Source organism: Sceloporus occidentalis, unplaced genomic scaffold (assembly GCF_023333645.1).
Source record: "Sceloporus occidentalis isolate IW3139 unplaced genomic scaffold, rSceOcc1.0.p SCAF_5, whole genome shotgun sequence".
Lineage (NCBI taxonomy): Eukaryota > Metazoa > Chordata > Lepidosauria > Squamata > Phrynosomatidae > Sceloporus > Sceloporus occidentalis.
The window spans coordinates 73,492,482-74,318,461 of NW_028316985.1; the positions used below are offsets into that span (position 1 = coordinate 73,492,482).

General features: G+C 40.0%; 2 protein-coding genes and 1 pseudogene across 9 annotated transcripts; 1 reads left to right on the forward strand and 2 right to left on the reverse strand.

Annotated features, from left to right (window-relative positions):
* Positions 1-32,401: 32,401 nt before the first annotated feature.
* LOC149312325 (metabotropic glutamate receptor 8) lies at positions 32,402-660,214 on the reverse strand. Of its 4 annotated transcripts, none has more exons than XM_089524400.1 (11): positions 660,168-660,214; positions 639,139-639,985; positions 524,461-524,677; positions 359,484-359,619; positions 358,132-358,286; positions 356,054-356,191; positions 266,249-266,449; positions 153,437-153,573; positions 117,685-118,620; positions 47,391-47,692; positions 32,402-32,959 (listed from the first exon to the last, which is right to left on the reverse strand). In XM_089524400.1, exons 2-10 carry the CDS (start codon positions 639,646-639,648, stop codon positions 47,396-47,398), a joined length of 2,727 nt encoding a protein of 908 aa, XP_089380526.1. In that variant the 5' UTR covers positions 639,649-639,985; positions 660,168-660,214; the 3' UTR covers positions 32,402-32,959; positions 47,391-47,395. The 4 variants fall into 4 exon arrangements, with proteins under 4 accessions (XP_089380526.1, XP_089380527.1, XP_089380525.1 ...); XM_089524401.1 differs by lacking the exon at positions 660,168-660,214 and adding an exon at positions 658,502-658,609 and having other exon boundaries at positions 47,446-47,692; XM_089524399.1 differs by lacking the exon at positions 660,168-660,214 and adding an exon at positions 658,502-658,609.
* On the forward strand, positions 320,273-321,413 carry LOC149312326 (nitric oxide synthase-interacting protein pseudogene; annotated as a pseudogene).
* A 28,819-nt stretch (positions 660,215-689,033) lies between the features above and the next one.
* On the reverse strand, positions 689,034-713,991 carry LOC149312327 (zinc finger protein 800-like). 5 transcript variants are annotated; one of them, XM_089524405.1, is made up of 5 exons: positions 713,906-713,991; positions 708,095-708,202; positions 705,281-705,376; positions 695,468-695,611; positions 689,034-694,843 (listed from the first exon to the last, which is right to left on the reverse strand). In XM_089524405.1, the coding sequence occupies exons 2-5, from the start codon at positions 708,162-708,164 to the stop codon at positions 692,283-692,285; spliced, it is 2,871 nt and encodes a 956-aa protein (XP_089380531.1). In that variant the 5' UTR covers positions 708,165-708,202; positions 713,906-713,991; the 3' UTR covers positions 689,034-692,282. The 5 variants fall into 5 exon arrangements, with proteins under 5 accessions (XP_089380531.1, XP_089380530.1, XP_089380532.1 ...); XM_089524404.1 differs by having other exon boundaries at positions 708,095-708,205; positions 713,906-713,985; XM_089524406.1 differs by lacking the exon at positions 713,906-713,991 and adding an exon at positions 713,350-713,576.
* Between the last annotated feature and the right edge of the window lie 111,989 nt (positions 713,992-825,980).

Sequence of the window (825,980 nt, forward strand, 5' to 3'; positions counted from 1 at the left end):
GCTTTTATACATTTAGCAATCTTACTAAGGTTGAGGGCAGGAGAGATTCATATGTGGAAGAACCGACATTTATAGAGCAGGTAGGGAAGAAGAGAAAGAGTTGTAATATTTTTATGTTATTTTTGTCCCGTTGCATTTTTTCTTAGTTTTGACTTCCTTGCCACTGGAAGGAAGCTATATATATGTACCAGCTAAATTGTTCAAGGTGATATCTGCCTTGAACCAGGCATCAGAGGTGGAGAAGATCTGCTGGACCTGATCCTATTCCCCATCACCACTCCCTTCTCCTTTTGTGTCGTGTCTTTTTAGATTGTAAGCCTGAGGGCAGGGAACCATCTGACTAAAAGATTGTATGTACAGCGCTGTGTAAATTTACAGCACTTTATAAATAAAGGTTAATAATAATAATATATCCCCTGTGAAGTCAGATTTCTGTCCATTGAGATCCAAAACATTTTCCCTTGCGATGTATATTGTGGCCTAAAAATTATTGTAGCCTAACCCCCCCCCCCCCCCCAAGATCCTTCATCACATTCACAAATATGGTGGGCCCTTGATATCCACTGGAATTTGGTTCCAGGACCTCCCATGGATGACAAAATCCATGGATGTTCAAGTTGCTTTAAATACAATAGATAATAAAATGATGTCCCTTATATAAAATGGCAAAATTTTAAATATTTTCAAACCATGGATGCTTGAATATCTAGAGAATAAATCCATTGATATGGAGGGCCAACTGTTAATTAACATAAAAATAGTTACAAATTACCTTCACGATTTACCCCCCTCCCCCATTGAGAAAAAAATATCACAAGATCTAAGGAAAACTTTACTGCTCTGGGACAGTGGCGAAGGTCTTGCTTTCCCTGGCTTTGAGTGTATTACATAATCAGTCCAAGTAGATGAAGACAGCTTGACTAATGAATCACAATCTTGGCAGACAGAAACTAAAGCAACTAAATAGATCTTCTTACATGGCCTCCTCCAAGTTACACTACTGTTGCTTTTAATGGTGTTACTGTGAATTTATTTCACTGTAAATCAGAGCTGCTCGTGGGTTGAGGTTTCTTTGCTTTGTAAGTTTTATACCTTTTGAGCAAGAAGGCCCCGGAGCTTTAAACTTGAATGAAGAGGCTGGCATGATGCCCAGAAAACATGCTTGCTAGTTTCATCAATGGAAAATGATTTTAAGGGCAAATATTTCTGTTTTTACTATTATCAGCATTGAAAGCCTATTGTGAGCTGGGACGGGGTTGTCAGTACTCTTTAAATGACTATGTTCATTTTTGTAGTTTATCTTCTCGGTGGAAATCTATTGAGGAACTTAAGAAAAATGACACCAACCACCTGCTCATTTTACGAAGACTATTTTACTCTGAAGAATCATGGGCCAAGAGGAAAAAAAGATTATGACAACTACTAAAGTATATTGAGTACAGTAATTGTGAATGGAAATTGTAACTGTTTTAAAATTCACTTCATCATGACGTTTTCCTTGTTGTTTTATACCAATTAGCAGTATGAATTTTTGTATATCATAGGCAAATTTTTCCAGAAGACATCACAGCCCTGTTCGAACATAGCCTCAATACAAGCTACTTCCAGTGGGACAATGGATTCTATGAACAGAATGATGGGCTAGCCATGGGTAGCCCTCTGAGCCATATGATAATAAACATTTACATGAAACACTTTGAAAAGCAAGCCCTGGAAACAACACCAAAAAAAAGCCCATAACATGGTTCCAATATTTAGATGACACTTTCACCATTTGGAGCCATGGAGAAGAAGATTCCAGTCATGAAAGCCTTTGACCTCACAGAGTTTAAGTTCCTAGACCCAGATGGACACTGCATCCCTCCTAAACTTAATAAGCCATGAAGAGCATTTTATTTAGCATTTAAGAAGAAACTATGACATCCCTGATAGTTTGCCTTTGGGAAGGCAAAATGAAATATGTCGTTCTCTTTTTCATCACAGTATCCCAGCAGCATTCTCACTCTGTTCCAGTTTCATGTAGAGTTATGAAGCATTTTTTTTCTTCCTGCACTAATATTTGTATGTATTTTGAGGTACAATTATATCTCAATGTGAATATCATGTATGCATTTTCTCACTGACTAAAGACTACAAATGTATGCATTTTTTTTAACTTTATAGATTTTCAAATGTATTCAGCTTTGAAGCTCACTACAACCCTCACAAATGGATGGACTTCTGGGGCAAGATATGCTCCATTCCAATCCTGATTTGGGCTCTGTGTGTATGTAGAATTTCTATAGAAAAACATAAATATAACAAAGCATATTTCCATCCCTAGTTTCAGTCATGTGTTTAATCTATTTTAATTACTACAGTTTTTGTGGGGCTTTCAGTCTATGTGGCTATGTTCTAGAAGAGTTTGTCCCTAGAACATGGCCATATTGCCCGAAAACCCCACAAAAAACTATGGATGCCAGCCATGAAAGCCTTCACATATTTTAATTACTGTTAATAACAGTTGATCACAACAGTGATCTCATTTGGTGATCCTACTTTGTGATCAACTGTTGTAAAATTATTGTAAACTATTATAAAACTAATAGTCCCATTTGTTTGTTTGTTTATTTACCATTTGTATCCTTTCCTGTGGGCATAATAAGGTATGAAAATGTGGGCTGGCTATTTTGTTGTTGTTGTGTGCCTTCAGGTTGTTTCTGACTTATGGAGCCCTAATACTAAGGGAACTTTGGATACACTTAAAGCTTAAGGACCCAAATCAGGATTGTAACAAATGTTTTAACTGTAGATGTTGCCATTTAACTGGTAGAGGTAATTTAAACTGCTTTTGCAAAACTGAAAAAGAGAAAAACCCATCATCAACATAAAATATCTGATTTAAGGTAACAATCCCATTGTCAGCCCACTTCCTTGAATGGGGATGTTTTCATATGTTTTTGCATGGTTTTCAGACATGAATTGCCTGGAAACCACACAATTTTTTTTAAAAAAAATGAGAGGTGTTGGGAGCTTTGCATAAGAGCTTTGGGGGCACAAAGGTAAAGGTCCAGGGGCTACGTGTGACCTCTCGGCTCCATTGCTTAGTCCTACAATTAAGCCATGTAAATAAATAATGTGGCTCCTTAAGGAAAACTGATAGCAATTCATGCAGTTGGCTTGTCAGACTTTTAAAAATTATTTTTGTAAAGTTGTCACCATCGCTACACTTGTTGCAGTCTGAACAAACTGGATGGATCTTCTGTACACTCCAGAATTTGCCTGTTGTTCCTAGCGCATGATTTCTCTAATCATGTTCCTGTATTCTTATCTGCAGTCTGAAATTCTGTTTGTTTTTGATACAGACCAAGGAGTAAGTAAACCTTTGCTTAAAAGCTTGACCTTTGCAGCAACATACCTAGAAACACTTTATTCTTCTTTGGTTTTTTTTTTTTTTTTTTTTTTTAATTTAAATTTTATTAAGCAAATACGGAACAAATGCAGTGTATAATACATAAACCAAAACTTACATACATACAAAGGACAACATAAAATAAACATAATATCCAAAAGATTATTCTCTATATTTCGACTTCCAAGGCTCTCTTCTTACACCAGATTAGAAAATTTATCACAGTGGTTCATTATAGTAAGAAAAAGGGAAAAAAAAAAAAAAGAAGAAGAAGAAGAAGAAACATCAGCCTTTATGTAAACATAAAAGATTATCTAAATTACAAATACCAAAAGTCATATATAAAAAGAAAAAAGAAAAAAAAAAGAAAAGGAAAAGAGATTAGATAAATTACATTTACATCTGCCAATTATAGATTTCTAAGAAATGATCAACACAGTACCATTTTTCTTTTGTCTCTTCCACGGCTTTATCTTGAAGAGTTGCAGTCAGTAAGTCTAGGTTCCGCACTTCTTTCAATTTAAATATCCATTCTTCTAAGTTTGGGCAGTATGGCTTTTTCCAAGCTTTGGCAAATAACAATCTTGCAAGGGTGACCATATACAATAACAATTTACACGATTTTTTCTCTATTTCCTTATCCAGATTACATGTCATATTCAATAAAAATAATAAGGGATCAAACGGGATCTCTTTACCAAGGATATCACTCATTAATTTTTGAATATTTTTCCAAAAAGCAGTAGATACAGAACATTTCCACCATATATGGAAATAAGTACCCTCTTTAACCCCACACTTCCAACATTTGGGATTTCCATTACCATAAATCTTGTTAATTTTAATAGGAGTCATATGCCATCTAAACAGCATTTTTATATAGTTTTCTTTGTAATTCTAACAAGCAGTAAATTTCTTAGTAATCTTCCAGGATTTATGCCAATCTTCCAGAAGGATAGGATTCCCAACATCCTGGGCCCATCGAATCATTGAATGTTTGATTGTTTCATTCTCTAAATCTCTTCCTTTTAGTAGCTTGTAGAACTTAGATAAATGCTTTCCTTTTTTATCTTCTAATATACTATCTAGCTCATTTTTCACAGTGCTAATTCCCAATTCTTTTGAGTCTACTTTCCATCTATTACTCAATTGTAGGTATAAGTACCATTCTAATTTGATTCCCAATATTAATAGTTCTTCTCTTGTTCTAATTATAGCATTATCCAAATTGTCAAAAGTCAAGAGGTCACTATATCTAATCCAATCAAATGAAATCTTTTTAGTTCTGCCAAAAAATGCTTCCTGGGGAGAAACCCAATATGGGAGCTTAACATAAAATAATTTTTTGATTTTTTCCCATACCCATAATAGAGATCTTCTTAAAAAATGATGCCTAAAATCTTTATATTCCTTACCCTTCCCATACCACATAAAGGCATGCAATCCTTGTCCCAAGTCGCAATTTTCCAAATTTAACATTTTCTCATTTGAGAGGAAGATCCAATTTTCTAACCAACATAGACCAGCCGCATAGTAATACAGCTTCAGATTAGGGAGGGAACAACCTCCTCTTTCCCAGTCATCCGTCAATATTTTCCATTTAATTCTAGCACGTTTACCATTCCATAAAAATTTAGAAAGTTCCTTTTGCCATAGGTTAAATTGGACCTCTGAAGAGATAATCGGTAGGTTTAAGAATAAATAGATAAACCTTGGCAATATATTCATTTTAATTATAGTCATTCTAGCAGAGAGGGATAGTTGTAATCTCGACCAAGAGATTAGGTCAGCCTTCACTTCTTTCCATAGCTTGCCATAATTATTGGAAAAGAGATCGATGTTTCTATTTGTTAAAAAAATCCCAAGATATTTTGCTTTATTATTCACATTATAGCCTGAAATTTGAGTTAATTTTTCATTTTCAGCAGCCGATAAGTTCTTAGTAATAAATGCAGTCTTAGATTGATTAACACTCAGGCCTGAGTGAAATGCAAAAGTATCCAAGCTCTTATTCAAGTATTCAATATTATATAAAGGATCTTCTAGAAAGCAAATTAGATCATCAGCAAAGGCTCTAACCTTATAAGTATAATTATTGATTTTAACACCTTTTTGTGCTGAATCATCCCTAATCTTATTAAGCAAAACTTCAAAAGCAATAATAAATAATAAAGGGGAAAGTGGGCAACCTTGTCTCGTGCCCCGTTTTATCTCAAAAGAGTCAGTCTTTTCATTGTTTACAATAAGTTGTCCCCTTTGCTTCTGATAGATAGAAGAAATCCAACTATACATCTTAGAACCAATATCCATAAACTTCAATACTTCCAATAGAAAGTTCCATCTCAATCTATCGAAGGCTTTTTCTTCATCAATCAGTAATAAAGCTAGTTTTTTTTCATTATGACGTTCAAAATAATCTATGATATTTACTACAACCCTAATATTATCTTTAATTTGACGTTTAGGGAGGAACCCAGATTGATCTTCCTGAATCCGATTAACTAGTACTACCTTTAATCTTTCTGCTAGAACCTTAGTATAGATCTTATAATCACAGTTAGTTAATGAAATTGGTCTATAGTTACTTAGTTCTGTTTTCTTATCCTCACTTTTAGGGATTAGGACAATAGCCGCCTCCCTCCACGAATCAGGAATTCCATCCAAATGAATATCATTTATTGTGTCTCTTAAAAAAGGAACCAAGACTTCCTCCATTTTTTTATAGTATATCATAGATAAACCATCTGGCCCCGCAGCTTTATCCGAACTCATAGCTTTAATTACTAATGAAATCTCTTCTGCCGAAATCTCTTTATTCAAGAAGTTCCTCTCTGGGTCATTTAATGCCAAAGCCTTCTGGTCTGAAATATAATCTCTTAGACTACTTAAGTCACTCAGGTTACTCTCTGATCCACTGTAAATATCTCTAAAATAAGAATTAAACAAAGATTTAATCTCTTTTTGCAAAGTGTAAATCTTCCCAGAATGCCTAATCTCTGTAATCAGTCTGTTATCACTCTTCTTTCTCAACCTGGAAGCTAAAATTTTCCCAGCTTTATCTCCATACTCAAAATATTTTTGCTTTACAAGAAGTAATTTTCTCTTTACTTCCGCTATTTCCAAAACTTTCAATTCTTGTTTAATATTTTCAACTTTCAATTTTGACTGTAAGTCACCATCACTTTTCCATTGCTTTTCGGCCTCCATTAATGCTTGTTTGAGATCTTCAGTAGTTTTTACATCTTTCTTCCTTTTGATACTATTAAGTTTAATCATAACCCCTCTAATGACTGCTTTACTAGCATCCCAAAGTATCTTATTACTAATGTCAGTTGTCTTATTTTCTTTAAAGTAAAGTTTCAAAGATTGTTTCACTTTTTCATTGATTTCCGCACTGTTTAACAAATCCTTAGGTAACCTCCAATTAAATCCTGGCTTCCTAACAAAAACATTCATGCTTATCAAATTATGATCAGATAAAGTAGTGGGAATTACGTCCATTCTTGAAATAGAAGGGAGAACACCTTTAGATGCCAAAAAGAGATCAATCCGAGACCAAGAGTCATGAACTTCAGAATAAAAAGTAAACTCTTTACTAGTCTGATATTTATGTCTCCAAACATCTTCCAACTTATAGTCTTTCATAAGATAAAAAAAGGATCTAGGAAGCTTGCCCTGATGTTTTTTAATTTTAGATTGTTTATTCGTTTTCCTATCAACAGAAGGGCAGATTACTGCATTAAAGTCTCCCATCAACAAAATATTATCATGATCTGTTTGTCTAAGCTCTTCATGTAGGTGGGAGAAGAAAGCCTCTTTATTATCACAGGGAGCATAAACTCCCACTACCAATATTGTTTTACCATTTAATTTAACTTCTATAGCAACGTACGAGCCATTGTTATCTTTAAAAATTTCCTTTGACTCAATTTTCTTGTTCACATAAACTGCCACACCTTTTTTCTTTTTATCTACTAATGAGCAATAACAATTCCCTAGCTTAGGGTTTCTTAGAAGTCGTTCCTCCCTATTTTTGATCTTAATTTCCTGCACACAAATTATATCACTTTTAAGTTTTTCCAAATAGTGAAAGACTCTGCTTCTTTTAAATTTTGAATTAATTCCCTTTACGTTCCAGGAACAGATTTTAATTGTCATTGTTTTATCTAACTATCATTCGATCACAATAAGCAGGAAGCTAGTAAGGTTAAAAGAGAAAAAGTTATTCTTTATTAAAAAATATTAGAATCAAATTAAGTTCGCCTTAAAAGGCTAAGATATCCAGAACAAAATTAATGAGAATGTAGATTCCTTTCACGGGGCCTTGACCTCTTAGTATGTTTCTATCGAATCCTCTCCTAAATTCTGTAGATTAGTCTCTCCACTATCCTGTTGTTCCAAGTCTTTATTAATATCTGGGTGGTTCCCCATATTAGCACCTTCTTTAAGTCCAGTTCCTTGTATTCCACTAGGTTTCCGTTCCTTTTTCTTATATCCTTCAAAACCAAAGTCCCCTTTTTTATCTCTGTGTTCTTTTCTTAGTCTTTCTTCAAATTCTTTGGCTTTTGTCAGATTGTCAATCTTGTGTCTCTTCTGTTGATACATAAAAGAGAGGCCTTCAATTCTTTCCCATCTAAATTCAATCTTTAAGTACTTCAACATATTAACCAAGGATCTGTACTTCTGACGAGAAACCATAATAGAAGGTGGGATATCTTTAAATATTTTTGTCTCAATTCCTTCTATGATAAGATTGTTACTGTAACTATTTTGGATTATTAAATCTCTCACTCTAGTTTTCACACAGCAAACCGCTATGTCTCTGGGAAGGTTCCTGTCCTTAGCTTGACTTGATTGAATCCTATAGATTTTATCAATTTCACAGTCCATCTTGTCCCGAGGAAAAGCAAGAAAGTCTGCCAAAAAAGGTATAATTCGACCATACAAATCCTCACCAGACTTCTCACTAACACCACGAATTTTAATAATTTTCTCTCTATATGTCAAATCTTGATTCAGCTCCTTCCAAAAAATTTGTTCTTGTTTCTGAGTTAGGTCTGAATTTGATCTTTCCAATTCCAAAGTTTTTTCCTTATATGTATCTAGATCTTTTTGTGTTTTAGATACATCAGTTGAAATCTTATCGATTCTTTTTCCTAAAATGTCTAGCTCTTTTTTTAAATCTTTCCTTATTTCATTTCTAACATCTTTAATTTCTGATCTAACTTCCTTAATCTCTCCCCTAACTTCCTGATTCGCCTCCTTAATGTCCTCTTTCATTTCCATTCTAAGATCCTTAATTTCCTGCCTAATTCTCCGTATCTCATCCAAAATTAACATATTAGGATCAGTAGTTTTAATATTATCTTCCATTGAGTCTCTCCTCTGGAAGGTAAGCTGGAGCTGGCTTTGGGTTAAAGCTTTTTTAGGTTGAGTCATTTCCTTCTGCAGATAACAAAATAATGAGGATCAGAAAGAGATAAAAAAGAAGTAGGAACTATGTTATTAATCCCACTATTATCTATAGAAATCACTTCCAATATCCAAGAGAACTTTCACTTCAAAAATAAGCTATCTTAAAAAATTAAATCACTTTACTTTATAGCTAACTACAGCTTATTATTCCAATATATCTCCACGGAAACACAAAAGGTTATATAAGCCCAAACTATACCATACGAAAAACAAAAGGAAAAGAAGAAGAAGAAAAAAAAAAGGTTATATATGCTATATATCACAAGATAACTTGAAGAGCATGTAACAGTAGAGAATCCCTCCAAACAAAAATAATTTATGCCACAATGTCAGCATTAAGTCCCAACATGTTTCATACACTTCCAAAGCACAATAAGGTTAGAGACGCAGTTTGAGTAGGTAACTAAGTAACATAAAGTCTTACTCCCTCCTTCTTGCGTGTAGAACTTCTAGTATCCATAAAGATGTTCCAAAATTTAGAGGGCCTTTTGTTATGTATTGACAATATAAGAGCTCTTATAGGCTTATCCAAAAAAAAGTAAGGGAAGCCTTTTAAGAGAAAAGGGACTGGAACTTTTCTCAAAGTCTCTCTGTATTATCTCAGCTCCAAGTAGCTTTCTCCTCCTATAAGGGATCTAATCCCAACTTGATAGAGCATGAATGTGGAATAAGAACCGTCTGTTAAGAGTCTCTCCTTTAACAATCCAAGAAAAGTATGCAAATGGACAACATTCAGGAAGAGAATACAAGCAATCATCAGTTAAGGTAATGATCTTAATGGACTCAATGTAACAAAAACTTCACAGGAGTTAGCAATTAGCAAGTCTGCCTTTCTTCTTCTTCTCTCCCAGCTGCAGCCATCAGTATAATCCTCTTACTAAGATCAGTGAGAAGATTACATTCTCCAAAATAATGACCAGCGCTTAATGTTGATATTGTCCCTTCAGTTCCATATGGTCACAGCCAGTGTATTAGTCAAACTACACAGCCAGTATATTAGTCAAACTCTAAGAACCAACCTTCCAAACAGCAGTAAAAGAAAATTGAAAGGCATAAGCAGCAGCAAGAGCAACAGCAAAAAACAAAAACAAAAGACTGCTCCAAGTCTTCAAAGACTCCCAAAACCTCTGTCGACAGCTCTAGAGTTCTTCTTTAAGTATTGTAAATTATTACTGCCATGTCCAAATCTTTAATGAGTTCTTTTGCTCAGCGTCAAGGTCAATGTTCTGGCAGCACTCTTGCCGCTTCTCTCCTTTCCTCCTTTCCTCCTTCACGACCATAAATCAGCCAGTTATCAGCCAAAAAGAAAAAATATACAAAAAGACCACACACTTTAGGTGTAATGAAGAGATACCTCCTCCTCTCTGCAGTTTCCAAACAAGATAGAAACTAAAAAAAACACAGAGTGTAGGCTTCTTGCCTGCCGCAGGAACGGCTACAGCTGCGGGAGGCAAAGTTCTTCGACCCACAAAAGTTGGGACGGCGGTAGCGTGGGGGGGAGTCCTCCAGCACCCCACTTTGCCTATCCCAGGGTCCCCAACGAACTTCAGCGGTGCCTTCTTTTCTCCAAGAAGGTATGGACGGGTAGAAGGCAGTCCCGTTCCACCAAGCACCGCAGCCGTGGAGACGCTGTCAGGAGCAGCCCTGGCTTGCGTCCTCCAGCAACGCCCACACACAGGAAGTCTATTCTTCTTTGGATTTAACCTTTCAAATAGTATTCCCCCTCCTTTATCTTTTGTGTAACAAAACACACCTTTGAAGTAAAAATCTTTCCTAAGGGTTGCATGCCCTTTCCCCATATGCTGTTTGTTACATAGATGCAGGATGAGATTATTAACCCTAAACTCAGCAAACATTTACACTTTCTGCATAATTATCCACTGCAGAATTATCAGTTCTTTTATTTGAATGCTTTGATGTCAAGATCGGGGGAAATACATTTTTCATATAAATAGTGTTTCTTTTTTTCCACAGGTGTGTACTGTTTAAATTGAAAGGGTAACCCTCCAAAGAACATGAGAGAGTATGAGAGAGAGAGAGAGAGAGAGAGATTAATCATTCTCATGAGTGTACAGACCTGTGCTTTTCTACTTCCAAAGATTGCTATCCACTAGATTATATCATTTTATCCCCATGTCACCATATTTCTTCTAACAAAACACTGATAAATTCTGGGGTGCTGAGGATTAACATTTGTCCCATGACTGGGAGCTGAAAATTGTTATGAATCATGTGGCTCCCCATGAAATCTTATGTGCTAGTTCATGTTGTGTTTTGTATCAAAAATATAGATGCTGAGACTTTTGTACCACTGATTGGTTTCTCTCATGCCAGGTACTGAAGTAATGTTGACGAGAATAAAATCAAGAATAAGTTAGGGTTTTTTTTTAAATGTGCCTTTATGCAGATCCATACATATTTTTTTTAAAAAAAATAACAACACATTTTACAATACCACAAATTATGCTGTTGACCTTCCCACATATGGAGAAATTGCATGGGTCAGCACACCTGGAGTGTAATGGATGAATCTTACCCTGAGAACCAAAAAGTCTGTAACTGCCACTGAAGTGCTGAAAGAGCCATTACCCTGCTTCTGTTTGAGAAACCATTTCATACATTTGGGGAAGGCTTAAACAATGATTGTGATTCTCTTGGATACTTACACTGGTGAAATTATACTGACATAAGTCACAGCAGCAATCTGGTGGCAGCAGGCATTTTAAAAGCTACAGACAACACCAGGAACAAAAGAAGACAGATTCTTCATTCTTGGTGGTTTTCATCTGGAAAAGAAGGCTTCTGCATCAAAACACCCTATTTCCTCAGTACTAGCCTTATGAGAAGTCCCCAGAGTTGAAAGCACAATGGGAAGAGTGGCTTGTAAAATTGGCTGTCCTGACGAAAAAGCAAAATTTGCAAACATTTATTTCCAAGGTCCCCCCAGAAGGCCAGCACTTTCTGCTTTGAACGAAAAGTCTTCTTTTAAAGGTGAAACCAGTGAAGCACCTGCCTCCTTTGCTCGTTTGAATTTTGCAACCCAGTAAAAGTGGAAATTATACCAACCGAATTCCAGTCAATACTATCAAAGGTGGGTTACACACCGCCATTAAAGTATGCACTCCACGCGTACTAGGGTTAGGGAGGTGCGGTGGTTCCGCACCTCCCTAACCCTAATACGCGTGGAGCGCATAAAAAATGACGGCGGCCTTTCCAGACGGCCGCTGCCATGAGGACATCATGGCCGCGCCGCCTCTATACGTCCTCACTCCGCACCAGGGCGCCTAGTGTGCCCTTTGCACGGACCAGGAAGGAGCTCCTTCCTGGTTTGCAGCGCCGCTTTGCGTCGCTGGGTGCAGCCTTCAGATGGCTGCGCCCAGCGAAGCAAGGTAGAAAAGGGCCAAGCGGCCCCTTTCTCCTTCTCCCCACCTCCGCGGGGTGTCCTTGGGGCTTGAAGCCCCAAGGACACCCCTTTTCAGGCTGCGGGGAAGCGACGTTTTGCCGCTTCCCCGCAGCCTGAAAAGCGGCGGATTGGGGCCTCAGCGGCTGCCGTTCTGGCAGCTGAGGCCCCGATACACCGAGGAAAGGGGCGGGTACAGCCCGCCCCAAATGGGCGGTCTGTAACCCGCCAATATCATTAATGGTGGAAATGCATGTAAGGGAGCTGGTTGTTGCTCACATGTCCACATAGCCAATCCTACTAAGCCACTTTTCCTAAGGTATCAGGATTTGATTGCTAGGCATATAAGTAAGCAAGGTTGATCCCTTGCTTGAGAGAACTCTTGGCAGATTATCTTTAGTGCTGCCATATGACAGTTGATCCTCACTGTAGGGGTTGTCTGATTATATCAAACATTCTCTTCTGGCTACAGCTTGGGAGACACCACTACCACCCCAATACACTGTCACACTGGGGTGTTGTGTAAAATTTATATGGTAGCTTTCTGGTGCTGGCCAGTGTGGCTGTGGAGGAGGGTGACAATAAAGTGAAGGCCGAGAGCAGGAATTTGTGTAGACTATGCCAGGATGTTCATGCTCCAATGCCCAAGAATGCCATTTGAAGACTCGGAAATAATAGTGGAAATTCAGGATGAGTAATAAGAATCCCAGCCCAATGTAGAATCTTCTGGGTCATGAGATGAAGACCAGAGTGGATGAAATCTTGTTCAAACAGCAAAACCCACTACAAACACATGTCCAAAGTGTATGACTTTTTTTAAAGCAAAATAAGCTACATTGGGTTAGTGGGACAGACTAGTTTTCTTCTTATTTCAACAACTGGGTTAAAATAAATATAAATCATCCAGGCTAGTAAAATGACCTATTCACACTGAAACTAGTGGCATTTGAGATTTTCCTCTAAACTGCAGCTTGCACAAATGCGCCCCCCCCCTTTTTTAAAAAAACTCTCACTTTATTTTTTGTTTTCTGAGAGAAGCCTTCCAACCCTGACCAAGAGAAGAAAACAATCATAGGTCAGTGAGTGCAATATTATTATAGAACAAGAATAGATAGCCTGCTGCTCTTCCTATGTTCATGACTGCAACTCCCATCATTATCCTTAGCATGGTCAGTAGAAGCATGTATTCATCTGTAGATCAAACCATCTCTAGGGCGCCAGAGTGCATTTTTGTTTGTTACAGAAGATGTAAGAAGACTCACAGTGACAATGTCTGAGAATTTTGATCCCTAGATTCCTGATCTTGAAATTGCTGTCAGTGTTTCTCTCTTTTTTTGCATCTGAAAAAAAAAAATAAAGATCCATGCTAAAATAATCGATCTGTGAAAATGCATTTACATGTCTTTACTAATTTTGCATGCCTAATTGCACTTATCCATGACACTGGGTTTGGAAACCTAGATTCTGTGATAATCATCCAACCTACCCACTAGTTCATTAGTGATATCGGCTAACCGGTGACATTTTAAGAGTAATAAGATAGGATGATGAACTATTTTAAATCAAGCATGTCTGCTTTGTTTGATTTCTTGTAATGCAGGAAATGCTGCTGTCTTAGACTGACCTAATTGTTAAATGAATAGTTGCCTGAGTATAGAAAAGCTTTGATCTCTATGTGTATCTCATAAAGTAATTATTTGCAAAGTACATCAGAGAAGAAAGGGGGAAAGTAGCTTAGTAGGCAGATCTAGGCAGTTGATGTTGTTATTCTTTACAAAGGAAAAAAATGTTGCTTTGCTTTATAAAAGTATATATAAAAAGAGTATATTTGTCAATTTGTACTTGTGTATGTCATTCTAATTTAAGACTGGGGTGTGCGTTTCCTTTTGTTTTCACTTTGTTAAAAAATAAGATTGACCTGATCTTACACAGGACACCGTAGGTTTCTACTCCATTAGCTATATTGGTCATTTTGTTGATTTGCTTTGTACTTAGACCACCGTACTACTTATCTGTATGAGACAAAGATCTGATCTACTGATCTGTTCATGAGTACAGAAATTGACAAAGGCTTTGCATTGTCTATTTTTAGTAGTCCATAAGTAAAAAAAAAAAACTATACTAAAGTTCAAGATAGCCAAAGTTAAAGAGAATATAGACCTGTGTTATTGTATCAAATTTCAAGACAGCCAAAATTCTAGATTCTTTTTTAAGGCTGAATCATTGTGACAGCTCAAAACAGGCAACTCAGTAAAACAAAATTCACTCACTAGCTGGAGAGTGACAGGAACATCCATCCTGAAAAGCTTGGCACATATGCTTAAATCAATATTCATATAGAACCCAGCATAAAGATTTCTGATGCATTAACACAAGATCATCAAGATTGTAGCAGCTGGGGAAGCATCTTTAAATATCATTGCTTTGAATTGAATAGGCATGATCCCCAGAACAACATGTCCCTAACACTTTTAAAGTGATGTCTGATAGGCTTCCAAGAGACTACTCATCAACATATTTTGTAAGTATTTACAAAATACTTGTATTTTAGGTATTTATCTTTCTTTTCAAAACTTGTAACTGGTACTGTTATTCTAAATAAACTTTATAAACCTGATTTGATTGTTAGTGTTTCTGGGTTCTAGGTCAGTGGTCAACAGTTCAAGACTTTTGAACATCCTTCTCTTTACCAATAGTGGTCATATGGTGAAATGCAGAAGTACAAAAATACATTATTTGCTTTAAAATGAGTCTGTTAGAGACCTAGAAGCTGAAATCCTGTATGTCACAACACAGTGTAATAGTTTTATAAGATGACCTACCCTACAGCTAGATCTCCCAAACATGGTGACTCCTCAACAGCCATTCTGTGGGTGGTGGAAAACTGGGAAGGGTCAAGGAAGCATCTGGCTATGTCTCCATAGTCAGATATAAGATGATTACTTCATTCACTGGATCTATTGGGATCCTCCTGAAGTCTCAATGGATGATGAAATCATTATGAATAGTTAGATACTTCTCTGCTCCACTCCCACAGCAATAAAATGCTGAAGAGGTTGCTGTGGCAGTTCAGTAATAAATCTGTGGAGGAATTCTGGTCATTTTGAAATGTAGGAGAGAATATCAATCTCTGCAATAACCAAAAAACAAAACAAAACACAAAAACAAATGACAAATGCATGTATATGGTGGACTTATTTCTGTGCATGCCATTAATAGGATAGCAGTCAGTGTGCGTAAGCAGGAAACCAGTGAGCTCTAAGTAGCGATTGGGAATACAAAACAATTACAGATAAGTAAATCTTGTTAACTTTCCCATATTCATGACTGAAACTTGGTTACAGTTGTGACACTATTGCCACAATAGTAACTTGCCACACAACCTATTTTATTGGACACTGGCTGCGTGGATAAAGGCGCTCCATTATGCCAGTGATCAGAGCATGACATTTCCATATGGTTTGGGAGGATAGGGCCATGAGAGGTAACTTAGTTAAATATACTTAGGATCTGAAACAGAATACTGATGAGCATGAGTAGTTAACACTCAAAATAAGCGCTTCTCCTGGTACTTCACTAATAAGACGTTGCTGCTGCTATTGGTTATTGTATTCACCCATTGCCGAGCAGTATGCAGCCTATATGCAACCCAGGCTTCTCCCGGCTTGTCCCACATCTTTTCAAGAATGGGAAAATACCTTTCTTGAAAAGCTGCGAGAGAAGCCCAGGTTGCATACAGGCTGCATACAGCCTGGCAATGGGTGAATGTGGTAAGATCCACCTTAAGAAAATTACATCCCAAGCCTACCTCAGCAGGAAAACTAATGCGATAAACTCCATGTTCTTAAGTAGTGTGCATATCTAAAAGACTTAAAGGACATTTCCTCCATGTAAATAGATTCTCAATCACTATTATTCTAAGCTGTCTCCACAGTATATTTTTAGGGCATCTGTCCAAAACATCCCTCTGCTTTAGGCAATAAACTACCAGCCATTTCACATTTGAAATAATCACATTTTTATTATTTTATCTTGCAAATTGTGCACTTCATAGCTGCCATTCAGAGAAAAATACCCTGAATTTTAGATAAAACTAATCATCCTGTCATTCTCAGTTCAGTGTCACAGGAGAGATGATAGTGACAGATGAAAATTCTCACAAGGAACGATAACCTCTGTATATCAAAATGACGGCAACTTGTTTTGCATTGTCAGATAACAGCAGTGACTATGAAATGAAAGAATCAGCACTGGGTATTAGGAAAAAGGGCCTTTTCTCATGGTGAGCTATTAAGGGCACATAGAGTCAGATTAAAACAAATTGGAGCCATGTGTCAAGCCACATTCTCAGTCTGATGTGTCTGCCTAGTGTCATCACACACACAGAATGGGGACTCCATTGATATCTATGAGCCTTAATAGCACAAGTTTCTTAGCCACCCCCCTCTTTTTTGTCAGATATTTCCAACATCCATGCAGTGATGCCCTGTAAGAAGGACTTTAAAGTAAAAGTCCAAAGACCTTTAAGACAAGGGTCGAAATGAAATCTGTGACAAGGAATGAAGAGTAGATAACTGGTTACGGTTAGAATCATAGAGTTGGAAGAGACCACAAGGGATTCATTCATTTTAGAGAAAGCGGGTGGATGATAATATTAATTCTATTTGATTGCCCCTTACTATATCCTTTATAAAGCCTTTTTCTGGTGAGGGGGAAATAATATGTGTGGATTATTAATGATACGATGCTTAAGGAGTAATTTAAAGGAGTGTTATGGTTTGACTGTGTTTGTTTATATGTAGAATGTAGTGTATGTTTGAGGTTTGTTTTTTATATTGTCTAATAAAACTTATTTAAAAAATTAAAAAGTGTGTGTGGGGGAGAATCCCAACAATTATTGCCCAGTTATTTTGACATTAACATCAGGAAAAAGTCTAGAGCAGATCAGTGTACATTTAGAAAATAATGCTATAATCACAAAAAGTCAACTGGGTTTTAGAGAAACAAGTCATGCCAGACTAATCTGATCTCTTTTTTTTTAATATAAAATCACCAGCTTGTTAGATGAAGGGAACACTGCAGATATCACATATCTTGATTTCAATAAGGCCTTTGACAAGGTCACCCATGACATTCTTGCAAACAAACTAGTAAAATTTGGGTTAGATAATGCAATTGTTCAATGAATTTGTAATTGGTTGACTGGCCAAACCCAGAGGGTGCTCAGCAATGGCTCCTCTTCATCTTGGAGAGAAGTGACCAGTGGGGTGCCACAGGTTCTGTCCTGGGGCCAGTGCTATTCAACATCTTGGATGACAGAATTGGGGGCATACTTATCAAATTTGCAGATGGCACCAAATTAGGAGGAGTAACTAATGCCCCAGAGGAGAGGATCAAAATTCAAAATGATCTTCATAGATCAGAAAGTTGGGCCAAAGCTAACAAAATGAATTTCAACATGGAGAAATGAAAGGTACTGCACTTAGGGCAAAAAATATATGAAATGCATAGATATAGGATGGGGGACACCTGGCCTAAAGAGACTACATGGGAAAGGGATCTAGCGGTTCTAGTTGACCACATGTTGCACATGAGTCAGCAGTGTAATGCGGCAGCTAGAAAGGCCAATGTGATTCTAGGCTACATCAACAGAAGTATAGAGTCTAGATCAAGGGAAATAATAGTGCTACTCTATTCTGCTTTGGTCAGGCCTCACCTGGAATACTGTGTCTAGTTCTGGGCAACACAATTCAAAAGGAAGGTGGACAAGCTAGAGCATGTCCAAAGGAGGATGACTAAAATGGTGCAAGGTCTGGAAACCATGCCCTATGAGGAGAGACTTAGGGAGCAGGGGATGTTTAGCCTGGAGAAGAGAGGGTTAAGAGGTGATATGATAGCCTTGTTTTAATATTCATAAGGATGCCATATTGAGGATGGAGCAAGCTTGTTTTCAGCTGTTCCAGAGAATAGTACCTGGAACAATGGATGCAAGCTACAGGAAAAGAGATTCCACCTGAACATTGGAGGAACTTCCTGATAGTAAGAGCTATTTGACACTTTCCCTTGGAGTATGGTGCAATCTCCTTCTTTGGTGGTCTTTAAACTGGATGACCTGTCAGGGATTTGAAGGGTTAAAACACAGCACACAGGGAAATGCTTGATGTGTGTGTGTTTGGCCATGAGCATTCAGCAGAGTGGCAAGGCTGATCAGCACAGCTGAAGCTCATTGGCTCAAGGACACTTCAGTGCCCAAGTGCACGTAGCCATGGATGATGAAACCATGTGTCTAGATTGCACAGGAGACACATGACATGGTTACACACCTGAACTCACTGGGTTTGGGAGACCACATGGTCTGGAGGCTATATAAGCCCAGGGGTTGCAAGGGTGTGGTGTGGGTTTGTAAAAGGAGTTGGATTGGTATGGTTTGGAGTTTTAGAGATCTAGTTTTGTATAATAGCACTGTGAATAAAGAGCACTTTGGGAGACTTAGTTTCTCTGGTGGTTTATCAGAAGAAGCTATAGCATCGGTTTGCTGTGTGTCCCCGGAGGTTCCTGCATTGCTGCAGTTCCTGGAAGACATCCAGTTGCTGTCATCCCCAATTGGACTTTGGAGCCACGCTTCTGCTTCTGGAAATTTGCCAGCTCTGCTCCAAGGGTCTGATTTAACCCCAGGACTTGTTTGAGTTGCTGACAGTGGTTGTTGGACCCCAGCAGTTGCGCTGACATGACCATCATTCAGGGTTGCTTTGATTGTGAGTTCCTGCATGGTAGGGGGTTGGACTGGATGGCCCTTGTAGTTTCTTACAACTCTAAGATTCTGTGATTCTATGAATGAGACAAGCACTGTTGGTCATAGCCTGAGTAAAAAGGTCCCCACTCCCAGCTTTCAATAAACATTCAAAGACCCAGAATATCATCTGCCATATCAAAGGCCGGCATAAGGGCAGAGTGGAAGTGTGGTGTCCACACAATGCATGCCCCAACTCCGCCCCCATGCTGTCATGATGCTGCATGCCCCACCACACAGCTGGTGGCATCATGGCACTCCTCTGGAGCTGTGTCTAGTTGATGCAGAGACAAAGGAGTGTTGAAAAGCTGCAGCACTGGAGGCTATGGTGTCCTTTCCATGGCTCAAAAAGGAGTCACTTTTTGTGGCTCCTTTTTGTGCCACAGAAAAGCCAGATTGGGGCTGTGGCATGCCCCTTAGGGGTGGTCTGTTCAGCCCCTACCTGTGTAAAAGAAGTTGTATCACAGTCTTTCATAGACTTGGTCTACTTCCTCATAATTCAAAGGGATTACAAGATTTTCATACCTGGCTCAAACGTTACTGAAAGGTGCCTGGAACGTCCTTAAAAGGTTCAGGAAAAGGGTGTGTCTGAAAGCCAGGAGCGTGTCCCCAATCACCATGGAAATGTGGCTCCCTCTTAGTATGCCTGAATCATTCCAGAGGAGTGGGTTTTCTATGAAGGCAAACATCTAGGATTGCATACAGACTTATTTATTAAGTATATGTGGAGATCCCTGGTTTTCCCTGGTAGCCTCCCATCAACTTTCCAACTAGGCTGACCACACTTGTCTTTTAAACTCAGATGTGATTGGGTGCAATTGTGGTAGTATGGTAGTGCTTGAAGATCACCTATAGAAAGTTTCTTGGCTGAATGGGGCTTAAAACCTAGGTCTTCCTTTTTCTAGTCTGACAGTTCTAGGATCTAGGTCTTAAAATGTGTCCAAAATGGAGATTGTTTTTAAAACAGCTAGACATCATATAGGACTTCAATGGGGAAAAAAGTTAATGATGTGTGAAAATTCAGGATGAGATCCTGCATTAAACACAGCCACAATGTTATAGCTATGATTTAACTCAGCTCTAAATTCAAACTCTGCAACTCACCTTAAAAGCTAGTCAGCCACCCAGAGAAACAGAGGTATGTGATAATGTTGAGTGGTGTGCTGGAGGATAACATGACCGGCTCTCTCTAGCCTATGAACAATGCTTCTATGAACAGTTATGGCATGTTCCCACAGAGGTCCCTGCTTCTGCTTCTTGCAGCAGATTAATCACAAATGAGAATGTAAAACGCATGCAAATTCCTAAATCTAACTTAGGACAGTAAAACTAACAAGATGCCAGCCTCATTTTATAATTAAGAATATATGTTGAAATGATATTAAATTCAGCAAGGGAAGATATTCATTGAGGACTTATCACTTGTGTTGCCAGATAGGTACCAGATGTTATTGACCTAAATGCCAGACAAAACGTGTGGCTTAGTTGCACTCAGTGGGAATACCAATGCACTGCAATCTTGAAGTATTCACATTCAACCCTGGAAGTTTTGACTTCCCCAGCTAATGAATATGTCAGGAAAAATTGGGCTACCTGAAATTAAACAGGCCCAGTGCTCAGAGTTTCCCCCACTATTTTCCCCTGTAGTTATTTGCTTCGGTCTAAAGGTGTGGTTGGTGCCATGTATAAAGCAAGATACTTTAGGGAAATCCATAATCATATTTTCTGCATGCCTTTAAAAAGTTAACCTCCAGTTTTGATTACTGAAGCACAAACAGATGATGGGCTAGCAATTGGGAGGTTATGTACTAAATCCTACCCTCAAAGACATGTCAAGTGGCCCTTATAATGTTAACCTCAATACAAAAGACTTGTGGAAAAAATATCAGATCCTTAAAAAAATTAACTGGACTATTATGATGGCAATATAGATTGATACACAGCATCACCAACCACTACGGGCTTCTAAAAGAGGCTCCATTAACAATATCTATTATCAGAGATTTCAGGCTCAATTAACTAACAAATTCTTCTTGGCTTCTGAATACACTAGTATTGTTTGCCTCATATAAACATCTGCTCCAAGGTGTGTGTGTGTGTGTGTGTGTGTGTGTGTGTATCTTGGCTTGTACTGTGCTGGACTAGGTCCTACAAATACCTTATAATCAAAGATCATAGATACCTTCAGTTAAGGGAATCTAACCTTTCTTTTTCCTTCAAGCTGAATCCAAATCCACATATCCATACTGAGAGAGGTTTTGGTGCCATTCCATTCACAAAACCAAACTGCACTAAAGCCATTGAAGAGGATCAAAGGTTTCTTCCACATTTTTAATACTATCTTGTATTTATGGAAAGAATGTTTGAAAACAGCACATACAAAAAGGTTCCCTCAAATATGCAACTGTTTGCTGAGACAGGAGAAATGGCATAAAAGTTCTTTATTATAGTACTGCTAATATGTCTTTTACCACTAGCATTAGCAGTACAGTATAAGCAGTTTATGCAATTAAAGGTGACCTGAATATTTTTCAGTCCCACTACTTTCACAGACTTATATGGTAAGGATGTCAGAGACAGCCTGTGGCTGCTTCTATAAGAGGGTAATCTTTCTGTTCATTTTAAGATCCAAAGACCAATCAAAACAACACAGGCCCGATACAGACCGGTGCTTTGCGCCAGCCTGGGGCCAAAACTAAGGCTTGTTAGCATGCACCAACTGCACGCTGCGAGCGCTAGTACGTGTGGGGGCCACCATGATTGTGCGCCCCTGCCCACATGTTGCATGCATCAGTGACATCGCAGCTGCACCACATCCAAATGGCACAGCACAGCTGTGATGTCACCACCACCTCCTACGGAGATTGTGGCATTGCAGCTGCACTGCAAACTGGTGCTGCTTCTGCATGCTCCTTTTTTTGCTGTGCAGCGGTACCATGCCATTTGGTTGCTGTGGTAATGAGGCGCAGGAAAGAGGGGCAGCTCCAGCCCACCTTTTGCAGGTGGTTTGCACTGCGCCACAGTTTTCACTGCCTGACAGAAACTCAAGAGGGTTTCAGTAATATATTCTTGCATGACAATGGATTGGATTAGATGACCCTCATAGTCCTTTTCAACTCTAAGATTCTATGATTCTATGTGTGTTTCTTCCTTGTTACAATGATACTTTCCATATTAATTATTAGAAGCCAAAGGTGATAGTTGTGAATCAAATTCTGTTAAAATTGTTGGGTTTGACTGTAGGGAATACTTCTGTTTGTCTTTCATTTCTCTACTACTGCATTCTGAAAAGAGTACTCTCCTGGAGCATGCCACCTGCTATCATGCAGGAAATGCCAGCAAGTCAAGAGTTCTATGGAGTTTTGGTAATGCTGAATTAGAAGCACAGGGAGCCCTGGATCATTAGAGATTTCATAGGGCAGATGAAGAATTTTACAGTGTCATTCTGTGTACATAAAATGTCACAAGGCTTTATGGAGTGAGACATCTCCATATTTCTTGATATAGCTGATTTCTCTTGATGCAAGCTGATTGGGGGGTCTTAATTTAGCAGGTCCTTTTTTCTGATCATTTCTCTGGCACAAGATGAAATGTCTCAGTTGGTGTTGGTCTTTTCATTCCTTTACAGTATGAAATAGAATTTCTGCCAGCATCCATCCCTCATGGAAAATGCAAATACTGTCTTTTACTGCTCATCTTTTCCATGAGCAATATCTATTCCAGAGATTTAAGTGGGTTAAAAGAACTCTACACTGATAAAGAAAATAATCACTACTCTCCCCCACCAAAAAAAAAAAAAAAAAGGGGGGGGGGAGCCCAAACAGTGACTTTGACCTAGGAAATATTACTTGAAGACAAGTGGAAAACCAACTGTGAGTAATGGAAGCCTGATTCATTTCTATTGTACTCTAACATCTCCAACTTTTTTTTTTTTTGTGAAAACTGACAGACACTGTTTAGACATCATATACCACCAGTCCTATCCAGTATGTTTCCAGTCTGGTTCAAAGTGTTTGAGGTAGCATCCAAAATCTCTAATGGCTTGGGACTTTGGTACTTGAAGAAATGCTTCTCTATATATAAGTCTACTCAGGGCTGAAGCCTTCAGGTGGAATCCTGTGGGTCCCACCAGTGGAAAGCAATAATGTGTGAGAGCAAGGAATAAGGGACCTTTTTGGCTCTGCCATCTTTTTCTTTCTTTCTTTCTTTCTTTCTTTCTTTCTTTCTTTTCTGCATGGCCTACCCAAATTGATTGTTCCATATAGTTTTAAACCTGCTTTAATCTGTTATTATTGATATTATTATTACCAATATAATGTATTAGAAATATAATATTTAATTATAGATATAATGTCTATTTACATTATTTTATCATTTTTTAATTTTTTTAAAAACTATGTAATGGATTTTGGCCAAGATGCTAGATCAGTTACTAAATTGTGTATCCTGGCCCAACAGCTCCCTGTCCCAATTTAATGGCCACCAGCTACTGTGAGTGATAGAGGTCTGTTCTCCTGTCAGTTGGTGTGCAGCAGAGTGATATTTCCATCCCCCTCCCACCAGCAATCTCCAGTGTGGCAGTATGAAGCAGGATCTTTGTCACAATTCTTCCTTGCACTGGGATTAACTGGCAGGAGAGGTGGAAGCATCTGTCACTTGTGCCTTGATTGATAGAACAAGCCTCCATCTCTGTGGATCATGGTGATTAAGGTAAGATTTGGGACTTTTACAATCATGGTAATAGTGCCATGATTGTGGATACTTATCTTCATGAATATGAATCACTAACAAATCCATAACACTGGGTTTCAAATCCATCATGAATATGAATCACTTACAAATCCATAACACTAGGTTTCAAATCCATAACTGCAGTACTGAATTCATCTTTTATCTGTTTGCTGAGAACCTAGGATATAGGGCAGAATATGTGCCCGGTACAGATGGAACCGAAAGGGAGGGCTGGGGCTGCCTTTCGTTACTGCACAGCAGCGCTGCAGCAACCAAATTGTGCAGCGCTTCTGTGGAGCAAATAAAGAAGCGCTAAAAAGCAGCTCCTTTTTGCGCCGCCACAAGCAGCCTGTGGTGGCACGAACAAATCGCTGCTGCACTGCTCCATTTGGATGCAGCACAGCAGTGACATCGTCACTGCACACACCATCTATACGGTGCTGCGCAGCGATGATGTGCTAGCATTGCAGGATGTGTGGACACTCCACCCTGAGGCAAGCCTAGCACGTGCCGAGGGCATCATTCAAGGCCTGTCTGTACTGGGCCAAGGTAAACAAATGTGATATGACCATATAGTGGCTAGTGGAGCACAGAGGCGTCTGGACATAGTTTGGCCATGTATCTATAGTCAGATGTATGATGATGATGTCATTCTGTGAGACTATTCTCAGGGACCTCTGGAGGACCCCTGGGAAATCTCAGATGGTGCTTTCACTATTGTGTATCTGACCACAGATACACAACCAGATGCTTTTCAGATGTCCTCTGTTTTGCAGTAGTGAATGTATTGTCATGTCAAGGATGGGCAACATTTGAAAGGTGGGTTTTTGAGAAGAGAGAGGAGACATGATGAAATTCCACATGCCAAACATTCACACGGTGTCATTATGATGCAAGAATTTACCCTTAACCCACAGGCCAGAAAACTGAACAACTTGACTTATTTATTAAAATTAGATATGTTTGGGGAATTTGATATTTATCAATTCCAGTGTGACCTAATCTGAACCACACCTCTCACACTGATGTACTGTATGTATTAGGGCCAAGCTTGTCATGTTCCAGTACAGCCCCGAACTCTTTTATAATATTAATATTATCTGATATTATCTGTGTGTATTTTGGAAGAAAATATATTTAGAAATGCAACTTTAAATTTGTATTTAAAGGTGATTGTATGTGTGTATTTTAAAAGTACCAGCAGCAAAAAAGCCTGATGCAGAAAGAGAACAGAACTGACTAAAGAGTGAACACATGTGAAAATAGCATTGAGTGGAAATAGATTGGTATGTCCAATCCTAGCTAAAAATGCTTCATTTTACTCTGCTTGCTTTTAATTGCCTCTTTCGTGTCTATTTCTTATTCACTGTTAGGGAAATAGTTGAATGCAACAAATAACTCCCTTTAAAATAAAATAATAACTTGGTCAATCAATAATATCTTTGGGGCGTCACTGAAGGCAAAACAACTCCAGAATTGGGAAGTGGATGTGAAGAGTCTGAAACCACAGCCCAAGGAAATATAGTTTATGCCAGGCCATAATTATGTTTTGCCACATTCATTTCTGAAGACGCTGATGTATGCAGATTCACACTTATTGTTCTTAATCTTCCCCCTTGGCTTGCATCTTATTTGCAAGTATGGTAGCACATCAAATCATCTTTCTAACTTAATGTCTAACATGATACTGAAATATGCCTGTCATATATGTGCATTTGGAAATTGGATCACAATAATGAAACACAATAAAATAGATATTGTGTGTGCATTGTGCAGTGTCTGCCACTTTTGCATCCAGATTGCAAATTGAGAGTCATATAAACAAGGTAAAGGCATTCTGATACAATATATTTCCAAATTAGCAACTTGAGAAGTGTCTTCTGCTGTTTCTGCTCCTGATCTCATAACAATGACAACTTATGGAGCTGTTTGTTGTCTTTGCTGTTTAAATTATTAAGATGAAAATAAATAACTGGTACTTCATTGCTAACCCAGATTTTTAACCTGAGTCTATCCTACTATCACAACTGTCTATGACAGATCTCTCTTCTTTTTTTTACTTGATGTATTCTGTCAGTTCATTTCATTCTTCCTGTCTTATATTCACAAGGCCCCATTCATGCCTTTAGATATAAGCAGAGCATTAAGATCAGATTCAGTGACTGGTGGCTTCCATACCAGTGGACAAATGAATCTGCTCTGGGCTTTAGACTGAAATTGTGCTGTCCAAGCAGCTGAATCTGATTCCCCAAACATATTTAGTCTTTCTGAAACCTGAACTGTAGCCTGAAATGGATTCACCACCTCCAGGAACATGAAAGCTACCAGCTGCCACTGACCCTCAATGAAGAGATGCACACGGGAATTATGTCCTTGCCATTCTATAATCTGAAGGAAGTGTTTACACAATTACAACAGTACCATAGGATGGCTGCCATCCTTTTAATGGTATATGTCACTAGGCAGTTTCATATACCTCTAGTTAGTCCACATTACATCTGTATATGTCTGTTTATTACCACTGCAGAAGTTTGTATTCCTTTCTTCCCTCTGCAGTAGCTCCCTCCTCCAACCCAACCATGGTATATTTCCTGCTGCAGAACAGTTACTTTTCAGGCTTCCCTACATAGTTGCATCTCCATTTAGGGAGATGTAAGTAAGTAAGAGATGTGGTGGCTTAGTGATTAAGAAGCCAATTTTGATGATTGTAAGGTTGGCAGTTCGAGGCCCGGGTCCTGCATGATGGGGTGAGATCCTGTCACTAGTCCCAGCTTCTGCCAGCCTAGCAGCTTGAAAGCATACAAATGCAAGTAGATAAATAGGTACCACTTCAGTGGGAAGGTAAACAGAATTTGGTGCAGTCATGCTGGCCACATGACTACCAGAGCAGTCCTTGGACAACACTGGCTCTTCAGCTTAGTAACAGAGATGAGTGCTGCACCCTACAGTCGGTTATTACTAGACATTCATGTCAAGGGACTACCATTAACTTTTACCTTTAAGTCTCCAACAAGATTCCCACTTTAATCTATATTAAAGAGAGAGAGATTGAAAGTGTGTGTGTGTGTGTGTGTGTGTGTGTGTGTGTGTGTGTGTATCTGTCAGATTCATGAAAGATTCAAAACCATGAAACCAAGGCACTCAAAATTTGGTATGCATACAGGTTGATTCTCCCTTATCTGGAATTCTGAAATCCAAAATATTCCAAAAACCAAAACTTTTTTCATGAATGGATGAGATAGTGACACCTTTCCTTCCTGATAGTTCAGTGTATACAAATTTTGTTTCATGAACAAAATTATTAAAAATAATATAAACATTAACCTTGTGTGTATAAGGTGTATAAATGAAACACACATGCATTTTGTGATTAAACTTGGGTCCTATCTCCAAGATATCTCATCATATGCACATAGTAATGTTGAATTTATGTGCCTTCAGGTCATTTCCAACTTGGTGATCCTAAGCAGAACCTATCGTGGGGTTTTCTTGTCTAGTTTCCTCAGAAAGGGTTTGCCAGTGCCATTCTCTGAGGCTGAGAGAGTGTGACTTGCCCAAGGTCACTAAGTGGGTTTACATGGTCGAGCCAGAATTTGAACCCTGGTCTCTAGAGTTCTAGTCCAATGTTCAAACCACTACACCACACCGGCTTTTGCATATGAAAAATAACATAAAATTAAAAACCCAAAATCCAAAACACTTCTGATCACCAGAATTTTGGATTAGAGAAACTCAATGTGTACCAACCAGACCATAGAGGATTAGGGTTGTTTTTGACAAACACATTAATTAATATTAATTTTATCTATATTTGAAGACTTCACCTCAGTTTTTAATCTCTTGTTAGAAAAGATCACTTACCAGAACACAGGTTTGCAGTTGACATTATTGGATGGTATGACAGTGATTACAGAGTGGCAATGGTGAGGATGATGTTTTGGAAACCTTGGTCAGTATTCTGTAGCAGCCACAGTTAGGTATATTTTATATGCTCTAGTAGCAGAATGGACTTTCTTCTTCACATACAACTGATGCCCAGTAAAAAAAGGTTTTTGATTGAGTTACAATCATACATGTAGTGTCACATGTGTGACTCAGTAGCGATTGTGGATACAGAACACTTACCTAGATGTAGTCATCCATAACTGTTCTGTATTCATGACAGCTACTTTGTTATGTTTGTGACCTTATTGCCAGAATCACACCTCTTCACTAGCCCAGCTACTTTACAAGGTATTAGCTACACAGGTAGAAGAAGGTCCATTTGTTGATGACTGGAACATGAGAGAATGGTGTTTCTTCAGGTGTTTGTGTGTGTGTGGGGAGGGGGATAGATCAGGAGTTCACTTAGCTGAATATAGTCTCAGTGTACTTAAGCATACCTAACTGAGAGAGCCGCCTCCAGCTGTGCCAGATTGGGGCGGTGGCAATCGCACGCTGCAGCCCCAATCTGGTCTTTCCAGGCTGCAAAAAGGAGCTGCAAAAAGTGGCCCCTTTTTGCATTCTGAAAACAGTGCAATAGCCACAGCAGCATGGCTTTAAGGTGATCCTCTGGCACTGCATCGTGTAAACACAGTGCCAGAGGAGCACCATGACACCACACACTATGTGGAGCAGTGTGTGGCATCATGCTACCATGGGGATGGAGTGATATGGACTCCATGCCTCAACTCTGCCCCCAGGCCAACCTTAATGGCCGTCTGCACAGCCCCTTAGTAAGGTAAAGGTAAAGGTAAAGGTAAAGGTATTCCCCGTTGACAAGGTTGTCAAGTCATGTCTGACCACAGGGGAAGCCGAAGAGCCAGTGTTGCCAGAGACTATTCTGTGACTATGTGGCCAGCATGATTGCACAGAACTCTGTTTACCTTCCCACTGGAGTAGTACCTATTAATCTACTTGCATTTGAATGCTTTCAAACATCTAGGTTGGCAGATGCTGGGACTACTGATGACTGCCATCATGTGGTAACCGGGTCTCAAACTGCCAACATGCTGATGCAATCAACAGAGTCAGCGTCTTAACCACTTGAGCCACTGCATCATAGTCTGTAGGGTTTTTTTTAATAGTTTAGTTCTGGAATGAACTTTCAGTATGCTTTCATTGCTCTACAATCTGTACTGCTCTGCAGTACCAGTAGGTTAAATTCCTGTTAGATTATGGCAGCAATCCACCATCTCCTTAGCAGAGCATAAATATCTGCATAAGGAGAGATGTTATGTCACCATTACATAATCCCCATGCAGTACAGCAACATTATGCAACATGTGTAATGTCTGTGTGCTATTGTGCAATGAGCAATGCACAACTGCAATGTATAACGCAAAATGCACTGCACAATCAGAATGTTCAACAATACACAACATTGCTGTTTGCACAACTCTACTTCTGCCACTGTCAGTACCACAGAAAATAATTCACCTTGCATGTACAGTGTGACTTAAGTATGCTTATGGCATTAACAAGATGCCAGCTGATGTATGCCTTGTTTTAGTGCAATAGTAAACTATGATGTAATCTGTGGAACTGTTGGTTCATATACCCCAACTTTCCTTCCCTGCCTAGCCCTATCTTGAGATTCCTGTATTATCAAGTGGTCTCCTGTGCAGATCACATGCAAACCAGTTTAGCTTCTGAAATCAAGCAAAACTGGGTATTTTCATGGAGTTGTGGTGGTTCATAAGTGTCCTATTTTTACATTTAGACTTGGGTCCCATCTCCAAGATATCCCATTATGTGTATGCAAATATTCCAAAATTCAAAAAAATCCAAATAACTTCTGGTCCCAAGCATTTTGGATAGGGGAGACTCAACCTGTATAATGTGAAGTCAGCCTGCATATGTTTGTAGTATCCATCTTTCTTTGTTTCAATTTCTTTTCTGTCATCATAAAAAGAGAAATAAGTTGATTTTCAAAAATGTGATTGTCAACAGACTCTTTATGCACCCTAAGAATCAATCATGTAATTATGTTCAAAGGGCTGGCTTAATGAAGACAGGTTGTAGCTGGTGGCAGGTTTTCAACAAAATCTCCTGAACAGCAAAGGCTCCAAAAGGAAGAGAGAAAAATTTGATAAACCTGAAGAAAAGTGTTGAAAGAAGATTCATTTTGCGTATAAAAAGAAAAAAATAATGACTTCTCCCCAGGGCTGTAGTTTAGAAATGAGGGCAATGACAAACGGTTTTATAATATAATTGCTACAGATTTAATAAAGGACTTCTTCTTGCCCAAATGTATTTAGTAATAAAATAGATCTTATTGCTGACCTTGGGCAGGTGACATGCTCTCAGCCTCAGGGGAAGGCAATGGCAAATCTCCTCTAAGCAAATCTTGCCAAGAAAACCCATGATAGGGTCACCATAAGCCGGAAATGACTTGAAGGCACACAACAACAACAGCAGCATGCTGTATTATGGGGGCAAACCAGAAGAGGACATTGATATCAGAAGTGTCTATCGCTAAATAAATTAGTCAAACATTCAGTCCTCCAATAATTTGTTCAAATCTATGGAGAGACATACTGGAATACCAGACTTTATAGTGTTAATGTGAATTGTTAGGTATCATTTTTGCATTTAGTTAATAATGAATTGGTAATCACCTTACAGAACTAATACATTCTTTAAAAAAGCAAACAGTAACAAGCTTGACTGAGATCCTACATAGTGGTTGCATGGTGTACATATGTATACGAGAACTTACACATTGTTTTACATTGTGTTAGTCTCATTTTTCATTTAGTTTTTAAAAAACCAAAAAAAAAAAAATAACAATAAAAACAAACTGTTGTTAAAGAAGCTGCCTTCTGCAAGTGAAACTGAAAAAGTGGTTTGTCTTACAGAATTCTTGTGAATATGAAAGTGGCAGTGTTAATATGGAGAACCAGCATGGTGTAGTGGCTTGAGCGCTGGACTATGATTCTGGAGACCTGGGTTAAAATCCTTCCTCAGGCATGGAAACCCACTGGGTGACCTTGGGTAGATCATACCATCTCAGCCTCAAATGAAGGCACACCCAAACACCCTCTGAACAAATCTTGCAAAGCAAAGCAAAGCAAAGCAAAGCAAACAAACAAACCCGATAACCCTGTAATATTTCACCTTCTCACCATAAGTCAGAAACTACTTGAAGGCACAGAACGACATTACTGTTAACCAGACAGAATTTTAAGGAAATAAACCAGATACAAAATCCTTGGAAAATACACATTTAAAATAGTGCATGTAATCACTGTGAATTTGGGTCAAAATAGGTTATCACATGGTCTTGTAGCTGCATATATGAGCATGGCTATTGATCTTATGGGTATTGTCACTACTTCCTAGCCTTTATTTAATGGTATTTCCTTGTTTTGACTGATATTTACAGAGTAATAAGTACAACTTACCTAGGCGTAAATTCCATTTAATACATAGCACTTACTTCTCAATAAACATGCTTAGAATTTTCTTGAAAAAAAGAGAGGTGGGGAAAATCTCTTACTTCCAGGAAATAATATTGACTGATCATTTGCCATCCAAAAATGTATCGGATATTTAAACAGCATTTTTACTTTTGGAGAATATCACCAGAAATCTTTACACAAACACTTGTAAAATAAAGAAATTGATATTCCTCTGGAAAAAAGAAATCATATAACTCACTAGATGTAGAATTCAACCATAATGCATCAGCAGGTCTAGCTAGAATGGAAACAATTTGCTTTCTTTCATTACTCCCATTTGCAAGATGTTATAGCCATCCTTCAAGGAAGCAACTTTGTCCCTTTCTCCCTATACAAGTTGTACAACCTTATTCTGATGACAGCTATCTCCAGTCAAACCTTCTTAGAATATTGTTCAATTGACCAGTGAGTTTTAATAATCTTAGGAGTTTATCACACGTGAGGGATTTCTCTTAATTTCAAATGAAAAGAAAGTGGGGCCAGAATGCATTCACGTAGTCGCTAGTTTAGCGAAATTACGTGAATGCTCATTGCATTCGAACTGGCTCCCCATTGCCCAAAAATAGCTTGCCATTGCCCGAATTTGCATGTGGCAGTCTGTCACGCAATAACGTGAAACCCCATGATTGCGCTCGGACTGACTTCCCATTGCCTGAATTTGTGTGTGGTGATCTATCACACAATAACATTAAACAACATGATTGCATTCAGATTGCCATTGGATTATACTTCTAATTTCCCTTCTCTGATAAACTCCTCAGTCAGCACATGCATCTAAATCTAACATAACATTAGCAGAAGAAAACAGAGTATTTGTAGATTTTCAGTGTTTACTCACCAGGTGTGGCTGCATTTGATTCCCTCATTCCAGGTATACTAGAAGTAAATGTCCACTAGCACAGTGCCATTTGTTTTAGATGAATGACATAATTGGTTACTATACAGGCAAGTGTTTGTTTGTTTGTTTGTTTACTGTATGTATGTGCTGCTCTTCAGACAGATATATGTAACTGAACTTCTGTTCTCCCAGTTTACAATTGCAATTTCCAAGGTGACCATCATCCCCTTTCTATCTCTTCTAAGTAGATTTTAAATTGTACCAGACATTTAAACACATCCCTCAAAATGGCAACGAAACAAGTCTCAACATTTGCAAAACATTCCTTTATTAATAGAAATAAATTATTTTGTATAAAAATGTGCATGCGTCAACCATTGCATTTATCATTAGCACAACGCAGGGCTTCAATTCAGTCAGCCATCACAAGAAACAAACTTCATCTTCTTATACAAGTTGAACAAGTGTGGAACAGGAATGGAAATTTCTCACAATCACAAAAAAGTACTTACAAGTATAACATCAGACATGTTTTTTTTTAATTCAACAGCATTTTTTTTCACAAGCTAACATTTTGTTTTCCTTTTGTGATTCACCTTCTTTCATGAGTAAACAGTTCTGACATTTGACACGCAGTCATATAATATAATTCTGGGTCATTTCTCTTCCAACCCACCTGACCCTCCGGCTTTGGGCACATAGTTAATCTTTGTCCTTTTACAGTTTAGACTATTTTCTAGAGACATCTCATAGGCCGAGTTCTCATGATGTTATAGTCGTCATTGTTTTTGTTTTTTAAAGTTCGCATACTGCAAGTCTTCAGGTATGTTTGATTTCCCCACTCAATTTGCATGATTGCTGTAGCTGACATAAGTCGTCTTGGTAGAGGAAGCTGAAAAGCAAAAACAAATGCAGATCAGCTAACTGAATACAGAAAATCCCTTCTTATGGCTATGAAAAGAAATGGGTTTAAGAAGCTTAACAACCCTTCAAAATGTTTTGTGCTGGTGATATGCCCTCAGATTGTCTTCAAAAGAACTGAATAGAATTAGATATGGACATAAAGAGAAACTGCCAAGGGAGTTTTGATTGGATTTGTTTCTGCTGAAGTACTGGTTCAAATTGCTCCCAGTCCTTGGAACCAGAGAGGAATTTCTTCCAAGTTACTTTTGGGTGGTTTGTGTACTTTACCCTTAGGTTGATTCAGTAGCAGTATTTGATCTATACACATTCCCCAATTTATCAGCTCTCTTTTCATGTCCATTATTTGTTACATATGTATTTAGCTGTTTGCTCATGTGGCTCATAGTGGTAATTTAGCCTCAAATGTGCAGAAAGAATTGGGTTAAGTGAAAAGGAAAGGGTTTAAATCCAAAGGTTATGCTCATGTGTGTAAATTTTGGGATACTGTGGAAGGAGGTATTCAGTACCACCTTCTGCAATACATCCCCCAGCCTACAAAGCCTGTAAGATTATTTCTGTTCTCTTCTCCCAGCTGCAGAAGTGCACCCAAATGCTGCCCTCCATTTGTTGTCTTCTCCTTGCAATGTCTTATCTTTTCTTCTTCAACACATTCTGCCTTCCCTCGGGCATTAAATGGTGGTTGGGCATGATTTAGGACCACAGGCATTGACTTGCCCTGAGACAGAGGTTATCATAGTTGACTAAGGATGAGAAATAAATACAGTGCTCTGGACCACTAGACACACTATCACTATTTGTCTGGACTATGCAGCTTGATATACAGCCTTTAAGTCACTGCCAACCTATGGTGACCCTAAAAAAAAAAAAGGGGGGGGGAGAATCTCTAAATGTCATAATCTTCCTAACCTTCTGTTAGACCAGTGTATATACTTATTAATTGCAGGGTAATTGATTTCATTGATTACAAGGAGGGATCTATGTGTTCTTGCACACAGATCTCCCCTCTATGGGAATCAGTGGCTGGGAAGAGCTCTAAACTACCCCCCTGACTGGATGTGAGAATATGCTCCAGCATCTTCAAGCTGACGTTGTACAGCAAGTGGCAGCCACAGCCCAGCAGAGTACAATGGCATAGATAATTATCTCAATAGTAATTAATCATTACCATGGTCCTTGATTTACATTTTCAGTGTTGTAAGCTGACCATATGCTTTTTAAAATAAGAAAGTGGTGGGGCAGGAACAAATAAGTTTTCTTCACCTCCTTCATTCACTACATATTGTATACACAGTAATATTTTTTGCATACATAGAATATTCCATATTAGGTCCAAGCTTACATTTGAGTTTGTGAAAAAAATAAGATTCAAATTCTGCAGATGCTGTCTTTAAAGACCCCAGGGAACCAACCCATTGAAATGCAAATATAATTAGACTTTTTCCCCATTAGGACTCAGGGATGCACTATCATCAAAATAGCAACATGAAAGGAATTACTACACAATGAGTTATCATCATATATATATACAGGTAGATTCAGGTGGGCCTGGGGACCATTGCCAGAATCTAAGTATAGAGAACTCATCTGTATATATGCTGGGACCTATTTCTGTAAATCTAAGTAACAGCAGAATTTCTCTTTAGTTTGTATACCAAGGTTCAAGTAGTGCTAAAAAATTAAACTGACATAAACAGGCAAAGGTATCTCACTGGCTATTGGAAGATTTCCCTACTTTTCCTTTATCCTAGGAACAAAAATGTTCAATATACCCTATTTTATTTTAGTGATATGTTATCCTATAACAAAAAGTTGTCAAGGACACACACACAATAAAACAGATTAAAAAGAGAAAATAACAGGAAAATTATATTTTAAAAAAAATTGTAAAAAGTTGTTTTGAAGGCAAATAAAAAAAATTTCACACCCTTCCTTCAATAAAGCTGTCTTCCTTGGGGGAATTTAAGATACTAAAATGAGGTTGCCAGTGGTTTTGGCTTTTATTCTTTTTAGGTATCCTGGCAAATTCCTGATTCAAATATTTCAGTCAAAAATTCATTTTAGGTGGTCCACTATTTCTTTGACTAAGGACCAAAACAGATGGCCATGAAGGGGCAGCTTGATGCTACCACTTTGAACGCTGGATTGGGGCCACGGCAACTGCACTCCACACCCCAAACCCAGCTTTTTGCCAGCACAAAAGGAAGTGGCAAAATGCTGTTCCTTTTTGAACTGGCAAAAGCCAGCTCTTCCACCGCCACTGTGGCTTTGCAGCACTCCTGTGGCATGTGGCATATAAACACCATGACGCCAGAGCACTGCAAAGCTTCCTGCCATGTGGGTGGGCAGGCGGCATGATGATGACCTGGGGGAAATGTCAGAGCATGCAGTGACTAAATGCCACACTCTGACGTCACTCCCAAGCTGGTGCACAGGAGTGGTCTGTTTCTCAAACAGGATGGAAACGCTGTGGTCTTCCAGATATTGTTGGACTCCAGCTTTCATTATCTCTGGCCATTGTGTCTAGCACTGATGGAAGCTGGAATCCAAGAACATCTGAAGGTCTATAGGGACCCTTTCATACTACATTGTTTTGTTTTGTTTCATTTTTCCCCATCTTCCTCTTTGTACTAGATCCAAGATAGTGAGTATTAGTGCTATGATTACCCTTCAATTGCCAGGGCAATGTCCCATTGTGATTTGCATTTTAGGGAGAGGTATTTAGAATTCTCATCCAGTGAGTTCATGTGCTACACAAAACAACAAACCCCAGGATCCCATTGGGTGTTGCCATATCAGTTAAAGTGGAATCAAAGAGCTATAACAGTGTAGTGTAAAAGGGCACACAAAGATGTTGGTCCCTCAGCTTCTTCATTAAATATCATAAATGTCTGCGCACAAAGAGGCAGTTGGAGTAATACACATTTACAGTGTTAAAAAATTAAAATAAATGTATTTGAGAATTCTACAGAGTTGTCTAAAGAATGCAACTGGCTTTTGTTTCCATAAAATAAACGCAAACAGTATCCCTCTGTTATTTTCTGGGAGTTAACTGAAGGTCAATTTTGGTAGCCCCCAGAGTGATTTCACCATTTCGTGGATATGGCAGCTACCACCTGTCATTGGAGCACAGTACTAGGCTATTCTGCTTTAGTCATACCACACCTTGAGTACTGTGTCTAGTTTGGGGCACCACATTTTAAGAAAGATATCAGCAACAATGTTCAGAGGAGGTAGTAAAGGTAGTATTAGTATGTAGTAAAATCTCTGGAATCTAAGCCCTAGGAAGAATGGTTAAACAAGCTGCGTCTCTTTAGCCTGGGGAAGAAGAAACTGAGAGATGATACATTCGTAATCTTTAAATTATTTAGAGGATACTTCTGTGAAAAGACCAGAGCTAGAATCAATACATTCGAATTATAAGAAAGGGGGTTCCAACTAAATTTTAGAAAGATTTATACCAGTAAAAGCTGTTTGAAGTTTGAATGGAAGGTGATGGACTGTTTTCCATTGGTGTTTTTCAAGCAGACGTTTTCTGCATTGGCAGAGGCTGGACTAGACAACAGGGATGGAAAGAATATTTGAAAATATTTCTTTCAAAAGCTAAACATGATTTTTTTTGGTTTTTTTTAGTGTTGAGATACCCTGACAGGAAAAACCCTAGACCAGGAGAATCTTTAAGATTTGGAGCTTATTCTATGCAAAAAATGTATGTGGCTATTTTGTGCAAAAAAATCAATCAAACAAACAAAACAACAACAACAGCATTTTCTACATAGCGACATCATTGTCTGTGCAGGAATTAATATTTCTGCATTTAAATGTTAATTTCTATGCAGAAAATGCTGTAATCGGGGATTTATTTGGTGTAAAATATGCACATAGTTAATTTGCATACAAAACAGCATTTTTCTAGATAGAAATCACAGCCATTAATATTTCTACATTAGAATATTAATTTCCATGCAGAAATTTTCTATGCAAAACAACCACGTGTGAATGTTGTATAAAATAAGTCCCAAATTGTGAATTGCCTTTTTTTAAAAAAAGTATGCTTTTAGAAAACTTTCTCACAATGAAAACAAAATTGCCGAAATTACTCATTGCTTCCTTCAAGAAGAAACTTAATGAAGAAATGCATCCCTATTAAGTGACCCCTGGATTTTTTCCAGTTCTAAAATTCTATTATACCACTGAGATAATATATATGAGCTGCTTTGAATAAACAAATGCACCCTTATGTAGATACTATTTATTTTTAATTCCTGCTATACCCATATCAGAAAACAGATGTGAAAGCAATAGAGCTCTTCTTATGAAAAAGATTAATTTGGTGTTTGAGCCCCTGCTTGTGGATTGATTAGGAAGAAACAACACATGGAAAGGATTTTACTGCCAAATCTTGGCACACTAGGATAGAGAATCATTTGTGTCTCTCCCAAAGCCCAACTGCCTGTTGACTAGGAGAGTCTTCCCCACTGAGTCATTCATCTCCCCTTCAGAAAATAACCCAATTTAGGGCTCTCAATTGATTAAAGATATTTAGTTTAATTACCTGGTTTTGATTAATCATTTACATTGCAATGAAATTACATACCGAAAGTCTACAAGAAGCTTTAATGAAGATCCTGGAGGAATACAGTTTCTTGGAATCTAACATACTGTTTGGGAAACTACAGTCTGCTACTTGTTTCTAGATGGAAAACTCTTAGTATTATGTACTTCTTCATATTTTTCAAGAATATTAAAAATCCAAGTGACATGGATTTAAAATGACCTAATTCAAGTATGAGCCAGCATGTAAGCCCAGCGTTTTCTGATTCAGCAAGTCAATTACATATCAATTTCATATCCAACTTCGATCTTTTTTTAAAAAAATCTGGACAAATATTCATATTATCTCAGTAGGCTAAATTTTGTAAGCATTTTATCCAAATAAATAATAAAATATGAATTTGAATATGAATATTCAATATTCAGTATTCAAATATGAAGATGAAATAAACAAAAAAAGCGGTTGCCCGACTCGGCGGGCTGACCGCTTTGCCACTAGACGCAGCGAACGACTACAAGCCCCAGAGTGCTCTGGGGCTTGCCCCAGCTCCCTATTGGTGCGCGGGGCGAAAGGGAGGCCCTTCCGCCCCGCGACTCTCTAGGAGCTGGGCTCGGTGACCGGGAGTTCCGGTCCTCCAGGGCAGATGATTGGTTCAGCTGCCCTGGAGGAGGAGTCTCCTGGTCAGGTGGTACTGAGGGCGGTTAGGAGTCAAGCAGGAAGGGAGGAGGAGCTGAGCCTTCTCCCACCCACCCACCGCTTGGGTTTGGGTTTTTTTCACAACTTTGGGGCGGCAGCATAGGCCAGGATCTGCACGGTGTGGTACCAGGGCTACGGAGCTCTGGTTTGGGAGTCAGTCGGGACCCGGGGGCGAATAGGGCAGGCGTATGGCCATTGCGGGGGCCATAACGCGAGAGCGCCTCCCGGTGACTAGGGGCTTAGCGAATATGTAAACGCATGGCAGAGATGCGGTCATACGGTGGTCCTTAACCCCTAGGTCATCCCAATGCCTGGTGGGTGCCAGGTTGTGGTTAATCAGACAAACGTGGGGTTGTTTGATTTCGCAGATCCTGACCTCATGCTTTGTGCCAACCCTACCAATGGTTTGCTTAATAAAGTTGTGGCCTTTCCTCCAGCACGGTCTCCTGTGGTTATTCGGCAGCAGCATCTGAGGCAATATGAATTTGAGTATACATTTTAACATATGGTACCCATTGTATATATATTTTGGTATAAGGTAAAGGTACTGTATTCCCTGCTGACAAGGTTGTCAAGTCATGTCCAACTGTAGAAGGTGGTGCTCATCTCCATTACTAAGTCGAAGAGCCAGAATTGTCAGAGATTACTCTGTGATCATGTGGCCAGCATGACTTCACAGAATGCTATTTACCTTCCCACTAAAGTTGCATTTGCACACTTTCAAACTGCTAGGTTGGCAGAAGCTGGGACTGGTGATGGGAGCTCACCCTTCATGCAGCACCCAGCACCCAGTTCTTGAATTGACAACCTGACATTCTTAAAATCAACAGAGTCAGCATCTTGACCACTTGAGCCATTGCATCCCTGTGTATATTTTGGTATACGTCCCCCTACTTAAGTTGAGGTCTCTTGCAAAATTTTGAGAAATGCAAACCCCTAGATATACCTATGATCTGAGATACATATTAGTTCAAGAAATGCAAATTTGCACTAGGGCTTACAAAATACTGAGTTATCTCTATCCTACAGCAGGTGTTTATGTATATCCTTTTATCTAGTACTTCATATATGCAATAACACCTCCACACATACATAAAAACTTCCTCGTTGGTTGTTAGTGCATGACCCCTACTGGTATTAAGTGGCTAGGGAAGGCTGAGGGAGTCTGTCTGGGCAGCTTCTGGCTGCATTTCTGAAGTTAAACACATGAAAGTGACAGAACTTCATGCTCCACCAATCCAATTAAGAAACATGACCAATATATCTTAGGCTGGTATTAGCTGGTTCAACTAGGAATTGTCCTTTCTGCCAAGATGCTGAGTAATAGGTATGTAATTCTTCACCCATTGATTTATCAAAGGAAGCAACAAATAATTTTAGCAGTTTTCTTCCCACTGTGAAAAGCTCTTCACAAACCAGTTTTTGAAACCTATTCAGAATGCGGGACTTATTATGTGCAAAAATGACACATGGTTGTATTTTCTGCACAGAAAACAATATTTCCCAAGAAAGCAGTCATATGAAAATTTTGTGCAGAATAAGTTTTTAATATGAAGTGGTACAGTCCAGGCATGGTGATTAACAGATTTAAATCATTTGTCCCTCAGTAAAGAACATATATTTCAGTCTGTGTTGATGATTTCTTGATCAAATTTTTCAACTACATCATGATTATTAAAATTTGGAACCACACAGAAATTCCACACTCAGGAAAGTGTATCAGTTTAACCCTTTTGACAGATTTGATGAAAACATAGTGAAGCTTCATGCTTACTATTCCCACTTGCAGCCTCTGTACAGATGTCCCTCCATTTTCCCAGGGGAACGGTTCTGGACCTCATCTTGTGAAAATGGAAATTCACAAATATTCAAGCCCTATTGGCTTGAATGGTCATGAGCTCCTGCGTGTGGGTCTGTGCATGCGCTGCTCGCGCATGTGCCTTTTAAACCTTCCTCACTTGCTGGTCTGTGAAGGACTGAGATCGCAGACTCAAAGTCTACAAATATGGAGGGACAACTGTACAGTACTCCCTCCATTCTTGAATATCTGTGGGTACCAAACAGAGGGACTTAAAATGAGGCACACACCCACGGTGCACACCCACACCCCCCATGGGAGCACACTTCCATTCAAGCCAATAGGTCTTGAATATGCACATTTTTCATTTTCATGGGGGGGGGGAATAAAAGAAGGAGCATTTAAATCAGTCTATATATGTAGAACATTTTGCCATAACTAGGAAAACTACCCAGATCCCATAGGTGACAGTAATAGCAAGGAACCTAGTACTGAGCATGACAGATTTATAGTCCTCCAGATGCTACTGGATTACTGTCATACCAACCAGGCAATTTTGGCTCATGGTAAGCATTATGAGAGTTTCCATAGGTCTCCAAACTTTTCCTCTGTTCATGAATATGGAAATGGATTTAAAGATGGGGAAAAGAAGTTGGCCGGTATCCTGTTAAATATCATTGTCATTTCATTGTCAGCCAATGTACAAAATGTAAAATTGAATGTTACACAATGTTTGTATTCTCAGGAGGAGACCAGATATGTAAATACGTCTCTAGGACAATGAGCAATTAGAGCCACCCTAGTACAATGAGAATCATCAACACTATGGATCCTGTTGTAAAACAGGCACGGTGCAGAAAACTCAAATATATATCATCACAATTCACTAGAAGTTATGAATATCAGTATCAGAGACATAGCTATGTCATCATAAAGTTATGACATGTAGCCACTGATGGATAATCTTAGCCGTTATCTGCAAAAATTGAATGGAAAAAAATGTACATCCCTATACCAAAATGAAAGACATTAGGACAGCGCAGTGCTAGAAGGCTGACAGACTTGGGTTAAAGAATTTAATCACAGAATGGATAGCTGTGATTATATTATTATATCTCAACCTCAGATTGTCATTTGTCAAAATGCTGACTTTAATCCTTACAATGTAAGGCCATCAGAACAGCAATTCAATCTGTGTATTAACATATTATTGAAGGAAGCAGCTACAAGTGCAACTGAATCTACGGCTTCCAGTGCTTCTAATGGGCCTAAATTAACTGTACCCTGAAGAATTTGTGTGCCAAGTTTGCAAAGTCAATTGCATTCTTGTCAATTCCATTTCATGGTTTAAAAAAATAAAAATAAAAACCACTGACTACCAGTATGTTCAGCTTTCCTTTTCTCTCTTGATTTCATGAGCATCCTCTCAAGTATCATCCACAATTTACTATAATGAGCTTACTGCTTCTGTTTGGGGATTTGAAAGCCTCAGCAGCTGGTATCTTGGTTTTAAAGGCTGTGGGCAATTCACAGTTGAAATATGAATCACACTTGGCAAGCATAGGTGACCAGAGATGGTTGTAAATTTGGCACCATAAACTCAAGGAACTAACAGACTTTTAAAGATGAGCTTAGAATGATATAAAAAGGAACAAATCGGAACAAAATGATGTGCGGCTCTTTTATGAATGTGTATTTGGAAGTGACTTGTAAATTCAGCAGAGGATTACCTCTGAGCACATACTCCCATGAGTATTATTACTAGTATTGCCAAGCCTTTGAGGGGTGTTGTGTTCCTGAGCAAGATACCATCTGGAGGGCCCTAATGCCTAGTCCCCTCATCTTCCTCCTGCTTACCATGTCACTGATAGTAACAGGAGTCACAGTCATCTTAACTTTTTTGAACAGTGACTATGGCTATTTCTGCACTGCAGAAATAATGCAGTTTGCACTGCTTTAACTGCCATCACTCCATCATATGGAATCCTGGGATTTGCAATTTGATGTAGCACCACAGCTTTCTGGCAGAGAATGCTACATATCTCACAAAACTACAAATCCCAGAATCCTATAGCATTGAGACATGGTAGTTAAAAAAATTATTTCTGCAGTGCAGACACAGCCTATGATGGCTCTTGAGGAATCAAGCTCCAAGCAATCATGCCTGCCACCTTAGTTTTCTCCATGGCTCTCCTATTTCTTTTCCTATCTTCTAATTTTTGGTACCATCTCACTCAATAGTGGTCCACAGCAGCCCTTTTATACATACCCGCCTTCCAAAAAAAAAAAAAAAAAATCCGTAAAAATGGGATACTGCACATCTTCAAACACAGTGTAGGGTTTCCTGTGTAAATGCTATTCAGGTGTCACATCTTGCTCAGGTCCTAAACAGAAAGTTCATAAATGTGAAAGTAAATCTCTGGGTTTTGTAAAAATGGATGGGTGCCCACTTCCAACTTTGCCTGATGAAGATTTCTGGGATTGTTTTGATAAAGATATTGTCCAGCAGGGAATTTTACTCGTGGACCAACATGGTTAAATTTGGAGTTTTTTGTTTGCTTGCTTGTTTGTTTGTTTGTTTTTTAATTTGACAACTCTGGGTTTGGGAAATTAAAAAGCAGGATTTGGCTCCACCAAAGCACATTAATTTTGCAAAACATTTTTCTTTAAAAGAGAGAGAGAAAGAGAGAGAGAAAAAGAAAAGAAGTTGCCACAGTTTGAATGCCTTATGGCCTATGGTGGTCCTAGATGTGGCCTTTGTGGCCTTTCCCTTGTGGCATCACTCTCTTCAATCACAGAAGTGATAACATTGGGATTAAGTTATTATTTTTGTTTGTTTCACTGCTTGCTTGTGTCAAGTCTGTGAAATAAATCCCTTCTGAAGCTATTCCAGCTGATTCATAGCAGTAGACCAATTTCACCTACCCATGCCTGTCATGATAAGGAGGACAAAGTGTGGGCAAAGATCTGACAGTTGTGTAGTGTTGTAGAAGTATTCCATTTAGTGCAGCTCCAGTAGAAGTCAGCTTTGCATGCCCCACACCTTTTCCTATAATGGAAGGTTGAGGGGAAGCAAAACACTGAGTAACCCACTGGTGCAGATTTGTCAGGGCCTAGCTTTGCCTATCCCGCACTTTCCCTGATTGGAGAGGACAGAAGGTAGATGGAGCACTGGGTGTATCCACACTGCACAGTAATAGACATTTGATCCCACTTTTACTGGGATTGTAATTTGGTGATGGACATGGAAAGCCCAAGTGCTATTGCTCATGGGGTGCTCAGAATTATCAGCCAGAGTGCTGAAGTGCTTCATCAAACTAGAAAATGCCAGTATTCCGTAGGATGAAACCAGTTAAAGTGATCTTGAACTCCTATAATTGTGCAATTTAATTATAGCCATAGATAGATCTGCAAATCCTCACTGTACTCTCTGAACACTGATGGGTTAAAACAGTTGGGATCTTACTGTAGTGGGAGAGGGGACAGGACCTGGCAAAAGTGGGAAGGAGAACCCACCAAACACCAAAATATATTATCGGGTGGGCTTTTTATATATTTTTTATTAATCTATGATACTTTATTACTCTATTATTGTATTTCTGTTTTCCTGACTGCATTTTCTTTATTTCCCTGTGTAGACTTTCCCCCCCCCGGAAAGTGGGTCATAAATATTTAAATACAAAAGGGTTAAATAAATAGCTATTACAATGAAATCATATCTTCAGGCTCTTGGACTCAGTTTCTTCTACTACAGTGTGCCCCCTCCTGGAATGATGTCATTGTTGTACTAAGGCTAGTGTACAATCACTGTCATTGAAAAAGTCATTTGAGACCTGAGGGTCACACAACTGTTAGCAAGAAGGCATATTTTCTGTGTAGCATTCTAGGTACTATTATAGCTAGTTTAAAAGAGCAGCTTTGAAGAAACCAAATGAAGAGTGTGCTAGTGCCTATAAAAGAAGGGAAGAAAGTTAAAACTATGTTACAGCTACCAAATGACTTTGAAAAAAGCGGAGACCTCTGAGCACTTGTCATTCAGCCAAGACAGCTCAATTGCAAGGTGGAGGGGGTTTCCCTAGAGCATGTTTCTTGGGGGAGTAGGGGGTTTCTAATCTCTCTGCCTGCTGAACAATATTGTCCTGATGGAAGGCTTCCTTTCAGTCACAACTGTGTACATGAATTATAGTGTCATTATTTAGAGCAGAGGGGGAAATTCTGCATCTCATGGACTGCATGGCAATTTGGGGGAGGGGGTTCTACGTCTAGGATTCCCTAGATCACAACTGATTCCCCCCCCCCCCACAATACTGTACAAGTTCCTGAGAAAGGTCAGTTAAAACCCCACACAATTTTAACAGACATGTTTGGCTCTAGGGAGCCCTGTTTTACTCTTTGAGTTCCTACAGTACACTAAAACAATTAAAAACTGCCCCAAAATTGATCAGAGCCTCAAGCTTTTTTCTGTCTCTCACAGATAAAAATAATGGTGAATGTTCTTCAAGAACAAAGTGAACATATCCCTCCCCCCCCCCCCAGGTATGGCCAAATTGAATCAATTCTGCTATTCTCAACAAAGGTTTTTTTTTTTTTTAAGTCTTTTTAGTAAAGGTTGATCGTTTTGAGGATGAGTGTTGGGAAGATTGCTTGTGTGTGTATTCTTATGTCAAGGTGTAAAATTTCTTCTCCAAAGGCAGCTCCTGTGTCTGTAATCTTGTATTGCATGCTGTTGTCTGGAAGGAGCTTCTTTCACAATATCCCACCTTCTAAATTTATACCTACATGCAATAGTTGCAAGCAGCAGAACAACCTTCAAAATATTAATAATTACACTTTGTTAAAATTCATGCTTCATGCTTCAGTGTCTACAATAGTAAAATCTATGAAAAGGAGGTATGATTACTGTTTCCATTTCAAATTTTTGAAATTTATGACATCATAAAATCCACAAAACCCAGAGAAGAAAATCCAGATTTTGCTTAAAGATGTCTAGATATTTATTTATTTAAAGACAAGAGAGGCTTAGTAAAATGAGCAAATTATGGCCCACTTTTTATTGGAAATAAATTTAACACGTTGTCACATAGATAAATATCTTTTTTTGTTTTAGTTTTACTTCCCTGTTACCTCGTCAGTGTCACTTTAGTCACACACATCTCTAAATCTTTTCAGGTTTAGGCCTCTGACTTTGCTCAGCTTCATTTCCCATTTTGAAAAATGCATACATTTCATAAAACATGCTGTTACAACATGCTGCCATATAGTCCAATCAGCAGACTTTTAGAAAGATTTATTTACAGATGTGTCAGAATTCAAGGGTCAATATCATATGTTCATAATGCAGTTCTGACTAGTTAGACGTTTACTATAGTAATGTAAATTTTGTTTACATGGGCCTACAACACAGGCCAAGAATGAATGCATACAGCTGCCAAGAGGTCTCTTACAATGATCTGTGGATATAACCCTTGAGTCAGTGGTTGTTTGTATCATTCTGCCAAGGAGCAATCTGTTTCCCAAGATGAAAAAATATATATTCCCCTCATCATTTGACAGAATAATGCAGATGGTTTGGTAATCAAGTGAATGCATCCACATCTTTATCAATGACTTGGATGACAGAATTAGGGGTATAGTTATCAAATACCAAATTAGAAGGAATAGCTAATACCCTTGAGGACAGGATCAAAATTCAAAATGACCTGAACAGACTAGAAAGCTGAGCCAAAGCTAACAAAATGAATTTCAACACGGAGAAATGCAAGGTACTGCACTTAGGGCAGAAAAGTGAAATGAACAGTTATAAGATAGGTGACACCTGGCTGAACGAAACTACGTGTGAAAGGGATCTGGGACTCCAAGTAGACCACAAATTAAACATGAGTCAACAGTGCAATTTTAGGCTGCATCAACAGAAGTATAGTGTCTAGATCAAGGGAAGTAATAGTGCCACTATATTCTGCTCTGGTCAGGCCCCACCTGGAATATTGCATCCAGTTCTGGGCACCACAATTTAAAAAGGATGTGGAGAAACTGGAGCATGTCTAAAGGAGAGCGACTAAAATGGTGAAGGGTCTGGAAGCCATGCCCTATGAGGAACAACTTAGGGAGCTGGGGATGCTTAGCCTGGAGAACAGAAGGTTAAGAGGTGATATGATAGCCCTGTTTAAATACTTGAAGAGATGTCATATTGAGGAGGGAGCTAACTTGTTTTCTGCTGTTCCAGAGACTAGAACAATGGATGCAAACTGCAGGAAAAGAGATTCCACCTCAACATTAGGAGGAACTTCCTGACAGTAAGGGCTGCTCGACAGTGGAACACACTCCCCCGGAGTGTGATGGATTTTCCTTCCTTGGAGGTCTTCACACAGAGGCTGGATGGCCATCTGTCGGGGATGCTTTGATTGAGATTTCCTGCATGGCAGGGGGTTGGACTGGATGGCCCTTGTGGTCTCTTCCAACTCTATTATTCTATGATTCTACATTATGGTAAAATACCACCTATTTATTTATTTATTTATTTATTTAGGCCTTTATCCTATACATACATGCAATCCTATACACTGCCATCCTATACACACATATCTAACAGTAGGGATGGGGAATCATTTTTCTGGATTCAAAATTTTTAGAGACAGTATTCCTTTTGTACTTCTTGAGAGTCACTGAAAAAAGAAGCAGGCCATCTCTTGGAAATTTGCATACCTGTTAGGCTTGCTATGAATTTTGGAGAAAGATTGCACAAAAAACCCCTATGTTTTGTTAAAAATGCACAGAGTTGAAAAATACTCTCAAGTATATTGGGGGAGGGGGGACTTGTTTATATTTTATTCAAAAACAGGCCCAATTAGAAAAAAGGAGTGTGGAAAAGATTGTAACAGATTTCCTTATAAGAAAGAAGAAAAAGTCTCACCATCTAGTATGAACCCAGCATCCCTACATGGAAGCAGGCTCTATTGAAAACAACAAGATTGCTTCTGAAGATACCAGTATAGCATTGGGCATTTTTATTCTACATTTTTATCCTATAAAGAGATCAAATACTCTTTGCCAAAAGTCTAAAAAAGTTGTAGGGTGAAATAATTTCACCCATACTGATTGCTGGGGCAGGGAGGAAAGAGACATGTGCAAAATGATGCTCAGATTGTTTTACATACATTTGAAGTGGCCCATCTTCTCAACTACTTTATTCCAACTGCACTAGTTCTCAACAGGAGTCCAATAAATCAACATCATTTTTTTGAAGTTGTGTGATTTTTTTTAAAAAAAGAAACCACATGGATTTTGACACATCTTTGGGTTCATGCAGGGCAAGCCAAGAAAAATAATGGTTATTAAACATTCCTGTGAACGTACATCTATTACGAAGTGCTGCCACTCTTGACCATGGTTAAGTCTACGGATGACTTACTGTTGGTTTCAAGACTTTCACAAAGTTCAGTTTTGACCTCGCCATTTGGTCGGTCATTTCCCTTTTGGATCAGCTTGCTTTGCATTGTAGCTGCTGTGACAACAGCCTTGAAACTCCTCTTCCTTTTTTGAACATTTTGCTCTGGATGAAAGATGATAATGTAAACCTTGGGCATGTAAAGCATGCCCAGAGAGACAGAAGCACTTAAACTCATGGATACTGTTAGTGTTGTTGTCTGGATGTACATCTAGGAAAGAGAAAACAAGAAAAATTAAAAAAAATGGTATCTGTTTAATTTATAGAAAACATTATGGCAAATATGGTAACTACCTTTTACTGTAAATAATCTCAATAACAAACCTGGGACATTATCCTTTGAAGAGTTTGTGCAAGAGAGAGACAATGTGGTAAAGTCTTTCAAATGTCACTGTAAGACTTGGATGGAACAGGTTCGAATAACTATTCAACCATAGATGGGGTCAGTTTCTCTCTCAGTCTGTACCTACACTGCAGCAATAATGCAGGTTGACATCACTTTAACTGCCATGGCTCAATGCTATGGAATTCTGCATTTTGTAGTTTTGTGAGGACATTTAGCCATCTCTGTCAACGAATTCTGAATCCACAACAAACTACAATTCCTAGGATTGTACCATGGAGCCAAAGAAGTTAAAGCAGCGTCAACCTGGATTATTTCTGCAGTGTGGATGCAGCCATAGTCTAATATACCTTACAGAATTGTTGTGAAAACAAAATTAGAGGGATAGCAACCCATGTCATGATCTTGAGGAATAAACAGGATACAGATGTAATAAAACAAGAAACAGAAGCATATACACACACTTAATGATAGGAGAGGAAAATAAGAGGTTCAGTCAGAGACCTTGTTTGAAAAATAAGTGGTATTTACTGTATAATGCTCTCAAGTAGCAAATTTAAAAGTATACAATTTTATATACTATTTTTAATCAATAGCTACACATCATACTTGTTTTTATACCCCCATTCCCTGTTAGAATAAAAACAATTGCATGAACTGATATTTGAATGTGAAAATAAGGTTATACAGTAAACTAGTTTCATGTGTATAGAAAGATGTTTCACTCCTATTGACTTTCACTATGGCAAGCTGTCTTTCACTAATGAGTGGGTGGGAGAGGCAGCCATATTATTAAAATCTACTCTCCTACAAATAATTGAGAGTGAGCAGTTTTATTTTCAAATGACAAATAAAGGTATCTTATCTGGACTCAAAATACCCAACAATTCTATTGGAGTGTCATATTCTAGTCTTAAACTAGAAGCAGTAAAGTGCTGATCTGAAAGGGCTAGAACCAATGTTTGAACAGTGATCCTTAGGATTTTTCCTCCCTTCCATCTAGCATTCATCCTTCCATGTTACCTGAAAATCAAAGGGTTTTGCAGCCTTCAACATCTAGTTTGGGGGAAGAATGTATGGGGGGAAATAAAATTGGTCCCTTTCTGTCCCACTGGATCATGCTGTTCCAGCAGTAGAATGTTACCATTGGATATTGCCCCAAACATGCAATATTTGAATCCTAAAATCACTCCACATCCAATTTTAGTGACTCCACACTGAAACTAGAGACATCATTTTCAAAACAAATGTCTAACAACAATATGTTAGGAAACACTTTCAGAAAACATGGGTATTACAGACTGGGAATCAGAATTGATTTTCTGTTATGAAACAATTGGAGAGAAGTTTAATTTATACTAGGAAGCTGAATCTCTCCTCAAAATATATTACATTAATTTACTCCGAGACATGACAACTTCATCCTTGAAAGTAACCGGTAGTTTCTCTCCATACTTCCACAAATAAAACAATAAGCTGTACTATCTTGATGTGATATGTGTATGTGTGAACAGTTGTGTATCCATTTTCATCTCACACTGAGATCAATTTGTTTTAAAGCTAGGCTTCCCATTCATTCATCTTTCTACTTCTTTTGTTTCATAGTAAGCAGATTTATCTTATAATCGCTACTACAATGAAGTTTTTACTTGGCTCATCCTCAGTCACTCAGTGGAATTGTCATTATCTGCCAGAAGTTTAAAGCAATTCTATTTATTTGACAATTATTTTTCACTTCAAGGAACCATGTCTTACTATGTGTCGTACTTAGACACACTATGACTTATGTAGACAATCTGAACTTCCAGATGCACCAAGACTGATTAGAGAGTTCCAATAAAAATGCTTCAGAACTTTATTGATAAGTGGGATGCTGATATTCCATCTTCTCTGCTGTAGTTTTTATGGCACAGCCAACAACATTGCATTAATTCAAAACTTACTATACAGCTCCTTTTGTTGTGCTATACAGTCCTTCAGAATGACAGCCCTTCAGTTCAAATGCTTTACTAGAGATGGTATTCTGCGTATACTAAACTGTAGCAGAAAACAAAAGATGAAGGGGAAAAATATCTAGTGTAGCCATAGTAAGTGTTGTTGCTGCTGCTGTGTGTCTTTAAATCTTTTCCTACTTATGGTGACCCCAAGGCAAACCTATCACAGGGTTTTCAGGGGTGGAGATTGAATGATTCACCCAAAGTCACCCAGTGGGTTTCCATGGCTAAGTAGAGAATCAAATCCTGATCTTCAGAGTCATAGTCTGGTGCTCAAACTACAACACCATGGTGACACTCACACCACATTGGCCTTAGTAACACCACATTTTATCTTGCCAAAAAAAAAATTCCCCATATGACCATCTCTCCTTATAAAACCATTTAACAAGTTAGACATCAGATAGGCGGGTTACAGACCGCCATTTCGGACGTCCTCAGGACATACCAGTTTGAAAAAGGGGCGTCTCTTCTAGACGTCCCTTACCCTGTTACAGACAGAGTCCGTAACAAATGGCGGCGGCCGTTCCACACGGCCACTGCCATTTTGACATAATGGACGCTGTGCATCCGCACATCGCACAGCGGAAGTGACGCCGCAAGTGCACATTTTGGCACTTGCGGCATCTCTTCTGGGTTGCCAGAAGGAGCGCAATTTTCACGCTCCTTCTTTGCAGCGCGGAGGAGTCACACGGTTTGGCTGCTGCGACTCCTCTGCACTGCAACCGGCAGTGGCCCGAGACCGCCCCTTTTGGGCAGTCTGTAACGGGCCATAGTTACCCAAACATGACTTAGATGTATTCTGATAAGGATTACAAATTTATTTACGTGGTATAAATTCTCACTAGTTTGTGGACCATCCAGATAGGTATAGAGGGGAAAGTTAGCAGATTCTAGCGTAAAGTCCATATTCTTCATGATCTTATAGCACAGTGGGGAACTGTCAATAGCTGAAGAATATCATTGGCCCCCGACAAAACTCTGGAGAGCCACAGCACCATCTCCCTTACCCTCATCTTCTTTTAAAAAAAAACATGGTGGTGAGGAAACAAAAGAAGTAAAATAGATTTATTGCCAGTGGCATCCCAAGCATCTGAGAGATGATACTGGCCTATTAATCATTTTGGGGTTTGTGGGGACTCTTTTTCTTAGGTCTCTAGAGGTCTTCCTTCAGCCTGTACAGGCCTTTCTTCAAAAAGAGTAGTTTATGAGATCACAATTTATGAGAGTGGTTTATGAGATCATAATGTTCAGTAGTTTATGAGATCATAATCTGGATTTATGATCTCATAGTAGCTGGAGATTCACATTTAGGATCATTAAGAACTGAATATCACCCACAAACCTCACCTTTTCAGCCCAGTAATACCCCACCCAAAGGCTTTCTGAGGCACTGCAGATTAGATCACAGGGAAATGATGTCTGTAGCATCCTGTCAGTCACAGGGCATATTGAGACAAGTAGATGTGACAGGTCCTCAAAGGATCTCTTCAGCTTCCTGAACTTGATGTCCTCTGTGGCTTGGAGACTGATGAAAATGTCATTTCCCAATGCCCCAATCTGTAGCACCTTGGAAACTATGTGGTGGTGTGCTACCAGGATGACAAGGTGGGGTTTGGTGAAGGGTAAAACTATAGTGATGTAACACTGTCATCACAGTTACGTCTGACAATACAGGATCTCAGCCAGGAGCTGAACAGAGTTGGAAGTCTGATTATTCTCTGGCTTGACACAAGTCCAGTATAGGCTGAAGAAATGCCTAAAAAGATGAGGTAGAGGCTATATGGCTGCCCCTTTACGGGCCGAATCGGGGCCGCAGCCACCTCAAGCGGCTCTGTTTTGTGTCCTCCATAGCTGCGGCGGTACAGCTTTATGACATTCCTTCAGTGCTGCATCATGATGGCACGTGCCATGTGGACTGGCACATGCCAAAATGATGCCCTGGAGGTGAGGTTAGGGTGTCTGACATGTAGACGCTGTACCCTAACTCCAGAGCCAGTCTGTATCAGGTCTTAGTTTCATTAAATGCCCCCAAACATAGCAAAATAGTGAACAATACTCCCAGAAACTTGGGGTGTTCATGGTCACTTGGAAGCAAAGACATAATTTTCCCAAAATGTGGGGGATGAGCAGGAATTTGGGAACCATGGGATGGAGCTAAAAGAGGCTTGCAAACACATGTGACTAGTAGGATGGATTTTTTACAACCCCTGCTGTATAGTGTTTCTTTTTGGAACAGATGCAGTACTTGCAGTGTCTTTCTGTGCATGCAGTGTCATTCTGTGCATGTCTACTGAGAAGCAAGTCCCATTGAATTCAATGTAACTTAATCCTAGGTAAGTGTGTAAACTTTACTTTGCAACCGTTTTCTCAGAAGCTATGCTGGATGAGTTTGGGGAGGGTTTCTGTCAGGTATAACTGCACAAGATAGTAACTTTAGGTAATGTATGTTTTTCTCAGGTACTTTGGTAACTGTTACCTGAACTACATGCAAAGTCAGCTGATTTGCAGATGAGACAGCTACTGTATATAGAGAAAAGGTCTTTAGATGTATTTAGAGCATTTTGCAGCAAGGTGTGTCTATTCAAAAGAGATCGGCTTTATTTGAATCTGAATAGAGATTGCAGATGCTTAGCATACAAAAGCAGAACACCTTCTAAAGTGAAATCTGGGAAAAACTGACAAGGAGCTAGGAAGCACTGGATTTAGTTTCATTCAGCCCTACGGAATGAAGGTAAAATATTTCTAATTGCCCAAAAATGGGATGTGGTGAAAATAGTCCATGAACATAGAGACTTACTGTTATTTAGATTAAGCCAGTCAGAGACATTTAAGAACCTACATGCTGAATGCATCTGCCAGTAAAATCAGGAGAGAAACAGTGTGTATAAGAGTTCTTATGTTAATGTCAGAAACCTCTGAGTAAAACTGGGAGACTTCCACTTTAAGACTGCATGGGGAAAGTGCACCCTGCGAAGCCCACAGAAGCCCAAATATTTAAATTTCTTTTTGGATAAAAAAATGGCTGAAAGAAACTGAAACTGTTATAATATACTATTATTATATCTTTGTATCCCACTTCCCCCAAAAAATTGCGACTCAGAGTAGCTTACAATGCAATATAATTAAAAAAGTGAAAATTAAAATGGAATTAAACTACTCTCTCACACACACCCTGCTGTCCAAAACTCACAATGCATTTCAAAACCCAGCCATGGAGTTTATTGCATGGGACCTGTAGAACGGGACCGGAGTGGAACAAAAGGGGGCGGGAAGGGAACGTAATGGGGAAAGAATACATACAGTATTATCACATGAGAGAACACTGCCGATGCCGCCGGAAGTCCCCTATCTGTTCCCTATCCATCCCATAGCAGCCGATTTTCAAGAACAATTCTGAACAGTTCTTGAAAATCGGCTGCTGTGGCACAGATGGGGAATGGATTGGTAATATGCATTCTTTCCCAGTTCTGTTCCTTTCCGCCCCCTTTCATTCCGCTCCGGTCCTGTTCTACAAGCCCCATGCGATAAACTCCCATATTTGTGGTGACTCCTGGAACCAAAAGTGAACTGATGTCATTTCTGGTGCTACCACTCCTCATTTAAGAAAATAAACATAGTTGTTGTCCACGCCTCATTTAAGAAAATAAACATAGGGCCAGAACAGACCGTCAACTTCAACCAGCTTTAAGCCAGCTTGGGGGTGTGGTGTTTACACATGCCATGCCCCCAAGTCACCTGAAAGTCACACCAGCGATTACACATTGGGTGGTATCGGGGCAACTTGGGAATGTGCCGTTTAACTGCCACATGCCCCAGAGCTGGCAAAAAGCTGGTTCCAGAGGCAAAGGGACAGCTTTTCTCTACCCTAAAAAGGAGCTAATTTTTTCTGCTCCTATTTAGGGCAGAAGCTGGCTGAAGTGTGTCTGTTTGCTGCAGCCCCAATTCAGCCTTAATTGCTGCAGCTCCAAGCTGCCCCATCAGGGCTGTTTGTTTCGCCCCATAGTTAATAGTGGGGATAAGAAAAAGCTGATGGAATAGAGAGAACACTATATGAACAACAGAAAAGGTTGCTGGAAGTGGCCGTGTTTTGTACAGTGGGCCCTTGTTATCTGCTGGGGTTTGGTTGCAGCCCCCCCCCCCCCCCGTGGATAACAAAATACATAAACGCTGAAGTCTAATTAACTACAATGGCATAGTAAAATGGTGTCCCTTATATAAAATGGAAAATCAAGGTTTGCTATTTGGAATTTATACTTTTGGTGAATATTTTCAAGTCGTGGATGCTTGAATCTGTGGATAAAAAATCCGTGAATAAGAAGGGCTGACTGTATGTCAAAAACAGCATAGTGTCAAAGGGGGGGGGGGGAGTTGATTTTTTCATGAAATCTTTGGAGATTATCAGATGGGGGAAATTGGGGAAGAAAAAGGCATAGTTCCAGCAAAGTCACACAATCATGCTGAAGATTTTCAGATGACATCACGTTTATCCAGGACTTAACCTATGAAGGTCCAGGAATGCTCCAGAAACAAGCCATTCCCGGGAACCTCTCCGTGAATTATTTGTTGCTGGTGCATTCCTGGATCTCTACCGATTAAGTCCTGGATAACGGCGATGTGTCTGAAAATCATCATCACAATTGTGTGACTTTGGTGGGAGTATATGCCTTTTATTCCCAGCTTTTTTCCCTGTCTGATAATCTCCTTTGTAAGTGATAACAGTAAACCACAAAAGTAATTTTATATTGATGACATGCTAAGGGCAATCTTGAAGTGGAAAACAAAGAGCTGTCATGGGATGATAGTGTTAAGGATAATTCTGGCTATTCTCATATTAATGGGATAAATGCATGTGCTGGTGATAAGACAAAATGTCTTGATAGCCTAAGGACTATGCCTGAGAACAACTGATCACAGAATCAACCAGCAGGGAAAGACAACCTAGTCTTAATCCTAAATGGTATTGACTAGGGCCTAGTTTCAGACATCAATGTGATTCTAGCAATCAGAAACAGTAACCAGGGTGAGCTCAAATTTAATTTATTTGTACATTAGAAAGTGCTGGAGAGCTCCAACAAAATTGTATTTGACTTCAAAAAGGAAAAATCTTACAAAATGAAGAAACTGGTTAAAAACTAAACAACCAGGACAGCGGGCTACTCAAAAACACAATATGAGAGGCTCAGATGAAATGTATAGAACAGACCAAAGAAGCCAATATAAGATTCAAGTAGTCAGCAGCATGACTAGGAAACAGAATGAAGGAAATAATTTCCTGGACTTGCCTCATAAACTGGAAGTCTTGCTCAAATGTGGTAACATAAAGCAAACAAATTTGCACAAAGGAAATGCAAGTAGACAAGGAATCTTTTTGTTTTAAAAAAGGATTTTGAGGCACATATCTTTAAAAGCAGCAAAAGCTGCAGTGAAGAATTCTCTCAGTACACCAGGAGAGGGAAAAGAGAGAAGCAGTTGTGTCTACTGGTTAAGGAAAGAAACCCATTAAAAGCAGAGTTTGAACACTCCCTTTTTCTTTAGAACATTTCTTGAGTTGGATTATAATCCCATTTCCTCATTTGTTAGACTTGGCATTTGTTTTCTTTTTTCTTTTTTGCTTTAATGAGATGTTCTGAGTAATTGTGGTTGATACTTATTGTAATCAGGCTTAATAATACCACCATGGCTTACCCTCTGTTCTCACCAAAGGAACAATCCCTAGATCTCTGCTTCTGGCTCTGAAATCTCAGGGCCTGGGATGCTCCTGACCTGGTAACGCTAATCCTGTGTAATTCTTTTGTTTTTAAATCAGTTCTCAAACTTTGGGAGAGAATAAAAAGGAGTTTACTATGTCCTGAAACATTTTATAGATAAAAATTAGAACATGTGTGACCAGGCAATATTAAAGTGTGGTCAAGATGGTGAAAGTTACAAGTGAGGAAGAAAACAGAAGCTAGGCAAACCTGCAGAAGTTTCCTTCTAAGGTCCAAAACACACTGCAGAAACAATCCAGTTTGAAACTGCTTTAATTGCCCTGGCTCAATAGCAGGTTACACACCGCCATTTAGTACGTAATGAATACGCACCCCCCTAACCCTAGTACGTATTCTGTACGTACAATATGGCGGCGGCCGTTCCACATGGCCGCCACCATATTTACGTATCAAACGCTGTGCGTCCGCACGTGTCGCAGCGTGTATGACCTCGCGAGTCCGCCCCTGGCACCTCGCGATGTCATAGAGGCGCCGCTTAAAGAAGCTCCATTTTGGAGCTTCTTTTTTGCTCCGTAATGGAGCCGCGCGGTTTAGCTGCAGCAGCTCCCTTACGGAGCAAACAGCGGCGGCGGCAGACCACCTCAAAGCGGTGGTCTATAACCCGCCAATGTTAGGGAATTCTGGGAACTTTAGTTTTATGAGACGTTTAGCCTTCTCTGTCAGAAAGCTCTGATGCCACAATAAACTACATCTACCAGGATTCCTTAGCACTAAGCTAGGGCAATTAAAGCAGTGTTAAACTGGATGATTTCTGCAGTGTGTTTTGGACCTAAGAAGGATAAAGTTTCATCCCTTCATCTCATCTCCTGTCTGCTGAGTTAATGATTGCAAACAACTTCTGAACTCCATTTGCAGAAACTGAAGTCTGCTGACAACAAAAGCAGAAAGTGGGAGGAAGAGAGAGAACCTGAAACATTTTAAAAACATCTCAAAAGTTGGAATACATCATTTACCATGATAAGTCCATGATGTAGGCACTAACTGAACTTTTCTAGGGATTGTATTCTACTAGTGGATGTGATCATTGAAAAGTCCCTTCACTCCCTTAGGGCCACCTGCCTTACCTTTTTGTGTGGGTGTACCTGAGTGGGGCATGGATGGTGACCTTAATGTCGAATTACGTACAGCAGATATGGGATGAAACTCTTGAGTCCTTAAAATATAGCTTTCCTTGTCATTTGAAGTGTGGGCATCGTTCACCAGGGGAAGGCCTTCTCAGATCTCAGAGTAGAATACAGTCGGCCCTTCTTATACACGGATTTATTATACACGGATTCAAGCATCCATGGTTTAAAAATGTTCAAAAAAAGTATAAATTTCAAATATCAAACCTTGATTGTCCAATTTTTATAAGGGACACCATTTTGCTATGTCATTGAGGCGGGATACAGACGGGCAGGGGAAGACGTCTTGGAGGTGTATTCTGCTGAATACGGAGCCTCCAGACCGCCCGCCCCGGAGGCGTGCTTCAGGTGTTGGGGCTTCCACACGGGGGGCAGTGAAGACGCCTAACCTGGGTCCGTTTCGGACCCGTAGCTTCTATACCGCCGCCTCGGAGGACACCGCAAAGAAAGGGGCAGCTTCCGCATGGGCGGCCCAAACCGCGGCTTTTTTTTTCTTTTGCCGCATGAGAAGTGCGCAGCCGCGGCACTCCAGCAGCAGCCGGCAATTTCCCTTTTGCCGGCTGCGGAATGTGCATGTGCACATTTAAAGCGCCAGGCCCCTTTAAACTTTTTTCCCCGCCCTGCCCAAGAACAAAGGTGGCCTCCTGCCAGCTGGTGATCAGCTGATGTTGGCATCCTTGCCCGCTTGCGCATTGCGAGTGCCACCACTCGCATCATGGATGCCTCCTCTCCTTTGTTCCGTTTGGTCTTCCTGAAGCTGCAATCCACAGCCACAGCTGTCGCCGGTGCCACCGCCGTCTTCTCCGCCTCCTCCGCCTCCTCCGCCTCCTCTGCCCCCTCCGCCCCCTCCGGCCACTCCGCCTCCATTGCCGCTGCAATGGAGGTCCCATCATCCACCACCATAACAGCTGTAGACTTGGATGACAGCAGTAGTGATGATGATGATGACACAGAACAGCGCACGGCAGTGGCTGCCATAGCACTTCATCAGGCTACTGTTGGCAGTGCCATGGCCCTGGCCAGAGTGGCACGCCTCCGCCGAGGCTGGAAGGTCCCTGCATCGCAAGACTTGTGGGACAACTTTGTCTCAACCATATGGTCTGACGAGCAATGGAGGCATTTCTTCCGAATGCCCCGTGCCCTCTTCCACAGACTAGTGGGCATCCTGCGCCCAGAACTGGAGAAGGCAGACACAGTGATGAGGAAAGCCATCCCGGTGGAGAAGAGAGTGGCCATTGGTGTTTTTTCACTGGCACACAAGTCCAGCTACATTGTGACGGGGGCGCTGTTTGGGACTGGCGTTGCCACCGTGGGGGAGATCGTGGTGGAGTTTGCCCTGGCCATGGAGAAGCTGCTGCTGTCACGGACCGTGTACCTGGGGAACACACGTGAGGTAGGGACAGCCAGACCACCTTCCCTTTCATCTTTGGCAGCTCTGTGATATTCTGTATCAAGTGTCACCCCCTCACTGTATATTTGCTGTTCTTGCTATGGTGCAGTTGCGCATGTGTAAAAGAGTTGTCATCTCAATTCCTCTGTTTCTATCCCTTCCTTTCCCCCACAGATTATGGATGCCTTTGGTCGCCGCGGCTTCCCACAAGTGGTTGGCCTCATGGACGGGTGCCACTGCCTGATCATACCACCCTTGGGGCTGAGGAATGCCTATGTCAACAGAAGGGGCTCCTATTCTGTCATCCTGCAAGGGACATGTGACCACACAGGAAGGTTCGTGGACGTGGAGCTCGGATGGCATGGGTCAGCCCACGATGCCAGGGTGGCACGGAATTCTCTCATCTACGAGGCCATGGAGGCTGGCATCTATGTGCAAGGGAACCCCAGCATCAACATCAGAGGCCAGCAGATCGGGCCCCTGATACTGGCTGACTGTGCCTACCCCATTCGGAAGTGGCTCATCACACCGTTTAAGACCCCCCGCACTCCCAAACAGAAGCTCTTCAACAAGAAGTTGAATCGCGTGAGGGGGGCCATAGAGAGATCGTTTGGCAGATTGAAGGCGAGATGGCGCTGTCTCACTGCCCCACTGCTGGTGGCAGAGGAGAACGTGGTGCCCATCCTGGTATCATGCGTCATTCTGCACAACATCTGTGAGACCAAGGGCAGGGTCCTTGATGAGGGCATGCGATATAGGCGCCGTTTTGTGCTGCCCACCCTGGCACCAATCACAGAGGCTCAAGAGAAAGAGAAGAAGAAAGCAGGGGAGACTATGAGGAATGCCCTGGCAGATTTTTTTCTGACAAGGAGAATCTGAAAGATGGCTCCTGTGCCATCATCTGTGATGTCAGAGTGCAATGTTCTGTAATAGCATAAGCACATGAATAAATGTATCCCATTATCCACAGTTTGAGTCTGCCTATCATTCCTGATCTGTGCTGTGGGCATGTTTTGCCACGTGCCTGAGGGGGACACACACAAAAGGTCTCCTGGCGCCTGTTTTCCTGGGTGAAAAAGATACATCAGCTCCAACTGCCAATTGCCCCTTTGACAATGTATCAATCCCCCTCAAATTCAAGCTTTCCTAATGGCCCATTTGAATGTATCAATAGGGCACCCAGAGGGCATCTATTGGGGGAGAGATTCAAACTGCTCCTCTGAAAGGTATCATTGGCCTAGGACCACCTTGGCCTAACGGCCCTGAGCCGCAGGTGCCCATATATACCCGTGCGCAACTGTGCAAGACCCCAGGACGGCGATCAACATGGCAGCGCCACGCAGGAGGATCCCGGTCCGATTCGCCTATTGGACCGATGAGGAGGTCGGGAACCTCCTGGACTCCCTGATGCCACAGGCAGCTGCGAGGAGGGTGATGGCCAGCACCAACAAGCCCAACCGGGGGCATTTTCTAGAGTCATCTCGTGCCCTCCGAAACCAAGGGTTTCAAAGAACGCTGCACCAATGTAGAGTTAAGTTTAAAACTCTCAAGGCAGCGTTCTTTGAAACCCTTGAAGATTTCGGAGAGGAGCCCCCGGTTGACAAGCGGCCACCATTCTTCTCGCGGCTGAAGGACCTGTGGGTCAGGGGAGATCGGCCAAGACCGGAAGATCGCCGTCCTCCAGGTAAGCCAGAGCTCTTGCCATGCCCTGTCCTCCCCTCCTTGACCATTCCCTTGCCCTCCTCTCCTTCCTGCATGGTGCCAATGCCATCCCTCCTCTTCCCTTCTGCAGGAGTGTGGCCGAGGCGGAGGCGGAGGGAGGGAGGGCACCGTGCCAGGTCGCCCTCTCCACCATCCTCGGGGGACGAGGATGTCCCCGAGGGTGGGCCACAGCCAGGACCAGCTGCTGTGGCCCCTCCGCAGCCAGAGCAGGCTCCTCTGGCGGCAGGTAGGTCCCCAGGGTGAGGGGTGGGGGTTGCCTGACTGCAGCCCCCACGACACTTGTGCCCTTCTCTGCCATGCCAGCATGGTAACTTGGGCCTTTTTTCCCCCTTTGGCAGGGCTTCATGTCCTTGCTGCTGTCGCCGCCGCTGAGGAGCCTGGCCCGAGCCGCCGCCTGCCAGCAGAGCCAGGGGAATTGGCCCTAGATGCCAGGACCCTGGATCGAGTCCTCCAAGCCCGGCAGCAAGGTAAGTGCGGAGGTGAACCCAGGGAAGGGAGCGGGGGCACCCAGAAACCCTGCCTGTGGGAGTGGGTGATGGGCTTCACAGGCTGACCCTAACCATCCTCTTTCTTTTCCCCCCACAGAGAACCGGACGGAGAGGAGGTTCGCTGCCCTGGAGGAGAAGGTGGACAAGCTGGCGGAGAGAGTCTCCTCCATGGAAGAGACCCTCCGGGAACTCCTCCGCCGGCTGCCCGCCCCACCACCTCCTCCCCCTCCCTGAAGCAGCTTCCCTCCCCTGCCCCCTCTGCCATCCCCCCTTCACCACCACCCACTTCACCCTCCCCCTTCCCTTTGTAAATAGTTGTAAATAAGATTTTTATTGTTGTTATTAATAAAAAACTTTATTTTTTTAAAAAAAATTGTGTGGTTCATTATGCGCAACTGCGGCAGTGTGGCTGTGTGTGTGAATGTGACAGCTTAGGCGCAACTGTGCAGTCTAAAGCTAGGCAGGAGTGCTGGGAGGTAGCAATGTCCAAACTCTGTCCTTCCAGGTGTTTGGACTTCATCTCCCAGAATCCCAGACCACAGGGCAAGGTGGCTGGGGATTCTGGGAGATGAAGCCCAAACACCTGGAAGGACAGAGTTTGGACATTGCTGGTTTGGGGACCAGTGAGCCAGGCATGGTGGGAGGAGAGAACAGGAAGGGTAGAATAGATTAGATAGGGCTGGGAGGGAACACATGCCCTGGGAGGCGAAATGATGTCTTTATGGGACATCATGGGACCTAGTGCCTTGTCAGTGCTCCTTGCCCCTTGATCCCAGGCCCCCTCTAGTTGCCCTTTGCCTTTGGGGGCGGGTTGTGGGCGGTGGGACTGCCACTGAGTCACTGAAGAGGCTGGAGGATGGCCCAGCAAGAGGCTGCTGAGACAGTTCCACCTCCATGGCAACTCTTCGGCCTCACTGCCATCGCTGGTGGGTGCACTGGCCCGGGAGACAGGTGAGCGGTCACGGTAGCTGCTGGTCATGGAAGAGGACCCAGCACGAGATGGTGGTCTCCTTCTGGAGCTCCCGGCCCCAGCAGACATTCGTCTGAGCAGGGCGCGGGGGTCCAGAGGTCTCTGGCTGCTGGAGGAATCGCCCGAGTCGGGGTGTTCCTTCTCCTCCTGCTCCTCATCTGTATGACAAGGGACAAGGGTCATCTCTGCCCTGTGCCCACCCCACGGCCACATCTTCCCCTTCTCCCATTTCCCCCTCCCTTCCCCCCAGGGGCCCTGGCGCATCTTACCCTGAGGGGGCATCAAAAGGTCTTGGGCACATTCAAGGTCCGGGGTCTCGTCCTCCTCCTCCTCCACCACCACAGGCTCCACTCTGGCTGGCTGGCCCACCGGGACCCTCACACGCTCCCCACTGGTGGCTAGTCTATTGGGTCTGATGCTTCCATCACTTTTAATGAAAGCATGCAGCTCCTTGTAAAAGGGCAGGGGGGTGCCCTTCTTAGTACCTCTGGCCTGGGCATCTCTGTATTGTTTGTATTGAGATTTTAGCGACTTGCATTTTCGGCGACACTCCTCCAAAGTTCTGTTGTGGCCCTTGGCTCTCATGGCTTCTTCCACTTCTCGATATGTGTCAGCATTCAGGTAGGACTGCTCCAAATTTTGCAGAATGTTTGGCTGGGACCATATAGCTATAAGGTCAGCCGTCTCCGCATGAGACCAAGACATCCCCCTGCCTTTTTTCGGGGTGCTGGTGGATGGCTGTGCCATCCTGCCTGGTGGCAAAGGGGAGCCGCCGCACAGCTGTGCCAGGAGCAGCTGAACTGTGCCCGTTCCCAGGTGAAAATGGCGCAGGAATGTGTGTAGGGGGTCACTTTAAATTCCAAACTTTCCCTTATCACTTTCTACAACCAAAACATCCGCCGGCAAAACTTACAACTTCCCGCGATTCCAGCAACGCATGCGCACATGGAGCTCTAGGGTTAGGGTTACGAGACTTAAAATGCGCCGCAGCTGTGCCGCAGCTTCCACAGGTGCATGGCAGCGGACGCTGCAATTAAAGCCCGACTGCAAACCACGCATGTCCCAGACCCCGACCCATTATGCGACGCAGCTGACACGGAGCTTTTAAACGGGCAACTTATATTTGCGGCGTGGCAATTCTGGCGTACCGGTGCAGCAGCTTACAGACGGAGCTGCGCAGCTGCGCATCAAATGGAAAAGAAGCGGAGAAAAGCAGCACCTTTTTAATGCCGCTTCTTCCCGCTTGGGGCGTGCGGGGGGCGTGTTCATGGCGGCATTCAGGTAAGGCCCGTCTGAAGGCTCTACCTTCATGACGTCATGAATACACCCCTTTTTGCCCGTCTGTATCCCGCCAGAATTTAATGGGACTTGAGCATCCACGGATTTTGTTATCTGACCACGGGGGATCTTGGAACCAAACCCCAGCGTATAACAAGGGTCCACTGTACACTCCATGGAGACTCACTTAGTGTCTACATTGCTACAATCTCAGCAGCAGGCAAAATCCTTGGCATTCTTTCAACTTGAGTTGTTTTATCCTGTCTCAATCTATTACATTTTTATGATGTTTAGGGTTGTTGTTTGTTTTTTTTTAAAAATTTAACTTGCTAAGATTATTCTACATCTGGATATTATTTCTTACTTACTATCATAAACACTTAGCAAATTATACAATTAGTTTTTTTAAACAGAGAACGTTTGCTCCATTGTGTCCATACACACATTATTAGCATGAACATGCCCAATAACAATGTGAATTAATTATATTATCATTTGAGGTTTAAAGCCAAAAATGCTTCCGTACCCACAAGGCATGGTTAATTAATCCAGTTTGCAGTTATACATACTGAATGCTAATTAAAAGTGTTGTCCTCAGAGTAAATCCACTACAATATTGGGCAGATGGGCAACCATTCAAAATAAATTCAGATAAATAGGCAAACCCTAAAAAATATAGGAGCTGACATTTGGAATACTCAGAATCCAGGAAGTAAGCCTAGTAAGCTTTAATTTGTTAGTTACAAATCACAGCCTAAAATACAGCTCAGATTGGAAGTGCATTACCAAATTGAAGTTGGAGTTGAATTTCATTTCTGTTTTATCTGCACCTTTTAAACAACATGTTATCACCTATGGTTATCCAAGGCCACAGTCAGTAGAGGTGCTTCTACTTTGTAGAAATAATGCAGCTTGAGACCACTTTATCTGTCATGGCTCCATCCTACAGAACCCTGAGATTTGTAGTTTAGTGAGGCACTGGTACTCTTTGGCTAAAGACCTTGTAAAAATAAAATACTCATAATACCATAGGATGGACCTAAAGTAGTGTCAAATTGCATTATTTCTACAGTGTAGATACAGTCAGTGATGAAGAAAAGAAGCCAAAAGGATATAGGCAGAGATCCTGCATCGGGGTGCATATCACAAATTTTCCCTGGTGAAGTTTCACAATGATTGTGGTATACAACCTTGGATAAACATGACCAGATGCTTCTATAGGGGACCATATGCTGATAGAGTTCCAACCTTAGTTTTCTTGTTTAGTTATGCAATTTGATTGATTGATTGATTGATTTAATAAATGCATATCCAAACTCTACACCGAAAATCCTGCTCAAGACAGGTGGGGGGGATGGAATAATTAAAAATAGCCATATGCATTAAAACATATCTGTTTAAAAACATAAAAAAAAACCCTTTGTATATCTGTCTGGACTGGGAACATTCCTCCATTACCTACAAGTTTAGTTTGCCTCCTTATTGAAAAGTAAGAGCTTACTGAAAAGCTCAACTGCTGCTGATGTCTCACTACTTCGTCTAGCCCCTCACCCTGCAAAGAAATCCATGGATGGATAGATAGATAGATGATAGATAGATAGATAGATAGATAGATAGATAGATAGATAGATGGAGGGGGAGAGGGAGAGGGAAAGGGAGAGGGAGAGAGATAACTAATACCTTCGGACCAACTGCAATTATTTCCCTAGTAAAAAAGTTAGTTTAATGTGAAGTGTTTGTTTACTTACTGTTTATGGTATTAGTTAGAGTTCGTGTACTAGATTTAGGGACATTAAATGAAGTACACTTTTTCCAGATGATAATTTTGTTGAGATCTTTAAGGCATAATTAAGTTGCTCTCTTATGCAAAATGATGGAAGCTTAAAGATGTAACAGCTGGTTACCCCAATGGCTAGATAAATGCAGGGCAGCTTTGGGCTACTGAAGCTGTGCAAACAGAACCAATGTTTTGTGCTAATAGGCTTTGCCTAATGAAAAAGGGAACAGTTAAAATCAATTGCTGAAAAGACAAACAAGCATTATTCCTTTGTCTTTAAAATTCATTTCATTTGAAATTCTCTCAAAGATCATGTTCTACTACTACTACTACTACTACTATTATTATTATTATTATTACCTGCCTCTCCCAATGGATCAACAACAGCAATTAACAAACAACATCAATTAAAAAGACATAAAACACACAGCAGTTCAAAAGGACAAACAAGATGTACACAACATACTAAAACAATCCACGTTTAAAATTCATCATTTAAAATTCACAATTTAAAAATCATGTGGGTAAGCCTGCTAAAAGAGACTGGTTTTTAATGCTCTTTTAAATTTGGATACATATCCAGCTGTCAAATCTCTTCTGACAGATCATTCCACAGTCTAGTGGTGGCTGAAGAAAAAGTTTTCTGGCTGACAATTGTCAACCTGTCCTGGCTGACTGAAGTAAATGTCTGCCAGAGGACCTGGGTGTATGGATTGGATTATATGTGAGGAAGCAATCCTGTAGGTAGTCTGGGCCCAAATCATGTAAGGCTTTAAAGACAGTAACCATCCCTTTGTATTTCGGGAATATATCTGGCTGCTAGTGCCAGGTAGAATAGACTCATTGAATCAATAATGTGGCTGGTCAATCCTTGTGTAAATCCCATTGATTCAGTGGGTCAAATCTAGTTGGAACTAACTATATGATTTAGGCCATATGCTCCTTCCCTTTAAAATGTGTAACTATTTTAAAACTAGAAGAGTATTATAATTATAATTGTAAATGTTTTGTTTATGTATTCTCATGAAAGAGTTTGCTGAAAGCATCTCAGAAATATCTGCCAGAAACAGTCTTAAAGAATGACCCCTACCAGATACACTTTCATTCAAGGAATGTTTGCCTATTTGTATGGTTTAGTGCCCATGCATTTGGCAGTCCCTTTGAGAGCCCCTATCATAATGCCTTTGGATTTTCACATGTCTGTATCCCTTTTGCATGGGTCTTTCTCATGTGACTTAGTATGAATGAATCAATGAATTATTATTATTATTATTATTATTATTATTATCCCAGCCTTTTCCCAAAACTGGGACTCAGAGTGGCTTACAAGATTAAAAACAGTACAATTAAAAACACAGAAAAATGTTACAATGAATGAGTTAGGGAATTGCTTCCATTTTCTCCCTTCTGATCTTCCACTAGAGCAGAACAGAAATGTTACATTACTAACACTAGATGCAATGTTGCTCCTGACTGCCAAAATAAAGCTGCTTCGGGTCTCTTTGGAGGTATGCTATTTAAATGATGCATGGGTCCTAAGAGTCCGGAGGTCGCGCCAAAGCCACACTCCGTTCCTAAGCACCGGAGTGCAGCTTTGGTGCAGCTTCCAGATTCTTAGGGTGCATGCATAATTTAAACAGCATACCTCCAAAGAGACCCGAAGCAGCTTTATTTTGGCAGTCTGTAACAGGCCATAGTTTTTATTTTGGGGCTGGGTCTAAACTGGGGGGGGGGGTTAACTTCATTTTTAAAAAACCAATCTTCATGTCCCAGTGCTTTTCCTGAAAGCTGGTCAACTGTATCTCTTAGACAATTTTATGAGTGTGTGTCTACATATGCGCCTTTAAGTTGCCTGTTGACCTATGGTGACCCCATTAATTTCATATCATATTATAATACTCAGAGGTGGTTTTGCCAGTTCCTTCCTCCAAATTATAGCAGATAGAACCTGCTATTCATTGCTGATCTTCCATCCAAGTACTAGCTAGGACTGACCCCTTTTAGTTTCCAAGATCAGATAGGAACTGTTGCCTTTAGGTTATTTACACATTTATGAGTGCAATTGGCTAGTATGGTGGCTCAAGTAGTTAAAACGCTGACTCTGTTGATTGCAAGACTTTCAGGTTGGCAGTTCGAGGCCCAGGTGCTGCATGAAGGGGTGAGCTCCCATCACTAGTCCCATCTTCTGCCAACCTAGCAGTTCAAAAGCATGCAAATGGAAGTAGATAAATTGGTACCACTCCAGTGGGAAGGTAAACAGCATTCTGTGAAATCATGTTGGCCACAAGATCACAGAATTGTCTCTGACAATACTGGCTGTTTAGCTTAGTGATGGAAATGTGCACCGTCCCCTATGGTCGGACACTTTACAACCTGGTCAATGAGGAATACCTTTAGCTTTATTTTTTATTTTATTTTATTTTGAGATCAATTCCTAAAAGTTGCTTCCCACTGGAGTACAAGTTACTTGCTTCAGCAATGCCTGAACAGAACTAATGTACAAATACAAAGTATTTAGATGCTATGGAGAAATGGTTCAAAGAAGAGCATACTTTATCCCTTGTTACAAACTGGTGCATGAAGAGCTCTAGGTTAAAACAGTTTGAAACATATGGATGTCCTGTTGTTAATTAGCAGACCCTTATGATGAGTGGAGGGACACACATGTTTTACATTTATTATTTATGTTGCTCATTAAACTATAGTAAAAAAATAAATAAACATGCCCATACACAGAGGTTTAAAACAATCAAAAATATCAAATTGATATTTCTTAACAAATAAATTGATTATACCAAAATATAAAGGTAATTTCTTCATTATTCATCATGAAAATCTATTTCTAGAATGAATCCAATGTATCTATTTTAAATGGATACTGGAATTTCAGTTTGGATTGAGCATGGATTCTCTTGCAGCATTCTTCTATCTGCCCTTGATTCTTTGACTTTCTCTATTATGCAATTTGTTATGATACTCCACAAGTACAACTTTTTCTGTCAGGTTTAATCCATCAGAAGAGCCTCAGTTGTAAAGTGTTGACTTCGTTCTTATGCAAGCAAACCCATTGATTTAAACTGGCACCTGGTTGAATAATTACTTTAGAAAAGAGATTGTGGTTTCCAAAATGCAATCTACATTGCAGTATGCAGACACACTGGGTTTGACTTTACCACTACGATAATATTTTGGTGTAGGCTGCTATTTTCAAACTAACAAACAAAAGCACATCAAGGTAAAGTAAAACATTTCTGCAAGAAGATTCAGATTTCTAAATATGATTGTTTCAGATATGAGAGAGAGAAAGAAAGAAGATTTAAGTTTCAATGGGACACTTATAATATCAGTTCTGCAACAAGGAGGGGAATCCCAGTAAGTCTGGCCTTACATGAGACACAGTGAGTCAGGGTGTCTTAACACATCCCTCCTTACTAGCATCTGTTGGGCAACCATGGGCTGAGCATTACAAGATACTGTAAAGAGAAATACTCAGCTGTGCTTCAGAGCTCCCTGCTACCACCGGCTCCTCCATGAAGCCAGTTCTCAGCTGGGCAACAGAGTAGCAGCTGAGCTTTAAACAAAGAGAAAGCAAGAAGTGACAATGATTCAGGCAGGACTTTCATTGATTTTGGCATTCAGCCAGGTCAGTGGAGGACCAGATGAAGTAGCTGCCACCCATTGATTGAGAGCAGACCATATGGAAAGAAATTTTATACATGCCTTCTCCAAGCCTTGCCTAGACAAGCCTTGCAGGTCCTGAGACTTTGGTAGAATTTCAAGAAGAATTCATCACAAGATTGGTGAAATCTTAAAGACTCCTCCAAAGACTTGCTAAGGATATATGAGGTGTCTGTTATAAGCAACTCTTGACAATGTAATCTTTCTGTCAGAGGAGGAAAAACAGGAGCTGTCTTAGCCTGTGGATGGACTTCAGCTAGTGCTGGTTGAAAATAGGAATGTACATCTATAAGTCTCCGACACAGACATCAGTTGTAGGAATCTAGAATTCAGTGGACCAATTCCATCTCCAAACTCTCTCTCTCTCTCTCTCTTTAAGAATATTGTTTAACTGTTTTTGTGGGCCTTTTTGTAATAGACATAGAAAACACATTTATTGTACTCTGTCCTATAACCAGTCCATCTAACCCAGTATTATACCTCAACTGGCAACACCTCTCAAAGGTATTAGGCAGAGGTTCTTTGCAAATCCTGCTATTTAAGGCCTTTCAACAGAAATTGCTGGAGAATGGAAATGGACCCTTTTCAGGGAAAATTATGTTTTGTCACTTAATGTTCTTGCCCTTACAATGACTTTGCACTATCATTGTGAATATCTTAAGAACATTCACCCTAGTTAAATCCACAAAAAAACAAACAAACCCTAAACTCATGGATTTAAGCTGCAGCATTACAACAAAACCAAACCCTATCTTCACATTTGACAGGTCAAAACATGTGCAGTGACACTTTTGAACATGGGTAGATGTGAGAGGTGAAGCCTAAATACCACAAAGGCACCAGATCCCATCTAATCTTGGAAGCTAAACAGGGTCAGCCCCAGTTAGTACTTGGAAAGAGCACTGTCACTAAATACCAGGTGCTATAGGCTATGTTTCAGAGGAAGGAACTGGCTAAACCTCCTCTGAGTATTCCTTGTCTGAGAAAACCCTATGAAATCTATGAGGATGCCAAAAGTCGACAGGTGAATTGAAGACACATATGCACACACAGATGGGATAGGGCAAGCATCTACAAAGTGTGGCCTTCAAATGAAATGAATGAATAAATAAAGTGTTACAGAAAACACAAAGAAGTTCTAAAGAATGACACACATGACACAACAACATTTTACAGCTAAGGTACACCAGGCACTATAATAAATGACTAGCGCAAGGTCAGTCAATAAATCCATTACAACATAACTCTTAAGCCGAAATAAAGTTAAACATGACTTTTAGAAAATACAGAATGCATTTCCATCAGCACTTAAAAACAGCAGCTTTACCACATACCCATTTAGAAGTAAGATGTAGGATTTATACCAGGGGTGGGAAACATGCAGCCCTCCAGATGTGACTGAATATGCTACATATATTAGCTATAATGATTAGAGACACAGTTCATACCCTGGTTTACACAGCAATGCTGTAACTCCCACATAGAAGTCTGCCTATTTGAAATTAGTGCGTATGGACTTCCACTTTTACATCATCAAACTGTAAAGAATCCAACCAAAACCAAACAGCTACATTCTGTTCTCATGAAGAACAACAGCAACATATCACTCCTTATTTATCTCCAAGAAAGTGGGGAGATTCTCTCTCCCAACAAGTTTCCACACTTATATTCTTAAACACAAAGGCTCCATTATAGACCCAGATACCCCCAATGTATTTCTGGCCCTCTCTCTTAGATGAGATATTGGAATTTCTTGCATGCAAAAATAAAGCAATTTACCCCTGCCAGGATACAGAATTATGGCATGAAAAATGCTGCTGCTGCTGCTGCTGCTGAGATGCAGTTGCCCAGCGACATCGGTGGCATTTTTCAAGCCATAATTCCGATTGCATCCTGTAAGCAACTGTATCCCAGAAGATCTAAGTTGCTTTAGTTTTGCATGCAATAAACTCCATTGATGGTACAGGGCTGTGTTTGCTCTGCCTGTGAGTTTATTTATTTCCTGGTAGAGAATCTGAAGCAAATTAAGTAATGAATTTAGAAGTATCAATCCTCATCAACTTTTCATTTAAATATGTAGCCTGCAATCATTACACTTTTGCTCCCCAGTTCAAAGGACCTCACTGCCCCTCCTCATTTCATCCTTTCAGGGCTTCTCTCTATCTCCTCCCATCCATTTGCTTCCATGTGTCCTCTAGCTAAATGCAATTTCTCACTAACCTTTAATATAACTCCCAATTAACCTTTAAAAAACAAGATGTGTTTTTTTACATATTGTTAAGGGTAGTAAGGATACAAAGAAGAGAAGAAAGAGTCAGATTAGTATGATAAAAACTCTTTAAAAAAAGCAGGTTTTAAGATGAGATCCCATGCTTTTGGACCTGAACATTTTCAGATATGGTAAACACCCACCATTCCCAGGAAACAATCATATTATAAGATTTGTAATCCATCGGGGGGGGGGGGGGACAACATTCCAGTCTGGGGGGAGGAAAGTTTAGAATAAGAAAAAGAACATTTTTGAATGTGCCAGTAACAAAATGTGCCTCTAAGGGTCAACCGTAACAACCTCCATGCCATTCTTTATAAATCTCATAACCTGTTTTGAAAGCCAACATTTCAAGTAACAAATTAATGAATGCTAATCTAATGAATCAAAGTATTTAGATTATTACAGTTTGTGGTAATGAATCACTCTTCCAATTTCTGGTATCTGACATAATTCCCCCATCAATCTAATGTTTCAAGCTTGGCACATCTAACTGCAGAAACAAAATCAAGACTCTAAAAGATATGAAGCATTAGGGCAATTCAAATAGGCCAATTAAAAGAACATATTGAAGAATTATTGAGTTCTATGAGTTAGCCTCGCCAACAAACAACATGCCTCCATGTCACACACTCAGCATGTTTTTGATTTCATGGGGACAGTCTGCCAGTAAGCCTACAAACCTGAAAATCTAGATACATTTTGGCTGTTACACTGATTATTATGAATGAAATAACAGTGTCAACCTGCAATAAATACCCCTCCATAGCATCTGAACTGAGGCCTATGACTAACATCTTCAGGTTTTTTTCCTGCATAGTTTTTAACACCTTGCCTGATGAAGAATCCAGTAGAGCTTCACAAGCTTGCAACATGTAAATGGTGCATTTGGTTGTCCCAATAAAGATATCACTGTTTGGTGGGATTTTTTTTATGTTACTGGATTTGTTACGAATAAAGTTATGATCAGAATGAAATAAATTATTTCTCATGGAGAAACAAGTACATTTTCTATTCGAAGCATAACGTTTCAGAGAAACCTGCATGTACTGCAGCCCACAGCACAAAATGCCAGAGATATGAGCAGACTAACCATAGCTCCATTAACTCCCTAGTTTTTATCCCCTAGTTATTTACTGTCTTGGACTGAAGTAACAAGGGATTTGCCAAACACCTGGTAAGGTCACAAAGGAAGGCCAGAGAGGCTGTGTTCAGTTTACTGTGCTACAAATTGTGAAGACTTGGCACATTACCATATCAGCCTGCTGTCTCACAATCCCACTAGTTTAAGAATGGATGCATACCAATTTGACATACTTTCTTATCAGATCCATGGCCATATGATCTGTTTTCTATGTTGTCAAACACTTCTTTCTGGGAAGAAGGGATGGACAAGCAATCATGAAAACCAACCACCCCCCAAAGCTGGCTTCTGTGTGAATGTGAACACAGCAGGCAGTTTCAGAAAGGTGTTGGAAGCTGGGGGCACTCCTCCTCCACCTCATCTTAAATTGTGGGGCTGTGTGCACATGCATACAGAAGCCCCATACTGTGGGAGAAAACAGGGGACAAACGGTCATGGCAGCCAACCACATCTCGAAGCTGGAAGCTGTGTGAATATGCACACAGCAGACCACCTTTCAGGAGGGTGTTGGAAGCCAGGATTGCTCTTCATCCCCTCCCTTGAAAGATGACACTGCTGTGTACACATTCACTCAGCAGCCCTGCAAATCAGGAAAAAGTGGGGGGACACGTAATCCTGGCCACCAACACTTTCCTGAAGCCAGCTGATGTGTAAATATACATATAGCAGCCAGCTTTGGGAAGATACTGGCAGCCAAGATTGTTGGCTGAGAAGCTGAACAGCAAAAGGAGGGACCTACCACACTAAGACAGAAATGGAATAGCAACAAGACTGAGAGCCTACTGACAAGTTTTCCCTATCAGTGAAAAAGTGTACAACACTAATGAATGAAATGCAAGGCAACACCAGGATGGACACAATGTTGTGTGATAAGTGCCAGCCCAAAATGCTTTTGTTCTGTTAAAATCCCACTTTTTAGCCTTGTGTTATAAAATTCTTGGTTTAAGGGTTCTTCTTGAATTCATCCAACCTTCTTTTAGGTGGCAATGAGGTATGATGGGGAAAGATTCTTCTCTTTTACAGGCATATATTCAGTCAAACACATTTCTCAGGCTGTTATGGAACTGGCAGAAAACTCTTGATATGACACTACATTCATGACAGTACAATTGCTGTACTAATGGGAGATAATATGTCATTATAAATAATTAACTGTTATTAGAATGAGTACTTGCTGTTCTGAAAAAGCTTTATAAGGAAGTTAAAAAGCAATTTTGTACATGGAAGCTTGTCTTTGATGTTAGCCAGTTTCCCTCCAGCAAACCTCTCTCCTCTTGAGTTTTCTGCCTATATTCCAAATGTCACTATTCCACAGTGAATATTATATTAAAATATATACAATTAGACTAGGGTGTAGCTACAAGGGGGCAATACAAAATCTGCCCCCAAATGAAACGTTCCTTCAGTCCCCAAACTTCTAACATTGTAGTAACAAGATTTTAGTTGAGCATTCTTAAGACTTCAGTTGAGACGCACAACTTAGGCATCCAAAAAGTGTGGGGAGCAGACAAAGTTATCAAGGGAATGAGAACACAGCAAATAGAAGAGGGTTTGCCATGAAAGATTTTCAGTGCCTTATTCTCTATAATGCTGGAAATTTGGGGACTGCAATAACATTTCATTTTATGGACAGAACTCTTACGGAGGGGTTAAGGCCCTACTGCAGGCCCCTATACCTCTGGTATAGACACATTTCTCAATATTGCATGTAAGTATTTTAGAAAAAGGAGGTAATTTATATGCGTTCACTTCTCATTACACAATACATAATACAGGTTTTGTATTTGAAGGACAGAGTCAAAAGCCATGGCTTTTAAGAAAAGAGGAAAAAAGTGTGGCTTGGAACTCATTGCCACTGAATATCTGCTACTTGAAACTATGGATTGAACTTATGTGATTGAACAAACTTGATCAAGAACATTTGCTCTGCATTGAATCCTAACATACCAAAGGTAATAGGAAGCTGCTGCAGTTGTCCCATACCTAGTGGAAATATTTTTGCTTGAAAGAATAGTCAGATGTGCCCCCATTTTGCTTACTGAAGACACAGATCACCACAGGGTTTTGAACTTTAGTTCCCTATCCCCAGTTTCAGAACAAAGGCAATTTCATGCAAGACATTTGTGGTATATAAGCAGGAAATGTAATTCTTGGAAATGTCACTCTTGAAAAAATTACTCTTTTGGATTGCTGTTCCCAGATCTCTCCAGCTAGCCTGGCCATGGCTAAAAAAGAACATTTTCAAACCCTCTGTCCAATAGTAACTAATTTGCAGTGCTGATTTGTGCTCCACAGAGTGTGCAATGCAAGTAAAATGTGGTTTGTTAAAGACTGCTGGGAAGAAATTTTCCAGATTTCCCAGTCTTCACAATCTCTAAGGTTTTATTGTAGAAACAACACAAGCAGATACTACTTGTGTAGTGTCCATGACCACAACAAAGTCTTAAATTGACACTCTTGGGATTATTTGACATCCTTCATCCTTTATAGGGGTAGAGTAAAAATAGATTTTTTTTCTTCCTGGGTTGAATGGATTCATGCTAAACTGACCTCTCATGTAAGACACTTTATGTCAAACTTGTGCTAAATTCTTCCTTCTAAATTTTGCATTATTTCATCCCACCCTTGTCCATGTAGATCTTTTTTCAAAAAGACAATCAATTGATATTACATTTAGTCCACAAGATGCACATATAGAACAATAGTCAACCAATGGGGGAAAATGTTGTTTACTTCATTCCCGAAAACCAGAAAACCTAGTGAGCAAAGTAATGCTATAATTGGATTTCAGTTGTTATTTTAGCATGAGGATAGTACAAAATAAATTGTCTGAGTAATTAAGATGCAACAACTTAGTGTGAAATTTAGCACACTAATTGTTCATAAAATGCAGAAAAGTTAATGAATTATATCACAGAACAAGCAATGTTTGTGTAAGATAATATTTTGGATCAAAATAGTAGATGCAGGCTCACTAAATTACACATTCTCAATGAGGCAGCTTGTCTCAGCACATTAAGATAGTTTGTGAAGAGTTTTTTAAACTTGTGAGAGCTTTCATCTCCAACATGAGAAAAGTTTTTGGGGGCAATCACATTTTCTGCTATTTGCACAGTATGTCTTTGCAAAATCAAACTCTATTTGCTTTGTGAAAACACATACAACACACACAATACACTGAGCACACAGAAACTGGTGTACACACACACACCATCCATTTTGGTGTGTCTATGCAACAGTCATAATAGTTTAGCTAAGCAACATGCACAATTTAAGTAATTTTTTATCTCATCAAGGCCAATACACCCTCGACTGGAAGAAAATGGACTGGGTCCTGTTGTTAGTCCTGACAAGCACAGAGCCATTGAATCAATAGAATTTACCCTTCTAGGGACTCACCATTAAATCATTGATTCAATGGGTCTTCTCTGAGACCAACCAACACAGTTTTGGTCAACATTTTGCTGCCTTTCAGGTAAGAACATTTTTTTCCATTTTCTCATTCTTACAAACAAGAATGAGATAACTAATGTTTTATGCTGAAGTAGAAATACTATTTTCAATTATTAATTTCTTATTCAAGAAACAGATTTCTTGATGGGCAGGAAAGCCTGCTGAGAAGCAAAAGAAACTGTGTAAGACTTTTCTATGATATAATCCCAGGATTTGATCTTCCTGAAGCGTTGTCTTCCTACCTCCTCCTATACACTGTGAGAAATATGCATGCTTTGTTTTCATTTCCCTTTGTATTCTTAATATCACATAAAAGCAGGTGAGGAAGCAAGAACTATTTTTGATTCTGACCAAGCACACACACTTATGGAGACAGAGTCGGGGGTGGGTGGGTGGGAGTAGCAGCAACATGTTTAACTACAGTGGGTAACCACTGGGGTTTGGTTTCAGGACCTTCATAGATATCAAAATCTGTGGTTGATAAAGTCCCATTATATACAGTATTGCAGTACAATAGTGTCCCTTATGTAATATAGCAAAATCAAGCTTTCCTTTTGAATTTTTTAAAATATATATTTCAAGTTGTGGATGATTGAAATTGTGGATGCAGAAACTGTGGACATGGAGGGCCAACCTTGCAATAGAGTCTAGGAGGTGGTGGATGAGGGAATGTACCCTCTCATTCCTTTCCTCCCAATGACTGAACCTGCAGATCGTGGGCCCTCACACCCACAGACATGGAGAGCTTGCTGCACTCACTTGAGAAGGTTTTGATCTAGCAGTGCTTTCTCCCTTGAGGGAGCTTGATGATTGGCAGACACTGATCTTGGGTTACATGGAACAGAAAGGAGAGAAAAATGAGAAAGAAAAGTGATGTTTCCTACAGCTCTGCTTTTGTGTCCTTTCTGCATGTTGTCCTTTCACAGTCTACTTCCTGAGTGGGCCAAGGACCTCACACACACACACACCCCACCACATGACTGGCATGGAAACCCCCAACAGCAAAAGCATATAGATACAGTTATGGTGATGGTGGTGCTTGTAGCTTTGCTAGAGCCAAGCTCACAACTCCAGCAGCAGAGCCTCAATGTCTCCACTTCTATAAATGTTTCCACTTGTGGTGCCACAGCCACTGCTGTTACTACACTGAGGGAACAGACGGTAATCCAGCCCAAGAAGGAAACCCGTATGGGGCTGTCCACATGGCTGGCAGCATACACAGCAGTCTTACCAGACCCAGGGAAGACCTGCAAACAAACCACCCTGGTGGAGCATGTGTATCACCCAAATAGTGTGTGATACAAAAAGGAATCCACCTTGGATCTGATACCAAAAGAAAGATGAAAAAACAAACAAACAACCCTCTTCAAAGAAAGCTGCTTTCCCCCAGGATGTGTCTTGGATGCAATGATCACAGTGGCATTTCAGACTGTGTGCCTGCATGTTTTTAATTCTGAGTGGCAGTGTATCCCCCAGAATCAATGGGAATCCACAACAGGGACAAGACAGAGTTAAATCCTTCCTCTGTGTGCGTGCGTGTGCAGCACATTGCATGTAAAACAAAACTGCATGAGCAATCTGCCATAGCACTTCAGTCAAATATGGAGAGAATATAGTACTTCACAGAAATATTCATTCTCTTCTTCATGGGGGAAAAATTATAGCAATTATTTGTCTTTGCACACAAGGATAGAATAACTGAGAATTTAAATTCCTAATTTACACCCTTAATGCAGGCTGAAAATGTCCAAAGATAAAATATTTTACTGGTATAACAAAGATTAGAAGCATATGTGGCCCGGTCTACTGAATTTCATTAAGATATGTAAGATGGGCCCTGAAGCAAATGTTATTGTTGTGGAATACATCATCTTCCCAGAGCCTTGATTTTCAGGCATAATCACATAAAATCTATATCAAATACAAGTGTTACTCATCCCAGATGTCTTTTGCTATATTAATGCTGTTGTGCATGCACCACTTGCCCAAGCAGTGAGATAAGTTCCAGGGGCAACACTTGTCAGGGTTAGTTTTCCTTTGGATGAGAGAACACTATAACATCATGGCATCTTTGTATTATTTACAAGCTAGAAAGAAGAGAGAGGAGTATGTATAAACAAACAGCAGCATTATAGGCACCCCTAGCAGATATGCAATTTCACCCCAGATTAGATCCCTGATATGTCCTGCCTTTTGAATGTACATCAGTCAAGTCACAGCTTTCCTTGTCATGTGCTCTTCTCTCTTTGAGGCTTATCACATTTCAAATAAACCTAGCAGCCAGTGAAAAAGAAGCATATTTTTTTTCTGATTATGTCTCCGCATGGCATCAATGCATGTTCATTCTCTTCTGGTTGTAAAAACATAGGAGAGAATCATAAAAGAATCCCTTTTGCCAGACAGATTTTTCCAACTTGGCAAAAGGGACGTTTTTATAACCCTCTGCCATGTTTTTACAATTGGAAAACAAAGAAAGTGCTTTGGTGTCATGCAGAGACAGAAACTTCTTTCCCACCTTGCCGGGTCTGTTTGCAATGTGATAAGGTTCTTACTTTCTGTGTGACTATATTTGCACTGAAGACGTAATACAGATTTGACACCTCTTTAACTGCCATGACTTAATGTTATGGGATTTTGGTATTTGTAAGTTTGTGAAATATTTAGCCTTCCCTCTCTAGTGCCACAACAAACTGCAAAGTCCAAGATTTCATAGAATGGAGCCATGATAGTTAAAGCAATGTCAAACTGTATTAATTCTGCAGTATGGCAGCAGCTGATCTCTCATTTTGGAGATTTAACCATAAATATGTCTGCCAAAAGGAACTTTATGCCAGTCTCTGTCATAATACTCTATTGCTAAACAGAAGTTATATATTTTTCCCCCTCTGGAACTTCTCTTCTACATTTCTTTTCCACACCCCTGTCTGATTCATCCATTCTTTCTATACCCAGCACCTGTGTAATTTGATTTCTCTACCATGTAATTTGTTTCTTAAGTCACATGGTAAGAGCTCTGTAATGAAAAACAACAGGATAATTTAGAAAGACTATTTCAAGCCTTTTGTACAATTTTGTTCAATTAAGAGCTAGCTCTATGTGTCTGATGTTGTGCAATTAAGAGGCAGCTAAACATGCCATTCATGAAGAAAAGCTTCCTTGCGGCCTGTTTGCACAAAATACAGATGGCACATCATTAAACATGGGCCTGTCTCATTCACACGTAAAGGAAGAAATATGCTAAAGGGGAAAAAAAGAGTGTCCAGAAACATCAGATATGAAGCACTGGACAAGATCTGCAAATGTAAAGATATATCATGGGCCTTGCCATCATATTCCCAATTCCTATATATGAGGAAGTTCCTTCAAATGGCTGGTTGCACTGGCAGGTTAGGAGATCTACAGCCTGGAGTGTGTTCATAGAATCATAAAGTTGGAAGAGACAACAATGGCCACTCAATCCAACCCCCTGTCATGCAGGAACACAGTATCAAAGCACTCCCCCTGACAGATGACCACCAGCCTCCATTTAAAAACCTCCCAAGAGGGAGACTCCACCACACTCCAAGGGAGTGTGTTCCACTGTTGAATAGCCCTTACTGCCATGAAATTCTTCCTAAAGTTGAGGTGAAATCTCTTTTCCTGTAGTTGGAATTCATTGCTTCAGGTCCTGTTCTCTGGAGCAGCAGAAAACAAGCTTGCTCCATCCTCAACATGACACCTCTTCAATTACTTAAAACAGGGCTATCATATCATCTCTTAACCTGCTCTTTCCCAGGTTAAACATACCCAGCTCCCTAAGTCTCTCCTCACAAGGCATGGTGTTGGTGAGTAGCCTAGGACACATATTTGATGAAAGGTCCTGCTTTTAGTTCTCTTTCAGATTATGGGGGTCATTGGAGCACAGGGGGGAAAAACTTTAGGGTGCTCCAGGGCATGGGTCCCCTTCTGAGTCCCCTAGAGCAGTCTTTCTAAATTGATGGCTCATCATAAGAAAGAAACCCACCCGACCTCATTTAAGATATATAGTTCCACTCTACCTGACTAAGATTGGAACAATTCTACCCCACCGTCACTCTGATAGAAGTAGTTTAATTAGTTTAATTAGCTTTGATGAAGCTTATTGTTTTTATTGTATTGTATTTTTTTATAAGCCTTGTATATTTTTATCAGGTTGTAATCCCACTTCAATCCACCTGGGAGAAGCGGGAAATATAAATAAAAAATTTACTATTTATTATTATTATAGTTATGCTGGCTTATCAATGGAGCCACTAGTAACTTGCCCTGGAGAATCTCCTTATCAGTCCGCATTGAACCAGTTCACAGCCTACAACATTCCTCTCTGAGTACTGGATATTTGGAAAGTTTCAGTCAAGCTACTTGCTACCAATTATCTGTGCTGGGGGTAGCATCTCTTCCCAACACATTGCTCAGATCATATCATAGGTTACCCCAGGACCAGGCCTCTGCTTGCACCTCATATTTCTATATCAAATTAACGTTAACAGGAAAGTTGGGAGGAGTGACTGAGCCATGACTCTGCTGTGGATGCCTGTCCTCGTGCAAATAAAATAAAAAAACACCTTTGATAATAAATAAATAAATAAATAAATAAATAAATAAATAAATAAATAAAATTTAAAAAATCAAAAAGGCATCCCCCAAGGCTCCCACACAATCCCTTTTGTCTGCAGAGGGCAGTGAGAAGATCATGGCCAGAGGTGACTGCTTGAAACTATCAGGATCAAGGAAGCACTGGAAAATCCCCTTGTCTGATGTATTCACAGCAATTACCTATCTGCCTCTAGTCTGGACTATTCTTCCCTGTCTGTGAAACTATTTATCAGAGCTTCTAATCATTTCAAGCCTTGGTTTTTGCCCCCAAGACATATTTTGGGTTATATATATACAGCTAGCAAAGAAACCATTCTTCAGTCTAAGTCTACAGTCAGCCCTCCACATCAGAGGAGGTGGAGGAAAGGGCTCGCACATAGGCTTCCCCTCTGACTGCGACTAACCAAGTTTGCAAATGCCAAGTCGGTGAATGTGAAGGGCTGAATGTAGTTTGCAAGCAGGCACTCTGTTGGTTTGACTAGACTAGGCACCTCAGTACACCAGTTAACCCCACTCTTTGCTGCAGCACCTACTGAGTTCTCTGTTTCCAGACCCTCCGCAACTGGAACCAAGATCCACATGGTAAGAATCACCATTAGCAAGGCCTCAAATCTGTTCACCTCTCCCACCTTTGGTTCCCTAGCTCTTATGTGTGTGCATGAGTGTATGTGTTTTGTGTGTGTCTGTTGTGATTATTCCCCTTAATAAAAATGCAAAACCTATTTGAATCTGCCTCTGGAGTTCTGTGTGATTCAGACCTGGTATAGCTGGGCTGATTCCAAGGCTGCTGTTGCAAAATAATTTCTCATTTAAGCTAATACTATAATTCTCCTAATACTAAATTAATTGTGAGAGTCCCTGGACCCTGGCAATTGGGTAACAGGTTTCAGGGATGTAAAGCTCGTCAATTCTGCTTTCACTATATTCAGTGTCACAGTAGTCTTCTGCACAGTTCTTTGTCAAATTAGAGAAGGAAACTGTTGCAGTTATAATTAATAATATAAATATATTGACACACTTGATTTTAAATAATAACAGAAATTGTTCTGGGAAAGAAAAAAGACAATGACATACTGAGAAGTAATTATCTTGTGTTAGGTATTTTGAGAGCATGATAAGAATTCCAAAGTATCATGGAGTATAAAAACTCCCAGAACCCAGATACAGAAAAAAACATGGCACCCTATCAATAAAATAAAATAAAATAGTAAAATGTGCACACATTGTATTGATGGAGTATTTTCTGTCTTGAATGAATCTGTGTCTTCCAATGGAAGACATTTCTATATCCCTAGAATGAGGCCACTTAATGACAACCGGAATAATTTCTGCTTTACTATATTGTGGTTTGCTGGGAGATACATGGGACTTTTCCCCCAATGCATTACACTGAAACAAAAGGTAACCCAAAGGCAAAAAGCAATAGATTCATTAGGACAATTTTTGTTTTATATATTTTGTTGATATGAGGGAGGAAAGCATACATAGCAAATGACTGAAATCTGAAGACTTGATCAGTATCCTGTGGTGTCAGAATGTTCTCACAATGGGCTAAAGTACAAAGGAGTTGACACTTCTGGTGCTCCCACAGTGAGGTACCCATGACCTTACTGAACAAGAAGAAACCCAGCAGAACAGGAATGCATTCTCCCATTTCCACTGAAGGAAGTGACAATGAAGGGCCAACTTCCTTATCTAATAACAAACATGGAGAGCAGAATGAAGTGGAGATGGTGATGAATGAGCTATGGCCACCTGCATCTGCATAACCTCCCATCTGTAACCAACGGTATATAAAGATAAAAATAACAATTTCAAAAAACAGCACCTAGCCCTGAAGGATTGCAGGAACCCAGGAATATCACTTGAGACGGGGGGGGGGGGGGTTGCAGAAGGTGTGGCATCCTAAGGAGGTTGACATAATTGCTCCCCAAACATCTATTATTTGTCATAAGTGGACTGTGGCATTTGCTGTTTGCCTGTGTCCCTTTGAAATGCTGGGGTGAGGCTCAGTAAGAGAAGAATTGAGAGACCTTAAGGTGTTTTTTAAAATCAATTTTTAATTTTTATATTATTTTTAAATTATTTTAAAATTTTCTTTAAAAGCATCACCTCTTACCAAATTTTCACTTTTGCCCCATGAAATTATCTACATGTAAAAACAATCAGGCTGTGCATAGGATATTGTAATTTAAAGTTATAGTTTCAATTTTAGTAGTTGTTTACGTCACAACTATTACCATTACATTTACTGATATGTGGGAATTACAATTTATGAGTCACATTGGTACAAAGAACAATTCTAAGGATTCTGTATGGTGTGGTATGCAAGGAGGTCAGTGGGGTCGGGTGACAACCATGAGTTACCACACCAGGTGCCACCAACTCTAGTGACACCACTGCCATAACCAAGGCACTATTGTAAAAGTGGCTTCGAAATTCCCCCTTTCCCAGCACTGATATTTTTTTTTCTCCTTACTTTTCATAGTGTGCGCTGAGGATTCCTTAGCACTGAAGATGTAACTGTCCATGGAGAGCTGTTTATAGCAGGAGTTCACCAAAGCAGCAACAGCTCTCCTGGGCCAGTTCTATACTAGCAGCATTTTCGGTTCTGCTTGTTATCCTGACTGACCATTTTTTATAGACGACAATGAGAAACTGCGCAGGTGACAATGCCATAGAATGTTTACATTACTGTAGGTCTGCTTCACTGTGAATTCACAGCAAAGCAATCACAAGGACAAAAATGTGTCATTTTTGTACAAGTAGACCACCAGAGCAGTCTTCAGACAATGCTGGTCTTTGGCTTAGAAATGGAGATGCACACTGCCCACTACAGTCAGCTATGACTAGACATTCATGTCAAGGGACTACCTTTACTTTTACCTTTAGGTTAGAAAAAGTCAACTAAGAAAAGAGTGGGTTTTTAAAAAATAATTTTTCAATAAATTTGGCTCTTCAGAAGACACCATGAATGAAGTTTATAACAGGCATGTTGAAAGTAATATCTACATATTTATTTATTTTAAGAGAAAACATTTTGACTTAGATATCAGATTTCATCATCATGAGAAACAGATTTTTTTCCCTTCTTCAATCTGATTTACTGGTTTCATAGTTAAAAACTATTAAGTTTAATACCAATGATACAGCTGTACTCATAAGGAATATGGAGAAACATGTAATACTATTTTACTAGCACCAAGTTTTGTACTAGAATCTTGAAGATGAAATCTACATCAGTAGTGTCAGCAAATACAAAAGTACCATTGCTGAACATGAAATGTGTTCCTTTTCTTCTTGGAAAAAGACAGCAAATCATGCTAATGCTTACTTACAAATTCAAAACCTGCATGACTAACGTTTATGGGTAATGTAAGAAAATGAAAATGAAATTACGTTAAGAGGTATTTAGGGACAGTGTGCTTGGTAACAAGAAATGAAAGATTTACCTGTCTGCAATATTCACAATTTTCATTCCAGTGACAAATGTGTCCTACAATACCCATAAATAAAAGTTTCTATTATGAATTCATGGAGCCGGTCTTACACCTGGGAGTTAGCTATATTGTATTTGATGGGGTTTAATCCCAAATATATTTGTGAAGACTGCTTCCTCAAAGTGATTTTTAGAGCTTGAAAAGTTAATTTTTAGAAGTTAGCACCAAGGCCCTTTTTGAAATCATTTATCTTTAAAAAAAAAAGCAATTATTTACTTTCTCATTTCTCAAAAATAACTACAATAATTGTTGTAACTACTTGTTGTTGTTTTTTAAAAAAATCAGAATTTACCCAAATGCAAATATGGAAGAAAGCAAAATTGCCAGAAAGCTAGCCATCCTACCTGTGGTAAAAAAATTATTTCTTCTCCTTCTGTTCCTGTTGCCTCTTCATTGATAAAAGATAACAAAGTAAAGCACAAGACTGCAGCTGAATCATTTAATAATCCTCCTGCAAAATCTAATGTTACCACATCCCTGAAGCTATTAAAATAATTGAACATTACACTTAAACTACAACAACAGTGAATTTATTCCTAGTTAAATTGCAATCATTATGTACTGTTGTTATATCTTAGTTATTATAGACACAAATTAATTATGTATCTAAGCATTTGTAACTAGTCAATCCCAAACTATGTGCTCCAATGACAGGTAATGGCTCCCATTTCAGTGGGATGATGAAACCACTCTAAGTTTTAGTCCAGAATTTAGGGGCTACCCAAACTGATGTTCAACTGAACTACCCAAAAAAGGATATAGTCAGTTAAAACAACAACAAAACAAAACATATACCAAAGCCAGTTACATTGTCTGCACAAAACTGGGAAATCCTCATTACAATATTTTTTTTCATTTTTTAATACTGTAAAAGTGTATTAATCTGTCTTTTGTGGACAGACATTTATGGTACTTCATGAAGAAGCAGAGAGACCAGCTAATTTATGTGCCCCTTTACACTACAGTATTAGAATAACACTATGATGCTATTTTAACTGTCATGGCTGCATTCTATGGAACCCTGGGATTTGTAGTTTGGTGAGGCACTAGAGCTCTCTGACTAAAAATTCTAAATTCCCCTCCTTATGCTCCTAATGTCAGGATTCCATAGGTGTTATTATTGTATAATGTGAAAGGGCTCTGACTCCATTATCAACTGGAATATTCCAGTAAGTGTTATGTGCTTCTGTTCTGATTGCCATGCATGTATTTAATGGACAATGAGACCTAGGACCTTATCACATGAGGCACATACCATGCTGGAATCATGGGCCAAATGCTTCAGAAGCATGGCAGTGGGATCGCTGGTCACACTTCTCAAACATCACTGAAGTGTGTCCTGCTCTTCTCCCGTCGACGAATTGTTTGCGGAGCAGCCATTTCTGTAATATCAGGATCTTCCGTTATTACAAAAATGGCTTCTCCGTGAATGCTTTGACAATGGAAGAACAGCAAAATGCCTCAATGACATTTGAGAAGCATGACTGGTGATCCTAATTGCGTGCTTCTGAAGTGTTTGACCCATGATTCCAGTGCCTCATGTGATATGGGCCTTATTGATTAACCTTTGCAACACTTTTTGAATAGTGTTGCTCTCAACAGTTAACATACCAAACATAAAGACTCACACAAAAAAAATGGTGTGAACACAACAGTAATTTTTAAAACTTGTACAGAGAACAGAATAAAGTGAAAAAATTATGTAGAAACAGAACTATATAAGTGGCTTCATATATCTAAAACATGCTTTCTTTAAACTGCTCATGGCGCAACAATTGTGCCACATCAGAGTACTTTACATCCTAAGGAACTGAAAAAGTTCCAATAGGGATGAGAAGTAATACATTTTGCATTTTAAAGGTATCAAACACAGTGTCGTGTGTTATCAGTTGAAAGAAAGGTGGTAATTAGGAGAATGAAACCTGCAGAATCATTCCTTAAGAGACACCTTGTTGATCTGCAAACAAAAGCAAATTTCTATTGCTCTGAAAGGAAATTCATTGAAAAGCTTCAGGGAAGACCAGCGTACAACTCCCCCCCCCCAGCAACAATACAACTAGCAGTCGCTAACAAGGGATTTTTAGAGTGCCTTGATCTATCAAATAGAATAAATGAATAAATGACCACAGCTCACATTTACAGAACACGCTCCACAAACAAATGGCACCTAAGTTTACAAGGACTGTGAATCACAAGGCAGTTTCAGCAGTTCAAAAGCTACCTGGAGCTACATCTCAGTAAAGGCATCCAAACATCAAGAGATCATCAGCACAGCAAAACACAAATTTCAGCCTTTAAAAACACTATTTTTTAAGGCACTAAAAAGAAAGTGTTAAAATGTGTAAATCTCTTTTTCTTCCTTTCTTTTTCTTTTTACAATGTAGACATCTGACTTCTACGGCCTTGAAGCATATTTTTTTGAGATGGGGTTGATAATGTAGCAGCCCATTGTATCCTGATGATGAACTGCATCTGTCTTGGCTGGTCACAGTTGTGGAGATGAGACTTTTTTTTTTAAAGGGGAAAGTTTAAACACATGTGTACAACTTACTAAGTAATATATTATTCTAGCACTGTTTCAGTAACTGCTTTACATATCATCTGTAGAATTCTGTGCAGCCATGCTGGCCACATGACCATGGAGTCATCTTTGACAATGCTGGCTCCCTTGGCTTAGTAACAGAGATGAGCATTACCCTCTACAGTTGGGTATCCCCCGACAATCATGACAAAGGGGAATCTTTTGCCTTTACATTTAGCATTTTTATTATTAACTGCCTTTGCATGAATCTCGACCCATGGCAACCCTACTGATACCCCTTGTCCTCCACTGCTCTCCAATACCCCTTGTCCTCCACTGCTCTCCAATACCCCTTGTCCTCCACTGCTCTCCAATACCCCTTGTCCTCCACTGCTCTGCCCAACACCTGCAAACTCATACTTGTGATCTCTTCAATAGAGTCCATCCATCTAGCATGCAGCTTTCCTCTCTTTCTATTTCCCTCCACTTTTTCTAGTATTACTGTTTTTTCCAGTGATTCATGCCTTCTCATGATGTGGCCAAAGTATGCCAGCCTAAATTTTGTCATCTTGGATTCCAGGGAGATTTCTGGCTTGATCTAGGCCTAAATCCTGTGAGTTGTCTCAACCAGAACACACCCAGAGAATCAACTGTTTAATGGTAAGTCAGCATTATGTGAATTAATCTGTTGGCTTGCTCACAAAGGAGTAGATGTGCCACTTCACCTAATTGTCTTAATGTGTAACCTTTATTTAGGACAAGAGGCTGCAGTCAGAACTGAATACGGAGAAGCAGAATGCAGAAAATATGTGAGGAGGCTTAGACTCAAAGGCAGAAGAAATTACAATCATTATAAACCTAAGATATACAGATGCCATCATACTACTAGCAGAAAACAACAAAGACCTGGAACAATTACTAAAGATAGTCCAAAAAGAAAGTGCTATGATAATGCTGAACATTAAGAGAGAAAAAACAACTACCATGTAAAAACTACATGAATTCATCCTAGACAATGACAAAATAGAAATAGTCAAAGATTTCTCATATCTTGGATCAAACACTGATCAGAGTAGAGACTGTAGTCAAAAATCAGAAGAGGACAAGGACTGGGAATGGGAGCTGTGTAAGAACTAGACAAGAGCCTAAAGTGCAAAGACATAACTGAATACTAAAGTTAGGATCATCCAAGCCTCTGTAATCCCCATCACTATATATTGATATGAGAGTTGGCATTAAAGAAAGCAGATAGAAAGAAAATCAACTGCTCTGAGATGTGGTGCTGGAGAAGAGTGCTAAGGATACCATGGACAGCCAAAATAACAACAAATGAATGGATAAAGCCTGAACTCACCCTGGAAGCCAAGATGATTAAACTGAGGTTGTCATACTTTGGACACACCATGGAATTCATTAAAAAAGGCAATGATGATAGAAGAAGTGGAAGGCATCAGAAAGAAAGGAAGATTGCAAGGCAGATGGCTAGACTCAATCAGGGAGTCAAGGGGCCTGACCCTGCAGGACCTGAATAGAAAGGCACAGGATAGAGGGTCCTGGGGATGTCTCATCTGCAGGGTCAACATGAGTCAAGGTTCACATGAGGACAACTAACAACAAACAATTTCAGATTGAACTATTAATAGAATTCAGGTCACTGTTTTTCTGCAGTCCAACAATTTATAATTATGCTTGGGTCAATGCATGCTATACTTTCCACATAGCATTGGAAGTTAGACCTAAGGTTCTCTAGTATATTGCTTGCCCTACACAATTCTCCTTTGATGCATGATAACCGACATGTTTTAAAAAAAAAATAGCTATGAGGGAAGCATGTCCTATCAAGCATAATGACATTAGAGCTTAGGTCAGGGCTAGAATTTTTTAAACATTTGCTTTTTAGAAATTGTAGCTACTCTGAGGAGGCAGACTGACTCTTTTCTTTTGCATCAATACTTTTCTGACATGGAAAACCATGTAAGGGTGTAAGGTCTTTCTTTGATCCTACATTGCTATATAACATATCCTTAATATTTACATGACAATCCTGGAAATTAACTCCTCTTTTGAGCTCATACAGTATTCAAATTATGGGCAGTCAAGGCATCCAACATGCACCAAAACAGTTTGTTGTCTAGCACATATCGAAATAACAAAAGACAAGATATTAGGTTGTCTCTAGGAGATCAATTACTCTGGCCATCAGCCAGAAAACTTCCTTTGGGAACCATGTGGCACATTCACAGTACAGCACCCAGGATTTTGCAAAATTGTTAAGTCCACCATACATTTGTCATGATTATAATTACTGATCTTGCTAAGAGTTAATTTTGCTGGAATGTGCAGTATGGCTCTTTCAAATGGCACAGAAGCAACACAAGGAGTTCTTAGGAAAAACTGTTTCACTGTACTAATAATCAGTGTCTAAGGAATTTATGGCAACTGTATAATTGATTTCTTAATGTATTTTCTAAGAAACTAGGAAAAAGAAAGTCAGAGGCATTGTTTAATATTCAATATAAGAATGAATGGGAGGGAGAAACAGATGGAATAGTAGTTTAATTGGATCTAGTAAAAGATTACCAGTTTTGATCTTCTATGTATGGATTCAGTCTGCAATAAGTTTGCTGCTGCTGCTGCTGCTGCTGCTGCTGCTGCTGCTGTGTGCCTTCAAATCATTTCTGACTTATGGTGACCCTAAGGCAAACTTCATATTGAGCTTTCGTAGTAAGATTTGTTCAGAGATGGTTTGCTTTTACTTTCCTCTAAGGCTGACAGAAGGTCACCCAGTGGTTTCCAAGGTCAAGCAGGAGTTTGAACCCTGGTCTCCAGAATCATAGTCCAATGCTCAAGCCACTACACCATGATGGATTTCTACCCTATCCATTCTTCAAGAACTCATGTGACATAGTAAATAGAGCCTTGTACTTATTCAAAGTAATAGTACAAGTACCAGAGATCAGAGTTTTAATCCCCAATCAGCTATGGAAACCCACTGGGTGACATCGAAGAAGTCATACTCTTTCAGCCTCAGAGCAAGGCAATGGCAACCCCAACCCCAACCCCCTAAATAATTATTAGGGTCACTATATGTCAGAAACAGACTGAAGACATGCAATACATAGACAAATTTCTTTATTTACAAACATATGTTTGACTGTACTGCAGATAGTTTTTAGTGTTGCTACCAAACTATCAAAATTTGTTGTGGATATATATCTACATTTTCCCACTACAGCAATGTATAAATATATACATCACTTGATATACATCCTTTACATGTGAAGATCCCATGACCACAAAAGCATTCTGCGTTACAGCTGTTGCAGAAAAATCAGAGCAGAAGTGCAAGATTATTATTATTATTATTATTATTATTATTAACCTTTATTTATGAAGCGCTGTAAATTTACACAACGCTGTACATGCAATCTTTTTAGTTAGATGGTTCCCTCGGGCTTACAATCTAAAAAGACATGACACAGAAGGAGAAGAGAGTGGTGGAGGGAAAGGGTAAGAGGTCCAGCAGTTCCTCTCTACCTCCAAGGCGTGGACCAAGGCAGATGGACTGGAGGGAGGGCTTGGCTTCATAATGGATGGTTAATCATTTTCCAGGGAAAATACATACTCTCAAGTAGGATAATGCATATACAGTACATAGCAATACAGGAAATGGTTTGATAAACAGGCACCAAAAGAACATCAAATAGTAAGTGACAATTATGCAATGCCTGGGAAGGCTTCTCTGAACAGGATGGTTTTCAACTCCGTTTTGAAGCTGGTTAAAGAAGTGATGGCTCTTGCTTGTGGGGGAAGAAGGTTCCAGGAGTGAGGGGCAGCAAGTGAAAAGGGGCAAATCCGAGATGGGGCAGAGGAAATCCTGGGCTGGGACAGCAGACCTTGACTACCAGAACGGAGGGCCCTAGTGGGAAGGTGAGGAGAAAGAAGGTCTGATAAGTAAGGAGGGGCCAGTCCATGGAGGGCTTTGAATGTCGACAGCAGGAGCTTATACTGAATGTGGAAAGGGAGGGGGAACCAGTGAAGGGATGCCAACACAGGAGAGATGTGGTCAGAGCGGTGGGTGGATGTGATAATGCGTGCAGCTGAATGCTGGACAGAGATTAAAGGACGGAGGTGAGAAAGAGGAAGCCCAGCCAGGAGGACGTTACAGTAATCAAGTCGTGAGGTCACTAGGGCATGGACCAGGATCTTGGCAGTAGAGGCGGAGAGATATGGTTGGATTTTGGCAATATTGTATAAAGAGAATCTACAAGCCTTGGCTGTGGTCTGATCACAGTGTGATCACAGTGAAGTTTACTTCCTAAAAAGTGATATAGATTTGTGCTTATTCTAAAACAAACACCATACGCTATCACATCCATACTAAATAAATGGTTAAATAAAATTCAATAAACAGAGTGGATAGGCTCCTATTGGTGACATTCATATAAGCACAGTCTTTGGTTACACTTGAGTTTCAACATTGATGGATATTTCATAGGGAGACAATGATCACTTCCCTCATATCTATGACTCTTTGGGATGTGCAACTTCTGACAGCCTGTTAGGACCACCCTAAACTTTTTGTCAATAGATGGTTGCCTGAAAATTTCAGGAGATTAACACTAACCAGCAAAATTACTAGGGAAGGGGCAGTCCCATCCATGTGACAGATCTTGATGGTCTGTGGTAGGGAGGGTGGAAAATGTAATTTTGTTCATTTTTTTTTTCATAAGCACTCACCCTGTTGTTACTAATACATACACAAGCACACGCTTCTTCCAAAGGCCTGGGCAAATATTTTTTCTCAAGTGTCTGTAATTTCAAACACATTCTGACTCATCTTGATGTAAAATTCAGGGGTGAAGAACTGGTCAAAATCTATGCTTATCAACTGCTAAGATATAAGACAATAAAAAGTGTGGGTAAATGCCATTCAAAGGAAGAAAAACTGGCAGCAGGGTCTATTTGGTAAATAGCCACTATCTGTTTATTTCTCCTTCTCTCTTAAACCTAATTGCTGCTTTGAGTGACCAGGCTTATAAAGCTTTGGGTCTCAGAGAGAAAGACTAATTAGACAAGGGTTAGCAAACTTCACATAGCACTCATATATCCTGTATAAGGATGACCAAAATTCATTTTAAACTATTAAAATCAATTGCCCATGCCTTTCTGTCTAGGCCACAGACAGAAGCTATTTGATTGCCCCTCAATGCTCAGAAAAACAAGAGCTCTCAGTCCTCTATCAGCTGCAGTTTATACTGTTATCAGGAAAAAACAAGGAAACAGGGAGATATTTGTGAAGAAAACATCTCGTGAAATTTTCTAGTGAGCTTTGTCAACCAGGACAAAATGCAGACTTGAAACATTCAGCCTAGTAGAAGTCATCACAACAAATAATGCAATGAAAAAGTGACTCCATAGAGACAGATAGACAGGCAGTTTGCTTCTTAGTGAGATGTTTACCAGAATTCAATTGATCACAAACTATTATAGTCAGTATACTGCAATTAACTGTTGTTGGGTTGTTCTTTTTAAAGCATGTGTATCTTGAAATTAATACTATCTCTTTTATATAAAGCCTTCCTAGTATGATCATTCTATACAGCCTACTCTTTAAAAGGTATTTTACATTGACTTTCTCCCAATAAATTCTTTTCACACAATCAACCTAACATTTGACTAATGTAAGTGGAATTACACTTGGATATTTTAAACACTATTCTCACAACTAAAGCTGACCCTACTATTATTGCTTCTCTGTGTTATACTAATATACACTGCAAGAGCCTGTCATACACTGTAAATATTCAAAACTAAGGTTGCAATCTCACGCACACATGATGCTTAATATCGTAGTGCATTCACCACACAAATCCTTGCAGTGCCCATCTTATGTGCAAAATCTTGTACTTACTCAGATGTGTCCCATTTGATTTTACAAGGATATCCCACTTGAAACCAGTCGTTGAATCATTTACTGTTCTTCTCTGATCATGGGCATTGCTGGAATTGACTAGCTGGCAGTATGTTCAGTGTTCACACCGAACACTTTATCCAGTTCTGGGCACCAAAATTCAAGAAGGATGTGGACAAGCTTGAACATGTCCAAAAGAGGGTGATCAAAATGGTAAAAGGTCTGGAAATCATGTACTATTGCTTAGGGAGCAATTTTTAGCCTGGTGAAAACAAGGTTAAGAAGTGACGTGATAGCCATGTTTAAATATTGGAAAGGATGTCATATAGAAGAAAGAGTAAGCTTTTTTTCTGCTGCTCCAGAACACGGAGCAATAGATTCAAACACAGAAAGAGATTCCACCTAAACATTAGTAATAACTTCTTGACGGTAATAGCTGCTCAACAGTGAAATACATTGCTCCCAAGTGTGGGGGAGTCTCTTTCTTTGAACGTTTTTAAGCTGAGGATGTGTGTGTTTTGGCTGTGTTTCCTGAGTGGCAGAGGGTTGGACTGGATAGCCCTTGTGGTCTCTTCCAACTCTATGATTCTGTTTTAAAGATAATAAGCTGAACTTATGATCTTATAACTTTGGGGAATCACATTTGTGGTCATTAACAATTTAACATGACCCCCAAAAGCTGTGTCTTAAGTCAGGTAGTGCTGCAGCAAAGGGTTTCCAAGATGCTGTATCAATATAAACTTTGAAATGACAACTGCAGCACTTTCCCAGTTATGGGGTGCATTGACAGAAGCAGTTGTGGCAGGACCCTGAGGGATTTTGCCAACAGCCTATCTCAGTGCACCCCATGTTCATAACTTTCCTGCTTGTAAGCAGCACATTGGAAATATTTTGGTTGGGAAGAGATCACTGCCTGGCCTAAGAGGTAAATTGTGGGGAGGGCAGCATCTGCCAAATACTTACAATAATATTTACAACTTGCTCCATTTTCATAGTAATGACTGCTCTTGGACAAGCCTTAATTTCATATTTTGTATTCCCTGCCAGCTGTTGTTGTTATGTGCCTTCAACTAGTTTCTTATGACAACCCTAAAGTGAACCTATCATGGGCTTTCTTTGCAAGATTCTTCAGATGAAGTTTACCATTGCCATTGTCTGAGGTTGAGAGAGTCTGACCCGAACAAGATTACCCAGTGAGTTCATATGGCTGACCCAGAATTTGAACCGTGGTCTGCAGAGTCATTGTCTAACATTCAAACCATGACACTACACAGGCACATTATTCATTTTTACTTTGTTGCCAAACCAATCTCAAATTTTCTTCATCTATTTTTTATTAAAATGTAAATTGTACTCATGCAGTTTTATTTAAAAAATAATTATCTTCAGTAATTTGTGTAACTTTCACCTTAGTGCAGAAGCTAATCTTGACTGAAAAATGCAAGGCCAAATTATAGCCATCAGGCCAAGTCTTGTACTGGAGGACAAGATAAATGTCACTGCAACCAAGAATACAGGGCAAAGAATTCAAAAAGAGGAAGCAAATTATTGACATCACCAACTAGCTCAAAGGCCATTTGTTTCACTGGATGAATTATTATTTGTCAGCCCATACTGGATAGTGTGATATTTCAAGTCCATAAAATTTCTCATGAACTAGATCTTGAAAAGAGAGGAAAATGCATCCCATTAAAGCCACAAATTTTATCAAAAACGTGAGCCTTTTCTCCCTCACCTTTCATGCCTTGCATTTATCACCAATTATGGGGGGAAAGCTTCTCACTAGTAATAAGATTGTTCTTTTACCTTGAGAAAAACCTTCATTGGGTAGCCAACCTGTAAGAGAAACTTACAGTTCAAAGTCAGTATTCAGTCTCTATGCAGTTTTGGAAAGGGATACTTCAAGAACATCTTGGTTACACCTGGTCTTTCCTAGGAGTTTATCGTACACATTTTCCAGCCCGATCCTTGAACTGGATGGGATTGGGCTGGAATGGGGGAAAATGGGTTTTACTGCACACAACATTGCTGCTGCACTGCCGTCTGACCATGATCCATCCCCAAGCAGTGCTCTAGTGGCCGATTTTGGCAAGACAGAAAGCTTTTGTAGTATCACAATTGGTCACCAGAGTACTGCTTGGGGATGGATCATGGTCATATCAGCAGCAATTTTGTGTGCAGTAAAACCCGTTTTGCCCTGTTCCAGCCCAATCCCATCCAGTGCATGGATTGGGCTGGAAAATGTGTGCGATAAACCCCTAGTTAATTGTCTTTCCTTTATTACCTTACCCAGGTTTTATTTTATTTATATTTATTTTAGTTAGGGAGTCGTGGGGAAAACAGGGCTCCCCGTGGTCTGGATTCCCTCTTACAGCTACTGTCTGGATGGGGAGGGGGAGGCTCATAGGTGGACTAACTCTGCTAGTCCCCCAGAGCCCATGGAAACAACAGTAGCATCATGGTCATTTCATGATACACATTTATAGCACTAAAACAAACAAACAAGCTTCATTTATATACTGCTTCATACCACCTAAGCAGTGTCTAAGCGGTTTACAACTGTAAGCTAATTTGCCCCCAACAATCTGGGTACTCATTTTAGCGACCTCAGAAGGATGCAAGCCTGAGTTGAGCTTGAGCCCTTTTCCTGGTCTTGAACTCGCAAACTTGTGGTTTTGAGTGAGTGGCAGCACTACAGACATTTGATCACTGCACCACAAGGGCTCCTCCACTATATTTCATAACAATATCCTGGGAAGTCCTGGGATTTGCAGTTTGGAGAGGAGAACAACCATGGCAGTGGTCTCCAGTAAATTCATAGAAAAGAAACCAGGATACAGCTATCTTCCACTTATTGGACACATCAAAGACCAGAATGCTGTGAAAAGTGGAAATGGTTAAAAAGCAAAACCTGGTTCAGTTAACTACACACAAGATAGCAGCACCAAGGTGACTGGGAGGGGGGAGCACACAATTTACTGAGAGATTTAAAAAATGCCAAGACAACTGAGTTTTTTCCCCCAAAGAGAGCACTGTGTGGTTACAAAACTGTTGTGAAAACACTGACGAAAGAGTGGACCATGCATCAGATAAACAGAACAGGGTAACATATTCAGGGTTAACTGTGTTGGCCAAAATATCCTTAAAACAGTGATATCTTTAATTGAACAACCAAAATGCACAAAATACATGATGCAAACTTTTGTAGCTCCACTGGCTTTTTCATCAAACAGAGATGTTAAAAATTATACAGGAGAAAAAATTAATACTAAGATGATGTTAGACACTGGCTTGCATTTCTTAAGGTGTTGTTGGTGTTGTTGGAGGTATACCTATGCAAGTAGGCCCCTCCTCCTTCTGGCCATGTGGTAATGGGAACAAAACATTCCAAAGACCAAGAGATAAAATTTGAATCCCATTAGCAATGCAAAAAGGAAATAATTTAAAATGGTTGAAAAAAATGTGTTGCCAAAAGTGAGGTATCAAAAAACTGGGGAACATCTCTATGTAATGCCATACATGCATGCATGAATGTATAAGTGGCCTTATGAACAACCAAACACTTTGTAGTTTCAGGCTATGTGCCTAAAATTACAGCAATTTGAGCAGCTCCCATTGCAAAAGAATGGTTTTCAAAGGGAGGAAAAACAGTTTGATATCTTCAAATAGAAATAGCATTTGGAGTACACTTTTAAATTTAACAAAATCAATGAAGACCAACCAGGGTGCCTAAAAAGGACCTGCTGGCATAACATCTTGATACTGCAAAACAACAACAAAGGGGAGAAATGAGAGATTCAGAAGCTCTGTGAAGTTTATTTTATTTTTGAAAAAAGTGCTTTGCCCTAGGCTGTTCCATTTCTTTGACAGAGGTTTCTGTTTTTGCTTTTAAGTTGCAAGATAGCAGGGAAGTCCAACATGTTTGGGAGTCCTACGTGTGTTGGGTTTCTCAAGAAATCTCAGTTCATGAATGAGAGTTTCAGTCTGAAACATACTGACCATTTCTGTATTAAATTCCTTTTGCTCAGCACTGGAATTTTTATTTTTATCTTTTCTTGCTGTACATATCTACAGATCTTTTATCCACTTATTCAACCAGCCATGGCTTGAAAATATTCCAACAAGATGCACATTGATTTTGCTATTTTATATAATGGACACCATTTCACTATACCACTGTATGTAACAGGACTTGAGCTTTCACAAATTTTGGTATCCATGGTGAGTAGGCCTCCTCTATTTTAAAAAGCAACTGTTCTTAGTAGACAGAAAGTTACACACACAGTAGATACCTACACACATCAGTATACTGGCTGACATTTGCTATAAGCCAAGTTTAAGGTTTTGATAATAGTATTATTGTGCAGGTCCACTATACAGCTCAGGCCCATTCATGACATAGAATGTCTCTCTCTATGTCAACCATCCCAGACCACTTTGCTATGCTACTCATTGGTGGCAAACTGATAAAACATCATGTTCTAGCTTTGCTTCTCCACTTTCCTATAAAAATAAGGAGGAGGAACAAATTCTGCACACACAGTCAGTCATATATATATATATATATATATATATATATATATATAAGAACATACAATTTTTGTGGAAGAAACAGCAATACTTGTGGATGAAACATCATTTTCTTCACCAAAAACAGCATTTTGGTAAAAGATGTTTCCTACACAAAAAGAACACAGGTGAATTGGATGCAGAATAGGTCTTAAACTGGGAATATTCTCATCTGTCCCTGATTCTTCCCATCAGGGTTTCCTGTCATTCAAAAAATACATTCTTCAATCATTTGCTGAAATGTTTTTGAATATTCTTTCCGTCTTGACTCACAGCTAGAGATGGAAAGAATATTCTAATATATTCAAAAATGTGTTTCTCAGGTGTCAAGAAACCATGATGAGAAGAATCCTGGACTGATGAAAACCTTCATAGTTTGGGACTTATGTTATTCCAAATTTGCATATGATTGTTTTCCACAGAAAACAACATTTTTGCACAGGAAACAGCATTGTCTGTACATAAATGCTGTTCCCTGCAACCAAAACGCAGAAGTAAAAGGCTTATTTGCACAAACTTCACATGTGGTTTTTGATGCAAAACTGCAGAAGAAAAAGCCTTTTCTATGCAGAAAATAATATTTCTGTGCAGAAATACATTCTGCATAGAAAAGGTTGTTTTGGAAGGAGAGGTGCTGTTTTCTGTGCAAAACAGCCAATGTGCAATTTTTGCACAGAATGGGTCCTGAATTATGAATAGTTTTCAAAAACTGCACAGATTTTTTTAAAATACTATTTAATACTTTTCTTTTGGCGGAAATGATATTAATAAAATTACCCACTTTATCCTTCAAGAAGAAAATTAGTGAGGGATTACATCCCTAGAATCAGCAGACCTGCTTTGGGGACTGTGACAAGTGTTGAGTTAAGGCAAACAGGGATGACAACAATAGCCACAACACGCCTTTTGGCTGTATGCAGACAAGTAGATTACTGCCTTTTAAAAAATATGGGATTAAAAGACTAAGATCATCCATGGACAGTTTAAAATTTGTTGAGTTTTGAAAGCTTTGTTATGCACAAAGAAAAAGAACAACCCTTTGAGAAATAGTAATGAAATCTTCTCAAGTATATTTGCAGCTACATTGATCCCTTTTCCACTGGAAGCCTCAAGCCAGTCATCATATCGAAAGAAATGCTTTTAAAAATGCATTAGGTGAGAAACAAGATGAGAAAGAACCTGAAGAGTGCATGCCAATCTCCAGGAAAGGTTGGAAACAGGGGAGAGAAAGACGAATTTGTGTTAAAAATGTGCAGGAGTGATTGAACACACCAACCATTTTCTTACATCATTTCTCCTTGGGGCACCAAATTCTACAGGTAGGAGGCTGAAAAATGGAACTACAGGGATAGGCTAAGCTGTTTCATTTTTTGGCAAACTCTTATACATATTGTCTGCACCTTTTTCCCCCTTAAAAAAAGGTAAAAAGAAAGTTAATGGTGGCGGCGGTGGCGGTGGGATTTCTAAAAGGAATGTTTCCATCTAGATTGCATTCTAGCCACTAAACATTAGAAGTGTGAAGTTATGAACTGGGTCAGGGAGAGAAAAAAGTCAGCAAATAAACAAATACGGGGTTTTGGGGAGCAAGGTGATGGTGTTTGCATCAAATACAAGCCTCCCATTTATTACATATTTTCAGAACCACCAGTAGGAAAGTGGTTTGCTGTATGTGCCCCTTGTGGCTGGTAAATGTGTTACTGCCATGAGTTCAGAGTTCAAAAATGGACATATAGATGGCAAGTCTGGGAAACAATCAGACGGCCCAGAAGGGGCCATCTCGTGCCACCGCCGGTTACAGTGTCCAAGAACCACAGCAGCCAAACGGCGCGGTTCCCGGACGCTGCCAAGAAGGAGCGCAAAAATCACGCTCCTTCTTGCTCCCCGGAAGAGACGCCATGAGGCGCTAGTCGCGCACTTGTGGCGTCATTTCCGGGGCATGACATGCAGACGCAGAGCGTCCGTTACGTCAAGATGGTGGTGGCCGTGTGGAACGGCCGCCACCATTTGTTACGGACAGAGTCCGTAACAGGAGTAGGGGCATCTAGAAGAGACGCCCTTTTTTAAAACTGGGACATCCTGAGGACGTCCCAAATGGTGGTATGTAACCTGCCAATATATTTTCATTTATGCCAAATCTCAGTGTTGGCTTTGAACCAGGGATACTTTAAGTTTCTAATCTCCTTTCCTGAAAGTTTTTTTTAAAGAACATACTATGCAATGTGCTAAGATCTACATTAATTTCCATTCTAACCCAGGGGACGTTAGTGCTTTTATTCACTGAAGGAATGGCTTGATATAATTGAAAAGCTGCAAAATAAAGTCAGAGATCTGATATGGCCAGCCCACCCATGTTGATGGGGAAATGCTTAACGGATAGACAAAAATGCATTTTTTTGTTACCAAAGATAAGAGAATTAATCAATCCTTGCCACTTTTTAAATCGCAATGTTGAAGACGCCATAGGAATTACCTGAATTAAAAAAAAAAGATGGGGGACAAGAAACATTTTCACCAAAGCAATTCTCCCTAGCTTAGACACATTTAAATGTTTCCAGTCTCCTAATCTGGAAGTAATCCATCTAGTAACACTATTATAATTTTGTAAAAGAAGATAGTAATATTTTTAGTCAGGTATATAAAGCCTGATGGATATAACTGTTAAGTGTTGCAATTAATTCTGGTCATTAATGGAAATATTGAAACACAGAAGTTTTGACTTTATGTAGTTGATTCACAGGCCTGCAAAATTATCAAGAGACAGACTCTTTTAACCCAAAAAATAAAGCAGGACTTGACTGTAAAAACAAAACAAAACAAACCTTTTAAAAAAAAAGCTAGTTAAAAAAAAGTTCTTGCTGGGATAACTGTGTTAGGACTTGCATAAAAGATTGCAAACGGAGGCCCCCAGTTGATCCTTGTGGAATAACCTGCCTAGTACAATTGTGCCTTATCACTAAAGGTAAAGGTTAAAATGCAGTTGTTTCTAACCAAAGATAAGAGAATTAATCAATCCTGACTTGTATAAGAGACTGTAGATGAAGGCACCCAGTTGATCCTTGTGGAATAACCTACCTAGTACAACTGCACCTTATCACTGCTGGCATGCAATCCCACATCTATTTAGTGTCTAGGGGAGAGTTACTTTTTGACAGCTTTCAGCTGTAGATGTACAACTGGGAGAAAACAGCAGCCATTCACTGCAGATACTACAGTATATCCAGCATATGCAGATGGCCTTAAGGAAAGAAAGTTTAGAAACAGGTGCATGTATCATTCACTGAACAGATCCATGAATGCAGTATATCAAGAGAATTAGGATATATATTACCAAGGGAGATGCCAAGTCCTTTGACCAGCCTCTAAGCTTCATTTTGTTGCATAATCAGAGAATAAGGTTAGCAATAAATAAATAAAGAAATAGAAAGAAAGAAAGAAAGAAAGAAAGAAAGAAAGAAAGAAAGAAACCTGACAAGTGCACTAAAAACCCATTAAGGCATGTAGTATAAATTGGATCCCTTACCTACACTCCAAGACTCTCAAAAAGTAATTTCACATTTCACTTTGATTTTTTTGCAACATACTGCTTTGAGTTCATTGTATCTTTTTGATGACTGCCATTCAGGAAAGAGATCATATGATGGATGTCCAAAGTTTTTGCATTATTTCTTACATAATTAGAGCTGTGTTTTCCCCTGGTTTTTTTTTTTTCCTTCCCCAAAGCCATTTGCAGCATTCTCTGTTCCTTTGACCTATGTAAAAAGCCATTTAAACACCTTGTTGAACAACTGGATGATGTTCTGAGTGGTTATCCTTGAAATTGTTGACTTTAATAATTTTTGAGTTCACATTATTTTCTACAGATAATTGCCTTATATAAGGTTGCCTGCAGAATAAGTCTCTGTGGTTGCCACTTTTAGTTTATGTAATATACAGCAGCCCAAGTACTCTTAATGGCTTTTCGGTGTTCTTACCGCTGTGAAGTCTGTTTCTCCCTTCTGCATCTTAATGTACAGTACTCATAAACAGCATACGAATATTGCTTTTTGTGCAGCCTACAAAAATGACAGTATCATGCGCTTGGCTTAACACTCCCACTAAGAGTCCACCAGCACTTCAGCAAATGAAAAGAACACAGGCTTAGTCATCACGGGAAGAATTGTAGTACTTTGAAAATTGTAACTGACAATAATATTAGAGACAGGCACAACATAAGATGTAGGCCATGGGTAGGGAACTGCTTGTTCTTCCAGTGTTGGAGCAGAAGCATACCTCAGTTAACAAAGCCGCTAAGAAAACAACTTTTTAAAAAGTATTTTAATGACTTCCAGCCCCTGTTTCCTCCTCATACTCTTACTAGCTAGACATATTTAGTAGTATCAGCATTGGGCGGACAGTAGCTGATACAGGAGCACAACCAATATTTTTACATCTATCCTGCCACAGCCATCCTTGATTTTCTAACAGCCGTTGGATAAATATATGGAGATGCTTAAGATTCAATTTCTTTTCTTTTTTTAAGATTCAATTTCTTGATATTTACAGCTCTGTTTGGCCACTAGTTCCTCAAATACTTTTTCTAGAGGGAACTCTAGCCCTATCATTAGAAAGAGTCAGCCAGACTGATAGGGTTTGGGGGTTTAATTTTTTAAAACTGTTTATTTTAGATTCTCTTGGCTTAATCTACACTGAAAAAGTAATGCAGTTTGGCACCGCTTTGACTGCATCACGGGGGGGGGGGGTTGCACTGGTGCAGCCTCACCAGGTTACATCCTAAGGGAAGGTGACATCACTGCTCCTCAAATATCTATGTTTTGGCAGAAATAGGCTGTGGCATTCATCTGTTTCAATTTTAAAATGCAGTAAGAGATGCCTTTGTTTTTTTAAATGTTTTTATTTTTAAAATATATTTTTTTAAAAAAATCTTTGAAAAATCACATTTTACCAAATTTTCACTTTAACCACACGAAAGTATGCATATGTCAATCCCCCTAGACTGTGCATATATTATTGCAATTTAAAGGTATAGGTTTAATTTTGCTAGTTGTTTATGTCACAGCTATTGCCATTAGTTTCAGTGATATATGGGAATTGCAAATTATGAGTGACACTGGTACAAAAAACAATTCTAAGGGATCTATGGTGTGGCAATGGGAGGAGGTTAATGGGAGGGGTGACACCATGAGTAATGGGAGGGGTGACACCATTAATAATAAATAATAATAATAATATAATTTATTTATAGCCAAATGATCAAGGCGGGAAACAATAATAAAAACATACTAACATAGGCCTGGTACAGATGGCCAAAAGCAGTGTGGCTGCACCGATACTAGGGCTCAGGAGCACAGAGCAATCGCATGCTCCTGAGCCCTAGTACATATGGGTGCCAATTTGGTGTGCGTGCATTCAGACAGCACGCATACCAATGACATGTCTTGAGTGACACGTTAAAACCAGCGCTGTGCACAAGACATGTCACAGTGACACCCCAGGGCACAAATGGCGTGTTGGCAGCATTGCAGGAACAAGCTCCATTTCGGAGCTCCTTTTAGCAGCGGATCATTGCCCTAGCCGTGTGGTTGCTGCAACAACGATCCGGAGAAGAAAGGGACAGCCTCTGGCCGTCCCTTTCTTCTCATCTGTATCAGGCCATAATTAACAAAATTCCTAACCCTCCAAATTAAAATACAAAAGATAAAATAGAATCAAATTAATAAAATCAATCTAAAAATTAATGTAAAAATTGATCTCTATTAAAATGAGGCAGTTTTGAGGCAAATGAAATAACCACAGTTATGGGACAATAGAAGAGCCCATTTATCAATCCGTTTATTGCACAGGTTGACACCAATTCTAGTGACACCACTGCTTAGTGCTACAGAATTCTGGAATTTGTAGTTTTGTGAGCTATTTAGCATTCTCACTAGAGAGCTCTGGTGTCACAGCAAACTACAAATACCAGGATTCCATTGTATGGAGCCATGACAGTTAAAGCAGTGTCACAGTGCATTAATCCTGCAGTGTGGCAGTAGCCTTGGCCCACCTGGGGTCTTAAGGTAATATACTGCAAACAAAAATAGATCAATAATAAAAAAACCCTCTCATTTTATAGTCAGGCTAAAATAATTGCAAGAAATTTTTACAGCTACAATTAAAATATAAATTCTTTATTTATTTTTTAACACAAACACACACAAAATTAAATCAAGGAGAGAAGCCACCCTGATTTTCAGGATGAAACAATACAGTCTTTGCTGCCCACTGGAAGAGCAAGAAGGAATGAGCGAGCCTTTGTTCTCTTGGGAAGGAAATCCATAGTTGGAGTGATGCTAAATAGAAAGTCTTGTCTCCTGCACTCACAACCAACCTGGTTATTGGGATGGTAGGGCATACAATGGGGTCCCCACAGAGGAAACTCTATGGAGGATTTCAGATTCCAGACAGGTTCATATAGGAGGAGACGGTCTTTCAGACATCCTGGCCTCAAGCTCTGGATACCACAAAAGGGCAACAAGTGTATTTTTATTCTGAAGGAGATATTTTTCCTGGTTCAGATGCCAAAATAAAGTTGTCAGCTTTGCACCTTGAGAGCAAGTGGTAGCATTTGTTCTTTCTCAGGCAGCAGCACCTCTTAGGCTGTCCATGTCAAGTGAAAGGTTGTGATCTTTTTCTAATGGGCTTGAAAATGCTTGACAATTAGAAACTGAACTAGTATGGTTTTACTAGCATACATGGATATGATAAAGATGCTTCTGAGCTAACTGAGCCAAAATTGTCTTAGGGCCCAAACAGACAGGCCAAAATAAAGCTGCTTCAGGTCACTTTGAAGGTATGCTGTTTAAATGATGCACGCATCCTAAGAGGCTGGAAGCCACACCAAAGCCACGCTCCAGTCCTAAGGACTGGAGTGCAGCTTTGGTGCAGCTTCTGGCCTCTTAAGATGTGTGTGTCATTTAAACAGCATACCTCCAAAGTGACCTGAAGCAGTTTTATTTTGACCTGTCGTTCAGGCCCTTAGGCTCACAATCCGATACATGCTTACCTGGGAGTAAGCCCAACTGAATACAATGGATGCTACATCTGAGCAAGCATGCACAGGGATGTCACTGTTAAATGGGCATAGGACCAAAGCCTTTAGTTTAGCTCTGTATTAGGTTACTGGGCAAAGAGTAAGTATATCACCTACACAGATAGCAAGAGTGTGTAGTGGTTTGAGCACTGGACTGGAAGATAAGGTTTGAGCCCCTTCTCAGCCTTGGAAACTGACTGGGTGATCTTGAGCAAATCACTCCCAGCCTCAGAGGAAGGAAATGACAACCTCCCTTTAAGCAAACTTTGCCAATAAAATCATCATCATCATCATCATCCCGCCTTTTCCCCAAAATGGGACTCACTCTGTGATAGGATCATCTTAGGGTTGCCGTAAGTCAGAAATTACTTGAAAACACACAGCAGCCACAACAACAAAATCAACTGCACAACTGTCAAAATGCAACAGCATCTGGTGGCTCCTATGTCTGTGTAATAGTTAATCTACTCCATTTTTTTTTATTTAAAGGTGCTACCCAAGGTGCAGAATCATTGCCCCACTGATATGAAAACCGCAAGCTGCTGCAGCCCAAACACAAACCATTTTTACAACAGTTTTATTCCATCACCCCTCTCTCTTTCTCTCGTCCACATATACACTCATCTGTATGGTTGTTTTGTATAGTAATCTGACAGTAGTGAGAATACACTACAGTTGCTTAGCAGTGATACAACATGTTTTCCCAACCCCCAAAATCAGCCAAATTGCTATTCCAAAGACTGATAGGTGAGGAAAAGATGACCCAAAAGGTGAAGAGGTCTGATGGACTACCTGAACCTGTAAAGAAGGGCCAGACAGCTAGGGGTTTCATGTGTGTTGCTAGATTAAGTAGCTGTTGAAGAAATACACGTATGCATGTTAGGTTGTGTTAACTGATTTATTGCCTAATACGAAGCAGAAAAAGTAGCTTTAAAATAGCCTGGGTAAATTAGATGCAAGTGATCAACCGTTAATAGTTTCGGCAGGGATGTAGAAGTAATACTACAATTTATAGACAAATCTATAATAGTTCATGTCCATATCATACCTCATAGTGATTAAAACATTTTTCTTCTGAATCATAAAACAAACATTAAGTAATAACAGTAGGTGCAGATAAATACAGAAGCCTTCTTTCTTCAATAAATTATCTCCTTAACATGATATTTAGTTTTAGGACAGTTAAGTACTTACACATTATTGTAAGTCCCTTTCTTCTTATAAAAACTGAAAATGTTTCCCCCTCTTTTTATTTGTTTGTTTGTTTGTTGAAAAATGAGAAACAGGCATTCATCTGTCTACTCAAAACAGAGTGAATAATAAATGATATTTTTAGTATCTGTTGAATGAATATTATTCATTCAGCTGTCAAAACCTGTAAAATAAGTATCGCAGGAAAATTAAAGTAGCTCCTTTCACTGAACGGGGATGTACTTTAGACAGCCATCTATTCTCAGCAGAATCTGGGACACTGCCATTATAACCTGATTTTACCTAGAGGTTCATAAAACATATGCTTTAATCAGGCAGCCAATTTTATTTTTATGTGACAGCATGGCAACCATCATGACTTTAAAGAAAACTCTATTTCAAGAAGATCATGATGTTTTAATGACCAGCTGTGCAAATACCGAGAGTCAAAGATTACACTGGATGAAATGTTTTTTCACAGAAATCTTCAGCAGTGTCCATGACATTTCCCTGTTTGATTGGGATAGAGTATGTTCATGATTTTGGTGAAATCTGTCCACAAAAAAAACTAATGACTACAAAGTAGCTCCAAATTGCTTTCCGCCCTTGTTACTGGGTTCCCTTTCTTCTAGAAATAGCCATGATAAATGACACCAATGTCATGAGGTGACAAAATAATGAAAGACAAAAGCAGCTGAACAATACTCTGAAGAGGTGTTGCCATTTATTGTCCTGAAATGTATAGCTGATGATGGAGAATAATAATGATATAAACCTACATATCTATTTGATGTATGCTCTCCAATCATTGGCAGATTCAGTGAACTCCTTTGTCAGGGTAGCAGTAGGTGTATATATACAGGACACATGGAATGAAGAACCATATAAAGATGAACCCCCCAAATTCTTGAAAGTGTGGTGAGAGCTTCACTAAGAGGAATTGGGAAGAATAAATCACCAGGAACAGATGATATCTCAATTGAACCACTACAATCTACACAGAGGGATCAACTCTAGTCTTAACTAAAGCAAGCCAACAAATATGGAAAACAAAACAATGGCCAATAGATTGGAAATTATCAATATACATCCCATCCTCAAAAAAGAAACAAAAAGGACTGCAGCAACAATAGGATCATAGTATTAATTTCCCATTCAAGCAAAATCATGCTAAAATTCAATGATATAGACTCAAATCATACTTGGAGAAAGAAATCCAGAGGAGCAAGAGGGGTTCAGGAAAGGAAGAGGCACTAGGGACCACATTGTGAACATATGATGGTTAATGAAATGCACCAAAGAATTCCAGAAGAAAATCAGCATGTGCTTTATTGGCGGTGTACAGACCGCCAGAAAGAGGTGGCCGGCAGTCACCTCTCTTTTCCGCATATCCACGCCGCAGCAACCAAATTGCACGGCTCAGCTACATGGAAAGCAAAGGAGTGCTGAAAAGCGGCTCCTTTTAGCATCACCACAAACTGCCTGCGGCAGCATGAGCACATCACTGATGCACACACCCATTTGGACAGCACACAGCAGTGACATCATTGCTATGCATGCCGTGTATACGGCACCATGCAGCAATGACGTCCTGGTGACATTCTAGGGTTGCGGAGTATCTGGAAACGGTGCCCCAAGGCAACCCTAGCACGTTGCCAGGATGTGCTAAAGGGCCCATCTGTCCAGGGCCATAGACACATTCAAAGGCTTTGACTGTATAGATTACAAAAAGCTAAGGAATGTTCTTAAAGAAATGGGAGTACCACTAGATTTGATAGTCCTGATGAGGAATCTATACTTAGGATAAGAGGCTACAGTTAGAATAGAATATGGGGATACATAATGATTCCCAATTGGCAAAGGCTGCATTCTATCACTCTATTTGTTTAACATACACAGAAAATATCAAAGAAAGAGCAGATTTAGACTCAAAAGAAAGGGGAGTGAAGATAAGAGGAAGGAACATTAACAGTCTAAGATATAGAGATGACACTATACTACTAGTTGAAAATATCAGAGACTTGGAACAATTGCTAATAAAAGTTAAAGGAGAAAGTTCAAAAGCAGGCTTACTGCTAAACATAAAGAAAAATGAAAAAGAAAACAAAAATAATGACCATGGAGGTCTGATCAAAACAAAATAGATTGTGAAGGCCAATGCAATGTAGTGGTTAAGGTGTTGGGCTGGGTTTGGAGGACTGAAGATGATGTCTGCATTGAGCTATAAAACTTACTGGGTGATCTTGGGCCATTCAAGGAGTGGTTGTGGGGATAATATGGAGAGAGGGAGAGCCATGCATGCTATTTGGAGCTCAATGGAAGAAAGACAAAATTGAAATGCAGAAAACTAAATAAACAAATTAGGTGACTTTATTCTAGACAAAGCATACTGCTATTACAGTATTAAAAGAAAACATGTTTATTGTATCCTTATCAAATGGAGAGAAGGAAATTCTGCTTTCAGAAATGTGTTACTGACACCCTTGTTGGAAACAGACACGTAGAAGGATGAAATGAGTAATGGCTGCTGCACTAAACAATATTTTTGTTTTAGATCCTTTCTTGCAATAGTGCTGATTCTACCCTTAGCCACCCATATATTTATTGCAAACTTCTTGAAGAATGAAGGCAAATTGTGAAGAATCTCTTAAATTAAATATAAACAAGTCTTCCCACCTTATTATAAGCTCTTCATTTAATTCCTTCTGTCACTTCCTTATCAGGAATGAATAGGTGGGCAAATTTCAATTAACATATTTTATGATGTGTTAACTTGTCATATAAGATATTCCTTCAGAAGTTTTCTGTTAACTCGGTGAGCTAAAATACTCTTGCTGTGAGGAATAATTATAAAGCATGATGTTGTTGGATACCACACTTTACAAAATAAGCAAGTTATATAAAATTAACATAAAAGTTAGTTGTATTTGTTGGGAGTGTAGAAATGTCACTATATTCTGAACAAAAATTTTCAGTTGGATTAGGCAGGTAGTGTGTGCCAATTCCACTTCATCATCTCTGTGCCCTAGTGAGACATTTAAATTACTGCATGAACAAGAGGATTTATGAACTAATTTTGATTTTTTTTAATCTGCTGAAAAATAATTCTCATCATTAATGGCATGGCAATAATCAAAGCAGTACATGTGTCTCTCCCCACCCACCCACATCAGATGTATAAAATTTTACTTCCCAAGGTCACAATGCACAAGAAAAAGCTGGTGGTACAAGACCATCTAACTTGGAATAGGCTATCTGCATGGAATGACAGACAGTCCAAATGTATCTGGTTATGGACGGATAGACAGTCCATTTTGGAAAAGGCATGCTTATGTATCATTCATTTTTTAAGAGTCCTAAGTAAATGTATACATTTGGTTGTTTTGCTGTTATTGCTATTGTTGTTATTGTTGTGTGCCTTCAAGTCATTTCTTCTGAAGCTGAGATCATGTGACTTGTCTAGCGTCACCCAATGAGTTTCAATGGCTGGTTTCCAGAGTTGTAGTCCAACATTCAAAACACTACATCACACTGGCTCTTTTTGGTTGTTCAGCATTATTTAAATCTAGATGATGGGGAAATGGTGCCTCCCTAGATGCTGGTGCATTGCAACTACTATCAGCCCTAATGAAGTTTTTGATATTTTATTCTTCTGGACTAAAATGCAACAATTTTCTAATGAACACATAAGTTTCTTTTTGAAGAAAGCAACAAGTAAAAGCCAACTTTTTATTCTCTCTTCAGCAAGACAATCTACTATGTGCAGTTTGAGGCTTATTCTTTGCAAGCGGTATTTTTGTTCAGAAAACAGCATTTTCTGCACCATTAACAGCATTTTCAATGAAGAAAATATTAATTATGTACAGAAAATGCTGTTTCCTGAGCAAAGCAAATTATGTATAGTATAATTCCTGAACAATGATGGTTGTCATCAGTTCAGGATTGATTTTTCTTGTCAGGATTTCCCAACACTTAAGGGACTCTTTTAAAAATATTCTTTTCCAGATATTTTCAAAAATTCCTTCTAGCACTCACCCAGAATTGCCAAGGGTCTGTTGTTGCTGCTGTTGTTGTGTGCCTTCCAAGTCATCTACAAATTACGACAAACCGAAGGTGAACTTATCACAAGGTTTTATTGACAAGATTTTTCAGAAAGAGATTATCTTTATCTTCCTTTGAGGCTAAAGGAATGTGACTTGCCCAAGGTTACTCAGTGGGTTTCCATGGCTCTTGGGGTTTAAACCCTGGGCTCCAGAATCACAGTCTAGTGCTCATACCACTACTCCACACTGACTCTTTCTGGTGATCTGAGGGATACAAAATCCTTCCTTTTAAATAAAAAGAAAAGAAAATTAAAGAAAAAGAAAGGAATATCTTAGAATCTTAGAGTTGGAAGAGACCACGAGGGCTATCCAGTCCAACCTCCTGCCATACAGGAACACAGAATCAAAGCACTTCCAATAGATGGCCATCCACCTATGTTTCAAAACCTTCAACACTCCAACACTCTCTGAGGGAGTTTCCCACTGTCTAACAGCTCATATGGTCAGGAAGTTCTTCCCAGGGTTGAGGTGGAATCTCTTTTCCTGTAGTTTGAATTCATTTCTTTGGGTTCTATTCTCTGGAATTGCAGAAAACAAGCTTGCTCCATTCTCAGTATGACAGCCCTTCATATATTTAAACAGGTCTATCATATCACCTCTTAACCTTTTATTTTCCAGGCTAAACATACCCAACTCCCTAAGTAATCCCTCATAGGTCATGGTTTCCAGACTTTCAACATTTTGGTCACTCTTCCTTTTTGAATTGTGGTGCTCAGAACTGGACACAGTGTTCTAGGTGAAGCTTGACCAAAGCAGAATAAAATGGTAGAGTAGCTCTATGGCTGAGCAGAGTGGAAATCAGGTATTAGTTGTCTGGGGGAGTGCAGTGTGAGGAATTGAACAAGTTATATATTTACCGTAATATTTAGCCCACATATTTTTTTCAATCCTGATTCAGATAAAACAAAATAAACCATACCAACTCAGTTTTAAAAAGCAACAATAAGAGAGTTGTTTAGACCAGGAATTGGGAAAATATGATCCTCACAATTCACAGTTAGGCATAATGGGAGCTGTAATGCAACAACATCCAGAGCATTACACAGTCCTCTGGTAATTGGTAATGTGCATGTATGAATACCAATGTATGTTCCCACTTTTTCCTTTTTCCTGTGAATTTTCTTTTGATGCTGCTAATTAAAACATTCACTCTTACCAATTGTCTTTCCAGAGTATATCAAACCAATACTGAATGATGTTTTACCTCATTTAAATAAACCATTTAACTGGACACATGTTCAAATACTTGTGATAAAGTCCACAAGGCTGTCTGGAAACAGAATTATATTTATAGCAGAAGGACTGAAGAACATTTGAATTGCAAAACTGTGGAATTAGCATTTTAATTTAGGAGTTGTTTTGGGTTCTTTCCCCATTTCTTTTTTGTGAAATTCCCAGTAAACTGCATAAAAATAATCCACCAGTTTTAATCTGCATCTACATTACAATAACAAAATTATACAAAATACTTATGATATTTATTTATTCATTCATTCTACAAATGCATCTGGGTCTTTGGGGCAGGAGGGCAAACGAAAGTAAAGAATGGCTCTGCACCTTGATTTAAGAAAATATTTCCATACTCACAGACATCCCAAAGCAGGGATGTCTCTCCTTTTCTTTTCTGTTTTGGCCAGAAATATTTTTTTTCAGGTGAGATGCTATGACAGGGAGTCGAAGAAGAAACTCTGGCCCATTACAGGCGGGTGTAATAGTACGGAGTGGGTCCGTATTAGGGTTAGAAAGGGGTGTCCCTTCTGGACGCCCCTAACCCTAGTACAGATCGAGTCCGTACAAAATGGCGGCACCTGTTCCACACGGGGGCCACCATTGCTACGTCACCACCGCGCCGCCTCCAAAAAAGGTGGTGCAGTTGTGACGTACTGGCGCCGCACCAGGGCGCATAGAGTGCACTTTCCGCGGCGCCAGAAGGAGCTCTGAAATGGAGCTCCTTCCGGGATTTGCATCGCTGGCGCAGCCTTTAAACGACTGCACCAGCGAAGCAAGGCAGAAAGAGGCTGAAGCCCCAAGGACACCCCTTTCCAGGCCGCGGGGAAACAGCCTTTTGCCTTGAAAAGCAACGGATCGGGGGCCCGAAGGCTGCCGTTCTGGCAGCTGAGGCCCCGATCCGGCAGGGAAAGGAGCGCCTACAGGCCGCCCCAAAGGGGCAGTCTGTAACGTGCCTCAGATACTGCAGAAGGCCTTGTGGACAAATGTTGCTTACTGGCCACATGATTTCCAACCCTTGAACTACACTGGTGACTGCTGTTCAAAGACAGGTTCAATTTATAATCAGTAATGTCAAACTAAGAGCCAGCATGATGTAGTGGTCTGTGCTCGACTATGACTTTGGAGATCAGGGATTGATTCCCTGCTCGTCTATAAAAACCACTGAGGCCACGCTCTCGCTATGATTTAAAGTGAATTGTTGATTGGGTTAGATGACTGTCGTTCCCATTTGAAACCAGTTCTGAACCTATTATGATCAATTTCAATTGCAATGAAGTGAGGCAAACACAAAAAAACCATTCTTTCCTGACACTAGTTCTTTGGCAGTTCTTTTTTTGGGGGGAAATGATCCTGAAGTGTCTTCAACAAGTGGGAATGATGGATCTGAATCACATCATCCTGGAAGGGAGGGACTAATGGCAGAGGGGTGTTTACCATGCTTCCTCAGTTTTTGGTAGATCCACCATTCTCCTCCTCTCTCAGCACTGCCTTTGTGCTTGAGGTGTGACCTATGAGTGCATGATTTTTTAAAAAATAAATAAATAAAATTGATAGAAGAGTCAATTCATTAATTTTTCAACTACTTGCAATCATTGAGGCATGTAGTTGCAAAACCAATGAATCAAATCTTCTATCAAGTTAAAAAAATATATAGAAGATTCGATTCATAGTTTTGCAGCTACTTGCAATTACCCGGGCGATCCAATGGCAGCTTATAGTAAGGCAATTAGTTGCAAAACCAATGAATTGAATTTTCTATCAATTTTTAAATATATATATATATATACTTCCCAAGCTGGACTACCTGGGTTGCCGCTTATGTCACTGATGACACACAGATGATTGACATATATTTTGAAGCAGCACAATCTAGTGGGGACGACAATCATGCTCAAAAAGAATTGATTACAAGGGGATAATGAAAAGATCTGCTTTCATAGTGAGAACGATGGACCGTTTGGAATCAATTTACCAACACAGGGCAAAGGTGAATCGCAAACTGGCTTAAATGTAAGTGAGAATGATCCCTGAGTGACCTTGGGTGAATTACTCTCAGCACCAGAAACGTCCCATGACACATTTGCCTTAGGGTCACCATAAACTGGATATGACTTGAAGTCATATAACAACCAGTGTCAAACTGCAATATTTTAAAACGGCAGCCAGCATAACAGTGGTGATTGGAAAGCAAGTTCATTTAAATAGAAGTCGATATTGGTACTAATAAAAGAGGGAAAAAAGAATCAAGAAGAAGAAGAAGAGGAATCACACATGCAGAGAGAGAAACACCATAGAGACAAACAATATAATATTTCTCTAAAAAAAAAAAAATACAAACACAAAAGACATGATTCTGGCCTAACAGGTTTTGGGCCTTTTCATTTATTGTTATATTCTACTTTCACTGTCCTAGCAACTTTCTGTGTATTCCCGTGACTTGAAGTTGGGTAAGGCACTAGTGCTCTCTAGGATAAAATTCGAAATACCTGTCCTTAAACTACAAATCCCAGGATTCCATAGGGTGGAACCATGTCAGTTAAAGTGGAACAATAGTGTTATAATTGTATGATGTGGAAGGTATTTTTAACATGGTGCTCTGCAAATATCGTCAGACAATTGCTAATAGGCATATAATCCTGTATAATTTGGATGGAGAAGGCAGCAAGGGGAGGAATTATTCTGTTGGTTAAAAAGCTGCAGGAAATCCAAACACGACATTGAAGAACAGTCTGAACATCAACTGGATGTGTATATAAGACCTCCTTTTGTCAATAAAACACTGAATAGACCCCTTCATTTCCCCCTAGGGAGTCATGGAGGCAATGGTTCCAGTGGATCATAACCTATGCTTATGTAGTTAAACTGACTCAAATGGAAGAGAAGGCATTCAGCCTGGCTCTGATGGAAATGTATGCATAAACACATATGCCATAAAACTAATACAAAGACTTAAAAGTCTGAAAGTGTTTCCCTCTGTTTGTCCTGATTTTAACTGCCATGATCCTTCTGTCTTGCCTAAGATGCATGACTCCCTTTAGGGTCTGGTTCTTATAAAAAATGCATGGCCTTTCACTTTTCATAAAATAGTGTGCCTCTTGGAAGGTCACACACATCCTTGTCTTGCGGCAACCTGGGTAGACTTGGCTTGCTTAGCACCTTTTAGAGAGTACAAAGGTAGAGAGGCAATGCCATTCTGTAGCAATAGAGAAAAGAGCAGGCTGATCAGTGCCCTTTCCCTGGAGAGGGATATGCCTGAATCAATGAGTCCTTTACTCCAACATTCAAATTGATGTTTTTAAGAGCTTTATTTAATTTCCAAGGACTTGCAACGTCTTGACAGCATATTCATCAGTACAGTGTACTGTCCCATTTTATGATACACATTTTGGGGATATTAAGACCTAAATATCCTAAACATACCAGATCCTGAGCAATTTTGGAAGCTAAGAAGAGCCAGCTGGTTAGTACTTTGATGGGAGACCACCAACAAATACCAAGAACTGTAGGGTGTCCTTCAGAGGAAGGAACTGGCAAAACATCTCTGAGTATTCCTTGTCTAAGAAAATCTTGTGAAATTCAAGGGGTTGCCATAACTCAACAGGCAGCTTGAAGGTACACACATCTCTCTCTCTCTCTCTCTCTCTCTCACTCACACACACACACACACACACACACACACACATTTATTGCCTATAAGTAAGTTGCTTCATTGTTTTCATTTACTATCTTGTTATTAATACCATAAAGGTAAAGGTAGTCCCTTGACATGAATGTCTAGTTGTAACTGACAATAGGGGACAGTGCTCATCTTCATTTCTAAGCTGAAGTGCCAGCGTTGTCTGAGGATTGCTCTGGTGGTCATGTGGCCAGCAAGACTGTACTGAATGCTGTTACCTTCCCACTGAAGTGATACCTATTTATCTTATTGAATTTCGAACTGCTAGGCTGGCAAAAGCTGGGACTAGTGACATGGGCTCACCCCGTCATGCAGCACTCGGGCCTCAAATTGCCAACCTTCCAATCTTCCAATCACCAGAACTGGTGTCTTACCCACTAAGTCAGTGCATACACTCCCTACCTCTCCTTTTTTTAAAAAATCCACTTCTATCATCTCTCTTTCACAGATAATGGAAAAGTGTAGGGGGAATAATTTCTTACGGGGAAAAAACCTGCATGTAAAACAACACTTTTGTGCAACTAACAGAAATACACAAATATATTGGTGCATGTACACATTTCATAAAAACGCCAAGAAGCATGAAAAATAATTTTAAAACATGGTAAAACTAATATTCTTTCTCAACCAGGTGAAGCCTTTGAAACGTGTTCTTGTATACAAAAACAGAATAATTAAAATTTACATTTCTAGCTAATTATTCTGTTGATTCGTAAACAGGGATGCCGCTGCAGAAATAATTCACATTGACACCACCTTAGCTGATGTGGCTCAATGCTATGGAATCATGGGATTTGTAGATTGTTGTGGCACCAAAGCTCTCTGACAGGGAAGGCAAAATATCCCATAGAACTATAAATCCCAGGATTTCACAGTATTGTGTCATGGTAGTTACAGTAGTGGTGTAAACTGCATTATGTCTGCAGATGCAGTCAGGTAACATGGCAACACAAACACACAACAATTTTGATAGACAGGCAAGCACCAAAATCTGTCATTGTAGCCATCCCTGCTAGGGTTCACATCGCACATAATTCTTGCTTTACAGAATTAGGGATGTAATTCTCTACTAATTTTCTTCTCAAAAGAAGCAGCAATTAGCAATTTTGTTCCTTCTTCAAGAAAGTCTTCAAAAACCTTGGAGTTTTCAAAGCTAATTTGCAATATGGAACTTCCACTGTGAAAAATTTGGACATGGTTATTTAACAAAGAAAACTTAATTTTCTGCACGTATTTCTCCACAAAAAATATTTCTTTCTGTTGAGCAAATACTGTTTCTTACATAGGAAGTACTGTTGGTTTTTGGTGTTGTTGCTGTTGTTTTGCACAAAACAGCCATGTGTGGATTTTGCACAGAAATCATGTATTTTGAGACTTCTAAAATATTTCCAAATAATAATTAATAATAATAATTTGTTTTATTTATATACCGCTATTCCAAAGATCATAGCGGTGAACAGCAAGTAAGCTAATTAGCAAGTAAGCTAATTTGCCCCCAACAGTCTGGGTACTCATTTTAGCGACCTCGAAAGGATGCAAGCCTGAGTCGAGCTTGGGCCCTTTTGCTGGTCTTGCACTCGCAACCTTGTGGTTTCCAGTATATGGCTGCAGTACAGGCATTTAACCACTGTGCCACCAGGGCTCTTTCCATACCTGTTTGGCATACATGACACTTTCTTTACATCCCTATATGGCATACATGACACAAGATTTTTACAGGCTCTACACTGCTGTTGGACTTGTAGAATCTCAGTGCTGTCTTCCAAGATTTTTTTTCTCAGACCCTGCACTACTGCTTGCATAGTGTCATGTAAAAATAAGTCTCTTGAGTTATGATGCTGCCACAACTTCTGTCTTGATGCAAATGGCACATGCATGTACACTCTGAATCCCTTGACTTTTCATTATGTATATGCACATGAAGTTTTGCACATACTTACATGCACTTTTATACTGAGGCAGTGAGCCCTGGCACCTGCTGGGAATGTATAGAGATGACCATACTTTAAAGCCACTTCACATAGAAAAATCAAACTTTCTCATATACTGCTATTTTCACAGAGATTTGTCTGCCGGCCTGTTGAGTTCCTAAGACTTCTGTCAATGCCGTAAGACCTTGAAACCCTTTTCATAAGCATCGCACTGGGACTCATTTTTTAAAACTAGTGTTCAGTATAAACTCTTGTAAGCACACTTGTAAAAAACGTTATTGTGACCCATGGATATTGTCATGGTCACCCATTAAACCTACTGGGGGGAATGGGCAAATCAGACTCTCTCCACCTAAGATTAAGGCTATAACAATACACTTCTGACTAAAGGGTTGTCCACACAAGGCAAGTAAAACATCACCCCACTGTCAGGACAGCATCAGGGCCAGAATATTCTGGGCTGTTCCCAGAGTCTTCAAGCCTGTGCAGAACCAGCCTACATCTTGACCACTCCTCATGACAGGGTCGTCATAAGGCACATAGCAATAAAAACACTGTCACCACCAATCTCTTTCCCAAGGGCCAGATGTCAGAAGGCAGTATTGGGCAGTGATACCCAGTCTCTGCTGAAGCGTCTGTTCTCAATGTGGACTGATACTAGAAATGTTGAAATCCACACCATAAAATTGTGTCCTTTTCCCCGAGGATAAGGCTCATGTGCTTTAATGTGAGTTTTTGTTTGTGTGTGTTCTGATTTGTGTTTCAAGATCCCCAACTCCCTGAAAGAAGCATTGTATGAAGCTGAATGTGGTCCAGGATTCCTATGCCTGTAAATGTGCAGTGGGAAACATATTGTATTTTGATAGGCAGTTGAGTTATGAGAAGAACTATATATGCTGCTTAAACTCTTAAACCTTATGGACTCTTGTCTACCCTGGCAGCAGATCAATGTCCATGAGCAGAATTTACTTTGAAACCAGATGTCTCTAGCCATATATAATCTGAGGAACCCCCAGGGGCAAAAAACATTACTTTTAGGTGATGGAGAAAACTACAGCTACTTAAACATCTAGTCTACAACCTGAAACCAGCTACTGGACTCTGGAAATGGTAGTTTAAAAACTGATTTTTCAAGCTTTCTCATTTCCATAACTACAATAAAATTTCTCCCTACTTGCATATTGTATATTTGGGCACATGATTTACTTGTATGCTGGGAATAACAGATTGGGACCTGACACAGAGAATTCTGAATTCACTGTTTGTTATGATCCTCTCAAAAGGCTGGTAATTTCATTCACCATAATTTTCATTCTTTTAACAGAGGGACACTGTTTGAAACCTTTACAAAATCTCCCACAAAACCCAAAAAGCAATAAAAAAGGGAGCTCTTGATAATTACTGCCATGACACTGCACCATTGTCTGGGTTTGTTTGGTGTATGTATGTATGTGCATGTGTGTGTGTGCAAGAGAAAGAGTTTGCTATGTAGTTTTACATGTATCAACTTTTCAGTAACAATTAGCCATGCTGAAGTTATATTTTCAAACGTGAAATGTATATAAAGATCTACCTAAGCAGTATTCAAGAGACAAGACAACAAATTGTTGATTGTTCCCTGTTAAAATAGAAAGAGTGATTATTCAAAAAGAGCCTAGGGCATGCTCTTGATAAGCTTGTGAACAAAAGACATATCATTTTGTGTCAGATACAAAGAGAAATTATTCTGTCACCCACCAAATGTGGGAACTTGAGGTCATCCAACAAAGCTAAATGGTTTTAGGTTCAGAACAAATAAAAGAGGAAAATCTTTGCACAATGCATGCAATTATATTGAGTATCATAAAAAAGTTAGAGAGGTCTCTTGCACACACACATTCAATGATGTTTTAATAAATGTATCCAGACTTGATGTATGAGTAGATGCAAGACATACTTGTTAAACTGTGAGTTCAAGCACCACATCTCTGAGAATTAGGTGTTTGGAATATACCTTGATGTTAAATTGCTTCTCTCATGATTCCATTTTTAATATAAGCACATAAACCTATTTTACAAAGTTAGTCAATATGGTATATATTCTATAATCTGCCATTTCTATGGAGCTGGCATCATGACTTAACTCTGATGTTATTCCTTTACAAAATGAGGTTGTTTGATTCTGTTCAAGTTTTATTTCTGTAAACTTTGTGTTTCATATATCAAAATGCTACAAGGAAAAAAAGATGAAGAATTGGTGACAGTGATGAAAAGCACAAACATATTTCTAATGATCAAATTATTATAGAGTAATCCTCAGTGCTAAATTATTCTAGAGTGCTCTTAAACAATGTATTTTTCTAAACACATACCTATCACAAAGATCTTTGACATCTGACTTCAATAAGAGTAGCTTTTGAATCCAATGTTGGGAATGAATCATCTGTGATACTAAACAGTGAAGCTAAATACAAAATGGGTTTAAGAGAGGTTACTGTCACTCACCTTCTCTGCTGACTGTGCAGTTCCAAAAAAGATTGGAATAAAAGCTAACCAAATGATACAGGTGGTGTACATAGTAAATCCAATTGGTTTTGCTTCATTGAAGGTCTCTGGAACTCCTCTTGTTTTAATAGCATAAACAGTGCATGTTACCATTAAGAGAATACTGTATCCAAGAGAACAAATGAGAGATAGATCAGAGATGTCACATTTGAGAACTCCACGGGCATTTTCAGGATCCAGAGTCCTCTGTTCTCCATAGTCCACTATGATATGTGGAGGATCAATGCCAAACCAGATGAAGACTCCTACAAGTTGTATGGATATGAGGCTGAAAGTAATTACCAACTGGGAAGCTGGGCTGATGAATTTTGGAGCAGTGACAGATTTTTTCCCTTGCTCAAATATTCGATGGATCCGGTTGGTTTTGGTGAGCAAGGCTGCATAACTGAAACACATGCCAAGGCCTAAAAAGATCCGTCGGAAACTGCAGATGGCAGTGTCTGGACTTGCAATCATTAAAAAGGTGATGGAGTAACAGAGAAAAATCCCAGTCAAGAGGACATAGCTGAGCTCACGCCCAGAGGCCCGGACAATGGGTGTGTCATTGTGGCGAACAAATGTCACAATGACAAACGTGGTAGCAATGATCCCAAGGATAGCTATGAAGACTGGGACGACTGCCCAGGGGGAATGCCACTCCAGCTTGATGATGGGAATCTGCTGGCAGTCTGTGCGGTTGATGTTGGGTCTCTTGTCAAATGGGCACATTTCACAGGTCACCTCATCCACTTGGTAGTGGTATCCTTCACAACGCTCACAGTGCCAACAGCATGGTACTCCCTTGACCATTTTCTTCCTTTCCCCAGGCTTGCATGGCAAACTACAGACTGAGGTGGGGTGAATTCGTTCTCTGTTGTCCCACTGCATGTCCTCTACCTGTGGTTATATATGTTAAGGACAGAAAAAAACATAATGAGCCTTTTATTTTCTCCCATTTATAATATCCTAATCCTGGCTCGAGGCTTGTCATAAATCATCCTGTGTTGACAGTACAAATGCGGTTTACCTTGATAAGAAACCTGTTTTCCCCCTCTTATATTGACTTTATGAAACTGTTAAATGATCGTGCCCAATAAATCATTTGTGCCAGGGGCTTGATGAGTGTCATTAGTTTCTATTTACCTCTTTACTGCTGACCAAATTGACACCTGCAAAAAAGATTTATCGACTCTGGGCTACTTTTGAAGCAAGACATCCTATAAAAAGGAATTTATGAGCTAATCACGTGCAAACATAGTTCTCAAACATTTAATTAGAATATAATGGCATGTGGGCCTGGAATTAATTCCTCTTACAATATAAGGTAAAGAGAAGAAGAAGAAAGAACCTTGACCCAGCAAGGATTGTAAAGAAATAACTGGTTTTATCTCTTTTTAAAAAAACAAAAACCATGAAGACATATTTTTTAAGTTTTCAAATTTACCTCATGCTGTGTCTATATTAGCGCATAGCTATTGTCATTCTTCATGTTTTTATTCCAGTAGTTACTATCTCAGTGCTTCGAATAGTGCACACAGTTTTGCACATAGCTTGTGTGTGTCTGTTCACTAAACTTAATATTTCATTTTCTTTTGCAGAGGATCTCCTTGAATCCTACAAAGGTTTCTGGCTAGTCTATCAAACAGAAGATTACAGAAATACTCATATAATATAGTCACTTGTATAGTATATTTCTGAGTTGAGTTTTTCTAGGATTTTGGAACACAACTCCCATCATCTCTGACCATTGGCCAAGGTAGTTGGGGTTGATGAGAATAGGCGATTAAAGCAATTGTATGGGCTCTGTTTGAGACAGGCTTAGAGTATCACATAAGGGATGTCAAGGACAAGTTAAAATCTCCACTCAGTGACATCACTAGGGTTGGCATAACCCTCATGATATCACCCCTCTTCATTGACCTTCTCCCATATCACATCATACAGAATTCTTACTAGTGCCTTTGGTACTATGTTACTCATAAACTGCAATTCCCATATGAATGTGATGGCAATAGTTGTGACATAAACAACTAGCAAAATTTAAAAAAATATACACTTAATTTGCAATATCATACACACCGCCTAATTGCATTTATAGGCACATAGTTTCATGTAGTTAAAATGAAAATTTGGTAAGATGTGATGTTTTTAAAGAAATTTAAAAAGAATAGTTCTCAAACATTTAATTAGAAAATAATGGCATGTGGACCTGGAATTAATTCCTTTTACAGTAGAAGGTAAAAAAAAAAACAACAACTAAAAAAACAACAATGGAGGTTTCTCCTCTTTTCTTCCCACTGAGCCTCACTCTAATAACACTCTTCAGCATTTTAAAGGGATGCAGGTGAATACCACAACCCATTTTTGTCCAAAGGCAGATGTTAGGAGAGCAGTGGTGTCACCTCCCTATGCACCCCCAGTGATGTCCCATCTCCATTCATCCATTAAACAGGGTATGTTTAATGTGTGAGTATGAAGTAAGTGCGAGTATGAAGTAAGAATATGGAGAACCATGTGCTTCTGATCTTCTAAGAGAGAAGGTAGAATATAAATGCAACAAACATAGTAAAAGCAATCATGAGAAGTTTATTTCTCTCCTCCAGTTGAGAAGCATAAAATTATATATATATATATATAAAAATCTCTAGGGTACAACCCCCAAGAAGGGCTTTTGAACTGCTTATGTCTTAGCAACTGTACAAAGCATGCAGAGATAAATGAATGGACCATAGACAAGATAACAAATAACATGACTTTTACTCCTTCATTTATCTATGGATATGAAGTAATGTCCATTGAGTTTGAGGTACTGGGAATTAGAACACAGCATGATGGCAGAATTTCCATTTTAACCCAACTTTCTATTATCATCTAATACATTCTTTTATATGCACACTTTTTCTGAGAATTTTAATAGCGGAATAATTAATTGAGTCATTATTAATTTCCAGGTCTCTAGGGAAATGTATTTGACATGAATAAGTACCCAAACAGTAGACTGTGGAAAATTAAGAGGACCACAGCTTTGGTGAGGTTTAATCTAATGCCAAAGATTTTCATTTGAGAAAATGGCACAGTTTAGGCTCCAATCCAACACTCACTTTAAGGGTAAAGGTATTCCCTGTTGACAAGGTTGTCAAGTCATGTCCAACCATAGGGGGTAGTGCTCATCTCCGTTACTAAGCCAAGGAGCCAGCATTGTTAGAGACTACTCTGTGATCATGTGGCCAGCATGATTGTGCAGAATGCTGTTTACCTTCCCACCAAAGTGGTGCCTATCTGTCTACTTGCATTTGCATGCTTTCGAACTAATAGACTGGCATAAGCTGGGACTAGTAATGAGAGCTCATCCCATCATGCGGCACCTGAACCTTGACCTGCCAACCTGCCAATCTTGCAGTCAACAGAGTCAGCATCTTAACCACTTGAGCCATCACATTACATGGGAGTAAATCATACTGACATTAGTTAAACATGCACAGGATAATGGTAATTTTGTTTTTAATTTTTAACTGAAAGACACAAACTGCTTCTAAAAAAAAAAAATTCAAAAGATATTTGTGGTTTAACATGGGCTGTGGAGGGAGAGATTTTGTACAGATCCACAAGCTTGTGACCTTAGTTTCATGCCTTCACTAAAAAATGTAAAATCATTTAGAAAAGAACAGCTGTGTCCTCCCCATGCCCCAAATCACAGTGAGCCTCAATAATTGGTCTAATTATTGATTCTACAATCCTCAGGGTAATAAGGATAAATTTTAGGGTAAAAGCACTGTCTTGAAAAGTATGTGTATATCTACTATCCTCATGTTTTTAAACTTTATTATTATATACTCTTTGTAACCATGTTTAATGAATTTACCAGGGCCTGCTCTTTCTAATATCACCTTTGTAACTGTTAGAAGTGCAACAGAACTTAGCACTGCAGAGTATAGAGTGCTTGAGAGAGGACAATAGTAATAGAGTTGTATAGTCTGACTCACAGTGTCTTCCCTTCTTGTCGACCTACCCTAGGTCTTCTGTGATGTAAACTGATACTCTCAGAGATGTTTTTCCACCTCTTTCCACCATTATTCTCTCAGGTCTTCCCTACAATGAAGGTAGATTAGATTAGTACCCTGAGTAACCTTTCTATCTTATAATAAAGTTCTTTATAATAAAGCCTTTAGTTTGTTTCTGCAAGCCATTGGTTTCTTTGCTGTTTAATCAAGGTCTCTACTTGCTGCACAAACTCTCTCTCAGTAATATACAATAGCCCACATCCTGTGATGTCACAAGTGATCATCCTGGTTTATAATCCTGACCTCACAACCCTAGTGTGCTGGTTTCTTTTTATATCTAAAACTACAAATGATGAAGAGAAACACTGAATATCAAGACATTGTTTTTACTATTCTCTTGTTGGGTTGAATGAAACAGCTACCATATTTGTTTAATCTTCTTCTAGGCAGTATTTCACAAAATTTCATCCTACTATTTGTAGGATTGTAGGATTGTCATTACATTCAGGGCAAAAGATGCCTCTCAGAATGTTTACAGTTGTTAAATACACTTTGAAATGTCCCATAGGTTACACAGTCCAGTGGCAGCAAAGGTAATAAATCCCCATCTCGAGAAGGTCAGTAGTAATGATTCATATAATAGTTTTCATTCCAGTGCTTCTGACAAATAAACTATGTAACACATAATTCATATTATGACACCCCACTGGTATGAGTGCTGGAAAACATTCTGGGTAAACGAGATTGCTTCTAATTTCTGGAAATAAAAGGTTTCAACAGCCGTAGGCTGTTAAGACTTGGGAAGATTAAAGACGAAAATGTGGGGTTCTGAAGTTTCAAAATGTGTGAATAAAAAGAAAAAAAACATTTAATGTTCATAATTATATTTGTAAAAGAATAGGTAATTACCATATTGCATGCTCACGTTCAGTTTCTATGAACTTAGGAAGTCAGAGGCTCATAGGACTTACACAAATAGTTCTCTTCAACCAATTTTCAACCAAAAGATAAAATGATGTTCTAGTTTGCATGCAATGGTTTTGTTAAAAAGAGTGGTTTAATTTTACCTTTTGTAAATTAAGCAGATGAAGATGAAGATGAAGCTCTTTTGCCCAAGAGCAGAAGAGAGAAGAATGTGATGGATTACCCTTTTCTTACCATTTTGTTCCATGTATGTTTTTTTGTCTTATAAAATAACAGGACAAACAAAAGCAGTGTCAACCAAGGATACTGTAATGACTATGAGATGGCAAAAAATTGAAACAAGTGTTCCTATCTATACTTTTTTTCAAAACCAGGATACACGGTGAATGCAGCAGGGCAGCATTTTACTCAGCATTTCTGTGTCTTCTTATTTGTACCATACTGATTGGCTCATTGATAACGATGTGCTCTCCATCAATGGCTTAAATTTCTGCCAGTAGTGGTTCTCTTACCAGAAGAACTGCTAGCACTTGGGCCTTTGATCTGGATTAGGATTGTGGTAAAGTAAAGATAATTTAGAGAGAAAACAGACGGGGAGGAAGGGGGGGCTTGAAGCCACCCCTTCCAAAGATGAATTGGAGCCAGGCAACCATACGGCACAGCCCCAATCTGCCTTGAACCTGGCCCAAAAAGGAGTGGCAATGATCAACTACTTTTTGGGCCATGGAAAATCCATCTTTATTGGCTGTGCACAGCACCATGGCAGCTTCAAGATGCTCCAGTGGCATGCAGCATCTAAATGCTGCACTGCCAAAGTGCCTTGAAGCCACCCATGTCTCGGCAGTCATCTGGTTTCTGGGAGGCTTCAGAGTGTCATCAAAGCATGTGGCATGTAATCGCCGCATTGTGATGATGTCCTGAAGGCATATTTTAAGGGTTTCTGTTCCAGCCCTCAGTTCCCCAACATTCAGCCACAACCTTAGTTTAGTTCTATGATTTTTAATTTGGTTGTTTGGCTCATAGTTTGGTTGTAACTACCATCTCATTCTATAATGGAATGCAAAATGCAATAAAATGCATGTTGTTGCATTGTCTCAGGTTTCATTTATTTCAGAATTTCTGTCACAGCAAGCAGACTTTGATACAAACAAAACTCCTAATTATTCCCCTTCTAGTTTTCTTCTTTTAGTTATAATCTTTTTAATGACCTATAAAGGAATTTCTTAGGAATATTTCTAAAATTCGACTGGAACAGTTTAGTCATAATGTTCATGGGGTTTGGCTTTCTCATAGTTTCAAAAGACATAATCAAACATTACTACTACTTTTTCTTCTTTACTTTGGTTTCTAATTTGTTTAATTTACAGCCTTGGAAACTCCCAAAGCAAACATAAAACGTAAATGCTGTTCTATTTAATACAAAGAATGAGCGGGTCAAGACAAATCTTTTGGGTTAAGTCTACAGGTTGAGCTTTCACAGCAACACTAATCATTTGCTTTGTGAACTAAGACATAGGTTTAACATGTTTTATATTGAGGGTGATGAGCTCATTCATCTTCTGGGCTTCTGTGCAATCATTAAATTAAACTGTGATCAGAAGAGAAACTCAAGATGCTTCAGGATGCATCCAGCCTGGGTGCCTAGGCAGCCTTCCTTCAAAGTAAAAGGGAGACTTAGGACCTTATGACATGGAGACCTTCCTGTGGGTAAAATGTTGCACAACTCTTGCAGAAGCATGAAGGTATGATCGTCTGTCACGCTTCTCAAGCATCACTGAGGCTTCCCGCTTTTCTTCCATTGTCAAAGCATTCGCAGCACTGCCACCTCACTATCTAAACTCAGAGATAGATAAAGGAATACTCACAATCTATTAATCTTTTACAGAAGGGAAAGTTCAGCTCTCTGCAGCGCAAGATGGAGACATGGAAATTCATCTGAGCAGCTGGATTCCATCAATTGTATAAGATGGAAATGTATGATACATAGGCCGGTTACAGACCGGCACTTTAGTGCGTGATGAGCACGCACTAGGGTTACAAAAGGGCGGTGCTTCTAGACGGGGCGGCGCGGACGTGACCTCCTTGCTCCGCGCCAGGGCGCTTAGTGCGCCCTGAACACGGAGCAGGAAGGAGCTCCGTTTCGGAGCTCCTTCCTGGTTTAGTCCGCTGGGCGCAGCATTCAGACGGCTGCGCCCAGTGGACTAAAAGAGAAAGGGGCCAAGCGGCCCCTTTCTCCTTCTCCCCGCCGCCGCGGGGTGTCCTTGGGGCTTGAAGCCCCAGGGACACCCCTTTTCAGGCTGCAGGGAAGCGGCGTTTTGCTGCTTCCCCACAGCCTGAAAAGCGGTGGATCAGGGCCTCAGCGGCTGCTGCTCTGCACGCTGAGGCCCTGATACACCGGGGAAAGGAGCGGGTGCAGACCGCCCCAAATGGGCGGTCTATAACCCGCCATAGATATCATTAGTCTGTTAATAGCAAGGGACCGTAAGTGCCTAAACAACCTCTCCCTGGTTTCATGTAAATTGGGAGTAGGCAAATATGGGCTTCCTTTTGTGCATTGAGAGTTGACAGCCTTTATGAAACTGGCATCTTCTTAGTAACAGAAAATACTTTTTTTTATCATTGAAGGGTTCTGAATTCTGTTTGAACCATGCAATGACCAAATTTCCCACCCCCTTTTTCAGTGTGGCCGTCCCCAAAGACAGCCATACCCACATAAGTGGACAGTGGGTGGAGCAGTAGAGGAATGTCCAGCTATTACCCTTTAGCTTCATGCACAGAAAAAAAGTAATAACCTCAGTGACCTCAGGAAAATAGTTGGATGCATCAGTAGAGGTCCCCCTCCTCTTCACAAACACAGAAATGGCCATGGTGGGCAGGGGCGGGGATGTTGCCAGAATGAAAAGGTGAGTTTTGGTAAGGTTGCACCATGAGATACATCATAACTGTGTGCAAGAGCTACATCTCCTCACTCAGGATCTAAGCTCATGTCTCAATGACAAAACTGTACTTTTCCTCTCCCCTCTGAGCCTCTTGCTAACCAAGTATTTTCGTTACCTGGTTAGCTTGGGGACATCCCAAGCACATGTCTATCAAATATGTATGTTGAGAGAGATGAATAGAGATAAATGCTTTAACATGGCAAATTAATACCAGAAATATTATAGAAATATGGACAGAAGATGCAAATATGAATCTGATTGGACAAGAAATGCAAAATTCAAAAGGCATTGTCAATATGTATTAATCATAAGTTTAATACAAGATCTCCTTGTGGTCTCCACTGATTAGATTTAAACCTGATTACATTCAGCAAACATTACATAATTTAGAAACACATCCTATGATGAACAGTTTTATGCACTCCCCCCCCCCCCTTCAGCACAATCTTTCAAAATACTTACAAGCAGCAACTAGGGAAGAATCCAGGTTGTTATATTTTATGAATACTTTGAAGGCAATCCTCCAATTTGACATGTGCAGCCTCTTCACAGCCTATGTGATGCATGTGCATTTTGTATTTGAGGATCTGCACACTTTTGAGTGTCTTGCCATTGTCTTGCTGGCACTGATTACAAATATTCTTATCCTCTCCACTTCCTCATATTCTAGGACTGGTTGTCTTTTGGATTAAGGAAAGCTGCCCTGTTTATCTTTTCCTTACAATAAGAAAGGGGCATGATCTGGGGCAAGAGGTGGAGGTAACATGAAATGCAGAACAGAAGATGAAATTGAGAAGTAGAAGTAAGGAGCAATAAAAATGTAGTTATAAAGTTCTCTGCCTCCAAAACAGGAATCAGCTTTTCAGACTCAAAGATTGTATTTTACAGCCATGCTATTTAGCTGTAGCTGAACATTTTGAAGAAAGAAGGAGCACATTAGGCTACTGAACCATGATCTACGCCAGCTGCCTATTAGCTTTCAGGTAGAGAGTAAGGGATTGGTTTTGCATGGCACTCAGGAATTAATTTCCATTTGGCTCAATTAATAGCTTAGCAGTTGTACATGTTAATTGCCACTAATGTACTTGGACTCCAGGCTGGGCGCATTCTTTTAAATGAAATGAAACAAACCACTGTTTCCTAATCAGGTACTTCTCTGGGGACATTATCAGAAGTTTCAGAGACCATAGTTTTCACCTGCTAAATGTGATGAAAGCATACCCACAGAATTAAAAAGCAAGAGTTTTATAATGTGTGTAGCTTTTGTAAGCAAGACTCTATTGAGAATCAAAGGACAGTGTTTGGCTGCTCTGACTAAGCATACAATGCAGAAGAGCAGCTGCTTTTTGTCCCCTTGCATGTTTGGACTGCAAAACAATGCTTGACCCCCATGTTTCCCATGACTATTCTATGGGGGGAATAAGTCCATATTGAATCTAAAGTATTATCAGAAGAATGACACAGGTGGACCTACAGTAAATCAGTGTTGTGATGACTGTCAGAGAAGAAGCCAGCCTCAACTGTAACAAGCCAATAGAGAAATCTGCATTATTTGCCATTACTTTAGAATATGATTATCTAGCCTTAAAGGTCCAGAAGTGCTCCTTTTGGCTCATTTCATAGATTCCCAAACTCTATGACAAAGCAGCAACATCTAGCACTAAAGTAGCAGTACCTAGCACTAAAGCACCTACTTGGCACATGTGCTTGAGCATAGTCATATTCTTCATACAAATAAAAGCCAGATGTATTTTGACTCACGGTGGTCAATGAAATTTTTATGTTACCCAATGTTTCCTCCAGTCAAGAGGCTGAAGTGTTGGTAAAATAAAAATACATATTTATTTTGATATTCAAAGTAAACATATTTACAAAAGTAGTAGCGCCTAGCAGTACAGCATTAAAGCACCTAGCACAACTATTGAGCACATGTGCTTGCACATAGTCAGAATATTACAAAGAAAATTGAGATACCACTGAGTTAATAATATTTCCTTTGTAACCTTTGAAATGAAGGTAGAAGCTGGTCAAAATATTGTAAAATCACTGGAGGCAAGAGAGAATGGATTGATGGGCAACTTCTGGCCAGTTAGCCATCCTAAACAAGAGTATTACCAAGCTGGAAATCTAGTGATGTTTAATAATTAGATATTTCACAAACACAAGAAGAGGTGAGGGCTTAAACTATGTCACAACTGTGTATTGACTCTATTGTATAGGTCTGTTGCCATTTTTCATCTTCACAGCATAATGGATGTTAACATGGATGTTTCTCTGTGGCTCTTGTGAGGATAAGTGTGCCAAGGCAGTTAGGTATAGATGGTAAACATAAATGTATGGCAACTGTTCTGTTCTGACGCTGCTGTTCTGAGACCCGACAAAAAGCTGAATGAAGCACACTTTAGTGGTACCAGGAGTGGGACACAGATGAATGCAGTAGCTGGTATATGAATAATGCAGAATTTTGACTACAGTTCACTAAGGCAGCTACAAATGCATAACCACCTTAGCTATCTAGTGTCTCTTGATGTGATTCCCCGAATTGATGGGAATCTGTTCCCCTGTTGATCAGGAGGAAGCAGCTAAATAGTATTGTCTCCCCCTCCCATGAGTGATCTCTGGTGTGACAGTCAAAAGTAGATCCCTGCTGCAATTCTTCCTCTTATTAGAGTTTGCTTATGTAAGAGGGGTGGGAACATGAGTCAGTGGCTTCTTGATTGACAGGGCAACAGACCCCCATCAATCTCAATGGCTGTAGTGATTTATAGTCCCTGTATAGTCCCTAAACTAGGGAATATGTAGGGACTGTGACTATGAAGCAGTCACAAAGGAATAACTCTGGGTTATGCATTCACTGCTGCCTTAGATCATTCTAGCATAATTTTAAGATCTTGGACCTATTAGTGGGGACTTTCTGATTCAGATTCTATGACAGTATCAGAAGCTAGCAGAGAGCAAAATGTCTTTGGCCTGTAAATGGAATAGGATACTGAACAAGAGGCTACAGAGCTTGGAAAAATTAATTTTTGGACAACAACTTCTCAAATGCTGGTTGATCCTGGAAGTTTTGTAGCCAAAAAGTAGTCTTTCCAAATGGCCTTTTGAGAGGCCATTTCTGTCCGCCAGAGAATCAGTACCAAAGGAGGGATCAAGAAAAAAGAAATGATTGAAAATGTTTACCAAAAATATATATATTTATCTGAGAAGACAAATTGTAATTCATTGACTCTGTGATGAAAATTGGGTAAAAATATTGTGGCATATGATACAAAGCAAAGAAACAAAGCATGTTGAGTGGCATACCAAATGAGGGACTGTAGTTTGGGAATGTAAATCTCATTCAAGTCTTATTTTCTTATGTACTAATTGATACTGTAAACCTGACATATTTCAAAATACTAGACCACAAGATGTCAACTGGTATTATTTTTACATTTGTAAGTTGTCATTGTAATAAAAGTGAAGCTACTCCCTTTTTTTAAACCAACTGCCATTTATTAAGCAAAAAAGTTAGATCTTTGCATAGCAATTAGTTCCCAATCTGTCATTTGTAAACAGACAAAAGAACATCATATAAATCCTAAAAATGGGGTGACGTGGTTGCATTTTTTAAAAATATGAAAGTTTGACTAGATTGTCATGTTTGATTTCTAGATGGTGGGAGAAAAGCAACACCTGTGCTGTGGTTTCTAATGTAAAATATCAAGGAGGAGTAAAACGTCAATCTTCAGTATTTTTAGCTGGCTTTCTGTTAAGCATCCATTGAGTTAATGTAACCCTGTTAATATGATATTTCCATAGTTATGAACCCATGCAAAGGGGAAACTGAGATTAGGATTACCCCAAATCTCTATTCCAAATTCCCAAGACATTTGGCTAACTATGTAGAGAACAATTATATGTCTACCTCAAGTTACACACACATAGTGCATGTTCTAATGTCACAGTAAGCCCAGGTTTCTATGGATCCCCAACATGTAATGTTTAAACTGCTTAGGATGGCAGTGTATCAATTCCATTCTCTCCTTCCGCTATTTTCATGTCTGAAGAGCCCTTTTGTGAACAAAAACATGAGGAAATCAAGGCTTCTGTTTTCATCTAGCGCTCCCACAGGTAAAAGGAGCTTTCCCCTCCAGACATGTCACTTTTGTACAAGCAGATTTACAGCAGAAGGAATGTGAGCCCTTCGCCTCCTGCATTTAAACATGTTTCAGAAATGGCTGTATAGAGTTCTTATCTCTTCTAGTAACATTACGTTGCATCTTGTATTTTTGGTAGATCTAGCAATGCTGATTGCTGAATAGAGTTTTACTGTGTATAAACCAGCATGGTGACTCCCACTTTTTGGAGCAGGACCAGCTAAAGAAGCCACAGATTTAATCCAGATTTGTTTTTGTCATATCTGAATGTATTAGCAATCACTTTTGTTTTTCTCCAAAAATATCTTGTTTCTCCCCAAACAGGTCAGAGAAATAGAACAAGGACATAGTCTGGATTAATTCTCTTAAGGTTTTTTTGTGGGGAAGAATCAAGCCAAAGTATCAACTTCTTCCACATTGGGACATGACAAAAAACTAACCATAGAGTCAAGCTTTCACAATTGGAGAGAAAGAGACCATCATTCTGGTCATTGGCTCCAACCTCCTGTAATAGGAAGTAGGAGAGGGCAGCTATCTCAAGAGATAGCAGCTCTGTTGGTTCTCCTGTACTTTATCTCATTTTGTCTCTTTATTTATTCCTTTGTCATTTCTCTGTGTCTTGAAATCTGACTGATCTTGCTTTTCCTCCCTCACTCCTTTCTTTTTTTAAAATTACTTTTGCTGCTGGAAGGAAGAAGGGTTTCTGAAAAGCCACAGCCAAAAAAAGCTTTCCTCATTTTTCCTCGCACAGTGTATAATGTACCCTGGCAGAATGTCCCAGCATTGCAACAAACAGGACAGTCCACTTCTCATAATGACATCGTGTCAGGCTTCTAGCTAATCAAATGGAGGCAGAAATCATATTAAATATAAAATGAATAACAGTTTATTTAGGGAGAGTGATTTCATTAAAGTATATTCCAGACAGAGCGCATAACTAGTGCTGTGTGGTTCAAGTGTGAAGTGCTTGTGTCTGTGTGTCAAGAATTCATGCATCATTAAATTTAAATGTACAATGATAATGGGTTCCAGAGACGGTTCAAATAATCCTTTCATTACTCTTGTCACAAATCAATTGTCTCTCAGACTCTCTCCCTTTAAAATTCCTTGCTTGTTGCTGAATTTGCACAGGCATGCTCATCATGTAATGCAGACAATGTTGCTGAAGAATAGCATGTTTGGAATAGCTACCACCACAGAACAAACAAAACAGGCAATCTTTTAAAACAACTTTATGTCACACTAAGCTAAGAATATAAATCCTGACTTGGCTTCTCCTCATGATAAAAGAAGCAAAAACAAAACTTTGCCTGCAAGATTCTGCTTACTGTAACATACTGAGTATGTTTTTGTTTTTCAGTATCAAAGATTTTGCACATTTTCAAGGCTGAAGTTTGTACAAAATTTCCCTACACACCATATATAATACTTTCTGACTGAGGCATCTTTCATTCTCAGTTATGTATTATCAGGAGAAAGGAAATTAAGGCCCATTATAGACGGGCACCCTAGGACAGACTCAGTCCGTGCTAGGGTTAGAAAGGGGCGTCTCTTCCAGATGCCCCTAACCCTATCACGGACTGAATCCGTAACAAATGGCGGCAGCCGTTCCACATGGCCGCCGCCATTTTGATGTAACGGACGCTCTGCGTCCACATGTCGCATGGCGGAAGTGACGCCACGAGTGCGCGACTAATGCCTCGCGGCATCTCTTCCGGGCCGCAAGAAGGAGCGTGATTTTCACGCTCCTTCTTTGCTGCGTCCGGGAACCACGCCGTTTGGCTGCTGCGGTTCCCGGATGCAGCAACCAGCGGCGGCAGCAGACCGCCACATTTCGGCGGTCTGTAACCGGCCTAAATTATCTATACGTATATGTGAACATGCTTTAAAACTTATTAGTCTGGTTAGATAAATGAGTTTTAGACATAACAATATTCACCAATTATGGATAAACAAACCAACACTTTTGAGGAAGGGTGGTGAAATAAAATGAAAATATCAAATGCAGATATTTTCTTGTTCAATTCAGAGTCCTCCCTTTTTCTTTTTTTAAAACTTTCTTCCATTGCTTGTTTCTTATTTTTATAATTGTATAAATTAATTTCTTGATCTGATATAATTTGTGAAAGTTGGTTTATATTCATCCAAATATTTTTTTTAATATGCAAATAAAATAGTTAAGCATGGGGAATAACAATTATACATCAGCAAATGTGTCTGAAAAGGTTCAGGAGCTACCTTATATGGTGCAGTTTTTACGTGCTGTCAAGTCAAGTTTTTGTTTCTGGTGGCCCTGTAAATGAGTGATCACTATCAACAGCTAGCCATCAATAGCCTGGCTCTCTCAAACATCACGGCCATGGTTTCCTTGACTGAATCAATCCATCTATAATTCTTCTTTTCCTACTGCCTCCTACTTTACCAAGCATTATCATTTTTCCCCAATGAGTCATGCCATGTCATGATATGTCCAAAGTAGAATAGACTTGGATATAAATGCATTGTTCAAACACGAATCAAAGAACATGAGAAACACTACAGACTGTGCCAGCCAGACAAATCGGTGATAGCAGACCATGTCATAAACCAACCTGAACATAGAATGCTATTTGGAAACACTGAAATTCTGGACCATACCAGCAACTACCAGGTCAAGATGCACAGAGAGGTGATTGAAATCCACAAATACCTGGACAACTTCAACAGGAAAGAAGAAACACTGAATGTAAACAAAGTTTGGCTACCTGAAAAACACCAAAATCAAGACTCAGTACATGTGAATGAACTCTACCCAGGGTCAGGGGGTTTCCTCGCAGACAATGGATTGCTAATTAAATAGACATGTATATCCTCCACATATCCTCGCACCCTGAGGCCTTGACATTCAACAACAGAAAAACACAGACATTAACATGTAAATCACTTCCTCCCAACCAAGAGTCACACAAGTATATATACCCCCCACATACTTCCATGCCACAACCCTCTGAAGATGCCAGCCACTAATGCAGGTGAAACGTCAGGAAAAAACTCTTCTGGAACACAGCCACATAGCCTGGAAAACCCACAGAAAACTACGGACACTGGTTGTGAAAGTCTTTGAATTCACATACGACAGACTAGGTTTACTCTAGGAGCTATCAAGGGAATGTTCATGATTAATTTGCTGTAGGACCATTTTTTATATATAGTTTACATCAGGTATGAAAATACTAAACAAAAGAAGCAAAAAAAGAACAAAACTGTTTTATTTTCAAAGTGTGGGGGTAATTATTAATGGAGGATTCTGGGGCATGTTGTCCAAACAGCAATTTTTTCCAAGATCTGGGTAATGGGTTGTGAGCAGCCACAAACACTTGCAGCCTTGAAATACTGTTTCAAAGTATTTGCAATTGGGATTTTTAAATGTTTCAACTTAACTTTGCCCCCAAATGCCCCAAACATATTAAACCTCAATAGCAAGGGTTCCTTTCTGTCTCGTTAAAAAATAAGATATTCCCGAAGTTGGGATATAGATAAATAACATTGTCATCATCACCACCACCACCTCTATTATTTTATTTTTATGGTCTTTTAACTTAGTAATATCTTCACACTAACTAGGGATACATAAATTTATTATTACAGCTTTCTATCGTATTCAGTTATTCTGAATCCCAAGTCTTTTCCAGTAAATTTATTTGGGGGGGGGGGGGACGGGACAGTAAATTCAGGGAAATTTTCCAAAACAAATTGAAACCATACCCTCCACATTTGTACCAGAAAAATCCAAGAGGCACAACCATTGCTAATATGAAGTAGATGACATTTTCTCTGCCTGTTATGAAACTGTTAAGCATGTCTGGAGTGGGGCGGGGGGGGGGGGGAGGAGAGGAGGTAATCTTAACAGCAATAGCAGCTTCATTTATATGCCACTTCATACCACACTGAGCAGTCTCCCATCAAGCTGGGTACTCATTTTAGTGACATTGGAAGGATGCCAGGCTGAGTCGACCCAGAGCCCCTGGCTGGTACTGAACTCACAACCTTGTGGTTTGTGAGTGAGTGGCTGCAGTACAGACATTTAACCACTGCATCACCAGGGCTCCTAGTTCAGCACCACAAATATGGTTGAACTGGCAGGGATTCAACTTTCCTGGATTGAAGAATCTGTTCATTTCGGAAAGAATAACAATACTCAAATTTGATTATTTTTTTTTAAAAAAAAGATAATTTTCCCCATTTTATTTACAGTTATTTTAAAAAGTTTGTGAAGTAAAAACATTTTTCTGCCATCTCTCTTACAAATCTTCCCAGTGCCTGTAACATCAATGAGGCATGATGTCTAGAAAATCCTGGTATTGCACATCTGCCACTTAAAAGTAGTTTATATCAAGGCATACCTTAATTCCTCTGTGCCAGAAATGTCTGTTACACAAGTCAGCAGATTCCCCAAGGTCTCAGGCAGTGGTGTTAGGCATTACTATCTGAGATACTTTGGGGGCTTCAAAACAATGACCCCTTGGGCTTTCTGCATAGAGCAGATGTTCTTTTACCATTATTGAAAGGTAGAATCTGGCTCCCCTGAGAAAGCTTCTCTCTTCCTACCTTTGGGAGTAAAATGTACTCAGATAAATATGATGTGTCAATCTCTTAGCTGCAAATTTATTTTGAAAAACAGAATTTGAATCACAACTTCAGTGTTTACCATGTAAAAAGAAAAATGGCCCTTTAGTCTATTTTACAAACATATCTGTCCTTTTCTATTTAAATGCCACAGACCTACAGGTATTTCTTTGCAATATCTGTCATGTACCAGAAATCACAAATAAGCATTTTTTACCAAGATGTAAGCCCCACCAATTCAGGGGCATTTACATTTCAGTGAGCATGCAGTGTGTGGAGTAGTGGTTTGTATACTGGACTACAACTCTGGAGCTTAGCCATGTAAACCCACTTGGGCAAGTCACAGTCTCTTAGCATCAGAAGATGGCAATGGCTAACCTCCTTTGAAGATACTTGACAACAAAACAACAACAACAATAGCCCATTACAGCTTCACCTTGGGGTTGCCATAAGTTGGAAATGACTTGAAGTCACACAATGACAGCAATGAATATGTACAGGGTTATCTTTTGAACTATATCTTTTGTATAGATATAACTGTTGTTTAAAGTCTGGCCATGCTGACTCTTTTCTTTCTGCAGTTGAGACTGATAGATTGGGGAGTTTGGGCAATTCTCAGCATATGGAATATCTTTCTGTGTATTTGCCTTCAAGTCACCTGTTGACTTATGGTGAACCCATGAATGTCATTGGGTTTTCATAGGCAAGTAATACTCAGAAATATGTTCTGTCACACATACAAGTTTGTGAAAATGGTATATAAATGAGGAAATGGATACTTGCTTAAGGACTATGAATTCTGTTATCATGCATTCTGCTACTGTTTAACAAGGATTCAGATCACTTTGTGTCTAACTCTCTACCTTCCTGAAACCAGAGCTGGAGCTTTATCCTAAAATTTAGCAAGCTGCAATTTAGTAAATTTAAATGTTTCATTTTATTATATTTTAGGTCACAAAAGTATACCAACCCATTCATTGTGTTTTTCATGGCCCCTATTTCATTTCCATGCATTTTCTTATAATGGCAAGATCCTCAATAATATACTGAACTGCAGTCTCCTTGGGGTTTCAATTACTCTACAGTTTATGTCTGCCTTCTCCCCAGGCTCAGCATCCAAAATATATAGTGAGAGATTATAAAGTTCTACCCCATCCCACTGTAACTGCTTTTGAAGACCCTGCCATCCTTTGTCTGCAGCTATTGATCGGCCTATTAAGTCTGGCATCTGCACTTCCTGCAAAGAGGTTCCCTGATGAATTCAGACTCTGTTAGAGGAGGAGAACATAATATGAGGCACACATAGTTGTCAGATCTATTGAACACTCAGGTCTGCCTTAGCAGAGACCAGCAATTCTCCTTAGTTATCCAGCAACCTTTGCCTACTTGGCTTGGAGCCATCATGTAACAGAGAAAGCCAGTGAGAGTGTTTTTTTGAGAATGTATCTGGAAAGAGCAACCTTATTCTTTATACTCTCACTACTCAGGTCTGAAGAAAACTTAGTCATTAGCTGGAATCACAATTTCTCATATTGCACTTTTCATTGACATTAATCAGTCCTCTTATATGAGTCACATAAACCCAAGTTGAGAAATGTGAGAGAGAGAGAGAGAGAGAGAGAGAGAGAGAGAGAGAGAGAGAGAGTGTCCCCATGTTGAAAATTCATGTATGCATATTCTAATATTGAGATCCTTGGAAAATGCCTTTTCTAAAGCTTAGAAATATTACGTTTTAGAGTATGACGCCCATAATCTTCACCCAATGGTCATGCTGGCTGAGGGTTCTAGAGACTGTCATCCAAAAATAGTATTTCCAGGTTCTGCTATTTTTTCACACATCTACCCCTCAGTCCTTGATATCTTGTACTGTGTGGATTTTCTACTGCTAGCTGATGTGGTCTTGAAATACAAAAGAAAGAAAGAAACATCTGTAAGATTATGTTTCGTCTGCTTCTTTGAATTCCATCAACTGACCTTGAGAAGATTTGAGGAGACATCTTTGTAAAATATCTGCAATTTTTTCATTGTTTTGTAAATACAGGGTTTATATATATAGGGTAAATATAGGTAAGCTAAGTATATGAAATTCTCTATATTTACAAAACAATTGAAAAAATGACTTGCAGATATTTTACAAAGATGCTTCTTCAAATCTTGTAAAAATGGGTATATATTTTATTTGGCTTACTGTATTAATTCTCATGGGCATGTGGTGGCTCAAGTGGTTAAGACACTGACTCTATTGATTGTAAGATCAGCAGGTTGGCAGTTTGAGGCCCAGGTGCCACATGATGGGGTGAGCTCCCATCACCAGTCTCAGCTTCTGCCAACCTAGCAGTTTGAAAACATGCAAATGCAAATAATAATAATAATAATAAAATTTATTTATGTTTCCCCGCCTCTCCCAGTGGATCGAAGCAGGGTTACAGGCTAAGTCAGGGGTCGGCAACCTATGGCCCGCGGGCCAGATCCGGCCCGCGGGCACTGTAGGAGCGGCCCCAGGCCGACCCTGCCGCCGATTGCCGCCGCCGGCACGCTCCTTCCCCGGCCCTCTGGGCCGGCCTCTGCCTTCCCTGAGGGGCGGGGAAAGTGCTGGGGACACCGGCGCTCGCCTTCCCCCCGCCCTGTGGGGAAGCCTTGGCCTTCCCAGGGGGCAGGGAGAGGCAGTGGGGCCGCGGGCCTGGGGAGAGGGAGGCGGGGGTCCACAGGGGAAGAGGAGGAGGGAGGAAGGAAGGAGCACGAGGAAGAGGGAAGTAAGGAGGAAGAAGCAGGAGGAGGAGGGAGGGAGGAAGGACGAAGAAGAAGAGGAGGAAGAAGCAGGAAGGAAAGAGCAGGAGGAGGGAGGGAGGGAGGGAGGAGGAAGGAAGGAGCAGGAGGAGGAGTAGGAAGAAGACATGCAGTCTTTCTGAAGCTGAGACAGTGTGACTTTCCAAAGTGCATTTCTGTGTATTTTCTGTGCTTTCAGTGCTAAAAGATCAGCTTTTACAATGAGAGTGGTAGTGATGATGATGATGATATGTGAGTTTCAGAGACATGCAGTCTTTCTGAAGCTGAGACAGTGTGACTTTGCAAAGTGCATTTCTGTGTATTTTCTGTGCTTTCAGTACTAAAAGATCTGCTTTTACAATGAGAGTGGTAGTGATGATGATGATGATATGTCAGTTTCGGAGACATGCAGTCTTTCTGAAGCTGAGACAGTGTGACTTTCCAAAGTGCATTTCTGTGTATTTTCTGTGCTTTCAGTGCTAAAAGGTCTGCTTTTACAATGAGAGTGGTAGTGATGATGATGATGATATGTCAGTTTCAGAGACATGCAGTCTTTCTGAAGCTGAGACAGTGTGACTTTGCAAAGTGCATTTCTGTGTATTTTCAGTGCTTTTAATGCTAAAAGGTCTGCTTTAACAATGATAGTGGTTTCGGCCGTCCCTTCGGCCGAAAGGGCCCCTTGGAGCCCGTTCAGCCGATGGAAGGGGCCGAGGAGGAGAGGGCAGGCACACGCCTCCTCCTCCCTGCGGGGCTTTGGCAGCCCTGAGGTGTCCTTCATAGGACACCTGAGGCCTGGCAGAGCCCCGAGGACAGGAGCAGGGACCGCACGCCTGTTGTTCTTGCCCCTCACAAGCCCTTACTGGTTCTCTGGGAGGCAGCTGGGGGCCAAGGAAGGGCAGGAGGAGCAGGCACGTGCCTGTCACCCCCTCTCCCAATCCCCCCCCCCCACTTCTAGCTGTCTCTCAGACATCTGGAGGTCGGGAAAGGGAGCAGAGAAAGCCCCGCCTCAGAGGATGGAAGCTCCGCCCCAGCATGTGGCCCCACCCCGGAGGGTGGAAGCTCCGACCCTGGCATGTGGCCTTGCCCCCAGAGGATGGAAGCTCCACCCCTGGCATGCGGCCCCGCCCCCGGAGGGTGGAAGCTCCTCCCCCACTTTGGCCCCCCAGTTGTCTGAGGGACAGCAACCCGGCCCCCGGCTCAAAAAGGTTGCCTACCCCTGGGCTAAGTAAAAGCACCGGTAGATAAATAGGTACCACTTTGGTGGGAAGGTAAACAGTGTTCTGTGCAACCATGCTGGCCACATGATCACAGAGTAGTCTCTGACAATGCTGGCTTTTCACCTTAGTAACAGAGATGAGCACCGGCTCCTGTGGTCAGACATGACTTGACAACCTTGTCAAAGGGGAATATATTTATCTTTATTAATTTTCATACTAATATAGAATTGGTTTATTTATACTTTGATTTTTCTTCAAACATTTGACTCAAGGCAGCTTGCAACATAAAAAGAAATGTAAATAAAACACATGTACCAGAAATCACATGTAGATATATTAGAAATAGATTAAAAGGTCTATTGCAGTGATTCCCTACACCCACCTGGAGGTGGTGAAAAGATTCAGGGGAATGGTGAGGGACAAGGGGGTGTCAGGGGAGCCTTCAGTCAAAGAAGTGGCATGCAAGAAAGACAAGAGGAACCAATGGTCTTTAGCACTATGGTGGGAATGAAGAGTTAAAGCATGTAACAGTGGGGGGAAAGTGGAGGCAAAACAAGCTTCTGCATTTGGAACCCTGATTAAGCTTTGTGAACTTTTCTGGGACTTGGTTGGCAGGATGGAGATGTGAGTCAGAGTCAAAAAAGTGGAAAGAAGTGGTAGCAGACGAAACAATGTTAGCGGGGTGGGGGTGACATGAAGCTGTGTGAGAAAGGCATGTCTCTGGAGAAGGAAGAGGAGGAGCATCTGGGCTCAATTCTTCAAAAGAATATTTTGCTTCTCTCAGATTGAGGTTCCTTTCTCATATGGGAGAAAAGTAGGAATCTGACTGTGCCTCCCTCTGCCCTGTTGAAGAAGGACTGAGAATCCTTCCTCGCCAGAAGCAGCTTCTCTCTTTGCACTTCATCACCTTGGGAGCAACAACCAAGCAGCCAGTAAAGCAGCAACTGAAAAACCTTTTTCCTGTTCTGGGCTTTACTGCAAGCAGTGACCAGCTTCTCATTTGCTGCTCTTTTAGCACCCAGTCACCTTGAGGGCAGAACCTGGTCAGCCTGTCAAGTAGTGATCAAGAAGCTTTTTTGCCCATACCTTTGCCACCATGTTAATAATAATAATAATAATAAATTTTATTTCTACCCCGCCCTTCCATAGGTATGATCAGGGCGGCTTACAAAATTATTAAAACATTCCAATACAAGATAAAAAATACAATATAACAGTTAAAAACATTAGTACAAAAACGGAACAGGAAGATAATAAATTATACATGTCAGGGGCAAGGAGAAGAGAGAAGGAGTTTACAACGGTCCGGGGTCGAAAGGGAAAAGGAGAGCAGGAAAAAACAGACAGTCTAAGGTGGGAAGGCCAGCCGGAATAGATATGTTTTCAGCTGTGTCTTAAAGACAGCTAATGAGGCGGCGGAGTGTTGACATGGGAAAGAGGTTTCCTCATTTGCTGCTGCAAAGCCAGTTGAACAGTTGCTGCTCCCAAAGTGAATTAATACAAAGGGAGCAATGACCAAGCATGGCCAGCATGAATGAGGCTTCTTGGTCACTGCTCAGATAGTTGCTGCTCCTAAGGTGACTGGATGTAAAAGGAGCAGCAACTGAGCAGTCAGTTGAACTGAGACCAAGAAGCTTCTCACCTGTAAATGCCTTTGCTGTAAGGCCAACACAGGTGAAAGGCTTTTCTGTCTCTCCTCAGCCAGCTACTCAGCTGCTCCTCCTAAGGTGGTCAGCTGCTAAGGGAGCAGTGACTGAGAAGTCTCTCACCCACACCACCCTTTGCTTCAACACTGGCATGAGCAAGAGGCTCTCTGGTCATTGCTCATCCAGCTGCTTGGTTACTGCTCCCTTTGCACCCAATCATAACCAAGCAGCCAGACAGCTGGCCTTCTTTTTGTCATAAGGCCAGTGGGTATGAGAGAGAGGAGAAGACCTGGACTTCTGAAGCTGCTGTATTTGCACATGAGATGTGGAGGCAAAGGTGGAGGCAGTGGTGAGCTGGATGCAGCTGAGGTAGACATCTCTGGCCAGCTGGCTGCTAACAAACAGCAGACCTGATATCAAGAAATAAGCATTAGAGGCAAAATTCCTTTGACTATTCAAATAACCTGGGGAAATGGCTGGACTATAAAGTAAGAAAGGGATAATAAATTAAGAAAAGAAATATATTACAAAGATCAAAAATAGCAATGTAATACATACACAACAAGAGTAAATTAAAGACTTGTTTATAAATTCTGCTCAACGTTATACTCAGAACAATGTAAAGAAAGAGAAAAGGAAAGCAAATATTTGAACAAAAAGGAAATCAGAACATTAAAAAAGAAGTACAACAAAAAAAAACTGAATAAGCAAATAAGAAGTAAGCAGATGCAATTGAAGCAATTAGAAAATGTAAGAAAGGCAAAGCCCCAGATCCAGATGGTTTTATGGCTCTTATTATAAAATCTTAGAGAATGAACTAAGCTTTCCACTGCAACTAATAATGAATGCCATTCTAAAGGAAAAGTTACCTGAAACACGAATTGAGGTGAACATAGCACTGATTCCCAAAGAAGAGAGAGATATTATAGACCCTAAAATTTTTAGACCTACATCTCTTCTGAACTCAGATAATACAATTTTCATCTTGATTTTGGCAGAGAGACTAAAAAGTCTCCAAATTTGGATGGATAAAGACCAATTCAGTTTTCTACCTCAAAGACACATGAAGGAAAAGCTGAGCCTAACCATGGAATACCATAACAACATAACAAAAGTAAATTAGGCCTCCTGTTCTTAGATTTGGAGAAGGCTTTTGATAATGTAGATTACCAGATGTTGTTTGAAGAAAAGAAAAATATTGAATATTGGTTGAAACTTCATTAATTTGGTAAAGGCAATCTATACGAATCAGAAAGCACAGGTTATTGTCAATGGAGAGAAAATGAAACCTTTTTAATCTAAAAAAGGAATATCCCCATGTTAACACTATAGAAAGTAAGCAAACAGATTTGTCAGTTCCTACATGAGAGTATGGCATGGACCCAAGTGTATACAATTATGAAATCTGGAAAAGTGATTAGTGAGGTATCTCAGGATTTTGTTCTGGAACTGGTATTGTTTGACAAGTTCACAACTGATTGAGATGATGAAACAGAAGTCATACTTATCAAATTTGCAGATGACATTTGCTGGTTTCAAAACCAGGATTTTTGGTCAGCTCTTTGTTAGATTGCAGTATATCATTAGCTATGGTCACTGAGACTTGGTTATCTATGGTTGATTCTGTTCCTTTGGCTAATCTTAAAGCACATGGTTTTTCTCCATAATGGTAAGTTAGTGATAGTTTATAAGATATCATTGCCCACTAAGCCCCTTGCCATGAACAGTGACACTTCAGTAACATCTTTTGAAGTCACAACACTATGAAGAGACTATCCCCCAGTGGCAATAGCCTAAATACTCCTTAGAGGCCATGATGACTAAACAGAGGGTGTTGTACTTTGGACATATCATAAGAAGGCATGATTCACTAGAAGACATAATAATGTTAGCAAGGCAGAAGTAGCAGCCACAGAGGAAGACCACATTTCAGATGGATAGACTCAATAAAAGGTGTCATGGTTCTGAGTGAGCAAAACCTGAGTGGGGTGGGGGATGATGATGGGGGGACTTTGAGTTCTCTCAGTTATAGGGTCACGGTAAGTAAGTCAACTTGATGGCAGTTAACAACAACAATTTCAGCTCAAGTATTGTTGTTGTTGTTTCCTCTGTTTCCCAAGACATGATCAAATCATCATTTCAAGGTTGGGAGGACTTAACAATTTAAGGGCTGGGTTCTTCCTGCTTTGGTTTTTTGTTTGTTTGTTTGTTTGTTTGTTTGTTTGTTTGTTTGTTTTGTGGAGAACAGTAGCATCAAGTTCTGCCTCAGGTATCTATAAGGCAAAATTAAGATTTCCTTCCAGCTAACCAATAGAATTTGTTTGGACTTGGCAACTTTCTATTCCACTCAAAAACTTCTCAGCAGGGGATTGAGTGGTGTCATGAAAAATGGCAGATTGTCCTTGCAAAGATAATCCCTTTCCCCAGAAGCTGCCACAGCTACAAGAAAATGGCTACCTCAAACAGAACATGCACCAGCTCTAGGCTGTTCTGAATCCAAATGTCAGTCTTTACATTACCTTGGCATTTTGTATCCTTTGCAGTTAGGTAGTAGCATTTTCAAAGGATGTCTGATTAAAGGCCTGGAACTGAGCTTACTTTCAAAAATAATTTATATCCCAAACCCAAAATCTATTTCTGTCTCAAGACAAGGCATACTCCAGGCCCTGCTGCCAAGGTAGCTTGTCAGTAGGTGTTTCTAGGTAGCACACATGTATAGCATTCACTGGGAAATGACCCAGTTCTAAAAAGGGATTCATTATTAATCACAAAGGGAAGAAGATTTCCTAATTTATAAATGCCAAGGACTGCAAGCTTGTTCTTAACAGCTTCCCTCCTGTGGAAATTATATGGCTGAGAACTCAAAGTTGCTAAATCCACACATTTGTCATGAAGAAATACTTGTGAGTGGAGTGCACATACTGTAGCTAAATGAATAAAACATAATCTTTCTTTTAAAAAAGTACTACAGATGAATATTCCTGTTCATGTGCTTTGTATTCATTATGAAAATCAACATAATTTTTGATATCGGCAAAGACCTCAGCTTCTTGTAATGGCTTTGGAATGCTTTCTGTAATGCTGTTGGAAACAGAGGTTAAAATGTGTCAAGAATAATAACATCTAAGATGCCCCAAATGAGTTCAGCCATGCAGCTGACATGAGCTGAATTTCTCTGGCTGTGTCGGCATGGAACTATTGAGGATGAAGAGGCGTACTGTCCTGTTGCATTTTCACAAGCTCCTCATCAAGTCTGAGGGTTTGCTCTCGGGTCAGAAATGTAAGTGCTTATTTCCACTTTGAGAACTTCTTCCAAGCCTGAGGAATGAACTATTATCTATAGTTAACACCCTTTTCTATGCCTAAAGTGACATTTCAAGGTGAATTTGGAGGTCCATTCATGTAGGCTAAACTCTGAAGGAATTTCAGGGGAAACAAAAAGGGTGTTAAGTTTAACAATATTTCTTCTGTACATCCTCCCCTAGGCCCTACAGGGAATATCCAGGTGCAAGATACAATCTAAACACTAAAATAGCTTTCACCTGCCCATTAAGGATAGGAAAAAATGTGCTGGACTCAATATTGTTGTATTGTTGTATTTTCACACCTTCCAAAGCATGTTCTGAACAAAAATATATACATACACACACACCTCAGTGCAAGCATCTGCACATTTGCAAGGCTTACATGATGTCCCCCCCCCCCATAGGTTTAGCACATTATATAGTGCCTTAAAGTTTGGACAGAAACCCCGAGCAGATTCACCAGCCCACTGACACTGAAATGAGGATGTTTCTGAGAAATAGTGCATGTACGAAACAAGGCACACAATTTAAAAGACAAACTACATATAATTGGCCTGACCTATCATCCCTGACTACTATATCCCATTTGGACTGCTGTAACATATTCTGTTTGGGGCTGCTTTTGAAAATTGTCCAGAATTTTTGTCAGGACCAAAATACTGTTGCTACAATTGGGACTCTCTGGGCCCAATTACAGGGAACCTGTAACTCCCTTACTGAAACAACTTCAATGATTACCAGTTCATTTCCAGATACAATCAAAAGTGCTGATAATGACCTACAAAACCCAATAACAATTACATCCAGACAATCCCCACATATGACTTTTCTCCTTATATGAACCTGCTAGAGTCTTAAGATCTTTGAGAGAGGAGTTCCTCTTGATAATACTATTGTCATAGGCTTCTCTGATGAGGACATGGGAGAAGGCTTTCTTGGGGTGCTGCCACGCTGCAGAATTCATGCAGTTTGACTGCTTTAACTGTCATGGCTCCATCTTATAGAATTCTGAGATTTGTAATTTGTTATGGCAACAGAGTATACTGACAGAGAAGGCTAAATATTTCACAAAACTACAAATCCCAGAATTCCATGGCATTGAGCTGTGGCAATTAATGTGGTGTCAAACCACATTACATCACATTGTCCCAGCACATTGTCAGAAGTTGTTCAGGATTTAAAAAACAAACAAACATAAAACACTCTTACTGGGATGCGAGAATAAGGCTTCGTGCAATGTTTACTCCACCCCTATCACCTCCCCTCCACTAACTTCAGAAATTTTACTGGTATAAGAGCAGAACTAAAATGGTCTTAAGATGAACCAAATTCACTTCCTTTATTAAGGCTGATATCTCAGAAGTGACAGTCTTCCACTCTGCTTCCCTTTCTACGTTTTACTTTCCATCAACTGTTGTTCCATATTAACATTGCCATGTCAAAAATGGCATATTTTGGGGGAGGCAAAAAGCTTGATTCAGTCCTGAGTGTTATTCATTTCAAAAACAAAAACTGAAAAAGACCTCTCTTCCTAGAAGCGATAGCTGCTCCAGAAAGAATCGGAAAGGTTAGCGTGCCTGGAGGAAAGCATTTACATTACTGAGGACTAAAGGCAGAAAGCAATTCCATAGCTAGAGGGAACCCTGAAATCAGTGAAGTCTGCTGACAGAGGCACCCGTAGGGACTTTACAGTGGATTTATCAGGCTAGAGTCAGCATTTTCTACCCAAAGGGGAAGCTGGTATCACACCAACAGAAAGACAAGTGGCAAAACAGGCCCTAAGGTATTAGTGCCAATGACTAGAGAACAAAAGTAACCAGCTGAGAAAATTTTAATACCCAGTGCAGTCAAAGCACAGGAAAAAAAAGTATTTTGAAGAACAAGGAGCATTAAGCTATGACAGAAATATCCTGGCTTTTCTCTCAGTATATAGAAATATATAATAATGCTTGATAAGGAGAGGCCTCACAAGAAAAATAGCACACAGTGGAATTCTCTCCCTTTACCCAGATATTGGTGTGTTGTACAATATACAACAAAATCAAAACCTATAAAGGAGGGACACCTTTATCGGCCAACTAAAGTGCAGAAAATATATCATGCAAGCTTTCAAAGCTCCATTGGGTTCTTGATCAGTTAAATGATGTTTTAAAAAATCATACAGGAGAAGAAAAGTGATGTTAGAGTTACAGGCCTACATTTCATATCAGATATTGTTTCTATTGTAGTGCAGCTGTTCTAATGAAATCTCAATACAGGCAAAGGCTTGGAGGGGACCATTCGGAGATCAGGGACAAAGGGCAGTAAAAAAAAGAGTACCCAGCTTGTTGGGGGCAATTGGCTAGCAGACTGTAAAATGCTTAAAGAGTGATGAGTTCATTGATAAGTGGTAGAAAGGTCCTTGCTATTGCATACTCTGACTGGTAGACTTGGTCCAGTGTTTTGAGACTAATGGTCTTTCCCATCACATCCTACTTGATGTTGTTTTAAAAAAAACAACTCTAGATGCCATGGCTTGAAACTGGGACTCAAGGTGACCAGAATATTCTGGGTTGTTTCATGAATATTCTGGCTTTGAAACTGCCCTGACTTCCCTCCATTACCTGTGCATTACATAGCAACAGTGGGCTGATGTGTACACAGCACCACTGCTACTTCTGCCAGTGCCAGTCATTCCCATTGAGGCCAGAAGTGCTCAGTGTTGGTCAAATGGTTGGACACCTCACTATGACCTCAGATAATGGCCATCCCACCCCTCTCCACACCGGAGGCTGTGGAGCTGGGATGGGCTTTTTGCTGCCCTCCTACTGGTGGAGACCAGGGCAGTTAAATCATGCCATGGCTGGTTGCCATGGCATGAGGCTCCTAGGGGGTGTGGTTAAGGGCATGCTTTGCCTGTCATCCCCTAAGTGTCTCATTCCTAGATTAAACGTCGACCCACTCACCCACCACTAGTATAGGGTGAAGTCTCACTTGGTTGCCTAGGAGCCAGGTAGGACTATCCCCCCTTTTCCATGGGGTTTTCACCTACCCCACATTGTTTCTAGTGGCATAAGGGAGATTGGCTGAGGTGGTGTCTCATTAATACATGATTTGGCTTGGAATTGTTGGTTTTAATTGGACGTATTTATATTTTGCATGGATTTGATCTCAGCGAGCACCTTGGACACTTCACTGGGTGTTAGGAAAATTTCTCGAAGCACCTCTACGGGCCTTGCAACCTGGGGGGTGGATGAAAAGAATGGAACTTGGGTCTGTCTGGAAGGTATACCCCAACTTTAATCTTCACAGATTGGGAAGGGGGACTTCTTGCTGGGCTTCCTGATGCGGGCTGTCCAACGGCAACCCAACTTATGGACTGTCGTTGAAGGCCCAGGTGTCATTGTCCTTGATAAGCTGCAGAGGTAGTCTGCGGTAAGACACCGGTATGCAGCTTTCCCTGTCTCCCACATTAGTTTTGGTTATGATACTAGTTGCAGTTCCATTAAGAACTTAATAAATAGGTCAATAAATGGCCCTGTTTTTATCCCATACATCTTGTGTCTGGTCTCTTTATTCCAGGGATAGAGTAGCAAATTACTTGTATTACATTGGCGGCTGTGGGCAGCACAGAAGGATGCTGTGTAGACAGCCACTTGCCATTACCCCAGAGTGCTCTTGATCTTCAGGAATCTGGAGCAAAAGATGAGCCTTTTCAAAAAAACACATTTGTTTTAAAGGAGGGATAGACTAGATTTTCTGCAGGACTGATCTTCCCATGTGTGGACAGTTCACAGCTGAACTGGGCCTTGGACCCTACATTGTCTGGACAGGACAACATGAAGACAGGGGGAAATTGTAGCAAATGGTCAATGTAGACATGGTCTCAGAATGCAGAAAGTAAAAGTACTTCCACATGTTTTAGGACACTTAACAGCAGGAATTTGCTTAATAGTATACCTCTGTCTGATTCCTTAAAAATCAGTTTAACTCAAGCAAGTTTCTCCTCTTTACCTGCCAGTTCGGGATGTGAAAGTATGTAATTCTTGTCAATTGCTTTTTGTAAAATCGTAATAGCATATGTATACATTGTGTGGGAATGCAGGCAGAATGTAAAATGCAAATAGGCCTAACATGAGACATGTTCCTTGCATATCATTTTTCTATCACACAAAAAGGCATAACACTATAAATCTGTTTCCAGACTGCCAGTACATAAGGATCTGAATCCTTATGGACTCATTCACACTTGCAAAAAAAAAAAAAAAGTTTTTTGAGTCGTATCGATCCGAAACTGCACATTTGATTTGAAATGGAACGAAGTTCATGCAACATTTTCCATTCCGTGTCCATTTAACACAGTCCATGTGCACACAACTTTTGCACTGCAACAAAATGGATTCTCAATGTTGATTGTAATCGATCCATCCCAGGTCTTTTTTTTAAAAAAATATCAATCATATGATGTGCATGCTTGTGTTTCTGATGATGCATGCAGTCGAAGGTGTGTGTGTAAGATGCACACACTCCTCCTGAACTTCCACTTTCCCTCTTTGTTGGGCAATGGGCTGCTAGCAGCAGGGAGAGTGCAGGACTATTTCTATGGGGGCAACAGCCAATCACATACACAACCACCTTCCTTCTCCAGTTTCCCTCCGTGCCAGGGGATAAATCCTGCAATGGCACCCCTGAACCCACAGAAGTCTTGAGACAGCCCCACAGCAGTGCTGAGATGGGGGGGGGGGGGGAAATGACAACTTTGCAAAGAACCGTGTTGGGATGGGTACCGCCACTTTGCTCACCCTCTGCCCATTGTCCCTCCCTCCCTTCCTGGGTGACCCGAATGTGATCGGAAACACGTTCACATTAGTTCAGCACAATTGCAACCCAGTTCTTTTTCAAAAGAACCAGTAAAAGATCTGTGTTCAGAAGAACCAGTTCAGGAGGACTTTTGCCGATTCACCCCATTTTAGCCAGGACACAATTGGGTTTGAAATTGATTTGAGTGTGATTGAGGCACATATAAGCCGACTTGATCCAATTCACAAATCGGTTTAAATCATAGTGTGAATTAGGCCATAGTTTCTTTCTCTCACAACCAGAATTTGAGAATCTTACAGCCAACAAGGCCATTTACATTTGCACAGGTGCTGATATAGGTCAGAAATCAAGTGGTAGTGGTGAATAGTTAGTACCTTTGACTTCCTGCCCTCTACTGTAATTAAAATTGCAGTTGGCAGTGAACAGTGAAGCATACCCTCCAACATTTCACAGATGAAAACTGGGACTACATACTACATTAGAGTGTGGTCAAGAAGACAGTGGTTTGATCATCAAACGGGAGAGGCAGGATACAAATACATATTTTTTATTATTATTATTAATGAGGGAAAACACACAAGCTAGGCAAGACTGCAGCAGTTTGCCTTTGCCTGAGTCTACAGGGAAAAGAAGGACCCCACTTCTCCTCTATTCTCCCACTGCTGAGTTAAATGGAGTAAAAACTATTTTTGCATTTTGAATTCAGTCTGCAGCAACTGAGGTAAGCTGAGGACAAAGGGGGCAAGTGGGCAGAGAAGACAGAAGCTGGAATATTAAAAAGCACTTGAAAAAGTGGGATAACTGTGGACAGATCTCTTCCGGCAAGCTTATCCACCCAGTCTTCTGTAAAGACATTATTCACTCTTCTATTTAGAATCAGAATATTATATTTTATAATTGTTCGACTATACTGTTTTTAACTGTTTTAATGCTTGAAAATTATATGTTTTATTCTTGTATTTTATTGTTATTGTTGTAATCCTGCCTCGATCCACCTGGGAGAGGTGGGAAAATATAAATAATAATATATAATTGTTTTAATTTGAACATCTGTTTTAACATTATAAATTACTGCATTTTAACTGATTTTGAGGGTGTGTTTCTTTAAAAAAAATAAAGACAGCATTCTTTTTAAGTGCTGCCTTGAGTCTCAGCAGGAGAAGAAAGGTAGAACATAAATTAAGTAAACATATTGACATTTTTCTCCAAATTAAACACAAATATATATTTACAACACTTTTTTTAGCTTTGTGATAATTTTTAATAGATTAGCTGAAATCTTGCATAATTGCATGTCCAGTCAAGTAAATCATGGGTGCCAAATTCTAATGCAGAACCTTACTCAATGTACCTTTAAAATGATCTCTCTCTCTCTCTCACTCTCTCTCATACACACACACACACACACCCCTATGGCATCCATTTTGTGATGACAGTGACATGCCACATGTCACTCAGTGACCTTAATGGCAAGGCGATGATTTGAACCACATTCTTTATCATTGCTTACTCGACTGTACCATATTGGGGTTTCTATCATCTATAACCCACAAAGTCTAGTACAGTAATATCATTAATGAACCCCAGAACAGAAACAGTCATTATTATAAACCTATAGTAAGCATTGGTACTGTACATATGAGTCATAAGCACACTAACCCCACCTGCCTCCATCATCACTTTCCTAATGAAAAAGTGATGTGTCTGAAGTTTCTTAAGACTATTGCATTAATGAAGGCTCTTCATGTGAGCTAAAAACCCAGTATTTCCCTGTGGAAATAATAGGCCTCTGGCTCAGCTAGACAGCCAGCACAGATACAACAAGCTATTCTCTTAATGCATGTCACTTCCAGATGTGAAAAACCACAACAGATACAATAGGGCTTGTGAGCTCTCCTCCATATGTGCACACATCAATCACTTTAATAGGGATAATGAGTAGTAAACACTGTTGAAACTGCAAATCAGGCAATGTCCCTTCCAAAAACAAAAAAGGCTTACAACTTAACTGGTTTATCAGAAGGCTCTCTAATGATATTAGTTGAAATTTTTAAACCATCCCAAGACTGCAGTGCTATTCACATTTATATATGAGTAAGTTCCATGGAATTTGCTTCAGAATGGGCATACATAGGATTACATGGCATTTCACAGGGCAAAGTTTAATACAACTCCGTGGACTGAACTGGATCATACTGTGTGCAACACCTGTTCCAATTGAAGATATTGACTGTTATTGTCAGGCATGCCTTCAGAAATATTTAAATAATGAAATTACTAGGCATTTTAAGAAAGGGTAAGACTAGGGCAGTAGAAGAATTTTGTGCGGCCCTTGCCTTTAAACAAACCATCCTAATTTGCAGTTCCCAGACTAGGATTGAAAAGTACAGATAGATCCTGTATCTTTTAATAGTTGTGTAGAAAAAGAATTTCAGCAATTTCACCTGTTTGTGTGATGAGAAACTCTGTTGCAATTCCTTCTTCTAAACAACCATTAAAGCTACAAGAGCCCTCTCCAGTTTTCAGTCTGGCAATCCTAGATCGAGATTGTAATAGTTATTTTTCATACTGTGATCAATTTTCACTTTTCAAAAAGTGTGTATATTAGGGGAAGCCACATATAAATATTCATATTAGAGAGTTCCTGTGAAAGTACATGTACATTGTGGAAAACTGCATAAAATAAACTTCTGGATAAACTGTAAACAAAAATAATGTGAATATTCATAGTGATGCAGAAATTGGGTGGGACAGAGTTGTGGTTGAGTACTAAGACTGGATATAACTGGAGTCTTCCATCATCCCCATAGAAGACATAAATAAATTGAGCAGCTTCCTATCCAAATGATTTAGAGTCTTAAAGTGTTATTTCTATATAACTGATATTATCAGTATAATTTGGATGCTATTATCTTGCATACTCATGCAATTTGGGGGGGGGGATGGTCTTTGTAATGATGTGTTTGGTCTTTGAAGTGTTCACACTCATTAGCTAATATGAATGAGGCAATGTGAGTAAAAATCCCATAAGGCCACATAATTCAATAGTATCTCCTAATGATTGTCACAGCCTTGCTCACAGGTGGAAGAGGACAGGAAGCATCCTCCTGTATCCTGATCACCAGCTCCATCCATCACTCGATGCAACTGCAGCTGCTAAGATAGTTTGGGGAGGATATATTACTTATTTGTGGCAATAGTGCCAGGATTGTGCATATATATTCTTAGTGACTATGGCACAGTTGCAGATTTGCAACGTAGAGTTATGAACTCTAGGCCACCTGCATCTGTACATCACATTAAAATTAAGGTTATCTGCTCTGGATATTTTCAACGCTATTTGCTGATGAGGGTTTTTAAAAAAGGAATTTTTGGTTGTTAGTTATGTGTTTAATATTTTGAAGTGTTTTTATCAATTGTGTATTGCCTTTGGGGCACTGGTAGGTTGAGAGGCAATAAATTAAAGCCTTGAATAACTAAATATAAACAAAACTATCTGCACAGTGCTTAGATGGGAAAGCAACTATGTAAGAGAAAAAGCTGCATAAAACTCATTAGATCAATCAATCTTATTAGGGATAAAAAAAAAAATCAAAAACAAATTAAACCTGAAAGGAGTCATTTGCTCAGGATGTACATGGATATTACTATTTATGTTTTAAATGTTATTTGATATACACTGAAAGCAGAACATGAATATGGAATTTATGAGAAAATGTTGTCAAAGTTTAGGTCACACTGAAAATACATCCTGCATTTCCTCCTCATTCCTCATCCACTTTCTGAAGACCACAAGAAGGCAGGGGAATAATTTCTGAGTTAAAGACCACATCTTTTTTTTTTCCACCTAAGAAAAGAGTTGGATGGACTCTTGCCAGGAAGCAATAGAAAGTGAACAGCAGATATGGTAAGGTGCTTTATCACTACAGTGGCTGGAAACGGGAAGCTGTTATATGCATTACTGTTGGTAGCACACTGATAATTACTGTAAAGTAGTCTCAGAGGGACAATCATTTGTTAATACTTACACTGTTCTTTTTCTCATTGTTTATCATTTGCCTGTTACACTGTGAACCAAAGTGGTGTGAAGCCTGTTTGGGCCTGTTTGGGCTGTCAGTAAATACTTAAGTCTGAATACAACTGCTAATTCCAACTAGAGTAGTTCCATTAAGTCAATACAGTGTTGACTTACCATTCAGCAATAGGTTTGTTATAACTGAGCCCAGAAAATGGATTTAGGCCACAGCAAATAGGGATAGAAATATATGCTGCTATGTTCAAGGTTCGTGCATCTAGCTCCTGAGACTTATTGTTAGAAAATGAGAGCTTTGCCTCAGAAATTTACATATTTGTGATGCCTGCTATAAGTTTTGGAGAAATAAACCATGCACGTAATCATGCTTACATTTTAAAACTGTAAAATTTATCCAGCTGAAAAATATGTACAAACATATTTTAGTCAATGGGAGAAATCTACAAAAACATGCACATTAGGAAAAACACATAAATAAATGTGTTCATTATGCACTGTAATATGTACTGGAAATCTCATTTCATTGCTGTTATGTGCCTTCATTTCTGGATTACAATAACACTAAGGCCAGGAATATAAAGTCCTAGCGAATTTGGCAGGTGGGGATTTATGCACAATTCCTGGGCAAAACTGGGGAGGGATTTGGGGAACTGCCAAAGTATAGGCCAGAGACTGCATTTTGTGGCTCATGGATTTGGCTTGCCCTGGATTTAAAGTGCACATCTCTTAATTTAATATGTACACATTCTTTATTTTTTTATAGTTTTTAATTTTAAAACATTTTGCATTTTAAACCTCAACCAGCAAATGTCACTCGTGGGGCATCCTTTTGTTTGCGTTATTTATTCCTCTGTAGGGGAAAACCATCCCCTACATGTCCTGTTATCTACTGCAAGAAACAATGACCACAGTATGAAGGCCACTGTCTTGGACATCTGTTCATATGCATCTGCACTACAAAACTCTAAATTAATTTAGCAATGATGTATCACAATAATTTAGTATTATTGGGATCCCCTAAGAGATCGCCTCTTCCCATATAATCCACCCCAAGCACTCAAAGCCTTTGTGGGACATTCATTCCATTCAGTCAGGACTAGGTTGGCAACTGTCACTGTTATAAGAAATAATAACAACAACAACAACAACAACAGTAAGGACAGGAGGGTATTTGATGATGATGATGATGATGATGATGATGATGATGATGATGATGATGTTGATGGAAATACAGTTCAAAGAATTTAAGTGAAAACATTCTGACCGTTATTTGTGGTTCTGCTTACTAGAGACAACCAAAATGAGATGTAATTAAAACCCAGCAACACCCAGACTTACAGTCAGATGAAGCTGGTTTGTCCAGTGGCCAATAATTTTATATTCTGCACTTCGGTTAGTTAGTTGATACTGGAAGATATCATAACGTCCAGGTGCATCTCCATTTTCATTGAAAACAACAGGTGTTCCAGCACTACCTGTAGAAAAAATAGAAGAAGGATCTTAGGGATTTTAAAAAATATAATATTATCAATTAAATCTGCAAATCAAAATGGGATTAGAAAAAAGGAGCCTGAAAGAACGCTATCAAAAAATCCAACATGAACATGATACAGTACTGGTGAATGATCACTACAAAAACTTTACAATATATGTCTGATTATTCTTGATTACAAATGCCTGTGGTTTAAACAAAATACGGTGTGCCCACATCATACACGGGCATGCTTTAGCCAGCTTTCAGCATATGCTGAATGTCCCAAAGGGATGAATGGGGGCGCGCTCATGGTGCGTGCGTGCCGCTGTGCCACTGCATGCACAAGCCCCATTCATTTAAACAGGGCTCGAGCATACACATTATTTGTTTTACACGGGGGATCTCCCGTGTAAACAAAGGGGGCACTGTATAATTTTCTCTAGTTAGTGACACAAATTCATTATGACAGCTCACATGTCACATTCCTAGAGTGACATAAAAGAGGGATAAGGCTGAGGGGAAAACCCTCCAAAACTATGTCTTTTAGGGCACGGGTAAAGGAGACAGATTCAGTCATTTGCACTACTAACTGAATCCTTTTGCTGTCCACTAAACCATTATGAAGCTCCGGGCTGCTAATCTTAAACATGTTCCTATCAGATAAGCAACAAATAGTACTAGGTAGTAAATAATAGCTCATCTGGAAATAGCCAGCTTAATTCTGTTGCTCATACATGCTGTAGAGCAGTGGTCAACAAACTTTTTTCTCTTGGGACCCCCACCCCCTTTACATCTACATGCAGCTGTCACTCCCTTTCCTAATGAATGTAGTACAGTATGCCCTTGGCTTGTGCGGGGGTTCTGTTCTGGACCGCTCTGTGTAAGACAAATAGCACGTATGCTCGAGCCCCATTGAAAATAATGGGGTTCATGCATGACACATGAGCACCATTGAAAGCTCAGCTGCATGGCTTTCAGCGTAAGATGAAAGCCACATAAAAGACACCCAAATATAATGCAGGTGCACTGTATATGAATACAAATATTTTGTTTATTTATTGTGTGTATTTTCATTCACACATTCATGTATATTCATATTTTCACATTTTATAAGGAAATATTCTAATTAGAACAGGGTTGTTTTTTGTTTTTGTTTTTTAGTAAATTCGATATTTACTAAAAAACAAAAACAAAAAACAACCCTGTTCAAGAGAGAAGCTCCGTGAATATATTTTTAACCATGATGTGAACCTGGATAGGGTGGCTATTAATAATTCGAAATTTTCCAATTGGTTTAGATTATATAAATTGGACCATCAGATGGCTATGTATCTAGGGAATCTTACATTTCTAAAGCTTAGACAGGCTTTTACAGCTCTTCGCTTCCAAACAATGCCCTCAGCCATGATTGACGGTAGATATTCACATACACCTAAGGATTCCCGTTTATGTATTTGTGGAGCCCCAGAAATCGAGGATTTGCCTCATTATTTGTTTTCTTGCTCACTATATACTGGTCCAAGAACAAAATTTATGGGATCTATTTTGTCCAATTTACAGTCTAATACCATTTCTGAAAAGATTTTTTATCTCTTGTCTGATATTGATTCTAAGGTAACTTATAAGGTTTCATTGTTTGCTTCAGCAGCAAACAAAATCCGGGCAAGGGTAATAGCAGACATTGCAGTTGATTGTCAGGGGATGACTTTATCTAAACTTTGAAGCTGTTTTTGTTTTTTTTAAAAATGTTTTTAATGATTCTTAGGTGGATGATCTTATCCAAACCTTGAAGTGGTTTTTTTTTTTCTTTTAAAGTTGTTTTATTTAATTGATTGGAAGTATATTATGTATTAAATCTGGATGCTATTTGATGCTATTCGATGGAATATTTTATAATTTTGAATTGCTGTTATTGGTTTTATATTTTATCATGCGAATGGCCTTTGGCTTAAGCATTAATAAAGATTGATAACTTATAGTAAATTCGATATTTAATTCAACACACGTAAATTTCACACATAAAAGGCTTGGGAAGAGAAGGGGGATCAATGCCTCCAAGTCTCACACTTCCCTTGAGCAACCCTCATGCTCCTTCCGGGGGTTTCACCCCACTGTTCTAGAACCACTGTTCTAGAGGATTCTTTTTCAGCAGACACTTCATCTGACTGTCTTGAGTTGCTGCCAAAGTGGAGTACATGTTTTACAGGTACAATCTCAGCTATCTCCAATCAAGATTTGGGCGGGTTACAGACCGCCGCTTTGTGGCAGTCTGCCGCCGCCACCGCTTGCTCCGTGAGGGAGCCGTAGCAGCCACACCGCGCAGCTCCCGCGCAGAGCAAAAAAGGAGCTCCAAAATGGAGCTCCTTCTTGCGGTGCCTCTGTGACGTCGCGAGGTGCCGCTGGTGCATTCACGACATCATAGGCGCCGCGACACGTCTGGATGCTATGTGTCCGATACGTAAACATGGCGGCCCCCATGTGGAAGGGGCGCCGCCATGTTGTACGTATGGAATACGTACTAGGGTTAGGGGGGTGCAGAAGCACCGCCCCTTCCTAACCCTAATACGTATTCCATACGTATTTTTTGGCGGTCTGTAACCCGCCTTGGTAAGACATTGCTGAAGGCTGTGAAGAACTCTGCCAATCAAAGAAGATAACAGTAAATTATCTGGATGTTGTGGTTAGAGATTAGTCCAAACTACTGGTGACAAGACCACAAAGCCTGTAGCCCTACCAAGTTGCTCATTCATTAGTGGAACAGGTGGGATTTATGTTATGTTTGTTCAGTATGGAATGCTCCTGTCAACCAGCCATGCTTTCCTTTGCAAGATACGGCATGCCATTTTCTTTCCACACAAAAAGCACACATGATTCTGTGGCCACTAAGAATGCTTATTCTGCTTTTGAAGTATATGTTGCTCTTTGCGTTTTTTTTTCCTTTCTTTTCTTCTAGTTTTTCAAAATGTAGGGTTTTGTCAAGGATGCTGATATTGTCTCATTTCTCAGTTGTCTTACAGTGACAACCTAACTATTATAACTCTGTACCTGCGTTCACTTTTAGGATGGAGTACCACACTTCAACATTTTCTTAAACCACAATCACATTGTCATTTTTCAAGAGAACTGATAATGAATGAAGATGATTTTTCTTTAAATATGTCCCATTATCACTTTAAGTCTGAGCATCATTACAATCATAACTAACAAAGGTAAGAATGACAAGTAAAAGTAAAAGAAAGATTATATTTATCTAACAGGTATTATTATTAGAACTATCAGCCTTAAAAAAATCTTTTCTCTTCTTGTCATGAGAAAAATGGCTCTAGGAGATTAACCTACATGCATTGCAAACCTTCATGTGTTAATTTAGAAATATGTCTGAACGTGTTCAATAGAACCCTTGAACCCTTAGAGACATGACTGCAATTTTATTTAATGAACAGTGGCTTGTGAGAAAAAAAAATGTTTCTAACATATAGTTTTGCTTAGAAATCTGTCTTTATGTGTTGAGGGGAGAGTGTTGGCTCTCTTCTATCCTGCTTCAGATGCAGTAACAAAAAAACAAACAAAAACAACAACTCTAGGCCCGCCAACATTCAGCACTGTCTGAAGTAATTATCCTCAACAGTAGCTAGCAGTAGCAGAGTGCAGAAGCACCAGCTCAGTTTTCAGTATTTGGCAATACACTGACCACACTTGAATAACTCACAGAAACATTTCTTCCAAGTCCTTGGAGGCTCTTGAGTTCTAGTAGTTGCAATACATACAAGATATTTTCAAACACTCTTCTTGACTCTCATCAACTTACATCTGCTATATCAGGGGTAGGCAACCTTTTGGAGCCAGGGGCCGGGTTGCTGTCCCTCAGACAAGTTGGGGGGCCGAAGCTGAGGGGTGGAGCTTCCACCCTCCGGGGGCGGGGCTTCATGCTGGGGGCAGAGCTTCCACCATCCAGGGGTGGAGCCACCCTCCAGGGGTGGAGCCTCCACTGAAGCCCCGCAAGGAGGAGGAGGCGTGTGCCCTCCCTCTCCTCCTCGGTCCCTTTCTGGACAAACACCCCCAACCTGCATTCCAAAACACACACAACAGCACATTTGTGCATTTCACACTTTGGAAGGTGACACTCTCTCGGCTTCAAAAACAGTAGTTGCCTGCCTCTCAAGCTCACTCATCATCATCACCATCACCACACTATCATTGTCAAAGCAAGGGAGACTTGTTAGCGTTAAAAGCACACAAAACACACTTTGGAAGGTGACACTTTCTCAGCTTCAGAAACAGTAGTTGCATGGCTCTCAAGCTCACTCATCATCATTACCATCACCACGACCACCACTATCATTGTTACAGCAGACCTTTTAGCATTAAATGCACTGAAAATACACAGAAATGCACTGCTCCTCCTTCCTTCCTCTCCTTTCTTCCTCCTTCCTCCCCTTCTTTCTCCCTCCACTTCTTCTTTCTCCCCCCTCCTCTTCTTCCTCCCTGCTTCTCTTCCTCCTACTTCTTTCCTTCCTCCTCCTCCCTCCTCTTCCTCCTTCCTTCCTCCTCCTCCCTCCTCTTCCTCTTTCCTTCCTCCTCCCCCCCGCGCCTTCCTTCCCTGCCTGGAGAGAGCCGGCCAGGGCCAAGGAGACCTTGTTGCAGAGGGGCTCCTTGGCTCTGGCAGCCCTCCCGCCGGCGGGGAGAGCCGGCCAGGGCCAAGGAGACCTCTCTACAGCGAAGCCTCCTTGGCTCTGGAAGCCCTCCCGCCGGCGGGGAGAGCCGGCCAGGGCCAAGGAGACCTCACTACAGCGAAGCCTCCTTGGCTCTGGAAGCCCGCCCGCCGGCGCCAGTGATGGCCCCAGCCTCACAGAGGCCCGCTGCTGCCGTCTGAGCCCAATTCGAGGGCTCTGGCAGCTGCAGCGGGCCTCCTGGAGGCCGAAGTCTCGCGCGACCTTTTCTGTGGTCATGCGAGACTTCGCCTCTGAGCACCGCCATTTTTTCGCCCAAAATGGCGGCGAAGTCTTGCGCGACCTCAAAGAAGGTCGCGCGACACTTCGCCGCCGTTTTGGACGAAAAATGGCGGCGTCGAGCGGCAAAAATCCGCAACCACCGCCGGTGGTGGCGGCGGCAGTGGCGGCGGCAGCAGTCGGGGGCCACTCCAACAGCCTCCGCGGGCCGCATCCGGCCCGCGGGCCGGAGGTTGCCGACCCCTGTGCTATATTCAAAGAAACTACTAATACTGTTTCAACCAATGCACTAACCTTTCCACTCCACTCCAACCCACTTTCTCCAGCCATCAATAACCCACACATGTATTGGGTCTTAAGCGTGTTACAGACTGCCTAAAAGCAGCGGTCTGCTGCCGCTGCCATTTGCAGCGCGGGGGAGCCTCAGAGGCCAAACCGCGAGGCTCCCTTGTGCCGCAAAAAAAGTGTCAAAATGGTGCTTCTTTTTGCATCCCGGATGTGACGCCACAAGGCGCTAGTTGCGCACTCTTGGCGTCACATCCGGGGCACAATGTGCGGACGCTATGCGTCTGCTACGTCAAGATGGCAATGCCCGTGTGGAACGGGTGCCGCCATTTTGTACGTATCCAGTATGTACTAGGGTTAGGGGGGTCAGGAAGTGACGCCCCTTCCTAACCCTAGTACGTACTGGATACGTACTTTATACCCGTCCGGAATGGGCCTAAGTGAAATTATATAGAACATAGGTTTTTGTGGGTTATTTGGGCTATGTGGCCATGTTCTAGCCCAAAAAACCCACAAAAAACTATGGATGCTGGCCATGAAAGCATTCGATTCCATATATAGAACATATTAACTAAGGGTTGTCACCTGGTGTTACTTATCATGATGCAATTCCTATTGTAACCCTTTGCATCATTTCAAGTGCTGTGACTTAATCTCAGCCACTTCAGCTATACAAAATATTTTCACATCCATCTTAAAGGAACATCGCTTCCAACGGGGAGACACAGAACCATGTGCATCATCCTGTCCACAATGTCCCTTTCACCATCACCTGTACCTTCAGATCGTCGAATGTTGAGTATAAGGTTTGAAGGAGAAAATTCAATACATTAGCTTCAAGTCTTCACGTAACCCAGAACCATGTTGGGAACCCTATTGATCACAGTTCATTATCAGAGGGAGAATGTGAAAGTATCCTCCTATTAATTATTTGAAATGTCTAACTATAATGAGAGGCATCAGAGAAGATGCAGTAGTAATAGAGTGCTCGATTTGGAGTAGGAGACCCGCAGACTGGATGACCTTGGAGATGATATTCTCACCACAAATCCTCCCTTGGCTTAATTCCTGCTCTATGTGCCTTGGAGGATAAACATCGGATACACAGTTATCAAGAGTCAAATTGTAGATCCTATAGAGATCCCTGGTGGCACTATGGTTAAATGTCTGTACTGCAAGCCACAAGGTTGTGAGACTGATCCTAGAGCTCCAAGGTCCACTCAGGCTTGCATCCTACAGTAGGTTGCTAAAATGAGTACTCAGGTTGTTGGGGGCAATTAGCTTACACATTGTAAACTGCTTAGGGAGTGCTTAGTTCTCTGACAAGCAGTATAAAAAATGTACTTGCTATCCCTATTCCTATGGATAAGTATAAAATCAAAAATATTTTCTTTGTAATATCCTTCACAACTATATGCATGTTTACTGAGAAAGACTGTCAGAGAACTAGTGTGGTGTAGTTCTTGAGAACAGGGTTTAAATGCCTGCTTGGCCATGAAATCCACAGGTGATCCTGGCAATGGAAAAACTCCTCTGAACATATCTTGCCAAGAAAACCCTGTCATAACTTTACCTTAGGGTTGCCAGAAGTTGGAAATGTCTTGAAGGCAAACACCACCACCACCAACAACAAATTTGTGACAGACAGTACTTGGATTGGAGATCACCAATGAATACCAGGTGCTGTAGGCCATATTTCAGAAGAAGGAATTGGCCAAGCTACCTCTGAGTATTCCTTGCTTAAGGGGGGCATAGGTTGATAGGTGATGTGAAGGCTCAAACACACAGAGAGAGACTGAATGAAACAGAAATGGTATATGTTTTAAAGAATTACCTAGTGCTGAGAAATTAGAGACAGGTAGTGGCTGACAATGATGCACACATATTGATTTACCTGCAAAGGTGCCTAACATTAGTGCCTTGGTCAGGATTTTGTAGATGTAAGTAACCTTTGCTTCTTCTTTTTTTAAAGCTAGTCAGAGAACATGTCAGATCCTATCAGCAGTCTCTAGCAAATCCTGACACCGTATTTTAATTAATATACTGCTGGTTTCCTTTGGATGTTGGATTCAGGTTTTCAAGAGCAAATGCACTGAGATGTTCCCAAAGTCTGCATTCCACGAATTAACTCTGTAAGTGATGACTAAATAAGCAAATCTGTTTTCTCAGAATCCAAAGAAGGCACATGTCCAACAAGAAAGATTATATTTCCTTCCTTTACTTTCTGTGTTACTTGCTCAGCATCTTTAACATCTTTCTCTACTGAAGAGATAAAGCTTGAAAAAGGCTGTAACTTGGTAATGAAGTACATGATTTGCATACAAAAGATCTAAGTTTCACTTCTTGTTTCACTTATCCCAGATTGTAGAGAAAGCTGAAAGTTCGTGCAAGCTATATTGGTCCCATTAAAAAAAATGGATTTTCTGAGGCTTCCCCATGAACGCTTCCGTGACGGAAGGAAAGCGAGAAGTCTCTATGACATTTCAGAAGTGCGATGGATGATCCCACCTCTGGCGCTTCTGAAACATTTGAGCAACACTTGGGCAATGTTTGGGCAGCAGTAAGTGCCCTGTGTGATAAACTCCCAGCTGTGCAAAAGAAGTTGTAGCATAAGCTTTCATAGACTTATTCTTATGCTACAACTACTTTCACAGAGTTAGTACGAATGTGGTTACACATTCATGACTCCCTTGGTGAATTCCAGGCTTTGTTGTTGTTAGGTCCAGATTAGTCTTATTTAGGGATTTCAACAATAGTCATAAGTGCCACTTTGTGACTCCTGGGTAATGTTACAAGGGTCAAAAATGGCTCATTGCCATCCATAGTTGCTAGCTATTTATTTATTTGATTTTTGTTTGTTTGTTTATTTATTTGTATAGCACTTTAATTTGCATGCCCCTTTACAGATAAAATCAATTTAAGATATTAAATCCTGCCAAAGGCATACAATCTGAAAGTAGTAAATCTACTAAAGCAAACCTGTTGGAATCAATTGACATTAATGACTAGTGCAAGTATTTAGTCCAATAAATATAGGTCAAGGCTTAGTGAAAATAAATGTGAATCATTCAGTATTTTCAAATATCAACTGCATTGGGATACTGTGTTGTTTAAAGAGCAGCCAAAAATGTTGGAGTTGTGTGGCACAAGGAAACACATCATAGCAATAACACTCCATGGAGTGTATCAGCATCCTGCATGAGGAAAAGTTGGCAGGTTTGTTCCTTTAGGGTGAGTGAATCGTATCCTCACTATAAAGACTTTTGCACAAAGCTGCTGATTTGACAAATCCTTGAGTATCCCTTGAGGCTGTGCAACTTCTGCTGAGTCATTTCCAACCATCAACTTTTGTCTGCCTGTTTATGTACTAACTCTGCATATGAACTCCTCTATGATCTTCTGCAAATGAAGAAAATATCCTTCTTGTATTGTGTCAGTCCATATCTTTGGAAAATATAATGATGCTCTACTGTTCTTATGACTGAGTTCAACTCACCCGATAATGTCCTCAAATAGTTAAACTCATTAGTTAGTGACTGTTACCAGTTATATATAGTTTGCATTCAGATACCAGCACCTTAAATAAGTTCTTATAGAGCAGGGGAAAATTCAGTTGGACCACCTCACAAGATGCATAGAAGAAAATTACAATGGTCCAAATGAAGCCATGCTGAGAGTCTCCTGTGGTTTATAGATTCCACTGTCATTAACTTCATTTTGTATTATCGTTTCTGAGTGCCAAAGACTTTTTTTTAAATGAGTGCTTTTCTTTTTAATTAGCTGTAAGCTGGAGCTACAAAATTGTCCAATGGAAATAAATCAAATTACAGTGGTGGGTAAAAGTGAAAAGGAAGAACACACACTAAATGTACAGGACTCAGAAGCCCAAAAGACAGTATTATATGGGCAGTTTGCCTCTGTGATGCATTCAATGGAGACAGATATAATAGCTTCAAATGAAAGAGAGAAGCTAATCAAACATTTAGAGCTCACTTTAAATACAGAATGCCAAAGAAGGAATGATCAACAATTAAGCAGAACCAGAGCATTCTAATTTGAGATGGTTACACTGGCAAATAAAAAGTATTCTTTTCACTATATCTAGTGCAGTGATAAATGAAGCTATTATCAATGCAAACCCACAAATAGAAGATCATTTTCAAACAATGTGGAATCCAAAATAGAAAATGGTTGCCTCCTAGCAGCTACAGAATTCTGCACAGGAAAAATAAAAGATGCTTCAGACAACATTATCCAGTAAATACATATTTAGAGTTGAGAGTCAGTGTGGTGCAGTGATTTGAGTGTTGGACTGTGACTCGGGAGAACAGCATTCAAATGTCCACTTGGGCATAGCAACCCACTGGGTGGCCTCGGGCAAATCATATACTCTCAGCCTCAGAGGAGTAGCTACAGGGAGGATAGTAAAGTAACAAATTCCTAACACTAGTAATTGAAAACTGCAGCTGAGCATTTAGAAATACAGTTTACATATCCAAAGAAAAGAGATGGGCAAAGTTAGCAGGGTAATGTGAAAAGACCCTTATCAGAGTTCTAGCTGTGAATGATTTTCACTGTCTCACTCTCAGCATTGCAAGAAATGTAGAGACTAAAGAAAAGGTTATTTTGGGCACCAGAATTCTTATTTAGGAGGTAATGTCCTATTTCTGCCCCCTCCCCTGCCCTGCATAGAGAGATCCTTATATTTTGTGTTTTCGTATATTCTCTTTTTAAAAAAAGAAAAGAAAACAAATATGAACTGATTTTTTTATTTAAAAATCTATTCAGATTTAAGATTAGACCCTTATTATATTACAGTGGGATGAGCAACTTTGACCTTCCAGATGTACCCATATGCTCTAGCTAGACCAGCTAATGGTGAGTGAAGATGTTCATTTTAATCCAAAAACATCAGACGGGTCCCTGTTTGAAAGGATTACATTGGCACATCTCTAGCTCCATTGCATCTTCACTGGTGCAAAATTTCCAAGGCAATGTGGTGCTTCAGTGTCCTATGATGGTACTGCAATATATGTAGAACATTTAGCGCAGGGTGGGCAATTTGTGACTCTCCAAAAGTTGTTGGACTGCAGCTGTCATCATGCTTCTCTGTTGCTTATTGTCTGGAACCACAAGCTGTTCATCCCTACTTTAGACCGATGTTCACTCAAAGGTAACCCACCTGTATTTAATGTTTCTTATTCTTTGTAAGAGTAAATAGAATTACATTCCTAAGGCAATTTATAATTAACACATTTCATTTCATCTGAACCATAAAAGCATCAAATAGGAAAGGCAATATCTCCATAGGAGGTAAAGCAGAGAAATCCCTTCCATGAGAAACAAATGTATTAAAGTTGAAATGTTTGGGTTTAGCTAATAACTTACAGGTTAGAAATAGAGGATAACAAATTGTTAAAGTTCTTTATCATATTGGTCTTTACCAATTAGAGCAACTCAGTGGATTGTTGTTTTGTGCAACAAGCACCATATAATGTGTTTGTGGTGTGCAGATATTAATACTGAAGCTCAGAAAGCAATACTTAAATTATCAGTAAACTGTTTAAAAGACAGCTTAATTTGCAGTACTTTCAAAGAACATTAGTGGCAATCAAGTTTTCTGAAGAGAGGCCACTGTACGTCTATCAACGGGGAAAAGTAACCTAACTTTGGGGTTATTCAGCTGGTGAAAATAATCCAGGCAGAATCTGGGTTGAATCTTTGTTGTTCACATACATTTCAAATGCATCCGATTAAATTTGGGGGGGTTGCCAAAAACCCACATATCCCGGGATAATCGATGTTGGATCCCCTCCCCCCCCCCATTTTTCTATAAGATTCAGATTCTCGGCTGTGTGAATAACCGATGCAAATAGACCTGGTACTCAGTGCATGGAATGATGTTCTGTAGACTGAAACAGCACTTTGTGAGATCAATCCAACTGTAATTATCTTATGAATATCAAACTCCTTGGGGATTTTAAATTTAAATTAGCATAACAATATTAAAAAAAATCCTTTAGAACTGAAGAAAACATGTAACAAAAGGTCAAATGGCATATTGCATTTGCTGACTGATGAGTGAATAAAGAGACCACACACAAGAAATGGGTTTCAAAAGGGCCACTTTATTAAGTTACCTATTTAATATTTCTTGGAAGAGCTGAAACTAAAGGGGGGGGGTAGCCTAGTGTGGAAGTGGCTGCAGCAGGTGGTCCTTTCCATAGACTTCCTCTGCAGCTTCCCCAGGGCAATGAGACCTGAGCCCAAGGATAACCCACACACTGAGTTAATCCTTGGCCAGCTCACATCAGGAAAGCCAACCTGAAAGTCCTTCCCCAAGCCCTGAGGCTTAAAGAGAGGGTTTATCCTTCAGGCCAGCCTCAAAGAAAGCCCCTTTCACCACCTCCCCAGTCCCAAGACCCAAAGAGGCAGTTCCAGTGACCTCTCTTCCACTGAAATAGTAAGCTAGGTGATCACCGTACTCAAAAACTCCCCCATTACCTGCCAGATGACAACCTGTTTAGACACCATGCCAAGCCAATTGCCTAGATCTGACTGCAAAACAGTTTTGGGTAGGCAAAAACCCATGGAAAGGGGGGAATCCTACCTGGTCTCAAAACGACCAAGTAACTTCATACTGCAGCAGTGGTGGGAGGGCGGGTTGAACTCTGGATCAAAAAGATGCAGAGCCAAGGGTAGTAACCTAGCCAAACACTTTGGTTCCACCCTTGACTTTGCCAACAGCATCTCAGAGATACTGTTTACATTTAAATTATGGTCTAGTGGTCCCTGGAGGCCACCAAATCATGCCTCCTTTCCCAATGGCTCTGCCAAGAGGAGGGATCCAAATAAATATGTCTCACTGGCCAGTTCTTCTAGGGCAGTGGTTCTCAACCTTCCCAATGCCGCAACCCTTTAATACAGTTCCTCATGTTGTGGTGACCCCCCAACCTATGATCTCTGTTCCTAAAACAATCGGAAATATGTGTTTTCCAATGGTCTGAAGCGACCCCTGTGAAAGGATCGTTTGACCCCCAAAAGGTTCATGACCCATAGTTTGAGATCCGCTGTTTGTTCGTTTGTTTTTTGAAGGATCTATTTAATATTTTAGTATAGTAAAGATCTATTTAATACGTCACTAGTTGGAAAATAGGTAGTGACCTTGCAGTTATCACTTTTTTGTGTGTTCTTTTTCTCCATGATTCTAAATTTGGTCCCCAGTTTCTTTTTTTTTTTTTATCAAACTACTAAAGCTAAGGGACTAGTGACAAGAGTTCACTCTGTCACACAGCACTTTGGCCTCAAACTATAACCTGCAGCCATCAGAGTAAACATCTTAATCCCTATTTTATTTACTTGTATCCCACCTTTCTCCCATTATAAGGGCTCACAATTGTTGTTGTTGTTAAGCATCCTTTGTGAGCCACCTTGGATCCAATTTGGGAGAAAGGCTGGATATGGAAAGAAGGAAGGTTTGGGGTCTTTTTTTCCCAATCAAAATCGCTTGCAGAACTTCCAGCAACATCTCTCAAACTTTAGGGTTCCAGCTAAACCTGGTTGAGAAATGCTGCCTTAGATAGTTAGCATTTCCAACAGAAAATGTAGGAGCATAAAAATGGCATACCAAAATAACTAGCTATTCCATTAGTTCTGAAGACAGAACCTCCTCTTGCCCCAGCTTTATTTATTTTTCTTTGTATTGTTACTGTTTCCCAAAATCTGAGGATACCTGCCCTTCCTTTACCAGCAAATGTACTCACATCATCATATTATCTGGATAGATGCTTTCCAGTCAATATATCTTTTCTTAGACTTGACTGATTTTACCAATGTCAAACACAATGCTGCAAGTTCTACCATCATAACCCAGGAGAAATCAAGCAGCAATTGTGTTACAAAATCCCAGGCATATGACAAATATACCTGTGTCAGCAGAGTAGATCACAGCTGCTACATAGCCCTCTTCAGCAGCATGGGAATCCATCTGCTTCTTCTTGCATACACCAGAGAGATAGTACTTCCTGACTGCTGTCATCTTTCCCTCCCTGCCATTCATGAATTATGAACATGATTCAACTGGTTTTGTTGCTGTTTGTTGACAGAAATTTCCTCCACTAACCTACAGTTCTTGCACTGGTGACACTTTGCAGGTTATGTCATGCTCTTTACCTCTAAGGAATCTTTCAAAGCTTTTGACTGACTTGGCCTGGTAAGTGTAAAACCCAACCTCAATTACTTTGCTGTTGTTCCTTTCCTTGATTCCTATTGGAGGAAAAAAATATCCATGCAGTCTATTCAAACTCAAGAGTTTATCACATGAAGGAGATTGGGAGCTTATCCCATGAATATCCTGGAAAAATCACATAATTACGGATACTGACTGAGTCAAGATATTAAAAAAAAATTAATTCAATGTCTTCAATACATGCTTTAAAGTTATATAAATAATTTGTGGTCATTATTTTTGTTTTCTTTATAGTCTACTGTTACTGAGCTTCTGTCCTTTCTTCCTTGACTTTCATTAATGGCCATTTTCGATTTTTGTAGTTTTCTGCCAGTAATATGGCGTCTTCTTATCTTAAGTGGGTGAAGTTCATTCTCCCAATTTTCACATCTCATTCCTCAGAGTCTAATATTGCTTTCCATAAGATATGGTATGTATTTAAATTGAACAGGGAAATAATGTGCAGCCTTGACTGACACTTTTGCCAATTGGAAACAATTCTGTTGATGCATTTTATGTCCTGACAGTGGACTCTTGTCCTAAATCTAGGTTATGTGTGAGGATAATCAAATGTGTTGGCACACCTGTTATTTTTAGAGCAATCATAATTTTTCATGATCTACACAATTAAAGGCTTTGCTATAATCAATAAAGCACAGGCTGATTTTCTTTTTAAATTCTTTGGAGTGCTCTATTAGTCAGCATATGCACCACAATAAGAGTAGTTATCCCCATAGTGACATGCCTACTTCAGTTCCCCTTCTGATTGACCTTCCTTCCTTCCTTCCTTCCTTCCTTCCCTCCCTCCCCCCATATTTTAATTTATTTGTTGTCATTGTTGTTAACAACTGTCAGTTTGAATTTGCTCATTGCGACCCTATGAATGAGAGACCTTCAAGGGCTGTTTAGGTCTTGCAGATTCAAGACTGTGGCTTCCTTGATTTAGGAGATTATCGCATTGAGTTTCAGGTGCCTTATCCCCAACAGGATACAGGTGCCTTTAATTTTAAAAACGGGTGCTATCGCATTCAGCCTCAGCCAGGCGAATGCAGCCTGTATACAGCCTGAATGCCAGCCGGACTTATCCTGTGGCTTTTCAAAAACAGGATTTTTCTGTTCTTATGAAGCTGCAGAAAAAGCATGGCTGGCATGCGGGCTATATGCGGAAAAAGTTCACCCGGCCATGACTGAGTGCGATAACACATGCTTTTAAAATTAAAGGCACCTCTAAACTCAATGAGACAATCTCCTAAATCTAGTCCTTTGGAATGTGGTCTTCCTCTTTTCCTACTTCCTTCTGCCTTATCAAATATTATTGTCTTTTATAGTGCACAATGTATTTCCATAATATGGTCAAAGTACAACAGTCTCAGTTTAATCACCATGGCTTCTAGGGAAAACTCAGGCTTCATTTGCTCTAGGACCCATTCATTTGTCTTTATAACACTCCACGGTATCCGTAAAACTCTTCTCCATCACCACATTTTCCCCTTTTTTAATAAAGGATTTTATTAGCATTAAAATCACATAAGCATAAAAAAGAAAAAAACATGAAACATAAATCATATAACATTTTCATAACAAAACAAAACTGACACATTACATGTTTTCATAACTGGTCCTTTAAAATCTTCCTATTCCTTTTGTGTCTTCTGTAACTATGAACCTCCACCTTCCTACTTTGGAACTTTTCTGTTTTCCACTTTGTTTTGTCTCCACATTTCTATTACTTACATCTACATCTACAGTTCATAAGTCATTTTTTTCTCAATTCCAACCTATCACAAACGTTGGACCCGACTATTTATCAATCCCAATCAGACTCCATATAATCATATAACTTCCATATCCATTCTCATATTTCACAATTTTCATTCTTTTTTCCATTTTGCTGCACATAAAACTCTAGCAGTGGTGGTCATATAAAAAAGGAATTTCTCATATTTTTGCTGTAAGGTGTCATGAATTAATTACCGTGCTCAATAAATACATTTTAGAGTTCTCCTGTCTTTCAGTTTTCAAAATTTTCAATGCCTGTTTGTGTATCATATTCCAAAATTCTTTTGTTTTACAACATTTCCAGCAAATATGATAAAACATTCTGATTTCTTTTTCACATTTCCAGCACATTTTTAAAAACATTTTTGCCAGTTTGTATGGGGAAAGTACAATAATTCAATGTATATTTGAATCCTTTCCACATTTTTCCCATTGCTGTGAATTTATATTATATCTTGTGTCTTGTGACCATTTTACCATGCAAGATTTTACCATCTCATCCTCGAATTCATGTTTCAAAAGTAGTATAGAATTTGGCAATTTGATGATTCCTTTCTGCATTAATTATTTTTCCAAATTCCATATCTCTATCTCTAATTCCATATAGTCTCATATCAGCCCCAAACCTTTCCTTCAATTGCCTATATAGGAAACCAATTAACTTTATATCCTTCAGAGACTAATTCATTGTCTGTTTTCATTCTTATTTTTTGATCTTCTAATTTTATTATATCTTCATATGTTGCCCATCTTTTTTGGAGTAATTAGTCTCTTCTGTAAAATGCTTCACTAACTGAGACCCATTTTGGTATCTACTTTCCCCATTTCCTTTCACCTTTTGCCCAATTCTTAATAAAAATCATCTCACCAAATGGTTATTGAAATCCTTGTTTTCTTTAGACTTTTCATAGAATAGGTACCCATGCCATCCGAACCTGTTGTCTGAACCTGCTAATTGTAACAGTCAATGTTTTACCAATCTTATCCAGTCTATTACAGTGGACCCTTGTTATACACTGGGGTTTGGTTCCAAGATCCCCCATGTATAATAAAATCTGTGTATGCTCAAGTCCCATTAAATATAATGACATAGCAAAATGGTGTCCCTTATAAAAAATAGAAAATCAAGGTTTGATATTTGAAATTTATACTTTTTTTGAACATTTTCAAACCGTGTATGTTTGAATCCATGTATAAAAAAATCAATGTATAAGAAGGGCCGACTGTACATATACATTGATTTTTCACTGCCCCAGTGATATGCAGAATCAGCAGCCACTACTGCTTGCATCAGAATAAATATGGTAATAATAAAGTTTCTTGCAGGGGAATCAGATTTTGAACCACTTCTTAAAATCAATCTAGAACTTGAAAAAAAGACTTTTGGCTTGGCCCTGCCAGTTTTTCCAGTCCTCCAGAACAATCACTACCAGTCCAACAAATATTGTCCGTTCTCTAATTCCCTTATTTGGCAAGTGGAAATGGTAGGAGTAGATGGCCTGTGATCATTCTGACACATCTTAACCTCCTTCCCAAATACCCAGAGAGTTTCTTTCAAAAGTATTCAGAAAATCCAGTTTCTGGCTCAGCCTGAATTACAATTCCAAATCCAATTTTGTCCAGAGAAGCTTCACTTAAGTCAATGATTTTTTTTCCTTTTTGTATCCTTCACAGGGGATCTTTGCACATTCATGGTTTAAGTTAAGTTTCCAAATAAATTTCAAGCATCCAAACAAGCTATGTTTGGAGCATAATTTAACATTGCTTAAAATCCCTGCTTCAACCTCTCATCTGTCAACAGAGATAACAGCTGCCATATAAGCAAGGGCTCATCCAAGATACTGTTCATTACAAAGACTGCCACTTTGCATAATAAAACACCATTGCTGCAACCATGCAAACCATTGTGGACTTCAGATATTCCAAATGGAAGGCTACAAATCAGGTACCAAACAATGCCAATCTGTCATGATTATGTATTGTTGGAGCACTGTGAAATGACCAGTCGGCTCATGAACCTCACCCTGAATTTCTAGACTAAAAATGCTGTTCCTCAACTTTTATTCTTCTCCACAGCATATTTAACATTTGTCCTCCATGTTTGTTCAGCTTTTCTTTTCCTTTTTGTAAAAGGAACTGAAGGGGAAAAAACCCTTCAAGCGACACAACCAGTAATCTGTTTAATATTATCAGGTATGGCTTTCTCACCTTGGCAAGGAAATGAAAAGAGCCATCTTAGGAAAAGGAACAGGAGGAACATTACCTAGCCTAGCAAACAGTTGAGGGTTTGTATATGTATGTATGAATGCACACACATAGGCGCACATATGGAGAGAGAGAGAGAGAGAGGTGCCATGGTCTTATATGTAAAGAAAAATAAATTAATTGAAAGAAAATACTGTATTTATATCTTCTATGTTATAATTTTCAATAATGTAAGGTAAGAAATGGCCCGAAGAACCTCAACATACATGTGGGTAGAAATGGGCATCCATGTAAGGAATTCAAACAAATATACAGCAGATGTGAGGGTAAAGTCAGAAAAGCAAAAGTACAGAATGAGTCAGGCTTACTTGAGAGGTTAAGAACAATAAAAAGGGCTTTGGGGGCATGTCCATACCAAAAGGAAGAAGAGAGAAATGATAGGGCCACTGTGAGAAGATAGCAAGATGCTAACAGGGGCCAGGGAAAGACAGAACTACTCAACACCTTTTTACTGAGTCTTCTCAGAAAAGGAAAAGGGTGATCAACCTGAAGAAAATGGAGCAGATGACACAATAGGGCAAATGCAGCACAAAATACATAAAGAGTGAGTACAGGAATACCTGGTTAATCTAAATGAATGTAAGTCTCCAAGACCAGATGAACTACATCCAAGGGTATTAAAATAACTGGCAAATGTAATCTCAGAGCCACTGGCAATAATTTTTGAGAACTCCTGAAGAACAGGAGAAGTCCCAACAGACTGGAGGAGGGCAAACATTGTCCCCATCTTCAAAGGGGGGGGGGGGAGAGGATCCCAAAAATTATTGTCCAGTTAGTCTGACATCAATACCAGGAAAGATTCTAAAGCAGATAATTAAATAGAGAGTTTGTGAGCATTTAGACGGCAACACAATAATAACAAAAAGTCAACATGGGTTTCAGAGAAACAAGTTATGCCAGATTAATCTGATCTCTCTCGATCTCTCTCTTTTGATAATGAATGAAAGGGGGTTGGACTAGTTGGCCCTTGTGGTCTCTTCCAACTCTATGATTCTATGATTCCTTGATTATAAGGACTGACAGATTTATAATGTATAATTACTGCATTAGCTTGCCATTCACCTGTTGCCTCATCTCCTCACACATGTGAGAGCTTGAAAACATTACTTTTTTCACTAACCTACTTGGCTGAAAGATTATGAGAGTTGATTTTTTTTCCAAGGTCTATTCTGTCCTATTTGCTTCTAACATTATCTCCAGCTACTCTGTTTCCTATTCCTCCTAATTCTGTGATGTCTTTCCACTTTCCCTTTGGATGCACCATGGAGTTTGATATGAACATTGCCTGGTTTGTACATGACAATTTGCAATGTAACTTTGGGCTGCAGTTTTGTAGTAGAGAGAATGCATGCAGGATATATATGAGTGTGGTAAGCTGTTTGGCTTGTGAGTCTGTAAAACCTGTGACAGACATGAAAGATTTCTAAGGATTCATATTGTGAGCTTTGTTTACAGGAATTAGTTAATTTACTAATGTGCTTAATTACCCTAGTATACTCATAAGCCCTGTTCAGGAATTTGGTGAGTGTGCATGTACTCCACAGATGAGGAAGGGAACTAACTAGTCCCCTTCTCTTCCATCATCATTTTGTTCATCTTAATTGTTGTCTCTGAAGGAAGGGAGTCTGATGTATTTACATAGGCTCTCCATGCAACCTAGAACCCATCTTTTTCAGTGTTCTGACTGACATGGAAAGCCTGACTGACATGGAAAACCTGCCTCTTCTGACATGCAAGCCCCATGAGACAGGAACTATGGAAGGTGTGGAGGTACAATGTTCCATTCATCGGGTGTGCAAACACTTACCAACTACCTGAAAAGGTCTGTGGTCTTGATAGCTGGAAATCATTGCAGAGCATATTAACAGATGATGTGGCATCAGGCAGGGTGAACTGTGCACTGAGAACCTAAATCTGCTGCTCTTTACTGTAGTTGTACTTGGTTCCGTGAATCTAGTTCTTCTAACATTTCAGATACAAGAATAAGACTAAACTCTACTATTTCCATTTTTACACCACAGATTCGTGTCTGAAGAACACTCCCCCAAGTGGTATGGCATTGTGTATGCAGGTGTTGGAGCAATGGACAGGGCGTTTTGAAAAGATCCACTACCAACACTTTTTCTTCCCCCTTTTGTCTTCTTCAGATGTCTCATTGTGGTTCACACTATTGCAGTCCTGGAGTTTAATGTTTCAGACAAATCCTGTCATAATGTATTAAGGTCTTGCAGGAGTGGAGTGGATGAAGACAATGTCACATTAGCTGAAGCTGCACAAACATCTGCATGGTCTCACCATACATGACACCATATATTGACACTGAAGATAGGCTCAGTTGTTGCAGTGATGTTACCCTTCTGACCTCCTTATCGGAATGGATAGACTGCAGCTGTCTAATTTGTCCTTCTTGGGTACAAGCTGAAACTTTAGTCCCTCACAAAATCCTGGCATGAATTGCTAGGGGAGAAGGCTGAATGTGATTTGCCAATATACTGAACCCTTCAAGGCCACACCTGACAGATGCATGCAGTGAACTGGTGCCCAGGAAGGACCTTTATAATCAGACTGTATGACTGTATAAAACTTGTGGGCATGGTGATGAGATGACAGATGAATTACAATCTATCCACAAATGCCAATAATAACTAACTAACTAAATAATCCGTCCATGGCAACTTGTACCCTGCTTGGTTGAACAGAAATAATGGCTTCCTGGCACACTACATATTACAACTTTGGTTAACACCCTGCCTCACAAGGCTGCTTTTAGCCAGTTTATCATATCTACTCTCTGGTTCCTTTCTGGCACACACCACAGAATTACCTCCACAACACAATTAACTCCACCATTTACATAGCCATCCATCCACCCAGACCTTAGGCAACATCTTTTCTTTGGCTTTTGTCCTTCAACAATCATAGTTAAAATTAAACTTGTTTCCTCATCACCACACCCACAAGTTTTGCATTTCTATGGCTATTCCTGTAGTCTGATTTTAAAGGTCCTTTCTGGACAACAGCTCACTCTTATGCACCTGACGAAGCAGACTAAATCTATAAAAGCTCATGCTACAACCTTTTTGCACACTTGCTACAAAATCCCTTTGGATCTTTCTTACTCTTTTTTTTAAAGGGCCATTTCAGCTCAGTTGCCCCCCCCCCCCCCCAAATAGGTTCACTGTGACACAAAAGGCAATTGTTTAGATCCTGAGTTCTTTTCAGGGGAAAAACAGAAGATGTCCTTCCATCTGTGGAAGGAATACTGATCCAATGGAGACTTCTGCTGGAACAAGGATGGGGAACATCTTCCCCCCATCTGCAGCCTCCCATAATTTTCTGCACCAGAGTGGTAAAATTCTGAGATTCTTGAATTCATTTTCACATTCCGCCCTAAAACTATCTCCACAAATCCTGAAAATATGTTAAATAGGAGCCTCAGTAAGGTGCAGTTTGTTATTTAATATTTATTTTGCACACTGATGTGTGAAAAAAAATACGTTCAGAAAGAGGAAGTGAACAAATGGCTATGCTTGATAGGATTAATAGGAGTTGCAGTTCAATAACATCTGAAGGGCCAGTTGTTCCCCATACCTTCTCCCCATACTATTTTCCCAACTATCGGCAACAGATTTTTTAGGTGACAGATTTTCTGGGGGTATGAAAATCAGGAAAAGTTCAATGTATACAAACTTTGTTTCATGTAAAAAAAAATATTTAAATTATTATGTACAAAATTACCTCCAGGTTATGTTTATATGTTGTATATGTAATGTAAATGTAAATGTACATTTCATATTTCATATTTAGACTTAGGTCCCATCTCCAAATTATCTCATTATGGATATGCAAATATTACAAAATCTTAAAAAATCCCAAATGCAAAAACCTCTGATCCCAAGCATTTCAGATAAGGGTGACATGGCATATATCATTCAGCTCTGGAAACCCATTGAGTGACCTTGTTCACCTCTGTCAGCCTCAGGTGAAGGCAATGACAAACTGCCACTGAATAAATCTTGCCAGGAAAACCCCACAATAAATCCATAAATCAGGGTAGGCTTGAAGGAACATAACAGCCCAACAACAACACGCACACTACCTTTCATGTCAGGCCAATGAGCTATACCTTCTAAATGTCCAGGGGAAACATAATTATTACATTTTCTCCCAGGTGTTTTAATATGATCTTCAGTTCAAAATAGAGGGAAAAGTTATAAGACTTCTGGTCCTATGTGTTTTTCCAGTGGAAATCATTCTGTATGATTTCTAAATCACGAGATAGCTGGTTATTAATGTAAGAGCTGGTCATTGGCTGTGATTCAACTCACACTGAGACCACTGAAAGTCTATCCATTGGCTTTGAGAGGAATTTGAACTGGGCCCCTGAGATTTTGTCTCAACAAAGTTTTGTGAATGCAACTTGCTTCCCTGCTTCAATTCAAGACTGGCAATCACATCTTTCAAAAACTGTTGGAGCTTCAAGGCACTACGGATGAAACTTCAGAAAGGATTTATTGATGAGGTTATGTTACACAAGTATTAAAGAATGATCATCCCTTTAGGAGATGTGGGATAGAATTCCACTTAGTAGCTTATATTTCATCAACTGAAGTATATATCAGAGAAAGTTAATCCAAACTGTGATAGAACCTTACTTTCCAGACAAAGATAAATCATCTTGTTTATATTCTCCAGATCAGAACCCACAAAGCTTTTCTTCCCTTATAAAAGAGGACTGTTGTAGCATTTTGTAGTCCTTACACTGAACCATCTGGACAGTTGTTGGGCTGTTATGTGCCTAGTTTTTAAAACTACTGAAAATCATTTAGGTGAAGTAAACATTTTCTAGATAACTAATATAACTGTCTAATCAGCAGCAGTGAATGCTTTAGTATTCAAATCTGTTGATTAAACTATAGTTGATTAAACCAATACAGCATTGATTCATTCTGTCATTAGGATCAAATTTTCATCAAGATATGGTCATAAGTCACGTGATATTAAAGAGAGCTCCAGTTTTCAATAAACAGTCCTGAAGACACTCTGATAATGACAAAGAGCTCTGGATCTTGTCAGTGACTTGAAAGGGAGTTATCTAGGAACAGTGTTATTATCAGAGTTTGGAAATGTGAAGTTGAAGGCTTTCATGATCGGCATCCATAGTTTTTTGTGGGGTTTTTTTGGGCTGTGTGGCCATGTTCTAGAAGACTTTGGTGGGGTACAGACCGCCGCTTTGCGGCGGTCTGCCGCCGCCGCCAGTAGGTCCGCGGGGGAGCCGGAGCCTTCAGACGGCCCGACTCCCGCGCGGACCGAAAAAGAAGCTCCAAAATGGAGCTTCTTTTACCGTCGCGTTTGCGACGTAGCGAGGCGCCAGGGGCGCGCTCGCTACGTCACAAGCGGCGCGACGCGTACGTACGCTCAGCGTCCGATACGCAAAGATGGCGGCGCCCATGTGGAAGCACCGCCCCTTCCTAACCCTAGTACGTATTCTATACGTACTAAATGGCGGTATGTATCCCGCCTTTATTACTTTTTAAAAAATTATTAAAGAATTTAAATTAAAAACATACATCCTTATAAATTTATCTTACATTACATTACATTCTGATGCATTATAATACATTAATTATTCTATTACTATAGATTAATATCATGTTACAATTCCCAGGTAAGATGTACATAAAGAGGAATTTTCCTTTGTGTGTTGCTTGACTGGAAATTTCACTCTTGAAATTTTCTTAGAATTTTCCTTCCCATTTCTTTCCCACTGTACTACTTCATCCTTTTCCCTGTCTTCCTTTAAATCTCTTCCCTAGTCTTTCTACACTTTCTTAGAAGAGTTTACTCCTGACATTTCACCAGCATCTGTGGCTGGCATCTTCAGAGAATGCTGGCATGGAAGAGGTTTGGGTATATAGATACTGTGTGACCCTGGGTAGGGAGGAGTGATTTCCATGTTAATCTGTGTATTGTTCTGTTGTAGTAGCAGTAGCAGAACACATCATAAACCATCTTCGGCATAAAATTCTATTTGAAAACACTGACATTCTGGATCATGCCAACAGCTGTCAGGTCAGAATGCACAGGGAAGCCATTGAAATCCACAAACACCAAGACAACTTCAACAGGAAAGAGCAAACCTTTAAAGTTAGCAAAGTTGAGCTACCAGTCCTGAAAAACACTAAAATGAAGACCCAGCAAAATGCAAATGAAAACCACTCAGGGTCAGGGGTTTTCCCAGCAGACAATGATCACTAATTAAATAGACACTAATCCTCTTTGCATATCCTCCCACCCTGAGGCCTTGCCATTCAACAACAAAACAATACACCGATTAACATGGAAATCACTCCTCCCTACCGAGGGTCACACACACACACACACACACCACTCTCTTCCATGCCGGCATTCTCTGAAGATGCCAGCCACAGATGCTGGTGAATCATCAGGAATAAACTCTTCTAGAACATGGTCACACATCCCGAAAAACTCACAAAAAAACTATAGAGCTTGGAAAGTTTCTTCGAAAAAGAGTGAATTAATGACATTCTAAGACCACCAGTAACTGATCACTGGTCACTGGTAAGATGATGCTCTGAGTTTCAGAACATCATCCTACATCTGATCACATATTGATACTCTGAAGATGCCTTTCACAGATGCTGGTGAAATGTCAGGAATAAACTCTTCCAGAACACAGCCACATATCCTGAAAAACCCACAGAACACTATCGATGGCGGCTGTGAAACATATTGCTGGCATAACTCTCATGTTTACATGAGAGAAGGGAGGAACAAAATAAGTGAAATTAATGATAATCACATAAATTATAGCTGACAGTAAGAACCCTTTGGCTAGTTTGGTTCGTGAGTATTACTGTAATGCCAATAGCAGTTATAATCCAACAACATCTGGAAAACCAGATGTTTCCTATGCCTGCTGTGACAGGATATAATGGCTGCAATCCTGTGTATGCTTACTAAGAAGCGAAATCAGTGAAGCTTACTTCTGAGAAAGCATGAGTAGGATTGCACTATGAAGACAAATTCAGTGGCATTTCCCTCCATGGTAACCTTTACTCAATTACAAGTTATGTAACACTTTTTTAAAAATTTCAAAAAGTTTCTTATACCAAGGTTTGCATATTCGTATTCATTTCCATTTAAGTAGTTTGTCATTGAAAACTCAGTGAGTGATCAATGGGGAAATTTTTAAAAGCTGTCCAGCTTTTAAATACTGATCAAAAACTGTCTGGAACAGAATTTAACTATCCCTTAGTATCCCTTAGTATGACTGTAATAAGTGGGCTGACGGGGCTATAAATGATATTTGTATGGTTTCAGTATACACTGCCTTGTGGACTACCTATTGACACTTCTCTCTTGCAGATGTTTATCCATTGACTGATTCTAGAGAAAAATGCAGTCTTCTATCACTTAAGACTTAACCGACTTGCCTCATCTGGTAGCATCCTTACCATTTTTGTACAATATAGTGAGCCCTCCACATTCACTGGTGTTAGGGAAACAGGGTATCCATGAAAGTGGAAAAGCCACAAACACCCCCCCACACACTATTTCTTAAGCCTTAGAACATCTCTGTAGAAATCTCTAGCCCCTCAGCACAACTGTACAGTTAACATCCACCAGACGTGTCAGCACAACTGCTGGGGTCCAACAACCACTTTCAGTAACTCAAACGAGCCCTAGTGGTTAAATCAGACCTTTGACCAGAGCTCGCAATTTTCAGAAGCAGAAGCGTGATTCCAAAGCCAGTTGAGATAGCAGCAGCTGGATGTCTTCCAGAACTGAAGCAATGCAGGAACCTCCAGGGACAGTCAGCAAACCGATGCCAGACTTCTTCTGATAAACCACCAGAGAAGCCAAGTCTCCTGAAGTGCTCTTTATTCACAGTGCTATAATACAGATACAGATCTCCAAAACTCCAAACCAACTCCTACTACAAACCCACAAGCTATCACTTGCAACCCCTGGGTTTATATAGACTCCAGACCATGTGGTCTCCCAAACCCAATGAGTTCCTGTGTGCAACCATGGCAAGTGTACCCTGTGCAATCCAGACACATTGTTTCATCAGCCATGGCTACGTGCACTTGGACACCAAAGTGTCCTTGAGCCAATAAGCATCAGCTGTGCTAATTAACCTTGTCCTTCTGCTGAATGCTCATGGTCAAACACACACACATCAAGCATTTCCCTGTGTGCTGTGTTTTAACCCTTGACACTCTGACAAGACGTTGACCACACAATTGTGTTGGAGTAGCTACAAATGCCTAGAGAAGTGTTCTCTCTAGAAATACTGCAGCAGAACTTCTGATGAAGGTTTGCCATAGAGTCATGCTGGAGAATCTTGAGATTCTTAAAGAAAACATATTAATCAAATCTGCAAATAATCAAACCCATAAAAGTCAAAACTACCAATATGAAGGGCCAACGTTACTATGAATACTTCCATTATAATACTCAATCTCCACACATATCTATTATATAAGTATCGTCCATCATGTGTTCCAATGGTGGCTTGTGGCTCACATGTCAGTGGGGAGGTGAACCCATTCCACCTTTTCTCTAGCTTTATGGGAACTATCTGGGTCTGGGTCTCTTTTAAAACCTGGATTAAAAATTGGAATGGATTCACAACTTTATTGGCATGGTACCACCAGCTGCAAATTATGCATGAGCAGATTTATACAGAAAAATAATTAGTCCCTTTTACATTTTTCCGGAATTCATTACTGTTCTTGCCATTACATTTCTGGACATTTCTTCTCTCTCTGTTATTCCACAGTATGAGTAACACTTTTTTTTTTCATATGAAGGATATAACTTATGAAGTTGAGAAAATGCCATACTGAATAACTCCACCATGAGAAGCATACTTGAAATAAGTCTCATATATCCACATTTTGAGGTTCATCCATGAATAACTCAAACAGCACTTGGAGGCTTCAGGGTGCAATATTACAATCCCATCAATACAAATTTCTTATGGGTGAAGTGATAAAGTTGTCATTATTCAAGCTAGGTTAAATGCCCCTGAGGCATGCACTGATGCACCATTAAACCACACTTGTTATGACTCATTATATTAACTTATGTTATATTACCCAGAATGTCATATGAACCTCACTTCTGTAGGAGTTATTTTAAAAATATGAACCCATATTTCCCACTAGGCAGAGCTTTAAAAGCCAACAAAAAGGACTGTTCAATAAATGGTTCCGCATGCAACAACTGCATTTCCTAGTTTTTAAACTGTCCACATAGGAATTTTAAATTGTTTTGATTTCCAGTTTATACAAAAAAATAAGATAATTATGCTCTGACACAGTATCTTGTGTATCTCTAGGAGAGATTTTATATGTGATATGTCACTCCAGACAGGCAAAATTCTAAAGACCTACATAGCACAGGAGGTTAAAATGACATAAAGGAGAAAAACAGTGTAGGTATTTTTTTACATCCCCCCCCCAAAAAAATCATCTGCTGATTTACATAACAATGTGTTTTTTTTTTGGGGGGGGGGGATATTTTATGCAAAAAAAAAAAAAAGAATATTAGTAATATCTGTAGACTGATAGTTGTCCTTTTCTTTGCTTGTGCTTCTGTGTAAACATTGTTTCTGTATATCTATTGTTTGTGCATGGGCCAAATATTTAGTCAAACTAACTTGGGTCTAAATAAATCAGTAGCATGGGTCTGCCACTCTCTCTAGAATCAATATCCCATTTTTTCCCTTCATCATAACAGTGTTGCAACCTTGGCGAGCCCACTTTGGATCTCTGTTTACCATTTCATGCCATCATACTTTGGACCATATGTATACCAGCTGCTTCAATGATCTGAAAAAAGGAAGCCCAGATTAGCTCTACAAACTGCCTCCACATTTCTCTTTAATGAGGTATGGATTTTCATAAAGAGGAGGATCTGGAAGTGTCAAAACAAGCTGTGAAACATACCCGGTATTTATGATGCATTTAGGCAAACAATGTTTTGAAAACACCTAAGTGCAGAATGAATGATGTCTTTGGCTTACCCTCTGTTTCATCATGTCCTACTGCAAAAATAATTTATCTAGACATTTAAAAAATAGATATGGCTTCCTATTGTCATCACCATGAAAGAATCGCATATTGTTGATGAACAACAATTCCATTTGTGCTTCATAAATCAAAGGGGGACAAAATCTCAAGGTTGTAATGGCTTTCATGCTACATTAGTAAACATGACTTGTTTGCTATCAAGTGAAATGTCAAACTGTTATACGTGGAGAAATCTAGAAGGGCCAAAAGCATCAGGAAATACTTACAATGCAAGCAGCACCATGTGAATTTTTTTAAAAGCACAAAGTGCTTTTAACATCCTGCACCTGAGATTAAAGTATATTCTGTCACACCAGCTTCTCAACCATTACAAATATGTTCAAATTCAGGCTATGCAAGCTCACTGTTATCCCATTTCTCTTCTCTCCTTTACAACTTTGGGAATATTATTCATATTGATGAATTCTAGACCTCAGGATTTTTTTAAAAAGTAATATGGCTTTTCAAATAAAACAAAAACAATGTTTGTTTCCTTTTTAGAAACCTCTTCACAATTTTTTAAAATCCTTCACTTGTCATTAATTCAAAATCCTTCATTCAAAATTAGAGACACACTATTGTGTTCAGGTAAAAGATGGAGAAAATAGACCATTCAACTGATTAAAAAAAAAGCTGAAGTCATTTCTATATATACTGTCTTCATACTATATCATGCCTTATCTGCATGGACCAAAAGCACCTCCCTCCCTTTCTGGAATTGTCCTGTTTGGACAACACATAAACCAAACACCAGTTCAGGTGCAAGCAGTCTAGATGACTCATGTTCCATATCAGAATCAGAGTAAAACAGCCTTAATCCAAAAAGTTTCCTGTTGCTCCAGATCTTCCAAAAAGATCTGGATCCCTCCATTTCCATGCCATAGTTTCTTTCTGCCCACCACCACAATGGTACACTCATTCTGAAGTTAGGCATATGATAACCACTGGGCATCTTTTCCTGATCTCAGAAGCAAGCCAGCCATGTGGTGGACACGCTGGGCAACTCAGTAGGACACCTGTGCAGACAGATGGCATAGTGTGGGAATGGAGGATGAGGTAACAAGGGCAGGGCAGCTGTGGGGCTAGGATACGCCGAGGCTGCTCGAGGACTATCCTGGCCCATGAAAACAAGGCTTCAATGGCATAAGAGAGAGAGAGAGATTACAGTCATTTCTTCTGTTCTGTTACATTTAACGGCAGATGTGTTTAGAATTCATTTACAAGTACAGTTCACCCTTTGTTTATGTGGGCGATCTGTTCCGGAGTCCCCCACATAAAACAAATACTGCCTGTGCTCAAGCCCCATTTAAATGAATGGGGTTCATGCATGCAGTGGTGCGGCGGTACGTGTCCCATGGGTGCATGCTCCATTCATCCCTATGGGATGTGCTTCTCCTTCCTCCCCATGCGGCTTTCAGTGTATGCTGAAAGCTGCATAAAGCACGCCTGCGAATGACACAGGGACACTGTATGAGCAAGCATCTTGATTATAAGTGGGCTCGCAATAGCATGTACATTACAAGCAAAAGCTGTGTGCTTTTCATAAACCAATATGATTATTAACATGGGATAACATGTGTATTAATTAAAATCCATAAATTAAGTTGTTCTGCTGTAGTTTGTATTCACAATTCAGGTGCTCTAAAAGTACAATAGTAATGTGTAAGATGGACTCTTCACTTATAAAATAGGTTATATGTACAGCCTAGGACCCTCAAATGGGCATAAATCTCACCTTTAATTCCATATGTAACAAATTGTCTCACAAATGATGCTATATGTGCAAGTAGAAGATGAAATATAGACTAGTTAATTTGTTTATTATTTATGTATTAACTTTATAGCCCACTTTTTTTCTCCAAACTAATACTGTAAAGCTCTAGACTATCCAATTGTATTATTTTCATCCAATTCTTTTTTTTAAAAAAATAGCATTCAGATTCACTTTTCATTCATTCTAACCTGGTAATATTAATGACCAAAGTCACATATTATTGGTAAGTGCATAGTGGAACAAAAACATGTTCAATGTGACGTGAAGATATTGTTTATATTATTATTCTATTATTTCCTGCTATTTCTCCAAAGAGATCAAGGAGATATCTATCTCCCAGTGAGTTTCATAACTTGGTGGAAATAAGTCACAGTCCAACTCTCTAACATCTCTATAACAGCACCAGTATAGCCTATATACTCATGTGGTCCCAAGCCTTATTGTGGTCCAGTGTGGTATACTGGTTTGACTGTTGGACTAAAATTCTGGAGATGGCCATGAAACCCACTGGGTAACCTTGGGCAAGTCGCATACTTTCGCCCTCAGGGAAGGCAATGGCAAACCACCTCTGAACAAATCCTTCCAACAAAATCCCATGATAGTTTTGCCTTACAGTTGCTATAGGTCAGAAATGACTTGAAGGCACAGAGTAACAACAACCACAATGCTCCTTGACTCCTCAAAGCCCATCAATCCCCCCTTCCCTTTTTGAAGAAAAAATTCATTAGAGATTGTACAAAATGAGATCTCCTTAACGTGGAAGTTGACCTTGTATATATCCCCACAATGGTCAAAAGCATTTCTAAACAGGTTGAAAATACTGAAACCTAAAACCTGTAGTGATTTGGGGACTCGTGTATGATAATGCAGTGGTCTGACTACTGGACTGTGGGCCTAGGATGAAAATTTGCTCCCATTGCCACTGCAGTTACCTAACCATTTCTGCTACATACCAGCTCCCCAACCAACTAAGCATATGAACCAGCCTTTAGCGATAACCATAATGATGACATTTTGAACTCACTGACAAATTCAACATCATACCTAGTTGGTGCCAAGCTAAAAATGGAGATTGTTACAAGATTCATAACACAAGCTTCATGGCAGAATTATACATGTTGATTCAAAAGATGAATGAGTCAACTGAATTCAACAGGCCTTACTCTAGGTGGGAAAAGGTAATATTTATTTGGCTGCAGCATCAGTGCAACAAAGACACAGAGATTTTTAATAGGACAATAAATTAAGTAGTCTCTTTATTGAAGGCGAAAATGAGAAAGCAATCATAACACCTAAATGAAGTAGAGTCACATTAAAGAAAACAGACACAGAAAATGTTTACATTCCTTGTGATTTCAAGTTTAAATTAAACACATAAAAAAATCATCCTGAGGCTTGTTCTAAGACATCTTGACATGTTCTGCTGATATGACAGCAATTAAAACATTGCAATAAGATAAAAAGAGCAAGTACATAGTTTTGAAATAAGTGTTTGCTCCTTATTGGTGTGTTATATGTATATTACACTATGTGTATGTTATGCAAGATGATTTTAATGGCTTTAAAAATTTTATCGTAAAGTTTTTATCGTAAAGTTTTAAAACAATTTTTTTCCTGTGAGTCCCTTATTTCTGTGAGTCCCTTTCTGAGAGGAAGGTGGCATACAAATGAAATGAATAAATAAATATGTTATGTCCTTTTGTTGCTCTGCATAATGTCACTGCATTATTTGTAAAAAAATTCTATATAAACTCAGTTTAATTACTTGTGTTGTAGAATTCCAGGATGCCAAGACAGAATCAACTTGGGACTGTGCTGTTAAATAAAGTGCTGTATTCGGTCTTCTACCAGACACCACTCGTGAACCTTAAAGTGCTGATAAATCCTCCTTCAAAACTGCTATAGGTGTTTTCATAACATAAGGTCAAAATGCCTTGTAGTAAATAAAATATCACTTAAAACCACAGAATCAATTTTAAAAGCCAAATGTCAAGACCTATGTACAAGAGGTTGCAAAGAGATGTGCCAAGATGTACATAGGAGACAGGAGGATTAATCTGTGTATGACTAAAGTATTTCTAGATGCTCCAGATCTTACTCACAAAGTAGTATTGCACAGTCAACTGGTACAATGCAATTGCAGCTTTGATATTTACCAATCTATCACCCTGCAACTGTGGATATCCTTAATCAGATCACCTTTCCAAATATGATTCCTCTTATGAGATACTATATACATATAAGCTTCTTTAGTGGATTCGACTATCATGTTACATACTCACTGCATCTCACAAATGAAAACAGGGACATGTTTGGCCAAGCAACATCAGATTGTGGTCAAGATGGAAAAAATTATTGAGGAAGAACACACAAGCTAGAATAGATGCATCAGTTTAATGTGAAGTCGAAGGGTTTCACAGCCAGCATCCATAGTTTTTTATGGGTTTATGGGTTTTCCGGGCTATGAGGCCATATTCTAGAAGAGGGTCTTTTCCTGACATTTCACCAGCAGAGAATGCTGGCACGGAAGAGAGTGGGGTATATATACTGTTGGTTTAGAGGAAGCAGTTAACATGTCAATCTGGGTATTGTTCTGTTGCTGAATGGCAAGGCCTCAGGGTGTCTACGTAATTAATGATCCATTGCCTGCTAACCCCGGGTGGTTTTCAGTTGCATTTGCGGGGTCTTGATTTTGGTGTTTTTCAGGACTGGTAATCAAACTTTGTTTACTTTAAGGATTTCTTCTTTCCTATTGAAGTTGTCCAGATGTTTATGGATTTCAATGAATCAAGGAACATGAGAGACGCTGCCGACTGGGTCAGCCAGAAAAATCAACAGTAGCAGAACACATTATAAACCATCCTGGGCATAAAATGCTTCTTGAAAACACTTAAATTCTGGACCATGCCAACAACTATCAGGTCAGAATGCACACGGAAGCATTGAAATACAAAAACATCTGGACACCTGTAGTTTGTTGTTGCACCATAGCTCTCTAACAGGAAAGATGTCCCAGAATTCCCTAGCACTGAGCCAGGGCAGTTAAAGCAGTCTCAGATGGGATTATTTCTGGAGTGTGTTTTGGACCTAAGTCAATCAGCACAAATGTCATTTTCCCAGCAGCATTAATACCTGAGATTATGAATGCATATACTAAAAGAAAGCAAATATTTTCCCCACCTCAATTTTTTTCCACTAATGACCTGAACCAACTACCTTTTTAGTATCCATTAAACAACGGAGCTATTTAGTATGGACTTATTGCCTACATAAAATAGTCGATATATAGATCTGTCAAATGTCTTGGATTGCTAGCAAAATTCCATTTCTTGTAGCCAATTGAAGCACTGATTGACAAGGGTTTAATTATGAACCACAGGTGGTAAACTAATTGTTGCTGTATTCATTTGGAATGAGAAACTTGGCCCCCCATTGCTGTTGTCACTGCTAATCTATTTTAGCACTTTGGGGGATAATAATGCCAATTTTGTTAGAAGCTGTAGAGAAATGGTTGAAGCAGAAAACCATGTTTAGAAGCACCTCTATACTCTTTAGAATAACTGCTCATTTATCTTTTATGTTCAGTATCCTCTGCAGTGCAACACAGATCTCTAATTACTGAAGTAGCAGTATTGTAAGAAAAGTTCAGGTAGTAGTTTGAGCCAAACCAGATAAATTGCATTTATGTGCACCAGAAGTACTGCAAGTTAACATTTGTCAGACTGGGAGGTGGTCATAATCCGACAGAAGAAAAAGATCTCTGCTAGGAATATGTTTTCTCAGAGTTTCTGTACACTGACAAGATTGTCCTGTGCTGCTTAAATTCATGGGCCCCAACCCATGGAGACACTACATTAGTGTAAGAACCAATACATACATGTTTGCACTTTCTGGGAGGTCATACAAGTATGATATGTAATGAAAAGAAAACTCTTGACTGGGTGCACGAGGAGATGGTGAGTGCAAGGTCATAGTATCCATTCTATAACTAGTCAAACAACAGTTGGAAACATTTTAACCTCTAGTATATATCTACACTGTCTTAAAAATATTGGATCTTGACCATGAGGCTGGATCTACATTTAGTAATACTTAGAGTTTAGCCATTTATATTAGTGGAGTTTCCTCATAGCATAGCCTATTGATTTCAAAGAATTTGTTCTGTGTATGATCAAGTCTCAGTCCAACCCATGGTGAAAAAAGAGCATTGAATGGTCTCTACTGAAGGATGAAACTAAAAACTACTGAATGGCTACTGTACCACTGTTAATAGTCTTAATAGCATGTTTCTGCCATCCTCTGCTAAATCTTATTAAATGATAAATATCTGGCTAGCATTTATATTCCCTTATTTGATATCACATGCTATACTTCCTTCCTTGGAAATGAGGGTTTTTTTAAGATAAAAAATAGACATTCCCAATGATGATATATCAAGAATTGAAAAAAAGCTATTTATTGTTTTCTATATAATAGTATAGTAGGATGTGAAAATTACTCTTTTTAAAAAATTGGCTGAAGTTCTCCAAATTATACATACTACATTTGTTTTATATTGGATTGCAAGACTTTCCGTTTTCTTCGTCCACCATTATTTGTGCATTTCTTTACCTAAATTACAAAATATTTGGCTAAAGTGGGGTTGTTGTTTTTTGTGATTTCCCCCATTTTAAAATTAGCCACTTTATTTCTCAGTAGCCCCATGTAATCCTCATAAAGTCATTAGTGCTTATAGTGAAGTGTGCACATTCTTGAAGCAAGTCTTGGAGGTGTAAAAATATGCTATTTTTTGTAAGATTGTGGAATCCAATGAAATTTCTTTCATTTTGTTTCACATTCCATCACTGGTGTAAAATCATAAATGGCATTTTAAATAAAGACTGACTACATGTAATGGAATCCAATGATCCTCTCTAAATACAATGCAACCTACACCATATGTAATGAATCTGCAATGTCTCTCCACAAGTTTTTTTGATTGAAGTTACCATAAATCCTTACCATTGGCTATACTAGCTGGCAATGATGGCAGATGTAGGCCAAAAACATCTGGAAGATCCCAATTGTCCATATTGATTTACAACATTAATATATAGTTTTACCTTTAGAAGGAAGCTGCCAACAACAATAACACTTCCTTAGAACAGAATGCCACTTCTTTTTTTTACAAATACCCTAGCAATTAAAACTCTGGATTTAAATGTTCTTTAAACTGTCTCACTGCCCCTCCAAAATGAGTTGGAAACTTCCCAGAGTCAAGGGATAGTACCACCTCTTCTCTGTGAGGTTCGAAGCCTGCATCCACCCTGTACTCCCTCCACACCAACTCAGAAAGTAAGGAGATGATAAATTAACTATTCATGCTCTCAGAAGCATCTAGCAGGTGCAATTGGCCAGTTCAGGCCATCTGAGGTCAACTGGTTCTGTTTTATGCCCAAGGAGATATTTTTTTTCTTTCTAAAATGGAAGTAACCAAATCTTGAATCTTAGAACAAATCTAGAAGGAATGTCCCAGAACGGCTAACGATAAGCTGCAAAGATACAACTGGCAAGTTTTTTGGCTAAAAAATTAGCCCTGGGGACACACTTTGCCAACATTTGCTGAAAAAGAAACTTCTCTTTAAAAATAATGAATTAAGAAGTAAAACACCACTACCACGATGACAACAAAAGTTTCCAAAATAAAAACAAGGTGAATTAAACTGCATGACTAGACATTCCCAATTCATTATTTTTAATTATTACCTTAACTATTCTGGAGATCATGCACAAGAAACTTTGTTAGGTTGACCTGATTTAGAATGTTTCTCATGCACATGTACCACTAAGGCTAAAAAAAAGTCATTTCCCCCTTCTTCAAGAATGTTTTCTGTGTATTGTTTTTAAAAAGCTAATTTACCCAAATCTGCAAATTGCTTCATTTCCATCATGAAAAGAACTTGACTGTTTAAAAGCTAAATATGGGAGAAACTAAAAGTGGCAGATAGGGCCCACCAGGTCCTGGGCTTTGGCAGCTTAACTCAGAAGCATCTGGGTTTGGATTCAAGATGCAAAACCACTCTTTGTATCCAACCAGGTTAGTGCTAAATTGGGGTTCTCATCTCCTTTTTCTGAAAGGTTTCCCATCTTTTACAACTAAATGGCAGGGAGGTAGAGCAATGTGCTCTCCATGCTGGGAATACTGGCAGCTATTGAATTTGTCAGTGCAGGTAAGAGACAAGTTCACTTCAGTTCAGTTTTGGATAATTTAATAAAATTTGCAGATTTCATCAGTTTTAGGACAGAAAAGTTTATAAAGTCAGACAGTATAACTGACAGATTTCTCCCTGCCTATAACAAATCTTAGCAGCAGCATTCTGTTCCATTACAAGGTAGTATATGTGCCGTTTCCCCATGCCCTTGTGTCACTCTGTCCACATATGGCAGGGCCAGAAGCCCAGTTCAAAGGCAAACTGTCAAAGGCAAACATATGGGAAGGGAAGTCTGGCAGCAAATCCGGGGCATGCTACCCTTAATCCACTTTTTCACCATTTTCTCTGGACTGTGACACTGTTAAGTTGTTTATACAGCATCCCACTCTGCTGCCCATCCGCATGGTTGTCAGTGAGAATGACTACCTCTGAGGTTACAATGAGGTGCCCAACCATGTGATCGATGACTGGGTACCTCATTGAGGTGACCTATGGAGGTGGCAGTGTTGGGCAGCACAACAGGATACTGTGTAGACAGCCACCCAATAACACTCTTGAACTCACAGGTAAAGTGGGGAATTTGAGGCAGCTTTGAGGGCAGAATCTTCTGGGGGCAGCTTGGAGTATTCTTGCCATGTAGACTCACCCTCTAAACATGCATGTACACAGGAACCTATCTCAGTGAGTGGAAGCAAACAACATTATTTAGATTTACCCAATAAAAATCTACACATTTGATTTTGGCATTATAACCAAGTTCAAAACCTAAGTTCTGTGATTTCTTTTTTTCTTGCTCATGTATTTAGTGCTATCCCCTCTCTTACTGTGTCATTACTGATGCAGGGCAGCTAGAAAAGTCAGCTCATTAAAAAGGTTTCCTAGGTTTTGAAGCCTACAGCAAGTTTAATTAAAGTCAATGAATGCTTTTAAAGCAAAAAAGAAATTAACATAATGTACAGGAGAGAAGCAAAATAAAGCAAGGCATACACTAAAAAACACTCATTCACTTGAAATCCTTCCAGGTGACCTAAAAAGCACCTGATGTTAATGTTAATTGACAGAGGGCATAAGTTGAACCTAATCAAGAGCAGATCCCATTCAGGAAAACTTCTCTTCTGATTCTTTGCTGCTGCCTTTCAAATGAAAAAGGTATTGCTGTTAGCAATGACATAAGCAGAGCTGTTTGAGCTCATGCAGAAATGAAACATTTATAGATTACGTGTGTTACTATAACAAAAATTAATTGGGGAGCCTTGTGGGTGGTGATGTTTTCATGTGTCCTGATGATACTGGTGATGAAATCCCTAACACAATGACTGGCTGAGCCACAGAAGGGGCAAATTGGGCAGTAGAGCTTCTGTCAGCCATTGGTTGAATGGCAAACAGACTTGAAAGGAGACAAGGCCAGAGAAGGGAACAAAGAAGAGCTTACTTACAGTCTAACTGAATCATATCTGCCTGAATCAACCTTAAGAGCTACAGAGGAGGGCATCTTCTTAGTCTGGCCACCATCAAAAGCTGATTTGGTGAGGACACAAGAAAGGAGCGAAACAGACCACTCTTTTCCACCACCATCTGGGTGGCTTCAGAGTGCGCATTTTGACACAACATACTCTGAAGCTACCCGGAAGCCAGCTTCCAGCTGCCTGGCTGCCCACATGTGGGCTGGCTTCCAGGTGGCTTGGAAGCATGATGTTTGCACACCACAAGCATGCCGGGAAGTGACCACAAGGACACAGAAGAGCTGCTAAAGGCAGCTTTTCCATGGCCGAAATAGGAGTGGTTGAAAACTACTCCTTTTTTGGCTGGCACCATGGCGGATTGGAGCCATGGCATGCGGCTGCCCCACCCGCCACCTTGAGTCATCTATTTTGTCCCAAAGTTTTCTCAGTGGCTGTCCTTAACTCTGGAATTCTCTTCCATTGGAAGCTAGGCTGCCCTGCTCTCCGTCTGTAAGCAGGCAAAGACCTTTTTTGTTCAAGGAGGCTTTTAATATGCAATTGGTTGCAGGGAGGCTTCTTAGAGGAGTTCTTTTTTATTATTTTTGCATGCTTTTTAATTATTTTATATTGTTTTACTGTGATGATTTTAATTCTGCTTAAAATTTTGTTAGGCTTTTAGAAAGGAATAAGGCTGAGATGTTGAGGATACAGTTTTGTTTAATAGAAGTTATGTGATATGAATGATTCTCTAAGACACAGAGACAACTGACAGGGGTTAAGGGACATATTGGCTCTTTCCGTGGGATCTTAGAGGGGTCTAAGTCCCACCACACATCACCCATCTTTTGTTTTTTTACTTTTTGATTTAAAAATAAATAGAAATTCCTCCCACCCTCTACAGGATGGGGGAATTTCACTACGTGAGGCATTTTAAGTGTCTTATTAAATTGCTAGTCTCCAAATGTTTGGGGTGCTGGGGAGACTTGGGGGTCAAAATGGCATTGGGCCACAAGTAGCCCATATGTCATACTTTGTCTACACTTTCTGTAGGAGATGAGAAGGGAAATGAAGTATTTTTATTTATTAAAAAAGAGAAAGAAATATCACTGTTTCCTTTGTCCAGCTACATTTATATTGCTTACTGATATCTCCGACATGGTCTTCTCAAATTGCAGGGGTGAAAACAAACCAAATTTGTTCTATTATCTAAAAACTGTCAGTGAACATTAATATGTGTACTTGCTGCAGAGGATGGTATCAACCTCCCACCACTCCCACGTCCTCCTCCTTTCACACTGAATCCAATTTTACTATGTTTCAGTGTGACAAAGAGTCAGAAGTCACAGTATCCAAGTAAAAATGGTGGTGAAATCAGATTTGTTCCAGAGAATAGCTATGTTTTGACTAGAGTAAAAAGTAAGAACCAGGCGTCTAAAGAAAATAGAAAGGAAGTGAGATTACAGGCAAGGACCAAATGAAATTCAGTTCCAAAGTCCAAGCCTCATGAGAATGGATGGATTTGTCACTTTTTCTTTCTCCCATATCAAGATCTCAAATTTTTCATATCCCATTTATAAAACATCTTCTGAATATCCTATTTAAGAACCACCTTCTGAACAAGAATACATGTATTGGCCACAGTCATTACTAGAGCTATCTGATCTGGCCATGGAGGAATAGCCTTTATTTATAACCCATTTGGATTATTGTAATATGCTTTATGTAGGACTTGCTTTGGGAAATGGTTTTAATCAGAGGTAGTACACAACTGTTTTGTTACAACAGCTCTGCTGGCTATTAACTGGTTTCTAGGCACAATTCAAAATGCTAGTTATGGCTTATAAGCCTCACATGGCTTAGGTCCAGGTTATTCAAAGGACTACATTCTCCAAGGGGTATATCCAAGTTTTTCAGATCCTCAAGGAAGGCTTTGCAGGTATATCTGGTGGGAACATGGGAGACAACCTCCTTAGTGACCACTCCCAGGATCAGGGACTACTTCTCAAAGAAACTAGACTACCTCTGCCCACATAATATATTCCTTTGGCAGGTGAAGACATTTTTCATTTCAAAAGTCTTTTGGGAACTGTCTTGAAGATGAAGAGCTTTTTAGAATAAACTGGGTTCAGGAGCACAACTGCGATCGATTACACATGAATTCAAAAACATATTTTAAGGGCTAAGCACCTTTCCATCAATGGGCAAGTGTGCCTGTTTTACTTTCACAATTGAATATTGAAAAATTTGAATCATTCTCACTATGATTTGTAGAAAGACACCTGTGAAGTTTATAATGTGAGAATTTTTTAAAGAAACCATTAAAATCTCAGCCATTTATTTTTCAGAAGGAAAATTTTAAAAATAGTTGAAAACCATATTTCTTGATTTTCAAGAAATCCTCCTAAGAATCATGACTGACAAGAGTCTTCAAGTCTGAGACTTATTCCACACAAAATTCACACATGGATGTTTCATGTAGAAAACAATATTTTTGCATGAAGAAAAGAAAATAATGTTTAGGCACAGAAATATTATTTTCTATAGCAAATAGAAAGGAAGTTGGATGACAGGAAGAGAGATGAAGTTCACATTAGAAGCAACCTGAAGCGAAACAATCTGAAACAACATGAGAAGAAAACAAAATGTGGATTTTGTTCCAAATAAGACTCAAAATATGAATGGCTGAAAACTGCAAAATTTTGAAGACTTTTTTAGAATGGGAAGAAAATTGCTAAAATTAGCCATTGATTACTTACCCCCTCCCAAATAACAAAGAATTACATACTTCATCTCTATTATCTGAATAAGATGGGTTGAGTCTTATCAAAGTAGTACTCATCACAGACTGGATCAGTAAACTATACTTCTTGATGAACAACTACTTGTCAGAGGACACCATTCTGCCCAAGGAAAATGCAATATGAAGGAAGCCAATGCCTATTTATTAGGACTCCCATGCTACTTTCACCTACACTTCATCACTCCCAGTATTCCAGGAACAGTGACCAAGACAGCTCTACATGGATAAGCCAGAACCAGCAATATGAAATCTATCTGATCATCTTTCTTTCTTCTCCCTTTCTTGGCACGGGAAGTAGGCAAGCATCGCCGTATTTTATCCATCAGGGTTCTGCTAAAATGTATGAAGAGGTGAAGCAGTTAGCTCCACTCTAAAGCCCCTCCGGTCCTTTCTTGACAGCTGCTGCTGTAAAAATTCCATTGCAAGGCTTCCTCTGAAATATGAGAGAGCCCTTAGCGATGCAGACTAGATTAAGCTATCCACACATTGTAAGAAAACTCTCCTGATCACTGCTGGGAAGTAACTCATAACAAGTTATGAGTAACTTGTAATTAATTCATTTTCCCTATGTAAAAAAAAAGAGTATGAGATAGAGAGACAGAGAGAGAAGATACAGCTACATCGTACAGTGGACCCTTGTTATACACTGGGGTTTGGTTCCAAGATACCCCATGGATAACAAAATCCGTGGATGCTCAAGTCCCATTAAATATAATGACATAGCAAAAGGGTATCCCTTATAAAAAAAATGGAAAATCCAAGTTTGATTTTTGAAATTTATACTTTTTTGAACATTTTCAAACTGTGGATGCTTGAATCTGTGTATAAGAAATCCGTGTATAAGAAGTACCAACTGTATTATGACTGTAACACAATTAGGTAACAAATCAACTCTTTTATGGTGCCACTTTCAATTAATTTTATAATTACATGGGTGGCCTTACTAAACATTGGTAGAGAAATCTCACATGGTTCAACTGCTGGCTTGTACTGTGCCTCATGCTGCTGCATGAACAAGATACAGATTGTTTTTAAAGTACGAAAAAAATAACTGCTTCCATTAGTTTTGAAAAATGCCAAATAATTACTTTAAAAAAATTATTGCTATAGCAAATAACCACTCCATTTTTGCCCCGAAGTGGAAACTATAGCTAATTACTTTTTAAATGCTCTGCAGTTGTTGAATATTCTCCAACTCTGTTCTATGTCAGCAATAAAGAAATACAAAATCAGGTAAATGTTGGGGGGGGGGGGGTGAATCTGGGAAAATGTGAGGTCATATGAAGCCAAAGGCAAGCTGATGATGGAGTTCAGCAGAAATTATCTAAAAATATAGGACATTCAAGTGTCTTTACTTTGATCAATGGATAGAAGCCTTAAGATTTCCAGTTCAAGACTGGCAAATCCCAAAATTATCTAAAATCTAGTATGGACTCTTCTTTCCATTTTTTATCTTCTCTGCAACTTGCATGTCACTCTGGATATTATTACTTAGATTTCAACATTTTGGCTGGTCCCTATGCTTGAATTAATATGAATTTCCTGCTGACTCAAGGGCACAATTTTCCCTTCCTTTTAGGCTGCATCTTCCTCTCAAGCCTAGCTAACATGCTTCTCCCAGCTTTAGATGAAGAGCAAGTCTGTCATGCAAATGGCAGTAAGCCCACAGGGGACTCACTAACCAGAAATCCCTTCACTCCGAGTCTTTATGATATTTATTATAAGGAATAATAATAAATGAGAAAGCCCTGCAAAATTCTTCGAGGCAATGAAGGGAAATATGCCGATCACATCCTTTTGATATGAGTCTGCCTTCAGACAAAGAAGAGCACATTTTTCATGCATTGCATCATATGAAATAGCTACTTCAGTAGCAGGAGATGGGCTATTTTCTAAGGCTTTAACCCAGAAGAATGTTTCTTAATAAGTTCCTTTTTCATTGCTAAACCGGCTTTTGCATTATGGGCTAAGATATTTTCTTGGATGCTTATATATCTAAATGTTAGTATGGCAGCTAAAACCCATCATACAATTATGGTTGGGTAACCAAAGCTTATCTTTAGGGTTACCTGGATCATACAATCAGCAGCATTATTTCAGGGGGCCACACGAAAGGAGGTGGTATTCTTTGCATCTAGATGTTTCTCCTGCATTCTGTACTGGATATCACATAAAGGCTATTCAATCTGTTTCGGGATACTATAACATATAAAGGCTACACAGCTTAGGTTCAGGCTATCTGACAGGTTATCTCTTCTCACATGTCCCTGACCAGGCCTTGAAATCCACAGAAGAGGCCCTTCACTCAGTTCTATCATCACAGGGATGTCTGGTGGGGAAACAAGGTAGAGCCTTTTTGGTGGCTGCTCCTAGGCTTTGGACTTCCTTCATAGAGATGCTACAGTGCCCCACACTCCCCCCCTTCCACTGACAAGCATATACTTATTATTATTATTATTATTATTATTATTATTATTATTATTATTATTTCTTCAATAGACCACTGTTTCTGCCCTGGATCAAACTGCCTACTTTTCACATGTGAGGTGAATGTTAAAACTGCTACACTACAGAAACCCACCCTGCCTGCCATGTGACTTTTAATTGTACTTTTAAAATTGTTTTGTATTGCTTTAATTATGTTTTCCTGCTTTGAGTTCAGCACCAGTGGCCATGACCACAGTGCACATTGATGGATATCTTTATGTGCGCTCTTTTACCCAGGATCTCAAACATATTGTGAAGGTTTTCATTCCAACCTTTTCTTCCATCTAAATAGGTTAAACTGAATTATTTCCCCAGGCAGTGTTGCTTATACTCCTCTGGCGGGGACAGGGAACTGAATTGTAATCAACAACATGTATACTGATCTAATGGTAACTGAACTGATTGCTGTTACAACTAACTGATGTATCAGTAAGAAGAATCTCACTGCAATTCTTACAAATCACTGGACCCAGAAATTTGTGTGTGTGTGTGTGTGTGTGTGTGTGTGTGTGTGTGTGTTTGTGTATGAATCAGAGATACATTTCAAAAGCTATTGCTTTCAACCAAAAAGAAAATGCACAACTCCGCCAGGTGAGAGCGGCGGAGATAAAGCCGGGCAACCGGGCCCTTCCTGACACGCCCCCTTTTGCCCTCCACGCCGGACCATCGCTGCCGCTGTCGCCGCTGGGACTGCTCTTCTGCCGGGTGGTTCCTCCCGGGGTGTCAGAGGTGCGCATCTGTGCACCGCCTCGGGAGGACCACCCACGGACTGAGGAGCACCCTGAAGGGGCTCCTTTTGGACTCTGCAGCCGCTGGCTTTGGCGCTTGGCGGCCAGTTTTTAGGCGCGGAGGGCCCTTTAAGGACCACCTGGGGGGAAGCCAGGGAGGAACTCCGCCAGGTGAGAGCGGCGGAGATAAAGCCGGGCAACCGGGCCCTTCCTGACACGCCCCCTTTTGCCCTCCACGCCGGACCATCGCTGCCGCTGGGACTGCTCTTCTGCCGGGTGGTTCCTCCCGGGGTGTCGGAGGTGCGCATCTGTGCACCGCCTCGGGAGGACCACCCACGGACTGAGGAGCACCCTGAAGGGGCTCCTTTTGGACTCTGCAGCCGCTGGCTTTGGCGCTTGGCGGCCAGTTTTTAGGCGCGGAGGGCCCTTTAAGGACCACCTGGGGGGAAGCCAGGGAGGAACTCCGCCAGGTGAGAGCGGCGGAGATAAAGCCGGGCAACCGGGCCCTTCCTGACACGCCCCCTTTTGCCCTCCACGCCAGACCATCGCTGCCGCTGTCACCGCTGGGACTGCTCTTCTGCCGGGTGGTTCCTCCCGGGGTGTCGGAGGTGCGCATCTGTGCACCGCCTCGGGAGGACCACCCACGGACTGAGGAGCACCCTGAAGGGGCTCCTTTTGGACTCTGCAGCCGCTGACTTTGGCGCTTGGCGGCCAGTTTTTAGGCGCGGAGGGCCCTTTAAGGACCACCTGGGGGGAAGCCAGGGAGGAACTCTGCCAGGTGAGAGCGGCGGAGATAAAGCCGGGCAACCGGGCCCTTCCTGACACACCCCCTTTTGCCCTCCACGCCGGACCATCGCTGCCGCTGTCGCCGCTGGGACTGCTCTTCTGCCGGGTGGTTCCTCCCGGGGTGTCGGAGGTGTGCATCTGTGCACCGCCTCGGGAGGACCACCCACGCGCTACTGCGCATCTGCGCAGTTGCGCAGCACTATCGTGGGTGGTTTGCATTGGCCCTGGGAGCAGAGGATGCCTGTAGTGGCTAACCTCTGCTCCTCTAGTAGCCATAGAGGGGTGGGGGGAGGACAGGGATGCGGGGGATGCCTGGGCCGGGGATAACATCCTGGTGGGCGGAGCTCCAATTGAGGTTGTGTGGGGCAGAGGGAGGTATGGCGGTGGGAGAAGGGACTTGCGTTCCAGGGGAAGGCGTGATAGATGCATCATATCCATCCCGCCTTCCTGTCCCCCTCCCAACCTGAAGGACCTGAGGGTCTCTCCAACCGTGCCACAAACCCTGTCGCTGCTCCTGTGCAATGCCAGGTCTCTTAACAACAAGTCCCACATCCTCCAGGATTTATTGGAGGACTCTAAGTGTGACCTGGCTTGCATTACCGAGACCTGGCTGGGGCCTGAAGGAGACGCTGTGTGGGCTCAGGCCCTGCCTGCTGGGTACTCGGTGAAGGACCAGCGCAGGTTAGGTGGGCGGGGGGGAGTGGCCTTGGTACATAGGAACACCGTGCCCCTCTCCAGGACCCACATCCGACAGACTTCCTATATCGAGTGTATTTACCTGACCCTAAAAGCTAGGGACAGTCTAGGGATTCTGTTAGTGTATCGGCCACCCCGTGCATTAGCGGACTCCCTTAATGAGCTGACACAGCTGGTCGCTGAGCTGATGCTGGAGACGCCCAGGCTTCTTGTCCTGGGCGACTTCAACATCTCCCTCACGGCCAGCCATGTTCCATCCGGTGCGGCTCGGGAATTCATGGAGACCATGGCGGCCATGGGCCTGTCCCAGCTGATACAGGGTCCAACGCATTCTGCGGGTAATACTCTCGATTTGGTCTTCTGTTCGGAGGCGGAGAATCCGTGGGCGGAAATAGCTAATGTTTCCCCCTTGTCATGGACGGATCACTTCCTGGTAGAGGTGAAACTCAAGGCCTCTACCCAGATCCCCCCCGGGGGTGGTGGACCTGTTAGGATGGTCCACCCTCGAAGGCTGATGGAACCTGAGAGGTTCCAAGAAGCCTTAGAGGGACTCACGGTTGGAAATGACGGCAACTCTGTTGATGCCCTCACTGGTATTTGAAATACCGGTCTTTCTAGGGCTATACACAGGATCGCTCCCAAGCGCCCTCTCAGACCCGCTTCCAAGCGTAAGCCCTGGTATACGGAAGATCTCCGGGCTAGGAAGCGAGCTCTGCGACGGCTAGAGTACCGTTGGCGCAAACACCTTCGCTTACACGACAAGACTCTCCTAGACCAACTATTAAAGGACTACGGAGAGGCAATACGAGCAACAAAGAATTCGTTCTATGGTGCTCGTATTGCGTCCGCTGAGTCGCGTCCGGCAGAGTTGTTCAGGGTGGTCAGGGAGCTAACTCAGCTCCCTCCCGCCCTGAACCAGATCCTTGAACCTTCTAAGGCCTGCTGTGACTTGTTTAACGACTTTTTTGCGGATAAAACTTCTCGTATAAGCGAAAGTCTGAACGCCCACATTATTGCAGAACCTAGGGTAGAAGCGTCCAGAGCCTCCGTGGACTATGTTAAACTGGATCAGTTTGAGTTGGTAAGCACCGAGGATGTGGACAAGATCCTCAGAAGTGTTCGGAAGACAACCTGTTCTCTTGATCCCTGTCCCTTGTGGTTAGCGGCCCAGGGGGGACCGGCGGTAACATCACTGTTACGCCGGATAATTAATTCATCCTTGAGGGACGGGCAATTTCCATCGGATCTCAAATTGGCCATTGTAAAACCGATCCTAAAAAAGCCCTCCCTCGACCCCCTGGTACATAATAATTATCGGCCAGTTTCGCTGCTACCATTTTGGGGAAAGGTGATCGAGAGGGCGGTTGCTATCCAGCTTCAGGCGGTCTTGGATGAAACGGATTATCTGGACCCATTTCAAACTGGCTTCCGGGCGGGCTACGGGGTTGAGACGGCCATGGTCGCCTTGGTCGATGATCTCCGTCTGGGCATCGACAGGGGAAGCGTGTCCCTGTTGGTGCTCTTGGACATCTCAGCGGCTTTCGATACCATAGACCATGGTATCCTTCTGGGACGCCTGGCAGAGGTGGGAGTCGGGGGCACTGCGCTCCAGTGGTTCCGCTCCTACCTCACTGGGAGGTCCCAGATGGTGCAGCTGGGAGACGTGTGCTCCGATGAGAGGCCCCTCAAAACCGGGGTCCCTCAAGGAGCCATTCTGTCTCCCATGCTATTTAACATTTACATGAAACCGCTGGGAGAGATCATCCGGAGACATGGGGCGCGGGGTTATCAGTACGCTGATGACACCCAAATCATTTTCTCTATGTCTCCGACTGATGCAGTGACTGGGGATGGCGTCTCTCCTCTCGTGGCCTGTCTGGAGTCAGTAATGGGCTGGATGAGGGAAAACCGACTCAAGCTGAATCCAGAGAAAACGGAGGTACTAGTAATAGGTTCTCCTGGTCCAGGAATGGCGGTGATTCCACCTGTCCTAAACGGGGTCACGCTCCCTGTGAAGGACTCCGTGCGCAGTCTGGGGGTGCTTCTTGATTCGTCGCTTCACCTGACGGCTCAGGTGAATGCGACGGTCAGGAGCACCTGTTATCAGCTTCGGCTGATTCGCCAGCTGCGCCCATACCTGGCCCAGAGGGACCTAGAAACTGTCGTACACGCTCTGGTAACTTCGAGACTGGATTTCTGCAACGCACTCTACATGGGGCAACCCTTATACCAAACTCGGAAGCTTCAAATGGTGCAGAACATGGCGGCCCGGCTGGTCACTGGTGCTCCCAGGACCAGCCACATAACACCGGTTTTAAGAGGTCTCCATTGGCTGCCCATCCGTTTCCGAGCTCAATATAAGGCGTTGGTAATTACCTATAAAGCCCTAAATGGCTTGGGCCCAGGATACCTAAAGGACCGCCTCTCCCCGTACATTCCGCCTCGCACCCTCAGAACGTCTGGGCAGCAGCTACTGAAGGTGCCTGGGGCTAGGTTAGCCTCCACTTCGCGGAGGACGTTTTCCATAGCTGCCCCAGCCCTTTGGAATGCGCTGCCCATAGAGCTCCGCTCGTCTACCACCCTGGCCCAATTTAGGAAGGACTTGAAAACCTTCCTGTTCCAACAGGCATTCCCCGAATAGATCTCCTGCGGGCCTCCCTCCTCTTTCGTGGCCAAGAGGCTGGGCCATGGGGCTTTTTACTGTTGGGCTGAGTTTTTGTTACTCTGTATGTGTATTTTTACTGTATTTTTATTGAATTGTATTTGAATTGTCTGTTTTTATGCTGTGAGCCGCCCTGATCGAAGGAAGGGCGGCATATAAATAAAATTTTTATTATTATTATTATTATTATTATGTGTTGACCTGGATTTCAAGTGCTGTTTCAAGAAAAGCAGCTCAAGAAGGCAATAGCTCACAAGAAATATATGATGATTTTGCCCTTTTGCTTAAATTCATCATGGTTTCAAAGAAGGACAAATCATATTTAAAGCCTAAAGTAATAATCTGAGGACAGCATGAACAGTGACATATAGACTTTGATGTTTTATTACCATGCTTACAAATTATTGAGGAGAATGAATAATATAGGGTTAGTTGAGGGTATCAAAATGAAAACTAATGTAAATTCTAAACAGGGGTATCATTTATTTATTTATTTATTTATTTATTTATTTATTTATTTATTGTATCCTGAATAGGGTACACATAAATGCATTGGGTCTCTGAATATACACAGAGTTCAATTGGTTTGCATGGCACAAGTGGAAGAAGAAGACATCTATAGACTTCCCCACTCAACACAACAGTTGGCTTTAGACTTAAAAGGCTAAGCAGTTGTATGTTAGGACAGTGGAGGCAGGGCCTCTTATATATGTTCATGTGGAAAAGGCTCACACTAAATTCTATGAATAGATTTTTAATAAATGAAAAATACATTAAAATGTTTTTTGTCCTTGCTTAAGATCCAAAGTGTCTGAACAATCAGTCATTCACAAGTTTGCAAGATGAGCTGAATTTTCATATTTTAACATTCTACAAGTGCATTCATTACAAAACAAAAACAAAAAACACAAAAAACCCACAAATCTTTTAACAAGAAACTGTAGCTTGAAATTGGCACCTCTGTGTACTGTGCTTGTCAGGAACTAAATATTAAACTGAAAATTTTTAAAAAAGCATATATGCTCTCAGACAAGACAGTCCTGCAGTCCTGTCTACAGAATACAGCAAAGGGTTCACGTGGTCTTTATTTTAGAAGAGAATCTCTATGGGCTAATTTAAATCTGTCTTAAGAAAGTGGGAGAAAAAGAAACTATGTTGTATCTTTAATTTCTCTCTTGCTTGACATATTTCTTTTACCCTCCTCATCCAGAATCTGGATAATGTGATACATGGAACACTACCATGAGTCTCAATATACAATATCTGGTTGGCTAAGTGATAGTAATGTGTTCACAACAGGCCTTTGGTTGACTGGAACACTGTGAAGAGAACATCCAAGAGAAAAACACTTATGCTAAGAGGTGAAAATAAACAACAGGTAAAGAACCATAAAAGGAAGTAGCATTACAGCTATAAAATAAAGAACATATCAAGCCCCTGAAAACTTTTCTCATCAAAAATTTTCACTCTCAAACCCATGCACACCACTATATACTATTATATTCTATAAATGAGTGTTGCTCATCATCTATCAAATTCTGTTAACTACTCAAAGATATCAGATGTGTCATATGTGAAATACCATTATGCACCAGTTATCATTAATATAGATTTAATATCAGATATAAAAATCAAATGTCATCAAGATGTCAAAGAAAGACATTGAATATTTGGCAAATATTTGGCAGATACTTGATACCTTGTGGGCATTCAATATCAACATTTGCAGAGGGTCAAATTCATTGCAGCTCTCATCCTAAAGTAAATACATCTGCCACATTCCGGTGATGGCTCTAGACAGGAGATGCTAGAAATACAATGAGCTCTTTCCTCATCTATCCTGCCGATAATGAAAGGCAAACTTTGCCATATGTATGCTGCAGGCTCTACTGGATCACAGCACTTAACTCTATAATCTGTAAGAGCAAATTGGAATAGAATCTTTACACACAAATCACTTTCCATACACCTGGGAATAGGGATCTTTTGGCAATGGGAGGGGGGGAAAAGTAATTGATTCTGTTCTCCCTTAAAATTGCTTTACACAAATCTTGTCACATTTCCTTGCTGGCAATGTATCACATTTGGTGATATCACTATTGTCCTGTCATGTTGCATGACAGACATGATATGACCCATCTTGATGAGACACAGCAGTCCACACAATTTATACCACAAGCTTCACTTGTACTCAGCTCTGCCTTCTGTCCAGAAGAAATATGCTTCTTCATTACTTTAAACTGATATGCAATTAACTGGGATTAAATTATTTCCCTGCTACCCAAGTGCAATTAAGGGTGCCATGTCTCCAGTAATTAATATTTCTTGAGTAACTGATTCATTCTGACAGTTGGCAGGTAGTGATGGCCTGCATCCTTTGATTATTCAATTGGCCTTTTTATTTTGTCTCTTCCGAGCTGCAAAGATTCAATCATTTTACAACACAGCAACCTTCGGTTCCCACTCCAAAAAGGGGAAAACTAACAAACAAAATATTCGTACATGAAGGCCCACAAAAATGTAACAGTCAAAATTAACAGGCTGTTGATTAACTAGCCCTCTCACCTCAATTCACACACTAGTCAGAGGAGATAAAACTCTGGCTGTCTCCACCAGCTACTGTAACATAATTATTAATTCTAGATACAGGAATAACAATCAGGCTTTGGGTGATTATTTTGTTTTAGGGTTTTTTTGGTATTTTAAGTAGTTAGCTATGGCATAATGTCTATGATGTTTATCACACTATACTCTTAAAGTGCTACTATTCCAGTTTGACTCCTCTAGCTGCCTCCTGTTGCATTCTGGGATTGGCAGTTTTAAGGAGGGGTATTCAGAATTCTCAGGCAGAGAACTCTGCCTGAGAATTCTGAATACCCCTCCTTAAAACTGCCAATCCCAGAATGCAACAGGAGGCAGCTAGAGGAGTCAAAGTGGAATAGTAGCACTTTAAGAGTATAGTGTGATAAACATCTTTGTGACAAAGTCCCCGAAGACTATCTGTATGGTATCCAGAAAGGTCTCATTAAAGATAGATGGATCACTCTGTTTTCTCTATCTCTTTTTCAATGTGTCCAGTCAGAAGGTCTTACTGCACAAATATAAATTTAAATACATTTTTTGCACAATACATATCATTAGATTTTTTTTAAAAAAATCAAAATCTAAATTTTGGTATATATCTGTACTGCAAATTTAAGGAAATGATAAGACACAAAGAACATAGAATCAGCTATTCTTAGAACTGGAAGGGACCAAAGGGGCCATGTAATCCAACACTCTGCCCCTACAGGAATATACAGTTAAAGCACTCCTGAAAGATTCCCGTCCAGCTTTTTGTAGACCACCAATCCACATATTAGTCTGCAGAGTTAGTGTCAGGTCAGTTCAGAATTTGTCCAGTTTGAAGTTGTCAAGGATACTAAATTCTTCAGAAGATGCCAGCCATAGATGCTGGCGAAACGTCAGGAAGAAATTCTTCTAGAACATGGCTACAGAGCCCGAAAAACCCACAAAAACTATGGATGCTGGCCATGAAAGCCTTCAACTTCACATATTTTCAAGGGCTCTGAGCTTGGAGCATTTCTTCATATCTATTCTGATTTACACAGGGTTTCCTTAAAAAGCTGTGGCCACTGAAAGTCACCTGTTAGGTTATTCAGCTGGCCTACCAAGTCCACCAGAGCTGACTTTCCCTAATGTTCCCCAAAATATCCTGTGACTGTCACCTACCTATTCTCAGGGGAGGGGAATTCTTCTCTATTGTGTCATGTAGTTCAAAGCCAGCATATGGCTTGAGATATACTAATATCAGAATCCACCAAGACAGAAACAAAGATAGTTAAAGCAGTGACTAAGCACCTATATTTTTAAAACTGAGTGAGTGGTGAAGCAGATGGGCCAAATAGAGTGATCTGTGGCCACTCCAGCCACAATCAATCTGGGACCATGATGACCAGATGCTGTGGTCCCGAAGCCAGCCAGTGCGGCTGTCCCAAAAGGGCCACTGGCAGGAACGGCTTTTTGACACTACTTTTCAGGCTGGCTTCAGACCACATTAGTCAGACCCAGAGCAGCTTTGGGGGGGGGGATGCGTTGTTTGAATGCCATGCCCCCAAATTGCCTGGAATACACTTTATTTGACTCATCTGCTTTGGGCCTTGAGTTCCACGTCAGGAGAAAGGTAGGATTAATAAATACGGATGGCCCTTCATATCCACGGATTCTTAATCTACAGAGTCAACCATCCACAGATTGAAAATATTTTAAAAATATATGAATTCCCAAAAGCAAACCTTGATTTTGCCTTTTTATATAAAGGACACAATTTTTCTATGCTACTGTATATAATGAGACAAGCATCCATGGATTTTGGTATCCATGGGGAATTCTGGAACCAGATACCAAGGGCCCATTGTAAATAAACGAAAATACAAACATCCAGCTGCCATTTAAAAAGGAATAATAAAAACTGGTTGTATCTATATTACAGACTCCTTTCTTTAGCAATAGGGATACTTGAATCTGTCAGCTGTAGTTTTATTAAACCTCCCATTTTTCCAATCTTCATCTCATTTTATCCTATTTCTAAATCAATCCATAATGTATTTTGTCCAGTTTAATATAATGCATTATCCATGCATTTTGTGACATACCTTTTCCTAATACATTTATCTGATATACTTTTTTTCCTTGTCATGGAGAACTGAATAACAAAATCCCAAGAAGTGTGAATATCAAAATCTACTGACCAGATCTAGCAAGCCTTATATACTGCAACCACCTATGACATCAAGATGTTTGAATACTACTCAGTGAATTTTGGGGTCAGTGCACTCAGATTCTGTTCCACTCCCAAGCAGTTTAAGGAGACTGAAAACAAAGAGGAAACCTGTCTTAAGGGGAATGATGTTGCACAGTGCACAGGAAGCAGAAATCAAGCTGAAGCAGAGACGTTGCTACAATGACCAAGATGTCACAGGTGACTACAAACTGGAAGAAGGAAAAAGCACTATGCCAAGTCACAGAGATTAAAGAACATCAATGTGTAACCACACTTCCATTTGGATATTGCTTCAAGAAGTTGATTTAGTAAGTAGGGATTAAAATGTGAAGTTAACATTAAAATGGGAACTGAATAGATTTGTCACCCATTCCTAATAAATAGGAACTAGTATGGTGGAAACAGTACAGAAGCCCTACACTGGCATTTTACAGTATAACTCTGTGTACACTAATATTTGTTATTGGGGAGAAAAAAAAAGAAAGAGGTCAGTTTCTGTTTATATGCCCGAGTTAAAATTTAAACAATTACACTTTAATAGCTGCGGGGAGGTTGCATTGACCTCTAGTGATGTCAGCAGCCATATGGTACTATATGTAAGTTCAGACTTTTCCAAAACTCAGGAAAGTGATCAGTGGAGCAAATGAGAACACACTGTAAGGAAGAAAAGGAGGAGGAAGAGAGAAATCATCATAGTATCCATTACTTCCTGCAGACAGTAAATGCCTATACATCAGACCTAGAATGCACTAATTTCAACAATGTGAGATGTTAGTGGAGAGCCACACAATTAAGAAACATTTTGATGACTTGTCTCCCTCACATTTTTAGTGTATAAAGTGTTGAGGGAAACAAAATAAAATTAGTCTTATTATTTTTTTAAAAAAAAAACATTCAGTGTGAGAAACCAAAAGCTATAAAGGAATTTATTAATAGCATTGGGAGTTCCATAATAAAAATGCATCTATACTAAAGAGCTCCATATGTAAACCCAGCAAGATTTTTTTAAAAAAACAAAACAAAAAAGCCACTCTCCCATTGCAGAATAAAAGCTGTTTGCTTAAACTGTCCATCTAAGTACAATTTGCTGTTCTACTGATGAGCTAAAGGAGAGAAAGAGAGAAAATGATGGGGAAAGATTTCACAGCAATCAGGATTCTCAATGAAAGCAGCCATATTGCACAGGTGAAAACTCATTGCAAACAAGACAAGCACACCTTGTCTTGTCAAGTCACCTATCTGTAAGTCATCTAGTGCATTTCAGAGGACTAAGCAATGCACTGAATCATGCATACATTTTGAACACATGTATAGTGAAAAGTTTACACAAAAATGTGCACATCAGGAAAAATGTGTCCAAAATACATGCATAGGATAAGATGTGCACAGTAAATGAAGATTTTATTTTATGAGGATAGCTATGCTGCACAATAAAAGCAGTCTGATTCCATCACAACTATTTTTGTGAAATATTTAGAATTCTCTATTTAAAAAAAAGTAGTGCAATGGTTCCCAAATTTTGGTTCCTCGTGTGATTTGGACGTCCAGTCCCAGAAGCCCAGCCAACCTAACCAAAGTATTGGCCAATGTCCAAAAACCATCACTCATGCATTCCCCTGAATTGTATCACTAGAGCTCTGTAGCACAGAATTCTAAGCATGCCATCAAACAACAAATCTCAGGATTCTGTAGGATGGAGCCATGGCAGCTAAAGAGGTATCAAACTGCAATTAACCATGTAGTGGAGATAGACTACTAAGCCAAGGTCTGATACATTTTTAGCATGGAATAGATATAGGCTATTTTGCAAGTGGTTGTTCAATCCTGCTATTATTCAATTGATGCTGCCACAAGAACCAAGCCCTTTGGACTCATTCAACAATAGTTGATTAGTTTTTCAGCCAGCAAGTCAAAAGTATGTGGAAGAATGGGCTATGGTTATGTTTTTGTACACCACTGGCTGTGCTGGGACCAGACATGTCAGGAATGGGAAGAATATTTGCAAAAAAATAAATAAAAATTAAATGGTTTAAAAACCTGTTTTGCAGGTGTTAAGAAACTCTACAGAATGAAACTCTGGATGGATGAGTATCTTTGCAAGATGTATTTCCTGGATAGAAAATGCTATTTCCTGCATATAAACTACTGTTTTCTTCACAAAACAACCAAGTGTAATTTTGTACAGAGTAAGTCCTGAACGGTGAATAGTCATTTTAAAAAACTGCATAATTTCTGAAGACTTTCACAAGAAATAAAATGGACAAAAATAACTCATTGCTTCCTTAGAGAAATACAATTAATGAACTCACCCTCTGCCTTTTCTGCAGAGGCAGGGGAACATTCCCAGGTACCTAGACATTTAATCCCCTAGGGTCCCCATTTTAAACATCTCCCCATGAAAAAGAGAAAGATTTTTATTTAATTTCAATACTTTGATGAAGAATTCTATTATAATTATTCTTGTAAACTCTTGGTGTGTTCTGTCACTCTCTACTACCAGAGAATTAAGTTATCTCCAAAAGAGAGGAAAAAATATCATTACAGTCTGAATCATATACTTTTGACCTGTTGTCAAATTAGCCACCATGATGGATGAATGTCATTCCCAGTTCTCTTTTCTCTTGCAAATGCACTTTACTTCTAATGTACTGTTTTCTGCTACAGGCCTTCTGTATGCTGGAAAAGGAGGGGGGAGACTCTGCATGTGTAACATATTTCATCAAGATACGTTAGCATTAATGAGGCAAATCCTGTTACCTAATGATAAGAATAACATTAATTACAAATGTGGCTTTAAAATCATTCAGCACCTTTTCAAAAATAATTCCCATTATGCTTCATTATTCACACTCTCTAATCCAATTTTAGTGCTTTGTTCCAAAGATCTGAGATATACAAAGTATGATTAAGTCACCAGGGGAACATTATCTGTTAATGTATGATTGATCAATAGAGAAGTTGTTATTATGATGATAATAAAAAAGTACTGTTATTACCATCTAGTAATTCTATAGCTTTCTACATTACATTTTTCAAAACTGCTTTGAGCTCATTTAAGAAGATGCTAACAAAATGCACAGCTCCGGTGGCATGCAGTGTAATTTTTAGTAATATAGTTGTCAAAATCAAACAAGGGTAGTGGATCCTCATGTATCCATATCAGCAAGGGAGGTCTGAGTTGGAAATCACAGAAGAATAAGGATGGACACTAAAATCCAGCAAATTGAAGGTGCTGGCAAGGGCCAAACAAAATGTTCTTGGTATATACACCAAGTTTGCCCAGTCCAATAGTTTTGTAATAGATGAGTCACTTATGTACAATCCTATTCTATCCTGACAAAGGCTTAGTGTCCACTAAGTTACTATTTTAGCTGTCATGGCCTCACCCAACAGAACCCTGGAATTTTTAGTTTGTTGTGATGCTTAACTTCTTTTGTTTGTCAGCCTTGAACTACAGCAATAGAAAAGCCTAGCATCAGATTATAAAGATAATTTAATGTTACAAAATTATAGCATTTTATACTGCTTTAAAACGGCTATGATGCCATCCTGTAAGATATAGTGATTTTTAGTTTAGTGAGATATTTATCATTTTCTGCCAGACTTGTCCCAGGATTCCATAGGCATACAGCCAAGGCAGTTAAAGTGATGTCCAAGACTGTAATTGTGAAATGTGAAACAAAAGCAAGTCCTTCACCAAGCTGCAAATTCCAGAAATGGAGCCATGATAATGTGTATCAACATCTTATAATGGTGCATTGAACAAAACCACATTTAGAAGCAAAAGAAAGAAAGAAAGAAAAGAACAGAAAGGGGGTAAAAGGGCATTAAGTGTGATGCAAATAAGCAAATTTGACTGTCTGTTACTTGCCATCCTGTTACAAAAGCATATATTGTCTATTGTACACAAACCACTTTGTGGTGGACTGGTTGAATCCAGATGAAAACTTGATATTCTAGTATTTTTGATTTGGTGACTGGTTACTACAGAGATTATCACTCACACCTTATCCCATTTTTCCCCAATGGGATCCACGTGCATTTAACTGTCAATAACAGATCTTATTGAATGTTCCTGAGGCTGGGCATATGCAGCCCATATGCAACCCTATCTTATCCCTGAGCTTTTCAAGGATAGGATTTTCCCGTCCTTGAAAAGCCATGGGATAAGCCCGTGTTGCATACAGGCTGCATATGCCTGGCCTCAGAAGAATGCAATAAGATATGTTATTGACATGCATGTAGGCAATCAGGGAAAAGACAGGATAAGGCATGTGCGATAATCTCCTAAATCTACATGTAAGTATATTATGTGAAATGCTGCAGATTTTTGCACATTCACATTGAAACTTGTTTCCACTTTCCTGTGTAATAATGCAACTCCATGCAAAGCAGTCAGATGGTCACATGTTCAATAATGCACATTCCCCACAGATATTAATGGATACTCCAGTAAAAACTGACAAAAATTTTTTGCACAGTTTATGGAGCCTTCCCCCCCACACACACACACACAAGATTGAATTCCTCTGAATCGTGTTTGTCCAGATTGGAGTATATTCAAACAGAATGAGTGTTTAAATCATGTAAACAAGCCCCAAATCAATATTATAACATGAAAAAGAATCAGTTTCTCCCCATTGGAATAAGTGGTGGGAATAATCAACACTGCTGGCAAGAAAATGCTCCCTGCCATTTTTCTCCTTCTGTTTAAAGCTTTGCCAGAATCCCTGTGCAGCCATCAATGGACATGACCTGAAGCAGCCAAGAGGAGAGGAAGGTGCAAGCTGTGACAAAAAGGTACAAAGTGTGAGGGAGGGAGGCATGGCGACACTTAGAGGTGAACAAGGGAAGGTTTGGTAAGAGAGAATGGAGATAGGAGGACAACCTAGTGATGGCAGAGATGCTCCAGCATGGAAGTAACACAATTTATTGTTCCGTCCAGATACTCTACCATCTGAAGCAGCTTCCTCAGTTCCCCTGATGGACAGTTCTGATACCATCATTCCATTCTCATCACTTTCTACAAATGACTGCTAGCAAGGCCAGTGGCAAGAGATTATAGAAGGCTAAGACCCAAACATCTGGAGATCTCATCTCTGAGGTGAGTGTCCTAAAGAACCCACCTCATGCCATAGCAAGAAAGAAAGAAAAGAAAAGAAAAGAAAAGAAAAGAAAAGAAATAAGGTTTGGTTTCACTGGGCTCTCTCGGGCTTCTTCCCAACACAATTTCTGAGCTCATTTGGATGATGAGGCATCATGTCCAGCAACCTTCACACAGCCCCATATATTATCTGCACTTGTTCCCCAGCAAAACATCACATGACAACAACAGCAATATTTTAAACTGAGCATTATTGCTTTCAGCCTTTTTTTTATCTCTAGAGAATTAGAGTTCAGTTACACAAACTGTCATATACCCTAAAAGTCTGCATCTGGCTATTGTTCTACATTGACCACCCTTCTGCATTCCTAGCAGGGTTGATATGTAAAAGAAAAGAAAAAGAAAGAAAGAACAACCCAACTAGAGTGTCTGCATTTTTAATAGCTGTGTACAAAAGAGACTTTCATCAGGTGTACAAGTGAACCTAAGGAACTCTGGGGAACAAAAGTGCTTGGTATCTATTAGTGAGAATCAGCCCAGGGTTTGAGATCTTCAAGAAAGATGCTTCTTGCTGCCACATTCTGATGCACATTTGTTAAGGGCATGGTCATGCTCAGGCTCTGAAACTGTATCTAGTGCATGACAAATTCATACAGTCAAACTCTGGGGCTCCTGACAAATCATACTGCATGATAAATCTCTTATTTTGCACACTTCTTAAACGTTTAAGATCCTGGCCTTCTTTAACATCAGATCACACTATTTCAGGCTTACTTTACAGTAGGAAATAAGTCTGGTTATGTCTGTGTAACCCCTTTAAATATTATGTGCATGTTTAGCAAATAACATCCATAAAATGCAAATTATGCCACCTAGATATAGCAAGATGGAATAGGGCAACCCTATCAGGGAGATATAAGCCAGAACCAAGTATTCCTCCTCCTCTTTGAGGTACAAAATGGCATACTAAACTGGGTTCATAATCATTGTGTATGTGTGTCCACAAGGAAATCATAAAGAAGGAATGGCAGCTTATTGAAACAGTGAATGAGGATATGCACTGTTATTTCATCTCTGCAAACTTTCCTTTAGAAATGTTTTGTGAGGTGGAAAACAGTACCACCTTCCTTCTTTTAGATAAATGCTCTATGCCCAAAGCCCTGGAAATGATACCAAATAGCTCTACTAGAATTCTCAGAAGAGTTGCATATGTTACCTATTTGTACTGGAAGTAACATGCTGCAAGGATAGCAGACTCTTTACTACTGTTAAGAACACTGTGATTAATGAAGCATATCAGCTTCAGTCCAGAGATTACATCTTCCAGGAGTAGTCCCATAGGCTTCACTTGAATTACAATGAAGTAAAAAACTGCATACTCTTGCATACTCTAGTCAGTCATTTCTTCCATATATGCAATTCAAAAGAAATATAAATGAATGAACAGGTAGCATAATGTTCCTTCTTCAAAAGATTGCTACCAGCTGTCCATTCATCAAACACTACCAATGTTCTCACCTGGGGGGGGGGGAATGGTGAGCTAACTCTCACATAGTACACCACTAGAGTAGATTTCTATGTTTCTAGTAGCAAACAACTGTTAAACAGATTGCTACCTTTGGTGCTTAAGAGTTATGTTATTCTTCATTATATTCTATGCTTTCCTGTTCAGTGGAAACATGTTTAAAAGCTTACAGACATTGAGGTCTGATTGTATGGTTTTATTCCTAGTGGTGTTGGTGGCTTCATTTTTTATTTTTATTTTTTTACTTTCGCAGGAAATACTTCCTCAAAAAGATAAACTAGAGGCCCAAATAGACAGGCCAAAATAAAACTGCTTTGCGTCACTTTGGAGGTATGCTGTTTAAATGACACATGCATCTTAAGAGGCCAGAAGCTGTGTCAAAACTGCGCTCCAGTCCTTAGGACTGGACTGTGACTTTGGTGTGGCTTCTGACCTCTTTGGATGCATGCATCATTTAAACAGCATACTTCCAAAGTGACCCGAAACAGCTTTATTTTGGCCTATCTGTACGGGCTCTTGGATAAGGAGAAGACTGAGGAAACTGTCATTTCTTCTTTGTCAGTGAGGAGAGTTATCTTCTTCCCATCCCTTGACCAAAGAAGAAACTAGAGTCTCTCCTTGTGAGAAGATGGTGATTTCCTCTTTGATGGGGGTGAGGGGTGAGGAGATGCCAACTTCTCCCCCACCTTGTCTGACAAGAATAAATTATAGTCTCACTTCACTAGGAAGGTTTCTCAATTGTTCTTCAGCAAGGAGCAAGGAGAAAAGAAAGATAAAAAAAACAGCCTGATCTGGAATAAGAAAAGATAGGGCAGGACAGATGGAGAAAGGGAGACACTGATACAACATGAACACCCAATACCAGAACTGTCACATAAGGAAGTTATTGTATTTGAGGACAAATGCTACAGTATTGTTTGGGGCAAATGTACAACAGCTTACTGACAGGTGTTCCCTGTCAATGAAAAGAGACACTCTGACAGCAAAACAGTGATGAATTGGCAACAACATTGTGATGTCTAGCCAGGACTGTTTGAATCTCCCCCTGCATTTTCTTTCGTGTTGGTCCAGGCTATAGTATGTTTAGTATAGGAAATGTTTATTGTATTAGTTGTGGGAGGAGCTGTAGGATCCCCTGCATTTTTCCAGGTTTGGTTTGCCCCTTCCCAGCAAGCTCTGTTTAGCTTGAGGCTTTTAGTTTGAGGCAGTCTTTGCTGTGAGCTTGCAGAGAGCTGTCTTTTGGTGGCAAACAGTCCCAGACAGCCAGAAGGGCATTTCTTACATGTTAGCCAAATTAGTTACCTACATCAAGTCAAAGAATTCAGGAGCTGAAAGACCTTGCACCAGCTCCATTGAGTGAGGAGATAAACCAAGATCAAACCCAGAGAGATGACACCCTGAAGATTGCTGAAAATCAAACTGTAAAGTATCTTTTATTTCAAGTTATCTAGAGCTGGGGAGGAGAAAACTCTTTACTTTTGTTCTTTAAACTTCCCCCTTTTTGAACTTTACATTCAGCATCAGAGCATTTTTGGGTAGAAGAGTTTGATTTCACCAGGGTACCGGCATTGCACACCCAAATCTGCCACCATCTTTAGCTGGGTGTGTCTTCACAAACATCATGTGATAACCATTGCCAAAGGCACTATTTTTTACCTTTAATACAAATTTAAAGCCAGATGTGATAAACTCTCAAGCCACACTATCAACGGCCCTGCTGGTTTTGTATATGAAACCTTCAACATTCAAGCTGATAAAATGCATCTTTGCTGACTCCCTTACCAAGTTTTCTACACAAAAATATCATGTGCAAATTTTGATGGAGTAAGTCACAAAACAAACAATCTTCAAAAACTGCAGAGCTTTCCAAGACTTTCTCACAGCGAGAAGAAAATTCCTTCAATTACTTTTGACTCATTCAATAAGGAAATTAGTGAAGAATTACATCCTTACATTTAACTTTGGTTTTAATGACCAGGCAGTTGCTAGCACAGAATAAAATCATGTACAAGCCCACCATTCCTGTTAGGAAAAATGTTCCATTATAAATTAATGCCAGAAAAATGGGACATTTGCGTCATTTCTTTTTTTTTAAAGTAGCTTTTTTAAAATCTGTTTGTTCTTTACAAGACTGTTTAATGCTAGTGAAAATACCTATGGGATACACACTAGAAATATAGAGATTAAAAACAAGCTCTAGGGTAACCATGTATGCCATCAACGTTTTGGGTAAAAGATTCAACTAATTGGCCATTAAAAAGTAATTTGTGGTTATAGTTCTAGCCACATAATGAGTCTCAACCTGCTAAAATGTCCAGACAATATAACATCTCTATTTTCCATTTTAAATATTTGTTGGAAATCCATAATGTTATGGTTCTTCTCTTTCCTTTGTTGAGATGAGACCCTTTTGTCCTGACAGCCTGTGAAAGTTTTCATTAGGATCCATCCAAACAATCAGAACACATTTGTTGTTATCAAATAGTTAGCCTTGTGGTTAGTGAATTAATTTGTTGTTATTGATGGTGGTGGTGGTGGAAGGGGTTTCTCCTCAAGGATGGGACAGATTTTGATATGATTTTTTATTTTGCCTTATGCAACAAAATAACTTGAGAGGCTTTAGTTACTGCACATCTCTACATGGTAGCAGGAAGCATTCTCTGTTTTGAATCAGAGAGCAAAATGTTATGGACCAGTCCTATTTTTAAATGATAATAATAATAATAATAATAATAATAATAATAATAATAAATATTAACTCTGGTTTTAATCCTCTGTTGTCTTGTCTCTTTTAATTCCGGGAGGGGCAGTTACTACCTTTTCATTATTTTCAACTGTTTTATTAAGTTGTGTTATCAGCCTTGAATACTGATTTTTAGCAAGGAATTGTTTCAAACAAAGAAATAAACTTTTTTTCATTATAAAAGACATGCTTATTTTTTGAAAGACACATTTGTTGAAGTGTTCCAGTCTAAAGTTTAGTCTGTACAGAATAATCTCTGACACATTTGGAGAATTACTGAGAATTAGACATTAGAGATATGATTGTTGTGGCAGACATGCAAATGCTTCTGAGTCTGAAGAAAACCTCCAGAGAAAAAATTAACTCTTCATGAACATTCACTTAAGACCATAAGAAAATAATAGCTGTGCTATATCAAACCAAAGGCCTATGGGAAGTCTACAAGCGGAACATAAGTGCTCCCATTTGTGTTCCCCAGCATCTGCTATAAAGCATCTGGCATGAGCAATTATCCCACATTATTACCAAATAGAAATGGGAATTCCTCCTGTTCTGCTAAATAGTTTCAAACTTTCATAAACAATCTAAATCTAAATGGATGCACAATTACTAAGTCTTAGAATAATTGGCCACTTACTTAACTTCCTACAATATATAATTTTGAGGTAACAAACACTAATATATATATTTAAAAGTACAGAGTTTATCATCTGGAATATGACAGATAATGCAAGATGTGATTCAAGGCTGTATATACAGTGAACAGAAGACACACTCCACCACACACACTGAGTGAAAGAATGCACACAGGGTGAACATGGGTATCTGTAGGTTAGGCATATGTGTGCATGTGTCTGTGTACACACACACACACACACACTCAGATTGTGTGAGAAATCCATCTTGACATATGTGCCTAGTATGTGCCTGTAACGTTCCTATGAACTTTGAGCCAATCAGAGACTCTCATCACATTGAGGAACTTTATGCACATACAGAAGTATGCATGGAGATTTTTCCCTATGTAATCCAAACCCAAGAGTGGCAGGACAGCATTTACACTATTGATATGGCAGGGAATATGGCTGCATCCTTATGCCTTCCTCTTGCATGATTTTCAAAAGAGGATCTTAAAGCAAAAAAGCAAATCAACATGCTTGAGTGGATAGTAGTTTTTCAGTTTATTCCTGATGTTTCGTCAGCATCTGTGCTGGCAAAATGTCAGGAATAAACTGTACCAGAACATGGCCATATAGACAGGAAATCCCACAAAAAAACCTATGGATTCTGGCTGTGAAGGCTTTTGACTTCACATTAAGTGATAGTGTGGGCTGTTATTTTTCTCTTTTGCTCATATCTGAAAACAATAAATGGAGGCTTCATCTAGCGACTGGACTTTCAAATTCACTGAGCCTTCAACAGATGAGGCTGTCATTGTATTTGGACTGGGTTTACTGTATGTACTGAAATACAGTCATTTTTGTCTCTCACCTCCATTAAATGCAGAGCAAACCCTAGCAAATTTAAGTGAATTTCCTATACATTATAGCCAATGTCTCCACCCCCCTTTCTCACACACACAAATTTGTGAAGCTGGGGAGCAGTTTATAAAATTGTAGATAGGAGAAACTTTCACTCATTAATTTACAGTAGCTGTTTCCTTCTTTCTACTGTTTCTGTCCTCTGTTAACATGCAATGACAGCTCTCTGCATTGGAGTTTTGCTGGGCTTCCCGGTGCATCTGCCACTGCTGCATGTTGTTCAGTCTGAAGTCAGAATGAGGCGCCCAGCATATAACAATCTCTGGGAGCCTTGTCCTGAACTTAGAAGCAAGCCACCTGCAGTAGACACTCCAGGTGACTCAGGAGGATACCTGTGCAGACAGCTGCCATGGTGCAGGAATGGAGCACCAGGTAAAGGGGGCAACTTTGAAGCCAGAATAATCTGGACTGCCCCTGTAGTATTCTATTCAATGCAGACAGGGCCTATGGTTCTATTCTATGGAAACCTGGGACTTATAGTTTGGGGAGCAGCTTAGAATTTTCTGCCATAGAGTTCAAGTGCTGCAGTTTAGGAAACAGCAACAAGAACACAAAATCCCTAATCAAATCACAATTCCAAGAATTCTGTAGGATGGATACATGGCAGTTAAAGTGGTATCAAATCTCTGTGTAACTGTGCAATGTGGATACATCCCAGGGTTGTTGATAACTGGGACTCTTGGAGGTCTCTCATTCTTAGGGCTCCCATAGGGCAAAGCTGACCTGATGGCAGATAATAACTATTCTCCTAGGAATTGACCTCATAGCATTTCACAACAAAATTAAAAACACATAAAAGCAAAAACAGAAGAAAAAGTTATATAGCCAGACATCTATATCCATGGATTTTGCATTGCCAGATTTAGCCATCCATAGCATTAAAATATTTTTTAAAGAAATAAAAAAGCAAACCTTGATTTTTCCATTTTATATAAAGGACACCATTTTACTAGGCATATAACGGGACTTGAGCATCCATGGATTTTTGCTCTCTGAAACCAAATCTTAGCAGATACCACTGTAATGCTAAAAACACAATAAATGAATTATCTGAACAGAACACTGAGGGTTTTAAAAAACATTTTTATAGTTTTTAAACTTTTAAAAAGAAGAAAAGTACAGAGCTATTCTATTAAAGGCCATTTTATTAAATTCATTACAGGTACCTCCTTATGATGATCACCTAACTAACTTTCACTCATTAGCATTCCACCTTGTGGGTAGAGAATAACCTTCCTGGTTCTCTATATACAAAGAAGCTTGATTATGGCATAGCAGAAACCTAAAAGTAGGTAGTCTTTCTCACATGTAATAAATCAGGATGGGTAACGTCAAAACTACTGAACTGGGGCTGAATTGCTACAGCCAAAACTCAGCAGCAGCCGCTGGATCTCCCACAACAATTGCTGTTGTTATCAAGCTTCAAAAAGAAGAAGAAAAACACCTGTCGCACCATAGAGCCCTGCCAAAATATGAAATGGCTCTTTTCCTATTGGTATGGAAAGGAAAAGAAGGCTAAAGTGTTGCCTATCCTATCTTAATCATGGAATGCAACCTCATGACCAAAACCACTAAAAGACAGAGATGAGACTCTATTTTCCTTAATGAAAATTATGTATTGGGCAATAAGGAAATTGTATGGGGGGGTTTATTTCTGTACATATGACCTTTGTTATTGAATTCTTTGTATTAAATCACTTACCAACATGAACTCACTCCTTTTGCAAAGGGAACTTTTTTGGACTTTCACTTTAAATTCTTCTCTTCCCACAGGCCTTAATGATTGCTTAAATTTTCAATGTTTTTTGGAAGTCAGACTATTTAAGTTAATCTACATTTAAATCACCTGAGCTCTGTTCACTCTGAGATCCTCTCATTGAGGATCAGGATTACATAAGCCTTAGGTTTTAGCCCCAACATGAGCTTGTGTGCAGGTCTCCTGCCTGATGACTGTAATATCTGGGTATTGCATTTAGTGTCCTTATTCAACCAAGCAGTTTTAGTATACAGTTGTGCTATATAGTTATTATTTAGGATGATAACATTATACTCAATTTATCACCCAAGAAAACTGGTAAAAATAGCATTAGTCACCAATCATGCCTATTTGGTATATAGAATATGTTTACTATTTTTCTCTTTTGCTATTATGAAACCTAATAATTATACATGGTTATTATTTGCAGATTTCTGGTGGAAAAGAGAATTAGAAGAAATAAGTATATTGCTACCCAATCCCAGAATAATGAAACCAGACACCAAAATGGGATAAAACAGGGCCATTTATTGACCTATTTATTAAAGTCTTAATGGAACTGTAACTAATTTCTAAAAACAACCAAGTGTGGGAGAAGCTGCATCCAGTGTCTTTCCCTAGACCACCTCTGCAGTTTATCTGGATGAGCCCTCAACGACAACCCAAAAGCTGGGTTATTCGCTGGCTGGCCCACATCAGGAAGTCTAACTAGAAAAACCCCATCCAATTAGAATTCAAACTTTTAAGCCAAATAAGGTATTATAAACACTCCACCTGAGCATTTCCCATATGCCACTGGAAACACTTTGGGGTAGGCGAAAAACCTGCGGAAATGGGAAAGAATTCCTACCAAACTCCTAGACAACCAAAAAAACTTCATACTATACCAATAGTGGGTGGGCGGGCCAATTTCCTCATAGCAATGAGGACACGGGGGCAGTTGGCAAAGTCTTGCACCATGGGATCATTGCCATGGTGTAATATTGGAGCTTATAGCACAGGGCTGCAAGAACACAGCTAGCATGGAACGAAAAGGGGCATGATGGGAACAGAACGGGGAAAGGATGGATTTTACTGTATGCTGGAATGCCGCTGCCACCACAGGAAGTCCCCATTCTGTTCTCCATCAATCCCAGAGGATGTTCTGAACAGTTCTTGAAAATCGGCTCCTCTGGGATAGATGGGGAACAAGATGGAGCACAGACGCCTGGCGGTGGCAGCTGTGTCCCAGTGTGCAGTAAAATGCATCCTTTCCCCATTCCGTTCCCATCATGACCCCTTTCGTTTTGTGCTAGCTGCGTTCCTGCAACTCCATGTGATAAGCTCCATTATCACTATCTCATCCCAGGGGAGGGCAGCAAACAGCCCATCCCCACTCCAGTTCCTCTGTCGTGGAGGGTTGGGGTATGCAGTTTTCCAGCATACCTGAGTTTCAATTGGTGCAGTAACCTAGAAGTATGGAAAAGGTTGTTTACTCCTAAGGATTTCTGAAACTGTAAATAGATTCATTCAGATAGTATTTAATGGTTCCAGTTTTTTTTTAAATCACTAGATCATTTGTGTTTATCAGTCTAGATGCCAGGCTGCATTACTTATAAATGCAGTCCTTGTGAATGAAATGGAAGACTACAACAATATTACTAGAAGAAAAGAAGCTGAGGAAGACAAAACAAGTTGAAACATTTAGTTCAAGAGCCTGAGTTATCATCTTGTCTGAGTTAACTTATATTATTAATGTATTATCTTTCTCTACATCACACCTGGACTTGATGTATAAGTAAATTTAGTGATTGTGGAATCAATTGCCCTATGTTTGCAATTACATACTACGTTGTATACTGCATGTTGGTTTTGTGCACCAGCAACAGGTCATATTTGAAGTTTCTATAAATAGTTTTGATTATTGTATATATTGGTGTTCTTTTGTTGTTGTTAATTCCCTTCGAGTCATCCCTGCCTCATGGTGACCCTGTTGATGAGACATCTCCAAGCCCCCCTGTCCTCCACTAGTCTTGTAGATTTGTGTTTATTTTACAAACAATATATTCATTTATAGTATTTTCCTCCATCCATACTGGAGGTTATAGTGTTTTTTCACATGACCTTTGAGCAATTATATTGTGGAAGATCCATCACTATCTATCTAGGATGAATCATTGTACCATAGTGGCCATTGTGTATATCTGTAAATACAATTCATCTGGTTTGTACTTAGAATGAGATGCTTGAAGTATTCATTAAGAAATTAATTGTCATCCTTGCTCAACGGTATCACTACAACAGGGAAATCTAGCAACCTCAAATAAAGTTGTGTGATTGCAAAGCAAGAATGATTGGCATGACATTTTTAGTAACAGTACTAATTTTAGCAGCCTCATCTTAATCTAAAATTCATTATGATTCCTCCAGATAATACATTTTAAATCGCACTTGCCAACAGTAACTGCCAGCACTGAAATTAGTTCTTTTAGCAAACACTGACATTTTTCTTAGTATATTAAACAGTGAAATGGGAGTAGGTTTGCTGATGGTCTGTTCGGCTCAGTGAAGCAAATGTTTCTGGATGCCTCAAATGAACAGAAATGTGAGAAATGTTTGAATCAAAGTAATTGCTGTAGTCTGCAATCCTATACTTCTGAACTTAATGGAACTTGCTTCTGAGTCAACATGTATAGGATTGTGAGTACTTTGCCTGAAGTACAGTACTGCCCTGTATTAAACCTCAGTTTTGTTGACTTTGGATGAAAGACTATGAGAGATTTACACAACCTTTGTAACTTCTGCAAATATCTAAACATAATGCATTGTAGTACGGCAGTCAGCAAACCCAGTAGTCAAATTCCTAAAGAAAGCCTCTGCATTCTTCAAACCACTCATAGTTCCCTGTTTCTATTAGGGCTTCTTTGCACAATTAAAATAATTTCTCACACCTATCAAATAGATTGTCATCCAGCAACACATGATTCAGAGGAATTTAACATTTTTCCATGGGGCGGAGAACTCCATAAAATCCACTGAAAAAGGATCCGTGTTTTTTACTGGTGTATGTGCGACAATATGCATTATCAAACATCTGGCCATCCATCCGCTCCACATGAATCTGCATGGCTGCACATTTTCAGCAGGGTGCGTGTGTATGAATAGATGGAAAATTGCATAGGAAAGTGAAGACAAATAAGCATTGGTGTGAATATGTGAGAATCAGCAGTTTGTACAATACACTCATATGTAGGCTAGCCCTCAGCCTCAGATTCAAACAACAAATTGAACTCTACTAGATAATCCTGATCACTTGTTTGTCTCCAAGCTAAATGGTGTTACACACATAAATACACAAACATGAGCAGAAGCTAGGAGCAATTCTTCATTGTACAAGGTGAGATTTACTCCTGAAAGTGGATAGCATCACACTGTTAGTTTCTCACTGGACCACAGGGTGGGAAATGTGTGTCTTTCTAAATTTTGTTGAACTGCAGTTTCCAGCATTCTTCATCACCTGCTGTGCTGGCTAGAGCTGATGGGCGGTACAGCTAAGCAACCTCTGAAGATCACACAATCTTCACCCCAGTATAGAATAAATATGAACAACAATGCAGTTCTACATAAGTCTACTCAAAAGGAACTTGTGTTAAGTTCACTGGTCTTTTTCACAAGTTAAGCAAAGCAGTAAAGCCCAAAATATCAAAATTATATTAGCTCAGCCCCTCTTGGTGAGTACACAGAAATTTAGGCACACTCTTTTGCTGGTTGCATTTGGTACTAAAAGTTTGTCTGGATTCATTTGATTGCCACAATAAAAAAAGAGAAACTGTAAAATATCCACAGTTTCCATCACCATCATTGCCACCATGTCCATCATCATAGCTTCTAGGAGAAGAAAATGACTGGTTCCAGTAGTGATAGTGACAAAACATCTGAATGAAATCATCATAGTGTCACTATAGCTAGGGTTGCCATATTCAAGTCCTTCATGTGCATCTAATTTGCATATTTTGCATATTATTAATTTGTATTCTGATTATGCAAATTCAGCATGTTAACTGTTGCCCTTTTTCTACCATTATGTTTTGATCTCAGTACCAGTACCAAGCTAAGAACTCTTTTTTCCCTTCTTTTCCCTCCTAGCTGGTGTGAAGAAAGGCTTCCAAGGAGCCCCAGAGAGTAAAGATCCCTTCATTCTCTCAATGCTACTTGGAAGTGAAGTTCCTCTGTGCAGACTAGCCCTAGGCTCAAGCAGGTAACACACTCACCACACAACACAAAGTGTCTCTGCTCACCTCTTTTCCTCTCTCTCCTCCTGGGTCTGTTGGCGAAATCGAATGTTTAAAGATATATATAGTCAGCTCTCCTTATCTGGCAATGCTGCAGCTGTGCAGTAGCATTTGGAACCTGCAGGGTGGGAAGAGACTCCCACCAGTGCCAGTCTTCTTGCACAGTTCCCTGCTTGTGACAAAGAAGGAATCTGGGATAGGTTTTTCCTTTTAGCAATAATCTTTATTTCTTATTTCAATATATAACATAGGCGCTTTACAGACTGCCCAAAAAGGGTGGTCTGCCGGTGCCGTCATTTGCTGTGTGGAGGAGACCCAGCAGCCAAATGCAAAATGCAGCTTCTTCTTGCGGCATGGAAATGGCGCCGCAAGTCGCCAATGGTGCACTCGTGGTGTCATTTCCGCCGTGCAACATGCAGACGCTAGGCATCCGTGACGTCGAAATGGTGGCGACTGTGTAGAATGGGTGCCGCCATTTTGTATGCGCTCGGTGTGTACAAGGGTTAGGGGCATCCTGAAAGGACGCCCCTTTCTAATCCTAGTACGTGCCGAGCACATGCTAGGGTGCCCGTCTGTAACAGGCCATAGAAAATATATAAAATGGCAAAATTAAGGTTTGCTTTCAGGAATTCATATATTTTTAAAGCATTTTCAAGTCACAGATGCTTAAATCTGTGGATAAAAAATCCGTGGATAAGGAGAGCTGACTGTATATATCTTTAAACTCTTGATTTTGCCCTCCCCCCCAAAAAAACCCCTCTGTAACTCTATTTACTAAATCATGATCTTCACTCTGGACTTTAACATACGGAGGAAATCGGGGGGGGGTTAACCAGCTATTAACCAGTGAAAATTGCATAATCACAATTAAGATTTTCACACAACATCAACATTCAAGTGCCGTTATCCTGGGAATAAACTGGCAATAAACAGCAACAAATTATTCACAGGGAAATCCCATGAATTATTTGTAGCTGTTTAATGCCTGGTTATTGCCTGGTTATTCCCAGGATAATGGCTCCTTAAGTGCGATGTGTGTGAAAATCTTTAGCCATGATTGCACAATTTTGATGGGTTAATAGCTGGTTAACCCCCCCCCCCCCCAATTTTTCCTTTGTGATAAAGTCTTATGATTTTTTTTAAAAAATTACATTTAAATTTATATTCCACTATGTTTATATTTATTTGTTTATTTATTTATTTATTTACTTTAATCCTCTTATTCCCCATACTTTCTGTTTATTTAATACAGTGCACCCTTGCTTTATGTGGGGAATCCGTTTCAGATGCCACATAAAGCCTATGCTTGAGCCCCATTTAAATGAAAGGCATTCTCCTTCCTTGGAGGTCTTTAAACAGAGGCTGGATGGCCATCTGTCAGGGATGCTTTGATTTGGATTTCCTGCATGGCAGGGGGTTGGACTGGATGGCCCTAGTGGTCTCTTCCAACTCTACGATTCTATGATTCTATGATTCTATGTGCATGCGGCAGTGCAGCAGCACGGTGACGTGCTCCCCATGGGCGCGTGACGCATTATTCCCTATGGGACACACTGCCCCTTCTCCCCATGTGGCTTTCAGCGTAAGCTGAAAGCCGCGTATGACACGGGCGCACTGTACCTATCTACTTCAGACTTTGATTATCTCTCAAATATAATTCTAAGAATTCCCATTCTTTTTCTCTTTCTCTTTCTTTCTTCTCTTTTAATACACCTCTATATTTATCCATTTTCATTAAACTGGTCACTTTTAGTAATCATTCCTCCATTGTTTGCATCTTTTGTTTCTTCCAGTATCTTGTATTGGTTACTTTGGCTGCTGTTATCATATACAGTATAAAGCAATTTGTTCCTTGTTTCTTTCGATTTCATCTTCATCTATTATATTTATCAAATATCTTTCTGATTTTATCTTTGGTTTTTAATCATTCCTTCATCATTTCATGTACTTTAGTCCAATAATGTTTAGCTTGTCTACATGTCCACCAGCAATGATACAGGGAACCAACTTTGTTCTTACATTTCCAACATTTCTTGGATGTTCCTTTGTATATTTTTGCTAACTTCTCCAGTGTAAGATGCCACCTAAAAATATCTTATAGAAATTTTCTCTAGGATGTGGGATTTACTGCTTCAACTGACTCAGCCAGATGGGACATCTTTAATGCCTTCATTCTGGGATTTTTCCAGTTTTCTGGGACAAATGGCAACCCTAACTACAGTCACCCTCCATCTGCAAGGGTTAGGGGCCAAGTGGGGAAACCGTGAATATGTTAGTCCCCCAACATAAATGATAAAGAGTCCTCTCCCACCAAGACCACCACTGGTAACTCTGGGGCTACACAGATTGACAGAAAGGTGTGGCTAGACACCACTCCTTTCTGCCCCAGATGGAGACTGTGGTAACCAAATACCACAGCCTCCGGGAGACCTAAAAGCGGGCTCTTTTTAGGCCGTGCGTGGGGCACCACTGGTGCATTTGCACACTATGATGATGTCCATGCGGCATGGTGCTGTTTGGCCACTGCACCACACGGACATCATCATCCCCCCTCATATGGATGGGCACGCACAATGATGGTGGCCAGGGTGCACGGTAGGGTTGCTGAGCATGTAAACACTCAGCCCCTGTGCACCCCCAGTACGGGCCAAGGCTGGCACAAAGCACTCATCTGTCCAAGCCCTCTCTTTGCAACCTTGAAACACATAGCTTCTCCCACATTTCTAAACTGCTTCTACTTTCAATATGATGTTAGCAGCTATAGCTGCAAAGGATCAACCTTCTCTCCTCTCCCCCTACCCCTCCTACCCCTCCCTCCCAGCCAGAGAAAAGTAAAACTGTATCTGACAAACTTTTTATTCTCCTCTTTTCCAAACTCTCCATTCTGAATCCGATGTAAGGGAAGGTACAGAGTTTTTTTGTCTGGCCGGGAGAGAGGGGGAGGAGGGGAGAGAAATTGGCTGCTCCTGGGGGTGGCTGCACACACTGGATTCAAAGGGATGGTCTTTGGAAATGAGAAGGATGAAAAGTTTGGCAAAGAAGGGAAATGTATGGTGTTGGTTTTGGCTGGCTAGGATGAAGGGTGAGGAGAAGGGGTTTGTGAAAAGACTGACCTTGTTAAACAGCAGCTACAAAGTCATGAATAGTCAAAACCATGAATCTGAAAACTGTGAATGTGGAGGGCCAACTGTATAGCTCAATCACAAAAAGTGACACTCCTTAAAATAAACCATATTATCTGATGGTACTTCCCTGAGGGTGCATCTGCACTTTCCCTTCCCCACTGCAATTCCCTTCTCCTTTTGTGTCATGTCTATTTAGATGGCAAACCTGAGGGCAGGGAAATGTCATATTAACAAACTTTTCAACCTTTGTGGCTGAAGAGTGGGGTATAAATACTCTAAATAAAAAATACGCTGTGGAAAGAGCACACTTTGAATCATTTTAAGTGCCACAGCTCCATTCTTTGCACTCCTGGGATTTGTAGTTTTACAAGGTCTTTAGCCTTCTTTGCCAAACAGTGCCACAAAACTTTAAATCCCAGGATCCTATAGGATGGAGTCATGGCAGTTAAAGTGGCATCAAATTGCATTGTTTCTACAGTGTAGAAGCACTTTGCATCCAAAAGTTTTGATACACTGCAGAATTAATGCAGCTTCACACCATTCTATATGTCATGGCTATGGAATTTTGGGATTTGTAGTATGTAGTGTCACCAGAACTCTGACAGTGAAGAATAAATATCTCGCAAAACTACAAACCCCAGAATTCCATAGCATTCAGTCATGGCAGTTAAAATATTGTCAAACTGCATCAGTTCTGCAGTGTAGATTCAGCCCTAGATTCTTGTGAGTTGATCACATGGGAGGCAAAGTGCCCAAACCCTGTAGATAAACGGTTTAAATCCCATGAATATCCTGCAAGAGTGGGATTGTTTTCAGATGATGGGGCACTTTGGCATTAACCTGACATTAACCTGTGCAGAAAGCCACAAAATCCCACCGCTTTTTAACTTCGGATTTTCCCAAAGTTATAAAGTGGTATGATTTTGCGGCTTTCTACTTGGGTTAATGTTGAGTTAATGCCAAAGTTGTGCAACGTTGTGTGAAAACAATCCTGCTCTTGTGGGATATCCATGAATTTAGACCCCTTTTATCCATGGGATTTGGGTGCTTTCCTCCCATGTGATAAACTCCTTAGATGGAATCTGTAAGCTTAGTGATACCTAGTAGACTATGCTTAGTGATACCTAGTATCAAACACTTAGTGATACCTAGTAGACTATGAAACAGAGATAACAACTATTACTATTACTAATTCCATGCATATTTTATATAATTTTACACCAACATTCCATCCTGCGATGTATAGCTACTATGGACATAGCATTATTTTTAATGAGACATGTATTGAGAGAATGAGATCTTAACTGGGAAACCCCTAATTCAAATCTTGCCTCTGTCCTGAACTAATTAGGCGGCCATAGGAAAGGCAGTATTTCCAAGGCCCCACATCTCCAGTTTGAAGGATGCAGATATACTGATTTCTTTAATGCACCTAAAAGCACATTAAACATAATCACTTGTCAACATAATTGCAATTGGCATTTCCATCACCATCTCAAACAGTAGAGGGAAACGGTGTGGAAAAACAAAGAACAGTGTTGCTACCTCCCCCCACCTGGCCTTTCCACAAAGCTTCCTTTTCTAAAGCACTTAGTTGATGCTGACTGGCATCTGTCAAAATGCAGACATGAAAACAGTGAATTTCACAGTCTTCGCAGTAATGTTTTTAAAGATTTTTTTTGTCATCATCTCAAGACTAATGTTTTTTGGTTTTTTTTATCCTACATGCAGTTTTAAACGAACTTTTTCAAATTTTGTTCAGGTGGGTATCTTCCTCTTAAGTTATTTCATGATCATCAAAGGCAGAAACTAAAAGGCACAGTGAAACAAAAGTATTTTCAACATTTCTTAAAATATAGAAGTTTCAACTAATTGAAAAGTTTTACATCTTTTGGGATCCACCATAGCTTCTGGGTAGGAAGTTGCACCTGGTGGCCTCTGGATGACCAACAAGATTAGTGCTTCCTATTCAGTAGCAGAGATGAAACCACATGTACTCTCTTGTCTTTAAGATATACACTTGTTGAAGCACGATTATTTGTGCCAAAAAATAGTATTTCATTTTTATATGTTCTGAATAGTGGGAGTCAATCACTAGACAGCAATCTGATTTTATGGAAGTCATTCCTATATGCTCTCACCCTTTCTGCTGTGCCCACAGTTCTGTGTTATTATCTGGTTTTATTATTATGCTGTCATTCCCTCCCCTACATTCCTTTCAAGAAATGAAGTAATTCACAATCGGCCCTGTGCTTGTTGCCTTTAAATTAAAAAATCATTATTAGCAAGTCAGGGTCATAAAGACAAAATCATCTACATTTTCAAGAAGCATCCCTTCTATTGATCTGGATGTTATTGATTTTGGTGGAAGATCTCTAAGGGGAGAAACAGATGGATGATAAAGAAGCAGTTTTGACTGTATCTTACAACAAAGCATTACTTTTATTCTTTTGTAATGTAACTGTACTGCAGATGAGCTACATTGCAGATGACAGACAATGCAATGAAGAAAACATTTAAGGGGAACATTAACCATGTACTGGACTTGTAGGATTTTATTAACAGTTCAGCTGCAGCAATCAATAAGAGTGAATATGTGCTACTGCAACACTTGTGGTCATTTTTGCCAGTGATTATAGGTAATGGTTTTCTGTCACTGCCACAATCTCAACCTCTTGCTCGTTCAGGTGCTAAGGAATTATGTGACAGCAGCAGCAATATCTGAGACTCTGCAAGGTGTAGTAGTTTGAGTGGACTAGGACTCCAGGAGACCAAGATTCAAATCCCTACTTAGTTGTGGAAATCCACTGGGTGATCTTAAGCAACTCACACTCTCTCAGCCTCAGAGGAAGGCAATGCCAAACTGCCTCTGTGCCAATAAAATCTCATGAAAGGTTCTCTTTAGAATCACTGTAAATTAGAAATCACTTGAAGACACACAACAAAAACAACCCTGTGTTTATAGTATTTCTTTTTTGTTATTCAAAGGAATAGGTAGAACAATGGATAAATGCTTACCTTGCCTGTCCTATTTCAGCTTCATAACATTGGCATATCTGTTTTGAGATGATTTGTCTTTCCTTTGCTTTCTCTACCCTATTCCTAATCTTGATCTGCCAATAGATCTCACAGTTTTTGAATCTGGCTGCATAATAGTATCAGTTGTTTCAGTCCTAACACACTCTTTTTGACCTAGGTCATTCATTGTAAACACCATCTACTCCACTAGCATTCAAGTTACTATTACGCAAAATTGTTTTTTTTTTCCATAGTAAATATTTTGTGTTAAAAAGGAAAAACAGAAATCAAGGCATTACACTGTGTGAGCTAAGCACATTTGAAGTATGGCTAGTAGCTTCATAATGGGGTGGATCCACATATTCAGGAGGTCTACTGAGGTATGAATGCAAGTGTTTCCCGATGGTGTATGCCTAGGTGTACACTTCAAAGAGCACTGTACATTTTTACTTTCTTACCAGGTATTTTTTCTGGTAATAATAATAATAATAATAATAATAATAACAACAACAACAACAACCCAGGGGAAGATTACAAATGAAAGAAAATGGCTGAATGTAAAATTGTATTATTCACAGCGATCTTGTATCGCCTTTGAGACTAGCTGTGCAAAAGAAATTGTAGCATAGCCTTCTGTAGTCTTGATCTACTTCCCCAGGAAGTAGGCAAAATCGATTAAACTGTATGTTACAACTTCTTTCACATTGTTAGTCTCAAAGATTCTACAAGATCCCATTGCATACTGATATTCCAGAATAACAAGACTATGTTTCTGTAAAATCCCATGTCTGAGGCAGAACTGTAAGTGTGTGGGGGTGTGTGCATATCTAGAAATGCTCTTAGTTTCCATTCAAGTCAGTATTGTGCCATGTGCTGGTTTTGGATTTTTAAAAAAATTAATTTTCATGCTCTGGTGCAATAAATAGATAAACAACTTGAAGTAGCACATACGGCTACTTTATTGATTAATTTTTTATATTTTTGTTGTTACCAACAAGATTCTTTAGAACAGCAGTTCTAGAACAGCTCTGCAGACCTCTGTGAAGTGTGATATCTTCACTGAGGGTCCAGCAGCCCCCCATGTGCTTGCTTATTCTCCCTGCCTCTTTTTCTGACTGATTGTCCTCCCTGTCTCTTTCTCACACAGCTGTGGTACATGTGGAGACACCAGGCACAGCAGAGAGAAGGAGCCTGGGAGTGCACACTAGGTGAATGGCAGAGAATGGAGCCTCCCTCCTTTCTCTGATGGGTGCCATCACTGCCACCATGCTTCCTGGGGGCTTTGCTTGCTTTCTCCGTTTCTTTCTCTGCTGGTCCTCCTTTGCCTGCCTCTTTCTTCTGTGGCTGGAGTGCAATGGAGCTAAAGGCAATCCCAGCCATCCCAAGTGAAGAAGTGTAATAAATATAGTATTTGATGCACTTTAGGCTTTTAAATCTTGAGTTACATCTTCAGGGTGTGTAGGAACAAGATATTTCTAGGGAGTCCCTGAATCAGAGCATAATGCAAGAATCAGAGCATAGTGCAACCATTTCTAATAGCATAGTTTCTCAACATTTCTTCTTAGTCAAATTGTTCATTTGTTTTGGGAAAAATATTTTGAAAATGCAGAGAAGAAGCATTTGCAAGTGGAATGGGATTCTAGTATAAATTTTTCAGTGATCAATAACTGCTATAATGTGCAGAAACACTCAGAGCTTGGGACACTTACTTCCAGAATCCCTCAAGTATTCATTGGTCATGCTAGCTAAAGAATTCTGGAAAGTATTTTTCATTGTGTGGCTGTTATTCACAGAACTTATATTTGAGTTAGAAGTCAGCAGAGGGAAGAAACATGTTTGATCAGAAAAGTTCAGCTGTTTTGGCACTCACTTTTGGCAGTTCCAGCTCCAGCACTGAGGCAGATTCAATGTCCCTTGGCTAAATACTTCTGCAGTCATGCTTGTAATTTTCATATTCTTGCCATGCAGCACAGGTGCTAGGTAGTTCATCATGTAAATTCTCATTCCCAAGGCTATTATACAACACTACTTTGCTCTATTTTCCTTTACCTACACTCCTTCTCAAAGGGTTTTGGTTCACCTTTATCTTTGTTGCGTTATTTCTCTAAGAAGTTAAAAAGAGCATCATCACCACCAACATCATCACAGTCAATTATCATCATATCTTTTTTCTGATCCAGTCATGTTTTTACATTTGCTCATCAGTCTCAGTATCTGTATTAATCTAAATCCACAGTGAAATATGTGTATAAATATATCTGTGTGTATATGTGTCATCAAGTTGCCTGTTAACCTATGGTGACCCCATGAACTTCCTAGAGTTTTCTTAGGCAACAAATATTCAGAGGTGGTTCTGCCAGTTCTGCCCTATGAATCAGAGCCTACAGCTCCTGGTTTTCATTGGTGGTCTTCCATCCAAGGACTAACCAGGGCTCATCCTGCTTAGCTTACAAGATCAGATAGGATTTTGTGCCTTCAGCATATTTAGCTATTTGCTATCAAAGGCACCTTACAGACGGGCCTAAGTGGCACCGTCGTTGCGCCACGAATGCGTGCGAGGGGTGGCGCTTCCGGACGCGCATATTCCGTACAGCAAGATGGCGGCACCCTATACAGATGGGCGGTGCCATCTTGACGTAACGGACGCATAGCGTCCGGACGTCTAAACCCGGAAGAGCCGTCGCGAGTGCATGCTTTGGCACTTGTGGCGGCTCTTCCGGGTTGCCGGAAGGAGTGCGATTTCTGCACTCCTTTTTTGCAGCGCGGAGGAGTCGCACGGTTTGGCTGCTGCAGCTCCTCCGCGCTGCAACCGGCAGCGGCCCAAGACTGCCCCTTTTGGGCGGTCTGTAACGGGCCAAAGCTAGCATTTCTCCACATACTTCTCTCAAAATGCTTATTTTGCATTGCATCTTAATAATTTTGTGAGCTCCCCACTTACAGTAACTGGGAACCCCATGTATTTGTAATTATTGTCATTGAATGACAACATCAGTTAGGTAGCCACCACATGTCTAGTCTAACAAACAGACAAATGTGGAAAGTGGGTCTACCACTCTGGCATTGACTGACACCCAGCCCCAAGATACAGTGAAGCTGTGTTTTAACCACAACATAGATAACATATCATACTATGATTCTATGATTCTGTGATTCTATACCATACCATACCATACCATACCATGCAGATTGCCTAAATAATACGTCTGTTATAGTTATCAGAAAAGTGCAATTCCCTAAAACAGCTACATTTTCCCAGCTTAAGTAATCTTGGAAAGCCCTTAACACATTTTAGATTTTTTTTTTGGTTAATTTGTATGCCCAAACCCTGATATAAATGGAATTGACTGTATTCATTGTTAAGGAAATAAATCAAGTTCATTTTGAGCGTGGTACCACCCAGAATTGATTCTCTGGGCCACAGCCCTAAGTAAAGTAATTCCAAGTGCTATTTTGCCAGTTTGATAATATGTATTAGTTTTATTTTTGTAATCTATTTGATTGGTTTCTCCATATGGAACTCTGAATAAATCAAACTTCAAATAATCTGTTTTCAAGATATATTTCCAGAAAATAATTTACCCATCATGGTACATCCTGTTTCTATTGTGAGGTACAGGAAAACATCATTGTTGTTTTAAATCAGACTGATAGCTCAAGAGGCAGACTTCAATTTATTAAGGTGGTGTATTGTAACACTTAAATTATGCTAGCTTTCAAACAGTAGGATATCCAGTAGCTTAGCTTCACTCAATCAAAATGAAGTGACTGATGGAATAATTAGCTGTCATTATTACTCAAGGCAACTCTAAACATATCCCATAATCATCCATGGCTGCTCTCCTGTCATCTAAAGTTTTTTTGTTTGACTGTAGATAAACTCTTTATCTTCATGAAGTCTACAGATGTACACTCATTGGCCAGAAGGCAATTCTGCTGTGGTGAAATTCGGACAATTCCTATTTTAATTTGTTAATTCTTTTTGCTGTTTCCAGCAGCTTCATATATATAAGCAGTATCTGCTGGACTTGACCCTCTTCCCCACTGCCATGCCCTCCTCCTTTTGTATCTTGTCTTTTTTATTATAAAGGCAAGGAATTGTCAAATTAGCAATCTGTAAGATGCGCTGAGAGCGTTTCATGCTGAAGAGCAGGTTATAAATACTCTCTCTCTCTCTCTCTCTCTCTCTATATATATATATATATATATATATGTCTCACAAGCACATTCAGTTTTACACACACACACACACACACACACACAAACACACTAATTCAGGATGATAATATGTAACAAGGAATTGAACTCAATTAGAGTTGTGAGACAATAAAGGGGATGTATTTCTTTTATCTGTTTTTCATTTGTTGTTAACTGCTATCAAATTGACTCCAATTCATGACAATTCAGTGAATAAAACACCTCCAAAGAAACCCCTGTCCTTAACCACTCTGCTCAGGTCTTGCAGGCTTAGGGCTGTGGCCTCCTTGATTGAGTCTATCCATCTGGCATGCACTCTTCCTCTCTTTCTACTGATATCTAAGTGCCAAAACAGACAGCCCTGAAGGCTTCAAGCCATGCCTGAGAAAACTGAGTGGGGGCCACGGCAACTGCACACTGTGGTCCCAATCCAGCCAGTGTCCACCCCAAATAAGAGTGGAAAAAATCTGCTCCTATTTGTGACAGAAAAAGCTGCCCCATTGCTGCTGGAGCTGCCTTTTTGCCGCCTGCGGGGCAAGTGACCCCAAGTCACACAGAAGCTGACTGGCATGTAATTGTTGGCATGGCTTCCAGGCGACTTGGGGGTGTGGTGTGTCTAAACGCCATGTCCCCAAGCTGACTACAACCCGGCTTTACTGGGCCATCTGTTTCAGCCCTAACTTTCCTAGCATAATTGTCTTTTCTAGTGAGTCATGTCTTCTCATGATGTGGCCAAAGCACAACAATGTCACTGTAGTCATCTTGGCCTCCAGGGAGATTTCCAGCCTGATCTGTTCTGGGGACCATTTGTTTGTCTTTTTGGCTGCCTATGGTATCCTCAGCACTCTTCTCCAGCACCACTTCTAAAGTGAATTGAATCTTCTTCTATCAGCTCTCTTCACTGCCCAGCTCTCTCATCCCATTTCTACTGTTCTTCTGATTTCTTGACTGCAGTCTTTTTTCTGATCAATGATTGATCTGAGGGGTGGAAAATCTTTATTTCAATTTCCTCATAATGTAGTTTGAATTTACTTAGATCTTTTATGGTCATAATTTTTATTTTCATTATGTTCAGCAGTAAGCCTGCCTTTGTACTTCCTTAAATTTCTTTAGTAATTCTTCCAAGCCTTTATTATTTTCTTCTAGTAGTATAGTGTTGTCTAAATATCTTAGGGCCAAAACAGATGGCGGGTAAGGAACAGCTCTGTGCCACCCTTTACTCGTTGGATCAGGGCTGCGGCAACCACAAGTCACGGCTCTGATCCTGGGCCAAAAAGAAGCGACAAAATACTACTTCTATTTGGCCTGGAAAAAGGGCACTCTTGCCACTGCTGTGTGGCTCTTCCCCATTTCTTTGGTGCAGCATATCTAAGTGCTACGCCAAGTAAATGTCATGATGCTGCCCACTGTCTAGTCTGACAGGTGGCATGATGCCACTTTGGGGATGGAGTTGGGGCATACAGCGTGCGCTCTCCATGCCCCCACTCCACCCTGATGTCAGCCCTTTTGACTGGTCTGTACAGTCTGTTAGTCTCTTGATATTTCTTCTACCTTCTTCTGAGTCTAAATGTGCCTTGCGTATGATATTTTCTGCATGCATGTTGAACAGATATGGTGATACAATACATATGTTCTAGTTTTCTATTCCCATAGATCAGAAATGAATAATGTATGGTCCATGAGTTGCATGCATCCTGCACCATTTTGCCACCCCTACTGGTCCTAGTGGCTGCTGCCATCACTAGAAGCAGACCACTGGAATTTAAAAGCACTGAATAAATATACAAATAAAATCCCCATAATTTTGTTTTCCCATTCCCTTCATTTCCTGTTTGTAAGTTGGGGTGGTGTGTTGCCCCTGCAGGTCTCTATGGTTTAGCTCCTATACACCTCCTACACATAAGAGGTAACACTGTCCTCCTCTTAGAGAACTGCCCCACTGAATTTCAGCTACAACCAACTCAGTGCAGGAGCCTTGAAAGTCATGGACGGCTCAGGTCAGCAACCAATGGTCTTCAGCAGCAGTAATGATAAAGCCCCTATTGAATGGTGTAGGAGGTGTCCAGTCTAGTAGTCCACAAGGAAGTTTATTTCCTCTCTCATAGGCCACATCTACAATGCAGAATTCATACAGTTTGACACTGCTTTAACTGCCATGGCTCAGTGCTATGGAATTCTGGGATCTGTAGATTTATGAGATATTTATCTTTCCCTGTCAGAGATCTCTGGTGCAACAAAAAACTACAAATCCCAGGAACCCATAGCATCAAGTCATTGTAGTTAAAACTTTGTCAAAGTGTACTGATTCTGCAGTGTGGCAACAGCTACAGTTGATCCAGAGTAGATAACAGCAATCATATTAATACACTAAATTTAACATAACCCTGCAAACCCCTCAGAGATCCTATTATTTCATGTGGTATACAAATATGACAGACATAGACAAATACATAGTAGCAGAACAGATGAATACAGTGGAAATTCAAACATCAATAGTAATCAACTAGAGAGAAAGAATATCCCACACAAAATAGTAGTATCAACCAATCCCTTACAGAGATGTTTGAATGACATCTGAAGACACTCAGTGATGTGGTCAGACAGATTTTAAAGAGTACTTGATCTGGTCAATTTAATAAGCATACAGATGTTGTAGTAAACCAATAAAATCTAAAACAGTCTGACGCAATCTTTTTCAAAGACACCCAGACAAGAGGTTTATCATCATGAAAAATGGTCAGCGTAAGCCCATGCAAGTTTACTAAAATCCTACCAAGTTCAATATAGCTATTCTAGTTTTCTAGAGTTATTTACTGGGGGGTGGGGGGGTGGGTTATATTTGAGATGTAACCCTTTTCTGTGTAATACAATAACTGTTCCATTTACCTGCATTTCTTTTGAATCTGTGCTTGTAGAATGTGTCAGTCAGCTGGTCTCCATTTATGTATAAAGCATATGACAACATGCCCAGAAAGTTACATTAAAAAGAGCAAATCTTGGTAACGTGCATTAGCATTCTGCTTCCTGGAGTGTCTGAAGATTGAATCTGAACAACGCATCTGTAGGCTTTAAAATTCATAATAAAGTCTGGCAGATAAAGCTAAACTGATTATACTTCCCACATTCTCTTTTCCCTGGATTTGTTTCAGATTTCTATGAGTAATCATGGTTTATCTTTTTTCCCTTTAATTATTCTTTTTCAAATGGCAACTGTGTGAATGGAATAATGAGCATCCATTCCAGGAAGCTATCTCAAAATGACATCTTCCCCCGCCCCACCAAATCAAGCAGCAGTTTCCCCTGATGTTAACAGTGACAGAGAATTTTGCATTTTAAGGCCAGTGGAAAGAGTGGCTATGTAATTTTAAAAGATGACAAAAACTGCCATAAAACATACTTTTGGAATGCAAGGCTGAGTGGAAAGGAGGAAAAGGCTTTGGGAGGGTGGAAATATTACTAGCATTCAAAGTCCTATTCTTTTTTGAAGGGGGGAGTGTCATCATGAAAAATGTGGAACTGTACAATTGTTACAGTGCTCCCGCTCAGTTATGGTTAACCATAGGAATGCAATTCTTTGTTAATTTGTATTCTTGGAGGAAGCAATTAGTATTTTAGCAAGTTTCTCCCTGCTACAATTAATTCTCCAAAAGTCTTCTTGAAGACTATTCACTTCTGGGCTATTCTGTGTACATGGATTATTTTTGCACACATAACAGCACTTTGTGCACAGAAATATTATTTTCTCTACAGAAATCATTGCTTCCTGCACAAAAAAATCTTGCAGTTGGGGACTTCTGTGCAATATTATTTTCTGTGCATAAAATGTTGTTTTTGACTCAAAAACTGTGAATTTTGTGCAGAATAAAATCAAACTGGGAAAATTATTATCAGTCCACATTTCTCCTTGTCAGTGTCAGTATCAGAAACATATTTTTCAACCTTTTCTCAAATATTTTCTAATATTATTTCCATCTCTACACAGGAAGTATTTCTGTAATGTAAATGCATTTCATCTCCTATTTTTGATATTATTTCATGCTACAACATGAATAGTAACTTAGGGGCACAACAGATTGTGACACCATCCCTTTCCAAACCAGATTGGAGCCACGGCAACCTGATGCTGTAGCCCCAATCCAGCTTTTTTTTGGGAGGAGGGAGGAGCTGCAAAAAATGGCTGAAAAAAGCTGTAGCGGCGTAGCAATATAGTGCTCCTTCAGTACTGCGACATATGGATGCAGCACCGGAGGAGCACATGATGCCGTGTGCTCTGTGGAGCAGCATGTGGTGTCAGGGTGCCTGGGGGCAGAGTCAGGGCATGCATTATCTGGATGCAACACCCCAATTCTGCCCCCAGGCTGGCCTTTGAGGCTGGACTGTACAGGGCCTTAGTATTGTGATACCATCACATGCTTTTTTCTGATCCCTTATTGGCTACATTACTATCTAAAGAAGCAGGAGAAATAATACAAAAACAACAGCAGGAGTGGAGGAAAATGATTACGAACAAAGTTCTAAGGAAAACAGGATCAAAAAGTTTTAAGGAAGATTATCCTTACCCAAAATGTCTTCACAAGGGAAGCAGGCTTGAGAATGTGGTCAGTATACTAACAGTGATATTGATATTAGTACAGCAAATTATACTTTCATGTACATTCTAAGAAACCATTTATGATTTGATTAAATACTTAGCGCTAACAAGAAATTTCTTCTTAAAGATGCAATTAATATGACTTTATTGTTTCTGCATCTTTGCACTTCCCTTCTTGCCTTGTATCAAAGAGGAGATGCAGCTTCCCCACTATGAAAGATAGAGGAAGAGAAGGTTGCTATGGTTTTGCCTGTTACTGCAGATCAAAGAGAGGGGCTGTTTGGACAACTGTTTCCAGAATTCCAAAGCCAATGTGGTTATTCTGGCTCCAGAAACACTAGCAATGTAGCCCTGAAAAATATGTTTTCTTAGTGCTTCACCCACCTAATAGCTGACATACATCCAAAATACACTGCAGAAATAATCCAGTTTGAGACTGCTTTAACTGCTCTGGCTCAGTTCTAGGGAATTCTGGGAATTCAGTTTTTTCAGACATTTAGCCTTCTCTGGCCCAAAATAGATGGGCCAAATAGAGTGGTGGGAGAGAGCACTAGCACCCTTCGTTCCAGGACCACGGCAACCACACTTGCCCAATTCCAATCCAGGCGAGCACCAAGGTCCTGAACTGCGGTGCCAGACGAAGCAGATTCTATCGGCGTGGCTTCAGGCCGTATTCGGGGCATGTGTCATGTAAAAAATGCCCCCAATGCAGCCGTAAGCTGCATCATTTTGCCGATGTGTTTTGGGCCTCTGTCAGAACAAACTATATTTTCCTGTGCATTTTAAAAAAACTATTTTTGACTGGTGCCACAATAAACTGCAGTTCCCAGGATTCCTAGCAGTGAGCCAGGGAAGTTAAAGTGGTCTTAGACTGGATTATTTCTGCAGTGTGTTTTGAACCACAGTCAGTGAATGATTGGCTAATACTACACTGTTTGCAGAGTAAACCAGATTTATTTGTTTGCTTGCAGGCAGGCAGGCAGGCAGGCAGGCAGGCAGGAAACATTTACCTACAGCTATATTATTTGGGCCTCATTTGACTTGAAGTTTTACCGTAACAACTTAATCAAGAATTAACAACAACCAAAAAATGTTGCCTTGAGGCTTTTCCATGTTTAGTTAGACACTAATATACTGTGGAAACCACAGATGTGTCATTTATGCAACATTAATATGTCATAGTATTTTAGGCAAAGGTTATTTTCAGATTCATCAATATCTTGCAGTGAGATAACTGCCACTAGCAGTCCTTGATTGTCTGTTCACTGTAATATACATGTGGAGTCCATATAACTGAAGTTAACTCAGGAACTCAATAGACAACCCCTTTGGAGTGGCCTGCAGCCACCCCTTTCCTCGCCAGATTGGGGCTGCAGGAACTACACACTGTGGCCCCGATCTGGCCTTTCTGCAGCACAAAAAGAAGTTGCAAAAAGTGAGTCCTTTTTGCACTGCAGAAAGGGTACCCTAGCCACAGTGGTGGCTGCTCTCTGTTTCTTGGGTGCAGTGTGTGCATGGCATGATGCTGTCTGCCATTTGGTCAGATGGGTGGCATGCAGTGGTGTGGAGGAGGAGTCAGGGCAGGCGGTCACCATGCCTCCACACTGGCTCTTTATGCTGGTCTATAGAGGCTCTCAAACAACCATTTCACATTATAGAGATTACCGCACTGCGTTCTGAGAACGTTCTCAGAACGTGATGAGAACGGAACACATTTAAGAATACCGCACGTCTGTGTTCCAATCGGGTTCTCTAAATGTGTTCTACATGTGTTCCAGGAGGGGACGGATTGAATGTGTTCCCAGCGAGCTGTAACGTGTCGAGAACGTTCCAACAGAGGTCTGTGCGGTATTCTTATCCGTTCTCAAATCCGTTCTCTCATTCCTCCATCTCCTGATTGGCTGAAAGAATGGCAGGCAGGGAGGCAGGCAGGCGATTGACTGCAGTGAGGGAAGGTGTGGGGGGGGGGGGAAGAAGGAGGGAGGGAAGGGAGGAAAGTTGGGACAAGGGAGAGAAGAGGAAAGGAGCGAAAGAGAGAGAAAGAGAGAGGGAAACAGGGGGCCAGGGCAGAGAGCAAGAGGGAGAGGGTCTGGCTGCTTCTGCCGGGGGGGGGGGGGGGCTCTGGTGTCATGTCCAGCGGGGCTCCTGTGCTGGCAGCCTGCAGGAGGCAAGGATGGCAGGGATGCCCAGGACCTTCTCCTCCTTCCCTCCAAGAAGGAACCCACAAAAGCTCCTCTGTTTGGAGCACCACACAAAAGCAAGCAAACAACTCCCAGAATTCCATAGCAAAGAGCCAGACAAGAATTAAAGCGGGGAGGGAAGCTCACAAGCCCCACCTGGAATATTGTGTCCAGTTCTGGGCACCACAATTCAAAAAGGACATTGAAAAACTGGAGCGTGTACAAAGGAGGGCGACTAAAATGGTGAAAGGTCTGGAAACCATGCCCTACGAGGAACGACTTAGGGAGCTGGGGATGTTTAGCCTGGAGAAGAGAAGATTAAGAGGTGATATGATAGCCCTGTTTAAATGTTTGAAGGGATGTCATATTGAGGAGGGAGCAAGCTTGTTTTCTGCTGCTCCAGAGACTAGGACCCAGAGCAATGGATGCAAGCTACAGGAAAAGAGATTCCAGCTCGACATTAGGAGGAACTTCCTGACAGTAAGGGCTGTTTGACAGTGAAACAAACTCCCCCGGAGTGTAGTGGAGTCTCCTTCCTTGGAGGTCTTCAAACGGAGGCTGTCGGGGATGCTTTGATTGTGATTTCCTGCATGGCAGGGGGTTGGACTGGATGGCCCTTGTGGTCTCTTCCAACTCTATGATTCTATGAAGGCACACATTACATGCGCACACACACAGGAGGCAAAAGGGTGACAAGCTGCCAAAAAGGGGAATTGGGATGACAGCAGAGGACTCTTCTTTTGTAACCGGTTTAAAGAGCTGCTATGGCTGCCTGGGCTCTGCCCTTGGCCCAGTCCCCTCCCTGGCAACTTGCTTTCCTTCGGCTTGAAGAGACCTGCATGGAGCTCCTCCTTCTTCCTTCCCTTCCCTCCCGCCTTCTTCCCCCCCCCTCTCTCACACACACACCTTCCCTCACTGCAGTCGCTCGCCCGCCTGCCTCCCTGCCTGTCATTCTTTCAGCCAATCAGGAGATGGAGGAATGACAGAATGGATTTCTCTCGGCCTTGGTGGAATATGTTCTGGGAACGGTTTCAAGAAAAAGGAAGCGCTGTGCGGTAAAATGCGTTCTCATCACGTTCTGATCACATTCTAGTTTGCTAATGTGGTAATATCCGTTCCAGGAACGTTCTCATCACGTTACGACGCGGAACGTTCTCAGAACGCAGTGCGGTAATCTCCAAGAAGTAATCAAGTTACAGCTGGACAAGGTGCCCTCCAATATTAATTGGATAATTCCATCTTATTACAGGAAGGCAATACCTTGGCTCAAGACCTCCCAGTTAGCTTCATAGCTAAAATGAGTCTACGTGATATCCATACTTGCTGAAAAAATATTAAAGTGTGTGGGTGTGTCTGTGTGTGCGTGCTTGCACACTTTCCCATTAAATTTGTGCTATTTTGACAAGAAGGTTGCTTTTCAGACTTCCTCCACTTGCTTTTCCAGTTCCTCACAATCACAACTGTGGCTGAGGCACAGTGTTCATGGACACAGATTTGAAAAGCAGTTGACTCTTTGTAAATACTGAAATCCCTAGAGCAAATAAATAATATTTAAATATTATATCCTAGCTAAACCTGCAATGCTGGCTGATTATAAATTTATCCTGCCTGTAATTGTTGCCTCAGAGAATTATGTCTACCTGAATGCTTTCAACTTTTTAGCAGCTGCTGATTTCTCTTCAAAGGAGAAATGTAGACAATTTGTCAGCATTGGTGACCTGCCTGAAGAATGACTTTCATTGTTTTGTTGAGTTAGCCAGTAACTTTCCATTTACCTAAATGAACTGTGAATGAAGCCTCTTTGTACTAACACTCCATGTCCTTTAAAGAACCTTCTGTACTCTTTTTCTTGTCACATCTGTGAATCCCTTTTTACTTCATAATGAGAATATTTTAATGACTGGAGCACACATCAAGAAATGGGATGCATCCATCCTTTTTGACCATCCCACCTTCTTGAGTATGCAGCATTAATTCAAATGGCCAGGACTAAGGCCAATATCCCTAAAAGTGACACTGGGGAAAAAGCTGATCTTGATTATCAGTCCCATGCCAGCCATATGATCTTCTCAAAATGGTCCTATAAACTGTCACTTCAGCTTTTTTGCATAGCTATTGCTTCCAAAATATTTACTATGCTGCAATTTGTCCATGTCCATGATATCTGAAACATGGGGAGAGCAAAGGTGCATTCATCTAAGCTTCCCTTGATGTAGAAACCTCATGCCAAATATGTTTCAAAGCTTTCTCTTTGAAGATGCCCTTTGACAGAAGATGCCCTGTGACACATTATTTATGACTATCCTTTTGCAAATTTCAGACTTCCTTCACTACCAATTTCTGCATTATTATGACAAGTGATTTTTAACTGAGACATGAGTTTTCACATTGAAACTATTCTCCTGTGCCACGGAACACATTTTAAGTGAATGAGAAAGATGATTACAGCTGTGGCCATAGAACGACTATAACAACCAAGGCCCAACCCTGACATCACATGCTTCAGCTCTTGTTTACTACTTTCATCCATATACAATCTTCAGCCACAATGCAAATAAGGCCTCATGAAAAGAAAGCCTATCCACACAACCTGTACATAATTGGGATCTGTCAGCTGCCAAAAAGTTACTTTGAAGAAGAAGAGGGGGAAAATAAATGAAAGAAATGTTCCTCTTGGTTGCTCTTTCTGTTGCTAAAGTTCTCATGGTTTGGTTTGGTTTTTTAAACAACCCACCTTCTTTATATGATATATCCAGAAACAATTCCTAGCACAAACATAACAATTGTAATGTTACCTATTCTGGAGTTTTGTTTTTGCTTTTATTCCAAGATAGATCATAGCCTCCCCCCCCCCCCCCGCCCACAATAGTGTGGCTATCTAATTTTGGTTAAAGTGGATTTCCTCAATGGGTGCAGGACAACAGGACCTTCATTCTAGAATAGTAATTTTTTTGTGTGTAAAAAATAGAAGGCAAACCCATCCAGGTCTCCAAAGACAACAGTGAGAACAGAAGAGATCTATGGTTCCTATTCTCTATACCATTACGAAATCTGAGTGTTGGCCAGATTGCCTAACCATCTTCCATCATCCTCCCTCCCCTCTCTCCTGGCTGGATTCATGTGGATTGAAAAATGCTTTCCCAGAAACCAGTAATTAATTAAGCTTTCTGTTGTGTGAGATCTTGCTTTCTTACAATAGTTTGGATAGGCTCTGAATATAATAATAATAATAATAATAATAATAATAATAATATGTTTTATTTATAGACCGCTATTCCGCGATGATCATAGCGGTGTACAGTAAAATCGTAATACAATACAAAATACGGTTAAAGGAGGGAGAAGTCTCGTCCTTCAGGCAGTCCCTGATGTTGCTGGGTCTGCCTGATGGCTCCCTCTGAGGCCGAGATGACAGTTGAGGAGGGAGGGGCCTCTTCCTTCAGGCAGTCCCTGATGTTGCTGGGTCTGCCTGATGGCTCCCTCTGAGGCCGAGATGACAGTTGAGGAGGGAGGGGCCTCTTCCTTCAGGCAGTCCTTGATGTTGCTGGGTCTGCCTGATGGCTCCCTCTGAGGCCGAGATGACAGTTGAGGAGGGAGGGGCCTCTTCCTTCAGGCAGTCCAAGATGTTGCTGGGTCTGCCTGATGGCTCCCTCTGAGGCCGAGATGACAGTTGAGGAGGGAGGGGCCTCTTCCTTCAGGCAGTCCCTGATGTTGCTGGGTCTGTCTGATGGCTCCCTCTGAGGCCGAGATGACAGTTGAGGAGGGAGGGGCCTCTTCCTTCAGGCAGTCCCTGATGTAATTGACATACCAAAAGCCATCCATAACTTCACAATGGTTCTTGTTCTGCCTTTCATGTCTTGAATGTCCACCTGAATACTATTTTCTTTTACAGACTTACATTTTTCTCCACTCATTTCTCACCATAGAATCCAGGAAATGGAAAACTGCATTAATATTTGCAGAAGAGTGAACAAAAACAGCCATGCATCTTAAGATTTAAACCAGGAAACAGTGTCTTTCCTTATACGTATTGCTATTCTAATTAGAATGCCAGAATGAAATTTACTTCATATAATCATGTGTGCCACATTCCAATGAGGTACAGAGCTTGTACCAGCTCTCCAGAATGGGAAAAAACTGTAGATAAATGGAGTTTTCCTCAGGAAACACCCTAGCTTCCTATCATACTTTTAAAAAAAATCTCCTTCTCATCATACTCTCATTCTAGTTTCCAAACATTCAAGTTGTGAATTCTTTATTGCTTTACATCTCTTGGGAAGTCATTACTGTCCACACTAGTCCAAAGTATGTTTTCTCATTTGTAAACTATGAGATGCAGTAAACTATGTTAGAACTTATTTTACTGGTCTGGCACACACAGAACTATTACCTGTGCATTACTCATTTATTCAGAACTTATGGAGAGTATTTTAAGTTATTTGGTTTTTATATATATATAAAAATCTGACACTGTTCAGGTGCCTACATAAATCCATATAAAAAGAATAGATTTTTTCTTGGCCATTGACTCCATTCTTTGAAATGTCACAGGCACTGTCAAAAATGGTACAAGAGTGGTTTGGATATACTGGTTCTCAATAGCTAAGTCCAGTCTCATGAAGAACATTTTAGGTAATGTTATCTGACACTCTGGGAAAGAACAGGGTGGGAACTGCACAATTAATAGTGTACTGATGCTCAAACCTGAGTAGCAGAATATGACAGGATTGAAAATAAAAGAAGAATGAAAAAACAAGGAATTAACCACAAATATGCTACAACGTTTTGGTTCTGCTATCCTTTCAGATTTAGAAAAATGCAATTAAATTTTCAAATCCATCATGCCAGCCAACTTTAGATTTGTCTGCCTTTGCTGCTATGGTGAGACAGAGAGTATTTCTATTTAAATTATAGTAATTATTTCTATATCTGCATCTATAAATAGAAATTAGCATGTGAACATCTTGCCCAGCTTTGTATTATCTTTATGGATATTTTATGCAACTTTCTATTCTCTTTTGTACTCTTTTTGATTATGCATTTCTTTTTTTCCATCTCCCTGCCTTTTCTTCTTTTTTTTGGCAATGAGTAATTGGACTTTGCCATGTTAGAGTTTCACAGTGCCTGGGGTGTCTGGATTGACATGTGAGGTAAGCTGGCAAACCCGGGAGATAAACCGAGAAGCTCTTCAAGATGATTGCAGGAGATATTTGAAAAGTTCCTTTTGGCACTAGACTACCAAGCTTCAAGATAGATATAGTCCTAAAAATCATGTTTCCAATGTCTGATTCCTAGCAAAGCTTGGAATAATCACTGTTTTAGATTAGGACACCCAGAATCCTGCAGTCAGCAAGGGAGATGTAGTCCAAAAATGAATTTTTGAAAGCTCATTCCAAGGCATAGAAAGAAGCCTTAACTCATAGAATTTTCTACACCTGGCTTGCTAAGAACCAGACTGCTAGTGATAGGCTGCCGAAGCTAAGATCTGAGAGACTTCTCCAGTGCTTTACACTTTGACTTTATTAATATGAAGTATGCAGCCCTCCATGTTTGCTGGGGTTAAGTGTGCAGGGCCCCTGTAAAAGAAGATAAATGTGAATAACTCTAATTCCCTAAAATAATATGTAACACACCAAAAAATACCAATTGTGGATTGTGATTTGAGGTACACAAACCTTTTCATGCACAAAATTATTTTAAAATATTGTATAAAACTTCTTTCAGGCTATATATAGAAGGTGTATATGAAACATAGGCCTGTTACAGACTGCCAAAATAAAGCTGCTTCGAGTCTCTTTGGAGGCATTCTTTTTAAATGATGCATGCACCCTAAGAATCCGGAAGCTGCACCAAAGCTGCACTCCAGTGCTTAGGAATGGAGTGTGGCTTTGGCGCGACCTCCAGACTCTTAGGACCCATGCATCATTTAAACAGCATACCTCCAAAGAGACCCGAAGCAGCTTTATTTTGGCAGTCTGTAACAGGCCATAAATTATTTTTGGGCTTAGACTTTAGATTGCACACCTCTGGCAGAATACACTGTTTTTGGTTGTTGTAGGTATAAAGTGCCATGTAAACTGATATCACTATATAAATAAAGAACAACAAATTGGGTCTCATCTACAAGATATCTCGTTATGTACATATATGCAAATCCAAGTATTAATTTTTTTAACAAAAAAATCCAAAACACCTCTTGTTGTTAGCTTCTCTTGAATCGGTTCCGACTCATGGCAACCCTGTGGAAGAAACATCTCCAAGAATCCCTATCTCCATTGCTTTGCCCAGATCCTGCAAGCCCCTGTCCATAACCCCCCTGAGTCTATCCATCTGGTTTGTGGTCTTCCTCTCTTTCTTCTACCCTCTACCTAGCCTAGCATTATTGTTTTTTTCTAGTGATCCATGCCTTCTCATTATGTGGCCAAAATACAATAGTCTCAACTTGATCATCTTAGCTTCCAAAGAGAGCCCTGGTCTGATCTGTTCAAGAACCCATTTGTTTGTTGTTTTCTTGGCTGTCCATGGTATCCTAAGTACTCTTCTCCAGCACCACATTTCAAATGAGTTGATTTTCTTTCTGTCTGCTTCCTTCACTGTCCTGCTCTTATGGTAATTGGGAATACAATGAAATGCATGATTCTGCTGTAGCCTATGAAACACATGCTGATTCTTTTTTGATATTCTTTGGTACACTCCATTAGCCATCACATGTTTGCAATGTGGTCCCTAGTGCCCCTTCCTTTTCTGAATCCTGCTTGCATTTCTGGAATTTCTCTTTCCATGTATGTTTGGAGTTTATGCTGCAGAATTTTGTTATTTTGCATGTGAGATTAGTGCTATTGTCCTATAGTTGCTGCAGTCTTTTGTATCTCCTTTCTTGTGGATTGGTATGTATATTGAGCATTCCCAGTTTGTTGGCCACCACTCTGTTTTCCATATTTGTTGGCATATTTCAATTAGCTCTAAAGTTGCATCTATCTGTAGGCACTCTAGTAGTTCAACTGGGTTCAAAACATCTCTGGTCCCTAGCATTTTACATAAGGGAAACTCAGATTGTATTATATAGCATTACATGACATAAACTCTTTCTTGTTGCTCTGCTAATAATTTATAATATTTTGAAAATATTTGGAGAATTAATATATTGGCCATATACAGGTACAGATATGTTCTCACGTATAAATATGTTTATATGCAAGTGTGCGCGCATGCACATGCACACACCCCAAATCAGACTCTAGTGTTTGCTAGACCAACTCCTCTGGAATTATTGTCAAAGGGAAAAATGTCTTTGAAACAATTTTCACATTATATCTTGTAACTAGCTGTGAATAGTTACAGTATACTTTTCAACAGAGCTTATGTCTTCTTCTTCCTCCTCCTCCTCCTCCCCACATTGATTTAAATTCCACCCCACCCCCAAATTTGGGATTCAAGGTGGTTTAAAGAAATAAAAAACACATAGTTAAATTTCAATAAGTATTAAACCTAATTATAAACATTATAGGTGAGAAAGTATAGGGGGAAAAACCAAAAGAAAATCAAAGTAACATAGGCACTACAACAAAATGAAGTAAAAGAATAAATCACAACAATCGGACTGACTACATGAAGGACTGAATGATTCTAATATAATAATAGATCTTTATAACAGTCTATAGACACAGGCAGTGGGATAAGGTGAGTAAGGGTAAGAGAGATGGGAGAGCGTAGGGGATAATTTTAAAAAACCAACAACAACACTTAAGCATTTATGTATTGCCATGTATTCATGTCTTTATTTGTGCTTTAAAAAAAATTCAAAAAGTATAAAGATTAAGAAAAACTACAAAAAGAAAGAAAACCAATTAAAAACGCAACCTATTTTAAAAACCTGGCATAAAATAACAGAAAGTGCAGCTTATTGTTTAGCTGGGATAGAGATTATAGACTCAGGGGCTGAATAGACCACCCCTTTCAGCGCCAGATCAGGACCATGGCAACTACATGCCACAGCCCTAATCTGGCATTTCCATGGTGCAAAAAGGAGCCACAAAAAGCAGCTCCTTTTTGTGCTGCAGAAAAGGTGCCTTTGCCACCTCCACGGCACATTCTGGTGCTCTTTTTGGCACTGCGTCATCTGGACACAGCACCAAAGAAGCGCCATGACACCGCCTGCCATGCGGTCAGGTGCATGCCGTGACTGCAGCATCAGGTCAGCATCAGGGCATGTGTCATGTGTACACCACACCCCCACTCTGCCCTGAGGGCGGTGTTTATCACCAGTCTGTCGAGGCCTTTTGTCCTCAAAGGCCTATCTCCTATGTTCTCACCAGATATACCTGTGAGGGTGATGCAACAGAAAGAAGGGGCTCCCAAAGGATCTCATAAGTGAGAACATCGTCCTTCATCTTTAAAAGCATAGCTGTGTAATACGATATATCCATATGTCACATTCTATGTTGATATTTAGCCATAACATTCATGTCACAGGAGTAAGTGAATTATCCAAGATCTTAATTGTAATAGTAAGTCAATGTTCTATCTGTATTCTTTTAAATAACAGGCATCATCCCATACCCATACATAAACAAGATAAAGAATACTATTCATGCATAATATGATCTGATTATTGTCAAGCTACATTCCCCCTTTGTTCCTTATTCATTATGCATTATTCTTGATTTTAGCTAATCATGTAATTAAAAACTGTATTATAATGCAACATATGAAGGCCCATTAATCCTTTGCCTTGGGGCTGATTCATGCAGCTGATTCCATTCTTCTGCTTTTGTACACATTTAACAAGTCTTGTGAGTGGTCTTTTTGTATGAACAGTGAAATGCAGTACAGGAAGAAAAAAGGCAGGCAGAGCTACTGATTAGAGGAAGAAGTTCAAAAACTTTGAAAATCATATTCACAATAGCATTTAGCATTTACATTTCTATACCACTTCATACAGAACTAAGTAGTCTCTAAGTGGTTTGTAACATGGAAGCTAATTGCTCCCAACAATCTGGGTATTCATTTTAGTGACCTACAGAAGGATGCAAGGCTGTGTTGTTATACCACTAAATAAGTTCACACCACTCAATATTTGTTGTTGTTGTGCTTTTTGTTTTTGCTGCTGCTACTACTACAACTGCTAATGAATGAATGAATGAATGAATGAATGAATGGGTCCTATATTTTCATTGCTTCTGATGTATGCACATTTTTATATTTTAAAATATCCACACACAAAGGTTTCAAAATAAGACCAGAGAAATTCAATTTATATGACTATAGGTACAAAAGGCTTTATGAAACTTAGGAAGCCACAATTTAGGAAGTTAAATTGACAAGTCCTAATGTTCCCTTTGGGAGTGCTCTATCGTGCTATCTTTCACATTTCCTAGATAGTGCCTAATGGACAGGAACCAGAACTCAATGTTACATGGAAATCATAGCCACTGTTGTGTGATCAGTTTCTAGCTGTGCTTTGTTATGGGAAAAACAAGAGAAGGATTGCCTAGTTCTGACATAACAGCACAGCTGTGCCAGCTGAACCAGCTATCCTAACAAACTACTGTACATACACTACCTAGGGTTCTCACAGTTGTCATGTTGTACCAGTTATGGCAACATATACATGATACCTAGAGTTCCCAGGTCAGGCCTACCTCTTGCTTGACATTTCAGGGCCAAAACCTTAGACCAAGGGATGACTGCTTGTAATGCCATGGGTCAATGTTGATGATGTTTCAAGCGTGAAGTTACAGGGGGCAATCTGTTGATGTCATGAAGTCTGATGCTGTAAGCATCAACCACAGCTGCATGGAGCATGTTGTTGTTGTTGTTGTTGTTGTTGTTGTTTAAAAAACTTCAACCCTGTCCCCAGTAAGGCCCAAAACAGATGGACCAAGTAAGGCAGGAGGGTGATGTTTAGACAATGCACATGACAAAGTGGCTAGAAGCTGCTCTGAGACTGGTTACGGTGGCCTAAAGCCAGTGGCAAAAGAAGCAAATTTAATGCACTCCTGCCAACGGCCCATTCAAGATTGTGGGGGCAGCCCAATTCAGGAGCAGGCCATCCAGTTGCAATGGTCCTGTAGCAATCAGGGCCAGAGCAGCCTCTGGCCACTCCTTTTGGCCTGTCTGCTTCGCGCCTCAATCTAATAAAGGCAGAACATACACACATACACCATACTTTTCAAGGCATAATCCTGAGATTCTTCTTACTTGTCTTGAGGATTGGAAAAGAAGGCCCAGTTCCAGAGATCTGGGGATCCCAAAGATACCTGAAGGGTTTTTGTTTCATTTCTAGCTATTAGACATACTTGTGTAGACTGCATTCAACTATGTCTATTCTGCATTTCACAGTTAAGATCTTAAGAAATGAGCCTGCATACCCTGTCCTCTTCTAGCATGGCTACAAGATGGAGATTGGAAGCATTAATTTCCATTCTTAAGCAACCACAGTTGTTTTATTTGTGTTATCTAAATTCTGAAATGTGATTAGTATTAACTAGTTAATACTAATGTGATTAATATTAACAGTCTGAAGCTGTTTCTTTAGATACTGACTTACTATGCAACTGTGGTTAGCTGAAAATGGAAATGAAGGCTCCTGATTTTCTCACAGCTGTAGCAAGGGGTGTAAGTTTGGTGCATGAGCCCTGAGAGTCATGTATGTAATGTTATAACCATAATTTAACACATATTTGAGCTGGGCCATAGAATAGCTTAAATTTTTATCCTAAAATCATGATCCAGAAAACAAAAGAAGACTGGTGTTAACATGTCCACAGCTATAGTTTTAAAGAGGTACATCAAACTTAACTATTTATCTTTAGGATTACAGGGAAGTAGTTCTATGTTTCACTACAGAAGAGTAGTTTCAGTAATGGGCAGGCCAATCTATTCTACTGTCATTTTACCACTACCCCAGAAAGTATCTATTGCATCCACCATGCCTGCTTATCCTTGGTATGGAAAGAGGTTGACAGCTTAATCACTTTATAAAACTGCCTTGGAGCAAGTTATGTCTGTATTGATGAATGTTCCATTTTTGCCTGAATCCACAGAAGTCCAGCACCTTAGAAAAAAAATGCACACTCAGGCATACTTATCAAAAACAATGCTTAAGGGGTAGTTATGCAATATGTTCCCCTCCTCTTGATCAGCCCATAACAGCAGGCAAGCAGGCACAAGTGTTGCAGAACAGCTGCAGTTCTTCAATGGTTTGGTGGTCTGACCTTCTATAAACTGGGTCAGCATTGCTAAGCTAGCTGTGAATCATTTCTTTTCTCATGCCATCCAAACTCTATTCACATTTCCACATTTAATAACAGCCAGGTTGGAAACACTGTTGTGATTTATTTGCTTCTTATACTTCTTAATGATTTGTTTTATATCAGACTAATTATTAAATTAAATATGTTAAATGCATCAAGCTTAAAGAAATCTATCCCAGGAAAAAAAACAGGCCCACATCTCCTTAGCTACCATAGCAATTGCACCCAGGATACTTACTTGAGACACCGATGTTCCCTTTTTACAAACTGATAATAATGAACAGATTGTCCTACCCAACACACATGAGCCAAATAATGAGTCCAGGCCCAGCATGCTTTCCAGTGGACTATTTTGATGATGGAGCACACAGTTCAAAGGACTGCATCAATGCCACTGCCTATGTTTAATATCATTGGTTTATAGAGGGAGGGAGTGTTCCATGAACAGGAAACTTTGTTGACCAACTATATTCTTGGTGGATGGGTGACATGATACAACATATACTACAACTAAGAATTTGTACAACTACTTCAATGTCTGAAACATTTACCTCCTGACCTCCAGGGTACTGAGAACCAAAATGGTGAAATGACAGAATTTTGAATGCCGCTTTCTGCTCAGTCATAAAACTCTGTAGGACAGTGCTTCTCAAGGTATCTGATATGCCAGAGGGCAGAAGGGTGGCAAATTTCCTCCACTGTGTCAGAGTCCAGTACCATACTTATGCCCCTCAGCTATAACTATTTCTTTCTTTTCTGGAAACTCACTCGAGACTGGCAGCCAACAGCTCAGAGACCAACACCAGACAAGATGCCACCACTTAAGCTGCACTGCTCCAGGTGGCCATGAGATAGTCACTACCTGTTTGCTAAGTTACCTGGGTGAATACTGTGAGAATCTAAGAAACACCACATATGCCAAACAACTTTGCAGAGGAAAAATGGGAGTACATTGTCAAATTGTTTCAAACAAAATGTGTGTGTGTGTGTGTGTGTGTGTGTGGTGTTCATCCATCACTATATCCTTCTAGACACTAAACAAAGGCTGTGACACATAGCTTCTGTGTGTTTTGTTTATCATATACATCCACTCTAACATGTAAGAGACTGCCTGAAAAGATCTCTGTTAATTTTTATCAAAGTTCCTACAAAGAAATGTACAAAAGAGTGGACATTTTTTGGTTTTACTACTTTCTCATTTGTCCAACTTTAAATGGGCCTCTACCATGTTTCCAAACCATTTTCTGGTTTGTTTGGGTTTTTTAAATTTTCATATACAGTTTCTTAATATACACATGGGTATGCAATTTCCCCTCACATTTTTGTGTATATTTTTTCATATTTCATATATTGCTTTTTATGTGCATTTTATTTTTTAGAATACTGTGTCACATTTCTTTAAAGTATGCGTGCTGAAATGTAATTTTGTTTTAGCTGGTGTGTTGCCTGGGAAAATAAGATAGTGGAGCAGGAACCTCAAAATACTTTCTTATTTCTTACAGTGTGCTATATAGCCTTCTTAAATATAAAATGACAGAATTATGTACAACTACAAGCAAAAATATTTATTTTATTTAAATATTTCTTTCCACCCTTTATTGTGGGATTTGAGAGTGGTGTACATTATAAACAATTTAAAAACATTTCTGACCAAAATCATTTAAAAATTAACCAAGATAAAAACATACTTTAAACATGGCACCAATTAAAAGCTAAAGCAGAGTAAATTAGAGTACATCTACACTGTAGAAATAATGCAGTTTGATACCACTTTAATTGTCGTCACTCCATCCTAGAGAATCTTGGGATTTGCAGTTTTGTGAGGAACCAGCACTCTCTGGCAGAAAAGGCTAAACACCTTGTAAAACTACAAATCCCAGGATTCCACAGCATTTAAAAGGTGTGTCAAATGGCATTATTTCTACAGTGTACTTGCACCCTTAGTCTCCAAAGGTTTTAATACTGGGGTGGCACTTAGAACCATCTTGGCGTGGCTTGAGCCTCCAAAGAGGGAGCATTGCCATGTTTGTCCACTGTTGGGAGACAGAGAAGGACCCCATGTGCAAATACTGTTCTCAAACAGATACATAGGGAGAGGTACTCCTACAGCTATGCCCTACTCCACATATAACAACTTTTCTCTGATGGTGGCTTTCTTATAAACTAGTGTCTGGACTCATGCTGACTCTTATTTTTAAGTTCAATCACACTCAGTCAGCCACATAGGTTTCTGAATCAAATGCCTAGCAAATGTTATTTATGTTATATTTTCCTCTACTTTCTACGAATGTAAGGCACCAGCATCTAAATATATAACATCACAATATCCTGGGTCTGTTACATACCTCTAAAGAGCTCCCATCAGTCACAGGCATTATTATGCCAATGAAGTACTCTTAAAATGTTATGGAAATGGAAGACTTCCAGGTTTCCATATGAAATAGGATTAGTCACCAAAATACCTTGTGTACAAGAAGCAATTGATTCTGTTTTCAATATGCCTTGCTTTTCATTTGATTGCTAGCTACCTCCAAATCAAAAGTAATAGCACAAGATGCTAGATTTACATTCAGAAAATGACAAATAACCACTCTGTGCCCTCATCCTGTGACAAACCCTGATGTGCTACTTCCATTAAGCTCACATTGAGAGAAATGATATTCACTGCTTTAAATTTAAAGTTGTGGAAACACAGCTAAACAAAATTCAATGTCATATCAATTAGATCGGTTCACTGTGCTATGGAGGATCTGATCACTCTGCTGTCATGAAAGTGTCACTGAATATTACGTAGATGAAGCCGTTGGGGGAATAAGATTTTCCTTGCAACTCAAGCCCAAGTAAACAAGAGGCAATAAAATAAGATGTTGTGCATCTGATTACCCAGACAAAGGCAAAATGCTAATTTTCATTTAAAAGCAAAGGAGATATGTCGTTTGCTACCAACCCACTGCATTTGCATCCAAAACTTTCTTGATGTATTCCTCACTATCCAAAGTTTATTTTAATAGGTTGAGGAGGAACAAACACCACCAGTAAGCAGCCATGACCTAGGCTGGGGAAGTGAATCATTTAGCCCCCCAGAACTTGTTGAATTACAGTTCCCATAATTTCTAAACACTGGTTATGCTGCCTAGGCTGCTGGGACTTGTAGTCCAATGATATCAGGAGGGCTCTGTGAAACTCACCCCTGGTCTGGACCACAGTGTAATGTCAGACAGCACATTCATATCTGCCTAGATATAATATGGGATGGGTAACAGAACACTATAACACTCTCAGTGCCCATTTATCAATCATTATATCTTCATATTCACAAATTACCAAATACATTTCTTGCTTTCAGGCATGTGCTTTATAGTCCGCATGCTTTGCTATAGTCAGCACACTAGATGAAATACTAATGCTTTTGAATTCTTCTGTTCTCTGTTTGTTTGTGTATCTGTTTGTTTGTTTTGGGGGTATCCCTTCAAGTAACCTGTCAATTTATTCCAACCCCATGAATTTCATAGGCATTTCTTAGGCAAGGAATACTCAGAGGTGTCTGTTCCTTCTTCTAAAATAGAGCCTACAATATCTGATATTAATTGACTGTCTCCCGCCCAAGTACTAAACAGGGCTGACCTGCTCAACTTGAAATATCAGATGGGATCTGGTGCATTTAGGGCATTTAGTGTGGGACCTATACTGCATTAGTAGCTCCATAATGTCCTGTATACAGAAATACTCTGAACTTCCAAGGTCAAGCTGAACCATTTTAAAACACAGCACTTCCTAAATAGCTCATAACCAGAGGCATTATTAAAGTTGCAGAATCCCTTTGACAGGATGGGGAAACTTTCTTTATGAGGCAAATTTAAAGGAAACAAACAAACAAAAAACAAACAAAAATGCTGAAACATACTGAGTTTTGCTGTGTATGTGTATATGATGAAAAAGCAAACAAACAGCACTTTTCACAAGTTTGTTCAGGATCCCTTAAGGATGTAGTTAATATCTCTCTCTCTCTCTCTCTCTCTCTCTCTCTTTAACATAATGGTTCAATGCATACCACTTGGATTCATTAACAGAATGTTAATGTTGAAGTATTCTAACCTGCCACCTTGGCTACAAGTTCACTTTTATTTTAATCAAGTGAGGAAGACAGAAGCCAAATGTTTTATTTATTAATTGAACTATTCAGTTCAAGTGTGCGAATGTGCCTGGGTTTATGCACTACCATATATAATGTCTAATCCTGCCTATCACCCAGAAATAAGAAGAACTAAGACTATAATGGTGAATTTCCAACAAATACATAATATTGGCTTGATGTTATTTGTAAGGTAACATTATGTTATGATTTTTTAATTGCTTAACATTATCAGAGGAGAACACTTTCTTCTAGGAACACATGTGTTGTCTGAATGGAAGAAATATTTCTAAAAACACCATCTCCAGCTTCCTCCCAGACAACACAAGATAGATGAAACACATTAAAAACAAATACTCAGATTTTCCTGTTACCTTGAAAAATATTGGATCCCATGACACACATTCAAGACACACTGGAGATCAAATGGACTACCATACAGCTATCTTTCTATGAAACTAGTTATATTATAAGAGAGAGAGAGAGAGAGACTTTGTTCCTGCAACTATAAAGCTTTGATTTTTTTAAATATATTTTTTCTGTACAACTAGGTAGAAGATGGAAAGGTTTCAATGCAGTGATATATTGCCTGATTTCCCCCTTATCTTCTCAGCATTAAGATGACACAACTCTAAAACATCTTTTTAATAAGATATGCATAGGATTTCTATTTAATGCCAGATTTCTATTTAATGTCCCATACCTCACCATTGGCAGCTCAAAAGATTTTGCTGTTTAAACAGAATCTAAATGTTACATATACCCTCTTACAGGCCTTCATTTAACTTCCCTTCATGGTTCTGCCAGAAGCAGACATCATTTTGCTCCATAACAGGGCCAACTCTGGCTTTAACATTCCCAAACTATCAGGTAGGAAAACTAGTTCTTGGATTGGGGTCTGCCAATGAGTACCAGATGATTTAGGCTATATTTCAAAGGAAGGCAATAGAAAAACCACCTCTGAGTATTCCTTTGACTTTAAAAAAAGTCCTATGAAGTTCATTTGGTCACCATAAGATGACAGGTGAGGTGACTTGAACACACATGCATATACACTTTCTCCTACAAAATAGAGTTGAGGCAGATCAAAAGGCATCCAAGGTAGATGAAAATATAATTCCTACCCCATGGAAAATATGTGCTGTTGTAAATAACTCAGTTATTTACTACTTCTGTACATCTCCTCCTCCTCCTCCCCCCTATTATTATTTTTTTTCCTCATTTTTCTATTTCAGAACTCAAGACAGCTTACAACAGATTTTTTTAAATGTTAAAAATTAAAACTAGTTAAAAACATAAATAATAAAAAACACAACAGCACAACAAAACTAGCAAATAGAAAATCAGAAGTTATCTTTGCTATGTACATAGTTCTATCATTAGTCATCCATTATGGTCAAGGTAAAGACAAATGTTATCCCAAATTTCTTTACCAGATATTTAAATTTTTCAAACTTTTGATCATAAGTAAACCAATCAAACAACCACCAAAAATCCTCTCTTGTGTACCTCATCTGCAGAGGTATCACAAAATGGCTAACCCACTTTTCATAGAATATTTTCATTTAAGTTTGTTAAACATACAGGTTGTTGGTGTTGGACTTAGGACTTGTCTACACCGTGGGAAATGCCAAACTCACTCTGAGATCAGTGCTGGCAGTCATTACGCTGTACAGCTACATCCAGGGGGATACTGTGGTTGCTGGTCATTAACCCAACTTTGCTCTGCACTAAGCAAAATTCAGGAAAAACCCAGTGTTTCCCAGAAACCTCGGGATGGTCTTGGGTTCTTTTGGCAGGTGAACAGCTGAAGTAGGTTTGATTCAGCTTAATCCACTGTCCATACACCAAGAGCCATGCCATCACCTTTCCCCATGCTGAGCAGTGCAGGGAAAGGGGTTGGTTTGTTTTCAGGGCTGCTGCCAAGCTGCCTGGTGTGCCCCATTCATATTAATTACAGGTGCCCAGGCATATGAACAAGGTGTCACCGTACCCCTCTTTGTTGTTTGCAAAGGCACCACACTCCTGCTCACAAGGAAGTGGTGGCACTGAGGGAACAGCCCAGCAGGACTGACATGGTGTTGGCCCAGCTGGGCTGTGTGCATAACAATGCTGGCGGCGGCGGCGCAGCAGCAGCGGAGGAGGAGCAGCAGGGGGCCTACTAAAGCCCCAGGAACATCGCCCTTCAGCGCGGTGGCGGCGCAGCAGCAGCGGAGGAGGAGTAGCAGGGGGCCTACTAAAGCCCCAGGAACATCGCCCTTCGGCGCGGCGGCGGCGCAGCAGCAGCGGAGGAGGAGCAGCAGGGGGCCTACTAAAGCCCCAGGAACATCGCCCTTCGGCGCGGCGGCGGCGCAGCAGCAGCGGAGGAGGAGTAGCAGGGGGCCTACTAAAGCCCCAGGAACATCGCCCTTCGGCGCGGCGGCGGCGCAGCAGCAGCGGAGGAGGAGCAGCAGGGGGCCTACTAAAGCCCCAGGAACATCGCCCTTCGGCGCGGCGGCGGCGCAGCAGCAGCGGAGGAGGAGCAGCAGGGGGCCTACTAAAGCCCCAGGAACATCGCCCTTCAGCGCGGCGGCGGCGCAGCAGCAGCGGAGGAGGAGTAGCAGGGGGCCTACTAAAGCCCCAGGAACATCGCCCTTCGGCGCGGCGGCAGCGCAGCAGCAGCGGAGGAGGAGCAGTTCCAGGAACATCGCCTATCCGCTCTACGCAGCCGTCACCCTTTTTGAGGTTGCACTGCAAGCACTGGCAGGGTGAAGCACTTCTCCAGGTGTCTTCACCTACCACTCTTCTGGGAGCAGACTCCTAATCGAGTGATTTCTTGCCGAAGAAGGTGAGATTTTTTGGGGGGCTCAGGGGGGTTTCCTAGATGTTCTTTCTAGCCTTGGCCGGCCCTTTGAGGCTGACATAGGGTGACTGAAGGACTAGAAACCGAAGAGCAAAACTGCTCTCAGTAGTAGCCTTTTGGCACCAGCTTGTATGCAACCTTTTTCTCCATACTTCAGAAGCAGCAGAAGTGTAAAAGAAATCTTCAACAAAACTAAGAACATTTAATCACCGTACAAGAAGCAGACCTGAAGTAAAAGAAGAAAGGTTCTTAATAAGGGGGGGAACCAACTGAAAATATACTACAAAAAGATAGGACGAGAATTATTGTAGAAGGGGAAGGAAAAAAGGGAAAGATTGATAGGCATATTCTGTTGATCCAATATCCTTAAGATTTCTGAAAGGAGAGGGGGAAAAAATATATATATACGTATAAGCGAAATCCAGGGAGGGGGGATATGTAGGCATATGTGTATAGGTGCAGGTAAAGATACATGGGTCTATATGTGTATGTATGTATATACATATATATATAAACGAATAATTTGTTACAGTCTCTCTGAATTAAAAAATTTGTAACTGGACACCCAAGGATTTGGGAAGTTCGAGGATAATAAAGTAAAGATAATAATGGCATCAGGAGTAAGATCGAGGCAACAAATACAGGGTCCACCTCAAAGCCTCTCTAGTACACGTAGGGGATCCTCCGAATTTGTCTCTAAACAATCAGACATAAATGTAATAATCCTACAGGAGTTGAGGGAATTTAAAAAAGCCTTCAAAAAAGAAATAAGAGAGGAATTAAAGGAAACCAGAGAAGAAATAAGAGCAGACCTAAGGAAAGAAATAGAAGGATTGTCGAATAAAATAGATAAGATAACCGAAGAGATTAAAGATTTAAGGACTGATGTCGATCAATTGGCTATAAGGACGAAAGATGTGGAAAAGAGAGCAGAAATAATAACAATTGAACAACAAATAAGTAATCAAAATATATTGGTTCAAGAAATGAGACATAGGGAAAGATGTTTAAAATTGAGAGGGGTACCAGAAATGGAAAAAGAACAACTATTTGAGCGTATAATACCCGAATTAGCTACATACATGGATACGACAATTGAGATGATGGACGTGCAAATAGAAAAAATATTCAGGATTAATTCTAAGATAGCGAAAGATAAAAAGTTGGACAGAGATATAGCCATATGCTTTACAAACGTGAGAACAAGAAATAGAATATGTCAGCAAAATTACGAAAGTAGACTGGTGATAGATGGGAAAGAAATTGAAATCTATAAAGACCTCCCAACACAAATATTAAGAAGAAGGCAGGACTATAAATTCCTTACACATGCGTTGCGCAGTCAAGATATCAGATTCAAATGGGAAAAATATGAGGGAATAACATTTTTGTATAAACAAAAGAGATATAGAATAAACACTGTAGAGAAGGCAAAGGATTTTTACAGAAGGGTACTGGATAAGAGAAAACCAGATCAGGAAACACAAAAAAAGAAAGATCCCCAAAAAAAGGAAAATGAGACAAATGAGACAGGCAAGATGGATGCAGAAGAAGAAGGGATAGACGAAAGAGGAAGGGATACATCAGAAGGAGAAGAAATTGGTTGAAAAAAAATATGAGATTCAAAATTGGCTCACTAAATGTAAGAGGACTTAATAACTCCAATAAAAGGAAAAGGATTTTTCATTATTTGGAAAAAAGTAAATGCGATATCTTATGCATTCAAGAGACTAAAATAAGGGAAAATGAAATAAAGTTTTTGAGAAACCCAAGTTTAGGATTTTTATTTCATTCATCGGACGTAAAAAAAAGAAGGAGAGGGGTGGCAATTTATGTAAACAAAAAACACGAAGTTAAAGAAATATTTAGAGATGCAGAAGGTAGATACGTGGCAATACAGGTAACAATTCAAGGTCAAATCATAGAAATAATTTGTATATATGCACCCCTGGAAAAAAAGGACCGTTTCTTTAAAGTATTAGGCCAAGACCTAAGAAAAACAATCGGTGACAGACTAATTCTTGCTGGAGATTTCAACGGAGTTTTAAACCCCACTAGAGATAGAAGCTCTAAGAAAAAGATAAATAAAAACCAGGGTAAATTACCTGTAAGCTGCTTTGAAATGTTAGATGAATATGGGCTAAATGATGTATGGCCACATCTTTACAATGAAAAAAAAGGATACACATACTTTTCAGATGCACATAAATCGGCATCTAGAATTGATATGTTTTTAACCACAAAACAATTGATACCCGCGACTAGAAACATGGAAATAGCTCCTAGAACAGTTTCAGACCACAACATGATAGAAATTGAGTTAGAATTTAAGGAAATAAGAAGAGAATGGATCTGGAAATTAAAAGACGAATTAATTAAGGATGAAAGTTATGTGAAAACGTTAAAAAAGGAAATAAAGATATTTTTGGACATAAACAATACACCAGAAGTAAAATATAAAACAATTTGGGATACATGTAAGGCAACAATCAGAGGTTTACTGATAAAAAGAGCTACAGAAATCAAGAGAGAAAAAGAAAAGAAAGAAAAAGAAGTTAGGCAGAAATTGAAAACATTAGAAGAAGAGATAGATTTGAAACCGGAAAATAAAAAGCTTAGAAATAAATATGAAATACTAAAAAATAGCATAGCAAAACAAGATATGGAGGAAGTGATAAAGAAGTTAAAAACAATTAAACAAAACCATTTTGCATATGCAAACAAACCAAATCGCTGGTTGGCATATATGTTAAAAAAAGAAAAAGATAAGAAATTAATTACGGAAATACATCATAATGGGAAGAAATTTACAAAACAAACGGAAATAAAAAAGGCATTTAAAGAATACTATGCAAATTTATTTAAAGAAAATACAGACGAAAATTTGCATTTAGAAAAGACCAAAACATTTTTAGATAAGAAAAATATAACTAAAATTTCCACTGAACAAAAAGAAATGTTAAATAAACCTTTTACAGAAGATGAGATTAAGGAGGCAATAATGAAACAGAAGCTTGGTAAGGCCCCAGGGCCAGACGGTTATACAGCATTATTTTATAAAACTTTTATAGCTGAAATATCTGAGATTCTCTGCAAGACCTTCAACAACATACATATAGAAGGAAAACCAATATCGTGGAACTTAGCGGACGTGGTAGTAATCCCTAAGGAAGGAAAGGACAAAACAAATATGGCACATTATAGACCCATAGCCTTACTAAATCAAGATTACAAAATTTATACATGGATTTTGGCTAATAGGATGAAAACGATATTAAATAAAATTATTCATTCCGATCAGAATGGATTCCTTCCAGGAAGGCAAATTAAAAATAATATAAGAACGGTACTGGATGCCATGGAATATTATACAATTCATAATGAAAAAAAATCAGCCTTGGTGTTCCTTGACGCCGAAAAGGCCTTTGATTCCATAAAATGGCAATTTATGTTGGAAGTCCTTCAAAGAATGGACATGGGAATATTTTTTATAGCAAATATAAAGGAAATATATCTGGAACAAGAAATCCAGATAGTCATAAATGGGGAGAAAACCGACAGAATCACAATCAATAAAGGAACTAGACAGGGGTGCCCCCTCTCTCCACTTTTGTTTATTACTGTTTTAGAAATACTGAATAATTCAATTAGAGCAAACAATAAAATTAGAGGTTTAAAAATCAAAGGGTATGAACATAAACTGAGAGCATTTGCTGATGATATTTTTGTTATATTGGAAGAACCAATGAGATCCATGGGACACCTTCTAGCAGAGTTAAATGAATTTGGAAGTCTGTCAGGATTTAAGATAAATAAAGACAAAACCTCACTAATAACAAAGAACATGGAAGAGACCGAAATAAAAGAATTGACAACCAGATATGGACTAAAAGCAGCAAAGAAAGTAAAGTATTTAGGCATATGGTTAACAAATAACAATACAAATTTGTTTGAGAATAATTATAAACCAACATGGCAACAAATAAATAAAGATTTAACGAAATGGAAGAATTATGACTTATCTATACTGGGAAGGGTAGCCACAATAAAAATGGCTATACTGCCAAGGTTAATGTTTCTTTTCATAAATTTACCAATTATCCTCAACGAAAAAATCTTTGATGAATGGGAAAAATCAATAGTAAACTTTGTTTGGAGAGGGAAAAGATCACGCATACAAAAGAAGGTGCTAAAAAAGCAAAAAACTTATGGAGGCTGTGCGCTACCTGACCTTAAACTGTATTACAGGGCATGCTGCACTGTTTGGGTTCAGGAGTGGATAAGCTTGAAGAATAGACATTTGTTAAATTTAGAAGCAACAAACTTGAGATATGGATGGCATGCCTACATATGGTATAATAGAGATAAGATAAACAAAGATTTTCACAACCACTCAATTAGAAAGGCTCTATTCAAAGTATGGGGAACGATAAAGAATAAGTTTTATCTTGGGATTCCTAACTGGGTATCCACACAGGAAGCATTTTTTGGGAGATGGGTGGGCAATCCGAACTGGATAAGATATAAGGACTTAATAAAAAACAAACATCAATCCGATATAAAAATGATTTCAAGAGAAGATGTAAAAAATGCAGGCAAAACAATTAGCTGGTTTGAATATTTTCAAATTAGACAAAAGTTTAGAGAAGATCTACACAAAGAAGGATTTGAAAAAGACCAGAACGAACTGGATAAAATTATAGAAGCCAAGGATAAAGGTAAAATCTCTAAGTTGTATAACCTATTTCTTCAGAGAGAAATGGAACAGGAAATAGTATCCACATATATGATAAAATGGGCAACAGAAATAGGACATGAAATACCTTTGGAATACTGGGAAAACGCCTGGGACAAATCTAATAAATTTTCAACATCACAAGACTTGAAAGAGAACTGTATAAAGACCATAAACAGATGGTATTATACACCAGTAAGAATAGCGAAGATATATAAATTGAAAAATGATAAATGTTGGAGATGTCAAAGGGAAAAAGGATCTTATTTCCACATGTGGTGGTCCTGCCCAGTAATAAAGAACTATTGGTCAAAAATTCATAAGAACATCAAACAAAGTTTGAAAATTGACTATCCTTTTGTACCTGAACTGTATTTACTGAATATGACTTCTGTGATGGATACGAAAATGGAAAAAAAATACTGGAGGATTATACTGAATTTAGTAACCTGCGCGAGAATTGTGATAGCTAGAAATTGGAAATCAGTATATGTACCCTCTACAGATGAATGGTGGTTAAAGGTTGTGGAAATCAAAACTATGGAATGCTTTACAACACTGTGTGATGATAATTTAAATGAGAATTCTAAGGAAATAGGTAATAAAGAAAGAGAATGGGAACCTATTACAGAATATCTTACTATAAGATGGGAAATGGATCAATAGGGAAATGCTATACGATGGGTAGGATAGGTTCAGAGGGGAAATTATGTATAAAAAGATAGAAAGTAAGGTTAAAACAAAAATAAAATATAGATACTTTAGGATAATTAAGTAAAAAGGCTCTGAAGATACAGTGTCTATAACACCTATAGGGAAGCGTTTCAAATGGTGAAGATGATATCGGAAGATTGTTGAAGATAACATATATATAAGGATGTATTTAGTTTAAGTTGTATCAGGATTTTTCTTTTATTGGACTGTAGTGTATGAAATGTGTAAAATCTAATAAAAAAAAAAAAATAACAATGCTGTGGTGTTGCATTGGATTTGACCTGGCTAGTGTAGACACATCCCTTGTCATGTTTAGAGGAGACCTACTGGAACCAACAGAGTATAAGTTAAAAATGGTCCACACTGGCTGGATACTGTCATTTTTATTTAATACTTGAAACCTAGAATTTCCTGTATGGAAATTTCAAAAGGAAAACCAAAAGAACATTTATCAAGGGAGGAAATAATGCATACCACAGCAAATGTACCGATCAGCCAAATGATTTTTTCTGGTGCATTACCTGAAGCAAAAGCAGCTTCCACTTGGAAGCTAAACTGAAAATGACCTTGTGCTTTTAAAAAAGAAGGCTGGCAGCTGAGGTCACTGGAGTGTAGTGTGACAGACAGTGCTATTCTGCCTATGGTTTCCAGGCATGTCTGGCAGAAAGAATAATACTGTAAAGAACCTCCTGTCATTTCCTTTGAAAACAGTATAAAATATAATCTAGCACTAGCACAACTCTTATTTTTCAGAAGGGAGCAAAAGCTTCAGAGAACCTTCTTTCATCCTCATCTTATAGCAATAGCAATAGCAAGTACATTTCTATACTGCTTATCAGTGCGCTTAAGCACAGTTTACAGTGTGTAAGCTAATTGTCCCCAACAAGCTGGGTACTCATTTTAGCGACTTTGGGGGGGAAGCCAGATTGAGTCAACTCTGAGCCTGTTGTATTGAACTCACAACCTTATGGTTAAGAGTGAGTGGCTGCAGTACAGGATGTAACCACTGCACTACCAGGGCTCACTGTTCTTCTCCCCCAGCTAATATACATTAAGCAGTTTCCCTATAAGCCTTCTCTGTCTATGCATATAGGCAACACTAGCTGTATCTCCACCAATGGCCAATTCCCAGCTATATTTTATGGATAAAGACATTGAAAAATATGTACTATTGGTATGCATTACTTTTGTCAAATTATTGAGGTTAGATAATATTTTAATAATAATAATATTTATTTATAGCCCGCATCTCCCCGGAGGATAGGGGCGAGTTACAATCAAAATAAAACATAGTAAAATAATAACACAGAGAGATACAATGGCTGTGATCACATGTAGTGATAAACTAGGATTCTTGGCAACAAACAACCTGTGGATGCACACAACTTGCTTGTTCCTGCTTTACTTTTCAATTTGTGCAACCAAGTATAACTAAGCAGGGATAGCTGATCATGAAACCTGAACTTGGGATATTAGGTTGTTGTTACCAAATGAACAAGGATCATAAGCCAGCAATAAATCACAATCCTGAGTTCAGAAGTCACAATGAACTATCCTTTGCAGACTTGTACAAATGATGGAACAAATGGGCTGCGTGCATCAGCCCTTTGCACAAAACTAACTGTAAGTGTCATTATAGTAGTATGATTCCGCTAACTGCTGTGGCTGCATCCTATGGAATCATGGGATTGATAGCTTGGTGATGCACTAGAAGGAGAACTTTGGAGGAGAATTCAAAACATCCATCATTATACTGCAAATCTCAGGATTCCATAGAAAGAGCTATGGCAGTTAAAAGTTGAACTGTATAGTGTGAATGGGTCCTTACAGTTGTGTAAGAACACTGTCAATGAAGTTCCTGGGAGCAGGAAATTGGTGATTCTTCCATTACCTATATGAAACAAGATTCACACAAACTTCTGCTACAGGCAAACGATTAAGACAGTCTAAAAACAATGGCTGGAATCCTGTATCAGGTACTTAGTTTAGAGCCCATACAAACAGGCCAAAATAAAGCTGCTTCAGGTCATTTTGGGGGTATGCTGTTTAAATGACACACACATCTTAAGAAGCCAGAAGCTGCGCTCCAGTCCTTAGGAATGGAGCGTGGCTTTCATGTGGCTTCTAGCCTCTTAGGATGCATGCTTCATTTAAACAGCATATTTCCAATGTGACCTGAAGCAGCTTTATTTTGGCCTGTCTGTACAGGCTCTTAGTTAACACAGTAACCCGTCATGGCTTAACCCCTTCCCCCAACCAAAAACCAAAAAACCAATGGAAACATCATTCAGCCACACTCCAGTTAACAGCAGAACGGATCTCCTTGTCCCTATACAGTTGGTGTCAGTAAAATAAGTTGGGGGGGGGGTTATAATTGTGGCAATAGTATCAAATTCATTAATATGTAGTGATCTGAATATGAAGCAGTTATGGCTGAGTAAATCTAAGTAATTGTTTTGCATTCACCAGCACTACTTCATCATCACTGTGACAGTATTTTCATCATTGTAACTCCCCTCCAAACCTACTTTACCAGGCACCTCCTGCATGGACAGAAGGAGACCAATTCTGCCAGTGATCAGAACACAGATGAAGGAAGTTTCTGTCAGGTTACTTAATTAAGAAACAGGATTACAGCCATTTAAAACAACGAGTTCTTTTTCCTTTAATGGGCACATTTACTTTCACAGCCATTTGAGGTCATCCCATAAATAGTCTTGCATAAATTGCTTCCAAAATATCAATTTCCCACTCAATTGTTTAGGCAGAAACAGAATTTTAACTTTTACCCATTCCTAGTAAAGATTGATATTGTGTGAAAAGTACATTTTGGTTTTCAAAGCAGGTTAAAAAGATGATTTTAAAAAAGAGAAAGAGAGAATTGTTTCTAATCCTGTGCCTGGAAGTGTCCTATATAAAGATGAGGTGGGAGAGTGGAAATCCATGCCATTTGGGGACCATACTTAGATAAGATTAAAGTAGTGCAAACTTACCATTGAAGTTTACTGCTCGAATGTAACCAAGAAGCTCTTTACCATCAACTGTAGTCATCCGTGGACACAGACCAATATATCCAGGACAAAGTTCTTTATGCATGTTGTGCAATGCATATGCCATGGAGTACACAGCATCAATGACAAATTGGACCTTTCCTTCTTGCTCATAAGAAGAGTCTCTTGCAATTCTTTCCAAACCTGTGGGAAAGAGGAAAGAGGAATTGGTTGATTTATATTTTTGTGTAGGGAGCCAGCATGGCCTAATGGTTTGAGTGTTGGAGTGTGACTCTGGAGACCAGGGGCTGATTCCCAATTCAGCCATAAAACCCACTGGGTGACCTTGGCCAAGTCACATGCTCTCAGCCTCAGGGAAAGGCTTTAGTAAATCACATCTGAACAAATCTTGCCAAGAAAACCCCATGATATGGTTGTCTTAGGGTTGAAATAAGTCAGGAATGACTTGAAGGTACACCACCACCACCACAACAACAACAACGGTTTCACATTAGTGGCCAGTGGGATATTTTAGCCTAAATTTAACCGTTTAGATAAAACTGGAATGGAACAATTGATTCAATGGAACTTACATCAGTGTTGCTGACTCACCAAATTCCCTTTGATTCACTGGGTTTACTCTAGTTGGAGCTACAAATTAGATTTAGGCATCTGGAACAGTGAATCCAGATCAAAAGACTGGGACGCTCAAAATTCTGCATCAAGGGTCTACAGTCAAAATCAATTACATTACTTTGACACACTGAATGCATTCACTTCTTTTCATTTCAGTCAGTAAAGATGAGAATAGAAGAAGCAGAGGTTTCCTGACAGGCAGTTGTATTGTGGTGACAGAAGAATATGGGGCACCTTATGGAGCTATTGGTATGAAATGGTTAGAAGTTCAGTTATCAATAAAAGAATTATTTTTTAAAAAAAGATTTGCATTTCAGGATCCCATCCACATTCTGTGCATCTTTTTGCATTTTTCCTGTTAACTAAATTGTCTTTATGCATCTTTTCAAATACACACATTTCTTTTATCCATGGATAATTTGAGGAAACAATTAATAATCTGCTATTCATAGTTTCTGTTTGATGATGGGAAACTGAAAGAGCCATGTACAATTTAACAAATAATCTTGCAGACCAAGAATTCTACAAATCTTGGTTAATGTGATTTTTTCCCTCCACAATTAATAAGGATCAATCAGTCATTATGTTCACATCCCTATTATGAGACACGATTGCCAAATATGAACACTTCTAAAAAAAAACCACAAACCCAACAACAACAGTTTTCACCTATGTTAACAGTACAACAAGTCTTCCCAAATCCAATACAGCTGTTCTATCCTTGTTATGTTGAATACAACTGTTATACCTTATTTGTTTTAATAAGGATTCATTCATCACAATTCATTAGTTTACTCCTTAAAGTCCACAGAAGCCACTGAAGAGGGGCATGAAACAGATTTTTAATTTTAGCTATGTTAAGGAATATTATTGACTGTAAATAATGTGTTACAAAAAGTATGTATGTGTGTGAAGCAGAGAAAATGCATGCATACAAACAAGTTCAAGCACATGGTAAGTGGTTCGATGCATGGTTCCAGATACAACAAAGTCCACATTTTTTCCAACAAAAATTATTCTAGACAAGATAGAAATATGAACATTTGCCTTTACTTCTAATTATTGGGCATTCCAGATGACTTCTAAGCTTTTTCTTGCATTTCAGGATCATAAATGACTGTGGGGAGAAGAATGATTAAAAAAAGAGAGAGAGCCTACACAGAGTCTTGTTTCCAAAGCCTGTTTTCAGCTTAGTGATTCTTATTGAGCAGCTGGCTAAAGTTATTTATGGGATAGTTTTACAGCATTCTGTCACTCTGTTTAAAATGAAACAGAGAGAATACCTTTATTTCATCTACATCTATTGTCTTATAAACCAAACACATTGAAGGAAAGATGTGTTTTGTGCCAAGTGGTGCCACCATCTGTCACTGTATGCAAGACTGGCGTATGCTGCTCTATTTTTAAACAAAAAGATTTTATAGACTTAAACCTATTCTACATATAGCAATTTCATTTAGGGCAATGCAATACCACTCATTTTCAAAAACCTGGGAAGAATTTAGCTGCCTTGCAGCACTTAAACTATGATTTTTAGTACCTGAAATACACATTTATTTATTTTTTAAAAGAAAGATATAAAGCATGACAGTCATGGATAACAAAAGGCACTATTTTATAAACTCATTGATACAAACTGACTAACACAAGTCATATGAGATACAATTGATTGCTCAAAATCTGCTGTTTCATCCAAAATACTGCTCAAAGAATCTAATTTATTTTTCTTCATTTAAATAAGTTTGATCAATGTACAACCATTCCATTATGAAACAAAATCCTCCCTTCTAAACTACCAAGGGATAAAAAGCCATTTACAAAAAAAAAAGTAATACATTCAGCATATTTGAGTCCCTTTATTAGTGCCAAGCCCTCACAAAATGACATACAAAGAAGAGGTTGTAAAAGATAGCATACTTCTTCGGCCCACCATTGAGAAGACCCTGTCTCTCATACTTACTAATGTAACCATTTTTACTTTGGGGCAACCAAACAGGGCTTTTAAATATGTATGAACACTATTCTGAGAGTATGAACACAGCTCCTTCATTTCTATGGATTGTAAAGAAATTGTGTCTTATTTTTGTGTCATCCTGAAATTTCTATTTTGTACCTGCCTGACTGCATATACTCTAATCCAACATAAGGTAAGGCCCAAAACACCTACTCTTTTTTAATGTTATTTTTTGTTTGTGAATTGTTCAGTGATATTCAAAGGCCATACTCACTGGTGAGAAAATAAGTCCACCTCTGTTCTAATGACAACATATTTGGATGATATTATGCTAGAATGAGAGATTTTGCTGCAAAGACTCCAACCATATATGGAGCAAGAAACACCAGAGGTGCAAGCTTGTTTGAGGAAAGGAAGAGACACTAGGGATCACATTGCAAACATATGTTGGATAAAGGAGAGCATCAGAGAATTCCAGAAAAAAATCTGCATGTGCTTATTGACTAAGCAAAGCCTTCAACTGCATAGATCATGAAAAACTATGGCTTGTTTTTAGAGGAATGGTAGTGACACAGCATCTGATCATATTGATGCATAACCTCCACTGGGGGCAAGAGGCTGATGTTAGAGCAGAATATGGAGAAACAGAATGGTTCCCAGTCAGTAAAGGGGTAAAAAAGGTTGCATACTATCACCCTGTTTATTCAACCTGTATGCAGGGAATATTGTTTGCAAAGCAAGCTTAGAGCCAGAGGCAGGAGGAATGAAGAGCAGAGAAAGGAACATTAACAATCTAAGATATACATATAACATCATACTACTAGCAGAAACCAACAGGGACTTAGAACATTTACTTAAGAAGGTCAAGGAGAAAAGTGCCAAGATAGGTTTAATACTAAACATTAATAAAACTAAAATAATGACCACAGAAAAGCTGCAAGAATTCATCCTAGGCAATGAGAAAATCAAAATAGTCAAAGAGTTCCCATACTTTGGATCAAATATAGGGGAAGACTGCAATCAACAAATCAGAAGGAGATTAGGAATGAGAAGCACAGCTATGAAAGAATTGGACAAGAGTCTAATGTGCAAAGACATAGCTCTGAACACTAAAGTGAAGATACACCAAGCCATTGTGTTCCCCATCACAATGTATGGACGTGAGTGCTTAGTTGTATATTTTTACAGTTTAGGATTTTGTCCAGTTCTTTCATAGCTGCCCTTCCTAGTGGTAGTGTTCATCTGATTTGTTAACTGCAGTCTCTTTTCTGATCAATATTTGACCCAAGGTACAAGAAATCTTTGATTATTTCGATTTCCTCAATGTCTAAGTTGGATTTATGAAGATTCTCTGTGATCATTAGTTTTGTTTTCTTTACATTCATCAATAAACCTGCCTTTGCACTTTCTTCTTGAACTTTCCTCAGTAATTGTTCCAAGTCTCTGATATTTTGTGCTAGTAATATGGTGTCATCTGCAAATCTTAGACTGTTGATGTTTCTTTCTTCCATCTTCACTCCCCCTTCTTCTGAGTCTAAACCTTCTTTGTGCTATATTTTCTGCATACAAGTTAAACAAATAAGGTGATAGAATGCAGCCTTGCCTTACCTATTTGCAGATTCAAACCATTCTGTTTCTCTATATTCTGTTCTTACAATGGACTCTTGTCCTAAGTACAGATTCCTCATCAGGTCATTTATTGGGAATTTATCTGGGTGTAGTTTAGCTTAATACTATATAAAGATTTATTTCCCCTATGCATGCTCAACTAACCTGTCTGATCTTCAATGGAAACTTTTAGAATGTCATTGGATAACATCACATTTGTGAGCTGATTTCATATATGTCCTTGAATATAAACACTTAAGGTATTTTATTATATCAAATGGTAAACAAACATAGCAACTTTATGAATAAATATGTAAATGAGAATAACCTCCTCCTGGGCTCATACATTTCCTCTTCTCTCTCCTTCTTCCATGCAGCTATATAGAAAATATTCTGAAAATTTTCTTTTGGTAATAGTGGATTCAATCTCACCATTCCATCCAAACTAGAAAATGTGGTTAACTATGATTTATTTAAGTAAACTATGGCGGGATACAGACGGGCAGGAGAAGACGTCTTGGAGGTGTATTCTGCTGAATACGGAGCCTCCAGACCGCCCGCCCTGGGGGCGTGGCTCAGGAGATGGGGCTTCCACATGGGGGGCAGTGAAGACACCTCACCTGGGGCCGTTTCAGACCCGGAGTTTCCAAACCGCCGCCTCGGAGGATGCTGCAAAGAGAGAGGCAGCTTCCTCACGGGCGGCCAAAAACGGGGCTTTTTTTTTCCTTTGCTGGCTGGCGGATGCGCAGCTGCGCAGCTGCAGCGCTAAGCAGCGGTGGCAGAAAGCCTATGTGCACATTTAAAGTGCCCAAGCCCCTTTAAAACTTTTTCCGCTGCTCTGCCCAAGAATAATGGTGGTCTCCTGCCAGCTGGTGATCAGCTGGTGTTGGCATCCTTGTCCGCTTGCACTTTGCCAGTGTCACCAGCATCATAGATGCCTCCTCTCCTTTGGTCCCCGCGCTCCTGCTGAATCTGCAATGCGCAGCCACAGCTGTCGCCGCTGCCACCGCTGTCCCCCTGCCATCCCCCATCACCTCCCTTGTACATATGTAAATATTTAAAGTTTTAGGGTTTTTTTATTGTTAGGTGAAAATGGCACAGGGATGTGTGTAGGGGTTCACTTTAAAGTCCAAACTTTCCAAGCAGCGCATGCGTACATGTTGCTCTAGGGTTAGGGTTAGGGTTAGGGTTAGGAGTCTTAAAATGCGCTGCAGCTGTGCTGCAGCTTCCACAGCTGCATGGCAGCTGACGCTGCAATTAAAGCCTGACTGCAAACTGCGCATGTTCCAGGACCCCGACTCATTATGCGACGCAGCAGACACGGAGCTTTTAAATGGGCAACTTACATTAGTGGCGTAGCAATTCTGACGTACCGGTGCAGCAGCTTACAGACGGAGCTGCGCAGCTGCGCATCAAACGGAAAAGAAGCGGAGAAAAGCAGCACCTTTTTAATGCTGCTTCTTCCCGCTTGGGGCATGCGGGGGGCGTGTTCATGGCGGCATTCAGGTAAGGCCCGTCTGAAGGCTCTACCTTCATGACGTCATGAATACACCCCTTTTTGCCCGTCTGTATCCCGCCAATGCTTAGAAACCATAGTAAGAAGAGATGGGAGGGGAAAGTGCCATATTTAAGAGAAAGTTAGCTTCATTCAGCACTAAACCATGGTTTGATTCTCCATTCCAATGAGACCATTGTGTAGCCAATGTTTTTAGCTGTCTCTTCTTTTTCATGTTCACATCCTCAAACCTGGCAAGAACCAAATAAAAAATTGGAAAGAATATGTTCACAGATGAAGAATGAAAACAGACAAAGAAAGAAAAGAAAATCCTTTCTTCTAACAATCAAATGTCCACTTCTATAGAGAGTGAAGACTGCATCTCCAGAAATTTCTGAGAATTGGTATGTATATGTATAATATGTATGTATATCTATAATTTAAAAAATCCTTTAAAAATTAGATAGTTTCACATAGATGTTTTATATGTTGGCTCAAACATTATATACACAGTAAATGTATTTTTGTTTATTTTAGAATAGCCCCTGAAGAAGGACAATTAGGGATAAGGACAAAACGTGTTGGGCTTTTTAAGAAATAAAAGTTTTTGACCATTATATAGCATGTGAGATTTTGTATTCTTACAGGCTTCCACATTTTGAAACCTATCAAACAATTTTAGTGTTAAGTGTAGTTAATTTAATATTCTCGTACTCTTCATTAGATGGTTATGAGAAACGAAATAAACTAACACAAATATTCCATAAAATGTTTTCTGTATCAGTCATTACTGTATTTTAAATGTTTTTCTTTTCTCAATTCTAGAAATATCCAATATGTACCACAAATCAGAAGGAAAACATATTTGTTAGTTATCACTATTAAAAATATACAAAGTGCAAATATTTCTTCCCTGACACTTTCCTATTCAATACTTGCCCCATTAGTCAGAAGGCTGCATGCTATAAACCTCAAAATTTCCAGAAAAACAAATAATTGCAGAACACTATTCCAGCACCAACAGCAAAAATTTCAACCAAGTTTTCAAATTATCCATAGGAATTGGGGGAGGAGAGAAGAGAACAGGGAATACAATGATGGTGAAATAACACAAGTTGAAATTTGTAACATGGCATAATAAATACTCACAAAATATGTAGGGTTATGCCCTGAGCTATAAATGGATGGATTCCAAAGTCAACAGTGAGGAATGATGTGGTGCATAGAGTACAGTAAAGAACAAAAATATGTCTGAACACAGCAGTGATGGACAGCAAGGGCCAAGATGTGACCTTAGTCATGTAGCATAGGACTTACTGATATGGGTGGAGAGTCCATTAACAATGGGTTCTGTATTTGACAGATCTGGTCCATACACTTAACTGAAGCCTAATGAGACACTCACACACGTGTGTGTGTATGCGTGCGCATACATCTAAAGAGGTACTCAGATTTCTTTATGGTCTGGTGGTTAAAGGGAATGTTCAGAGGTTGACCATAAGGCCAAAGTAAGCAGTGTCAGTTTAAAGGAAAACTGTTCAAAAATCAAGGGAAAATTTAGAAGCTACAGGGTTATTAAACTCAGGAGTTTCAAGAAAAAGCAGGTTAAGCATTAGTAGAGCATTCTGATTCTATCATCAGCTAATTGGCTTCCAACCAAAGCAAAGGACACACCTCAACCCTGAATGGGAACGGCTTGGCGCTGATCGATGGAATGAGGCCATTTTGAGGAAACTTTGAGGTGCAATAAAATGCGTTTTTTCTCAGACTCACGCAGCCCCGAGCATCCCCTTCCCATGCCCATAATGGGGGGGGGGGGGAATGAGTCTGATAAGGTCCTAGGATTCCAAATTCAGGTGTCAAGACAACATCTTGTTGAATCCTGGAACTTCTAGTATGTTTCTAGAGTTTTCTAGAGTGTCAGAAGGTATAGTTAAATTGGCAGTGAAGCAGTTGTCTCCAACACAATTTGGGGCACTCCAAATTTATGACAAGTATGCAGATGTAAAATGCTTGCCTCTCGTGATAGCCAATTAAAATAAAATGTACAGTCCAAATCTTTATGCCCCCCCCTCTTAGAACCAATACTCATTATTCAGAGGTCTTCTTTCTTGTCGGTGCACATGAAAGTTAGATAGATGACCCCTTATTTGCAGCATAATCTTTCATTTTTACCCCTTGCAAACATATGGTTATAAATCACATTGCCACATAAATTAGAAACAAGTTTACCATTTTATTAGCATTATATGTCTTTCTCTAATTAAGTACTGAGGGAATGAAATTATAGGCTCCTGCTCTTGCCTTTCCATCTTCTCTCTCCCTCCCCTCTCAAAAATGCTTCAGGTCTTCAGTTTTCCTGAAGCTACAAAGTAAGAGAGCAGAGACTTCCTTCCTTTTCTCACACACACATATACATACGAAGCAAAGTTACTAAGAATATTTCCAATCTAATTGTTTCAAGGATCTAAAACAGTAATTTACCCAGATGACAGTGACTCATCAGCTTAATTGGCTGTAAAATTTAATTATAGCTGTACTTCCCAAAGTAAATGTTAATGTACAGCTGTAAAGTGATGCATAATGTAAATACCATAAATATAAGTCAACCACCCACAAAATAATGTCACACCTTCAGCATTTGTTTTTGCACCGACCACTGGAAACCAAATTATTATGTTTCATTGTATAGCTAGGTTCCCAGGTCAGGCGAATCTATGCTGAAATCCTGAATGTTCTCATTACTACAATAGTATAATAGGAAAGGCCAGGCCTCAGTTCTTTTCCTTTGCAGTTTTTACAAGTGCTATGCTTGCATCTCTTCGGGTGTTGGTTCCAGCAATGAATTCACTTTAGGAAATATATGATACTCATGAAGCAAAGAAGGCACAAGAATCCCACAAACTGACATGAACTAGCTAGCCAAATATCCTAGAGAGAGATAGAAGCAAGACAACCATGTTACCAGGCCAAGCCTGCGTTATTCTAGGTAATCTCTCTTTCTAATGAACATGAGCAGAAAGATGTGTGAATCCAATTCTGGGGCTGCATAGCTAGCTGCCATATTATGTTTTCTCTCAAAAGAAGAAGAGCTTTTCCCATCATACACATACTCACACTTTCATTTTATTTTTCCTTAATTTCCTTTTAGGTGTGTTTTAAATAAATTATCCATGTATGCGTTGTATATACATGGATAGCAATTCGTATGAATCTATATGAACATTTGACATTGTTACCTCACCACACAGTCTCCACTCTTTTGCCTCCAGGGGGACATTCACACTACCCAATTATAGCACTATGGAGTGTATCACACGGAGGTCCTTCCATGTGCTAAACGTCACGCAAGCGCCCCCCCAAAGGTCACACAAGCACCTTGGATGTGATTTCCCCATGGCTCTACGGAAGGGGAATCGCAGCTCCTGCTCTGTTCCCATCATGCACTCGTAACCGGGGGAGCCTCCTGGAGCACTTATCTTATTAATGGGATAAATCGTCAATAAGAAAAGCATTCCAGGAGGCTCCCCCAGTTACGAGTGCATGATGGGAACAAACAGGAGTCACGATTCCACTTCCGTAGTGCCATGGGGGATCACACCCATGGTGCTTGCATGACGTTTGGGGGTGCTTGCGTGATGTTTATCACATGGAAGGACCTCCGTGTGATAAACTCCTATAAGTCCACTTTAACTTTTATATCTTATGGAATTGTGGGATTTCTAGTGTGGTGAGTCCCCCTGGAGGGCTCTGAGAGAAAATTCTAAATGCCCCTCTATATATTGCCAAACCCAGGATTCCTTAGGACATAATTCTGTAGTGTGAATTACTCCTAGGTGGTAAGCTCAGGGAAGTCTGGCTGACTGAGCTTAGTTTGGTTTGGTGGATGTTGATGCACAACCTACCATTTCAGATGAGTAGCAGTGTTAAAAAGAGGATCAAGCTTTAGGAAGAAGATGGGCAATATGAATCTTGGAGCATCTCAGCCTAGCTAGTGAGGCTTGAGTTTCTGCACAGGATTAGAGTTTTGGCAACTTGATTCAGGCAACTTTAACTGCAAAGGCTCATTGTCATACAAAAAGATACTTTGCTAACCAGCATTCTGTTTGCATATGCACAGACAACAAAGAAATCTGCCACATTTCTTCTCTCTTAGCACACAGTACTTTAACTCACTTCTTTTTAGTCACAGCTCTATAGACTTCATTGTCAAACACTTGACCTTATTGCATACACTTTCATTAGTGTTCTGGGCATTGGCAGAGGATGTGCACGGCTGAGTGAGAACATATTTTATCGCACACCGCACTGTCCTCAAGCTGGCCCCATTCTATTGGCCGGTGCCTGGAGATTCCCATTTAGTGCTGAGATGTGCCATTTTGCTTTGCCGAAAAACTGCAGAACAAAATTACATGCCCCAGCACTGAATGGGAATGGCCTGGCATCAGCCGATAGAATGGGGCTGGCTTGTGGAAGTGAAGTGTATTCCCTCGGCCGCACACATCCACTGCTCATGCCCAGAATGCTAACAAAAGTGCGTGCCATAAGGTCCACTGAGGTAGCAAGTTTCAAATATCTACTTCTAGGAGATTCTTTCCCCGATTCCACTTTTTCCAGAGGGTTGGACTTGATGGCCCTTGTGGCCTCTTCCAGCTCTATGACTCTATAATTCTATGAGTTAGATCTTCCATAGAATATAGCAAGGAAGCTGTTACATTGGGGGAAAATGTACAAGCACACACTAAAACATATTCATCACATTCCTATAAATGTTTAAAGACTCAGTGAGCAAGCCTGTCTGCCATTACTGGCCTTTCCACTGAACTACACAGAAATGTTCTCTGGAACACAGCTTAAGAATTACCACATCAAAGGACCTGATGTTAGCGATAAAGTAGTGACTCACTGGCAGGTACTGATTGAACAGCCATTTAATAGTGGCAGAGGCTGGGCTATTCAGTTACTACCTTTGGATGGATGATATACAATCATTCTATTTACACGTTTCATCGATGCAGAGACTGGGAAGGGGCCTTGCTAGCCGCAATCTCCATTCTCCTCACAGTGAAAGGAAGCCTGTATAGTGACACTGCAGTCTGTAAGTGCACTCTGGTGTGATTGTTAATGGTTTCTGTTGTGAGTGTAGGGCACTGTGAATACACACTGTTGCACACTTCTAGAACTCGTTGTCTTTCTCTGTATTCTTGACAAAATTCATGTTTGTACTTATGCTCAAGGATTAATATCTCTGCCATCCACAAACAGACATGTTATTTCAAGTGTCTGTGCATGTTCCTCAATGAGTTATATCAGATGTCAAAAATTACACGCCTGTGATCATTCAGACAAACTTGGGAGGGTTTCTTTTAATGACTTGATGAAGTGCCACACCCTCTTGCTTTTGATATAAAGCATTTTATATTCTCCATATTTGAAAGAAAATGAAGATAGGTTACAATATATCGTCGACTGTACGTTGACCTCATGTATAAGTCAAAGGCATGTTGGGGGGTCAAAATTATGGATTTTGATATGACCTATGTTAAAACTTGAGGGTAAAACCTAAAGGAATGTAAAAAAAGAGAAGATTTAAAGGATGAAACAAAGGAAATTATTATTATTATTATTATTATTATTATTATTATTATTATGTTTATGTTTATTTATACCCCACCTTCCTCCCAGTACAGGGACTCAAGGTGGCTAATAGATGCCAAAGAGCTTGTAAAATTCTGGTAGGCATGACTGTGTCACCCTAAAGGCTGGATAGATAAGCAGGTACTTATGGTAAATCGTGGATGTACAATGTGTGGAGAAGGTGACCAGGTATGGGTAGAGCTAAGAAAACACACACATGTCAAAAAGGATGGAAGGGCAAAGCAAAAGAAAATGGTGACTATATTAGCATTTATTATAGCCTTTAACATTAATGTGGTAACTTTTCTGACTAAAATTTCCAGACTTACACATGACTATTTACTTACCTACATAGTTATGACTTATACAAAGAATACGACTTACACAAAGTCCATCAATGGTATGCATTTGCACACCTGACAAGTGACTCCCTTGTTTAAAAAAAGTTAAGCTATGGCACCATGCTCATTCGAATGTGAAATCCATCCATCAAGGCTTATGGGGGGGAAAAAATCTCTCAAAATGGGTTTGAAAGCATATACCCCTGCAGGTAATTGATGTACTTTTTCTGCCTGTGCCTTTACTACAATAAGCAGTGACAAGACCTGGAGGAACTTAATCACTGTTCAGAACACATACTACAGAAGAAGCATCAGAAACATGGCAGGACTAGGACAAAGGAGAGCAGGTGACACTGTACCACCAACTACAGCCTTGAGTCTCTGTACCAGGAGGAAGGTGGAATATAAATAAATATAACAACAAGAAGAAGATTTGACATCACAGAAGTCATTTGCAGTTTTACCTAGTTTTATTCCAGGCCTCAGAATCTGACCAATTCAAAGTACATTTGTAATTCAATCCATGCATTTTCCCATTATCTTAAATATTTACACTCAAACACTGCAAAAATCCCATCTTGCATTTTCCATTTCCAAGCTACAAAAGATAATTAATCAGCATGGTGATAGGGATCTCTGATTTGAGGATTTTAATCTTTCTGGTTCCCCCCCCCCCCTCAAGACATTTACAGTACTAGCAATTTGTTGCCTTTTAAAAATTAATTCTTTAGTCTAGGACTTAAAAGAAGCTGAATTAATATAGGTGGTCTCAATTAGTTTTTACCATGCTGTCACAATTCCTTAAGGCTTTCATTGCCGATACTGTGTGCCTTTCATGTCAATTTCTGATTTATGGCAACACTAAGGTGAACCTGTCAAGGGGTTTTCTTGGCAAGAGCTGTTCATAGGGGGGTTTGACAATGCCTTCTTCTGAAGCTGAGAATGTGTGAGATGCTGAAGGTCAGCCAGTGGTTTGAACCCTATTCTCCTGATGTCTTCGTCCAATACTCAACCACTACACCACACTGACTCCCACTGTTCTCTTAGATAGGTAGGTAGGTATTAATTTACAAAGCATAGGCACCATTTGCTCCGCGCGGGAGCTGCAGCAGCCAAACCGCGCGGCTCCCGCGCGGAGCAAAAAAGAAGCTCCATTTCGGAGCTTCTTTTTGCAGCGCCTTTATGACATCGCGAGGCGCCGCTGGTGCATTCGCGACGTCATAGGCGCCGTGACACGTCTGGACGCTATGCGTCCAGTACGTAAACATGGCGGCCCCCATGTGGAAGGGGCGCCGCCATGTTGTACGTATTCTATACATACTAAGGTTAGGGGGGTGCAGAAGCACCGCCCCTTCCTAACCCTAGTACGTATAGAATACGTACTATATGGCGGTTTGTATCCCGCCATACAGTAGTTAGGCATTTGAATTAAAATTAATGAGATCTTGCCATTATCAAATGGTTGAGATAATGTGAGTTTTTGTCATGGTCTGAATCTGAATCAAGTCCATGTAACCTGTTATGACAGTCATGTTTCCAGACCTACTGGGTTTGCTTGAAACTAACTGTGAAGGCTTCAGACAGAAATATTATACTATGGAGTGTGTAAGAAAAAAAGAGAAGGAGAGATGAGAAGTTTCCAAATTCAGCAGAGCACCCGTTTCTTTTTCAGAATATCTGTGAACATTTAGGAATACTCAAAAATGGTTTTGCCAGTTCTATTCTCTGAAATATAGCCTACAGCATCTGGTGTTTGTTAGCAACTGTCCATCCAAGTATTAACCAGAACTGAACCTGGTTAGCTTCCAAGATCAGATTGGATCTGGTACCTTCAGGATATTTAGGCAGCCTTGATATATCTATTAATAAAGGTTGGCTTTTTATAATGTGGAATTGGAAGCACACATTTTTGGGTCCATGGATTATCAGGAAGCCAAATATACACTTCTAGCTGATAAAGTGAAGTTTAGAAAAGCTTATGTCAAATAAAACCTGGTAGTCATTTCATAGCACTACAAGACTTAGACATACACACATACATATCAGCAAGCTGGTTATGTGTAACAATAGAAACACATCTTCACATATCAGCTGGCTCTTAATGTGTACCATTTGTAGTTCTCCTCTGGGTCTCACATATAAAAAATTTTACTGGATGTCTCATCAGTTTCTTTGCATACCACTATTTTTGGATTTTAATTAATTAGCTTCTCCCATGCACCAGACTGAATGTGAAGCTTTCTGGAATGTTGTTTAAGAAACATAATGTGATTATGCTAATGGAAGAAGCAGTATGAAGCTGTTCTTGGTTTACTGTAACAGTTGTCTGATTAATGCATCCAATCATTATAAAGATCAGTGCATAAAATAGCTAGCGCTTTTACTGATGGAATGCACTCAAACTGCTGTATTTCAGATAATGAGCTTCGCTGAATAAATTAGAACCCAACTGCAGAAATAATGACTCAGGACTGCAATGAAATGTGTGCAGGTGTGCAGCTGCACAAGTGTACAAATTGCCATCTAAAGCCATGGGTTTCTTTTTTTAAAAAAAACAACAATGCTAGCAAGAAAACAGAAGAGAAAAAAGAAAATTCAGAGCAGAAAAGGAACGAAAAACATCAACGTTTAGCTGATTATAGATATCATTACAGTGTAACTTAATTTTAAAAAAGTATTTTGTTTTGCATGCCAATTGATTCAAAGGACGTTATCAGACAAGGGAAATTGGTAGTATAATCCAATGGCAATCCAAACGCAATCATGGGGTTTAATGTTATTGCGTGATAGACTACCACATGCAATTTTGGGCAATGAGAAGTCAGTCCGAACGCAATCATGGGGTTTCACATTATTGCGTGAGAGGTGATCACACACAATTTTGGGCCATGGCAAGCTATTTTCGGGCAATGGGAAGTCAGTTTGAATGCAATTCAAATTCATGTAAATTCGCTGAACTAGCGGATTCACGTGAATGTGTTCTGGCCCCACTTTCTTTTCATTCGAAATTAAGATAAATTCCTCCCGTGTGATAAACTCCAACATTGTTTTGCTTTTGAAAAGGGTCACCAAAGACTGTGGTGAAATGGCATCTTCCCATAACTACAGGTAACTCATTGCCAATAAATGGAAGAGTGTATGTGGGAGATAGTAGGAGAGGATATAAAAAGTCCAGTTTTGCTGAATCAGTGATGTCTAGACTATGTGAACTTGTTTTGTACATCTGCATTCATTTATAGACTAAAGCCATGGTTACTTTATCTTTTGTCTCATCAAAAAAGACACTCAAGTTAAGTAGGACTGATAATCTATCCCCCCACCAAAAAAAAAAAAAAAAAAAAACCCAGCATAAGAATAGAGTGACAAAACACAATGTCACAGTATTGCCGAGTCACATCTCAAAGAAAAGTATCTTCTTCCACAAAACAAGGCAACATGTAACTATTAAAAACTGGCAGCCAGTTTCCACTTTCTGGCACTTGAACCTGTTTTATCTTCACAACTTTATGATATAGTTAAAAATATGCAATTATTAGATTGTTGTTCTCTTCAGTAGGAACAATTTCCAGATGTTCTGGTTAATGTTCTAAAAGAGCTAATTTGTTCTTTAAAATAATAATAATAACTTACAAGTCTTCAAAATTCATGCCATGTAACAATCACTTTTAAAATGTCACTTCCAACTAAACAAAAATAGCAGCACCCTTTTCATCATAAGAGTAAGATTCTGAGGCTCTGGTCACATGTCACTCAAGTGTTAAAATTGCTGATAGAAGACACAATAATGACCACCAGCTTAATTAGCTTATTTAAAAAGAGAAAGGGGAAAAATGATATACGACTGAGCACAAAAGTCAGAATTGTACAAGCCATTACCACATATGGATGCAAGTGCTGGACAGTTAAGAAAGTGGATAGGAAGAAAATCAATTCATTTGAAATGTGGTAGTGAAGAAGATTGCTGAGGATACCATGGACAACCAAGAAGTCCTACAAATGGGTACTAGAACAGATCAAACCAGAAATTTCTCTGGAAGCCAAGATGACTAGACTAAGGCTGTTGTACTTTGGCCACATCATGAGAGGGCATGAGAGAAAACAATGCTAGGAAAGGTGGAGCGACGTAGAAAGAGAGGAAGGCTGCATGCTAGATGAATGAACTCTATAAAAGAGGTCACAGCTACAAATTTGCAAGAACTGAACAAATCAGTGAAGAACAGGGAATCTTGAAGATGTCTCATCTACAGGGTTGCCATGGGTTGAAGTTGATTTGAGGGTGGAGAACAAAAATAAAGCAGATTACATGGAAGACCTCTGGTTGAGATCCTAGAGAACCACTACTAGTCAGTGGAACTACTCTCCATGGTCTATGGCAACCTTCCCCAGCTTGCTGCTTTCTAGATCTGTTGTACTACCATTCTCATTATCTCAAGCTATAATGGTCTGCTGGCTCTGCCACAGTTGTAGGTGAACACATTTATGTGACACCACATTGAAGTTGGCTAGTTTATCTGGACAAATGTTCTGTATCAGTATAACATAGCTCCTCATAGTTCCCTTCTTCCCACAATTCTTTGTATTATGGTGAAAAGAATTGGCTAATGAGAGACAACATTCCCCTTATCTTCAGAGGATGGAGGAACAAACCAGATGTAAGAAACCCATTTCTCCTTTTCTTCCTTCTGTTACTGAAAAGCTACCTCCTGTTATTTTGGGAGAATTCCTGTGCTACTTCCACTACTCCTTCCCATTTTTAAAAATTAAAGCTGCGCTGAATCCAAGTTCTGACCACCATCACATTGTGTCATTCTCAGCATGCCTCTGGAACATTCTGTCTAGTTCAGGCAGTAAGAGTTATATAAATAGAAAGCGGACTTTACTGAGCATCATGCTGATCTTCTCTTAGCCACAACTTTATCCACAGGGTTTTGAGAATTGTTCCTCAGAATATTCACAGCAACAATGGATTATTGTTTGAAAAGCAGGTCTTTCATGTGTTCTCCTTTGAACACAAATCCCAAAACCTTACTAGGGTTATTGGGTCAATAATATCAGGGGATAAATCTTAGACCAAGGGATGAGAAGGGCTTGTGAAGGCAAGGGCATAGCAGCCCTTTCAATGTCAAAGAGTTGATGCAGGCAAGGGCTGGGAGGTAGGACAGAGCTGTATCTTCCACGTGGCCTTAGCTATAGCCCACATGACATGTAAAGATTTTTTTTCTAGGCCATTCATTGCTGTTAAAGCTTGAAGGAGGCTCACTGCCCATCCCCAGTGGTTCTTTCCCCCATGTCATTTATCATTAATGCCAGGTACTGCACAAGAAGAAAGTTCATGGGTCACACAAGAACGGCAGCCCACTTATTACCTTTCTTTAGTTGGTGCAATAAGCCCAGTTACATGCATCTGCCATCTCTCTTTCCATTCGTCTTCTTTCATTACTGCTTTTTTTTAAGGTGACATTGCACAAACACAGAGAAATACCTTCATGCTGAGCCCTGATGCATGCTGGAAACAAGTAGACATGGCTTTAAAGCCACCTTACATACAAAAACCAACTCCTTCCTTACTCAGTGTGACTCACACTGAGATTTCTCTCCCTCCTATGAGACCCAGCAATTTCCCAAGACTTCAGCTGGCAACCTGATGCCTGGAAAATCTAGTTAAGATGTTGGAGATGCAGAAGTTATCTGGCTGAATTTACACTAAAAGCTAAGACTATTTCCCCTCGCAGTAGGGCACTGAATGGGTTATGCTTGAATACTCACAACAGAAATTGTGTGTTCCTCTGAAGACAGAAAGAAGTGGTTCCTTTGGCTTCCCTGTGAAGCCAAAGAGTTTCTAATTGCCTCTTTTTGGCTTCAGTTTTATTGCCCTCAGTGTGTCAAGACATGTTATATATCCTGGGAGTGGGGGGAGGAATGAGAATCATTAGTTTACCATACTCTTGTTTCATTCTTACATTCTTGAAATGTCTAACATCCTGTCTTGATGTTGTCAGTGGTGGCTCTTGATTCATGCAATTAAATGCACTCCAATGATGCCGAAATTGTAAGAGTCCCTACTGACTATCACAATGCTTGTAATCCTGTGAAAATCACTGATAAACTGTACATGTCATAGCAGAAGCCACAATATAGTGCAGAGGCAGAAGTGTGAAAGCCCATTGATTATAATAGTCTGAAGTACACCTAACTCTCTGTTGGATTTATGGCCAAAGAGGACATTATAAACAAAAGCTAATAAAATTAACATACAGATTTGCAATCGTATGGACAGTTAACTTGAACAAAAAGATTTGATTATATGTGCATGCATATAAATATCCACATAGTCTTTAGGGTGATGAAAAATTGGATTCTAATTGTATACTGTGTTCAGCTTGTAAAACAGAGATTTGGGGCCAAAGCAGATGGCCTGGAAGGAGCAGCCTCTGGCTGCTGCAGCACCAATCATGCTTGGACTACAGCAACCAGATGGCCCACTCCTGAAGCAGGCCACTACCACAATACCAAATGAACCGCATTCAGGAGCAGATTAAATCCATTCCTTTTACCAGTGGTTTCAGACCGCCTTAGGTGCCCTTGGAGCAGCTTCTTGCTGCTTCGGGGATGTGCACCATCTTAATGTCATGCCCCCAAAGCGGCTGGAAGCTGCTCTATTTGGCCCATCTGTTTTGGGTCTTGCTAACATCTCAATAAGTATGAGATCCAATAAAATTAATTGTTGGAATCCATTTAGGCAGGAGATAGAGAATATCCTAACAACATCTGTATACTGTCCAGCAGAACTGTTTAGGTAGTAAGGGAACTGACTCAGACTCCATCTGGGCAGAACTCATTACTTGACCCAACAACAGCCTGCTGTGAAGTGATTAACAAAGCATGGCCACTGAACTTACCCGGTGAGTTGCATTGCTGCCAGGAGGCTGCACCGCCGACCTGCCCCTCGTCGGGGTCCATCGTGCCCCAGCATGCCTTGCTGGGGCGGGCAGGCCTTTTCATTAGTGGTCAAGGAGCCGGGGGAGGGACTTCCGCTCTAGGAGCGGGAGGACCTCTCTGTAGTCACTCCTTCCGGTCCTTCAGGCAGCTGATTTGTTGGCTGCCTGGAGGGAGCAGGGCTGCCTTCTCATGGCTCCTCCTCTAATAAGGGCCTATATAAAGCCACATGGCCCGGTGTTCAGGGCCAGTTTAGCTCGGCTCTCGCACTCTCCCTCCCTGGAGTTGGTGCTTTGTTTGTCACAACTATGGGGCAGCAGCATAGGTCATGGATCTGGTGGGTGTGGTTTCCAGGGCTGCAGGGCACTGGATTGGGAGTCCTTTGGGATCTGGGTGCGCTGAAGGCATACGTTGTGGCCATTGCGGGGGTCACAGCGTTATAGTGTCACCCAGTGACTAGGGGCTTCTGGGAAAACATGCGATTGGACGGGTGCATGTCTGGGAGCCCCTAGGTCATCCCGAGGCCTGGCTGTGTCCAGGCATTTTCGGTCATCGATCAACCGGGGGGTTGTTCGATATTCCAGATCCTGACCTCACGCTTTGGGTTCTACATTGTTTGCCATTTGTTAATAAAGTTGTGGCCTTTCCTCCATCACTGGCTATTGTTTTATTATGGTGGCGCCCCTCCTAGGCAACTATTTGGTAGATAAAATCTCTCACATAAGAGCTAACTTGGATGCCAGTGTTTTAACAGAATCTCTGTTGAGGTGTCCAGCAACTCTGTGGATAAGATTATACTGGATCAGTTTCAGTCTGTGAGTACTGATGATGTGGACAAGCTCCTTGGTAGTGTGAAGAAGACAACATGCACTCTTGATCCTTGTCCTTCATGGTTGGCCGCCCAGGGGGGAGATGCCTTGAAGATGTTTCTGAGAGACATCATCAATGCATCCCTTAGGGAAGGTCAAGTTCCATCTTGCTTGAAGGGAGTAGATGTTAGTACGCTTCTGTGGGAAAAAACCTTCCCTTAAGCCCCTGAATATGAATAGATATAGGCCAGTATCCCATCTAGCATTTCTGAGCAAAGTGATCGAGAGGGCTGTTGCCTTTCAGCTCCAGGTTGTCTTGGATGAAGCTGATTATCTAGAACCATTTCAAACCAGCTTTAGGACAGGATATGGAGTTGAGACTGCCATGGTTGCCTTAGCTGGGCTTCGTCTGGGCATTGATAAAGTGCTGGTTATGACTTATAAAGCCGCATATGGTTCCAGAGGGAACTAAGACCACATCTCCCTCTATGAACCAGCCCGGGCACTGAGATCCTCTAAAGAGTCCCTTCTCTTAGTCCCACCCCCATTACCAGCACAGTTTGTGGTGACACGAGACAGGGCCTTTTGTGGCTGCCCCTAGGCTGTGGGACTCCCTTCCTAGGGAGATTAGAATGGCCCCTTCCCTGTTGTCCTTCCACCGGCAGGTTAAAATCTTCTTATGAAGGCAAGCTTTTAAAACAGAATGTTTTTAAAGGACTGACTTGGGGTGTTGTATCATTTTAAGCATTTAAAACAATAATGATCTTTTAAACTGCATTTTTATTCTTTTAAAAAGCAATCTATTTTAATATTGTAACAATTTTATTCTGTTTTAATGTATCACTTTTCTATGTTTTTAATTATATTGTTCTTTTAACGTTGTGAGCTGCTCTGAGTCCGAGCTCTGGGAAAAGAGCAGGAAATAAATAAATAAATAAATGCTCTGTCAAAATTCAAAATGAAACTTGAAGTGGATTTACCTCTCAATTTATACGGAAGCTATCATCCACCATGGGGGGAAATGATGCCATCCCTTCTAACCAAATAGTCCCTATGCTTTAACCCTGCAGATCCTGCCTCCACCACACCAAGAACTCAAAATGCTTGAAAAGTGTGTAATGATAAATATTCACCTAGCCTATAAGCCTGACTCATACCTAAATGAAAAAGCCAAGTCTCAAGGTAACCTCCCATTTTTTCAGATACATGCAGTTAAAATAGCACTCTTGAAGTCTGTCAGTTTGAAAATCTGCCAGTGTGTAGATGACAGATGTACTAATATATTGAGAGGCACGAGCTCTCAAATGGAATACAATTTATGTTTTATAAAATGATGAAGTCATTTTGTATCATCTTGGAAAAAGAGCAAGCAATCCAAGAAAAAAAAATAGGATTAGGAAGAGCATCTAATAGTTGTATGGTTAGTATTTCATACTGCCAAAAGTGATAAGATGACTTTCAGAATAATGTTCTGTAATAACCCTTTCAGAAAGTAAATTTTGTCTGCATTTTGCAGGGATATAATTGGGAATAAATTATTCTTTCTCCCACCAAGCACTAAAATGAAGTGAACAAAAGAAATCAGAATAGTGTATGTTTTATAATCCGATTCTGTCTTATTGTCCTGGTTAGCTAATGGTGAATCTCTGGTTTGGACATCATTGGGGACAGTGGCTTAGTAGTACAAGTCAAGAATCAAATCTCCCAGTGACTGTGTAAAGATGACAGGATATGGATGGGGAAAGGAACATTTGGCCCTACTGCTTATCCTCTATCTTCACAAGCATGCATGCAAATTCCAGAGGGTGGGAGCAGCCACCAAGAAGGCTTTCTCTTGTGTCCTCACCAGGTGAACCTGTGATCTTGATGCAGATGCTCTTGCAGGTTCATATGGGTAGATACGATCTCTCAAATAGTCTGCATCCAAGCCGTGTGGAAAGATATGATCATTTTCCTGATGGCCACTCCAAGACTCTAGAACACTTTGCCAATCAAGCCTGGACTAGCTCCTTACTGTGACCATTTCATGCTACACAACTGTAGCACTATGATTCCACTTTAACCGCCATGGCAGCATCATGATGGCTGCAGCATATGGAAACCAAAGGTCTGTAGTTTGGAGAGGCTCTAGGTCTATCTGGCTGAGAATGTTCAATACTTTTCTTTAAACTGCAAATCCAAGATTCCATAGGATGTTGCCATGACAGTTAAAATGGAACCACAGCACTATGTAGTGTGAAAGCCTGCTGGCTGCCATTCTGCTGACAGTCAAAGATCTCCTCTAGACAGGCCTTTGAAGTATAAAAAAAGCTTTCACAGGGTGGGCATTGGTGTTTCCTCCTGCCTCCTTTTTAACGGCTATGTTTGCAATTCTGTTCTTATTCTCTTTTTATATTTCAATTGCGTATGTATCTGTTTGTTTTTAAATTGGTGTTGCTATTGCTAGCTGCCTTGAATGCCATTGGTTGGCGGAGAGATATAGTATGATAGAGAAATAAATAAATTGTAAAACCTGAGGATTAGAGCAGTATGAGCAAAAGGGCAGAAACTCCTACAGAGAAACTCCAAAACATTCATTCTTCTTGAGGTTGCTTAGTTCCCAGAAACATGACATTAGGATAGTTACCTGTCCTTAAGTGGACAGGCAGTAAAGACAGCCTTCTTTGCTTTGAGTAAAGGCCTCTGAGTCCTGGCTATTGAGCCAGGCAAGAATAGAGGGCAATTATTTAAAATATATCATTTTGCCTTTTTTGTTGTTCTGTAGTATTGCTGACAGGTTTACTCCTTATACAGTGTTGGAGACTACATTCAACTGCTAAAAGGATAGCTATCCCAAGGAACCAGAAAGGTGACACTTTATATGTATAACTCCCTAATTATTTTGCTGCTCAAGGCAGAGCAAGAAATGTTTTGTTGCCCAAGGTAGAACAATAAATGTTTTCCTCTGCCCATCTATCCATCCTTATCAAGATGAAATGTATCCCAAACCGATGAAGTTATTGTGATGCTTTAGCCAAAAAAATCCCACAAGCATCTCTTCCCACCCCTGGCAGTACTGAACTCAACAATGAACAAGAATATAACTAACATTTGTTACCCCAAACCTTGTGACTGACATGCCAACCCAAAGTCAACTTTACCTAATCATAGAGTCAGCCCTAGGAACCTCTCATCCTCAAGCACACAATGAGGACTGGATATGGAAATGTAATTTGCTTGTTTCAGACTTGTTAGAAATCAGGTGAATATTGGCATGATTGGGAGAAACAGAGACTAAAACAAAAAACCAAAGAACTTTTTTCAATGTTTTTTTTCCTTTGTTGCTGTTGTATTATTAAATTTTGCAACAAAATAGTTCCCTTTCATGTGTTCCTCCATTAGGCAGTTAAAGAAATATAAAATGCAAACATCTGTCTGGCTTTCTGACATGAGAAACATAAAACAGCCAGTGGCACTACTTGAGTTAATTATCTACATTTCTTTTTCCATGAGCCACTGTCTTCAAGAACCAACACATTGACCTTGGACAGTGCAAGTGTCTCAGACCTTCTGCACAGAATACAATTATTACTAGTCCCAACTGGTTATTGTCAATTTTCCTGATCCTATGGGTTGGCAAGGTCACACTCCTCAGTGACTCAAAGATTAATTTTCCTTAGACAAAGAGAAAGTAAGTTTAAGTTAAGTTTACAGACACTATCAGGGAACTTGGAAGTATCTGAACTGGTATAGAATAAATATCCTATTTCCAAGGGATGAAGAATGGAACATCCACAGAAGGATGGATTAATAGATCTTGTGTCCAAATCCTTTTTTTAAAAGTTGCAAATGAATTAGATATAAAAGTATTCAAAAATACCAAACCACGCTAGTGCTAGGGTCTCATCTTCAAATTTGATATTTAATTAGTATACAAAAGCTACTATTCAAAAAATGTTTCATTGGCATGTCCTGTCATTTCAAAAGGAAGAAGCACAATCAGTATCTTGTCAAGCAGAGATTTCTAATCAAGGACTATAGTTATAGAACTTGAGTTCAAGATCATGGGAAACAATCAGGAAGAACAGAAAGTTATTCCAGGTGCTTTTCAAATCCAAGCTGGATTCCAAGGACCCTTTGTATTCATTCTGAACAGCCCTAACATTACTTTGATAATAAGTAATTATATATATATATATATATAATAAATACAATGAAATATGTATGGAATGATGAAGTATGTATGGAATGAGTGTAGATAATGAACTACAGCATACAAAATCTGAAAGACAAAAACAACAACAACCTAGTGCTTTCAGAACAAAGGACCAAGACTTGAATCTTATCCCAGCAAGAGGAATGTTGACTTATCACTTATTCAGTGGATTTACTCTAGTTGGAACTAACAATAAATTTTAGGTCAAAATGGCATGTCTTGATTTTATATATTACAATTTCACATAAGCTATGAATTTACCAATATTTATGATATAATCCCATTCTGCTACAAAGAAGACTGTGGGCCCGAACAGACAGGCCAAAATAAAGCTGCTTCAGGTCACTTTGGAGGTATGCTGTTTAAATGACACACATATCTTAAGAGTCCAGAAGCTGTGCCAAAGCTGTGCTCCAGTGCTTTGGACTGAAGCATGGCTTTGGCTTCTTGCCCCTTAGGATGCATGCATCATTTAAACAGCAAACCATGAAAGTGACCAGCTTTATTTTGTTCTAACTGTTTGGGCCCTGTGTCTTGTTTGTTGCTGAACTGAATTATGGTGTAAATCCTTGAAGAAACTCTGAAATATCCATACCTCCATTTTCAAAAGTTAAATTCTGTTCCCTTTCAATATGAAAGTTATAATGTACATGCGCTAAAAACTAGATATGTTATGAAAGTCATTAATACAGTGATTGATCCTACAAAGCTATTCAAAATTGCACTTGAAAGTAAATTGGACTGGAGTAAACCAGCAGGCAGAAATCCTTGTTAGACATTACAATTCAAGTCAATTTATGCACCTCCTAGGAAAGCCAGCATTATTGCTCACAGTCAAATTTCATCTTACATTTGCTATGGTGACACCACACAGCACCTGCACATCTCAAATTAATACTTCTTCTTAGAAGAAGTCTGTTTCAATTAAGCTTCTTGATAGCATTAAGGGAAGAATCAAAAGGTCAAGATAAAACCTAGAGGAGATGCTTACTTGCTTATTATTACACAACTCTGTAACACTGAAATTCCATAATGTTGTAGTCACTTTGAGATTTCCTTTTTTATTTTTAAATGCTAGTACAGATCTTGATTATTAGAATGTCCAGGAAGGACAGATATATCAGAACTTGGAAAATTGCCTTTAAACAATACTTTGTTCCCATTATAGTTCTGGTAGCCCAAAGTTAGTTAATTTCCAGTAAAGTTAGAGTAGTTTAAAAACAACAACCAATAACCCTGTCTTCTGTCCTTTTGTTCAAATCTAGCCAAATGTATTAATTTTACTTACTATTTTCACCGTCCCTCCATCTGAATAATGTAAGTCACTAGTTTGTGATAGAAAACATGAAGCACAATGCACATCAACATTTGAACCATGCAATAGGCTTCCACCACCATTTAGTTACACTCATCACTATCTGAAGTAATGAACATCGTATAATGACACCATAAAAGGACTGATATAACACTTCTTCAATTACATTCCCAATGTAATACAGTTTTATTTTTCCTACTGAGGAAATAATAAATTACAACTAACTCATTATTTGTAAGTAATTACTTCCAAGCTCTGAGACTTACACGAGGTCTAGTTTTCTGTGCAGAACCAGTTTAGTTGTCTCTGTACAGCCTCTACTTTTCTGAAAGATGTGTTAAACTGTTTCAAGGCATTAGATAAAGGACCCTTCATACTAATTATTGGGCATGTGATATCTGAAACTCATATAAGGAATATGGGGATGTTGTGAGTTTGAGTTTCTAACTGGCATCTGACTGGGAAGAAGAGAACATAATTCTTAATTTTCTTTCATCCGTGTGCCTTCCAGCAATAATTCCTTTGGGCTCTCTTGACCAAGATCAGGAGTCTAAGTCTAGGCAGGTAAAGCACAAATATAACAAAAACTTGGGGTCTGCTTGTTCTCAAGAGACATGTGGACCCTATTTATTCTAGGCACATTGTTCCATTGAAATCACTATGAGCTGATTGTTTCCCTCCTATGAAACTCAACAAGGTCATCAGCACATCACCATTGTCTCAGTGAAAATCAGCTGCCTTCTGTATTCTCTTCTGTTTATACCCATGCAATGTAAAGTAATGAACATTGAATATCGCTGTAATGAATATTGCTGTAATCATAAATGAAGAACAGAAGATCTTCTAAAATGGATGCAAAGCAGCCATATTGAGGTATTCTGTTCAGTTGGCTCATCAATCTCACATTTCATGTCTTCATTTTGACACATCTTTCTTCCAAGAGATGCACAATATACTGTATACAATACAAAGTACACAGTAAGTGGATGCCTCAAAGCAAATAACCTTTGTAAATAGCAGGTTATTTGGCTGTTGCTTGCTTAAGTGCTTTTGCTTTACAGATATTCCAACTCTCAACACAATCCCCAGGGAGTTCACTGCCTTTGGTCCAAAGGAAAGAGAAGGAAAAAAGTGAGGAAGACAGGTGATAGAAATTCATCAATGAAAACAGAGACTTTAATTATTAACTACTGCTTGACACATTGCATTAGTCAAATGTAATGCTAACAAGGGTTTCCTACCATCCAGAGTTAACCTTGCAGATCTTGCTCCAGAATATTTTTTTTCCTCATTCATTCAGTTCTCAGCAAGGACAAAATATGTAGAGAAAACTCTATCAAAGCCATTAAAGACTAATATAATTTGCTAAGTAGACTATGTATGTTATTGCATTTGAAATGCTGCTAACATCAGTTATTTCAAAGATGGAATATTTGACAAAGGACAGGAGCTGAAATGGAAAGAAAGAAAAAGTCCCTGTTCAGCTTCATTGATGGAGATTTTAAAAAATTATTTATGATGTAACAGACCAGGTACCAACTCTTGAAGTGGTGGCATAGGAATTCAAAGGTTCCTACACACATACGTCTAAGGTATATTCAGTGACTACTATCTTCAGCTTCCACCAGTTGATTTTTTCTTCATAATTGTAAGGGGTAGCTCTCTTCCATTGTTTCTGACCCAGTTAGAAATGGCAGGAAATGGCCTCAGTTATGGTTTACAAGATGTGTGGAGTATTTTCTTCCAAGATTTTACATCAGTCTGATACTGAGCATTATCTTCATTCTTCTGACTTTACAAATGAGTTCTGAGGAGCTCTAATTGATCTCTAACATTTACTTATTGCTTTGAGATACACCATTTGTCAGCTCTTGTTGAAGCAACACTGTGTCCAATTAAGTTAGGTTCTATTGCTCATAGGATTCTATGCAAAGGGATCTTGTAGCATATTTCAGACTGAGAAAAATAAGTTGGCAGCTTATGCTATTAACTTTCTGCTCTCACTTAGTTTCAGAGATACTACAAGATCCCATTGCATACTAATCAAGAACTACACAGCTATGGCTTTGGATTCTATAGGATTTTATGGAATGGTGGGCACAGGTCTTTTTTCATGTCAGCCACAGGTATGCTGTATGCAAAGGGATCTTGTAGCACCTTTGAGACTAAGGCTGCATCTGCACTGCAGAAATAATCCAGTTTGACACAACCTTAACTGCTATGGCTCAATGCTATGGGATGCTGGGAATTGTAGTTTGTTGTGACATCAGACCTCTCTGACAGAGGACGCTAAATGTCTCACAAAAGTATAGTTCCCAGAATTCTCTAACATCAAACTATGGAAGTTAAAGTGGGGTCAAAATGGATTATTTCTGAAATATGGATGCAGCCCAATTGAATGAAAGAAGTTGTAGCATAACCTTTCATGGGATTTTATCCTATGGCTTAATAAATCAATTTACCTCTACTCATCTTAAATCTTAATTCGGGTGACATCCTGATATTATAGCAAGGTTTTTGCTGCCTAATTTGCCATCCAAATACAGTCCAGGTCCATCCCCGCTTCCAGGAGCACTCCGGCCACTATTTTCTTAACTCAGAAAGCAACCTGATCTGAAAAGAGCCGCAAGGAGTGCTCCTGGAAGCGGGGATTGACCCGGGCTGTATCCGGGTGGCAAATTAGGTGGCAAAAACCTTGCAATAATATCAGGATGCTGCCCAAATTAAGATTTAAGACAGGTAAAGGTAAATTGATTTATTAAGTGATGGGATAAATGCCATAGACTTGCATTTGAGGAAGTCGATCTGAGGAAGTGCTAATGATTCCTTTGCATACAAGAATTTACAGGATAAGAACACAGAGGGACTTTCAACTTTCATCTTGAAGAAACTATGGAAATGTTGCCTTTTCCAGGGCAATGGAGAGGGCTTCCTTTTCTCAGTTTCCCACACCCTGTACCCATTCCAACTACCTGTTGGAATGGATACAGGCAGTACCAAACAATAATATGGGGCGGAGGAAGGAAATATTCCATTTTGTTAAGTGTTCAGAAGAATGAGAGTTCATCACCTTCTGCTTCCCTCATAAGAGAAGATTAGCTTAAGATGGGAAATGCATTTCACCAAATTTCCTGGACTGTCAGAGAAAGCAAACCAGGGAGGAGGCTGGAACAATCTTGTTGTGTTCCTTCCAGTTGTGTCCAAAGTATGGTGACCTTAATTTGACTTTATCATGGGGTTTGTATCACTTTTATGTGGATTCATTCATAGAGCAGCAGCCAATGAAGCTGTTGAAGCAGGGGAGTTGTATGATTCTTGTAATCAGCCCCTCTCTGGCTACATCTCTTTGTACCAACTAAAATTTCCAAACAGTCTTCAAAGGCAGCCCCATGTAGACTGTGTTATAATAAATACAAAAACTTACAATGGTATATGTTGGATTTGTGCCATTGTAAGTCATTATCAGCCCCAATATCTCAAAATATGCCTTTTAATCAGAGTAGTAAGGAAAATTCACAAATGATCTCACCCCAGATCAGAAAGGTTTTCTCTGTCAGTAGAGAAAATCTGTGAATTCTGCAAGAGCAACAGTTGCTTTAAAAAAAGCTCCAAAACCATTTTGTAAAGACACAAAACCCTAATTATATTGTCACAAAAAAATCTGAAATGTAAAAAATTGCACAAATTTTCATATGAAATGATATAGGTGAAGATATAGACTGATTGCCATTTGCAGCATTGGAACATTGGGATAGGATGAAAAGTAGCGGACAAATAAAAGCCATTCGCAGCATTCCTGTGAGAGAGGAAAATCATCTAACTGCATACAGAAATTCCTAAGGATCAAATTCCTTTGTCATATCTATTAAGGATGGTGACACAGGAAAAATCATATTTGCTATATTTTTATGCAACCTATATGGACAGGTATTGAGGCCACTTAAAGAAGACATGAGGAAAGTGGGGAAGGCGGAAGCACACTTTGCATGAGGAATGTGGGGAAGACGGAAGCACATTTTACAAGGATAGCGTTTGTTCATTTCCAGAACACCATTTCTGAAAATGGAGCAAATTCTGAACACTGAAATCTTTAATTGTAGCATAGCAAGATACTCCTTAAATACTGCAGTCATAATTTTGTGGGTTTTTTTTTAAAAAAGAAAGATATGTGGCAAATGTTGTATTTCCTAATTGTTGAAATGTATCATGTGTCTTTAGTATACCGAACAGATGCAGCTTAGCTATTTTTAACACTTACAAAATAATTAGCAATGCTTTAATTCACTTCTCTTTTAAATATATGCTCTCCACAAACCTTGTTACCATCAAGACTGCCTATTTTTGTCATCTTTCCTACTTAAGGTTTGTAATTTCTTGTTATTCAAAACAAATTAAAGGGCCATTTTTAAAAATAATCTTGCAAAACAAGATCTGAAAATCCCCCTGCTGCCAGCTTTACAAATAATCCAATCAAAGTTATGAATAAGACCCTAAAGACCCTTTGGACTTTGTGATTCACATTCTCATGGAGTATTTTCAGTGTTGTGAGCAACATACTGTATAAAATTTCTCCATTATTATCAGGAAACAAGGAGCCATGGGAACTGTTGAGCACGACATCAATGCATGCTAGGGAAACGTGCCATTTGCTCTGCTACCAGCTAGTTTCCTTGCTAGCAATGGCTACTAATGAGCACTTGCTGATGAAGGCAAGTAGGAGAGCAAATGAGTAGCCAGGCCAACAAACAAGAAATCCCTCTCCATCCTGCATTAATTTCTAAGAGAAGATTAGTAAGAATTTCACTCCTAGTATAGGGTAACTTGCATTGAAAGTATTGTTCTCAGGAACAAGAGAAGAACTTCAGACAGACCTTTCACCTTGCACACCGACAGCCCTCTGTCTAATATTTTTGTCAGAATTCCATGTACAAAAGCTGACATTTTGCCTTGTATCTTTGTTATGCTGTGGCTGGTGTAGAATATAGTACACTTAGATTCTGATTGATTTGCAGGAGTTCAATTATCTGACCCTAATCCTACCTTGCTGCACAGATTACCATCAGTCAAGGGTTTGCATTAGTTATGAAGTGTTCTGTTGACCTAGAAGGTCCTTCAGAAGTAAGGATCAGATTGCCTTTGTGAATTACTGACTTCTGTTCAAATGATTGTTAATAGAGGTCAACTAATTCCCTTTGGTGAGCACGTTTCCAGATATTGTATGTTTATAAACCCTATCATTTTTGAGCGGTAGTTAATAATGATGATAACTTCACAGAAATTAGAAGAAGCAATTGTACTTTAATTCATCCAGTCAGGATCTCCATCAATAATAGACTTAACAACTCTTTTTCTCCAGTCAAGTTCATTGTCTATTCATTGCAGTTTGATCCCAAATTTAACCTTGCTTTAAATGCAAGCTGCTGTGTTTTCATTTTAAATCATGCCATTGGGGGTTTTAACTGTTTTTTAAATGTTCTGAAAAGTATAAAAGGAAGTTTGATTCAATATACTAGATGGAAATAAAACATGTCAAACATGCAAATCCATCAGAGGAGATCAGTAAAATCTGGCCAGTTTCAAATGATGAATGTACATATTTACAAGCATTTTACTTTTTGTCCTTTCCTTGCTACAGCTTTCATAGCACAAGTGCATTTGGCAGATGAGGCCAAACCAAAGGATACATTGATATGACATTATTTTCATTTAAAAAAGTACAACTAGCACACAAGGATCAAGATCCCAGTGAATTTTTTCACCCCGTAAAGCTGCTGTTCATTGGAGTATGCGATTCTGAACTGTTCTTGTTTTACATTGTATGTTGTTTTACCTTGTGGAATAATTTTAAATTGCTTTTCATAATTGTTTGGTCTTGCTCTTTCTCTACCCAGTCTCAGGATATCTTTAGATAGATGGTGAGACAGAAATATTTTCATCAATAAGAATAAAGTCATGATGTTGAAAGGCAACTAAGAATTGAATGAATTAATGTATGAATGAGTTAATATTGACTCTAGAGATAAATTGTCATTAGTTCCAACTGTGGAAGCAATAATGATGCCTGAAGGCAGAATGAAAGAGAAAGATGGAGGTTTTCTTACCTCCTCTACTGTACTGACCCAGGGGCATCCTGACATTGTAGCACACTGATACACCACATGTCAGCTCTGCAGGTGACAAAGCATGAGTGACAGTTGTTCAAACATTGATGCACAGCAGCTCTCAAGAGAAATCCTTAATAAGACTGGGTTCCTGTTCATGCAAGTTTTGCAACCAGATTCAGTGGAATATGGTTACAACGCCTCTTTGGAGTCCTTCATGTTCAATGCATGAAGGTCTATGTTACATCAGGGTGTTTGAGGAATCTGAAAGCTGCATCTTGAATACTGACCATGTCCCCATTCCCAGTTGTAGCCCTTCCTGTGTGCAGGTGAACAGGGCACTTGCTGTCATCCATGCATGTGCTGCAATCCCCTTTTTTCATGCATAAGATGAGGGACTCCAGCTTCTCCAGCTTAGATTTCGATTTGAGCTGGATACATTTTTTGGTGCTTTAGGAGTTTCCCATTTGACTGAAATTAAAATGTTTGAATGTCTAACTTTTCTGAGCATGCTTTAGGAAAATTTCATCAGTAAACCTAGTAACTGCCAGGTTTTTGTTTTCTATTATCTGACAATAACAAAACAAAACAAATATATTTTTGTCCATCTTGATGAAACACATAGGGGCAAAACAGACAGCTAGAAAGGGGTGGCTTGGAGCTGCCCCATTTAGCCTGGATTGGGGCTGTGACAAACAGATGTGTGGCATCAATCCAGCCAGCTTCCAGCCCAAATAGGAATGGAAAAAATATACTCCTATTTGGGGCAGAAAAAAAGCTGCCTCTTTGCCTCTAGAGACAGCTTTTCACTGGCTCTGGGACAAGTGGCATCTAAACAGCACACCCTCAAACTGGATACAAGTCGACTGGTGTGTAATCGCCAGCACAGTTTTTGTCCGGCTTGGGGGCATGGCAAGTCTAAATGCCATACCCCCAATCTGGTGCAAATCCAGCTTAACCTGGACATCTGTTTTGACCTATAGTTTTCCTGAAATCCAAAATCAGATTGGTAAACTGGAAAGCAGAGATTTGGGAAAGGGATATTTCTAGAATGGCATGGCATGGGATGGAAAGGGAAACTGGGATGTGAGACTTTAAGTAAGGGTGTTTTTACCCAGAACTACTCATTCTAGTCATGCAGACGTAGCATAGCTTCCGCACAGCATTTTTAAAAGAACAAGTTATTGTTGTAGTTGCTGCTGCTAGTGCTGCTGCTGCTGCTGTTTGTACTATTGTTTAGAAAGACACTTTAACACTGTCTCCCTGGCATCTCTGCAGTTGGAGAATGAAGAACCAATATTTTAGTAATCACATTACCAATTATTTTGTTTACCTTCTTTGGTTTACAGAATTATGAATTTTTCATCAGTTTTTCTATCCTGAAAATCCCCTTTTTTTAAAGTGTTGTGAATGCCATTTATCTCTCTGGGGTGAGTAGCCAGTTGGTGCAATCTACTGGTGTGGCTACTTCATCATTGACAATGGAGATAAGAGGGAAAAGGCTTCAGGTGCTGTGGCCATGAAAAAAAATATGGTGTGGAAGAAACAGGATTTCATAGTCAGCAGAATCTGTTTATTTTCCCTTGCCATAGCTGTGGAACCCTGAAATGAGTGCAGCAGTGAATGTAGGACACCCACAAGATTCTGGCCTAGCAATTTAGCACACAAAATTTGTGATGAAATGTTGTTTTACTATTTATGATTACATCCAGTTAGATATCACAGGGATTCAATAAGAAACTTCAACATTATGGAGAGTGGGAGAGAGAAAAAAATGATTAAAACAAAAGCAACATTTTGGAGACCAGATTATTGGGAAGCTTAGAGTCAAACATCACTGATTTTTTTTTGGGGGGGGGGAGGGGGGAACAATTGAAAACTTTTTGTACTTTAAAAAAAATCTTAAATATTCTTGGTATGGGAGTGGGATGATACCCAAGACCATGCAGGAACATAAGTGACATACTAAAACGTATGTCTCCATCTTTGTGAACTACAGGAACATACAAATACAGTTGCTCTATTCTTAGTTGGGGAAGCATAATTTTATTCATGTTTATGACTTTCTCTTTGCTGCATGGAAAAATTCCTAATCTGCAAAACAATCAGACTCTCCTGCAAGGTGATGTGACAAATAGTGCTTATTACTATAAGTTTCTAGACATGCAAGTATTAAGTTGAAATAAATGGACAGATAACTAATTTCAGTAGCAAATGAAAATCCTCTGATTCTTAAAGTGGGGGAAAGAAATTATTCTGGGACACATATAACCAAAGAATGCCCTAATCAGTGGGAGCTCACAGCTTCTGCGTTAGCGAAGCAATAAGTGGATTGGCAGTTTAGGGAAGAGTATGTAGACTTTTCAGCAAGGCTGTTCCTGTGCCTCACCAAATGATAAACCCCGATATTCCATAGGATGTTGTCATAATGCTATAACTGTACAGTGTGAGGAGATCTCCATCGTGCTCAGCCGTACTTCCAAATAGAGTTTGCTGAACCCCATCCCCACAATACTGAATCCTAAAACTAATTTCATCACCACAATGACATTGAAGCCAGCAGCTGCCCTCGGAAGTGACAATTTGACATAATGTTTCATGATCCTAAACTGGATGTTCTTTTTTCAAAGTAATTCTCAATATATGAGTTTATTCAAACTATGCCATCCTCACCCACACCATCCTCTACTATCCATTGTGGCATCCATCTGTAAATAGGAACTTGTTCTACAGATTGTGCAGGGCTCCACATTTACAGAGAAGCTGGACATGTAGGGCACATTCTCAGCTGTAGACATGCTGTCATGTATGGATAGTTAGGGGTAATCTCCAGAAAACTTCAGTAGGAGGGATATAGGCAGTAGCAATCCCAGCCTCGCCCTAATGGCATTTTTAATCTCATATGCATGAATTCCCCAAGGCGGTCCATATTTTCCATGTTTTCTGATATGGGGAGTGTTAAGAGAGAGAAAGTTAGGAGTTGACAGAGACAGGGTTTTGAGTAAACACTGAAGAAATAATCCAGTTGGACACCGCTTCAACTGCCATAGCTCAATGCTTGGAATTTTGGTAATTGCAATTTTATGAGACATTTAGCCTTCTCTGCCAGAGAGCTCTGGTGCCACAATGAACTACAGTATATAACTCCAAGAATCCCATAGTATTGAGCCACATCAGTTAAAGAGCCAGAGACAGAGTTTTGGATTTGAACAAGGAGATAGAACTGCCTATGGTATTAAGGAACCTGAAGAACAGGACATTAGAGTTTATTATACTTTCAATCTGTGTTGGATAAATCTATTTCTGTTGTTGTTTTAAGCTCGTCTCTAGCTGGCTGTCAAGACTGAACATAGGCCACACATACCCTGGTCTATCAAACCTTATGCTATATCTTTTGCTACAAGATCCCTTTGCATACAGATATTCCAGAGTAAGATTTCTCTGTCTCTAATTTCAGTTTGCCATACTTTGTTCATATCCTGAGAAGTTAGAAAAGATAGTTAGACTTGGTAAAGTGGAGAGTAACATGAAAAGAGGAAGACTGGATACTAGATGGATAGATTAAATCAGGGAATCTGAGTCTGCAAGACCTGAGCAGGGCGGATGAGCATAGGTGACCTAGAGGTCTGTCATTAATAAGGTTCCCATAGTTGACTTGAAAGCAGTTAACAACAATGATAACAATATGTTAGGATCTCTGGCTATGGCTTTAATCTTAAAAGTAAAAGCAACGAGACTGACAAGATAGTGCTCAGCTTGATTTTCTAAGAAATATGTAAGAATATGTTACTATGTCTGTAGAGAATATTCAGCTTCAGTGTGTTTTTTGTCATGTTTAGTATATATCTGAACTTATTTTGCTGAAAATACAATGACTGCTTCAAAACTGATATGTCCCATCAGGTTGAGTAACTACTGTATTAAACATTTACTGGTGGTGGACAGGGAAGTTTAAGGTCAGATCCATTATATGGGAGCTACTACCAACTGCTATTACCACTGCATGGAAGTTAATGGCAAGAATCTGTAAGCCAAATACTACCAATTACGCATCATGGCAAGTAACCAATCACACTGATGTTCCTTTCCTGCAGAACCAATTTGGTGCCTCAGCTAGTGGCAAAACATTCACAGAATTACAGGAACATGTTTATGCACAGAGCATATTTATGAACACCTTGAAACACATACGGCTCAGTTTCAGGCTGTGCTTTCAAAATTTATATAAAAAGGATGAGCATGAATTCTTAGCAGCACAGCAGGACTATGAAGCAAAGCAATTGAGAAAGCAAACAATATTCAGGGGCATGAACCCAAGAACCACTGTTGTTACTGTCCTAGAGAATTTAGTTTGACATTTTCAGCATGATGGATGTTCTGAATCTGTAGAAATCATTGTTTTCAGACCTTTCAAAACCTATTGCTGATTACCTAGTTTAACCTTAAACAAGTTTGACGTACAGACTGCGTAGGCTCAAGATCACTGTCATGCAACAACTACATGTAAACTCCATACAATAACATGGAAACTGAGTTCCTTGAAGCATATAACCACATTAAAATATAAAATTGAACAACTTTCACTGCTACTGATATCTAGTATTCTGATATGAGGTACATCTCATTAGTATCGGAGATGTCCATTCTTTCCTATAGGAAAAAGGGGAACACCTTCCATATATGGAAATGTGTAGATAATAACTAAAACTCAATTTTGGTATTTTATTGCTGAAAATTGCATGTTAGGGTTATAAAATGTAATGATTTAGGAATTTCAAAAAGTTGGATAAAATGAATTTGAAAAATTCATCTTACCATGTGACCAGAAAAAACAAATAAGAGATTCCTTCTTTAGAGGCATGCTCTTTACATATAGCTTAATCAGCATAAATCCTCATGTCATTTAAAACCAGGTTAGAAAGAATATTAATTTGTGTTAGAATGGGGGGGGGGTTTTTTAAGACATTATAACTATATTCATCTCTGTCTCAGAAGCCTAACATGGTACTATCAAAAACCATGCATTTAAATATCCACAGCAAGAGGAGATTCTCATGTAGAATGCTAGATTATTCAGACATATTGTGCCGCTGACCAGCATAATATCTATTCTACGGTGAAGGATATTTTAAGTTTATGTACGATACTAAATATTTTAGTCCTATTCACTCATTATTTCCCTCATGAGGTTATAGTAAAGTGAGGTGAAAGTGAAAGTGCACACTCTGATCCCAGTTCTTTCCTTTGTCCCCTTTGCTGGGTTCATCATATTCTGTGAGCATCTCCAGTGGAGTGAGTATTGTGCTCCTGAAATATTAAATTGTGAAATCACAGAGGGAATCTATGTGAGTAGAACAGTCTTGCTACTGAATCCATTCAGCCCTCCCAGATATGGAGACCTATGATCTTGGCTATGGGGCAGATGACAATCAAAACCAATAAAAATAAAAACAAATGAAAACAAATGAATGGGACTTTGGTATGTCCCAAGAATCCAACAGTCTGATAATAGTGGAATAGACTGTTATCTATTGGAAATATGGCTATTAATGGCTTTGGTACCCCAAAGGCATTTTAACCCCAAAGAGAAACATCTTCCTGTCCCTTTCATCCATCACGCCTCTCTCCCACATTTGTAAAGATGGAAGTGATGAGAAATGTGACTTTTTATGAATATTCATCTCTAGAAAGAAAAGAACAAGCCGAGACAGCAATGTGAAAGAGTGCTTAATTACAAAAGAATTACTTTGGTAGCCATGGAGGACAGATCCACTTGAATCTGGCCAATTTTAATCTGTTAGGTTGTTCTGCAAATAATTAAATCCAGTGCATGTAGTCCTTTTATCCACATTAGACAAAAGGGTGATGTTACTAGACAAAGAGACCCAAGAAGTATTAATTAAACTGTCCCAATACAGTGTGTTATAATCAGAATGTTGTGTCTCGTGATTCAGTACTATGCAGCTTTTTCAGCACTATGTACTCTATTTTTAATACTTAATGATACTGATGCCATTTTCTTTAGAACAAAAAGCTCTGCTATAATTCTGCTTTACAAACACATAAATTAATGAAGCCTCAGTTGAGATGAGAAAGCATCATGTTTGCTCTTGCCCCAAGGAAACTTCAATCTGTCCTTCAAATTTCTGTGTGTGTGTGTGTGTGTGTGTGTGTGTAGAGTATTGAGCCGTACTAAAAAAAATTGTTTGCACTCATATTTATTAGTAAATAATAATAATAATTTATTTATTTATAGCCCACCCAATCACAAGGAATCTGGGCAGGTTACAGCAATAAAAATACAGAGAATACAATACAATACAATAAGATAAAAGAGAGTGACGTAAATCACAGAATTCACATCTAGACCTGATGAAACTGGGCCTGTCTTTTTCACTCCCTCCCAGGTCTGATGATGACAGTAGGTACGGAGGGAGGGTTCTTCGTCTTGAGGCAAGAATTTTATTTTAATTAATTTTAATTTAATTCTTCTCATTAAATTTAACAGAAGAATTGGTGTACAGAGCGACGTAAGTCACAGTTAACGGGGATTCAGGTCTTTCACAGGTCTTTGATTTAATGTACTATATAGTAGGAAATTAGCCTAGAATGTTCCTGCAGACCTCTGCCATCTGACATATGGTTTTACTCCAAATTAACTTTGGTGCTACACTTTCATTTACACCTCCAAAAGATTTACAGCCAAACTAGATTATCTATTCATCATAGGACTACCCATTCCTAGCTTCCCTTTTCCCTCCTTCCATTGTTCCTTCCATTGTTCCTTCTTTCCTTTTTTTAAAAACAAGAAATAGGTGTGGGATCCCCATTTCAGATCCATAGGGACAGCTGGGAAAGACCACTATTCTTCCTACTGGTTGAGTTCATAGTTCACAATCTGATTGAGTTCACATTTAGCCATTTTCCAGTAGGGAAGAACACAACCCATATATATCTTTCTCCTAAGATTTCAATATTACCTCTACCTGGCCTTATTAGAGGTGGCTGTTGTCAGTGGAACAGTGAGATTGCTCTGGGTTTTCGTCCAAACTTTAGAAGAACTAACTACCCATGCTGGTGAACTGAAATGGATGCCAGAAGTATCAATGCTACCTACTGAGCTTCAGTAACCAGTGGTCACATTAAATGGACAGAGGGTAGATTAACTGTAAGAATAGTAGCTTCAAGAAAGGGTTATTATGTTAAGGTCAGTGAAACAGGCAAAGGTCAGGTATGCTAGAACATCAATAGTTTAATGTGAGACAAAGTGAAGAAAACAAATCTAAAATTAAAATTGCAGACATATACACACAGTCTAAATATAAACATAAAAAGGCTCAAGAATAAAAAAACTACTGGGCATGCATAAACACACACACACCAGAGATATCCTTAAGGGTCCCCCCCCCTTTAAGAATTGAATTGATTGACTCTATGAAATGTAATATTTCTTGCCCACTATACAAAGAAAATGTAGAGGAACATTTAAGGCACTAGATACTAAATTATTTCCTTGTGAAATCTGACTGACAACGGTGTGCTTTTTGATCTTTCTGCCTGGTTAGTGGTTTTGTTCCTACTGAAGAAATGGATTTCAAAGAAAGATTTTTAAAAAAAAAAATACTGTGTTTGCTAAAATGATAAAATATGTGCATTCAGCAAGGTATTTGAATTATATCCAAAATCCAGCTGGAACAATGCATTAAAAGTGGAATAGTTTCTTTCCTGGCATTATTTACAGAGGCCAACAGCATTTCTTCATCCATGTGGGTTGTTTTTTTTTTTCCATTCTTGTCAGAAATGTTCATTAAGGATACTGGCTATACAAACTGAGGTAGTTTGCTATCTATCAGGAAAGATATCAGTGGGCATGATTGCACGAAGTCTTTCAAGAAAGGGGTTAAAACCATTAAAGTCAAGAAACAGGCATTGGATAGAAGCTTAGATAAAAGCTTCCAGAACTGAACTGAATAGTAACCTAGAGAGTTTAGTGAAATATATTTACATGGGATGTATATAGATGAGATTGCAGATAATATAAACTTGTGATGTCTTAGGTAGGCTGGGCCAAGACATTTTAGTGTTAGATCTTGCCTGCCAAACTAAAGTACATGTAGACAAGAGGTTTGTTGAGTTATTTTGTCACAAGTGCCTCTCCCTCTCCTTTGCAGTAAAAAAATCCTGTTATTCTTCTTGTTAGTTTCACAGTCTACCAGTCTCTAGAATTATAATAATTTATTGGCTGAAATTTTTCACTGTCAATGATTCACATTCTATTGAGGAGTGTAGGAATCTGTGAGATAATAGCAGATAATGTACCATGTTCTTCCAAGTAGAGTCAAGTTCATAATTGTGCTATTGTGTTCTTATCTACAGCACTTTCATTCAGCTGTTTTGTCAGTTTGTTTGGAATTGCTCCCAGAGCACCTATCAACACTGGAACCACTGTGGTTTTCTTTCCTGAGAAGTGCTAAATATTCATTTGTAGCTCTCGGTATTTCTTAATCTCTTGTTATTCTTTCCTCTCCTTCCTGCAGCCCTAAGGCAACCACCTGACTATGCTTGATAGTAGGACAAGCATGATTCTCCTTCTTAATTATATTGCTCACTATAAGGAATGCTATTTTATGTACAGCCCATCCTCAGAAACTTGTATGGCAGGGATTAATAGGAGATAAATTTGAAAGCTGTTCAGGGTCTATCTACTTGTGTTGGCATGCAACCATGGCATATCTTTGAAGCATGACTGAAAAAAAATCAGTTAAGAATAACTGAACTTTCTATGAGGATATGAAGAATTTATGTTCCCCCAGTATTAAATAACTAAAGAGTGCCTCTGCATGTTAGAAACCAGGGAAAAGCTTCCACGGAAGAATCTTTCTTTCTAGACTAATGTGAACCCTAGTCATGATTCCTTTTTCTAGAAATAAATGTGCCATTACTGCATATGTAGAACTCTATGTTCTTTATAGACAAATTTCTAAGGGATACATGCAACTATTATAATTTGGATCTATAGCAATCTGTAAACTGTTACCGTATGAGATCCATTTAGGAGTAGCCTTCATGGTCATGTTGATTTTTTAAAAATATGCTTTCCTTTCGAATTTTTAAGTGCAGCTCTTTGATTTTTTTCAGGATTGCTTGAAAGATGGAGATGTCAAAATGGATAACAGCTAATGAACTAAATGTTTAATAGTTCATCATTTGGGGTTTTTTTTTACACAAAACATTTTAAAACCAAGTTTGCAAGACTTGTCCATATCTGTAAAGTGAGATTGTTCAATACTGATGCAGAAATTATCTGTATATAATGTTTGGGCAATATTGCAGACATGTGCAAACATCTTTGCAATCTACAAATCTTCACTCCTGTGGTTTGTTCTGGGTCTGGCACAGAAATACCACAGGAGTGAAGAAAAACAACTACCCAAAGGGAAGGTAATTTTTACCATGCATCAAAGAAACCACAGACAGAATAGGGAAACTGGTTAGGAAACACAACCTTTAAATGATCTACAAACCAACCAAGAAAATCCAGCAAATGCTGTGCTCAAGGAAGGACAGGAGAGACTCTCTCATGGACACAGGGTTTACTGCATATCATGCAGCTGTGGACAATTCTACATAGGGACCACCAAACACAGTGTTCAAACATGAATCAAGGAACATGGGAGACATTGCAGACTGGTTCAGCCAGAAAAATCAGTGGTAGCAAAACATGATATAAACCATACAGGGCATAAAATGATATTTGGAAAACACTGAAATTCTGGACCATGCCAACAATTATCGGGTCAGGATGCACAGGGAAACCATTGGAGTCCATAAATACCTGGACAACTTCAACAGAAAAGAAGAAACCCTTAAAGTAAACAAGATTTGGCTACCAGTCCTCAAAAACACCAAAATTAAAACTCCGGAGATTTCCCAGCAGACAATGGATCAGTAATTAAATAGACACCCTGAGGCGTTGTCATTCAACGGACCAACACACAGATTAACATGTACATCACTTCCTTCCAACCAAAGGTGTGTGTGTGTGTGTGTGTGTGTGTGTGTGTGGTTGTCAGAAAAGAATAAAAACATTTTGCATCAGAAAACACCTTTTCCAGAAATACACATAGGATTTTTTTATGTAGACTGGTCTGTTGTTATTGTTTGCTTTTTGTTTTGTTTTTTGAGAGAAAGTAACATTTTTCTGGAAATGTGTTTGTCCCAACGTTTTTGCACCAAACCCCCTAATTATTCTGCACAAAATAATTTTCCAGTATACATCAATATATGCAAATGCTAGATGAAAGCTACAAAGAAATATTTGTTTCCTCCACAGCAGGGGGATGCATGCAAGGAGAAAATAGCCAAAGATTCACATACTTTAGCTGCACAGTACACCAGTTAAAAATGCGTCATACATAAGATTTTCAGTTCAGAAGACCCATACAGATTTTCCATTGCTGGAGGGCTGAGTATCAGTCTCTGAATGCATTTAATGCTCATCAGGATCAAAGCAGAGGTGGGACTAAAGGCAAAATGTATGAGAATATGTCAATGGTTTATGGCCTGGTGGATGGAAAGGAAGTTGATGCAGCAAAAGTCATTTTACTGGATTTCTTGAAATGAAAAAACAACAACACCCAAACTGAAGTTGTTAGCAGTGAAAAAAATATCAGTTTGAGTAACACACATAGAAGGAAACAAATTCATGCCTACCTACACAGCATTATTAGCATGAACCTCCATCTTGTAAAAGTCCTGCTAGGTTAGTTATGTGTTGCATACTGGGAACATGTTCCCACATTATGTGTCATGAAACCAGTTAGTTTAGTGAGATTCACTTTAGTAAGACTCACAAATGGAGAAAGGACCCACAACAAAACTTCATGTGCTCCTTCCTATTTGCTTATATAGGTGGGAGTAGTGTTCCCTTTCTGTTTTCCTGTATCTCATACTATCATGTTGTCAAGTTGAAATATAATTGTTTATCCCTGACTATAGTTAATTTAAATAGGCCATTTTCACAAAGGATGGCTTCAAGCAGACCATATTTTGAAACTGGGTACAATTAAGAACAAACCAAGAGATGTGATCAAGATGATATGACAAGTTGAGAGTTAAGGAAACTGAAAGAAAATGGCACCAAAATCATCCTAGCCATATCATAAGAGGAAAGCATGCAAGCTGAAGATTTATGGTAGGTCTTTCCTGTTCAAGTGTAATCCTGGTTTTACATAGGGTGATGGCAAGTTCCAGGAATCTGGGACCCAATTTAAGCCACATGTTGTTGTTGTTGTTGTTGTTGTTGTTGTTGTTATGTGCCTTCATATAATTTCTGACTTAAGGTGATCCAAGGTAAACCTATCATGGGGTTTTCCTGGCAGAATCTGAGGTTGAGACAGTGTGACTTGCCCAAGGTCACCCAGTACCTTTCCATGGTTGTATGAAGATTTGAACCCTGGCCTCCTAGGACTTTATCACACGAGGAAAATTGGAAAGTTAACCAGGGGTCATCCAAGGTATTTCACGTAATTTCGCAAAAGATTTTCAAATGATGTTGCTCGCAAATGGAACACATTCCAAACACAATCATGAGACATCCCAGGAATAGTTGAATTTATAGATCCTTTTCCACTATGAATTCGTAGTCAATTTGCATTTGCGTTGGTATGAAATGCAGCTCCAGTTCGGCCATGGGATTACTGTCGGCCATGGGATCCTGTTATGCAAGGACACAAGCTTTCTATTTGGGACCAGATGATTAAATGTGATGGGCTGAAAAGAAAGGCGTCTCACATCAACTGGGTTGTAGTCTACCTGATCTCTCCCCCGCCCCCCGCCCCCCGCCCCCCGCCCCCCCCCACACATACACACAGGAAAATAAAAAGTCTGAAATGCCTCCATGATGGTGAAGTTTGTCAAAAGGGAAAGAAAAGGGACTGCAACCAATCTGATCGTCTGTTTATCAGTTTCAGTGGTCTGAGTGCTGGATGACTTCCCACTCGGCCATGGAAACCCACTGGGTGACCGTGGGCAAGTCACACTCTCTCAGCTTCAGGGAAGGGTAATGGCAACCCCCTCTGAAGAAACCAGCCAAGATATCTATGTGACAGGGTCGCTTTAGAGTCACCAGAAGTTGGAAAAAAGTTGGAGGCACACAACAATAGCAGCAGCAGCAACAACAACAATAAACCCAGGTCATGAAGGGATTCTCCTTTGGTTCCCTGGGGACATGATTCAGCTTTCTTTTCCCATGTGATAAAGCTAACAGTCAATTTTGTGGTCTAATATATATATTCAATGTTATACTATGCATGCCTCTGCTGAGTCAAAAGAACATCTATTAACATCCAGGTTTGAAACTGGAGGTAACAGTTTAATCAATTCCATTAAATGTATATCATTTTAAGAGTTATAGTAATTAAATTCCTCTCCATGAGCATGAGTTTCATAAAGTGGTATGACTTAGTGACACCTTTGCAACACAGCAATAGCAAGCAATGAATGATAATCCCCCACAATTAGTGCAACACAGATTATTATTTTCATTATTATTATTTTTATTTTCATCAGCACTGTTATGTGTTTAACAACCACTCTGAAGATAATTATTAGTCTCATTATAAAACAGTCTCTGTGATGAAAAGTTGTTTTGAATATTTACTCCTTGGGTTTAAACTAATCAAGCCTAGCATGTTTTTTTTTCCTAGTGTGTTTCATCATTTCATATTAGTTTTAGAGCATTGCCATTCTGGTAATGGTTCAACCATTCCATGCTTATAACTGGCAACTGGGCGAAAAGCTATGTGGGTTCAAAATGAGGGTGAGCTGCTTTTTAAAAATAACTGGATATACTGCCACCTTACTGTTACCTATTTTAAAAGTAAATATTTTCTCAGTATTTCAAAGTTAGTACAAATTTTGATTCCTTTTTTTTAAAAATAATAAAAATCTAAATATTAAATATTGTTGCTTTATAGTGGAAAATATGTCTAGAGAGTGAGGTCACACATGCTCATGTAACTATAACAACAATGATAAAACAGTTACAGTTAGAAATGTAAATCTTAACTTTTTTCATGCCTCTATGGGACAATTTTTTGTCTCTGATGAATGAAATTCACAGAGTTTTTCTGCATTTTACAATGATTTGGGGGACTTAGGGAAGATTTTGGGAAGCTCTTTCTCCCATACAAAACATGACATTTTCCACACATGACAGTCTCTTCACATTTTGTAATCATTGTTGGAGCAGCAAACCAGAACACAGAAAATGTGTTGGACCTTCCACTCTCATGCATGGGTAAAAACTCTTGCACAAGTTCACCTTTTTTGTTGTTGTTACTTCCTTTATTATGTAATTGTGTTTTACAGTGTAGTAAAAATTCAATAAACAAAGACAAACACCAAAAAAAAAAAAAAAGAAAACACAAAACTCAACTCAAAATAAATAAAAAAAGAAAACATAATACAGAGTACGAGATATCCCCTCTCCCCCCAAGTAGACTTATTCCTAATATATATTGCTCCTTTTTCTTTTTCCCTCTGTTTCATCCCAATTATATCAGAAAAACCTCTTTCACTTTAAGTATCTTGCAGCAGAGTACTTTTACCGGGTGCCATTCTTCGTTTAAGCTCTCTACAGGTTTGTTGTTTATTAGCCTTGTAAGTCTGTCCATTTCTTTCAGCTCTTGTACTTTCAATATCCATTCTTCAATCGTTAGATCATTATTGTTTTTCCAATTTTTTGCTATCAGAAGTCTTGCTGCTGTAACTAAGTATAGTAGTACCCTCCAGTAGGTACTTTCCATTTTTTTTTCCATAGTCGGTAACATGTTTAGCAGGTATAATTTTGGTGACATATCAAGTTCACCTTTTCAAAGGGATGTCTCAAAGAGTGAGATACCCTTTCTTCTTGAGGGTGATTTTTTTCCACTAATGTTTTTTACAATCTTAACTCCAGTTACACTACAAAAGGAGTTAGATTACTCCTCATTAAATTACAAATTTGACTGAGATTAGTGGCTGAGACAGGCGAGAACTGCCCAGGTATTGTCCAAGTGCAGTTGCTTAGCATGAAAGAATGAAGAGCCATCAGGTGATAAAGCTAACAGTCAATAACCATCAGGTGATAAAGCTAACCATCTAACTGTAAGCATTGTTTTAGTGGGGCAGGAAGGTCAACAGTTGTTTTTCTTCCCAGTTGCCCAACTGCAGCCGGATGGTGCTTGGGTGCCTTCTCATTCCCTTGGCCACTAGCTGTCTATGGGAGTGAACCCCAGCATTTTCAAATTGCACTACAGTGTGGTAAAGGACACTGCACAATGAAATAGTAGATATCTCCCTAAGCAATATCCATCATCAGTGTAAATGTGTTACAATCAAGAGGCACATGAGTGTATGTTGCCAATAGGAACCTGGCTAATATGGAACTTATTTATGCCTTAGTTTTTGCAAGAATAAGATTATATGTATATACACAGACCAGCAAGCTCTGGGTCTGCTGCCTTATTTACTTTTTGCCTCTGTACAACATGTTCTGCTCTTCGAGAAAAGCAACTTTATTTAATTGCCAATTGCTTTTTGCTATTTACTTCCTTTCCTTTGCACCCTCCTAATTAGCTGCTTATAAAAATTGGCATTCATTTTACCAGAAAAAAAAATTAAATCCTTACAGACTATTGCTTAGGCAAACGGCTTTAGAAAGAAAGGAACGCTGAGGGTGCCATTTGTAACAGAAAGAAACACAATTTAGTCCTAAATGGGCTTGGGTTCTTTGCGTTCCCATTTTCTTATTAAATTTTAATCATATACTAAAGCACACTAATTTTATATCATAGATGGAATTACAAGCCATATTTATATATTAGAGATATCAGGTTAATCGAGCTATTTCAGGAGGAGAGCTTAAATTTTAATAGAGAAAATATATTCCTTTTTAGTGAATATGTGCCTATGAGAAGATTAAGAAGTCTGGCAATGCATAAAAACGAGGGGCAGTGTTTTTTTGTCCATGGATTTAACCACCGCATGGTACTAGGTAAAATTTACACAAGTGCAGATGGTCCATTCAGTTTTGTTCAACCTTTCCCCTCACTAAAAACAAAGCAAAACAAAACATCTGTCCACTTGTTTTCTAAGGAGCACATCAGCATGGGAGAGATCAAATACTTAAGACCCATGGTGCAAACAGATGGACTAGCTCACAATAGGGCATCTGAATCATTGCATGCCAACACTCTGTTACAGCTACAAATAATACTCGGCAGAAACTGAAGATTAGGATGAGAGGAGAGGATGTGCCCACAATATCTGAAACAATATAGCTTCATTGATTTGACACTTTGCCACCTTTCCCTGACATAAAAAGACTCTTTAGCTTTGCAGGCTGAAAGTGGCTTTTGTTCCCCACATTTTGGATACAGTTTGTCTATTATCATTTTGGGATGCATTTGCTGAAGCATTGTAAAGTAACAGAACAACTCCTACTTGGCAATGAGCGGGTTCAGTGTGAAAGCTGCCTTTTTGGGGCGGGGGGAGTACCACATCATAAGAATGTAATGAAATGTTTTGTTATATTATCAGAAGGATGTTGGAAAATTCAAGACACTTGGGGAGAAATTAATTTTTAAAATAAAAAGACCATGAAGGCTTTTAAAGGTTTAGACATCTGGAGTGACAGCAGTAGCTGCATGAGTCTGACATATACAGGGAAAATTAGGAAAGTTAAGTGGCTGGCCGAAATACTTTTCAAACTTACCCTAAACAAAATGAAGCAGTATTGTTCTATTTTTATACTACTATCAGGCAATACTTCCCATTGAACAACTGTGCAGTAAAACCACTTGCCAAGGAAATGTTGTTGAATATAGAAATACAACGCAAGCTAGACAGATAAGATGTAAGAAATATGGTGCAATCTGAACTGGCCCACCTCATGGTATTAGAAATTGGTTACAAGCACCCTTGCCCTGGCTTAATTTGTGGCTGCATTGTGGCTGGGTCCTTGGGCTACAGGAGGATTGGATCTGGTCTAATTCAGTCCCTCCCTCACCTTGCCCCATCTCTACCCCTTTTTTACTCTTCTGTCAACAGATCTCTTCTTCTGCCAAGAAGAAGAGCCCTCCTCCCGACCACCATCTTGAGGGGAGAGAAGCAGAGTCATGATGTGTTATGTATTGTTAATCTGATATTGGAAACCACTTTGATCGTCCACGGAAAAGCAGTATACAAATAAAGCTTATTATTATTATTATTATTATTATTATTATTATTATCATCTCAGCCAGCAGAGCTGTTATGTCAGAAGGTTACCTTGCCACCAGATGTCTAATATCAGCTGACAGAAGAGGATTCTAGGCATTTCTCCCATTTGAAGGGCTTTGCTGCTGGCACGAGAGACTTGTGCCTTATCTAAAACCCTGACAGCAAGTGATTTTAACATCACTATTGTGCTTACAGTTTAAACCTTGTGCAATGTATCCTCCAGCTGAGCATATGGAATTATGGTATAAGTGTATTGGTTGTAACTAGGGTTAACATGTTTTGAAAAACAAAATCAACTGACTACTTCAAACCACCAATTACTATAAAGACTATCATTTGAAATGCCCCTGCTATATAAGCTTACTGCCCAAATATCCATAAGGCATCAGATTCCATCTGAGCTAGAAAGCTAATCAGGATCAGTTCTGGTTAGTACTTGGATGGGATGAATATCAGGTGCTGTAGGCTTTATTTCAGAGGAAGGAACTGGCAAATCCACCAGAATTCCTTGCCTTAAAAAACCATATGAAATTCATGGTGTTGCCTTTAGATACCAGGTGACTTGAAAGCACACATACACACACACATATAAGTTGTAATAATTGCTAATATTTCTACCTTCATTGTATTTAAATAAGAATGATTTTGCCTTCCTTCTCCACCTGTTTCAACAGCTATGTCACCAACTCCATTAAGATGCCCTGTCCCATTGCTCTCCCCATAGGCAGGGGCTCCCTTAGTCACCTTGCTCAACTAGCTTACTTTTCACTTCTGGGTCTCTTTCTCTTTTCTTCTTCCCACCCCAAAGTCACTCTGTTTTAATCTCTCTGACTACTTTGCTGAACCAGTCTCTATCTCTTCTTCGAACACACCTCTCAATTGCACCCGTGACACAAAGATGAGAAGATGGCATCTATGCGCAGGAGATGAAGCAGCAGTGGACATTTTAAACATCCCTGGACATTTTGAAAATTTACTAGGACAGAAATTTTAGTTCAAAAAAAAGAGGACATGTGAGGAAAGAATACAGTAGCCCTAACTCAGTTACTGTATATACTCATGTATAAGTCTAGAAATTTAGGTCAAAAAATTGACCCAAAAAAACCTGAGTTGACTTATCCATCAGTCAATATAGGTACTGTATCTTAACTCTTATATAAGAAAAGGAACCATCCCCTGGTGAAAGGCAAGAGTATAATCTGTCTTGGAATCATCAGTCCCCTCTACTCTCTCATCCATCTAGCCTTAAAAGAGCTATGTCTGCTGGAATTTTGTAAGTTCTTTGACATTGTTTTGCTTTGCTTCATCCTATAGATCCTTTGCTATATGTCCCTAAGTTTTGCCCTCGACTTATCCATGGGTCATATCAAAATCCATAATTTCCGCCCCAAAACTTGCCCTCGACTTATTCATGAGGTTGACTTATAGACAAGTATATATGGTATGTTTATTGTTGTTGGGGGTATGGCCCCAAAGAATGGCAGGGAAAGAGGCACTCAGGGTTTTCCCTCTTTTTGCTTTGAAATCAAGCCAGAAATATTTAAAGGAACAGCATCAAAAATAAAATTAGGATATTGCATGAATAAACCAATATCTAAGAGAGCAGGAATATATATGTGTACACACATACAATGGATTCTATGAATACTTTTTGTGTTGGGGCAGAATTATTTCTAAACTCATGTCCAAAGTTTTAAGATACAATAGTCACCACTAACAATTGGATAACTGTTCCTTAAGCATCTATACATCACTTTAAAATGTATACTATATTTTACACTAAAAATAAAATCCTCCAATTAAATCTCCTTATTAAGATTATAAATGGGGGAAAAACAGTTTTTCTCATTACTATGGATGTTACTTTTTATTTTTAGAAAGGTGTTATTTAAAAGATGGTGTCAGTGAAAGAGACAATAGGTAAAAATAAAAGCTTCCTGACGACTACAAAATATTAAAACTGTATTATTTTTGTTCAAATGTGAAGTTGAAGGCTTTCATGGTTGGCATCCATAGTTTTTTGTGGGTTTTTTCGGGCTATGTGGCCATGTTCTAGAAGACTTTATTCCTGACATTTCGCCAGCATCTGTGGCTCTGAAGATGCCAGACACAAATGCTGGCGAAATGTCAGGAATAAACTCTTCTAGAACATGGCCACATAGCCCGAAAAACCCACAAAAACCTAGGAACACAAATCTTTGCTCAAAATGCATTTTTACTAGTATGCAAACTGCTCATTTTCATTTTTAATAAATCACTCTTCAGTTAGTCAAAGCAGGTCATTACTGTATGGCAGAAGCTCAACCTGTCCTCATGTCTTTCGAAAATTAGTAGTTCATCATTACTGACGGATCTTTAAAATTACATTTAAAAAAAACACAGAAAAGATAATCCTGAACAGCAGCACATCACAGATAATGTAATTTACCCCTACTGATAAATTTTTTTATATATATAAAGAAATAAAAATCCAAAATCTATTAATAAACCTCCTATCATTTTTTCTGTCAATCACTTCTTCTAAAGAAGCTACTGGTGAGAGCTGAAATAAAAATATTAGCTGAAAATCTTGGATCACATTACTGTGTATCAAAGTGTTGCATCACATATGCATATCTGTGTGAAACTACAACTTTTGAAGCAGAAGTATGGATAGAATCTTATCACATTAAACAAATATGACTTGCATCAGAATGTATGTGATTGAATGCCAGCGCCTCAGATACACAGGAAACATATGGGGAAATCCACCACTGATCTGCAGACTAGACTCAGGAACCATCAGCCAGCAATACCACCAGAAATTTAGAACAACCTATTGCTAAGCATTTTATTTTTATTTATTTTAATTCTAAAGACCACATCCTATATTTCCAATAAAGAAACCCCATGATCCTACCATGCTTGAGAAAAAGAGAAAACTTTTGGATCTACAGACTTAATACCTTGATACTTTGATGTCATATGCCCTTAATGTAGAGGACAACACAATTCTTGTTCCTAGCATCATTCACTTATTTCATTCTTAGAATGTATGAATGCTATAACAGCCAATGCGCGCTATGTATCCCTCCCATTTCATCATTCGTGGAAGTGGAACTTGACACTTCTGATGCTATTTATAAACACTTTTTCCAATATTTTTTACTAAATTTTAAAGTTTACGATTTTATTAAATCAACTTCAGTGATATGGGCCTGTTACAGACAGCCAAAATAAAGCTGCTTTGAGTCACAGTGGAGCTATGCTGTTTCAATGATGCATGCGTCCTAAGAGTCCAGAAGTCGCACCAAAGCCACGCTCCAGCCCTAAGGACTGGAGCGTGGCTTTGGTGTGGCTTCTGGACTCTTAGGACGCATGCATCATTGAAACAGCATAGCTCCACTGTGACTCGAAGCAGCTTTATTTTGGCTGTCTGTAACAGGCCATAGTATTCCTCTGTGATCAAAGCTCTATCTGAAAACAGTGGTGTTATTTGCCTCTCTCTCTCTCTCTCTCTCAATAAAAATACCACTGAACCCGTACTTGCTTTAATTTTTTAAAAAAACTAACACAATAATATGGTACATTTCAGTTCACTATCAGTGCTGATATGTTTTGCTGTTGTGTGCCTTCAAGTCATTTTCGATTCATAGTAACCCAGTTTAAAGCAAACCTATCATGGGATTTTCTGGGGATGAGAGTGTGTGACTCACCCAAGGTAACCCTGTGGATTTCCATGGCCAAGCGGGGAATCTAAACTTGATCTCCAGAGCTGTAATCTAATGCTCAAATCACTACACCATGCTGATATATATTAGTAGGTGCTAATTTCAATATTAATGGATGTGGTAGAGATAGAATGACCTGCGGGGAAATAATACAGTTGGACTCTCCATATTCACAGATTCTTTATCCATGAATTCATGGATCCATGGCTTGAAAATGTTCAAAAAAGTTATAAATTAAAAAAAAAAAAAAACCACCACCACCACCACCACCCCAAAAAAAACACCTTGACTTTACTATTTTTATAAGGGACATAATTTTACTATCTATTGCATTTAATGGAACTTGAACATCCACAGATTTTGGAATCCATGGGGGATGTTCAGGATTCAGGAACCATCAGCCAGCCAAATCCCAGTGGATACCAAGGGCCCATTGTATATAACGTGACTTAGATTGGGTACAACTTTATCACACAGTGCATGCATGTCCTATGTTGTATGCAGTCAAGATATTTCCAGCTTATGGTGACATGAAGATGAAACAAACACAAGGTTTTCTTAGGATGCTTTGCACTTGCTATTTCCTTCACATGAGGATGAGAGAATGTGACTTGCCCAAGGTCACTTCAGTGGATTTCCATAGCTGATCAGGAATTCAAACCCTAGTCACCTAGTCCAACACTCAAACCACCACACCATGATATCTCATCACAGATTGGCCTAAGTGTAACTGTTAGTTTTGACTAGAGTAGATCAACTAAAATTAATGGGAACTTGACTGTCAATGTTTATATATGTTGCACTCATTAAATGAGTCTACTTGACATGGGACAAACAAACTGGATTTGGGCCATAATTTAGATATCAGGGCCTGGCCCTTCTTCTCCAGGCCTCAGAGCAAGCTGAGAAATCTCAGGGCAAGCACACTGCCTTGAAAAATAATGCCTTTATTTGTTTTCTCTCCAGGGCCATCTCTTCCTCTCCCTCCTGCACTGTCAAACCACCATGAGCAACAGTGCTCAGGGTCAACACAGGGAACTACTAAAGTGTCTCAACATGGGATCTCTTGGATAGAAATAGCAATAGTAATAGCAAGTACATTTCTATACCACTTAGCAGTGCATTTAAGCACTCCCTAAGCAATTTACAATGTGTAAGCTAATTAACCCTAACAAGCTGGGTATTCATTTTAGCGACTTCAGAAGATGCAAGCCTGAGTTGAGCTTGCGCCCTTGGCTGGTACTGAACTCACAACCTTGTGGTTTGTGAGTGAGTAGCTGCAGTACAGGCATTTAAGCACTGTGCCAGGGCAATCTGGCTGCGACATCTGTCACCTCATTGATCGCCAGGATTGATTCAGCTGATCTGGCTAGCTAGGCAGGTGTGCCTTTCCTCCCTTACTGCTCCATGTGCATCCCTCCTGAAGTTCACTCAGTGGAACAGCAAAACCATCCAAGATAGAAGGAATGTGTCATTCTTCGTTCTTTGTTCAAGAGTATGTGATAGCTGCGCTCTCCTGCTAGAACCTCCAAACAAATATGGGCTGCCTTGGGAATCACTGAATATGATATCCCCCTGAATATGGTAACCCCAAAGTCAACACCAAGTGACATTCCTAGGTGTCTGGTTTTGACTCTGAAATCATGTGGCTTGTGATGTTTCTGACTTGGAAACTCCATTTGTACACATTTGCAGTGGTCCCAAATTGCCCTTACACTTCCACAACTATTTGGGGACACAACAAAATGGAAAAACACTTTTTCAGGTGGCAAATCAGCAAATTATTCTGCTGTAGCTCAAATGTCTACCTTGTTTTCTTTTAAAAATCATTTCCAATCTTGTGCACACACTCTATTCTGTGGGAGAGAGAGAATTCTGCCTATCAGAAGGCAATGGCACTGCCATATCTGTCTCTCAGAAAGCAACAGCATATGACACAGTTGGAAATTTAAATGTAATGTATTTATTTTTAAAGTCAGCAGCCTTCACAAAGCAATTACCTGATTTCAACCCCCAAACCCAAATCGTATGCCATGTCAGTGCTGAAAATTCAACTGAACAATTTCAGTCCTGATCTACATTTGATCTGTTATAAAATTCTCCTTATCACTTGGGAGAATGATGCAGATGATCAAGTTACCTTAGGGTAAAATAGTTCACTTTGGGATACTCTTGTCATCTGTATTGGATCAGATTCCCTGTAGAGTGAATGTGCATATACCCAGCAAGTTTATTTAAGGACTTCTGTATTCATTTTTCAACATATTAACAAGCTGTCCAAAATGATGGGAGGGAGGAGGAAATCTACTTTAAATGATTGACAGCTGAGAACAAAACAAAGCAAACAATACCATATCTTTATGAAGTTTGAACTAGAACACCTGAAAAATGAAACCGTTTTCAACTTCAGAAAAAAAATGTGTTGCTTATACCCAGTAGCATTTATCACCTAGTATCACAATTCATCCCATGCCATAGGAAGAAAAACTGGAACATTCCTTGAAGAATTTTCAGCCATTTACACTTTTAAAAATGTGCACATGGTTTTGTTGCTGTTCTTATGTGCTTTCAAGTCATTTCCAAGTTATGATGACCCTAAGGCAAACCTATCATGGGGTTTTCTTGGCAAGATTTCATAGAATCATAGAATCATAGAGTTGGAAGAGAAGACAAGGGCCATCCAGTCCAACCCCCTGCCATGCAGGAAATCACAATCAAAGCATACCCGACAGATGGCCATCAAGTCTCTGTTTAAAGACCCCACTATGCTCTGAGGGAGTGTGTTCCACTGTCAAACAGCTCTTACTGTCAGAAAATTCCTATAATATTGAGGTGAAATCTCTGTTCCTGGAGCTTGCATCTATTGTTCCGTGTTCTAATCTCTGGAGAAGCAGAAAACAAGCTTGCTCCATCCTCAGTGTGACACCCCTTCAAATACTTAAACATGTGACCCCTGATGGATATCTGTATGAAAAAGAAGCTATCCTAGAGTACATTCTGCATCAGAAAAAAGAGATTGCTTGGCAGATGAAGGCCTATGACAGGGGTAGGCAATCTTTTTGAGCCGGGGGCCGGGTTGCTGTCCCTCAGACAACTGGGGGGCCGAAGCCAAAAAATAAATAATTAAATGATTTTTTAAAAAATTAAATATATAAATAAACCAGGACAAATGTAGGACAAAATTTTCAAATGGAAAACACTTTTTTTAAAAAAATGGAGGACACGCGAAAAAAATTGCTGATTTTTTTAAAAATGTTAATATAAATGCATGTTTCTGAGGCTTCTATAGACAAAGGCCCCGGCGGCAATCGGCGGCAGGACTGGGCTGGGGCCGGTCCCAAGGCCTCGCTGGGCCGCATCCGGCCCGCGGGCCGCAGGTTGCCTACCCCTGGCCTATGAGAAGCAGAAGAAAGAGAAAAAGGCGGAGATGGCAGAGTTGAGCAAGGCTGCCAAAGAATCCAAGGTGAAGAGCTTCCTGGACAAAGAACTAAGCATCGTCAGCAAGCCTCTCAACCCTTTTGATCATACATCAGGAGATTCTGAACCTGGACCCAGCAGTGAAGACAAAGACAAAGACAAAAAACTGCCCAGCTTCTGGATCCCTTCACTGACCCCTGAGGCCAAGACCAAAGTCATCCCAAAGCCAGACAAGTGTGTGTATTGTCCCATGAGCAGGAAGCCCCTGAAGCTGAAGGACCTGATTCCAGTGCATTTCACCTCTGTTGACCCTAGTGTGGATCGTGTAGGGCTTATCAACCGGCAGGACCGCTATGTCTGTACAGTCACACGAGACATGCTTGGAAACTCTGTCCCTTATGCTGTACTCCGTCCATCAGGCTCTGTGGTCACTCTGGAGTGTGTGGAGAAACTCATCAAGAAGGACATGGTTGATCCAATGAATGGGGAGAAGCTGACTGAAAAGGATATAATTGTCCTACAGCGGGGTGGCACAGGATTTGCAGGTTCAGGTGTGGAACTGGAGGCCAAGAAAGCCCGTCCAGTTATGCAAGCTTAACACTCTCAGACAACTGTCCTCTCAGAGGAGGTAGTTTTGCCTTTTCGTCCTGGTGATGATCTGCTACCCTCAAACAGCATATTGTGCATATAAACTGAAAGAGATAGCAATATTGTAGTCTTTGTAATTTTTGTAAATAAATGCTGTTTTTGTGTAAAAAAAAAAAGACCCCTGGTGGCGCAGTGCTTAAATGCCTGTACTGCAGCCATTCACTCAAAACCACAAGGTTGCGAGTTCAAGACCAGCAAAGGGCCCAAGCTTGACTCAGGCTTGCATCCTTCCGAGGTCGCTAAAATGAGTACCCAGACTGTTGGGGGGCAAATTAGCTTACTTGCTAATTTGCTTACTTGCTGTTCACCACTATGATCTTTGGAATAGTGGTATATAAATAAAACAATTATTATTATTATTATTATTATTATTATTATTATTATTATTATTAAACAGGGCTGTCATATCACCCCTTAACCATTTCTTCTCCAGGCTAAACGTAGCCAACTCCCTAAGTCTTTCCTCATAAGGCATGGTTTCCAGACCCTTCACCATTTTAGTTGCCCTCCTCTGGACACGCTCCAAGTTGTTAACTTCCTTTTTTAATTGTCGTGCCCAGAACTGAACACAGTATTCTAGGTGAGGCCTGACCAAAGTATAATACAGTGGCACTATTTACTTCCCTCAATCTAGACACTATACTTCTATTGATGCAGCCTAAAATTTCATTGGCCTTTTTAGCTGCAGCGTCACACTGTTGACTCATATTCATCTTGTGGTCTATTCGGACTCCTAGATCCCTTTCACACGTAGTCTCATTGAGTCAGGTGTCCCTCATCCCATATCTATGCATTTCATTTTTATATTGTAAGTGCAGTACCATACATTTCTCTGTCTTGAAATTAATTTTGTTAGCTTTGGCCCAGCTTTCTAATCTATTAAGGTCATTTTGAATTTTGATCCTGTCCTCTGGAGTATTAGCTATTCCTCCTAATATGTCACCTGCAAATTTGATAAGCATGCCCTCTATTCCTTCATCTAAGTCACTGATAAAGATGTTGAATAGTACTGGGCCCAGGACAGAGACCTGTGGCACCCTTCTGGTCACTTATCTCCAAGATGAAGATGTGCCATTGCTGAGCATGCTTTGGGTTCGACCGGTCAATCAATTACAAACCCATTTAACAATTGCCTTGTCTTACCCACATTTTACTAACTTGTTTGCAAGAATGTCATGGGGAACCTTGTCAAAGATTTGTTCAGAATAGGCATGCCATTGTCTTCCCCTGAGGTTGAGAAAGTGTGACTTTCACAAGATCACCCAGTGCGTTCTCTGGCTGAGCTGGGAATCAAATCTTGGTCTCCGGAGCCATAGTCCAAAGCTCAAACCATTACAACATGCTGGATCTGCATGGTATTGTGCTTACATTATTACTTTGCAAGAGTGGCCTGCATATCAGTGGAGCAGTGAATTTTCTCAAGCTTTAAGTCCAACCTGTAAAGAAGTTATTCAAGGTGCTGAAATTACCCCAAACCAGATTCAGCAACTCTGGTAGCTCTTTTAAAGGTCAAACTAAAACCTGGAGTGCATACACCATCACAGTGACATGGAAGACAGCAGCCACCAAAGCTTTGAAATGTACTGCAAGCCTCCCAGATCTCAGAATTTTAAGTTATAGAAGTTAAAAATGAGTCACAGGAGGTGCCAGTCTGATATTTTAGTCAAAAATATGAAATCCAGTGAAACTCCTGCTGACAATCGAATTTAATGCCATTTTTTATTTTGCTGTATTGTCTTTTGCTTCAACCATTCATGGTGTACCAACTGAAAACAAATTGCCAAAAAGAAGAGTTAACTGACTTTCCAAAACAGACCCATTAATGATTACATGAAACAGTCCTAAATTATAAAATAGAACAGTCTCCTTAAGGAAAGCCTTTGTTTTTTTAAAAAAAATCCAGTATTTTACTCCTTATTTCCAAACTCTGTTATGTCTATATAAGTCAATTAGATCTGTCAGACAGACTTTATTCTACAGTATCAACTACTGACAACATTGGAGTTCACTTGGGAAAACTCAAGGGAAATTTCCAGATTGTTGCTCACAGTAAGAACTCTGATATTCCAGCGAATGACTTCTAACAAATAGGTTCAGTCATTCAAAGAAATCAACAGATAGAACATGACCAGTGGTTTGTTTCTGAGATAAACCTCACTTTCCTCTTTAGACGCCTATATTTATATTTATATTTTCTAGCTATATTGTGAAAACATGTTAACAAATTTGTCTGAGGGGAAATCCCATGTGATACCCACCATCTTTGATGTTAATTTGATTAAGAGATTTTATTACAAATACTTATTAGATAAATTAACTAATTTGCTGTTGCTGATGTTGTTGTTGTGTGTGTTCAACTTGTTTTCAATTTATGCCGACCCTAAGGCAAACCTACCACAGGGTTTCTTGGCATGTTTATTCAGAGAGGGATTGCCATTGCCATCCCCTGAGGCTGAGAGACTATGACTTGACCAAGGTCACCCCATGGGTTTCTATGGTCAAAAGGAGATTTGAATTCTGGTCTCCAGAGTTCATAGTCCATAGTCCAACACTCATACCATTATATCATGCTGGCTCTATAACTAATTAATTAAGAAGCAATTCTTACTTAATTTCCTTCAGATTTTAACACAGATTAATCCAGATTTCTATTCTATTAGATTCTGCTTCATCATTCTCAACCGATGCCCTGCCTTCCAGTATCCATTATGATTTCTTGACCACTAAGCATGAGGAGTACCCATTGGGCTGATGGGGCTGAGTCTTCCCATTGGAGATTTATTTAAATGTGTATATGTGTGTGTGTACATGCGCACACACCTAGTAGTTTTTGGATCCCTCAAGTTTGTTAGTTATCTCCATCTTCAACATTTCAGCCATTTTGCTCTGTAAGAAACAGAACTCTCATCCAAAACAACCGAAATAGAATGATGTTGTTTGTGTTCTATTCTCTCCCTACATCTTCAAAAGAAAGTCCAGTTTGTTCAGCAGATTTCAAAAGAGCCCAAAAACCTTGTTGCTTCAAATATAGTCTTTAAAAGAGAATGCTCCTGTCCAAAAGTCGGAGAGCAGGTGCTCTTTGTGCATTTTGCCTAGTTTTGGTTACGTGATTTAATCACTTCTAGTTAACACTTAGCATATAGGACAAGACAATGTGGCCATGATGTTGCATATCACAGTCAGTGAACCATATCCACAGATTCTTTATCCATGGATTTAACCATCCATGGCTTGAAAATATTCAAAAAAATGTAAATTCAAAAAAGAAAACCTTGATTTTGTCATTTTATAGACCATTTTACTACACAATTGCATTTAATGGGACTTGAGCATCTGTGGATTTTGGTATTCACGGGGACCCCTGGAGCCAAATCCTAGTCCACCAAAAGCCAACTGTACTAGTTAAATGCAGATAGCATCAGCACATTATTCTGATCTTGGAAGCATTAAGATGTCCTCTCAGCCCACTGTGTCAGATCTCAGATAGTATTTACAAACTGAATCCAGTTGATTAGTTCAAAGTAAAGATTAAGTCAATTAATTTTGAAAGGTGAGTCAACAATTATGTAAGTTCCAGTGATACAATAGCTTTACTCTTAGCACTAATAACATGATTCAGTCCTCAGGTAGCAGGAAAAGAAATCATAAAGAAAGGGAGGGAGGGGGGAGGGACGGAGGGAATTAAAACCCACCATGGAAAGCCTTTTCTGTGTTTTGTGATCATTGTGTCTCCCCTGCCAGTTTTTTGTGCACATAAAATATATGTTTTTATTGTGTATACAATATATGTGTATATCTCATTTATTTCATCTCTAGTATTTTTACTCCATTTACATGGACATCTATTGTTGACTGCCCCATAACAAGATATTGTACCCATGTTGTTACCACGGCTTCTATTATTCACTCACAAATCTGCAAGACATTATGTAGAACATTAATGACAAAGCCCTTGCCAATTCATGCCATTTCTGAGGCAGGAAAAACATCTCAAATGCTTACTAAAAGAGGAAAAAATCTGTTTAATAACTATTATTAAAACCAAAAGTGTTAATTTATCATTTTAATGCTGGTAAACATCACTTAAATGTTGCATGTGCTGATTAATTTCAGGAATGGATTCAAGCCATGACAATGAAGGTGAACAGAAGCACATTAATGCTTCTCCATAGAATAAAACAAAGATGAATGTATATTCTCAGATGGTGAATTCCCATCAGACGCACAGTGCATACCATTCTTTGGAAGATGGTTTGACAGTTAAGCAAAAATAAAACTGATATAAATCTGTAGTGTTGGTTTCTCCTCAGAAGCAATAAAAACATATAATAATTCTATGAAAGGTGTATCTTCTTAGCTCCTGCTAAGGTGTTTCATCTAAAGATTAGGGATGTGTGAGCCATCTGCTTTTGCCCTCAGATTCAATAGGCTTGTTTCAGTCCACACTTCCTGGATTCACCTTGGAGCAGACACCTTAGAGCAGACACAAAGTGCTCTTCAGAATCCGCATGTTTAACAGATGGTTTGGACATGTCTGCAAAGTGTGCATAGAAAAATGCATGTATTTCAAATATGTACAAGACTGTGCTTAAAGATGATCATTCTAGTTGATAGTAAGAATGCATTAAAGCAATGCATACAATGTAAAATATGAATACAAATGTGCACATATGAAAAATATAAGCAAAGGAAGGGATTAATCATAATCCCTTCTTCCCCAGCTTTAGTCTCCAATGGAACAGGCATGGGCCAGAAATGGATGAGAAAAAAGATGAGAAGATTCATAGACATGGACTTCACAGATGAACACATCTCTAGCAAAGACAGATTATAAAATTTACCCCAACAGAGACAGTCTGAGCCTAATAAGGAGCTTCTTTGTTGTATTGGTTGAACTTAAGGATGGAGCAGTTTGACAATGAGCCTAAGGGTTCGTGGGTGTGCTTGTTCTCACTGGAGATCTTCAAGCAGAGGCTTCAGAGCAATCTTTTTGGTATGTTGTTGCTCTGGGGTTGTTGTTGTTGTTTTGGGCCTTCAAACTGTTTCTGACTTATGGTGACCCTAAGGTGAACTTATCATGGACTTTCTTGCCGAGATTTGTTCAGAGGAGGTTTCTATTGCCTTGCCCTGAGACTGAGAACATGTGACTTTTCCCCTGAGTATCTTGCACTAAACAGATGTTGAAGTACATTACCTGAAACACCCTTCCAGGTTTACTTCATTGTTATAGTATAATTCACTGAAAGCTTTTACCAGAGATGTGAAAGAAATAGTTTTGTCTAAGAGCAAATAAACTACCACCATACCTGGAAACTTATCTAACAAGTTTAATACTGACGATTGCTAAAATTTCGTGAGACGTATGACATAATAAAATATAAGCACAAGGATTCTTACTAGGGATGAAATCCTTCAAAGGGAGTTGCCTTCATGGGTCAAAAGGCCTGGCTTCCCCCCAGCCTTGCATTGTCTAAATTAGACAACACAGGCCAAAATACCCGGGGCAGGATTAGCGCAAATCCTGCCTGTCCTGACACAGATTCAGAGGATCCAACCTGATCACAGGGTAAATAGTGTTTACCCTGGGGTAATTAAACCCTGGTTTTGCATGGAGTTTCTAAGAAACTCTGCAGCAAAACTTTGCTGTTCAGATGCCTTCCCCCCCCCTCTATGCTCCTTGCGACTGAGAAGACCCCCCCCCCCCCCAGTCACCACATCTGACACAGAAACTGGGTGCCTGGCCATGTTAGTGCAGCCAGGTAACCCATTACCACTTTAGAAGCCATAACTGGGGAGCTTCTCAGTCAGATTGATGGCCACCATCCACCTTTCCCTGTGTCAGCACAGAGACCAACCTGGGTAAGCACTGGGGCTAAGAAAGCATGGGCTCAGCCTGTGCTGTCCTTGTCCATCTTCTCAGGCCCTAAATTTCTTCTCAAAGATAGCAACAAATAATTTCAGAAATTTTCATCCCATTACAATAAAGTCTTTGAAAATCACAAAGCTTTTGCAATGTATTTGCAGTTTGGGACTTATTCTGCACAATATTCACAAGTGGTTGTTTTGCACTGAATACAGCATTTTCTGTGTAGAAAATAATCCAATGTAGAAATATTAATTCCTGCTCACAAAATGTTGTTTTCTGTGCAAATCAACCATGTACAATTTTTGTGCAGAAGAAAGCACAAATTGCAATATTTTCTACACAGGACGCAACATTTTCTGTGTGGAAAATAATAGTTTGACACAGAGAAATTAATGTACAAAAAATGCAGAAAAAACATCAAGGTGTCTGTGAAAAACCTGAAATAGGGGAGAATCAAGAAAGATTGTGAGGGTCAAATTCCCAACACTGGGTGGTGGGGAACACCATCAGGTCAGCCATCAGTTAGCAAGATGACTTCTCTCTTTGCAGTCAATTCCTACTAGGTCTCCAGTGCTTTGTTGCCAACCTTTCAACATAATAATACATTCTATTTATGTGATGCTTTGCATTTTGAAAGCTGTTAAGAACTATTAATTGGTCCAGTCAACATGACCCAAGGGAGTAAGGAAAGATGGCTTTGGTGTGATTGACTCAGCTTGTATGTATGCTACCAGCTGCTCTGTGTCTGGAGTCACATAAATCTAGGATGTAAGAGAGTGAAATCAGCCCCGCTACACTTTATGTTTGGGACTGGATACATCCAGGATAAGGCCTGCCTTGTTTTCTACCTGAAGCAAACATTTAATGAGCACTCCCAGATAAGACACTGCCTGATGTATGTACATCTCCATGCTGTAAAAAGCAATTTACCTTATCCTATCCTCAAATTTCCACATCGTTCATCTTTTTTATTAGAGCTCTATAAATTTGTTGCCACTTATATAACCTTAAAAGGAATAGATACATTTCAGTTTGACTGCAGCAACTCTACATATCTGATAATGGTATCTATAAAATATAAGTGATAACTACAGAGCAGCCAACAGGTCCTATCAGCAAGACCGGGTTTATATCTCCTATTACATTTCAGCCAGCCTGCTGCAATATGCACTTTGCTAGACCACTTGAATACAAGTAGCCTTTACATAGAGAGAAAATGTGGATTGGACAGGTTTCTCTCAACAGAAGTGTGGGTTTCTGTATTGGTTAAAAAAAAAAGGGGGGGGGAGAAGCTTTGGTTAAACTGGCCTTAGATTGCTCCTAGCAGGTGCTCTCAGGTCTCTTTGACTTAGAAAAGAGGAGGCTTCACTATGAATGAAATCCAGAATGAAAAAAAAGAGGCATCTTAACCTATGACTACCTATTGAAATTAAGACATTCTGAATTGATCTCGGAAGCTAAGAAAGCTTCTCAAAATTCATGGAACATGATTCCACTTGTCTATGTAACACTGAAGTTTGGGTAGTCAAACTTTGCACAAATTGAAGCTAGTTGGTCATTGTCAAGGGAACACCTATGTATACTGTGATGTGGTAAATCAGATACAAGGTTACCGGAATATGGATCACCATAGCCATGCTATCTTTGTCTATGAATAGTCACAATCGGAGGACCATAAAACCTGTGCCACCAAAGCCACCAGAAACTTCAAAGTAAAACACTGGATCAAAGAATACCCCCTGACTCTATCCCTAAGTTTTCAGTGGTTTAACACCATACAGAATAGGTTGCATTAATTTACCACACTTGAGAGCCAGCTACCTATACCCCTTCTACTTTGTCATGATTTAACTTACCATTCATCAAGCTATTTCTCATCTGGCAGGGCCTCATCCGAAAACGAATGACATCTCTGTCTGTATCCCTAGTAGTGAAACTGGGTTATAGTATGGATGTTATAGGCCTAATACTATAAAAATGACAGATTCTGACTTATCTTAGAAGTTAAAACAGGGTCAATCCAGCTTAGTACTTTGATGGGAGACTGTCAATGAGTACCAAGTGCTGTAGGGTACATTTCTGAGGAAGCAACTGGCAAAACCTCCTCTGAACATTGCTTGCCTAAGAAAACTCTATAAAATTAATGGGATCACCATAGGTCAGCAGAAATCTGAAGGCACACACACACACACACACACACACACACATATATACACACACACAAATGAAAGTTGTATTGACAAGAACTGTTTGAGTGGCGGGGGTAGGGAGAACCACAACTTTATTGATAGCAGCTGAAAAGACTTGCTCTAGCATACAGCAAGGATCCAAGCATAAGTTGTGCCCAGTGTAGAATGGCAAGCCATCAAACCAGCTTGACTGCAAGAGAAGACCTGGAGTGATATAAATGGGATTCCACATGGACAGAAGACCATAATTCTCTGTCACCAAGTAAGGGGGTGGAGTTCACAGTTTCTGAACTGGATGTATCCCTGAATATCTCATGAACAGATTCCTTAACAGGATTTTCAGACTGGGAGCAATACACACATAGTTCCACTTTCCCACGAAATGGCTCTTGTCCCAAGCCAAAACTGCCTTATATTGTGACAAAGGATAAAGCAATGTAGGAAGAGAAGGTTTTTTTTCTACCAGCAACAAACCCACTGAGGGAGGGACAGTAGGATGGTAATCTGAAGCTAAATGAAATAGAAGCCAGGGGATGGACCCAGCTAAGAAGTTTCTTCTCCATGTCCATGGGAATGAACCTACCTGTCCCCAAGCCACCTGTGCCAGTAACTGATTGTCCATGTGGCCTGTCATCCTAGAAAAGCCCATGAAATCATACGGACTCCCAGGAAAAGCCATCCAAGGAGGAACATGGACCCTTGAAATACCTTCACAGGCTACAAACAAAATCCTCAAGGAAATCTGGAGGCCTGTGCCTTCTGAAACTGTTCCTTAAGGGACAGTCACTGCACTCAATGATACCATGACTGATGGTATCAAAACCCACTGAGAGGTCAGGAAGATCCAATAGGGCTGTATCATCCCATCTATCTCCTCACAGAAGTCATTCAACAGGTCAGCCAAGAATGATTTAGTGCCAAGCATGGCCTGAATCCAGTTTAAAATTGATTCTGGCAAGTACCATTGGCATAAAGTTGTCTTATCACTCCTCAGCCTACAATTTGTGCTTAACCTCTCACAAAATTATTTTCATTTATTAAGGGCGGGATACATACCGCCATTTAGTACGTATAGAATACGTACTAGGGTTAGGAAGGGGCGGTGCTTCCGCACCCCCCTAACCCTAGTACGTATCCTATACGTACAAGATGGCGGCGCCCCTTTCACATGGGCGCCGCCATCTTTGCGTATCGGACGCTGAGCGTCCGTACGCGTCGCGCCGCTTGTGACGTAGTGAGCGCGCCCCTGGCGCCTCGCTACGTCGCAAACGTGACGGTAAAAGAAGCTCCATTTTGGAGCTTCTTTTTCGGTCCGCGCGGGAGTCGGGCCGTCTGAAGGCTCCGGCTCCCCCGCGGACCTACTGGCGGCGGTGGCAGACCGCCGCAAAGCGGCGGTCTGTACCCCGCCACAGTTACCCAACTTTTCAACCAAAAGCTGAGAGAAATTAAAATATAATATAAAAAGCAATTAAAACATTAATTGGTGGTGCTGAATGAGACAGAGACTTTACCCTCAAGCTCACAGTGTTACCATATCAAGATATGCTTGATAGTGTCACAGCAGGGGTGAGCTGTGTGCAGGCATTTCCTGCCAGCTGAAATAAGGCTGATCTTCTCTTTGGCTATTCTTGTTGGTATAGAAAACAGGTATAAACAAATAAATACAAATACCTGCATATTTCTTTGCAAGAAACAGTATGACTGGGGTGCTTATATAATGTACCTTGTCTTCATTGTTTGTATTAGAAAAAATAGAAAGAAAATAAAGAAATAAATGTTTCACTGTGATTTTATCATTACAGCGTCAATTTTGCAGATACAGTTCCCACTAACTACTCTTTACTATTTCCTTAACTGTTTGCAAGAGCTTGTACCTCATGCCCAAAGAATAAGGAAGAGAGAAAGTGATGCTTGAATTAACATGCCAGAAATGATCTTCCATAAATAGCAAATGTTTCCTATGGCTAAACATCACAACAAAACAGCTCAATATACACAGAATAAAGTTTACAAATAGGGCACACCTCCTAAATGATTCTGCTTCCGAGAAAAGTCCTAAACTCATGAAAAATTAAGACATATGCAACATTTTTTCATTGTCTAGTTTCAACTGTCCTACTACACACTTTATTAATTGATTTAGATTTTATATGTCAAAGTATAGGCAATCTGTTGTACATTTTTAATCTAATTGCAAGTCATTTTGGTTTTATTTATTTTTTAAAATGTCAATATGTATTTTAAATATGCCAAAGCAACAGCTCACCCTTCCTTAAACTCTCCACTACCAGCAGCTTTTCTATCAGGCAGCAGCAGGAAACATGGCAAGCCCTTCCATATGATCTACTGAAAGACCAGCTGTATCAGGTTCCTTTCGCCCGTATAAACCTAGAACCCTTTCACACTGCACAATTATTGCACTATTCCACCTTAACTGCCATGCCAATATCCTGTAGAATGCTAGGGTTTGTAATATGAGGAAACAGTAGACCTTCCTCACACTGGCTGAGAATTTTAAATACCCCTCCCTAAATGTGAATTCCAAGATTCCATGGTACTTAATGTGAAATAGAATGTAATAATTGAATAACATGCAATGGTCCTTGGCTGTGAGCATTCCACAAGGCTACAGCAGAGGAATATATGGGAAACGAGAATGTTCCATTGGCTCTGCCAAAAAAAGTAAGTCTATCACTGTCACCTGGCAGCAACCAATTCTATCAGGCTGCCTCAGACAGAAACATGGAGAAAATGTCAATTCCATCCACTCTGCTGAGTTATTGTTGTCAACTGCTATCAAGTTGACTTTGACTTATGGTGATCCCATGAATGAGAGATCTCCAATCACCCTGACATCAGTGGCCCTGCTTAGGTCTTACAGACTCAGGGCCATGGCTCCAGTGGTTGAGTCTATCCATCTGGAATGTGGTCTTCCTCTTTTCCTACTTCCTTCTATCTTGCAAAGCAATATGGTCTTTTCTACCAAGTTATGTTTTCTCACATCTTGACTTCTAGGGAGAGTTCAGGCTTGGTTTGCTCTTTGTTTGCTGTTTGTATTCTGCGCTGCTGTTGTTATTGCTGTTGTTGTTGTGTGCCTTCAAGTCATTTTGAACTTATGGAAATCCTAAGGCAAACTTATCATGGGGTTTTCTTGGCAGAATTTGCTCAGAGGAAGTTTCCCACTGCCTTCCTCTGAGGCTGAGGTCACCCAGGATGTTTCATGGCTGAGCAGGGAATTGAATCCTGGTCTCCTGAGTCATAGTCCAACACTCAAACCACTACACTATGTTGGCTCTCTTGATTTGCTCTTTTGTTGTTGTTAATTGCCTTTGCGTCAATCTCGACCCATGGCGACCCTGCTGATGAGACATCTCCAGGCCCCCCATTCTCTGCTGCTCTGCCCAGCTCCTGCAAACTAATATTCGTGGTCTCTTTAATAAAGTTCATCCATCTAGCATATGGCCTTCCTTTCTTTCTACTTCCTTTTATCTTTCCCAACATTATTGATTTTTCCAACGATTCATGCTTTCTCATGATGTGTCCAAAGTAAGACAGTCTAAATTTTGTCATCTTGATTTCTAGGGATATTTCTGGCTTGATCTGCTCTAGTACCCATTTGTTTGTCTTTTTGGCTGTCCATGGAATCCTCGTCACTCTTCTCCAACACCACACCTCAAATGAGTTGATTTTCCTCCTATCTTCGTTCTTAACTGTCCAGCTCTCACATTCAAACATGGTAAGAGGGAATTCAATGGCTTGCATGGTTCTGACTTTTGTGCTGAGTTGTATGTCTTTGCATTTCAGGATCTTTTCTACTTCTTTCATAGCATCACTCCCCTTTCTTAATCTTCCTCTGATTTCCTGGCTGCAGTCCCTGTTCTGATCAATGTTTGATCCCAGATATGAGAATTCTTTTACTATTTCTATTTCCTCATTGTCTAGTTTAAATGTGTGTAAGGTGTCTGTGGTCGTTATTTTGTTTTCTTTATATTCAACCGTAATTCCCATTTATTTGTCTTTTTAGCATTCCACAGAGTCTGCAGAACTCTTCTCCAGCAGCACATTTCAAATGAGCAGATTTTCTTCCTATCCATTTTCTTTACTGTCCAGCTTTCATACCCATACATAGAAATGGGAAGTATAATGCCATGGGCAACCTTAACATATCTTTGTATGTCAGGATCTTGCTTGTTCCTTCATAGCTGCCCCTCCAAGTCCTAGTCTTGTTTTGATTTCTTGCCTGCAGTCTCCATTCTGATTAATGACTTGGACTTTATCACACATGAGGAATTTCTCTTAATTTCGAATGAAAAGAAAATGGGGCCAGAATGCATTCATGTGAATTCGAATTGCGTTCGAACTGGCTTCCCATTGCCCGAAAATAGCTTGCCATTGCCCGAATTTGCGTGTGGTAGTCTATCACGCAATAATGTTAAACCCCATGATTGCATTTGGACTGACTTCCCATTGCCCAAATTTGCGTGTGGTAGTCTATCATGCAATAACGTTAAACCCCATGGTTACGTTTGGATTGCCATTGGATTATACTTCCAATTTCCCTTGTCTGATAAACTCCTTAGTCAAGGTATGGAAAATCTTGAACTATTTCAATGTCTTCATTACATCCTTTAAAGTTATGCAAATCATCTGTGGTCCTTCAAAGAGTTGGAAGAGACTTCAGGGCCATCTTGTCCAACCCCCTGCCATGCAGGATTGTACACTCAAAGCCCCCCAACAGATGGCAATCCAGACTCTGTTTAAAAACCTTCAAAGAGGAAACTTCATCACACTCTGAGGCAGCTTTACACTGTGAAACTGCTCTCAGTCATTATTTGGTTTTCTTAATATTTAACCATAAACCCACCTTTTCTCTTTCTTCCTTTACTTTCTTCAGTAGTTGTTCCAAGTCTTTGCTATTTTCTGTTAGTAGTATGGTGTCACCTGCATATCTTAAATTGTTTTAGTCCCTTCCTCCAATTTCTTTGGTTGTTTCCTCCCCTACTGAGAGCCCTCTCTTTATATATTGTTCCCATTCCAGCTGGCCATTAAGAACTGTCATTGGACTTGAAGAACCATTGCATAAATTTGCTTAAGAACGGGTGACAGTGGTTTATTTCCCCCCCCCCCCCATTCCCTTTCTCTCCTACCTCCCCTCTTTATGTCAAGGAGTGTCACTTTTTTAAACTGATGAAGTATTACATTGCCCTAGAAGTGTTAAGCTGAAGATCAGGATAAAAATGGTTTTAGTAAATAAATAAGATCAACAAGATTTGTAAATAATGCACTTCTAAAGCAGGATTGTAGAATCTCACCTCCCACACCCTGTTCAGATATCATTTTTCAGAAGTGGCTACTGATCCTTGTATACCCAGAGTAGCATCCTCCATACATAGCAGGAAGTTAATGGCAAGTTTGGGGCAATCTATATTTTGCAGGGATGTTTTTGTTTTTGTTTTAATCGAGGAGGGGAGGGAAAACAAGCACAAAACAGTTGCATGTTCAGTAGCCACAAAACAGAGTTATTTGACATAGAAAACTTAGGGATGGCTGAGGGGAGGTGGTCTGAGAGATTAAGGGTGTTTCTGTGAGAGAGCCAGGATAGTTTAGTGGTTTGAGCATTGGACTATGACCCTGGAGACCACTGTTTGATTCTGTGCTTGGCCATGAAATCATGTGGTCAGCCTCAGAGGAAGGCAATTGCAAAGCTTCTTTGAACAAATCTTGCTAAGAAACCCCCATGATAGGGTCTCCTTAGGGTCACCATAAATCAGAAACTACTTGGAGGTAAACAACCACAGCTTCTTTTGGCCTCCAACCACATTCCAACTCTTCAACTCATTCTCTTGGTCATGGTCTTGACCTAGTTCTTGCTGCAAACTGTGCCATTTCTGACTACCTGGCACTTGACTTTCCACTATCTGATCATCACTTAATCTCCTTTGCTCTCACTTATACTCCACCTCCTCGTCATACCATTTTCGTAACCTTCAGTCTGTTGAATCTAACCATCTTGGTCAGAACCTGGATTCATCTCTCTCTTCCCTAAATCTTGGGGATTCTGCTGATTCAGCAATGTCTTTATTTAACTCCACTCTTTCCTCGACTCTTGACCATTTTGCCCCTGTCTCTGTACGCACTTCTTCCTCTAAGACTAGGCCTCAGTCCTGGCTTACTCCCATTGTTAAGTTTTTCCGGTCCTGCTCTAGAGCGGCTGAACGTCTGGAGAAAGTCTAAACAGCGGCCTGATTTTATCCATTTCAAATTTGTTCTTTCTTCCTTCTCACGTGCCCTGTCTATGGCAAACAAAATTATTACAAATCATTGATCTCTGCCAATGAGAGGCGCCTGCAGAGCTTGTTCTCCACCTTCAACTCTTTGCTTAAACCTCCCTCTCCTCCTGTCTCTTCATCATTCTCTCCTAATGACTTTGCTAATTATTTCATCTCTAAGATTACCACTATTCGCTCTGAGATAGTCCCTGCCCATTCTTCTTCTGCTCATAATCTTATATCGCCCTCGCCTAACAAATTTTCTGCGTTTCCTCCTGCTTCTTTGGATGAACTCTCTACACTTCTGAACTCTTGCAAACCTGCAACTTGTTCTCTTGACCCAATTCCTACTCGTTTTCTAATCTCTATAGCTCCTTCTTTTCTGCCCTCGCTTCTCCATATCTTCAATCTCTCTCTCTCTACAGGCTCCTTCCCTTCGGACTTCAAACATGCTCTCATTTCCCCTATTCTGAAAAAACCTTCTCCTGACCCCTCCTCTTTGTCTAGCTATCATCCGATTTCTCTTCTTCCCTTTCTTTCTAAGGTTTTGGAACGGGTTGTTTATTCTTGCTGTCTTGAGTTTCTTGAAGCCAACTCCATTCTTGATCCCTTTCAGTCTGGCTTCCGCCCACGGCATTCTACAGAGACAGCCCTCACCAAGATCTCAAACGATCTTTTACTGGCCAAGGCAAATGGCCTTTACTCTGTTGTCATCCTTCTTGATCTGTCTGCAGCCTTTGACACTGTTGATCACTCTCTTCTAGTTGATATACCTTCTGACCTTCGGTTCTCAGACTCTGTTCTCGACTGGTTTCAATTTTATTTGTCTGGCAGATCTTTTGCAGTGGTTGCTGGCGGTCAGACTTCTTCTCCTGTTCCCTTATCTGTTGGAGTTCCCCAGGGCTCTGTTCTGGGTCCCCTTCTGCTTTCTCTCTACACAATGTCCTTAGGTAAACTCATTAGCTCTTTTGGTTTTTCCTACCATCTGTATGCCGATGACACCCAGTTGTATCTTTCCACCCCCGACCTTTCTCCAAGGCTTGAACAGCAAGTTTCATCATGTCTCACAGCTGTCTCACAGTGGATGCGCCATCGGCATTTGAAGCTCAACATGTCCAAGAAAGAGCTTCTTGTCTTTCCTCCTAAGCCCACCCTTCAACACTGCTTTTCTGTCTCTGTGGACAACATTTCTATTCAACCAGTACAGCAAACCCGCAGTCTTGGTTTTATCTTTGATTCTTCTCCGTCATGTATCAGGTCCAGACCACAGCCAAGGCTTGTAGATTCTTTTTGTACAATATTGCTAAAATCCGACCATATCTCTCTGCCTCTACTGCCAAGATCCTGGTCCATGCCCCAGTGGTCTCACGACTTGATTACAGTAATGTCCTCCTGGCTGGGCTTCCTCTTTCTCACCTCCGTCCTTTAATCTCTGTCCAGCATTCAGCTGCACGCATTATCACATCCGCCCACCGCTCTGACCACATCTCTCCTGTGTTGGCATCCCTTCACTGGCTCCCCCTCCCTTTCCGCATTCAGTATAAGCTCCTGCTGTTGACATTTAAAGCCCTCCATGGACTGGCCCCTCCTTACTTATCAGACCTTCTTTCTCCTCACCTTCCCACCAGGGCCCTCCGTTCTGGTAGTCAAGGTCTGCTGTCCCAGCCCAGGATTTCCTCTGCCCCATCTCAGATCCACCCCTTTTCACTTGCTGCCCCTCACTCCTGGAACCTTCTTCCCCCGCAAGCAAGGGCCATCACTTCTTTAACCAGGTTCAAAACAGAGTTGAAGACCATCCTGTTCAGAGCAGCATTCCCAGGCATTGCATAATTGTTGCTTGCTATTTGATGTTCTTTTGTTGCCTGTTTTATCGAACCATTTCTTGTATTGCTATGTACTTTATATGTATTAGCCTACTAGCCCCACCACCTTTCCCTTCTCCTTTTATGTCATGTCTTTTTAGATTGTAAGTCTGAGGGCAGGGAACTGTCTAATTAAAAAGATTGTATGTACAGCACTGTGTACATTTACAGTGCTTTATAAATAAAGGTTAATAATAATAATAATAATAATAATAATAATAATAATAATAACTGTAGAAAAGCAAGAGGCTTTGAAACAGTACTGATCAGCTAAAAGAACAAGCTAGCTGACAATGAATAAATAAATTAAAGAAAGGTTAGGCAAAGCAAGGAAGGCAACAAGTCCTATCTCTGTATCTGTTCCTCCATTTTTCTCTTCTAACAACTTCTAAAACACAGGTGAGCTACAAACAACACATGTCTGCATCCTCTCCAAAAATGCAAGAATGAAGCAGGGAAACTGAACAATCAAAACTTCACCTCAAAGCACCCTTGGTCCCTTCTGTATGCAAGTAGTATGTCCTGTCACTGGACTATGGCTTCCACAAAATGTTATTTTTGGTCTAGAGAAGGGACTCATTCAAAGTTCTGCAAAAACAGGACTAGATGATGATGAATGGACTGCAAGTTTAACCAAAATTCACCAACAATTTTTCCATCAGCAAAAAAGCTATTTGTGTATAGGGTCTGCATCTCGGAAACTGCATTTCTTTTGTTAATCTTTGATCTCATAAACTATTTATTTTTATAGCACAGCTCTGAAATTTGGAAACAGTAATCTTTCTTTTTGGGTAAAGATTATATTATTGCATTGTATGTGTGTATGTGTGTGTACTCTTTATTAGCCTTTGATGGCTTAAAGAAAAAGCATGATAGGGTTACAAGTCAATGTTAAAAAGCAAAATAAATAAATGAAAAATTAATCATCCTGAGCTTTACTAAAGGAACTTTGTACACAGCTGCTGTTGGCTTTTTCTTCTTCTTTATAAGTACTAATGTGAAAATGTGCTGCAACATTATATCTCACAGCAAAGCTTTCCAAGTAGAAACTCATTCTGCCACAGCCACATCTGTCAATCAATATGCTTCATCACTGCCTTGTCACATGTGCCATGTGTCTCAAAATTGATAACTTTATGGTTGCTCACTGAGCCATGGATCTTGGTTGTCGACCCCGCTTGACAGTAGAGAATGGACCATTAGGTAGTCATATGTTTCATTTTATTTATACCATATGGGCTTACTTGTGGTGGATCATTTTAGTAGTTAGGAATAGTTTCTGCTCATCAAGGTACCCAGAGCTACTTAAAATAAAATAAAATGCATACAATAATTCAGTTACTTTTAAAAAATAGTGTCATACAAATAACACTATTAACACAAAAAGGCAAAGAAGAAGAAGAAGAAGAAGACCCAAAGGAAGTTTGTATCTGAGAGAAGAGTTATAATCATGGTTTACAAGATTCTGCAGTTTGAGCCTAGTACCAAAAGGATGTTGTGACTCCAGTCTCATATCCCCATCCCTGTAATTCCTCTGTGGTACATAGATATAAGCAATTGCTTTGTTTATGCAGCTTTTAATTCCCCAGTTGTATGTTGTTGTATATCCAACATGGAATCCAGAAACAGGGTTGGACTTGAGTCTGAGAGAAATAGCTCCATCATAAACTCACTGGAACAATGATATCTTTCATTGTCTGTTTTCTGTCAGTAAAGCAGCATTCTGCATTGGACTATCATGAAAATAATGTGATAATGGCGGGTTACAAACTGCCATAAAGTACGTATTCACTACGTATTAGGGTTAGGAAGGGGCGGTGCTTCTGCACCCCCCTAACCCTAGTACGTAGTGAATATGTACAATATGGCGGCGGCCGTTCCACACACTGAAGTAGCGGACGCTGTGCGTCTGCACATCGCGCAGCACTTATGATGTGGCGAGTGCGCCATTGGCGTCTCGCGGCGTCATAACTGCACTGCAGGAAGAAGCTCCATTTTGGAGCTTCTTTTTTGCTCTGCGTGGGAGTCGCGCGGTTTGGCTGCTGCGGCTCCCTCGCGGAGCAAACAGCAGCGCCAGCAGACCACCGCAAAGTGGCGGTCTGTAACGCACCAATGTCATGTTTTGTAATCCACTTTATTTCTGAAAATGCACTGGCATTGGTCAACAGTCTCAAACCATGTATAAAAGCAAATGTTATATCTTTGGTGTACAGTAGAGGTAGAGACCATGTTGTCCTCCATGTGTTGTTGCATTGCAAATCCCATCAGCCTTAGCCAATGGTGGTGGATAGGGTGGATAGTGGGAAGTGCAGTCCAATGGCATCTGGAGGACCACATGTTCCCCATTCCTGGTGTAAAATATTTGGTTCACTCTTGAACGTGATAAATTTCAGTGCATCAAATTATGTTTCTGCAACTATACCAAAGCAAAACAATAACACAAAAGCAAAATCTAAATAATAGCGTATTGAACTGAATGAGCCATTTAAAAACTAGGAATAGGTTGGCCACCTAGACATGGAGGATGCTTATCCTGAAAAAGTCTGCAAAGCATGAATACTCTAGTGGAAGCCAATGCTGGGAGGTGGCATATGGCTTGGACATAAAGGGTGCCCCCCACTCAAATGGCAGCTTCACCAAATCCTTTCAATCTCCATACCCCCTTCTGCCCTCTGTGTCCCATCACACACTGTTCCAGTGGGTCTCTCTGTTCAAGAGAAGCTGAATGAATAATTGATAACTGGATGTTGGAAAAATCAATGTTTCTTGTTATAGCAAGACACAAACACAGAGATAGACAGTCATCCTCCTCACCCCTTCCAACCCGTACAATAATGGAATAGCAAACTTATACTGGATGGAAAAAACATTTTAGTTCCAACTTGTAGTCTCTGTTTGTACTCAGTCCTGATGATTAGCTTTCCACTCCAGGTCCAAATGTCCTACCTGCAAAGGAGGAGAAGGCACCACAGAATGCAGTGCTTTTAATAAAAATGTACAAAATTAGCAAATAAAAGTTTAAAATGAATATAAATTCATTTCATATGGTTTCTTTACAGTTATATGATATCAACTGTATTTTATTAGGTACTCAGTTGTATTTTTCTGAGGAACTTATCTTTGTTAAAATGCCTTGCTGGCTTGAAATATACTTATAGAATACTGAGCAAGACAAGTGCTTAAAATTGTAGTTTACTAGCCAGAAGCCCTTGACTGAATCTACATTTAAATTATTCCTTTCATTTGTCTATTGTGCTGAAGCGAAGGGAAATGAAGGGGAAAAATCCCTTTCAACATTTGCATTGTATCCTCAAGAAACCCATTGACTAACATGTTTACTGTTCCCCCCCCCCCCCCCCGCTGAGAAATAAATGCGCCCTGAGCTCTGGAAACAAGTGTTGTCTGCTGCTGCTCCTAGGAAAAAGAACTTTAGAAGAATCCATCCTATCCCCATATTTGCAGCATTTCCAGTCTTTTGTAATAATGGAAGAACCCATTATTACAATGAAAGCTGAAAGCGCTTTTCAGCTCACTTTCATGTGAAAGTGATTTCACGTGAAAGTGATAGTGAAAGGGATCACTATCCCCATCCCCGTGTAAAAAATTCCTTTGACAAGCTGCTAAGTAGACAAATTTCTCATAGAGGAACAGCAAACATGGTGCTACTCAATATGTTTCTTAGTCATGCTCAAAATAAAAGACATTTTTGAATTCTTCCTGGACCGAAGGTTGAAATGTAGGACAAGTCCTGGAAAAGGAGAATGTCCGGTCATCCTGGTCCTTTCACACTACAAAATTAGGCTTCTGTGATACAGTGTTAATTTCCATGGCAATATCTTCCTGGGACCTGCAGTTTAAGGATAGGTGCTTTATGCAGAATTCTCCACCAGATAACTTGAATGTCCCAACAAACTTCAAGCCCCAGGATTCCAGGAAGCTGTCAGGAGAGTGAAAGTAGAATCATAGTGCTGTAATTATGTAGACTAAAAGGGATCCAGGTGATCCCCGCTACATCATAGTCTAACAGCATGAATAATAGTGGTCATCCTGTGTTTGTTTTTGGTTTTCAACTGCCATTCCCATAATCATTTATACTGTATTTGGCTATACTGTTTGCTAGGGCTATTGGATGTTTTACACAGAAGTATCTGGAGAACCCCAGTTACCCACCAGAATTTTAAGAACTAAATTAAACTTTAGATTCATTTGTTTCTGATATGATTTACTAATATTGTTATCCCAAAACTCTCAACCTCAAGACCAGGGGTGAATAGTGGGAGCAGGGGAGAAAAGCTATTTCTACAAGAAGACTTCCACTCATTCCTTTTAGGATCCAAACCAAGAATATTTCTACTACCATTTAATTTCTTGTTGTTGTTGTTTTTGCTGTCTCCAGCTTACAGAGACCCTAAGATCATGGGTTTTTCTTGGCAAGATTTGTTCAGAGTGGGTTTGCTTTCACCTTCCTTTGAGGCTGAGAGCATATGACTTACCCAAGGTCATCCAGTTGGCCTCCATGGCTGACCAGGGATGGCCTCCAGAATCATAGTCCAATATTCAATACACTACTCTGTGCTGCCTCTTTTATTTCAATTTACCCATATTTAAATATTAAAAGATATTCAAATGTGTATATAAAAATGAAAGAATGAAAACTTTTTTTTTGGGTGGGTATCTAGAAATACATTGTTTCCTTACACACAATCAGACACACACATACCACGTTATTGTGGCAAAATTCTCCTAGTTAAAGACAGAGCACTCTCTTTTCACACATTACAGCAAATTTGTCTTTGTTCATTTCAACACATACAAGATTCCAACAGCAACAAGCCTTGTTTCAATGGCAAGTGCCATGCATTACAAAGTGCACCCAAGATCTCTCCCACTTCGCCTGATTTTTTGTTTACTTCCTGGGATTATCTCATCACTGAAAAAAAGACTAATGGAGGAAATGAGAAAACCTATCTATTCAGTAACCATTAGTTAAACCACCTGCCTTGACTAATATGGCAAGATGAAAAGGTCACATCTATCAAGCAATAATGTTTAGGCTATTGAATCGAAAGGAGACATCTTGAAACTGGCTGCAAACCTGTGCAAAGCAATTTATACAGAACTGCCCTTGACTACAGTGAATACTGTCAGGGATGATGGGAGTTGTAGCTCTTCACCTCTGGCTCAAACTCACCACCTTGTTACGCACCGGCGCTGACCAGTTTTGGCCAGTGGTTAAAGCTTTGCTCTAAAGCAGCAGAGTTACAGAGAATAGGCTGAAGACCCTGACAAACTCTCCAAGCCTTCTCACTCTTGCTTCCACAGAAGTCTTCACACTTCTTCAGGATCCAGCTGGCTCTTGTATCTTCACCCAAGACACCAGACAACTCAGTAGTCTTATATAAAAGATCTACTTTATTCTACTATATACAGCTCCAAAACTATCCAATACTCCACTACTACCCACAAAATACATTGGGATTCATAGCCACTATTATAGCCCTTGGAAAACACTACCCACTCTTGTCAGTTTCCACCCAGTGGGCGTGCACATCCACTCTCATTGGTTCTCTTGTTTCAACCCACAATTAATGATTTCATCATCTCACCTTGTCCACTTAACAATTCTCAGGTGTGTTCAATTATCCACTTTGCATTTCTGTCCTTGGCATTTAGGACTTGCTAATTACATTACCTTTTACACCTGTGTGGCTTCTAATTGCTTTTGCTGAGTCATCCTGACTCTCACAGACATGTTTTATTTCTTTCACTGTATATCCCATGTTGCATTTTCCTTAACAAATACTGGGATGTATAGAATAGCAACAACAAACAAATGTTGTATAAAGCAAACATATCTCAGAATGCATCTTGTAGCAAGCCGCGTAGGGAGGAAAACAATTATTTCCTATGGGACTCGAGCATAGGCGGCTTTTCCCTTATGTGGGGGGTGATGGTCCAGAATGGATCCCCCGTGTAAGGAGAGGGCCCACTGTATATTTTCCAGTTACTGGTCTCAGGTAGCCAGAAAAATAGATTCCACCAGGAATATAACAGTATCCAACTGAAAACTTTCTCTGTGTACTTCTATTATACATTTAATAATGTAATAAAATGTACTTTTAAAAAACATACAGAATACACATAGTTCACAGTTCACAGTTGTTCACATCACAGTTGTTTAGCTTAAGTGGCCAGAAAAAAGATTCTGCCTACCCACTGGAAGAACTTCATGGTGGTAAGAGCTGTTCAGCAATGGATTGGACTGCCTTAGTAGGTGGTGGACTCTCCGACATTGGAGACTTTACAGAGGTTGGAGGGCTGTCCCTCAGGATTGCTTCAGCTGTCTATTCCTCCGGACTGTACTAGATGGCCCTTGATGTCCATTCCATCTCTATGCTACTATGCTTCAGTCATGTCAGAATCAGTCACTCAGCATTGGCTGCCAGTCCATTTTCACACCCAAAGAAAAGGGCTCATTTAACTTCCAAAGCCCTAAATAGTTTGGGACAAAGTGCACTGAAGGATTGCTGCTTTCTGTATTTACTTTCCCAAATCCCTTAGTGTATCTTCAGAGCATCTTCATGGCACTCCCATCAAGCAGTATGCAGTGAGTGCCTGGTAAAGCAATTCTGGTGGTACCACAGAAAGGCTGTCTATGCTTATGATGCAGGCCTCTGGCACTAGACAACAACGTTTTTAAAGAGCTTTTTAGAAGTTGTCTTAAGATGGTTCTCAAGACATTTCAAATCACCAGGATTTAATTTTCTGGTGAGAGTTTTCATGGCTATTTTTATCTGTTTAATCTGCACAGTAGTGATTGGGTCTGAGGAAGTGTTTCATGCTTTCAAAATTAAGAAGGTGCCCAGAGGATGCTATGTGGGCTGTACAAAAATACTGAACATTAATAAACAAAACATATTTTGATACATCTAAACGTTTAATCTGCATTGAATTATCCTTGTCGCATTTGCCATCATCAGATGTCCAAATCTCATATGAAACTACTTCAGATGGCAGGTTAGAATTCAGATGTTTGAATGCACTTTCATATAAAAAGCTCCCTATATGCAGAAACTAGATGCCAGAGACAAGAGATCCAGTCTAATCTTTCTTTCTGACGAGATTCTTCTGTCATATATAAACCCCAGTTACATGTAGTACACCCCAAACACTTGAGAGAGAACTCTTATGCTCTGAATTCTGGTAGACCAACTTCCAAACGAATAGGATCAGGTTCCATAATGGTTAAATTACATTAAAAATAAGCTAAAGATGTCTTGTGTGTTCCTGAACAACAAAAGAAACTCCAACATCTTCAGGCAATGTCTTTTTACATTTTTATTTTTGATCTCTGACATTTTGCATTTAAACCCATTCCACTAGTTTTAACAGAAGCAAAAAATATCTGTACCAAATTAAGGTGTGTATGTTTTGGAGAAAGGGTTCAAGCAAGCTAAGGAGACGAAGGCTGTCATGGCCATCATCCATAGTTTTTTGTGGGTTTTTCAGGCTATGTGGCCATTTTCTAGAAGGTTTTATTCCTGATGTTTCGCCAGCATCTGTGGCTGGCATCTTCAGAGAATGCTGACCTGGCATAGTGTGTGTGTGTGTGTGTGTGTGTGTGTACATGTGTGACCCTGGGTAAGGAGGTCAAAGAAAATGATCTGCAACAAAATTTAAAGCATTGTTCTTTGCAGTTGTTCTGTCAGAGTTTCTGTTTGTTTTGCTCTTAAATCAGCTTGTTTGGGAAGCACACTGACATTTTGCAAATCATATACAAATTAATAAAGCGGAGGCTATATAAAGTGGGAAGCTGCTGGGATATATCTCTAATATTTATTGTGTAACTGAATCTGTAATTTAAATGCACTGGGAATAAAGCTAGCTTTCTTTACAGTAATGAAGCAGAACTGAGCAAAGAAACCTGCCTTTTTTGCACAGCATATTATTTATCACACTAGCAGTGACAAATATGACTATATATATCATGGATTTTTCAGAACATTTGACATGACTTAATTAATTAGCTTTATTCAAAACTAATCAACAACACGACTGCAACCAAGTTTGCTTCATTAAGTTTCTAGAATACAGGAATTTCTTATGTAGCACATCTAGATGGAATATTGGCTTCATCCAGACATCATACCAAACAATGGTTAAGGAAGCATGATGATGCCTGAATTAATGATAAGTGTGAACACCTATCTGTTGCATTCTTATTTAGTCTGCTAAGTTTTCTGTACATATATAAAAAAAAAAAAACAACAACCTTGTGTTGCTTTGTTTTTAAAGGACAAAATGTCCTGGGTTTCATGACCACACATCAGCGGTACATGGCTTGTGGCCCTCTGGGTGTCATTAGACTTCAACTCACATCATCACTACTGGTTAAAGTAAGGCTGATGGGAGTTGCACTTCTGCAACATCTGAAGGGCCACATGTCACTTAATATAGATGTATATTTTTAGTTAAGATGCATATGTTTTAGTTAAGATGCTTATTTTTATTGTTTTATTTTTCTTCAACACCATACACATGGATAATGTCATAATATTATCTTCATCTTGACCATCACTATCACCACCACAGCCACCACCATCACTGTGTATATTTTTGCAGTGTCGCCTGCAACCTATAGGGCAAGGATAGATGAATAGCAGCATGTTCCTAAGCTCTTGTTCACCATACATCACAAGCTCTCAAGCACTGGCTCCTGACTGGCTGCTGAAACATGGAGGAAGAGATAGCATCAATAAGGCTGGGGGTATAGACGCAGACAATTTCAGTCATGAAATGTCTATCACCTTTTCACAGATGTTTGTCCATGGGGCCTTCAGTTGTCCTTTCCTCTTGTACAAGTGGCCTAAATCAGTGGTTCTCAAACTCTGGAGCAAGACCTCCAGTGGGGAGCATGAAAGTTGATCAAAGGGAGTGGGACTTGGAGGCTCCGATTCTTTCTCCTCCACTTCCCAAACTTCTTCTTTTTGGGAGGATAAGATAAAGACAATGAGGGCACCTGGAGCAGCTGCCTCTGCCTGAGAGAGGACAAGTGGAGTGGGAAAGCTCACTGGATCATGGCCACCACTTTTTTATCCCTCATCTGTCCTGCCATTGCCCCAGTTCTCATGACAAGATGCTGCTATATAAATCTATTCCTGTATATTCAGGAATCTACAGGAATGTGCAAACAAAAACATGCACACTAAAGAAACAAAATATTTGTACTCATGGGGTGAGTATGACATTCGCATGTAGATGTAAAGGGGGCCATAAGGGCAAAAAGCTTGAGAACAACTGGCTTAAATAATTAGGAGGGACAAAGTTATGCATGTAGGGCTAAATGCCCTGAGACAGAATGGTTATCCAGGTTATTTGAAGGACTATGGCGTGTTACAGACCACCAAAAAGCGGCAGCCTGCACCCACCCCTTTCCCCGCCAGATCGGGGCCTCAGTGGCCAGAGCGGCAGCCACTGAAGCCCCGATCCGCCGCTTTCCAGGCCACGGGGAAGCGTCAAAAGGCCACTTCCCCGAGGCCTGGAAAGGGGTGTCCTTGGGGCTTCAAGCCCTAAGGACACCCTGCGGCGGCGGGGAGGAGGAGAAAGGGGCCGCTTGGCCCCTTTTTCCTCTGCATCGCTGGGTGCAGCCATCTAAAGGCTGCACCCAGTGACGCAAACCTGGAAGGAGCTCCGAAACGGAGCTCCTTCCAGGGGCCGTAGAAAGGGCGCACTAGGTGCCCTCGCGCAGCCCCACTACGTCACAACTGCGCCACCCCCGTTTAGAGGAGGCACAGTCATGACGTAGTCATGGCGGCAGCCGTGTGGAATGGCCACCGCCATTTTGTGCGCACTCTGTGCATCCTAGGGTTGGAGGCGTCTGGAAAGGACGCCCCTTTCTAACCCTAGCATGCGCAGAGCGCGCACTTTTAGGACCATCTGTAACGGGCCTATATCTCCCTATATAAGCCTGCCTGTGTCTTGAGATCTTTTCGTGAGGCTCTTCTCTTTGTTCCATCACACCCAGAGGTACAAGGGCCTTCTTGGTGGCTGCTCTCAGGTTGCTTCCCTGAAAGATGAGGGCACCCTCCTTACTATTCCTTTGTCAGCCTTTCTGTTTTGGTAGGTCTTTAAGGGCTGACTGCTCAGGGGCGAAGGGCCTCTCATGTACTATGTCGTATATTTGTTGTTCGTTTTTTAATGGTTTTTGACAGTTGAATAGTATTTTTAACGTTTGTTGATGTAGTCCTTTTAGATGTACCTATTTTAATTTTCACAAGTCATTGAGCCCGAAACTGGGAAGAAGTTAGCCCTCAAAGGCCTCAATCCATTTCTTTTCGCCGCCCCCCCCCCCCCCACACACTCTAGATAAACAGATAGAAATACACACACATATAACAAAAAGAAGTGTCACAGCATCATCCTCCAGATAAATCTAAGCTGCACACAAGATGGCAGTTTTGGTACCCACTGTTTCTAGCATTTTTCAGTAGATGATGATATTATCCTCTAAGTTAAGGCTGTGTTGTATTAGTGTCTTATGTCTAGAGATCCCCCTCCCAAAAAAAATATCCCTTTGATGCAAATGTCTGAAGGAGAAGGTACTTCATTGCTAAACAAGAATAAATCTGAGAGAACTGAAATGCCTGACCACTAGTTGCTTTAGCTTCTTGGACAGGATTTCAAATTATGGTTCTTGAAGTTTGTATGTAGCATTGTGGTAGTTTTGCCTACCATAGATAGATAGATAGATAGATAGATAGATAGATAGATAGATAGACAGACAGAGATAGAGAACAATAGCAAAGTGGCATTTCTTTAAACCCATTCTTAAGGGCATGCACTGTCTTCTCGAAACCAAAACATTATCCTTTATCTCTGAGTTGACTTACGGTGAAACTTCACATTATGTCAAAGACACAGAGTGCAAGTCCGTGTTTGCTTTCTTTTTAATTCTAACATAATTTTACAGGAACCCACTCTAGGTTGGTACCTTTGTGCACAAGAAGGGAGATTCACTCTTTCCTTCTCAGATATTCACTATTTCCTCCAAAAGTCCTCTCCACATATGCAGAAGTTAATTAAAAACAGAAAGTATCTATTTTGTTTGTTTCCCTTAAGTGCTTCACACCAGATTGGAGGATGATTTTAAGAATAGCAACTATAGAGAGAAAGATGAAACCTTCTCCCTACATGCAGTAATCCCAATCTGGATTGGGACTTCCACACTCAGTTAAAATAAACATACACATCAAATGCAGAGCTGCATACTATGTATTTAACTTAAGAGACAGGAAGGGGAAAAGCAGATGGCGCAAAAGGTCTGCGCGGGGACCATAGGACCGCTGTTTGCCACAGGACCACAGTAACCACATGTACCCAGTCTTGTTCTGGGCCACCGCCACGGTCCTGTACTGGGTGCCAAAATGGAACAGTATTTTACAGCTCCTTTTTGGGATGGTTGTTTGGGAAAGAGCTGTGCACATGCTGGCTTCCGGACATCATCTGAACACCATGGCCCCAATGCGGCCCAACAGTTGTCCTTTTGAGTCATCTGTTTGAGTAGATTACTGCACTACACTCCTATAGTGCTGCTATTCCACTAACTGCTCCAGCTGCCTCCTGTTGCTTTCTGGGATTTGAAGTTTAAAGAGGGGAATTTAGATTTCTTAGCCAGAGCTCTTAGGTTTCACTGAACTACAAACCTCAGAATGCAATAGGAGGCAGCCAGTGGAATAGAAGCACTATAAAAGTGTATTGTGATACTGTGGCTAAGTTAGCTAACCAGCAAGTTTCCTTGTTACTAGTTGCATTATGTTGATTTTGCTTGATTTTGGCTTACAAGGAGACCTGCAAGTGGAAAGTACCTTTTTACAATGTAAATTATAGAATATTTTCTCTTCCACCACCAGCATACACAAAATAAGATTCCTGAACAGAGAAAACTGACATGCCAAGAAAAAGACCTGGCCTCTTCACCATGTAATTTATGACTTCCTTGGTAGAATATCCAATCATACCATCTCTCATCTGAAGCCTGAAAGGCCATGCCTCTGGGGAAGGGCTGTAGCTGAGTGACAGAGCATGTGCTTTGCATGAAGAATTTCCCAGGTTCATTCCACAGCATTTCTAAGCAGGACCGGAAAAACATCTGAGACTGGAGATTTACTGTCTCCAGTAGCAAGGGGATGCTAATGAGCTAGAGTAAAGCTCCACAGTACAAGATTGCTTATGTGTAACCAATTAACCACATGGGTCTGCCACATCACCAAGAACTAAAATTTATATGCAGCTTTCCAAATTCCACAAACATATGTTTTGGGGAAAAGCTTCTCCTGTTTTTATGATTTGAAAGACATACCCATGTTAGTCTGGAAAATCAGTATGCAAGGTTATCTTGCAGCACTGTTGAAACTTAAAGATAGAGGTTGGTAGTATGAACTTTTATAGACTTTAGCCTACTTCCTCAGATGCATTTGGTGGAGCAGAAAGCCCAGAGGCAAATCTATATAGCAGTTTCTGTGTGAGAAAGTCCATAGGGATGCAAAACCTTGTGGGTGTTTTATTTATGGTCATTGGGGGACAAGGGAACGATGTTGCCTAAAGCCAAGGTTAGCAGATAACCATATGAATGAGTACTGAAACACAGTGTGGGAGCCAAAAAGAAGATATGATGTACTGTCCAAGAGATCCCTCATGAGACTGAGGGGTTAGTCTTATAATGGATGAAGTGTGCCAGGAGTATTTATGACTGAGTCTGACTCTCTAGATGGAAGATGATAGGATGTAAGCCAGATCTTCTATCAGAATAAAAGTATTACTGTTGAGCTGAGATGATAAACTGTCTTCTTAATATCCAGGTTTAGAGGCGTGACTCATAACAGGGGGAAAGAATACAAATCTACAGCATTTACTGACAAAAATAGGAGTTCAGGTAGTCTGCTGTGCACAGAAAGAGAACCAAAGCAACACTGTTAATAAGTAGTTTGTTTTTATGTATTTCTCTTATTAGTAAAACCATTCTTTAAATTAAAAGTAATACAATGGGCTGCCACTTGAATTCAATCTTAATATAAATGCATCCTGCATAAGAACTATGTTTTCTACCCTAGATAAAAATGCAAATTCCCTAGTTAATATGAAAGACAAAAATCTGGCTCTAGAAAACCTTTCATGTGTCAGTTATTTGTAAGTGTGCATTTATCCCAGAGTAGAAGCAATGGTAGGCACCCTTTAGGAAGAAGGGTTAGCTCCGCCACCTTTCAATACACTTTGGAGCTTCCAACATGCAGGCTGGGTGGAGTCCACAGAGTTTCTGCATATAACTTACAAGCCTTTGCTGTTATCACCAAACCACATTTGGAAATAAGAAGCTATTTAAAATGCAGGAACTATTGCCTGGAAATGAACATTACTTCACAAGAAATGCTTTCATGGAACTAAAATGAGATTAGATGCTGTTGCACTGGGCCTGTGCTGTGCATGCCTGAATGCTCTCACAGATCTTACTCTTGACAAGATGTTCCTAGAAATAAGCTGGGTTAGGAATGTTTGTGTGGACAATATTCAAAATGGTAAAAGATACATCTTGTCCTGCCCATTGTGCATTGGCCCCACCACATGCATTTTCTCCTGCTCATTGCTGTTCTTAAGGCTAATTCACCACCTCTGGACTGAGAAAAGCTTCTGTCCTGTTTTTAGGACAGGCCTGTCTGCTACAAAGGTGGGCGTCACATCCAGTACCTTTGAATCTTTCTAAATCTGAAAATGGAAAATGTATGATTTGACCTATCCTCATGCAGTCAATACCATGCCACCTGGGAGTTTATCTGTTGTATAAATGGCAAAAGTGAATGTTCTTTACCTCCATACATTATTTAGAACAAGTTTTAATGATAGCAGGTTGATTTACTGTTATGTCAGAGAGCCTGAGCTCTCTTAGTTCAGCTGAGTTTCTCTAATACAGGTTATAAATATTCTGAGATAATGCTTAAAATGAGACTCAAACAGAGAAGATAAATGCAGTCCATTACTGCCCTCAAACCCTTTGGTGTTCAGTTTAACAAAAGCTGAGGTAGCTAAATACCAAATAGAAAGAGAATCTCTATTCAGTTACTGCCAATAATAGATAATTAAAAATACTTTACAGCACTCAGTAGATTTTTTTGGGGGGTCCAGACACAAAGATATAATGGAAAATGCAATGCAAAATGGAACTAGGACAACTGGATAGCTATTAGTCAGTTTACCCTGCCTCTTCATATGTAGATGAAATGCAATGGAGTGCAGAAATGCATGCACCATACATTCAAGGTTCACAAAAATCCATCCCCACAGCATGGATGGATCACATTAGTGATTTGTTCAACTATTTATGAGCAGGTCTTGCATCACATGTTGTGCTGCGCATGAAGTAAAGCTGACGCTTGTCATTACTTCCCCTAGTACATAGTCAGATCATGAAGGTGACGTGTGAATTGTCCCTTAATGCAGAAAATGTTCCTCACATGATGTTACAAGTCTGTACTGGAAGCTGCTACTAACTCTCCATATATGTGGCTGTAACATGCAGCCATACTCATACCTCCATTGCCATAAGTAGTGTACTTCAGTAAAGTCATGGCATTATTCCACTGTAGGTAGTTAAAGCATGATCATGATGTTCACTAACCTCAAGCAGCGGGGTGTGGGAAAAATATATATATCTTGTTAACAGGATATGTGTTAACAGCCACGTACATTAATGGTGATGATCATTTCCAAAATCTTTCACAGCCCATTATTTCTTTCAGTTTAGTTCAATCTTTAATTCCTTTCTTTTCTTCCTGATTTATATATCATTGGTTCCCAACCTTTTCTATGCCCCACACCCTTAGGAAATATTTCATGAATGTTCACATACCACTACAAAAGTAATATCAACATTTGAATTCAAAGATACAACTGTGCTAGACCGGAAAATCAGTATGCAAAGGGATGTTGCAGCACCTTTGAGATTAACTGAAAGAGAGAATATGTTAACATGACCTTTTGTAGACTTGAGCCTACTTCCTCAGATGCATTTGGTGGAGTGGAAAGCCCAGTGACAGACCTGTATAGCAGACTGTGTGAGAATGGCCATGGGAATGCAAAACATTGTGAATGTGGAGATGAGATGACAAGTTATATATAATGTATAATTACAGTGCTCTAGAAATAAAGTTTAATAATAATAATAATAATAATAATAATAATAATAATAATAATTTCAGTTTTAATTATGGTAATTGGGGGGGAAAGGCAATTATATTTTCTAAAGCCAAGGTTATGATGCATCTGAGGAAGTAGGCTCAAGTCTATGCAATCTCTTGCTACCAACTCATCTCTTTCAGTTAAGCTCCAAGATCCATGTGTATTGAAGATAAAGAAATTTAATTTCTATTTTTGGAACCAAAAATTGAACCACGTACAATACTGCAAGTGAATAAACTGAACTTTTAATACATAAGCTTTTAACTTGGTTCAATGCAAATCTAAATTGAGCAATTAGATTCATGTTTATTGAGAAGAAATTGTAAACAGTAAAATCAATCCCAATTGTGAACATAAAATCCAGCAATTTTTTTGCTCCTGTTTCTCAATCATGATTTTGTCAAAATATGAGACTTTCTTGCTGACTGTGATCTTCAGGTCTTCTGCCTGTGGATTCAGGCAATTCCTAGATTTTGTCTTTACGAATACGAATTCACTCAAGTATATTTATCACATACCCTGAAATTTCATCTCACACTCCCTGGAGGTATATGCACCCCAAATCAGTATATAGTCAAGGATGGCCCTAAATACCCTAAAGGCACTAGATACCTCCTGATCTTTGAAGCAAACCTGGGTCAGCTCTATTTAGTACTTGGACAGAATACTAGGTGCTGTAGGCTATATTTTCAGAGAATGGAACTGGCAAAAGCATCTCTGAGTATTCCTTGCTTAAGAAAGCCCTATGAAATCCTTGGGATCACTATAAGTCAACAGGCATCTGGAAGGCACATACACACAACACACAAAGAGTCAAGGGTGTTGAGATGAATGACAGGTAGACAGATAGACCGAAGTGTGTTAATACTGAAATCACAGTAAATAAACATCCACTTTACTGTATTTTCTGTTAGATTGAAATTGATAGAACTACTTTAATGTAACAAAGTATTTACAAGCAATTAAAGGATAGATCTTTTCTTTTAATTATGAAGCCTAAAAGGTCCAAAACACACTGCAGAAATAATCCACTTTGCGACTGCTTTAACTGTCCTGGCTCAATGCTAGGAAATTCTGGGAACTGTAGTTTTGTGAGACATTTAGCCTTCTCTGTCAGAGAGCTCTGGTGCCACAATAAACTACAATACCCTAGCACTGAGCCAAGGCAGCTAAAGTGGTCTCAAACTGGATTATTTCTGCAGTGTGTTTTGGACCAATATTAATATTCCATAAGAAGGGAGCCAACTGTAATGAAAGGATTTAAATATTGTGACTAGGAAGTTCGTACCCATCAAATACAGGTTTTATATCTATTCTAAAGTACCACAAATGTCTCCCAGTGAAACAAATATTATGGCTTGTTCAAGACCTGCACAAATTAGGCAAATGTGAACTTGCTGTATATGGCTCATGAAATCTCTTCTCCCATCTCTATTTTTAACAGTGCAGTCAGTCATTATAGGCATTTAAAGGCTGATTAGGCTTGCAGAATAGTTAAGACAAAATGCTAACCATACAGAAACATAAAGCTGTTTCCTTTACAGGAAAAGGATATGCATGGAGGAATAATTTTAATTAACATTTCTGGTGAGGTTTTGATGAAAGGATCTCATGCTCAGAAATTTAAACCATGTGATAAAGTCCTCAGGATCACCTTGCAAAAGAAACTCAGGCCAGATCTTAATTAAGGGGAAAAGCTGATGGGGCAAAGCAGATGGGCAGGAAAGAGCAACTAGAAGCTACTCCCAGCTCAATCGCCCAAGGGGCCATGGTGAAAACATGCTATGGCCCTGAGGGTGCCTCCTCCTGTGGCTCCAAATAGGAGCAGAAAAGATGCGCTCCTTTTGGGGTCAGTTTTGGGCCCCCTTAGGTGGCCTTGGTCTGGCCCCGGGGCAGCTTCCAGGCACTCTGGGGGCATGCATTGTGGAAACACTATGCCTCCAGAGCAGGCGGAAGCAGCCTCAGTTTGCCTGTCTGTTTCAGGCGTAAAATTATTCCATGTATAGCATCTATAGGAATGGACAACTTGACTTCAACTTTCAACAGCTCTAGCCAGCATATCAAATAGTGAGAGACTATATACACTGCTATTAAATGGCCCACAGATTGCCAACTCCAGTGTGCACAATCTGGTCTCAGTGTTTCAGAAAACCAAAGAATAAATTACAGTCGGTCCTCCATAGCCATGGATTCGGCATCCATGGATTCAACTTTCCACAGCTTAAAAATATTCTACCAGTACCCTCAAAAATAAATCCAAAAGCCAAAGCTTTTTTTTTTGTCATTTTATATATGGAACACCATTTTATTATGTCGCTGTACATAATGGGACTTGAGCATCCACAGATTTTAGTATCCATGGGGGGTCCTGGAACCAAACCTCAGCAGATACCAAGAACCTAGTATATGTATAACACAATATAAAAGTCTGGATGATTCACCTGAAAATGACTAAATAAATAAATAAACTGATGATATGCCTAATATATTTAAAAACTTTCCTGTTCTGCTTGCACTTTACATCCTCAGTTTATAAAATGAGGATTTCCCCAGAGTTTTAACTACTGGGGACATACCTTAATACATTAGAAATTACACAAATTGTCAAGTGATAGAATTTTAATTGCTTAAACATGTATGCAATTATATCAAATCCCATTAATCAAAAATGGATTGATCCTGTAAATAAATATGCATATTATCAAGTAATCCCTCAGTGCTAGATGGCACAAGCATTGTAGAGGCTGCAGAACCCAAATAGAGTAAGCCCTGGTAAACTCAGTGAGACTTAATTCTGAGAAGCCATGCATTTCTTGCACTGTGTATTATTTTTTCTTTTCTGATTCCACAGTACAATCAAAGCAACAATTTTTTCCCTTAACTTCTTGATTATCATGGTTATGGCTAAAATATGAAACTTAGAGTATATTGGATAGCCATTTCCCAATCATTCATTCTATTGAAACAACTAGAAACAATATAGCTAACTGCAGACAATATAATATAATATAATATAATATAATATAATATAATATAATATAATAGGACATACCTTTTAGAGACATAACAGAGAAATTAATTCTGATAAGTTTAAATGACACAACAAACAACAGACTTAACCACAATTACAGGTTGCTTCTCTCAACCTGACTGTCAACACATCATTATAAAATGTAATGAACACATGTTCAAGATTACATGATTCAGTTAGTAGGAGTGAGCATAAACCTGAGGAGCTAACCACCTGCTGAAGAAGGTTTAATTTGTTAGTAAAATCTTTTCCAAAGAGACAGCAAACACTTTGGGAAGATATGCATTCAAGTAGTTACCTGTGCATTTCTTTATATTGCTATTTCTCTTTCCATGAGAACCCAACTTGCATCCAAAATTTTCTTCCCAGAATTCTGCAAACCATACATTCCTTCTGTTATTTGCCAGAGTTCGACTTCTAAAATACCTGTCAAAACCTATATTTTAAAAACACACAAACACAAAGAAAAGACACTGAAATGAAAGTGATATAGAAAGTGATATACTTCTCAATTGGCATCACTTATTAAATCTCAAACATATCTGTTTTGTATAAATCCTTTTTATCAAAGCCAGTCTGAACATTTAGTAAAATACAGTTGAAGCTAAATCAGAAAAGAAAGTCCCAGTCACAATAGACCATGGTTTCTCATGACAGAAACAAGAGGAGCCCCTCACATCCTCCCCTCCCTGAAATGGCTATTAGAAGTCAAATCTTTCACTTGCCATTTTGATTAATTGTGGCTTGTTATGTCATCCAGTCTTGACAATTTCATAGTTAATCGCTACTGCTATGGTTTATTCGAAAGAAGTCAAATTCAACTATGGGTGAAACAAATGGGCCTTATTATCTAGTCCATTTACTTAGATTCCTTTGTTGGTGGGAGAGTATAAAACTAATGTTGTATTCATGCAATATCTAAACACTGCTGTTTATCTAAAGCAAGAGGAGGAGAAGGAGCAGCAGCAGCAACAACAACAGTGAACCCATCAATCTAGATTTTTGGGGAAGACATTTATTATCTGAAGAAGGATTAGCATTCATAGGAAGTAAGTTTCAATCTTCCATATGCTGTCTGGACCCACTTTAAATATACAGTAATTCACCACTACTTCGTACTGCGTGAAAAAACCTCTAAGAAACCACTAGGTCAAGTATTTGTCGAGCTTGCCCAGTAATAACTATTCTGAGTGAAAACTGCTCTCAGTGATCTCACAATAAACCTTGCTCACCACCTACTTGATCCTGTTGTCTTAACTAGACATGCAGCAAGCTAAATTTATATGCAAGCTAATATTCTGCCACTGAGCTAAGTTGTTTCTGGTTCAAGTCAATGCAAATGAGATTCAAATTAGTTCATTAGCAAGAATTGCATACTGGTGATGAAAATGAAACTGGATTGAGTCTAGCCCTATGTAGCCTGGTTGTATATTAGGCTCAAACTGTGTAAAGGAAATAGATGCTCACAGAAACCCTGCCCCTGTCATATGTTTCAGGCTGGCATTCCGGACCTTCATACATTGAAAGCAGAGGACTGACAAGGTCGCTATAATCATGCTGTGCTGAATGTGGTTATTGAGATCCCATGAGTTGAGTAGCAACATGGTGAGAAGGTCTAGAGCATGTCACCATTTGGAAGCAGGGTTTAATGATATGCCTCGCAGATGCAGATCACACACAAGCAGGCAAATGCTTGCATAAGGCTAGTGGCTATCTTATATGACATAATACTGCCCATTGTGAAACTGGTAGTTAGATATAAAATAGTATTAAAGACCATTATCTCTGCAGTTTGCATTCAAGTGTTCCATGGGGTTCCACTATTAATTCTGTCACTTCAAGATTTCTAAGTGCATAGGGTTGGTTTTTCATAAGCATTAGACATTAGACAAACAGTCTGTCAGCAGGAAACTGGAAAAGGAGATAGGATGAGAGCATGGAAAACATTATGGACAACAGCAGGAAACAATTATGTGATTGGTGAATAAGAAAATGGGTGGAGTTTCTGGCAGGGCAAACATCCAGTATACAGAACACAAGGCTTATAAATATAGCTGGCTGTGGAAATTCTATTTCATTTTGTCTTGTCTCAGAGAAGTCATAAATTGGAAGCACAATGAAATCTGTGTCAAGCAACTGGCTTGAGAAAGTATTTCACTCAGTAATTATACATGTGGGAACTAAAAGATAATGCAGCTGAAGAAAACACAATGCAAGTACAGTATAATTCAAAGTCTCTCTTTGTTGCCATCAGAATACCATCAAAAGGGCTTAACACCTTAAATTCCCTCCAGTTCTAAGCACAAAGTGACATCAAATTTACACTTTAAGGATTCTAGTATCTCATTGTCGTGAGAGTCGATAGGATAATCCTACCATCAATGGAAGCTCTTTTGGGCAAAATGGTGACTGCTCCTTCTGCAATCTCCTCTTGCTGGTAAACAGGTGCGATTTTAGACCCCCAACTGTCTGAGCCTATCCAAAGGAAATGTCCAGTTTGGTTAGCTTTCCTGGCTGCTTCCAATATCCGCCTGTAAGTAAAAAACAAAACAAAAACAAGTGGTCCTTTTAAAATGTCTACTGAAAACTGTTGCTCATAAGAGATCCATAGAATGAATTGCTTTTATTCAGTTCATCAAACATTCTTTATGACAGAATGAAGTATCGTCCTCCTAAAAACAGAGTACAGACCCAGGTCTTTAATATGGTAATATGGTAAGCATGATAATTTGCATCAACCTTTCCCTCATGCTCTTTTAACATGCTTCCATCCATCATTCTTATTTGCTTCATTCCTTTCTGTGCCTAAAGTTATACAAGTTGCAAATGAAGTTCTTTCAGGTCAGGATTGGGTACAAACTATCGAGACATATAATAATAATCCAACTAAAATGGCAGGCCATTTCTCCCCCAAAACCACCCAAACTCCTCTCAGTGATCTCACAAAAGGTCCTGAAGCAAAGTCTGATCCAAATGAGAACTTCTGTCTTTCCCCAAGATTATTCACTGGCATTTGCTGCCTTCCAGAGCAATGCTTGCCAGAACCACCTTGCAACTTTTGGAAGAAATGTATACAAAATTTCCCTCCAACCTTCTTTTTCATCTTGGAATTAGTTTGGGCAACCATTAAGAAGTAGTTGTTCCATTATCACTTGAACACTTGGCCAGGGATGCTGTTATCCAAAATGACAGAGGCATGAAGACAAACATTCCTCTTTCCTTCTCCTGCCATGCCATATCTATGGTTCATATCACACTTGTCCTTTCTTGACAACTAAGCAAAATAAAGGGGACTGGTGGTGATGGAGCATCTTTTCAGAAATGCAAAGACTGGCAGGTAAGTTTTCTCCATGAGATCAGTTCAGCTTGGAGAAATTATCTAGATTTTTCTGATGTTTCTGCACATAAGCCCCCAAATTTGGATAATTTCCTGGGTAATTCAAGCTGCACTTTGGAAAACTAACTGCTCTCTAAGCCACTAATTTGTCATCCATGGCAACCCAGAAGTTATTAAATCTCACTAAAGCATGGGTGTTCTATGCAGTATAAAAGCAACTTTTTATCTCCCTGTGTGCCTGAGGACTGCAAGAGATTCTGTATTGGCTTCAAACCTGAAGCTCATTAAGACAAGTAGTCTTAATGAGACATTAAGACAAGACTTTTAAAATATGTTCAATAACAAGGTGCTCATCCTACACATACGGGAGGGGGAAGAGAGAAGCAAGCACCTGATATCATCCTCATTGGCAAACATGATCACTGCACGAGCATTAGGAGTCTCCATCAAGCGCTTGATGATCTTGTCAAATTCTCCTGGTCTTGGTTCACGGGGGATTTTGAGAGACTGAGCAATGCAAACACCACCTAGGGATTGGAGGGGAAATAAAAAGGAAAAGCTAATTGGTGACAAGCTGTAAAATATTCTTGGCATATCATCACCACATCCAATTTACAACAAAAACAGCATAGTGGCTTTATAGGAGACCGCTGAGCCAGAAACACTTTGGAAATGTAATCTTGTAACTACAATCCACCCACTGCCATACACCAAGGTAAACCTTTGATGGCAGCCAAATATTCCAATGGCCTATGTTTGTTTTAATGGAGTCACAGATTTGCATTTGCAGTAGAAGAAACACCATGCATCAAAAGCTCCCTAGGTTAAATGTTTCTCTTGTGTAGTGCTGAACACCTTAACTTATTAGACATGACAACGAGAATGTGGTTCATATAAAAATATTGTGATGGGTACAGTCAGGCAGCAGTGAACTTGCATGCTTCTCTTGGGATCCATAGCCTTATCTATTCCAATTGCTAAGTACAGCAGTTTAATTAAATTGCCTTCATGATTTAAGTATCTTATTAACATTGTGTTCAATGGGGAAAAATGTGATAATATTCACAGGTGAATTAGCATGGGAGCAGTCAGTGTTTGGAGGGGGAGGCTCAGCAAGGCAATCTTTGGTGCCTCCATCTAAAATTCCCTAGTCCTCCTAAAAGCCATTTCTATGGATGGATGGATATATATATATATATATATATATATATATATATAAACATTGGCTTTACATTTCCCTAGTGTTCCTGCCTCAGAATTCTGGACATTTTCATGTTTGATAATGCATTTAAACCAAGATAATGTACACAAAATCCTGGGTACTTTTGACAAATGTGCATGACTAAATTACTTGTGTTTTTTTTTAAATGTGTTGTGTGTTTGAGGCCATGCTTTTGTCCTTTCCTTTAAGAAAATACCTTCTAGCCATACATTTTGAAACCACAGACACACATTTCTAAGTGAAATTTCTGAAAACTTGACAAAGGACTATGATGAGAGAAGAACATTTGTGTGGATCCTGACAAATATAATAAAAACAAGACAGATATTTTTTGATATCCTAGCTTACCAGGAGTGAAACAAATAAAGGTGGTAGCTGCAGGCAGCAGAAAGAAAGTTAACAGAACTCAACACAACTCTAGAAATATATATGCGCATGCACACAGCGAGGGAGATACTGCTACAGGCATCTCATCCATCTTAGATCCAGTCTGACTGGGTCCCATCTCCATTGTGTACATTGGAATTGGGTTCCCATATTTAGCAATAAAGAAGAAAGATATGATGTGTAGCTACCTAGTGCTGCATCAGTTTAATGTAATTAAAACAAAACCCCAGACAAAGCTGTCATCAAATATAATGGGTCTCCAATGTCAAAGTGCCCCAAATCATTCCATCATGCCGATGCTCATGTCCATATTTAAATGTGTTCCTGACAAAATATGGAATGGAGCTAATTAGAAAGATAAGAAATGGCAGACATGTTCTACATGTGGACCATGAGAAACCATTCAAGGAAGCATTTCAAGAAGACCATATTTCATGTAACAGTTATTACTCAAGCAAATTTACATCAACATGCTAACTCAACATGATGTAATGCAGGCGTGGGAACTATGTGGCCTACTAGATGTTACTGAACTGCAACTTCCAGCACTCTACACCATTGGCTATGCTGGCCAGCATTGCTGGGAGTTGCAGTTCAATTGCATTTGCAGTCTACAAAATTCCCAGCCATGCTGGAGAGAAACTTTTAAAACATTTGAAATGTGTAAAACAATCAATTCTCATGTTGAAATCTCAACAACTGTCCTCATATTTGTACTCCAGGAAAGAAAATATTTTGAATTGATTTTACCAGAACCTTCCACTCATTAATGAATAAACTGCAAGCTTACTATCTGTTCAAAATGAGAATTCTAGACCCAGGCTTATTAAGAAGGGAACTGACAATAAGGCAGCTAGTTTTGTAATGGCTTGATATAAAGCTAATGTGTGATTCTACTTGCAATAGAGTGTGCAGATCTGTACCTTATCTCAGAAGATATTGCCTAACTCAATATGGTGCTGAAAAGGGCAACCAAAATAATCAGTGTGGATTTTGCTTCCTTTATAAACCACTAAAAGAAAAAATGGGAATCATGAAAAGGAAATACTTTTAGATTTATTTAGCAAAACAGAAGAATTCAAAGGTCTGAAAACATTTGGGGTACAATCCTACAGTCATTTATCTGGGAATAAGTTATCATTAACTTAGGTAGACCTAGTTCTGATTAGGAAAGTGCAGGATTACTTTGTTAAAATAACATTCTAGCTAATAATTCTCTGCTTCAGTACAAAAGTTCATGACCAGGGGAAAATTACTAAGAATTCATAAGAATCTCTATATTACATAGATTATGAGAGGGAAATTCTGTCTGTATCTTCTGCCTCCAGATTGTCAACTGGTGTGTTCATGCAACATTGGCTGGTCAAAACTAGCAGGCATACATCATGGAAAACTCCTCCACAATCAAAGTAAGAATCCCTTTGAAATGATGTCACAGTCCCATATAGAGCAAAGAAGTGAACTCTTAAATCCTTTGAACATCCTACCAAATAACAAGCTGTTTACAGAACTAGTACATAGAGAGATCTTGTAGCAACTTTGAGTCTAACTGAAAGAAAGAAATTGACAGCATGAGCTTTTGTAGACTTCAGTCTACTACCTCAGATGCATTTGGTGGAGGGGAAGCCAGGCCCAGACATATATATCAACTGTGATGCAAAGAGGTCAAACCAATGCATCTCAATAAATCCAAAGTGAAAAAAGTAAAGTGATAAAAAAAGAAAACAGGAGAGGAGAGCTCAGCATTTGTTCCATGATGGGTTATATATTTCAGAGGTTAATAAATCATATACATTCCATATACTGTCGTCTATTTACCTAGAATTCCAAATATGCATTTGAACTGAATTAAGTTATTTTCAACTTGCCAATGATCCCACTGATAGTGGCCTTATAAATGCAATTGGCATTGGTTTCCTGGCATGGCATTCCTATCAGAGAAGTAATTCTTCACTAATTTTGTTCTCAAAGGAAGCAATGAGTAATTTTAGAAATTCTCTTACCGCTAAGAGAAAGTCTTTTAAAACTATGCAGTTTTCAAATCATTTGAAATTCAGGCCTTATTCTGTGCCAAAATTGCATGTGGTATTTCTTTGTGCCTAAAAGAGCATTGTTTATGCAAGAAGCAGAAATATTATTTTCTGCACAGAAAAGGCTGTATTTTGGACATATTCTGTGCAAAATGCACAGGAAACAGTAAAAATGCTGTTTCTTGGACATAAATACCATGGGCAAATTTGGTGCAGCGTAAGTCCCAAACTGAACAGATTCTTTTAGTACACGATTTTCCTTTTTAGAGTTTCCGGACACTCAAGAAACATGCTTTTGAAAAATATAGCCAGAAAGAAGCTCCCAAACCCAGTTTTGGCCAATGTAACTAAGTGCTGCCTTAAACAACAGTCAGACGACTGGTCTACTTAGCTCATTGCTGGCTACTCTGATTCATTTTGACTGGTCACAAGTTGTTCCTAGTTCCAGCACCTGTCTCCAATACCTTTTCTTGGAAGTGTCATGAATTACATCTCCAAATTCAAACTTGTAAAGCACGTTTTCTACCATAAGGCAATGACTACCACTTCCGCTTACTCCTATTTTATTCTTCTTTCCTCAATGTCATTCTTGATAATTTCTGAATTACTGATTTAATTTTAATTCTACTGATATAATGCTTCATTATTACTGAGTTCTGCTCCATCTCATCTCAGCTATTTTTGTCTCACCCTGACCCATGACTCCTGACCAACATTCATTTAGAGTCCAATGTCTTTCATGTCCCTAGTGCCTCTTCCAATGCTTTGAGAAACTTTGCAGCTTAGGCTTTCATGGTGTCATACATTTTAAAAGACAGGTTGACATAATGTATTTAAATAATACTTGAATAACAACATTACCTTTTCTGACACACAGTCAATCAGATAAAGAAATCAGCTATTTCTGAATTAATGGGGCTTCAAAACTGACAATGTATGCTTTGGGAAATACTGAACAGATGTACCATTACTTTTTTTGTTACCCAAGTATTCAGAGCTCTGTGAGAAAAATAAGTCTCTGAAAAGAACATTAAGCTTTCAACCATCCCCTAAAATCATCCAGGCACAGGAAAGAAAACTGATTCTTAAGGAAAAGTGACAGAGGAAGGACAATATGTTACCTCATAAATTTCACTAATAGAATTTTCAGCTACTGCTAGTCATGCAGTGGCTTTTAAGAAAACCATTCCCCTTGCATGTAATAGACCCTGAAAAGTTACAAATGCTTATCTATTATATACTACATTCTGCCATCTATAAAGAATGGATATCTAGGAATAAGAAAAAACACATCCTGTGATATCTGAATAGTTGTTTCCTAGAGTTAATGGCACAAGAGGAACACCACTTCCATCATTACAAAAGTCCATTCAATCATACCTACCCTGGGCATCTTAGTATCTCTGTGCTGAGGGATGTCTTTGACACTAATAAGAACAAATCAAAATGCACTTCAGCCTTCCCACTACATTTATAATAAATTCTGTAAGCTCTCGCCTGACAAACAAAGCAATTGCTTTATCTCTTTATCTTTCTTCTACCCACCCTGCGCATTCAAAGCAAGCAACAGCATATTGATTTACAGGAACCAATCAAAGGGCAAGATCATGTAACAGGAAAGCATTAATCACCGTATTTTAACAAGGTTTGTAGACTTAATCCACAAACACATATGTTGTCATTGACTATAAAGACTAGCATGACTCCATAGCAAGAAAAAGGCAGAAAGGTTTATTTCTGGAAGAGGGACACTGTAAAGAATGCATAGGTATAGATGTCAATCAGCCTCAATTTCCCATAGTGGGATGGGGGTGGTTGTGGTGGTTCTTGTGTGCCTTCAAGTTATTTCTGACCTATGATGATTCTAACGTGAACCTATCATGAAGTTTCTTTGGCAAGACTTGTTCAGAGGTGGATTACCTTGGCCTTCCTCTGAACTGAGAAAGTGTGACTTGCTCAAGGTCACCCAGTGGGTTTCCATGGCTGAGCAGAGAACTGAACCCTGGTCTCCAGAACTGTAGTCCCCTGTACCACAAATGCTGTCGTGGAGCTTGGGCAGGAGAAGGAATGCTTGACTGGGTATATTTTAAATGGTGAAAGGTCTTCTCATTCATTCTAAGTATATCATTCTATCTTTTGCCGTGTTGCAAATGGAATCAACACTGAAATGACTAGTGGTTTGCTTAAACTCAGTTCAGCAAAATTCCATGGGTGGAAGATTTCACTGCATATTGATATATTCATTCAAAAGGTGGCATATATGTGTTATGTGTAATTCCACTGCATTTTGAATGAAAACTGCAGGTGTCCAGTGGCTAAGAAACTGCACAAAGAATCTGGAGGTTCCCTTTTTGAATCTCAACTTTGCCACAAACTACCAGATGCTCTTAGGTAAACCAGTATCTCTTGGTCTCAGCTACAGTTCAGGCATATAGCTACAATATGAGGATAATACTTCTACTGAGCTACATTACAGAGATGTTGTGTGGGTGGCTTACAAGGTGATTTCTTTGAAGGGTTTTGAACATTTTAAAGATTTCAGGCCCAGGCTTCAACAAGTTGCCACCCACCGCATGTACAAAAGGCAATTAGATTGACCATTGAATCTTCCTTAATTCTAATAGGAGAAAGAACTGTGCATCTGAGAAGTAGACCAAGTCTATGAAAACAAATTCTACAACTTATTTCACATAGTTAGTCTCAAAGGTGCTGCAATCTCTCCCCATCTCTTTCTCATCCTCTAGGAAAAGAGCACTCAGTACCACATTTCACACACTACATTAATAGAGTAGAAAGGGTATTGGTGGTGATGGAAAACCACATACACCATTCCTGATGTCTATGAATTTACTTTAAAGAATACACATTTCCTATATACATGTCATCACATACACTTTGGGGGCTTTTTGAACAAGGAACCCTGGAAAAATAGGCTCTTTTTGTGAGAAATAACACCTACATGTTTACAGCCAGGCTCTACCTACCCACTAATCTTAATATAGGGAATGGGGACACTATGCAAGGTCCTGACCATTCATCCTCACAGTCAGTATAAGGTATGATTATTAATTATTGGAATGGCAACATTAAAGGCATCTGTGTTAAAGGTGGGTTTACTTAGTTACTTAACTAGTGACTGTTTACACAACCTGGAGTTCTAATTTACACCGATATAAATGTCAGTTTAACACATTTTTCCACATGCACACTGGAATGCATGGAAACACCAAGGTTTTTTTTATTGAAACACCAAGATTTTCACATGCACAAAGAATCTACATCTGTAGTGGAGTGCAAATAAATCTTTGTTTTAAACCATCACTTTAAAACTATTTCCCTACAATTAGCCTGCTTTCATTAGCTCTAAATCCCAGATTCTGATCTATTATTTGACTCCCCTTTATAAATAACCATTATGATTACACTTGTCATTTGTCAGTGGATTCCAGTGCTGTGTATGAAAACAAGAGTGCTGCAAAGATCCGAGTGCACAAATGATAAGTGTGTGGCTGTTGGCTTTCTTTTCCCAATAAAATTCATGCTCTAAACCTATTTTCAGTACCAGATATGGCTTGTTTCCTCTCTATTACATTTGTAGACTGCAACACATCCATATAATTCATGCAGCAGCAGCATTTGAGATTTTGAACATTATATCACTCTGTTTTTTTTAAAAAAATCCATTTCATTTATGAACTAACAAAGGTATAGAGCAAACACTGTAAAGGCATTTCATCTGTCAATTGAGTATCGGAATAAGTATTTGTTACAGTGCATACAACAAGCTGCAATCCTATATGCAGCCACACACCCTTAATTTCTACTAAACTTAAAGCACTCAAATGTAAACATAAAGTGAAAAGTATATATAATTCTTAGCATTCCGAACACGTAAACTGAATGAAACTACAGGTTAAGTAGCAGAGAACAATTATTTTAATTCTGAACACTGTATTTCTGCAACCGTGGGGCTAAAATATTTGCTTCTTTGGTTCCCAAATAACACAACAATAATACAAATTGATACCTTAGACTGGTGTGGGCAACTTAGGTTCTAGGATCACTTCTGGCCCTCAATTTAATTTCAAAAATCTAGGTTAGGAGATCAGTTCCCATTTCTAGCAAGACTGATCTGCTACTTGTTTAACAATCTGGAATTTGAGGAGTAGGAAGAACACAAGAAAGAGAGAGAGAGAGAGAGAAATGCAGAAACAAAAAAGGGAACAGGGATGAAGGAGTAATTTGCTCACTTTGGGCTATGGGATCTAGAGAGTAATAAGAACAAGAGAGAGCAAAACAAGGATGCAGAAGTTAAAGGGGGGGGGGACAATGGCGCAATTTGCCCACTTTGGGCTCTGCCCATTGCTAACTTTAAATAAAAAATATAAATAAATAAATTTTATTTCTACCCCGCCCTTCCATGGATATGATCAGGGTGGCTTACAAAATTTATAAAAAACAGTTCAATACAGGATAAAAACTCAGTATAACAGTTAAAAACATTACTACAAAAAACAAAAAGCAAAAAGCAGGAACAGGAAGCACTAAAATACACATGTCAAGGGCAAGGAAAAAGGGAAAAAAGTTTACATCGGTCCGGAGTCAAAAGGGGAAAGTAGGGGGCAGGAAAATAAACAGACAATCTAAGGTGGGAAGGCCAGCCGGAATAGATATGTTTTCAGCTGTTTTTTGAAGACAGCTAATGAGGCGGCAGAGCGAAGCACTGCAGAGAGCTTATTCCAGAGTGAAGGGGCAGCAATAGTAAAAGCCCTCTGTGAGGTCCGTATAAGGTTAGCCCTAGGGACCTCCAACAATTTAGTCCCGGAAGTTCTGAGTGTGCGAGGCGGATTATATGGGGAGAGGCGGTCCTCCAAGTACCCTGGGCCCAAGCCTTTAGCCTTGCCTATCCCTACCAAGAAGACTTTGATAAATGTTCCCTCCCCAGAAACACTATCAAGAGAAGAAGTAAAAAAGCACCAACACATGCAATCAGTGATTGATAGACAGACAGATAACCAAGTGCATTTGAGCATGTTGGCTGAGATCCAACAACATGCTGGTGGAGCATAAGTATTCATCAGCATACTTGCAGGAGAGGACAGCAGCAACAGAAGCTGTTATCTCTGCCTTGCTATTCTCCTCACTGTGCAGCAATAGCCAGTGAGCTAGCATCTCTCTCACTGATCACTGAAGTTATGAAGGGTACCCAAGGTCATAACAGATACTCTTGATCATCTAGAGAAGAGGGACTAACCTTTGCCACTAGTATTATTTCTGTACTTTCTTCCTTATTTCTGAAGAATAACTTAAATGTGCCCAGGCACACTGATAGAACTGGCCAATGGCAGGTGACAAAGAGGTGCACTTGGCAACTCTCCCAGCTGTTGTTGAGCACTCAGGTGGGGTCTTTGCAGAAGGAGGTACTGAATACCTTTTTGTACAGCATGAAAAATACACACATAGGTGTAAATCCTAGTTACCTTGGTTTCTCATCAATAGGATGCCAAGAAATCTCTTCTCTTTTCTAACTGACCACAACCATCAGTAACAATGTCATTATGACGCTACATAGGAGTCCATGATATTTATGCAATCATATTCTGCTACCAGTGAACAATAATTTCTCATCAAGAATCTGTAGCCATCAAGATACAAAGTCAACTTCATACAGTCAGATGTAAGTTCTCTGCTATGTCAATATTTCAAGGTATTTATGAAAAAGGATCATCTTAGAAACATTGTGCGCATAGTGACCTGAAGCTTAGGGCAAGTCTACATGCAAGTGTATTATATGCATTTCTGCAGATTGCCACAAATACTCTGGTAAAAGCCACAAATGCCCCATTTCCACTGGGCATACAAAGCAACGTATATCGCTGCGAGTCTGGATCGGATCAAGTTTCCGAGTCATATTCAAATCAGGTCCATCGTTCCCATTACAAAAGGGAGCAAACAGACTCAATTTTTCTTGACCCATGTTCTCGTTCCCATTGATATTTCTCTGTTGTAGTTTGATGCAGGTTATTTTGTTCCCCGTTCCCATTGCCTTTCTGGATTCATTTTTTAAAAAAGCTTTCAATCAAGCGCTTAGGCGATTAGATGTTACATTGACGTCTAATCCCCCCTTCTTCTTCAAACCACCCCAATATGCAGCAGCCAGCCACCCCTTTCCTGTCTGAAAAAAGGAAATAAGGCTGGATGCAGGAGCCACATTCAGGGTTTTGGGTTCTCTCTCTCTCTCTCTCTCTCTCTCTCTCTCTTTTTCCTTCCCGCTCACAAAAAGTTTTTGCCAGCCTCCCTTTCTCCATATCCATTCTCCTCTTTCTTTCTTTCCCCCTCCCTCTCCAAAAAAACCAGTTTAACTTTCTTCTTTTTAAAAAAAATTAAGTTTTACACACTCGAATATTTATTATTATTATTATTATTATTATTATTATTATTATTTGCAAAGAGAGGGAGAGAAGGATGGCTCTGTGGGGAATTTGAAGAGAAAAAAAGCTGAGGGGTTGGATAGGTACATAAACAGAGAGGGAGTTGTATTTCTTAGCATTCCTCCCTTTAATTTTTTTTTTGGCAGGGTGCCTAGGCAGCCTAAGGCCCTTTTATTAAAGTTGGGAGCCTCAGGGTTTTCCAAGGCAGAAAGAGGCACCCACTTGCAACCCAATGGGGCTCCTTGCGAGCAAGAGCCTCAGGTCCAGCATTCCTGCCTCAGGAGGATTTGGGGAAAGGCATTTCCTTCCCAATAAGCCCCCACACAGCTGAGGAGAGACTGAGTGAGGAGGCTCCTGGCCTCCATAGGTCTCCTCCTGAGCAGGGGGACCCTTCTTCTTCAAACCACCCCAATATTCAGCAGCCAGCCACCCCTTTCCTGTCTCAAAAAAGGAAACAAGGCTGGATGCAGGAGCCACGTTCAGCATTTTGGGTTTTTTTTTTTCCTCTCTCTCTCTCTTTTTCCTTTCCGCTCACAAAAAGTTTTTGCCAGCCTCCCTTTCTCCATATTCCGTCTCCTCTTTCCTTTCTTTTCCCCTCCCTCTCCAAAAAACCCAGTTTAACTTTCTTCTTTAAAAACAAAAGTTTTACACACTGCTGGGGAAAGGCTACGTGAAGGGGGGAAAATGGCTCTGGGAATGCCAGGAAAGAACAAAACTGGTGACACCCCCGGGACAGCCCCTTGAACATTGCTCCTCCCCCGATTCAGAAACCCTTGTCATTCCCATTAATTTGCCGTGGATCTGACATGGCAGCTGCAAAAAAAAAAAAAAAAAAAAAAAAAAAAACCTCTGGAAAAGTGGTGTCAGGATAACCGGGTTATCCACTGTTGATTCAGGTTTTAGCTAGAGAAATCGATCAAGTTGGATTGAACGCGGAAAAATCTCAGACTCCTGAGAATCGCATGTGGCTTGATAGCTTGCTATTCGACTAGACTGGGGAGCATTTTAATCATATAGACTAGCCCTTATTCATAGTTTAATCAGGAGCAGATCTATTGAACCACAATTTCTCCATCCATCACTTATGTAAATCCCATTGATTCAATACATCGGTTCCAGTTGGAACTACCAATACGAATCAATGCTCAAAGACAATGTCTCCCCACTTAAGGGCACCATAGCACCATGTAGCCTTCTCTCATATTATTCTCTGACTGTTTTCACATGCACCTTTTAAATCATCACTTATTTTACTCATCCAAATTTGAACAGGTGTGAAAAAGGCAAATTAATTCATAGTCCTATTTGAATTTTAATATACTGTATCAACATTTCTTGAATCAATATTTAGGATTAGTACTCACTTAGAAATTATGACCCTATTAAATTTGACCAAGAACTAATTATTAGGCTGAATCTCAAGATTCTACATAATTGTCAAATAGTAATTTATACTCCCATCAGGGGAACAGCCATACATCTACACAATGTAACATATGCAGTACTGGAAATGCACGTCAAAACACAATAAAAGATTTATAGACTACAAAGAAGAACATAATAATAATGTTCATTTTTCATGTGTGTCAAACACTGACGATGCAGAAGGACAGCACAACTTTTATACGAGCAAAATCCTATATAAGTAAACACAGTTACAACTTACTAATAGATGAGTCTAGAATTACAGTTCAATTGAGGGATATACCAGGTCACTGTAATGATTGTTAGTGCCTTTTCAGACATCCACACTGGCAAACCTATAGCATTATTTGGATTTATTGTTCTACAGCTTTAAAAAGCAACTTTATTTGATAAAGAGATAGAAAATATTATTTTGTAACCCATTAAATATGAAAAACTTTTGGTACTTTTAAGTATATAGTTTGTAGGAGATTGTTAGATGTTAAATGTAAGAAAAGGCAACATAAAATATATGCACATTTTGAGATAATATGACATTTCTGGAAAAACTGAAAAAATAATGCCAATTCAAAATATGTTTTCAAAAAGATGTTAGCTAAAAAAAGGAACCTATCTGTTTCCTCCTTCTAAATTTAAATTGTGAATACTAAAACTATTGTTCCCAATGCAATAAATTTTGTGTGACTTTTTTGCAACACTACTTATGCTACAAATATAGGTTGGAAACATTCTGGTATTATTAGTTGCTGCCAATGGATGCAAGACTTCTTAGAAGGGATGTCTGATCTGAAAAAGTGCATGTAGCAAAGGTTCTCAAGCACCCAATGTAGTTATTTAACTCTGCTCCCAGCTCAGAGCTTTGAATGTAATGTTTTCATTTTTGGTATAATAGGGACACAGAATGATAGAGTTGGAAGGGGTGCTGTGGGACACTGGGTCTAACCCTTTACTCCATGAAGGATCTCTATCTGGAGCATCCCCAACAAGTGTCCAGCCTCTTTTTTTGAAGACATCCAGAAAAGGAGCCCCCACCACATGATGTTTCTTTTGCAAATAAAATACTGTTTGGTAATAATGCTACTTTTTCTGTGAAATTCACAATATTTACTCTGGTCCCTTTGTAAGTCTGAAAACGTCTGAGGCCCAGCTGCTGGTATGAGTCCCTCCCTCCAGATTCCAACTAGGATTGCACTAGCTCCTGGAGGAGAATAAGAGGAATCAGGCACTTCTCCATCATGCCTGGACCCCAGTGACTGGTAAGAGCCCCTTCCCCAACACTGCTTTGGCCACAGTGAGAAGAAAAGAGCAGCCAGCAACTGATGACCTTAATCTCTATTTGCCATCCTTTCTTCTTGTGTGTTTTACTTTATTTAGAGTATAAGCTTTAGGACAGGGAACTGTCAAATTATCAATTTGTAAGGTGCTTTGGGAGGCTTTCTGACAGAAAGACTAAGAATAAATACATTATACAAATAACCATGCCTTGAGGGACATTCTGAAGGGATGTTTTGAAATCTTAGGCCATTTTCTTAAAGAACTGGGCATTTGCAGAACTGAGATAAGCAGAGCCCTGTTTATGCTGGGCAAAGTAGGCTGCCAGTAGAGGTCTGCTTGCTTCCATCATATCTGCAATCATTCAAAGAGGGCATTTCTTTTCTTGGTGCTGCCATTCAGATGATCACAACACCCAACATTATTGTTCTCGTTGGCAGAATTAAGCAAGCAAGTTCTCCCCACCAAAGAATGTGGAAGTTTAGCTCTGACAAAAAGTCCTAAACAGAAATATAGCAGCAAGGTGAGTTCAGTTCATTTACTGTGTCTGCTTGAAAATATGACCTCCAGCTGTTTCCTGTTGCCAGACGTACAAGACATGCCAATTTAAAGGCTTTCATTCCAATTACAAAAACAATGTGAAGAGCTGCTTATTTGCATTTAGTCTCATCATTTTAAACAGAAAGTGCCTTCATAATATGACTTAGCTCTGTATGGTTGAAGTTACACTAAGCTACTAATAGGACTAAGAATATCTCTGATCAGTTATCATAAATGGACCCTAATTCCCTCATATATGAATCTGAAGTAAGTAGATGTAGCTCATTAGAGCCCCAAACTAGTCTTGTTTTCATTAAATAGGCAAGGTGATGTCAGCCCTTGGTTCTATAAATAATGTTGCTTCTTGCATTTTGAAGGGAAGAATCCAGCCTTTTGCCTAAGTTCTCAAGTGTTGCATTTACCTCCTTTATTTCCTAGAGACTCCACAAATATCTCTAATGTTGATACTACAGGAGATTCTCATTGCATGGTTTGTGCATGAGCAATGAACTGTACAATTACAAAATAACTACCCAATAATATAATATAGCAGATGATCTACTGGAATTCTTTGTGTTTAAAAATACAGGCCTTTATATGGGGAAGCATGCAGCGCTTGATTCCCAAGCTCTCCAGCCACATTTCTTGAGAAATAGGACATTTACAATATTGGATGCTCCGCTATGAAATTCTGGTATTAAAGAAAATAACTCAAAAATATTTTTAAAAGGTTTGAATCACAGTGGGATGGAGCATTTTTGTGCACATTTTTCTGGGACCTTTAATTTTTCCTCACAGCTGAGTTGAGTGTAGCCTGCTGATGGGGCCATCCTTCAAAACAGTAGCAGTACCATGATAAACAAGGAAAGGATAGGAAGGAGTATTTAGTTTTATGGGCAACTTCTTCTAACCCAATCAGATACTATTGAGTTTATCTTTCATATTCTTTGTCAGTTCTGGGAAGTAAGGCCTTTGATTGCATGCAGGGTTGTTTCACCCAGATTACTCACATGGGAGGCAGAGGAGGAAATGATCTTATTCATTCATTCATGACTGTTCCTACTAGAGGAACCATGGGTCAAAACCACCTCCAAAATCAAAACTTATATATAGCTCTTATGACACAAGTATTTTATATACACAGGTTTCTCTTCATCCAGTCCCTTCTTCACTGGGGTGGCTGACGCAGCCAACACACAGCATACTCCTGCCTGAAACAAAAGGCAGCATGGCAGTCACAGTTTTGGATGGGAACTCTAATGTCAGAGGGAAATCTGTTCTATTTTAGTTTAGAATTTGAAAATAGGTAACAAACGCCTCAGACTCACAGCCTAAAAGAGCTGCCACCAGGCTGATCTGGGGCAAGGTGTGCACATGATGCACACCCCTGGATTGTGCAGAGGCTGCACAAGGGCTGCCTAATGCAGCCTAAACCTGGCCACAAAAGGAGTGGTTTCTTACCATTCCTTTTCACGGTTCTTCCCAACCCCATCTTTGCACACTATTGTCTCTGAGGTGGGGACAGTAAGCAATGAGGGGTCAGGCAGGCAGCAGGAAAAGCCAAGAGTTGGGTGCAGAACACAGTAAAAGCAGTGCATGGTGACTGAGGAAAAGAAACAGTGAAAGATCTGTGAGAAGCCATAAGAGTTTATCACACAGGAAGTGTGATAATGGGATCTTTCATTAATAAAAATGTTTTTTCTGAGGCTTCCCCACGAACGCTTCCACGACGGAAGGGAAGCGGGAAGCCTCTATGACATTTCAGAAGTGCGATGGATGATCCCATCTCCGGTGCTTCTGAAACATTTGGGAAATACTTGGGCAGCATTTGAGCAGGGGTAAGTACCCTGTGTGATAAACTCCATAGTGGCAAACAGTGTGAGAAGCAGCAATGGTGGGTAAGAAGTGGAGAGATGCATGTCTCTCTATCTACTCTTTTAATCTAGGGCCTCATTTTGATTCAGGCTTTGTCTGCAATGACCATAGGTCTGGGGCCATTTAGGAGCATTATGCTCCAGAACTGGCTCCAGATTGGCCAAATTGGCTACCGCATGCACAATGTTGTTTGTATGGGCCAGCTAGGCTGACCTAGCATCAACATGCCTAGTCCATCCCCTGTACCCAGAGCCGTGGTTGCCACTTCCATACCTATAGAATTCCAGGGACAGACTACCTGACTTCTCCTGAGGATGGGCTTGCCCATGCAACCAATGAGAAGAGAGAGGAGAGGGACACCTTAGCATATGGCTGGGGCCTCCAGAGATTGACACTGGTTGCATAGACTAGCCCACCCTCAGGACAGTCAGCCTGTCCACAGATCCCCTGCAGGTATGGAAGCAGTAGCTGCAGCTCCAGGGACAGGCCATCTTCCTTCCCTGCACTGATTAGTGTGGAGAAGGGGAATGGCATGGCCTCTGGTGTGCAAACATCATGTTGACCCAATTCAGACCCAATCTAGCCATTCACATGCCACAAAGCCCTGTGCTAACCCCAGGGTTTCAGAGAAACATTGACTTTCCTGTGGCTTTGCCAGCTCTGGAACAAAGTCACATTAACACAGAAAACAGTATTCCCCTAGACGCTGCTATGCATTGTGCAAACTGGCAGCCTCAGCCTCAGGGTAAGGATGGATTCTTTCACCCATGCAAACAAGGCCCCTAGACTAGGGACACCAGAGTATATCTGGAATGTATAATTATAGCAGTGCAATGGATCCATCATCTGGAATCCTATGTTTGTATTTTGGTGAGGTACTTAAAATTATCTAGTCCACTCCCCTGCACTACACCATTAGAACTCTCTGGTACAACATTCTAAGTACTTCATGAAATTACAAATTCCAGGATTCTGTGTGATAGAGCCACAGGAGTTATAGTGGCATCAAATTTCTGTAATTTTGTTGGGTGGACGCAATCCTGGTTAAACAGTACCACATGAAGAATTCCCTGAAGAATTCCACATGAAGGAGTTAACATAAGGCATTAATGTGAAAGAGGTCTAAAAACCAATTTATTCATAACTAAACTAGCCCTGGGGAGAAGAAAAAAGAGCTGTCGTTGAAAAGCTGGAGGAAGTCTGAAGGTTTCTTCCCAGTTGATGACTGAATTTATAGACACTGGGATGAAACAGACGGCCCAAATGCAGCGTGGCAGCGGCGATACTAGGGTTAGGGAGCGCGCACCAACCGCATGGTCCCTAACCCTAATATGTCCCCGTGGCATTTTGATGGTGGCCTCCTGTCCACACAGGGGCCGCCATTTTTATGTAAGTGACATGCAGCATCCACACATAGCTGTGTATTGCTTACATTATGAGTGTGCCATTGGTGCACTCATGACATCTGCCCAGAGGTACAAAAAGAACCCGGGTTTTCTGGGTTCATTTTACTCCAGATGGACGCTGGTGGGTACGGCGTCCCTCCAGAGGGAAATAGGCCACCGGCAGGCCACCCTTTTGAGGCAGTCTGTCTCACACTACTGATAGGAAAAGGCTCAAAGAATAAGCAGGTTGAGAAAGACATCATACTTCAAAGAAAAGTCAGTGAGTGGGCAGTCAGTTTTCCAACAGCCAACAGCAGAAAATTGTCAAGGAAAAGCAACAGGGGCAAGTCAACTGAAGTTGAAAAGACACCTTGCTACCAAACAGCAAACTGCAACAGTTTTAAACTTCCAGGTTGTTGTTGTTTTTTTAAAAAAAAATGTACCTCATCTATTCATTAACTAATGCCCAAGTTGGTTAACATACCCTGAAAATTTTCCCATCCCAAATGATGAAGTTGGCCTCATACAGGTAAAGGAAAGGATAAGGATAGAAGATTTTTTTCTGTGCCCCACTTGGTCCCCACTGATGATGTATATATACACATGCTTTAAAGTCCCCTGTCAATTTATGGTGCCTCATGAATTCAGTCAAGGAATACTCAGAAGTAGTTTTCCATTTCCTTCCTCTGAAATAAAAGGACCACAGCACCTGGGATTCCTCTGTGGTCTCCTGAGGTCTAACAAATCCTGTTTACTTTCCATGAGCAGACAGAATTTAGTGCCTTTGGGTCATTTTAGGCAGCCCTGCTGATGCTACCACCAAATTGGCAATCCCAGAAGCATGCTGGAAATGCAGCTCAACTTGTAAAAAGGGTATGCAGAGCATGCTTTTCTACTTTAAATGGGACAGCCGTGCTTACTTACCTGGCCTCCTGCTTTTACAGATCAAAATATCTACAGCATCATCAACTCAGGTATCGCCACCTATGCTCCAGCAAGGAGCATAGTTATAGAGCAAAATATCTACAGCATCACCAGCTCAGGTGTCGCCATCTGAGGTGCAGTTGAAGAACTACAATTTGGCATAGTTGACAAAGGCTCAGCTGGGCTGGATGGAGGAAGCGGAGGCAAACAACAGAAACAGGGCAGCAATTCATCCCTTAGCAACCTTGCCAGGTGGAGGAAACAAGACTGGTGAAGCTGAGGAATGCAGCAACTTGGTCCTTAGCAGTATCGCAATAGCAATAGCATGTAAATTTCCATACCACTTATCAGTCAAGGGCGACTGTGAAGGCAGTAGCAGCAGCAAAGGCCATGCCACTGGCAATAATTGCCAGGTTGCTCCCCTCTTGTCTCCCAGCCCAGAAGAGAAGGAAGAGACAGAAGCAGTAGCTTCCATCGTCATGGTCATTGCTGGGCACCACCACCAAGAGCTGAATTTCCATGGTCAACTTTGCCTCTCACCTCAACTGGCTTAGCCGAGCCTTCACTATCCATGTCAAGCAGCAGCACCTCAAGAGGAGGTGGTCGAGCTAGCGGTGATTCTGCTTCAGCTCAACCCCATGCTAATCCCTCAGCTAAGCCATTGAGAGGTTGAGGGCCAACAGTCAGTAGCTGGGTAAGGTTCAGAGAAAGAGAGGTGAGGAAATGGCAGACATGACACTGAAAGACACTGGCCATAATGGAAGCAGCAACAGTGGGGACAGCTACTTTGAGAACAGCCACTGTGAGGGCAGAAGGAGGACAGTGGTCCCGTTTTTTATCTATGAAATGTCGGATTGTATGGTGCAGAGAGTTTAAGTTGTTTTCCTTTCTTTTCTTTTTTGCTATTGCTGCAGTAGCAGCAGGTTTGGCAGTTACTGGGGTTCCTCCATTCCCTATAAACTGCCTGACTCTGCTCTATCAGAACATCTGTTCCCATCAGGGACTGAAGAAATCATGCAGGGAGACTTCTCCTCAGCACAAATGACACACACAGAGCATCCTTTTCCCATTGGGGATTCTGGGAATGGCTAAAGAATAGCTAAAACTCTCATTTAAACTCTGTGACTACAATGTAAATGATTCTCCCATGATTATGTTGAAATTACCTGGCAACCTGCTACTTTCAACAGAAATCTACAAAGCTTCTTCTCACTTTTCTATTTCCCTGACAATATGTCACTTTTCAATCTGGATACTCTCTCTGGTTTCTTTAAAAAAATAGTGCTTAATTTTCTGTACAGTTAACAATCCCAGGGGTTTGTTGTCCCTACAGAACCTTTATCCAATCCCCTAAGACTTTGACTAATATCATGTTATTTGTTGACTGTGCACTATGCAAAGCCAGTGCCCTGATGTAGTTAAATGGGAGGAAAAAATTAATAATTTATCATAGTTTACTTTGAAAGCCTCAAGAAGCACTCAGCATCTAGGATACTGAAGTATATTGTACTGTACTCTTATGGATGATAGATGCCGGTATCATCTTTTATGAGTCCAAGATGGGGCTGAACCTTGCTGAGTGAAATGTTTTGCTAGTATAACATGAAATGTGTGACAGTGTGGGTGTGTTTTTCCAAAGGGTATAGTATACATACAAATTCTTTCACCTTTGAAGGAGCAGCAGCGGCAGAAGATAATGAAGAAGATGTGTCACCCATGACCATCTCACCATGAGGAACAGCATATGCTAAGAAATAACCACAAGAGCTCTTCTCACCACCAGCAGAACTAATGAAAAATCTCATTCTCAAAAGTTTGCAGAAAAAGCAAACACTCTTCTTGTATTATTTTTTTTAAACTCCTCACTGTTTGTGAAAATGAAAGCTAGCTTTCACAGCTCTGAAAGTGAGAGGCTGAAGAAAGACCTGAGCAGCAGCAGAGAAGTGATGTACATGACTGAGGATCACACAGCCTGAAAAAAAAGTTTGCACACACTGCTTCTGAAAACGACCTAATCTGATTTAAGGAGTCAAATTCTTTGACGGAAGTCCTAGTCTATTCATTAGGTGTGCATAAAACCGAAGCTGCATTCCCAAGATTGTGATGATACTATTTACTTTTCCTTGAGCTATAAGGCTTTTTTGTATCAGCCATATCCAGCGATAAAATCTGATAATCTACCTCAGCTGCTGCATACTTTGGCTTGCAGGCTTTATGTTCTTTTGGCAAAGGAGAGATAAGTACGACCACATGAACAAAAGCAACACTGTGCCCCCCCCCCCCCCGTCCCACTTTCCTTAATGAGTAAGCAATAGTGGCAATTACCTAAATACATGGAGGGGGGACCAGCTGCCACTACCATAATCCTTTTATCTATACACTGATGACCTAGATAGCCTTATACCTCAAGGATTACACCCAAGCAAGATCCTGTTTTTTAGCTACTTAGTCAATTGACCTATTTTCTAGTTTCTTAACAACAAAAGAAGAACCCTCCTGAATGATCCCAAAGTTTTGGTGATCACTCCCAGCCTCTGGAATTTCATTGCCATCCCAAACAGACTCTGCATCTATTGATGACAGGCCAAGTCCTTTTTAATTCTGACAGACTTTTGTCACTTAAGCAATCTTGGTCCTGAAGGAAGTTTTATCTGTTTGTGTGTATGAGCAGGACCAGGCTCTGAGATCATCAGAAGAGGCCCTTCTCTCAGTCCCACTACCATTGCAAGAAGGTTTGGTGGGGACATGAGAGATGGCCTTCTTGGTGACTACCCCTAGTCTCTGGAATTTCCTTCCAAGGGAGGCCAGAATGCCCTCTTCCTTGTATCCTTCTGTCAGCAGGCTGAAACCTTTTTATTCTGACAGGCTTTTAAAACAGAGATTTTAGAGAATGGACTAGGGCAGTGGTTCTCAACCTTCCTAATGCCGTGACTCTTTAATACAGTTCCTCATGTTGTAGTGACTCCCAAACATAAAACTGCAGTGTCTCAGTGCCTATCATCGGAAATATGTGAAAGGGTCATTCAACCCCTAAAGGGGTTGCGACCCACAGGTTGGAATCGCTGGACTAGGGTGTAGTATACTGTTTTAATTGTACTGTTTGTAAACTTTTATCTTACTTTATTGCATTTCATTTTTTTAATGTGTGGTGTGGTTTAATACTATGATAGTTTAATCTATTTTAATGCTCACTTTTGGTATATTTTAATTGTATTTTTATTTTAAATTGTAAGCCACTTTGGGGGAAAAGTGGGATCATCATCATCTTCCACTACAGTGGTTTTCAAAATTGGCAGCATGTGTCCATGGTAAGGCCACAAACAGAACATCAAAGCAACAGTTCTCTGTTCTTTGCCCCTAGTGTAGCAACTGGTAATCCAAATTCCTTCAAACTCTAAAGTCTCAACAGCTCTCCTTTCTTCTTTGTGCCTAATGTAACAACTAGCTAATCCAAATACCTTTGTAAGACAAAGTGTAATTTAGCTATGAAGCAGGAAAGGAGAACCTGTTATCCTCCAGATGCTGTTGAATTTCAATGATAAGGCTGAATGGTGCTAATTTAATATCTGGAGGACTACATAACCTTGATATTAAGTCTCATATCACTAATAAACTAATTATCCATTTCCCCCTAATTTCTTTTTAAAGCCATATAAAACTACGTAGTCATCACCAGTTTTTGTAGAGGTAACCTCCTTAATGTATGTACTGCACTGAAGGATTAGTTTCTTTTATTTGTTTTGCTTCTTCTGATACTTAATTTCTTCATGTTATCAGAGAAGGGTGGGAATCAAAGTATGCACCTTCTCCACACTATGCACAATGTATAAACATCATCAAATAGATTTATTTTCACTAATGCAGCACACTACACACGTTGATAGTCTCAAAGCCCTGCCTAGTGACTGTCTCACTGATCATTTTGTGCTTTTAGATCTATTCAAAGAAAGCTACTAGATCTGCAATGTTTAGCTTATTATTAACTTCAGGGAGTCTGCCCTGAGTATGACTCACTATCAGTTTAACTCACTGTCTGAACTTTCAAGTTGTGATTATGTATTACTGTACCATATATACTTGTTTGCACTGTTTTAATAAAACTTAGCATGGAAGTATCCATGCAGTTTTCAGAGTTGTTGTTGTTGTGTCTTCCACTTGTTTCCAACTTATGGTAACCCTAAGGTGAATCTACCACAAGTTTTTCTTAGCAAGGTTTGTCTAGAGGAGGTGTGCCTTTGTTTTTCTGTGAGGCTGAGAAAGTGTTACTTGCCCATGATTGAGAGGGGATTCGAACCCTGGTCTCCCAGTGTCCTAGTCCAATGCACAAACCACTATACCACACTGGCTCTCAGATTACAAAGGTGAACATCCAATTGCTAGTACCATCTAGAGCTGACTTACAGAATTAGTGCATTTGACATAAGTGCAGACAATTCAGAAACTGATTCTATGAGTTTACTGTTGCAAAGTCTTTTAATTATAGATATGAGAATTACACATTTGGTTATATAATATGGCATAATGTTAAATAATAATTGTATTAGGTATCTGTATGTTATTTTATTTTAAATTTAAGACCTATTTTCTTATGGCAGAGCTTTAAAAAAATGATGCTGAAAACAAATACAAGGTGTTGGTTATTACCTATAAAGCCCTAAATGGCTTGGGCCCAGGGTACTTGGAGGACCGCCTCTCCCTGTACAATCTGCCTTGCAATCTCAGGTCGGGTGGGAAACATCTTTTGTCTATTCCAAGTGCTCATTATAGTGCAACACAGAGGGCATTTTCAATCTTAGCCCCCAGATTATGGAATACCCTGCCCGACGAGCTCCGCACAGCCTCATCCCTTGATGGATTTAAGAGGATGCTAAAAACTTTCCTTTTCCATCAAGCTTTCCCCCCTATGAGTTGATGTTTTATTATCTGTTTTTAGATTGTTATTTGATGTTTTAACACTGTTTTTTGCTGTTTTTATACTGTCTTTTAACGTGTACATCACTATGATCTTGAAAAAGGAATAGCGGTATATAAGAATAAAGTATTATTATTAATATTATTATTATTATTATTAAATGTAAACTGCTGTCATGTGACTTCAAGGCATTTCTGACTTATGGCAACTCTAAAGTGAAACTATCACAGAGTTTTCTTGGCTAGATTTATTTAGAGGGGTTTTCCTATTCTTTTCTTCTGGAGCTGAGAAAGTGTCACCTGCTTATGTTCACCCAGTGTGTTTCCATGGCTGAGTGGGATTTGAACCCTGGTCTTCAGAATTGTAGTGCAACACTGAAACCACTACATCATGCTGTACTGATGACAAAAAGCATTTCTTTAAAAATACTGCTTGCAATAGGAAAAAGCCCTCCATTAATGCCAAGAAAAGATTTGTTTCCCCATGCAAAGAAAGGGGTTTCCTATCATGGGTGTAAAGGATTTGAGATTCATGCTAAACAGAGCCAACAGGGCAACACAGAGCTGTTCCAATTGAGAGGGTTGGATTTGAACCCTGGTCTCCACAATCCAACACTCAAATCACTATACCACAGTGGCCTTCACTGTAAATTGACTGTTCTTTATATTATGTTTCCAGCCAAATCTCTGAATTTCCATTTCCTTCATGTATTTTTCTTTGGGAATCTTTACCATCTCTCACACATGCATTTTGTAGATTGTAAGCCCTCTGGGCAAGGACTGTGTTACATTATCTTCATTTCACACAGATCCCATCATACACCATTGTTGTAAAATAAGAACAAGGTCCCTTCCAAGGTCCCTCATAATCCTTGTGCTATCCAGGCAGCTACTGTGCAAGGAAGCTTGGCATAAACATCACTCATAGTTTGCCTTATTTGTGCAATCAGACATTGGAACACTATTTAAATTCTTGAGGGTAAAGGGACTATTCCAGCCTCAGAAGCTGAGAGTAAAAATCATTGCAAAGCACCTTGATGCCCAACCTTCACACTGTTGCAGAACGAGTGAGCAGACTTCTGTCTTTGGCTATCATTTCTACTCTAGATAAAGACATGAGGCATGTAAATGCCATAATCTAGATTCTCATTGGCAAGCTCTCATTCTGTTATAGTGTTCATTGCCTGAGCTACTTACATAAGGAAGGAGAGATTCCTTAGCTTTATGTGGGTCAGGTCATCTCTATGCCCAAAGACTTTCAGTATAAGTACACATTTTCTCCCACCCTTGAACCACCCCACAGGCTAATCTATCCCCGACTGATTTGCTTTCTTCAACAATTTCCTTTTTTACTTTCCTCTCTTGTTTAAGTTTTAATATTTAATTGGTTATATAACACACCTTTGTTGTTTTATTCTACAACTCCTTGTTAGTAATGGTTGTTTGACCTGTTTTTCCTCTGCAACCTTCCTCATTTTTGATTTTGAAAACTTGCCTTAAGTTCTGTCTTTATGACACTAAAAAACTGCAGACAGGTATATTTTAACTGATTTAGACTTGGGCCTTTCTCATGGTAACTGGTGGGACAGAATGATTGCTATTCTTCTTGCTATTATTTAATTCCTTTTCCTAAGGACATATGTATGATGAACTGCAGACTCTCACAGTTCCCAAACAAGAGATTTGACACTATTAAGCTGAAAGTGAAATTAGTATCTGAAATCTTGCAAGGCATATAGGTACAGAAGACAATGGCCAGAGCATGTACTGGTGGTTGTACCACTATAGCTCCTGCTACCTAATAAGGAAGCTGTTATGGCTGTGTTCCATATCAGTCAAAATATTCTGGGAGCAGCCCAGAGTATTCTGGCACCAGAGCTACTCTGACATCCCCACCCCATTATCTGGGACCTGCACTGCAACATCAGATGGTTGTCTGCACATGCATCTCAGTGTGCCACTCGGAAGTCAGAACAAGGCACCTAGCATCGATCACATGGCAGGGCATCTTGTTCTAACCACAGAGCAAGTGACTGGCTGTTGCATCAGCTATGCCATGCAGCACAATGCTACACAGATGCCCAATGTCACAGTGGAATGCTCCAGATCTTCTAGGAAGAACTGGAGCAAATATTGAGATTTTTGTACCATTCCAAAGGGTTCATTGGACAGGTTTGGTGCTGAATTAGACAGACATTATCCAGACTGTTCATACCAGAACCAGGGACTGGTCTGTGCATTGTCCAGACTCCCTGCCAAGAAGATGGGAGGGTGGGTAGGATGTTTTAAGTGGTCCATGTAGACAACACCTAAACCATTAGAAAACAGTCTCTCTAGTGGTGGTGGCCACAATGAAACAAAAAGGAGGTGGAGGCTTTCATGGCCGGCATCCATAGTTTTTTGTGGGTTTTTCGGGCTATGTGGCCATGTTCTAGAAGAGTTTGTTTCTGATATTTCACTAGCATCTGTGGCTGGCATCTTCAGAGAATCTTCTCGGAAGATGCCAGCCACAGATGCTAGTGAAACATCAGAAACAAACTCTTCTAGAACATGGCCACATAGCCTGAAAAACCTACAAAAAACTATTTCCCCTGCCCACACGTCATCCTGTTTGGATGATGCAGGCCAAAACTCCAAGGTCAAGGTCAGGTCAGATCCTGGCACACTGGACCTGAATCTGGTAGATCTGGCCTGATCCCAGGATAAACAGCCTTAACATGGGCAAATTTGTTCCCCAGTTTGCTATGGAGCAAACCCAAACGTTTAGACATCCCACATGCTCCTTGCCTTCTCCTGCATCTCTGCTATTGAGCACACTCCTGTCACCATATCTGACATGGAAATACAGTACCTGGCTGCACCCACATGGCCAGGTGCACCGTATTTGTATCAGCTGCAGCAACGGGGAGGGGGGGGGTCTGCTCACTAGTGGAGACACAGAAGGAAAGTACTGAACATGCACCAGTAGTGGGTACCCTGCCTGGCATTTGGAAGGGCATGTAAACATCCGTTTGTCCCTGTGCCGGCATGGAGACTGAGCCAGGTTAGCAGAGCCTGTGTTTTCCTGGTCCATCTGCTCAGGGCCTTTGTGTATAAATTTCTTCTTTGTATCCCAGGGCCTGAACAGACAGGCCAAAATAAAGCTGCTTCAGGTCACTTTGGAGGTATGCTGTTTAAATTATGCATGCGTCCTAAGAGACTGGAAGCCGTGCCAAAGCCAAGCTTCAGTCCTAAGGACTGGAGCGCAGCTTTGGCGCAGCTTCTGGCCTTTTAAGATGCATGTGTCATTTAAACAGCATATCTCCAAAGTGACCCGAAGCAGTTTTATTTTGGTCTGTCTGTTCAGGTCCCCAGTTAGCATAAGTCAAAAATATTAACCACCTTCAGCTGGACCATTAGCCTGGGAGCCACAGGTGAGAAGGAACTAGATGCAGGCAAATTATCAGCCTGGTTGAAGAGAGATGGAGAACACTGCCTTTGCTGTCTGCACACCACAGCAAAGGAATGAAATACAGTTCTGGGGAAAGAAAGCTTCTACTGCATGCCCTGCATCATCCTTCATCCTTCCTCTATGAGCACTCAGCAATAGTATGTGTGTGTTTCTGTGTGTAACTGTAGGTTATTAGTTTTTGTGGGTTTGTGTGCAAAGCTGTTGTTTTCAATAAACAATCAGGGAAATAGCAGCTAGCTAGAGATTATCTTCTGACAGGCAAGTATCAATACCTTGGGCCAGCTAATATAACAGAAATGTTTATTTTAACATTTCCATCTTCATTTTTCTCAGGTGGCTACAGCAGTAGTTTCCAGCAGTACCAAACTGTAATTTCAACAGAAGAAAATTTTTTCAAGTAGCACATAATTTACTTAGTGCTACTAAATGTGGCAATAAATTGATGATGCACTACTTGAGGAAGTAGCTTGTGGGCTTTTTCAAAAGTATTAGTACTATCCTTCACCTATGTGCCATGATAGCTGACTGATAACTCTTTATCCAGGAGCAGTCACTCTCTGATTACTGGATTTGTAGAATAAAGGAAAGTGTGTTGGTAATGTTATTAACACCAGAACTAGTCCTATTGTCAAGTAAACTGAGGAAGGAACCTCAAATTTCTGATATCTTGAAAAGGCAGATAATGGCTAGTCATCAAGTTATTATTATTTTTATTTTTTGGTGTTTGTTTTGTTCTCGTTGTTTTTACTGGCAAGATCAGGAATGGGGGGTTGTGACATTTTCTGCCTCATGTACCAAAATTACTTGGTCAGCCTTGGATTATGCATCTTGTTTGGGAAGTGATGCCATTTGCTGTTGTGTTCAAGCAGCAAAATAGTTTTGGTCACTAATGATCATAGACATGGTTTTTGATATCTCCAAAATAATTGCAATTGTTCAAAGCACTTCATAGGCCTTATGTATAATATTTCATTGTAAGGGATATCTTTACAATATTCTTCATATTGCAGATGGCTGGGGGACAGAGAGCAGGGAGGGTGGGAGAACTTGGGTTCTAAAAGGCACTGCAGAAATATTGTAGTTTGACAGTGCTTTAACTGCCATGATTCAATGCTATGGATTACTGGGGAGAGAGACCTCTTGATCCAGCCACTTCCTGCTTCATCATTCCTTATCCTGACCACAGTGCTACAGCTGTAGTCCATCCTCTGTTGTCCATGGACTTTCCAAGGGAACTTGGCCATTACACAAGACATTGGACCAAATAGACCTTCAATCTAATCCAGAAAAGTAAAATTAATAGGCCAAGGTTTAGGTAAAACAACCTGCCTGAAATTTACATGGACCCAGCATCTCTTTTCTTCCAAAGGTTTCCCTCTTTGAGAAGAAGCCTACATAGGCAAGCTAATGAAAGTATTGTTGGCCCAGTACAGATGGGCCTCGTGGCACGTCTTGATGACGTGCTAGGATTGCCTCGGGGCGTCGCTTACAGACGCCCCACAACCCTAGTACATCTTCCGTACATCAAAATGGCGGCACCCTGTACAGATTGGCAACGCCATTTTGATGCAACGGACACCTAGCATCCACACATCGCAGCACTGTAATGACACTGCGAGTGGACCCTTGGCGCACTGTGGCATCATTATGGCTCCACAAAAAGAACCCGCTTTTTGCGGGTTGTTTTTGCTCCACGAGGAAGCCACATGGTTTTCTGCTGAGGCTTCCTTGTGGAGCAAACCAGGGCACCGTCAGACCACCCTTTTGGGGCGGTCTGTACCAGGCCGTTGCTAAATTTTTAAGGCCAAAACAATAGGAAAAAAACCACATGGTAACAAATTAAATAAAAGAGAGCATATTTAACATAAATTTGAACTGTAGAGAAGTGTAACTGTACAGAGGTCTAACATGATATGGAACGGAGCTTTTTGTCATTGCCATAATTATTGTTCTTGTTGTTGTGTGCCTTCAAATCATTTCTGACTTACGGAAACTCTAAGGTGAATCTGTCATGGGTTTTTCTTGGCAAGTCGCCATTGCCATCCTCTGAGGCTGAGAGAGTGTGACCTGCCCAAGGTGACTCAGTGGGTTGACAGGGCTGAGCTGGGAGTCAAAACTTGGTCTCCACTACACAACATTATCAAGACAATTTTTATAAAAATAATAACCTGAAATTCAAAGTGGTAGATTTGGGATATCTGTTGATTTGTATCATTTCTGAATAAAATCACACACACACACATCCCTTTCCTTTCCTTTTCTGAACATGATGAAAATGATCAGAAGAATGGCCTGTCGCTACACTTATTTGACCTCTTTCTGGCCTAAGTATGTACAGCTGGAGTGGCCAACAATGAAATATGAAAAGAAATGTTATGTACAGTTACCGCAGTAAACAAAACACGTTTGACCCAATTCTACCATTCAGGCTAACAGCCAGGAAAGATAATTGGCTCTCCTTTTTTTTCTTTTTTAATATTCACAAGTTATTTTAGAAACAGAGGCATTACTTTAGTGATTATAGAGATCAAGCCCCATCTGAATTAAATGTACTACATGTGTCAATATTAGCAAATGGATAAACTTGAAAGTTTTTGGAGAAGGTGGTAAAAAGCTCAGTATTAATTGCTATTTGGAAAGGGGTGGGTTGAGTTTTAGGTAAAGCTGTAAAAGTTAGTTCATAAGATTATGGGGCAAAACAGATAGCCTCTTCGCGCCACCTTCTGGGTAGCTGTTTACACGTGGGTGACTTCATGACACTCCAGCAGTGTGGCATTTATGTCATGAAACCAGCTTCCAGCTGCGGTACAGCTAGGTGATTCTGGGAGATGTGTTCCAAAAAACTTTCACAAAGTCTGATTTCAATTGCTTATATAAAATTATCTGAAATTTATTAAGCCTGCACAAAATCAAGAAAAATATAGTGTAATCCTGATTAAAGTCACTGAAGTCGAATTAACAGTCCAACCCAAATTGGCCCACTGAATCAATGGGACTGAATCAATGAGACATGGGCAGTCATCACTTGGTAAGTCATCACTTTTAAACTTCCTAAGTCATCACTTGAATTAGTCTGTTCTAGTTGAGGCTAACAGTCAAAGGCTACTGAGCTGACACAGTTACTTCCTTTGCCCAGTGAAGTACACATAATGCAGATGTGGAAACAATATACATGTGCTTCACACACTAATTCGCAGGTCCTTCCTGTATAAGGAGCTTGGCCCTTGCTCCTCCACCTTGTTAACTTCATCTTCATGTTATCTTCATGCTGTTGTTCCTTGCCTCAATCCAGGGGGAGAGGTAGTAAAAATATATCACCATTACCATCACCATCACCATCATGGGGACATTAAATGGATCTTGGACTACTCTACATAAGGCCGGCAAGGGGCTAAGGAATGTTCCAGCAAACACCAAGCTCTCAGAATAGATCAGATCCTACTGCAGCCCCAGTGTGCTTTAGCCTTCTCTGGATGGCCACATCCCACATGATACCACCATCACAATTATAAACAAAACAAAACCAAGTTTTTTGTTTTTGTTTTTTTTTTTTTTTTTTTTTTTTTTTTTTTTTTGGCTATGATGCTGTGTTCTGGAAGAGTTTATTCCTGACGTTTTGCCAGCAGCTGTGGCTGGCATCTTCAGGGAATGCTGGCATGGAAGAGAGTGGGCTATATATACTGTTGGTTGAGAGGAAGTGGTTTACATGTTAATCTGTGCATTGTTCTGTTGTTGAATGGCAAGGCCTCAGGGTGTCTACTTAATTAATGATCCATTGTCTGCTGGGAAACCCCCTCGCCCTGGGTGGTTTTCATTTGAATTTGCTGGGTCTTGATTTTGGTGTTTTTTCAGTATTGGTAGCAGACCAGTGCAGGGAGGACCTGTGACATATTTAAAAGGCAAATTGCTATTCACATAGGTCCTAGAAAAGGGGTAGGCAAAGAGTGCTGGCCACAGCTGTTTTTCATGGCTTCCAGCCAATCCCAAATCTCTCGATCTACCATTTTTTCTAGGAAAACTTTAAATGTCACACTTAAACACCTATGTGAATAGCAATTTGCCTTTTAAATATGTCACAGGTTCTCCCTGCACTGGTCCATGTTAAAACAAACAAACAAACCGTTTTTCTAAATGTTTTCCAGTCAGTCAGAATCCCCAACTTTTTTTTCTTGGAATTTTATCAGCCTACATGGCCCTTCCTGTGTCCTAAGGGATAGATGATCTGTGGGTCTTCTGAAGCCCTAAGAGAAACCAATAACTACTGCAAAACAAAAAAAGAAAGGACAAAAGAGAAGGGGGGCACTGATACTTTAAACTAATCAAATGAAGATGTTTCAAAGACTGACTTTCTTGGACAGAGCATAAAATCTGGATGCTGCTGTAGGCTGATACTGAGGTCATATGTCCTTTTGCCTTATCTGCAGGCTGCCTATCTATGGGACTCAACAGACCTCCCCAAAAGGGCGAGCTGGAGCCACCCGCTTTTACTGCTGAGGGATGCCGCAGCAGCCAAATCACACGCCGTCCCTCTGCAGTAAAAAGAACCTGCTAAAAGGCATGATCCAGACACCATGAGTGCACTGTTGTGCATCCATGATATAAGTTTGGTGCAGCAATGCCTGGATGCTGTGCCATGCTTGTGTCTTCAAAGCGGCCCCCTTGTGGATGGGAGGCTGCCATGATGGCACTGTCCTTATGGACTAGGGTTCGGGCACATGCAGACGCTGCGCGCTCCCAAACTCTAGAATCGGCACCGGCACGCCACTTCCCGCAGGTCTGTACTGGGCCAATGATTCCAGATCACCTCCTTTAATCTTGGCCAGGATCCAGAACATGCCTTTACTTCTGAAGAGCTCCAACAGCCAGCTTTGCCTATCCTTGTCCTTCCTTGGTTGCCACCTTTCCATAGCAGTGAATCCAGGACAGATCAGCACACAACTGACAAACTCATTGCTCTACACTGCCCACCTCACAAGTTCATCATGTAAATTCAAACCTTAGGCAATAACAACTTGAAGCTTTTAACACATATCACACAAAAGGAGAAGATGCTGTTAGCTGCAAATAATGGTCACTTAGCAGTGATATATCAGTGATCCATTAACTAGTTCATATGAATGCCTCTAGATCTAATGTGCATCGATGTAAAGTAGCTATCAAAAACAAATCCTGGTGTCTTCCAGACTTGGTAATTTGGAATTGATATTTCATGGGAGTGTTATTGTGTAAATCCAAGACTACTTCTGTTCTCATTCTCTTCCTTTTTCTCACTGATGCATCTCTCACCCCTTCTTTTTTTCACTACAGGGTAAGCTAGAAACTTGGGTTAAAAATACCTCTCAAAGTGAAAGGCATTAGCACATTTTCCTCTGCCCCATTTTCACCAGCTATAAAATATGAAGAGAATAAAACTAAATCGCAAGCACTCCTCCAGCTGCCTTCATTGCTGGGCACCATTTGAGAATTTAGCAACATTAAGGCATGGCAATACTTCTTCCATAATGGAACAGCAAGGAGAGGAATGAGTTACTCAGTGAGCAAAGGAATCATTTGGCAGGCTTTCCCTTAAATAATCCTACTGAAGTCCAACTTTAAAAAATAAAAACACACACATACACTCTATAATCACAGAGTTGGCATTATCACTGCTTCAGCTTTAAAACAAGCCTGGAAGGTTTGGTTATAAGATTTGGTTCAAAGGATCAGGCTTATGATAATGGCCTGGTGTCTTTTTAAGTGTTAAATGCCAAAAGGTGAAATATCCTTGGGGGTGGACAAAGTTTTAGGAATAGAGCTGCTAATTATCCTTGACTGTGTCATGGAAGAATGAACGATTAGCACAAATAAAATAACCCTAAGGAGTGGATGCAGAACCAGAGGAACTGCGGAATGATAAAATGTGTTTTGGAAGGATAACACAGTCTCTGTTGACTAAAGGGAGAAACGCTCAAGCCAAGAAATGTACAGGAATTCTTTACATATCACTCCTTCAAGAGCTTGGAGACCAGAGAAAAGCATGTTATTGTAACTTAGAGGCATTGGTTGCTAATTTTAAAAATGGGGTGCTAGGGAAGCTATTGTATGAAAGGATATTTAAAGTGCATTTCCTTATCTACAGCTAGAAATTGAGGGTGAAAAATCCATAGAGAACACAGAGCAGATTTCAGTTGCTTTTAATTTATAGACTACTATGAATAGGAAGGGCTGTATCTTAGGGCAGTGGTTCCCAAACATTGGTCTTTCCTGCATTTTGAACTTCCATGCCTAGAATCCCCAGCCTGTTCGGCCAACAATCATGAATTCTGAGAGTTGAAGTCCAAAACATCTGGAGGACCATGGTTTGGGAACCACTGTCTTAGAGCATGTAGTCTATAAGCAAAAGGTATCAGATTCAGCCAACAAATCTCCATAGATGGCTGGGAAAGACACTGAAAATAAATTTGGTATAATCAACATTGATCCAGATGGATGAATAGTGTGACTCAGTTTAAGGTAAAGAGGGGGGAATCATGTGAACCTCCAGATATTGTTGACCTCCAGCACCTAGCATTACTATGCTACCTAGGGCTGTTTTACTATCAGAAAATACCTTCCCCTGCAGCTCTTCATCTTTCAAATAAATATACATACAACCTTTCTATTTCATTACAAAAGAGAATGAATTAAAATTAGGATTTAGATTTAAGTTCTTATTCCACCAGCCACAAGTTCTGGAAGGTGTTACATCTTATCTGAAATGCCACAAGAGCATGGGAAATTTGACAGAGATGTCGCTGTAGGGCAGGCTTGCACAACATAGAGCTTGAGGGCCACATGCGGCCTCCCCCCAAAGGATTTTGGGTGGCTCACAAGGATGTGAAACGACTTTAAGACTCCTCCACTGTTCTGAGGAGAAGGCCAGGCAGCAGAGGAGGAGGTTGGGCAAATGCTTGCCGAACAAGGCTCTTCCACCATCGGCTTTCTCCTGAAGGGGAGGCTGGGTGGCAGCCCAGTCAAATACTTGCCCTGAAAGGCTCTTCTGCTGCTTGGATTTCTCCTGAGGAGAAGGCTGGGTGGAGGTAGGGCTGCCATAAGTCAGGACCTCCAAACCGGGACAAATGTAGGACAAATGTAGGACAACATGAAAAAAATTGATGATTTTTTAAAATGTTAATATAAATGCATGTTTCTTAGGCATGATCAAAATGGAGGACCTTTTGAAATGTGACAGAAGAGGACATGTCCTGGAAAAGGAGGAGGATGTCTGGTCCCCTTGTCTCTGGTCCAAAATACACTGCAGAAATAAAACATAGCTGGACTGAAATGCTCAGAGTTCCTCACCAAAGCTGCATCCACACTGAGAAAATAATCCAGTTCTAGAGTGACTTAACTGTCCTGGGTTAGTGCTGGGAAATGCTGGGAATTGTAGTACACTGTGGCCCCAGAGCTATCTCTGACAGGGAGTCCCATAACCCTCCAAACGTAGTTGAACTGCAGCGCCCAGAATGCCTCACCAGGTGCATCCACACTGAGGAAATGGTCCAGTTTGAGACTGCTCAGTGCTGGGGAATCCTGGGAATTGTAGTCTATTGTGGCCTCAGAGCCATCTCTGACAGAGAAGTCTCAATGTCTCCCAAACACTAGCATTCCCAGGATTCCCTAGCATTGAGTTAAAGCAGTCTCAAAGTGGGTTATTACTCCAGCAGTGTGTGAGAAATATAAAGGCTAGGGACTGGATTCATTCGTTAACTCACAAAAGGAGGATATCTGTGTCCAAAACACACTGCTTTGACTGCCAGGGCTCAGTGCTATGGAATCCTGGGAATTATAGTTTATTGTGGCACCAGAACTCTCTGACAGAGAAGGCCAAATGCCTCACAGACACCAGAATTCCTGAGCATTCAGCCCTGGCAGTCAAAGTTAGAAAATATACACAGGGGCAAAATAAATACTGAAAATGGCCATGCACCTCCTCTTCTTCTTCTTCTTCTTCTTCTTCTTCATCATCATCATCATCATCATCATCATCATCATCCTCGCCTTGGTGGCAAAGGAAATGGCCCGCTCCCCTCTGCTGCCTTGCTGGGACCAAACAGAGGAGGAGCGCCTCTTCCTGAGTCTGGCAACAATTGTTGCCAACAAGCCTCGAAGATAATTCCCCAAACGTTTGGCCAAAACTCACCAAATCCCCCCCCATATCTCACAAAATATTCAGTCAAAATCCCTGGAAAGTCCCTGTAATGTTAATATGGCAATAAAACGTAGCCCTAATTGAATAAAAATAATAGGAACTTATTTCAACTCTCAAAATTACCATTAAAACCAACCACCAAAATCACACCAAAGGCTCTGAAAAGTACCCATTTTGGTGTGAAAGTCACCAGATTGGCAAAACCCAGGACAAACCTGAGTCAAGGAGGAAACCGTGCAGGGACGCCCCCTAGTGGTGAAAAACCGGGAATGTCCCACCGGCAGGAGGGTTATGGCAACCCTAGGTGGAAGATGAGGATGGGTGAACACTTGCAATGCTCCTCCGCTGTTTGGCGTTCGCTTGAGGAAAGGGCCAGGCAGAGGAGGAGGACAGAATTATTATTAATTAATATTTAATTAAAACCTATCTGCAGCCTGAAGAAGTTAACCTATTTTAATGTTGGCCCCTTCTTACTGCCAAGTTGCGCATGTCTGCTGTAGGGCCTCAGCATTCACTCTGTGGGAAAACACTCATGGGCTTTTCTGGTGCAGAAAACGGAAACTTCTCCATAGGGAAAAAAAAAGTTCCTGCACAGAAAACAGTATCTTCTGAACAGGAAATACCATCCTCTGTGCAAAAAAATTATTTTCTTTACGGGAAGCTTTTCTTCACAACTGTCTGCACCAAAACATAAACAAAAGACAAAGAATTTTTGTGCATTTTTCACACAGGATAAATCCTGAACTCTCCTCTTTTCTTTAAATCCTGAACTGCAAAAATTATTGCCTGTCTAGGATTTTCCTTGTCAGGGTTTCTCAACATTCAAGAAACCTATTTTTAAGCATTTTTACAAATATTTTCCAATATGATTTGCATCTTTATACCTTACACAATCAGCCAGCAGGTACACTATAAAAAAATAATAATTCAGAAAGTCCACATTGTAGCAGAAAAGCTGCTTCAACAGGCAGAAAAAGGATTATGTTTCAGTTCCTAGTCACCTTTTTAAAAATCTTCTTTGTGAAATACTAAAAAAAAAAAAAAAAAATGGAACACAGTGTTCTGAGGCCTTTCCTTATTCTATGAATAGAGGAGACTGAAAAGAGGAGAGTTCAGGCTATTTGTCCAAATCATAGCACTCTATGGCCTCAAGAAGAGGAGGCCTTTCTTATCACTAGGCTATTTATTTCCCCTAACTGAAGACACTGAGGACTGAAGCTTGGACTTTCTGTGTACAAAGCATATGCCTTAACCCTGAGCTATGATCCCTTATGTTTTGCTTGGTAAGTTTAAAGCAAAGCATGCAGTATTCAAGTCCTGTTGGTCTTTTCTTTCTTTGTCAAGAGGAGCATTGCCTACTTGGCTTAGTAAAGCAAGCAGCAAGACTCCTTTCAGAAATGTTGCTTCTCCCTCTTTCCATATTAGGAGTTGAACAGAGTGCACGGTTTTTCCTACCTGTCTTGAGATGATTTTCCAAATGTGAGAGGGGGTAGAGCTTTGGTACTTATTGCAGCCATAAAGAAAGACAGGAGTGGAGAATGTTGCCCCAAATAAGATAATTACCTCCCATAGGAATGTGGTCATGTTAGCTTCATAAAGTAATGGGGGCAATAGGTGTTCTGACAGAGAAAGACTGAGAAGCATACCAAAGTTTTTGGAAGTCAGGACTCTCTGACAGAGGAAGAGAGAGGAGTGATTTGGAGGGCCTATTGCTCAGACACAGAAAACATGCTTTATAGTACACATAAGGCCACTGGTTCTATTACAAATGTCTCTGGCAGAAGTGGAACATGTGCAGCTACTGGGCTGTCTATGGTACATGGGTTTTTGTCATGTGGCTGCAGGAGCTCCTCCACATCAGCAAAAAACAAACAAACTGAAACACAAAAACATGCTATTAAAATAGAAGTGTGCTTCCATGTGATGCACTCTTTCCAAAAACGTATGGTTTTGTTTTTGTTTTTTGCATTCCTCCCTCCCATCCAGAAAAGCACTTCTGGTTTGGGGAAGAATCCCGCCATGCACTAAAACAAGACACTGGATCTTCTTTTAAAGGAGAATCACCACCACCAAGTCTCAAAGCTTCCAGAAATTTCACCACCACCACCACCCCATTTTTCCAGTGAGCAAGGAACTCAGGGTCAACAAAAAATACATGGAGGGCAACAAATGGGCCCACAGGCTATGGGTTTTCTCTCTTCACAGTAAATCATGCTTGTCCGTTACATGAAAACTAGGCCAATATTTTATTAACTAATACGTAACCACCAACAGAAGTGGCAGAATGCATGGAATATGGCCTCCTTTTACTGATGAATACTCTATATATTTTTAAAGTAGTACCTTTCCAAGTTTCAATTATCTAACTAATATATTGTTTAATCCTGTTTTAAGGGGGGGGGGGGGGAATTTGGGATATAATGCTGTAAATGTGGATATTTTAATATGTTGTGAGCCGCTTTGATTGTCTAGTTACAAAAAAGTGCAGTAAAAATAAAAGTTTATATATCTTATATAATATATTGTATCTGGTTTTAATCTTATTATCCACACTGCATTTTGATGTCTGTCAACTAGAAAACCATGGGTGGCCCTTTTGCTGGCCAAAAGGCAGGGAACAAATGTTCTTTTTAAAAACATGTCAGTCAAATCAGAACAAGATCAAAGTAGTTTAGAATCTCGTCTTCATCTCTGCTTCCTCCCAGTGTCACAGAGAACCTTGAACTTCTTTCACTGGCGAGCCTGGAATTGAAGATTCTTCTTATCTCTCTTATATGAGAAAGATGTCAATCCTTCTTTATTGAGAGAAGAAAAAAGTCAGGTTTGTTTTTTTTACTTCAGTTGTCTCACATGTACTCCACATAAGCACTGTCAACCAGCATGGCTCTTGCAGTTTTGGAAGGCGTGGTTCTTCTTTTGCAGCTAAAATCCTAGTTTTTCCCAGGAGAGACAGCAAGATGGAGAACTGTCATACAGAATTATATGCCTCCTTTTGTAGTGAAAGCCAAAGGAATGGCTAGAAGTTTGACATCCCACCATTATTATCCTTTGCCCATCAGGAACTTGGCTGCAAGGCTGCTAAGCCTCAGTGTGCAAGTAATGATTTGTGCCTTGCAATCACAAGTGGGACATATCTTTACACCTGACTGCCCACCAATATTATTAGAGCTCCAGCCATCAAAATGGCCTTCCTTATGGCTCTTTAGCGATTAAGAGTCTGCAAGCTATGTTTAATGGCCTATAGCAACAAGAAAGAGCTGAAGTCTCACCTCACCTCTAAAATGCTTGACTCTGTTCTGAAGTTACTTGAAAATAAAAACAAGTTTGTGACATACAGTTGACCTGAACCAGGATAAACAAAGTAATGTCTGATTCTCAAGTACTGTTGTTCTATGTGTGTATGGGGATAGAATTCTGCTCCACAGGTCAGATACATTATCTAGGGGCTACCCTCCCCAGAGTAGCTATTATGACTGACAAACATCTCTACAATGTATTCTTACAGTAGTTCAAGCATAAGTTGTAATTTTGGCATACACAAATATATTACCAACCCAACCCCCCCCCCCCCCCCGCTGCCACCACTATGAATAAGTCAATGGAAATCAAAACAAAACACCAGCAAATAACTGAAATAAACTAAAATAAAATTTAAAAATTCTATTAACTCAGAATGTATTGTTCATGTACATGGAAGTTCATTTAACATTACTTTTTCGTTATTGAGTTCTAGAAGAAAAGCTACACTTTTTCCAAGCATCATTACCATCCAAGGACAGTGGGTAAACTACTTGTTGTTTGTTGCTGTGTACCTCCAAGTCATTTTCAACTTATAACAACCCTAAGGCAATGCCTGCCCACACATATTAAGCTTGGAGGGGGGGGGGGTGGCCACCAGACAGGGCCTTTTAAAAAGCTCTGGTGGCACAGTGGTTAAATACGTGTACTGCAGTCACTCACTCACAAACTCACAAGGTTGTGAGTTCAATACCAGCCAGGGGCTTAGGGTTGACTCAGCCTGGCATCCTTCCGAGGTCAATAAAACGAGTACCCGGCTTGTTGGGGGTAATTTTGTGTTGTTTATTTTATTGCTCCCAATTTAATATAAGTATTTATCTGTATTGTTCTTTGTAGAGTGTATGCCACAGGCAGGTCTTTATCTTATTTTATGTTAATTGATTGTATGTACAGTGCTGTGTAAATCTACAGTGTTTTATAAATAATATAATAATAATTCCTAACTGCTGTTCAGACATTTTTGGCAGTAGTCACAGCTAGAAGGCTCTAGTTTGGTACTTGTTCAGGGCTGGAGCTTGAAATGTAATTCTTTGGTTGCCTTGTTCTTCCATAGAATAATGGGCGTTTTTCCCCTAAAAAAATAATCTCATGGTAGTTGACAGCTTCTACAGTGGGATGGCTCAATACATCAAGACTTCCTTCTTCATCTAGGACAATGAAACTGACACTTTTTACATCACTATCTACAGCACACAACCATTTATCATCTCATAGCAATGTAATCAGCTTAATCAATGTAAGGCCCAGAATTACCCAGACAATTTCAGTATACCACCTAGATCAGATCTATTGTATTAATGCCTCCTGTACCTTCTCACACAAAGACAATTGTGTGTGGATACTGGGCACAGACTTCATTATCCTTATACACTGAATACTTCCAACTGTATCTTTCATTGTCATCCTCACCACTACCAAAGTGAACAGTTAAGTAATTAAGTCCATTACTAGACAATGTAGCACACACACAAAAAATGATCTGCACAAACAAGTCTTGTTGTATATAAGAAGGCACGGATAGAGTGTACTGTACCCATTTGTACAGCAAATGTGAAGTACCTCAGGCCCTGGGGTGAAACCTGGCCTTTTGGGCTTCTGTAAGGGGCCTTACTTCCTCCTGCAAGTCACTACTGTTTGATAGGGTCCCAAATTTTGTATAGGTGCTGTTTTCCATACTAAAAACTTGAAGTTCTACTCATAATGCTTGGTTACTGCTGGTAACAACTTTAAACTTTTTTGTGGGGTTTCTGGCTTGTTTATCCTCCTCTTTTGGTTTCTGTCCCCCATCTATCAGTAGAAGGTTTAGCAACCTCTCATAAGAGGTTTGGTTGGTGCTCTCCACTCTTTCCACCAGCAAGCAAAAACCTTTTTATTTAGGCAGGCTTTTGGCTCATTATTGATGTGACAGAAGGTGCTTTTGATGTGGCTGCTTTTTAATCTTTTTTTGTTGTGTTTTTAATGTGTTTTAAGCTGTTTTAACTCTATGCTTAATTTTTTTTTAATTTTTGTAGTGATAGATTTTTAAAACTACCTTGTTTTAATTGCATGCAAGCCCCACCCTGTGCAAGAAGAAAGGTGGGTTATAAACTAAATAAACACACATAGAGAGTCCTCAAGAACATCTCTGAAACTGTATCCAGCTCTCAAGTTCAAAGGGCACCCCACCTTTCTTTCAGCGCCTTTTGCGCCACATCCTATACAGCGATGATGCACAGAGTTAACATTTATCTTCTCCACCCTTTACAGCCATTCCATGCTATCCAACAACGTCCACACTCATAATTTGTCAGAGCACACACACAAAGGTTTACCTGCTGGGTTTTTTAAAAAAAGAAATACTTCAGTGATGTGTCATTTCTCATTTTGGACTCAATAGTTACAAGAATAAAATGAAGTTTGCTTCTGTTGCCATGATTCAAAACACTTTCATTCAGTAATAACCACAATTTTGTTGTACCCAAGAATATTGCTTTTTTAAAAAATGAAATGATTAATATAAGTACCTGTAATCGTGCATATATCCAGCTCTCAACCTAGGAGTGAGTGTGTGTGTGAAAGGAAAAGGATGTTGTTGCAAATGGAGTCATTCCCCTTGGGCTGTGGTATATCCAGGTCAGCCCTGAATAGGCCAGTTCTGAGCCTGTTTGCCCATGTTTACATCATCTGCTGCTGACTGGGCAGTTACCGTATGGGGTTGGATTGGGGGGTATGGGGTGTCCAATGTTAGTTGTATTCCCACTGACTGTAGTCCCCTGGTATCAAGAAATATTGCAGTCTGAGCTACTGTCATATGATGGGTTCTGAAGATACAATCTTTTTTTTAAAGGCATGAAAGTAGATTAGTCTTAATTCAAAAAGTGAATACATAAGGCTATCTGTGCTTGCTTGTACTTTAAATCTTTAATGTGAGAGATTTGAGAGGAAAGTAAGTGGCCTGTTATTCAACATGAAATTATGGTCTTGCTAGAATGAACACTGAGCTGTAGGAGAGAGGAAGGAAGGAACATGCACAGATGCTCTAAAAGTCTATACAGTGAACAGCAACAAAAGGGCATAGTTTGAAAAGTATTTGCCAAAATAACCCCCAACACTTACTGGAAGCACTGTACTTCTGAGACAATGAACTCGGATAAAACAGAAGCCTCTGAAAAGCTGCATTTGCTCAGGTATACAATTAAGTTGACCACAAAATGTGAACACTGTGCATTAGTGGGCATCATTATTCCTGTAAAATATGCCACAAAGAAAAGCTAGTTTTATGGTGAATCTAATTTCCTTGTAGACCATTTACCAATAACCTTCCCTTTATGTTGATATGATTGATGGACATTTTGACAGGCAAACTGCTGGGATTTGGGGGTGTTTTCTTTTTAAAGCTGACTACAATAACATGATGGGTCCTTTTTCTTAAAAATATCATTACTCTGTTCTAAAAAGTGATATCAAGCAATTATGTACAAAAACATTACCAAGGGGGAAAATGTGTGCATATATATTTTCAGCATTATTAACTTCACAAGTCTATTAGTCATTCAAGCTTGATCCCCACGTAATGGATGGAAAATTAAGTTACATGAATTGGTATGAAAAAGGCATCTAAATAAGGCAATATTAGTGCAGCAGACTCTTGGGAAACAACTCTTAGCTCTGAAATGGTATTGAAATTTCTATAGTTTGGATTCCCCCCCCCCCCCCATTCCTGAAGTATTCCCTAAGCAAGAGAGGGGAAGTTTTGGTTCTATGAATGTTTTGGACTATAATTCCCTGCAGTCCATCACCATTGCCTATGCCGCATGGAGCTGATTTCACTTCTAAGCAACATTTCTCCATCCAAAAACAAAGTATGGAAGTGATTCCTTTCCAATTCCTAAGGCCTTTCAGCTTCTTTTGCTACTGGGCCAAGGTATTTTTATGGATTACTAGAAGTAGGTAGCATTGCTTTGCATTGATTAAGTTCCCATGTGTTATGTAGACTTCACAGCACAGTGTTGAGGCACTCCTGTTCTATCCTGCATCAGGATAGGTAGAAGGTACACTGGGATATACCTTTGGGTAAGTTGCAATAGATTTACAAAAGTATCTGTTTCCCTTTTTTTACAGCACAGATACAACATTTACTTTCTAAATTACATTTCTAAAATGAAAGAAGTACTTGGGAGGGAGGACGCCAATGGGATTTTTGTTTGGGGGAAAAAAAGTAAGATCCATTCTGATACTCAAACCACAGTAGCTCATTTGTATTCTTGGTCTGAACTCTGTCTTCAGCAGCATCTTGACCCTGGCTTTTTCTACTAGTCTCTCTCTGTGTATTTGCCATAAATTGTCTGTTGACTTAGGGCGACCCATGGATTTTGTAGGGTGGTTTTGCTGGTTCTTTCTTCTGAAATATAGCCTACAGCACCTGGTATTTGTTGGCAGTGTCCTATTTAGTTACTAAACGGAGTCAAGTACTAACCAGAACTTAGTTTCCAAAATCAGAGCGAATCTAGAGCCTTTAGTATATTTAGGCCACTAGCATCTCTAGGCATTCTAACATCTGGAGGGGTTCATCCACTCTGGCAATACAGCCTTCAGTGCTTACAGTTTTAGTGTATCATGCCTTGCCTTCCTCATCACACTTTCAGTGCCTCATGCACTTGGGGACCCTGTTTGTGTCCAAGTGCCAGGCCATCACAAACAGTGTAATAACAACAACCACTGATTATAATGGGCCTTTCCCATCTGTGAGGAGTCAGTTCTGGGGTTCTAATATGGAGTGGAGTGAGTGGGGCCACTGTACATGGATTTGGATAAGGGCTGCCGTACTAGAAGATGAAAGTGACAACCCATTTCTTCTGCACCATTTCTCTGTCTCACATCACATCTCGCGGAACTTACTATTTCCAGGGCCAAAAACTAATTTGGCATCCCACTTTATTTCTTTTTTGAAAAACATTAAATATGCTAAAATGTACAAAATGTTATTTTCTGTTAGAGGCAATGTGGACAGGGCTATGGTGCTAGCTGGAGAGAGTAAGGTAATTTTTTCCTCCTAATTGTAATAATTAATAATTTGTTTTATTTATATACCGCTATTCCAAAGATCATAGCGGTGAACAGCAAGTAAGCTAATTTGCCCCCAATCTCCTGGTTGTATTGTATTTACTTTCTCTTTCTTTCTTTCTCTCCCTCTCTCTTGATAGTAGCCAGGGCCAGCCCAAGATATTTTTTTTAACCTGGAGCAAAGTATAAGATAGTACAAGAACTCCTGTTCCATTCTCAAAAGCAGTTTAGTTTTTATTCAACACTGAGAATGGGGATTCAAAGAAGCCCATAAAGTGCATAGTAAACCCATTAAATGCCTTGTCACTCTCTACTGAGTTCCAATACCTGCAGCCTGAGATGACAGTCTCACTCTGTCTATCCATGAAGAATATCTCTTTCTCTGTTGAAAGCTTGTGGGACAATATGCTCATTTATGCCCTGGCATAACAGTGTTTTGCTTTTAACTAATTTAGCTTGCCATTGTAGCTACGTAACAAGTGAAACTGAAATTTAAATTGAAAATATTATTTACATGTTTCACTTCCTCAGGAGGTCATGTCTATATCCCTTCATCATCCTAACAGTCCTACAAATTAGATTAGGCTAAGAGAAAGTGAGTGACCCAGACTCAGTGCCTCGAAGTATTACATACTTTCTTGTCAGGGAATTATGAGAAAGTCCACAAAATAGCTTTTCCAAACTCTTCTGAGGATCACATAGTCAGGTTTGAGGCTGAGTGAGGAACTGAATCCTGATGTTGTTGTTCCTAGTCAGATACTGTAATTACTACACTACACTCAGATTTAGGAAGTTAGGGTCATATAGTTTCTTTATAGTCTGCTCTGTTCATAATCATACATCTGATCAGCACTACGAGAGATATTTTCTTAAACATCTGCAATACCAAAAACAGAATTTAGATTAGAAGATGCTGGTCAAGGTATAATACTTATGGATCATAGAATCATAGAATCATAGAGTTGGAAGAGACCACAAGGGCCGTCCAGTCCAACCCCCTGCCATGCAGGAATTCTCAATCAAAGCATCCCTGACAGATGGCCATCCACTCTCATTTAGGAAGTAGTGGAGTCTCCAAGGAAGTAGTGGAGTCTCCAAGGAAGGAGACTCCACTACACTCTGAGAGAGTTTGTTCCATTGTTGAACAGCCCTTACTGTCAGAAGGTTCCTCCTAATGTTGAGGTGGAATCTCTTTTCCTGCAGCTTGCATCCATTGCTCCGGGTCCTGTTCTCTGGAGCAGCAGAAAACAAGCTTGCTCCCTCCTCAATATGACATCCCTTCAAATATTTAAACAGGGCTATCATATCACCTCTTAACCTTCTCTTCTCCAGGCTAATCATCCCCAGCTCCCTAAGTCGTTCCTCACAGGACATGGTTTCCAGACCCTTCACCATTTTAGTCACCCAGATAACCCATTCTGCTTGTTATCTGCCTGAAAGGACCTTAATAACCAGATCTTATGAAGAGCCAAAGAAATGCAAAACTTGTGAGTATGGTAATGAATGGCAAATTTAATTTGAATTATGGTGGTTGAAGGACAAAGGCAGGAGAAAAGATGTTGCTTGAGGCCAGGGAGTATGGATGACCATATGAATGGTGGAGGGGTTTTGGGGATTTGGTGTGTGCAAGCTTGAACCAGAAAGCAAATGTGATGAATTGGCCAAAAGTGTCCTCATGAAGCTGGTGCGCTAATATGTGTACTGTGCCAGGAAGCCATTGCCCCTGTTACGGTTCATGGATTGTAGTTTGCAGGTATTTTCAAATGCAGCTGTTTCTCTTTCTTATCTTCCTTTGTACCTTTGTTGTTGTTGTTGTTGTTGTTGTTGTTGTTGTTGTTGTTGTTCAAGGACTGTTGTCCTGAGGTCAGAGAAGGCATGCCCAGGAAGACTGAAGTGTTCTGCAACTTCTTTTTGTATATTTGAATTCCTAATACCTGATTTATGTCCATTTATCTTCTGGTGCAGAGATTGGCCTATTTGCCAGTGTAGAGTGCTGAAAGACATTGTTGACAAAAGATGGCATACATCACATTAGAGAATGAGCAAGTGAAAGTGCATCTAATATTGTGGGCTCTGTGATTAGGTTCTGTGATGACATTTCCCAGGTAAACATATGGCTCTCTGTTCTTCTTAGGAAACACACATTCGCAAATTTGACATTTGTGGAAATATGTTGCTGCCTCCAAGAAGCAAAACTTGTTAGGCTTTATGGTACCACAAGACCATCTTGTTTTTGCTGCAAGAGACTAAAACGGCAGTCCTCCTGGGTTTTGTTACCAATTCAACACTATATGGATTGTACATTTATCTCTGTGTTGCTGGCCATGTCCTTTGTCTTCAGAGGAAAAGGAGTGATTTATACAGGAGAGTGAACATGGAGTGGATTTTTAACAATGAAGGAACAAAATGTTTGTCCAGCTTTTTACTGAAAGCTCATTATGTACTGAGGGCGTTAACACCAAGAGGCCAGCTAACTTAACCTTTCTTCCTCTGATCTGACTTAACTGTTGTCTTCATTCCCTTCAGTGCGGCTCTCCGCTTTGAATTCAATCATTAAATGGCAGCAATTATTTTCTTCATTTAAATGAAGCAGAGCATCTTCACATTGCCTCCAGGCAGGCTGTCATGTTGACCTACAATACTGAGGAGTTGTTTGTAGTAAACATTTATGAGGTGAGGGAACTGCTATGTAAGGCAGAGCCAGAGCCAAGTCCCTTGCCAAGACTATATAAAAAAGCCTCTATTGGTTCTACTCAATAAAGGTGTCCTGCACATATATATCAACCATCTGCACAGCTTCGGCTTCACTTCAGTTTGATGAGGAAAAAATGGGGAGGGTAGAACCAGAACCAAAGTCGTTTTTGGCTTTTTCAACAGGGTCCTCCGAGTTTTGAAATACTGCTGTTGTGCTGCTGTGATTCTCTTTCTCTCTGCGCTCACACAAATATTGAATGAGAATGGCATGCTTATTCTTGGCCTTTTGAACAAGACTGAGACAAATGGTTTTTGGTAGTGTGATTTAACACGGCTGGATTAGATCCAGGTCTGAAAAATATGAATTATGTTATTGACTGTATGTGAATCAGATTTAAAAAAAAAAATCCAGCGAGAATCCCATCATAGAATCAAGGAGCTAGATTTAATGGATGGGGTGTGTGTGTGTGTGTGTGTGTGTGTGTGTGTAGCACCACGGACAATTGTATGAAAAGACACCTGGTTTTCATTTTCCTCTTTCAGAATAAACAACATTACATATAGATACAGGCATACCTCAGTTAACAAAGCATCTGATAAAGAAGCTTCTTTTTACAAGGGCCCTTTCTACAAGGGACCCAGCTCCCCTTTCTCACCTCATCCTCTGCCTGGCAAGAATATTTTTGTTTAGCAGTGTTGTCACTGTAAGGATAGTGACAGAGGGCTGGAGAAACACAGACTTTCAGTGTCAACTTGCAGGAGTGTGTCAGCAATAGATAATGCAATCAAGCTTCAGATGCAAAGGGGCGGGATTCTTCTAGAGCTGATCCTACTGTAGCCAGCTGGCCTGTCAACAACAGAAACTGCCTCCAGATTCCCTTAGTGAACATGCGTGAACAAAAAACCAGAGAGAAAAGGGGAGTATTGATAAGCTTGTCACATCAGCTGCCCCTAAAATGTTTTTAAAAGCATACATCTATAGGTTTAGCTACCTAAATGTAAATCATAAGGAAAATGGAAGCTGGTGAAAGAAAATAAAATCATCCCTGGATGCCTTTTAGAAGAAACATTCAAGTGATCTCTAGAATGTTCAAAATGATTTTGTTTACTTATGCTTACTTGACCTGGTTGTTTCATTTCATATGAACATATTTCATATTTGGATAAAAAGTTTGCTGGAGCATGTTGAGCTAGTCATCTTTTTTCTTTTCTTTTCTTTTTTGGCTCAGGAACCTTTCCCTATTCAATTCCATATTTTTTCAGCCTCTAGTACCAAAGTTTCTGTTTCTTGGTAGTGTAATTTAACAAGTGTTAGCCATTGCAGCAAAAAAACTAATGAGATTAAAAGTAATTGGGTTATCTCAGTGGTTATTTTTCAGATTATTTTTCACATCTTGTTGCCTGTTAAAAGAAATAGCAATAGTCCCAAACTGGGTTTTGCAGTTATTTAGCATGCTGGTAGTAGCATTCTGGATGGTTTAGGGGCCAAGCTCTCACACAGCACAGTCCTCTCTGGCGCTGGACCATTTCAGTGTACAAAGTGCATTTTAATGTTGCCCTGTATTTAAAAACAAACCTTGACTATAGAAAATTAAGGCATCATAAGGGAATAAATGAAGGTTCTGTTAGAAAGAAAGTATTTACGTGCATGTGTTTTAAATGCACTGAATAATTAGATAGTGTGAGTCCCCCTTGCAAACTGTATTCAGCCCAGAAAGATTCTACCACTTTGTTTAGCCAAATATGAAGATCATCATTATAGATTTGAAGCACTACATCATCAAGAGAAAACACACATTTTAAAGCTGATATAAGGCATCTTTAATGCAGAAATGCACAGCTGAACAAGAAATATAATTCTGTTCTTTATTCCAAACACACTTTATAGAGAATATCTAGCTGATAGAAAGACTGAAATTATCCACTTCCCTTCATTATAATGGGAATTGGCATAGATAGATCATTGCAGACAAACCATGGAAATGTTCAAATGTGTAAAATGGTATTGATCTAAATTATCCAAGGCTCACATTAAATGAAGATAAGGAAAATCCTTTTAAAGTGTCTAAAGGTTAAGCACATAAAACATGTAAGATTATCTAACTGGCTTTTAACATACTTTGGACAAAAAAATTATTCAGAGATAGCAAAATCCTTCATCTACTGTAGCTGCTGATCAAAGGATTTCCTCCCACAATTCTAGATTTAATTGTTGCAAAAATGTCATTAGCATGACTGTCCTTTTCATGTCAAAGCTGCTTTTAATTTACTTAGCTATCATTTACACTATGTGTTGGTATTTCATTTCATTAGCTGTTCACATTAGTTTTTTATTGAATTTCATACACAGCAACTGCCTAGCCCTGGGGATTTTGCTTCAGTCTTGTAAAGCACTGAATACAGACATTCATTCCAACAGTTCATTGAACAGTTCTGCTAAGGAGTATCTAAGCTTCAGACACACAGAGAGCCTGGGAGTTTCATTTAAGGTGAACCCATCTAGCTGTCCTTTCTCACTTACAAATGAGGAATATGATGGAAAGCAATCAACTACAAGACTTTTCTTTCTTGTTTTGTTTTTGATATGCATCATTCATTCAGTTATAGGCAAAGCAGATGAAGCCAATAGGCTTTCTGCCCTCTAGCTTCTTACATTCTAAAGCTGTGAGAGGTTGGAGGGAATAACCACTGCAGTGGCAGTGGCCACTTCTTAGTTTTGTGAATATTCCCTCCTCATGATCTCCATACCATTTGAACATATTTCATCAACTCTTACCAAGGAGTTTTGTAGTGAGGAACTCTGCTCTTAGAAAACCTCCTGGTGAATCTCATTCCACTCATGCAAAGTGAATGTAGATGCAGCGGCATCACTAGGGTTGACATCACCCGATGCAGTAACTCATTATGTAAACATTCCACCATTGACCTCCTCATATAACATGCCATACAGGATTCTCAGTTTAAAAAATTGTACTAATGTTACTCATAAATTGTAATTCCCATATATCACTGAATGTAATGACAATTGTTGTGACTTGGGGGCTGTGCAGACTGGCCATTAAGGCTGGCCTAGGGGCAGAGTCGGAGTGTGGCGTCCATATGACACATGCCTGGACTCTGCCCCCATGCTGGTGTGATACTGCATGGCGCTCCACATGGCACGCAGCATCAGGGAGCTCCTCTGGTGCTCCGTTTACATGATGCAGCACCAAAGGAGTGCCTTAAAGCCACGGCAGCACAGCTATCGTGCCCTTTCCAGGGTGCTTCTTTTTGTGCCCTGGAAAGGCCAGATAGGGGCCAAGGCGTGTGATTTCCATGGCCTCAATCCGGCACAGCTGCCTCTCCTTAGGGGGCAGTCTGCACACCCTCACAGACAACTAATAAATTTAAATTATACCTTTAAATTACAATATTATGTGCATAGCCTAAATGTATTTATATATGCATAGCTTCATGGGGTTAGAGCAAAAAATTGGTTAATATGTGATGTTTTTAAAGTGTGTGTGTGTGTGTGTGTGTGTGTGTGTGTGTGTGTGTGTAATTGAAATTTACTTTTATAAAAAAAAACCTGGGGCCTCTCCAGGTTAAGAATAGTTAAGAAAAGCAAAAGAAGTCATCTCCGTTGCAAGATAAAGAAAGCCTGCCAGGTTCTGAGCAGTTTAGGAGCTAGAAAAGTTGCTTTGTCTCTTGACAGAGAATGTTTATAACCCTCCTCCCCATCACCACACTTCCTGCAGCTGCATAGCTACCTACACTGGCACTACCTACTGTTGGAAAAACTCCAGCATTCTCCCCCCCCCCACACACACACACACAAATACACACTTGCTGTTTAGAGCAATTGGGATTTAGATATGATAACATTTCCTGCATGTGAAAGCTTTCTGTTTCCTTCATCTAAACTTTCCTATTTGCTCTTACAGTTGGCCCTCCTTATCCACAGATATTTTTTTAATCTATGGATTCAAGCATCCAGAAATTGAAAATATTTTAAAAATATATAAATTCCAATAAACAAAGCTTGATTTTGCCATTTTATATAAGGGACACCATTTTACTTGCCATTGTATTTAATAGGACTTGAGCATCCATGGATTTTGGTATCCACTGGGAGTCCTGGAACCAAACCCCAGTGAATACCAAGGGTCCACTGTACTGTCCTTATTGTCCTTGAAGTACATGGGCATAAATACCTTTTGTAACGATGAGCCCGTACAGAGAGGCCAAAATAAAGCTGCTTCAGGTCACTTTGGAGGTATGCTGTTTAAATGATGCATGCGTCCTAAGAGGCCAGAAGCCATGTAAAGCTTTGGTGCAGCTTCTGGCATCTTAAAATGCATGTGTCATTTAAACAGCATACCTCCAAAGTGACCCAAAGCAGCTTTATTTTGGCCTGTCTATAAAGGCCCTAAGACGTAAATAGACCATGTCAGCCAGGACACTTCCTTGGGAAGTGACTCCCCCTTTTTAATCTCTCTTCTTCTATACCTCTACCTTTCCGGATCACCAAGATGGTGAGTTAAGGACTCAAATTATTTCTTTACCTAATCTGTTCATTAGCTAATTAGGATGTAGACTCATCCATCCATGTAAATGCAAAACCATTAGTAAACGTTCAAAGTTTGTAATCTGAAACTGCCTGCGTTCTTTATTTTGAGTCAGTTTCCACTTTTTAGGTAAGCACGGTCAGACTGGGGCATACTTTTCTGCTAAAGACGGATAATAGTTTTAGCTTTGATATTTTTGATACTATTAATATTTTGTTTCCCAAACAAGAGCTGACACCCTGGAAAACTTTAATTTCAAACACCTACCACCTTCAGCAGTGTGGCTATATTGGCCAACAGGAGGACAGTCAAAAACTGTGAAGGATAGAAAATAAGGTCAACAAGACCATGGTTTAAATCTTGCCTTGACCATAAAGTTACCAAGGCCCCTTTTGCTAGTGCTCCAGGAAGTCCTTAGGGCTCCTCGTGCACTTCCCAGGTGCTCCATGGCCGCTCCAAGAAAATTACAATCTATCCCATGTTCCTCTCTCCCTCTCCGCCCCCAGTACCACTACTTCTAAACACCATTAACTTTTAAGACATAGGCTAGGCCTCTTAGGAGCTCCACCATAGAAACTGATTCTTATAAAGGAGTATGCAAATAAAAAATGTTGGGAACCCGGGCTGTACATAATAGCACTATTGTTCCACTTTAACTAACTTGGTTCCATTCTATGGATTCCTGGGGCTGATAGTCTGGCAAGGTGCTACAGCATTCTGATTGAAAATTCTAAATGCCTGTCTCCTAAATTGCAAATCCCAGGATTCCATAAGGTAGAACAGCAGCAGTTAAAGTGCAATAATAGTACTATAATTTGGTGCTGGAAATGGGTCTTGGTACAACATCCCACATTATAACAGTGGGGGTGTTCCCACTTGCGATTTACAACGCTTTAAAATACACCTGTATCAGTTAAATCGATTCAAAATAACCCTGGTCTTATCCTGCGTTCCGAATCGCTTTTTTTTCTTCGTTCTCATTTACCAACTGATTCGCTTTAAGTGACCCTCTTTCATTCCTATTCAAATAAAACGGTGTTTATATAAACCGGTTTTAGCCTTATTTCGGTCCCACTCACCATTTTGGGGCTGTCAATCAAAGCAACGTCATCATAACGTCACTTTTAAATTTCGCGGTTTGTTATAAAAGAGCCAATGAGGAGGCGCTTAAAGTGCCGAGTCCTGCAATTGTTCGTGGGGAAGGATGGTTGAGGGAGAGAAAACTGCCTCCCCAAAGCACTTCTGCTGCCTTGGAAAAAGACCCCAGGCTGGGGGAGGCTGCAGGCAAAGCGAATTTAGGGAAAGCTGCTTCCAGAGGAACTATGGGATGGGAGCACTCTTCCCAAAGATTCTCTTTCCAGGGTTAAAGGAGAAGGCAGATTCCGTTTGGGAAAGAGAGATGGAAAGGCTCTATTCCCCCCCCCCCATTGCAACCTCCCCTCTCTGTGTGGGGAGAGCCTTTCCATCTCTCTTTCCCAATCTGGGGAGACACAGGAAAGAGCTTCGGTTCCCTAAATTCACTTTGGCCGCCCCATTGGGAGAGACTCTTTGGGGAAGAGTGCTCCCTGGGCTGTCTTGGGAGCCATGAAGCAGGGATTTCCTGCAAAACCCATCCCATAGTTCCTCTGGAAAGAGCTTCGGTTCCCTAAATTCGCTTTGTACGCCCCACGGGGAGAGAATCTTTGGGGAAGATTGCGCACCCTGATGACCAGGAGCAATGATTTTGATGTGGCACCCATTAACTGCTCCAACAACTTGAGGAAATCCTAACTCTGCAAAACTGGCCATGACTTAAGAATAAAACATATAAACAAAGCATAAGTCTTTTTTATTGACATAAACATTGAAAATCTCCTATAGAAAACCACCACATCAGTATCAAACAGTATAAATATCAATCACTGCAGAGCTATCTAAGAATAGTGAGTAATAGAATAGGATTCCAGTAAGCAGGCTTTTGCCATCACCAGAGGCTGAGAGAGTGTGACTGGCCCAAGGTGACCAAAGAGTCATAATCCAGCGCTCAAACCCCTTTCAACACGCTGGCGATTACTATGCTATGAGAAAGAGAGAGAGAGACATGCAGACAGACTAATTAGACAGGTACATTGGCTAGACAGAGAGATAGACTGGATAATTAGATAGATAGATAGATAGATAGATAGATAGATAGATAGATAGATGGAAAGATAGTCTGGATAGGTAGATGGGATAGATAGAGAGATTGATAGATAGATAGACAGACAGATAGATGGATGTATGGATAGACAGACAGACAGACAGACAGACAGACAGATACATGGTTGGACAGGCAGACAGATGTACTGGACAAGTATATTGAATGGGCAGATGGATAGATGGATGGATGGATGGATGGATGGATGGATGGATGGATGGATGTATAGATGTATATGGGTAGATAGATACATACATGGTTGGACAGACAGAGAGACAGACAGGATACATACAGATGGATGGATAGAACAGAGAGATTTAAACACTGGCTAAACAGACTGAAATAGAATAGAATGGGCAGTCTTGGGAGCCATGAATTCCTCAAATTCACTTTGGCTGCCCCATTGATCTCTGGGCTGTCCTCCAAAGCCCATCTGGTGCTCAGGCAGAGGTGAAAAAGAAATAATAGTTAAAAATGGTGTTCAATGGCTCTCCTCACATGTCGGTTTATGAAAGAGGAGCAGAGGGGAGGTTGCAATCCACCGGAGGAAAGGCTATTATGCGAATGGAAGAAAATGGCGCTGGCGATGCAGAAAGAGACCAAAGAGGGTTGCACCCCCAGGCCAGCCATCGCGTTCCACTCCTCCCATCCAGATGACCCGATTCAAAGGCCGAAACGTTCCTATTTACATACTCCGAATCCTATCCCGAATCAAGGAAAAAATGTAGGTTCGACCCTTCTGTTTTTTTAACACGGGTTATACGCCTTTAACACGGATTTAATTAAAATCCGATTGACGAATCGCATTTTAGTGGGAACGATTGCGGGTTGCTCTAGAACTGTTCTAGACTTAATTCGGTTTCTAATAGGAACGATGTACCTTGGATTCGATTTGTAACACGGAGTATAAGCCAGTGAGAACACCCCCGTGAAGATAAAAATAATAATAAAGATGATAGTACTGATTTAGCTTGCAACACTGTTGTTTGGATTAATAATGCATTTGACCAATTTTGAATGCTTTGAAGTGCTATATGAATGCATTTTATTACTAAAAACAAGTAAACCTACATTTAAAATTATATACATAGTGCACCCTTGCCTTATGCGGGGATCCATTCCGGACCCCTCTGTGTAAGGCAAATAGCACGTATGCTCGAGCCCCATTGAAAATAATGGAGCTTGTGCATGACGTGTGGTGCAGCGCATGCGCCATTGAAACTTCTGTCGTGCGGCTTTCAATGTAACCTGAAAGCCATGTAAAAGGCACTCGCGTATGACACAGGTGCACTGTACTACCAATGTAATGGCACTCCCATGTCTTTAAGAGCATTCCACAGCTTTTCATGATCTATGCAGCCAAAACCTTTGCTGTAGTCTATCAAGCACATGCTGCTTTTCTTCTGTAATACCTTAGTTCACTCCATTAACCATCATATGTTAAAGACATGGGAGTGCAATTACATTTGATAGTCCTGATGAGAAATCTGTAAGGACATGAAGTGACTATTAGAACAGAATATGGAGAAACAGAATGACTCCCAGTTGGCAAAGGGGTCCAGCAAGATTGCATTATATCTTCCTACTTGTTCAACCTGTATGCAAAAAATATCATATGAAGAGCAGGTTTAGTCTCAGAAGGAGGTAGAGTGAAGATAGGAGGAAGGAACATCAAGAATCTAAGTGAATGACAACCATACTAATAGTGGTAAACATCACAGACTTGGAACAATTACTAAAGACAGTCAAAGAAGAAAGCAGAAAGGAAAGATTACTGCTGAATGTAAAGAAAACAAAAATAACTACCACAGACAGCTACATAAATTCAGCCTAGATAATGAGAACATCAAAATAGTTAGATTGTAACTTGGATCAAATATTGATCAGAACAGGGACTGTAGTCAATAAGAAGAATACTAGAAATGGGAAAGGCAGCCACAAAAGAACTAAACAAGATCCTCAAGTCTAAAGCTATACAACTGAGCACTACAGTTAGAATTGTCCAAGCTATTATATTCCTTATCACCATGTACAGATGTGAAAGCTGGACAGTGAAGAAATCAGACAGAAATAAAATAAACTCATTTGAGAAGTGGTGCTGGAGAAGAGTGCTGAGGATACTGTGGACAGCCAAAAAGAAAAACAAATGGATGCTACAACAGATCAAGTCTGAACACTCAGGAAACCAAGATGGGGAAGCTGAGGCTGTCATATTTTTGACACATCATGAGAAGGTATGACCCATTTAAAAAGTCAATATGACAGGAAAGATAGAAGATAGCAGTAAAAGAGAAAGAGCACGCACCAGCTAGCTAGACTCATTCAGGGAGATCACAGGCCTGGCTGAGTGAGACCTAAGCATAGCAGGTGAGGACAGGGGGCCTTGAAGATGTCTCCTCCACAGGGTCACCATAAAGTGAGGCCAACTTGAAAGCAGTTAATAACAAAATAGTGCTGCTGCTTATCAAGATAGACTGATTGATCCTAATTCCTAGCCTTCTGCTATATTTTGAGTTTTCTTTCCTTTACCACTAGTGGAGCAACATTGTGTTGGTAATGCTGATGGGTTGAAAGCATTTTTAGATGCATGTGAAAATGTAAAAATTTGTTAATGATATAAAAAAGTAACGCTAAACTCCCTTTTAGCTGGAAAACATGTTTAAACTAAGAATGGTCCTTCAAATTTCCATCAAATTTCTCATTCAGGTATTTTTCAGGTGTTCGGTTTTGAAAAAGTACCAAATGCACACAAGGAAAATTAGTATACCAAGTTAACCCCATTACTCACAGCATGTGAACCACACATTCAGACTCAAGGAGTCATTTCATCCTTCCCAGTTCTGAACTTTGAAGAATTGGCACATTTCAGTAGGCATTCTTATACCCCCCCCCCCTTTCTGGATATTTTAATATAATTTTTACCCTGATTCCAGACCTCAAAGCATGTCAGTTATCTGTTTGTTGCATGATAAGATAACAGTTATCATTATTGTGAGCATCAGGAAATTCTTGTCAAGAACCATCTCCTGGTTTCTGCTACTTTCTTCTTTATACTTCTCCTTGCAAGCTCTGTGAGGCGTCAAAAAACTGATCTGGAGATTTTCCTAGTCCTCAAGAACAGGTTTGTAGGGTAGATGAGCACTACAATAATTGTCCCTTCCCAAGTCCACTGGTAAAAGTAGCAGAATCCAGTAGATGTATGTTGCCTAAATGAGCTAAACAGGATCTAGAATTGTCACACTTCATAAGATACTGTATCTCTTTTTAAAATGTACCATAGAGAATGTCACTGAACTGTTGATTAAAATATAATTGCTGACAAATTTGAAGATATCAATTGGAGCCACAAATTATGTCCACAATATGCTTCCAATTATCTGAAAAATATACAGAAATATGATTTGGGGCTCAACCAGATTGCATGAAAATATCAAGAAATTCATTTTTAAAAATTTACCTTTGTATTCATGTGTTTTCCTGCTCCTCCATCAAGCCTTTCGTAAAATATTCCTGGTCTCTCTCTCACCCTTGTGTCCTTCTCTGTTTCCTTCCCTCAGATCATATATCAAATCCTCTCTCATGCAACATTTCAGAATTATATTTTTTACCATTTTCCACTAAGGAAGTACTACTACTATTTTATCATCATTATCATCATCATTACCATCATCATGCAGGAGTTATAGTTAGCATTAGGATCATCTTATTATAGTCTTTACCTCATTTGGTTTCTGTTGAATCTGTGTCCCAAAAACAATAAGTGTGTTTACTTGATGGCCATCTTTACTAGGTCCAAGACAGGAAAAATACAGCTAGTATTTATCCTTTTCATTGGAAGACATTGGGTTGAAAATAAATTCATGTGAAGAGTGGAAATAAAAAGTTTTATTTTTTTATAAGTGTTCACTGAAACAAACAAAATGTCATCTGGATTTCAGAAATAAAATAAGTTTATATGGGAACAAAACCTGGTATTTTTTCCTGTTTGAATTTTTTCCTTTTTGAAGGATGTTGTTATCAAGACAATAAAGTAAACATTAGAAGAGTGGTGGTAGGAAATCCTTCTAAAATCAAAAAGGTAGCTACAGTAACCAGCACAGAAGAATGGATATAACTGTAGCTGAAGAACTTTACATTCAGGAGGTTCAAGATACGGTTTGAAAGGAAAGGACATCTTTCTAACTGAAATCCTGAAAGCATATTTTACTGAGCTAGATGGGACACTCATTTGAGTCTGCATAAAATTCCTTGCAACATCCCACCCATGGAAACATCATTACACACAGTGTAACATCCAGTATCACTTATCATTGGCTATGTGAGCTAGACCTGCTGGGAGTTGTAGCCCAGTAACATGTGGAGTTCCACATGATTTTTATTCCTAGTACAGGCTGCATCTGCACTGCAGAAATTAAAGTACTTTGACACTTTTTAAACTGCCATGGCACCATCCTATGGAATCCTGAGATTTGTAATTTGTTGTGGCACTAGGGCTCTCTGACAGAGAAGGCTAAATAGCTCACAAAACTACAAATCCCAGAATTGTAGTTGAAGTGCTGTCAAACAGCATTATTTCTGCAGTGTAGGTGCAGCCATAGAAACAGGCTTGATTTTTAATAGCTGAAAATATCAGGAGTCATGAATGGGAAGCTGGTTGTCTACCTGAAGCCATTGCTGTTCTATGATTGACTAGTTACCATACACTTCTGTGGGGAAAAATGCACTTGGAATTCAGACGTATCCTGACACATCATGAGAAAGTATGACTCATTTAACAAGTGCTAAACCCTTTCCTGGGATTCTTCTACTAAACATTCCACCCATTATAATAAGCGGCCTATAGCTACAATAGAATACAAGAAGAAATGTTTTGAAAATGAATATACTTGCGTTGCTGCCCAAGACATGCTTTGACTCGGGAACAGTCACTGCTGATTTTGCTTCACAATAGGAATGGTAATTGTTGAACCAAGTGCAGCCCTACCTTAAATTGTTAAGTTGCAGGGGCCTCTTATGTTATGGTACAGAAGGAAAGAAAACTACCACCGTGCCTGCTACCCTTCCAAGTGGCTGTTAATAATGTAATAATGTAAAGTGCTCACTTTAAAAGCTTTGTAGAATAATTGATTTTTGCATACTGTGACTTAACTCATGTTAGCAAATTCCTACTGCAACCAGCCTTTTTATGTAAGTGCTCACTGAGAACATATAACAATTTTCTTTGAATACCCGTGGTTAGAGCAAATCATGCCATCTACAACAGCCTGCTGAGATTAGACCTACCGTAAGCATTCTCACTTAAGTCGACAGTACCTTCTGTGCCTCCGTGGATGGATCTGTCAGGGAAATCTGCCGTGTTTGTATAGCTACACAGTAAACACAGCTAAAACCAGCCATTGCCAAAGGAAGCAGGCAGGCAGGCAGGCATTCTTTCCTCAGATGATGCTATTTTTCCACTCTGCCTTCTCTACTGAGACCCTTGTTTGCTTCTAATATTGACAAATAGATGCTCTGTATCAGAGCTTTTGTTGGCCTGGGATCCTCTGTGTGTCTGTTTTAGAGATAAGAAAAGGAGGAGGAGGAGGAGGAAAGGAAGGGGAGCAAGTCACAGAATATTACACCTGAGTCTCTCTCTCTCGTGGCATTACAGGAAGCAGTGGATGGGAAGAGCAACAGAGAACAATGACTAATGACAGTGGGATGTAATTTGAGGACATAGTTATTCAATTATATAGTCCATGATAAGAAAAGTAATATCAGTACCTGTTACTCAGAGCTATGTGACTCCCCCCCCCCCAAATATTATCAGAATGATTTTGATTAATAATACTTTGCAATTCTGGTGGGACTGGGCTTGTCACATTTAACACCACATAGTGTGCCCAGAAGAGCCCCTTAACACATCAGGGAGACACATGACTTCTTGAAGAATTCTGGAGAACATTCCTACTGTGTCACTTCCAGGGGTGTAATAAAAGTATTAGCCAATTATGGATTTGGGGATTCTTCTCATGTGAAAGATTATATTACAGTATCTTCATTTTCTCTGTGACTTGAAAAACACAAGCTTTAGCTGTTCAGTAGTGAAAGCCTGAGGAACGGTGTTTATACTTTTGTACGGAGAATGGAACTTCATTCTCTGAGGATACATTCCTGCCAATTGGTAGTTAAAGCTACTGAATGTTGCACCTTTCTAAAAATCTATTATACAATATAAATTCTGTCATTGCTAAGAAAAGTCTAGTTTTTCTCTACTTATGTTTCCCACCTACTAAGGAAGCTGTATCTCTTCAGCTAAGAATTGAACAAAATCTAGGTAACAGATTTTACATTTGCAAAAATGGTGATCAGTGACCCTTGACTGTTTATTTCCTTATGTCCTAAAAACCATAATAAGGGCAACCTGAAAACATGGCAATGCTCCATAAATCCTAAATAAATCTGTCAAGAGCCAGCATGGTGTACTGGTTTGCATTTTGGACTAGGATAATGGCAGACCAGGGTTCGAAACTCCACTTGGTTTTGAAGGCCCACTGGGAAAGTCAGACTGTCTCTGCTTCTCAGGAAGGCAATGGCAAACCTTCTTTGAACAAATCTTGCCAAGAAAACCCTATGTTAGATTTGGCTTAGGCTTACTCTAAGTAGGAAATTACTTGAAGGCACACAACAAGAAATAACAACATGTCCCACACTTCTGGGACTTCCTAGAGTAACAAACAGACTTGAATCCCAGTGGATCCAAAGCCATTCCTGACAGCCACTGATCTGTCTCCAGAATATTTCATTGTGAGGCCAAATGCATTCTGAAACACCAGCACAAAGTGGGGAATTATGCAACCCTCCATATGTTCTTGAAGTGCAATTCCAACATCCTTAGCCAGCAAGCCAAAGGTAAGGGATACTGGCTGCAGTTCAAGAACATTTGAGGGGAGTGCACCATTTCCACTCTGATCTATGCTCAAAGAGCTCCCCACAAGGGGCCTTTAAAATAGCTATGTCCCCCTCACCTTCACTGGCATTTCTGCCTCATTAAAAACCCCTCCAGCAAAGGAATCTCCCATTTTGACTTGCTCCAACACTTTTCCACAGAAATTAAAGTAATCTGTAACATTGCTCCTCATGGCTTCCACTGCACATTATCAGCCATGTTGCTTTACTGAGTACTGACATTGGATCACTGAAACAAATATTTTCTGCTTCTTCATACAATTCAATTGATAAAAGCTTCAACCTCCAGCACTTTGAAAGGGCAAAGAACAGAGAAGAAGGAAGATTCTTATATTGGAAGTCATTCACATCATTGGCCATGTATATTCAATAAAGTACCATGTTTCCTTTTTAAACAAAATTGTGGAATTCCTAAACAAAATGGGTTGCAAGATGATATTTGTGCAGCAGGCAGATCCTAGCAATTTTGATTCTACTATTACTGACCATAAGAAGCAGTTGTTTTTGTATATGGAGATGCAAATGTTAATGCAAACACCTGGGGAAAAATGTTTGCAGAAAGAAAGAAAGTAAATAATCTATCCTTCCTTTACCAGTAAAACAAAATCTCTTCCTCTGAAGGAGCCATTAGTGCTACAGTAATCCTGAAGGGCAATAAACCTGAAAGAAGATGAAAATGAAAAGTAAAATAGTGAACTCTCACTATTACTGCCCCTGGGTAACACAGCAAAGGGGGAGAAATGGAATCAAATATACAAAAAAAAAAAATCCTCCCCATCTTTATACTCAAAACAGAGGAAGAAGCAGACACTTCTCACTGAAGTTAATAAAACTAGTATGTGCCTAATTTAGCAGATAGGTACTCAAGATGCTCTAGATGAGACAAACAGGATCTCAAGTAGATGTAAAGAGTACTTGTCAATTTCCTACCAACAGCTGAAATCTATGTTCCCAATAGCTTGGGAACATTCCAGGGGAAGAAAATAGCTTCTCCTGAATTTCCAACTAAACTCATAAACCCAAACAGACTATTTGCTTATTGTTAGTTTATTTGTTTGAACAGACTAGGCAGGAAACTGACCAGAACAGATGTTAAGAAAGCAACACAGATTACATAAAGAATTAAAAGCAGAGTATTTTGCCAAGGAATACTTTACTTTTGAAGGTGGGTAAGAATCCATGAGTGAGATCATTAAAAGCTATGGATGGCTTTTAAAGATATGGGAGTGCCACTACACCTGACAGTCCTGATGAGAAATCCGTACTTAGGACAACAGGCTACTGTTAGAAAAGAATTCAGAGAAACAGATTAGTTCCCAACTGGCAAAGGAACAGATCAAACCAAAAATCCCCCTGGAAGCCAAGAGGAGGAAACTGAGGCTGTCATATTTTGGCCACATCATGAGAAGGTGTGACCTACTAGAAAGGGCAGTACAAAGAGAAGTAGACCACATGCCAGATGGATAGACCTAACCAAGGAAGTCATGGGCATGAAGGAATTGATCAGAGCAGTGGAAGACAGTTGGGCTCAGAGAGGTCTCATCCACAGAGTCGCCATGAATTGGGGTGACTCAAGGCCTGTTAGCAAAGAATAAGAAGAATCCATTCCAAAGATCTTGATTGGGACATAACATTCAGATGTTAGGGAATTTGTTGCACTGACTTCTGGAGACCACTGTGTAGAGCATCCCACTTTTTCAATTGCTTTTAAAATGACTCTGTCTCTTTGCTGCTCCCACTTTCTTTTGTTGTCAGCTTCAGTTGTTACACACTGAGTTCAAGGTGCAGAAGTAGTTTACACCCAATTAACTCAGTAGGAAAGGATGTGTGAAAGAGGAAGGGGTAGAATCTTGTGAAAACATTTTTCAAATGTACAGCACACTGGGTGATAATTAGAAAGGATGGGAGGGGATTTTCAGCATCTTCAGTCTGAGCTCCGATCCAGATTCATACTATAGTATCAGTCTGGGTTAGCACTGCTGCTTTCTTTTCAACATGAAAGAGTTGACATGAAGTTGGAATAAAGCACAATGGAAACAGCTGACCTAGGAAGTGGTTGGAAATGCCCAACAAATTATATGGTAAGCCCAAAGTGATTCTTCCTTCCTATTACACACTTAAATGGCTAGTTTAGTGACAAGAAACTGACTACTCGGCAAATCATTCCTAGCTAGACCCTCATCCCACAGCAGCAGTTATGCAGAGTCTCAAGCAAACCTTTCACTTACAACGACTAGGCATTGGCCTCAAATGAACCCACTCCTCTGGGGCTTTTGCCTTCCAGTTAACAGCCTACAAACACAGCCTCCTGAGTCTTATTGTCTCTTAAAACAAAACAAGTTTTTTCAAAAACCTTCTAGAGGCAGAGTTTAAAAGTGACAATTCCCAAAGACAATCGGTAGGCCAAAAACATGTCCAAGGTTAATGGGTCAGGGCTGTTGCTGTTTTTCTTTGTAAAGTGATTGTCTCATCTAGAATGGAAGCCCTCCATTCTGTACAATTTTAAAATGCTAGATTTTCTAAAACAATGCTTTATGCTTCCAAAAGAATAGAGGTACAAGATTCACATCATGGGATCTAATTTTACATGAACTCAGAATCCTTCCGCAGAGATACAAAGTTACTTTTTCCTAATGTTCTACCTTCATTTCTTCCATCTTATTAAAAACAATCTGCATACTAAATTCATCCCTTGACTGAACCATCTCTTTCTATTTACATTAATTTCAACTCAAAATGGTTTACACCTCCCCCAATACACCCCTTTTTCAATCATTCCCATTTCCTCCTTTTTCACAGTTAGCAAGTTGCTTGAAATGCACAAAAATCCTCTGAGAGCGACCACTAGCACTGCATAACTTAAAAGATGGACTCATTACCCTCCACCTTCATTTTGAGTGCTTAAAATTCTTATGTACCTCCAGGCTTTGGAAGAGCCTTAGCATCATGGCTCCTAACAATGCTGCTTCCAATACATCTCTCCCTCTTTCTTGTCCTTCTCTCAAAAGAAACACCTTAGTGGAAATGCTCAGGGAGTTCAAAACCAACAAATTATAATCAAGCAAACAAGAGTTCTTAAGGCAAAGAAATCTGTGTGCCAGATTGCTCTGCCTTGACAGTTTTCTATCATGTTTGTTATCCATCTGCCCAGAACTCATGGTTATTGGAAGAATCAAGTTCTCAGCAGCACTAACTAAATTTATCATAGCCAGTACCAATGTCAGCAGAAGGCTCAAAGAAGATCCTCTTGCCATTTTAATGTATTCACAACCAAAACAAAACTGGACACGGATGTGATCAGTGCCCACCACATGAGGATACTCTCCAAATGATTTGGCAGGAACAGTCCTAATTTATCCTCTGTCATTCTACTTTTTCAGCTGCTTTTGAAATGTCCTAATATCTCTCTCCTTCGCTTTCCCCTTGGGTCCTCAGCTTACTCCAATTTCTGTACAGAGTTCAAAGTGCAAAAGTTGTTTGCACTCAATTTACTCTGCAGGAAGGAAGATGGAAGAAGGGGCTGAATCTTGCCTTCCTCAGTACACTCAGACAAAAATAAACTGCTGCAGCTTCTTAACCTGTGTGTTCCTCCACATTATTATATTTTGCCATCTTAACTACACTCTGATGTTGCTTGGCCATATGTGTCTTGGTTTTCCTTTATGAAATACTGGCATATATGATGTACCCAGATAGCATAGAAGTTTGACACTTGAAGGAATGCTTCTCCCTATATATAGTGGACCCTTGTATCCACTGGGGTTTGGTTCTAGGAACCCCCGTGAATAACAAAATCCGTGTATGCTCAAGTCCCATTAAATAAAATGGCATAGCAAAATGGTGTCCCTTATATAAAATGGAAAAATCAAGGTTTGATACTTGAAATTTATACTTTTTTTGAATATTTTCAAGCTGTGGATGCTTGAATCCATGTATAAAAGATCTGGAGGCCAACTGTATGACTTCCTTGCCCATTCTTTCAGTCATTCATTCAATTATTTAATTTATAACCCACCTTTCTTCCACAAAATGAGATTCAAGGCAGTGTCCGGGAATGCTGCCAGCAGACACTTGACAGTAGCCGATAACAGAGCCTTAGCACAGTGGAAGTGAAAGTAAAGCAGACCTTGCAAGGAATCAGTCTGAGAGCAGTCCGAGAAAACAAGCCGAGTTCAGAATTCCAGAAGTCCAAACGTTCCGAGAGTCAAGCCGAAGCCAGGATACCGAGAAACAACGTTGGTCAAACAGTCCAAGGTCAAACAGCCAAGAGATAACGAAGTCTGGTCCAAGGTCAAGGTAACAAAGAATCCAGATACTAGGAGCTAGTGCTAGCAGCAATCACACCGAGAGATCATGCAATAAACTCTAGCAACCAGCATTAGTCTCTCTCCCACTTAAGTAAGGGAAACTCTCCCTCGTGCCACCTGAGGCTGGTTGGCTAATTGCCTCTCGGCAATTCTCTGTGATCTGCGCCTGCAAGCACTCTCGGCTCTTCTCTCTTTGAAAGAAGGCACCTGCATGCAAGTTCGTCCCCAGAGTCCCCACTAGGCAGTGGTACCATAGAAGGCCTCTCTTCGGCACTAGGACCTGGTTGAATCTCCTCCTCTGGGGCTGGAGGATCACAGCTGGGACCTGGCAGGGCAGGAACAGCACCTGGCGTTGCCTCAATCAGCCCTTGCTCTGGAGGAGGCTCATCCTCCTCCTCATCCTCCAAGAGCTGATCTTGGCTGGCCATGACAGGCAGCTATATACACTTGTCCTTTACATGCCTCTCCTATATATGCTTACCAAACACTTAAAGGACTATCTTTCTATATATATATATGTCTGCCCTTATGCTGCATAGGTCCTCTTTTGGTGCAAAGTGTCCCATCATTTGGGGTAGTACACTGTAAGAGGATATTGGAAAGGACCTTCTCCCCTTTGACTGACACCAATGCTGCTATGATGCCAGCATCAAGTAAAATCAAAAGCTTTTAGGTCATGATTGACATCCAAATTTTCATATGAATTTTAAATTGGTTCAACTGTTTTAAATTGTTCTGGTTTGAGTGCTATGGTGCGCTTTCTGCGGCGCAAAAAGGAGCCACTTTTTGAGGCTCCTTTTTGAGCCGCAGAAAGGCCAGATCAGGGCTGCAACATGTAGTTGCTGTGGCCTCGATCCAGTGAAGACAGAGGCGGCTGCAGGCCACCCCTTAGGGGTGGTCTATTGAGTCCCATTGCGTGTCACCCTGAGATTCGCACATACAATGTGGGATATAAATAAATAATTAACATTGTTCCATATGCTTTATGGTGATATTCTTCTTTCTTATGAAGTAGTGCAGTGGTAAACTTTGAAATGTGGGCATTCACCACAATATTTGCCCACAACTGTGTCCACTAGAAAAGGCCAAAAATTCATGCAGCAGAGTTGATTCATATCTGTACACATCCACACATATATAAACATATATGCACCATAGATCAATATTAAGTAGCACAGTACAAGAGTCAGCAACAGCAAGATGACAAAAGACCATGTAAGAACCTGGCAAAGTGTGATGGCAGAAGACACCATCATCCTCCCTAATCAAAATCCCTGACAAGTGATTCCTAGTGGCTCCCACAACAGCAGCATGCTGAATCTCCTCTGCGTTTTGTCCAAATTTTAACTCTAGCCCTACATAGGATGAAGTCAGAAGAAGATCTAATGCTCCAATGCATTAAGGGACAAATAAGAAGCCTACAGAATATTCATTGTTTTCAAATTAATCCTCCTTACTGATAGTGTCTTCTCCTGTCCCTTGTAAAAAGACAACATTGCAAGTAGGGATGGGGAAATCTGTCAGTTTTGCTCTCTTGCATTCTCCTTTTTTATAACCTCATGTTCTTTCCATCCTAAATATGGAAAAAAATTAGATACTGCAAATCCTTAAAAAACAAATTGAAACAAAATATGCCAGCTAAATTCAACAGCTACAATTATTCCCAGCAGGGAGAGGAGCATTTTGTCCTTCCCTGTTGTATAGCTATAAAAGATGAGGACCCTGCTGGCATAAAAGAGGTGGAGGCCATAAATTCAACACAAAAAGGATTGAATATATAGAGGTCCAAACTGAGATATAAGAGTTAAGAGTTAAGCATGCAAGCGCCTGGGCCTAGCTAGAGGCATACATTAGCTTCATTTTCTCTCACATTCAGATCTTTAAATCCCACATTATCTCCACACCACATATGAAGACATTTAAAAATGAATCGAATAAATTAGTCTTGCAATTGTGAAGGTCTAAACTATGGGTGGGCAACAGTGATAGGTCATCAGGACAATTTTCAGCCCACAAGGCTGCATTCACACTGCAAAAATAATGCAGTTTGACACTGCTTTAACTGCCATGGCTCAGTGACAGGGAACCCTTGGATGTGTAGTTTATTGCAGTACCAGGGTTCTCTAACACAGAAGACTAAATGTCTCACAAAACTATAGTTCCCAGAATTCCGCACCATTGAGCCATGGCAGTTAAAGTGGTATCAAACAACATTATTTCTGCAGTGGATGGAGCCTAAGACCTTCCAAGGCATGCACCTACTAGAATCATAGAGTTGGAAGGGAAAAGATGGGACAACTAGTCCTACTCCCTGCCATGCAAGAATAGACAAGTAAAGAACTCCCAAGAGATGGCCATTCAACCTCTGTTTAAAGACCACTATTGTTAAAAATTACATAACAAATATATAAATAGAAGTGGCCAGAAGGACACCTCTGGTTTTGAAAAAGGGTAATGTTTTTATGTTGACTAATGCAAAGGAGCACTGCAACCTATTTACCATAAAAGGTGAATTACTGCTCCCAAAACTCCCAAAAATGACTATATATATATGGCCAGAAAAGGGGCATTCTGAGGAGCCCAGTACTGTCAAAGCTGATAAAAACAGGCTTGAGAAATCACATAAAATGTGGATCTCATAAAAATGACTTTAATAAGTGGTGACTTCAATTTTAGAGTCCGATTATCAAAAATAAAGCAGATTGCTCAGTAGCTAAGACAATCCATACTTTGCCATTCTATAGATGCACATAAGACACACTGGGCTTGATATAAGAGGCAACTTTTCAACATCTGAGTTTGTTTTTTACTGCTTAGACAAGGAATATCTATAGACTGGCATGTATAGGGAACACCAGATTTAAAATGTATTTGTGTCACAATAAAAATGCTAGTGCTACTGAACAAAAGCTCCTCAACATCCTCATTCATTGAATGTTCTCCTCTTAATATAGGGTATGAATAGTGGGGCTTCATACAAAGAGCAGGCTTCGACACAGAAGAAAGAGCAGTGAAGATAGGAGGAAGGAATATCGATAATCTGAGATACGCAGTCCTGGAACAACTACTAAGATCAAAGAAAAAATTACAAAGGCAAGTTTACTGTTCAACATAAAGACAACAAAAATAATGATCATGGAAAATCTACATAGATTCAACATAGACATTAAGAAATTGAAATATTAAAAAAGTTCCCATTCCTTGGGTCAAACATTGATCAGAATGGGGACTGCCATCAAGAAATAAGAAGAAAACTAGGAATGGGGAGAGCAGCTCTGAAAGAATTAGATAAGATCCTAAAATGTAAAGATATACAACTAAGCATGAAAGTAAGAATTGTAGAAGCTATATTTCCCCTATTACCATGTATGGTTGTGAGTGCTAGACAGTGAGAAAAGCAGATAGGAGGAAAATAATTTCATTTGAGTTGTGGTGCTGGAGAAGAGTGTTGACAGCCAAAAAGACAAACAAAAGAGTCCAAGAACAGATCAAACCTGAAATCTCCCTGGCAGCCAAGATAATAAAGATGAGGTTGTTGTACTTTGGACATGTCATGAGAAGGAATGGCTCATTGGGAAAGACAATAATACAAGAAAAGGTGGAGGGATGTAGAAAGAGAGGAAGAACACATGCTAGATGGATGGAATCTATTAAGGAGCTCACAGGCACAAATTTATAGGATCTAGGCAGAGCAGTGGAAGAGAGGTAATCTTGGAGATGTCTCATCCACAGGGTCACCATAAGTCAGGATCAATTTGAGGGTGCTTAACAACAATAACATAGGGTTCAATCCAGACTTAGACATACTTCAACCCAATGAAATTAATGGATATCAGTTAATCATGTGCAATTTAAGTTCCTTTGAACACAATGGGTCTTCTCTAAGTATGACAAAATCTGTTTCCAACCCAGTCTTACTTCCCAATATGCCTCAGAGGTTAAATTTATATACAGTTGGCCTTCAGTATCCCCAGATTCTTCATCCACCATCCACAGCTTGAAAATATTCAACAAAAACAAGAACAACATTCCCAAAAGTTAAACTTGATTTTGCCTTTTTGTATAAAGGACACCATTTTACAATGCCATTGTATACACCTGGACTTGAGCATACACAGATGTTGACAGGTCCTAGAACCAAACCCCAGGGGATACCAAGGGCTCACAGTATAAAATTTGTTGGGTGAAAGTTTAGAGTATCTCTGTACAGGTGGATTCTCTTTGAGGAGCATGCTTCACTTTCTCCTCGTGTTTCTTTTTCCTTGTTTCTTAGGATCAATCACCATTATGTACTTATAACACTGAAAAGCCTAGGATGGTTACATTATCTCATCTCCCCCCCCCCTTTTTTTTTTTAACCCTCTTAGATGATGGAACCAAGTATAAAATAAAAAGTGCTTTGAAGTCACACTGGGGTTTTATTTTAGTCCTGTATTGCCAAGCCTGAACTAGCAGCAGCTCTCACTTGAAAGTTACAGTAAGCAATTAACAGTTTTCTGAAGAGCTTTTCCCTAGTTCTAATGCATGTGGAGAATGGGAAGAGATACAGACTCTAGGATGGTGCTGTATAGATAGATGATTGATTTCCACTGGTTAGGGTCACAAGGGAAAAGATTCATCCCATTGGTATACCTGAGTGTATCATTTACTTCTCTCTCTGGAGATGGGAAAAAGCAATGAATGGCTGTAATTAATTTTGAGGAGAGAAATGGTCTGTGTTGTCACCATGAAAGAAAATTCTAGCCTAACTTCAAGCACTGCATCATCCACCCACCACTGAAAGGGTTTGGACAGAGAGTAGTCACTATATATAGTATCTATCATGTCCAAAAGGTGGAGAAGGACAGCTTGAATGCACCAAAGGGTGGCCACATGAAAAAGACATGCTCCTATACCTTTGATAGTTGTACAGAAAGAGCAATTTCAACTGATATAAGTTGTCATGGAAACCTAAAGAAAATTCCCTCTTATACATTGACACTTGATGTTCATCATGTTGGCCAATATTCTATATCAGCTGCTTAGTTAAGTATATTTAAGTATACTAACCAAAGTAACCTTTTCTGGACTGACCCCCAAACCTGATCATTCGTCTATGCTCTGATCTCCAGCAGAATAGACCTCCTTCTCTCCATGCAGCTGATGCCTACTAAAGTAGGCTATGGGATGAGCTATGGCCATGTACCGACTGCATGGCAATAGGGTCACAATCATGGCAATAGCATCAGAATCATAAATGTAAGTAATAGTTCAGTATTCAAGGTTGCTAATAAATCAAGAATGTGACCTTGTCTCCTCCAACCTACTTTACTGGGCCTCAGCTGCATGGGGAGAAGAATTATATTTCCATCAGGTTTTGGATGAGAGGGTTCAGGCCAGTAGTGGTTAATTCTCTACATCTTCTGTACTAGAACTAGTTAAGTATCCTTAAGTAAGTAGCTGATGCAGAATACTGGCCAAGCAAAGTATGTATACATCTCGTAAGGATGCTTTGTTGTTCTCATTTATATTCCTTGCCAACGTGCATACATTAAAGAGACATTCCAAATGCATATTCATAACACTTTCAGCCCTTTCTGATATGTCTGTCTCAATCCTAAAAGGAATTGATTAGCACTTCTTTTGTCTTCTTATAAAAGTGCAACCCTTTCCAGGTCTTCTCTGAAGGAAGTCCTATTCAGTTCAACGGGACTTGCTTGCACTTGGGTAATTGGGTAGTGGATAACCACTTCAGATACTTTACTTGTGTCTTGTATCACATATAAAATGGGCCAGATAAGTATTGGAAGAATCTAAGCACCTGTCTTGGTCAAGGTGTAAGGGCATAACATGTTTATCTGTTGCAGAGATATGATTTACACAACTGGACAGCTACACTAGTTGCAAACTTAGAATAAAAAATTATTTACATATCATATACACACAAATATAAATGCATCCAGAAAGAGAGTACTTAGGACCCCCTATAATCTCCCAAATCCTAGCAATACCTTTATTTTGCTTAAGTAAGCAATTTCTTTATGATACAAAATTGTGACTAAATTCTCTAATCAGCTTTTGTTCAGTAACTATTTATTTCCCTTTGCATTACAAATGCTGGATTTGAAGCAGCCTATCAACACTGCATAATCCAGCCAGTGATCTTGTCGGCACTGTCCTTTGCTCTCTAGATACAGCTACTGTATTCTGTACTTCTGAAAGGAGGAAATAATACGATTAGAGAAACACTGAGGACAGGCGCGATGTCAAACAAAAGAGCCTTCTACCATTCTGAAGCATTCTTATTGCGCACTGGGAATTGTAATCCATTCATTTGCACTAAAGACTTTGTGTGCGCTCATTATGCAAGAGACATAAATGCCTGGCACATTTCGATACTGTCACTTGGTCTACTGGGACCCATAATTAAAATGCATTTCACAAGTGCAATTTTAAAACACCTAGTCGCTGAAGGTCTGGACCGCTTTACCAATACAACATTAACAAAGGATTTTGGTGCATGAAAAAGCCAATACCCAATAAGGATTTATAAGAAAAATGAAAGCTTAGAAGTGTTACTTTGGGGGATTACAAGTTCCAGACTCCCCCAGTTAACATGGCTACATGCTGATTGGGGAAATCTGGGAGCAGTAGTCCGAAAAAAATAATGTTTCTATGCTCTGGAAAGGATTAACATATGGTAGGGGAAATTGATCTATATTTGGTGCTGGAGCAAAAATTTTATATAGATTATCATCTCTTGTAATTATTAGAAAGAGTCAATTAAGACAGTATTTTTCCATCCTTTCTGGGACTCTCTTGACTCCACTGTGGTAGGACTCATACATGTACTGTGGTGCTGAACTTCAGTCAGACACTACAGAGCATGAGAGGAGCAGTCATAACTGGAGCATGTCTCGGATGGGAAAAAAACATGACGTTCAGAGACTTAAACTGTTCCCACACTGGAGAATTAATGCAGTTAACTGTCATGGCTCCATCCTATGGAATCCTGGGATTTGTAGTTTGTTGTGGCAGCAAAGCTCGCTGACAGAGAAAACTACAAATCCCAGAATTTCATAGCACTGACCTATGACAGTTAAAGAGGTGATAAACTGTATTCGTTCTGCAGTGCAGATACAGCCCCAGATTAATTGTGGCACATTCCAGACACGCAAAAAGTATGTACTAGGTACGTACTAGGGTTAGGAAAGGGCATCCTTTCCGGACGCCCTAACCCTAGTATGTACCTAGTATGTACAAAATGGCGGCGCCCATTCTACATGGGCGCTGCCATTGGGACATCACGACGGCACCGCCTCCAAACGAAGCGGTGCGGAAGTGATGTCCTGGAGCCGTGCGAGGGCGCCTGGGGCACCTTTTCTGCAGCGCCGGTGTCATGGCCAGCCAAGATCAGCTCTCAGAGGATGAGGAGGAGGATGAGCCTCCTCCAGAGCAAGAGCTGATTGAGGCTACACCATGTGGCAATCCTGCTCTGCCAGGTCCCAGCTGTGCTCTCCCAGCCCCAGAGGAGGAGGCCCAACCAGGTCCTAGTGCTAGAGAGGGTCCTCCTATGGTGCAACAGCCTAGTGGTGACTCTGGGGAGGAAGCTTGCCTGGAGGTGCCTACGTTCCAAGAGAGAAAGACTGAGAGTGTTTGCAGGCGCAGATCCAAGAGGATCGCAGAGAGGCAATTAGCCAACCAGCCTCAGGTGGCACGGGGGAGAGCTTCCTTTATTTAAACTGTTGAGAGACCTTCACTGTTTTCCAGAGGTTATTGCATGATCCCTTGGCGTGATTGCTGCTAGCACTGGCTTCTTGTATCTTGATTCCTTGTTGCTTTGACCTCAGACCGGACCCTTGTTATGTTCTAGCTGCTTTGACCTCGGACTGCTTTGACCACTCGGACTCCCAGTATCCTGACTTCGGCTTGGCTTTTGGTTTGCTTTGTCTTCTGGTATCCTGACCTTGGCTTGACTTCTTGGACTGCTTTCACGCTGAATCCTTGCAAGGTCTGTGTTTTGCATCCACTTGCTTGGCTGAGCCATTCCTATCAGCGTGTGTCTGTGAGTGCTGGCCACAGTCCCGGACAGCCGGAAGGAGGTCCAAAACGGAACTCCTTCCAGGTTTGTGTCGCTGGGCACAGCCTTTACACGGCTGCACCAGCGATACAAATGAGAAAGGGGGCGAGCAGCCCCTATCTCTTCATCCCCGTGTCTGTCGGGTGTCCTTGGGGCATGAAGCCCCAAGGACACCCCTTTCCAGGCCACCTTTTGCCACTTCCCTGCGGCCTGGAAAGTGGTGGACTGGGGCCTTAGAGGCTACCGATGTGGCAGCTGAGGCCCCGATCTGGCAGGGAAAGGGGTGGGAACAGGCTGCCCCAAAAGGGTGGTCTGTAAACTGCCAATGATATGACAGGAGAAAACAGAAACCAAACCATTCTAATCTACTCTCCAGTTCTGTCTACTCCTCTTCCAGGGCCAGGAATCACTAAAGATCTATCTCCTTCCAGAGTATCCCAGGGCTCTAACATAGTGACCCAATAGAGTGACTCTATTAAGGAGAACACGGGTATGAGTTTACAAGAGCTAAGCAGAGCAGTGCAGGAAAGGGAGTCCTGGAGATGTCTCATCCACAGGGTTGCCATGAGTCAAGATCAACTCGAGGGCAGTTAACAACAACACACCAGCCTGTTGTCCCATCACAAGTGTGCTAGTTTAAGAAGTAAGCAGATGAACCCGCCCCCCCTTTGCCATCTACATCTAATTATCTCTGATAGCCATTAGGGCTGAAGGGCAGGGTATAAATACCATAAATACATACATACATACATACATACATCATCAGGGGAGAGTGAGGCCTGCCAGCTCCCATCGGGCCTAGCCTTAACTAAGAAGAAGAGCCTTCTCTCCAGTTCATCTGCCTGGTCCCCTTCTCCACCATCATTCCCTTCTCCTTTTGTGTCGTGTCTTTTTAGATTGTAAGCTTGAGGGCAGGGAACCATCTAATTAAAAAGAATAATTGTAAGCTGCTCTGATAGCCTTTAGGGCTGAAAGATGGAGTATAAGTACTCTAATATATATATATATATATATATATATATATATATATATATATGAATGGAGGCATACCAGTTGGGCATAATTTCCTATCACACTTTTCTCCACAGTAGTGCTTTAGCAATCCATCCTTGGGTGGTCTATTTTCCGCATTGCAAAATGTTGCCTTTTGGAAAGAAAGAGGGAACTAGCAATCGCCACTGAGCCAAACTCTCCCAAAGCCAGTGGCTATGTGAATATACATATACTGTAGCAGCTGCTTTTGAGAAAGTGTTGGCAACCATGATCACTCCTCCTTCTCCCTCACGAAGTGTGGGTCTGCTGTGTGAGGGGGAGAGGGAAGAGGAGAGAGGGAGAGGAGCAGAACCATGCCCACTTACACCACAGACTGTCTGAGAAGCAGAACTGCAGCAGAAAGGACCTATTGCCCAAAGGCAGTAAAGGAATAGCAGTGAGATTGAGAACCTATTGATGGATTTTCCAATTAATGAAAAAATGCACTAGTAATGAATGAAATATATGGTGGCAGCAGGACAGACATGACATTGTGTGATAAGGACTGCCCAAAAATGCTTTCATCCTGTTAAAATTCTGCTTTTACGCTTCATGTCCTTACTGTTTTGGTGCAGGAGTTCAACAATGTACTAAGGAATAAATAACCTGTATTACATAGTCATCATTCCAAGGTCACATTCAGGATATAATTAACTCACTTTCAACCTTAATATGTCTTTAAAAAATTATCTTAGTAAGTTCATTACTTAGATGTCTGCTTGCATTATGACTTCTATACTGGTGGGTTTTACCTTCTCTCTTTGTACTGCAGAGATAAGCATCGGTGTTTTGTTTTGAAAGCACTGCTCTTGGTCTTGCCACAGTTTCATTTGCTAGAGTAAATATGCATGTCCTCAAATATAAGAATGTCCTTCAACCTCTTTTCCAACAGAAAGCTGTCTGTAGTAGAGAAGAATAGATTCCTACACTCTAGATAGAACACTCAATATATGATGTACAGAAATAGGTGCTTGAACCTTATGAAAAACTGTTTTTGTATTAAAATCCATTACAAAACAAATGTTAGGCTGTGAATCTTCATGACATAGACCAGTCCTATTGAACAGACTTTGGCCTTGGCCTAACCAAGAGAAACTCTGATATAGGATTAAAAAGGCAAGCAAACACAAGAAGATGTCTAACATGGGTAACAAAGGAGGAAACAGGGAAGTCATCACTAAAATAAAATTTAGCATTTTGTGCAGACAGTTCTCGGAACATGCGAATGAAATCATGTCACTGAGGCTCAACATCTTTCTTTCTAAATATCTTGAATGGAATATATGTAAAATAAAATAAAAAAAACTACTAGGTACTGTGTCAGAAAAGGTAAAGAGAAGTTTTATGATGTTGTTATATTCTGCCTGTCATTTAGAGCAGGAATGGATGCACACGAGAATCAGAGTCCTTCTAGACAAGGGGAAAATTCAAAGGAAGTTATGTTTCTTATATGTCAACATGTCTGTAATAAAAATAAATCAACTTGGATCAGCCTGGCCTTCCCTCCTCTTTTCCCTCCAGGGAAACACACAAACTGACTAAACATCTGATAAACTGCATATGGATTTAATCATTATAACACTTCAGAAAAGTAAATGAGAATAATATACTACACAATGCATATACTGTTCGACTTATTAAACTTATTAAAAATATAGAATTATTGAGAGCTGTCCAGAGAGAAGGAAGTTCTGCAGCAGCTGCCATTCCATTACCACTGTTCTGATAAAATGAAGACTTTACTTATAAGATCATCTTACTTGAAGATGATACAAAACTAAGAAGAATTGCGGATACTTCGGGGGAAGATATAAACTTGCCAAATAATGTCAAATGGTACTATCTGAAAAGTTGCATTGAGGATGTAATTCCTTGCTGATTTCATTTTGAAAGAATGGTATGAGTAATTTTAGCAATTTTCTTTCTGCTATGAGGAGTTCAGGACTTATTCTGCATAAGATGCTATTTTCTGCACAGAAAATGTTGTTAAGAACCCATTATCGACAAATTTCACTTGTGTTTTTTTCATTTATTTAATTATTTACTTACTTTTTGGTATAGCATTTTCTATATAGGAAACTGCACTTTCTGCAAGAAAATAATGTTTCAAATATTATCTCCATCCTTACTTCAGACATGGAAAGCATAAATTATTTTCAAGAATAATCTGAGATTTAGAAGCACGAAGCAGCATGAATCAGAAGGATCATTTATGTAATTTGAGATTGCATTAACAGGAAGCTCATGTCTACAGTTTCAAAGAAAATGAGGCAACTTTTCGCCAATAACTGGACCTCATCTAAAGCACTTGAATCAATTCTGGGTAGCACAGCATATTGAAAAGCTGGAAAGGTTTCAGAAGAAAGACACTGAGCAAGCGAACAACACTTGGAAGGATTTCGCTGGAGGTATTCCAAAATACAAAAACTACAGCATCTGTTGGGATATATATTAGTGTATGATATTCTATCTAGGAGTGAATAAATGGAATATATTGGCCAAATTTTGCAGTTCTATAAGACATTTAATAAAGAACTGACATTTCTTTGTTGAAAGCAAAGCTGCCAGAATCTGACTGGCAAGTTGGAAAACAAGACATATTCATAAACATAACCCCCCCCCCCCAACATATACTGTATGCTATAAAAGGGTCCCAGTCACTTCTGCACATTGTATAAGAGGAAGATTTATGTACCTGGGGAGAAATGTACATGGTATGACATGATATGAAATTTCAAGCAGAATCTTCATTCTGAGAAAGGACTGGAAACTGAGACAGTCCACATATGTCCACTAAATATGAGAAGAGTTACATTATATATTTTTTCTGGCTTTCTATCCTCCTGGCAACTAACTAAGAATATGAATAGTATCAAGAAGCATAACCCCTTTGTATTTCAATTGCTTGGGAACACAAGCAAGAGAATTGTTCACACTCATGTCCTGCTGGTGGACTTTCCACAGACATCTGGTGACCACTATGTAAAAAGAATGCTAGATAGCTATTTACTCTGATCCAGTTGGTCTCTTCTTCTGCTCTTCTTTAATCGGTTAATGTAACAATCGGCTTTGTAGCATCTTAAAAACCAAGAAATTTATTATGGGATGAAATCAGATGTAAGTGATGCATCTAATGAAGTTGCTGCTAGTCTATAACAGTTTATACCATAATAAAATTGTTACACCATAAGTAACTATAAGATCCTTGTTTTTGCTGCAAATGGACTAACAATCACAACCCTGGAAGATCAGTTGGCACCTTCAGTCAAAGGAAAACTATTTAAGTAGTTTGGAAATCCCCAGCATAAAATAAAAGTAAGATGATGGGTGGACTGAATCCAGTGGTGTGCACATTCAATCTGTTCATCCCTGTATAAGAACAACTCCATGAAAAGCCAATGCAGCTATGATAATCAGAAGCGGGGAAATAAAATTCACATTAGAGTAATAATTTTAATTAAGGCAGTGGAAGGCTCACAAAATACTGGTGAAGGTCATCAAAAATCTTCCTCAGAAAGATAGTAAACAAAGCAAAATGGCAGCAAAAGGGGCTAATGTTTAAGCTATGAAGTCTGCTTCTGGTTACAGCCTTAAGACAGCAAACAGGAGGGAAAAGGAGACAATCACATTAGGTTCCACTAGGAACAGAAATGGTTTCAGGGTGCCTGAAAAAGGGCTATATCAGATATGTGCAATGACATTTATATGCATACCTGTGTGCAAATATGAGCTCTTATGTTCTTTAGTTCCTTTTGTTTTGTTGAGCACAATGTTTTCAGGCTTGCATCTTGACTTCAACTATTCTCAGTGAAAGAGAAAATGTCCACTGGGATGAATAAGAATTATGTGTTTATCTTCAAGGCTGGACTTTAGCATCAAAGGTGAAGACTGTCCCATGGTGTTTAAGCACTATTTGTTCTACAATAAACACATTTTATTGTAAAGTAAATGCTGCAATAATGACTAGACGTTAAAAGAGATTTAAGACACATCAGGTTCAGCATTTATCTTGAGGTTGTGTTTTTTTACTTTCCCTTTTTCTGTGACATTTCTCTGTGTACATACCCTTTTTAGAGATCTTAGGACATCATTAGAAATAAAACAGGACTATTTGAATGTTTTACATCTCTCTCTTTTACTTCCCTGTTTATTTGATATGTCAAAGGGTCAATCAAAAATTCAAGAAAAGATCTGTGATACCACTCAGTTCTGATTTGTTTTCATTTGGAAATCTAGCAAAACAGGGAGAAAAGATTTATCATTGTAACTTGCCTAAAGTGCTTTCTGGATGCAGATTATTTTTTTCATGTCTGATCATTAAAATATGGAATCCTCCCATTCTGAGTGGATGTAATTGTGGAGAAATTGCAAGTACTATTTCCAGGGGTTTGAAAGAGTTTTAAGCAGAGGTGGACAAAGTGTAGCTTGTAGACCATGTGTGGCACTTGTGGTCCCAAAATGCCTCCCCTGAAGCCCCTAGATCCTCTTTCATTTATTTACAGGAAAATTTTCAATTCAGCCTTTCCCATTGCTCAAAAATACAACAAAACAAAATGATTTTGATTCTTCAAGCATCCCAAACATCTTAAAATAGATCTCTGGTGCCTCAACAAACTACAATCCCCAGAATTCCACAGCATTGAGCCATGGCAGTTAAAGAGGTGTCAAACTAGATTATTTCTGCAGTGTGGATGCAGCTTGAGAAAACACTTGTACATATATTTAGCTGGGCGTGAGATCCAATGAATTCTTTTGGACTTTCTTCTTCATAGGCCTGTATAAAATTGTGCTGCCAATTCTTTATATATTAAGGAACGTTCAGCTAATTTCTATGGAAATTCAAGAATATATCTACAGTAATTTAAATTGCTAACCTGCTTGAGTCTGAACAGTGAATCGGGGCAGTTTGACTGCAAGGGCTACATGTGGGCAAGTAGCAAGGAGATGCCATTTTCCTTGGAACTGGTCTTTTTCCAAGGTCTGTTTGTGTGTAACCAACTGCCAGCTGAAAGAGGTGTGACTTCTTCAGGAAGCTGTCATGAATACATTCTGGGGAACATATAAAGCACCACCACCTCCAGTGCTGACGTCCATGCACATACATAACTATAATAAGTATTAATTAAAAACTTGGCCTGAGGCCAAAAGTAGGGCTCGGTAGAGCAGAGCATCTGCACACTCCTGAACCCTACCATGCGCTGTGAGCACCTTCTTGGCATGCCGCCAGTTACACAGAACACGCCATGATGACATGCCTCGTGTGCCGCATCCAAATGGTGCCGTGCACGAGGGAAAGCATAGCGCCGTGCCAGGGTGCTTATGGCACCTCTATAGTGGCAGACAAAGGAACCGCGTTTTGTGGCTTTTCCCAAGAGCATTGTTGCGCTTGGATGAGTGGTCACAGTGGCATCAATGTGTGGTCACCATGGCAACACTGTGGCCTTTGGCTGCCCCTTTCTGCCCATCTGTATCTCCCCCTTAGTTCCAAATTAAAACATCCAGAGTGGATAGCATAGATGTTAGAAAAGAATAAAAATAAAACATAGGGAAGAGCAGATAAAATCAACTCTAAAAGTCAAATAACCAAATTCAACCACTGGACAATTCAACGGCTTGTTAAGTTTCAAAAATATTTACCTTGTATCAAGAAGAGCTAAACAAATTTTTCACAGAAGGGGTCCTCTCATACTACCGCAGTTATAGCACTATATTTCTGCTTTGCATGTCATGGGATGCACAGCTTAGAAAGGAGTATTTAGACTTCTCAGCCAAAGGAGATTATCATACAGAGGCTTATCATCCCTAAAACCTCACTAAATCATCCCTAAAGTGTGATGGTGTGATAGCCAGTCATGCTTGTCCCCCGTGATTAAATTATCATGGAGGCATCCCCTTGCCTCTCCCGTCATTAAAGTGTTCGCGGAGCAGCCATTTCTCCAATAACGGAAATTCCCGTTATTGGAGAAATGGCTGCTCTGTGACTGTTTACACCACTATTACACCACTTTCGCAGGACAGTAAGGCTTCCCCAATATTGACATCTTAAACAACAGTGATTCATTAACTTTGGATTTGATTTATTTTCAGCTGTAAGATATTTTTTATATCTTTACACTGATAATACTTTCTACTTCTCAAGAGGCACTTTGGACTGCTATTGTTCACAGGTACATTCAGATTTGATGCAACACTAATTAGTTTACACTTACTGCTTCCAGAAACGGCTGCTGCTGTTGTGTATGCGCATATACCTAAATGTGTGCTGGGAATACGATTAGAACAAAATGTGTCTAATTAATGTAAGGGTATTCTGGTGTATTTGCTAACCAGTACAATTCAGCATGGTGTGATGGTTTGAGTGTCGGTCTATGGGGGGGAAACAGACCAAGAAAATGTGGCATCTTGCGTGTGGCTTGGGAGTGTGGTGTACACAGAACACATGCCCCAAGATGGCAGGAACACAACATAAAGCTGCCCCACTGCCTACACAGTGGCAGTTTTCCTGCACTCCAGCAGCATGGTGTTTAGACACTGCATGCCACTGGAGCTCCAGAAAACCACTGGCATGGTAGCAAAGATGCCTTTTTCCCAGCACAAAAAGAAGCAGCTTTTGTCACTTCTTTTTGCACCAGGAAAATGTTAGGTTGAGGATGTGGTGTGGGGTTGCTGCGGCGCCATGGCATACAGCTCCTTGGTGATCCCAATCCGGCATTACTGGGCAGTCTGTTTCAGCTGTATGACTCTGAAGATCAGGGCTAAACTCCCTCTTTGGCCACAGAAACCCACTAGGTAACAATCTGAGCCTCAGAGGATGTAAGTTGTCACTCCAGGATAAAAAGTGGAATTTTAACATTTTTGTCCTATACTTAGGGCATGGCATCACCTCCCACTAGTTGCTGCTGTGCCTCCCAAATGTGCCTTTTCATCCACAGGAAAAACAAACTGATAAACTGCCAAAGATGCTGCTGTGCCATTTGTCCTCAGATACATAAAGTTCCTTCCATGGCAGTTCCAAGATTAGGGGGTCACATGGCATGAGGGGGCCTGATTCTCCTCCTCCTCCTCCCCTTTGCTATTCCAAAACAGGATAACTCCATGTGTCCCCATCCCACATCATCCACCAGAACGATCTCTCTTCTCCCCCAACCCCTTCCTGCCAGGATCCCCCTTCTATTTCTCTCCTGCAGAATGATCTCTGTTTAAAAAGTAATTTAAACTGTTTAATCGTTTCACCATAATTACCAAACTACAGCAAAACTTAAACTTAAAAGAAATGATAGGCATGCAGTTAGTCTGCTTTGGAATAGCAAGGTGGAGGAAGGAGAGGGAGAGAGAAGGAGAATCAAGACCCTTCATGCCAAGTGACTACAGCAATCCCAGAACTGAAGTGAGGACTTATTGCACCAGGGGGTTGACAAAGGAACACAGTGCTGTGAATGAAGAGGTGTGTGACTGGAAAGGTTTTACTGCTGGGATGTTCTCATTTCCTTTAATAACGGGATTGTCATGGGACATGAAGCTCATGTGAATTATCTCCCATGGTAATGGCAGATCCCCTCTGAAGAAACTTGCCCAGAGAACACTGTGATAAGCTTGCTTTAGGATTGTAATAAGTTGGAAATGACTTGAAGCCACACAACAAGAACAACAACTAATCCAAAGACATAGGAAATCCAGTTCTTTTAAACACCCCCTGCCCCCATACACAGTTGCCTACAATCTCAACATTCCTCTATTTGTGAAAGTAAATTAAAGACCTTCATGCAACAGGAAAAGTGATTCCACCTCAACATTAGGAGGAACATCATGACAGTAAGCTGTTTGACAGTGGAACACACTCCCTTGGAGTGTGGTGGAGTCTTCTTCGTTGGATGTTTTTAAACAGAGGCTGGATGGCCATCTGTCAGGGATGCTTTGAAAGTGTGTTCCTGCATGGCAGAGGGTTGGACTGGATGGTCCTTGAAGTTTTTTCCCACTCTATGATTCTATGAATTTATCCCCCTTAATGGAAAAAACAGAAGTGTGATCCATACAGATGCTTGAAAACTATGAGCAAAATCTCAATTCTACATTGGATTTTACCAACACACGCAGCAATATCCTGTGGCATTAAGATACACTGCATTACAAACTATTTTTATCACACTATTTTTCATCATATTTTATATGTTTAAGGAAAGCAATCTGTGTTTCATGGCCTTTGTATTTCTAAACTACTTGTTTTCAATTTATTATTCTTAATACCTTAATGCTGCAACCATATCCAGATTTACCTGGGTGGAATCTCACTGAACTCGGTAGAGCTTACTTCTGCACAGACATGCAAAGGTAATCATTCAGCTACTAGATCTTTATTATTCTTGCTAAAACAATAACACTTCACTTCTAAACGATATTTACTAAAAGTCATAAACTTGATGGTTGATGTGACCCATCTTCTAACAAGTGAAATATGGAAGCTTCTATCACAGGTAACATACTTCCATGTACACCAGTTCGGGAACAGATAAAAATGTGATTGATAAAACAAGAATTAAATGAAAAACACAATATGATGGAGGATCTCATTTTCTGACCAAATTGAGTTCTTTGGACAAAATTGTAACAGGAATTCAAAGGCAGCATGACCACAATTCATTTCTTAATTTCTTAACTTAATGCATTGTCAATTCATTCCTGGTGGTACTTACACATTGTTTCATCATATAAAATTCCTGTTGACAACAAGTGTCACTGGAAGCTAACACATCCAGTTGGAGAAGTGTCAGATTTAAAGAATGCATAATAAATGTGTTATACAAAACATATGCTACATTTCCAGGCTATTAGAAGCCTGCATATTTTAAAATGAGGTGAGCTTAATTGCATAACTTTCCAAGCTATACACATGAGGAGGAATCAGAGAACTTGAGAAAAAGTACAAATAGAAACAAAGTTGTTTGTCAGATTCTCAAAGTAGTGCTTCACTAGACTGATATTTGGTTTGCCCCAACAAGATTTCAGTCATTGTTAAGTACCCAGAAGATGTAATTTAGGTGAAATCAAGAGAGATGAGGAGGTAGAGAACAGAAAATGAATTTTAAGCTTTACTTTTGACAATCCCAACTTTCCCTCTCCCTGATCCCACTTAGTTGTTGTGTGGCTCCAAGTCATTTTTGACATATGGTGACAATAAGCTGAATCTATCATAGGATTTTCTTGGCAGATGTCTTCAGCAGGGGTTTGTCATTGCCATCATCTGAGGCTGAGAGAGTGTGATTTGCCCAAGGCCGCACCCAGTGGGTTTTTATGATTGAGGGAGGATTCAAACCCTGATCTCCAGAGTTGTAGTCTAATGCTCAAACCACTACACCATGCTGACTCTCTTTAGGTAAATGAGTTCTAAGAGCATTTGTGCATACACCAAGAAAGACCAGAACTAGCTTTTGTGTATTTAGCACATCAGGATACATTTAATTTAGCACATCAGGATAGATTCCAGTTCAATTTTACAGAAGCTGACATGGAAGTGCATGAAAGCCCTTGAAGTCTGTTTTTCCTGTATAACATAAATGTCTTAGATCTCTTTGGAACCCAACATGCTTCAATTTTCTTGCCTTTTCTTGGACTTCCTCTTACTAGACTTTCCCTTGACCACTGTGTACTTTCTAACCTGCCCTCTTTGGTCTTCCCATCTTAGATAAATTTACTACCTTTTTATGAACCTTGCAAGAACATTTCTACTTGATGCATTTCCAGACACATACCCTTCACTCATCAATGCAAACAGAATTCAAAGTACAAAAGAAGTTTGTACTCAATTCAGCATGAGATCAGAGGAGAGAAGGATATGAATCTTGTCCTTCCCAGTAGAGTCAGACAAAAAAACAACACTCGCCTGCCTACTCATTAATCACCTTTGCCATCTTGACCACACAGTGATGTTGTCTAGCCACACATGTCTCAGTTTTCATCTGTGAAATGTTGGAGGGTGCATATACATGAAGTACAAAAAGAAAGAAACAAACAAAAACCTCAACGGACGAGATGACCATGAAATAATTAAGGAAATGATATCCTCAAGTATGTCATGTGCTTTATTTTTCTTTCTACAGATTGATGCTTCATGTACAGATTTCATGATGAATGTAAAATGTTGGTGTGGAGAGAGACATGTAACAGGAGTGAGAATAGTGAAAAGCATGAAGGCCTGATAGATACTGAAGTAGAGTACTTGAGGAAAATCATAATTACCCAGAAGAAATAGCCAGAGAAATTGCACAAGAGTATTACAATGGGCCCACTGCAAGTTAATTGGAACAAGTCTTCTATCTTCACCCCTGTGATCCAGAGCAGCAATTGAATCAGTGAGAGTTGGAAGGTGCAAGCCATGCTTCACTTATGAAATGCAAATTATAAGGATTAAAAGGCAGCCAGTCCCCAATGGCTAGGTTCATGTTTCAGTTTTTGCTGCTGTGGGTAATCTGATGTGTTTGAGGAAACCACAAATATGAATGCACTTTATATTCCACTAATTTTCCTGAGTATTTACTCTCTCCATTTCCCCTCTAGTTGCCCAGGCAATTAGGGTAACATGATGCATTGGGGAATATTGGGATTGGATTTTAAAGCTCCCTTCCTAATGTTCTTTGGCTTCCTGCTTCATAGATGGCTGAGTTAGTTCAAGAACAGAGTACAATCTATCAAAGTAAAGTTCCTAGGAGTGCTGACTCAACGTGGCAATGGACTGAAAGGGCAGAAACATGAGCAGTATATTTTCTACCATATGTTTAGTCACTAGCTTTTTTTTTTAAAGAAGAGTAACAAAAGAACTACTGTATTTTCTGGCATATAAGACTACTTTTTAACCCAGGAAAATCTTCTCAAAAGTTGGGGGCCGTCTTATACACCCAGTTGTCTTATATGCCGGAAAATATTAAAATTAAAAGTGAAAATATAAGCTTGTCCTGCTCTCCTCATTAGTTTTTACGGGGGGAAATTATTTTTATGCAATGAGCCATATTTTTGAGCAAAACATTGTGTTTTATGAAAAGCTCTGTGTTTTCTACACCAAAATATTGGTTTTCCCCTAAATGAAATCTCCAAAAGAGGTTCCAAAATGCAAAATAAATAAAAAAATGCATAAGACTTTCACTGGGGAGAATTTTTTTTTTTTTGCATATTTTATACATGAATGCAAGAATGAAATAAGTGAAGCTTGCATCCCTACTGCAAATGCATACTCATGTTCATTGCATACTACTGGATACACACAAATATAAAAGCCACCTCTTTTGATGCCATAGGTACATCACATTAACACACCTACAAACACATAAAAACACCCACTGTTCTGGCCATTCAGACTTGCATGCTATTTGTCTCAACAGCAATTTTTTTTCTGGCTTTATACAAGCTCTTGTCCTGGCAGTCATCAACAATATTAAATTCTAGCTACACCAGTGAAATTCTAGCCAGCTGGCAATTCTGTAAGATTGATTTGCTCTGATATGACAGAAACCATCAATGAAAAGCTTTTAAAAAAAACAGTGGGAATCGGGATCAAGCTTGCTTGGATATATAGGCTCTGACCTACAAGTCCCTTTTCCAGATTTCAGATCGGCTTCTGGCAACACAGCAGGGAACACTATAGAAAACCAACCCCTCCTCCAAAGAAAACCCCTCTTCACTGAGCCGAATTTCAATTCTGAAATAGGATATGGGACAAAGCACTGCAAGTTCTGGCTACTTATTCTGTTTGAATTTGATGAACTGTTTTGTTAGGGGGTTAAAAGGCCACAGAGCCTCAGATTTTCACTTTCTTCCTGTAGCACTAAGTACAGGAAGCAACTACTACAAACAAAAACTCATACATTTGCTGCTATAATACTTGTCTCTAAATATAGGGCAGCAAGAGAATCTGGTGCAAACATTTGCACCATTATACAAGTGCAAAACCGCTTGCCGAAGGAAGTCTCACATCACAGCATCTTTTCTTGGGGTGTGAGAGTACATACCAGTTTTATAATTAGTGAGATCTCTGAAAATTAGCTCACTTTTCCTTACAAAACAAATATTAAAACTTGTTAATGAACATTTAACAGGTACCTCTTGCTCTTTCCCATATATTGCTACTTTTATCTGCAACTAGCAGGTCAGAAATGTTTCTGCTCCAGTTTCATTACATGGAATTCTGGAAAGTCCATTCACCTGCAGAGTTACTGATATCATTTGAGGAGGGGGGGATTCAGAGCAAACACAGTAAGTTGTCCCTCCCCCAGCTTTACATCAAAAACCACACAGCTGGTAAACAGTAGTAAGCTTCCACCTTCTGTCTACAATGCAAAGTCATTACTGGAGTCACTAGGTTGCCGGATAGCACTGGGCATGAAAGCAACATGCCACATCAGCATAAACTCCAGTAGTAGTATACAAAATATTTTCACAGACAGTTTCAGCCTTCCCAGGAAATCTGCTGAAGAACAGCATGCGTAAATTCACAAAAAAAAAACACAGCTTGAAACCTATTAGCCCTTTGGTTTAAAAGAAATGGAACATCACTTGATGAAAAGAAAGGTGGGGGGACGACTATTCACACTTGAATATCAAAAGAGAGCAACAGAAAGAATGAAGAAAGTACTGCTAATGAAATCTTCAGGGTCAGCAGAGGAAGCAAAGCTTGGCTTACCACTTTTCATGATGTTAACCAAACATCCCACTATCAAATCTATTTTCCATCTTAGATTCAGATGGTGATAATCTGGATTACCCCTGTCCTTTAGAAAGCATATTTATTCAGTAAGCAAAACAGCTGTATAAGATAGGGGCAAAGGCTTTGACCCAAAATAAGACAATGATCCCTCCCCCCAAAATGACATATATGCAACAGGGCTGGATTTTCTACTTCTTCCCTCCCCAGGAATTTTAGTCTCAGCAGAAAGTTTTTTTTGGTTTTCTCATCCAGGATGTAAAGTCAAAACAGCACAAGGCGTTTGCACATACTCTACGTTGTCTCAATTTTCAGAACTACAGTTGAGAAGAATGGGCTAAAGGCTATTGCCACAACCTTTTCGGAATACTTTTTTTTAGCAGAAAAGCCAGGTATAAATGAGAAAAGAAACCTGCTATGCTATGGCCTTATAAATTCTGTACAGCCTGGCATTGCTTTTAGGTAAAAAAGGGAGCTGAGTCATAACTAGGACACAGAGAAATGAATTCTAACTATACAAAAAGAGATTCCACTTGAACATTAGGAAAAATTTCTTGATTGTAAGATCTATTCAACAATGAAATATGCTGCCTCCGAGTTTGGTGGAGCCTCCTTCTTTGGAGGTTTTTAAACAGAGGAAGGATGGGAATCTGTCAGAAGTGCTGTGCTTGTGTATTCTTGCATGGCAGGGGGTTGGACTGGCCCTTGTGGTCTCTTCCAACTCTATGATTCTGCGAATCTATCCAGGCTTCTGTTTGCTGTTAGATTATTAAGATTACTTTCCTCATTTATTTCACTCAGAGGTAGCAGTAGGAGACACAATTAAAATTATGGAGGGGAGAGGTATATATTAAAAGAGAAATTCTGCTGCACATTTATTCTACACAGAGATGAAAATCAATAGCCAATGATTTTGTCTTAAACATAAGAAGTTAACGAAATAGTTGCACTTTAACAGAAATTGTAATCAATTTATTCTTTGGTTCCAAAGGTGATAACAGAGTGCATGCCAGATAAATTGCTCACAGTCAACAGAATGTATGAGGTCCTTTGTGTATTATTTTCTTCTCATATCGATACTCATCTTTCACTTTAATGAGATAGTTTCATTCACCTATCCAAAGACCCACAGTGGATACTGTACATCATTTAGAAAGCTATTGGCTAAAAAATATAGGCTGCAGTTCCAGTCATGCTGCTTATTCACTTTATTCACTAAGGCCAATGGTGTTTAGGCTCCTTAATGGTATAAAAGCCACTGACATTTCTGTTTGTTTGTTTCTAGCTTCCCAACAGCTACAGATCCCATGGAGAGATCCAATCCTTCTTATGCTGGAGTTATACAAGCCTGAGCTCTTTGAGAATGATACTGGAATCCGAGAGCCTCCACTGTTGAGTTATGATACGGTGATGGGTTTTCAGCATATCTATTCATTTGCTCTTAAAATAAACTTTCCAAGCTTTGCTGAAAATTATGCCAAAAAAGAAATGGACAGCCCACTGATTAATGCTTTATAAGTTTATCAGGGTCAGAATTCTTGCCACAGTTTCACCTGATATGGCTACTGAGTTCTGCATCAGTTTCCATAGTATTTTCAAAGTACTATATTGTTACAGCAGCTAGTCTGGATGAAACAACTGAAGGATAAGTGAAGACTATCTGCTTTTACCCAGATATTCAGCTTATTAAAAAAAAACATTCCTGGCCCTCAGATTCATTTCTATAGAAGTACAGGTCTCAAGAATGGTGCCCTACACCATACTTTTCTGTAGAAATGCAACAACTTCCAAAACCGGTTTCAAACCTGTATAGAAATTAGCTTAGTTGTACTGAGACTCATCCATCCCAGTACTGCCTCCAAACAACTATTTAGGACTTCTGGGAATTCCCTGAAATTAATGGGGGGGAGGGGTGAGGGGGAGATTTTGCCATGTACTGTCCACATACAGTGGAAACGTCAACAAATGTCCAGATCTCCTCTCTGTGAACATTTTCATGCAGATGTTTAAAAACATAGGAAATACAATAAAACCAAAAATTCTCTTTACACTATCTTCTGGCTCTGCTCCCTACAGGAAGGACCACAGCCATGATAGTCCTGTATACCCAAGCTACACTTTTGACAAGCCAGAGGCTGATACTATTGAAAGCTGCTAAGAGGTCAGGAGGTTCTTATCAGGTTACACTCCCTATGTCCATACCCCTATACAAGTCATCTACCAGGACAACTAAGGCAGCTTCACATTAAAAGCCAAACTGAATGCATCCAAATAATTTGTGTCACCCCAAACTGTCTGAAGTTGAGACTTCATAACCTGTACTAAGATCTTATTAAATGTGTTACTGAATAATTATTGTTCACTTCAGTACAGTCCAAACTTGGTTTCTTTAAAACTACTGCTTCTTTCCAGGGGTAAATAACTACTCAGAGTCCTTGTCTGCACTGGCTGGTAAGTTCAGGACTAGACCAGAGCATTATGCTCTGGAAGTGGCCAAGGACTGGCCATGAGGCGACCACATGCACCAGCCCAAACCCAGTGTGGCAGTACAGTGTTCTCGGCATGGGCTGGCTGGGTTGACACTGGATCAGCACTGCTGGTCCATCCCCTGGAACTGCTGCCACTGCCACCACATCCCATACATGCAGGAGCTTTGTGGACAGATCTCTCAGCACACCAGTGCTTCTCTGGAGTGTGGCCTTACCCATGCAACAAATGAGACGACAGGGTAGAAGGAACCCCAATCACATGGCAAGGGTTTCTGGACACCATGGGATTGGGGTGTCCATCTGCCCTATTTCCTCCTTACTCACATGGGTGAACCCACCCTTCAGAAAAGTGATGGTGCACTGGGAAGTCTGTCCATGAAGCTCCTACAGATATGGAACACAGAATCGGTGGCTCCAGCAACAGGCTATACCTTTTTCCCACACTGCTCAGTGCAAGGATGAGAGATGGTGTGGTGCCTGATATGCAAAGAGCTGACTGGCCCAAATTGGGCCTGATCCAGCTGTTCAAGTGCTACAAAACCCCATGTTTTGGGGAAACACTGGGGCTTCCTGCAACTTTGCTAACTCTGAAGCAAAGTTGTGTTAACCAGAGAAACACATGGTATTTCACCAGAAGCCTCTGTGCATTGTTTAAACAGACAGCATTAGAATCCAGGTGAGCACAGGATTTTTTGCCCACGCAGACAAGGCTTAACTTCCCACAAGGATGCATGTGTATCCTTCATGGTCAAAACTGAAAGCAGATCTCTAGTTGTCTGCTTAGAATAGCCAGGACAGACACAGATACAAAGCATAGCTGGCATGTCCTCTGTGTAGCTGGTCCTCAAGCTACACAAATTCAGATGCTAGTAATATAGTGGAAAATAAACATAATCCAATATTGATATTTCAGTCTAAAAACCTTACTCCAAGGCCTTGTAGTTGTCATGCTTAATTTTTTGGTGCTATACCAATTCATGCCCCCCCAACCCTGTGCTCCCATTAGATTGATTGCATAAAGATCGTGCAACCTTTGGGGAAAATGAGATTTCCAGAAGCAACAGTAAGGAGTTTATTGCACTTACCTTAGAACGTCCCCTGAGCGTTTTTAAAGGGGCTGTTCCTGGAACAGGAGGCGGCAGGGAACACTGTATATCGCACAGCAAGAACGCTGCTGCCACCACCGCCGACCATTCCCCTTCCATTCTGGGAGCGTTCCGGTCCGTTCTAGAGGGCCAATTTTCGAGAACGCGTTCCTGAAAATTGCCCCTGGGGAACGCTCCCAGAACGGAAGGGGAATGCTTGGCGGGGGCAGCGGCAGCAATATACAGCATTCCCCACCGCCTCCTGTTCCAGGAACGACCCCTTTAAGAACGCTCAGGGGCTGTTCTAAGGTAAGTGCGATAAACTCCTCAGTGTATTATGTGCCGGTCAACAATTCTGTGGAAGTTTGTTATATAAAAATCATACAGCTTTGTTCAAAGGAAATGGTAGCATATGGACCATTTTAGGAACTTCAGGTGAAATTATGATAGTGATGTCTCATGAAAAGAATCAGTATCTGCTATTTCCATATACTTATTTGGATTCTGTCTTTACCACCTACTTTGTTATACAGTTGGACCTCCTTATCCATGGATTTTTTTATCCAGGAATTCAAGCATTCATGGCTTTAAAATGTTTTTAAAAAGTACAAATTCCACATAGCAAATCTTAATTTTCAATTTCATATAAGGGACACAATTTTGCTATGCCATTGTATTTAATGTGGCTTGAGCATCCATGAATTTTGTTATCCATTGGGGGGTTCTGGAGCCAAACCCCAATGGATAACAAAGACCCACTGTAGCCTCCAAATGCTAGCACTGTGTTCCAAAAAGCAACATGCCAAATATAAAGTTTGTAAAATTTAAAGAAAAAGAAAGAGGAAAGAATGTGCATATACGGTAATATTAATCATGGATTGTAGTTTTATCAGATTTATTTTCCTTTAATTCTTTGCCTTGAGAATGGGATTCTGTAAATGGAATGACAGAACAAAAGTATCATGGCTTTAACTGAGTCCCTAATGACAAAATCCCTAAGACAATGTGTGTGACAATCTTCTGAATGAGTAACAATAATGGAAAATCCTTTTATAGAGTTCTTGTAAATTATGAATGAAGGAAACACTTGTGGGATGCCACATGAGCCTTGAAATAACATGCTCTTGAAAGAAACAAGCAGGAGTGAGACTAGTGATGGTGAATAGCCACTGTGAGCCAAGCAGTGGTAGCCTCAGAAAGAGAATTAGCATCGACCTCCCAAAGTGTAGAACTGGGCTTGCAAATTATTAAATATCAACCAAAGGAATGATGCTGCTACATTTCAACATGTCTCCATTCAGTTGCAAAGTGTGTCCTTTGCCGTGGCTAATTGTGTTCTGTTTTTCAGCAGAAAATTATTCGGTGAGCCATGTTCTCAATGTATTCACACTGCAAGAAAAAGACTGAGTCTTGGTAGCTGTACACATGCTGCTGCAGTGAAATAGTTTCTTTGCAAGTCGGAGATCAGTAGATCATGCAGAAGAAAAGAAGTCAGTTTTACTATTTACTGCAGATGAAAAGGTTCATTTTTAGTGACATTTAATTGGATGGGGCCTGGAAATGTATGTCTTCACTAGTAGATGTTTAGAAGGGCATGGCTCAAAAGTTACCTGGCTACCTGTTGCAGCTGGAATGATCTTAGTCAATCACTAGAAGGAAGATCAGATTCCAGAAAAAGAGGAGTTGATTGAAAGAATATATGACTTAGCAGAAATGGACAAGCTTACAAGACTACTGACAGATGGAAATACAGAAAAAAATGAAAAGGACTGGAATGCTGTTGTAAAATTTCTATCTCAAAGAAAGAGTCAGGAAGTAGGAGGAGGCTTTATAGAAGGTTGAGTGGTTAGAATTAAATGAAATAATAGAAACAATAGAAACAATAGGAAAAGAATAGAAAATATAGAACAATAGAAAAGGAAATTGGAGCTAAAGAGTAAAGAATAAGATATCTAGAAGATAGTGTAATTATATGTAATGAACTTATTAGAAAGGGCGGGCACAGGGTTACAAAACAAGTATTCCTAAATAATCAGTATCGTAAGACAGGAAGGTTATGTTGTGTAATGTTATGTAATTATAGAATGTGTGAAGGTAAAAGTAAAGTGCATTAATTTAGAAAGGTATTTTTAGGGGAAGCCAAGGTAACCTTTGTGTTGTAAATTGTCACATTATGGGAAGTATTTCTGGTGGGTTTTTTTAATGTGTGGTTCTCTAAGGATGTTTTATGTCTTATGTGTAATTATACAAATAAACAATAAAAAGATGATACAAAAAAACCCAGATATTCTTGATCCTAGAGAGTTCACAGCACCTGAAAAGCAACACTTTCAGAAGGGGAGGAAATCCATGGAATAATGCTATTTAACCCTATACTTTAGTGTGCTTCATATTCTTCAATTGTACAGTCTCACCCGTACCTCCCAGTTCTTTCCATGAGCAAAGTTCTATCTACAGCAATGACTTGTCTTTATTCTCCTTTGTATGACTCTCAGTGGTATATGCTTAGTAATCCTCCAGCCATCCATTTAATGTTTACTCTGCCACCTTAACAATAGTCTCCTCTATGACAAGTGAATTATCAATTTGTTTCTAAGCTACCATTGGCTAACAGTCAAGTTGTAGAATTTATAACAGAAATAACTAGGACACAGTTGCCTTGTTTCATCCTGTCAAACAGTTAAACCAAAGAGTTTCTTTTCCTTTTATTTTCCCTTTCCTTCTCTCCATCATGGCACATACAAGCCCTTTTCATAAATCATCTCTACATGTAGGTGAAAGAAAGAAAGATTGAGACTTGACCAGCGAGCTTCTCTATGTGTCCCAGGTGATGTTTAGATGCACAGTGGTTGTTGATGGAACTGCTTCTGTCAGGTGAAAAGGGACAGCCAATTTCACTGAATCCTGAAAATGTGTTCCAGCCATCTGGGAAATCTTCTGGATCAGTTGAACAGGGAATGAAAGGAAGGAAGAATGGGGAAAATGGAAGAAAGTCCCAATACACTAGCCATGGGCCATTGGCACAACATCATAGTTAGGGCACCCACTGAGAAAAGGAGGCTACATGCAATCAGCTGTACATATAGAGATCCTTCCCAGACATTGTACCAAGTGAATGGGAACACAGTATTGATAAAAAGAGCAAATGGTACAGTTCAGCTCCATTTCTTTAAACATGACTTATTAACAAACATCCAGCATTTTTCAAAGCAAGAAATGAGAGGTTTACACCCAAGGCCATATTTGTATCTAACTGCTAGAATGCTAACTACTGATTTTGATCACTAACACTTGTGGCCTAAATTACAACACTCACAAATGAAAAGTGAGTCATTTCCAAGGTGGCAGGACTAAGGCATCTCACTTACAAGTACAATAAATCCCCCACCCCCAGCAGATGCAATAATTCTTCCAAATCAGCAGGGAAGGATTTGTATCTAATGCCACTGTCTTAATTTCTATAATACTCAACTATTCTGTTAGATAATTGATGAAATTAAGATGAGGTGATAAGGATATAAATTTAATTTGACTGCAAGAGAGAATGCAGAAAGTAAAGCTGTGCCTGCTAAAATTGTAAAATGCTTAAAACAGAATTTATTCCACGTATGAGCTCTCCGGAGTAAAACTCTGCCCTTTCAGATCATTTTTTAAAAAGTATGACAAAAAATTCTGCTGAAATATGCAAGTTGTAAAAGAGTAGTACAATTAATATTGTGGCCTTTTTTATTGTGCACTCATAAAGATGCAAGATACATTTCCACATGTTGAACTGAGGCAAAATTAACCCCCAACTGAGCTGAAATTGATCAAAGAAAATTGCAGCTGGGCTGAATCCAGACCTTTTCAACGTGTGGAGTAAATCCGTACAAACTAATGACATTTGTTAGTGATGATTAACTCGAACCCTGAATAGCATCATCTGTTTCGGTAATTTAAGTGCTACACTTTGGATCCTCCTGAATCTCTCAACAGCTTTTGATACCACTCACCAAATAGTGTATTGGACTAGATATGTGAGATGGAAGTAGGGGACACTCCTATCTACAGAGCTTCTTCCAGAGAGTGGCACTGGGGTATTTCCATTCAGCCCCATTGCTATGGAGCTGTGGGTGCCACAGGATTCCATATTATCTTCCATGCAGTTTAATATCTATATGAAGGTTCTGCATAAGGGCAACAGGAGTTTTGGTTTGCATCTACACTGCAGAATTAATGCTTTAACTGTCATGGCTCAATGTTATGGGATTATGGGATTTGTAGTTTTATGAGATATTTAGCCTTCTCTGTCAGAGAGCTCTGGTACCACAATAAACTACAAATCCCAGAATTCTATAGGATGGGAGCCACAATAGTTAATCACACTGCATTAATTCTGTAATATAGCAGCAGCCTTGGGGCTAGATGCCACTAGTGAGCTGATATTCAGTTGTATTTCTCTATGTTCTCAGAGTCAGCTGAGAATGTGCAGTTCCTGAACCAGACTTGGATGCTGTAATGGCCTGGATGGTAGCCAATTAACTGAAGCCAAATTTTGGTAAGACATAACCTTTGTGGATTTGTGGTTCATAAGCCTGAGAAGCAGGTAAATTCTTAATTTGATTGCATTCCTCCAGAAGTAGTAGGTGCATAGCCTGGTAGTACTCCATGGCTCACTGAACGTTTTTTCTGACTGGTGTGCCAGTTGCAGCCTTTCCTGAACAGACGCAATGTAGTTACAGTAGCACATACACTGGCTATTTTCTGATTAGACTACGGTAATGCACTTTAGAAGGACTGCAACCTTTGATGATGACTCAAAAGCTACAGTTAGTGCAAAACACTAGCACCCCATGACTGACTGGAATATGTATAGTAGTAGTAATATCCCGCTTTTCTCTCAGAATTAGTACTCAAGGCAGCTTACAATTTTAAATTGATAAAATGCAATTTGAAAAGATTATATCATGTTTAGACCTCATATAATGCCAGTCTTAATAGCAGTGCACTGGCTGCCAATAGGCTTCTAGTTTGAATTCAAAGTTAAAGACCTAAACAGCTTGGGACTTCCATACTTGAAGAAGTGTACATATCTGTCCAAGAATGGAGTCTGTTTGAGGGAGCCCTCCTTCATGTGTCCCATTAATGGAGCCAATATGTTGTATAAGGATGTGAGGTTTCCGGGTTTCATGTAGGCATCGCATAAAAACATTTACTAGTAAAAGCCTTTGGAATTCATTATTTATTTTAAATATTTATGTATCGCCTTCCAGCCCACAAGAGCACCCAAGGTGATGTACAAATAAAAATCAATAAAACAATAAACAGGAAAAACATTTTAAAAATACATTAAAATATTCTTTAAAATCTCCTAAAAGCAGTCTAAAACAATAATAGAATCCAGTTTTGAAACAGTTAAACATTCAAAAATTTAATGCACATGGTATAAAACTATTTTAACCTGTTTGTTGTTTTTTTAAACCCATCAACTAGTTTATTATTTTTAGGTCATTTAAATCATTTTTACTGTTTTAAATTCTTTATATCCATTTTACTTGGAGCCTGGCTGGGACCCGGTTTGGACCCAGGCTAATGATGAGCGGTGATTAGGTGGCAATTTAGCCTATGATAATCCCCGAGTCCATCGAACATCCTGGCTTCAGCCTGGGAATCTTGATCCAGTTTTAAAGTTCATCTGATAGGCTCCTGAGTCAGATCTGCAACTCCCCATTTGACAGTGTAAGGCATGTGAAAAACCCATGGAAAGGGGGTGAGGAATCCATACCCAGCCCAGAAGCAAGTTTACACTGTGTTAGGGGCTGGAGGGTGGATCAGATGAAGTCAACAAGAGGGAGAGGTGGGGACAGTCAGTGCCTTAATAATCTTAGCACCACCAATGCACCCTCCACTCCACTCTCCATTGGAGAACTGTACATTTTGTCTATTCATCATGGGAGGTTCTCAAAGACACCCCCCCATAATGGTGTACAAGGGGGAGAGGCTTGAAGTGTGTTCATCCAGTCCTGAAGTTAAAGAAATCAAATTAAAAGATACAAACTTGTGGTAGTTCTTATTTTGCCTTGTTTCAAAACTTCCAGCTGCAACATTTTTATCTGGAGTGTAAAATGTTCCATGGAGTTTATCAAAGGCTGTTTTCAAGTCTTGCTACCCTGCTGTTCGCACACCAAGGATCACGGAAACCTTTTAGATGTGAATAGCCAGATTATCTTAATTTGCAAAATAGCGTCAATGCTATTTGTCGTTTTAGCATGAGTTTAAAATACTAAAATGTATTTATTGCTCTCGTGCAGTTTGCAATATTGACTTTCTAATTCAGAGCCCACAACATATCAATGATTCTTGTACGTGTTTTAGAACTGCTTATTCATACACAGTTCTGACCAGATTTTTGTAACCTCACTGTCAATGGAAAATGCATTAAAAGGCTGTGGCCAAATTGTCTTTCAGCAAAACATGATCATCACAATTCCATACTAGAATCTCTAAAAGCTCCCAAAAACCACAGTTCCTATTCATTTATACATTTATTTGATTATACCTCACCTTTCCCCCAAAATGGGACTCATAAGAATCCAAACTGGGACTCCTTAGGACTGAAGCGTGGCTTTGGTGCAGCTTCTGGCCTCTTTGGATGCATGCATCATTTAAACAGCACACTTCCAAAGTGACCCAAAGCAGCTTTATTTTGGCCTATCTGTTTGGGCCCTAAGTAAGTTCATGTTCACCAGCAATTTCACACTATAAATGCCTATTTGTTTTGGGTTTACTATGTAAACAACAACTACACACAGGATAACCATAACTATCCTAGTCTACCCATTCTCATTTCCCAACATTGGTCTGCTTCAGCTTGGCAAAGTGAAAAGCAGTAGGGAAAAAGAGAGAGACCACTCAATTAAGCAAGCCATATCTCTGAGACTGCAAGACCTGAACAGAGCTGTTGGTGATATAGTGACTTGGAGGTCTCTCATTCACAGGGTCACTGTGTATCGAAGTTGGCTTTGTGGCAAATAATAATAATAATAATAACAACAACAGAGTCTGCTTCAGCTGCCAACCATAATTTAGATGGTTATTGGGAAAGATACAGGACTGATCAAGATATTTGGCTTCTTGGGGCAAAAATTAATGTGGCATGCCCTCCCTTAACATGTACAAATACTAACTGGGCTAGCCTAGGGGGTGTAAGGTAGTCTTGTATGACACAGAGCTCTCGCCTCTGATACCTTGCTACTTACTTCTGGTATCTGCTTCCTGAGGCAAATGCCTCACCGTTCTTAAGGGTAGACCAGCCCTGGAAAGTCAGAAAGTAAAATATTCCATTTATAGTAATCTAACAGTCATATAAACGGTTTGATTAGCATTCTCTGTTGTTTGAGCATCTTACTAACTCAACCCCCTTCCTTCAGAATCTACAAAAGAGTCTGTCAGGAACTAAAGACTAGTGTCTATCTGTGGACAGCAGTCTTTAGTTACTCCTACACATCATCAACTCTTGTCCAGTAAGGGAATGTTTGTGCACTCTTGTCATGCCAAAGTAAGTTGGCATATTAGCTTAACTGCCTGTGCAGTAGTTATTCACACATCCATCCAACTCCCATTTAAATCTCATTAAACTATTTGATGCAATTTCCCTGCAGGAGGGAATTCCATAGATTAATTATGTTGTGTGAAGGAGTTCGTTATCTTTTCTAAATTTATCTATGCTAAATTTGCTACCAATCTATTCCGGTAAATGGCCACTGATTCACTGTATTCTTTCCAAGACTGAATGTAGGGGAACAAGCCATCTGTCTTCACTAACTTGCTCATTATTTTAAATTCTTTCTGTCATGCCTTCTCTTACTGTCCTTTCAAAACTAAATGATCCAAATCTCCCCTCATATATAAAACCTGTCCTAACCTTTCAGTGTTTTACTTCCTTCTCTGTGAACCATTTCAAGGTCACCAGTATCCTATTTTGAGTGAGCTACATCGTTTCCTTTTGACATGAAAAAGCCACAATCCTTTTCTTGATCTGTGTTCCTTTCTCACATTTCTGCTGCCCTCTTGTCTACTTTGTTCATTCTTGTTCCACTCTAATGCAAAATGGTACTGAGAAAATGTCAGTAGCTTTGATTATTCACTTCTCCTCCTTGGCTGCTGAAGTAGAACTGTCCTGCTGAAAGTTTAGTCAACGATTTCTTTCTGTCCCACATCTGCATTGCACTTCATGTTCTACCAGCTTCCTTGTCTTATTTAGACTTTAAACACACATTATACTTATATAATCATACTTATATCAGCCTCATCCAAGTTAGTACACTCAACTGTACTGGAAGATAGCTCAAACAATCCACAATGGACACATCGGATGGCAATTATGAGCAGTCTCATATATCCAGAGTGTAAAGGTTGGAGAGAGGTGATATTTGAATGTTCCATTTAAGACAGTAGCGGGCAACCTTTTATCCTCCAGATACTTTGATTTTAGTTTCCAGTAGACTGGCACTTCATTTGATGACTTGCAGTGTCCTATATGAACTTTCTCTGCTGAAGAACTTGCCCGGCTCCAAATTAACTGAGTCAAACCCAATTTACTGGGTTGGACTGCTGTTTACTCAAACTTAGAGTAGACTCATTAAAATCAATGGGACTTAAATTAGTTACAATTGACATCAATTCAATTGATTTCTGCAATGACTAGATCCAACTCTGTCTTTAAATAAGCATTATTGATAGGAATGTTCTATTATTTATTTGCCCAGAAAGGGACCCAAGGCAGCTTACAAATAAAACAATTTTTACAATAAAAATAAAAAAAAACAATTAAAATCAACTAGCTAAAAACAGTATAAAATTATATAAACATAAAAAAGTTTTTAAAAGCTCCCTCAAAACAATTAGACCGTGTCTAGTTGCAGTGATTATCATGGCTCATTGCCAGTCAAACATCCTGTAGTCCAATCGCTTTAATTCTTAAAAGTCATCTCCAACTTTTCCAGCAACTTCAGAAACATTACTTGCAAAATGTTGTTGGGACAACTGAGTCAGAAGTGCCACAGATCTGGTAGAGCAAGGACACCATACTAGGTGCCAATGATGGTATGTGTGAAAAACTGTATGATGCATTCCTCTGGTAAAATAGGGAAAGAAAAGAAACAAGCTTGTCTTTACACACATCAGTAGACGTGCTTGAATTATTCATGATTTGTGCTTGCAGCCTTTCACTTCCACAAACAAATTACAAATAAGGCATTTTTTCTCTCTGTGAAAAGGAAACAAATCTGCAGTCTTTGTGCACACTTTTTCAAGTGTCATCTACAAACACTATATCCATTGAAACAGTGTAGGCTAGAAACGCAGGCCTCATTCACAATCTGAGATAACCATGGACTGTATTGATCCTCTTTTTCTCCTCCTTTTCCTCAGCTAAGCAAAAGAATGAATGGTAAAGAGCTGTTATGGAGATAAAAAGAGCTCATCACAAAAGCATTTGTCATGGAAACACTGAGAGTAAGATTATTTGTACTCTGAACTCCTCTAGAAATGCATTCTGCTTTTTAAAGCAGTATCTTAAGGTGAGCTCTGCTGCTTTCCTAGTACTACTCTCCTCTCTTCCTTGCTCACATACTACTGAAGTTTAAGAACGTACAAAATATTCATAAATTTCATCCAAACAATTTTTTTCCAGAAAAAAGTTTACAAAATATGCAAAAATTGTTCTAATCTCACTATTGGGTGGGTGGGGGGGGGGGACGATTCTTGAAATGTTTCACGCACATATATACAGTAATGAAATGAATGAAGATTCACATTCCTACTGCCTGCAAGAGACTTTTTAAGAGATAAAATTGAGAATCCAGGGCTCAAATAGACAAAAGATTCTGTGGCTTTTTCCTAGGCTATCTGTACAAAGTTATTTGGAAATTAAAATGTTACTAATGTTCCTCCATGTTTTTGCTTGACATGCAAAACTTATCACTACTGCAGATAATAAAGTGATGTTGATTTCAGCATAAGAAGAATCAGATCTAGCAGCATCTTTCTTTTCTTCATTATCTTTCTAATATATACCATAGTATCACCACATGTGAAACAAATATTGATGTCCCACGGTCTAGTCCAAATACGAGCTCACAACTGGAGAATTAATGCTCAGTAACATACTGAAGCAGCGGTTAATGGCTTCTCCTTTATAAGCTGGGGGGGGGGGGCAGAAATGATCAACAGCCACTTGTAATACTAATTTACTAGCAGATGTCTGGGAGTTTACTAAGGGAAAGCTTCCTATGTTTAGAACGAATGGTGGAGTGGTTCATTTTTAAAGGCATTTTCATCTTCTCAGATTCATTTATTCTCAAGGAGAGACCACACACACATTTCATAACTGCTATTGCAATGGTCTTCTGGAATATTTTGAACACTCCCTTAGTCAAGTGGATAATTGTAAGACAGGTATGTTTTAATATGCTTGCCAGTGAACACTATATTTGCAGTCTGTCAACACAAACCAAACCAGAGCTATCAAACAATCATTAAGAAGATGAATAAGAAGATGATAAGTGAAGAAATAGGAAGAAATATGTTTAAGAGCAACCAAATCTCACCCCTCAAAAAAAAAACTACCAATCTGCGCATACAAAATTAATAGAACCATGGTTTCCAAGTCAGGGGAAGTAACAATTCCAATATATTCTACACTTGTCAGGCCTCATCTAAAGTACTGCACTCAGTTCTGGGCACCTCATTTTAAGAAGGATATAGATAGACTGGAGCAAGTTCAGATAAGGGCAATAAGAGTTGTGGAAATCAAAACATATGAAGAAAGATTAAAAGAGCTGGACATGTTCAGCATAGTGTAGAGAAGGCTCAGGAGTGATAAGATCACATTCTTTCTATGAACTTTATCGCATGGGGCTTAAACCGTTCCCCAGCGTGTTCTAACGGGGGCGTGCGGGGGCGCGCACGGAACGCGATGGGCACGGGATGGGGCCCAGAACACGACTTTACCGCACGGGGGAACGCCGCCGCCACGCGTTCCCATCACATTGCAATTCGGTTCCAGAGGGCGCCATTTCTGGGAACTGTTTCAAAGCGTCCCCAGAAATTGTGCCCTCTGGAACTGAATTGGAATGCGATGGGAACGCGTGGTGGCGGCGTTCCCCCGTGCGGTAAAGTCGCGTTCTGGGCCCCATCCCGTGCCCATCACATTCCGTGCACGTCCCCGCGCACCCCCGTTAGAAAACGCTGGGGAACGGTTTAAGCCCCATGCGATAAAGTTCAATACCTCAAGGCCTGCCACAAAGAGGAGGATGCAGGATGCTGCCTGAGAGGATAGAACTAGGTCTAATGGTTTTAAGTTACAGAAGGGAGGATCTTGATGGAACATTAGAAGGAACTTGTTGACAGTAAGATCAGTTTGGAAGTGGAGCCAATTGACTAGACAGGTGGGAAAGTCTTCACAAAGAGGCTGGAGAGATACCTGCTGTGGATGCTTTAGCTGAAGATCCTCCCCAAACACTCCTTCAGGAACACCACTCCAGCCCTGAAGCCAGAGGCCTGAAGCCAGAGCCAGCAGCAGCAGCAGCAGCAGTAGCTAGCTTCCCCACACCATTGGGACTCCTCAAGCAGAGCTCGGCGGTTGTGGCGGAGGGAGAGTTGTGGACGCAGTGGGTTCCCTTGAGGGCCCAGGGAACACCACCACCCTCCCAATTCAGTGGGGTTTGACCTCTCACCATCTCACCTGAGGCCGGGAATGTGGCAGGGGCGGCCATTGGAGTTGTGCTGGGGAATGGGAGGTATGGTTGGGATAGAGGGAACAGATGTTACAAAAGAAGACGGGATCGCTGTCTGAAAGCTATCCCGTCTTCAGTTCCCTCTGTTTCTCAGGATGGCTTGGAGAGCAGACCAACCATTCCTCAGAACCTCACTCTGCTCCTTTGCAATGCCAGGTCGGTAAAAAACAAGACCCATATCATCCAGGACCTCCTCCTGGATGAAGATGCTGACCTGGCTTGCTTCACAGAGACCTGGCTGGGAGAGGATAGCACTGCTATATGGGCGCAGGCCCTCCCAGCTGGGTACTCTGTCAGTGAGCAGGTGAGGGGAAGTGGGCGGGGGGACGGAGTGGCTCTAGTCTATAAGAACCATCTGACCTTGGCCAGGATACCTGTCCGGAACACAGTCCATTTCGAGTGTATGTACCTTAGCCTGAAGACCAGGGATAGTTTGGGGATTTTGCTAGTCTACCGGCCACCCCGTTGTCTGGCAGACTCCCTGACCGAGCTGACACAGCTGGTCTCTGAGCTGCTGTTGGAGACCCCCCAGACTCTTAGTTTTGGGGGACTTTAACATTCCGCTCGAGACCAGTTTAACAGGTGCAGCTCGGGAGTTCAAGGAGACCATGACAAACATGGGCCTATCCCAATTGGTCAAAGGGCCAACACATTGTGCAGGTCATACACTCGATGCGGTCTTCAGTACGGAACAGGAATATCCGTGGGCGGAGGTGGTAAGTACCTCCGCATTGTCATGGACGGATCATTTCCTGGTCAAGACGAAACTTAGAGCCAATATCTGCCCCACCGGGGGTGGCAGACCCATTAGAATGGTCCGCCCTCAAAGGCTGATGGAGCCCTTTGGATTCCAGACAGCCTTAGAGGATTTAATGGTTGGGAATGCCGGTGATCCGGTCGATGCTCTGGTCAATACCTGGAACACCAATCTTACCAGGGCTATCAACACGATCGCTCCCAAGCGCCCTTGCCATCCCGCCCCAAATCGGAGGCCCTGGTTCACACCAGAGCTGAGGAAGATGAAGCGGTTTGGACGATGGCTAGAGCGCAGGTGGCGGAAGACTCGACTCTTATCCAACAGAACTCGCCATAGGAACTTTCTTCGTTCCTATCGGGAGGCAATACGTGCAGCGAAGAGAGCCTTCTCCTCTGCACATATTGCGTCTGCAGAGTCCCGTCCAGCAGAGCTGTTTAAGGTGGTGAGGAAAATGACGCAGGTGACCCCTGCACCAAATCCCTTACTTAACCCGACGACGGCCTGCTGTGACACGTTTAACAACTTCTTTGCAGACAAAATCTCTCAGATAAGAGCCAACTTAGATGCCACCGTTGAAACAGAGTCGACAGGCGAGGCGTCCAGTGACTCCGCCGATGTAGTCATACTGGATCAGCTCCAATCTGTGAGTACTGATGACGTGGACAAGCTGCTTGGTAAGATGAGGAAGACAACTTTCCCTCTTGACCCTTGCCCATCATGGCTGGCTGTCCAGGGGGGGGGGGGATGCATTGATGAGATTCCTCACGGATATCATCGGTGCATCCTTCAGGGAAGGACATGTTCCATCTTGTTTAAAGGAAGCGGTGGTTAGGCCGCTCCTGAAAAAACCCTCCCTGGACCCCCTGGATATGAAGAATTATAGGCCGGTGTCATTGCTGCCATTTTTGAGCAAGGTGATCGAGAGGGCGGTTGCCCTTCAGCTCCAAGCTGTCTTGGATGAAGCCGATTATCTAGACCCATTTCAAACTGGCTTTAGGACAGGCTTTGGGGTTGAGACTGCCATGGTTGCCTTGACCGACGATCTGCGTCTGAGCATTGACAGGGGGAGTGTGACCCTGTTGGTGCTCTTAGACCTCTCAGCGGCTTTTGATACTATAGATCACGGCATCCTCTTGGACTGCCTGAAGGGGTTAGGTATCGGGGGCACTGCTTTGCAGTGGTTCCGGTCCTTCCTCTCGGGCAGGTCTCAGAGGGTGCTACTCGGGGACTGTAGCTCCAGTAAGAGGTACCTCACTTGTGGGGTTCCTCAGGGGGCTATTTTGTCCCCGATGTTATTTAACATCTATATGAAGCCGCTGGGTGAGATAATACGGAGTTATGGTGCTGGGTGTTATCAGTACGCTGATGACACCCAAATCTATTTCTCCGTATCTCGTTCGTCGGCCTCGAATTCCGATGGCATCTCTTCTCTCAATGAATGTCTTCAGGCGGTAATGGGCTGGATGAGGAAAAACAGATTGAAACTGAATCCAGACAAGACGGAGGTGCTCATGGTAGCGGCCCTGAAACCAAGAATTGGGTTGCAACCTCCAGTCCTGGATGGGGTCACACTCTCCTCCAGCGACTGTGTTCGCAGTCTGGGGGTGCTCCTTGACTCGTCGCTCCTGATGACAAATCAGGTAAATGCGACGGTCAGGAGTGCCTGTTATCAGCTTCGGCTGATACACCAGCTGCGCCCTTTTCTGGAAGTAAGGGATCTCGAGACGGTTGTGCACGCGCTGGTAACCTCACGCCTTGACTTCTGTAATGCACTCTACATGGGGCTACCCCTGTGCTTGACTCGGAAATTACAGCTGGTTCAAAACATGGCAGCCAGGCTTGTGTCAGGTACATCTAGGAGGGACCACATTACTCCGGTTTTGAGGTCCCTCCACTGGCTGCCTATCAGCTTCCGGGCCCAGTACAAGGTGTTGGTTATCACCTTTAAAGCCCTAAATGGCTTGGGTCCAAGCTATCTTAGGGACCGCCTCCTCCCGTACAATCCTCCCCGCGCTCTCCGGTCCTCTGGGAGGAATTTACTGCAGCCTCTAAAATCTAGGCTTGCAGCGACCTCCCAGAGGGCGTTCTCTGCTGTCGCCCCCAAACTCTGGAACGACCTGCCAGATGAGATCCGTCAGATAACATCATTAGACAGCTTTAAAAAAGCGGTCAAGACGGATCTCTTCCGGCAGGCCTTTCCAGATTAACCATCCCGGCCCAGGTTCCCAGGTTCCCTGATTCCCTCATTCCTCCCGTGGCCCCATCTTAGTGATGGTTGAGGATCAACAGAGGGATATCAGGGTTTTTAGTTTTAATTGCTGTTTTTATGCTTGATATTGTGTTTTTAATATGTTATACTATTTAATACTGTCTTAAGGGGGTGAGGGATAAAGGGTTTTTAATTGTCATATTTTATATTTTACTGTTGTTAACCGCCCGGATTGGTTTGCCAGAGGGCGGTATACAAATAATAATAATAATAATTATTATTATTATTATTATTATTATTATTATTAGATCTTGCAGTGGGCAGAGGTTAGACCTCATGGATCATAAGGCCCCTTTTAAGTCTTACGGTTATATGATTCTGATATTCCAAAAGGGCCCTCTACTTGAGGGCCTTAGTCTCCTGAAAAGCAAATAATTCTACCCACCTCTGCCTCATTCCATTTGTTTTTCTTCATTTCCATTATATTTTATTCTCTCCCAAACTCAGCTACTCTACTCCACCAACTCATCTCTTCTGCTCCAGAAAGTTCACTAGAAAATCTGCCCCCCTCCTCAGTATCTTCACAAAGAAATCATATAGATTAGCCTGCCTATCTTAAATGTAGGCCTGGTGGTGCAGTGGTTAAATGCCTGTACTGCAGCCACTCACAGCCACAACGTTGTGAGTGCGATCCCAGGGTCCACTCAGCCCTCCATCCTTTAGTTGGTGGGTAAAATGAATATCCAGCTTGGTGGAGGCAATCGGCTTACACATTGTAAACTGCTTAGGAAGTGTTAATTCACTGATAAGTGGTATAGAAATGCTATTGCTATTTCTATTACTATAAAAGCCATAGTATGCATTTTATTTAATTCTAATATTTCTTCTCCTGAAGTAGCAGGCCTAATTTACTGAATATGATAGGAAAAAGCAACCACCCCAATGTATTCTATCACATTCTAAGGACCCAAAGCATATTATTAAAACCATCATTATTTGAGGAACCAAGTGGATTAGTAGAAATCACTAAAAATATCTACTGGATTAATACTTTAATGATTTAACAGCAAGTTAATTTGAAGCTCTGCCTATTTCCAAATAGGCATGCATCAAATTACACTGTGCAAGCTATAAATCTAGCCTCTTTACCTTTTTAAATTTATTTATTATTATTATTATTATTATTATTATTATTATTATTATTATTATTATTATTATTTGGAGACCCTGGGACTAGCCTGAAAGCTATGTGATCTCATTATGGCAGATGGCTCACCTCCCAGCTAATCCTTAGCATTTTTGGAAAGTTACCAATATTAGGAAGATTTATGCATCTGTTTTCCATTAAAATGTTTTGAGTTATAAACTATCAATGTAATCCATACCATCCAAGGAAGGAAGTGTTTCATTTCAAAAGACAGCAAGGAGTGGATGAACAAATTCTACATATTTGGCATTTCTGTCGCATAGAAGAAGGGACCCATGTAAGATGATGCCTGGTTCAATCCATTCACGGATTATTTAAGGCAGGATACAGACCGCCCTTTTGCACCACATATTGGGGCCAAGGCAGCCACAGCAGCAGCCCAAAGGTCCCAATCCGGCACTTTTTGGGACCAGGGGGAAGTGACAAAATGCCGCTTCTCCCTGGTCCCAAAAAAGGGTGTCCTTGGGGCTTCATGCCCCAGGACACCCTGGGGTGCTGCAGCCAGGAGAGAAAGGGGCCACTCGGCCCCTTTCTCCCGGCTTCATTCCTGCAGCCGTTTTGTGGCTGCAGGAACGAGGCACTCCCCAAGAATAAGCTCTGTTTTGGAGCTCCTACCGGTGCCGCTGTTAGGCGCCAGAAGTTGCCTGGGATGGCGCAAAGTTGTCATCCGTGCGCCAGTCCATTTGGAGGCGGTGCACCTGTGATGTAATCATGGTGGCCTCCGTGTGGATGGGAGGCCGCCATGATTGCGCCCTCGTCACGTGCTAGGGTTAGGCCTCATGTGGGCGGAGCACCCCAAGGCAACCCTAGCACCTGACAAGGATGTCACGTAAGGCCCGTCTGGAGAGGGCCCAAATTAGCCTTTTGTAATCTGCAGAGACTCAAACCTGTCTCCCATGGACCTGTTGTAGAGTCACCCCAGCCATTTTGTTGTACCCAGTGGAGAGCTGGAAGGTCACACAAACATCCAGCTATGTTCCTGTTGCCAGATACAAAATGATTACACCATTCTCTGAGATGTCCAGAGGACCCTAGAAGACCTCAGCACATGATATAATTGCTTTGTGCCTTGCCACAGGTATATAATAAATGATTTGGCAATCTCCTCTGCCCAGATCTCATCCAGGTACAGAATGGCTGGGAGGGCTTTTGTGGCTGCTATATGGTAGGCCAAAGTGATGGACAATGGCTCAGCATATCATAGTTTCACATGAAGAGCTACTATGCACCCTATATCTGCTCCAACAGTTTTCATGGATTAATTCATAGAATTATCCTTTTACACAAATAAGGGTTTGGCAACTTCAATTTCTCTAGGCTTTTCAGGGGTGAAGTAGACAGACAGCCAGGAGCAGCTGGCTGTGACCATGCTGCAATTGTCCTTGGACCATGGCGACTGCATGGCTGATTTCCAAAGTGGGCCGCTGCTGCAGTTCCAAACCAGCTACCTCAAGGAGCTGGATTTAATCAGCTCATTTTTGACCTGGTCCAAAGGACTAAGTCACAGCACCAGAGTGGTTTCCAGCCACCTTGGGGGCATGCATCATTTGGCCCCATCATGGCCCCAAATCACCCAGAAGATGCTTCTTTTGGCCTGTGCATTTCAGGCCATAGTTTCCCCCATTTTAAATTTGACAGGAAGTGTTAACCTGTGAAGGTCTTATGTAAATTCAAACCAAATTGATGTCTTCTTTGTGTCTAACCCAAGCCTGTATGAGAACATCCTATTGCACATGCTGTGATAGGCAAAATATTATCAGAGTCATTTCAGACCTTAACCAACTCTTGTACTTTTGCATTTCTAATTAAGCAGCTAGCTTTGATCTTCATCAAGTGGATTCTCTTTTCTTCTACAAAAAAAGAGACAGGATTTCTAAGGGAGCCCAAATAATACTACTCCTGACAAGCTTTTCACAGACATAGCTCATGTAAACTTCTCATTAAAATTGTTTGTGATGTTCCTGAAAGCTTTTCGTGTTTCTAAGTGCTGTAGCAGTCAAAGCCAGTAGAGCAAAGAGGTTTTTGTAGGATCTAGTACAAGAACACAAGCTGTGACCTTCTCCAATCTGACCCCGGGCAAAAGAAAAAATTGGTTCAGTTGAAAACACAATTTAGGAAACACTAAACTCAAGAAAATGGGAGGAAATATGTGAAAATTGGAAATAAAGGCACTCTTGGAAACACCTGTGATTTTCAAACCCTTGCCAAACTAACCTAGTCATAGCAATGCAAGGAAAAGACAAGGGCTTATAAATAACAGTCATATCAAATGAAGCAGTACAGCATGAGATGTTAAAACATTGCCATTCATTCTAAATTATAAGCACATTTCATGGTGAGAGCACAGTCCCACAGGAATGATAGCCTTGTACTGTATTGTAAAAGACAGAATAAAATCTTGTTGTTTCTAACCCAATGCTATATTTCCATTGGCACTCCATTAAAAGTCAACATTTCAGTAGCATTAGCAGAAGTGCACATTGGTAATATCTGTTTCCTCTGTTTTATGTTTACAATGCACAGTATTGTCACTCCAAACCGTTGGCCATGAGGTCACATGCAGGTCCTTACAGATTTTTTTGCTGTGCTGAGCTTAAGAATTTAAAGCAGAAGTTGAACTTTCAAGGCCACCTGTAAGCTTTAAAAAGAGCATCTTCTGTGTTAGAAATCAAAACCATAAGATGGTGGATCAAATTCATTAATAACTTTCAAATCATTTGATTCAAGACTCTGAGAGGGACAGTATTGTATTGTATGGTATTTATTACCCACCTTTCTTCCTGAAGACAAAAGATCTCTATCAGAAGACATCTTTAATGCAACCCCCACCCCCTCAAATATACCCCCTATAGCATAGTTTAACTGGCCAGGTTGGTTGAGGGATTCTGAGAATGATAGTCCAGAAAAATTAACTTTTCCAAGCTTTATTGAAGATTCCTAATTTTCTTAAAGCTTAAATTTGGGGATTATTATATTTTAATAGATCTACAAACAATGGCTATCCCAACTATAGTTGCCCCATTGACTCTGTTGTTGAATGCATGTCAGTGTATAAATCTAGGTCTACTTTCGCTGGGACTAGCAATTGTTTTTAAACCATCTACTCCTGTAACATTGTTACTAAAACATACTAAAGAAAAATAAGTGCTACCTGGTGTTAATCCTCATTTAGTAACCTTAATCTGGTGTATTTGCAATGATCAATAACATTCTTTGTTTCTGCTAGAATTTAGCAATTCTTATCTTATAAAGTATGCATGGACTAGCTCCATTTAAAAACATTTATCAAAAAACTGCCACAGTTAAGAGTGCCTCTCCTTAGAGTTAATTATGTTTCTTAATGTCAGAAGGTCCTTTGGGAACTTTTTTGCTTCCTAAAGGCTTGCAGGCAAGGGGGGCCACTAGCCACCTGAAGCTGTCTGGCAATTTCACAGTGAACCAAACAGAGACTGGGAGACTGACACAGTAGGTAGTCAAGGAAGCCATGCACTTCTTTCTTTACAGCAATCCACGGGGCTGCAAAATTAGATATTGTCGAGTAGGAATATAAAGAATATTCACAAACGTTCTCATCCTTGATGAGAAAGGATACCTCAACACTTCTCTTGTATCAAAGAAGAGAGCGAGATTGTCTTCTAGAAAGAGAGAGAAATGTCTTTCTTTTTTTCTTCTTCTTCATTCTTTCTTCTTTGGGAAGAGGATATTTTATATTTTGTCTTTCTTGTCTTTTGTCCAAACATTTTCACAGCATTTTTTCTCTCTCTCAGTCTCTCTCTATCGCTTTTTCTCTTTTTGCTGTAGCTGCTGCAGACAAAGTGCATTTTGTTCAAAACCCAACATTTTCATGCCTTTAAAAAGATCATGAAATTTCAACAAGACATCCATCCATCCATCCATTTATTTATTATCCCATCTTTCTTCCAATATGGGACCTAAAGTGCAGACCCATCAATACACTTTACGTATATGGTTTAAATACTAGTAAAACTGTATTAGAAGTCCTCAAATACACACACACACACACAGAGAGAGAGAGAGAGAGAGAGAGCTTTAAAATGCTCAAAATATCACCCAGTAAGGAGAAAAACATGACACAGTGCTTAGAATGTTGGACCGTCCAGACTCTGGAGACCAGGGTTCAATTCTCCATTCGGCCTTGAAACCTGCCAGGTGAGCTTGGGCAAGTCACACACTCTCTCAGCCTCAGAGGAAGGCAATGGCAAAATCCACTCTGAAGAAACTTGCCAACTTGCCAACTTACGGTTGTCATAAGTTGGAAACAACTTGAAAGCACACAGCAGGAACAAGGAAGAAAAAAAATGGATTTCCATTATCCCACATGGAAGAAGAAGAAAAAACGAGTGAAGATTTACAGCCTTACCAGAGATGTTCCAAACCTCTTGGTTGAAGAAGAGGTGGAGGAGGAGTGGCAGAGATAGCATCCCATCCACTTTTCCCCTTCAAACTTTCACTATCCCTCTACTATTCTGCAGTCTTCCATCATGAGCAGCTTCCAAAGCGCTCAGTTTGTTCCTAGAAAAATGGTATCAGTGACACAAATGAATTTTTAAAAAATGCTCACCCAGGACCCCAGGCTGCTGCACCTGAAACCAGCTATGGAATTATGTATCTATTCTCCCAATTTGAGTGTTGGACTGACTCTGGAGACCAGACTTCAAATCACCTCTCAGCCATGGAAACCCACTAGATAACCTTGAGCAAGTTACACTCTCTCAGCCTCAGAAGGCAAAGGCAAACCCCCTCTGAACAAATCTTGCCAGGAAAATGTTGGAAATGATTTGAAGGCACACAACCACAAGAACAACACTGTTTACATCTTTACATTGCAAACATTTTTTACTGTCTCCTATTCTTTGCTTCCTGCTTTTAATCAGTTTCTCAGGCATAAAAAATGCCTTTTCTTTTATTCTGTGATGGCTAAGATCACTCTTGATGGGGGTTCAAGCTCTTGGTGGGGGTTCAAATGCCAGTACAGTCCCCAGAAAGCCCCAGGGGCAGAAATTTGGCCCTTGGACCCTTCTAAGTTGTCCACCCTGATTTATACCATGCATAGATCTAGGGGTTTCCTATTTCTGATACTTCACATCTCTCGTCTTTGCCTAAAGAGTGTTCTGAAGCACAGACCTCCATGTTGCCACGTAACTTGCAAGCTAGACTCTGGCCACCCCAGGCTCAAATGGTGCTCAGTGCTCTACTGGGTTTTACTTCAATGGAATTTAAACGTAATTGTGCTCGACTGCTTCAAACCACTCCTGCTTATGTCCCAGAGGCTTGAGACTTTAAAACTGTAAGTGGTAATGAAATTCCTTTTCATCCCTGACCAGAGCTGTATTTTGTTTGTTACTGTAACCCCCAGCTAGAACAGTTAGCAGAGATGAAACAATTATGCGCCAATGTGAATCTGCAGCAAGGCCCACTGGCAGTGCAAGGGTACAATCATACTTGCCACATTTCAGCTTACTCATTCAACCCAAATCATCCCAAATCATCATTGGAAGACTACCATGAGGTCTACACCCAAAGCCTAACATTTTTAACTGCAACTGGACACAAACACCCTCAGAAATGAATACCTCAGATGGAAAGCTTGGGAATGGTTCTTTTATGGACTACAACTCCCAATATCCTTAGCTTGATTTCTCTATGCTCTGCTGAAACCCTTCCAGGTCCACATGTCAATTCATGAGAAGCTTCATCAAACTGCAATTTAAAGCTCAGAAAGAGGATCAGGAAAAAGTGGCAGTTTTAAGCCCAAATTCTCTCTTTTCTCTGTACACCAAACAGTGGAAGGAGAGGACTTCACTGAATTGGTTGCAAACGTCCCTTCCCTTTATTTGGATCTGTTATTCTCCCCATCACTACCACCCCAAAAACTCTTGGAAACAAATTAATCAAATCTTTACTGGTTTAATGCCTTTCTTCGGATTTTCAGTGCATTTATGGCATAGATTAATTTGTATCATTTAGCTCTTGACTTAAGAATCAATCTCTTCTCTCTCCATCCTTTTCAGGAAAGGAATAAGGTTCTTAGCTGAATTTTCACTTCTAACACTTATCTCTTTAGTCCCAACTAGTGCACATTTAGAAAGACCCTAAATATTCTACAACTGTTTTCCACTGGTTTCCCTTATTAATATCCTCTTGTCAAAGTACTCAGTGACTCACCTGCTTGTTTATGACTCCCAGACATCAGGATGAAGACAGTGACAAAATGTGAAGAAACTACTTTGAAAAATTGCTTTAACAGATTGACTGATGTTCTAGCTGATTCTAGAGCCAATTCTTTCACAGATTTTTATCTGAGAACTGTAGTATTGTTGTTATTGCCTCAAGTCGTTTCCAACTTATGGCAACCCTATTTTCTTGGCATGTTTCTTCGGAAAGGGGTTGCCACTACCATCTCTGAGGCTGAGAGAGAGTGACATGCCCAGTAGGTTTACATGGCTGAACTGGAATTTGAACCCTGGTCTCCAAAGTTATAGGCCTGTTACAGACTGCCAAAATAAAGCTGCTTCGGGTCTCTTTGGAGGTATGCTGTTTAAATGATGCATGCATCCTAAGAATCCGGAAGCTGCACCAAAGCTGCACTCCAGTGCTTAGGAAAGGAGTGTGGCTTTGGCGCGACCTCCGGACTCTTAGGACTCATGCATCATTTAAATAGCATACCTCCAAAGAGACCCGAAGCAGCTTTATTTTGGCAGTCTGTAACAGGCCATAGTTCAATGCTCAAACCACTACACCACACTGGCTCTCATTCCACAAAGCACTTTAAAAAGTGTTTTTCCCTGACCTATTGGGTAGAAGCACCCCCTATAACCAGGGGGAAATGTAAGTAGCATAATATAGGAAATGTTTGAGTCCAGTCTATCTGAAGGACCTGCCTGCCTTAGCGTGAAGATGATTTGGGCAGGTACTTCTTTTGGTCCTAGGTTTGCCAGTTGAGGATTATCTGGGGTTTCCACTAGCCAAAACCTGAGACCTAATGATGACTCCTGGAGATGTCATTAAATGTTATGCATTAAGTACCAACCATTCTTGCTCACAATTTGTCACAACTTGTGAGTGAAAAGCAGACACAAAGAGGGAATATATTTGGGAACTGAAAGAGAATTCTCAGCTAAAAGTGCTGTTCCATAAGGTAAGCTGGAGACTTGCACGCAGCCTTTTCCTGTTGCCCAGAGCTGACCTCCCCACAAACTGGAGAATCTGGATCTTTGTCTCCTGCTTGGTGGTGATTTATGAAAATTGGAAATCCAAAGCCAGGTCCTGAGATCTTCTAATTCTACTTTATTCCACAGGCATGTTTGGTGGGAATTGTCTTTTCCGTAGCTGATCCCAAAATTGTTAGGGAGGTATGTAGTTCCCTTCTTGTTGTCCTTTCATCAGCATGTGAAAACCTTGCATTTCCAGCAGCTTTTTTGCAAAATGTTTTGCTTTCCCTATAAGAGTTTTCTGCTTTGGTGTACTGTATTACTTTTATTCTGTGCTTTTTGTGTTTTAATTTTATGAACAGTTTCATACGATTTTTATCTTAATGTTTGATAAGTTATTAGCTACATGCAGTTTTACAGTGGGCCCATGGTGTCTGCTGGGGTTTGGTTGCAGGATCCCCTGTGGATACCAAAATCCATGGATGCTCAAGTCCCATTAAATATAATGGCATAGTAAATTGGTGTCCCTTATATATTAAATGGCAAAATCAATGTTTGCTTTTTGGGATTTATATATATATTAAATATTTTCAAACTGTGGGTGCTTAAATATGTGGCTATGAAGGGCTGACTTCATTTGTATTTCTTTTCATCTGAGCACCGCCTTGAGTCCCCGGCCCAGATTATTAAGTAAGCAGTTAATGGGGCAAAATAATACCTCTTTTAATAAGCTCTAGGAGTAGCTGTACATCCCTACAACTTTTTGTGCCCCTCACTGCCACCAAAAGAAACATGTTGTTGGTATTTGATAGCACCTGAAAATGAAGCCTTAGCCACCTTCCCTTCCCTTCCCTTCCTTTTCCTTCCAGAAGAGGAAATATTCTGCTCTGACAATCTGCAGGTCTCAATGGTGTGAGACAGTGCTCCAGCACCACAATTGCCAACATCCAGCTATAGGAAGCTATAGTGACCCCTGACTTTAAGCACCTGAAGTACTGATAAGTGGAAGGGGTGCTCCAATACAGCCCCCCAACACAGACACACACATACCACACATGTATGTATGCATGCATGCACACATGCACACACACACACTAGAAGTTTGCCAGTCTCTACTCCAAAATAGATATTTATCATTAGCTGGACCTGCCTTCTTTAAGCAGGTACCATTGAAATGTGTTGGAATACAAGATCCATCATTCCGAGTTAATATAGAAATTCCCAGAAAATGTTGGGAGTTTTAGTCCATGGCTTTTGCCTCATTTCAGGGCTGCAGAACAAGCATTTTAAAAAAAATAAACTACTTTTTATTTTATTTTATAAGTTTGGTTTGGTTTACAGGTGCAATCTTTTTCAATGTGCATAAAAGGCTTTTTCACAGATAGAAAGATAGAAGATAGAAAACAGTGGTTGACTATATGTACTGTATGTGATTTTTTTTAAAAAATTGTAATTCTATAATAGGCCCTAAATTAAACAAAAACTCCATCACATGGGTTTTTTTTATATAAAAGGGTGTTAAACAATATTTTTTTTAAAAAAAAACACATTGTGTTCAAGTGAATTCTTCCTTTTGCACTTTCATGCCTGGGTCACACCAACTAGTGTGGATAGAATGTACCTGGACGTGAACACACAAAAAGCATTATACTTCTGCAGTGTAGAAAGTTAACTGAGGACCCAAACAGACAGGTCAAAATAAAGCTGCTTTGGAGGTATGCTGTTTAAATGACACACACATCTTAAGAGACCAGAACCTGCACCAAAGCTATGTTCCAGTTCTTAGGACTGGAGCGTGGCTTTGGTGCGGCTTCTGCCTCTTAGGACGCATGCATAATTTAAACAGCATACCTCCAAAGTGACCCAAAGCAGCTTTATTTTGGCCTGTCTGTTTGGGCCCTGAGGGATTCAGCTGATGGAGAATATATACCTTCTATCAGGAGTCAGTCTGGGAGAAACCAGTGTCAGACAATAGGATAACTGTGCCAATTACAAGGACTTAGATACTAGCAACAGTGTAAGTCAATGCTGCTGATAAGATTTACAGGTTGCAATGCAGACATGAATAAATGGGTTAGGCATCTTTTTTCCAGAGGGACAGACATTGGTTACCCTAGTATAATTAAAATATATCCTTGTCATACCATTATACCTAGCTATTCATACAAATGGGGAAAAATGAAACATAAAGATCTTCAACGCAGAGCACCAAAGGGACCTGAGTGACACCATTAGTTCCCCAGTTTTTCAAAACAGACAAGGTTTTTCTTGTTAGTTTTCCAAATTAGAGAAGCTAAACTGGGATGAGGGGTGGAACATGCATACTCAGACCCAGAGAAAGAGTAACAGGAAATCCACACAGTATGAACAAGTCTCAAGAGTAAACAGCACAATGGATTCACAACATTACTCTGTGCTGCCTTCTTCCAGAGGATTCCTGGCTTACTCATAAACATATGAATGCTGAGATGCTAGAGACCATGTTGATAACTCTTGAAACTATGAAAACATGAGCATAGATATGCACATTTGGTGGAGGATAATTATTTCCATAATATTTGAATAGCAGCCAATTTCTAATGTTTGGATGTATTATCCACCTAGTTTATAAACCTACCCAGATAAAAATAAAGAGGGCAGATGGTAGAGAGCAAACCTGCCCTTCCTTTAAGTGGCTTCCTGTCCTGCTCAGGGAACTGGAGTTTATTTCCTACTGGAAAACAAATACAGTTCTCTGAGGAACAGAATGTATCATGCCTGGTTTTTGAAACTATGAGCAGATGTAATTGTACAGATGGAAGACGTGTCAGGAGTATCCTTGGCTATATCCTTGGGGCAAAGAGACCAGATGTCCTCGATTGTCCAGAATAATAAAGAAATAATTCCACCTATTTGCAGAAGATGGCAGACAGGAGAAAGATATAATTATTGTTATTATTATGAATTACAAACGTGGCCGGAGCTGCACTGCCAACCAGTGCTGTACCAAACTCAAATCACAGCAACAGTTTGAAAAACATCTAGCAATAGTAGCCATGAGTAATAAATAAATAATATGGCAATAAATAAATAATTAATCAGCAACTTTGGAATAGTTAAACTCTAATACCAATACAGCCATCCATCTTCTACTTCATGTTCATGTTCATTTTCTCTTTTTTCTCCCATTGCTTACTTAGCTGTGGAAGAACTTAACAGTGTTATAAGTTATACCTATGACCTAGAGCTCTAGCAAGGAATTGCCTAGCATTCACAGCAGGAGTTTGGGAATGGCACCACTGGGATAACAAAGGATAGGGCTTCTATTTGGGTGTGTGCACGCTCAAATGTGCCTCCAAGTCACCTGTTGACTTATGAATAATCCATTAATTTCATATAGTTTTCTTAGACAAAGACTATTCAGAAGTGGTTTGCCATAGCCTTCCTCTGCATATGGCGTACAGCACCTGGTAGTCCTTGCTGGTCTCCCGTCCAACTACTAACCAGGCCTGATCCTATTTAGCTTCCACGATCAGACAGGATCTGGTGTCTTCAGAGTATTTAGCATGGCACATGTTGGCAGATGCATTCCCCCCTACCCCCAGTACAAAGTTGTTGTTATGTGTCTTCAAATCATTTCTGACTTATGGCAACCCTAAGATAAACCTATCACATAGTTTTATTGGTAAGATTTGTTCAGAGTGAGTTTGCTTTCACTTTCCTCTGAGGCCGATAGAGTGTGACTTGCCCAAACTCACCCAGTGGATTTCAGTGTCTAAGACATTATTAAAATCATGGTCTCCCATGTCCTGGTGCAATCTTTTACTGACTCTGTTACCTTGGAGCCCTGGTGGCACAGTGGGTAAATGCCTGTACTGCAGCCATTCACTCCAAACCACAAGGTTGCGAGTTCAAGACCAGCAAAAGGGCCCAAGCTCGACTCAGGCTTGCATCCTTCCGAGGTCGCTAAAATGAGTACCCAGACTGTTGGGGGCAAATTAGCTTACTTGCTAATTAGCTTACTTGCTGTTCACCGCTATGATCTTTGGAATAGCGGTATATAAATAAAACAAATTATTATTATTATTATTGTGTGCTACAGGTCATAATAAGGGCACTCCACTAGAATTAGAACCACTATGTTATCACTCTCTGGAATGTGTACATTCATTCTTGACCCTTCCTGTCCTCCACTTGTTACCACAGAGAAGCAATGTGCTATCTATAACCAGCTTTCCTCAGCCAGCATTTTCTGTACATAAAACAACATTTTTATTTTTAAAAAGCTATTTCCTGTGCAAGAAACTTATTGTCTGCATGGGAAATGCTGTTTTCTGCACCAAACAAATGTGCATTTTGGAGCACAGTCTAAGCTGCGAATAGTCTTTGAGGAATGAGTAGGGTTTTTGTTTGTTTGTTTTTTTGTTTGTTTTTTACTTTTTCAATGACTTTCATACAGTGAGGAGAAAATGGTAAAATTATTTGTTATTATGAGCAAGAATGAAATTCATAAATATTTCCATTTTCAATGTGAAGTCGAAGGCTTTCATGGCTGGCATCCATAGTTTTGTGGGTTTTTCGGGCTATGTGGCCATGTTCTAGAAGAGTTTCTTCCTGACGTTTTTGCCAACATCTGTGGCTGGCATCTTCAGAGAAGATGCCAACCACAATTGCTGCTGAAAACATCAGGAAGAAACTCTTCTAGAACATGGCCACATAGCCCGAAAAACCCACCAAAAAAATATTTCCATCTTCATCATACAACTGCACTGCAGAATTTCCATTATGTTCAGGAATGTAACTAAACAAGGATTCCATATCAGTCAGAAGAAAAATGCCCTTTACACTTGATGGCTTCCAACATAATTATTTCACAAGCAGGAGTCCTTGCTCATGTGCAAAGTACAGGGAAACTAGATCTCACAAATGCTTCTGATAGCTGAGTCACCCAAGTCAATTATGAACTGTTCAGTCCAGAGCATTGGCAAGAAAAATGGTCTGTTCATGAAGTGCCACTACTACCAGTAAACACATTTACAGTAATTAATACTCATTATGGTCAGGCACCTCCCCTTGGTGACTGTACCCACATGTTTTTTGTAGGCCTCAAACTCCTTTTGCTGTTTTGAACTGTGATAACATTTCCCCGTGAAGGAAAAAGAACCCGTGAAAAGCGGGTTCTTTTAAAGCAGCAGGGGCAGTGTAACAAGTGCGCCACTGGCGCACTCATTATGTAAGCACCACACGACAATGTGTGGATACCACACAGCACTTATGTAACAATGGCGGCACCCTGTACACAGGGTGCCGCCATTGTTATGCTGCCATTACGTTCTAGGGTTATGGACCATGTAGTTGCCACACGGTCCTTAACCTTAGAATCAGCCCTGGTATGCTGTTTATTGGCAGTATGTACCGGGCCATTGATGCCCCATGTATATGGCATGCTACCTTCAGTTCATATCCATAGTCTTTGTTGCCAGCTACTGATGGTTTTCTTAGCGGTAAAGTGGTTTGCTCCCTCCATTCCTTTGTGAACCACAATAAAGATTCCCTTTGACAAATTCATAGAATCATCAAAGAATCATAAAATTGGAAGTGGCCTCATGGGCCATTGAGTCCAGCTCCCTGCTCTGTGCAGGATCTCCAGCTAAAGCATCCCCAGCAGGTAGCTGTCTCACCTGTTCTTGAAGACATGCAGAGAAGAAGACCCTAGCACCTCTCTAGGCAATTGGTTCTATTGCTGAAATGCTCTTAATGCCAAGTTCCTTTTAATGTTCAGTCGAAATCTGCCCTCCTGTAACCTAAAACCATTAGACCTGGCCCTACCTCCTGGGGCATCAGAGAACAGACTTGACCCATCCTCTCCTGAATCAGCAGGAACATTTAGGAAGATCATCTTTCAATCCTTTTTCTTCTGAAATACAAGTATATATTTGGCCTTAAGTCTATGTTCTCTTATTTTCCATTTTGTCTCTATCAGTTCTTCATTCTATCCTTCATGTTATTCAACCTAACCTTCAACAAGTTTCCCAGTTATGTCTAGGCCTCCAACACTAACACTAACTAATACTGGGCAATATTAGCAAATTTCCTTATTTGGGCACAGTGACCCCATTCTAAAGATGTGATGATTACTCACTATCAGTTGCATGCTCGAAAGAGGGAAAAGGTGTCCTGACATTTGTGACATCCTACTAAGAAAGGAGAGCAGCCACAATATTCTTCACACTATGGGATTTTGTTGGGAAATCAGTTTGCACACATGTGTTTTTTCTGTGCAGAAAACATGTTTTGAGGAAGAAAATGTGGGTTTTTTTTCATGCTAATTAATTTTCCGCAAGAAAGTCCTGCAGTAGGAATACTTCTCAAAAACTGCTCATATTCTTGCAATGGGGAGGGGGAAGGAACTGAAGTTACATGTTCTTTCATGAAAGAATAAAATAACTGAAAAAGTTCATCCTTATCCCACTCTATTGCCATTGCTCTCCTTAGGCTTTTTTGTTCTGGACATCTAGAATAATATTGCCGCTCCACATTTAATTCCCTAACCAATTTCTCTCTTTTAAAAAAAAATTAAAGCCACCCATTTAATAGTTTTATGTATTCAGTAACAGATCATCTCTTCTGTAATTCACATTTTCATCTATATTCCTTTATAGAGTGCATATTATAATAATCCCTTGGTGTTAATACAAAATGCAATCGCCACATGATGCACTTCACTTGTAAACCCAATATCTCTTCTGACATGTGTCAATCATTTATATACTTGCAGGGTAGATGCATGATTCAGAATATGTGGCAATACTCGGTGCTGAGTTTTCACTTCCTTCAGCTTCAGATCTCAGCCTCCATCACCATACCAGCTGTCAAGTATATTTCTTTGAAGGCATGGCTATTTGATAATATTAAAAAAAACCACAGAAGCTAAATCCCCAGAATTAATCTTCTACTTCTTACAAAAAGCTGTTCACAATACTTTGTTTAATTTTTTGTGCCAAGTTCGGTGTCTTTCACCAGTGCCTTCCCCTTGCATTTTCAAATGGGCCTTTCATTTGGAGCAGTTCTGTCCCTCTCTGGCTAATATACATTTAATTCTGAGAGCAACTTCTGATTTAACGTTAAGTACAGAAATAGAATGAAAAAAACTACATTCCATCCCTTTGTTTTTTTTAACTTCCAAAGACAACAGCCAAACCAGTGATTTGTGCATTTCCCCCCTTGTGAGGAGGAGGAGGAGGAAGAGGAGGAGGAGGAACTGACCTAGGGAAAATGGCAACTTCCATGGACACTTATTAATATGAAACCACATAAGACTGTGAAAACAGAAAACACAGGAGAACAGGGAGATGTTCAGGATAATAAACACATCTTGCTGAGACAGGAAACTTGAACATCTCACACTCCCTTAATATTTGCACACGTTTTGTCTGCTTTTAATTCAAATTGCTTGTCACTTTTCTTCAAATCACAGCAGGTCTGCAATATCCTATTTGTTAAATCCCCATGACTTTAATGTAACAACATATCAGTGCAAAAACAAGAAAACTCAGTCATCCTCATTTTTCTTTGCATGTCTGATCCAATCACCATAGCCCTTATTCATTGCCCAGCTGCCTTCTTTAATAGTGCTCTCATTCGCCTTAGACTTGGCAACAGTAAAAGCAACTAACCATACATCATGAAAACAGGAATCACAATGTTTGTTCTGTCAAATACATTTCAAAGAACAAGCCCCATAAATACATCAAGAAAGGCCAGCAGACAGCATAATTTATGGTGGAACCAAGCAAAACCCTAGGGTACTTAGGAAAACCTTCTCTTGGAGGAGGAGATTCTCACTGTGTATATGTATGGGCTATGCAGCATGAAATTTGGATAGGCATTTGTTTTATTTTAATGGTTGTCTTCAGGGGACTGATTCCAGTACATACTGGTGAGCCCTATGGTAACAAGTTAAACTCTTCTCACAGCTGCTAAAGTCCGTACACAGCACAATACACTAGCAAGATGCAACCCTTACACTAGCAAGGTGCAGACTGGGATGAGAAAGAATATTCAAACTGTTTGAAAATTGGTCAAAAATGTATTTCTTGAGTATTGGAAAACCCTGATGAGAATCCTGGACTGATGAGAAGTTTTGTACTTTGGGACCTATTCTGCACAAAATTCATATGAGGCTTTTTTGTGTGCAGAAACAGCATTTTCTGTGTAGGAAACAGTATTTTCTGCACAAAAAAAATATGTATGAGATCCTCTATCCAGGATGGCTACACAGCTCCAAACCTTGGTCTGCTATCATTTACCTTGCCCTCTTACTATCACAATTCTTCCCTGGATCTGGTACTCAGGTTTCAAGGTAACCACTATACAGGAGACATGGATGTTGATCAGTGGGTTCAGTGTGGTAAAATGTGACCAGTTTTCCTTGATAATTATTAAATTGAAATATGCTGACAGTTGTAGAAATATAATAAATGATGATTTATGATAATAGAAAAAATAATAATCAAATAGCATTATGCTAGTTTTACACTCAATACACTGTGCAATTTCTCAAGTTCAAACAAAGAAAATCCTCCTTGAACTTCTTCCATAGTCCCAGCTCCCCAAAATCCTATTCAGATCTCCTCCTTGCCCCTTTCCCTAATGGCTCTACCTCTGTTTCTACCTGGCCTATCTCTATCTATGATGGGCCCTTTGTAACACTTTTACAGAGAAGCCTCTTGTTTTCATCTGTTCCCCATAGCACCCCCAGCACCACAATATTGGCTGTGACTGGCTTCTTGCTTGAAATGCCCCTCCTTCAAAGTCATTGCTCCTTGCTCCTTGCTCCTTGCTCCAGCAGATCTCAATCAAGAGCAGTGAGACCTTAAAACTGCTTCAACTTCACATTAAATAAAACTTTACTCATTAAACCTATTACAATACATTACAATCATATGTGCTATATGTTATAGAATATTAAAATCATATGTTCTTTATTACATTTAGATTTTAAGGTTTGTGGGCTCAAAACATAGGGTTTACACCTTACCAGCACTCACTACTAATCCATTTTACCATGTCTCCTTTGGGGTATAGTGTTTCAAGTGTTGAACAGCAACTCAGGAGAGCAGGGTTTGATTCCCTGCTCAGTCATGAAAGCCCACTGGGAGATCTTGGTTGAGTCACATGCTCTAAGCCTCAGAGGATGGCAAGGGCAAAGCCTCTGAAGAAATTTGCCAAGAAATGTTTCTTCTCTCTGAAGAAACTTACCAGTCAGCCTGACATAAATACTCAGAAAGATTCTAGAGCAGATCTTTAAACAAACAGTTTGTAATTACATACAAAACAATGCTATTATCACTGAGTCAACATGGGTTTCTCAAAAGCAAGTAATGCCAGGCTAATCTGATCTCTTTTTCTGATACAGTCTGACATCATCTGGCCTGGGAGGGAGTGAAAAGGCAGGCCTAACTCCATCAGGCCTATCCAGAGCATGAATGGCCTTCCCTGCAATCCATCTGCCATGCTCCAGCCCTCAGAGGGAGAGAAAAACCACTGGACTTGATCTCTTTCCCTATCACCATTCCCTTCTTCTTTTGTGTTATGTCTTTTTAAGATTTTAAACCTGAGGATAGAGAACCGTCTGAATAACTACCTGTAAACCACTCTGAGAGCCTTTAGGGCTGAAGAGTGGGGTATAATTACCATAAATAAATCAACAATAAATAAATAGTGTCACAGGCTTGATAGATGAAGGGAATGCTGTGTATCTTGATTTCAGTAAGGCTTTTGACAAAGTTTGGCATGATATTCTTGCAAAGAAGCTAATAAAATGTGGACTAGACAGTGCTACTGTTAGATGGATTTGTAATTGGCTGACTGATGAAACCCAAAGGGTGCTCACCAATGGCTTCTCTTCATTCTAGATAGAGGTAACCAGCTGAATGCCACAGGGGACCTTTGCTATTCAACATCTTTCTCAGTGACTTAGATGAAGGAATAGAGAGCATGTTGATTAAATTTGCAGATTATATCAAACTGGGAGAGGATGCTAATTCCCCAGTGGCAGATTAGAGAACTGGGCTAAAGCTAAGAAGATGAACTTCAACAGGGAGAAATTGAAGGTCCTATACCTAGGCAGAAAAAATGAAATGCACAAATATAGGTTGAGAGACACCTGGCTAGCCAACAGTTCATGTGAAAGGGAGCTAGGAGTCTTTGTAGACCACAAGCTGAGCACGAGTCCACAGTATGATGCAGCAGCCAAGAAAGGCAATGTAATTCTTGGTTGCATTAATAGGACTATAGGACTAGATCAAGGGAAGTGATAGCACCACTGTATTTTCCTTTGTTCAGGCCTCAGCTGGAATATTGTGTTCAGTTCTGGGCACCTCCATTCAAGAGGGATGTTGGCAAGCTGGAATGTGTCTAGAGGAGATTGACCAAACTGGTGAAAGGCTGGAAGCCATACCCTATGAGGTGTGGCTTAGGGAGCTGGGAATATTTAGTCTGATGAAAAAAAGGTTAAGAGGGGTCATGGTAGCCATGTTTAAATATTTGAAAGGATGTGATACTGAGGAGTGGTGAGGCTTTCTTTCTCTGGCTCCAGAGATAAGACAAGTAGCAATGGATTCAAATTACAGGAAAAGAAATTCCACCTAAATCTCAGGAGGAACTTCCTTCGACAGTGGAACACACTCCCTTGGAGAGTGGTGGAGTCTCCTTCTTTGGGGGTTTTTAAACAGAGGCTGGATGACCATCTGTTGGGGGTGCTTTGACTGGTGTTCCTGCATGGCAGGGGCTTGGACTCAATGCCCCTGTGGTCTCTTCCAACTCTATGATTCTAAAACCCTATGATAGGTTCACCTGAGGGTCACCATAAGTCAGAAATGACTTGAAGGCACACAACGATAATAAAAAATGTCTTTAATTGAAGACATCTCCAAGCATGGATAGGCATTTCCATTCTTTCATTTTCTTGAGTTTTGTACATTTTAATTGCTAATCATTTCATAGAATGTTAAATTCTGTTTACATAATCTTATCTGAATTACAATGGTGCATGGTTTCTCAAATGACAAATCTTTCTTTCGTGCTAATACTACATTTATATTCAGCAATATGGAAAACATAGCAGCAGCTTGTTACCTGATGCCAGAATATTAACCATGCAAGTAGGTATAGAAAGGACTGATGCAACAAATTACCATAAAAGAATTGCAGAAATTTCTGTAGGAGTGAAATTTGGTGGAGGAGGCTTCCCCAAAAGTAAAAGAAGCAACTGTTTCTGCTTCTGTGCTTCTTTCGTCTGGGCTGCTTAAATGTTTCAGGAGGAAAAGGTATATTGCTAGAAAGTCATACACGAAACACATACAAATTTTTATTTGCTGATACAGAGCTCACATTAAGGATCTTTCTCCAGATGAGAACTTGTTCTCTGTGACACTCTGTAACAGTGCTTGCCCATGAAACCAAAGTGCATACTGATTATTGCCATTTTCTCTACAAGAATAAATCCTAGAAAATTGTAATTATTTGTAATTTATATAGTACCTTTTTAATGATGAGGAACTCCAAATGACAAAGTGAAATATTAGCAATTTAGATCTGTCTTAGCAAACCTATTTCACTGTATCACCAATCACCATTCTTTTTTGCTGATTTTGTTATCCCACTGCCCAACTGGGCCTTCATCTTCGTCAGTCACACCACACTTTCAGTATTTGTCACTGAATTAATCCTGAGGGAGCCACCAAACATTTCACTAACATAGCACTGATAAAATGCAGCTATATTTGCATCGTGATGTTGTGGCAGCAAGAAAAATGAACAAGGAACTCATAATTCCTGAAGAAGCATTTCATCTGCCAGTACCTTACAGGAAACTAGTTTGCCACATGATATATTCCTCATTACATTCATTTGTCTCAGGACTGTATTCTTCACATTGTTGAGGAGAGCAGAGAGGAATGGTATTTTGTGTCAACAAGAAATGGACTAAGAAGATTATTTTAATGACAAAAGTGGCACCAACAGAAACTGACCCTGGTGCAACTGATAATTGAATCCAAGGCCGAAAACAGTTTAACTCCTTTGCTTTCAAACGTATAAATCCTCTGAGTCAGTCAATTGATCAGTCATGTATCTCTGATCAGTTTAGTTGGCAAGGCCAATGGTGTTGAAGGCTACACTAAAAAAAGCATGTTTAGAGGCATTTAAAAGGGTGCATCTAAGGCTTCTTCATAGTCATGGTTTATCAGTAAACATCATATGTACTGGAGAAGGAAATAATCAGGAGACAGAGATGAACAAGTGGTTGACACTTCCAAACAGCATATAAAAATGGCTTCTTTGCTGAAAGTCATTCCATGAACATATGAATTATATCTGCAATGAATTTAATGGTCACAAGGAAGGATAAGTGGACATAGGATTTTTGGACAACCTTTTTTTAGCACAAGTGTGTGGTATGAAAATTTCTTTCTTCACAATAAAGAAAACATTGTATCGCCATATTGCTTCTTGAAAATTATTATTTTTTTCTTACTGGAACATCTTCTAAGAGGCTAAATGCACTGTGATCCCCCTGGTCTAATATTGTCCTTTACAGATGATGCAGACCAATAAACCAGATCAGACACTGATCCAACTGTTCCAGCCTAACCCTGGCCCGCAAAACCTTTAGCTTGGTCTGAAATAACCACACGGCCACATGCCCCTTACCTGTCAACGCTGCTGCATTCCCTCTGAAGGCTACAATCAAAGCCACATGGGTGAAACTAGGAACCCTGTTTCTGCCCTTATGTGCTGTGGCAGGGGCCTTCTGAGAGAACGCAGCAGCAGTAGCAGGTAAAGAACACATGGCAGCTCCATGGCATGGCTACCAGTGGCTTGTAAACAACCGCCCATAAACACACAGGCTCAGGGGCAGCAACAGGCAGGAATTGTAGGCAGGATATCATGGATTGGCCCATGGTATCCTACCTATGTGTATAGGACCTAAGCTAAAGGTAAAAGATAGGAGATATATAGTGACTGTCTCTACATACAAACCTGTGGGCATAGATTCCATTTTCTGAGAGCAGCAGAAGGTAAATTCTCACCATCCAGAAATGTAGCTGTGGTGGAGTTTGCCAGTTTATTTGGGTTAAATGATGACTCCTTTGAGAAAGCCTAGATTAAGCGATAGATGAAGGAATCTACCACTGACAAATATTCCCTAAGGAACTTTACTAAACTCATATAAAGAATTTCAACTATCCAGCTATGTACTCTAGCAAATGTTAATCTCCTCAGGTGGTTGCAAGTCAAACCTGTAACCTATAACTCTACTGTATAAAGCAATACAAGGCACTGATTAGGCCACTTCAAGAGTTTATTTTCCTTTTTATGCTCACCTACCTCTATGTACCATTAGATGATGTATAAAGTAATTAGCTGATGTGTGCAAAAAGAAGCAGTAATACTCTCTACAGGTTATAAAAATCTCCACAAAATTGCTTTACTTGAAGCACTGACAAAAGTAATCAATATTTCCTTGAGACTCCTGAAACAAACTGTAATTATCCTTTTAAAAAAAACCTCACCGAACACTAAAAAAATAATGCATCTCTCTGGAAAAATCTTGGTAGTGCTTCACTATGTTTTATCTGGAGTGGAGTTCATTCTCTTCATACATACACCTAGATATATGCACATACTATGGAAAATAAATAAAAGAGACAAGCACTATCTGTTTGACACATGCCAACTCAACAGTATTGTTAAGGCTTTTTTTATTGGCAGTGGTTTCTTAAGATAGGACAACGTCTCAAATGATACCTTGTACTTAGATTCTGATAGCAAAACACATCATAAACACCATCTGAGTTACACAGGACAAAGCTTGAGGGCCAAGCTAAATGAAATTGAATATGTCATTGTAAATTTGTAATAATTAAGATTGCAGAGGGCATGAATAAGGAATTTATCTCTTTCTTTTCTTCTGTACTCCAAAAGGGAATCCCTTCTCTAGAAATTAGTCTGTTGGAGAAAAATCCTCAGTTAACACAAGCAGAAAATTTCCTGTCAATAGAAATTCAATCAATGGATTATGGAACAATGGGGGGAAGCCTCTATATTTCTCCTGTGTAACAGTTTGATTCTTAACCAGTGTGGTATGTAGGTATTTGACACTCAAGCATCAAATCTCCCAAATTACAATGTTTTGTGAGCCTGGCAAGTAGGCATCATATCATAAGGTCTATTGGATTTCTAAATCAAGAACAAAAAGAGAATGAGTTCCCATCTTACATGCATTTTCCTTTCTCTTTTTCCCACCCACTCTGGGCCAGACTCTGTTATATCTGACCCAGAGCTGTACTGATTTATAAATATGTAAGATCTTTCAATCTAAAATGCAAGTGGGCTCCAGAAAATTCATTGTAGAGATACAGACTGAGGAATATTTGTTACTTCAGATGTTTTTGATATGTCCTGGGCTGGATAGCCAAGAGTAAGGGATTATGGGACTTATCATCCAAAACAACTGGATGGGCAAACATTTCCCTCCTGTCCCTGGTATAAACAAACCTAAAACATCATCATCTATAGAGTTGTAGACTTGAGGATTGGAAGGCACTTCAACAGCTATCTGATATGTTAAGACTTTTAGTTCTGCTCCTTTTGCAAGTGAGGGTAACACAACCACACTACAGTGCTCACTGGAGTAACCAGGGCTATATGAAGGACTGAGGGTTATGTGGGCTAGGATCATTAGTGAATGTATTTCAGTAGAAGACTCTGTGACCAGCATTAGTTGAAAACTCTGCTAAGAAATCTCATATTCTGTTGTACTCTACTCTGACAGCTTCCCTGACAAATTTATCATTTAATAAAACATCTATTAATCATTCATTAATACTTTATTAACTATTTATATATGTCCCTTTAGAATGAAGCCTGTTTCAGAAATTTCTGGTTAAGGATATTGTTGAGCCCAGTATTTCAATGCAGCTAGCCATAAATGTTGTCATTGTGTAAAACGTCTTCTTGCATTATTTTGTTACAGCAGCCTGGGGAGAAAATGCAATAGACCTCAGAAGAGGTTTGGCACAGGACAAAGCGTATATACAAATATCACATTCTTTGCCTACCCATAACTGAGAATATGTATTTTCTATGCAATTCTTACAGCCTGATACTACTGTTAACTGTCAATGTTACATACTACAGAATCCTGGCATCTGGGGGGGGGGGGGTACTTTTTCTGATTTTGGTAAAACTTTAATCTATATGACATCGGTAGCTAGAATACTATTTGCTCAAAATTGAAAATCTAAAGCAATTCTGGATATAAAGGATCGGCTGTTAAAACTTTATGGTGTTATGGAAATAGACAAACTGTCATATATGATTAATTGAAATTCTATGGAAGATTATGATATGGAATGGGAACTAATAAGGAAATTTATAAAAGAATAATGGGGGATATAGCTGTGATAAGTATCTAATAGCATGCGGGATATAGTTTTTTAGAATTATAAGTATTATATTGTTTTTCTTTTTATTACATTTTAGATTTTTTAGTATATCCGTCTAGGAATTGAAACAATGTGTTACTATTTTGTGGTTAAGTACAATAAGAATAACAATAATAGAAGATTATAGTTAGAATATATAAGTGATAAGGTACTAATAAGAAGGACAAATTAACTACAATAAGCTAAGTTGGCAGAAGTTGAGTTATTAGGCGAGAGGTTTAACAACAGTAATCGGACAGAGAAGCTTAATAGTGGGAAGGAATAAAGAGAGAAGGGGTGAAAGTGACAATAGAAAATAAATGTGAATATTTAGTTTGGGGAGAAGGGGAGGTGAAGGGAACTTCTCTGCCTAGTTTTAATGTATGCTGTGTTTTAAATGTATTGCTCTGAATTGCAATAATTAAAATATCAAATAAAAAATAAATAAATGTCATTATGTAAAAATCCCTCTGAATTTATATGTATGTGTATTCTTCCATTATTTTATCACAGCAGCCTGGAGATAGCAATAAACCTCAGAAGAGGCTTGGCAAAGGACAAAGCATATATATAAACATCACTTTGTTTGTGCCCACCCACAACTGAGAATCTGTATTTGCTATGCAATTCTTATAACCTGATACCACTGTTAACTGTTAAGGCTACTTCCTACAGAATCCTAGCATCTGTAGCTTTTCTGCTACGTTTCCAGTGCTTTGTTCAGGAAACAAGGCCAAATTTCTCTATCACAGCATTCTAAGTAACTCCACAAATTAAAGAACCCAGGATTCTGTAGTATGGAGCTATCACTGTTAAAGTGGTATCAAATTGCTATTCATGCTTCAGTGTGTATACATTCTTACAGTAGGAAATGAAAGTACATTCTTCAGGCACTCCTTTCTCTCAGAATAACATATCTGAGTTTAAATTTATTTCTAGCACCTTAAGCTTTCCAAATATGCTTTCAAAAATGAAATCCAAGTCTTGGTGGTTGCTGAATTCATCACTTGCAACTACTTTCTACACTTGGGAAAGACAACATATATAGAATCCTCTGTATAACAGTATTATAAATGAATAGATTTTATGCTCAGTCATGTTATACATCACTAGTTCTCAACCTTTGATCATCCAGCATGGCCAATGGTCAGGGATTCCAGGAGATATAAACCAAAACATCTGAAGGGCCAAAAGTTGAGAACCACTGTCATAGTTGATAAAAAGCAAGTCTCCCCAAATCCATCCACAGCAGCCAGTCAGACAAATATATGAAGAAGAAGATGGAGAAGCAGGAAATAGTACTATGCCAAGGCAGAATAGTACAATAATTCTAATATTAATGGTGTGTCTTCAAGTCATTTCTGACTTTTAGCAACTCTAAGGCAAGCCTAGCACTAGGATCTCTTGGCCAGATTTTTTCAGAGGGGGTTTTGCCATTGCTTTCCACATGGGCTGAGAGACTGCACCTTGCCCAAGACCACCCAGTGGGTTTCCTTGCCGAACGCTAGTCCCCCAGGTCATAGTCCAACATTTAAACTACCATGTTGGCTCTTTTTATAATCCTTACTATTTTTATTATTATTTTAGTATGTATTACTATTTTACTGCACTTGTAGCTAAGTACAGCTTTGAAAATGCCTAGTTTAAATGATAATACACCTATTAATTTGTGTTACCAATTAACTTGAAAGAATAGTTCATTTCTGACAAGGTGATTACCAGAGATATTGCTGAACAATGTTGCCACCAAAATGTCTGAATCCTAATTCATTGTGGGCCAGCCTTATTTGATGTTCCACCATGCTGTGGAATGACAAATACAGGACGTTCATTACCACCCCCCAGAAAGCAATGCCTTTATAACAGCTTGGTCAGGAGTAGTCACCAATGGCTTTGATAAAGTTTAAGGACATGGAAATTAATCATCATGAGATTCATAGGAGATCTAGTGTGGTGGTAAAGTGATTCAGCTTCAAGTACCCATGGCAAGTCCACATTGGTCTTAGTTTTGCTTCAATTATATATCATTCACAGTTTTCTGGTTTTAAAAAAACAACATGTTATCAGTACTGTGGTAGATAGAGTTCATATTTATAGGAGGAGGATCTGCCTCCCAGAGGCAGTGTGGAAAGAAGAGCCCTCTGCTAAGATGGCTTGTCATAGTTAAAGTCTCTAGACCTTAATCCAGTTTTAAAGGATATGAATAAATAGTTTATGGGGCTGTACAGACAGGCCAAAATAAAGCTGCTTTGGGTCACTTTGGAGGTATGCTGTTTAAATGATGCATGCGTCCTAAGAGGCCAGAAGCCGCACCAAAGCAACGCTCCAATCCTAAGGACTGGAGCATGGCTTTGGCACAGCTTTTGGCTTCTTAAGATGTGCGTGTCATATAAATAGCTTACCTACAAAGTGACCCGAAGCAGTTTTCTTTTGGCCTGTCTGTATGGGCCCTAAGTTATTTTTAAAGAGGCTGTTGTTAGTGTTAGCTGAAGCACACTGTCACGTTCAGCAAACTATGGCCTAATTTAATTCCTCATTGTTGTCCATTTCTTTATTTTCTCTCCACAAAATCACTTTTCTGGATTCTTCCCTTTCTGTTGAATAATCCATATCCATTTCTCTTGTTGTTGTTGTTGTTGTTCATATTTGCCCTTGAGTTGGCCCTGACTCATGGTGACTCCTTGGATGAGACATCTCCAATACCCCCTGCCCTCTGCTTAGCTCTTGAAAATCCATGCCCATGACCTATCTGACTGTGTCTATCCATCTGGCATGTGGACTTCCTTTCTAGCTGTTGCCCTCTACCTTTCCTAGCATTATTGTCTTTTCTAATGAGTCATGCTTTCTCATGATGTGGCCAGCTGCTCTATTTTCATTTCATACCCATGTCTATTTATTTTACCTACGTTTTTCTTTCCTGAGAGAAGTTCACTGTTGTCAAAAACAAAATAGAACAAAATGCAAAGCATTATATAGTAGACCCCCCACCCACAAACACACACACTCTGTGGATGACAAAAAATGTGGATGATCATGTCCCATATTATTCTGTGGTTGTGATGTGCATGTGCATGTGCATTCAAATACACCACCTTTGAATAATATGGGCAGTAGCTATCCATGAGTGATCAATCCATGGATCACCAGGCCAGCAATATGGATGGCGCACTGTATTCACCCTAAAATATCTGTTCAATTTACTGTTAATTCTTATAGTAAGCACTCAGATTTTAATCTTCTGTTAGTTCATTTCTACTGCAAGACTTCTGCACCCTGTAAATGGAAAGATTCTGAATAGATATTAACAATTTTTTGTTATAGCTTTTCAACAGGTTTTTGTTTTTACTTTGTCCTAGTCACAGTAGTCTGGAGAAACCAACATCCTATTAGCAAGTTGAAGAAGCAGATGAGATTACTTGGGCCCCAAATGCATTAAAAATGGAGCAGGAAAACTACTGGGTATAACTAATAGGAAAGCAGGGTAAAGTGGCATATAGGTGAGAGAAATGAAACAGCAGGGAGGATGTAACAGCTAGACCATGCTGTTGTTAAGGAAGAAGAAGCTCATTAAAGGATGAAGTGGCAGATGGGTGACATCTTAGAAAGGCAAGAGAGACAATTTCACAGCAGACTTTAGGGAGGAAAACTGGGGGACCTACACAAAAATAACTAAAGCAAGCAGTACAATTGAGCTAAGGAAAAGGGAAAGACTGGTAAAGGGCAAATGAAAGAGACATAAGAGATGTGTAATAGAGACCAACAAAAGGAGGAGGAATGAGATTTCAATGAAAATGTGTCAGATTGCCATTTTTCAGTAGTAATGGACTTCAGAATGACGAAGAAGCCTTCATAAAGCAATAGATCTAGGAGGAAATGTGCACTTTTATTCCACTGACCACTATATTACTGGGGTTATTTTTTGCAAGGTGGGATAGGCAAAGGGATCAGGATCCTGTACATTCATCAATACAAGGGGATATACAAAATGTGTCCCTTTCAAATAACTGTGCTTTTTCAATATACATCAAAGATCAGGCATGGTTGTCATTCTCCAACCACTGTTTACTTATTACTTATTTATTTGCTGGTTTTCTTCATTGCAATCTGCAAAGGCCATAACATTCATTTTTTAAAAGTATGAAAATAACTCCAAAATCTTGTAAACACCCTGGCAATTTGGGAGAAATAGGCATCGGAAGCAAGTAAAGCACTGAAGCTGGTAGATCTTGTCTGCCTTCTCTCACCACAGCTTTAAGCAACATTCATATGGATTTCTTTTCACAAAAAACAAGATTTTCAACAAAATTCACATGGGTTTGCTTTCGCCAAAGAAAACAACATTTTAAGCAAAATTCACTTGAATTTTGTTTCCAAAGAAAACGTTTCCTGTGTAGCTTTTGATTCAGAGAAAAGAAGATTTATGTACAGAAATATTATTGTCTTATATAGCAAATGCTGTTTCCTGTGCAGATAGTGCTGTTTTCTGCAAAAACCAACCATGCATGGATTTGGCACAGAATAAGTCCCAAACTACAAAGATTCTTGTCAGGCCAGGATTCTCCTCATCAGGGTTTCCCAATGTTTGGGAAACACATTTTTCAATTAACCATGCCATCTCTCATTCAAAAACATCTAGAAAGCCACATATTTCCCACTTCTGTACTCCATATTTAAATCCAAATTTCCTAGTATAACGAGATGTAGCTTACCATAAGGAACTTTGTACAACAATCAAATACACATTAGGGTCACATGTCTATATATGCCCTGATTTTAAACTGGTGAAATATCTCCACTGCACATGCCTTCAAACAGTGTCTTTACATGGAATGAAAAATGTACAATGTCATGTTTATACTGCAAAGTAAAGCCATCTGTGAGATCTTCTATGAGTCCTCATAGAAGTAAAGCCTTCGATGAGCTGCTTTTAGCATTTATTTTATTTTTTGCACCCATTCACAATAAATTGTATGAAATGTTGATTTACATTTGCAAAAGCTTTTTGAACAGAGGCAAAAGCAGCTCATTATAGTATTTCAGATTACACTTCTGTGCTGACAATTTACTTAGTGATTTTATTAACATTGCATTCAAGCAGAGGAGACAGACTCACTGAAACCTATTCCTCTACCACATTTCCCTTGTTTTTTGTCCCTTGTTCCTAGTTGCACATCTCAGAGCAATATACCAACTGCTACGCCTGTTGAGCAGCAGCAGCGAGTAAACTATGCTGATGAAACTCTTCATCTTGTAACTTCCCAGGGGACCTTTCTTACATGCTTTTTGTATACAAACTACAGGAAGCCCCACTGTAATAGTAGGGGCAATTAAAATGTTGACATTTACAATCCACAGCAGTTGATTTTACAATGGTATTTACAGGATGCCAGACACTGAACACAGAGAATACCAACAAACTCTACTGGCAAGGTAAACAGAGCAGCAGAAAATAACATGGGAGCATTTGAGAAGTCTTAACTGTTCACAATTGCTGAATTATTCATTGGTGATTTAAGTCTAACATTTTCCCCACCCATTCACAACTAATCTGGATGCCAAAATCCAGTCACTGCAATGGGCTACAATGCAAGCACATGAACAGGCAGTCACTAGGTCAGACTGCAGCAAGTGAAGGCAAGCAACTCATTTCTGAGAACAATGAAGGCCGGATGTTGTCCAACAAGCCAAACATAATCTAGGTAAGTCAACAATGTTCTTGGGCAGAAAGATATTGGATCAGACTGTTTTAGACAAGGTTGCACCTGCCTTGAAAAATCAGCTCTCTCGTTTAAGGTCTAAAGCTGCTCCTGATTTTCACACTTGCAGTTTTGCCCAAGAGCACTTAGTAAGAGTATGGACAGGCCCACAGTTTAATGTGCCTAAGTTCAGCTTTGCAGGTGTATTGCATTGTAACTGTCCTAAGCCCAATGCTTCGACATCAGGGGGAACTGAATCCAAAACATGGAGGGCAGAAGGTTATGGAAGATTGCCTTGGTTAATTGTCTTCTACAGAAATCAGCCTCTGGAGACTGATCAGGCATTTTAGTTGGTGTGGAGCACAGCAGTGGAAGTTCTCACTGGCATTGGTTTGAGGGCAGATTACTGCACTCATTCCAATTAGTTTGGAAGTTGGTTCATTTTCAGACATCATTCAAGGTGCTGGTGTTAGCCTCCTTACACCTCTCCTCTTTTGATATCAGAAATGTAAGTTAATTTGCTCCTTATGACCCTACTGTAAACACCATTACTGGGATTCCTTCAGTGCATGTAAACTAGCAGTAGGAGTGCCTGGGCCCTGTTTTTCTTGACATCCTTGAGAAGGTGTGAAATGCCCACAATGGGATGATGCCAAGGAGTCAACAGTCCTGGCATCTTTGCTAACTAATCTGTCTGACTTTGAAAATGCACTTCCATCATTCACCCCAATGTTCCACATGCACAACAGAGCTCAGAGACTCACAAGATACTCCTGATTCATTATGGCAGAGTTCATTCATTTCTTTTTAAAGTAAAATGTTCACTGAAAACATTCAAAGGGCTTTAAAATATTTGCAGATAAATTAATAAAGGACAGGGCTTCTGGTCAGGGCAGCTACGTGCTGCTTCCAGAATATGAGGTAGTATATCTCTGACTTAGGCTGCTGCCACACTGTAGAACTTTGATACCATGTTAACTAACATTGATCCATCCCATGGAATCCTTGGATTTGTACTTTGTTTTGGCACCAGAGTATTCTGATAGAGAAAACTTAATATCTCACAAAACTACAAATCCCAAAATTCCATAGCCTAGCCATGGCAGTTAACTCGGTGTCACGTTGCATTGATTCTGCAGTGTAGATGCAGCCAGAGTTTGAAAGTAACTACTTCAAAAAAAAAAAAAAACCACTGTAATTTTTCCCAATTTAGATGTGTTAAGAAACATAAGAATTGCTTTTTTTTCAACTGTTAACAGTAACTACTTTTGAGGAGACTTGGAACAATAACACATTGTCTTTAAAAAGTAATCCTAACGGTAACTATTCAAGTTCTGATCTCTGCATATTAGTCATGAAAATAATATTTGTAAATATTTGCAAAATGGTTAAAAGTATGTTTTTCAAGTGTTAAGGAAGCCTTGCAAGAAGTATTCTGGGCTGTTCAGAATCTTCACAGAAAAATTGTTTCCTGCATAGAACATGTTGAAATTCAGGTCTTTTTCTGTACAGTTTGCATATGATCATTCTGGACAGAAAACAGCATCTTCCATGCAGGAAACATCCTTTCCCCCGCTATTGGTTTCTGTAGAAATGCTGTTTTCCCTGGAAACCAATGGCATGTGGATTTTGTGCAGAATAAGTAGTGAATTGCAAATAGACTTTGAAAAGTGTGTGATTTTTTTTTGAAGGCTTTCTTGCAAGAGGAAGAAAATTGCTAAAATTACTTATTGTTTCCTTTGAGAAGAAAATGAGAAAAGAATGGCATCCCTTCTGAAAATGAGTCACTTGAGAACTGCCTTCATATCCTGCTTGCAGGCTTGCCATGAGCCTGTGGTGAGCCATTGTAGGGAAATGGATGATGACCCAGGTAGGCCTTTGAACTGATCTAACAAGAGTTTACATAGCCCTTGTATATGGCAACAGCATGAACATTTTTAGTCTCTCTTTTACTGTACAAATAATGTTTTTTATGATGTTCTACATTTATATTTCTCAGATAAAGCAATCTTTCTTTAGTGGAGTATCTGTCACGATTCTTAAGGGAAGCATTTCCTATCCCCAAATGGAGCTCTTATGGTCTTATAGTAAATCACCCAGATTCTCCCTCCTTATTCCTCTCCTTCTCTCCTGACAAAGACATTTCTCATCTTTGTTTTGTCTGGATGAGAGCAATAAGCTGCTGTCTTGAAGTAAAGCTTTTAGTTTGCCAAGAGCCTAATGGCAGACTATATATGACACTGCATTTTCCTTCCATCTACTTCGAATAGCTTTCAGACAAGGAGGTGTGAATTTAATACTAACAGGTGTCACTGCCTGTCTGCTTTCACCCATCCAAATGAAATCTGTTACACTGACAGCGGTTTTAAAACAAAACGAAAAAAGGAACTAAACATACTTCAGTTTATAGAATCAGAAGTCACATAATACCTAAAGTAGTTCACAAAAAGATACTGCTGTACACTATAATTTTATTAGCTGGGGAAAGCCTCTTTAACAATTAGCAAGACTGATGGCCAAAAAATAGCAAGGTTTTTTGAAAGTAATATCTTATTTTTCAACCATTTCCCCCCTTCTACATCCATTTTTGATTAATAAGACCAGCAATTCAGCTTCGGATGCAACCTAACACAAGCTTACTTCAGTTATGCAACAGAGGGATGGTTTTATCAAATGGTCTACAAAGTGTATAGAACACAAATAAGTTGCCGAAAATGGCCTAAAAGGGGACTCCTTTCTTCATATCTGGTGGACTTGTTAAGAAAGTGAACAGTTACTAGTCTAAGATTTATATGTTAATTTTAAAAATTGTAAAGGGAGATTGTGTAATGTTACTAGAAATGTTTCTGTTGGGCATTATTGATAAAGAACTGGATAATAAGTATGGATCACTTTGATATGCAGTCAGCCCTTCTTATACACAGATTTTTTTATACACAGATTCAAGCATCCATGGTTTGAAAATGTTCCAAAAAAGTATAAATTTTAAATTTCAATCCCTGATTTTCCATTTTTATAAGGGACACCATTTTGCTGTATCATTATATTTAATTGGACCTGAGCATCCACAGATTTTGTTATCCACGAGGGATCTTGGACTCAAATCCTAGCGTATAACAAGGGTCCACTGTACAACCACAGCAGCAAGAATATGGTTTGCTCAAACTTGGAGGTTGGCTGAATCACCAATGATGAAAAAAGCTGCTGAGTTAACCCAAATGGCCAAAATAATGTGACTTTTAAATAAGCCAATTGAGGACTTTTTGAAAGATTACAAACTAATTATGGATTTATTTTTCTTAATATTACAATCAGAATTGGTGGGGAATCAGAGCCTTACTGCGTATTATTGTGTATTGGTTGTATTTTTCCCCTTTTCTTCTCTTTTTCTTCCTTCTTTTTAAATCTTTGATTATATATTATTTTGATTGTAAATTAGACTGTACTAAAATTAACAAAAATTAATCTCAACAAAAAAATTAGGAAAGTACAAATGTGGGTGGCTATGAGATCATTTATTATTTAATATTCCAACACAATCTGTCTTCAACTTCCTATATTTATGCTCTACTGGAATAACTTGGAATGAATGTTCTCAAAACAACAACATGAACTACATGATTCCCAATTTAATAGCTTCCTTAGTGACATTTCAAATTTTGTTGATTAGGTTTCATTTATATATCTATATTTATTACATTACCAGACAGATACCTGGGAAGGACAAGAACCATGAACATCAATTTAGAGAGTGTAGTTGTTGCTGGTGGCTCTATGAGTGAGAGATCTCTATGAAACCAGGGCATCAACAGCTCTGCTGTTGCAAACTGAGGACTACAGCATTCTTTGGGGAATCAACTGATCCATAGCATGGTCTTCCTAGAACCAATGTGGTGTAATGATCCAAGCATTGGACTACCACTCTGAAGACCAAGATTTGAATACTTACTTATCCATGGAAAACCAGGGGTTGAACTTCGGCAAGTCACATTCTCTCAGCCTCAGCACAAGGCAAAGGCAAAAACCTCTTGGAACAAATCTCGCCAAGAAAGCCCAGCGATAGGTTAGTCTTTGGGCTGCTGCAAGTTGGAAAAGGTTTGAAAGCATGCAAATGTGGTTTTCCTATTGCCCATCAACTGTTATCAAACATTACCATCTTTTCTAAGAAATCATGTTCTCGCTTGACGTCTCCAAAGTACAATAGCCTCAGTTTAGTCAGGATGACTTCGAGGAAGAGTCCAGACTTTCCTTGCTTTCAGATTTATTTGTCTTTTTGAAAGTCCATGACACCTGCAGAACTCTCTGCCAGCACAATATTTCAAATGAATTGATTCATATGAACTTTGAGGTGAGAATGATCTCAAAACAGCACACATATCCAGTTCATCCTCCATATGCTGTGTTTTCTGCACAGTGGAAATGCATAAACATCAAAAATCATATTTGAAGCCCCTGTACTTGTATCAGTATCCGTTCACATCCTAAAATCAGCTGTGGAGACCAACTTCAGGATTAATTATATTGACAGCCCCATCTCAGCGGTGGAATCATCTTCTACAAGATGGCTGCTCTGCTTGTTCGCCATTGTGTAGTGCACCTTATAACTTTTTGTTCTTTTATGTTCATGCTTGGCTCAGTTTTTCAGCTGTTGCTGTTCTTCACTAGATTTTATGTGTACTGCTGATTTAGACAGGGATTTGATATTTTTATGTCTTTTGCATTTTAAATTGTTTTATGCTATTGTGAGCTACCTTGAGATGGCTCATTTTTACCTTGAAAGGCATAAAAATATTGAGATAATAAATACATTTTATCCTAGAGTAACAGCAGTGTTTACTATAGGAGCTGACTGGGCAGATTTCAATCTATTCTGCTGCCTTTTAAAAAGACTTTTTAAATGCTGCCTGGGGTCTTCTTTGTAAACTTCTGTTCCTGCTGCATATTCCATAATTGTCCCATCCCAAAAGCGCCTGGTATCATACACAGGAAAAGTTTACAGTCTGGGTTATGCTAAGGCTGATCCTCTCACAATAGCCAGAATTTTAAAGAAATGAAACAAAATCAAGCCCTTTGCTACAGTAAATGCACCTCTTGTCCTCTCAGCTCAAAACCAAACCCCATCAAATGTACTGGTGGCACTGGTAGCTCTAAGCATCAACTCTTTCCTCCTCCCTGTTGTATGTGCTGTTGTTAATCCTCATCCTCATATTTCTTTCCTATCTGCCTCTCCCCATGGATCAAGGCAGTTAAAGCACATCTATTAAAATACACATCAATTTAAAAGGGCATGCATACAATTTAAAAAGACAAGATATGCACATATTAAAAAGTCCACAATTAAAATTCATCATTTAAAACTCACAATTTAAAAATCATCTGGGTAAGGGGAATGAAAAACATCTATCAGGTTTGATTTCCCAATAACCAGAGTCTACAGAGAAAGATGGTCCTTAAAAATCATCCCAATCATAAGTGAGTGTGTGTGTGTAAGTCTCACATTATTTCTATTGAGAAATGAGAACTAGGGTGGTGTAACAATCCTGCAAGGGGATTATGGTATTCTTAGCCCAACACATCTGGAAGGTACCAGGTGGAGAAACCTAGGTGTTGGAATATGTCTTTATTAGATTTAGATCAGACACTTTTTTAAACAGATATGCTTACAAGTTGGAAAAAATAATACAATTAAAAAACTGGCATCCATTTTTTTTAAAAAAAAAAACCCTTTGCATCTAGCATGAAAGTACAATTACCAGCATAATAGCTAATATGTAAATCACAGGGCCTATATCCACCTAAGCACATAAAAAGAGTCACCGTCAATGCCATGGGAACCAAAATATACTAAAATCATTAAGAAATACTTTCAAGATATGCTAAATTACATAACTGGGAAACATAATGATGGGAGCTTTAAACGCCTTGAGAAATTTCCTCAGAGGGAATGAGAAATATAAGAAGAGTATATTAAGTCAGAAACAAAAACAAAACTTAAAAGAAGGTGGTATGGTTGGATTAAAATACAACCTCTTTTGATGCTTGGGACAGAAGGAATGAAAGCCCACACACTTTTTTCCCCAGACAAATCCATTATTATAGAATGATTTACAAGCCTCATTCAGCATTTATGTTGTAATCCAAGAAATTCTAATGTACCTCTAAACCTCAAGTTTGGTCTGTAGTCAAAGAAAGCTGCTAAATGAGAAACCCCATTTTCAGATTAGTACCAGGTTGAAAAATAGCCTACCCATTCAGGGAAAGGGGATACAGAAGAAATACATTTTTTACCAAACATCAATTACTGAGGGAACAGAAACTCCACTGCTGAGTTTGAATCTAAATTGCTTGATGGGAATTCAAACCAGCTATTAGGTGCTTTTGTGAAAATTGCCTTCACTACTCCACTCATTTTTTTCTTTTCTTTTCTTACTGAAATAAGCTTAGTAAAATCTGTGCCACATATATTTCTTTTCCTTTTCCTAAATCCTTTCTATTTTATTACTGCTTCTCCTTTTAATTTTTTTTTTAAATAAATCATTTTTAATAAAGCATGTTAGATGAAAGAAGGCTCTAGTCTATTCAGGAAAAAGAGAACTGGAGCTCTAATATTCTCAAGCCAATCTACAAAAGAAAAAAAAATAGTCCGGATAGGGTTGCAAAATACAAAGTTGAATTTGTCAGCTGGATTATTGCTGACAAGTCAGTGTAGATCAGGGGTGGGAATTATTTGTCCTTCCACTTGTTTCTGAACTACAGTTTCCAGACTTCCTGACCATTTGTTATGCTGGTTAGATGTGCTGGGCATTATAGTCCAACAGCATCTGAACAGTTACACAGATTTTCATCCAAGTGTGTTTTCACCCTTCAGATGTTGTTTGAAGGTTCCCATTGTCCCAGAACTTTGGTCATGCTTACTCTGACTGTTGGGGAATGGAGTTCACCATCTGGAAGGCCACAGGTTCTGCTGTACTGTGTGAGATGGAACAATAATGTGATTCTATGCATTTTAATACCAACTTCATTACAGCTAAATTAATATTGGCCCTATACAGACAGGCCAAAATAAAGCTGCTTCGAGTCACTTTGGAGGTATGGTGTTTCAATGATGCATGAGTCCTAAGAGTCTGGAAGCTGCACCAAAGCTGGATTTGGTGTGGCTTCTCGACTCTTAGGATGCATGTATCATTTAAACAGCATGCCTCCAAAGTGACTCGAAGCAGCTTTATTTTGGCCTGTCTGTATCAGGCCATAGAGTGAATACCTAGGAAAAAAGAGACAGTTCTTTTTGGCTTTTCAGAAAACCTCATGACCTGGAGTGGGCTGAAGTTCAGCTAAGCCAAAGGGGCTTCATTCAAGAGCCTGATGAATCCACAGCACATATATGTTAAGAAATCTCTTTCATGTCCTTCTCAAGCTTGTAAACGATGCATATAAATTTCCTTGATGATAAAAGGTGTCTCCACACACCAAGATACCTTACCGGGGGCAGGGGGGAACTGATCACTACAAGATTGATATTAATATTTCAGAACTTTTTACAATTGTTTTTTTTTTTTGGGGGGGGGGGTAAAAAACTGTTGTTTTGCCAAAAGAAAACACAACCAGTTTTTGCAAAGAAAACACTATATTCATCTGGTTTTCAAGCCAAAAACTTTTTTTTGTGCATGAACCCAATGGAGCTTTGGTGCAAAAAACAGTTTTGCCTGCACACATGCACACAGAGACAAAAAACTTCTGATAATTTGCCCATCTGGTAAAACTTTTGAAAACTTGTGAAATTCTTTTGTTTTTGCATGCCAAGGCAAGATGTGCTTCCCCAATAATCCGTCATTAACAAATTCTGCAAACAAGGACAAGGCTAATGTTTCTCTTTTCTGATTTTAAGAAAATTAACGAGTTTTTACAAGGACACGGAAATGTCAAAGCAATTCATTATACAAGTTGAAATAAATAAATAAAACATAATACAATAAAAATCAACAGCCATTTTATAAAAAAGATACATTAGAAACCAACACAAAAATACAATTAGGATCACAATAGCAGGTAATTACCAGCACAATAGCTAATATACAAATCCCAGGGACGCTTTTGTCACACTGAGATTTTAAGGAATGTTGATGAATCAAGACCAGTCTGCAACATTTAAAAATGAAGTGTAATGCAAAGCATGTTTTACTCAGATTCCTATTTTGTTTAGTAGGCATAAGTTATATATGTGTTTAAAGTTAGGACTGCGACTTTAGAAAATAAAATAATTCTGTTTTAGGGAAATATTCTGAACTGGACATCTGATCAGTAGCAAAATTTGTGCATTGCTCAAATATAACATAAGATCGCTCTCATTTTGTTTTGATTTTTTAAAAACACTTAACATGCTTTTTTAAAACTTTAACATGAATTAAAACCACAAACAAGTTACACCCACATACAGAGTCCAAGTCAATCAATCAATAGTTTATTTGGTCACTGATCATTATAAAATATAATAAAAAAGTAGAAATACTGAGATAATAGTGATCAAAACAGTACAATTATTGGAACAAAAGTCAGAAGGGTAAAAGGGCAAAATCAGATCAAACTTCACCAACTATCAAAGTCCAAGTCAATGTTTGCGTCATCTGAATGCCATGCCCCCAAAGCAGCCAGAAGTCGCTTCTTTTGGCCCATCTGTTTCAGGCCTTCGATGGACATTTTGTAAAGGAGGAGGAGGAGGAGGAGAGAAGAAAATAATCTGATAACTATAAGTTTTTGAGAATTTGTAAGGATTGGTTAGTAGAAGATGTCTACTAGGTAATTTTTGTGAGAGAGGTATGATTATACTATCTTCATGTATAACCATCTAAAAGAAAGTTGAAAGCCACTTCTGTGTGTGTGTGTGTGTGTGTGTGTGTGTGTGTGTGTTACACATTCCTTTTCTACTATTTATTTATTTGGTATTTGGAAAATTCTTAATTTTTTTTTTAAAAAAGAAATCGCTAGATAGAGGTCAGGATATAAATAAAAGATTAAATAAATGCATAAATAAATTCTGAGAAGCCAATTTGCACATGTTTCAAATATTCCATGTGGTCAGCTCTGCATCCTCAGCATCTTACTTTGTTAGGTTGAGGGTCAAGATCTGCGGATTCATCCACTGGGGGCAGGATTTTGAGAGTTTAACAATTAAAAGCCTGGGCTGGATCCCTGTGTATTCAGTCATTTTAGTGATTAAATCAAATGAGGTGGCTGCCTTTTTTAAACCCCTTACAAAATCCTCAACATTAACACATATGCAACAGGCAGGCATAACATGGTCCTCTTGAGGCTGGGAATACCTCCATCTACCAAATTAAGCCAGTAGAGATTTCATTCCAGTACTTTATGTAGATTTTACAGAAAGTTCATACATTTTGTATTCAGGATGGAAAACACTTGGAAGGGATTTTTTTAAAAAATCAGCTGTGGGGAAAAAGTGAAACTGACCCATTTTCCCACTGAATGGCATGATCGTCATACAAATCTTAAAGAGTTTGAAGGGACTGCTGTCTAGGGACATTATCATTAACATTTTTATGATAATTGCAAATATTCACAGTGCTCCATAAGAATAATCCTTACAACATCCCTCTGTTGTCCACATGAAGTTAGTGGACATTACTGTCCCCTATAGCTGAGAGATAAATTCTGGCCTTAAGCTATCTAATGAATTTATAATAGATGCCAACATTTATATCAGTGCTTCTTTGATCCATAGTTCAGTCACATAGCCACTACATGGCATCATATCTCAGAAATAATAATTGGTTGAAACACGTGAGATTAGAAAAACTAAAGGTGGGCTAAAGAGTCTTTATTCTACTGATAACACCACAGAATTCATTTCATTTTTTATGGAATTAAAATAATAAATTAAAAAATAAATAGAAATATTGATGTCCATAACTTGAAAGTGGTTTTAAAGTATTTATTGGAAGTTCAGCATGAATGTTTGAAGAACACTGGGATTTAGAAAAACAAATTTGACATGTCAAGTGCAAATAACACACTGCAAAGTGTATCTACGCCTGACACAAGCTTTCCGTATTAAATTTCATTGTTTACTGTATCAAGATTTGAACATCAGCTCTCACTGTGAATTGATCCCAGAAGATGCAGCAGTGCAAAACAGTAAATACATACAAGAATCTTATTACCAAGGACTTGGATGTGGCTATAGAGTCAAGGCAAGACTGGCTCAGAATATTTTGCTGTTTAAGGCTAAGGAGAAGTCAGCATCTCCAACCATCCCCAAAATACAGAAGCAAACTGGAGTGTCAGTTGATCTTTAAGGCTGGCGACAAAACAGTATCCTGCACCATGGACAGCAGGCTAATTCAGGGACTGCAGATAAACCATATGGCACACATGCAAAGAGATTTCTGTGCTCAAACAAAGGATAATAAATGGAAGGCTTAAAAGGAATGGCCAAATGGTTGCCACTTCTGCAATCCATCCAGCAATTGCCATCTTGGTTGGTTATCTCATTTTACCTAATAGTAAAGCAACCCCAAGATGTTATGGGCCACTATCATAGCAACGGTGGGATTTGATATTGGTATTTGTAGCTAGCCTAGCACTTGTTACATATAAAAGGGAGGATGTTAATAAAAAGGAAGGAATTTCCCTTTTTGCTATGCATGGCATGACTGGATTTCACATTGAATAATTCCATGCAAAAGCCTTAAGTAGGATCTCCATGTTTAAGTCTCCAGAGTGACTGTAACAAGGAACTTTGTCGCACAGGGCTCCAGGCAGGGATAAGAATGGGACAAAAAGAGCCTGGAAGGGAACGGAACAAGTGGGGGATGGATTTTACTGCACACAAGGATGTCCCTCACTCGTTCCGTTCCCTGCCCTTCCATTCCCAATACGTCCCCTCTGGAACAGACGAGAAATGGAATGGAACGAGTGAGGGACTTTGCTTGCAGTAAAATCTGTCCCCCACTCGTCCACACTCATTCCTGGCCTCTTCCATTCCGTTCTCGTCCCTGCCTAGAACCCGTGGTCTGATGACATTCAAGATCATGTGTTTTGACAGTTCCATACTGACTGTAAAAACTATCAGTTCTAATCACTCTTACATTCCTATATGGACTGCCCCTTTTCAGATACCTCTCAGTGCCATGTACTACTGTACAAGCCTCCCTGTCATTTCACTGCTTCGTATATTGGGACTATACTCTTTCTCTAGGTAAGGAAAACAAGAAATTCACTAATTTTCATCATCACTCTTCTCTCTTTCTCTTTTTTAATAGAAACACTAGCTGCTAAAGACAAAGTAAGTGACATGGTGGTCAATTAGGATGGCAAGACCACGTGCCATTATTTGTTTTGTAGTTAAAAGATTGGCTTTACCAAACTTGGAGAATTTGTTCAGGAAGAATAAGATAGGGAAAAGTATTCTGCAGAGTTTTTGCCTGCATTCACCATACTGAGTGTTTCTAGAAGTTCTTCTGCATGGGTATTTGTTGTTATATACCAAAATCAACATCAACTTATGGTGTCTCTATGACGTTTTCTTCACAAGATTTGTTCAGAGAGGGTTTTCCATTGCCTTCCTCTGAGACCAAGAGAGTGTGACTTGTCTAAGATCATCTATTTGGTTTCCATGGGTAGGCCCTTATTTCCTAAAGTTCTGGTCCAACACTCAAATTGCTGAATTACTCTGGTTCAATTTCATGTTCTGTACAATTCAACATAAATACATGGGGGGGAGGGGGCTAGCATGAAAATTGTAGGTTTTGCTCCAACACACACAGAAAAACACTTTCAAGAAACACACATGGGAGATTTTGTACCAAAAAGGTGTTTTTATGCAGAAGAATCATTATATCATTGTTCAGAAAGTTTCCAGAAATATGTGGGGTTTTGTATAAAAATGATGGGAAAACATTTGCACAAAAACACACTTGGGTTACTGGAAAAAGTATTTTGCACAAAAACAAAAGGAAGGAAACTACAGAAAGAAGGACAAAATAGTCAAAGATGTATGTTTTTAGTGAGCAAACGTCTTGAATAGACTTTTCACCTGCATCAGCTGGAATAATTGCTGCTGTAGTCATCTGGAAGTTAGGAAGGACATACCACATAATATGTAGCATTCTGTGTCATACTAGCCACAAGAATAGTCACACTCAAGCTGTTAGGGTTAGGGACCATGTTTGCTGGCCTCACTGGGATAGAAGCCAGATGGACTCTTGCACAAGGACATGGAGAGAAGACATGGAGAGAGGTAAGGAACTATAAGGCTCTGGTCTGCTTTTCTTTTCTTTTTCTTTTTTTTGGTCTTTCTCTTCCTGTTTGGCCCACCTTCCTCAGATCAGTTCTGGCTGTGGCTGGTCACCAACCAGAGTTGATTATGGATTTTTTTGCCTTTTTGTTGGCTTTAAGGAGATAGATTGTTTTTTTTTTCACCTATCCTTCACTAAGCCTTTTAGTGGCTTACACTGGCCAGAAGATGCCAGGGTGCTCCTGAATATTCTGGAGAAAGATGCCTTGAAACCCCCCACCCCCACTATCTGGGCACTTTGCAGCAAGCCCAAGCAATTGTTTATACAGCATCTTGCTGTGCCACTTTCCACCACCATTGTTGGAGCAAGTCACTCTCTCTGGAGTGGAAAACAAGGTTCCCAGCATCAATCTCATGGTTAGGCACCTCATGATTTCAGCAGGAACAAGCCGTGCCATTGACAGCAAGGGACACAGAGGGACACTGTATAAACAGCCACCTGGCATAATTGTGGAGTGATCTGGACTTTACTGGAAGATCCAGAGCAAATGGTGAGGGTTGTTTTTTATTATTATTATTTGGTATAAGGCAAGAATGGCCCAGGTTCACTTCAGAACAGTTGTTCCCATGTGAAGACAGTCCATAGTTGAATCAGACCTTTGGCCCTGCCTCATAAATACAGGTTAATATGAGGGCAGTGATAAACCAATGTAAATGTCCTGTGTAAACGTGCCCTGGAAGAGATTGTGGATGGTGTGTGGTTGTGTTAGTCACTTGAAGTAGTAGAAGTCTAAGCCCAGAGGGATCTGTGGTGAGAGTATCCAGACTTGGGACCTTATCACACAGGGCTCCTGGGAAGGGACGAGAATGGTCCAAAAAGGACCGGGAAGGGAACGGAATGAGTGGGGGATGCATTTTACTGCACACAGGAAGTCCCTCACTCATTCCATTCCCAATCCATCCCAGAGGAGGCGATTTTTGAGAACTGTTCTGAACGTAAGGAAAGGGAACGGAACGGAATGGGGACTTCTGTATGCAGTAAAATGTGTCCCCCACTTGTTCCTAGCCCCTTTCATTCTATTCTTGTCCCGTGTCTGGAGCTCCTGTGTGATAAGGTCCCTATTTTGAGTAACAAGACTTGTAGGAAAGGCCCTGGGAAGGCCTCCTTTAAACTAATGATGCCTAGCCAGTAGCAAGCTAGGGGCTACGGCTTGCCATGAGGGACAGTTATGGCTGGTTAAGGAAGATCCCAAGATGGATTCTATTCCTCAGCAATAGTTTGTACTGGAATTACTCCCTCTGCAAATCATGTAAATAGCATAATTGAAGTGATCCTAGTCAAACCCAGATCTTGTGCCTAGTTTTCTTGTTCCAAGTGTTCCAGCATAGCTGTATTACCAAGACTGGTTCACATTTTGGAACTTTATCTTTATTTCTGAGCTGCACCCTTTAAGATGGTCTGGGCTCTGCTTTCAGCATGAAGTCTGTGAGACTCATGCATCTTATCACTGCAGAAATGTAGGCCTGTTACAGACTGCCAAAATAAAGCTGCTTTGGGTCTCTTTGGAGGTATGCTGTTTAAATGATGCATGCATCCGAAGAATCCGGAAGCTGCACCAAAGCTGCACTCCAGTGCTTAGCAATGGAGTGTGGCTTTGGCGCGACCTCCAGACTCTTAGGACCCATGCATCATTTAAACAGCATACCTCCAAAGAGACCCGAAGCAGCTTTATTTTGGCAGTCTGTAACAGGCCGTAGTGAATTCCCAGTCTAGCACATCTAACAGCATGAAAATGGCAGTGGGAAAATCTATCCCCACTTCTTATCCCCTGTTTCTGTGAACCATCTGAACCCTGGATGGATTATTTGGTGTTGTGATAAAGAAAAGCACACTGTATCAGACAACACTTCAGTGTCTCAACCACAGTATTCTAAGTGAATTTCAGTGAAACCAAAAACTGAAAATCCTAATTGCTGCAGCAAAGCAAAGAACAAAATGACAGAGTAGGAGGCAGAGCAGAACTTCTGAGAAAAAGAGAAAGATCAGTTTAACTAGGGAAACCATTTGTCTTCCAGCCAGGGATAAAAGCTTTTCTAAAAATCCACAGAATATGCATATTGCTGAAAACTCAATTTATAGTGATTGTATCACAGCTCATAATTTGCATTTAAATCAGGCATCCCTTTTTATTGCCAAAAAAGTGACATAGTAGTCTTTCTAAATATCACAGAGATACAAACCAATGACCATTTTTCTTGAATGAGTAATGAAAAGTGGTGCTTTTAGTCTGGAATTAGCACTGATTTTTCAGCAGCTCTTTAAGTAGTGTTTTAGTAAATGAAATATAAGGGACACCAAATAGGTAAGAGAGTGTAAGTTATTACCTCAATTTTAAAAACATTCTTCATCTCTTCATAAGTCTGTACGGGTTTCCTTGTCCAATATGAAGTGAAATAGCTCCATATGGACATTCAATAGAAAACAATGAAATTGAAATGCAAAACACAATTATATTTTTATTTTTATATATAAAAATATTTGATTTGTGTTGATTTCTGACAGCACCTTTGCCTGGCACAGCATGGCTCAGTACAAAGTATTACAAGGCATCCAGTGCCTTTAAACTCAGGAATGGTGCCAGTAACCTGAAAATTATCTTTCTTCTAGATCTATCTGGTCTCTATAGATACTGGAACAAAGAAAGGAAAGTTTTGGCTTTCCAGATCTTTTAGCCTGCAGCTTCTATGAGCCTTGACAGCATGGCCAGTAGTAAGGAACCAGAGGAGTTGTGCTCCAGACAGTCCTGCCTGGGGCTCACTTTCAAGGCTAAGCTAGGGAGAAGTATAGGGGGGGGGGGGGGGGGGGACAGAAATCTAAAACCACAGAATCAGCCGATCAATAATGCTGAAACAGGCTTATTAGATCTCAGGGAATTCCTATAGGCACAAAGACAAATCTCAGTGCAAGTGGTACTCGACAAAGGAGGCCTTAAAGCCTGGGCATTCAAAATGGGAATAATAGAAGTTGCTCCAGCTATTAGATGTATTCTGCCACCTGCAGGGCAGTAAAAAAATGCTACAAACAACAACAACAACAACAACAATAATCTGAGTTGCCATATTACCCAGTTAGCTGGGTTTTATTCAGATTTCCAGCTTGTCTACATCATGCTTGAATTCAGGTGTAGAACTGGACCTCACAATATTCCAAGTGAGGTCTAACCAGAGCAGAATAGACTGATACTATTACTCCCCTTGACTATAACTCCCTCTTTTTTTCCCTTCCCTTTTTGAAGATGGGGACAACCTTTGCCCTCCTCCAATCTGCTGGGACTTCTCCGTTTTTCCCCAGAATCCTCAAAGGTTATTGACAGTGGTTCTGAGATTGTTTTTGCCAGTTCTTTTAATACCCTTGGATGTAGTTCATCTTGCCCAGGAAACATAGGCCCAGTACAGATGGGCCTTTTAGCACGTAAGGAATATGTGCTAGGGTTGCCTCGGGGCATCGCTTACAGACACCCTGCAACCCTAACACGTATTCTGTATGTCAAAATGGTGGCGCCCTGTGCAACAGACGCTTAGCATCCACAATGGCACCATAATGGTTTCTCTGCTGCAGCTTCCTCGTGCAGCAAAACAAGGCGCAGGCAGACTGCCCTTTTTGGGTGGTCTATACCCAGCCTTAGATTCTTTTAGAATAGTCAAGTATTTGTGTACTACTTCCTTACCTAATCTTTACCTATTCTGCTGCATTTCCTTACTGCCTTGTTTGCTCCATTTCCCCCAGACTGAGGCAAAGTGCTGAGTAGGTCTGTCTCTTCTCTGTTCCCTGTTAGCATTTCACCATTTTCTCCACACAGAGGCCCTTTTCAATTCCTTGTTTTTCCTTTTGTCACAGGCGTAACCAACCCCCCCCCCCCTTTTATTGTTTTTAGCCTCTCCAGAAAGCTGAACCCATTCTGTGCTTTAGCTTTTCTTTCTTTCTCCTTATGTGAGCTGGCTATTTGTTTGAATTCTTCTTTGATGGTTTCCCCCTTGTTTCATTTCTTGTACATGTCCCTTTTGAGTCTTAGTTGAAAAGTTCTTTAGACATCCATCCTGGTTTCTTTAGAGACTTCCCATTCTTCTTCCTCATTAGAACTGAAATTTTGCCTTCAGTATCTCACTTTTAAGAAACTCCTATCCCTCATGAACCCCACTCTTATTAGCATTCCTGACCATGGGACTGCCACCAGTATTTCCCTATGCTTACTTAAATCAGCATTCCTAATGTCTAGAATGCATGTCTGACTAAGTTTGGCTTCCCTTTCTGCTGTATAACAAACTCCAGGTCATTCCCACCTTAGGATCCTGCCATTTTCACTCCATTAACCAAATTGTCACTGTTGGTTAGGATCAGATCTAAAATAGGCGGTCCTCTAGTTGTTTCTTTCACCTTATGGACAATGAAATTGTCTGCAAGACAAATGACAAATTTGTTACACCTTAAATTTATGGCAGAGTTTGAATTCCAACAAATATCAGGATAGTTGAAATCCCCATTACTACTACATCTCTTCTTTCTGAATGTGTGGTCATCTGTTTCAGGAAGGCATCATTTAAGTCCTCAGTTTGGCTTGGAGGTTTATAGTAGACCCCCATCACATCCTTATTATTTCTCTTACCCTTATTTTTTATGCAGATGCTCTCAACCTGATTCTGGGTACCAGAGTCTGAATCCCCATGAATAACCACTGGGTGACCTTAGGCAAGTCACACATTTTCAGCTCCAAAGGGAGGCAAACACTCTCTGATCAAATGTTGCCATGAAAACCCCATGACAGGGTCACTTTAGGGTGACCATAAATCAGAAATGGCTTGAAGGCACACAACAACAACAAAACTTCTACCTGTTATACAAAGAGTATTAAAGTTGTTTTGCTTTTCTACTAGATATTGTGGTGGATACAGGGTAGGACTGGATATTGTTCAGCTTCTGCTTTACCAAATGGTTGACACTGCTTGTGGGATCTCTCTTTTTTCCCTATATATCTTTACAGTGCAGTCTTGGACAACATGCCTCCTAATTTGCAGCCCTTAACAACACAGTGTGGTGTCCTGTTTTTCTCGTCTGTCTGAGATCTTGCAGGGCTTTGCGGTGTATGTGATTCAATGGGTTTACTCTACTTTGGACTAACAACTAGATTTGGCCCCAATTGTTCATAGTTTCTTTCCCAGTCCTAAATAAAAATGCCAAGAATTGAATGAAAGAAGATTATTGCACTGGGGTTAAATCGTTCCCCGGTGCATTCTAACATGCCCCTGCGGGGGTGCGCACAAAGCGTGACGGGAACACGATGGGGCCCATAACGCCAGTTTACTGCACACCGGAACGCCACCTTTGCGTTCCCATTGAGTTCCAGGGGACGCCATTTCTGGGGACGCTTTGAAACAGTTCCCAGAAATGGTGCCCTCTGAAACTCAATGGGAACACGATGGGAACACCTGGTGGCAAAGGCAGCGTTCCGGTGCGCAGTAAACTGGCGTTCTGGGCCCCATTGCGTTCCCGTCATGCTCCATGCAGCTCCCGTTAGAACGCACCGGGGAACGTTTTAACCCCGGTGCGATAATCTTCAAAGTGTCTGAAACCATCTACAGGCCAAACTTGTGTCCAATTTGTTTATCAGTTTGAAGAAATGGATGTATGAGTAAAACATAACTGTGGCCAAACTTAAACTACAATCCATCTTCACATATTAGAAATGTAGGAGTTTATCACACTAGAGTGATCCCGCAGGAAAACAGGAGTTAAACACGATATAACATGAAGATAACCCAGAAATGTCCAAGGTTTATCACACGACATCACAGTTAATGTGAAATAATGTGACGTTAATCCGCAGTTAAAGCAGAGGAAACCAGCAGCTTTTTAAATTCAGTTTGTTCCGAATTTAGAAAGCTGCTGGTTTCCTCTGCTTTAACTGCGGATTAGCTTTGCGTTATTTCATTTTAACAGCATTCAGTGTGATAAACTTTCTGAATTTTCAAGTTCTGTTTAAATTTGAATTTAACTTAACTTTTGTTTAACTCCCGTTTTCTTGTGGGATCTCACTAGTGTGATAAAGCTCGTAGAGAAAATATTGATTTGCATGGGGATCAGGTAGGATCCAAAACCAAGGAGAAAGGACTGACAGTCTATATGTTCAACACTCACTGACAGTGAAAGCACAATATATATATATATATATATATATATATCAAACAGTCACTGCAGATCAAACATCACAAAGGTATCACATTCCTTCAAAGATAGAACTTTTCAGTGGCTGCAGTTCACATGTTTAAGTGTGAGTCACCAAATGATACACATGACATTTATGAATATAATCATATCCTTCTGTGGATACCAATTAGCCAACTACTTTCTTCAATGAACGTGTTCTGGAATCCAGGTCTATTTTCCCATACTTGATTGACCTTCCTGTGAACTCTAGTTTTACTTTGCTCCGTGTTTGTGTGCAAGAGTGAGAGAGAGTACTTTTCAAAAGAAGCAACCCTCTTTTTCTTCAGATTTTTTTTTCTCCTGAGGAAAAAACCTCAGCATCAATGCTATACTCAGATCTCAGTAACCTTCAAAATCAGAAGCCTTGGAATTTTATTACTATAAAGTAATTTATCTTCTCCTAAACTCCCCAGGAAACTGATCATATTGCATAATTAAAAATGTATTAAATTACTTGGGAAAAAATAACTGGAGATAATTCTGGCCTATCTTTGAGTATATGAATATCTCTCCCTTTTTTAAAAAAATGCATTTTGTTTCAAGTTCCTATCAAAGAATATGTGAATGAGTTATGCGGGTTATTCATCAAATAAAAAGTATGATGTCATTTGTACTTTTATATATGTGGAGATTTCATTTCATTTATTTATTTTATTTTATTTTTGAATTTCTATCCCACCCTTTTCCCCAAGATGAGATTTATAGAGGCTTACAATAAATTTAAAAAGAAAGCAAAAACATTTGTTTGCAAAAGTTTAAAAAGAATTGAATAACAATATGATTTTAAAATGTGGTCAAAAACAGTTACAACCATTTAAACCCATTTAAAACATAATTTCTAGTCAAAAACAAAAACAAACCATAAAATACACCACTTTACACACAAACTACCACGCCGTAATTAAAAGTCAAAGGCTTCCCTGAATAAAAAAATCTTCACCTTCCGGCGAAAAGAAAGCAGGGAGGAGGTCAACCGGATCTCAAGTGGAAGGGGATTCCACAGCTTGCAAGCAGCCATGAAGAAGGCTCTTTTCTGAGTCCCCACCAAATGCACCTGCAAATGTGGTGGGACTGACAGACAGTCCTCTTCTGCAGTTGTTAAACCTCATGTTGACTTATATAGAGAGATATGGTCTTTCAGATAGTCTGGACACAAGCTCTATAAGGCTTTAAAAGTCAAAAGAGGTATTGTAATATAGTGCCCCTGAATGCCATCCCAGAGAGGCAGCCCAGACAGATATCTTGGTTGTTAGTATAGAAAGCCACTGAGAGTTTCAGCAAAACCAGAGTGGCACACTCTCCCATCTAGTTCCCTATATAGGTCATCTACAAAGCTGTCCCTGTCCCATAGCCAAGCCTAAAGCCAGACTGAAATGGATCTAGCTAATTCATTTCATCTAGGAACCCCTGGAGTCTCCCAACACACATTCTAGAACCTTGCCCAATAAAGAGATGTTGGGACTGGTTGATGATTTTCCAGTATGCTGGGGTTCAGGGAGGATCCTCCCCCCCATAAAGTCTTCACTACAGCCTCTTTCCAAATCATGCTGAGCACAACAAGCTTCTGTTCATGTCATCAGGAATATGCATCAAATGAAACTATTGTTAGCCAATATCAGTCCCTCCTAGAACAAATTGAGGTGCTGAGTACCAAGACCTATTTTGTCAAAAGAGGACCACTCAGAAATACAGCCACTTTAAGTTGCTTTGCTTTAAGAGTGTATCACTAAAACGCCACTTTTCAATTATACAGTACAGTGCCATTTTGTTACTGGCAGTCAGTCTGTTTACAGCTTTTGTGCAATTTATATCTCAGTGTCACATTCAGCCATTCATTTATTATTCTTACTTTTGCGTCATTTTTTTTAGACCTAGCACTATTGCACACTTAATAAATGATAGTGTATATGTTTTAGGCTTTTACATGTACAGGACAATAAAACAAGGCTGTGATTAACTTTAAGGTGATATTCACTTTACAACAGTGGTCTGGAACCTAATGCACTTTATTAGGGAAAGTGTAAAAGGGATTTAATAACTCTGGAAAATATTGAGGTTCGTAGAAATCAGGGGAGCCTAGAGGCAAGCCTTCCAAAATGGCAGCCCATTAAAGACTGAGACTGGTTTATGCTCTTGTCAAGAAAACCCTATGGTAACTTCACCTTAGGGTCAGCATAAGTCAGAAACAACTTGAAAGGACACAACAATGACAATTTTGGCATAGGGAAGCAAAACAGAGCATAGTACCTGAGGGAAGACAGTATTAGCTGGCTTGAATACTGATCAAGAATGCTCTACTCAGCACTTTTTCTTTTTCTTTTCTTTTTTGCATGTCCCACTTATAGTGACCTATATTTGTTTTTTTAAAATCTCATGCTCTTCACCCAGACAAAAACTGCACACACAAGGAGTTAGATTAAAGCAAACTATGCATAACAAAACAGTGAATCTTCACTGGACAAAATATAGTCTCTGCCAATATCCTTATTTCTTGAGTTCTGGCCAAGAAGACTATGCAGATTTAGTCTTCTAAAGCAGCATTGTTTGATACTTTTTGAGTTAATCCACTTTATTTTAATTATACATTAGCGATGCCTATATCACTTAATCATCTGTGTATGTAAAACTACTAGAGCAGGGCTCATTTACAAGAACAGTGAGCCAAGATCCTAATCCTAGTTAGATGGGGCTGATAAAGTTACAAATAGTGTATTTATTTATGTACAAATGAAATGAAATTAACTTCTCATTATTAGCTTAGCTTGTGGCATTTTCTGCTACATTTTCAGCAGTAGCAGAAAATGCCACAAACCATCCTGGGCATAAAATACTGTTTGAAAACACTGAAAGTCTGACCATACCAACCACTACCATGTCAGGATGCACAGGGAAGCCATTGAAATCCACAAACATCTGGATAATTTCAATCAGAAAGAAGAAACCCTTAAAGTGAACAAAATTTGGCTACCAGTCCTGAGGAATAGCAAAATACGGACTCAGCAAATGCAAATGGGAAACCACTCAAAGTCAGGGGCTTTCCCAGCAGATAAAAATCACCAATTAGCAGACACTAATCCTCTTTTGCATTAGCCTCCCAGCCTGAGGCCTGCCATCAGCACAGAACAATACTGTACGCACACATATACACACACATACACACACACACTTTTTCCAGGCAAGCATTCTCTGAAGATGCCAGGCACAGATGCTGGCGAAACATCAGGAAGAAACTCTTCCAGAACATGGCCACACAGCCCAAGAAACCCACAAAAAACATCTTAGAATAACATATAATACTGGTTTTAAAGGAATTGTATTGGTTACCAATATACTTTTGATCAGAATTGTGGTACTGGTAATGACATTTAAACTCCTAAATGGCTTTGCACCTTGATACTGAAAGGAGCACCTCTCCAGGTATTTGCCCATCTGAGATGTAATATCTGCTGGAGGTGACCTCCTATGTGCCCCATCAGGGAAATTTGCTAAGGAAGGACATGGGAGGGGGACTTCTCTGTTGTGGCACCCCAGGAAGGGGGAAACCCTACTTTTGGAAGCCCTATTGACACCAACATAGTTGTAATTTCAAGGGGTAAAATTGTTCATTAAATCTTTTGGGGCCCACCTAACCCTCAAGTATGCATAGTTTTAAATCATTTCAAACTATTTTAAGCATTTAACTTTTAACTTGGTAAATTGTTAAATATATTTTAGCCTTTAAAAAGGATTTTCATTATTTATACTGTTTCAGATTTGTCAGGTTGGTTTTAATGTATACTGTCATAAGATCTCTGGATAGAGGGTGGGATATAAATAATTTAAGCAATAAAGAAATATAATTAAGTTTGATGCTTCTTTACTTCATCTCTTCCAGTGAATACCATTGTGCCTCAAGAGGAGATAAATGGTCTGCAAGCTCATGGAGATACATAATGAACACAATTGATTTGTGTCCCTCTCTGACACATCATTGCTAGACATCCATCTATCTCCATTTCAAATGTTACAGGGTCAGACTTGAAGACATATGGTTGACATGCTGTAAACTGGTTCACCTTGAAAGGCCACTCTAAATATATATATAGCATCATCCCAAAACTTTGTGCAGGCTCTTGCATACACATAGGTGACCCTATACACTGAAAGATGTCCCTCTTTCTAGCCTTTGATGAACAATATTCTCCATGCAGAGGTGAAAGAAGAAATCTTGGCAGGGTCAGAACTGAATAATGTGGGTTAGAAAATATGCATACATACTACAGTCATTGAATTCAAGATATCATGCATTTTTAAAATGCCCACTTTCCTCTGGCCTAAGAAGGCGATGAAATCATATATTCTAATTAATTCCATTAATTAATTTTTAGATCTTGATCACACAACCCAAGCTTGTCAAAGCTTTATTTCCTAAATTAATGGGAAGGGGTATCTTCATTCCCTTAAGTGAACTTGAAAAATCTCAGCCTTCAGCATTGCCACAAGGATGCAGTGAAAAATCCAATTAAACAGAGCCGAAAGGTATCTTTCTGCATGATTTTTTTTAATACAGCTGTCTTCTTCTCAAATAAACAGAAGAACAATTATGGAGAGGGGAACACCTTGCTGAAGCAGTAGAACATAATGTTTATTAACAGTAGTAAGGATAAGAATTAAAATTGTCTGTTTAATAATAATCTCCTAAAAATTATGTTTCACTTTTTAAAAGGCTTCTGCAATATCTGGTAAAATTACTTAATTTTTTCCCCTGGAACCCTTTTAATGCTTCTGCAATATTAATGCACTCAGACATCTCCATTGCAGTGTTTCAAATATAGCTATGGTTCTGTTTATCCGTGTGAGTGTTTAATATTACTTACAGCTTGCAAGCTGAAATAAATTTATCAGTGGTATTCCACTTCAGCAATATTCTGAAGATATATATTTAAAGACCCTGGATGCTTTCAATGTCTGCTCAGAAGAGTGAGATGGAAGATCAGGATGCCATCAAAGTTAAGAAAATTGGGCCTTACGGGAGCTTTGAAAGGAAGAAAAGCTGCCTTTTATGGCTGATCTTCTGAATTATGTCCTCAATTTAGGAAACTTTCATTCATGTGACTGAGGCCTTGCCTGCACAGGCCAAGTAAAATGCCCTTCCCACATCCTCTTAGCAGGGAGGCTGGACAACGCACAACCTAAACCCCTGTGCTGATGCAAACAGATTGGACAATGTCTGGCCCATTCAGCACCAAATTCATAGTATACCCTGCTCTAGGGAAACCAAGACAGTTGTCCCCTTGTTCTTATACCCACTATTCCAGGGGATTTCCTGAGTCTCATGAATATTTTATGACAGGCACCGTGGAAAGAAACTAAAAAGCTAATTGATGAAATCTGTCTCCCCATCTTATTTCAGCATAGAGCTGGCCCTCCAGATAATGTAAAAACTCCCTGTTGGCTCCAGATCTTCCTGGAAGACCTGGAGCCCTCCACTGCAATGCCAGGTGGCTGTTTAAAATGCATCCCACTCACTCACTCTGAAGTCAGAATGAGATACTCAAAAATGTGATCAAGGCTGAGTGCCTTGTTCTTAGCTCAGTGCAAAGTGGGGGTGAAACTTACTTCAGTGCTGGTAATGGGCTATTCCCAGAGTATCCTGGTCTGTGCAGACACCACCTGGGAAGAATCAAGTTTGGGGCCCAAGATATTTGGCTGCCTGAGGTAAAGAAGGTGGGGCCCTTCAATCCAGTTAGAAAGCCAATAGGACTGGTTGTTGAAACCTACTTCAGTGCTGGTAATGGCAACGGTTCTCCACCACACACATTTAAACACAGCAGGGAATACTATGTGAACACACAATATTTTCTTCCAAGATACAGGAAAGGCGAAGAGAATCAAAAAGTGCTGGAGGCTGCCACTGTTGTATCCCTAGCATCTGTCACTTCAGACATTTGCTTTACCTGCCTAATGGTAGGGCTGGCCTTCCACCAAGGCCTGATGATAATAATAATAATAAAATTTTTATTTATATCCCGCCCTTCCAAAAGATCAGGGCGGCTTACAGCATGCAACACGTGCATCAAAATACAAAGTTAAAAACACATACAGCAATCTTAAAATAACAATAAAAATCCCCATTAGCCCAGCCTCATGGCCACGGAAGAGGAGGGAGGCCCACAGGATATTTAATCGGGGAATGCCTGATTGAATAGGAAGGTTTTGAGGTCCTTCCTAAATTGGGCCAGGGTGGAAGATGAGCGGAGCTCCGTGGGCAGCGTATTCCAAAGGGCTGGGGCAGCTGTGGAAAAGGTCCTTCTTGAAGTAGAAGCTAACCTGGCCCCAGGCACCTTCAGCAGTTGCTGCCCAGATGTTCTGAGGGTGCGAGGCGGAATGTACGGAGAGAGGCGGTCCTTCAGGTAACCTGAAGTGTCAACCGTTTCCTTATCCTTCCTCCAATGTAACAGCACTATCACTTTGTCTTCTCTGTGGAAGTTGCTAGGTTTTCTGACCATGTTCTGATTATTGAACAGAGTTGAATATATTCTTCTGGCTATGATTCAGCTACATAACTTATACTTTCAAGTTCTCTGAACATTTAGCAAGTTGTGCCTTGCGGTGTTATACTCCAATTTTCCCACTGGCTTACCCATGATACATGAAGGATTGTAATTAATCTTCCCCTTTCCTCCTTAATTAATGATATTATATCACTCTGTGGCGTTTTTCCAGAGTGTTCTGTTGCCTATAGGCTAGCTAGATCATATGTCTTTCTACATTGAATGAACTGAGATCCAGTGGAGGCTAACACTAGGGAAACCAGGGCAGACAGTTCTCCCCTTCCAGAGTATTTCCTGACATTCTTGACTGGCACAGTGGAAAGAGACTAAAAAGCTAATTGATGAAATCTGTCTCTCCAACTAGTTTCAGCATAGAGCAGAGGAGTATATTGCCCTCCAGGTATTGTTGGAATGCAGTTCCTATAATGCCTTACCATTGATTATACTCAGAAAGACAGATGGCAGTTACTACCCAACGACATCTGGGAGGCTCCGAGGGTTGCCAGATTTCAGGGTCTGGTCCCTCTCTCTCGTCCGAGTGTGAGGGATGAATCTCAGAGCAAGGGTTTTAGTCCCGAACTGGCTACCTTAAAGGCTGCACAATCCCCAGCTCTGCTACACTGGTAAAATCTCACAGTTCTGACTAAAGAGAGTCTGTAGCTTGTCTTACATTTTAATTGTATTTCAAAGTAAAATCCTTTTTTAAAAAATCAGTCATTCTAAGCGTGACTGCATTTATTCAGGTTCCCAAAATACAGTCCTAGCCAGCTTTAGATTCTGGCCTGAAGTTGTGACTTTGCTGCATAAAGAGGCCTTATTAAGCATCTCCTGACAGATTTTTATTGTGGCTCTCACAAAGAGTTGGGAAAAATATTAAAAAAACAATCTTGGCATTCACCCGCCCCAATATTTCCCCCTTTCAGGGACTGTAAAATAATATTTTAATGTATAAATCAATTTGTTCCATATGAATTCAATTTTTGACTTCAATGCTACAGAGAAGAAAGATTACTAGATATATATTGTATTTCTGCTATTACCTGGGATTTGTTTACTTAAAGGGGAGGACACACTGTCACAAGTGTGCCTTTAAAAAAGAAGCGTTTGGAACAATAAGTTACCCACCAAACTAAGAAGACATTTCAAGGTAATTTGAAAAATATGAATACATAAAAGTAACAACCATTATTTCCATGTATGCAACATAGTGCATTATATAATATCTTTTGAATATATCAGATTTTAATATATATACAGTTTTAGCCCTATATTAATATCAAACATTTCACATGTCAGCCAGCAATTTAAGCTGCTTGACATCTTCCTGTATCATTTTTGTCTTTGTCTGACATACACACATACACTCCCACACACACTCTCTAAAAGTGAAGCTTATGCTTTTATGCTCATTATGTATAACATTTACCACCCACACTTCTACTTATCGTTTATACATCACCAAGTGGGGGGAACTGCAAGGTGATCTTCAGGGCACAGAAAAAACATAACAATTGCCCAGGTGGCTACTGTGCTACCTCTGTACATTATTCCCTGTGGCTGTTGCTTGACACAACCAGAAAATCAAGTACAGCGGTTTGCCAGGGAGATCCAGCAGTTCCATCCAAGCTACTGCAAATTATAAAATGGCACCAGGAAAGAGAAGTACTACAGTAGCATGGAAAAAAAAGTCTACATCCATGTAGCTACTACATCTGAATGGCTTGCAAAAATGGAGCAGCTATCCAGATATGGGTTATAAAATGGTAACCAAACAAAAATTAACAAAGGAAAATGAAGGGGGTGGGAAATGTAAGAGGGAATATAGTGACAAGAATAATTATTTTAGTATATGTAGGGATGTTACTATTCAACTATTCATCCTTGCAGCTGATGATGAATCATTTCCACAGTTTTATCCACACTATGAAGACAATGAATATTTCTGTAAAATTTTCACCTGGTAAATACACAACAAGAGTTCCAAGGAGATTATCCTGCACAGAAATTATTTTATTTTACTTTAGCATGAAAATGGTCAGTTTTATACAATCCCCCCCCCCCCCACACACACACACACAATCCTCATGCTGGATGGATGAAAATGGTGGTTGTATTTGGGAACAAGTAACTTTTTTCAAACTTGGTATCCAGGAACATAAATGCTACTACTATGGGGGAGATCAAGAAAGAGAAATGAAGAATGACAAACTGGGAAGACCAGTTCATATCATTGCCCAATAATATTACTGACCTTCCTAACTCTAACCCTCAAAGCCACAGAACAAATTTCATTTCCCCCCAAAACCTTCCACAGCATTTATCCCTGCTCAAAACTATTCCATCAATGCTTTTACACTGACAGATTATTCGGTTTCTCAGTATTATGAGTAGAGAGAGAGAGAGTGAGAGTTCAAAAGGTGCTGAATGTTTTCCCTTAATAATAAGCTGAAGTGTTCTGTCTTGTCGTTTTTATTCTCTCCTTTAAGTGCCTGTCATAAGAGGCATCTACTTCCCATCAAGACTCAAGCTGATGCTTCACTGGCCGCTAGGAGGGATAAAACCTGTCCTCCAGCATTCCACACCCATTAAGGCGATGGATTGGATTTTTGTAATAAGAACGTTGCAATAACTGAACCAAGCAAAAAGGCAGCACCCCAGAGATACAATGTTTAATCATTTTCTGCTGCCAGAGTTTGAGAAATGAAAGGCCAACCACTGTGCTTTTCTTGCTAGCAACCCAGGCTTTAGCTGTCACTTCTTTGGGTCCATGATGCTTGAATGAAACACACCAGAGTGTATATATGGGTCTGCAGGCAGATATAATTAGAGAAGAGGAGGCCTCTATTGACTAGCCCAATAAAACTTTTAGAAAAGGAATATCAACAAACTACCATGCCTAATTATTTGGTTAATGTAGGAATGATGATCATGCAGACTAATGGTCATGTGAAATGTATCCACAGCAATCCTGCCTCATAAGGCCTCATCACCCACCCAAATATTTGTAGATCGATCGATCGATAGATAGATAGATAGATAGATAGATAGATAGATAGCAATACAGATATAGATATTGCTGAAGCCCCTTTAAAAGAGTTTGCTAAACACAAACAACCTGTTTCAGCCTTCTTCACAAAATCACTTAAAAGGCAAGAAGTACTGACATAACATCACTCCTGGTCACCCAAAATGGTGCCACACCAGCATATCTGTGCCCTTCCAGAACTATGAAGGGGATGAAATTCTGTTGATAGGGCCTTGCCCTATATTTTCAAAGACTATTTGCAAGTTCAGACTAATTCTGCACAAACTTAGTATGAATGGGTTATTGTTTTTCTGTTCAGAAAATGCTATTTCCTGTACAGAAAAGGCTGTATTTGAGGATTCATTCCACACAAAATTACATGTGGTCTTTTGTGCAGAACACCAAATTTTCCATGCAAATAGCCATATGTTCTGCACAAAGTAGGTGCATTTTGTACTAAATAAGTCCCAAACTGTAAGGATTCTCACTAGTCTAGGATTCTCCTCAGAGTTTCTTGACACTTGAGAAATACATTTTTGACCATTTGTTGAATACATTTTAATATTCTGTCCATTGTTACCTAGGAGCCCTTCAAATTTGTAACTAAGAGTAGAGAAACCTGTCAGTGTTGCTGTCATTCGTTTTCTTATTTTTCTTTATATTTTACTTAATATATACATTTCGGGGAGCCATTTCTTCCTTAATATTCACATTTTTGCAAGTCATTTTCCCTAATATAGTGCAATTGTTTATGTTGCTTTCATAACTTTCATTTATGAATGCCTCTGAGCATTTTCACCTTTTAGACATTTTGGTACACATACTTTAAAAGAAAAACTACATATAAGGCTGCATCTACACTGCATAAATAATCCAGTTTGACATCGCTTTAACTGCCATGTCTCAATGCCATGGACTTCTGGGAACTGTAGTTTGTTGTGGCATTAGACCTCTATAACAGAGAAGGCTGTCTCACAAAATTACAGTTCCCAGAATTCCATAGCATTGCACCATGGCAGTTTTGTGGTATTGAACTGGATTTTTTCTGCAGTGCAGATGCATGCATAAATTTCCAAAAAGTGTGACTTCAAAAGGATACCTGTCTTGGTTCATGCACATGTCTCGGTGTGAGATAATATATTTGCATTAAAAAGTCAACTGAACCAGCTTCTCACTCATTTCAATATATAATCCAGCATCCTTTTTCCATACTTGGTTAGACAAATGACCAACAGGAATCCCATATGCACATTCTGGTCAACTGTCTCCTCTCTCCACCACTGATGCATCTGAAGAAGCAAACCTAGACTATGAAAGATTATGCTACATCTTCTTTCACAGTTAGCCTCAAATGTGCTACAAGATGCCTTTGCATACTGATATTCCAGACTAACACCATGTTTCCCTTTGATTTGATTCACCTGTAATGCTGTATACGCAAGTTGCTTCTTCTTGATCTACTCCTATCAGCACTCTCTCTCTACTTGTCCATAACCCAGATCTTGCTGAAGGGCCCCCAATCCTCATGAAAGTCTTGCAAAGCGGAGAGGGAAGCAGCATATGGAAGATGTACAGAAATTTGCCTTTATGCAAATTTTACCTTTTGGACTACTATTACTATAAGTCACCAGCAGTGGCCATATTGGCTGGGAGATTCTGGGGGTTATACAGTGGACCCTTGTTATAGGCTGGGGTTTGGTTCCAAGATCCCCCATGTATAACAAAATCCGTGTATGCTCAAGTCCCATTAACTATAATGCCACAGCAAAATGGTGTCCCTTATTAAAAAAAATGGAAAATCAGGGTTTGATATTTGAAATTTATACTTTTTTGAACATTTTCAAACCATGGATGCTTGAATCCGTGTATAAAAAGCCGTGTATGAGAAGGGCCGGCTGTAGTCCCAAAAAGGAACTTTTCCAAGTTCTATCTAATACAGAAAGGATTCTCTTTATAGTGCACTTATTTTTTCTACCTAGTTTTTTCTAACTCTAATTGTTCAGAATTAAAGCTATTCATATGTTAGACAAACAGATTAATTATGTTCCACTCATTTCTTTCATAAAAATTCTTTTTCTTTTTCTGTCAAAAGTACAGGAACACAGAGCTTGGGAAGGCAGACTGTCAGCCTTGTCAAACCTGTAAAAGCCAGGAATCAGGTATCTTCATCTACTACATTGTCTTCAGACAATAATTCACATTTTGACATTTTATAACCAGTAGTTTTGCAGCTTCATTTACAACCATTGTCCTAGGAATTATTAATATTCAGCTGGGTTGTGCACTACATGTGATCTTTGCTGATGCCTAATAGAAACCTGTGACATGTTATTGAGGTCCCACATTGACCTTTTCATTATGCCGCTTTGAGTCGACAGTCCATTCATTTCCCTTTTGAATATTTAAGGAAATGACAAGCAGAAAGCACAGCCAAATGCATTTACAGAATTCTTAAAGGCTTGTAACCTAAAACAACACAGGATTTCTTTTTTTTTTCTTTTTAAGTAGCAGTATTGTTCAAAGCCAGTTCTGTTCTTAGTCTCTTTGTTTACAAGTTATTAAATATTTGGCCAAACCCCAAATATTCCCAAAATCTATACAAGTTTAAAGGCATGTTTTTTCTGACTCTTACTCCAAAGAACAGTTGCAAAATTTATAAATCATGATACAATGGTGAGACGGCTGTTTCCTAAGTATACCTGTGAGATTTAATATAAATTACTTGGATATCAGAGATCTGAAAAAGTTTTTCAGTTCATGAGCCAGACTTCAGGTAACTACACTGCTTCAGGTTTCTGTGGTAATGTCATCTTTACTAGAGCCATCCATCAATCATTTATACACAATCAGATTACTGTTGCTCAGGCTACTGAAATTGACAAGAGAAGATCACTGCAAAGTGTGCACTGAATACAAACAGTCAGTTCTTGGTGGCTCTGATCTTGAGTATTCCAAACATCTTCAACAGACCACATATCCATACATCTATAAACTGACATTAGCACGACTTCAAGGTGATAATCATGCACCCTCCAGATGTTTCTGGACTGCAGCTTTCATATTTCGTCCCCTTTGGCTGTGCTGCCTTGAACTATTAGGAGTTGCAGTCCAAGATGATCTGGAGGTCCAGAGGATTCCACTGTTTTAAATGCAACATGTTGCTTCATTTGAGTACCCTCAGATTTGAAGACTGAATTGAATTGTTTTGCAATTTACCAGATAAAACAATTTTCTCCATTATTCCAAGTAGATGAAATAGTTTTCTGTGAATATTTAGGACATACTGCCATTCTGAGTACCAGCAAAGAACAGCTGCCAGATTTGGACTGAGAAATCTCCATTCACCCATAACTCTCAGTTGTTTACCTTGGGCCATTCACTCTTCTCAGACTCATCAATTTCACAAAGTTGCTGGATTAGTAAAATGAATGCCACCATGCATGCCACTCTGAAAACCTGAAAGTTTGCCTGAAGGTTTGTTTGTTTGTTTATTTGTTTCCATTTGAGATGGTGACACCACGGGTTTGCTGAATACTTTTCTTTTAGATCTGTTACATAAGCATTACTTAGTAGATTGAAACTTACTGATGAACATTTATGAATACCAGTACCACAACACCCCATTATTCACAGTTCTCTTTTCATCATTTAATGCACACTAAAAATCTATTGTTCTTTAAAAAGCCCCAGTTTTCCAGACAAAAAATAACTACTCTAATGAGCACCCGATAGATAAAGATCAAAGAGACAAGAGAAAAACACCTCATGCTAATGACTTTGCTTTTATATAGCACCATTTCATCCTAAAATTAACAACTAGGGTATGTCAGGAGTTAGTTAAGCAAGTAAAAACTGGATCAACAAGATTTTTAAAATGCATGAACCATAATAGGAAAGAGCTACCAGCTATAGTGTTTAAAGCCCCCATATTCATCATAATCACAATATGTATTATTCTCACTCTTCCTAATGTGTTTCAAAGTTTGATTTTTGATGTCCCATTTAATATGAGAGGAGTGAAAGGCAGATTCAGAATATAATTGTTTTTCATCCTATGCAAATGTCATTCTGTTACAAAAGTGTACTGAGGAATCCGGATGCCAATCCAACCAAGGTGACCATTCATTCATGAAATCACCAAGGATCTACGCATATTTGAGAGAACAAGTCTCAATGATGTATAGTATCTCTTGGTGCTTTCTTTTTCCATACTGAAGAAAGGAAAAACATACTCCAAACACTATCAGGCATTTATTACTCTTAGTCCTGATCCCTTCTCTTTCCACAATGAAGAAACAAGTGGTCCATACACACCCCAGACAATCACCAGTCAAAGATTTAATTTCCACCACCATCTTTCCAAACAATAGTGTTATGATTTTATTTGGCTTCTCACAACTTTGATTTATTTGCTTTCTAACCCACTATGACAATGTCACATTAACAGATCAATGACAAACAAAACTAGCAATACCACATTGAGCTTCCCTCAAAGAGTTTCATCATTCTACAACAATCAGTCAGACCTCAAAACAATGCTCAAGAGTTTGCTAACTTGTCAACCCTAAATACATTTGGTTTGGGGTTTTTTTAAAAAAATAAATAAATAGATGTCCACTTACCTATTTCCCTTGAGATCTGCATAAATGCTTCAACACCACTCTCCCCATAGTTCCCCTCTGAAGCCAGTGTTGACACATAGTTCCATCCAAGTGCTGTCACAATGTCGACCATGGCTTGGGCTTGATAGGAGTCAGGAGGTACCACTCGAGAGAAAAAATCATACCTGGTGTTATCACTTAACTCTGGAGCTGTAGATGCATAGCTGATTTGAGGTATCTGCAAAAAAAAAAAAAAAAAAACCCATATGAGTGGGTTTCATATGTCTTTCTAAAAAACTTGGGATGTAGAGAAAGACTTTTAATGAAAGCTACATGCATCATTCCCCAAAATAGTAATACTTTTCTCCATTCCAAAGTATTGACCACTTTCAAGAAGACAAATATTTCAGTTAAAAATAAACATTTTGGTTTCTTCAAATGTTATGGATGACCCAAAAAAGAGCTGACTTTTTAGAAACTAGACCAAAAGTGAAAGAAAAGTGGATTGCTATGATTCTGGAGTCATATTGTTCACTGTGAATGTGAGGAGATTAGATAGATAGATAGATAGATAGATAGATAGATAGATAGATAGATAGAGATATATATATTGAGAGAGAGAGAGAGCACATACTGTTCTGTTATTTAGCATAATAATAAGCACAATTATATGTAATCAAAGTGTAGTACATTATTTAAATGTATTAGTATCCTAAGTACCTGGCTTCAACCAGGTTTAAAAATCCATTAGTCACATTCTCATCCCAACACTTCTCTCTTGTCCTTCACCCCCACAGTCTTCTTCTTTCACGCTGTTCTTTTTCTCTCTCTATCCAGCCCGGTACTCAGCCTATACCAGCTTCTCTTGGTGTAGAAATCCCTTTATCCCCTTCATCCCCATGTTGATTCTCTCCTCTCTTCCTCTCCTCTCTTTCTGACATGTTCTATTCTTCCTCTATTTCTATTCTTATTTGCCCTTTCAACCTCCTGACTTTCACTACCCTTACTAGAAAGCAGCAGTTAGACAGTCTCTCTCAGAGTTGCCATGCTCTAGTTCACAAAATCCAAGAAGCCAGATTTTCACATTATACAAATTATATGATTGTTATGCAAATCATCTGCTGAAAAGTTTGACTAGTAAGTATAGACACACTGCTAATTTACAGCTCAGAAGCACTCCTTTCAAAGTTGCTTTATAGACAGAAAACAAGAAATTCCTTACATACAATGCTAAGATGCAAAAACCGAACCCTCTCTGACCCCTTTTATTTGCTACTTTTTCTCCTTAGAGTTCCTGTGCTTTTAATAGCTGTAGGAAGTATAAAAAAGATACTGCACAAGCATAGCCTTCCCAGGAATGGCAATTCCAGAACTTTGAAATCTAGCTTGAGGCATCTCAAATTATCCAACTACTGTACTCAGAAAGATCAGCACCATATTTATTTGTATGCTAGTTTTCCATGATAAGACCATGTTTATAGTGGTCTAGTGTAGCATCCCCCCAAAAAGTAAGTACCAACATTTCCAGACAATCCAACAATAGAATTTGAGATCTAAATAATCACACAATAAACATCTCACAGTATTTAATAAATACTAAAAATTATACAGTTTTCATTTCTGCAGCTTCTAAGTTCAGAAACCTCTATGTTACTTCAGATCTTCAGCGCATTGTGGAACTACCAGTACAAATCATGCCAAGTAGCTGTATGTTCAAGGGATTAAACAAAGTAAGTGTGAACTACATGTATTTCTAATAAGAACAGACAAAAGTGTTTGAAAACATTACATGTTTACAAAGAGTGAATAAACTGAAGATGAACCATGTTGTTTAATATAAAAAAAAGCTTCCAATGTTTTTATGCTCCTCAGATACCTCACTTTTTTTTTTTTACATGTGCAGGTTTTTTCCCCATAAGAAAATAATTTAATATGATTGTGTATTGTTTCATACTGACCAAAGACCTCACATTTCAAAAGATTTTTCCCTATTGTCAATAACAATACTGTAATGAGCAATCATACCTTTCAATCAAGGCTAGATATTATGCTAGTTTACTCTAGTTCATGCTAGTATAGTAATAGGCCTGTAAATAACTTTAAAACATTTGAAAACCTCCATCATCCATTTGGTTACCACAGTAAGTCCACCAACATGGTTAAGGATCTGTAGGTGAGCACATGAGTTGAGATAAAACCATATTGCATCAAGAAATACTTAAAATCAAATCTAAATATTGTTTTTCTTAATTTCAGAATGCCAAGGAGTAGACCATGTTGCCCTTTAGATATTTCGGATTAAAGCTTCCATTATTCCTGTCCCCTAGCAATGATAGCTGGAATTCATGGGATTTGATGTCCCCAATATAGGAGAAGATGGGTGTTGAATCTGGAAGGCCATATATGAGAAACCACTGATGAAGTCAAAGAGATGATAACATTATTCATGCATTTGTGTTTCATCAGTGAAATGTCAGATGACTCTTATCAGTTAAAAAAAAACCACTCACTTTAAACAGTCCAGGTGTGCAATTGCCCTAAAGTCTCCTCAAGGTGCACTAAACTTTGTAACATCAAGGGAACACTTTAAGAAGCAAAAAATATCTGAGCCAGGCCTGAAGTCCCATAACTGTCATTGACATTGAGTGACCTTGATCAAATGTCTCCCTTCAAAGTCCCATCTCTTTTCAGTACTATTTTAGGAGTCTAGTTTATTGTTTCCATTGCTTCTAGGGAGACATAACTATTTAGACATGAAGGATATTAAAAGTCAACATTGAAAACACAGAATGCTCTCCATGAAAAAAAGAAGTTTGATCAAGCCAGGTTTAAAACTCTCATGCAGTTGTGGTATGAGACATTTTAATCTCTCTTGAGTCACATTTTGTTGCAGAATTCACAGTGATAGTTCTAAATTGTAGGCATTTTGTAACCATGACACCAGCCCAGTTGCAAATAATGGCTGGACTCCTCTTAATGACTTAACCTGTAAATACCTGTTGTGAGGAACCCAGTACCTCCTTGAGCACAATAACAGCCAGATGATGCAAAATACAAGCTAGATTCCCTGTAGTATTTTGCTCACAGATTTGTCTACAGTTTGTGTAGTTACAAAATTTTATGTTACTGATTATTCCCAGGGACCGCTCTCAGAACGGAATGGAAGGGACCTGGAATGAGTGAGGGATGAGTGGGGGACGCATTTTATCATGCACACAGGTCCCTCACTCATTCCTTTCCATTCCCAATCTGTTCCCTATTCGTTCCAGAGAGGAGGAGATTTTTGAGAACTGTTCAAAACAGTTCTCAAAAATCTCCTCCTCTCTGGAATGGACTGGGAACGGAAGAGCAAGGAACAGAATGAGTGAGGGACTCTGTGTGCAGTAAAATGTGTCCCCCCAATCGTTCCGTTCCCTTCCTGGCTCCTTTGGGACTAATCACGTCCCAGGAGCCCTATGCGGAAAGTTCAGAGACAGATTTCAAAAAGGTATGGCTGAGTCAACTGGTTACCTGGAACATTGAATTTCTTACAGGCACATTAAGCATTGCCAAAAAATATTTGCAAAAATAAGCCTGGTGTGAGTGGACTACAATTACAAATAGAGGACAAAATTATATGACCAGGTCTTCAACCCTTTGTAATCAAGGCATCTATGAAATTTACAGTTAACAGGTGGCGATTCTGGAATTTATGATGAAAAGACCTCAGTCAAGGACACATTAGACAAGAAACCATTGATGAAATGTTATAAAATTTATCAAAATTCACAAGACTGTTTGGCCGGCAGAAAATCTGTTGCAATTTAAAAGTTCCATTGTCTAAGAATCAAGAATCTGGATTCTAGCGTTATTATACCATTTTTAGTTATTTAATTAGTTATTCACTCTCATCTAAGTGTACACTCATATTTATCGAATACAGTGTTTGCTCCCCTGAGTAATTGCCATTTATCAGTTCAATAATGTTTTCTAAATACTCATTAAAAGTTATATGTGTGTGTCCATATACATCTATTTCAGAACATAATAATGACCTGAGCTATGAATAAGTATTGGGGGGGGGAATTGTTTGTCCTGTTAAAAGGTAGCAGCCACTTTAGAAATATCAATGTAGCAAAATACACTGGAGCAGTAGAAACAAAACATGTCTTAAAATGTTCCAAATGTTTATAGTCCTCCATGCTACATGCATTTTCCTTATTTCTTACCCTACCCCAGCCAACAGCCTCTTTGGTCCAATTAATAGTTGTGAAATATCATCAGCTTTATTTCAGTCAAGTACATGCCAGTGCAGGTCAAGGCAACAAAAGCGTATCTGAAGATTTATGGTACAATAGGCCTATGATAGAAATTTTATACTCAATTTTCTTTCTTGTCAGAGTCTTGTAGTAATTTACAGCATATTTTCTTAGGAACTTTCCCCAATATTTTCCCACTCCTGCGGTGTAGGGTAACACTCTAAAGGACCTTAAAGATTTTGACTTGCATGATTTGAAACATGTTTAATGACTCCCACAGGGCAGCTAAACAATCTTCACACCATATTAAAGAAAAATCAAAGCAATAACTTTCTGACACCGGAAAGGACATTTAAAAATACAAATATACCAAGAGAGCGAGAAAGAGAGAAAAAGGGAGGGGAGGAGAGAGGGAAGGAGAACCCTGAACTTTCAGTTACCAGTTCTAAAGATGAATGGAATGCTAGAGCAATATTAACATTCACAATAAACCACACTAGGGAGATGTCTCTGGGGTACTTAAATTCTGTATACATCTGAAGAATACAGGCTGGCCATTAGATCAATGTGTTGTCCTGAGAATGAACTGGCATTATTTCACATTATGCCTTCTTCCCCTCCAGTCATCTAATGGAATGAAAGGAAGCAAAATTATGGCAATTGGCCTCGCCTCTCTAGCTATCTCTGCCACCCATATGCTTGGCACATGTTATATGGCAAATAGGGTCAGCATGTGTGATCAAAGACAATGGTTATTCTATATTCCATTGAATAGAGGGCATGTGTCTTTATTTCCTGTGCCACTAAGATGCCTTCTGACCACCACCCAGGAAGCAATTTTTTAAGGTGAATAAAGTTAACAACAAGCTGAAATTATCCACAATTGAATAGTGGTAGGATGATGCTCTGGCACTTAAAGCATTATTTCACCACTGCTCAGTTATAGCACTGAAGTTATAGCTTCTGCATGTCATTATATTCATTCTTCTTAATGTTAACTTTCCATGGATGTAGATTCTACAGACAACCCAGTCAAGCATTAAACTCTGGATACTTCTGAAGAAAACAAATGGGCCTCTAAATCAATGTATTACCCAGTCGGGCATTATCTCTGTATGACTAGTAGAGAATATGGATGGAAATAATATTCTATGATATTAAAATAAAAGATCAAAATTGAGTTTCCTTAGCATCTGAAAATGTTAATGAAGACAATCATGGAATGACAAGAATCTTCACAATTTAGTACTTTTTCTGCACAAATTGTACACATTTTTTTTGTGCAGAAACAAATTCCCCATGCAGGAAACAGCATTGTCTGCACAGAAAATAGTGTTTCTGTGCATAAATATTATTTTCTGTACCAAAATGCAAAAAGGGAACAAATTTTGGAGAGAACGGGTCCCGACCTAACAATAGTCTTTGAAACCTCTGCAATTTTCAAAGAATTTCTTACAATTAGAAGAAAATTGTTGAAATTACTCATGCCTTTCAAGAATGAAATTATCAAAGAATTGCATCACTAATAAAGAAGCACACTTCCTGCACAAAGACAACGCCTGATCTCCATATCAATTAAACTGTAATAGCAGTCCAGTCAAATTTAGACTGGTTGATGCTTCACTCCATACTTTCACCATCAACATGAGGTGGTCAAGAGCGGTGGGAGATAGAGTCAGTGCATCCCTTATGCTACATAATTTTACAACAGAAATGCATGGATTGGGCTTTAGAATCCTTTGTCTGCAGACAAGAGCGATGGAAAAACACCAGACTTTAAATTACACTGGCAATCCTTTTTTCCCCAATTGGTGCTTTGAAATAACCTTCATCTCTTTCCCTACCCAAGATATTTGCTCCATGGAGAAGAGTGGGGTTGCCCTCACCATAAGGCAGAAGTTAGACAATCACTTCAGGCAGCAAATGTTAAGTATCAAAAAGGGACAAAAATTAATAAGTTAAGTTATTGTCATTGAGCTGGCATTCTGGGGGTGAGCAACCTGTGTAATTTGATTACCATGATTACTTATTAGTTACATTCATTCTCTGCCTTTCTTCATTTGATCTCATAGCAACTTACATGACTGATCTCTTCCTTCCTCTATTTTCATACCAACCCTTGTCAGCTCACTTTTTGTTTGCATGAGGCACTAAAATAACTGGACAGTGCTCCCCATCCCATGAGAGAGAAAAGGGGCTGAAGTCTGCTTTAATACATCAGGCAGTAACATATATAGGATTAGCATATAGGACTCTCAGGGTTTTCTTTAAAATAAAGAAAGCTGGTTATCTAGGCTACTGGTGAATAGGAAAAACAAAACAGCAGAGAATTTAAAATTAGTATTCAGTGTATGAATTCCATTAATTTTGTTTATCAATAAGAGTGACAAAGAATAAGCATTTTGGAAACTCACTGTGCATGACTAAGGGTAGCCATGTTAAGTTGTTACAGATATGCAACAAAAACAACCTTAAAGACAAATGAATGTGACTGTACCAATGAAGTAGATAGTCTTTAAGGTGACACAGTTGTTGTCATCATTTTTTTCCTCACTTCAAGTCAGACTTTCCAGCTGGCTGAATTTAAAGTAAAATGTTGCTCCCTGTGCCAGTTATGTGGTTTTTCATACAGACAAGAGAGGTTGTAAATGGCCAGCAAAACATGAATTACATACTTGGTCAGAAAAAGAAAATATGTGAGCAAATCTTTAGGAGCCTCAGAGAGCACTCCTAACTGGCCATATACAAGCTGAACAGACACAAGACCAGATGAACATGTACTGAATCCAAACCACTCCAGGGCTTGCCTACACTAAGGATATACACCATACCAATACAACCTGTCCAGGTGACAGAGCTAAGCCACTATTTTAAACAATTAAAACAATTGAAACATGTTGGAAGTAAAGAGCCATCCACATGTTTTTAGTAATTAGTGGAAGAAACTTTGAAGTGCATGTCTTTTTTTCACCTCCATGTTTCCTGTGATCAATGCAACTCAAGCCTTTTCTGCTTCCTGCCTAAAAAGATCACTTCCCTCCTTTTCTCCCAAAAAGTTAGTGCTTTACAACTCTTTGTCTGAGAAGGAAGCATCCCTCGGGCTTCTCAGCCTCAGAATGTCTCATACATGCAGACATGAGAGTCTGCATGAGGGCCTCCTTTACCAAAGAAGAGGTAATCTTTCTTTTGTCTATCTACTTTCTTATCTCTGATGGATTTCCTGCAACAGTAAATGTAAGATTTACTTTTTAACCTTACCAGAGCATCCTGAATAAACCTATCCTCTTTTATTATCATGCTGTCCTGGGGCACACTGCACTCTGCTTAATGTAAATATCAATATTTTCTTCAATGAGAACTTGCATTGCTCTGGAGTTTCCAGGAAGCTCTGGAGTGCCTCCAGTTCTCTTGTCTGGATTGGGTCTGATTCATCCCAAATCCAGTTATCCAGACCACAAACACAGTGCCATATTCCTTGCCCTAGAACAGGAAAGGGGATAGATCCACTTTGGAGCTGCCACTGCCACCGCCACCCATCACCAAATTTCTATACACTGAATTTTATTATTGACACAAGGCATTTGAAACAACAGGCTCCTGCAAGAAAAAATATGTCATCCTTAGCTACCTTCTTGGTAGAGAGCATGCTTTTTTCAAAATGCTACATTGAAGGGGTGTCTGAAACACTGCCTGCTTTCAGATTTTGCATTATTAATTTCTCTATCTTTCACCCATTCTTTTCTTGCACTTGGTTCACATTAGAGAGCCATTAGCACAATAGGCTTTCCATGTAGACTTCCACATGGTCTTTCATGTAGACTTAGCCATGGCCACTTATTCTGTCACACCATTTGGAAAGGTTACCTCTTTTTTTACTGGTAATTTCCAAAACCCCACATCAGGCAGGCTCTGGGATGCACACACCCAGAATCCCAGAAACATTTCAAAGCTCTTCTTTTTCAAACAACTAATAGTCAGTATGATCTGGTCATTAGTTTAGGATCTTGGATTTCGGAATATGACCAGAGAATGGCACAATGAATGAATGTATAATATGAATAAAAATACCAAGGTGGTATCTTAACTAAGACATTTCATTTGGCATAAGCATTTATGAAGTAAAGCCCATTTTATTAGCTGTACCTAAAGCAGTGGGCTGTAGTCCACAAATGTTATTTCCAATAGAATATGTTCATTTTTAAGATGTTATAAATCTCTTTTGGTTATGTTACAAAAGATTCAACACAGGACATAAAATCATTGATATAAGCATAAATACATTTCAAATAGGAGGGGCTGAGACCCTGGAGGGCCATTGTTTGACCAGGGTGAATAACTTTTGTCATCCAATGGTCATGCTGGCTGTTAGGTTCTAAGACTTGTCATCCAAAATAATAACTTTTCTTAGCTCTAGCCTAGCAGCCAAATTTGAACCCTAGAATATACTGGAAGCTATACTGCTCTTTTCTCACTACCATTTCACTACTGAATCCCCCCCCCCCCCGGAGCAAAAAAAAAAAAGGCTCCATTTCCCTGGTTTTCAGAAATAAGCCTTATGGTAAATGTCAGTATTTACAATCACCAGTTACTATATGGGGGGGAATACCAGGCAATGAGGTAAATCAGACAGTTGATTTGAATAAAAATGGGGAAAGGGAGGACTGAGATACAGATTTCTGTGTCAAATAACAGATTCTAGTACTGAAAATAAAATTTTAAGACAATAATATGCCCAGAGGCACCTGTCCTTTAATTCTAAAAAGTGAGTTTTATTGGTGAATCTTAAGACAGTTTTTCCCCCCTGAGGAAGTTGGTCTAACATGCATGTAGTCTGCTCACATCTGATCTAGGGAAACAGACAATAATAAATAATAAAAGGAATAAAACATATAACAATAAATAAAATAAAATAAAACAGACAATAATAAATAATAGGAATCTCACTTTTACAATTAGGTCTACTAGTAAAAGTACAAAAACATTAACTTTTGAATAATTAGCCACTCCAAAATATATGACATATGAATGGCTTTTGTAAAGCCATTCTGAATGGCTTTGAATTTTCTAAAACTGATCATTGAGTAACAACACAGAGATCTCTGCACTGGATCTCTGCAATGGATTAGAAAGAATAAGCCTATTCTGAATCAAGAAAAATATACCATGCAAGCATAACAGTATCAGCTTGTTCTTTTGGAAGGATTTCCTTAGCACAAGGATACACAATTTTAAAAGATGCAAGCATTTGGGGGTGGGGGGGTGGGGGGTTAGCACATGTGAAGCCATGTTAGTTTCCCCTTCACTAACTGCTAAACTACTCCTGACATAGTGTCACACTGGAACACTGCAGAAACTTACAACAGCATAAATCAGTCATCCACAGATGCTGCTGACTGCCAAAGACCATCAGCAGAGGAAAAGGCTCGCTAGAATAGATTTCAACAAAGCCCCCCACAAATGTGCAAGCAGTCCTGATGGAAGCCTTTTTCCAAAATGGCCACAGTGGGCATATTTTTGAAGACCAAGTTATTTCACCTACTCAGGTTACATATTGGCCACATATTATCCTCCACCTTTGATAGCTGCAATATTACCACTTCTTCCAGGATTTACACAGCTCATTATCTGGTGTTTTCAATGCATTTTTTGCCCAGTACACTCTTATATAAATATTTGGTCAAACTTAATAAAGTGCTGAGTGAAAGCATTAAACTAATAAAATACAACTTCATCTGCAAAACTGCTTGAATGGCACTTCCAACAACAAAATTATTCAGGTTTTGGAAACACAAGTCCCAAGTGGCCATCTCTTGCATTTCAAGGAGGGTGGTTAATTTGCAACAAGCAGATTTTATGACAATTTGTTTCCAAATGCACTTCTGATTATATTTTGAAACCAGATCAATTCTAATTTTTCACAGCTTCAGTAATAACATTTGTGCACACGCATTGTCAAAGCTTTGAAAAGTCACTTTCAGAGCCAGAGGATCTGGAAATTGTATTCCCCTAAAAAAGTAAACTTTCTTAAGCTGTGCTCAGCATACGTTACATGGAGTTGAAGTTTTATTACCTGTCTTTTAATGCCCTTTGTCCATGCCCCCCCATGGTCAAGAAGGGTAGTGGCCATTGCCCACATAGAGATCCCTCCAAAACAAATGAACTACTAAGAAATAACATCTGATACAGTATGCAGGCTTGTGCGTTTACCATTATCACTTTTCTTCTCCTGTTTTAATGTCTTTTGCTTGATGAAAAATTCATTGGAGTTTTGGAAGCTTTCCTGGTGTATTTTGTGCATTTCACTTGGCCAATAAAGGTATTGGTCTTTTGTGGACTTTGAACAATGTCCGCTATACACTATTAGGATCCGGGAGCCCATTTGTAGTACACAGTTACAGTGCTAAGACTCCACTTTATCTGCCATGGCAACATGGTATGGAATCCTGGGAGTTTCACTTTAGACAGTGGTATTTTGAAGTGTTGGCCAGAGAATTCTAGTGCCTCATTAAACTACAATTTTCAGGATTCCACTATATGTTACCATGCCAGGGGAATACAACAGTACAATTTTATAATGTGAAGAGGACTTTTATCCATTAATTTCATTCATTTCAGACTGCACATTAAATAGATAATGTTAAGAAGTGTGTGACATCTTCAAATCAGCAGTACAGAAGACAAATGCCTTGATCAAAGACATCAGCTACATCTAGACAGTAGTCTCTGTGTTGCATAGACAAGGATGCTGTACATTTAAAAAATCAGAATGATGACTGCACTATGAACTGTATCATACTTTTTATACTTGAAAAACATCATTTGTGGGACTTGCATAAATAGGGTGCCTAGTACTTTGATGTCAAAACAACAAATGTAAATCAAATTTATCACCATTGCTGTATCTAGACTATAGAATTAATGCTGTTTGACACTGCTTTAAATGCCTTGGCTCAGTGCTATGAAATTCTGGGATATGTAATTTTTGAAATATTTAGACTTCTCTGTCAGAGAGTCCTGGTGCCACAACAAAGTACAAATCCTAGAATTCCACAGGATGGAGCCATGATAATTAAATTGGTGTCAAACTGTATTATTTCTGCAGTGTGGGAGTAGCCTACTTTTTTTTCATATAAAACAGGCAGCAATTTCATCCAGAGCTAAATCAATGAACACTTTCAGCAAACCCAACATGTTCAGTAAAAAGTTTAAAATCAGTAGCGTTGCATGAAAATAAACGTTACCTTTAGTTTGTTTCCTGTGATGGGAAAGATGAAGTGACATTGGTCCTTAACTATCAAGTGAAAAAAGCTGAAGATGAGGCACTCAAAGATTCTTGCAAAACTGTCATCATGCAGCAATTTAGCACCACCTGATGCAGTTTGTCATCTGTCTTACAGATGGACAAACCACAAACCTTCAGAAAAGGAACACAGTAGTTGTACACGATGCAGCACTGCTTATATAACTCATATGAAGCACAACAAATGTGAATATGGGTTTCCATCCTGATGGTGACTTACACTAAGACGTATGCTGGCATAGTCACTTTTTAAATGGGGCTCACGGATGGCAGCGGGATGACAATGAAAGCTGCCTTTGTCAACAGACAAAGGTGCCCTTCCAGCTCAAAATAGTTGAGGAACCATAAGAACAGCTTTATCTCCTGGCAGATGGCTTTTGCCATCTAACAGCCATCACAGTCTGCAACCACCACACCTCTGCCACCATGCCTCTGTCATGTCTACAGCAGTATATTTGCACTAGTTCATGTGATCTTGACAGACGCATCTGTTTTCAGGTTTTCCCACCTCAGTAAAAATACTACACATCTAAACTAATTATGTTTTGACATCTTGGGCAAATGAAACATCATTTATTCAAAGATCAACCGATTCCTGCCATTCTTGATTTCACCACCCAAGTACATGGGCCATATTTTTGATTTCCCAAGTGAGACTGGGAAACAATCAGAAACAAAAGTAAACAAAACTCTGACACTTAAGCACTGCCTTGTATGTAGTAGCTCTTAGAATACTGAGATGAAATGTACTGATAATTTTTCCAGAGGTTCTTCTTCCCAAAGAACAGGTCCCCACCAGCTGTTAGTGATACTTCAAATGTTGGGGTAAATTAGCTTTGCAAGAAGCTTGGCAACCTTTGGATCGGGGAGGATCAATATATACCAATACTAACAAGGAGGAGTCCAGGTTTTTGACAAATTAAGTGAGAAGCAGTTAGGTTTGAAGATATATTTATATCTTAAAACTAGGCCTAGGCAATGGGCTAACTAGCCAGGTAACAAAGAGTGACTGGCTTGTCCCAGGAATTGACAATGAGATTCCAGACTGGTTGTGTGTTTTAACAAAAGCAGTAATTGGATCAGGATATCCCTTAGATAGGTGGATGGAGAAGTTTCGTTGGGATTACAACAGGCAGAGAGAGATTGGCTTATTACTTTAAGTGCAAAGAAATCATTTGTCCCAGGTTTTGAAATGCAGACTATTTCAGGGAAGGATGAAGCACTTTGGATTTGATGGTTTTGTTTACTTGTATGTATACATATTTGGGGAAAGTGATTCCTTTTTTTTTTCCTGGGCCATTCCTGAAATGTCATTGATCTCTCAAAAACATGCTATCTCCAAATATGAGACATCAAAACATGAGGACCCCATAATAGAGCATGGGGTATGCAGTGATGCACAGCAGATTATCTTGTTCTCAGCATCTTGTTCCTTCAAATTCTTATGAATATCATGTTGCAAAGCATGAATATCATAGAACAAGATGTCACTTGCCATTAAGTGTGCACCATTTTATAAATTCTACACTTCTATTGTGTGAAGAAAAACCACAATGACATATTCTCTGAGCCTGTCAGAGGCAATTTCCAAAGGACACCAATGACAACTCATTTCAAAATTAAAGACTTTGCAATTTTGGAGCCTTGTGTTACTCATCCATTTGCTAGCAATGTATATTTTCAGTTCAAATTCTCACTCAACCATAAAATCCATGAATGATGTAGGCCAATCTTCCACTAGTTAGACCCAACTACAGCAGAACTATGAAATCAGGGCCCTTGTAATCTTCACTATCTACCAACAAGGTTATCATAGGAATACAAGTTGGGGGGGGGGGGGGGCTGAAAGCCTTGGAGGAAAGGAAGGGTGTGAGTGTAGCAAATGGATAGGTGAATGGATGAATGAAAGGATGGATGGATGGATACATAAATAAAGATACAGAGAATTCTGAATAGAACTGGACACTAAAATACTCCCCTCAAAAAAGCAGAAATTGATTTTTTTAATACACACACACACACATATATATACAGGAGATGATAATGTTGAAGTAACCCACAGCTACTGAAAGTATGCACCTCCAAGATGCTGATCAGCAGCAGTATTTAAAGCAATTTAGCTCTAATCCAAGAAGTGGTCCACAGCATGTTAGGCTTTGAAACACCTCTTGTGTGCTCTAACACAAAAGGACCCTGTACTGTGAGATACAAGAAATGAAAAAGTTTCTTTTCTTTTTCTATCTAGTGAGATGAAAGTATGTGACTCATTAAAAGTATTTTCCATTTAAGAAGAGGAGATGCAAAGGAATGTAATTTGATACTGAAATTTGGAATCACATCATTAGCTGTAGACTAAATGGAATAACAGAAGGAAAATTACCCTCTCTGTGTCCGGCAGTGCTACAATTCAGGGTGTCTGCTCGTCCCATCAGGAGTTACATCCTCATGCCAGCACTACCCAAAACTTGCCACTAACAAACTTTTCACTGCCAACAAAAATTCCAGCAATTTAGCTGTGAAAAACTGAGAAATGCACACAGTTTCCTGGAAGAACTGCATTCCAACAGCCTGCTGGGAGCCCACTTCTGCTAGGAAAACAATGTACATGTCCCCAATACATCACAGTTCCCAGAAAATTGCACGAAAAACCCACTGGGAACCAGCTGTGCTGGGAATCAAGGCAGATGCTCCTAAAAAAAAAGTGTTTCCCAGTAGAAACATGCAGCAGCACTAAATACCTGGCCAGCTGGGATCTGTGAAGCCTGCCCAAACAGTTAGGAAGGCCACATCCAAATCTACCAGACCCTGGCTTCCCATTCCAGCTTTACAGCAGAAGATATTATCTCTCTTTTTAAAAATAAATTCAGTGCAACCTAAGCTAATCTTGTTACACTGTGCACTGCAATGGGAGTCTGAGAAGATGAGAATGAACCTAAGGACAGCTTGTTCTGTCAGCAGAGTTTCCCTCTGCAAGAAAGCCTACTGATAAATGTTTAACAGTCGTTTTTTCTCAGCAAGGGAGCAGCACTCTACTACTTCCATCATTTTAATCCAGCTTCTTGCTTCTCTTAAAAACTCAACTGCATTAAACACTTGTACATTAAATAACCCACCATCTGTAAGCAACTTCTTTCTAAATATTTTAAACCCAAAGCAAGGTCCATCTTCTGCAGTAACAGATGAATGAGCTAAACATCAAATGAACGATATTCATTAGGAAGAGGGAAGAAAATAGGGTAGAAAGTAGAGTTTGTAAAGGGTTTTCCGACTCTTCCTTTCTAGTTTTAGAGCTCTCCCAATCAGGAGATCAAAAGGAGATCAGACAGCCTAAGGGATTTTTTAAACCATTAAAATTCCTTTTCTACTTGTTGGAGAGAACTCCTTTTTTAAAAATTATTATTATGCCATTTGCTTTGCTCAGACTCAGAACTCTGCATCGCCAATGGTAGAATTCTAATTTTTTTCAAACATACCTGACTTCATTGCCTTAGAGAAACTGGCCTCCCATTTAACCTCAGCTTTCAGCATTCCATTTGTAAACTTGTATGAAGTTAACTGAATATTGACATACTGGGATGAAATCTGGTTCCAGGGATGTAAAGAATATTCACAAACTTTAACATCTTTGGTTAGAAAGGATGTCCAACACAGTGAGACACCTCACCAAAAATGTTTTGCTCATGAAATTTTCTTGCATTTGGGAATATGTTTTCTTTTTTCCTTTTTTTAATCGATTTATACTGCATATACATAACCAAATATACTTCAACAAATTATGCTAAAATTAATTATTCCATTATAAATACTTCCTTATATTTGCCATACTATGTAAATCAAGCAAAATATCACTTCTAAATCCTGCCCCTCTTTTACATTAATGTCAATATTCTCCCTTATGTTAGCTTCCTTTACTCTTATTCTGTCTTCATCTGACTGCAATATCATCAAATACAAATATATTTTATTTGTAAATACATAATTAAATTACCTAAACCTAATCATCTCCCATGGTGAAAAGTTTTTTCCCCATGTGACCCCTTCCTGTTCTTTTATTCTACATTAACTACATCATCTGTTTTCCAATCCTTCTAAGGATTTTTTTTTTCTTTGTAGAAGTTTCATTTTCACAAAGTGCATTGGCCAGAATGAAGTATCATAGATGTGTGACTTGGAGTTTTGCATCCATAACTGATCCATATTAACTAATCCTAAGTAGACACATTCATGGCACAATTGCCCCCCCCCCCCAACCTACTTTACTGGCCATCACTTGTGCCAAGAGAAAAAGGTCTATTCTACTGGAAATCGGGACACATTTCCATCATCCAGCAGGGCTGTGACAATTAGAAGCAAAACTCATGATGCACCCTCACTGGCTGGTGAGAGGGGTGAAACATCATCCACGAACACCTCCTTCTCTCAGTTTGACTTTTGTCAGGTAAATTAGGTTGTGAGGTCAGGCTGGCAGATTCTACTTCATTACTCATATGTAATTAAGTAATACAACAAACTTTGTTTTGGTGAACAAACAGCACAGAAAACATCACTTTTAAGCAAAACCATTTTTGGAGCATAAAACCATTTTCTCTGCATACCCCTGTGTTTCTTGGCAAGAAAAAGTTACACTCATGCATGCATGCATGCACGCACATACAAGTTCTGTGCCTCAAATGTCAGTGTTTTTAGCAGTGGCCAGTGCAGCAGAAGTCAGAGTTAATGAAAATGCATGGTGGGAGGGTACTGTCTTTTGTGCAATATACAAACACACACACACGCACACCGAGTCTTAAAATTTGAAATATGTACAACAGCTCTCAAACATTTCTAAAATGCAGAGGAGAAAACTTTTCAAGTTCTTTATTCTTGCATAAAATAACAAAATAAGACAAGATTTACATCCTTATCTGGTGCACACATTTGGGAAAATACTCCAGACTTCCACTAGAATACCCATGCAATGTTGAATACCAGTACAAACACTGCACTTATTACATAATTTTTCATTTAACGTCTATCTATTTACTTAACTGTATATTCTAACCCCTCCTTCTGCACTAGGGCCCAAGGCAGCTATTAATAATTAAATCAAAAGAGAGTACATAAGCAAATATTTATTGTAAAAAAAGGATAAAGACATAGTTTCTAAATTAGAAAAAATGAAAGAGAGAACAGATTTAAAAAATAATAGAAGAATTAATACAGAAACAAATGAACAGCCAACAGCAGAAAAAGCAAGCCAAGGCCTATCTAAACTAAAAGCTGTCTCAAATTAAGCCTAGCTATTGGGGCTGTACAGAAGGGTGGCAGAACGCCGCCCCCTTTCACCCTGGATTTGGACTTCACCACCCACATGCCATGGCCTTCGCAGGGAGTAAAAAAGAAGCTGCAAAAAGCAGCTTCTTCTTGCTCCCTGTAAGAGGCGTCATAAGTGCAGTGGTGCACCATGATGACGCCTCTTCTGTGCTGTGTTGTTTGGGCACTGTGCCTGATGTGCATCATTATGGCGTGCACTGTGTAAATGGGCACATGCCAAAATGGCATCCCTCAGGCGGCAGTAGGGCTTGAAGCGTGTGGATGCTCAGCCCTCACCCAGGGCACAGGCTGGCACAAAGTGCCAGTCTGTATAGCCCATATAGTCCTTCCTGGGACAAGAATTCATAAGTCTTAGAGCAGCCACACATGAGGCTCTTCCTCAAGTTCCCATTAAATATGCACAGATGTTGGTAGGTTGTAGAGAAAATTCTCCCCTAAAGGTGCATTTGATTTCTATAGTATCTACACTATAGAAATAATGCACTTTGACACCCCTTTAATTGCTATGGCAATCCTGGATTGGTAGCTTTGTGCAACACCAACACTCTTTGACAGAGAAGGCTAAGATCTTGTAAAACTACAAATCCCAGGATTTCATAGGATGGAGCTACGGGACCTAAAGTGGTATCAAGCTGCATCAGTGTAGATGCACCCATGGTTTCAGGAGCTGTTGGATGAATGCAGTTCCCACTTGTGGTGAATCACTAAAATGAAGAGAGCAACCTTTCAAGAACTTTCCAGACTGACACCACCCCAAACCCATGGGCAACAGATCCTCCTAAACATGAAGAAATGGGAGAACAAAGAATCAGCCTCATCAGCAAAAACATTATAAAATAGCAAGAGCTTTATTAACTTTCTTCCTTACTTTGTCACTGACACATCAGTACTCTGTATGTATTTGGCTTTTAATTTTCAAGGATACTCATGTTCTTTCCCTGTACTTGAGTAGAAAACCAAGGAAAAGTGTCCATAGAAACTGTTCCAAACTGTTGCCCTCCATGATTTCAAAGAATTCAAGACAGGTTTGAAGTCAGCAAAAATGAGGACAAGGAGGAGGAGGAGGCTATGAATCTACCAACTTTATTTTATGTATTCATTACATTCAGAATTCATTTTTCTTCCAATGTACTTGCGGCCCCATCAGAGGCCGGCAAAAAAGTCCTAGAGGCCCACTGCCACCTCCGGAGCCCTATTGGAGGGCCCCAGCAATGGCAACGGGCCTCCTAGAGGCCTGCTGCCACCGCCAGAGCCCTATAGCAGGGCCTCAGCCACCACAACGGGCCTCCCAGAGGCCTGCTGTCACTGACGGAGCCCTGTTGCAGGGCCCTGGCCACCACAACGGGCCTCCCAGAGGCCCACTGCCGCTGCCAGAGCCCTGTAGCAGGGCCCCGGCCACCGCAACGGGCCTCCCAGAGGCCCACTGCCATTTTGTTTTTGAAAATGGAGGTGAAGTCTCATGCGATGAGAAAGTCGCGTGAGACTTCGGTCGCCATTTTCTAAAACAAAATGGTGCCCAGAGCGGCGCTGAGGCGGGGCGGCAATCAGCGGCAGGACCATGCCAGGGCCGGTAGGAAGGCCTCGGCGTGCCGCATCCAGCCCATGGGCCGGAGGTTGCCGACCCCTGTTGTATGCCTTCAAGTCATTTCTGACTTATTGGGCCTGCACATACAGGCCAAAATAAAGCTGCTTCGGGTCACTTTGGAGGTATGCTGTTTAAATTACACATGCATCTCAAGCAGCCAGAAGCTGCACCAAAGCTGCGTTCCAGTCCTTAGGACTGGCGCATGGCTTTGGCACAGCTTCCGGCCTCTTAGGACGCATGCAGCATTTAAACATCATACCTCAAAAGTGACCTGAAGCAGCTTTATTTTGACCTGTCTGTTTGGACCCATTGTGGCCCTAAGACAAACCTATAATTGGGTCTATTGGCAACATTTGTTCAGATATATTTATGTATAATTTAAAAAAAAATCTCCTTTTCCTCCTGAATCTTTCTGATGACCTCTCTTTGAGTCTTTTCATCCACCATATTTTAGACCATGTTATAGTTAAAATAAGGGTAGAGCAATAGTGTTAAAGCTAGGTCATCAACATTAATTTGAAAATGGACTCCTTAGTATTTAATGAATATTACACAATCAATTCATCACACCCATTGTTAGTGACACATCATTTTTAAATTCTAAAAAAACAAAATTGAATTATTAAAAGTGGTCAAAAATGAATCTTCCAAATTACCCTTTTAGAAGCACATTAAAACATAAAATGTTCATTGATACTCAAACCGTTAAATATGCTGGCATTTTAAAAAGTCAAATAAGAACGTTCTTAAAATCATAACAAATAATTGGCAGCAAATTGGTTTTAAATGAGTTAATTTAATCCTGGATAAAGGTGGTTGTTTTATGAAGACCTCAGAGCGTCTCACTGACTTCTGACACTGGGGGCATATTTCCTGGCAGTTGAACTACATGAGCAGTTTATGTGCCTTCTGAACTCACATATAAACAAGAATATTAAACTCTCCCCCTGAATCAGAGATTACATCTGTGACAATTTCTGTCTTGTCTTGCAATTAGTCTTGCAAGTGCAGTCATGTGGGCATGCACAATATTGCTGGATTTAAAAAAAAACAGTACCCAGAATTAGAGCATGCTGAAAAGGTCTAAACAAATAAAGACATTATCTTGGGACCTGTCCCCCACTTTCACATATTCTTTCTTTAAGCTGGAACTTCAGATCAGACCACCCCTACTTTGGAATTTCGTTTTCTCTCTCTTACCATTTAGCTTTCTTTCATTATTTTCTATCCCTATCATTTCAATTTGCTGCTATTGTTGGTGGACAGGGTGGCTGGGAATGAATCAAAGTGTGTACCAGTTAGGAGGAAGGACACTGAAACATTCATTTTCTGTCACCACAACAAGCAGTTTGGTGAATCTGGCAAATTTTACAACCAGTTCAAGCAAACTGGTGCAAACTGACTGGATAATACAACTGTTCACAGGCCTTGTGATATCTCATCTCCTTCACGATGTACATACCCTACCCGAGTCACAACCTTGCCCATTTGCCAAGGTTCACTCAAGCAAGGACCACAACCAACCATGCTCTCTTTGTCTTGACAGACTCCATGGTCCCAATGCTTCCACTCGGAAAATGGCTCTTTATTATTTTTAAATATCTGTCCTAAATTTATTGTTTGTGATCCTGAGCCTTCTCCCTCAAAGAGTCTTTGCCTTCCAGTCTACTGAACAGCCCCCCCCCCCCCCCCCCCGGTTTTCACACTGCTACCTTTAAAATTCAGCATCTCCCATTATATCTCTGATGTGGGACATGGTATTCCTGTGCTGGAAACAACATTTTCTATATATAAAATAATATTTCTGTTGTTTTCTGCAAATAATATGCACATTTTGTGCATAAGAAATCCTGAACCACTAAGATTCTTTCCAATCCAGAATTTTCTTCATTGGGATTTCCAAGTGCTTGATGAACACATTTTCAATCATTTTGGGGGTATATTTTTAAATATTCTTTCCATCACTAGACTGTACACACTGTCACAATTGTGTAAAAGATACTGGTAAGCTGAGCATTCCAGACACAGTCACAATAATCAGAGGAACAGATCATTTAACGATTCCATATTTGCTTTTGATACATTTTCATTTTTCCTCTCCCTTATAAAATTCAGTCCCACGGCAAAACAGAACAATTTGTAATCGGCATTATTTTTCATCTTACATGCACTTCTTCAAATCTTTACAGATTTACATGACTGCTGATTCTAAGCTTTTCACTTTTAAAAAAATGCCTATCCTGTTAAAGGGACTTAATTTGCCTGCAATACTCTGAAGCAATGATTAACACTAAATTGCTAAAGGAAGATTGAAATACTGGCTTTATACGCACAGATGTCATAACAGTCGGAAGCTAACAAAAAGGCTGGCTGGTTTAAAACATACTTCTTAGCATTCAAGCTAACAGATGAACATAGTGTGCAGCGTGGGAGCATAAAAACAGGACTGTGTGGCACTAATCTCATTCCATTCACTGAACTGCCTACCAAGGATTACCTGCAAGAGATGAATAAGTCACTGTTACATTGTGGACACTTATATTATATTTCCTTGTGTATAATTAAGCCTACATATTGAGGTCATTATAAGATTTGGCTTCCCCTGGAGAAAAGAATTTTGCGTCATTTTATCCAGCAGGAAGATGTGTGCATTCCCCCTCCCCTTTCAAATCTTTGGGAATTTATTAATTACTCACTTGGAACTTATCACCACCTGGTTTTAACTGCCTATTAGAAGACTCTGTTTTAACTCCACCCTGTAGCAAATCCTGTTCAGAATTATTATTATTATTATTATTATTATTATTATTATTATTATTATCATCATCATCATCATCATCATCATCAACAACCTTTATTTATGAAGCACTGTAAATTTACACAGTGCTGTACATACAATCTTTTTAATTAGACAGTTCCCTGCCCTCGGGCTTACAATCTAAAAAGACATGACACAGAAGGAGAAGGGAGTGGTGGAGGGAGAGGGTAAGAGGTCCAGCAGTTCCTCTCTACCTCCGAGGCCTGGACCAAGGCAGATGGACTGGAGGAAAGGCTTGGCTTCATAATGGATGGTTAATCTTCTTCCAGGGAAAATACATACTCTCAAGTAGGATAATGCATATACAGTACATAGCAATACAGGAAATGGTTTGATAAACAGGCACCAAAAGAACATCAAATAGTAAGCGACAATTATGCAATGCCTGGGAAGGCTTCTCTGAACAGGATGGTTTTCAACTCCGTTTTGAAGCTGGTTAAAGAAGTGATGGCTCTTGCTCGCGGGGGAGCAAGTGAAAAGGGGCGAATCCAAGATGGGGCAGAGGAAATCCTGGGCTGAGACAGCAGACCTTGACTACCAGAACGGAGGGCCCGACTAATATTACATTATTATAGAAGCAGTCACCTTAGCATAGTACAACATAAGGAGGGAGAGAGGGGAATCTTCCTAAACCAGACATGTTTTAAGCACTATCTAGCTGTCATTCTGCACGACCTGACCTAAATCTGATATCAAGCTAGCAGACTCCAGCTGCTGTGACAAGAATTTCCTCGCCCACTCCTTTCCACTATAGGTTTCTATGCCTCTCCACAACCAGCTGACACTGGAGCTAATGTCAGACAAACCTCCTTAGAAAGAACATTTTCTTTGTCTTATAAGAATGAGTAGATACCAGTGACTGATGCAGATGCTTCCTCATTTTCCATCTGCTCTGGTCGAACCAAGAACTGATGGAAAATATCATCCAAGTAGGAGTAGTCCTATCATTAAGCAGAGGTTGGCAACCATCTCAGGTTGCAGATGACACTATTTCTGTGTTCCCAGCCACTCTGCTCTCAAAGGACAGAGTTATCTCTACCACATGTTGCCTTTCACCTCCTAAATTGGTGTGCTGCTCTTAGGAATGTCAAAGGATCCTGCCCCATTGCCATTAAAAAAGTAAGTGTTGTCTGCCCCTGAGAATAGGCCTGCATCTGCACTGCAGAAATAATCTAGTTTGACACCACTTTAACTGCCATGGCTCAATGCTATGGAATTCTGGAAACTGTAGTGTTGTGAGACATTTAGCCTTCTCTGTCAGAGAGCTCTGGTGACACAACAAACTGCCATTCACTGATGGCCACTTCCACTATTCAGCTCTGTAGCATTCTGTCAAAACAGTAAGTTAGCTATGACAGAAGGATTCACAATTTGCAGGGATGGGACAACAGACACTCCTCAAAGGCTTACAAGTAAAATCTAGGTATACTGTGCTTCCATAATATAGTCCACAGTATACGTGGAAGCACAAATGTAATATTAGTCATTCAGTAGTATTTGTTAGTTTTAGTTTAGTAGGTTAATTATATTGTAAATGTTTGTGTTTGTTTTCACTGTATGTAAAAATATGTTTGCATTTCTGTTCATGTTTAATAAAAAAAACATGTCAAAGAATGTAGCAGTTCAAATAAAACTGTGATTCTCAATTCAAATAAAAACCCTTTACAAATTATAACACAGCCTCTGAAGAAATGGCAAGCATCCCGAGCAGTGTATTATGCAGTACATAGCAAACTCTAATGTATCCTAGTCTGAGATATTGCACTTTCACCTCTCAGTATTTCCCTAATCTATGGGGGAAATGCAAGGAAGGGCTGCCCACTTTCTTACAGGTCACCAATGCTGCTATACCACCACCAAGTCAAACATATGAAAGATATGTGATACATAAAAAGAACTCTATGAAAAATACCAAGTTACAAGATTGTACAAAAAATGTCAGTATGGTCCAAAGTACATCAGCCACCTGATGTGAAAATTAAAACACAACAGAAGGCTGGTCTGCTGGTCCATTTTAGACTACTCTGATTCATGAGAAATGTATCCAAATGTGTAACAACATCCACTTGATCCAATTATGATGGATAAAAATAGAAAACAGCTTCCAGATACACTGGAACCTTTGAAAAGAATAGCAAATCCCCTGTAAGTAAAAGTGACTGACAATTCAAAGCTCACTCTCCTTGTGTTCAAATAAATGAAATGTTCATGAATAGCAGCCACAAAGCTCCATACATCTACTGCTTGCAAGATCATGATGCAATTTCTCTGCAGTCACTGAGGAAAAAATCTATTCAAAATCCATGAGATGCCTATTTACTTGAAAGAACCCATCTTATCCAATGAACATCTACAATCAAAGGCATGAAAATACTAGATAATATATGAATAAGCAAGCAGAGATGTTCTTAACATCTCCAGGCAGTCAAAGTATGAAAAATTAATTCTGTAAAAGTTTAGACTCCCCAGAAGGAATGAGTAGTTATTAATATCTGAGGTCCAAACTATCTGTACAGAAGCCTATCTGTATAATGCTGAAATGTAGGGAAGATGCCATCCTTAGACCTCTTCACAAGGTCAGGCTATTTCTCCACATGTTCAGTGAATGTATGTAAGGTACAGATGGTAAACTGTGCCTTACTATATGTATGTTTTGTTTGAAGGTCTGCAATGTACTAATTCATATGTGAATGTATATATGTAAAGAAACCCATGTAAAGTAGAAATTAATCTACTTGTTTCAACCCCTCATGTTCACTGAAAACACAACAAAAAGAAGAACATCAGAAAAAGGCTCTAGTCTTATTTCCTCAACTTTCCTGCAAAAATGTGTGTTAGTTACCTATACTTAAACCTGTAGAAATTAGTACCCAAAATAGTTTCTTGAAAGAAAGTATTAATACCAAACCTTTTATTGATTACCCTCGTTTGCACCATGCTTAATGTAAAAGTCCAAACCCCTTCATATTGCAACGTATGCTTTATGAAGGTAGTTGTATTTATGCCAATGCTAAATACCAAACATCCATATCTAAATGATGTATTTCACAAAATGTTGGCTCAAATAGGTTTGTAAAGCTACTTTCTGATTTTATTTTGTGATCCAGAGTGTGAATCTTAAGTGAATGCTATGGTATGTTCAGAGAAAATATATTAGAATCTCATACTATCAAATGAGCCATGCTCCCATTAGAGCAATTCTAATGCACACATTCTGCCTAGGGTGAATGTGTATATGTTTTAGTTTGAAATGCTTACGCCTGATAAACATGACTGTCACAGTGGAAATCTCCATAAAAACTCAATGATCAGTAATACTTCAGTTACCAATCTCTGAATGAACTGCCACTATCAGGTCTGACAGAAATCATATTCCTCAGGTTGCAATATCTACAATATACCAGTATTAATCAATTATTTTGTTAGGACCATTTAGTACAAAGTGGAAGTATGTCTGGGAATGGCATTTTCCCCTAGATTTACAATGATCACACAAGGCTGACTATATCATGTCACAAGATATCAAATAATTTGTGAGGCAGGGATGGGGAAATATGACCTTTGGACCATGTGTGGGCCCCAAGAACCTCCTGGGTCCAAAATACATTCACCACCAAATGTCCCAAATGCCTGTTAGAAGCATGGAGACAATTTTGCCATGTATAGAAGTGGAGAGTTGGACCCTTTTAGGTTGAGGGGACCCCTTTTTTAAACAGGAATTGACCTGGGAATTAATTGTTGTCTTAAAAAAATAGAGCCTCTCCTAGTCCTCCATTGTTTTTATAACAGAAAGTGACCTGGAAGATTACCGCACTGGGGTTAAAACGTTCCCCGGTGTGTTCTAACGGGGACGATCACAAAGCATGGCGGGAACGTGATGGGGCCCAGACGTTATTATACCGCACAGCAGAATGCCGCCGTCACCACCAGGCATTCCCATTGCTTTCCCATTGAGTTCCAGGGGACGCCATTTCTGGGGACGCTTTGAAACAATTCCCAGAAATAGCGTCTCCTGGAACTCAATGGGAATGCGATGGGAACACCTGGCAGCAGTGGCGGCATTCTGCTGTGTGGTAAAATAACGTTCTGGGCCCCATCGCCTTCCCATCACACTCTGTGCTCGCCCCCGTTAGAACGCACCGGGGAACGTTTTAACCCCGGTGCGATAATCTTCCTGGAGTCTGACTTTCTGCTGTAAAAAAAAAAATCCTAGGTCACTGGGGCCCAAAAACATGCACAACTGTGTAATGAAGCAGGGGGAAAGGCCAATTCTTCTAGGCTGCATCAATAGAAGTATAGTGTCTAGAATGAAGAAAGGAATAATACCACTCTATCTTGCTTTGGTCAGGTCTCGCCTGGAATACTGTGACAAATTCTGTACACCTCAATTCAAAAGGGATGTTGACAAGCTAGAGTGTTTCCAAAGGAGAGTGATCAAAATGCTGAAAGGTCTTGAAAACATGCCCTATGAGTTTTTTATGGGGTTTTTTTGGGCTATGTGGCCATGTTCTAGAAAAGTTTATTCCTGACATTTTGCCAGCATCTGTGGCTGGCATCTTCAGAAGATGCCAGCCACAGATGCTGGCAAACCATCAGGAATAAACTCTTCTAGAACATGGCCACATAGCCCAAAAATCCACAAAAAACTAAGGTTGCCGGCCATGAAAGCCTTCAACTTCACATGCCCTATGAGGCTTAAGGAGCTGGGTATGTTTAGTCTGGAGAAGAGAAGATGATATGATAGCTCTGTTTTAATATTTGAAAGGATGTTATACTGAAGATAGAGCAAGTTTGTTTTCTGCAGCTCTAGAGAATAGATTCTATGATTCTATTATTCTATGAATAGGACCTGGAGCTATGGATTCAAAGGACTGGAAAAGAGATTCCACCTCAACAGTACGAAGAATTTCCAGACAGTAAGAGCTGTTCAACAAAGAAATACACTGCGTTAGAGTGTGGTGGAATCTCCTTATTTGGAGGTTTTTAAACATTCAGCAGATGGATGGCTATCTGTTGAGAGTGCTTTGATTGTGGATTCTTGCATGGCAGGTGTTGGATTTGATGGCCCTTGAGATTTCTTCCAACTCTATGATTCTATGATTTTATTCCATGATTCTATGAAAATTGCCCACACACTCCAAGAGAGCTTTCTCGAGCATTTTTATCAAAGGGACAAAAACATGGAGAAATTGCTTCTGCATACCCGAAATGGCACGTGGTGACAAAAAAAAAAAAAAAAAAAAAAAAAGGAATTATTGGGGGCTGTTACTTACAAAGGATGTAGTATGTGTTCTAGAATGTTCACCACAGCTACAATTTCTAGTAAGATGATTACCTGAATAATCAGATAATTTCATTTCAGATGAGGGAGATGAAACCTGTCATATTGTAGAATAGAAGTTGAGTTTGTTGATTTTGCATACATATTTCCCATCGTCAATATATGACTGGGATTTAAAAGAGTAATGGATAATCTATCGGATCTCACATGAGTTAAAGAGATGCGTGGACTGAATTGAAATATCCTTAACTCTAAAATACATTAAAACAAATAAATGTGTTTACAGTAAGATACAAATCCTTCCTTGATTTATCAACAACCCCTCTATGAATAATATGAAACATCAGAAAGAAATATCAGTTACTACGTCATGGATCTATTAACAAAAATATTCTGATCTCAGAAGCTAAGCAGGGTCGGGCCTGGTTAGTACTTGGATGGGAAAAACTATTTACAAAAACAGCCATTCAACATGTCACAGCTCTTTAATCTTGCTCTAGCACTGTGATGTCATATGCTCTGTGATGCTCCTTGTATGAGACTTACATTGTCCTGCTCATGATCCTAACATTACCACAAGATCTTTTTCTGTCAATGACCTTGTTCTTGGCCAAATGGAAATCCCATAAAAGGGAGGAGATATAGCCACAGGAATTGAAAAGTTGGATTTAACAATTTTGATGGAAAATCATCAGCTGTGTGTTGTGTTGAAATCCTTGTGCCTTTAAAGATAATGAACAAAGAAACAAACACCCACTCTTCTTTTCTCCAGCTGGTTCAGTAGGTCCCCAATCAGGTATCAATGTCTGACCAGTCTAGAAGAGTCTGGATCAACATCCCAGCATCCATCTTTTGATCTTTTACCAGAGTAGCACAGAGACTTGCTCAGTATGCTGTGCCATCCTTTTCTTTTCAACTTCTAAATACAATCTCACACATTCTCAGGAAATGAAAGCCACTCGAGAATCTTCTCAAACAGCATCAAACACTTAATTGCATCGATTTCCACATCTCGTTTTTCTATTTGTTCGCATCCATGATAGGAACAAACCAAAGAATAAATAAAATGTGTCAAAACCTTCCATGTAATAACCAGCTTTGACTGTGCATATTGCATTTATTCATTTTGGGCTGGTTGTTTTAGACAGGGAAAGAACTGAGCAAATGGAGTAAAGTAGATTGTGTTAGAAAAAGTTGGACTATACCCTCCCCCCACTATTAACATTTTCTCTTAAGAACTGTAAATTGCAGCATTCACCCTGGTACAAACTGTGAGGAATCCAAACGTATTACTCTCCTGACGTTTGATAGCTACGCCTAGTAATTGGAATAAAATATAAATAGCTTAAAACTGTAATTCTAAAAATGCCCCCTCTCTTGATCAAGGCCTTTTAAATTAAGGGATCATTCTAAATAAATGGTTTTATCTTTTGCAGCCTGTATTTCTCTCCAATGACAGAGACCAGAATTCAAAAAAGGTAATTGAAATAGATTTAAACTAGGAAAGTTACACTTCAGTTTTTGTGGATAAAGGTGAAGGAGAAGGCATTTAGGATACCACATTCCTTGCATTCCCATAAATGAAAAAAGTGAAGTGGTGTGTATTAACGTCCCTAGTATCTATTAATATTCATATATTCTGCAAATGTGGGGATTTGGAAAGATAAAAACCATCCTGTTCAGAGAAGCCTTCCCAGGCATTGCATAATTGTCGCTTACCATCTGATGTTCTTTTAGTGCCTGTTTATCAAACCATTTCCTGTATTGCTATGTATTGTATTTGTACTATCCTACTTGAGAGTATATATTTTCCCTGGATGAAGATTAACCTTCCATTTTGAAGCCAAGCGCTCCCTCCAGTCCATCTGCCTTGGTCCAGGCCTCAGAGGTAGAGAGGAACTGCTGGACCTCTTACCCTCTCCCTCCACCACTCCCTTCTCCTTCTGTGTCATGTCTTTTTAGATTGTAAGCCCGAGGGCAGGGAACCGTCTAACTAAAAGATTGCATGTACAGCGCTGTGTAAATTTACAGCGCTTCATAAATAAAGGTTAATAATAATAATAATAATAATAATAATAATAATAAATAGTATTTATATATACATTTCTATTCTGGAGAGAATATCTGAAATAGATCCATGGGACATTACTGAGCATATAAGCACAGACACAACACTATTTGAAAAATGAAGATCAACCATATTTTGGCTATTCACTCAGTACAGAGTTATCTTTAAAGGGTGTGGTGTGAATGCACTGCAGAATATAATAAGAAGGAAATCAGGGAAGCTTGCCCATGGGATTATATTATACCTAATTTGCAACACTTGCATTGTTTCCATCTTTCCCAAAAGTAATTAAAATTTCAACCTTTTCAACCTTGCAGCCAGTTGAGTACCCACAATAAAATATCAGAAGGTTGCATGGGGCACTGCAGTGCAACACAGAGAGAGACAGAGACATCACCACCACCATATAGTGAAGCCACACACCTGCAACTAAAGCTAAAAATTATAGTTAAATTGCAAAAAGAATGCACTCATACCTTGTTAAGTTACAGCCATAATATATTATAGTTATACTTTTACTATTGGGGGGGTAAGACAAAAATTATAAATTATTTGTTTTCTATAACTAATAATTTCCAAGCTCAGCCCTGTTCAAAGTTGATGGTTGCTTTCACTGCCTTAAGTGGCTCGCAACGAGGATACCCAAAAAAACACCTGGAAGAAGACTTGGAAGAAGATGTGAAATGGTCAAGATTATCCATGCCACTGTGTATCTGATTTCTACGTGCGGTTGTGAAAACTGGACAGTGAAGAAAGCTGACAGGAAGAAAATCAACTTATATGAAATGTGGTACTAGAGGACAGTTCTGCAAATACCATGGACTGCCAAAAATAAATAAGTGATTCTAAGAGCAAATAAAGTTGGAACTTCCCTAGAAGCCAAGATGACTAAGCCAATACAGTACTGTTGTATTTGGAGATGAGAAGATCTGACATTAGAAAAGATAGTGATGCTTGATAAGGTAGAAGAAAATACCACACTACAGTTGGATAGACTCAGTAAAGAAAGCCATGGCCCTGACACTGCAAGACCTAAGCAGGGCTGTTGATAACCAGGTGCACTGGAAGTCCTTCATTCATAGGTTGAAGTTGACTCGACAACAGCTAATAACAACAAAATTGCACAGAAAGCTATCTTGTTCTATGTTTATACTGAAGGAGAGTTATCTTCTGTCTAATGGTGTCTCATAAACCTAAGTTCTGCTAAGGTGGCTCTCATATAATGTCTCAACACTGTTGATGAAACGTGGTCACATCACTATGCTCTAGAGATCAAACTACAAGCACTCAAGTTCTCCACAGACAAATACAAGATTCAGAGGTCAATTTCTTTGTCTGTGGAGAACCTGAGTGCCTGTAGTTTGATCTCTTGGCGGGATACACACCGCCATATAGTACGTATTGTATACGTACTAGGGTTAGGAAGGGGCGGTGCTTCCGCACCCCCCTAACCCTAGTACGTATACAATACGTACAAGATGGTGGTGGCCCTTCCACATGGGCGCCGCCATCTTTACGTACTGGACGCATAGCGTCCAGACGTGTCGCAGCGCCTATGACGTCGCGAATGTGCCAGCGGCGCCTCGCAACGTCATCAGTGCGCCGCGAAAAGAAGCTCCGAAATGGAGCTTCTTTTTTGCTCCGCGCGGGAGCCGCGCGGTTTGGCTGCTGCAGCTCCCGCACGGAGCAAATGGCGCCGGCGGGGGAACGCCGCAAAGTGGCGGTTTGTATCCCGCCCTAGACAATGCACCTGAAAAGGACAATGCACCTGTTCACAAGGCTGGCAAGATGGTGGATGTTTTGAAGACCTTGGGCTTTAAGTGTCTAGACCATCTACCTTGCTCACCAGATCTTGCTCCATCTGACTAGTTCCTGTTTCCAAATCTTAAAAAGAGTTTGAAAGGATGGAAATTGTTGAATGATTCAGTGGTGATAGCAGTAGCAGAGTACTATCTTACTGGCCAGACATCAGCATTTATTTATTTATATTTGGAAAGGTTAGAGGAACTTGTGAAATGATGTGCCAAGTATGTCAAATGTCAGAGTGAGTATGTGGAACAGCGTGTAAGTTTCCTAGCTCCAGGTCATTCCCTTCTTGGTCAGGCTAAGAATCTTTCAGTACCCCCTTGTAATGTGTGATTTTGTTTGATTGCGAGAATGGGGAAACTCAGTATTCACAAACAGATGACAGATTTTAAATTACTGCCCCTGAATTATGCTCCCAGCTGACCATAGGCTTCTATTGTCTTTGTTTCATTTAAAGATAATGCCTCCTCCATCTTCAGTATCTAATGATTTGTCTTCATTCTCCTTATGAGCAATATTTCTAAAGTGTGTATGTCACAGCTGGCACAAATGCATGTTAGGAATCAGGTTTTGTTCATTGCTAGACATTAAACTAGATTTTTAATGCAGGTACCTAAGGACCTACAATGAAGCTGAATCAATAGAGCTCTTGTTTCTCTAGCGGATCATCTCACATTTGATGTCTTACAACAGGAACATGTGCCTTAATCAATAATGTGACCTTAGAAGAAATATTTATATTGAATGATTGTGTTAATACAGATTTGCAGGACAAAATACACCGTCTTTCCAAGGAACTCTGAAAGATATAGGCAATAATTATTAACAATTTAACATTGCTCTTTAGAGTGCTGTATAACAACATCAGGTAAGCATGCTTTCTGAGAAAACTATTGGAAAATGTTGTCATAATCCATAGGTCCAGGGCACACTGACTCTGCTACACAGAGGGGAAGTCTAATAATAAACTCTCTAGAAGAGAATTTTGGGTCAAGCAAGTGGCCTTTGGTCAAAGTAACTTCACTAAATAAAACTTGTTAGGCAAAGAATATTGGCTGTCCCCTTAAGTAGGCTTATAAGAAGTAAAACTGTGGCTTGCAACAGCATAGCACCACAAGCAACGGTCGCCCGCCTCGCCGGGCAGACCGTTTTGCCTCTAGACGCGGCTGGACTACAAGCCCCAGAGTGCTCTGGGGCTTGCCCGGCTCCCTATTGGTGCGCGGGGGTGGAAGGGGCGGCCCTTCCACTCCGCGACGCTCTGGGAGACGGTTTCGTTGGTGCGGGGCTTCCAGTCCTCCAAGGCTGCCCATTGGTGGGCTGGGCCTTGGAGGCGGGGCCCCGCACAGCACGCAGGGAGGGAGGGGCCTAGGCCTATATAAGGCCATGTTGCTGGCCCTTTCCCTCAGTCGGTTGCTTGGCTTCAAGCAGAGCGGAGCCAAGCTGTGGAAGGGAGCAAGTCTTGGTGCTTCTCCCGCCTGCCCACCGCTGTTGTTAGGTGGTTTTTAGTCACAACTTGGCGGCAGCATAGGCCAGGATCTGCACGTTGTGGTACCAGGGCTATGGAGCTCTGGTTTGGGAGTCAATAGGTACCCGGGGGCGAATAGGGCAGGCGCTTGGCCATTGCGGGGGCCAGAACGCAGGAGCACCTCCCGGTGACTAGGGGCTTTGTGAATTGGTAAATGCAAGACAAGGTTTGCGGTCAAGTTGTGTTCCTTAGCCCCTAGGTCATCCCAAGCACCGGGTGGGTTCCAGGTTTGGATAATCAGACAACATCGGGTTGTTTGATTTCACAAATCCTGACCTTATGCTTTGTGCCAACCCTACCAATTGTTTGCAAATAAAGTTGTGGCCTTACTTCCAACATGTTGTACTGTGGTTATTTGACAGCAACATCTGAGGCAATATGCCATATTTTATGAGAGACTAATTTTGCCTTACAACATGTTATATTTACCAACCAGCAGATAGACAAGCCTAACCTCAGAATGAGCCCATTCAATAGTACTGTACATCCATATTCTGATAGAAAATGTCACTCCTTTAGAGGATCAATTTTTTGTGTGTGGTGGGACCAGAACATGTCAGTTAAATGTCCAGTGTAGCTGGCAAAAGAAAAACAGCATTATTTTGAGAGAAACCATGAACAAAGACATAATTTGTCACAACACTAAAATCTCTCCAAAGAAAACCAAACAAGAGAGATCTTTTTTTCTTTTTTTGCCTTCTGTCCTACTCTTCCCTTTCACAAGTTAATTTACCCTTATGAAAGAGATGAAACAATGTCGGGGAGCACTTCCTGCAGAAAAGAAAGACCCTGTAAATGTCTAGAAAAAGTTGCAGTATGTTGTAACTTTCTTTGTTTATTCATGTACCACAAAGCACATAAAATTTATTTGAAAATATATACCATGGTGAAGCAAACTAAATATCCACATAAAAGCAGACATCCAGATGCACAGTAAAGGAGAAATAGTTCTGAATGTAGATTTCATGCAGAGAAACACACACTGCAATACTCATACAAAGACCACTCAGCAAGAATTCAAAATGACTTTAACCGATTAGAGAGATAAGCCAAAACTTACAAAATGCATTTCAATGTGGAGAACTGTAAGGTACTATATTTAGGAAGGGAAAAAATTAAACACACAAATTTAGGATGGGTGACACCAGCTTTGACATGTGAAAGGGATCTAGGAGTCACAAGTTGAACATGAATCAACAGTATGAAGCAGCAAATAAAAAAGCCAATGTGATTCTAGGGTTCATCAATAGTATAGTGTCTAGATCAAGGGATGTAATAATACCATTCTATTCTGCCTTGGTCAGAACTTACCTAGAATGCTGTGTCCAATTCTGGGCATCACAATTCAAGAGGCATATTGACAGACTGGAATGTATCCAGAAGAGGGTAACTAAAATGTTGAAAAGTGTGGTAGCCATACCCTATACAGAATAGCTTTGGGAGCTGGGTATGTTTAGAGATGTTCTGATAGCTGTGTTAAAATATTTGAAAAGATGTCATATGAAAGAAGGAGCAAGTTTATTTTCTGATACTTCAGTGACTACGGCAAGGAGCAATGGATTCAAACTAAAAGAAAAATGATTCCACCTAAACAGTAGGAAGAACTTCCTGATAGTAAACACTGCTTGACAGTGGAAGACAGTGCTTCCGAGTGTGACAAAGTCTCCTTCTTTGGTGCCTTCTAAACACAAATTGTGATAAGGAGTGGTTTAATTCTGTCTTCCTGTATGACAGGCAGTTAGAATGGATGACTCTTGTGGTCTCTTCCAACTCTCTGATTCTATGAGGTTTGAGTCAAAAGGAACTGACTCACAATTAAAGATCAATCCGAACCATTATCATTTATTTTCTAAGAATTTTATAAAATACAATTTTCTAAAAAATATTTGCTATTTTTAATCAACTCTTCAGACTTTGAAAGAACACACAAAAATAATCCCCCAAAAGATAAATTATAATGCTATATTAAACCCATGCTTATGACAAGGGAGGGGGGGGGAGAGAGAGAAGGGGGAAGAAAGAAAGAAAGAAAGAAAGAAAGAAAGAACATTAAACTTTTAAACCTAAACAAAAACACCTGGTTTTACTTCTGTTCTTCATCAAGCCTTTTGCTACAATAAGTACATATGACTCCATCTTCATTTGCTGGCAAAACTGCTGGCAAAACTGCCTAGTATAAGCTGCGGGTGTGGCATCATTTACTACTGTACAAGCAGACATTTACTCTCAAAAGGCATTTACCCTACAATCTTCTAACAAAGGAAGTAAAATGTGATTCAAGAAGACAACAGGCCAAAAAGATGAAATCCCTTATCTCCATTGCTGACCTTTCTGGAGGTTTTCGAAACAGCATTTGGGTTTTAAAATCTTTTTCATGTAATCAGTTTCCCTTAACTACACTTTCTTTAACCCACGAAGTTGAAAGTTTGCCTCCAACTCTGCATCTAACATTCATTAGTGTTCAGTCTGTATTGACAAACAGAGTACTCCGAGATGCTGCAGCAAGGTAACACAGTAAGGTTCACTTCCCTGGTCCTAATATTGTTTTTTTTTTTTATTTTTCCCCTGCTGGAACAGACAGTTCTTTCTAAACTTCCTTATGTATAATTCTATCTGATTTACTTTCAGATGTAGCAAATGAGAAGTGGTGCTTATGAAAACAAGAGTGAAGTGCAAGGGTAACTGACTGAATGTACATGCAAGAAGAAATTGAAATACCCATTGAGCTGTAGATGTCTGACAGCATCGCCTTACTAGCAATGGAATGAATATTCCAATGTGTTTTCCCATCCACAGTGAATCAACATGCAAGTTCTCGTTTTCTGCCAGCATGTGCATCCATTTGTGTAACTGCTTTTTCACAGAAAGACAAGTTCCCTGCATGGTCAAAGGTTCTTTAGGAAAGCAAGGTCATGTCTGCACTCTGCAAACCTAAGCCTATGTACTGGCTAAGTTTCCTCGTTCATTTAATCAATTAATTTCTGGCCTTACCATTTTTGTAGTTTTGCCATTCCTATGTTAACATCTTTAATTTATTCCTGTGATGTAGTTTTGAATTTTGATTTATGCTTGCTTCTTGAGTAGTTCACTTTTGAACTTGATAGGGTAGGCAGATATAAATATAAATTGTTTTTTATTGAAATGATATTTTCATGCTTTCCCCCCCCCCAACTAAAAAGCGGTTGCCCGACTCGGCGGGCTGACCGCTTTGCCGCTAGACGCAGCGAACGACTACAAGCCCCAGAGTGCTCTGGGGCTTGCCCCAGCTCCCTATTGGTGCACGGGGTGAAAGGGAGGCCCTTCCGCCCCGCAACGCTCTCGGAGCTGGGCTCGGTGATCGGGAGTTCCGGTCCTCCAGGGCAGATGATTGGTTCAGCTGCCCTGGAGGAAGAGTCTCCTGGTCAGGTGGTACTGAGGACGGGGCTTAGGCCTATATAGGCCGTGCTGCCAGCCCCGGCCCTCAGTCGGCGCTTGGCTCCGGATGGTTAGGAGCCAAGCAGGAAGGGAGGAGGTGCTGAGCCTTCTCCCACCCACCCACCCACCGCTTGGGTTTGGGTTTTTTGTCACAACTTTGGGGCGGCAGCATAGGCCAGGATCTGCACGGTGTGGTACCAGGGCTACGGAGCTCTGGTTTGGGAGTCAGTCGGGACCCGGGGGCGAATAGGGCAGGCGTATGGCCATTGCGGGGGCCATAACGCGAGAGCGCCTCCCGGTGACTAGGGGCTTAGCAAATATGTGAATGCATGGCAGAGATGCGGTCATACGGTGTTCATTAGCCCCTAGGTCATCCCAATGCCTGGTGGGTGCCAGGTTGTGGTTAATCAGACAAACGTGGGGTTGTTTGTTTTCGCAGATCCTGACCTCATGCTTTGTGCCAACCCTACCAATGGTTTGCTTAATAAAGTTGTGGCCTTTCCTCCAACACGGTCTCCTGTGGTTATTCGGCAGCAGCATCTGAGGCAAATCAGTACTTACCAAACATATTACTGCAAGGAAGAGCTGAAAATACCATTCTCACTGAGACACATCTTCACAGAACTAGCAATCATACAGAATTCACAGAGCAATACAATATTTCCAGAAAGATTTGAGTTGATTGTGAAACATTGTACTTAAGAATTATAATTTATATATTTAAGAAATATAGAGCATCTATCAATAAATTAATCCAAGAGCCATTTTCTTCTTCTCCGTCTCCCTCTCCCTCTCCTCTCTGTTGTACCATTTATTTACCTATAGATGTATTTAAGTATTGTTATGTAAAGCCTTTTTTAGATGTTTTATAAAGAATATTATGGCATAAAGAGCTGGCCTCGGGGCAGAATAGGGTCATGGCATCTGCACACTGGCCACCTGACAAGACAGCCGACAGCATCACGCCACATCTCCAGTACAGCACTTACATGTACCCGAAGAAACAGCGAAAGGGTGATGCAGCACCAGCTAGGGCACCCTTTCCGTGGGGCAAAAAGGAACCGCTTTTTGCGTCTCCTTTCTGCGCCATGGAAAGGCCAGATTGGGGGCAGCCCCAATCCAGTAAGGAAAGGGGCAGCGACCCTATGTTTCTTTCTCTCTTTGCTAGACCCTGTGTGTGAATGGATGGGTGTGGGACTAGCTCTTATTCAGCTTCTGCCATGTCAATTTGATTACTGTTCTTTAGAGACCCAGTACTATCTGTCATATTTTCCAAAGTTATTTAGATTAAGTAATCATGTGAGGAACAGAGCCTCTCCATTTTAATCATGTGGAGAGTCATAGTTTTGAAGAGAAGAGGTTTCTCTACATTTTAAGAGATGGTGGAGAGGGAATGCTACATCATCAAGACAGTGGAGTTTATTGTACTGGCCCTGAAACGGGCCCAATACATTCTAAACGTGTGTGTGTGTGTGCGCGCGCGCACGGAATGGGATGGGGCCAAAACCCCCATTTTATCTCACACTGGAATGCCGCCTTTGCCGCCAGGCATTCCAGTTGCGTCCCCATTCCGTCCCACTGTGTTCTCAGAAATGGCGCCCTCTGGGACAGAATAGGGACTCAACTGGAACGCCCGGCGGCAAACACGGCATTCCACTGTGCAGTAAAATGGGGTTCTTGGCCCCATCCTGTTCCATGCACGTGCACACACACACACATTTAGAACGTACTGGCACCGTTTCAGGGCCAGTACGATAAACTCCAGTATTATGCTTGAATAGAGCCTATCTCTGAGTTCTTTCCCTCTGCTTTTTTCCTCTGCTTCCTCTGCCAAACTACTATGATGTCACAATTAAATCCATTAAACTTTGTTACAACATTCTGGCTATTACTTGTTTGTCTACTCTGATGGTATAAAGAGGCTCAACAACCTTGCTAACAATAGTTGGGTGAATTTGAAATCATGAAATGTGAATGAGTCCCAAGAACAACCAAATTCTCCCCTTTTCTCCATCCCTTTTTCCATTCTATCTGGTCCCCGCTAGTGGGGATTTGAACAATATTCCTCAGAATCATAGTTCAATTCTCAAACCACTACACCACATTGGCACTTATTTCAAGTCCACTAGTTAGACAAATAAGTACAATTTTCACTGCTTAGTAATAAAGTTCTTTGATAACACAGAAGTGATTAATAGCCTTTATTTGCTTATCTATTAAATGCCCAAGATGATATACAGTGTTCTTCTGACTTTCTCCAAAGATCTATGGACAATAGGTTTGGGTATCTGTATCTAAATGTACAAATACATTTTCACTGTCTGTTCAGGATACAGTTATAATACGAATATACTGTAAACTGCAAGAACCTGCAATCTGGCAAATTTTTTTAGACTAAACATGACAAACTGTTGCTTGTCTTGCAGAGTCGACTAGAAAAGAAAGTTATACAGAATGTCCTTATCTTAATTATTAAGTAATCCAAAAAAAGAATAATACACATTTGCACTGTTGAACCGTTCTGGCATAATGGATATGGTTGTAGGTTTGTCAAAACTAATTTTCAAAAGTAATAGACCTTTCACAGCTTGCAATTTGATATAAAGAACATCAATTACATTTCTTTGAACTGTGGTGCCCCTTGAACTAAAGGTATCTTTTATGTTCAGCAGTACTTTGGCATGCTTTAAAAATGGAATATTAGCTTACAGTAACTAGCAGAAACACTGGTTTTCTTCATGTAGAAGTTCATACAGTGAGTTGCAGAAACTGGTTTAAGGGTGAAGTCAATGTGTGCAAGCAGATGAACAGTTTTCAGGTTAGACTCCTGAATCTGGCTCAGTGACATCACTGAGTTTGGTATAACCCAATGTAGTTTCTCCCCCCCACACACACACACACACACATACCCATAGACCTCCTCCAGTAGCAGACAATACAGAATCCTTAGTAATTTGACAAAATCAGTGACTAGAAAACACAACTGTTATTGTTATTAACTGCCCTCAAGTCGATCTCGACCTCTGGCAACCCTGTGAGTGAGACATCTCCAAGGGCATGTTTCCACTATGATTTAAAGCAAATCGCTGATCAGGGTATGTGATTGTAGTTCCTACTTTGATTTCTGTCATGATAAAGTGAGGCAAATGCAAAACCCCTGGTTTTTCCAGACACTAGTTTCCTAGCAGTTGTTTTGAAAAGAATCGATTTCAAATGACGGAGCTGAATCACATAATTCTGGAGGGGAGGGACTAATGGCGGAGGGGTGTTTACCATCCCTCCTCATTTTTTGGTAGACCCACCATCCCCTCCTCTCAACACTGCCTTTGTGCTTATGGTGTAACCTATGGGTGCATGATTTTTTAAAAAAAATAAAATTGATAGAAGATTCGATTCATTGATTTTGCAACTACTTGCAATCAGTAAGGCAAGTAATTGCAAAACCATGTTCTGTTCTGACAGTAGCCTTTTATCCCGAGTACAGATTCCTTATCAAAACTATCAGATATATTGGTATTTCCATGTCTTTAAGGGCATGGAAGTCAAAAGTTTTGCTATAGTCTATATAAAGCACATGCTGAATTTTATTTTATTTTTTAATTTCCTGGTGCGCTTCATTAGCCAACGTCTATTTGCGATGTGATCCCTAGTGTCTCTTCCTCTCCTGAACCCTACTCAGACCTCTGGGGTTTCTCTCTCCATGTATGGTTGGAATCTGTGCTGCAGAATTTTGAGCATAATTTTGCTTGCGTGGGAGATTAGTCCTATGGTCCTAGAGTTGCTGAAGTCTTTTGTGTCTCCTTTCTTGTGGATGATAATGTATATTGATTATTTCCAATCTGTTGTCTATCATTTTGTTTTCTGTGTCTGTTGACATATGTTAGCACTAGAGTTGACTCTGTTGATGTGGACTGCAGCAGTTCAACTGGAATATCACAAGCAACAATAAAAAACAGCATCATTGCAAATGGGTAATAAAGACAGCTCTGACTGGAGTGCATGCGCATTAGAAGGTTCAAAAAATTAATTAGCATAGAGTTTTAGTCTTGCAGATAAATTTATATGGTATAAACTGGGCTTAAGAAAAAATGTGTTTGTGGTTATAGCTAGCTACAGGGATATTTTTATTAAAAATAATAAATTTTCTGCTGAAACACTGCACAAAAATTTTATAGATAGTCATTTTGTACTGAACCAAAGAGATATATTAGTACAGAACACAAATTATTGCATTTTAAAAACCATTGGATATGCGTTCCTCTGAGGCTGAGAGAGTTCACTGCTTGAAGACTTTCTGTTCTCATAAGGGACTTTTTCCCATCTGCAAGATGGTTTTCTTATTTAAGCTTTTAGGAAGTACAGCTCCAGAACAGGAACTGATATGCAGAAGATAGATCTAGGTATCTAGCTAATTTTCAAAAAGTTGGCAAGAGTTTTGAGACCCAAACATCTAAGAGTAACTATAATAAATTGCATTTTTACTATCCAGATTGATTCTGAAATACAGGAAAAGCTTCCAGCAGCCAGAAGTAACTTGTAAAAGGGCTGCAATCCATTTGCAATCTATTGTTGCTGCTGTTGTTGTTGTTATGCACTTTCAAGTTATTTCTGATATTATGTTGAGCCTATGGCAAACCTATCACAGAATTTTCTTGATAGAATTTGTTCAGAACTGGTTTGAACCTGTCTTACTCTGAGGCTGAGAGAGTGTGACTTACCCAAAGTCACCTAGTAGGTTTCCATGGCACAGCAGGGATTTGAATCCTTGTCTCCCAGTTTCCCAGTTCAACACTCAAACAACTGCACTCTACTGGCTCTCAACCGATTAAAAATTAGCATCAAGAAAAATATTGTTAGGCTCAAAATATGTTCAAAAGCATCCTATACTATGTATACTGCTTTTACACAAGGCTCCAATTAATGAACTTTATGATTACAGCAAAGCAAATAAAAGGTTCCACCTGACCAATCTCTACACTAGAAGCTTTCCGTGAATGTGAATTCCTACCCACAATGAAAAGCAAAACAAAGGGAAGACGGAACCTGTAAATTACACCTAAAGCAGATTCACTGAAGCAATAAGGCTAGTTAAGTCAAGGCTTGTACATGTCCCATGGATTCAATGGGTCTACTCTAGCTGGGACACATAACTGAATGCTTGTGTGCCATAAACCCCTTAGTCTCAAAGCTGCTGCAAGATCCCTTTGCATACTGATTTTCCAAGCTAACATGGCTATGTATTTGAGTTACTTTAATTATATTCAACACAGGATGTATGCATACCTCATTATTATAGCACTTTGATGCCAATTTAATTTCATAACTCGCACACACATATGCGCGCATGCCACTGGGGGTGGGTGAAACCCTCCCATCGTGAGGCCATTCCTGTACAGCCTAGGATGTATATTCTCTCTCTCTCTCTCTCTCTCTCTCACACACACACACACACACACAGAGAGAGAGAGAGAGAGAGGGAGAGAGAGAGAGAGAGAGTAAAATGCCTACCAGCCTCAGTCCTTTACACAAGCACCACTGGTAATCAGTTTGCTAAGGAATGAGTGGGTTTTGAAACTCTCTTGCCACCAGGGTGCTTCTTGTGCAGCCTGGATTCAAACAAACACACAGAGCTTTTGCCCTCCAACTCAATATGGGGGTGGGGGGTAGAGTTGGAGGTAAGTGGGAAAGAGCAACCTGAGAGTGAAGGCAACCCATCTTTGTCCAACTTTCATTCTTCCCACCCTCCAGTCTTTCTTGAAGAGGAAGGAGAGGGAGGATCTCTCCATTCAACCTCACTTCTTTTGATGGGAGCAGGGAAAGAGGAAGTGGTACATCCATATCTGCTTCAGGCCTGGGTGCAATTGATGGGACAGAAAAGGGGAGATCTCACAGAAATTTAGAGAGCTCCTTGCTCCATGCTTTGAAGGCTTACTGGGCAGAAAAAAGGGGAAGACCTCTCATTCATCTGCCCCCTGCTTTCTCTTCTGCCGAATGTGAGCTCCAATGTTTGAAAGTGACCTGTGAGGATTAACATCACACAGCCCGTTTCTGCCAAAGGCAGAGTTTACAAAGCCGTGGTGTCACTCCACTTAAGATGTCACCTGGTGTGAGCCACACTCCCTCACACCCCCCCCCCAAAATGATGCCTTTGATCTGATCTATTGGATACCGAGAACCATTGGTGTTATGTTTCTAAACTAGGGTAACATACATTTATAACACCAAACTATTGGCAGCAGTCCCTGGACAGTATAAGCTGCACAGAAACAACGCTGAAAGCAATGTGGGTTGTTTGTTTTTCCACAACTTTTCCACAGCAGCAGGTTGCACTAGTCAGCTTAAATGGTGGCTAGTTTTTAGAATGGCAAAACGGCTGTGATTAAAACATCAGGAGGTTGCCAGAGTGCATGTTGTTTCCTCACACACACATAAGTAGGATGGATTCAGATGACAGAGTACCACACAGTAACTACTCATTACACAACACTTAGGTTATAATCCAAGCAGTTACCATCCTAATACATCAGTCTTCTGACTTGCATTGACTTCCAGCTTGTTTCTGCCCTGGATTCAGAGTGCTATATTCTTTGCTATGAAGGATTGCTTTCCTAAACAGGTTTACGTGAAAGAGGATACTCGCACATATAAATCTGCCTTTAGCTTACAATCTGCTTCCAAGGCTTAGAGCCTGAAAATACTCCTTTTGGGGACTGCATTTCCCAGTGTGGAGTAATGGTCTTAGTGTTGGACTATGGCTCTGAAGACTAGGGTTTGAATCACTGCTCAGCTATGGGAATCTACTGGGTGACCTTGGACAAGTCACACTCTCACAGCCACAGAGTGAAGGAAATGGCAAACCCCCTCTAAATAAACTTGGCCAAGAAAACCCTGTAATAGTGTTGCCATAAGTAGAAAACAACTTGAAGACATACAACAACAAACAAGAACAAATCTCCCAGAATCCCCTTACCAGCATAGCCATTGGTGTTTCCATTATAGTCATTGCAGGAGTGTGTCCAAATCTACAGTCATTAAAAACTGCCTTGTGGTTCTCCTCTAATTCTAAATTGTAACCCGAATGGGTCATGCACAGCTTCTTCCCAAAACACTAACAGTGGGATTTCTGAGACGAAATAATAACTATAATTATATATAGTCCTGGAAATTACATGATTAAGACATGCAGGAAGCTTCCTAGAGTTCTGAAAGCCTTTTGGAGAAATTGCAGATATCCCACACAGCTTACTTAGGCTTATGCTTAAAGACAGGATTAAGAAGAAAAAACAGAGGTCATAGAATCATAGAGTTGGAAGAGACCACAAGGGCCATCCAGTCCAACCCCCTGCCATGCAGGAAATCTCAATCAAAGCATCCCCGACAGATGGCCATCCGGCCTCTGTTTAAAGACCTCTGAGGAAGGAGACTCCACTACACTCTGAGGGAGTGTGTTCCACTGTTGAACAGCCCTTACTGTCAGGAGGCTCCTGCTAATGTTGAGGTGGAATCTCTTTTCCTGCAGCTTGCATCCATTGCTCCAGGTCCTAGTCTCTGGAGCAGCAGAAAACAAGCTAGCTCTCTCCTCAATATGACATCCCTTCAAGTATTTAAACAGGGCTGTCATATCACCTCTTAAACATCTCTTCTCTTTCAGTTTTCATTGTAGTCAGATACATACAATATGGATGCAGAAGTTATTGGTTTTCATGGAACAAGGTGGCTTTCTAAAGCAAAAAGAGTATTGAAGCATTAACACTGATGCGTTAGTAACACAACAATCTATATTGACAAGCCCAGCAACAATAAAGTTAGCAACCTAGCTACTGAGGCAAATAATAAGCAATTAAAGCAGTTTCTTTTGCTGAGTAAAGACAAGTATATTTGCCTCCCAGTCTATATTATATTACCTTTTAGACTCATTGCATTAAAAGCTGAAAGATAATATATAAATAAAACAGTTTATTTTTATATGCAGTAATAACACAAAGGGTCAGAAGGTTGACTGATTGATTGATTCAATCTGTCAATTTCTAGGCCTTATAACAATCTTCCTCAGTTTTTTACATTCTAGATGTTTTGGCCTGCTGCTCCCATCAAATCCAGAAACTTACATTCTGGAAATATGGGGATTGTAGGCCAAACCTTCTAGAAAGACTGAGATTGAGAAAGGTTGCTTTAGAAGGTACTGCCACTACTTTCAACTGTTGCTCTACTTCATATAGGTGATCTTAAGAAAGGATCTTTCTCTCATACACACAAACATGCACATTCCAGAACCAAACAGCATGCCATGTTTGTCTCCTTGGATAGCAAAACATTTTTTTCACCCAGGAAGACATACAGTCTGAGAAGAGTGATAGAATTATGTAAACATTAGAAGTTGCCCCTGCCCTTGACATATGTGATTCCATCATAAGGATTTGTTTCATGCTGGTATAAACATGACTGTATTCCATGTTTTCATTGGCTTCAAACTGTATGGCATTGAGAAAATTCCTATGTCTGATGAAGAGCAAAACATGCAGGTTGTGATTTTTAAAGATTTTTGTTAACAGCAAGATAGGACTAATACATTTCACCTCTTTCCTATCTTCTGCTCTGAATTCAGTGCAGCTCTTTGCAACAGAAATCAGAATTTAGAATTGGACGGAAATCTTTCAAACACTTTGTCTTGTGAATTTTTTCTTCCAGATGTGAGATACCTCCTCACCAAATGTTTCTATAGCTGTAAATGTGATGAAATATGGAGATCACTAAAGGACACAACTGTCTCCTTAAAAAGACCTACAGATTGCAGAAGTGTTTTCCAAAATGATACACAAGAGTTACTTCATACAGGAAAAATTCAGAATCACACTGTTCTTCAGTTAAATTCAGTGGAATTTTTAAGTGTTTGCCGACATTCAAAACCAAGAAGTCACACTGGTATCTCTGTTTAGATCAAGGATGAGGAACATGTGGCCCACCAGTTGGACTTCAACCCCATCATCCCTAACTAGCACAGCCTATAGTGAGAGATGATCCATTTCTGCCATCTAGAAACACCTTGAAGACTGCATTTTCCCTACCTTGATCTAGACTAAACAATGAAAGTGTTCCAGTGATGTGGCTTGAGCAAATATTACTCACCATTTTACCTGTGCCTCTTGATGTTGTCCATGGTCAGAATTAAAATACAAAAAAAGGATCCAAAAGGTATCCTGAGTTGCATTACATACAAAGATTATGGAGATATGCACAGTTCTAGGCCTGGCTATGTACATAAGTATAGATGTGCCTGTTTACAAATAAACAAATAAATCAACCCCCCCCCCCACACACACAGGGAAACATTTTTGAAAACTGTGCCATTTATGAAGATGTTATTTCTCCCCACCAACTCAGCTTTTTCCTGTCCTCCCCCACTCACACAACCATACTGTGGCAAGTTGGAGCAGCTGAATGAAGATCATAGCCAGTATTGTTCTAGCAAGAATGCTTCAGAGGTCCCAAAGGATGATGTCTGTCATGCACTGAGTATTGGAACATAGATGACAATGATCTTCAGCTGCTCAGCTGGCTACATGGCCAGAAAAAGGTGAACCTGGGTGAGGGGACAGGAGAAGTCCTCATGTCTGTTTGACAACTTGGGGAAGGATGAAAAAGGAACTTCAGGAGAATTCTTCTTATCAGGGTTTCCCAACATTTGAGGTGTCCCTTTTTCTCTCCTTCCCAAAATCTGTGGCGCGTTACAGACGGGCCAATGAGGTGCCGTAGTTACACGCGAGGGGCGGCGCTTCCTGACGCACGTTGCCCCTCGCACGTAACGAGTACATCAAAATGGCAGTGCCACATACAGATGGGCGCCGCCATTTTGACATCGCAGACACGCAGCATCCGGACGTCGTGCACCGGAAGTGGCGCCACAAGTGCACGCCTCACACCTTGTGAATAAATCAGATCAGATTATCTTGAAAAAGAAATGGTACTCTTAACCCAAGGATGAAGAACCTCTGATCCTCAGCTGAATTTGCCCTGCCAGCCCTTTTGTGTGTGTGTGTGGGGGGGGGGGTCCTCCTCAAAGCTTCCCTCCCTTGCAGATGGGAGGGAAAATAATCATTGGAAAAAGCAAGGCAAAAGCAAGACTGACTGCCAAAACAGAGTTCCAAACTCAAAGACCTTTCCTGAAACCAGTAGTTCAGTCTTAATTCTCTACTCCTTCTCTTGCTTTTCCTGTGAATAGGAAGATCCAACTTGAAATGAGGTGCAAACTTGAGAAGCATTCCTTGAGCCACCAGCTCAGTTATCTTGTCACATTTCCCAGTTAGGTCTGGGAAAGGGATGATATATGGGAGTCAGAGTTGAAGCCCCAGGATTATAACATAATCTGTCACATTGCAGCTCAGATGCAATGCTGGAGAGGAAAGGGGTTTTCCTATCAACAGTGTATTGCCATGAGCTATCCCTGTTGTAATCCCAAAAAACTTGGGCTAATCAAAATCCATTAGCTTAAACAACCTGGAGATGAAAACTGCTAGATATATTTGTGATATGTATCTATCTTTCTAGGAGAACCAATGTGGTATTGTGGTGTTGTGGCAAGATGCAGAAAAAAGCTGTCATAACTCACCCTCTGGACCTGAGAGAATTAAGATGAGAGGAGGAGGCAGATTACCAGGAATATACAGCTCCTCATAACAAGAGTCTTTCTGAGTCTATAGAGCCAGGAGTTGAGGTAGAAGGGGAACCTACTCCCCAGCAATATGTTGCAGACGCTGAATACCCATTGCCATAATTCATGGAATAATGAAGAGACAAAGAGAGATTAATTGTTCCCAGCATTTGTTAAGTCCTTTTTGGGAGAAAGTTTCCATACAAATAAAATAAATAAACTTTCGGGCACGATCTGTAGGTTTCAGGTTTTGGCTATGAAATCTCAAGGCCTTGGATGCTCCTGACAACTTTAACTGTCAATGAATCTACTTAACTTTTTTGTTTTTGGATTAGAGTGTCAGGTGCTCCTTACTATTTGCCCATGGCTTCATTACCTCTCTATGTGGCAGCAGCTTTTTTTCAAGGTTGAAATTAAGTGCAGAAAGCTGGGCAATTTCAAACACAGCAGATGATGACACTTAAAAACAATAATTAAATGATCCCTGAAGGGAAAGAAACACTAAAAGTAATGAGTTGAATAGTCTGAAATATCTCTATAATATAATAAATACACATGTTCCGATTATGTCCTCTTTGGGTAAAAAAATAATAATAAAAAGCTACAGTACAGAATTCTACAGTCAATCATTTTTTCTTGCCCAAAACTTTCCTCTGTATTACTTATACAGACCATCAAACCAAATTAGAAACAGTCAACTCACATTAATGGCATTTTCCCTTATAGTTTCTGTAACATTTTAAAGAAAATGTTCAGATTAATTAATTTGAAAACTCATCCCCATTATCTCAATATAAACATCAAACCGCAATAAGCCCAAGACAAAAAAAAAACCACTTATTAAAAGTAAAAGAAAATATATATATACCTTAGCGGGAAAGAGTGCATACTTCAGCTACCATTAAGCAAACATTTTAAAAACCACTTTATGTTTTGCTGTTTCATTGAATTATTAACTATATAATAAATGCAATGCTTCACAATCTGGATGGCATATTGTTCTCTAATGTTTGAATAAGGTCTCTGTTGTTTAAAAAATGGAGATTTGTAGTCCATTTGCAGTCTTTGTTGCATACCACAGTTAGTCCTTGGCACATGGAGGCTGTCAAAAACCTTGCACAGATTTCTATAAATTCCATCTCTTTATTGTGACGTTTACAAGAAAGAAAAGAGCAACTAATATAATCAGAAAAAGAAGCAGAAATGGAAATGGAAGCTCTTCTGATGTTTCTATACCTACAACCCAAGTATGTGTTTTCCCTCATTATGCCACACCCTAACATAAAGCACTTGTAGAAACATCTAATTAAATAATTTGGAAGTATTCTGTTCAACACATTGTGCAACACACTGTAACTGATACAGAATAAAATACAGCACAATGAACAGTGATGTGTCTGATATATTTATGGCTTGGCTCCATTTGTTCTATTTCATTGATCACAATAAGGCATTGCTTGGTGCACCACAAGCCCATAATACCCTAGCACTTTTATAGATGGGAACTCTCAAAGCCCATATTGCCTATGCCCTTAAAGGTCCTCTTGGGTCAATGTAACACTGCTACTAAGTAATCTTTCTTAGGTTTTCAACAGAGGTTTACTGGGGAGAAACCATAGCCCCAGTAGAAACTCAGAGTTGACCACAAGGGATAATGAGTGGCAGTCGGTACTTCCTAGTAGTTAGTAGCTTCTGTTCATTCTCCCATTTTTATAGATCCACTCATCTCCATTCTTCCACTACCTCACCATGCCTCCTACTTTCAGGATCTGAATCCAGAGAAAAATACACTCATCAACTCCAGCTGTAAGGTGCTCCAATCTATTGGGTTCCCTCAGATTTTAGTTGCAACATTTATATTTAATATTCATGTCAAAATTCTTGTTCTCTCAACAGTGGTGTTTGCCAGCCCATCACTGTTACAGGCCAGTGGAGCCCCCCCAATACACACACACACACACACACACACACACACACACACATCAAAATAGAAAGAAGAAAAGCATCATAGTCAAGAAAGATTTGCTCAGTGCAGGTACTACAGCATGCTTTATGCAGTGGTTCTTTAAGGCAATAGTACTTTCCACATTATGGCCACCACAAGGTAAACCTACCATAAGGTTTTCTTGACAGGATTAGTTAGACCAAGTTTGCCTTTGCCCTCCTCTGAGCTGAAAGAGTGTGACTTACCCAAGTGGTTTTCAGTGGCTGAGCAGAGATTCGAACCCTAGTCTCCAGACTCATAGTCCAATACTCAAACTACTACACCAGGGGTAGGCAGTCTTTTTGAGCTGGGGGCTGGGTTGCTGTCCCTCAGACAACTGGGGGGCCGAAGCCAAAAAATAAATAATTAAATATTTTTTAAAAAAATTTAAATAAATAAATAAAAAATAAAAAATAATTCCTACATGCACTGCACACATCATATTTTGAAGTAAAAAACAAAATGGGAACAATACAATACAGGCCCGCTGATGTTCTAAAATGGCGGCGAAGTCTTGCACGACCTTTCCCATCCTGCCCCGCGACGGGAAAGGTCACGCGAGACTTCAGCTGCCATTTTAGAACACAAAATGGCACCCGGAGCGGCACGGAAACTGTGGCAGGAGCGTAGGGTTGCCATAAGTCAGGACCTCCAAACCAGGACAAATGTAGGCCAAAATTTTCAAATGGAGGACACATGAAAAATTTGCTGATTTTTTTAAAAAATGTTAATATAAATGCATGTTTCTGAGGCTTCTATAGACAATTGCCCCTCTTGCCCCCCCTTGCTCGCTGCTTGCCTGCCCCTTGCCCCCCCTTGCCCGCCGCTTGCCCCCTCTTGCCCCCCTTGCCCGCCGCCAAAGGCCCCGCGCACTTGCGCAAGAGGCCTAAGGTCCCAGGATTGGGGGGGAACTGGGCCGGGGCGGGCAGGGGGCCTCCAAAAGCGGGATTGTCCCGGGGGCTGCCGGGATAGGGGCAGCAATTGGCGGCAGGACTGGGCTGTGACCAGTCCCAAGGCCTCGGCGGGCCGGATACGGCCCACAGGCCGTAGTTTGCCGACCCCTGTACAACACCCTAGTAGTTCCAAACTGTGAAATAACAATACTACTGAGGTAATACTATTTTACAGAAAAACAGAGGCCAAAGGTAGATGCACAAATTAAGCATCAACATAAAGGATAAAGTATCAAACCTTTTTCTTTTGAACTTATTATTTAAGGTAATGCCACCCACAATCACACCACCTCCAAAATTCTAAAACATCACAGATGCCATTATCGGCAAAAGTTTAAGACTTAACACTAGCCTTTCATGTTCTGCTTTAGTACTTTCATCCTTAATATACCTCTGCTCTTTCTGGCTGGGTACAGACATTAACACCTTTCCATGTACATCCTTCATGAAACAGTCAGTGGCTACACTTTACCTTGCCAATGTCTTTACACAAAAGACTAATCCTGGCAAGAGGAGCTTAGCAGCACCTGGTCCCGCTGTGCGTGCACCTGCGACCCAGTGTAGAGACTTAATTTTTAAAAAAACAGTTTTATAGAGGTACATATTGAAGTGTAAGGATGAGCCATTTTGAACAGCATAGAACAGAACAACACTCTCACAAAGACAAAGCAAGCATAGCACGTTCAGGGGCACTTTCAGAGTACACAGTTATAGGGCTGTGGTTCCATATTAATTACAGTGTCTGTGTTCTCTGGAATTGTGAGGTTTGTAGTCTTGTGAGGTATTAGAGCTCTCTGGATGCAAATTCTAAATAACCAATCTCCTTAAACTGCAAACCCCATAATTCCATAGCAAGGTACCATGGTAGTGGTGCAACCATATCTCTATAACTATGTAGTGTGAAAGGCACCCAGATGTCATGCCTGAAAGGGAAACACATGAGGGCATAGGGGAAGTATTGGCAACTGCAGCAGTTTGGGTTGCCAATTTTTTGCCCCTGAGACCCTATGATGGACTACACAAAAAATGCAAAAGAGAAAGAGGGAGGGAGGGAGGGAGGGAGGGAGGGAGGGATAAAACACATCTAGACCAGAAGTGCTGGATGTCTGTTTCTGGTTTTCAAAAACAAGTATATTTTTAAGATAAAATGAACAGGGGCACTTGGCAGCCTATTTCAGAGTGTAACTGCTGTTGCTGGATGCTGGATTCCAGTTCACCTCTCCCCCCCCCCCCATTTATTTATTTATTTATTGCAAGAAAAAGCACTTTTGAGGATTTGCAGCTACTGAGGGTAGCAAAAGCAGTATTTGGGGAAAGCCACATGCATGGTGTTGTCATACAATTTGTTTGGGTTTTTCCTGGTTCTAGAAATGCCAACCAGAGATTTTTTGGTTCATTACCTGGCACAGATTCCAATTTTTCTTTTAAAAGAAAGCTAAGATTCTGTCCCTAGAAGGATCTGAAATATGGGGCAAAATGTGGAGGCACTCTTTGGTGAAACTGTTGTGTAAGAAACATGCCTTTTCATGAATTTCAGATGCGGAGTTGGGGGGAGCACAGTGTGACTGGTGGAGTGCAAGAAAGAAGGAACAATGCATTGCAAGGACACAAGGTGAGGGGGGGAGAGTAAGTAGTGTGGACAGTAGAATCCAAGGAGCAAGGAAAGAGTGCATTGCATCGATAAGAGGAATGGCAAGGGAGGGAACAGGAGGTAAAGGAGACTGAGTGATGCAGGTGACAGAATGTAAAAAGCAAGCCTTGCAAGTACGGTTGCTATTTGTCCCAGAAAACCTGGAAAATCCCAAATTGGAGGGACTAAGAATGTCCTAGAAAGCTGGGCCAATTGAAGCAGTAAATTCTGGATTTCTCCTTTGTTGCAGGCCAATGGGTAGTTAAAATACGACAGTGGTAATGAAAAAGGATGTCATGCAAGAAGACGCACTGGCAGGAGCATCATCCTGCCCTGCAGGTTCCAGTTGCTACTGATTCCCCAACAGGCCCAGGAGGCAGGAAAGGAAAGGAGACAAGCAGAGATGGCCTTGTGTTTTGTGGTGATTCTATCTGGTGCTTGATCTAAGGGTAAGATGAAACTTCACTTCAAAACAGCCTTAAGAGAATAAAGGAAGTCCTTTTATGCTCTGGGGCTGCTTGGAAGCCTCCCTCTCTTAACACCAGCTGAGGGAGAAAAGAGGAAAGGGAGAACTCTTAGTTTGATACTAATAATGAGGCTGAAACATAATGGTAGAAAAAGTGCAGTGATTTATGTGTTGAAAATCAGAATGCAAGTTAATAATATGCATAATAATTTGCATAATAAAACTAGGCGCCTGGATATGAGTGGCTGGAATATGGCAACCCTACATGCTAAGGGACTATAAGGGAAGGGAGAGTGAGCAGTGTAAACAGAGGGAGGGACAGATAGTGAGATCATGAGATGAGGTGAGGGAAGAACTGTGAAAGAAGGGAAGGTAAGTAATGTGAGCATCAATGTCCAAGAAGCAAGGGAGGGCACAAGGGGGGGGAGAGATGACATAAGGAAGGCATTAGGAATGACTGGGTGGTGCAGGTGACTGAAGCCAGGGAAGGATCCACTGCAAGGGGGCAAGGGAGGGGAGAGAAAACAGCAGATTGCTAGAAGCAAGGTGGAGTGGAAAGGACAGAGGGAATACAATGGAAAGGAGAGTGAGTAATGTGAACAGAGGAGTGTAAGAAGCATGAGGGGGACATATTGTGAGGGCACAAGATGAGGCAAGGAAGAGGAGAGTCAGCACTGTGATTGGCAAAGTGAAGAAGTAATGGAGGGATACATTGCAAGGGTGTGAGTTGAGACCAAGGAGGGAGTAGGAGACACGGGAGACTGAAATGTGAGGCTAACAGAGTGGGGAAAAGAAAGGGGTGCATTGTGAGGGTGCAAAGTGAAGCGAGGGAGCAAGTAGGAAGAAAAGGAGGGTGAGTGGTGCAAGGACCAGCATTCAGGAAGTAAGGGCTGGAAGTCAGGTTTGCTAAGAGGTAATAGTGGCCCAGGGTTAAATGGTTAAAGTTCATGACAAAATGGAGATTTAGACTCAAGTCTCCCTGTTCCAAGTCAAATATTACACTTTACCAATTCACTTGTAACTGTAAAAGATATGTTGAAACACAGAAAAAAATGTAACAATTAACATGTTGAATGTGTATAATTAGAATGCAAATCAGAGTAATTTGCATAATGTGCAAATTAGGTGGCTGGAGTTAAGGAAGTGGAATAAAGAAACCCTACACATGCAGCCTCAAGGCTCCACTTTGTTCACCCATGGCACAGGGCCAGAGGCACTCAGACTCTGGAAGTAAAACTTTAAAGGTTATACCATGTCCCACAGTAACAGGCCTAGAAGTGCTTCTTATGCCAGTTAAAATGAGAACAACCTAAACACTTCAGTTTGGGGTGTAACAAATAAGATTTATTTCTTGTTCCAAAATATATGTTTGGAGAAGATTCAGGTCCATTATTTTATTATCTGGGGTAGGGGGAGGAGTGGTGGGCAGTTCCCCTGAAAACTACCCAGTCCAAACCCAGTCACTCCTTTCCCAGCAAAGTTACCACAAAGTTACCTACTACAGCAGCACAAAAAAACTATCACCACCACCCACATACAAACACCTCTTTTTTCACAAAGTAGGTCAGGACTTGTGCACCTTCTCTAAGAGTGCACCTGCACTGTAGAAATAATGCAGTTTGACACCACTTTAACTGTCATGGTTCTATCCTACAGAATCCTAGGATTTGTACTTTTCTGAGGCACCAGCACTCTTTGGCAGAGAAGGCTAAAAACCTTATAACACTACAAATGCCACAATTCCAGAGGATGGAGCTACAGCACTTAAAGTGGTGTCAAACTGCATTACTTCTACAGTCTGGGTGTATCCCTAAAAGGCTACTAACACTTTGAGAAGCCTTGCAGCAGAAGCTTCTGCTGGAATTAGTGCTTCTGACAGGCTCCCCAGAGAACTATTACCCTTTCATAGAAGGTCGGTGTGTCCCACATTGCTTGTGTTTCCCTCAAAAAGAGAGAAGATGGTTTTTGTTTTTGCCTCCAACACAGATTCAGCAGAGAGACTTTGGAAGGAGTTAAGCAATGCAAAAAAGAGCAGGGATACATTTTTTGACAGGAGAAATAAATAAATAAATGTGGAACTAACACATCATTAAACCATTATTTGATTCATTACTTACAAATAACAATCAATAATTAAAAAGATAGTGCCTAACAAAAATTCCCCATGTGGCCATGGAAACCTGACCTTGGGCACATCGCATGCTCTCAGCCTCAAGGGAAGACAATGGCAAACCTCTTCTGAACAAATCTTGCCAAGAAAACACCATGATAAGGTTGCCTTAGGATTGACATAAGTCAGAAATGACTTGAAGGCACACGGCAGCAATAACAAAACAAAACAAAATTCTAGTGTCAGACATGTTAATAAATTTTAAATGTGCTAATGCAGCATCCTTATGAGCACCACCAACACCTTCTAGTCCCAATCCTTTCTGTATTTAACAGGAAGGTTTGGGTGGGGTTTCTGTGTTTAAATACATGTAGAAACCTCCATGTTATCATTAATCATGCTAAAACATAGAGGCTTATTCTCTCAAGTCTGACCCTGACATTAAGCAGTGAGGCAACTGCTTCAGATTAAAGGTAATAGTGGTGGAGCAGCTCTCCTTCTTGCTCTTCCTGTGGTTTCTCTTCTTTTGGAGGATGGTGCTGTGTGTGCCACACAGCCTTTCCTGTAACCCATAGACAGACCTGTTACACTTGGGTGTTATCAAGATTTGTTCCCACATGCATCTTCCTTTCTCTTCCTTAGACATGTAACCAGTGGTATCTGAGCTCATATTTTCTTTCTCCCAAGAAAGGAGTTTATTCTAGAAAAATCATCTGTTTGCTAAGGCCTGTATTTTGTTGATGCTTCCAAATACCTGCTTCCATATTGGCTGGGGTAGACACCAGATACAGGTTCAGGGGCCAATTTAGGACCCATTGTGGGTTGCACAGGCCTCAGTAAACTGTAAACACACTACTTAATTTCCCATTTTGTGAAAGGGGGGACCTTGCAGGGGCACAAAAATGGTCCAGCGCTACTTTAATGGTTGTGGCTAATAAGCTTCAAGCATTTACCTTTAACCAGCACAAAACTCACAAAACACAGATGCTTTTATTGAGCACGATGCACAAAATACATGATGTAAGGTTTCAAAGCTCCATGGACTTCTTAATGAGGCAAAGGTGTTAAAAAGTATACAGGAGAAGAGGAAAAAATAAAAATGTTAAAGTCACAGGCCTACATTTTGTCAAGATGTTGCTTTATTGTTGTTGGTTAGGATGGTCGGGATATCAGTGCAGGCAGCCACAGCCTAGAGTTTAAATTTAATTGCATAGATTTTGTCTTCCGGAGCCCACATGGCCAAAAAGAATGGCCTCTACCTGCATTGTTATCCCTCTAGATCAGTGAGTCCCAAACTTTGGTCTTCCAGATTTTTGGATGTCAACTTCCAGAAGTCTCAGCCAACTGGGCCAACAGTCAGGAATCCTGGGAGCAGACGTCCAAAACATCTGGCAGACCAAAGTTTGGGAGCCACTGTTTTAGACCATCCTAACTGACAACAACAAAAGCATCTTGACAAAACGTAGACCTATGACTCTAATATCATTATTTATTTTTCTTCTCTGGAATAATTTTTATCACTTTTGCCTGATGAAGAACACTGTGGAGCTTTGAAAGTTTGCATTATGTATTTTGTGTATTTGATTGCCCAATAAAGGTATTGCTGTTTTGTGGATTTTGGTGTTATTGTACAGTACTTTGCTGTATTGCCAACACAGCTACTACTGAATATGTTTTCTGTAAAACTGAGAAGACAAAATAAGAATGAATCAACTCTCTCTTAAACTACAATGCTGTTGCTCAGTAACTTTCCAAAGTCACTGAACGAACCACTTCTCTCTCCTCTGATCTGACTATATAGGCTGCAATAATTTGATACTGTGTCAAATAAGACAGACTTGCTGTGGATCAAACAGCACCCATATGAACTATGAAAATTCATTTGCTCCACATAACAAAATTAATCGGTCCCTTAGAGTGACAAGAGCATCCTGATCCTAAGGACATGTGGATAAAGATTTGAATTAGGACAAGTAAATGTCTGACTTTGAAGTGCATCTGAAAAGACTGTAAATAGATTTGCTGACCATACTTTTCACTGTTATCTCTAAAAGCTCAGTTGTGATAGCTTGTGTGCTAAATCTTGATTCTATAATGTATGTTGCTTGAGAACACAAGAAATCACCCTGCACTGTTTCTTCCAAGATATACTGCTTGAAGTAAAAATAACATGGTATTCCAAAGATTAGCCCAGTGTCCAGAAAGTGTAAATGTCTATACACTCAGTTTGGCAACTCTTAGCTAGACATTCTTGTTGTGAACAAATCTGAACAAGTACATGAAACTTAGACCATTTCCACATATTCATATTCTTTCCAATACCATCTATCAGTAATTTTCACATGGAAATGACCCATCACATATCAATTGCCTGAACCAGAATTTTCAAACAAGTATTTTCCATGTATAGTATGTTTAAAGAATCCCTATGATTAACAGGAAATGGAGAGACTCTTTGGCCCTGCTCTGGATATCAGGTACTTCCTTGGCCATATTTCTCTCTATCTGTAAGTCAAGCATTAATACCAGAAGTAGAGAAGTCTTAAATGTATAGAACTCTTTATGAATAAGCTACAATACAATCTGCATCAAGAGAAAGCCAATATATATAAAGCCCATAATTGTTATTTTTCCCTTCAGATAACCATGATCAATATGTTGGGACTTTGGACAAGGAAGAAGGGATTACCCTCATGTGTATAACACATGTGTGGAGCTGTCATCTCAGATCATATGCCACCCATTGCTTTCCAAGGGAGATCATTCACTCATTTGACTGAGTCATTCCTCCAGTATGAAATCAAGTGATATCTATACATATGTCAACTATTACTATCCAATAAGGAATTTAGTACCATCTTTAGATCAGGAGTGGGCAACTGTGGGAGACTAGGCAGGCTGCATTAGCCCCCCCTAGAAGTCATTAGAGGGCTGCACCAGCTCCCACAAAATATATATGTATATATACCCCCAAACACCTCTAGAGGGCATGGAAACATTTTTACCATGTCTTAGGTTTCAAAAAAAGCTATCTCGTATGCCTAAATTTGCCTAAGGGGGCTCAAAAATACAACAAAATGCATCCCATGCCCCTGTGGGCATTTCAGAGCACTTAGAGGCAAAATAAATGTTTTAAATTTTGCAAAGACTTGTTTTTGATCCCTGGGGGCCCAGAAAGGGAAAATGTGGTGGCAATGCCCTCCACACCCCATATAATGCATTTAGAGACATTCTGGAGCAAAGAAATTAAATTGAGGGACAAAAAATGGCCTTGGGGTCAAATGTCTGCTTTACTACACCTTGGCTACACGGCTTTAGATATATGCATACATTTTTTTTCCTATATCAGAAGGAAACACATACACATATATCATATACACATCTCATACATAACACACCTCTACCACTCTTCCTCCAGCATCTCCAAATGCGTACTTTAGCACTTTTTAATCAAACATAGAGCTTTATCACACACATTATTTTCCCCCTTATGGGAACAGGAAGGGGAGTCTTGGGACAGCACACAACCGGGGGAAACGGATTTTACCGCATAGCAAATCATCCTCAAAATGGCCCCGTTCCGTTCCCCAGCACCAAGCTGTCCCCATTCAGTACTGAGGAGTGTTAAATGTTTGGGTCAGAAGTTTTCCGACCAAGCAAAATGGTGCCCCTCAGCACTGAATGGAGATGAGGAATAGAATGGGGCCATTTTGAGGATGGTTTAATGTGCGGTAAAAAATCCATTTTTTCCCGGTCACACATGGCCCCAAGAGTCCCCTTCCCGTTCCCATAATGGGGAAAATAATGTGTGTGATAAAGTCCATAGTCTTAGCATTCTTCAGTTTTCCCAAAGTAAACTTCAGTGTTTAAGTACCACCAGCAGTCTCACAGATCAAGGAACATTCAGTGCTCTATACTGACATAACTATGGTGGTGTAGGTAGTGGCATAGTGCAGCATGAGAAAAAAGACCAAGGCCACAGTAACCATAAGGGAAATTAGGCAACTCATCTCCATCATCAATGGGGAATGCAAGTCTGCTAATGCAAAGCAGTCTGTTTTTCCCATGCTTGGCTTCTGGATTAGTCCTCAAAGTCCAGGTGTTCTGGAGAGGCTGCTTTGGGAAACTGTCTGTACTACAGGGAAAAAACTGCAAAAACTGGACTAGGCTAACACAGAGCACCAACAGGCATATTACATTTGGTTATCCACTTGCATTTCTTCACATGCAAAAGTCAGTTCTCAGTTCCTTTTCAGGTTTCCCCATATTCCATCATTTTAACATAGAAGGCCATGAATAAGCATTTTCTTTTTTCTGCTTGAGGCAAGGCCTTCAAAGATGTATAGAAAAGAGTGAGAATGGAGAGAGTTGTGGAACAAAATCCCTCCCACCCCAATCCTTTCCTACCATCTGTCAAACTTGACCACCACTGAAGTAACCATATTTATAAAAGATGGTTCAATGCTTTGCCTCTTGAACACTTGGGTTCCAGTATAGCAGACTTACGTACATTGAAATCCCCCATTTCCATTGTAGAATGGAAAAGATAAAGGAGTTCAGGATGGATGGGAGTTTCTCAAAAGAGAGATACTGAAGGCACAATTTCAAACAGTTCCAGTGAGAAAGAAAAACGGGAGGTGTCTCAAGAAACCAGGATGGATGACTAAGGAACTTTCAACTGAGCTGAGTTTGAAACGGAACATGTATAAGAAATGGAAAAAGGGGGAAATCACAAAAAAGGAATTCAAAGAAATAGCAGGCATGTGTAGGGATAAAGTCAGAAAAGCTAAAGCGCAGAATGAACTCAGGCTTGCTAGAGAGGTTAAGAACAATAAAAAGGGCTTTTTTGGATATGTCCGCAGCAAAAGGAAGAAGAAGGAAACGGTAGGGTCACTGCGTGGAGAAGATGGCAAAATGCTAACAGAAGACAGAGAAAAGGCAGAATTACTCAACACCTTCTTTGCCTCAGTCTTCTCAGAAAAGGCAAAGGGTGCTCAACCTGAGGATAATGGAGCAGAGGACAGAATAGGGGAATTTCAGCACAGAATAAGTAAAGAGATAGTAGAGGAACACCTTATTAATCTAAATGAATTTAAGTCTCCGGGAGCAGATGAACTCCATCCAAGGGTATTAAAAGAACTGGCAAATGTAATATCGGAGCCATTGGCAATAATCTTTGAAAACTCCTGGAGAACAGGAGAGATCCCAGCTGACTGGAGGAGGGCAAACGTTGTCCCCATCTTCAAAAAGGGAAAAAAAGAGGATCCCAACAATTATCGTCCAGTTAGTCTGACATCAATACCAGGAAAGATTCTGGAGCAGATCATTAAACAGAGAGTCTGTGAACATCTAGAAGGCAATGCCATAATCACAAAAAGTCAACATGGGTTTCAGAGAAACAAGTCATGCCAGACAAACCTAATCTCTTTCTTTGATAAAATTACCAGCTTGGTAGATGAAGGGAATGCTGTGGATATAGTATATCTTGATTTCAGTAAGGCCTTTGACAAGGTTTCCCATGACATACTTGCAAACAAGCTTGTAAAATGTGGGCTAGACAAAGGAACTGTTACATGGATCTGTAATTGGTTGACCGGCCGAACCCAAAGGGTGCTCAACAATGGCTCCTTTTCATCCTGGAGAGAAGTGACCAGTGGGGTCCCACAGGGCTCTGTCCTGGGCCCAGTGCTATTCAACATCTTTATCAATGACCTGGATGACAGAATTGGGAGCATACTTATCAAATTTGCAGATGACACCAAATTAGGAGGAATAGCTAATACCCCAGAGGACAGGATCAAGATTCAAAATGACCTGAATAGACTAGAAAGCTGGGCCAAAGCTAACAAAATGAAATTCAACACAGAGAAATGTAAGGTATTGCACTTAGGGCGGAAAAATAAAATGCACAGATATAGGATGGGTGACACCTGGCTGAATGAAACTACGTGTGAAAGGGATCTAGGAGTCCAAGTAGACCACAAGTTGAACATGAGTGAACAGTGTGATGCGGCAGCTAAAAAGGCCAATGCTATTTTAGGCTGCATCAATAGAAGTATAGTGTCAAGATCAAGAGAAGTAATAGTGCCACTGTATTCTGCTTTGGTCAGGCCCCACCTAGAATATTGTGTCCAGTTCTGGGCACCACAATTCAGAAAGGACATTGAGAAACTGGAGCGTGTCCAAAGGAGGGCGACAAAAATGGTGAAGGGTCTGGAAACCATGCCCTATGAGGAACGACTTAGGGAGCTGGGGATGTTTAGCCTGGAGAAAAGAAGGTTAAGAGGTGATATGATAGCCCTGTTTAAATATTTGAAAGGATGTCATATTGAAGAGGGAGCAAGCTTGTTCTCTGCTGCTCCAGAGAACAGGACCCGGAACAATGGATGCAAGCTACAGGAAAAGAGATTCCACCTGAACATTAGGAGGAACTTCCTGACAGTAAGGGCTGTTCGACAGTGGAATGCACTCCCTCGGAGGGTGATAGAGTCTCCTTCCTTGGAGGTCTTTAAACAGAGGCTGGATGGCCATCTGTCAGGGATGCTTTGAATTGGATTTCCTGCATGGCAGGGGGTTGGACTGGATGGCCCTAGTGGTCTCTTCCAACTCTATGATTCTATGATTCTATGATTCTATGATTCTATGAATGCTATTTCAGCCAATCATGCTGAAGGACACTTTACTGGCAGTATCATCATCAGCATCACCTCCTCTAGCAGAAAACTTGGATGGTCAAGTGTATATAATTTTAAAGGAAACAGGGCTAACCCTAAGATAGTCAGCTCTACATACGTAGGAGATTCCTTAGACATATTATGTGCCTTCTGTAAACAAAAAAAGAGAGAGTGTGTGTGTGTAGGTGTGCTCTGACAAGGACTTTCAAGCTTCCAGAATCTACAGAAAGTTGATGGGAGTTGAGTGCACAGATATGAAATAAGAAAGTGAGCCACCTTCTTGTTTGGAAATTCCTGAGGCCCTATTGCATTACTCAATTATAGTACTATGATCCCACTTTAATTATCTTTGCTACATCCTGTGGAATTGTGGGATTTGCAGTTTAGCAAGGGGTATTTAGAATCCTTAGCCAGAGATCCCTAGTGCCTCACACGATTACAAATCTCAGGATTCCACAGGATATTGCCGTAGCAGTTAAAGTGGAGCCATAGTGCTATAATTTGTTTAAAAAATATCTTTATTCAAAACACAATTCAAATATATAAAACTTCCATACATTAACTACAATTGTTTATATAATTATCACATAATTCATGTCAATTACTTATCAATATGTCATCTAAACTCCCATCATCTACAAATTCTCTCTCTCTCATCTATCACCATCTATCATAGTGCTATAATTTTGTAGTAGTTCATTTAGACCAGGCATGAGGAAAATGTACTCTTAGGACCTAATTTTCAAAACTACATATGGAATTGTTGTTTTCTGTTTTTGGAGCTCCTAGAATTGCACACTGAGTCCCTGTAGTGGGAGAGAGGTGAAATATAAGTGAAAATGAGTGTCCTGGGGCAAAATACTTACCCTTGTATCCGCAATAGTTGTCCACCCTTGATTAAGATCTTATTTTTCTCTCCTCTGTGATTTAGAAGTTGCTACTGGGTTTTTGCCCTTGAGGTACTTATTTGCCTCAGCGACAAAAATGCCCCATGATGCAGCAACACAGAAGTGACATGGTTGTCAGTAGATTCATCCCATTTGGAGCAAATCAAAATTTCTTCTGTTGCTCTGTTCCACAATGAAATCATTACTGCAGTCAGCAAAAACAAAAAACTCAACAACATGCAGAATATAACTTTTCTGTTCTTTTATTTTGTTTAATCCTATGCTTGAAGGTTAGTAAATTAGAATCATGGGATCACAGAGTAGGAAGAGACCATCCAGTCCTACCCTCTGCCATGGAAGAACACAGAATCAAAGCACTCCCAACAGATGGCCATTATTATTATTATTATTATTATTATTATTATTATTATTAAGCTTTATTTATATAGCGCTGTAAATTTACACAGCACTGTACATAAAATCATTTAATTAGACGGTTCCCTGCCTTCATGCTTACAATCTAAGAAGACACGACACAAAAGGAGAAGGGAATGGTTGAGGGGAAGAGGATCAGGTCCAGCATTCTTCTCTCCCTCTGAGTCCTGGACCAAGGCAGATGGACAGATGGAGGGATCTGTATCTTAAGGATAGGCCTGATGACATTGATCTACCCTCTCTCCCCCTCAGTGGCCAAGATGGACTTGGATGCCTTCGGGGAGGGCGCAGTTCCTTTCTCTCCCCCTCAGAGGCCAAGATGGAGTTGGATGCCTTCGGGGAGGGCGCAGTTCCTTCCAGCCTCTATTTAAAAACCTCCAAAGAAGGAGACTTCACCACACTCCAAGGGTGTGTGTTCCACTGTCGAGCAGCTCTCACTGTCAAGAAGGTTAAGGTGAACTATCTTTTCCTGTAGTTTGAATTCATTGCTCTGGGTCCTATTCTCTGGAGCAACAAAAAACAAGCTCGCTCCATCTTCAATATGACACCTCTCCAAATATTTAAACAGGGCTATCATATCACCTCTTAACTTTCTTAAATCAAACAAATATGTCATCGAGGAGCACATAATAATATATTTAAATATCTCCTTACACTACGAAATGGCAATCCATTATCCTTTTTAAAACAATGCATAATATTTTATGGATGATTTTATTTTAGTTTTAGCCTGCTATTGTTTTAGTGTGTTATTTGGGGGTGGGGGGAGAATAACATTAAAATGCCACAAAAATCACTGATATGTACTGAATCAAACATACCAGCCAAATATAGGCCATTGTACAATAGCCTGGAAGAGCGAGCTTTGACAGGAAGTCAGAAATGAATAGTCATGTATGTGCCATAGAAATCTAGCCCTGTCATGCTATGGCTACTGGCCTGTTAATCAGAAAAGCAGGATGCTGGAACTAATGGAGCAAAAATAAGTGCACAAAGCAGCAAGACAGAAAATGAAGTAAGGCAAACAAATCATTTATGTTGCTGAAATCATAGCTGCAATATGATTTTGGTTAGGTACCAGAGCAAAATGCAGTAGTCCAAGTGCACCGTTTCCTGTAAAAAAAAAAAGTGTGCAATGATTTTACGGGGAGCTGTCAAGCCCCAAATAGTTTACTAGAATAGGTTCCTGCTGTAGACGATTAACTGCCAATGTTTTAAGAATGCTGTCTTTCATTTAAGGTCAGTGGAGCTCAAACAGAATGAGGTGGGAATCATACAGCTTTCCAGAGGCTTGACTACCACTTCCATAATCCTAGCCAGTGCAACTAGGAGCAAACAAGGGATATTTTGAGGTTCAGTGAAACAACAACTGGAGGCAGGGGTGTCACTGTGGTGGGGTGTGCGGACTGCATCAGGTGATACCCAGGGTGTGGGAGGGGGGTGACACAACTTCTCCCCAAACAGGTACCTTTGGGCAGAAAAGCATTGAGGCATTTACCTTCAAAATGCTGAAGAGATGGTGTAAGTCTTGTAAGGCCCAGTGTTATTCCTTGCTTCTAGGATCCTGGCATGTTCTCTGAGTCTGAAGACTCTGACGGAGAGGATGAGAACCCAGGGAACATACCAAGGCTGCAGCAACTCCAGCATCCCCAGGAAGTGTGCCTGCAGCCATCACAGGGACTGAGTTCCCAGCAGCCACTATAGCAAAGTCTGTGACAGACACAACGCTCACATGAGAAAACAGACTTAACAGTGCCTACTCCTGCAGAGAGACACCAGGAAACAAGAAGATGCCAGAGCTCTCAGCATTTAAGTAACAAACACGCTGCTAATAGGGAGCACCTGCAAGACCCAGGTGGGCTATAAATATACCAGCACCTGGCTTGGTCCACCATGGCTGAGAACCATCCATCTTCCATGAGAGAAAGACATGCTGGTGCCTCATTCCTTGATTAAATGCCAGTTACCTGGAATGCTGACTGTTCTTTTAGGTTACACTTTGGATTGCTTTTCTGGACTGACTACTGACTTGTGATGCACCTGGACTGGATTAGATGACTGCTGCTTTTCTACAGATGCCTTGGTGAGCTTGAACTCTCTCCCTCATGCCCCGCTAAGATGCTGAGGCTGTGGAGTGGACATTTGGCTAGCTTCCCATGGGCAAAACAGGACCCTCAGTGAGAGAAGAAAGAGAGGCTTATATTTTAAAATCATTTTTCATTTTTCATTTTTAAAACATGTCTTTAAAAAATTGAATAGTTTTTCAACAAATATTCTTTAAAATTTTCTTTAAAAGATTCACATCTTACCAAATTTTTACTTTGACCATATGAAACTATGTGCAAGTAAATATATTAAGGCTATGCATGTGACATTGAAATTTGAAAATTAAAAAGCCCTGGTGGTGCAGTGGTTAAATGCCTGTACTGCACTTGCTCAAAACCATGAGGTTGCGAGTTCAATCCCAGCTAAGGGGGCTTAAGCTCAACTCAGGCTTGCATCGTTCCGAGGTTGCTAAAATGAGCACCCAGCTTGTTGGGGGCAATTAGCTTACAGTTGTAACCCGCTTAGACACTGTTAGTTCAGTATGAAGCGGTATGTAAATGAAGCTGTTTGTTTTGAAAGTAGAATTTTAATTTTGCTAGTTATTTATGTCACAACTGTTGCCACTACATTCAGTGATATGTGGAAATTATTATTTATGAGTAACATAGTACAAAAAAATTACTAAGGAGTCTGTATGATTTAGCATGGCAGGAGGTCAATGGTGGGGTGATATCATGATTTATTGCCTGGGTGACAACAATCCTAGTGATGCAACTGACTAAAGGGCTTCATGATTACTATTCCAGCCATAGTAAATGCATGTAGGACTGATGTCTGAATCCAGCTGCTGGTTCCCATCTAAATTAAACCCACTCAGTCAGTGGGATGTACCACTGAGAAGTTGATTAAATGGATTTACAGTTGGCCCTGTTTATCCATGGGCTTGCCATCGGCAAATCAGAGCATCCACAGAGGGCCTGCCTCATTCTTCCTAATGTGTACATGGCTGGATTAACACAGCCACAAATGGGGTGCGCCTCCATTAAAAGGAATGGGACCTGAGGTCCTCTGGCCTTTTGGCATCCACAGAGGGGAGGGGTTTCAGAACAGAACTCCCACAGATATGACAGGCTGACTGTATTTATAATTAGCAGTTGGGTTTAGGCCTAAGCTCTAACAAAAACAACATGTGAAATACTAAAATATTATCTGTGCACCTGCCACCTGCATACAAAAACCACGATCCCACTATACTAGTTGTATAGTATTTTTATTATTATTATTTTTCTCTATATTGTATCATTTTAATGCAGAAAGCATCACATCTTTATTATTATTATTATTATTATTATTATTATTTTGCTCTATATTGTATCATTTTAATGCAGAAAGCATCACATCTTCCATCAAAGGTAACAATGGTCTCGTACAGACAGGCCAAGATAAAGCTCCTTTGGGTCACTTTGGAGGTATGCTGTTTAAATGATGCATGCATCCTAAGAGGCCAGAAGCCATGTCAAAGCCATACTCCAGTCCTATGAACTGGAGCACAGCTTTGGTGCAGCTTCTGGCCTCTTAAGATGCATGTGTCATTTAAACAGCATACCTCCAATGTGACCCAAAGCAGCTTTATTTTGGCCTGTCTGTACGGGCCCAATGTTACAAAAGAATTATCAGAAACTTACCTATTAAGGACTTACCACCCCCCAATGTTGAACCGTTCACATACTAAATGATGCTGATTTCAAAATGTGGATTCCTTGCATTGTCTCAGCTGTGGCTAGTATATTTATGGACTACAGAAGGCAATACCTGAATAGAAGCCAGAAGGCAAGACTTTGCATGAATCAATGACTATTTGTTCTAAATTTATCTCACTTGATATTTACTCCTGCAATATTTTAGAGCAGCAGCAGAGCAGAGTCAGGGGAAGAGAACACAAGTTTACATTGTGTCCTTAGAATAATGCATCTTACAGTTTGAGTTAGGTTTTTTCTAATAAAAAGAGGGGGAGGAGTTTGATCTACATGTAGCTGATTTTAGAAAGTTACCATACAGTCAGTTCACTATTATAGTCACTAGACCAAAATGAAAACATTACCAATTTGGTTTCAGTTAGTCCTTAACAAACAAAAAACAAAAACAAAAACCAGATACAACACAAAATGAAGTCCTATCAGCAGCCCCATGAGAGCTGTTTCCAAAACCATAAAATCGAGCCATCATTTGACCATCTGCTTCCTAGTCTTTACTGGCACTGAGAGGAATTTAACCACTGTCAAGGAAACTCGAGGGATTTCATATAACTGGGTAGATAACTGACATTACAGCTCATTGACTTAGTGGGCAAAGAGGCCAGAAAGGGAGCCATTAAGGTGGTTATGAATTCTTCAGTAGAAATTAGCGATACATCTAGGCAGGGGATGAAGAACCTTTGCACTATAAGATATTCATGAACGACTGCTATTGCCACCATACCTCATTACCTAGGTTGATTAGGGCTGATGGGAGCTGGAGTTCGGAAGCATCTCGTGGGATACACATTCTCCAACCCTGTCATAGACAGAGGGTACCTAGCACTGCTATTCAAAAGCACTGTTCACCTGTTCTGTCTTTTACTCCTGTAAAGTTCTGTGACTGGAGAAGAACATTGCAAGACAAAAAACTGGAAGCACCTAACCTCAGTGAAATGACAGTACTTTCTCAGAAGAACTTGGAGGGGGGGGCAACACTTGACATCTGTTGTTGTCATTATGTGCCTTCAGTTCATCTCTGACATATGATGCCACTATCCTAAGGTTTTCTGGGCAAGATATACATAGAGGAAGTTTGCCGTTGCTTTCCTCTGAGGCTGAGAGGCCCAAACTCACCCAGTGGGTTGCCATTGCTGAGTGGGAATTCTGACCTTGGTCTCCCAGGGTTCGAATCCGACAATCAGACCACTATGCCATGGTGGCTTTCCCTTGACATCTAGCTGACCTAAAGCCCAATAGCTGCTTGTGGCTTCCATACAAATGGGACAGAGAGTCTGTTCTGGGGTTTAATTCATATTTTAGAAAACCAACATATATGGCCCATACAGACAGGCCAAAATAAAGCTGCTTCGGGTCACTTTGGAGGTATGCTGTTTCAATGAGGCGTGCATCCTAAGAGTCCGGAAGCTGTGCCAAAGCTGTGCTCCAGTCCTTATGACTGGATCGTGGCTTTGGCGCAGCTTCCAGACTCTTAGGAGGCATGCATCATTTAAACACCATACCTCCAAAGTGTCCCAAAGCAGCTTTATTTTGGCCTGTCTGTATGGGGCCATCTATCTCCAAAACAGATTCAACTCTTTAGATAGTTCATCCAAAGTTTAGGATAAAATTCAAGCAAATTCATGACCTCACTAACCTGGAGGTACCTGTGGCTCCAATAAAACTTATATACTTGAGTTAATCTACTAGCTGAAGTAGTTGTATAAAATCCTAACAGAAAGTAGTGAATACATTACATTATTTGAAAAGAAATGCATACTCTTCCAAAGCTGTTTTCTGAGTCCTTATAGGGCTAAATCTGTTGCAATGCCAACTCAACTTGGAGGAGGACAGAGAAGGGGGAAATGGATGAAAATATTTTACTGCCTGCTGTAGAGAAGCAAATAATTCCCTTCCCCCAAGGCAAAACAGTTTACTATCCTATCATGAAAACTCACCAGTTCAGCTGCTTGAGGTACTTGTCCAACTCTGCTTAATGGTAGGCTTGTCCCTGAGTATCCAGAGCTGTAAACTTTGTGAGAGGTCAACTTTAATATGTCCCCATTGCAGCATGAAGAATTATGGATTTATGGAGAGCCCATATATGTAAATAAAAAGTAGAGAAATAAGCCCTTCAAAGGAACTACAACTAGAACTCGATCCTATACATATCTATTCAGATGTAAACCCCACTGAGCTGACTATGTGCATACTCCTTGATAAGTGGATATAGGACTGAGGTATAAAAATCCAATCATAATCTGCTCTGAACCAGAAATATCTCATGTAAAGCAGACCCATCATTCCAAATCATTGTGTACATTCAACACAGGGCTTGGATAGGTTCTTTATTTGGATATTACAACTCCCAGAATCCCCTATCCAGCATAATTCAGTATATTGGGTTCTAGTTCTAGGTATAACTTGTCCAATATCTATTTAAATCAGAGGTGTAAAGCATGTTCTTCCTCACTCCTCAGATGTCACTGAACTGCACCTTCCGCATCGTCCACATAATTGACTATGGGGGTAGGGGGGCTATCTAAACTAAGGATATACACTGGAATCACCCCAGTCCCAGTGTGATCTATCCAAATACCATATGGTCACATCCATAACAAAACCACTTTTTAAGATGTTAATCTGGTTTAAGAAAAGTCAGTTTCCAGGACACTGTGGAGTGAATCTAGGGAGTTTATCTCATGGACTTTTAACCTGACTGCACCCTAATGAGATGCAGCTGGGATAAAGGATGCAGGTGGGAATTATCACACTCAATTCAAATTTAATTTCACCAGCTGAGTACAGCCCAGGTGCATTCGGGTCCCAAGCTCACTCAGCAAGCCGCTTTTCAAAGCTTTCTGACTTTGAAAAGTGTTGCCTGGGTCACAGGATGCAGCCAGGCTGTACTTGGCTGGCAAAATTAAATGCAAATTAAGTGCGATAATTCCCACCAGCATCCTGTTAGGGTGCAGTCAGGTTAAAAGTCCATGTGAGAAACTCCTTGATCTGTTGGGCATGAAATTAGATGGATTGGGATGAATCCAAAGAGACCCAGCCATTCACACATCTATATAATCACTGCATCATCCCGCTGCTTGTCCCTCTTAGTGCTACCACTGCTGTGGCCTCACCAGCCAAGCAGCTCTCTGTGAGAGCCTATCCATAGCTGTCCTTTGTTCTGAGGTCAGAATGGAGTGCCACACCATGAGATCAATAAGGAGGGGGTCACTCTATCCCTTCCTCCTTGATCACATGTGTGTCCCATTCTACCTTAGTAGAAACAACATCCAGGTTCTCACAGGGAGCTGCTTGGCCAGTGAAGCTGCAATGACAGTAAGGGAAAAAGGTCAGCAGGATGATTTGGGGTTGGTTGGCAGTCCTTCTAGACCCATTTGACCCTCATCATGTCAACCTGGGACAGTTCCAAAGCATAACACTCTGAATTAATGGGGCCCATGTAGATGCATCCGGATTGGACTTTTAAGTCTGGCAGACCACTGGAGGGCTGCATTATTCCTAACCATGTTTTAATTTCATGTAGTGGCTTTTGCATGAGAACAATTGTGCTGGTGTATCAGATATTTTATAAACTGGGCTAAATGAAAGGGCATGCCTTTTATGCAATTAACAATTGTGGGGATTTTTTCGGGGGAAATGCAAAGATCAGATTAGGGGTGTGTGTGTGATCTCAGTCAGAATTCAAGCAGGGAAGGGGCCTTAAATCTTTGTACCACACACTACAGTCTGATTCAAACTGGGCTGCATACACCTACTATTTGCATTGGGCAATTTTAAGTATGTCAAGTTTAATGATAATCACTGAGCAATTTTTAAATTAGCATATAATTCATGGCATTGGCTTAGCAGTTGTCATTTTCATTCTTCCAAAATGGATAACAGCCAAAGACTAGTATGCATGTGATCTGACTTGAGGTTTCCTTTCCAAACATGGCAAAATGATTTCCATGAGAGACTTGTTTGTTTTCATTTATATATTGGACAATGTAACCCATAAATCAGGAAGGTATTTGGGTTTCCTACCAAGCTAAAGTATTGGGCCTTGAGCCAAATAAGCAGATCTAAAAAGTGAACATCAGTTGGTTATATGGAATCCTAGCATTGTAGTTTTACTCTTGTGTGGGTTATAGTAAACATATACACTTTAATCTGTCAACAAATTTGAGTTTCTCTGTTGTGTAATCCTGTCACAGAAAGATACAGTAAGGGCCATAACTCTGTGGCCATGCAGGAAGTTATAGGTACATTCCTTGGCATTTTCAGCTGTGCCTTGGAAAGCTCCTGTTTAAATACATGGAAAACTTCTGCCTAATCAGTATGATCTTCAGTCCAGAGGGAAGGGCATATTTCAGTGGCAAAGCACATACTTTGCAGGTGGATGTTCCCAGATTAAATTCCAGCCATTTCCAGTTAATATTTGGAGAGGTCTCTGATGGATAACCAGGAGACCCCTACCTGTCACAGTAGACACTACCAAGCTAGATGGACCAATAATCTACAGAAAAAGGCAGCTTGGTATAACTCAAAGCAGCTTCCTTGAGATACCCCAGAGCCTACAGTGGAGAGCATAGTTCTCTAAAAGGTAGTCATTCCATCATTTACCACACTGAAAGGTTAAGTGAGCAACATAAATCAGCATGGTTCATCCAGCCCTCCCTTCCCTCTCTCTCTCTCTCCTTGGCTCATTGTGCTTTCAGTAAGACTCTAGTGAGAAAGCAAATATATTTTATCTGACCTAAGCCACTTGATGTAGAATATAATTCAATGGCTTGCATACAATTTCCCTCCAGTTTCAGACCCTGAGGAAAAGTAAAGCCAGTATTTGATCTGGAAAAGTATCAGGGGCACAATGAGACAGGAAGGCTCTAAATATATACTCAGGGACAGCTAAACAAGGAAGAAATCTTTGCCAGCTAAGAAAATATGCTTGATGTTGAAACAGCAGGTGCTTTAATTGTAGGAGAAAATGGTTTCTGCATTTGGCACTTTGGAGTTGTTTCTCTTCCAGTCCTAGCATTTCTTGTGATCACTTGCAAAGTTTCTATTTACATCTTCTCCTTTCCTTTAGCTTTTTATTTTGCATGCAGAGCCAGGAGCCGATTAGGCAACGTAAATGGTTTAGGCATTAACTTCTTAAGAATTAAGTTCTTAGGATTTAACTTCCTAAGACCACACAAATTTAGAGCCTCTATGTTTTGACATTCCCACAATATTTCCTAGGAAAAACAAACCACTGCATTATGCAAACAGGCAATCATCACAATCAAACTATGTCTGTATCTATATATTCAAAGCTGGGAATCTCAAAATACAGAGCATAAAGTTCTTTTCTCAAGCTTGAAAATATTTCATTCAGAATCTTCAGCTTAACAGCACGATGAACAAACACAGTGCAAAGCCAATCAGTTTTTAAGACTTCCTTATACTTGTTTCAGCCAAAACTCTATACACTGGGTCATTAAATAAAAAGAAGTGCAGAGTCAACAGACTCTTTCTCCTCATCATGAGCCACAAATTCTCCATTAATCTGCCACTAGTATGCACATACCTTTGGCATAGAACTATTCTACATTTGCTGGCGAGACTATAAAAATGAATGTAAGCCTAGCAGAGACTTGGATGGTCCCAAATGACAGATAAATTACCCCGTGCCAAGTAGTTTTCAGTCACAAATGCATCCAGCAGGTTTTTCTGTTTTTAAGAAATGGTTTCATTTCTTGTAGAGTCTAATTTGGAATTTGATTTTATTGCCCTGTGAATGCATCTAAGTAAGAACACACTCTATTAAGCTTTCTTGGAGAAGTGCCATAGTTCAGCGGAAAAGCAAAAGTCTCACATACATCTTGTCCTAAAGTCAATCCTTGGCACTTCTTGTGGAAAAAGGATATCTGGTAGCATGAGGGCTGGACAGGCATGTCAAGTCAGAAGAAAATACTAGTGTAGATGAACCAATCACCTGTGAACATATTTTATTTATTTAAAATATTTTTAGCCTACTTTTCCATTCCATCTTCCTAGAAAAAGAGTACAATAACATAATAAATAAAGTAGAAATTGTAAGATCAGCAAAACAATCACCTAAACAAGAAAGGCAATCAAATAATTCAGAACAGCAGTCAACACAATTGTGGTATTATCCAGGAGTCCAAAATTAATAATGTAATGAAAACGTATGAAATCAGCTCCCTATGTTCAATGTGATTTCTTCTCTGGTAACCACAAACCAAGGAAGAGTTTTCAAGGCCTACTTAAAGTGATAATTCTCTTTGATGCTTAGGTTTGGGGCAGTAGTGGCTGGTGACTTCAGTGAATCTGCTTTGGTTAAAGGATCAAGCCAAGCTGCTGATCCTATTCATGGAATAGGGTTTGGTATAGCATCTTTAGAATTTAGACTCAAACCCAGAATGGACCCACTTTCTCACTGACACTCTAGCCACCAGCTACCATTGGCTTTAGGACTATACAAGAAAAAGCTGTCTCATTTATCACCAATGATTTTACAGTCCTAGGTACTCATAATATAAGGTCCCTAAAGTTGTATTTACACTGCAGAAATAAATCAGTTTTACACTACTTTAACTGCCATGACTGTATCCTGCAGAATCCTGGGATCTGTCATTTGGTGAGGCACCAGAGCTCTCCGATAGACTAGGCTGAATATCCTACCAAACTATGAATCCCAGGATTCCACAGGATGGAGCTGTTGACAGTTAAAGGAGTGTTAAACTGCTTTATTTCTGCAGTGTGGAAGAGCTGTAAGTCACAATGTGAGATCCAGTGTGGTGTACAGATTTCAGTGTTAGATTAGGATGCATGGTTTGTTCCCTGACTCATCCAGGGAAACCCATTGAGTGACCTTGGGCAAGTCACACTCTCTTAGCCTATTCAATGGCAAGTCCCCTCTGAATAAGTCTTTCCAAAAACACCCCTTCATGAATAGGGTCACCCAACTTGAAGCTCCATAAGAGTGACAAAGTCACAATGTACAGGATGGTACACAGTATATGTGAGAAGGTGATCCCTCTAATATAAGCAATCCCACAAGGCTACAAAGGACCTAGAAAGGTAAATACAAAAAGATCTGATCCTTGAGAAAACTTGTATTTGAATAGAATTTGCAAAGGACTGGTGTTACATTTCTTCCAGTTTCTGACAGTCAGAGGAAGTGAAGCCAAAACAGCAGTACCCATACATAACACAAGCAAGACTTGAGAGTACCCAAAGGTTTGCAGAAATACATTGCATACAATTTCCAATGAAAAGTAAGCATGCAGAAAGGGAAACAGGGTGAGGTATCATTGACTGGACAAATGAACAGTAGCACCTCACACTGTAACACTATGCTTCAGGTTCCATGTACTGTATTTCTCCTAATTCCAGTGTGCAGAGATGAGTACTGATGCTTAGGAAACCAAAGTAACATGACCCATGGACAAGAAAGAGGTATCAATGGGGTTAAAGATGATGTCAAGGGTAATAATGGAGTATCATGGAGGAGGACATTCCTGGCTGGCTGAAACATCTGAAAACAATGAATCATAGAATTATAGAGTAAGAAGAGGCCACAAAGGTCATCCAGTCCAACCCCCTGTCATGCAGTAACTCACAATCAAAGCACCCTCACAGAAAACATGGAGCAAGTGAAAAAGCAGTATTCAGGGCTGACCAAACAAGCCTAGTTACTTTTAAAGTGTGTGTTCTACCCAGTTGTTATCATCCATGGGGGGTGGTGTCCCAGGTTTTAACCTTTTGCTTGTAGTCAACATTAATCTCTCATTTGTGTTTTCAAATCCATAATTTCTTTGCTAGAGGGAGCAGGCTTGGAAAAGATCCATTTAAGTACATTTTTAATTATAACTGTTACAACCATTCCTGACTGCATTATTTCTACAGGAACATTAGTGCTGCAGAGGAGAAAGGGAATTAGTAGGTTAAAATGGTCAGACAATGAAATTAAGGTTTAGGCAGATTAATTAAACTGTAATAATTCTGACGCTAGATTTACATTCTTAGGTCTTTCATCAAATGCACATCTGTGATACTGATCTGTAGTTTGTGACTTCTTAAGTCACCTTTCTGGCCTGATCTGATAGGCATACACTTTGATTCCATTCTCCGGCAATTATTTACTCGCTGTCCTTGGAACTAATCTTAATCACGCCAATGGATTCCTTCATTTAAATGGGTATATTTTTCCTGGCAGGCCTTTGAAGGCACAATGGACTAAATGTTGGGTGATGCTAAGGAATGCAGTGTGCAGCCTGCCATGTCCCCCTAAAGTAATCTGCATCCTCCAGTTCTGGTGGGAAGATACTTTACCATCAGGGAAAAAAATTCAACAGTCCATCCATCACAGAATGAAATGAGGCACTATCTTTAGCTCAGGGAGAAAAAGACTTTGGGCCAAGTTTGGACAAGACTATATTCTCAAATAAATAAATAACTTCCCCAACACTACTTTTGACACTTCCCAGTAAAAGACTGTAACCGCTAAAAAACAGTGCCACCAACCATTAGTATTTGGTCCTGGAAGATATCATTGGAACAATATAAAAAGCTGCTGAAAGTTCCATGCAATGTAGCAGAATCTCATTCCTTGTCTATTTCCTGTTGAAGATCAGCAATCAGGCCAATCAAACAATCTCAGTTCCAAATCTGTGACTGAAGCCAGATTGAAAGGGCTCATTTGGTCTAGATAATCTGTTTCACCCAAGAGCACTTGGGGCTGCCTTGCCACTTCCTACTTACTTAACTGCTTTAGCTAAAAACAGAAATGTTTGACATGGGTTTATAATTACAGCCTGCATGATCCGGCTAGCCCACCAGACAATCCAGTGTGATAGCTAAGTGGCCTGCTTCTCTTGAAAGGGCTATTAGATGACTGCCCTCTTTCTGAAGGGCTGTCCCATCCAAATCCTTTTTAAAGGTGAAACAACCTAAGAAAGGAAAGCCAGGGTCCTCAAAGCACCAGAATGGACAATGAGAACACTCCCAGATCACAATCTTCTTGGCTATGCTGAGGTGCATTACTTTTCTATTTAATTGACAGAAATCACATGTTTTTCTCAGTGTATGTTTTGTTAACATATATTAGCATATTCAAGTTTTATGTAAATACATTTAGGCCATGTTCCCACTATGATTTAAAGTGAATTGCTGATCAGGTTATATGACCGTTGTTCCCTTTTGAAACTGGTTCCAATCCTACTGTGATCCTAAATCGCATCATTTTGGAGGGAGAGGGACTAATGGCAGAGGGGTGTTTACCATCCCTCTTCAGTTTTGGGTAGATCCACCATCCCCCGCCCAATGCTGCCTTTGTGCTTGTGATGTGACCTATGGGCGCATGATTTAAAAAAAAAAATGATAGAAGATTTGATTAATTGATTTTGCAACCATTTGCAATTACTTGGGCAGCAAGCCAGGCAATTGGCAGCTCAGTGAGACAGGCAGTTGTAAAATCAAATCTTCTATCAATTTTATATATATATATATATATATATATAGAGAGAGAGAGAGAGAGAGAGAGAGAGAGAGAGAGAGAGTTCCAAAACCGGGCTGCTGCTTATGTCACCGATGACACACAGGTGATTGACATGCATTTTGAAGTAGTGCAAATTAGTGGGAACAACAATAGTGCCAAAAAAGAAGCGATTACAAAGGGACAATGAAAAGATCCATTTTCATAGTCGGAATGATGGACCTTTTGGAACTAATTCAGCGATATGGAGCGCAGGTGAATTGCAAAATGGTTTAAATGCAAGTGGGAATGGCGGCTTAGTTTTGTTCTCTTTCCCTGTGATACATGTCCTTTACGGCAGTATTTCTGATGACTATCCTGGTGCCTGGGCTGGAAAAAAACAATCCACTGCTTCCTAGGCAATCTAGAATACTTACTTAACTGCTTTGGCTAAGAAATTGAATAGCCAGACAAGAAATGGAATGATTTGCATGGTGACTATTATTGTGCATGCTCCTCCTCTTTCACATAACAGTAACACACATGTTAAAAAATAGAGGGTTTACTCATAACTCCATAGTCATAATGTCACAATTTCCAGGATTGTCTGAATCTGAAGAGAAATAATCCAAAAGCCAAGTAATGAAAAATGAAGCAATTCTAATTATAGTGGCTGAACAGACCAGGGCTTTCTGGTCTGTCTGGCTATATGGGTTTAAATTCCAATAAATTATTTTCAGCAGAGAGGAAGGGTACCACCCACATAAGTCTGAGATAGCCCAGCCCCAGTGTGCAGCCTCCAACTGATTCTTCCTAGGAGAATATGATCTTCCACCCCCGTCCTTGTTGTACATGCCTGGAAATGTATACTAAAAAGCTTTTAAAACCCCTATTGATATTTAAGTTGTCGACAAAAGAACAATCTAATTATATAAAGCTTTTTGTTTTTGCTTGGCCATATATGGGGAAGGTATCTATTCAAAAGGGTTAGTGAGAGCTATTTTAAAATATAAATTAGAGAGATAAACATAATTGGATATTAGAGATACACACACCAGATGACTGAGCAAGTAATTACATAAGGAATGGTAATTTAAGCCCAGCAGGAAGAAAATCCTTTTCACTGAAATGAAACTAAACATTTCAGTGAAGAAAATCTGAACTTCTTCAAGGAAGTGGTTACTCCAGCACCAGTGCAGTATTTTTCCAGGATGTGTGTTCATGGCCTCATTCCCACTTACAAATAAATCGATTTGCAATCCAAATCGATGGATCGATTCAACAGCGGCACATGGTTCACACTACATTTCCCCCAATTTCATTTTTTCCCTGTAAAATAAAATTCACGAATGAATTGATTCAAAATGGACCCGCTCCAGTCAATCGAAGGGCAAATTTAAATCAATTCCATTCTGGTTCACACTTGCGTGGAATCGATTTATCCAAAAAGATGCAGAAAAAATCAGCATAAAAAAAGATGCAGCTTAAATGGGTCTAGTGCATGCCCCCCTCCCCCCGGAATCACTTCAGCAATTCAGTTCAAGTGGGAACCAGGGTCATTGTACTGGTTCAAACCAATTTGCGATCCAGTTTAAAAGGCCCATAAGGACTTTGTGTATCCAAGTGCAGTTTGAATAGCGCATTGGGGGGAAATGATCAGTCTATATCAGTGTAAACTTAATTTCTTACCTGTGTCCAACAACTTAGCTGAAGGGCCTTAAGTATGATTCCAGTAGCTGATATGAGTATTAGTATGACTATTTCAGCCAGAGTTCTCTGTAACTTTACTCAAGATCTATGTTAAAATGTGTATCTAATGATGTCCTCTCTACAGATAGGAATAATGAGTACAAGAATGGCAGAATGTGCATGGCATTCAACTTGTCATTCTTATTTTCCCTGCACCACTCATATTGCTTAGAGTAAATGCATAACAACATTTTTCAGGAAGTCAAAATAACATTTGTCAAATGTCAAAATAGCATTTTGCCTTGTGACACTCCTCCTTTCTTGCCATGAAGAATTCCAGTGGATATTGATATTCGACAGATAAGATTTCAAAATGCTGCTCCCAGTTTCACAATTAAAAGTCCTGTGTAGACTTGCGTCATAGGGATGGGAAGCTATATTTTACTTTTATGTCTTCTGGTACTTTATCCCAGGGCTCATCACAGCTTAGTCAATAAACCTTGTTTTCATCCCAGCTGTCATCCACTGCATGTGGAAAGCAAAAATGCAGCAAACCCTGTCCTTTTCTGTTCCCTCACCAACAAAGTTACCCTGTTGAGGCCTGGCACATTGCATGTCCTCCAGTATTTGATAAAACAAAATTAGATATGCCTGTTCTATATTAAGTGAATAAAGAGTCTCCTAACACCGGCAACTTTGTGTCTCAGCTGCTTCCCTGTAGTATGGTGGTATACCAGGCTCAAGAACAGTTCTTCTGTGAGTAATTTATGGCTTCACCTACCATCCATAAATGAAGAGTTCTGACAAACATCCTTGGGGACTTTTTACAATAACCTTTTTTAAAAAAAGAAAATTAAAATAAAAGGACAAACTGTAAATGATGTTGATGACTACATTTGCCCTATATAAGGGAACATGAAAAAATAAAAGAAGCTTGAAGGTCCATCTGTGAAATGTGTCACACTTCACTGACACCTCCACTTTCCCTTCTTTCCAGAAAAGTTGTTGTAAATGGAAGGTACAATTGTTTATGAAGGCCAATGCAGTTAAGAGTGTCAGGCTAGTCCAGGTTAAAATCTCCATTCACATTTTGCTTTCTCCCAGTTCTTCTTCTGTCAGTATGTTATTTCTATAAAAATATACAAATGTGTTTCAAATGTGGCAGGGGTTTCAGATGGGGTTAATTGTTCAATATCCCTTAAACACTGTATTCTAGAATGTGTGCTTTAATTTTGTACATGCAAGAGAGTTCAGTTTAGTGCTTTGGGGCAGATTGTTCTTCCCTTGCAACTACTGTCCTCATTTTTGTTTTGCTCAGTTCCCTACCTGGTTATATAGTCACTGGGTCCCTTTGGCCTGATGCTATCTTTCTGCTTAGCTTATGAGGCAGAATGGAGGTGGGGGGGGGGGGGTTGAAATGGAGGCTAGAACATATAAGTAATATGTCAGTAGGCATTGTTCTACAGCTCAGGCTCTTAAATAATGCAGACCAAATAATTTTATAACATGATGGAACTCTAGAGTTTGACTGTGAGAGAAGCTTTAAATCAAAGATAATGGGAGTAAAGAAACATGTCTGCAACCACCATGGTTACCTAATCTATAAAAGAAGACTAAGGCCTGTTACAGACTGCCAAAATACAGCTGCTTCAGGTCTCTTTGGAGGTATGCTGTTTAAATGATGCATGGGTCCTAAGAGTCCGGAGGTCGCACCAAAGCCACACTCCATTCCTAAGCACTGGAGTGCAGCTTTGGTGCAGCTTCCGGATTCTTAGGATGCATGCATCATTTAAACAGCAAATCTCCAAAGAGACCCGAAGCAGCTTTATTATGGCAGTCTGTAACAGGCCTAAGAGTAACTCTTTGGGTTTCCTCTAGAGAGGAAAGCCATAAGCTTCAACAATTTGGTAAAGCTTGTTGTGTGAACCAAATCATCAGTCTACTAAAGTGTACCTCTGTAAAAGTAAAACAAAATGACTTGGGCCTTTGAAAAATTGCTAGACATGAGGATATACTGAAATGTAAAAGGTACACAATACAAGCTTCCATAATACTGTAACAACAACAACAGAATCACCATTGTCTTTTCCCACACAGGTTTTCTGGGAGCAATTCCTAAAGGATTGACAAAACTTTTGAATGAAAGGGCCATAGATAGTAAAAATAAAATGGAAATATACTGCTTTCAAAGAAGCCATCGCCACACCTCCTTTCTGTTGCCCCAATAGCTATCATGTTTCTATCATGCTCTGTTCCTGCCTCTCCCTTAACCCTGCTTCCTTGTGATCCAGCATGCCTTTAGGGATTTTTTAAAAATTCACAATGCTGGAGCTCTGCTCTCATGATTCAAGTGAAAAGAAAAGAAAAATAAATCAATAAAAATAAATAAAGGTAATTAGGAAAAGCGATGGAGGGGAAGGGAGGACACTGACGCCACATGACTCACAATCGCACAACTGCCTTAGGAGCAATGTTTTGCACCTGGGGACTTGCACATTTGCCAGGTCATTGACAGGAATGGGTCAGGACAAAGAAACTACACATGGGAGAACGAAGTGTGCCATGAGTTTGGCCTATGCCACTTCTTTCCTGGTGTAAAGGTGGTTTAAAAGCCGTGTGTAGTAATGTCCTAAATCTGAGAACAGCATCTAAAACCCTGTTTTAGCCAGACTCAAACTTTGGCTGCTCTCAAATACACCAATTGCCAGGTACTTCTCTGAAGTAGCCACAGATTCACCTTCAACTTCCAGAAAGTGTTTGATTGACATTCAGCCAAAGAAGGGAAAAGAAAAATTATTATATTCCATTCACATTTCATACCGTCATTAATTGGTTTTGGGGAAGGTGCTTGTTGTGCTTTGTCTGTTTTGCTTTTGTTGGTTGTTCTACACTAATGTGTAACTTGCAGCCAAATACTTGTTTAAAAACCAGGAAAGGTTTTTGCACATACATCCACTTAACTCCTGCTGACAGGCCTGACTAGGTACTTGCTGTCAACCAATAAAACGTTTCAAATACAAGCAAGTGCTTGGCAGGTCAAAACATCTGCCAACATGTTTTAGGCTTCTTCACAGGGCAGGAGATTCAAAAGTGATATTTGTCTCACTTTTTTCATATTCTTTTACACAAAAACAGCACCAAGAATAAAATCTCAAAATCCAAATCTGAGGCTTGCTAAAGGAAGGAGAGAAATACGCATAACAATACATTGCTCTTTTCTACTTTCATGCAAGTGGGAGTATTATCCACTTTTCAGATCAGAGAAAATCAGTCATTAATATATAGTGTGATTTTTTTAACACATAACTGTAGTAAGTCAACAATGCAGAGTTCATGTTTTAATCATTTTGTCCACAGGTACCAGCTATTTTACTAAATGAAGCATTTGCTTTTCAACCTGAAGCAGAATTTTAGGTCTTCCTGGAAACATTAGGCTTATATAATTGGCAGTTCCCATAAAGTCTAGAGTCAATCTCTTATAAAGATCAATGCAGGGGTTGAGATATGCACTCAGAGGTGTGTAGAGGCATCTGCACACAGAGTCAGGACCACAAGCTGAGCTGGGAAAGGAAAGAACAGCTGACGGCAAAACAAAATAGAAGAATCTCTCATTCCATGCTGTCACTCATCTGATGCTTTTCAAATGTAAACAAAATTATTCTTTCACAGCAATAACTAGGAAAGATAGGCTTTGACAATGCTGTGGGAGGGATTGTTAAAGCTGGACCTTATTCTGTCAAAGACCTACCCTTGTTAAGCCTTAGCAGAGAACATAAGGAAAACTCTGCTGGATCCAGAGTAATGGTTCATCAGGCCCAGTATCCTCCTACCAACAGTAGTGCATCAGATGCTGACAAGAAGGGAAGAAATAGAACATTCAGGCAACAGTCCTCTCACACTGTTTACGGTCTACAAAGAGTTTCCTAATGTGTAAGTACCATTTAACAATGTAGATTTCTATTCCATTTGAGCCACTCAGTCAAATTAAACCATCTAAATCAATTAGGTCTGTACTATAATTATGTCCTGTCTAAGGTATCATACATGATGACCGTTACTTGAAGTATAATGAAATAATTTTTATCACGTTTTCCCATATCTGTCATAATGTTCTCATGTTCACTCCTTTCTTATGTCAGCTCTGAATTTTTGTTTTGTTTTCGCTAGTCTACACTTTTCCAAAATCTGTGAGATATATTGTGAGATAGGTGTTTGAAATGTGATTGCGCCAGAAGTTCATGTAAGCAAGCTATTTTCAGCCTAGACCCCCTAAAATTCACATAAGTCCTACAGATATGGCAGTGATCTAAGAAGTGTAGGAGTTATAACCCATATTGTCTGGAGCAATCCAGATATAATGTCAGTGGTGTTCCCTGTGCTATCACCCGAGAAATGAAAGAATAAGTGTTGAAATGCCAGATGAACAGGGGTCAAAGTGAATTCTAGACAAACAAGAATCTTTCATAGTTTGAGACTTTCCCTGTGCAAAAAAACCAAACAAAAACATAGTGCTTTTTACTTAGTAAATGGATTTTTTGCACAGAAATTTTAAGAATAAATATAATAGCATGCTAAAGGTATTCATAACTGAACAATAATAGGATGATGGGCTGGAATATAAACCATCACCTTACCACTGCTCTGTTATGGATGGTTTTATTATTTCATTATATACATTCTTTCCTTTAAAAATAAGTTTCCAATCTCTAAATCTAAGCTACTTTTCTGGATTTCTCTGAGTTGCTTCTAGATTCCCCAATGTACAGATTTCATCTGCCTTTGGATTACCTATTGCTTCCACTGCCAATTATGGATGATGCCATTGGAAATCATCTAATTGTGGATGTCATCCTGCCTGTATTGGATCTTTCTAACTGCATCCTTTTTCTCTGGTGAGAGAGTGGATTTCCTAACTGATAAACCCATAAGATGTTATCCTTCACAAACTTGGCTATCTCACTGTTTCCTTCTACATAACTGATGAATTAGTCCCAGTTCAGATCCTTCATGGATCTCATTGCTATATTCCTAACCTCTCCTTTATTTTAACTAGTGCTGCTACACTGCATTAACTAGTGCTGTTTACCTACATTCAAGTAAGTACTAGAAATGGGCCAAATCACTTTGATTATTTTGTCTTGATTGTGAACATGCAAACTTACAGAAGACCCATCAAACTAACTCCATGATGATAACTATGAAGTTAGTGATGGTCATAATGCAAGGTCATTTTAATGAGAATTTTGCAGAATATGCAAATCAATGATATGTAACTTCAAGTGGTTTAGAGTCAACCTCTTACCCTCTTTCTGCCTTTCTAATTTATTGTGATAAAACTGTATCATGCTCCCTAGAAAGAAGATGGAATCTCCAGAATATGGTTTGTTACCAGTGGTGCCATGATGGTTTGTGGGAATAGTTAAAACTGCCTTCTGTTTCATCATACACAACTGTAATGTAAATAGAACCAGTTCAAATCTGAATATCTCTCTAGAGTACTAAAATCCAGACACTCAGGATTTGACATTATCTCCATATTAAGTTATCACAAATTCGTTAGTCATTTAATACTTGCTATTCAGAAAGCCTTGATTTGTCATAATTTGACTGAGATGGAACCATTGTTTCTACCTATCAGCCTGGACACTTGCTACTTTGAATACAATTACCATAACCAGTTATTGTAATCTCATAACAGAAGTGCCATCATTACAAAGATTTACGAGCAGAGCATTAAACATAAAACTGTGGTAATTGCTTGTGCACTGCTGAGCTATTTTGCCAGTTAATATATATTATGTAGTTCCCAGTATAAGCCACCAAGAGGACATTATGCTTAATTCTAATTCATCACCCACCTCGATTAAATATTTCCACGATAAACATGATGAAGAATATATTGTTCCACAATACAGACAAGTGTATTACTGCAGGAAAATTTGGTTACTTCAAGCAGCCCCAACAATCTGTTATTTTGCTTTGTTGCCACATTAGTTTGATTTAGGACTGCAATTTTCAAGTCTTTTATGGAGCAGAAACAGCTAATTTATTAACCTCTTCACTATAAAAAAATCCTACTTGTTCAAATTTCTGAGAAAGTTAATCAAAATTGTATTTCTGCTTCTTTGAATTTTTAAAAAAAGACATGACCCCCTCACAGCCCCAAAGCTACATAGATATAGCCTGTACAGAAATGAAATCCCTGACTCCAAAGACAACCTACAGAGTCTATGATACCTTGAGTCCCTATATTGAGAGAAAAGTGGGACATAAACAAATAACAACAACCTACAGAACATGTGGTCCAAGCTCCTGCTTGGACCACAGGTTACCAGTGCCCTTATAGTAAATGGCTTATGAAAATATGAAGAGCACAAAATTTTGGGAGGAGTCTAAATGTCCATCTAGCATCATCCTTCCCACAGTGCCCAACTAGATGTCTACAGCAAGTGCATGAGCAATACATGAAGGCAATGGCTCTCTTCCAGTGATCTTCTCCCATCACTGGTGATGACTAGCTATTATGAATAATTTCTGCTCAGGTTTAATTGGATATTAAAAATTAAAACTCAATTAAATCAGGAAACCCTCTCATATTCTTTCCTATCCAGGTGTGCCCAATAGCCATGTGTTTCTAATAGCTCTTCACTAAGTAGAGTTAGAGGTGAAGCAGACCACCCCTTTGCGCCACCTTGGGGTTGGCATCTGAATGCAGCGTTTAGATGCTGTACGGTCTGACACCGCCCCCAAGCCGACGTCATGCTGACCGCCTGCGCACCCGCATAGGCAGCTTTGTGGCTTTCCAGTGGTGCAGCATTTATATGCCACATGCCGCAGGAGCTATGGTGGCAGAAAAGCTGCCTTTTTTCTGGTGCAAAAAGTAAAATTTTGCTGCTTGTTTTTGTGCCAGAAAAAAGCCAGAGGAGGGCCACAGTATGTGGTTGTCGTGGTGCCCACCTGGCTTTTACCGGGGTGATATGACACACACACCCCTCGGGGCAGTCTGTTTTGCTCCTGAGTCCAGATTCAAACAATACTTCAGGGAGAAACTGTCACCTTCAGTTCACAAGATGCAGTTCAGTGATTCACCACATGAGGCAGGTGTATATAGATCACAACAGCTAGAAACATACATTGACTGCAGCAGATGTTTCATAAAGGCTTCTTAAGTAAGGGATCATTCATCTGACACATTTGCATTTGTGAAGAAAACAATTCTTCTCACAACAGGCATCTGCCATACACTATTAATTGGCAGCTCTATAAAAAATAGAGGCATACATCTTAGTCAGAGATAAAGAGAGTTGAACTCTTTATGTGCAGTGAGTACTATTGTGCTTACTTATTACAATAGTGTTTCAAGCCTAAACATAATCTCATCCATCCTGGGAAGCAGCAGAGAGCTTCTTAGTTTCAGTGTGGTCACAAGGACCAGTTACAAAATGAGCATTTTCGCTCCATTTACAGAGTTCACACCCAGGTTGCTTGAATTTTCCACCCAATAGGAATACTGGCAGGGTATCTGGATATCTGACTTCACTACCAATCAGATAAGCCTTTACCTGGACTTTTGTTCAGCAAATTAGGAAGAGTTATTTTTCATTTGTTCAAGGTCACCCATCATCCAATTTGAAATGAGATTTGGCCTTTCAATATGCCATCTATCAAATACATCTCTTTAACTGGTCCCTGTTATTTTGACTGGTTGCCACCAGATGGTTGCATCATTTATGATTCAGTATGATTAAGGACTATTGTACCAATAAAGTACACTTTTTCAGCTTTTCATTTTTAAAACTCATATTTTTATTATATTATCTAATATTTATAGTTAGATTGCTGAATGCCCAGAATTGGCTTCATCATATGCTGTAAATGCTGCAAAAAACATAATCACAGAGCACATTTACTTAGGAGTTTATCACACAGGGGGAAATCATGGGGGAAAGAAGGGTTCATTATCCCCAGAAAGTCACACAATCACAGGAAGATTTTCACAAACATCGTGATTAAAGAAGACTTATCCTCACAATAACCAGGAAATAACCAGCAACAAATCACTCACAGAATTTCCCTGTGAATGATTTGTTGCTGGTTATTACCTCATTATTGCTGGGCTAAGTCCTCTTTCATTACAACTTAGTGTGAAAATCTTGCACATCTTTCACAGGATAATTACCATTTAAACCCCCAATTTTCCCAGTGTGATAAAGTCCATAATTGCTTGCTTACAATATGTAGGTTTCAGGACCTTACACTTTGGAAAATATATCCAAAACATAGCCTGCAAAAGCATGCATTGGCATGTACATGAAGTCAGGGCCCATTCACATTACCTTTTAACCCAGTTTTAAAATTGATTCTTCCATGTGAAGTTCACATTGGGCCCAATTCTGTCACAATCCATGTCGAGGCTTGCACAAGGAAATGCCCCTTAGCGCGGACTATCGAGATTTGGGCTAAAATCCGTCTTTTCTGAAAAGACCCGGGTTCCGCAAAATATGAACTTGCCCTCGATCATGATCGGGGCAAATTCAGGGAGGGATTAAGGTCAGAGGGCGGGCAGAAGTCAGAGAATTCCCTCCCCTCATCGTAGGGGAGGGGAGGAAGAGGGGGAGGAAAGAGCCGAAGGAAAAAGGGGAATCTGGATGCAAAGGGTGACAGGAGGCTAAGGGGAAATCAGGGTGACGAGGGCTGCAAAGGGCTGTAAGAGGGAGATCGGGGGGGGGGGGAGTGGAGAAAGTGATGATGGAGGAGGAGGAGGAGGAAGGAGCCATGGGAAGAAGGGAGCCATGGAGGGCATTTTATAACGGAGCAGGAGGAGGAGGATGAAGGAGCCAGGGGAAGGGTCAATTCAGGCCACCTCAGAGGGAGGGGAGGGTCGGAAGGAAAGAGGAGGATTACCAAGGGAAATTGGGCTGTGGGGCTAAGCCAGGGGATGTAGGGAAATCAGGCTGCAGCAGAAGCAGCCTCTTTTATTTTTGACAATTTATGTGCATGGTTTTTTGGGTGCTTGCTTGTGCTACTTTCATTTCCTCTTGCTTCTGGATGATGATGATGATGATGATGATGATGATGATGATGATGATTAGTGTTATATGCGGATGCTACAGTCAGAATGCCTGTGCTGCATTTCCCTTTTATTCCCAATTGATTCCATGGGTCAGTTGGAACTGACAGGTCACTCTCTCAGCCTCAGTGGAAGGCAATGGCAAAGCTCTTCTGAAGAGAATGTAGCAGGAGGAAAGGGGTCAGTTCAGGTCAGGTCAAAGGCAGGGCATGAACAGAGCTCCCATCAGGCACCTTTCCCCCCCCCTTTTTTTTTTTTTTTCAAAATTATTTTTGACAAAATATGTGCATGTTTTTTTTTCTTGAGGCAGATATATATAGATAGAACGCGGCTAGCAGCTTGTTCACTTTCACTTTCATTTGCTGGCTTCCAGCAAAGGGGAAATGTTGCAAAGGGCAAGACTTTCAAATGAATGCAACAATTCGAATGTTACATTTGTTGCTCTATTTGGCAAATTGGCAAAATGATACATGCTTTTGCTACTGAATTGCTTTTAAAAGCCAAAAAGAATGCATGGCAATCGCATCCTTTTATTATTATTATTAACCTTTATTTTCTGGCATTTCCCAGGTTGAGGAATTTATTATTATTATTATTATTATTATTATTATTATTATTATTACATGGTAAGAGGCATTCTGGGGTGGCAATGAGTGGGGGATACAGGATGCATTAGCTTGCATTTTGGGGTTGAAAATGGGGCCAAGGGCAGATCATATCCTGCACTGACCCAAATGCCCATAACACACACACACACACACACACACACACAAAGAGGTTTTTAAATTTGACAATATGTGCTCATTTTGGTGCATTTTGTGCCTAGCTCTTTAAAAAAAAGGAGAGGGAAAAGCACACTTCCGATGCCCCAATGAGTGCTGCAAACGTCACCTATGACGATCGCTTGATTGACAACAGGCGCCTACATGGTAAACCCTGATTTCTGAAGAAGACATTCGGGTTAAAATGCCCCTTTTCTTGTAGTGGGCACTTACTAATGGAGAGATTCGGGAGGGGGCCGCCCGAATCTTCCCAGTTCCTTCAGGAGCAACCCACCAGTGGGAATGGGGCCTCAGTGTGTGATGCTCCCAAACCCTGTCCTTTAAGAGATGTGCTTGTGACTTGAATAAGGATAGAACCTTGAAAAGGTGCAGTACAGATGTACAGTCAGCCCTCCTTATTCAAGGATTTTTTTATCCATGGACTCCACAGCATCCACAGTTTGAAAATATTTTAGAAATATATAAATTCTGAAAAGTAAACCTTGATTTCTCAACATTATGTAAGGAACACCATCTTACTATGCCATTGTATATAATGGGACTTGAGCATCCACAGGTTTTGACATCCATGGGGGATCCTGGAACCAAACTTCAGTGATACTAAGGATTCCCACGGTATACTGTTCATAATAAGCCATGCCTTACAGTTTTTTCAAAGACAAAATAGAAGCAAAATATGAATTAGCAATTTTTCTCCATTTAGAAGAAAATAGAGGTTATCACTAAATAGTAAATAGGAATAGAGATGTTTGAAAGAATCACTGATTCATAAAGCTTCAGTTCAGACAGAGATTTACTGAGAACTGCACAATACTATTGAAGTGCTTTTTGAGTTCAAGGCAAAGTATGCTCAGATACTCTGAAATTAGGTCTACCTGTCCAAGATTGTAGACTGAACAGAAATTCTAGACATGCTAAGCATGTTGGTTCAAGTTTGTGCCACCTTTTACAATATGAGTATTCAAAGCCTCATAGGCCTTCAGGCACTTAAAACACAACTCTATGCCATTTTTCATACTGAAGTGTTTATAACCAAAATGTCTCATTCAGAAATGCCAATTAGCCCACTTATTCGTTCAAGAATCAAGGCCAGGTGTAGAACTTGTGTTTCAATAAGAACATTGCCAATTAATTCTTTCAAGGAAGGAAATGTACAGCCTTATACAGATATTCAGCTCCACCATATGTATGCAGAGGTCCCCTTTCCACAGACCTTTATGCTGTACCTTACAGGTTGGAGCTACTTTCCATACATGAAGCTGGAGGTGGAACTGCTCAGTAGAAATCTGAGCTCCTGGTTCACATGTTTAACTCTAAACTGACTGCCTGGATATGGCTACATATTGCCCTTCCTGGGTGGTGTCTGCATGGGCCAGAATACCCTTAGAGCAGCCTGGAATATTCAGGCCCTGAAGCTACTTCAAATTCCCCATGTTATCTGGGACTCTCCATTGCCATGCTGGGTGGCTGTCTGCATGCACATCCTGCTATGTTCCCCAGGTGCTACTGCTACTGGTGCAACTCACTTGCTCTGCTCTCAGAATGAAGTATCTAGTGTTGATCACATGTTTGGGTGCCTTGTTCTGACCTCGGCCCAAGTGACTTGCACTATCAGTGGTGGTACCAGGCAGCACAGTGGAACACATTGTTTACAATGAGTGTCCCATGGTGCTGCCTAATACCACCACACAAGGTCATTACACAAGGGTGTGAATTCTCCTAGAAGATCAGGAGCAAAAGAAGAGTGGGTTTGGTGCTGAACTAGCCATTCATCATCTGGACAGTTCACACCAGAACTGGAGATTATTAGGCAGTGCTGTCCAGACTGATCACCATGAGAATGGGGAGGGAGGATGTGTTATTTGGCTTGTGTGGACATGACACTGGAGTAGTTAATAAAGTGAGAGCCAGCATGGTGTAATGTCCTGAGTGTTGGACGATGACTATGGAAACCAGGGTTTGAATAGCTAGGCTACATAAACCCACTGGGTGACCTTGGGTAAGTCACACTGTCTCAGCCTTAGAGGATGGCAATGACAATTCCCCCTCTGAACAAATCTTGCCAAGAAAAGCCCATGATAGGTTTGCCGTAGGGTCGGCATAAGTCAGAAACAACTTGAAGGCACACAACAACCATGCTGTATTTAGACACCTTTGCTTGAATAAATGAGTTTCATGAAGGGCAAGCAAATTCAGACAGCCTGTCTATGCCTATTTTATAAAGCAAATCAACTACAGGACTGAGAGCACAAGGGCTCTAAGATCCTGCCAAGGCAACAGATGCTCCTGATGGCAGAAAATATTTCTTTCCTGTTTCCTCACCAACAAAAGAGACAGAAAGGCAATGGACAACTCCAAAACAATTGTAAACCTGCTATCATTATTTTGACAGATGGGAGAGGAAAACAAGACTGATTCACTAAGCATTCATAAACTGTTTGAGGGAGGAGGAGCGCATTGAAGTTCATACTTTTTTAAAATATCACCATGACAATATAATTTTAACAAGGAATATTCCATCCCATTCAAACTTGTGGTGTGTGTAATTTCTTCATTAAGGACTGGGCAGATAGTGACACTGATAGATGATGCCCTTAGCTGTTGTGCGCTGGTGGGAGTTGATTGCATAGATTATAGAAGATAGGAAATGAGCATTTCTCTTTTAAAAAAAGAATTGTTATGCTAAATTCTACGAGTCAGACACTTTGTAAAGTTACATTCCTGCTATGCAAGCTGAACTGGTGTAGATAATCATAAATGTCTTCCTTTTAAACACGCTATTCATAGAAAAGGCAACGGATATATTTCCCTTCTTTCTACTTTTACCCAGGTTTTTATTTCATTTATTTCCAGTAGAACTGGAATAACTGATTAATTCCACATTCTGAATCATACAGCCAAGGCTATATAATCATTTAATGATCATTTAATGGAGCATCTCTAAATTAAGCAAGTGATGCATCATAGACTACACTAAGTAGACGAAATAATCTGCCTGGATAGAGGAGGAGGAGGCTGTCAATGGGAGAGGTGTATAAGGAGAAAGGTGGGATATAAATTAAATAAATAAATATACAACTTTATAGAAATATTGAGTCAGACTTTTAAGCTTAAAAGTAAAGTCATGGGCCTAAATGGGCCTACTAATCCTAACAAGCGAAGAGTCACTAAAACTATTGCTGAATGATAGGTCACCAACTACATAAATCCCATTGACACAATGTATTTATTGTATTTATTGAATAAAGAGTAATTAGATTTACACCATGAAATTTAGAAATATATACTTTTTAATCAACAACATGGCATATCCAGGAACTGATAAATACTGACATATAGACCAAATCCCACAATGTGAAGGCTGACAGAAGTCACACAGAGAAACAGTATTCTCTTCTAGGTTTCTATTTCAGAGTGAAAGCCAACAGAAGAGTAAATCATGAGACACTATTCTCACCATGTGTATTCAGCCTTTGTTCAAGACAAGGTAAATAAATATGTACAAGAGTCTATCTGAAGCAAGGAATGAGAAAGTTTTATGGAACTCAGTCATTTGGAAATGAATTTTAATGAGCTTAGTCATTATAGTCAGATAAAGATACTGTCTAGTTATGACACTAAATGTTAAAATGTGTGGAGCAAGCACATTTGAAGACAAGTGTCTACAGTGTTTATATTCTATGTAAACCATTGCTGGTGGGCAATTTTACAAGCAAAAGGAATGTTATATCTATAGCTTGCAACTGAAATCCAAGTATACCAATTATACTTGTGATCTCACAGTTAATTACTTGTGTAATGGATGACAGGGTTGTATCGTGCCGAGTGAAAACCTACTCATTCATGATGCAAATATGCATTTGCTGACCACTATCTACGCATGCTGTGTTACACTGATTTATATGGTATGTTCCCACTGTAAATGATTGCAGAATCAATAACATTTGTAATTTTATAAATATCAGAATTATTGCTTGTGTGTCTGTTTGTGACATACTCAGAACTCTTGGTTGCAGTATTTACTATCCAGAAGTTTATGACATTGATTTGAGACGCAAATAATTATACCATTGTTCACAGTTATAAACTAACAATTACAGTACCTATGATAGATGGCCTCCTTCAGATAAGAAATAAGCACCTGTAGCTCTGCTAAATGATCCAAGCTGTGTGAAGCTGCTTTACTTTAACAGTATATTGGGTATCAGGTCACAGGAGAAAAACTAGGAGAATTTTTTCATCTTCTCTTATAATACCAGAATCCAGGATCATTAACTGAAGCTGAATGGGGTGGGGAGCGTTCAGAAAGAATAAAAGGAAATATTCCATCACACAGTACATAGATATACCATAGTATATCTATCCCCAGCTCCCTAAGTCTTTCCTCATAGGGCTTGGTTTCCAGACCCTTCAAAATGGACAGTTTGGCATATCTTTAGACTGCTGATACTGAGCAGGAGAGCACTAGCAGATTTATGACTGATACTTTCCTCAGAAAAGAGTTGTTAGGGGGTACTGTATTGTACTGTTTTAACTGTTTTTAAAATCTTTTTAAAAGTATGTGTGTTTTAAAATGGCTTTTTTATATTTTTACTTATATTATGTCATAATAATTCTAATTTATGAGTTGCCTTGAGTCTCAGTCTTGGTGTAAAGGCATGATGATGATGATGATGATGATGATGATGATGATGATGATGATGATGATGATGATGGCTTCACACTAATCCCCAATACAATCCTGAATCTATAGTATAAAGCATAGTAAGAAATGTGCAGCCCTCCAGATGTTATTTGACTATGGGACCAAACAGATAGGCCAAAATAAAGCTGCTTTGAGTCACTTTGGAGATATGCTGTTTAAATGACACACACATCTTAAGAGGCAAGAAGCTACACCAAAGCTGCGCCCCAGTCCTTAGGACTGGAACAAGGCTTTGGCGCAGCTTCCATCCTCTTAGAATGCATGCAGCATTTAAACAACATATTTCTAAAGTGACCCAAACCAGCTTTATTTTGGCCTGTCTGTTTGGGCCCTATATCTCCTATCATCTCTCAACATTGTCTATACTTACTAGGACTGATGAGTTTTGCAGTTCAAAACTCATACCTGGAGCACTGTATGTTCCACAGTCCTAGTATATAGGTATACTAAAGAGAAACAAGCCTGCTTTCTGGCTGCTCCAAGGCTGCATCTTTCTTCTAAGAAAAGCTAGACTGCTGCCCTGCATTTTGTCCTTCTCCTATATGCAAATACCTTATAATTAGGTCCTCAATCAGGTTTTTGTCAACTGACTGAGGAAGGCAAGGTTTTTTAATGAAAGGTGCTGTACCTTTTTTTCTATTGTGCTGTTAAATTGTTTTTAATTTTATTGTTCTTTTAATATGACAATTGCTTTAACTGTATTTTAATATTATAGCTACCTGTGTTTTAACCATGCTGGGAGTCCTATAGAATCCCTTTATTGGAGAAAATGGGGTATTATTATTATTATTGTGATTGCTGTGATTCTCATACTCAAGCAGGCTCAGAAAGCAAGGTGAGATTGTGCAAATTTGACAAATGAGCACAAACATGTATTTGCATTCCATCCTCATCATATATGACAGATCGTGATGGATCACTTCACTGCTGTACCACATTCCTGCCCAAGGTATTTTCCCCAAATATCATAATACAATTTCAGTTTCTGAAAGCCAACCTTCATTATAGAATCATAGAATCATAGAGTTGGAAGATACCGCACGGGCCATCCAGTCCAACCCCCTGCCATGCAGGAAATCCAATCAAAGCATCCCCAATAGATGGCCATCTAGCCTCTGCTTAAAGATCTCCAAGGAAGGGGACTCCACTACACTCTGAGGGAGTGTGTTCCACTGTCGAACAGCCCTTACTGTCAGGAGGTTCTTCCTAATGTTGAGGTGGAATCTCTTTTCCTTCAGCTTGCATCCATTGTTCCGGGTCCTGTTCTCTGGCGCAGCAGAAAACAAGCTTGCTCCCTCCTCAATATGACATCCTTTCAAATATTTAAACAGGGCTATCATATCACCTCTTTAAATTATATTGGATTCTACTTGCACTGTGAAATTTCAGATCCCCTCCCACCTACTCATTCTCCACAAACCCATCTGCTCACTAATTTATGGAACCCCCTCCCATTCAGAGCTACTAGTTCTGCTATAGTAGTGTTCTTGGATCCAAAAAAACTGGGAAATGTAGTTTGTCTGCACTCCTCAAGTGTTGAGTTAGTGATTACTCTCAACACTGTATGTCCTTCATTGATTTTGTATGAACCTTAGTTTTAAAAAAAACCAGGGGAATATAATACCTGATATACTTTTGTTAAGGGGGCATTTTGTAAAGTAAAATGGATCCTCTCAGCACTCTGCTTCAAAGGATCCATGCTGGTCAGCCTGACCTAAATAGAACCCTTAGAAAACTTCTTAAAACATATCTATGAATTACTGCGCTAGATATATTCTTCCTTATCTTTCCCTGGATTCAACAGGGAGTCCAGAAATGTCAATTCCCCTTCTTGTGTTATATACCAATATTTTACACAGTGTAATAAAAGATTGCTTTTATACAGTGTATATGTAAAAGATTAGATAAATACTTGTTGCATAGTCGGCAAATGTTCCTCGACTATGCAACAAGTGTTTCCCTAATCTTTTACATATACACACACATGAGATTTGTTGCTGCTCTGCCTTTGTTCTTGCAAATTATGGTGAAACTTGGCATTGATGGGTCTGGAAACGAGTCACCTTTTCACTTATACCACATTAAGCTGCAGCCTAAGGAGATTACCACACTTCACTCTTCTAGTGCTGCTAGTCCACTTTTACTGCACTGGTTGCATTCTGGGATTTGCAGTTTAGGGAGGGGCATTGAGAATCTCCGCTCTTAGACCACACTGAACTACAAACCTCAGAATGCAACAGGAGGCAGCCAGTCAAAGTGGAATAGCAGCATTGTAAGAGTGTTGTGCGGTAACCTACTAAATTAGAAATAACTTTCTTGACCTCACTGGAATTTATTTGCTTGCTTCTGCTCTTTGCTTTACGTCCTGTCTTTCCTCCAAGTAGCTAGATGATAGTGATGGGTTCAAAGTTATCCAGTGATGCTCAGGAGGACTGAATGGGGAATTTAAGCTTGTCTTACTGCTCACACGGAAACCAATAAACCACATTTGCTGTTTCTGCATAGGCATGCATAGGATTGGACTGGACAACTTACCTTAACTGGAGTATAGCAGATTTAGTAGAGGTTGAAAGTAGCCAGTTATAAATAACTAGTTGTTTTCAATTAATTATTTTCTGCAATAACTAAGGTAAAGTGGATCCAGGGATTGTTTTTCTGTCACTGGACCCTCTGGGAGTTTAAGGACTACAAAAAAAATGCCACAAAAAAAATCAAAAAAAGTCAGCCATAAATATGGTTTTGAAAAATAAGTTTGTTTTATGTGAAACAATGCAGGGGGTATGTCTGTTTTAAAGGAGGATTGCCATTCTTCCTCTTGGTAGTCTGGCAAGATTAAGGGCCACAAAGACAGATGGGAGATTTATGTGGCCCAAGAGTGAGACTTTACTCCTGAACTATGTATGAGTATGACACAACTAAACTATGTTAGGATTATGGTCCAACTATGGATAACTCTACATTTTTGTGGTGTCACTGTTACATTTTTATATAACTGCAGGAGTATAGCCTCATTAAATGATGGAGGAGGAATATCATACAGTTCTAATGATGACTTGTGTGGTGCTTTGTGCAAATGTTTTGTATTCTGTTGTAGCTAATGATGATATATATGGGGAAGAATGGTTTTTGCATGGGGCAGTGGCTTACAGAAGTGATGCTTTTTAAAAAAATAACAATTTTCATGATGGCTGAGCAATGGCAAAGTGAAGAGTTTGTGTTTTTTTAAATACTTCTGGAGATGTTAAACATACCGCTTTTAAAAAGTGATTTTCCAACCTGTGGTATTTAACCATTGCTGTTGGTTTCCATTTATGTCGTAACTTCTATGTACTTTCATTAAACCTCAAAGAATCCATTAGTTATGAGGTTCTACTCTTCTCTTCCCTCTGCTCCAATCAAGACAAGTGTTAGACTTCTGATATAAAAGCCTGGTTACAGGAGCCCTCTAATTTAGCTTTTGAAAGAGCTAAATTACTCTGTTTTAACTTTCCACATGACATTACTGTTACAGCTCATTTGGTCCACATTTTGCTATCTTAATGGTTTTGACTTTGTTCCAAAAAGGTGCCCACAGGACTGCAGCAGATAACTGCCATAAAAGGAAGAGTTGTTTGCTATTATAATAAAGGAGCTAAGCTCCAGTAATGAATACTGCTCATAATGACTATGAACGAAAGATGCCAACAATAAATGTCATTCTTAATCCCCAGGACATAAAACATTATAAGTTATAGTGTACTGGAGAAGTCCTTGTAGTTAAACAGAAGTGGCAGCCTATTTGGTGGTTGGGATTCAACTTCTTAGACAGCTTCCTTAGATGTCTGGGATAAAATCCAGAATGGATACACTACAGTTCTGACATGGACGCCACAAGTTGCCAGTCCACAAATGCAAGTCTCTCCCTCATCTCTCCTTCCAGACAAAACTTTCCATTTATTCCAGGACACAGAAAGAATTACAACTGCCTTCATTTCTTTCTCTGAATGAAATGTTTATATGTTCATGTACCAAGAGACTTAAGCCTGAATTAAACCCTGTTTCATGAACAGCCATAAAGATCTTCCACCAAAATGTTGATATTGCTCAGGAAGGGGGGGAAATGGATTATGCTGGCTGGGATATTCTGGGCATTATAGTCCAGAAAAGAATATTTCCTTAGCTCTTTAAAGAAAAATAGGAAACTACCTTTTACTTTACATAAAGAGAGAGATGCCATGTAGAAGAAGCTCATTTGGTGCTGTTCCAGAACATGAACCTTGGAACATGAACCTATGGGTTTAATTCACAAGATCTACATTAAACAGTAGGATAAAACTTACAGAGGCTAAGAACTGTTCATAAATGGAATAGACCAGCTGTAATGCAGGTCCAGCAAAAAAAACCCACCCACCCAATATGCTAGGGATTGCTACCGTATTTGTGTCCATTGGCTATAGTTGAGGCTTTGTTTTTTCCTTTCCTGGAAACTTTTCACAGGCTGGCAACCAGTGGCTCACAGACCAGCATCAATCCACAAACTACCACTTTAGGTAGCATTAGAATAGATGACTTCAGAGTATAAGTGACTCCACTTCTTTATAGAGGCTGGATGGGCAATGCCATACCTCAGGAGTGTCTTACCTACGGTTTCCTAAATGGCAAAAGGGGATGGCTCTTGCAGTGCCTTTGAACTCCATCATTCTATAACCCACTGGCCTATATTAGCCAGTATTATTTACTGGCAGCACTTCAGGATTTGAAGACCAATTTTTTCCAAGGCCTTTCTGGACCTACAAAGGGTTGAATCTGCAGCCTTTTGCATTATAAGCATCTGACTTGTGTAAAGCTAGAGGCCTTTCCCAGGAATATCAAAACTGGATCTGCAATGTACTTTAGATTACCAGCCTATAAACAATTTCGCTGAACAAATGATAATGGCCTTTTTAACATTGTGATGGGTAGAATAGTCTGATATATTTTGGAGGCATATAAGTAGTGGTCATGATTATGAGTGTGCATACTGAAAAGAAGCAGTAGCAATATCCTTGAGTATAAATCTTGTGTTTTTGTACATATACAAGTTCAACAAAGATTTTGTAACTATAAAAAGGCCTTTTCAGCATCCAGGTATCAGAGGACTTAATAATAATAATAATAATAATAATAATAATAATAATAATAATGTTTATTTATATCCCGCCTCTCCCTATGGATCCACCATCTCAACATATTCCTGGGAAATTCATTCCCCTTAGTAATGGAAATTTTATTTCCTATACAAACTGTAATTACAGTGGGATCAAGCAAGACCAGTGCCACAGCTGGGGTTAAAGACCTGAATGTTCAAATTGGACTCCTCTGTCCTGGATGAAGTCTTCTATGCTTACTTTACAGTACGAAAAACCTCTGCAATAGCTGCATAATGAATATTTATGGTAGAAAGAAGTTTGTAGAACTGTAGAAAGGAGGGGAAAGAAGAGAAGGGGAAAGGTTTTAAAGCCTATCTGAGCCAGTTTTGCAAGGCTAGCCCAAGACATTTTGCTGCCTGAGGCAAAGTACAAGATGGTACCCCTTCCATTAAATGTATTAAAGCTGACTAGACTGGCAGTGGAATGCCACACTGTAAAGGGGCAAGGTTCTCCACTAGACTTGAAGGATGCTGCCTTCACGTGTGGTGGAAAACCTTGCCCCTTTACAGTTTAAGGCTAGTTTAAGGGCTGCAGGAGAACCAGGTGCCTCAGGAGAAAAGGGTGAGGAGTTACCACTGCTGAACCTTAGCATCTGATGCCTGTGTGCAGTTGCCTCACACTCTGAGGCTTTGCACCAAAGGAAACAAGCCATAACCTGAAAAGAGCTGTGACCCAGTACTCATAAGGATCAGTGCATCCTTACAGATGAATCTCAATTTGAGCTGCTTCAGTTTACAACACTTCAATGTTATATTCCTTCAGAAAGAAATGAATGAATGAATAAAAGTGTCATCCACAATGCTTAGGGGGAGAAAGCAACCAAAGTCTTGGTATTGCTAGAAGGAAGGGGTTTCTTTTGCCTGCTTAGAACGGAAAGTGTGAGGGAAAGAAGAAGCTGGAAGCATGCTTTGGTTTTCTTTGCTTTCTTAGAAGGGTGAGGATAAGATGCAGAAGAAACTGGATTCTTGAAGTTTGGGTAGAGCTGGAAGGGATTCCCTCCACTTGCTTAATTGAAGGGCTGAACAACTCGAGTCTTATCTTCTGAAGGGAAAAGGTAAGCTCTGGTGTTTTATGGTTTAAACCTCTTTAAAACTGGTGACAAGTTGACTAAAATCACTCACTTTGTGGCTATTTCAGCTCTCTTGGAACACATATCCCTGGTATCCAATGATTCCCTGTGGAAACGACTCTCCCATTTATGTCAGTCTCAATTTACATTGCAAGAACACAACCCAGATGGAAATCAATACTCCTCTGTAGCTTTTCCTTACCAGTGCTGAATTTTCAGAGGAAAGAGGGGTAAGAATGGAAAGTAGGCAATGTTGGCAACAATGTTGACACAGTGTTTCATGGAAGGACCCGTCCGGACCAAAAATACATGACTTCCCCTCAAAAAAAAGGGAGGAAACCCTTTTCACATGAGGGGCTGTGGCTTATGATTATAGTCTCTTTGTAAAGCTTATACTGTATTCACAAGCCAACTAGTAATTTATACATGTTCAGGTAATTCATACTGATGCAGCAGCTGTTGGCAAACAGCTCCCTAGCCCCTCAGTGAACACAGGCTGTCCTGCTTTGTCCAAGAACAGATCATTCACTATTTGCTTTAGGGAGAACGAAATCTTAAAAATGCTGCATGCAATTATTTACAAGCCCTGGTAAAATGTCTGCATCATGTTCTTATTTATACTGTGAAATTAATGCAATCCATTTCTTTCCAAGTTGGCAGCTTGTCAGTATGGTTCCCCCTCCCTCTTCGTTCTCCTTATTCTAATGCAAAAGAATTTCATGCCACTGAAAAATGTCATATTGACAGTACTAGACATTGAAATGTTCAGTTTATTCAAAGGTTTATTGCAGTGGAGATGTTGCCAATACAACACACTCCTAAGCTGCTGTTGAAATAAAGAAAAGGAGATTGCATAGTTTTATGCAATCCTTAAATATCAAACACATCTGTGGAGAGCAACCATGTTCATCTGAGCTTGACATTCACTCAGGTTTTGCTGAAACCTGATCAATTAGCTTCCGCTGCATGGGACATTGTGTTTTCCAATGATCTTGCACAGCTACTATTTGGCCATTTTTCTTCCAACTTCAGAGTGTCATTTTGTCATATACATGAAGTGAGGAACTAACCACATTATGGTTGCTTAGCAAAAGAGCCTCCCCGATTCTTTCTTACTAGTAACAGAGAGATACACAACCCTAGAACAATAAGGCCTGACTGGAGCTGAAGCAAACAGGGAGTTGTTGGATAGAAGACTGTTAGTGCTAACCTAAATACTCAATAAGAACTTAGGGCTTCTCTGCATTAGCTCTGTACTCCAAATCCCCTCTGGGCTGGCTGCATGGTCACACAGCCCTATACCCTAAATTGGATCTAGGCTGTTTACACAATGCCTGGACCCAACTTGGAGTTTATATCCTTTGTCTCGAATTTTACATTTTGTTCCAGATTTTCCAGAAAACCCAAAGCAAAATGGTCCCTCAGCATCCCTGCCAAGTTGCTTAGCAGATGTGAGTCACTCTGGGCTTGTTTGAAGTCAGAATGAATTACTCATGCCTGCAGCAGTGGCATTGGCCAGCTTGCAAGGGCCACATCTGCCCATTGTCTTCAGCAGGTAAGGTAATTTGGGGGGGGGGGGGGGATGCAGGGGGCAGAATACTCTGGAAGTAGCCCAGAGTATTCTGGCAAATACAGACAAGTTGTTAGACGCATGTACCACTGACTTACTATTCAATTCTCTTTTACCTGGAAGTAGTTGAGGAATGCTTAGGGAATAAATATGGAATGCAGCTGTGTGATTAATATGGCCAGTAGTTCACATTACACTTAGCTGTATCTGAGCAGATTCAGGAAGGTTTGTGCCCTTCTGCATCTGTTCCTATTTTGGGAGGGACAATAAAGTTCCTCTCTCACTTTCTCATGGCAATGCTCCTAAGGCTGCCACATTTCAGATTTCTGTTTCCTAACAAGATTGTGTGTCGTCAAAGTATGCATTCTGATAACATCAGTAATGAAAGGCAAAATGTGGGACAATGAGCTGTTTATCTGCCCCCCAAGGTCCCCAAGGTGTCAAAAATGCCACAAATATCCTCTAGGGTTACATCTGCACTGCAGAGATAATGCAGTTTGACACTGCTTTAACTGCCATGGCTCAGTGATATAAAATTCTGGATTTGTAGGTCTGTTGAGATATTCAGCCTTCTCTGTCAGAAAGCTCTGGTGCAGCAACAAACTACAAATCTCAGGATTCCAAAGGAGCCATGACAGTTAAAGTGGTGTCAAACTGCATTGATTCTACAGTGTAGATGCAACCTAGGAGGCATGGGGGCATTTTTGCTGTGTTTTTTGCCCTCCTGATAAAACAGACAAAAGGAAAGGCTAAAACCTAAGGCACACAAAAACAACACAAATGCAAATCATATATAATATATAAAGGTTTATACCAAATATAACACTACAGGTTCCTTGGATACACAACTTGAAGACAATTATGGTAATGACAATTATTATTCAGCTATAAGTATTTATTAAAATACTATTTATTTTATGGTCTCAAATATGAACAAGGATTCGTGTTTGTGCACATAAAAGTTGTATTAGAACCAGAAAAATGCATGCACCATTAGAGAAACATTTTTATGAGTTTATACATGAGGAGAAAGATATTAAGTTCTGGTGCCTAGAGAAAATTGTGGTTAAAAATAGAGAAGCATATAATAACTTGAGAAAAAGAGAACTATATTGGATTCACAAACTGAATTCCCAATAGTTACATGAAGATGTAGACTGGATGACAATATTTCTTCACTGTTTTTTGGTTTTGTTGTTGTTTTACTAAGCAATGGTTTCTATGATGGGGCATACTTGTTGTTACCATCATTGTCTAAAAGTCCTGTATCCACATTCCATGCAGATGCAAGTCATCTGTAGTATTCATGTTTGTATGTGTTTTACATACTTGCGGAACTACAGTGAATCTATTATCTGGTGTTGGTAAGGATTGGATTGAAGCTGGTAGAGTTGGCTCTTGCCAACCACAGGATGGGTGTTGAGGCCCCACAGTTTTTGGGAATCTGTGGGGAGGGGGGAATCTGAAGTGGTTTTTGTTTTGTTTTTTAAAAAACCAACTTTCAGCCTTTTATTTGGAGGAAATATTGGACAACACAAGATCTACATTGGCCACTGAGGAAGACTGCTAATCAAAATGTTGAAATGAAGCACTGGATGAGACCTTGGGGTTTTCCCCTTCAACAAATTACCTATGCATATGGATCTCCTCCCATACTGCTATGTATAATGTGGACTATATAGGGCAAATCTGAATACTTGATTATCTTAGTGTTTTATCATATTTAATGTAAACCTTTAGACAGATACATAGATATAGATATTGCATTTATATCACAACTTTTCTTCTTTTTTTACCTTTAGGCCCAACAGAGACTCTTCTGTTAAAGGAAGTAAAACAGAAGTTACTTCTAATCACTTTTTTCTTTAAAAAAAAAGGCTTCTCCTGGATGTAAAATTATAGGAGCGGGGAGGCTGCAACCTTACAATGTGGCCCTCTAGCCTATCATAGTTGCCTATACCTGGTATAAAGAAACTAGTGTTTATCAGGGCTGGAACTGTTGGCTAGGACTGAGCAATGCTGGCTGGTACTTCCCATGTCAGGGGAGTGGGGAATCCAGGCTTTTAGTCCAAATTTATATCCAAGTATCCAAGATGCTAAACCTATTTTGTGGATAGCATTTACCACCTTGTCCCACATGTAATTGCAAGCCAAAACTCAAGAGTGGGTCAACCACCCCATAGCATGGGAGCCAATGGATGCAAACGGGATGTATAAGACTTGTTTCAAATCGTCACTTGGCAGTGAAGCTCACAGGATGACCTGCCACACTCCTTACAGGAAATAAGATTTTTTAAAAAGAAGAAAATAAGAAGAAAAAAACATATATCCTGCCATGAGCTCCTTAAATAAGAGACAGGTCACAGGATAGAAAAGTAGCAAAAAGAAATAAATAAAATACAACTGTAGTAACATATTTTTTGCATGGTTGCCGCATTTATTTTGTCAGATTACTGACAGGAAAGATGAGAAGTTGGAATATTTTGCTATCATTTCAATGTTACACCTTTTGGTGCAGGCACCGATTTACCAGGTAGACAATACCAACTGCCAACCTTTAATAATAAAGTTTTCTAAAGCATGTTTCAAAAGGAATAACCACTCTCTGACAAGTCATTTCCAAATCTCATTTGGCTGTCATTTCTTCCTAAAGTGTTTAACAGAAAAATAATTCCCTTACATAGATAGAATTAATGCAATTTCTAACATACCTCTCTTAATCTTCTTTTATCGCTTGCTATTTCATATTGGGCTTTTGTTGCAATAATGACAGCCATTTGTTTCTTCAGTCATTTTTACAGAGATTTGGGCTTCCAGTGTTAGCCATCTTAATTTTATAGAGATGGTAATCTGGATTTTTTTTTCTCCTGCTCCTGGATGGATGTGGAGTTCTTTTGCTTTAACTGTCACACTTCTCTCTTGGGGATATCCAGTCTGTAATTAGTGCTTAGGCAGTGCTTCAGAACTTGCCTTAGAGAATCTGATAACATGAGTGATAAAACTATACAAATGAGTCACATAATCCCACCAACAGAATATAACAACCAGGTTGTGTTTTGTTTTGTTTTTCGCCTTTTTTTTTTTAAACTGGGACTTGCTGATCTGAACATATTGTGCTGTTCTTAAACAATCTTTACAGGCTTTCAGCTTGTTTCTTAGGAGTTTATCACATGATGGAGACTGGGAGTTTATCCCGTGAATATCCCAGAAAAATTGTGTAATTACGTGAAACGATCGCACATGACATTGCACAAAACCTGCCATTAAAGTGGTCACAAAGAAGCATTAACATGCATCTTTTTTTACGGGGTTTCAGCGACAATGCATTTCCAATATAACTTCATTTGTGCAATTGCATGTGATAATCATTCATTCAATTACTCACCATTTTTGCTTTATTTGTGAGATGCTTTAAATGTGCTTTAATCTCTCTTTAATGCCAAAATTAGCTCCATTGTGATAAACTCCATAGTAATATTTGAATTGCTAGTTTTGACCTATAAAGCCCTGAACATTTCAGGATGACAACACTACCAGTAGACCTTGCCCACTCCATGAAGGTCACTTTCTAGAGCACTTCTCTGAAAGTCCACACATTCAGGTGCCAAGCAGCTGGTGAGCAGTGATAGGACTTCTGCTGTGGTAGTGGCCTATTAGTGAAACACTTTTTCCAAATACAGAATTAAAATAGTTTGACACCACTTTGACTTCCATGACTCTATCCTACAAAATCCTGGGACTTGTAGTTTGGTGAGGCACCAGAGCTCTCTCACAGACCAGGCTGAATATCTCACCAAACTACAAATCCTAGAATTCCACAGAATGGAATCATGACAGTTAAAGTGGTATTAGACTGCTTTATTTCTACAGTGTGGAAGAGATATAGGTGTACTAAAGTCAATGCTCTAAGGCAGAAACACAAAAGCAAGCAGAAGGCATTAGGAAAATTTGAAAAGGTTTATACTGAGTTCATCCAATCAAGAGCCCTTATATTATGTGCCGATCACAGGGGCCAATACTGCGAACTCATATTTCCTGCCCTGTTCATTATGAGGATTTTATGGCTTGAATACAACACAGTCCATGTAGCTTCCTAGTAATATCCAAGTCACTTAATGATTAAAACTTGGGATTCCCAAACTCTTTTCACCCTTTGGGTTCACCATCCCAGGTTTAATGCCCAAGGAGGTATGGATTTGCAAATCTGTCAATTTTAGTTTCTCACTATTTTTAACCTAGTGTTACATTTGGCTTATCCTGAACATTGAAAATTTTACCAGTTTAAAGTTGTGCATTATCCCACAATTTTAAGAATGTTTAAACATTTGCCTGACAATTTGTGAGTTTATTTCTCCAATGACATTGTATTTTTGGTCTAATGGGAAAGGACTTTTTTGCAAGAATTTTAGTATTATGTTAATTAACATGCACATTGTTGTGTTTACCCTTCTTTAATATACACATGGTGTGTATTTATATATATACAGGACAACTCCATTGCAAAGAATAAATAAATTCAGTTTGTGTATTGACTTGAAAGTGCAAAATTAAGCAAATGTCCATCAAACTTTGTATCAAACTTGTATGTTCTCTCTTCCCTAGTGCCTATTGACTGATATGTAGTAATACTTGTCATCCATTAAAAATAGGATACACATTTTATGCATTTTTAATAGGGAAACTCCTCCCATTGCAAAATTTGGTGAATCGCAAATTTCCAAAGATAACTATGTTTAAAGTTGTGTGGTGGTTTACAAGTACAAAATTAGGTCAATTCATATTAAATTTGAAACTCATGATTCCCATATCCCTATTAATAGTTATATTTTTGCTTATGGAGCTAGTAGAGTGGAGTGGTTTGAGTGTTGGACTAGGACTCGGGATCAGGTTTCAAATCCCTGTTCAGGGATGGAAACCGATTAGGCGATCTTGTCACATTCTCTAAGTCTCAGAAGAAGCCGATGGCAAACCCCATCTGAATAAATTTTGCCCATGATAAGTTTGCCTTAGGGTCACCATAAATAAGAAATTAGGCCCTGTACAGACTGGCACTTTGGGCCAGCTGGGGGGTGTTGTTGAGGTGTAGCATATCCATGACACACACCCTGTCTCCACCCCCAGAGTGCCATGATGCCCTGTGCTGCTCCACACTGTGCGTGACATCACGGTGCTCCTCCGATGTTGTGTCCATATGACACAGCACCGAAGTAACACTGTATAGCTGCAGCACCATGGCCATCGCACCTTGGAAAAGCCAGATCAGGGCCGTGGTATGCGGTTGCCATGGCCCCGATCCGGCTGAAGAAGGGGCAGCTGGAGGCTGCCCCTTCAGGGCTGTTGGTACAGCCCCTTAGTCACTGGAATCTGCAAGAAAGATGGATTTAAATGGATTCAGCACTGACTATCTACATATGATCCCCTATATATAGGCCAAGCACAAAGCGTTCTGGCTCCAAACATGGAGACCACCAAAAAGCTCCCTCAACTACAGGGGTGGTTGCTGAGTGGCTTCAGGACCACAGCCTAGGAACAGTCACTAATGACATGGAATTTAATCTGTGTTTGTTTTGACTTTGTAAGCCACTTGAGTCTCAGGGCTGAAGAAAAGGCAGAGTTTAAATAAAAAACATCACAATTACCACCACTATCGTCATCATTTCTACAAGAAGAGACAGCACTGTTGAAACTGTAGAGTTTTTCGGCTTACGAGAAACAGATACTAATCAGCCACTATTTATAAATTTGGTACAGTGGGTGAGAACATTCTAAATGGATGTTGCAGTTCATGTGCTTTGAGCTATTTCAAGCCAGACAGTTCCACCGGGTGCAAAATCACTTATAATAAAGTGCTACAAGCACAGCCCAAAAATGGAGCAGCCCCCACTGTTAATGATTTCATTGATAGATGTCTACTTCATATTGATACCAAACACTGGTCTCTTACTACACAGTTCACCTATTTTAAACCTACTGTAGCTGCCAAGGCCAAAATAGTGCTGCAAACTATAGTGACATCTTGCAGTGATGCTAACTCTCCTAAGCAATTGCTGTTCCCTGTAGAAAGGGAAGAGCTGTGATCATTAAACCAGTTTGTGCAGATACAGGATAAACAGGATAAGGTCTACATAAAGAACTGTGCACCCATTATTGCAATTATCAAGCCAGTTGTTGCTGGACTAACTCCAAAGCTCAGCCTTGCCATGCATTATTGGAGGCAAAGACTGGGGCTTCAAGCCCAGTGAAGTCAAAATCAGCCAAATGCCAGCTTGTGCTATTCCCTAAATTGCCTCAGTGGGCTTCTTATGCCCTTCAGTGCAAACCTGATACACACAAATGTAATTCAATTGCACTTGGTGCAGCAAGTGTCAGTTAACAGTGCAGAAAGGCATCAGAAGCATTGGACTTCAAATTTACTGTGACCGAATGAAATGAACAATTTTTGCTGGCTACAAGCTAGTTGGGGGTGCTCCCTGCTGTGCATCACGGATTGTAGTCAAAGGCTAGATTTGCATACTCACAGGGAGCCCAAAACAGCCCTGGGACAATATTTAGCCTGTACTGAATTCAGAGGCACCTGCAGTCCGTTGGCTTTATAGGTCCCTTATCTCTTTTCCTTTCTGCTACAGATAACAACCCATTTATTTGTAAGTCAGCTTCTCAGATAACTATGCTACTGCTGCTGCTGATAGAGTGAGTCCGTTGTTTTTAAAACGAGAAGTAAGGCCTGGAAGGAACAATTACATCCTGGTTGTAAGTGAGAATTCTTGAGTTCATCCTCCTTGAGCCCAGAGGCTGAGTCCCAACCCTTACATTTCCCAACCAAAATAATTGTTACATACATTGCAGTGCTCAAAATGTTTACAAGACTTTTAGTGTATGGGGGCTGCATCTCTATAAAGAGGTGATGATTTCCTACAAGGAATAGCCCAAGATGTTTCGCTGTTGGAGGTAAGGGACACAAAGACTCCTCCCCTTCTCATATCCAGTTGAATTTTAATTTAGTGCTGGTGATGGAACAGTTTCTTCCACTGTTCTTGAGAAAATTCTGTCCTCTCTCAGAGTTGCCTAGCATCTACCACCTGAGGCCATTGCCTCCTTCTACCTAATAGCAGAGTTGGATTTGTTTGTAATCCTCAGATATATGCCGCATCTGAGGCTATTTATTATAATCCTTGCTTCTCCAGATCTCTGGAAACCATCTTGGATGTTTGGAGGAAACAGCAAGAGACAAAATATAATTCATTTCCCAAGTCTCAGTGAAAAAGCAGAATTCAACATATCCTCACTGCCTTCTTGATCTTTGTCTCCCTCCGGATATTGAATGTGATGGATTGCCATCAGCTGGAAAAAGAGAGGAATGCTTCCACAGCAATGTTGTTGCTGTCAAAATGTCTCCAAAGTTCTACAAAACAATTATCACCCATTTCACAAAAGGCTGATACCTATAAAATAGTTGTATAGCTTGAATATAGATTATCTACAGCCAAGTGACTCTTTTAAACCTCTTCTACCCAAACCAGTCTAGGTTGTGCTGTTTGAATATCTGGACCATATCAAATGTGAATAAAGGAACTTTATATATTTAGAGATTAATTACTAATCTAATTAAATAAGTGTTGATATAATGCATGAAATCTAGTCACTTGCCATCACATTTTTTTTTCCACAAGGAGCTTCACTGGATTCATTGACAATGCTGATCACTACATTTATGGAATTTCAGATGGTCCAGCCACATAGCTTTAATTCTTTTGCCTCCATGTATTTTGAAAGCATCTTATTTATGCCATGCTCTGGTCACAAAACTCTGGCCTGACATTCCATAGTTAAATTTGTTTCAATTTGTCTTGATTAAATTGGCAACAGTTGGAAGGTTTGTTGTTACCTGACTCTGAGTTCACTTTAACTTATGCTGATCCAAGCCTCCCCTAATCTTCAACTGCTCTGCTCAAGTACTGTAGAAACAGGACCATGGCCTCCTTGGTTCAATTTAGTTTCATCATCTTGGCTTCCAAGGAGATCTCAGATTTGATCTGCTCCAGGACTTGTTTGACTTTCTGGCTGTCCACTGTATCCTCAGCAGTCTTTTCCAGCACCACATCTTTGTATCTGCTTTCTTGACTATCCAGCTCTCACATACATACATGGCATGGACAATTCTAACTTAAGTTGTATATCTTTTCAGCAAGCCTTTTCTTTTGTTTTCTTTTCTTTATTGCACCAAAATAAGCACATTTCGAGTTGAACAGATGTGCTAAATAGTTGCTACATATACTTTGTGTCTGCCCATCAAACAGTATTTGTGAGGATTTGTGTTCTTATTAACTTTTGTTTCCTGCAGTGATCGTTTAAATTTTTTGTCAACTGCAGCAATAAACTAAAATTTGTGGGGAATTGCAGGATATTTAGAGCTATTTTTTGTATGCTCCATGTCTTTTCAAAAATAATAATTTTAAAATAATTAAGTTACAGTAATTTATTAGTATTGAGCAAAATAATATGAGGCTCTTTCAGTGACAGATAAAAAATAATCCTAGTCTGGAAATGCAGAAGTAACTAACGACTCTTCAAAAGTAATACTCCAAGCACTGAATTAGAGTTTTTTTTTGTCAGGCAATAAGAAAAGCTCTGGTTTAAATGCATCAGGATTAAAGACTGTCCATTAAAAGATAAGTGGAAGACTGGTATGGTATGCCATTCACTCTCAGCGTCCTAAACTGGAGTGTTCTCCAATGTTGTTGAAGCCACCATATCAATTGTTGAGAGTTGAGGGGCAACACAGTCCAACAGCATTTGTAGGGCTACACATTCCCTATCCCTGATCTCAGTTATAATTTAGCAAGCTGTGATTGTTACATCCCAGTCATCAGCACTTTCTCTCATTAGGAGGCTGCAGCTCATGGAGTGTATTGTTACTATTATGTTCAAGTTTCCAAGACAACACAGACTCCTATGATTCTGTATGTCTTGTTGCTAAAATGATTTCAGTGAAAGCACTAAATGGCAGTAGGTACCCTCTGTGATCTGAAAGCATGAGCAAAACAAGCTATTTTTTGCTTATCACCTTTGACCAACTGGCAGATTGCTCCTCCTGAGGAGGAGATGGAGAAAAAAACCTCTTGCTTTGCTTCTAACAGCATCATGCTGGGCTGGGAAGTAAAGAGAAAATGAACATAAGGCAAAGAACAAAACAAAAGTTATTTTAAATGCATTTTTAAAAAGAGATTCTGTTGCAGCTAAGCATCTCTGCAGCACTAGCAAAGACAGACTTATTTCAACTGAATACTGCATTTAGATAAATAATTAATCCTGGTCTGGGAAATTGTTTAGAGCAGGAGGGTAATGTTTGGTGGTAAATAATAATTTCCAGTTTCATGTACCCTTGGAGAGCCAGTACAGCGTAATGGTTTAAGTGTTAGGATATGACTCTGGGGACCTGGGTTCAAATCACCATTGAGACATGAAATCCACTGGCTGACCTTGGGCAAGTCACACACTCTCAACCTCAGAGGATGGCAATGGCAAACCTCCCTCTGAAGAAACTTGCCAAGAAATCCCTGTGACAGCCTTAGGGTCACCATAAGTCAGAAATGACTTGAAGGCATACAGCCACAACAACTAATGTATGATACAGTTTCATACCATAACAGTTTGGGGCTTTCCTCTAAGACAAATAAAGACTATTCATACTTTTATGATAAGATGCCACACATAGCTTGCATCTGCCTACCCATTCAGACATTACCAATATTACCATGAGATTAACACAATGGCCATGTACTGGACTTCTATAAAGAGGATGAATGTATACAAGACATGGCATGATCAGGCTTGAAATATGCAAGCAGCCTAGAAGTGAAGTGAAGTTCAGGAAAAGTAAAAGAGGAAACTGGATAAAACGTTAATGCATATCCACTTTCTCTGCACTTTCTCACCTTGAGATTTGGAAACTGAGAATCATTTATTTTTGTTTTCACTCCTACTCAAGGTGCAGAAACACCCTCCAACTATGAACAAACCCCAGAAAGCCTGAATCATGTTCATTATAGTTGGCTGTAAACAAGCCCACACTATGCTATAAACCCCTAAATTATTCTACTGCTAAGCCGACAGTCCTGTGCTTCCAGAAAATTAGCTAAAATTAATGTTGATACTAATCAATCTTAGCATTGTGCATAGAATCTGAAAATCAATCATCCCTTTCAACTGCAGTAAAATATTTACCAAAATGTGTTTGGTATTGATTGCTGGATTGTTTCCTGAATACCTTTGCTATACATTCTAGTCTCCAAACAAAGTGTTTGCCTACATTCCTGTGTCCACATTTTTGGGAATCATTCATGCTTCATTCATTGAATTTTACTTCTAAATAGTCATACAAGCTGTTATTTGTGCTCTAGGAGTTAGCTTGTTCCTGTGGATTTGAAGAAAAATTACAGGGCATTAGCTTTCATTGCATTTGGACCATCATCTCCCCTGTAGAGACTGATCGGACACATAACTTTAATATGAATATTTAAATATGCCACTGTCAAATAATAAGTGCTGAATTAATAGGTTTGCTGTAGTAATGTATAAATACTATAAATAAAAATAATCTGTTTTCACACACAAAAATAACCATAGCAAATCATTTTTTTCTCTTTACAAAAAATAACCACAGTCAACTGTGATATTTAAACATTATAGTTGGTATACCAAGTTTAATACTGAACAAATGTTGGCTACAAATGCTTGTTGCTGAGTTTTCTTATCAAGTAAAATGTTCACATCCCTTTTCACTCCAAAAGATGGATCCAGCCAGTCCAACAGAGTTCACAGAATTACTATGAAGGAGTAGGTATGTACCCAACATCCCCTGAACCAACATGCACAACTCTCTCTTAGTTAGAGGGACATTTTACTGTTGATCAATACTATTAATATTAATATCTCTCTATACCAATGTCTCCCAACCTGTGCTCTGCAGAGACCTTAGGGCTCCACATGCACTTCCCAGATGCTCCACAGCCAGTCCAGGAAAATGAAAGAAATAAAAATTGAATGAAATTAAAGAATAAGAAACAAATAGTAGAATCAAAATAAGAAAACCATTAACCTTGAAGACATAAGGGAGGCCTCTTAGGGGCTCTGCCACAGAAACTGATTCCAAAAAGGGCTCTGTGAGTCAAAAAGGTTGAGAACCCCTGCTCTATAAAGAACCCCTCAGACCCAACATGTGACATTTTGTCAATGGTAACAAAGAATTTTGAACTGTCCGCTAGCTTATCTCTTGAGATCACCAACTAAATGCTAGCTCCAGTACTAAGAAGAAAGCTTTCTCTTTAGCAGCACTTCAGCTGTTAAGCACACTCCCCAGGAAAATGTTTTAGCTATTGGATCAAAACTGATCATGTAAATTAACCTTTTTTTTGGAGGGGGGGGGAATTCATATTAAAGACAATGAAGGATGAAGGCGCAAAATGAATTGCATTAATTGGAATGATTGCAAACTGTAAGCCAGATAGTAGAATGGCTGTCTGATCAGAAAAGCATAGCCAGAAACAGCCAAGGGTGCTTTTTTTTTCTCTCAGGAAACTCTGGAAAAGATCAAGGAAACCTATATATTTTTCATCCATCTGAGTGCTGTAATTGGGGCAATGTACTCACCCACTGGAAGACAGTGACAGAAGCCCAGAACCTAAATTATTTAAACAAACACATACACTGTTCTATTGTCATGGTTTAAATCAGTGCCATATTAGGAGCAACACATGTTTCTGAGCTGCAGAAGGGCAAGTGAATCGTTAGAAGTAAAATAATTGCAAATCATGCCTTGGATGTTACTGCTGTTCACAAAAAAATGTTGTCTGAATTACTAGGCATATGTCTATTGTAACCCACTCATTTATCTGTGTCTGTACAAGATAAAACGTGTACATGAGAAACATTTCCTCTCTGCTAGAATTCAAACTCTTCTAGGAAAACAAAGTTTCAACAGAAAAAGAATGATCATGGTTGCATCCTTTTGATATTTAATTGGGAGCAGACTCTTTTGAACTCAGTGAGACTTCAAAGTAAAACAGGGCTTGCATCATGTGTCTCTTCTTGTATTGTTGGACTGCAAGTCCCAGCATTTCTAACCCAGTGCTAATGGGTATACTGGCAAGCAATACTAGGAGATGTAGCCCAAAAAGATCTTGGGTGCACATGATTTCCAAAATGAAATAAATATAGGATTCCATTATACAACACTATTTTTCCAGCATACTAGTTCACAACATTAATAGAAAACTGTAAGGGCAAAGTATGTATTACCTGAGAGATCAAAAGAGACAGAGGGACCCTTAGGTGCTAGAGACAAGGAAGAGAATGTATCCAGTAATCTAAATGAAGCTTAAAATTTGTTCTATGTATGCTTGTAGAAAAAGGTTGATGTGGTATTTAACAGGGCCACCTATCAACATTTTGTTGCTCAAGCTGAAGATCAGAGTAGCAACACCACCACCAATTCTACAATCAAATTTCTACCTAGAGAAACTGATCAAATGGGCACTTGAATCTTCTTTCAACACTGATAATGGGACAACATCCTTCATCACACCTGAGAGCAGGTGGGTAACAAGGTGAAAGCCAGGCTGCCTGGAAGAGATGGTTTAAACATACAGGAGTTCCCAGTGGGCTGCATCTACTAGCCCCTCATCCTGTGTCTGCTACCTGAGGCAAGTACTTCATTCTGCATAATGGGCCAACCCTGGACTCAGAAGCATGTAGCACCCCTTATGTTTGTATTACTGTAAGGTCATAACAATATGCAGTAAATGAATGTTTTTTTAATAAAATGAAGGAAAAATAAACTTTTGAAGGGAGTCATTTAGAGTCAAGAAGCAAGAGGAGTGTATACTTCATTTTCTCTGCCTAGTGCTTTTACCCTGAAGCTTGCCTGTGAATTATTGCTGAGAACCAGAGCTGAAGGGAGGGAGGAATTCTAGTTGTAGTCCAAAACCAATTTTTTTAATGTTGCTATAATTAAAGGTTGGTTTGTATCCATTTTCTCTCTTACTACACTTTGTGTATACTGTACTTTCTTCCCATATCTTAAGAATTAACTCCTAAGAGATCCAAACATAATGTTCTAGGATTCTGCCCTCCTGCTTATTAAAGACATTTTGTGAAATTTATAATTAAAACTTTTAAAAGACACCCGTCTCCTTTTGCCAGTGACAGTGTTACATCAATTAAATGGGTAAGTAGGAGCTTTCTCCACAGGGAGCAGCATGTGACCCTCTATTGATTAAGACTGCAGTTGAATGTTATTTGCAATCTCAGTGCATAATGGAAATCAGGAAGTTGCTGTCATGCTTTTAGAAGACAAATTACTGCTCTCTGAGACAATTCGTAGGCTTCTTTCCTTCTCACTCTTCTCCAGTCTCAGCTAATGCATGTTCTACAGGGATTAGTTTCTTAAATCTGCCTACTTTGCTGCCATGGGTAATAAAAATGAAGGACAGCTGTAATCCAGATGGGCCAGGATTACTTTAAAAAAAAAAAAATAGGGTTCAGTAGACTTAGAGCAGTGATTGCCGAACTGTGCCTTTAAGGGGTTTTGGACCTCAGCTCCCAGAACCTTCAGCCATGTTGGCCAATAGCCTGGGATTTGGGGAGCTGAAGTCCAAAATCCCTTAAAGAGCACAGTTTGGGGACCACTGCTTTAGAAAAAGGGACAGGTAATTTAAGGCAGGTATATACACAAGGTGATGTGACATTTCCTTGTAAAGAGAATAGTCATCAAGGGCCTCATTCTTATTTACAAATAAATCAGTTTGCAATCTGAATTGATGGATTGATTTGACAGGGGAGCATGGTTCACACTGCATTTCCCCCAATCACATTGTCTTGTTGTAAAATAACCCACTTCTATTTCATGTTGACCAGTGATTCGATTCCAAAGGGATCCTCTCCATTAGACAATCATTAAAAAATCAATTCTCATCTGCATCCTGTTCACTCTTGCGCTGAAATGATTTATTGCAAAAGATGCAGAAAAAATGAGAATCAAAAAAGTGTGTTAAAATGGGTCTAGTGCATGGCCTTTCTTCTCCATTCAGCTCAGGTGCAAACAAGGGTCATTTAAACCACTTCAAGCTGTTCTGCAAACTGGTTTGAAATGTAGTGGGAATGAGGGTGACTCAGAACAGAGTATGTTTCATTTTGTTTGTTTGTTTAAAACTACCATCCAACCGAAGCATTTTTCAAATCTTGTGGATACTCTCACTGTGTGAAGGACGCATTTCCTGTTCATATCCTGAGCTAATTTATACCACCAACCATGGATTATGCTCTACTTTGATCCATTGCAAGCTGGAGCTTTTGCATGATCTCAGAATGGCATGATATATAGTAAAATTAGAACTCAACTATTCATTAAACTATGACATTTATAGGATGACCACCATGTTTTCATCATAATCTACAACACTGTGTTGCTATGCTCTCTGATCCACCAGAGAACAAACTAGATCTACTTGAATGAAGGTACAGCATGGTAGATTTCACCTGAACATAAACTTTCAGTAGTAAGGGTAGTAATTATTGCATCTACTGTAGGGAGCAGTGGGCTTCTCTTCAGTGGAAGACAACCATCTGCTAGAGAAGGTGTAAGTTCTACAATGAGTAAGGGATTACATTAAGTGGTCAACATGGCTCTCTCCCACTCTATGATTTTGAAACATTGTACTCCATTCTTGGAAGAATGGGAACATCTCTTGACTTGGCCCTGTATCCTTTGAAAACTGAGAAGAGTTTGGCTTTCCACTTTAGTTTGCTTGTTGGTTTTGGTTGTTTATTAGATGCATATCCCACCTTTCTCCCAAAATGGGATTTCATCCTTATCAAAACAACCCATTAACAAGAATCAGGAAGTGTAAATGAGAGGCAAACACCTTGATACATACTGAACTGTGCATTCAATACACTATTGTCTATTTATCATCTAACAGAACAATATATATATATGGCAGGATGCATAATCAGTTTCGGCTGAGTTTATTGATTAGCACTCCATCATCTGTCCACTATACTTGACAAGTCTAGCCATGGCAGGTTTACCTTTTCACTGTTGATACTCTAGTATATGAAGGCCATGAATAATATGTCAACACGACTGTTGTTCTGAAGTGATCTGCTGGGACTCATCTTAGAAAAAATTATAACCTTACAGAAATTAAGGAAGAGGCTAAGTTTCTCAGAGAAGTAATGGCACTTCATTATATTTAATTTAGTTGGACACACAGATCAATATGTGTAGCATTCCAAGCACATATGGCTATTTAAAGAACCTTCCTGGACCTCTTACAATCAGATTTATGTGTAACACTTGTATCTCATTGTCCTGTAATTGTGTTATCAGATCAAGTAGAATGTGCAATTAAATTCAGAATTCAGCATCAGTGAATACACTTAAGTATTTGTAGTTGCAGATGCTTCTGTTAAATGATTCATTAAGTTCACATATTCATAATCAAAGTTGTGCAGGCAGACGTCTGCAGCAGCAGTTGCAAAACTTAAGTCCAAATGGTTTTTGTTCTGGGGACTGATCCTAATCCCTTTCTAGAGATACATAGAGAGATCAACATTGTCACAACTAAAGGGGCACCTAACGAAGAAGAAATTTTAATGGTCTAGATGAGTCTTTAATTCAGCACAGTTGTTATGCTCTTAAATCTATTTTCTTTCATTATTTGTGATAGATATTGTTAGACTTTGGGGGTGATGGCCTAAATGTTTTATCCTAATATTGGAAGAAAGATTTTATATCAGTGCAATTTAAGAATACTTCACAGAAACACTCCTTTACTCAGACATTGTCATTATTGTCTTCTTGAGAAATACTGCCCTGGTTGCGCAGTGGTTAAATGCCTGTACTGCAGCCATTCGCTCAAAACCACAAGGTTGCGAGTTCAAGACCAGAAAAAGGGCCCAAGCTCGACTCAGGCTTGCATCCTTCCGAGGTCGCTAAAATGAGTACCCAGACTGTTGGGGGCAAATTAGCTTACTTGCTAATTAGCTTACTTGCTGTTCACCGCTATGATCTTTGGAATAGCAGTATATAAATAAAACAAATTATTAATTAAAAATTATTTTATTTTTTTATTGGAAGCTGGGTCTTTGCATTTTTCTTGCTGAGATATCACAACCACATCCAAATTACTTACTTTATCCTTTCATGGATTCATGTGTCATGGATTTAAGGAAGAGTGAAAGTACACCTACCTTGAAAAGTCTTAAAATATTAGCCACCATGATGGACACAGAACTTGCAGCTGCTCCTATTACGCCTGTTATCTTGTCTGGCTTAGTGAAAATCGGTGGGTCTCCATTAGCACATTTCACATCAGACCCATCTTTCTCTATCAAAGCTTGCACAAATGTTAAGGACTGCTCCAAAGCATATGTGTCTCTGGAACAAGTATCTAGAATCCGGACACCCAAGGTGACATTGGCAAGAAGATCTGGGTCCTTATTGATCTGATCAATTGCATATAGCATGGCCTCAAGTCGGTGGATCCCCTTTTCCTTCTTGAGCTCCCCACAAGGTACTCCTCTGTCCCCCTTTGCATGGACAGGGAAGAGTCCTCCCAAAATGATATCTCCATCGAGTCGAATGGAGTGGGCATATTCCTGGCCATGAGTTCCTCGCACCATTGGGAGTATCCACCAGAATTTGGCGGTGAGCAGGAAGAAACAGTGGCAGGAGGCTAGATGCTTGTCTTCGTATACCATTTTTTCTGTAGGCGGTGTTGCTTTCCAAGGCCCAGATCTTCTCGTTAGAGGAAGTGGACAATTTGAAACTTCCCCTTCTGAAGGCTACCATCAGTGCCCAATGAATAAGAATATAGTACCGTGCAGTAGATAGAAAAGGAGGGTGGTTGTTTTAATGGTGATTCAGTAAAAGTCCTTAAGAAGTCCCTCACAAAAAGAATCCATGTGGTTAAATTTTATCATGTATTTCGTTGCTTATTTTCTGTGACTGCAGACTGACCTTAGTACAAGCAACTCCAAAGCTGGGAGGATGTCACCAATCCATATCCTTGGGTTTCATCTCGCAATTGAGATACTCCTGAAATATCAGAGTGCAAGAGACAGAAAGAAACTATTTAGTCAAGCTGTCTTAAGTTTTCTATTAAACTAGGGTTTTTTTAGCACTAATAAAAAATCCTGAACTTTTACCCCTCATTTTCTCTGTGGGTTATTCAGTCATTGCTTTCCATATCATTATATGTACGTTTGATTTCAGTTTGACAGAAATGTTAATACGGCTAAAATATCATCTGACTAGAAACTTTACTTCCAGGCAAGAAGTGAAGTGGCAATTCATACATTTACCTGACTTAGGAAAATTTCAAGTTAAAGACACCCATCTAGTCCAGGAGAAGTGATGTGATATCTGCCATTTCAGATGTTAGCAAAGCCAAGGAAAGAGAGTAACCAGTTTGTTCACACAACACATTCAATTCACTCCTTTTGTTCACATTTCTACATAATAACCAAAGTCACTTCAGAGAGAAGAATTACATTATCAGAGATGCACACCATAGAAAATCCAATCCAATGATGTTTGAACCAAAATGTTCATTGTCATTATATATATTTTAGTTGGCATCCCATTAAGCCTTGAAATTTACTGCTTCTAGTTGAATTATTGAATTTTGTATTTGCAGAGTTGCATGGATATAATGAGTTATCTATCCAAATCTGTTAAGATGGGATCTTAAAAGCTTTCTTCATTCCATGATAGCACCTTGGATCTTTTCATTTCTGCCCATTAGCATAAGCTATTGTACTAATTCAGTACATTTTTGTTGTAACAATGGAATGCTGGTTGGATCCAGACTTAGGGCCTTGACAGACCAGTACTAAATGCCAGCCTCGGGGCAGAGTGGGGGAGTGGCGTCCACATGACACATGCCCTGATGTTGCCTACATGGCAGGAGGCGTCATGGTGCTCCTTTGGTGCTGCATCCAGATGACACACACAAAAAGGAGTGCCAAAAACCCATGGCGCCAGTGGCTATGGCACCCTTTCCAGAGTGCAAAAAATAGCCACTTTTTGTGACTCCATTTTGCACCATGGAAAGGTCAGATTGGGGCTGTGGCGTTCAGTTGCCATGGCCCCAATCCAGCTATACACCCCCTTAGCCATGCTTAGTCAACCTCATGACACTGCCATAATTTATAGCAGAATGGGAATCATGTGGTGCATGGGTCAACCATTACCCTTGGAAGGGAGAGTCTAGCACAGTCCATGGGATTCCATAAACTCTCAAAGGCCCTGGTGTGAACATGCATGTGGACACACACACATGAACACACCATAATTTGTAGGCAAAAGCAGTTGTTCCCCCCCCCCCCACTGAAAACGCACACCAAAGGTTAAAAATTTCTTTAAATTCTTACTGCATGTTTGTAAGGGTGCTTTTACTCTGAAACAGCTCTCCTCCCCTCCCCCCCAAAAAAGAAAATATCCCCCAGTCAACCAAGAATGCAAAAAGATATGCTGCATCATCACTTTGTCAAAATGGTGGATGTAATGGCATGGCTGGGGTCCTCCAAAGTGCTGAAGAAAAAACTCTGGTAGTGGGCTCCAGAGGATGCTAATCCACAATCCAAATAATTTTGCACTTCATTGTATCTACTTCTTTGTGTGGCAGACCATGGGATCAAACCACATAATAGCTCATTCTTCCATCAATCCAAGTTCCTATGCCAATAGATGAAGGCTATTTCTAGATTATTAAAATAAATAAATACAACATAATATTTAGATATCAGTTGCATATCATATTATACTGTACTAAAACCACTGAAATATAATATAATGTTGTGAATGTGGATATTTTAATGTTCTTTGAGCCGCTTTGATTGTCTCGTCACAGAAAAGCGGGATAAAAATAAAAGTTTATTATTATTATTATTATTATTATCATCAAGTTAGGTGCAATTACATTTCTTCTAAGTAAGTTTGTAGGATTAATCAACAAAGTGCAATACCTTTTTCTTTTCTTTTTCTTTCTTTTTTTTCTGATGTTGTATTGCTGTTAATCTTATTATTTTAATAAGTATTCTTTGTTTCTTGTGGTCAATGCAATACTCAGCCTCCTTTTACAGGAGGAGAACTGAATGAGGAGAACATTACCTTAGTAGTATGAAAGTATGGCCATTGGTGGGCAAGCAGCATTGGCTTGTGAAGCTATCATACCTGACCCTGTGATAGTACTACTTGAGTGATGTAGAAAGATGCCAAATGGAGGGCACTTTTACACGGCTTAATAACATAAGAAAAATGCCTAAGTCTCATAGGTAAGACCAGTCAGCATATAACTAAGTATGTATGTCTAAATTACAACCTGGTCCTCCACAACTTGGTGCCCTCCAGACATTACATTACAAACCTCACTATTTCCTGCCAGTTTGACGATTAGGGATAATGGAGTTGCAATACAAGAACACCTGGAAGGCATCCAGTTGAGGAATGCTGATCTAAAGTACTTGTCCAACAGAATGCCAAAATGTGGGTTGACTCTTCCAATTCCATGCCATCCGTTTTCTTGAACTACAAAGGAATATGATGGCTGTACATTGGGATTCAATACCCCACAGTAACATATGATACCCCACAAGGCACCATGGCCTAGCAATAATCTCTCAGTTAACCTTGCCTAAGTCTCTAATATTTCACTAGTAGAATTTTAATAGGACTGGAGAATTATACACAGACAACTGTTTCAAAGCCTGTGAAAATTATTCAGTCTGAAGTCTCATGTGTTCACAGTAAAAATATCTCACTGTGATCCAACAGCAAAATAAAGACTTGAAAATGAATCACATAATGATAGTGTGAACAACAGAGTAAGTATATCAGATATATTAGGGAACATGAAGAGTACAGGAGGTTTTTTTAAAAGAGATAACATCATTCTCTGTTTTATATTTGGATTTAGAAAGGTTAGAGCTCTGTAAGACAGGGTGAGGAAACTTTTCCTTTCCAGATATTTTTCATCTTGTATCAACCACACCCAGTGTGGCCAATTCTAAGGAGCAAGGAAGGTATAGCCCAAAATATCTCTTGTAAGCCATATGCACTGGGTTACATATATATTAATCTACATTTATGGTCATATAATTGGTGAATACATCCCAGTCAGCTTTAACCTTAGTCACTTTTAACCTGTAATCGCTAGATGCACTGACCAGGTAGAAAATACTCTATTGTTAACAACTATCTGTTGTTAACAGTCATCTCCAGTAGTCATACGTTGAGCTGTTCGTGCACATTGTAAGCAGAGTATGTCCAGGCTTGCGAGCAATATATACCATCTCTATCTATCTATCTATCTATCTATCTATCTATCTATCTATCTATCTATCTATATCTCCCTCTCTTTCTCTCTCTGACAAACACACACACACACACACACACCTGCTGCTTCGCAAGTATCTCCCAAGAAGAATTTGGATATAATGCATTCTACATTACTTGTGATAACATTAGTTTCAGTGGCAATGAGGGTATAACAACATTCCTTCTGCAGTCAACAATAACTGCTAACAACATTATTTTTTTTCTCATGTAAAAATATGTTTAATTGTTCTCATTAATGGTGGAGGTGAAATACTTTCTTAGATGCAGTGTGGTGTAGTGGTTTGAACACAGGACTATGACTCTGGAGACTAGGATTCAAATCTCAACCCAGCCATGGAAACCCACTGGGTGACCTTCGGCAAGTTACATTCAAGCCTCTTCTGAAAAAATCTTGCCAAGAAAATGCCCTGATAAGTCCTCCTTAGGGTCACCATAAATTAGAAATTACCTGGCAACAACAACAAAATACTTTCTTAGGGATTTGTGTTTTAATTTTGTCAAGTTTTAAACTTTTTCTTACATATTAAAATGGATTTTTTTTCAATAAAGGAACTAAAAAGTAACAAACTACTACTACTACTACCACCACCACCACCACCATATACCAAATTACTTTTAAAAAATAACTTTGCAAGGCCCTCTTCTCCAGGAGACCACTCCTCATACTGTCATGGTTGTATAAGTCAATACATCTTAAATTTCTACTAGGTAATGGTATCATCCTTTTCACAGTTACTCAAAAGTAAACACACAGAGGATTATTTCCTGTGTTCTATCATCTCAGAATAAAGATTAAATTTTTATTTCCAGATGATGAAAACTAAGAACTACCTGTCTTCTAAGGAGTCCACTGACTGTTTCTGTGTCAGTCATATTTCTGGGAGTGCCTTCCTGTGGCACAAAATTCTGTACTGGGAATAAGTGAATGATCCAATGGGTCCAGATATGGCACAAAGAGCCACCTCCTAAGGAGTCAGAGGAAGAAAAAGAATACAACAGCAATTAATCATTCAGAGCCACACCAGCAGCTCCTTTACAAAACTTACAACTTTGGGCTTTCATTTTTATTTCTCCCAACACCCTGCAGTTTTTAGTGCATAGTGTGGAGATTAATGGCATTGAATTAATTAATGCCAGGGCCAGACAACTGTGATGGGTCTGGGGATTTATTTATTTATTTGTTCCTGGAAACTGAGGACTATACAGGCTGCTAAAAATAATTTTAAAAATTAAATTAACATAGGGGATTACAACCTGTTTTTAAAAAATCAGTATTAAAAAGGAATCCTGACGCACTTTTGAGGCTAACTGAAAGACAGACATTGGTAACTTGAGCTTTTGTAGACTGACCCTACTTCCTCAGATACATGTGGTGGAGTGGAAAGCCCAGAGATATTGCAGTCTCTGTATGAGAATGTCCATAGGAATACAAAAATTTGTGGGTGCGGAGATGAGAGGACAAATTCAGTTTTCATTATGGTCATTGGGGGACAATGCAAAAATGTTGTCTAAAGCCAAGGTTAGTAGGTAACCATATGAATGAGTAAGGAAGTAGGCTCAAGTCTACAAAAGCTCATGCTATCCACTTTTATCTTTCAGCTTGTCTCTGTTGCAAGATCCCTTTACATACTGATTTTCCAGACTAACATGGTTATGTTTTTGAATTCTACACCATGTTTAAAAATATGAATTATATCTCCTGGAGGCTTCCAAGACAGGCAATTTGGTCCTGTTCGTCCAGAAAAGAGATAGTCTTGCAAACCTGGAGGATTTGATCCACAAAAACAAGACATGGAGACCAGCGGCCCCAGGTTCACATTTTGCACACTCCTAATCCAGGCTGATGGAGGGGAGAGTGGCTTATGGGAAAAGGTGTGTCACTTTGGAAGTGAGGTTGCACAATATAGACAAGAGGAGGAACCATTTGTCCTCTAGATCAGTATATCTCAACCTATATGGTGTGGGTGACTGGCAGATTTTGCACCAACATGTGAGGGACTGCTACCATATTTGTGCCCACTGGCTGCAATTGTTGTTTTCTTTCCTGGAATCACCAGAATCCAATGGCTCGTGGATCACCACCAGTCTAGGGACAACCACATTGCTCTAGATGTTTATGGCAAACAATAAACAATTTAGAAAGTTGTTGTCATAGAATCATAGAATAATAGAGTTGGAAGAGACCGCAAGGGCCATCCAGTCCAACCCCCTGCCATGCAGGAAATCCAAATCAAAGCATCCCCGACAGATGGCCATCCAGCCTCTGTTTAAACAGCTTTGATCATTGGGAAAGCATTATATAAATAAAGTCTTATTATTATTAAAGACCTCCAAGGAGGGAGATTCCACTACACTCTAAGGGAGTGTGTTCCACTGTCAGACAGCCCTTACTGTCAGGAAGTTCTTCTTAATGTTGAGGTGCAATCTCTTTTGCTGTAGCTTGCATCCATTGTTCCAGGTCCTAGTCTCTGGAGCAGCAGAAAACAAGCTTGCTCCCTCCTCAATATGACATCCCTTCAAGTATTTCAACAAGGCTATCATATCACCTCTTAACCTTCTCTTCCACAGGCTAAACATCCCCAGCTCCCTAAGTCATTCATCGTAGGGCATGGCTTCCAAACCCTTCACCATTTTAGTTGCTCTCCTTTGGACAGGAGGAAAAACCTGAAGAGTGTGTTTGATCGATTAACCAATCCACACATTCATTGTTATATGGAGGCTAATTCTTATCAGAGGGGACAAGCTTAAATTCAAGCAGATTTGTTTATATTTTGGAATTGCTGCCTCCTTTTAGTATACAGCACTAGTACTGAAGAGACAGACAACCAGGCATGGTTCTTACACTCTTTTGCTTCTGTCCATCCAAACATGCCAACTCTTGGCACTATAGCACATGGACACTGATGGAACCTTGATGGATGTGCCAATTTGTACTGCCAAATTGTTATAGCCACTGGTTATCAAATGATAGGTTCAGCTCTACTGACATGTTTGGCTTTTATGTGGTAGGAGAATTCTTGTCCAGTGGCAGCTGGTCCCTTCTATGTGTTTGGGACAATGAATCTCCTCTGGGTTTTTGTAACAAAATTTAAAAGAGCTGTCCAAAGTGGTGAAACTATTTTGAGGGGATGAGTTACCTTGAATAGCTCTTTGTGCTTCTCGTCCACAAATAGCTGATCTGCAGCAAGTATTTCAGCAATTCAGTCATTGGGTAAGTTATTATATACTAAACATGGTCAGGGGTTCCAGATGTTTGCTTTTTTGGTGTAAAGTTAAGGGTGATTCTGTATATTGCTATTTTCATTGCAGTGGTCTATAATGTATTCCAAGAATAATGCATTATAAGCCATTTGTTTTCTCTTTTCCAGACAGGCTATAACCATTAACAACTATGAATCATTATGTCTTTCCTTTGACAGTACAGATGATCTAACTCTTTCATCCATGAGCATCAAATGTGTATGTAGTATTTTATTCCACATATGGGTGTTTCTTTATGCTTCCACACACTATAAATATCCCTATATTAACTGTGTGTAGAAACATAAAGAATGGCAATAAGCTGCATAAAGTGCTATATATACATTTTGATGTTCAGGCATCAAAGTGTTAGATCATTCCCTCTGCCGAAAAGGCACATGTGATTCATTGTTGTAAGGGGTGGAAACCTGTTTGGAAAACAGAAAACAAATTGCTTATAATGCATTATTTTTGGAATACGTCACAGTCCATTGCAATGAAAATTACATTACACTGAATTACTTTTAGGCTTTTTATGTCATTGAATAAGTAAAAGCTTTTATTATACTCACTGGCTTATTCAAACCACATCCCTTTTGCTGTATTGATTAATATTAAATATTACAGCCATATAAATGCATTCTCGTCAGCTCCTGCAGCTAACAGAGAAATAATTTCATAAGCATGTGTTTTCATTGTTATCAATGAATTTTTTTAGACAAATGAAAAAATATTGACGTGCTGTGCTATAAATCCTGACAGCCTCCTTTTATATTCAGAGTTTTTATTCAAAGTGAAACCAAATCTCTGTGGCTGTAAATCTGAATTGATCCAACTTATGAGAGGGGCTTTAAAAAAAAAACCAGTTGCAACCGGTGGGTTATTTGATAGGTTTTGCCAGCACTAATAAGGTGTGTGTTCAGAAGGAATGTCATACACCATATATTGAAGTCTAAATAACAGATCCTTCAGCTTTCTGGGTATATTAAACTACAACTGCCATGTATTCCTTATCATCTGCTATGTTGCCCAGGGCTACAGGAATTTGAAGTCCAGAAGCTCAAGAGGCCTAAATGTTTCCCACTTGTACAATAAAGCCCTGCATGCAATAACTATGGGAGATAGGGTGCTTCTACTGTTTTTCATTTCAAATACACAAAATACATTCATTTTGAATCTATAACCAACTAGTGCCCCCACTTGAAGTGTGTACAACCACTGTCATCCACTCATTTTAAGACTGTTTGAAGAGAAAGTGTGACAGAAGAAAACGATCTGAAAAGTGTGGGAAGATGGGGAACAAGAAACCAAGAGAGAGATGTTCCAGTCTAAAGAAATCTAAATGGACAAGCAAACTTCCATGTCCATGCACACATTGCTTGCTGAGTCAAGTACCATAGCTATACATTCAAATCCACATGAAACTATGAACACAACAGCTAGAAGATAGGCAAAGTACAGGCCACTCAGGCCACTTTGGAAGCACACAAAGACCCCTAATTTTATTGTTTAGCTAAACATGGCTCCTACCCTCCCTAGAACATGTAGGGAGCTATTTTGCCATGTTTTCAGGGGCAGGTGGCTTGGTCTGTTTTAGGTCCAACTGAAGCATCTTTTTTTTTTCCTCAACAAGGAAGTAAACCAACTTCCAATTTATTTCTTGGTTGAGAAAAGGCCTCTTCTGGAACTAAAACAGCCCAGGGAGACCCAAAATAAAATAGTAAAATTGGCAGGGTTAAATTGCCATGGAACATATTTAGGTGTTTTAAAGTGATAAATAGGGGTACAGTGGATTTGATTGGTATAGTGCTCCCCCAACAGCTGGAAGCTGTCCAGCCCTGCTGGACAGAATTGCTTTTAAAAGGACCTGGATTCAAGTGCACTTTCTCATTCTAGTGAACTCTGTCAGCAGCTTTTTAAAAGCATGATTAGAGATGCCTTGAGGAGAAACAGAAGGATGTAGAGATATAGCGGGAAAATGCAGAGTAATAAACACAGTTGCAACAGTGGATGAAAGGTGGGCTTTGTGTCCGAAAAGACTAAGCCTCTGATGGAATAAAACTAACTGATATGTGAATAAGAAGAACAAACTAAAACATTTGTGGAAGGAAATATGAATGTGTAGCTTCTTCCTGCCCTGCCTGATAATAACGGGCTATAAGCCTGAGGACTTTTCAATGTGTACATGATTTCCTTCATGCCCACATAACTGAAATGCAATTGGCCCTCCATATCCACAGAGTCTGCATCTATGTATTCAACTACCCATGGTGTGAAAATATATTTTTTAAAACAATCCAAAAAGCAAACTGGTTTTGCCATTTTCTATAAGGGACACCATATTACTACCCCATTGAGTATAATGGGACTGGAGCATCCATGGATTTTGGTATCCATGGAGAGTCTTGGAACCAAAACACAGTGGAGAGCAAAGGCCTACTGTATGATTAGAGAAGTGCAAGAGTGGCTGTAACTTAACCATGCAGAGGATGTTCGGGCTAGAGGAGGTTCATGCTCAGCATGAAATTCTATGTTGACAATAGAAATAGTAGGGAGGAAAAGAAAGCTAATGGGACTTGTCATTATTCTTATTACAAGCTCATTACTTCTTACAGAAGTCACCCGTGTCAGCACTGGTGTACTTTATATTAATGAACTCTAAATAATGCATTGCAGTGTTAGTTCCGTGCAAACTACTGGGTTCATTTGGTTAAGAAGGCTGCTTGGAGTTTTGTTTATAGGAACTATACTCAGATGAATACAAATAGGAGATATTTGGCCTTTGTACAAGAAGATTTTTAAAACTTGGTCTTCCTATATGAGGATTTTAAATAGGGTTCATTTACTCTTCCTGGCTTTATTTGCTCAACAAAGGACGCTACAAATGTAATGTACTATTTGACCTGTCTTACCTGCCTTGTTGTATACATGCAACTTGGGTTCCCTCTGAAACTATACTGTACCACACTCAGTTCTGGTGCAATACAGGATCATCCCAAAAATGGGATCAGACTGAAGAAAGGCAAACATTTTCATCTCATTTCAAGAGCTGATATTCGGGCAATTCTCCATGTGCAGCATTCCTGAGGATGTGATCACTGATGCCTTCCCAATTCTAGCTACAGCTTCCTGGGGCTACTTCACCTTAAAAAAAATGTACCAGTGCACTTAGATGAACAGACATACACAGTTGCCTTATACTGGACCAGACTGTTGATCCATCCGACTCAATATTCTATATACAAGGAATGAGGAGTGGGAGGTCTTCAGATGTTATAGAATGCAATTCTCATCCAGCCAAACCAGTAACTAGTTGTGAGGAATGCTGGGGAAAGTGTCTACTTTTACCTGCAGTAGCTGTTTCCACATCTTTATCCTAGATCATCTGCTTGAAATCAGTTTAATGGAAGATGCTCAGGGACTGAAGTTAGGATTTGATTTGATTTTTAATATGAATATATACACACAGAGGCACATCCTCTTTCCTTGGGCTCAGGCTCATCTCCATGAAATCATTCACTCCTGAGAAATAATAGCTTATATTGCCAGACATGCACTGAGTCAAATGTTACTTCTTCCTCACTGCTCCTTCCTCCATGCAAGGATCCTAGGCATGGAGAAGTTGACAAAACCTGAGCCAGACAAACAAGTGACATAAGAAATTGTCTTATATTCTCTCCATTTGTCTATGTTCAGTATTGAGTTCAGTATTGTCAGCACTGAGTGGCAGTGTCTCCATTGTTTCATACAGGCAAGGCTAATCTAAGACATTTTGCTGCCTGTGGTAAAGCAAAAAAAAAAATGTCCCTTTCCGCTACGCCAGACATAGTACCCAAAGCCAGCCAATTTATTTCAAAACACAAGGCAGAACATACCACCTGCACTTCTCTCCATTCCCAGCAGTAAAAACACAATAAAAGTAAATTAAATAACTAACAATTTGGTGTCCTTTCCTGATGCCCAAAATCTGCTACACGAGGCAGACGCTGCACTAGGTCTAACAGCAGGGTTGTCTTTGCAGACAGCTACTACATTTAGTCCTACTTGAGGATGCTAGAGATCAAACATAGGACTTTTCATGTGCCAAAGTTGCACTCTGCTGCTGAGCTACCAACCTTCCTCAGTTTGCAGGTGTAGCTCATATGAAATGGATGCCCATGTCATCTCATCTCATTTTGGAAAGTAAATGTAAGTCTGGAGATGTCTTGTTGCAGCTTGTTGCATTCTCTGAAGATGCCAGCCACAGATGCTGGTGAAACCTCAGGAGGAAACTCTTCTAGAACATGGCCACATAGCCCCAAAAACCCACAAAATACTATGGATGCTGGCCATGAAAGCCTTCGACTTCACAAAAACTAGTTTAAAAGCACATTCTCTAGTTCCTGGAACAATCCACATTGCTTTCACATAGAAAGTAAATCAAATGGCTCAAACCAAATCTATTTTTAAAAAAATACATAATAAACCAGATCTTGAAAATTTATGGTTGGACTACAAGTCTCACAATTCTACATGTTGTCTGGGGAATGCTGGGAAGCGTAGTCCAAAACAGTTTTTTCCCCAATGTCCACAGAAAAGTAACTTAAATATCACATTATACTGCAAAACAAGTGAAGTCATTCCTTGTCCAGTTCCAAGGCTGATATATGCTTGTTAATCTTCATTATTAGAAAAAATGACTATACAAGGAATTCTTTATTTGTGATCAGGTTTTTGTTTTTCCCTTTCTTTGTGGGTTGGAGCACTAGAGGCCAGAATTTCCTATATCTGCCACTCACATAAAGAGATGGTAGGGAAGACTGAGAATGTGATTAATGTATAGCCTTAAGGTTTGAGTATATTGACTGAACCCACCCTTATCCTAGAGATACAATAATGCTTAAGCATCCTTAGTCATCCCCTTGAACTCGGAACAGGGATGGTTTCACATCTTTATTCCATATAGTCATTTAACAGACTCCTGGCGCTAAATGAAAATAGAAAAGAAACAGTATTTCCAAGCCGCTTCGCACACATTATTTTCGATTACATTTTAAAGAAATGTCAAGCCCATTCGGGCTGCACACTTCAGTGATATATTTTGCCTCTGTATAGCATACTAAAATTGGTAATGTTCTGATAGAAAAGCTCATCTCTGCTAGAACAATAAATTAAAATATCAATGTTCTGAATATACTTTTTAAAAAAAGCATTGCATTCTCAGTTGGAAAATAATTTTAAATTAAATGGACAGCAGAGAACATTAAATGAGAAAGGTTTAAGAAATCCACTATATTGCATGCTCTTACTCTGATATATCTCAAGATTTTTCCCACGTGCAAGATTTGAGAGGGAGAAGAAATCATGGCTCCATGGCAATCATGCTCCGAATAAATAAGAATTCCAGTTATAGAACCCTGAATAAACTAAAATTTGACAAGTCATATTGATCCTCCAAAGCCAATCTGTTATTTGGCTGATGAATGAAATAACAGGCTGCTTATTTGGCTGGGATCCCAGATAAGATATCAGTTCTGCATAACACAAAATAGTAAGACAGTGTGGTGTAATGTTTAGAATACTGGACCAGGGCTTTAGAGATACAACATCCAGCCCCCACTGAGCCCTTAAATTCATGACAAAGGGGTGTTGGAACCAATGAATCCCAAAAGACCAATTCAGGGAGAATTGATAAGATCTAAAGTAGTGGTAGGAATCATTTGACCCTCCAGATATTGTTTGGCTGCAAATCCCAGCATTCCCCAGCATTGACAATCTTGCTGCAATCCAACAACATCTGGCAGCTCCGCACAATTCCCACCTCTAGTTTAAGATAAGAGTGAACAAACTGGTGTGTGAGTTATTTGGACATTTGTCTGGTGTAAAGGCAGTCCCCATGCACTTCAAAAAGGAAACAAAAATGGAATTGCAGAAAGGAGCCAGAAGTGTCCAGGTGTACTGGAAGCTTAATTTTAACACACTCCAGTTCTCCAGCCATAGAGTGTTAGCAGGTCCATGTTGGCAGCTGACATTTCTTTCAGTCAGACAGTATAGTTTATAACTGCACAGGAACCTATCTCTCAAAACCATGTCTTTTTATAGGACACCCTCTTTAGACATTATCAGTTGTGTCTGAAATAAGCATACAAAGAGAATAAACAAGGGGGGCAGTAACTCTGTACTCCTCTGTTCCTGTTTCTAGCTCCCTCAATTCATCAGAGGAGGCAGCAATCTGATGAAGTAGGCTGTGGTCCAAAAAGGCTGATGCTAAATTACATTTATCCATCATTAAATTGCCACCAAGCTTGCTGTTGTTGTTGCTGCGAGGAAATTTGAAAATGCCAAACTACACATTAGCTGCATCCACACTGCAGAAATAATCCAGTTTGACACCACTTTAACTGCCATGGCTCAATGCTATGGAATTCTGATTTGTAGTCTTACAAAACACTTAGCATTCTCTGTCGGAGAGCTCTGGTACCACAACAAACTATAAACCCCAGAATTCCATCAGATGGAGCCATGGCAGTTAAAATGGTATCAACCTGGATCATTTCTGCACTGCAATTGCAGCTATTGTGTGTTAAATCCAATTGCTAGTCCAAAGGTATGGATGTACATCTTTTCTTACCAAGTCATCATTGATTCAGTCAGAGGATATAGGAGAGAGCCGTTTTGGTGGCTGCTCCTAAGCTATGGAACTCCTTCCTAAGGGAGGCTCAGTCAGCCTCCTTCCCTGCTTTCTTTTCACCAGCACACAGTCTTTCCTATTTAAAGAGGCCTTCAGCCTTTAACTGGTTGGGGTTGATGGTGTGCAATAGATGTGCTTTTTTTAAAAAAAATACATGTAACATGTTCTTCATGTGTTTTTAACTAATGCTTTAAAAAAAAGTATTTTAATTGGATTGTTTAATGAATCTAAACTTTTCTATCACCTATACATTTAAGACATTTTGTTTTAAGCTGCTTTGGCTCCCATTCTGGGACAAAGGTGGGATATAAATCAAATTTTTTAAAAATGAATAAATCAGTGACTCTGCTCTAGTTGAAACCAATGGTTGGATTTAGTCTAGGGAGTGGGACTCATACAACCCTCCAGATGCTGACTGCACCTCTCTGCTCTCCTAGCCAAGGTAGCTAATGGTGGTGGAATACTTGAAGCAGTAATCCAACACCATTTCACAGACCACATGATCCCCCCCCCCACACACACACACACGCATGCACAATTCAGGTGAAAGAACCATGTGTGGATGAACTAGGGCTTTCATTTTAACACAGTGCACAATGGTGCTCCAAATTCATCAGAATAGCACCACTGTGGAGGGGGGATATTTAACCCTTTCCCCATGCTGATTTCCTTAATCCATGCCCTCTCCAGATGCTGTTATCTTTGGGAGGGGGGGAAATGCATGTATTTGTTGTCCTTTACAGCTTGTGGGGCTAAAAACTAGTTGAAAAACAATAGGTTAGAACAGTGGCACAGAGTGCAAGGATTGCTTCTGGGAAATGATGGCAGTCTGTTTAAGGGAGAAAGGGATTTTAAAAACCTCTTTTATACAAATAAGGACAGACTTTGTAGACAAAAAACGCAACAGCACTGACTGCTGAATGGTGCTGGGAATAGGGACAATACAAGGCTACAGAACTCTTAGCAGGAAGTGAAGAATGCCTTCAGCATTGAAAATATCTAGTCTTGCACCTTTTGGCTGCATTAAGAATTTTGGATGTGGCTTCACCTTAAGAGTGTGGGCCATCCTTAGTTTAATGCCATGGTGTAGCCTTGTTGTTGTTGTTGTCATCGTCGTCGTCATCATTATGTGCCTTCATCTATTCCAACCTATGGCAATCCTGTCACAAAGTTTTCTTGGCAAGAGTTATCCAGAGAAGGTTGATGACTGCCTTCCTCTAAGACTGAGAGTGTGCCTTGCCCAAGATCACCCAGGGACTTTCCACAGCCAACCAGGGATTCAAACCCTGGTTTCCTGAAGTTCTAGTCCAATGCTCAAACCACTACACCACTGACTGCATTATTTCTAGAACAGGCACTTATCCTGTCTGCAAAATAGCAATCTTTTTAAAATAAAACTCTGCTGGATTAGACCAAAGGGGCATCTAATTCAGGAGTGCATAGCTCATAGACCATATGTGGGCCATGCATACTCCCTTTGTATCTCCACACTCTTCCAATAGGGCAGGTATCTTCACATGTGTACAAGCTAACATCAGACACAAGCTAGTCCTCAAACACTGCCAAAAGGATTGTGTGTCCCCCACCCACATTTAGTCCAATCCACTGAATCCCATACAGACCACCAATATGCCTCTAAGAAACCAAGAAAGTGGACTGGGAGCAAAATAAATAACCACTATTCCTCATCAGTTGGTACTCAAAGGGACACAGCCATTGAACCTGAAGATTATGTGTAGCTGTTGTGCTGAATGGCCAATGATACTCTTATCTTCCATAAATTGGCCTAATTGCCTTTAGAAGCCAAAGTCCACATTTTGTGGAAGCAAATTTCACTGTTTGACCATGCACTGGGTGAAGTGCTGCTTCTTTTTATCTCTCCTGAATCACTGTCCTGTCAGTTTCATGGATGACCCTTCCCTCATTTCTAAAGATATGTCTGTGTGTGAGAGAGAAAGGGGATATGCTGGAAAGAAGCTTATCTCTATCCTCTTGCTCTAGCCAATGCATGGTCTCAAAAACTTCTATCACTGCTCCTTTGCCCCTTGGTTATGTTTTTTTTTAAAAGAACCCCTGGCCTTTTGTTATATTCAAGGAACTCCAACCATGCTGGCTGCTCCCCCCCCCCCCCAATCCACTCCTCTATCCAAAGCAGAATACGAGACAACAGAATCGTATTGTAAACTAATCACATTTCATACATCTATACCCCACTGCTCTAAAATGACCTCTTCAGTTATTATTGGCAGGATCCAGTGCCAATAGCAGGATTTATTAGAGGGCTCCAGTTCCAATTGGCAGGATGCAGCAGCAGGTGATCTCTTGAGCCAACAACTATCTTTAGACTGAAAGAGCCAGTCTTTCTTAAATCAGCACAATGATATGGGAAGCCAAACCTCGTCGAATGGAGTGAATTCTTCAGATCTTCCTTCAGAAGATAATTATCAAAGACTCAGGGCTGTGGGGTGACTAAGAGTATAAACTGGGAAATCCCTGGTTCAAATGCCAGCTCAGCCATTCAATTTCCTGGATAACTCAAGGCAAACTGCTATCTGCCCAACCCGGATTGGCAATGTGAGGATAATAACATTGATCTACCTCACAGGATTCTTGTAAGGAACACTAATCTAGGCAGATGAAGCCCTTTGATCTCTCAGGCAGCACTACATAAATGCTAAGCATGGTTATTACTCATCATTCCACCAGCCTCTATTCTATGGGAACAACACCTGCCATCAGAATAGCGCAAGAAAACATGTATGTCAAATGTAACTAGTCCAACAGATTGGAGTGCCACACGGATTCCTCTACGCACATATTGATGCCATGCAGCCTCAAAATAAATATATACAGCACTGATATATTCTCATGCCAGAAGGAAAAAAATATATCTTCCAAACAAGTTTAGGAACCAAGGAACAGAAAACAAGCTACAACGCTGCTCTCTGTGCCGAACACATCTGTCAAATGGAGCATGTTTTTTCATTACAGTTCCACCTCCTGGTGTCCTTTGTGAAATGTAAGCAGGCTTTCCAAATCAGCCTAGAGGACTCTCAGCTCCAGCCAACAGATTGCTGCAGCTCTAGTTTATCAGAAGTTTGTCTTGCTGCATCAGTGATCCCAAACTCTCTGCTCAGAGGAGTGGAAAACAAATACAAAGCAAAGTAGAGGCATTCCCTCACACAAAGTGTGAGAAAATACCTTCATCCAAAAAGAAAGTAGTAGTAGTAGTAGTAGTGGGGAAAGATAATGAGTTGGACCACAACAGAGCACAGATCTCATCTCCAAATCCTGGCCTTCTTGTGCCCATTGCACCAGAGCATTGCTTGAGACTGGTTTGTTCAAAAGTGAACATTGCTGCCCTCATGCTGCCAAGGTCACTGTCAGCTCAAGCTACTGGCTGTCTGGCTGCCAACTATGCCCAGGCAAAGCTTGGACCGGCTCTGCCAACTCTTCATACATTTGGCTGAGTCAAACCTTTCCTTCCCTTCTATTCCAGCCTCACTTTCCTCGCTCCTTTGAGAGAGCTGTGTTAATATTAAACTCCTTGCTGCACTTCAGTTCCCTTTCTCTGAGGTCCATTCATGCACATGCACAAATATTCAAATTGAGGGGAAAGCCCTTCTTCACTGCATCTTGGCCATCTTCCTGAGCTCGCTTACTTGAATGTTAGTCCTCTTAAAGGCTATAGAATATGCTTCCAAAGAAACAGGTTTAGGATTTAGTGGGAGGTCAGTAAATCCAGGGAACAAGTGGGTTTTTGATGCTTTTGCTCTGCAGAATCCTGCAAAAAGCAGCTATTACCTGTATAGTAAATCATCTCAGAAGAGAGAGCCCTCTGTTGTTCATTGTTTTTACTCACCTTCCTTCTCTTCTTAAGGCATTGCAACACTAATGGGACTATATGAGCCGGAGGGAAAGAGATGTTTTGCTCAAAATGGCTCTTTCTTACTTTTCTGCCCTTATCATAGACTCTGAAACAAAGCTTATGGGGTGTGAGCACTCAGTCTGGAATGAAATGACGTGGTTCTGGACACCTAATTTTCACAAGACCTGTCACAATATACCTTAGTGTCCTTACCTACAAGACAGAAAGACAAAATTCAGGTCTTTTCCTTCTTCAGTCAAAATAATCCTTTAAAAAATATTTAAAAGACAGCGCACTCACCCCCATCATAGACATGTCCCCAAGAAAATGGTACCTTTGGAGGGAATGAAAATCTTCAATTCCCTAACAGGTCAGGAGCTGGTTCCTCATGGCAAAGACCTCCCTGCCCTGCCTGAACTTGCACGCTTCCTAGGAACACCTCTGGGTTATTGCATGGATTTCGTGTGCCTGGGTTAAAGAGGACCCCTTCAACTCCTTGCCTTGAAAATACCTGCCACAGGAAGAAAAAGGAAGGCAGTGGATGAGACACCTCCAGAGGGGATGAGGTTTCCTAGGCAGACAGCTTGGCTTTCTTTTGCTATATATAGCTGGCTTTTTGGAGGCTTCTCTCTGGGATCAAAGGATGGAGAGGGCTTCCTGGCTTCCCCTTCCTCTAAATCACCAGCCACACCACCTGAAGGCACATATATATATATATATATAATCCTTTTGCCTCTATATCAAGAAGCACACGTGCCAGTCCCAAGCTATTCCACCAGCTCCAAGGAGCCTCTGGGGACAGACCTCCCCACCAAGCAACCAACCTGCCTCTTGGGTCTCTCTTTCTTTCCTGCAGGGTGGGTTGGGGGTTTTGTCTCTCCCCTCCACACACAGAGAGACACAAACACACACACAGCCTTAGCTTCTTTCCTCCAGGCGCCGGAGGGGCTGAAGAGAGGAAGTGGATCAAGGGACTTAAATAGAAAAATCCTCAGATCAGAGGAAGGAACAGAGGAGATATAGCTCGGTTTGAGCCAAAGAAAGAGTTAAAGTGGTGCCAAACCGGGCTATTTCTCCAGTGTGGATGCAACCTCCAGAGTATAGACTCTTATGCAAATCGAAACAAGAATGGCAACAGAGGATGGAAAGGATGGGGGAATCCTAGACTTTTGAATCATCATCATCATCAACAACAACAACAACAAGACCCACCCCTCCTTTCGTTCCCTGGGTCATCCCTTGACCCCAGGTGCCCCTTTGGTCGCCCTCCACACCAAAAGCTGCCGGGCAAGGTGTGGTTAGTGGATACCGGGCGCCTCTTTCCATTCAAAAGGAAATACAAATGGCATAAACTTGAGTGTGTGGGTCCCCCTCTTCTCTCCTGGATGGCCACCCCTCCCTCCTCCCCAGATCCCCCGAGGAGACTGACACCGACCTCTCCCTGGACCTCGGTTCCCCCAGTCGATGGGCAAAGCTGGCCGGTCCATGGCTCTGCGAGGATCGGCGAAGGATGAGCCGGGACTTCAGAGGCAGTAAGAGAGAGAGAGAGAGAGAGAGAGAGAGAGGAGGAGGATCCAGGAGGAGGATTAGGTAATTCCACTCCACAAGCTTCCCTCTCTCTTCTCTCTCTTCCTCTCTCTGATTCCCCGCCCCCTCTCTTTCTCTGCCCCCCCCCCCCTTTTTGGGAGATCGGGACTAAAACAGGGCGATCCTGACACTGCTGCAAAAAGCCACCGCAGCCCCAAATCCCCAAACCCCCTTCTCAGACCCAAACTTATGGGGAGCAAAGAGGAACCCCCCCCCACCCCACCTTCCAAAGGGAAAGAAAAGGGAGGCCAGGGAGCATCTTATCCCTTGCTCTTCTTCCTTGGCCACCCAGGCAGCAGGGAGAAGCCCTTGGGGAACCAAGCAGGGTCAGGCCTGGTTGGGACTTAGAGGGGAGACCGCCTGCTTAGCGGCCCAGAGAAAGGAGGAGGGTAGTTATGGGTGTTGCTCCCCCCCTCCTCTATTTCTTTCTCTCTTTCCACAATCTGAGGTTTCTTTTCCCTATCGTTCCCATCCTCTGTTGCTCTTCTCATTCTTAGGGCTTGCGCTCTGGGAAGGCATTGGGTTTCAAGCCTGCTTCGGGATCCCTTTGATTGGGGTTTAAATCCGGAGGGATCGGGTTCCTCTGAGGAAGGGGTTGGTTCCTTGAGAGAGAGAGAGAGAGAGAGAGAGAGAGAGAGAGAGAGAGAGAGAGGTTCCTCCACCGCCCAATAAAAAAAATCAAAATAAAAATCCCCTTCTGTCTCTCTCTCCCTCTCTCTCTCTGTGTCTGAGGCCAAACTCTGCCAACTTGATGCATGCGCTTCCCAAGTTGTGGTTTGGTCAGTGACTGGGAAGAATTACAGAATCATAGAGTTGGAAGAGACCACAAGGACCATCCAGTCCAACCCCCTGCCATGCAGGAACTCCCAATCTAAGCATCCCTGTCAGATGGCCATCCAGCCTCTGTTTAAAGACCTCCAAGGAGGGAGATTCCAGTACACTCGGAGGAAGGAGTGTGTTCCACTGTCCGACAGCCCTTACTGTCAGGAAGTTCCTCCTAATGTTGAGGTGGAATCTCTTTTCCTGGGACTTGCATCCATTGCTCAGGGTCCTAGTCTCTGGAGCAGCAGAAAACAAGCTTGCTCCCTCCTCAATATGACATCCCTTCAAATATTTAAACAGGGTTCTCATATCACCCCTTAACCGTCTCTTCTCCAGGCTAAACATCCCCAGCTCCCTGAGTCTTTCCTGATAGGGCATGGTTTCCAGACCCTTCACCATTTTAGTCACCCTCCTTTGGACATGCTCCAGTTTCTCCACATCCTTTTTGAATTCTGGTGCCCAGAACTGGATACAATATTCCAGGTGGGGCCTGACTGTGAGAAGGGGGTCTCTCTGGTGGTCCCCCAAATAGATAGATAGATAGATAGATAGATAGATAGATAGATAGATAGGTGGACGAATGGCTGGATGAATAGATAGTAACTAGATGGATGGATAGCTAGATAGACAGACAGACAGACAGATCCTCCCTGCCTCCCTGCCTCCCTCCTTGCCCTGGCTTAGAGACTCACCGTCTGGGCATCTATCTCCTCGGGGCCTCTCCTGCCTCCCTCCTTCCCTTCCTCCCTCCCTCCGGGGCTCCGCACTTGTGGCGCTCTCCGTGGTGCTGAAAGGCCAGCCTGCCTTTGCCAGGGAAGCCCCCAACGCCGCCGCCACTGCGATTGGCCCGGCTCCCGAGTCCCCTCCGAAGCCACTCCGGAGCAGACAGGCAGACAGACAGAGAGACAGACCAGGATGGGCAGAAGAGGAGGAGGAGGAGGAGGAGGAGGAAGGAGAGTCAGAGGAGGAGGAGGAGGGAGACTAAAACCAAGCCTTCTCTTCCCTCCCTTCCCCTACATACATATATACAAAATTCGAGGGGGCGCTTGGAAAGGGATCTAAGAGAAGCCCGAGCCCCTCGACCTCCCCTCGTTTGCCTCCCACCCCCCTTGCAAGGCCGCCTGAGGACACCAGGGTCCCTCTTCTTCCCCCTGCTCTGCTGCTTCTCCTCCTTCCTTCCTCTCTGCACCACAAGCAGGGCTTTATCAATATTGGTCTTCTTCGGAGGCAGAATGGAATAAAACAAAAGCCCCCTGGGGCTGGGCAAGGGGAGGAGGGGGCAAACCCAGAGTGGTTATTGTCGTTGTCCTTGTTGTAAGCCTATTGTTGGCTTCTTTCGATGTGTGTGTGAGAGAGGACTGTTTATGTGTGAGAAAGTTGTGTGTGTGTGTGCGTGTGTGAGAGAGAGAGAGAGAGAGAGAGGGTGTTCATGTGTGAGGGGTGTGTCTGTGTGTGAGAGAGAGTGCTAATGTGTGTGTGAGAGAGGGAGTGTTTGCTATGAGGTGTGTGTGTGTGTTAGAGAGAGAGACTGCTAATGTGTGTGAGGGGGGTGTTTATATGTGAGAGGTGTGTGTGAGAGAGAGGAGTGTTTTTGTACGTGAGAGTGGCATGTGTATGTGGGAGAGGGGTTGTGTGTATGTAAGAGGCGTGTGTGAGAGAGAGTGTGTGTGTGAGATTGTTAATGTGTGGGAGAGAAAAGGAGTGTCTATGGGTGAGAGAGGGGTGTGTGAGACATAAAGAATGTGTGAGAGAGAGCGAAAGAGGAAGAGAGAGCTGTGTGTGTGACAGAGAGAGAACTCAATAAGGTCTTCAAGTGGAAGTGTCTTCAGACTTGGCTATGGAACTCTGGGAGTTGAAATTCCATAGCCTTAAGCCAGGCAAAGCGGGGCCAAACCGGGTTATTTCTCCAGTGCGGATGCAGCCTCCGAGTCTTTTCCGGACTCCTTGCTCTCCCTGGGGAGGTGTTGGTTATTCAAAGGCCGGAGTGGTCCCTTTTCCCTCTTCTTGGCCCAGTTTTGGGGAGAAAGTTCCATCTTCAGGAAGCCGAGGGGAACTGCAGCCTCCTCGAGAGGGAAGAGGAAGGGGAAGGGGACGCTTTTCCTTTTCCTATTTCCTCCCCACTCCAAGGCCGGGTGGCCCTGGACAAGTCACACTCTCTCAGCCTCAGAGGGTGGCAACGAGGGTTGTGACAAGCCCATTTTTTCTTCTCTCCCATCAAGAACTAGATGCAAAAAAATATATTAAAAATGTTATTTTCAAAAAGTTATTCTCTCTCTCTCTCTCTCTCTCTCTTCCTGTGAAGAAGTATTTTTCACAGATTTCAGGAATGAAAATAAAAGACATGGGAGGCGAACATTTAACACTCATTACCTGGCATTTCAGACTCAGTTAGCATGTCAAGAGGAAGGAAGTTTGGCAGAGGTTTAAAGAACATCCCTCTGCTAGAGAAACCCAAGATGAATGGTAGCTTTGCTTAGGCAAAATACTCAAACCCTAGCCATGACTCCTTGATCGAGAAATGCTCATCATCATTTCTTCAGTTTTGTTTGTGGTTTTCTTCTCCTGCTTGGTTTGTAACACCTTGCCTGATGAAGAAGCCAGTCAAGCTTCAAAAGCTTGCAAGATGTATAGTGTGTGTGTTGGTTGGCCAATAAAGTTATCACTTGTTGGGTGGATTTTTTTTATTGAAAGAAAGAAGTTGGTACCATGAGCTTTCGTGGATTTCAGTCTAGAAGTTGAACTTTAGGAAGTAGAATCAGTACATAGAGAGATCTTGTAGCACCTTTGAGACTAATAGAAAGAAAGAAATTGGAAGCATGAGCTTTCATAGACTTCAGTCTACTTCCTCAGATGTATTTGATGCATCTAGCCTCACCACAGGCTAGTCCCATTGCAAAACTGGATCTCCCACTTCATCCCCATTCAGAAAGACCAGTTTCCTATGGCTTTGTGCACTAATGATTATTGTTAAATTTCCATACTACACAAAGGACTTGTAATTTCAATTGACATCCTCACATACCAATGGCATATATATGTCTGAGCCTAGCTTCCACTCCACCAAATGCATCTGAGGAAGTAGACTGAAGTTGACGAAAGCTCATGCTGCCAATTTATTTCTTTAGTTAGTCTCAAAAATGCTACAAAATTGCTCTACATACTGATTCTACAGACTAACATGTCTCTCTCTCTCTCTCTCTCTCTCTCTATATATATATATATATATATATATATATATATTCTCCTGTATCATTTTAACACCTTTGCCTGATGAGAAAACCAGTGGAGTGGAAAGCTTGCAACATGTATATTGTGCATTTTGGTTGTTCTAATAAAGGTATCACTGTCTTGTGAGTTTTGCATGATGTTATACATTGTTGTTGTTGTTAACCTTCCTGGAACCTTCTCTGAACTAACCTTGCCCAGAAAATCCCACGAGAAGTTTGCCTTAGGGTTGCCATAAGCAGGAAACAATTTGTCAAGACACACAACAGCAACCTTCTTTTCCTGCCCACAGTTCCCGCGCTTTAAGCAAAGCAGGCTGTCCAGATGTCCTCACCGCTAAGGAGGGTGAGGCACCTCAAAATGGAGGACATTCATGAAAAATGTACGACATTGCAAAATAAAATGTTAAAAACACTCCTAGAAATATAAATCCATGCTTCTTAGTCAGGCTCAGAATGGAGGGCATTTTGAAATCCCTCCTGGACAGCAGGCTGAAATGGAGGGCATGTCTTGGAAAAAAAGGACATCCAGTCACCACCTTGAGGCCAAGCCCAGAGTTTCGGAAAAGTGCAACCACAGCCTTAACCTTCGAACTCCACTCTGGGGCCACACCTAACTACAATTCCCAGAATTCTACAGCCTTGAGCCATGGCATTTAAACTGGTGTCAAACTGGATTATTTCTGTAGTGTGGATGCAGCTCTAGTGGTGGGGCCAAATGGACACGTAGTTCTGGTTTTTGGAAGGGTTAGATGTTAATAACCTCAAAGGAGGACAAGACACCCCAAAATGTGAGACCTTCAAAAAAAATGGAGGACGTGACCAAAGAAAAGCTCGAAACACTGATAGAAATATAAATTCGTGCCTCTGTAGTCTAAATGGAGGACATTTTGAAATTCCTCCTGGACTGATGGCTGAAATGGAGGACAAGTTCTGGAAAAGGAGGGTCTCTGATCACCCTGTTTTTGGAAACCCGGCAAAAACAAATGGACACAGGCCACATACATCTTATACTATCTCTCTCTGGTTTCCATCATCATCATCATCATCAGTTTTTAATAGCTCTGTTTCTAACTTTTTTAAAAAAATTATTAGTTCTCATTCAGAAGAAAACATCATATATCACATTGGTTAAACCAAACATATAACAAACAAATATATAGATAACCAGAAACATTCAGTCCAAACATCCAATACTATGCAATCCAATTTTTTACTTCACTTGACATCTTTGTACCTGGTTTCCTAATTTCAATTTACAGTTCATTTAAGGTACTCTGAACTTCTATATTTGGTATATAATTTTAGCCAAGTCTCCTTTAACTCTTGCATCAGATAAAATAGGCCATGTATATGAAAGCTTCTGCTTAGGTTGACCACATTTCCTTGAGACAAAACGGGACATTGGCAAAAACAGGACAGAGTTATGTAATATTCCATACTCATGAAAAAGTAAAACAATAACAAAAATTTTATGACATGAACATATTGAGCTTACAATTATTCTTCAGTGACAAAACTTATACAAAAACATAGGTAGATGTAGAGGGGGGCTGTATTTCACCATGAATATTTCTTCAATGGAGTAATCTTATCATAAAAAACCTTATCATAAAACTTCTCACAGTCCATGACACATTTTCTGGTTGTTCATTTGTTTCTGACAAGCACAATTTCAAACAGGGATCTTCAAACCATTTTTGCAACACAAAATGGGACAAAATTGACCTTTATATTAAAACAAGAGTTTTAATGGAACTGCTTTTTCCTGTCTATCTCTTTCGCCCCAAGGAGACCCCTAGACTAACAGCTCAAGACTTATCCTGCAAAAGATCCACACATTTCTTGAAGAGAAACATTATTTTATGGGCAGAGAATGCTGCCTCATGTTTAGACGTCCATCAGTAAGTCACATGGGATAAACAAGGGCAACGGTTCTGAAAACATTATATTACACATAGGATTAACTTACTACATGGTCCGAGAGAGTTCTGGGCTATTGGGTGAGCCAGCTAGCATTGTCACAGAGCTCCCTACTTAGAAGTAACCAGCTACTTGGTTTTTATTTATCAGAAAATGAATTTTAAACACATTTTACTAAGCTGTTTTTAAATTCTATTTATTTGCATTTAAATTACCCCCCCCCCCCTGTTTTATTTTAATGTGATTTGTTTGTATTTCCCAATAGGAAGAGCTCACACTTTTGGTTATGGGTGTGTAAGATATATATAATTGCTGGAATGTTTGGGGTTGTTGTTGTTGTTGATGATGATGATGATTACTATTATGCCGCATGATTTGTTAACTGTAATAAAGACCTGATGCACTTTAACTCTTATTTAAAAGAAGACGAAGAAAAAAGAGCACCTCCTTCTCTGAGTAGAGTGGCAAAAGGTGAGAACTTAGGGCCCAAAAAGACAGGCCAAAATAAAGCTGCTTTGGGTCACTTTGAAGGTATGCTATCTAAATGACACATGCATCTTAAGAGGCTAGAAGATGCCCCAAAGGATTGGAGCATGGCTTTGGCACAGCTTCCAGCTTCTTAGGACACATGCATCATTTAAACAGCACACTTCCAAAGTGGCCCAAAGCAGTTTTATTTTGGCCTGGTCCTTAAATCTGTCCTGGGAGAACCTAAAAGAAGCACTGACCCTCTCTACTCTCTCTGCCAGGGCACTGCTTCTGGCTTTTCCTTGTGGCAGGAATATGTGGTAGTAGTTGCCTCCTTAACCATCTAGCCTTTAGGGTGATGACAAACATTTATGCCTGCTGGAATTTTGTAAGTTCTTTGGAATCATTTTCCTTTGCTTCATCCTTTACAGTCTTTGTTACATGCCCCTACATTTTATCCTCGACTTATCTACAGATCATAATTTTGGCCCCAAAACCTGCTCTCAACTTATACATGAATGGTATATCCTGCCCTCTATCAAGGGATCTCAGGGTGGCATACAGTAAATTCAATTTAATCACAGAGTTGAAGAGCTGGTTCATGTTCCATTGTGTGCTGAAGTGACAACAAGGTGTCTGGAAGGAAAGTGTGTTTGGTATTGTGGGCCAGTGGTTTGTAGAATGCAAATGTAATTTGCATTAGAAATTACTCAAAACATCTTGGTAAATTATTCTGAAAAACAGGAAATTTGAAAGAGTACTTTTCTGAGAATCTGAGCTATAATGATATCCAACTGCTTCTTGGGGCTCGAAACGGTAGTTGTAAATAATTACTTTTAACTTTCCAAGTTCCAGTTTGAACCCTACGACATCCAAAAATGGAAACTAATCCATAGGCTCTCATATATAATCCTAAAATCTGAGTGCTCATTCTGTAGTCAAACAACACCTCAGAGCTATCATTCTTTGCTTGTCAGGAATTGACAGCCATTCCCTTGTCAAGAGAAAGAAATATTAAGTATATTAGAACTTAGTGTTTGAAAGTGCACGAGTTGGAATATATTCTCAGTGGTGTCTATATGTTTCCAAAGTCTTGACAAATTTTGAACGTCAGTCTTAAACACTGTGATTCAACTTGAAACTGTTCTCTACTCCAACAGTAAAAACATTAAACATTAGTTTCATCATTTGATTCAAATTTGGGGGGGAAATGACCCACTAAAATTCAGAATGAAAGACAATGGGTTCAAAATAATAATAATTTCAAAGTGTGGGAAGAATTAGATATTTTCTTGGTCATATTTTGGTTTGTATTGGAAGCTACTTTGTAAAACACAGCTGAGTCAGACCAAAGGCCTATCGCCCTGCACATATTCAGGACTGCAATTTTGGTAACCTCTTATTGATAGCCAGCTTTCCCTGCATAGGCCAGCAGCCTGGTTCCAAAGAGGACAACCATAAGTTGTCCCTCAAGCTGGATATGAGTACAGTAACTTATATGATGGGCAACTTCATACATATTCTACAGCAGGAGTGGGCAAAGTGTGGTCCATGAATTGTTTAATGACCCTCAGGGCCTCCCTGAGATGAAAAATGATTCCCCTCCCCCAAAAATGTCCCCAAAATAGAGGGGCATTTCTACCCTGTTTTAGGCCTCTGAACAATTTTAACTCCGGAAGGGCCTTCTCAACAAGAGGCTTCTGGAGCTCCAATATATGTTGGGGGATAAAACACATTTTTATTCTTTCTTTTTGCATGGGATTGTAGAGTCCTCCAATATCTCCTGGGGGGGGGGGGGAATGCAGCCCCCTGACTTCTCACAGTTGCCCAACCCTGTTCTATAACATATTCAATATACCACATAATCTCTGGCCATTTTGAGGCAAGGGCAATTTATAACCCAATCCAAGTTGCAGGTCTGAATGTTAGGAACCATTATGCAAAGACCTACTAATTCTGGATACCCATTTATGGAGACCTGGATCCTTAGATCCAGAGAAGTGACACAAGACATGTTAGGAAAACAGGCAGGTTACAATTAATTGCTGTAATATGTAGATGTAACTTCACAGAGGGCATCTCTAAGCCACTTACTCTTGTGACCAGTATTAAGGTTAATGAGTGTAGCCTTATTATGTCACACCACTGTAGCCTAATGGCTGGTAATCACCAACAATGTCATTAGGCAAGGAGTACACCAGACATTTATTAAGAAGACACAATAACTCTCAGGCCATTGAAGAAGCTGCTATTGCTAACTGCCACCTTCTTTGTCATTTTAATGGGATGCTAACAACCAGAACAACAAATGCCAAAATCTGTCTCCTTTCTGGTAACAGATAAAAATCCTGTTATAGAAATGCATCAAAACTCTTTTTTTTTTCCTGCAAGGGATGTGTGTGTGTGTTAGTTTTGAGTCAAGATACTAAAATATCCCCTAAGGCACTGCATTCATTAACATGCTAACCACTTTTCCAAGTAGGACATCCATGCTGTCACACCCACACATGAAGATTTGGAAAAATGCCGGCCATTTAAAAAAACGCTCCAAGGTGCTTGGGGGGGTCAGAGGATTCAATTTTTATGCACATAATTCAATATCCCCTTCAAGCTTTTGTTCCTTGTACAAGTTCAAAGAAGTCTTTTCATATGGTTCTGCAATTCAAAAGATTTTTTAAAAAACTCAAAATCAAACCAGCCCTTGAAGCACTGAACATAGCCGAGCCTCCTCTGACAGTCAAGAGAGGAGCGCAATTTTCCAGTTGGCACTGCATGTATATTAAGACTGAAGCACAAATTAGCCCAGCAAATGTGTCACGGGTGTAATGATTAATGTATATACTCAGGTATAAGACTAGAAATGTTAGTTTAAAAAAATTGACCCAGAAAAACTGGGTCGCCTTATCCATGTAAGTACTGTACTTCAACTCATCCAAAAAAAGGACCCCCCCCCCACCTTCTCTGAGTAGAGTGGTGAAAGGCAAGAGCTTAGTCTGCCCAGGGAGCAACTAAAAGAAGCACCAAACCCTCTCTGTTCTCTCTACTGCAGTGCCATTTCTGGGCTTTATAAATGTCTGGTTGTGAAAATGGCAGAAATAGCAGCTGTTGGGCACTTCTCAAAGGAGTTCCAGGAGGAACTGGACTTTGAAGGATTTGAATAAGATTTGTATATTTGTCAGCTTTTCAGATTTAAAATTAGGCAAAGGTATCACATTAAAGTTAAAGGCTATCATCACTGCTAACATAGGCCCGGTACAGACTGCCTGAAAGTGGCAGTCTCGGGCCGATTTTAGGGCTCAGGAATGCAGAGCGACCACATGGTCTTGAGCCTTACTTGAGCAGCGACACCATAATGGCTTGGCCTTGTCCACATGGGGGCCACAATGATGACGCAGGTGCAGTGCAGCATCTGCACATTGCGGCACAGCACTTGCATCATTGACGTGTGACAGTGCACCAATGGCGGACTCATGGCATCTGCCGTGCCCACAAAATAGAACCCATGGAGGGAGGCCACACGAGCAGTGTCCCTTGAGAGCAAAAATAGATGGCTCCAGCCCGTCCTTTTGGGGCTGTCTGTCAAGCTCCATAGTTGCCATTTTCTTTGCTTTACCTCCTCATCCTTTTTCACACATGCACATTTTCTTAGCCCTGCCCATGCCTGGTCACTTATATCACACAACCATAATTTACATTTCTTCCCTCCTTATCCATCCAGCCTTTAGGCTGAACACAATTATTCCTGCTAGAATTTTGTACATTCTTCAGCATCATTTTCCTTTGCTTCATCCCAAAATCTGCCTTTGACCTATACACAAATTAATTATATAGTTTAATATACAGTAATTTCATCCTAAAATAAAGATAATGGATGCAATGTTGTGCTGTAATGATATTGGTCTGAACTCTTGCTCTGCACCATAAAGTTCACAAAGTCATCTTGAGTCCATGTCATAGTCAGCCCCAGATTTCCCCAATCTTATACCCTTCAGATTTTCTGGTCTTTGGTTGTCATAATTCATCACTATTGCTGGATTTTGGCTGGAAATGATAGAAACCGAAGTCCAGAGCACATGGAAAGCACCAAATTGGGGAAGATGTGGCTGTTCAACCTAGCTCACAGTAGCTGTTTGTGAGGGGAAAATGAAATCACTCAAGTCTATGAAGGAAGGGAAGGATCAAAATTTGATATGGCAAATCCTTTTATTAGTCCTACCGAAATCGCATGAATCAATGGGATTTACTGATTTGTTGATTCATTAATCAACAACTGATTGAATGGGTTTGCTCTATTTGGCATCTAACAAACAGGATGCCCTGTGACCTAATAACCCAGATTCTGGCATGTGAATGACAGAATTGAATAAAACAAGAGAAAAAGGTAGGGAAAATGTAATGTGTCAACAAGTTTTGGTAAACATATCAGGCATATATGTGGTATCTAATGTTTTTGCTTATCTTCTGAAACCTGGCACTTTAAAGAAGCATTCACAGAGGCAGTTACCTTCATGATTCTTGAGATCCCCTCAGCCCACAAGATCTATTACTTTCTGATCCAGGAGATTTTGATTAGAACTGGCAGCATAAAAACCAGGGATTTGGGCCAGGTTCATTTCCAGCTACAGCCTATTGGAATGTAATCCTCTCTTAATATTCAAGTCATTAGTTAGCTGCCAAGAGTATTAACTGAGACTCACTGTGGATATTCTCACAATCTTGGGAATGCCTTTGGCTTTGGTGTGCGTGTGATTATTTTGCTTTCAAAAATTAATATATAAATCTATAGCTCCCCCTACCAAATCACACACAAAATTTCCTGAGTTTCCAAATTGGTATGTGAACAGCAGGTAGATTTTCCATAGAATACACAAGCCAAAGTCTCTTTGGACATGAAAAACTAGATATGCATTTCTTTGGATCTCTTTTTGAAGTATTTCAGTCTCTACTACACAAAATTGAGGGTATGGTTTGTACTCACAACTGAATTGATGCTCATGCTTTAAGAACTGCCTGCACATTAAAAGCATGTTGAGATGAGATGAAACTAGGGCTGGGAATAATGGAACCCTGATGTTGCTGGACTGGAATTCCTATCATTCCCCACCATTGGTAATGCTGAATAGGGCTGCTGGGATTTGTAATAGGAGGATCTGTTTACTACTTGAACTTTAATCTTAGCCTTGAACCATGTCCAGTGACCAGTCACAGTCAAGCCCAGCCTTTGCCAACATGGTGTTTTCTCAGCTTGCCTACTTATTTTCTTCTTGGAAAGCTACTCTAGAAAAAGCCTGCTTGGGTATTTTTCTTGGTCCAGCCAGATTTGTGGCTAGGAGATTAACACTGCTTCAGTGGAAAACCAATTTTCTGCTAGCACTGCATTGGCTGAAAGATAGGAGAGACCTTTTGTGGCCTACGGTTGGTTGATTTCCTAGAAGAGAGGTGAATTGCAAAAATTTGAAAATTTGGTACAACTTTCCAGTAACCTTTAGCTAAGCTTCATACCAAGTTCAAGGACATCATTCATTCCAACTGACCTGTATTTTTGCCTCATTTTTGTATTCTTGAGCCTATAATCTTTTATTGTCTTGTCATTCTGTTGTTTGACTGTTACCCCTTTTCTCACTCATTCCTCTTTTTTTTTAGTTTTCCTTCTTATCAATATTTTATCTTACCAATATTTTATCTAAAGATAATTTGGATGCAGTTCTTGTTTGTTTTGGCTTTTTTCCACCTCCCCCATCTAATTTCTCTATTAGATTTAATACCTTTTTAAGGGGGCGGGGGGTACTAGGGATTTGATATGTTTTGTATTTTTAACTTGTTAGCCGCCCCGATTGTTCTCAGAGGGGCAGGATACAAATACATTTATTATTATTATTATTATTATTATTATTATAATGATGATCTTAAGATTTTCATTTTGGTAATGTTAATTACTATGGGCTGGATCCATAATTAGAATAGCCCCACTGCTATTAATGTGCTTATATGAGCCCTTACTAAGGTAAGTCTCATTCCTTTCATTAATGCATCTGCTAACACTGCATCCAGCCCAATACCTGACATAATGAATTTTTTGCTTCATTTTTGTCTATGTACTTTTTGTCTTTGCTTATGTTTATGGTATAGTATTTTTATAGTAAAATGTAACTGATATTTCCTTTCAGGTTCAGACTGTGAGAACGCAATCATAACAATATTTTGGCCCCTATAGCAAGGTTTTCATTTTGGTAATGTTAACTAATATGGGCTGGATCCATAATTAGAGTAGCAGTAAAGGGAGTCCCCACTTCCTACTGATCTTTGAAACCTAATGTCTATATCTACACTTTTATCCATCAGTAACAGGTTTGCACAACAAAGAAATACAATCTGGACTAGAAATACAGAGCAGGAAAGGACTTTATTTCAGGTTCTGCAGCCATATGGGTCATGTAGTAAATCTGGTCACCATTGTACCCACCACACCATTGATTTTCACCACATTGTTTAAAGTCTTCTGCATAATGTAGTACTACAGGATCATTTATATGCTACAAGCTTTCCCTCCATATATATCCCTATAGTGCCCATTATAATGACAGGTATTTAACTAGTATTGACATAATAAGGGATTCAGTTGAAGAAGGTGGATATTTAAACATGTACATAGTGACAAAATATATGAGAAAAAAGAAAACAGAAGTTTTCACAGAATCAAGGCTTGCAAAACAGTGTTATATTACAGAATGAATAAAAATTAAATTTTAATCACTAAGTGCATAAATCACTTTGTTTCAGCAAATACAAACCCAAACCCAAATATGTATCAGAAAAGTTCAGATCATTAAAATATTTACACAAAAGACAACTGAAGTACACTACATTGGCCTTTGATAGTGGTTGAGTCAGGGTATCATGCATATCCTCAAAGTATGCATTCCGACTTTCAAAGTTGGAAAACTGGCTGCCAAAGCACTTTAAGGGACACGGCTGTCCTTGGAAGGCCGATTGGGAGACAAAAACCATGTGATAAAACCAGGATGCAGCCTGAATTAGGCTTCGGGAGAGTGTAAGTCATGTTATAAAATCTGTGTGATAAGTTCCCTACTAAATATATAATGGATTTCGATGACTATCATATCCCAAAGAGAATAAAAAAAGGCAGGCAGCTGTATTAATCTGTCCCTCTGCCGCTCTCTTCCATACAGAGACAACAGCACATAGCATAATACCCAGCTGGCAGCCATAAAATGTGAAACTAGACGAAATGATCTAAGATTAGTAGAAAAGTAAAGCTGCAATGCTACGTGTGTTTACCTGAAAATACATCTTACTAAACTCGGTGAATAATCCTGTACAGGACTGCACTTTAAATTCATTTATTAATGCCAATCCTACATTAGAAAATATAATTAGTGGAAAGTATTTGAGGAGCTTTAATTTAGCCTCTGGATATACTTATACATAAATTTTAATCTTCCATTGCCTTTAGCAAATATCTCGGCTACGCGAATGGAGATTAATTTTTATATCTGGAAACAAAATGCACAAATACAGGTTTTGGACAAGAGATTAAATTTCTTAGAAGGCATACATCAACAACTACTCCAAAACTGAACTATTCAGGTATGTTTTAAATTTTATTTTTCTTCTACCTAGAAATGTGTGGGTGGGGATAACATAATATGAGAAAAATGGAGATATAATATGACTCAGTTCCTGGCTTGGGCATGAAACCTATTGGATGATCTTGGGCAAGTCACAATCTCTCCTCAGGGGAAGGCAATGGTAAATCTTCTCTGATCAAATCTCGCCAAGAAAGCCCCATGATAGGGTTGCCATAAGTCAGGGATGACTTGAAAGCACACACAACAACAACAACAACAACAACAACAACAAATATGACCTCAGTTGTCCATGGTATTAACATCCAGGTTAGACTACTATAATGTGTAACACTAGCCTTTGAAAACTGTTTGGAAAATGAAGTCAGTCCAGGATGCAGCTGCCTAGATACACTCCAATACACTCCAATTAAAGTTTTTTTTTTTAAAGCTCTGATAAGAGGAATGGACAAAAGAAACAAAGTAATTTTATTGTATTGACTACTCAAAAGCTTACCAATATGCACACAACTTTAGCAGGTGAAATACTAGATTTTGTGATGCAAAGAAAATACTTTGCTTTTGCCTCTTCTACCACTTTCCCCAAAGAGAAAATGGTAGCTTTCCAACATATAGTGGGTGAGTGTTTCCCTAAAACATTAATCAGCAAGTTTAAGACGTAACATTTAAAAGCATTTCTCGGTCTATTTAAAAAGCATTAATTCAATTAAAGTAAATATGATATTTTAAAGAAATGGTGTGTATTGAACAAAATTAATTTAATCTGTCATTTACCTTTTCAAAATATGTGATCTATAGTCATATTAAAAACATAAAAACAGCTAATTGTCCCAGGCAAAATGATTTGTTGAATCTGTGTAGAAATGCAGACTGTAGAAAGGTTGTTCTTTTTGGTAATTCAGTGCTTATTGCTATGGTCAACCATCACTCCTCTGCATAATACAATAACATCCAAAACTCACAAAACAGCAATACCTTTATAGGGTCAACCAAAAATGCACAAAATACATCACACAAGCTTTCAAAACTCCACTGACTTCTTCATCATTGCTGTATGGCCAACACAGCTACCCTTGGATATGTCCTCTGCATAATGCCATTGACGTTTTCTCCATATTATCAAATGGGAAAGCCCCATGATAGAGTAATGCATAATTTTTAATTATTTTGTAATGCACATTTTATTTTTGTTATTATGTGAAGGTGCCGTTACCTACTTACAATCCATTTCCTTTCTTTTTTGGAATATATAGAAAATCCTACTCATCTCACTTTTAATTTTTTGTATCCACGTAGTTTTCTATTTGTCATTTTGATTTTCATTACATACACTTTTGTAATATCAATTTGAGATTTTCCAGATTTTATCTGTCTGGCATACTTGTAAAAATGCTATCTTTTTCCAAATTGTAAAAGATCAGAAATTCTACAATTCTTTGGCAACCTCACACTGTTAATTTTTACATGTAACTGTCTCATACTGACTCCATAACTTTAAACAGTCTCCTTATAGGTTTTCCACTTACATTCATTCTTTTGTACATTTCCCCTCCTTTTTCTAATACAAATCCTGTTCTTCTGTTAAAGAGAAGAGCTCTTTTTCCCCCCTTGATAGGGCTATAGTTTCTTCTCATAGCTACTAAAACCATAAAGGTGTACCTGAGAGATTATTCAGCTGTAGTAGTTTTTAATATGATGATGTGAATAATCACATTTTGGTATTTTGGTTTTGTTGCTGACTCTATGCTCACACATGTCAGCACTCGAATGAACATGGAGCCAATGATGCAAATATATTCGAAGCATGTTCAAGGCATCCTGGATCTATCCATATTGCTTACTCACACAGCCAATGATGCAAATCTTTTAGCAAAACTCAGAAAAATACCTGAGCTCAATTATCCCAGTCTCCGTCTCTTGAGGCAAAATTTACATTGTACTCCCATGAGGCAGTGTGGTGCAGTGGTTTGAGCACTGAACTACGACTATGGAGAACAGGGTTCAAATCCCCACTTGGCCATGGAAAACCACTGGATGAGCATGGGCAAAGTCACACTCTCTCAAACTCAAAGGATGGGAAAAGCAAACCCCCTCTGAACAAATCTTGCCATTAAAACACACACAGACAGAGAGAGACAGAGTGGTAGGTTTGCCATAAGACTGCCATGTGAGTTGGAAACAACTTGAAGGCACACAATAACCAATCCTTTGCAAGGAATTCCTCTCCTCCTCCAGGTGGATGTTTCATAGGATATTTTTTCTTAGGCTGTTTCCACCAACTCAGCCCCATCTTTCACATTTCACAAATGATTCCCCTTTTTTGAGCAGAGTGGTGAGAGTTTAGGCAAGGGGTGGGCAACCAGTAATTGCAAAGTACAGTACAACATTATTATTATTATTATTATTATTATTATTATTATTATTATTAAAAAAGGTTTACTACTCTAATACAAAACAATAACAAAACAAATCTGGTTAGAATTCACAATTATATCCTCGATGATTTAAAATTAGTTTCTTTCACTGTCCAGCAACTGAGCAATATGGAAAACAAATAAAGAATAAATGCCCCCCTCCAAGCCTATCTAATCTCAGTCCCTAAGAACTGCAGGTTTTACACTGTTTCTGTTGTCTTTCTCTATTTTCAGGCAAGCAGTCCTGTTTGCTTGCTTTTGCCCATAACAACCCACAGATCAAGCCTCACATACTAGCTGTTTTTCTGTTTCTGATTCCTTGTTGGCCCTGCTTGTCTCTTTCTCTGCTCTGCCTTCTGCTTCAACTTCAATTTTAATTCCAGCTCTGCTTGAGCACATCCAGCTTTCTGTCAGCTCCCACATCAATTACAAACACCTTGTGTTTCTGAAAAAAGCAAACTTAACCATTGCACTTTAACTCAATATATACCAATACAAAACAACAGAACTCACTATTACCTCATATATGTCAATACAGAAAACACAAAGCACTGTTCTTTCAAAAGATGAAATATACTACTGTACTTTGCTTCCCATTACATTCAACGTCTGGTTGGCTGGGGTGCAAAGTACAGTCCCCCTCCATTTTTGCAGACTTCAGATCTGCAACCATTGCTTACTTGCGAAGGACAAATGGAGGGGCTTATAATGGGGCGCGCACCTGTAGCACGTGCCCATGGGCATTCGTGGGTGCGTGCCCTCATTCAAGCCAATGGGGTGTGAATATCCACGATTTTTGTTTTCAGGAGGGGTCCGGAACAGCTCCCCTGCAAAAACAGAGGAGCGACTGTATGTCCTTTTCAGTGTTTGCAACCACAATTGAGGTTATGAAATTGTCTCTTTTGTTTTTGCGTCCCTTCAAGTCATTTCTGACTTATGGAGAACCTATCACAGAATTTTCTTTGTTCAAAAGGGGTTTTGCCCTTGCCTTCCTCCAAGGCTGAAAGAGTGTGACTTGCTTCATTCTCATTCTGAAGACATGTAACACACTGAATTTGCTTCAAACTTATACAGGCGCTATACAGATCGCCCAAAAAGGGAGGTCTGCCGGCGTCTTGCTTTGTTGTGCGAGGAAGCCGCAACAAACCATGCAGCTTCCTTGTGCGGCAAAAAGAACCTTGAAAAAGCGGGTTCTTTCTGAGGCGCCTTGTGATGTCGCAGTGCGCCAAGGGCACACTCGTGACTTCTCAAGGGGGGCGTGATGTGCAGACGCTATACGTCTGTCACATCATAATTGTGGTGCCCATGTAGACAGGACACTGCCATTTTGCCACCGCCAGTACGTACTAGGCTAAACCTAGTATGTACTAGGGTTAGGGAGCATCTGAATAGTGCATGCTCCCTAACCCTACTGCTGCCGCCGCCACACTACATTTTGCTGGTATGTATCCTGCCATAGTAGGCCCTTGACTGATAATCACCATCACTCACTCGAGAGGCAATAAAGCAGCTAATGGGAGCACAGATTACTCCAAGTAGAATCATAGACTCATACAGTTGGAAGAGACCACAAGGGACATCCAATCCAACCCCCTGCCATGCAGGAACTCACAATCAAAGCAGCCCCAACAGATGGACATCCAGCCTCTTTTTAAAGATCTCCAAAGAAGGAGACTCCAGCATTTTCCAAGTGAGTGTGTTTCACTCCCTCAGTAGGGAATCAGTGAGAACAAGTGGATTTTCAAAGCTTTCTCCAAAAGGCCAGATGACTCTCTAATGAACACTCATTCCAGAGTTGTGGTGCTAGTACTGAAAAGCCAACATGTTGTAGTGGTTGAGTGCTGGATTATGATTCTGGTGGCCAGGGATCGATTCCCCACTCAGCCATGAAACCCACTGGGTGACCTTGGGCAAATCACACTCTCTCAGCCTCAGAGGATTGCAAAGGCAAACCTCTCTAAAGAAACCAGCCAAGAAAACCCATGATATGTTTGCCATTAGCAGGAAAAGACTTGAAGGCACACAACAGCAACTATAGAAAACCTTAGCAGATATTATTTTTGATCATTTACTACAGTTGCCCCTCCGTTTTTGTGGACTTCAGATCTATGACCCTCACTTACTCGGGAGGGCAAATGGAGGGGCTTATAAGGAGGTGCGCACATGTGGCACATGCCCTCGGGCACTCACAAGCATGCACCCCCATTCAAGCCAATGGGACTTGAATATCCACAATTTCCATTTTCGCGGTGTGTGTGGAGAGCTCCTACACTCAGAAAACAAACCCTTTTCAGCTAGCCTTCCACATAAAGTGCAAGATCTCTTCATGTGGACATCTGTAGACATAATTATCATAAGCATCACATGGTTGGAAAAATTATTTTTTTAGACTAGAGCTCTGCAGTGGCCATTCTGGCCTGGGGGAATCTATGGGTTACATTCTGAAAAAGTAACATTTCCAAGATGTTCTATTTGACATTTCTCAACAGTTTTAGTCCATGGATGGTGAAAAAGAATGAAGTAATGAAGCAAACAAAAGGTGTCTTTTCTCATCCAGTTTTCTCTTAGCTCAGTGTACAAGGAGGTGGAAGTGGGTACATACTCATCAATAATAATAATAATAATAATAATAATAATAATAATAATAGCTTTATTTATATACCGCCCTTCTAAAAATCAGGGCGGTGTACAACATAATAAACAATACAATACAATAATACAATAAAAAATAAAGATACAAATACATTCAATTAAAAACATCAATAAAACAATTCCAGCCAGCTTGCCTTTGCTGACAAGAAGAGGAGGGGGGGGAGATATTCGGGGCGCACATTAGGGGTATGCCTGCTTGAACAAAAAGGTCTTCACCCCTTTTTTAAACTGGGCCAAGGAGGTGGCCAAGCGGAGCTCAATGGGCAAAGAGTTCCAGAGGTTGGGGGCCGAGGTGGTAAAGGCCCTCCTAGAGGTGGAAGCTAATCTGACCACTGGAACCCTTAGCAATTGTTGCCCAGATGTTCTGAGTGTGCGGGGCAGATTGTATGGAGAGAGGCGGTCCTCTAGGTACCCTGGACCCAAGCCATTTAGGGCTTTATAGGTAATAACCAACACCTTGTATTGCGCCCAGAAGCGAATGGGCAGCCAGTGCAGATCTTTAAGCACTGGTGTTATATGACTGGCCCTGGACGTGCCAGTGACCAGTCGGGCTGCCATATTCTGCACTAGTTGCAGCTTCCGGGTATGGTACAAGGGTTGCCCCATGTAAAGCGCATTGCAGAAATCCAAGCGAGAGGTTACCAGAGCGTGTACTACAGTTTCAAGGTCCCTCTGGCCCAGGTAGGGACGCAGCTGGCGTATCAGCCGAAGCTGATAACAGGTGCTCCTGACTGTCGCATCCACCTGAGATGTAAGGTGGAGGGATGAGTCAAGGAGCACCCCCAGACTGCGTACTGAGTCCTTCACAGGAAGCGTGATCCCGTTCAGGACAGGTGGAACCACCGCCATCCCCGGGCCAGGAGAACCTATCACGAACACCTCCGTTTTCTCTGGATTCAGGCTGAGTCTGTTTTCCCTCATCCAGCCCATCTATAAGGCAACATTATCTCTACTTCACACAGTAGTTCAAAGAGGACAACTTCAGTGAAGGACTGTAGTTTGGGGGTGACCTTCCAGCACTTTTGCATCTTTCTACCATGATGGGAATAATTTATCTGAAGGCCTTAGTTTCTGTACAAAAATATGGACTGGATATATATCAACAGAGGACCACTCTGTGAGAGACTGCATATAGGGAGTGCTTGACCACCTTTCAGTCATGTTTATTCTTCTCTACAAGTGGGTCATCATTCCATTTTCTCTACACTGTCTTTGTGGGTAGATAGAAATGGGGATGAAGTCAACACCAATTTATCTTGGAAAGAGAGTACAGGAGGGCTCTTTGAATCAGCAGAGAATACTCCCTGAGCCTTCAATAGTGCTATGCCAAATTACACTGTCTGAATATGTGAGTATATATAAGATGCTTTGCAGCTTTACCATTTTTTTTATTACTCTGAGATGCAGCAAGTCTGATGAGGCTCCGTGTGTCATGAAACTGCTGTTATCATTTCTGGGTAGCTATTTAAAATGTCATCTCAAAAATGCCTGAAGATGGACCTACCAGCCATCGTCTCCTCCCATCGTCATATTCAACAGTTTTAGAAGGTGCACCTGCCATTTCTTTCTTCAGCACACATGTATCAAAAGGTATCAAAAGGTGCATATTTCCATTCAGTAACCCTGCCATTTGTTATTGCTCTCTTCTCATCTCCATCCCACCTCCATCTCATTCAATTACTGGTTTCTCTCCCCACTCTTTTGCCCTGCTTATTCTAAAATTGCCATTCCATCTACTGGTGAAGCTACTATTTACATGACCTCTTTCCATCATGCTGTTTACATCTCTCTGTAAATATGTTTGCTATTCCCTTGGCAGCCTCTTCCCTGCACACCATGAAAGCTGCTTTTGTTGGTAATAGCATAGATCTTTGTCAGATCTCAACAGTTCCATCCTCTTTCCTCCCCTCAGATCATTACAGTCCTAGGTTCCTTTACAGTGTCAGTCTCACTCAAACATATGAAGCAAAACTGAAAAGTGTTTGAAGGTTTCATATGATGAGCAAAGGTGTACAACTGTCCTTCTCCAGCAAGAGAAAGCAAAACCTTCCAAATTGGAAACTATTTTTATTAGGTGTTTTCAGACATTACAGAGCATGGGACACAAATGTAAAGAATCTAAATATACCTTACATGAAAGATTTATTACTATGTTTGTTTACTATCTTTTATTCCTGTTATTGCTAGACTACTTAGCGCGGGATGAGTCCTTCCTGAATCTTCTTTCGCGAAGCAAAGCCAGATCAGACTTACTATTACTACTAATACTATTATTAATTAACATGATGAGACCCAGCAAATCATGGTGGTTTGAGTGTTGGACTACAACTCTTAAGACCAGGGATTGATTCCCCACTCAGCCATGAAATTCACTGGACCTTGGAGATCTTGGGTAAGTCACATGCTCTCAGCCTCTAGTGGAATCCAATGGCAAATTCCATCTAAACAAATCTTGCCGAGAAAACCCCATAAGTTTGCCCTAGGGTCACCATAAGCTGGAAACAACTTGAAGGCACATAACAACAAGAATTAACATAATGATGATGACAATTATTGAGATAATACTGATGATTTAAAACAGCAAAAGACCATGAAGCAAGCTCCTATGGCATCAAGGGTGTGTTGCATAAGAGACAATGGCTAAACTAAGGGGGAAAGCAGAAACTGAATCTCCATCATATCACAGGTTATCTTTCTATTACTGGTAAATATAGGATTTGAAGCTCATTCAATTCCCAAGTGTCCATTTAAGTCAGCTATTGTGTTGGGTCACACACATGCAGTAACAGTAGAGCAGATTCTTACAAAAGGATATGCCATCTACTGATTCTGACCCAGAAACCAAAGAAAAAGTTTTGTAACCTGCCAAAACTTTGGGGCAATTTTTGCCTATACTTGCCAGCTGCTTCTGTCTGCATCCATATTCAAACAACCTCTAGTTCTTTCTCTGTCACATTCCCAAACCTACAGAAATTTTCCAGGATAATTAAGAACTGTTTAAGCTCCCTATGTTATATCACTGATACTTTAAGTGAAACCATAATAATAATAATGAGTCCCCTCACAATAACAGGGAGCCAAAGACCTACAATAATGGTGGTGAACTAGATGACACTGAAGGAGATGCCAGACATCATTAAAATCATACTTGTCACAGTAATAGAATTCATCAAACTGCAAAGACAGGTATGCCTTGGTAACAGGAGTCAAATACAGAATGGCATCATAAATTCAAAAAGCCACAAATTATTGTTCACTGTTCAATTCAAGCAGGGACGTAGCCAGGATTTTAGGAAGGGGGGGGTCCAGACTAAGTGCCACCATTATAATGGGGTTTGGGTGCAGCAGCACAGCAGCACACACCATTCATTTTTCTAATGGAAGGGGGGGGTCTGGACCCCAAGATCCCCCCCCCCCCCGGCTACGTCCCTGATTCAAGCTTCATTTGTTCCCGGCAGTCTTAAGCGACTGAAGTAAGCTTTTGCAACTCTTTCATGTTACATCCTTTTTCAAAACAATCCACAGTTGATTCAGATCCATCACAATTATAATTTCTTCCACTTACAAGTAGAGATGCAGCAAACTCTTGCAAGGTGCTGCCATCTATTCCCTGGAAAATGTAATGACACACTTAGTTTTGTGCAATAACGGTTGAAACAAAGCAAATGAAAGGGGAGAAGGTTTTACATGCTTAGCGACTCTACAATAATAAACTGAGGCTTCTGCTTCTCAGCAAATCATATTTCGCTCAGCTTGGTCATAAATGCAGTCAAATGTTAAGTGTGCATGGCATCATTTGTGACTGGCATTTACATTGCTGGGTTAATACACATAATATATGAAACCAGCAGTTTCTAGAGTTAATGCAATTAACAACAGAAGTGGGGTTTTCTGGCCCTACTATTAACAGCGAAGTGTGTAGTTGATTTAATTATGATGCACACAACCAGATCTGCCAAAAATATGGATGATACACCATGCAACCCACAGAAAGAACAAACTTTGCCACAGAAGTCCCAAAAGTGTTTCAGAGGAAGACAGAATGAGGCTTCCCTTTGCAAACTCCAAAACCAGACACACTCACACACAAGAGAGAGACAGTGGGCTGGGTGCATAAGTCTGCCTGATTCCATGCCCTCCTTTTTCAGGACATGTCTTCCATTTCTCCCTCCTGTCTAGGAGGACTTCCAAAATGCCCTCTCTCTGCCTTCTCCCACGAGCTCTTTCCTTAATTAGAGCCTGCAAAAAGGAGGAAAGCGAGGGAAGTGTGTGTGTATCCCTTTAAGATTCTCCCTTTGGCACAGCAAGGCAGCTTGGGAAATCAGAAAACCAAATGCAGGCTTGCATTTTCAGACAGTGTTCATTATATGAAAGGAGTCAATCCAGTAGTTTTGCAAATTATTTCCTGATTGACTTCACATTCTCTCTGGAATCTCTCCTGATTGTGTGCAGCGTCATTTGAAAAGCAGCTGTGAACCTGTCCCTAAACCCTGGATGACCCTGTATTGGGACCACTTTAATCCTCCATTTTTCCCTCATGTGAAATAGTCCTATGAAAGCTCATGCTGCCAACTTCTTTCTTTCAGAATATATTACAGTCATTTCAATTTCTCATTTATAAATACTTTTTCTGCCACAATTTCTTCACCACTGCTAATATATGTAGTACAGCTGTCCCTCTCTTTCTCTAATGAAAATGTTTTTAACAGTGCTTGTCCACTAGTCAAAACTTAATAGCATTGTCTCAAAAGCTTCACCTGAAATTTGTCAAGCAATATTCCAAACCACAGCAGAAAGTTTGAGCATTGCCTGTGGTTCCTTAATTATTTCCTAGGGCTGTGGTGGGTAACATGTATCCTTTGGACTGCAGCTCCCATCAGCCCTAGACAGAACAGCCAGTGCTGAGGAATGCTGGGAGCTGGAGAAAATATGGAAGGCCAAACGTTTCCCATAAGGACGATTCTATGTCCTCCAATATAATGTGAGGCTGACATGCTTATGAAAAACCAGCATTACCATCACAAAGACTACAAACCAATTGTCCATTGTGAGGTACAATTATAAGCAACATCACTTGACTTCCACAGAGACTGAGTCAGGGAAACTCCAAGGTACCTGACATACAATTTTAAGCCACCTGAACTGAAAGCTTTAGTTGCTACAGCAGTATTTAGAAAACAATGAAAAGCCACTAGTACATTAGGTGTAAAAAGATAGCACTAAGAGACAAGCCATAGCACAAATGTGTCTAAACCTTATTAAGTGCACTTAAAAACACCTGAATTACTATCTACAAAGCTGGAACTTAATTATCTACTCATAGTACTTGGCAGGCCAGTGAGAACTAAGAGTTTATGGATTTCTGTGTGTAATGAATAAAGATACATAGCAGTCAGGCATGACTGAAGCACACTATATTCATACATTTTTATACTAGTTAAGAGGTGGTTCAACATCACTACATTTAATATTGAGACTGATATCAAATTTCAGAGCACGAATTGATCAATACTTGCAAATTCCATTTAGAATTTAAAGGGTTGCACTGAAAGGAGTTTAATCAAAATTCCAAGACTAAGAACATGTTGCTACACAGATCAGACTGGAACAATCAGGATTTGATGGTGTATTCTTCAGTATAGGGAGAAAGTCTTGAGACCACATTGATAAAGAGCTCAACTGTGCCCACAAAATATTCATAGGTTGCTTGCTATATAAACTTACTCCTTCCAGAGATAATTTTCTGATAATATTTTTAAAGACTTAGAATCAAGCTATAGCTGCTCATTCTCACTTGCAGTTTAACCCAATTTCTAATTTGGCTTTGTTAATCGATTCCAAAAACTCCCTAGTTCCCACTATAAAGCAGATCTTTTTCATTATGCCAGTGGAATCGCTTACTTTTTGGCACAATTGTCGTTTCCATTAGTTTGCACCACTTCAAAATAACTGTCAATCATCACGGCAGCCCAGGCTCTGGATGGGGAGGAAGGCAAGGACCCGGCAGGAGGAGTAAGACTGGAAACCCTGGGGAAAGAGATTGGGGACTTGGGGGAAAGAAGAGAGAGACTGGAGACCCTGGAGAAAGAGATTGGGGACCTGGGGGAAAGAAGAGAGAGACTGGAGACCCTGGAGAAAGAGACTAGGGACCTGGGGGAAAGAGAGATTGGGGACCTGGGGAAAGGGTCGGAAGACTTGGGACACAGCATATGATTTTTAATTGAATTAATCGACAAATCGATAGAATGGATTAGCAACCACTTGGCTTTGCAAGTAGTTGCTTGACCAATCTATCAATTTTTCAATTACTTTTATTTATTTATTTATTTATTTATTTTTAAAAAGCACCCAAAATAAAAAAGCAGCACTGGGTGTTACACCCCTCTGCCATTTGTCCCTCCCCTGAGAATGAATCGATTTTTTGCTGTCGTTCCCACTTATTCAACTCGCTTCAGAATCAATTCTTCAGAAAAGAATCACTTTGAGACTACTGTCAGGAAAATCAGGGTTTTTGTGTCTGCCTCACTTTATCGCCACTGAAATCAATCAAATAAAGATCGGAATCAATTTCAAGTGGGATTGAGGGTCATATGCCCTGATTTGCGATTAAGTGAAATTTGTAGTGGGAACAAGCCCCTGGTAAGGGAATGAGTGTTCCCCATAGCGCTTTTATTCCACATCTGCATTGCCTTGGAGATACATGTCTCAGTAATCAGACTTACACATGACCAGTCATAAAATCATGCACACCATATAAAGATGTGTGGGGGAAGAAAAGAATTCTTCTCCTGGGCTTCTGAAGCAGTGAACAAACATTCTCTTCTAGCCACCTGTATGTTATCTAAACCAGGTTCAAGACTTTAAGCAAAAGCCTCACTAATTACGCTCAATGAGTCAGCTGCACTGCTGGGAGGCCTTCTCTTTCACAAAGCCTCAAAAGGCAGTGCTTGATCAATGGAAATCACCTGAAATTGCTAAGGTTTAGACAAGTGGTCCTCAAACTTTTATTCAGTTACCGCCCCCTTTTGTCTTGGGCGACGACCCTAACACCACCACCCCAACACATATTTCTTGATATTAGGTCTACTGTTCTACTACAAATTCAACACAACCAATCTTGGTCACTGCTCCCTTTGCATCTGGTCACCCTGGGAGTAGCAACTGAGCAAGCAGGATGAACAGCAACCAAGAAGCCTCTCACCCATGCCACCCCGCCAGCAAAGGCCAGTGCAGGCAAGAGGCCTCTCGATTGCTGCTCAGCCAGCTACTTGGTTGATGCTCCCAAGGGGACCTATACAAAGGGAGAAGCTTGTCCCTGGTGAGGAAGGGCTCTCAATCCTTCTTCACTGGGGAGATGGGCACAGCCTCTCTCTCTCTCTCTCTCTCTCTCTCTCTGTGTGTGTGTGTGTGTGTGTGTGTGTAGGGGATTTACAGAGGCCACATGCCCTGGAGGCTGATATGGATGGGGAAAGGGGGAGATTTTAACCACATAAGCCACTCCAAAATGAAGGACTCTTTCCAAGATTCAACCCCAAATGCTCCTCCCTCTCCTTTGCCAGAAATGTCTTCCCCACAAAGCTTCAAGTGTCCACCACCCCAAAAGCATACATACACAAATATTGCTTCTTCTGTTATCTCGTCTCAACCTGTCCTATGAAAGAAAACAGGAGCAGCAGAGGAGCTTCAACCTGCCAACCAACTACCAGCAAACTTGACAAAGCATAAGTAGGGTCCCAAATTTGAAAGTTCCTTTTTGCCACCACTTCTCCCCCACTGACACATGCTCTAATTCCTTGTTCCAGTCAGTCTGTTCCCAAGTGGTGCCACCCTGAGCCATAGAAATGGCATCCTGCATCCAAGCCCCCGTTGCCACTGCCGCCAGCAGCAAAAGATGCAGCTAAGGGTGAGCTTGTGTGGGCAGGCAAAAAGCAAGGAGACATCACCACATGAAATCATCAGTGAGGTTGCCTTGTGATTTTAAGGGATCCTGAAAAGAGGCTTCATGCAACACTCATCCCCATCTTGGTCCTAAAGGCTATTGGTTCCCCTTGTCTTTCTTGCACACCAATATATTGACTGAAGGTCTCCCTGCACCCCCTTTCCTCCTCACCAGCCCCCTGGGTCTTCCCAACACCTCTTGGCATCTGTATGCGCCTTCAAACTGCCTGCTGAACTATGGTGACCCCCATGCATTTCAAAGGGTTTTCTTAGGCAAGAAATTCTCAGAGGTGCCAGTGTGGTGATGTGGTTTGAGTGTTGGGCTAGGACACTGGGAAACAAGAGTTCAAATTTGTTATACATTACTCATATGCAAGCTTTGTAAGAATACAGAGCATCTATGCCAGTGATGGCGAACCTATGGCACGGGTGCCAGAGGTGGCACTCAGAGCCCTCTCTGTGGGCACATGTGCCATCACCCCAGCACAGAGTTTGCCAGAGTTTGTTAATAGAAAGCCAGAGGGACACAGCACTTTGCAATAAGTAAGTGGGTTTTGGGTTGTAGTTTGGGTACTCGGCCTCTAAAAGGTTCACCATCACTGATCTATGCAGTATAGTTATTAGTGTCAGACTGCTGGGGAGGTACAAATCATTAATCAACTGTTTATTGGATAAAGATAAGACAGTTAACCTCTTTTGGCCTAATGTGCTCCAGAGGGGATTGTGGGGAAGGAGTGGGGAAAACCATCTACATGACTATGAGCATCTCTGAGGGAAAATGGAGCAAAAAAGAAGAGCTGAATAATTTATTTTTGAGAGCATGGATTACGTCAGGATTAGTGACCTTGATTCTGTACTCTAGAAATCACTGAATGGTACTATCACAAACCAAGCAAATGCTTTTTGTTAGTCGGGCTTGCAACAGAGAGACTACCTTTGTCTGGTTTCAGAATGGCACTTCTACGGTTTGCATCTGATAAGAACACTACATTCAGCATCATATGGACAATGCACTTTTCACCTGAACCATTTTGTTATATTCTATCTATACTTTTCTTTCAGATTGTATTGCAAGAGTTTCTGCACATTTACTAGAGAGTAAGGTCCAATGGATTGGATCTATAGGGGCTAAACAGACAGGCAAAACGAGGTGCTTTTAGGCTGACTTGAAGGTGTGGCGTTTAGATGACACATGCCTTGAAGCCAGCAGGAAGGGGCCCTCTAGGCGCCTTATGCAGAGAAAAGCCGTGTCAAAAAGAAACAGCTCTTTCCTGCTTCTTCCTGGCTTGAAGCTGTATCATGTGGTCATGACATGAGCACTCCAGCTGCCTTGGGAGCCGACGGTGCGGTTGGTGGGGTTTCAATGTGGCTTCAGAAAAGGCAGTTTCAAGCCATTTTTCCTGCCCATCTGTTTCGCCCCATAGTCAGTCATACTTAGAGGAAACGCACTGAAACAAGTAGTACTTTTCAATCATTTATTTATATTATTTCTGTCTCACCTTCTAGCTCACAAGGGTTTTAGTAATCACTAACTTTAAAACTACTGATTTTAGCAGTACTGCTCTAAGTATGACAGTTTGGCTCTAACCCAATGGATTTACTTATGAATAAAAATGTGTAGAATTGTACAACCAGGTTGAACAGACTGCTGGTGGCTATCCTGTGTCATTTGACTGAAATTCCACTAGGAATTAAAAAGAAAGTTCCTGTGACTTCACAGAAATTATGAATACACCAGGCTGCCTCACTGAAATAAAATTAGGTTTGGGCCGGGAAATGGTGGCAGAAGCAGCTCCTTCATGCTTACCCTTAAAGGAGAGTTAAGAATTGGCTTCAAAGTATTTGAATTAGATATTTGTGTATGTCTGTCAGTTTTTCCGGAATAAAATTAGGTAAAGTTACAAGATTAAAGTTAAAGGATATAATAACTGCTGATGTAATCACCATTTTCTTTGCTTTGCCTTTTCATCCTTTTTGACATGTGTGCATTTTCTTCGTCTCATCTGTGCCTGGTTGCCTCCCCACATCGCATAGCCACAATTTCCTGATGTTCCCTCCTCATCCATCCAGCGTTTAGGGTGAGCACAAAACAGTAATGCCTTCTGGAATTTTGTAAGTTCTTTGGCATTGTTTTCCTTATCTTTGTCCTTTACATCCTTTGTTTCATGCCTCTAATTTTTACCCTCAACTTTGGTCCCAAAACCTGCCCCTGACTTATACATGAGATTGACTTATAGTTGAATATATACAGTAAACGGGACTGCTAATAACAGAGTGCCTTGGAGGGCTCTCATTTATAGGGCCAGCATAAGTCAAAGTAAACTTGATGGCAACAACAACAACAAAATTAGAGTTACCCTCAGACTTCTTTAACCCTAATTAGTTAAATCTTCATACATCTGTACAAGACAAAATGTTTTCTTTCCTGAATTAATTTTATATTTTAAAAAGTGTGTTGTTCAACTAGAAATATTTTTAGATTAACTACGGCGGGGTACAGACCATCAGAAAGAGGCTGCTGATGGCCGCCTCTCTTTTCCACATAACCGCGCCACAGCATCCAAATTGCGCGGCGCGGCTATGCAGAAACAAAAGGACAGCTAAAAAGCGGCTCCTTTTAGCGCCGTTGCAAACTGCCTGTGGCGGCACGAGGACTTCGCCACCACGCGCACCGGTCTGGAAGGCGCACGGCAGTGACGTCACAGCTGTGCACACCGTGTATACGGCACCGCACAGCTGGCGACATCCTAGGGTTGTAGGGTGTCTGGAAACGGTGCCCCGAGGCAACCCTAGCACGTCGACAGGGCGTGCTAAAGGGCCCGTACGTACAGGGCCAGAGTTTTCAATTTAACCCTTTCTTTAAAAGTTAGACATACAGAACTAAGGCATAATTTCCCACAGTTTTTGCATCCAATGCCGTCTGTCTGCCAGTGGAATAGAAATTGCTGGTGGAATGGGTTTTCCCTTCTACAGCCCTTTATAAACCTCTCTAAAGCCAGCTCCAAAGGGCCAAGAGATTTGTTGCAGTGGATCTGGTGAATACATGAAGGAAAAGCATGAGGAAATCCTACTGCAGGTGTGTAAAGGTCACTCATGTGAAGCTGGATAGTACTCAGGGTGCTCACTTCAAAATGGAGTCCTTCTCAACCTTCTTTGACAGTCAAAGAGGTTTGCCTCAGTGATTAATATATAAACCAGCCTTAAAAACATTACAAAATGATATTCCCTGTACTTACTGTTCTTAGTATTGGAACGTGCAATTCGTACACTAGTACATGCAAATTTAACTAATAAGAGTAAAAAAGAACATTCAAAAACATTTGCCTGAAATAACTTCCAGTCCACTTTATTTCCAAATAAAGTACTTTTATCCAAAAAACATGTACATTCAACATAGAACATTTCCAGCAACGGTTACAGTCTATTTCCCATTCACAGTTTTTTAGTGCAAAGCACTAGGAGGCCAAACATTTGTCTATCCATAAAAGATTTTTAAAAATTTATGATAAAATGTTTTAGATATATTTTATAGAAAAGGTATAAATGGACACAAGGTATTCCCTAAGCAAGGAAGTTAACCAGTAGTTTTAAAAAATAGGATTTCTTCAGATGTTCAATATTTTTAAAATTGTGACAATTTGACACAAGTCACTAAACATTTTTTTTTTAAAATTATGATGCACAAAAACCTGCCAAAAAAAAAATTCAGGATGGTAGGTACTATAAGTGATTATGAAACAGACAAGAACAAGCAAGCATTTTATAAACTTTACAGTGAAAGTCAAGTGCTACCTACAGTGGTCATTCAACATCTTGTGGGGAAAAAAAAGAGAGAGAGAAAAGAGAGAAAAATCTTATACTATCTTGCTTTAACAATAGTTAAACAAATAGTTTGAATATGACTTCTCTACCAAAAAAACACTATATTTTCTTATGAATATTAGTGTACTGTCTTTTAAAAATAACTATTTTTTAAAAAAAAACTGGAGCTATTAAAGTGCTTGTGTATATATATATATATATTTTAAAATTAAAATAGGGGAATGTGGATCACTTGTAAACTTCCATATGAAAGACTATCCAATAATCTAACCATACAAAATCATTACGGATCTTTGCAGCAACCTCAGTACAGTCAAACTGAATACAACCCTACCCCAAAACATATTAGTCAACCAAGAACAGAAATTAGAGCGACGTCTAGAATTATGACAATTCAATTATAATTCATTCAAAGTATACTAAGAAACTGTTTGCTCACATACATTCATTTATAAAAAATATTTTTAAAGTACATCACACAGCAAGTATTTGCTTAGTAGTATATCACAAAATCCTTTTTAGCAAAATCAGGTTTAAGTATGGACCTTGCCTATGGGACAGATGTTCCAACTGTACATTTCCTTAAAAACATTTGCAAAATTTCCCTTTTAAAACATACATTACCTATTACCACACTATTGTATTGCATGAATTAAGACAGTTGGCTTTCAATTGTGTCATTTTCAATACAGTTTAACTGCCATTGAAAAAGTTTGGACAAGGTTTATGAAAAGTTAATAAATTTAGTAAGAAAATAGTTTATAAAAATATTTTTTCTCATCTTACTATTGAAGACATTAGTGGTGGTGATTCCAAATTTTACCACACATCACCTGATGTTAACAGGAGAGATTTATACCAACATTAAGTCAACTTTAAAAGGTGGTTGTTAATAGACAGCATGAAAGCTAACCACACTGAACTCAGGACATCTTTTGTCTCCAATAAGCTGACTGTAGTTTTGGTATTAATGAGCTGTATCCAACTGGTGTTCCTGATAAAGGCTCATGAGACAATGGAAGCTTTCATATATGGAAAATAAGGGTGACTTTCAGCAATTCCCCGTCCATTTCTAATTTTCACACTGCTCTGAGTGGTTTAACCAACTATCTGGAACAGACATGGATGGGTATGAGGGGGCTGCAATGAAAAGGAAAACTGTCAGGAAAGTCTTCCTCTATATTTGGCTGACAAAGGCGCATTACAGACAAAGGGGCGTGCTAGGGTTAGGAAGGGGCGTATTAGGGTTAGAAAAGGGCGTCACTTCCTGACGCCCCTAACCCTAGTACGGACTGAGTCTGTACAAAATGGCGGCGCCCTATGCACACGGGTGCCGCCATGGGGACGTCACCAGTGCCGCCTCCAAACGGGCCGACACGGAAGTGACGTCCTCGCACCGCGTGAGGGCGCCTGGGGCTCTTTCAGCGGCCCCAGAAGGAGCTCCATTTCAGAGCTCCTTTCACGATTTGCGTCACTGGTGCAGCCTCTACATGGCTGCGCCAGCGACACAAATGAGAAAGGGGCCAAGTGGTCCCTTTCTCTGCATCCCCGCCGCCGTCAGGTGTCCTTGGGGCATGAAGCCCCAAGGACACCCCTTTCCAGGCCGTGGGGAAGCGGCCTTTTGCCGCTTCCCCGCGGCCTGGAAAGCGGCAGATCAGGGCCTCAGAGGCTGCTGCTGTGGCAGCTGAGGCCCCGATCCGGCAGGGAAAGGGCCGGATATAGGCCGCCCCAAACGGGCGGTCTGTAACGCGCCTAAGGCATGCAATGGATCAAAGTCTTCCAACAGCAGATGGATACCAGTTGATATAATCCCCAAACTCATCTCTATTATATAGCCTTTAAAAACCCACCAAAATCCCCACTCGCAACCTGAGGATGGTTTCCAAACAGCTGGGGGTTTGTCTATCTATATCTTTTCACATTAAAAACAGAATACACAATGGAGACCTTGGAACTGAAGTATCAACAAACATGCTCTTAATGGAAAGAATTCTTAGAGATTAACAATCTTTCATATAATTTCAAATACTTTACTAGTTGCCCCAAAATATATTTCAGTTTCAACAAGTTAATGTCAATTTCTAAAATATATCCATTACATAAAATGGAGCTTTAAAATATGATTCCTCCTCCTCCTTTCTGAACAGAACTTGTGCGAAAAACACTGTCACGAAACTTCCAGATAAAAGGGGCCAAATACTAAAAAACTTGTTCAGAGAATACAGAGATTTAAGAGTTGCATCAAAGAACAAAAAAGGGCATTTGTAATGCAAAAATGTGAGCTCTATAATTTAAAGTTGTATACCATAATTTTAAAAGAGTCACAAGAATATTAGCATTTTGTGAAAACTCTATGCCCAAAAATGCTTGCCAACAAACTAAACCACAGTTCAGCAACAGAGCACTTACAGGCCATCTTCAGCCCACCAAGACTTTCTCTGCCTGGTCAGTACCAATGACGTGCAGTTAATTTTAACTCCCATGTTAGAACTATAGTACTACACTTCTAAACATTATGCCAATAACTCAATATAGAACTTTGTAGCACCAAACCTGTACAACTCAAACCGTACTAGATTTGGTGTATTTAAGGAAGTCAAACCCTTTGTATCATGTCATGGGAGGGGGGGGGGATGGCTAAAAAGAATAAATGGAGTACTTTTTTCTCTCATATGAGGTCTATGAAGAAGAGTGTATTTGAGCAAGAAATACCAATGGAAAACTTATCAAACATAAAAGAAGGTACTAGATGTTCTTCACTAGACACGAGCTTTAGATCTTGTATGTCTGCCTTTGGTTTTATTGTTTTCTTCATGAGAATGTGATGCGTTATGAGTCTTCTTGTGATGTTCTAGGAGAGTCTTTTTTGCAAATGCTTTCCCACATTTATTGCAACTGTGAAGAGGAAAGTTTTTTGTTACTTTTACTTCAATGCCAACATCACTGCCTTCGTACTTTTTACTTGGTGAATTAGAGGTGATGTCCTGTTTAGAACCATTTTGTTTGCCTTCATCCCTCTGAGGGCCTCTTTTTGCTACCTTATTTAGAATATAGTCAATGGGCTTTTTTACTGCTCTGCGTTCTAAACTAGCTGTTATTTTGCCAAGGTAACATGAAGGCTTCTTATGTACTACAGTTATGTGTCTTACCACATCACGCTTCCGGCGTGTTTCGTAAGTGCAGAGAGGACACCTGTAAAATTTAACATATATGTTATTTCCATCTGTGTGCAATTCAATGTGTTTTGTTAAGTTTTGCTTAGATGTAAATTGGCGCTTGCACAGTTTACAGTAAAGCTTTCTAAAATCAAAACCAGCTGAAAGTCTTGACTTCCTGGGCTTTTTAGGACAACCTGCAAGTGTCTGATTACTTGGCTTAGCGTTTTCAGAGCTCTGCTTAACTTTATTTCTCTTAGTGGGAGGTGTACTTTTTCTTTCAGCAGATGGTGCACTTTTTCTCTCAGAGCATGATGCATTTTTTCTCTCAGCAGATGATGCATTTTTTCTCTCTGTAGCAGTTACAATTTTTCTCTTTGCAGATGGTGCACTTTTTCTCTGAGAGGATGGTGTATTTTTCCTCTCAGCAGATGATGCATTTTTTCTCTGAACAGATAGTGCACTTTTTTTCTCTGCAGATGATGTATTCTTTCTCTCAGCAGATGAAGCACTTTTTCTCTTAGAGGATGATGTATTTTTTCTGTTAACAGATGGTGCACTTTTTTTCACTGCAGATGATGCATTCTTTCTCTCAGCAGATGGTGTGCTTTTTCTCTCAGATGATGCATTTTTTCTCACAGCAGATGGTGCATCTTTTCTGTCTGCAGATGGTGCACTTTTTCTCTCAGGGGATGGTGCATTTTTTCTCTCAGTGGATGATGCATTTTTTCTCTCAGTAGATGGTGCACTTTTTCTCTCTGCAGAAGATGCATTCTTTCTCTCAGAGGTAGAGGCTTTTTTTCTCTCAGCAGATGGTGCCTTTTTTTTCTCAGCAGATGGTGCACTTTTTCTCTCAGTAGATGGTGCATTCTTTCTCTCAGAAGATGATGCATTTTTCCTCTCAGAGAATGATGCATTTTTTCTATCAGAGGATGGTGTGTTTTTTCTTTCAGAGGTTGATGCATTTTTTCTATCAGAGAATGATGCATTTTTTCTCTCACTGGATGGTGTACTTTTTCTCTCAGACAATGTTGTTGTTTTTTTATCAATGGCTGGTGTGCTTTTCTTCTTAGGGGATGGTGCACCTTTTTTTTCAGCTGACAGTGCGCTCTTTCTCTCAGCAAACAGTGCATTCTTCTTCTCAGTGCATACAGTATTCTTTCTTTCATTTGAATTATTTGTTACTTTCACGTGATTCTGTGGAGAAACAACGGAAGGTGGCACTGGTTCTGCAGAGTCTGTTGATTCCATTTTAACTTTCAGTTCTGCATTACAAGCATCATTGGTCTTTTTCTCTCTTTTAGTATTCTTGGTAGAAAGAGTTACCTTGTGAACAATTTGCATGTGTTTTTTAAGCATTACCTGGGAACTATATTTCCTCTTGCACAAAAGGCACTTGCATGTAGTTAAGTTGTACTCAGCCTTTGATGATGACTTTTGTTTTCGGGTCTTAAGAGCTTTTTTAGCAGACGTTTTCCCCAAAGACAAAGGCTGCCCAGGTTTTGTAGCTATATCAGGTGTTATGGAATCTCTCCTCAGTCCCCTGTGCACTTCATCAAAATGCCTCCTCACATTGGCTTTTGTAGCAAAGGATTTAAAACATACAGGACAACTTCTACCCAATGTTACAAGAACATTTTTATTGCGTCCCCTTCTAGTTGTCTGATTTGGTCTTTTTTTAATTTTAAAAAATTTCTTCAGCTCTTCCATCTTTTTTTTGTGCACTTTTCTAATATGTCGGCGTATATTGCGTCTTGAATTAAATTCTTTTTTACAAAGACAACAAATTAATTGATAACCAGAATCAGAGTTAATCTTGCATTTCAACTCTGGCTTTGAGGATGGGGTTGAATTTTCTGAAGTCACTATTGCTTTGTTAGCAGCAGGAGGAGTATCTACAGTTTCTGATGCTGATGGAGGTGGAATTGCTTTAGGAGGTTCTATAGTAGGCTCTGGCATTTCTACAGAAGCTTGAGCAGGAGCGTCATCCATCTCAGTGTTCTCAACTGAGATATCAGCTCTTGAAACATACTGAAAGACAGCATTTTGATTTGTTTCTATAGGTTCTAGACGAATTATATAATCTTGCTTGTCTACCCTTGGGTATATAGCTTCTAGAAGATCACTTACGGCTTGGCTTTGTTTATCATTTATATGAGGAGAATCTGTAAATATAAAGAAAATGTTTAAATTACAGGTTTACAGTTAAAATACATGATGTCAGAATGAGTACTATAATCAGACTATATAGAATTCAGTCCCTTTCTTGGAGCAGAGCCCATCAACTAACCTATACCCAGCAAAAGGAGAATACCACCATGGTATAACAGGGAATTATAATGAATAGGCAAAGGGTTTTTCTCAACACAAAGACTTGTATCTACATTTGTTCAAATTCATGCACATACCTTTGCCTCTTCCTACTCTTATGTTTTTCCCTTTCATATTTCAAGCTCCTCAGAAAACAAATATGCATTTTGTTAAGTACCATGTACATCCTGCCATTACAATATGTTAATACATTATTAAGAAAAGTGAACTGTGGCATGCAGATATCTTAAATAAAATTTAATTATGTTTTAAAGTAGTTTATTAATCCACAGATCACAAATATGGTAAAAACTAATTATTCAGCCTGAAAAAATACAACAAAATTTATATAGAAGTAATTTCATTTAACTATCAAGTAATTTCTCAAAATTCACATTTTAAAAATCATTTTTCTTAAAAAGCCAATGAAGTTGCCTGTTTAAATACTAAATATAAAATTATGAGACAACAAAACTTACTATCATCCATCCGGAAACTTGGAGGACAATAAAAATTTTTATGAGTTATTAAATTTGGTAGTCCTCTGAAGAGGCTGCGACACAATTTACATTCAAATATAGTGTCCACATCTTTCAGCAAAATATGCTTAAGCTGTTTAGTTCCTGAAACATACACACAAAAAGTATTGTTAGGCTTAGGTATATTTTGGACATCCCTAGCTGAAGGTAAGTATTTTTTAAAATTCTAACTGATATAAACAGAAAAATGAAGACTATGCCTAAATTTGTTTCACTAAAATTATTAGGACTTAGATATTGATTAAAGTAAAGGTAAAGGTATTCCCTTTTGACAAGATTGTCAAGTCATGTCCTACTGTAGGGGACGGTGCTCATCTACGTTATGAAGTTGAGAGCCAGCTTTGTCAGAGGCAATTTGTGGTCATGTGGCCAGCACAGAATGCTGCTTATCTTCCAACCGAAGTGGTACCTATTTTATCTACTTGCATTTTTACATGCTAGGTTGACAAAAGCTGAGACCACCCCATCACACAGCACTTGGGCCTCAAACTGCCAACCTGCCGATCTTGCAATCAACAGAGTCAGTGTCTTAACTGCTTCAGCCACTGCGTCCCCAGATATTGATTACCCTTTGTATATTTAGTTTATTACTTTTATCAATTTATTTACATTAAATATAATCACAAATTTAAAGAATGATCATAGATTTCTGTTATAACTTCTAGATTTCAGCATAAAAATGATCATGGGTTCCTAGAACAAGTACCTGAGTGGCACACGTGGTTTGAAAGATATAACAGTAGGCAGTTACTGGGCCAGGGAGCATATGGATTCAGGACACATCCTGCTATTTATAGGTTTCAAGGAAATGTTATTTCTGTTTTTGTTTGATGTTTAGACTAAAATATTCTGACAACATCCATGACCTGGGTATAATAATTTGTAGGCTTCCCACTTTCTTAAAAGTTAGCCTACTATTGATACATTATGTTACTCTGTAAAGGGATCTTGTAGAAGCTTTGAGACTAACTGGAAGAAAGAAACTGGTAGTATGGGCTTTCATAAACATGAGTCTACTTCTTCAGATGCGTGAGGAAGTAGGCTTCCTTTTCTGAGGAAGTAAGCTGAAGTCTACAAAAGCTCATGCTACCAACCTCTTTCTTTCAGTTTCAAATCTGCTACAACATACTGTTGCATATTAGTTTTCCAGACCAACACGGATGTGTCTTTGAATTATATTACTCTATTACACATATTCGGGCATGTATAACATAAGTGAAGATTGCTTGGTCTGAATAGGGTTACAACTGACAAATCAGTCTATGTTTGTACCAATACCATCCATATTTCCACAGTGTCAAGTCAATATCTGTAGGGGAGTTCAAGTTTCCTAAGGCTTCAGCCCTTGTTAAGGAAACAAAAATATCAAAAATATCAAAGCCAAGCCTGTGAGGGTCTAGCTCAGGGGTAGGCAATCTTTTTGAGCCGGGGGCCGGGTTGCTGTCCCTCAGACAACTGGGGGGCCGAAGCAAAAAAATAAATAATTAAATATTTTTTTAAAAAATTAAATATATAAATAAACCAGGACAAATGTAGGACAAAATTTTCAAATGGAAGACACTTTTTTAAAAAAATGGAGGACACGCAAAAAAAAATTGCTGATTTTTAAAAAAATGTTAATATAAATGCATGTTTCTGAGGCTTCTATAGACAATTGCCCCCCAAAGGCCCCGGCGGCAATCGGCGGCAGGACCAGGCTGGGGCCGGTCCCAAGGCCTCGCCGGGCCGCAGGTTGCCTACCCCTGGTCTAGCTTGTAAATCAGCAGAGCAGCAGAAACAGTCTTTTGTCTTAAGATACTTCTATAAGGACTGAGGCTGACACAAATAGCTTGTAGTTTAAAAAACAAAACTTTACTAATGGCTTAAATCTACATATACATGGAAGCTACATCCTAACCTATCTAGTGAATAGTTCAGGTAAGAGAAGAAGTTTGTATCTCACCATCTTTCGAAGGAAAGTTGAGAGAGCATGGTGAGGGAGAGACCGAAGGGAAGGCAGGAGAGATCTATTGTGTGAGAGAACTTCCTAAGGAGGTTACTTAGATCACATGATCTGTTTAGCAACTTACAAAGGTATTTATTGCCCCTGTAATTTAGCAGGACCAAATGGCATGCAAATAGAGATAGAAGACAGTAGAGATGCATGCAGAAAATCCTATCTATCTGAGGAGGGGGAGAGAGAATGCAATGATTTTCCAACAATATCTGCCTGTAAATGAACTTGATTTTTCAAATGAAATGCAATTCCATCTGAAACTGGTTGCAAGCGATCATGCTGAATGAAGTTCCCAACATATATTTCCTCCAGCTTATGAGGACAAAACTGCAGCATGTTTTGTCTCTTATATTCCTAAAGTACCTCCACTCAGTTGTTCAGTCTTACCATCCTTCAGATATTCATTTAGGATTAGCAGGATTTTAAAAAAAAGTAGAAATACATGTCCTATGAATATTGATGGCACTTAGGCACATAAAGCATGGAGGCTGTAGGCCACCTTCTAAAAGAACCCACAGATACCATGTTGTCTTTTCCCCACAACCCAACTATCTAGCCATTGGAGCAATGGTGACAGGTACTCCTAATATGAACTCCCTTCAGGTCAAAGTTCAGCATTTCCATGTTGGGACGGAATTGTACATAGGTAACTGAATTATATTCTAGTAGAAATTCTAGGCCTTTGGATTGATGAAAGACAGGATATACTAATGCAATACTCTTTCAATACACTTCGCCTTGCAAGACATTATAGCCGTGCCAAGCCAAACATAAACACACTATTTTTAAAATGTGCTTAAAATTTACACTTTTAGTTTTGAAAAGAAAAAAAAACCAATACTTTGATCTGGAACAATCCCTTTCACGCCAGCTTTCTAATCAATTTACCATTTGGCTGCTATTTGTGCACAATGATGTTTTTTCTATCTCAAGCAGCATCTTCAGGAGCAACTAGGGGAAGATTTTCACTTGCAAATTGCCACAGATCCCTATTCCAGAACAGGAAAACATTCTGGACTAAAACACTGTTGCTGGTTGTTGTTTTTGTTTTGTTTTTTACATTTCTTTTGCAAAGTATATGTATTGTAAAAGTGTAATTTCACAAGCAGAGATAATGATTTTGACTAATAACATGTGTTATTGCAGTCTCAAAAGCATTATAATTGTATTTAAATGAAAATACACTTTCAAAAAGCTCTCTAAAGTCTTTACAAATTTGAAAAGAATTCACTTATTAAATTGAGGGCAATGACCTATCTCTTCTGACAATCTACATAGCTATTTTAAAACTGTTATTTGTTAAGTAGGTGTCCTTTAAAAGAAAGAAAAAAATCTCTCTGTACACTGGCAAGTCCTCTTTACATTGTTAACATATCAAAGCATAACTCAGGCAGCATGTGTTCACAAGCATGTATTGAAATAAGGGGTCTGTGGATCCACACTTGAATGTCAGGGACTTTCCAACACAAAGGGTATGCAGGGCTTGATGTACTCTGAAGGACTGCAGCCAGAAAAAGAACAGGACTGGATGGCTGGAAATCCATAATCCAAAAACCTCCAAAATCTGAAACTCTTTGCCACAAACCACCCCTTCCGCCTCTGAAGTGGCAGATCTGGCACTCCTGCTCATTTGTCTCTCAGATCCTCTCCACCCTCAGGTCTCATACACAGGGCAGGCAGCCAACAAACAAGACATGAAGCTTGAGAGAGATGAACAAGAAGGAGCACCACAGCCACCACCATGAAGGTAGAAGCAGGTGGGTGGTGGCAATATGATGCAAGGGTGGGGGAAAAATGAGGATCTGTGAGATGGCAGAAATTCAAGCATAGTGCTCAATGCAAATCCATGCTACCTGCCATTTTACAGATACCCGCACCTCCTTCCAGCTTCACATGTCTCCAGATTTGCAAATGCAGTATTGGAGTGTACTATGCTGCTTATATATGCAAAACAAAGAAACAAACAAACTCCAAATCACTTCTGGTCTCAAGCATTTTGGACAAGGGATACTCAACCTATATAGCAAAAAATACATTCTATGCAACGACCGTATATACTTGACTAAGTCGAGAAATTTATGCCCAAAAATTGACCCTAAAATCCTGGGCAGACTTATATATGGGTCAATACACTAGTACTGCTTAGAAAGATCCTAAAATAAGCAAGCCTGGTGTCCATGTTTTTCTCTCTCTCTCTCTCTCTCTCTCTCTCTCTGTGCGCGTGCATGCGCATGAGGAGTTCCCAGTCTGATCTGCAAGCCTCCTCTTCCCATGGAAAAACTCCCCATTGCACTCCACTTGCTTCTCTCCCAGTCCAATCTACAAGGCTTCTCTTCTCATGGAAAAAAAACCTCCCCATTTAACTCCACTTTGCTTCTTTCCCCAGTCTGATCTGCAAGGCTTCTCTTCCCGGGAAAAAAACCTCCCCATTGAACACCACTTGCTTCCCTTCTCAATCCAATGTTAAAACCTCTTCTCCAGCATCTGGAAATCGGTGTTAGGTGGTCAGGAGAGGTCCAGAGTAGGCGAAGGAGGGAAAGAAGTGGTATTTTCCCCTTTCCATTCTTCATTATAGCTCCCTAAATTTTACCCTCGACTTATCCACGGGTCAAACTAAAATTCATGATTTTGACCCTGAAAACTTCCCTCAACTTATACGTGAGGTAGGCTTGTACACAAGTATATACGGTATATTTCTCATGTGACTATACATACCAGATCTAACAGCACAGTGAAACACAGGTTTATGGTTAGAAAAACTGTGTTTCTGTTGCTAGATGGTCCTTTATGTACATTTCTGACCCCTTTAATATGCATGCCTTTAAGGGTTTCAAATGCTTGGGTGCCCTCATTTCTGACAGTTCTTAGAATTATTACCAGTAACTAATTATATTTACTATTATATTTATATTTACTATTTACTAATTTACTATGTCCCTGTTTCTTATTAGACAGGTTTTAAGTATGTGCACATGTCATATGTCTTTCAACCCTAGCAAGACATGGCTGATGTTTTTTCCCTCTCAGATAGCTAACCCCTGAATTGCTGAAAAAGGAAGCCAACTGTACAACATCAGAACTATGGGGAGATTTTGTTTTACTCCTTAAATCCTAAGGATGGACGTTTTAAACCTTCTTAATATGTCTGAAGTAGACTTTGTTGTATTCCATTTAAATTTGTAAAAAAGTAAATTCAATTAGTAATTATTTTCTGAATAAACTGTACTTTTAAAATATGAAACTGGCCCTCTATCAAGCAGGGTGCCAAACCTCATGCATAAGATAACATCAAGGACCAGACTCCTGAAGATCCCAGACCCTCAGGGAGAAACATAATAGAATCCTATCTCCAAAAGGTGGATTGCCTAGCTTGAAGAACAAGGTAGGGTTGTCATCCATGCCTCAACCATATTGAAAACATGTACAAGGCTTGTGGCTACTGAACAGTACACACATGTATAAGGCTCCTGAGGAGTAAATCTTTATATGGAGGGCTGCTGGTAAAGTGCCTTCAGTTTTATACACTTCAATGAAATCACTGTTTATTACTAGCTCTGTTCCTTGCTCTTTTTTGGAAGCCTTGAGACCTGCTAACAGAATCTACCTGTCTGAACATCCAGTGAATTTGGCATCCTGCCACTTGGATTTCCTTTGCCCATCTTTCTTTTTCTCTGGATTGACTCTGCTGGTCTGAATCCTGGAATACCTTTACATCACTCTTACTTATACTCTAGTAAGGTCCTAATTATGGCTTGAACCTCGTACTGCTTTTTGACTCTATATTTGGATTATCCTTCCTATAAGGAACACCTCACAAGAAGGTAGGAGGCATGTTTATGGATCTCACACTCCATGGCTTCAATCTCACACCAGACTGAGGCACTGTGCTCAACTCTGGCAACTCTATAATGTTTCTTGAAGGTTTTAACATATCTCATTTACAAAGGTCATTCTTACCCAAGAGAACTTTTCCTAGCAGAATGAAAAAGAATGAAAGATATGCTTTATTTCTTTTGTAGCCACCAATTAATTTATTGCTATTATTCACTCAGGTTATGGTTCTAAATAACAACTGTGCCACCTTTTGAAAACGTGAAGTCTCTACTTGTGACTTTTACTGAAGTACATAATGTAAAGTGGTAATTATATATTGCATTCTCAGGTGGGATTAGGATTCAGTGGAACACTTCTGATCCTGGAATGTTTTCCTTGCTCTGTAAAGTTGTGGCCACACCAACACCCTATTGGGACATTTTTATGAATAACATCTAACAGGTTGTCCCAAGCTCAGAACCATTACTAATTTAGCTGAGGCACAACACAAAACAGCATCCACTGAAAGTGACAGCATGTTGTATGTTGGGACCTTGAAGCCCACAAGAAAGATACAGAACTCATGAAAAGAAAGAAAGATTTGTCTGAAGTGAAGACAACAGAAAATTACAGGAGGGAAAGAAGCAGGGAGAAATAGAGACGGGGATGCTATTATTGAGCCAAAAGGCAATATGCAACAGCAGCCAGGGACATGGAGGAAATATGTTTCAAAGAATAAGACCAAAAATAGAATAAAGAGCTCCTCATGAGGAGGAAGTCTTGCGGTCTAGTCCAAATATTTCCATCTGTTTTGGGCTGTGGCTATGGAGAACCAAGATACAAAAAGTTTCACCTTTGTCCTTTCCATAACCGGAAAAACAGATCATAATGTACTGCAAGCTGGGTGTATTCTTGAATGACACTGCTGGCCATCTATGACATGTCCAACCTGAGGCCCATTATCCCCACACACTGCAGATTTTCTGTTCTTGACTCCAAGAAAAGTTATATACAGTATGTGTGGCAGAATTTATAAAAGTTACTTTTTGAATGCATGATCCCAGAATCTCCCAGCCACAATGGTTACGTATATGCTCATGTTTTTCAGTTAGCATGGGAGAGTGATCAATTTTCTTTGGAAGGTAAGAGTTTCAACCATAACTTTTTATTTTAAAACAAAGGAGGTTGTTTCCCCCCTTTAGGAATAGTACTGTAAAACTAAGTTGGACATTTTTTTTCTAGCCACAATGCCCCTCTCCCCATTCCTAAAAAAAAAAAAAAAACCAAAAACTGTTAGCTGTTTAAAAGGGATGGTGTGGGTTACTTGCACTATACTTGAAGAGGGTTTTTTCAAAATTCCCTTCCTCCATAAGTTAAAAAAATGCACGCATGTATCTTAGGGGTTTTATTTCTATTTCAAGGACAACAATGTTTGGAGCAGTTGTCATGCACCACCACAGCCTGACCGGATTCAAGGACAGGTGTATCTCAATTCATGTGCAGAGACCCACTTCTAAGTTGGCACCAGCAGCACTCCTGATAGGTTTGATTAAAGGCCTATTGCCCTGTCTGCTGAAGATCTGAGGGCCACCACTCAACTCCAGCAATTGTCTATGAGACTGATATCAATCTATAAGGTATGTCTTCAAATCCAGCCTCCAGCATGTGTGGTATCATAAGGACCAGGCTCCTGGCAGAGGTGATTAGTCTCAGGATTAGTCTCAGACTAAATGTATATAGTAGGCGTCGTCTCCACATTGTTAAGTTTTTGCAGGACTGGATCCCTGAGAAAGGCAGGCTTTGGGAACCTATAGGAACCTATTTGGGTTCTGAAAAGACTGAGAAGGCAGCATCAAAGCTTAGTCTCAATGACTGCAGAGCATCTTTAGCAGTGTATTTGTCTCTCTGCTCTTCACCCTTGGCTTACCTAAAGGCATGAGATCCTGTCTGATCATGGAAGCTAAGCAAAGTCAGCACTGGTTAATCTTGGATGGGACATCATCCAAGGCACTGTGTTTCAGAGGAAAGGAACTGGCAAACCACCTCTAAGTATTCCTTGCCTACAAAAACACCATGAAACTAAGGAGGTTGCTGTAAGTCAACAGGTGACTTGTCCATGTTCCACATTTTGCTTTTTCCCCATATTAGTACTGTATATACTTCCCAGGAAGCTTCTCACAACCTAGTGATAATTCCTTGTTATTCCAGCTCATGGTACGTGTTGCCGCAGTACACATACAATATAGCTTGAGACTGTAAAACTTATGACCGGTAGTCACTTTTGGGTAAGAGGTATGTTTTTATGCTTTCTGAAGGCGTACTGGAAAAATCTTAAATAAATATCCATTTGAAAAATATTAAGTTTTCACTTCACCAAACAAAAGTGAATACATACTGAAAGTGGCTATAAATCAAAGCAGATTACTTTGCTCAAGCCAAAGAGATTCCACCTAAATGTTAGGAGGAACTTCCTGACAGTAAGAGCTTTTTGACAGTGGTGGAGTCTCCTTCCTTGAAGGTCTTTAAACAGAAGCTGGATGGCCATGGGGGGGGGGCTGCTTTGTTTGATATTTCCTGCATGGCAGGGGGTTGGACTGGATGGCCCTTGCAGTCTCTTCCAACTCTACAACTCTATGATATTATGAAATTAGTCACTGCCACCTATGTCTGGAGGCTGATTCAGGCCTTATGAAATCTTCTTAGATTGTCCTCATAAAAGCCAGATATACCGTAGCTTCGTGTTCCCCCTCCACATCCAAATAAAAACATTTTCAAAGGTTTAAAAGACTGAAAAGTACACAGCTGTGCAGAAGATAATAACATTAATAGGTAATAACTAATACAATTCCTCTCGATTTTAAAACAACTGGAGTTAGCTCTTATAAAAATTTTGTAAATGTTTTGCAATACAACATTTTTAAAAGAATACCAGTTACAGTAAGTGGCTTTTGTTACGTTAAGTTCCTGGAAGGTATGGAAAAATCAGTTAATAATCTAAAAGTGACACCAAGCTAAAGGGTTCTTTTTATTCTTTCGCTAATAGTATTTCTTTTTCCTGAGATTCATAGACATAATTCCAAACCATAATTTGTGAGTTTAACTCTGGTTTCACATAATGTCTGAATGACACATCCTCCTTGCCAGTGGCCCGTTGGGGACCTTGCTGGTGGCCCATTTGGGACTGCAACTGTGTTCTGGTTTCAGAAAGGGCTGTGCCATCACCAGTTGCGGGGCTAATTGGGGTTGGAGCGGCCAGAGGCCGCTCCAATCCACCAGTCTGCTTCACCCCCTTGTTACTTTTTCAGAATGCAGCAAGATGGCACAAAACAGCATTACCATAAACCAAAGTTCACAGTGCAAAAATGCCCAATATCAGAAAGAGGAGATCCCAAATTCCTGAACACAGGGCAAAGAAAGTACTTCTTCATACAACACAACAAATCTAACAAATTCACTGCAAAATATAGCAACAACCACTAGTCTACAAGACTTTTCAAATAGTATAGCCTGATTAAGATAAGAATATTTTATTAACAGCAATGTACCATATCTAATATTTTCAGCATTTATATATACTACAATGAATTTACAAATTACAAAAATGGTTTATACTTCAAATGGCAATATCAAATATACTAAAGTACAACCCATGAACATTACAACAGGATAGTATTTAAAACCTGTTTCTCAAATTAATCATCCTAAATGGAATTTCCATATACAGATGCACTACACTGTCAAGTACAGAGGAGTACAAGAACATTGTGATTATCTAGGGCAGCTAATGGAAAGATAGAGTAGGTGGATCTAAGTTAGATCTAGTATGGTCATGTTTATCTTTGTAATATAAAACTAGTAAACTGAAGTCCTAAGAAACCAACAAGGCCATAAAAATATCCTAAAATTTAAAGGAATTAAATATACAAAAAGGAAGCTACTCATACCTGATCGAAAGCATTCAATAATTTGTTGAATGCCAGATTTTGAAGTGTTAAGAGGCTGCTGCAATAGAGGAGGATCCCCAGGTTCCAGCATGTGCACTGCAAAATATTTAGAATAAGTGGTAAATGACAACATGAATCATATCCACTGTGGTACATATTTGTATGGGCCTAAACCAAGTTGATGTTGGTGTTCAGCCATCAATGCAACATTCTTCTTCCCTTCTCCTCTACAGCTCTCCATGGTACATGAAATCTGGCACCCGAGAGTGTCATAGCACTTAAGAACAGATTGGGAAATATATAGGCCAGCTTCAAGAAGCAAGTAACTGTTTCTCTCACAGTTCTGATGACGAATGGAGATTACAGACAGCTCAGATAATATAGCACTTTACCTATACGTAATGATTATATACAGTATATACAAAATATCTGCAAGGAATCAGATTCAATACTTGTTTACTCGAAAATAAGTTTTACTGTGTTTAAGAGAACACAGTTACATTCTGATTGGTTCCCAGGAAAAATTTGCATATGTCTGCTCAGACTTTTAAATATCCCCTTTATGGACATTATCCTCTTTTTAAAGAAATTTCTTCTTTTAAAAAAAAACAACAACATACCTGCTCCATTAAATGCTGATACACTTAGACAGTTTTCTTGAAACATATATAACTATGGCCTGTTACAGACTGCCAAAATAAAGCTGCTTTGGGTCTCTTTGGAGGTATGCTGTTTAAATGATGAATGCATCCTAAGAATCCGGAAGCTGCACCAAAGCTGCACTCCAGTGCTTAGGAATGGAGTGTGGCTTTGGCATGACCTCCGGACTCTTAGGACCCAAGCATCATTTAAATAGCATACCTCCAAAGAGACCCAAAGCAGCTTTATTTTGGCAGTCTGTAAATGGAATATATAAATCAATGTTATACCAAAGCAGTTCCCAACCTGTCCACGAGTCAAAAAAGTTGGGAACCCCGTTCTACCTTCTTCTTGCTCCCTGTGTTAGGCTAAAAGCCATTTTAGCAAGGTAGTTTCACTGTGTTTATTACCTAAACTACTTTTACCTATATAGAAAACTATATAGAATTTTATTTCACAGACGTTAAAACTGTTTATCTCCACAGATCTTCCTTCGTCATCTATGATCAGTCCGGTACAGGAAAACACTACCTGGGGCCAGAATGTCTGTAAGACTGTCTCCTCCGGTGTGAGCCTGCCTGGAACTTGAAATCCTCAACACAAGCCCTGTGAGGTTAGGTTGATCGGTACATGTAACAAGGTTTTCTCAGTAGCAGCACTCTCATGATGGGACTTCCCCCCAAGCAAAGTAAAGTTGGCTCCATTCCTTTTGAGTTTCTGATAGGAGCTAAGAAAGTGCTGTTTTACTTGGCCTTTGAGAACTGAAATAGTTTTGGCTTTTTGATGTTATGTTTTTATGATTTTTGAGGTGCCTGTAATCTGTTTTTAAAAGTTTTTTGTTAACATATTTTAGTTGTTTTTATCCATGTTATCTACCTTGGGAATATAGTTGGCCCTTCGTATCTGCAGGGGTTCCATTCTGGACCCCACTTCACACCCACAGATGGCAAAAAATGTGGAACTTCAACTCCAGTTCTTCCCAATAGTGACACGACATACAAACTGAACATATGTTAACAGTGTGATATGGCAACTTAAAAGGCCAATGTGATTCTAGGCTGCATCAATAGAAGTATAGTGTCTAGATCAAGGGAAGTAAAAGTGCCACTCTATTCTGCTTTGGTCATGTGTCACCTGGCATACCGTGTCTAGTTCAGGGCATGATAATTCCAAAAAGGATATTGACAAACTGGAGCATGTTCAGAGGAAGGCAACCAAAATGGTGAAGGGCCTGGAAACCATGCCCTATGAGATGAGACTTGGGTGTGTTTAGCCTGGAGAAGAGAAGGTGAAGGGTTGACATGACAACCCTGTTTAAATATTTGAAGGCATGTCATATTGAGAATGGAGCAAGCTTGTTTTCTGCTGCTCCAGAAAACAGCACATGGAACAATGGATGCAAGCTACAGGAAAAGAGATTCCACTTAAACATTAAGAGGAACTTCCTGACAGTATAAACTGTTTAACAGTGGAACCCCCTCCCTCCGAGTGTGGTGGAGTCTCCTTCTTTTTAATCAGAAACAGGATGACCATCTGTCAGGCGTGCTGTGATTGTGTGTTCTTTCATGGCAGGGGGTTTTACTGGATGACCCTTGTGGTACCTTCCAACTCTATGATTCTATGACTATGAGTGTGATCGCACTGGTGTGGCAGCATGCACACGCTGCCATTGGGGAGAACAGGACCTGAGGTTGGGAAGGGCCAACTGTATTTTTAAATAAATATTTAAATAAATAATATCTCACAGAACTAAGAGCATAATATCCCCAAAGCAATGTTATGTGACAGTCCTATGTTAGTTATACAATCATTTTAGAAAACCGAGAACATGGTATCTGAAGATGAGCCAGTGTGGTACAGTGGTTTTAGTGATAGGCCAGGATTCCCACAGCCCAGAATTTAAATCTCCACTCAGCCATAAAAACCCACTTGGTATCCCTCAGCAAGTCATGCTGTCTCAAACTCAGAGGAAGACAATGGCAACCCCCCCCCCACCTCAAACAAATTTTGCCAAGATAAGTGTTGCCTTACAATCACAATAAGTCAGTAATTACTTGAAGGCACACAACAACCAGAAATATCTGTAAATGTCCTAATAGTGCATGATTTTATCCTGATGACTTCTTATTGAACCTAAAAATTAAAGAAGCTCCATCATTAGATCAATTCTGTTACCTGGTTCACAGCAGCCATGGTGATGGTGGTCAGTCTGACAATACTTATCCCTTAGTGGCATTTTCCACATCAACGTACTACTTTCCTTCTACATCCAGTTTCTTCTTTCTGCTTAAATAAATAAATTCTCTGTTATTTACTAGAAAATATAAGGTTTTGCAATTCCACATAACACACATATCAAATACCTGATCTGTGAATCAATCATGAACACCGAGAATGTATATATCAATATATACAGAGAGCAAATATACATGTAAGACAGTCATTTGCTTAGCATTTTTTTAAGATGTAGTGAGCAAGAAATCAATGGTTGTATCAACCTGGTTCATGGAAAAAATAAGAAGTTCATCCCACACTGGGGGAAAGACCCATGTCATTTCTGAGTCGATTCAAACCAGCCTAGTCCCCCACTTCTATCTATCCAACTAACCCTTTCTTCTCTTACGTCAGCAGGACTTGAACAGAGCAGTTGAGGAAGGGATCTTGGAGATGTCTCATCCACATGGTCACCATGAATCGAGGTGAACTCGAGGGCAGTTAACAATAAACATCAATATACTATTTGCCAGATAAAGCATTTGATACTACCATGGTCGTTCACAATCATGGTGAACCACAACTCCTCAGGTAATATAGATCTTACCTTAACAGTACTGTATTCTGGCATTCATAACAAAGTGTATTCACTTTTCAATTTAGGAATGACACCCAAATGTCTTATACTTGCTGCATATGGAAAGTCTAGAGCAATGATTCCCAAAATGGGCAACATGCCGTCTCCGATGGACAGTGGAAAAATTCAGGGGATAGTGAGGAAAATGGAGGCAGGTGGGGACTTCCAGTCAAAGTATTAGTATGCAAGAAAGACAAGGAGAACAAGAGCCCTTTAGGACCATGGTAAGGATGAGAGGTGCATTAAACTTCTTTTCAGGGTTCCTTAAAACCAACGCACAGCCTTGCTGAATTTGTCTTGTGTGGTGGTGTCCTCCACTCTTCACCTGTCTGCACAAGCTCACTCCCTTAGCTGCGTCTTCTGCTAGTAGTGGCTGTGGCAGTTGGGAAACACTTGCAAAGCTTAGGTACAGGATGTTACTTCTGTGGCTCAGAGTGGCACCATTTTGGGACAGACTAACTGATTGGACCAAGTGGTTAGAGCATGTAGTGGCAGGGGAGAAGTGGTGGCAAAAGGAAGCTTTCACATTTGGGACCCTTTCACATTTGTGCGCTTTGCTGGGACTTGGCTGGCAGATTGGAGCTGTAGTACCTCTCCTGCTTTCTTTCACCAGACAGGCTAAGATGCAGAAGAAACAATGTTTGTATGTATGGGGGCAGGAAGAAAAACATTTGAAGGTGTGTGGGGAAGATGTGTCTCTAGGGAAGGAGGGGGATGAGTATCCAGGGTTGATTCTTGGAAAGAGTCCTTTGCTTTGGAATGGCTCCTGTAATTAAAATCTCTCCCTTTTCTCATCCAAACCAGTTTCCAGTTCAGAGCATGTGGCCTTTATAAACCCATGACACACATACCAGTTGTGCCATGACAAAGAAAGCTTGAGAGTCCTTCTTGGTCAGGGAGAAGCTTGAAGCAGCAACCAAGCAGCTGGCTGAGCAGCGACTGAGAGGCTCTTCCCTGCACTGGCCTTTGCCATAAGGCTGGCATGGGCAAGAGGCATCTCAGTCACTGCTCAGTTACTGCTCCCAGGGGAACTGGGTGCATAGGGAGAAGCAACTATGATTGGTTGGTTTGAATTTGCAGTAGGACAGTAGACCTAATATCAAGATATACACATTGGAGGGATGATACGGTTGTCACCCATGAGGAAACAGGGCGGTAGCCCAAAAAAGTTTGGGGACCACTGATCTACAGCATCATTCAAGGCAGATTTTAAAACTGTCGTGCCTAAAGGCATAGGGCTTTTGCCTAGAAAAGACAAAAAAAAAATTGTTGAATAATTTCAAGTAGTAAAACTGCTCTTAAAATAAAATTTAAATTATCATAGCCTACAGTTATCTCCAAAAGCTGAACATTGACAATCTATTAAACTCTTTGAGTTCAAAAGCTGTTTTGTATTTTAAAAGAATGCAAGAGGGAAAATATCTAACTTCTGAGGCTAAACATTTAAATAGTCATGTATTTTAATTATTATTGTGCCCTTCTAACTGGATTTAGGATTCATTCTAAACTTCAACAGGGTTATTTATTAATCAATACAAGTGATCTTGTACTCTTATCAAAACTTCCAGTACCTGACTACAAGGTGTTTTATTCTCAAATTAAAACTCTAAACAATATGAGTTTGGGGCATTTATGGCTTGATGCTATGCACATTTACTTAGAATGCTATATGTTAGCCAAACTTCTAAATGCAAGGTGGTATAATTTCCCTAGTTTAGAAAGCAGGAAAGCAAGTTCAAATGAAATATTTCGAAACAGAAACGTGATGATTTGCTGATTAATTCATACTTTTCAAAGGAATTCAAGCAGCACTGCTTTAATATAATTTACTTTGAAACTGGCCCCGTACATTTGTTAGGCAACCAAAACTCATCTTACCATGCCTTATACACCCACACTACATAACATAAAACTATTTTTACCAGCCTTCTCTACGTACTGTTTACTGTTCTCCAGATTTGCATGCATTACTAAATATGTGATGCAGCAACTATAAATAAAAGATGATTAAATCTCCTTCTCCCATACTTTATATTGTCTAATGAGTGTCATCAGCAAAGTCTCATCCTACACCTTCTGTACCTAGCCTGATGTACTTCTCTGTATGAAAACCACCAACTTCAAAATTCAGTGCCAAGAATTCACTCTGTTTCCATGACTCCATCACAAGTGCATGAAGCATGAGTATACCTGAGCATGCACAGAAAATCTTCTTCAACTGAACAGACAGAGCAACTCTATATCACCAACAGTATGTGCTGCGTGTAAAGATTTGCCAAAATGACGCTCGCACTCCAAAGGAAAGCTGAAGTAGTTATTAACTTTAATAATTGTTATATACCCTGAATCTTCCCTGAAACCAAAACTCAAGGCCACTAGTGAGCATGTGTAAAATCATGCCACCACTTTCACCATCACACAGGAAACAAATGGAGATCCAGCATCCAACTCTTATCTTCTGAAAGGAGCCATTTCAGCATCATTTGTCAAACTGACATGTCCCTATGGCAACAGAGAGGCTAAATACACCGAAGGCACCAGATCCCGTCTGAGATTGGAAGCAAATCAGGGCCAGCCCTGGTTATTACTTGGATAAGGGACTCCTGAGGAATACCAGCTAGTGTAGGCTCTATTTTCAGAGGAAGACAATGGCAAACCATCTTTGAACTGTCCTTGTCTAAGAAAGCCTTACAAAATCCAGGGTGACTTGAAGGGACACACAACAGACTCTGAAGTTTAGAACAAGGCAAGGAATGGGCAGGTCAGTCAGAATCTACTGGGAAATATGGGGTTTCTGCCATTGAACAGCAAAAGTTTGCAAGCCCAAATTGTTTAACATCATGAACAACTTCCCCTCACTCCATCAACTGGGGGGAGGAGAAGCTTGGGGTAACAACAGCAGATTTTTGTATGGTAAAAAAGGAGTTCATTTCATTTCTAGTCATGGAAAAAGGGCTCCTGGGCCTAGAAATGCATTCAGATACATCCTGCACTTTAAACCTTAGTGTATGCAGTGCGATCAAGGGGGCTCAATCGTCATGTTTGTGGAATCTCCTTTTTGGAGTTTTTTAAACAGAGGCTGGATGGCCATCTGTTGGGGATGTTTGATTGAGATTTCCTGCATGGCAGAATGGGGTTGGACTGGATGGTCCTTGTGCTCTCTTCCAACTCTACGATTCTATGATCATTCTCTTCCTTGAGGCAGCCTCTTAAGTGCCAAAGTTGCTGGACCACTGCATACACTGGGGAAGGATAACTTCTGGTACTCAGGAACTCTAATTTCCATCAGATCCCCCACCAGAGGCTACAGAATCATAGAATTGGAAGAGGCTGCAAGGGCCATCCAGTCCAACCCCATTCTGCCATGCAGGAAATCTCAGTCAAAGAATCCCTGACAGATGGCCATCCAGCCTCTGCTTAAAGACCTCCAAGAACAGAGACTGCACTACACTCTGAGGAAAGAGTGTGTTCCACTGTCAAACAGCCCTTACTGTCAGGAAGTTCTTCCTAATGTTGAGGTGGTGCCTTGGGCTCATGTGGGGATGTTTAGCCTGGAGAAGAGAAGGTTAAGAGGTGATATGATAGCCCTGTTCAAATACTTGAAGGGATGTCATATTGAGGAGGGAGCAAGCTTGTTTTCTGCTGCTCCAGAGACTAGGACCCGAAGCAATGGATGCAAGCTACAGGAAAAGAGATTCCACCTCAACATTAGGAGGAACTTCCTGACAGTAAGGGCTGTTCGACAGTGGAACACACTCCCTCAGAGAGTAGTGGAGTCTCCTTCTTTGGAGGTCTTTAAACAGAGGCTGGATGGGGATGCTTTGATTGAGAGTTCCTGCATGGCAGAATGGGGTTGGACTGGATGGCTCTTGTGGTCTCTTCCAGCCCTACAATTCTATGGTTTAAAACCTTTTTGTACACATCTTTGTTCTTCTGGAACCTGCCTTGGGCCTCACCCTGGGGAAGAGACCAGGTGGCCTATGAACAAACTAAATAAACGTGGAGTCAAAAGGTAGGGACTAAGGTCGGAGGGGTGGCCCTCTCCAAGGTATTACTGGACTTCCACCTTCCCTTCTCTCCCAAGGCCCTTCCCACAGCAAACAACACAGGAACTAACCACAAGGAGCTGCATCTAAAACACCATCCCCTCCATTAAAACAAGAAACCAAATCTCATGCCCACATACCACCCGCCCTGAACCACGAGTAGGTCGCTCCGTGGGACGGAGAGGAAAAACACACTGCCTCTTGTTGTTTGTTGTTGTTATTATATCCCACCATTCTCCCAATATAGGAACAATATCCACACTGGGGAAATAACCCGGTTTGGCAGCGCTTTAACTCTTTCTTTGGCTGAAGGGCTATGCAATTCTGGGAGTTTGAGCGGCCCACAACAAACTCCAACTCCCAGAATTCCATAGCCCCTCAGCCAGATAGTGTTAAAGCGCTGCCAAACCGGGTTATTTCCCCAGTGCGGACGCAGCCATCATCGTTTCCAGTTACTAGTTTCTAGTCCCCTTCCCAAAAGCCGCTTTTAAAGCGCACGTAAAACTTGACAGAGAACCGGATCACAGACCCACGCTTTCCCTCAAGAGTGTCCCCCAGGCGCGGCGGCGGCGGCGGCGGCGGACGGCAGCGCTTCAGGGTCCGAAGAAGAAGAAGTTCCCGCGGCGGCTCCTGAGGAGAAAAAGGAGGCGGCACTCGCTCTCCCGCTTCCTCCGCAGCAGGTGACAGGGGCTCCGCCGGGGAAAGGAGAAGAGAGCGAGGAGAGCGAGGCGGAAGGCGTCCCCTCCCTTCTCCCTTCCCTCCGCCCTCCTCCTCCTCCTCCTCCGACTGACTGACTCTGCTGTCCGTGCGACGCGACCCCGGAGCCGGATGGGCGCGAGGAGGGCAGGAGCCGCGCAATGCGCATGCGCCGCACAACCGAGCACCGCAACGCGCATGCGCCGAAGCCGGCTTCTTCTTCTTCTCCTTCTTCCCTCAAACTCACTCTCACTTCTCTCTGAGGAGGAGACTAGTCAAACTCTTGTTTCTTTCGTCCCTCCTCCCCCCCTCCCCTCTCGCGCGCGTGCGCGTTCCATCATCACCATCCGCCCCCTCCTCCCCCCACTTCCCCGCCCGCGCAGCCAATCGTACACAGGTGCCTCTCGCGCTGCGCTCGCGCTCCCTTTCCTCCTGAGGTGGGCTTCATTCCCGCTCGCGCGCAACAGGAGGAGATACAGATAGAGAAGTTAGAGGAGTGTGAAAGGCGATTGATTGGTGGTGGTTTGAGGCTTCCACGTGCGCCTCAGCCAATCAGAGCAGCGTTCTCTCCATTGCCGCCCCGCCCCCTCCGCTGTCTCTGTAGTGGTTGGCTTTCTTCGTCGGCGCCTCAGTCTGGGACCTGCGGGTCTCAGAGAGAGGGGCCACCTGTGACGTTTGAGTGTTCTTTGGAGCAAGCAGCCCCAGGCTCCGCTTTGGGCCCCACAACAAACCCCAACTCCCAGAATTCCATAGCCCTTGAGCCACACAAACAGTTAAAGCAGTACCATATGGAAAAACCACAAATAACAAAAACATGTTTTTACCTGAGAGGACGCCTCTCTAGGAATCTCTAGGTCCTCCAGCGCAACTCTGTGGTCAACATCCCACAGACACAGACCATAGAGCTGAACTGGAGGAGATACAAAGGCCTTGTAGAGTATTCTCTAGGAATCTCTAGGTCTTTCAGTGCAACGTTTTGGTTACAGTTGCCCATAGAGTTGCACTGGAGGACCTAGATATTCCTAGAGAGAACATATTAATCAAATCCATGAATATTTATTTATTTTTATTTATTTATTTACAGTATTTATACCCCGCCCTTCAGCCCTAAAGGCTCTCAGAGCAGCTTGCAATTATTATTTGTTTTAATTAGACGGTTCCTTGCCCTCAGGCTTACAATCTAAAAAGGCAAGACACAAAAGGAGAAGGGAGTAATCAAATCCGCAAATATCAAAGCCACAAATATGGAGGGATGAGTGTATTTATCAATATATTTATTACCCTTTTTTATATTGTACACACAAACACCCCCCCCCCCAAAAAAAAAACCCACAATTTTATTACACTCATCCCTCCACATTTGCGGCTTAGGCTTTCGTGGACTTGATTATTGACGGATTTTATTAATTGTGTTCTCTCTAGGAATATCTAGGTCCTCCAGCGTAACTCTATGGTCAATGTTTGGCAGATGTTAACCACAGAGTTGCACTGGAGGACCTAGAGATCCCTAGAGAGATGTTCTCTCAGGTAAAAACATAGTGTTTTGCTTATTTTTCCACATTCATAGGGGTCCTGTGCCCCTAACCCCAGTGAATGTGGAGGGAGGAGTGTATATTGCACTGGGGAAGGGACTGGGAGGCAAAGAAAGAGACTTACACACATACACACACCAGCCTTGCAAAGCACCCAGGGTTCAGGCGTAAGAGTAAGGAGTAAAACAGTAAGAGCTTTGTACAGGAGTAGGATTAATATTAAGAAAAAATATCTTATTCCGGAGTAGGACAAGGAGTAACCCCAAAATTGCCACTACTTTCCAGCCCTGGTTTCATTTTACACTGTATTGGAACCATCACTGTGTGTGTTGTGTGCCTTCAAGGCCTTTCCAGCTTATGGAAACCTCCTAAGGTGAACCTATCCTGGGTTTTTCTTGGCAAGGTTTGCTTAGAAAGAATTTTGCCTTTGCCTTCCTCCGAGGCTGAGAGGGTGTGACTCGCCCAAAGTCACTCAATAATGGGATTCCAAGGCTGAGCTGGGGATCGAACTCCGGTCTCCAGAGTCCTAATCCAACACTCAAACCACTACGCCACGTGTAATTAGTATGCACACAGAGTTGTTTTTTCCACGCCACACTGGCTCTCGATGTACGTGTCCTCTTTGTAAATTAAAAACTTTGTAATGTGGGGTACTACAACGTTTTTTTAATTTAAAAAGAAAACACAGGTTTCCACAGGGACCAGCAGCTGCAAAGCGAAAGTTGAAGCGTGTTCTGTGAAAGCCGGAGTGCTCTGAAGTGCATAAAACCAAGTTACTAAACAGGTTTCCACAAGGCTTGCAAGTTGTGAAATGATGTGTGCTTAGTGCAGAATTTTTAAAGCATAGATTATAGGACTTGGATGGAAAAGTTAGTACTTAGATGGGAGATGGACACCAGGTGCTGAAGGATGTATTTCAGAGAAAGGAACTGGCAAAACCACCTCTGAGTATTCCTTACCTAAGAAAACCCTCTGAAATAAGTGGACTGTATGAAGGCACATACACACACACACACACACACAGTATAGAATAGATGTTTGCCTTTCATATGTGCTGACAAAAGAGATAAAGAGGAAAATGCTATTAGTTGAGGTTTTTGCTTAGTTCAAGATGACCAATTCATTGTCAGTCCTCTGCAAGTAAACGTCTATGGGAAAATCCACATGAAATAATGGCAGATGAGAAAAATGCACTTTCAAACTGAAAGCTCACAAAACGGAGCACTGATGAAATTTTATTATCATCAGAATGGTCAACTGATTGAATCTGCTCTAACAAAAATTAAATAGTAAAGTATTTGCACAGATGCTTTATGGTGTGGCAATTTGGGACTTAGATACCAGTACTTGCAAAGCCTTGGAAATATTACGCAACAACTGGAACCTCTGCAGCTTTTTTGCATACTGAATCTGGCTGCCCATCAGTTAAAACAAGAGTAGATTGTGCACAGATAAGGTACTTCAAACAAATGGCCACCTTTTCAACCGATTGTCTTCCAGCATTGCGTTACATGGACATGTGTAACAATCAGTTTTGGAAATCAGACCTCTAAATTCTTTTACATAGTTATCACTTCTCTGAGCTGAACTCTGTCCTTGGCATGGACAAGAGGCAATGAAGAGACTGGCTATTCTGGATAGATTCAAGAAGAGATTTATAGTCAATTAGGACCTCAAAATTTTCCCCATGGTTCTCCTTTTTGAAAACAGAATATTTCAGAGTCAGATATTTGACCAAACTCAAGCAGTCTACTCTTAAGAATTGACTTCACTGAACTACAATTTCAAGTAATGCCAACTGCAGTTTTAGATGGACACTATAACAAAGTGCTATTTGAAAACAGACTATGTATCTGCAGTCTGTCCGTTACGTGCTAATTTGCTCTCTGTACAGAAAGAAAGCAAAAAAGAAATTCTTAACAGCAAATTCTGTACAGCAAGAAAGAAATTATTAACATCCTTGCTGACAAATGGAAGTGGGAGCCCTCTTGTAGAATCAGTTCAATTTCTTTTGAGTGATAGCAATGACTATGGCCTGTTACAGACAGCCAAAATAAAGCTGCTTCGAGTCACAGTGGAGGTATGGTGTTTCAATGATGCATGCGTCCTAAGAGTCCAGAAGTTGCACCAAAGCCACGCTCCAGCCCTAAAGACTGTTTCTCCTCATGGTCTCAGAAGAGTGGCTGGAGGATTTTGGTAAAGTGAGAGAGTGAAAAATGTTCCCTCTTATTGCTCTCACTTTAGTCCAAGTCATCCTAATGCCTTGGGGGAAATGCCTAGTATTGTTTCTTAGTGCAGTTCTCTTGTATTCTTGAAGCATTGTACAAATGTTACATGCTGATTCTTCTGTCGTGCTTCACATTGGAAAATATTGGAAAGTTATGTGTGCTCAACCTACCGCCCTCCAGATACTGAGCCTGTGACTCCTGACTTAATATTTTTTTTTATCACATAATCTTGCTGCAAAGCATGATTAACACACATTCTTGTTCAAAAGAACAAACTGAAATAAATGTAAACAGCAGGTGTTTGAATGTCATTTTTGGTTGGTGCCACTTCCTGGGAATAAAGGGGTGCTTTTTAAGTCACCACTTCAACTACAATCTCTGTCCTGATTCTCCCTTTTTTAAAAGTTATATCGTGTATATATGATTTAAGAAACAATGACACAAACAATAACAACATTTTAAACCTTTAACATATTTCAGTATTACATTCATCATTATTAGATTTATTATTCATCATAAATCACTTTAGAAACAATTACATGAATGTGTAATTAAAATATAATTTTAAACCAACACCTATTTTATTGTTGCATATATTTTATTATTACATCACCTTCATGTGTTCTGATAACAAAAACCAAAAACAGATTTCTGTTAGACCGTCTAATGGATAGCCAACAACTTCCACAAACAAGCCTTGACCACATGTCTAAAGTGGGCATGAAACCTAGGAAATGTTTTGGACTTCAGATTCCAGAAGTCCTAGTAAAGTGTGGGGAGAAAATATGAGAGCAAAATAATGAACAGTCTTCCCACAGGAAGTATGTATTTGCCCCAGCTACTTAAATTTATGAGAGAAGTGCAAATATGCATTTCCTACAAGAGTATGTTCACTGATTTAAAGCCATGCAGCAGATCTGTTGTGAAGTGACAAGTAAAACCATTGAGAATGATTTCAGCAGAATGGTAGAATTATGTAGAGGAAATTTCTAATATATGTGATTCCTAGACCATCAAGAAATATAGTACAGTACTATGATATGAACCTGGAAACATTCTACTTGGTGCAGCACTGGCCAAATGAGTTATCACCTATATTTATAAAAGAGTTTAGCCAGAACAAGCCACAGAAAACAGCAGTATATATTAACTCATACCTTGCAACATTTCAGATAATCTTTGTCCTAGTTCTTGACATAGTAAATCTTTTTATAGGTTGAGATTCACTCAGCACTTTTGTGTTGACGTGAGTGGCATTTGTATGTTGCACTGATTTTTTAGCATTCTATTTACCACAGTAGTAAGCAGGAAACTCAAATTCTTTCTAAAAGAGTGTCAACTAAATGAGGACTCATTCAGAAGATTGGGTCACTGTTAAAAAACTGGAGTGGGAATACTATAGTGATTGTATATGAGCATACATCTTCTCTTGGACAAGAAGTGCTTACTACCCTCTGTACATTCAGCCCAGTAAGGACTGGGGTGTGTTTTTAAAATATAATGGCAGCCACCAAGGAACATGTATTATAAATAAAAAATACGATTATCAGGAATTGCATGTTATATTGCCATAATTCACTAAATCATCTATTTTTCTTCTTTCTGATTTTATACTGGGTTAAAATAAACTGATGTAGGCAGCTGATATAAAAGGTATCTGATTATACAGGGAGATGACAGAAAATATTCTGGGATAAACAAACACATAAGGATGTCCAAAATAAAATTGAAAGAACAGGAACAAAATCTGGGACTTTGTGGTCTTTTTAATCAGTCTGGACGCAAGTGATGCAGTTGTAAAAGAGAATGCAAGCTGGGAATCTTCTCTCTGTAATTGTGGCTGTCCCCAGAGAATCTGCAACTTAGTGGGTGTAATTGTACAGCTCCTTTCAATATTTTGCATTTTTACTTACTGTTGTGTTTCCATTCCAAGATATATATCCCTGTTAGTATGTGGAATCAGTATGTAGAGAGATCTTGTAGCACCTTTGAAATTAATGGAAAGAAAGAAGTTGACAGCATGGGCTTTTGTAGACTTAAGTCTGCTTCCTCAGATGCATTTCCTCAGATGCATCTGAGGAAGTAGACTTAAGTCTATGAATGTTCATGCTACCAATGTCTTTCTTTCAATTAGTCTCAAAGATGCTGCAAGATCTCTCTACATACTGTTGTGCATCCAGTTTAATAAAATGATGTTGGCCTACTTTTTGGCAGTGATATAGACTTGAGTTGATTGACTTGGACTTAAATCGGACTCAAAGTCACTTCAGTGACTTGATTCAGACCAACTTGGACTTGACTCCAGTAAATGACACACTGACAACTCAACTTGCAACTTGTACAGTGCACCCGCTCCATATGCGGACGCACCATACACAGCTTCACTTTACGCAGAAGCTGCGCCGCAATCAAATCAATGGGGTGTTCACTCGTGGTGTGCACACAAGCCCCATTCAATAGCAGAATTTGCCTTATGCCGGGGGCGGGGGAGGGAGGTCCGGAACAGATACCCCACATAAGGGGAGGCTCCACTGTATATTTTTAGTGACTGACTTGCTGGCAACATTCATTTCGAGCAGCATGCAAGACCCAACCTCCATAGCCCAGGGTGTGTTTCTTGGAGGGGAACAGTAAATGTGTTAGTCTATGAGTTTGTGGTTGAAAGATCCTTCTAAAAGTTTTGCAAAGCTTTAAAAGGCTCCTCTGATGTGCAGCAGGAAGAGGCTGCTGAATAGACCTCAAGTCCTACCCCAAGCACATTAAGCAAATACATTAACCATTGCTTAATGTGTTTGCTGTTCCCTCTGAGAAATGCTCCCTATCTCCTTTTTTCCTGTTGAAAGTTGGCTCCCAGATTTGGGACTTGACTTTAGACTTGACTTGAAAGAATCTTGTATGGACTTGAGACTCAACTTGAAACCTGAAGGAAGAGACTTGACATAAAAGACTTGAATACATTGCTGCCTTTTGGTCTTCTGTGTAAGGACTATATACATAATCATGTAGTTCTGAGAACTCCCAATAGATCTGTTTCTCAGAACTATAATTTTTAAGGAAGGACTTTACAGGCTTACATCTAAAGTGTGGTTATGTCTAAATTTAAAACTTTGCTACGGAACTAAAACTAGAGCCACCTCAATTGCTCCACCCCTTTGAACTTCCCAGTTCAAAGTGCTAGTTTTTAAACCCTATAACAGCTTCAGGATTTGCTATCTGGAAGAGTGTCATCTCATACTTACTTACCAGCAGCCTGAATGCAGAGTCTGGGTCCCTTCTCTAGGTAACCTCACTAAGTGAGTAGAATTGGGTGGCTATAAGACATTCTCTTGTTGAATGTTCTCTTACTTTATAATCTTTTCACTGACAAGTGAAGGCATTGCATTCTCCCAGGCAATACAGTACTTTTAAATCAGAGCAGAGCTGAGTAAAGTACGGCACTCCACATGTTGGACTGTGTCTCTGTGAAGTGAGAAGGTGGGCAAGCCTGGATAGAGCTAACCAGTCTTAGCCTCAGATGCTAAAAGTTAGATAGAAGCAAGATGGAATGGGTTAGGGAGTCAGGAAAAGATTTCAGGGCTAGTTAGGAAGAGGTGAAGGAAGAAAATCTGAATTGGTTTGCAGATCCTAAGAATGTGGGGAGAATTCAGGGAGAAGTATAACTTGGTTTGAAACAGAAGTTTACTGTGTACTATGTGTCAGGAACCGGCATGAGGCTAGATTTTTACTTGTTAAGAAATCAATCTCTACTGTTCTTATTTTCTATATTTCTTATCTGGATCTCTTATTTTAACAACTGCTATGGAGAACTGATTATGCTCTAGTATACTTTACCTACGCATCACTGCAGTGGTCACCAAAAATACCACATCCAGGGAGGGATCTTGAGGATAGAAAGGCAAGGTGGGTGGTAGGAGTTCAAGGACTGGAATTGTGGGACCAGCCTGGATAAGGGTTCCATCACTAGGTCTCATTAGCCTTAGGAAGACTAGGATTTGTAGTCTTAACAACAATTTCCTCCATTTTAATCTTTGTCCTCTTATTTTTGCTAAATAAAATTGTTTGTTTTTCTTTTTGTTGCTGATTTTATTCTGGTTTTTTTAAATCAGGCTTTCATTATCATTGTTTTATTATTTTGCATTTATTTATTTACTTTTATTTTCATTTGTTACCTCTATACTGCTCAGAGAAATTCAGTTCCTGGGAAGTCTAAAACTGTAATAAATAAACTACAGTACGTAGTTATCAAAGAGGTAAGGCACGTTTCTGAATTAGAACTTGGAAACACTATACCATGCTTTGGAATTCCATTCTTTTCCTGTAGCTTGCATCCATTGTTCCATGTTCTAGTCTCTGGAGCAGCAGAAAACAAGCTTGCTCCATCCTTTCCTTTCATTATCTTTCCTTTTATTACCTACAGTTCCATTCCATTGGAAATGGGATAGAAATCCCAGATCTTATTGGATGGTAACTGATAACATTGCTAACCATATGGCCATCTTGGCTAGGGATGATGGGACTTGCAGTGTCACAGGATCTGAAGGATCACAGGTGTACGTAAGCTGCTGTCTTAACCTAAGTTCAAAACCTCTCTGCAAGTGATCAAGTCTCTACCAGAACAATATATCCCCTTTGCAGTAGCCTGGAAGATAATAGTGGCAAAAACAGAAAGGAGGTCGGTTCAGCCACTTTTGCCTGCAGCCTATCAATCAGAGAGTTCAGCTGGCATATGGTCCCAAAGAAATTACCCTCAAAAGAATGCTGCTCATAACACAAAAAATATTGCCAGTCCCTGAGCCAATATATATCTTAATCCATTGCCTTCTACAGCACTGAACTGTGTTAACAGTTGACCATAACATTTATTTTTATTTTAGAAATCCATTATTTTATCAGTGGATCCACTTTACATTCTGTAATGTGTCATCATTAAATCATTTTAGTGAGAAGGTTATCATATTTGCAAAGTGGCTATCAACTACGGAAACCCTGGAGAAGACAGAGAGCTCTACTGTTGCAGCCTCAAAGACCACTACATAAGAGTCTTGTTTTTCCTGGCCATTAATGTCTGATAATTTTGGGAGCAAACTCACTCCTTGACATACAAATTTTAGGAGGATTATGCCACTATTCTTGGGCCTTTGCCCATCATATCTAGCATGCATAGTCAAATGGTAAAAGATTGCAATCTAGCTATATTTGAAGGGTCTCACATCTTTCTGCAGCCTAGAGATATACAGTCTCAGAACATAGATGTTCCTTTTAGCTATGATGGTCCATCAGTCCATTATCCATTACTGTGACCACATCCACACTGCAAAAATAATCCAGTTTGACACTGCTTTAACTGCCATGGCTCAATGCTATGGAATTTTGGGGATTTTACTTTTGTGAGACATTTAACCTTCATTGTCAGAGAGCTCTGGCACCAAAACAAACTACAATTCCTAGACTTCCGTAGCATTGAGCTATGGCAGTTAAACTGGATTATTTCTGCAGTGTGGGTGCTTCCTGTGTCTAATATGTGTTTAAAACAGCTTTAAAAAGTGGTTTGTTGGTTTTGGTTTCTTTCTTGTTTTTATTTCTGTTTTTGTTTTGTATATAGGGTATCATGGCTGGGAAATTCTAGGATTCAAAGTTTTTAAAAAAGAATCTTTTTCAAGCTCTGGGTTTTAAAGTCACCTAGCTTAGTTGCTATCATAACATTTTGAAGTAGTCAGTCCCAATATTTAACTATACACGGTGTGAAGAATACATTACATTCTCCCTTTTCACTTGCTGCCAATCAATGTCTTGAATTAATTTATTGTGGCATAATAAGGCATTGAGGAATTTTGTGTTGGTGTAGTAAGCTGCAGAACAGTAACTGTCTGAGCTGTTCATGATGTCAGCAAGAGGGTTGTGGCCAGTAAAAACGTCTCTGTTTATGCCTGTCCTTGTGTCTTAGAATGGGACAGAAATAAGCAAGGTCCCTAGGAAAGGAGGAAGAACAGCCTGGAGAAATTCACAGGCTTGAGAAGGTAAAGGGCCAGAATGGAAAAGAATAGGCAAGCAGAAAAGAGACTAGAGGAACAGACAAGAGAAGAAGAACTGATGATTTGCTGATGCTCAGGTGATGGAGAGTAAGATTGACATATTAATTTGAACATTCGGGGATGGAAAAAGTAGGAAGAAATGAAGGAGCCAGGGCTAGAAGGGAAAGTAAAATAGCTCTGCAGAGGAGAAGCTCTCATGAGATTATAGAAGCGAAGGCAGGATAGGAGGGAACAAAGAACAGAAAAGCTTGTTGTTGTTGTGTGCCTTCCAGTCGACTGCAGTTCAGGGAGACTCTCATAGGACATGATTTCCAGACCCTTCATCCCCCTTCTCTGGACACGGTCCAGCTTGTCTACATCTTTTTTGAATGGTGGTGCCCACAGGGGCATAGCCAAGATTTTGGGAAGGTGGGGGGGGGTCCAGACTAAGTGCCACCATTATATTGTTCTTAATCTCTCTAGCAAGCCTAAAGTCATTATGCTTTTTAGTTTTTCTGACTTTATCCCTACACTAATACCCCAGAGCCAGGCCTCTAATTGCCCCTCATGTTTACTATCAAATTAATAAGGAACCTGGGTGGCCTAGGCATGACCCTGCTGTGGACACCTGACCTTCTCACACTTGGAAAAACTGGTTAGGGCTAGCCAAAGTTTATAAGACACCCACCTTGATGGGATTTGCTGAGACCTCAGCATAATCCCTTTTGTCTAAAGGAGGCAGTGAGAGGATCATGGCCAAAGAAGATGGTCTTTTGTGATTATCTAGCACAGGGACGTACTGGTAAACTGCTTTGTCTAATGCATTCACAACATTCCCCCAACTATCTGCTTCTATTTCAGACTATTATTTTTCTCCTGGAGAACCATTAAGCAAGAATCTAATCCTTCCAGGCCTTGGTTTCTGCCCCCTAGACATGGTTTAGGGTATATATACAGGTAGTAAATCAGCACCTCTCCGGGTTTAGTTTTCAAGCAGGCCTCCATGCCGCCAATTTGCATCTAAATTTCCTCAGTAACCAGGTGCACTCCACATTTCCAGGTTGCTACTGAGCCCACTTCTGTTCCTTCAATTGGAAGCAAGCCTTATCATCGGTAAGTATTGCCATTAGCAAGGCCTCAACTATTCAACTTCTCCCACCTTTGCTTCCTAGCTCTTGCATGTCTGCATGAGTGTACATGGTGTGTGTGTGTTGATTATTCTTCTAATAAAAATACAAATACCTATTTGGATTTGCCTCTGGAGTTCTGTGTGATTTGAACCTGGAAAAATTTGGGTTGATATCCTGAGCTGTCTGTTGCCACAGCCATACTACAACTTCATTTGAGCTAATATTAAATTATCCTAAGATATATTAACTTGGGGCGTCCTCCCTGGACCCCAGCAATTTGAGTAACAACACATGCTAGCTATCTGTTTGAATTCCTCTTTGGTGATTTCCCCCTTTTTCCATTTCTTATACATCTCCATTTCAAACTTAGCTCACTTAAAAATTCTTTACTCATCCATCCTGGTTTCTTGAGAGACCTCCCATTTTTCCTCCTCATTGCATTTAAAGAGTTAAATGCATCTTAAAGGAAGCAGCTGTGACTAGGTTAATGTGACCTAAAAACTTATCTACCTATCCTAAATTCTCTTACACTGATATTCTTAGTGATCACTCTACCCCTTCTCTCTATCTCCTTTTTGCTCTTTCAAAGCCCCAAACATAAAAACCAACTGGGGGCTGATACAGATGGCCCTAAAGCGGTGGCTTGCCACCCCCCCTTTGAACACTGGATCGGGGCCGCAGCAACCACATGCCACAGCCCCAATCCGGTGTTTTTCCAGCCCAAATTCTGCTTCTTTTTGGGGGTGGAAAAAAGCCACCCTTTCCACCATGGCAGGGGCTCTTCTGTGCTTCCTGCAGCGTGCAGTGTATGGTGTCTGAATGCTGCACCAGTGGAGTGTTGCAATGCTGCCTGCCAGGCAGGTGATATGATGCTGGTTTGGGGGCAGTATCGGGGCGTGCGTCATCTAAACACCACTCCCCCATGCCACTCCCAAGCTGGCACTTACTGCTGGTCTCTTTCAGGCTTGAGTTATCTTTCTTAGCCGAGCAAACTTAGAGAGCTTTCCTGCCTCTAGTGGAGTTCCTCTAATAAAATGTGTTTAATGTGTATGTGCTTTCAAGTCGCCTGTTAGCTTATCGGGACCTCATGAATTTCATAGGTTTTTCTTAAGCAAGGAATATTCAGAGGTGGTTTGGCCAGTTCTTTTCTCTGAAATATAGCCCACGGCACCTGGTATTCATTGGTGGTCTCCTATCCAAAGCCCTGCTTGGCTTCCAAAATGAGAATTATTTCAGAATCCATCTTAGTCTGAATTGATTAGCCATCTAATCACTCTGAAAAAAATATCAGAATTTCTGCCAGACCGTGTCTCACACTACAAAAAGTGTTCTTAGGCAAATACTTTTACAGTTTACTTTCTAATGGCTAAATATATAGGTTCATTCAATAACCTGGCTTGCTTCTCCACTGGGATCTGCTAGATCTCTGCCTGATCCTGTTCCTCCCAGGGTTTTATGCATAGTAGGTCTTTCCCCCAAATAAACATAAATAGGATTCATATTAGAATTTTTAGCTAAAACTCCTAGAATCCCCCAACCATCATGGCCACTAGTTCAGGGATTCTGGGTGTTGTAGTCTAACTTTTCAGGCTTTCATTAACAGGTACAAAAGGAGCCATTATTGAGCACCCTTTGGGTTTGGCCAATCAACCAATTACAAATCCACCTAACCATCAGTTGTTGTGTTATTTTGTTTCTGAATGATCTCTGAAACATAGGTGAAGTTCTGTGAGTACCAAAACATTGCAAACAGTCACTAATGCTAGAAAATGTATGTGTATTCACAAGTATACCTATGCTTGTATACTGCTCTATGGAGCAGTAATGGTGTGTGTGTGTTTTCATTTCTAAGATTTTTTGGGATTGTGTTAACAACAACCAGCAATTAAAGACCAATTTTGCTCCATGGCTAAAACAGAGACCTAAATGGTTTTATTCCTTCCCAATATTTTCCAGGGTAATGAGGGTGCAATTTCAATATGCTACAGGCTGCTAATTTTTCTGGCAAGTTTGCTCTTACTTTTATTTCTCCTGAAAATGTAAATGCACTGTGTGGAGCATAACACATTATTTGTCAAACATGCTTTTTAATTGATTTATTTTTCCTTTAGGTTTCATTTGCCTCTTTGATTGCTTGGTGCAAACTATGATTATTTCAAATGCTTCATATATTGATGGGAAAATTCTTCATGTTTTCCAGTACCACCTTCAACATCAAATTAAAACATTAAATTACTCAAGTGAAAGACTGGGGAAAACATCACTCTGTAACCCAAAATGAAACAGCAACAAAACACATTGCAATAATGAATGCTTACTGTAGAAAATTACATGGAGCGCAATTACTATCTCTAGATAAATTATATATTTTGTTCTTTTTCAATGGCCATGTTTACATTAACTAAAATAACTGTTGCAGTACATTTTTATTTATCACGTTAGTAAATGATGCTATTGGTGTTTTATTGTCATTAGAAAATATTCCTACAAGAATGCCTTTTTAAAGAAGAAAAATCTGTATGATTAGGTTAAGAGTTAGAACAATTTTTGAAACAATTTCTTTGAAACAGCTATTACTGTACAAAGCATTAGAAACTGCCAGAATATGGGATGTTGAAGTGAACATAGATATAGTGGGCAAAACAGAATTTGGTAGGAAGGAGCAAGCCAGGAGAATATAATCATAATCTCTAAATGCAAATTTTAAAGGAGAGGACAGGAAAAGGTGTATAGGTTTTAGTATCACTCTGTACATTAATGAAGGTATAGGATTAAGCAAACAAGAAATCTCAAATGAGGATAATACTTCACTGAGTTTCTGTGGATATCAATACCAAGCCGCTAAAGTAATTTAGTGCTAATAATTTTTTTCCAACCATTCACTGTCCAAATGCATCAGGCAATCTTAACATAAACTATGAAACTGAAGACTTCATTTATCCCATAAAACCCTTCAATGATGCCACAACGTGTTGCAAAATACAACTATTGTTGAACTGGTTGAAAATAGTCACTACAGTCATATGAAATTAGATATACACATGCACGCACGCACACACACACACACACACAGTGCGCATGCGTCATATGCAGGTGCACTATATGTCGTTTTCAGTTTACGCAGAAGCCACACTGAAGTTAAACCAATGGTGTGAATGCCCCAGGTGCGCGCACTGCCCAAGCTATGAGCACATGCCCCATTGTTTCCAATGGGGCGAGAACATACACAGATTTCCCCTTACATGGGGAGATCTGGAACAGATCCCCTGCATAAGTGGAGGGCCCACTGTAGACTATATACAATTGTGAAGGATGTAAACACAAAAGAATCAGAAATATTCTTATTGAAAATAAGAAACTACTGAAAAAAAAGGATGACTCTTGAGAATAAAGTTAAAGGGGAAAGTCAAAAGGGGCTTATTCAAAAACACAATGTTAAAAAGTAAAATGGACCAGAAGATGTACTGTCTAGTTCAAGAGAATGCCAGCATTATTAATGAGCAGTGTCAAGGAAATGGTTACAGATATGAAGGCTTTCTTCAGAAAACTGAATGATGAGATGAACACAAAATAATGCAATCTTTGGCAATAAAATAATAAGCAAGCAGGTCCTCAAGGACTCAAAAAATCTGATGGAAAGCACTTATTCATGCATCAGGAGGAATGCAGGAGCTTTCAGGAGAGTTAGCTTTGATTTCAGTTTGTGAAAATTGGTGAAAAATGTAATTAAAGTTAAATCATCAAGTGTTAACAAAAAAAAAGCAGAATTTGGCTGCAAGTTCATTAATTCTGAAAAATTGTTTTAAAAAATGATAAATAGGGAAAAGGACCCAAAGACCTATTTAAAAAGTGAATTGCTGTTCCTGGAATTGAATTACTACTCCTGGTTTCTTCCTTCTAGAAGAACAGTTCACAGTTTTTTTGTTAGGTAGAAAAGATGGTCTGTAGAATCTGAAGGCTACCAAGACAGCTTGGGAGAGGCCGCAGCCATTTGAATTTCATGTTGATTTTTCATGCTGAAGAAAAATCTGCATGGCTTTTGCAAAGCCAAGCCTTGCCTCACTAACTTTTAGCAGGTAGGAATGATCACTGGTAGATCACTGGTAGAATGGTAACTAGTATATGAATACCAGGTGAGGTGGGCTATAGGTGTGTGTATGCATGCTTTGAGTATTCATTGTCTAAGAAATCCCTATGAAATTTGTCCAGTTGCCATAAATCTACAGTGACTTGTAGGCATATATTCACATGCCTACTTGTCAACATGTCTTGCAAAGGTTTCATAAGTAGCAATGTCATAAAATACCAGGTGAGGTGGGCTATAGGTGTGTGTATGCATGCTTTGAGTATTCATTGTCTAAGAAATCCCTATGAAATTTGTCCAGTTGCCATAAATCTACAGTGACTTGTAGGCATATATTCACATGCCTACTTGTCAACATGTCTTGCAAAGGTTTCATAAGTAGCAATGTCATAAAAGAGAAGGTTCTCTTCAGAATGATGATTCATTAAAAATTGTAAACAGACAACTGGAAAAAATGAACAATTGTTAGAACAGAGGGATTCACGATAGGGTATGTACTGGATCTGGTACTTTTAATTTGTTCATGAATGACTTAAGACATGGCCATTGAAGCTGAAATGTTTGTTAGTGACAGTGCAGTACTGAGAGTAGTTAAAACAAAAAGAAGTTACTCAGAACTCCAGTTGTTATCTTCAACAAGGGTGAATATGAAAAAAAAGGCAAATGTATTAAGTGCAAATTATGCCTATTGAAAAAGAGAGAAAGAGAGATTATAGAATAATTATACTTGGATAATTGGTATACATTTCATATATATAATACTGGGATATGAAGTGATGTAAATGACAAAGGAAGCATTCTTGGAGCTGGGGTATATAGTTCAAAGCAAATGAGCCAGTTTGTGAGGCATGTGTGATAATGGTAACTTTGCATTTTAGGATTCATTAATAAAGGGGTTTACCTTAAAGCTGCCAATACTGTAATGTCTTTATACAGATCTGTGGTGTGATTATACTTGGAACACTATATTATAGAGCTGGAAACAGTGCTACAAAAAGTAATCAAAATGATCAAGGGGATGCAATTAATATTATATTTGGGGATTTAGAGATAAGGTTTACTGTAATTCAAGAGAGTGCACTAGAACAGTCTAGGATAGAATATTAAGTGGCCTACCTACAAATCATAGGATTCCAGTGGCAGCTGGTGAAATTCATTTCAGTGGGGTAATGAATCCATTTCAGGTTTTAATATAAATTTTAAAGGAACTATCCAAGGTGTTGAACCTATATAGGGTTCAACACCTTTAATAATTCCTTTAAAGTTGATATTACAATTTAGAGCAGAATCTCTATCCCATCTGGAAAAGTAGACATGGAGAACATCAAGCAACTATGGAATTCCATTGGACATAGCTGAAGTTCCATTAACTTCTATAAATTCTAAAGCTACCACTGGTTCCCCTGAAACTGTATGCCATAGTTTTGGAAAAGAGGCAAAACCTCCTTCCCCGCAAATATGAGGTTAGCAACAGGCTGTTTAAGCCTAATTTAGGCAAAAATGATATCTTTAGATGCAAACTTCTATTATTTTCTTTTTAATTAATGTTTCTTCCATTTGCACCTAGAGAAAGAAATAATACACCATGCTTCAGGAATAAAATTCTACCCACCAATGCCTGATAGTGATGAAACTAATTTTTCAGCTTAAAGGGAAATTCAAAATTCTCTTTGATTTTTCTGAGTATCATTGACTTAAGTAATAATTCCATTGCTTATTTTCCCAAAGTGGTATGTGGTCCTACAGTCTGTGTTCCTGGCCATTATGGGAATGAATAGTTTAAGGAATATTTTCCATCAGTCATTGAATGAAGGGACAGAGCGAGGTACCATTTATTCAGTACTTTAGCTTCTTTGGGTCTGAGCAGCTGCGCCAGGATAGCATGGACCAAGATAGCATGCTATTCTGGTCTCAGTGCTCACCAAGGTTAGTTCCTGGGCCAGCGCAGGTTTGAACAGGTGTTCACACATCTGTCCCCAGACTGGCCCAGGGCCTGAGTGCCACTTCTTTCCAGTGAACAATCCATCTGAGAAGCCCTAGTCATCCTGGATGATGCAGAAATGGGGTGCCTGGCTGCACCCATGTGGACAGGTGTCCCATTTTCACATCAAACAGGGTGACTGGAGGGCTTCTCAGATGGATCAACCACTGGAAAGGTAGAGAGCATGGGGCGGGGAGGGCATATGCACAGTCCAGTTTTGCTGTGGATTTTCCTAGAAACTCCACAAAAAGCCAGGGCTAAATTATCCCAGTGTAAAGGTGCTTCAGCACAGGGTCAGGCTAGATCCTCTGGATCCACATATATACAGGCAGGATTGGGCCAAATCCTGCCCAGAGGATTTGGCTTGCATTGTCTGCACTAGACGATGCAAGGCCAGGGTAACCCGGGCCATTTGGCCCCCATGGACAAACAAATTTGCACAGTAAGAATGCCAAGCTTTAAGGGAACAAACAGTGTATATAGTAGCTTTCTATAGGAAAAAGTGCCATGTTGCATTCCAGCTAACCTCTAGACAGCTTTGTGTACTCCTATGAAGAATTACAAGAGAGAAACTTTGGGATGCTGGAATGTGGTTTAGCTAGCTTAAGCAAAATCTGCCTGAGGAAAAGCCTCACAATAACAATAAACCTGGAAAGCAATGAAAAATTTTGGAGAGTTTAAAGAGGGATTTGAACTTTCTCCCTTTTTCTGGTTGAAGCTACCAAAAATTCCCTACAATCCCCAGAAAACATTTTATTATATTTATTTTTAAAATTTCCTTTAAAATAGTTTGACTCTCCAGCAACCACAAATTGCTCAGAGCCATTCTGAGTTTTACCTCAGTACTCTGGAAATTGTTTTTGGCTGATGCGAAATACATGGGAAAGCATCACAAAAATATAGCTGCTGGCACAATTTGGTGGCAGCAATATTACTTGAAAATATTCAGCGGGGGGGGGGGACCTTCTGCCAGGGCTCTGGATACAAAATAAGAGGGAAGTTCTTAGCAAATTCCATTTTATAGGGTTCTAATTTAAAAAAAACAACACCTAAGACCTTGTATTACTATAGGTAATGAAGGCAATTGAAAACCTCCTCTGAACAAATCTTGCCAAGAAAACCCCATGATGATAGGTTCACCTTAGGGTCACCATAAGTCGGAAACAATTTGAAAGCACAGAACAACAACAACAACTAAGTGTACCATGAAGCTATTGAAAAAAGGTGATGGCTTCATAATGCACTAAATATATTAACACAAGAGTCCTCGCTCCTGGACACATAACAAAAGGAATCTTCTCAAATAAGGTTTTGAACCCAAGGTAAGTGACTAAAATCAATTACATTTACACTACAAATGAAGTAATGTAATGTAGTCACCTCTTAGTGGCAGCAAAAAAGCAGTAGATAATAAATAACTGGTTATATTTAATGTAGTATTTCCAAGTCTATTTGTTCTTGTGAATGGATATCAAGTAGATTTTCTAGATTTGAAACTGCAACCAGTGCCCCTGATAGCAATTATACTCAATCACTTATAAGTTTCTATTTGGAAAGGAGAGAAGAAATATGGGACTATTTCTGTCACTCTGGCAAATATGTGAAGCAGCAAGCAATTTTGCTCATTTACTTATAAAAATACATTTATATTTGGAATGGGATCATTCCTGTCACTCTGTCAGAAATATGAATCATTATTCAGTTAAATAGAAGTGATTGGCATTTGTGGACTCTCCAAGCAGAAGTCAGCTAGTGTTGGAGTTCAGTGCCCAAACACTTTATAGGGCTTCTGTTCTTGACATATTCCAATGTACAGTCCTTTACAGTCATTCAAGCCTCATCTATTGCAAGAATGCATCTATTGATACCAGTCCAATGAAGTTATGTAATGGGATCCCTCTCTATTTGAATAGGTTCTCCATGTGATCTAGAACCCCCGTAGACAGAAATAGCATATCTCCATTCTCCTAAATATGGTTCGCAGCTCACTAGCTGTAGTCCCTTTTGCTTCCCTTCTTGTTGTACCACTATATTATCATTGACCTAAACAGCACAAACTCTATAAGGCCAACATGCCAGAAACATTAGATATTGCCTAAGCCATTGATAACAAAACATATATGGATGTGAGGGCTGGACAGTGAAGAAAATTGATAGAAAGAAAATCAACTCATTTGAGATACGATTCTGGAGAAGAGTGCTGCACATACTGTGGATGTCCAAAAAGACAAACAAATGGATCCTAGAATAGATCAAGCCTGAAACCTCCTTGGAAGCCAAGATGATGATACTGAAGCTGTTATAGTTTGGCCACATCATGAGAAAGTATGAATCACTGGAAAATACAATAATGTTAGGGAAGGTATAAAGTAGTAGAAAAAGAGGAAGACCACATGTCAGATGTCTAGACAATCAGGGATGTCGTGAGCCTAAATCTGCAGGATTTAAGCAGAGTAGTGGAGCATAGGGGGATTGGACATGTCTCATGCAAAGAGTCACCATGATTTAGGACTGACTCAAGAGCAGTTAACAGCCGATCTCTGTTGACTCTCTTTCACACTATATATATATATCTGCCACAGTTGCATCCTGTGGAAACTTAGGGTTTGTAGTTTGGTGAGCCACTAAAGGTTTCTGTCAGAGAATTCTAAATATCCTACAAAATTACAAATCCCAGGATTCCATAGGATTCAGCCATGGCATTTAAAGTGGTATCAAAATGCTGTAAATGTGTGGTATTTCATTACTTCTTCAGTATATTCAAGATTTGCCTCCAGAATTTGCTTATAGCTCTTCTTCTGACAAGCTGTTTGGAAAGGTTATAATGTACAAGGTCCAAAGTGATCTATATCTCATTCCAAAGGCCTGCAGATAAAATAGCTTCAAAACCATTAAACATCAGACCAGAAATTACAGATTTCTTGTCATCAACCCTCCTTCACAAACATCTTCAGTACACAATCAGTTCTTGAATTGGGCATATCTATGAAATGGTATTCTGTATGATCCTTGCTGAGTTCAGAAAGAAGGGTGAAGGATTCTTGGAACTGAAGCCTTCCACCAAAAAACCTTTTTCCATGCTTTGGATCCTTGGTGTGCAGTATGATTTAGTTCAGGATTTTACTGATGCTGGGTGTAAAATCTATTTTTTGTGCTTCATATAGGCTTCCTTAACCTATCTGCATCATTTTTTGCTCACAGAGGACCCCCTGATTAACATTAGAGTTTTAGCTGCAGTTGTTTGTGGATAAACTTTTGTTAAAACAAGGCCACAAAAAATGACCTTTATGCAGACACCTATTAAGGCACTAAACGGCTTGGCTACATTCAACCCTGGCATGTATACATAATGATCAGAACAATGATGGGATCAGCAGCTGCAAGAGGCCTGAATTGAATTCTTTAACAATGGCAAAGTTTTTCCAGGCCCAAAGGACATTTTAGGGGAAGGGGGAGCAGATTACCCCAAAGAAAGAAAATAATATGGGAGGAAAATGCTAGCCAACTTTGCTGCAGTTAGCATAGTGTTACCATCAGAAACATGTCAGTTTAAGAGTGGCTCACACTATCCATTCTTTGACACAACTGCAGCATTCAGAGCTGTTCCCTTCCACCCCTCCCACTAATAATCCCAGATGGCATGCCACAAAATTTCAATTTGTTTTTAAAGCCTTCTTTGCTGTTATTATGCAATTGAGAGTGCAAAAGCAAGTTGCCATTCTCATGGCACTATTTGCATTGGCTATTATTCCCTAAAATCCCTTTTAAACAGCTACATTGTCAACCCATAGGCCCCCGTTTAGGACTACAAAAAAAGTGCAGATTAATTCGATCAAAGGGACAGCCAAGTACAAAATGCACTTTTCAGACTGCATCAGAGTAAGTTCTATTAACAGACTGCTGTGTAGCAAGACCAGTGCAGTAAGGGTGAGCAAAGAGGAGGGGCTGGAGGGGCAAGAGAGGCATTGCTTTGGTGAGGAATGGGAGGGAATGTTCCCATGATTCTTACCAAATCTAATTAAAATGGACTCTCTCAGAACTGAGATATAGGAATCACTTTTGCATATTTGGCTTTCAGCCACCTTCTACTGGCTATCTCAACTCCACCCAACTGAAGTCACTCTTCAGAAGCACTTTGTTTGTCTTTATGACAATTGGTTTACACATCTACATTTTCAAAAAAGAGAGTGAGTGAGAGTATGTATTTTGACTGTATCAATCTTTCAGTACAATTCATTTCAACATTTAAAGAACAGAAAACTATATCATGGGGAAAGATATCTTTATTCCATATGCCATTCAAGCTGAACAATTTCTGTCATACCAGACCTTCTCCTGGTATGCATCTGGGAAGTAGGCTCAAGTCTAAGAAAGCAGGTGCTAAAAGTTTCTATCTTCCAGTTAATCTCAAAGGTGCTGCAAGATCCCTTTGCATACTGATTTTCCAGACTAACATGGCTATGTCTTTGAAACCTCCTTCTGACTGTGATCTTCTGGTGCAGTCCTTCTCAGGCTATCTGCAGGGGATTTGTGGTTATTATTTCTCCAGCATGCCCAGGCCAGCACTATATTTGGGTACAATTGTTTCTTTCTTTTCTGGAAAACTGTATGAGGCTAGCAACCAATGACTCAGGACCAAGCACCAGTCAGGGGATCCCTGGTTTGAGTAGGAGTGTTCTAATTAATGTTTTGTCATGCTCTGTGCAGAAGAAGTGGTAGCATAAGCTTTCATACATTTGGTCTACTTCCTCAGATGCATGGAGAAGTCTTCACTCCATGCATCTGAGGAAGTAGTTTCTTGATTTGATAGGGAACTGGCAATGATGAAACAAGTGTGACAGAGACTAGAGCATAGATGGCAAAAATCCGGAACAGATCGGACTGGAAATGGGATAGAGCCCACTGGAAGGCCTGCTATATGGTGATGATGGCACAAAGAAATCACATTTCTCTGCCACCATTACATCTGCACAGAGTCAACTAGCAGAGCTGTCTCAAGTGCTGACGGGCCTTCTATGTTCTGCCCAAGAAGGAAAATTCAAACCACTCAATAGCCTGCTGCAAGGAATTTGCATCATACTTTGCAGATCAGTCAGATCCACTCTGACTTAGATGCTGTATTTGATAAAGGGCCTTGGTGCCTGCTTGTCTTGTATTATTGGATGCCTTTCAGCTTGTGCAACTTGAGGATGTGGACAGGATTCTTGGACTGATGACAACCACCACATATATATCAGGCCCTTGCCCTTCTTGGCTTATTAAAGCAGCCTAAGGGAGACTGGTTGAGAGGGTGAGAGGAGTGATCCCATCTTGCCTAAATGAGGCTGTAGTGAGGCGGTTACTGAACACCCATCCCCAAAAAAACTCCATTGTACTAGATAATGATCTACCAGTCTCCAAAATTCTATTTTTAGAAAAGGTTCTAAAGTATGCTGGATTATCTAGACCAGGGGTTCCCAACCTGGGCGTCGCGACCCCTTTGGGGGTCACCAGGTTGGGAATCCCTCCTGCCTCCCCCTCCTCCCCTTCTCCCTGCAGGTGCCGGTGATGCCGCTGGTGCAGGCACTGCGCAGGGAAAAAGGGACGGGGACATGTCTGCCTCCTCTTCCCCTTCTCCCCACGGGTGCCAGCACTGGCACAGGCACCCGCGGTGAAAAGAGGACAGCGGTGGGGCTCCCTCCTCCTCCCTTTCTTCCCGCGGCTGCCAGGCAACCACGGGGAGAAGGGGATGGGACTGCAAGCCCCAGCAGCTTTTGCAGCAGGATGCCCTGCCCCTTCTCCCCCAGGCAGCCTCCCTAATTGGTTGGGAGGCCAAGAAGGGGTGGGACTTCCGGCCATAAAGGCACCAGCAGAGAGAAGGGGAGAAGGGAGAGGCACGGAGATTCCCACCCCTTCCTGGCCTCCCAACCAATCAGGGAGGCCGCGAGCAGGACTTTCATCTGCAATGGGGGTTGTGGCCCAACAAAGGTTGGGAACCGCTGATCTAGATCCATTTCAATCTGGCTTCAGGTCTTGTTATGGGACAGAGATAGCTTTTGTTGCCTCAGTAGATGATCTATGCCAGAAACTGTGCAGGAATATTGTGCTTCTGGTGGTTCTGCTGAACACCTCAGCAGCTTTTGATATCTTTGACCATTGTATCCTTCTGAACCACCTTCCTGGGATGGATATACTGTAGAAGGCACTGTTTTACAATGGCTTCAGTCCTTCTCGACATAGTTTGTACTCCATGCTTTTTTAATTTTTGCATTTTGGAATGTTTTTAGCTGTATTGTTTTAATGTAGGCCACTTTGGGCCCCTTATGAAAGAAATATTAAATAGTGCTACTGCTCCATTTGATTAAATAAAATTAATAAACCTCACCAATTGAAATACCAAATAGCAATTTTTAAAATGAGCAACTGCTAGCCTTCCCATATAAACTGATTCTATTTTACCCCAGTAACAAATATTTTTCCCCTGCTGCAATAAATGTTTCACTAGTTATCTGCCAATTTTTGAAATGTTTTGTCTCAGAGTTTATGGGAAGAGTCTGAAATAGGAACATAAATTTTGATAAAATACAGCACACCCGCACCATACGCAGGTGCTCCATACATGGTTTTCAGCTTATACTGAAGTCATGCTGTAATTGGTGCATCCACCCGTGGCATGCACACCGCACCATGCCATTCTTTCAATTGCTGCTTGGCATATAAATATAGCTGTTTATAATTTCAAAGTATCATCTGATTGAAATATTTCATAAGCAGCACATCAGATATATAAGAGATATTAAGAGAGTGGTCTGAGATAGCCAGCATTTGTTACTGCTCCTCTGTGGAGGTGCTTCCAAAATGATCTCTCATAAATAATTTTCAGTCCCAAATGTGTAAAAACAATTCCAGAATTATTTTAAGTTTTAAGATGCTATTTTAGGCTTAGAAAGAATGAGGAGGGTGTCATCCAAATAATGGCTGAGCTTATGTTTCTTTTCTTTTTTGTCATATCAATGATATCTGCCTCTCTGATGACTCAGAACTGAGAGCTATGCTGCATAAGGTCACAGATTATTACACCATCTTTCCAGATGTAAGCCACTGTAGAGGCCAAATTCTAATAGGCCTTGGTGAATTCTTATCTCTGTTTATGTGGCTGAAAGCTTTGGCATGATTGGTTTTAGTTTTAGTTTTTTTTAAGAAAATACATTGAAAGGGAAGGTTTAGTTTTATGAAAAATGAATTGAGTTTCTGAAAATGTTGTAAGGAAAACCCAGCTCACGTTTTAAAAGTAAAATAAAAACCCAAGCCCATAAACCTGGCCCAGTTCCTAGCCTCTTTGGACTGAAGATAGCCTGAATGTCAAAACCTGGCATGTGTGCCTGTGTTCCTCTTTTAACAATTCATGCAATAAAGAACTTATGCCTCGTGGTGGCTGATATTTTCCATGTCAGTGGAGTGTGAACCCACTCTGGGGTTTAGTAGAAATTTCAAGGGAGCTATCCAAAGTTCTGAATGCTATCTCCAATATATGTTCAGCATTTGGATCATTCATTTAATGTTTGGATTAAAATCTGGAGTGGACTTATTGTACAGGTGTGCGCACACACACACATCCTGATATGGACACCACCGGATACAAATGTTTATACCAAATTGTAGGACTTAATATTTGACTTCTAAATTTGTCTGGAAGCTTCCTTATACATGGAAACACATTTTCCATGTGTATGAAGAGAATAATTTAGATTAGAGTCCATGATGTTCTACCCATGTCTAAATGGACTCTGCTTTAAGTTTAAACCTGGTTTCACTTATTTCTCTGTGTGCACTTTTCACAGTGAAAGGAAAACAGAAATAGATCTATATTATAGTCCACAGCTAGGGAAAGTATAGTTTGCATACCAAATGCACACCACACTGCTGTCTTTGTGACACCCAGGCCCACAATTTTAAATAAAAATTCTTTTACTTCAAATGCTTCAATTTGTCACTGGAGAGGCCTTTTCTCTTTTAATCTCCTTTTGTATTGCTAAGCTCCTTTTGTAGCTTGAGTTTCTATTTGTACTTTTTAATTTGTCTGTGTGTTTAAGTGGTGAAACTTACTCTCCCCACCCCAATTGTCCCTATTTATTTCAGTGGCGTTTCTAGGGTTGGTGTCACCCAGTGATATCACCCTTTCATTGACCTCCTTCCATTTCACACCATACTGAACCCTTAGTAACGCTTTTTTACACTACTGTTACTCCTAAATCATAATTCCCATATACCACTGAATGTAATGCTAATAGCTGTGACCTAAACGACTAGCAACATTAACATTATACCTTCAAATTACAATATCATAAGCACAACCTAAATGTATTTACATATACATAGTGAATGTTTGGTTAAAATGTGATTTTTTTAAGAAGAATTTAAAAGAATAAAATTGGGGGGAAATCAATTTTTTAAAATATAAATTTTGAAATTTTAATTTTTTAAAAATTCTTGGCCTCTCCTTTCTCCCCTGACTGAGCTTCCCCCCATTCCAAGCATCTCTTAAAGTATTTTGAAGGGACGCAAATGATGCCACAGCCCATTTCTGCCAAAAGGTAAGTGTTTGAGGAGCAGTGTAGTCCACACCCCTAGTGATGCCATTGATTTGTGATAAGTGTTGAATGAAAGCCTAAGGCACCACAGAAACCCCAAAGTGTTATATGGGACCACCCCAAGTTAGGCACCAAATGAATATGGGTAAAGTGAAAGGTCTTACAGTATCAACCACCTGTGAAGATCATAAGAGACAGACCCAAGCAATATTGGTCAGGACAAGCAGAAAACTCTCACTAGCAGCTAGGAAGACCCAGCATGTAAGAACAAATAACAGCATCAGCTCTCAATATCTCCTTCCTGTATTTCCAAGTCATAGGAAGGCAATAAAATGGAGTGAGGGATCTAAAGCCCCATCTGACAAAAGTTTCCAGTGCTAGCCTAGATAAGTTAAAGGGGATCAAGACTTAGTGCCCATATCTTGGGTGGGGAAGGAACTGGAACTAGGTATCTTCTGTTTTGTTCCATAAGATAGTTGCTGGTAGATGACCCTGTGGGGTTGAAGAAAACATCTAGCATCTTCTGTACTTGTCTGCCTCTCCTTTTCAATCCTGGATTTGTTTTCATGGGAGAGCTCTTTTCTAAGGCCCTTATCACACCAGCAAAATTTGAAGTTATTCCAGGGTCAGTGTGAAGGCAATGCAGGGGCAATCATGGAGTTTCAATCAGGAGCCATCTTAAACACAATCGGGGATCATTCCAGGGTTAGGGAAATCCTCTTTCACCCCAAATTTACCTAACCCTGGAATGACCCCCAATTGTGTTTAGGATGGCTCCTCATCGCATTTGGCGTCGTATGATAAACAAACTTGAAACCCCATGATTGCCCCTGCATTGCCTTCACATTGCCTTCACATTGACCCTGGGATAACTTCAAGTTTTTGTTTGTGTGATAAAGGCCTAAGACTGCCTCTGGTTGTGTCCAAAAAAATTCACATGATCTTCCAAGATCTAAGCATTTTATGGAGAGGTAAGTTGATCCTCTGGGCCAGGATAAAATATTTCTATTTCTTCTCCCTCCTCTACACTTGGGCCTATGTTAAGTAATATAATAGGCATCTTAAACAAGGTGTTGGCATCTAGAGGCCTTCCTAAAGACTTGCCTTTATCTTATCATCTGATCTCTGTTATGTACCTAGCCCAGTTTGCCTGAGCTAAGGGGACAGGAAATGCAGAGTCCATACAAAGGAGAACGGGTCTGATAGAAATTGTATTGGTGTTCATGGTGAGAGCAAGGAAAAAAGACCTTTCATCTATGCATTATCTTAGGGGAAAAACTATATTTGAGCCCTCTCTGGGCTCATCTACATTTGCCAGAATACTCCCGCTGCCTGCGAAATATTCTGGCCTGAATTCCCCTCAATCTCCCTACATGCTGTGAATTTTCACCATATAGTCCCTGTGAGTCAGTAACCATTATTGCTACAAGTGCAAGTTGCTCTGAGGTCAGAAAAAGACACCCATTGCCCCTACTGAGCGACTTGGCAGGGATGCACATAGGGACCACATAGGAGGGAACCAGCCATCATTGCCATGTTTTGCTCTGGGGTTTTCTGGAAAATCCAGAGCAAAAGGTAAGTCATTTTAATGCGGGATAAGGGCTGGAAATATCCAATTGAGTTTGCGTGCTGTGAAAACAGCCTGGACTTGATTCAGGGTTTGAAGCCCGAATAATGTAAATGGCATGCAGTGAGCCTGGGAAAAATCAGGGTTTATAAGTAATGTAGATAAACTCTCTGACAGCAGGGATGACAATATGACAGAAGCTTTGTCAGAGCCTTCATCTGCACTACTTATCTCAGGCACTCACTGTTGTGTACAATTGAAGACACCAGGAATAAAAGCTGAGGAGCCTAAAAGAAAAGAAGAGCTTGCAAATATTACTTGTTTAGACTACAACTCCCAGAATCTCTGGCTACTTTATATATGAGACCAACAACTTTTTTCTCCATTGTGCCAGGAACTAGTATCATATTTGAGCTCATTGACCATAATTGTATCTTTCTTTCTTTAAAACTCTCCAGCAAACAGCAGCTGATGGCTCATGGACTAGGAGACCTTGGGCATGTCACACTTTCTCAGCTTTAGAGGATGGCAATGGCAAATCCTCTCTGAAGAAACTTGCCAAGAAGACCTTCTTATAGGTTCACCTCAGGGCCACCATAAGTCAGAAATGACTGGAAGGCACCCAACAACAACAACTCAGTTTGATACCATCAGCAATATGATGGGAATGTCCTCTCTTCCATCATCCAACTCATTCATAATGCTGCTGAACAAAGCTCGGGCCAAGTGCAGAACCCTATGGCTTTACAAGAGTAAGACAGTAGAAAGTGTTAATGCTGGTCCTCAAATATAAATAAATACTATGGCGGGTTACACACCGCCATTTAGTACGTAATGAATACGTACTAGGGTTAGGAAGGGGCGGTGCTTCCACCCCCCCTAACCCTAGTACGTATTCTGTACGTACAATATGGCGGCGGCTGTTCCACACGGCTGCCGCCATATTTACGTATCGGACGCTGTGCGTCTGCACGTGTCACGGCGTCTATGACGTCGCAAGTGTGCCCCTGGCGCCTCGCGACGTCATAGAGGCGCCGCTTAAAGAAGCTCCATTTTGGAGCTTCTTTTTCGGTCCGTGCGGGAGCCGTGCAGTGTGGCTGCTGCGGCTCCCGCATGGAGCAAGCGGCGGCGGTGGTCTGTAACCCGCCTATGATTATTACTATGTTTGAGGGGAGGATTGGGGATCTTGGAATTTTAATGCATCTCTTGTTAACTGTATGATTTTTACTGTTGGATTTCTTGAGATTAAGCGGAATATAAATGATGATGATGATGATGATTATGATACCCCTTGCTTTGCTGATAAAATCACACCAGATATGAGTTAGCTGTTGACTATGCTATAAGGAAATAAGCAGTAGGCACAATGTCTTGGACACAGGACTGCACAACACTGCCACTTAGTGGTGGCTACTCCTCAGTGTTGCTGCAAGAATACATATTTTTTATCTAATTATTTAAGGCTAGAAAAGAATTTCATTGCATTTGCAAAGGAAAGCAGTTTCATTGAGTTTCTTGCTGCAAGCAGTGTTTTTACAGCTTCCGAGATATTTTATTAAAATGAATCTACCTCATTGTGAGAGTTCACATGTTTGTGAGGCTTACAAAGTGTTCTGGAGAATAAAATGCATCCAGTTCATACAACTGAATAAAAAATGCATAACCCTGCTTTCACCAAGGGAGGAAATGTGTAAACAAACACATTTATCTAAAATGGATCTATAAATGCACACATTTATAAAATTGGGGGACGGGGGATTCAGTGCAGAAAATAAGCGAAAGTCTCTCGGCCCGGTACGAAATTTGTTATTTGTGCGTGATAACTTTTGAGTTGGCTTCCTGATGGTCTAGTTAGTATTTCACGTACAGAATGTACAAGAATATTATTGTTTTTAAAAACAGTTTGCAATAACATGCCAATCTGGATCCATCAAAACTCATTATTAATGTGTGTGTTACCTTATATCCTACTGTCTTGGGGTGATGTGTAATAAAAGGGATCTAGGAGTCCAAGTAGACCACAAGTTGAACATGAGTGAACAGTGTGATGCGGCAGCTAAAAAGGCCAATGCTATTTTAGGCTGCATCAATAGAAGTATAGTGTCTAGATCAAGAGAAGTAATAGTGCCACTGTATTCTGTTCTGGTCAGGCCCCACCTAGAATATTGTGTCCAGTTCTGGGCACCACAATTCAGAAAGGACATTGAGAAACTGGAGCGTGTCCAAAGGAGGGCGACAAAAATGGTGAAGGGTCTGGAAACCATGCCCTATGAGGAACGACTTAGGGAGCTGGGGATGTTTAGCCTGGAGAAAAGAAGGTTAAGAGGTGATATGATAGCCCTGTTTAAATATTTGAAAGGATGTCATATTGAAGAGGGAGCAAGCTTGTTTTCTGCTGCTCCAGAGAACAGGACCCGGAACAATGGATGCAAGCTACAGGAAAAGAGATTCCACCTGAACATTAGGAGGAACTTCCTGACAGTAAGGGCTGTTCGGCAGTGGAATGCACTTCCTCGGAAGGTGATACAGTCTCCTTCCTTGGAGGTCTTTAAACAGAGGCTGGATGGCCATCTGTCAGGGATGCTTTGATTTGGATTTCCTGCATGGCAGGGGGTTGGACTGGATGGCCCTAGTGGTCTCTTCCAACTCTACGATTCTATGATTCTATGATTCTACTCTAAGTTGTTTTTCTTTCCTTCACACTAGAAAAATGATCAGCCAGCTAAGAGGGTTATGTGGCAACTATATCGTTAAGAGAGGCAAATAAATTAAAAGGTGGTACAGGTTGGGTCTCCCTTATTTAAAATGCTTAGGACCAGAAGTCTATGGGAGTTCTGGAAAACAAATTGAATTTTGGAATATTTGCATATACAGAATAAGATATCTTGGAGACAGAAACCAGGTTGAAACATGAAATTCATTTATGTTTCCTATATCCCCTATACACATAGCCTAACAGTAATTTATACATAATATTTTTTGTGTCTGAAACAAAGTTTGTATACATTGAACCATTAGAAAGCAAACGTGCCACTATCTCAGCCATCCATGTGGACAGTTTTGGATTTTGGATTATTTTGGATTTCGGACTTCTGGATAAGGGATACTAAACCTGTAACTACTCACCTGCACAAGGCACCTCCGTCTGTTTTGCTAATTCTCCCAGAGAAGAAAATGTAGGTCTTTGACTCATCAGATGTAAAGTACCCTATCTTTTATATCCATTCCACTCTTAATCATTAGGGCTAACAACAGGTGAATAAAGAGCAGCCTTTTGAGAATTTTTTTAACAAAGAATGATATGGAGTTTTAATAATACTTTTAGATTGGCCAGTTATTTTATGGTCACTGGGATGACAGCTCCCATTCAAGTCACTGGCTTGTCCAAAGTCTTGAAGAATTCTGCCTTGGTGGAGTATAAATTCAGCCAACTCCAGTCTTACTAACCTTGTGCCTGGAAATTTGAATCCCAGGCTAGGTTGCTAATGAGAAGCTACAAATAGTACCCTTGAGTCAAGATTTTGTCAGGTCATAGTCTATCCTATTACCCATTCCTGAAATTTTAAATGCTTAAATATTACATTCTGAGTCATTAAAGGATGATATCTTGAAGCAGAACAAATAGGATAGGAATTGAATATCCCTTTAATTTGTTTTTTGGGGTTGGTTGCATTATGAATTCTTTAACACACACACACACACACACACATATATATATATATGAACGTATATATTTATTACTGGTAAGTAAATTCTATTTTTATATTATTTTATTTTCCTTTTAAGGTTGTGTATATTTTAATTGTTGCAAGATACTTCCAGTCTTTTTGTAAAAAAAAAAAGTGTCTAAGAGGGTCTAAAAGGTTGTCAGCTAATCCATTTTTTTTAAAAAAATTCCCTTGTCATAGTCTGGCCATCTTATATGTGACTGTTCCAGAATTACTCTGCCCGTGTGGTTAGGCCCAAATTTAATAGTGATAATAATAACCGAATTGACAGAAAAAGCACATCCATTGGCATTGAATTATACAGTTCATGTGAGACCCAGAAGCTTTTCAAAAGTATCACAGTGGAACACATTTCTTTTGAGGTGCCTTTTCTCCTCTGCCTGCCTGCCTGCCTGCATTCATTATTTTATAAAATGTAAAGGTTTCCAAGACTTCTACCCACAGGTGTTCACTTCAATCCAATCTATCAGCAATAGGGCACTTTCTCTTTTCAGGTGCCACATGACAATTTTCCGCACTACCTTGCTGAGCGGCATTTGCTGTTTCAAAAGAGCAAACGGCAAAATGATGTCTTCTATGTATTTCATTTTCCTTTGTGGGGCAAACTGGTGCTTCTCAGCCAAATACTCCTTATAAACAGAAAGTGGAAACAATAAATCCAATTTAAAATAAGTGACCATTATTATGTTGCTGAGGAAAGCAGTGAAGAACCAGTTCAGGCTTTTAAGACATAAGCTTGCTTTTTACAGAGTAGTAAAAGTAAGTAGTTTTAAAGGCTGGCAGAGAGTGAACCAAAAAATAAAAAATCTACCAAGAGATTTCATTATATGTGGTGTATACAGATAAGAAAAATGTTGGAGACATATCTTGGTTTCAGTTTTACTTCAGTAGCTTGATCTTTGTACAGGAATTTTTAAAATATAATATGTGTTACAAAGCATTGTAAAGAGTTTCAGTATAAATATATAGCATAACTCTGATGCACACTAAAACTATATCTATATGATTTACAGTTGACAAATGAGGGCCATTTTAAATAATTCCCCATGTCATTATTGACTATACACCAAGCCATTTCTGTGCAACAATTCATATTTGTTATGCTTCTGTGTAACCATTCAATACTTGGTTTCCTTGTATAAATACTATTACAAAATGGTAAGCAATAGTGAGAAGAAAATAGCCCGACTACACAACAAGGTACTACATCCAAATGGCTAACCACAGCATGATTTACAATTGCTGCCACAGGTCAGTCATAAATGTATGCACCAGTCTCAAATCCAATTACTTGTATGTGTGTATTTTCAGTAAGGAGTAAGTTCCCAGATAGGACAAAGAATGTATTTAGGCTCTAAGTGTTTAAGCAAATAATTTTGCTTCATTATACAAAAGGTGTGCACAGATTAGAATGGAGAGACATTAATCTCATTGCCAAATTAAATAACTCTCATTGCCAAATGATAGCAAGTGAGGGTCAAACTAGACATTAAGGGGTGTGCATTTTCTTTGCGATTAACATATTTTCCTCTCTCCACAGTGAGGGTTTCTCACATATTTCAGCAATTAGACTTGCAAATTAAACCCATGTTTTCCTAAGTTCTATATGTAAAACATGGAGTTGTGGGCAATTGTGTGCTATACCAAACAGATGTCTTTCACCACTTGAGAGAGTAGCTCTTCTAAATAGATACTAAATGTATAATTTTGACTTTGAGGTTCAGTTCTGTAAAAACATCTTGGGGGTCATTCCCACTGGCAGTTTGAATCGCTTCCTGATTCGCCTTTGGTCCGTTTTAGAAAGCGATTCAAAAAGTCCCTTGTTCTCACTATGAATGGGAGGGGGATAATGAAGGACTCTGTTTATTGCACATGGCTAAATTTTGGTAACATTACAGTCCTGTATTGTTTGTTTTTAATTTCACTAATAAAAGAAGAAGAACAATTGATAGAATGGATTAGCAGCTACTTGGCTTTGCAATTAGTTGCTTGACCAATTATCGATTTTTCAATTAATTTTATTTTTTTGAAAAAAGAAGCCAAGAAGGCAGCATTGGGGATATGTATGACATCTCTGGGGAGGGATGGTACACACCTCTCTGCCATTTGTCCCTCCTCTCAGAAAGAATCAATTGTGATCTGGCATTCCCACTTATTGGGAATGCTTCAGAATCGATTCTTCTGAAAAGAAAACCTGCAATTTTTTTTGCGTTTGCCCCACTTTATTAGAACTGGAATCGATCCAATGAGGATTGGAAGTGGTTTCAAGTGGGAACGGGGGTCATATAGCCTGAAGCACAATTTGCTGCAAATTGCAGTGGGAATGACCCCTTGGTCTGAATCCTGTTAGTTAGTTCCAACTGAAGAAGACACTTTGGATTAATCAGTAGACAGTGAGTCAACATATAAGGAAATCTCATGGAGTCAGTAGGTCTTCACTAACTGAGACTGACAATTGAATTCAGGTCCTGATTTATCATGAGGAAAAGGATATGCCTAATGTCGTCTTATTAGGTTAAATGGACATAAATCAGACTTAGAAATGGGAATACACACACACACTCACAAACTGTTGCAGAACACTTCAGTCTTCCTGGGCATTCCATCTCTGATCTCAGTACAACAGTCCTTGAACAAAAAACAAAAAACTACAAAGGAAGATTGGAAAGAAACAGTTGAATTACATTAGATCCACAAATTCCAATCCATCAACAGGGTTGAACAAAGACAATGGCTGCCTGGCATACTACACATATTATAACATTTGTTAACACTCCAGTCTCACGAGAGCACTCTTAGCCAGTTTACTGTAATCTCCAATCTGGTTCCCAGCCTGCACACACCATGATTCATATGGTCATCTGCCCACCCTGGTCTTAGGCAACATCTTTCCATCTGCCTTTGTCCCTCAACAACCATAGTTACAATTGAACTTGTCATTTCATCACCATACCCACAGTGTTTGCATTTCTATGGCTATTCATGTAGTCTGATAATAAAGGTCCTTCCTGGGCAACACTTTACTTCATGCATCTAAGGAAGCAGACCAAATCTGTGAAACCTTGTGCTACAACCCTTTTCACACCGTTAGCCTCAAAGGTGCTAACTTTGCATACTAATCTATTTGCATGCTAATATCAGCTTAGTTAGGTTATAGATACATATACATGAAACTTCCAGATGTGGTAATTTTAACTCTGTTTATTACTGTTGTTGTGTGCCTCTAAGTCATTTTTGACTTATGGCGACCCTAAGGCAAAGGGGTTTTCTTGGCAAGACTTATTCAGAGGGGGTTTACCATTGCCATCCTTTGAGGCTGAGAGGGTGTGAGTTGCCCAAGGTCACCCAGTCAGTTTCATGGCTGAGCCAGGATTCGAATCCTGGTTTCCAGTGTCATAGTCCATGTAGTTTAGTTTCAGTCTTTTAAAGCCTCATCCTACCTTCATTGGTGCCCAGGTAATTTACACAGTGATATAAATATTCCTTGGAACTTGAATACTCTTGTGCATAGTTTTGTCTTGTGTGTGGTTCAATATATTCAGGATTGAAAAGTACAGTTAGCCCCCCACTTTGACTTTTGCGGATTTGATTATTTGCAGTTTTGATTAATATGCCCTCTCTAGCAATTTTTAGGTCTTCCAACACAATTCTGCTGGAAGATTACCAAAGAGTTTCTCTGGAGGACCTAGAAGTTCCTATAGAAAACACTTCTCTAGGCATTTGTAGGTTCTCCAGCATGATTCTGTGATCAACCTCTGGCAAATGGTGACCATAGAGTTGCACTGGAGGACCTGGATATTCCTAAAAAGGTGTTCTCTTAGGTAAAAAGAATAGTGTGGGGTTTTTTTATTTTTGGTTTTTCCACATTCACTGAGATCTTTCACCCCTAACCCCAGCGAATGTGGAGGGACCACCATATAATTATGAATATTCAGACATCATACATTCACTTGTATCATCTCTTGTTGTAATATCTGCACAAGTTAACAATACAGTCTGTCCTCTTTTTCAACTGAAGACCTCTTGGTGTATTTTAGTTTTAATAATAATCCACAGGATGGCAGTGTAAGAGCAGGAATAAAATTATTTTTGAATTACATTCTAGCATTAGGCTGTGTTACTACTGTTTCATGCTGGAGTTTTAGGTTGGTATCTGCTAAATTCTACTCAGTGGTAACATTTACATCATTCATCATGTATCTCCAATATCCTCTCATGAATCATCCAATGGTTGGGCTCCAAAGAAGGCTCACTGTTCCCAAGGGAGGTTCATGAGCTAAAGCTATTTTGAAGGGCAGGGCATGGAAGTGAAGGAAATCCATGAAAAAATCTAGTTGGATTTTTGACTGGTTCACTAGGATCAGCCAAAATGTCACAAAATACTTGGATGGTCCTAATAAAGGTATGTTTCAAAGAAGAAAGACTGAAAGTTAAGGTAGATATCCTTTTATCCATCCACTGTTGGTTGTGCCTCCCCATTCTCTCACTTTACCGGCTTGCTCTGCCATGCATTTAACACAAGTACTGCCACTGGCTAAGTCTCTTACTATCAGTAAGGAGAGCCAACCTTGGGGTATTCTTCCCAACTTTCATTCTTATCCTTTGCTTTTTCTGCAGTCCTTTCTGCTATTCTAGTACCATGAAGAATTAATCAGGAAGTGAACAAAGGCATGCCTTTTTATGGGTGTGTGCGTATTGTGTAGTTAAGCATTCATGAATGTATGAGGAAATCCTAAATCTTACAGTTTTGAAGAAATATATACCATTTTGTAGAAAATTGTAATTTTACAGATTTGTAGGAGTGTGGAGAGATAAATATTTTTAAAGCAGACAATGGGGCATAAACTACCTCTAATTTCATGAATGCCTTATAATTTATAGCAAAGCAAAGCACTGCAAAATGCATTCTCTTGGTAAAGCAGCTGGAATCTGAGCCTTGGCATCTTTATGGGGCAGACCTTGACTGAATTTATCTCAAACCGGTCTCTATCAGAGCTGTAAAACCAGGAGAATTCTCTTAAGCAATGCTAGCAGTGGCCTGAGAAATTGGTTTATGAACCAATCTGATCTGGAGAAAAATCATAAGAACAGTTCAACATACAAAGAGGAGGTGAAATGCAACCCAGCAGCAATGTGTGCTGTTGTTCAAATATGTGTACAGAAAGAGTGCCTTGCCATAAAACTCTCCTCTGAATTTTAGCACTGACCTCCTTGGTCAGCATGGTAAAATAGTAGCATCCACTACATAACATGACTTGAATTTTTTTTAAATGACAAATACTTTGCTGTATTGTATGGCTAATGGTAGCAAACCACTGGCTATCTGTTTGGCAACAGCTATCACACAGCTGTTTTCACCTTATTTCCAAACCTCAAATTTACCTCCTTTGTGTCACTTCCACAGGTCTAATTCTTCCATTAGCATCACCAGTGCTACATATGTTCAACAGAATCACATCTTTCCACCTGGTATAGGTCCTAGAAGTGGTACTTTAGAGCATTTTTAGAGTTAACCATATGTATAAATATACAAAGCTATAAATAATTTCCTTGTATTTACAGAAAATGATTAATCACAAGGTTGATCACAAATGCCAGCTTTCGTGTCTTAACTGAATTTCTTTACTATTTTCACTGAATGGATTTTGCCAACTTCAGGTTTTTTAAAAAATGTAAGGTTTTGTCCCATCATTTGTCAAGTGTACACATGCCCAATTTTCCACAGCCATTAATAGAAAGATGTATTCCTACAGAATGGTGGTTTTCAATGGTAAGCAGCCAAAGATTTGAGTTTGGATGCCAACTTCTCATGTGCTCTGATGGAAGAGAGCCAATTATTTTGCTGATACGTCTCTGTGTTGTGTATATTCAGGTCATTTCTGACTTACAGCAAGACCCTAAAGTGAACCTATCACAGGATTCTCAGCAAGATTTGTTTGGGGGGGGGGGGGTTGTCTTTGCCTTCCTCTGTGGCTGAGTGTGTGTGTGACATACCCAAGGTCACCCAGATTTGTAGTCCAATGTTCAAACTACTACACTTCCCTGGCTCTCTTGCTGATTCTTCCTCCCCCTTAAAAAAACTGCATTGAAAGTTACTGGACAGAATACATGAAAGTCATACATAGAGTGCAAGTAGAAGAAGGAATTTGAGGAAATCATCTTCCTTAGTCAACTGCTGTCCTTTCTATAAACAGGAGTCCTTTAGTTTGCTGAAGGATCTATCCTACAAACTAGCATGCTTCATTCAGAACCAAATTTACCACCAGTACTCATAGAGACTTCTTTATGCAGTCCTGAGATTTAATATCTTGCCACCAATTGGAACCTATGGCCAAGAAATTCAAACACCAATAATAATAACAGCTGCAAATATTACTCCACCAGCATGAAAAATAAAGAGTCTTGAGTCACTTTAAGACTCACAAGTCTTATTTGCCGTAAGCTGCTGCAAACTACAGCCATGTAATCCATGGAGGTTTATGCCAAATAAAGCTTGTCAGTTTTTAAAGAGGCCCCCAGATTCTTTGCAATTTTTGCTGTCACAGACTGGAAATAATCTGCCCCATTGGAGATAATCTAATATGATTAGACCTGCAAGATATTAGATTTAACTTACCCTGGTTATTGTCTGCCACCATCTGTAGCACAGTACTAATTTATCTGGTTATGTAAGCACAATTATGATGGACAACTGCTCTGCACATTTTTATATTCATTTTCATTGTGACAGTGCAGGTTAGAATATGTTGCCAGCACTTTTGTTTTTGAAAGTAAATATATGGCTCTTAAATTTTTTCAGAAGAGGGATGGGAACTACCTCAATTATGTAGTATCTTCAAATCACAGTTAAAGTCCAGTTATTTGGGATTTTCTCACCTGAAATTTGACATGTAAGAAACAAAAGAGATTTTCATCTACAAAAGCCACACATGCTAATAAAGTTATCATCAGAACAGTAATAATAATAATAATTCGAGGTGGGTAACAACAGACTTTATGATATACAATATAAAAAAATAGAACCCACAAAAACCTGACCCAACCCTCCCTCCCAAACTATAAAATTAAGATAAAACATGATTAAAATATATAACAATACAATACAACATTACAAGATTATTCTACAATCCACGAGTGACAAGGAGATATAGTAAGAAGGATGGGTAGAATCAGTTCTGGGCAGTTATCACTCAGGGAAGGCCTGCCAGAAGAGAAAGGTTTTTTGTCGCTTTTTTAAAAGCCTCCAATGAGGATAATTGGCGAATCTCTTCTGGCAGGTCATTCCAAGCTTTAGGAGCCGTAGCAGAAAAAGACCTCCGGGAGGTCACTGCCAATCTGGTCTTTTTTGGATGTAAAAGATTTTTCCCAGAGGAACAGAGTGTACGGGAAGGATTATATGGGTGGAGGCATTCCTTCAAGTAGACTGGACCCAAGCCATGTAGGGCTTTATAGGTAATAACCAACACCTTGTACTGGGCAGAAACACAGAACAAGAGTTCTGCTGGATCAAACTTGGCCTGGTGATTTTGCTCAGCATTTCTATCTGTCTCGTCTAGTTTCCCATAGCAGCAGTTCTTTGCGGAAGTTCAAAATATGACATGAAAGCAACAGCCTTCTATCACCTTTGCTCCCCAGAAACTGATATTTTGAGGTATTTGGTCTCTGGTGATACAGCTTGGAAAATATCATTCTGAATCACTATTTTCAGTGATCAGTAGCTCTGTTGTCTGGTTCATTCTAGGGGTTGCAGACCAGCAAAGTAATATTTCCAAGCTCTGTGGGGATTACAGATAGCATTTGTGACAATAACTTCAGACTGTTTGAGATTATTGTGAATGATTTATCAAAATGTTCCAGATATTATTGCTTTTTAGAGACCCCAAAAATCATTTAAGTGCAGAAATAAATATAGGATGCAATGAGTGGTTGGGCAGGAACAAGAAAAGAGCAAATCACAATCACAAAACTGGGCTCCTAGGTCTGACCAAGTGACTTGGTAGTGCTAGGTGGCACAGCAGGACACATTGTAAAAAGCCACCTGGCATCGCAACAAATGGCTCTGGAAGAATCAGAGCAATAGGTACCTTTTTTTAAAATGGTTTAAGTGGGATATATGGCAGATTTGGTGCTATACTGGCTGGATGTCATCTGAACAGTTCGCACCAGAAACAGGGATTGGACTCTGCATTGTCCAGACTCCTCATGGGAGAATGTTTACTTGACCAGTGTAGATTACTCCCCCCTCTCCAAGTTCTCTTCTGCTCTGTTTTATGCTATCTCCGTTTCTTGTCACTATTAAAACAGAGACTACTATGTATGTACTATGCTGAAGAGAACTATATGAACACGACAGTGTTCAGAGTTCTCAGTCCTTTTGAAACACAGTAGTTCTACCCAGTTTGATGGCTTTTTTCATATCTCTGTAGAAACCCCTCCACCTGTGTTTGAAGTCTTTGAGATTTCTGGTGGAGCCTATTTATAATTGTCAGAATCTCCAGCTGTTTCAGATAAAATAAAAAAGCTGTCAAGTTTAAACACATCTGGGTCCCACAGATGGTGTTTCATGCCAAAGCTTTCATTTCTGAGAAGACAAAGGGTGCTTCTTCGTGCTTCTGTCTCTCTTTCCCTTCCTCAACCTGCTCTAAAATGCTTGGCTGGTTTTCTTCGGAGACAAAGCATCTATGCCATAACTATACTTGGAAAATGCAGAATGAATATAAGCAATAATCCTGGGTTATAAATCATTTGGTTTCCTTCTGCATTTGCTAACTCGCTTCACTGGGAAAGGAACTGTTGAAGTCACGTGAGAATGATTGAGTGGCCCCAAGTGATTGAAGGACCTTTGAGGAGGCAGCTACTTTATCTTCTGCCAATGAAGGCAAGAAAAAGCTGTCAGATAGCTCTTATTTTAAGGGCTACCCCTTACACTTAAGCCCTTACACTTACACTTAAGGTCCTCCAGCTTCCAATATAATTCAGCACTGGTGTCTACCTCATACAATCATAGGCATTTCAGAATATAAAGGAAAATGAAATATTTGCTGCCTGTTGAACCTTCTAATTCAGAATTGTTTCACAAAGGCTATAAAAGTGGATTTTTAACAGGATAAAAGAATATTTGAGCAGTGCTTATCACATGAAATCCGTCCTGGTGCTGCCTTATATTTCAGTCATTACTATAGTGCACCTTTTAATTAACAGGCAAATCCTGTCAATAGAATCTCAATCCCTCTGCTATTCTATTAGTTCCTTCATACAACAGATCCTTTCGCACTGCAGTTCCACTTCTCAGTCAATCGCATTGTGTGAGTGGGCATGATTCTGCTCCCATTCTCCACTCCTTCCTCCCCCTCATAGCAATCACTGCATTCAACACCACCTCAAAGACAACTGCTATGTGCACACTCACACAGCAGCCAGTTTCAGGAGGTGGTTGGCAGCCACAATTGCTCGTTCCCACTATTCTTCCTGGAAGATGGCATTTCAAAGTGCAGAAAACAGATCACACAACCGTGTATGACCAATGTGTTAAATGTGATAAGAAATTATGCCAAACCAGTATACTTGTTTTTCTATTTTTAGCACAATTGTGGGAGACAGCAGGCTGGTGTAATAAAGTTTTCAGACTCCATACCAAAGTGAGCAGAATAGTGGAGTTTGTTAAGTGGCATTACATATTGTACACCCTCCAACATTTCACAAATGAAAACCAAAACATGTGTAGTCATGCAACATCAGAATGTGGTCAAGGTGGCAAAAGTTACTAATGACAAAGAACAGACAAGTTAGGAAAGGCTGCCACAATTTGATTTTGCCTGGGTCTATCAAGAAGGACTTTCCCAACCCTCTTATCTCCTTCCTACTGACTTAACTGAGTGCAAACTACTTTGGCTCTTTAAATTCAGTTTACAACAACTGAAAACTAAAGAGAAAGTGTAAGAAGAAGAGAGAACTGAGACATCTTAAAAGGAGCTGAAAAAGTGGGATGACAGAGGACTAATCAGGAATTTGCTCATCAAATCAGTACTCTAGAAGGGTATGATATTGGTCTTCATGGGACTATAAACCAAAGCTTGCCATAGAATTTTTCCTAAGGTGAATCTGCACTGTAGAAATAATGCAGTTGACGCAACTTTAAGTGTTGTAGCTCCATCCTAAGGAATCCTGGGATTTGTAGTTTTACAAGGTTTTTAGCCTTTCCTGCCAAAATGACACTACAAATCTGAAGATTCTGTATGATAGAGCCATGGGAGTTAAAGTGGTGTCAAAGTGCATTAGTTATACAACGTAGATGTACCCATATTCAAGGAGTGAGGGGAGAACTTTAGGTGTACTTGAGGTAACAGCACACCTTATGTGAATACCTCACAAAACCAATGCAGTATATGCCAGGCATTCAGTGTGCAGTACAACTGAGCAATTCACTGATAAACTGTTCTAACTCCCTGTGAGTCACCCTCCACTCATGAGAAACAGAGAGTTATAAAGGTAAATGAACAAAGGTTATCCTTCAGACCAACATTTGGTATGTGCTTTTTGATTTTTCTGTGTCAGACCTCTTGGCAAAACTACCATTTGGGGCCTGTTGCAGGGAGGGGGCAGAAGTGTATTGGAAATAATGTGTTGCAGCTGCAGGCTGAGAGTGTATGAGTTTAATAATTAAAATCAGCTGTAACATTACAACCCAGATGCTCTAATGTAGGTGCTCTGTGTTCAATCAATTTCACTACAAACATTTCGACTCATTTGGCTGGCAGCAGATAACTCGGCAAACTCAATCGATAAAGGAGACCTTTCTGCACAGCGTGAGGCCAGAGAGTACCACAGAGCACAGCAGACAGGTTAGAATCTATGCCAGTTCCAGGATAACATCCTGGGAAGAGAAATTTTGTTCAGCAAAAAGATGGGGAAGCATTCCCCTTTGTAAGGAAAAATAGGAAATTCGCTGCTTTCTCTCGGCATCAGTGGCCATTTACTGAGTTGTAGTCTTTGACGGCCATTTTATTATCTGAGAGGGGCCATTTTCTTCCTCCCCTGTAGTGCTTGTCAAAATCTATGTAAAGCTTAATGTACTTCTGCCTGTTATTTTCCTTCCTCCACCCCTAATGTGCAGGACATGATTTTGGAATTATGTTCCTATGAGCTCCTAAGAATATTATCAGGAGTATTCCTCTAAAAATGTAACTAACAACACCCATTCCCTGAAAGGTACTTTCCTGCCATTTAAAACCCTGCCTTGTAATATAGGGCTGGATGGAGGTACAGAGTTTTATCCACAGATTCAAGCATCCACGGCTTTAACATATTCCAAAAAAGTACGAATTCCCAATAGCAAGCCTTGATTTTGCCATTTGATATAAGGGACAACATTCTACTATGCCATTGTATTCAATGAGACTTGAGCATCTACGGATTTTGTTATCCACAAGGGGCCCTGGAACCAAACCCCAGCAGATAACAAGGCCTCACTGTATATTAAAATTGACTTTTTGTGGGTGCAAACACCAAAATTGACAGGCCTTAGCAATATCCCATATGAGCTTGGCGCATGACCTGGCATGTGCTCCCCTCCTCTGCAAGGCACAGAGGTTGCTCAGCATAGAAATCTCAGTGCAAAGCATTTGTGTGTGAGAGAGAAAGCAGGAAATTTTAAAACCACAGCTCTACAATATGCTGTTCCTAAAACATCTGGTAACCCTGCTCTACAGCAGTGATTTACCATTATAATTTATGGAGCACAGCCACATTCTCTGGATGCTTTGCACACCTGTAGCTTTGAAAGGCTTATACATAGTGCTACACATGTGCAGCACATGAAAGTTGGGCCCCCACTATCATCTAGAGCCAAGGCTTGGGGTGAAATGTTGCCCACTGGGAAGAAAAAGAACTGGAAGATTCCTCCACTAGGCAGAAATACAGTGGAAAAGAAGAGATCTCAGAGCTCATAATAAGATTATAATAGACACTGAGGCCAGATCAGAAATCCCATAGAGCCCTGTAAGAATGTCTTTTATGGAGCAATATGAAGCTCATATGGTTTTATGTATATTCTGATGTAACTGACATACGTATTCCATTGGCCTGAGAAAGACAAACCTCTGCAACCTGTTTTCTTTCCCCTGGAAAGCTAAGACATTTTTTTCTTCAGGTTGGCCTTTGGCAAGAGATTTCACTTGTGATAGAAGGGGCTTTTAACTGGATCAGTGTGCATTTTCTGTTACTGGGATATTTTTAAAGTTGTGTTTTAATTTTTCCCCACCAAGTGTTTATTCATTTCGTATTCTATTTGTTCTATTTAATTGTATGCCACCTTCACTCCTATTCATGGGGGAAAGAAAGGCTACACACTGAATAAATGAATAAATATGCATATACCACACATTCAATTGGAATATTTATGTAGATAGTTCTTCTCCAGCTAATATAAACTGTAAGCTAAGTCACAGAAGAATTCCTTCTTTCTCCATCTTTACTTTTCAACCCTACACATCCATTAAAGCAAGGGTGCCAATCTTATGCCCCTCCAACTATTGCCAAATGTCAGTCCCTGGTATTCCTCACTGTTGGGTATTCTGACTAGGGTTGACGGGAATTGCAATCCTTGTGGTATGTACTACTTTATGTGCCAGAATAACATGGCTTGCATTGTGTGCTGTGTTCAGGGCACCGCCCTTTAGTTTTCTCAAGCGCAAAATAACTTGGACTAGCTCTGGATTATTGCAATAGCATTGCCACAATTGCTAGCAGCCTCCGTGTCTGGGTCTGTACTGAAGCAGATGAAGATAAGGATGGTGACTCACCAGCCACTGTGGAGAAGGGTATAGACTATGGAGGACAGCAGTGTCTGTGGCTGTACCTTATCACATGATACTGTGTTTGTCCAGTAACTGGTCTGTAGTCCATCCATTGCTGGAGTGCTGTCATTGATGGGCAAAACCCAGCAGCGCCTCCCCAGTCATGCTGCTTTTTGCCTTTATTCAGATGTGATAAGTTCTTCCAGCTACTGTTCCAATATGCAGGCAGTCACATGGTGCTGATTCTGCTCCTCTCTTCCTATCCCTTGCCAGTGGCACCACTAGGGTTGGTGTCATCTGGTGCGGTAACTCATGGTGTCACCGCCCCAAACCTCTTCCCACACCATACAGAATCCTTAGTAGTGTTTTTGTACATATATATATATATATATATATATATATATATATATATCTGTTTTACGTAACTATTTATATATTTACATATAAAGTACATATGTGGTTAAAGTCGAAAATTGGTAAAATATGATGTTTTAAAGAAAATTTTAAATAAATTAAAGTAAAAATTTTAAAAATTAAGAGTTGAAATTTTAATTTAAAAAAAAAAAACCATAGGTCCTCTCATTTTTTCCCCACTAGAAGGCATGCTGGGAAGGGGTCAGGACAGGGAGGCAAGGCTATAGAGACCAGCATGCAGAAGGCAGAGTCCAGGACAGAAGAAGCATCATCACACTTTCAAATAATATGTGCAATAGTTACTGTCCCCAATCCCGTATGTTTGTGTTTGCAACACAAGTGCAGTAGGGGCAGCTTATGAGCCTGTTGTGATAAAGTTCTCTATCAGATTCTCACAAAGAGGTCCAAAAGGGCTCTTAAGAGTAGAAACAAGGCAAAGTTAATTCTGAATTACCCCAGTGGGGTGTTGTCCACTACTATTGCTGGCCCATTTGCATGTGCAAGTCATTCTGTGAAGCTAGAGCTATTAGAAGAGGCATCTGCATGTGTGAAACAAAACTTGATGAGTGGCCACCAAATCTGACAAATATTGTACCTTAACATGAAAAATTTAGGTGTGATCTGCAATGGCTCACTTACGGAAATCAGTCATTACTTGATGCTGAAGTCCTCTGGCACACAGTGTGTGAATCAGTTCCTGAGCTCAAACATATCAAATAATTTTGAGTAGCGTTGGCATTCCAGACAGTGTTGTTATTCCACTATACAGTATACAGTTTTCTAGTTCCTTTGTCCTCTTCACTAGCAATGGCCTAAACCATCGACTTCTCTGGAAATGTCTTTTGTAGGTTCCCTGTGGATTTTAATTATTGTCCCCTGCTCTCTGCAGAATACCAAGACCTGCTGAAAAGGTGGGATGACAAAAGAATACAATCATCATTTTACGTTTTCCATTTTCTGCTTTCTGCTGTATAATGAAGATAGAAAAACTCATTTGTTCTTTGCAATACAAGAAGCAATGGATGGAAGGAAATTATAATTAATGACTTAACAATATAACCACATTAAGCTGCAAATGTGTTCATATGCAGCAAAGCTGGAAAGTATTCCCTAAGAGAGCACTTGTTTGAAAATAAACAAATCTTTTTATATTTTGTCACAAGGTGGCTGCTAGCATTAAGCCCTAACAAGATGGGAGAGGGACTTACTTTCTTTTTGCAAAATCAATTACTCTGCTGATGATGAATAAGGTTATTTAAAAAAAAAAAAAAGAAAGAAAGAAAGAAAGAAAGAAAGAAAGAAAGAAAGAAAGAAAATGGTGGTACTTAGTTATATCTTTAAAAAATCAAGAGCTGAAGAGTCATCATGAAATGCTGGGTTTGTCAGAAGGCTGGAACAGAGGTAAGCTGCATTCTCCTTGAAGTTACTTCTACAAATGTCCACAGACAACCCAGCTCAACCTTGACTATGTGCAGGGACAGAGAAATGGTTATATCATTATATTTTCACTTTAACCACATATGTAATTTATATCATTATGTGAAATCAAAGGCTTTCATGGCCGGCATCCATAGTTTTCCATGGGTTTTTTGGGCTATGTGGCCATGTTCTAGAAGAGTCTATTCCTGACGTTTTGCCAGCATCTGTAGCTGGCATCTTCAGATTCTCAAATTCTCTGAAGATGCCAGATGCCACAGATGCTGGAGAAACATCAGGAATAAATTCTTCTAGAACATGGCCACATAGCCCAAAAATCCCACCAAAAAACTATAGTTATATCATTATGTTAAGGCCAAGACAAGGATTACTTACCACTGAGGTTCAAGGTCATTTTGAAAAGTGATGCACCCTCAAGTGGTAAAAGATATCTCTTTGTCACATTACATATTTGTTCTCACTTTTATATATTAAGTGTCAGGTGAGGTAAAATGATCCGCTCCACATTTAGAAGCATCCTCCCTACAGTGATATAATGTTTCTTTCATAGCACAAGTCCCTTCCTCCTCACCTCTGCATTTTGCAAATCAACTTGCTTTGTTTGGTAATTGGTCATCATGAGGTAAACACAAGTTTCATTTGCAAGTCTAATTTCTCAGAGAGGAAGCTCTGAAGGAATCACATTTCTCAAGGGAAAAACCTTCTAATTACAAGCTTAGTGTTTTCCCTAGTTTGGTTCTTAGTGTACTTGTCTTGAAAGGTAAACACAGGCATAATTTGTAAGTCTAATTGCTGAGGAATCCAGTTGGAGGAAAACTGGGAATATACATTCCTGTTAAATGCATGTCTAGCTTGACCCATCATGATCATTCTGTTTTTGTTTGTTTGTTTCTGATTCTACCCCACATCATAATTCTATGCATTTTCAAGGCAAGTAACAAAACAATAAATTATAAGGCAATATAGAATCATAGAGTTGGGGTTGGAAGAGACTTCGAGGGCCATCCAGTTCAACTCCCTGCCATGCAGTAAAATATAAAGCACCCACAACAGATGGCCATCCAGCTTCTGTTCAAAAATCTCCAAAGAAGAGGGAGTGTGTTCCACTCTCAAACAGGTCTTACTGTCAGAAAGTTCTTCCTAATGATTAGGTGCAATCTCTTTTCCTGTAGTTTGCATCCATTGCTCCATGTATATTCCTTTTGTTTTATGACAAGCAGTTCTTAACTGTCAGGAAGTTCTTCCTAAAGTTGATATGGAATATTAAAAGAAATTTTCAGTATTGTTATAATAGATAAAACAGTTAGGCAGTAAAAAGGAAGCTAAATTCTGCAACAGCAGCTTCAGACTAAGCATGGATACAGTATCTTAGATAAATATACAGGTCTTGGCCTTTTTATATTTAATCCTGGGTACCAGGCAGTTATCCCTAGGAGCAAACTTTCAAAGACCAGGAAAATGTCATGACAGATATTTGCTTGTCCTGTCACCACCTGTCTAACGCTTGATGTCAGGGGCATCTAGAGAAGGGCATCTGATGAGATCTTAACAGTCGGGCATGTTCATGTAGCAGACAGTACTTTAGATATCCAGGCCCCAAGCAGTATATCTGATAACCGTGTAGATCCAGACAAATGATTGTCAAGCAACAGTGGTAGCATTGTTTGGGCATGCATTGTTAAATTACCTTTCAAGGGAGAATTTAGATAAAATGCGCAATGGATGAATCAGAGGCGTGAAGTCAATAACCTAATTATTTTTACTTTAATCCTTCTCTTCCAAAATCTCCTGCAAGCCCAGTAAGATGGCTGGTTGCTTGAAAACACGCAGCAGGATGGCATTACTCTGAGTGTTAGTGCTTATTGATTGACTTCACTAGGTTTTGTCATGAGACATAAATAAGAACAGTGCTAGTGAAACTGATCACATCAAGCCTTTGCTGGATGTCTGGGTTCTGAGATCTGACTAAAAACTTTTAAAAGGTGATTTCTTTGGACCTTAGCTGCAAGAAATGTTTCCTCGAATAGTATCACAAAGAAATCCATTGTAGCTGTGCTATGTGCATATGACAAATTATTTGTTAATAAAGTTGACTCAAATGAATTTGGAACTCTAATAAAAAGCTCTGTTTCTGATGGCTTCCCCCTTTGTTCAAAGCAACAAGACACAGAACTTTACTGCATTGGCTCTGGAACGGGCCTGTAGCATTCCAAAACAGAATGTTCTGGGGATGCTCGGTGGCAAGGAATGGATTATACCACACAGTGGGAATGCTGCCACCTCCGCCAGACATCCCCATCCCGTTCCAGATGCATCCCAGAGGGGGAGATTTTTGGGAACGCTTGAGAAGCGTTCCTGGAAAAGGCCCCCTGGGGAACATATCCGGAATGGGATGGGGATGGTCAGTGGCAGCGGCAGCGTTCTCGCTGTGTGGTAAAATCCATTCCCTGCCACTGAGCAGCCCCAGAACGTTCCATTTTGGAATGCTACAGGCCCGTTCCAGGGCCAATGCAGTAAAGTCATGTAACAGAAAAGGACTGACAGCCATTATGCAGTGAAACTAGGTAACAATAAGTCCCCTGAAGTAATTTATTAAGGCAGGCAATAGTCCAGTTTTTATGGCCCTTTCAACTGGGTGTAACTCAGAATAGCTGTAGCATGAATCTAAAGGGTAGAACAGTTCTCCTTCCAAAGGAAAGTTTACTTGTTTAGACTGTAACTCCCAGAATCCCAGTGATCATCCTGACTAGGAGATTTTAGGGATTCTGGGCCAAAAGAGAATCACAGAATCATAGAGATGGGAGAGACCACAAAGGCCATCCAGTCCAATCCTCTGCCAAGCAAGAAGACACCATTAACACATTCTTGACAGATGATCATCCAGTCTGTTTAAAAATCTCCAAACAAGGAAACTCTATCACACTCCAAGGCAGCATATTCTACTGTCAAACAGCTCTTACGGTCAGGAAGTTCTTCCTAAGGTTTAGGTGGAATCTCTTTTCCTGTAGCTGGAATTCATTGCTCCACATCCTAGACTCTGGAGCACTAGAAAACAAGCTTGCTCAATCCTCAATATGACATCCTTTCTAATATTTAAACATGGCTATCATGTCACCTTCTCTTCTCTAGCCTAATCATATCCTGTTCCCTAAGCAGCTGTTAACAGAGTATGGTTTCCAGATTTTTCACCATTTTGAACCCGCTCCAGTTTGTTTGTCAACATCCTTCTTGAATTGTGATGTCCAGAACGGGATACAGTAGTACAGTAACGTTTCTAAGTCATGCTTTTGTCATTGAGGGAACAGATGATTAATTAAAGTCACTATGTCCTTGAGCATTAGCACATCAAGAGCTTGGGGAGATAAAGGGACTTCATGACAGCAGCTAAGACTGCAGGTTAAATCTGTGGTTAGTTGGAAGATTGGCCTTCTTGTGGAAACATGCCAGATTGAATGTTTCACAACGAAAAAGCAGCACAAGCAAAGCAGTGTGAGCCCCATCATTTAGAACTTCTGCCATATGCTGTGAAAGCTGTTTGACAACCCTAGATCTGTTCACGTTCAGCCAACACCACTAATAACTTGGTAAACTAGGCCAAATGGAATTTATTAGCCAGGTGTCTACTACTTTATTCTTTGCAGAGTAGAAACTCTGACCTTGAGAAAAGGCAAATTTACCAGACTTATCTGAATCACTCTGTCCTTAAAATATCTCATTTGCTACAAATGAATATGGTTCAAACCTTTAATAATTTCAATTTTAACAATTTCAACAATTTCTTCATTACTATCCCCACAATTGCATCTACATTCTGTCAGCTTGTAGACAATCTATTTAATTTCCGTATTTAACTATCAGGAAGCTGCTTTCAGAGAACAATCTCAGCTTACCACTAGTACACGTTCTGGTTTTAATAAACTTTATTGCTTTGTCATTTGCTTCTCTCTGTTTCTTGTTTTAGCTCAACCACTTACTTCCGGAAACAAGCATCTTGTCACTTCAAGAAAACTTCCAAGTTACTTTATCACTTAACCAGTTTATGGTTTTATTTTCAGGATAATTCAACACTTGCTCACAGATTTAGTGGCCATTTTCTGGCAAGATTTCTATGCTTTCCATAGTTATATAACAGGCATCTGGTGAACCTTTTCACACTGCTGCATTATTATTTGCTTGATCAGCGAGACAGGAAAAAAATGGTTGTTTATCCCATCCATGTGATACTTACATCCTTTCAAGACACCAAAATTGTTACAACGCAGGACTTATCAGTTTAGAACTGGAGACACAGACACTGATTTCCTAGCTGGTCCTAGAGGACCACTATGTTCTTGTGAAAAGGTTGTCAGACAAGCTTGCTGCAGAAGCTATGTTAATGCCATGCATGTATATGGTAACTTCCAAAATAAGGATGGGGACACCTTTTTAAAATCATCAGAAAATTAGGAGACCTTGCCAGGCTTAAACAATTAAAATGAGATAGTATTGGTGGAGTACTAAGATAGTAAAAATAGCAAAGTTGATGTTGAACATTTTTGGGGAACTGAAACAAAAACAGGCAGGATAGGTGAAGGATGTCTAGAGCTCTAACACTGCAGAAACTATTGGAAGACTGAATGGCATTCTGTACAGAAGCAACTGAAAGCTATCTTTTTCCCAGGGGTCCTCATTTGTATTTCTTATTTACAAAATGTATAAAGTCACTTCATACTGCAGAAATCCTGTTGTACATCATCCTGGGCATATAATTGAAAGATAGTATAAATACTTCAAGTAAGTAAATAAGATGTAATTCTTATCACTCTGCTTCCACTATCAGAGAAAATGAGGGTATCTTTTGCTGACACCAGTTGTCCTGTTGCTGGATGCTGTGGTAATTACGTGGATGAAAGGTAATGTTCAAGTGGATTATAGCTCAGCTGCTGGTGTGGAAGCTGAAATCTGCTGATTCCTGCCAGCTTCTACAAAGCTAAGCTTCAGAGGGCAGCTTGCAGATCGAAGAGAAAGGAAGGTTTCTTTTGGAAACCGCTAGCGTCTTCCTCTGATGACAGTTGGCTGATACTAAAGCCTGGTCTGCTGAAAAACTGCAGTAATTCTTTAAGTGTGGGTTCTTCTAGCAACAGATCACATTTGGTGGCTCATTTTCGAGACATTTTAATTCTCCTGAGCAAATCTGTGCATGCTTACCTAGCTATAACATGCTAGCAGACTGTTCTCAAACTGGGGCCAATTTATACTACACAACCATACAATGGACCCTTAGTGTGTATAGGTAAATATCATCCATTGATATTTGGTTCCAGGACTCCCCATGGATATCAAAATCCATGGATGTTCAAGTCCTATTAAATGCAGTGGCATAGTAAAATGTTGTCCCTTATATAAAATAGCAAAATCAAAGTTTGCTTTTTGGAGTTTATATATTTTCTGAATATTTTTAAGCCATGGATGGTTGAATCTGTGGATATGGAGGGATGACTGTGGTGCTATATTCACTTTAATGCCATTGCAACACCCTGAGAAGTATGGAGATTTGCAATTTAGGGTTAGGGATTTAGAATTCTCTGCTTTGCCAAACTACAAGCCCCAGGATTCTGTAGGATGTTGACAGGGAAGTTAAAAAGGAAAAAATAGTACTATAATTCTATAGTGTGGAAGGACCTCAGAACTGCCTGAATAGTTTACAATAGCTGGTACTTTAGAAATCATGGTTTTAAAAAATGTACAATTGATGTGTGCAGGCATTCATGTGAGGTTTAAAACTGTGAAGGCAGGAGTCACATCATAACCACAATTTGTCCATTTCGGCAAGTTCAACTATCTTCATCAACCTATATTCTTGAGTTGAAGTAGCAGCTTTCTTCTGTGTCTCAACATAAACAATTCTTGCTGCTGTAATTATATACTGTTAAATCCATCCATAATTCTTCTCCAGAATATCATCCAACAATTCCAACAAATAAATCTATGGCTTCCACTGAATTTTTGTCCTAAAGCATTTTGTCGTTCCAGCATTTTGTGTATCAAAGTCCAATATTTCTGTGCTTGCCTACAAGTCCACCACATATGAAAAAAATTCTATCAGGATCTGAAATATTTTAAAATGTGTATAGGTAAATATCATCTGTACATTGTTTGATAAAAATTACTTTCAAATTATAAGTCAATGTAAATTTCAAACTCTTTGTCCACATTTTCCATTAAAATTTGGAATCCAATATTCTGAGCCCATTTCACCATACAGTCTTTTATTGTTCTCTTTCATATTCACATCTTAACAACATTTTATACAGCTTGGCAGTCAAATGCTTGTCATCAGCACTTAACTGAATTTTAAATTCAGATTTAAATATCTCAAAATCTTGGGAGGATTTTCCATTTTAAAACTTTAATTTAATTGTCTGTATCCAAACCAATTTGCTACACAGCCTTCCAACTCTATTTCATCTCTTATTTTTAACCTACACTGACCATTTTCCATTATTAACAGATCTCTGTATGTCAGTCAACTTTCATTACAATACATTTTTCTCTTTTTAAAAAAAACTTCAATAAGAGAGCATCACAGGGGTAATTGTGAATGAAATGTAGATTTACATCTGTTCCAAATCCACAATAATGATCTTCTCATATAATGATTCTTAAAATTTGAACCCACTTTAACTTTTACATAACATAAATAACTATTCAAACCGAGATTCAGATCAGCACTTTCTAACCATAACAAACTTTCATTGAAAAGAGTAATCCAGTCTTGTCACCACTATTTTGCCCCTTTAACCCTTCCCTGGGGTAGTGAATGTCTGTATGGGACTGTTTTTGTTTCTTGGAAAGAACCATTCCTAGACGAATAGCTTCATACCTGGCAAAATGGCGTCACTGGATTCAATTAATGCACTTTCAAGCCTGGAAAATGCCATTCGTGTTCCCTGAAGATTCACACCCATAAATGACATGGATGAGTGTGTATATATATGCCTTCAAGTCACCTGTTGACTTATGGAGACCCCATGAATTTCATAGGATTGTCATAGGCTAGAAATACTCAGAGATGGTTTTGCCAGTTCCTTCTCTGAAATATAGCCTAACTTTGCATATAATCTTCTTCTGAAATATAGCCCACCTGATATTTGTTGGTAATTTCCCATCCGAGTACTAATCAGGGTTGACCCTGCTTAGCTTCAAGATCATATGGGATCTGGTGTTCTTAATATATTTAGGCCCTAACAAGAATGAGACAGCTGGGGTTTTCTTTGTCCTTTCCAGATTCCAAACTGATAGTATTTTTTTTCTAAGAAGGTCAGGACAGTGAATTCTGTCTCTGTTTCTTTCCCTAGAGGTTCTGGTGTTTGTACTGTAATTTGGTTCTTGGCATTTACTGATACTGCTGAACATTCCAGCAGGGCATTTTATATTCATTTTATAAAAGGTAGGCCAACCCTTCTCAATCCTAGAATTCAATTTTATTTAATCAGGCGAACAATGTTTCACTGCTATTGCAAGGGTCAGTCCAAGGCACTTGGTTGCCTAAGGCAGAACAACATATGGCAAACCCTATGCCAAGGTGAATTGTACTCCAACAGTACATGAGTGGTACATTAAGTAGAAAACCCTGTAAGCATCTCCATATCCCTGGAAGTAACTATATGGGGCCAGGTGTCAGCAGTATTCTGATAATACCCAGCTGTATTATTCATTTCTACCTAATTCCAAGGAAGCTGTTTCTGTACTAAACCAGCTGTAATAGACTAGATAAGGGTGAACAAACTGAAGTTTAATCCAGTCAAGACAGAGAGGCTCTTAGTCAGTCAAAAGACAGATAGAGATTCATAAGCACTCCTGACTGTTGCATCTATTTGGGCTGTTATTTGGAGGGATGGACGCAAGAGCACCCCCAAGCTGGAAACACAGGCTTTCATGATGAGTGTAACCCATCCAGGACTGGTTGACAGTAAACACCTCCATCTTGTCTAGTTTCAGTTTGTTTTTCCTCATCCAGCCCATTACCTCCTCCAAGCATTCATTCAGAGCAGACACATTATCCTTAGCTGAGGCTATTACTGAAGGCACAGAGAAGTACATTAGGTTGTTATCATCATGCCTCAAATTCCCAGCCCCACACCCCAGTTATTCCAGACAGATACCATGGTGGATCATATCAAAATCTTCCGAGAGGTCTAAAAGCACCAAAAGGGACATACTCCCCCTGTTAGTGCAAAGATTGAAGATCATCAACTAGTGTGACCATAGTGGTCTCAACTCTATGCCCTCCTCTGAAGCTGGATTGCAATGGGTCCGGGAATTATGTATTATCCAAGACTGCCTGGAGTTAGGAAAAAGCTGTCCTCTTGGTCACCTTGCCCAGTAAAAGAAGATTTGATATTAGTCTATAGTTGTTAAGATCCAGGTGCCCAGGGAGGCTGTATAAGACGTAGTAACGCCGCTTCTTCTTTTAAACAAGATGGAAATCTTCCCTCCTTGATATATGAGTTAATAATATATTGTAATTGAGATCCAATGGCATCTCCTCCCAGGACAACCACCCAAGAATGACAGGGATAGAGAGGAAAAGTTGTCTTCCCTACTTTCCCCATCAGCTTGTCCACATTAGCAGTACTCACATATAGAAAGGAATAGTATGATTCTGTTCAGCCCTGTTGAAGTTTCAGCTTCAATAGCTGCATTTGCCAACTTTTAGAGAATACAAGCTTATGTGTCTGCAGCACAGTTGACTTGAAGTATTTTTTTAAAAAACAAGTAACAGAAAGCAAGAACTAATTTTTGTGAAAGGAATAAGCAAATTTGCAGAATAAGCAGGTGCTATTTTTAAGCACCCTCTTCCTGAGTGGTACCACATTTTTACTTTGGGGCTTTTTACTTCAAAGCTTTCTGCAAATCTTCATTAACAGACATCCAACTGCCTAGCATATACTTTATCTGTCACCTTCCTTTTACCTTATACACTGTAAGCTGCCTACGAATGACTTTTCTATTGTTGGTTAAAAGGCATTGCATTTTAGTAGTGGTTTTGAAATTACATTTTCAAATTCACATAGGATTCTTTTTTATTATGATTTTCAAAACGGATGTCTAAGACCATTTCTTTTCCTTCTATTAATATTTACTCTCTCCCTTCTTGCCATTTTTTTTGTGCTGAAGCAATACAAATGCAAGCATACCTTCTGGCCTTCTCATAAGCTGAGATAAAATTTAGGAGCTCTTACACCCAAGCCAAAACAAAACGGTTGTAATGTTACAGTGTGGAGGTCACATCTTATACTTATATCTATTGATCTGCAAATCAGAAAATAGGCCAGTTCACTCTCCTGGTATTGTGTTGACTTTGCAAGACTGGTTATAGTTAAAAATAGTAAATAATTGCTCTTTCCCCTCAAGTCAGCAGAACTGGTTCATGACATACATACCAAACAGATCTGTTGGACATGTCCACCACATTTTTAATTCCAAATAGATGGCGGGAACCTTGAGTTGTTTCCTTCAATAAGGAAACCGAGCAGCAAAGAGTAATGTTTTTACCTCATCTCCATGTCATATTCAAAAGAAGCAGGAAAAATAATGAGCACAAAATTGTTATGACAGATACTGTTTTGGAGATACAGATTAATACTCTTCCCCTGCAACATATCTGATTTTTATGCTGATTCCTGCTTCATTTGACAATAATCCTATTTCCACTTCTAGCTTCCTAAAGACTGTAAACTAAATTCCTTTGTACTAGCTGGTGAAATCAGGCCTGCATGTGCCAGTCACGCTTCTTGTCAAAAGTTGGCTGGGTTCAATTATATACATTCAAAAGAGTGACAGAAGCATCAAAGAGAGTGAGCAGAGTGGAAAAGATAAAAAGTGATGGCTAGTACTGAGGAGGCTTGCTCTGTTTGGCTATCATTTGTAAAATGTAAGACAATAGGAAGCTTCCTCAAACTGCAGAATTAAAGCAATTTGAAACCACTCTAACTGTGGTTAAAGTGGTTAAAAATGCTAACAGTGGTTGGCATTTGGTTGCTAGAAGTAGTAGAGAAATTAATATGCTCTGGCTTTTATCTTAACTGCAAAGGAGCTTTCCAAAGTACCAAGCTCTAGCCTCGTCCCGGAAATAAGTTTAGCACCTGGTATATAACCTTTAAAATTCAGACCAAAACCCAGAGTGGATTTATTGCCGTACTGAGATGAGGGCCAACAAACACATCAGGTTCTTGCCTGGGCATTTTTTCATAGCACTGAATATGGTTGAGTGCTGTATTTGAACATAGTTGCTAAACCTAATTTGTCCCATGTGTTTGTTGTGAAAATAAAATTTGCTAAGCCCAAGTACTGAGCTCCAAATGAACAGGTGGTTTTAAAGGATGGTTTTTAAAATATGGCCAGATGCTCATCAAATATGTATTGTTTTTACACATTCCCCAACTTGTTTAATTTCTTTCTTTGTTGCTTAAGACTCTCTAGTTTAAAAGTAACCATGTTAGGCAATTGTAGAGTTGCCAAAATACTGGAACCACGGAAGGTGTCCAATACAACATGTAGCCTAGGAGTGTGTCTCCTGCAGCCATCTAGGCTTTGATGGACTGCAACTCTCATAATCTCTCACAATTGGCTTTCTGACAAGGGATGATGAGAACTGCAGTCCAACAATATCTGGAGAGACACACATGTCTCATTCCTGACTTGTCCTTTTTCCTCCTTCAATAAGAGTCTTTCCTTAAGACATAAAATGTCTTATACAGATATCACTAGCTGAGTCAAACAAAAGAAAAAAATGGAGGAACCAGAATTTACCTGGCAGTCTGTCACCAGCAAAGTTAAATAATCAGGAAGCACTCTGTGTAGTCTGACAGTACTAAGACAGTACTGACAAAGAGAAATAGACAATCTCCTGATTCCACAAGTGTGTACAATTTACCAGTACACATTGGAGAAACTAACAGACATGCACGTTGCCAAATACATATGATTCATAAATTTTCTACCAAGGATGATTGATTCACTGTTGAGTAAATGTTCTCATACAATCATGAGCTGAAGAACTGACAGTAAGATAGAAAATACATAGAGGGTGGCAGTTGTTTACTCCCTTGAATGGAAGAGAAAGACAGTGTATCTGCTGGCTATCCTTATCATCCTGAGAACTATACTGTCTATCACGAACCAAATTCTGAGATATTCTGCAATGGATAATTGTGGCATCCATCAGACCAAGAGTCCTATTCTACTGGTGCAGTACATTTTCCCCCACCTTCAATCCAGCTTCTGTGACAGAATCGCAAATGGCATATTCTATCAATAGCTTTGAGGAACATTACTATTATTGGATGTCTTGAATATGAATGGGATAATTCCCAAAGTCCCCACTCTTTTACATCATCCCCTCAGGTCACATTAGCATACAGATGGCCTGTAACAAATGAGGCATGAATGATATAGGTTTGAAAAGCCAGTATCTGAAACCATGTCTTTAAATTAGGTAGTTTTCAACAGGCAATTATATATTTCTTGGAGTGTGGCAGTCATGGAGATCAATAAAATTCTGTTCAGTACCACCATCGCCAGTGAGGAGATGGGCTGACAGTGATGTGCTGGCAGTCAGTTTGTCTTTCTTTACAGAGTAAGCATGATAACCATCTCCTTCTCCTCGTCTTCTTTTAATCTGATAAGTTTTCAGACAGTTGCATGGATCACTTTTCCAAGACATGTGCATATTTAGTCACACAGGGCTGCATTTTAAAATATGAATGTTTCATGTTCTTCATTCAATATATCAGTTCCACCATTTTCTAAAGAAGCTAGTTTGCCAGGAGAAAAGCCTAGATTCTATGGTTCTTTGTAGCAAAAATAACTCCTAACAAAGTAGTAGTCTGCAGTTCTATATCCACTTACCTGGGAGTAAATCCCACTTAACTCAACAATGCATACTTTTAAGCAGTCATGCATAGGATTGCATTGTAGGTGTGTCAGGGAGGGGATACATTGAGGTATATAAAATTATACACAGTCTGCAGAAAGTAGATCCTCCTCATTTACAGAAACTTACAAAATATGGACATGATCCAGGCATTTTGCAGTCCGATGCCATGCAGGTTTATTAAAGTTAAATTCTCTTATACTTAGTGACCTCCTTCCAAAAACATGAGCCTTGGATTGTAGCCATGCACTACAATCACAGAGTAACTCAAAATGAATTTCCATTGGGTTCACCAGGAGTTACTGCCAGGTAAATATCCATGGGATTGCATCTTTGCTGGTAAGCCTATATGCACTTAGCTGTGAGCAGATTCTTTTTAACTGCTCTGAAACTTACTATTGGATAGACATGTCTTGTACATGTCAGAGCCAGTGTGGCATAATGGTTTGAGTATTGGACTATGACTCCGGAGAGCAGGGTTCAATTCCCCACTTGGCCATGAAACCCACTAGGTGGCCTTGGGCAAGTCATGCTCTCAGTCTCAGAGGACAGCAACGGCAAACTGTCTCTGAATAAATCTTGCCAGGAAAACCCCATGATAGGTTCACCTTAGGATCACCTAAGCTGGAAAAGACTTGAAGGCACACAACAAGATGACATGCATTGTACACTTAAAAATTACACTCACTATTAATGAAACTTAAATCTTGGCCATTAAAATTACAGTGGCTTGACGGTTCTAAATCACTGCTCAGTTGAGTCATGCATCCACAGATGACTTGAATTAAAATTCACATTTGTGAGATTTATGGTGGGAAATTAAAGTGATTATTTCTTTAATTTTATGCTCACATTCTTCTCCTCCCCCATTTCAAGCTGAAAACAAATCATTTTTCTTCTGTGGCTGTTAACATTGTCAGATTGAAAAGTGAAGACAGCTATTGTATCTTTAATGGTTGGGTAGAAGAGGTCATTTCAGTTGGTGTTGCTTGTTCCCTAACAAGCAGCACCTGCTGAAATTCACTTTTCTGCACAATTACTAAAGGTACAGGAGCCTTGTCTACTTTTTAATCTGGCAACCCTTATTTCTACAATAAAGAAATAAACATAACTTTTTTTAAAAATTCTGCAAGGATTACCTTCCTCCATCATTGCAAAGGAAATAATATGTTCCTTGTGGATGCCTAGAACTATTCAAATGATTTTTCACAGTTCCTGAACTTCAATAATTAGTGTGGTGGAAATATTTCTGTAAATAAATAAATAAGTATATGTGGAATCTTTGATGTCAAAGAATGTCAGAGAGTTTATTTCCCTGTTTAGTTTACCGACATGAAACCAAACCCTCTTAGTAGTATTTTACTATTCATTTAAGGAAACAACAAAACAAATTAATTAAGAAGGTTTCTGTGGTAGCAAAGCAACTAGGTGGTTCACCTCATCAGATTAAATTCTGCATGTGTGGAACATCTTTGAAGATGAAAGTGGATTTTTAATGAGTCCAGTGCATGTGATTTCAGCATACCTCATTATTTTTAAAGGGAGATTGGCAAAATGAAAAACACGTTTCTCTTTATAAAATTCTGAACTAGTATCATTTCAAATGGTCCTGAAAACTACGGTGTCGGAAAGATCAGAGGAGTTCCTCTTGTATGTGAGAGAGAACTTTTGCCAATATTAAGTTTTCACTTCCATTGCACAAACCAAGCCAAGGTATATCTGCTTTGGGAAAAGCTTGTGAGTATGTGATTTCCTGTGCTCTCCTAAGTATGAAAATTGCAAGTATAACGCTTTATTCTTCATTCCAGGAATATAATTAACAGGTTTAGCTGGGAAGCTGGGGCGTTGGAACAGCAAGGCTGGCTTATTTACAACATCCATTTGTGTTTTTCCTTGTCCTAGGGCATTTTGGGTTGGGTTGTAATAATGGTGGGTGCTAGTGCAACTGCCATTCTCTTTCCCATCATAGTGCCTTGGAGCATAGCAACACTCTTATCATTGTGGGTGAACAAAATGTTAAACATCTAGAGCAGCTGCCCAAATCAGCTCAGCTGCTCCTCTTGCCACGAACAGAGCAAAAACCAATCGAAAAACAAAATTCAGCATTCTGGAGATACCGTTACTCAGTGGTAGCATATATGGTAGAATACCAGTTTAATCCATACTTTATCCCTTTTTGAAGGATCATCTAGGCGATGTTCAGAAGTGCTTTTTTGACAAGCCGCTGCCATTCAGAACAAATAAATACAAGGGCAGGTGAAGATGAAGTCTGGCATGGTAAAAGCAACTGTCTGTGGTTCTACTTGAAGAATGAAACAAATCTGATGTCTACAGATGGATAAGAAGATGAATGGCATCTTTAATAATTAAAATGAGTTGAGTACCAAAGTGGGAGTGGCACAGAAGTAGAGATCAGTGGACCCCTCTTTGCCTAGTAAGTATCACTGTAGACCAATGAGCAAAAATTTGCATAGTTTACACTGCATGTCGTTACACTCATACAGCTAGTGTGTATTTGCAGATTGTTTTACTACTGAAGCAAGAGAGTGCAAACTCTAACAAAGACAACGAATAAGTCGCCCTAAAAGAATCAGCCCCTTATTACAGAATCCTCACTAATTTTAAATTCACAGTTATATATGGCATGTTACAGTTATATATGGTATGTGTGTGGGGGTGTGTGGAGCCAATCTCTGCTATTTTTTTCCCTCAGGCCATGAAATGTGGGGAAATCGTAGGAGGGCACACAGCCTTCTGTCTTGACTTAAGTGAAAAATCCTCGTTTGGATTTAATAGGGGTTCTGCCTGAGTGAAGATTGAAAGGTCATACTCAAAGGTACAATGTGGACAAATGAAAATCAAATGTGTTCGCAGTTAATGGCGGAACAGTGAAATGAAAAACACCTTGCTCTCTTTTTTTTCCTGATTACTCCCTCTAGTAGAAAACTCATAAAACTTTACGGATGGAAACATATTACAGATTTTATTAAAAGTTTGGAGGTGTTATACTCCCCTTCCCACAAGCTAAATTTGAAATATAATCCACATTTTTTCTGTATCCACAACATTTCTCCTGGCTGCTTTGCACTGCAGTGTGATCTTGTGCTTCCCCACCCCCACCCCGAGGCCTTTGCTGTGTCTGAAATATCAGATCTAAGGCAGTTCTAGCAATAGCAAGTACTTTTCTATACTGCTTATCAGTGCACTTAAGCACTTCTTAAGTGGTTTACAAAGTGTAAACTAACTGGCCCCAACAAGCTGGGAACTCATTTTAGCAACTTCAGAAGGATGCAAGCCTAAGTCGAGTTTGAGCCCCTGGCTGGTATTGAACTCGCAACCTTATAGTTTGTAAGTGACTGGCTGTGGTACAGGCATTTAACCACTGCACCACCGGGGCTCTTCCAGTTCTATTCATCACACTGGCCAAAGGCCCTTGACAATTATTACAGGGAGCTGATGGTTTTTTAAAATATGAGCAGTGGTCATGGTGCATCTTCCTACCCCATCGATGTCTCTAATAAACTGGTTTTTGAAGTTTATCTCATAGAACCATACAGCTGGAGAGGATCTTATATGCCTTCCAATCCTGCTTAGTGCAGGAAATACAAAATAGAGTATTCCAAACAAATGTCTGTCCATACTTGATCTGAAAAGAAATGAAGAACTCACCACCTTTCTTGGAAACTGGCTCCACGGTCAAGCTATTGTTACTCCCGTATTAAAGATTATCTCCCAATGGTCAACCATCATAACTTGATCCTCATTGGTGCAGTTTTGTCCACTGTGGCAGCATAGAACAAGTCTTTACCCCTTTCTTGTGTTTGTCTTAGCAACTGGTGTCTTTGATTTTTTCATGTGGTTGGCTTCCAGTACCTCTGACCATGTTCACTGCTGTCCTCTGAACATGTATTCCTTCCAGCAGAAAAGAGACATTGAGGATGCAGCTTGTGGTAGTGGCAATGTGGATTCCTATCTCCCAGCAGTTACTCACTGCTGATGTATACCATAGACAGCAATGCCACTGTGATAACACTTTGAACTTTGTTTTAAAATGACTGTCTGTGTCTCGATCACAGTCAATTTCCCCATGCAGGCCTTTTCAATCTCATGTATGCACACAGGACTATAGGGCATGGTTACAATCCATACTCAAACATTAACATCAGTAAGGGGAGGGAAGAACCAGGATTGAAGTCCACACTCCCCATTTCATGTTCATCTGAAGATCTGTATAGAATTAACACATGTATAATTCTGTATCCAGAGTTCCCAGTCTCCCAAAGTTCACAAGCAATTTTGGATAGTGTTTGTGCAGACCTTGGAGGGTTATGCTGACTTTTAGCAGTAAGAAAGGGGTATGCGATATACAACCTTGTGCCTCTTCTCTCTGTCTGATGTCACAAAAAGAGTATGTGAAGCATGCTTTGCATGCAAGTAGAGTCACAGCAGCTCCTATTATTGCTGCTACCTAGAACATGGAAACGTTACTTTCTGGCAACAACTCCCAAAATACCCCATTCAACAAAGTCAAAAGTCTGGCCATTTTAAAACCATTATTATAATGAATTTTAGCTACCAGTCAGTGAATCCTGACACCTTTAACATCCATTTTGCAAACAGTTCCAACAGTCCGTTCCAGAGCTGTAGCTCTCCTGTTTCAGGAAAAAGTATTTATAAAATACATAAAATAAAATAATGTGGAGTACAGTACTTTAAAAACGAATGGATTTAGTGTGGCATAAGTGTTCATATAGCAATAGCAGCTATATATATATATATATATAGAGAGAGAGAGAGAGGGAGGGAGGGAGAGAGAGGGGGGGAGAGAGAGAGAGAGAGAGAGAGAGAGAGAGAGAGAGAGAGAGAGAGGTTATGGACTAATTAAAGCTAATTCTGTAATATATTTGGTTACCTTTAAGGTGATAAAAGACTCTTTGTTCATCTTGTCTGATAAGGGCTTTCAGAGCACATCTGTTTTCCACTGGAATAAGGCAAAGAAAATCAATATAAGAGAACAACCACAGTGTCTAGCTAGCTCAGAAAGAAGGAATTAAATAGCTATGCTTTGGCATATGGAAATAAGCAGGTATGGAAGCTAGGTCAATTGCCATTGCATAGACCACAGCAAAAGTTTGGCCAAGAGCCATTATATAGGTCATTCCAAAAGTAATCCAAGGCTCATTGCTTTCCAGGGGATTATTTAAGGCTTCAGTTGATTCTTAACAAGGAAACCAAGAATAACAGAGTGCTCGAAAGCAATGTGAATGGAGAAAGTGTTCTGTACTTTAGATGAGCCACAGCCTTTTCTTCTATCTAGTGCTTCTAGTGGTTCGTTAAAATGATTTTTGCTGCTCTTCCGACTCTCTAATGATGAACAGCCTCCATACTTTCTTCAGTAACTTGGAAGAAAAAAAGTCCTTATTTTTAAGTGGGAAATTGCTGGCCTTTTACAACTAGTATTTAAGGGGGGAGGGTGTCTCTCAAAGGCAAACTCAGCTCAGTGTCAGTTTATTTGTTTCAGCTGGATGTTTACACACCATGTACTGTATCAGCCTACTGATTAAAACAGATCTTAGGATGGGTCACAGTCACATGAGACACAGCATGGCTCACATAAGCTTTTGCCAAGGGTAAAACCCAAAAAGACTGCTTTGGATTATTCTGTATTTTCCCTGCCAAGAAGAAAAATGATAAGCCAACCTCAGTGCTAGACTTACCTATAGAAAACCCAATGAAATGAAAGATCTTACCACTCATAGCTGTAATTCATCCCATTGTGTAATGACATAGTCATTAACTAAACACTAGGTATAGTGAAAGTGCAATTCTAGGACCATTTTCCAATTTGGATCAAGTAATCTTCCAGTTAATCCTCCAATTGGATCAAGTAATGTTCCAAATTTAGATATTCTTCTAGAAGACAAATATATAAATCACATTTATATGAATCATATGAAGGAGCAATCTTGATTCTTTTCACAACTGTAAAACATTTTGAGGTCTATTTCGTAGTTTCTTCTTTTTTAATCAGTTTAGCACATAAATATAGACAGATAACACCAATACCTTTTCCTTCGTCCTTTTAAACAATATTCTTATTCTCTATTTCATTTCTTAAATAATAATATTTCCCTTCTCCTTTGATCTTCTAGATTATTTTTTAGTCTATTTATCATAATAATATTGATCCACATTCCTTCCATTTACACAATTAAGAAAAAAGAATATGCTTACAAACACAGAGAGAGAGAGAGAAAACAGATTTCGATTGCCTAACTATCAAACCAAAATAGTGCTAATACTTCCTCTTAATTTCTTAACATAGCCTATAAATGGTTCCGAGATTTATTTATTTTTACAAGTGCATCCAATTGTTTTCTTCATGATATGGAAGTCAATTTATCCAGTTGAGCCATTTCCATTACTTTTTCGAGATAATCCATACATGTTGAAATTTTATTGGTTTTCCACTTTCTCATTACAACCAATCTTGCTGCCATGACTAAATTCATCGTATTTAATAAATATCATCCCAGCCTTCATCCAATTGTGAATCACAATATTTTTCTATTTCCTGGTTACTTTTGAACCAATATTTCTTTACTTTTTTGCAATTCCACTATAGATGAAAAAAAAGATGTTTCTAACAAGTAGCTATCGTGCTAATTTGACTGAAATGTGTTACAGTAAAAATGAATGTAATGTATGAAGCCATTTGGTGCATACCTTCTGAAGCTGTTTGGTGCTTCGAAGTATATTTGATACACAAAGGCCTGTTACAGACTGCCAAAATAAAGCTGCTTCGGGTCTCTTTGGAGGTATGCTCTTTAAATGATGCATGGGTCCTAAGAGTCCTGAGATCGCGCCAAAGCCACACTCCATTCCTAAGCACTGGAGTGGAGCTTTGGTGCAGCTTCCGGATTCTTAGGATGCATGCATCATTTAAACAGCATACCTCCAAAGAGACCCGAAGCAGCTTTATTTTGGCAGTCTGTAACAGGCCTTAGTTTGGGGACCCTTTTTTGTGACACACTGACTGACAGTGCAATTCTAAATCATTTATTTATTTATTTATTTATTTATAAATAAATATTTTATTATTTATTAATGAGAACCCAGAGATAAGGCCTGAAATCAGCGGTCTGAAAGGCCAAAAAGGGGATGCAATAGAGAAGGAATAGAAGAGAAGCCAAGTAATTTCACTTTGCTCGGTGCAAAGACATAACCCCTGTGCCAGCACAAAGTTAGGCTAAGGTTAGAGTTGGCCTAGCTAGTTCCAACATATGGAAACCAATGGGAGCACCTCCAAAATAAAATTCCCAGATCCCAGTCCATCAGCCAGAACCACACCTATCATGGAAATACAGTAAGCCCTCCTTATCCATGGATTTTTTATCCATGGATTCAAGCATCCACAGCTTGAAAATATTCCAAAAAAGTATAAATACCAAATAGCAAACCTTGATTTTGCATTCTATATAAGGACAGCATTTTGCTGTGCCATTATATTTAATGGGACTTGAGCAGCCACGGATTTTGTTATTCACAGGAGGTTCTGGAACCAAACCCCAGCGGATAGCAAGGGCCCACTGTAATAGCAATAGCAAGTACATTTCTATACTGCTTATCAGTGCACTTAAGCACTTCCTAAGCGGTTTACAATGTGTAAGTTAATTGCCCCCAACAAGCTGGGTACTCATGTTAGCAACCTACAGAAGGATGCAAGGCTATGTCGACCCTGGAGCCCTGCATGGGATCAAACTCACAACTTGCAGCTGTGAATGGCTGCAGTACCACAAATTAACCACTGTGCCACCAGGCATCAGGAAGGATTGAAGTTTGGATTCAGCACAGGTTCAGCCAGTCTAACGTTGCCTCAGGTGGCTGTGAGCCCTCTCCCTGAATTAGGATTGTACTACAAGACAGAACCTGACTGAAAAAGGAAGTGTTCCTATTTCTTTTCTCCCAGACACACCTGTGTGTGCACACATCTTTGGTATAGAAGTTGTTATTAACTGAAACTGGATATAGTGAAGGCTGAACTCTAGGATATTTTTCCAGTTTTGATCAAGTAATCTTCCAGTTAATGATGAATATTTGAATCCTGCTTGTATGAATCACACCAAGGAGCAATCTTGAATGGGTTCAGGACTGTAAAACATTTAGAAGTCTGTCCTGGGGTTTCTAACAAATAGCCGCTTCCATGTTTGACTGAAAAAAAGTTATAGTAAAAATGAAGTGCTGGGACACACTTAACTGAACTTGTTTCCTTTCTCCTAAATGTACACACATGTTTAGAGAGAGAGAGAGAAAGAGAACAGTAGTTGTCCATTTGGGGAAGCCTATAAAGTAAAACCTTGTATCAGAGGTTTCAAATAACCTCTAGATCTCCAGCCTGTAAAGTAATTGGGTTTCGGGAATGTTAAAATGGCAGAACTTGTGTGTCCCTTAGTACACAGAGTACTAAAAATAATCAGTAACAAATATTGATAGATCTAAGCCTGGTCTGTTGTTGTTTCTAAAAAAGAGTGGGGGGGGGGGGGCTTTCTGATTTTCTGAAATTATGATTTTATCCTAATTGTTCATCAGACAGCCACAAAGCCATATATACTATCCTGAAACCAGTCTACATAGTCTATGGAACACTATACTGCCCTGGATTCTGATTTATACCAATCATGATAATCATAAACGAATAAACAAATAAACATGTCCCAAATGACTGCAACTGTATGCAGTATGTCAAACAATGTTAATAACAGTAGCATGATCTACTGGTATTATTTGTACTATTATTTGCAACAGTGGTAGCTGATGGCTCAAATGTCAGTGGTCCAATGAATCCATTCTGGGTATTATTCCAAACTTTAAATGAGTTATCCAAAGTGCTAAACCCTATCCCACAAATACGTTGAGCACTCTGAGTAGCTAATGTTTGGACCTTGGATCAAAGTTTGGATAGCTAAAGTTTGGGTTGATTGGCCTGTTAATGTTATAACCATCAGCTGCCAGTGGTTTGCAACTCGAATGTAGTGAAATCTTTCTGTTCTAAACTACCAGAGAGAAAGGGGGAAATCTGTTCCACTTAAGGGGAAAACAATTTAATTAAAAGTAAATTTTAAAAGAAATGAGGATATTGCATAGTCTTGTTTGATACTCCAGGGGCCTTTTCACACTAACAGTTATAGCACTAGGATTCCACCCTAACTGCCATGGCTGCATCCTAGGCAATCCTGAGATTTGCAGTTTAGAGGAAGGTTATTTTGAATTCTCTGGCACCTTACCAAACTGCAAATCCCAGGATTCCACAGGATGCAGCCATGGCTGTTAAAGTGGAATCAGAGGTTCAAAGCACACTGCAGAAATAATCCAGTTTGAGGCCACATTAACTCCCCTGGCTCAATGCTCAGGAGTCCTGGGAACTGTAGTTTATTCTGGCATCAGAGCTGAAGGCTAAATGTTTCACAAAACTACAGTTCCCAGAATTCCATTGCATTCAGCCATGGCAGTTAAAGTGGTCTCAAACTGGATTATTTCTGCAGTGTGTTTTGGATCAGAGTGCTATAATTGTATACTGTGAAAGGGCCTCAAGTAACAATTATAGAAACACTCTCTTGGGAGCCTGATCTTCGGTGAAGTGCCTATAAAAAGCCACATGGCCTAAAGAAAGCGATCAGTCAGCACAAGTAAAAACACATTAAGAAGTCTGAAACCTGCACATGTACATCACTGCTTCTTTCATATTCTAAATATGCAGTTATGATTCTTTGGTCAGAGCATAGATTATGCATTCCTTGTGAACTTTCTAGTCCTTGTCATAATAACTTCACTAGCCATTCTTTGGAGGGTTAAACCAATGCTTGATTGTTTTCACTGTATGAATGTGTTCTCCTAGAGGCATAATGGTAGACAGCTTGTGAGACTGTTCACTTTATGAATGGCTTTCAATAGGAATTATCTGAAAGGGTATATAGTACACACACACATTTGATCCTGTTTCTTTCATTTATTGGCAGTAGAGAATGCCTAGAGCTTTTATTTTTCTCCTGCTGCTACTAAAAGATTCTTTGTTCAGAGAATACCCACAAGATAAGACCATTATTCACTAGACAGTATTAGAGGGAATAGGAGGGAGCCTTCCTATATTCGACAGGCCACAACAATTTTTGTGGGCCTCAGTGTCGTGCTTTTTCTTCTGCCTTAAAATGTGATAGATGTTTCGACTTCTTGGTCTTTTCCTTTCAATTTGTTTTGAAATGCAAACTGTATGGACAATACACATGTAACAATGAAGCCATTGGTTGCTATTGAAGATACTGAACTGAAACACAAATATTTCCTTTTAGCCAGATTGCAAACCAAGGGAACTTTAAAAAAATGTTCTGCTTATCCAGCATCTTGTGTGATACAATGCAGTGTGATATTACACATCAACCTTAGGCTGTAGTTTGCAAGGACAAAGTTCCCATATGCTACAGGTATGGCAAACTCATTACTCATCTCATAACAAATGTACGGTTCTCTCCATCAGTCTTCAATGGCCAGCTGGATAGCAACAGAGATTCTTATAATTGCTTCCACTTTGTATAATACTATCTCTTCCTCTCTCTCACTTTCTTTTTTCCCCAGTTTTTTTTAATGCAGTGTATTTTAATTCCTAGGTATGCACTTTTAAGTAGTGGCAGACTTTTCTATTTTTGAGAGCCAGGATCCAATGGATTCTGCATCCTGCTGCTTTTGCCAGAAGTAGCAATCCTTCTACCTTCTTCATCCAATCTTGTACTGTTAAAACCTACTCTGGATGGCTGAGAGCACAAGTGAAGCAGGTTTGGGGCAGGTTGGAGGCCCACAAAGCAAACAAAGAGATTCTCCTTGCAATGGATAGGAAAGTACATCATAGCCTTTGACACAAGAAGGAGTGTAATTATTGCAGGAATATATTACACTTCCAAAAATTGTACTTGTAAAAAACTCACACAATGAGCAAGTCCACAGAACCCCAAGGAGGCACATGTATGCAACCACACTACTTCCTCTCCCTGCCCCCTCATAGTATTTTTTAAAAATGTTTAATCAAGTATAAATCCTGAAAAAGGCTATCTTGTAATTTGGAAATACAACAATTAATTAACAGATGAAAAATAAACCCAAAATTTCTATTCCACAGCCAAGTTATCCTGGACTTTCTTAAGCCCTGAATGAGTTAACATGATATATTATGTTTTTCCATATGTAAAAGTGTGTCATATGTTCAGCTGCTGATATCTAACTGCCATTGCCTCTCCATCATGAAGGTTTTTTTAAAGGATATGTTCTAAATGCTCTGAAAGGAACAGAAAACTGGAATATGAGAACACGAGCAGCTTAAAACTCAATGTAGTTCATCTTTTTATTTCTTTGTAATTAAACCACTGATACTTGTCTTTAGGTACTTCCTCCCCAACTATAGTTCATGTGATCTGCTGCTGAACTTTGCATGACGAAGAAGGACACTTCGTACCACATCTTGAGAACTGTCACTTTCCAACTTTCTTCTCACATAATTTAAATGCACTGTTTAAAAGGTATGAGTATTATGTGCAACTGAGAGCAGACAGATGTAGTCAACTTCCTGTTGGCTGTTCCTGTTTCTTTCTTCTGTTTTACAATGGAATAAAGTCTACTTTCTTTTTCTTTTTTAAAATTTCATTTGGAGTGAATTTGAACCATTATCTAGAGGGCCTGCCTGTGCAGTTTTGGAAGACAGAAAGCCATGTGGTATGAAGAAAACATATGGGATGAAGAAAAATTGAATGAATTATGGGTAAAAAACAACAACTAAGCATGACGTGAATGTCTTTTTAAAAATAATTTCACTGAGGTTCAGCCCAAGGGATTTTGACACCAGAAGCATAACAGAAAAAGGACCCCATCTCTTTCACCCAGAATCTAGGGCCAGGACCTAGAATCTGCAAACCACTCATACCTCCAGACCATAGCGTGGCTTGTCTTTATGCTTGTATGGTTTTTGCATTTGTGCAAAGACCTCCTGCTGTAAGTGGAAGAGGAAAAGTCACATTCTGGAGGCTGACTCAGAATCACTTGTTTCTTGAATGCCTGATTTCAAGAGTACTGTGAAGCAAAGGCACATTGGGAAGTGTAGCTTGGGAAATTGCATGTGCAAGGACTGAAAGCCAAGAATTCAAACAAACAAAAAAGTGTCTCATAGCTGGTCATTTCCTCTGCTTTCACCAGTTTCTTCTTTTCCTCCCAAATAATTACACCAGCAAATCATATCATTCACTGGTATATATTTTCATAGGCTAGACAACTTATTCTGGAACATAAGACAGAAAATCCTGCAAGTACCTCTTCCAATCAATGAGAATAAAAATACAATAGCAAATTAAAACTCACCTATTTTCTGCCCTTTTACTACTCCTCAAATCTGTTGCCTGCATCAAATACCTCACTCTGCCTAATAGCAGAGCCAGCCATTTCTTAAAATCAAAGGAAAATCAAAGGAAAATCAAATCAGGAATGCAGCAATATTTCCTGAAAGTCTGAAAAAGTGAAAAATTATTTAAAGGTATTAAAACAAAAGGCAGAAAACAGCAGGAAAGCTAAGCCTGATTTACAAAAAGAACAATAAAGAACAAAAAGATCTATTCCATCTCACCTTCCTTCATAACCATGTGGCCAGCTTGTGGGTGTGGTGTTTAGACACGCCACAAACCCGAATCACCTGGAAGCTGTGCCAGCAATTTCATTTCAGCCAGCTTCTGGGTGACTTGGGGGCATGGTGTTCAGATACCACTTGCCCCAGAGCAGGGAAAAGCTGGCTCTAGAGGCAAAGGGATGGCTTTTTCCCACCCTAAATTGGAGCAGACTTTTTCAGCTCCTATTTGGGGCACAAAATGGCCAGACTAGGGACATGGCATGAGGTTGCCACAGCCCCAGTCTGGGTTTCCTCAGGGGCATCTGTTTCACCCCTGAGACAATGCGGAAATAGTAAAAGAATTACCATATCTGGGATCAAACATTGATCAGAGGGGGGACTGCAGTCAAGAAATCCTAAGAAATCTAAGAATGGGAAAGGCAGCTATGAAAGAACTAGAAAAGATCTTAAAATGTAAAGACAAATAACTGAGCACAAAAGTTAGAATCGTACAAGCCATTGTATTCGCTGTTACCAGGTATGGATGTGAGAGCTGGACAGTTAAGCAAGTGGATAGGAAGGAAATCAAATTATTTTTGATGTGGTGCTGGAGAAGATTGCTGAGGATTGCATGGACAGCCAAAAAGAAAAACAAATGGATTATAGATCAGATCAAGTCAGATGACTAGATGGAAGCTGTCATACTTTGGTCACATCATGAGAAAGCATGACTCATTGGAAAAAACAATAATGCTGGGAAAGGGGGAGAAACGTAGAAAGAGAGGAAGGCAGCATGTTTGGACTCTATTAAAGAGGTCATGGGTATGAATTTAAAGGAACTATGTAGAGCAGTGGAGGATGGGAAGTCTTGGAAATGTCTCATCCACAGGGTCATCATGGGTCAAGATCAACTTGAGGGCAGGTAACAACAACAAAAAATTCAGGAAAGGAGTGAGAAATAATCAAGCTGGGACATACTTCTGGTTTTGACTTTTTACTTCTTGAATTTGGATGTTTGCTGGTCCTGGAAAAGACTTTCACAGTACTTTTTCATGTTTGCCTTAAAGATCAGTGAGTGAACCCACATGCAGATATATACTTCCCTTGACAGAGATTGTTGCCATTTTTTTTAGATTGTCAACACTGTTTCTTTATAAAACGTCGTATGAATTCACATTAGTTATACAAAATCATAGAAGAGCATCATAGAATTACAGAGTTGTAAGAGACCACAAGAGCCATCCAGTCCAACCCCCTGCCATGCCAGAACACACAATCAAAGTGCCCCCAACAGGTAGCCATCCAGCCTCTGTTTAAAAACCTCCAAAGAAGGAGATTGCACCACACTCTGAGGGAGTGTGTCCCACGGTCGAACAGCTCTTACTGTCAGGAAGTTCTTCCTAATACAGTATTTAGGTGCAATCTCTTTTTCTGCAGTTTGCATCCATTGCTCTGTGTTTGTTTACATGGGCAAAGATGTCATTCAGCCAGGTGTCGCCCATCCTATATCTGTGCATTTTGTTTTTCCGCCCTAAGTGCAGTACCTTACATTTCTCCGTGTTGAATTTCATTTTGTTAGCTTTGGCCCAGCTTTCTAGTCTATTCAGGTCATCTTGAATTTTGATCCTGTCCTCTGGGGTATTAGCTACTCCCCCTAGTTTGCTGTCATCTGCAAATTTGATAAGTATGCCCCAATTTTGTCCTCCAAATCATTGTCCAAGTCAAGTCCTCATGGCTGAAATAATGCTGCTGACACCTCTTTAACTGCCATGGCTTAATGATATGAAATGTTGGGATTAATAGTTTGTGACATGTTTAGCCTTTTTTTTTTTTTTTTGTCAAAGAGTTGTGCTGTCCCAACAAACTGCAAAAAGAAGGATTCCATAGGATGGAACGCTATGAATCCAGTGAGTATTACAGCTTGAGTCTCCCTTATTGGAAATGCTTGGAACCAGAAGTATTTTGGATTTAGCTTGGGTTTTGTTTGTTTGTTTGTTTGTTTGTTTGGAATACCTGTATTTGCATATACATACATAATGAGACATTGTGGCAATGGGATCCAAGTCTAAACACAAAATTCATGTACTGTATGTTTCATATACAAGTCATAGCCTTAAGGCAATTTGATACGTTTTTAATAATTTGGTACATGAACCCAAGTTTGTGTACATTAAACCATCATAAAGCAAAGATGTCACTATCTCAGCCACCTATGAGAAAAGGCTGGATTTTGAAATATTTCAGATTTTGGAATACAGGATAAAGGAGACATGACCTGTAACTCAAGTCACTTTTCAAGAAAAAAAAGTCACTATTTGGGGAGGCAGATAAAAATGTTTCTGAAAAATTATGAAATTCTGAGAATATTCTTTGAGTCCAGCTTCTGAGGTTTCTGGGGCTATTAATGATTATGGTGATTATGATTCCTGTTTTTTCCATTCCATTTGGTCCCATTGTTTCCCCTCTCTGTTTTGGTGCCTTTTTCCAATTCATAACATATCCTTTCTTTAACATAGATTGTTTACATGGGCAATGCAAGCCAACCAGGACCAATGGTATGAATACCAGATTTGGCCAATCACAGTTAGGGTCACCATTTCCCGGTTTTGTGAGGGACAATCCCAGATTGGAGGGTCCAAAAATGTCCCATCCCAGCTGGGCATTTTTGACCCTCCAGTCCCAGATTCCTAGCTTAACCTGCCACGGTGGATCTTCTGGGGCCTCGGCTTCTGCCCCGGCCCGAAGTGTGGCCACCTGCTCCAGCCCCGGAGAGACCTAGCCGACCGTTCTGGCTAAGGCTGGAAGAGGCAGTGCCACGCTTGGGGCCTCATCCTCTTGGTCTAGTTTTTTTTTGTCCATTCCCAAATTTAATATTGTAAGTGGACAGTAATTTTAGAGAGAAAAACCAAAACTTGTATGGACAGTGTGGCACAAAATGAAGAAATCTGTTCCCCTTTTTTGAGCACAGAAGATTTAGGCAGTTTCAGCAGCATTAGTCTTTCATGAAACAACATTGCTGAAACATGCCCATAATTCATCTTGTACTATGGGATTGAAGAATTGAAGACTTGTTCTTATCTATTCCTGAAAAATCTTCCTCTGTACCTGTAGAAAAAAAGCATTTTATTTTTGTTTGTAAAAAACCATTTTTAGATAAGGCTCCTTTTAAAGGCAGTTTTGGGGCTGGCATTGTAATGCCATCGTGACATTAGTATCACTCCAGACAACTTTATGTTCTAGTGGGAAATTGAACCAGAGACAATATTACATGATGGTATGAGAAGATCATAAAAAACGAGTGTGAGAGCAGTTTTGCTTAGATATGCCTCACAAAATGGCCCAGAAATCCTTTGGGCACTACTTCTTTCAGGAGTACTTGATAGTTGATTGTAATGATAGAAGCTGATGATATGGGCAATTTAATATAATAAGGAGTCCTTAAAATGACACCCTGCAAGAAGCAGAGAGAGCGGGGGGGAGGGGGGAACCTGGCCTCCAGGGCTCAGCTGCATAAAAGCACAATTTCCAGTGCAATGTTATGCATGTTTACTCAGAAGTAAGCCCAATTATATTCAGTGAGGCCTGTTTCCAAACCAGTGTGTACAGGATTGCAACTTCAAGGAGTAATTTGTTCTTGTCAGGTCTTGGCATTCCCAACAAAATCATTTTCATTTATTCATTCATGTATTTGTTCATGTATTCATTCATTCATTCATTCATTCATTCATTCATTCATTCAAAGGCTTTATCTTCTGCTATTTTTAATCAAAAAGAACTGAAGTGTCTCACACTCTTCAAAGCAAAATATGAGAAATCCAGCCTCATTAAAACACCAGATCAAATATATGAGATTCAGTTTTAAAAACTCCACTTCTCTTAGTAGGATGTTACAAGGATAACAAGTTTTGTTTGAATGAGAGTGAAGACCATCACAGATTTACTGCTGCTGCTGCTGCTACTACTACTACTATTAGTACTGCTAGTCATTTATAGCCCACCTTTTCCCCAATAATAGGACTCAAGGTGACTTGCATGTGTGGGTGTGCCTTCAAGTCACCTGTCAATTTATAGCAATCCCATGAATTTCATAGTTTTCTTAGACAAGGAATACTCATAGGTGTTTTTATCAATTCCTTCCTCTGAAATACCTGGTATTCTTTGGTGGCCTCCCATCCAAGTACTAATCGGAACTGTTGCTGCTTAGCTTCCACAATCAGATGGGATATGGAGGCCTGATTTGAGGTGACTTACAACTTATTAAAAACAGTACAGATGAAAAAGTATTTTAAAAATATGATCATCGCGGAATAGCGGTCTATAAATAAAACATATTATTATTATTATTATTTTAAAATAATTAATCTGTAGGATTTAAAACCATTTAAAAGTTATTCAGTGACCATATCTAATGTTTGTTTATTTGTTTAAAACCAATAAAACAGCACAGCACAACTTTCACAGTCCATCATAATCACTTTCTAAATGCCTGTTGAAAAAGAAAGGAAGGAGTCATTCTGGACTCCCTAGGGAGGGAGTTCCTATGTCTGGGAGCAGCCACTGAGAAGACCCTCTTCCTTGTTTCCATCAAGGAGCCTGAAAAGGCAGTAGGACAGATAGCAAGGGGCTTCTCCTGGGCTCTAATAGTCACTTATAGGGAGATACAGTCCTTCAAATAGGCTGAATCAGGGATCACCATCAGCCAGTGGAGATGGTGCAACAAAGCAGTTGCGTGCTCCCTGTAGCCAGTCCCAGTTAACAATCTAGCTGCAGCTCTTTGGGCCAACTGAAGTTTCTGAGCACTTTTCAAAGGCAATCCCATGCTGAGCATATTACAGTAATTCAAACAGGATGTAACCATATATAAAAGCAGATTATAAGAAGAGATAAAGAAGCATCCTCACAACAGGATCCTTCACCTCCAGCCAACTGCAGGTCCCTCTCTCTTACACTCTTGTATACACCGGCCAGAAAGGATAGCTGAGGAGCAAATTCAGGGCATAGTGTCTACATGACACGCACCTCAGCTCTGCCCCCACTGCGCTGTGATGTTGTACACTGCACCACACGGCATACAGCATCACAGCACTCCTCCGGAATTGCGTACATATGATACAGTCCTGAAGGAGTACCACCAAGCCACAGCAATACAACTATGGCACCCTTTCCAGGGCACAAAAAGGAGCCACTTTTTGCAGCTCCTTTTTGTGCCCTGGAAAGGCCAGATTGGGGCCATGGCATGTGGTTGTTGTGGCCCCCAATCTGACTGAAATGGGTGACTACATGCCGTCCCTTTGGGGCTATCTGTACCTCCCCTCAATCTCTCTCAAATTTGGTCACTGCTTCCTCCCTCCCTTCATTTGAGGTGCTATAACTTTTATATTGGGATGGCCAGATGACAAAAAGGACAGGTCTCTCGCACCTATGGAATGTCAATGATGGAATTTTGGCCTGCATAAGTTTCTCATTAGCCTAAATAGCCTGAAGGATCCAGATTCTTTCTCATCTTAGAAGCTAAGCTGGGTCAGGCCTGGATAGTACTTGGTAAGGTAGAGTGTCAAGGAATATGAAGTGCTGTAGGCTACATTTCAGAAGGTGGTAAACCACCTGTGAGTAGTCTCTGCCTAAGAAAGCCCTATGAAATCTATAGAGTTCATAGGTTACATGAAAACACAGGCTTTATTTTAGGTTGCCTACAAAGGTGAGGTATGCCCAGTGAAATTTCTCATTGACAAGATACTTAAAAGTTGCAGAATCTCTGGGCCCTTTTGCATCTTGCCACCCTAACACATATACAGAAGGTGGCTTCTTATGTTATACTAGGCCCAAGAGTTCCATAAGTTGTAACCAGTTTCTTGAACTATACCAACGAACAAAGTGATATGCAGCATATTTGATAAGAAGAGAGGGCAGATATGTCCCTGCCTTCCTGCTACCATAAGAAGGCACGTAACTGAATCTATGCTAGTGCTGGCTTCAGGGTCAGCTTCATTTTAGAGCAGGGAAGGAGGACTTATGACTCTCATTACTTTGTGTGATTGCAGGTGTCATCTGGCCTAGCCAGCATACCTAATAATGGGGAATGATGAATGCTACAATACAACATGTGGTTTGCCAAAGGTTACTCAGCCCTTATCCATGGTGCATTGCCTTTGTCAGTCCCTATGATCATTGCATGCAAATGTATAGATACAAATGTTAGGCAAAATGGATAAAATAAAGAGGATAAACCACAGCAGAAACTTTAGCAGGATTGTGCCTATATATTTTAGTATGCTTATTTGCAAAAAATTCTGGTCACTTTGCTGCCTTCTCTTTAGGGGGAAAAAGAGAGGCGTTCTAAATTTACCAGTACATACAGAACTGTCCTGAATTCTATGGTTGCCAAAGACAAAGCCTGGATCTGACTCAAAGATTTATTGTAACTCTATTGTGGGTGTTTGGACAACATGTTTCCTCAAGCCTTCCACTGAAGTTAATAGTAAAACCCTTAATTTCCTCTCTGTTTTAGATGCATATTTAAATCAGGAAAGATGGAATTGGATACTTCAAAGACATAAAAGCCCTAACTGGTTCTCATTAACAGTACAAATATAAAAAATATAATTTTCATTCATCTTGTATGTATACCTAACCAACTAAGCAATTTAGGAACAACTTTGAATGTTCTTCCCACCCCCGCTTCCAAGTTTTTCCTGTAAACTATAATTCAGTTTTATAATCATGTTCCAGTTACTCATTATGGAAGTAGACTGTGACAGAGGAAACTGAAAAATAAGGGAGGGTTTGAACAAGCAGGCCAGGTTTGAGGAACTCATGTTTCCTCCTTAGTGCCACACATTCCATTCCATGCCATTTGGCATGCCCTCTGCTCTTTGAAGGTGTTTGGATGGGATTCCGATGTGGAAAATGCTGAGTTTAAAAGGATGTAAACAAGGCATATGCCACTAATCCATTTGTACATGCAGTGTTCTATATCCAGTCCATAATTTTAAAGCCTGATTGTTTACATAAGATGCAGCTTGAGAATTTCCTCCAACATTTCACAGATGAAAACTGGGACACAAGTGGCCAAGCAACATCAGAGTGTGTTCAAGATGGCAAAAGTTATTACAGAGGAAGAACACACAAGCTAGCAGAGGCTTCTGCAATTTGCTTTTGCTTAAGGCTACTGGAAAGGGCAAGATTCTGCTCTCATCTCCCCTCCCCCCCAAACAGGCTAATTGAGTGCAAACTACTTTTGAGCTTTGGTTACAGTTTGCACCAATGGAAGTAAACTGAAGACAAAGCAGTAAAATGGGAGGAAGAGAAAGAGTAGGACACGTTAATAACAGCTGAAAAAGTGCAGTGACAGAGGATTAATTGGGACTGTCCCTGTCGAATTGGGACCGTTGAAGGGTAAGCTCGAGGTTTCACTTTCCTGCATGCATGCACACACAGAGAGGGGCATAACTCAGTTAATAAATAAATAATAAATAATAAAGTATTTTTATGCTTTCAAAATAGATTGTGGAGTCATTATGCCCACTTGGCTCTCTTGCCTTTCTTGTCCTCTATCAAGTGAAATTTTTTTCAGCAACATTGTCATAGGAAAAATGCTGAAGGAGGGCTGAAGTAACACTGACTTTTCATGTCAAATCACAGCAGTGTGCCTGCAGTAAATAATGCAAAACAGCTTGAACTGGGAAAGATTGGGATTTTAATTTAGATGGTCCTACTGTAATTGTGACTAGGTAAACAGCAGCTGCCTCCAGAATCCCTTACTGAAAAATGTGAGCAGCAATACAGAGATAAAATGGAAAAGTGGATTAGCTTGCTTCAACAGCATCCCCAGTGTTTTAAAAAAGCACAGCTGTATAAGTTTGGCCAGAAAATGGAAATCATAAGAAAAGTGGAAGCTGGTGATGCATTTTGGAAAAAGTTTTCAAATGGTCCCTGAAAAGGTTCAAAATGTTTTTATTTACTTAGGCGAAGGTTGCTGATCTTGTTGTTTCATTTCACATAGGTATATTCTTAGTTTTGCATAAAAAAAGGATGTTTTGGCTTACTTGCCTTTGTGTGAAAGGATATGTGGACAGCCTGAGGGGAGAATGGAGTGATTAGCAAATCGTTTAGTTTTTATCTTGGTATTACCTGCGACCTTCACATGTCTTCCGGTCTGCAGGTCCTTCCCATGGTGTTCCTGTTTGTGACCTTCTAAGAACATGGATGGCTCCAGATATGAAAATATGGAGACCCCATATACAGCATGGGGTATGCTGAATGCACTGAATCTTCTTTAAAGATTCTCAACAAAAAGGGGTATATGGAAGGTTCAATGTTGAACTGTTCAGATGTTGTTCAGACAGATCGCAAGAGAACCAGGGATTGGGACTGTGTTGTCCAGACTTATTATCATGAGAATAAGAGGAGGGTGTTTTATTTGGCCAGTGCAGATGGGGCCATAGACGGCTCAAAGCCAGACATTTCTTTCTTCCTTACCTCATTACCACAGCATTCCCTTGGGAAAAGAGAAAGAAGTAGCATAGCCTGTCCACAGAACTATTCACAATATGTTGGTGTGGGGTATTGAGGGAGAATTAATAGTGATGGTAAACATGTTGAAAATAAGCCCTGTCCAATTTTGCATATGAACTAATAAGAAAAATAATGGGCTTGTGACTATGTAGTTAAACTCTATTTCAGTAGCGTTACTAGGGGATGGGGAGTGCAGACTGCGTACTGCACTGGGTGACACCACAGAAGGAGGGTGACACCCGGTGAGCTCCCCCCCACCTTTCTGCCTCATGCCACAATATGTGGCAGGGAAGAAGAGGCCCAGGCATCCCCTGTCCCTGCTCCATGTGGCTTTACTTTAGAGTAAAGCTGCGTGGGGCAGGGAGTTGGGAGAGGGCCCTTTTGGCTCCACCCTGAAGCCCCCAACTCCACACCAGGTGACACCCTGGTGTGGGACACACCACTGCTCTATTTAAGTATCAAATTAGACTGTATGGAATTGCATATGTTCACCTGACATGTGAGGCCATATCTTCATCAATTTCAATATTAATGCTAGCAGATAAATGATAGTAGCTTGTCTACAATTACATTGTGAGATCTAAAACTTTCTCAGATTGCCTTCTCAATAATAATAATAATAATAATAAGTTTTATTTATAGACCTCTATTCCGCAATGATCATAAAGTTCTTAAAGTGCTTCGCTGAATACATGGGAAGAAGGAACCACAAGTGACATTCACTTCACTTTTTGTTTTTTAGTTTTTTAGTTTTTGTAACCTCTGAAATAGAGCCTTGGCTACCTCCCTGAATTCCTTTCTCCAAGTGCAGTGCAATAGAGAAGAAACCCATGAGGAAATCTCAACTGATGTGATGCTGGTGAATGAACTGTAATCCTGGAAATAAAAACACAGCATTCAATAAATCATACATAAGTACGTAAGAAAGCTACAGCTATTTATTTTCTATTGGATTTGCTACTACTGCTCTCATCACCAAGAATGATGGACTCTTCCCATAAGCCCATTACTCAGTAAAGGAAATTTCATATCTTCTGAAAAATTCACAATAGCTGTAGGTGTTCCCAAGAAATAGTTTGTGCTAACCTTTGCTGAAAAGTGCCACATATTTCACAATATAAAGCAGGCTGATGGGTTATACACTGTAATAAAAACAGATTTTTAGTATGTTCTCATATATATATATATATATATCACACATATAGAGTGTGCCACAGTATCTCTGTCCGAAATTTGACTGAGACTAAAGAACTGAACTGCATGGAAATTTCTGAATTACCTTTATACTGGGGAGAAATTTATCAATTATATAATATATAGCACACTTATATCCCAAGACAAGCACATACATATAGACTGAGCAGAGGTTTTTCTGGAGCTGAGACTATGGAGTCAAGATTGTAGGTATTTCCACACATACCTTGAAAATTGCTTTAATTATCCCCTGCAAATCTTTTACAAGGTTCCCCACAAAATGTCAAGTTGTATGATAAGAAAAGAGGATGAAGTCTTGCAATATACTTGTAGCAGAACATTATTCTTGACAGAAAATCAAAAGTGAAGTGGAAACCTCAGAATAATAATATCCTCTAAGTTTTTTATGTGCTTTTAAACTAAATCACTTTTAATAAATTATTTATATAATCAAGTTTTAACTTCATAAATTTTTTCATCTGTTTTTACCTGTACCTGTCCTAGTTTTGCTGTGAGCCATCTTGAAGCCCATTCCTGGGAGAAGGGAAGGACAGAAGTCAAATAAATAAGCAAGAGGACAGAAATAAGATGGGACAGAGAAAAACAACAAAAAGGTTGCAATGCTGAGCATACTTCCTAAGAAAGTCACTTTTAAGCAATGGGACTTACATCTGGGTAAACATGTGTGGGATTGCATACACTATACATCCTTAAAGCACAGCTCAAAATGTACATAGTCTGCCTCCTTTATCTGTAAATACCTTTTCTGCTGTGCCTGGAGCCGACAATAACACCTTGGTTTTGTCCACTTAGAGTTCTATTCTATTGTTCCTCCTACTGACATTGCAAACATGGCCCGTTACAGACGGGCATGAAAGTACGTGCAGAGCACGTACTAGGGTTAGAAAGGGGCATCCCTTCTGGACGCCCCCAACCCTAGTACGTGCTCAGCACGTACAAAATGGCGGCGCCCGTTCTACACGAGGGCCGCCATGACGACGTCATGACCGCTCTGCCTCTAAACAGGGCGGTGCAGTTGTGACGTAGTGGGGCCGCGTGAGGGTGCCTAGAGCACCCTTTCTGCGGCCCCGGAAAGAGCTCCATTTCGGAGCTCCTTCCAGCTTTGCGTTGCTAGGTGATGCAGAGAAGAAAGGGGCCAAGCGGCCCCTTTCTCCTCCTCCCCGCCGCCTCTGGGTGTCCTTGGGGCTTGAAGCCCCAAGGACACCCCTTTCCAAGCTGCGGGGAAGCAGCCTTTTGCAGCTTCCCCGCGGCCTGGAAAGCAGCGGATCGGGGCCTCAGAGGCTGCCGTTGTGGCAGCTGAGGCCCCGATACAGCACGGAAAGGAGCGCCTACAGGCCGCCCCAAAGGGGCGGTCTGTAAAGCACCCATATTTATATTACGTGCTGTTGTGCCTTCTTGAACTTAGGACCAGACAGATCATTTTCCCCCTTTGCATCTGCTGCTAATATTTATCATATCATACAGTATTTTCTCCTCTTTCACTCTCCTGTTTTTGAGGTGGTGGGGTGGCTACATTGTCCGTGGCTGCTGCCACACTCCAGGATTAATGCAGTTTGACACCACTTTGACTGTCACGGTTCCATCCTATGGAATCCTGGATTTGTAGTTTGTTGTGTCACCAGAATTCTCTGACAGAGAAGACTGAATATCTCACAAAACTACAAATCTTAGTATTCCATAGTACTAAGCCATGGTAGTTAGTGGTGTTAAACTGCATTAATTCTGCAGTATAGATGCAGCCCATGTTTCCAGCCACTGTTTCAACCTCCCTCATCCATTTTTGGAAGGACTGATTACCCTTGTTCCATCCACCTCTACTACATTCCTAATTCCTTTCCTAGGAAATTTATTTTAAACAGAAGCTAACATGGGTCCTTCATGGTCCCAGAAATTGATTTAATGTTTTTACCTTAAGGTTTCTCTCTATAGGGAGATGCCATGCATCAATTTATCAATCTCTAGGACAGGTTTTCAAACTTAAATATCTTAGAGAAATATAAAAATGAGTCTTAGGCTTCAGGGAAAGGCTTCACAGGAAAGGTTTCAATGATTGATGCTGGAATAGCAAGGGACAAAATTCAAAGGAAATCCAATAAAATTATAGAACTTTTTGATTCAAGATTTCCCCTCCTGGCTCAAGATTTCTTTTTTGCTTTCTGCTACCTAGTTAAGACATTTTTATTCCAGCAAGCATTTGCCATGATGGTTTTAGTATACCAGTCTGGGAAGTGTTTGTATCTCCTCTCTTCCTTTATTTTATGGGTTTATTATACTAGTACATTTAATTCATTGATTTTGTAATTTACTTTAATTCTTCTGTAACTGCTTTGAGTCATGCATTATAATTTACAGAATCAGTGTATTAAAATCATCAGCCACATAGGTCAAATGTATTCATGGGATGCAAAAGCACTTATATAAATAAAGATGAATTACAACGATGCTTAGACACCCCTTAAATGTTGAAAATTCATGAGTACCCAAATATGGTCACATCATTGCCCATACAAGTCACTGAAGTAATATCAAGGTAACCAAAAAGGAAGCAGCAACTAAATTTCTTCAAGTGAAGTGCAAACAGGTTGCGATGAATTACAGCAGAATGTGCGAAATGACCCTATTGAAAAGCCTTGCATCTGGGAGGATGTGAAGTGAAACTGAAAATCCAGCCAGGATGTATGATATCTGATGGCTCATTTCACAGCTTTATGTTAACCTTTAATACCACTCAGTATTTAACAAATTATAATGGGTAAAACAGCCCATAGATTTTTATTTTAAAAGTTACAAACTCAAACATCTATTGCTTTCCAGCAACCCATTAAAAGCTTGTGGTACCTAAGGAAGGTTAGAGGTTGAACTTAATGAATAAAGAAAACAGGGGTCCTTCATTGCACCTACGATAAGATCAGAGAGACTGTCCTGAGTTTTGGTTTCCTGATTTGTTTATCAGGTGAAGCCTGACCAAAGCAGAATAGACTGAAATACAGTCGGCCCTCCTTATCCATGGATTTTTTATCCACAGATTTAAACAGCAAACCTTGATTTTCCATTTTATATAAGAGACACAATTTTGCTATGCCATTTTATTCAGTGGGGCTTGAGCATCCATGGACTTTGTTATCCGCAGGGGATCCTGGAACCAAACCCCAGCGGATAATGAGAGCCCACTGTACTATCATTTGCCTCAGTCTAGATACTACACTTCTGTTGATGCAACCAAGAATTGCATTGGCTTTCTTAGCTGAAGCATCACACTGACGGTCTACTAAGACTCCAGGGAGGCAAGGGTTCAAATCCTGCCTCGGCCATGAAAACCCAGTGGGTGACCCTGGGCATGGCACACTCTCTCAGTCTCAGAGAATAGCCATGGCAAAGACTCCCCCCCGCCGAAGAAAGATGCCAAGGAAGCCCCCTTATAAATTGGAAATGACTTCAACACACTTGGTCTAAAATTGGATGGAACCACAATAGAGGCGCAAAGAGACCTCTGGCCATGTGCTGAATGCGAGGGAGGGGTGAACAACCTCTGCCTGACATCTGAAGTGCCTTCAGTGTCCAAAGCTGATCTGGCCAATTTCAAGAGCATGAAGGTAATGAGCTGTGTGTGACAATTAACTGCAGCTAGTTACTTTTTGTAGTGAAGGTGTAACAAAAGTTACATTTCAAAAAGAAAATAAAGAGCACAAATAACGTCAATTTATTGTTGTAATGCCTAACTTTAAAGTCATTTTAAAAGGGCATTTTAAAAAATTGTTCAAGTTTTATGCCTTTCTATTTGTTGATCCTAAATCAGCATCTAAAACAGAAATGGAAAGTAACAAAAAGTAACTCAAGGCACGAACAGACAGGCCAAAATAAAGCTGGTTTGGGTCACTTTGGACGTATGCTGTTTAAATGACACACGCATCTGAAGAGTCCAGAAGCTGCACCAGAGCTGCCCCCTGGTCCTTAGGACTGGAGGGCGGCTTTGGCATGGTTTCCAGCCTCTTAGGACGCATGCAGCATTTAAACAGCATACCTCCAAAGTGACCCAAAGCAGCTTTATTTTGGCCTGTCTGTTGGGCCCAAACACCACAAAAATGATGGGGTTACTGTAATGAGTCATGGGTACACATTACTTTAAAAAGTAATTTCCTAAGTTCTGTTAGTTCACCGTATGGTGGCCAACTTTCTGGTGATAAATCTCTCTTAATCCATGGAAGGCAATCTACTGCTGGGGCTGTTTGTGAAGCCTTACTAGCTTGGTACAACATGCCAGAACTTGCACTGCCCTGGCATATGCTTCAATAGCCCAGGGTTACATCCACACCACAAATGAGATGGCAGGGAAGGATTTTATGGGCGCGGACCAGATGTGCATTAAAATAATGAACTTTTGCCAAAACAAGCCTATATCAATGAAAACCTAGACTCCTCTCTCTAAGATAGAACAAGAACAATAGTGTAAAGTGACTGATTGATGGATGGATTGATTATATGATCCACCTCTTCAGCCAAAAATCTCCTAGAGTGGTTTACAAATCATTAATCTGACAGTTCCCTACCTTCAGGCATAGAATCTAAGTACAGAAAAGGGAATGGCAGTAGAAGAGAGCTTTAAGTCCAGCAGATACTGTTTGCTTTCCCCTCTCTTAGAAGCCAGAGCAATAGCAGTTGAAACATGGAAGCAGAGGCTCTTGCCAGCTGCTGGATCAAGGCACAAAGGAATTCTGCCTGGCTGCTCTTCTTTCTCTCAGATACCAAAGCAATGGCAATTGGAAAGGAGGGAGGACCTCGCACCAGGAAATAGAAATGTAAGGTTGGATATGGGTTTAGGTATGTGCACACTACCTTGCCTTTTATTCCTCATTTTTATTGAAAAGTAAAGTTCTTAGAGAGGCTGTGAAAAGAAGTTTTATTTGTATTTCTAGAAACAGATGTAAGCTCTTGGTTTTACAGCTACTGAATGTTAGACTCAGCCAATCTGTCAATGCTTTCAGTGAGTTTTGCATTATATTTATTATCATCAGTGCAAATCTAGGTGTTGAACAGACCTAGTTAACAGCTAATACCATTTTCCTGCTTTTTGGCCACTATGTCAGAGCGTGAAAATAATATGCCACAGTCCACATACAATGTGTGTGATTGTAACACAAGCTAGCATAAATCTTTGTGACAGACTGTTTCATTTTTATAACCTGTTTATATGTATTGAAACAAAAATTTATTAAATTTAAAACCCGTGAGTCTGGAAGTCCTTCTAACATTAAGTTCTCTACTATAGAATCAAATATCATGTTCCTGGCCTGTTTCAGTTAGATTTTGTCTGGTAACATTTCTTGTTTGTATTTTCTTTCTTAAATTCCAGGAAGCAGATTTGCTCCTGGTATTAAGTTTAGTGCAAACATGAAACCGATTATGAGTTGCACATGAATTATTTCATGCATCTGAATAACTCAAAATCTTCTTGTTCCAGATTTCATCTGTATATTTATTTTTATGCAACAAAATATTCCATCTCCCTAGCCTGTTTGATGTCATTTTTGCATTTCTGCCTTCTAATAGGTAATCCTTAAAATAGCAGTTGTCTGTAGTAGTAGAATTATTATCTACTTTAAATGTCAGCTCACTGAAGTTAACACAATTAAATCAGGATGGAAGCTGCTTTCTTGGGGCCAAGCCTGTAATGACAGTCTTCATTCAAGAAATCTGTTACATATGATGTGCTATCAAGGAGCACAGTGGCAAGGCAAAAATGATCACATATCATTATGCTTATCAGTGATCATAGGTAGATTTTTGTTAAAATAATGTGCACTAATCTTTTGGAACTGAAATCACTCAGACAGGAATGGCAGGCTGTCTCTGCTTGGCAGCAGCAAAAAGATTTAATGCCACACCATGGAAAAATTGAAATTCAGGTCCAGGCTCAGTGAGAAACATAGAAGTAAATTGATGGTCAGAGTGCATAAGCTTGTCATACCTGCCAACTTTTGGCAAACCCAAATGAGAGAAGAGATAGCTCACACATGTGTGTTCATAAATTGGTAATGGCAACATCAAGTGATGACTAACGTGTGTGAATAAATCACCCCACATATCCCTTCAAACAACGATTTTTCAGAGTTTAGTTAATAGAATCAATAGCTCCTCATCAAGTGCTGAAATAGTTTTTGCAACAAGTTTTAAACTATTATTATTATTAAGCTTTATTTATAAAGCGCTGTAAATTTACACAGCGCTGTACATACAATCTTTTTAATTGGACAGTTCCCTGCCCTCAGGCTTACAATCTAAAAAGACAGGACACAGAAGGAGAAGGGAGTGGTGGTAGGGAAGGGGCCTCTCTAGTAGGATAATACATACAAAATACATAGCAATATAGGAAATGATTCAATAAAACAGGCAACAAAAGAACATCAAATAGCAAGTGACAATTATGCAATGCCTGGGAATGCTGCCCTGAACAGGATGGTCTTCAACTCTGTTTTGAAGCTGGTTAAAGAAGTGATGGCTCTTGTTCGCGGGGGAAGAAGGTTCCAGGAGTGAGGGGCAGCGAGTGAAAAGGGGCGGATCCAAGATGGGGCAGAGGAAATCCTGGGCTGGGACAGCAGACCTTGACTACCAGAACGGAGGGCCCTAGTGGGAAGGTGAGGAGAAATAAGGTCTGATAAGTAAGGAGGGGCCAGCCCATGGAGGGCTTTAAACGTGGACAGCAGGAGCATATACTGAATGTGGAAAGGGAGGGGGAGCCAGTGAAGGGATGCCAACAAAGGAGAGATATGGTCACAGCGGTGGGCGGATGTGATAATGCGTGCAGCTGAATGCTGGACAGAAATTAAAGGACGGAGGTGAGAAAGAGGAAGCCCTGCCAGGAGGATGTTGCAGTAATCAAGTCGTGAGATCACTAGGGCATGGACCAGGATCTTGGCTGTAGAGGCAGAGAGATATGGTTGGATTTTGGCAATATTGTACAAAAAGAATCTACAAGCCTTGGCTGTGGTCTGGATCTGAGGGATACACGACAGAGAAGAATCAAAGATGAATCCAAGACTGCAGGCTTGCTGGACTGGTTGAATAGAAATGTTGTCCACAGAGACAGAAAAGGAGTGTTGAAGGGTGGGCTTAGGAGGAAAGACAAGAAGCTCCGTCTTGGACATGTTGAGCTTCAAACGCCAATGGCGCATCCACTGTGAGACAGCTGTGAGGCAAGACGAAACTTGCTGTTCAAGCCTTGGAGAAAGGTGGAAAGATACAACTGGGTGTCATCGGCATACAGATGGTAGGAAAAACCAAAAGAGCTGATGAGTTTACCTAAGGACAGTGTGTAGAGAGAAAACAGAAGGGGACCCAGAACAGAGCCCTGGGGAACTCCAACAAATAAGGGAACAGGAGATGAAGTTTGACCACCTGCAACCACTGCAAAAGATCTGTCTGACAAATAAGATCTAAACCAGTCAAGAACAGAGTCTGAGAACCCAAGGTCAGAGAGTATGTCAATTAGGAGACAGTGATCAACAGTGTCAAAGGCTGCAGACAAATCAAGAAGGATGAGAACAGAGTAAAGGCCATTAGCCTTGGCCTGTAAAAGGTCATTCAAGATCTTAGTGAGAGATGTCTCTGTAGAATGCCTTGGGCGGAAACCAGAAAAGAGCCACCAAAGTCTGACTTGACAATGTCATGTTTTGGCTTTCCATTTATAGGCTTTAATAGTGGCAGTAATTTTTTAAATGTAGATATTTAAAAAAAACTCTTTGCCAAAAAGGATCATACACCTTCCTTCAAAGGCCAGCAGTGGACAGCAAGGCAGAATTTATTACTATTAGTTAGCAAAGGGTGGCATAATGGTTTAGCCTGTGGATTCTCACTAACAAGACCTGTGATCACATTCCTGATCTGCAGTAAAGATCACTGGATGACCATGAGTAAGTGAAGATCTCAGCTCAGCTCAGCCTACCTTGGGGTTGTTATGAAGATAATGTGAACTGACTGGAAGTGGACGATGACACATATGGTAAATCTGCTCCAGATTTTGTTCCAAACTTGAAAGGGGTTATTCTCTGTGGTTAACTTATTTCGGGAGATAGGGTTCAGAACCTCAGATAGCTACTTTAACCTTTGGAATAAAACACATGGTGGATTCACAGGACTCGTGACATGGAAGCCACAGGTGAACTGGCAACTAACGTACATCTATGTGTGCAATCATGTTATCAGACGAGAAACATTGGGATAGAAAAGTAAGCTGCATCAAAACACCATATAGTGTACAACCTGATATTTTGCATGTTGGTGGGACTGTACGTAACATACTGTGAGACAATTGTGGGACATTCTAAGATATCTTTCATGTAGAAGAGAAATTCTATCAATAGCAATAGCAAGTACATTTCTATACCTCTTACCAATGTACTAAGTGGTTTACAAAGTGTAAGCTAATTGCACCCATCAAGGTGGGTCCTCATTTTAACAACCTATGGAGGGATGCCAGGCTGACTCGACCAGGAGCCCCTGGCTGGTATTGAACCCACAATTTTGTGGTTTGTGAGTGAGGGGCTGCAATACAGGCATTTAACCACTGTGCCACCAGGGATATTTATATCTTTTAAAATAACACAAGAAAGATGTTATTCTGGTGCTTTGTCAGATGGCATAATCACTACTGCTCTGAAAAATGTCCTGGAGCAGCACTATCTTGTGTTCCCCTCCATTAAGCTATAGGTGTCCTCACCAACAAACTTTCTGAGCATTGCCAAGGGCTTGTTGCTGGGCCTCCATTAAGTCCTTTATGCTCAGAATTACTAAGAGTCATAGTAAACACAGGTTCCATTTTCCTGATTTTTATACTGGAGTCAATGAGCCATCACTAAAATTATGTTTTCAGTGCTTCTTGGTTCCAGTGCAGCAGCTTCCAAACTCGAACCTTTGTTGCCAGGTTCAACAAATCAATCAATCAATCAGTTCAATTCAATTCAATCTTCATTGTGACATAATTAAGTTGTCCCTCACTGAGTTTGAAAGAGCTTAGTGAGGTGACTATTATAATCGGTGTAGCACCAAGAGTGACAAATTTGGTGTTCCCCTTGCCTTGGCAAGGCCTGTGCTGCTTACCCTCCTGCCCATTGACAACTGCCTTTGATGCCCTCTCTCCTTACACATCCTAGAAAGAGGAGAAGGACACAGCAATGGTGTTCACACATCACTCCCCCCAGCAATAGAGGATACAATGGTGGTTTTCTTGTGTTTTTGCTGTTCCAAAGGACAGTTTATAGAGAAAAGGGGTTTTCTTGCAATTGCAGTTACAGAAAACGTGCCTCTGATTTGATGAGTGCAGCATGTGCACATCCGCTCCCTTATAGCAGAGGGGAAACCACCATTTTATTCTCTGGGGTGGGGGCACTGACCCTGTAACAGGGGGGCAGAAGAAACACAAAAATACCTCATGACTATGATGGGGGCCTGAGTCCCTGCCCCGACAATAACCTGACAAAATTGGTTCACTAAAGCTCCTGGGTAGTTGAACCTCCTCAGGTACTTTTGATCAGAAATCTACTAAATGATCAAGCACTAAAAAAAATTCAGATAATTATTGTGATTGATCCCTCCCCAAGGTGATCAGGTATCCTCCTTTTCCAGGACATGTCCTACATTTCAACCTTCTCTCCAGGAGGAATTTCAAAATGTCCCCCATTTTGAGCATAATTAATATATAAGATATGTAATAATATTATATAAATTTACATTTATACTAAATAATAATAATAATATACATTTACATTTAGTGTTTTTAGCTTTTATTTTGCAATGTCTAACATTTTTCTTGACTGTCCTACATTTTGCAGGGTCTTGTCCCCCTTTGTGGTTATGACAACTGGTCACCCTGTCCCTCCGAATAATAGTCTGCCTGTGACCTGTCCTAAAAATACTGACCTGGGAGAAGGTCACACTGACTGAACTCATGGAGGAGACTTCTGTGTATCCATTGTGCTTGTAAGACTCTTCATAGTTAAGGCTACTGGAATGATGGTGGATGGAAAGAGTAATTTGACCTCCCCCCTGCAACTATCTACAAATATGAAAAATTATTAACAACTGCCCTGCCAATGTTGAGCCCCTCTCTCACATCATGGCCCCTGAGGAGGTTGGTTACATATACCACTGCTGCATCCTCTTCCTCTTTCTTTGGCATGGCCAGGATGCAAGTGGCTTTGTGATGGGGAGAGAAGCCAGCTCTTCTTCTTGCTTTGTGCAACAAGAGGCACTTTAATTCCCTTTCAGGCAGCAGGGCAGATCAGACTGCCCCTAACTTGAATAATTTGTCTCCACCTTTTACTGAGGTCACATCCCTGTAAAACTGTATGCCTACTACACTAAGAAAAGGAATGAAGCTGTCCCTTGTTTGTTGTTGTTGTGTGACTTCAAGTTGTTTCCAGCTTAAGGTGACCATATCACAGGGTTGTCTTGGAAAAAATTGTTCAGAGGGGGTTTGCTATGGTCTTCCTCAGAGTCTAAGAGAGTATGACTTGACCAAGGTCACCCATTGAGTTTCCATGGCCAAGTGGGGATTGGAACCCTGGTTTCCAGATTTCTCATCCAGTGTCTAAACCACTACACTGTGCTGGCTCTTTGTTTCTTGTTACACTGCAGTAATAATGTGGTGTAATTGTACTTTTGTTCTAGGAAAAAAAAGGTGTTAAGTTCAAGTAACCAGTTATTTGTAAGTAGTTCTTTCCAATCTCTGGTTTTGAGACAACATCTTAGGCACATGGGTCAGGCTGCCATTCTTGCAAGTCCTTAACCATGGTACTTTAAAAGCTGATTTTCCTCTCAGTTTCCAGTTTTTTTGTCTGGAACAGAAGATGACACTTATAAATGCAAATACATTTTGCTAATCAAAATATCCCGGTTTTATTGTAAACAGTGTCTGTTTATGACATTCTATGGGCTATGGTTCAACTATGTCTACTCTAAACAAAAACATAATGTTTCTTCGATAAAGCAGTGCAGCATTTGTACAACAAAGAGGAGGTTGAAATGGCAAGGCGTTGGGGACTGTAAATATTTTTTCATGCCATAAACCACACATTTGAATGTTAGCACAATGTTAAAATGACAGCCAGTAGAATGAAGGGGCTCTTGTTTTAGACAAAGCTTTCTTACAATGAAACAGTGTGACAAATGGTGAACAAAATATGATGGTGAGACGTGGGAGCCTAGCTGAGAGAAATAGTGCTAGCTGTATTCCTTATGCTGCTTGGGGGAACAAATCTGTGCTCTTCTCCCAGTATGGTACCCAAAGTGGCTTACAGTATAAGGGAAAACAAAATAGCTAAAACAAATATACAGGTATAACTGAGTTAACAAAATAGCTGATTTCCTAGACAGAACAGCTTTAACAGAAAATTTGGCAGTAGAGGCAGAAATACTGGCTGACTCTCCCTTCTGCAGAATTCCAAAACCCGAAATACAAAAAAGTCCCAAATTGTCTACATGGGTGACTGACACCTTGGATTTCTGATGGTTCAGTGTATACAAACTTTGCTTCATGTACAGCATGATTAGAAATATTATATATAAAATTACCTTCAGACTGTTTATAAGGTGTATATGGAACTTAAAAGAATTTCATGTTTAGACCTGGGTCCCATCTCCAAGATATCTCATTATCTATATGCAACTATTCCAAAAGCCTAAGCACTCCATGCCCCAAGCATTTCTGATAAGGGAGATTCAACCTGTAACATGGAAAGTATTTGGATAGTTTCCTGCACCACAAAAAAGAGGAGTACTTCAACATGATTCAGCAAATCTTTTGTCTAAAACTGGCAGTACACATCTGTGAAATGAAAAAATAAGTCAGATAAAATGCAGTCGCCCCGATCGCGGGGCAGACTGCTTTGCCGCTGCAGCGCGGCAAAAACTACAAGCCCCAGAGTGCTCTGGGGCTTGCCTCGGCTCCTGATTGGCTGGTGGGGCCGGAAGGGGCGGCCCTTCCGGCCCGGGGACGCTCTGGGAGCCGGGCTTGTTGGTGCGGGGCTTCCGGTCCTCCAAGGCTGCCCATTGGTGGGCTCGGCCTTGGGGGCGGGGCCCCGCAAAGGACGCAGAGGGGAGGGGCCGAGCAGTATATATTGCTGCTCGGAGGCCTCTCCTCCTCAGTCGGCGCTTGGCTCCGAGGAGAGCGGAGCCAAGCTTGGAAGGGAGCTAGCCTCGAGCTTCTCCCTTCCATCGGGGGCCGACTGGGCCAAGGTTGGTGGGGTGGTGTGGTTCGGGGAGGCTCCCTCCCCGGATCCCCATTCCACCGGGCTCATCTGCCTTGGTCCGCGGCCTCCATTTTGCCGGCTTTTCCGCGGCCCGGCGGCCATTGGGTAAGTCCTCCCCACCCCCTGGGGTGCAGTTCGGGGGTTGGAGGCACCATTAAGGGGCGGCTACAGGCACCAGGCCTGTAGCTTGGGCCTCAGTTTTGGCGGGAGCCGCCATTTTAGCCTCCGTTTTTGGCGGGAGCGCCATTTTGTTTTTCCTTTTTGGCGGGAGCGCCATTTTGGATGTGGATTTTGGCGGGAATCGCCATTTTTGTTTATTCAGGGGTTTCAATATTGTATTTCTCCCCTTGTTAACCCTTTGGGTTAATGTTGCAGTGCTTTGACACTGTTATTTAGTGCTAATTTGTTTGGTCAATTGCTGTGTGGGGTTTTTCCACACTTTGATCAATTTCTGCTTGCTAGTGCCTTTGACTGTCTACTGCCTTATCAGCAGTTGCTTGTTTTACATCTGATTTGAGATGTCTCCCAAAAGGTCTAAGAGGATTGAGTCTCGCAGGGCTAGGTTGGTTATAAATCCTCATGTTGTGCCGAGTCGGTCTCAGGCCTCCAGACAGGGGTCTCCTATTATTCCATCTGCGCATGCTGGCTTGCAGAGTGTGAGCATTCCTCCTGTGGCAGACTTTGCACAGCCAGCCGTTCCTGCTGGGATGAACTCGGCCGCTATTGCCAACCTATCTAGATCCATCACTGAATTCATTCAGCATGCTGTGGAGGCTGGTCAGATGCCCTACACTTCTATGCCTGCAGTTCCGGTGAGTCAGCCAAGACATCAGGATGCCAGCGTGTCTGTACAGCCATCCACTTCTTCAGCTATTCAAGGCTCTCAGTCGTACGGCGCTGCTTCACGTCATCAGGAAGTTCAGCTTTCCAGCTCATCCAGCTCTTCTAGTTCCAGCTCTTCATCGTCGTCATCGGATGAGGACGACCTTTCCGGAGTTTCAGCGACACAGCGGCGCCGGGAGAGGAAGAGAAAGCACAAGGCTAAGAGGAAACGACGGAGAGTGCGGAAGGCTGGTTCTGTACAATCAGCTTCTACAGGTGGTTTTCAACCTGATGTGCCAGTGGGGAGGGATGGCTTTTGGGTCGACCACGCCATGGTCCCGGGTTTGCCGCGGTGGGCCATTAAGAAGCGAGCTTGGCGACCCGGGGTGCAAGGAGTTTGGGTTGATCCTCTTGCAGCTCAATTCCCAGTTTGCTCTCCTGGAGAGCGCCCTCCTGGAGCTCATCTGTCTAAGAAGATACGTAACAACATTCTTAGAGGTTGCTACGTAGATGTTTTTACCTTACTGCAACCTAAAGGAAAGGAGGCGGTTGCTGTCACTTCAACCAAAAAGAGCAGACATGAGCCCAGGGTGGCTGCAGCTGAGCCTACTTTTTCTAATTGGTTGGAGGGCTTCACCATCTTTGCGGCTGTAGTCTCCATGGCGTTCCCTGAGCGCGCTTGGCATTTGCTTAGCCATCTTTTGAACGTCCAGCGTGCCAGGGTTTACGCTGGAGATGCAGCCGCTATTGCCTATGATGCCGCTTTTCGACAACATGCCTCACAGAACTCTCGTGAACGTTGGGACCTTCTTCATCACGAGATTTGGCTCTTGGAAGTGGGCACGTCTGCGAGGTTCAAGGGCTCTCAAAAAGGGCCTGCTAAGAAGGACTCTAAGTTTCTGTCTTGTTGGGATTACAATTCTAGTCGTTGTACCCGTGTTCAATGTAAATATGAGCATTGTTGTTCTAATTGTAGAGGGTCCCATCCAAAAATTTCCTGTTCCCGTCCTGCTCAAGCATCCCAGCCCTTTCGGGGGGGGCGCTCTGCTTCTTCAACCACCGGAAAAGGCGATGGGGCCGGGGGGCCAAGTGCCGGTCAAGCAGGGAGCCAAAAATAATTCGGTTGTCACCACTCCAGAATTTTCGTTAGCCTTTTCTCCGGTAAATCCTAAGGCTCTTATTCCACTGTTAGAAGCTTATCCTGATAAACAAGCTGCCTCCTATTTGGCCAATGGTTTTGTATTTGGGTTCAGGATTCCCGTTTCTGGTCATTTGTCACATCAGTTTCCCAAGAACTTGTTATCTGCCAGATCTATGCCTGATGTACTCCGTTTAAAGATTAAGAAGGAGATCCAGGCTGGGCGGGTTGCTGGCCCATTCCCTTCACCTCCTTTTGTTAATTTTCATATCTCCCCTTTGGGTGTTGTACCCAAAAAAGCTCCTGGGGAATTCAGGATAATTCATCACCTTTCTCACCCTCCTGGGTCTTCTGTCAATGATGCCATCCCCAATGAGCTTTGCTCAGTAAAATACGCTTCATTTGATCACGCAGTTCGCTTGGTCAGGTCCTGCGGCACAGGTGCTCTTATGGCCAAGTGTGACATTCAGTCAGCTTTTAGACTCCTTCCGGTTCATCCAGACGATTTTCATTTCCTTGGTTTCCAATTTGAAGGTCAATTTTACTTTGACAAGGCTATGCCTATGGGCTGCTCCATCAGCTGCTCAGCCTTTGAGACCTTTAGCACCTTTTTGGAGTGGGAGTTAAAGCGTAGGGCTTCTTCATCTTTGGTTACTCATTACCTGGATGATTTTATGTTTGTTGGCCCTGCTAATTCTAACATGTGTCTGGATTTATTAACTGCCTTTTCTTCCCTAGCTGCGGAAATTGGGGTTCCGCTTGCGGCTGACAAGACAGAGGGTCCAGCTAAGGCCATGTCCTTTCTAGGGATTCAGTTAGATTCGGTCAATGGTTTTTCTTCCTTACCTCATTCAAAAATTGTTGTGCTATGTGAACTTTTGGAGCATGCTCTCCAGGCTCCCAAGCTTACGCTTAAGCAGGTTCAGTCCCTGCTGGGACATCTTAATTTTGCATGCAAGGTGGTGACTCCTGGCAGAGCTTTTTGCGCTAGATTAGCCAGATCTTTAGCAGGTCCTCGGCTGCCGCACCATCACATTAGGATCACAAAAGGTGTTAAGGATGACCTTCGCATTTGGCTCCAATTTCTCAAGGGTTTCAACGGTATTGCCATTTGGCAGAGAACCTGGCATATTAATGATTCTTTGCAGGTTCATTCAGATGCAGCTGGGAGCATCGGTTTTGGTTTATTTTTCAATGGCCACTGGTGTGCCGAGCGCTGGCCTGTGGCCTGGCAAGGGTCAGACATTCTCAGGGATCTGACATTCTTGGAATTTTTTCCCATTGTTGTGGCCATTCACATTTGGTGCTCTCAATTTTCAAATGAGAGAGTCCTTTTCTGGTGCGACAACCAAGCTGTGGTGTCAATTATCAACAAGCAGTCAGCAAAATCCCCGAGGGTAGTGAGTTTGTTAAGGAAGTTTGTATTGTGTTGTTTGATTAACAATATTTCCTTCCTAGCTAAACATGTTCCTGGTTTAGATAACGGCATTGCTGATGCAATTTCTCGTTTTCAGTTTCAGCGATTTCGACAATTAGCCCCGGAGGCAGACCTTCAACCTACCCAATGTCCTGCTTCAATGTGGGAGGTTGGCTGTCTGAAATAATGGACGGGATTTTGGGATCCATTGCTCCTTCCACTTTAAAGACTTACAAAAATGCCATAAGAAAGCTGGCAGATTATTTTAATGACTCTAGAACTCGGCATGTTTGGCCTTTGCCCACCGAGGTGGTTTTGCGTTTTTTAGTTTGGCTACGCCACAATAATGTGGCTCCTAAGACAATGTCCATCCATTTGGCTGGTATTTCTTTTTTCTCTAAGGCTGGGGGATTTGCTGATCCATGTGCCTCCTTTCTGGTTAAAAGGGCGGTTGAAGGTTGGAAACGTGCTTATGCTTGTAATAAGGACACAAGACGACCAATATGTTTACAATTGCTCTGTAAAATTTGTGCTACTCTTCCTGTCATTTGTTCTTCAAAATACGAAGTTCAGCTGTTTTGTGCTGCTTTCGCAGTGGCATTTTTTGGCGCCTTTCGTTTAGGCGAATTAGTTGCTGGGTCCAAGAGCGATTTGTCTGACAGGGCACTGCGTGCTTCTGACTTAACTTTCATAAAGCACGGTGTCTCTTTAACTTTGCGTCGCTCCAAGTGCGACCAGTTAGGGGTTGGTCAGAATGTGGTGCTACGTCGCTTTCGTGGCTCCCCTGTTTGCCCAGTTAAAGCTCTTCGACTCTTCTGGGATGTTAGGCCTTCGTTGGCCGATTTTCTTTTCATACATGTGGATGGTTCTCCCCTTACAAGATACCAGTTTGTTTCTGTGCTCAGAATGGTCATTTCAATTTTGGGACTCCCTGCCAGGGAGTTCGGTGGACATTCTTTTCGTATTGGTGCGGCCACTGCGGCCTCTGGGGCTGGCATGCTTGCCAGAGATATCAAGCAAGTGGGACGCTGGAGATCCAAGGCCTTTGCTGGCTATGTTCGCCCACATTTGGATCAATGTGGCGGACATTAAATCGCTCTTGGCAGGGTTGGCGGCAGGCCTCTGTGTAGGCCTTTTGTGGCGGCAGCATAGGCCAGGATCTGAACGTTGGTGGTACCAGGGCTATGGAGTTCTGGTTTGGGAGTCACAAGGTACCCGGGGGCGATGAGCGAAGGCGTCTGGCCATTGCGGGGGCCAGAACGCAGGTGCGCCTCCCGGTGACTAGGGGCTTTGTGAATTGGGGAACGCAAGGCATGGTTTGCGCTCAAGCGGTGTTCCTTAGCCCCTAGGTCATCCCAAGCACCGGGTAGGGACCCGGCTTTGGATAATCAAACAACAGGGTGGTTGTTTGATTGCACAGATCCTGACCTTATGCTTTGTGCCAACCCTACCAATGGTTTAATAAAGTTGTGGCCTTTCTCCCATATCGGTGTTATGTGGTTATTTTGACAAGCACATACAAGGCAAAATGCAGTCGCCCCGATCGCGGGGCAGACTGCTTTGCCGCTGCAGCGCGGCAAAAACTACAAGCCCCAGAGTGCTCTGGGGCTTGCCTCGGCTCCTGATTGGCTGGTGGGGCCGGAAGGGGCGGCCCTTCCGGCCCGGGGACGCTCTGGGAGCCGGGCTTGTTGGTGCGGGGCTTCCGGTCCTCCAAGGCTGCCCATTGGTGGGCTCGGCCTTGGGGGCGGGGCCCCGCAAAGGACGCAGAGGGGAGGGGCCGAGCAGTATATATTGCTGCTCGGAGGCCTCTCCTCCTCAGTCGGCGCTTGGCTCCGAGGAGAGCGGAGCCAAGCTTGGAAGGGAGCTAGCCTCGAGCTTCTCCCGCCCGCCCACCGCTGTTTCAGGTGGTTTTTTGTCACAACTGTTCGGCAGCATAGGCCAGGATCTGAACGTTGGTGGTACCAGGGCTATGGAGTTCTGGTTTGGGAGTCACAAGGTACCCGGGGGCGATGAGCGAAGGCGTCTGGCCATTGCGGGGGCCAGAACGCAGGTGCGCCTCCCGGTGACTAGGGGCTTTGTGAATTGGGGAACGCAAGGCATGGTTTGCGCTCAAGCGGTGTTCCTTAGCCCCTAGGTCATCCCAAGCACCGGGTAGGGACCCGGCTTTGGATAATCAAACAACAGGGTGGTTGTTTGATTGCACAGATCCTGACCTTATGCTTTGTGCCAACCCTACCAATGGTTTAATAAAGTTGTGGCCTTTCTCCCATATCGGTGTTATGTGGTTATTTTGACAAGCACATACAAGGCAAACATTGTATAAGCAAAACAAAAAGTTTAGAACTTGCTGGAAACCACTGGAAAACTTCTTCCAAAATGCATCAATGGATCATTCTGGAGGCAGCAGCTGTTTACTTTACCTGTTGTAGTCATGCACACATGGCTACAAGTGCTAGAGTTGGATCCCTTTCTTGCCCAGCTCAAGCTTTACTGCATTGTTCAGTGTTCCAACCTGTCATTGAAATACTGTTTTTGCAGCATTCCTTCACCATCCTCCAAATGTTGATGCTGCTTTAAAAAAAACAACCTTCTAACTATACAGAGGATGTTGAGGAAGGGGAGCTGGTGAACATAAAAAGAATTTGTAAAAAGGAACTTCTTTTTCAAAGGTTTTGATAACTGAGGTATGCCTGTATAGCATAAAAGTTTAAAAAACATTGAACCACCCAACCATTTAAAGCATTAATTTAAAACAATTACACAGTCGACACACAGTAAATAGATTTAAAAATCTATTAAGGAATCCTGGAGTACCTTTCCCAACCAGTTAAAACCAAGAGGCCTGTTTAATTTTTTAAAAAGTAAGTAACAGTAGCATATTTCCATATTTACATCAGCCATAAAATTTAGTGGGTGGCCCACAATCAACCAGGGCCAGTGAGGAAACAGGGAGCGCTCTGTACATCACCTTGAGTCTCCTAGAGAAAAGGCAAGATAAATAAATCATATGAAACAAAGAAAAGGAAATGATTGTAGATGTGCATCTACACACACAAATACACTAATGGAAACTTCTGAGTCAGAAATATTGCTGCAGATTCATATCTCCCCATTTCCCATGCTTAACCAATTTCTTTATTGGAGAAAGAAGCTCAGTTGCTTGACCATGATTTGATCATCAATTCATGTTAATATCTAATCATCACTCCATTGTCCTCCAAGTTTCATATTCATTGCTTTATCATTTGCTCTGGCATCTTCCTCAGTGTACAAGACAAACCAATGAAGCAGTAAAGCTTTACCTCTTCCTGCTTCCCTTTCTTAATACAGCAATAAAACCCACCACACCCCAAGGCTGTTTATTCCATCACTGCCAATTTCCATTTCTTTTAGTAGACTGGCAAGATGTTTCATATTATGAACTCAGTTGCAGAATATACTCTGAAACCACAATCAAGAATGGCTTACTAATTTTTTTTAAGGTCGAGGATAGATGGAGAAATTGAAATTAAACACCTTCAGGTCAGACTCAGTTTGGAGATAATAATCTTTGAATATTATTTTTTTAGAAATTAGTTGCCAGGAATACTGTTGATGTACTAGCAGTTGCATTTTTTCCAGTATTGCATAGAAGTGGTGAGGAAAGATAGATTAAAAACTACTGTATCTAAGCAAACTATTTCTCCAATGTCTTTGTACCTTCACGGCCACTGTGCCCATGCCCTTTTCTCTTCTGTGTCCACTGCCTACTTTGCGATAGTTACGCTGGCTTAATGCACCAACAGATACAGTATTTGGAACATTGCTTAACACAATGAGTTGTGATTATAAAGATGTAAGAAAGAGGCCTTGGGCTGAAACAGACTGCCATAAAGGGGCAGCGTGATGCTGCCCCTTTGTGTGCCATATCAGGGCTTCAGCGATTTCATACCACAGCCCTGATCCAGCATTTTTCCAGTGCCCATGTCAAAAAGAAATGGCAAAATACATGGACCTGAAGGGTTCCCTTGCTGCTGCCACTGCAGCTTTCCAGTGTTTTGGCAGCACAGTGCATGTAAATGCTGAAATGCCAAAAACACAGATAAGCCACCACACATCCAGTGGCATGGGGGCAGCATCAGAATGTATGGCATCAAAACACCATGCTCAGATGCCGCCCCCAACCCGGCTCTTACTGCCGGTCTGTTTTGCCCCCTTGTCTACAAATGCAAGAAATGAAAGAATGGAATCTTTAGATGGTACAGAAAATGTACCACTTAATACTTCAGGTTGGTGTGTGTATGCAGTTTTTCAGTGTTTCCCTATTAGATTTGTAGAGTAAACATACAACCCACTGGATGAGGCCCTTTAGTTAATTCTTTTTTCCTGTTTATTTTTTCACTTGCAAATTCTTTAAACAATACTTCAAAGGAGCATTCCCTGCCTGTAGCCTAAAATGGTAAACCACATTCCAACCTTTCAGACATCTCTTACTGTTTCTTCCATGTTATTGGAGGTGACTATACATCAATAGTCATACATAAACTAAGCCAGACCTCTCAGGGTGAAATACTATAGAGACTTTGCTTCAAAATCAATGGAAAATTGAAAATGAGACCTTCCCTTCTTCAGACTTTTAAAAGACTGGAAGGAAATAATAAGCTGAAATAGAAAGAAGGCCATTTGCTGGTACATTGCAAATGTAAGGTTTGTCTTCTTACGGCCTGAGAACAGAATGTTTTGCTTCAAAAAGTGAACAACATTAACTAAACGGGCTGCCAATATCCCTTCACAGTTGACTGCTTTGGTATTTTACTTAAACATACACACTGAGCAACTGTGCACAGTGGATGACATGGATGGCTTATGAAGGATTACTGATTAATGAGTGACAATGTAGGTACATGCTACGAAAGCTTCCTCAGAGCTTTTATTATTGCCAAGATCACCTATAGGCTAAATTCCACTGCCAGCATTGATTTTGTCAAATAACCTATCAGCAGCTCTATGAAGGCATGTCTATGGTTTTCACTCAGCAGGAGATAAGTTAAAGTTAACTTAAATGGCATCTGGAGCCCAAAGGGAAATCAGAACAAATAAAGACTAGGGAGGTTTTGGAGGTTTTTTTTCTTAGTTGTTTGTTTTCATCTGCAAACAAGGAATGTTTGGGTCTGATCCAAAACCCTGTGAAAGCAGCAAGTTCTTTCACACAACTGAAGCCGCATGGAGCAAAATATGATCTTTGACTGTGTGGATGGTAACATTTATTCCAAATGTTTGATAAGCCAATTCCCACAGTGGCTGGCCAAAAAAACTGATTGCCACCCACATATGGCCACAGTCCCTTTCCCTCACTGGGACTATACCCAGACCCAAACATCTTGACTATAGGGAAATGTTCCAAGTCCAGGCATTTCTTGGAACTCCACAGTTCTCTCTTTAGATGCTGAGCATTGACCCTCTTCAAAGGGCTAAGTCTGTGGTCCAGTAGAACCCAACATGAAAAGACTTGTTTGGTCCTGAAGAGTTCACCCTCCGAATTCCAACTAATGTTAGTGTAACAGAATCACCATTCTCTTTACAATCAAACATAAACCCCATCCAGAAAAAAAATCTTCCAAGACCCTTTTTGTGGTTGGAAATTCCACAAACCCACAAGAATATTTTAAATGCTGTCTCTGAAGCAACATCTGCCTCTGAAGCGCTTTCCCCACATTCCTGACCCCAAGCTTCCTGCAGTTCTCTTTAACTTCTCTGCAGGCTCCTTCCTGAACTACTTAATGTGCTGGTTATTATTTCCCAGGCCTCTACAGTCCAGAATGCTGTGCTTAATCCCTCAAGCTTTCTCCTTAATGTCTTCATCCCTGGTGGTCATATCACTGCAGTATTCCTCAGTGTGAAGGCAAAGGGAGGCACTTCCTGCCTTGTCTCCCAGCCCCCAGCACTTGTTGAACAGATGAGACTTCATAAAATATGGGATGTTCTTCACAATCAGAGGCACTGGAGAGATAAAGCTCATTATGTTTTCATTTCCCCTTCTCTGACTGCTACCATCTGGCTGAAATTCCACCCGTGGTTCCTCTAGCATGTCACACCCAATACTAACTTAAGTGTCTTTTTGCCCAAAAATCTGTGCATGTAGTAGATATGGGTTTCCATCCAATGAAGTTCATCCATGTTCACACATATGATTTTGTTGTGTTTTGGGTGTTTGCAGTGACACCAGAGCACTGCCGGTTCTGGGTCCATGAATGATTGACCCGCCATTGATTTCCCAGAGTCCTGAATCTCCACTGGTGCTATTGGAATTTATTTTTCCTTTCAGTTAAATTGCACACAGGGGACTATTTTCAAGGCAGGTCACAGCTCAAACGCTGCACCCTTCCATGGCAATTAAACAGTAAAGTATCTGACATAAATGGAAATTAGATGCCTTTTCGACTAAATTGGCATGTGAGAATAGAGTCTGCAGGGAGGGCTTGCCATTTGGGATGAAATGATCCACCAACTGTTACCTTCATTCTCCTCCTCCCAAGCTCATCCTTCCCACACACAGACTGAAATTAAACATATAGGACAAACTTTCACTGATGCCAGGAAAGAAAGAGTTGGAACTGGGAAGCAGGGGTTGACAGGAAGAAATGAGTGAGAAGAAATGGGAAAATTCTACCTATTGCTATTTTTAAAAAACGTAAGAGCAGGAGGTCTTTCCCCAAGTAGCACAGATGTGTGTTACATCCTTGCCACAAGCGAAGAGGGTGTTGGTTACATGCTCTCAATGTCATAGAGAAGTAATGGCAAACATCCCATGACTAAATCTACCAGAAAACTCAGTGGCAGGACAGAGTCATCATAATTTGGAGTCAACTTGAAGACATGTAACAAAAACAAAAACATATTAGCCTAAATCCTTATAACAATAAATGAATATATTGTCATTTGACACATATATTGCCAGTTGCCATGGATATATTGTTATATCCATTGCAGTTAAAACAATGTTCTGCATATGGGGAGGATTTGAGTGGGAACTGGAAAATAATTGTGGAGGGGGAAGCAGTCCTCTTACTTGGTCTTTTAATTTGTTTCCTCAAATGATTGAAACTCCATTTTAGTGCCATGGTTTCTGGTTTTAGGAGTACATGTGAAAGAACTCATACAAGATCTAGCGGCTGATGTTTTTGAGCATTTGTTTCACACTTCAAAATGTTTGAAAAATAACTGTATTTGGGACAATCTAGGGTGAAGTGCAAATTATGTGGCCTGATTTTGATGGGAAAGAAAGTGAATGACTTTGACTTCTCTGAAGTGCAGGTAAATCATATTAATTATATAAACATTTGCATATATAAATTAGCATGTGTAATTTTTATGCAGATTGCTGTCATTTTGGCCTGAATCCCAGTCTTTTAAGAGCCATGCAGCATGCTGGTGGAGCAGTATGAAGGCTAAATCATATACTGGGAGGCAAATACACACAACTAGTGTGACATGAGTAGGGAAATAAAAATGTGCAGACTTTGCTAGTATTTTTCATGAACCTGGATATGACCTTTCATGTGATTATGCCCATACATTAACATATATACAAAGAGGTAGGGAAAGAGGGAGAAGGAGAGAGAAATCCTCCTCCTCCTCCTCATATTTATTTTTTTCCATAATTGGGACACAAAGCGGCTTACAAATAAAAAAAACCAATATAATTAAAAATACATACATGCAAAGAGGGATGGAAGGAGGGAGAAGGAGAGAGAAATAGGAAATGTTACAGTATGTTCTGAGCATCCAGAATCCCCTAGGCCGAATAACCACTGATCATGTTGGTGGATTCTGGAAACTGGAGTTCCAAAAGTAATTTTCCTAAGCTTCATGTATATGCACAGAGAGCAAGAGGGAGAAAAACAGAGAACTCTAGACAGGTTTACTTTATTCTTGAACCAAAACTACTGCTTTTCCCCACAAAAACAATTCAAGTCCTTCACTTTCAAGGATACTCTTCTAGTTTAATGCAATGCAAAACACTTTAAAATATTGCTGATTGACTTATGTTTGCACTAGCCCTGCATCTATCTCTCCTGCAAATCTATATCCACTTACCTGGAAGTCAGGAAGTGAATGGTTACTGTTTACTGTTATATAGACATGTATAAGATTATGCTGCAAATTGTGGCCCCCCTCCTAGTGTTCTGGATTTATTCTTACACTGAATTATGCCTGTGTTGAATTTATATTTTGATGCCGGCACAAGTATTTAAAATAAGTTAAAGCAGGCAGGCTTTCCTGACATACAGGCTATGTACTGAATGCAGATGGAGTCTGTCACATTCAGTTGCCTCCAGCTGTTGTTTCTTTGTCTGCCTACCCCAAGATCAGGATGAAGGAATTTCAATGATCTCTGTTGAAAGGGGGCCATACTAACAGGACTTCCTATCCACCAGGCTTTCATTTCCCTCTGCTTATGGCACACACAAAAGACAAGCCTGTAAGTGCATCACCATTTCCATTGGCTGATTCAGAAGCCAAGGCTAAAGCTCCACTATAATGATGTGAGAACACCACTTTTCATCCTACCATCAAATCACTTTTTGAGCCAAATGTCTTCCAGTGAAAAGAGAGCCCTTCCCTCACTATCTGTAGTGGAATGATACAGTGTCCACCATACAATATAGCATCAACTCTCTAGAAATGTGTTTTTCTTTAATACTGTTCCATATTAAGAATGCAACTGCTCACAGTATGATATTCACCCAAGCTGAGAAAAAGCTGCTTTTCTCTGATGGAGGCTAAGGGTACTTTTTTCTTAGTGCTCAATATGCTAGCCTGAAAATATATCAACAGTTGTCACTGCAGAAAGAACCACTTATTTGAGTCCCTTATTGGGAAGGCCTCAGTTGAAATAACAAAAGGGCTCCTAACTTACCACACATGTAGTGCAGTTCTTGGTAGTTTCTCCCATGCCAAATGCATACACATGGATATGATAGAATTTCACTAGATGGAAACCAGATTGGGAGTTTGGAAAAAGCAGCAATTTGAGTTGTAGTATAAAGTAAACCTCTCCGCAAGTCATGCCACAACCACTGAGTGTGTGCATGCATATGCAGTGAACACTAGCACACTTTTAAGGAAAGCATTATGTGCAAAATTCTATCATTTGACAAGTATTAAAAAGCAACATCTGGCCCTACCATTATGCAGAATGGGACCATCATGTGGCATATGGTGGGCCCAACAATGGCAGCTTTCAGCTCCTCCTCTTAAGCCTCTAATCTTCAGAGCCATGCCACACAGTCTATCCTATACCTTCAAACTGGCATGTTGTCCACCAGTGTACTGGAGGACACTATTCCATTCCAAGTGTCAGCTGCTAATTCAGTTAGGAAAATAACTTGGGTCAGTCCTGTATACAGTGGGCCCTTATTATCTGCTGGGGTATTGTTCCAGGACCCCCATAGATAAAATTTGTGGATGCTCAAGTCTCATTAAATACAATGGCATAGTAAAATGGTGCCCCTTATATAAAATGACAAAATCAAGGTTTACTATTTGGAATTTATACTTTTTTGAAACATTTTCAAGCCACAGATGCTTGAATCTGTGGAAAAGGAATCGGTGGATATGGAGGGCCTACTGTATAGCAAAGTTGGTGAATGTCCCTATAGCCAAGTATTTGCTCTGCCAGAAGGATTTATTCTGTAGTGTTGAGCTTGTAATTGCTGTTGGGGATCCGAGTGAGATCAGCTTGGACTAACCCTTTCTTGCCACCTTCCTGACCTCTGTTTGCCAGTTATAATTCTCCTGCTTCTTTCCCTGCTACAGTATGCCTGCCTTTTGCTGTCCTGTCTGCTCTTGAATCCTTATTAGCTGACAGGAATGGGGGCAGATGGCAGCAGGTGGTTACAGCAGAGCTGTCATAGTCTGCTTTAGCTGGAATGCAAAAAGCTGCATAGTTCTGCTGACTATTGTATTCATTCTGGACTGTGGCCAAGCCAATTCGCAGTATTAAAAAAATTATATCCCAAAGCCTATAAAGCAGCATTGATGACTGAGGTCTGGAAAATGGTATTTTTCCTTTATCATTACCAAGTGGGGATTTTTGTTGGTAAAATTCCGGCTGTCTGGGTATTAAAAATGGTGCATGTAAATTTGAACCAGGTGTACAAAGAATGCAGAAGACTAAAGAATCTCAGACATTCAGTCTCAGAAAATTAGTGGAAAATTATCCCCCTTGCTCGATTGTGAAACAGACAAAGAAATTGAGATCTTTCTTCTTCTCCCCCTATTTATTTTCAGTATGCATTTACAAATCAGATTTTTTCCAGAAAAATAAATTATCTAAACAGAAAGAAAAGCAGGGATTGTATAAACTGTGGTCTTTAACAGGAAAGATGAGCATACAAAAGAAACCTTGTGTATTGTTAGAAGAGGCAATGTGTCTTAGATTAATAAAAACGAAGCTGTTTGAATCCTTTTTCTCTGAGGTTTCCAGTATTATTGGAGAAAATATGTTTGGCAGCCCTTTTTTCCCCTCAAGGAAACCAAGCAAAATCTAACAAGGGACTAATAGACAGAATGCAAAGTACTGAATTCTTGTATATCAAAGCTGAAGGCAGTTGGCAATGCATTTCATGAAGTCAACAAGGCCTCTGTCGTCTTAATATGACATTACAGAAGCTCATCTGGAATTACCAGTTTATATGCTTTGGGATATAGGAAGCTGGCTTATACTGAGCCAGGCCCTTTGTCTATCTAGTATTATCAACAGCAGCTCTCTGGCTATTCAGTCAAGGTCTTTCCCAGTCCTGCTTCAAGATCCCATGGTGAACCTGGAAGCTTCTCAATGCAATGTAAAGACTGAATCTGCTGGTGACAGCAGCAATAGACTTTATTGATATCCTACCTTTCCCCTTAAAACTGGGACTCATGGCAGCTTACAAAGGAAATCAAATACAATATAATGGAGGCATATAGAAGGTCAACATTAAATGTTAAAAAAATAATTTAAAAACTACGATTAAAACTAAGTTTTAAAATAGCTTGAAAACAGCACAGTTAAAGGCAGTACAGTACCCTATTAAACTTTTTTGGAGAAAGGTGAGATATAAATTCAAAGTTCTCAAAAACTCATCAGAATAAAAAGAATTTGTTGGAAATTTTATGTATTTCATTCTCCTTTCCATCCTAAAATAGATAAGGACTTTCCTCTATCTATCTCATTCTATCTCTACATGTGACTCCTGTCACTCAATCTTGGAGGCTCAAGATTCTAAACAGTCTCCTCTCAGTCTAAAATGTAGTTAACAGTCTCCTATGAGTGAGGTTAACACTCTCTTCCTGCTGTATTAACACCAGTTAGGATAGGATTTGGTTTGTTATGTATTTACTTATTAAAATTATTATTTGTTTTTAAACTACAAACTGTATGTTTGTTATTTCTTGGAGTAAGTCTTTATTCTTTAGGAAGACAGATTCAGAATAATAGCCTGACCCACACTTTTGCTGTTTTGCTGATGAAAGCTGAACTTTAACAAGTTTAACTTCCATACCTGCATATTTTTGTTTTCCTTCAAAAGGGTTAACATTGCACCCCACAAAATTGCCTGCTGCGGGATGATGGCGGGGGCCCCTCCTTAGGAATGGAATTCCAAAATGTAGGAGCAGGAAGGCCCTACTTCATGTCCCACTTGAGCTATGCTCATGAAGGCAGAGGGATTGAGAAAAAGTCTTTTCCTGGAGACCTCAGGATCCAGGCAGGCTCTGTCAGATAACTTGGAGCTAAGCCATAATTCATGTTTTAAAATCATTTTTATTAAGCATAAACACAATAACAAATTTTATACATCTATCTAAAATACAGACAATAAATTACAAAAACTTAACTACAGTAAGCCCTCTGTATCCACAGCTATTTTAATCCACTGATTCCATTGCCATTTTATATAAGGGACACAATTTTTCTACGCAATTGTATTTAATGGGACTTGAACACCCATGGATTTTGCTGGAATCAAACCCCCGTGGATACCAAGGGCCCACTGTACTACACTACTGACTCTTCCCACTGATTGGTATATACCACTATTTCTCTAGTTCCTTATAAATAATAAGATATGAATGCTTCTATAGTGGCTTACCCACCCCTGGTATCATCTGGTGCAGGGGGGGCTGCCAGGGGGGCTGCCAAAAGAACACGCTCAGCCTTCTTCTTTACCACAGTGGCAGAGATCTCTTTGTGAGGAGGCCTCTGCTGCTGCAGCAAAACAAAACACACTAAGGCGTCTCCTTTGCAGGGAAAGGAGACCTTCTCATGAGGAGGCCAGGAGTGCAGTGGAAGGAGGGCCCAACCAGGTGTCACCCATCTTCTGGAGTATCACCTGCTGCGGGCCACATGCCCCTCATGACACCACTGTGCCTCTATAATATGCCAATTCTGGCCCTGTGCACACCAGTCATTAAGGCCAGCATGGGGGCAGAGTCGGGGCATAGCGTCCTCACGACGCACACCTGACTCTGACTCTGCCCCGCCCCCGGGTGACCTGATTCCACGCACCACTCCACACAGCACACAGCTAAATGGTGCTCCTCCAGCACTGCGTCCATACAATGCAGCACTGAAGGAACACCATATAGCTGTGCAATCACGGCTATGGCACCCTTTCGAGGGGGTGCTTTTTGCAGCTCCGTTTTTCACCCTCGAAAGGCCGGATCGGGGCGTGGCATGAGGTTGCCGTGTAAAAACTTGTGATAGGTTTGCTTTAGGGTCTTCATAAGTCAGAAACTTGAAGGCACACAACAACGCATAATAAACCAAAAGCACATCGGCCAAGGTTTGGTTTTCATGTTTCTGCTTTCGTCATACTTCCACATAACAATGTCAGCTTGAAGAAGATTGACATCACACAGTACCTACTAATTAGACATGCAACTGAGGTTAGTAAGAGTATCTTGACAATATACAGTAATCTGTGATTATATAAAGTGATAATTCAAAATGATTATAGAGTGATAATTTCTGAAAAGATATACCACAAACTTTACTGAGGCTGCATCTTTTGTTGTTGTTGTTGTTGTTGTTGTTGTTAACTGCCCCCGAGTTGGTTTGAACTTATTGCATTCCTGCGGATGAGACATTTCCAAGACTCCCTGTCCTCCACTACTCTGCTTAGTTCCTGTACATTCATACCTGTGACCTCCTTAATAGAATCCATCCATTGGCATGCAGCCTTCCTCTTTCTACTTCCCTCCACCTTTCCTAGCATTATTGCTTTGTTGTGCAATGAGTTGTGCCTTCTCCTGATGTTTTTGAAGTAGGACAGCCTCAGTTCGGCTTCCAGGGAGATTTATGGCTTGCTCTGCTCTAGGACCCACAGCTACATTGCAAAGATAAAAATGTTTGACATTGTTTTAACTACTATGGCTCAATGCTATAGATACCTAGGATTTGTAGTTTGTTGTGGCACCAGAGCTCTCTAACAGAAAAGGTTAAATATCTTTAAAAAAAAAAAACACACAACCCTGCAGATCCCAAAATTCCATACCTTTGAGCCATGGCAGTTAAAGCAGTATCAAACTACATTTTTCTGCAGTGCAGATGCAATCTGAAAAGTGAGTTCAGAAATATTAAAAGCAGTTGGACCTTATGACTTTACCATTAATCTGGATTGAGCCAAACATTCTTCCACAGAGAATAGTATCTGAATTATCTATATCACCACATTGAGGTCAACTACACACACCATTAAAATCTACATCTGATTATAGACCAGAGATTCTAATAGCTTGATTTGGGAGTGGGGAAGGAAAAGGTTTTTGGTTTAGTTTCTGTGAAAACTATGGCTAGTCTAATGTAGATCATCCAGCGAGTTACTAAGAGATCCAGAGCTATCAACTGCCCCCCTCCTTAACATGTTTTGCCAGTTTTTTCTTTTAATACTCCAGTTCTCAGTCCTTATCTTTCTCTATTTGTTGAGCAGACTGCCAGAGAATTTCAAAAAGCTCTCTATCATGTGATCATTACTGAGGATACATGTTTCCTTTTGCCAATGAATTAAATCAAGTGTGGTTCAGGAAATGACTTACAACACTGCCATTGCGCTTCACAAAACGATATGCCAATGCAAAATCACACTGAACTGAATGAGGCCTGTGCTGTCATATCACTTTAAGAGTTGAGCGTTTCTTTCACCTTTGTATCCCTAGGCTGGGTTCCATGTTCTTATAGCAGCATTGTAAATGGCTTACTGTGGTTCCATCATATGATTGAATCTAATCAATAAATCATGTGTCACTTGTTGTTGTTCCGCCTGTCATATAGATATATTTCACTGTCTACGTTTACAGTGTTTAAGGGGTTTTGTTGTTGTACCTTTTCCACCTCATTAGCTCTGCATTAAAGTGTGGTTATTCTCAGGTCAGAGTAATTGGGGGAAAATCAAATTCCATCTGTTTCTGCCAAAAGAAAGAAACAGAATGAGGTAATTCAAGAGGAAATTTCAATCACTAGGTACCATACTCCTCCTGGAGAGATATAACACCTCCTGAAGTTGTTTATTATTGTTATTAATTGCAAATTGATGGTGGAGATGAAGATGATATTGATGATGATAATGATAATAACAGTAATAATACCATCATTTGTCTAAATTATGGATATCCTATTCCTCTCAAGAGATACGTTTGATTTCCCATTTAAAAAAATGTGACAACGTCACTTCTTATTTTTTCTAACTGGTAGGCAGCACATCCAGATCAGTAGGCAAATTGACAAAGCTCTGCAAAAGAATTCATAAATCTCTTCTGTGTTGCTCAGCTTTTTAGTTTTCCAAGATTCTCAATAAAAGCATACCGTGTTAGAAAATTATTGTGTATAAAGCTAACATGCTAGACAGTCCTACATGTTTACCTAGAAGTAAAGCTCAGTGTGTCCAGTGGGGATTGGTTTCATCTCAAGTGTGGTTAGAACTGAATCCTTCGGACGTTTGCCACAACCTGTTTAATCTTATCCAGGCTTGTTATGTTCCAATGGAGCTACCAAGAAAGCTTGCAGTAAAATTGTTTGCATGAGCGAGAAAGATGATGGAAGGATGGTCTCAATAGTAAATGACTGTTAAAAGCAAACTCTGCTTACTATAAATCTATATATAATCTTTATCTCTTTCTTTCATTTCCAGAGAATGTTCCAGAGAGATTCCTAGCTTCGTCCACATTTGGTGGTGCTGTCCATTTCCATCTTTAATCTGAAGTAAGATATGGCACAGAATATGTGCGATTTGGGTTGGCCAAAAAGTTGATGTTGTCAATTGGCTTCTGTTTGATTTCTCTGTGAACCACAATGCATTTGATTATAACATGTGGCAAAACACTACTCCAAGACCAATTAGGCACTGCAGCATTGCTCCTGAGTTACTCTTTTCCAACCTGAGGTCTAATCCAAAATGGCAGCTTCCATCATCCCTAGTAACTGGCAATACTGGGTGGAGTTGATGGAAGTTGTAGTGTAACACATGAGGAGAGTACTAGGCTGGGCAAGACTGCTTTGTTCATTGCTACTATACAGTAATGATGAATAATTAATGTAGTGGATAACTCCACTCAGGAGTTCCTTCTGTGCAGAACATAAGATCCATCCTATCATCAACTTCTAGCAGAGCTGATGGAGACATCAGCATGCCAATTATAGCTAGCTCTGCCTCTCTTTTTTATCTTTCTCAGGCCAGATTATGACTGTGAATTAAATGTCAGCATGTCAGCACTGGAATGAAGATGAATCCAGACAGTACAGAAGGTTAGCACACTTGTGGTACATATGGCTATTTGTCAGTGATGTGGTGGTTTAACCTCACTCACATGCAAGCCAGCTCATTCTTTTCCTGAATCCAGGATATGCCTAAAATTTTAAGATGTCGTGAAAGGCAGGAGTACAAACCTAAAAGCACAGCACAGTGAAGGCAAACAGCACTGCTAAGCAGACACTACTCTTCTTATAAGCAGTCAGAACTGATGCTACATCAAATTTATGCCTCAAAAGAACTTGTGTGGCAGAATTCACAAAAGCGCACCCCAGTTTCTAAAGAATCTGGGTAGATAATACTCCTCTCTCCTCTAATTCTGCTTTGAATTGGTCAGCATAGTTTTAGCTGCTTTCTTTTCTGATATTGTGTTTATTGGTCTTGTGTGTTAATAATTTATCACAAAGCATATGGAATCAAAAACAACAATAACAATAATGCATAACAAACAACAGTAAAATAACAAATGTTGGCACTATGAAGAATATACAATTTGTGTGTTGTGTCTGTGTCAGTTATTGGTTGTTTAGCTCATTTTTTGATCCATCTCCTTTGCTGCAGTTCTGATGGACATCACTTTATAAAAGCTTGAGAGAGATGCTGTCAGCTATAGAGAGGGAAATAATATTCCAAACTTTCTTTGTTTGTTTGTTTGTGTGTGTGTGTGTGTTTCTGGCTATGTGGCTATGTTCTGGAATAATTTATTCCTGACATTTCACTTGCATCTGTGGCTGGCATCTTCAGGGATGCGTCTTCCAGAATGCAAATCACCCACAAAACCCACAAAAAACTATGTATTCTGGCTGTGAAAGCCTTTGACTTCACAATATTTCAAACTCTTTATAAAAATGGTTGGAAAACATACTTTTTAAGTGTCAAGAAACCCTGATGAAAAGAATCCTGTACTGACAAAAATCTCCACTGCTCAGGACTTACAGTCAGCCCTCCATATCCACAGATTCTTTATTCATGGATTCAACCATCCACAGGTTGAAAATATTTCAAAAAGATATTAATTCCAAAAAGCAAACCTTGATTTTTGCTATTTTATATAAGGGACACAATATCACTTTGCCACTGCACTGAATGGGACTTCAGCCTCTATGGATTTTGTTATCCATGGGCATCCTGGAACCCAAACCCAGCTGATACAAAGGGCCCACTTTATTTTATGCAGCCTTTTAAAAAACCTGCGCAGAAAATGCTGTAACTGGGGCCTTACTGTACACAAAATTCACATGTGGTTGATTTGGATAGAAAGCAGCCTTTTCTGTCCAGGAAACAGCATTTCCTACAAAGAACAAAAATAATCTCTACTATTTC

Bases quoted from the DNA above. Each gene is read 5' to 3' on its own strand.
- LOC149312325 (XM_089524400.1), bottom strand. From the start codon at position 639,648: ATGGTATACGAAGACAAGCATCTAGCCTCCTGCCACTGTTTCTTCCTG. The intron at 524,678-639,138 runs GTAGGTGTACTT...TTTTTTTTGCAG, and splicing joins ATATTTTAAGACTTTTCAAG to ATACCTCAAATCAGCTATGC. The intron at 153,574-266,248 runs GTAAGTTTGCAC...TTTTTTCTACAG, and splicing joins TCGAGCAGTAAACTTCAATG to GTAGTGCTGGAACACCTGTT.
- LOC149312327 (XM_089524405.1), bottom strand. From the start codon at position 708,164: ATGTGGAAAATGCCACTAAGGGATAAGTATTGTCAGACTGACCACCAT. The intron at 705,377-708,094 runs GTAACAGAATTG...AATATTTTGCAG, and splicing joins CCATGGCTGCTGTGAACCAG to TGCACATGCTGGAACCTGGG. The intron at 695,612-705,280 runs GTATGAGTAGCT...TGTATGTTTCAG, and splicing joins TATTGAATGCTTTCGATCAG to GAACTAAACAGCTTAAGCAT.